Source organism: Carettochelys insculpta, chromosome 2 (genome assembly GCF_033958435.1).
Source record: "Carettochelys insculpta isolate YL-2023 chromosome 2, ASM3395843v1, whole genome shotgun sequence".
NCBI classification, from domain to species: domain Eukaryota; kingdom Metazoa; phylum Chordata; order Testudines; family Carettochelyidae; genus Carettochelys; species Carettochelys insculpta.
Window position 1 is genome coordinate 183,069,095 of NC_134138.1, and position 1,153,433 is coordinate 184,222,527.

A 1,153,433-nucleotide genomic window follows, 5' to 3' on the forward strand; every position below is an offset into this window, starting at 1 on the left:
CCTCCCCGTGTCCAGGGGCCCTGTTGGAGCTGGGCTATGGCCAATGGCACAGGGAGGTAAGGGTGCAGCTGGGGTGTGGTCCCCATGGCCTTGCTGGGATCCTCATGGGAGAAGCGGGGGTGAGGCCTCCATCTGGCTGGCCCTGGCCAGTAATGCATGGGCCAGGTGCACGAGGCCAGCTGGGGTGGGACCAAGGACTCAAGGTCAGGCTTCTGGGAGGGTGCTGCTGCAGGGGGAAGTGGGAAGGAAGATTGGGGTGGGGGGTGAAGTTGTGGGGGAAGGAGAGGGGACAGGCAGGTGACAGGTGTATAGGTGATGGTAGGGTGGCGACAGGAGGGGCAGGTGCGTGAGTGGCACACAATGGGGCAGCAACCAGGGCCAGATGGCCGACCACAGCCTGGGTCAGAGCATCCAGGTTGTCCACCGCCCGGTCCCAGGCCTGTCACTCCACGGTGAGCCGCTCCCACCGCACACCCATCAGGTCCCACAGGGCTGCTATGTGGACTGCGTCCCCTGCCTCCTCCTCCCCACCCTGGTGGCTCTGGCAGACAGCCCAGTGGCAGCCCCACGTTGTCCCTGGTTGGGGACAAGGCTACTCCCCCTCACCCTACTTGATCAGGCTCTCTGGGACCATCATGGGGCTGGTCCAGCTGCTGGAGCTGTGGAGACAAAATGGGGAGGAATTGGCTATTAGTCCCCAGCGAAGGCCCTCGTGAACTGCCCCACTCCATTCTGTGGGGTCTGCAGGGACCGCATCCCAGGGTTCCCCATCTGGGTGCTGGGAATGAGAGCTTCCCTCAGGCCCCCAGTCCCTCTGCAGCTGGGCGGCCCGTGGTGCTGTCCTGGCCATATGGTGCTGAGTGCCACACGTCAGTCCTCTGAGGCCAGGGAAGCAGGGTCATATAGCCTCCTTGTGCCTTGGGGCCGACAGCCATGTGGTTGGGCTGTGGCCACCCCAGGTGGGACCATGCAGCCCCTCCAAGGCCCACAGCAACTGGCATGCATGGCACATACCTCTGGGTCCTTCCAGGAAATCAGGTGAGGCATGGTCAGAGGGGGCCAGGCTGAATGGACCAGATGGGACGTCAATGACAAGGGCCCCTGTGCTAAACCCCCTGTCATCACTCATGGTCTGGAGCCTTGGTAGGTGCCTGGTGCCATCCACTGGTCCTGGGTGGTCCTCCACCTTGGTCCCCATCTCAGGCTATGGGTCGGTTCCAGGGTCCAGCGTGTTGAGGATCACCACCAGGGATCCTGCCTCCTTGGGCACAAAGAGGCAGTCCAACACTTTAAAGTAGGGACAGCTGGTGGGCACTGCCCCCGACCTCCTGGCCATGTCCCAGGCCCTGCAGGAGCCCTAGTGCAGCTTCTTCACCTTGGACCTCACCTGGTCCAGCGTGTGAGTGGGGTGACCTCGGCCAGTGAGGCCCTTGGCAAGGCACTCAAATGCTGCCATGTTCCAGCACCAGACCCCCATCTGGTGCAGGACCTCGTCATCTGCCCAGAGGGTGAGGAGGTCCTGCAGCTCGGCTTCAGTCCATGAGGGGCTCCGGCACTTCAGTGCCTGGCTCTCCTTCTGGGAGGACTCCCCAGCATCCTTGAGAGGCCCTGGCATGGGCAGGGATCCAGGGTGCTGGCCATGGGTCCAGGGAGCAAGGCAGGCTGGCTACGGCCTTGCAGCTAGCAGTGTGTTGGAGAGCAGCATGGGCTCCCTGCTGCCTGCAAGCTCTCAGCTTCCTGCCTGGGGCTTTGTGGAAGCCTATGTCTTAAAACATGGCTGGATGCTGGAGCTCTGAGCGGCGCCACTACCTGCCAGCTGATCGCCACCATGGAGGACTCCTTCTTTCAAAAGAGCGGGCCACGGAGCGTCTACACTTGCTCTTTTGAAATAATCTTGGTCACTCTTGCCACTGCGGGAACAGAGGATGAACTTCAAAGGAACAGCCCCATTCTTTCAAAGTTTTACTTACGAATGTTCACGGAGTGTGCATAGAAGCTCCGTGGGTTGTTTCGAAAGACGGATGTCTTTTGAGCTCACTTTTGAGTGAACGTGCTAGTGTAGATGCACCCGAAGAGTACCAATTAAAAATCTATCATACATTTTCAGATAAACAAGACACTTTCCATGGAAGGAACATGATGTGTCTGGGGTCACAAGAGCCTCTAAGTGAGGACCAGGGTAATCTATGGACTAAAAACAGAGATTGCTAAAAACAGTAAATTAATTCTTTGTTATATTGTTTAATAAAAAGGGATAAGATGACAGAAACATGCAGACATTTCCCAAGAGAGGAAGGAGAAGACACACAAAGAAATTATGATCACCCGAAAACAGGTGATCAAGAAATTAGAGCATCTGAACTTGTTACTGACTAGACTCTGGGGCCTAAAATATAATGATCCCTGTTCTCAGCATTCTGAAGGCAAATGGCAAGAGACACTTTCACCGGATACATTCATTTAAAACTTCCTCAAAAGCACTGGGAATATCTATGATCTTGAGTAAAGTAAATGGAACTCCTAAAGTATTTATTTAGGATGTAAGGAAGATGTAAAAATTCACAGACCTATCAGCAGTAAGCAAGCTACTAGAAACACTTTCTCACTATGCTCAGGGGCACAACAGGGGAGTACAGAGTTTCTTGTAGACAAGGTAATTAGTGGGAAACAAGAAGGCAAGAATGATTGGATTTAGGAAACAGCTGTACCAGATTTACATGGAGCCTGTCAAGGCTTTGTTTTGAATGCATATTAAAGTACTACGGGGCACAGTGAATTACCAATAAAAAAGGTTTCTTGAAAAAAGAAAACCAGCACTGGTGAGAAGATAACTTATGAAAAATATAGAAGTTTGTTAACAGATGTTCACCAACCAGAAGTTTAATTTATGTGATGGGGATTTCTTTATTCAGAGTACCCTTCTACAGTCCACCCTTTCCTTCAGAGCTCCACAAGGCATATTTCTTTCAGCTCACTACTTGCTCCTTTGGAACATAGGCATTTCCAAACTCACTCAGACTAATGGTCCATATAGTTCAGTGTCCTGGCTCTAGCAGTGGGCAGTCCAAGCTGAACCACAGGCAGCTGAAACAAAACACGCCCCATAGCTACCCTCACAAACTCCTGATAGGCCTGACTGATTTGCTTTACTACAATATGCCTTACCTGTCTATAAAATGAGATACTGTTACTACTGCCCTGCCTACTTCACAAGAGTGCTTTGATACTTTCTAAATTAATATTTATATTGCTCCTTGGCACTCCCTCAAACCATCCACATAAAAACGTTCTTTTTCCCACGTCACAATTCAGGAAGCAGTAACATATTTCAATCTACAAACAGTAAGTTCTTGAGACTGAGGTGTTGGCAGTGCCATGCTCCTCGTAAGAATGGAGAACCACTTCAGATAAAAGGTTGTATGCAAACCACGCTGCATCTGAAGATTTACTTCGCTATTTCATACAAAAAGTGGCTGGCTTTCTCTTGCAATTATAAAAAGAATCCACGGATTTCTATTGCCTGGACATAACTTTAAATTCAAAAGTTAACTGGGTTGTTTGCCAGCAGGTTATAAAGGCAACAGGATTGTTTGATTCTCTATCCTGAGGTAGAATATAAAAATCTACCTAGAGGCCAAAGTGCCAGTTAATTTAGCCATCTAAACTGAAACATGTAAGGCCAGAATAAGAAGCCAGACAAGCTTTGCTCAGTGAGTGGTTGAAAGATCCAACCCATGAAGGTTTAGGGGACACTGACTAAAAAAGATATTGCTGTCCAAGAAACTAACTTATGTGAGGTTGCTTGTCCTAACCATTTTATACATGTCAATCAGAAAGCTATGTCTGCAACAGAAAACCCACAATAGCAAAAACTGTGTAATAAAGACTTTGAACAAGACAAAGCTGAAACATCCTATTAATCTAATCATTTTAGGAAAATACCAGGTCTGAAGAGGAAACACCCATGCCCTAAAGCAATGGCAAAAATATGTACCAGAAACTCTAAGATGGTTGGCCAGACATTCTAGAAATTACACGAAGGAAGGAGAAGCCCATCAGCCAGTGAAAAAATAAAAAAGACAGAGAGAAATGGTACTGGATGAGCATGTGGAAACATATCCACAGTAGACTAGAAGTTTCCAAGCACCAAATCTAATAACTTTGAAAAAAACAAAAACAAACAAAAAAAACCCACCGGTCATTCATACATCTCAGTAAAATCATCAACCACCATGGGCTCAGCTCCCATTGGTGTCCAATCCTTCCCTCACTACTTCCTTTCACCTTTCCCTGTCCAGTGCGGAGTGGCATAGTTTCTGTAGACTAGCCCTGCACCAATCTACTATATCATCTACCTATTCTCCATGGGGTCTGCCTCTTCTATTCAAACCGTCCATTATGCCAAATACCAAGGTCTTGACTTTTTGTTCGTCGTTCATTCTGCAGATATGCCTAAATAGATGTAACTTACACAGTATAACCTTCTGCAATGTCCTCTTTTCGCTATATCGTCCTATATAATTCCTTATTGGTGACCTGCTGCATCCATCCTATTCTCAGGATCCTTCTATAAAAAACTCCTCTCAAATGCCAATAACCTTCTTTTTGAATCTTTCTTAATCACCTGTGTTTCACATCTTTACAACATGCTGATGTATACACATTTTCAAGATATTCAGCTTTGTTCCTAAGCTAAAAGCTTTGCTTTTCCAGATCTTATCCATTGCGTTCAAACTCACTCTTGCTTTCTCTATTCTAGTTGCTGTTTCTTTCTTACAGCTAGGTGCTACCCTAAACTGAAAATTGATTACAAAAATCACTTACCAACCTTACAATGAAAGCCATAAAACTTTAGTGCAGCCACCTGAAAAGAGAGAGAGCAGTAAGCAATCTTTATCTAGATGTCAAACTCTGCATCTGACTAGTAGGTAGCAAGCTTTACTGTTGATGCAAAACAAAGTAATACTTCATGGATTAGTCATGGCCTTGAATCCTTTTGTGTTTGTGTTTCTAGCCTCCATAATATAAATAGCTCACAGGCAGTCTTATGTTTATAGGTATGTTGGAGATTTTGCATTAGTAGTAGTAGGCATCCTTCAGTCTGCATAGACTATGGATCACGCCCTTTATAGTTTCAATTGAGGGCTTCATTTACAGCGTCTACTGTGACTATGAAGACCCACACGAGAGTGACAGTCCTTGCTGCATCTCTTGCAGATGAGATGGGTGTCTGGCAAGTCCTTATTGTGCTTTCTATGCGCTCGCTTCTCCTCTGCTAGCTGTCTGATCCTCATCTCGCCGTTCTGAAGGCCCTTGTGTAACCCCTGCCTCCATCTGCCGCGGTCGTCTGCTAGTTCTTCCCAGTTGTCCAGCTCGATGTCTACCTCTCTGAGGTCTCTTTTGCAGACACCTTTGTAGCGCAACTGGGGGCGTCCGGGAGGTCTTTTGCCAGAGGCTAGCTCACCATACAGGACGTCTTTTGGAATCCTTCCATCTTTCATCCTGTGGACGTGGCCAAGCCAGCAGAGCCGACGCTGCCTGAGGAGGGTGTGCATGGTTGGGATTCCAGCTTGCTTGAAGACGGCGGTGTTGGTCACTCTGTCCTTCCATGATATGCCAAGGATGTGCCTGAGGCAGCGCAAGTGGAAGACGTTCAGCCTCTTTTCCTGGTGGGCATACAGGGTCCAAGTCTCACTGCCATAAAGGAGGGTGCTGAGGATGCAGGCTCTGTAGACTTGCATTTTGGTGTGAGTGCACAGCTTGTTGTTATTCCACACTCTCTTGCTGAGTCTGGACAGAGTTGTGGCCACTTTTCTGATCCTCCTATTTAGCTCAGTCATTGAAAAGAAGCATGCTGCACTCCTGGAGTACAAACGCTCACCGAGCCAGAGTACCCAGCAAGCACTTAGAGCGGCCAGAAGAACAGTACAGAAGACAGCCAGGCGCTGTGCCAACAACCACTGGCTCCAGCTATGCAGCAGCATCCAGACCTGTGCTGACTTTGGTAATCTCAGAGGAATGTACGAGGGTATGAAGAAGGCATTAGGACTCACCCAGAACAAGATGGCACCTCTGAAATCCAAATCTGGTGAAGTCATCACTGACAAAGCCAAACAGATGGAGTGCTGGGTTGAGCACTACTCCGAGCTATATTCACAAGAGAACGTTGTGGTTGACACAGCCCTCGATGCCATCAAGCTCCTACCAGTAATGGACGAACTGGATCAGGAACCGACTGTGGATGAACTGAAGAGAGCCATCGACAGCATTGCAGCAGGAAAGGCCCCTAGCCAGGATGGTATACCACCAGCGGTAATCAAGTGTGCCGCGGACACACTCCTGGAACCCCTACATGAGATTTTGCATTAGCATCTTTGGATTCATCTCACCTCTGAAGTCAGGAATGTGAAACTCTAATCAGCTGGCAAAACTTAGCTATGTTGTGTGACATGGTGATGGATGGGAAAGCCACAAGTAAATGGCATAGGGCTTGAGTTTCATATCTACCAAGTTATTTTGAGCATCTACTCTAATGACTGATTCCAGGGCACTGATTCCTGCACTATGTTGCAAACCTTCAGCTCCACTGACCTCCCACAGATACTGGAGCTTGAGGTCATGCGCCGCTGAGCATCTCACAGGACCTGTACACATTCACTGAGGAATGGATGTTGTAAATTTAGTGCATCCTCTATACCCTGTGAAGTCTGGGCCTATCACCGGATTAAGCCCATGAGGCCTGAAACTGTACAGTTCACATCCGTGCAGGTTTTGCTATTCACCTCACTGGGAACAGCACTCACCCCCTCAGTACCACTGAAACCTGTCTAATATTGGCAGTCATTGGAGCATCTTGACCAAAACCAACTAGTCCTAGAAATCATGGAAGAAAGCCCACCATTTTGAAGTTTATCCAACCTTTAGAGATGTTTTACCCCACCTTTAGAAGGGCCTAACCCAAAGACCACTCAAGTAAATGGAAACAGTCCCATCTACTTCCATGAGATTTAGACCGGGCCCTTACTGAGGCAGCAAAGCAAGAGGTACTATACCTACCAAGATTCAGTTTAGTTTTGGTTAACTTGGGCCTGTGCCTTTTTCCAGTTAGTTAAAGTTAGTCCATCAGCTTGAATGGGACGAGGATCAAGCCCCTGATTTGCCTGGTCCCTTCTGAAGCTGTACAGGCAATGAAATTTGATACAATCCTCAATATTTTATTACAATTCTGCTTCCCAATTTAGTTTAATTTGATCTACAGTATATGTTGCTAATAATATTCAACTCCCATTTGCCTTTCAAGAGGAAAGCCAAGCAAACTTAAAATATATTTTTCCAAAACTGCTTTTGTTGTTGTATCAAGTCCAATAATTCAAATGTGTCCAAACTGTTGGAGAAGGATGAAAGTAAGCATTTGCCCAGGGATAGTAAACCTATGATGAATTCTATACACTCCTCTTTATCCCTGTTTCAAATTAGCACAAAGAAGATCTGTGGAATTCAATTTTATTCTATTTTAATCAGACACTATTTGTGAAAAAAAGGAAAAGTTACCACTTAATTAAGCCCATGGCTTTGCCCTTCTGACTTCTCTATTTAGCTGCCAGCTAATGGGATTTGCATATTCTTGAATAAAGGCCAAGAAAGAAAGTAGTTTAGTAAAACCACTTATATGCCTATCCTCTAAAGTGCCCTGTGAAAAGCTTTTATTGAGTAAGATTAAAATTGCTCATTATCCTAAAATAATATCGGCACTTGTGATTTTTTTTAAAAAAAAATTCTGTAGTCAATATGCCACTTTTGGAATTTCAAAAGGTGATAGACTTTAATTCTTGCAACAACAAAAACCTTTGCAACTGTGAATAATAGGAAGGAACTTTAGAATTTCCCACCACCACCCCGACACACACATTGATTTATCCTTCATCTGAGATCTAGAAAACTAAGCTCATGGAACAACATCTAGGGAGTCATTGTTTTAACAGACTAGTTTCAGATCCATATAATAAAGTAATTCCTTATTATTACCTCCATGACAGAATGAATGAAGAACTAGAAAAATAAATGGGTTTTGTTTGGTTTGTGAAATAGTTAAATTACACATTTTAACTTTGAAAGAAAATATTGGCGTTCTCCAGCACTCAGACTTATACATTTGGAGAAGAGATTGGAATTTAATTCCCAGGCTTAAGAGTGACATTCTCCAAACAGCAGATATATCTTATGACAGGTTGGATCACAGACGTCCTCTTGAGGCTGTCACCTGGTATGCTGACTACACTACTGAGCCTGCCTGCCTATCTACCCGCTGGTCCTGCTAGGCCAGAAGCTCTGGTCTCCCCCAGCCAGGGCACAGAGTTAGGATAGCAGCCCCCGCAGCAAAGCTACCTAGACCCTGAACCAGCACTGCTCTGGGAAGGCTCAGCTAAGTGGACTTGCCAGCACCCAAGAGTACAAAGGAATCAAATCCCCAAGTGAATCCATTTTACTGTGTGTAAAAGTTTTATACAGGCAAAAAAAGAGATTTACTTTATCAGTGAAGAGAGATGCTCAGTGGTTGTGCCACACCTCCTCCCCCAGTAACAATTATTTACACTGGGTTTAATAAACAAAAGTGTTTTTATTCAGTATGACAACATGGTTGCAAGTGAAAACATACAGATCAAAGTGAGGTACCAAGCCAAAATAAATAAAACATGCCAATTAAGCCCAATACACTAATAGAAGTTGTTACAACACATATTCCCTCACCATAGTTCTTATCTCAGATGCAATTCTACACAAACCAGAGCTGATCTTTTTATCTGACCTCAGTCTAACAGCATCTTGCAGCATTAGAGTTCTTGTTTTTAGGTTTCTTTATGTGCATCCTCTTATGGTAAGGAAACCATTTTGCTGGGCAGCTGAAAACAATATTGCTTACTTCCCATTCCTTAAACAGAATTTCCATAGGGTGGAAACTGTTTGTTTAAGCCCCTCCCTATGGAAAAATGCCAGATTCAGGATGGAGTCTAGTACCAGCTAGCATAATTACATGGCTTTGTAGGACCAACAACTTGAGCTTACAGGAAAAATAAAGCCATTCACAGATTGTTATCTTGAGCACTGAACCTTTAAGCCTCTTACACACCACTAACAGCAGTCACTAGAAATTCTAAATGAATAAGCAGGTTTATACTTAATTATTTCTTACTTCAAATATAAGAATGATATATGCACACAAATGAAATATACACCAGCAATTAGGTTAGCAAGTGGGCCACATGAGTGGCTCTGCATCTCAGTGGGCTGCCCAATCATCATAACCAGTCTCACTGGACAGGGTAGATTTGTTATCTGTGCTTCAGTACCTAGAATTTGCAGGATGTGCTGTCTGAACCATAGCAGTGTTGTGACAGGGAGCACATGTAACTGCCTACAGGCAGGCTCAAACTTGGGACTTCTGGACCTTAATGCAGGTGTTTCTACAACTTCTGCTAAAGGCCAGCTGGCTCTGAGCTTAGGCTGGAGAGGACACATTCTTTCTCTGTAAAGTGGCCTAGGTACCACAACATGGGACAGTTAACCACACATAGGTGTGCGGGTTACACACAGGGAGCACATGGCTCTCAGTCAATGTTTTATGCAATCAGCAAGCACCTCACTTTACACGCTCTTTATTCATCTGTGTGTCACTTCAGTAATACCCATAGAGTTAAAAAAACTCAGTGGATGGAAACCAGTGGAATCTGGTAACCCTGTGTTTGAGCCATGCAAAACTAAATCTCTCCCTGGCCACACATAGAACCCTGATCTGCATTCAGTCCGTAGGCCACAGGTTTCCCCACCACTGATATACACATTCAGGAGATCAGACTCTTGAGTAACTGCAAAAACATATTTGAGTTAGGCATATTCACATTTCAAAAACATCTTCATAAAAAACTGAGAGTGCAGCATCACACATCTTTACTGTGACACCTCAAAAGGTCTATTAGCAGCATTCAAAAAATAAAACACTGCTGAATTGATAGGACTGCATCTGCTACTCTCATACTCATTTCCTGCCTGCCCTTTTTGCTGTACCCACCCAACTAGTGCTCTTGAGTTCAGCAGCTCTCCTCAGTGAACTTCAGAAAAGACAAGAGGAAAAAAAAGGCCAACACTCAGAGACTTCACTCTTTTCCACAGCCAAGCCAAACTGCATAGGAAGTTTGGAAATGTATTGTTAAAAGTTTCCCCTTTAAAAAAATTAGATTTCTGTTCTTTAGCCTACCCCAAAATCACAAAGAAGCCTGTCTATAAATTTATTAGACAACATCTGCGAACAGAAATCCAGTGAGCTCAGATACATACGTGAACATTTCACCACTTGGCCCTTAAGGCTTGACTTTTTATGGGCTTAATTTGATACACTGTCAATGGAATAGACAAATTGACGATTCACAATGGTAGAGATAAACATCAGCATAAAGCCTTACAGCTTTAATATCTTAAACCACGTAGCCCTGACCCAAAGAATTTACGGCTCCCATGATTCCCAGTGTGTAAAGATTTGTGAACAGTTCTACAGGGCTGACCATGTTTGTTGGGGGAGTAAGCTGGGTGTGACAAAGCTCACTCCCTGAACCTCAGAAGGGCTCTAAAATACTCTAACTACAACAGACTCCATTCCAGTACCCAAGTGCAGAACACACACCTCCTAGAGCTGGAAGGGACCTCAGGAGGTCATTTAGTCCAGGCCTCCACCCTCTTGGCAGAAAAAAGCACCGCCCCTAACATTTATTTGCCCCAATCCCTAAATGGCCTCCTCAAGGATGAAGCTCACAACCCTGGGTTTAGCAGGCTACTGATGAAACCACTGAGCTATCCTGACTTTCCCCACCTACTGCTTCCTAAGGCTATCAGAGTGGAAAGGGCTTGTAGCCAGTATAGTCACCCTGCACCACAGGACACAGTAACTACATGCAGTTAAGGATCCAGCCAGCAAAATTTTAATCCAGCTTGAATCTCTCAAACTGAAACAGTGCACTGCCACCACTGAAAGAGCTGAGTCAGGTTTATGATGACAGCAAATGTGCCAAGGAAGAATCAATAGTTAAGCAAATTTTAAGCAAAAATGTAGCAAACAAGTCCAAGTGTGCCAAATAAAAACTACTCTGGGGAGCGATGGACTTTGTGTGCTGTGCTGGAGGACACAAAATAGATTTTTTTTAACACGTTTATATTGGAAGACAGAGCATGCAGCAGTAAGGTCAAGTCAGATGTACAACAGGTAGCCCTTGGCGACGGCTGCGTGCAATGTATACACTGGGAACACACACAGGTATCTCGGCTGCCAAGTAAAATTTCACATCTGTGTCTTTCTCAGCATGTTTGCTTTACTTCAGCCTTGGTACAGGTTGCACATTATTTCCCTTGCTCAAGATCATCTAGCAAACTTATATTATTTCCATTGCTATTGTTTGTACATTATTAAATCCCTTCTCTGGTCCAGGGAATTAATCCTCGTGAATGTTTCTCTTTTCAGTAGGTTTGCTCTGCCAAGACAGATGAAGCAGCAGTGCAAGATAGACCATTATAATTTGTGATTCTACAAAACACAAACTAGACAAGAATTGTCAGAGTTCCTTCAAGGAATTTTATAAGATCTTCCACTGATGTAAATTTACTTTACTTCAGTAAAGTAAAGGGAGAGGCACCAATTTATATTGGTTGAGAGTCTAGCCCAGCACATACAAAAGTTGTTTATACTGAAATTCTCTTCAAAGTTCAAAACAAACAGTCAATTGTTAGAGATCAACATAAAGGCAGAGCAATGACTGTCCAGAGAAACATAAACACCCTAGGCCAAGGAGGGAAAGATTAATATTACTACACACAGGGAGTGACATAATGCACTTTAACTTCTGAAAGACTAAAAGAAAGTCCTGCACTAAATGAGGTGGTATGCTGGGGTATGCATCTCCTAAAAACAAACACTTACAAAATCACTCAATATTTCCAAGCATTTCAAGGTGGGAGGCACAGAAAGCCAATCATTGTTAGGAAAACAGTGTAGCATTTGTGATACCTAAACTAACTTTGCTTTCATGCAGCTAGGGCAGCAATCCAAATCTACTAAACTGTGACCACAAACCTATGATTACAACACATCGAAGAAATTGTGTCAGAACACACATCTATTTTTGCAATAAGTATGTCCAGTATCGAAGGGAACATAATTATCCTTTGTATTTAGTAAGCTAGTATCATTTTATGGATTACTAGATGCCTTCAGGTATCTCAGACAGCAATGCAATGGTCCCATTCATGTTAGCAATCTACTGCACCTTCACAACAATTATCCCATTTTCTGTGCGAGTTCATACCAGGAACAAACCGAACCCAAGAGTGGGTGCTTTTAATAAGACCCGCCAATCATATAATCCTTACATAAGTCTCCAAGTGAGGTGTTTCTGAAGTATGTTCTAAATTTCTGATTTTCAAGCTTATAAGTTGCTTTTGTTTGTCCCCTTTAACACTGAAGTGCCCAACATTCTAACATTTAAGTCCAGTAACGTTATTTTAAACTAAGACTAAGGATTTTAATAAATGACAGCTTACTGCTTATTAGCTGTCTACATGTGAATTCAGAAGCCTAAAACAGCTGCTTCTGAAAAGTACTAAAAACCCCAGTGGCCCAGCCTAACTTCACTGGATGGAGCCAATACTCAGAAGTTTTGAAAATCTGGCCACTTATTTTTACACAGCTAAGGTGAATTTAGGAGCTTACTGTTATGTTCCTGTTTTACAAAATCTTGATCCACTTAAACTACATCTTGATGTTGTTCTCTCTGCAGATATCTTAGTATCTTAAGACAGCTTTTCTTCCAACCTTTATACAAAACACTGATGTGAGACCACTAAGCAGAGATGAAGCGTGTTTAAGTGAGGGCGTACTCCTCCTGCATTTTATAAACTGCACAGATTCCTTACTGAGTTTGCAGTATGTGCATTAGGTCATGCAATAAAACGTGGAAAGTCTTCCTGGAACATTCTGCATTGGAGCTCTACCTTCATTCAGATCATTTGTCCTATACCAAATCCTCCCTCCTGTTCTTCAAAGCCTTTTTTGGACTCACCCCCTCCATCCCATTTGCCAGTCCCATGTAATCCTTTTATATAGGTTAGGCCTTACTGAGATTAGAATCTCATCAAGACCTCAGAGGGTTGAGTGAATGGAGTGGGAAAAGTAGAGTCAAACTTCCAGCTCTGGGGTAACAGGCTCATTAAAGCATTCCACCACACTGTTATGTTGTCCCATGGCCACATCTGCTCTTGAGCTGTGGCTATGGGTCAACATAAGAGCATGTTGGGATCCTTTAATGAAGCTACACATATTGGGAATGGTATCTCAAAACACATGACATTTAATTGTTATGAACTGCAGAATTTTGTCCTTTCAAATGGAAACACAAGTGCGTACCTCCACCCTTTTTGCTTGCACACAGAGATCATAAATGCAAGCTGGCAAATGTGGTGTGATGGGAAAGAACAATGTAAAACTGGATGGAAGCCAGAGATACATAACCTACTACCATTGTGAACTCAGTGGAAAAAACGCAATTAAAGCAGTGTTTCAAAAATGAACTACTCCCTTACTAATTAACTCTTTCAGTTTATCCAGCAATCCTACTTTCCATTTGCCCTCTCCAAGTTATAATGAGGTGCTACCCTCTGGTTACTAAAACTCATGGAGCAATACAACTGGACAAGAAATCCAGCACCAAGTAATGCTCCCACCAAATGATGACAGGCTGATCTAGCACCTCTGTTCAAAACAATGAAAACATGAAAAAATAGGAGGGAAGAAGAGATGGGCCTGCAGAGAAAAGAAATGAGGACGAGGAAAGGAAGGTGAATAGGATGTCAAAAAGTGAGGAGATGAGGGAAAAGCAGCAATGGCATAAGTGACCTGAAAAGCAGGGGAAATAGAAGCTAAAAAATATAAAAGAAAATGTAGGCAAAGAGATGCAATGATTTTTCTAGGCACATTGTCCTGTACAGCTGGATAAATATTGAAGGGGACCAACCTAATACTTAAAGATAAGAAAAGAAGAATATTGGCGTTCGAAAGGAGTTGTTATAGAAAGATCCTGAGAATAGGATGGATGCAGAAGGTCATCAATGAGAAATTATATAGGAAGATACAGCCGAAAGAACCTGCTGCATAAGGTTATACAACGGAAGTTACAGCTATGGCCATATTTGCAGAACGAATGACGGACGAAAAATCAAGAGACTGGTATTCAGCATAATGGATAAGAGAGTTTGAATAAGAGAGGCAGACCCCACAGAGAATGGGTAGATGATATAGTGGTTTGGAGCAGAGCTAGTCTACAGAACCTAAGACACTCCAGACTCGACAGGTACAGTAAGGGAGGCATCAGACACCAATGGGTGCTGAGCCCATGGTTGTTGATGATGAATCTAATATTTCAGAGCTTCTTGCAATATTCCAGGCTTCTACGAAGTTGGAATATTTCCAACTGATAGGCCTCTAAAGTAAAGGCACCAAATTTATTTATTTATTTAAAATCAGGAGTCACTGATGCACAGAAAAAAAGTCAGCCACAGGCTACTTACAGCCTGGCATGGGGACGGGCAAGGCATGCAGGCTCAGAGCTTTCCCCTTCTGTGGAATGAGCTGGCACTCACAACTCTAGCTGCACAGGAGAGGGGGCACAGAGACTTAGGGTGGGCCCATAAATGAGGGAATCGTGGTGCAAGAGCATTTCAGGAGAGGGTGTGTTCTCTGCTGGAGCAGGGTTTGGCATGTAGGTGGGTGCTTTGGACTGGGACAAGGCCTTGGGGTGTTGGGCCTAGCAGGTAGGGGGTTCCAGTGTGGGGCTATGGGTTCAGATTGCAGACTCCGGTCTGGTCCTGGCCAGTTGCGCTGTAGGGCTAAGGCAGATCTCCTGCCTGACCTGGCTCCATTCTGCTTCTGGAAGTGAACACCATGTCCAACACCTAGAGGGAGGGCCAGGTGGCTTTGAGTAGTGTACATTGCACTCGCTGGATGGCATGGAACCGCCCCCCCCAGGCAGCACACCCACAGGTCCCATTGGCTGAGAAAGGCAGCCAATGGCAACTTTGGAGAGGGTGCTGGGGCAGCACACAGAGCTTCCCTGCACTGAAGTGCTGCAGGGACATGCCAGAGCTTTCAGCCCACAGTGCAGAGATGTGCCCCAGGATAGATGAAATTAAAGCGTCAGGCTCTAAACATCAGTATATTTCATATGGCTGGACCGGACCTTTTTAGGGAGGGAAAGGAGCTGTTCTACAATTCCTCTCAGGTCTTTACACTTTTCCCTTACAAACATTGGATACACGTGTCAGTTAGAGTACTTTTGATCCATGCTGCATTCTAAGAGGCAGAGAGGGTACCCAGATTCTGCATACAATGGGTGACATCTTGAGTCCACTGTGAAATCAGTGGGAATTTTCACACTAGGCTTCAACCAGACTTCTAGCCTCATTCAAAGCTAGAGCATTACTTGCATTTCCAATTAATTATTTCAGCACTGAATAGCTAAGCTTTTCTTACATAAAATTTATATTTGGCTCAAAATTTTAATGATGTCTGTTTGCTTAGTACCTGTGGCTACTTTGTACTATTCTCCAAATATTCTTCTACTCACAGAGCAAGTACATCTGTCACTAGTAACAGGAGGGTATTTTACAACCCAGGGGAATAGAAAAAGGCTTAAACAAACCAACTAACCCCGTTAAACAAGATTTATATATGTTGTGCTAAGTATTCTATTGCATTATCCATTTGATACCTTACTAGTACAGGTTGAACCTCTGTAGTCCAGCGCTCTGTGGGCTGGCAACATCTGGTATGATTTTAGTTAGCGGGATGTCCACCTAATCGTGGATGTGGTCAAGTTTCCCACAGTCCCATAAAGATTGTTTACAGACACCAGTTCTGGTTCTCAGTGTTCTGTGCTGTTATTTAATTCTAAATTACCCCTAAAAGTCTTCTAAGAGAATAGCAAGCAGTGGAATATTGGTGATGCTGTTAAGGGTAAGCATGTTTTACGTTCTTTACCTACTTGTTACCTTGTGCCAATATAATAAAATTGTGTAACACTAAGGCTGTGCCCACACTATCCCCCTTCTTTCGGAAGGGGCATATGGTTACGAGGAATTCTGAAAGATGTTAACCAGGCACTGCCATAAATATGCAGCCCCACATTAGCACAATGGCAGCCACACGTGACTTGAAAGTGCCGCTTTCTAAAAGCATGCCACCCATGTAGCTGGGGGCCATTCAGAAGGACCCCCTGATTTCAAAAGCCCCTTCTTCCCATTTGGTTTTGGGAAGAAAGGGCCTTTGAGATCAGGGGGTCCTTTCGAAAGGCCCCTGGGTACAGGGTGGCATGCATTACGAAAGCGGCACTTTCAAATCAATCGCGGCTGCCATCACACTAAAGAGGTGCTGCATATTCATGACCGTGCCTCATCAGCATCTTCCAAAATCCCTCATTACCATGCCCCTTCTGAAAAGAGGGGGCTAGTGTGGCCACAGCCTAAGAGAGCAGATAAGCCGTGCTAATAACAAACCCAGAATGCCAGTAATGATTGAACCCAGTGATATTCTTAACAAAAAAAAATTCAATTAATCCCCGTAGCTGTTTCCATCATTTCACGCCAACTCACAGACATTCTAAGCTTCAGAGTGAGATGCAACATGACTATCTTCAAGATTTTCCATGCTGACAGGCTTTGTGTTGAGCTATTAATCCCTCCATGTTCAGTCCACTTGTATGTACAGCATCACGTTCATGGCTCTGTCCCCTCCTTGCACAGGCCTTGTATCTCCATCACTTGTCCTAAAACCATCAATACTATCACCCATGTCACTGAGTCTATACCATCTCTGTGGACTAGTACACGTTTGAAAGATTCTTAACATATTTGGAGCTGTACATCTGTTCCAACCCAAGATTCAAGTAATTTAGATCACTCGTAATCTTTCACTAACATATTTGTTAAAAGAAATGATTGCACTGTTTGTCTGGACTCATGAAATGGATAATGGAAGGGTAAAATCATTTCCATTTCAAAACGGATAATTATGTGTCACTTGTCAGCCCTGTCAATCACTGGTATAAAGTAGGACATTCTATATTTCCTAAGGGGTTATTGCCTGAAAATATCAAAACTGATGACTAGTCATTTAAATTCAAAAGAAGATCAGTGTTAAGAAGATGTAAACTATGATAATTTCTTAATAATTTCATAAATCCAGCCTAGTGACTCTAGGAATTGCATTTCTTTTAAAAAGAAGGACTCATGCAAAATTCAACACCACCCTTGTTGCTCAAATAGGATCATAGTGTTGGAATAGTTAGAAATGAACTTATTATCTAGTCTGTCTCCCTGCCAGAGCAGGATATAACCCCTGATCAAGGTCATATTAGATAATCTGTTGATGAGACAGGCCATTCTTAGCCAAAAGACCTAGAACATTGGCGTCTCCCTTCATCCTGTGAAGGTCCCAGTTCATGCCTTGGCTATAGTTATATATTTGACAAACGAACAATTCAACCACTCGATGATGGACTCTACCAATTGTTTAACTCCTACTAGTATGTGGACACTTGTCAGCAGACAAAAAGGAGGATGTGATGGGATCCCATGAGCAGCATTCTAAACCGAGGGAGACAGTGAGCATTACATCAGTTATGCCTGTATTCTCTTGAGCTTTGTTCCGGAAGTGATTTTTGTAGTTCTTGTAAAGATAAAAAACAGGAACTGATTGGCTTTAGGTTATGTGTGACTTACAACTGGTATGGCTGCTGCTGCTCATCTCGTTCTATCGTATGCAGAATACAATGCCCTGGAAATGCCGCAGGCAGGGGTTCCCTTATGTCCCCCTTTAGAACAAGGAATTCCAGCTGATAAAAGTTAGCTCAGTGTTGGCTAGGCAATGCATATTAATCCCATGGCTTGCAAGTAGTGATCTCACTACAAAAAACACAACAATAACTTATCCCTGAGCATGCAGCCAAAACTGCACATGTTCCAGCTAAAGTTCTTTGGAACAAGAAAAATGTAAAAGAAAATGATTGTGGTTTTTCATTGTCATGAAATAAAAAATGATATTCAAATTGGGGGGGGGGCGGGTTATGGTATTTTAAAAGGCTTGTACAGTCATTGCTGAACCAGAAGGTCAAAAGTTTGCTGCTCCTCTGAGCATTTGCTCAGACTCCTATCAACCTGAAAGACTCAGGCAGCAAGTATTTCTGGGTTACACAAGACACCAATTAAACGATGAACCAAGACGAAGCTCTCCTTTTGGACTCAGTGGCTTTTCTGCAAGATGAGGAACTGTGTGAACAAGGAGGATCAACTCCTGGCTCTATTGAACCCAATGGCATTTTTTCCATTGATTTCAACTGAGAGAGGACTTCACCCCTAAAGCCGTGTCTACACGTGCACGCTACTTCGAAGTAGCGGTACTAACTTCGAAATAGCGCCCGTCACGGCTACACGCGTCGGGCGCTATTTCGAAGTTAACTTTGACATTAGGCGGCGAGACGTCGAAGTCGCTAACCCCATGAGGGGATAGGAATAGCGCCCTACTTCGACGTTCAACGTCGAAGTAGGGACCGTGTAGTCGTTGCGCGTCCCGCAACGTCGAAATTGCGGGGTCCTCCATGGCGGCCATCAGCTGAGGGGTTGAGAGACGCTCTCTGCAGCCCCTCAGCTCAATGGTGGCTGCGTGGAGCGGCCCCTTAAAGGTCCCCTCCCCCTCCCTTCCTGTGCAGGAAGCTGAGAGCACGTGCAGGCAGCAGCCCAGACACACGGCCAGCCTGCACGTCCCTCAGCAGCTTCAGGACCCGCAATGGCCTCCCGGCAGCCCCCCCAGCGCCCCCAGGGGACCCCCCCCAAGGGGAGCCAGGGCAGCCAGCCCAGCCAGCCGGGCAGCCAGGCTGGCAAGCGGCAGCGGGGCCCCTACTGGATGGAGGCCGAGCTGCGGGACCTGCTGGGGCTCTGGAGCGAGGAGGAGGTACTCCAGGTAATGGGGAGCAAGAGGTGGAACGTGGATGCGTTCACTCGGCTGGCCGACGGCCTGGCTGCCCGGGGTCACCCTGCCCGCACTCCTGATCACGTCAGGAGTAAGGTGAAAGAGCTGAGGCAGGGTTACTCCCGGGCCCGGGATGCGGCCGGCCGATCTGGGGCCGCCCCCCCGTCACTTGCCCCTTTTACAGGGAGCTCAGGGACATCCTGGGCCCCCAGCACACCTCCTCCCCTCCGGCCACCCTTGATACTTCGGCCAACAAGCCCCAGCAGGCCCTTCAGCTGGAGTCCGCCCCGGAGATAAGCCCCGCACCCGAGGGGCCCCCCCGGAGCCCACCCCCGGGCCATCACGGCAGGAGGGGGGGCGCTCCTCCTCCACAGAATCCGGGCTGCAGATCCTCCTCCTGCCATCCCGGAGCAGCAGCCGGGCCTCCGCCCCCCGGGGATCTCCGGACCGTGGGAGTGGACCGACAGGTATGTACCCACCTCTGGTGTACACCCCTGGGCTTGAGGGGCGGGGGTAATAGATATGTGTCCAGGGCCCCCCACATGCTCACATGGCCATGGCCCCAAGGACAGCAGGGCCATGTCCCTCACAGCAGTGCATCAGCCCCTGCCCCCCCCACACCACACGACAGTGCCATGCCCCATCCCCGGGGCAGGAGGGAGCGGAACCTCGAGAGGCCCCCGGGAGGAGGGGGTAGGACACCCCGCAGCAGCAGCAGCAGCAACAGCAGCACCAGCAGCAGCATGTGATGGAGTGGGGGGAGTGCAAAAGGGAGACTCAGGCTACATATGAGCAACAAGAGCCGAATAGCTCCCAGGGGCAAAGGAGGATCCTGGGGCTACAGCTGGCAGGTGACACCTCTGCCCTGAACAAAGAGGAGGGAGGAGCCGAGCTGGCTTGGAATTGGGGGGGAGGGCGGGGGCCACAGGCAGAGGCTAGGGGAAGGGAGAGCTGGAAGGCAGCCAGCCTGAGGAGGGGGAAAGCTGCATCCCAGAGGGGCACCCCTTGGGGTCTTCTCCCCAGGACGGATTGGAAGGACTGTCTCTTCCGACAGCTGGTGCTGTCACTCCTGGGAGAAACTGGTCATCTGTGGCCTAAGAAACCTCTCCTGCTGTCAGACCCTGCGGGGTGAAGTGAGAGTCGCTCCCACCAGGGGACGGGGTGCAGTGCAGGGGGACCCTGAACCCCATCCATCACAGCAGCATCTCCCGGGGACGGGGATGGGGAACCTACAGCACAGGGTTGGGGGGACAAAGGCCACGGCTCGGGGCCCACACTAACGCCTGTCTCCATTTTTCTTCCCCCCCTCCTCTCCTGTGTCCCACAGCTGCACCATCGGAAGGGCTGGAAGAGAGCGCTGGCAAGGCATCAGTGGTCCCAGAGAGCCCTCCGGGGCCATCGCTCCAGGCAAGCCCCTCAGCCGAGGACCGACCGGCCCCATGGCGGGCTAGACGGCAGACCCCGCGCCACCACCAGCCAATGGCGACGGACCCCCAGCTGCTGGCCATCCACCGTCGGCAGCTGGAGGTCGCGGAGCAGCACCTGCAGCTGCAGGAGCGGGTGCTGGCCTGGCGACAAGAGGCATGGGGGGCCTACATGGAGACTTTCAACCGCCTGGTGGACTACCTGGCCCCCCATGCCGTGCCGGCTGCCGCAGCGTCCACCCTGCCTGCTCCACCCGCTGCACCACCAGCTGCTCCGCACGTTGCCGTCCCATCCGCCGTCGCCCCGCCACCCACCGCCGAGGGCCGGAGCGCCGAGGGACCCCTGGAGCCAACTGAGACTCACCGGGCATATCTTCCGGTCCGGCCCGCACCCAGCCAGCCCCGGACAGGGCTGCGGCTGCGGCGGTGCTCCCGGCCACCCATGCCCAGTGCCGGACTTTAGGGGCGAGGGGCCCGGGACGTGGCCCCCCCCCTTGTATATAGTTGGGACTTATTAATTTGTGCCCCCCGTTTGCCCCGTCCCCCCCATGTAAATAGTTCTCCCCTTTATCATCCCTGGTTTTCTTTTTGTTAGTGAACAAACTTTTTTATTACTATTGTTTTATTTGTACATATTACTTTGGTTCCACACTTTGTTCATAGTTTGTTCTTGTTCTATTTATAGTTAAAAAAAAAGAGTTCTAAAGGAAAAAGCATTTTAAGTTCAGCCACAAGTGCGTGCTGTCATTTGTCCAGGAAAAGTGGCAGGTGGGTGCGGTTGGGTGCTCCATGCTGTGGGCGTTGGGGCAGGGAGTGTTGTGGAGGAAGGGGTGGGCAGTGGGGGGCCTGGCAGAGTTCACCCCGTGGCTTCATCATCGAAGTGGGCCCGCAGGGCCTCCTGGACCCGGGTCCCTTCAGGGTCCACCTGCCGACTGGGGGCAGCGGGTGGCTGCACGTCGGCCCTGCCGGCCTCCACAGCCCAGCCCTGGAAAAAGGCCTCCCCTTGCTCTCCACCAAATTGTGCAGGGCGCAGCAGGCACCCACAATCAGGGGGATGTTGTTGGGGCCCGCATCCAGGCGGGTCAGGAGACATCTCCAGCGTCCTTTCTGGTGGCCAAATGAGCGCTCCACCACCTGGCGCGTGTGGTTCAGGCGCTCGTTGAAGCGCTCCTGGCTAGCGGAGAGATGGCCCGTGTAGGGGTGCATGAGCCAGGACCGGAGGGGGTATGCCGCATCTGCGATGACGCAGAGGGGCATGGTGGTATCCCCCAGAGGGATCTCCCGCTGGGGGATGTAGGTCCCCGCCTCCAGCCGGCGGCACAGGCCCGAGTTCCAGAAAACCCGGGCGTCGTGGGTGCTGCCAGGCCAGCCCACATAAATGTCCTGGAAATGGCCCCAGCTGTCCACCAAGGCCTGGAGGATCACAGAATGTTAGCCCTTGCGATTGATGTAGCGTCCTCCACTGTGATGCGGGGCGCGGATGGGGATGTGAGTCCCATCCAGAGCCCCGAAGCAATTGGGGAAGCCCAGGGTGGCAAAGGCCACGATGGTGGCATCTGGGTCCCCCAGCCTCACGAGCCTGTGCAGGAGCATGGCGTTGATGGCACGCACAACCTGCAGGGAAAGCACATGGGACAGCACCAATGAGGGGTGAGCAGGGTGTGCGTGGCCCTGCCCTGCCCTGCCCTGCCCTGCCCTCCCGTCCCCTGCCCTGCCCTCCCCCGCCCTCCCCTCCCCTCCCCTGCCCTCCTCTGCCTGGGCCCCCCTCCCCTGCCCTGCCCTCCCCCCGTGGGTTCTCTTACCTCCATGAGGACAGCCCCGACGGTGGCCTTGCCGACACCAAACTGCTTCCAGACAGCGATGCCGACCCATTTCTCCACAGGGAGGGCACGCCGCATGGCGGTGTCCTGGTGCCTGAGTGCGGGGGTGAGCCACTGGCACAGCTCCAGAAATGTCTGCCGGCTCATCCTGAAGTTCCTGAGCCAGCGGTTGTCGTCCCACTCCCCAAGCACCAGCCGCTCCCACCAGTCGGTGCTGGTGGGGTAGCTCCACAGCCGCCGGCGTGTGAGGCGGGGGTGGGGGCGGGGTGCTGCAGGGTTGGGGGTTGAGCCCTGCTGCCCTGGGGGCAGCTCCTCCTCTGGTGTAGCAAGGAGGTGCTCAGCTGCCTCCCGCATGGCATGGATCAGGGCAAGCCCTGCTCCTGCCGGGAGGGCTGGGTGGACCTCTGGCTGCTGCTGCTGCTGCTGCTGCTGGGAGTCCATGCCTGCGTCGCCCGGGGTCTGTGTGCCTATGGCTCCTCAGACCGCGTGCTGTGCAGGCTGAGTGTGTCTGGGAGGGGCCCTTTAAGGGAGCGGCTAGCTGTTGCCCCGGAAGCGCTAGTCCGCCCTGTGACCCTGTCTGCACCTGTGCCTGGCATCCCTATTTCGATGTGTGCTACTTTGGCGTGTAGACGTTCCCTCGCAGCGCCTATTTCGATGTGGTACTGCGCAACGTCGAAGTTGAACATCGATGTTGCCAGTCCTGGAGGACGTGTAGACGTTATTCATCAAAATAGTCTATTTCGATGTAGGCTTCACGTGTAGACGTAGCCTAAGTGTCCTGAGCAAATCCCTCCCCTTCCCCCCATTGTCATGGAAATGGTCTAAGGTAAATAAAATGATATTCAATAAAGGTAAATGCAAAGTACTCCACTTAGGGAGGAACAGTTAGTTGCACACATACATAATGGGAAAAAACTGCCTCAGAAGGAGTATTGCTGAAAGGAATCTAGAGGTGATAGTGCATTGCAAGCTAACTATGAGTCAACAGTATAACATTGTTGCAAAGAAAGCAAACATTCTGGGATGCATTAAAAGGAGTGTTACAAGCAAGATACAAGAAGTAATTCTTCCACTTTACTCTGAGCTGATTGGGCCTCAACTGGAGTAGTGTGTCCAGTTCTGAATGCCACATTTCAGGATAGATGGACAAACTGGAGAAGGGCCAGAGAAAAGCAACAAACATGATTAAAGGTCTAGAAAGCAAGACTTGTGAGGGAAGATTAAAAGAAGTGGGTTTGTTTAGTATACAAAGAGAAAACTGGGAAGGGATAAATATGAAAACAGTTTGCAAGCACCTAAAAGGTTATTAGAAGAAAAGGGAGAAAAAATATTTTCTTTGACCTCTGAGGGTAGGACAAGAAGCAAGGAGCCTAATGATGAAAGATAATGTAGTTGTGAATTCTGCATGCTACCAGGAGAAGCTTTCAGGCTGCCTCAAGGCTGCAGCAGGAAGAGGCTCTGGCCCAAGCCCCAGGCTATAGTGGGAGCCTCTAGTTCCTGTCCCACAGATGTGAATACTGCTCCAGCCCTGGGACTCTCTGGTCCTGCAATGTTGCCTGAAGAGAGAGCACCAGATTTAACAGGTTCATATAAGCTGTGTCTACACGTGCACACTACTTCGAAGTAGCAGCACTAACTTCGAAATAGCGCCTGTCACGGCTACACACGTCGGGCGCTATTTTGAAGTTAACTTCGACGTTAGGCGGCGAGACGTCGAAGTCGCTAACCTCATGAGGGGATCGTAATAGCGCCCTACTTCGACGTTCAACGTCGAAGTAGGGACCGTGTAGACGATCCGCGTCCCGCAACGTCGAAACTGCCGGGTCCTCCATGGCAGCCATCAGCTGGGGGGTTGAGAGATGCTCTCTCTCCAGCCCCTGCGGGGCTCTATGGTCACCGTGGGCAGCAGCCCTTAGCCCAGGGCTTCTGGCTGCTGCTGCGGCAGCTGGGGATCCATGCTGCAGGCACGGGGTCTGCAACCAGTTGTCGGCTCTGTGTATCTTGTGTTGTTTAGTGCAACTGTGTCTGGAAGGGGCCCTTTAAGGGAGCGGCTTGCTGTTGAGTCCGCCCTGTGACCTTGTCTGCAGCTGTGCCTGGCACCCTTATTTCGATGTGTGCTACTTTGGCGTGTAAACGTTCCCTCGCAGCGCCTATTTCGATGTGGTGCCGCGCAACATTGAAGTTGAACATCGACGTTGCCAGCCCTGGAGGACGTGTAGACGTTTACGTCGAAATAAGCTATTTCGATGTTGGCTTCACGTGTAGACGTAGCCATACTGTCCTGGAAAAGCTCAGCTGGACAAGATATATTTGTTCAGATGAGCAACAGACTAATAATTTATCCCATCAATAACCAGCCTAGCACTGGCATCCCCATAACCCCAACTGTTTCCAGTCAGGGTAGGACTGAACCCTACACTTTCAGAAAAACAGGCAGAACACTATACCTGACTTGCTATTATAACTTATAGTATTTATGCTTGTCAGATAAGTACAGGAATTAAATTAGGAGTCATAGGAATGTTGCCAGAATATTCATGAAGTAAGAAGATGGGTTAAACTAATGGAGGAATTGTCTTTTCACCAATAATGCTATTTATTCATTGAGATCAGCCTTACAGAATGAAATTACAATTTCATTGTGCCGCATACACACAGACCTTCCAAAAAACATAACTCCCCAAAGGATGTGCTCAAACCAGAAACTGAAGATTGCATGTATTAAAATACCCAATCATACAAGTCAACACAAAGTTAAAATAACTGAAACTGGCAATTTCACAATTAGTAAAAGCAAAAGCATAAAAAAACTGCTCCAATGGACATTTTAAAACAACATCAATAATTCTTCAATTGTACTGATGTAAATCCTATGAGTAATTAATTTCATTTACCATGCTGTGAAATTTGTATCCAGGTTTCACACTCCCATTGATCTCATGCCTCAGGGGAGCTGGAAGCACACTGGGTTGGTTGCTGCCTAGTTCCAAGCTCCCCATGGCTTGGGGAATCCAAGAGCACACTGACGTAGCCGCCACCCAGTTCCCAGCACCCGAAGGTATGGAACAGTCAGGGAGGTCTCCCAGGGCACCAGTCCTTCACAGCCATAGCCAGGGAACTGCCCCACTTCCCTCCTTGTCCCATATTTGGGATAGGGAGATATGGTCACCTTATAAAAGCATCAGCAACTTCCTTTTTCAGAGGGGAAACCAAGTGAAGTCGAATGGTAACAGAGAGTAAGCCGTGCTAGTCTATATACTATCAAAACAAAAAAGCAGTCAAGTAGCACTTTAAAGACTAACAAAATAATTTATTAGGTGAGCTTTTGTGGGACAGACCCACTTCTTCAGGCCATAGCCATACCAGAACAGACTCAATATTTAAGGCACAGAGAATCAAAAACAGTAATCAAAAACTTGGTTTTCTGTGCCTTAAATATTGAGTGTGTTCTGGTATGGCTATGGCCTGAAGAAGTGGGTCTGTCTCACAAAAGCTCATCACCTAATAAATTATTTTGTTAGTCTTTAAAGTGCTACTTGACTTCTTTCAAGTGAAGTTGATGAAACTATTCAAGATCATAAAGGAAATCTATTGAAGTTTCAGGAAACAAAATGCAGACAAATTCAACTCCTTGGCCAGAGCTTTAAATGTAAAACTACCTTTTCTTTCTCTAGCATTACATAGGGCCAAACTTCACTATGCAGAAATGCATTCAGGTGCCAGAGGTAGAAAGTACTTTGCAGGTTCAATACCGAAAATGCTATGAAATGTGGTGCTTACTATCAGCATTGTCTTGTACTTTCTGTAGTGGTATTCAGAAGAAATAGGTTACATTCCCAGCTCTGCAACAGATTTTCTGTGAGATTCTGAGCAGGTCATAATCACCCTGTGCCACAGTATCTCACCTGTCAGTTAGGCTCAGTAAGAATACCCTGTCACTCCTATATATTTTCAAACTGTGAAGAAATAAATAAAAATGAACAAACTCTGCAGGGCTATTGGGAAGACAATACTAATTAGAAACTGACATCTTACAGGGATGGGTTTATATAAGCAGCATATATATAGCTTCATCCACTGACATCAATGCATCTGGTTAGAGTAAAAAGAAATTGATCACAATAGCATGTGCAGGATTAGGTCTTAAATTATTGTGATGGGCTTGTACCTCTTGGGATCGCATTTGATATGCTGAGTCATCAACGAGCTCAACTTTTCTGCCAGCTATGGCACCCTTTTACCAGAAGCAATGGGCTTAACGATGAAAAATAACTCTACATGTAGCTGACAATTTTGCCTGCTATCGGAGAAGGTTGCACACAGCAGTGTAATTCTCAGCACTGAATTGACACTGTCTTTCTAAGCCATACTTTTAAGCCTTCTCCAGTGCATGTGCAGACAGATAGGGTTGCACCCAACTGAAGAATAACGCAGACACCAATACTAGCTCTGAGAAGGCTCAACTTAAGGGTCTTGTCACGGCACACAGGTGTTGACTTTCTCTGGAGTCAAACCCAAAGTTATATGAAATTCACCTCCCCACTCAACGTGGAGGAAGGTATGCACAACTTCCTCTCTCATCCCCCAATAGGAATTACATAAACTGGGCCATACTGTGCAGAATGAACAATGAACGGAAAATCAAGACCCAGGTATTCAGCATAATGGATGGTTCGAATAGGAGAGGCAGACCCCACAGAGAATGTGCAGCTGATATAGTAGGTTGTAGACTAGCTCCACAGAAGAAACTAAGCCACTCTGCACTGGACAGGGAAAGATGGAAGGAAATAATGAGAGAAGTGTCAGACACCAACAGGCACTGAGTCCAAGGTTGTTAATGATGATGGGTCATATAAACAAAAATAAGTCTATTAAGTGTGAAAGTCATATTTTAAATGGTTAAACAGGTAGCAAATATAATAAAGCAGCTCTTCCCCATAACCTTCACAGTTCTAGTTCTTTTGTTTCAGGTTTTCCCAAGTATCTCTTTGGGTGAGGAGGCAGAGGAAAAGCAAATGGAAAACCTTGTTTATTTTCCTTCTCTGCTTCATATAGGATTTCCATCAGGTGGAAATCCTTTGTCTGATTTCTTTCTCAAACCCCACCTCCAAATCCAAGTGGAAAAGACCGTGGTTCAAGATGCGGATTAGTGTCAGATGACCAGATCACATGACTAGCATTCTAGCATCTGAGTCAGAGGCAGCATGAAGCATCTGCAGGAAGGCCACTGATGGGCCGTCAACCCTGTCTGGATTTTCCATTATTGTATCTGAAGTGTTAGCAGTGGGCGTCATGAAAAGTAGCATTGTTGAAATACAAATAGGTAGTTAATATTCTTAACTTGAGATACAAAAATGCTACATGCATACAAATAGACTACTCACTACATTAACCTCTCCAATGACACCTTACATGAGTTATCTTGCATAATGCATATTTTAATCATACCATCTTCATATGATAAGCACATATTCATAAAGAATATGGAGAGTAATATCACAGTAATTATGGAGTTCTTTTAATGATACTGTGGACTCAGTCCATCTAATCATGTATCAAGCATTTTCATCTTCAACAGACTTCAGCTATTAGCAATGCCTTAAATTCTCTAATCAGTTATTGTAGGCAAGTTGCCTCAGGGAGTGGACACACCTGCTCCCTACACAATATAATCCTGGAGCTCACACCTGTGTTCAGGCCTCAGTCAGCAGACACTCAGCTCCTTGGCCAGGCACCACAATTAGTCTAGCCCCAAAGTCAAACAGCTCAAGCCAGGGTGCAAGGTGGGGCAATGAACAAACAGTCAATATACAAAGCAGGTCCAGGCCCTGGCACATTGCAGGGCAGCAAACAACCAGACAATACACAAAGCAGGCCCAGGCACTGGTGCAAGGTGGAACAGTGAACAACCAGTCACTATACGAAGCAGGCCAAGACCCTGGCACAGGGTGGGGGCACACAGGCATGTGCCTGGCCCAGCAAGAGGGGGAGACTGCTACCCACAGGTTAGACATGACAGGGGGGATGCAGGCCCACCCACTCCACCGCATGCCACTCTAGGGCCCTGTTGGCAGCAGTGGTCACCACCAGGGTCAGCGGGGCTCCAGACTGAAACACGCTCACCCATTACCCCGGGCCACTTCCATATCTCCCCCCTCATACCTGGTGTAATGCTGGTCGGCTTCTCTAAGTCAGGCAAGGTACCACAGCAAGTAGTTCCACCTCCAGGTCTTCTAGCAGGGGTCCTAGTTGTCTGGGACAATCCTCAGCCTCTTGGTCAAACACCCGTTGGGCTCCTCTGGGGGCTGAAGTGCCTTGGCCACAATGGAGAGCTTCTCCTTGGGGTTATCCGGCAGGGGTCCCAGTGGTCCAGGCCAGTCCTCAGCCTCCCAGAGGGAAGGATCCTCCTCCCAGCCCAAGAGCTCAGAGCTTCAATCTGGCCTCCCTGGTGGCTGGGCCCCCACTGAGCTCTGGGCTGGGGTTTTTATATTGGTAGCCCCACACCTTGCCCTCCAGGCAGGTAAAGGAGAAGAGCTAAGCTCTGTTCCCCAAGGTGCAGGGAGGGATTCACACCTGCTCCCTACATTATAACCATGTCTACACTAGCCCAAAGTTTGTGAACGTCCTGCAGTGAACATGTACCACATTACAAATCACTGTGTATGTGCTGTTCTTAAAAATGGAGTTTCTAGAAGTATGGTTTGTCATTATTTATTGATGGACTGTCTCGTATTCACATACATTGAGCCTCTTGAATTAGAGTTTTTTTTTACCAAATTAAAAAATATGGCTCTTCTTGATATTTTGGTTGCTGACACATGACAGATAAATAGATAGATAAATAGATGGTTCAATGCCCTCCCCACTCCCCTGAGCTAGGCATCCCCAGCCCCCTGACTCTAATCCAGTCCCCTTCTCATTCCCCAGAGCCAGGCCCTCCAAGCCCTCCCCTGCTCTAACCCAATCCCGCATCCCTCCTCCAGAACCATGCCCCGCACTCTGCCTCAATGCCCTTCTCCTCCCCCAGAGCCAGGCATCACCAATCTCCTGCTCAAACATGAAGCTGGTGACTCACCAGAGCCACCACTACTGCTGCCACCATGCATTTCTCCCACCTAGTACTCGTGAGCATGTGTGGGGTGGTGGACAGCACTCCCGGCACACAGCTGCAGCAGGAGCCTCATTTAATTGCTCAAAGAGCCTCATGTGTCTCAAGAGCCGCAGGTTGGCCACCCCTAGTCTCAATGTATCTTGTTCTCCCAAAAGCCCAGATGGAATTTATTGCCTCTTAGGAACACAGCTGTCACCGTGGAGAGGAAGGAAATTTCTATCCTATTTCATAAGAAATACAACCTTTTTTTATTGTACACTGGACCACCAAGGTATCTGAATGATGAACACCTTCTTAATAATGTGTGATATGTAACAGCAAGAGAAAATATAGTAAAAGATTATACAACAGTCTCTTCCAACATCAGCCCTTGAATGGCTGAAAGTAAGTATGAGCACCTCGTGGCTCAAAAATAAATAGATAAATAAAGGAAAGAGGAATCCTTGTTTCAAATACTGAACCACTGAATATATTCTGAGCATACACTATTTACCAGCACACACAAATGTATAATGGGTTGGGTTTCAGCATTACTTTGAATTTTCCTTCCTTGGTATGGATTTCACTCACATGTTACTTACAAACTATTTCGCCAGGATTTAATTCTTATTTGAGTTCATCAGTTAATAGAGGTTTGGAGACCAGTGCAGTTTGCAGTTTCCATTTCTGGGCAGATTAGGGATGTTTAGCTGCTGCTCAATCTCAGAGTAGAAAATTCCTTTTTCTTACATTTAAAATTTTGAATTACAGCACATCCTCAGAAAAACCCCTTTTGTTGTTTTTTTGGGGGAGATTTTGTTTTGTGTTGTTTTTGTTAAAGGGAAAAAAACAGTTTACAAGGCAGTGAAACCAAACACCAAACACAGCAAGAGATGAGAAAATTATATTTTCCAAGATTACTAGAAGTCTGTTTTAAAGCTAAGTTGAAGCAGGAAGGAAGGTTTGATTTCAAACAGAGCTTTAAATTTAAGGATCCATTCCAAATGCTATTACGGAGCAGATCCTATTGTGATGGTAATGACATGTTGCGTGGGAAGTAGTGGTTTCACTTGGATCCAAAGAGAAAGAACTTTTCCATGATTGATGTACCATATGAGGGTCAAACCACAGAATCACTAACTCATTCACTGTCCAACTCAGTGGAACTGGGTTACTTAAGTATCTAAGATTTCCAAGCATTTTGGAGGGACAAGGGGGCTTAATGGTGAGAATATTTCACAGATTAAAAACTTTTTCTCCAGGGGCACTTCCACTAGCATTTGATTTACTTTCTGCTGCTGTATAACACTTCCACTAATCCCTCTAAAGGCCACCATACCACAATAGAATTCTGGGTGAAGATGACCACCCATGAGAGAGACCGTGGTTCAAAATGTTCTCAAGACACTGCATAGCAAAGGAACGTAGAAGGCAGCTAATAAGTAATTTAGAATGATCAGCCACTAATCCCTGCATTGCACAATTTAGGAATGAGGAGAAATGGCTAATATTTACTGGCATAAGCTCTGGTTCTAAAAAGTTTCCTGGAGTAATAATTATAATCATCTGTTTTTTTATTTTTGTTTGTATTTTTGTTTGTTTTTTATTGTGTTTTGTTTTGATGCATATTATAACAGTAAAGGCAAATGAACTCAAGCCCTCAATTGATTGTGTTACTCTATGATATTAGAATTTGAATCTAGAATTAATGGGAGCGCTCCCACTGCTTACAAATGATGCAGGATCAGGACTCTAGACCCCAGCTCAACCATCCATCCCTATTCACTAAAGCACTTAGCCACACGCCGTTATATCAATGGAACTTAAACTCTTATGGTTGTGCTTACGTTCCTCATTCAGTTGGTAGCCTAGATAACAAAAGACTGTCCCAAAGGACCTGCATCATTTATATATACAAAGAGCACACAGGGTACATTGCTTCACTAACAGGATGCCTTATAAATTTCTGATAAACTGTCAATGACATGCTTTCCCCTACTCCACTAATCACAGGTGAAAGTTTAGAAGGTGAGAAAGAAGGAACCAGTCCACACTGTTTCTCCATTGATGTAATCTTTACCAAAGAACTGCAGAGTCACAATACACAGGAAGTGTTCAAAGTGGGAAACCTAGAACAAATGTAAAAATCCTGAAGCCAAAACTCTGGTAACTCATTGTAAGGAGGAAATTCTTGCTGAGTGAACTAAGTGTTGCCTACTCACCTTACTTAAAAACCAACTTGAAGTCAAGTATCATTTTCTTTCTCCATAATTCTGAGAAGTCCCCAAGAATAACATGTTATGCTGTGGTCCAGGTCTGTATCCATTTTGAATGTTGCCATTAATTTTAGCACTAGAAAATAAATAGGTTCAAACCTAATAACAAATATATATGGAAAGAGCAAAAATTATTTGAAAAACAAAAGTATATTTTCTTTGCTTACATTTCTTTATTTAAATATAATGAATTTACAACAGTATGATTGTTATTTTGGATATGAACAAACAAAACCACTGGAGCAAGGTTTTGGGGTTTTTTTCCTCCTTAAATCCATCAGCAATTTGCTTTGAATTTGACAAGTCAGAAAAATGATTTATAGCTTCGATGTGTTTCAACTGATATAGTTAATTTCACTTTTCCTGTGCCACTACCTATTTGAAATGAAACATGCTATATTAATCAATGACAAGTTTGGTTATTGCTGTTAACATTTTGAGGTTTTTCTGTTGGTGTAATTCCATTCACATTTGGTAGAAAATGTATCTCATAAGCTGCGTCTACACGTGCACGCTACTTCGAAGTAGCGGCACCAACTTCGAAATAGCGCCTGTCGCGGCTACACGCGTCGGGCGCTATTTCGAAGTTAACTTCGACGTTAGGCGGCGAGACGTCGAAGTTGCTAACCTCATGAGGAGATAGGAATAGCGCCCTACTTCGACGTTCAACGTCGAAGTAGGGACCGTGTAGACGATCCGCGTCCCACAACGTCGAAATTGCCGGGTCCTCCATGGCGGCCATCAGCTGGGGGCTTGAGAGATGCTCTCTCTCCAGCCCCTGCGGGGCTCTATGGTCACCGTGGGCAGCAGCCCTTAGCCCAGGGCTTCTGGCTGCTTCTGCGGCAGCTGGGGATCTATGCTGCAGGCACAGGGTCTGCAACCAGTTGTCAGCTCTGTGTATCTTGTGTTGTTTAGTGCAACTGTGTCTGGGAGGGGCCCTTTAAGGGAGCGGCTTGCTGTTGAGTCCGCCCTGTGACCCTGTCTGCAGCTGTGCCTGGCATCCCTATTTCGATGTGTGCTACTTTGACGTGTAGACGTTCCCTCGCTGCGCCTATTTCGATGTTGGGCTGAGCAACGTCGAAGTTGAACATCGACGTTGCCGGCCCTGGAGGACGTGTAGACGTTATTCATCGAAATAGACTATTTCGATGTCGCAACATCGAAATAAGCTATTTCGATGTTGGCTGCACGTGTAGACGTAGCCATAGTTAGATTACATGGGCTACGTCTACACGTGAAGCCTACATCGAAGTAGCCTATTTCAATGTGGCGACATCGAAATAGTCTATTTCGATGAATAACGTCTACACGTCCTCCAGGGCTGGCAATGTCAATGTTCAACATCGACGTTGCGCAGCACCACATCGAAATAGGCGCAGCGAGGGAATGTCTACACGCCACAGTAGCACATATCGAAATAAGGGTGCCAGGCACAGCTGCAGACAGGGTCACAGGGCGGACTCAACAGCCAGCCGCTCCCTTAAAGGGCCCCTCCCAGACACACTTGCACTAAACAGCACAAGATACACAGAGCCGACAACGAGTTGCAGACCCTGTGCATGCAGCATGAATCCCCCGCTGCAGCAGCAGCAGCCAGAAGCCCTGGGCTAAGGGCTGCTGCCCACGGTGACCATAGAGCCCCGCACAGGCTGGAGAGACAGCGTCTCTCAACCCCCCAGCTGATGGCTGCCATGGAGGACCCCACAATTTCTACATTGCGGGACGCGGATCGTCTACACGGTCCCTACTTCGACGTTGAACGTCGAAGTAGGGCGCTATTCCGATCCCCTCATGAGGTTAGCGACTTCAACGTCTCGCCGCCTAACGTCGAAGTTAACTTCAAAATAGCGCCCGACGCGTGTAGCCGCGACGGGCGCTATTTCGAAGTTAGTGCCGCTACTTCGAAGTAGCGTGCACGTGTAGACACAGCTATGGTGTTTAAAATCCAATCAATTTTTACAGCTGTTAATGTTTTTCCAAAATCAGCATACTATGTATATGCCAATCTGAAGAAATTATGCAGATATGATCTACAGAGATCTCTAAAAGTGAACATTTAAGATTTTGTGTCCCGTATTTTAAAATCATTATATTTTTTTTTATTTCCTCCTGTGAAACTTCAGCTTTCTTAATTTGCCACATCAATGATCAAATGAACCCTGACCAAATTCATGAAGGTATGTTCACCAACCACCACAAAAATCAGGCCTCTCTACCTCCTCAAATAATAATCACACAAAGTTTGTTTTTTTCCCCACCAAGGGACTAAATGGTTCATTGGTCTCTAACGATTGGTTCTCTGCCACCGTGGGATAGAATTAAATCTGCTCTAGATCAAATATAATTGAATTAGGCAGTGCCTGCTCTTGTAGATTGTTAATGAACAGTAGCCCACAGAAGAAAACTTCTGCACCACCCACTACTAGCAGCCTTTGCTGACAGGAAACCTTAAGTTGGCCACACTATGGATAAAGATGGTTCATAGTCATTGGAATATGATCCTACCTTAAATGGCAATGTGAAAGCAACATAACACATTGTGTGCATCCACCAGGTGTGCTATTAAATACTACTATTTCTGTTGGCAGACACTATTTGAATACTTTTTCAAGATTCCATTATAAGAAATGTTAGCACTGATTTCATCAGTACACTAAATAGTAGAAAGCACACAGGGATATTTGCAATTCAACTAGAAAATCTTAGGTTATAACAGCAATATTTATCATTCACACTTTCAAAGTACCCAATGATATCATGTTAATAAAACTTTCTATCTCCTTTGACATTGAACCCCCAAAGTCCAGTTTACTTAAGTCAATGGCAGTTTTGTCCTGATAATGAGACAGGCCTTATTGGTATGTCTTAAAATTATGAAACTCGTATTTAATACTTAATTTCTGTTCTTAAATGGCCTCCCCATCATGACTATGTAATCAATGAGGTTTTGAGTGGTGAATGATCTCAAATTTCAGTTGGTCTCTGACAGAATCTTCAAAAAGGCTAGATGTTTGGTTCAGATAAGTATCCAGAAGTTTGGATGGGTATCTGAATCTTATCCAGATCTGCTAAATCTTTTAGTTTCAAAGAGCTTGGTTTTTTATATGAAAGAATGTTTCTTGTCAAATTTTCACTGCTTCTAGCTTCCTATTAGATTGGACATGCCACGAGAACAGTGACTGTGAGGAGAATTTAATGGCTTGCAGTTCAGGGCAGGCACTGCTAAGTAATGAGAAAATGAAAAACAATCAGCCCAAGGTGGCTTTGGTTCAAATTTTGGATCAGGGCTTGGTAATTTTCTTTCTTATTTACTTTATTTCAGTCAGGTGGTCATGTGTTCCTGCCATCAGGATCTAGACAAACACAACATAAATATAAAGGCTCAAGTTCACATTTTCTTCAGATTTCTCTAAATCTGACAACTTTAAGCTCAACATTTAGGGTGAAATCCTGGCACCATTAAAGTAAATGGTGATGCCACCACTGACTTTAATAGTGCTAGGATTTTATACTTGGATTTTACTAACGAGTTTCTACTTCTTAGTGATTTGATGGCAGTGGAAGGGGCAGATGAGAAATGAAGTATTACCACAAATTCCATTGCGGGTTGGGTGTTAAAAGTGGCCAGTGGGGATCAAACCCTTAACATTTCATTGACCTGGAAAATATGGACTTCCTCGAACAATACTGCAGTTTGGACGTTCAAGAGAGAATGAGTTCACATCTCTAACAACTGAGGGATAGTCACGGCCATGGCAAGCAAGAAAGAACAAACTCTCACATTTCCTGGCCCATAAGAAGCCTTCATCACAGCATCTCCTGACAAATTGAAGGCATAGAGAAGGACTGGTTGCATCCCCACAGAGATCAGTTTTCTCAGATGGGGATGCCCTATTGCCCTGCACTCCTCCATTCTCTGACCCTATGTATTTATACATACGCGCACACACGCACGCACAAAGGCAGTTCACTGTGGGAAGAAATCTGTTCCATGTGAAATGATGGAGCAAAGTGCAACGTGTGGAGCAAGCTCTGCATGTGCGTGCTGAGCAGCAGCAGGAAGGAGACTGCTCTGTTGCTTTTATGCCATGTAAAATGGCCTTAAAAATCCTCATATCAGACTGGTGACAAACCATGCCACTGCATGCACACTAACCATAGATAAACATAAGGCTGACCTTCATGAAACATTTCAAAAGCCCTGGTGTAAGGGCTGTCCCATGGTGGAAGGATTGTTAAGAGGACGTCTGCAGCACGCTTCATTGTGGAAATTCTTGATAGCATTGAAGGTGATACAGCAGACTCCCCACCCTGTCCTCAGCTTGGATAGGTGAGCAGGGCTGCCTGAGTTACAGCAGAGGCCTCTCCATGCCCTGGGACAGCCCAGAATTGGGAGGCTGCAAAGGTGATTTATAGCCTATGTATCCCCAACATGCCAGTCCTCTTTAGAAATCATTGATTCATTAGTAAGCATTCCCTGGCTAAACAAAAGACTTGCCAACACATCAGGAAGGGAGGCCTGTTCTATTTATCCTAAAATGTACTTAGAAAACCCCATGGGGTCACTGGGAGCCCTGCTCCCTGCTTTCCCAATTGTTATTCCCTGTGATGGGATTCCAGGCTTCAAGATAATAGTTTGACGAACACTAACTTGAATTAAACAATGAGGTCTATTATATGCCAATCTTTCTGGCATTGTACTGTTCTACAAAGACAAAGGGCAGGTTTTAGGACTGGGAGTAATTATCTGAGACCTTGCTTTGGTTAATATGACCTTCCAAAGTGACTCATATATGTATGTACGTTAAGTTAAAGGAATATGTCATCTTCATTTCCCCATGGGAATGGTTTTGAAGTTATACCTCGTCCTTTTATTATGGACAATAGATGGAGTAATACCTCATGTCCTTTCTAAAGATATCAGCTCTGCAGCTACATGCCTCACCTCAGCAAGCCTTACATTCATTTAAGGATGGAGATCCATCTCCTCCCTGGGCAACACATTCTACTGCTTCACCAACCTCCTAATGAAAGAGTTTTTCCTAATATTCAACACAGACCTCCCCCACTGTAAATTGAGACCATTGCTCCTTGTACTGTCATCTGAAACCACTGAGAAGAGCCTGGCTCCCTCTTTTTTGGAACCCCTCCCTGCTTCAGGTAGTTGAAGGGTGCTAGTAGCAGAAATCCTTCCCCCACCTCTTCTGCAGTCTAAATAAGCCCACTTCCCTCAGCCTCTCATGAGAACATAAGAACAGCCATACTGGGTCAGACCAAAGGTCCATCTAGCCCAGTATCCTGTCTTCCAGCAGAGGAAACCTGGCGTTTGCCACAAAGGAATGAATAAGTAATCATAAAGTGATCCCTCCCATTTATAGCTTCTGACAAACAGAGGCTTGGGACACCATTCCTGACCACTTTCCTTTGAAAGGGCCCAGGTTCCAAGAAATCCAGGCTGCCTGATCTTTATTATTGAGAAGAGAAGAAGCTCAGAGGTTTGAAAGTTTGGCCCCTTCCTGAAAGCAGGCGAAGTGTGCTGCAAACTTCCTGAACCCCGGCAACGTTCTGGCATTCAGAATGCATGCTCTGGGATCTTTTTTGTAATTCAATTGAAACATCAGTACAAAAATACAACATGGAGAAGACAAATATTTTCTAGCTGTTCTGGTTCAGAGGAAGAAGAGGTGCTTGGGGAGGAGGGGGTGGTCTTTGGCAGTTTCCCTGTGAGAGAGTAGGAGCTTTCTCTGCTAGGGACTGGTGAAGAGGGAGCAGTAAGCCCATGATCAATAATGTTGTAGGGGGAAAGAGCTGTGCAGGCAGTGTTGTGAAACTGAGTCTCTGAGGCTGTGTCTACACTGCAAAAATAAGGAGAGGACCGGGACCAGTGTTCAGCTGAGTGTGTCACTTTAGCTGAGTGACCAGTTACTGGGTTCTTATTCAGATTGAGAACACTGAGTGTGAGGAAGGTGCAACTTCAAAGTAGAGCATCTACACACACCCTGCTTCGAAGTCTAACTTCGAAGTAGGGCTCTACTCCATTCCCAGGAATGGAGTAAGGACTTTGAAGTTGGGCTCCCTACTTAACCCTAGTTAATGTAAAAGTAAGAGAAAATGAGTGTAGACTCTCTGCTGGCTATTTCAATGTAGTGTCTGACTTCAAAGTTAACTTCAAAGTTAGCTCCTAGTGTGGACGCACACTTAGTGTTCTGAGGAGCAACTGTATGTTAATCAGACTGGTCTAGTCTCTTTTTTGCCACGAGATATAGGAATTGAATTATAATACCTTCCAACCTGACAAGAACGATGTTCTATCCCCAGTTCCAGGAGACAGAAGCCTTGGGAGAGTGCAGAGAATGGACCCTAAAGAAGTCCAAGCCCAAAGGACACAAATGGTCTGAGGAAGTGGGTCTGTCCCACGAAAGCTCATCTAAGAAACTATTTTGCTAGTCTTTAAAGTGCTACTTGACTGCTTTTTGTTTTGATGGGTAGAACTATTCCTTTGAAATCCACCAGGGAAACAAATTAGAATGAGCTGAAGACACAAACAAACCCCAGAACAACAAATAATTCTCACTGGAACCAGTTATTATAAACCAACTTGAATTTCCTCACACTCGGTGTTCTCAATCTGAATAAGAACCCAGTACCTGATCACTCAGCTAAAGTGACACAATCAGCCAGACACTGGTCCTGGTCCTCTCCTTCATGTCTCTAGTATTGCCCTGCAGATGCACTGGCCTCTCATCACTCAGAGCAACCCTGTACTACTAAAACAAAAATGAACCAAACCATCCAGATCTAGCCAAGCCCATGTAGTTCAGTTCTAAGGGTTGGCTTTATGCTCTTAGTTGAAGAAAAGTGGAGGGGAAGTGAGCTGGGCACTAAAATTCCCCAAGAAATTCCACCTTTGACAGGGAAATCTTTTCACAATTCCTCAATATTTTTCTACATTTAACCCTCCCACTGCTGAGCATCCTTGGCAGAAAGATTTATATATTCTGGATGTCACAGACCATCCTAGATTAAGCACCTATTCAGTATTGTATGCTACAAAGTTTCAAAAGCCAAGAGTCAGATGCCCTCAGAATCAAAGAACTGGTTTAGAAATCAACAGATTAAAAATTCATCTTGTTATTCTACCTATAAATTTTCTAGATCAATTGGGAAACCACAGATTTTATCCTGAGACTTTCTTGGCTGAGCGGGTGGCAAGTTTCTAAACTGTACCACCTTAGAGTAACAAATCTATTAGGTCATGAACTTCCATGGGTAATACTCACTTGTTTTTGTACTGGCTGCGTTCCCAGGCTTCAGGGCATGTAAAGTTATAAAGGCCCAATGAGGGCAATCTGGATCCTTTGATGATGTCCTGCTTCAGAGGTGGGGGTCCACAGGTAGCTGGGCATCATTTTATCTATCTCCAGGGCATAGCTGGTCATGTAGGAATCAGGACTAGTGTTTGCTGATCATGGGTAGATGAGGAGGAAAAGGAAATACCAAAAATGTAGAATAATGTAGAATGAAAGTGGTTCTTTTCCTCTAGTGTCATTCACAAGGGACTACTGTGAAGTCCGAGTTACCTTGGTGTAAAACTAGTATTAGAGGAGAATCGAAGTGAGGGGACCAGATGGTCTGTGCTGAAGGAGGGAGGGAGGCATTAGGGAGCTGGCTGATGGAGGGCGAGAACTAACACAGTGCCACTTAGAGCTACTGGCAGGCAGTTCTAAACGATGCCAGTGGCTTAACATCCTTTGGATTGGTGGAGCAGAGCTCACGTGCTCCCTGTCCTTAACATATACATTCTAACCCTCTCTGTGCTGATGGAGAAAGGCAGGAAGCAGGTGCAGAGCTCAGAGCCAGTATGTTCGTGCCAGCAGGGAGTTCTGTGACAGAGGAATTCTCTGCCAGACCTTTCCACTTTCCATCTCCTTTGGTCCTCCTTCAGTGCTGCCGAGGGGTCAGATTTCAACTTGCCTTTATTGACTGAAGTGAACAGCACTAGCTACTCTTAAAAAATCAAAAGAAATCTGGTTCTAACTTCTATGGGCTTGAGAATGAGCCAAGGAATCAATGAAAAATGCTCCCATTGACTTCACTGAGCTCTGGATCAGGCTCCATGTTGAATAATTCCATGTAAGTCTGTATTGTAAAGCTTATAACCCCAAAACTGTTTGTTCATTTTACCAACGTGTTTACAACTCATAACAGGCAGCGCTTTTAAAAACTGCATGGCCAATTAACCTCTAATAACCTGAGAAAGTCAGGGAAATAAACAGCAGAGTCACTGTTGTAAATAGCCTGAATTAGTTATAGAGGACACAACAGATTATAAAGCAAACAGCCTTTGGCACCTGACTTCCAAAGTAATTTTCACTCATTTCACGTGGAAAAAAAGAAAAAGGAAACAAGAACTGCTGGGCTCTGCTAGGCCTGAGTCAGTGTCTCTCTTTGCCTGGGCATCTTTCCTACTCCACAGAGACCTAGCAACTACTCTAAATCAGGCCTGCACCCCCCAGAGATTCTTAGACAAATAATTAACCCATAAACTTCTGGTATTTTCCTGTTTGGCCAGATGAACGGTAATCTTGCCATTATTTTTATCCTTCAGCAAACATACAGCACTTTCAAGGACTACAAAAACCGTGCTGTGCACAACCAAATAAATAGATCCATTAAAAGCATGCAGTCCTTTAGGTAAGACCCACTTTAGCTCATTACCTAATAAATAAATGCGTTAGTCTTTAACATGTTACAGCACTGCTTATTTTTGGTGAAGCTACAGGCTAACATGGCTACTCCTCTGAAACTAGGATCATTGTTAGGGTTCAAGCAACCTATGCTACCCACATCAACATCCACAAGGTACCAGAAGCGACACTCCTTTTCTCTTAAAAATAAATACCAATAAATAATACCACCTACTTCTCATATCGCTGCTTTCATCATCAGCACTCTATAAAGAAGGTTGTAACATCTCTAATTATGAGGGAGCTGGGTTACTGAGCAGTGGAGTGACTTGCATCAGGACAGCCAGCAGATCAATGGTCACATTGGGAATAAATTCCAGATTTTTAAAATCTTGCTCCCATGGTTTTTATGTTGAAAGTCAAAGATAGAACTTGCACTGACGTTTGAAATAAAAGTCCCTTCTGCATGATTACAACAGGAACATAGAATGGCATCATTACTTTAAGCATTTTAAGCCTCTCAATCTGGTTAGAAGGAACAAGGTGTGTCCAGAGGCCTGACCTACCTCAGACTGAGCTGGATCAGTTAATTAAAGTGCTGAGACTTTTTCCTGACAAATCTGACTCCTGAGCGCTTCCCTCAGTATTACAGAGCAGAACTTCCATGAGCCAAAAATCCCGAAAATATAGGTGCTCCATGAGGATCCTGCTAAGTGGAGCTCAGATCCAGAAATCCTCTCTCAGCACAAAAGGGAGACACTGCTTTTCAATGAACCACAGGGCACCTGTTATCATTCCAAGAATCCTGCATGCTGAAGTTCGAATAGGACTTGTAGGTATATTTCTTTGGCTTAACACCAAAAACTGCACTGGGGTCTCAGACTACACTGCATCTTCAGTTTCTCTATCTCAAAACATAAGAGTTTTTCAGACAGGATTTTCAGGGATCTACAGGCCAAGGTTTAAACAGTGCTCCATTGATCACAGCTTGTGTCTTCTGTTTTGGAACATTGAACTTTACATTTCCCGGACCCATATGATCAGGTGTCCAAAACTGCAATTAGCTCACTTGAATTGCACCCAACTCCTCTTTGTGACTGTGGTTTGCTGACTAAGCTGTTCACTGTTTTTAATCTGTTTTTGTGACGGAAAGTGACATAGCTGAGCCTTAAATTGTCATGGATGTTAATGAGACAGAAGGAAAGGCTCTTTGTTAAACAGCCTCCTTGAATACAAACTAAACAGCCAGACTGCAGCCCTTTCACTGAAGATAACATGATAGAAATAGAACTGATCTCAGGGGGCTGCAGTGCTTCACACAGCACTCTCAAGCTAGCTGTTCTGCTTTTATTTTTTATCTTTTATTTATTCATATTGGTTCAGTGCTTAGTTATAGACGGAGTAACAAGACTTGAGGCAGCTGCCCTCTGCTTAACCCATGTTCACTGCCAGCACGAGCAACGCAAAGTTCCCAAATGGCTCTGTTGTTTTATCTCAAGCTCGCGCTGAAAGATACAAACCCTTGCGGTTTGAACCCAAGCTTCCTTTCAACTTCAGCACCAATCCATTTCGGTTATGAGACTCTGTAGGGGTATCAGCAAGAGTTCAGGGTGGTGATGCCATTCAGGCTCAATGACTGCCTTCTCTTAACACAGAAAGTGACTTGATTTCTGAGAATTACAGCCTAAGAAATAGTGACTTTGTGGTACTTTGCCACCGGGACAATAAGCGCTATTTAAAAACCTAAGGGGCAAGTGCTTCAAAAATGGTTGTCTATACTCAGGTTCCTATATGTTGTCTGAATCTGAGTCCTTCACACACCAGCATTGCTTTGGGTATGAACAAGAATCTAACCACCCCTGATTTCTGTGTGTCCGCTTCACTAAGTCAGATAAGATCTCTGAGCACCAATTCACTGAGGGTGTCTTTTGATCTCTCCCACCTGTGTATTGCTTGACCTGCCCAATGGCGCACCATCCACAGTGCACATATCAACATCACTTTTGTCTGGCCTGTTCTCATCTGCCCCTCTGCAGCATTCCATTTTGTATGCTTAACAAAAGTTCTGGATAGTTTCAATATTTTCTTTTTCTGGGTAACTTTACAGATAAGGGGCTATTAAACTTTAACACATTTTGACATTGTCCACAAACTCATGCCGTTTAATACCTAGTATTTTTCTAAGGCATTTCACATTCAGGAGTTATGTTCCTACAAGAATATACAGGCACCTAAATGAGTGGCCTGATTCAGGTTTGCTTAGTATTTCTGAAAATTAGTCCACTTGTTTTAGGGGGATTTAGGAACCTACTTTCGGCTTTCCCAACAAAAACATAGGAAGAAACTTTCAACAAACACAAAGACTGGGTCTACCTGAGCCCCTTCCTTTCGGAAGGGGCATGTTAATGAGCGGGTTCGAAAGATGCTAATGAGCTGCTGCCATGAATATGCAGAGCCTTATTAGCATAATGGCGGTCACAGTGATTCGAAAGTGCAGCTTTCAAATCGCATGCTGCCTGTGGAGACAGGAACCTTTTGGAAGGACCCCCCCAGTTTTTGAAAGCCCCTTCTTCCTATCTGGTGTTAGGAAGCAGGGGCTTTCGAAAACTGGGGGGGTCCTTTCGAAAGGTCCCCATTTCCACAGGTGGCGCACAATTCGAGCTGCACTTTCAAATCATCGCAGCCACCATTATGCTAATGAGGTGCTGCATATTCATGGCAGCACCTTAGTAGCATCTTTCGAACCCACTCATTAACATGCCCCTTCTGAAAGGAAAGGGCTCATGTAGACACAGGGAAAGTGTTTAGGTACCCAACTCTCACTGAAAGGGGCTAGCCCAAGAACAGAAACAACAAGTCCTGACTCCCTGTCCCATATCTAATCACTATATGACACTTCCCCTCTGACAACCACATCAAACACATCAGAATATGTTATCAACAGGCAGGCACTCAGATACCACTCTACAGATAAGCCCAAGGTACACACCTTCACACACTTAAAAATGCCTTCACTAAACAAAGACACTCCACCAGAGTATTAGATCACATCATGGAATGGGAACCCAAATACCCTAAGAGAACCTGCTTCACTGAAAGAAAAAAAATAACAAACCCCCCCGCAACATTCTGACTGCCCTACAGTAGTTGTAACCTCCACCCAAGACTAGACTCCATAGGCGGTATGAAACAGTTGTTAGCCATTTTTGATTGGGACCATATCTTGAAAGAAAGCTGCTCCAAACCCTGTTGTTGGGCCTTCAAACAGCACCCAACCTCACCAACCTCATTAGAAGAAGAATGCTCACAGACTAGGACATGCCAACTCAAAGTGGCACCTGACTTTGCCAACAGTTACACAAGTTGTAGACATATCTTCATTGCTACAATGGTCAACCCCCACAACACAACTTTCAACATCTCTGGGTCTTACATATGCCTGTCACAACACATGGTATACCTCTTCCAGTGCAATGAAAGCCCCAGTAAGAAATATGTGGGTGAAACCAGGCAATCACTGCACTATTGAATAGGCACATACATAAAACTGATAAAAGAAATGCCATCTTTATGCATGCTTGAACACTCTTCCATAAAATATAGCTGACATCTCAGTTTTTGTCCTCAAAAGAAGTTTGCCCAACACCTTCAGAAATAAGCCTGGTAGTTTCAGTTCACAACTTTGGTAGATATTGAAAATCATGGTCCAAGAGACTTGGATGCAAGCTTATTGCAATAGTCTGTATGTAACAAACTAGCCCACTCTTTTGTCTTGAATATGAAACAGCCAAGATGCTAAGGTAATTGCATTTAGTTAACAGTGCATCTTACAATATACCTGTGAACTATTTATGCTAAACAGTCTCCTCCACTTCCTATTTAGTCGATTCACTCAGACTACCTTTCCCAGACCTGAAGAAGAACTGTGTGTGTCATGGCACCTTATCTTCCTCACCAGCAGAAGTTGGACCAGTAAAACATTACATCTCCCATCTCATCTACCTTATGTCTAAAAGGTCATTCTTTTTATTGTTTGGTATTAGAACTGTGTTTAAATAATTCACCAGAATACAAGCCTCAATGACTATCACCATTGCTCGAAACACAAATACAAATTACAAAATCAAATTCAAATCAATCAACCCTACACATACCATTGTTGGAGGTGTTCATAAGCGCAAATTTGATCGTCACCATTTAAAAAAAAAGTCACACTTTCAGATACCATCTCAGGTTTCACCTAGACAAAGATTTGTAACTATTAGCTCACAAATTTTAACTATGCTGTTTGAAAACCCTAGTGTAGGTCAGACAGTTTGCATCTTATAGTTCCTTCTCAGGTGCACCTTGATCAGTCAATGCTGTTAAAATACGGCATGACCAGTCTACCCTATTTCTTGGTGTTAAAGCATGTTAAAATACCTTTTAAAATCATTTCATTATATCCTACTCTGCACAAGATTACATAGCCTACATGACACAAGATGATTGTTGTAACTACAACAACTTGTCAAATTTACATGAAAGCCCATATATTGAAAGGCCAATGTGGCATACCCACAAATGTATATATACCTTCCCTGTGAACCACATTGTCTAATCTAAGGTAATTAATTCCTGCTACAATTTGGTGTCTGTATTAATGAGAGATTCATATTATTTGTTTTAATATGAAGAGTGAACTCTACATTCAAGTATAAGACATATGAAAGGGCCAGGCAGGTTCTTTGAATATAAAACTACTGTTATTTTTCTTTACGCTGGGTTTTAAACTTGATCTGGAAAACTGGTAGCCATTTTTTACTTTCTTCCAACACATCCTACTCCCTATACTGAATCTATGCTCACAACTGAGAGTTTAACACAGTTTGTATGACTGTGTACTTTAACCCTTGTTCTCACTAAGAAAAAGGTGTGTGCTTTAACACAAGTTGTACATATTTCATAGAATTGGAAGGTCACTAAGTACAGTCCCCTGCCCTCTCTGCAGGAGCAAGCACCCCCCTGATCTAATTGCCCCAGACCTCTAAATGGCCTCTTCAAGGATTGAGTTTAGAACCCTGGGATTAGCAAACCAATGCTCAAACCACTAAGCTAAACATATTTCCTCTGGGAAAGACAAGGACCTACAGATTTTAGCTTGAGAGTAACACTAATTTTTTAAAGACTGGTCTGAACTGTTTCTCAAACATTTGTGCTTTACCCTTGGGTTTTCAGTGGAAAAGCATAAAGCATGAACACTTGTAACCTAGAACAGACATGTCCACAGTAGCATTTCTGAATGCATTAACTGCCTCAAGTTAACTAGTGGTTAGTGAACTGAAAGAAAAAAAATAGACAAACCGTGGTTGTCCAGTCTAAAAAGAAACTAGCTCACATGAAAACCAAAAAGCAGTCCAGTAGCACTTTAAAGACTAACAAAATCATTTGTTAGGTGGTGAGCTTTCGTGGGACAGACCCACTTCTTCAGACCATAGCTATGAAAGCTCACCACATAATAAATGATTTTGTTAGTCTTTAAAGTGCTACTGGACTGGTTTTTTGTTTTGATAGTATATAGACTAACACAGCTATCTCTCTGTCAGTTCGCATGAGGGACTGCTGTTATTTTTTTTAAATTTTGCTGGCATGTTGGTCCCAGCATATGAAAGCAACAAGATAGACGATGTAATATCTTTTACTCAACCAATTTCTGGTGGGGAGAGAGACAAGGTCCACTGTGGAACTCAAAATACTGTCTCATTCGCCATCAGAAGGTGGCCCCGAAAGAGATTGCTATTGTTGACTGGGAAGGGCAGACCTGTGGGTAGGTAAATCCATGACAGAGATAACTTGATTTGGAATCAAAGCACTGAAAGTAACAAATTTGACACACATTTGATTTGCAAACAGCTCCCAAGTGAGCAGGCCTTCTGACACAAAGAGGGTAGTTGCCCCCAGGTCCAGCATTTCAACTAGACCCAGTTTTCACTTTGGCAGCAGCTGGAGCTCCTGGCCCTTAGAAGTGCTGTGGCAGTGCTGCTGCATCACTATAGCTATGTCCACAGTAGCCCCCTCCTTTCAGAAGGGGCATGATATTGAGACAGTTTGGAAGATGCTAATGAGGCACTGGCATGAATGTGCAGTGCCTCATTAGCAAAATGGTGGCCATGTGCAATTCGAAAAAGCCGCTTTTGGAATGCACGCCACCCGTGTAGCTGGGGGCCTTTTGAAAGGACCTCTGGACTTTGAAAGCCCCTTCTTCCTAAAACCAAATAGGAAGAAGGGGCTTTTGAAGTCCAGTGGGTCCTTTTGAAAGACCCCCATCTACATGGGCGGTGTGCGTTCCAAAAGCAGCATTTTCAAATCGCTTGTGACCACCATGATGCTAATGAGGTGCTGCATATTCATGTCAGCACCTCATTAGCATCTTCCCAAGTGCCTCATTGACATGCCCCTTCTGAAAGGAGGGTGGTAGTGTAGATGTAACTTGTGTGTGGCTGTGATGGAATGGGAGGGGCACTGAGAACTAAATGCCTGAGACTCCACCCCTCCTGCCTTTGTACCCACCCATTCCAGGGCACAGAGTCAAGTCCCCCTCTCACCCTGCCCTAGGGCTTGCAGCAGCTGCTGGCCCTGCTGCAAGTGAGATTTGAAAGAAGAGACTTAAGAAATATGAATTCCCCGACAGAGTCGAATTAAAACTGGACAGCGAGAGGGGGAGAGAGAGAGGGGGAGAGATCAATATGTTGAGAAAAATAAAAATTGCTTGAAGCTAGTAGTTATTAAAAGTACAACTGTTAAAAGCTGGGACCTACTACTTTGAAGGTAACATTTTCATAGAGCAAACAAACAATGGAAAGTCTGGTAATTCAGACCATTATAACTGGCAATCCCAGTGGGTGACTACGTTAGGCATGAAGCTAACTCATTATTACCAGTAAGAAGACTCAGCGGGGAGGGAAAAATAGGACTTGGCTAAAAAGTGTCACACCCTTGGCAACCCGTTGAGCATGGTGAAATTTTCTGGCTAAACCTTTCCACGTAACTGCAAAACAGCACCCTGAAGCCATTATCAGGCAGATGTGTAAGAGGAGGACGGGAAGAAGTTTTTCATGCTGAATTGGATCTAGCATTAGAGTGATTCATTAAATTAAAACTATAAATAATATTCCACATTGCTAGTTTTCATTTTGAACTACTACTTCAAGAAGGGAAAGCCATGAAGCATTGGGAAAGTCTGAAAGTAAATCTGATCAGTAATGCCAGCATTATAATCCATTGATTCACAATTTCCATCAGGATAGGGAACTGTTTTCTGAAATTTCATTAATCAGTAGGTCAATGGCCTCAATCTAGTCATTATAGTGGAAAAATTCCATTACCATCAGTGGAGACTTACATAATAATTAATCTACTTGACTAGGAAAGTTTTTTTTAAACCTTGACCTATGAATTATGGCAGAATATGAATAGAAACTGAGCGAACACTACACAGACTCAGTGTACTGAATGGTGAAATAATCTAAATGAGCAAATGAGGTTCTTTTGCCACAAAACCAGAACAGAAGGGATTGAAGTGTAGTCCTAATTTAACCAATCACCACAACCTTAAAGGGAATTATTTGGAACAGAAGACTTTTTTCCTTTCAACTTCATAGTAGGCAAATTATCTCATCCCTTCAGTTAAAATAGCCCTATTACCACCGTATTAAAGACCACTGACAATCTTTACAGTATAACAAGCTAGAATGATTTTTATAAAATATCAACTCAGTGTCAGCTAGCTCCCACAACTGTTTCTGAAGTCTCAGTTTAAAACTACCTTTATACAGTAACACTACAGTGATCCTTTGACAGCAGTCACCGTTGGAAGAGATCTTCCAACAAAACTTCTGTTGACAGATCCCGGCCACACACGAAAGCAGATCACTCTGTTGATCTGCTCTGTTGACAGAGAACGACCAGACTCCCCAGCCATTCTCTTGATAAAAGAGCCAACTGGGAGCATGGATGCCCCACCACCCATCGCCGGAGCACCTACACAGCTTTTTTGCCAACATATTCTGCCAAGAAAGGCTTTCTGCCTCATGAGGGAGCGGCAGAAGGCTGTTGACAAAAGTGCGGAATTCTGTCGAAGGTATGCCCACAGAAGGCATTGTTAGTTCCACCTGTTTTGTTGACACAAGCTTCTAGTGTAGATGTAGCCTCTTTCCACTGAGAAGATAAATTTATCATTGATTTATTCAAAACTGTTCCACTCAGATTTAGCACCTGTTTTACACTGTCTTGTGATCCATTTTCTTAGTCAAGTTTGCTAAGGAACAAGAGAGGTCATGCAACTCACAGAAGGTCATACAGTCAGTCAGCCGCTCATCCACTACTTGAACAGAGGGGCGTCTTGGCTTTTATCTTCTCTCTAATCACACTGTCTGCTTCATGTTCCTTTTGGGATGACTACAGAAGGGCTGAAGTAGCGTGAGTCACCCTGTGATCTCCCCATTGCACAATGATTCACAGTGTGAGTCTGCTATGCAAAAAGACTTTGATTAAGGGCTTTTTATTCAGGGTTTTATTTTAATTTTGTTTTTAATAATTTCCAGCTATATTTTGCTAACAGACAAAATTCATACCTTCAAAACAAGGTGAAAATAAATAGTTCAACATTTAGGTTTTGACCAAAATGGCGTGAGAAGAACCACCAAGTTACAAACTAGGGGTCTGACCCTACAAGCTACTTTAACTGGGCAGATACCTGCACCCACTTGGAGCCCCTATAGTTAACAGGTCAGGTACAGCATTTTTCAAAATAGACAGGGTCATATACTTCCCTACAGCCACATGCAGCTTTGGGATTACACTGACAAGTGAGGATAGCATTTATTCACTGTTCATTTTTAAATGGATTATGAGTATTCAAGCCTAATTGAAATGAGCTCCTCTGTCACAACTGAATATCTTAGCTGATACCAGCATGTACCACAAATGCCACAACAGGGAAATAGGAAGAGGCTGCCAGTATGGGATGCTGGTACACCACCTGTCAGACCTTTGCACATATATGAGCATGGTTTTCAAGTGTATTTTAGACACAGACACAGACACACACACACACACACACACACACACAGAGTCATATGGTGTTTATCTTTACTGCAGCATTTGCTCTAATTAAAATAGAGAGTGCTGAAAACATGGTAAATATGAAGGGGGTTTTTTAGCGACACCAAATATACACAGTGGTATCACTTTAAAAGTGGGCCAAATCCAGGGATCAGTAAACAAACAATGCAATTGTTTTATATACAGGAGATCAGTTACAGGAAAGTTCTACTGTACGGGGGGGCATGCTTAGAATTAGAGTGTTAATAAGCTGTTTTCTGTTTTCACAGTTTAGAAATTTATATCAAAGATGTAATGATGGATGAAAATGTTTATTACAAATTTTGAAAAAGCTTAGTCAAATACCGAATCTTTATCTTCAAGTTGGACCACAGAGTCTGGAAGTTTGAAGTCTCTTAGTCTTTGCATAGTGTTACCTACCAGCTCTTTGTTTTGGGGGAACCAGAGCATGACCACCTGTCAGCCCTGTTCTCTTGGAGAGCCAGGGAGTAACTCTCATGGAAAACAAATCCCCTTCCCCCAGGCCTCTGCTTGAATCAAAGACAAAGCACTTAAACTGCCGGGGTAGACACACCTAAATCCCACCAACAATGGTGATCAGATTAATAAAACACCTCTAGCCTCATCTGCATTGAAGATAGGACAGAACCACACCACCATTAGCATTATGAATCGAGAACACATATTGCAAAGCAGGAACAGCACTGAACTATGGGATACCAAAAGCAGAGAAGCACTGCCTGATGGGAAATCTCTGCTCCAGATGCTAATGATCCACCCGGCTCACATCCAAATTAGTCATTGTCAGACCAATTCTAGTAATGGATCCTATTGATATTCAAAATACTGAAACTGCTAGTTTCATTGTGAGCTTGTTCAAGGAACACCACCCAGAGCCAGGCATGACCAGTCTCTACTGTCTTGCCTCTGTTTATCCATAATCAAATCCAGTGCTCTTCTTGAACCATTGTCTGTCTCTACAAAAACCACCTACCCTTGCTCAAGAAACCATTCTGATGCTTGGCTATAAATGCTACATCAGTTCCATTGAGAATTCATCATCTCCTCCCTAATCATGCTGGGAGCTCTTGTTTCCTGCTTTCTGGATCCCCCAGCTACCATCACCATCTGGGAGCCATGATCAGTGCAAGCTCCAAGGAGTGGTGAAATGTCTCTCTCTCTGTATATATATATCTTTCTCTCTACACATAGCCTCTAACCTTCCCTTATGTAATTAGTTATGTGGTTTGCTAGCCCCAACATTAGTAATCAATTTACTATTGTAACTAATATATTGGCTACCCAGAAATAAAAAACTTTCATTGTTGAACTGGTTGCTTCTCCCTCTTTTTCTTCCTCTCTGTCTCACTCTTCCTTTAGGGTGTTGTTTTGGCTTCCCCTTTCACTGTGCAACAGAACTTCTTGTACCTAAGATAAAAAGATCCTGGTGGTTCCCAGAACTCCTGGGGGGTTCCCCCATCAAGTGGGTTATTAGTGGAATGATTCTGCTGTGAAAGTGGGAATGCGGGGGGCAGTGTGCTGAAGTGGGGTGGCGGCAGATTGCTGTTTAACACAGCCATTGAGTCCAAGGGCACATAAGGACCACAGCTTGGCACTGCTGTACAACTCAGCCCACTGAGCACAGCGACACATCAGGTGTCAGTTGTAAGAGCTGATTAACCAGTCTTCTCAGACAAGCTCTGGCACGACATGTGTGTTCTCACCTGTGTCCAGGGTGGGAAGACCTTAATCCTGTGGACCATGGGTCAGGCAAAATAGCTCTATGAGTAGGGAATTAGCAGAAGGGAGAAGTGAAATTCCTTAGGAATACTAGTGTCACAACCAGCACACTGATAGAATTATTCACCTCTCCCTAGTAACCCTAAATAAATGAGTATACCCCAGAGTAACAGGCAAATCTGGTAACTATAGCTAATAAATCAGTTGTATTTAAATATTCCCTATGTTTGGATCAAATGATGGGCCAACACCTCCATTTTACAGCTTTTCTTCTGACCCAGAGGATACGCCTGACACAATTAAAAAGAGATCATACTCCCAAACCAGAATGATTTCAGAGAGAGGACAGACATGCTACAAACCACTGGTATTATGGCATCTCTGTCTGTATGTTTCTTACAGAGACCTGACACAAGTCAATCTGCCAAACCACAAAAGCAGAACACAATGAATGATGGAGGCTGTGGCAGGGTCAGCCACACTCTTGGGCCCAGCCTCTTGCTCAGATCACAGTCATGCAGGTAGTTAAGCACCCCTGCTCCATATTCCAGCTGTGGTTTGCCCCTATGTCCCAGGGCTGATGGGTGGCTGGAATAGAAGACACCCCTGATTGCCTGCAGGAGGGAAGTCCAAAAACTTCCTGTGGGAACTCTCCACCTTCCCTGCTGTCTCTGACAACATAGGTGTTCTTTTACTGGTCTCTAACTCTTTCTCACTCTCACCTTGTTTTGGTTTCCCTCACTCTAACTTCCTCTTCTATGCTTAGTGAGGGAGGCCTTTTAAATAGTCATGTGACAGCCTCAAGTGAGCTCAGCTGGCCCCAATTGATTGATAGCAGCCCTTTCCCAGCTGCTTCTCCTGGTCAGCTGCTCCAAGCTGCCCTGAAGTATCTCCCTGTTTATTAGGCAGGTGTTGTCTGTCTAACCTTCTGAGCTCACCTTCTGGCCTAACCCTGTGACAGAATTGAGAACTAAACAATGTTATTAATGAAGGAAAATAAAAATGCAGCAGTATTCATTCCTTCAGTGTAAATAATGTTCTCTGGGTTTGGTTTTGTAATTTTTTATTTCTAATATAAATAAATCTCAGCAATATGAGTATGCTGTGTCCAAATGTGCTTGTGCAGAATAGATCATATGGGTTTTGAATAAAGTGATGTCCTTCTGAAGGACATTTGAAAGGTATGGCATAGTCTGCAAAATACAATGAGCTACTCTGTAACAAGTAACTCATTTTTAAAAGAGTAGAAAATACAGAGCAGCGGAAATATGATTGGAGTGAATTTAGAAGAATTCCCATTTAGATATCTGGACCAAGGAGGATAAATTGCAGGTTAAAACTACACCAACAAAGATTTCAAGATTTGCTTCCCTCAAATCCTGCTAATAAGATCTCTTTTTAAAAAAATGCTTTTGTGCTGGATTTATTCTAAAACTGTCACACGTAAAATGTACTATTAAAAGGGAAGTTAACAGCTTTTCCTTCAATTGCATGATTTGTTTAAGGAATGAGTTGTTGCCAATGCTTACTTCTTTAAAAAAAGGATAGCATCACTCATATTTTAGGTATGTCAGAGTTAAGCTGGGCTCACTCTTGGATATTCCCCAATTTTCCTCCTGTCCACATACACACAACAAATTCAGGCTAGGTCATGTTTTAAACCCAAGGAAGCTTGTCTGGCTGGGTGTGTAAGCTGGAGCTCAGGTACCATGTTCATGTGGGCTGATGTCCAACCTACTTTTCATCGAGGATGCAGGTTGAGTCACTTGAGTGTTGATAGTTCTCCAGTGCCTTCCCACAGTTTCCCCTCCCCAGCCATGTGCCTAGAAGGGGAGAAATGTTCTCCACAATTCATTGGGAAAGAATTAAAGAGAAGCTTGAGTACAGCTAAAGGTAATAATGAATAAATATGATAACTAAATGCAGCATCTCAAAAGAACATTGTGACATATAGCATTAGGTTATTGTTCCCTTAGTCACATGCCCTAGTTTTTGTTTTAAACAAAGCTTAAATGAGTTATTAAACCATGACCACATGTAATGCCACAACCATCACAATCAAGACAGTTCCCCAGCAGTTATTTTTACTCAACATTAAATTGTGTATTATTACCATGTGTAATCTCTATTTTCAGATATTCCCTTACTCAATAATTAGAATCTAAGAACAGTCTTAATTCATATAGAAAATATTTTTAAAGACTATGTACATTTTTGAGAGCTATTCAGCCTGGTAGCATAATTAGATTCTGCTATACTTAATGCTTAAGCAGCCTTCTGTACACTTCCACTGTACCCAGACTCCCCCCAAAAAGTATGATGACTTTAAGTTACAAATTTCTATGACAATGGAGATGTCAGCTGGCACAACACAAAACTAACCCTCTGCTCATCCAGACAAAATCTGGCCTAAATAAGGGAAGGGGTGAGTGGTCTAGTGGAATGGGCACCGAAAATGAAGGGACTTGCACAGTTTAATGCAGTGCCTGATTCTGACCTCTTCTGTGACTTTTGTCAAACCAATCACAGCTCTTCTGTCTTGTTTTCCTCAACCCGTAAAATGTGGATAACCAGTGCATTCCCACCTCCCTGGGGAATGGTGATCATTCATATTTGTAAAGAGCTCAATAAGTATTAAAATTAGGAAGACCTAGTTAAGAATGGAACTCTTAACTGGATAGAATGTCTCCCTCTTTCTTTCAGACATGCTCACATACACTTTTTGTTTTCAGTTTTTTTGAGTTGCCACCTTTTTTTTGTCTTATTACAAATCCAATTTTCCATCAAATGCAGTTTTCATTGAGCCTCAGGCCCGCTTCACTAGACACACACCGGACATATTAGAAGCAGACAAGGTCCTTGAGCCATTGAAGGCCTGGCTTACTAGTGTTCTCCCTTCCCATCTCTCCCCCCACATCAATTATCCACTTGACTATGCACCAACCCCAGTCCAAGCAATTCTATTTCTGGAGCAAGAGACTTAGGTGATTTCAATTTTCTCTTTCTCCTGTCCACTGCCTTAGTTGAATGTGATTCAATCAACTCTGAAAAACAACTTAGACTGGCACCTTACTCAGCAGATCTGCTCCATTTGTGTTCTTTAGGTGGACTGACAGATCTGCCAGTGTTGGTGACTGTAACAGGGGGTACCTGTCCTGTAGCAACCTCTGTTGGCCGAGCATGAACCTGTCTCTCTTTCCCCTCCTTTCACGGCTCCTTAAGACCACCACACAGGGTTAAATGTATCAGACAAAATTTGCATGGTGGAGTTCTACTCTGTTAAGCCCAAATAAACTTGAAATAGTTTGCTCTGGCAAAACTCCAAATAAAATCTCCCCTGGCTCAGAAGTTCTCCCCTCAGGTTCAGCATTAGTCAGCGTTCTTCCTCAGGGCTTGTGTTTGTAAATGTTCTCAGCACCTGTCTATGGTGTCCCTTCCCCTAGTCCCCTGGGCTAAGACAGGCCCCTAGTTAGCAGCCCCTTTTCTAGATTCCAGGCGTCTTCCCTTAAGTCAAGTTACCCAGCCAAAAATCCATCACAACTACCTCTGGACCCCACTCCTTCCTAAAGAGGCCAGTCAGGCAGACACAGCTACAAACCTAAGCTCATATTGTTTTTACACCTAGTAATAGAGAGGTAGCTGTGTTAGTCCGTACTCCAACAAAACAAAACCACAGAAATATAGCACTTTAAAGACTAACAAAATGATTTATTCTGTGATGAGCTTTCATGGAACAGACCCACTTCATCAGATCAATCTCATTTCCAATACAGACTGACATTTATAAATACAGAGGACCAAAAAAAAATTGCAATAAAAACTGACAAATCAAGTACATAAGACTGAAAGAGGGGGCGGAGGGATGGGAGATGTTAAGTGCCCTGGCTGAGATAATTACAAGTATCAAAGGAAGGGAAGCGGTCCTTGTAATGAGTGAGGTACTTGGTGTCTCTGTTCATACCACGTGCTAATGTGTCGTATTTGAATATGAATTCCAGTTCAGAACTTTCTCTGGGTAATCTGTTCTTAAAGTCTCTTTGTTCTTTGTTCTTGTTTGTTTTTACACCTGTAAGCTATGAAGAGTAAATACAACACAGAGAATGTAGTAGATTTGGTTTCTTCATGTGCATCATTAGAACTGTTCTCCAAGTTTCAATCAACTACATTTGTGCAACTGAAGGTGATGGAGATGCCCAGATGTGAGCAAGTGCCTAATTTACCCTGCAGAACCTCTATTACTGGTGGTGATATATGAGAAGGAAAGAATCCAGTACAGCTCTAGGAACCCTGGTTAAATTTCTGGGGCTGGTAATTAGAACAAAGCATAATTTTGAAAAGGAACTAAAACTGTTTGATCTAAGTGCAACTGGGAAACAAATCAACAAGTCAATGCAATGACCTCCTCCTCCCCACCCCAAATCCCAAGAAGACCAGTGTTTTTAATGGTACAAGTACAGTAAACAGGACAGTTATGTTTTGGGCAAAAAGGGTTCTGCGTGCGCTCAGAAATACAAAACCTGGTTCAGTACTCAACCAGCATATTCTCCTTGTGGTCTGATCACAGGGAGAGGGTGAGGAATTGATACCTCTTGTGCATCTGTGTTTTTGTTAGAGGTCTGCTTATTTTACATTCCTTGTTAGTGGTGTGAACTTGGCAGGGACTTAGTAATTATTATTGTTTTTATTATAGGAGAGGCCCACATAGTAATGTTGAAGCTCTATAGTTAGGGGCCCTCTGCTCTGGCAATGTCTGTGATCTGACATTCTTGGGGAACCCAGGGCCGCTCTGAAATTGGAGTACCTATTGGGAAAATGCAGTGCAGCAGAACCAGGAATGCTGTTGAACCAGAGTGTTGGGTTGGTGGCTGGGAGAAGAGCCCCAGGGCAAGGACTGGTGCCGGGATCAGAGCCAGGTACCAGGAATGCAGCCTGGTGATCAGGGCCAGGAGCAGTGCCCAGACACTGATGCTGGGGGCCAGTGTCAGTGGCTAGGAGCAGAGCCTGGTGGCCAGAGCCAGGCTCAGCAACTGATTCCAGGGCCTGCAGCCAGGGCTGGAGGCCAGGGTCAGGAGCAGTGCGACGCAAGATATAGGGAGTGGAGCCTGGAGGCCAGCAGCAGAGGAGCTGCCATTGACCTGCCCTGGGTTGGCAAACTCCCTTGTTTATGACCCCAAGGGTTCTGGACGAGGGAGGTTCAGCCTGTATTATGATTATCTGTACTTTACATAAGACTCTGTTTTCAGCTGCCTACAACTTTGTCATATTTCATAGCATCATAGAACAACAGAGCTGGAAGAGACCCAAAAAAGCCATCACGTCCAGCCCCCTGCCCTAAACAGGACCAAGCCCATCAGATCAGCCCAACCAGGGCTTTGTTGAGGCGAGACTTAAACACCTCCAGGGATGGAGACTCCACTACTTCCCTGGGTAGACCATTCCAATGCTTCACCAACCTCCTAGTGAAAAAGTTTTTCCTAATGTTCAATCAGGACCTTCTCAACCTCAACTTGAGACCACTTTTCCGTGTTCTGCCATCTGTGACCACTGTGAACAATCTCTCTCCAGCCTCTTTGCAACCTCCCTTCAGTAAGTTGAAGGCTGTTATCAAGTCGCCCTTCAGTCTTCTCTTCTGCAGACTAAACAGTCCCAGTTCCCTCAACCTTTCTTCATAAGTCAAATGCTCTAGGCCTCTAACTATTTTGGTCACCCTCTGCTGGACCCTCTCCAGCGTATCCACATCCTTCCTATAACTGGGGGCCCAGAACTGGACACAGTACTCCAGATGTGGCCTCATCAAAGCCAAATAAAGAGGAACAATCACTTCTCTGGATCTACTGGCAACGCTCCTCTTGATGCAACCTAATATGCCATTAGCCTTCTTGGCTACAATGGCACACTGTTGACTCATCCACTACCAGCTTCTCATCCATTACAACTCCCAGGTCCTTTTCTGCAGAACTACTACCGAGCCAGTCAGACCCCAGCCTGTAACAATGCTTGGGATTCTTCCGGCCCAAGTGCAGGACTCTGCACTTGCCCTTATTGAACCTCATCAGATTTCTTGCAGCCCAGTCTTCCAATTTGCCTAAGTCACTCTGGACCCTATCCCTACCCTCCAGCGTATCTACATCTCCGCCTAGCTTAGTGTCATCTGCAAACTTGCTGAAGGTGCAATACAACTCCTCATCCAGGTCATTGATAAATATGTTGAACAGAACAGGACCCAGAATCGAACCTTGGGGCACTCCACTAGAAACTGACCACCATCCCAATATCGAGCCGTTGATCACTACCCACTGGGCCCGACAGCTTTCTATCTAGCCAGCTTTCTATCCATCTTACCATCCATTTATCCAATCCACATTCCTTTAACTTGCTGACAAGAATATTGTGGGAGACCATATCAAAAGCTTTGCTAAAGTCCGGATAAATCACATCCATTGATTTTCCCCTATCCACAGAGCCAGTTGTCTCATCATAGAAACTAATCAGATTGGTCAGGCATGACTTGCCCTTCATGAATCCATGCTGACTACTCCTGATCACTGTCCCCTCCTCCAAGTGCCTCAAAATGACTTCCTTGAGGAGCCCCTCAATGATTTTTCCAGGGACTGATGTAAGACAGACCGGCCTATCGTTCCCTGGATCATCCTTCTTCCCTTTTTCAAAGATGGGCACTACATTTGCCTTTTTCCAATCATCTGGGATCTCTCCCGATCTCCATGACTTTTCAAAGATAACGGCCAATGGCTCATCAATGACATATGCCAACTCCATCAGAACCCTCAGATGAATTAGGTCCAGGCCCATAGATTTATGTACGTTTAGCTTTTTTAGATAGCTCCTAACCTGTTCTTTCCCCACCAAAGGCTGTCCACCTTCATCCCACAATGCACCACTTATCGCATTAGTCCGGGAGCTGTCCTTGTCCATGAAGACAAAGGCAAAGAAAGCATTAAGTACTTCAACTTTCCCTATATCATCTGTCACTGGGTTACCTCCCTCATCCAGTAGGGGCCCTACACCCTCTCTGATCACCATCTTCTTGCTAACATGCCTGTAGAAACTTTTTTTGTTATCCTTCACATTCCTTGCGAGTTGCAATTCCAGTTGCACTTTCGCCTTCTTGATAACTGCCCTACAGACTCGAGTTACACGTTTATACCCCTCCCTAGACACCTGTCCCAGTTTCCACTTTTTGTAAACTCCCTTTTTGTGCCTAAGTTTTCCAAGGATTTCCCCAGTAAGCCAGTCTGGTCTCCTACCATATTTACTTCTCTTGCTGTGCATTGGGATGGTTTCGTTCTGTGCCTTCAATAGGGCTTCCTTAAAATACTGCCAGTTTTCCTGGACTCCTTTTCCCTTCATGGTGGCATCGCAGGGGATTCTGCCCATGAGGTTCCTCAAGGAGTCAAAGTCTGCATTTCTGAAGTACAAAGTGTGTAATTTACAGCTCTCTTTCCTTCCTTTGGTCAGGATCCTGAAGTCTACATCTCATGATCACTGCTTCCCAGGTTGTACCTACCTCTACCTTCCCTATTAGTTCCTCCCTGTTTTTAAGCAGCAGGTCGAGACGCGCATGACCTCTGGTCAGGTCCTTCACCACTTGTACCAAGAAGTGGTCCCCAACATTCTCCAGAAATTTCCTGGACTGCTTGTGTACCGCCGTATTGGTCTCCCAACAGATGTCAGGGTAATTAAAGTCCCCCACGATAACGAGAGCCTGCGATCTGGAAACTTATCTCAGTTGTCCAGATAGATGAGGATGAAAAACCAGTCTCACCACTCCTATGCTGTCAGCAAATATCTGGAGACCTCACTGGCAAAGTGTCTCATCCCCATCTCATACTGGTCCACATGAAGGATGGCAACCTACAATCGCTATCAGTTGCTTTGATGATTCTAGTGGCAGAGATATGTGCAGCTTCAAACTCTCCAGCAACAATTGTGGGTATCAGGGATGTCATATGATGGAATATATGTTTGTGGTTTTGTGTGTTTGACTGCCTACATAGTTAAAAAGAATATGTTAGAAGAACATTAAGGTTGCAAAAGTCAAGCTCTCTGAAGTTTGTAAATGTCAGGATTTTGGACAATTCCCACCATTTAAATGGCTGACTGTGAAACTTTAATCATGTTCTTTTAATGTAGTTTTGGGTTGTCATTTGATACTTTTAAATTAGTTATATTGATGCAGTGCCTAAACCCTACAGGCAGCTTGGAAGGCACTGTGTTAGAGACTGTACAACTATAAACAACAGACCCTGTCCTAAAGATGTGATGTACTATCACAGTCCATGCATAAAATACTGTGCAGTGTGAGTGTTGTAAAGTGCTAGTAAAGCCAGGCAAGACAGATAAAGAATAATATTTAGACGTGTCCTGATTTCCTTCCCTGGGATTAATCCATTAGGTGGTATAGCTTTTTTCAGGATGGCAACCTTATCCCTTAAATCAATGTGACCTTTTAAGCAACAATGGCCATCATGAAACTCTCCAAATTTCCTGAAGTTATTTCAGTCTCAACTCCAAGCAAATCTTGATAAAATATGTCCAACTTCCAGTAAAAGTCATTTTACACTGAGGAAAATGTATCTTGTACATTTTGTACAGGAGGGAGTGGCACTGGTGTTTGGCTATCCCCAAACAGAGGATATCAAAACAGCGTATGCATTAGAAGGCTAGTAGTCAATATCAGCAAAGTCCTGCATTTTGGAAAGGCCAGTATTTCCCACATATTCCCATTTAAGATATTAATATCAGCCACTTGTTACTAGTGCCAATTCCACAATTGTGCAAGACCAGCCAAAAGCAGTTGTTTGTTTACTTTCCTTTTTTCACCTGGGTGAGTATGAAGGAAGTGATCTACTTTCTTTCCTAACTCTTTTTCTTATGCAGTCATTATAGAAAAAATTACATACCATCTGTGACTAAAACTCAGTTTCCAACTTAACAAGTATGCTAACCCTCCCCCCCCCATTATTTCGCTGGAATTATGAGTGTTTGCAATAGAAGGTTAGTAATCAATAACAGCAATGTCCTTCATTTTGGAAAGTCCAGTATTTCCCACATACTCCCATTTAAGATGCCAAACATTTTATTAAAATAAACAATGCAAAACAGTTTTTTTGCAAAAACAATAAGAATTCCTGTGGCGCCTTACAGACTAAGAGATATTTTGGAGCACAAGTTTTCACGGACAGAGACCTGCTTCCTCAGATGCATGTACTGGAGATTCCAGAGGAAGATCTAATTATACAGGCTCATGAAAAGAAGGGAGTACCAATCAAGAGGAAGGCCAGAGATGACAAAGTCAGTTCAGTCAGGGAGGATGTGGAGCAGCTAATGTGGAGGTGTGAACTGCTTTTGTCATTGGCCAGCCACTCCTGGTCTCTGTTCAATCCTTGATTTATAGTGTCAAATTTGCAAGTAAGTTATAGCTCTGCAGTTCTCTTTGGAGTCACTTTCTGAAGATTTTCTTTTTTTTTTTTTTTCCAGGATGGCTACTTTTAGATCTGTTCCTGAGTGTCCAGGGAGACTGAAGTGTTCTACGAGTTTTTGTATGTTACCATTCTTAATATGTGATTTGTGTCCATTTATTCTTTTACATAGAGACTGACCAGTTTGGCCAATGTAATGGCAGAGGGGCATTGCTGGAACATGATGGCATATATTACACTAGGGCTACGTCTACACGTGCAGCCAACATCGAAATAGATTATTTCGATGTTGCAACATCAAAATAGTCTATTTCGATGAATAACGTCTACACGTCCTCCAGGGCCAGCAACGTCGATGTTCAACTTCGACGTTGCTCAGCCCAACATCGAAATAGGCGCAGCGAGGGAACGTCTACACGTCAAAGTAGCACACATCGAAATAGGGATGCCAGGCACAGCTGCAGACAGGGTCACAGGGCGGACTCAACAGCAAGCCGCTCCCTTAAAGGGCCCCTCCCAGACACAGTTGCACTAAACAACACAAGATCCACAGAGCTGACAACTGGTTGCAGACCCTGTGCCTGCAGCATAGATCCCCAGCTGCCGCAGAAACAGCCAGAAGCCCTGGGCTAAGGGCTGCTGCCCATGGTGACCATAGAGCCCCGCAGGGGCTGGAGAGAGAGCATCTCTCAACCCCCCAGCTGATGGCCGCCATGGAGGACCCCACAATTTCGACGTTGCGGGACGCGGATTGTCTACACGGTCCTTACTTCGACGTTGAACGTCGAAGTAGGGTGCTATTCCTATCTCCTCATGAGGTTAGCGACTTCGACGTCTCGCCGCCTAACGTCGAAGTTAACTTCGAAATAGCGCCCGACGCGTGTAGACGCGACGGGTGCTATTTCGAAGTTGGTGCCGCTACTTCGAAGTAGCGTGCACGTGTAGACGCAGCTTAGTAGATGTGCAGGTGGATGAGCCCCTTATGGTGTGGCTGATGTGGTTAGGTCCTGTGATGGTGTCGCTGGTGTAAATATAAGGGCAGAGTTGGCACCGAGGTTTATTGCAGGGATTGGTTCCTGAGTTAGAGTTACTGTGTTGTGGTCTAGAGTTGCTGGTGAGAATTTGTTTCAGTTTGACAGGCTGTCTGTAGGCGAGGACTGGCCTGCCTCCCAATGTCTGTGACAGTGAGAGATTGTTGTCCATGGTGGGTTATAGATCCCTAATGATGTGCTGGAGAGGTTTAAGCTGGGAGATGTAGGTGATGACCAGTGGTATTTTGTTATTTTCCTTGTTGGGTCTGTCTTGTAGCAGGTGGCTTCTAAGTACACATCTGGTTCTGTCAATCAGTTTCTTAACTTCCTTAGGTGGGTATTGTAGTTTTAGGAAAGCTTGGTAAGGGTCTTGTAGGTGTTTGTCTCTGTCTGAGGGAATGGAGCAAATGTGGTTGTACCTTAGTGCTTGGCTGTATACAATGGATGGAAGCTGGAGGCATGTAGATAAGCACAGTGGTCCAGGGGTTTCTGGTATAGGGCTGTGTTTATGTGACCATCACTTATTTGCACTGCAGTGTCCAGGAAGTGGATTTGTTGTGTGGACTGTCCAGACTCTGGTTGATGGTGGGGTGGGAACTTTTGAAATCACAGTGGAACTCTTCAAGAGCTTCCTTCCCGTGGGTTCAGATGATGAAGATGTCATCAATGTAGCACAGGTAGAGGAAGGGCAGACCTAGCTCAGTTTCCATGAGAAAACACCTCATCCAAGTACACTCACTGCCAACACACACCCCTGGTGCCTGGGTGTGGTATAATAAGTTCTCCTCCTCTGGCATCCTTTGCCCAAAGCTTCACCTGCCTTGAGGTAGTCTGCTTCTTTTCAGCTTAACCCTTCTGAGGTAACAGAGTCCATCAGTAATTAATAGATCACAAACCGCATGCTCTGTCTTCAGTCCAGCCCCTCACTTAATCTTTGCATCCCTTGTGTCTGTCATCTCTTCACCTTCATCAGTGAGCCTGTGGGGGAGCCAGGCTCTCCATCTCTCTGGGCTCCAATTCAGGGGCCATGAAGAAAGGAGCCAATGTCTGTACATTCAGATCTCTTGCTTTGTCCCTGGACCTATTCCTAATCTGCTTGTTTCAAGACCTTTGCCAGAACCCAGCCTCCTCCACAGATGCTTAACCCTCTCCCAGGCTCCTTCCCACTCTCTTTCAGAGTGCTGCTCCCCCAAACTCTATTTCTGATGACCCAGTTCCTACCTAATCACTGGTCCACAGGGATTTTTCTCTGGAGACACTTCCTTTCGTCTGGATCCTCAATTCCAGCCTGCATTTATGGCCTTCTCCCCGTGGGTTGGCCTTCTCTCATGGCCTCAACAGGAGTCTCCTGTACCCACTTACTGTCCTCTTCCATCAAAGCTAGTCCCAGGCTGCAAACTCTACCCAGAAGCCCCTCTCATTAATTGAGCAATCTGATCCTTTTTACACATCCTCCCACATTCTCAGGTGGGTCCAATCATTACCTAAGAGTAAATGATCTGTAGCAGATCAGCACAGGCAAGGCTGAGCCTGACTCCCTCAAAAGGCAAGCCAGCCTGTGACCCTGCAATTGACTTCACTGAGAACTGAATTAAGCAAAAGTTCAACACTTTTGAAATCCTACCCTTAATTCATGCCATGATAATTACACCAGCCTCACTTCACTCACTGGGAAAGAACTGATAGTTCCAGTCAGAGGGACTCATTCAATGAAGCAAAAAGGCACTTTCACCAATTGGGGCAGCAATCCAGTAGAAGGAAAGACATTTATTCACTTCTTCTTTTTTTTTCTAATGGTAGGTCAAATGGGAAGGGATCACGGATCAGTGACAACCTAACCCAGTGACCATGTATGATTCAACCAATGGAAGGTAATTTTCCACATCTCAGGAAAACTCTGATTAAAACATCACATTTAATTATTATCCTCATTATTTTCCTGGGTTGCACGATTGTTAATCTTGCTTCGAAATCTGAGGTCCCGGATATACCTGTCAAATCATAGGGAGCTCTCTTCAACAGTCCTGAGCAGAATTCTGCAACAATCCTACAAAGTCTCCAGTTCCAACTACGACATTCCAATACAATTGTTATAAGGGAAAAGCTTATGGTAGCCCAAAGCATGGCAACATTTGTACTGTGTTTGGTTACCAGCAACTACTCCAGTGCAATGTAAAAGTAAGAAAAAGAAAAATACTCACTTGTGTATCCTCTGACATGACCAAATGAAACACCATTTCCCAAACTGAGATCATGCCCAAAAAAACCCAAAAAAATCATTAACAGCTGATGATGGAGCTAACAAAACACCAAAGTAACTAAAAACTCACTAGTACAATTGTGACTGACCTTTTGAATGAGACAAGAACAGGGAAAATAATATAACCAGAAAGGGAATACAGGAGTGAAAGGGGACTTATAAAACGGTTAAAAACATTTGGTGAAAATTAGATATGGGCCTTAACAAAAACGCTAGATCCAAATTCCCTCAAATTTTGGCAGACATTCAAAATCTTGCTTTGGATCTGAACTCTACAAGCATGCTTTTTAAAATGGGCTTTAAGCCAAACCCTGGATTCAAAATTGTAGGAGTTTGAAAATACCCCTGGATCCATGTTATGCATCTTCTGCCTATATCGTCTTAAAATTTCACAGGTAGATGTTCATTGAAAGGCAACGGTACTAATCAAATGTATATCTTCAGCAGTTCAACCTCTGAAATGGTTTTAGTCCATGTTTTTCTAGTGGAAATTGTGTGAGTTTTGACCTGTGCATAACCCAGCCAACTCTCATGTCTTTGTACAACACACAGAAGCAGGTTTTATTGAAAGCTTGTCCTTCCAACACTTCAGTCCCTCCTACACAGTTCAAGTAACTTCTTAACTTACATATCCAGCCTGAAGCAGTCCCTCTGGCTTCATAATGCAGTCTTTCAAATGAAGAAAACGTACATAAAAACGGATACAGCAGTTCCCAGTTCACTTACTCAACTTCACACTGTCTGCTGGCACAAGGACTCTTGGAAGTCAGCTCAGTTTCCTGTGGCAGTTTCCAGTGTTGGAGAGATGTTAGCCACTAGCTGTGTGCTTACACAGTTACCTTTGCTCCGCATATGGCCAACTAACTGTACGCAGTATTTTCAGCATATTCTCAGCTCCCTGACAGCTTTTTTTCAGTTCCCACAGGCAATATCATTTTGGAATCCTTCTGCGTGCTGTGCGCCTCTACCAGAATCAGACACATTTCCCCTTACTATTAATGGTGACATTCACATCAAAGATATATTTTAAAGTAGATATGCTGATTGCCTCAGAAATCTTTAACATTCTGAGGTCCAGATTCCTCTCTGACTTACACCCTGTGCAGCCCCACCCTAAGAAAGTCAACCAACTTGCGGATTGCCATTGTGGGTAACTCCAGCAAGTGCCATTAGCTTCAAATAACTGGGACTCTATCATATCCTCTTGTGAGTGTGGGGGTATACTATTAATAATTTCTAATTAATTTTTACAGCTCTCTAATAAATAACTAGATTGCAACAGATCTCCAATAAACAACTACATTGCATATGATGAGTTGGCTAGTGTATACAAACAATGTATACAACTGCCCTCTAGCAAATGGAATCAGTGTTGGTCAAATATGCATCAGACATCCTATATAGCTAGCAGCTTGTGGAGACTCTAATTTTCTGAAACAAGATGCTCAGAGTTCAGTTGCCATGGAGTTCTGAGTTGCCATCTTGTACAGCATAGAAATAATCATCCAACCCTAGAAGCCATGGATTTGTTACAATAATATTAGTACATTTTGCCACATATTTGTTTATTTATATGATATTATACACAGCATATTCTGCAACTCTCTTTTCTTAGACTTCTAGGAATAAAAAGATGATGAACTCCCCTAACCTTCCTAGAGAGAGGAGAGTTCAAATTCACCTTTGTGTGAATCCATTTCAGCACGTATCTGGCCCTTTTATCACATCTTTTAATAACTAGAATGGAAATAGAATGGCATACATCCCTTTTCAGCAGCCAGGAAGGGAAATGCTTCATTGAAAGAGAGGAGATGCCAAGAAGCTTCTATCACTGGGTGTTCTGGGAATTTGAGGACGGGCCCAGGGCCTTCAGCACAGGAAAACTCTCAGAAAAAGGCCTGAGGACTGCAGCAAAGGAGCCTGCCACATATTATTGAACCTCTTAAATGTGGCCTTCAACATAGTTAATGGATTTTGGTTTAATATTTACTCTTAGGTATATCATTAAACTTGGCATTACCAGTTTATCCTGCTTTACTCCACTACCCAATAACCTTTTGCTTATCAAGGTGGTGGTGTGGAGGGGAAACTAGGCCTGTAAGGGTATGTCCACGCAGCAAAGTTATTTCAGAAGTTTGGGAAGAGATTGCTTTTGAAATCAGGGCACCCTATTGAAGGAACCCATCTACACAACTATTTTTAGTTTGAAATCAGCACTTTCAACGGGCCAGGTTGCCTCCATTATTCATCTCAGCGCCTCATTTGCATTTTTGAACAGCTGTAATTTACATGCCCCTTCCTAAAGGGAGGGGTAGTGTAGCTATGGCCATTGTGTGAGGAATAGCAGCTATTTCAAAAATGGGTATTTCAGAATAGGGGCTGTGTGGACACAGAATAAGGGCTATTGCAAATAAGGGGCCTCCAATTTCAACATAGGGGGCCTTGAGTTATTTCTACAAAACACTATTATGAAATATCTGAGTGCTATTTCAATATGCATTTGGGCTATGCCCACACTCACAAGATCTTTCAGAAGATTTTTCGAAAGAAGGGGCCTCTTTCAAAAGAACCCATAGAGCATCTACACACAAAAAGTGTTCTTTCCAAAGGAAATTTAAAGAATGTGGTAATCCTTTCAAAATCACTCTTCCTTTCCCAATTAAAGAAGAGTGCCCCCTTTCGAAAGCTTCTTTAGAAAGAAAACATGTAGAGGCTCCACAGGGCCCTTCTTGGCTGTTTCTACACATGCCACTTTCTCCAAAAGTGGTATGCTAATAAAGGGCCCAAAATATGCTAATGAGGCATGCATGTAAATTCCTGGCACCTCATTAGCATAAGGTCACATGATTTGGAGTCTGGAAAACGCTCTTCCGGACTCCAAAACGGCGTGTAGAAGCGTGGCCCCTGGGGGGGAGGGGTGTTCTGGAAAGAAGTCCTCCTTCCGGAGGCCCCTTCTTCCCAAAAATGTTTGGAGCGTCTTCTGGACTCCAAATCATGTGATCTTATGCTAATGAGGTGCTGGGAATTTACATACGCGCCTCAGTAGCACATTTCGGGCCCTTTAAAGTGACATGTGTAGAAACACCCCTTTTGAAAGAACAGTCTTCATTTTCAATCCCTGGCCCATTCTTTCAAAACAGTGGGGGCTGTGTGGATGCTCTCTTTCAAAAGAGCAGCTCAATCTTTTGATCCACTTTTTTGTGTGTGGATGCAATATTTCAAAAGAAGTTCTTTCAGATGAGATCTTCCAGAAGAGCTTCTTCAGAAAGATCTCTGTAGTGTAGATATAGCCTTTTTTTGGGTATAGCTGCGCTATTTTGAAATAAACTATTCCAAAAAGTCTTTTCAATGTTGCTGTGTAGATATGGCCTAAGAAACACGGCAAGGTTACAGTTTACCAATCCCAATAAGGAGAGTAATAAAATCACATTTATTTTTTTCTATATTTTCCATGTATATTTAATAAGAAAAAAGGTGTTTTGTAGATTTTTTTATTGCATTCGCTGTAACGAGGGGGAAATGTTTTATGAAAATACTGGCAGCAAAACCAGAATAAGTTTGCCTCTCTGAGGAGAATTTGTCTCATGATTCTCCATGCAGAATCTGATTCCAAATTATTCCTTTTTTATGTTCAGGCATTTTCTAGGAAAGAATTAATACATTTAGATCAAGGGAAATGTGTTGTGCTTATGTTTTATTCTATTTATTTTTCACATATAACATGTCATCTTCAGCTCTCAAGCACTTTAAAATCCCCACGTGAATAAAGAAAAATATTAGAAAAAAGAAAAACAATATGTGCACATTCACAAAACATTTCACTAATTCAATAATGATTATTGTTTCTCCCTTTTATATAGTGTGAAGTTCTATTTTCATATTATTCAAATAGCTCTGCTCCTAATAATAAATAACACTTAGCACTTATTTTCCAGACAATAACATTAATTACTCAGTCCTCACAACACCCTGGTGAATAAGGTAAATTAGTATTATCTTTATTTTAAAATATGGGGGTACTGAAGCAAAGACACATTTTCCAGGGCCATAGACTGAATTAGGAGGTAGTCAGGATTGGTATTTAGGACTTCCTGGATCATATCTTAAAATTCAGTCCATTCACTGGATTACATGCGCTTAGAAAAGTGGTAGATTATCTTCCTTTAATGCACAAAAATTAAATGCCAAATTAATAAGAGTCCTCCACGTACTAAATGAATCATCGTATCTATGGCAGCATTTTGTGAAAAAATTAGTGTGCTTTCGGAGCAAAATCATGAATTCACCCAGGGCATGCAGTTACCCTTTTTGTAAGAAAACCAGCCTTTCACTGTGAACTGGTCAAAAAATGATACAAAAAAATTATAATGAATTTTTAGTTTCGTTCTCTGTTGCAGATGTTTATTGGGAGACATGTTGGGTGTGGTCATATCCAAAGAAGTGAACTAAAGAAACAGACTGAATTCAACCTCTTCTTTCACATTCTTTCTTAAGACTTACTTTTGGTGTGATGCTTACAGAGCACAGCCCCTTGATGAGGGCTAAAGAGGTTGTCAGCTATATTGCACTGTCTGTCTTATACATGAAGTGTGCTCACATTAATCTTTCATCATCCTCTCTCACCCCCAGTCCTACCTGTTTGTTTTAACCACATTTAGAGTCTTTGTACTATCCTAAATAGTAAATTAATTAGGGCAAGGACTGCCTCAGTGCTATATATTTGCACAGCACCCAACATAATGGTAGCTGGCTGAACTGGGACACAGAGTGCATATGGAAATGACACTGTAACTTCCATTTTTGTGTCTGCCTCTTCCCCATTTCTAAAGCTGTTAGCAAATATGAACCAAGATTTTCAGAAGTTACGATAGGCTGAACCTCTCTAGTCCAGCACCCTCGGGCCTGCTGGTGCCAAACGAGAGAATTTGCCAGACCACAGGCACATAACTCTTCCACTGCTTACTGGGCACTTAGAAGACATTTAAGATTAAATTACGGTTAACAACAGCACAGCACACTGAGAGCCAGGACTGATGGCTGTAAACAAATTTTATGGGACCATGGGAAACTTGGCCACACCCAGGATAAGTAGCTGTCTGGCTAACTAAAATCATACTGGACCATGGATGTTGCCTGAAGAGAACATGCTGGACTAAAGAGGTTCAACCCAAAATGGTTCTGGATGACCAGCATAAGACCTTTTGATTGGGTCTGTTTTTTTAAAAGGCAGGCGCTTAGCATTGTTTAAATGTCAGCTCTCTAAGATGTCTCAGGTTGGGCACCCATAAACAAGAGACGCATTGGAAAGCTTTTGGCCATGATGCTTTTTTGGTTCTCATTTCTCTGGCTAATTCACATTTCTGTTTTGTGAGATTGTTCTTTGTTCTTCCTTTACATTTCTTTCCTATACCACCTTTTAATAAAAACAAGACAAAAATAGATGCAAACCAAAATTCTATTCATGATCCTACTCCACTCTCATCACCATAGTTAGGTGAGCACCTTCCATAAGTATATTAGACAATCTGAATAGCATTTGTCACATTCAGCTCTATTTCTCTTGCTGGAATTTGAAAACTGGAACTTTCCTTCAAGCCTCTTCTATTTTGATGGTTCAGATGAAATTGATGGGGACCTAAATGTGTGGTTGTCAAACCTGAGAACGGAGCTTCCAAAATTAAAACTGCTGAAGTTTGCTTTTCTCAGAGATGGAAAAAAGTCTTTTATCTGAGCACCCTAACACAGAGCCCACTCTCTCATAGCTCTTATTCAGAAATACTGAAACCCAGTGCTTTTCTTGGTCCAGTACTTACCAGCACTGAGTACCGGCACTCCGTCAGCCCCAGCCACAGGATTCCTGGCTGTGTGGAGGGGGGCTGACTGAGTCCTGGCTCCTCTCTTTTTACAAAAAAGTACTGCTAAAACCTAACTGACAAGTTATTTATGAAACAAAACTAGAAATATGATCTGTCATTGCCACTTCAATTTTACTTTCTTTTTTCATCCCTGGTTGTCTCCAAGAACTAAACTAAAGCATGGAATGGCAACAGAACCATTAACTCCTTTTAGAAATACCAATAGTAGTTTTCCTTAAATTTCCTTAAATTCCCCGAATAATTACCCATCATTTCTCTTCTCCATAAAACCTCACAGACCCTAAATGTGAGCACATCAACCTCTGTAACCCCTGATACCAATACTGCTTTCAAACCCATTTTTCCGTCATGCATTAAACCATGATTGTTATTATTATTGGTTCTAATGCTGTAGCACTCATCCATCTTCATTCCATCTATTACAAGACTAAGATCTGTGAAGACAAGCAAGACTTCAGTATGCAGCAACAACTCACTCCAAACTTCAAGAATGAAGTCATTCTTCCCCACTGCTATTTTTAGTGAGGTTCCTCTCCAGTTAAAGGCAAAGAATGTTATCCAAAGAAACAGCTCGCTCTAGTCATGCATCACTAGTCTCTTGATTCAGAAAGACCTTAGATGTCTCAGAACCTCACAATGAAAGACAATAAAGAGTCCTGAGCTCCTTTTCATTTATTTATGGTTAGGTTTTTTTCTTCTTTGGGAGGAGAGACAAGGATCTCACAGAGAGGCAATCTCTTCCATGCTTGTCCCCTCAAATCAAGGCAGTTTAATGAAACAGTAACCCTTGACAAATCTGCTATTTCCAGCAATTAATGACCAGTGTGTTAATTAGTGTCCTGAGGCTGAGTTAATGTAGCATTTCCAAAACAAAAACACAGCCCATATCCAACAACTTTGTATTATTTCTCTTAATAAGGACAGATTCTCCAGTCCAAATCAATGGACTGAAAAATGCATATACCAGGAAAAAAAATCAGCTTCATTAAAACAGAAAGTAGTAACAAATTGGTTGTGCTTTTTTTTTTCTGACCCAAAACATGGCAAGCCCCAATTGCATTCAGGAAACTACAAATAACATTAAAGAAAAATAAAAGCATCTTCTCTCCCTTTCAAGGAAAATTCCAATCAAAGAGGGAGGTCTTTCCTGGCATGCTTTTTCACTGCCCCAATTAATCAGGAAAATGTCATTTATCAACTACTGAAAACAGTCCAAATAAGCAAGCTTTTTTCTTACGCACGATAACAACACAGAGTTCATTTGGTTGTTTTTTTATAGAGTACCTTTTATGTTCAAGGTATCAACCTACATGAGCCTTATCAAGTAATAAGTTGCCTTAACTGTTGTGAAGTCAAGTACAGACAAATGGAGCAGCCACTATGTACTCAGATATAGTTCAGACCCATCCTTGGAAATTACTCCTCTTTTTCATTCTGTTCTTAAAAGACAGAGGATTTAGCTTCATTTCAGCCAGCCAACAGATAGATGCACAGAGAACATTTTCTCGTATGAATGTCAACACACCAGGAATAGTGTCTATAACTACAGTTCATTTCCTACGCGTGCTCCAAAAAGTGCAGCTCCACCAGTGGAAATACTAGTGTAGAAGGTCACCATAGAGAAATACAAATACCCTGCTACATGTAGATTTTACTTGTTTACCTGTCTGATAAATGAATTAATTTGCTAATAATCATGTAGACATAATTTTTGTCACCTGGATCTACTTTACCCAGACCTTGAGAGACCCTGATTTAGTATTTCAGGCAACTGAAAATCCACTAAAAGAAGTTTCACACTTGAGCAAATATGTAGTGCAGACACATAGTTTGGCATGAAGCCACTTCCATCATGCAGAGAGCCTACTGTTAAGCAGCACAGCACCTGAAGTGAGTTGTTCTGGCTGAGAAAAGGATATTGTTATGGTGAATGGGGGAAATATGTTGATTCATTACTTCCTGTAGGAAACCTCCACCTGCAAGGGTCCAATAGAGTCCTCAGATGAGATTAAAGCCATCTTCCCAAAAGGAAATTCTGACCTCTCTCAGGGGAACCCCTTTTCTCCCCCATGGTACAATATATTGTCATTTTCACTGCTGTGCTCCAGCAAAAGGGAATCTGGTCCAACAGTTAATCATCACAAGACCTCTGTGAGGAAGGCAAAAGTTAATGTTGATGTATAATCAACTGGTGAAATGCTCAGGTGCTTAATCAGGCAGAACTGCCATTGACTTTTGCCTCACATAGGTGGAAAACAATAAAGAAATCCCAAAGGGGCATTGGTTGTTCTTCTACTCTACATGAGGCTATCAGTCAAAGTTGAAAGCATGCTCATCTGTCTCCTTCATGAGGTATGCAGACACTAATACAGAGTCAAACTTGCCAGCTAGACTGGCTGGAGGAGAACAGCTTATGGAGAGATTTATGCAGAAGCAAGAAGGCAGAACCTTCATGTTACAACAGCTCATTTAATGATTATTCAGGAAGAAGTGGGCTGGACAGGGCAATTCTAGACATTAAAGACACCGCAAAGAGCACATCCCCTACCACCAAGTGGAGAAGTCTTAAACAAAAGACATTACCTTAGGTATGCAACACTCTCCATTAATATAGCACAATCAGGTTAGTTTAGCCTCAAACTGAGCCTCAGTGAAACATATTAATGTGAGGAATTTATACATGTCTTCATTCAATAAAATGGCAAATCCATGTTAAACCACAGAAAACATAGACAAAACAGCAGCATGCTAAAAAAAAACTTTACAAGCTTCTTTATTGTCTGAACTAAACTAACTGTTAATAGAGGTAATGATGCTCTTAAGCAAAAAAGTTCTGGCTGTAGTGATGTCTCTGTATGTATCTGTGAACTTAGCCACTGCCTGTTGGTTAAGTGGTCACTTTCCCAAATATATGGGGCATGCTTTTAGAATGATAATACAGGTTGTGCCTCCCTACTCCAGCTCCCTCGGGACAAGACTGGTTCTGAACCAGGGGATTTGCCAGACCAGGGGAGGTCAATGATGGCCCCTTTGCTGCCACTGGCTACAGTGCCCACTCCAGCAGCAGTAGAGGAGATGGCTTCGACCCCATGGGTTGAGGGGCCAGGATTTCAGCCCTTTAGGAGTGCACTGACCTCTGTGGCCACCAGGCTGTGCTCCTGGCCCCCGCCATCAGCCACAGGTTGCACTCCTGGCCAAAGCTGCAGGGCTCCATAGCTACCCTACCTCTTCCCCCAACTGTCCCCCACCCATCCCTTCTGCTCCTCTTCCCTCCCTGAGCTTCAACGCTGCCCATGAGCTATTTGTGGTGCTCTAGAAGCTCTGGAAGGGTGGGGGAGGAGTTGCTGAGCACAGGACCACTGTCTTTTCCCCAGGCATGTTCCAGCCCAGGAGTGCCCATGGGATGCCAGACACAGGTGTTGCCAGACCATAGAAGTCTGGACTGTGGATATAGAGGCTCAGCCTGTACTGCAAAAATAACAGCCAGCTCTCTAATTCAGTTCAATCTAGTTGACACTGCCAGAGATGGTGCTGCAGAGAAAAGGAAAGTTACAAGGACCCTCTGCCTCAACCCCATCTCCTTTTCCAGTGCATTGTAAATCATTGCGAAGTTGTGAATGCTGGCTTTGTGGTGAATATAACCCCATTATGTTAGCTACACACGGGTACTGTCTGCATAGCTGAGAGGCAGGAATATACTGTCTTCCTAGAAGACATGAACCCTTGGGCCTGTTAATGTTCCTTAGATTTGGTAATTCAGTCCATATTGCTGTTGACCAGCTCTAGTCACCTAACACTGATTATGCCCCTATACAAGGCAATAAATTTAGTTTTATAATTCCTATATGTTTATGTATGATTTCCACAGCAAGATTGGTTAAAAGCCTAATCTTCAGCAGCAGCAGCGAATAAAAATGTGGTTGTTCTTAAGTCACTTGTGTCCCTGGAGAATTTACACCTTATAGTCTCACTTAAATATGATACATGAGTTTCAGGTGCAGCGAAGCATGGAGTTCATTCCTAACATTCTATCTACAGTTCTAGACTCGTAAGAGAAATGTATGAAGTTGAAGAAGAAATCTTAAAATTTAATTTGGTCAAGATCTATGGTAAATTAGGGGATGCGGGTTCCTTGTGAAGTGCATGTCGGGGAGCTAAGGAATGGGTTTGGAACCAGCACATGGATCACTCACCCAGATCAACTTCACGTTTCCACCATGCCATATGGCCTCCACATGGCATTTTAAACTATGTTTTGATGAGTCGATGAACTAATAAATAATAGTTTACTTTAATAAAGTACATTTCATCCAAAGTCCTTTACAAACTTTACAAACCAGAGGAGTTGGCTGCATAGTGAAAACATTTATTTGTGAATAATTGTATTTGGCAGTTGACAGAATGATTTTGCCAGACTCGACACAGAAATAGTTATGAAACCAGCTCTACAAATTGATGGCCCAAACCAAAATCTTGGATCTGAACACCATGCCCATCACCAGCCATTAATCTGAGCGTGATTAAGAACAGGCCAGAGAGCTATAATTGAATTTTACCAGTAGCCCCTATCTTCATAGAGTGCTAAAACTGCATCCCCTGAACATAGAGGTTCTTCACATTTTTCTATTTGAATAAGTACCTTAGATCTTTCTTTATAGGGGATTCCACCATTGCAATGCAGTCACCTGAGTAGTGGACTGCGGCAGCTGTTCAACAGCACACAGTTACACCACAAAGCGGTTACAGAAAAATTATTGCTGCTAGGAGTTTAAGTATGGGAAAAGAGAAGAAAACATTTTGTAGTTTTTGAAAGTACATTTCTCTGGGAATGGCAATTAAAAAATAAAAAAGGAGAGACATCATATGAAAGAGTATCATACCAGCATATTGGAAGCATGTCACACACACATCAGCACTGAGCAATTACATGCTGTCTTGGTTCTTATTCAATGTAACATGCTTTCTAGTTTGATTCTTAACGCCCCTTGGCAAGGGTATGGCTTTCTTATAGTTTGCTAACAATATACAGCAAGCACTTGACTTTCAGTGCATGGTGAGGAAAAATTTCTATCTTATTTTCAGATGTTGTCAGCATATCCTCTTTGGTTTTTTTATCCTGTTGCTGGGATGAGAGGAAAAAAATAACTACTATAGCATTACTGTGTATGCTTACACATGTGTGACCTATCTGTCAGAAATGTGCAATATCTCATACGAAGCTGATTGTCTAATGTGGTTGAGATGTTGCCTGAGTCACGAGGCAAATGTCTGGATAATGATTCTAGTCCAGTCTGTGCATTATCCATCTGCTCTCAGGCTTAGAAAACCTCATTCTGCTAAAAACATATGCTGAAAATGCAGCTATATTTATAAGTATACCTGCCTCTACCTGTCCACCCACACAGCTACCTGTTTCAGGAAAGGAGATGAGTAATATTTGTTCTCTTGGCAACCTTTTCTATGTTGTGGAATGACTCAGAGACAGAGAAAAACACAGAGGAATGACTTCTACATAAAAGTGAAAAACAAATACAAATAATAGTAAAACACTTTCTCATGGACACATTCTTGGGCTGAAGTAACAGGGCATGATCTCTTCTTATCCCCCTGTAAAGATTTTTCTCCTGCAATCATTATGCAGCTTCAGGGACCTGCTGTGAACCTCTACATCACCAGTTTGAATCTGGACTGATCAACAGAATCACAAAACAATGATTATTTGTTGGGCTCTTTTCAATTCCAGATAGACAGTTATCTACAACCACATAATAATGTGACAGTCACCAGGCCCTCTTTCCTTTCACATTGCCATAGAAAAAAATTGTTGTTGTGGGGTGTGACTATAGGAAGCCAGAAGCTCAGCCTCAGCCCTCACACATAGGGTGTGTCTGCACGAGCCCCTTCCTTTTAAAAGGGGCATGTTAATGAGCAGATTCGAAAGATGCTAATGAGGTACTGCAATGAATAGGCTGTCTCCGAATGAGGGCCACCTGAACACAGTTCAGGCAGGGCAGGAGGTCAGCTCTTGCTTCCCCTGGTTGCTGCTTGAAGCTTTCTGAGGCTCTTACTTAAAAGAGCACTTCGCTGCCGCCCCCCGAACAGCCACTCCTCAGCTCTCCCTGCTTGCTTGCCATCTCGTTGAGGGACAGATCAATATTCACACTGTATGTCCTGTTTGCCTTGACACTGGACACCACAGTACTCCCCAGTATGGAGCCAGAGCCACTCCCAGGCATTCTTCAGCCCCTGCTGCTCCAGCTGCAGATCATACAGCACTTAGTGCAGGCTGACCCCCAACTCCTGGAACCCAACCAAGTGACTGTCTGGCGACCCTCCTGTGGTATCTGAGGGAGAGGATCTGGCGGCCAGAGGCCCCCAGCTACAGACCTGGCACAGTGCAGTGAGGCATCAGGCAACCAGGCACCTGTGTTGACCGGAAGGACCACATCATCCTGGAGTGCTGGGGAGACCAACAATGGCTCCTCCACCTCCACATGATGAAGGCCACCTTCCTCGAGCCCTGTGAGTGCCTTGCCCCTGCCCTGCAGTGATGGAACATGAACTCGAGGGCCGCCATCTCCCTGCAGAAGAGGGTCACCTTCGCCCTCTGGAAACTTACCATGCTAGTCAGCTACCAATCTGTTGGGAATCTGTTTGGCTTGGGGATGTCAACTGTCAGGCTCCTGCTCATGCAGGTAGAGGGGGTCCTGGGCCACTGCCCCAGAGGGGGATGGAGGGGTGCGAGATGGGGTGGGCATCCCCAGGGAAGTTGGGGGCTGATGAATTATTGCCAACATGCCCTCTGGGAGGGTTCCCTTCATCCCACCCCTACAGAGCCCAAACATGTGCAGGTGTGATGGCAGGGAGGTGTTGTTGGTGAATGTGGAAGACAGGGGGCAGTGGGAACTAGGAGGTGTCCCGGCAGCCTGGTGAGTCCTGCTTCATCCCTCCTCCTGCAGGTGATCAGGGCCATCATTCCTATCCTGATGCCCAGTCATTTTCCTGGCAGATATGGAAGCTGCCATCAGAGCCCTGTGCTTCCCCCACTGCAGGGGGGGCTATCAACGGGACACACATCCCCAGCTGTGCCTCAGAACACTGGGCATCCCACTACATCAACACCTAGGAATACTTCTTGGTGGTCCTGCAGGCTGAAACCAAACACCAGGACCAGTGCACAGATATCTTTGTCGAGTGGTCAGGGAAGGCACACAATGCCCGCAGTCTGTCCCAGAGGCTGCACACTAGAACCCTCTTCCCCAACTTAACCATCAGGGTCAGATACATAGACATGACTGTTGCCTGGTAAGGGACATGGCTTATCCCCTCATGCTGTTGCTCATAACACTGTACAGCAGCCACCTTGACCCCTCCAGAGAGTCATTCAATGTCCATCTCTCTGGGGCCTGCACAGTGGTCAAAAGCATCTTTGGCCACCTCAAGAGGCATTTCCCATACCTTCTCATTCACTTGGATCTCAGGGAACTCAACACCCTGCTCATGGTGGTGGCATGCTGTGTGCTGTACAATATGTGCCAGATGAAAGGGGAAGCAGAGTGCACACGGGGGAGGGGGCAGAGGCAGAGTGTCTGGGCCAGGCCTATGAGCAGCCACACATGGCTACAATCCAGCAGACCCATGGCAGGGGGGTGCAATGTGCATCTGCAAGACCTTTACAGAGAGCTTCACCCCAGGGGAGCACTGACCCCATCCACTGGGCCATCCCACCAGGGCATCGGCAACATACATCCCTACAATCCCTCCCAACCCAGCACTGCCCTCCCCACAGACACAATAAAAAGATGCTGTTTGAGAATGAAAATGGGGTAGTTAATTTCCAAAGGGAGGCTTCTGAACTGGATGTGTGTGTGTGAAGGCAACTGTGAGGTGATGGGGGGAGCAGTGGAAGGGGGGCAGCAGCAACCGGGGACAAAGGGCCAGGGGATCAGGGCTTGGGCAGGCCTATTGTGAGTGCAGGGGCCTCGCCATTCCCAATGGTGGGAGGGAAAAGCTGCAGGGGTTGAAGCTGGAGTGGAAGAGGGCAGGGGAAAGCACAGTGGTGGGAGCCTGGGCCAGCTGCACCCCGGAGTGCTCCCAGAAGAACTGGAGGTCTTTCATGAGGTGGCACCTGGCCTGAAGCTCTCTCAGGGGCTGTCACTGGTAGTCTGTCATCCTGCAGCAGTTCATGGGGTGTCCCTAGGGGTGGGGGTTTCCCCAGGGTTTCCAGTCGCCCTCCTCCAGCTGCGGATTTAACTGTGGGGACAAGGATGGAGGGTCAGTCACCCTGTGAGACACAGTGTGTGATGCCCAGCCTCCATCTGTAAGCTGAGAGCACTGGTTCTCAGCTCTGTCACAGCCACTGTGCTTGACATCAGGCCCTGTGTGCTCTGGCAGCGGGTGTCGCCACAGGACAGTGGGCTTGCCCATGTTCCATGCAATGGACTGCTGGGAGTGAGCATGCTGTGCCGTTCCCGGCCTCCATCCCATAGGGGACAGTGGAGGGAAGGTGTCCCACCCAGGGGTTGGGGGCATGGCAAGCCGCCCCACCCACCCTGTACCCTATAGCCCTGGGGTCCCCTGCAGCAGCCCCATGGGGCCTCATGCCTGGAAGCAGTGCAGCACGTGGGCCCATGCACACCAGTTGCTGCATGCTCCATGGCCAGCCAGGGCACCTGTGTAGTCCCCTATCCAGCATGGGGGAGTGATCACACTCGTTGTATGGTCCCCTCACTCAGGTCGGATGACAATGGCTGCAGTGCCTGGCCTTAGCTCCCTGTAATGATACGGCTGGACTCCTCCACCTTCTGGTCCCCCTCAACAGCCTCCTCCTCCTCCTCCTCCTCCTCCTCCCCATTGTCACTCTCCCTGAGGCAGGTTACGATGGGCTCCTCCAGGCCAGAGTCAACCACCTGGGGTGGGGAAGATATGGCCCTGTCGCACAGGATGCAGTGTAGCTCTGCAGAAGAGGAGCAGCTAGTGGGTGTAGCCCCAGAGTACACCCAGTGCTCCCTAGCCCTGGCATAGGCCTGTCTGAGCTCCTTCACCTTCATCTGCACCTGCTCCTGGGTGTGGATGTGGCCCCTCACCACCAAGCTGGTGGCCACGTGGCTGTAGATGACCACATTCCTGCACTGGGTGCAGAGATCCTGGAGATTGGCCTCCTCCACACAATCTTGATGAGGTCCTGGATTTCCACACTTGACCAGATGGGAGCCCGTCTCCTGGGAGGCTGGGGTCTCACCCTGGGGAGCTGAAGGAGGCAGCTCACCACCCTCAGACTGGCTCATGTTGGCTTGGTTTGGCAGAGCTGGCACCATGCGCTCGTGCAGCCTGCATGCTGCTTTGGCTCACTGGCACCTGGGAGCACTCCGTCACTTTTGAGGTCTCTGGAGAGAGACCACAGAGACTCACAGGTCTGGGCCAAAGTGGCCAGTAGACCATGCCCTGGAGGGGCTAGAGATTATTTTGAAATAGCCCTTTGCTCATGTCTAAATGGCACTTATTTCAAAATATCTGTTTTGAAGTAAGTGTTACTCCTCGTAACTTTGAGGTGTACAAGCTTCAAAATAACTGCCTCACTATTTCGATTTTATTTCAAAATAGTGTGCACATCATTTAGAAGATTGCAAAGTTATTTCGAAACACTGTGAATTTCGAAATAACCCTGTTGTGTAGACATAGTCCTACTGCTTAAGTGAAAAGGCATAGCAACATGAACTAGTAGCAGAAATAGTTATTATCTAGGACAGCAGGGAACATGGCACAGCCTCTTTCAGTGTACCACATCAGCATTTTGGTGAAGTCAGTAGATAACAGCTGATTTAACTATAAAGAGGTGGAAGTGGGTTGTACTCAGTGTCTCAGGAAGTGTGAGACCTGCTCTGCCCACTCTCGCACTTGAGGTAGCATATACAACTTTTGCTTGACACATGAGAGATATTGTGCCTGTAATTGCACACCAATCAATTTTCAGCAATGTACAGCAATGTCCCTTCCAACCTGTGCATGCTTGCCCTATGTGTTATTGACACCTAACTCCCTCTAATCAAACAATGGCCCATGTAACCAAAAATAAATACAGTAGAAGCTGAAAGTCCATGTTTGCTGATGTTGGATAAATCCTGCCACAACCTACACACAGTGAGAGTGCAGGCTAATAATTCCAGTGGTACTGCTATGTTGGCAGAGGTGTTCAGAGCAAGGGGAAAAGCAGGTTGTAAAGAAGATTCAGAGAGGACTTCTGTTACCACCTGGACCACAGACAGACATGCCCTCTCTCAGGGGAATAAAGAGAGAAAATATGGTTGGGTGCAGGCCAGAGCAAGGGCTGGACTCAAATGATTGCCTTGTTTGTGATTATACTTCTCCACTAGCCAAAACCATTATGAGGGAAGGCGTGTGGGCATAGCACTACTACCGTCCACAGGAGAGATGCTACCCTGGGAGCTAAGTGAGGAGACACAGGACCTCTGTATGGAAAGCTCTGTCCTTCTGGAGTCTACCCAACTTGGGGGGCTGGGTACCATGGGTTACCTCAGAGAAGGGAAAAAAGTACCCAGCAGAAGAAAAAAAATACTACGTGTTCCATTTCTCAGAGCTACTGTGCCCAAGCTAAAGTCTTTGCAGCATCTCTCATAATGTAATTTTGATTCCACCTACAAGCATCAGTGGCATAATGTTCACCAGCATCACAAGATGATGTAGTCACCCCAGACTTAGAAAAAAAACAAAAACACTTATGTGATAAATAACAAAAAATAGTTAAGATAAATGCTTCTGTTAGTAATTATGCTCAGAAATTAGATACACTTGAAAAATTGTAATACTTGAACATGCCAATGATCCAGATCATCTGGTATCCTCTCTCAGCCAGTGGCTTCACTGGATTGTTCAGAGGATGACATAAAACTCTCATAATCTACATAATTGTGATATACTATGCTGCATAGGAAAAGTTTTTCCTGTCCCCAGCTAGGGATCATCTTATGCCCTTGGAACTTCTTTAATTTTATCATAGCTAATGTAAATGCAGACGATTTTCTTATTCAACTTATATAAATCAAAGGATCTCAGATGTCTTTAATATAATGCGGACCACAGTTTAATACAGACAAATTAGGGCATTTCATGTTCAGGATTGCACAGACCACCTCACTTTCCAAATAACATCCATGTGTGGCAGCTACTACAATTGTGTCATATGGATAATAAATGATAGAGAAGAATTTACATGTTACAAAGCTGAACTTCAACAAGGAGGAAGAGCCAGCAACCCATACCCAGCCAGTCCTCTGCAACCTCCCAGGAAGTATTCCACCAGGCACCGTTTACCAATCCTTTACTGAAGGCCAGAGACTGCTACAACTATTAATACTTTGCATGTAATTTAATGAAGATACTCACAAAGTAAGCTGCATCTAAACATGAGAAAGTTGAGCAGAGTCCAGCCCCAAGCTATTTGCTTCATTAATATCCTTTGGCTCAGAGTTCCACAGCTTAATTATACATTGGGTAAACAAGTATTTCTTTAAAACTGAATGGCTGCTTGTTCTTGTATTTGGAGAAATGAGACATAGGAACACCCAGTTAGCATTCCGTCCTCATTTATTTTTTCATGGCAGCTTTGGGAGTTGGAGACCTTTGCAGGAGTAATGAAGTTAATAGCGCCCACCATCTGATAACTGTGTAAGCCCTGTCCAACATCAGAACTATAATATGTGGAAAAAAATCCTGAATAGAAATAATAATTGTTTTGCTCTTAAGCAGAACGTTTCATCTGAGGTTGTCAAAGCAATGAACAAATATTAATTAATAAAGGCTTGTGACAGTCCAAGATTTATCTATAAAACACTGAGCACAACTAAACCAAATTCAATCACCTTCCCATATTTCTTCATGTATCTCTCTGCAGGTTTTCCGTACTGTCTGCTGCCATAGTATCTAAGCATATAAGTATAAATTTGAGGTAACCCCAAATCTCACATATGTCTTGAGATTAGAGAGCTAAATAGATAGACAGATTTTGGTTAAATGTTGTCCGTAAAATGGCAATGTCACTAATCCCCTTGGTAAACAGCAGGTGATAAAAGCTGCATTCCAAAATAATTATTCTCTCTCCCTACTTCTTCACTCAATCACAGCAAAAAGAAGTAGAGAAAAAAGGTGACCTGAGGTTACAGGGGAAAGCATTAAATTAGGAATCCCAGTGGAGAATCTCACAGATGTGAGAGAACAGATCTTAAGGCAAAATCAGCAGTGATGTCTAGGATGATGTTATTTTAGGACTCCCTTCAACTAATTTAGATCCTCTCATGTGCCTTTTATCACTGCTCTATCTCCATCTAAATTAGTCAAAACTGGTCTGACTTACATGTAGAGGAGCCTGAAGAAAACGTAAGATGATGTAAGTTTACATATGTTCAGGCTAAAGGGACAGACTCTATTTTAATACATACTTTTTCTCATTCCTTCATGTAAAAATTAGGCCAACTGAAACACTCTCATACATCGGTCGAATACAAGTTATGTCTACTCAGGCCCAAGGTAAGACCAGGTAGGGCTCACTGGGCTCAGGCTACAGCACTGTTCAATTGCAGTGGAGACATTCAGGCTCAGGCTGAAAGCCAGCCTCTGAGATCCTCGCAATCTGCAGGGTCCAGTCTCCAGTCCAAGGCTGAAAGTCTACACCACAGTTAAAAAACCACGTTGCCTCAGCCCAAGCCAGCTGCCATGGGGAATCAGAAGTTGTTTAGTTGCAATTTATCCTACAAGTACAACGGCTAAGGGGGAGGCTACATGACCCTTTTTAAATTTGAGCCCTTGTTCCTAAATCCTGGCCTGCATTCACATTTTCAATCCCTAAATGTAATGCATAGAGTTTATGGTCAGAAGCACAGATCCATTTAGTCTGAATTTTTTATGTTATTTTTGTTTTTACTTTATTACAAATTATTACCCCTTTTATTCTTCTTTTGCTTTCATGAGTTGATAGCAATTTATCTTGTTTATGTAGCAGCTACATCAAAGTAGTCTAGAGTGATGATGTACTGTAAACTGGTAAAACGGAAACTACATAGACAAATGCTCAGCCGTAACTCACATGGGCTACATCTACACTAGAGGGTTGTGTTGGCAAACTGGCTGTGTTGCTGACAAAACCCATGCAGTGTCCAGACTCCCAAGGCATTCTGTCAACAGTATGTCAGCAGAATGCAGCATTTTTGTTGACATGTGCACCCCACTCCCCACAAAGAATAACACCTTTGTCAACAGAAGGCCAGTCTGGATGTTCTGGGGGGCCCTCTGTTGACAGACAGGGCTTCTGGGACACCAGGCAGCCTGTCTGCTGTGCTTCTGGTTGGCTGTTCTGCTGATAGAGCAGCCAGGCACTCCGGCCGTTCTCTGTCAACAGAGCAGATTACTTTTGCAGTTGGCAAAAGTTTGGCAGTTTGGCTGCTATCTGTTGACAGAAGTTTTGTCAGAAGATATCTTCTGACTAAAACTTCTGTCGACAAATCCCTGTAATCTAGATATAGCCATGCTGTCTGAGACATGACCAACATTTTGCTGAATGGAGGAGTGTTGGACCATGACACTTGTTATCCAATTTTGCTCTCAATGATTCTTCAAGGTCTTTAATTTCCATCTTAAGACTCAAGAAAAATTGGCAGAATTGCCTTGGTATGTAAGAATAATTCTCCCCATTGCAGGAAGTACTAGGTAAAAATTATACAGTTGTTGCTAATGAAAAGGTGTGATAAGGGGATCATGATCCCCCCTTCTGACCCTGAAAATCTATCAGCATCTCTAAGTCTTCAAGTGTTGTAACTGAAAGATCAAAACTGGATATGAGCCCAAATGCTGTGCTGGTCTAGAACCCTTGTTACGCTGGCCCAGGAGATGAGTGTGGTTGCATAAATCACAGTAACTCAAAAATATCAGGCTACAGTAAATCAGCTGAGTAAAATGTAGCTATGTGGGACATTTGAGTTGTGTTTGCAGCCAGCTCTAAAGCTAATACCTGCCACCTGTGTGGGCATGTGCCGTACACACCGGATGATATCTACAGTTCCGTATTGTCCACATATTAGCCAAGTCATAGCAGCATGCAGTCTGCTAGCTGCATTTGAGATGTCAAGCTTTCCTTTCACCTTCATCTTAAACATCCCATGGCAGCAGCAACACCATGCGCACATACAGTATTAAGTGTGCTGTATTTCAAAGACTGACTTGGCTGACTGCCCTACACCCCCCTGGAAGCAGCTGCATTTGAATTTAAAGGGGTGGGTGAGTGACAGCAAGACTAAGTTCTTCTTCTGACAAGGCTTTGGCAGATCATTGGTTGTCATCAAACCTATCGCGTTTCTTGTTCCCTGCCAGAAAGTCCTCCTACATGCCTGATGGCAATTAGTCCTTTGGAGGTGCTAATGAATAAAAGCAGCATGCATACTTTACAAGATTAAAAAGAATATCCCAATCCATATATTAACTCCATATATAAACCCACACGCACACATACATAGCCCCCCTCTTTTCATCCCCATGCCAGTGTGCACCCACACCCAAACTCGTGCTAAGACAAAGAAAGCAGCAGTGTACTTATGATCCAACTGCAGAGAAGTAGGATTTTTTTTCATGAATCATTACCTGTTTTTCCATAACTCATACACTGCAAAAGTATCACTTTATGAATGATGAAGGCAGTCTATATTTGGGACTTTCAAATGAGTTCAGATGGAAAAAGGCCCCTCATTCTTTCCTGAAAACATATGCTTTTCAGACGTTCAAACATTTTACTTAGCTTGTCCTCCCTCACCTTACATGTATGCATGCTTTTGAGCTTCCCAATTTAAGCCAAGATCAGAAGAGCAAACACTGAATTAGAGTGGGGAAATATGTTCTTAAGCAGAGCTAGTCAAACAATTTTCAACAAAAAAATATTTTTGTCAAAAATGCAGGTTCATCAAAAATATTAACATTTTTGTGGATATGTGTTGATTTTGGTGAAATCCGACAGTAAAATTTCAAAAAGATTATTTTAAACAATGTCAATTGAGTTCAATTTGTTTTGAGTTTTATATTATATTGAAATAGTATTTTGATCACTGTCAATTTATATAACACGCAATATAATATAAAAGTCCAGAATGAACCAAAATCTTATCAGGAAGACATTTTGATGGTCCTGATTTGAAATTTGGAGGACCACTTTGAAATTTTGGCCGTTAGTTCTGAATTGAATGAAAATACTTAAAAGAGTAGAATTTCTCATGGAACAGAAATGTTGGTTGCCGAGCAGTTCTATTTCTATCATATTTGTACAAATCCTACTCTGGCCCATGTAATCTTCTAACATGATATATCCAGGCCAAATTTTGCAGACCTTGAAATTAAAAAATCTGGGTGTTCTTTTAAGCAAATCATCTAAATACATATGGTTCATACATCACTAAATTTTAGCAGCTCCTGTTAAATAGTCATTGTTTGACATCTTATTGTGACAAAGCAGGGAAAATCCACTGTAGTTTACTGAACACCAAATTGTATTTTTACTCACCATCTTGAATTTAATCATCAGGCTACATCTTCATGGCACAGTTAAGCCAGATGATCAGTACCTGGGTCTGTGCATCCATGATAGCCTAAGCCTGGTTTTGAGCAGCCCCAGCTGCAAAGGCCTGCCCATGTTACTGTATCTCCCTTGTTTCAGCACTTGCCTATATATCTGGGGAGGGACATACCTCAGGGCTCTTTGTACTGAGATGCTTTTAGCATTCCTTCCCTGTCAATTGTGGAAGAACTTGCTCTGTCCTTCAAGAAACACTGCAGAAAGCGTGCTGGAGGACTTCCAGTACTCACATGAGCTAGCCTGCTGCATTATCACTGCAAAGTGGGAGTTTTCAAAACAGATGTGAAGTAGAGCCTCAGCTGTGACCCATACCCCTCACCCGGTAAGCTAACCCATGCTTAAAGCATCTACAAACTCCAGTCAGAAGTTTCTCTGTGTAGGGTGAGTTAAAACTTACACTCAGGACTCTGCAGTGTATTTGTCAGCCTGAATATAACCTGTAGCAGGAAAGTGACACCTAACAGGGAAGCTATGTCTGAGAAGATGTGACAGAGCCATTAAGGGACCCACTCTTAAACCCAACCATAAACACTGAAGGGTTCCATACTCATGAAATAATGGGTTTGCTGTCAGCAGGCCCAATAAATTTGAACAGCTCTCTGCCCAGAAACTTCGAGTGGGTGTAAAGTTGGATTCTGGCAATTCTCCTAGTAGAAAAGCAGGAGCAGAAAAGGAGGAAGAGCTCATTTTAGAAGAGGAATGTTCTTTGAGCCAGGGGAGACAGTTATTGTCAGAAGCAAACTCCAGACCAGAGAGAGTGGGTAAACAATAGCTCTACTGGCTTCCCAGCTGTCTTTTGCCCTCCTGTGGGACGTCTGGTGCCCTACAGCGCATGGTAGCAAGAAAGTGATCAGTTCAGTAAGGAGACTCCATACAGTATGTGTCTGCCTGGCACCCAGATGGGATACATAAGAGAGGGGTAATGCTGTATTAAGAAGCATTTTCATCTTTACTGTGTTGTAGATGCATATTACCATTGAGCTCAAGCCAATTTCTGGACCTGAACCCCTCGGTCTTACAGTATGTTATAAATTTAAATACACGTCAAATTTTTATATGACCACTATATTTATCATAAAACAATGCAAAATGTGAACATTACAAAATGTGAAGATTTCAGAATTAGGATCTGGACTTTTTTGTTTGGAACAACATCATCCTCCCTTGAGGTTGATAATTAAGCATTTGTATTTCCATGTTACAGCTAGGAAACATTAGGCAGAAAAGTTAGCAAAAACAAATAAACAAACTAAACCTAGCCTATACAATGAGCAAGGATAGGAATTCAGAGGCTCCAGGTGCACAATGGTAGGGATTTCCAGAAGTTCTTGCAACAGCTTCTCACCACTCGAGGAAATAAGCTGTGCCACACTCTTGCCTCATAACACAGTTTATTATTCAAACACGCACAACAACAACAAAATGACTACCTTGACCGAAGTAGGCTGCAAGGCCCAAAGGCTTTCCTGTTCTCTCTTCCAGCCCCAGAAAGAGGACATGCTCGTTCCTTCAATTCTTTGCTGAGTCACATGACATGCAGGCAGACTTAGGTCTTTCCTGACAGTTTTACCCTATCACACCACCACACCTTGCCTTGCCTCCCAAGATTGGGTCCAGAAGAACTTCCTACAACAACTCTCACACTTCTGAGGAAAAGAAATCCTCATTCATATGGGTCACACTGGATCTGTGGTGCCACAGGAAAGCATAGGGCTGCAGAGCCGCTTCTGACTGAGGTGTTGGTCTCTTAAATAGATGGCAATAATTCTAGAGAAGCCTGGTTAGTAACCAAAGTAAAAAGCACCTCAAGTAGAGCATCTCAAGGCCTTGGCTACCCATTTTATCACAAAACGCTCGTTCTTAATTACTGAACAGTCTTCCTCTGAGAAGGGGCTTTCAGGTGATATCAGGTGATACCTTCATCTAGGATCTGAGAGACACAGCCCCAACTTCTGCTCTGAGGCATCTGTCCACAGAACAAATTCTTTTGTGAGATGCAAACAGCATAGCACTGGGTCACTGCAGAGGGTAAGTTTGATCCGTCCAAACTAGGTACCAATGAACCTTCCAGGGAGCCTTATCATGCAGGTTAGCTAAGCGAGCATTTATCATGGAAAACTGTGGCACAGAGCATCAATGCCCAATAATCCAAGGAAAGGTTTGATCTACCATTTTATAGAGGGAGCCAGAGTTTCTAACATTCTAACAGAGTATTCTGTTTACTCAGTGGTGGTTTGGTATGCTCAGTCACTAGGTTCAATCTAAAATACATAGTGGCTCCATAGCCAATCCAACACACACCCAGACTCGCTGTTAGTCAACTGCCCTAAGCAACTATAATACCAGTGTAATGACTCTCAACATGTTTTGATCAACTAATTGAATAGAACCATGTCATCAGAGTAGTATGTAGCACATACTGCCTATCTGTGGTGCAGACTTGTTAAACAACCTAGGTTTAGCGTTTTTAAAATTTTTCTGCCTTAATGTTTCCCACTTGTAAAATGATTAGGTGAAAGCTTCTTGCAAACAACTGCTGAAAGTTGGCCAGGGCTCCACAGAGCCCAAATGGAAGGCTCTGAATTGGATACAGTATAGAGTGGCAAATGCCATTACCCATGTCCCCAGAATTCAGGGAGATATTTGTCAATGCCCTTTGGTGAGGGATCTAGGTTGGTTATATGTGTAGTTTTTCTTGCTCTATCCAACTTGTTGTACACCTGGAGCCTGGGTTAGGGTTTGAACTTCTAGATCACATTCACCTTCCTGAAGATAGTATAGGATACTCTTCTCTGGCTTTGAGATCATCACAGTCAAGCTGTACAACTTTCTCTGGGACTCCTCTACTACACCTGACAGCATCATACTTTCCAGGTCCCTTTTCACTGAGTCCATCCTTCATCCACTCAGGTTTTCAGATTTGGCTGTTCTGAACAAGGTTCCCAGGCTTAAGGCTGACATAATGTTCCTTTGGAATGGCAATGAAGAAGTCTTCAAAATCTTTGATCAGTTCCCCAGTCTTGCTTTTCTTCTGCACTGTACAGGTGCGCTCCCACAGGCATGTAAGGGTCAAACCCTTGTTTTAAAGCTTTCTCCTCCACAGGTAAGCAAGGGAGCTCTCTCTCACCAGCACAGGAAAATAAAAACAGTACCACCCCCAAGTGTATGTCAGCTCTTAGCCTTATGGCCAACTTAGGCAAACACATAAACATTGAAAGAGTGTTGACCCAGATTTAGGTGGGCAAGTTTGTTGATACATTTTAGTTATTCATGAATAAGTATTTTGATATATCACTCATGGGAAGTTTTACAAAGAGTTAGTTGTGGAAAGCAGACGTGTTACTGAGTGGAGATTGTCCCTCCATCTGTCAGTATGTGGGGTAGGCGGTCTGTTGGAGAATAGAATTGCTCAGGGAAGCATACAGAACAAAGCTGGCTGCAGTCAGAGGGGACCATCTCCATTACCTCTCTCAGCCCCAAAAAGATGTGTTCCTTTATTCCTTGTCCTGCTGAACTATGCAGCAGGCAGACAAACCTCAATTTCCTGGCTTCTTCATTCTGTCACAACTCCCCACTGAGAACATCTGTAAAGTGGGGATCACAGTATCTGCCTACCCACTTCAACAAAAAAGGGAGGGGGAACACATCCATTATTTAGTAATTGTAAGGATGCGTTAATAAATAACTGAAAAAAACCCTTGGAACATATAAATAGCTCTAGGAATCCTGGGTATTATGACAGAGTTGTGTGATATTTTGTAACTAACTCCAAACTTGGCCCACTTTTGCCTACTGTTGCCAAAATATTTGGCATTGAGTTCCATGTATCTGAGGAGAATTTATGGCTTCAGATGGAAACTTTAAAAACTAGACAAAGGTCTGGAGAATTTTGAGAGTTTTGCTTTGAGTTATTTTTTATTCCTTCAAGCCCAAAAATCAAAGGGAAGGATAGCAAATGGAAACAAACCCCACCCAAAACCCCATGTTTGCCAAAGCCTCTTAGACCTGACACCAAATTGCTTTGTACAGCTCTAATCATTACATCAAAGAAAAGAAATTCTCCTTATGCAAATATTCATAGTGAAAAAATTATAGAGAATGTTTAAAGGAAGAAAAATATGCAATATATCTGTGTGTTAGAAATTAGACCAAGTAAAGAGAGATAGAATGGACAGTCTAGCATATGGGACATTGGACTGGAGACCTGCCCTCTATTTCCGCTCTTCCACTGTATTACTGAACAAGCCACTTCACCTCAACATCCACGTTAATCCCTTCTCTGAGCTGTCTGTCCAGACTGCATATTCTATGGGGGCAAAGAAAATTATTGGTATGTATTTGCATTATGACACAATGAGGCCTTCAGCTTTATTGGCAGTCTCTAGGTGTAAGGGAAATATAAGTAATGTGTCTAAATCTAGATTTTTAACTCCAAAAGTTGGTGCCAGGAGGTGAGGGTGGGGGGAGGCAGGGAGTGCATATCTAGGATTTTGCGTTAGCCTACTATTTGGGCCTTTTTTGAACCCAGGTGTTCAAGTAGGTCTAAGCTTTTGCCATAAGCAACGTGAAAATATGCAGGATTTAAGATGTTCAGAGCCACATTCAGGTAGTCTTACCTCACAGCAGGTTGTAATTCTTAGAAGTGCTATGGATTTGAATGTCCCTGGTTCTTCTTCAGTTGTTCCCTCTTCTTCCATGCCAGCCATCTATAGGAAACCAGATGGCTCTCCATAATTAGGGAACACCAAGGCTCAGAATTGTGTTTTGTAAAGCCTGTGAGCATTCCTGAAACTCTCATTATTGCAAATCCACTGATTTTAAGAAAGACCAAATTATCAGTCATAGGTCAAACCCTAGTATTTACTGCACATCTAGGGAAACCCAAAAGGCATACTCTTAGAAGAGTTCAGTCATGAATGATGTTTCATAAACATTCTTCTTTCAGAATCCCTCAGCTATAAAAGGCTGCATTTTTAATCTTCTGATTTTCTTGGGTAGTAAAAGTTTTCTATTTTCTCTCTGGCTGAATAGCTGATGAGGAGGAAAGATAAAAATAAATTAAAGGCAAAGAATAACATTAAAGTAATATTTCAGGAAAACCATTTCTTTCGATGTATTTTTAATTTTACAGAATTCAAAATAACTTCACTTACAGTAACCACTCAAATTGAGTGACTCATCTACATGTCCACATGCTTTCTTTAAAAACAGAACAATCTTTTTTTTTAAGTGATCAAAACAACATTTTGCTGGAACAGATGCCTTATTTGAGCAAAGCACCACATTTCTCTAATATTTTAAATGATGTTTCAATTTTAAACATGACATGACTAATAGCCAGTGAGTAGGAAACGGTATTGAGTGTGATGTCTGAATTTTTGTCCAGCATCAGTGACATTACAATGAACCACTTTTGATAATCACTGTTTGCTTACGATTGATGACTATTTATTGATATCCCAGTAGAAAGAAGGGATTGGTTATTAGTTTCACCTGCAGGTGCTGAACAGCTCAAAGCAAGGAGGTGAGGTTCAAAATTTTGAGCTAACATGGACTTTCTAGTGATTCAGTTATTATTCCCATGTCTCATTTTTACAGTCTCCAACTTATCTCTCTGTTGTCAGGCCCCAAGAAACAATGCCTCCACCAAGAGCTCTAGGAAGGCAAAGCCCTGTGAAATTTGTTGTTGTCCTCCCTTGCTTTGCTTTTCTATTTTTACAGCCAGAGCATGTCTGTTTCTGAAAGAATGAGAAGAAAACCTCAGAAAACCTGGGGTTTTGTTAAGATAAGGACTCTGGTGTTTGATGATTATCAGAGTTTCTTGAGGACACAAAAATAGACTAGAAATCTTAGTCTGTTTCACTATATTTTTGTTGCTTTTCTGGAGACAGTGAGTCCAAAAATACTACAATAGCAGCTCTAGTTAGGGTGCATAGACACTCCTTCTGAAGGGCCTGATCCATACTTCCAACTCAGCAGCATTTGTCACAAGACAAGGGCAATACGATTGAAGGTCAAATGAAGGTCAAGCTCCACAAGTCTGAAGTCAGATGGTGGGGTTCAGTCATTGGCTGAGTTAGAGCAGCCTCCATGCTCAGGCTTTCCAAAGATGATATTAACCGCAGACAAAACATGGCAATGGCCCTCTCTTCTCATACTGACACAAAGGTGTTGCTGTATAATCCGTATACCACCTGGGGGGTCCTCCTGTGCAAAGGGAAAACCCAGCTCCTCCAACTTTATGGCTCCTTCATTTCCATTAAGTGAAGAAAATGGGCCATAACGTAGCAGAAGAGTGGGGAGCCAAGCCTACGCTACAGTCTGCAGTCATCAGTCTTTGCAGCGCATCCGCTCAGTCTAACTCTCTTGGTTCTTGTTCTCACATAAAAGTCATGTCAATACTGCACTCCTTCCCCCACTGCAAGTGTAAGTGAAACGCATTGCCTTCTCTCTCGTCTAGTAGGGCTGTTCATCATGAGGTATGGAAAAAACATTCATCATGAGGTGATGCAGGAAGTCCTTGCTAGAAACTATAACCTAGAAACCAAGAAATCCTTAGACCCGTGCAATGTGTATCTCTGAGCCCACTGGGAACAAGAAAATGGTCTCCACCTCATTTCTTTTTACATATTTTTATTTTCAAAATAATCTACAACATATTTGAGAAACGTGTCTCTCTCTGTCTGACTATCTGTCTGTGAGTCTGTTTGTTCCTGAGTTCCTCCTAAACAATAAGAGTGAGGATCACCATATTTGGTATGCAGCTCCCTCTTATCATAACTTAATGGGAGGCTGGGGTTTGGTTTTTCCAGGACAATGGGGATGTGCCTGGAATCTGACCGGTTCTCATTAAATGGAAAGGGAGGGATCTGATAGCAGGGACAGTTATGCTTTGCAATGACCACAGGCGGACAGTGAGTACAGGGGGCAGTTATATTCCAGAATGACCACAAGAGGGTGGCTGCACCTGAAAGAGAATGGCCAGCTGGGGATGGAGCTCTGCATGTTGCAGGCCATCAGCCACAGGTAAGTGGCCTGCCTTTGCCAAAACCTCAGCCCAAAACAATCTCCCATCTGCCAGCCCTCGGACATTGCAATGGACTGGGGATGGGGAGTGAGCCCTACCACCAGTGGTCCCCACCACAACAACAATCCTGGGGAGCAGCTGCCAGCCGGTGCAGCTCATGGAGAATACTTCAGACAGGGCAGGGCTGGGCAGCCTAAGAAGCAGCCACTAGCTGGGATTCGGACAGTGTCACCCCCAGCACCTTGTCCTCCTCAGGAGGAGCCCTGGGCAGGGCAATCCTGGCACCCCAGGCAGGAGATGCTGGCTGGGGCTGGACAGCACAACCCCTGCACCATCTGGACTCCTTCACCTACATTGCCAACCCCTGCCAGCAGCCTGCCACCTCTCCCCCAACACCTCTTCCAACCCCCACCCTGACTCCTGCACCCCCCATACCCGGCTTTGAGCCCCCACAGGGACCTGAGAAATGCTAAGTAAATCACCTAGTAAAACATACTCACAGATGCCGTATATATGTGGACTTACATTCTACACACTATGTTGATTTCTCAGTAATGTAAGTTACTAATAGGTTTGTCGTTCTAGATCCTTAGGTAGTATAAATCAGCATAGCCAGATAATATAAGCTGAAGATCTGGCCCCTAACAAATCATTCTCAGGTGTAGAGCTATGGTTGTTATGTTTGTTGTTATCATTATAAAATCCATGATTATCATTACAAAATCCATGATTCTCAGTGTTTCAATTTTATCCTTTCCTTTGCTCGCTGGCTGCTGAGTTCACACTCCTGTTTCACAGAGTCCAATGATACAAGCCAGTTCCACCCCATACTGCTAATGATGCCCTTGGAGTTGAAGTAGGCGAGAACTGGAAAGGAGAAAGAGGGCTAGTCCACCAAGATACCAGAAAATGGCATTGTCTGGAGGGAGAGAAAATTTAAGCGAAGGATGACAGAAGGCAAAAGCAATGGGGGAAAAAGTCACAGCTGTCACACATTTAAATCTAATTTGTGTTCTTAATGAAGATTTCTGACAGATTTCCTAAGATAGTTTGTGATAGAACACTTGCATTCATATGTGCATTCAAGTCACCCAGGTTGGGTTTTCACGAGTGTGAAATGCCCATGGCTCCATTGGAAGATAACAGTGGCTGCAATTGCTCAGCACCTCTGCAAACAAAGCTCATCATGTTTTCAAACTCTGTCATGGTTTCTGGGATCATTAAAGCTTGATTTAGGAGCACATCTCAACATTTAGGTATAGTGTAGTATTATATTAGGGCCTCACTCGTCCATCATTTACACCCATGTGCATCAGGAATAGCACCATAGAAATCAATGAAGTTATACTAATGAGTAGAAAACCAGGTCTCTACTGTTTCAGCAAAATTACCTTGTCAGGGATGAAATTTTCCTTTTTATTTTAGAGATGGGTCTGAAAGAGGAAATCAGACCCCACATCTCAGAAGACTGGTACATCTGAATGTGAATCAGAATCCAAACTTTCTGGCATAAATCAGGCTCTGTAATGGGCCAAATTACAACTCTGCCTCCAACCACTTGCAAAATATAGATTTAGACTTAATCCACACCTGAACTCTGACACACTTCATCTGAAACATTAATTAAATTACTGTTTCTTAATTCAAAAAAGTTGAGATCCTTGAAGGAGATTATGCTTAGCTCCAAAAAGAGCTTGTTAACGTATGACTCTTCATTGTATTCTAGGAAGTCATTTTCTCCATGATAAACTGTTTATTTTAACTTTAATTTCATCATTGTACTTCATAAAAATATCAGCATGGAGACTTTATTTGGAAACAGATGAGTTGTTACCATCAGGGAGGCATGTCATCCTGGGAACTGCAGCTTACCTCCTTGTTTGGCCTCATTACCTAATCATTTTCACTAAAACATAAACCCCACAGAAACTAGGAATGACGAGGAAAGGAAATTACATCGCTGGTGCTGTTAAAGCAAGACACAGTCACTGAGGTATGTTCACTGAAATGACACAGAGGGGTTTTCTGAACAACATGTATGCAATGATTAACATTTCTGTCTCCGATACAGGAAATAAGGATCACACCCTTTAAATCATGAGAATTATGATGATAAGTATCAGAAGCTGCTTCCTGTTTATCTCAAGTAGCAGCAATGGCCACAATAGACAGAACTGTTATTGGATTGGATTGTTCTCCCACCCCTTCAAGTCATAAGAGAGAATTACTGTTCATCTGTTATTTACAGAAGACTTTGTGTCAAAGAATCCTAATGCCTGCATTATGCAAGAGGTCAGACTACATCACTACGATGGACTTGTTTAGCCTTGAAATCAATAATTTCATGAAATGTGATTTTAAAATAAAAATTTCCTTGAAAAACAATGCTGGGATTAGGTAGCAAAGCATTTCATACAACTCGTAAGAAATTTGAAAACTACAAACTCCAAACTAAAAAATTCTGGAAATTTCATAGAAGCCTATTCTATTCTGCAGTTCTTACCCCAACACCAAGTAGAAAAAACTCATACTAATGTAATGTATGTAATGCTTTACATGTGTGTGTATATATATATATATATATATATACACAACTCTCTCTCTCCCTCTCTCTCTCTCTCTATGCACACTACATGTGTTTTTGTATTTATATATACAGTAGAGGCTTGGTTATCTGGCATCCCCAGAGAACGAGGATTGCCAGATAATCAAATTTTCCGGTTATTTGAGTTCTGGCCCACACACTAGCCTCGCTGGTGCTGGCAGGAACACTGGCCCTGCTGCTGCTGGCAGGGCAGCTGCCCTGCAGCCACCAGCCAAGCAGCCCCCATGGGCCGCGGTGCCGGATAACAGAACTTGCTGGTTATCCAAGTGCTGGATAATGTGTCTATATATATATATATATATATATATACACACACACACACACACACACATATATATATATATATATATATATATATATATATATATATATATAGTTTATTCCTGGCAACTGTTAATTCCTTGCTCCTATCAAGGCATGGCTAAAGTAATCACTTGTCTTCTTACTAACATCTAAACCCCGCTGATCAGTAATTTATACACACACAACATGAGGAAATTCTAGGAGAAAACCCACCTATATTAAGCATTTCCTCTTAACCTCTGTCTCTGAGTAAATACAACATGATGTAAGGATTCTTTCACTTACATTCATTAAATGTACTCTCAAACCCTAACTACATTTTAATACACTTCAATGATTTCATGACTGGTAAATATTATAGTACAGACTGAATCACTCTAAATCAGCGCTCTCGTCTGGCAACATCTGTAATTCAGCATGATTTTAGTTAGCAGGACAACTTCTTATCCTGGGTGTGGCCAAGTTTCCTGTGATCCCATAAAGTTTGTTTATAGCCACCAGTCCTGGCTCTCAGTGTTCTGTGCTGTTATTTAGCTGTAATTTACCCCTAAATGTCTTCTAAGAGCCCAGTAAGCAGTGGGAGTGTTGATAACGTGCTAGACAATATTGATCTCCTGTGCTCTGGCAAATTCTCTCATCTGGCACTGGTCAGATCTCAAGGGTGCCAGATGAGAGAGGTTCAACCTGTATTCTTGTATTTCTTATTTGCACCAGTGCCAATCTGGCACAATCTCATGGACGTCAACACAAATATTCTAGAAAGTCTGTTGGGATCTGAATCGAAAGCTCATTGAAATCACAGGAATGCACTTTGGATCAGGTCTTAAGAAAATAGACTCCTGAACTATTTCCTTAGATGACCACACTTTGAGCATGATCTCCTGTCACTGAATAAATAAGGGAGGGGCATAATGGTGCCATTTTGGGAAAGGTTTTTCAGTTTCGCTTACCTCTCAAGAGTCTCAACCAACTTCAACTTGCAATGGTGTCCAGATAATTTCTTTTCTCCCTGCCCCAGTAGTCATTTAGTATGCTTGACCATCTGTCCCATTTTTACTGGGACAGTCCCCCATTTAAGCTATCTCACAGGCATCCAGACTTTTTTAAGAAAATAGGCAAATGGTCTCATATTTTGTGGGGCTCCTGTTCCCCAGTACCCAGTGTTTCTGGGCAGCAGCCTCTGCTTCAAGGCAGCCACACTGCAGGGCAGCTACCCAGGTCCGCGTGCCTGGTGCCTCTGGGTGGTAGCACGTCCTGCCAGGGAGCTCCTCCATGAGGTGGCTGTTCTGTTCCCCAGCACTCTGTGCCTTGGGGCAGGAGCTTCTGCCGCAGGAGATCTTTGTGGGGCAGAAGCCCCATTCCCAGGACCCTATTGCAGCATTCTCTGCTGCTGGCAGGCTCTGCCATGGGCTGGCTCCCTCATTCCCTGGCACCCCACTCCTAGGAAAGGCAGTTTCCTCTTCCAGGAAGCCCTCCACAGGGTGGCTGCCTCTTTCCTCAGCACCCTGTGCCTCAAGGAGGCAGCTCCTGCTGTGGGGCAGCTGCCCTGTTCCCTGCCTACCCGGCTAGGATGATAGGAAGCCCCCATTCTTGGCATCCCTGCCAGAAGGTTGTGGAGCCTCCATAATTGGTCCTCACTGTGAGGCGGCAGCACCCATAGCTGAGGGATCTGGCATGGAACAGCAGCCCCCCTTAATCCCAGGAGGCCAGTGTCCTACATTTGCCATAGGAAAATGTGGTCACCCTAGTTAGGACCCACATTCCGCCATTTCTAACCTCCTTATTCTAGCTCCCACCACAGTTGCCACTGCTGTCTTTCCTCCGACATCTCTCCTTTCAGCAGCAGCAACAACCAGATTCAGCACCCAGCAGTAGCAAGAGAATGCTTAGATCAGTGATGTTCAACCAGTGTGCCATGACACACAGGTGTACCATGAGAACGGTCCAAGTGTGCCATGAAAGGTTATCAATTTCCCCTCACCCCTGTTCTTTGCAGAGCCACCATAAAGGGAAGGGGAATAATGACCCGGGGTCAACTGGGGCTCAAGCAGAAGGCTGCCTGAGTCCCAGCTGGTGTGGGGTTTGTCAATTTGCCCTCACAGTGGCCCTTTACAGAATTCAGCTGAAGTCACTTCATTTCTCCTATTTTCTAGCCCAAGCGCTTCAAAACCGAGACCTTTTTACATGATGAATATTTACAGTAGTGTCTGAGATGCTGCATCTCCTGTTCTAACAATACAGAAATATGGTAAATAGTCTCAGAGGAATAGCCATGTTAGTCTGTAGCTTTGAAAAAAAAAGCAGTCCTATAGCACCTTAAAGACTAACAAATGTGTTTATTAGGTAATGAGCTAGAAGTGGATCTTACCCATGAAATATCATTAGCTAATAAATAAGTGTGTTAGTCTTTAATGTGCTACAGAAGTGCTGTAGGCTATATTTACACTGCGCGTCCACACTAAAAATGCATTCTGTTGACATACTGTCAGTAAAACTCAGCACTTTGGCCAACAGCCTTCTGCCTCCACCCCCTGAGGCAGAATGCCTTTCTTGACAGAACGGGTCAACAAAAAAGCCATGTGGACACTTTGGGGGGTGGGGATGGGGGGCAGACACGGTTTTTGGGTCACCAGGTAGCCCTGTCTGCTCTGCTTCCATCTGGCCTTTCTGCTGTGTGAGCAGCCAGGCAGTCCGGCCACTTTCTGTCAACAAAGCAGATGGACAGAGCAATCCACTTTCATGTGTGGCCGCAATCTGTTGGCAGAAGTTCTGTTGGAAGATCTCTTCCGACAGCAACTACTGTCGACAGATCACTGTGGTGTAGACAGAGCCATAGCGTCACAAAATGGCATGTCCTGATAAATAGCTGAGTGTCTAAATGGAGTACATACAAATCATTCCATGTTCATATGAAAAGTCTGAAACTTAAGGCTGCTCAAAAATTTTCCATCAAAAGTATTTTTAAGACAAATCTTGGTCTTGGATAAATTAATTTTTTTCATATAATTAGGCTTCCTATGGATTTTTTATTTTTCATCCTAAACAAATTAAAGTATTTTAGCCAAAACACAGGCACATTTCAATTTGGATTCTGGTCACAGTGTCTTACTGGAGTTGAACTGTAGTTTCCTTGGGTCTCAATGTTTCCTTCTGGTTCAGACTCCACAGTCAGACTATGCCTGCCACAATGCACCTGACTGTTCTCAGCCATCCCAACTGCAACTTCCATGAGACACCACAGTAGCTTTTTCCAGTTCAAAGTGTTTCAGGTGTTGGTCAAGTAACAGAGAGATAGCCATGTTAGTCCATATTATATCAAAACAAAAAAGCAGTCCAGTAGCACTTTAAAGACTAACAAAATAATTTATTAGGTGGTGAGCTTTCGTAGGACAGACCCATTTCTTCAAACCAAAGCAGTCAAAAGAGAAGAACTACTGACAATCTTTCTATTAAAATGGGGTTTATAGAGAGCCACAAATTTATCACAGCTTAGAATTTGACAATGAAACCTCTGCACAACTCCTCTGGCACTGAATTTCAACTGCAGCTCCAGGCAGGGGGCATAATTATGAATTTATTGCTTTGAGGGTCTCCATATTAATGGCCATTTATTTTTCCATTACTTCAAAGCGGCTTTGTTGAAGCAGATACCATTCATCTCTTAATACATGGTAAACAGCTTAAGTTGCGCTCAGTTACATTTTGAACCTAAGTGGAGCGTGTACCCTCTCACCATGAAACAACAGACGTTTCATGTGTTGGCATTAACAATTTATCTGTGCTGGATGTTACTTTCAGGCTTAATCTAATAGGCATCCCTACCAGCAAAACTACTGTCACCCTCGTCATGCACACTCCCCCGCCCCCCCCATCATTTTATTTGTTTAAGCTCTCATGTCGTTCTGAATAAAACACTTATCTCTATTGCCCTTATATGTGCTTTCTGGTGCTCTTTCATCCTGCCTGCACTAATCAAATCCAATATTCTGTGTCCGCCAGAAAAAGGCACAAACCCTCTGTAATCCACCTGATTCAGTTGTAACATTGAGCATGAGGAAGTAATGCTATCAGAGCATCAGCTATAACCCAAAGAATTTAGCCTTTATTTTTTTGTGCTTTTGATTATTTTTTGATGGGTGGGAAACCCTTGTAAATCTGGTGCATCTCATTGAACTGAATACAATGGATTTTATTAGACATCATTCCAAGGCACCACATGCAGTCACTCAAAGAAAAAAAGCACACACATTTTCTTTGACTTTTTTTCTCTCTTGTTGCTGTTCCATTTTCCAAATCAAATTTTAAAGGCCCAACTCTGGCCTTCTGACCTTGAGAAACAGAGAAAGGGCTCAAGCAGGGATACCTGGCCAGCCACACTAGTAAAACAAAAACAACCGCTGCCTTATTTAACAAAACGAGCCACAACTTCAGCATGGTAAAAGCCTCTTATTTTTTTAAGACCTTAATGGCATATTTTGTGGTTCCCAATGGAATAATTCTCCTTATTCAGAAAACACTGTATTAACCTTCATAATTTATTTGTGGCTTCACTAAACATGCATATACTGTACTGCATAGCCATTAAGCCTGGAAATAAACTTCTTATTAATTGGTGAACCTTAAAAGTTCAGTTTGGCTGAGATAATCTTCTAAACATTTGAATGCTTATTCAAAATGCATCAGATTATTGATTCTCTCTCACAAGTACAATTTTGCTCACAGTCCATATTACATGGTTCTTTCATTCTGCTGCTCTCTCCAAAAACGCCCAAGTTCCCTTCCTCCATGTTATGGTGATGTGTTACCTTGGGCATTCGTTCAATGACAATACAGGATACATATACAAAGCTCTATCAGTATGAGCTTCTGGAATAAAATCCCTCTTTCTAAACATTCCTGAGCCAAGCATTCAGTTTGGCGGTTTTGTGCTGCACTCACTTCCAGCTCCTGCACAGAACATACATATTGACTGGAACTGGCCTCCATCTTTACACCTGTTTCAGGATTTTTGTCCCCTCAAGTGAGGTGGTAGTGGTTTGTGATGGTAACAAATTGTCCACACAGCTATTATACTAAAACCTGGGGGGTTTGGGAGGAATGTGTGGGGTTTTTTCTGCTACTCTATCCACCCATGCAAACAAAATTGCTTGCTCATTTCACTTTCCTGTTATGCTGTACCTTTCAGACTGTAAACCCATTGGGGGAAGGGACTGTCACTTTCATACTGTGCCCAGCAGAACAGGGCTCTGACAATGTTCCAGCCTCTAATTACTATCACTAATGATTTTGTATGTCTGAGAACCATATTTTTGCTCTGAAAGGGAATGCATTTCCAAATACCAGCCTTGCTATAGCATATAATCACTGGAGGCCAGCATGCACTTTATATTCCTTCTTCTGGATAATCAGTATGCCACTGCAATGTGTTTCAGACCTCAAGTTGCAAGGTTCCAAAAGTAAATTTGATGGAGGAGCTTTAAAATTTATTCCTATGGGTCCAAAGAATGGTTGTACCCACTAATCATGTTGCTACCTTGAAGAAAATTGTTACATGCCAGCATAGGGACATATCTGGTGAAAGATTCTGAGGCTGTCTTATAAAGGAAACTGGCTATGCTTGTTTGAGAATTACTATTTGAACCAGAGCTACCTTTACAGAACGCCATAGCTATTGATAGCCAAATTGAGCCTACTATGGCAGAAACTTAAATAGTTGCTTTGGGGGTGGGAGTTAGGACTAGAGACCATGTCCAAACAGTTAATTTATTAATAATACTAGAAGACTTACCCAGCATTGCTCAGATCATTCAGGGCTGGTGGTGTGTGTGGGGTGGGGGTTACAGGAGTCAGGGTAAGGGTTGGGGAACTCAGGGCAGGTAGTGTGGGGTGCAAGAGTCAGGGCAGGGGGTCAGGTTTTGGTGGGGGGCTCAGGGCGAGTGCTCCTTCCAATTTTTCCAATCTCTTTGCTGATAGCTGGACAGAGGCAATTGCCATCACCAGTAATCTTGTGTAGATTACATTGTGGACTCAACTTTGCTGATTTCTTCCGTAGTTCTTTGTTTGGTCGGGGAATTGGAATTTGCAGCTTTTTATAGGCTGCTGCATGCCGAGTAGCTGAGGTGAGAAGGAAAGGCTTGATGGATAACAGAGAGTAACTGTAACAGTGATAATTTCAAATAAATAAATTTGGTTTTAAAATTTAACTGGTCAACTGCTCATAAACACCTGCTCCTCTGCTGTTCATGGTGGAGTGCAAATTTCATACCTTCAACAGCTTTTTCTAAGTATCCATTGCATGCGCTATCCCTGACTTCATTTTTCAGGCAGCGCACACGATATAGCGAAAGCCACCCAACTTTAGTCATTCTCACCCAAGCAAAAGTCACTAAATTTAACATATGTTGCCTGGGTGAGGAGTACTACATAGCGCTTGCTAACAATTTAGCACCTCCCGCCTACGTCCGCTGCATTGTCAACTGGAACATGCCTTAGTTAAGCACTGTCCTAACCCTAACCCAGAGCCCATACCTTGAACCCTTTGTCCCTGGCCAGAATGCCTCCCTGCACCCTAACTCTCACCCCAAGCCTGCATCCCGAACCCTCTCCTGCACCTAAACATCCTGGCCCAGCCCTCATCCCACTGATCCACTCCCACATTCCAAACTCCTTGACCTTAGCCCTCCCCTCTCTCATATCCCAACCCTCTGCACCCTCCCACATTCTAAGTTCCCCATTTCTGACCCTACCCTGGAGCCTGCACCCCCAGCTGGCACTCTCTCCCCAACAACTCTCTTCTCCAGCCCAGTGAAAATGAGCCAGGGTGGGGCACACCAAGCAATGGAGAGAGGGAGGCTGAAGTAAGTGGGATTGAGGTCTCAGAGAAGGGGCAGGCCAGGGCTTTATTTAGTTCCGTGCAATGATAAAGTTGGCATCCCACTACACGCAGTTACTACATCAAATCCTACATGGAGATAGGGCTACAGCTCTTGGAGTCATGTGGTTACAGCAGCTCAGCTTTCATTAAAAATAATAAACCCCAGGTTGCTGTGCCTCAGTAATTTCAGAAAAAAGCTTGACAAGCTGAGCAAGGTGTAACCAATACTATGTGTCTGGAGGCAATCTGAAACAGCATCTGAATGGGTGCTAACTCCAAGACCAGCTGCTCTGGGAAGTCCTACCAGCAACACCCCAATGGAGACCGTGTGTGTGGCAGAGGAGCAGTCCTACATGTCCCTTCCATATACCTATGCAGATATATTCTTGCCAATGGGATATGTACTCAGAAGCCCCTGCTGCCAACTTTGACTGTGTAGAGAGGGACCCCTGCCTGTTTTTTTTCCAAATGGCTTGTCTCCACTATCAAGTGACTTATGGTGCCATGATGGATCCAATGAAGCAGAGCCAATGAAGACCTGCTAAACTGACCACGGATCACTCCCCAACTCTGGTATTCCATGAGAATGAGAGGTGTAAGGTAAGTCAATGGGAGAGTTTCTCCTGTCGACCCAGTATGATGTAGACACTGCAATAAGCTGACCTACACTGTCAGTTCCAGCTCTGTTAATAACATCGCTGGAGTTGCGTAACTAAGGTCAACTTCACCCTGCAGTGTAGAACTGCCCGAAGAGTGAGGGAATCCTCCTGCTATGCTTTGCTTAGCTGGGGATAAGGGGCTCTTTTCCACTCACCTTGCAGCTCTTGGAGAGAAGGGATGACTCCCTGCCGCAATCATTAGATGCTGCAGAATATGCATGGGTGAAGTGTTCTCCTACCTGTAATAGAACAGTTACTTGTGCATTAAACACAAACTGGGCCAAAGAAATATGCTCTGCTGTTGAAAATGCAACCTTTGACTCTGCTTAGGCAACTGTAAAAATGGCTCACTTGCTTTTAGGGACATATCTCCAACTGATACTAATGCTTCCCACAGACATGATGGCATACACACCGTACAATGCTCAGCTCACTTGATGACTTTCATATATGACATTAAAAACACGCCAGGGAGTGAAAATATCCCTGCAGATTGTTTGTTGACAATGACAAGTTAAACAACTGACATGCACCTGGCAAAGAATATTAAATAAATTTGGAGTTAACAAGCCACCATAGTACCGTGTCAAGTCAGCACAAAGTATTTGATTAAATATATTCAGAAAGTATGTTATTCTCCAAGTGGAATACTAACAAAACACTGCAGCTCTTTCTTTCACATTTGTGATGCGTTAGCTCCACATAGCAGATATATATAATAGGCGACACTTGCTGTCTAACTGTTTCTATTGAATTCTAAAGCCAGATGTATTCAACTTGTTCACAAAACACAACACTGGCTGTTCCGAGATGGACTCAGATTGAGAGTGCATGAAATCCAGTTACAAGCAAGATGCATCAGAAGTCTGGCTGTATGCTACTGCCTGCAATCAATCACTTCAGCTGCAGTCCAGAAGTATTTTTTTCCTTCTATACTACTTCTACAACTGTGCAGCACTAGCATATGCTAATGCATTGCCATAGTCATGTGGTTTGTCTGAAGTACAAACTCAGTTACTGGTTTTAAGCTCCTGGAATAAAGTAGACTATTGCTGTTGTTGCTCTATTCTAACAGAGCTGGCCAGAAAAACCATAAAGGGGATATATAAAATTGTATAGAATAAGTTCTCATTTTTCACTGCAAAATGTTTTTGATGAAAAAATGCTTGAAACTGGGGAGAAATGTTTTCAATACTAAACATTTTTCCTATTTTCCATTGGGAAAAAATATTTCAAAATGTTCTGACAAGTTTTACTAAAATCTACCACTATCTTTCACATTATTTCTATCATGCAGATTGTCTCCAAGCTAGCTAAATATAATAGGAACTTGGAAGGGGAAGTGGGGGTGGGATGTTAAAGCTGATTTGCAATCCCCTATGTCTATAGCACATGTGTTTTTAGACTGCAGCATGACCCTCACTGACTGCAGTGGACTGCAAGCTGGGGAAAGCGTGCAGCCCACTGCTGTGCAGTTCAAAAGGTTTTCAGTGGCCGTGGGCCCCAGCCCCACGTGCCAGAGTGGGTTTCAGGGAGAAAGACTTCAGACAAGGTCTGAGGCCATCAGTCTGTTTGCATGTGCATACAGTGTTAGTTCCCGGGGGAGAGGGATAGCTCAGTGGTTTGATCATTAGCTTGCTAAACCTGGGGTTATGAGATCAGCCCTTGAAGGGACTATTTAGGGAGTGGCACAAATACATACCAGGGAGGGTATATGGTCCTGCCAAGAGGACAGGGACTTGGACTAGATGATCTTCTGAGGTCCCTTCCAGCTCTGTGAGATGTGTACATGGCAGTAAATAGTCCTCTTAGCAAAAGGACACTGATATCCTCCTCTGATCAGTATAGGAGACATATCCTCTACTTCAAGATGTTCAAAGCCCTCTCTCTACCACAGCACCTAGGGCTACTAATTTTGGTTCAGTAGTCCTGGGGGTTTCATCACATGACATAATATTTAATTTAAAGAATAATTCCTGGCAACTCCAGGACAATCCTGGAGGTTTTGCAACTCTAGCCATGTTCCCATCACAAGCAAGCACTGATTCTGAGTGAGCCTCCCTTTATTGCTGTGATGTTAATATTTAATAGAATACAATGGAAATCTCCAGTTGTTACAGTTAAGAAAGCTGGAAATACATGTACGGAAACATGTAACAAGACAGAGCTGACAAATTTTAACAGGGTTTCACAGGCTTTTCATTTTGGCAGACTGTGGCCTAGTTTCTGCAAGGAACACCTCACCGTCTAACACTCATTTAACAACAAACACAGCCCCTGGCAAAGGGTAAGGACAGAAAGGTCTCCCTGAGTCTGTTCTGCACTGTCTTTGCTTGCTTCTAGTACAACAAAGGTCATAAGCAAAGCAGCGACACCACACCAGGAATACTGAAACTTCTGTTTATTTACAAAGGATATCTTCCTTCCTCCCTTCTTCACCCCCGCAGTCTAACCCTGCCCTGTCTGGTACGTGGGTATGTTATTTATCTTGAAAACATAACAAATAGACGTTAACATTCACCAACTGTGACTTACCCGACAGCTCAGCACTTTGTTTCAAGTTGCTCACTGTTGGAACTTGATTTCCACAAAGCCCTGCATCACACATTGGCAGAATGCCAGGTCACAGGCAACTTAGCCTTTTAAAAATGGAAAATCATTGAATTTCCTGGGCTTTTGCCTGTTTCTCCTCATACACACACACATGCACATATATAATTAGAAGAATCTGCCAATCAGCATGACAAGGATCAAAGACTCAATGTTCAAAAAAATACTTTCCTGTATGTTTTGGGATGTCAGTCTAGAGGCACCCTGATTCTTTGTCCTTTATTTAGACTTATATGAGACATAAGGCAATGGTCCAGATTCCTGCTAAGATCAGCTACTTCCTGACCTCAGATGCACCATAGGATTGTTTTATTTAAAGGGGCCAGTGCGTTTACTAAATTTATTTCTTTTCCTTGTTAGACATTGGAATGGACCAAGAACATTGAGACACATTTCAGATACTGAGCTATAACAAAATACAAATAGCATCATTATGCACTACGAATATGCCTTTATGGCAAGATTTGTTCACAACAGGGTGTTCCTTAAAAGAGCTATTTTAAAAACCACACATCCAGTCATGTCAGTGGCTATTACAGGAACAGTAGAAACTTGTTGATCCCTCAATACATTGGTTCAATTATCACAAGCCAGATCCTGTCTCTAAGACCCAGCTATGTCTCCAAGGTCTGCACAGCAAAGGCTAAATAGACAACTTTCCTTTTCTGTTTTTTGTTCCCGTCTCCCATTCTGCCGTCAGACCATATCACAACCAAAAGATGCTTAAACCTGCATCCTGTTATTACCTCAGAAATTCTCCATTGTCACAAACTAGAATTCTTCAGTGCAGCATGTCTCCACATTGCTGATTATTCAGTGTAAGTTAGCTGGCTACATCCAGGGTGGATTTGACCCTTTGTGGACCTGGTGCCAAACAATTGTTGGCCCTTATGGGGGCAGTGAACCAAGGTGAGAGGGGTTGGTCCCTGGAGACAGGGGCTGACTGCAGCATAGCATAGTGGTGGTGGCCCTGGTCTGTCCAGCTCAGTGCAAGGGCACAATTTACTAACCAGGCAGATGCACAATGACCTGTGCAGGGCTTTTTTTTTCTGGTGGAATACACGGGAACGGAGTTCCAGCACCGTTCTTGTCCCCGAGCTGGGGATCTGATGGCTGATGCTGCTGGCAGGGCTCCATGCCCCAGCCAGCTCCCAACCACAAGACTGTGGAATCCCCCAAGTCCCTGGCCGAGGGCCCCATGATTGGCATTGCCAGCAGAGGTCCGTGGCCCAGCCACATTGAGCTGTGGGGCTATGGGCTGCCCTCCAGCCAGGGATCCCACGGCTGAGGCTGCCAGCAGGACTCTACATGCCGGCTGGCTCCCAGGTGCTTGGCTGCGGGTCCCCCACTCCACCCCCCACTTGGGGTCCTGCGGCTGCCGATAGGACTTGAGTTCCAGCATCTTTTTTTCTAGAAAAAAAAGCACTGGACCTGCCCAACACTGTGCTGCCAGCACCATGCCTACATGATGCTGCCAGAAAGGCACAGTGCTCTGCGCATCACCACCCCTGCCCAGCATCTCTTTTCCCTCAGCTCCACCACAACTGCCCAGCACCTCACACAGAACTGCCACTCCCTAGCACCCTAACACACACAGATATTCCCCATCCTCTCACAACCCAGCCTGCCAGGAACCTAATCTCCTATGTCCTGCCACCCAGCCACAGTCACCAGCCTCTGGGAGGTGACTGTCTACTGGTCTGAGCCACCAGTGTAGCCAGGGATGGGCCCAGAGCGGGGAATCAGGCCAGCCACTTGGCACTGATATGATCAGCCAGGCCACAATCTGCCCTGGCTGGACTCTGTCAAGACACATTTGCCTGCCCTCTCAGCAGGCAGAACAGATGATCTGCTAAACAACATAATGCTCTATCCACACTCCTGCTCCACCCTCTTCTCGCATGCTACTATCAAGGGGGCAGCATGTTCTACCAAGAGACAGAGCAAATTTGCCATCCACCCAAATTTTGATTTTGCTGTTCTTTTCATTGAAATAATACCCTCCAAGATGGCATCCCTTTCCAGCCCTGTCTGGAGGGATCCTACCATTTCCCCTATATTACTCAGATATCAGTAATGACTGCTGAACCCTGAATCACTTTCTTACTTGAACCTTGATTAGGCTAAGGAGGATTAAGGAGAACTTCATTCAAAATCTTAGCTACAGCCTGTAATGATTCACCACATCAGAAGTCTCAGTCATCAAATCCAGAGACCAGTCACGGGCACCAACCCCTTCCTGTCTCTTCACCACAGGAAACCAACACAGATGTTCTGAAATAGTGCCCTCTCCTGGCACCCTTGAAAGTGGGTAGATTTTTACATTGTGAATTAACAGTGGATTAAAGAATGATTAGATGAGTGGAAATAAGGCACCTAGTTCTTTAGTTCATTTAGAAATAGCCTCTTTCAACATTGTTTAAATTGAACGAGTCAATTTTGTGGTTCAAAATAGCTTCCATTTAAAATTTAAACTAATTATATTTAAAAGATTTTTAAAAGGTCAAAAAAGCCCAATTGTGTAAAATGAAAGAGTTTGATTGACCCAAAACTTTTTTCTCCGTGTTTTTTTAAGATGCTGGATTTTTGTTCTGATTCCAAATGGGCTTTTTTAATATGAAATGTTCCCAGCACAGTTCTTAATTATCACAATGTATTGCCACTAGTGTACACTTCTACTCTTTTCAGCCAAAGTTTATTACAATGATGAGTAACAGCAGTGCTTTTCTTGTGGCAGCATATGCCAGTATGCCATACTAGCACCTTTTTTCAGAGCGCCAAGCCCTGCTGGGAACTCCAGATGTGGGAAACCTGGATGGTGAGCAGGGGGACCCCAGCAGCCCTGCAGTGGGGAGCCAGCTGGGGCTCGGAGTACTTGCACCTCTATTTTTTTTCTTTTTTTACCAAAAAGCACTGTGTATGAGCATTATAAAATGATGATGGTGATTTGTGCAGTATCTTCCTGGAGCATCAGAAAGAGTCATGCTTTACAAGTGGTTGCAAGTACAAATTTCACATAATCTGTGCAAGACCGGATGCCTTCCTTGAAGATATGCTGTAGCCAAACACAAGTTATTGGGATCTACAAAAGAGTATCTGGAAGAATTCTACCGATCTATCTTAGAATTATATGCTACTTCCCCTCACAATATATCTGAGCACCTTCCACATAAAATCAATAGCAATATTGCAGTCCATAGCGGTCTTTATGGAGTCTCTGGTTCTTCTCCCTTTATGGGCTTAGAACTCTGCCTGAAGTCCTTTGGGATTTTGGAAGGAGGAGGTTAGGAGAGGTTTGGGAATGAATGGCATGTTCAAATGAGGCCAATTTTTTGTTCAGAATGCAGAAGAAACATCCAGAGGACAGCCATTTTGAATTTGATTCTGACTAATTGAGAGGAACTGCCTGGAAATTTGAAGGTTGAAAACAACTTGAGTGACAGCGATCATGAAATAATACAAAATGGAGAATTGATCCAAAATAAATAAGATGAAAGTTGTTAAAAACAAGTGCAACTACTTACTTAGGAAGAAAAAAATCAAATGCACAACTACAAAATGAGGAATAACTGGTTAGGTAGTAGCACTGTTGAAAAAGATCTGAGGATTATAGTAGATTGGAAATTGAATGAGAGTCTACACTATGATGCAATTGCAAAAACAGACTAATATAATTCAGTGGTATATTAACAGAATTGTTATATATAAGGCACAAGAAGTAACTGTCCCACTCTAGTCAGCACTGGTAAGGCCTCTTTTGGTGTCCTGTGTCCTGTTCTGAGCACCATACTTTAGGAAAGATGTGAAAAAACTGGAGAGAGTCCAGAAGAGAAAAACAAGAATAATAAAACGGTTTAGAAAACTTGACCTATGAGAAAAGGTTAAGAAAACAGGGCATGTTTAGTCTTGAGAAGAGAAGCCTAAGGAGGAGAACCGTCTGCAAATACATTAGCTATTGCAAAGAAGTAGAACCCACTGAAGTAGAACAAGAGATAATCACCTTAATCTGCAGTAAGGCAGATTTAGAGTCAATATTAGGCAAAAGTTTCTGCATATAGGAGAGAGCTCTACTGGAGATTTTTAAAGACAAGTAGGAAAAACCCCTGTCTGGGGTAGTCTAGGTATAGTTGGAATTGTCTCAGTGCAAGGGGCTGCACTAGATGACCTTTCGAGGTCCCTCCCAGTCTGATAAATCGTCCACATTTGCTTGAAAAGGAAGGCTTTTGCAATGTTTCCTAAAGATGATCAGACTCAAGTGATCACCTCTGGAATACAGTTCTGTCCCCTGAGCAGCGAGTTCTTTGTCACCACGGCTTGCAAGCTCTGTCCTGAGCTTTGTTCTCAGCATTGCTCCAGAGGAGTGCAACTGTCATGGTGTTTCAGAGATTGAAGTTGGGTCTTTGATGTGGCTTAGGCCTGATTCATTACTTGCTTTGAAAGCTCAGCTCCAATGTGTTCATGGCTTCCTAAGCCATGGAGAAGGTTGGTGACCAATAACTTTGTACCATCTGGAGCCTGTGTATTACACTCACATTTGGCTTCATATACAATGACTTCCAGTCATTCAAGTTGGAGTTATATAAGTGTTGATTTTAACTATTATTTTGTGCAACATACTCATTTGTGAAGTTTACAGGTTTCAAAAATGAGGAGAGAGGCATCAAAAAGATGAGATCTTGAAAACAATCCTTTTACTTTCTTTTTTATTTCTCCTTTTTGAGCTTGTAGAGTTCATGTTGTCAATCTTTTGCTGCTAGAAAAGCCCTTTTTAGAAAATGAAAACTGAGGTTTTCATGTACTCACATGACTCCAGGACCTGGGACTTTTTTAAAAAATCAAATATCTTGAGGCCTGTTAAAATCATTAGAAAGGACAACACTGCTATAAAGCAACAAATACACAGTGGGGGCAGGGCCATCTCTCACAGCAAGCTTATTGAAGGCCAACTGCACTTTTTGGTAATTCTTCACTTAATACAGTAATCCCTCAAAATGCTCAATTTTTGGTTGCACTTAACTCACATTAATGCAAGTTAAGTGCAACTCAAAATCTCATTCTCCCTGACCCTGGCTCAACGTGTGTGGCCCCGGTTCAACGTCCCCACACTCTGTGTGGCTCTGGTTCAACATCTCCTGCTCTGGTTCAACCCACCCCCCGGCCCCAGTTCAAACTCTAAGTGGCCCCAGCTCACCACCCCCTGTGCCCTGCTGCAGCTCAACTCCACCCCCTACCCTGCAGCCCAAACCCACTCCAGGCTTAACCCCCTTTCCCTTCTCCCATGGCCCCAATCCACCACCAGGCTTATGCCTCCCCATTTGCCCCCACCCCCAACCCTTAGACTTACCTTTCAGAAGGAGCTCCAGGTGCTCCTGCTGCTTTCCTGGCTGCAGACCGTGCATTCCGTCAGGGAAAAAAGCCTCTGCCCCCCAACTGATGCCAAATTCGAGTTATGCGAGGGTGCGTGGGAACAGAGCCCTCGCAAAACTTGAGGGGCTACTGTATATAACAACAAGGAGAAAGGAAAAGCAGTTTGCCCTTGGCATTACAAGGCTTCTAAGAGTGAATATTTTGAGTGTCAATAACACAGCACAAGATAGTTGAGTACCTTTCTTTTTTACACTTTTGGTTTGGAAGGAAAATGGATTTTCTGAATGCAGTTCCCACATTACCATGGCTAGCCTGGGAGCCAGTATAATTGTTATGTCTTGTAATGCTTTTTGGATGGCTTTTTGCTCTCATTTATTTCCTATTTATTTAGCATAAATAACACATGATACTTTGGATGAGATAGGAATCCAGAGAGTCATTACATTGATAAAGGAAAGTAAATAACTTTATGATCAGCCGCTGGTGTTAGCCCACCCTGAAAGTGGCCCTAAATCAAGGTCATCAATGGGGCAATGGGTGAGGCTTCTTGACATGAGCTGAGAATGAGTCAGGAATGGAAAAGTCAGAGCGAAGACTAACCACACTGAACACTGACTACAGCTTGGGAACATCATGGATTTTGTTGTATAATGAAAAACTAAGCAATAAACATATTTATCCCAAGACAGGACACAGACTAGGAACTAGAGCGTAACGGTGGAATCTAAATAGAGTAATCTTCTAGTGGGGCTAGAATCATCAACAACCAACTTGCTTTTTTCCCTTTTCTTCTCCAGCTCCACTCTAATCACATAATGGCTACGTCTACACGTGAAGCCAACATCAAAATAGCTTATTTCGATGTAGCAACATCGCGTCTACACGTCCTCGAGGGCTGGCAACGTCGATGTTCAACTTCGACGTTGCGCGGCACCACATCGAAATAGGCGCTGCGAAGGTACGTCCCCACGCCAAAGTAGCACACATCGAAATAAGGGTGCCAGGCACAGCTGCAGACAGGGTCACAGGGCAGACTCAACAGCAAGCCGCTCCCTTAAAGGGCCCCTCCCAGACACAGTTGCACTAAACAACACAAGATACACGGAGCTGACAACTGGTTGCAGACCCTGTGCCTGCAGCATGGATCCCCAGCTGCCGCAGCAGCAGCCAGAAGCCCTGGGCTAAGGGCTGCTGCCCACGGTGACCATAGAGCCCCGCAGGGGCTGGAGAGAGAGCATCTCTCAACCCCCCAGCTGATGGCCGCCATGGAGGACCCGGCAATTTTGACGTTGCGGGACGCGGATCGTCTACACGGTCCCTACTTCGACGTTCAACGTCGAAGTAGGGCGCTATTCCGATCCCCTCATGAGGTTAGCGACTTCGACGTCTCGCCGCCTAACGTTGAAGTTAACTTCGAAATAGCGCCCGACGCGTATAGCCACGACGGGCGCTATTTTGAAGTTAGTGCCGCTACTTCGAAGTAGCGTGCACGTGTAGACACAGCTAATGACTCCATTGTATCAAGTTATCATGGAGAGACACGAGAATTTTTAATCCCTCATGTACATTATGGCTCTGCTTAGACATGAGCCCAAATCAAAGTCCTTCATCCATTAGAACTTCCAACTTTACAGAGGTTCAAAATTTGTATCACTGTTTCTGAATATTACATCCAGCCCCTCACTATAATGGCTCAACCAAAATTCTGCGCCTTCATGTAAATTCAGAGCTGTACTCCAGTTAGGATGATTTTTAAAGGAACAACTCTGACCAAAAAAAAAAAAAAAAATCACCATCTCTCAAATCACAAAAGAGGGTGTTGTGATATCAAATTCCTTTGCAGGGACACAGCAAGATTGCACACATAGAAATCAGCTGGCTTGGAATGGGAGACTGATATAAGTTAGACCAACTATCATTTTAAGTACTCATTCAGTTTTCTGGTCCATGCTAACCTGATGAGCAATTATCTTGCCTTGTCAATTCCTTTGCTCAACCTGCAATAACAATTCTCACCATTTGATTTTTCAGTTCTCTTTCCTTTTATAATCACTGGACAATGTCTATAACGCCAACCACGCAAACATTTTTGCCCCCTGTGGTTAACTAACACAGTATTGAGATTGGATTTCTGAGCTGACATCTTCAAAAATTCATGGCACTCAGAGCCAATATTGGTCCAAACATTAAAAGGCAGTCAATGTCAACACTTAGGGTACGTCTACACTACAGCACGATTTTGAAAGGTGAGTTTTCAAAGGCAACTTTTTCAAAGATCGCAAAAAGCGGAGCCAAGTAATGAACCACTCTTTCAAAAGATTGGCCTGCTCTTTCAAAAGGGAGCGTTCACATACCCCAGGGCACTCTTTTCAAAGACAGGGCCAGGAAACACAGTGGACAGAATCATCTGGAGGACAAGCTCTTCCGGGGACTGAAGCCAGCCACACCCTTAAAGGCCCCCCCCGCCCCCACAAGCACTCTCGTCCTGCATATGCTAAGGGCTGGTTTGCCACCCAGAGCTACGCAGGTGACAAACACTGAGAGAAGCCACTGTGGAGAACAGTATGGACCTCCAGCAGGTCCCTGATGTTCTACCCCTCAAGGCCATGGTCAGCCTTCTGGCCACATTGCTAGTGGCCATCCTCCAGCAGCTCTGGAGGGGCTTCCCTGATAGCGACTGTGCTATAACAACAAGAAGTCCTGTGGCACCTTATAGACTCAGAGATATTTTGGAGCATAAGCTTTCATGGGCAAAGACCCACTTCCTCAGATGCATGCAGGGGGGCAGCGGGGAGGGTCAGAGGAGGATTTAAAGAGGGAGTCTGAGTCAAAGGGAGGGCCAGAGCTGACAAGGTCTATTCAGCCAGGGTGGGATGTGGCCCTTTATCATCAGTTAACGTGGAGTTGTGAACATCAAGAGAGGAGAAATCAAACCAGTTCAGTCAGGAAGGATGTGGCCCATTATCAGTAGCTAATGTGGAGCTGTGAACATATCAAGAGTGGAGAAACTGATTTTGTAATGGGCCAACCATTCCCAGTGTCTCTTCATTTCTTGGTTGATGGAGTCAAATTTGCAAATGAATCTCAGCTCTGAAATTTCTTTTTACAGTTTATTTTTGATTTTTTTTGTAGGACTGCTACAATGCTAAGGGCTGGTTTGCCACCCCGAGCTATGCAGAGCTGAAATTCTTTTGCAAATTTGACACCCTCAACCAAGGATTGAACAGAGACTGGGAGTGGTTGGCCCATTACAAAATCAGTTTCTCCACTCTTGATGTTCATACCTTCACATTAGCTACTGATAAAGGGCCGTATCTCCACTGATTGACCTGATTTGATTTCTCCTCTCTTGATGTTCACAGCTCCACACTAACTGCTGATAATGGACCACATCCACCCTGACTGAATAGACCTTGTCAGCTCTGGCCCTCCCCTTGACTGAGACTTCCTCTTTAAATCCTCCTTTGAAACCCCCGCCTCTCCATACATCTGACAAAGCGGATCTTTGCCCACAAAAGCTTATGCTGCAAAATATATGCTGGTCTATAAAATGCCACAGGACTTCTTGTTGTTTCTGAAGATACAGACTAACCTAACTACTTCTCTTATACTTGTCTCTCTGCTATAGGCTTTTCTCACAGGGTGATGCCCATGCCCTCTTCTCCAGGTCATCCGGTGCCTGTGGGGCTATCCCACCGGCAGTGAGTGGTGGGACCAGCTGGTGCTGCAGGACTGGTATGACCACTTCTGGCTCCAGAATTTCTGCATGACCAAGCAGATGTTTCTGGAACTATGTCACTGGCTCACCCCAACCATCCAGCATCAGGACACCTGGATGTGGCCCACACTCCCCCTGCAGAAGAGGGTAGCCATTGCCATCTGGAAGCTGGCCACCCCAGACAGCCACTGGTTGGTTGGCCACCAGTTCAGGGTGGGCAAGGCCACCGTCAGGGCCACCCTCATGGAGGTAAGTCATGCTTGGGTCACACACCAACCCAGGGGAAGGATGGGGAGGTTCACAGGCAAGGGGGACCTTCAGAAACTGGGGGGCAGGGGCCCTGGGGAGTGGAGACCAAGAAGTGGGGGCCTGGAGGTGCCAGAGGAAGGTGGCCTGGTGAGGAGGGGGACATCGGGGGCATTGAGCACCTGGCCACACATTCATGGGCATGTTCACCCCACCATCCCATGCTGGTTCTCCAGGCAATCAGTTACAACCTTTGCACAGGGTTGTCCATGTTGGGGACCTCAACATCACCTTCATGGGGTTGGAGTAGCTGGGCTTCCCCAACTGTTTCGGGGCTCTGGATGGGATTCACATCAGCACCTGAGCCCTGGACCACAGCACGGGCACGTACATCAACTGGAAAGGGTACCACTCCATGGCGCTCCAGGCCCTAGAGAATGCCAAAGGACATTTTATGGATGCGGGGGGGGCTAGTCCAGGTGAGCCCATGATGCCTGGGTCTTTCAGAATTCTTGGCTCGGATGCAGGATGCAGAAGATGCCCTACATCTCCACATGGGATCTCCTGGTCAGGGACACCACCATGGCCACCTGCATCATGGCCAACACCATGTACTCCCTCACCCATGGCTGATGCGGCCTTACATAGGACATGCTGATCCCAGCCAGGACGTTTTTAATGAGTGCCTGAACCAGGCTCACAACACGGTGGAGCAGGAGTTCAGATGCCTGAAGGGGCACTTTCAGTGCATCCTCATGTGGCTGGAGGTCAGCCTCCACAAAGTGCCAGTCATGGTGGGGGCATACTGCACCCTCCACCATATTGTGGAGGCAAAGCACAAGCCATTCGTGTAGGGGTGGGCTGCTGAGGCCGGCCATGGCTATGAGCCATTGCCACATGCCACCAGGCACAAAGGGATGGGGTGCAAGCCAGGGAGGCCTTCACCTGGGGACCCTAATGACTCTTCACCAGGCATCCTCAACCATTTCCCCCTCTCCCACACTCCCACCTCTCACCGCTCCCCCACCATGACCTCCTTCCCATACACCCACCTCCCACCGGTCCCCCATCATTCATGAGAAACATGGGGATGAATATAGAATATAAACAGCTCCATCCATAATTCCCAGGTGCTGGCCCAGCATTCTGGATGTTCCTGAGCCCAGGCTGGGGCTCTACCTCAGGTGCCACTGTGTCCAGCACTGCCTCTGGCTTAGCCACATTCTTCAGCCCCAGGAGCCACTCCAGGTACCTGTAGTGGGGGCAGCCAGTAGACACTGCCCCCTGAGCAGCTGGCCACATCCCAGGCCCAGCAATATGCCTGCTGCAGCTCCTTGACCTTCAGTCTTACTTAGTTCAGTGTGCAGCTGGGGTGACCCCGGGTGGTCAGGCCAGTTGACAGCCAGACAAATACCATAGCATTCTGGTGCTGGCTGCTGGTGTAGAGGAGTATCTCCTCATCCCCCCACAGTCCCAGCAAGACTTTGATCTCTCCCTCACTCCAGTAGGGGGCCCTCTTCTTTGGCCCCTAACTGGGCTCCTGTGACCCCTCCGATGGCTTGGAAGGTAGCACCTGGGGGTTGTGGGGGTCCTGTGCACTGGTTCTGAAGCTGGTGGGGTGCCTCAGGGAGCTGGAGCATCAGCTGGAGGGCATGCCAGAGTGGGGTCATGCTTTCCCTGCTGCCAGCACGCTCTTAGCTTCCTGTCATGGGGTTTCTGGGTCCCTGTGTTTTTAAAAGCATCTGGACACAGGGAGTATAGAGCCCCACTTGTGCTGGAAAGGGAGTCTCCATGCTCCAGCTGGCTGGCACTACAGCAGGTCCCCTCTTTCAAAAGAGCAGCCTGTGGTGCATCTACACACACTTTTTTTCAAAAGAGTCTTTCAAAAGGGGGTGCTCTTCCTGATATGGGAATGGAAGAGTGAACTCGAAAGGCGAGCTGCTTTCTTTCAAAAATACTTTTGAAAGAAGGCATTTGGTAAGTAGATGCTCTGTGGGATATTTCAAAAATTATTTCAAAGGGACTTGCTAGTGTTGATGCAGCATTAAAGTCCCAGTCCAGTTTAATTCACAGTTTCTTCCTTCAGCAAAAGTACTGGTTTTAGAACTAGTGGGTTAATACCATATATGTTGCATCTGAAACATTTTTATAGTCTGTACCCTTATATTAGCCACCTTTACCAGATTATAATAAATATTGTACAAAGTATGGTTTGTCAGGCATCATTAGAAAACTCTTAATTTGCTGATCATTATTGGGCTACGTCTACACGTGCCCCAAACTTCGAAATGGCCATGCAAATGACCATTTCGAAGTTTACTAATGAAGCGCTGACATGCATATTCAGCGCTTCATTAGCATGCGGGCGGCAGCGGCGCTTCGAAATTGACGAGCCTTGCAGCCGCGCGGCGCGTCCAGACGGGGCTCCTTTTCGAAAGCACGCCACCTACTTCGAAGTCCCCTTATTCCCGGAATAAGGGGACTTCGAAGAAGGTGGCGTCCTTTCGAAAAGGAGCCCCGTCTGGACATGCCGCGCGGCTGCAAGGCTCGTCAATTTCGAAGCGCCGCTGCCGCCCGCATGCTAATGAAGCGCTGAATATGCATGTCAGCGCTTCATTAGTAAACTTCGAAATGGCTATTTGCATGGCCATTTCGAAGTTTGGGGCACGTGTAGACACAGCCTTGGTCTGGTAAAATCTGTGGCATCACTCTATGTAAAGTTGTAAGATTCTACTACAGATGGCATTACTGAGACATGTTCCAGCTTTAGAAAAGCGGGCACAGACCATTTTCTTAAATACAAAAATAAAACTGATGCCTCTGTGACATGTCAACAAAAATCAAACGAACTATCACCTAACTAAATGGTAATTCATTATCAGGAAAAAGAATATGAGCAAGAAATGTACATTTTGGCAGAGAAACAACTGGAGGTTCCCATCTCAAAGAGCTTTGTCTCCAAAATTTTGGATGGAGAGGGATTTTCAGAGAAAAAGAGAACTATCAGAAATGGGAACAGACACACCCAAATGCATCACTTTTTCACTGTCCCAATGGTATCCACAATATCTGCAATATTGAATGGGGGAAGTCCAAGTTGAAGAGAATCAAGTAAGTAAGACTGCAGAAGCATGCAGTGAGAGAAAACTTTGCTCTGAATTCAGTTAGCCTAAACCAAGGGAGATATTAGTTTTGTTTTACTTTACTTTCCTGTAACCAATTTTTTATCTTTTATGCCTCCTTACTTGTAATCATATAACAATCTATCATTCTACTTAACAAGCTTGTTTTATTGTTTTATCTAAACCAGCATATTTGGATGTCAGGGTTTTGGCGATTTCATTTGAACTATACACATATCATATTATTTTCTGTTAATGAAATGATGGACTTTGAATGTGGTTGAATTGTTCAGAAGAATGCCGGGGCTTACTAGAATATAAGCTTTTGGGGGAACGTCTGGGACTCAGCATTTACTTGTGTTGTCCCACTGTGTAATTCACAAAGTGGCTGGATACAGGCCTCATACAGTTTGGCTGGAAATGATTTACTTGCTGGAGGCTGTGTGTGAGCAAACCAGGAATGGCTGTTTACACAGGAAAGCAGTGTAAAAGACAGCCCAGGCCGGAGAACTGAGGGAAGATAGCTGCTGAGTAGTCCAAGTGTACCCTATATAAAGTCACCAACATATCTGTAAATCTAAAAATCAAACCACTCTTTTAACAGTAGGAGTGCAGTTGTACTCCAGTCAAGAACTCAGCAGTGCAAGGGTCTTTTTAAGATTCAAAATAGTGTAGCAGTGCTTAAAAGATTCTTTATGAACTCACATAGGAGGAACACTGTCGTAAGACCAGACTGAACTCCTTACTCAGACTAGTGGGCAGTCATTCACATAAGCAGTCCTGCTGCAGTCAGTGGGACAACCCATGTGATTAACTGCTTATTCACTGTAAGAGGTTCATAGTCTGGCCCTAAATCTGCAGTTCACTCCCAACCAAAACTCATCCCTTGAGTAATAATAACCAACCCTTCTCTTTCAAATGTCAAACCACAACATTTGTTTTTTTTATGTTTGTTTTAGATGGGGGGAAAGGATGATCTCATTATATAACATTCACAACAGAAAGCTCTACGGCCATTTGGAAAATAGGCAAGCTCCTTTTAGTTCTAAATGAAAAAAGAAGAGCTTCAAGTTGTTTCTGTATTTTATGCTAGTATTCCTGACAAATATTTAGGAGGCCAATGTACTCTGTGATAGGTTGTGGCTAGATCCTGCAAACATATAGATAGGTTGTTGGATGCAAGAAGTCCTACTAACTTCATTGGGACTATCTGCATGAATAAAGTTACTGATGTGCTTGAGTGTTGGCAGGCCCTGAGCAGAATTGCCTCACACTTCAATAAAGATTGTGGCTCTGAAAACTAGACCTGATCAAAGCTCTGAGTGCCATTACAATGTTCTTTCTGTCCACATTTTTTCACTGAGTGTAAACCTTTCACTGAGTTATTCAACATGGTAGAAGCCAGGACTAGTTTTATAGTTTTATACTTTGCATTAGGTCTAGAATAAGTGTGAGTAGGTGGATAGGAAAGGCTTCACCCACTTTAGTGTAGCCTTGCAGAATGTTGTAATATGCTAAGCCTGTAAAACCAGCAGCAAATTACTATTCCCTCTAGCAAGGAGGAGTCAGGAGAAGAACTGTGTCTCAGGTGTGTGTATCTGAATCACAATTACTCCTGCAGTTACTTGTAGGTGATAAGTTTCTGAATCAACTGTTACTCAGGCAGGACTGTGCTTAAAATAAAAATCTAGCCCTTAGGGTATGAAGCTTGGCTTCCTCTAGACACGCCACTGTCTCCCCTAGTGTGGAGGAGAATTTAAGCTTTGCTGTTTGTATAATCTTATGCTTAATTGTTTTTCCCCAACATAGAGTATGCCTCCTTGACTGGGTGTTAAATCCCAGCAGCAGTTTTACATTTGTTTACACCTATGCATTGTTGACCTGCTCCATGGATAAACAGATACAGAGCTAGTTGAATTGCTTTAAAAATGAGGGGCAAAAATTAACCCTCACCCCCCAAAAAGTTTTCTGCTTTCTGACTCTAAATAGAACGTTTTGGAGGAGGAAAAAACAATCTATTTGCCATGTTTCTCAATATTTAGTGCTAGTCAGAAAGCAGAAAACCTTTTTGGGGCCGAGGGCTAATTTTTGCTTGTCATTTTTAAAACAATTCAACCAGCTCTGTACCTATTTGTCCACAGAGCAGGTCAATCATGGATAGCATTTCCTCTCTGATTTGCAGGGGTCACTTCCAGGAGAAAAAAAGGGCACAGCCAACTCCCATTCATTTCAATGCCAGTTGAGCTCCTGGCTTCTCTGTTGAGAGTGCCACCATTGCGCAGATTTTGTTTTTATCTCTTGCTATCAGACGATTTTATTATGGGTCCCATCGCCACAGCACCTGAACACTTCACATAGTGCTACTGTAGAAAAGTACTATCGCTGCATACAGTTAACTTTTCTAAGGTCATGCACGGCTGTGGCTGACCTCAGAACAGAGCCCAGAAATCCTGAGTTCCAGTCCAGTGCTTTAAACCAAAGAGGGCCCTTCCTCAGACCAAACTGGATACCTGTGCACTGGACTGAGACCAAACAGCTATCAGATGATTACCACCTTTCATTGCCACTACAAACCTCAGCTGGATTTCAACCAACATCTTAGAGGTGAAAAAGTTTTAGAGCCCATTACCACTCCCCTGAGCCATCCATTTCTCCAATAAATTGTAACCACGTAAATATGAAGCATTAATACCCACAATATCAAAATCAGAAAATCCCCATATGCTCAAAATTATTTAGATTTGACATTGAGCTCACACAGTAGGGGCATGTTTTTTTTTCCCTAGGAAACATTAGAAATCAACATTAAGGATGTGAGTTTAGTTTAAATGTCAGCTGAAAAACAGCTGCTACTAAAAGATGTAATCCATGAGCCAAAAAAGTGAGGCTGGGAGGAAGTTGAAATGAGAGCTGTTTAGTTCTTTAATGCTCCTGTGTGAGGATAAAAGGGTGAGATGTAGGGAATCTTCTTTGGCATGAGGCTGCTCAAACAGTTCTGGAAGTTTCTATTTAGCAAAATATGATCTCTCCATATGGCAGATTTGAGTGGTGAAAGAGGTCCAACCATATGCAGCAGTGAGGTAACAGGGCCAAAAGGTCAGGCACCTGTGACTTTGCAGCCACATTAAGTTCTTCAGAAGCTGCTTTTTGACTTAGCAGAGCAGAGTTTTCCATCACATATGTGTAAAACATTTCATCCATTATAGATTTCTTGGCTCTTTCAGACTAATTGTGTGTGCGTGCATGCTCAGACATTTCAAAAAACCAAAACATTATGCTTCTGAAATGCATTTCTTTTCCTGTTTTGGAGTTCACCACACTTTCCTTTGCAGTGCAAGACTCTTGCCTTATACTTGGGTTGTAAGCACTTCAGGGCAATGGGCATCTTTTCGTTGTGTGCTTGCACATTACCTAGAACAAGGGCCTCCTTAGGCACTGCCACAATTCAAATAATAATAGCCCAGTTTCCTTGACAACCATAATTTAAAGCCCTTTTCACTCATGGGCGCTCAATAAAATCCTGTCCACCACCTCCCAAATTCAACTACGTGAGTTTTCGTATGATGATTACAATCCTCAGGTAAAGTTGTCAGGCCATAATGAATTGTTGGTTAAAAAAAAGACTGAAAAACCCCATGATGCAACATGAGCTTATCTACTTTTTAATGGTTGCAATCCACTATTCAGCATGTAGACTGCAAGCCAGAGGTATCAACACAGTCCACATAACACCACAAATGAGCCTGCAGAAAATTCATGTCACTGGATTCAAAATTGATTCTTATATAGTAAAAATTTATTTTGTTTGTTACAGCCTCTGTTAACTGCATGGTTCTAGGAATGTTTCTGTAAAACAATGCAAATATAATTCCATTACGCAATCAGGATGAAGGGGACAATCTGATGGATAATCAGGATGGGGGGAGTCTTTCCATTGTCTTCAGGGGGCATCGAATCAGAGCCCTGATGCTACATCTCTGAGTTCAGGCCCCAGATGCAGCTGGCACCCTACAGTTCCACTACAGTCAGGAAAAGTGAAAGGATGTGTGGATTCTACGCAGGTATAAGCAGTTTGCAGTCAGTGCATTAGAAAGCTGAGATGCCAGTCCACCAGCCATTCCATGCAGACAAGTGCAACAGATGCAGAAGCTAATAGAGCTTTCAGGATTGTAGTAGCAGACACACAATGACTCAACGGTAGCTCCATGGGGAGGAACTGGGAAGGAATTCTCTCCACCCACACCAACTCAGATCAGTGTTTGGAAGTAGGGGAATTAGGCTCGTAGAAGTAAATATATTAAAACACTTCGGGAGTGACATCATTCCTAAGACCAGGCCTGCCAATGGGGGATGTGTGGCGGTAGCAAAGGGGACAGTCGCCCTGGGGCCTGGGGATTCTAAAGGCCCCAGGGCTCTGGCCAACAATTTTGCCAATATTGCAGTGTTAGCTGGAATCCTGGGCCCGTTAGTATCACTGCTGGAGCTCCAGAGGGTGAGCTTCAGAACCCCATGCCATGCACTCCATCTGGCTCTGAGGGCTTGGGGGTTGCAACTCATGCTCTGGGCAGAACTTCAGGCTGTTCCAGCCCTACCCCTTCTTCCCAAGGCCCACCCCCTTGCTCAGCACTCTCCCAACACAGTTGCTGTCCCAAAGGACTCCCTGTGTACATATTCAATTTTTTTACCTTGTTGCTCTCTTGTTAAAATAATTAACTTTTTGTGTTTTCTTTCTTAAGCAGCCAGAGCTGCAGGCCTTTGGAAATCTGATTGTCAAGCATTCTACAATCAGCCAGCCAAAGCACTAACCGGATGGACAGCATCCATTCCAACCTCAATAGCTCCCTCGAGGAAGGGAAGGTGTTAGAACCCAGCCAGGCATTGTTTCTGCCATCGCATCATGGGCATGAACCAAATTAGCCCATTAGTAACTTCTCCACAGGGACTTCTTTATTCAAAAATGGAACCTGGCTTCTGAAAGCAGCATTAAGTGAGGCCTGTTTCTCTTTTTTCTATTCCTCCTGGCTGTGCACATGTAGGAGGGGCTGACAGGCTCTCTGGTTCCCTGGGCAAAGCGGGAGGAGGGGGCGTGGCCTCAGGCAGAAGAGGCAGGGCAGCAGCTAACCTCCCCTTGGCAGCCCTCAGCACCACTCACCTAAAGTGCTCTGTGCCTCCTCCAGGCAACCCTCAGCACTGACCAAAGTGCACTGCACAGAGCTCCAGCAGTGATTTAAAAGGTCAAGGGCTCCAGCCCCATAGTGGCTGCCAGCAGCCCCAGGGCCTTCTGAATAGCCAGGCCCTGAGACAGCTGTCCCTTTTTCCCCACCCATCCACAGGCCTGTGCAAGTGATCAGAGTTGTATCATACTATGTGGAAAACGGTTCAGGTGTTGAATGTAAAGGAGTTAAAACATCTAGGATCAACTTTTTAGAGAATGCAAGTCTTTCCTCTTTGCGGCCTGACTAAAGTATGGCTGGTTTCTGTTCTCTGCAGGAAAACTAGCTATGTCACAGGCCATGCTGAGTCAGACACCTCCCCATCATTTCAGCTGCTGAGTGCTAATGTGCTCCCACACTCACCACAGGGGTTTTGTTAATCAATGACCTTTCATCTTCCACAAGTGTGAGGTCTAATGCTTTCAAGAGAACACAGGATCAAGTCCTCTGCACAAAGCGGTCTCACACGGTGAAGCTGTCACCGTTGTATAGGTCATGTTCACGGTTACTCATCCTGCCCACACATAGAGTTTTGGGGCAGAGACTGGGACTAGTGGGAAGAAGGGGTCATCATCATTAACCACCTCAGGGCAAATTAGCAACAAATAAAGTTTCCCACTTCCAACCACATTCTATCCACACCTACACTGCATCACTTGAAAGGAAGGGGAATTTTCTGAAACGCCGACTTTCAGTGGCTACAAAAAGACTGTTCTATAATCAGCCAACCACAGCCACAGCAGCAGTAAGGAGACTATCTTCCCTTGCACTGTGTTTATGCGAGTCAGCCAATTTTGCGGCACAGCAAATATGACCAGCACTGAACCGCATAAGGTTTGATGACATAAGTCTTCCTTTATGAAAAGAACACAGTCTGGAGTAGCCACAGAGCAGGTCAGAGCATAGGCAGTTTGCTGGCATTTGACATTGTTTGTGACAACACCCACAAGCAATCACAAGTGGATACTATCAAGGATTACTATTTGTGTATTAATGAGTCACAATATGCCAGATTCATAAGAGCCAGATGTCACAGCTGACCCAGACAAGGCACTCAGACAGATCCCACGCGTTTCATGTGTCAGGCTTATATCCATTCATAAAACAGCTCCCTCCCAAAACTGAAGTCTTGGGAAAATTTAAGATCGTTGTGCAATTCTGAGTCTAGGTTCAATCAATTTCCTAGGGTTTCTTCTGCCTTCTGTTTGGTTATCAGTGTTAGTTACATTGTGGTTAAAAGGAAGGAGGGGCAGGAAGTGGCGTCCATCACTGAAAAGGACAAAGAAATTGAAAAACATGGGTATGCAGTCTTGGAAAAAATAACATTATTTTTTGCTTTCCTAAACGTTGGAGCTACAGAAACAATCTCCTGAATGAAGTCCAACAGATGTTTTTTTTCTTATTTTTCCCCCCTTTGGATGAAGTGACTTTCTCAAGAGCACAGCTGAAAAACCTTTGGAAGAAAAACACACACACACAAAGTCTCAGGCGTTGGAGGTGTCTGGAGCTGAGGATTACAGAAGTTCAAATTGGCTCTCCCTGTCAAAATTACAGCTGCACAAAAGATGGTACAGTATATCAGCCCAAGGCTCAAAAGGACTTTTTCCGGTTCTCAAGAACTATGCAGGTCTTGAGAAAATGCAGCTGTGCAGCAATCAGACAGACTCTGATGGCTGGATTAGCTTCCACCCCTCTCAAATAGGGTATTAAGGATGCCAACCTGTTAAAGGGCATGATTAGCGAATACCTCCTGCGTATATTTGTCATTTCAGGGTGATTTATATAAGGGCCTTTGTGACGTTTTATTATAGACATCGTCAATGTCTGTAATTGTCAATTTTTTTTGGATTTCCCTCTCAAGATTTGAAATGTACATATCTTCCAGCAAGACAGAACTCTTTCACTCCTTCCAAAACATTTTCATTGTCCACCACACAGCTGAAATAAGCAGATTAACATGTATGTCTAATGACACTGAGGTACTGTTTTAACTATCCCAATAAGTTTCGTGTCATCATACTATTCAAATCTACCTTGCCCTGGCAACCCTGATCATCTCAAACGGCAGCAACTGTTAGGTGACAACTGCAGAGGGATTCCTTTAACAAGCTTCACCACACCAGAGTTTTGTGGTTGTGTGTGAGCATCTGCTGGCACAAGGTTCAATGCATCACATTTGTATGCAGCAACATCCGCTGGTTAAATATGGGTGGAGCAGTGCACAAATATTCTCTGTGTTTTGCAAGAAACTGTTGCTTACATATTTAAAATGCTGTTTCCCATTTCTCCAAATGGAGAAATTTCTACTTTATTTAATACACAAAGAAGAGTTGTTTAGTGATTAGAGAAAGGAACATATTCCTTACTCCTACACCGATTCACAGAATAACCTTGAGCAAGTCTCTCTGCCTCATTTTATCCAAACTGTAATATGATCTAATCTATTTCACACAGTTGTTCCTTATGAGACAATATTTCAACTGCAAACCATGCTGAGTTCCTTGGATAGAAGTTGCCCTACACATGTAAAGCATACACTGAAGTAAGGGAGACAATAAAATTTGTTTAAAATGTGTATTCTTCAATCCAGAATAAATTACTGTAGTATCCTAAGAGTATGAAGCTACTCTTCATTCCTCACATCTAGACCATGAGTACTCATTTATTAGGTTGGATTACCACCTTTTTTGACCTTGGTTTCATGTTAGTATACCTTCCTCAGCTTCACAGGGGTTACTCTTGATTTAGCCTGGTCTGAGTTGATAATCAGGCCCATTGTTCATTTTTCCCTAGCTTCCAGTGGGCCTTGTCAAATTTGCAGGACAGTTGGGTCAATTCCAGAGGCGTATGATTTCAGCTATTTAAATTTGAAATTTTGCTCTGTTGTAATTGTAAGAATCTTAACCCGAAAAAGGAGTCACAAGGGGGTCATATGGTTATTGTAGCAGGGGTTGGGCAGGGGCTGTTGCCCTTATTTTTAGAGGTGGGCAGCCAGAGAGAAGCAGCTGCTGGCTGGGAGCCCAGCTCTGAAGGCAGAGACCCAGGCAGCAGCAGCACAAAAGTCATGGCATGGGATTGTCACCCCAACTTCTGTGCTGTCAGTGGGGCACTGCCTTCAGAGCTGGTTGCCCAGCCAATTGCTGCCACTTCCTGGCCACCCAGCTCTGCAGGCAGCACGACAATACAACAAGTACTCCCTAAAATAACATTCAGCTCTGAAGGGGTCATCTTAAGTTCTTTTAGGGGGTGCTTGTGGCATTGTCATCCTGGGGGGCACACTCTGACACTCCACTTTGAGAAATGCTAGTCTCTCCCACGAATCTAAACAGTAGAGGGTAAAAGCACACACAAAACCAGATTCCCCAGGGGGGAGACCAGATTTCACAGTGGGTAACACCTTTTTCGTAGCCGTGAAGGTGCTTTGACAAGTTCATTCATGTATTTGCCTCTGGTTCCCCATTTGTAAAGTGCGGATGATAATAATTACCTCTTAAACTCACAGAGAATTAGCCATGTAAGTCTGTCTCTTCACAAATTCTTACTAGCAACCACACACCACGCCACGGAAATATTAATGCTGGAACTTTACCTTGCAACAAATGCCATTGCCAACTCTGCCCATATATTTACACTGGAGACACCATCACTGGACATAACCATGTCAGTTACATGATCAGGCGCTCATATTACTGTACATCCACCAATGTGATATATGCCATCATGTGCCAGCAACACCCTTGTGCTATGTATATGGGACAACCTGGACAATCACTTTGCCAAAAAATAAATGGACATGAATTAGACATTAGGAATCTGAATACACAAACCTGTCAGTGAGGTCACTCTAGCAGGTCATAGCATCCAAAATTTGAAAGTGCATTTTGAAACAAAGAAACTTTAATGTCAGATTACAAAGGGAGACATCTGAATTGGAGTTCATTCTCAAGTTTCACGCTTTTCACCTTGGACTTAACAAAGATATCACTTACCTCCTGCATTACACGGACAGTTTCCCCATTTTTGATATTCCCAGTGACTCCAGGCATCCCACTTAACTTAGTAGACAATTGCAGAAACTATTTTCCTTCCTCCTTCCCCTACCCCCACTTCTTTCCTATCTAGCTGATTCATTAGTTATCATTTAACTTTTTCTGTCTTTCTGTTAAATTCTCTTCATCTCAGTTATCAGAATTTTCCAGATCTAAAGAAGTGCATCTGTCCCACGAAAGCTCATCACCTAATAAATCATTTTGTTAGATTTTAAAGTGCTACAGGACTGCTTTTCTGTTTTGTCTAGATCATAAATGTCATTTTTCCTGTCACCAAACCTTCGTCTGCCTTGCCTATGTATATTATATATTTGTCACAGCAGAGACTGTCTCCCTGCATGAATTTACTCTGCCTGGCACACTAGGATACAGTCTCAGCTGGTATTACAATATGCAAAAAAAATCCCCACAACAGTGATGTTGTGAGGCTTAATTAACATTTATCCAGTGTACTGAGTATAGAAAGTACTGTGTAAGTATCAAGATGCTTTCGTTGTTGTTATGAGAGTGGGTTTTTTGTTTGTTTGTTGATTTTTATCGTTTGGTCAGTTTTTTTTTTTTTTAGTTTGTTTGGCCTTTTGGTTTTTGGTTTATTTGAATATGCAACACTTTCATGTCACGGGCATATTGTAGACAGAAAATGTACTCACATGTGGTGAATAAATCATTCAATATTAATCACCCTCTTAGATCCATTTTTTAACTGGAATCTACTAAACACAGTTAAATGCATTCTAAAACACTTAAACTGTGTCTACATAAACCCCTTCCTTGCGGAAGGGGCACGTTAATGAGCGAGTTCGAAAGATGCTAATGAGGTGCTGCCATGAATATGCAGTGCCTCATTAGCATAATGGCAGCCGTGGCAATTCAAAAGTGCCGCTTTCAAATTGCGCACTGCCTGTTTAGATGGGGGCCTTTCAAAAGGACCCCCTCACTCTTCAAAAGCCCCTTCTTCTTAACACCAGATAGGAAGAAGGGGCTTTTGAAGACTGGGGGGGTCCTTTCGAAAGGCCCTCATCTACACAGGCGTTGCGTGATTCATAAGTGGCACTTTTGAATTGCTGCAGCTGCCATTATGCTAATGAGGCACTGCATATTCATGGAAGCACCTCATTAGAATCTTTTGAACTCGCTCATTAACATGCCCCTTCCAAAAGGAAAGGGCTCGTGTAGAAACAGCTTTAATGTGACTATTTCAGATTATGTATTTTGGTTAAAGGATTTCCAATTTCATGCAATACATTTTTATGGTGTGTAGCTTGGCCACATAGTTAACTAGTGTATATAATGCATGTACAATCCATTGTCCATGAAGTACTTTTGATCAAGTATCTTGGTAACATATTGCATATGTCATTTTGTTGTCCAAACGAACATCCTTGAAACAATCAGAGATGAGGAAGATTTTCCATTCACACTAAACTCATTTCAAAGCCTACAGGAAACACAGGTTGACAGTATTCCATATAAAATTTCCTTATTGTTTTTGAAGAGGCAGGGGACTAAAATGAAGGATTCATAGCAATGTCTAGGCCCAGATATATAGTACTTGCCAATTTTTTTCTCCTTTCGTGTGAATCTGATCCTGTGGAAAATGAAGGGTGGGTCCTATTAGCTACAAGCATCACAGTGTAAGCAGACAATGTGCTAGCTCCTCCATTCAGCTCTGCCAGTGTTCTTCAATCCCAGTCTGTAACACCCTGTCCTGGGTCAAGGCTCTTCTCTCCACATCGTTCCCAATTACCTAGTAGCTTTGCTGACTGACAAATGTGTGGTTAGAATCAGGAAGAGATCTCAGACTGAACTCTTTTCAATTAGGTGATGAAAACGCAGGGAGGCCAGATTGCTCCTTGGCTCTTCTGAGCTGTGCTAACAGGGTCGTGGGAAGATATAAGCAGTGGTATTCAGAGGTGCTCAGCCCACGTAACTTGGGTTCTGGGAGTAAATGGGCTAGCTGCAGGCCTAACTAGTTTCCTTACGCCTGAGGCAGAAAGAGGAAGGGCCAGAGCACCAGTGTTCAGCATCTTGGACAGTCATTTAAACCAGTGCACAGTGAATATAAAACATGCCCAGACTGAAGGGGTAACTGGCTTAAATGACTACACCTGATGTAGGACACGGAGGACTAGGCAGCATAATGTGTGCCTGCTATCCCCCTGATTCTCTCCAGATCCCACCAAGCATGCATGGAGAACTACCCCCTCTCCTTGGTGCTTCAGCAGTGCCAGTGGCAGCGTTCCACCCAGATTCTGAATGGTGCGCTCTCCTGTCATGCAGCACTACCGTCATTAGTACTGAGCCGCACATTTGAACCCAGATCTCTTGAACTGAAAGGCTAATGCTTTAGCATGGCAGAAGCCTCTAAGCATAGCATATCTTCAAAGTATTGTTTGCAGCAATCACCAGCTTTTCCCAGAAGATCAGAGCCTCATTTGGAGTTGAAAAACAATATTAAAATCACATGGCAATAATGTTTCCCTCTCATGCATGTGGCTTTCTGTTTGCAGTGAAATAATGAACTTGACCAAGCTTCCCAGTCTCCTGAGTGTGTGTTTTAGAGTTGGCTAGAAAATGAAAAACTAGCTGCGTGAAAAAGTTGTCATTTGTTTCTATTTCCAAGGAATCAAAACAAAAATGTTCCTTCACAAAAAACTTAGTTCTCAGTAAAAGATAATGGCTGCCAGCAGTCGTATGTGGGCTACGTGCAGTTGTAGGCAGTCTCATAATGCCATCCCTTCCATAAATTTATCAAGCTCATGAAATCAGTTAGAGTTTTTGGCCCTCGCCGCTCCTCTTGGAAGGCTGTGCCAGAGCTTCAGTCCTCTGGTGGCTAGAAACCTCTGTATAATTTCAAGCCTAAACTTCTTCCTAAACAGTTTACATCCATTTGTTCCAGTGTCCACAATGACACTTAAATAGCTCCTTTCCCTCACTGGTATATATCGTTTGATGTTTTATAGAGAGCAGTCATCTCTCCCCTCAGCCTTCTTTTGGTTACGCTAAAATGTTGAGCTCTTTGAGTCGATCATAGCAAAGGGGAGTAGAACTCATATGGCAAAGTCAAAGAGGAGAGAGTAGAGAGAATAAATCTGCTTTTCTGACTAATGGGAAAAACACCATTTTTCTTCTCTACGCTGCCAATGCAGTACATATAGGACTGGTCCCGGATAAGTGAGAAGCATTCTTGCATTTCAATTAAGTTGTCTTTCCTTTCCCAATCTAGTCTTAAATGTATTAAGTTTCAGTAAATTAGTCTTGAATTAATAATGGGTTCAGCTTCAAAAGCAAACTTGTATAGATTAGGAGTCCTTAAGATGAGCTGGATGATGCAACAGTAGCTCTCTTGGGCTTAGGTGTTGTTCCTTCACGGAATCCAGTCCAGACTTGACAGTAGACATTTTTCAGGTGCCTCTTACAACCAGTACCAGTGGTGTTGCGTCTTTTAGCCTTGGCACTCCAGTTATACTTTCTCTTGCGCTTAGCAGGGTACCCGCATTTCCCACAGGTAGACTTCTGGAGATGGCATGCCTTGGATCCACAGAGACGGCACAAAGTGTGGGTCTTATTGCGGCGCTTGCCGAATGGCAATGTTCCCTTCGTCGTCTACAAGCATTTAGTAAATATATATAACAACAACCTGGGCCAGGAATGAAGTGGCGTGGGAGCTCAACAGAAACTTTTCAGATTCTTTACTTGGTTTCCAGTGACTTTGTAAACATAAAACCCAAAAGTTACAACACAATTATTCTCTGGGAGCTTTTGCACCAACTCCCATGTCATATAAGAGCATTAAACTGCTCAGCTTTCATACACAGGAAGCAAAACTTACTTCAAATTTCCCTTACTATGTAGCTCATTCACTTCTTGTCTTTAAAACTTGGTTATATTACTAGGCAAGACAGAGTTCCTCCAATGGCACTCAGGAATTGCTCGAGGGATACGCCAACCCTACCCACCAGTTACTATACAGAAGAGCATCCAACTCACTCTTCCAGAGCTGCAGCCATCAAAGTTTCTGGGTTTACAAGTGGTTTCAGCTCTTGAGGGGTGTGGGAGAAATGGTTTGATAAGGGGCTGACATTGTACACACAGGACTGGCACTTCTGCTGCTCAGAGGAAAAGCAGCACCCTGGATGCTAAGGATGCTAACCTCCATGAAAATAAGATTGCATGCACCTCAGTAAAGTAGGTTCAAAGGACCAACTTAATAACAGCTTTTTTTACCCTATACAGGAACAAGCTCTTTCTGATAAGTTCTCTTTGTCACAGCAGCTGTAAACAGTAAGGTAGGAAATAGCCCATTTCCATGATTACATTTGATGGGAAGGAAGGAAATGCAGTTATAAAAAAACAACTAATCACATGCATAACAAATTAGGCATTGATGTAGGTAATGAGAACTCCCATGGCTAATCAGATAAGATTTTAAAACTATTAATAAGGAATGGCGCTGGCGGTATACTTTTATAAACATAACAGGAATTCAAGTGTTCCCAAAATTGTCAAAGGTGGTCAAAGACACAAGGAGATGATTAGTGTGGTCAATATATCCAGGCTGACTGAGAATTTTAAATACCCTCTGTTTTTGGCACCTCTATAGGATCAACCAGGTGCTATGTATATCAGGCTATGCCAAGTAGCTGAGCTATATGAAGTCTGCCCTGCTTCTTTTATTTTATTTTTTATAAAGAAGGACATGGCAAAGAATATGGCTGCTGCTTTGAGCACGCTACTGTGTTTCTTCTTCCGTTTACAGAGAGAGAGATCAGGCACAACAAAAGATGTGTATCCTTCCCTCAAGTTTTCCATTTATGTTTATTTCTGCTTCTGTTCCTTTCTTATGCAGTTGGTTTTAAAGCATACCTGGTTCTAGCTGTCTTCTACACCAGGAGCAGTGTTTGGTTGTAAAATAAGTTACAAATGGAGGACACACCATTTATGGAATAAGCCCCCCCCCCCCATGAGAATGTTAATTAGAGGGTAGAACAATAGTATCACCATTGGGGCAACGGGCTGCAAATCAGGAGAAGTGATATGCTCAGGACTTTCTGTGTTACTGTGACAGTCATTTGGGGGCAGATTTTTAACAGCAGCTTAATACATTTGAAAATCTAGCTCTCACTTCCTGATTTTCACAACTGCAGTTAAATGGGAGTGGTGAAGGGTGAATACCCTTCAAAACCAGATTAAGCCTGACTGCCCAAGCTGTAAAATGGGGCTAATAAAATTTCTCCACCCCAAGCAGGAGTTGTGAAAATACATTCATTTTGTGTGAGAGGTGCTCAGGCATTCTGGAGAGGGGAGTTATATATAAACACATGCTCATAGGATGGAGCCAGGGCAGTATAGTGCTCTGGCTCTGAAAGCAACCAACCAGGTTTAGGTGTGGAAATGTTGGCAAGATCCAAGCTGTTCACATCAATTTCTCCTTTTGTATATATTGCTGTATATTTAGTCTACTTCATTCTTTTGTTTATTTGTTTGTTTATCTTTTTCCTTGTTGTACTCTGTGATTGCGTACAGCAATATAAATCACAAGTGCTTGTACACGGCAAGCAAAATCTGCCTTTTTGTATCTTCTGCATGCCATCACCACATGCCACTATGATGCTAAGAATTTATTTTAATACTTGATCCATGTTTTCTGCTACTCAGAAATGCGTGCCATTTGGTATTCTGGAAATGCAGGCTTTTTTCTACTTCTTCTTTTAGTGTTCATTGTAAGAGAGAAATTTGTGTTATCTTAAGTACATCCAAAGCAGTAGCTAGTATCAACACCACGTACAAAACCAACATCTCTGCAATGGTATTTGCTGTCAGGCTGGATCCTGCAAAGTGTGGGGTACTCCAGTCCTAGTCCATCAAAGCACTTAACTACATAAATGTAAGTTGGAATAATGGTGTTAATATCTGTGGGACATCATATATACTTAAAGTTTGGCACCTGCTTGAAAGCATTAGTAGATCGGGGCCAGAGTGCTCAGCAACATGTGGACTTATGAACGGGAAAGATTTTACAAAAATGATAAGGGTAGTACGGAGTTCCATAGCGTGCTGCTGTGACTGTGAAGCTCTATTAGAACACAGAATTTAACTGGTATTTCATGCATATATTGTAGCAAATCCCTTGCTGTGCAATACAATATATAAAAATTGGCTTTTGTCAACTCACTGAGCGTGGTTTCCTTTCCATAAATTTTGCTTAGCTCTCAATGTGCTAGGGTTCCAATTTGTCAAGGGATTTTCAATTAAAATAAAGTTAGTTTTGCAGATCTTCTCTTGATATTGGTTTGTGCTTTTACCAGGCTGTAGAACATACTGCATATAAGAGCTGTGGGCAGAATGGCAGTGGCGGGAAGCCAGGTGAAATTTATATTAAAAATATTTCCCAAAATTCAGATTTGTATTGTGTTATTTCATATTTCTTTGACCCTATGAGGAAAAAACATTTTCCACTGACCACAGGAGCAGAGATGAGGGGAGTAACATTTTACTGGGAGGTGTAAAATGAGGGCTGAACTATTGGGAAATGAATCTCCAGATGTTAATTCTGGAGACATTCACGATGGAAGAAAGCACTGTATTATGCAATGCAGCCATGGGGTAATTTCAGTAGACGTTTGGCTGAAGTTTCCAAAGAGTGGCATACTTTTCAGCAGAGCAATTTGTGTCTGTATTTTTGTAATGATAATTAAATGGTGGGCACAACTCTGAGTAACTGTATCCCCAACAACTTGCTTGAGGCTGAAAATGAAGAAGTCGGTGATACAAATACTTAACTGTGCACTTTTGATTCATAACCTTCTCTGTTTGTTTTTTAGACGTATATAGTTCTCTCTCCCACCATGTACACCCACTTTCTTTTACATGGTGGGTGGAAATGTTGTTTTCAGCATCGTAGGCTGTTGCTGGCTGATGTCTGCCTCAGAGCTCTCCGCTTGTTATATATGTCACATATGTGGGGGGGATTATATATGTGATAAACTACAAAAACTGCATGGTAAACTGCATTTATCAAACACTTTTGACTGCTTCATCTGCGCTGTACCTTCTCATACACCTCCCGCGGCACTTGTACATTCCAAACCCTCAAGCAGCTTTCAATAGCCGCTATTTTTAACCCTCTCTCTCTCTCTCTCTCTCTCACTCTGCCAGAGATGTGGTCTCTCTTGCTCTTCCAAGAATGCTGTCAAACCCATCCTGCTTTGGTGGAGGGCTGATTTTTTTGAGGGTGGCATTTCTTTCTGGTGGGGCCATGAAGCAAAGATTGGTCACATAACTAGTAATTAAGGCCCCATTTTAGCAAAGCATTTAATTTCAGGCTTAGTGTTAAGCCTTAAAGTCGGTGGGACATAAGAACACATTTGAAGTTAATCACATATTTAAGGGCTTTCCTGAACTGAGATGGATTTATGAACGTGCTTGCACTTAAGCATGCGCGTAAGTGCTTGGCTGAACTGGGCTCCAAGACCTTGATATTTGAGTACACATCTAATTTGCAAGTATGTGAGCAGTCCCAAATGCTTAAGGCTAGGTACATGCTGAAATAGTGTACCAAATCAGTCCCTAAATAACATGTGGCAGGACAAGAAGATAGAAAAGCTCTGCTGCTTAGCATGAATCATGGTGGTGGTTATGATGGCAGCACTCAGCAGCTCTGTGGCTCATTTCCAACTTATGGCTTATCGTAGTCAAAGTTCATGCCTCAGAATTTCAGCCAGCCACCTGCAAGGGTCAGGAAGGGATTTCCCTCCTGATATTTCCCACTGCGTATGTGTGCCTCCTTTGTCTGAAGCATCAGGAATATGCACAGCTAGAGATGGGTCATTGGATGGGGAGGTGTAGTGCTCTGAGGTTACATTGATCATTTTCGTTCCCGCAGCTGGCTGGGTCTCGGTTCAAGCTGGAGTGGCAAGTCTCTTTACCTGGGTTGGAGGTGTTTGCTGTCCTCTGCAATATATGGGTGCAGGTCACTTGCCGGCTGATCTAGGTGTATCTCATTTAACTTCCCTGCCATCATAGAGGCTTCAGGCACTGGTGCACTTTGGTCCTTCCTATGGCCTATGGCACTGGCACAGAATAGTTTTTATCTCCTGAGGGTTCTAATACTTTGGTCTAATTTTTGGTTGTTGGATTTTGTGTGTGGATGCTTGATCAGACTAGACATCAGGTGGTCCCTTCTGGCCTTAAATTCTATGACCCCACTTGGAAGAGGGGTCCACTCTGTCGACAGAGCAGTCGGACTACCAAATTGCTCTCTCAACAAAACAGGCATCCACAAGCAAAGCAGACAGGGCTGCCCCAGGCCATTTAAACAAATAGATTTATAATTTTTAATGATGAGCAATGGTCTGAAGTAACAGAGGGAGAGGTGTAGGTTGGAAATTAGGAAAATCTATTTCACCAAGAAGGTGGTGAAGCACTGGAATGCTTTACGAAGACAGGTGATGGACTCTCCATCCCTAGAGGTTTTAAAGTCCTGGCTTGACATAGTCACAGCTGGCAAGACATAGATGGTCTTGATCCTACTTTAGGCAGGGGGCTGGACTAGATGACCTCCTGAGGTCCCTTCTAGCCCTAGAATTCTATGATTCTATGATACAGGAAGATCATAAATTCTTTTTTTTCTTCTTCATTCTACTGTTTGAGTGAATTAGAAGAATTCACTACAATGACTGACAGCTTCATTAATGACATTCCGTTATGTTCACCAGGGACTATAAATCAATCATACCCGGGGAAAAATCCTATGCTGTGATCAGGAAAGCATGAGAGGGGACTAGTCATAATATGGATTAATTTAATTTTAGCAAATGTTATGTAAAGACTGAAGATTACTAAAGGAATAGAATATTTTTCTCCATCTCCTTGAACTGAAAAGCCACTTTGGAATTGTCAGAGAGGAAGCATGTTTCTTTCCCTTTCTTCCATGCAATTGCTGTAACGGTCTTGCAAACAAAGCCAGAGGAAGAGGATAATAGCGTAAAACCAACAGCAGTTCTGACATCAGGACACCAAAATGAACAAATAACTATGGTGTAGTGTGGCACCATGAGTGTGTAGTTGTGGCTGCAGGAAGATGCAAGTTGGGAATGCTCTGTGCTGGGGTGTGTATGAGGGGGGCTCTTCTGTGATGTACTGGGCAGAGTGGGAGGCTTGCAAATGAGAGAATAAGCAGAGGAAGGAAAAGGAGTTGAAAAGATGAAACAGTGGGAAAAGGGGGATAGAATTCTTAAGAGAAGAACAAGTGCAAAGTGAGAGACAGAGAAAAAGGACTGGAACCTAGAAGAAAAGGAGGCAGTTTGAGGCATAATTTTTGGGAATGAGAGAGGCCAGAACCTTCTGTGTAATATAAAGGAAATTTCCTGAAGTACAGAGCAGTTAGGCACTCAACTCCCATTCCAAAAGGCTTCTCAACAAACAAAACCGTCTCTGATTTCTTCACCTCACCGTAAGAAGAAATCTAGCATGTGCATTTTTGCTCCTGAGCCTTGTTACTAGAGAGGGATGGTGCACTTCTCCCCACTCCTTTCATTACTCTGGAGAAAGGAGCAAAGATGTGATTTATCAGAACATTCTGACTAATGAAGAGCTGTAAGGTGCATAAACGAAACATGCTTACTCTGGAGGTTGCATAAAGCACAGATGAGAAGTCTGGGGGCAGAATTCTTCATTTGGGGGTGGTCTGACTAAGAAGTGACTAAGATTTATAAAGGAGAAAGTACAGAAAGCAGAACAGCACCCCGCTATCTCTCCAAACAACTGGCACATGTATAATTTTTAGAAAGTCAAGTGACTAATACACAAATCACTAAGTGCTTTGAATGGCATAGCTTTTCAGGTCATCTTGTGTGTAGGCTCATGCACATAAAATCTATGTGAAACCTACAAAGATAACCAATACGACAGGAGCAGGAAAGCAATACAAGTTTTGTAGGGCTAGAATGAGTGATAGGTATATAACATTTAATCAGGTTGTTTGAGAAACTGCTGCATTAGCAAGTCAGGAAGCTCCTAAGCCTAAAAAAGAACAGCAATGTCCAAGAACATGAAGAGCCTGCTACAGCCTCTGAAATCACACACAGTTGTGGAAGATAATGTACAAGGTGGTTATGCCTCTACCTTAGGGTGGTATGCAGTGCTTGTGAACATGAAGAGATGGCTTGCAAGGAGAAACAGGACGTGGTGGCCTTCCACCTGTTCAGTGATGTGATTTTTATACAAACCAGGCTCTGGATGTTCCACGCGTCCTATCATGTTTGACCTCTTACAGACAGTGGAAGTACCTGTGACAATGAACCTTACATGCTGGCGCTTGTTTGTGAGTTAGTCTTCTATAAACCCAACTCTCTTGAAGGACAAAGAATAGCTGCTTCAGGGGATAAATTGATCATCAACTGTAAATAAGAAAACATTTGTCCTGGTGATGTTTTTATATAAATAATATAATTAGATACTGTACATTAGAAATGTGAGGAGAGAGTGGTATTTTCCTTTGGCATTAGTCATATGAAACTAGCCATATGGTCTATTCAACTACTCCAGAAGGACAATTACTAGGTTTTCATGATACACAACTGTGTACAGTGGTATCTAAAGTGCTAAGGCTGCATCCTAAGCTTTAAACTACTAGACTACATGTTACATCAGGTGTACAAGATCCTCTACTGAAAATAGCAAACATTGATGTAGAACAAATGGAGACATCTGGGGGACATGCAGGTGATTCTGAAGGGACATTTAGTTTCTTATCCCAGTCATGAATTCTGGCATCAGGATATTTGCTGACTGGCCATGAAGACCAAAATTGAAGTCTAGCCAGGGAGGGACATTCTGAGCAGCAATTAGTCTAGCAACTGTTTCTTTGTCTTTAGCAAGATGGACAGCTGAGGTTCTGATGTCAACTGCTCTTAATCATTCATAGGACATGGGGCTATGTCTGTCTTCCATGCTGACTGAACAATGAGAAGAATACACAAAGCTGAATTAGGGCACCAGCTGGAAAACCAGATCAAATTAATCCATAAGCTAAGAGCATGCAACAGAAAGAGAACAGCATATATCGCAGATGCTTTGGCTTTCTACAGGTGGTGGCTAGGGATAAATTCCACACATTCAATTAATTGGCTGCTCAGTATTTCAGGCAGGTCCCAAAAGGATTTTTCAAAGCTCACCTTATCAAAGCAAGACCTCATGTTGTGCCTGCCCCAGTAGAGTTTGCAACACACTCAACTGTGTCTAAAGTTAGAGCAATCTTTCCTGCACAGAGCTGTATGTCAAGGCAATGAAGGCGCACAGTCTCAACAAAGATCATAACAATGAACATGGTGATAATGAAGTTGGCTAGAAATGTCATCAGCACTATTACCTTTCAATGATACTTGTGCAAATGTGTCATTACAATTTTGTTTTACCCTTTTGGTCATTGTTGTGATGCTTTGAGTTTACAAAGAAATCCAGTTTTACATCTTGAAATAATACATAGCGTCATTAAACAGAAATGAAGGAAGTGGTCATTTTTATGTGTTGGTGTCATTGCTTTTCCTCGTTTCTATGGTAAAGACACCACTTGACAATTTCACACCATACCTCATTCTAAAGTAGACATAATAAGCTGTCAAATGATGTATGGTGCATGTGCATGTTAAGAGTGTATATTAAGTCAACCAAATCAGTGCTGTCGTTCATTCAGAGTAGGTTTTATTCCATTGATGTTTCTGCTTAATGGGATAGATGGGTGGTAGTTACAGCAAATACCAATCTGGGTTCTCAATGAGGAAAGTTTTGCACTACTTCCTAAAGCATGATTTCCCAAACCGGGGGATGTGCCTCCCTAGGGGGGCATGAAGAAATTCTTGGGGGGGGGTTGAGGTGACCCCCCCTTCATTCTCCCCACCTGAAGAAAGACCCAGCCTTTGCTTCTGGCTTTCAGCCCCTGCCATTTTACATGGATGACCCAGTGCAGCCTCTATAAGAATGAGGCAGCTGGCGAAGACCCATATGGAGCTAGCTGCCTCCTGAAAAGGTGATTGATTGTGGGTTGGAACAGGAGGGAGAGGAGGAGGGGGATGGGGTTAGGTGGAGGGCTGGGGATGGGGTATGAGCAGGGGGCTAGTGGTGCCTGCCTTTGTGGGAGGGGAGGGGCTGAGGTGTGTGGTTGCTCAGCTTGTGTGGCTTGGGCCGCTCAGGGTGGCAGGTGGGTGGCTGGCCCTGGGGCAGCTTGGGCTAGTGGGCAGGGAGCTTGCTCAGTAGTGTGAGGCTCAGGCAGCTGGCACATGGCTGGGGCAGGTGGCTGGTGGTCAGGCAGCTGGTCTCAGCAGTGCAGGGCTCAGGCAGGGGGCAGGCAGGCAGCTCGAGTGGGCGGCTCTGGCAGTGCAGATCTCAGGTGGATGGGCGGCTTGCATCAACAGCTCTGGCAGCTGGCACAGGGCTCAGGCACCCGGCCAGCTGGGGCTGCACCACGCACCCACCAGGGACCAAGAAAAATTATTTGTGCTCTTTTTAATTTTAAATAACATTTTTATATCAAGTTTGAGTGTTTATTTTAAATTACAAATTGAATTTTTTGTTAAAATGCGGGGGTTAAATGATGGTAAAGAAGAGGTGGGGGGTGTGAGGGTTTCTCAAAAATCAAAAGCGGGGCATGATGCCAAAAAGTTTGGGAACCACTGTCCTAAAGGCTGTCAAACTGGCCTTTTCACTTAGAAGGCTAATACTATGGCCTTCCCTTACTGTTTGTCTCTCATCCATTTAAATCATAAGTTTTTGGAACTTCACTTACTATGTTTATCTACAGCTCCAAGGACAATGAACCCCAGTCCTAGCCGGGACTTCTAGGCACTCCTGTAAATATGAAACAATAACTTTACATAGTATCGGAGGGGTAACCGTGTTAGTCTGGATCTGTAACAGCAACGAAGGTTCCTGTGGCACCTTCTAGACTAACAGAAAAGTTTTGAGCATGAGCTGTCGTGAGCACAGACTCACTTCATCAGGCGCTGGTCTTGGAAATCTGCAGGGCCAGATTTAAATAAATAAATAAATAAGCCAGAGCAAGGGTGGGGATAACAAGGTTAGCTCAGTCAGCAGGGGTGAGGCTTACTACCAGCAGTTGATCTGGAGGTGTGAACACCAAGGGAGGGGAAGCTGCTTCTGTATTTAGCCTGCCGTTCGCCGTCTTTGTTTAAGCCTGAGCTGAGGGCGTCGAATTTGCAGATGAATTGTAGCTCAGAAATTTCTCTTTGGAGTCCGGTCCTGAAATTTCTTTGCTGTAGGATAGCTACTTTTAAGTCTGCTACGGTGTGGCCTGGGAGATTGAAGTACTCTCCTATGGGTTTTTGTATATTGCCATTTCTGATGTCTGATTTGTGTGCGTTTATTCTTTTATGTAGAGACTGTCCAGTTTGTCCGATGTATATAGCAGAGGGGCATTGCTGGCACATGACGGCATAAATTACATTGGGAGATGTGCAACTGAACGAACCCACGGTGGTGTGGCTGATCAGGTTAGGTCCTGTAATGGTGTTGCTGGTGTAGATATGTGGGCAGAGCTGGCAACGAGGTTTGTTGCATGGATGGGTCCCTGAGTTAGAGTGACTGTGGTGCGGTGTATAGTTGCTGGTTAGGATTTGCTTCAGGTTGGTAGGTTGTCTGTGGGCAAGGACTGGTCTGCCTCCCAAGGCCTGTGAAAGTGCCTTTAGAGGCAGACCAGTCCTTGCCCACAGACAGCCTGCCAACCTGAAGCAAATCCTAACCAGCAACTATACACCGCACCACAGTCACTCTAACTCAGGGACCCATCCATGCAACAAACCTCGTTGCCAGCTCTGCCCAAATATCTACACCAGCAACACCATTACAGGACCTAACCTGATCAGCCACACCATCGTGGGTTCATTCAGCTGCACATCTCCCAATGTAATTTATGCCATCATGTGCCAGCAATGCCCCTCTGCTATATACATCGGACAAACTGGACAGTCTCTACATAAAAGAATAAACGCACACAAATCAGACATCAGAAATGGCAATATACAAAAACCCATAGGAGAGCACTTCAATCTCCCAGGCCACACCGTAGCAGACTTAAAAGTAGCTATCCTACAGCAAAGAAATTTCAAGACCAGACTCCAAAGAGAAATTTCTGAGCTACAATTCATCTGCAAATTCGACGCCCTCAGCTCAGGCTTAAACAAAGACGGTGAACGGCTGGCTAAATACAGAAGCAGCTTCCCCTCCCTTAGTGTTCACACCTCCAGATCAACTGCTGGTAGTAAGCCTCACCCCTGCTGACTGAGCTAATCTTGTTATCCCCACCCTTGCTCTGGCTTATTTATTTATTTATTTAAATCTGGCTCTGCAGATTTCCAAGACCAGCATCTGATGAAGTGAGTCTGTGCTCATGACAGCTCATGCTCAAAACTTTTCTGTTAGTCTAGAAGGTGCCACAGGACCCTTCGTTGCTGTTAACTTCAGATAGTGTACATTAGAAATGTGGGGAGAGAGTGGTATTTTCCTTTGGCATTAGCCTTATGAAACTAGCCATATGGTCTGTTCAACTACTCCAGAAGGACAATCGCTAGGTTTTGTACACATGCTAATTATTATGACGCTCAGTCACTGGAAGAGTTGGAAACAGATAGAACCTGGGATTTTCCAGCATTCATTCTTGTGCTGAATTCTATGACCTAGGTAATTTCTGAGGAGAGGAGTATCTTCCCCTTTTATGACAGTGTGACTTTTGGAGGAAGAATTGGTATTTTTCCACTCTTCAACCTCCAGATAGAGAAAAGCACGTTTTACTTTTTTTAAGTAAAATTGCTTCAGTTTATGGGGACAGGGTTGAGGAGGTAATATCTTTTATTGGCCCAACTTCTGTCAGTGAAAGACACATGCTTTTAAGCAACAAAAAGCTCTTCTTTGCCTTTTCTCTTTTATATCCCAGACCTGATACAGCTGCAACTATGCTCCAATTGTACAGACATATTGGACCCTAAGAACGTCCTGGCCGTGTCTACACTAGCCCCAAACTTCGAAATGGCCACGCAAATGGCCATTTCAAAGTTTACTAATGAAGCGCTGAAATGCATATTCAGCACTTCATTAGCATGCGGGAGGCCGCGGTACTTCGAAATTGACGCGGCTCGCCGCTGCGCAGCTCGTCCTGATGGGGCTCCTTTTCTAAAGGACCCTGCCTACATCGAAGTGCCCTTATTCCCATGAGCTGCTGGGAATAAGGGCACTTTGAAGTAGGCGGGGTCCTTTAGAAAAGGAGCCCCGTCGGGACGAGCTGCGCGGCAGCGAGGCGTGTCAATTTCGAAGTGCCGCAGCAGCCCGCATGCTAATGAAGCGCTGAATATGCATTTCAGCGCTTCATTAGTAAACTTTGAAATGGCCATTTGGATGACCATTTCGAAGTTTGGGGCTAATGTAGACCTAGCCCTTGTGAATTGACTTTCCCTTAATATTAATGGGCCTTGAATCCGGCTGATTATGAACTCAAAGCCAGGCAAAGTTTAGTGGGAAAAAAATCTTTTGGTATTACTGTCCCACCCAACTCTGCTTATTTGAGTGCTTACCTAAGAGTGACACAGGTTTGGAAGAAATAGGAGAGAGGGTCAGAGGAATAACAAGAGAGAACACGAAGAAGCCTCCTTTAATTTTTTGTACCTTCAGAACAGCCTGAAAACTATTCTTGTATTAAATAAAGCCTATCCTCACTTACACCCATGCAATTGAGGGCAGCATTTGGCTGCAAGACAAGTGTGTTTCTTAACTATTTTTAGTGCCATATGCTATATGAGTGCCATATGTTAGCATTTCTTAACTATATATAGCTAGTTTCACTGCTGTATGAAGTTAAAGGGGAGAGCTGGCCTGATCCCTGCTTCAACATCACCTTAGAGCCTCTGTACTTTCTTTTCCTCTTCATTCTCTACTCCCCCAACCCCCAATATCTGATTTCCTTCATCACATGTTCGAATATTTTGAAAGAAAGAAAGGAAGAATATTATTTTGTATGTGTAACCCTGCTCCCATTCGACATCTGTTTGGGTTAGCCTCTCCACTCTCCTCTCTCCAACACACTGCACAGGATTCCATTTCACCGATGCTGTCATGCTAATACTCTGCTGTGAAAAGAACAGGAGCTAGATGGGAGGTGCAGTAAATGTGCTACCAATCATCTGACCTCTCTTCTCTATGTCTGTTCTCTCTCCCTCCCTCTCCCCCATCCCAAGCTCTCTGGACCACAGCTGAACCTCTGGCTTCCTTCCCCTACTTCAGACTACTGCCAGAAGAAGTTTCCTGTCATGGCTAGTTCAACAGGCATTTTCCTCCAGATCATCACTGCCACCCCATCTTCTCTCCTCATTACTTTTTTTCCCCTTCTAGTTCTTTCCTCTTCTTCTTGTGGTGCCAAAGTTCCATCTCCTCCCACCTCAAACAACCCCCTTTGGGGCAGCCTTACTTGGGTACCCAAACAGAATGATTTTGTCTGCTCTTTATTGGAATCCCAGCAAGCGATCACTCGTCACTCAGCTTAAATAGCACATTTCTAATCTGCTTTATTTATTTAACCCCAGATTGTGGCCTGGCAATGCACAGAGGTATGAAGGGAAAAAAGGTTTTGTCTACACCAAGGGTGAGCAAAATATGGCACACAGGAGGAATCCGTCTCACCAAGCCACTGGATCCTGTCCCCCAGGGCCCAGCAGGAGCCTCAGGTTACCTCCATGCCTGCCCATCCCCACACACTGCTCAGAGCAGCCTGGCTGCAGGGGCCATGTGCTTCTCAGAGTACCACTGTGAGCGAGGAGGGAAGGGGAAGGGGTTTTGCACACTGCCCTGGGCCCAGTATAATTTTGCAGCTCCCATTGCCTGGAAACCAGCCAATGGAAGCTGCAAGGCTGTGCTGAGGATTGGGGCAGCGTGCAAAGTCACTTGCCACCCATCCACCCACTTGTGGCAGTGCTCAGATAAGCACATGGCCCCCACAGCTGGGACACTCTAAGCAGGCATTTGGGGCAGGGGCAGAGGCAGGTCAGGAAGGGAGCCTGCCTAAGGGATCTGCTAGGCTGCTGGCTGGGAGCCGCGAAAGTAAGTGCCTCCCTCCTGCCAGAGCCTGCCTTGCAACCCCACTCCTTCTCCCATCTTCTGCCCCTCCCCTCATTGCACCTCCACTCCTCTACCCATACCTTGTACCACAGTCTCCTGCTCCAGGTCACAACCACATCTTGCCCTAGGTCACAACTCAAACTCTTGCACTCCTGATCCAGGTCAGCACCTCCTCCCAGATCCTGCATCCCCTCCTACATCTGTCCTCTAGGGACTCCTGCACCCATACCCATGCCCCCTGCTGGCCCTTGCACTCCAATTCCCTGCCCCTAGGTCATGACCCCCTCCTTCACCCAAACTCCATTCCAGAGCCCACATTGCCTTCTACACCCCAATGACCTACCCCAAGCTTACTTCTGCACCCAACCACCATTCCAGACCCTGCACTTCTGCCTTAATATAATGGATGAGTGTGGACCTTGACCACTTACCAAATTTTTGAAGTGGGCCCCATCAAAAATTATTGCCCATCCCAGTCTACGCTATGGAGACGAGACTGGTGGAGTCAGTCAGTGCAGCTAAGTCAATGTGCCCTTGAACGAGAGACATAGCCCACACCACCAAAAGGGTGTTTTCTATCAGCGTGGGAACACAACCTTCCTCAGCAAAGTTACCTACACTGACGGAAGCATTCTTCTGTTGACATAACTTTGCCTATGCCATGAGTTAGACTGACATAGCTATTTTGGTTAGGGATGTGGTTTTTGTATACCCTAACTGACGTAGCTGTGTTGACCTAACTTTTAAGTGGAAACCTGAATTAAGACACGTTTGTCGCCAGTCCTCTGTGGGAATTTCCTGTATTTCTACAGCGGGTGGGGCGGGGGGGTGGGGAGTGCAAAGCAAAAGTTGTGCGGCTAGGACTTCCTTGCCATGTACAGATGGGTGGGGAAGAGATGCAGTGAATGAGCAGAACCTGGACTCTACTTTTGCAGTACACCCAACCAGCTCAATTGAATTGTGGGGGTAGCAAGCTGCTAGTAGCAGCTTACTTCTTACTGGGTGCAAAGAAGGGATTGTGACTCCTGTGCCCTTTTCATTGATCCGTGATTCATGACACACAGCTATAGAGGACAAAAAGAAAGTGCCATGATCTGACAACATACACAGCTTATTTTTAAGGGCATGGTAAAACACAAAGTATTTTTACACTATCACCAAAAACCCAGCCCAGAATAGTGCTCCCAATAATACCCACCCCCAAATTTCCATTTTGTTAAGTGACATGCTCCAGGCCATCTTCTCTTTACCAGAAAAAACGGAAATTCCATCTTCCCAACTCTGGGAAAATTTCAATCCATAGCACGTCATGTGGTTAGCTGTAACTATTACTGCAGATAACAATCAGTGAGAAGCATTTCTAAGGAGGAAGATTCAGTCATGGTAAAGATTGCCCCTGTACAGTGTCATATGAGGGCTTTTTCACAAGACAAAAGGACTAAGGAGAGCATAAGGATTGCATAAGTATGTGCTATGCATAGAGGTGAATTCCACCTGTTCTGCATATGTCCATGACAGGCTTTTAAATGTTGGCATAGTACCTTCAATTCCTCATTCTCACTGAATGTCATCTAGCAGAAACATGCAAACAATATGGTTCAGCCAGAGCAGTAAGGTCTTTCCAGCCTCTCGGTACGACTCTTTGCTGCCACCAGTCCAACTATTCTCCAAGTCTCCCTTCAGGCATCTGGATCCCTCCAAGCTAACGAGGCCTTTATTATCAATAATTCTGGGGTAATCAAAATATTGTAATCAAAATGATGGTGTGCTCTCTTTAGCTTTTTCCTCCCAAAAGCTTTATAATAAAAATCTCCCCAAACAATTTCCATCTGTGACATTCCCAACAATTTACCTGGCTTAACTTCAATTTGTGCCTTTTGAGAGATGTCCAGTAAATTTTGTGCATTATTTTGAAATATTGTAATTTAAAATTTGCATCTTTATTACCTTATAATTGTAATCCAACAGTGCCATCCACTGCCTCTCTAAATAATGTTTGCTTACAATTTCTCACTAAAATTATCTTAAAAGAAATGACACTCTAAATGAGCTGTTTGAAACGTACACAAACATATTTATATGATGTGGACAAAATATAATATTTTAAATCCCAAATAATAATCTGACATCTTCTATAACAGGTTACCAAACTGAACTGTCAAACAACATTTTTCATGGCTATAAATAATGTCACAGTTCACAGTTAGCCAAACCTATCTCCTTAGACAGATCTGAAAAGCTCTGAAATTTATCTTCATGAAATCAATCCAATAAAATATTAATTCCCCTTTGTCTTAATCCTTCCCCACATATAATAATCCAATGTACTATAATGGGAGACCAATTCAGTAAGATGATGAGCTTTTCTTGTGGGTTCCTTCCAATATCATCGACTTCAATGGAAAAATGAGAATGGTTAGCACCCCAGATAACTGGTGCTTAAAACTAGCTCCACATATAGGCTGTCTGATTTAGGATCTCCAAATATGTTGAATAATTAAAAATCATTAAAAACTGACCATTGAAATAAAGAGTAAATATGCTCCTAGAACACAGAGTCACTTGGATTTCTTTCCAGCTCCATCCATGACATTGCATTACCATTAAAGAACCACAAAGCTTTAGCATACATTCATTCAAAAGCAGTTGTTAGATTCTTGGCTCAATTTCATCATTTGTATGTACGACTATGTACCTTTTGTTCTTCAGGGATGAAGGTAAAAAGACTTTCCTTGGCCAAAACCTAGACATTACAACCCTGACCACCAAAAGAAATACATCTGTGATGAGCTCAGGCCGTGATTCCATTATTCTCTAAACTCTTACATTTAGGGATCTTCATCTATGACCTTAGTAACATTCTGAAGTATAAAATTTAAATTGGCTTTATCCCAGGTACCCTATATTCAGTCCCCAGTGCTCAGCCGGCTCCCCGCCCCACTCCCACAGCCAATCACACAGCTGGGGCTGCTGAGGTGCCAGTACTCAGTACTGGCAGGTACCGGTACAAAAAACAATCACTACCTACATTTATTTTAAGTCTGTACATTTTACATTTTTATGAACACACATATGTCTTCAAGTAGCAAACATAGCAAGAAGGAGGAAAAACTGGTTTAATTAATTTATACTGTTACTCATGGAGGAGTACTAATCACCAAAGCATTTCATGGCAGAATTCAAAATATAACTAATCTACTTTATACCTGGAGAATATAATACACCAAAATTCCGAACTGTCAAAGCAAAGGTGGCATTGGGAACGGATATCAGGAAACATGGTTTCATTTCCTGGATTAACCTGCTGTACACTTGGGTAAGTCACTCAGGCCATAATTTGTTTACTGGGTGGTGTAAACTTAGATTTCTAGCTAAAAGTAGCCTGATCTTCAGAGGTAATGAAATCCAACTGTTTTCAATGAGAGCTGTATATGCTTATCTTCTCAAAAACTTTAGGCACCAAAATTTTACCATATTGTCTTTAAACTTATCAGGACTGGCCTTCTGATGTCTAAAATGTGGAGAAAAATACCACAGCTGACATTAAAAAGGCAGCATTAACACTCTGTTAGCAGCCCGGAGCATCTGAAATATCATAGGTTAGATCTTCAGGCCTATTAAATCTGTTTCATGCCAGAAACGTAAACCTGGCTTAAATGCCCTTACGACGGAATGCTAGGCAACAGCAGCTGATCCAGCACTCTGATCACTGTAACTGCAGTGAGTTGCCCTGTTTACACCCAAGTATGGGAACTGTGCCAAACTGATGGATAGAAGACAGGATGGATAGATTTAAAAGCTAAATTAGAAGGAACAAAAGGGCAGGAAGGAAGTGCAATGGGGTGGAGGGAATTTGTACAAATTTAAATTTGTATGTAAATGTGAGTGCGGTCCAGCGATAGCAAGAGGAGGACAGGAGACACTTGATATGGACTTATCAAGTCATAAGTTTCTTATATAGATATTGGGACAGCCCAGCAGATAAAATGTACGGTGTGGGAAAATCCATATGTATTCAAATCTCTATCCAGGGCTTCTACCAGCCTCCCCTTCATTTTGCATCTAGGTTCCCCAGTCAACCCATGGCTTGGACTTATTATCCACCCCTCCGCCTCATAGGAGGGTGAAGATGAGCTATAAGAATTGAGGAACAGTGGCAGAGGGAGTGGCTCCTTGCCATATCAGCCATAGACTGCCCCAACCCCACCTTCTCCATACTATTCCTATATCCAGAACCTTTCTCAATCCTTTACCAAGCCATTAATCTGGTCACTGGATGACTCCCCTATAGAGTGCCTGCATGCTACATCGCCCGGCACTTACAGAACGAATTGGAAAATATGGCCTATCACCGTTTCTTCTTACCGGAAAGTGTCCTCCTAACACTCGCTGTGGAGAATGTGAAAAAATCTCTATCCACTGAAGCGAGTGTGATGGTGAGGGAAAAATTCATTCCCAGAGCCCCTAAAAAAGGAGCAACTAGCACAATGCCCGCAGCAGGTCCTAATCCAGGGAGATATTTGCCTCCTCTAGGGGACGAAAGGTGGCTGATGTCGAACCTGCTGTGTAGAGAAAGGACTTCCAATGGCCAGGGCTTGCTCTTGTATCACCTTCCTTCCTCACATTTCTGGGGGTTGGGGTGAGAGGGTGAGTCAGTGCCACAAAGCTTAGCACCACTCAGCTTCTGAAGCAGTTTCTGACCCACACACCCCTTTCATAAATTCTGCTGTCTTCCTTTGGTAAGCCTGGCCAACGTTCTCCCTGCGTCAGATACAGTGCAGTCAACTTACCTAAAGAACGTCTCTGAACAGTTTGTTTGAAAAGAGGTAGGACTGGAGCCTGCCACAAACCCATTGAAGATTCCCATTGAGGGGGAATCACTAGTTTGTAGCATCAGTTGCTGCAGCATGTCCTGTGCTGCCCATTTAGCTCTGACATGTGCAGACAAAAATAGCGATGTGCATTAGGTTTTCCTGTGCTCCAGCAATCCAGCAGTACCACTGGCAGCTGCAATAACAAACAGCTTCCTTGACATCAGGACATTCAAAATTTGGATTGCAGTTTTGATAGCTGTCCTGTCTCACTGAGAGAGGAAAGTGCATTACTAAATAAATCAATCAATAAGTAAAAATCTACTCCAGAACCAAAAGGCCCAAGGCTACATATGAACATATGGAGCCCATCATAGTTGTAATTAAGGCTAATTTTACAGAGAGATCAAACAGCTTTTAATATTAATGAGAGATTGAATTTTCAAAACTGGTTAATACAATGACTGCTGAAGTCCACTGAATAAGAGCTCACACATCTAGGATCTCAGCTGGAGAACACCTTTGTAATATGATTCAATTGGCTGAATCACCCATCTATAGCCATTGCATAGCTAATTTTAGTTTGTTATGTTCACATTTGCATATGCTTTTAAGAGCTGCATGGACTCATGCAGAGTTTATAAACTCATAAATCATTGCTCTGAATGTAATGTATGTAAGTACTTGTTTGGAATTATAGTATATGTCCTTGAGAAGGAGCATTTCCACTATTCTTGATATTGAGAACTATCAATGTGTGCGTGTGTGTATGAGACTGCTTTTGTCTTTTAGCTAGTCTGCCTCCATATTTCCTAATAGCTTGTCCCACATTGTCTCTAATTTGAGTTTCTCCTTCACTGCATACCAGAAATGATAAAGAATTTCTAGACATGTATAGCATTCAGTGGTGGTTTCTATTATAACAGAAGCAATCACCTTTATCATAGTCTTCCACCTGTCAATGTCACTCCCTACAACAAGCGTATCCAACCCTTGAATCATTAGTGGCACACGAAGAACTACAAACATCTACCTGGTCACTATTGATTGGTGCCAGAACCCAGGCATATGGACTCTTCTGTATTCTGTCATCATGAATAAGCACTTCTATTTCTAGTTCAAGTGCATGAAAAAGAAAATTACAAAACTTTCAGTGTCAGTAAATTCTAAAGCTGCCTAAACTTACGCTATTGCTAACCACAATTTCACCATAATCACTAAAAATAGTAGCTCTGACCGACTACATTTTTCAATTTTGTTTAAGTGAAACTAAAAAGAAGAACTGTAATGGACTGGATAATGTTTTATTTTATGCTGTATTACATACTGAGTGTAAACAGTGACTAACGGAATATGGGCAGACGGAATGGCGAAGGAAACAGTTTCAGAACAAAAAGTTATTTTTTTCTACTTTTTCCATGTTTACAGATTTGCAGTGTGAAAGCAGAAATATTTGCAAATATTTGGAGAGTGTAAAATTTTGAGCTAATTATTTCTCAGACAAATAAAAATATTAAATTGCAAATTTTTTTATAGAAAAATTTTCCTAATCAGAAAGCCAAGCTGAAGATGTATGGTTCCTTACTACTGTAGATACTTTTGGCTCAGAATAAACCCTTTCCACTGCACCATCCACATGGATTATCATGCTTCACAGATGATATGTGGCAAAAAAAAAAAAAAACACTAGAGTTGCAAAAAAAAAAATAAAAAATCTCTGATACTATGCCAATTTACACCAGCTGAAGATTAGGCCCAAGGAGTTTTCATAGATTTATGCCAACACCATGAAAAAGGCATAGAGAACCTGCTTCATTTCTGCCATTGAAACAGCAAATTCATGGGAGCCCCAAAACTTTTGTGGCACATAAAATTGCTTTTTATACCCAGTCCCCCCACTTAATTCCTAAACATAGCACCTTCTGTTGCAAGGAATTGTCCAAGTACTGCATAGCTGACATTAGTGGGAGGGATAGCTCAGTGGGTTGAGCAGTAGCCTGCTAATGAGGGGGGAGCAGTTAGGGAATCTGAGCCAAATAAATTAAAAAAGAAAAGATGGGATGGTGCTTGGCCTTGCTGGCAGGGTGAGAGATTGGACTTGATGACCTCCTGAGGTTCCTTCCAGCTCTGTAAGATGTGTATCTCCATATAGCATTGCTCATGCCATAGATGACTTATCCCTCCCCATACTGTGGGGGGCAATATAAAGAGAAGGATACATACTGACCCACATGTCTCCATGGCCAGCCCCATGAGCTTCTGCACTCTCCCCAACCCATGTTACCTGCAGCAAGGGAAGGGGATTCTGTATTTTCTTCCCTGTGCCTCCCATCTGAACAAAGCTACTTTCTACCTGAGAGTTTGGCTGGGAGACAACACCACCCTGCTCCCTGACAGGCTTGGTTGCCAGGGACAGGAAACCAAGCATGCTGGGAGGGAGAACAGAGCTCTGGATTGCTCAGTCTGTGCTGCAGGTCCTGGGGTGCTTTGCTACTTCCCCCATTGCTAAGGACAGAGTCTGAGTGAGCCAGAATCCCTTTCCCACTCAACATGTTTCCAGCTTGCTCAAGCCCTGGTTGTGGCAGGGAAGTCTCTCCTTTTCCTTCCCCCCATATACTTGGCCCCTGTCCCTGGCACCTGAGCCCAGGCAGGGAGCAAGCCACCACTGCCTCCCAGCCTAGCTTTCTCAGACAGCAGAAGCTATGAAAGCAACTGCATGCGCCAGGTGTGGGGGTGTGGGTGTGGGGGGAATGCAGGGAAAGAAGGACAGAGTAAACCTCTCCTTGCCTGCCCCCACATGTCTCCATGGCTTGCACTTGACCTCCTCCATGGCTCTCACTACACTTCAACTCTAGCTCAAATCTGCGATAATGTCACAGGCCCCCAGGAACAGCAAGATGAGAGCAAGACCACATTGATAGAAGAGTCAATTATTTATGTGTGTGTGTGCGTGCAGAGATTCAATGGGCTGGATTAAAAATACTAATGACATGCCAAACCCTGCTCGCTAGACTGACATGAATAATACTCTTGACATTACTTGACTTTACTGAGACTGTGCGTGTGAAACAACAAGAAGTCCTGTGGCACCTTATAGACTAACAGATATTTTGAAGCATAAGCTTTTGTGGGCAAAGACCCGCTTCGTCAGATGCATGAGTGGGGGGTTCCAGAGGAGGGTTTAAATACATGGGCTCATGGAAAGAAGGGTACTAGTCAAGAGGAGGGCTAGCGTTGACAAGGTCTGTTTAGTCACAAAGGATGTGGCCCATTATCAGCAGTTAACATGGAGTTGTGAACATCAAGAGCAGAGAAACTGCTTTTGCAATTGACCAGCCACTCCCAGTCTCTGTTCAGTCCTTGGATGATGGTATCAAATTTGCAAATGAATTGCAGCTCTGCAGTTTCTCTTTGGAGTCTGGTTTTAAAGTTTTGTTGTTGCAAGATGGCTACTTTGAAATGTGTTACTGAGTGTCCAGGGAGACTGAAGTGTTCTTCTACAGGGTTTTGTATGTTACTATTCCTGATGTCTGATTTGTGCCCATTTATTCTTTTACATAGAGACTGTCCAGTTTGGCCAAAGTATATTGCAGTGGGGCAGTGCTGGCACATGATGGCATATATTATATTGGTAGATGTGCAGGTGAAAAAGTCCCTAATGGTGTGGTTAGGTCCTGTGATGGTGTCACTGGTGTAGATAAGTGAGCAGAGTTGGCGCTGAGATTTATTGTAGGGATTGGTTCCAGGTTTAGACTTACTGTGGGGTGATCTATAGTTGCTGGTGAGAATTTGTTCATGGTTTTAAATAAATATATGGAGATACACCTCTCATAGAGCTGGAAGGGACCTTGGGAGGTCATTGAGTCCAGTCCCTTGCCTCGTTGGCAGGACCAAGCACCATCCCTATTAGATTTTATTTTAAATCTATTTGCCCCATGCCTCTACATGACCTCCTCAGGGATTGAACTCTCAACCGTGGGTTGAGCAGGCTATGCCCCACCCCCTGCACTTAGGTTGGTGGGATGTCTAGGCAAGGACAGGCCTGCCTCCCAAGGTCTGTGAGAGTGAAGGACCATTATCCACGATGGGTTGCAGATCACTGGTGATGTGCTGGAGAGGTTTTAACTGGGGGGCTGTATGTATAGCTAGTGGTGGTCTGTTGTTTTCCTTGTTTGGCCTGTCTTATAGCAGGTGGCTTCTGGGTGTGTTTGTGAAAACCTCAATGCTTGCATGTACAGCTCAACAAAAATTACCCATTGTATATTCACATTTAGATCCAGCTAGTAGACATTCACTCAGTAGAGCCTGGTTGAAGTGGAATGAGAGGGGACTAGATTTTGGTGAGATATAAGTAAAGGTAAAGCAGTGAGAATTTGTTTATAAATGTCCTTTGTCTAGGTTTCCTGTTTCTCTTTGTGTGTGAGGGAAATACACTGAAGATTTCCCTGCATTTCAGTGGCCATGCAGATCTTATGCTCTCGCCTTCTCCTCTTGTGATTGGCTGGAAGTGGAACCAAATAAAAAGGATATACTAAGGCCTACATTGCGACTTTCATCCTGTGGTGATATTTGGAATAAGGAATGAAGAGATGCTGTGCTCCAACAGCAAACTCTTGACACCTTAAGCCTGATTCTGATCTCAGGTATGCTGGTGTAAATCCAGGCCAGTAGCAGCACTGTGTAGTAAGACTTTGAGTACAGGTTTCCCAAGTGACCATTCAAATGGGCACAGAAGGATAACCCTGTTGGCAATGAACCAGTAGAGGCAGAAGGTGAGAACACCACCTGGTTGTCCCAACATCCTACTGTACTGATTCCCATTATTCCAAATACATGCAGGTGCAGAGATCATAAACTTCAGCAGCACCCAAACAAAGTGTCCCTAAAAGCAGTGTAGCCATCCATGGCAGGGTCAGCCTCATATGGGATGATCCTCTGGTGACATAGTACTGAAGTAGCATCTCCTACCCGCTCCATGGCCAACATAGAAGGCATAATCAGGGAAATGGCTCCTACACCCTGCTGATCTCCAGTTTCCATAATGGCTACTCACCTGTACAGGCAGGCAGCATACATTTATTTAGGTTGAACATTACTTCACCTTGTACGAGGGAGCAGCCTAGCAGACCAAGATGAGGGAAACACAGCAATGGTTTAAAAACCTCTTTGCACTCTTCAGGTTGCACTGTGCCTCCTTAGCCACAGAACTGGGTTAATAAATAATGAACTTTTATGAACTAGAATCGTCTACTGAGATGACACTTTGATATGTCTCTCCCGAAGTTGCACAGTTTTTGCACATTCTTGAAGGTAGGCCTGCAAAACAATAAACACCCAGAAATCACCTCTAGGTCAATACAATGCCATCATATGATTACACTGACTTATTACATGGTCAGGATGACACTCATATGTGTCAACACACTGTCATGACCCAAGTATCATGGGGCAATGAGTCTCTCCAGCAGGACAGCCTTTTAAGAGTAGAAGTGTTGGGCTGCGTCTAGAGTACACATTAAAATAACATTTAAACAACTCATCTTGACCTTAAGATGTCACTGTCTTCACTGTCATTAGCTCGATCTAATCTGCTCTAATATTGGTAAAAACATATTGATATTAAGGGATGGGTGTAGCACCAATCTCAATTTTAGAATTTCAAATGAAGGCTAGCGTGGAAGCACCATGTCTGTAATTCAAATTCGTCAGCCTCCAGAGGTGTCCTGTATGTATCCCACAAAGCTATGTGGTATGCATATCCGCTTCCATCCCACTTCAGAGGAAGAGGGTCACAATTTGATTTGATTTCTGCACTGACCAGTGCTGTAACTATAGAAGGTGAGCACAACGTAACAATTCCTTTTTCTATTACATTTCACCCCAGTGGTATCAATTGCATCAACACCTATCGGTATACTCTGAAGATTTTTATGTTTTTTGCTAAGATTTTATCCAAATAATTTTCATACCTTACAGATATAATGTATGTTCAAGGTTGCTTTTTCACAAAGAATCTTTCTGCTATATAATTTTTAATTTCATAAGGCTTTAGTCATTTCACAATGAGCAGCACCGTGGACTCATCTGGACATTAAGATCCCCACCCTGCACCATGTTGCAGCTAGACAGTGCAACGGTCACTCTTGCATAATAGTAATAGAAACTTCTTTCTGTTTACATTTTGTCCTGCACCCCTACATCCCCACCCTTCTATCCTGAAGCGGCTTTGCATTATGGGATTCTTACATCAAACTCCCACAAGCAATTGGGGCTAAGGCACCTGTGGGATAGGTACCCAGAATGCACTGCTCACAAGGTCAAAATTGGATAAGGAAATTAGGACACAGAAACTTAACATGGAGACGCAGCGGGTCGATTTTCTAGAACATTTGTAGATGCATGAATCGAAATTATATAAACTAATTTAAGCAATCACATCTCATAAATATTTATTTTAATTCATAGTCTAGATGCAGCCTTAGTTTGCATTTGTTGCTGCTGAGGGAAGAGCTTTTTCTTCCCCTAATCACTAAATCTTTTAATTTTGCACAGATTTATATGGTGCCCCAACATATGTTGCAGTATTATAGCTGTCACAGAGGATCCAGCATAAGTTATACAACAGGCTACTGTCCATGTGTCTGGAAAGTACAGAAAACATGGTCTCTCATTCCACACCTGTGAAACTGGATGATTCTGAATCTATTTTCTTTTCTTGGTCACTCTTTGAGCACTATTCTTTGAACTTGAGATACAAAGCATTAGTAGTGTCAGAGGGACTATTTTTAATATGCCAATAATATGCAGCCTTCAGGAATTTGGCAAGTGGAAAAGAAAGGCTGCTTCTCTTAACTGTCTTGGGACAGTGCTTCAAGAACTACAGAATCATTATACCAGGCCAAATTTTATCTTTTTTGAAGAGTGACACTATAATGTCTCACATTTGTCTGTCTTATGGAGAGGAATTTGTTATGTCTGAGTAGCATATTCTGGCTCTCCTTACTGAAGGGCATACAGCTGACTGTATATACTTAAATTTTGACAGATCTTTTTTGAAAAAATGTCCATCCATAGTCAACGAATGGGATAATATGATTAATTTCAAATGAAATATTATCTGCTAGATGTCTTGGCCAAAGAGGAAGTCACTATCATAATTTACTGCTAGTAACTGACTAGAAGCAGAATTTATATTTGATGTTTGCACTTTTTAAAAAAAACATAAAATATTATCTGGATCACACTACAAAGCTGGGAGTGATGGAGTAGAGGAAAGTCTAAAGTTGACTATGACCTTCTCATTTGTTAATTTCAGGGCAGGAATTTGTTTTATCATGTGTCAAAGCATGAGATTGTAAAATGAGGGGTAGAGACGGATTTGGAAGTTAATGAAATGACAAGATGACAGCCTTTCACTCTGAAAGCCCTTTACCTGTAAACACTTGCTGTGTTTAGTCACACTGTTTTCAACTGGGTTATTGGGAAACAAAATTAAGCTCACATGCAAGTTTTGTAATATTAAGTCATATGGTACTCGTTTGAATCTGTGTAAGACATAATGGCTACGTCAGCAGATAGGAATAAGGGGATTTCAAAGTTGGACGACCCGTGAGGCAGTGAAAAGTGGCAATTTTGAAGAGCTGCAGCTGGCGGCATGCTAATAAGACACTGAATATGCATTTCAGTGCCTCATTAGTAATCTTCTAAATGGCCATTTGCATGGCCATTTTGAAGATTTGGGCTAGTGTAGACACGGCCAATAACTGAAAGCATTTAATGGCTGTTCAATTATACCATAGGAACTAATTATGGGATTTTCAAAGGCATTTAAATGATTTATGTTTCTAGGTGCTTCTGAAAATCCAAAATTTGGTGTAGTTGTTTCTGTACCTCAGGGAAATAAATTCTCACTAATGATGGATCATGAAATTTAGTAGCTTTGCATTTTTTTCCCCTCCCCTGCTTACCCAACAGGTAAGAAATGTTTATTTTGATTCACAGAAAAAAAGACTCTTGTTGAGAAAATCATAGAAATGTATCTAGGAACAGGGATGCTCACATATTTGTCCTACTATTTCAGCAGTGCAGTGTCCAGGGTCATGGCCAGTGGGGCCCAGCTGGGAGTACAACAACTTGGAGTGGTGGCCAATAATGGGGTGAAGAGGCTCCTGTGCTGCAGCACTGGGATAGCAGTTTCCTGGGGCTCCATCCCCCCTTGCCAGTCAGAGCACCCAGGTGGAACAGGGTAAGCCTCAGCCCCACTCCCCAGCTGTGGGTGGGCCATGGCCTACTCAGGCCCACCCGCGGGTAGTGTCTCACTAGCTCCCTGCTGCCAAAGCCTTTCCCCACCAAAGTGAAAGCAAGAGCTTTATATCTCCCTCACCATAGCAAAAGGCTCTGGCAGTGGGGACTACCAGAACCTTTTCCCACTGCCTTCCTCCTTCCTGAACCTTTCACTGATGTCTGAAGCAATACGTCACTGTGGTGGGCATAACCTAGCTTTCACTATGCCAGAAGCAAGCAATAAGCCATAGGTGGTTCACCAGTGTTAGCTGCCACCACAGGTAAAAGCACTTGCACTTCTGTTGGCCACAGATCACCACTCCTGGCCCATGGGAGCTGCAGCAAGCAGCACAGAGAGGGACACCACTTTCAGCAGCTCCTATTGGCCAGCAACGGCGATCCACAGCCAGTGGGAGCTGGAAGTGCTTGTACCTGCAAGTAAATAAAGTGGAGGTGGCCCACCAGAAGCTAATCCTAGCCAACCAGACCCCTTCCATGGGTAAGTTTTTAACCACCACCGCACTATGCATATCCTAGATGCTACCACAAGTCTAGGCAACTTCAGACAAAGTCTTACCAACCAGTGAGCAAATACTTAGATGAGATGGTGATAATCAGTGTAGCTCTCTTGTCCCAAGCCTCTACCCTGTGAAAATGTGGCCTTTTAAAAAATGTTTACTCCTGTATTAAAAGCCTTTGGGAATTTTATTCAAGTTTCCAGATTTTTTAGGTTTTAATTGTTACTATCTGGTAATTGGCACCATTAGGGAGTGACAGCAACCACTTCATAGTTAAATGTGTGAGAGTTTCCACTGAGACAGGCAGATTATGAGAACCATGCTCTGCATAGTCTATTCTCAGGCTCAAAAAGTAGCTAAATCCATAGGAATCATAAAATCATAGAACACTAGAACTGGAAGGGACCTCAAGACGTCATCAAGTTCCATTCCCTGACATCCTGGAAGGACCAAACACCATCTAGATCATCTCCAATATGCGTCTATCTAACCTGCTCTTAAATATCTCCAGCAATGGAGATTCCACTACCTCCCAAGGTAACTTATTCCAGTGTTTAACCAACGTGACAGTTAGGTAGTTTTTCCTAATGTCTAATCTAAACCTGCAGTTCAAAACTATTGGTCCTTGTTCTGTTCTCAGAGGCCAAGAACAACTTTTCTCCTTCCTCCTTTTGACCCTCTTTGAGGTACTTGAAAACTGCTGTCATATCCCTTTTAAGTCTTCTCTTGTCTAAACTAAACAAGCCTAGTTCTTTCAGTCTTCATTCACAATTTGGGTGTGTGGGTTCTACAGACTAATTCAATTGAATAAATGGCCAGTTAGGGCAAAATTATGCCTGGACTTTGGGGCTGCACAAGGTTAAAACAAAGGTTCCCAGGGACTGGATAAAGTGCACCAGGAAGCCAATATTTGTTAACATTTATGGCTTGCTGATTCTAGCATGGACAGACAGCAAGTGTGAAAAAATCAGGATGGGTTGGAGGTCAATAGGTGCCTGCATAAGACGAAGCTGCAAATATCAAGACTGTCCCTATCAAATCAGGACATTTGGTCACCCTGACTGCTCTTAACCTTTCCAAAGTGGATAGAGAGAGCTAGAAAATCATACACTTTGTCTCCTCCCAGGGTAGCACAGTAGCTCTTCTCCTACACCCCACCAGGGCTCTGCCTCCTTCAGCTACAAGGCACCTATCACACCTCTCTCCCCTGTTGCAGCCACCACTAGGACAGTGGTGCAATTCATGAAGTAGACAGTCTGGCTATGTCTACATGGCAGTGCTATTCTAAAATAAGATAATATCTTTTTTCAAAATAACAGGTCCACACACAAAATGCATTTCAAAATAGCATTTCTGGGTCCACAGGGCTATTTCAAAATAGTGCCACTGGAGCATATTATGTCTTATTTTGAGATAGAGCTATTCTGTGTCTAAATAGCACCTATTTCAAATTAGCAATAGGCTTTATTCCTCCTGCTATGGGGTTTAACGCAACCTCTATTTCAATTTTATTTCTAAATAAATAAATGTAGGCACATCCTCTGTTGTCTCTCAAGCATCTCCATGTTTAGCTTGAAAGCTTGTCCAAGAGCTAGACCCAGCTAATGAACTCTTTATAGAATTTCATTTTACATGGCTACTGGTACTGTTGAGCATGACAATCATGTCTGCTTTTTGGGGGGGGGGTCTCTATTCCTATTATGCAATCAACAAAATTATACTTTTTATCATTTTCCCATGAACACAATAATAAGTGGGAAATTCTTATAACTATAAACCAAGACACAGGGCCTCTGTGCATCACTATGGCCGTGTCTACACATGCACGCTACTTCGAAGTAACGGCGCCAACTTCGAAATAGCGCCCATCACGGCTACACGTGTTGGGCGCTATTTCGAAGTTGAAATCGACGTTAGGCGGCAAGACGTCGAAGTCGCTAACCCCTTGAGGGGATGGGAATAGCGCCCTACTTCGAAGTTGAACGTTGAAGTAGGGCATGTGTAGACGACCCGTGTCCCGCAACATCGAAATAGCGGGGTCCGCCATGGTGGCCATCAGCTGAGGGGTTGAGAGACGCTCTCTCTCCAGCCCCTGCGGGGCTCTATGGTCACTGTGTGCAGCAGCCCTTAGCCCAGGGCTTCTGGCTGCTGCTGCTGCAGCTGGGGATCCATGCTGCATGCACAGGGTCTGCAACCAGTTGTTAGCTCTGTGGATCTTGTGTTGTTTAGTGCAACTGTGTCTGGGAGGGGCCTTTTAAGGGAGCGGCTTGCAGTTGAGTCTGCCCTGTGACCCTGTCTGCAGCTGTTCCTGGCACCCTTATTTCGATGTGTGCTACTTTGGCGTGTAGACATTCCCTCGCAGCGCCTATTTCGATGTGGTGCTGCCCAACGTCAAAGTTGAACGTTGATGTTGCCAGCCCTGGAGGACGTGTAGACGTTATTCATCGATATAGACTATTTCGATGTCGCTACATCAAAATAAGCTATTTCGATGTAGCTTGCACTTGTAGACGTAGCCTATATGATCAAGATTTTCAAAAGTGACTGGAGATTTTGGAGACCTCTTTTATTTGTGTGTGTTCCCATTTTGGGACATCTTAAAGGCATCCAACTTTCAAAAAGTTTGAGCACTCATTCTTTGCTATCAAGGGCTCTTTAAGGTGTCTCCATGAGAGCATCAAAAATAAGATGTTCAAAAACCACAAATCACTGTTAAATATCCTGGTCATTTTTGCCTCTCTACTTTCCTGGCTATGAATAATGTTACCATCTGTATTCAAACAACCATGCTAATTGCAGTGATACTACACACAAATCAAACTAGCATCAATCAGGTCACAAGCTCTGGATTCTAAAAAAACAAAACAAAACAAAACCAGCAGCTCTATAACTTCCTTCAAACTCTGGCTCAGACATGGAAGCACAGGAGAGACTCCAGGAGGGGAACTAACAGCCAGTATTGAGAGTTCCAAGACATTGTTATCCTTTCATATTACATAAAAGGCATTATGTAAAAGTCCTCATTAGTGGAAGTTGCAGTTGCAGTTTTTCCACCTTAATCATTCCAGCTGAAATGTGTTCAGCATTGTGTCTTGCATTTGTAGCCAGGGTTATTTCAACAGTGAAATAAATTCATCCTGGGTATAAATCTATTGACTTTAGTGGAGGTGAACCAAGGATTAAGTTGGACTACTGTGTTTTATTTCCAAGTAAGAGAAAGTATCTCAGTATGAGCAGTGCAGTTTGATGGACTAGGCTACTACCACAACCCAAGAAATACAGTTAAGCAAATGCTTAACTAAAGCATGAGAATACACTCACTAAAGTCAAAATGAACTTAATCACGTACCTAAGTTCTTCACTAGATAAGAGACTATTTGAAAACAAAAATAACACCACAGCTGTGTCTACACGTGCATGCTACTTCGAAGTAGCGGCACTAACTTCGAAATAGCGCCCGTCGCGGCTACACGCGTCGGGCGCTATTTCGAAGTTAACTTCGACGTTAGGCAGCGAGACGTCGAAGTCGCTAACCTCATGAGGGGATCGGAATAGCGCCCTACTTCGACGTTCAACGTCGAAGTAGGGACCGTGTAGACGATCCGCGTCCCGCAACGTCGAAATTGCCGGGTCCTCCATGGCGGCCATCAGCTGGGGGGTTGAGAGATGCTCTCTCTCCAGCCCCTGCGGGGCTCTATGGTCACCGTGTGCAGCAGCCCTTAGCCCAGGGCTTCTGGCTGCTGCTGCGGCAGCTGGGGATCCATGCTGCAGGCACAGGGTCTGCAACCAGTTGTCAGCTCTGTGTATCTTGTGTTGTTTAGTGCAACTGTGTCTGGGAGGGGCCCTTTAAGGGAGCGGCTTGCTGTTGAGTCCGCCCTGTGACCCTGTCTGCAGCTGTGCCTGGCGCCCTTATTTCGATGTGTGCTACTTTGGCGTGTAGACGTACCCTCGCAGTGCCTATTTCGATGTGGTGCCGCTCAACGTCAAAGTTGAACATCGACGTTGCCAGCCCTGGAGGACGTGTAGACGTTATTCATCGAAATAGCCTATTTCGATGTTGCTACATCGAAATAAGCTATTTCGATGTTGGCTTCACGTGTAGACGTAGCCCACATGTGACTACAGCAAAGTCTAGAGCAGTGACTAGTCATGCACAGCTTATTAAAAAAATCTTGAAATTTTGAGTGATGGAAAAATTAACTATTTAATTTTCACAAATTTGTGCCTTATTCCCTTGTGTCCACAAGGGAATAAAGAAGGTGCAGGGACTAGGCACTAAAGCAGCTCTGTTGTTCTGCGGGTGTTTGGCTAGCTGATGTTAATCTTTCCAACTAGTTCAGCTAAAACAATTCATTCACGTACATGTTGTGCCCGCAAACCCCCAAACATATGCACAGACCATGGCTGTGTCTACACTATGAGATAAATTTGAATTTAATTCAGTTAGCTCAGTTTTACCATGTGACTGTCCTCACTGTAAAGACCATTAGCTCAGTTTTGGGTGCACTAAACTCAAGATTACAAAATTGCTGTTACCTTATGAGTGTAACATCAAGCTCAAATTCAGAAGTTCAATTAAAGGCCAGTGTGGAAGCACCATGTCTCAAAATCGAATATATTAGCCTCCAAAGGTGTCCCTTATGTAATCCATAATGCCCCTCTCACTGCTATGCTCTGGCCGCTGCTCTCCAGTAACAGGAAGAGCCTGGTTTTCCAAGCAGAAGCAGCTGCTGCTGCGGGGAAAGCCAAGAGTTCTTTTTCCAGCAATGATGGAGGTGAGATGCATGGCCAGTTGAGAATATGGTAGCTGAACCCATGTTGTCAATATAGTGTAAGGGGAAAACAAAAATTCTTTCCTCATACAGTCTTCTGAATCTAACATTCTAGGCCCCTACAGGATTTTCAGGGATCACATTTCAGCAATGATGGGAGGTGGGGTGGATGGCCAGTTGAGAACACAGTCATTGCATGGACGCCTTACAGGGCACTGGAAAGCCAAAAAACACTTTCCATTCACAATAACATTTAGGGAAACCAAAAATTATTTCTTTCTTCCTGCATTCTTCCCCCAGCATTATTTTCAGGGATCACATTTTGGCAATGAGGGGAGGTGGAATGGATGGCCAATTGAGAATACAGTCAATGCACCCATGTTTGCAATGTAATGTGTGGGGAAAGCAAAAATTCTTTCTTGTGATTTTGAGTGGCTTCTGCATTATTTCCAATGTATCGACGTATTTCTAGGGATCAGGAGGGGAATGATGAAAATGCAACCGGGGAAGACGAAGTCAAGACCACTGAGCATACCCAGAATACTACAGGGATGAGGAAACTGTGGAATAACTTCCCACAATGCAATACTGCAACAGTCGATGTTAGCCAATATGTGTGTGGCAGCAATTACTCAACGTTGTGGGGAGCAAGGTGTGAAGTGAGGGTGGTCAAAATCAAACTTACAAATTCCAAAATTAGAAAATTGATACCAATAAAGTCAAATTTATCTCATAGTATAGATGCAGCCAAAGTAACTGCACAAGAGGACTGGTGATGCACGTGAACACCTAATTAGCAAACACGAATGTATTTTTTTTCTGACATACTGGGTCGTGTATTTTTGCAGGTGGCTCTGGTATGCTGATGCTTCTGTGGAGTCACCCAAAAAAGGCACTGTGGTTACAGAATGAAGATAGCTGAAGAAATATTTAAGCATTCTATTCTACTTAAGAGAGAGGGGTGAATGAGCTACAGTCATTTTGGCTACATCTATACTAGAGTGATCTGTCGACATCTTCCAAAAAAACTTCTGTCGACAGATCATGGCCAGACTGTTAAGCGGATCAAAAGAGCAATCCACTCTGTCAACAGTGTATTTGTAATTTGTTGGCATCCATGATATACTATCTACATACAAAAAGATGACTCTACACTGAAGAATTTAGGGTCTAGTGAACACGTTCTTTTGATAAGAGGTTAAAATTCATGTTGGGAGACTCTGGAAAAGCTCAGCTAACTCCTCCACCTCCACCCACACACAAGGTGAAGAAGCATGTTGAAACTATTCATATTTTTTCATTCAGAAAAGTATGGACTGGGTGTTTAATGGCAGCAGGGTTACTCCTGATACATTGGTCTGATAGGTCTGGGAGTATGACCAGAACCTCTTATCTTACATTAGGGCAAAATATGAGCAGTGGGTGACGCCCCCCCCCCCCCCGCCCTTGGCTTGGGGAAACTTTCTGAGCCCTGCTTCTTCCAGCTGAGGCCCCTTCCCTTCTTGCCCACCAGAGCTCATTCCACTGTGGACACTACTGGTCCCAGGTCCCCCCACTTGTCCCAGGGTACCACCCCTAGCTAGGGATAACACAGCACCAGCCTCCCCTGTATCTAGAGCTCTGCAGATCTGGGGTGTGGAGCGGAAGCAGCCTGCCACAGCCAACCCCAGAGCTTCAGAGAGCTGATGCAGCCATAGCCTGCCCCAACCAGCTCTGGAGAGGAGCAAGGGGGATGGCCCAACTGTAGCCTGTCCCAGCCCTTGAGTGCCAGAGAGGAGAGTCATTTGCTATAGCCCCATCCTCTCCAGGCCACATCTGCCAGACGGACCAAGAATTCTACCTCCCACCACTTCCCAAAATGACCTCAGCAGCAGGAGGACAGGTAGCACAGTGCAACTCCCAGCCTACCTGCCCCAGCCTCTAACACTGCAACAGTAGGCTGGGGGAGGGAGCCAGGGGGTGGTTGTGGGGGGAGTCTGCAGTGGAACATGGGAAGTCTGTTAGGGCACTTTGGGAAAGCACAGCCTTATCCTGCCTATGATACCCCACCCCCCTTAAGATATAAGCTTTTGTGGGCTGGAGCCCACAAAAGCTTATGCCCAAATCAATGTATTGGTCTTTAAGGTGCCACAGGACCCCTTTTGTTTATGCTGAAACAGACTAACACGGCTACCTCTCTCAAATGTATCATACATTTTTTCACCATTTTCTTTCCTAAGTGGAGCTTTGAAGTGCCATATAATCTGAATCCAAGTACTAAAATCTCATCCAAAAAGTTTAACTGAACTTCTTCCAATCTTTCAAAAGAGCTTCAGTTCAAATGCAACTCAAGTTGTCACCAAAGGTTCAGAGAAATTATTTAAAAAATGATTAGTAATTTGAGGCATCTCAATTTTTGGGTACTAAGTTAAAGACGCTGCACTCTAAGGGCATTTCTACACAGGCCACTTTCTTTGAAAGTGGCATGGTAATACAGGGCCCAAAATATGCTAATGAGGCACGTATGCAAATTCCCCATGCCTCATTAGCATACAGCCACGTGATTTGGAGTCCCGAAGACCATTCTTCCGGAATCTAAAATGCCATTTAGAAGCATGGACCCTGGTGGGGGGTCTTCCAGAAGGAAGTCCTTCTTCCGGAGTCCCCTTCTTCCCAAAAATTTTCGGAAAGAAGGGGCCTCTGGAAGAAGGACTTCCTTCCAGAAGACCCCCCAAGGGCCAAGCTTCTAAAAGGCATTTTGGAGTCTGGAAGAACGGTATTCCAGACTCCAAATCACATGACCGTATGCTAATAAGGTGTAGGGAATTTGCAGCTGCACCTCATTAGCACATTTTGGGCCGTGTATTACCATGCCACTTTTGAAGAAAGTGGCCTGTATAGAAACGGCCTAAGTGGATAAGAAAAGAAAGAAAATATATTGCTTCTTTAACTGATGTAAAGAATCTAATTTTGCTAAGGGCTAGCCATATTGCAAGATGGTGTCATTGCCTCAGACTGCTACACAGACAAGTGGAAGTGGAGGGTTCAACGAAGTCCACACATGCAGAAGACACAGGATCTTTTTCAGGACCAGTATTATATTTGGCCTGGGCTATATATGATCAACAATAATAAGAAAAACAAGAAGTCCTGTGGCCCCTTATAGACTAACAGATAATTTGGAGCATAAGCTTTTGTGGGCAAAGACCTGCTTCGTCTTTGCCCACGAAAGCTTATGCTACAAATTATCTGTTAATTTATAAGGTGCCACAGGACTTCTTGTTGTTTTTGAAGATACAGACTAACTCAGCTACCTCTCTGATAGTAATAAGAAAGGTCTTTTCATGCAGGGGGGTAAAATGAAATTATTGTAAGCCGTAACGCGCACGGCTTCTACGGTAGCACAATGTCTCAAAACCTCTTACTGAGACTGCCTATTCTGAAGAAAAGCAAATGACCAAAACACAGCATTTTGATTTCCTGAGCTATTGTCATAAGCAATTAAAACCACACTGAGCAGCAAAATTCTGGATTTTTAAAAAGGCAATATAGTTCAGCTTTCTGAGCAGCCACAAATCAGAAACTGTGGTGAAGATTTTCTAAAATGACTAGTGTTTGGAACTGTCCCATTTAAGACATATTAAAGTGCCCTCATTTTCAGAAAGTGCTGAACATCCATTCTTCAAAAATTAGTCATTTTTTTAATATTTCATGTTCTTTTTGTCGCCAAGCATTAACCAAGTTAGTACATAAGAAATAAAAGGACTGTGGGTTGCCCTCTGTACGCGCGCACAATATTCTGAAAGCACTAACTCTGTAGAGTCTACAGAAAGCCTATGAAAAGGCTGGGCTGGAGTAATTGGGAAGGAAAGAGAGACATCTCTTGAGTTGCTGAAAAGACATATTCTTCTAGTGCTTTCTCTGTCATGCATTTTGGATATGTCTTCTGAGTTTATTACTAATATTTAATTTAAAACCAGATTTGGACTATTGACAAAATTATAACACACACACACACACACACACACACACACACACACACACACACACACACACACACACACACACACAGAGGCCCTTGCCAGACACTCTTGACAAATGGAGATCTCAGGCTCCTTTTGGCCTTATCTGAAAGGGCGGTACTGACAGCAGCCCAGAGGTGCAGCATCACTTTCAAAACTGGTAACATTTTGGTCATTCAGTCATCCCTAAGACTAACAGTGACATTGATATTGAGTGGAAAACGGGAATTTATATCTCTGTGTGAGAGAGTTTGCGTGTGTATTTGTGTAGGAACATTTAATGACATTTCAAGGCATCCGACAAAAGCCTCATTCCTTGGATTGGAGCTGTCAAACAATAAAATGACTTGACATAAGTATAACTGAAAGCAGATGTGGCAATATGGAATTTTAGCAGTTATTCTACCTTTTTTTCTCTTAGTGTATGTCAGAAATATTTTCACATTTTTGTTTCTTAGTTCCTTTCCAGATTATGATGACTTCAAGAGGAGAGGTGGTGGGATGGGAGGCAAGGGAGGAGGGTGGAGTGTGAAATTTTCCTTCAGAACGGAAAGCAGACTTTTAAAATCATAACTAAAATAATTAGAAAGGTGGAAAAAAGCTGTGAAATGTTAGTTTTGGTTCTGTGCCTCAATATTGCACTGTTCAAACTTGCCTTTATTGAAGTTTGTTATAATATCATATAGATCTCTGAAAACCATTTACAGTTTATTTTTTAAATACAAATCTTTTGGTTGCAGGTTGAGCTTTGTAAAAACAAGCAACCTCATTTCTGTTTTCACCTTCCCCACTTGGCTGGATTAAGTGTTAGACTGAAGAAGTCCTAAAGATGCCAGGCCAAATACATACGTTAACAGAACCACAGACAAAGGCTGAGTGGGTTTTCCTAGCATTTTAGACTGTAAAATATATACAGCTATTACAGCTGCTGGCTAGTGATGAAAGAAAGAGACAGGATGGAAATATCAACAATGGTAGCAAAAGTATTATCAGATGTTTAAATGGTAGATGTGTTTGCTTGTAGAATTGCCCTCCCTGTTGTGTTAAACCTGAGTGACCAGAAATGTTAATGCTATAAGGAATACCTCAGTGCCCCTAAATTGATATTTTTTTCTAAGTCCTGGTTTTTTGCCCAGGCCTTTTTAATACAGTGGTAAATGTTTGCTATTAGATCTTTATATTTTTAAGGCACTCAGGAAAAAGCTGTGTTGGTTTCTGCATATCATTGTTATAGTTCAGGGCAAGTGCTCCTCTATTCCCTCACTATGGGCCAGCAAGGGCACCCACTCTTGCAACTAGTCTCATCAGCTGTCACCTCTCATGGGTGGAGATGTGTGTCTCCCTCTTGATTGGAGTATGTTCAAGCTGCATGGTCCCCATGCTATGCTGAGATATGTGCAGTAAAAGACATTTTAAGCGAGCCTGCCTCACTCCTCTACTCAGAGATGGCACACATTGTAATTGACACAGTTAAGTTACCACAGAGCCCCCTATAAGCAGGAACATTTATTTCCAAGGTGAATGCGTTTCAGCAAAAACATATGAACAAAATAAAAGAACATACACACATGCTAATAAGGTTACTGGAGACCACCCCCACACTACATCAAGGACCAGTGGAAGGTCCCACAAAACCCACCCATGATTTTCTTGTGATCACAAGTTCATTACAGTTTCACCCCAAAATATGCAACCAAGTTTCACACTTTCATAAGAATTGGACCAAAGCTCTTGGCCCTTTTACTAGATCTGTAAGAAAGCTTTGAACTAGTTTTAACCCAGCCTATTTAACTGAAAAGTCTTTCTTTGTCTGTTGGTCCATGGAGAATCAACTAAGAATCAGTACATATGAGCCTCACTCCAAGTGATGGTAGCTGTTTGAAGGTTGTAAAATCTGAATGAATTCACGTAACCGTGCCACAAAGTTCCTGGCGGGCTATGGTCTTTGTCCCTCAGGGAAATACATCAGTCCCTCCATAATGCAGGCATATTTGCATTTTTAATACAATGAACTTAAACTTTACTAAATTAAGTTAAACCTTATTAAGTTTGTCTAGGATATAGTCACATAGGTCACAATCCTCTGCTCTGATGTCATCCTTTTGTAGAATAAGACTGGAATTTTCAAAAGAACTAAAGGAAATTAAGTGCCCAACTCCCATTTCAGTGACATTTAGGAACCTAGTCCTTTGAAAATGCCATTTTAGACTTTTGAGTTTTGTTTTTTTGTGATTTTTTTTTCAGTTCATGTTGCCTTGACCTTTGAGGCAGATGACCTATATATTCATTGAGAGAGAGATCAGTCCAAATTTTTCCACAGAGGCCACTCATTTGGGGTTTCTCAGTGTTTGGGTACCCAGTTTGAGACCCTATGGGCCAGATTTTCAGACGTGTTCAACACTCAGTCCAACTGAAAGCACTTAGCACCTCTGGAAATCAGGTTTTGAGAGTTTCTAGCTGTGCATTGCAAGACCAAGTAAGCATGCCTAATTCCTGGCTTCTTTTGAGGCCTACATTTACTTGTGATGTAAATGATGGTTTAAACGGAATATGTGTGCACGTGAGATGTAAGTTGCCATACTTGAAAATGCCTGCAAGTGTTGGAATGATTTACATTGAATAAATCTGGAAGCTGGGTTGTCTATGGACCAGAAAGTAAGTGGGGTAGTGAGAAAAGGGGGTGAGGCCAGCCAGAAATACAAAGGGCCAAGAATGTGTCAAGGGATTAGTTTGGCTAAGCCACTTCAGCGGTGCTACAAGCCCTATACAAAAGCAATTAACAGGAGAGAATAAAATAAATCAGTCCTTGCCTTTCAAATACAACAGAACCACGATAGACATACCTAGCTCTCCTCGTTGCATGCTCAGATTCTCACACAACCCTTAGTGTAGTGTGGAAGTCTGCTATCAGACCACACAGTATTTCCGTATTGCAAATGTTTTAAATCACCTTTTGTCCCCCTTATGAAGATTGGACTTTGCTGGCCAATCTAAAAGAAATGTGTTGCAGAGGAAATGGAGCCTTTCTCCCCAAGTGCTAGCCACTGTGACTGTCATGTTATATATAGGAGGGTATGAGGTACCCCTTAATATAAATCACAGTCAGTAGGCTTCCTCCACTTGTTAAGGAACACTAAAGGAATTATGCATGCCATGCCAACCTGAAAAGCATGGCCCTCAATTTCACTTTAGAATTTGAATGTGAGAGCCTGTTAACATACTGAATATCATTGAAAAGGGCAGTGCATCACTTTGACCAACAGTAGTAACTCTTTAGACAGGAAACAGAAAATCCAGAACTACTGATTTTGACTTTTACTGTTCAGAAAACTACTTATATTGTTCTTTTCTAGCTCTGCAGGTGCCAAAGGGTATGTCTCCATTAGGCAGTTTTGTCAAAACCCACGGAGCATCCACATTCCCAAGCCATTCTGTTGACAGTAAATAGACAGAAAGCAGCACTTCTGTTGACAGTGTTCTGCCACTCCCCCCTGAGGTGAAATGCCTCAGTTGACAGATTCTGTCGACAGAAAGACAGTCTGGAGGTTCCAGGAAGCCCTCTGTTGACAGACAGGGCCTCTGGGACACTGAGCAGCCTTGACTGCTGTGCTTCTGGTTGGCCGTTTTGTCAAGAGAGCTGCTGGGCAGTCCAGTCATAATTGCAATTATTATTTAATAATAAGAGTTGAAAACTGAGTCAGTAATAGAGGCCCAGGCAACACTTAGAACATAAAGAACAGTTGAAAACTGTTTATAATAGCTAAGGTATTTATCTATTGAGTAAGACCTTCTTGGGTTTCTGAGGCTGTTGTTTTTAGATGGAGGAAAGGAAAAGGGTAATGATTTCTAATGGCCTAATGCACTCTTACAGACTATTCATACCATTTGCTTGTGGAGATACTATACAAGCAAAGAAGAACTAATCCAGGTTAATATAGGCACAGGAACAGGTTTTTATGTTTCAGCTTCAAAATTCTCATTGGGCTGCGCATGGACAGACAAACTAGAAACTTCTAAACTAATTTAAAAGGGAATGGGAGACCATGTACCTGTGGGGCTTCTCATTTCATAAACAGAGTCCTTGAAGGGAATCGTGGTCCATTAGTGCCTGTCGGGCAGTAGGGCATCACAAGTATTTTGGCGGCCATATTAATCAAAGAATTAACAAACAACTTTGTGGGCTTCAATCCAGTGACAATGAAGATGTGACTCATTGAATGACTGAGAAAATTACAAATTAAATGGTGATTTGGTGAGCCTTCTCACTACATTGGAATGCAATCATGAGGAAGAATGTTTTTAAAGTGTCAACCCATGCCTCAATCTCCATGCAAAATAGCCATTGCATAACTAGAACTAATGGAAAATTAAATCAAATCAAGCATTTGTTGTAAACCCTGTTAAATTCTCGGTAGAATCTCTTACTCAACACCGTATTCAAGTAGGCATATAGACAAAGCACAATCTTTTTAATTTTCCATTTATGCATCTGAGATGTTTTCTCTTTGCACGTGGTATTAAAAACATAAATCCTTGAATTTTCATAAAGTTAGAGTAAGATTTAACATTAATGATCTGTCTGGGCTCTGCTGTATTGCAAAAGGCATTTGCTGAGCGCACACAGCCAGCCCATCAGCTGGCGTAAAGTGGCATAACTCCATTGCCGTTATTGAAATCAAGGCTGTGACACTGATTCATTCCAGCTGAGGCACCAGCCTACTAGTGTTCTCAGTCTGTGCCGCTCCTGACTTTGGTAGAGCTCAGTTCAATGTAACGCACTAATTGAGGCAGACAAGTAGCAGCAGGGCATTCCGTTTGAAAAGAAGATCAAGCACAAAGTTGCTGGAAGTAGCCCTTCTGTATTTCTCAGCTGTTCATAGCCAAAACAAGAGTTCTGTGTTTTTACAGTGCCTAGCATAATAGGATCCTGGTCCATAACTAAAGTTTCAAGATGCTACAGTAATATAAATAATAATAACTGTGATGGCCCAGAGGAAGATATGTGTGTGGAATTGGAAGGACGATTGCCTTCATGAGCACGCTTGTTAAATTAAATAGATGTTTGTCTCGGGCACACACATTTTTTTAGGGCTAGCTGGTGCCTAGCAGCATCCCTATCAGCTGGGATAAATTTAGCAGCTCTGATCTTTTAAGTTTATCTTACAGTACTATGTGGGCTAGCTTCAGTTACCTAAATGGCTAGCTCCCAATCTTTTCATGAGTGAACTGAGAAACAAAAATGCACCAGAAGAAAAATGTTGAAGGACCATGAAAAAAAAAGTTTGGAAGAGGAAATGGTAAACTTAACAACAGGTCAAATTGGATAGCTGCAGCTGTAGACTGTGAGCAACTCGCATTTATGACAGGCATGTCCCAAAATATTTTCTAAAAGATGCACACTCCTCAAAGACATGTGATTCCCACTGGTTGACTTGATAGCAATGAAATACTATTTTGCCGCTATGTTTTCTGTATAGAGATGATTGGGCCAACTAGTGGTCATTCTGTTCAAATCAATTGAGTTACTCAAGCGATGGATCTGGTCTTTTGCACTTAAATAAAATAAGTCATCTGACAAATGGCAGAAGCATATACCATTGGTGGTATATGTATGGGATATTATGCTTTCTGAGGTAATCCACCTCAATTACTTCCTTGGAATAATGACATCTGTATGTTCTGGAATCCTGCTTGTCATTACTCAACCATAACAAGCATTTAGGGAGATAACGTCTTAAATAAGCTTTTCACCAGTTTCTTCCATCATTTATAGTTCTTAAATAGAATGGCTCCTATTCAGGAAAGCACTTACACACATTTTTATGTTCTAGTCTACTTTAGGTACTTATGCGGCCTCCATCTATGTTGTATCCCATAGCCTCTCAATCTTTTAATGCATTTAATGTCACCACACACATGCAAGGAAGGGAAATATTACTTTCACAATTTTACAGAAGGTTAATGAGGGCACAGTGAATTTAAGGGCCTGTCTATATTTAAAACATAATTGTATAGTGACATAGTTGTATAGAGATGTCTTTGCCAACTAGTGGTCATTGTGTTTAAATCAATTGTTACACAAGGGATGAATCTGGTCTTTTGCACTTAAGTAAATCACCTGACAAAGGAGAAGCATATACCATTGGTGGTATGTATACGGGATATAATATTTTCTAAGGTACTCCACCAAGCCATAGAGCTCATTGCCTGCTGTATAGGAAAGCCTGAGTGAAATCCTAACTCAGGATGCTAGTCTGAATTGGTTACAAAAGAGTGAGCTGAATTCTATTGCTTTTTATACTTTATAAATATAATACTTTCTATGTTTCAATCTATGGAGTCATACAACTCACATGAGCAATTCCATTTCATATAATGGAATATAACTAAGAGGGGCTGATTTTGGACACCATATATATTATTACTAGTAATGATGTGCAATTGGAAAGAACTCAGTTTGATATTCAGGGTGGCTGCGTCTACACTAGCATGTTGTTTCAAAATATTTTTCGAAAGGCGAGGCTGAGAAATATGAGAAAGAAGGGTGCTTTCAAAAGCAGGTTCAAATGAACCCCATCTTCACTACTTATTTTTTTACTGAAAACAGCACTTTCAGAACAGTGAGTGGCTACCGTTATGCAAATGAGGCATACTATATGTAAATTGTCACCTCATTTGCATTTCTGATTGTCTGTATTTGCATTCCTCTTCTAAAAGGGGAACGTAGTGTAGCCCAGGCATAAAATCTGTTTCAAATAGAGCCATTGGACACGTTATGGCTTATTTTGAAAGAGGCTCTATTCCTTGTCTTAATAACACCTATTTCAAAATAGCTATTTTGAAACAGGTGCTACTCCCTGTGGAATAACATTTACCTATGTCAAAATAAGCCAACCTCTATCTCAAAATTATTTCAGAATAGTGGTTGCATTGTATAGATGCTAGGATAGTTATTTCAAAATAACTGTGCTGTGTAGACCTACCCTCGGAGTCCAGGTTACATTTCCAGGGTAAGGGGTTACAAGTTTTTAATCTGATGTTTCGTCTAGAGCAGGAATCAACATTTGAAGTTTAAATCTGGTTCTAAATATCAAAAATGTTTTGGGGTGCTCAGATCCACAATCATGGTCCAGGCACATCTTTAGTGCACGTGAACCTAAATGAAAATGTGACAATGAGGTTTACAATCATCTGCATCAAATGTACCAGAAAAGTTACTAGAAAATTATTTGAAATTAAACCGGTGGATTGCACATAGCTCCGCTCAGAGTACTAAAATTGTGTCCACGTGCATGCTGAATTTGTGACACTATAATACAGTGATTTCATAATCATAGACATGTAGGACTGGAGGGACCTCAAGAAGTCATCAAGTCCAGCTCTCTGCTCTAAGGCAGGGCCATGTAAACCTTGACAATACCTGACAGATGTTTGCCCAAACTGTTTTTAAAAGCCTCCAGTGGAGATTTCCCAGAGTCCTTTGGAGGCCTATTTCAGAACTCAACTACCCTTATGGTTAGAAAGCTCTTACTAATATTGAACCTAGATCTCTCAGATTAACCACCATCACTTCTTGTCCTATCTTCAGTAGACAAGGAGAACATTTGATCATAATCCCTTTTATTATAGCCCTTAACATATCTGAAGACTGTGCCCAGGTCCTGCCACAAGGTTCTTTTCTCAAGACTAAACATGCATAGATTTTTAACTTTTACCCATACATCAGATTTTTTAAATCTTTTCTCAGTTTTGTTGCTTTCTGCTGGACTCACTCCAGTTTGACCACATCTTTCTTTAAGTATGACACTCAGAACTGGATATAATACTCCAGTTGTGGTCTCACCAGTGCCAGGTACAGCAGAACAACTATCTCCTGTGTCTTAGATATCACACTCCTGTTAATACACCCCAAAACGTTAGCCATTTGTGCATCTGAACCACATTGTGAACTCATATTCAATTTGTGATCAATTGTAACTCCCAGATCCTTTTCTGCTCTACCACCACCTACCTTGCTATTCCCTGTAACTACAATGGATTTGATTTTTTTCTTCCAACTGCCATACTTTACACTTATGTTTCTTGAATTTCATGTCATCGATTTCAAACCAATCCTGGAAAGCGTTAAGGCTTTAATCTGCTCTTTCTCCATTTTGGCTTCTATTTCTTCCATCGTGTGTTTAATATTAATTATAGATGGATGATTGGACAGAGTTCACATTACTGTAATTACCATGGCAATAGCTCATGATGGTACAAATAAAATTATGACTTAGATTCTGATCTCAGTAACACCTGTGTATGTCCAGAATAACTCAGTCCATTTACAACAGCAATTTTTCCAATTTACAGGGTATGTAACTGAAATCATGTCTGGCCCTCTAAGCTTCACTTCAGGATCAAGCACAGGAAAAGCAGAACTGTGTGAGAGAGCATTGTACCTGAAATGACTCCAGCAGAATACAAAATTGATCACCTAAATCACTGAAGCTAGTTGTTCGGTGTGAATGCTCCCATCTGTTGATTTCACCCCCTCTATGAAAGTCCATCACTTAATGCATATCACTTATGCTATTTCAGTGCATTAGGCTGATACCATCACAATGTTCTAACTTCCTGCCTCAGATTCAAACATTTTTGAGTGACCTTGTACAGGATTAACATTCTCTGCGCTAACAGCATGCCAACATTCCTCTAACCTGAAAATCGGGAGTGTGCCAACTCAAATAAAGCCACCCAATATGAAAATACCAGATATGAACGAGGGAAAAAGGAAAAAGATATTATCTATCATTCTCGATCTCCCTCTGCCACCTGCATTGCTATTAAGTGCATACCAAACCACTTGATACTCTAGCTGTGGTTAAACTCAAGAGGCATCTTAGAATTTTCAGCCTGCTAACAATGAGCTGTATAAGCCACCCAGAAAACATCAGCATAAAACAAAACTTTAAAAGGAGATTTTCATACTGAAGGAAACTTTAGAGAGAGTATATTTTAAAATGCACTGGGCCAGTCATTTCCTGTGTTGTCTTTGCTAATATTTCAGATCCTGCTCCTTGATCCACTGTGAATTTCTGTTCCTGTGCACATGATGTCACAGTGAGAAACATGATGTCGTGACTAAAGCAGCCTTATGAAATCATAGGGGAATCAACTGAGAAGAGAAAATGGAATAAAGTAGAGCAATCCTTTGTTTGGAAAATTAAAGCATGTAGCAATAGTTGTCGACATGTACCAAAAAGCTTTCTATAACTTTCGCCACCTATGCCAATTAAGTGACACAACTGTAAAAGAATGGTGGAGGAATGTGTATGTAATAAGCATAGCATTTTTGCTGTTCAGGGCTACCTATAGGATGGTATTAGACAATGGAAAAGACCTCTATTACACAAAATTCCTACGACTACCACAATAGAAAATGGTTACCTGTTCAGGAACCAGAAAAGCCTGTATTGTACATCAGTTGTGACATTAACATACAATACCGAAGAAATTACTTGTATGTACTGGAGGAAATAATTTATTTTCTGTTTGTTTCCAGAAGTAGGATAGAAAGAGAGTCTACCACATGAGATCTGACTCAAATGAAAAAGAGGAATATATATAGTGCATTATCTTCCTAGATAGATTATCTAGATTATCTTCTTAGCCAGATGTGTTGCTCTGAACACATTGTCGTGACACCCCACTCTCTGAACAGGCTCTCCACTCAATACAGTCCAGTTCAAGTTCTCAGTCCTCAAAGACCTCTTTGGGGCTAACTCTCGCTACCTTAAAAATCTACCTTGTCCTCCATCACCTCCATGGCCGCTACATTCCACCAGAGCAATGAACTTGTTGACCTGTAGGGAGAGAGACTTTTGAATGTGGGAGATAGCACTTTCACAGCAGCTGGACCTAGCCTATGGTACTCACTGAAGGGAGAGGAGAATGACTATGGACCTCATCACTTTCAGGACTAAATATAAAACTCATTGCTTCAAGTTAGCTTCCCCTCAGTAAATTTTTACACATGCACACACACACTACACCCATTTGCCCACATTCAAACATACGTCACTCCACACACTCACACAATCAACCTATATCATCTAGAGGCTGGGAGGCAGAGAGGTTTTAAGAAAGCCCACCCATTTATAAACACTTGGGAACTACTCAGGTGCCAGAACAATGCAGCCCACAGGAGCGCTTAACTAGGTAGATCAGACAAAACCATTACAGAAAAGTTGTATGAAACATTATACAAGTGACATGAGTTAAGGGCAGAGAAATAGCCTTAACACCCAGTTTCCTGGCTTTTCTTGGTGTGCGTCACACCCTTAATGTTATTTCAACATTGTGCTTTTGTCCTTTAAATTAAATGTACAGTAGGTGTTTTGTATTTAATTTCCTTGCTATTTTTTCCCCTAAAGGAAAAAAAATGGAAGAGATTCATGGAGGGTTATAAAACACACATTGTGTACTCGAGAGACTGGAACAGCTCTTTTGGAGCCATTTCATTCTCCTGGGAAAATACGTAATTAGGTAGTTTTTAACATGTGTATTATGCACTGAATTACATGTATTTATTCGTTTCTCAAAGGACTACTGCTTACACAATAGCCTGGAGCAACTCTTTTGGAGCTGTTTGGATCTATCATGTAATTATGCACTTAAGACCCATTTATAGTAAATTTTGCTGTGCCTACATAGTAGCTAACTTCTCCCACCCTCCCACCCTCGCTTTAGGTGAAGTTCAGTGTTTGTGAATGGTGCCAGCCTGAGAGCCCTGGAATCTAAAGTCCTCTATTTATCCACAGAAAGGGAGCATAAGAAAGTAGTGAAGGCACAGGTGTCCTGACGTTTCCTTTCCAAACATGCCTTACTTCTGACCTCGAACAGCAACTGTTAAAAGGCAGATTGGATGCTGTGATCACAGAGAACTCTGTCCTCCTGCCAGCAAGGGGCCAGCTGGAATGGCAGGTCTGATATGTTGAACAATAATCTGCTTGGAACAAAATTAAGACTAAAACATCTTCTTGCTTCGGTCAAGAAGTGGCAGCCATCTAATAATCTTCAACCTAGCTCAGCTCATTTTATTTCTGTCATCCAGGAAAAGCAGTAGGGGTGAGATTTTAAAGGCTGGGATTTTGAAAAGGATAGTTCACCATGTAGGTACTTTTGAGAATCCCACAGAGTCTGGATACACAAAGGATTTTTAGGGCTCCTAACTTTCAGTGGAAGTTATTAGTCTAAATGGCTTCGGCCACACAAGAAGTTTTCTTCCCAGCAAAACTGAGCATTTGTCAGGAAAAACTATGAAGCATCTACATGCAAAATGCCCTTTGTTGACAGTTTGTTGGCAGCGTTATACCACTCATTGTTCAGGTATAATGCCTCCCTTAACAGTGTTTTGTTGACAAAACGGCTGTGTAGATGGTCTGAGGCCCTTTGTCAACAGACAGGACTTCTGGTTCACTGGGCAGCCCTGTTTGCAGCGCTTCTGGTCAGCCATTCTGTTGATAGAGGGCCAGGCAGTCTGGCTGTTCCCTGTTGACAGAGAGGATTGCTCCTTTGATCTGCTTTTGTGGGTAGATGCAATCTGTCAACAGAAGTTTTGCCGACAGAAGTTTTGCCGGGAAATCCCTTCTGATAGTGACTTAGGTTGACAGAGGCTTCTTGTGTAAACGTAGCCTGTATCTTTGAGGATCTGGACCTATATGCCTATTGGCATCTTTAAGTGCCCAAAAACATTTGAAAAATGAGCTATTATATGAATGTGGTTCTTAAGGAAAATGCATAGGCCATCTTAATTATATGAACACTCAAAATATCCTAAAATAGTTCAGGCTGTTTTTGTATGTTACACACAAGCCTGAACATTTTGATGTCAATATAGTCTGGAGAAAAATGTACTAAAACTGCATGGGCACATATGCTTAAAATGTACACAGTCCAACAAAGCAACTATGGGATAGACTTAAACTAGCTGTGACGAAGAAATGATGCAGCTGTTCTGAAATAGATCAGAGAAGGCATTTTGATTTCTGGTTCCCCTCTGCATCACCCAGAGTTTGTGGACAATAGCAGAAAGTAACCTACTGTTGGTGGAGGTTTCTTTGTATCAGAAAGAGTCTCTCCGTGCTGCTGAGACGTGCTGGTCAGCACACTGAAGTGAGAGTCTCATAATGGCAAGCTTCCACCCATTTCATGTCTCTGTTCATCAGTGCTATTTTATGAAGTTGATCTGTTGCTCCCATATGTGCCCTACAATGTGGTTAGCCCACAAAGAGGATCATGGGCAGGTCACCTACCTTCCTTAATCGATATTCCCTCCTACCTTGATAGCATATTCAAGCTGAATGTTAAGCAATCAAAAGTCAGGAAATGATAATGATTATGGACAAAACTTTAAGCTGGATTCTCCCTCACCTGTGTTATGAGATGGTCTTTAATTACACATTCACCTTAAACAATACACTGATATATGTGCACCGCAGTATTTCTTAATTGTGCATTTTGCCAGGTTAGCATAAATGGTGTGGCACGTGTCGCACAAGCAGAATGCAATTGTCAGTATGTGATAAGCTATGCAAAGGTGCTCACCAAAGTACACCATGTCACTTTTCTCAGGGCACTGAGCTCTGCGCCAATCTCAGTTTTCGCTCCCAATGTGCGGGATTTCTTTTTTTGTTTTTAGTTGGGGAAGGGATAGGAGGGTATTATTTCCCTCACTGTATAATCCAAAAATGTCACCATCTTATAAAGGGAGCAAGTGTAGATAATGTTAGCTCAGCTGGTGAAAGGTTCAGAAAGTGAAAAGAGAGGGTTAGAATGGATATACTTTTGCAACTTTAACTGCAATGGCTAATGTTCCCAAGGGATCATGATGCAAGGAACTGTGCATCAGGCAGGGCATTAGAAGGTTTGTCAGCTCTGCCACTTTTTTACTGTAGGGCCTTGAGCAAGTCACTGAACCATCAGTCTCTCAGTGCCCCATCTGTAAAATGGGAATAACATTGCCAGTCTACCTACAATGCAAAACAAAATGCTCAGTATTGAAATAAGACCTAGAAAGCACCAGGGTTTCACTAATAGCATAAAGATACTCAAAAAAAAAAAAAAAAGGAAACATTCCCTTCCCTCATTCCATCTCGTCCCTTTTTGGACACACTGATTGATTTTCCTTTCTGACATGAGTAACCCTTAGCAGCATAAGTGGCTCCAATAACTTCAGTGGCTCTGTTGACATCAGCAGAGGTATATTCATGAGAATAATGGTAGCAGACGAAGTATCAACACTAAGAAGATGCCTGATTAAAATGTCTGCAATTGAACAGTGGCAATTTTGTTCTCAGCAGGACAAGGTACTTTACAGCAGAGCCAACAGCCACTGTGGGCCTGAGGGCAAAGTGGGAGGGTGAGCCCAGCACTATACTCTTGGAAGAGGTGCAGGCCAATGGCAGTCCGCCTTTTTACCATCCCCCCACCACGCGCACGTGCACACACACACACAGCCACGCAGAGTGGTGGAGCTGCAGATCACGGCACTTCAAAGGGGCCCAGAGCTCCAGTTGCCAACACGACATAAGCACTGGGCCCAGGGGCAACTGCCCTGTTTGTCTCCCCACCGGCCAATGGCGGCAGGCCTGGCACTTCACAAAACAGGATGCAACCAGGAATGGTGAGACATCTTCCTTGCCCCCCTTTGGGCTGACACACTAGCTAGAGAGCAAGAAATAGATGAGCTTGTTTTGTGTGCAAGAAAGTCTCCCTGGTACGGGCCTAGCTAACCTCAAGAGAGCAGTAGGTGAGAGAACCTGCCAAGCAACGCTCTGTGACCAAGGACCTCTCCATGATAATTAGCAGAGGGCACAGGGATAAACAGCGCTCCCAGGATCTCCTGGGTCACCAAGAAGACATCATGTAAGTTGACTACTGAAAGCCTGAGTCAGGCTGGTCATCCTAACCTTTATGAGATGTATGTACAGAGAATACAGGAAAACTTAGAGACTCTACGTCTGTTGTTAAGGTCACTCAAAGGTAGCATACCTTGAGACAAACATCTCAAGATAGCAGAAAGGTAGGCTACAGGGACAATCCCTCCGTGTCTCCATCTGAGGGGAGCCATGCCTCCTTGAGAGTTGAGATATATAAGGAATCTACTCTAGTCTGAACAAGAAAGAGGAGGCAGTTAATCATTTACAAGGGGGCCCGTGCCTCAAGTAAGGCAGCCCTTACACCGTCTGGGTTCTGCCTAGAGACCAGTGCCAGCGACAGCTGACTATTCACCAGGCTCTTAGGCATGGTGGGGCAAGCAACAATTAGGGCTCTGGCCTGAAATCAGGCAGAGCTACAGTAGGCTATTTTCCTGCCCTTTAAGCAGCACAGTGCAATCAGCACTTCAGTAAGGGCTCTGGGCCTTCAATCTTGCAGAGCTACAGCTACAATACAGTAAAATCCCAAATTATGCAGGGGTTGCATTCCTACAACCCCCAAGTAACTCAAATGTTTGCACAAGTCAGGGTGGGGAGCTAGGAGTCAGGCTGCCGCTTGGTTCCCAGCTCCCTGACATTTGTGGAACCCCAGCAGTCCTGGCTGTTTCTCCCTACCTTCCCCCAGCCACATGCCTAGCAGCAGGGAGAAGGGGCTCTTAGCCTGCTGTGGGTAGCTAGGCAAGCTAAGAGCCTTCTCCCTGACTTCCCCCAGTGGCATTGCTGGGGGATTTATGCACAGTTTGAAACCGTGCATTTCAAGGGGGTTACCGTAGTAGTCTATTAGCGTTCTAAGTCAAAGGCTAGTGAACAGCTGGCGGCGACTTCACAAGGAAATTAACAGGACATGATAAACAGTCAGGCTGCATCTGCACTACCCCTCCCTTTTGGAAGGGGCATGTGAATGCAGCAGCTCAAAAATGGTAATGAGGTGCTGATATGAATATTCAGTGCCTCATTTACATAATGGCCGCCACTCATAACGGCAAAAGTGCTGCTTTTGAAATGCAAAATAGCCATGTAGACAAGGTTCCTTTGAAAGGAAGCCCTGCTTTTGAAAGCACCCTTCTTGCAGGACAGGGGAGTAGTGTGCCACAGAAGGCAGGTACTCAGGCTCACTGGTGTGAGCAGTACACTCGGTGACAGCCTCAGGGGATCGCTGTGATCCAACCCCTTGCTGAAGCAAGCAACCTTGTACTAAACAGGAGAATGACTTCTGAGTTCAGTGTAGGCTCTAGAAGGCATATTATGATTTGATTTTATGTGCAATCATTTGTTTCCAATATTCCCTCTCTGTATCACAGTTCTTTGACAATAAACTTAGCCTATGTCTACACTAAGAGATAATATTGATTTTAAGGCATTCAGCCTGATTTTTCCAAGTGCCTGTCCTCACTGTAAGTTCCATAAGCTTGATTTATGGAGCACTAAAATCAACATAATATCGATATCATAATATCCTACTAACCTGACCGGTGTAGCGTTCAGGTCGAATTTAAAATTCCAAATGAAGGGTAGTGAGGATGCGCCATGTCTTTAAATCGAATTCATTAGCCTCCAGACATGTACTGTATGTGCCCCACAGGTCTCCACTCTGGCCTCTTCCATCTCCACTGCTCTCAGGAGTGGAGGCATTAGGCAACAAGAAGACAGTTTCAATTCAGCACCTGGAAGCCCTGTGGCTCTGGGGTCATGAGAGGCTGACAACTCTTCCTTCTTTTTGTTTGCTGGTAGTGCAGCTGTGGGGTCTGTGGTTCTGTGCCTACCTCTGCTAGCTGCCTTTTATTTTCTGCACTGTCTGGTGCTGGCTGCTGACCCCCCCCCCACACACCATGTGGCAGCTAGGCTGTGGGTGGGGGTCATGCTTCTCTGATAGGATAGGAAACTTCTTTTCAGCTGTTTACGTTTTGGCCTGACCCCCATATCCTCTCCCTTCCCTCCCCGAGGGGCGCCACGCAGTCCGGAACTTTCACACAACCAGCCACATCACATAACTTGACCTCGAACCAATAAAAGGATGTGCTATGCAAGGTGCCAGGCTGCTTGCATGCAGTGAGGGTCCTGTAGCCAGCCAGGGAAAATCTCTGTGGTCAGTTACGATTTTCAGGCAACAGAAGAAAATAACCTTGTTACTAGCATGGCTGGCCTTTCACAGGAAATTTTTGGATGGGCTTTAGCCAAAGGAAAAGGGGCTGGCTATAGTCAGGGGTCTTTTAGCTGCCTGGGGGAAGTCTCCCTCGGCTGTCATGATTTTGGGGTGCTGGCTGTAGCCAGGGGTCTTTTAGCCGCTCCTCACCATAACTAGGCAATGTAGTAGCTATACAATTACCACTGTTCTCGAAGTAAGGCTGGCAGTGAGGAAGATTTTTGTTCTGAGGGTCTTTTTTGGCAGGTCCAAACCTGGCTGTAGTTTGGGATCTTTTAGCCACCTGGGGGAAGTCTCCCACAACAGACATGATTTTTGGGGCTGTCTGTAGTTGGGGGTCTTTCAGCCACCCCAGCCATACCTGTTTCAATAATTCATTTCAGTTTGAGTGTAGCACCCGTGTCTACTGAAACAAGTGCTTTTGCATCCCGTTTTCAAAATCTGTCGGTTGGGCAACCCAAAATCTTTTTTTTAAACCATTTCTAAGGACTCTACTACACCTCCCCTCCCCTCAGTTACAAAAAGCACATCTCTTATAAAGGCAAGCCAGACCAATCTGGAAAAAAAGGGACATTTGTTTAACATGGGAGGGGAAAGAGGGGTATAAAGTGTGGGAAGATGTTGTCAGATACCCACATCTCCTTGCAGGGCATTTGTTTCCTCATGCTGCACCAGTGAAAATAGCCAGAATGCTACGGGGCTCAGGGAACTGTGGCATAGGTTCCCACAATACACTGCTGCAGCACTCAATTTAAGCTATTTGTGTGTGGCAGCAATAAGTTGATTTTGTGAGTATGCTCAAAATCGAGTTGATAAAACCCAGCGTAAATAAAGCAATGCTAAGAAAATCGAGTTTAGCTCATAGTGTAGACCCAGCCATATGCTTATTTTCACTGTATAGTGCTGTATGTTATAGGGCCACTGAGTCCAGGGGTGCTCTGGGGCTGGAGCACCCTGGGAAAAAGAAGAGAGGCACTCACCCACCACAGCTGTTTGGTGGCTCTACCAACCAGCTCATTGGGATACCACCAACCACCTCTTTGGCAGCTCAGCAAGGTGTTTGAGGGAAGGCAGAGACCAGTGAGCAGGGGCCATGGGGAGAAGGCAGAGTCGGGCTGGCAAGAGATGGAGCAAGGGAGAGGCCTTGTGGAAGGGGTCAGAACAAGGGAGGGCCTTCATGGAAAGGGGTGGAGTGGTGGCAGGACAAGGCAGAGAAAAGGTGAGGCCTTGGGGGAAGGGGCAGAGTGAGGGGGAAGGCTTCAAAATGGAGCAGGGTGGCGCATCCCCCGGACCTATGGTAAGTAAAGGAACAATTCTGAGCTGAATTTTTTATGTATGTTATGTACAATTCCAGGGGTTGCCAACCAGTTAGACACTAAGAGCCAAAATAGCTGTGGAAGGAGTACAAAGCACCATCTATATATCTATCTCTCTAGATAAAAATAAATATATAAGACTTGGCTCAGTGCTGTCCCCCCTCCCCCAGATAAAGGCACTCTCAACCCCCCCAAGTACTTCCAGCCTCCCTGCTCTAACCCAGTCCCCAGCCCTGCCCCACAGCCAGGCACTCCCAGTGCCCCCCACTCTAATCTAATGACCATTATACCTCGGACTTACTGGATCTGCCACCACGTGCGTCTCCCTCCACGCACTAGGGCAAGTAGCAGAGTGGTGGTAAGCAGTCCAGGCACACAGCTCTGAGCAGGAGCTGCATTTCATTGATCAGAGAGGCACATGTGGCTTGAGAGCCTCTGGCTGGCCACCCCTGTACAATTTCCTTGGGAGCAGAGGAGTGGAGAGCTCTGGGAGTGTTCAGCAGAACAGGGCAGAGCACTCAGAGGACTCAGGGGCTGGCATATATCTATTGTTTACCTGTCCAAAGACAGCAAGGCCTGAGAAGGCCTGGAAAGCAGTGTTTGTGGTGCACAGACAGGAATTCCACATGATGTGAGCAGGGGTGGCAAAGTGCCTCACAACCAGGGGATCCATGGGAAGTATCAGATACTTGCAGAAGCTGTTTTCATAGCTAAAAGTGGCTTGTTTTTCAGTCATCTGCCTCTGTTTTATAAGCAGAGCAATTCCAAGAAATTTCAGACCATAGGCCTGATTCATCAATGTCAACAGAAATTACACAGAACTCATCTTGACTCACTGGCTTCTCCTGCTACCGCTGCCGTCACTGCAAGTAATTCTACCAGTGCTGCTATCGGCTGATGGAAGTGGAGGATTTTTGGTGCCACACTGCAGTTTCAAAGGCTGGGATAGTATTGTGTTGGTTTACAGTGGGCTTTGCTCTCAAACCACAGTTGAGCTATTGTGGCTCTGTTCTGCTCTCAGCTGCTGTGTGCCAAAATAAAATCAGTCAAATAAAATAAAATCACACGGCAAAGGCAGTACATTGTTTGTCTCAAGCTAACTGATTGTGACAGACAGAGCCAGCGCTGGAAATAAATAGACTAAGCAATTGTGTAGGAATTATTAGTATGTGTTGTGTGGGTGGGGGAGGGAGATATTCCACTTAGGGTCCTCAGAGAGGTAATCTATGGCTTGTGAAAGCCAGCCACAAAATGATAAGAAAGCAGCGTGCGTGCACGCGCATGCGCATACGCACACACACACACACACAGTGTTCTACCATAACTTAATAACCCTGAGCCTGTCCAGTGCATTCCCTTGGTCCCCTACCGCCAGTTCCTCAGAACCCCATGGCATTGACTCAGGCACTCGCTTGATTGCATCTTCATCCTCCTGAGCAGTCATTCTAAAGCTGGTGTCAAGGCAGGCGTTCTAAGAGTGCCAATCAAAAAAAAAAAAAAAAAGGAGCCCACACAGTACATTTCTAAAGTATTTGATGTGTTCAAGTCCCTCTAAACATTCCACAGACTTTAGCCATTACAGAACATATGATAAGCATATGTATGAGCTGAATTACGTCATGACACTCTGCAGATGTCATCATTTCTTCTACTTATTTTTTATTTCTCCTGAAGTAATGCCTAAACACTCAGTCAGTTATTGGTGTCCTGTACAAACAGTTAAAACCATGGCAGCCTCCATCCCACAGATACATATAATCTAGACAATATGGAACCAGTGAACAGCTGGCAAGCAAAAGGGAGGAGGGCAAGGTAACAAGATGGATGAGGCACCATAAACCAGAGAGAGAGTACTACATAATGACATTCAGCTACGTCCAGTTTTTCTTTATTTCTTTTTAATCTCTTCATCCATCAAGACCCTGGTAGTCAGCATAATGGACGGTTCGAATCAGAGAGGCAGACCCCACAAAGAATGGGTAGATGATGTAGTAGATTGGTGCAGAGCTAATCTACAGAAACGAAGCCCATCTGTCCTGGACAGGGAAGGATGGAAGGAAATAGTGAGAGAGGCATCAGACACCAATGGGTACTGAGCCCATGGTTGTTGATGATGATGATGAATACCTTCATCCACACAGTCCCAGCTATCGTTCAATTTTGTGATTTGCATCCACGCTGATATGTTACAGGATTAAAAAAAAAGTTAGACAAAAATGTAAATATTCTTGCTGGAGGACTGCCATGTAATAGTATTTTATGTTGTAGAATTTACTACGATAACACGTAAGAACCTCAAATCAGAGACAGACAAAGCAGGCTGCCCCCCACCCCTCCCCAACATAGGCAACAGCCCACCTCACTGTGCCCTAGGCTAGCTAACTGCAGAACTGACTCTGATTCCATTACAGAGCCCTCTATCATGCCAAGTTGGGCCAGAAAAGCCTCCATTAGGGCTTCTCTACACAATGCAGTAAAGCACACCAGAAGGGTATCAATTCTAATGTGCATGACGGCACTAGGTAATAACTGGGCCTAATAGATCTGCTGGTGTGCCCTGAAAGTTCTCTGGTGTGTGTTAATATAGTACACAAGTAATGTATACTAGAGAATTTTTACAGCATGCCAACAAGGTCTACACAGGCCAGTTGTGCACAGCACATTGGTGTGCATTAAGATTTACACCATTCTGTTTTAATGCACCACGTAGACAAGCCTTTGAACTAATGGCATGCAGTTACAAAACACTCCTCAATATAGGAGAAGTGACCTCCGCTGTCCTTTCCTTTGAAGTACTCCCACAGGAAAATTACATATTTTCATCTTTCCAAGTTCCCTCTCACTCATGGCCTAATCTATCTTTCACTCTAGCCAAGACACTCATCTGCAACTGGAATTGGATTAGATCCACTAATTATAAACCCTTTCCTCTCCTGTCCTACTTCAGTTGTGAACAACTGTGCACACACACAAGCATAAATTGCCTCTTTCTTTTCCAAATTTAGAAAACAATCCCAATTTTCACTGGGGGTCTCTAAAGCGTAGCTTTCTGAAAACTTACTTTTTTTCCCAAATAAAACAAAACAGAATAAAAACAATATTAAAATGGAGTTAGTGATATCATGCAATCATAATACAATTGTGATTAAGGTTGTGGTTCTTTTACACCTATTAATTTCTTCCATTTATCAGGATTATTAAAAATTTTGTACACAAACACTAAACAAGCAAATGCTGCTACATCATATTGCTAATGATTTGATATGCAATTTTTAGCCACAAATACATTTTTTATTTTAAATCTTAGGGCTAGATTCAGAGAGACACCCAAGAAGAACAAAGAAACCGGATTGTACTAGTAGAGTAAACTTGATTTACGGCCACTTTACATCACCAGAGCAGTGCAAAGTCACCAACATATATTTATTTTTATGGTTCCCTTATTTGCCATTGATGCAGTGGTTTAAAGTACTGCATTCATGAGACTGGAGCTATGTTAAGGCTAGTGGGAAGAGCTCATCCTTAAGTCCTAATATCACTGTGCTAAGCAGACACAAACCAATTTTCTTTTCTTACTTCCATCAACTGCTACATCAAATGAACTTGGAAGCCCAAACAGAAGCACTAGAAGACCCTTACAACCACTGAAACCCAAGCTAGTATACAGTCACACAACCTAAAAAGAAAAACGATATGGGACAAGTAATTCACTAGTGAAATTCTTGACCCATGTGCCCGGTCTCCCTTATATCGTCATTACAACCAGCAGAATTGATGCATGCGAATTAACTGTAGACAAGGGATGACAATCAGTTAAACTACTTCTGGTGTCACAGTGGCTCCACCTGAGTTATTGTCCCCATTCACCTGAGACTTTTGTAGCTTACTGTCATAACAATTTGTTACAATAATTAATAATTAGACTTAATTAGCACCTAATTACTTCAATAAATTCCAATGCATGAGTTTACAATTAATTTTAGCTTCATGAAAAGTTTGAAAGGACTCATAGGACACATTTGTTAAAGGATGACATTTAGGACATTTTAACTCAAGCTAATTAATGGATAAATGCCATAAATTGTGCAAGGTTATAGTTCTGGAGTTTTCTAAAACATAACTAAGAGGCTGAATCCCTGATTTAAGGGCAAAAAAGGAGCTCAGTTACCTATGGAGTTGTAATCAACAACACCATTTAAAAACTCCCACAAGAAAAAGGTTTCCTTCCATCCACACATTTAGCTCATATTTTCATTTACAACCTAAGCATCCCACAGGGATAAATCAAGCCATTTTGGGGGCTGTTAGAATCATAGAATCATAGAACACTAGGACTGGAAGGGACCTCGAGAGGCCATCAAGGCCAGCCTCCTGCCCCAATGGCAGGACCAAGTACTATGTAAACCATCCCTGATAGACATCTATCTAACCTGTTCTTAAATATCTCCAGCGATGGAGATTCCACAACCTCCCTTGGCAATTTATTCCACTGTTTGACCACCCTGACAGTTAGGAACTTTTTCCTAATATCCAACCTAAACCTCCCTTGCTGCAGTTTAAGCCCATTGCTTCTTGTTCTATCCTCAGAGGCCAAGAAGAACAAGTTTTCTCCTTCCTCCTTATGACTCCCTTTTAGTTACCTGAAAACCGCTATCATGTCCCTCCTCAATCTTCTCTTTTCCAAACTAAACAAGCCCAATTCTTTCAACCTTTTTTCATATGTCACATTCTCTAGACCTTTAATCATTCTTGTTGCTCTTTTCTGGACCCATACAACATGCTGTGAAGCATTAGAGCTTTCATGTCTGCAGTGGTGCTGCAGCCACGTTGGTCAAAGGATATCAGAGAGACAAGGTGGCCAAGGAACTATCTTTTATTGGACCAGCCTCTGTTGATAAAAGACACTAGTTTTCAAGCTTACACAGATTTTGAGCCCTGGATATGACTTCGATCTGAATTCAGATTTGAGGAAGATGGTTAGGTTGAATAACAAGTGTTCATAGTTCAGAATTTCTACTGTAGCTCTTTTGGAAATTCGGCTGTCAGAGATAGGCTTCATATGGGAGAAGGAGTACACCATTTCCTAGCATGGCAAACCTGAAGGGGTAAGGAGAAAGTTTGGTGTGGCACATACTATTAGAAATGAACTTACATCTTGTAAAGTTTCTATTGCAGTGCCCATATATAAAATGACAGTTTGAGTCAGTATACATCAACCTCATTGGTGTCTATGCTCCAACTTTGCAGCTGAGTGAGGAGGCAAATGAAAGCTATTACTGTCAGTTAGAAGAACGAGTCAGCAGGATTCTTTGGAAGGAACCCATCCTAGAAGTTGGAGATTCCAATTCAAGAGCTGGATTCTCTGTTATGATCTGGCCTAGGATTCTGGGTAGGCATGGAATGACAATTGGTCAAAGAGTTTTCAGGCTCTTGTGCCAGTCAAGGTATATTGGTGACCAATGCTTTCTTTGCTGGCAATATCAGAAAAAGAATATTGTGGCGACCACTGTAGTCCAAGAACTAGCATCAGGTGGACTTGGTACTGAGTAGGCATACATACATAAAGGATGTCTTGCAAGCATGATCTTCACAAGTGCAGACTGCAAGCTTTCAACTCTTCTGTCTCTGGTTAAAGGAAACTTAAGGGGATAGATGTGCTGGTAGGGGTTTCTGCTTCATAAGTAGTAGTAAATGTCATTCTGGTTGTGGTAGAAAAGCTCTATCACAGAGGAATTTTTCAGTAGTTTCTTGAAGGTGATTGTACTCTGATTCAGCCTAATCTCCTCCAGAAATTGGTTCCACCATAACCAGAAATGCCCAATCTTCAGCTGTCCCACACTCTGTCCACTGAAATAAACAATGATGCAACATTTAGAACAGGGGTCAGCAACCTTTCTGGGATGGAGTGCTGAAATTTGACCTTTTGACCTCTGTGTGTGCTTCAAGTGATGGTGATACTTTTTAAAGTCACTATTAGTCCTACATACAACAGCTTGATTAATAAATACATGAAGATGCAGAGCTTTACCATTTCAGTCTTCAAATCTCCATCCAACTGGGTTTCTTAAATATCTAAAAAGTCTGGGATTTTAATACGGGCTGAATGGCTCTATCCCAGATTCCCTGGTCCGGCAACTTCCATGGTCTCAGCCGGTCTGGCAGGCAGCCCAACAGTCTGGGAGTGTAGCTGCTGGTGGACCTGGGCAGAGGGGCACGACTGGCTGAGGGAGGTGGCAGTGACAATGTAGTAGGGCGATAAGTGCCTCCTCTGTACCCTGCCTCCTCCTCCTGCCCAGACCACCCCACTCTGCTCTTCTATTCCCTCCTGCCCAGAGCCAGACCCTCTCTTGATCACCCTGCTTCTGCCCAGACCCCACCCTCAGCCTGTTCCTTCACCCTCCCTCCCACCAAGATCTCTCACAGCCAGCCCACTCCTGAACCTCCCACCCACTGCTGCACCTTACCTCCCACCCAAAACCCCAAATCCCAGCCCATTCCTGCACCCTCCCTCCCATCCAGACTGCCCACCCTTAGCCTGCTCCTGCACCTTCCCTTACACTCAGACAACCACTGATAGCCAGCTTGCTCCTGCACTCTCCCACCTGGCCAGAACCCACACACCCACCCCCAGCCAATGAGGGAGGGAGAGAGAAAACACTCTGTGGCCAGTTCTTCAGGGATCTGTGGCAGAGGCCCTGGCCCCAGCCACGGCCCCAGCCCCATGCCATGGCGAAGGCTCCAGGTGGACTCTGGCCCTGACCTCAGCCCTGCAACATGGAGGAGGCTTGAGGGGGACTCCTACCCCAGCCCCAGCCATGCACCATGGAGGGGGCTCCAGCCACAGCCCTGGACTGAGGTTTAGGCTCCAAGGGATTCCAGCCCCAGCCCCAGCTCTGCCCTCTGGCCCCTTCCTGTATCTCATGAGGTGAGAGGGGGCTGAGCTCCCACCATGTGTCATTAAAAATTCTTGCTGGTGCCAACAGTGGCACATGTGGCAGGGGTTGCTGACTCCTGATTTAGCACCTTAACACAGACTTGCATTAATTGACTTCAGATATCCCATGGACCAGTAATGTAAAACTTCTTCTTGCTTACTCTGACAATGCAGTTAAATGTGCAACTGCAGCAAGTCAACTATTCTAGTCTTGGGCCTTTCCTATAAGATAATTAAGAATTGATTCCAGGTGTCCAGTGATATGGGGCTGTATATAACTCCTTTAAAATATCTAACTTCAATACTATATAACTCCACCATGACGCCACTGAGAGCTCCATGCCAGTCCCAAGCCTGGATGAAGTAGAAGGGTTGGTCAGATGTGTGTCAATGTGCTGACCGTCAAACAGCAATACAAATGAAATCTGATGCCAGTGCAACCAAATGTTAAAAGATGCCGGCTCAGACATCACCTGGATAAACAAGATCCGCAATACCAATAGAGCAATCGGGGTTGGGTCGATAAGTTGTCTACCGAAAGAAAATAACACCTAACACGTATGCTATCCATTGGAACATGGAACATCCAAACACTGTGGGCAACTGGAAAATTAGAGCTGCTTCGAAAGGAAATGGAGAGATATCAGTGTGATATACTTGGACTGGCAGAGATGTGTTGGACGGGATCAAGAGAGATATGCGGTTCCAAACGCATTTGGTCAGGAAACCAAACGAAGCATGAAGCTGGAGTTGGATTCCTTCTTAGCAAAACAGCTAGAAGAGCATTATTAGGATACAAACCAGTGAGTGAAAGAATGAGGGTCGTGCGATTCGAAGCAAAACTGTTCAACATCTCAGTCATTCAGGTGTATGCACCCATGTCGGACAGTACAGAGGAAGAGACTGAGCTTATTTATAAAGACTTGACAAAGACGGTGGAGGAGATACCGAAGAAAGATGTGTTGATCATCGGAGGAGATTGGAATGCGAAGGTTGGAACAGACAATGAAGGTTGGGAGACAGTAATGGGAAGGTTTGGATATGGAGGAAGAAATGAACGAGGTGAGAAACTGTTGGAGTTTGCTACAGAGCATGAGATGGTGATTTGCAACACGAGATTCCAACAAAAGGACTGTAGGAAGTGGATATGGCAATCGAATGATGGGAAGAACATGATAGATATGATTTTGATAAGAAGAAGATGGATAACATCAAAACAGCAGTGCCGAACTTTCAAAGGGGCAGATATAGACTCAGACCACAGTCTAGTGATCGCAAACGTCAAGATAAAACTAAAAAGAAAATGTAAGACACAGTTTAAGAAAAGAAGAGGTGTGGCGAGGCTATGTGAAGAAGAAACAGGGAATGCATACAGAACAGTGCTCAAAGAGAAGATTAAGAATATCGCCACAGAGAAAGACCAAGATAAGAGAGTCACAGGGATAGCCATCTCTAAAGAAGAGGCAACTGAGCAGACTATTCCAGAAGAAGAAAAGATCAATAAGAAGTGGATTACCCAGAAGACACTGAAGTTGGTTCAAGAGAAATGAGTGTTGAAGATCAGAAGAGATGTTTCTGAAATGGCAGAACAGCAATATAGGATGAAATGCAATGAGGTAAGGAAAGCAGCCAGAAAGGATAAGGAGAAATGGTTAGAGGAGCAACGTGAAGATACTGAGAGGTATTACGGTGAATATAAGACCAGGGAGGTGTATAAAACAATTAGGAATATCAATAGGAAATGGCAGCCAAAGCAGATGGCTATCAAAGATAGCCGATGGCTATCAAAGATGAGAATGAAGAATTGCTCATGAACACGGAGGAGATTGTGCAGCGATGGACAAGATATTGCACTATTCTATACAAAGCACAGTTGGACCTGAGTGTCGCAGAGAGACTGATTGAAGAATTGAAAGAGATAGCTCCCCCAAGCATTGACAGCGAAACCGATATTTCAAAGGAGGAAGTAGAGAAAGCAGTGAAAGACTAAAGAACAAGAGCCCTGGAAATGATAAGATCACGGGACAGATGATCAAATATGGCTGAGAAAGCATGATTCAGGAAATACACCGACCATGTAATATAGCATGGAAAGAAGGGAAGGCACCTGAAGCATGGACAAGATCTGTCCTAGTGACAATACCCAAGAAAGGAAGTACATTGGAGTACAAGAACTACAGAACGATTGCCCTAACAAGTCATCTAGGTAAGGTACTGATGATGATACTGACTGAGAGATTAAGATTGCAGATAGAAGAACATATAGCAGACGAGCAATCAGGGTTCAGAAAAGATAGAAGTACCATAGAGCAGATATTGGCACTAAGACTGATAGCGGAGAAAGCTCGATGAAAGAACAAAAACGTATACACTTGCTTCATCAATTTTCAAAAGACATTTGGCATTATAGATCAGAAAGTGACTTGGGCAGTGTTGGAGTCATACGAGGTGGATAGAAGACTAATATGACTGTTGAAAGATATCAATGATAATGCGGAGGCAGCAGTGAGAACATGCTGGGAGTTGGGAAGTTGGTTTAAAATAAGTAGAGGTACGAGACAAGGAGATCCAATATCGCCAAGTATCTTCATTGTACATCTGGAGAGAGTGATGTACAAGATCAAGGAAGAGGTAGGAGGGAACTTGAGGTTCGCGGACGATATAGCTATCATTCAGGAAGATGAGGAGAAACTAGCGAAAATGGTGCGGGTGTTAAATGAAGAAGGGAAGCAGTATGGGCTGATTATGAACATCGATAAAACAAAAACCGTGGTATTTGGAGATAAGGAAATAGGAAAGAAGATCAGTGTGGATGGTATTGAACTAGAAAATGTAGAGAAGTTCACATATCTGGGGAACAACATAACATATGATCTAGACTGTAAGAAGGAAATAGTGACTAGAATAGTGAAAGCAAGAGTGAGTTTGAAGGCGATGGATACGATCTGGAAAAGCAAAGCAATTAGCTTAAGAATGAAGGTGGGCATCTTGAAAACATGTGTATTCAGCAGCATGCTGTATGGATGTGAGACAAGGGTGATAACGAAAGATTCGAAAAGAAGAATATTGGCGTTTGAAAGGAGTTGTTACAGAAAGATTCTGAGAATAGGATGGATGCAAAAGGTCACCAATGAGAAATTATATTGGAAGATACAGCCAAAAGAGAACCTGCTGCAGAAGGTTATAAAACAGAAGCTACAACTATTTGGACATATTTGCAGAATGAATGATGAATGAAAAATCGAGACCCTAGTATTCGGCATAATGGATGGTTCGAATAGGAGAGGCAGACCCCACAGAGAATAGATAGATGATGTAGTAGATTGGTGTAGAACTGGTCTACAGAAACTAAGCCACTCTGCACTTCATAGGGAAAGATGGAAGGAAATAGTGAGAGAGGCATTAGACACCAACGGGCACTGAGCTCACGGTTATTGATGATGACGATGATGATGAATACCATATGGCAGTCAGGTGTGTTAGGCTAATACTTTGACATGCTTAGATTTTGTATAGAGTTTTTCTAAATTCATAGGTGCAGAAATCAACTAATTTGCCATGTGAACATTTTTCATTTTGAAGAGGTCTGATGAGGCAACTATGCACTATAAAATGATAAATATGCGTTGAGCCACAATGATCCATATCTTTCAAATAAACAGCCATAGGCTACGTCTACACGTGAAGCCAACATCGAAATAGGCTATTTCGATGAATAACGTCTACACGTCCTCCAGGGCTGCCAACGTCGATGTTCAACTTCGACGTTGCGCAGCACCACATCGAAATAGGCGCTGCGAGGGTACGTCTACACGCCAAAGTAGCACACATCGAAATAAGGGTGCCAGGCACAGCTGCAGACAGGGTCACAGGGCGGACTCAACAGCAAGCCGCTCCCTTAAAGGGCCCCTCCCAGACACACTTGCACTAAACAACACAAGATACACAGAGCTGACAACTGGTTGCAGACCCTGTGCCTGCAGCATGGATCCCCAGCTGCCGCAGAAGCAGCCAGAAGCCCTGGGCTAAGGGCTGCTGCCCACGGTGACCATAGAGCCCCGCAGGGGCTGGAGAGATAGCATCTCTCAACCCCCCAGCTGATGGCCGCCATGGAGGACCCGGCAATTTTGACGTTGCGGGACGCGGATCGTCTACACGGTCCCTACTTCGACGTTGAACGTCGAAGTAGGGCGCTATTCCGATCCCCTCATGAGGTTAGCGACTTCGACGTCTCGCCGCCTGACGTTGAAGTTAACTTCGAAATAGCGCCCGACGCGTGTAGCCGCGACGGGCGCTATTTCGAAGTTAGTGCCGCTACTTCGAAGTAGCATGCACATGTAGACACAGCTATAGTGTGTTAGGTGTCATGCAAAAAAGTGTGGCCTTTATCTGAAGAGCCTAGAATCTAAACAGAGAAGAAAGAAAAAGGAAATATTAATTAATCACCTTTTTACAAATACCAGACTGAAGCACACAATGGGCGTCACACTGGATGTCTGTGGTACAGCTGGGAATGGAATTTGGATATCCCAAGTCCATGTCTGGCAGCTTAACCACAAGACTCACAGCATCAGCCTTGACAGAGTAAAGCCCTTGCTGAGGATTGATGCATCTCATGGAGGGTACACTGGTCTGGGCCTTGGAGCAGGCTAAAGTGTTGCTACTGAGCTCCATTTCTCTGTTACACTTCCATGTAGTTTGCGGGGGCTAAACTTGACATCATGCCAGGCTTGCATTTGCTTACTAAAGAATCATGCATGTCATTGCTTATATAAGCAAACCCGTACTCCCAGTCAGGCCCTCATCCTCATGATGGGCATCCAGCACAAAAGTCAGCTCCCCGCCCTGCATGATCCTCCTCAAAATTAGGGCATTTCCTGCTTCAGCTACACAAAGTTTTTGGTGCCCCAAGCCAAGTATAAGAACTCCATCTCACACCTGTGTCCACAGTAGTTCTGCATCCATTCCTGCTCCAAAGGCCTCTTTGAGGTCACTGCAGCCCTTGGGTATCCTGAGTGACCAAATGGCAGTCTGGGGATCTGGCTTTTCTTATTGCCACCCAAATCAAGATGGATCTGCCCTTCTGTGTCTAAAGTATTCTGTGAAATTTTGGAAATGATCTGATGCAAGTTTCAAAAGTTATTGCTTTGCAGACAGACAAACAGAGGTATGCCATTGACTGCAGTGCATTGCAAGCACCCCCTCACATGCAAGAGTCACAGGATTTCAAAAGACCCATGGATACACTTTAAAAAAAAAAACATGGAATGTACAACTCCCATGACAAAAAATGTAGGCCTTACAGCACCTTTCCCATCTGTTTCAAATCTGAACTAGGTCACTCCTGGTTGCAAGTCCTGATCAGCAGACATCTGTTTGCTGGCCTGTGGATAAGAAATTTTTGGTCTCAGTCCAATTCCTTGAAGGCAAGTGTCCAACTCACAATAGAACCTAAGAACACAGGAATGACCAGACTGGGTCAGAACAAAGGTCCATCTAGTCTAGTATCCTGTCTTATGACAGTGGTCAATGCCATGTGTTTCAGAGAGAATGAACAGAACAGATAATCAAGTGATCCCTCCCCTATCACCCATTACCAGTTTTTGACAAACAGAGGTTAAGGACACCATTCCTACCTACCCCAGTTAATAGCCTTTGATAGACCTATCATCCATGAATTTATCTAGGAGTGGTTTTTGTTTTGTTTTGTTTTTGTTTTTGAACTCTGTTGAAGTCTTGGTCTTCATAATACCCTCTGGCAAGGAGTTGCACAGGTTGACTTTGTTTTGCATGAAGAAATACTTCCTTTTATTTGTTTTAAACCTTTTACCTATTAATTGCATTTGGTGACCCCTAGTTACTCTGTTACAGGAACAAGTAAATAACTTTTCCTTACTAACTCTCTCCACACCAGTCATGATTTTATACACATCTATCACATCCTGCCTTATTTGCCTCTTTTCTAAGCTGAAAAGTCCTAGTCTTTTTAATCCCCTCTCATATGGAAGTCATTCGAAACCTCTAATCATTTTGTTGCCCTTTTCTGAACTTTATCCAGTGGCAAGATATCTTTTTTTTTGAGATGAGATGACAAAATCTGTATGCAGGATTCAATATGTGGGCGTATTATGGATTTATATAGAGGCAATAAGATCATCTCTGTTTTGGTCTCTACTACCTTTTAAATGATTCCTAACATTTTATTTCCTTTTTTGAGTGGTGCTGCACATTGGGTGGATGTTTTTAGAGAATTATCCAAAATGACTCCAAGGCCTCTTTATGGAGTGGGAATAGCTAATTTAGTCCCCATAATTTTGTAAGTATCTTTGGAATTATGTTTTCCAACGTGTATTACTCTGCACTTATCAATATTAAAATTCATCTGCCATTTTGTTACCCATTCACCTAGTTTTGTGAGATCCTTTTGAAGCTCTTCACAGTCTGCTTTGGACTTAACTATTTTGTACAGTTTAGTACTGTCTGTAAATGTAGCCACCTCACTCTTTACCCCGTTTTTCCAGATTGTTCATGGATGTACTGAATGGGATTGGTCCCAGTATGTACTCCTGCAGGACACTACTACTTACTCCTCTCAATTCTGAAATTTGACCATTTATTCCTACCATCTGTTTCCTTTCTTTTAACCAATTATCAGTCCATGAGAGGACCTTGCCTCTTATCCCATCACTGTGTATTTTACTGAAGAAGCTTTTGGTGAAGGACCTTGTCAAAGGCTTCCTAAGTACACTATATCCACTGGATCTCCCTTGTACACATGCTTGTTAACCCCTTCAAAGAATTCTGGAAGATTAGTGAGGCATGATTTCCCTTTATAGAAACTATGTTGACATTTCCCCGACCAATAACATTCACTCATGTGTCCAACAATTCTGTTCTTTACTCGAGTTTCAACTAATTTGCCCATTACAGACATTAGACTTACTGCTTTATAATTGACAGGATGACTTTGACAGCCTTTTTAGAAGACAGATATCATATTAGCAATCTTCCATTTGTTTGGTACAGAAGATGATTTAAAGGATAAGTTACAAGCCCCAGTTAATTGTTCTGCAATTTCACATTTGAGTTATTTCAGAATGGTGAATGCCATCTCATCCTGGTGACTCATTACTGTTTAGTTTCCCAATTTGTTCCAAAACCTTCTCTGCTTCAGAGCCTAAATCCTATTGGCTCTCAATTAGATGTTGGGTTATAAGGGACTAAATCCATTTCAAAAGAGATTTAATCTCCTAAATCAGTTATGTGTTACAATACTCATCACCAAGACACCTAAATGCCTTAAAAATTGGGTTTTCTCTCTGTGTTCATTTCATAAATGAATCTAGGAATAAATGCAAAGACGAGAACAGACTTTGTAAATATTAAGTCTCCCTAATTGAGTTCCTGAGCCATGGGAGATGGGATAAATGCATTGGTTCTGCCACAAATAGACAGCTTCAGTATTATTGCAACTCAAAGTACCCCTTGACTTTAGGGAATACCACAGATATGAACATTTATAATGCAAAAGGTAAAGTTGCATATAGTTTCATAACAATCATTGCACTGTGGCAGGTACCATTACCAGCTATGCTTGGTTGTACATTCCTGCAATTTCTCCATTAACGCTTATGATACTATTACTTCCAGGCCAGGATGGCTTATGCTTTTGGAATGATATTATTTGAAAGATTATTCCAATACTGTACCATGGCCTAACAAAAGGGGTCACATTTTAAAAGAGTCTCATCTTGCAATTTACAGGTATACTTTAAATCCCATAATTATTAGTGTAAATGCTCGCACTTAGTGTGCACAGTCAGGTACTTATACCAAAGAGCTAGCATCTTCACTGATAATTAGGCCCCAATTTTGCATGTATTGATCTCCTTCAATAGAATTTCAACACAATTTGAAGTGCCTTGCAGAATTAAAGCCTCAAGTATAACCTCAGCACTTCATTCTCAGAACTTCCGCTCAACTTTATAAACAGTCACTAAGGATTGTGGCCACATACATAAAATGCTGATATTTTTAGCATAAGATACAGTCTTCAATCTTTTTCTTGGACTAAACAGCTGAAAGTAAACTGTAAGAGAAAGTGCTTTACATTAATAAGTCTTAAAATTAAACCCAGCTAGCCAAACTATTCCAACTATTTTAAATTTTTTTCCTTATGGATCATTACCATAATCCCTTTAGGTGCAGAACTGACAGAAGCACTTGCACACAATATCAGTAAAAACAACTTAAAGTCCTGTGGCACCTTAAAGAGTAACAGATATTTTGGAGCATAAACTTTCATGGACAAAGACCCACTTTGTCAGATGCATCAGTAAAGTAGACTATCTGTAAATAGAACATAAGTCTTTTGAGTCTGCAAAAGGTTATTTTGGTGTGATTTTTTCCCCTATAGCACAACAGTGTATTCTTCAAGGAAACAGCAAGAATGAAGGAATGATTACGCAAAGGCCAGATTTATTTTTCACCCATGTAAATGCATTCACCTTCTGGAACAAACATCAAGTTATTCCTCTCCATTCCAGAGTCTTCCTGTTATTAAAACTTCTGGAAGGAAAATCTGCCTTAGATACCTTTTAAATATGTTTTATAGATATATACACATTTATTTGGATATGTAGCCCCAGATGCCCTCCTTTAGTGTGAAATACATTTACACATGGCTTGGATATCAGTGATATTTTCAAACCAGGTAGAGAAATAATTGTTTGTTTTAAATAGGTATGGGAGAATTGGTCCCAGAAAAAATAATGACTCAAAACCACATCCCATACATCAAAGGACACCAAATGAAAAAGTGGATACATAAAATTCTTCAAGCAGACTTTGACCTTTCCTGAAAGCCAGGATACAGTTTCAGCAGCTCTTTCAAGCAATGGCAAATAAGTTTCTAGATACATTAGTTAACTGTAGACTAGGGCATGGCATGCAACTGTAACAGGGGTTCCCAAACTTTTTGAGACAGGGTCCCATTTTCACAGTTCAGTAAGCCTTTGTGACCCAAGGCAATTCAAAATGGGGGGAGGAGGGAGGTTCTCCCCTGTGAAAAATGCATGCCCCCTGCCCCCCGGCTTAAACCCTTCTCAGCCCCAAACCATTCAGCCCACATACCTCATGCATGCACCAGCCACTGCCACTGCTGCCTCCTCTGTGCAGCTAGCTCCCTTTCCTACTCCCTTTCCCCACCTGCAGTGTGGGCAGTTCCTTTCCCTGCCACGCCGAAATGGAACTCAATTTAACTGGTTTAATGGCCATTAAACCAATTAAATTGAGTTCCATTTCAGCATGTCAGGGAAGGGACTGAGAGATGGACAAGTGAGCAGCGGCAGGAGCCACAAATGGTTCCTTAAAGAGCCACATGTGGCTTAGAGCCACCCCGCTGGTGACCCTTAGAAAATCTAACGGTGACCCATGTTCAGGTCCCAACCCATAGATTGGGAATGCCTGAACTAGAAAGAAGAAATAAAATAGAGCAATGTATCATGTCAGTATGGGCAAGAAGTGCTGAGTTCTGAATTCCAAAGCAGAGTCTAGTGATGTGATTTTCTAAGAGTCTAAATAACCATAATACCTAGTACAAGTAGCAAACATGAAAAAGGAAAGAGTCAAAATTATAAAGTGACGGAAGAGAGATGGTAAAGATTGTGGCTTGCTAAAGGATGAGGGGAGATTAAAACATCATCCCTAAAACTTGAACATCCTGATTTTAAAACTTAATGAGGTCTCATGTGGGTGCAAAGAATCATAGACATGCAGAACCAGAAGGAACCTCAGCCTGCACTAAGGCAGAACCTAGTTCATCTGGACCTTCTTACAAACGTCTGATAATAGTCATTCCACAACCTCCCTGGAAGATTATTCCAGCATTTAACTATCCTTATAGTTAGATTTTTATAATATCTGATCTAAATCTCCCTTCATCATCAGCAGCAACCATGGGCTCAGTACCCGTTCTACAGAAAGAACAATTGATTCTCAGCCTCTTTATAACAGCTAACATATTTGCAAACTGTTCTACAAGTTTACCCTTCTGCTCTGGTCTCTGGGCTTCTTTTTCCCAAGACGAATCATGGCCAGGGAGGTTGTGGAATCACTGCATCACACTATTGGCCCATATTTAATTTTTGATCCTCCAGAACCTCAGTTCCTTTTTAGCAGTGCTACTGACTAGGTAAGCATTCCCCATTTTGAAGTTTTTCATCTGATTTTTTTTTCCTTCCTAGGTGTGGTACTTGGACTTGTCTTTATTGAATTTCATTTTGCTGATTTCAGGCCAAGATCAAGGTCATGCTGAATTATAACCCTGTCTTCCACTGTTCTTGCAACCCCTCACAGCATAATGCAGTCAGCAAATTTTATAAGAATATTTCCCACTCCATTCTGCAACTCCTCAATGAAAATGTTCAGTAGGATTGGACTTTCCCTTTCAAGATCACATTGGAAATGGCCTCCCAGTTTGACAGTGAACCGTTGATAACTACTCTTTCAATACCATCTTTCAATCAGTTGTGACCACATCTTATTACCCGGATGGACAAAATACAGCTGCAGACTGGAATTGGCCCATCCACCTGATGAGCAGGACGCCCATACTTACAGTCAGCAGCAGCTGCCCCTCCCCCAGCCTTACTCCATGCTTCAGCAAAGCTGCTTCCAAAGCAGGAGGCAAATGATGGGCGAACGGTGCAGATGTCAGGGTATCTCTTGCCCCCTCTTTCCTCAGGAGAGATGTTCCACTTTGAGGTACGAATTGTGATTGAGACACTTGCTTCTGAAAGAGGCAGTACACTCTTCCTAAGATTTCTCCAGCAGCCACCTCTTACTCTCCTTCTCACACACCCAGTCTTCCTAAGATTTTTCCAGCAGCCAGCTCTTACTTTCCTTCTCACACACCCAGTCCCTGTGCCACATGCACTCACACACACAATCTGGGTTAGTGTGAGCTGCAAACATACACACACAAGCACAAAATCTGTGTCAGTCTTTCTCTCTCACACACACACGCACACACACACACACAGCCTCTCTCTCTAGTCCCCAGCTTCACCCCCTTTCGTCTGATGCTCCACCCCTTCTGGGGGGGCCCAGATCCAGCCCCCAATGACTTCCAAAAATCCATGGAGTGGTTCCCCTGCAAACACTATTGTCTGCCCCTGCTTTATAGTATTTTAATCTAAAACACGTTTTCCCAATTTGATTAGGAGAATGTCCTGTAGGAATGTGTCAACAGCATTATTAATAGCTTGCCATATTATGTCTGCTGCTTCCCTCTCTGCCAAGAACCCTGTCAAAGAAGGAAATTAAGTTGATTTAACGTGATATATTTTTGACAAACCCATGTTATACAGAGCTAATCACGCTATTATCTGCTCAGTATTCTTAAATTGATGTTTAGCAAAGGCGCACCATTAACTGAAGGACAGGATGACAGCATAAATAAAAAAAGGCTTTTATGAAGATTGTCAATATTAATATAATCTGAACACAAGTAAGACAAAAGAAAGTACAGGTTGAACCTCTAAAATCTCTGACTCTCTGGTCCAGTAATATCCATGGTCGAGCACAGCCATGCATGTTGCTAGACCAGACATCCCCAGAGCTCTGAAAATTGTGGGTTGGAAAACACGGGGGGCTTGTCTACACTACCGCCCTCCTTCGAAGGAAGGATGGTAAGTAGGGTGTTGGGAGTTTACTAATGAAGTGCTGCGGTGCATATGCAGCACTTCAGTAAGCAAATTTCCCCCTCTGCGGCAACTTCAAAGTCATAAACTTCGAAGTACCAGCTCGCATCTAGCCACGGCTCACCCACTGGTACTTCGAAGTGCCGGGGAACCTCTGAAGTCCCTTTACTTCTCAAAGGCTGTGTCTACACTTTCATTCTTCTTTTGAAAGCAGTATACAAATGAAAGAAATCGAAAATGCAAATGAGGTTCAGATTTGCATATCTGGTACTTCATTTGCATATTCTTATTTCAAAATAGCTTCTTTCGAAAGAAGAAAACCAGTGTAGAAGCTGCTCTTTCGAAAGTAAACCCCATCTTCAAAAGAATCCTTCCCATTAAAAAAAGGGAAGAAGGATTCTTTTGAAGATGGGGTTTACTTTCGAAAGAGCAGCTTCTACACTGGTTTTCTTCTTTCGAAAGAAGCTATTTCGAAATAAGAATATGCAAATGAGGTGCCAAATATGCAAATCTGCACCTCATTTGCGTTTTATTCCCCTCATTTGCATGCCCCTTTCGAAAGAGGCATGCAAATGTAGACACAGCCAAAATTTTGAGGCATAAAGGGCCTTTGAAGTTGCCCTGGAACTTCGAAGTACCAGTGGGTGAGCCACAGTTAGCTATGAGCCGGTACTTTGAAGTGCAAAACTTTGAAGTTGCTGACGGGGGGCAGGGGGGAGGGGGGGCGGAGATTTGCTTAATGAAGTGCTGCGTGTGCAGTACAGCACTTCATTAGTAAACTCCCAACATCCTACTTACCATCCTTCCTTCGAAGGAGTGTGGGTGTGTAGACACAGCCATGGGTGGGAGCGGCTGCCATGGCTGAGTGCGGTGGCCCATGGCCTGTGCCTGGGAGCTGCAACTGGGGACAAAGAGCAGTGGCCCACAGTGGGCCAGGGAGCTGTGACCTGCAGCAGCCCAGGAAGCCATGGCCAAGGCTGGTGAACCAGACAGCTGTAGCTGGGTCCAGAGCTGCGAAGTTGCTGGTGGCTGTGAGAGAAGCCTGGGAGCAAGGCCAAGGCCAGCAAGGAATTGACCTCCTCTGGTACGGCAAAATCCCTGCTCTGGGACCACTCAGGTCCTGAGAGTTCCAAACGAGGGAAGTGGAACCTGCAGTAATCAGCTCAGCCATGATTCAGTATTTAAGTTTCAAAAATACCTCACATTTGGAACTCGATCCCTCTAAGGAACTAAGTTTTGCCTCAAGCAATTTCTTTTCATTGTTTCAATCCATAAACACATATTCAGTTTCTTCAAACTGTACCTGACATTCATCATGAATATTTAGTACGGTGCATGCTCCAAACACATTCCTAAATCTCCTTTTAACAACTCAACCCTCTTTTTTCTACACTGTGCAGCATGAATAATATCATGAAACGTATCAACTCTTTTGTCCATATCAATCCACAGGTTTTTTTTTTTTTCCTCCCTGATACATACTGAGACGCGTTTTGATTACCTTGAACATATAAAAGCTATGATTAAGGAAGAGTAATTACCATATTCACATAAACTTTTAGTAGTTTTCCAAGGCCAGCAGCTGGCAACCCAAAGCAGGTGTGCCACTGTTGGTACATGAGCCAATTTTTAATGGCACGTGGTGGGTGCTCAGCCCTGCCCCTTCTCCTTGCTCACACAGCACAGGAGGGAGACAGCGAGCAGGGCTGGAGCCAGAGTTCCCCTACAGCCTCCACCATGGTGCTGGGCTGGGGCCGGAGCCCCCACTGAAGTCCCCTCCATGGCATGGGGCTGGGCTGGGGCAGGAACCAGAGGCCCCCCCCCCGGGGCCTCCACTGAAGTGTGGGGCTGAGGCCAGAGCCCTGCCACAGTGGCTGCTGCAGCATAAGCCTCCATCACAGGGTTTGGGACGGAGCACCCCCAGATCCTCTGCTGTGGTGTAGGGTGGGGGCTGGAGCCCCCTCCTCAGTGTGAGTCTGGGACCAGAGATCCCTGGAGCTTCCGCCTTGGTGTGCGGCTGGGGCCTGAGCCCCTGTCACGGAGCCCTGCAGAATCTGCTGCAGGTTGGGTTTTTTTTCCCCTTCCCCATGGGTTTGGGGTGAGTTCTGGCCAGGGGGGAGGGTGCAGGAGCAAGCTGGGGGTGGGGGTTTGGGGATTGGGTGTGAGGGAGGCTGCAGGATCAGGCTAAGGGTGGGCAGTCTGGCTGGGAGGGAGGGTGCAGGAATGGAGTGGGGTGTGGGGATTTGGGTTGGAGGTAAGGTGCAGCAGTGGGTTCAGGAGCGGGCTGGAGGCGAGAGATCTGGGTGGCAGGAAGGGTGCAGGAAAAGGCTGAGGTTGGCGTCTGGGCAGGATCAGGTGGGCGAAGGAGGGGCTGGGCGAGAGGGGATATAGGAGCAGAATGGGGTGGTCTGGGCAGAAGGAAGTTGCAGTAGCAGGCAGGGTGAAGGGGGAGGCGCTTATCTCCCTACAGCATTGTCACTGCCACCTCCCCCACCACTGGCGGCCCCCTGCCCAGGGCCTGCAGCCGTTCTGTGCTCCTAGAGGGTGGGATTCCCCACCTGTGGCTGGCAGTGGCTCTCTGCCAGGGCTGGGGACAGCCCTGCACCCCTGGCCACTGAGGCTCACAGCCCAGCGCCACCAGCAGCTCCGTTCCCAGCCTGTCAGGCTGACTGCCACACTGGCTGGAACCACAGAAGTTGCTGGACCAGGGAATCTAGGATATGAGATGTTCAGCCTATACTAAAACCCCAGATATTTCCCCCTATTTAAAAAACCCTAGCAGAAGGAGATTTGAAGACTGAAACAGTAAAGCTCTGCATCTTCATGTATTTATTAATCAAGCTGTTGTACGTAGGACTATTAGTGACTTTAAAAAGTACCACTGGCACTTGGATCGTACATAGATGTCAAAAGGTCAAATTTCGGCACTCTGCCTCAGAAACGTTGCTGACCCTTAGGCAAAGAGAGGCAAATGAAATCATAACAGGAGACTGAAAAGCTTTTTGAAGGTTCATATCTGCTATTTAAATGTTCTGGTCTCTTGGATATTCTTGTTATTAATTCCCATAATAAAAGCTTACATACAATCTCTACTCAAACAAAGCTCATGTTTAGTCCTTGGAATTTTGAAGACTGGAACATTTTGATTTTCCTCTATCTGAAAAGTTTGGCTGGATGTCTTTCAATATCTTTTCTAAGTACACAGCATTTGTACCATTTGAGCTTTTAGCTGGTTTTCAGTGAGCTTTAATTTTCTAACTATGAAAAGCATTTTCTTTAATAAAACCGGATGCCATAGTTAGCACCAAATCCTTCTGAGCTTCATCCGAGCTGTCCCAAAGTATGGGATTTTTTTAATAATCCCTGTGGGGGCAGAGTAAGGACAGCTGAAGAGTGAAGAGGAAATCAGAATCAGGTATGGAAAGGTGCAGAAGCCACCAGGAAACCACTCTTAGACAACCAGCCCAGGGAGAATCAAGGGAGTAGTTCACATCCTCAACAGGAACTTTCTGAGTCACTATAGGGGCTCATCTGCATACTTGGCTTAATCTACTTCTTGACCTCCCGCCCCCCACCCCTCCACTCTCTGATTTGCTCACCTTCATTATCTTTTTCTGATTTGTCCTCCTTGCTTACTGTTTTTGGTTCTCTGTGCCTTAAATATTGAGTCTGTTCTGGTCTGGCTATGGTCTGAAGAAGTGGGTCTGTCCCACGAAAGCTCACCTAATAAACTATTTTGCTAGTCTACTCGATGGCTTTTTGTTTTGACAGTGTATAGACTAGCACAGCTTCCTCTCTGTTACTATTCAACCCAAAGAGCATCTAATGGTGCTGTGCATTGATGGAATTTCATTCAGGACTCAAAAGAATAAAGGTCACCCATGACCCCTTTTCTCAACCACTACATCAGCCTCGGGACTGGACCTCAGCTTCCCTCAAGCCTTGTTTCTGGCTGCAGGCTTCCAGGCTGTGGACATATCCTACAGCAGTCTGCCTGTTTGTTCATAGCTCCATATACAGCTCTTCACCTTGCTGGAGGTCCTCAATTCCCCTTCAGGGAAACATAGAATTAGTGCTGAAATGGAGGTTTTAAGCTTCCACTGAGGGGACTGGGAGCAGAATTTCATTCTGAGAGACTCCTGGGTTGAAGAGACAACCCTGGTTACATTCCCAGTTACTTATGCTTTAATTTGGCAAATGTGTTGCTATAGGAAACAAAAGTCTCGCTTTTGTATAAAAAAGCCAGTGCCTGGAATGACTGCTGCCAGAGCCAACAAAGAGGGAGAGGTCAAGGGTAACCTTGCCTTTCCAAGCTGGCACACACCCCGGGAGTTGCTCAGCATTCCTCAGCCATCACCACAACAAAGCCAGCAGTGGGAATGCAACTTTGTCATTTCAGGGCTCGATCCACAGCTGGTGAAGTTCCATTGAAATCAAGGGGGGCTTGGCATCCAGGCACTTTTGAAAAAATCTCACTAGGCATGTGCCTGCCTCTTCAGATGCCTAACTAAACTTACAAGTCTTCCCAGGGTGCTTAGCTCTCCTCTAGATAGGAAGTCATGGGGCTTTGACTCATGTGGTCGGCAGGATGCTCCTCCTTTGACTCTGGTATCAGTAGAATAGTATCTTGGCTCCAATAGGCCCACATATTCATACGTAACTGCTTGTCTGGGGTTAGGGAAGAAGACAGTGAGGTTACGTGTACACGACAGCCCTATTTCAAAGTAAGGTATTTGAAATAACGCAACCACACACAAAATGCATTTCAAAACAGCACTTAATTATTTCAAAATAGTATTGCTGGGTCCATAGCGCTATTTTGAAATAGTGCCATTGGAGCCCATTATGGCCTATTTCGAATTATGCATTATTCCTCAGGAAATGAAGTTTACCAGAATCGAAATATTGAACTTATTACTTTACATTTATTTTGAAATAGTGCGTGTGGCATTTAGGCAATGCCAAAGTTATTTCAAAGTAACTGCTGTTATTTTGAGATAACTTGGCCATGCAGACATAGCCTTAGTGGCCCCTTATAATTGTGGATCTACATGCTGTTTCCCCAAATTCCCCCAGTTTCACTGTGGTTGGGAAGTGCCATACATGCACAGGAGATGGAGGGAGCACATACTTACAACTTATAAACCCCAAAATGCTAAGGGGGAGAAAGAGCTGTGAGTTTAACGTATTAAATAGTTGCTATTGGGTCCCTTGGGCCCCAGCAGGAACACCTAGGCTACGTCTACACATGAAGCCTACATCGAAGTAGCTTATTTCAATGTAGCGACATCAAAATAGGCTATTTCGATGAATAACGTCTACATGTCCTCCAGGGCTGGCAACGTCGACGTTCAACATCGACGTTGCGCAGCACCACATCGAAATAGGCACTGCGAGGGAACGTCTACACACCAAAGTAGCACACATCGAAATAAGGGTGCCAGGAACAGCTGCAGACAAGATCACAGGGCGGACTCAACAGCAAGCCGCTCCCTTAAAGGGCCCCTTCCAGACACACTTGCACTAAACAACACAAGATCCACAGAGCTGACAACTGGTTGCAGACCCTGTGCATGCAGCATGGATCCCGAGCTGCAGCAGCAGCAGCCAGAAGCCCTGGGCTAAGGGCTGCTGAACATGGTGACCATAGAGCCCCGCAGGGGCTGGAGAGAGAGCGTCTCTCAACCCCTCAGCTGATGGCCGCCATGGCGGACCCCACTATTTTGATGTTGCGGGACGTGGATCGGCTACACGTGCCCTACTTCGATGTTCAACTTCGAAGTAGGGCGCTATTCCCATCCCCTCATGGGGTTAGCGGCTTCGACGTCTCGCCGCCTAACGTCGATGTTAACATCAAAATAGCACCCAACACGTGTAGCCGTGACGGGCGTTATTTCGAAGTTAGTGCCGCTACTTCAAAGTAGCGTGCACGTGTAGACACGGCCCTAGACAACAGCACAGCAATGGAATGGTTAAGCTGCAGTCCTCTCAGAGCACCCATTAAGACAAAAAAATGCTCATTTTCAACCAGTTGAAAAATCCACTATTCTACAAAAGCGCATTTATCTGCAGGAAACAGCTTTTCTAATGTGGTTTCCATTGGACAGATCACATGAAAAATAACCACAGTACATGCTTTCTGTAGGCCTTCTAAACGATAATGTTCCATATTTTAACAACAAAATGTTTGAAAAAGAAAAGTTTCAAAGTCACACAGGCAATCATGAAATGAATATAAGGTGGAATCTGATGGTATCTAAAAACTGACAAATTCCACATCTTTGATGACAGAACAAATTAATAAAAAGCATTTCAAGAAATCAGATACAGATAGAATGTCTTAACAAATCAAAACTCTTGTTTTATTAGTTATGCAGAATTATCAATTTGCTTTGCTCTAATGCCTAACCAAAATAACTCTGATTGCATTACGTGTTGTACAAAGGCAAGAGATAGAGACAGACTTCGTCACAAAAATTAGACTCTAAATCGATGACACCGACGAAGCAAGGGAGTGGTAAAAGAGGAACAGAAAGGTGATTTACTGAAGATCACACAGCAGGTTAGGGGAGAGGCCAGAATATAATAGGTCTCTTGAGTTCCAGTGCAGTGCCCTATCTCATGGAGCAAACTGTCACAGTTAGGGCATGGGCAGTCAGGCCTTGTGGATGGAACCAGAATCAGGTCTAGTAGGGATGGCTGGAGTCTGAGGGATGGGATGGAAGCTAGGAACCATGGGCTGAAAGCTGAAGGCCAGGAACCAGAGAAAAGCAAGTGAGTCAGCTTAAGACCCACCTGGTTGTACACACAAATTCCTAATGTTCCTTACAGACATAGGTAGTGGTCCTGGATCAGTCAGCCCTCTTTAGGCAGCACAGTGATCTGCCAGAACTGGCAGGTGGGTATAACAATCTCTTGGGGATCAGGAGATCCACCTTCTGGACCCATGTATTCTCTAACAATCTACCTCAGATTAATTTCAAAGCACTTGTTTTAGCAAATCAGCCTACCTGTTTGTGGAATGTAAACCATCCAAACATGATAAAAAGTGATCCAAATTAAGCTACTCATTGCAGAACTTCAGCAAAGCAACATGGTGTGCATCATCAGCAGGGTTAGAATAAAGGGAACTGTCATTTATCTTAGCCAGTGTGAGCTACTAAACTAATGGTGTGGTTACAGTGGCCAGGAGAAACTCTTGAGCTCTAGACTGGCTCTGCCCAACTGCATGGTTTTTGGCAAGCCATGTAGGAAATATTGAACTCCTACAATTCTGCTTGATTTCAATGTAATTTTTACTTAGCGGCCCATCACCTCTTAGGATCAAGCCATTTACCTCTCTCTGACTCATTTTTTCCATCTATAAAATGGAGATAACTATACCATTTACCAACATCTATGAGGTACTGTAAACTCTGTCTTACCTGGCATTCTATCATCTGGGACTCTCAAATAACTGGCATTTTAACCATCAATAAATTTTCGTCTCCTTTTCCACAAGTACATTATAGTGAAATAAACATATGAATACAGCAGATGCAGTATAAGATTACAGTGTACAATACTACTGTGGTTGATAAAAATACTCTATACACATTTATGTTTATGTTTTAATATTTAATCTTGGTTTTTTTTTCCAGTGCTAGGCATTGCTAGGTATATCTATCTATTACCTAGAATATTTGAACATCTGGCAACCTCCCGGTCCTGGGGCTGCTGGATATGAAAGAGTTTACTGTATTGTGAAGATTAGTGGCTTTAGTTAACGTTGGCCCAAAAGTTTTATATTTTTCTTCCATGGATAACAATGGGAATTTTGCATGGATTTTAATGGGATTGGAGACAGTTTCTAAATAACTAGAAAAGCTGTAACAAGCAATTTGGTGAGTTTCACATTTTTTGTTTTTAGTTTGAGAACTGCTTATAAAATGATTGCAAAATTCTCCAATCTTTTCATTTTTTGAAATTATTTTTAAACTTCGGAACAAATCAATGTGGGACTGAAGAATATTTGTGAATTGGGAACATTGACACTTGGCACTGTGTCGCTTATCTGAAGTCAAATGATACTGTTTTTCTTCTCTGACTGGATGACATAAGTGACTAAACAAAACAGGACAAATAGCAAACTTGATAAACTAATATACAATATGAAATTTCTTGTAGCAAATATTTGAGCATTCATACATTAGGGCTTGAATATTTTCTCGCTTCTGAAGTCCAAGCACATTGCCTTTCAAATTTACCCAAACCCTGCCCCAAAAACACCCACACCTGTTAACTGAGTGTAAGCACCGACAGACAGACTTGAATGTGGGCCCTCTGGACCCTAGTGCAGGAGCCTCTACAATTTGAGCAAAAAGACAGCTGCCTCTCAGCTAAGGCTGTAGAGGAGACTCATTCCTTCTCTGTGTCTGTGGTTGAGCTATGATTATATGGAAAGTGACCTATGCTCGTAGGTGTGTGGATTACATGAGCTCTACTGTTAACTGTTATGTAAGGTGCCAAATTCTACTCTCAAGTGAATCTTTAAACTCAAGCCTTAGAACACAGGCAGCTTGGCATTTTGTCATATCCTTCTGCTCTGGATATGCAGCCTCAACACGACTCAGAGTTTAGATGACAAAAGCAATTAAAGCCTGATCCAGAAACCTAGTGAAGACAATAAGATTCCCGTGTACTCCAAAGAGCACTAGGTCAGGCCCTTAGTTTGGATTTTTCTAGGGGCTGACAAGTGCAGGTCAGAATACAATGTCACCAACTTGTTTGCAAAGATCAAAGGTGCTGTTCCACAAATCTAGGGAACATTTGTGAGCAAGTAGTCAAAGCAAATAATTCTAGAATGGGGACCTGACCTGACTCTGCACCCAAAAACCAGCTGAGGCCAATCTTTTGTCCAGAGTCAAAGAGTTCAGCCTGTGTTGGCAAAGCTCCACACTGCCAGCTTGTGGCTGAAAGCAGAACTATCTCCACTTGGTTCAGAATGGTAGCAGTACCCCCATCTTCCTGTCTACACACCCCACCCGTGTACTAAGCAATGCAGGACACCATCAGCATATGTTGGTGTCAAGTTCAGTGCAGCATTAAGTTCAAGTTTTCACCTTGGCTGTATCCACAACTGCAGTGACCTTTCGAAAGGTGATCTTCTGGAAGATCTTCTTTCAAAAGAGAGAGTCCACACACAAAAAAGCAGACCAAAAGAGCAAGCTGCTCTTTTGAAAGAGAGAGCCCTCACAGCCCCTGCTCTTTTGAAAGAATGGACCAGGGATCGAAAAATCTGGCACCATGAGGTCCACGCTTTTGAAAAAAGGACCCATGGAGTGTCTACACATGCTTTTTTCTGAAAGAATCTTTTGGGAAAAGGTGCTCTTCCTCATCTGGGATAGGAAGAGGGCCTCCAGAATAAGTGCTGCAATCTTTCAAAAGGACCTCAAAAGAGAGCATTTTACATGTGGATGCCCCACTTGTTCTTTCCGAAGAGGGCCTGATTTTTCTGAAAGGACATCCTAGTGTAGACACAGCCCTTGATAGTGAAAGAATTTTACACAGGCTCTTCCTACAGAACAGTGACCATCCACAACAGCTGGGTTCATGTATGTTCCTTTTCACCTACAAGCCCCTCTCTTAACACAGAGCAGAAGACAGAGCTTTCTCAGCACCTTGAGTCTCCTGACATTCTTTCTTGTACCTTAGGCGTAAGACCATCCTTTCTTATGGCTTCATTCTGAAACAGTACACAGCTCGTTCTCAGCATGTACACTGTAGACAATTCTCCTAGTCCCGGATGTCACCATCCCAGTCTGCAAATGAGTTTAACATTTTTCTCTACTGGACACTTCATAATTTTTGCAAGCCTTGCGGAATGGCTAAACTCCAAATACTTGCAGTTTGAATGTCAAATGAAAGAACTGTGTGCAACTCTGTTTATATCCCAACTATCTGTGCAAGTCTTTCACAATGAAGTGACGGTAGACCTCCTGGAAAATTTCGCTCAGTTTCAGTAAGTGGAAGGTTGGGAAGCTGTGGTTTCTGCAAACTGTTTGATGAGTAAAATAGAATGTCTTTGTGCTGGGAATCAGTTTAGCACAGGAAGGCATCATTGCTTTATTTTTATTTTAAAATAAGCATAATGGTCCCCCCAACACACACACACACACACAACGGAGACAAATGTAGACGGATAGACTTCCCTTTATCAAAGTATCTGAGCACCTCACAGTTTGTGCTGCACTCATGCTTACAACAATCACTGTACAGACAGGGAGCTGAGATAGAGAATCTCTGGGGGGGTAGAACTATGCTCCACACCAGATGTATGACTGCTGTAAATGCAGACATATCCAAACTAGCTTTGATCTAGTTAGCTCAAATAATAATAGCAGTAAAACCACAGCCCTATCTGTGGCAGAAACCAGCCTAGGAAGCTAGGTATGTACTTGAGTAGCTACTCTGTCCTGAAGTCCATGCTGCCATGACATCACTACTATTTGTACTTGAGGCTAGCTATCTCAGAACTGGCTCAGGTTTACCCATATGTGCTATTGGCACAATTCTGGGTGAATTGTACACAGACCCTATGTGACTTGCCCAAGAACATACAGACAGATCTGTGGCAGAGCACGAAATTTAATCTTTTTGGAAACCCAAGCTAGTGCCCCAGCCGCTGGAACCTTCTTATGGTGTGGGTTCTCAACTGGTGTAGACTGGTTGAACGTCATTCAATTTTACTGAGAGAGAGAGAGAGAGAGAGAGAGATGCTTTTAAGGTTTCTGCATAAACTTCTCCAGACAGAAAATATGGAGTAACTCCATCAAAATCAAGGAAACATTGCTGACTTATACCATCTGAGGTTCTGGACCTTTATCCCTCGTAATAAGTTTGCATCTCTTCTCCTGTGAATGAATCAGGCTCCTGGCCCCCTTTCTCCATTCTGGTCATGAAGAATTCCCACTGATTTCACCAAGATTTACTTGTATTCTGCAGTAGAAGGTAGACAAAGCAGTGGGCTATAGAATTCCAACTGCTAATGTTTTAGGTTAGGCAAGTAATAAACTCCTTTAAATCACATAATGCTTATTTTTAACAACACATAATGGAACATGCACCTTTCTCTTGTATAACAAATATATTCAAATATATAGTACACAACACAAATAACAGACATCCCAATTTCTGGGCACTCTTGAAGACTCTGAAAACACACCTAATAAAATAAATGGATTCCAATATTTATGTACCCACGACACTACCCAAGCGGTAATATAGCGCACCAGAACTTTAACAAACATTGCTAACAAATCACGACAAGAATTCCCTTCCAACCAATCCCCAATCTCCCCAACTTCCCTATTCCCTACAAGCCAGAGAGTAGATATGAAAAATATACCAGAAAGGTAGCCAAGTTAGTCTGTATTTTCAAACACAACAAGAAGTCCTGTGTGACCTTATAGACAAACAGACATAGAAAAAGAGAATGAAAAATATACTGTTCCAATTCATACAGAAGCAAATAAAAGCCTGAACATTGTGTACATAGACACAGAATCTACATGTTGACATCTCTCCAATTTTACCACAAATCTCAGAAAAAAGTCATCACATGAAAACTGATGCTTTCATTTAAATGAAACAACCAAAAAAATCAGACTACCCATCCAAATTTCTTGTCCTTGTGCTTGTGAAGAAAAACACTGGTAACTGTGATCTAAGTCTACCCTAAAGGCTCAGAAACTGAGAGGCAAAGAGAAAAAAAAAGAACCAAATTATTATTTCATAAAGATCTCATGATCTTTAAGCTACTTGTCGTTATTTTAAGCCTTTCTTGGGATTTTTCAACGCTTGGCACTGGGAGTACTGCACACACTTCAGAATTTGGTATGCTGCTCATGACAAATCACAGGCTTTTCCCCATTCCCAGGAAGTATTTGTTAGCAGAATCTTCTCAGGAGGGCTTATATTAATATTTCCAGTAGTTCATTCCCTTCACAAAATATTTACAACAATGCATCTATTAGGACTTTATTTATTTTTAAAATTTAGGAACTATCGCCAAAAACGTATATTTTTCTGTTGACATTTAAAAAGATGCAGCTCAACATAAAGTAGTTGAACGTCATTCAATCTTATTTCAAGAGAGAGAGAGAGATGCTTTTAAGGTTTCTTCATACACTTTGCCAGACAGAAAATATGTTAATAGTTTGACTGTAAGCAAATAACCAAATTTGGCTGAATCAAAATCTACAAAAAATGCATGTTGTTGACTTAGGGCCTGATTCAAAATCCTTTGAAGTTAATAGGAATCCTTCTCACTGCCTTCAAAGGCCATTGGATTAGGTTTTTAATTTTGCAGGACTTAGAGCACAGAATAGAAATGTGGCTCTCTCTTGTGTCTTTCAAACTCAAAGGCTGCAGCTATGCTGCCTCTCTCTTTAGAAAGGGGCATCAAATATGGCTGATCAAAATGCAAATGATGTGCTGATTTGAATATTTAGTACCTCGTTTGCATAACAACAGCCACTCGCTGTTCCGGAAGTGCTGTTTTTGAAAGCCAAAACAGCCTTGTAGATTGGGGTCTTTTGAAAGGACCGCCCCCTTTTGAAGGCACCCTTCTTCCTGAAAAACGTTAAGCAGAAGGGTGCTTTCAAAAGCAGGGGCTTTCTTTTGAAGGAGCCCCATCTACACAGCTGTTGTGGCTTTTGAAAACTGCATTTCCAGAACAGTGAGTGGATGACATTATGCAAATGAGGAACTGAATATGCAAATCAGTACCCATTTGCATTTTTGACCAGACACATTTGCATGCCCCTTCCGAAAGGGAAACGCAGTACAGAGGCAACCAAAGAGTTTTATCATCTACAGAGTAGTTTAGAAAACAAAGAGAAAGTTTCTTTAACTGAAGACTTGGGGGGCAGGAGGGGGCAAATGGGGCAATTGCACAAAGGCCTGAAGATTCAAAGGAGAACACAGTATCCAGCCACTGCCACTCTGGCAGCAGCCAGAGCCTCAGGCCCCTTTGAATTCCTGCTGGAACACTATGTGGGGGTCCTCTAAGGGTTGGACAGGGGGAGGGGTACACCATGGTCTGGGCAGTGTTAAGGGCTTACTGCCCTGGACCCTGCCCCTGCTTCATGATGGCCTGCTACTTCCTGGAGCACATAGCCAGGTCACCCACCACATCTTGCATGGGGCCTGCAGTAGCTGTCAGCTCTGCTGACTGAAGCAATGCTTTGGAAATGTACAAAAGTAATTGAAGGTGCACAGGAAATAGAACTGACAAAAAAATAGAACTAGGAAAGGTCAAGACCACAAAAGCCTACAGATGGGCAAGCTGTCAATGAGGACTAGGATCATAGACAACAGACAAGTTAAGGAACCCCCATTTAGTAAAGGCCCTAGGAATTGTCTGGAAGGAGATCAGTAGAAATCTAAGTGACCAATGTTTTCTTGGAACGGTAAAGTCAGGAACCAGACTGAAGAGAATCTAGGAGGGCATCCAAGGAAATCAAGCCAATGCAATACTTTAAAAGGATCGCTCAAGGACCTTGGAAGTGAAAGGTGAAAGAAGATAAGTTAGTATCTGGGTAGACAGGAGGTGTTCAGTAATGGAGAAGAGAGATTTGGGGGATAGAGGAGGAGAAAGTGAGAATAAGAATAAGGAAGATTAATAGCTAGAAGAAGATTGGCGTTAAGGGGACAGAGATAGAAAGTAAGAGCCAGATTGTCAAGAGTTCAGCACCCACATTTCAGTGCAGACTTTGCAAGGGAACTTGGTTCTCTTAAATGCACTAAAATAAAAGGTCCAGTTTTCAGCACAGTGTGGCACATTAGCTATGAAAATCTGTATGTTCGAAAGACACCTCAGAAGGGGATACTGAAATAACGTATTAAAGTATGTTGGGGATGAAGGGGTAAAGGAAGCCCAAACTGGATTTTTATCAAGCTTTTCTGTATTACTATTTGCTACACATGCCAACAGCTTCTGGTGTGCTTCATCCAGGGCCTGTCTACACTAGCTCCCTACTTTGAAGGGAGGATGGTAAGTAGGGTGTTGGGAATTTATTAATGAAGAGCTGTGGTGCATATGTAGCATTTCATTAAGCAAATTCCCCCCGCGCCCCCCGTGGCAAAGTTGAAGTGTTAAACTTCGAAGTGCCGGCTCATGTCTAGCCGCGGCTCACCCGCCGGTACTTCGAAGTGCCCAGGGTACTTTGATGTCCCTTTACTCCTCAGGTACCAGGAGTAAAGGGACTTCAAAGTACCCTGGGCACTTTGAAGTACCGTCGGGTGAGCTGCGGCTAGACGTGAGCCGGCACTTCAAAATTTAATACTTCAAAGTTGCCGCGGGGGAGGAATTTGCTTAATGAAGTGCTGCACATGTACCACAGCACTTAACTCCCAACACCTTACTTACCATCCTCCCTTCGAAGTAGGGAGGTAGTGTAGACACAGCCCCAGAGCACTAAGGCTGCGTCTACACGTGCACGCTACTTCGAAGTAGCGGCACCAACTTCAAAATAGCACCTGTCGCGTCTACACGCGTCGGGTGCTATTTCGAAGTTAACTTCGACGTTAGGCGGCGAGACGTCGAAGTCGCTAACCTCATGAGGAGATAGGAATAGCGCCCTACTTCGACATTCAACGTCGAAGTAGGGACTGTGTAGACGATCCGCGTCCCGCAACGTCGAAATTGCTGGGTCCTCCATGGTGGCCATCAGCTGGGGGGTTGAGAGATGCTCTCTCTCCAGCCCCTGCGGGGCTCTATGGTCACCGTGGGCAGCAGCCCTTAGCCCAGGGCTTCTGGCTGCTTCTGCGGCAGCTGGGGATCTATGCTGCAGGCACAGGGTCTGCAACCAGTTGTCAGCTCTGTGTATCTTGTGTTGTATAGTGCAACTGTGTCTGGGAGGGGCCCTTTAAGGGAGCGGCTGGCTGTTGAGTCCGCCCTGTGACCCTGTCTGCAGCTGTGCCTGGCATCCCTATTTCGATGTGTGCTACTTTGACGTGTAGACGTTCCCTCGCTGCACCTATTTCGATGTTGGGCTGAGCAACGTCGAAGTTGAACATCGACGTTGCCGGCCCTGGAGGACGTGTAGACGTTATTCATCGAAATAGCCTATTTCGATGTCGCAACATCAAAATAAGCTATTTCGATGTTGGCTGCACGTGTAGACGTAGCCTAAATGTCCCCGTAACCATTGTGAGGCTGAAATCAGACAATCTCTCTGCTCTCCCATGAACCTGCACAGACAAGTGATAAAAGACAAACACACCACTTCACCCGTGGGCAAATACTTTCACAAAATGATCACTCTGTATATGACGTCTCACTTCTCATCATTAAAGGGAACCTGAACAGTGCCTTCAAAAGACAAGCTGGAGAGCTTACAGTCAGAATTTTTGTAGATATTAAAGACCATGGACTTAATAGACACTGGATGTATGGCTTATTACAACAATATAAAATGCATCTAAATCCTTCCACACCATCTCTTTTTAATTTCTCTCTCATAACTAGTGAGGTGTTAAAGGGCCACTTCATCTTGAATGCTCCCTTGCAATATGTGTTAATTGCTTAAGTTATACAATCTGTTCCACCTCTTATTTAGCTATGACACTCTTAATACATTAACCAGATCTCAACAAGAGGTCTCTCACATGACTTAAACCCTTGTACTCCAAGTGAAGCACAGGTCATCTACAAGTCTCCTCCACTTCTCTCTGGTGCCGGAAAAAACTTCTAGCTGAGCCCAGGAGTATCCCAGTTGTTGTCCTTCTATTTCAGCAGATCTATTCCACATTGTCCAAGGTCTTCCACTTTTGCATTTTCCTTGCAGGTTCCATTAGAGAGCTTGATGGACTATGCTGGATGATGGTTTTCTGGGAATGTGGTTTTGCCATCCCCACTTTCTTCTCTTGATCTGAACATCAAGAGGTTCTTGTCCTGCTCTGTTCCAAAGTTCCTCATTTGTGACCAAGTCTTGCCATTTGGTGAGAAGGATGTACCTCAGGCATCTGTTTATGAATGTCTGTAGCTTGTGATTTGAAGACATTTTCGTACATCAGGTCTCATATCCATACAACAGGACAGTTTTCATATTTGTGTTGAAGATCCAGTTTTGTCTTTGCAGATATTATTTGTGAGCTCCATATGGGACAGTCTTGAAATCAGCAGTTGCTTTCTGTATTCTGGCATTGATATCCTTGTCTGTTCCTCTATCTCTGCCAATAATAATCCCCAAGTAGATGAATGGCTCCACCTCTTCCAGGTCATCCCCTCCCAGTGTGATGGTAGTGTTATTGGACTGGTTGATCTTCATTGTCTTGGTCTTTCCCTTGTTAATGCTCCATCCAGACATTTAGACAGTTTTGTCTCGTGTTACAACCTTTTCTTCAATGCTTTCATGGTGAACAGGTTGAAGTGTAGGGACCAGACCATACCTTTGCCCTCCCTTCCCCCAGCTTCAAAGCTTGACACAATACAAGCCAAAGCCAAAAAGAGCTCTTGCCACAATAATGTCGTGGGTCATTAGCCTATGTGATCCCAGGCACTTTCCTCACCCACCGAAAAGACATACAATAATTAAATTGATGGGTTATCAACTTTAGAAAGGTGATTATAACACCATTTACCAAGTGACTATACCACCATTTTTATTTAATTGGTCAATAGAACACAGCCCTCCTCAATATAGGGATGTTACTTGATCTCACAGGAACTACTTGGTCAGGGAGGAGTTATAACGCCAAGTAACAGCACTGTTCAATGCCACTCACATGAAATATGAGCTGCTGTGCCAGAATGCTGAAAGTTTGGAAGTCCTCTACCTTGCCCTCCATCTTTTGACACATAAATACATTTTTAACGTCTTTCTGATATGTGACAGAGGTTAGAGAATTCATTGCTTCTTGTCCCTGAGATGGTTTGAAAATAATAATCATAATCATTTTATCTGTGAAGCTGTCAGGCTCCCTTTTCTCACCTGATTGAGCAAGTGGGAGATCTACATTGTATTAAGAGTGCGAGACATTGCCAGTCTCATTTTTCCTGGAAGACAGGATATGAGGTGAGGACAGAGGTAACTGACTTGTATTTTTGTCTTACCAGTCTTCTGAGCAGACTCCTACTTCCATTAAGAGTCAAGGGCAAGCTCACATGGATCTCAGTGGAGCTGGAACTGTTTTTTTCTCCCAACATACAAGGAACAAGAAGTGGACAAAATGTTTTCTACATAAATGAGAAGTGGGAGATGCTGACTTTTTTTATTCACCATAAGTGAAAAAAGAACGTTCATACTCGGCCTAAGTAGATGATCCCAGGGGCTACTTCCAGTTGCATGCAAGTTCAAGTTTGCTGTATTTATTGGACTTGAGGCAGGATTTAATTCAAGGAAATTCTATAGCCTGTATTAGGTGGGAGGTCAGACCAGATAATCACAATGGTCCCTCCTGGACCTAAAATCCATGAAGTTTCCATGTGATTTTGGCTCAAACACCATTTGAACATAGGGATTTGAACATTAAGTGAGGAACGGTGGGTCATATTTGGCCAAGGTGAAGTCTTGAACATCACACTTAGGCAAAGCTCCCGCTGCAGTGCTCAAATTAACAGCAGTCACATTTCATATTAGTGAATAAGCTGTATCTGGACTAGGTTTTGGACTCAAAATTAGGTAGGCTTGCCTGCTCTTCTGCAAAAAAATCATGAAGGATGCTAAACAGATTAAACCCACTACCACACACATACATACACAGAATTCATGGCAGTAGCAGAATCCTTTTTCTAAGCACTAGCAGCCTTGTCAGAAGGTGCTGTGTACAGTCGTGGCTACCTCTCTACCTAAGATCAAAATTGTAGGGATCTAGTTTTAGTAAACCTCAGTTCCCATTTAATGATTGGGTTCTACTTTTGTAGGACAAAGCAGAGTTGTTTAAAACTGTGTATCCCTTGACTTATAGTCAGAGGTGCATATATTTGAGGATTGCTGTGAAGAGTGTTGTATGTTTTCATAAACAATCTTTGTGTGTGTTTGGAGAGTTTTCGAAGAAAATGACGCTACTCCAATGACTCATATGCTTGGCACTATCAAGGCAATTGTCAGATGGGACTTCAGATACCAGAAGATCCTGGGGCCAGATCCTGCAAGTGTAAGCACAAGAGTTATAGGACTGGACATCTGAGGTTTATGAGGGCTTTATAGGCTCCTACACGTTCAACTACATAAAGACTTTTAGCAACATAAAAGCTTTCCTTTCTTCCAGCATGTAGATAGTTAGTTGAAGTCCATTTACTCACAGAACTTCCTGTGATTTCTCTCACAGTAAGCAGAAGTAACAATATTAGTACTGTCCTTCCTTCAGTGACTACCGTAAGTGTGGCAAAAATATGCCTCAGGGCATCTTCACTGGTATCTGAGTGTCAAAATATTGGTGAGAGAAAACACTTAAAAAGGGAGCAAAGGGAAATTCTGTGTGAGTACAAGGGAACAGATACATTGCAGTTAATGGACCAGATCCTAAGATGGCGTAAATCAGCATTATTCTATTCATATCAAAGGAGCCACAACAATTTATTCTGAGGATCTAGCACTTAATTCTTTCCATAGTTTGGCACACTGCTGAGAAAAAAAGATACTTTAGAAAGCCTTGAACTAAAGTAAGATTTTATGGTATCTTATTTATGTATTCAGTTCTTAGAAAAAGGGAGAAAAATGGGCTTCAAAGAGCAGAAACAACACATTTATTTGTAAACATGATTTGATAATGTGAAATAGTTTGCACTACAAAACAAAATTCAGCTTAACACTACATCATCCATTTTATCTGAAGTGCACTTCAAATCACTATTTCTCTCAGGAAGCTGACTGATTCTCTTGAATTAAAAATGGATTACATGGTAGCAATCCTTTCCACAAATACGAGTTCTAGCCCTACGATCCACTTTGTTCACTTAGCTTTCAAAGCACTCTTCTTTCGATATGTATTTAGAAAGTTACTAGTCCAGAATCTCAATATGTCTTTACAACATGAGCAGAGTGCTAGGTCTGGTGCCAGGAATGCAATACAAGAAAAAGAAATCAGCAGAAGATCTGAAAAGAGCAAATACAACAAAACACACAAAACAAAGACGCAAATGAACCAAAAACACAAAGCTTCAAAAACGAGCAACTGCAATATGGTTGCATTTCAACTCGGTTACGTAATAACTTTTTGTGTTCCCAGAAGGTAATATACAGTTGTGAAGTTCAAATGTAGAAAAAGGATGCTGTTTCTTAAAGTGGAAACAAAGTGACAGGCTAGTTATAAGGCCAGGGCTGTTTCCGATACTTTGGGAAAAATATGGACATTATTTTCTGAACGTCAGTTTGAGTTAGTTTTATTTAGTTCTAGGAATAAAAGGGCATTGCCTCGCTCCACCGATGCACACAACAAACTTTAGAACCTTCCCATGCAAAGTTTACTTTAGTTGTAAATTATATGCTTGGAAACGGAGGCATGGCATTTCTTCTGTGGCTGAAGACCTGCCAAATCAGCTTGTATAGAAGAAGTGGCTTTTATTTAATCTTTTGCTTGGAATTTATTATTGGCCAGAGCCTTTCACCCTTATTCAGAATAGTAATACCTTACTCCATCAGTAGATCTACTGTAAATAATTAGATCAAGGTTGATAAAATCCAGCCCTTTTTTGAATCATCATCTGAGCCAAAAATTTGGTTTAAGATCTGAATTTTCATACTAGTGAAATGAAATTGAGGTCAGAGCCACTCAAGAGATATGGAGCAGTCCCTAGCACACAGACCCATATCCAAACTCTTTCCAAACTTTGGCACATGGTGTTCAGATATGTAGCTCTGGTTTGGATACATTGAATAAAGAGCCTCATTGAACAAAATCACAAAAGACCAGTATCACTCATTCATGTTTTGACTCTCAACTGAGTTTGGAAAATACTTTTTACATAACTGGGAAAACGCAACAGTCAAAATTTATTTCTGCTACACGCTCTGAGATTGCCATAGCAATACAATGTAATGTAAAGCAAATATTTACATAACTAAACATGGGAATAGAAGTCAGTTTTGCAATAGGCACTTCAGTGATGGTTTAAATTAGAGATTAACAAAGAGCTCATGTGCTCAGAATTCTGCTTAAAATCAATCAAGGGGCCATCAATTTGCTCACAGCTTTGATTTCATGCTAAACTGTTTCAAAAAGTAGCTTATGTGCAAGTGTTTCAAGGATCTGCTTCTTTTCAAATACTCTGTCTTTCAGGGGACAAACATTTGGGTAATTACCGTGCTTCAGATAAGACTTACACTCCCCAGACAAAAATATAAGAAATGATTAGCCGCACAGGATTCGGTAATCAGATATTTACCCTCCTCCTCCCCCAAAACATTTCTTTCACGCAGTAAATACCAGATTGCTTTTGTTAATATGGCAGGGTTAGATTCATTCCAAATGCAATGAAGAAAATTAAGGATTAAACTATGTCTCCTCTTTTGAAGTTCCTTGGGAGACCTGAAGGGATGCAAAAGGAGAACAAGTACTATGAATTCAGCGTGACGGACTAGAGTTAAAGCTCTTCAGTTAACTTCATGTTGAACAACGGCACCAGTCCTGAGCAGATCCTCGATGGCACTGTCATCATACCCCAGTGTACCCTTCAGTATCTCCACCGTGTGCTGTCCAGCAAGAGGGGGAGGCCTGGGCTTTGATACACTGAATTCACTGTATCTGACAGCTGGTCCTGTGAAAGAGGAGACGCAGAGAGAAATGATATGAATGAATGATGGTACTTTCTAGTATTTCACGCTGTGTTGGAACTTTTTGGGTTGGCCTTTATCCAACAAATATTATATTTGAAAATAAGTTTACCTTTAAAACACATATCTGCACTTACTGAACAAATGCTACATTTAAAGAACATATCATTAATCTAGTTTTATGTAATTCATACAAATATAACATTAATTCACCAAGGGGTCAGCCCAGTTGCCCATGACTGACTGCAAAGAGAGCCTCTCCACTGATTTTAATAGGAGAGGTTCCAGAGCACTTGTACTTGAAGTGTCATCATTCTAAGGTAACTGGATAACTTTGAAAGCTGGCAACAGTAAACCAGGCCTTTCACATCTCCGCTCTGTTCAGTCACTGCTCTTACTATTGGTTGGTGCCCTCTGTGAAGTAAAAGGGTGTTCGCAATTTAGTTCATCATGGCCCAGTGCCCAATGACACCTGGCACACTTACTGGCAGTCTCAGCACAGAGACCACTACTGAAGAGACATGGAGAATAAATAACATTCTCCCTCTGGAACTTGAGTTGAGGTATATTTGTAGAGAAATGTACAATGTCATTTTTACTGCTGTATCTGTTCTATAGAGTTATGTGGGTTGCAAAAATTCTAGACCAGACAATCCCAAACTTTTCTTCACTACAAAATTCAACAACATTTTTCAAGGATGACTTCCCTAATAACTTCCTCTATTCACAGTTATAGCCTTTTTTATGTCAGTGTAACAGCTAACAAGCTGTATCTTGCATCATTAGCACTCTGTTACTCTACATATAATAGTAATGTCTCCATTTAGATACATAAAGACAAGCACATGGTAATTTATAACCCCAAATTTGGTTTGTTTGACTTCATTCTGAAAGGAACATTTGGATGAGGAAGAGGAAAGACAGTGACACTCATTTATGAAAACTCTTATAAACCAGTAATTCGACCCTCTTTTTATAGTGACTTTCTCCTTCACTCTTTTGAGCAGAAAGAGCTTGTTCTTAGGCGTTCTAAGTCCAAAATCTTAATGAAGGGTGAGGGATTGGAAATTGGCATGATGATGCCTTTCTGCCAACTCTTAGGGCTGGCTGGGGTCTGAACAAGCTCCCGTACACGGTATAGTGGTTACAGGGCTGCTCTAACTTGCGCTATATGAACTGTTCCCTAAGGACTGCTCCAACTGTCCAAGCTTGCCAGTTCTGTCACCTTTCACTTCCAACATGCCGCATGCTTGTCTCTGCTGTACTCCAACATGCACCTTTACGGAAGAGAATGAAGTCATGGCCATAAAGCCAAGACACTCTGATCAGCTCAGCCATAACACTTCCTTTTCATCCGCTAAGCAGATTGAGCTAAGTACATCATTGTAAAGCATTTTCTCCAGCCCTTCAAATCAAGTTGTGGGCCTTTTCTGCACCCTACCCAAATGTTCACTGAAGAACTGTATGTAGAATTCTAGTACTGGTCTCACCAATACTGCAAGGAGACGTAAAAATCAACTCCCTACTCTTACTTATTACTCCCATATTTATACACCCACAGATAACCCATGGAGCACACGTTGAGTTGTTTCACCACCAATGTTCTCTGTAAGCTAAGCACTTAGGTGGCCACACAGGAAATATTCAGGTGCTGCCCTGCTGATTAACAGAGCTTCCACAACCACCCATGGTTGGCAGAATGTGTTTCTACTAGTGGTGCACGTCCTTTTTAGTCTCCCTGCTTTCCAGGATACAGTCACCTGTTTGTGGTTCTCAGATGTATGATATATCATTTGGTTGCATTAAAGGCATTTTATTTACCACACTTTACAACTGACCCATATTCACCATTATTTCATACTCTCCAACTATTGTGTCATCCACAAATGTTGCCAGCAACGATTTTCCATTTACTACCAGATCATTGATTAAAACAAAACAAAACAAAACTGACTAGAATAGAATAGAATCACATATAGTACTGAATAGAATAGAATAGAATCACAAATAGTACTGACTCCCATGGAACCCTACTAAAAGCATCCACATTCAATGATGATTCCACTGACTACTAATTTTGAGATCTGTTGGCTAGCCAGTTCTTAATCCATTAATCCATTTTAATTTTAATCTGAATCATATTAAACCATTTAATTTAATTTTCACCTGAATCTGTGCTACTAAATCATATATTTTACATTATATTATTTCTATGTCCTTACCCTTTCAATGACATTTGAAATTGCATAGAAGAACTGAATCAGATATGTTTGACATGACAATTTCCACAAAGCCATGTTGACTAACATTAATTATATTCCTTTAATTCTTTACCAATGGAATCCTGCATTGGTTTTTTCATTATTTGCCCAGGGCTGTCAGACTAACGAGCTTGCAGTTACATGGTTCATCTTGTTTGCCTTTTTAAATACTGGATCAATGCTAGCACTATTGAAGTCTTCTGGAATTTCCTAGTATTCCAAAGTTTATTAAAATTAACACCAGCAGACCAGACAACTCCACAGCCAGCACTTTGAATTCATGACTCCAAATTTTCTGGTCCAGCTGATTTAAAACGTGCTAATCCCTAGTAGCAAGTCTAGTGCCTGAGAGGTCTGGAGAGAGGAGCACCAAAGGAAGCAGTTGCCCCCTTGGCCTACTGTTTCAAAGTGGCTCAGAGCTCTGGCAACCAATGCTGCTGCTTTGGCAGTGGTGGTGGCTGGAGCTCTGGGCCCCTTTGAAGTGCTGTGGCACTGGTGCTGTACCACTGCATGTGGCTGTGAGGGTGTGTGGGAGGGGAGTGGGGGGGCAGTGCCATGGTCTGGATAGTGCTGAGGGTAGAATGCCCTAGGGCTCAGCCCTCCTGGGGCATGGAGCCGTGTTCCCCTCCCACCTTTCCCCAGGGTCTGTGGCAGCTCTCAGCCCTGGTATCTAGTAGATGCTGCTTAACATTCTCTACAGGACTCGAAAATACTTCATCATGCTCAGGCGCTAGGGGTATATTATCTTGCTTCTGGCAAAATATAGAACAGAAATATTTAATTCAATGCTTCTGCCTTTTCTGACTCATTATTTTACCCTTATCATCTAGTCATTAGCCTATATAGTTGTTAGAATTTTTCTTGCTGCACCAAACACACATTAAAAACTCCACCTTGTTGTGCTAAACCTGGTAGCCTTTTTTTTGTGGTGGCTTTAGCTTCCCTTATCACTTTTTACACTTCATTACTTCTACTGTATATTGATTGCAGTCTGCTTCTTCTTTTCTCCATTTGTTATGGTAACTAATTGTCACCTTCCCTTCTCTACTGAACCAGGGTGGACCTTAACCTATAGTTATCCTTCTTGATTGTGTAACTGTGGCTTTTGTGGCATCTACCAGTTTCCTTAAAAAACTCCTAATTTTTTTCTAGATTTTTCTTCCAAGTCCATTTTGTTCATAAGGTTCCTGAGCCTTTGGAAGCACCAAGCATATGTGTTACTGGATGAGACTGTCCTCTGCCCATACTGAATGTAAAATTCCAGTCCAAAGATTAGTTCATTTTAGCCCTCAAAATGAAGTCCAAAATAGAACTACCTCATACTGCGAGCAAAACGTTTTGTATTAGAAAATGATCATGATAAGTTTGGGAAAATCTTATGCTGGCTCAAGCTCTTCCTGGCCTTATGGTACATCAAAACCATATTCACAAGCAACTATGCTAATGTAAACGTCCAAATATGGGAAAGGAATGCCCATTAAGGTGACACATTGCTCTTAATTGTGATAAACTGCAAAAGATGAAAGATACTTTATGGAAGAGAAGACTGATTATATGTGTGGGCATAAAAGATAATCAGAGAGAACCCAAGGTGATATTAATCTAATACACTTGATCAGAGAGAAAAGTATATTGCATGCCTATGTCTGTTCTTAATTTCTTACAGGTTCCAGAAGTTAACCAAATGATCAATCCTTAAATAAGTCTTTGCGTTTCAGTAAGTACATAATTGTTTGCATGCAAGTATACCCCTCTTCAAATCCATCCCTACAGCCTTTCTAGCCCCACATAAATCACACATTTTCCCCTTCCATTTTATCAGCTCTCATCCATAAACACAGCAAATACAAAATGTTCTGATACGTATAGCAGGAAAAACTACTGAAGAGTCTAAGTATAGTTCTCCTCTTAAAAGCGATTCTAAAAATGACATTCGGGGTCCATATTCATTGTCTCTTCACGTCTTCCAGCAGGACATTTTGTGCAGTGTGTTGTTGGATCACAGCTGAGCCCACCCCCACCCAAAAAAAAGAGAGAGAAAGAGAGAGAAAATGTAACATTTATTCACTGACTTCTAGGGAAAATGTACTCAGTTAACAAGACGTTAAACTTTTATCCTGCCTTCCAACCTTGCAAATTGAATTTGGAACTGAAAGTCAACCAGAGTTCTTTCCTTCCTGTGCATCAACACTAGCAAAAAAATATTCTACACACAAATCTTTGGTGATGGCCACACCTATTTAAAAACCATAGCCAGCAATGGGTGTGCAGAGAGGTTGTTGAGTGGCCCTGAAATAGGAATGTAACTGTCCTACTGAATTAACTGAAGACAGAATAGCACCTGGCTCAGTTCTGCAGAATGTTCACCAAAAGACAGGCAAAGATTCCAGCAGAACTCGTCCTGCCACACCGTTTCAGTCAGAAACTTGCCTAATTTCCTACAGCATGTCTGGTGGAGTTTTGTAGAAGCTGGAAATTCCAGAGTCTGCAGCTCTGGAGAATACTGGCCAGGTGGACTGTCTTGAGGCAATGGACCCCAGTGCTTGCAGGCTTCCAGTTGCAGATCTGGGCTCCAGATGGGGTCTATAGGACATACCAGAGATCCTGACAGCACAGAGAATCCCAGCCAGAGAGGAGTAGGGGCAGCCAAGGGTCTCCATGGGAGGTGAGGCAGATGATTGTTTCATTTTTAAAAATAATCATACCAAAACTGATTGATTTTTCTTCCCAATTTTCTCATTACCATACCCCTTCCAAAAGGAAGGGGCTAGTCTAGATGTAGCCTTACTGTTTGGTATGCTATTAATTGTAATCTCATTTCATTTCTATATTATTCTAAGTTTAGCTACATTCATTCATAGGGGCTACTTCAAATCTATCACAAAGTATCCCCCATTCTTTCCTCATGTAAAATTCCACTTTAGAGTCAGTTACAGGTAGATAAAGGCTATGTAATCAGGCTTTAGCAATCCCAGACTCCTAATGGACATCACACCCAACCCTTCAAAGAACCAGATTCTAGGAATCAGACAGTCAAAAGCTATGCAATTAAACACAGCTCATCTCTGTGGTAATGAGTACTACCCCAGGAGGCACAAAGAGATTAATGGCCCTGATCAAGGCTATCCAATGGATGGTGTGGGGGTGGGTTGCTGTGCCCCTGCTTTGCCCAGATGCAGTAATATGGGCTCTGGATTGGTGTCCAAAGGAGACCTGCAAGAAGAACGGGAACCCTGACTGCCAGCTCCTTGCTCTTACATCTATACACTATATCTGAATGCAATCTTGTGTAATTAATGAGCAAGACCATGTGAAGAAAATAATAAAATAAACAAGAGTTGCTTAAATTAGATTTTTTTCTCTTAAAGTTCAGATTTAACTGCCACATTTTCTGCCTCAAGTAAACAAAAACTATTTCTTTTACTACATCTGTAATTTTACACTGCAGTGGTTTTATTTTGACTTCTTTGGCACATTGCTAAGATACACACTGAGATACTGCTTAATTTTCAAGGCTTAATAATGCAACAGTTACTCAAGCTTTATATCAGTTAAAATTATGATAGCTACAGTACTAAGCTGTGTCACAGTCCTTCCCAGTACTTGAACTCAACATCACCATAATAAATTTTATTTATTTGGCGCCTATCTGCCATAGAATTCCAGGCGCCAAACAAAGCAATAAAGTTAAGACATATCAAGCACATTAAAACTAAGATAAAAACAGATAAAAACACTGAAGCATCATCATGCCATACGAAGGGCCTTACAGAATTAAAATTAAATGCCTATTCAAAAAAGGTTAAATATGTGGCACGCCAATGTGGCATGCCTTGGAAATTGTCATAGGGCACTTTTGAGATGAAGGTCTGCAGACGCAAAGACAAGAACTGTCCAAGTCTCAGCTTGAGCACCAAAAGCCCCAATTACCTGTAATAGTGCAAGCCATGAAAGATAAAACCCTTTGCAATTCTCTGAGTTGGTACACTACATAGGCTGCTGGAATTTTAGCAAGATCATTCTAACTAAATTAGACTATTAATACCTTAAAATATAGGTATGAGAAGTTAAAGTTAGACCCTTAAATTGAAATCAGAGATAACAAGTAAAGTACTAAGTAGTTAATAAATGGAATCACCTTTGCTTCTTCCAATACATAACCATGCAATAGTATTTTGCACCAGCCTCAGGCAACATATCAGAGTTTTTTCTGTAGCCCAGGATACACAATTGAACCTCAATTGCACATGGACTAGCATAACTCAAACCCAGATTGTCACAACATCAAACTATGTACAAGAAGGGTACAATAGCAAGCATAATAGATATTCAGCCCTGGTGTGGGCTACAGTCCGACAATATTTTTAAAGATGGTAAAAATCAGCCTTGATTGCATTTCAGTACCTAACATCAGCCCATAATCAGGATAAATTACATAAATAACTTTGTGTAGTATTGATCATCAAAACCAACAGGCTTGAGGAAGACCACACAAAATTCCTTCACAAAACTGCAACACCATGACACTAGTCAGGAAAGCAGATCTCTTCTGTCCAATCCCCCTAATGTCAGGTTTTAGAATCTTGCACTATGACAAATAACTTAATAGTTCAACAAATAACCCACCTTGGAAGATGGGTCACACTAACTCCTACCCAGAACATAAGAGGAATGAGAGGCTATGTCTACACAGCAAAGACTACTCCGCATCTTTGAAATGCATCCATTATTTTGAATAGTGGTGTATTATTTCGGCATCTCTGTACTCCTTGTTTGCATAGTGCAAATTGTGTATCATACTTTGAATTTAGGATGCCGTGCAGATGCAGCCAGAGTGTCGCTGAGGCAAAGCAAATCAGTGACGGGGAAAGCCAAGCTCAGCAAAATGTTTAAGCTGGGGTTCATGATTGTTTATTATTATTTAACTGAGCAATAAGGACAAATGCAAAAGAGAGGGAAAGTCCAGACCATTATGCTAAGTGTGTGCAGAGAGCAAGAACTCTCCCTGCTTCAGAGGATGATAAAGGATACTGCAAGATCATCCAAGATCACATTACCAAGTACTCAAAAAGCACAGCCACCCCAACACAATCACAGTCATTATCATGTTATTCTTCAAGATGTTCCTCAATTCAGTTCTCTTCACAGGACAGTGAGCCAACTCTGGTTGGTGGGGCCATCTGTTTGGCCCACCAGGCTCTGCCATCCTGCTTTCCACTAAGGACACTGTTATAAGGATGGTCCCACCAGCCAGTTCCAGCTCACTGAGGGTTCTAGACCCTTACTCTCTACTGGTCCCAGCTGCCCCATTCCCAAGTTTCTCCACACCCAGGCTGTCACCTACCAGCTCAGAGGATGCTCTGCAGTCAGGGGTTATATCTACACTAGAGAGTTTTGTCACCATTACTGGCATTTTGTCAACAAAACCCATGGAGTGTCCACATTCCCAAGGCGTTCCATCGGCAGTAAATTGACAGAGCATGGCACTTCTGTCAACAGCCTTCTGCCATGCCCCGCCCGCATGAGGCAGAAAGCCTGTCGACAGAGATCAGTCAACAGAAAGTCAGTCTGGGCATTCAGGGGACTGAGGGTGGAGGGGTGGGGAGCCTTCTGTCAACAATCAGGGCTTACAGGACACCGGACAACCCTGTCTGCTGTGCTTCTGGTCAGCCATTCTGTGGAGAGAGCAGCCGGGCAGTCTGACCACACTCTGTCAACAAAGGAGACGAGTCTTTTGATCCACTTTGCGATCTGGCTGTAATCTGTTGACAAAAGTTTTGTTGGAAGATATCTTCCAGTAGTAACTTCTGTCGACAGATTGCTCCAGTGTAGACATAGGCAGGGTGAGTAAAAGGGCTGTGCAGTAAGGGAACACAGGGTCTAGATCCACCAGGAGCCCAGGGCAAGATGGGGCCGGGAAGTGAGGCCACCCTTACAATGGCATCCCAGGACAGAGTAGTAATGCACAGCTGCTACCAAGCAGTCCAAAGAGAAGGCCTTTTCTGACAGTAGTTCCAGCACTCCTTGACCAGATGGACCTATTTGTTCCCAGCTGCAGAGCATCTCCAGCTAGCAGGTGCTGGCCTGGGCAAAGGAGGTGGGATGGGGAAGGGGGCCAAGATGTGGGCCACAACATACTGATGATGCAGCTGGTACTGACACTGCCAGGGGCAGAGCCATAACAAAGAGGTGGGGCCATACTTGGTCAAAGCTGGAGCCAATGGCAGGGCTGTCCTTACAGCAGAGTCCCCTTCTGGGAGCAAGAGCCACATACTGGCAGGAGGAGGCAGGGGTAGGACAGGCTTTGAGGGAAGTCACCGCCTACTGACATATTCTCCCACCTACCACACTGCTCTCCTCTTCCTCCCATCTCTGCACTTCAGGCAACACTAATGAGGCTCCTGTCTCCTGAACCTACTTCCCCGCCCTCTCTCCAACATCACAACCAACAATCCTGATAACCCAAATCAGAATGGGGGACATATTGCTCACTCAGATCATCAGGATTTTCAGTTAATTGGAATTCAATACAGTAAATGGACTTTACCAGTGTATGGCATGAGGATTAACAGAAGGAACATAAACTGAAGTTCACCCCAGAACATGTCCCAGATTGGATGAGTAGTCCACATGCCATTGAAAAAAAACAAGCCAAAGTGCCCTCTTGGGCACACGTAGCATAAATTGCCAATCCCTGCCAGTGAGGTGAAGAATTGATGTGCTTTCACTAGAGAGCTAACACATGGAGAGTCTATTGGCCCACAAAGATTTGGGCATTATTTTATGTGTATCCCCAGAACATGTAATTAAATCCCACTAATCTAGTGTATCTGAATCTACCAACTGCAACCACTTCCTCATTACTCTGCTTGCACTCTGCACTGAGCACAGCAGTTTAGGCACTGACAAGATCAGTTTCAGCCCTGTACCCGCACAAAAGCTCAGTGAAAAGGGCCCTGTATCTATATTTAATTTCTGTCTACACATCCCTCAACTTCACTCTTAACCTTGAGCAAATTGCAAACTTTTAAACAATGAAGTTTATAATTTCCAAACCAACAAACTTGTAGGATGAAACCATTTTCCGAAAACAAACCCAAGTCACCTAAATCCTCTATTAAGGATTTAAGGAAGTTCAAAGTCATTACTGGGATGAATTCATGAAACTGTTAAAAAAATCCCCAAATCCCATATAAGCATCTCAAAACCAAGAATATCTGAAATTTTGATTTCACATTCTTAAAAAGGACAGGCTTCAGTGCGGCTTATAAACACTGGGCACTGTTGGAAATGTATCAAGAGTTTTGCTATGAGGTGAGCCAAAGGACCAATTTCACATTGGATGCTATACTGGAACCCCTCCATCCAAAGTTTTGTTCCTGAACATATTTCTGATATGTGGATGTTACCTAAAAACAATTTGAAGCTTTGGTCATTAAAATTTAATCCAGAAAAAATGGAAAAGTCACTTCACACCGAACGCTGATGATTGGCTCAGTGATATGGCTGACCTCATAACTAATGGAAGGGCCGACATTCCACAGAAGGGGCATGCCCAAAAAAATTAAGTGCAATTTTAGCGGTCGATGATTAATGCAGACACTGCAGGACAGATATACCACTTCCCTTCCCAACCCTTTATCCTAACCCTCTTTACTTACATTGTGTACTATGATACATCTTGTATTTTGCTATATTTGTTGTATTTGACAAAAATGAACAAATATGATAAATAAATATGAACAAGTGCTCAAAGAAAATAATTTATCCATGCTGGACATGTTCTCCACACTTAGGGATGACTCTCAAACATAGAGCTCACTAGATTATTCACTTTTCAGACACCAATGATGGCTTCATTAAATTTGTTTTGTTGGGACAAGGTGGAAGAGACTGGGCATCCAAAGTGTCTCCAAACACTGAAGACTTACCCAGACTAAGTTTGGGTGCCAGAACATGTCTCTTTTGCATTTTCAGCCCTGGGATTTTTTTCCTTTGTTGATCCTAGAGTTGGAACCCACTCTCTGACCAAATCCACCACATTTTTATACTCACAATCTTAAAATGCTCTTCTTCCAATAGTCCCCTTCTTAAGTAAATGCTATCAAACAAGGTCACTGAAAATCCAAAACCACTAAACTGAGTGGATGTGAAATCTGGATGCAGATTTAGTGTTTGGCTCTGAGAGATAGCAATGTTAGGTTGTAGCTTCACAAAAAACAAGCAGGTAAGATGATAAAGTGGGTCTTATCCATGAAAACTCATTACCTAATAAATAAAAGTGTTAGTCTTTTAAGGTGCTACATATCTGCTTGTTTTTAGTGTTTTGGATCCCTCTCTAATATCTACTATGTACAGATCAGAGGTCCCCAAACTGTGGGGTGTGCCCCACAAGCATTCAGGCTAGTGTGAGACAGGGCCCAGACCAACCCCACAAAGGGTGGTGAAGGAACTCCACACAGCCCCACTCTGCCCCCAGCCCAGCTCCAATGCCAACTATAGTTCCAATCTACTCTGCCCCTTGCCCAGCTCCAGCCCCAGACACAATCTCACCATATCTCCAGCCCAACTCCAGCCACAGGTCCATTCTGCCCCCCCTGTTCTCTCCTTATACCATCTCTGCCCTCATTCCCTCTATGACCCCAGGCCAGCTCCATCTCTAGCGCCATCTCCTCTCCAGTCCCCGGTTCTGCCTCCAGTCCAAGCTCCACTGCTGAGGAAGTCATGGCTGTGTAGTAATGGAGGGAGAGCACAGGCAGATATTACTAGTAAAGCAGAGCATGATAGAAATAGTTTGGGCATCCCTGGTATATACTGATAAAAGAACAGGACCTTAAATAGCTACTGTGGAACTGGAAAGAGAAAAATGAATTGTGAGTTCTGATGTAGCCAGCATTGGTCATGGTGAAACACAGGACACAAGGTACAAGACTAGCCAGTCACATCATTTTTGGATTCCCCCATCATACAAATTGCAAAACATCCAGAACACCAGAAACAGACATGAAAAAACAGCAGTCATATGCAATGTGGCATCACCCATAAATTATACTGAATTGTTTCAACAGTCATCATTTTATAAATACCTTCACAATTTTTTTTCTTTTTGAATGAAATGTCAGGATTTTTGCTAACTATAGCAAATAAACATATTCCATTAAGTTATTAGCAATGTTATCTGCTTTGGTTAGATGATGTCTAAGTAATTTCTTGTGAATGTCCCACTTTAGTGTACTGATTTTATGTCATACAACTTTCAAAAATACCACACACACACATATTTAAAATATAATTTAATTCCAGAAGTGACACCCAAGCAATAGTATAGCTTTCAAATTGTACCTTAAAAGTGACCTGCAAAGTAAAAACAAATAGGATTTTTGTCAAATTAAAAAAAAAACCATCTTTTTGTTCAGATTAAAAATATTATTTCTCTAATGGTAACCTGCAGAGATGCCCTTTGGATATTTTAATCAAAATGGTTTCATCTGCACAGAACATTTTAATGTTGAAGAAAAAAATATCTTCTGTCAGAAATAAGTTTAATCACAATTTTTTAAATTAACTCTAATTTTCATCTGCGCAGCAGACAACAAAGTTCTGATCTTTACAAGTCTTTAGTGCAAATATCAAATCAGCAAACCTATCCAAGTAGAAGTATCATGAAAAAAATCTTGTAACTCTATGCCCAAATGATACATTTTCATCTAACTGAGCAGAACTCTTTACCATTCAAATATTGGGCAATCCTTCACACAAGATGGATTGTTTTAAATCGCCAAGTAGAAAATCTCAATTTAAATTATCATTTTAAATCAACTTTCCTGTTTGTACTTCACTTATTATCTAATTATAGGTGCATTCTCATTGGTAGATATAACCATTAACGTACATTGATTTAAAACTCAATAGAGCCTTAACAGTATGTCTGGTACATCTTTGTGCTTATTTGTTGCCCTCTTGACTGAAGATGATGCTGATGATTTTATTAGCTGTTTAAATAAAAGCCTCATCCACCTCTTATTCCTGGTTAAGTGATCTGTAGAATGGATAGATGATATAGTAGATTGGTGCAGAGCTGGTCTACAGAAACTAAGCCACTCCGCATTGGACAGGGAAAGATGGAAGGAAATAGTGAGAGAGGCATCAGACACCAACGGGTGCTGAGCCTATGGTTATTGATGATGATGATGATGATGATGATGAGTTTTTTACCCCTTATATCCTTACCCAATTACACTCAATAAGTCTGTCTCCTATGTGCATCTCAACCACAGTACAATTGCATACATTTTCATACATAATTCAACATCTCTAAACATTTTTCCCTGCTTGTCCTTCTCGAGTAAGCTACATCCATCTATTCCAATATTCTAGTCATGCATATTATCTCACCAAGTCTCTGTGTCACCAACAGTTCATAGCTCTGTTTATTGACTAGCATTTCAAGTTCTTCCTGTTTATTTCCCATATTTCTCACATTACTATATAGACAAGTAAGATACTGATTTCATTTTGCCTCCCAGTTCTGTGTGTGGTCTCTCCTCTACCGCTGGTATTCAAGCCCATGTTCCCCAAATTACTGAACCACCTCTCAGGTCTCCATGTTTATAACTTACTTTTGGGGCTTTGGTCACCTACCCCCATCAAACTTAGTTTAAAGCCCTCCTCACTAGGTTAGCCAGTCTGTGTCCAAATATGGCACCACAGGTGATGTCTTTGAAGTCCTACATTGCCTCAACAGCTCTCCATATATTCATAGTCTCTGCAGTCATCTTACTTGTGTATTTCTGTAGGAACATCATCAGATCTGGGAGCTCTACAGTTCTTGTGGTAATGGATGGGGCTGCAGCCATGTTGTTGTTACATGTAGGGTGATCCACTATTTTTATTAGTATCAGAGGGGTGGCGGAGTTAGTCTGTATCTTCAAAAACAACAAGAAGTCCTGTGGCACCTTATAGACTAATAGATATTTTGGAGCATAAGCTTTCGTGGGCAAAGACCCGCTCGTCAGATGCATGAAGCCTTCTTGTTACTTTTATCAGTGCCTCATCCGTAAGGGTGGCTATTGTGTTCAAAACACTACTGACATGCTGCTGCCACATCTGAAAGATTTCTCCATTGTGAGTGATCAGGTTTAGGCCATCAGCATGCTTCCGAGGCACAGCAGGGGCATGGATAGTGTTGAATCTGTATAGAAGTCTTTGGTGTCATGACAGTCCTCATACTCCTGGATTTCGTCTGCCTTGACATTCCACCAGTGATCCAACATGTCTCTTAGATTAAAGATCATGACACAGTTTCCTGTATGTTTTTTCCTAAGTAACTACTGAATCATTCTCACCAAACCAACCTTGATTACATCATTTGTTGTACTCAACATGGTGAGAGCAGCCTGCTATACAGAGATGCTAAAAATTGCCACTGACTATTTACATTAGCAATAACGGCCACGCTAGGAGGGTCAGACAACGTTTATATAACATTATAAAAGAGCTCTGCTTATGTAGCTTCGTCTTGTATTTGCTTTTCTTTGAGCCACCTGATTTGTTTAGATGCTAACTTCTAACGCACTGGTGAAATTACTAATAACAATTTGGAGAGACTCATGTAATGGTCTTTCCAGAAGTTGGCCTCTGCCTAGCTGGAATGACTCAGACATGTTGTAGATCTCGCCAGTGAGCCATGATGCAGTGGTTAAGATGCCACAGTCTGGATTGTGAATACATTTATGACCTTTTCTTTTTTATCTGGGAGGCAGAGAAAGGTATTTGTGACTGCTAATCGCCATTTGATTTCCTAAGCACCCGAGTTCCATTGCTGTTCTCTCTACTGATCCCATACTGTCTGAGGGCATGCAGCCAGACTACTGCAGTTCTTCCAACCCTTCATTAAAGTCCTCATGATAATTGCTTTATCTGACACTGATGTAGGCATGATTCATTTGTCTGCATCACTACAGAGCTTTTCTTTCTCACAACTGGCATTTGCCAAGGTCAGAGCATGAGCGCTGATGATGGGAACATACAACTTATGTTTCAATGGCAATTGTAGAACCATAAAATAGCTGACCACTTGTGCCTATACACAATCTTTCAAGCTTGGAAACAATGGAGTTGCTATGGCCAAAGCCAACACCGAGCTGTCATGGCTCTGAAGTTGGATGACCTTGCCAGAAAAACATGTACCTTGCACCAATCTCTGTGAACTGCCCCTTGCAATGTGTCTAGTTTCACTGACTGTGTCAATACCAGACATACAAACTGGCCAGTTCTCTTGCAATAAATGACATGCCTGTCAAGTTGACTGGTGGTACAGTTGTTTAAAGCATTAATATTCCACAAAGCTATTAAAACAGGTGTTATGAGCCAACTACATGCAAATCTGCTATTAAATGGCAAACCACTCATTCACAACTGTCTTTCCTCCTTCATCAGATCACACACAAGTTGATTTCAGTGGTGATAGTGTCACGCATCCATGCTCTCTCACCTGCACAACTATGCATCACTGAGGCTTTTGCTACCAACCCAGAAACTAGCAGCATGGGGTAGTGATCATTTGTGGGCCTGTTCATTACAGTTCTGGGGCCCCATGTTTCTCTTTTGCTACCTTGCAGGATACACTATCGCTATATATACACAGTAAGAAAATATATCACTTAATATTTTCAGATTCTTATTCACTGGCACGTTAGTATGTGAGAAAATGATGAAAGTATATTGCTTATTTACTATATAATTAACTTTTTGCTCATGATTTATATCAACCTGCATTAAGATGGTAACTGGAATTTACTCAAACAAACAAAACAGCATATAAAATGCTTATTAAACCAAATAACCTTAAATGTTTGGGATACATAAAGTTCACCTATTAAAACATGATACACATTTGCAACTAAATTGTAATTCATCTAGGCCACAACATGTTGTCTATTAAATTAAGACTTAATTTTAAATGGCTTTCTTTTAAAAAAAACATAATTTAAATAACAAAATAAAAGTACTGGGAAAAGTGCATGTGACATGCTAAAGTATTTCTGGGAAAGGTGATCAAGCTCCTTCAGCGCAGGTTGTTAAAATTTTTGGCTGAGATTTTGAAAATGGACGAGCTATTTTGGAAGTCTTTGATTCTGCATGCCCAGCCTGAGATACATGAAAGTGAACTGATTTTCAGAAAGGGCTGAGCATGCCTTCACTGAAAATGTCTCCTTGAAGATGTCTCAAAGTGGACACGGAAAAAATCAAGAGACACAGAATAATTTAGTCACTTGTGAACATCTTGGCCAAGAGTTTCTTTTTGTTAGGTGAAATACACAAGACATAGTAAGTCCTTTGATTGAGCAAGCAAAATGAAAAAGCACACAAGCAGTTCTCTCAGATGGCTTGCATACCTTCTCCTCCAAATAATCATCTGTTTTATTTTAACTTGAAATTCTTAAAAGATGATGCAGCATTTGGATCGGAGCTTTGGGACTGTGGTAGGGAAAGGGCATATTCCAGATTTGGCCCAAACTCTCATGAATTTATAACTGACAATTTGATCAATACTGTCTCAGTCTGAAGGAGAGAGAACTGTTTTGGCTTTCCATTGCCTCCTGCCAATCCCTGACATGTGATATTCTGCTCATCTAGTCGAAAATATCAAAGCAACAAGAGGTACAGAGAAACAGGCTTCAAACCAAGCAGCCTTCAATTTGATTTGGAAGTAGGGAGTTTGGTAGGGGTATGGGTGTGAGAGAGACAGACAGACAGACAGACAGACAGACAGACAGATGGCCATTTCTATAGCTAAGTTCTTGTAGCTTTCAACATTTGCCAGTTCCTCTTAAGTCAGATGGGGCTTTCAATGTTACATTCTGTCCTGCAAAGACAGAAAGAGTCAGAAATCATCTCTCCCCACCCACAAAAGACTAGAGGGGGATTAAGAAAAAGAAATTTAAGAGACAGACACACCCATAAAGAAGAATGAGGCACAAGGTTAGGAAGCCATCCAAAGCTCCTTCGCCTTTCTCCATATTATAACTAACAGACTCTGCACTCAAGAAGACAACTGAAAAGCTTGGGAGCCCAAATTAAAATCAGATTGAAACCAGCCACACATAAGCAATATCCCATCTCAAATACACACATATCAGTTTCACTAAAACAATTCCCCATCCTTTCTGTTTTTTTCCATCTCCTTATATTCTGCCATTTCCCTTACTCCCCTTTCAATGTGCAGCAAAGTGTTTTTACTTACTTGTTTTGTAATTCTGAAGCTCTAATCTTAAGCAGCAGGTGCTGGTTTTTAATAGAATTTTTCCACCACTGAATGTCTGGGAGTATCAGCAGCACCTTCCTCCCACACACCCCATCACCTTTGATCCTTTGCCACTTGCACTTGTGGGTTTTCATTTTACAGGATTTCTTTTGCTGTCAAGAATCTGCTTTTCCACTGCAATCCCTTCAATCTACACCCCCGCCCCTACTCCTTAACCTCATATAACCAGCAAGCGCTTTCTCCTAAAAGTTCTGATAAACATTATTAAAGCCTTTAATGTCTCCTGTTTGAGCACGATAGGCCTGATTCTTATTTACACTAAAGCTTCTTTACACTGCTCTGGTGATGTAAGGGGCCTTAGAATGGGTGCAAATGCACTTGCATTGCCAGATGTTTACAGTCGTGTACACAAAACCCAGAGCCAAAATAATTCTTCTGTTTTACCTTTAGTCGTGTCTGTGCAAGTCAGCATGTGGACACTCTCATTTTGGAGTAAGGGTGTCCTCTTTCAATTTAAGTCAGTACATTACATTAAATTGAAATAGGACATCTTCAATCTAACTGGAGTGTTTCCACATGGACTGCTACCTGAAATAACTAAAAGTGTGAATTAAACACAATTAATCATTTTGGTCCCAGTTCAAATGTAAACCAGCCCCTAGCAATCAGCTGGTACTAACAGTCTGCATAGCACAAAAAATGAAAGGTGCTATAATACATGAACTGTGGCTTTGAGTGATAACTTCATATTTGCCTGTGGGTTCCTCCCAAGCTCATTTTATTCAATGCAATACAGTGCCAAATATTTACCAGAGTGCAAAACCAACTCCTTGTCCTGTGCTTTAGTTGGATTTGCAACTTTAGTTTTTTAACTTATGAGTATCCAGTTACCATACGAAAGCTTCTTTCTGTCCTTTAGCACTAGCGTGCCAATTGGAACATAGTTCTTGCTCACCAAGAAACAACATGCTGCTGAAATGACCGTATCCTTCTCCCACAATAACGTGACGTTAATTTGACTGAGAACACAATATTCGGTCTAATAAAACATGAACCCATATTGTGAAGCCGTAAATCACAAAGACTTACACAACTTTCTACTAATAACATTTTAATTGAGTTTCTCAGTCTTAACAAGGCATCACAATTCCAGAAAACCATACCAACTGCTTAATTCATGAAGCACAGAGCCTATCTTCTGCACTGGGAGCACGCAAAAGTGTTTAAAGCTAACTTAAAGACCTTTCATAGATTATTTGATTCTCAGGTTGATTTGTAAGACAGCTGTTCTCTGCCTGATTCAATGTGCAGATTTTATGTTAACACACTCAATATTCCCTGGTTACTAGCCATAGAACTGGATCTTACAGGTGTAAGACATGTTTGTACTGCTTGTTCATCCACTTGCAGGGGAAAAAAATCATAAAATAAAATACTTTGTGTAGTTTTCCTGGATTCAAATGTTTTCCCCCAACTTTCAGATATTGTATCAAATGGAGAATGCCAGAAATTACTTCACTCCTTATATATGTACCTGTTACAGATTATATTCATTTTAAAATTAATTTCAAAGACAGCTGTTATTTTTGTTTAAAGTAATCCTTGATGGTATTCCTTTAAAAATCTTGAAGAGGGACTGCTTTCTATGATAGGAGAGCATTTAAATCTACTCTGAATCTTTATCTATTACAGTTTTCCTTTGGAGATTTCATTCACACTTAATATAACATTTTAAAGGGGAGGGGGAAGGAGGAGACACACACACACACACATGCACACACACACACAATGACCCCCTTCTGACTTATTTTTATGGATGCTTCTATGTGGCAAGCGGGGTGCACAAAGAGCACTCAATAAATACAGAATAATAAAAATGCAAGCTGTTTTAGAAGCTGTATGGTCTAGTGCAGAGTTTCTTAAACTTTCTGAGACCACAGAATACCAAACAATAATATATTTAATGTGGAACAGCTATGACAATTTTCTTAAAAAAATTGTTGTCAGACCGAAAAACCAAAAAAACAAAATGAAGTAATTTAATCAGGTATCATAGCAATGAAGAAGTAACATTGCATCTGGTTTTAATAACAGAAAATATATACCATCAGTTTATTTTTCCAAATGCTCAAATGCTCGTGGCACACCTGTGAGTCGTTCACGGAACACCAGTGTTCCATAGAACATAGTTTAAAGAACACTAATTTAGTGGTCAGTGCATTGGTTCTACTCCAAGCTCGGCTGCTGGCCTGTTTTGTGACCATGGGCAAGTCACTTCAACTCCCTGTGACTATGTTTCCGTCCTCCATTTTTGTCTTGTCTGTTTAAATTTAAGCTTGTGGGGGTAAAGATGGAAAAATGCTTCCTGTATGTTTTTACAGTTGCCTGGCACAATAGCCTCTGATCTGTAGAGGATCATTTGGGCATTGATGTCAAGCACCTAAAAACAATGATAGTCTGGTATCCTATCTCCAAAAGTGGCCAGAGGAGTGCAAAGCTCTTTCCCAAGCCACATCTAACCCATCGTGCATTAGTCTTCCAGGAGAGATTTCTTTCTTGTCTCATATGGTCTTTCTTGTGTACTTAGGACCTGATACTGCAATTGATAAATTTGGACAGAAAGCCTTCCAATGTATTATCAACTGCACAATCAGATCTGAGGACTGTGTGCTTTTTCAGAAAGGGTTGTATCTTGCTATTTTGTATAAAATGTAAATTATTTTATTTTTGCACTACCAACTGTAGCAGGGCCCTTATCTTTCTGAGGGCCTTTAAGTGCCACTATAATACGAATATAATCTAATAAACATCAAGATAACAACAGTAAGGTACAAGCTGGAACACTCTTGTCCAGCAAACTCTGTAATTCGACATGATTTTAGTTGGCCAGACGATCACTTATCATGGGTGTGTCCAAGTTTCTTGTGGTCCCATAAAATTTGTTTACAGCTGCCAGGCCTGGCTCTCAGTGTTCTGTGCTGTTATTTAGCTCTAATTTATCCCTAAATATCTTCTAAGAGCCCAGTAAGCAGTGAAAGTATTGGTAATGCTGCTAGACAATACTGACCTCCCATGCTTCGGCAAATTCTCTCATCTAGCATCTATTAGGTCTGGAGGATGCCAGATGAGAGCAGTTCAACATGTATTATGGCACAGTTAGCGATGCCAACAATGTTAAGGGTGAGTTTAGTTATTTACTTCACACACTGATTCATCTTTTTTGTAATGAAGGAAGACAACAGTTTCTCTTATCCAAATGAGCAACACAGATACGTGAGCAAAGAGTGAATTTGTAGAAGTCAATCTGTTAGTTTATGAGTTAATGTAAATGTATGAGTTATGCCTTTTAAGAAATTGTTCTGTTTGAGTATCAGATTTTCAGGGTCATCTAACTAAAAAACCGTTGGTTACTAACCCGTTAAACTTTTCATATTTTTAAATCTCATTGAAAGCTCAGGAAACAGGCACACAAGAAATTAGGTTGTACATTATGCAAAGTTATTAATGATTACTTTATCTATTTTCATATTTATAGTTGATAGGTTATACATAGTGAGACATTACAGGCAACTCATCTAACCATTTTCATTTCTCTTTGGCTAGTTTATATATCATGATTCTTGCTTAATATGCCCAGCTCCAAATACAAGAAAGTAGCCGTAGGGCTAATCAGCAAGTCTGTCTGTGGGAGAACATGGAGGAAGCTGGAGAAACAGACATTGAGGTGAGGTGCAGAGAGCATGGAGGAAGCTGGAGAAACAGACATTAAGGTAAGGAGTAAGAACAGCTGGATTATTTGGGCAGACAGAAAACTGCAGAATAAGAATGGACTCGATCAAGGCTGCAGCAAACCCCCCTATATCCCTTGCCTCCACCCCCCACCCCGCTGTCTGCTGCTGTCCCTGCGCTAATCTACCTCTTATTTTCCCATATCCCATAACTGTCCTACCAGTCCCATGCCTTCTGCAGCCCCTACAGTAAGCAGGCATGGGAAAACTCACCAAAGAGTTAGTGACCCCCCTAAAAGTGTCAAGATCATCTGAATTCATGCTGCAAGAGGCAATGTCAGCTGTATTTGTAAGTACATGTTTTTTGTGTAGACTTCTTAAAGACTGACCTCAAATACCATTAAAAAGCTCTTCCTTCTGCCCAAGGCCTCCTATATCCCTGTGCCCACCATCCAGCCTTCCACCCTCTGTGTCCAAAAAACCCCTCCCTCTGCATGTAAACCAACAATCCTTACCTGTATTCTCCCACAAGACCTGGCACACCACTCTACCCTCACCCAGCCTTGCCAATTCCCCTGGTACCCCCTAAGGCTATACTTGCTCCCCTCTGTCTTCAAAGCTTTGCTTCCCTCTCACCATCTCAAAATGTGTTTACCACCCCCAAGACAGACAACACCAACCAGCATCTCCCATATCCCCCGCTCAGCATTCCTGCTGCCCCAACCCTTACACCTAAAACCGGTTACCCACCATCACATTATACACCCTCTTTGCCAGCATGTCCAAAAACCTCCTTTCCTTTTCTTACACCATTCCACCAGCCATCAACTGCTCTGCCCTACTCCTTTTCCAGCCTCCCACACATCCCCTGCCCAGCTCATGAATACCCAGTGGGCAGCCAACACCTTCCATTGTCCATATCTTCCCAATCCCACATGCCTTGCTACATACACTGTTAAATAAGCCAACCATTTTCCCATTGCACATTCAAAGCAATGTGTGAGACTGAGAGAAAGAATAGCATTTCTGGCTCAATTAAACCTTATATTCTTCATTTTTGTTTTCTGGCCTACTTAGGTCTTTGTGACTTGGACCCATCTCTATTGTTAACTATAACAGCCTGTACTTTACAGCTTGTACTGTAACTGGCATGTCTGAAGTAGGCATGAGCAAACTCACCAAAGAATTACTGACCCCTAAAAGTGTTGACCATCTAAATTCACACCACAAGATGAAATGCCAGCTGCATTATAAAGGCATATTTTTTCTGTAGACTTCTTAAAGTCTGATCTCAAATAAAAGAAGAACATATTCAGATTAAGAAATGAAAACACAAAGAGAAGAATAATGGGTGCCAGGATTCAGGCTAAGAAGGTTTTCATGCTTATGATTTTTGCTTATATATCATTTTTGCTTAATTCACACAATAAATACTGTTATGAAATTTAATTACTCCAGACAGCTCAAGCAACAATTTTTGGTGGTGCTGCAGGGCTTTTTTTTCTTGTACTGGATTTGAGAAATAATATATTCATCTCATCAGATTAATTTAAATTTGATTAAAAGATTGAAACCAAGACTGATTAAAAATTAGTTTGTTTTTGTCTAAGTGACTCGGAGAAACAGTAATACTCAATTTCAGTCTGCATTTTATTAGCTTGGCAAATTTTCTTAGCCTGGCAAATTTACGAATTTTGAATAAACTAGCGGTTACATCATCTGCTTTTAAACACAGAGTCTTGGGGCCAGATCCTCAGCCAGTGTAAACTGTCACAACCTCATTCAAGTCAGCAGCTACCCCCACCCCCAGCTCTATTCCCAAAAGCAACTCATTTGCTCTCTTTCACTTTATTTTCATGCATTTTACCTTAAACATCAACCCTTTATAGTGTATACCTGAAATATGTATTAAGAACCTTACTTAACATGACCAAAAATAATAAAAAGCAGACATAAATTGTATTATTTTAATACAAAAGATTTAGTCACTTAAATTTTTCATCAAATTAAATGAAGGATCAAATTAGCCGGAGACAGAATGTAAAGGGCTAAGATGTATTAAAACACATCTATATTCACAACTCAAGTTTATTTCTTGCGACTAATATAGTGTAGTCTCTAATCTGAACTGAAACAACTATTTTGAGACCATCACTCTCACGCATCAACAGTTTCAAATTGTTTAGTGATTAATGATGCTCTAATACAGTCTGTTTTCCACAGGGTGCATTTTAAGGATTTCTGAAAATCAGGGTCCTTTTAAGATGTCTCAAAGGGAGTACTCAAAACTGAGTGACCTCAAAACACTAACCACTTATTAATGTAATGTCTAAGGTATTTCCAAGAGAAATGTACTTGATATTCTACAGGAAAGGCGATCTCATGGTATTTGCATTCTGAATTGCCATCAACACAACGCTGCTGTTTCAGGGAGATCCTGTAGTTGCAGGTAGAGGAGTATGGGAGACTGATAGGAAAAGAAGAAAATGGGAAGACAGAAGGCAAGAGAAAAAGAAAGAAATTTCTCAGTAAGAGTATTGTTGATGCTTGTTCTGATCTGAATCCTGATTCAGAAATGCGAGAATGAACAGGGCTATCTCCTGTGCAGATAGGATTATATGAACAGCTTCTTCATCCGCAGCATAGGGTTGTGAACATACTGCACTGAGCCTCATTCCAAGATTCAGAAATCCTGAATGAAGTGAAAGAAGCAGAGGGGTCTGTGGTTTATGAGGAGATTGGCCTGCAAGGTACAATATTGCCCCTCCGTGTAAATCAAATACTTGCAGTGATGTGTCCCTTACACCAACTCGCCTTCTAGAACAGAGAAACAGAAAACCTCATATATTAGAATGAGCAGTAGTAAAAATTCAAGTTTCTTGTAGGATGAAAATGGTATAACTTTTTTGGCCCAGTATTTCAAATGTACTTGGTGAGCTTTTATATTTGGTTTTGGCGTAAATTTATCCTATGTCACCTCAATTTTAGAACTCACATGGCGTGTATAACAAAGCTTTAATGACATTGGAAGTGAAAATAAAAATTTCACAACCTTAGCAGAGCATTTTGCTTTAGGGAAGGATAAAATGTGAGTCGTAAGGCTTGCTTGCACTATGAAAATAGATCCCACCCTGCCAATAGTGTGCTGAGAGTTGATTGTGAGAAGCACTGAGACCAGCAAGTCCTACTGAATACACTTCCTGTTGAGAGTAGGGGCTTGTCACTACTTCCTCCTATACAGGCACTGCTGCAGTTGACGGAGCAGTGTTAATGTAGCAGGCCTGGTGAAGACAAGTTAAGTCAATGGCCGAGTGCTCTCCCATTGACAGCTGTATTCCACCTTCATGAGAACCAAAACATAGTCAGTAGGAGGGTGTCTCCTTTCAACTTAGTGTGTTGTAGACATCACTGTAAGTGAACTAAGTTGCATCCACTTCAGTTTTGTAATTTACATTATACTACCCCTTGGCAAATACAGGCCACCCGAACTCCAGGAATGAGCTGCTGCTGCTGTAACATTTCAGGGCTCCCCAGTGATGGGGCTGCTGTCCCATGCGGGGGAACTCGCTGGGGGTGGGTGGCTCTGCAGATTCCTAGTGAGGGATGCCAGGGAATGAAGCAGCCACCCCACGTTAGGGCTCACCTGAATCAGTAGCTGCTGCCCAGAAGTGTAGGGAACAGGACAGCTGCCCAATGGAGCAGCTCCCCTGCAACAGGGCTTACCTCCCTGAGGTGCATGGTGTGGAGGAGTGACCTGGGAGTGGAATCTGACACCCTGAGGCATAGGGCACTGGGGACCTGAGCAGTTGCCCCACAGTGCGGCCCACGTGCAGGGTGCTGGGGAACAGGAGCCTTGCAAACTACAGGACAATTTGCCCATGTTCATAAAAAAGTCAGGACACCTGTGAGATAGTTTAAACAAGGGACTGTCCCAGGAATAACAGGACAGATGGTCACCTTATCTCAGTTACATAAATTGACTTACCGCTGTAGTTTAGACCAGCCCTAAGATTCTGAAGAAGTAAAGAATAAACTAACCCCAATAGTAAATATCTAGATATTAATGCTGAAAATTAAAACAAAAAAGGGAAACATTTCCTGACAGAACTAATTCAGTACAATTCAGTTAGGTCTTTGAACACCTGCTTTGCAGAGACGATTCATTTACACAAGGATGTATACAACATAATGCCACCAACTTCACAGAAAGCTGCTTTCAAAGGATTTGCTAAAGGGATTTTTTTTTCAACAGGTAACTTTCATTGCAGGAACACAATGCTAGTCTACTGCAAAATACTGCACTTTCTACCAAAGGGCCAGAAATAGGTCCCTTCCTTCCTGGATTTCCTAAAATTAAACCTGCTGTCATAATCCTTGCTGCTTCTACTGACAAATTTAATAAACTACAGGATGCAAAACTCTGGACTACTACTGGGATTAAAATTTTTTTGGTTGATCATCTTTACAAAGTAGTACTTCTGAGACACGTTCAAGTGGAATAAACCTAATCCTTAGCAATTTCCTCTTTTCTCAAAAACCTTATGATTAGTGAAGAGTTTCATGTATCAGACAAGAGTTGACTTTTTGTGTATGCATCATTCTTGAGGAAATGCACTTTGACACAATGGACACCTCTAACACGTACAAGAGATACATAGGACACACGCCTAATTAAACCTCTTGAAGTAGAACAAGGAGAAGACTGTGTTAAATCTGAAGTACAAGACAGGGCAGTGGGAACGCTCAAAAAAGAGGAGGAGGGCTTGGAAAACTGTGTCATTAACTTCAGGGCAGCCAGGATTTCTTCTCTTGCCTTTGTTCCCATCTCTGCCAAAGACTTCATGTATCAACTTAAGCAAATCAGATACAGTTTGGTTTTCAGAGGAGTTCAACACTTCCCCCTGAGGTCAGTTCTTTCTGTTCTTAGTTCCCTTATTCTTAAAATGTGGGTGATGACACTCAGGCCTGGTCTATAATAAAAAGCTCTTTTGGGAAAAAAATTGTATTCGCTTTTCAGAGCCCAGCAAGAGATTACCCTACCCACAAAACCCTCACATCTTATGGAATGATTATTACCCCTTTCAGGTGCAACATAAGCCTCTGGCTGGTGATTTTATATCTGCACAGTGTACCAGTGTGGATGCACATATGCCTGTACTGCTACACTCACTCCTTCAGCAACAATCCCATAATGCAACATTTCCTTCACTAGCTTCCTTCACTAAGACCTGCAATCTTAATGTTTTGAACTCTGCCGCGCTGGGATCACAGTGACTGGAAGCCTGCCTTTCTCCCAAGCACTGAAAGCATGGTTTCACTTCTTCCTTGGGCTGCTCTGTGGTCCAGCGAGGGGGGTGGGAGAGTGTCCTTGATTTTCCAGTGATGGAGAGAGAAGGGAATGTGTAGGTGCAACTCCTCTACCATTTCGTATTATTCCAAAAATAACAACGGGACAAACAAAAACCTTTGTTCAAACAACTGAATATATCTGACCAAGAAAGTCTTTTTAATGTTTAGTTGTCTGAAAGGAGGTATTGTGAATATCTGTCCCTAGGCAGGCAGAAAAACTGCCCCAAAATTCCTTAACCACTGTCAGCTAACACTTAAAGAGTTGATCACATGGGGATGATTTTCATTTTGTTACACATCCAGATCCAAGATCAAATATTACACCAGTTCCAAAAAAATTAAGAAAATGCCCTGGGACACGGGGGAAACAATTAGTATGTGTGCATGCAGGAAGTGGGGAGGAAAGAGAAATGGAGTATTCAGGGGAGGTCCCCAGGTCCAAGCCAAATACAGTAGAACTAGTCAGTGATTCAGCACAAAAGTTCCTTGGCAGCTCGGTGAAGAAAGGCAAGACTCCAACTGAGCCACACAGAGAAACAAAAATGCTACACTGCATCAAAAAAGCAGGACTTGAGTTTGCAAACCTTTAGAAAAGGCATGCTCCATTTAGTTCTCAGCATTCCGAGAATAACATTGTTAATTCACATTTCCTTATCAGAAGCTTCAAACTGAAGCTGTTTTACTTCTCAGCATTTTTTCCACCCATAATGGCTTATTACTGTAGGGCTGTTCATGAGTGCTGAGTACTTTTGAAAGAAAAAGGAGAGGCATGACTCTTTTTTTTTCTTTTAATTTATTTGCTTTTTTGGGAAGGAGAGGAATAAAAAAGGCTATTCCACTAATGACGTATCATTGGAGAGGGAAGATTCTGAGACCTAGAAATGAGAATATAGAATGAGCTAAAAGGTCTTCATTAGGCCATTAGGTGTGGGGAAGAGTCAAGGGTGAATCAGAGACCGGAGATGTTCTAGAACAGAGTTGGATAAAATGATGCTTTGAGCAGCAGTAGATATGTTCAATCAGTTTGGAAGTACAGATGTGATGTGGGAGAGACCAAAGTATAGCTGCAGAACGACAGAGGGATTCTGAGGAGTGTGAGAGGTTGAGGCAAAAGGTCATGGAGGAGGTAAAATGGGGGAATTAGAAATCATGAGGTCCATAGTGGCTGGGAAAGTTAAAGGGAGAAAGCAATCAGAAAACTTCAATATCAGGGAAGGTAGAAAAGGAGATGGAAACAGTGTCAGGGTGGATTAGAGTCTGAAATCAGGCCCCTTTAAAGAAATCTCAAATCAGACATCCCAAATATCAATTTTAGAAAAATCTTGACCAGTTTAAAGTAAATTATCAAATATTTGTAAGCCTAAGGCAAATAGGAAAAATGAAATTTACAAAAACAACAGTATTTATTCAAAATTTTGTTTCTGACATTGGATTTGCATTAGTTCGTTCATCTCCTGCATGTATTAAACTTCCAATTGGAAGCAAATGAGAACAATTCTCAGCCACCTCTTTATAAAAACCCTTCAATCATTTGTAATGTTTTCGACCAATAAATAACAGAGCAGCTTCACTGAGCTATTTAATTCGTATTTCTTACAGCTGAGGAGAAATGAGTAACAGTCATTTTCTAAATGAGGCAAAATAATAATAATAAAAAACCCCATAATACCGTATCTAAACCAAATGAGATTAGGATTTCTCCACATTGGTTGGCAGAGATAAAATATAACCTTTTCAACTTCTATTTTGCCAAGCACTGTATTCATATTTTCAAATGAAAGATTTTTGAAAATGAAACTTTGCAAGTGTTAATTGGTTTCAGTCCTCTCTCCAGTTCACAGAGACAAAATACAGATGGAACTACTGAAATGCCGCTGCAGTTGGAATGTAGGGGCTGCCTTTAAAGACAGAACACAGTGGCACTTGAAAAAAAAATCATATTGTGCCCAATTGGGCATCACTGCACAGAGTCTGGGTAAACAGACGTACTAGAAGGAATTTTTGCAGGAGTTTGGGGCGGAGGAATTTTTCAAAATCCACCTCTTCCTGAATTTGTCAGCCAATTCCCACTCCCCTCCCCACTCCCTTGTGCACTGAGCACCCTTTCACTTGCAATATAGAGCATGGGATGCCTTTATAATGGCATCTCCCTACCCACATGGGGCCTGCGACCACTCATACACTCATTGCCAGTGTTGAGACACCAAAGCCCTTGCTTCTCAGACCCTGTGTGTGGAGCAAGTCATCTCTGCAGGCCCCTTTTATTACAGACTATATTGGAAATCTTAAATACTAGGTACTTCTTAGAACTAAAGAAAAGCAAACAGTACCTGCCAGAAAGAGCTTACAATCTAAGGTCCTTTAAATAATTACACACAACAGGGATCCTGTGTGGAGTAATTCTGTGGAGGCTGGCGCGAGTACTCTCACATGTAGATGTGTGTTTGCAGGATCAGGGTCTAAATTCCGGCCTGACACTAATGCCAGCCAAAATTCCATTAAAGCACAAACTGTCCCTGAGTAGCCTCCCCCAAAGCAACAGAGATTTGTTAAATAAGTACTGTTCCCTTCAATAATGGCTGATAGCCACACAGCAATGCTTGGATTGTCAATAGTGCAAAGGGTGGGAGGAAAGTGTGCATATGGTGTTAACTAAGGGGAAGAACAGTAGCTCCACTGTATTCAGAACCTTCTGCTTTTGTCTCACTCTTGCAGTTTCAAATATACTGATTTTTCACACTTTCTGTGTGTAACACCAACAGACCCAGGTTGCCAGCCCCAGGGAGAGAACCTGCAATCAGAGGGGCTAAAGTTCTGTGTTTTACCGCATGAGATAAAGGCCATTAGGCTGTCAGCTGAGGCTGTAAAGCAGACACTTCACTCACCCCAGTATGAGGTCTCAGTGCCTCTGGGTAGTACATATGATTATTAGTCAACTGATCATTTAGCTATTGTGCCCAGACATGTAAATGCAGACTGAGGCACTGCAGTATGGACCACTGTAGAAACACGCTGAATGAAACAGTCCTCACCCTGAACTCTGTATTGTTGGGAGGCACAATAATATAGAACAATGACTGCAACTGGTGGGCTTAAATAGATTTCTTTAAATAAACACTAGAACAAGGAGGAAGTGCTGTCCAAAGCAGGAGAACTAATGCAAAATCCTGTCAGAAGGAAGTTGCTTTCAAACATAATGATAGGAGGGATTTCCTTGCTAAAAGCTGTGTTTGCCAAATCTGTTAATACCTTGGTTTCTTGAGTCATCCTATTTGAGACAACCACTACTTCCCACAGTTTAAGTCAGAAAACAAATCATATCCATGTGTTGACATGGACTAGATGGTTTCTCTCAATGGATGAAAGGAAAGGCAGACCTCTCTAATACATCGTACAGTAGCTACAAAAGACCCCATTCGGGATCCCATTGTGCTAGATAGTATTCATACATTTTGGAAGGGACAGCCCTCTCCTGTTCATCTTAACACAATTAACTTGCGTTAGCTAGCACGTTTGTATGCACTCATCTGGACACGGCACAGATATTTGATTCAGGGCATAAAAGGCTGCATTCCAGAACAAATATTTGTGGCATGTCCAGATTCACATGTTGCTATGCTTTAGCTAACACAAGTTAAATGGAAACCAATTAACCGATGGTAAACTCTGGTGTAAACAAACCCTCCAAGCCAAGAGACAACATACAGACAAGCCAAGTGCTTAGAATGATGGCACGTATTTTGTTAGTTTGCTCTCTCTCTCTTCCTTTCTATATAAAAAATGAACTCTTTGAGTGTTTCTCAGAGGATAAGAAAATGCAATGTGCAGAATAAACTTGAACAAGCTGCTGATATGCCAGCTTTGTCACATTATTACCTGCTACCCCCCACCATCTACCTCATGAGGTTGTCTATAGGAGAGAACAGGCATGTCACCCAGGGTCTTCTGGAGTGTGGCATCCTGATTAAGGATAGGTTGTAGGTCTTTAATAATTCGTTGCAGAGGTCTGAGTTGGGGGCTGTAGGTGATGACCAGTGGTGTTCTGTTCTTCGCTTTTTTGGACCGATCCTGGAGTAGCTGGTCTCTGGGTATTCCTCTGGCCCTGGGTGACAGGCCTGTTCTCTCCTACAGACAACCTCCCAACCTCATGAGGATCCTCACTAACAGCCACAATCTATACCCCAGGAATACCAGTCCTGGAACCTCTCCCTGCAACAAAGCCCTCTGTCATCTTTGTCCACATATCTTCTCTGGAAATACCATCACTGGACCTAACCAGGATACTCACAGAATCACGGGCACTTTCTCATGCTCCTCTACTAACATCATATATGCCATCATGTGCCAACAATGCCCAGATGCTTTGTATATTGGACAGACTTCTAACTCCCTTAGACAAAGGGTCAACGGGCACAAAACAGACATCAAAACACTCCAGATACACAAACCAGTTAGTCAATATTTTAATGGAATTGGGCAGTCTGACAATGACCTAAACGTATGTGTGATACTGAAGAATTATCGCTCCGTTCTGGAAAGGAAAACAGCCAAGAGGGTGGGGGGCAACACAGCTGCCATTGGGCACCTGTGGCCCCCAGCATGGCATGTCACCTGCTGGTGACAGCCAGCAGCCACCCCCATGGACAGCACCATGAGGTGCATGCACCATTCTTCTCTCTTTTCAGGTGTGCCATCTGAGGGTCAGGAGAGTCCCATGCCCTCTGTGGTCCTGGAGAGCCCCATGGAGGTGTTGGAGAAGGACCAGGCACCAACCGCCCCCCCCGACCCCAAGCAGCACCATGTTGGACCTGTGGCAGCAGACCTCAGCAGTGGTTGAGGGACAAAACTGCCAGCCTTCACCAGGCCATGGTGGCAGACTGACACCCTTGGTGGGAGGAGGCTGACATGGCCTGACCGAGGGTAGCCTGGGACAAGGATATTTGCGGCATCCTGAGGGATGATGTGGCCCACCTTCTGGTCCCACCTGCTGACCCCCCATGGAACCCCCCAACAAGCTTGACCCCCCTTGTGGCCCCCTCACTGAGGCCTCTCCCTCCCCCCTGCTGAGCCCAATTCTGCCAAAGCCCTCCCACAGCTCTACCTGTCAGTGGTTCCTGCCCCACCCCAGCCCTGCCACAGACTCCAAACCATGGCTACGTCTACATGTGCAGCCAACATCGAAATAGCTTATTTCGATGTTGCGACATCGAAATAGTCTATTTCGATGAATAACGTCTACACGTCCTCCAGGGCCGGCAACGTCGACGTTCAACTTCGACGTTGCTCAGCCCAACATTGAAATAGGCGCAGCGAGGGAACGTCTACACGTCAAAGTAGCACACATCGAAATAGGGATGCCAGGCACAGCTGCAGACAGGGTCACAGGGCGGACTCAACAGCAAGCTGCTCCCTTAAAGGGCCCCTCCCAGACACAGTTGCACTAAACAACACAAGATACACAGAGCTGACAACTGGTTGCAGACCCTGTGCCTGCAGCATAGATCCCCAGCTGCCGCAGAAGCAGCCAGAAGCCCTGGGCTAAGGGCTGCTGCCCACGGTGACCATAGAGCCCCGCAGGGGCTGGAGAGAGAGCATCTCTCAACCCCTCAGCTGATGGCCGCCATGGAGGACCCAGCAATTTCGACGTTGCGGGACGCGGATCGTCTACACGGTCCCTACTTCGACGTTGAACGTCGAAGTAGGGCGCTATTCCTATCTCCTCATGAGGTTAGCGACTTCGACGTCTCGCCGCCTAACGTCGAAGTTAACTTCGAAATAGCGCCCGACGCGTGTAGACGCGACGGGCGCTATTTCGAAGTTGGTGCCGCTACTTCGAAGTAGCGTGCACGTGTAGACACAGCCCATGGGAGCAAGGGGATCCCGGGGCTGATGGGGCTCTCAGCCTTTGACCCCTGCCCCGAGTAAGCCCAACCCCTCCCACTCCAGGTTCAGCTCCTCCCCTGCCCCTCTCCAAGTTCAGCTCCCTCCCAGCCCTGCAAACTACATGGTTCCTCCCCCATTGCACTAAGTTTTCAAGTTAGTTGTGTAATAGAGAAAACATAGTAGTGTGAAGTAAAAGTTTTATTTTCCAATGATCCCCGTGTCCCATGTGCTTGATGAAGGGATGTTGGGGGTGGGTGCATGGGGGTGGTGGTATATGTGGTGAGGGGTGGCTGTGGGTGGGGGGGGTCAGTGGGGCCCATGAGCAAAGTTCTCATGGAGGGCCTCTCTGATGTGGACCCTGTCACAGCTGCCCTCACAACTGGGGGGCAGCAGCTGGCTGCTCATAACCAGGGCCAGACTCAGCCACCCACACCTGGATGAAGGCATCCCCCTGACCCTCCACAATACTGTTGAGAACGCAGCAGGCACACACCACCTGTGTCTCATTCTGCACCCTGACCTCCGGGCACAAGAGCAGACAACTCCACCGCCCCTTCAGTTACCCAAAGGCCTGCTCAACCACATTGTGAGCCTTTTTGAGACGGGTGTTGAAGGCCTCCTGGGTGGGGTCAAGGTGGCCCATATAAGGTTGCATGAGCCATGGCTGCAGGGGATAGGCGGCATTTGCCAACATGTAGAATGGCATGGTGATGTCTCCGACCAGTATCTCCTGCTGGGGGATGTGAGTCCCAGCCTCCATGCGTCGGCACAGGCCAGAATTCTGGAACACACGTGCATCATGTGTCCAGCTTGCCCAGCCCATGTACGCATCCATGAAGTGGCCTTTGGGATCCAGCAGGGCCTGGAGGACTCTGAGTGGTAGTCCTTTCTGTTGATGTATTGGCCATCGCTGTCTGCTGGGGCAGAGAAGGGGATGTGCTTCCTAATCAGGGCACTGAAGCAGTTCGGGAAGCCACATGTTATGCATCCCCCGATGGCTGCATCGAAGTCCCTGACATGGACAACTCTGTGGAGGAGCATTGTGTTGATTGTGTGGACAACGTGCACGGCATGGATGACATGCACTCTCGTGAGGGTGTGGCAAGGAGTTCCCAGCCCCCACATCCCAGCCCCTGCCCCCTCCACAGCTACAAGCCTCTGCCCCTACCCCTTACAGCCACCGGCCCCTGCCCCCTTAAGGTCCCCTGCCGCCAAGGGTCCCCTTGACCAGATGCCCCTCCCACCTCCCTGTGGCAGGCATGTGACCCAGAGCCTTGCTTACCTTCATGAGGACAGCCCCGATGGTGGCCTTGCCCACCCTGAACTGATGCCCCACAGAGAGGAAGCTGTCCAGAGTGGCCAACTTCCATATCGCGATTGCGACATGCAACTCAACGGGCTGCAAGCAGATGTCCTGGTGCGTCAGTGTGGGGGCAAGCCAGTGACAGAGCTTCTGGAAGGTCTGCCGGCCCACATGGAAGTTCTGCAGACATATGGCATCATCCCACTGCCCCAGCACCAGCCGCTCCCATCAGCCTGAGCTACTGGGGTGGCTCCAAAGGCGCCAGGGCACCTGAGGCAATCAACAGAGGGCTTCAGGCTCGGGCGGGGGGGGTAGCTCAGCACCCAAGGAGGTGAGGAGCAGCCGTGATGACTGTGCACAGCAGCTGTAGCCCAGTGTCAGGATGTCAGTGCCTAAAGCCAGGAGCAGGCGCTTGTACTCCATTATGCTGCATGCAGGCCTCACCTCATACAGGCCAGGGGTGCTTGGGAGCGGCCCTTTAAGGAAGCATCTGGCTGGCTGGTACTGGCTTTGGTTTCAGTTTATGCTGCGGGGCCCAGAAGGGCTTGGCAACCATGTGACCCCCGTCTGCCGTGCCTCCAGCTCTGTTCTTTCGAAAGAGAGCCCAGAGCTGTGTGGACACTCCCTTTCGAAAGAATGGAGCAGTGTTTTGAAAGGGTGGATTGAACCTTTTTGTGTGCAGCCGAATGCTTTCAAAAGGCTGCAATTCAATTGTTATCATTTGAACTTTAGCCTTTTGAAATAGAGCTCTTGTGTAGACACAGCTCTAGTGTTTGCATGGTGGCTAGCACAATGGACTTCTTATCTATGACTGGCATTCTTGGCGCTACCATAATACAAAAAATAAATAAGAATAAATTCACCTTTTTGTGCTCTTTTTTCTCATAACGTGACAAGTCAATACAATGAAATACATAATACCCTATATGGGTCTGACTGAGCCTAGTGAGGTCAATGAGATTCTATCAAATTCAATGGGCTTTGAATCAGGCCCTGAGAGAATCCAAGAAATCTCCTCCTAAGTGACCCCATCATAAAAATATTTTCCAATGCCTAGCTAGAGAGTTTAAAACACTAAAGCCAACTAGGCATGTGCAAAATTTGGCTTCCTAACTGAAAGCCATGAATTTAAGATGACTGATTTTGTGGGGAAAAATATTTTTCAAACCACAAAGGTATTATAAAACTTCACAAATCTAGGTGGTAACAAAGACACAGAAGAGGCTGGACATTGTAGTGTGCAGACTGCCTAAAACAATGCAAAAATATCTGTAGCCCAATAAGAATAATACAATAAAAGTCAATAATAATACACTGCACATCTCTCATGCCTCTTACATCCTACATTCTCAAAGCATATTATAACCGTAAATTAATGGGCATCTCAGTACAGCAAGGTCACAACATTGGTGAGTGCCACATTCACGAATTCAATAATTCGTGAGTGGCCTCGCTTCCCTAGACTCTGGGCAGAGAGCATGAGCCGCCATCACTTCCCCAGGGCTCTGGGCGGGGAGCGCTGCCAGCTGCCACTTTCCCAGCTCCCATGGCCCCACTGCCAGTCTCCACCTCCCATCTCTGCTGCCCAGAGCTGCCTACTCTATTCGTGAAATTCAACATTTGCGAGGGTTCTCAACACTGAACCCTTGTGAATGTTGCGACCCTATTATATATCAGGGTGTCAGAAAAGTAGTATCCCCATTTTAAAATACTGAACACAGATTTTAAATGATTGTCCTAAACATACCCCAAAGATATAAGCTGAGATATTCAGAATAGGGTGACTACCTTTTCAAAATGAAAAACAGGACAGTTGAAGGACCCCACTTCATCTGTGGTCCAGGCTAAGAGCTGGTGCAGGCCAGTGGTAACAGCCACCCAGGAGGTCCAAACCCTCCCCCTGTCCTGGGCGGGGGGGACATGGGTGCCTAAGAGTAGCCCCTTGGCCTCTCCCCACAGTATGCACTACCAAGGGCAGGTGAAATGGAAGGGTCAAAGGCTCCCTATAGTGGGTTGCCCTCCCTGAGCAGCTCCTATTTCTGCCTCTGGCTAGGGCAAGGATTCATAGGGAATAACAGAAGCAGGGGATGGAGCCTCATGATGACCATGAGCTCAGGGCCACATCAGCTCTTTCCTGCTCCCCCACCCCCACCTTCCAGGAAGAGGTTGGCTTCACCCCTGAGCCTTAGGCAAGTGCAGAGTGGTGTCACATGAAATCCAGGAAAATGCTGTCTTGGAGTCATTCAGCTCACAGGCCTTACAATGTATGATTCAGGACTGTCCTGCCCAATTAGGGACAAGTGGTGACCAGTGTGTCCTCTAATTTTACCATCCATGGGCAAAATAAATGTTGTTATGTGCACCACTGATACAAACACATGCTGCCCACTATGGGTGCTCTGCTAATCAACTGGGTGGCACCTGAATCTCTCCTGGGCTGCCCAAACACTCAGCTTACAGGACACACTGGTGGTCACATTCCTTCAGAGACCCATCCCCTTTTTTACACAAGAAATCACCCTTCCTCAGAACATGTAACCAAAGGGTGTGGGAGGAGTTATCACTTAATAAAATAATTGGGATGCATCGACTATAGGAATTATAACTGCAATTTCAGCGTTTCAATACCTACAACCTAAAATTATAGTGAAATCCTATGGCTGTGGCCACACTAGGAAGTGACATTGAAAGGGGTTATCCCTATCCATGATTTCAAAATAAGCCCTTTTGAAATGAGTCCCTTGGAAGCGACTACACACAAAACGCGGATCAACATTGTGATCTGCAACATCGAAAAGACGCCCCATCATTTCAAAATGGAGCGGCTACACAGCCACAGCTTCATTTTGAAATAACAGGGCAGGAAATGGTGAGGGCAGGGTCAAATGGCCGACAAGCCCTTCCTGGAGCACGGGCCAGCCACCCCCTTAAAGTGCCCCTCCCAAACACCGCCCCCATGCACATGCTGAGGACCCTGGCTGCTTGCAGCACGCGACCTCCAGCACAGCACTCGGCAAAGCCTTGGTTAGCCACCACACCACTGCCTGCCATGGACCCGCAGCACTTCACTGATGGGGACACCTTGGACATCACGGCCAGCCTGATGGCCATCCTGACAGCCTGCCATATGAGGCTACGTGCTGCCCGACATATGACCGGCCTCCTGCAGGCCCCCCCCACCATGGTGCATCTGGAGCACCCCCTGTTCCAGCCCCGCCGTTGCCTCTGGCAGCACCTCACCAGCAGGGAATGGTGGGACGACATTGTCCTTGGAGAGTGGGATGACAACCAGTGGCTCCACAACTTCTGGATGACTCGGGCCACATTCATGGAGCTGTGCCATTGGCTGGCACCAGCACTTCACCACCAGGACACCCGCACGCGGCCCGTGCTCCCCCTGGAGAAATGAGTAGTCATCGCCATGTGGAAGCTGGCCACCTCGGACAGCAACCGCTCGGTCAGCCACCAATTCAGGGGTGTCTTCCATGAGATAAGGCACCCAGGGCCACACACACATGGTGGGGTTCCAAGGAGGGGGGTCACAAGGAGTGGGGCCCGAGGGAGCGGGGTCCCCCATATGCTGCCACACACTCACGGGTGCCTGTGCCCTCTACCCCATACAGGTTGTCGCCGCCATCAACAGAATCCCCCTGTGCTGCCTGATCCACCCTGGAGACATGGACGCTGCCATGGCCGGCTTCCAACAGCTGGGATTCCCCAACTGCATCAGTGCATTGGACAGCACCCACATCGCCATCCGGGCCCCACCACACAGCCGGGGACAGTACATCAACCGAAAGGGCTACCACTCTGTCGTCCTCCAGGCCCTCGTGGATGCCTCACAGACATTTGTGTGGGTTGGCTGGGCAGGGCCCACAATGCCTGTGTCCTGCGGAACTTGTGGCTCAGCCACAGGATGGCAGAAGGCACCTACATCCCCCCATGGAAGCTGCCCCATCCATCGTTGCCGATGCTGCCTACTCACTCCAGGCCTGGCTAATGCGCCCCTACAAGGGACACACCAATGAGAGCCACGACCTCTTCAGTGCCCACCTCAACCAGGCCAGGAACACCATGGAGTGGTGCCTCCTGATGCGCCTGGAGGAAGGCCTGCCCAGCGTGCCCGCAGTCGTGGGCATCTGCTGTGCACTGCACAACCTGGTGGAGAGCAAGCAGGAGCTCTTTGTGGCACACTGGGCAGCCAAGGCTGTGCCGCACTATGAGCAGCCAGGTGCGGTCCTGTGTCGCCAGGTGCACCAGGACAGGGTGCGCATGCAGGAGGCCCTCCGGGAGGCCTTTGCCCGGGGGCCCTCATGACCTGACCCAGCTCACTACACGCAATGCCCCCCTGCCCCTGTTCTCACCCCTGCCCCACCAGCACCCCCTTGCCATCCCCACCCGAGGCAGGACACATAGCACCATTAAATAAATTCAACTGCTATTTTTGGAACACAAAGAACATACGACTATTCACATGGGGGGTGACGGTGAACTACATACATGGGGAGGTGGGGGGGCCTCAATCCTCCATCGGAGTGGCTTGTCGGGAGCCACGACAGCCCCTGGAGCTGCGACTGTCCCGGGTTTGGGGACCACAGCAGGTCCAGGATGGGGCAGGTGGAATGGGGAGGTAGGGCTGGACTAGGGTATCTAGGGGCTCAGACTTGCAGGGAGGAGCTGGGGGAGCCACAGATGGGCAGGGCTCACCAGGCCACAGCCAGCACGCAAGCTCCTGCCGCTTGGCCGGGGTCATGTCGGCTGGGAGCAGAGCTGCAAGGGCGGGGGGGGGTGGAGGGGGCACAGGAGGGGCTGGGGAAGAGTGGGGAGCTGAGAAAGAGGGGGGGTGGGGAAGAGGGGGAGGCTGGGGCAGAGGGGGAGGTCAGGGAAGACGAGGAGGCTGGGGTGGAGTGGGGATGGGGAAGAGGAGGGGGCTGGGGAGGAAGTGGGGGCTGGGGCAGTGGGGGGTGCTGTGGGAAAGGCCATCCATGGGGCAGGCAGCTGGGCCAGGTGGTTGGCGATGACCTGGGTCAGGGTGTCGAGATACCCAGCCACCCAGTCCCAGGCCACCCACTTCGTGGAAAGCCATTCCCACAGCAACCAGTTTTGCTCCTTGCATGCAACCGTGTGGACTGCCACCAGATCATCTGCCCATCTGCGGCAGCGGCTCCTCCCACCACGGCATCCAGTCTGGGGAGGCGTCGCCCCTTTCCATCCTCTGCTGCTGCAGGGCTCCTGGGCATGTCCAGGGGGCTGGGGTGGCTGGCAGATGCCAAGGCTGTGAAGACATAAAGTGAGAGGGTGGTGCCCCATCAGTCATGAGCCCGAGTACCATGGGCCAGCAGTCTTGTCCCCACTGCCATCCCACCCTGCTTGTGGTGAGGGGCTCTGGGGTGGCCTGTCTTCTGTGGGGTCCATCAATGTGGGGCCATTAGAGTGGCTGCCCCAACCCTCCCAGGCTTCTGACCCTCATGGCAGCCCATGTCCCCATGTGTCACACCTCCCCCTCTCCCGGCAGTGATGATGGCCATCCCTGGGTCCCTGGCCTGTGGCCATTTGCCCAGGCCCGCACCGGCTATGTCAGGGACCTCCCCCCCCCACACCACATGACCAGAGTACCCCATGCCCGGTCCTACCTGAGGGTTCCTCGGGTGGTTCAGGGGAGGCCTGCGTGGCGGTAGCCCGGCTAGGACCCTTGGAAGGCTCAGCAATGCACAGTGGTCCCTCAATCCCACTGCCACTGTCCCTGGGGCCAGCAGGCACTTCAAGGCCTGCAGTAGGGAGGACCATCGAGGTTCCTGGCTGGGGCTCCTCTCTCTGCCCCTCCAGCTCTACCATGTCCAGGGTCTCCTCAGGTGGTGCAGCCTCCCTGGGTCCCAGCAGCTGGTGGAGCTCCCTGAAGTAGGGGAGGTGGCCGGCACTGCCCCTGACTGCCAGGCTGAATCCCTTGCCCAGGCGTATCCCTGCTGCAGCTCCTTGACTTTGGAGTGGACCTGGTCAGGGGTCCGGAGGGGGTGGCCCCTTGCAGCGAGGTTGCTGGCGAGGTGTTTGGGGGCATCCATGTTTCTCTTCCTCCCCTCCATCCTGAGCAGGATGTCCTCCTCCCCCCAGACAGTCAGCAGGTCCCAGACTTCAGCTTCCAGCCAGATGGCTCCCCCTCCTCTTTGGGGGCTGCCCAGAGCCCTGGGAGCCCTGCTGCCCAGCACCCTTGACTCCATGGGGATCCTGGGGGTCTTGGCTGCTAGCCATTTGTCCAGCTAAGGTGGGGTGTTGCCTTCTGGGGGTGCTTGGGAGTGTTGTCTGGCCACCTCGTGCTCCTATGGCTGCCAGCACATTTTCAGCTTCCTGCACGGGGTTTCTATGTCCCTGTAGCTTTACGTCATCCACAGCTGACAGCCATAGAGCTCTGGCTGCTGGAGGAGAGGCCAGCTCTGTGGAGGACTTTTCATTTCGAAATGGCAGCCAGGGAGTGGTTACACACATTTCATTTTGGAATTAACATCAAAAGGAGGCGTTATTCCCAACATGGGAGTGAAATAACCATTTCAAAATGAATGCCTTTTTATTTCGAAGTTGATTTCGAAACGAGCAATTTCTGTGTAGTCGCTCTCCTGCTCATTTAGAAATTGCCCCTCATTTCGAAATCATTTTCAAAATGGGCAGCTAGTGTGGCCACAGCCTATGTGTTTGACTAACTCCAGTCTCAGTGCATGAGCAACATATAAATTAAAAGACAGCATATACTGTATACATCTCCTCAGGTAATGTGTACTTCATCATAATTCTGACTATCAGCAGAAAATTAATATCTCTCCTCTATGGTACTGGCTTGGGTTTTAGTTTATTTTGCTTTTCCATTAAGGAACCTGGTATTTGTGACTGACATTTTTATTGCTCTAATGGCTGGAAAAAATGTGAGAAGAATGCAGACAGAGGTGGAAAGTATTAACAGAAACATTTAAAACTACCTCTTCTGATTATGATGGTAAGCAATATGTAGCTGAAGAAGTCAGTTCAATGAACTGTTCAAGGGTACTTCCACACATTTAAATTTGAGCTTCCACCCTGAAAAACTACAAATATCTCTTTCTGGAAGCTTACTGTTTGAAGGTTAAAAATGTATTCTATACAAAGTATTTCCACTTAGTTTTTCATTCTACATAGTAATACAGCTTTTTTCACATTAGAAGGCTAAAATAATATGAGCCAGATCTTCAAGACGTATAAACTTCTGTAGCTGCATTAATTAGCCTAATTTTCAAAAACACTGAACAACCAAAACCTCCAAAAACTGAGGTAATCTTGAATGCCTTAATAGGCTAAATTTAGCCTTTGGTCTTTGCAAACTCCAGCCTGAGTTTTTTAGCCATTATGGTGAAAATTTGGGGTCAACACCTCACATTCAATTTGTTGACAAGATAAGTGTTGGTTCATTGCTATCCTTACTTCACTATAACCCCTACTTTTTAATTTACTCAATAGATTTCTAGTTTGCCCCAAAATACAGCAATGGTGTGTGGCAAAGATCAGTGAGATTTGCCACGAAATTTGCATACAGCTTGTGAGAGTATTCACAGCTTTGTCACAGTCTATGAGAACCTGACCAATAACTCTTGGAATCAATGGGAAGCCATTACTTTTTGGTAGACCACCACACCGGAGCATCGCATATTTTATCAGTGTTGCATCTGTTGGTTGTGGATATATTTTTTTTGTTTGCTTGTTTGTTTTTGATTTTTTAAGGGTTTGATGGGTGGGGGAGTGTTGGTGGGACAGAACTGTGAACCTGAAGGATGAGGGTCTTAATTTGTACCAGAAAGTATCTCCTCTGAGGTAGCTATCAAAAGGAGGACATAGAGAAGAAAGAACAGAGAGACATTTTAAAATGAAGCACTAAACAAAAAATACATTAGTCATGAAGATGCAAAAGTGATTTATTAATAACAGAAACCTAGCCAATGACAAGTGCAGAAGAATGAAATTAATGCCAGTGCTTCGAATAATACTATCAAACTATTTGCTTTTGTCATCTTATCATAGGAATTATTTCCTTTCCTCCCTTCTTGGGAAAATTTATTATTCGATTAGACATTGCTTTAATAAACCGCATGCATGCCTCTGATAACTGTTTGCTCAAAATGCTTAGAACTTTTCAGTTTTTGTTTAAAAAGAAAAACACCAGGAACTTCAAGTCCTGCCAATTTTTCCTCCCTGCCAAGTCCTATTAGCATAAATGAATGGTTTATTTTAAGAAATGCCTGATAAATTACTCTACACAATCAGTAATGAGGGTACTGTCAGCAAAGGAGAATCATTTCCAAAGTTTACTTGGCACAAATGACTGGTTGACTCCAGCTCACAACCATGTTATATTGGCTCTAGCTGCTGTTTTATTCCATAAATCTGTCTGACCTCTTCAGGGTGAAAAAAAAAAGTTTTTCTATAGCAAGGGAAGTTGGCACAAATTTGTTTTGTTTCTGCATTTGCTTTTAAAAAATGGATATATGCAAGCTTCCATTGTGCAAATAGTCCCATACCTGCATCTACTCAATAGCCTGAGCTTGTCCTTCTAGGCCACTAAAATAGATAGCATATTAAATACACCCATCCCTGTGCTCTTATGAGTCAAACTAGAATGCTAAGAGTGATATACTACCTGGCAAATGAAGGCATAAGGGCTTCCAACATGCTTTGCCTAGAGTCCTAAAAATATTACAACAATTAAAGCCAATAATCTTTCAGCGTTTCTTACAAAGATTCTCTAGTTATGGTCCTTAAATGATTTACTGGTCATTGCTGTGCAGTTAGTTACATTATGGAAAGCCTTTCAGATAATTATAGGTGTTAAAAAGAATTACTAAATCATTTGTCCATTTCTCTATCAGTGTAAGAGTATTTTCTACTTTTTAATTTTATGTTTATGGCTTTGTCCAGTATAGTTTTACAAGTCCCAAATGATGGGGCTTCCAACATTTCCCTTGGAAGAAGATTTCACAATCGTATACATTTCTAGTTAAATTTCCAACAGATTTCTAACAAGGTTTGTGTAATAATTGCTGCAACTCTACATCAAAACCTTTTGTGTTTCCTAGTAGAGGACCAAAATGTCTAATACAATTCATGCCTCTCATATTTTGTGTTTAATGTGACAAATGCTTAATGGTAGCCATATATTAAATATATGGTTAAACATTAAGATGAAGCTACAGTGTCTAACAAAATACAGTATTCAGGCAAACAGCAGAAAGTACAGATGAGACGTCCCAGAAGGCTTGTGAAGTTATATAGTAAAAGGATATGCACCAACTGCTTCCCCAGGGATAGGCTGTGAATCCCATCTTGCTTGTCAACACACAGCTGTGGTATTGTCAATTAGAAGCCTCACTACCTTTCTTTCAACAACGAGAAAGGCCTACAGAACTGAACAGATTGCCCTGAGCTCCAGGAGACTATTGTGCAAATAGAATTCTGGAACTGAAGCGCCACCCTGACTGACATATCCAGAATCCAAGCTTCCCCATTGGCGTCAGCTGACAGCCATAACTACTGTTAAATTTGAGACCATAGAAGAGAAAAGGTCCCTCACAAATTACACTGTATTTGCAGTTCTGCCATTGCAACACTTTTGTTAAATGAAGCAACGAGGTCAAAGGCTGCCTAATGGCTCACAGAAGCCGTGTGATGCACAGAACTACTCTCTAGCAAGGTTTGGGGGGAGTGCTGTCATTTTATTGCGCTGGGGATTTTTAGGCACATAAGCCTGCTTGTCCAAGCAATGTATACAAATTAAGATGTAGCCTGAGTTTGAAGAAAAGCTCATCTCTGAAGAAGAGTAGCAGTGAGAAAAAGCTAAAAAAAGCCCTTTTCAGAGACTTTACATTCTTTCAACCTGTGTTTCTCTTTTTATATGAAGCAGATTCCAGGCAGCAGTCTAAGGAATTGTTTCTTTCTCCAGAGCAAGTTTCTGAACATGAAACTTTTACCTAACCTGCTTGAAACATATACCACATTTTTGCCAGAAATTGCACTGAGGACCAGGCAAAACAAATTTGTTAAGTCAGACACCTTCGTGGGAGCAGCCTGTATTTGATCACTTGGGACTAGAGACCACTGTTAGAGAAAAAAAAAATGTTTTCTGTTTAGTTTACTCTGATGTTCAGGGTTTTCACAGTCTGAAGGTAGAAGTGGATCTGAAAGGCCTGAGAGGAGACTCTCTGATTTTCTGTATGTTTTATGTGAGGCTGTTTTAACTAGCTGAAGGATGCCTAGTTCATAGTGCCTCAAATCCTGCACTAAACCCCAATGCTCCTATGAGTAACTGTCTGAGGACAAGTATCAGAGAGGTAGCCGTTTTAGTCTGTAGCTTTGAGAACAAGAAGAAGTCTTGTGGCATCTTATAGACTAACTGATATTTTGGAGCATAAGCTTTCGTGGGCTTCATCAGATGCCACAAGACTTCTTGTCTGTCTGAGGACAAGCTCTGAAAGGGGAGGTTTGAGTTGCAGAACACCTTAAAACTCATTAATTTGCAGCTCTGCACTGGTTTCACTGCCTGAGAATCTTGTTTGCATAGGGCAGGGGTTGGCAACCAAATTAGCACGAAGAGGTAGTTTTTTCTAATCCAGTTAAAAATTCAGTACTGCAAGAGCTGCAGTGCATGTGAATACCAGATGGGCCCTAATAACATCCAACCATATTTTTGTAACCCCTAAGTTAAGAACAGCTCACCCACAATTATTTGTAATTTGATACTTGTTTACTGCTGGACATTCGCAAATTTTTACACATTCTACTTCTTTACACGTGTGTTTGTACCACTGTCTTCCTTACTCCTGGAACGTCTCCTGGAGGACGCTAGTGGGGAGTTATCCAAAGCTTAGCGAATACATATCCTTTGTTATTTAGATATGAGTTATTCATTTTTGGGTTTTAGGTGTTCACTGTTTACCAAAAATAATCAGGAGGAATTTGTTTGTTTGTTTACTTTGCAATTATAGCATGAAGAGCCACAAAGAAGTCCTTAACGAGCCGCATGCAGCTCTGGAGCCACAGGCTGCAGACCCTTGACCTAGTATATGATATTTCTCCAACCCATGAACTGCAGTGGGTTTTGGATGAGGTCTTGTTGAAATGGGGCCGGACTTGCTGTAATGTACCAAAAAATAGATTTTTCAATAGCAATTTTAAAATATATATTGCAAACATTCTGAGATTATTCTTTGCAATCACTATAAAAATGGCATATAAAAAAATTATGGAAAAATAATCCCTAATACACAATTCTATTATACAGACAACCTTGTGTTGGATTGTGTTACTCAAGCTATGTAGATACAAATGTTTCCTCAAATAGCGACTTTGCGGCGTTGCTCCTCCAGGTTTGTCTGAGATGTTCATGGCACTGACAGTTAACAGCTTCTAAGGCGAGAATAAGAAAATATCCCAGAAAGATAACTGCCCTGTGCCAGGGATTTCTACGAGAGGTTTTTTCTATAGGTGCTGGTGACTTGTTTCTATGACCTCCCAGTCCATCTAAAGCTGTGTACCTCTTTCTGGCTCATGGGGTCATCTGCCAAGCAAACACAACTTAACCACTGCTGGTCTGGGATAGCTCACTCTAGTAATGATAGGAATGGAATTTTCTTTCCAGGACAGATTTCGGATTAGATGCTTTCAACTCCCACCACAAAGCTACTATGCCTCCTCACAGATAATAAATTACTGATGCCACATAGGCCTTTTTGTTGCAAAACAATGCTCATCCCAGGATGATGGGCATTCAAATAAAACACATAAAAATAGTCATATCAGAGGGGGATGCAAATGAGGATCTCTTACATTTCTAGGATAATTGAAGAATTAGAAGATTAGAACTCTCAAAATTGAGAGGTAAAGCACAAATCTTCTCATTTAAAATTAGCCACTTTGCTATTGACTAATTTGCAACTGTGTATGCCAGTCAAAAGAACCTTTGGTGCCGCCTCAGGTGCAACGATGGATTTAGCTGGATTGCAGTAACATAGATGCAATGTGATTGTACTGCAGATGCTAAAATGGAAGGGTTGTGTTCAACTAACTGAAGAAAAAAATCTCACTGAAAAGGTCGATCACATAAATCTTTTTTCAACTAAACCATTTATTAAAAAATATTACTGGCAAAAAAAGAGAGCTATCTGTGAGGGAAAATGGTAATATAAGATTATGTACCATTCATTGAAAACTGAACCAAAACTCTAACCGTAAGTTCTGCTGTTTAACTGACATTGAAACATAGTATAGATGACACTAGTCAGTGCTGCTAAAAGATGTTTCCAGGCCCTGGGCAATGTGTGGGGGAGAGCTCAGCTCTGGCCCTCCAGACAGGGTGCAGCCTCAGACGGAAGGGGTGAGGGGACAGGCAGCTAGCTCTCTGCACTGCCTGGACCATGCCATACCTCCCCCTCCGTCAGCCCTCAGCGCCTGTTCAGACCATGCCATGTGAGGTTCTGGCAGTGATTTACAGGGCTTGGAGACTCCAGCTCTTTTAAACTGCCACAGCCTGCTTGCACCACCCCCTGTTGGTGGCACTGACATTAGTGCATTCTGCATATGATTTGGAACTTTCCCTAAAAACAAACAGTAGGCATAGAAGGAAAAAAAATTGGTAACAGTCGGAGGTAGATTTTTATCATTTCTGCACAGCACGCACAGTAGCATAAAATTACGGTTAATGCCATGTCCCAAATTTCATTGCATGGTGAGTGATCACAAAAAAGTGTTAAGCACTCCTGTAAAATGCACATTATCTTAATGATTTGGCTTTTGTCCACTGGAAAGACTTTCACTATTACATAGACGTGAATCAAGTATAGTCATCTTTTTTTTATTGCTGGCTAAATGGTACTAGTGGGAGAGCACTGCTGGCAAGCAAACCGTATATCCATTATAGCTTGAAGTTTAGGACAAATTTGCATTCTCTGCCAATGTGCCTCAATCATTATGTTTCAAAGTTGCAGTATTTAGAAAAGATTGGAAATATGAGACTTGTGGACTAAGCCAACATATACTCAAAACTCATAAGTATGTACAATATACTTCCTCCCTTAAAATGATGGTGGGGAGGGGGAACAGAGTAAGGTACTGATTATGATATGCAGATATAAATCTGAGATTCATGCAACAGAGTAATATTAATGGAGCATTAAGGCTAAGATACTAAATACTCAAAAACTGAGAAATTTCCAAAATTATGGTCGAACTTTCAAATTAGTATGCTTGTTTTTGTATGAAATCTTTAAAACATGGTACCTCTTTATGTCACTACATAAATATTACAGCATATCACATATAATGTAATGCAAATTATTTTACTATGCATACTGTAACGTAGGCACCATTCTGTACAAGTCAGCTAAACTCAGCACTGAATATTACTTGTCAACTTGTAGTTAATTTAAAAAGCAGTCATGTGCACAACCATAGAAAATGTTTCCTTAACTTAGCCAAAATTGTGGTTAAAAAGCAACTACTTTTTCTTGTATTTTTACATGCACATATATAACATCTATTGAGGGTTTTCACACTTCAAGCTAATTGCATTTAAAATATTTTGATTACAGTGATTTAGAAATGTATTCAATACTTCCTTGGGTATTTGCCTTCAATAATGCAATCTTGAGGAGCCAGCAGGTAGCACGTGTAAGTTCTCTGATGCTAAATAGTATTGACTATTTCAGGTCCTGTTTGTAAATGAAAGTAGGAGGAATTATATGACAAAACCCAATTCTAAGTGCATCAAAAAGCCAAGTGCACCAGTTTCCCGGCTCTCTTCGTATTTCACACACACTAAAGCTCTTAAACTGAAATATACAAACAAAAATGTAGGCCCACTGAAAATAGGCTGAAAAAACCCACACACTAGATTGAGTCCTGGTCTATGCCTAAAACTTAGGTCAACCTACCTCCCTCCATCCATCTCTTGGAAGCTTGGATTTACTATAATGATGGGAAAAAACTTTTCATAAGCATCTGCACTGAAGCTGTGGTGGTGTAGCATTTGCTGCATTGATAGCTTCTGCCACTGACACGCTATGTGATTTTGAACAAGTTATTTTGTATTTCTGTACCTCAAAACATCCCATCTCTAGAAATCAATTATCCTAGTTTTTATTTACAATTTTTTTTCCTTAAACAGATGAAAAGTGCAATATCTGATATAGGAGCTAAGCATTATCACTGTAAGGGTAGATGTAATCATTTTTCATGTAAAACTTCTATTTTTATAGATAAACTATGTTTGTAAAATAAAATGCAATTCTACATTCTGCACAGCTGTCACCATTATCCGATTAGCTCTGTTTTTTACACCTAAAACACCTAATCTCTTCTTATACCAACCTCACCTGGAGATAAATCTATTGTCATCATTGCTGTTACTCTTGATGCAAATCGGTCTACGTGAGAAGAGTAACCTATAGCACCCAACATCCTGTGCAGAGGCTGTCTATGGGGAACTTGCTGCTAAGCACTGAAAGCTTCCTAGTGACATACAGATAGAATAATTGACAGACTGTCAATAATTTCCGAGTTCTTCTCTGAAGTAGCCTATTTATATAATTAGATGGGATTCTTAGGCCCTGATTCTGTAATGTTATCGTTAGGGCCTGGGCAATGAACCAATGTAAGTGGCTTCCCCAAACTATTGGCATGTCCTAGTGGTCAGGAACTTATCACAGTTTCTTACTATTGCTTTGGAGAAATTGCAGATAACTATCTCAAAATGCCCAATAGCGCTGTATCACCCATACTGCTATAGATAATAGCTGTAAACAATCATTAACATAGAAAACACCACCATAAAGAAGGAGTGGTGGAGGGGGAGGATGGGCTAACCAGTTCAGAAATAAAAATCAGTTGTGTCAGAGTATGAAATACATTGTAGCTTTTCTCTTCTAATTCCTCTGAGAGTCTCACAGGCAATTTGGTTGTTACACAGTGTACTTCGAGGCCTGGACAGTTCATGGGATCTCAGTCACAAGCTATGTCTACACGTGTATGCTACATCGAAATAGCTTATGTAGCGATTTCGATGAATAGCGTCTACGTCCTCCAGGGCTGGTGTCATCGACGTTCAACGTCGATGTTGGGCAGTACCACATCGAAGTAGGCGCTGCAGGGGAGCGTCTACACGCCAAAGCGGCACACATTGAAATAAGGGTGCCAGGACCAGCTGCAGACAGGGTCACAGGGCGGACTAGCACTTTCGGGGCAACAGCTAGCCGCTCCCTTAAAGGGCCCCTCCCACACACACTCAGCCTGCACAGCACGCGGTCTGCAGAGCCACAGGCACACACACCCGTCGAAGCAGTATGGACCCCCAGCAGCAGCAGCAGCAGCAGCAGTAGCCAGGGGTCCACACAGCCACCCCTGCAGGAGCAGTGCTTGCCCTGCTCAATGCTACACAGGAGGCAGCTGACCACCTTTTATTCACAGAAGCGGAGCTGCCCCCAGGGCAGGAGGAAGCAGCCCCAGACCTTGCTGTCCTCCGCCCACCCCCCCCCGCCCCTGCCGCACACGCCGCCGGCTGTGGAGCTACCCCACGAGCACCGACTGGTGGGAGCGGCTGGTGCTTGGCGAGTGGGACAATGACCGCTGGCTCCAGAACTTCCGCTTGAGCCGGCAGACATTCCTGGAGCTCTGCCAGTGGCTCACCCCCGCACTGAGGCACCAGGACACCTTCATGCGGCGTGCCCTCAGCGTCGAGAAACGGGTCGGCATCGCTGTCTGGAAGCTGGCCACTCCAGACAGCTACCGATCCGTGGGGCAGTAGTTTGGCATGGGCAAGGCCACCGTCGGGGCTGTCCTCATGGAGGTAAGAGGACCCACGGGGGGAGGGGGGAGCCCTAAGGGGAAGGGCAGCCCTGGGGGTGGAGGGAGCCCGGGGGGGGAGGGAGCCCTGCGGGGGGAGGTCCAGCCACACCCTGCACACCCCTCACTGGTGCTCTCCCATGTCCTTCCCCTGCACGTCATCCGCGCCATCAATGCCCTGCTCCTCCACAGGCTCGTGCGGCTTGGGGACCCGGATGCCGCCATTGCAGGGTTTGCCAGCCTGGGCTTCCAAAATTGCTTCGGGGCTCTGGATGGGACCCATATCGCCATCCGTGCTCCAGAGCACAGTGGAGGACGCTTCCTGAACAGGAAGGGCTGCCATTCTGTGGTCCTCCAGGCCTTGGTGGACAGCCGGGGCCACTTCCAGGACATTTATGTTGGGTGGCCTGGCAGCACCCACGACGCCCAGGTGTTCAAGAATTCAGGCCTGTGCCGCAGGCTGGAGGCAGGGACCTATATCCCCCAGCAGGAGATCCCTGTGGGGGACACCACTATGCCCCTCTGCGTCGTCGCAGATGCAGCATACCCCCTCTGGCCCTGGCTCATGCACCCTTACACGGGCCATCTGTCAGCCAGCGAGGAGCGCTTCAACACGCACGTGAACCATGCGTGCCAGGTCGTTGAGTGCACTTTTGGCCCCCTCAAAGGGCGCTGGAGGTGTCTCCTCACCCGCCTTGATGCAGGCCCCACCAACATCCCCCAGACTGTGGGCGCGTGCCGCGCGCTCCACAACCTGGTCGAGAGCAAGAGGGAGGCATTCTTTCATGGCTGGGCTGTGGAGGCTGGCAGAGCTGACATGCAGCCACCTGCTGCCCCCAGTCGCCAGGTGGACCCCGAGGGGATCCGGGTCCAGGAGGCCCTGCAGGCCCATTTCGACCAGGTCGCGGGGTGAACACTGGCAGGCCCCCCACTGCACCCGCCCCAACCTCCACAACACTCCCTGCCCCCACGCCCACACCACAGAGCACCCAAGAGCACCCAAGAGCACCCCCTCGCTTTTCTTGCAAATAAAAATAGACCTGTTGTTTTTGAAACCAAAACTGGTGATTTTTCTTATTATTAATAGTACAAATATATATATACAGAGAGAGAGAGAGAGCGCAAAACAAAAGGGGGGGAACTATTTACATGGGGGGGCAGGTACCATATAAAACAAAGCAGGGGTGTAACACAAACTATATACACCAAATAGGTATGATGGGGGATATGTACAAAGGGGGAGGAGGGGGCCACGTCCGGGGCCCCGCACCCCTCTACTGTCTGGTGCCCGCGGTTGGCGGGCGCGACCCTCGCCTCGGCCTCAGCCCTGGCCGAGGCTGGCTGGGGGCCGGGCGAACCGCCAGGTATAGCCGGCGGGTGTCAGCAGGCCCCAGGTCCCCCTCGGCGGAAGGCCCCGCGGTGGCGGATGGCGGTGGGACGGCAGTGGGAGCAGCGGGGGGAGCAGTGGGTGGAGTGGCAGGCAGGGCAGGCAGGGCCGGCAGAGTGGCGGGCGGCGCAGCATGGGGGGCCAGGTAGTCCGCTATGCACTCAAAAGTGCGCATAAAGGCCCCCCATGCCTCCTAGCGCCAGGCCAGCGCACGCTCTTGCAGTTCCAGCCACTGCTCGTCCACCCGCAGGCACCGCTCCGACACCTCCAGCTGACGCCGGAGGGTCGCGAGCAGCTGGGGGTCCGTCGCCGTCCTCTGGTGGTGGTGGCTCCGCCGTCAGCCCCCCCCCCCCCGTGGGGCTGGTTGGTGCTCCACCAAGGGGCTGGCCTGCAGCGATGGCCCCAGTGGACTCTCCGGGACCACGGACACCTCACCGGCACTCTCCGGGCCCTCTGATGGTACAGCTGCGGGACATGGGGGGGAAGAAGAGTGGAGACAGCCGTTAGTGTGGGCCCCGAGCCATGGCCCTTGTCCCCTCACCCCTCTGCTGCTGGTTCCCCATCCCCGTCCCCGGGAGATGCTGCTGCTGCTGCTGCTGATGATGATGATGGGTGTCCCCCCCCCTCCCCCCCCGGGGGACCCTAGGTTCCGCTCCCCCCATCCCCAGGGATGGGGCATGGCTCTGTCCTGCTGGGGGGGGCAGGGGCTGATGCACTCTTCTGAGGGACATGCCACTGCTGTCCTTGGGGCCATGGTCATCTGGGCATGTGGAGGGCCCTGGTGATGTCTGTTGTCCCCGCCCCTCAACTCCGGGGGTGTGCACCGGGGGGTACATACCTGACGGTCCGCTCCCACGGTCGGGGGACATCCTCTGGGGGGACGGCAGGATGATGTGCAGCTCCCCATCGCTGGAGAAGGACTCCCCCTCCTCCTCCTCCAGCATTCCGGGGTGGGCTCCTGGGGGGAACCCTGGGGTGCAGGGCTTGCCTCCGGGGCAGACTCCGCCTCCAGGACCTGCTGGGGCTCGTCAGCCAAGGTGTCAAGAGTGGCCAGTGGGGAGGATGTGTACCGGGGGCCCAGGATGGACCTGAGCTCCCTGTAAAAGGGGCAAGTGGCGGGAGAGGCCCCAGATCGGCTGGCCGTATCCTGGGCCCAGGCGTAACCCTGCCGCAGCTCCTTGACCTTACTCCTGACGTGGTCAGGAGTGCGGGCAGGGTGACCCCGGACGGCCAGGCCCTCGGCCATTCGAGCAAATGCATCCGCTTTCTGCCTCTTGCTTCCCATTACCTGGAGCACCTCCTCCTCGCTCCAGAGCCCCAGCAGGTCCCGAAGCTCGGCCTCCGTCCAGGAGGGGCCCTGCTGCCTTTTCCCAGGCTGGCTGGATGCCTGGGAGACCTGGCTCCCCTTGGGGGGGGTGCCCTGGGGGCGCTTGGGGGGCTGGCAGGCGGCCATCACAGCAGGGGGGTGGCTTGGGGCTGCAGAGGTGCGTGCAGGCTAGCCACATGGCAATGCTGCTGCCTGCACGCGCTCTCAGCTTCCTGCACAGGAACGTAGGGGGCGGGGAGATTTAAGGGGCCACTGCACGCAGTGACCATAGAGCCCGGGGGTGGAGAGAGCGTCTCTCAACCCCTCAGCTGATGGCCGCCATGGCAGACCCCGCTCGTTCGATGTTGCAGGACGCGGATCGGCTACACGTGCCCTACTTCGACGTTGAACGTCAAAGTAGGGCGCTATTCCCATCCCCTGATGGGGATAGCGACTTCGACGTCTTGCCACCTTACGTCGATGGCAACTTCGAAATAGTGCTCGCCCCGTGTAGACGTGGCAGGCGCTATTTCAAAGTTGGCGCGGCTACTTCGAAGTAGCCGGCATGTGTAAACGCGGCTACAAACACACATCAGGGTATTACCCTTTCACCACATGTGCATTTGTCCTTTTCAGCTTATAAATCATAGGACTGAAGAAGGCTTCAAGGGTCATATAGTCAAGTATTACCTAGACTATCCCTGAGAGGTGTTTGTCGAACCTTAAAAACCTCTAATGATATAGCTTCCACTACCTCCCTAGGCAATTCATTCTGGTGCTTAACCACCCTGACAGTTAGGAAGTTTACCTTAATGTCCTGCTTAAACTACGCTGGCTGCAGTTTAAGCTCATTGTTTCATGTCCTAGCCTCAGAAACTAAGGAGACCATTTTTTCACCCTTCTCCTTGTAACACGTTTGGTGTACTTGAAAACTCTGAGTCTGTGTTCTCCAGACAAAGCAACCCCTTTTTTTTCATTCTTTCTTAATAGGTCACGTTTTTTAGAACTCTTATAATTTTTGTTGCTTTTCTCTGCATTTTTTCCAATTTGTCCACCTGTTTTCTGAAATTTGGCGCCCAGAACTGGACACAATACTCCAAATGTGTAACATAGTTGACTCACATTTAGCTTGTGACCACTCCTCAACACCCTGATTCCTTTCTGCAATATTCCTTTGAAGACTCACTTGACTTAAACCCTTGTACTCCAGGGCTACGTCTACACGTGCAGCCAACATCGAAATAGCTTATTTCGATGTTGCGACATCGAAATAGTCTATTTCGATGAATAAAGTCTACACATCCTCCAGGGCCGGCAACGTCGATGTTCAACTTCGATGTTGCTCAGCCCAACATCAAAATAGGCGCAGCGAGGGAACGTCTACACGTCAAAGTAGCACACATCGAAATAGGGATGCCAGGCACAGCTGCAGACAGGGTCACAGGGCGGACTCAACAGCCAGCCGCTCCCTTAAAGGGCCCCTCCCAGACACAGTTGCACTAAACAACACAAGATACACAGAGCTGACAACTGGTTGCAGACCCTGTGCCTGCAGCATAGATCCCCAGCTGCCGCAGAAGCAGCCAGAAGCCCTGGGCTAAGGGCTGCTGCCCACGGTGACCATAGAGCCCCGCAGGGGCTGGAGAGAGAGCATCTCTCAACCCCCCAGCTGATGGCCGCCATGGAGGACCCAGCAATTTCGACGTTGCGGGACGCGGATCGTCTACACGGTCCCTACTTCGACGTTGAACGTCGAAGTAGGGCGCTATTCCTATCTCCTCATGAGGTTAGCGACTTCGACGTCTCGCCGCCTAACGTCGAAGTTAACTTCGAAATAGCGCCCGATGCGTGTAGACGCAACGGGCGCTATTTCGAAGTTGGTGCCGCTACTTCGAAGTAGCGTGCACGTGTAGACGCAGCTCAGGTGAAGCATAAGTCATCTACAAGTCTCCTCCACTTCTCTCTGTCTCAGGGAAAATCTTCTAGCTGACCCCAGGTATATCCCAGTTGCTATCCTTCAATCACAGTGGATCTTCTCCACATTGTCCGAAGTCTTCCTCTTTTGTGTTTTCCTTGCAGTTTCTGTTTGAAACCTGGACGGACTATGCAGACTTCCCTCAAATTGTGCCAATATCTAGAACTCTGAAGTTATATCTGTGTGCCAGCTCTCAGGGACACCACTCTCTGAAGATGAAGAATTATGGAAGTTTCATGGATTCATTATTAAGTTCTCATGCTGTGATAAAGGATTCCCCAGGTATTTCTTTGAATTTCTGTATTTGTTTTCCTTATCTTGGTTCATAGTATTTCAGAAAATACTTTAAAACATAACAAAAGTCAGGTCAGAAGGCTGTCTCTTGATTCTATGCTATTGTCCACCCAAACTACAACTTCACTCATTCTGTCAGTTCTTTACACATTTCCCTATACATTTCTCTTGTCTGTGGAGACTAGAAGCAATGATTAAACTGCAGAGGAAGGAGAGAAGCAATTCAAAAGTCAAAGATTATCTGATGATTGCATACTTGCTCTCAGGAAAATCCTAGAAAAAAGCAGGATTTGAAGAACAGACCATTAAACTCCTGCTCTCAGAGTTTAAATAAAGCAACTAATAAATCCTAAAACAGGATTTATGGGGACATTGATTTGTGGGCATAATCAAGGTTAGGAAGTACAAATTCCCTTTCAGGAATTAGACCGCTAATCCTTGACTAGCTAGCTAGGAAAGTAGCAAAGGTAAATATACTACTGCTATTAAAATACATGTCTCATCCTTAGCTCATACATTCCCTGGAGTGGCTCGGAACAGAGAAATTGAAATACTAGCCAGATCTGCCTCCCTTGTCAAAATTACTGAGCCCAAAATGTAACTCCTGTTGGGAGATCTGGACCGGGTTTTAAAAAGACATGTATTTACAAATGAATGCGCAGAATTGTGTACTGCTCTTTTTTCACATAAATACTGTGGCTGTGGGTGGAAAAATAGGAATTGGTGCATGTACATGGTTAATGACTTGCCATGTTGTTAAGAAAAAGTCCAACAGAATTTAATAGAAAAAGAACTCCATTCTACTTGGGTTTTCTTAAAAGTCTGTTCTAAGTGATTTAATGAAGAATTACATCCCTGCCATATAATTTTAGGAAAAGATAAACCACTGGGTAAAAAGCTTTGGGTAAAATTTTTCTAAGTTAATAATGGATTTAGGAGTCAGTCTCATTTTCAAAAGAGGTTTACACAACTATGGCTGTGTCTACACTTGCATTCCTCTTTCAAAAGAGGTATGCAAATGAGGGAAACTGGAAATGTAAATGAGGTGCAGATTTGTATATCTGACACCTCATTTGCATATTCTTATTTCAAAAGAGCTTCTTTCGGAAGAAGAAAACCAGTGTTGACACTGCTCTTTTCTTTCGAAAGTAAGCCCATCTTCGAAAGAGTCCTTCTTCCCATAAAAAAAGAAGAAGGATTCTTTTAAAGATGGGTTTACTTTCGAAAGAGCAGTGTCAACACAGGTTTTCTTCTTCTGAAAGAAGCTTTCTCAAAATAAGAATAGGCAAATGAGGTGCACGATATGAAAATCTGCACCTCATATGCATTTTCACTTTCCTTCATTTGCATACCACTTTCGAAAGAGGAATGCAAGTGTAGACACAGCCGATGAGTCTCAGTCTCACTGAAAGATAATGGGACTTAGGCTCTTCAACAACTAGTCAACTGGGTACTTCTGAAATCTCATACATTTGTACAATATTTTCTCCTGAATTCTATTCAATGATTATAGAATCTCACAGATTTAATCCCTATTAAGTTCTGCCAGACTCTTTCAAAAAGGTCAGGTAACAGAAATATCTCCTTTCTGAGCACCGTTGTGGTCTTCATGTGCACAAATTAGATCAATCCAATAGGAAATGGGCATTTGCACACATACACCTTTGAAATTCTGTCCCTTGATGTTAGTTTAAGTCAGAAAGCCTCTGCTGACAACTATTTTTTCCTTTATTGTCTCTTACCATTTTTCTGAAAAGAGCTGTTACCCTACAGGAGGCATTAAAATCTCATTCTGTTTTATAGGCTCCTTAGTCTGATCTTGTCTTTACATTTTGTTCAAATAGAGTAAGATATTGAAGTAAGCCCCATTTACAGGGGAAAAAAGACATAGGCTTAAACTGTTTCAATTTTAAGTGGTAGGTAGACATCAAATTGTGAAATGTAATGGGTCTCCATTCCCCTCAAATGGACTAAATTATCTGCTTTAAAATCAAGGGTAAATTGTTTTTACCATTGGTCTGTCCAGTCTAGTTTTAAGCCGGTTAAACACACTAATCCATGGCCTAACCAGTCTTGCTATTAGGAAAAACATTTTTTTCCTCATACAGTCCCTGATACAATGCCCAATGACTTCAACGAACTTTGGCTTAGACTGTTCAGGCCCACCAACAGGAAGGGAAAGCAGGGGGAGCAAAGACGGTAGTTGCCCTGGGGGCCCAGCATGCCGAAGGGGCCTGGAGATCTGGTCACTATCATAGTCATATTAGCAGCAGTAGTGGCTGGAGCTCTGGGCTTTGAAATGCTTTGGATTGCTGGGCCACCACTCTGCATATGGTTCAGAGGCAGGGTCGGGGAGCAAGACTGGCTCTTCTAAGCTCTGCCCTTCCAGCCTTGGCCCCTCTCCTTCTGATGGTGAGGAGCTGGGGCCCCCTCCCACCTTGCCACTGGGCCCACGGTAGCAGTCAGCACTACCGAGACTCTTACATTTTCTGTCTTCAATGTATCCATTTACAAAGAGTTATACAGTAAAGGTTTTCATATCCGGCATTCTATTGTCTGGAACTCTCAGATAACTGGTATTTTAACCATAAGTAAATGTTAGTTACATTTTCCATAACTACTGTATAGTGAAAGTAAATACAAATAAATACAGCAAATACGGTACAAGTTTACAGCATACAATGCTACTGTTGGTGGCACATAAAGTACTGTGCGTACATTTTTGTTTGTTTCTTAATATCTAAGCTCATTTTCCATTAGTGTTATGCATTGCTTGGTACACCTTTCTATTACCCAGAATATTTGAATACCTGGTAACCTCCCAGTTCCCAGGCTGCCAGATATGAAAGAGTTTCATGTACCTCCTTTTACAAACCTAAATAATTCCTCCTCATTCATTGGTATTGCAATTCTTTGAATATGAGCGACAGCTTGTGCCCAGAGTAACTAGTAGAGCACAGTATTTATCCCTCTGTCTTCTCTTCATTGTCTCTTCTAGCCCCAACCTCTCTACCTTTAACCATTCCCACTAACTTCCCCATCACTATCTCTCACTACTCTAACACCCTCCACACCATCGTTCCACAACTAACTCAAACCATCATGTGTGCACTCCTGAAAACACCCAAAAAGACAAAAGAAATAACTGTAAAATTACTCAACAAAGAGCTTCTCATATTCAAAAAAGGAGAAGAGCTGAAGAATTCTCATGAATTCTTTTATGGGCCTTACTATGTTAATTTAATTAATGTAGGTGATGCTCACATCCTATAATTTAAGGTGCTATACAAAAATGAATGGCTGGATGAACAGGCACAAGTGCAAAACACTGAGTTTGGAGTTGATAGGTAGGTGGGTAGAGTGAATGGATACAACCTGATACAAATAAAATAATCAAAATTCACTGGACCATACAAAGATTAGATGTATGAGCCTGAGCTCTATTTTATTCATATTCAAAAAATACCCATCTGAGGAAAAATAATCTGAGCTATGGTTACAGTACAGCTATTTGTTGAGAGATATCACTGTCAGGAGAGATTTCCCAACAAAAGCTCTGTTGACAGATCGTGTGTACAGATGAAAGCAAATCAGAAGAGTGCTCTGTTCTGTTGACAGAGAAGCCAGACTGCCTGGATGCTCTCTCGACAAAACAGGCACCCGGAAGCACAGCAGACAGGGCTGCCCATAGTTGTGGATGTCCTGTCTGTTGAGAGAGGTCCCTTGGGGACATTTACACACTGGTTTTGGCAACAGAAATCTGTCAACATCAGCGTTTTGCCTCAAAGTTTTGAGGCAGAACAATGCTGGCGAAATGCTGCATTTTGTCGACAGTGTGTATAAACGCTCCACAAGTTTTGTTGACAAAACTTGTTTTGTCACTGAAACTCTCTAGTATAACCATAACCTGAAACACAAATATTTATGGGAAAGAAAAAACCAGAAAATAAGAACATTGGCATGGACTGGGAGATGACACTAGAAGGCCAATTAAATGTGTGAAGTATCACTTGACAGCAAGACAGTGAAATGCAATTTTTAACCAGGCATTCAGAAGTGTACAGCATCATCATGCTAGGCAACAAAAGATTTTCTTAACTCTGTTCTGATGCAACTGTAACCCATACACCTGTGTGGTTCACTGTTCGATGTAGTGGCACTTAGGCCACCTCACAGAGGAAAGAATGATTGCCCTCTATAGCCTAAACTGAGGGGGAGCTAGCTTTCAGTTCAAACTGTAGAAACACCTGCACTGAGGTCCCAGGTTCAAGTCTGCCTGTGGGTAGTTACACAACCAAACCCAGGATTCAGTTTCAGGCACAACATTAATAGGGTGAAGGTGTGGGAAAGCTGTAGAAAACGGAAATAGCTAAAATGATTTGAATTTTTGACTGACTAGGTAGAAAGTTTTCAAACGTTAAATGTGTATAACTTTGACAGGCAACAGGGAAGGCATAAACCATTATGGACAAGTGATAGCCTCTCCACAGTTACAGATAAAAAACTCAGCTTAATTACATACTTGATATTGCCTCCACCAATTCTGCTTTATCCACACATAAAAGAATAGTGGCTGCAGTAATTTGCATAGTTCAGGTTAGGGGATGAAGACAACATTTTTTGTCTGTCTAAGGTACTTACATGACTCCATGAGTGCAGTATCTGACTGCCTCACAGTCTAATGCATTTATTCTTACAATATCTCTGTGAAGTAGGGCATTGCTGTTATCTCCATTTTACAGACAGGGAACTGAGGCAGAAAGAGGCAAAGTGACTGCTCAAGGTCACACAGGAAAGCTATAGTAGTGCAGGAACTGAGTCCAGGTATGCCAGATGCTATGCTAGCACCTACCTCATTGGATCATCCATCTTCACCTTCTATTAAATGTAATGTTATTTAAGCAAGAGGCGCTTAAAATTATAACCCTTTAAAAATAGAGCAGTACATCATAGTCCGAAGTATGTTCTTTTTCATTCTTTCAATATACATAGAAAGGAAAGAAAGAATCTTAGTTTAGCGAACTTAACATCAAGCAGCAAACACAAACTGGGTGAAGAACAGTCATTAGCATTTTAAATAACCTCTAAATGAAAAACTATATCCAATAGCTTTAATTAGTGGTGATAAAAACTGCTGAACAGCTAAGGGTTTCATTTTAAATAGTCTCTAAAATTATTCTGTGCAGAGATAGACCTAAGCATATAAACCAATCACTACAGAGCCCTGTCAGTGGAAAAAATAACGCCCAGAGACTTCAAGCAGGCTGAATGCAGATCACTCTTCCACATGCACTTCCCACAGTCAACCAAGACTTTGAAGCCTGGCAGGTTCTCATGCCCTGGCACCAAGGCCTGGAGGAAGGAGAGCAGCTTCCCTACTTAGGGCTCGAGGAACAACTCTAACTAATAACAACAGAACTATTAACTATTTAAACTATTTAAAATGATTAACAGCTAATTAGAACTATTTACAGATAAGATCTAAGTGCTACCAGCTAACTAAGAAGATTGATCGCAGGAGCAATGGGGAAATCCAGCAACTGACACTGCAGCAAAAAGGAACTGAGCAGGGGGCCAGATTGGATAGTTCTATATTGGGTGCTATATCTGCACCCCTCAGGGGGCGCTGCACCCACCCGACCGCTACCAGCTACGGGAAAAATTTTCTGGCAACTGAGTATGCACGCACATGCCTACATTGGAATGCACACGAACAATCACTCAAAGAAGAATTAATCAAGACAAGTTGTACTGTTAAGATAAAACATAAAAAAAAGTGGTGGTCACCACAGGCAGCAATTTTTTCTAGTGCTTTTTAGTCAGATTCCAACCTGATACTAAAGAGTCAGAGAAAATTAAAATCAAGTTTATTTAGATTCATCTAGTAGGTGTGAAGAACACATTACTGTTTTGCTGCCCATTCCAACCTATGCTGTTTCTTATCGTGCACTTCCTAACGTGCTCATTCTGCTGCTGAAATCTTTATACCTCCCCATTATGTAATTCCTATATAAGAAAAAGGTCTCTTTCAACTGATACTCTGTACTTACATAACTTTGTGGAATTATGTGTAAAAATGTACATTGTGTGTGTCTATACATATGTATATACATATTTATGCGCACATATATATGCATGAAATATAAAGATTTAATCAGTAAAGTTAGCACTTTATTTAAGGTATGGGAGGAGAGGGATTTATAAACACACATATACCTTTACAGAAAAGAGTTTACAATCTATCCTGCTTGTCCACAAGGTGGGTAAGAAGTGCTTTGATTCATGAGGAGAAAACATTGCACACTAAAGAACTCTTTGTTCCTGAGGAGAAAGTCATGACAAAAAAGATCGCTGACACTTGAAGCCAGAAAATTCAAATTAGAAATAAGGCAGACTTGGGGTATGTCTACAAAGCAAATAAAACACCCGAGCATGCCAGTGAATCCTGGAGAGTGGTTTGACATACTTTGGCTTGTACTATGGGGCTGAAAATAGCTGCGCAGACATTCGAGTTTGGGCTGAAGCCCAGGTGCTTCATCCCGCCCAGCCCACTTTCCCAACAGTCCGAGTCCAACTGTCTATACACACCCCCCAAGCCCAAGTCAACTGAACCAGGCTGTGAGACTCACTACTACAGGGTACTGTACCCAGATTTTTAAGAGTGAGTGCAATTAACCATGTACACAAATACCCAGGGAAGTAGAGATTTCCCCATCACTGTATGTGTTCAAATCAAGTCTGGATGCCTTATTGTAAGATACGCTTTCGTCAAACACAAGTTACTGGGGCCCAGTATAGCAGGTAGCTGATGGAAATTCTACACAAGAGAACAGTTCAGAGGATCTCATAGTCACATCTAGTCTTAACAGCTATGAAAATACGCTCACTTATAACCATTTTAATCCAGTCACTCACTCAGCTCCTGGAATAGAGCTATGTAGGGCTGCTTTTGGAAATTAGGGCATGCTTGTTTAAGAAGACGTGGTAGGAGGATGTAAGGGGACTTGAACATTCACCCCAGTATTCTAGGGATTAAGGAAAATGGTCTAAATGTATAAAACATATTCTGAGGTTTAATGATACTACACTTTTGAATTGACAGTGAATTCCTTTTCTTATCCAATAATTATTAAAGAGCATAAAGATACACTTGCAATTTATGAGCACTGAAGTAATTTGGCTGTTTTACAATGCACCCGAGGCACACATATATATCTTTACAATCACATACCCTGTCCTGTGTAAGCACCTGGCTGTGTTGGTCACAGAGGAAGGGATAGGAAAGTGCTTTTTGATATGTTTGAATGGGCAGAGGTGAAGGACTATTTTGTGCACAACAACAAAAATATTGTTTTTATTCCTAAACAAACTGAATTCCAGAGATACATATTACAGCTGCAATAAATGTTCTCTCTAGTGAGAGGATAATGCCTTCGCCAAAATGGTTGCCTAAATAATTCAATTTCTTTAGTTTTATTCAGATTTATGACTACTTGTAGAAAAGTGATATTTTGTGTATATGTATCATTGAAAAACTGCGTAGTGTAAAGAAAAAAGAAAGCCAGACAGTAACTCACTATGGATGGAGAAAAAACATACAGAGAATCTTTTCATCCTAAAACTAATGACTAAATTATATGCAGTGTTACACTCAGAGTTTTGATTTTACTCAGTACTGCCTGGTACAGAGTATGTGGGAGTACTCTCCTTTGTTTTAAGAAAATATCCTCCTGTCATTTGGACTTCAAAACCAGAAAAAAAAATACATAGTATAAAAAATCTGCTTTGACTGCCAAATATATGCATATCCTAAAAAGAGACTTAAATAAAAGTTCTAAGGTCTGAAAAGGGAAACTTAGAGCTTAACACATGGGAAGACTCATGGTTGCCTCTGCTGATGCAACTGTCTGCCGAACACACAGTTCCTAGTTCCAGTCCATACATACACAGCCAATATGGATTCAGGGAAAGATGGAAAATCCTTGTGTGATGGTCCCCAAAAATAGAGGTCACAGCAATGGGTAAGAGGCAGCTTACTTCTTCTTCCCTGACATGTGCAGAAGCACTCATTACGGTGAGAAGGCCATTCTACTGTTAAGAGGGAAAAATCACTTTTAAAATGTTAAAAAACATATGAGGGAGGAGTAAAGGAAGTTTGCTCTTTATTCTTCATGTTAAAAGATATGCTATCGCATTCCAAATTAAAATATAAAACTTTTGAAAAAAAAGTCCTTTACTCTTCTGAATAGTCCCCAAAATTACAAAATATTCTTTACCTTCTCTACTACTTCATTTCTGGTTTTGCAATCACTACCACTCTACTCTTTGTATATATTTTATAGAATTTTTAAAGTATTTTGAGGATAGCCAAGTGAAATGCCATACATCATTTCTGTAGAGTTCCTTCAACGGTACTGAATTCCTCAAAATTGAAATCAGCTCTGCAAATGTAAAAGACATAAACAGTCAGCACTGATGACTAAAAAAGGTGAATGAGGTAACGGTAATGCTGGTGAAGCTGTTTGTCTCTCATGTGCCATAAACAGTGAAGTGAAATTAAAATTTTTCAATCAACATCAGCTATGCACATGCGCACACACAAAAACATACCAAAAATGTGTGATGAGAAGCAGACAGGATCACAAGTTCAGGCATGGTCTCTTATAGAGAATTGCAGGGATTTTCTTTTTTTCTCTTTTTTATTTTGTTGTTGTTCCTGCAGCTCGAGATCTCCTAGCTGCAGGAAACAATGTATTATAGCGCAGATTTCTTTAATTTCCTGAAAAATCCCCCAATGCAGGAGAACGCTTTTGAATGAACAGTCTCCACCATGTACCTAGTCCTACTGAATCTTTCCCCCGCCCAATTTCTCAACATTAAAAGATTGAAAAAGAGACAGAAAAGTTAAACACAGTCTGTGGTTTCTGGCAAGTTGAGTTAATGCAAAGAAATCCCAGAGCATTATATAATTTATAATCAGCCTGCCTTTCTTTCCTGGGCAAAATAAATAAATCAGAATAGTATTTGACACTCCAATAACACCTACTTTCTGAAGATATCAATGCATTTTTCAATTGTTAATACATTAACACTCATAACACCCTTGTTAAGTATGTAACTGTTATTTTGACCAAGATCATCACAGAAGTCTGTGGCACACAAAACAAGACAAGTTTAATTTCCTGATTATCCATCCTGTCCCTAATCCTCGTGTTCATTCTTTTTCTCTAACTATGGTGTAACAATTTGGTATTATGGAAGCACCACTGATGTAACTAGTCCTAGATTATGGCACCTATGGACAAGTCAGACAGTAGATGTGGGATAATTTTGAAAAAGAATCATCTTTTCTTTTCACAAGGTATATTCAAGATAGTAAATACAAGAAAAAAGCAAAAGTTCTGCACCGTGAGTTGTGTAATCAGTGTAGAGCTTCTGAACATTGCCCGAGATTCAAGTGTGGCCTGCTAGGAGAAGCTTTTATCAATTTCTTTCCCTCAACATAAACCTTGGTGGAGAAACAGGGCTAATCACCCTGAAAGGAAGCTCATCTAGGAAAACTAAAACACCCGTTTCAAATCAATGGTACTAGGCTTTGCCAACTCACCTTTCAATAGTATGCTCAAGATTGCTTCTACCTTAAAAAATGAATAAAGCAGACTGTATACATTTCTGCCTGTCAGGTCTAGGTTTTTGTTATTCTAAGCTATTTTATAACTTTATATTATAACAGGCAAGCTTTTAAAGGCCAACACTATAGCTACGTCTACACGTGTATGCTACATCGAAATAGCTTATTTCGATGTAGCGACATCGAAATAAGTTATTTCGACGAATAGCACCTACGCGTCCTCCAGGGCTGGTGCCGTCGACGTTCAACGTCGATGTTGGGCAGCACCACATCGAAGTAGGCGCTGCAGGGGAGCGTCTACACGCCAAAGCGGCACACATCAAAATAAGGGTGCCAGGAACAGCTGCAGACAGGGTCACAGGGCAGACTAGCACTTTCGGGGCAACAGCTAGCCACTCCCTTAAAAGGCCCCTCCCAGACACACTCAGCCTGCACAGCACGCAGTCTGCAGAGCCACAGGCACGCACACCCGTTGAAGCAGTATGGACCCCCAGCAGCAGCAGCAGCAGCAGCAGCCAGAGGTCCACACAGCCGCCCCTGCAGGAGCAGTGCTCGCCCTGCTCAATGCTACGCAAGAGGCAGCTGACCACCTTTTATTCACAGAAGAGGAGCTACCCCCAGGGGAGGAGGAAGCAGCCCCAGACCCTGCTGTCCTCCCGCCCACCACCGGTGCACACGCTGCCAGCTGTGGAGCTACCCCACGAGCACCGACTGGTGGGAGCGGCTGGTGCTCGGCGAGTGGGACAACGAGTGCTGGCTCCAGAACTTTCGCATGAGCCGGCAGACATTCCTGGAGCTCTGCCAGTGGCTCACCCCCGCACTGAGGCACCAGGACACCTTCATGAGGCGTGCCCTCAGCGTCGAGAAACGGGTCGGCATAGCTGTCTGGAAGCTGGCCACTCCAGACAGCTACTGATCTGTGGGGCAGTAGTTTGGCGTGGGCAAGGCCACCGTCGGGGCTGTCCTCATGGAGGTAAGAGGACCCACGGGGGGGGAAGCCATGGGGTGGAGGGAAGTCCTGGGGGAGAGGGAGTCCTGGGGAGGGAGGGCCAGCCACACCCTGCACACCCCTCACTGGTGCTCTCCCATGTCCTTCCCTTGCAGGTCGTCCGCGCCATCAATGCCATGCTCCTCCACAGCCTCGTGTGGCTTGGGGACCCGGATGCCACCATCGCGGGGTTTGCCAGCCTGGGCTTCCCAAATTGCTTTGGGGCTCTGGATGGGACCCATATCCCCATCCGTGCTCCAGAGCACAGTGGAGGACGCTTCCTGAACAGGAAGGGCTACCATTCTGTCGTCCTCCAGGCCTTGTGGACAGCCGGGGCCACTTCCTGGACATTTATGTTGGGTGGCCTGGCAGCACCCATGATGCCCACGTGTTCAGGAATTCGGGCCTGTGCCGCCAGCTGGAGGTGGGGACCTACATCCCCCAGTGGGAGACCACTGTGGGGGATACCACCATGCCCCTCTGCGTCGTCGCAGATGCGGCTTACCCCCTCCGGCCCTGGCTCATGCACCCTTACACAGGCCATCTGTCAGCCAGCCAGGAGCGCTTCAACACGCGCTTGAACCATGTGCGCCAGGTGGTTGAGTGCGCTTTTGGCCGCCTCAAAGGGCGCTGGAGGTGTCTCCTCACCCGCCTTGATGCAGGCCCCACCAACATCCCCCAGATTGTGGGCACGTGCAGCGCACTTCACAACCTGGTTGAGAGCAAGGGGGAGGCATTCTTTCAGGGCTGGGCTGTGGAGGCTGGCAGGACTGACATGCAGCGACCCGCTGCCCCCAGTCGCCAGGTGGACCCCCAGGGGATCTGGGTCCGGGAGGCCCTGCAGGCCCATTTCGACCAGGCCGTGGGGTGAACACTGGCAGGCTCCCCACTGCACCCCCCCACCCTCCACAACACTCCCTGCCCCCATGCCCACACTACAAAGCACCCAAGAGCACACCCCCCACACACTTTTCTTGCAAATAAAAATAGACCTGTTGTTTTTGAAACCAAAACCGGTGATTTTTCTTATTATTAATAGTACAAATATATATATATATAGAGAGAGAGAGAGCAAAACAAACGGGGAACTATTTACATGGGGGGGCAGGTACCATATAAAACAGAGCAGGGGTGTAACACAAACTATATACAACAAATAGGTATGATGGAGGATATGTACAAAGGGGGAGGGAGGGGCCACGTCCTGGGCCCCGCACCCCTCTACTGTCCGGCGCCCGGGGTTGGCGGGCGCGACCCTCACCTCGGCCTCAGCTCTGGTCGAGGCTGGCTGGGGGCCGGGCGAACCGGCAGGTATGGCCGGCGGGTGTCAGCAGGCCCCAGGTCCCCCGTGGTGGGAGGCCCCAGGGTGGCAGATGGTGGTGGGACAGTGGTCAGAGCAGTGGATGGAGCGGCGGGTGGAGCAGGCAGGGCGGGCAGAGCTGCAGGCAGCGCAGAATGGGGGACCAGGTAGTCCGCTATGCAGTCGAGGGTGCGCATGAAGGCCCTCCATGCCTCCTGGCGCCAGGCCAGCGCACGCTCCTGGAGCTCCAGCCGCCACTCCTCCACCCTCAAGTGCCACTCCGACACCTCCAGCTGATACCGGAGCGTCACGAGCAGCTGGGGGTCCATCGCCGTCCTCTGGTGGTGGCTCCTCCTCTGGCGGTCCCATCCTGGGGCTGGTTGGTGCTCCGCCACGGGGCTGGCCTACAGCAATGGCCCCAGCGGGCTCTCTGGGACCACTGACACCTCGCCGGCGCTCTCCGGGCCCTCCGATGCTACAGCTGAGGAACACAGGGGGGAAGAAGAGTGGAGACAGCCATTAGTGTGGGCCCCGAGCCGTGGCCCTTGTCCCCTCACCCCTCTGCTGCTGGTTCCCCATCCCCATCCCCGGGAGATGCTGCTGCTGGCTGATGATGGGTGTCCCACCCCACCCCCCCCGGGGGATGCGAGGTTCCGCTCCCCCCATCCCCAGGGATGGGGCATGGCGCTGTCCTGCTGGGGGCAGGGGCTGATGCACTCTTCTGAGGGACATGCCACTGCTGTCCTTGGGGCCATGGTCATCTGGGCATGTGGAGGGCCCTGGTCATGTCTGTGGTCCCCGCCCCTTAACCCCAGGGGTGTGCACCAATGGGGTACATACCTGACAGTCCGCTCCCACGGTCGGGGGACACCCTCTGGGTGGACGCCCTGCTGGAGATCCGGGACAGCAGCACAATGTGGAGCCCCCCGTTGCTGGGGGAGAATTCCCCCTCCTCCTCCTCCGGCATCCCAGGGGTGGGCTCCTGGGGGGGCCCCTGGGGTGCGGGGCTTGCCTCCGGGGCAGACTCCACCTCTGGGGCCTGCTGGGGCTCGTCGGCTGAGATGTCAAGAGTGGCCGGCGGGGAGGAGGTGTACCGGGGGCCCCAGATGGACCTGAGCTCCCTGTAAAAGGGGCAAGTGGCAGGGGTGGCCCCAGATCGGCTGGCCGCATCCCGGACCTGGGCGTAACCCTGCCGCAGCTCCTTCACCTTACTCCTGATGTGGTCAGGAGTGTGGGCAGGGTGACCCTGGGCAGCCAGGCCCTCAGCCAGCTGAGCAAATGCATCTGCATTCTGCCTCTTGCTCCCCATTAACTGGAGCATGTCCTCCTCGCTCCAGAGCCCCAGCAGGTCCCGGATCTCGGCCTCCATCCAGGAGGGGCCCTGCTGCCTTTTCCTGGGCTGGCTGCCAGGCTGGGAGCCCTGGCTCCCCTTGCGGGGGGTGCCTGGGGGCACTTGTGGGGCTGGTGGGCGGCCATCGCTGCAGGGGTGGTGGACTGGGGCTGCAGAGATGCGTGCAGGCTGGCCGCGTGGCAGTACTGCCGCCTGCATGCGCTCTCAGCTTCCTGCACAGGAACACAGGGGGCAGGGAGCTTTAAAGGGCCGCTGCACGCGGCGACCATAGAGCTCAGGGGCTGGAGAGAGCGTCTCTCAACCCCTCAGCTGATGGCCGCCATGGCGGACCCCGCTCTTTCGATGTTGTGGGACGCGGATCGGCTACACGTGCCCTACTTTGACGTTCAACGTCGAAGTAGGGCGCTATTCCCATCCCCTGATGGGGATAGCGACCTCGACGTCTCACCGCCTTACGTCAATTTCAACTTCGAAATAGCTGTGGCTACTTCGAAGTAGCCGGCACGTGTAGATGCGGCTTATATGTTGCATAACGCAGATGTTAGGAGAGTTGTTATTTGAGCTTTCAAAGTCATATATGAAATATACCACACTTGAGCCGTGTCTACACGTGCACGCTACTTCGAAGTAGCGGCACTAACTTCAAAATAGCGCCCGTCACGGCTACACGCGTCGGGCGCTATTTTGAAGTTAACTTCGACATTAGGCGGTGAGACGTCGAAGTCGCTAACCCCATGAGGGGATAGGAATAGCGCCCTACTTCGACGTTCAACGTCGAAATAGGGACCGTGTAGTCGTTGCGCGTCCCGCAACGTCGAAATTGCCGGGTCCTCCATGGCGGCCATCAGATGAGGGGTTGAGAGACGCTCTCTCCAGCCCCTCAGCTCAATGGTGGCCACATGGAGCGGCCCCTTAAAGGTCCCCTCCCCCTCCCTTCCTGTGCAGGAAGCTGAGGGAACGTGCAGGCGGCAGCCCACACACGCGGCCAGCCTGCACGTCCCTCAGCCACCCACCCAGCTGCGATGGCTGCCCGGCAGCCCCCCCTGCGCCCCCAGGGGACCCCCCCAAGGGGAACCAGGGCAGCCAGCCCAGCCAGTCGGGCAGCCAGGCTGGCAAGCGGCAGCGGGGCCCCTCCTGGACGGAGGCCGAGCTGAGGGACCTGCTGGGGCTCTGGAGCGAGGAGGAGGTGCTCCAGGTAATGGGGAGCAAGAGGCAGAACGCGGATGCGTTCGCTCGGCTGGCCAATGGCCTGGCTGCCCGGGGTCACCCTGCCCGCACTCCTGATCACGTCAGGCGTAAGGTGAAGGAGCTGCGGCAGGGTTACTCCCGGGCCCGGGATGCGGCCAGCCACTCTGGGGCCGCCCCCATCACTTGCCCCTTTTACAGGGAGCTCAGGGACATCCTGGGCCCCCGGCACACCTCCTGCCCTCTGGCCACCCTTGATACCTCGGCCGACAAGCCCCAGCAGGCCCTGCAGACGGAGTCCACCCCAGCGGTAAGCCCCGCACCCCGGGGGCCCCCCCCCCGGAGCCCACCCCTGGGACATCGCGGCAGGAGGAGGAGGAGAAGGAGGAGGGGGGCTCCTCCTCTGCAGAATCTGGGCTGCAGATCCTCCTCCTGCCATCCCGGAGCAGCAGCCGGGCCTCCGCCCCCCAGGGATCTCCGGACCGTGGGAGCGGACTGACAGGTAGGTACCCGCCTCTGGTGTACACCCCTGGGCTTGAGGGGCGGGGGGTAATAGATATGTGTCCAGGGCCCCCCACATGCTCACATGGCCATGGCCCCAAGGACACCAGGGCCATGGCCCTCACAGCACTGCATCAGCCCCTGCCCCCCCGACCCCGCATGACAGTGCCATGCCCCATCCCTGGGCCAGGGGGGAGCGGAACCTCGAGGGGCCCCCAGGAGGAGGGGGTGGGACACCCCACAGCAGCAGCATGTGATGGAGTGGGGGGAGTGCAAAAGGGAGACTCAGGCTACATATGAGCAACAAGAGCCGAATAGCTCCCAGGGGCAAAGGAGGATCCTGGGGCTACAACTGGCAGGTGACACCTCTGCCCTGAACAAAGAGGAGGGAGGAGCTGAGCTGGCTTGGAAATGAGGGGGAGGGCGGGGGCCACTGGTAGAGGCTAGGGGAAGGGAGAGCTGGAAGGCAGCCAGGCTGAGGAGGGGGAAAGCTGCATCCCAGAGGGGCCCCCCTTGGGGTCTTCTCCCCACGATGGGTTGGAAGGACTGTCTCTTCCGACAGCTGGTGCTGTCACTCCTGGGAGAAACTGGGCATCTGTGGCCTAAGAAACCTCTCCTGCTGTCAGACCCTGCGGGGTGAAGTGAGAGTCGCTCCCACCAGGGGACGGGGTGCAGGGCAGGGGGACCCCTGAACCCCATCCATCACAGCAGCATCTCCCGGGGACGGGGATGGGGAACCTGCAGCACAGGGCTGGGGGGACAAAGGCCATGGCTCAGGGCCCACACAAACGCCTGTCTCCATTCTTCTTCCCCCGCTCCTCTCCTGTGTCCCACACCTGCACCATCAGAAGGACCGGAAGAGAGTGCCGGCGAGGCCTCAGTGGTCCCAGAGAGCCCTCCGGGACCATCGCTCCAGGCCAGCCCCTCGGCCGAGGACCAACCGGCCCCACGGCGGGCTAGACGGCGGACCCCGCACCACCACCACCCGACGGCGACGGACCCCCAGCTACTGGCCATCCACTGACGGCAGCTGGAGGTCGCGGAGCAGCAGCTGCAGCTGCAGGAGCGGGCACTGGCCTGGCGCCAGGAGGCATGGGGGGCCTACATGGAGACTTTTAACTGCCTGGTGGACTACCTGGCCCCCATGCCGCGCTGGCCGCCGCAGCACCCGCCCTGCCTGCTCCACCAGCCCCACCACCAGCTGCTCCGCCCGTCGCCGTCCCGTCCGCCGTCGCCCCGCCACCCACCGCCGAGGGCCGGAGCGCCGAGGGACCCCTGGAGCCACCTGAGACTCGCCGGGCATCATATCTTCCAGTCCGGCCTGCCCCCAGCCAGCCCCGGACAGGGCTGCGACCGCGGCGGGGCTCCCGGCTGGCCACGCCCAGTGCCGGGCTATAGGGGCGAGGGGCCTGGGATGTGGCCCCCCCCTTGTATATAGTTTAAAGTTCTTATTTGGTGGCCCCCGTTTGCCCCGTCCCGCCCATGTAAATAGTTCTCCCCTTTATCCTCCCTGGTTTTCTTTTTATTCATGAGGACACTTGCTTCTTAGTATTGTTTTATTTTTGTACATATTAGTTTGTTTCCACATGTTTGTATATAGTTTGTTCTTGTTTCATATATTTACAGTTAAAAAAAAAAGTTCTGAAAGAAAAAGAAGTTTAAGTTCAGCCACAAGTGCGTGCTGTCATTTGTCCAGGAAAAGTGGGAGGGGGGTGCGGTGGGGTGCTCCATGGTGTGGGCGTTGGGGCAGGAGTGTGGTGGAGGAAGGGGTGGGCAGTGGGGGGCCTGGGCAGAGTTCACCCCGCGGCCTCATCATTGAAGTGGGCCCGCAGGGCCTCCCGGACCTGGGTCCCTTCGGGGTCCACCTGCCGACTGGGGGCAGCAGGTGGCGGACGTCTGCCCTGCCGGCCTCCGCAGCCCAGCCCTGGAAAAAGGTCTCCCCCTTGCTCTCCACCAAACTGTGCAGAGCGCAGCAGGCACCCACAATCTGGGGGATGTTGTTGGGGCCTGCATCCAGGCGGGTCAGGAGACATCTCCAGCGTCCTTTCAGAGAAGGCACATGGGACAGCATCAATGAGGGGTGAGCAGGGTGTGCGTGGCCCTGCCCTGCCCTCCTCTGCCCGGGCCCCCCTCCCCTGCCCTTCCCTCCCCCCGTGGGTTCTCTTACCTCCATGAGGACAGCCCCGACGGTGGCCTTGCGGACACCAAACTACTGCACCACGGATCGGTAGCTGTTGGGAGTGGCCAGCTTCCAGACAGCGATGCTGACCCGTTTCTGCACTGTGAGGGCACGCCGCATGGCCGTGTCCTGGTGCCTGAGTGCAGGGGTGAGCCACTGGCACAGCTCCATAAATGTCTGCCGGCTCATCCTGAAGTTCCTGAGCCAGCGGTCATCGTCCCACTCCCCAAGCACCAGCCGCTCCCACCAGTCGGTGCTGGTGGGGTAGCTCCACAGCCGCCGGCATGTGAGGCGGGGGCGGGTGCTGCAGGGTTAGGGGTTAAGCCCTGCTGCCCTGGGGGCAGCTCCTCCTCCGGTGTAGCAAGGAGGTGCTCAGCTGCCTCCCGCATGGCATGGAGCAGGGCAAGCCCTGCTCCTGCCGGGAGGGCTGGGTGGACCTCTGGCTGCTGCTGCTGCTGCTGCTGCTGCTGCTGCTGCTGCTGCTGGGGGTCCATGACTGCGGCGCCCGGGGTCTGTGTGCCTATGGCTCCTCAGACCGCGTGCTGTGCAGGCTGAGTGTGTCTGGGAGGGGCCCTTTAAGGGAGCGGCTAGCTGTTGCCCCGGAAGCGCTAGTCCGCCCTGTGACCCTGTCTGCACCTGTGCCTGGCATCCCTATTTCGATGTGTGCTACTTTGGCGTGTAGACGTTCCCTCGCTGCGCCTATTTCAATGTTGGGCTGCGCAACGTCGAAGTTGAACATCGACGTTGCCGGCCCTGGAGGACGTGTAGACGCTATTCATCGAAATAGCCTATTTCGATGTCGCTACATCGAAATTAGCTATTTCGATGTACCGTGCACGTGTAGACGTAGCCTTGGACAGATTTTGATTATAATTCATGCTATAAAACAAATAGGGTATAATAATGCATCAAACCCTTATAACCATTACAAATACATCGCCCAGTGGCTCACGAAAATCAAGACAGAGTGCTGCATTGGTAGAAAATGAACTGATGATTTTCCCTAGAAGAGTTTAGAATTAAATCATATTTCAAGACTTACTTAACACTCTTCATTAGTTTACTTTGACTACCCTCCTACCATCCTGGGAGATCAGAGTTTTCCCCTAGAGCTAACCTCTCTTTTTTATTATTTTTCTGTCCTCAGAGGGTCTGTGGTGCTTTCCATTTAGAAGGATCATTTGTTTTCTTAAACACATTGATCTCCAAATCTCTGTATCATCCATCTCGCTAGATTCTTATATGGCATCTAGAGCTGAGGCCTCTGAGGGCCGAATGAAGATGTTACTCAAGATAAGGAGACTACAACCAATCTGCAAAGAACCACATGTATTTTTATTCATCTTTTTTTAAAACAATTCTCATATGGCCTTTCGCTCCACCATCTCTCCACTCAGAGCTAATTAGTTTACTTCTATACCTAAGATCTGTAACTAAATTACTACAAGAAAATACTAACAATACATTTGCTAATAGCAGCAGCATATATGTACAAAGATGTCCTTACATAAATAGTAGTACTACCAGCCTTCTAGAAGTAGAAAGTAACTAAGTCATATCTTGACTAAAAGCTATGCAAATGAATACAAATATATTTCTAATAACGTGCCTCCTCCACCAACATTGGATGTGTTTTTGTAAGTTTAAAATACCTTAAGACCGGTTGGGGGTGGGGGAGAAACACACAGAACTAATGACTGCCATCTCTCATTGACATACAGTAGATCTCAAGGACTACAACAAGAAAGAATGAAGTATTCAGAATCTTGCCTTTAAAGAGGTGAAAAATGAATGTAGTAGTATTATAGGAAGTATTCAAAAGATAATTAAGATCACGAGATGGGCCTATATCATAAAATTCAAAGGTGAAACCTTAGCTTCAATGAAGTAAATGGCAAAATTCCTATTAACTTCAATGAAGCCAAGATTTCACCCCAAATGAGGTCATAGGTCTGTATTTGAACTCACAAATGGGTGGTGATTCAACCCATATATCTAGGCACAACATTCAATGATGATTCCTAATAAATATATTGCTGCATTTGGAATTTTACTCCGGACCACAAAAGGCTAGCTTCAGTCCAGAACTTCCATTGTGAGGTCTGCTTTGCCTATTTCATCTATTAAAATTTGTCTAGATGAAGACCAGAGAGAACAGTCACTCCAGTCTGGTCTTGGGCTCCTAGCCTGCCCCAGTACTATTGTGGATATAAAATACATCTTCCAACACCTATGTTGCATTCTTTCCTGAGCAACTTCAGATAGAAAGCAGCCACTTAGTGGAGGTGGTCTCTATCTAACAGCTGAATGTAACTGCCTTGGAAACTGCTTGAAAATACTTTTAAATTAACACTGAGAATGGGGTTGCCTACAGGAGGTTGCTTTCATGCAGTTTTTAACCTAAGCTAAAGATATATCACTGACTTGGGTAACTGGAGGATGCTCCAAAGGTCTACCATCAACAGGAATCAAGCTCTTAATGTAATTTCCAAGTTATGGGCAGAGCCATACACTGTTACTCTGTTTATCTGCCTTTCCCTGCTCTGTGCCAAGATAGGAATTTATTCTGCTTTTTCTCTTCAACTGTCAAATGATCATTTTAGCGATCTGCTTTAATACAAAAAGCCCTTCATAGAAACCTATCTAAATGGCAAATCATTAGAGAATAAGAAGATTTATTTTAGTTTCACTGCACTGTCACAAGTTTTGAGTTTTAATAAAGGGGAAAAAAAAAAACGGGATTTGGGAAGTACCATAGTTTACCTATGTGAAAACTTTCTCTCCTGACAGCGCTTTCTATCTCTGCTGACAGACATTAGAACATTTCTTTCATCTCCTTTCTCTTCTTGCAGTTTAACGTTGCCCCTAAAGGAGTATTTTCTTTCTAAAGATAGATTATGTATTGCATGCAACATGAAAATGTACATACTTTTCCTGTTGCCATCTGCAAGGCTTTTCTACCTGTTTTTTAATTGAAACCAAAAACCTTTCTTGCCTTTTCAATTTAGGGAGACAAAAGGGATTTTACTTTTTACTTGAAGCCTAAATTTGAAGAGGCACATTTTCATAAAAGCCCCCTTTGAATTGTGAAAGCATATCAGAGAATTTTCTCCCAAACTTCTCAACCTCATGAGGCCCAATGTGGAGAACAATGTATGACAAAGACCAAAAATGAAACACGAAAAATTATTTGCGCAGAAAAACAGAACACACTACGAGGTTCCTTTCTCAAAAAGTCTGGTTAATTGTTCTTACTTCTCATGTGTGTCTGAGGTTCACAGGAGATGTGAAGAGGCCCTTTTTATTTTTCCTGACTGAAACTGGGTAGGCCATCATAGCTGACCTATCTTCTTCCAACTCTTTTCTGTACCCTTTTGCGACTCCAGGACATGCAATTTAGGAAAAACTTTATGGGGCAAATTCTTCCTACTGCCATAAGTGAAAAACTTAGCTGAAATTGGTGGGAATAGAGCACATGGATCAGAGGATGGTATTTGGAACTAACAGTTTTTACCTAAAGAGATGATATTATAAAAATAAAGCTGAAAGATATTCTGCACAGGGGAAAAAGGGAAATTTGTGAGAAAGAAAGGCATAGGGATTCAGCAAGATTTCAGTGTTCAGCATTGACTGAACTGTTCCTACTGAAATGAATGTCTACCATTAACTTTAGTGGAACAAGATAGCTCAGGTATGGTAGCCTACCCAGTTTCAGTCAGGAAAAATAAAAATGGCCTCTTCACATCTCCTGTAAACCTCAGATACTCCTGAGAAGTAAGAAAAATTAACCAGACTTTTTTACTGCAATACTGGCTCTCCAGCAACAGACCATGCTTCAGGATGAATGGCCCCTTTTTTGTTTTGTTTCTGCAATTAAAAATATCCTAAAAGCAGAGTTTATAGAACAGTCAGAGTAAGCCTAAACCAAAACCCTATTCATTTAGATGGCTTAATAATAATAGTTCTAACTAGAGTGTTGGGGTTGAAAACTCTATCAAATTCATGTTGATGTTTTAGTAGATGCAATTAACAAAACTCATGAATTCATCGGGAACATTTCCCTGCTACTAGAAGCAACACAAGAATAACTGTCTATCAGCCATCCATTCACAAGACCGAAATGCCAAGAAACATCACTTCACTTTTTTAAAGTTCTATTTGAAAAAAAAAATAAAATAGTCCAACCTGGAACAGCTATCTTCCCGACTGTTGGATGATCCATTTCCATGATAAGTCCATTGTGCAGCACCTAAAAAAGCACATACATAAACAATGCATATAATTAATTTGTAGACTCAACAGGAAAATAGGCAACCCTTGTATCATCACTGTCATAGAAAGACATTATGCAAAATACATATTCACTTCAATTTCAATCAGCTTTAGGCCAACATTGTCAAAATGCAGTACCTTAATGTTAGATATATAAAACATATTTTTATATCTAAAAAGTTAAATAGGGTTACTTGACCTTATTTTTCCAGTTTAACCTCCAGGTCATAATATCACAAGAAACCACTAGAAGGCTTTACTACAAATATCCTTAGTGAAAGCATTGGCAGTTAGATTCAGATGTGCAGAATTAAATAGATGGGTTCCTACCATCTTTAGCTTTTAAACCATTCATTTTAGTATTGACTGGTTCTTTTCAGTGTTTGTATAGCATCCATCACAATGGGGCCATAGGGCTTTGAGAAATATTAGTTTCTACTAATAATAAATAATGAGAGGCAGGGAGTGGACTGGAGCCTTGTTTCCACCTGGTCATCACCGCATCTAATAGGCCAACCAATAGGACTAAATCTGCCCAGAGTAGTAATTTGACACAGTGAGCAACAGCTTTGATACATGGCTCAGCATATTCAGTCTTCACTGACACACTTGCCCCAACTCACCTTCCAAGCAATTGTGGATGAAACCCCTCACAGTAAGCAGGTTTTAACTATAGAACAGTAGTTTTATATGCCCTTCATCTTCTTTCTTAAGTTTGAAAGCAATTATTTTCAAGTCAGGCATATAAATAACAAAAGACTTACAGGCAGCAAAGCCCTATGGGTAACATATACGTTGCTGTTTTCTCTGCCATTATTCCATTGATCTTGAGCTTGCTAGGGAACAAACTACACAATGTTCTGCTATTATCTTTTAAAAGGGCTAGGTGGGTAATCTATACATTTTTGGTCTGTCAAAACAAAAAGCAGTCAAGTAGCACTTTAAAGACTAGCAAAATAGTTTATTAGGTGAGCTTTCATGGGACAGACCCACTTCTTCAGACCATAGCCAAACCAGAACAGACTCAATATTTAAGACACAGAGAACCAAAAACAGTAAGCAAGGAGGACAAATCAGAAAAAGATAATCAAGGTGAGCAAATCAAAGAGTGGAGGGGTTGGGGGGGAAGATCAAGAATTAGACTGAGTTAAGTATGCAGACAAGCCCCTATAGGCCCCTATCTTTTATCTTTTTCTGATTTGTCCTTCTTGCTTACTGTTTTTGGTTCTCTGTGTCTTAAATATTGAGTCTGTTCTGGTCTGGATATGGTCTGAAGAAGTGGGTCTGTCCCACGAAAGCTCACCTAACAAACTATTTTGCTAGTCTTTAAAGTGCTACTTGACTGCTTTTTGTTTTGATAGTGTATAGACTAGCACGGCTTACTCTCTGTTACTATTTTTGGTCTGTGTGTGTGTGTGTGCGTTTTATAAGGAGTATATGACATATTTCTGAAAAGGGTTTATCTTCAGTGGGCCTATCATCAATCACAAACAGAATTTTTGTTTTTTCCTTTTTATTTTTAATCACAAAACAAATATGTAAGTAACTAACATAAAATGCTGATGTTTTTGCAATTTCAAACCCCAGGCAGATATATATTTTGATTCTGGTGACCCATCTATAGTTTTTCCATCATTCTAACACTGGTATGTGAATGACAATCAGAATATTAAACACTTTATTTTGTTAATGAAATCTAAATATAGATAAGCTCCCATCAGCCAATATTTAAATTATTATGTAGTGACCTGTGTGGTAGTCAATTACATTGCTAAGGTGTGGAGAGACTTATAGCCCCTTATTTGAATGGAATGGGTGATTGGGAAATTCTCCTGAGAAACAAGTATTGTCAAAAAGTTAGGCCATCTTTTTTTTCATTTTGTGTGACTATTCCGTTTCACTTGTGGTTGGAAGTGCAAAGAATATTTGATGGAAGAATCAGAGAAAAAATGTTGTCAATAATATTATGGAAGATTCAGCCTCTTTTCTCCTTAATCTTAATAAGTAAGCTGTTCTTGATCCATGTAGACTTTGTTAATTCTTTTAGATCCATATCCAGCAAAACAGGCAAGTACATGTTTAACTCAAAGCCAACTGAATACTCATGTGCTTAAAGCTAACCATATTCTTGGCTTTGATAGACTGAGCCCTGTCTGAAATGTTTTAAAAGGGCATTACTAGTCACGAAATAGCTATACAACTGTATAAGAACTAGTCAAAGCTATAAGATTCTGGAAATTTCATGGTCTCTAATTTCTTTTGTAGTTAATACAGACTGCTGCTTATAACACTTGGCTAAAGTTCTTATCTTGTGGAATTAAATGCTACCTGCCTTTTTTGTGCTTTAATGAAGTACAGTAAACTCTCGATTTAATGGACCCTGGAAAAAATGGATGCTCTCTCCCAGCACCCTCCCCGCCAAATAAATGCCAGCGACTCACCAGAGCTGTTAGAGCCCCTGCTGCCACTGGAGCTGCTGGGGCCAGAGGAGCCATGTGGGGGTGGGGGAGGCTGTGGTGAGGCATGGGAGATCTCTTCCCTCAACTGCGTGTTCCTGGAGTATGTTGGTGCCTGGCTACTGCTGCCTGCAATGGTGCTGAGCAGCAGCATGGGCGGCTTAGAGCCGGAGGCTGGAAGAGCTGCAGGAGGTGGAAGGAGTTAGGCCACCATGCAGCTCCTCTCCTGGTAATTGGGAGAGGGAGATTGGGGTGTGAGGGGAAGAATGGGGCAGGAGGGGGGAAAGGGAAGGGAGGCAGAGGACAGGAGTGAGTGATGGTTTGGGAAGGTCAGTGTACTAACGGCCTTTCGACATTAATGGACACCCCTTCCCCCGTTAGACCATTAAATCAAGGGTTTACTGTAATAAAAGATTTTTTCTTCAGTTTCTTTACTTTTCCATACAATTTGTCTCTTTATACACAGAAGACTTGTTTGAGATGTATTCATGTTTCCTGCCCATTTTCATAAATATGGTATTGATTTTTTTATTTATTATTATATTATTATTATTATTATTATTATTATTTAATAAAATAATAGTAACAACAACATCCTTATCATAGCACCTAGATGCCCCAGTCATGAATGAGATCCCCATTATATTAGGTTCTGTGCCAACCCAGAACCAAAAGACGTTTCCTACACCAAAGAGCTTACAACCTAAGCATAAGGATTTGTCTTCACTACCCAGAAGATGGATCTGGTCAGGGTCGATCTTCCAGGGTTCTATTTCACATGCCTAGTGGGGACATGCGAAATCAAGCTACTGGGGGTCAACAGTTGATCCCTGTACTCCTCAATCTTGTGAGGAGTAAGGGAGTTTGATAGCAGAGTTTTTCCTGTTGACCTCCCTCAGTAAGGATGTCCAGGTAAGTCAATTGTAAATAAGTTGATTCCAGCCATACAATTGCTATAGCTGGAATTTTGCATCTATAATCCCCCTAAAGGTCTAGTGTTGACCTGGCCTGAGAGACAACAGATGGTTAGATAGACAATCTAACCAGAGGAGTACAAGAAAACAATAAGATAATAACAGTGAGAATAATTAATCACTGCAATAAAGTACTCCAGGTCATGATCAGTTCTTCATCACTGACAACTTTCAAGCACACATAGAACTGCTGTAATGAGATTTGCAAAACAGTGAGGTTTCACACTTTTGCAAATGAACAGAAATGGGAGACAGAAATCCCCACTTACATTAGCAGTAGCCATCAACAAGATACAATATTTACTGGATTTCAAATTCTTTGTCTGTTTTTCTGAACTGCCTGCCAGTCTTGCTTTTAATCAGGGACCTCTACTGTCCTGCCTCTTTGTAGCTGAACACTTAGTCCTGGCTAATTTCATGCTTTTCAATAAATTATGTGAAAGTGGTTTTAAATTCACAAGTGACATTCGAGTCAGCTGTCAGACACTCTCCTTGTATCCCCAACTGCGGTGTTTCATGCCATTTTTTGACCCAACAGAGCCACTCTGTGCTTTCTTTAAAATGGTCTTTGCCTTCATCTAGATACATTTCTCAGTAATGTTGCCTTTTTCTGTCGCCATCACACCATCACTTACATGTAAGAGTAACTTCTGATCACTGTTGCCTTATCAAAAGCAGCAGCAGCAGCTTTGCACAAAATACACCTGCTTTTTATTTTGCCATGGTTTCTGGCTTCTTTTGGAAATGGCTTTATTTTTTTCCTGGCTTTTTTGAAGAGCAGCAATGGTTGATTTCCTGATATCACAGTCTGCTGCTGTTTTGCAAAGGTTTTTTTAATATTTCTAGCTTTGTGTCAACTGAAGGTGAGAGACACTTTCACTTTCCACTGCTTGACTCTTCACTTAGTCTAACAGCACAGTATGTCAAATCATTTCAGAAGCCAGTGAAACTGCCCTCAAATGTGCTTTTACTGCAAGAGCAGTAACATGTCACATTCGTCTTCCCAAGTTGCCTCCTTGTATGATCACATCTAAATATTGAGTAAGAACGAAGGGTAAAATGTCAAAGGAGCCAAAGAGGCTGTGTTACTTGAGGAGATACTCTCCCAATACTACCCTTTTGCTTGTATGTACCTCTATAGTCAGGGCCTTCGAGGTCTCTGCAACGGCAGAGCCTGGCACTAAGGAATCTTACAGCAATGTTTGGTTTGCAAGCAGCTTCCTGCTCTGCTCCTGATTCTTGCCTTTGGGACTAAGTTAGGGAGGGACCTGTCCTGCACCTTTAGCACTACAAGCCCTGGCCCATGGTTACCTCCCTAGGAGACGTCAGGTTAGAGTCCTAAGCAATGTTCAGCATTTTGTGTGATGAAACTAGTATTAGGAGGAAATTCACAAAAATTATCACTCAGTCAATGATGGATTCTCTTGTGACCTTCTGGATTTTAGCATCAGATATTTTATACCACTTCATTTTCATAAATTCAGAGATGTCAAGGCCAAAGGGGACCATTGTGATTTCCTAATCTGACTTACCAGATAGTGCAGGCCAGAGAATTTCCCCAAAATAATTTGTTTTGAACTACAGCATTTAAATAAATCTAATTTTGATTTAAAAATTGTCAGTAATGGAGAATCCACCACAGCTCTTGGTGAATTGCTCCAAAAGTTAATTACCCTTATCACTAGCCATTTAGACCCTATTTTCTGTCTGAAGTTCTTTGGCTTCAACTTCTAGCCTCTGGCTCTTGTTATACGTTTGTCTGACAGACTGACAAGCCCTTTAACAAATACTTCCTCTACATGTAGGTCCAATTTGATGGAAATATGGGAGTATCAGAAATTAAAGTGGTATATTCCTTTCTCTCACTAGTGACCAATAAGACAAAAGCATGCTGTGCCCCTGTTTTTCCTTGCGTCATTGCTTAATACTATATATCTTGTATCAAAAGCAAGGTTTGTATTATTGCTGCTTTTGTCTTATGTTTAAAAACTGTCAGTTCTTTTTCCTTTAATACAGGTTGCATCTCCCAAAACCAGGACTTTGGTCCAGCAACACTGATGGTTTGACAGAAACAGGGATGTTACTAGACAATAGATCCCTGAGGTCAAGAGCCTAGTGTCAGGAGGGCCTGCAGCTGGGAGCCTAGTGGCAGAGGGGCTGGTGGTCCTGTAATACTGAGAGCCCAGTGTGGCTAGCATCCGCAGGGCCAACGTCCAGCAGCCCAACCGGGGCTGAAGCTGATGCCAGCATCGGGGCCAGGACTGGTGGCAACCCAACCAGGTGAATGGTAGGAGGGCCAGCTGAGGCTGGTGGTAGGGGAGTCAGAGGCAGGGGAGCAACCCAGGATGGAAGCAGAGCCAGTGGTGAGGAGGGCCTGTGGGTTGGGGGGGCCAGAGGTAGGGGATCTCCCTTGATCCACCAAATTCCATTGTTTGGGACCAGTCAGATCCTGAGGGTGCTGGACCAGGGGAAGTCCAACTCACCTGAGGTTTTAAGGTCATTTGCATTTATATAGAGAGTTAAAGCCTCTCCCATTGACTTGCAAGTGTTATTTAAAGTGAATTTTGCCTATTAATAGTCAAGGAAAGCTTTGAACTTAAACAAAATATACTACAGGTAATTCAACAATTCTGCACGTATGTGTTGACTTCAATGGAAGATGGGGTTCCTGAGCATCTCTGGAAATGAAGCCAATTGTCAGCACAATTCCTAGATTTTCTGCATCATCCCATTTGGCTGAACATACATTGTCCTCACATTTGTTTCATATGGAGGTACGCTTCTCATCCTTGTACAGTCTGAGGATATGGGTACAGCTGAGCTGGTGGGTCTGTCAGGGACTGTGGGTCTAGAACTGACAGAACTCTCTGGAGCTTGTAAGTACCAAGCTGCCTCTGAGTGCCAAGCCAACTGTTCTCAGACTATGTATTGAGTTCTGACAGAAAACCTCAGTCCTGGAATTCAATTGCACATCCTGATTGATTTGTAGCTGCTATGTAAATCCAGCACAGGAACTGGAAGTCGTCTGTGTAACGGGGTTTTCTCTGCTTTAGACTGCTTTCCCTGAGATACCTCCTCCCACTTCCCGCTGCTAAGCTCCTGATAACGTGACCGTGCCTGGCTCCTGACACCTGACCTCGGTTTGCCCTTGGGTTTGTCCCAGACTCTCACCTCCTGGTATTGGACCTCACCTGACTCCTAATACCTGCTCTGACCACTAGGTCAGACGATCCATGCTGTGGCACTGACAGTTTGCATGGACCACTTAGGCCACAGGAGCAGTCCTGGAAACAACAGAATGGACCTGGCTCACTCTCCGGGCTCACCGGACAATCCTAGATTGTCCTTCAGGTGGACAATTAAGCCCTACAGGTCCATGTCCTCCAGATGACCTCATAGAACCAGTTTTTATAGGACCAATTCAGTCAGTTGCTTGCTGAAAACACTGCACTCAAACAGAGCTCGTACGGCCTTGCTTCCTGGTACCATTACCAGACAGGACGACAACCCACCAGAATTGTCCTGGTGTCTCCAGGAATTAAAGAATAATCTTTAATTCAAAATTATATCATGTGATGAAACCTCCAGGAATATGCACAACCAAAACTGACAAACCTACTGAAGGAAAAGTTTGATAGCAATTGCCAGGAATTCAAGGTTTTATAAACCAGTTCTTCATCCTATTCATGATGCCCCACAGTCCCATAATACTTATCACACAAAGCTGAGCCTGGCTATGAGCCCTGATGTCCAGGGAAGCCTTACACTGTGCCTCTCCTCTTCTTGGCATACAATAGCCCAGTAGTGTCCAAGTTCCCGAATTCATTTTAGTTGCTTTTCATCTGAGACAAACAGCAGCCAAGTTCCAAACACCAACAACAGTAAGTACAGGAATCAGACTGACTGCAAAATGTAATATCAGAAAGAAAAACCCAGTTTTTGTTAAAAACAAGGGTTCAATACAGGGTCACGTATGCCAAATATGTATGAGCTCTGATATTATTATTTTACAGTATCATAAGTTTAACTGAAGGGATTATCAGTGCCACAAAGGAAATGATGTAACAGCCCACTTCATATCTCTGTGGCCACAACATAGCTGGCTGTGGGTAAATGTAATTATTATTCCTAGCTCCAAACCACAAGGAAGTAATATAATTGATATTCCTGGATCTGCTAAATGAGAAATCATAACCATAATTACCCAGGAAACAAGTAACAATGTATGGTGTGATCTGATACGTCATATTGTGTATTGTCTGATACACTCTAAAAACACTTCTCAAAAAAAAAAGAAGGGTTTAACTTACTTGAAATCAACAGTTTTAACTGTTTCACCTTTCTATTTCACTGAATGGCCTCCGGCTCTTCTATTATCACACAGATTAAACAGGAACACAGTGTTTAGCATACCTTTACCAATCTCCTTTTTTTGTTTATGAAATAGTCCCAAACTTTTCAAATCTTTCTTTATGTGAATATTCTTTTGTACCCCTAACCATGCTAATCATCTGTCTTTAAATCTCCTTTATATCATTTTTGAGATCACTATTTTTACGAGACTGCACATTTTGTCAGCAGCTGGCTTTATTAAGCTCTTTTGGAACTCATGAATGAATGCAGTCTGGTCTTTTTCCTTGTGCCTCATTGCTCTTTATCAGTTTGTTCCAGACACTCTTATTTTTACACATCAATTTCTGATTATATCTAATTGTCATGAGCTGAAAAGAGGAGGTGTATTGTAGGTATTTCCCTACCATTCTCTGTGATACAAACTGATGAAAAAAATCATCATTATGCTCTGCAGCATCCTTTGTCTCTAACTGATCCACATTAATTCTCTTGATTCCCTTGTGAATTTCCTGTTTCTGATATACTTTTTATTTTCTTGAGGGAAGGGGGACCGCTAGGGTTCTTTTTGCTAATTGCCCTTTACAATCCTTCTTAGCCTGTCTACATTCCATCTTAGACTTCACTTATCATAGTTATCATAGTTTATGCCTCTGTTGGCTGCACAAAGTTGGATTTCCATTGTTTGAAAGATGCTTGTTTTGCAAAAAACAAAAAAACACCACCATAATGAATCTAGATTATTTCTTGCTTTCCTACGCCCTTTCTTTTGTTCTTTTATTCTACCACAGAATATTCAAACTTCCATTCATGCTGAGTCTGACCTTTTTAGTCCCCTTACTTTTTACTTTAAACTTTTGACTACTTAATTTTGAACACTCCTCTGACAACATTGAACTTACTTATTCTGTGGTTCCTACTTTGACTTTTGGTGGCCTATAGTCACCTTTGTGAGTCAACACCAGGTATTTTAGACCCATTCCTTTATTTTATTTGGGACTAAATCAAGAATACCCACTTGGTGTGTGTGCTCTAGGGCTAACTATTCCAAAGAAGAAATTATTTAGTGTGATGACTTGAGAAACTATTTCCCTCAAACCTTGTTGCACTGTGACATTTGACCAGCTGAAGTCACTCTTTATTACTGCCATATTAGACTTAGTTTATTCTTTGACCTCTCTCAATGCTGTGCACTCAATATCCGCTTCCTGACCAGAGGGCCAGTAGCATAGCCCTTATGCTGCTCCCCCAGCTACATGATCTAATCTGTCCTTCCTGTATACCTCATAGTCAGGTATTACAATATCCGATTGGTTTTTGATTGGTTTTTGTCTTTCCACTGTTTTTCCATAATGCCTACTACACCAAAGTCTTCTTTCTTTGCGAAGGATTCTAGATTTTGTGTGTGTGTGTGTTACACTTCTCCAATTGGCATATGAAAACCTACAGATCTGTATGCACACAGGGAAAGTGTGCAGTAAGAGGAGGCGTAGATGTTGGTCATCTGCTTCTGTTTTATTTAATTCTTTAATCTGATAAGCTTTAAGCTTTCCAGAATTTCATTCCATTATTTTTTGCTGTATTTGCTCTCCTATACTTTACTTGATACAAAGATATCTTCTGTCGCTGACCTCCCTACCAGAAATCTTTGGGCATCCCAAGTCTCCTCATCCTTTGTCAGTTTTTCTCCACCTCCTATTTTAAACATCCCACAAAATTTGTTAATTTGTGCCAGCTGTCTGCTTCCCATTTGTTTAACGTGAAGCCCATCCCTTTATAGATGTTCCCCTTCACCGCAATTCCCTCCTCTGGACACCACCTTCTGCCTCATAAATTGAAATGCTGCAGTTGTCACATTAGTCCAGAAGCATTCCAGAGAGATCATGGTCAAGGACACAAAATTTGTCCATGTTTCCAGGACCTCTCTCTCATACCTCTATATTTTATTATTCCTACATATATCTCTCAGCTGCAACCATGAACACCTTTCCAGTACTCCTTAGAAGTTTATCTAGATGTCTACAGAGCTGGCCAACTTTCCATGATAGGAAAGTCAGCAAGTGGTTCCCACGGTCAACAGGAACACAGTTATTAACATTTCTAGAGATTCAGTTCCCTAATCCTTCTTTCAAATTACTGTGGGAACCGATTGATTACAATAGTATTTACAGTGTTTTCTGGGTTAATTTTTATTATTCCTTTGTATTCACATCTACAAAAGAAAAAAAGAAAAAGCCAACAAAAGACCCCAAACCATGTCACCAACCACAACAAAACACAAAAAAGTCAGATTAAATAACAAAAACAGCATTAAACAATGAAAATCATTCACACCAGTTATAGCAGAAATGCCTTTATCATTGTCTAATGGACAAATATTCTCAGAGAAAAAAATCCCAAATGCAATTTATCCTTCACAGTATAAGTAAATATGAGACAGTTGCTAAATAAGTCTATATAAATCTCAAATGTTTTCATCAGATGTATTGGAAAATAATGAAAGCAAAAAGAGAAGGTGTTTTGTTTTGTTTTTTTTTCCTAACAGTGGATGGCATACAAGCAAAGGGTCAGTGTTGGAATTCTTTTAGGGAACAAATTATTTCAGAAGGTTCCATTATGAAAAGCAGTATCCATAATTAGTATCTAGGGGGAATCACAGAGGGATTTGGAAAACAGGAATTCATATTTTAAGCCAAAATTTTCAAACCTGAATGACTAACAGTTAGACTCACAAATCCATCATTAGTCACCTAAATAAAATGGTTTGATCTATGCAAGCTTAGCACTTCTGCAAATCAGGACATTCCCATTAAGGTACTTAAAATTAGCTACAGGTCAAGACTTTCAAAAGTAATTGTCACATAAGGTGTCTCATTATTCAGGGATGCCAGATGGACAGACCTTTAAAGGGCTCAATTTTTAAACTTTTGGCACTTTTTAAAAAAGTTGACCCTTTTAAAGTGTCTCAGTTGGGAACCCAGAGACCGACACACACAAAAATTATTAGTCACAATTAGTACCACAAATCTTGGCTTTGGGAGCCTAATTTTAGGCATCCAGAGTTGAAACTTTAATAAGAAACTTTCTCTGTCCCCGTTTTCCCTTTTGGTGGTACAGGTTGAACCTCTCTAGTCCAGCCTACTCTCATCCAGCAACATCTGTAGCCTGGGATGATTTTAGTTAGCTGGACAACCACTTATCATGGGTGTGGCCGAGTTTCCTGTGGTCCCATAAAGTTTGTTTACAGCCACCAATCCTGGCTTTCAGTGTTCTGCGTTGTTATTTAGCTGTAATTAACTCCATATGTCTTCTGAGAGCCTAGTAAGCAGTGGAAGTGTTGGTAATGTGCTAGACAATATTGACTGCCTGCAGTTGGGCAAATTCTCAGGTCCCAAGGGTGTCAGACTAAAGAGGTTCACCCTGTTTGAAGGTGGTGGAATCTGGCCCTATATCACCAAATGTGAGTATCAAGCACAAGAGTTTAGCGCAGAAAATCTGGCCTAAAGGGTTTAATATATATGTTATTTATATTATTATAATTTATATTATTTACGTTTGTTATCAACATAACCTTGGAAACAAAAACTATAATGTATTTTTAAAATCACATATATACATCTCTAGTTGTAAATTCTATACTCATAGTAATATTTATGCAAAGAGAATGGGTTTGTTGCCATCCTAACACTTTCTGGCTCAGGAGTGCCAGCATGAGAGGACGGATGCTTTTTGTCTTCAAAGCACCTGCCAGAGGATTTTGCGAAGACCAGGACTTTAATGGGGTTCAAAAACGAACTCAACTGAAGATACGAAAATCAATAGCAATTAGCCAGAATGGGTATGAATGGTGTCTCTAGCCTCTGTTTGTCAGAGGTTGGAAATGGATGTCAGGAATGGGATTGCTCAACAAGTACCTGTTCTATTCACTCCCTTTGGGGCATCTGGCATTGGCCACTGTTGGGAGACAGGATACTGGGCCAGAAGGACGTTTGGTCTGACCCACTATGGCTGTTCTAATCTTCTTATTCACTGGGCTGGCAGCCAAAAGATCTGAATTATGTACCCAACTTCCTGTGTGGCTTTGGGTGAATCACTTAGGGCCAACCTAAGTCACTCCTACTTGAGCCAGCCGAAGGTGGGGTGGGGGGAGAAAGGGAGCAATTGCCCTGGGGGGCCAGTAATTCAAGACAGCCCAAGGTTCCCAGACGCTGCTGCTGCTACTGCCACAGTGGAAGCATACGGAGTCCTGAGCCCTTTAAATCACCTGCACAGCCTCAGGCAGCATGCTCTGGGCAATGCTAAGGGCTGGCTGTAGTGGTGCGTGTGCATAGTGTGGTCTGCGGAGTGCGGAGGGCTGGCTGCCCCAGCCCTTCTTGGAGTTCCCCACGCGCACACACGTGCGCGCACACACACACACACACACCCCTTGCCCAGGGGTGTGGCAATTCTGTCACCCCTCCCTGTTCCTACACCATGTTTTTTATATTGTAGTATTTTATATTGGCAACATTCATACTGAAAACTGAAGTTAATAGCACTATTGGGGATTATGAGTCTACTCAAAGTAAGAGTCTTTTATCTCTCTACTTCATGTTCCCTACCTGTTGAACAGCCATAATGATACTTAACTATCGCAGCTATCTCACCAGGATATTTTTGTAGGACTAATTTATTAACACACATAAAGTACACTCAAAGCCTTGGGTGAAAGATGCTATGAGAGCAAAGAGTTGTTGTTATTACTGAGACAAACTGGAACAAACTGTGGCCCAACTGTTGTTTATGCCTCTTTCAACCACTAGATTGAATGATTTACTGCCACTTCAGATGGTATGAATCACAAGTTTCTTGCATTCCATTGCCGGATTTAAATCAGTAAAAGTATCACATTTCAAATTAAAAGCTTACTTTTAAAATCTGTATATTTAAAGATTCAACAAACCTAATGTAAATGATAAGGGGAAAAAAAAGCCAAGCAAACAAATACATGCACACAGATGAGCTGGAGTGGATGAATGTCAAAAATAGCACCATGAAAGTCTTTCATTTTATTTTATTTTCATTCAGATTTCATATGAAACAAAAAATAATTTTCCAGATGTTTTCCTTGCGGAGACAGTCTTGGAAAAGTAAATGGATACAAATGTATTGCTAAGACTGAAAGGACCCTAGGCTCCAATTGGATTTCATTCCTGCTGCAGGAGACTGTAAAGGAAGGAAGATAAAGAACCCTGCCACTACCACCACCACCACCACACACATCCTCTGTCTGTGCAATGTGTCAGTTTCATCTGGGTTGTAGCGTGATGTTTTATAACGCTACACCTTCCCCAGATCCTCTAACCAGCCATGTGTTGGTCTAATAATGATGGAGATGATTTCATTATGGTTTTTACAGTGAACAAGGGCTTTATATAAATAAGGTTTTCTGCAGCATCTGCAAGGTGGGGTAACATCACATGTTGTTGCGATTCTGAAGTGCAAACTTTGAGGTTATCTGTCAGATAAAATTTAGAATAACTGTTATAGCACAACATGCCTGATTTTTCAATCCTTACTCACTTAGTAAGTACTTCTCTAATAGTTCTGCTGTTAAAGAAATCATATGCATCTTCTTGTATACACATGTATGTAATGGAAAAATAGATGCGTAGAAGAAAAATAGTCAGGAAGTCGAACACTCACAGACTTACTTCTGAGGCTAAGGAACCATTAACAAGAGCATTGTACCATTCAGGATAATATTTCACTCGTTTTTGACAGTCCATTGGGGCCTCACCTGTTTCTCCATGCACAGAGTACATAATCAGTATATGTTTTCCAATCTTATACACCACACTGAGTTCCCAAGAGCTTTACTTTAAGTTCCTCATCCATCTTTCACCTGCTCTGTAAGGCTTGTGGCTTATTTATATATCATACATTGTTTTGCTAGAGCTGGCCTGTCAGCTCATGGTACTCACCCCTCTCCACAGCTATAAAACTTGCTCACCCATAGAGAAATGCCACTTAACACTGGCACCTGCTTCGGGTTGTAAAGTAAATCCAGATGGAAGCGTCTCCCTGCAGACTGTGAAGAGAAGGATTCTCTCCCTTCCCTTCCAAAGCAGCTCATTTCTATGGAACCGTTATGTGATCTTTACACCCTTTTAGAAGTGTTCTTATTTAGAATTGTAGGAGTTTGGCCTAAAACATAGGCATCCAGGTATCTTGGTGATGACTGCAATATAAAACACAGATGACTCAGACAAACAGTTTCTGTGCGGATCAGTCTGAGTTGTTTGTCTTTTCTGCATACTCTGTCTCCTGTGCAATCACAGGAACTAACTGGAACATTCTGAAAACAGTATTTGGTGTGTGATGACCACTCTGGGGCCTGATATACACTGCACTTCACTGACACTGACCTCATGGTCAAAAAGACTTAAGAGACAGGGGACTTCTGTTAATCTCATGCTAGGTTAAGATCCTGCAGTGAGAGTCCTACTAGATATCATCTAAGAAGCAGAATTAAGGAGCAAATAATTTTCCTTTATATATCAATACTTTTCACTTTTATTCATTCTAGCAGTGCAGTGCTTATCCACACTTCCAGTTAAATTTGTAACACCTTTCCCATTATCAACCACAAATGGATGGGGTTTTATTATTTAACCTTGAAATTTTACTCCAAATTACAGCAGGAGATTGGAGTTTTAACAACAGCCAATGATTTTAGACCTATGAACATACATATAAGACATGATTTTCTGATGACAAACTTTCTGAGCTTTACAAATTTTATTTTTTTAAAAACATGATTTTAAAAATATTTAATAGCATATCTATTTAGCTACCAGTCTGGACTACATAATCCGTAATTATCCATACTTAACGCAAACAGAAAAAGTAAAACAGATCTGTTATTACTATTGGATATTTGACTGCTCTACATGTAATAATAACCTGCATACACACTCCCAATCCAAAAAGTCGTTATGGTGGAAAACATCTAGTATTTACTGAATGGGTGAAAAATTACTACTTTTCCTCAAACCATCCAAACATTAACTTGAATTTCCAAGATTATTAATTACATACTTTAAAAACACTTTGAAACATTCAAAAGTATGGAAATGAGAAGTTCAGTTCCCCATACACACCCACCAAACTACACAACCTGCTACAATTTTGTATGCATGTTTGCCATGCTATACTACATTTCTGGCAAACAAGAGCCGTAGTTTTCATTCTGTCAAGAGGTCTATAACATGGGTACACAATCACTGTGTCTGGAGCTAAGCCTCACAACATTGCATTCTTCATTTGAACTCCCAATACTTATAGGCTGTGTCTAAACTAGCAAGTTCTTTCAACACATTTTTCGAAAGAAGGCGCTCCCTCAAAACATCCAGCGGAGCGTCTAGACGCAAAATGCATTCTTTCCAAATTAAATCAAAAGAATTGTTGGTGCTTCTTTCAGAAGTGCTCTTCCACTCCCATTCCAGGAAAAGCAACTTGTTTTACAAGCTTCTTTCAAAAGAAAACCTGTGTAGCTGGTCTGCAGGCCCTTTTTTTCGGAAGAGCAGTTCTCATGGCACCTGATTTTTCAATCCCTGGCCCATTCTTTCAAAAGAGTGGGGGCTGTGTGGACGCTCTTTTGATCTGCTTTTTGTGTGTGTGGATGCACTCTTTTGAGAAAAGTTCTTTCGGAAGAAATCTTTCGAGAGATTGCTGTAGTGTAGCCATAACCATAGGGACAATTTACCTGAATAGAGTCGGCTCAATTTTTCCACAGAAACAATTTCTGTGCTGAAGAAATGGTAGCCCCCACTGTTCCATGTGACATATTCTCTTTTTCTCAGACAAGGTTTATACCAAAAAGTTAAATCAAGCCAGCTATGTCACTCAGGGGTTTGAAAAATACAAATCCCTAAGGCATGTCATTAGGCAAATCTAATCCGATATGGAGATTGGTAGGTTGAGGCAAGAATTTATTCTGTTGACCTAATTTCTGCATTTTGGGGAGGTATATAAACTATGCCGATGGGAGAAACTGTCCCGTTTCTACAGTGGCTTCTCTGAAGTGATACAGCAGTACAGTTGATCTGCAGTCACATTTTGAGTTCAGATAGTACTTCTCTTTCTCTCTCATTCCCAGTGCACTTCCCTGCCTGCTGCTTCTGCTTTGTTGCTTTCCATGTCAGGGGCATGCAAAAGTTTACAAGATCTACCCCTGGCCCATAATTTACATAGATGCCACTATTAAAATCATAATAATTTCACCAAGAAACTCCTGAGAATAATTGCATCACTGCTTCCCAAGACCACCAAATTACAACAAATTTGAAGTTTCTAAGATAAATTGTATAGGACATAGACAAAGGAAAGGCTGGAAATTATTACAGACCTTCTAATTGTTTGAACCCTCAAGCCTCTTGATGTTTTAAATGTTTACATAAAAATTCTCAAAGAATTCTTCTGTGAGAAATTCAGATATGCAAATTTTCTGACCAATTTGTTTGTATTTGAAGCTAAACAAGTGATGATTAAATTGGGCTTATAAAAAAGACCACCTTTAATCTGGACAATTGAGAACATAGCATATCTCCCTAATGCCACAGATAGGCCAAACAATATGATTACATAAAATACAGGCAACTGAGTGTAAAGTCTCCTAGTGGCTTTAAGCAGATGTTCAACATAACTGTAATTGCTATTTGTACGTTGTAATTTTGAGACATTTTGGAACTTTTATACTTCAGTATAATTAGGCTTGACAGAATTGGATTTAATTTAATTTTAATTTTTGATTTTCATGGATAATATCAATGTTTATTTTAAAGCTCTTTTTAGATTTTTATAATTTTAAATTTTCCTATTTGCAGGAAATTAGAGGGGACAGATTTATTTAATGGAGTAGATGTTGAGATTCAAGAAATGAAAATTTTATGAACTGTTACAGCACAAACTGTCAATATCATGTCAAAATATACATAGTAAATATCCTTATATCAACAAATCATAGCTGTCTTTACAATTAATTTGCTAATCCCTTTGTAACAAGTCTAATTCAAAAGTATAAAGCACGAGGTTTTGACTCCAGTAGCTTTCCAAGTAGCTTCTTTACTATCTTGCTGGTCTGTAAAGTTCTATCATTATTGATGGAAATATATTTTTGTCAGTTTCTGTGTGTCTGATTAAATTGATGTTTACCAAATATTACAGATAAAAATCTAATCCTTCCAAACATAACTATGTTTTATTTCATCTGAGTTCACTTTAGGCAGATTCCACTGTAATAAATGTTTAGAGTATCTGCCAGAAATGGTTTATCATGTCAAGTCATATGCTCATCTTTAAATATTTCCTTTCCATAATAGCTTTTCATTTTAAACATTGCTACATGAGCAAAAAATAATGAAAGTGACTAGGACCATAAAAATTTTTATAGAAATGAGATCTCATTTAACCCTGGCAGAGTAATGGAAATTTAAAACATCACCCCCAATCTTGAAAATTGTTTCATGAAAGAAAACTTCTGCTCCACTGAAGGGCCTGGTCTTTGGAGCAATTTCCAGGATTAGAGTCTATTACTGAAATTTTGTGAGCTCAGTAGGTTGTCACAAAGCACAGTAAATATCACGTCTAAAGAGTAAACTTAGATACTGACCTCCGGTCCTTCAAAATGAACTTTATTCGGATTCCATGTAGACCACAATGGCTTATGCAGATTACCACATTTTGGTATGAGAGATACAGTACATAGACACAACTAGTTGAGTGAAGAATGATATAGTCTGAAATTGGAATATTGTTGAGTCTGTAGGTTTAATTTGTCCTATAAAGATTATTTTAATCTGTGGGTGTAAAACTGTTTTAGATTATCAGATTAAGTATCATCCTTTGAAATTACCGTACAGAAGTTTGAACAGCAAAAAATATCAACTCAAAAGGGAAATCCTACAGAGCTTTGAGATGGGTAGTAACTGTAACTGTGTAAAACATATACTACTATAATAAAACTGATCAACTACTAGAAATCATAACTTTTAAGTGCACCATCATAAGACACTTACACAAAAAGAAATATATTTGAATTGTTTTTATTAATGCATTGACAATTTAACTACTGCTTAGAAAATATTGTTAATATAAAATATGGAGTAATGAAGAGGTTCCCCACCTTTTCACTAGTATGGACCCCCAATTACCACCCAAACCCTTCACAGACCCCAAATCACCCCCCAACCTGTTTGCAGAGCCCCCTAAAAGCCAATTCTAGCCACTATATACACTTCATTAAATTTAAAACGAAAACACAACATAGATTTTCACAGAGCAATCAATATCATTATTGGAAGATATTTCATTTTAAAATGATGATTGTAACTTTTCAATTTACTTAAAACCTATTTTCTACGATCATTTTTATATTTTTTTTCATTTTTTCATGGGCCCCCTGCATTATCCTCACAGACCCCCAGGGTTCCTCAGACCCCAGGTTGAGAACCACTGCACTAATGTATTATAAAAGCTCAGAAAACATATATTCTTATCTGGCAATAGGTGGTCCATAAGCAATTTTGCTGAAATTCAATGCTTACCAATATGTTCCTAATGCTATGAAAGGATGAGGAGAGTTTGTATCCTGTAATTGCCTTACATGACTCTCTTGATGCTGCATATTGTATATACTCTTTGATCACATGCATGCTTCCAAAGAATTATGGAGTATTATATGAACATATAAATGTCTCAGTAAAGCTGAAATGTCTTTTGGAATGTTTCTTCTCAAAGGTAGCTATTTTCAAAATTCAATTCAATTTCAGAACATAAATATGTATGCAAAAATTTTCAAGAGGGCCTAAGAGTGGTTGGGGCCAGATTTTAAAACATATTGATGTGCTAAAAGCAGCAGACAGGCTCCTAGGAGGACTATCATAGCAACTGTGCATTTTCAAAAGCAATAAGGGAAATCTGTTAGACTCCTATCCACGTCTTTAGGGACCTAGCTATCTTTAAAATGGCTGCCCTGAGGCACCTAGGGATACCTAATTCCTTAGTTTCCTCTGAACATTCCAGCCTTATTCAATTCAGCAATTCAATTCCAGTAATCCTGTCACTGCTGGGTTTTGGTGAAAGCATCAGGATGGGACACCTTTTCCACACTCCAAATCTTGACAAATGAGCCAAATGCAATCCTCCAGACCTAAGTGAACATTACACCATGCACCATGAAATAAACATACCATCCTTGTCAACGTGATACAACAATGGTCAAGAATGTTCATGTTTATTCTCGAAGTGTCTGAGCGTTAAACCAAAGGAAAAAAAATGTAAAATTAAAAAATGATTTATGGACCACTAACTGAAGGATGGTTTAGCCAATAACGCAAAAAGTCATGAAGAATAGTAATAGAACCTTGATTGATTTTTCAGATTTTTTCCAGAAGTTGTCAGGCTCACCCTTCATTAACATTTTGGACTTACATTTAACTAAAAATATCAAACTCTATGTTACTGTCTGTGTTGAGGTGACATTGTAATGCCAAACTCACAAGCCAGAGTTTCTTTTCATTACAGTAAATTATTGTATTTATGCATGGGGGGGATTTTTTTTTCATAGTCTCCTGCTTGATTTTTCTTTTCATTTCTTTTCCAAAGAAAAGAAATGTAAGATCAAGGGAACATAAGAGCTCATGAGACGTGGTGACAGGACAAACTGCAAAAGAAGGTCTTTTGTTTCTTAAAGAGGCCAGTGTCTGTTGAGGCAAAACAAGAACCAACTGAAACTTTCACCCAAAAGTTGCCTGGAGCCGAAACCATTTTTGGGATTGAGAAGCATTTACTTAATGTGCCTTTTCTTCATTATTTTCATTATTCCTCTGCTCCTCGGTGGGAACCAAAAAGCAAAGTACCAAAACACTCCACCAAATGCACAGCCACATACACACACAAACAAGTGCAATGCAGTTGATTAGGAACCAAAAGTCTGTCTTATGAGAAAGAATACAGTGAAGGAGTTGAATTTGGCTTGGCTAGCGACAGCTTTGGGAACAACTGTAATTGACAAATACTTGAAGACCGTCAACACTAAGGTTGCAGAGGAATTATTTACTGTACTGCAGTGGCATATAGCTAAAATTAATGGGATGAAAATGAGAAAGGGAAAATGTAGACTGAATATTAAAACCTTCTGGATGCTAAAACTGAGCAGGCTTATTAGCTAAGTCCCCTAAGGGAAGTCATGGGAGTCCCAATGATTTGGATTTTTAAAACCAGAGTAGACAGAACTGTATAAAATATGCTATGAGAAATAATCCCGAGCTGTCAGGAAATGGATTGGATGATCTAATAAATGGTCCCATCTCTAACTCCTAGAGTCTATGATTATATGAAAGGTCATCACAGTCATACCAGTGAGATTGAATTGGGACGTATCAAAAATCTTGTAGGAGCTTCTTGTGAATTCCTACCTTAAGTTCCACACAAACAGGTTCAAATGAATTTTAGATAAGGATGTGTCTGGGGATGGTTCTCAGAATCAACAGATATTCACCCAAATGCCCACTCCTACTATTTCCCCACCTAAATGGTGAATAACTGTGAATACCATCCCTGCATTGCCACTGTCAGGGAAAAGCACCTTCCCCATAGTTTCTGCTGTCCCTGCTGCCAACAAAAGTGCCAGAAAGTTTCCAAAGTGGAGACTTGCAATGTGGACTATATTTAATGCAGACCACCAATGGTAATAACTTTCAGTTATTACGAATGCAGGCTGCATTTGAGTTATTAACCCACATTTTCAAATTCTTCCTTTTGTTCTGACATGTATTTTGATACAGACTTTTGTTTTCTTCCTCTTTTCGGGCCTGTCTACATGTGCCCCCAACTTCAAAGGGAACACGGTAATAAGGGCAACCAGAGATTACTGATGAAGTGCTGTGGTGAATACTTAGGCTAATTTTCCTCTGTGGAAACTCTGAAGCATCAAACTTCAAAGTGCCGGCATGTGTGTATCCGCAGGCACTTTGAAGTTGCCTGTGCTACTTCGAAGTCCCTTTACTCCCCAAAATTTTGAGGAGTAAAGGGACTTCAAAGTAGCATCGGTACTTGGAAGTGCCTGTGGCTACATGCATGCCGGCACTGCGAAGTGTGATGCTTCAAAGTTGCCGCAGGGGGAAATTAGCCTAATGAAGTACTGTGCCTTCACCATAGGACTGCATTAGTAATCTCCCATTGCTCTGATTACCATGCTCCCTTTAGAGTTGGGGGTAAGTGTAGACCAAGCTTTAGTGTGTCTGATCTTTAAACCATAATCCTCTAACAACTTGAAATGTGTTTTGGTGGGGGGGGCATGAGATTCCTGAGAGTGTTCAAATGTGCACACATTTCAGATCTTGCATGTGTGCCTATTTGTTTATTGCATGTTTCCTCTAGAGTGACATGCAGCCTTACTTCTACACTCAGCTTTGTATATATACATAAACTAATGCAGTATTATAATTCTTATATTTCAAACAGTGGGTTTTATTTCTCTAATAAAAGAAGTTTTTTATATATTTGAATGACACAAAAGTGGGGTGAAAATCAGAAAAAGAATAAAACCTGGGAATCTTTTTGGTAAAATTGGTTTAAAATGAAGATAAAGGGGCTTAACTATATTAAAAGAACCTCCATTTATTACAGACTTTCACAATCACTTTTCCCACATTTTCAATGGCATGGATATTCCTTAGCAGCTTTTCTTTCTACAGACTGCAAAATATTCAAAGGTTTAAAAAAACAGCATGTAAAGGGGGGGAAAGGAAGGCAGTAATACCTTTCAGAAAAAGGAAATCCCAGTCTGAATGAGAGTAAAGTGAAAAGGTATATAAAAAAGTTCAGACATATGTTAATTCAATTTCCCCTTATAGCACTGAGAAATATCTCATCTTAAGTCAGGACTCTCTTGGTTATAGGCAACTGACAGCAAGGGACAGTCTGACTTCTTCCTTTATCAACATAACTGGGAAAGAAAAGAGCTGCTACTGAATGTGTCCAGCAAAAATCTGACACTTTTTCAGACAGGGATGATGGAGACAGCCCACTTACATCAGAAGAGCAGGTTGTCATAAGCCTATGAGGTTTCTAATTTGTTTGGATATTTAAGGCAACTAAACTTTGCTGATCTTTGTGCAGGTAAACCATGCTAAATTGAAGGATTATCAGTCTTAAGTCACATGGCACTGAAAGATAACCTTGGTGGAAAAGTGTGACATGTTTAAGTAATCTCTGTGTATTTCTAAACAGAGGTGAAAGAGTCTTCAACTTACTTTTAGAGACTTTTAGCCAGGGTGATGGAACAATTTGTGTAGCGGGAGTGCTGGGGGCCAGTGAACCAAACTGTAAATCTTGTACATAATGCAAACTCCTTCAAGTCAGGCAGTGCTACAGCACCCACCACACCCTTGGTTCCAGGACCTATGCTTTTAGAGGGTGTCTTGGTAACAAAATCTCAAGGGTTGATAGTTGCTTCTTATTGGACAGGCTGGGCTATTCTTCCTATCCCCAAAGTATCAGGCAATAGTAACTGGATCCCAGGAATGATGATTTTGACATCCTTAGCCAAATCTCTGCTACTAAATTCTTGATTCTACCCACTGCTAAATGCTGGATGGGGAGAAGAAGGAGGAGGAATATTAAGGGTGCAGATGTGGGGAACTTCCATCTGAGGAAACTTAAGAATTTTTCTTCCCTACATAGGTTCATTAGTCCTTTTGTCCAGCACTCAGCTGGTTACACTGGACAGTACTACACTGAACAAGAGCCACAAATTACTGCAATATTGATCTTTATTCTCACTCCCTCATGTTATTTATTCACTTGGCATTCTCTCTTATTGCTTCTATACACATACCTCTTACCAGGCCTCCAGCTGCTGGGAAGAAAGTGAAAAACCACTGGATACTGTGCCAGTCTAGATCAGAGGAAAAAGACCTTCCTGATCCCAAAGTGATATGGCGCATCCACAGCAAATCTGGAAAGCCACATGTGGGGTAGGAAGGACTGTACCAGGCCTCTGAGCCCCATCTGTAACTGGGGTGAAATGGGGAGGGGTGAGGTCCAGTGCACAATGACATACCAAGGTCCCAATTTTTCTTGCTGGGCCTGGTGACACCACCACCACCACTTTAAAGAACAAGGCAGATGTACAACATGACATGGCATGTGGCAACACGTCTGGGAATATTTAACCAGCTAAGGAGGGCAAATTTGATGGAGTCAGCTGATTCCCCCCTCTCTATGATCAGTCCAGTTGGGCTAGGGGAGACAAAACTCCACTGCATTCTGCCCAGCCATAACTGCAAGCCCACACACAACTGGTTCACACATTCTGGGTAGGAAGGGGGATCTGGAAGGGACGATCTTATGACAGAAGATATGCCTTCCCTCAGGAGGCCATCCCCCTGCCTGCTGGATCAAACCCCTTCCCCACCCTTCAAATACGGGGAGGGAGGATTTCAGAAGAGAATCACATCAATTGTTTTTTTATTTCCTATTAATCCTCTTAATAAATTGTGGTATCGCTGGAACTGAACTTTGTAGGTTGTAACATCTAGAACTAAGTCATCTAAGTTCCTTGCCTAGCTAATCAGAAAAATGTAAGTATTTAAGGTTAGGTATTTGCTTAAGAGGTTACAGTAATAAAGCAGATGTACCTTTAAGAAAAGGGGAGTTATGGGTAGATAAACTGAAGAAGTGGAGTGTGTGCACTGTATCCTGTTATTCACAGTTTGAATAAAGACCTCACAGCAAAACAACAGGTTCAGCCCTGTTTCCACTGATGTAAGTTGGAGCAGGAACAAGTCCAGTAAGGGATTAAGGCGTTTTCATCAATTTAGGCTTGAATGAAGGTCTTATCTGGCTAATGAATTGCCTGCATTTGATATTCACACTTCTACAACACATGCTATGAATGAGACACATGCAGCTTAATTTGCTTCATTAACTGGTCACCTGGTCACACTAATGACAAGTAACTTGGTAACTCCCCACCTTTTTTTTTTTTTTTGCTGCTATATATACCCTAAATTCTGTAATTTCCACTCGAACCCATCTGATCAAGTGGGTTTTACCCACAAAATCTTATGATCTAATAAACTTGTTCATCTTTAAGGTGCCACATGACTTCTTGTTGTTTTTGCAGTTTAGTGTGTTAATGAAGAATATGAGATGGGTATAGCTGTATTTTAAAAATTCAGAGTGATAAATAAAATAGATAAAATTTCCCATTTCACTCATTAGCAGCCATGATTTTTTAAATGCAGGGTTAAATTAAGGGTGTGGGCTATGGAGAATATTTTTATGTTAGTTGCCAGGTACTAACATTAGACTGGATTGATTCCTACAGAATGGTCTAAGCTAATTATCACCCAAATGAAATGACTCGGCAGCTGAAATCTGTTTTCCAAAGTATTCAGACGTTTCTTTTTTGCAGAAGTTGCTGAAATGGTCAGTGCTTAAAACCAATATTAAGCACTGAAAAGAGTTATCCTGAAGTCTAATTAGATCAATATTACTTTTCCAGGGCTTTAAGCCACCCAGCTATTTCAGCTTGAAAAAAATATAGCTGCAGAATCATTTGATATTTTAAATGGAAAGAACACAAGAAAAATTCCAAAAGAAACTCAATTCTACCAATTAATGAGGACTGAGAAACAGTCTGAAAGCATAAAGTAAGAGGGATTTTTTTTCATTCACTGGAAACTATCCAGAAATGCAAAAGTTTCATTTTTCAGAAGAAAAAAATATTATTTTTGATAGATTGTGATTTGGAGACTTGTTACCACTATATTTTGAAAATGTATAGCTGTGTCTACACTACAGAGTTCCGTCAACAGAAGTCACTGTTGACAGATCTTTCCCAACAGAACCTCTGTTTACAGAACATATCCACACCTAATAGAGGCTCCCTCTGTCTACTTCTGTCAACAGAGAGCATCTACACACTGCAACTGCTCTGTCAACAGAGTGGGCTCCAATGACCCGGAAGTCAGGGTTGCATGGATGCTGAGCCCTTCTTGGAGCAACAGCCCAGCCCGCCCTTAAAGGGCCTCGTTCTCTGCCCATGCTGAGGCTTACAAACCTCTTGGAGGGATAGCAAAGCTAGGGCAGCGCTCCCAGGGTTACTGAGAGACTTTGGCCTTTCCAGTTAGCTATGTTGCCAGAGCAGCCCGAGCTTGCCCTGGCCACACCCATGGCTGCTGCAGTTTCTGCAGCATGTCTGCCCTGTCACCCTTCTCCTTCTCCTCCAGAGGAGGGACGAGCCTGACCCCTCCCATGAGAAGGAAGCTATCACTGCTGTGCCTTGCTGCGACAGCGCCCACGACCCCCAGTCAGCAGGCATGTCTGGCGCTACATCACCAGCTCAGACTGGTGGGACTGCCTGGTGATGGGCGAGTGGGACGACCAGCGCTGGCTCCAGAATTTCCACATGCAGGAGGACACCTTTCTGGAGCTATGCACCTGGTTCACCCCCATCCTCCACAGGGAGGACACCCACCTCCAGCTCACCATCCCTCTGGCAAAGAGGGTAGCTGTCGCCCTCTGGAAGCTGGCTACTCCTGACAGCTACCGATCTGTTGGGAACCAGTTTGGCATGGGGAGGTCCACCATCAGCATCCTTCTCATGCACGTAAGGCACTCCTAGGCTGCAGGGAGGGGTCCTGGCCCAGGGGAACCCTCAGGGAGCAGGGTCAGAGGTGCTGGGGGGGAATGGGAAGGAGAAAAGCCCTATCCCAAGGGCACCATGCCATCCCACTCACTCACAGCCCTGCTGCATGGGGGGGCAACCTCCCAGGAGGGGGTCTGAAGGGCCAGGGCAGGCTGAAGAGGATGGGGAACACCCTGGGGCCAAGGGCCTGACCGCCCCAGTCCCTCACCCATGTCCCCCACCTCCCCCTCTGCCGGTCATGAGGGCCATCCACTCCCTCTTCCTCCAGAGGCTCATCTGCCTGGATAATGTCTATGCTGAGGTGGCTGGATTCGAGGCCCTGGGGTCCCTCAACTGTTTTGGGATCATTGACGAGACCCACATTCCCATCCATGCCCTAGACCACAGCGCGACATGGTACATCAATAGGAAGGGGTATCACTCAATTGTGCTGCAGTCCCTGATGGACCACCATGGGCAATTCACTGACGTGTACGTCAGGTGGGCTGGCTGGGCACATGAGCGAGAGTGTTCCAGAACTCTGGCCTCTTCTGGAAGATAGAGGAGGGCACAATCATCCCTTGCTGGGAGCTGGCCCTCGGGCACGTGGACATGCCTTTGTGCATGATGGGGCACGCCGCCTACCCGCTAATACCATGGCTTATGCGGCCCTATACCAGACACCTGGACCCCATCTAGCAACTCTTTAACTCGTGCCTGAACTGAGACTGTTTGTTTGTAGAGCATGCCTTTGGCCATCTGAAGGCCCAGTTCCACTGCTTACTCACCCACCTGGATATGGTAGAGGGCAATATACTACAAGTTGAGGGGGTCTGCTGTGCCCACCACAACCTTCTGGAGGGGAAGGAGGAGGCCTTGCTCCTGCCAGGGGGCCCACCCACTGGCGGCGCCTATGAGTAGCCTGGTGCAGCCCCCATTCGCCCCATTCCAGGGCCCTTCTCCAATAACAAGAAACACAGGGGTTGTGAGCAAATAAACTTTGACTTTTAACAGAGGAACATGTGTCCAAAAAATTAAAAAAACCCAAACAAAGAGCTATTTACAAAGTGCAGGGGGTTGAACTATTTACAGTGAGGCTGGGGCTTGGAATGTGGTGGCAGGCCTTACTCTAGGCAGGGCGTAGTGGGCTGCGACCCCACGGGAGAGTGGGACCCCTAGCAGCCCTGGCCATAGGATTGCCTCCCGCCACGGGTTCGGGATCCTCATTGGGGATGGGCAGGGGCCGGTGGCATGGGGAGGTGTGGGTGGGGAGGTGCTGTAGCAGGGTCAGGCTCCACTGTGGGGGCTTGGGCGCAAGGGTTTTGGGAGCAGCTGGGGGAGTGGATGAGACCTGGGGGGCAGGGGGTTCAGGTGTGGCTGGGGGAGTAGGGGGTCCTGGGGGAAACGGGGAGTGGCTGAGGATATGATCCATTGGGCGAGGGCCAGGACAGCTGGGGGGAGGTTTGTGGTGGGGAAGGGCAGCTGAGGCAGGGGGAGCAGGGGCTACAAGGGGAGGTGAAGCAGGGGCTGCAGGAGGGGATCGGTGGGGGGGGCGCGGGGGCAGTGGGCACAGGTGGCTGGTCCAGCTGGTCCAGCCAGACAGCAGTGATGCTGTCCAGGCAGGACATCAGCTAGTCCCATGCCTGTGCCTACTACTCCCGGTCCCTTTGTTCACCGCACCATGTCAGCCTGCCGCCACCACTACATGATCTCAGCAACCCGCCCACGGGCCCCCAGTCCACCTCAAACCAGCGATGAGCCCTCCAGCCCTGGGGCCACCCGCACCACTGTGGCGCCCAGCTCCAGCTCCTCCTGGTGGCTGGCTGGCCCTAGCAAAGAGGTGGGGCTGGCCTGGCCTGCCGACGCTCCAGCTGGAGGGGGAACGAGGAGGTGAGATGGTAAGTCCTTCCCCCCACATGGTCCCTGCCCCACTCCCCACAGTGCTCTGGGCACTGTCCACACGTGTGGGTGTTGCCTGTGTCCTGCAGGCATGCCTGTGAGCAGAGGGTCACAGTCCCTGGTGGTGTGTCTGGGCTTGGGCCCTTTTCCACGTGGCTGTCCCACCCGCAGACATGTCGGGGCAGGCAAGTCCCCACCTGGGGCCCTGTCAGCCTCCTCTCAGGCTGGCAACAGGCTGGTGCCTGTGCCCTGCAGCTGTGTGGACCACGGTGCCTTGAGCAAATGTGCTGATGCTGGGTTTGCAGGGTGGCATCCTGCCATGCCCCACCTTCACCTGCCCCCCTGGAACCCAGTGTGCATGTCCTGTGGGGTACTCACCAGCAGGGACCTCGAAAAGGTCCAGCAAGGCCCTGGATGTATCTTGGCTGGAGGAGAGGCCCAACTCCACACTGATGGCCAGGGTCCCCTCACTGGCCAGGGAGGTGGTGTTGCCTTCGCCCTCGGGCTGCTGCTCCCTCGAATGGGACTCCGGCTCCATAGGGGGAGCCTACCCAGAGGCATCCAGGAAGCTGGCTGGGGAGGAAGTACCCTCTACCCACAGGAGCTCATGGAGCTCCCTGTAATAGGGGCAGCTGAGCCATCATGCCCCTGAGCGGCGGGCATCATCCCAAGCCCAGGTATAGCCCTGCTGCCTCTCTTCAATTCTGTCCCGGACCTGGTTCAGGGTCCAGGCGGGGTGTCCCAGCCTGCCAGGGCTCTTGCGACCCAGCTGTAGCCCGGGGGTTCCACATCTTGGCTGCCGAGTCCAGGAGCACTGTCTCCTCTGCCCAGAGGCTAATCAGGTTTCGGACCTCGGGGTCTGTCCAGAATGAGGCACACCTCCTCCTGGCTGGGGGTGAGTCCTGGAGCTCCTCTCCCTGCTCCCTTGTGGACTGGGCTGCTGCCAGGGCTTTGGAGTGGCGGCTGGGTGTGTCTGTGGGCTGCCTGGGCTGCTTGCACACTTCCTACTTCTTTGTATGGGGTTTCCAGGGCTGCTGTCCCTTTAAGACTGGCTGGAGGAGCAGAGCATAGAGCTCTGCTTGTGGTGGACCCAGCGTCTCCCAGCCCCAATTGGCTGATGTCATTGAGAACCCCTCCGTTAACAGAAGAATGTGTACACTACTGTTCTGTCAGCAGACTCTGTCAACAGATGTTCTATGCCTCAAACTTTCAGGACTGAACTCTGCTGGCAAAACTGCTGTGTATTGTCAACAGATTCTAGACAGAACGCATTTGTGATGTGGATGCTCCCTAGTTCTGTAGACAGAAGGCCTCTTCTGTCGACAAAACTTTGTAGGGCACACACAGCTTATATGTTTATAATTAGTCCCTCAGGTTATGCAAAGGTTCCATTCCCACACACAACTTGAATTTCCTGTTAAGTCGAGGGCAGCTTTCTTCCCCAGCGGAATGCACCTTCTGCAGCTGGGGAAGCAGCAGGAGCACCTGGAGTTCCTTTTGCAAGGTAAGTCCTGGGGTTGTGAGGGCGGTTGGGGAGAGTCAAGCCTGACGGTGAGTTGGGGCTGTGGGAAGGGGATGGGGGGATTAAGCCTGGGGTGGGTTAGGGCTGCAGGGGACACCTGGTAGTGGAGTTGAGCTGGAGTGGCATGCAGGGGGCTTGAACCAGGCTGGGGGGGTTGATCCAGAGCCATGCTCAGGTGGTGAGCTGGGCCACAGGGGGTTGAACCAGGGTGGGAGGTGGTGAACCAGAGCCACACAGACTGGGGGAGTTCAGTCAGGGCCAGGGGGAGCAGGATTTTGAGTTGTGCTTAACTCACGTTAATGTGAGTTAAGCGCAACTTGAAATCACTCATTTTGAGGTTTTACTGTACAGTGAAACACAACACATAATAATTCATCAGTTTCATGTTACCACTTTGCACTTGTGACAATTTTACAAGGACTTTTCTTTCTCCATATTAATTAATGCCAAAACTTTCAAATGAACCTGAGAACAATATGAAAACCATATGCTAATATTTGACACTTGTGCTCAAATTACAATATATATAATAAATATTTTATCTTTAACTTTGTAAGTATCTGTGAACAATGTTTCTCCAAATCATCACAAGTATCAACAAAATATTGTAATCCATGAAGGAGACAGGTGACGAGATATCAGGAGTGATAATGACATTAAAGAATTTAGCAAGCAAAGAGAGTAAATTTCTAAAACAGTAGGTGCAACCTCTCACAAAATAGGATTTAAACACAAATCACGTATTAAAAATTCAACACCATAATTAATTCATTTAATTCAATTATAAAAAATGTAAGTGCCAGCTAATAAATTTAGGTCAGATCCTCCCTCACAAAAGCCGTACTAAAGATTCCTGGATTTGGCCTCTTGATTTTTTGCGAAAATCATTTCTTGCTCCCTGATTAATATTCACACATCTTGAAATGCTCCTCAGTCATGTCTGCCACACGTATGCCCTGAAACCTCTTTGGGAAGTTCTTTTTAGACTGATTTGACATTTGAGTAAAAGACGCATTTTCTGATTTCCCAGCACCCATTCCAAATACAAGAGGAATTACATTATTGGGCAAAAATCTTTAGTTTTGTTTCAGTCAGTGGCAAAATTCCCACTGATTTCAACAAAGAGGATTTCACCCTCAAGCAGTGGTTCTTCAACTCTGGTTCAGGTTCCCAAAGTACATTATGACCATGCTTTAACGGGGCAGCCAGGGTTGGCCTTAGACTTGCTGGGGCTGGGGCCAAAGTGCAAGCCTAAGGGTTTCAGACCTGGGTGACAAGGCTTAGGTTTCAGACCACTACCCAGGGCTGAAGGTCCTCCTTTCCCCATCCAGGTTAACAGGGCTCAGGCAGGATCAGGCTTTGGTCCTGCTCCTGAGGTTACGTCGCAATTTTTCTTGTTGGAGTGGGGTCACAGTTCAACAAAGTTTGAGAACTCCTGCCCTAGAAACTATGATTAAGTGAAAAAACGATATTGCAGTATTTCCAAACAGGTTGAATCAGGTTTTATTAGAAATCTGACCTTACCAGGTAGATCAATCTTGCTTAAATTAAATATACGCATGAATAGTTGGACAGGGCAGACATAGATTTTCTTCTGAGAACCAAGAAAGATCTAAGAAGCTTCAAGGGACTTTTGACTTATACACCTACACACCTCTTTCTATATATTTGTAATGTTGCAAAGATGAAACTTTATCCATAATGTATTTAAAAGTTGCATTTAAGACTTAAAACAGGATTTGCAGAGGTTTGAGACCATTCTGAGAGAAGGAAGACAGTAGCTGTCCCTTTAGCAATTAAGAGTGAACATTTCTATGTCATTCTACAGCAGTGTAAGCCATTGGTGACATCTCAAAGAAGAGAAAGGACCTGCAGTATTGGCAAACACCCTCCTGATTCCTGCTTGCTGTCATTACAATTTTATGTATGAGCAGCCCGAGGTCATGGAGGAAAACCATGGTTCTTTTAGAAATCCTTTCCTCTTGAAGGAAAAATCACTAATGGCATTTAAAATAATTTGGATAATATACTAGAAACATATTATTCAGAAATTACTGGCACTGGATGTATTCGAGAAACAAATTCAAAATCAAATCTTCCATTCCTGCTGTAGAATGTTGTTTTTTTAAGAATCACACCACACCGGTTTCCTATTTGTTCCTTTACTTCGGATAATCTCCCTGTGCAGCCGGAAAGATCATTCTATCACAGCTTTCCAAACTGTGCGAATGGAGAATCAACATATGAACCTTCATATATTCCATTGGCACACGCCTCTGTAAACTTGCCCATATTTCAGTTTATTTACGGAGGGAAGCAGTTGTGTGTAGCAGGTAGGGTTAACTGTGTTGTTTTATTTCTATGAATTCTGGCAAGGTTCTTTAAATCAGAGAGAAGAGCTTGGAGGCGGGGGGACAGGAGGAGTGGGAGTGAGTGAAGGAGGCAGGAAGAAAGAAAGAGGCACATGTTTTTCATTTTTGGGGTTTCTGTTATGAAATTCACTGCTGCAGGCAATACTGGAGATTAAATGGAAACTGGCTGAACCTTACTTTCAAGTTCATAAAGAACATTCACTCTATAAAGTTTCCTTATGGCACCTTTTTATATAATGAGATTTAAATTCTGTCAGCACGGAAAGCAGTTCATATGTTTTAAGATGTGTCTTACTTTCATGCCTTTCCTCCCAAAGGCAGAGATTCAGCTTTGAAGGAAGCTTTGTTTCTGAAGGATTCTGGATGAGTGCCTGAAGAGGAAGAGCATTCACCTTTTCTGACGCTGCATGCTTGGGCCTGAAGGAATCTATGGCTATGGCCCAATCTTCCTAGACCTGTATATACAAACAGTACTGAGTACCAGGCTCATTCTCATGAGTCAGTGAGGATACTCATGATGCAAAGCACTATATTCAGTGGGAACTGTTGGCAGGATTGGGCCTTATGATGGGTTTTCTAGCATCATTTTTTTTTTTTAATTTTTGAAAGATTTTATTAGTGTTTTTTAGATGGAACAAAATCAGTTGTCATTGTAGGCTGGATCAACACGAAAGGGTATTGCCAGCAACTTCATGCAATGATCAGTCTCACAGTTGCAAATGGCAACTCATTAGCATAACTGCATGGCTAATTAGCATAGCCGCATAAAAACTCGCTGCCAGGAGAAGCTGCTACTGGCAGTAAACAGGCAGTGTACACATGTCTCTGCCTCATTTTTTTCAGGCATAAGGGGCTGGCAACAGAGGGGGGTTTTGCCAGCAGAGGCCATCTACATTTCCTATTTACTGCCGGTAGCAGCTTCTGCCAGCAGTGAGATCTTGCACAGCTATGCTAATTAGCCATGTGATTATGCTAATGAGCAACCATTCGCAATTGCGAGATTGCTCACTAGTATGAAGCTGCCAGCAATGCCCCTACGTGTAGACCCAGCTGTAGTGGCCAAGAGTTCCCTTTCCACGAATATGCCTGACTCACTCACCAGTAGGCTGCCTCTTCCCTTCTCTTCCTTCTGCAGCCCCCCAACAGCTTACTGGGAGCTCAGCTCCACATAGTGCTGAGCATTCAGTGAAGTCATAAAATTTGAAGGTGCTCAGCTCCTCCCAGGAGCACTCAGCATGGGGCAGAATTGAAACCTACTTTTTAAAACAGATAAAAATGCAGACACCAATGTTAAGTATTGTTGTTAGTTATGCTTAGAATGGTTATCCCTGGGGACTAAAACAGTATTAGGGCCCCTTTTATGCTAGGCACTGGAAAACATGGTAGCAGATGGTCTGTGCCCCACAGAGCTGCTGACAATGTAACCAGACAAAGAAGCTATGATGCTTAATCCAACAATAACTTCTTCATGTGAACAGCTTTACTAAGCTGAGTCCCACTGAACCACTCACCTTGGTAAAGTTACTTCCATGGTCAAGGGGGACCATGCCCTTGTTTTTAGAACAAAAACAAAAAATGAAGAGAACTACAGTAACAGTTTCTTCTTTCTCACTATAATCTTTTCTAAATAAAACCTGTTTGTACTGTGATACATTCAGACGTAAGGCTTAGTGAAAGCCACACCCTGCAGAGGTGGGGACAAAAGGATCCTAGCATAGTAATGAACAATTCCTTGCTGCACATATAATAAAATTAATGAAGAGTCAGTTGTAATTCAAATCAATATTTGGTAGAACAAAAAATGAGTCACAATGCCTCCTTTGGCTAAGGTTTAAAAGCAGAACTTTGCACACCTATGGTCATGAAATATGTTTACAAGAATGAAGGTGTCACTCCCTGGATTAATTCCAATTTTGGTTATCAAACTAAACTAAGATGCCCTAAAATTCCACCTGTCCTTCAACTGGATATATTGTTCTTCATTTCCTGAAAAACTATCTTAAGGGAGGTCTACCAGGCAATTAAAAACTCATGGCTGGCCCACACAAGCTGACTCAGGCTTGGGCTAAGAGGCTGTTTAACTGCAGTGTAGACATTTAGGCTCAGGCTGCAGCCCAAGCTCTGGTACCCTTTCCAGCTCAGAGCATCTTGGCATCCCTCAACCTCAAACATCTATATTACAGTTAAATATCCCTGTCGCCCAAACCCAAGTCTGTCAGTATGGGCCAGCCATGAGTTTTTAACTGCAGTGTAGAAATCCCCCCACCGCTGATATACAAATAACAAGCAGTCCTGTAACACCTTACAGACCAACACATTTATTAGCTTTCATGGGTAAGACCCACTTCTTCAGATGAATGGAGTAGACAACTAGAATCCAGGCTTTATTCAGCAAGGAAGGAAGCAAGGAAGGAAGGAAGGAAGGAAAAAAGGGCGTTACTTGTTACTAATGGGACCAGTTGACGAACCAAATTAAGCTAAGCAGGATGTGTCCCACTCCTGCAAATATCAAAGGTGGGGAAACTGCAGTTGTAATGCATAACATAGTTCAGATCTCTGTTAAGGCCTAGGTTAAATGTGTCAAATTTGTAAATAAATTCCAATTCAGATGTCTCATGTAATCTTGTGGAAAATTTTTTGGGGAAGAATGGCTACTTTAAAATCCCTTACTGAAGGTCCAGGGAGGTTAAAGTGTTGCCTTATATGTTTATATATATTCCCATTACTGATGTCGGACTTATGCACATTTTGATGCAGAGACTGTCCAGTTTGTCCATTGTACAAGACAGAGGGGCACTGCTGGCACACGATGGCATATATGACATTAGTGGATGTGCAGGTATATGAGCCCTTGATGGTGTGGCTGATATAGTCAGATCCTCTGATCTAGCTGATATACATAAGTGGACAGAGTTGGCAATGGGGTATGTTGCAGGTAAAGGTTCCTGAGCCAGTGCTTCTGTGATTTGGTATGTGGCTCCTGATGAGTACTTTCTTAAGACTGAGCAGCTGTCTGTGGGAGAGGACTGGCCTGTTACCCAAGGCCTTTGAGAGTGAGGGACGGCATTCCCGTATAAGCTGTAGGTTGTTAATGATGCACTGGAGGGGTTTAAGCTGGGGGATACAAGTGATAACAAGTGGTGTTCTGTTATTTGCCTTGTTGGGCCTGTCATAAAGCAAGTGACTTAATATAGTTAGTGTTTTGCACCAAAGGTAGCTGCAATGCAGTTGTGGCTGAACTGATCCTCCTCATATAGCATCTAGGACCTACTTCAGGGAAGAACCCACTTCAGAACAGCTCTTGAGCATGTTTTTCAAGTTAATCCTAGACTCACATCTAACTGAAGTCACTGCAATGTAAGAATGTGCTTTAGGTGCTTTCGGAATAAGGATGTGCTGAAATGTGCTTTGCTGAACTGGGATCTTAATGCACTTCGGGATTTCTTCAGAAGAAGAATTTTGCCTAAATGTAAGGAATTGTTATTATCACGTGTCAAAATCGCTCTCTGGATTTACGTGCATATCTTCATATCATAAATAATTCCATGTGTATTTTTACACAAATATAAAATTACAGGTTGAATCTCTCTAGTCTGGCATTCTCTGGTCAGGTAATGTCCATGATGTGACATAATTTTAGTTACCCGGCTATCAACTGATGGGTGTGGCCAAGGTTCCTGCAGCTCCATAAAGTTTATTTCAAGCCACCAGGCCTGGCTCTCAGTGTTCTATACTTTTATTTAGCTCTAATATACCCCTGAATTTATTGTAAGACCCCAGTAAGCAGTGGAAATGTTAGTAATATTGCTAGACAACATTGACCTTCCACAGTTTGGCAAATTCTCTGGTTTGGCACCAGTGAGGTCCTGAGGGTGCTGAACTACACTCGTTCAATATATATTCGATAGGACTACACACAGGCAATTTAAAGATTGCAAAGCATGGGCAAATTTGCATTGCCAAGGAAATCAGTTAGGTCTATATTAACACCTTATAAAATTCAAAATGTAAAATCAAAGGGTGCGGCTCTGATCTGATTCACACTACTGGGAATTGAAAATCATGACAATGAGTTATAAACATTGTAAACCAGGTGAGAGTGAATTTGGAATCAGCCAAAAATGTTGTAATGTTCCATATAAATATTGTTTTAAAACTTGGCAGTCAGAACTGTTTCCTTCAGCTGCATCACACAATTAGCAAAGTTTCTGGCATGCCACATCAAGGAAGAAGGGAAGTTATTTTAAAAAAGGAAAAAATGCATTTTACAAGTGTCATGTAAAATATAATAAGTATCCTGCTTTCCAGGAGCAATCACCACCGGCTGATGTGCAACTAATTTGCCTGATGCCAAAGATGCTCATGTTTGACGAAGACTTGTTGGCTGATTTTATTGAAAGCTGCATGTCACACTGCTTTCAAATGATTGATGTGGGAAGGTGGGAAGATTGCTTCTAGAGACTGAATGAATGATGGCTCTTCTGAGCCACTACTTTCCACTCTTTTCTGCACGCCCACGTTTGAGAGCGCCTTGTGTTTCCAGTCAGGGGGAAGGGTGAGGTGATTTTTCATAATATCTCAGTTCCCTGATAAATTACGCAAAGAAAGCAGAAGAGAAGGCAATCATATTCACTATTCAAATTACTACATAGTAAGAGCAACAACTGTACTTTGCCCTTCTAGCTGGGGATCTGCATACTCTTTGTTTCACTGAAGCTATGTCTATACTACACACAGCAGACGTAGAATCATAGACTCCTAGGGCTGGAAGGGACCTCAGGCGGTCATCGAGTCCAGCCCCCTGCCTAAAGCAGGATCAACCCCAACTAAATCATCCCAGCCAGGACTATGTCAAGCTGAGACTTAAAACCTCTAGGGATGGAGATTCCACCACCTCTCTCAGTAACGCATTTCCGAGCTTTACCACCTCCTGGTGAAGTATTTTTTCCTAATATACAACCTACACCTCCCCTCTGTAACTTTACACCACAGCTCCTTGTTCTGCCGTCTGTCACCACTGAGAACAGCCTCTCTACATCCTCTTTACAGCCTCCCTCCAGGAAGTTGAAGGCTGTTATCAAATCGCCCCCCACTCTTCACTTCTGCAAACTAAATTAGCCCAGGTCCCTCAGCCTCTCCTCATAGGTCATGTGCTCCAGCCCCCTCATCATTTTCATTACGTTCCACTGGACCTACTCCAATGTATCCACATCCCTTCGATATCGGGGGTGCCCAGAATTAGACACAATACTCCAGACGTTGCCTCACCAGAGCCAAGTAGAGGGGAATAATAACTTCTCTAAGTCTGTTGGAATTGCTCCTCCTAATGCACCCCAATATGCCATTAGCCTTCTTGGCTACAAAGGCACACTGGTGACTCATATCCAGCCTCTCATCCACTGTAATCCCAAGGTCCTTTTGTGTTGTACTGCTACTTAACCACTCAGTCCCCAGACTGTAACAATACTTGGGATTCTTCCATCCCCAGTGCCTGTCTCTGCACTTGTCCTTGGTGACCCTCATCAGATTACTTTTGGCCCAATCCTCCAATTTATCTAGGTATCTCTGCACCCTATCCCTACCCTCAAATGTCCCCCTAATGTAATGTCATCCACAAATTTGTTGAGGGTGCAAGCCATCCCCTCATCAAGGTCATTAATGAGGATGTTGAACAATATTGCCCTGAGAACGGATCCTCAAAATCCTTGCATAGCTAAAATTGATTTAGTGATCAACTGCTACGGCTGTCCTCAACGAAAAAAGTTGAGGGGGGTATTTCTCCCATTGACATTCCTTAATCCTCACCTCTCATGAGGAGTTCCAGGGTCAACGCTGACCCCAGAAAAGCACCATTTCGCACATGCACAAAACAAAATCATGGGTGATCGACCCTGAGTGGGTCGATCTTCTGCAGTAGTGTGGAAACAGGCTGAATTAAGCCCCATAACTTCCTGTGACATAGGTGTAATCATTCCTGTTTTATTGTAGGGGACAGCAAGGAATATTAGGGGACAGACAGAAACACAAATATGAAGACCTAGCAGGAACACTGGGAAGAAATTATGGTACCAAGAGAATCACAGTTACTGTCCTGCTTCCCCCTGGAAAAGAAAATTTCCTGTAGTCCATCTGTCCATCCTTCCTTTCTCATGCAACTATGTCTCAGCTGACTGGCACACTGGAAGGGGCAGGGGTGAATGTAAAGCTCCACCCACTCTCCATCTCGTTCCATCCCAACTCCACTGCTACTTGCTTGTGGAAATGGAATACTGGAGATACAGCTGCAACTCCTGTCTCTTTTCCACTCTTCTACCCTAGTGCAAGGAATTGCAATGAGGGGAACAATGATGAGAGGAGGGGTTGTCTTACTCCCCAATGTGGATGCATATGACAGAATCATAACCCAGCCACAGATGATATGCCAAAGGCCTCATGGGAATTCTGTAGCAGAAGCTGGAATAGTACTCAGACCTCCTGATGCACAGGCTTAAACTTTCACCAGACTATCCCTCCTTCCTTCCTCACCCTAATTGTTATTTTCAGCAACATGATAGATTCTAATCTATTCTGTGACCCCATTAGTGATGCATGCCACTCTCCCACCCATGTGCAACAGATTGCTCTGCAGTCCTGAAACCACTTCAGATGGCACTTTTTCAAGAAACCCTAATCAAAATGCAATCTCTCAATTAATTATCTCTCTAAAACCTGCATTCCGATCCCTTTTCACTAATTGAAAATTACTTACCCTTTGTTGTACACAAAGCCTAGAGTAAATTGGGTAATTTTAGTGTTCATTTTCTATGGAGTACGCCTAAATTTAATGTGGGAAGCTCTTTATTGCCCTTCTTCTTTCTCGTTAAAACAAGTTAAGTTAGAACCATCTCTTTTCAATCAGGTTTATATCAATAATTATGAAGATGAGTGGTTTAACTGCTTATTGATCTCATTATTACACCATGGCTACGGCTACATGTGTACGCTACATCAAAATAGCTTATTTCGATGTAGCGACTAACGTCTACACGTCCTCCAGGGCTGGCAACGTCGACGTTCAACTTCAACGTTGGGCAGCACCACATCTAAATAGGTGCTGCGAGGGAACGTCTACACGCCAAAGTAGCACACATCAAAATAAGGGTGCCAGGAACAGCTGCAGACAGGGTCACAGGGCGGACTCAACAGCAAGCCGCTCCCTTAAAGGGCCCCTCCCAGACACAGTTGCACTAAACAACACAAGATCCACAGAGCCGACAACTGGTTGCAGACCCTGTGCATGCAGCATGGATCCCTAGCTGCCGCAGCAGCAGCCAGAAGCCCTGGGCTAAGGGCTGCTGCACACGGTGACCATAGAGCCCCGCAGGGCCTGGAGAGAGAGCGTCTCTCAACCCCTCAGCTGATGGCCGCCATGGCGGACCCCGCTATTTCGATGTTGTGGGATGCGGATCATCTACACGTGCCCTACTTTGACGTTCAACTTCGAAGTAGGGAGCTATTCCCATCCCCTCACGGGGTTAGCGACTTCGACATCTCGCCGCCTAACGTCAATTTCAACTTTGAAATAGCGCCCAACATGTGTAGCTGTGACGGGCGCTATTTCGAAGTTGGTGCCGCTACTTCGAAGTAGCGTGCACGTATAGACGTGGCCCATGTGTGTGGTTCATTCTGGTGCCTAACACTGAATCTTACATTATCACATTATGTAAAAAATTCTGATACAGTGTTAAAAATGAAGAGAGACTATGGCTTCCAACATGCTTCAAAATTTTTTCCCAGTTTCTATTAGATACACAATGTGCACTTATGATTAGGAATCAGTTCTTGACCTTACAAAGTTGTTCTGTTCCCCGAAGATGCTCTGCTTCAAATTCCCCAAAAGGCCGTGACCTGCTGTCTGACTTTGGTCATTTAAAATGAAGGCCTTCAAGTTTTTTCATGCAAATTTTAGGATGTTTTCCAAGAACCATCAATTCAGATTTAACCCTTTGCTACATTATATTTTTACATAATAAAAATTTTAGCAAGCAGCAGAACATGCCACATTTTATGGCTCTTTCCTTCCAAAAAGCAGTCCTTATGGCTTCTCTTCCATCTCTCTCTCATAGAATCACATTAAGTAGAGATGGCAAAAAACTATGCAATCATCTAGTCCATCTCTCTGTGTATGTTGGCTTGTTTCCTACAGAATTGTTCACATTCTGGTGTTCTCTCCACCTGAGTTTGTATGTCCCAAGTGACAGAGCTTCCATCAATGCCCTGGGGAAACTATTCTGCACATTGATGTGTCATATTTTCAAGTTTTTTTTCTATTTCATATCAGTTTTCCTTTTCACACTTTAAGTCTCCTTTAATGTCACTATTCACATATTTGTAGATGATTATTAGGTCCACCAACTGGGGGCAGGAGAGCAAAGGTGGGACAGCTGCAACTTCTGCTACTTGGCAGTGGCAGAGTCTGGAGCTCTGGGCCCCTTGAAACTATGTGGTGCTGAGGACTGACAGTCCTTGGCCCTGTCCCTTCTGGCGAATGGAGCCAGAACCCCTCCCATCTTGCATTTGGGCCCACGGTGGTTGTTGGAGTTGCTTATGACTATAACATCTCCCCTCTAGAGGTGTGTGAACGAATTGGAGACAACTAGCTGGTCAACTAGAGATGAGGCTAGGAGAGGAGAAGGAAGTAAAGGGATGTTTAGATTAGAACCTGTGTGCTGAGCTCAATGGAGATCTTCCAGAATTTGTGTATACAACCCCACTAGGAATTGCAGAAATGAGGAAAGGGGTGAAGAGCTGAACAGAGAACTGCAGGAAGGGACCATGGAGTTCTGGAGAGCAGGAGCTGGATATGCTATTGGTTTAGGACTTGCAGAAGCAGTTTGTGCAGAAGGAGCTGAGAAAGCTAATGAACATACTTGTCCACTCAAACAGCAGCAGTGTTACATGGGCACTGCACTGAGAATAGCTGCATGATGTGGTAAGTCATGTAAAAGGGTTAAACCACACAAACCCGCTAGGAATAAGTAGTACTATTTCCATTTTTCACACAGAACCAGAGAAGTCACTCCAAGTGACATATGCCTTCATTTTCAGAACTGGGATTCAAAGTCAGAAGTGCCATACTCAGCTGATGCCTTTTTTCTCCTCTCATTACATAGGATTAAAAATATAAATCATTGCTGAGTTTGTATTTACAACATACTTATTAATATGCAAAATATATTCCTGAAGGGAACACTGCCAATCTGAATTTTTTTGAAATTCATTAGCTTTTTTTAAAATATCCATTTCCAACACAGCATCCTTGTAACATGATGGCCATGTCTACGCTATCCCTCCCTTTCGGAAGGGGCATTTAAATGACACGGATCAGAACTGGTTAATGAGGCACTGATATGAATATTCAGTGACTTATTAGCATAATGGTGCCAGGTGCGCTTCGAAAGTGCTGCTTCAGAACACTAACTGGCCGTGTAGAGGCAGGAGCTTTGAAATAAATCCCAGACTTTGACATTCCCTTATTCCCAAAACGAATTGGGAATAAGGGAATTTCGAAGTCTGGGGTTTATTTCGAAGTGCCCGCACCTACACGGCCAGTTTGTGTTTTGAAAGCAACACTTTCAAAATGCAACTGGCCGCCATTGCGCTCATGAGGAGCTGAATATTCATATCAGCGCCTCATTAACCAGTTCCGTTCCACGTCATTTAAATGCTCCTTCCCAAGTGGAGCAGTTGGGTAGACATGGCCTATGGGTGAAATTCTAGCCCCACCGAAATTAAAAACAAGACTCCCAAACACTTCAGTGGGGCCAGCACCTCACTCAATGTCCTGAAATATTTTTTAAACCAAATTATTGTATTTGCTTTAGGATTTTTTTGCTCACCTGGTAATATTCCTAAGGGTTTTTTATAGTTTGTCGCCTATTGACAGGACATGCAGGAAAACTATGGGAATAACTACATATATTTCATAGTAACAGAGAGTAAGCCGTGCTAGTCTATACACTATCAAAACAAAAAGCAGTCAAGTAGCGCTTTAAAGATGAGCAAAATAGTTTATTAGGTAAGCTTTCGTGGGACAGACCCCCTTCTTCAGACCATAGCCAGACCAGAACAGACTAAATATTTAAGACACAGAGAACCAAAAACAGTAAGCAAGGAGGACAGATCAGAAAAAGATAATCAAGGTGCGCAAATCAGAGAGTGGAGGGGTGGGGGGGAAGATCAAGAATTAGATTGAGTCAAGTATGCAGACGAACCCCTATAGTGACACAGAAAGTTCCCATCACGATTTATACCATGTGTTAATGTGCCGAATTTGAATATAAATGTCAGTTCGTCCACTTCTCTTTCTAAAAAGGAGCGATAATGTCTCTTCAGTAACACACATACCTTGAGGTCATTGACAGAATGCCACATTCCATTAAAATGTTGACTAACTGGTTTGTGGATCTGGAGTGTTTTGATGTCCGTTTTGTGCCCGTTGACCCTTTGTCTAAGGGGGTTAGAAGTCTGTCCAATATACAAAGCATCTGGGCATTGTTGGCACATGATGGCATATATGATGTTAGTAGAGGGGCATGAGAAAGTGCCTGTGATTCTGTGAGTAACCTGGTTAGGTCCAGTGATGGTATTTCCAGAGAAGATATGTGGACAAAGGTGGCAGCGGGCTTTGTTGCAGGGAAAGGTTCCAGGACTGGTGTTCCTGGGGTATAGGCTGTGGCTGTTAGTAAGGATCCTCATGAGATTGGGAGGTTGTCTGTAGGAGAGAACAGGCATGTCACCCAGGGCCTTCTAGAGTGTAGCATCCTGATTAAGAATAGGTTGTAGGTCTTTAATAATTCGTTGCAGTGGTCTGAGTTGGGGGCTGTAGGTGATGACCAGTGGTGTTCTGTTCTTGGCTTTTTTGGGCCGATCTTGGAGTAGCTGGTCTCTGCATATGCGTCTGGCCCTGTCGATTTGGTTTTTTACTTCTCCTGGTGGGTAATTCAGGTTTATGAATATTTGGTAAAGTTCTTGTAGTTTTAGGTCTCTGTCAGTTGGATCAGAGCAAATGCGATTGTACCTAAGAGCTTGACTGTAAACAATGGATCTAGTCACGTGTGCAGGATGGAAACTAGAAGGGTGTAGATAAGTATAGCCATCAGCAGGTTTTCGGTACAGTGTGGTACTGATCAGGCCATCCTTGATTAGTACTGTAGTGTCCAGGAAATGTATCTCTTGCATGTTGTAATCGAGGCATAAGTTGATGGTGGGGTGTAGATTGTTAAAGTTTCTATGGAATTCTTCTAGAGCCTCTGTACCATGGGTCCAAATCATAAAGATGTCATCAATGTATCTTAAGTAGAGGAGTGGTAATAGGGGACGAGAGCTGAGGAATCGTTGTTCCAGGTCAGCCATAAATATATTAGCATATTGTGGGGCCATGCGGGTGCCCATAGCAGTTCCACTAATCTGGAGGTATAAATTGTCCCCAAAATGGAAATGATTATGTGTGAGAACAAAGTTACAGAGGTCAGACACCAGATTGGCTGTGGTGGCATCAGAGATCCAGTTATGTGGACTCCCTCCTCAAACCCTATGCCACCAACGCTCCCAGCTATATCCGAGATACCATCGACTTCCTGAGGAAATTACAAAACATCGGAAAAGTTCCTGATAATGCCATCCTTGCCACAATGGATGTAGAGGCTCTGTACACTAATATTCCACATAAAGACGGATTACAAGCAATCAGGAACACCATCACTATAGGGGCTCGTCTGCATACTTGACTCAATCTAATTCTTGATCTTCCCCCCATCCACTCTCTGATTTGCTCACCTTGATTATCTTTTTCTGATCTGTCCTCCTTGCTTACTGTTTTTGGTTCTCTGTGTCTTAAATATTTAGTCTGTTCTGGTCTGGATATGGTCTGAAGAAGTGGGTCTGTCCCATGAAAGCTCACCTAATAAACTATTTTGCTAGTCTTTAAAGTGCTACTTGACTGCTTTTTGTTTTGATACATATATTTCAAATTGTCAAAGGCACTAAGAAAACAAAGTGCAAAAATAGAGCATTTTATCTGTTAATGTCTGTTAGTTATAGTGACCTTAGCTGCTACCTGCACCACTAATACACAAGATGTTAAAACAGAAGTGTAATTTTTCAAGTAGCGGGTGATATTTTCATGTGTAGAAACATCTTAAAAGATCCCTTTTAGCTGTAACCCCTTGCAAGATAACATTAACATTACACAGGAGAAAATACTTGGATATTACACTGTGATTTTAGTTAGAATCTAGGTTGCCTGTAACAGTCCAAATGTTCACTTGGGTATACAAACATTCAGATGGCACACAGGTGTTTGCTTTCTATTTGCCAGTGAGATAAAAGCCAACAGATGGTTCTCTTTAATTCTACACATCCGGCGTATAGAATAAAAGATTAAAAATCTACCAACGCAGGTAAAGTGAAGGTTTTATTGTCTCTGCTTGCCTACGTGAAAGTTCACACAGAAAGAAGCACATATTCTCGGGTTCAAAGTGTAAACAGTATGTAGCACATACTGATATTGTCTACAATAGGTGGGGCCTTTAGTTAAGAATCTGACATTACTCTACAAAAAAAGCATAGATTAACTATCACACCTCCACAACATGAGTAGTTTTACAGCTGGCAAATTGAACCACAGAGAGAGGTTAATGACCTGACTTTCAAATGTGCTGAGCACCCAATGCTTTCAATGGGAATTTTGGGTGATCAGCACATCTGAAAATCAGGCCATCAGTGACTTGTTCAGTGTCTTGCAGTAAACCGTAAGTGGATTTGGGAACAGAATTCAAGGACTGCAATCTGATCTTAGTTATCCACCAGTGTAAAACCAGAGTAACGCAACTGACATAAATTGAGGCTGGATTTGTACTGGCATAACTAACAATCTAGAGCCCCTTATCTCCTGACTCTCAAATCCATGCTACAAACAACAAAACACAACCCTTTTGCGCAGTAGACTCTGTGCAGATCCTTGTTACCTATTGACTGCAATCCCCAGTTGGTTTTGTTGTTTCAGTATCCTTCCTTAATCTGCCTAATTTTAGCTGCTGTCTATTATGAGGCTATTGGTAACTATCATGAAGTGATGCCACAGCAGCTAGAGGTTTTCCAGCCCTCGACGGGTGACTGCAATTTCCATCTCATGGAGACAACTGCTTTTAGGAATGGAAAGAGCCTTCTCCCCTCCCTTCCTGCTCCCTTTACCCCTTCCCAGCCTATGTTTGCATGTTGCAATCCAGAAACATTCAGATAATACTGTGACTGTGATTCTCAACATAACCAGTGCTACGGGAAATTGAACTGCAAGGCAGCAAAGTATTTTTTAAAGGAAACACTGTCTGAAAAGCTAAGCCTGGGAAATAGATCATGGAAAATCTTATAAACAAACTTTTGATTCTTTACCTCCTGAGCAGGGAGATGGTACTGTGGTCCCTATAGAATAAGCTTTCAGAAACAGCCCTTACACCAAGTTAGAACGTAGGGTTTCATTTAATACCAGCAACACCCTCCCCTACAAACAATGGAAATGCAGAAGTAGGAAAATTGAAACATGCAGTTAAATTGTGTGTATTGAAAGTCTCCAGAGTATCACAATGCCATTTATTCTTAGGGCATTTTCAAATGGAACGAAAGGTTTCCATTTCCCTGAATCATCTTCACCTACCAGAGCCAAAGCTTGCTAGAGTAATAAATTATAACTCAAACCATTTCCATCATGAACAAAAACTTAGAAATGAACATGGTAAGAGAAGGGGGAATACACACCAGGCATTCAAATGTTCCAGTGATCGGCCTGCCAGCTAGGACTGACTGACTCAGTTCCTTCACTCTCATTTGAGACAGATGTGTGCTCATCCAATCCATACTAGAAATGTAACAGTAAGACTCATCAAAAGATTATTAGAACAAGGATGGCTTGACCACTGGAATCTAATTCTAGTACTGCCACTCCTTCACTACATGACCTTGGACTAGTCTCTTGACCCATTTGTGCTTTATCTTTCCTACTTGTATAATAAATTGTGACAACACATGTCACAAAAGGCATTGTGAGGCATAATGATGACTCTTGTATAAAAGGCCCAATAATATTATTGAGTGCATTATTATTTTATTCTGGACAATAGAAAAATTTTGTCTTCATATATACCATTTGTTTATATTGCAATCTCATAACGTGCTTTACACAAATATCAAATTGCAAAATATCACAGCCATGAAATAATGTAATGGTGCCCATAGACTAAGCCCATACCAGTAGTATCTTTGAGAAGTTAACTGATGGCACTGATGTCTGGCTGTCAGTGAGCAATTTGCAGAGCTCACTCTGGCTCTGATGGATGTGGAGTCACATCTCTGCAAATCTTGTAGAAGGAGTTACTGCACAGTAGCTGACCTTACGAAATGTGGATAGGGATGTGTTCCCCATATTGAACAGCAGGAGACAAGCTGCTAAAAGGACTCTAAAATACATCCACATGGAAGAACCAGGGAAGCATGTGAGGGAAATAGCACTTTTGTCTTTAAATCCAGTTGGTGGTCTCAGACCATTACATGTGTCGCCATCAGGAGAACCACCAGCACTGCATTACTACTATCATTGGCTGTCTCAGCAGAGATGACAAGTACCACATGACCTGAAGATGTACATATCCTCTCTGTGAGGTGCTCCTTCTAGAACTGTATTGTGATCCACTGATGGGCAGTACTGGGAGACTTGTCCTGCCCTTAACTGTGTGATAACAGTATCATGTATAAATGCAGGACCTTTCCAAAGCACTGAACTGTAAAATATTGTGATGTCACACTCCATAGCCTTTATGAAAATGTGCTTATGATATGAATATGGCATAACTAAGATATGCTTTATGCAAAATAGCTCATAAAAGGTATCAATGGAAATGCCATGATTTGCTGAATGGGATTATCCTACTTGTATGAATGTATTATTTTTGTATCTGAAGGTAGGAATGCTGGTTATGTATTTGTATTTCAGTTACACTACTTTGGGTGATACCCACTGCTAAAACTTCAGGAAAAGCAATGGAAAAGCCAGAAAGGGTTGATGGTCCATCAGTGAGGACTATGAAAAGGCTTGGCCTTCTTGTGGATGTTCCACACTACCTCTGACTCATAGATGCTGTGACCCTACAGAGTCAGGTGACCTGCTCACCTGATACTCACCTCCGTCTTGGGCTGCTAAACTTTTCCACTGGGAGGTGGGGTGAGGGGAAATCACACAAAGGATTCTCGCTCTATGGAAATCTTATATAAGGCTGGGAAGAAAAACAATCAAGGTATTCAGCTGGCTTCGCTTCTCCCTTCCCACCTAAAGAGATACTTGAACACATCTAATTTTGGATACTTTTGGAAACAAAAGGTCTGGAACTTGGGTGAGAGGAGGAGGACTGCTTGACCAAGGCTGGAAAGAAACCTGGACTGTGAAAGAATCTACCTAACAATACCTAGGATGAGGAATTATTATTATTAACAATTTTTTTTAGCAAATCAAAGCTTAATTTGCATGCGTTGTTTTATTTTCTTCATAATCTGCTTTGTACTATCTGCTATCTGCTATCTCTTTAACTACCTAAAATACACATTTTGCAGTTGTTAAACTTATTTTTTTGTTTATAATATAAACCAATGTATGTAATTTCTAACTGGGGGGGGCAGGAAGTTATGAATACCTTCCTCCATATTGAGGAAGCAGGTGGATTTCATATAATCTTGGGTTTGCACTTCAGAGGAGTTGGACACCTGGGGTGTGTCTACAGAGCATCCTTATTTCAAAATAAGCTTTTCCAGAAGAAGTATTCCAGAACAGTTTATTTCAAAATAATACTGCTGCACACACAATGAATTTTGAAATGGCACTTAGCTATTTTGAAATACTGTGTCTACATACATAGACCCTATTTTGAAATAGAGCCATTGGATGCACTATAGTTTAATTTCAAAATAGGCTCTATTCCCTGTCTAAAAAGCACCTATTTCAAAATAGCAATTTCAAAATAGATGCTATGCTTCATGTAATTAGGTTTACCAATTTTGAAATAAGCCAACTGCTATTTCAAAATTATTTCAAAATAGCAGTTGTGTTTTGTCAACATTAGGATAGTTATTTCAAAATAATGGCTGTTATTTCAAAACAACTTTGCTGTGTAGATGTACCCGTAGGTGCTATGGTAAGTCCATTAAGATGAAGACGTGTGTGTGTACTAGAGGAGGATCAAGAGTCTGGCTCAGCAAGAAAGCATGAAAGGGAGCCCAGGCTGGCAGAAAAATTGAGCTCAGTGGCATCTCAGTACATCAGGTTACATCCCAAGAGGTCCAACCCATCCAAATATGAAAGGTTTACATTTAAGAACAGTAATATAAATTTAATTCCTCTGTCCTTTTGCCCAAGTACATATAATTCTTCCTTAACTCAGAGAAATACTAAGAGGCATAATTATATTTGCAAGGAGATTTTAGAGCTTCAGATAGATAGTAAGCAATGGGGTATATTACCACAAAGTTATATATACAGAAAGAGTAATACAAGTATGATGAGGTGCTGTTACAGAAGACCCCTGGGATGTTCCGCAGTGTGCTGATCATGTCACTGATACCCACTATGGACCTATAGGGTATAAATGTATAGCTCGAGAATGTAGGGCAGTTATCAGGAAGGCAAAAGCACAACTGGAATTGCAACTCGCGAGGCATGTGAAGGACAACAAGAAAAGTTTCCACAGGCATGTTAACAAGAAGAAGGTGATCAGAGAGGGCGTGCGGCCCCTACTGGATGAGGGAGGTAACCCAGTGACAGATGATGTAGGCAAAGCTGAAGTATTTAATGCTTTCTTTGCCTCTGTCTTCATGGACAAAGACAGCTCCTGGACTAATGTGATAAGTGATGCATCATGAGATGAAGGTGGACAGCCTTTGGTGGGGAAAGAACAGGTTAGGAGCTATCTAAAAAAGCTAAAGGTACATGAATCCATGGGCCCGGACCTAATTCATCTAAGGGTTCTGAGGGAGTTGGCGTATGTTGTTGATGAGCCCTTGGCCATTATCTTTGAAAAGTTGTGGAGATTGGGAGAGATCCCAGATGATTGGAGAAAGGCAAGTGTAGTGCCCATCTTTAAAAAAGGGAAGAAGGATGATCCAGGGAACTATAGGCTGGTCAGTCTTACATCAGTCCATGGAAAAATCATGGAGGGGCTCCTCAAGGAAGTCATTTTCAGGCACTGAGAGGAGGGAGAGTGATCAGGAATAGTCATCATGGATTCATGAAGGTCAAGTCATGCCTGACCAATCTGATTAGTTTCTATGATGAGATAACTGGCTCTGTGGATAGGGGAAAATCAATGGATGTGATTTACCTGGACTTTAGCAAAGCTCCTACAATATTCTTGTCAGCAAGTTAAAGGAATGTGGATTGGACAAATGGATGGTAAGATGGATAGAAAGCTGGCTAGAGGGTCGGGCCCAGAGGGTAGTGATCAACGGCTCGATGTCAGGATGGCAGTCGGTTTCTAGTGGAGTGCCCCAAGGTTCAGTTCTGGGTCCAGTTCTGTTCAACATATTTATCAATGACCTGGATGAAGGGTTGGATTGCACCATCAGCAAGTTTGCAGATGACACTAAGCTGGGGGGGAGAGGTAGATATGCTGGAGGGTAGGAACAGGGTCCAGACTGACTTAGACAAATTGGAAGACTGGGCTGCAAGAAATCTGATGAGGTTCAATAAGGGCAAGTGCAGAGTCCTGCACTTGGGCCGGAAGAATCTCAAGCATTGTTACAGGCTGGGGTCCGACTGGCTCGGTAATAGTTTTGCAGAAAAGGATCTGGGAGCTGTAGTGGATGAGAAGCTGGACATGAGTCAACAGTGTGCCATTGTAGCCAAGAAAGCTAATGGCATATTAGGTTGCATCAAGAGGAGCGTTGCCAGTAGATCCAGAGAAGTGATTATTCCTCTTTATACGGCTTTGGTGAGCCCGCATCTGGAGTACAGTGTCCAGTTCTGGGCCCCCATTTATAGGAAGGATGTATTGCTACATTTGCTACCCTGGACCGGGTCCAGCGGAGGGCGACCAAAATAATTAGGGGGCTGGAACATATGACTTATGAAGAAAGGTTGAGGGAATTGGGACTGTTTAGTCTGCAGAAGAGAAGACTGAGGGGGGACTTGATAACAGCCTTCAACTTACTGAAGGGAGGCTGCAAAGAGGCTGGAGAGAGGCTGTTCACAGTGGTCATGGATGGCAGAACACGGAACAATCGTCTCAGGTTGTGGTTGGGAAGGTCCAGGTTGAACATTAGGAAAAACTTTTTCACTAGGAGGGTGGTGAAGCATTGGAATGGCCTACCCTGGGAAGTAGTGGAGTCTCCATCCCTGCAGGTGCTTTAGTCTCACCTTGACAAAGCCCTGGTGGGGCTGATCTGATGGGTTTGGTCCTGTTTAGAGCAGGGGGCTGGACGTGATGGCTTTTTTAGGTCTCTTCCAGCTCTATTGTTCTCTGATTCTATGATTCTATGCCATAAATAGAAAGCAACAATCAAAACATTACCCATTTGTGATTGTAACATCACCTTGTAGATTCCCTCCTGAAATGTTGCAATACGTTCTGCACCTTCAAAGAGCGACTCTTTTACAGACTTCCTTCCCAGAGTTCTATCCACTCCACCATGCTCCTAGGTGAAGAGACTGAAGATCTGGATAATAAACTATGCTGTGCTGCTTGTGACAAGTTCAGTAGCAGATGCAGATGCTCCATTAGACCTCCTGACAGATGAATTCAATCCAGATACCATTGCTGTCTTTGTCACGCTGACACTATTAAAACTACCCTGACCTTGTCCTGTCTTATTTTGCCTAATGCTCTTAGAATGAGGGAAACTAGGGAAAATGCATCCATCAATGCTCGGCATCGGATCTTGGTTCCCTGTCCCTGCCTGCTCTCGAGCAAAAATTGAGACATCTTTTGGTTTTGCTGGATGAAGAAGCATACTAGACTCTGTCCTTCAAAGACATATATCTGACATTTTGGCCAAAAGTTACAGAAGTGTTGTTTACATTAAAAACAAAGGAAGACTCTATATGAAACTGGCTTCTGAATGAGTCTAAGGGAACAGGCTACTGAGACAATCCATAGACCATCATTGGCCTAAGACACTTCTGGGGGGTAAAAAAAAGAGAAGCCATCTTTGTCGAACTGTAAGAGGTCTGGTGATAAGGCTCAGAAATGGGGTAAAACCTCTGAGGTGCCAGCCTCTATGTCTAGTCAATCCTCTAGGTTATTTATCCACCCTGGAAGCTGCCGATAGTCAGCCCTCAATAGGGTCGGCCTCTCTTAAAAGACTCAATCTGTGACTGAAGAATTCTGTTATACAAATTAACTTCAAGGAACTAAGTACTGATATGCTGCTTTGTGGAAGGGTGATAAAACCATCTTTAGATCCATTACTTTGGCATTTTGGCCTGCTCCATATCCAGGCCCATTTCTTTGATTTTGCCTTTTCTAACACAACTATGTAGAAGAAGCATTTATATTTAAAAAATTTCTCAAGCCTAAAACCCTTTCAAAACACTCCACTGCACATGGTTCTCCCCCGAGAGAGAGGCTGAGAGAGGAATGGGTGACAGATGTTAGTCACATTGCTTACAGCACTATATGAATGTGCTTGGATACTGTGGCAACAAGTGTAAAATAAGAACCGATATAAAACAGAACATAACACATGAGGTAGCAGCACAAGTTTCTCCCTACTACAATGTATCCCATCTCACTTTTGATTTATTGAACTAAATGCACTTTTTCAAAAATCTGCATTCCAGCTGTAGCTGAAGGAAGGCCCCAGAAACATTTCCTAGAAGAGAAGCATTATGTGTTTGTCAGGCAGGTTTGGATCAAATGACAGGCACACCTTTGAACTCTTAAGGTTATTCTGCACAATCTCCCACAAGCTTTTATTTTTAGTTATTTATAACTACGCCTTTTTTCATCACCCAAAACCAAGAGTCAGGTAGTGCATTAGCTTGTCCTTGTTTACAAAAAAAGTACAGTCATCCCTCATTTAATGAGTACTTTACTTATGAGTACTCGCTAAAACGAGGGAAACACATACCTACCAATGTTCACTAGATGACTGAACTTCCCCACTAATACAAGCCAGACGCTGGCAAGGGCTGTGAGACCAGCAGCCCCGCAGCTGGCTCTGTGCCAGCCGCTGGGTCCCCAGAGCTAGTGGGGGGGACGGCGAGAGTGGCAGCCCCGTGGCTGGCTCTGCTCCAGCTTCAAGGTCCCTGGCCGGGGTGTGGGAAGACCCGCAGCCCCGTGGCTGGAGTCCAGCCAGCCACAGGGTCCCTGGCTGGGGAGCGGGGAGACCCACAGCCCTGCAGCTGGAGCCAAGCCAGCCACAGTGTCCCTGGCCAGGACACAGGAAGACCCTCAGCACCGCCCCCCCCGCCCGGGCCCAGTCCCAACATTCCCCCAGCCTGCTCTCAACACCCACCCATCCCATTCCAACCCCACCCCACCAGCCCTGCCACACACCCCCAAGTACCTCTGCTGCAGCCAGGACGAACAAGCCACCACCTTCTCCACCTGAACCACCTACAAGTTTTAACCCCCGCCCCTGCTCATGGCCCCAAGCTGCCCCCAGCCTTCAGCTCCCTCCCAGCCCCAGGTTCACTTACCTTTCAAAAGCAGCACCACCTGCTGCCACTCCGAGCACTCAGAACCAATCAGAGTCTTTCACAAGTATTTTAATAGCAATCTAGTGTCTCTCTTATGAGTTTTTGCCTACGAGCAAAAAGTAGGAACTAACTGTGCTCCTATAGTGAGGGATGAGTGTAATGAAGGTGGCCCATTACATAAATAATCATAATGTTTGTTGGCAAATTCCAGAAAGTCTGGGAGATCCTACATGAAATTTAGAAGAATACAATGATACATGCACAGCTTCATTTGTGAACATTCAAACTACTATAGTAGAGTGGAATCAAAAGAGACATCCATTAAGAGCCAACAGCAATATCAGACTACCCAAACATCATATGTAAACATGTTTGTAGGGCTGATGCATGACATAAAATATTCTAAGACTGCATTGTAAGCTAATGTCATTTCTGGTGGATGTGTCCTTACATCTGATTGTACTGGAAAGAACTATGTACAGAGCCCACCAAATGTACAAATATTCGGGGTTGGGGGGGGGGGGAGAGATGGCAAGAGAGGTTTAAAAACTCAGTGTATATCTCTCTTGGGAGATCTTACAACACTATGGAATGTTTCAGGTGAACTTCCCAAATACTTAAACTTAGCCTCTTTCTGCCGTATGCAAATACATCCTGCTCTGCTGGGTTGGACAGATGCCCTCCTTTGCTCACACTGTGGAGCCTGTATCTAACTAAAACTCTGATAATGGAAAAGGTGAGTGCAATGAATAAAGGCCACATATTGGAATTTACAACATCTGGAGGCCCCTCCTGAGAACAATACCTGACAGAAGAGGCTGTAGTGCACAATCTGGGCTACGTGAACTTGTGTGGGAATTTGTGAAATGCTGGATAATATATCTTACAGAAACAGATGCAAAGATACTGACTTATTTATCAGAGCTGTGCAAGTCCTTCAGGGGTATAGAAGCAGGTAAGAGATGAATTTATGTGAGGTTGTTTGGAATTGTCAGGGAGGAAATCATTTTTATCAAACTCACTATCTTGATCAAATCCCAGGCACCTCAGTTAGAGACAAAAACAGTAAATGTGCAGGATATAGGTATAAGAAAACAGGGAGGTCAGAAAGTATTCAAGCTGTTTTATCAAGAAGACTGGACTGCATGTCCAAGAAGAACATATACAGTTATGTGTGCAGAGATTAGGGTACTCAGAACTCATGCGCACAAACATGGACTTTCTTTTTGTGATGGAGGAGAAGAATGACCAGGAGAAAAAGGTGAGTGAAAAGGAATCTTAAGCTATTGCTGACATTAGCTGTAGGGAGTGAGACTGAACATGATTCGAGGAATAATCTACCGTGGATTAGGAATGGGGCTTGCAAAATTAGACAAAAGGTGCAGGCTATTGAGAGAGGATGCTGATAGGATTGGATCATTCACCATAGCAATATGCCCACACCTCAATGATTTTATTTAGCTCAAGGCAATGAATGCCCAACTCTACACTCCACCAAAGAGGAACGCCAGAGAATACTGGCTCCTATGATGTGGTGTGAGTGTAGCAGCAGAGCTCTGTGTCACTCGAAAGCTTATCTCTTTCATCAACAGAAGCTGTACCAGTGAAAGATAATACTTCACCCACTTACCTTCCTACTATCCTGGAACCAACATGGTGACAACACTGCATACAGCAAGAGCAAAGACAGAGTTATACTGTCTTTCCACCTGAATGTCCATCCAGCATCCTTTCTCAAAGCACTCCCAAATGTGATCTGTCCCGGGATGAAGACATGTACTTAAACGTGTAATAAAAAATAAATATTGTGGGGAAGGAAAAATAGCTGCTTACCACAGATGTTTGTCATAATAAATTGAGTTTGAATGACAACAGATCAAAATTTGAGTGATGGGTAATGTATAAAATGATGTGTAACATATAAAACTAAAGTTATGGGAACCAAGAAGAAAATTACGTGCTCCCTCTTTCTCACTCACTTACAGTTAAATGACTTTTCTGGCACAGATGAATACTAATGTAGATCATTTAATAAGAATTAGGGATAGAATGTGACAAGGTGGTCACCTCCCATAAAAAGACAATGTATTATACACCTTCTAATTTTTCCCTTCTTAGCTGTGACTGTCAGACTGCAATAAGACTTTCCCTTTCCTCTTTAAATGATTCTCATTCTGTTTCTTAGGAGCACATCACCACTTTTGTCTAAAGATGTATCACAAACCCTCTGCATTAACAGTAAAATTACATATAACAGCAGACAGCAAACCAACCTCTCCAGATGTATATACATTTCTACAGCAGGAAAACCTATATCAAACAACTGAAGAGGAAATTCAGTTCAGATAAGCACAGAAAAATTGGAATCCTCATCTCAACTACGCAAGCTTACAGAAGGCACAAGTCTCAGTTATAGAAACTTCCTATTCACCCTTATATCGTACTGCATCTTGGCGAGAATACAGCATTTATTTAGTTTTGTATCTTGGTAACATAGAACTTTACCCATTTTTGGCTCCCAGCTCTTCATATTGTCTTCAATCTACACAACCCAAGTAGCTATAAACACATGCTTTCCCATCTAATACAGAGTCTGGTCCTGGTGACTTATGCCTATTGAGTTTATTAATCTATTCCAAAACTTCCTCTAATGAGACCTCCATCTGGGACAGGTCCTTAGATCTCTCACTTAAAAAGAATGGCTTGAGTTTAGGAATTTCCCTCACATCCTCCGCCATGAAGACTGGTGCAAAGAATTCATTTAGTTTCTCCACAATAGCTTTATCACCCTTGAGTGCTCCTTTAGCATCTTGCTTGTCCAGTGGCCCCATTGATTGTTTAGTAGTCTTCCTGCATCTGATATACTTGAAAACAATTTAGTGTGACTTACTGAGTCCTTGGCTAACTGTTCTTCAAATTCTTTTTGGTCTTTCCAATTGTATTTTTACACCTCGTCTGCCCAAGTTCATGCTCCTTTCTATTTTCTTCTCTGGGATTTAACTTCCTCTTTTTAAAGGATGCCTTTTTGCCACTCACTGCTTCTTTCACTTTGTTCGTTAGTGACAGTGGCAATGTTTTGGTTCTCTGTTTTTTAATTTGAGATATACATTTAAGTTCAATCTCCATTATGGTGTCTGTGATGTGGTTGGGGGAAGGTCATACCCTGTGTGGGGTGAGTGCACCCTGTGTGGGGTGAGTGCACCTGCCACGGAGTGTACAGGTAGTCTGTAGTCTGGTTTATTCTCCTCAACCTGAGGTTATTGGGCCACACACAAGCATGTGGCTTTGTGACCCCCTATTGAAAGTCAGTAAACTCACCCTGATCTGCAGGGTAATGTGGCCCAATGACCCCAGTCAATAAACTCACCTTCATCAATAGGGTAGTGCAGCCCAAAGGCCAGAGACTGTATGGTCTCCCCTATTCACAGGCCATTGTGGCTCAACAGCCAGAGTCAATAAACTTGCCCCAGTCTGTAGGGCACTGTGGCCTCCCACAATAGAAGGGGGATCCAGACCCTCCTTATCTACTGGACTTCAGCCCAGGGCCCTGATAATGGCTGTAGCTTCAGCCACTGAGTGAGTGTGGAAAAGCTCCAGCTGAAACCGGCGTCAGCTCACTCACCAGCTAGCTGTTGCCTTCCCATGGGCTACTTCTTGCCCGCAGCTGCAGGGATTCCGCTTTTGGCACTATACCTTGTAACTGTTGTTGAACTTCTTCATTTTCGGTAGTCCCCTTTCTGAAATTAAACGCTACAACGTTAGGCTGCTGTGGTGCTTTCCCTACCATAGGGGTTGTTAATTTTAATTACACTATGATTATATTACAAATTGTCTCGCCTCTTGTGGGTTCCAGAACTCACCACTCCAAGAAGCAATCATTTATTTCTGCATCCCTTCCTGAGGAGAATGTCCTCAGTCAATGTGGGTACAGTTGAAATCTACCCATTTTACTGAGGATTTTATTTTTATAGTCTCTCTAATATCCACGAGGATTTTATAGTCATCAGCAGAGGATCTGTAGTATATCCCTAGAACTCTCCTGTCCACTGGATGATTCAGTTTGGTCACCTTGGGCTCCATGCTTCTGCTTTGCTTGGGGGATTTGGAGAAAGAGTGCAATGGGGATGAGGCAGGGAAGGAGCAGGGGTGGAGGTTTGGGGAGGGGGTGTAGCAGCAGAGCACCAGTGGCAGGATGAATTGAGGTGTAGTTGTTCCAGGAAAGGCACCCCTATAGATGACCCTGTATACCCCTACTGCAGCTTTCTTATCAGGCGAGCAGGGACTCACTATCCACAGAGATTCTATGGTACAGTGTGATTTATTTAAGGTTTTTATTTCATTTGATTCTAAACTTTCTTTGACATATAGGGCCACTCCCCACCACCATGACCTGTTCTGTCCTTGTAATATATTTTGTACCCTAACAAAACAAACCCGCAGTCACGTAGCACTTTAAAGACTAACAACACAATTTAGTAGGTGATGAGCTTTCATGGGGCAGACCCACTTATTCATATGCGGAGATATACTCATTTTGTACCCTAGGACAACTGTGTTCCATTGATTATCCTTATTCCACCAAGTTTATGTGATGCCTACTAAATCAATATCTTCATTTAGTATCAGGCACTCTAGTTCATCCTTCTTATTATTCAGACTTCTAGCATTTCCGTGTAAGAACTTTAAAAGCTTCTCACTATTTAGACATCTGCCATTTCATGATGTAATTGAATGGGATTTTTTCATTTGACTGTTTCTCATCAGCTCCTACCTATATTTTATCATCTTCCAGCCTCTCTTCCTTACTGGGACATAGAGAATCTCCACTAATAGATCCTTCCCTAAGGAATGCCTCTGTCCAAACCACATGCTCCTCTGAACCTGTTGGCTTTCTCCCAGCCCTTTATATAAAAACTGCTCTCTGACCTTTTCAATGTTAAGTGCCAGCAATCTGGTTCCATTTTGGTTTAGGTGGAGCTCATACTTCCTGTATAAGCTTCCCTGTTTCCCAAAAATTTCCCCAGGTCCTAATAAATCTAACCCCCTTCTCACTACACTGTCTCATTCATGCATGGAGACCTGCAGTTCTGCCTATCTAATTGGCCCTGTGCATGGAACTGGAAGCATTTCAGAGAATTCTACCATGGAAGTCCTTCCCAGCACTACACATAAGTCTACCCAGATGTCTCCAGAGAACCACAACCTTTGCACCAGGCAGTCAAGTCACCTTGTGATTCTCCCGGTCACTGCAAACCCAGCTATCTACATTTCTAATGATCGACTATGCCATAAATATTATCGTCTCTCCCTAATAACTGGAGTTCTCTCCTGTGGAGAGGTAGCCTCAGTGAAAGAGGACATCAAGACATCACCCAAGAATACCGAAGGAATTCAGATGCAAAACTGAAAATCCACTTTCTATGGCATGTAACTGTTCGCTTAAATCAGCTTCTGTACCAAATGACAAAAGGTTAGCTAATACGTCATCAATTTTTAAAAGGGCTCCAGATGTGAACTTGGCAATTGCAAGCTGGTAAGACTGACTTCAGAACTAGGCAAACCGGCTGAAACTACAGTAAAGAACAAAATTGTCAGACACATTATGAGCATGATTTGTTGGAGGAGAGCTAACATGTTCTTTGCAAAGAGAAATCATGCCTCACCAATCTAGTAGAATTCCTTGAGGGGATCAACAAGCACATAGACAAGGGGGATCCAGTGAATCATAGAATCACAGAATCACAGAATACTAGGACTGGAAGGGACCTCGAGAGGCCATCGAGTCCAGCCCCCTGCCCCAATGGCAGGACCAAGTACTGTATAAACCATCTCTGATAGACATCTAGCTAACCTGTCCTTAAATATGTCCAGCGATGGAGATTCCACAACCTCCCTTGGCAATTTATTCCACTCTTTGACCACCCTGACAGTTAGGAACTTTTTCCTAATGTCCAACCTAAACCTCCCTTGCTGCAGTTTAAGTCCATTGCCTCTTGTTCTATCCTCAGAGGCCAAAAAGAACAAGTTTTCTCCCTCTTCCTTATGACACCCTTTTAGATACCTGAAAACTGCTATCATGTTGTCCCTCAATCTTCTCTTTTCCAAACTAAACAAGCCCAGTTCTTTCAGCCTTTCTTTATAGGTCACATTCTCTAGATTTTTAATCATTCTCGTTGCTCTTTTCTGGATCCTCTCTGATTTCTCCACATCTTTCTTGAACTGCGGTGCCCAGAACTGGACACAATACTCCAGCTGAGGCCTAACCAGCGCAGAGTAGAGCAGAAGAATGACTTCTCGTGTCTTGTTCACAATAGTGTACTTAAATTTTCAAAAGCCTTTGACAAGATCCCTCACCAAAGGCTTTCAAGCAAAGTAACCTGTAATGAGAGAAGATCCTCTCATGGGCTGATAACTGGTTAAAACAAAGGAAATAAAGGATAGGAACATATGTTCATTTCTCAAGTGGTAAATAGTGGTGTCTCCCAGGTGTTTCTACTAAGACCAGTCTTAGTCAACATATTCCTAAATGATCCAGAAAGGGGAGGGTGATCAACAGTGATGTGACAAAATTTGCAGATGATACAAAATTACTCAATGTAAGTCCCAAGCATACTGCAAAGAGCTAGAAAAGGATCTCACAGAACTGGATGACTAGACAACAAAGTGTCAGATAAAATTCAATATTGAGACACGCAAGCTTATGTGCACTAAAAACATAATCCCAACTATGCATATCAAAATTATGTGGTTTAATTTAGCTGTTACCACTCAAGAAAAAGATCTTGTATAGTTCTCTGAAAACATCGACTCAGTGTGTAGAAGCAGTCAAAAAAGTGAACAGAATTTGGGACTCATTAAGAAAGCAATAGACAATAAGACAGAAAATATTTTGCCTCTGTATAAATCCATGCTGTACCAACAACTTGAATACTGTGTGCAGATGTGGTCACCCCACCTCAAAAAAGATATATTGGTATTGGAAAATGTACAGAAAAGGGAAGCAAAAATGATGAGGGGTATAGATCAGCTTCCATATGAGGAGCGATTAATAAGACTGGGACTTAGCTTGGAAAAGAGACAACTTGGGGAGATATGACTGAGGACAATAAAATCATGAGTGTTGGTAGAGAAAGAACATAAGGAAGTTTTATTTAGTCTTTCTCAGAATACAAAAACTGGAGGACACCAAATGAAATTAACAGATGCTAGATTTAAAACAAACAAAAGGAAGTGGGTTTTTTCCCACATAATGCATAGGCAATCCGTGGAACTCTTTGCCCGAGAGTGTTGTGAAGGCCAAGACTATAAAAGGGTTAACAAAAGAACTAGATAAATTCATGGGGGATAGGTCCATCAATGGTGATTAGCCAGGATGAGAAGAGAGAATGTCATAGCCCCTACTTGTCGTATGCTGGGAATTGGAAATGGGACGGGTCACTCAATGATTACTTGTTCTGTTCATTCCCTCTAGGGAAATGGCTACTCTGGAATTGGCCACTGTCAGAAGACAGGACCCTGGGCTAGATGGACCTTTGGTCTGACCCAGTATGGCTGTTATTATGTTCCCATTCTTTAAAATACCAAAATGATTCACAAGAGATGAATGGACACCGCTCAGAACACTGTCTGAGCAAATGTTACCCTTTGTGGGTTTTGGCAGTTCTCTCTTCCTTAATACACAAAATATGATCAGTTTGATCAGACACAAAACATCTATGTGCATTTACTGGCACGTAAACACAGACATTCGCAATTTTCATTTATATGAGTGAGCCAAAAGCTAGTTTATTTCCTTCTGGGGGAATATGTAACCCAAGCCTTTCTGTGTTTGTGATGGTACATTTAGCTGAACACTATTAATTTGAATGATTGTACATGTTAGATGTTGGGTGATTAAACATTTTCATGTCAAAGAGGGTGTTTTCATTTATGCTATGTGGAGGGCTTCTTTCCTCCTGCTGAAATCTGATCTTGACTAACCCTTCATATGGGTAAGGAGCACTTTGTAAATGAATGTCTGGGCAAAGTGAGGATGTCTTATGTCTCACAGACTGCATCTAGAGACCTATTAATCTATTTATGGCTCAAGTGTGATTTCCCATCTGGTATTTATGGGAAAACGTGGTTTTGAAGAACTAACACCATTCTTGGGTCAGAAATGTAACAAGATTACCACTGGCCTCCAAAAGGTAACACAGTTATATACATAGCTGAGGAAACTAAAACGGTGCAACTTGACTAAAAAGGGAAAATTTAACGCAATAGTCCAGTTACTCTGTAGCTGCGTCTACACGTGCACGCTACTTCGAAGTAGCGGCAGTAACTTCGAAATAGCGCCCGTCACGTCTACACGTGTTGGGCGCTATTTCGAAGTTGAAATCGACGTTAGGCGGCGAGACGTCGAAGTCGCTAACCCCATGAGGGGATGGGAATAGCGCCCTACTTCGACGTTCAACATCGAAGTAGGGACGTGTAGACGATCTGCGTCCCGCAACATCGAAATAGCGGGGTCCTCCATGGCGGCCATCAGCTGGGGGGTTGAGAGATACTCTCTCTCCAGCCCTTGCGGGGCTCTGTGGTCACCATGGGCAGCAGCCCTTAGCCCAGGGCTTCTGGCTGCTGCTGCTGCAGCTGGGGGTCCGTGCTGCATATACAGGGTCTGCAACTAGTTGTTGGCTCTGTGTATCTTGCACTGTTTAATGAAAGTGTGTCTGGGAGGGGCCCTTTAAGGGAGCGACTTGCTGTTGAGTCCGCCCCGTGACCCTGTCTGCAGCTGTGCCTGGCTCCCTTATTTCGATGTGTGCTACTTTGCCGTGTAGACGTTCCCTCGCTGTGCCTATTTCGATGTTGGGCTGAGCAACGTCGAAGTTGAACATCGACGTTGCCAGCCCTGGAGGACGTGTAGACGTTATTCATCGAAATAGCCTATTTCGATGTCGCAACATCGAAATAAGCTATTTCGAAGTTGGGTGCACGTGTAGACGTAGCCTGTATGTCCTGATACCAAGTCCATGGTGTTCTGTGGCACTATTGTTTTCATGTCACTGAAACTTAAGGGAGAGCAAGGCTGTCGCATGCCAAACAGATATACAGGCGGAGTAAACAACCACTGTGCTTCATTTCACAGTTGAATATATAAATCAAAAAGAAGGAATGGACCAGGGGTTTACGGGTCTGATGCAAAGCCCATTGAAATGAAGGGAAAGCATATTAGAAGCAAGAAAACTCATCAGAGTGCAACAGTTCCATTTCAGAATACTGTGATGCTTCTGCACAGGAACAAAACCAGAACATTTTGAATGTTTTGTGAAAATGAAATTGTGTTGAAATGTCCACTTTTGGATCAAAACCTGAGATTTTTCATTCAGTTTGGGGTTGGCCTGGATATCTCTGGTGGCTAGGGCACCGGTTGAGGAGACACAGGTTCGGGTCCCTGCTTTGCCTGACTCACAGCAATGTTTTTTTTCATCCTAGATTCCTAGGAAGCTGGCAGAACAGACACCAGAACCAGAGTCACCCATATCCCTAACCATGAACCTATATAGCAACCCCAGGCACAGGTGTCAAGAATGGCACACAAGCCAATTTTGATTAGCACACGAGGCAGGAACTCAGTATTACCCCTCCTCTCCCTTGTACCCGGGAGCTTACTCAAAGCCATGCTGCCTGCAGATTAACAAAAGACAAAAGATGCTACCAACCACCACTTAAACCTCTGCATCTTAATGTATTAATGAAGCTGTTGTAAGTATGACTATTGGTGACTTTAAAAAGTATCACTGAGACTCGGGCTGTACATTCAGGACAAAAGGTCAAATTTTGGCATTCTGCTTCAGAAAGGTTACCCTGCTATAAAATATGAGAAACACTCCCCTACCTCCTCATGAAAACTTATTTCAAAAGTCACATACTTTGATAAAAAATAAAATATTATAACACACCATTTTCTCCAACAGAAGTAACTCTGCATGATGCACCATCTGACTACGAAAGGATTTTCAGAAATGATGTGTTGCTGACAGCAAGGTATCCTATAGCTGCATTTTACTCTGGCATTTTTTGCAGCGGTGAAGTCAAAACTCAGAGCAGCATTTTTTTCAAAACTGGTTGCTCAATTGTTGCTAAACCCAAAGCAAGTATTGGAGGCCTCAGCGCTCAATGGGGTGCTAAAATACAACATAGAGTATTCTAACTTTGGTGTCTCAATTTGGCATTTTTAGAATGTGAACTAGATGAGAGGAATGGAAAATATTTGGTTGAAACTCTTCCAAAGAAGATTCTAAATATGATCTACATGTGTAAAAAACTAACTAGTCCACACCCACAAGAGGATTCTTGCAAGAATCATATCCAATAGAAAAAACATAATCACTAGTTTGCAATTCACTAGGCCACCCTCTTGATTCCACCTAATCATTCTCAGTGTATTGAACAAAATTTTCTGAGTGGCACAGTCCCTTGCATCAAGACCAACAGTGTTGATTTTGTATAGGCTGAAGTGACCGTATTTCCCTGCGAATACAGGACACCTGGTAAAATCACTCCTAGTCAAGTGAGTTCAACAGCAGGCAACCAGAACTATGCAGTACAAACCTAGACTGAGCCCCTGTTAAAAAGAAAGCTGAATAGTTTGACTCTTTTTATTTGCCGTCTTACCTTTAAGTCTTTAGGGCTCACAGTGGAAGGGAATGACATGCTCACCCCCATCCTACCCTGCCAACACCCGTGCAGAGAGAGTGTCCCGCGCAGACACATTCGTGTACACTTCTCTCACAAGGGGGGTGGGAGACCGACTGATCAAACCAACCCACCTTGTCTGGCACACTCTGCTCTTTATGCCTGTCTGGGCTCCAGGGATGGACCCACCTCTCCTGGTACCTGGAACCACATCTTCCTGAAACAACATGTGGGGGAGGACATGCAAGGCCACATCCACAACCGCCCGCCAATTTCTGTCAGGTTTCGCACCAGGATGTGGCCAGCAGCAGCCTTCCAGAGCCGTGAGGTGACCAGGGCTCAGGAGAGAAGAGAAAGGAAGGAATTACCTGGCCCACGTCTTTGCAGAGGTCATCTCTTCTTCACCTCCTCACCTCTCCCCCCACCTCCACCCCCCACACACTGTGGCTCAAAGCAGCTGGTCCCTTCCTGCCCACACAGTGTCAAAAAGCAGTTAATACCTCCAGGCTGGTGCTGTTTTTATCCTACATAACCCAGATGCCTCCTGTCCCTCAGCTACAGTGCAGGCACTAAAGAGTGATGCCTTTAGGATGCATTGTGCACCAGGACCCAGGGAACCTGACTTCACTGTGGCTTCAGTGAACCCAGCCAGAAAAATGGCTCAGCAGGGGAGGTGTCATGGCTCCTTCCCCACTCTAGCAAGATAAATGCAGAAGTGGGGGCCAGCAAAAGTACCTCCAAAACCTTATTTACCAGGTTTTGGTATAAACTCTTCTCCCAAAATCCTAAAACCCCTTAGATATTGGGGATAAAATTCGCTGCTGCCACCCAAGTAATAATAAGGAAACCAGGGAGAGACTACTTGGGAAATATCAGCCCCAAAAGTAAAAAAACAGGACTCAAACATTAACCAATACCAGGTTAATAAAAATAAAAAGGGAGAACTTTTATTATTACAACAATATTTGTGTTGCAAGCCTCATGACTAGATGGAAGAGTCACAAAGCAAAACACATGGGGAGTCTTCACCATGGGCCTAGAACTTAGTTACAAGGAGAGTAAAAGAACATTTCTAAAAAGTGCACAGACATCAGATCCCACTTCCAAAACCATAACATAAGAAAGCCTAACGGATCTATTTAAACTTTACCTTACTTACTGAAGATTGGAAGGTCTGTTCTTGGAGGGAGATATTTTGTGTCTCTCTCCCTCATGGCTGGAAAGAAAAAGAAGAAGACAGAGAACAGAAGAAGGAGGAGCCAAAATTCAATTCTTACCTACATTCCTACAGGCCAAACCCAACTGGCTAAGGAGGTTAACCCTTTTGCTCCCAGGCTGCTGGCTAACTCTCATGATCATGACACGCCCCCCCAAATCACAGACAGTGCTGGACAGCCTTTGGCCACACTGGCTGTGATTTCTACCTGGAGGTATATGGAGCAGCCCCACGCTTCCTGTGAGCAGCACCCACACAGGGGAGGGAAAGGATGAAGAGGGGGCTATGCCCCTGCTCCTGGCGGCTGCTACAAAGCCTTCCAGATCGGCAAGTGAACAGCTGGAAATTGTTTCCCTGCTACTCCAGAGACGGGCTGAGGAGCAAAGAGGCTTCCTGGGCCAGTGCTGCATGGGATTTAGCATATCCACACCTCAGCACCTCCTGGCCAGGGCTCCAGGACAGAGGACTGTGCACTTTCCTGGGATGCCTGCCCAGCAACCTGCCAACTGAGCACCCCGACCAGGGGCTGGCTCTCCCCACAGCACTGGGAGCCGGACACAACCGGCGGGGGAGGATGAGATGAAGGAGCAGCAGGGTTGGGGGTTGTGTGAAGGGGCACAGCAGAGAGAGGACTATAAGAAAGGAAGCAGCTAAAGGGCTGACAGGTGGGCAATAAAGGCAACACATAACTTGCTGCTGTTTGCCACCTGCCTGCACTCACCAGCCGCCGCAGCTCACACTGAACAGCCAGTGCCAGCAGGAAACAAGACAGGTAGCTGGGCCCTGCTAGCCATAAGCGGGCACACGGTTTTGGCTGTACTTATGGACCAGCAGGGGGAACAGCTGATCCCACACACTGCATTTTCACCCTGCCACCAGCCTTGCACAGCCACCTGCATCGCTGGCCACTGGACCTCCCATATTCACCAGTGTTGGGAGGGTGGCTGGTAAGCAGGGATCTGGCCAGCAACAGAACCTACCAGCACTAATTTGGGAGGGGGGAAAAGAGAAAATATGGGACTATTTGTCCATATTTAAGAAAAATTCAGAATAATTACAGGAGGGCTTAAATACAGAATTGTTCCTTTAACAATGAGACATGTGGTCACCCCATTTATGCAACATTAGTAAGGCCATAATTGTATCCGCTTGCTGAATAAATGAAAAAAATAAGTTTGAAAATAAAAATTGTATAGACAAGGAATAGTCTTGGTAAAATAGTGAGGGCTGCACATGGACACCGGGGTGGAGACTGATAGCCAGTTCTCTTAAAATGATTTACAATATATACAAAAAGGGCACTGTATTAATAAAAATAAGCTAGTTAAATAAGCAAACATCCAACGAAAAGTGATGTGCAGAGGCCATTTTATCACACAATGCAGAACTCAGAGGGATTTATCATAAAATCTACTTTTGCAAGTTCTGAAAATCTTTGTTTAGCTCTGCATTTAACTGCCTCGTAGGCAAATATCTCAAACGTTGTTGTGAATGGAATCTATTCACTTCTTTTAGTTTACCTACATATCTATGTGCAAGAGACCAGAGTGGAAAAAAGAAAGACACCGTTATAAAACAACAATCATAAAGACAGCCAAAAGGGAGTTATTCCATGGAGTTAATCAGCCAGACTTTCATGCCAAGCTACACATGTTTCTGGTCTCTCCTATTCACTCAACAGCCAGGGATCAAATATTATGGTTCCTTTTCCATAGCTATCCCAAACAAGCAAAAGCATAAATCCAAATAAAAAAGGTAAAATGAAATTAAAAAAATTGGAACTCTCATGTTGTATGGTGACCATATGCATTAATTCTCAAAAACACAAGGCAAAATATTCATTTCCTTTTTCTGTTGGAATACTTTCGATTTCTGACATGAGGAACTGTTCCCATTAAGTGATAATTTACCACAGTGGCTTTTTATTACTTAAATGTGGAAAAACCAGAGGGGTAAAATATGGGAGTTTTCAGATATTATTCCCAGTAATTTGCAGAGTTAATCCTAAAAATGCGAAAGGTCTGTTTTTTAACAATTAAACAAAGAATGGCAGACGGAGTTTTGGTGCTGGGTGCAACACATAACAGTTAATACATGAGAAAAAATAACCTCCTGTCTTTGGATGAGGCTTTGTAATTATGGCTTTCAGATAACAGAAACAGAGTATTTGTTACGGAACAAGCACATGGGATGCTTTGTCACTAAAGGATTTAATCTTTATTAAAAACCATAAGGTTGTGCCAATAAGATTTTTGTTAAGTTAACTTTTCCACCGAGATTCCCAAGCAACTTTTTTTCCCTTTTTTCCTACTTTTCTTTTCTTTCCTCAGGCTTTGCGTAGAAGCTAAGCTTTTCTTCTGCCTGACAGCAGAGTTCTTGGAAAAAACTATATAATTCTTCTGTCATTGGGAAATCTGCATTTCCATCTGACTAGAGACATAAAGCAGATATAAGGACTTAAGTATTCATCCAACTCTCTCAACCTCCTCCTCCTCCCCTCAGACCAAACTAAGTTTTTTGGGTACACTGTTTGCCATTCAGTGCACATCTCAGCCTTCAGCTCCAACAATGAAGCCTATGCTAGACGTAGCTGGATTTTCAATCATTTGGTATGCTTAAAATGACTAAAAACAAGAAAAAATGCAGTATGGAATGATGGAATATGTATTAAGGTAGTTCATGGCCTTCACCAAATGTTCCACTTCCAATGAGTTTTAAAGAAAACTTAAATTTGGGTATCAGAACGATGGAATAAAAACAGTTTATTCCCCCGCCCCCCCCACGCCAGTTGCCAAATGTGAATAAAGCAGATACTATGAAAAAATCACATTTCAACTTTACTGCTCGTCATGCTAACCCTTTAATGAATCCCTCCTTCAAAGAACAGTTGTCACAAATACTACATCACCTGTAACTGGTTTGTTGAGTAATTTTGCTCTAATACACTCGCTTCAGGTTTGCTTGATTTTCTTTTTTACATAAGTATAACATTCATTTCTCGCCAAATAATCAAATTTTAAATTAAATCAGGTAATTTATCTATCACATGTAAAAGAGCACTCATATTTCATTTGGAGAAATAATCCATTTAATCTGGATCAGAAATCCCAGCAGAGGAGTGAGTGCATGTGTTGTAAAGAAATCTTCTCCTTTCTATATTAGAAAACATTTATATTATCTGTCTGCACTACCATTCAAAAGGTCTCAAATGATCACATGCTGCTTGCACCAGGTCTGCATAATGAGGACATTTTTTCGTAATTAGGAAAGTTATCATTTAAGGTCAGCAAGCAGCTAATGAAAAGGGAGCTTTTTATTCCCTTTCACAAATTGTATGCCCGTACTCCAAAAACAAAAATAGATTACTTTTTGTTATTTGACTTACTTCTCAAAAGGAGAGGACAGATGTCAAATATGCACAGCATGTTGGTGAAGGGCTACTTCCAGGTACCATCATTTTTTCAAGGAATACAGCAAAAGTTAACCCTCCTTCATCCAACTTTTCCCTCCTTCTGAACAGGCAAATGGGGTATTCATCTGAGTAAGGGGTCCAACACTACTTCTCACGTTGTCTACTTAGCCCTGTAGTCCTATTACTTTTTAAAGAACTGATTTTCAAAGCTTTGTTGTTTTGTTTTGTTTTGCTTTGTTTTGCTTTGTTTTGCTAAGTTTGAATGTCATTTTACAGCTTTGTTTTGTTGTTGTACCGCTTTGGCTGACACCTTGTGCATGTTGCCAGCAGTCTAATTAAGAAGCAATTTTTTTCACTTTCTTCTTAATAAAGAAAGAGCATTCAGAGCTTGTGGCCTCTTCCAGAAACCCTCTATACTCCAACAGTCCTTGCATTTTATATCTCTGAAACAGGAGAAAATACTTGCAACTGTATTGATCCTGCCACAAAAAAAGAGTGCAAAAGGACTTATGTAATGTTAGCAGCTGTCAGAAGAATAATACTTTTTATAGGTCTGGAAATTTATAATATGCAATTCTTTCAGAAAGAGCATGTCCTTTTCTTACGTGATGACAAGATTGTTCAGAATTAGAGACCATTTGACATTGTAAATCCGTAATTTTAGTACAAGTCAGTAAACTAGACCCACTTGCTCTGTCAACTGCCTTCTCGCATGGAGGAATAACTTTGTATTTCTTTTACTTCTGCTTTACTGAAGTTGAATGATAGACTACAGTACTAGTGCATGAAAGAACTTCACACTTATTGCAGTTGAGACACACCTAAGTATTAACAAGGCACTGTCTGATTTTCAAAACCTTAGCTTCTTGCCAAAAACTGGCATGGCACATTGGTATCGTCACCACACCATGTAATAGCCCAGTTTAGTCTGTGTTTAGCCCCATTCTAAGTGAGCTCCACTCCAAAAAGTATGATCTTCCCAGGTCAAGTCAGAAGGTGACCTGAGTTTGTCATTATTTTAATCACTGAAAACTAGAATGCTTTACGTATTCAGCATTATCTGCGCTAAACATGCTATATTTTGTGCACTCTATGAAAGTGCAATATGTCATCATTAATGATTAAGAACATTACTGTACATTTCCAAAAAACCCAAAATGTTTCCACCATCCTTGAAAGCCTCTTAAAATGACATGTTTGCGATTGGCGTATACAGGAATCTCTTCATGTGTATATAGTTGACAATCTGAAGATGAAAAAATTGAGGAATTGCAGTCTTTCAAGTGTGAAGAAAATGGTATGCTCATCTTCCCAATTGTTGCCAAGAAACCAGAAGGATAGCATACCTTAAAGTTTCTCTGAAAATCAGCAAAGAGCTTGCATCTTAAAACAGTCATCTCACTCAATTTCAATTTGAACATAAAACTAACAAGATACACTGGAAAGTACCAAATCCTATTTACTTCCCCCTGTCCTGCATCAACTACAGTTTCATACATTTAAATTACAAAAATAAATAAATAAATAAAAATACTTAAACTCGTTCAGGGTAAGGGACGTCGTTCTTTTTCCCCCCTAGGATTGTACACAGCCTAGCACAATGGGGTTCTAGTCTGTGAATAAGTAAATTACTACCACTGCTACTATAGATAGGTTCATTAGGGCAGATTTCTGCTCTGTCCATAAGTTGACTAGATCTAGTTAAAATACAATCCTATAATACAGTGATACGTTTCTAAAAGTGGTTTGTACATATCCTTGATGGTGACCAGTGAAGTATTAGGTCTGTTTACAGACTACCATAAAAAGAGGACACATCACCACAACTGCCACTCATGGAGAACCAGAAATGATTGAAGACCTCATTTTTTTCTGACCCAAAAGACACAAGACACTGGAATGTCTGAAGCTAGACTGAATAGATCTCTTTCCCCTTTGCCTCCTCCAATATTTTAGGTCTCCTCCAACATTTAGAGAAGCAAATACTAGACTCTTAAGTAAGAGGCTGTCTGGAGTGTCTGTTGTGTTTGGGGCTTTCTGGCTGTAGCTGTGGTGTTTTTCTGCTCTGTGGTGTGTGTGGTGTTTTTTTTTCTCTCCTGCCCTCCCCCCACCCCACAGAGGGTGCACTGGGACTGGCAGCTGGAAACTGTTGGCTTCTAAATAAGGTTGATCTCTAGAAGCCTCTGCTGATTGGCTGAACCTCAGTAAGGGAAGGGACTTTGAGGAAGTTCAGGACTTTATAAGCAGTGTCCAAGTGAACAGGTGAGCTTGCGAACAGGGACTGCAAACAGCGAGTTTAGAGAGGGAGTTTGGAAAGGGCCAGAGATCCTTGCCTTTCTTTTAAATCCCTTTTCTAGGATGGCAGGCATGGATAGTGACAGGTCTGCTGTTGTTACCTGCTCGGGATGTGCCATGTTTGTCTTCCTCCCTGAGGAAAGAAGGGATTTCGTCTGCACTAAGTGCAAGCTAGTCTCCATTTTAGAATAAAAAATTAGAGGACTGGAGGCTCAAGTGTCAACCCTATGCTCAATCAGGGAGGATGAAGATTTCCCTGACAGAAGGAAGCATTTAACCTTGCAAGCACGGCAGGTGGAAGAACCGGGGAGGGCGGTAAGGGATGAAGAAGAGAACTGGCAGCATGTAACTTCTAGAAGAAAAAGAAGGCCTATACACGAGTCCCCCATCCATATAGAGATAATTAATTGCTTTCAGGCTCTCTCCACCAGTTCTGCGGTGGTGAATGCTTTGGAAGGAGCCTCACAGGGAAAAAATTGTAAGGGAACTGCTTCTACTGCAAGACAGGAATACACATCCCAGGGGTGGGGGTTCAAAGACCACCACCCCCATAAGAAAAAGATGGGTGGTGGTGGCTGGGGACTCCCTCCTAAGAGGGACTGAACCATCCATCTGCTGACCAGATCTGGAATCTCGTGAGGTGTGCTGTTTACCGGGAGCTCGAATTCAGGATGTGACTGAGAGCCTTATAAAACTGCTCAAACCTTCAGAATACTACCCCTTCCTACTTCTGCATGTGGGAACTAACAATACTGCCAAGAATGACCTTGAGCGGGTTACTGCAGATTATGTTGTGCTGGGAAGAAGGGTCAAAGAATTTGGAGCACAACTGGTGTTCTCGTCCATCCTTCCTGTCGAAGGGAAAAGGCTAGGTAGGGATTGTTGAACTGAGGAAGTAAATGCTTGGTCACACAGGTGGTGTTGGAGAGAGGGCTTTGAATTCTTTGATCATGGGACACTGTTCTGGGCACAAGGATTATTGGGAAGAGATGGGGTCCACCTAACCAAGAGAGGAAAGAGCATTTTTGCACGTAGGCTTGCAAACTTAGTGTGGAGGGCTTTAAACTAGGTTCGCTGGGGGACGGTGACCAAAACCCTCAGGGGAGAAAGGAACTTGGAGGCCGGGAAGAGATGCAAAGAGGAACGTACAACAAAAGTGGACCCCTGGTTCGAGTAGAGAAGGCAAGGAGATTGACTGGTTATCTAAGGTGTTTGTACACCAATGCCAGAAGCCTGGGTAAAAAGCAGGAAGAATTAGAAGCCCTGGCCCAGTCCAAGAACTATGACTTGATTGGGATGACAGAGACTTGGTGGGATGACTTGCATGACTGGAGCACTGTCATGAAAGGATATAAACTGTTCAGGCAGAAGAGGCAAGGGAGAAAAGGAGGAGGAGTTGCACTGTACATAAGAGAGCACTATGATTGCTTGGAACATAGAGGGAGAAAAGCCTGTTGAAAATCTATGGGTCAAGCTTAGTGGTGTAGGCAACACTGGAAATGTGGTGGTTGGTGTCTGCTACAGGCTACCAAATCAGGATGATGAGGTAGCTGAGGCCTTTTTTAGACAACTGACAGAAGTTTCCAGATCGCAGGCTCTCGTTATCATGAGGGACTTTAATTACCCTGACGTCTGTTGGGAGACCAATACGGCGGTACACAAGCAGTCCAGGAAGTTTCTGGAGAATGTTGGGGATCATTTCTTGTTACAAATGCTGAAGGACCTGACCAGAGGTCATGTGCAGCTCGACCTGCTGCTTACAAACAGGGAAGAACCAGTTGGGAAGGTAGAGGTGGGTGACAACCTGGGAACCAGTGATCCTGAGATGGTAGACTTCAGGATCCTGACCAAAGGAAGGAAAGAGTGCAGTAAATTGCACACCTTGGACTTCAGAAATGCGGACTTTTACTCCTTCAGGTACCTGTTGGGCAGAATCCCCTGGGATGCTACCATGAAGGGAAAAGGAGTCCAGGAAAACTGGCAGTATTTTAAGGAAGCCCTATTGAACGCGCAGAAAGAAACCGTCCTGATGCGCAGCAAGAACAGTAAATATGGTAGGAGACCAGACTGGCTTACTGGGAAAATCCTTGGAAAACTTAGGCACAAAAAGGGAGTTTACAAAAAGTGGAAACTGGGACAGATGTCTAGGGAGGGATATAAATGTATAGCTCGAAAATGCAGGGCAGTTATCAGGAAGGCAAGCGCAACTGGAATTGAGACTCGCGAGATATGTGAAGGATAACAAGAAAAGTTTCCACAGGCATGTTAACAAGAAGAAGGTGATCAGAGAGGGCGTGCGGCCCCTACTGGATGAGGGAGGTAACCCAGTGACAGATGATGTAGGGAAAGCTGAAGTACTTAATGCTTTCTTTGCCTCTGTCTTCATGGACAAGGACAGCTCCCAGACCAGTGCGATAGGTGATGCACTGTGGGATGAGGGTGGACAGCCTTTGGTGGGGAAAGAACAGGTTAGGAGCTATCTAAAAAAGCTAAAGGTACATAAATCCATGGGCCCAGACCTAATTCATCCAAGGGTTCTGAGGGAGTTGGCATATGTCATTAATGAGCCCTTGGCCATTATCTCTGAAAAGTCGTGGAGATCAGGAGAGATCCCGGATGATTGGAAAAAGGCAAATGTAGTGCCCATCTTTAAAAAAGGGAAGAAGGATGATCCAGGGAGCTATAGGCCGGTCAGTCTTACATTAGTCCCTGGAAAAATCATGGAGGGGCTCCTCAAGGAAGTCATTTTGAGGCATCTGGAGGAGGAGAAAGTTATCAGGAATAGTCAGCATGGATTCATGAAGGGCAAGTCATGCCTGACCAATCTGATTAGTTTCTATGACGAGATAACTGGCTCTGTGGATAGGGGAAAATCAATGGATGTGATTTATTTTGACTTTAACAAAGCTTTTGATACGGTCTCCCGCAATGTTCTTGTCAGCAAGTTAAAGGAATGTGGATTGGATAAATGGACGGTAAAATGGATAGAAAGCTGGGTAGAGGGTCAGGCCCAGAGGGTAGTTATCAATGGCTCGATGTCAGGATAGCAGTTGGTTTCTAGTGGAGTGCCCCAAGGTTCAGTTCTGGGTCCAGTTCTGTTCAACATATTTATCAATGACCTGGATGAGGGGTTGGATTGCACTCTCAGCAAGTTTCTGGATGACATTAAGCTAGGGGGAGAGGTAGATACAGTGGAGGGTAAGGACAGGGTCCAGAGTGACTTAGACAAATTGGAAGACTGGGCTGCAAGAAATCTGATGAGGGTCAACAAGGACAAGTGCAGAGTCCTGCACTTGGGCCAGAAGAATCTCAAGCATTGTTACAGGCTGGGGTCTGACTGGTTTAGTAGTAGTTCTGCAGAAAAGGACCTGGGAGTTGTAGTGAACGAGAAGCTGGACATGAGTCAACAGTGTGCCATTGGGGCCAAGAAGGCTAATGGCATATTAGGTTGCATCAAGAGGAGCTTTGCCAGTAGATCTGGAGAAGTGATTATTCCTCTTTATTCGGCTTTGGTGAAGCCTCATCTGGATTACTGTGTCCAGTTCTGGGCCTCCAATTAGAGGAAGGATGTGGGCACAATGGAAAGGGTCCAGCGGAGGGTGACCAAAATAATTAGGGGGCTGGAGCATATGACCTATGAAGAAAGGTTGAGGGAATTGGGTCTGTTCAGTCTGCAACAGAGAAGACTGAGGGGGGATTTGATAACTACCTTCAACTTACTGAAGGGAGGTTGCAAAGAGGCTGGAGAGAGGCTGTTCACAGTGGTTACAGATGGCAGAACATGGAACAATGGTCTCAAGTTGCGATTGGGAAGGTCCAGGTTGAACATTAGGAAAAACTTTTTCATTAGGAGGGTGGTGAAGCATTGGAATGGTCTACCTAGGGAGGTGGTGGAGTCTCCATCCCCGGAGGGGTTTAAGTCTCGGCTTGACAAAGCCCTGGCTGGGCTGATCTGACGGGGTTTGGTCCTTGGGGGTTGGACTTGATGGCTTCTTAGGTCTCTTCCAGCTCTATTGTTCTATGATTCTATGTATCCTAATCCCATTCTCTAAATCTACAACTGGTGTTCATCGTAAAGCTCTCCTGAAGTCAATGGAATTGGACTAACTTGATTCCACTGAAGTCAATGGCACAGCTCCCACTGACTTCAATAAAGCCAGGACTTTACCCTGGGTGTGTCCTGTGTGTGTTAAATAAAGGGAAGGAGGATTCTTTTGAAGATGGGGTTCACTCTCGAAAGAGCAGCATCTACGTTGGCTTTCTTCTTTTGAAAGAAGTTCTTTCGAAATTAGAATACGCAAATGATGCGTCAAATCTGCAAATATATACATCATTTGCATTTTGATTTGCCTCATTTGCATACATCTTTTGAAAGAGGAATGCAAGTGTAGACGCTTGCCCTGGTATCTAGAATTTGCCACATTTCCAATGAACCTAGAGTGCTGAACCTACTATCCAATGTCTCACACTCATGAGACTCTAGAGGGCAGTAGCTTTTAGGCAACTATTTCCCCATGGAATAAGCATCCTCTCCTGTTATAGAAAATAGCAGGCAGCAGGGTGAATCACACTGCAGAATGACCAGACCAAGAGAATTATCCTCTTATATTGCAATCTGAAGTAGTATTGAAATCTCAGTTTACTACAAGCAAGAGTATATCCTTTTCTCCTTATGTTATTAATGCAGGACCGTAATGACATGTTAAAGGTTTGCATAGGCATGACTTGCGCAATCAAACCTGGTTAGACAGGAATAGTCTAGAGTTCTGCATAAATGTACAGGAAAACGAACACAGGTTGGTCACTGCAGGTTGAAAAGAGGCTGGCCAGTTGTCAATATAGTGTTGGAGACAGATTAAATTCCATTTCTTGAATGCTGCAGTCCAATCTGCGAGTGTCATCTTATTCTCTGGAAATGCTGATTATACTTCCCTGAGGGCTGATTCATGAGACGTATGTGCTGCAACTTCCATCCATGAAAAGAAACAGTCAAGATAGAGCCTGCACTTCAAATGACTTGATGTCTTCCATATCAGAATCTGCCTCCTCACTTCTCGCTGCAATCTAGTCAGCTTGTTTGACAGTATGTGAAGGCAGCATGACTGTGACCACTAGAATGTTGTTTTTGAATTGGAGAGTCATAACCCTCAGCTGAGAACCTGCGGCACTCAAAGGTCAAACTACCATGGCTTTACAAAACCGGGACAACACGTTAAATAAAGTAAATTTAAAAAGTATCAAAGTATTTTCATCAAGCATTTTCACTCAATTAATGTGGTAGTAAGCAATACAATCGATTAACATACTACATTTCCATAGGCATAGATCTGGGCTCAAATCCGAACTCAAGAAATAAGCAAAACCAAATGTTACAGTCATTCTATGACGAGCAGATATGTATCTGTATTTCACAGCCACCATGTAGCTTGATACTATTGCATACCACTGTCAGCTTGCGCTCACAGATTTGACCCATGAATGGTACAGCAGAAGTGTTATAGAGTTTCACTGCTAGAGTTGCATTTGGTACAGAGATTGACCACTCCATATCTAGCTCTGCCCGATGCTATCATCAGTCCTTGTTTGTCTGTCATGAATGTGATGTATTTGTTTTGTTTTGTTTTTTTTCCCCCAAAAAGAGGACAGTATTTTAAGACTCCCTGTATTCTGTATGCCTCAAGTGTCATTCTAAACTTTGGGCTGGAAATGGAAACGTAGCATTGGAAAAAGGCCTGAAGGGGTCATCTAGTCCAGATTCCTATGCTGAGGAAACAGTAGGGTTACCATATTTGAACTTTCAAAAAGACAACACCCCTGAGCAGGAGTGTATCCATATCAGCATCTACTAACTCACACTGTGTATTCATGTGTTATAATGTATCTGATATGACAATGTGGTTTGGTAGATACTGATATGGACACACTCCCGCTCAGGGGTGCTCTCTATTTTGGAAGTTCAAATATGATAACTCTACACAATAGCTTGGTGGTGTACTGGGCTACCAGAGACACCCATTCTGGAAACCATTCTAAGCTATGCAGTCACGCTGCTTTTGCTTAGCATACAAGGGTTAGTTGCAGTGGCCTTCTCAAATATAACTCAAATAATTACATTTAGTTTCCCTGAATTCCTCCTACAGTTGTGACTGGATACATTATTTTCTTTTACCTCCTCTTCCAACCTCCTGCAGTGTTGAAGATGGTGGGTGAAGTGGTCCTCCTACATGAGGAGGAGGATACTCTTATGGCTAGGACTTGGAGAAAAGAAATGTGAGTTCCTGCCCCAGCTTTATCCAATTTATGTAACATGCTCAAAAGTTTCCTTAACTGCTCTGTGCCTCAGTTTCCAAAACCATAAAATGTCTACTTACTTAGACATTGGGAAGGAAAGTTAAAAGCAGTAAGTGAAATTCAAAGGCATGTAACAGATTATGTGAAATTTCCAGTTGTTAATATATAACAGACTACAGTGCATAGTGCTCAACGGCCCCCATTTCCAGATCAAAAAAGCATTTGCCATTCAAACCTCCATCTGATTTTTGCAAGTGGCATCTATTGTATTTTTAATAATAGGAAGACGTGAAGCCTCAAATCCAAACACCCACAAAACTCTGGAGTATCTGAAAGCAGGATCCAGATATAAATTTTGCATCTTAAATCCATTTCCAATTAACAAATTTTATGAACCGCTGACAGTTTCTGCTCTGAAAAAAAACAGCCTATTACCTTTTGATGTTAGCACATGCCCTTGATATTTCACGGTAAAGGTATTGGAGAGTATTTGAAACCTTTTTGCTATCTATGTTTTGTGAGTGCAATATCTTCTCTAAACATTTGGTCTGCATATGGAGAGACCTGTGAGTTAAAATTGCTTAAAACGCATCAGACAGGCCTCCCAGTAACACACACAGAGGAAGGCAAGGGCATACGAAAACTTTAAAATCCTCCTTTTCTTTCTCCATACCCCTCTGCACTATCTGCAATTCCTACCAACATTAATATTTCTTTAATTTTAATATACATTGACTATTTTGCAGTTATTAAATACACAGAACTATTCCTGAACATACACTAAAAACCATCACTCTCCCCCTGCCCAATCTAATAAAACAAATGCAGCTAATTAATGCCAAGCCTTTCCAAAGAAATATTTTAGGTGCCCCCATTTTAAAAGGGCTTGTTTTCAGATAATAACTGCTCAGAATTCATAGCAGTTAAGTGTAAGTTCAGGAACCACCTGCTCATTATTAGCTCATTATCATTCAACACGCTTCATATCAGGGGTTCTAAAACTTAATTGCAGCATGACCCACTTCTGGCAACCAAAATTACTACAGGTTGAATCTCTCTAGTCTGGGACTCTCTTGCCTGGCAACATTTGTAATCCAGCATGATTTTAGTTAGCCAGAGGACCATTTATCATGGGTGTGGCCAAGTTTCCTGTGGTTCCATAAAGTTTGTTTAACATCATCAGTCCCGGTTCTCAGTGTTCTGTGTTGTTCTTTGGCTGTAACTGACCCCTAAATGTCTTCTAAGAGCCCAGTAAGGAATGGAAGCATTGATAATGCTGCTAGACAATATGGATCTCCTGTGGTCCAGCAAATTCTCTTGTTTGGCACCAGTCAAGTCCCGAGACAGGTTTAAGCTATACGCAACTCTGGGAAGGGGACTAACACCTAAGCCCTATCACTCTAGAAAGGGGAGCAGACAAAGCCAAAGACTAAGCCCCATTGATAGGGGGATGCAAAATTTGAGGACTTCCACTGTGGACAGTAGGGGCCAGATTTCAGTCCCAAACCTCAGTAAATCTAACACCAGCCCTGTTGACCCCACTAAAATGGGACCAACCCACAGACCAAGAACCGCTGCTTTATGTCATACCCTCCTCATTCACCAATTTTCTACCTGATTCTTGTCTGTGGATGGTGATTTTTTTTCAAAAACCTGGTAATCCCCAAGAGATGCCTATGTACTTCGCATGAAGTAGCAACAAATCAGGGTGGAAAGGGTTAGGACTGAAGCCAAAGTCATTAGTGTTAGACTTCATCTATGGAATAAGTGAAAAGATGGTATTTATTAATAGCTCATGTATACTCCCCTGAAAAAGCACCCAGAATGCCTGAGAACCAGCCAACAACAGTGCAAAAAGCTTCTGTGAACAGCCTAAATTTTTAACGAGTAATGTTTTAGAGATTGCTGTGTTCAGATGATTGCCTTGCTCAGGGGAACAGGGCTAGATTACCCCCATCTTTGCTAACTTCCTTGCTACCTCTGAATCCAATTCCAAATTGCCTTCATTGCCTTCCTTTTTTTTTCCCTAAACACTCCAAAACTTACTCCACCCTATCTCCCTGACCTCAAGTTCACCTACTTATTCACTCAGCTTCTCCAGTCTTGGCCTCTCTATCTTCTCCCTATGGCCTTTCACAGTTGGGTGTCTCTCTTTTGCTTGTGCTGTTCTATGCATCTGGAATGCTCCGCTGAACTACTGAGTCACTTCCTCTTTAAATCTCAACTTAAAGCCTTCCTTTTCTCTTTAACTCATGACTGAAGCATGTTGTGAGTCTGTAGATCTAGGACACGATATAAATAATATTACTGTCCATCAAGATTTCTAGTTAACTACAACATATGAATGCAGGATGTAAGAAGTCACAGACAACTTTTGCAGTCAAACACCAAATAATAAAACAAAAAGCAGTCAAGTAGCACTTTAAAGACTAGCAAAATAGTTTATTAGGTGAGCTTTTGTGGGACAGACCCACTTCTTCAGATCATAGCCACACCAGAACAGACTCAATATTTAAGACACAGAGAACCAAAAACAGTAAGCAAGGAGGACAAATCAGAAAAAGATAATCAAGGTGAGCAAATCAGAGCGTGGAGAGGTGGGGGGGAAGATCAAGAATTAGATTGAGTCAAGTATGCAGATGAGCCCCTATAGTGACTCAGAAAGTTCCCATCACGATTTAAACCATGTGTTAATGTGCCAAATTTGAATATAAATGTCAGTTCGTCCACTTCTCTTTCTAAAATGGTGCGATAGTGTCTCTTCAGTAACACACATACCTTGAGGTCATTGACAGAATGCCACATTCCATTTAAATGTTGACTAACTGGTTTGTGGATCTGGAGTGTTTTGATGTCCGTTTTGTGCCCGTTGACCCTTTGTCGAAGGGAGTTAGAAGTCTGTCCAATATACAAAGCATCTGGGCATTGTTGACACATGATGGCATATATGATGTTAGTAGAGGAGCATGAGAAAGTGCCCGTGATTCTGTGAGTAACCTGGTTAGGTCAGGTGATGGTATTTCCAGAGAAGATATGTGGACAAAGCTGGCAGCGGGCTTTGTTGCAGGAAAAGGTTCCAGGACTGGTGTTCCTGGGGTATAGACTGTGGCTGTTAGTAAGGATCCTCATGAGGTTGAGAGGTTGTTTGTAGGAGAGAACAGGCATGTCACCCAGGGCCTTCTAGAGTGTAGCATCCTGATTAAGAATAGGTTGTAGGTCTTCAATAATTCGTTGCAGTGGTCTGAGTTGGGGGCTGTAGGTGATGATCAGTGGTGCTCTGTTCTTGGCTTTTTTGGGCCGATCTTGGACTAGCTGGTCTCTGGGTATGTGTCTGGCCCTGTTGATTTGTTTTTTTACTTCTCCTGGTGGGTAATTCAGGTTTATGAATATTTGGTAAAGTTCTTGTAGTTTTTGGTGTCTGTCAGTTGGGTCAGAGCAAATGCGATTGTACCTAAGAGCTTGACTGTAAACAATGGATCTAGTCATGTGTGCAGGATGGAAACTAGAAGCATTATCTACACCTTCTCATGCTCCTCTACTAACATCATATATGCCATCATGTGCCAACAATGCCCAGATGCTTTGTATATTGGACAGACTCCTAACTCCCTTAGACAAAGGGTCAACGGGCACAAAACAGACATCAAAACACTCCAGATCCACAAACCAGTTTGTCAACATTTTAATGGAATGTGGCTTTCTGTCAATGACCTCAAGGTATGTGTGCTACTGAAGATAAATTATCGCACCGTTTTAGAAAGAGAAGTGGACGAACTGACATTTATATTCAAATTCGGCACATTAACACATGGTTTAAATCGTGATGGGAACTTTCTGAGTCACTACAGGGGCTCGTCTGCATACTTGGCTCAATCTAATTCTTGATCTTCCCCCCCACCTCTCCACTCTCTGATTTGCTCACCTTGATTATCTTTTTCTGACTTGTCCTCTTTGCTTACTGTTTTTGGTTCCCTGTGTCTTAAATATTGAGTCTGTTCTGGTCTGGATATGGTCTGAAGAAGTAGGTCTGCCCCACAAAAGCTCACCTAATAAACTATTTTGCTAGTCTTTAAAGTGCTACTTGACTGCTTTTTGTTTTGATAGTGTATAGACTAGCACGGCTTCCTCTCTGTTACTATTCAAATAATAAAAGTGAGAGTTTAACTTAAATATTGCCTTAAATGCATACAGATCATTCCACAAGGACGCGACTTGTTAGCCAACTGGCTACTAGTATCCAAAGTCCAAAATGATCCATGCACTGTAAACCTGCCTATATTAGCTTATACTCAGAAACTCACTTAAAAGATAGGAAGATTTCTCTGCCTTAAAAAATATTGTAAAGACAGTAAAAATTAGTTTTAGGCAGAGGGGAAATACAGAAAGATGCATTTTAAATTCCAAAAGTAGCTCCCAACACACACATCTGTACATAAAAACTAAATTAGATTCAGTGGAATCTTCATTTAAAAACCCTTATTGTATGTTCTGGAGGGAGGGCTGGATTTTTCAGTTTGTAATTAGCTGTCAAAGAACAAAACGCCATTTGTGTTGGGAAAGAATGTGTTACTTACAGAAAGTGACTACTTGAGAAAGAAGCTTTCATCACAGGATATATTCTGTGGAAACATACAGCTTACCTTGTAGCCTGAGCTGTTTTACTGCAACTTGATTCCTGTCCTGACACTCGGCTTTCAGCAAAAATTACCCATTATGACCCGCCACGCAAAAAAGAAAGAGAAAATAAAAAGCCCAAGCCCTTCAAAATAAATTTGCAATTCTTTTTAATTTATGTTGAATTAATAAAGGGCAAAAGCCAACAAACATTAGTGGCCAGTCACACCACATCCTGCAAATACCTACTTTAAAATAATGGATTGATATTAACATGTAATTGGGCACTTTTTATAGCTCACACAGATGAACTAAGCATTTAAAAAGCAACAAGCACCATGACATCAGGGTGTGAAATATCAGTTTCTAATAAGTGACCCTTGAATTCAGAAGATGAACTGGAGAAAATTCCCATCAGCATAAACATCAGCATTTTCTATGACAAGGCACTGTTAACATAAATTATCTGAATTTCCATTTAACCTGGATACGTGGGGTTGTGTTTTAGGGGCATATTATGTAATTCACATTTTTAAGCCACACGGTTTCCTGAATCTGAGAGCAATGTGCAGTGAGCAGAGTTCATGGGTCAGACCTTGGTCTCTGCTGTACTGTTGCAAAAGCTATTGAGCAATATTCTCTCATGTCAGGATGTGCTTTGAGAGAAATGGGGCCAGAATCTGGAAGCTTACCTGCACCAAACTGAAAAACGGTGGAGCACAGCTATGTTCCTTCCAGACACACCCACTTCTTGCCTCCAAAATGGAAAACTGGCATGAGAGATTCTTCCACCAGGGGAATTTGCACCTGGCCAGATACAAGTAGATTCTGTCTTCTTAGAGTTGCATGAGAAGTGCAAAGGAGCCAGATTTGGGGAGAGAGAAGCTGGTCATATTTGACTCAATTTCGTGCATGGGTGGGTAGGTGGAAGAGTCTAAGGTCAGTGGATCACCCTCCACATACAATGACAACGTACACAAGAATGGACGTTTTCTTCTTATTTGTCCTGACTAACCTCACGCTGCAGATGCGTACAAAATACTTCTGCTGCAACATAAGCAGAGCATCTTCATAATGGCCACTTCAAATATGAATGTGTGAACAAAATGCTAACTGGAATAAAATGAACAAGATTTTGCAAAGTCCCAGATGAGCAGCTGTGTGCAAGAGGGACTAAGCCAGGTGATATAAAGAAGTCACAAGACTGGCAGTCCATGGAGACTCACCATTCTCCTTTTCCCTTAAAATTTTAGTGTTGCAGGAGCACGGTTTGCACGTATGTTGGATTTCTGGTTCACAGAGCTGCATCAGGGAGTATGTGTTTCCAGAAGGGCAACGGGCAGTCACCACACCAACTGCTGTGACTACAGGCATTCTGCTTACAGAGAATAAGTGAGGGCAGAAGCACTGGGATGCACATGCAAGAGCAGCAAGTGTCAGCCCACAGAATCAGGCCCAGCACTGTTTGGCTGTAGTGCCAATGAAAGCCTTCCCATTCCCCTGCCAATTCAATTTGGAGGAACCAACCCTTGTGTGAGTCCTCTAGCTTCAAACCATGGCAGAATTGGGTTCAGAAATAAAAAGTACAAGATTCACAAGACAAACGGCCTTGTGTCCTCTGTTCTCCGTTGGGCACCAGAGTACAGTCCTTAGCACTTACATAGCATGGCTCCAAATACCTCAATTAGCTAACTAGCTCATGCAACAATCTTTGGCAGTGACTATAACAGTTATTATCAGAATCATCATCCTCATTTTACAGACAAAGAACTGAGATAGAGAAGCAAACTTACTTGGACAAAATTACACCTTAACATCAGAGCCAGGGGCAGAACATAGGAGGTCCTGGTTCCCAGACCTATGTGCATAGAGTATAGTAGTTACTGGGAAGGTCTGAGTTATCCAATGCAGTGTATCCAGCATGATGCAGATAGGGCCAGAACAAGCCTCACATTTATAACATTATGAAATTTTAATGCAGCAAAACCTGATTGGGTTGATTTTCTTTTAATTTTTTAAAAGGCATTTTATACAACAGACTAGAATTGTCTACTTCTGCCAATTACTTTTTTTTTAAGGCTAATCCAAATGCTGTTACATAACGGACAGTCAGCTGAAAGATCTACTCTATCTTAGAATATCCCATGCTTTCACAGGAAGCACAAACCAGAAGCATAAAACATAAGAATAGCCAGAGTAGGACAGAACAAAGATCCATCCAGCCCAGTGTCCTGTCTTTGGACAATGACTAATACCACACGGTTCAGAGAGAATGAACAGAAAAGGTAGTAATCAAGTGATCCATCCTCTGTCACCCATTTCCAGCCTCTGGCAGAGAGTAGGGACACTATTCCTGCCCACCCTTGCTAGTAGCCATCGATGGATCTACAATGCATGAATTTATCTTATTCGTTTTTGAACCCTATTACAATCTTGGCTTTTACAACATCCCCTGGCAAAGAGTTCCATAGGTTGACTGTGCATTGTGTGAAGAAATACTTCCACGATTTAAAGTTCCCATGGTTGGGTTTTTGATTTTGGTTTTTTTCAATTGATACAATCTACCTCAGGACCTGATACAGAATCTTCTTTACTACAAAGCTTAACACTTGGATTAATAAGACTTGAATTGACTTTAATGGGCTTCAGATCATCCTCCTGCATCCTCATCATTAAATGGTTGCAGGATCTAGCCCTAAGTTCCCATGGCTTCAAGTTTCCTACATGAAGTTTCCTTAACTGTCTCTGGGTATCAGTCTACAACTTTACTCACTTCCTGCTTCACCATGTAAAGTATTTCATTTAGAGGACTGTGTGAGTGACATCCAAGGGCTCCAAGAATATAGTCAAGAAACGTGAAGCAATGGCCCACAAGCAGTTGAAGGCCCTGTAGATAGTGGCATGTTTTAATTTATATGCTCTTTGCTCTTGCCCAACTTGATGCTGACTGTCTAACCTCATGGTGCATTGTCAGACAAGAACAGTTTGTGAGGTTCATTATTCTGCTTATCGTCCAGGAAATAATTTAGATTTGTCATTAAAATGTTGAACACATCTCAGGGCCTGTGAAGTTGGAAACAGCATGCCGCTCTCAAGAAGCTGGACTGTGACCTTTCAAGTGATCACCTCTGCCAGAACTTTTACATCACTTAACACCACTGGGAAAAAAAAAAACTGTAGTAGGCATTTAGAAATGTTTTCTCACTGAGTCACCCTACAAACTTAAATTCATTTTCTGCATACAAGTTACTCTATGCCTTTGACTCCTAACTTTTTAGATCTATCAAAAAAGTAATCAAAACATGGGCAGCCCTCTCTGCTTCACAACTTGCTTCTAAAATAAGTTTCATGCTAAAATTGAGATAAGGTGCAGTGAAAAGGGTGTGGGGACAGGGGGAAGGGAGATGACATTTAAAAATGCTTTTTAAAACACCAGATGTTGCAGAACCAACAGAGTGGAACAATGTATTTGATTTATCAAAAGAAAAGGCTTGTTTGTCTACATTTTTAAAAACTCATGGGATACTTTTAAGGCACTTAGTTGTGGTCTTTCTGTGTGTGAAGAACATAGCAAACGCCCTTATAGATTTGATATTTAAATGACATGCACGACAAGAGAACCACTTGATGTGGTTCAGCATTTGCTCTTGTTACACTCTGTTCTGTTCATAAACATTCCAGCTGTGTGAATAATATAAAAACTACATACAAGCTTTTTGCCATTCTTAGTACACCTCTCTCTGGTGCATTTTTGAGTTCTATAAACTTGCCATGGGCATGTCAGAAGGCAACAGTGAAAATCTACTACTGTACAGTTCCAAGGGCAGATGTGGGCAACTAATGAAAAGGCTCAGGTTTCTAAAAATACTCGCTTGTGCCTGCAACTTCAGCTTCAGAGAATTTTAGCTGGAGACTTGACAGTTATCTAAACTTTACCTCTCAGAGGTCTGAGGAGAGTCATCTCATATTTTTGTCACTGGGAGAAAACCTCTATCTACACACATGCATGTGCATACCCAGACATTCCCTGAGTAAAGCAAATAACACATCCATTTCAAATCAATCCATCCTTACAGGTTTATAGAGCTGCAGCTGACATTTCATGGAAAACTGACAGATGTTTTGTTTGGAAACAATTCTGCTTACATATTACATCATTTCTATATTTCTGTCAGAATGTCCTGTAGTGGCTAGGAGGCAAGAGTCATGCTGAATTCTATGCCTGCTCTGCCAATAACTTGCTAAGTGCCCTTAGGCACGTATTTAATCACTCTGTGCCTCAGTTTTGTTATCTATTAACACATGGATAATAATAAATACCTTGCTATCTAAGATGGTGATGTATTGGACATACCCTCAGAAAAGCAACCACCAAAATCACAAGGCAAGTCTAAAGTTGGAACCCACAAGGAAAAAGGACAAGAGGGTGCCCAAGAAACACCTGACGTAGAGACCCAAAGGCAGACGCTAACAAGATGGGATATGTCTGGTCAGAACGGGAAGAGATCACCCAGGACACAGACATGTCGTGAATGTCAAAGTACAGTTCAACTCTGATATTAGATTATGCATAAACTGCTCCTTTTTACTCAACATGGCTATGCCCTATCTGAAATGCACATCTGACTTTTGTATAGACTAGGCACCACATAGCCCCATTCTAAGGACGTGAGGGCCATTTAAGTGATGCACTGACTATGCAAAGTGCTTGAGTGGAGGAGTGTATTTCACCCCAAGGGCATTATCCACATGCACTATCTTTAATGGTTAAAAAAATAATGTTTACTGATTTTACTCCTAGTAAATGTACAGAAACAACAGTGACAGTGAGATGAGGATTCTAGTCCATCTTGGACTCTTTCAAGACATTTATATCTTGTGTTTCAATCAGTACTATCTATGCAACTACAACGACAATAAAATGAGATTGCACAGGTAGCACTGAGGACATAGTCTGAAGATAGAGAAGGAGACAATGAAACTTACAGAAAATTGTGTTGCAGGGGTGCAAGTGAAGGCATGATTTGATCAGCAGGATCTCTCTTACTGCAAGTTAGGGCAGCCCCAGGGCTGGGACATAGGATCAGGGAACTGGTCGTTGATTCTCAGCTGTTCCTCTTGGCCTCCTCTCCTAGGCTATGCTGGCTGGCTGCTTCTGGGAGAAATGCCATGCTTTGATGGACATGCCTCTGCTGCTCTCTCCAGGGTCCTTCAGTATGTTTAAGGAGCAAGTAGCATAGGACCTAACTATTCTCTACTCTGGGATTCAGTAGGCTGGCACCAAGAGAGCTGCTGAACAGCTGTAGTCTGGTGGGGAACGCCCGGGTGTGAGGGGAAGGAGGTGGTATGTGCAGTACAGGGCATAGGTGGGACAGGGAGTTGAAAGGGCATGAAAGAACATTTGCTGTGCACAGACCTCCACTGATGTAAGGTCACTGTTCCCTGAGGGATTCTGTGCTAGTGGCGTAAGACAGATCTTCCCCGGTGCAGCTACTGTTGCACTGATACCAAATGGCCTCAGGTGAGAGAGTTCGAAAAGGTCCCATGCATCCCCTCCTACGATCCCTGCCACTCTGCTCTTTCTTAGCAAAGAATCAAACCCTTAGTGTCAGAACTTGATTGGCACATTTATGAGTGTGCCCTCATCTTAAGCCACCATGCTTTATTTTTCATAAGTTGCTGTGGAAATGACTGTGCTACAAAGATGAAGAGTTGGGTGCTGGGGATAAGTAGGGGATGATCTCTTGTAATTGCTTACATTTTCATGCAAATGACCTAAAGACAAAAGAAGGGGCATAATAATCCTTTCTGCCATCCCTTTGATCTCAGAATTTCATATGGTTAAGTGCAGTCCTAATCTGAAAAGCAAAATTTAAAATTTGTACTGAGAACTTCCATGTTTGCTTCCTTCATTGACTCCTAATCAAATGTGTTCACTTTAGAAATAAAAGTATGTGGAGTCTTTTCCTTGACAACTAATTTTGTGATCTGAGGGCTAACTGAGCAACTGATTCCAATGGACCAGAGAGAGAGGGAGTGAGAATGTATAGCCAGAACACATCTCATTCTAGCCATTTCTGTCTTCTCCCCAGTATACCCTTTTGTACCAGTGGCTGCAGGGGGTGGAGCACAGGAGCTAGCAATGCCTGCTGGGGTTCCTCTCCACACACTGTGGTGGTCCAGGGTAGAGGATTTCTCCATGGCTTCCACTCGGTTTCCCCTTGTGCTACAACAGAGAATAAAGAGAGTGTGGGCCCCTGATATTTGTGTTATAAAGCATCTGGCCTTCAGGATGAAGGGGTGAGACATCACTGAGTTAGATGTTTGTTTGTTCTCTGAACCAAATTATGTTCCAACTGAAGTCAAGAAGAGTTCTGATGTTAAGTTTGGGTGGGATCAGAATCTGGCCTGCTAACCACCAACATGTCTAAGAATAACTTGTTACCAGTCAACCTCTTATGTGAAATCCAGCTATGGCTAGTATCTGCCACAGATGATGTCTATAGTTCACTGTAGTGAATGCGGCCTGCTGGAAGATGAGTAAAAGAACCTTAATGGTGTGGTAGATAAGTCAGCTCAATGATGTCACAGCAGCATCCTTCTCAGCTATGCTGGAGACAAAGAACAAGAAAAATATCTCAATTTCTGTATTTCTGGTTAATAGAAACTGATTGACAAAGTTGCAGACACCATGTTATGTTCTTCTAGGAGTACAGTATTGGCTGTATCAAGTAAAGAAGAACCCTTATTGATGGTCCACAAATGAGCATTGGAATCAGGCCTAGGTATAGCAAACTTCTGAATGGATGCAATTCTTGTTGACTGTATCTGCCAAAAGCGGAGAGTGGGGAGGAGAGGACCCTAAAAGAAGTAGGAGAGTGGACTAGAAAGTGATAGAGCCCTGTAAATGGGGCTCCTTCTATAGCAGCAAGGGGCTTACAATAACCATATACCAGGCAGAGCCTGCTTAAAGATCTTTAACTGCTGGCAGCTGACTCTCAACCAGTTGACGCCAAGAAAATAATTGAATAAACAGGGTATTAAAAATAAAAGGGTGGGAGTAGGTGCGGAGCCTGTGATCTGGGAAAATGGAGCTTTTTGCTCTTGTTGCCTAACAAACTACCAGCATGACTACATTGGGTGAGAAACACAATGACTGCCAGCAAAGAATGACTGTTTTTCAGAGCAAACCTATCATGCAGCTTTATCTCTTGTAGCATTTTCAAAGTGATAGAAAATGGGAAGTAGGTTGTGAAAAGTTCACCAAAGTACCACACATACATTTACATATTTCCACCATTAGTGAGAGTTGCTTCCTGGAGCAATATAAAGTTGGAAAACCCCATTCGTCCATCTGTGAGAGATTGGATTTACACAAAAAAATCTCCTATTAACATACGCCAATCCCCTCTGCAAAGAAAAGGAAAATAACACTCCAAAGAATCTCAGGCCTGGTCTACACCTAAACATGTTTCTGGCATAACTTTCAGATAAGAGTGTGAAAAAGCAAATCACATCCCCAACTGGCACAGCTATGCCAGCAAAAGCTCCAACAGACACAAGTTATACTGGCAAAAATGTCCTTTTGATCATGTAGTTTAATCAGTCTGGGGAACTGATATAAGCTACACCAAAAAAGAACTCTATTGTGAGTATAAGCTGCATCACCACTAAAAGGATTTGTGGATGCAGCTATATTAGTGAACAATGCCTTAAGACACTCCACCAACTATGTTAATTAAAATGGAAAGAGCATTGGGAGTTTTGCCCTGGGAACTAGTGGGGGTCAGGATTTCATCCAATAAGCTCCACTAATAGTACACCCAAGTACCTAGATAGTTTGGTCCTGTTTTCCAGAAATCCACACATATTTATACAGTTGCATTTGCCCCAACTGTGATCACAAAGAGGTCAAAACTGCATGTAGTTTTGTATCCTTTACTTCATATATGAGACCCTTAACATTTGTACATACCAGGCCCTTAATATTTGAATTCCAGTTAGTGCAACATAGGTGCCATGTATAGTCATTATTATATTGATTTACTTCATAGGAGCCTAAAAAGATACCTAATCTTCTTCCAGTACATCACTAAAAAATAGTTTCCTGACCAAAGTTTTGTTCAATGAACTGGTAGAATGGTCATGATGAATGTGTTTGTACTGTAATGTAGGCGATTTTCACCTTGCATATACACTGGTGAGTTAGCTGTTGGCGATTTTTTTCAGTTGTAAAAACTAAGATACATATCAAGTCAACCTCCACCTTCCAAGAATAGCCAGGCAAACAATTTCTCTTCCTAAAATATCTTGGATCTGAATTCAATGCTTTAAAGATGCAATACTGTGTAAGTACCATGAGCTGATGGTTTCTATTTACCCACTAAAAAGAACATGGCACTATAATTGGCTTCCCTGACCTGCAGGCCACATCTACACTAGCCCCACCCGTTCACAAGGGGCATGCAAAAACGGCTGATCGAAAATGCAGATGAGGCACTGATTTGCATATTCAGCACCTGATATGCATAATTACAGCCACTCGCTGTTCTGGAACTGCTGTTTTTGAAAGCCAAAACAGCCGCGTAGATGAGATTCCTTCAAAAGGAAGCCCTGCTTTTGAAACCACCCTTCTTGAAAAAGAGTTGGGAAGAAGGGTGCTTTCAAAAGCAGAGCTTTCTTTCAAAAGAACTCCACCTACATGGCTGTTTTGGCTTTTGAAAACAGCACTTCTGGAACAACACGTGGACAGTATTATGCAAATTAGGTGCTGGAGATGCAAATCAATGCCTCATTTGCATTTTGATTGGCCATTTTTGCATGCCCCTTTCGAAAAGGAGAGGCCAGTGTATACATAGCCATTCTGTCTATCCCCCAACAAAACTAAGGACTCTTGGTTTCTAGACTGAAACAAAGTTCTAACCGGGGAATTCCTATTGTAAATGGAGATACCTGTTTATTCGGTGCTGCATGCAGGCCATTTCACTTCAGTCCCAGACAGACGGTAACAACTGTTGCTTACTACTGACTCAGGATGTAATCTTTATTTCTTTGATGTAAATGAGCTTCACTACTGACTTTAATGGCTTTTAAACTGGCTTTAATTTACATCTGGGCTCCAGGATTGCATTTATACCAGTCACCTAGAAGTTAGTGGCTCCACAAGTCATTCTCAGCCTTCCAGTTCTGAACAAGAGATTTTAAACACCTTTAAATAAATCATAATCCTCTTCATATGACATCCTTGGATTAATCACAGGAAAGGTGAGCTATGATTAAAAAGAACTCTACGAGCACCCTTAGAAATTTTAACATGGTATGCTGGCAAATCAATCATTAAACTTTTTTTAACGTGTGTGTGTGTGTGTGTGTGTGTGTGTGTGAGAAGCCCCAAACATCAAACAGTCCTGTGTATTCATCTTCAGCATAGTGTACTACCGGTGACCTCTCTAGATTGTAAATAGGATTACATTCACAAACCTTTCACTTTAAAGCAGTGGTGGCGCGAGATGAAAGGGTGAGCTCCCTAACATTTTGCAGTGCTACTGGCTCAGGTTTAAAGAAAGTATGCACCCAGGTATTTGTGTCACCTTCTAACCTGTGATACTGACATGGAAGTGAAAAGCGAAAGCCTTTGAAAATGATACTTTCCTATGATGAAAAAAATATGGAGTGCTCGGTGCCAAAGGGTGTGAGAAATGTGAAGAGGAGGAAAGATAAGGAGATAGAGGAAAATCTTTACAATGAACACTGCTACAAACTTGTACTATGAAAAATAATTCAAGTCTGTAATGGTGTGGATTCCTGTCAGATACACCGATATTGGACTTTGTGGTTTAAATCAAATACCAGCATCTTCTTGTTACTGCAAAGGTTTCAAGAATGCAGTTGTATTCACTCCAGGGAAGACATGGAAATACGTGACTGGACCATGTTTAATTAAATTATTACTCATTTACAGGTTTAAAAAATAAATTTGAACACGATCAACCCTGGTATTCTCTCATAAGACCTGGCTCTTTTTCCTACCGTGTTGGCTTACATAGCCAAGTGTACTAATGTCGCACAACTCAGCATGCCCTCTTGTATTCAGATTCATTCATTTCCATCACCTGGAAATGAAGGACATATGACTTTGCATCTATAGCTCTTAGGTTCACATTGTGCTCTTTCACCACAGAATCAGGGTGCTTTCCACTTAAAATCATTTGCAAAGCCCAATGTGAATTTTATGGCAGCACATTAACCTTCTCAAAGCAAAAAAAAAAAAAAATTGAAGTAGGTTTGTGTTCTCTCTTGGTTTTTGGTTTTGGGGCAGCTTGAACGGAAGAGTTGGTGGGGGGTTGCAATCAGAGGTGGTTGATTCCTAGACTACTTCTGCCTTTGACTAAACTCAGTTAACCCTACTGAAGTGACTTTGGATTTACTTCATTATGGATGTATAGTACAAATGACAAGAGAATTTGGATACACCAAGTTTTGGGAAATGATCTCATACCATTAAGTAAGAGGGAAGTTTGCCATGGGCATAATTGGGAGATAATTACATTATGAAAAGAAAACCCTGAAGAAACCAAAATCAAATCCAAAATATCACATTATTATTTAATCCTTTGTGCCTACAATTACAGTAATCAAAATGCAATAATTACACAGCCATGGAAATCATGCCATGGTATCAATGTAATGGAACTATTTAAATTAGTCTAACACAAAATTATCCAGCTACCCTCATTACACTCCTCCGCACAATACATCAAAGAATAGACTGGATTAAACAAACATTCAGAACCAGCCTCAGCTCTTCCCTGTTTCCCAGTTATATGAACACCAGCTCTTCATAGTATTACACAATACCATTCAATATTGTTATCAGCTCTGTGATGTCCCCCTGCTCCAGATTCTATAGTAATTTGGCAGAAAGTCAGTCTTTGGTTCTCCCTGGAAAGAGATGGGACCCTCCGCTGCCTGATGCTTCCTTAATTCTTTATAGTTTGAGTTTCCCTGGCGAAGATTTCAAATCTGACCACAACAATTAAGTGGCGGGGGGGAGCTTACACTCTACTATAAAATATACAAACCGGAAAATATAGACAACTAACAAAAACAGCTTCAGTACTACTTGATGAGAGATTTTTTTTTCTCTTCCAACATTCCAGTAACGTAAAACCACTGTATAGAAAATCATTTTTCAATTTCAGGAAACATCGTTACTAGCTGCCAAAAGTCGATCCATATAATAAGAACTATTTGCTAAAGCTGAACACCTGCAGTTTTATAGAAGGCCTCTCAGGACAGCTGTAACTAAGTATTCCAGTCTACAGCAGCCAATTACAACTTTAAACTTTAGTTTAAGAAACAATGAATTTCACTAGCTCTGTATGTGTGTGTGTGTACCTGCACATATAAATGATTTCTGAAAATGACAGAAAGTGTCCTATAAGTAGAAGTCAAGGCTAGTGATAGAGATTAAACTAGTCCAAAGAATATGGTTGCTTGGTCTTGGAAGGCTGCCAGATTTCTAAGAGTTTTCACCCTACAAAAAAGGCTGTCAGACAAATATGTGTACTTTGCATGCATTCCCAACACTAAATCAGGATGTAATAGTTTTTAATAGTTCAGGTGAAAATGACCAGTATAAATTAAACACCTCCCCACAACATACACAAATCACATGATCAACCCACTCAAAGTAATGCTACTGGCTTCCACAGATGAGCATCTTCTTAAACTGAATCTTTAAAAATTCACAAGACTCATTCCTTATTCAAAGAACTGGTGTCTGGATTGGCACCAGAAATAAGGATCAGGTGCTACCACTATTTCTAACGCAATCTGACAAAACACTATTTTACATTCAGTCCCAAATATCTAAAAACCATTATAATGTTACCAAAGTGCTCCCACGTGAGGGAGCACACACCAGCTCGCTTGGACATATGCATCGGCACAAGGCATATGCATAAGAAGCAGCAGTGGGAAGTACAATTCCCATTTCTCACCTTGTGCAGTGACCCTTGTGCAGCTCACCATACTCCTTAGCCAGCATTGTGAGCATTCTCCCTCCAGTTTCAATCTATTTTCCCCATCAGACATAAAGTATTTTGCCTACACACTTGGCACACAGATGTTTAGAAATGTGGCCCTTGTTGCTCTCTGAGTAACTAAGCTAGACAAAATCAAGACTCTCAGACTTGCTAAAAAACAGACAGATGCACAGATAACTAACAGACACTATTCCTTTAGATTTTGGTCCTGCTCTTTGGAGATCAGCTGAAATGACAAATGCCACTTGAGGCACGTGGTCTTACACTCTCTCCACCTGCATAGAAAGAGGTCATAAGTAAAGGAAAGCTACAGTGTATGGGGTCCCCCCCCCACACGCACTCCATGCACACACATACACACACACAGGCTGAAGCGAGCAAACTAGTTTTGCAAATACGTTCCTGAGAGCGCACAATTTTGCCAGCTGCAACAAGGTTGCATGTAACACTAAGGATATCCATCATGGGTTTCAGATAAACTGGAATTCACCCCACCGCACAGAATTCCCTGCAAAAAGAAGGGTCTGGAAAAATCAGTTGAGAAAAGCACAGAGACTATTGTTAGACTTCAACAAACACATAAAATGGTTTCACAGTGCAAACAAAAAGAAAAGAAACTTAAGGCACTCAAACAACCAAATGGCTTTGCTGGTTGTTTACAAACCCTCAAAGAGCATACACTCCTGACTTAAAAACATAAATTCTCCAAGATTTTACTTCAATGTAAACAACACAATTCAGCTCTTATCCCAAGTCAGTAGACTGAACATGGTGCAGATCTTACTACATTACAGGCTGAAGTGAATGCTATTACCTGAACTGAGAAGAGCATGGTTGGCTGGAAAACTGAAGTTTCATATGCTTTCAAATCTCCACCAGCATTCCACAAGCCAAGGGGTCACTTGAGCCAATACACATGGCTTGGTTAAGGGCAGCAGTTGAAGCATGGGAACAGTTTCAAGGGAAGTTTCAACAAGTTTATACCTTGAGACTGTCACCCAATGTGCTGCGCATGCCACTGAGCCCACGTATCTGCCCTTTGGGGCTCCCCAACCACCTGCCCTGCTGAGCCAGAAGCTCTGCTCTCCCCCAGCCCACGCACAGAATTGAGTTAACAGCACACAGCAGAGCAACACACATGCTGACCCAGCTCCGCTCTGGGATGACTCAGCTAGGAGGTTGCTGGCAGTACCCAGGAACACATCCCCAAAGAGGACCAAAACCCCAAATAAGTCTGTCTTACTCTGTATGGAAGTTTTACAGAAAGAAAGCTCCTATGTTTGTCCTGTTTATCAAGACAAAATAGATAAGCGCAGTGGCTGCTCCTCCCCTCACCCCATGTAACAATTAAATACACTGGGCTTGATAATAAACCCAGTGCATATTAAATATAAAAAGCAGGATTCAAGTGATTTCAAGTGAAACAGATACATTGAAGTAAGTTACTAAGACTCAATAAACAAATATGCCAGCTAATCCTAACACAATAAAAAAATTGTTACGTGCCTATTCTTACCCTAATAGTTGTTCTAAGCATCTCTTGCACAAGTCAGGTAGTCTCCAAACTAGGTCCCAGTCCTTTCCTTGTTCAGTCTTAGATGTTTCCTTCCAAGTGGAGGTCTCCTCGTGTCTGGCCACTCCTGCTATTGTTTGGTTTTACCCTTTATATCACTTTTGCCCAAGGCAGGAATTCTTTGCACTCAGTTCAAATTTTTCTCACTTTGAATGGAAAAGAACCAGATCCAAAAATGGCTCCAGCATTAGGTGGCCTGGTCTGGCCATGACCAACCATAATCCAGGTTTACAGGAAAGACTAAATCATTCACACATTGTTACCTCGAGTACTGGGCCATTAAATTTCCAGAGTATCAGAAATGGCCCTCGTTGGCACATTTAGAATTATAAACAGATCTACACTTCCTATTTCTAACCTCACATATAAAAAACACATATGCACAAAAATAAAATACACACATTCAGCAGATAACTTTAAAAATGTCACAATATGCATTTTCCCAACAGCGTCTTTCAGTTATGCATATTCATAAGTCAATTTTCATAAAGCATGGGCCCTGACAACGGGCTTTTATCACTTCACTTAAACTGGTAAGTGATCACTGATGGCCAAAACTGGGGCCACTTCCCAGTGCAGACGAGACCCAATAAGGAAATGAGGACTTGAAAGATTTCTATTTTGTAGATATTTTTCTTCACTATTTATATCTCTAATGCTCAGCAACTGTTCATAAACTGAATAATGCTGTTTTCCAAATGATGTCCGGTCACTTGGCCTAGGTTTCAAACTAATCACTTCCAATGAAATCTTTGCCCCACTGAAGTCAATTGCCATTTTCTTCAACAGGGCCAAGACATGATATTTAGGAAAGATTCAAATTCAGTGCCCCTAGTGTAACAAAGCACAGAATCTAGAATTCAGCCTTGATTTATTAAATACCTCATTTTACTGTATGTCAATGGTTTCCAGCGAATTCTTTTTCCATAACCTGTCTGTAAGTACATATTCAGTCCTTTAGTCATGTAGAACAACGCAATACATTTTTCTTGATCTAAATGTGAAACTTTCTTTGACCCAGTGGAAAACCTATAACACAGCTTGAGAGCTGTATATGGCCCTAATGTATTTTTATCCTGATATTTCCATTTACTTCCACAATAAAACTCAATACAGATTGAAAAACTAGCCCCGATATAAATATTTTAATGGATGACTGTATTCCCACCAGCGATTACTAACAAGTTTCTAGTTTGCTTACAGTTATTCATTGATAAGCACTCTCAAAGGCTTCAGCACTATACCACACAAAAAACCCACAGAATCCCTGCCCAAGGCAGACAATCTTGGTCAGTGCATTATGACTAGGATTCTTTGGAGAGGGAGTGGAGATCGAGGGTCTGGTTCTACTAAATCAATGAGCTTTCGAGCAGGTTATTGTTACACAAGGGGAAAGAGTAACAGAGAGTAAGCCGTGCTAGTCTATACACTATCAAAACAAAAAGCAGTCAAGTAGCACTTTAAAGACTAGCAAAATAGTTTATTAGGTGAGCTTTCGTGGGACAGACCCACTTCTTCAGACCTGAAGTGGTCTGAAGAAGTGGGTCTGTCCCACGAAAGCTCACCTAATAAACTATTTTGCTAGTCTTTAAAGTGCTACTTGACTGCTTTTTGTTTTGAAGGGGAAAGAGGCTGTTCTAGGTAAGCAGAAGTATGAAGACGAGAGTACAAGGAAAGATGGTAGTTAGGAAAGAGACATAAGCAGAGAAAAAGGGAGTGACAGAAGGATGTTCAGGTCCCCAAAATGTAATCAGAACCTAATCATAAGGCATCTAAGGATCATCCCTTTGCTTGTTTCATCAGAGATAAATTTTAAATCTCACATAAATATTTGTAACTTGAAGTGGAACAACAAGGCCAACTTAAAAATATTTTATTAGTCACAGAAAAGTGTGCATTTTCTGGGATGACAGTCATCATTTTCTGGTTTCCTGAAGTTAATCCAACATTAAGTCAAAATCTATGCATCGCCTCTCAGAAAGGTAGCAATCAACAACATTTACAATAAAAATTACATGGCCACATTTAGAGCACAAACTATAGCAATTCAATACTAACACCCAAACCTATCTCATTCTTAAAGAATTAGCACCCTGCTTTGATTTTTTTTTTAAAAAAAAGAATGAGGTTATTTTTAAAATGCAGAGTTGTTTTGTTCCTTCCTTCATGCAGGGTTTGGGGGCTCAGGACAGGGAGGTGTAGGGGTGCAGGATTCAGGGCATGAGGCTGGGAGGCTGTGGGGAGCTCATGGGGACTTGAGGTTGGTGGGGGGGAAGGGATCATGTGGGCCACCCTTGCCACTGCTCTGGCAAGGGCAGCTCCCCTGGGCTGCCTAGAGACATGCTTTGCAGCCAGCAGTGGCTTCTTGGGGTCAAACCGAGGCAGTACAGGCAGCTCAGCTTCTCCCCTAGGCTGTTCCAGGGTTGCACCAACCACCTGCTGGCTGCTTCCCAGGGACAGTCTGAGGCAGCAAGGGACACACAGCCCAGCCAGCGACTGCTCCATAGGGATGGCTGCACTGTCCAGCTGGCAGCTGCTCCTCAGGGCAAGCTGAGGTGGTGGGGACCATCCTGCTGGCCAGCAGCTGCTCCCCAGGCCTGGTGCGCTTGCTGCCCCCAGTGGTCATTCTACACGATAACTGTCCCTGCTATCACTCCCCTCTTTTTCCATTTGATAAGAAACAATTGCATTCCAAGTATCTCCCATTATCCTGGCACAACCAAACCCTGACCTTGCTCTACATTATGAGATGAAGCCGCTTACCAAATGTGGTGGTCCTAGCTCTCACCATTGAGGAGGAGTTCTCAAACAAACAGACTCACAGATGGACAGACCCACAAACTCTCTAAAATATACAGTAGACAAACATGTCTGCTCTGCATAGGCATCTTCTGTGTGCATGTGGACCCTTTAGAAGCAGCTGTGGTGTAGTCGGTTCAAGCTATATGCGCTTCAAGCAAAGAGAGTGTCTTCAATTGAATTTGCCACGAGACTGAGTATATCGCAGATCCTACCACCATCTAAAATTAACTTGGAGGATGTTTAATAAATGAGATAAAATATAAGCAACTACTGAGTTCAGGCAAAACTATATCCATGTTATTAGAGATAGCAGAAATTTAGTGAAGTATACAATGGGCCTATACCTTGAAAACCTGAGGTCCTTACTCAACATCAACTTTAAGCTGTAAAACTAAAAATAATGAGAATCTGTGTTGCAGAGAATAAACCAAATCTTTTATCTACATAACATTTTACATTGTATCAGTCTTCTTACTTGGATCACTAGATTTCAATTCAATCCATTTTAATTCAATGCATTGGTTTAATGGCTACGTCTGCACTAGCCCCTTCCTTTCGGAAGGGGCATGGTAATGAGTGAGTTGGGAAGATGCTAAAGAGGCGCTGCCATGAACATGCAGTGCCTCATTAGCATAATGGTGGCTGAACGTGATTCAGAAGTGCCGCTTTCAAATCACATGCTGCCCATGTAGGCGGGGGCCTTTCGAAAGAACCCCCTGGACTTTGAAAGTCCATTCTTCCTAAAACCAACCTACATGGCTGGTGCACGATTCGAAAGAGGCGCTTTTGAATCACATGCAGCTTCCATTATGCTAACAAGGGGCTGCATATTCATGGCAGTGCCTTATTAACATCTTTCAAACTTGCTCATTGCCATGCCCCTTCTGAAAGTAAGTGGCTAGTGTAAACGTAGCCAATGAGTGTATTGGCATGACAAACTCAACAAGTTTTTCCAGACTGTCAGAAAATTACAGACTCTCCGGTTATTTCAATCCACCTAAGACAGGCTCATAGACAGACTCATAAGGCTGGCATCATCGGCACTGGATCATCTTGACACTGAGGGGATACGTTTGCTGAGCTATATTTTTTTCCTACGTGTCCATTTTATTAACCACTGATAAGAATGATTTTTCAAAACTTTGGGTAGGTACATTCAGACTGCGAAGACTGAATTCCTTCTTAGAGGTAAACAAAAGGACTTCCCTAGAATGTAGGCCATTGATGTGAAACCAGATATATGTATCACTGAATGCCAAAATGTCTATTAAAATGGCTATTTACTATTCATTTACTCCTAGTCATCTCTGACTGAATCAGGAAACTGCAACTAGGGAGAGAGAAACTAAACAGTAAACTGTGCAACCGGTCCAACATTACCTTTGGCCCACAGTAATGAATTCAATCTTTGGGTATTGAAATATTAGCCACTTTCCTCCTGGTAAAGGTTCTGACTTCCATGGCCATAAGATCACATCTTGATATCCCGGGAATGTCAGAAATCAATACATATCCAAAAACTGCTCAGAGGTACAAGACATTGATATGAGAGGAAGAACTGTCCATTGGTTAGGGAACTAGATGGATCTTGGGACATTTGGGTTCTGCCCTAAACTGCCTTATGCAAGTCATTTAGCTTCTCTGTACAGGTGTACCTCCATTCCCCACCTGCAGAATGGGGATAATAGCACTTCTAAGCCTCACAGTGTGGTTGTGAGGATAAAAACACCAAAGACTAGTGAGGTGCTTAGACACTATGACAAAGGGGGACACATGAATTTTTACTCAACAATCCCGGTACCTAAGTGAACCCACAGTCACCTGATATACAATGACATACTAAAAGTACTCAGATGAATGGCAACATAACTTAACAATAAACCTATTTCTTCTGGGATTTTTATATTGGAATAATTTCAACAGAGCAGCAGAAGAGACAGAATAGGACGAGCGTTTAGATTTTATATAGCTGCAATATGTAGAACAAAGGTGGCTATTTCCTTTTTCCTCCTAATTTCCCTTCTAACCCTTTCATTATCCAATAAAATCACAATGTACTTTTCTACGAGCCCTACAAATTATCTGTAGACATCTGAACATCTCTTTTAAGCCAAAAAGTATTCCACATTTAAACCACTTCAGTCTTTATTAGAGGATTAATTATTTTCTTTGCTGTTCTGAGAAAGACAGTGTACATAGCATTTGTTTTATATGGATGATCTGGCATCACTGCTCATCTGAAGAGGAAGGGGCTGGTTTTACAGAAACATGGTTAAGAAGATATTCTGGTGACGTGGCTCAATTAAAAAAACCAGTAGGAAAGTAGCTATTATTATCTTGCATCAAGGACAGAGGAGGGAGAAGGATTAACTCCATGGCAGCAGCCAGTGTTCCATGTAAGCTGTGTGTGGGGGCAGCCACCCAGGAGAGATTCAAATGCCACCCAGCTGATGAGCAAAACACCTGCCCTCACCCCAGTTGGCAGCATGGATTTCTACTGGTGGTGCACATCTGCACATGCCTCAGTCCATATATGGATGGAAAAAAATACAGTGAACACTGGCGTGAGCTAAATTATCATTAATAGTAAATACATTAGAGTGGCACTCCTCACTTCCAGTTGGGACAGGGTTGCACCATGCTGTGATACTGTACAAGCACTGAAATGAGACAATCACCCTTCGGAAAGCTTACAGACTAAAACACAGATAAAGTGGCTATGTAGGGTGACCACATTGCCCTATGGCAAATAAGGGACATCAGCCTCTGGGGATGGAGGTGGGGCTGCTGTCCCATGTCAGGGCTCTTTGGAAATGGGGGCTCCAGGGTGAGGCACCAGGGATGGGGGCTCTTTAACTTCCAATGGGGAGGCCAGGGAATGAGGCAGCCAACCCGTGGAGAGGCTCCCTGAAGCAGAAGCTGACTGCCCTAAGTGTACGGCACCAGGAAATGAGGCAATCGCCTCATTGTGGAGTTCGCTGGCAATGGGGGCTGCCACTATGGGGGGGTGGCTGGGGAATGAGGCAGCTGCCCCACAGTGGGGCTCCCATGCAGCAGGAGCTGCTGCCACAAGGTGCAGAGCTCCAGGGAACAGGGCAGCCACTCAGTGGAGGAGATCTCTGGCTGGAGAGGCTGCCACTCCAACACACACGGTGCCAGAGAACAGGAGCCCCACAAAATATGGGACAATTTGCCTATTTTCTGGAAAAAGTTGGGATGCCTGTGAGACAGCTTAAATAAGGAACTGTCCCAGTAAAAATGGGATGGATGATTACCCTGTGGCTAAGTCATGTGACTTATTGGCTGTCCATTGAGCAAGCCCAGATCTTCAGTAATGAGCAATTTAAACGGACTTGACAAGCTGGAACTTGGTGATTTGCTAGCACAGGAAGGGTATGAAAACAAAAAAGCAGTAAAGTAGCACTTTAAAGACTAACAAAATAATTTATTAGGTGAGCTTTTGTGGGACAGATCCACTTCTTCAGACCATAGCCATACCAGAACAGAGTCAATATTTAAGGCACAGAGAACCAAAAACAGTAATCAAGGTTGACAAATCAGAAAAATAATTATCAAGGTGAGCAAATCAGAGAGTAGAGGGGTAGGGAGGGGGGTGTCAAGAATTATATTAAGCCAGGGATGAAAAGCTCAACTCAATCTTCAAAGACCGCTGGTAGCCACCACCTTGGGTTGGTTGGTTTGTTTGTTTTAATCTATAATAATACCTCCAGCTGTCCAATGTGCATGTACAATGTACCCACACAAAAGCCTTGATTCAGTAATGGTGGGAGAATAATTGGTAAGGAATATCCCAACACCATTTTCTGCAGCTACCAGGTGTTCCTCGGAGAGCTTATGTGCAAATCGCCACCCAGCTCAACCTTGCTTATCAAGTGAAATTTAATGGGAAATTGACAAATATGATATGCATGCCTGCTACCCAGTGTGCTGACTTTGGAGTCCATTGTTCTCACTGAACAAAAAAAGTCTTATGTTCTTTCATCTCTTTCCTATACTATACACTTTTAATGAAAACGGCAATAATTTTCTGGAAAAGCATGAACCAAATCCCTCTAGAATTTATTTGGGGCCCATTTATAAACTGATCTGGCATGTTTGTTGTTTATTGTTGGGTTTTTTGCTTTTCTGTGTTGCTTTAAACCCTGAGCTAAGGCACAGCACATTCAATACCTTACCTCTGACTAAGAGAGTGGTAAAAAAAAAAGAACTCAAGGGCCTTTTTAAAAATGGAAGAATAAAACAAAGAAGCTGGTGTTTTGATGGTCAATAAATCACTAGGACACAGTATTTGAAAACGTTTTTTTTCATAGTTGTCAGAACCAGAAGCAGAATATAAGTGGGAAAATATTGTAGCTTAAATAATAGAAAGTATGTTGCATAAATGAGAACTACAGAAGAAAAGGAGAATGGACATGACAGAAAAAATGTGTTCATGTACATATTGATTCTGAACTAACATTCAGAGCAGATGCAAAGTCAGCTAATCTAGTGTTAGGCTTGGAAAAGATATAACCAAAAAATTAAGAGAAAAACAATATTATTTATTATTTAGTATTTATTTAACAGGTGTGTTGTGAGCAAGACACAAGAAGTCATTCTACCACTCTACTCTGAGCTGGTTAGGCCTCAGTTGGAGTCTTGTGTCCAGTTCTGGGAATCGCATCTCAAGAAAGATGTGGAGAAATTGGAAAGGTTGCAGAAAAGAGCAACAAGAATGATCAAAGGTCTAGAGAACCTGACCTATGAAGAAAGGCTGAAAGAATTGGGCTTGTTTAGTTTGGAAAAAAGAAGATGGGGGGGGGCATGATTGTGGTTTTCAAGTATCTAAAAGGGTGTCATAAGGAGGAGGAAGAAAACTTGTTCTTCCTGGCATGTAAGGATAGAACCAGAATCAATGGGCTTGAAACTGCAGCAAGGAAGGTTTAGGTTGGACATTAGGAAAAAGTTCTTAACTGTCAGGGTGCTCAAACACTGGAATAAATTGCCTAGGGAGGTTGTTCAGTCTCCATCACTGGAGATATTTAAGAACAGGTTAGATAAATGTCTATCAGGTATGATCTAGACAGTACTTGGTCCTGCCATGAGGGCAGGGGGCTGGACTCAATGACCTATCAAGGTCCCTTTCAGTTCTAGTGTTCTATGATTCTACGATTTATATTCCACAGTATTTGGTCCTATTATATTTTAACTTCTGAAATTTGTTAATATTCTTATTGAAATGTGAAAACAAAAAACATACTTCATCTTTTTTTAATCCCATTTTAAAATATAAGGTACACACTATACAAAATCTTTTAGTCAGGTCAGAGTGTGGCTCAAAGGAAAATAAGGCAAATTAGATACTCAAATGTATGCATGGAAAAAGAAAAAAACTCATATTTTATTCTCTGAATTTGTTAAGCCTCATGTAGAATACTGAGCCAACAATGCTGTATGTATTTTCATCATCTTAGGATCTTGCCTGTTGTGTTTATTTGTCACCACATTTTCAAAGGGCAGCAATTATTGCTCTAGCAGAGGATTCTATGTACTGGCAACACTGCATGAGTTGAAGTAGGTGACAAATTGTAAGTGGCACACCCAGAAGGAACTCTGTCTAACTTGTCATGTACATTGTACTGGTACATTGTACTGGTATGAGCTGACAGAGAGACCAGATGAGTGAATGTACAATAGATATTACAAAATATCCTGAATACAGGCCAGCAATGGCTGAGTTCCTCAGGCAAGTGACCAAACTGAAAAATTCTTCCATTTGGACAAATAAGTTGCCCTAGTAAAAGACTTCCTCCTGCTAAGCAACACCTCCCCAGCTGCTTCAGAACTTTGCTCCTCCTTCCCCTCATCTAGCCACAGACCATTCACTCTGTGATGCAAAATTCCATCATGTCAGTAGGTCAGGATGAAGAGTAAAAGAGATGGGGGGCCAAACAGATGGGCTGTGAAAAAGTTGGGGAACCAACCTTGCCTCAAGTGGAACAAGGAGAATCACTTTGGTATGATCCAGCTTCGACTTGAGAATGACCTGGGGGATGATCAGGACTGGAGGGAAGCTATGCATTGGAATGGACCCCCAATTAAAAAGGAAGGCATAAGTTAAGGAGCCTGGCCTGAGACGTGCATGACAACAAAACTGACAGCGCTTCCTGTCTCTTGTTCCAAAGAGGCTGATAATTGACACGTGCCACTCTGCAGAGATGGATCTCAGCATGCTGAACTTCAGATACCTCTTGTGATTCTAGGAGAAATTTCTGCTGAGGTGATCTGCCATGTGATCCTTGAGCACAGGCAAGTTAGGGTCTGTGGGGATGACACTCTTTCTGATGCAGAACTGAGAGAACTTTATTGCCTGTGGACATTGCTGGTTGGAGCATGTGCCTAACCTATAACCACATGCAGTATATTGTGGTCACATTGTTGGTGAGTACATGAACTGCCCTGTCCCTAACGTGATTCCTCACAGTGCTGTAAATGATGTGGAGCTCTAGGACATTAATATGCAGGAAACTTCCTGTTCCAGCCACAAGCCCTTAATCTTTAGTGCCCATAGATACATTCCCCCACTTACTGAATTGACATTGGTACTAATTTTCTGGTTGACAGGAAATATACAAAAGGGAAAACCTCAGTATACATTACTCTGAACTGTCCACTCATTGAAAGGATCCAATATCTCCTGAGGAACTTGGATAGGCATGTCCAACAAATGATGGGTGACAGACCAACTGCAACCACGCTTCAAGATGGTGAAGGTGTAGACTTGAATGCCAGACAAGACATGCAGCTACATGTCCTATTAACCTTAGGCATACACCAACACAGCTGAAAACTGAGATTGTAGTGCCAGGCATATGGATGAATTGCTTGAAATAGGATGTTCACAGAAATGCTCTCGAACTTGTAGAATCTAGTAAATTGCTAATGAAATCCATTTTCTGAGTTGCCATTAATATGAACTTTTCTCTGTTCAGTATGTGATGCAGATAAGCAAAGGCAGAGTCTACATTAGCAAGTTCTTTCAAAACATTTTTCAAAAGAAGGGGTCTCTTTCAAAAGAGCCATTGGAGCATCTACCCACAAAAAGCATTCTTTCAAAATAAACCAGAAGAATGTGGTGCTCTTTCAATATCACTCTGCCTTTTCTATTTCAGGAAGAGTGCCCCCTTTCGAATTTTTTTTTCAAAAGAACAGTCTTCATTTTCAAACCCTGGCCTGCTCTTTTGAAATAGGGGGCTGTGTGGATGCCCTCTTTCAAAAGAGCAGATCACTCTTTCGGTCTACTTTTTTGTGTGTAGAAGCATTCTTTCAAAAGAAGCTCTTTCATTAGAGATATTCCAGAACAGCTTCTTTGAAAGATCTCTGCAATGCAGACATAGCCATAGAAACAAAGGCTGTGTCTACACTTGCACTCCTCCTTCGACAGAGACATGCAAATGAGGGAAATCAAAATGCAAATTAGTGCAGATTTACATATCTGGCACCTCATTTGCACATTCTTTCGAAAGAGCTTCTTTTGAAAGAAGAAAAGCAGTGTAGATGTGGCTCTTTTGAAAATAAACCCTATCTTCAAAAGAACCCTTCATCCATTTTTTTATGGGAAGCGAGAGTGGGTTTGCCGGCTGGAGGGGGGGTATAGCTTGGGATGGGGGTGGCTTTGTGGGATGGTGGTAAGACTTGGGGATGGGGAAGTGGATTTGGGGATGAGGCAGGTAAGCTGGAGATTGGGGGGCAGGTTTGTGGGCCAAGGGGGACAGAGCCTGGGAACGGAGGGGGCATGGAGGGTTGATGCAAGCATTGCTCCTTCCTGCTGAAGAGCCTATCCCCAGGCACAGTGTTTTCCCTGTCCTCATTTACTCTCCAGTCCAGGGGTAAAAGTGACAAACTTTCTAACTGGTACAAATCATTGTGTGTGCGCTGTTCTTAAAATAGGGATTACAAACAATACGGTATAACGTTACTTATTAAGGGTCGTCTCACATTCACATGCATTGTGGCTCCTGAAGTACTGATTTTGTAACTACATTTGAAACAATGGCTCTTCTTGCTATTTTGATTGCAGACACCTGGCTTAGAACCTATTTGTTTGTAGTTATCATATCAGGCTGGTGAAGGTGCAGGGAGAGTCTAGAGCACAAGCCAGACCAGGGGCGGGGGTTGAGCCAGCAGCCTGGGGCAGCACTTTTTGTCCCTCCTTCTTATCTTAGAATCATAGAATACTAGAACTGGAAGAGACCTCAAGAGGTAATTCAGTCCAGTCCCCTGCCTTCATGGCAGGAACAAGAACCATCTATATCATGCCTGTTAGATATCTATCCAACCTATTCTTAAATATCTCCAATGATAGGGACATTACAGCTACCCTAGGGAATTTATTCCAGTACTTAACCTCATAGCAGTTAGCACTTTTTTTCTAATGTCTAACAAACCTCCCCTGCTGCAATTTCAGCCCATTGCTTCTTGTTCTATCATCAGAGGCCAAGCAAAATAATTTTTCTCCTCTTTCTTGTAAATATCCTTTTAGGTACTTGAAAGCTGCTATCATGTCCCCTCTAATCAGCCTTTTCTTTTCCAAACTAAACAAACTCAATTCTTTTAATCTTCTCTCATAGGTCATATTTTCTTGACCTTTAATCATTTGAGTACTTTTTCTCCTTACCCGCTCCAATTTCTCCACATCTTTCTTAAAATGTGGGGTCCAGAACTGGACACAGTACTCTAATTGAGGCCTAATCAGTGCAAAATAGAGTGGAAGAATTACTTTTCATGTCTTGCTCACAAGACACCTGTTAATGCATCCCAGAGCCATGTTTGCTTTTATTTTATTTTATTTTTTATAACATTGTTAACTCAGATTTAGCTTGTGGTCCACTACGACCCCTAGATCCCTGTCTGTAGTAATCTGTCCTAAGGAGTCACTTCCTATTTTGTACCTGTGAGATTGATTGCTTCTCCTTTAGTGGAATATTTCACATGTCTTAATTGAACCTCATCTTTGTAACAAGCTTTTCAGTTTCTGAAAGCTGTTATCACGTACCCTTTCAGTCATCTATTTTCTAGACTAAACAAACCCGGTTATTTCAATCTTCCCTCACAGGTCATATTTTCAAGACCTTTATTCATGTTTGTTGCTCTCCTCTGGACTTCTTCCAGTTTCTCCGAATCTTTCCTGAAATGTGGCACCCATAATATGATTCAATACTTCAGTCAAGAAATAATCAGCACAGAGTAGAATAGAAAATTGCTTCTTGTTTCTTATGTACAACATGCCTTCTAACATATCTCAATGATGCTTTCTTTTTCTTTTTTGCAAGTGTTACACTGTTGACTCATATTTAGCCTGTGATCAACTACGACCCCTTAACCCGCTTTCTGCAGTATTCCTTCCTTAGTAGTCATTTCTCATTTTGTGTATATGAAACTAATTGTTCTTTCCTAAGCAGAGTACTTTGCATTTCTCTTTATTGAATTTCATTCTCTCTATCTCAGACCATTTCTCCAGTTTGTTCAGATCATTTTGAACTTTAATTCCTTGCTCCAAAGTATTTGCAACCCTTCCCAGCTTTGCAGTATCTGGAAACTTTGTAAGTGTACTCTCTATGCTAGTATTTACATTGTTGATTAAGATATTGCACAGAATCTGTCTCAAAACTGATCCCTGTGGAACTCCACTTGTTATGCCCTTCTTGAATGATTGTGAACCCTTAATAACTTTGCTCTGGGAACAGTTATGCAACAGTTATAGTAGTCCCTCTAGGTTGTAGTTCCCTAGTTTATGAATGAAGTCATGTAAGCAGGCCTGCCAATGTGGGTAGCAAAGGGCACAGTTGCCCTGGGATGCAGATCTCCAGCCACCACCACCGCTACTTTGACAATGATGTTAAGGGCTGACTGCTCATGCCCACAGGCCTTCTGCCTTTGGTCCTACCCCTTCTGGGGCCTTGAGCTGGTTCCCCCACTCTCACCTTGCCCCAAGCCCCATAGTGTCTGTCAGACATGCTGCATGTGAGGCTGTATCAAATCCCTTATTAAAGTCTAGATATACCACAACTACCACTTTCCCCCTACCCACAAGGTTTGTTCCCCTGTAAAAGAAAGCTATCTGGTTGGTTTCTCATGATTTTTTCTAGACAAATAGTTGTTCTCCCTTCTCATCTTATTATAGTCTACATGTTTGCAAACTGATTACTTATTTGCTCCATTATCTTTCCTGTTACAGAAGACAAGCTGATTGGTCTATAATTTCCCAGATTGTCCTTATTTCCATTTTTATATATGGACACTTGTAACGGGGACAATTCACCATCACACATGGGATGGTCACATGGGAATTAGTGCAACTCCAGCCTCTGGAGTGCCCACTGTTTCACCTGCTGTTGGTCATCAGTTTGTTCTTCACCTTATATCAAGACCTGCATCCCTCCCTGACCACAGAGCTTTTCCCTCCCCACTGCAGTGCCCCACACTCTGGGATCCTCCTCTCCCATTCGAACCCCAAGTCCCATATACCCACCTTGCCTCAGTGACCCACTGCCAGTCTTCATCTAGCCTCTTACCTGAGGGGCAAACTGCAGTCTGAAATGGCCACTAATCACTGGAAAGGGGTTGGACCTGTTGCCTTCTGCTGCCCTAGTAGCCTGGGGTTTGTTTGGCTGGGGCTCCTCCCCGCCCTGCCCTGCCCCTCCAGCTCACCTTGCCTGTCTCCAGCACTGCTCTGTCCATGGTATCCAATCAGGTCCCTCTCCCTCCAGGGCTGGAGCAAGTGTGTCTCACCCTGGCCAGCCATCCCCTTTGTACAGCTCCTCTGGGCTCCAGTTGACTGCCACAATCCTTCCCCTGATTGGTTCCCTAGACAACCCACTCCCAGGACTAGTTTTAACCCAATAAAAGGGCAACAGCACTATGATAACACAACATTTGTCCTTTGCATTCTTCTGAAATCTCTCCCATCTTCCTTTGAGTTGTTGAAGGTACTAGCTAATGGCTCTGATATCTTCCCAGTCAGCTCCTCAAGTATTCTAGGATGCATTTCATCAGGCCATGGTGACATGAAGATATCTAATCTGTCTAAGTAAATTGTAACTTGTTCTTTTCCTATTTTAGCTTCTGATCCTACCCCGTTTCCACTGGCATTCAATATATTAGGCATTCTATCAACAACTTTCTTGGTGAAACCCAAAACAAAGAAGTAATTAAGTATATCTGCCATTTCCACATTTCTGCTATTGTTTTCCTTCTTCACTGAGTAAGGGGTCTACCCTATCTGTGGTCTTCCTCTTGCTTTCCAGGTATTTGTTAGAGACCTGAGAATCTGCATCCTACAATAAAGAAACTTTAATAGCAGATTATAAAGGGAGACACCTGAACTAGAATTTATTCTCAAATTTGACACATGGTGCTTTGGCCTTAAAAGAGATAGTAATTACCTTACACATTACAAAGACAGCTTCCCCATCTTTGATATTCATAGTGGTTTCAGGCAAATCACCTAACTTAATATATGCAGTAATTTCCTCCCTACCCTTCACTCCCTCCTCCTAGCTGATTTGTCAGTTTTCATTTCATTTTTTTGTTTTCTCTCTATTATACATTTGTCGTGCCAGTTCATTTTCAGCACTAATTCCTGATCTGAAGAAGTGGGTCTGCCCCATGAAAGCTCATCACCTAATAAATTATTTTTTTAAGTCTTTTAAGTGCTACAGTGCTTTTTTGTTTTGTGAAGATGCAGACTATCCTGGCTACCTCTCTGTGACATCTCTAGTTAGTTTGACCTCGTTTTGTGCCTTGGCTTTTCTAAGCTTGACCCTGTAAATCTGTGTTATTTGTTTATATTCATCCTTTCTATTATGACCTTTTTTGTAGGACACTTTTTATTTATACATCATTCAAGATCTCCTGGTTAAGCCACAGTGGTCTCTTGCCATACTTCCTATCTTTCATACACAGTGGAAAAATTTGCTCTTGTGCCATTAATAATAGCTCTGAAAAACTACCAATTGGTGTTGATTGTTTTTCCTCTTCAGACTTGCTTCCCATGGGATCTTACCTACCAACTCCATGAATTTGCTAAAGTCTGCCTTCTTGAAATCCATTGGCATTATTTTGCCATTTCGTAGAACCATGAACACTTATTTCATGATCCCCTTCATCCAAGATGCCTTCCACTTTTATATTCTCATCCAGTTACTCTCTGTTTGTTGAAATCAAATCTAAACCAGCCTCTGCTCTAGCAGCTTTCTTCACTATCTGAAATAGATTTGAACCTCTTTAATCTGACAGGCCTGGGAAACAGGTTATGACAGATTATGGAATTTTTGGACCATAGAGACAACAGGGGATGAGAGTTTGGGGGGACTGAGGGTGCATGAGGGGGATGTGGGTTGCACGGTCTCGGTGTGAGGGGTACGGGACACTTTCCTGGCACCCCATTCTGAAGGGAACACATGGCTCTGTGCCCCCCTCCACTCCCAAGCACCACCACCACACACAGCCCCGATATGGGAAAAGTGGAGGGGAAAGCCTAAAGATCAGTGATGGTCTGATTTCCCCCAGATGGGGAAAGGGGAAGTGGCAGCGTGCAGAACCACTTCCTTCTCCTCCTGCCAGCATCCAAACCATGGGTGTTCCTGGATCATGGACACCCAGATTAAGGAGTTCAAGTGTAATTCCAATACAGTCCAAAAATTTGTTGAATAATCCCAAGAGATGCTTGGGTAGGTGAGGTCCCGCATCCCCACCAAGTCATGGGCTTTGGATGATTTTATTAGTTGTTTTTAAAGAAGACAAAAGGCATGGGGACATAATACCACTTTTCAGACTTTTTAGCAGTAGAGGGAAATGAAGCTTGGGTATTCTAAGGGGACCCAGCAGGCTTCAAAAGGCTTCCCAGAGCTGAGGACTGGCCAATTACACATATCATTCTGCACAATTTCTGTCTGGGTCCCCAAAGTGAAGCCTTATGTCTCAAAAAGGCCTTGGAATGACTTAATGCACTCAGGCACCACAGAGGATGAATGTGGCTGTGCAATACCACATTCAGCCACAGAAAAAGCATGCAGGGTCTATGAAAAATCCTCTGGTGAGGCAGGTTACTGCAGGAGAGGCTCAGTGTGGACTGACCCAGGAAGAATTAGCTCAAACTGTCATAAAAAAAAAACAATAAGAGCGGCTCAAGACTAAGGAGTGCTGATGGAATTGTCAATCGTGCTCAGGAATGTGTTGAGAAGCCAAATATCCAGACCAAGGCACATCCCACGAGGGTACCTGGGAATGAGGGTCAGATATTATTGGGGAGTAAGTACTAGGTCAGCAACCATCAAGTCAATTTCAGTAGTGAGGGTGATCCAAAGATGAAGAACATCAGTTCAAAGGTAATGGGCAAGAGGAAGAGGTCCATTAGCAAGAGCTCAAGGAGTCCTGGTATGCAATGAGAAGCAACTCCTTTGGAACGAACAAACCGTCAGCCTCATGGAAAACCCATCTTAAGTACCAAAAATGAATGAGTGGTCAATGTCATTAGTACCAAAGGATGATCATTCTTGAAATTAACACCTAAGCAAACAATCACCTCCACATCAAGGTCAGCCCTGAGCACACTGAAGAGGTCTGTACAGCATTTGCCAATGAACCTGTTGATACCACAAAGTACTTTGGCTGTGATTCTGCAGAATGGTGGTGCCGACAAAACAAAAAGCTCAGCAGCCCAAACAGACAATGCCAGTGGCTGAACTGATGGGGAAGAGGGGAACAATGTTGCCCTTAAACAGCCTTAGGGCGTGGGGGGCTAAAATCACAGAGCACGAGTGTCACTCCTGCAGATAACACCTGGCAAAAATCTCCAGTTTCAGTGCACTGAGCATGTGCACTTCTGAATGGAATACACATCTGCAACTGCTCAAAGAACATATTTCCCACGTATGGTATCTTCCCTCAGTGACAAATGCCATTAAAGGTTTCATATGCAGTGGATAAAAACAATTTCCCTTATTCTGGGCCTTGTGGGATGACTATGGATGTTGTGGGACAGATTCCAACAGCGTCACTCGTATTGCAGTCTTATACAGTAGGGTCTCAACATTCGCAAGGGTTCCATGTTGAGAACCCTCATGAATGTTGAATTTCATGAATATGGCAGCCCCCAGCTGCCGGCGCTCCTGTCCGGGGCCCCAGGGAAGCAGCGGCTGCTGGCACTCCTGCCTGGGGCCAGGGGAAGCAGCGGCTGCTGGCATTCCTGCCCAGAGCCTCTGGGGGGAGCGACGGCTGCCAGCGCTCCTGCCTGGAGCCCCAGGGAAAGCGGATACTTGCAGCCACTTGCAAATAATTGAATTTGTGAACCTTAGGTTCACGATTATTGAGCCCCTACTGTACCATAAACTGTCTCAACGGCATTAAAACAAGCAGAAGGTGCTGCTGTAACTCATCATGACTAAGGTTATAAGAATCTGACTCTGAATGTATTTCCCACACACTCTGTCAGTTTTACTCTGATAGCCTTTATATGCTGTATGCAAAAAGGAAAATTGTATTTAGTTGCAATTGTTAAAGATAAAACTCAGACATGATGGGAATTAACTGTATGTAACCATTCTGCCAGGCAGAGCTGACAGCAACTAACGCTGGATTTGAAATCTATGATTCCACCCTAATAATATGGGAAAATTACATGCCTCTCCTGGGTGCCTTTAAAGGGCCAGTCTATGTTAAAACAGTAAGTCAACCTAAATCTTACAATATTTCAGTTATATAGGTTATGTATCTAAAGTCAATGTTACATAGGTCACTGACAGCAGTGTCTACAATGCACTGTGTCAAGGGACAATGGGACAGAAACCCAGCCTCACTTTGAGGAAACACTTCAAGTACGGCTTGAAAATGTACGAGCATGAGCAAAGTACCCAGGGCATTGGGAAGTGGCTCTTGCATCAGTTTCTCACTTTGCCATGTGAAATGTCCAACAAACAAATGCTCCTTCAACTCATCGCTCTGCTTTCCCTCCACTACCATCAACTAAGAGTTGTTGTACTGGGTCAGTGAAGATCAAGAAGTGCACTGGTGTGAGTTCACTTCCCACCTGGTGGGGAGCAGAAGGGTGAGAGTTTTGAGCACTCTCTCAGCTCTGCTGATGGCAACTGCATCACCAGTCACCCTGCCGCTTTGCTGTTGGCTCCTGTTTCCATCATCATACACTCCACTGCCGCGCCATCACCTGCTGCATCATTGTTCACCCTGATTTTAACGCTCTACTGCAGGGGTGGCCAATAATTTTTGATGGCAGGGGTCCATTCCACGAATTTGGAATGTAGTCAATGGCTGCACTCTTCCATGATAGTAATGGGGGAGGTGCAGGGTCTGGGATGAAGGTTGGGTGCAGAAGGGAGGAGTACTTCAAATGCTGATTGTCCTGCAAAAAGCTACCTCCTACAGGCCAGAAACTAGCCAATGGAGATGCTGGTGGGAGGAGGCTGCGTTAAATGCCTCTCCCCTCTCCTCTGGGCCCTCAGCATTGACAGAGCCCCACAGTCAGCTCTTCTGAGTGCTGGCAGGGAAGGGCAGTCAGGGAGCCACCAGAGGCACCCATGGACCTGATGCAGTCCACAGGCTGCATTTTGCCCAACCCTGCTCTACTGCAGTCTTGTCACACCACTCAATGTTGTTCTCAGTAATTTCAGCAGTTAGTGGGGGAACCTCACCACCAGGGCAGTCTTTTTCAGCAGGGTCTCCAGCTTAGGAATGACACTTGATTATCAGTGCAAAAGAGCAGTAAAGTAGCACTTTCAGGACTAACAAAATAATTTATTAGGTGATGAGCTTTCGTGGGACAGATCCACTTCTTCAGACCATAGCCATACCAGAACAGACTCAATATTTAAGGCACAGAGAACCAAAAATAGTAATCAAGATTGACAAATCAGAAAAAAAATGATCAAGGTGAGCAAATCAGAGGGGGGGGGGTGCAAGAGTCAAGAATTAGATTAAGCCAAGTTTGCAAAAGAGCCCCTATAACGACCCAAAAAATTCGCATCCCGGTTCAAACCATGTGTTAATGTGTTGAATTTGAATATAAAACAGAGTTCAGCAGCCTCTCTTCCAAAGTAGTGTGAAAATTCCTCTTCAGTAAGACGCAGACTCATAAGTGATTAACAGAATGGCCCACTCCATTAAAATGTCAGCTGACCGGTTTGTGGATCAGAAGTGTTTTTATGTCTGTTTTGCGTCCATTAACTCTTTGTCTCAGAGAGTTGGAAGTCTGTCCAAGGTACAAAGCATCTGGGCATTGTTGGCACATGATGGCATATAATGATGTTAGTTGAGGAACATGAGAATGTGCCCATGATTCTGTGACTAACCTAGTTAGGTCCAGTGATGGTATCGCCAGAATAGATATGTGGGCAAAGCTGGCAACGGGCTTTGTTGCAAGGAAAAGTCCCAGGACTGGTGTTCCTGAGGTACATACTGTGGCTGTTGGTGAGATTCCTCATAAGGTTTCAGCTCTAGTTATCTGTGACAAAAGACTCCTAACTGAGTCTAATCAACTCTGTCACTACAGAGGGGAGCTGGGAAGGGCTAAGTGGTAACTTGGGCTCTTTGGACAGAGACCACACCACTACTTTCCTCTCTCCACCCTCTTCTCCCAAGCTCCACAGGGATTTGGCACCCTACCCGCTCAGCAAGTGCCATTCATTTTACAGTGACTCCCTCAACCAGGGCAGGCCAACCAAAACCATGCTGCCCCACTTACGCGACAATGACAACAACCTGTCAACACCTCTGTGCCTAACACCAAAGTAACTTACAATCCAACAGCTATTGTTTGGACAAAGCAGCTCAGTGATGCTGTGCACCTGTTTATACAAGGCCCATGCTTAAAGTCTTTTGCTCCAGCGCTTCAGGAGAGGTTGGGGAGAGCTCATTCAGACTCTGCTTACATGTATTCTAACCCAACTCTTCAAAGGAGAACACACTAGTAAATGTAAAACTGAACATGTTTTCAGCAACTTCACACTTATTACAATCCCTTTTGGCTTTGTTCCATGTGGAATGAAGCCCTTAAAAAAATGGAAGACCAAAAAATGCATGCAGTAATCCCTCAATATACATGAGGGCTGCAGTCAATGCAGCCTTTGCGTACCTTGAATTTCACATAAGTTGGGGAGGGTTTGGGGGTATGGGTTGGAGCCCTGGGAGTGGGCAGGGGGGTTAAGCATGTGGTGGGTTAGGGCGGCAGGGGTGGTGGGAGGGTGCAGCTGAGCTAGGGCGTGCAGGGGATTGGACCCAGGGGGCTGGGGTGAGGGTTGAGCACGGCCAGAGGGTTGGAGTCATGGCCACGATGGTTGCGGGGAGGGGGTTGGAGCTGGAGCCTCGCACACTTGCTCATTGGAGATTGGGAGCCCCACACGCAGGTTGAAGCTGGAGCACCACATGCCAGGCAGCGTGAGCTGGGGCTGCAGGGGATCTGGGGGACATTGAACAGGGTGAATTGGGGCGGGGATGAGTTGAGCTGGCTGGGGGGTTAGAGCCCCTGCACTTGCCACCGGTGGCTGACAGCTGGAGCCCCAAGTGTGGGGGAGATGTGAGCTGGGACCACTGGTGGGGAGGGGAGGGTTTGAGCCAGGCAGGTGGGTTGATCGGGGGTGCATGGGGGGTTGGAGCTGCACACAACATGCCGGGGTAGATGCTGGAGCCCCCGGTGCAGGTTGAACCTGGAGCCCCGTGTGTGGGGGGGGGTGAGCTGTGGCCAGGGGGGCAGGGGTGTTGGGCCAGCAGAGGGTTTAATGGGGCTGAACTGGCACTGTCAAGAGGCATCACTCTGGGAAGCAGGGGGAAGGAACTCTTAGCCTGCCTTGCTGCCTGAAGCTGCAGGCAGCAAGGCAGGGTGAGAGCCCAGCCGCTTTGCATTGTGCAAATGTGAAGCCACATAAAGTGAGGGGTTACTGTCTGAACTGGGGGTCTATCGCGTAAGAGCAGGTCACATACTCTGGATTCACGTACTCTGAGACCTTACCGTATTGCCAGTACTGCAAAACAATGGATGCGACTGACACTTTTTTTAAAAAAAAACTCTTAATACCTTTTCTCTAAATGCAGCTCTAATCAAAGGCACTAGATTGACAATCCTGAAACGAAAGTCTGTTAACCCCAAAACAATAGCAATGGCACTTCAGGCTTCTTACAGTCATCTTCCAAATAGACCTCACATCTGATCTAGAATGGACCATGTCCAGCAGTAAGAAGAAAATTTAGGCTCTATGTCGTACTCAAGTAGTCTGTGTCTCTTCTCAGACTACTCTTATGCTATTAACTACTGTAATATTACCAGTAAAGCTCATTAGCAATATGTCTATATGGAAATTGAAAAAAAAATGTCACCGAGTCTCAGAGCCTGGGTCAAATTGATTTGGGCTTGGAAGACCCGGCTGCAGGGCTAAAACCTTTAGGTTTTGGGTGACACTGAGGCTGTGAGACCCACACATATTACAGGATTCAAGAGTCCAGGCTCCAGCCCGCTGCTGAATAGCTACACTGCAATTTTTTCTCCCCACAGCCCAAGCCTCACAAACCCAAGCCAGATAATCCAGGTCTGTCACAGACTGCATGTCTTTTATTGCACTGTAGATATACCCAGGGTCAACATTTCCAAGTAACAGTGGAAAATGGCCTGATTTTCACAAGTTCTGAGCACCTATCTTCATTGAACTTAATGGGCACAGGGGAAGTCTGTAAGTTCTAAAACTCAACTTGCTTATATTCAGGTGCCTAACTTCAGGCACCTATGTCTGAAAACTAGGGTTTTTGTTTCCAAGCTCCCCCACTATACTTTGTACTAAACTTTACTGTGATTTTTCCATGCATTTACATGCCTGCAACGCAAAAGGAGAGCACACCTATACTCTCTACAGGGTATATACATTTGTATGTGTTATCTACAGGACATGTTCTGGCTGAAATAACTGCCAAGCCACCTTTTCAAATATAAATAATTTGTCCTTAAGAAAACAACCTGTAAATCATATGAAGGTTGCAAAAGATGTACATGTTCTCACATGCTGAAGATGTTTTCAAAAAAAGTATTGTCTAGTGGTTAGAAAAAAGACTGAGATTCAAGACACCTTGGTAATAGTTTCACACTGCTAATAAGTTGATTTGCTTTTTGGAAAGTCACATTTCATGTGCTTCAATGAAAAATAGTCATGCTTATGCATCTTTACAAAGCATTTTTCTTTCCTCAAAAAATACAATTTCTACTGTATATCACATGTAAAATATTATATTGGTACTATATTACCCTTCATGTATTGTTATAGTAAGAAATTATATTTTGATGCTCATAATTTCATCATTTCTGATACAAATTCAATCACATATGATAAACCACACACTCGGGACCTAATCCTGAACATACTTACCTACATGCTTAACTTCAGTAATCTGCAAAGTCCCATTGACTTCAATGAGACTATTCTCATTTATGTGTTCACATGTTTATAGGATTAGTGGATTAGTTTCTTTGACTGGCATTCACCCTCACGAACAGGATCTCTGCAGTAGACAGTCACAGGACTTATGTCTCACTTAAACCCTCAGAAAAGGGCTTAATTTGGATTTCAATGAGGCAACAGTTCTGTGCAAATTTTTGCCTGGGGTAAATTTCACCCTGGCATAATTATGTGTATGCTTAAGTCTGCTTAATTCTTCAGCTAATAATTCAAAACTTACTTAATTTTTAAAAGATTATTTTCAGTTGCTCTTTTTAATCAATTGAACCATCTCGTATTCTGTTATTGCAGAAACATGAATAATCCAAATTCATGTACTTAATTCAACCACTGTAACCTCTTTTTTGTCCTGTAAACTTTAATTACCAATTTACCAACCCCTCAAAATTCTCCCCTACTGAAAATTATTTGCGAGATAATTCCTGCTTGAGAAGGAAATCATTTGCTAGAGATTGCTTGTGAGTATCTGAAATGTAAAATTTGAGATATGATTAATTTTGCTTGGACACCAACATCACACAGCATTCCTGACTGAAAGGGTGCAATTCTTAGTCTCTAGCACAAACACTCACAGATATGTTCAAATCTTGCTTTTAAGAATTCTCTCTTAGGGCTAAATTGGCAGTAGCCCCTGGACAGCTTCACAAGGGGTGAGCAAAAACTTTCCCCTATTTACACAGCTGCTCAGAATAATCTGTTTCATGGAATATAACAACTATGGGTTGAACCTCTCACATCCGGCAACATTCATAATCTGGCATGATTTTAATTAGCTGGGCAACCCCTTATTATGGGTGTGGCCAAGTTTTCTGTGGTCCCACAAAGTTTATTTACAGCCTCCAATCCTGGCTCTCAGTGTTCTGTGCTGTCATTTAGCTGCCATTTACTCCTAAATATTTTCTAAGAGCCCCGTAAGCAGTGAAAGTGTTGGCAAAGCTGCTAGACAATACTGACCTCCCATGGTTCAGCCAATTCTCTGTTTCAGCACTGATCAAGTCTGGAGGGTGCCAGATTAGAAACGTTCCACCTGCACTTGCTGCTCCTCCTTCCTTCCCATTGGCCTGGGAGCTAGGAGCAAGGAGAGCCAAGATGAGGTCCCACACACCTTTAACAGCAGCTCACTGAGCAAGGCCAGCTTACTCCACAGTCCCATACCACATCTCTCCCTCCCATCCCCCTGTGCTAGGAACAACACTGAAAGGCTTACTCTTCCTGGGGTATCATGTATTTCAGTGCACATCCTGCATGGTATAGTTCCATGCTGCCCACCTATGTGCCACAGTTTAGCCTTAACACTGTATTGGCTTAGAATTCTCTGTCTCTTTAAACATTCCTCCCTGTCAGCTCACTGAAAAGGAAAACTGAATGGGCTTGGGAAGTCAGGGTTCCTTTTGAACAAGTATTTTTTTCACAGTCCTGCAAATGCAGCCTGCCAAATATCTGAGAGGTTCCATCAGCAACACTAGAGCCCTGCAGAAATGGATGCAAAAAAAAATGGAATCCAGAAACTTCTATTTTAAATAGCAGCTCCATTTCATGTGAAACTGGCAGCACTGTAGTTTAATCCCTCTAGTTCTTCAGTGGAAAAATCACAGCATGCAGCTGGATGCAACATCCAAGGCCTCCCCTTCTTGTGTTTTTTCCGTTCCTGGCAGCGGATTGTCATACATACAGCATCTGTCCATTTTTACAAACCATGGCTGTATGTTCAATTGTACTGAAGGGGTAAAAGAAGAAAGAAAAGAGGGAAAAAAGAGAAAGAAAAGTTCAAAGAGCCATGAAAAGCCAGGCCTCCTAGAATGCTGCAGGTGTGGAACTCCAGATCACAGCTAGCAATCCATGCTGGAGGAAAGACTAAAATTAGTTACAGAATTCTCATATCTATCTTCTTCTATCACAATGACACCTGAATTACCAGAGTTGGATTATACTACCATCAAAGGTTCTATAAAAGCAATCCTCAATCTGGTCCATGACCCTGAAATTTTTGGGTGGGAGAGGGAGGAACAGCTATCCTTCAAGAAAAGGCATCATTACTGAGACAGCAGAATGAATGTGGGTTACCTAGACACAGAATATTGTACTCAAGACATTATAGATAGATAGATAGATAGATAGATAGATAGATAGATAGATAGATAGAGCAAAATTTTCCTTTTCATGTGACAGGCACATTTGTCCCAGTACATTTCCAAGTGTCATGTAGTCCAGCCCAAAACATCCTTTTGTGAAGAGGAGCTTTGACACATTTGAGAATTATGTTCAGTAGCTTGTAGAAAAGATATAGAAAGAAAAAACAAGAGGTGAAAAGAAGTCCTTAAAAACTTGATAATTATCTTAGAAAATAAAACAAAATTCCAGTTATTCTAGTAGCAATTAGAGAAACTTTAAATAATTATTATGTCTGTTGTGTGAGGCATTGTGCAAATATACAATAAGAAAAAGCTGTAATGTTGCAGCCCCATATTCTTTACCGAAATATGTTTTTGAATATGCATATGCCTAAGTCAAATATGCCTTATGCAAAATGTGTCAAATAACTTGTTATTGAAAAGCTTATAGCCACTGAGTGTGTATATTCTAGCTGTTTGCATGTATTATTCATGTATTTCTAGTTAGAAATATGAAATATAAACCTGTGCATATATCTAAATGTGCTAATGAAGCCCATTAGTAGTACTCAAGAAACTTAATGGCCCAATACTCATGGAGGTATGAAAGGGATGAAACTGAACACTAAGGATTCCCACCCTGGGCAAAATCTACTTATAGGCAGGAAAACAAACAATAAGGGCTGGGATTGGACACCAAGAAACCTCCTGCTTATCATCCATATGACTGCTGGTAACATCTGAGACTGAACAAGGGGAAGGAGAGGGCCAAGGTAGAATTGGGCCCAAGCCTCATTTATGAGAAAAGGTGATTAGAACTATAGTCAAGGTAAGAATTGGCATGTAACAAGTTTGTTAGAGTACGTGGCATGTTTTGTTTTATTTTTACTTAGTAATTTACTTTGATCTGTCTGTTATCACTTGCAACCATTTAAATCCTGCTTAATATACTTAATAAAATCACTTCTTTTTATTAATAGACCCAATGTAAGTAACTCACATCAGCTGTGCATCTCTCTGTTTCACTGAGAAAGGGGATAAACAATTTATAAGTATAAATTTTTTGCTTAGAGAGATGGATTTAACTGAGGTTCTGGTCTCACTAGGGCCGTGTACTTGCATGATGTGTCAAGTCCCTTTGACTGAGCTTTCCCAGAGCTCAGCTGCCCTCAGTGCCTATGCTCCTCTGCTGGGGACTGTGACCCCAACTTTGTGCCTTTGCTGTGGGAGACCAAGGATTCTGGCTCAGCAGGACAGGATGGCGTGCAGCCCCAGAGGGCAGGTAGGTGTTTTCAAGGGGACAATCTTTAGCAGCTCTCTGTGACTGAATCCATCACAACATTTTCTTCTCTGAACAGGTGCCAGTCTAAATAGTAAGACAGATAAAAAAAAGGGAGAACGGAGGTAAGGTTATCCCATTTTACAGGCGAGGAAGTGAGCTACAGAGAGAGTAAGAGACTTGACCAAGGTCATGCAGGAAGTGTGTGACAAAGTTGGGTACCAAGCTCAGATCTTGGTCCAATACCATAACCAAATCACCACACATCCTCCCTAATGTCCATGTCCTGGCTTGCATACAGTTAGGTCTCCAAGAGCCAGAAAGGATGCTGGGGCATTGCTGCTGTTGGGGGGTTGGGGAGAGTCTCCCCCTGTGGCTAAGATTTTTGGGAGCTTACAGCCATCCAGGGGGACTGCTTCAAATGGCCCCCACCAAAAATATTTTCAGGGCCTTTCTGCTTCTGGGGGTAAGTCTCCCCTGGCGGCTACAAATTGTAGGGTCTTGCAGCCATCCAGGGGAACTACTTCAACTGCCCCCCCACTGAAGCCCCTCTATGCCCCAACAAGGACCCTGGGAGCTAGCTGCTGCCGGGGGAAGATATCCCCCAGTGGCTACAAACTGTGGGGCCTGGCTGCCACGCAGAGGGAATGATTTGCATGGCCCTTGAGCCATGAATCCTGCACCTCACAGCCAAAACAGGCAGAAGGGATAGCTCAGTGGTTTGTGCATTGGCCTGCTAAACTCAGGGATGTGAGCCCAATCCTTAAAAAGGCCATTTAGGGATCAGAAGGCAAACAGATTTGATTTAAAAAAAAACCCTCAGTGAGGATGATAGGTCCCTCTATGAGGGCAGGGGACTAGACTCAATGACCTCTGAAGGTCCCTTCCAGCTTCGTAAGACTGAAATTTTTTTTTAAATATAGAAAAAAGTTTTCAAGGACCATGTCAACTGGCCATTCAACCTCCCAATTGCCAAACCACCCCACAATGGCAATTAAATTTGGCAGGCCACATCTCTTGTGTTGGCAATGTCTGTGTAGTGAAGAGAGAAGACAAAAATCTTTTTTTCTAGCCTTTTCTATCCTCTTTCTTCTAACTTTGGACCCCTTCATGCAGGGAAGAGTGGCTGGAGGGTCAGCTGAGAACACAGACGGCATATAGAAGCTGTATAATAGACTGGGAAGCCAAATACCCTCTCCTCAGCAACTCTCCTTTTTCAAAAACTTTACTATCTACTCTTTCTTCATGCTTTTCATTGTCCCTGTATTTTCTTCAGGGATCAGGTGTAATCAAGGAATGGGGGACAGTCGGTAGAGGGCCAGTTGAGAAGACACACACCTGATGATTTTTATAAAATCTTTCATAATTCAGTTACAGCTACAGTTTTAAAAAGCAAAACAGTTATAGAGGAAAGATTTCTGTGCATTTGGCAATCTTTGTTGATGTTTTCCTTCCTTCCACCTGGAAAAATGGACATTGGCTTACCTCAGGAGGGGAATGAGGGCAATGCAATGTGGCAAGATGATGTCAAATACCAGTGAAAATACCCAGAATACTATGGGGATGAGAGAACTGTGGGACAGGTTCCCACAATGCACTGCTGTAACAGTTGATGTTTGCCAACTGAGTGTGTGGCAGCAATAAGTCAACTTTGTGAGGAGCACATGGGAAAGTGAGGATAGTCAAATTCAAATTTATAAAATCCAGAATTACTAAATCAATATTAATAAATTCAAATTTATCTCATAGCATAGACATAGCCTCAATCACATACCCATTTTGTGTGGAGACATAAGATTATGCATGTTACTTTCTGCTCAGAGATGTTAGCTGAATGTGTTTCTGCAAACCTAAAATCTCATCCCACTGCCTTAATACAATGAATAAGAAATAATACCTTTTGTTGACGTAGAGCCTATCTGTTAATCGCATTCTTGGCACCTCACATAAAAACAACATACAGAGTAGAGAGACAAAGAGTCAAATATTATTAACAACAGAAAACCAATTACGTTCAATTTAAACCAAATATGTAGCAATTGTCCCATGCTGAAGGACTTTTAAAAATGATGAAATCTGATTTAAAAGTCCATGATTTTTCTTAGATCAAGAGGAAACAGGGAGATGGAGAAACAAAGATGTAACTACTACCCACTCTGCTGCTGGACAGATATCCTTTGACCTCAGACAGATGTAGGAACCCAGAAATTAGACCACAGCAGGGTCTGGAAATTGTATATTAATGCTGTGTAAAAGTGGCACCTCCTCATTCAGTGGATCTGCATCTTGTGTATAGGCTAATGATCCCATCAAGTGACTTCAATGATTAGCTGAGTTTCCTGGGTTTTTTTTTTTCTTAAATTACTACTATTTCAGCAAAGACAACACGGTTAAGGACATGTCTTTTCTACTGAGTAAGCCCGACCTGAGCACATGGTTAGCCTCGCTTACATACAAACTTGGAAAGTCATACTCAAGTTATGTGTCTCTGGTGCCGCTCTCACTCATGCATGTCACCAAGGCTTCTGGGGGCATTTCCAGGTTTGTAATACTGCAGCAAGCTAAGCTGCTCTGTGGCTCTTTCTCAGAAGACATGTGGGCTGGAACTCTTTATTGTGCATCATTAGCAGAACTGGTTAACCAAGCGACAACGGACAAGGCAAATCCTGCCTTCAGTTCTGAACACTGCAAACAGTTTGGTTACAGATGTGTAGCTGAGGGTGGAATTTAAAGGCAATTGGGCTACAACATATCCTGCAGAATACTCATCAGCTGTGAAAATGTGATAGGGGCAAAGATCCCTGACTGACATTCAGGACCCACTTTCAGCTTAAAGGACTGCCAGTGAAGAGGTAAAAGTAATTTTTTTACTTCTAAATGGAGCATATTTGAATAAACAACAATAAAAAAAACTCACAATGACATTTTTATCATTTCCAGAGTGGAACAACACATCAAATGTTCAAAAGTAAAATCTTAAAAATCTTAAAATCAAGTAAGCTAGTAGGGTGAAAAAAATGCCTGTTTCCTTAGTAGATTAAAAAGTTGTACAAATGTGATCAAACAGAATAATCATTTGGAGTAAGACAAATAGTCAGGGACGTTATTTTACACCAGTCTTTCCCTTCCCTTTTGCACATCTCATTAACTAAGTTTACAATGTTGACTAGTCTTTAGCAATTCACTACACTTCCTTCAGCATGAAATCTTATTTCTAAATCAATACAGGTTTTTAGGAGCCACTACAAACAAGTTAAGGAATTCAGAAATGCCTATCTGTTAAACATTCTTCATTACAGGAAAAGAGGAGTGAATCAACTCTATTACCTGAGACCCAAAGGTCTGAAAAAAAGCACATAAAGGATCACTAGTCCCCTACTACATAGAAAACTTCAAAATCCCATAAGTTAGCTAATTCATGGGTGCTAAGAGGAAAAATAAAAACTATATTTTACTCAGAAATAACCCTGGGTGGTTGCCTTGAATAACCCAAGGTCTGAGAGCACTATCTTTCTTGTGTTTGCAAAGCCACTGAGCTTGTTTTAACAACTGAAAGTCAAACAAACCTGATACTCAAGCCCAAACAAAAGGAGAACCCTTTTTTCTCTGACAAACTGGGACTTTTTTTTTCCTGTACCAGGGTTCTCTGGGCCTCCCCCTTTCATTCCATTTCCAATATGATGTCATCATTAAACAAGAAATAAAGGACAATAAATTCCTCTGAAAATAAACTTTCTAACTAAAGAAAAGGTACAAAAGTTTAATATGAAAAACAAAATCAAACAATTCACAGAAGAGAGATTTGTAATGACGCATAACAATTACTATGTTTGCTCATTCCTACCAAGACTTGTATACAGTGAGTGTATTGGTGAAAACTTCAAGAAGGAACCAGAGATCCACCTCTTGAGAAGAAGTCCTGGTATTGCCACAGGTACCCAAAACATAATAAAACAGTAATATATAATACTTTGTACTATTATAATGTCCTCCATCTAAGGCTCATATCATCTGATAACGGTAGCTAGATTTAAAAGGAGGTTGGATAATTTGTTCAGCAATGATAACATTGTGGGTCAAGTTTTAAGGAGACTTAGAAAGGCCTCTTTTTGAGTATACAAATATTTTAATGCATATTTTTGAGAACTATCACCTGCCTGCAAATGCGGGATTCTATCACTTGTATGTGTAGGTGAGAGAATGCACTTTTTCCCATCTCACCTGAACAAATGGGACTTGTATATAAAAGCAAAGGAATATATCACCCCTGCATGTGCAGAAATGTACCTGTTCAGGTGTTTGCAGATGCAAAGCTGCAAACACACACAAGGAGAGTGACTTTTGAATATCAGATCCTAAGAACTGTGCACACTGAAGAAAGAATAATCTTATGTCCAGGTATCAGAGATGACTACAAAGAGGATCAAGAAGAGATTCCCTTCTCTCGCCTTCCCAAAAAATCATCGTTGTATATGCCTGGCAAACTCCTGTGAAAGAACTGCCTCCCACCTCCGGATCATGCATTCTGGATCACAGTCAAAAGCAAAAAACCAGACTTGACAGAGCATATTGAAGAGCTTGACCATAGAGGCCAGCTTCTAATTCTTTCCAGGAAGTAGTTGTGCCCACATAAAAGGCACTAAAGGGGCACTGTGGAGAAGGGGTTAAAGCAGTTTAAAAAAAAAAAGAGAGAGAGAAATATGTCCCCCTTCTTTGCTGAAAATCACCAATGCTTCTAGTATAGGGTTGTTATACTGTATTCCCTCCTGGTAGCTAGATGATGTTGCCAAAAAAGTGCTGCTCACTGAAGTGATTAAAAAAGTGACTCTTTTGTAACCAAGCTTTGAATTACTTAGCCTGTCCCCAGGAAAGAAAGAAACAAGCAAACGACAGTAGTTATTTAAAATAAACAAAGAATAAGATCAGCATAGTCACTTGCTGGGTCACTTGCTTCAGTCACTAAAAATGTATCTCAGACAACAAGGCTCCCAGTGGAGGTAGAGATCCCCTTCCCCTCCTCCTCCCAACCTCTGTGAGCAAAACAGAGAAGAAAATGTAATTGTTTCCCTTCCCGTTGTACATGTTGCTAAGCTATGATACCTGCCACATGCTGATTATCTCTCATGTTACATAAAACGCTCTCCTGTGGTGCCAACTGCCCGCCATGTTGTCTGTATCCTCTTACATAAAGCATTATCCTGTATGGCCATGTGTTGTGCCAAAGAGCTATTCTTTGCTACCATGCTCCCCATCTTCCAAACTCAAATGGTCTTTGTTTCCTCGTCCGCCCCGCCCACCTCCTAGCAGCCACCTAATGATTCCAACCAAACATGGCAACTTCTCAGCAGTTATTTTTCAGTAATGCTGAGAAATAAGGAAGAACAAAACATATCTATTGTTTGGGTTCAGGACAGCATATGTAGAGGGGAGAGGAAAGACCTATTAAAGGCAAAGCCATTGCGTTGCCCTTATAATTTAGACAGATGTAATGCTAGCACTTTTAGATCACTAAAGGTCCATACTGAAGATAGTGTGCTATCTCTCCCAGCAATAAACAAGACCTGTTCACAGATCAGCTGTGCTAGTTGATCCATGAGCCTGCCATATCATAATATGTTAGGGGACTGTCAGTATGTTCTGGGAAAGATAGCCTCATCCAAGAAAGAACACATCTAGCAACAGATTTCACCTGACTGTAGGCAGAGAGCCAACTCACACAATACAGTGCAATGAAAACTGCTCTTTTGGGTGACCTAGAGAGAATGAGATTGCTAAATCAGCTGCTCTGGCACTACTGTTTCTGGCAACTTAAAATGGCAAGTCAGATGTGTGTGTGTTCATCCATCTCATACACACAAAGACGAAAGTTAGACAAGCTGATTCCCAGTTGAGGAAGGCAGCAGAGAAATCACATTATTGATTATTATTTTGAGGAGGCCACACAATATCAGGTGTCGTTTTACAATATCTTCCAGAGCCTGTGTCCTCTTCCATAGGTCCAAGTCTGCACTGAAAGAGGACTGCCTCTCCTACCGCCTACAGTGCTAGGTTTGATTGCTTTTTTCTCCTTGAATTAACATGTTAGGGGTGGGTATTTTGGAAAATCTTCCGCTCTATAATTAAAAATGTCGTTAGAGTATTAAAACTGATTGTTTTCATTTAAAAAAAATCCACATCTGGATTGGAGTTTCAATGTCAAGTTTCAGCCTGACAGATCTTCAAATTGCTGAGATACCAAACTCCAGAATCCAGGGTGGTAATGGATATGCCAACTGAAACTTAACAGAGGTGATATGTTAAAATTCTGGACCTCAGAAAACCTAGCCCTACTGAAGACAATAGCAAAACTCCCACTCTGGCCTTAATGGGGCCAGAATTCACCTTCAGAGGTAAATCCCCAGCTGGGGTGGATTAAGAACAGGTGGGGCCCTGGGACAACATGGTCACAAGGAGACCCCCAATATGTTAAAATATTAAAGAAACATCATTATTTATGCTTTAAAATTGATTTATGCCTATTATTACTCATGAAGCATAATAAAATTACACTTAAATTAATTATAAACTAAGAATGAACTGACATTTCTTTTCTTACATTAAAGTGAATGGTTTAAACAAAATAGACTTATGGAGCCTTGGGGACTCCCTGCCTGCAGGGCTGGGGGAAACTGTCCCTTTCGCCCTGATGTTAATCTACTACTGTCCCCAGCTTGAGTTAATTATCTTCCGTGCATGCTGACTTCCATATTTAGCTAAGTTAATTCAGGATGAAATCCTGGCTTCACTGAAGTCCATGAGAGTTTTATCATTCACTTGGCTGGCGTCAGGATTTCTGCTATAATCCTCATACTACAGATTACACTGTATATCAATCCCCTTGCAGTAATACATTTGTCTTACAAGTCAAAAGAGGCCAAACAAACTCCACTCTTGCTACTGTCTTTTCGCACCACTAGTCTTATGGCTCTCAGGACAAGCTATTGCTATTAGTAAATCCTAGAGTCCTGAGAACAAAGAGATCTGTGTTCTCTACTCATCCAGTAATTTCTCTTGATCTCAACAGAAGCTTTAATTTGCACAGAGAATTCAGAATTTCACCAAGAAAACCCTTTGCAATAAGTTTCAAACTGCATTTGTAAAAAAACCAAAACACTGTGTAACCTTGCATTGACATGGTGAGTAGATGAGATGGACCATCACATAAATATTGCCACAGAGGCCCTGATCTAAAGCTAGGTGGAATGAATGGGAGACTTCAGCAAGGTTTAGCTCAAGCTCAAATTGCTCAAATGTTGATTTTTCAGATCTGCTCCTTAAACTAACCCAAAGACATATGGAGGGTTTGGAGCAGTCTGTCAACATAAATAAATAAATAAATATAATACTATACAATAGGTGCATGCTGTGCATATATAATGGAATGACTTTTTAAAGTGGAGGTAATATATCTGTCTACTGCAGATAAGATTTTTAGAATCAGACAAATTTAAGGATGGAAGGGACCACAAGAAGTTATTAAGTTCAGCTCCTTCACTGTAGCAGGACCAAGTAAACCTGGACCATTTCTGACAGAGAACTGTGCAACAATAAAAAACAACAGTGACAGGGATTCCACAACCTCCCCAGAAGCCATTTCAGGGCTTAACTACCTTTATTGTTACAATTTGATACCTAATAGCTAACCTGCATTTTGTTGGAGAACAGTGTCGTCTGCGAGGTGTGACATTGAGCAGGTCAAGAGTGACTTCAGGGCTCTGGGGGCTTGGGTGAGGGAGTTTGGGGCACAGCTGGTATTCTCCTCAATCCTGCCTGTCAGTGGTAGGGGCCCAGGCAGAGCCAGGTGCATCCTAGAAGTGAATGCCTGGCTTCCTCGACCATGGGATGCTATTCCAGGAAGGACTGCTAGGCAGAGATGGTGTTCACCTTTCAAGGAGGGGAAGGTCCGTATTTGGACACAGACTGGCTAACCTAGTGAGGAGGGCTTTCAAGTAGGTTCGACAGGGACAGGGGAGCAAAGCCCACAGATAAGTGGAGAACATGGAAACCTGGGAGATGGGTCAGAAATGGGAGGGAGCATGGGCTACAATGTCAGAGTAAAAAGTGGTTCAGGGCGAAACAGGAAAGCAAGATCAAATCAATATCTTAGATGCCTATATACAAATGCAAGTAGTATGGGTAATAAGCAGGAAGAACTGGAAGTGCAAATAAATAAATACAACTATGACATCTTTGGCATCACAGAAACTTGGTGGGATAATATACATGATTGGTATGTTGGTATGGAATGGTACAGCTTGCTTAGGAAGGACAGACAGGGAAGAAAGGGAGGTGGTGTTGCCTTATGTATTAAAAATGTACACACGCGGACTGAGGAAATGGACATGGGAGATAGACATGTTGAGAGACACTGGGTTAGACTAAGAGGGGTAAAAAACAAGGGGGATGTCCTGCTAGGGGTCTACTACAGGCCGCCTACCCCGGTGGAAGATGTGGATGAGGCTTTTTTTAAACAACTAACCAAGTCATGCAGGACCCAAGATTTGGTGGTGATGGGGGACTTCAACTAACCAGATAAAGCTTGGGAAACTAATACAGCGGGGCACAGACTATCCAGTAAGTTCTTGGACTGCATTGGAGACAATTTTTTATTCCAAAAGATTGAAAAAGCTACTGGGGGAAGCTGTTCTAGATTTGATTTTAACGAATAGGGAGGAATTGGTTGAGAATTTGAAAGTGGAAGACAGCTTGGGTAAAAGTGATGAAATCATCGAGTTCATAATTCTAAGGAAGGGTAGAAGGGAAAACAGCAAAATAGAGATAATGGATTTCAGGAGGGCAGATTCTGGTAAACTCAGAGAGCTGGTAGGTAAGGTCCCATGGGAAGCAAAACTGAGGGGAAAAACAGCTGAAGAGAGTTGGCAGTTTTTCAAAGGGACATTATTAAGGGCCCAAAAGCAAGCTATCCTGTTGCATAGGAAAGACAGAAAATACGGCAAAAATCCACCTTGGCTTAACCAGGAGATCTTGCATGATCTCAAAACAAAAAAGGAATCATATAAAAATGGAAGCAAGGACAAATTACAAAGGATGAATATAGGCAAACAACACAAGAATGCAGGAGCAAGATTAGAAAGGCTAAGGCACAAAATGAGCTCAAACTAGCTACAGGCATAAAGGGAAACAAGAAGGTTTTTATAAATACAATAGAAACAAGAAGAAGACTAGGGATAGGGTCAGGCCATTGCTCAGTGAGGAGGGAGAAGCAGTAACAGGGAACTTGGAAATGGCAGAGATGCTTAATGACTTCTTTGTTTCGGTCTTCACTGAGAAGTCTGATGAAGGAATGCCCAACATAGTGAATGCTAGTGGGAAAGGGGTAGGGTTAGAAGTTGAAATAAAAAAAGAACAAGTTAAAAATCACTTAGAAAAATTAGATGTCTGCAAGTCATCAGGGCCTGATTAAATGGATCCTAGAATGCTCAAGCAGCTGATAGAGGAGGTATCTGAGCCTTTATCTATCATCTTTGGAAAATCATGGAAGACAGGAAAGATTCCAGAAGACTGGAAAAGGGCAAATGTAGTGTCCATCTATAAAAAGGGGAATAAGAATAACCCAGGAAACTTCAGGCCAGTCAACTTAACTTCTGTGCCAGGAAAAATAAAGGAGCAAGTAATTAAAGAAATCATCTGCAAGCACTTGGAAGGTGGTAAGCTGATAGGGAACAGCCAGCATGGATCTGTAAAGAACAAATCATGTCAAACCAATCTGATAGCTTTCTTTGATAGGATAACAAGCTTTGTGGATAGGGCAGAAGTGGCAGATGTGGTATACCTAGACTTTAGTAAAGCATTTGATACAGTCTCGCATGATATTCTTATCAATAAACTAGGCAAATACAATTTAGATGAGGCTACTATAAGGTGGGTGCATAACTGGCTGGATAACTGTACTCAGAGAGTAGTTCTTAATGGTTCTCAATCCTGCTGGAAAAGTATAACAAGTGGGGTTCCGCCGGGGTCTGTTTTAGGACCAGTTCTGTTCAACATCCTCATCAACTATTTAAATATTGGCATAGAAAGTATGCTTATTAAATTTGCAGATGATGCCAAGCTAGGAGGGGTTGCAAATGCTTTGGAAGAGAGGGTCATAATTCAAAATGATCTGGATAAATTGGAGAAATGGACTGAGGTAAACAGGATGATGTTTAATAAGGACAAATGCAACATGCTCCACTTGGGAAGGAACAATCAGCATCCCACATACAGAATGGGAAGAAACTGTCTAGGAATGACTACAGCAGAAAGGGATCTAAGGGTTATAGTGGACCACAAGCTAAATATGAGTCAACAATGTGATGCTGTTGCAGAAAAAGCAGATATGGTTCTGGGATGCATTAACAGGTGTGTTTTGAACAAGACACAATAAGTCATTCTTCCACTCTGCTCTGTGCTGGTTAGGCCTCAGCTGGAGTATTGTGTCCAGTTCTGGGCACCACAGTTCAAGAAAGATGTGGAGAAATTGGAGAGGGTCCAGAAAAAAGCAACAAGAATGATTAAAAGTCTAGAGAACGTGACCTATGAAGAAAGGCTGCAAGAATTGGGCTTGTTTAGTTTGGAAAAGAGAAGATGGGGGGATGACATGATAGCGGTTTTCAAGTATCTAAAAGGGTGTCATAAGGAGGAGGGAGAAAACTTGTTCTTCTTGGCCTCTGAGGATAGAACAAGAGGCAATGGATGTAAACTGCAGCAAGGGAGGTTTAGGTTGGACATTAGGAAGAAGTTCCTAACTGTCAGGGTGGTCAAACAGTGGAATAAATTGCCAAGGGAGGTTGTGGAATCTGCATTGCTGGAGATATTTAAGAACAGGTTAGATAAATGTCTATCAGGGATGGTTTAGACAGTTCTTGGTCGTGCCATGAGGGCAAGGGGCTGGACTTGACAGCCTCTTGAGGTCCCTTCCAGCCCTAGTATTCCATGATCTTTGTAACAGTGCTTAACATAATTGAAGACTTATGAAGTTCCATTTCTCAAGAGTAAAACATGCAAAATTATTTTACTTCTGCTCATAGCTCAGATTTTCTAAACCTTCTCTCAGTTTAGCTGCTCTCCTCTAGACTCTTTCCAAATTCTCAAACTTTTTCATAAAGTGCAGTATCCAGAATTGGACACAGTACTCCACCTGAGGACTTACCAGCACTGAATAGTGTGGGACAAATACCTCCTCCTTGTTTTACATAGGATGCTTCTATAAATACACTCCAAATGATATTATCCTTTTTTCGCAGCTGCATCACGCTGTTGACTCATATTCAGTTTGTGATCCCTATAGCCCCCAGATCCTTTCCAGCAGTATTTCTCTCTAGCCAGTTATACGCCATTTTGTAGCTGAACATTTGATTTTTTCCTTCCCAAGTGAAATACTTTGCACTTGTGTTTACTGATGTCAGACTAACTCTCAAGTTTTCAAGGTTGTTTCGAATTCTGATCCTGTTTTTGACAGTGCTTGGAAAACTGCCTTTCCTGTAGGGAATACTGTGACATGAGAGACTGTACATTCTTCATTCCTCTTTCTATCATGCTGCATGAGTCAAAGGTAGAAGGCAGACAAATTCCTGAAATACTATCCTCAATAAATTACTACTAACCATTATAATGCAATGTGGGCATATAAACAGCACTTTAAAGAAAATTGAATTTGTTGAAAATTAAAGTTAACCCAATGATACTTTGAACAATGGCCTGCCTGATTGTTTTCAGATTTGCAGTATAAAATAGGCTTTTTGTTTTATATGTTATATACCCTCTGAGGAAAGGAGTTGTACCTCAAAACATATGGGCGTTCAAATTTTTTATTTTTAAACACAGTGCACCATGCCTATAAAACTTTGCTTGGAAGCCAAGGAATTTATAAAAGGTGCATAACAAAGCTTAGAAAAGTTTATTGGAATAGAAGTCTTCGAATAAACAAGAAGAATGTTCATGTTCATTACCTGAATTAAATACAGCAATGACTTACAAATGAAAATTCCTTTACTTTGTAAAAATATCTGTATTTTAATTTGATGTCATTTAATAACTGTTGTTAGTTTTAAAATGCTTGACAAAGATAATTCAGGAACAGCCATGTCATTTAACAATTTGCTTCATGGTGTTTCTATTTTATTTCAAACTGATGCAACATATTATGCAAGGACCACAGAGACTATCAGTCCTTCCAGGATTTTAAGAAATACTTAAATACAAAACTGCGTAAGCGTATTCTGTGTTAGAATAAGTATCCACATTTTTGTTTGAAACCACATTACCATATAAAGAGAAAAGTTATTAAATGTTCTCTATTCTTATAGCATAACAAATGACAGAGTGTGTGTTATCTTGGGTGTGTTTAAGCTTTGCATCTTCAACTCCTTGAGAAAGTCTGTGAATGCACACCCTTGAGTATTAGGGTATTAGTATATTAGGGTATGACTCATTGAATTTTACATTTTAAAAAATGTAAGTGTACAGTTTTGTGTGGGTTTAGGCAACATATCCTTCCAGTACTGAAAGTAGTTTCCAGTAAAAGATAAGAGTAAATAAGAGGTGAAAGAATACAGCTGTCATTTTACTAATATTTTTAATGCCTTTCTTTGTGAGTTAATTTTTTCAAAACCTTTTTAATGACTTCCTGATTGATCACTCTCCCCACTGCCCTTAGTCCCAGAAGTTTAAATACTTCAGCAATACTAGTTTGTGACTCGATGGCTTTTACCCTCCTTACAGCTTTTCATTAGAACTTAAGTTAAAATGCTCAAAAGACCACAAACAACAGCTGAAATTAAGACGGACATACTGGCAGTAGGGGAACTTTCCCCTACAGCTCTCTCACACGCTTATTCTCTGAAACAACGGATTCACTTCACCCTTTCAAAATCTCTCTCTCTCTCTCTCTCTCTCACACACACACACACCCTGCATGCTGGCATACAGCAGGAATTGTTTCTCTGTGTGTTCCAGTGAAAATGCCCAAGATGAGCAAAGCTGTAATGTACAGCAGAAAGGTCCAACCCACGAAGCAGAATGTGGCTTCAAAGCATGAGAATCCACGGCTGAATTCTAATTAGGTATTCACCCTTTTCTTGTATTTGATTGGTTTCTGATGTTTCAGGGTTTTTTATGCAAGTAATGTATGGCCACCATATTCCTGACTATAGCTGTTAACTACTAATACATTTAAAGGGAGATGGGAAACCTCTGAGGTAAAATTTTTCTGCAAGGATTCATCCCCTCTACACCACTTGGATGCCGCAAGAAGCATAGATACGAGTACCCTACTGTTGTTTCTCTGCTGGCATTTCAAATGCCATCCTTCTTGCAGTCCCTGCAGTGGGGGCAGGGATGTGTGTAGCAGGAGCACAATGTTCTCTAGCAACATTCACATTGTACACAGGGCTTATATCTACACTAGAGGGTTTTGTGGACAAAACTGGCATTTTGTGGTCAAAATTCAGGGAGTGTCCAGATTCCCAAGGTATCCTGTCAACAGTAAATTGACAGAACGCAGTACTTTTGTCAACAGTTTTATCCCACGCTCCATGAGACATAATGCCTCTGTCGACAGAGATCTGTCAACAAAAAGGCAGTCTGAACATTCCGGGGGGCCCTCTGTCGACAGACAGGGATTCCAGGACACCAGGCAGCCCTGTCTGCTGTGCTTCTAGTTGGCCGTTTTGGTGAGAGAGCGGCCAGGCAATCTCGCTGCTGTCTGTGATCCACTTGGAAATCTGACCTTGATCTGTCGACAGTAGTTTTGTCGGAACGTATCTTCCAACAAAAACTTGTGTCAACAAATTGCTGTAATCTAGACACAGCCAAGGACAGACACTCAGAAGTTTATTTTCAGACACAAATATCTAGTGTGTGTATACAGTGAAATTAATTGCATGGGCAGATTGCATGCATAAAAGTGCACACACTTCTATAAACAGACTTGGACTTCTCTAGCTTTGAAAATTGGTCCTACACGTAAAAAAAAAAAAACCTGCAAAAAAATAAGACACTTGGGGTGCGTCTACACTAGCCAGCTACTTTGAAGTAGCTGGCACAACGTTGAAATAGCATGCATCGTGTCTACATGCACCATGCGCTATTTCGATGTTGAAATCGACATTAGGCGGCAAGACATTGAAATCACTATTCCTATCTGAAGATGGGAATAGCACCCTACTTCAACGTTCAACTGCAAAGTAGGGCATGTGTAGACGATCCACGTCCCGCTACATCAAAATAGTGGGGTCCTCCATGGCGGCCATCAGCTGAGGGATTGACAGATGCTCTGTCCAGCCCCTGCAGGACTCTATGGTCACCACGTGCAGCAGCCCTTATCCCAGGGCTTCTGGCTGCTGCTGCTGCTGGGGGTCCATGCTGTGTGCACAGGGTCTGCAACTGGTTGTCGGCTCTGTGGACCTCGTGCTGTGCAGCCCGAGTGTGTCTGGGAGGGGCCCTTTAAGGGAGCGGCTTGCTCTTGCCCCAGAAGGTCTGGTCCAGCTTGTGACCCTGTCTGCAGACTTTGCTGGCCCCTTATTTCGATGGAGAGTGCTTGTGTGTGTGGACGCTCTGCATTTCCTTCCAGGGTGGCTCCTTTAGAGGTTCCCCATTGCTACTTCGACGTTGAACGTTGATGGCATCAGCCCTGGATGACATGTGGACGATACATGTCGAAGTAGCCTATTTCGAAGTTCTTACTTCGAAATAGGCTACTTCAACGTAGTGTGCTAGTGTAGACATAGCCTTGACAAATCGTAGTAGTGCAGGAAATAAACTATAGTTAAAGCAGAAAGCAATCTACTATTTTTCACTATTTTTTAGGCTTATTTCCTTAGTGCTACAAAATGAGCTTATAATGAGCTTTGGATAATCACATAAATAGAAAACTTTACATTGCAATGCTTGACAGTGATCTCAACACTACTTAGATATGTTCTGTATTATGCCACAAAACAGTGGTGTGTTCATGAAATGAAACAAAATTTCATGTGTTACTCATACTTTGGCCCTATGCATGCATGCATTGAAACCATAATCCCCAGTGCACTTCAGAATATATTTAGACAACCTAAGTTGCTCCATAAAAGCCACCCAAAAGGAACCCCCCCCACACACACACTCATTCCATTCAAAATACAAATCACTGAAAGCTAAAAGTTTAAGTGTTGCCTATAGTGGAGAAAGAAAGATTTCCAAAACACCGCTTATTTTTTTTCTCTCTCTCTTTTTTTAAGTAGATGATGATGCATTCAGACACCATACAGGAAAGCTGCACATGAGTTATATGCTGATACAGTGCATACACATTTTATTGTACTGTCCAAAAGAAACAAAACATTCTCCGGCGAGACAGGAAACCTCTCCACTAAAATGTCTTTGCACATGACTGTGCTGATGTGTCTAAAATACAGAGATGGGTCTTTCCCTAAGATACATAACAGGCATTCTTTTTTTTTTTTGTGGGGAGATTAAGACCGAAAGCTGTAGGTGAAGTGCTAAAAATATAGTTTCCCCTCTGTAAATTACTTCCAGAGAATATATGGACCCTGTTATCATATATAGTAATGGTGTTATCCTCACAATACTCTCAGCAAGTCAGAGAATAACTTTCTCTAAATGAGGAACTGAGACACAGAGAGACAAAGTCACCTGTCCAGAGTCACATAGGGAGTTTGTGGCATTGAATTTGGATCCAGATCCCCCAAGTTCTAGTCCATCACTTTAAATACAAGAACATCCTTTGAAAACAATATTACCTTACCAGATGTTAACTAATAAATTTATGCTGCTACTTGCTAGCCTAGGGTTCTATTTGCAGGAGCTTGAGAAGATAGTTGTGCAGCCTGAGAAGAACATTTTCTGCAGAGAGGAGCCCAGACCTATATGTGAACTTTACCCAAAAGTCTGACTGTTCAAAAATTGGAGCTTTCATTCAGGTCCACCACTACTTCTTCATGCTTATTTTGTCTGGAACTATTCAATCTTGTACAGGTTGAATCTCTCTAATCCAGAACTCTCATTTGGCAACATCCATAATCCAGCATGATTTTAGTTAGCCAGATGACTACTTATCATGGGTATGGCCAATTTTCCTGTGGTCCCATGAACTTTGTTTACAGCCACCAGTCCTGGCTGTCTGTGTTCTGTGATGTTTAGCTGTAATTTATTCCTAAATGTCTTCTGAGAGCCTGGTAAGCAGTGGAAGTGTTGATAATGTGCTAGATGATAATGACCTCCCCTGGCCCGGCAAATTCTCTTGTCCACACTGGTTAGGTCCCAAGGGTGCTAGACAAAAAAGGTTCTATCCGTATGCAACTATAAATTTCCATCAGTGACAATAAAATCCAACACTTAACTGTAAGGCTAAACAAAACAGGACTGCTTGTATTTTGTGAACTCAAACAAAACAGTTACTAAAAAATAACATTCTGTATAAATGTTTGGATTCCTTTTGGTGAAAGGGTGTTTTATAGAACAAATACTTTCTTGCACTGCTTGAAAGGTAGACATGTTAGTCTGTATTCTATCAAAATAAAAAAGCAGTCATGTAGCACTTAAAAGACTAACAAAATAATTTATTAGGTGATGAGTCTGTCCCACAAAAGCCCATCACCTAATAAATTATTTTGTTAGCCTTTAAAGTGCTACGTGACTGCTTTTTTGTTTTGATTGAATGAGTATCAGTAAGGGGATGGATAAAAAGATCATTCACATTCGATTTGAAACTCACTCGCTATGTCTACACTACCTCCCTACTTCGAAGGGAGCATGGTAATTAGGGTGTTGGATGTTTATTAATGAAGTGCTGCGGTGCAAATTCCCTCGTGGCAACTTAACTTCGAAGTGCCATCTCGCATCTAGCTGTTCCTCACCTGCCGGTACTTTGAAGTGCCCCTCAAAAGGAGTAAAGGGACTTCCAAGTACCCTGGGCACTTCGAAACATCAGCGGGTGAGCTGCATCTAGATGTGAGCTGGCACTTTGAAGTTGTCATGGGGGAAATTTGCTTAATGAAGTGCTGCATATGCACCACAGCACTTCATTAATAAACTTCCAACACCAAAGTAGGGAGGTAGTGTAGACACAGCCACTGTAAGAAACAGCAACATTGATCAATAATATGATTATTAATGAGGGTTTGGAACCAAACAACCAATAAAGCTAGAAGCAAAACAATTACTCTAGAGATAAGATCACCTACCCGTAAAAAATTAACTAGCCCTTCATAGAGTACTTTATTACATTACATTAGCAATAAGGCATGGTATTAATAAAAAAGAAGAAAAGTTACTATGAGAAATTCTACTATATTTTTACAATAAGAATGGTAAAAAGTTAAAGAGGAAAATATTTGAAATGAAAATATCATTTGAGTGCATAAAACATGGGGCCTGATCTTCATTTACATTAAGGCCCCTTTCCACAGCTCTGTGTAAAATCATCTTTAAAGTAACTTATGCTGATCTTAAGGATCTTCACAGAACCAGAACAATGCCATGTGGCAAACAAAAATCTGGCCCATAATGTGACCACTACTAGAAGTAAAAACTTTTCTACTATTTAGATAATTATGTGTACCCACTATAAATTATGAAATATGCACTTTGGAAACATGTTGTACCCAAATTCAGGACTGATGTAAGCACACACTCCCAAAAGAGTTCAAGGAACCAGTTGTGTTATATAGGCTACGTCTACACGTGCACCCAACTTCGAAATAGCTTATTTCGATGTTGCGACATCGAAATAGGCTATTTCGATGAATAACGTCTACACGTCCTCCAGGGCTGGCAACGTCGATGTTCAACTTCGACGTTGCTCAGCCCAACATCGAAATAGGCACAGCGAGGGAACGTCTACACGGCAAAGTAGCACACATCGAAATAAGGGAGCCAGGCACAGCTGCAGACAGGGTCACGGGGCGGAATCAACAGCAAGTCGCTCCCTTAAAGGGCCCCTCCCAGACACACTTTCATTAAACAGTGCAAGATACACAGAGCCAACAACTAGTTGCAGACCCTGTATATGCAGCACGGACCCCCAGCTGCAGCAGCAGCAGCCAGAAGCCCTGGGCTAAGGGCTGCTGCCCACGGTGACCACAGAGCCCCGCAAGGGCTGGAGAGAGAGTATCTCTCAACCCCCCAGCTGATGGCCGCCATGGAGGACCCCGCTATTTCGATGTTGCGGGACGCGGATCGTCTACACGTCCCTACTTCGATGTTGAACGTCGAAGTAGGGCGCTATTCCCATCCCCTCATGGGGTTAGCGACTTCGACGTCTCGCCGCCTAACATCGATTTCAACTTCGAAATAGCGCCCAACACGTGTAGACGTGACGGGCGCTATTTCGAAGTTACTGCCGCTACTTCGAAGTAGCGTGCACGTGTAGACGCAGCCATAGTGTGATTTAGCATGAGGCCAGGTGACAGAATTTGGCTCTAATTCATCAGCCATGTTAATTTAGATAGGACTGAGATGTCAAATATTATTAAATAAAAAAAGAAGAGAGTGTGCTGCAATTCTGAAATGCCACCTCATAGAGAGATTGACTACCATCAACAAGAGAAAAGCGAAGTCCAATATTCCATTCTTCAACATTTTTTCTGGAAATAGGAATCACTTAAAATCAAAACATACTTATCACAGTGGTTATACTACAAAATACAGCAAAAGGTTTGTAATCCAGTGTGTTGGGGGAATGAGGATATTCTGGTTAACTAAGAGTTAATGGAAATTAGTGTACGAGACAATGAGGGCTTGAGTTGGGAGTGTGGGTTCCACGGTGGGGAAAGGAATGAGAATTTAGGGTGTGGGAGAGGGTTCTGAGCTGGGAGGGTTAGTGGGATTGATGCACGGGCTCTGAGACAGTGTTTGGGTGCTGGAGGGAGCTCAGGTCAGGGGCATGTGGGGATTGGGCTATCAGATCCAGGCAGTGCTCATCTTGGGCGTTCCTGCAACTGGAGACATGCCCCTTCTGGTCCTAGTTGAAGAAATGACGAGGCAGCTCTGTGTGCTGCCTCTGCGCCCACCCAGGAGCCATGCTTCCCAGCCAGTCAAAGCCAAGGAGCCAGCAATCAGGGCAGAGTGGGAGCAGCACACAGCTCTTGCCGCGGTTTCTCCCTCTGGGACCAGTGGAGATATTTGCAACTTCTGGGGAACCATGGGAAGCCAGGTAGGGAGCCAGCCAGCCCTGCACCAAGTGGACTATAAATCAGACTATCCAGGAATTTCAGAAATGCTGGTTTATAGATCTTTCTAGCTGATGAGTGCTGGACAAAACCACTTTTACTATATGCTGATAATACTTAGTCCTACTCTGAGTGCAGGGGACTGGATGAGATGACCTCTTGGGATCCCTTCCAATGCTACCATATATGATTCTATGAAAAGTAGAAATGGACCTTCTGACACATTCACATCCAACATCCACTGGGTACCACAGCAGTTCCCACATGATGGTCTTCAGAATACATTTTGTCCCCAGAACTCTTATAGGTGGTGTGCATCATATGGCTCCTCATTCTAGTTTCTATTTGAGAGTCCACACATCAGCAGATGACTCTGACAAAAGGCAAAAGCATCCTAGCAGGCTCTCTAATGCTATTGGCTGCTATCAAACATATTACTCAACTAGATGGATCACTGCTCTCCTGTGATACAGCAACTAGTGTATTCACATAAAAAGGAAATTAAAAGGTGCAAGTGGAACAGAGAAAGGAAAAGGAGCCAAAAGCCAGGAGAGAAAAAAGAGGGAGAACTAGTCAGGGAATGGAAGAAAAGGATTAATCAGCATGTGCAGAGAGAGGAAGACCAGGAAGTGATAGTCAAGGGGAAGACAATACTGATCTCACATACTGTTCTGCTATTAACCACGAAGAAGCAATTGCTTTCCTCTTGTGGGAAAACAGAATGAATTCTTCAAATTACCTCTCATGTACGTTTCCAATTGTTCTGAGTTTTCAAGATTAGAGTGAGCATGGGTGGCTATTAACTGACCAAGAGGCAGAAGAACCCCTCTCTGAGCCCTGCGGGGGCAGACTCAAACGTTACCCCCTTACCTGACTGGACATAAGGGATGGGACTATCTGTATAAAAGCCGGGGCCAGAAGCTCAGCTGGGTCCCAGCCACCCAGGTTGGATGTCCAGTACAGCCCTGCATGATGCTGAGGACTGGTCCAGACACCCCTGCCACCCTTAATCTGTGGGTGACAGACTCCCCATCTTGCTGTTCTAGATGCGCTCTGGGGTTCGTCTGCCTCTGCCTGGAGAGGAGGCCTGACCTTTGTCAACTGCTATTATTTGTTACCCTGCCCTGAATCAGAGCCTGAGCCTACTGACTCCTACCTTGTTTGTGGTCCCAACCCAAACCAGGGCCTGGGCCTAGTAAGCCCCAGAACTAAGCTTTGGTGACTAACAAGGATTATGAACCATATACTTACCTATTAAAATTGCTTTTGGAAAATATAAAATTAAGTAGTTTTACTGAGACAGACAGAAGAAAGCAACTACAAGTTACTTTCTTCTTTTAATCAAGACTTCCCATAGGATTCTGCCATCATTGGTAGGTGACAGAGATGTCTCATTAGTTAAAAACTGGCATCCTGCACCAAAAAACCAAGGGCAATGAATCAAATAAGCTCCAGGCCAGCAACTCCCAGGAAAAATATATATTTTCAATAGTAGGAAATATGACAGGCAAGAAAAAAAGCTCTGACAGACAGTCTCCAGAAGAGCCACACCCCATGTCATCTGTTGTTGTATATTAGCCGACCAAAGCCCCCAACCAGCAAAGTGACTTCAAGATTGAGAAACAAATATTTCTGCTGTGAAGGGCAAGCCTTAATGGACTTTTCTTCTTATACAGCTGAATAAATTTTAATCAACTCCCAAAAACACCAAGGAAGTCTTTGTTCTAATCTCACAATGCTTTAGAGGCCTCTTATCTTGTGACTCTGCAAATTACAAAAAAATAGCCAAAATTCTCAAGACTAGTTAGTTCCTACAGCAGAAAAGGAATGATTTAGATGATCATTAGTGACAACATCAAGAAGGCGGGTATCTTAATATTGTACCCCTGCCAAATAATACACGAAGAAGAATCTGTGACCTGGCTGAAAATGTGTCAAATTCACTGAGGCCCTTGTGCAATTCAGCTTGGCAAATCAAAGAAAATGGCTTCCAATCTACTTCTCAATCAATGTCAGATATAATTCTGTTGGCAAAGTGCAAGAGACCCCAGTATTTTCCTCTCCCATAGCTGCAAAATGTGTGCATGTGTGTGTGTGTGTGCGTGTGTGAGAGAGAGAGAGAGAGAAATACCAGAGGGATCATGCAAGACAGTGCCCATTAATGGCTGTGCAGTTTTGGGAGAGAGAGCGGGGCATGTGAATATGCCACAATGGAGTGGGAAACAAGCCACCTCTTCTCTTGCAATGAACTTTGTTCATTTCAGCAGGGAAAACAGTGGCGTGACTATTTGACTGTTCTGAAATATAACCCTTCTTGTCTGATCACTCATTTGTGTGGTCCCATGTTTTGAAGGCCTCTCATGACTTGTTCAGCTGGCCCATTGATTGGATACTTTTTGTCAATTTGAGGGTTGTGAGAATGTTCAACCCACAGGACAAGACTGAAGCCATGCTTTTAAAAATTGATCTTATGGACTCTGCAAGTAAACGAAGATAGTTTTGACAGGTTTCCTGCCTTGGATGGATGCCAGTGAACACTTTCCATTCAAAATGAATACACATATTATTCAAGAAAATTTGACACTGCTAAAATTACTTCCCTGTGAATACTTCTCCAAAGACCAATACAGTGATGAGTAGATTAGATAGTCTTTCACTGAAGCAAGGAATGAGATTTAAGGCTTGTCTTCAAAAGAAGTCAATCATCTCTGAGAGGCACTAAAGACCTTGTGCAACAACTCAACTCTGAAATAAAAAGCTGCAGCTACAGATAAATATCTAGCACTTACATATTAAGCACGGAAATGTGTGATGCCTTTCATATTGACATACCTATGGCACTGACTTTTCAATGCTCATGTAAAAAGCCTGCTCTAGCAAATATATACCTACCTGGCACTTTTATTCAGCAAAAGACACTAAATTAGCATTGAAACTGCTGTAACTTGAATCTAGTGTGTGAGAGCAGCCTGCTTGTAAAAGGAGATTAACATTAAATACTAAATACCCAGTCTTAGATTAAACTCAGATTCACATATTTTTTTGATATGTGCTACAGTTAGGAATTTGTATGTATGTATATTTATACTTTGACTGCTTATGGAGCAGGCTAAACTCAATAAAGACCCCACCCACCATGACCAGTGTAAAAAATAACAGTGGCACATGATCAAGTGTCTTGAAATATTGTAATATTAAAGCCTATGAAAAACTTATGAAAGATGAATTCCAGAAAAATCAATGTGATTTGTTATTTTGAAATGTACTGTGTTGAATAAGAACATAAGAATGGCCATACTGGGTCAGACCAAAGGTCCATCCAGCCCAGCATCCCATCTGCCGACGGTGGCCAATGCCAGGTGCCCCAGAGAAGGAGAACAGAAGACAATGATCAAGTGATTTATCTCCTGCCATCCATCTCCTGCCCTTGTTATGAAGGCTAGGGCACCATACTTTATCCCTGGCTAATAGCCATTTATGGACCTAACCTGCAAAAATTTATCAAGCTCTTTTTTAAACCCTAATAGAGTCCTGGCCTTCACAGCCTCCTCGGGCAAGGAGTTCCACAGGTTGACTGTGCGCTGTGTGAAGAAAAATTTCCTTTTATTAGTTTTGAACCTACTACCCATCAATTTCATTTGGTGTCCCCTAGTTCTTGTATTATGGGAAAAGGTAAATAATGTATGATGAGATAATGGTTTAATTTGTATAAACCTTGCTTAAAATCCAAGGTCTCAAAAATATAGTAAAATAGTAAAAGATAAACACAAAAATGATTTTTTTCCATTCACAGTTGCCAGCAATAAAGTAAAATGTAGTCTACCCTACTTAGAACCCCAAAGTTCCTTATTTTGAAAGAACCTAAGTGCAGAATTCTTCTAATGTAGTATGACAGCTATCTGCAAAGCAATTTGCAAGATTTTACCTGAGCTGATCTTAAAGGATGTTTAGCTTTTTAACTGATGAACAGGCCCCAAGAGGGAAAAATGGAAGAAATTCTTGTTATTCCTTGTATAGGGTAGCCTCAGACATGACTATTTCAAAATATAAATTATGTTGTTCAGGCCACAATCAGATCCATCTGGAATATGCAGATAAGGGACATATACTTAAAGTGTTGTTATCATGCACCATCTGACATCAATGGACAGTCTTACGCGCTATCAGATATGTGATCAATGGGAATAAATCAGGTCATGCTCTCCCAGAAGGAAACCTTATACATTGCTCTTTGCAGTGGAAGCAGCACCACTACTGACATCTACTCTACATGCTGCACCTCAAAAAGCAACCCTGGCTACAGTTGGAGTGCTAGCTCAACAAACTACAACATCTTAATCTGGGGCACTGTACTGATCTTCTGTCCTCTGTGCATTATGATCCTGTATTATGCAGTTTCAGCTGAGAATGAGGTTTCAGTCAACTTCCAGACCTTGGTCAAACCAACTTGGGAAAAAGAGGGAAGGAGGAAGGAAATGGAAGTGGTTTCACTGAGGGGACCGAACATGGCTGCTCCCAAAATGGGGAAACTTTAATCAACTTGTCTCTACTGAAAACTTTGATTTATTACACTGTATGTTAATGCCAACATATAAATTCCCAACACTCAAATATACACCTTGAAAAAGGTGGCAGTGGCAGCAGTCCTGAAGAGGTATGCTTCAGCTAGACCCTGCTACTATAAGCAGACTTTGCTGTAGCAAAATATGGGTTTAAACACGTCAAAAAACCAAAACCACCAAACTGGCATTTTTGTATAAAAATCATCCTTAATGAGCTGGAACTACTTAGAAGCAAGGAAAGGAATGGAATGGCGAGGGTTTCAGCTTCTGATCAGTCCGTAAAACCAGAAACAAGAAAAATATCCTGAAAATTTTGATATCCAGTAGAGTCTCCAAAAACTATTTTAAAAATGTTTCAATTTTTATCTAATGTGCATTGCTATGCCACTGTCACCACTGATTTCAAAAGTCCTCTGCCCCCAGGAATTCATCTTTGAAAAACACTTAAAAGCAGGAGCACTAGGCTTTTGGAAAATAAAACACTTAAATGGTACTGTGGTACCTCACCTGAATGCTGTTCTCTCACTGAACACCCCCTTTTGATTTCCTGGATATCTCTTGGCTTAATTGACTGAACAGAAGATGTTGTCCTTCATAGGAGGAGTCCCAAGGCAGAAGCCAAATTATGTAATGTCAACAAAGCATGGAAAAATATGAATAACTTTAGCTGGACTGGACTTGAAAGACTAAAGATGGGACAAAGCCATCTAATTGAACAGTTCAAGGATTTTGAACAGTGTGAGGTTCAGAGATGTCCAGATTTGGCTGCTTCTTTTTGGTCATTATAAAGATAGAGGCCATTGCAAAACTCAGGTAATTGTCTGGGTTCAGAACAACTTCATGGTGTGAGAGTGTTTGGAGCCAGAGTTTTGGTTCAGGCTCCAACTATATTAAAAGTAGAAAGACAGTGCACTGTTTAATGGGGTTACAGTGGAAATACACTTGCTTTATTCAGATTATGTTTAAATAATTCAAGAGACTGGAAGTATCAGCTCTTAGGAGAGAGCATCCCACAGCTTAACATGTCTTGCCATTAGTAATTTTCACTTGACATTTAGCCTAAATTCCTCCTAATTATAATTCTCTAAGCCACCCTAAACAATTTATTTTGTTTCTTGATGTTTACATCCTTCACATTCTTGTGCTCAATACAGCCCCTCTTAATCATCATTTGGGGAAGCATACTAAAGCAGGATTTTTAAATACTGTCTCACAAGAGTTCTCAAGGCAAGCAAAAACTGGTTAGGAAATGGAAAAAAACTAAGCTTTGCAAGCAGACATCTAGAGAAAGCCTCCTGTCTCTGAAGAGTTTTGTTGAACCTTTAGGGATGCACTAGTTTTGGAATCTGAAGAGTTAGCTGTGCCACTTAGAGAATAAGTAGACTTAGAGAAATCAGCCCCCTAAATCAGACATTTTGTGTCACGTGGCAGAGTGCAGGGAAGGTGTAGTGACTGGAGTCCCATGTGGTTACTTCCCCACTTCCTTCATCCTGCAGTGAAATCACGGTCCCTTCAGGTCTTCATTGCTGATAAACTGAAAATGGCTTGGGGCCATCAAGGATAGTATAAAGCTGGTTCACCTAGCAATAACTTGAAGTCCCTGCAGATATGAAGAAAACACCGGAAGAGCACTGTCTAATCACCAGTTCATTAATTGCAACCATTCTACCCCCCAAGTCCCTCCTGAGCATACAACACAGAGACTTCAGTCCGTCTCTGTACACCGCAAGAAAGAATGCAGCAGAACTGATGCTCTCATTCCACTGCGTGATGGAAAAATAGCTGGCCATAATTTGCTAATTTATTCTTGCAAAACAAAGGATAGTATTATGGGCAAAATGAGGGCTGACCTGAATCTTTTAAACCTGGGGGAAGGGAGGCATCAAGCAAAGACACATATTTCTGGACTCCAGGATCTCACTTGAAAGTCTTGAAACCCCAACACCAAAATTGTGTGCGTGTGTGTGTGTGTGTGTGTTTGCACGGGGAGGCTCACACTCACCTTTTATGTGAGCAAATTCAGTGAGGATGAACGCTAACAGACTGGTAGCCGTGCAAAATGGACTTTCTGCCAAGCAACAAGGTGTAGCACACGCAGCAGCAGTGCAAAATCCCCCAATCACTCTGCCAGAATGATTCAGTTCTGTCCTGGAAAAACATATCTAAAGGTGAGTTGGTACTCCACCATATTTGATTTTTCATCATCAGGTTTTCAGTTTATTTACGCTGCCATTGTGCTATTTATGCTACGGACCTTAGCACACTAGAATTAATCAGAGTCCACCATTTCATTTCACTATAAAAGCATCCACCTGATAGAAATATTCTCCACCTTAATAGGGGGTGTTGATCTCCTAGTGGGTGACAATATGTCAGGCCTGAAAAAGTGGCCTAGAAAAAAATGCCATCCCTTTATCAATCCTCTAAACTATTAAGACTCTCTAAAGAACAAGATGTTTGAATGGGGCTGCAAAGTGATGTAATGTGTAGCATTCAGTGCAAGTAAAGGCAGTGATCACTGTAATAAGTGAATAGATTCTAGGATATTTGAAAAGTCTCTCTCTCTCTCTCTCTCTCTCTCTCAACATGTAAGTCAGTATCTTATGATCAACTGCTCATGTAGCACTATTTTGCAACAGTTACTTACTGACCAGCCTTGCATAAAGGGGAATACACCTCCTTGTTTACTGTTTTTGGTTCTCTGTGCCTTAAATATTGAGTCTGGTCTGGTCTGGCTATGGTCTGAAGAAGTAGGTCTGTCCCACGAAAGCTCACCTAATAAACGATTTTGCTAGTCTTTAAAGTGCTACTTGACTGCAATCTGTTTAAGAGAGTGTAGTACATTACTTCTCTCTGAAGGAGAATACAGGGTACTTGGAAACTGTGGTGGGGCCATGCAGAACGTGGAAAGGACAAAATTCCTTGTATCCTCCTTTTCTCAGACACTGCTGCGGGTGCCAGTCACAACTGGCCTCAGACAGATGGAAAAAAGGCAAAACTATTTTAAATATAAATCAACAGAATTCCTGCTGAAATGAGAAACAGATCAGATCTGCATGTTCTACTCTGCATTAGGCATTGGTTTTTCTGAAACTAAAAGCTGGATTTTCTTCAAAACACATCATAACAAAATGACAGGTAAGGAATGAGAAGTGAGAAATGAGGTAAACTCTTGCCAGATCAATATCTCAAACTGGCTTAGGGAGAGCTCTTTCTCTAACCCGTATATGAATGAAAATACAGAGAAACTGCTGGGTTGAAATGGATCTCTGGAGAGGTTTATGCCTGATAATACAACTTCTGGTCAACTGTGGATGCAGAAGAATTGTGTGCACCCGGTAATATCATTTAACTATAAAGTTTAGCAGGGATACTGACAGTATATCTTCTTCTCATGTAGGCTATCTGTCCTTCGCATAAGACTGAATGGAATCATTAAAAAAATGAAAAATGGATGGATGGATGGAAGAATGAGATTTTTTTTGTCACTGGGTAATGAAATGTTGAGGGATATAACTTAATTTTGATTTAATCATTACATCAGTTAATGTGTAATTAACTGGTGAACTCTCTTAATCACTGTAAAAGGGTTTTTGTTGTTGATTGATTAGTTTGGGGGTCTCAGTTGAACATCTTTATATCTGCATCTGTCTTATATCAGGGACACATTTGATAGACTGCCTTAAGAGAACACTGTCAAAGTAAAATATCTATTTTGTACATGTGTCATGTGTGTGTGAAAGACAGAGTGAAAATGTACCTTTAGCAGTTTACAATGTTTGTTTACTTTTGGCAGCTTAAATTGTAAAACAAGACACACTAGTTAGTTTCTCTCACCAGTTAGTTATTTTCACTTTCTGGTTATCATGCTCTTGCAAAACAATGTTGTTGTCTTTGGATTGCCAATACTGTAGGGGAATATTTACATTATTTTAAAGCACCAGTTTAATTATCTTACTTTAAAATAATGTAAACAGCAGGTGGCTAAGAATAAGGGCTTCTGCCCCACTGAAATCAGTAAGATTTTCTATTCCCAAATCTGCTGTGAAAAAGTTGTGTAATATTGGGAACATTACTTAGCCTTGTTAGCACTTCTACCGTGTTCACACGGCCTTTGATACAGATGTTCAGGGAAATAAGCTTCTTGCACCAATGAATCTACAATTCATGGGATTTTTACACCATAAAATTTTCAAAAGTGTCAAGCTTCAACAGTGCTCACTGACATCAATGGGTGTGGATGAGACCTCAGCACTTCTGACAACCTTGCCAATTATTTGGATACATAACTATGGGATTGAGCAACCAACAGAGTGACCAACACTGCCGTCCTAGAGCAAGCTGGAATCCCAACCATGCACACCCTCCTCAGGCACAGTCGGCTCGGCTGGCTTGGCCACGTCCACAGGGTGAATGATGGAAGGATTCCAAAAGACATCCTGTATGGTGAGCTAGCCTCTGGCAAAAGACCTCCCGGACGCCCCCAGTTGCGCTACAAAGATGTCTGCAAGAGAGACCTCAGAGAGGTAGACACCGAGCTGGACAAGTGGGAAGAACTAGCAGACGACCACAGCAGATGGAGGCAGGGGTTACACAAGGGTCTTCAGAAGGGCAAGATGAGGATCAGACAGCTATCAGAGGAGAAGCGAGCGCACAGAAAGCACACTAAGGACTTGCCACACACCCACCACATTTGCAAGAGATGCAGCAAGGACTGTCACTCTCATGTGGGTCTTCATAGTCACAGTAGATGCTGTAAATGAAGTCCTCAATTGAAACTATAAAGGGCACGATCCATAGTCTACGTAGACTGAAGAATGCCTACTACTACTGAGCAACCAAACTTTGGCCTCCTGTTTTTGAAGATCTGTGGCCCAATGAATAGCCTTTTCTAAAGAACATCAACTAGGAGAAGGGCTGGTTCCCTAGTCCCATGGTAACATTAACAGATTCCCTCCATGTCACACCTGAACAAAACATTTACTTCTAAACCCCAAGAACTATGGTCCTTCAAAGGAACTCAACACTCAGGAGTTTTAAGTGTGAGCAGTTTGGTGATAAGCACTGTTGAAGATCTGTGCCTAATCTCTGAAAGATGCTGACAGAGATACACAATTGCTTCAGTCTTTTACAAATTAATCCAGAGGACAAGCTACAGTACATTTAGAGGGAGGCATTTAAAAACATCACACGGAAGGTAAACACTTTTTTTTAATTATAACAATTATTGTCTAGCCTCTCACAACCATGCTATGTTGACCCTGTTAATCATTTTCTTCTTTTATTAATAGATGTGACAGTGATCTGTTCATATCTAATTCCTATGAAGAAGGCGAACTCAAACATTCCACTTTGGGATCCTGACATACCAGTCCGATTGAGTGAAATAAGGAAAGTATTCTATGTTGACAGTAATGTATTCTGCTTCCTCCCAGAAGATTTTCAGTGGATTGATCTTATAAAGTTATATCAGCAGGAAAAGTCCTATACTGTCTCATGGTTTTATTAAAAAAAAAAGTTATGGGCCTTATTTACTGTATTCAGCAAAATGATGTAAAAACTCCAGGGATTATGCAGATGCACAGAGGTTCTCACATAAAGCTCATAATAGATTTGTGCTAACAAAATTGAATTTTATATCTTGGACGTGCATGGGATGATTCTACTTTCCTCTTCTCATGTGGTCTCCTTGACCATTGCATGAGCAAGAACTACTCCAGTAAGAATTTGCAAGTCTGCCTATATATAATATGGTAAAATAAGTCTTACCCCAATATCTTTTTAACAAGAATTTTAGTAGAAGCAAAGGCCAGGATGATTTTAGCAGGCTTAGTAAACAGGAAGAAATACAAATTACATGAAGAAAAGCTGAAGACAATGAGAGAAGAGATAACAGGATTATATGTCTGAAAAGCTCACTTCAATACAGTGTCACAACCTACTATTTCTCAGAAAAGGAAATTGACCTGTGTTTGATAAAGCTAAATTATTTCCAGTTTCCACACAGGAAATTTTGGAGACTAATGTATGTTTATAAAATACTTATAATCCGGAGATTAACTTCATCACCAAAGCTGGCCAAAGTAGACCTCTGAAGGCTTTTAAGAAAAAGGTAAACAGCAACTTTGTGCAAACAGCCCTAATGCTGCCGCCTAATTTCCCCTCCCCAGCAACCTCCCTCATGAAAATGTTTTACTCTACAATTTACAGAAAATACCCGGCCTTGCTTATTACTACTCAACAAAAAATTCCAGTGAAAATAACAGAAATCTGGCAAGACAATACAGCCACTTCAGTATTAAAAGAACATCAGCATTCAGGCTTCAGTGGTTGGTAGGAATTATGGGCCAGATTCTATGTCAGTGGAAGTCTAGAGTTATTCCAGCTTTACACCAGTGTATCTGATAAAAATCTGTCCTGCACCTTTGAGAGTTATATTAATCATAAAAATTATATTAATCTTTTGTAGTGTTCATCACTATAAAATTTAAGGATTCCTGATGAGTACTATAACCACTCCCTATTACAATTATTTTTTTTAAAAAAAGACCAACATATATTAAAGGCACAATGTTGGCCCAAAACTTAGGTTGTGTGTTGCATCTGCAGTGCACACCTGTTCTGGAACATTTGGCTGATGAGTTCTGTGAGACAGCCAGATGAGAAAGAGAAATTAGTCTTTTTAACTTTCTGGGATATATCCAAGAGGAATGAGAAAATCCCCTGTAGTACTACCTCATTTTGTCCTGCTGGTTGGATATATGCAATATATACACTCTAGCAGCAACAAATGTCAAAGTCAACGAGAAATCTGGTAATATGAGCATGGAAGTTTATATTTTATCCAAAGCCAAAAGAAGCTTACACGCCAAAGTCAGTAGATAATCTCTGCTATGTGGTGATTTGAGGTCCTACTCAAAAGCTTCAAGGACACTGAGGGTTTATCTACACTACCATGGAAGAGCAACCTCCTCAGGAACAATCTTCTGGGGTTCAATTTTGTGCATGCATGAAATTGAGCTCTCAGTGGTTGTAGTCGACCCCTGTACTCCTTGTGAGAAATAAGGAAGGTCGACAGGAGAAACTCTCCCATCAACCTTCCCATGAAAAAAGACAGGAAAGTTAGCCAAGCACAGATACGGTGATTTTAGCTATGTAGTTGACATAGCTAAAACTGTATACCTATGGAGGAGGGATAGCTCAGTGGTTTGAGCATTGGCCTGTTAAACCCATGTTTGTGAGCTCAATCCTTGAGGAGGCCATTCAGGGATTGGGGCAAGTAGATGTCAGGGATAGTGGTTGGTCCTGCCAAGAGGGCAGGGGACTGTACTAGATGACCCACCATGGTCCCTTCCAGTTCTAGGAGATGTGTATCTCCAATTATACTTTATGGTCAACTTCTATGTCTAGGATGGACATAGCCTGAGAAAAAACTGATGCTACAGAAATGTGGTTGCCCAGTACACTATGATGGCCAATATTATACTAATTTTTGTACAAGTACATATTGTGAGGTATCATTTCAAAGCTCATAACTTGCTGGTTAATCTTGATTTGATAAAATATACATGGCAACATTGTATATAAAAATATAAAATTCATCTCTATGGTGTTACTGTTCCTAACATGGAGAATAGCCAACCCAGCTCCTTCAAGGAAAAAAGACAAGCTTTTCTATTCAAGTTTTTGTTTCCTTCATCAGAGCAAGATACTTTTGTTGCTGTTGATTTGATTGGCAAAATCAGATGAGATAAAAGGTCAGAGGGGAGGCATTCCAAGTTAATCCATCAGTTTTTATACAGAACTATGTGACCCATTAAAAATTAATATCCTCAAATGTAGCTTTTCTAGCTTACTTATGAGGTACTGCACGTGATTGCAATATGGAGTATGTATTTGCAAGTTGTAATAACAAAGTAGTTCATTACAGAGCAGCCTCCAAGTATAACCTAGATAATCAGGCAAATGCTACAGTCTTGATCGGCTTCCATCATTTTTATCAAAAGAAACAACAAATAAGAAACAAAATGCAAAGAAATGTTAATGGTGCACCTAGACAAATAGCTGAACCTTGACGCTAACTCACAATACCCTGCTTTCTTCCCACAAGCGGAATGAACTAAGGAAGGAATTAATTTAACTCTAAGTTTTTGGTTGGTCATAGTCTTAGAGTATTTTAAATATGGAGAGTGATGGGAAGGGATTTCATTTAATAGTTAACTATCATTGATTTGCCAATAACTGCAATGACCATAGCTAAACAGATTGAGGAATCATGCCTAATGATACCCATTTCATTTCTATTAGTTCATCTAAACTCAGTTAAATACAGCAGTCACCTATGTGCTTGTGTGTGTTTATACACAGCACAGTGTGCTCAATTATTTGTACCAGCATAGATTTACTTTTCAAGCCAAAAATAATGTTAGCTTTCTGATGCAGAAATAAGAGTGTCTCCAGATCATGTGATTTATTTTAATACAGGATACTAAATCATGCTATACAACATGGCAGCCATCAGTCTACAGATCCTTATGGACTAGATAGGCCAAACTAATCATAATTAGTAATATAATATAACAAACTTGTGAATGAATAATGATTGCACAAGGCAATTGCTCTGCATTCAACCAAAGTGAAAACTCAAATTAGCTGAACAAAATCCAACCATTCAGCGTTAATACATAAGTTTTAACTAACTTCTCTTGTTTGACAAAACAAATAAAGATCTCAAAGTCACTTGTGAATCTCCTAACCACTGACTCTCTACTTTTGCCACAGATTCCAAGGCCAGAAGAGACTGCTGTGATCCAGTCTGAAACAATTTCCCTAAACTGATTCTTAGAGCATAACTTTTAAAAGAAAAAACAATCTTGATTTTTTTTAAAAAATAACATATCCATGCTAAATAAACCCCAACTTCTTATCTTGGGGCTTTGGCTTCACTCTACGATTTTCATGCCTGTAGAAAAGGTTCAGCACATTTCATATTTACATGGAGTTCTTTGCCTGTGCTCCCTGAGGCACGTGCTTCACACAAGCCATGAAGGACAGAACACTGTTTCTCAAATTAGGACAACATAAGGCCTTACATGTTTCTGCTTATTTTTCTGTAACCCAAGGAACTGACTTCCTTTTATGTTATCTTTGTGTTATTAACTAAGTCTCAATCACGCCTAAAGACTCACTTCTTTGGCACTGTATTTTCATATCCTGTTTGGTTTAATTTTTTACATTTTTTTGTAAAGTACTACAAGATGTTTGTAAGAAGGGCACTCAATAAACGGGAGTGTCTCAGATATGTACTGCACAGAGGATAAATACATGCGTTCATGTCCCACGCATTAAAATTTGCATGCACATTGTAGAGTTCATCTAAAAAGGAAGAACCATTACTACCCAGAAAAATTATCAATCATACTATAAATAAATAGCTGCTGCAATTTCCAGTTATTTCTCTATTGTAAAATCCCTAATCCTCCCAGATGGAAGTGGGGGAAGGGAGGAGAGAGAAATGGGGCTTCTTTAAAGAAACCAGCTCCATGAACTCATAAACAGAAAAGATAAAAGTGTTTAATTCAACGCAGAGACAGTATTTTCAAGTGAAAAAAGCATCCTGGCAAGAAAGAGGTCCCCAGTGCCTCAAACTCTCACAAGACAATAACTATCAGATCCTGAGCTACTTCTTATAAGCACAATTTCCTCATTGTTAGCAGCTGTTCATTGGTTAGCATTGCACAATTGGCCAGGTGCATTAAAAAGGAGGAGAATGATGAGAAAGGTATTTTTGCCTTTCTCTGAAGCATAAGATGGACTAATGTTTTGATTCAATATGGCAGTTTTTGGCCCACACCTTAGGCTGTGTTTAGTTGTACAAAGGTGGTTTTGAGCCACTGGTAAGCCACCCACAATACTGGGCAGTCTTGGCATGATCCTCAGTGCTACTCCAATGCATGCCCAGTTGTTTATGGCTTCAAACAACATTCTAGAAGTTGGGGATCGCTGAGATATAGGGACACCCTTTCCATCCAAGCACCTAAGACAATTCCTCATGTCTCCAAAGTCTTTGTTAAACCAGGTCCACAGGGTATCTTGGGTGGTGGCTGAAGCTGCCACTTGGGCAAGCTCCCCAGCCTCTGCCCCACCCAAACTCCACCCCTGCTCAGTCCCAGGCCCCACCCTCACAATGCCCAGGCCCCACCCCTCCCAACTTTCTCCCTCTTCTCTTATCTCACCCTCCCTGATCACTCCTTTCCACCCAAAGCACTAACCTCAAAACACACCAAACAACACTTTGGGGCGGGGAGACACAACTCCTCTACAGTTTCTTTATAAAGAAAATGGAGCCTGTTTTCCACTGAGTGCCAGATTGTGAAGACTGGACATGCAGAAGGATCTTAATTCAAAGCACTAAATTTGGGAATAAAATAGGTCAGTTTGTTTTTAAATATATATATATATATATATATATATATATATATACTCTCAAGTTTGCTAGAGATTTATTTGCAAAATTTTGTAGTAAGGGCAAGTTAGCTGTCCCGCTGAATAGAACATTAACTATTATCGAATACATGATGCAGCTTTCCTCTGTTTTACATTTTCTTAATCAGTATTTATAACCTGATTGTATATTTTAAATGTACTCAAGTCTTCATAAAGTAATCATTTCAGATTACTATATATTTAATGCACTGACACAAAGACATTATTTTTATCAGTCAGAGCCATTTAGTATGCTCATAACAAAGGTTATTGCTTTTAGGAAAAGGGAACACTAATTTATATTGTGTAATCTCCGTAACAATACGCATTTATGAAATTTCACCATATGTTTATATTAAAAATGTGTCCAAGGATTTTAGGAGTAACAGAGGATTTTATAACTCACTAAGGTATTGATTTTGGTGGAGGGTTCTTTTAAAAGTAGTTCATCAAATTGAAGTATAAAAACTGGGAAAAGAAAACTTATTTGTCTAGCTAGCTGGAAGAAAAGGAGAGCTGTTTCTTTAAGGACTCTCTTCAACAGGGGAATGACGGGATTACTGCACGGATGGACAGAAAGGACAGGAACACTTTGGAAGCAAGTTTTTGTACTGTTTTATGGCCTTCTGAAAAATTTATTTAAAAACCTGTGTGTCAGAAGAGCCAAGCATATAAGGCTAAAGAGGAATACTCAGACTGTGGATTTAAAAATCTATGCAAGAATTTTAGAGGGATGTATATAATTTTCAGTAACAAATTAATGAAATGTTTAAAGCAAATTTTAAACGAGGTTCCTGTAGACATATAGGTTGAACCTCTCGCATCCAGGACCCTGGAGACCTGACTGGTGCCAGATGAAAGAATTTGCCAGATGATGGAAGGTAAATATTTTCCAGAACATTACTAACACTTCCACTGCTTGCTGGGCTCTTAGAAGACATTTAGGAGTAAATTACAGCTAAGTAGCAGCACAGAACACTGAAAGCCAGGACTGGTGGCTGTAAAGAAACTTTATGGGACCATGGGAAACTTGGACACACCCGTGATAAGTGGTTATCTGGATAACTAAAATCATGCTGGATTACAGAGTTTGCAGGACCAGAGAATTCTGGATTAGAGGGGTTCAACCTTTATTACACCAATACCAGAATACACAATTGTTTTTCTCATTAAAACCTAGAAACTGATCTCATGTTGGCATGTGATTTAATGGCTCTTTCATGGGTTCAATATTATGCTAATAGGTCTGGCAGGCTGGGGGGCTTTTCACTTTTAAATTACTAGATCCACTCTGGAGCAAGACTGACCAGGCTGCTATGGGGCCCGGAAGGAAATGTCAGACTCAGGATAGGAAAGGTAAACGGTTGGGGACTAAGACCCAGGGGAGGCAATGCCTTCCCTTGCCTCTTAAATCTGCCACTCATGGATTGCATCTGATTTGGAAAGCTGGAATCCAGCGCTGTATGTTCAAAACTACCATGATCACACCCATTGTTAACATGGATACATAGAAGTTATTTTAAGTTTAAAAATTTTTGGTGAATTTTATTTCCAAGTCTTCTATGAAACTTTTAGCAGACAATTACCTGTAACAATATCCAAATAAAGGAGGGTAGCCAGGGTTAACTGAAAGCGAAAAATACTAGGTTTTTCAGCACTCACTGACTCTGTAATAAAATATAAAACTATTTAGAATTTATTTTTCCCTTAACAGGCTGAAAAGAAAAAATGGTCATTTTTAGACTAATTTTGACACTGTGTGTGAGTTTTCAGACAAAAATGCACCCATTTTCATTGGAGATTCTTTGACAGACAATTTCTGCTTCAAAATCATGATTTTTTTAATTTGAAAATAGCTGATTTATTGAAATTACAAATAAATTGAAACATGAATGATGCAAAATTAAGCACAAGAAAATGGAACATTTTGATACAGCCATTTATGCAATAATAAAAAATAAACTGTTTATGCAGCTCTAGAGTTTGTAATACCAACCTTTGAACAGTCAGGGCCTGAATGTGGGAAATGAACTTTCAATTTTTCTTCTCCTTGTCAATTACAATTAATTTCTGTAGGGTTACTTTTTGTCAGAGATAATACAGACATATTTTAGAACTCAACAAACTCTTACATGAATGATATAGTAACTAGACAACCATACTGATTTTTATAACAAAAATGGTACTCATTTAGCAACACTGAGAAGGAACGAGATAACACCATGGAGTGAGGAATGACAGAGGTCCCATGCAAATAAGGGAGTATTTAGATGACAGACTTATTATATACATACATATTTTAGACCTGTTCTAGTTTTTTGATCATTACTACTATGGATACATACATTAGGATTTGGTAACAAAAAAGCGGTCCAGTAGGACTTTAAAGACCAACAAAATTATTAGGTGATGAGTTTTTGTGGGACAGACCTTCTCTGTGCCTTAAATATTGAGTCTGTTCTCGTATGACTATGATCTGAAGAAGTGGTTCTGTTCCATGAAAGCTCATCACCTAATAAATTATTTTGTTAGTCTTTAAAGTGCTACTGAACTGCTTTTTTGTTTTCATAGTATATGGACTAGCACGGCTTTCTCTCTGTTAGGATTTGGTAGTTAACTCTTCTCCAATTTTATAAATGACAGCCCATAACGTATTAAGCTCTAGTATATATTTAAGAAGTCTGAATTAAAACCTGTCTCTAGAGGAACATAACAATGATAAAACTATCACCCTCTGCTTGTTTTCTCTTTCATCCCCCAAGTCAACCCTATTAACCTGTAATAGAAGGAGCATCAAGATGTTCTGCTGCCTTCTGATTTTTACTGGGGCTTTGGACAATTTCCTTTTGTTTGAACTTCCCTGATTGTATTTTGTTTCTAAATCCCCTTAGGGACATGTTTAAACAACAAGCTCCCACTGCTATTGAACGATTAATGACGCGGTGTACAAGAAATCCCAAATAGTGATTCAGTGGTGATGATAACCAATAAAAAACTGCTAACAACAAGGAATCTGTATTTGTAAGAAGCATATAAACTTCTGATTGCTATTCTCCTGAGAACATTAAAAGCACTGGGGAGTATTTCCTTGCTGTAATATTTGTTTTCATTGAAAATGCTGGGCCAAATTTAGCCTGAAAAAAATGGAGTTACGCCACAAATGATTTTGGCTTAGTGTCATTAAGCATTGTCATTAAACATTTGGTCAACATTTTCCGACCTAGACTCAGGGCCTAGACTTGGGGTCCTGAATTAATATTGAGGTGTTTAAACAAAAACAAAAAAAAACCCTGATTTCCAGAAGTATCAAACACAAATTCCTTTCCAAATAAATAAACATATTTTTCTAGCACTTTCAAAACAACTAGATCAATAATTTTAATATAAGACTTAATGTGGTCTTATTAACCTAACTTTAGCCATCCTGGTGTAAATACTTTGAATTTTATCTTTAAGACATGCTGCACCCGATTCTGATCTCTCACTAGCTTCCCTGGCTCATGCCCCACACCACTGAATCCCATGGGCTTCAGCCTCCCAAATCTGGATAATACTGATCACTGTTCCTAACTCTCAGGCACGCTCTCAGGTTAAGACCTTGTGTTTGGCACTCATCTTAGGCAGTGGAATGTCTCAACCCAGCTGCCTGAACTCCAGAATTAGCATCTCAGTCCCCCAGAGTCCCCTGCTGCTTATCTATGCTCCAAGAGAGTTCCACCTTGCTGTGTGCATGCTAAGCTTCTTCATTAGATGCTTCAGACACAACAAAGCAGGCAAGGAAGGAACAGAGCTCAGCAAAGAAATGTCTTAACCACAGAAACTTTGCTCCTAAAAAGCACTAAACAGTCACACATCTCTGGGGAAAAAATTACACTCCTGGGCATAGCCCCTCCCCAACCCTGTGTCTAATGTCACACTCTGGGAACCCTGGGAAACCTGGGTTTGGTCAGTGTCCTTAGCTTAGATAACATTTGTTGTCTTCTCTCTTCTCTATCCTTTTCCTCTAATATGCAGCAGTAGACTCTTCAAAGAGAGGGTTATCACTAAAACTGCATCTCTTGACACCTTTTGGCAGATGTTTGTATCGAGACAGTCTAGCCCCTGTGCTCACCCAAGCTTCTGTGTTCAGTTCATTAGGCTTGTGAATTGATTAGTATTTGAGAGACAGAGTTGATGGCCCTGGATTGCTCTATGTCAACTTCTCACAGTCATTCAATTAAGTGTCAAGCTGTTAATGCAAATCCTTAAGTCCACAAGGGAGGTTGCAAAACAGCATGAAGGTCATATTTTAAAATAAAGGCTACAATGCAAAGTGTGGCACCCATGAAACAAAATGGCCCTTCCACACTGATACAGTCAAGTCTCACAGCTGGTTAAGGTGGTTTCAGCACAGTTACCGTTCTTACATCTACAACAATACTACTTTACCAGTCTTCTATAATAATTCATTTTTGTATTTAAAAATTAATACTTTTTGTACAAGCAGGTAGCCACAACCAAAGACAATATGGGAGGTACACATGGATGGCAATTTAGCCCAACCTGTAAGCAAATCAAATTTGCCTGAAAAGAGTTCTCCAGCAGCCCAAGGAAGACAGATAATTTCTGTTACAAGGGGCCAGCTGGAAAACAGGACAATGTGTTACGTTCTCAGAAATAAGATTCAAAACATTATTCTACTTCCGAAATCAACAAGCAAGGATCCTTTCGTGATGGTTTATAGCAACACTAAGAGCACTGCATTGCAGGATATGTTGCAGATAGTATATGATTTCAAGGAACATTGAAGCATGCTGAAGAAGAACATCCAAGCAATCTTCTCAGAAATCCTTCCTGTCCCACAAAATAAGGAAAAAAGAAGGCAGAATATTCTGGAAATGAATCACTAGCTAAGTGGCCTGGATGGACCGTTTTGGTTTTGTGAACTTTGGTTGACCTTCTAATGGAGAGAGAAGGATGTTTAGTTTGGATGGCCTCCCCCTCCACAGAATCTCCTTGAAAACAAGATGGCTAAAATAGCCAGGAGGGGCTCAAACTAACAGAAAAAGAAGAGGATAAAGAGAGGGAAGATGTGAACATTCACTTAGCAAATCAGGAAGTTAAGAATAAAATTAATCAAGGAATCAAAGGACATGAAGAGAAGAAATTCTTGAAATGACTATACATCAATGCTAGGAGGCATCGAACAAAGAAGAGGAATTGGAATTGTTCATTTATGAGCATAAATTCAATATAGTTGGTATTACTGAAATTAGCAGGATGATTTACAAAACTAGAATATAGAAATCAATGGTTATAATCTACTGAGGAAGGCTCAAGTGAGATATACTCTATGTTAAAAATGGTGTTATCTGATTCCAAATCACTGATAACTTGGAAGAACATGATACTGATACTGTTTGTGGATCAATGTACTCACAGATACAACACAAAACAGAGTACTAGGTGGTATCTGCTGCAGACCACCAAAACATAGAAACAGGATTATTTCTTCTGTAATGTGCCTTCCTAAAAATGTGTCAAAAAACAAAACAACCAGCACAGTTATCAGGTATTCCAATTTGACCGATATACACTGGTGGTTTTAAGTAGCCAGTGCTAAAACATCCTTGGAATTTAACTCTACAGATGACCATTTCCTAACTCAAGAAGCATTATGGCCAAAATTGGGAAAAGAGATTTTGTCTTAACAGAATGAAGAGGAACTGATCACAGAAATAAAAAATAACAGTAGCTTACATGCAAGTGATTGTGACTAGATCATATTTATAATGTGCAAGTGTGATAGTCTAGACATACACACACACACACACACACACGAACGAGTGTTTAGTGCTTTGATGGGTCAAGTTTCACAAAGCTGAAAACAATTATAAGACAATCAGCTGAGAAGGAAAGTTTAATCAGAAAAACATGAATGGAAATTGGGAATTATTTCAGAACACCTTGGGAACCATTTCAGAACACCCTACGAAGACTCAGAAAGCCACTATCTCACGATCAAGGAAGAAGGCAGTACTGGTTAACAAAACAATCTGATTTAGAGGGGAAATGCAGGCAGCTGTAAAAAATAAAATATGTATATAACAAATGGAAGAAAGGGGAAGTTGACAACAATAAATATAAATCAGAAGTTTGGAAACTGAAGAAAACTGATAAGCAAACCAAAGAGCACAGGGAGAAATCTATGACCAGCAGAGCAAAGAACAATAAGTAGTTTTTTGTTTGTTTATTTTTTAAATATGTTAGGAACAAAAAGTGTTGTGGTCCTTTACTACATGAAATGGAAAATTTATCAATAATACTGTGGAAAAGAAGAATCATTAAATGACTATTACTGTTCTGTATTTGGGGAAAACAGACCATGTAGCCTCATATACAATTATGACAACACTCTTTCCATTCCACTAGTATCACTGGAAGATGTGAAACACAAGATACTAAAGTCAGACATTTTCAAATCAGCAAATGCAGATAACTTGCATACCCAAGTTTCTGAAGATGGTTGAGGAGCTTGCTGCACTATCCGTTCTGATTTTCAAGAAGTTCCAGAAGACTAAAAGAAAATGAACACTGTGTCAAATTTTTAAAAGGGTGAATAGAATTACCCAGGTAATTATAAGCCTGTTAACCCAACACAGATCCAGGGCAAGATAAAGGTGTAGCTGAAGATAAAGTGATTAATGACAACAAGGGTTTATGGGAAAGGATTTATGGTTTATATAAACTTGATATATTTTTTGTTCAAGTTTACAAGTTTGATTGGTAAAATTAATAATAGTTTTGAAATAAAATAGCTACTCTTCTGTAAGTGAATTGGTACTACCCATCATTTTGGTTAAAATAACAGAATGTATGAAATTAACATAGCACACATTAAATGCATTAATGACTGTTGGGTCTCAAAATGTAACTGTAAAGTGGGGAATTATCACTGAGTAGGTATGTTTCCCAGTGGGGTCCCCCACAGACTGGTTCTCAACCCTATGTTATTATTTTTATCAATGATCTGTAAGAAAACAAAAACTTGTCACTGATAAAAGTTTGCAAATGACCCAAAAATTGGTAACTAATGAAAAGGACAGGTCACTGATTTGAAATGGCCTGGATCACTTGGAGAACTGAGTTTCAGTAAACAACACACATTTTAATATGGTTAAATGAAAATGCCTACATCTAGGGAACAAGAAAGTAGGCCATACTTACACAATGGAGGACTCTAGGCTGGACATCAGTGTTTCTCAAAAAGATTTGAGGGTCCTGATGGATAATCAGCTGACCATAAGTTCCCAATGCAATTCCAAAAGAACTACTGTGAGCCTCGAAGATATAAACAAGTGAACTTCAAATAGGAGCAGAGTGCTTACCGCTGTATTTGGCACTGGTTGGACTGCTGCTGGAGTATTGTACCCAGTTCTGGTCTCCACAGTTCAAGAATGATATTGACAAAATGAAGAGGGATCAGAAAAGACCCACATGAATGATTAACAGATTGCAATAGAAGCCCTAGAGTGGTAGGCTAAAGGATTTCAGTCTGTTTAGCTCAACAAAGACTTAATGACAATCTATGAGTACCTACATGGTGAACAACTATTAACATAGGCTCTTCAACCTAGCACAGAAAGGCATAAAATGATTCAGTGGCTGGAAACTTAAGCTAGACAAATTCAGACCAGAAATAAAATATATGTTTTCAGTGGTGAGATTAATTAACCACTGGAACAATTTGGTGGATTATGTATTATTGACAATTTTTAACTTGAGTGGATAGTCTTCAAAAGATATGTTCTAGTAATTATTTGGGGGAAATTCTGTATTTTCTATTATTCAAAAGCCTCAGACTAGATGATCGCCATGATCCATTCTGCCTTGTTACCTATGACAGTCATTTATTCTGAATAATTATCGTATTTGCCCATTCCCCATTACATATAACTAATAGGACAGCAATTACTTTAATCTGTAAATCACTAGATGTAAAACAGTTCATAAATATAAGGACTAAAAAGGTGTTCTCATTTTGTAGCCGTTTGATTAAAAACACCAAAGCCTAAGTCACCAATCTCCCAGTGGACAACAGTCCATGTCGCAAAACCACAAACACCACAATAAATACTAACTAGATGCCCTGACACCAGTCTCAGTAGAGAGGCCAAGGACTGACTGGACTTAAGAAATGTCACCATGCTCTCAGTCATTGGAGAACTTTAACTGCTGCTGCCTTTGTTGTACATAGTTCATGGCTAAATCAATTGGTGTTAATATAAGGAGTAGACAATCTTACACCTGCTTGGAACACTTCATTCACCTGAAGAAATATAACATGGAGTTTGTTTAATGTTCTGTGTGTATTTATCTATTACATACAGCCATGCTGTGGGTAGTTCCACAGATACATGAGGGAGAGGATGTTGAGATTTCCTTTGGTTTTGGACCCTGTACCTTGGTCCTATCATCCCCTCGGAGCCTAAGAGGGAGTCTAGTTATGTTTTCCCCCTTCCTGCTCTGGTCAGCAATGCCTTGGGGAGGAGTGGAAATGCTTTCCTTGCATAACTGAGAGCTCTTTATATCACAAGATTTTCCAGAGCTCTGGTGCCTCTCCCAAAGTGAGGCTGTGGCAATTAGCCACAAATACAACCCATCATGCATCTGATTCCATTCATCGAAGAAGTACTATTTGTTGTCTCCAAATTATGCCAAATAAAATCTCCCTTCTGTTTGTCATGAGGCTTCGACAAAAACAAGTTGTGGCATCACCCAATGTTACTCATATGAAGTCTCCGCAAAGTATGGCAAAGCAATACTGCTACGCGGAAGAAATGTTAAAGGAAAACAGCATACTTTTATAGTCAGCAACATGAAGTTACACATAAAGGCTACGTCTACACTAGCCAAAAACTTTGAAATGGCCATGCAAATGGCCATTTCAAAGTCTACTAATGAAGTGCTGAAATACATATTCAGCACCTCATTAGCATGCGGGTGGCCATGGCACTTCAAAATTGATGCAGCTCGCCACCACGCGGCTTGTCCAGATAAGGCTCCTTTTCGAAAGGACCCCAGCTACTTCGAAGTCCCCTTATTCCTATGAGCAGATGGGAATAAGGGGACATCAAAGTAGCTGGGGTCCTTTTGAAAAGGAGCCCTGTCTGGACGAGCCACGTCAATTTTGAAGTGCTGCGGCTGCCCACATGCTAACGACGTGCTGAATATGTATTTCAGCGCTTCATTAGTAAACTTCAAAATGGCCATTTGCATGGCCATTTCGAAGTTTTTGGCTAGTGTAGACATGGCCAAAATGAATTAGTGACAAATGGAAGACCACTGAAATAACCTTGTAATGCAAACAGGTTCAAACATGATTTAAACTGTCCTAAAGTAGTCTTCAAAACAAGGTATTATACTTCAAGAATAATGCAATATGTTTGTCTTTCACAGACCAGTTAATCATTGGATGGAAGAGTTAAGCCCCAACCAAAATGTAAAGGTGTTTATGGCTGCAGCTGGTCATTAAATTATTTCTATAAAACTTAAACACTGGATATTATTGTTTTTATTACAGATCCGTGCCTATAAAATACATTCAAACTTCCTTTTTTAGAGTTTGTGGTTTAGGCTCTTTTGCTTCTGTTAACCAAGAATTTCAAGTGAAATATGAATGTGCCTCCCTACCTCCCAACCACAACAAGAAAAAGAGCACGCCATTCTCGTATCTGTGGAACTATGACAAAGGAGGACTCAGAACTACAGAAACAGATTGCCCTCACATAGCAATATGTGACATTCGCCTTCTCAATGGCCATGGCTACCCTACCTCTCCCTTTCAGGAGCATGTAAATTATGGCCATTTGAAAATGCAAATGAGGCACTGATATGAATATTCAGTGCCTCATCTGCACAATGGAAGCCACCTGGCCTGTCAAAAGTTCCGAGTTCTAAATAAAAATGACTGTGTAGCCAAGATTCCTTTGAAAGGGTGCCCCAATTTCAAAAGCACCCTTCTTCCCTAGTTTGGTTTGAAATTGGTGTACTCTTTCAAAGGAACCACAGCTATTTTTATTTCAAAATCAGTACTTTCGATGGGCCAGGTGGCCACCATTATGCAAATGAGGTGCAGAATATTCATATCAGTGCCTCATTTGCATTTTCAAATAGCCGTAATTTACATGCCCCTTCCAAAAGGGCGGGGTCGTGTAGTTACAGCCAACAGGCAGCAAAGTTCTTAAATTTGGGAAATGACTCAAGAGAAAAAATATGTGGCACTCTTTTCTTGGATAATAGTTGTTTAATCATTGAGAAATACAGTACAAGTAAGACCATGATGAAAACAATGCACTCAAAAAAGAGAATGTTGGAAATCTTGTTCAGCATCTTCATCACCAGAAGGTTGGTGCCTAGAGTACTAAGTAGTATTGAAGAAGCTAATCCCAGCTGTGCTATTAAAATTCGGCTCCATGTCCAGAGCTGTACTGCCTCATGTGATTCTTCAGGAGGCACAATACCTCCTAGAGGTTCCTGGGACTACAATCCCTATCACTTCCTCAGAGGGTTCTACACACAAGACAACTTTGCTCTCCATTTAGAAATGGTTGGACAAACACCTGTCTGGGATGGTCTAGATTTATTCAGTCCTACCTCAGGACAGGGGGCTGGACTTACTTTCTCTAGGTCCCTTTTGGCCTATACTTCTATGACTCTGTGACTTCTTCTGACCACAGCTCTGCTTCCACTTTGTCTCTTTTTGGGATATGAGCTCACATGGGAGCACCAGTCTTGAGCTATTCTTGCATTCAAGTGCAAGGGTTGCAGTTGAGGCTCAACCCTCTGGAGTGATGGAAAGAGTAGGAAGAACCTTATGACTGCCTCAAATGATGTACCCTGGCAATGCATTTGTAGAAAGTGTGTGTGGCATTTTCAACACCACCTCAGGGAGTAGCGAGAATAAGTCCCACTGGAAGACAGATATCATCTTCCTTGAAAGAAAACTACACATCGGCTACGTCTACACGAGCCCCAAACTTCGAAATGGCCACGCAAATGGCCATTTCGAAGTTTACTAATGAAGCGCTGAAATGCATATTCAGCGCTTCATTAGCATGCGGGCGGCCGCGGCGCTTCGAAATTGACGTGGCTTGCCACCGCGCGTCTCGTCCACATGGGGCTCCTTTTCGAAAGGACGCCGCCTACTTCGAAGTCCCCTTATTCCCATGAGCTGATGGGAATAAGGGGACTTCGAAGTAGCCGGGGTCCTTTCGAAAACGAGCCCCATCTGGACGAGACGCGCGGCGGCAAGCCGCATCAATTTCGAAGCGCCGCAGCCGCCCGCATGCTAATGAAGCACTGAATATGCATTTCAGCGCTTCATTAGTAAACTTCGAAATGGCCATTTGCGTGGCCATTTCGAAGTTTGAGGCTCATGTAGACACGGCCATCCAGACATTAGCACTGCCATCAAAACATCTATACAGTAAGATTTTCATGTTACTTATACACTGAAATCCATCTGAAAACTTTTAATTGAAGTTAACATTATTAATGCAATGACAAGCAGCAACTATCTTACTCAAAAGAGTGATGTTCTTTTTTCACTGCACTGGAATGGAAACTCTTCAGTGAAGATGAAGGAAAACAGTTTATCTTGCTTTACTACCAAACTGCCGTGGGAAAAACATAATCTTCAATGTGAGCAAACAAAAAACAAACAAGTAGGAGTCCCTTTTGTGTAAACTTCTGAGAATGATTTCAATTAATATTTTTGTTATTGTTTCTAAACCCTTTCATTTAACATTCCACTCAAGAAAACCAGAAAAGCAAATTCAATTGTATTTTAGGAAGCACTTCAGTATATTGTGATTGAAGATTTCAATCATCTTATCTTTTATCAGCAGATTCCTGGAAGCCTAAAAATCTTTTATTTCAGCATCAAATCCTTTATTCCTTTCTTCAGCATCTGTGTACAATTTGCTTGCACTGTCACTGCTAGCTACTTGGAAAATGATCCTTAAATATTAATCTTTGGCTTTGTCTACACTTGCCCCCTTCTTTGAAAGGGGCATGGTAATCAGGGTGATGGGAGATTACCAATGAAGTGCTGCGATGCATATGCAGCACTTCATTAGGCAAATTCTCCCCTGCGGCAACTCTGAAGTGTCAAACTTCGAAGTTCCGGTGTGCTGTGTAGCCGCGGGCACTTCAAAGTGCCCACACTACTTCGAAGCGCCTTTGCTCCCCAAAATCTTCTTCAAACTATCACACAATGAGCTATGCCCATTTCCTTATTCTGCTTTTCATGTGTTTTTTACACTTAAAAAATGTCTGTGAATGAAACTAAAGGTTTGGGGAACAAAGGCACTTCAAAGTGTCCCCGGCTACATGGCATGCCAGAACTTTGAAGTTTAACACTTCAAAGTTGCCACACAGGAGAATTTGCCCAATGAAGTGCTGCATATGCATCGCAGCACTTCATTAACAATCTCCCATCACCCTGATTACCATGCCCACTTCAAAGCAGGGGCAAGTGTAGACACAGCCTTTTAGTAGTAAACCTTTAGTTTCATTCACAGACAGTTTTTTAAGTGTCAAAAACATATGAAAAGAAGAATAAGGAAATGAGAATAGTTCATGATGTGATAGTTTGAAGAAAACACTTTCTCAAGCCATCAGCTTTTCAGGGTGACGGCAGTCAGGAACCTAATATTAGGAAAAGGAAACCCAGTAAAATCTTTTCTTCCTAGCAAAAAGCATGTCTCTAGACTTTTGGAAACATTTTGTGCAATTTGGGGGAAAAGTTATATATTGGACACCTTATTACTTATGGGAAAAATTGACTGGATTAAGCCACACCTGGTTAGAGGGGGGGGAAATGGTATTTTGAAATGTCTGCAGAGCTCTTTAGTACCCTCACAACCCAAAGATTCTAAGCTATCTTTGGCTTTAATTCAAACTGTTCTCCTGAACATTGCAACATGGTGACAATTAAAGAGCTGAACTCATATATGCCAGAAAATTTCAGTGTTTCATCAGTTTCTGAATTAAGAAGCCTGCTAGAGGGATTCTTTCACACCAGAATGTTTTTTTAGCTTTTTTTCGGGGAGGAGGGGGACAAAGAAACAAATATCAACATACCACACGCATGGAAAACAAATGAGGAAAAACACAGTAGCCATGTCATTACATTCACTTTGTTAGGAGCAGTGGATTGTTGAAAGAACACCTCTTTCATTTAAGTTTAGGTTTCAGTGTTTGTATTATTCCACTGAGCTCTGTTATAAAGGCACTTGTTCTATCACCAAGGTGACAAAAAGTCAAATATGTAACTCTTGAGTGGCCAACCCCTTGCACAGTATCATATGGAGCATGAGTGAGGGCAGGACCTTGGTTGGTAAGGGAACAAGAACAAGAAAAAGAAGGGAGGAGATGTTAATGATTAACTGGTTAACTGGCAAGAGTCATCCTAAGCAGATGAGGTTTCCATTGATGGTTAACCAGCAGGGGCTGGAGCACCCCCCCCCCCAATGTGAGTAGAGAGGTGCTCCAGCCCTGCAGGGCTGCTGCAGGTGGGCAACATTCCAGTCCCTGGCACGCTGCAGGCAGGTGCTCCAGCCCAGCCTCTCCATGCCCCTCCTCAACCCCCATTTAATGATTAACCAGTTAAACCCAGAGCTTAACTAACTTATTAAATGGGATTTTGCAACCCTTTAAGAAGGAATTTTTATCAAACTAATATATGGATTCTGCTATAAGCTAGCACAGCTACTCAACTGTTTATCCATTACAAAATGTAATTGTAAAAGCATTTTAATTTCAAAAGATTAGCATTGTCTTCCCTTTCCACAATCTCTTTTTGAGGGCAAAAATGTTGGGGAGTGGCTAGCATAGAGCCGACTATACTGATTTTATGACACCTAACTATGTCTGCTATGTCACAAGACACTCTAGTTAGCCAGTTAGAGTAGCTCTCTCTCCTCTTCATGCAACACCGAGAGGATGGAACGGGGAGCAAGCATGGCCCTACGTCTTTTGAGCCGGATTTTTTTTTCTGTTAAGCTTCTTTTAGAGCTTGCTGCTAAACACCCCCAACCCTGTTGAATACGAGTTGAGGTTGTTTAACCATGGAGTCATGGGATAAAGACACAAGGGCTACGTCTATAGTACAAAATAACTTCTAAGTTGCTTACTTCGAAGTACAACTTTGAAGTAAGTGACTTTGAAGTAGAGCGTCTACACACAAAAAAGCACCCTGCCTTATTTCTAAGTAGGATCCCTCAACTTGGAAGTGAAGCGTCTACACCGCAACAGCCCCTACGTCGAAGTAAGGGGCCAGGATATGAGGCAGGCACAGGTCGCATGGCTGACAAGCTTTTCTGGGCTACCAGCCAGCCAACCCCTTAAAGGGCCCCTCCCAATCCCCAGCCTGCACATGCCCAAGGCTGCCAGGCTGCACACAGCAAGGCAGACCATGTGCTGGGGAGCAGACCTGCACACCATGCCTGCTCAGATGCTCCCCGAGGAGGATCTGCTCTTCACCCTGTCCAGCCTGCTGGCTAAGCTGGTCACCATGCTTTTCCAGTGGTGTGGCCAGGTCTCCTGCATGGGCCCAATCCTCCAGGCCCTGCCATCCCTCCCTTGGGCCCCCCAATCTGGCACTGATGGGCCTTCGCCACCAGCATTGAGTGGTGGGACCAGCTGGTGCTGGGAGACTGGGACAATGAGCGGTGGCTGAGGAACTTCAGGATAAGTCAACAGACATCCAAGGACCTCTGCCACTGGCTTGCCCCAGTCCTCCAGCACTGGGACACACGATGTGGCCAGCGCTCCCAGTGCAGAAGAGGGTGGCCATCTCATGTGGAGGCTGGCCATCAGGATAGCCGCTGGTCCGTGGGCCACCAATTTGGAATTTTCAAGGCCACTGTTGGAGTGCCGCTCATAGAGGTAAGTCCGGCCCCCACCACAGACATGCCCTGGGGAGGGGGCCACAGGGCAGTGGGAAGAGGATCCCTGGCAGGGAGGGAGAAAGGGAAGGGGGGTGCTGGCAGAGAGGAGAGAAGGGGAAGGGAGGACACCCAGTCTGGCATTCATGAATGTATCTTCCTTCCATGCCTGCAGGCCATCTGAGCCATCAACATGGTGCTCCCAGGACACATCATGACCCTCAGAGACCTGGACACTGCCCTCACTGAGTTTGTGGAGCTGGGATTCCTGAATTATTTTGGAGCCCTGGAGGGGATGCACATGGCGATCTGGGCTCTAGACTATGGCGGGGGTGCCTACATTAACAGGAAGGGGTACCACTCAGTGGTACTCCAGACCCTGCTGGACGCAAGGGGCTGTTTCCTGGATGTGTGCCTGGGGTAACCGGGCAGGGCCCATGGTGTCCGTATGTTCCAGAACTCATGGCTGGGATGCCAGAGGGCACATATGTCCCCTGTGGGAGCTCCCACTTGAGGACATCACGATGCCACCCTGCATCGTGACTGATGCCGCGTACCCGCTGTACCCATGGCTCATGCGACCCTCTACCAGATGCACTGCCCCGGCCCGGGACACCTTCAACGGCTGCCTAAGCCATGCCAGGGGCACAGTAGAATGGGCGTTCAGGAGGCCGAAGGGGAGGTTTTGCAGCCTCCTCACAAGGCTGGATGTCAGCCTCCCAAACGTCCCTGCAGTGGTTGCCAGCTGTTGTGCCCTCTACAATCTTGTGGAGGACAGGCAGGAGCCCTTCTACCAGGGCTGGGCCACGGACCCAGAGGCTGACTATGAGCAGCCACCCACTGTCCTGTGTCACCAGGCCCAGAGGGATGAGGTCAGGGTCTGGGAGGCCTCGTGCCAGGCCCTCCCACAGGGCCTGCCCTGACCCTCCCAGCAACACTCCGCACCACAGGCCCCTCTACTCCCCCACCTCTCATGCTCATGCATTGAACACACACCCCTTCTGCTCCCCTCCTCACCACTCCCCCACCATGCACTGGGGACTCCAGGTTAGGTTGGGAATAAAACATGGAACTGTGGGGGAATGACTGTATTTGAACAGACAAAACAGAACATGTCAAACTATATACAGTGCATGGGGTGAATGCTCCATGGTGGGAGGGTGGGGGGCTGGCTGTGGAGACTGAAGCTGGAGTAGGGCTCAGACGGGAGAAGGCTCAGTCGCCCAGTGGTGTGGAGGGTCGGGAGCTGCAGTGGTCATGACTGCCCCTACCGGTGCCAGGGCCACCTCCCTAGGCCCAAGGAGCCTGTGTAATTCCCTGTAGTGGGGGCAGTGCACAGGACATGCCCCGACTGGTTGGCAGCATCACAGGCTTTGCAGTACGCCTGCCTCAGTTCTTTAACTTTGAGTGGATGATGTTGCAGAATGGTCAGGGTTGCCTTGGGTAGTGAGCCCCCTGGCCAGCCTGTCACAGGCCTCCGCATTGTGCTGGTGGGCGCTGGTTTGCCAAAGGACTTCCTCTTCCCCGCCTAGAGTGAGGAGGTCGTTCAGCTCCCCCTCAGTCCAGGAGGGTCCCTTGCTCAGGCACTGTGAGTCCTCAGACTCATCTGGGGCCCCCGGGGAGACAGGGGCCCCTGCCTGCTGCCATTGTGGCTGGGTGGTGTGGGTGCTGGGTGGAGCGTCAAGCAGGGGAAGTCCGAGTGGGAGCTCATGCTGCCCCTGCCTGTGGCACAAGCTCAACTTCCTGTCTGTGGTTGCCGGGAACCTGGTTCCTGATAGGTAGCCAGCAGAGACCGTAGAGCCTTGCCTGGGCTGGCCAGAGTGTCTCCCTGCTCCGGGGGGGGGGGAGGGGCCCACCACCATGGTGGATCCCTTACTCTGAAGTAGTAAGTGCAGAACGTCTACAAACACCCTACTTTGAAATCAAACTTCAAAGTACGGCACTACTCCAATCCCAGGAATGGAGTAGTGACTTTGAAATTAGCCTCCCTTACTTCAAAGTTAACTTCAAAGTAAGAAAAGGCACGTGTAGATGCTCTGAATGCTACTTCAAAGTTACTATGTAATGTAGATACACCCAAAGTGATATATTTATTTCCTTCAAGGCTGGGCCTAAACTGACACTGCTGTGCACAGCTTTTTCTCCTTTGCTGGGGAAATAGTGCAGAGGAAACTTATGCATTACCGTACTTTGCGTTTTCACTGTGAAACTATGAACATTAAGTAAAACCAAAGAATATCAGCCAGCTTTAATCATGGGAAACCACAAATGGATCAAAGATAGTAAAATGGCTACGTTGAGGTACTATTTAATACTTGATACATTTATAACACATTTCTTTCTAAAACAACTTTTGGACACTTGCTTCACCCTCATTCATCCTTATAGATGGTCCATTTTCTCATGTAAGTGTAGCCAAACCTAAGCTACTGACAGACAACTATAAAAATACTATTTTATCATAAGTTTTGCCATGTCATGGGGAAACCGCAATAAAAAAAAACCCTTTTTACTGTAATACGAGAATATTTACCTGGCCTTGCTCAGGTCCTTAACTCAATTTTTTTGTTATTGGAAAATAAAATGAAAATGTACATTATTCATTTAAATCATTGCTCTAGGGTGGAGCAGGGGTTGGGGTTCAGTATGTACACTGCCCTGAGGAGAGAGGACTATTCCAGACCTGTCTCACCACAGCAGATTGGGGCCTGGTGAGAAGCATCCTTCCATGACCACTGAAACTTCAGTGGGCACAGCTGGGGAAGAGGTGTATATCCCATGGCTGGGGGAGGTCCAGTTTCATCTGTGAGGAATGCAGTAAAGTATGCATTTTCCCCTTGCTCTCTGACAAAAGGGGAACACCCAGCAATGTTCCCATATGAACTGAGGGGTATCTGAGGGGTGGTAGGCTCAGGATGGGGGCAGTCCTGTATGTGGGGGCATGCCCCTAGCCAGCCACTTCCGCCTGCCTGGTGATTCTGACTCTTTTCTGTATGGCTTATGGGGAGCAATCCCATTCCAAGCACATCCCATTTTCCTGGCAGAAACAAACCTTTACCTTGCTTTAAGTTATAAGAAGAACCTGGATACCAAATTTAGTGACCCTAGTTCTTACTGTTTAAGAGGTATTCTTCAACAGACACAGATAAACTCTCTCAAATACAGAATAGATTACAAACATCTGCACATACATTATGCCTTCCTTTTGTTTTCAATAAGACAACTAAATCTACATGAGTATACATGCTCTGTGTGAGATCATGCACTTGTTTCCTTAGTCAGACAGAAGCTGGCCCAATAAAATATATTATCTCACCTACCTTACCTCTCTGACATCCTAAGACCAAAATGACAACACCTCAAACCACGAAAATGGTGGATAAGTCTAGAAAATCTATTTTCATTGATAACTGATTGTTGCTTCTCACTTTCTTTCAAACTATCTTGAGTTTCATACAAATCTTTTTAAAGAGAATGATCATAGCCTCAGTGTGGAGCCAGCCCTACAAATACCTACTACTTTGTGTCAAGGTTATGAAACATCTGGGCATGTTTGCAGGCCCATGTCCTAAATCACAAAAGAAAAAGTTTCCTGGAAAACAGATTCCAAATACAAAGGACTAGAGCAGATATTAGAACTACAAAGGAGATTTAAGAACTGAATTGACTCTGGTTCTCTTAATACATATAATGTACCAATGTTGCAGCTCTATGTTTAGTAGCCACAGCGGAGAAAGCACCTGGACATGTGTATCCTTGTGTTGTCTGTCCCTGCCTTCACAGCAGCCTACACCAGCTACAAGTTACAAACATCAGTTGAACTATAAGGGTGGAAGTCATATTTTCCCAGCGTTGACAATGCCTAGGAAGCTGGACTGTGTTACAGCATTTCTATAGTTTAAACTGTGGCTCCCAAGCAAACCTGGCATAAGATATGAATCGAGATAATTCGGCGTTTTCTCCATCCTAGAAATCCTTGCCAATATCCCAAATTTTAATTAGAATCTGTATAAATAAAGCCTTTGCAACTAGGTGGATGAAACTAAACTAGGAAGTTAAGAAGTGAGAATGCATTAGTCCTGTAGGATCTTTAAAAGGCAGATCCTCCTTTTTCTCCCACGTCACCAAGTGATTGCACAATATTACTGAACCCCCGGGACTTCAATAGATGCTATTTTAACCACCATGCCACAAAATCATCAGTAATGTACAAAAATACGTCAGTTCAGCCTGCAGTATGGATAGTTAGTGCACTGCATTGCTGTGTCTGTATTAAACTGGGAGTATGACATCATGGGACTGACTGTTGTTGGTACTGGGCACAACCAACAATGAGGCAAGCAGCCTTTGGGATATAGGAAGTGCCCTGTTACAATGATACCAGTGCGTTACAGGAAGCAATCAGTTCTTCGGATGATGATGCTTGGCTAAGAAGAGGAAACAGTTTTTGGTGGAAAGGGATGGCAGCCAAAAGTATAGACTGTTTACAAATCAACAAAAAGAGATGCATAATTCCTGAGTTATTTCCACTTCCAGTCAGGAAGACAAAAGTGGGGAGTCTGGGCATGGATAGAAAAGTGTTTTAATGTTGCATTAATAATTTCAGTAACTTCTCAGATAATATCTGAGAAGCTTAATGGTTACAGTGCGGTCAGGAAATGAACAGTAATGAACAGTGTTGAATCACTTCATGTTTAAATCCAGAAAGAACAAAGTCTAATAATTATCCACAGCAACTTAAATCCTCTAAACCAAAAACAGATTTGCCATTCAGGAGAGAAAGACACATACACTAAGAAAACCTGCAGCCAAAAGCTGAAAGAGTTAATTTGGTGCAGGGGGAGTATCAAAACCCCAGCTCTAAGCACTGGTTCAGGAGTGCTTGATTCAAGTATATGGTACAAAAGGCAACATGCTTTTATCAGACGTCAGTGCTTATAGCAGCAATACAATACAGTATTTTGTTAAATGTATATTGCACCAGATCAAACTATAAATTGAAACATCTGTGCCCAAGCTAATCTCAGATATAGCATGGAGATTACCTGAATTGCATGTTTCCTTTTGTGATCTTTTTATGTGTGGCTTTTTTTTTTTCTTTTTAAGGCAGAGGAATAATTTTTTTAAGCTTTTATTTCTATTCTACAATGCCAATAGTTCAGTGTAGAAGAAATATCTTTAAAATCACCCAGTAGAATTATCAAAGACCTTTAGTATTTCCTTCAATATTGTTATACTGGGATCTCTAAAAATAAATGGGAGTGATATAAATCGAGGCATGCAACTCTAAGCAAGTTATAGGTCATTCATGACACATATGCAATTAAAACTATTTTATAAGCAATGTTCATATTCTGCGGGAAAAAGCAAATGGGAGATGGCTCACGGATTAAGTCCTACTAATTGGAAAATTAACTTTAAAAGTAGGTAATTGCTTGGTTTTTATGCTTTTCAAAGATGAGATTTTGAAACTCTTTGTCCCCCTCTTTAGAAAGCAGAGAGAAGAAAATAAAGGACTAGAACGTAAGCCCCTCTCTCTTTTTTTTTTTTTGTAAACTTAAGGTATCAAATGATAAATAAATCAGTTTCAAGTTCTACTGAAACGATCATTTCAATACAGAAATTTTAACCAAAATTGACAACAACAAAAAAAGCAGTATATCACTGAAAATTTAGATGACTGGGAAGAGATGAATGTCTTAAGGGATTGCTAATAAAGTGTAGAAATTTGACTTTACAGCTGCACTTCGCACCCACTGATTACCTTTAAGTGGTATGTGACAAATGTGTTGAGTATTAGTATTGATGACACTAGATATATTTACCTTTCTACGAAGCATTCTAAGCTTCTACTAGAATAATGGTTCTCAGACTTCTTACCTTCAGGATTCACTTTTAACATTAGACTCAAGCTTGCTGATGTTCCCTGGCATAAGATCTAGCTGGTAGGATCTCATTCTGTTTTTCAAAGTTAGTGTCCTTTGGCTGGAACAGAGCAACTCTGTATTTGGATGTGGCAAAGAACAATACCACATCTTTCGAAAGTCAACTGATCAAAAAGAGATAATGGTCCCACTTCCCCAAAATGCAGCAGGTACTGAATTGTTCTAGAGTTTACAGCCACATGCAATATACCACCTTCTACATCCCACCTGCAAGGAGAGCTACTTTTATATTATTATTGAATTAAATAAAATTATACTCTATACTGTACTGCATCCTTTTCTCTTAAAGAAAACATCAAGCAGTGACAACGATCCAGTTATTTTTTTCTTACCTAATATTTACTTCAAAAACTCTCAACAATTTGTAAATGAAGGCAATTACTCACTGGAACAATGTCCTAAAGATCTCCATCAGTGAGCATTTTAAAATCAAAATTAGATTTATATTTTTTTTTCAGAAAGAGGAAACGGGAATTAATTCAGGGGAGTCCCATGGTCTTCATTATGCAGCAGTTCAGAACAGATGATTACAGTGATCCTCTCTGGTCTTATAAGCTACACATTTATAAGTATTCTACCAGGTAAACAGTTATACTGGGCAACAGTGCAGGAATAGCAGCTTAAAACCAAGTAGATAGCTTAAGGGATGAAGAGCATAAATAGATGAATTGGCATTTTGGTGCTGATTGTTTGTCATGGGCACACACTATTGCTAGAGGGGAGCAGTGTGCAATCTGTCACCTCCTCCTAAAGACAGCCTGGTACCAGGCAGAAGAAGAAAGCCACCAGTGAGATTATGATGGTTTTTGCACCTCTTGTTGGTAGTAGTGGATTACCTGTGTCTCCCCACTCCATCACCAGATACATTTTGTATCTTTGGAAGAGCTGATGAAGGGGAAACAAAACTTGTTTTTTCTTGCATGACAAATTTTGGTAAAAACGAAGAAAAAAAACTCAATCACATTTTTCTCATAAAATATAGAGGTTTTGGCAGAAATTTTAAAAACAGGCTTTGGCTGAAATATTTTCTAATGTAGGATACTTGTTGAAAAAAACCCATGATTTCTACAGAAAGGAGACACTTCTAATGAAAAAAGTGTTTAGTGGAAAAAAATCAATATTCCATTAAAAACAGTTTTGATGGAAAAATTTTGACCAGCCCGATTCCCTAAGACTCTGCATATCTGGCAGAGGGAACCAGACATCAAAGAAGTTACCCAGTGGAGTGGAGGAGGGGTAGGAATCGCTTCTGCCAAACTCCCATGAAGTTGTACTTTTTTACATTTGTTTTAAATCTGAGGCTTATTAATTTCATTGGGTGACTTCTGGTCTGTGCATTATGTGAAGGGTAATAACACTTCCTTATTCACTTTCTACACACCCTTTACAATTATATCAGCCTCAGTCATACTTCCCATTTAAGTCATCTCTTTTCTAAGCTGAACAGTCCCAGTTGTTTTAATCTTTTCCTCATACAGAAACTGTTCTGCAGCCATCATCATTTTGTTGCCTTTCTCTGTCTACTTTTTCCACTTGTAATATATCTTTTTTGAGACAGGCTGCCCAGAACTGCATGCAATATTCATTGTGTGGGTGTACCATGGATTTGTATAATGGAATTATGGTAGTTACTGTCTTCCTATCCATCTCCTTCCTAATGGTCCCTAACAGTGTTATCTTTTTTGAGTGTCACTGCATATTGAGCAGATGTTTCCAGAGAACTATCCACAATGACTCTTTTTCTGAGTGTTCATGAGTATTCCTTTTGTCTGAATAGATGGGATTTAGCTTTCCAGTGTGAATTACTTTGCATTTATCAACACTGAATTTCAGCTAAAGTTCTGTTGGCCAGTCACTCAGCTTTGTGTGATTCCTTTGTAACTGTTCCCTTTCAACACTGGACTTAGCCATGTTGAGTAATTTTGCAACATGTGCAAACTTTGCTCTCTCACTATTTATCCTTTTTTTTTTCCAGACCACTTATGCATATGTTGAACAGTAAAATACAGACCCTTGGGGGACACCCTTATTTATCTCTCTGCTATGAAAAATGACTGTTTATTCCTACTCTTTGTTTCCTGTCTTCTAACCTGTTACTGAACCATGAGAGGGCTTTCTCTCTTATCTCTTGCTTGCCTGAGATGCTTTGGTTTGGAAACTTGTCATAGCCTTTCTGAATATTCCAGTACTTTGTATCTATTGGATCACATTTGTCCACATGCTTGTTTAACCTCCCAAAGAACTCTATTAGGTTGGTGAGGCATTATTTTGTTTTACATAACCTGTGTTGAATCTTGATCAATATATCATGTTCATGTATGTTTCTGGTAATTCTATTTTTTACTGTAGTTTCAAATAATTTGTCTGGTACTGAAGTTGGGCTAATGGGCCTATAATTGCAGGATCTCCTCTGGAGCCTTTTTTCTTAAGTTGGCTTTTCATTAGCTGTGCTCCAGTTCTAAGCATCTTGTTCTATGACACATACGCACATCTTTTTATATGAATTCTAAAATGAATTTGAGTACATATCCTCTTGATGCGAACAAGGGAACAAATATTTATATTACTGTACACTGGATTTCAACAGGGTTGGGATTACATCCTCGATATATCCTAGTTTATTTAAATATGGTATTTTAATAACCAGTCAGTCAGCTTCAGAGATTCCAGGTTGTGATTTAACAGATAGCCCTGGGATGATACATCTGGAGCAGATCACAGTGGTAGTGAAAAGGTCACAGACATATCCATGAGGTCTGAAAACCAATGGCCCCTCAACAAAGTGATTCAATAAGAATCACCATAGCCAGTGATGTCCCCAAGTTTTAGATCATGGGTCAGCAACCAAAATAGCAAGAAGGGCCATTTTTTCCAATTTGGTAAAAAGCTCAATAGTTCAGGAGCTGCACTGCATGTGAATATGAGCCCTCTGCATGAGCCGAGTGCTGCCCAGCCCTTCCCAGCCCAGCACAGCCCACTCGTGCCCACCATGGAGGCACAGCAACAGCTCCTGCAGGAGGACGCCCTCATCATGGACGCCCCGCTGGCAGTGCTGTGCACCATCGCCGCAGGTGCACCTGATCTCATTGGGTGGCTGGGTGGTCCCCCTGGGGCCACAGGACTCCCCTCTCCAAGGTACCACTGGGTGCCACCCCAGGTGCCCCGACGCCTCTGGACCCACCCCAGCAGCACCAACTGGTGGGAGCGCGTGGTGCTAGGGGAGTGGGGCAAGGAAAGGTGGCTGCAGAACTTCCGCATGTTGAGGCAGACCTTTGACGAGATCTGCCACTGGCTCGCCCCCGCACTCCGGCACCATGACACCTGCATGTGGCCAGCCCCCACCCTGGAGAAACGGGTCGCCATCACCATATGGAAGCTGGCCACCCCAGACTCCTACCACTCTGTGGGACAGCAGCTCGGGGTGGGCAAGGCCACCTTCAGGGCTGTACTTAGGGAGGTAATGTGGGGCCGGGGGGAGCTGGGGCAAGAGGAACCCTCCGCTGCAAGAGGCCAGATGGGGCAGGGGCTGGATGTGAGGAGGGCAGGGGGCTGGATGGGGCTGGGGCAGGGGGCTGGATGGGAGAGAGGCAGAACGGGCCCAAGGTGGGGGGAGAAGGCTGCCACACCCGCACTAGAGCACGTCCCCTTTCCCCCTCTGCAGGTCGTCAGAGCCATCAACACAATGCTGCTCCATATGGTCATCCGCCTGGAGGATCTGGACAATGCCCTCACAGGCTTCCAGGACCTGGGCTGTCTGAACTGCATCGGTGCTTTGGATGGCACGCACATCCCCATCCACGCCCCACCACACAGCACTGGCCAGTACATCAACTGAAAGGGCTACAATTCGGTTGTGCTCCAGGCCCTGGTGCATGCGAGGGGCCGGTTCACTAACCTCTATGTGGGCTGGGCCGGCCACACCCACGATACCTGGGTCTTCCAGAAATGTGGCCTCTGCCGGCGCACGGGGGCCGGCACTTTCGTCCCCCAGCAGGAGATCCTGGTGGTGGAGGACATCACCGTGCTGCTCTGCATGGTGGCACATGCGGCGTACCCCCTACAGCCGTGGCTAATGAGGCCATACACAGGACACCTCGACCCCACCCGGTAGACATTCAATCAGCACCTCAACCATGCCCACAAATGGTGCAGCAGGCCTTCGGGCGCCTAAAGGGGCGGTGGAGGTGCCTCCTCACGCGGCTGGAGGTCGTGGTACTCAACATGGCCCAGGTGGTGGGTGCATGTTGCATCATCCACAATGTCGTGGAAGGAAAGGGGGATGCCTATGTCTCTGGGGGGTGGGGGGCCCTCTGGCTGGCGCCAGCTATGAGTAGCCAGGCACTGCCCCCATCCGCCAGGCCCACGGGGACAGCCACCGCATTTGGGAGGCCCTCAGGCAGGCCTTTGCTGATGGCCACATCTGACCCGCATGCACACCCACCCCACGCACCCCCGCCACCCACCGTCCCCGCCACCCCCACCCCCACCAGCACTGCACATGCACATGCACATCCACCACCCACTGTCCCTCTGAGGAGCACAGCAAAGTGGTGAACAATAAAAGAAACGTTTATCTAACTATTTTTGTTGGTAACTATGTACAGGGAGGAACCTAACTTGGAGGGAGACAGGGGGAATCTAACTCGGAGGGATGTGAGGCACTCATTCCAGGGCAGAGGTGCTGGGCCACAAGCCCCATCAGCCCTGGAGCCCCTGCCTTCCTGGGTGTGGGGTCTCTGGTGGGGAGGAGAGGGTGCAGGTAGCACTGGCAAGTAGGCCTGATAGGGGCGGAGGGTGGGGGCTCAGTGGGGGCAGGAGGGCAGGCTCAGCGGGGGAGCTGCCGGGGCGGCCAGGAGGCAGGCAACAGTGGCTGTATGATCCTGGAAGGAGCGGCCAATGCCCTCCAGGGTGGTCAGCAGCCTCTCCCAGGCTGCCCTCCTCCACTCCATGTCGGTCTGGGCGAGCCGCAGGTGTTGCTCAGCCACCTTGGCCTGGTGCTGGCTGGCTGGGTTCTCCTCAACCCAGCGGGGGGGCCTCCAGCCATGGCCCCAATGGCGTGCTCCCTTGGGTAGCATCTAGGCACCTCCGAGGTTTGTGGGGCGGTTCTCAGGGATGAGGGACGGTGCAGGGCTCTCCCGGCCCACAGATGGTCAGGCTGTGTGGAGAGGAGGACAGCATGTCAGTAATATGCCCCGGATGGAGGAGACCAGGCTGTGGCCCACCCACCTGAGCCCACCCCATGGGGCCCCCGCCCCCCCAAGGGACACCAGCCCCCCAGGGGGCACCACCCCGCCCCCCCCAAGGGCTGGGCCTTCCAGCCGGCAGGTGCATCCAGGGGTGTCTCCTGCAGGTGGCTTTTTCCGGCCTGCAGTACACAGGCCCCAGGCAATATCTGGCACAGACCGGCTGCTACCCGTGTGTGCTTGCCGTGCTGTCTACTAAGGGCGGGTGCTGGGCATCGCTGCTGCGCCACCACAGGGTGCTGCATCCCATGTAGGCGGTGCCCTGTGTGCGGCCCAGGACCACAGGTCCTATGTGCGGGTGCCTAGCCGTTGCGTCGCCCCCACCCAGTGGAGCAGGTGTGCGCCCCGCCCTGTACGTACTAGAGGGTCCCTCGGCGACGTCCAATGATGTCCAGCTCCGGGTCGCCTGGCTGGAGGAGCAGGAGGGGATGACAATGGTGAGGTTCCCCTCCTCAGTCGACCACTCAGTTGTCCCCTCCCTCTCCTGGGTCCCCGGTCCAGGCTGCTCCTCCTCCTTCTCCTCTGGCTGCAGCTCCTTGGCGGAGGTTTCCAGGAACACTGGGGGTGGGGAGGTCTCCTGGAACCCCAGGATGCCCTAGAGCTCCCTGTAGAAGGAGCATGTCGCTGGAGCTGCCCCAGAGCATCTGGCCTGGTCCCTGGCCCGGGCATAGCCTTGGTGCAGCTCTTTTTCCTTGGAGCGTACCTGCTCTGTGGTATGCTCTGCGTGGCCCCTGGTCTGGACACCCTGCGCCAGACGGCCAAAGGCAGCGGCATCACGCTGCTTGACCCCCATGTGGTGCAGGACCTCCTCATCCTTCCACAGGCCGAGGAGGTCCCACAGCTCCCGCTTCGTCCAGGAGGGGGCCCTTTTTATTTCTCCCCGCCGGGAGCCCTGGGAGCACTGCGGGGTCTCGGGGGACAGGCGTGGGGCTCGCGGAGGGGCTGTTTGCTGGCCATGCTGGGGCTGTAGCGTGCAGCTGGAGCACGTGCACAGGCTGCTCCTAGCACACTCTCAGCTTCCTGCCACGGGTTTCCTGAGTGCATGCGGCTTTAAGGTAGCCGAATGCAGGGACCATAGAGCCCTGCTGCTGCCGGCTGGAGTGGCCTCGCGCTCCAGCTGACCAGTGCCATGGCAGACCGTATTTCAAAAGAGCGGACTGTGGAGCGTCTACACGTGTACTCTTTCGATTTATTATTTCAAAGGGGAGCGATCTTCCTGATACGGGATCAGGGTTTGGATTTCGAAGTCTGCGCCCCGTTCTTTCGATTTTCTTTCGAAAGACGGGTTTACGCATGTGGACGCTCCTCCCGCTCTTTCGAAAAAGGGCCACTTCTTTTGAATTTTTGTGCACGTGTAGACACAGCTAAAGTGATTGCTATTTAGATATTAGTTTTTCATTTTGGGGCTTTTAGATGCTCACTATTTATCAAAAGTAATCTGGAGGGTTTTTTTGTTTTTGTTCTTTTACTTTGCAATTATAGTGTCGGGAGCCACAAAAAAATCCTTAAAGAGCTGCATGTGGCTCCAGAGCTGCAGGTTGCAGACCCCTGTTTTAGATGGTGTATGTTATCATGGGAAAAGGAGGGAATGACTATAGCAGAGACTGTGGCCATACCTGAGATAAGGTGCTGATTTCCTAGGCCTAGTGAGCTCCTCTCCTGGCATAGCAGTTACTCACTTTAGCATTGCACCTGGCCACAAGGAGATCCCACATCAGTTTTCTAGGAGTCTGGACTATGCAGTCAAAATCCCTCTAATGGTAGCATCCCTTCTGTTGGCCTGTAATTATGCAGTTAAGCCACTCTGCTATAGCATTCAAGCTTTCCTTTGCTATGCATGGCTCCGACTGACAGAATGTTTCTCTTGACCCACTTGAATAACCCACCTTATGGTTTGTGCTTGTAACAAGCTTGAGCCCAGGCACTCCTGTCTCTTTATGCATGACACGGAAGTAGTGTTATCAGTGAATACTAGTATGTGAAGTGTGCACCTAAAGGGCCAGGTGAATAGAACAGTTCATGGTATAGTGAGATTCTGTTCACAACCTGACCTGTGTTGTGTTGTATAAGCTCCCTATCCCTCAAACCTGATATCGCTTATTACAGTATCTCTCTGCCATTCTGCCAACCGCATACTGTCTGTGAATCTTGTTGGCTGCAACCACTATCTGAGAGACCTTTTCACAGGTGAGGGAAGTCTTACAGTGTGACAGCTGGAATTGTGAATGTAAGCCAGGAAGTACTGCAGGCATCTGAGATGAAATTTTGCCCCAGGGGTAGGTATATGCATGAATGAAACAAACACGCCGAGCAAATGAAATAAATTCTTCACAAAGATGTGTGGACTGTGAAGGGTCTTGTGTGTTTGCTCCAGAATCTGTGTCTGGATGTCTGGAGTGGAAGCGCATGGGGAATGTGGTGTCCAGCCAAACCAGCTCATGTTCTGTTCTCTGTACAGGGACAAGCTGGGTTTGCTCCAGACTGACTATACACCCATGTTGCCGTTGAGCACGTATTGTCAGTTGTATGTCCCTGACTCTTTTCTGCTGGGGTGGTGGGTGTCTTACCAGAATGTTGTTAAGAAGAAGGCACAGATGTGCCTTCTTTTCACATGGGGATGCCATTATAACCCCCAGCAACTTTATAAATCCCCTGGAAGCAGTGGTAATGCCAAAAACAAAGGCTTGTCCTGCATATGCCCAGCAACATATACAAACATCAGGTACCATCTGTGGCAAGAAAGATGGGAATATGGCGAAACACCTCCTTTAGGTGTACAGAGGTTAGCTAAAAATGCTCAGGAAAGATACCAAAGAATTTCCCTGAATAGGCTTTAAAAAAATTCAGGGAACAAGAGTTCCGAGGGACCTTTTTGAATTTCCTCTGCTTCAGATTCAGAAAGTATACCATTATCCAAGGAGGAGGAGGACTTAGGCTAAATGTAACTGTTTGCTTTTTGTCTGTGCTGAACTTTATTCCACTTAGAACAATGACTACTAGGAGGGAGGGAGGGAGGGAGAGGGAGAGAGAGAGAGATTTAGAGTAATAAGAATCTGAGTGGGCATGCATATGCCTGTGCTTTCTACTTTCATAAATTTTGCAGGGGCTGATCACATCATAAGCAGAACAGGAGAAAGAGGGAAGTAACTCAGGTAGCCCCGCTCTCCCTCCTCCTGTGACACTTTGGGATTCTGTCCCTGCACTTCTGGACCCTTTTTTAACCCTGTTTCAGCTCTGGATAGAAGGAAGGGAAAGTGGATGAGGAATAACGTCCATGTCATTTTCTTCTGCTTTATTTGTTTCATTGGGTGGCACTGTGGGGCTGCCAAGGAAGTAGCGCCAGGGGCCTATGGTACCATGGTTACCTGTGGAACACAAGATCCTGGCTCCAAAATGTCCACCATGACCCTGATACAAAGGAAAGAAGGATATTGTCTGGAAACTGATAAATGGACAGCTGGCGGTTCTCAGGACTCCTGAGATATACAAGAGTGTCCTGATCACAGTGTGGACAGCTCAGGGAGCGGAACTCCTCAGCAATTTGCACAGCTCCTGCTGTGGGGCTTTAACTGGTGGAGAGAAGGCGGCCAGAAGTTCCCTGAGGTTTATCGCTGTACCAGTTCTACTGGCTGGAGCACCCAAGACCCCTGTGATTCAACCTCCTGATGGTTCCAATCCACATCAGTGGCTCCAGACTGAATTTCCAATGTCCTGGGCATTTCTGGTGCAGGTCAGAAACCTGTTTTATAACTGCAGTTGCAGCAAGGTTGCATGAGGGGATGGGCAAAAGCACACTTTTCCCCTTTGACACATTTAGACAAGCAAGCTGAGCATAGGATGCAGAATCTGTTCTGCTTTTTCAACCCTTCTTGGGGACTAATTAGGGGGGGAAAATAAGGTAATAGCTAGCACAAATGCCTTAAAAAAGCCAGTAAGCCCACACTAAAAAACAGAGCTAAGGGTGGAAAAAGACCAACAAAAAGAAGAAAAAATAATGAGGCCATGGACTAGCTACATGGGGCAAGACTCTGAGCTTGCTATACCTTTGCAGGCTAAAAATATTTGGGGCAGGTGGGTAGGAGGGGAAGGAAAGTCAGCCTAGCCAGAGAAAAACATCTGACTCTGCCTACTGCAGAGTGAGGACTGTTGAAGAACTCATCACTACAGAATTTATGGATCACCCCCTGCCGTGAGACTGTTTAGGAGGATGTTTATGTCTTCAGTTTCTAAAGAGTTAAAGGAAAGTCCTTGTTAGCTGCTAAAAATCCATCTGAGTTGATGAAAATATTCTTAACACATTTTTTGTGATGACTGACAAGCTTTTTCTTCTGACTTCAAAGGAAAAAAATGGGTAATGTTTCACTTTTCAGTTTGAACTGCTCCATTGCTAGGACTATATATCATAACTAATTCTATCAAGATTTGCTGGTTTTACCCAAAAGCCTTAGGATTCTAAAAATAACTCATTATGTACGTGCCTAAAGTACAGATGGGTTAAACAGGGCCTTTCTGGGGAGAAGCATGGACAGTTCTCTTCACTTTTACTTTCTTATTCTGTTTAATTTAAGCCACCAGTTATTCTTCCATCCACTTTAGAAAACTGTAAGCACCCAAATAAAAATAAAGAATAATTGCATGTCCTGGACTGGATCATTAAGTCAGGTCCTCCCACATGCAGAAGAGACTCTTAGGGGATACATAAAGTGTATGGAATTATTAGGGTGAAGACATTTAAAAAAACAGGGAGGATGTTTGTAATCTCCTCGCTTGCATTTATTCCTTAAATACTTAACACATGAGATTGAGTCTACATATAAGTCTACGAGTCTACATATAAAGGATGTCCCACAGCTATCTACCCAGGTTCATATACTAAACCCTATCTATCCAGGTTCATATACTGAACCCATTTCTACTATCTGAGCACTCAAGAACACAACATTTGCCCTTGCAAACAAATCAGTAACTTTGTCAGCAGCAAGGTGCGGCCTTCACAATTGTCTCAGTTGTCATTAGCAGCGTTGTTGAAATTCTAATTTAGCATGCAGACGGGAAAGGCGCGTATGACTTTGGGCAGGTTTGCATCTAACACCAACATGTCTAAAAAGAAGGTTCCTCAGCTGAAAAGCATGCCACATGCTGCACTCTTGATACCTTAGGAATGAATTTTAGTATTTATCATTAAAATAGTTTTATTATGTGAGATAATACATAACTTTATAAAGGGTTTGGAACATTCCAGGCTTTGTCCTGGTGCAAAGTGATATGACATAGTGCAATGAAACCACTGACTTTTCTCCACCAGTAGGCAGGCATCTATCTGTCATGGGCCAAAAGTGGAGCATGACACTGGAAGGAAACACAGCAAGGCATTCAGAGGGTGCTCCATTACAGTTCATTCCTTGAGCAGTTTCTGCCTGTATCCCCGGCCCTTCAGGTGGGGCCAGACACACTTTTCCCCACTCATAGGCCTGTGGTGCACTAATAAATCCCACGGGCTCTTCAGTCAACGCTTGGGACTAGAAGCAGAGGCAAACCCATGGAGCATGGGTAACTGGGTGGTTGTGGAGGCAAGTGGCTCTTTTCTATTAACTCCCTTCACTGCCTCCTCAACTGGCATCAATTGCAGAATACTCTGCCAGCACAAAGTCTTCCTTTGACTTGTCTTCCACAGCAAGATGACCTTTAATCTGGATTGGCTGACCTGCCACAGAGTTCAATCCCCAGGGCCTACTAGGGCTTGCATGGCTTGGAAGGCCCTATATGCTTTGCTGGTTCAGACACTTAGCAGGCAGAGACACAACAATAGACTGTCAGCGTAGGGGAAGAGAAGAGGATTACACAGTATTTATAGGGATAAGAAAAAAAAACATGAGAAATCATGCTTCATTAGAAATATGTTACTCAGATTAGCTAAACTTTGCATTCTTAACTCAACCAATTCCTTGTTGGACATTGTTTCATAAAACAAAGCACCCCTCCTTTATATTTCCGTATTTATGAGACAAATGAGGATAAACTGGAGCTGTAGAGGGGGATGGAAAGAAATCTTAACCAATATGTGACCTTAGCAGATGTAATCCAATCTGATTTCCACTGCTTTAGCTTACGGATGCTTATGCAACTACATAGCACAGCAACTAAGAGACAAAACAATGGAAGTTTTAAAGCTTTATTTATTGCTGGTTCTCAAAACATTCAATCGCCCTCATGCTTCAACTGCCAAATATAAATTGGAGAGTTTAAAAAAAAAGTGCTCTTCAGGGGAGCATTAGAGCTCTATAGAGAGGTGTTAGCTCAAAGAGATGGAGCATCTGGCCAGAAACCAACTTGTCTATGAATCCAGACCAAGTGGACACATATGGATAGCTTTTAGAAAATCATAAATGGTAACAAGCACAGAAAACTCCCTTCCTTCCATGTCCTGTCTCCTTGTTTGGCATCAGTAATTACGCTGTACTTGCTGCCATTTACAGATTACAGTAAATTCTGCCAAACTTTACACAATTTTCTTTTAATCTAATCACTTCCTTATTTACTGATGTTTATCTGCAGTTTTTCCTTCTCTTTCAGATGGATCGCTCTTTGATATTACGCAACATTCCAACAGCACTTTCACCCCTAATTAAGTGCCCAAAAGCAGCACAATATATTCACCCCCTCGTCTTACAACACAAGAAAATGTGGCAAATCTCTCCCTAGAGGTTAAAGGCATGTTAAGATTAGTAAACACACACACACACACACACACACACACACACACACACACACAGAGATGTACAATACAAGATGAAATCATTGCTGGATAGATTCTCTGTACTCTGGTCTACAAAGCGTGGAAAGTAAACCATTACACCATTTAAAATATCTGTGTTTTTGCCTTCTCTACAAATGAATGGCCAGCTATTAGTTATAAATACAGGCTCAAGTCTTAGTCTTATCTAAAGTAGTTCTGATACATCTCTAAGTTTCATGGAAATTCTTGATGTAATACCTAATCTGTCCAGTACAAAAGTATGCAGTGATATGTTTGGTATTACCTGTCCAATGCATCTACTCACATAAGGCAGACTGCTACTGCTACTCAGAAATCATAAACACAAGTCTCTCACAAAGATGCATTATTTACTTATTATTAAATGAATATTTTGCACCATTGGATTCTAGGATTTTTCAGCATTTCCATTATGAGTCTTTATTTATAGAATTGTACCTTTATCTTGGCTCTATAAATTAACATCAGTTAATACTTAGCATAGGAACTAATAGATTTGAGCCTATATAAATGCTACTCCTGTTCTTTATGGGCCTCTTCCATAAAACTGGAGCAGCACTTTGACAAATTAAAGTTTTCAATGAAATTTTCAATATCGATATTTTTTCACTTGCTGAATATCTAATAAAAAAAGTTTGACAAAATTCTATACACTGAAAATGAGGCTGGAAGAGGAAGATAAGAAGGCGATATTGGTGCCCTCAAAAATCACATGTTCTGGAGTACTCAGCATGAACCATGAGGTCCCAGATTCTTTCCCCAACACCATAAGCTGTACTTGCAATATATGTCGCACTTTACAAAAATCACTGAATTATGAACTAACATTAACCGCAACCTACAGATGGGAAACTGCAACCTGGGTCTTGTGTTCACAAGGAACAAAGGTGTGTTCTTAGCTTGTTGAATAGTATCAGAGAGGTAGCCGTGTAAGTCTGTACTCCAACAAAACAAAACAGCAGAAATGTAGCACTTTCAAGACTAGCAAAATGATTTATTCAGTGATGAGCTTTCGTGGGACAGATCTGATGAAGTGGGTCTGTCCCACAAAAGCTCATCACCGAATAAATCATTTTACTAGTCTTTAAAGTGCTACATTTCTGCTGTTTTGTTTTTTTAGCTTGTGTTAGCTAAACCACATTAACTGGCTGGAGGTAAAATCTTAGTGAAGACAAGGCAGCTGTAGTACAGGGCGGGCCAATCAGTTAGGGACTAAGAGCCATGGATAGAATGCAAAAAGCCACATATTATATATTGTTACCTATCTAGGTAGGTAGGTAGCTGGACGGACGGCTATATGGATATATAGATAAAAATAAATATATAATATGTGGCTCAATGCCCTTCCCCTCCCCCTCCCCCGCTCTAACTCAGAGCCCTCCATCTCCCCCAGAGCCATGCACCTCCAGCCCACCCACTCTTACTTGATGCTGGCAACTCACTGAAGTTGTCACTGCCACCATGCACTTCTCCCACAGAGCAGCAGACAGCAATCCCAGTGAGCGGCTCTGAGGAGGAGCCACACTTAATGGCTCAAAGAGCCGCATGTGGCTCAAGAGCCACAGCCTGGCCTCCCCTGCTGTAGTGTTAACACAGATTAACAACACGAGGCAAGCACTCAGGTTTACATTGATCTGCAAACACATGTGAAAACTAGAAACTTGATTTCCAGAATTAGAATCCATGTCCTCAGACTGCTAGGCTGATTCCTAATCCATGAGATGTTAATATCAGCCATATTGTTAAGGAGAGAAACAAGAACAAATATAAGAGTCAGATACAGAACAACAGATCTGACTATACAGAACAGGCATCAGCAACCCCTGGCACAGGTGCCAAAAGCAGCACATGAGCCGATATTCATCGGTATATGAGGCAGGAGCTCAGCCCTTGCCCCTTCTCTCCCATGCAACCAGGAGTTTGCTCAAAGCCGTGCTGCCTGTGGATGAACAAAAGACCAGCTAATACGACCAACCACTACCCACATGTTAAAGTTCCGCAGCTTAATTTATTTATTAATGAAGCTGATGTAAGTAGGACTATCAGTGATGTTAAAAATTATCACCAGCACTCAGACCGTACATTGAGGTCAGAAGGTCAAATTTCAGCACTCTGCCTCAGAAAGGTTGCTGATTCCTGATATAGAATATAAATTCCTCCTTTATATCCAATCTGCTTAGGAGCAATGTGCTGAAATCTACATTCATAAGTGATTTCATTTCCTTAACGTCAGTGAATAACAGACTTTGATAGACTGAGTAAGAAATGAAGGAATTAAAAAAAAATGTGGTGGGAAGCAAATTCGAGGGTAGCTTGGTCATGACTGAGAATGAGATGCTCTCCTCCCCCAATATCCCTTCTAAAACAGATTATTGCAAAAGATTATATAGCTAGTAGGCCTATACATTAGAATCAAGTTCTAGGTTATCATTAATTGTCTTGCTACACTTCAACTTATTTAGCCATGCTGATGACAGGGAAAAAATAAAACAAACAGGCAAACCCCCATGATGCAGTCTGACCATGATGGATGAGCAATGGATTCAATATTTCTGTCTGAAAAGGAGATATACTGGCCAAATGTCAGTTTTCAGTTGCAGCCCAACAGGAGACAGAGCTGTCAGCTGGTTTCGAAATTGGCTTACTTCTGAAAGTGAAGAATGTGAAGAGATAGACGGAAAATAGCAACCATTTTTGCCACAACATTCCACAGCCATTTAATTATGCTCCTCTTTCTTCCACACCAGGACAGGAGGTGAAGAAGATGGAATTCTGTATTGGATAACATTCCTGACTAGTCCATATATCATTTGCACTTCCCCCTTACAAAAGTGTAAAAGAAAATTGAGTGTAAGTTGGTTATTTTTATTCCCCAGTGTGCTATAGTTTTTCACTCAGTTTCTCACATTCTTTTAAGTTTCAGGTTTGAACAAATCCCATAATGCAAAGGAAACCCCAGCTGAAACTGCCAAGTTTCATGTGGAGACCATGTTAAATCAATGAAGATTCACATGGTTTGAAACTCAGAACCATCAATCTGATCAATGAAAACATAAAAGCAGTCCAGTAGCACTTTAAAGACTATCACAATAATTTATTAGCCGATGAGCTTTCATGGGACAGACCCACTTCAAATCATAGCCATACCAGAACAGACTCAATATTTAAGGCACAGACAACCAAATATAGTAATCAAGGTTGACAAATCAAGGTGAGCAAATCAGAGAGTAGAGGGGCAAAAGGAGTGGGTGGGCGCAGCCAAGAATTAGATTAAGCCAAGTATGCAAAAGAACCCCTATAATGACCTAAAAAATTCTCATCCCAGTTCAAACCATGTGTTAATGTGTTGAATTTGAATATAAAAGAGAATTCAGCAGCCTCTCTTTCCAATCTGTTGTGAAAATTCCTCTGCAGCAAGACGCAAACTTTCAGGTCATTAACGGAATGGCCCACTCCATTAAGATGCTGGTTGCCTGGTTTGTGGATCAGGAGTGTTTTTATGTCTGTTTTGTACCCATTAATTCTTTGTCTAAGAGAGTTTGAAGTCTGTCCAATACACAAAGCATCTGGACACTGTTGGCACATGATGGCATATATGATGTTAGTTGAGGAACATGAGAATGGGCCCATGATTCTGTGAATAACCTGGTTAGGTCCAGTGATCGTATCTCCAGAACAGATATGTGGACAAAACTGGCAGCAGGCTTTGTTGCAAGGAAAAGTTCCAGGACTGATGTTCCTGCAGTATAGACTGTGATTGTTGGTGAGAATCCTCATAAGGTTGGGAGGCTGTCTGTAGGAGAGAACAGGCCTGTCGCCTAGGGCCTTCTGGAGTGTGGCATCCTGATTAAGGATAGGTTGTAGGTCTTTAATAAGCTGTGTTGCAGTGGCTTGAGTTGGGGGCTGTAGGTAATGACCTGTGGTGTTCTGTTCTTGGCTTTTTTGGGCCCATCTTGGAGTAGCTGGTCTCTGGGTATTCATCTGGCCCTGTTGATTTGTTTTTTTATTTCTCCTGGTAGGTAATTCAGGTTTATGAATATTGGTAAAGATCTTGTAGTTTTCAGTCTCTGTCAGTTGGATCAAAGCAAATGCGATTGTACCTAAGGGCCTGACTGTAAACAACAGATCTAGTTATGTGTGCAGGATGGAACCTAGAAGCATGTAGGTAAGTATAGCGATTGGTGGGTTTCCAGCAGAGTGTGGTACCAATCACGCCATCCTTGATTTGTACTGTAGTGTCCAGGAAATCTCTCTCTCGCATGGAGTAGTCAAGGCATAAGTTGCTGGTAGGGTGCAGATTGTTAAAGTTTCTGTTGAATCCTCCTAGAGTCTCTATGGCATGGGGTATTTGCTCACCTTGATAATATTGTTCTGATTTGTCAGCCTTGATTACTATCTTTGGTTCTGTGTGCCTTAAATATTGAGTCTGTTCTCATATGGCTATGATTAGAAGAAGTGGGTCTGTCCCACGAAAGCTCATCACCTAATAAATTATTTTGTTAGTCTTTAAAGTGCTACTGGAATACTTTTTTGTTTTCATAGTATATAGACTAGCACAGCTATCCCTCTGTTACCAATCTGATCTAGTTTGCTTGGAAGTTGGTCCAGGTTTGCCTGAAATTCTCCCAAGCCAAGCAACTAAAGGAGACAAAAACCTGCTTTAAAACTACTGACATAAATCCAACATATGATAGAAGGCTGCACGGTAGCAAAGGAGATGTCTACCTACTGTCTTTAGGTAATGGAGAATAATTAAAGAACTGTGATTTACTTCTATAATTCTTCTGGAAAGGATTCCGTCAAAGGGAATTATAATTTTGTCTTGAGTCCATGTCAACAATGTTTTTAAAAATGTTACAGTTTTTCAGTTTTACAAGATAGTGTTTCTAAGTTAAAGAACTTGATTTGGATAAGACCCCTGACTGATTTCTCAATGATATTAAAAAAGGCCTTTAACTTCCTTTTTTGTACTGAGTCTATCCTGCTCTAGATGAAAAACCTCGTGGCAGATTCTCATGGCAATTGCATTTTTGCAAGTATGATCTTGAGAACTTCTCTCTATTTAGAATCTATGTTTGAACTGCATGCCCTGAACACGAAAATGAGAGACTCCGTTTAGAGGGGACAGAATGCCCTTACCATCCTTTACTTCCGCAACGAGTTGGGATTATGTTGTCTTCCCCAAAGGCACTGGTTATATAAGGACACCCCTTTCTCCTCCTTCCCCTTACTGTTTAGTAAGTGTAATCTGAATTTTAGACTAGGTGAAATCCTTTCGGATTTATGGGTCACTACACAGTATCATTAAACTGGTGCCCCTATGTCCAAAGGCAGGCTGGGGTGGTGGGAGAAGAAATTATTTTTAAATATATCATTGTATAATCGCAACAATACATTCACATTTTAAAGCAAATTTTAACTCAAAGTCCTGTAGACTACTTGTAAATTCTGAAACTGATGGCACATATCTGTTAGTTGGCCACTAAATGACTCTTTCACAGGTTCAATGTTCTGCAAATAGGCCTGCTAGAAGGCTATTTCACTTATAAGTTAACTAGCTCATCTCCAGAAGAAAACTCATCCAGCTGCAGCAGCCACAGAATAAAATAAGAAGAGGCAGATGGGTGATTAAGACCCAATAGTGCCCCAGAGTTTTAGGTGCCCTATTCAGCTGTGTATGGGTAAGGACAGTCCTGGGTGAAATGAATGGAGAAAAGGAATAATGTTCTTGGAAGTAAACGTGAATCATAGAGGCAAAATGTAGGGCCGTAGGAGAGAGATGTTTCATTTGGTATTTGCCCAAACCATCTTTTACCTGAACATGTCCATCTATTCTAACCTTTCCTGAATAGACATTTATTCAACACTGCTGGCCTGATGTTTTTAAAGATGCTGAACATGGGCAGTTTACACTGACCTCAAAACTTCATTTGTGTGTATTCTTCACCTTCAAAAAACAAATTTTTTTAGACTCCTCTGAACTTTAATAAAATTATGTTCTTTTCAAAATGTACACATTAGCTACATCTCTATACAGATAGATGTTCTACTGTCTAATCCCAATACCAGTCTCCCAGGCTTCAAACAAACACTTATAAAACCAGACACTATTGTATGTCTGAGACTGAGGGTAATACTTCTCTCCTCTTGTCCACCCCACTCCTCTAGTCCAAGCTCCATCTTACCCAGAAGATGGGAAGCTAAGCTTTATTTGACCTACTACACCACACACTCTGACCAGACAAACCAAAAGGGGGTAGTCTTGTTGTTACATAATTGTTACAATTATTATAATGCACTTGATTCTGATGAGCAGAACCTACTCACTGTGCACTACATACAGTGGTAAACCCGATTCTGACGATGGTCACACCCTGATCTAATATAACACAAGTCACTTGCCCCCTCACACACCACAACCCACACAGATCCACCTCTCTGGTGTTCACACACTCTGGATACAAAACAGGAAGATGGAATGAACACCTCCCCTAGGCAATGGCTTCTGCATTGTCAAAACATGAGCCTGGACTCTGGAAAATTTAAATGGAAATTACTTTAGCCCATACTTAAAGTCACACTGAAGTTACATAAGTCTAAGTGCTGCTGCTGAACATGGATATTTTCCTGAACAGGGACAGCAAATTTATTTTAACAGCTAGTGGCCTCCCATGTGTTAAAACACAACCATACCAACGTGATAGCGGCTCTCTTTTGAAAGGTAGTATGTGCAGACAGCACAGCATGAGGAAAACAGAAGAGATTCATTATGAGAAATGTGCAGGAAAACATGTAAGCATTTTACCAACTGCTAAAGATGATAGACACAAACACTTTGGATAAGTAAAATAAGGACTCAGATAGCCGTGAGATAATTATAATTTGCAATCCCTGGTGGGTGTTCTACCAGTGAAAGCAAAAAGGCACTCCAATAGCACTTTAAAGACTAACAAAATAATTTATTAGGTGAGCTTTTGTGGGACAGACCCACTTCTTCAGATCATAGACATACCAGAACAGCCTCAATATTTAAGGCACAGAGAAACAAAAATTGTTATCAAGGTAGACAAATTAGAAAAAGTATAATCAAGGTCGGCAGATCAGAAGAGCAGAGGGGCGGTAGGAGGGGGGAAGTCAAGAGTCAGATCAAGCAAAGTGTGTAGAAGGGTCCTTATAATGGCCTGGGTCATTGGCATCCCAGTTCAAACCATGCATTAATGTGTCAAATTTGAATACAAAAGAGAATTCCGCACTGTCTTTCTGCAGGCAGTTGTTAAAGTTCCCTTTCAGTAAAACATGGACTTTCACGTCATTAACAGAATGGCCCACTCCATTAAAGTGCTGGCTGACAGGCTTGTGAATTAAGAGTTTTCTGATGTCTGTTTTGTGTCCATTTATGTTTTGTTGAAGAGTGTTTACCGTTTGTCCTATGTACATAGTATGTGGGCATTGTTGGCACATGATGGCATACATGATGTTAGTTGAGGAACATGAGAATATGTCCGTGATTCTTTGAATAACCTGGTTAGGTCCAGTGATGGTATCTCCAGAATAGATATGTGGACAAAGTTGGCAACAGCGCTTGTTGCAAGGAAAAGTCCCAGGACTGGTGTTCCTGCGGTACAGACTGGGCTGCTGGTGAAAATCCTCATAAGGGTGGGAGGTTGGCTGTAGAAGAGAACAGGCCTGTCACCTAGGGCCTCCTGGAGTGTGGCATTTTGAGGATTAAAGGCACTTCGAAGTAGCCCAGACACTTGGAAGTACCGGAGGGTGAGTGGTGGCTAGACACGAACTGGCACTTCAAAGTTTAACGCTTTGAAGTTGCCGAGGGGGGCGGAATTTGCTTAATGATGTGCTGCATATGCACCACAGCACTTCATTAATAAACTCCCAATGCCCTCCTTACCATGCTCCCTTCAAAGTAGGGAGCTAGTGTAGACAGCCCTAAGTGTTTTAAATATAAACTCTCTGCACAGCAGCATGAAGCAGATAAAAATAAAAAAAAAGGCAAGATATGCATGTCAAGGAAGATGCAGGACCAAAGTATCCACCAAAATATAAGTCCACCTGACCCTCCTGGAGGTGCCTTCATAAGGACTCAGGAAGCCTACTTTGTTTACAGGGATGAAGTAGCCTCTCCAAAGTAGCACCCCACCCCATATAGAATCAAATTTGTATCCCATGTAACTAGTCAAGCCAGGTGCAGGATCCTGGTTTTGCCCCTCTGCAAACATAAATAGTGAAACCCCATTTCAAGTCAAGAGAAATGACTGTCCAGAATTGTTACAAGGCATTACAACCTGCAAGTTGCAACTGCTGCTCTTCTGAACCTCTCTGCTCAGAGCAAAGTTATGTTACAACACAAACATCATTACAAGAGGCTTCCACCGCATTCTGTTGTCCAATTACATGCCTTCAATTTAAGTTTATGAGCTCTGGCAGCTGAATAATAAGGAACAAACCCAACCATAAAAAATTCTTCAAATATGTAATTTTTTCCTATCTTTACACCAATTGACTTACTCTGTCAGCTTGTTTTATTCTGTAGAAATCGTCATGATCTATCCACTAGGAATATTCCCAAATATATATGCATGCATGCATGTTTTCCAACATGCACACACACATTTTACTGTAAAGTCAGAATACTTGTGTAAACTTCAGCTGTATTTACTCATTTGTTGTAAGCACCATCTCTAACGGAAAATAGACCATGTCTCCTTTTTAAGGGACTGATTAGGACCATATGTTTTACTGTGTCTTATGTGCTTGAGGACTTTGCAGATATTTTCAAAACCAAATTACTAACAGTGGACTAAACTTATTTCCCCAGTGAAAACTGTTGGCTACTAACTTAGTGAATCTGAACACACTTGTCCCTAAATATGCAGATAATCACCAAAGAGCCATATGTCTAAAATGAAGGGGCAGAAGGGAGTGAGTTTCATATCTGATGGTAAAGTATTCTGTAGTTAAATGACTTTGCTTACCTAAGTAACCCGGTATTACATCACTTTTCCTACAGAGGTAATAAAAAAAGTAATTTTTTAAAGAGACAGTTACTTAATGCGCAACTTGTCACCACTATCAGCTTCAGCATAATAAAATACATGTGAAAAAATCCCCTGCAGCAAGGCTCCTGCAACACAGATTCTTCTCTAGTCTGGGTCAGAGGGTGTGTATGTCTCTGAAGGAAATGCTATCTTTTCTTCTTTCACACACCCACTCACTGCAGACCATGCGGCAGACGGTGCTTTTGTGATTTGTCTGCTGTATGTATGGCATCAACTACTTAAAGTAAGGAAAATTATTGCTGTTTCTTAAGGAAGACCTGTGCTGGCTTTGTTTTCTTGTTTTTTTTTTTTTTTTAAGAACACTAAAATAAATTTGTATAAATAATACATGTTGAACCTCTCTAATCCAGAAGTCTCTCTCATCCAGCAACATCTGTAATCCAGCATAATTTTAGTTAGCTGGATGACCATTTATAGTAAACTGTTTCATATCCAGCATTCCATCATCCAGAACTCTAAAACAGCCAGCATTTTAACCAAAAGTAAATTTTAGTTACGTTTGCCATAAGTACAGCATAGTGAAAGTAAATAAAATAAATACAGCAAATACAGTATAAATTTACACTGTACAATGCTACTGTTGTTGGTAAATAAAGTACTCTGCATACATTTTTGTTTGTTTCTTAATATTTAATCTTGTTTTTCTTTAGGTTATGCAGGGTTAGGTATACCTCTCTATTACCCAGAATATCAGAATATCCAGCTGCCTCCCTGTCCCGGATATGCTGGGCTGCCGGATATAAAAGAATTTACTGTATCATAGGTGTGGCCAAGTTTCCTGTGGTCCCATAAAGTCTGTTTACAGCCACCAGTCTTGGTTCTCAGTGTTCTGTGCTTTTATTCAGCTGTAATTTTCCCCTAAAGTTCTTTCAGAGCAAAGAAAACAGAAGTGCTGGTAATGCTGCTAGACAATATTGACTTCCCACAGTCCAGCAAATTCTCTCTTTTGACACTCATCAAGTTCCAAGGGTGTTAGATTAGAGATGTTCAACCTGTAGTATTTACTTCTATAGCAGTTTCCAACTCAGGATCATAAAGTGCTTTGCACAGACATTGAATTAAAGCTTGCATCACACATTCCATATAGGTGAAGATGATTAAACACTTTGTGCCTCATTTTTCCTATTTGAAAAATATGGCTAAATGACTTGCCCAAGGTTGGCCAGAAAATCTGTGGAAGCAGATTGTCAGAAACTGAGAAGTGGAGAGTCATGCACAGTGGTTGAAACAGGACCAGTCAAACCTCGTGGTTGGAGCAGTAGAAGTCAAGCCCAGTTGTTGAGCTGAGAACCAGAGTCAAGGTCAAAGCAGGAACTAGGAACCAAGAGCAAACTTGTAACAAGGCAGAAGCAGATGGAGTCTGCCAGTAAAATCAAGCAATGGAGATACGCCCAGTGAGGTTACAACATTGTCTGTATTAGAACAGCTGCTCTTACTGGGAGCAGATTTCTCTGGCCTTGGGATCACTAGACATTCGCCTGCAGATTGTCTGAGCCTGGGTTGATTGACATGGAGCCCCACAGGTAATCAAGCAGCAGGATGACTCATCAGATTCAGCATCTTTGATCAGGTTCAGGCCCAAAGAGGTCACAGGTATTAGAACTAGGTGCTGAAGGCATGACTTGAAGTGATTTCCATCATGTATCGGGTTTACAGTTTGATTCAATGGCTCTCAGCACCCTGGCTATATCAATTGTTCCAGCTGCCCTTCACAGGTTACTCTTTATATTGGCATTGAAGCTCAAACTCCAGACCTCCTATCTACTGCTTGAACCACAGAATCTTCCTTTAGCTATTAAGTGGGCCTCTTTTGTGTTCACTAGTGGTCCGGTCTCGCAAGCATCTGAGTAACTCCTGAGAAGAAATGAGGGCCCTCAACTCCCTTTGATTTCAATGGGAGATAATGGTGCTTGGCATCAGGCCCTAAGGCACAGACTGCATACAGTTTCTAAAGCTATGGAAAGCACTCCCTAGCATGATAAAATATAAGAGAGGTAGCCGTGTTAGTTTGCATCTTCAAAAACAACAAGAAGTCCTGTGGCACCTTATAGCGTAACATATTTTGGAGCATAAGCTTTTGTGGGCAAAGACCCACTTCGTCAGATGCATAATAAGATTTCTTAGCATAGCTCTGTCAGTGCAGCTCATTTGTTATGTGCACCATTTCTATCACTAGGACTTCTTGTGTAGAGATATTTGTCAATTGTGTTGCACAGAAAGCAACAGGAAGGCCTGTTTCTCTTCTCTTATGCCAGTAAAGCCACAGTGCAGACAACAGAATTATATTGTGATAAATCTGCATAACTGAACAATGTTTCTCAACCAGGGGTATGTGTACCATTGGGGGTACACCAAGGTCTTCCCAGGGGTACATCAACTCATTTAGATATCTGCCTAGTTTTACAACAGGCTACATTAAAAACCACTAGTTAAAGTCAGTAAAGTCTAAAAGTTAATTCATACAATGACTTGTTTCTGCTGGTTTTTATGCCTACTGCTGAAATGTAAGTACAATATTTCTATTCAAATTCATTTATTTGATAAGATGGTAGAAACTCAGAAAGTTTTCAGTAGTCATCTTCTGTGGTATTTTTGCATGTTTCCGTAAGTAACTAATTTTTAAGTGAGGTGTCACTTGGTGGTATGAAAACCAAATCTGACAAAAGATACAGTGATCTGGAAAGGTTGAATGGCACTTGTTTCAAAACCTCAGGACGATGTTTCTCAATTGGTGGTATGCATACCCTTAGGGGTTCATGACAGAAGTCTGGGGGTATTTGTAATTTTTTTAAAAAGAGGCACTTCATTTAAAAAGGTTGAGAAACATTGTAATAGAGAGATGCATATATATAAAATAAAGATATAACAATGTATAGAGGGATTTTGCCTTTGCTTTGTAATTACAAACAGGTTGTCTAATGCCTAATTAGGAATCTTCAGCTATAACTTAAAAGAGTTATTTTTCCTGTGTGCTCAGATATTAACCATCTCATATTTCTTTTCAATAACGAAGACTCCTTCTGAAAACTTCTAGCAAAACACAATTATGAGCCAGCAGCAGCACCTGGGTTAATAAAAGAGGATCCACCAGTACATAAACCTTTTCCAGTTTGCATCTGAAAATCATAACATAACCTTTTATGTGACAGAAGGTGACAGGAGATTTTCAAGGCAAAATTCTTGAAACTACAAGATGTTGCACAGATGTACTCTCCAGTCTTCCAGGCTTAAATCACAAGAAGAGCCTTTGCAGTCTGTGTATTGTATCCCCATTTTTTTAAATAAAGTTTGGATATTATAGCTATATTAAATATTGATATTATCCACTTTTGGGGAAATAACAAATTTTAAAATGATCCTTTCTTTGCTATCACTAGCTCTGTAAGTTATGCATTTTAAAAAGGCCTTATGGACAGGAAAACTTCTCTCTCCCTCCACATACTGCAGGTGCAAGCAACCTGATCCCAGATGTTTATGCAAGGAGCCATCTATTGTCGATGCCAGCAAGCATGGTAGCAGAAAGCAAAAATAAATAAGAACAGAACTCCTGACATTTCAGCTGACGTGTAACTTTAAAATGTTTCAAGTATTTATAATCCTTCCCTCCACCCATGATGATCTCAGTTTTGACCATTGTTTGTGTTCTGCCCAATCCCAAGGCTTGGAATTTCTGTCTTTGCTATACTGTGGAGATGCACTGATTGATTAGTTGTCAAAAGCTTGTGCCCTTTAAAACATACACATTTCTTAATTATATTTCTTCTACAAAGAATGTTGCACATTCCAGGCAATGCTGCAGGAATCAGTTAAAAGGCGCATGAGATTTTCAACACAACATATATTGTATAAAAATGAATAATTTCAAGTAGTTCTGCAGTAATCAGCATGATATAACCACTAGCATCCACAGAGCACCATGCAGTCATGTCTTAGCATTGATGTATGTCTCGTAACTGACATGACTGACACTGTTGTTAATTATAAAGTTGTGTAGCGGTACATGCCATTTTAAAAAGAGTACAGAGGAGAACTCGTTCCTCAGTCCAAAGAATTTAAAGCTACCTCGGCTGAATGTGTAACATGTGACAATAGTTTAGTTGGTGGGACCTTAATGCATCTCGACATTAACAGCCAGCCACTGTCAACAGAAAGATCAACAGAAAATTTCATTGACAGAGCAGAGCTGAAAAGGAAAGACAGAAATTTGGTGCCTGAAGTGTGAGAAGTAGAATAAATATCTATATATTCTTAGGTACTCTGATGATGGATCGATTAACAAATAAAAAAAAATAATACTATCCAGTTCTTAAACAGAGACTAGACAAATTAGATACAGGTGAGAGATGCAATGGGAAAGAAGATGTGAAGCAAAGGGTGAGAGAAGGCAGCAAGAGCTGTAGGGAGAGATGCTCGAGAGAAGTATATAAGGAGAAAGAAAGGATGAAGGAAGAACTGAGTTGTAAGCATGGTAGAGTTGTGAAAAACCCTGAAGTGGAGAATATGGAATATGGCTTTAAAGTAGAAGGAAATAAACCAAAGACATTCCACTTACACAATATCACTTCCTTTTTCCAGACACACTTCCTTTTGCTGTTTATAGAAGGGAAAAACATTATAAAATGGGCAAATCTTTTAAACCTATAGCACTACAATATGACAAAAGTGTAAGTAATCCCATTGTAGTCAACGAAATTTCTCAGGATAAGCACGTGCTTAAGTACTTCGGTGGACTGGGTCAGAGTGATCAGCACATTGCAGGTTCAAGACCTTGGAACTGTTCCATTTAGGAAAACATAAAGTAATTGCACGCAGGTGGAGTTTCTAATTTGTTTGGAATAGAACATACATAAATTGTGTATTGCCATACTTACCTGTCCTCCGGCATTCAGCTCTGTTGACAATTCAAAAACAAGAGAATACATGCCAGAGTCTACTTTCTCCCCCAAGTTTGGCTGTTCCAAGCATTTTCTCTGCAAGACTGCCTCTATCCTAACTTCTAGTTTTCTCTCCCTCTTCTGTTCCCAACCCCTTTTATGCCCTACTGATTGGAGTTAACAAGATGCACCTGCCACTGTGACTCAGCTGCAATTTCCCTGAAGTTTTCTGAATGATTCAAGAGACATGCCCTGGATCACACTGCAGAGTCTTAAAGTCTGCCAGCCACTCTGTGACAATAATAAAGTATGAACCTGGTGAAGAAAGCAACTTAGTCCAAACTGTCTACAGCACTTTAGCTACAAAATGGATATAAACTATAGTATTTTCCTCTTCTGCTATTTATTGCTACTAAAAGTTCAAACTTAATCAGAGGTGCCCAACTATTTGAATTGTTGTTAAAAATCTACTCCTTGCTAACTGTTATGAAATAGCATATTAATTGTTACTTTCTTCCTATTATTACATATAAAATATTTGTTGTCATTTTTGATTATATTAAATGCAGTAGATGAACATTAGACCTATCTTGACACAAGAGTACAGTATATTTAGAATAAAGAAAAGATAAAGGCTTCTAAATATGTATTAGTTAGCTGGAGTCTGAGACGACCAAACAAAAAATTGTAAATAATTTAAAACTGTGTTATTTACCCAGTAGAGAATAATGGCTTTTTGATCCAGTATGTATTCAGATTTTTAATACTAATACTTACCTAAACTAGTATTTTTCATCAATAGATCTCAAAGTATTTCACAGTAAAGGATATTCTTAGGCACATAATAATTATTTTATACAATTAAGTATAATTAAAAGACCTATAGCATAAATCAATATTAAGAATTATATACATGAATTATCTGTGTAGTAGCATTACTGATGCATATATTCTGAGCTATAGATGAACACAAATTTTCAAAACATTGTACTTTCTGATTTGATTCTCAGCTACTTTTAAAATGAGTAAATGGGAACTTGGCAATGAAAAGCAAAGTTGAGCCACCATGGCTAAGTCTACAGTAGGGGAAAACTTCGAAATGGCCATGCTAATGGCCAAATCAGAGAATACTAATGAGGAGCTGAAATGAATATTTAGCGCCTCGTTAGCATGCCGCCAGCCACGGCACTTCAAAAGTGCTGTGTTTCGCTCGCATGCGGCTCATCTACATGCAGGTCCTTTTCGAAGAGACCCCGCAAATATCTAAATCCCCTTATTCCTATCTATAGATGAGCCACGCGCAAGCAAAACATGGCACTTTCAAAGTGCCATGGCTGGCAGCATGCTAACGAGGTGCTGAATATTCATTTCTGCACCTCGTTAGTATTCTCCCATTTGGCCGCTAGCATGGCCATTTTGACGTTTTCCCCTAGTGTAGACATAGGCCATACGTAAGAAGGTATAAAAAAATCCCCAACGGTAACAGCATTTCATCTTAACTATTGCCACTGCTACTTTCTTCCATCTGCTAGATAGGGAAGATTTCAGATAAGGGACTCAAATAAATTCAGCAATGAAGAAAAGCTGATCTGTTGGATGCTTCCATATTACAAACAGAGACTGACATGATTCACGTACCAAGTTGGTTTTGGGACATATATATCAACAAAATGCTCCTTTGGTTTGGCCACTGAGGATGCTTTTAGCTCAGTGCAGGTATATTTAGCATTTCATATCCCTGATAATGGCTGCAATGAGGCCAGTACCAGAAAATAAATGGGAGGGTGGATTTACATCTTAGCTGACATAATTGCCCTATAGCAGCCCTCTCAGATGTGGAACCACTAGAGAGAAGGAAGAGGATATGTACTCTCCACATATAACTACCTACCAAGAGACTTCAAGCAAAGATTAGCTTAGGAACTTGATATAGATTTGGGACACAGAGGCTTTGGGGGAAAATACAGTATATGCATTTACTTCATGTTAGCATGCTGAAATTTTAAAAGCTAGACATTTGTCAGCATGAATAATTTCTAAAATATCTATCAATTCCCTATCATCACTACAGAGAGAACCACATCAAGTTACAACACATTTCCTATAAACCTTTAGATCTTTTCAGACATAATAATATAAATATGGTCTTCTCTTGACTACAAAATTATACAGTCTAGGATGCTGTGTTTGCACCCTGCAGGGCTATATTAACGCTGAAATCTTTCTCAAATGTGCTTTACAGTGATGAAAAAATGAATACATCATAGGTTTAAAGTCAATTTTTTGTAGTTAACCCCACTTCCCCCAGACTTATACAAATTGTGCAATATGTACTACTCTGTAGATTCAGAGGCTACGTCTACACTAGCCCCAAACCTCAAAATGGCCACGCAAATGGCCATTTCGAAGTTTACTAAGGAAGCGCTGAAATGCATATTCAGCGCTTCATTAGCATGCAGGCGGCCGTGGCACTTCGAAATTGATGCAGCTCTTCCCAACGGGGCTCCTTTTCGAAAGGACCCCGCCTACTTCGAAGTCCCCTTATTCCCATCTGCTCATGGGAATAAGGGGACTTCGAAGTAGGCGGGGTCCTTTCGAAAAGGAGCCCCGTCGGGATGAGCCGCGCGGCGGCGAGGCGCATCAATTTTGAAGGGCTGCGGCCGCCCGCATGCTAATGAAGCACTGAATATGCATTTCAGCGCTTCATTAGTAAACTTTGAAATGGCATTTGCGAGGCCATTTCGAAGTTTGGGGCTAGGGTAGACATGGCCAGAGGTAGTACAGAAGTTCTAGATAAAGTTTATCTTTCTTCCTTTAAAAGGTGGACTTATCACATGCTTATTGGGGCTAGTGTAGACATGGTCAGAGGTAGTACAGAAGTTCTAGATAAAGTTTATCTTTCTTCCTTTAAAAGGTGGACTTATCACATGCTTATTTAGTTCTGTTGTCACCTATTAAAATCCCACCCAGATCAGTGACAGTAGTGACCAAAGCCATTAACACCTAAATGAATGAGAATGAGTTGAGGTCTCAAGTCAACACCTAGTGTCCAGGTTTACACTAACCACTGGCATAAGCGGCATCTCTGATGGTGTCCTAGCAGAATGCCAAGGAGTAAACTGACAGGGGATTGAATTATTCTTTGAAGCCTAAAGTTGTTCCTCTGGGTTAGATTTGAGTCACTTTCGCAAAACAATTTGGACAACACTGGATTGCTGTTTCCTATGCTGTATTCAGATTAAATTGGCAACTTTGGTTCCCAAGACGAGTCAGGCCTTTCACTCAATCATTCTGCCACTCAGTGATATTGCTGTTGTAATGGTTAGAGCACTTAGTTCTCAAATTCTCTCTCTCTCTCTCTCTCTCTCGCTGCATCTACATTATGAGATAAATGCTTAGATGCTTTGTATATTGGACAGACTTCAAACTCTTTCAGACAAAGAGTTAATGGGCGCAAAACAGACATCAAAACATTCCTGATCCACAAGCCAGTTAGTCTACATTTTAATGGAGTGGGCCATTCTATTAATGACTTAAGAATTTGCATCTTATTGAAGAATTTTCACTCTGCTTTGGAAAGAGAAGCTGCTGAACTCTCTTTCATATTCAAATTTGACACATTAGCACGTGGTTTGAACCAGGATGCAAATTTTCTGGGACACTATAGGGGCTCTTTTGCATTCTTGGCTTCATCTACTTCTTGACTCCCCCCGCCCCCTCCCCCGCCCCTCTACTCTCTGATTTACTCACCTTGATCATTTTTTTCTGATTTGTCAACCTTGATTACTGTTTTTGTTCTCTGTGCCTTAAATATTGAGTCTGTTCTGGTATGGCTATGATCTGAAGAAGTGAGTCTGTCCCACGGAAGCTCACCTAATAAATTATTTTGTTAGTCTTTAAAGTGCTACGTTACTTCTTTTTTGTTTAAATTTAAGGCAGTTAGCTTGATATTACGACATGATTGTCTTCACTGTAAATACCATTAGCTCAATTTTTGGAGCACTAATATTGAGATTACAATATCACAGTTACCTGACGGGTATAGTGTTCAGTTCAAATTGAGAAGTTCAATTAAAGGCCAGTGTGGAAGCACTACATCTTAAAATCGAAGTTATTAGCCTCCACAATTGTCCCCTATGTATCGCACAAAGCTATGCGAGCTGCACCCAGCTTTCAGCTCCCCACTACTTCTGGGAGCTAGGAAACTGACCAGGACTGCTGCAATCCTGTGTTGGGGTGGCCAAGCATGCCGTTGCCGAGCAACTTGAGCCACTTGGGGCCAGGCACCCCATGGCCGGGTGGCTCGAGCAGCACGGAGCCAGGCACCACACAGCCAGGTGGCTCCTGCTGCATGGGGCCAGGCGTCCATGGGCAAAGGCCCACCTTGCAGGCGCCCTTGGATGCCTGAGACACAGCGCCCCAGCCCGCGGGCTCCAGCAGCTCTTCCACTGAAGCTGGTGAATGGCAGAGGTTTGGGGTTTTTTTTTTTTGGAGGGAAAGTGTTTTGGGGTGTTTTTGTGGGGGGGGCTGTTTTGGGGAGGCTGTTTTTTGGGGGGAAGTTAGAGTGGGACTGGGGGTAGAGGAAGCCCGTGGGGAGGGGGGAGTAAATGCTCACATTTAAGGGACTATCAGGAGGAACAGACAGCCCTTTCCCCATTAGTCCATTAAACGGAGGGTTTACTGTACTAGCAGGAGATAGGAAACTGACCAGGGCTGCTGCGCTGTCAGTTTTCTAGGTCTCCCAAGCTGCCGGACCCAGGAAACGGATAGCGCTGCTGCTCCTGGCTCAGAATGTGGGGTTGAGGGAACTGTGGGATAGGGTCTCACACTGCACTGCTGCAACAGTTGATATTTGGTGATTTCAGTGTGGAAGCAATGTGTCAAATTTGTTGGGAGCCTGTGGGAAGTGAGGATACATAAAATCGAATTTTAAAAAAACAGCACTATAAAATTGATTTTAATAAATTCAAATTTATCTCATCGTGTAGACATAGCCTCTCTCTCTCACACACACACACACACTTAACATTAAGAAGTACGTAATCAAATAAAGGCCCCATTTCATATTTGAATACATGACTTTAACAAAGCTGCTCAGGAGCTTAAAGTCAGGGAGATGGCTCAAGTGCCCGGTCATAGCACTGACTTTTGCATTTAAGAGGCCAAATTGGTGGAAATTCCTTGATTTCAATTAAGTTACACTTAAAGCAGGAAGAGTTCCTCTTCCTCTTCTAGTGAAGAAATGAAGACTCATGCCCACATGGCTGGGCATGCTCAAAATGAAATTATTTAAAACAGCTGTGGCATCTTTTCTAAATTTCCTGTATTGTGAAATGACAGCAGTGTTTTTCAACATTGTCTTCAAGTCAACTTGTAAAGAAATAAACCATCTCCAGATGTTCTTATTTGGAGTTTGTTTTTCCGTCAGTCATCTATAATGAGAGATAGAGAAAGTGTGTGCAGTGAGAGTGTTTGTGTTTAGTTCTAATACAATAACAGAACTGATAGAACTTAAAAGAAGGAAAGTTTTGTGACAGCAAATATTTCTCTCACAGAACCACAATTTACAGTTATTTTTGCAAATCCTTTTTTCATATGGCATATAGCCACACATTTACTTGATTAAAATTGCTTCTAATTTTTGCCATTGATTTAATTTCAATTAAGATGGCTACTTTTAGTTGATCACAATTTAATATTTATATGGTAGTAGAGCATATTTAGGGGGTAAAGACTTGAAAGAATGTTATACTGATTTCCAAGTATTTTAAACTTTCATAGAAGAGATACTGTATGCCATACTGCTTTGGTTAGCATAAAGAATATTTGTGAACTGGGGCTATTTGAAACAGGCTGAGTATGATGGAGCCTATCAAAGAACGCAGTTCAAGAAATAAGTTTTAACTTAATATCCAGATATATTATGTGTATCAAGCTTCAGAACCAACTCACTGCAAAAAAGCTTAAGTATATATTGATATTAGCATCACCCCTAAAAGGGCAGGTAACATACTCATAAAGGAACAAGTCCATATGCTCAGTCAGGAATGGTCACAAATATAAAAGATTCGTACTGGCTGAACCTCTCCAGTCCAGCAACATCCATAGTCTGGCATGATTTTACTTAGCCAAACAACTACAGCTTCCCATGCTCCCATGAAGTTTGTTTATAGCCACCAGTCTTGGCTCTCAGTATTCTGTGCTGTTATTTAGCTGTAATTTACCCCTAAACATCTTCTATGAGCCCAGTAAGCAGTAGAAGTGCTAATAATGCTTTTAGACAATATTGACCTCCTGTGATCTGTCAAATTCTCTCTCTCGGCACCAGTCATGTCCTGAGGGTGCTAGACTTGAGAGGTTCAACCAGTATAATAGATTATGTATGACCAGTGGCCAGTTTGGGGCCAGACAGGCAATGAGGTAGGCCTTTGTACCACAGGTTGGGTATAGTAATCAATGCCTTACATAGCCTGCAGCATCCCTTGCCTAGTCCTTCAAACTTTGAGCGATATAAGTGAGGTGGGTAAATTTTAGCTTTGACATCAAAACCCCTTTGGCTGGCTGGGGTGGCTTAAAGGTTGTCCACTTTTTGTTATTTTATTCTTCTTGATTCTTGGCAGCCATCTTGGCATCCACGCCATAATACCTTCAATCTGGTAAACTGTTGCAGTCCTGCTTTGCACCTTTTCGTAGTTAGGTGAAGATAACAAAATAAGAGCCTCCATTTTAGCCATACTCTCTTTCCATTGGTGAGCTATGGTCAAAACTTGTGAAATATCACCTTTGCATCTTCTTTCTCTCATGTGGCCAAAGAGAAAAGAGTTCTCTTTTTAGTGCTGTCACTGGTGGGGATTTATTTGCTATTGTCTTCCTAAGGCTACACGTGAATTACGGGACTATCCCCTTTCACAGGCCATGACACATAACACAGGTATCTATGAACTGCAAACACCTACCAGAGGGTCTCCACTGTGAGCTTCTGTGCTCCTCTAGGTTTCTTCTAAACATCTGAAACTCCCTTGAGGCATCCCATAAATACTCATTAAATCAACAATCACTAGTTTTTTTTTAAATGACATTCATATCTCTTTTGTGATTTTCAGGACTCAGCAACATTGTTCCAAAGAACAGCTGATAGCAATGAAACATTAACCAAAATGCACGCACACAAATAATTTTTGTTCTTGGCAATAACAAAAACTGTCATTTAAATTAGATTTGCCAGTTAGTTGGTGGTAGGTGAGAATATTGACATATGAACATTGTATACAGGTTTTAGAGGTTTGGGGTGTTTTGCTGGATAAATCAGAACTGTTCCTGGACTCATCAATTACCTGCATGTTCAGAGGGAGGAAACGCCTCTTTTTTCTTTAAAATGTATCTGCTGGAATCATACAGAAAATGTAATTGAAGTCAATCTGAACAAGTAGGAAATGGTAACAACTCAGAAAAACCTGCCTGAGTTACTGGTGCCATTGCGCAGTGTTTGGAAATTCAAATCTCAGGCATCCCCTGGTAAACAATCTGTAGGACTCCTCTCTTGTCACTTCCTCCTCATTAGTAAGAGACACACAGTTAAACCAACATAGTTTCTACAAAACATGTTGGGGAGGTTGACTAGATGAAGCTCACTGCTTAAGCCATACTGAGGAGCAAGAAGAAGGGGTAGCCTGGAGGAGTTGCTTGATTTAAGATTCATAAACTGAGTTGAGAACCCAGAAAAGGCTTCTGGAGAGTAAAGGCACACCATAGCACTATTCACACAGTTCTCATCTATGATTTCAGTTGGGCATGGGATTGTTTTTTAGACCAAAACAGGTAAAGCAGGATAGTCCCTAAGTGTGGATGCAGCTATGGCTGTATAACGATGCCTTGTATCCTCGTTTTATCTTATTTTTCTAAATTTGCAGGAATAAGATATAACAGTACAAATGCCTTTACCCTGGTATACCACAACCTACATAAGAAGGGTTGTAACACTTTAATTATTCCAGTTTGAAACAAATTTTGTTAAAGAAGTACAAAAATTGTGTGCAGACCAACCACTTCTTTCCCCAGAGAAGAGGCCCAGGCTATCTATTTTCACAGGAAATTCGCGGACACAGTCTGGCAATGATATTAAGAAATTCAAAAGCAAGTCAAAACTCAACTACAGTTACCTGAAATCGGAAACTGAAACATGTCTAAAATTGGTTTTGAGAGTCTAATTGCAGGGAAAGTCTCTTCTGCAACAAATACACACAAGCAGACTTCCTACAGCAATAGGATGTTAAAACAATTAACCAGTCAAAGGACATTACTTAACCAGTTAACCAATTTAACCTATGTCCCACCATCCAGCCCCACAGTGGTTGGCCAGAGATAACTGGCAAAGGCCAGTTAACCAGTAAGTCTTATGCTTACTGGTATGCCTCCTGGTTAAAGGACTGACATCCCTATTTCAACCAGGGACACACACTGGTCTGGAGTTCAGCAGAGGTCTTCCAGGTCGTACCTCAATTCATCTAGATATTTGTCTAGTTTTTTAAAAGGCTACATAAAAGCACTAGAAAATTCAGTGCAAACTAAAATTCCATACACGTTGTTTATACTGCTCTATATACTATACACAAACATAAATACGGTAAAGTATTTCCATTCCAAATATGGTAAAAAAGAGAAAATAAGCATTTGCAATGTAATCCAATTGAGTGCTTTCAGTTTTGTCAAAATGAAATGTTTGGATTGACCCAAAATCCAACTGTCCACAGAATTTTGATTTGTAAGACAATTTGAATTTGCTTTTGTCTTTATGATCTGAAATGAACATTTTTATGCATTTTAGGCATTCTTTGCATTTTTATGTCTTATTTTGTAAGCAAGTCATTTTTAAGTGAGGCGAAACTTGGGGTATGCGAAAGAAATTAGACTCCTGAAAGGGGTATAGTAGTCTGGAACATTTCAGAGCCACTATCCGAGAGTATGCAGGTACCATATTTTTATTTGAAAGGGAGATTAATAATTGTGAAATCCTTTTAATTTCAGAATATAAAGAAAATAGCAAATTCAAATTGTCCTACTAACCAAAATTCTGTGAACAGTTGGATTTTGGGTCAATCAAAATGTTTCACTTTCAGTTTTATCACAATGTTCAACTGGATTTCAATTGTTTATATTACACTGGGTATAAAATTTTAAAACTGAAATGGAAAGTCATTCTGAAATGAAAAACTGAAAAGACTTAAAAGGAATGTTTAAACCATATTGAAAGGTGTAGGGCTTTTTCTCCAACTTTCATTTCAAAACCATTTTTTTCACCAAAGGCTATATGGCTACGGCCTGGTACACATGACTCATGAGGGGAGGCTGAGGGACTTAGGCTTATTTAGTCTAGAGAAGAGAAGAGCAAGGGGGATTTGACAGCAGCCTTCAGCTACTTGAAGGGGGACTACAAAGAAGATGGAGGGAGGCTGTTTTGAACAGTTACAGATGACAGAACGAGGAACAATGATCTCAAGTTGCAGTGGGTGAGATCTAAGTTGAATATTAGCAAAAAGTATTTCATCAGGAGGAGGCACTGGAATAGGTTACCTAGAGAGGTGGTGGAATCTCAATTCCTAGAAGTTTTTAAGCCCCAGCTTGACAAAGTCCTGAATGTGATGATTTAGTTGGGACTGATCCTGCTTTAAGCAGGGGGCTGGACTAGATGACCTCCTGGAGTCTCTTCCAACCCTATGATTCTATGATTCTCTAAACATGCTTTGCTTTTAATACAATGGCATTTTCTGGAAAAAACATTCCACTGGAAATTTAAAGATACAAATGCAAAATTTAATTGTTCTCTTTCGCTAATCTACTAGAAATTACTTCCTGAAACAATGTATAATCTAAAGGTCTCCATCAAATCTTTTTCAGTTGTAGTATTACAGACAAGAATATAACTTCACTTGACTTGAATAGCCCTGAATGGACTGCAGAACTGTTTCAGTAAATAATAACCACTAAAGTGATTCAAAAATGGCCTTTGAAGTGCATCATTTTTTTAAAAAAAAAATATATATATATATATATATATATATATATATACACATTTAAATGCTCTTTAATTCTTGAGTTGCTTTTTATGCTCATAACTTCAGTCATGGAAGGTTTTACCAGATGCTAGGAAAATTTTTTCAGGATGTGTTCAATTGAAATGACTTACAGAATATGATATAGTCTAGAGGTTAATAAAACTTCCCAATTTCACAGGCTTTCACAAATAATGAGATGAAAATGTCAGATAATTTTCAATCATTAAATATTTCAATCCTTAACTTTCCGTTTCTGAGACTCTTTCAGAAGAATGCCTAACGGAACTGTATTAGTCTTTTGGGACAGGAAGAATAAGGTTTCTGTGAAAATGTTAAAATTAATTTTTACAGTGATGCAAAGACAGGGAAGGGTTGTTAAGGGATGGCCTTCTGCCACAGGGTGGAGTTTTGTTTTGGTATCCTTTTAGAGCTTGCAGGTGTTTGGCATGAGCTGAAATCAGAGCCAGCTGTGATATTTCAACTCTGATATTTCCCTCCCAATATTTCTCAGAAGTGATGCATCAGAATGATGTCTTACACCTGATGTACTCAACTTGTGTGGTATATCTGTAACTGTTATGCTAAAAATACTATTTCAGGACTTTCATTTTTGTTCTCTGCTCACAATATTGATATGATAAAATGTATCAAGAAGTGTGGTTTTAAACGGGCTAACCATTAGCCAAAATTATTAAATATTCCATAATGCAGCCATCTTCTTCTGTTTTAAAATTTGTGCCAGACATTCAGAAATAATAATGGCTTTGTATGGTGCATATAAATGCTAGAAAAGTAAGAAGAATGCTTTTATTCTCATACGTACAGGAGATCTTTATGCTTTCATGGCCCTTCTGCAGTATGTTAGGTACCTATTTTTGTTTTAACTTTTTCAAGAATTTGAATTGATTCTGCCAAAAATATATATTCCATTTAAAGATTGTGTTGTTTGGAAAACTTCAAACTATGTCATATTTCATACACATGTTCCCAAGGGTGTGTTAAATAGGACCATAGTGAGGTCATCCAGTAAGTTTTTAAAACTTTTTAAGAATTTCTTTAATGTACTATATAATCTTGGCCTGATTAAAAGAACATATCTTAGAAAAACAGAACCCGGAAAAGTCTGAATATAAAACTCTCCAAGCAGACAGCCTACAGAGTATCTTTTATAGGACTTTCTGTAAACACCTCTCTCTCTCTCTCTCTCTCTCTCTCATTGTTTTAAAGAAAACAAGTTGTCCCTCTAACAGGTCTTACCTGTTTTAATGTCCTCTTAACTACTGTATCAGTGATCCTAAGAAAGGAAAGGACTGTCTCTCAATCCTTTTAACCTCTGTCTCCCTCCTCTTCACACACACACTGATTGACTTAGCAGTGAGAATGCCTGCAGTTTTCATTTTAACAATGCCAGCGAATAAAGGATTATGAGCAGTTGGGAAAAGGTATGTAACATTTCATTTCATTCATGGAAAAAATGCATCACCTGGTAATCCAGCTTAATCAAAAACTTCATGTTTTTTGGAAGCTGAAACTGTTGATGATGTTAACAAAACGTCCCAGGGTCAGTCAGGCTGCTGTTTTAGTATGAGTTTACAACAGAAACTATATGAGGCCTTTCTGACTCCCTGGCTCCACATTACAGAGCCATTTGTTTACTAAAGGGGGAGTGGAAGAAAGAAACACACCAATAGTTGATTAAATTATGTACCATTTAACCCTCCCTTTTAGATTTACTTCCCTTTTCCTTCCTTTGCTTTGATTCTGCTTCAGTTTTACCCCATGTGCTTGGCCTTTGGCTACTAAGGTCTTGTAGTGCACTGAAAAGCATGTTGCAGCATTGCTAACAGCTGCGTTAGCATAATGCTTTGGTGGCTATTGACATGCACTACATTTTAAACCCTGAAGATGATTAGGAAACAATGGGAATAAAAATTAGTGAAGCTGTTTCAAGACTTAAAGGCAGACTGGAGAAGAACCAGTGATTTTTGTGTGCCACCACCTTGGCAGCCCAAGCTGTGGGATCCTCAGCAGGGTGGAAAAGGACCCTGCCAGCCCCAGGGCTGGGAGCATGCTGTGCTGCAGCGCCCTGTTGGCAGCCACAGCTACAGGAACCCCAGCCAAGGGGCAGCAGGTCCCTGGCAGCCTATTGTCTTTGACTACACTATGTGTTAAGTGGTGTTAAAAAGATGTTTATTCATGCAAGTTAGCTATCATCTTTTATACATAGATTTTCCTAGTCTATCTAGGTAGGTCTTCAGAGAAGGTGAACAGGAAAAGAATTCCTCCGTTATTTCAAGGTGATCACAAAGTCTTCCTACTATATATCATTATAAGTGGGACAGTCTTTACATGTATGATACTTTAGCTATGACCATGGCCTGACCTTGTTGGGAGATGTCTTCTATTCCTGTTAAAAATGGGAGTGTTGGGGATATTTAGATTATAGTACCTGAATGAATGCTGGATTTTCTGTTCTTCCCATTCCCAGCCCACTACAGTGTTTTGTGTAGTGCAAGAAATGAATTCATAAGATGGACCTGAAAGGGTGAAGTTGTTGTTGAAGAGTGCAAATAGAATGTGTGTAGCCAATTGGTGGATTATGCAAGCACATGGCTGCTGCTGAAATGCAAGGATGGTGATTGGGATGCACACATGAAAACTGGCATCCCAGAACAAAGGGGTAGGTGCAAGCCCATTAACTTTTTTCTTGATCTGGAAGGACAACAAAGGAGCCATGTGCAGACGTTTAAGGTACTCACCACAAAATATAAAGTTCAATTAAAATGTAAACAAAGTACTCAACCCAAATAGAAGACTGAGTTTACTGCTCTTTGCAGTGGTGCACTCTCTTGAATTCACCTCTCAGAAAGATAATGGTGTAGAAAGTCTATCTAGCCCGGCGAGGCGACATTAATATTTCAACAAGAGATTCTAGCACACTTTTATTCCTACAACTAACTATCCCAGAAACAGTGAGTCCCTGGGAAAAAGGGACCTGTACACTTGTTTTCCTAGCACTTTAAGCCAGGGAAAGAGATACCACCACTCACTAAACAAGCCCTTTAAGCTGCATTTCATTTGAGATGCTTACATTTTGTTCCCAAGAAGTGATGAGACCAAGTGACAGTGTAACACTGAATACAAGGAAGGGTGTGGAAATGGGAAATTCAGGAAATTCTGTGAGGGAAATTGGGAAGCAGCATTTTCCTACATAGGAAAACAGTTAGAAGAACCTTACGAGATATGGACTCTGGTGCATTTCAAAGGCAAAGGCGTCAGTCACTCTGTGTCCCATGGTAGAGATGATTTAACAGTATAGACTGGGGAGGCAAACTTGGTCAGAAGCCAGGGGAAATCACTGTAATCCTCCCTCTAATTTGGTATGCAGTTTTCATCAGGAGCACCTTACTGATACTTCCCCACCCCACCCCACCCCATCAAGAAATCATCACTTTAACCTCTAAAAAACCCTGTCTCTCACATTGTCATTGGATTTCTTTTAACTATGTAGTGCACAGAACAAAAGTGCAGAATTTCATTTTCAGCATTACCCTATGTACAACACCCACCCCCCTCCATCAACTAACCCTGGAGCAAAATAAAAACCTTTTGCAATGTACTATTCAAAACCCAAACTTAATCCCTGTGAAAATTATGAAGTGAGAAAGTTGGCCTGGTAAACCTCCATAGGCAAAGTCAGCCTGGTGCTACTTCATTGCAAGGAGTAACAGCGCATGAATCCACCAAAACTTCCACTCCTGTGCAGCAGTAGCTTTATAAATGCAGACTCTTGATGTACAATAAATGTGTTCCTTTATCACACATTCATTTGCTCTTCTTTAATTCTTCTGCATAGTCATGGTTACAAAATAGAGCCAGTTATTATAATAGTCTATCCTATTTTACCATTTCCAGTTGTGCATTTTGATTCCTTGAAAAATCTCATTCCTTTATCAGCCATTTGATTAAGAGCATGTTCACTGCACATATGTTTGCACTGAGATAGATATATAGAATTTGCAATGTGGTTTATTACAGTATCAAGAATTAATTTACATGAGGTTCACTGAGTGGCAGATTAAGTGAAAAATACACCTGTAACTTTGACACAAACCAAATGATCTGTTGTGACAACAATCAACCCAATAAGCTCCTGTGGAAAATCAGTGAAGTACCCAGCTTTCACAAGTTTGTGTGCATAAGAAGGCAAACATATTTTAACCAAATGTATGGGATCTGTTATGAATAGGGATATATTTAACTTTGTGAAATACCAAAAACAAAAGACAAATTCCTCTTTGTTCTTCAGAGTTGCTAGACAAGAAAAGAATCCAAATATTTCTGCATCATATTCTCATTCAACTGTAATTCAAAACCTGATCATTATAATCATATTATTTATAGTCACTCCTGCTATAAAAAATGGAATGATTGCTTCTGAGGTTGAATAATCATTTTCCCACACTTCAGTATTTGCCTAGACAAATGTTACAGATTCTTGCCCTCCTGTCCTGTGAAGAATCAAATACTGACCACTAATGAGAACAATTGTGTAAGACTTGATGCACTCATGGTCTGAATGCAATATGGGAAAGGCTATATTTCCAGATGTGCAACCCATTTTAGGAGCAGCAGATAATTATAGTTTGCAATTATACCATGTTACAAGCCTCAAAATTAACACAAATGACTGAGCTCCCATTTTTATAGGTAGTTGAAAGCTGGTGAGGAAGAAAGCAATTGTTATTTAATATTTGCCAAACGTGTTACTAATTTATCAAAAAGTCTTTGTGAGAACCAACCTGAGGATCTGAGAATACTTGCTGCATACTGTTGATTGGACCATATGGAACACCACTACCTTCAAAGAGTTCAAGCCATTTGGCGGTCACTTCTTCTGAAAATCTAGGAACAAACAAGGAGCATGTGGTTTAAACTCTCCATTTCAGATACCAAAGAATGTAGAGCACTCCCTCTCTGATTTCTTCCCAGGCAGTCAATAATACAACAAAAATGTGCTGCACGTGTTTCTTGGAATTGCAAAGACTAAGCCTCAGGTCAAAGATTCTGGTTAGACTGACTTACAATTCTGATTGTCTGATGCAATCCAGAAATGATGCAAACCAAAATGATCAACTATTCCAAATATGGACCAGTGGGTTTCCTCAAGTCCTTAATTAAAATAATATGCTTCATATTTTATTTATATATTTATTTAACAACAGAAAAGACATGATTTGGGTAAGAGGCTAAAATACAAAAGTGTCCTAATTTTGATTCTAAAGACCACTGATTTAAAGCAGCACAATGTTTTTCCCTCATTCCATTTGAAACATATGTCTGAATTAACAAAACATAATTGTTGGTCAGATAACAACATCAACTACACATTTATTTGCTGTACAATTATATAATCTGTCCTCGGGCCATCCGTTGAGTGTATATGTGCTCTGCTTATCCTGCATAATCCAAATTCCAAGTGTTTTTATATCATGTATAAACCTCAACTCATTTCCTTGAAAGCATTCCCGTTTCAGAATCGGAAGTCATTCTCTCTATCATATTTCCCTCTTAAGATAGTTGCAGCCTATTTCCACAGTGCAATTCTATTTCTTGTCTGCAAGGAAGAGATACTGGTGTCCAGATAGCACAAATGGTCCTGAAGCAAAGGCAATTACCAGCAAGTAGAAGGTGATCTTTTCAAATGATTTCTGAATTTCAGAAGCAGAATCAACTAGTATGGATTCCAGGAGCGACTGGTACCTGCGGGAGGAGAGAGTGCAGGGATGGCAACCTAGAGAGGAGGGCTGTAGGTGGGGCACCTCATTTAGCAACTGAAATTTTGATAAGGTCCTGGGAGGGCACTGTACCTCCAGAGAGCTACCATGAGCCATCTATGATGGATTCCTCCTACATTTCCTGAAGATACATAATATGATAGTCTGCCAAGATATTGGTCAGGTTTAAAAACATTGAGAGGAGGCAATTGGAATGTTATATTCAAACATATGACAGAACTGAGATGTCATGTACTTCCCTTTACATTTTCCTACATAACTGGCATTCATTCTCCAGCTCCACTTTTCCAAGTTCCTGATAATGATCATGAACAACACGAAGTTTTAGTTTAAGAATGCATTGCTCACAAACATCTCTGGATGTGTAATAAAAATGCAAAAATAAACGAACACACACAGAGGTAATAGAGATGAAACTACATCACAGTCAAAATAACCTGAAGGTAACTTGTGTACGTGACATATTTTTATGTACACTATACCTGGCTTCAAAGTATTCAGTGACACCTAGAAACTGTGTTATCCTTACTCATATGCAGACTATGCAGCTGCATAGGGCACCCAAAGGTTGGTGGCACCCCTGGGTCTCGGTGGACTGGGGCATAGTGGCAGGGGGTACAGGAGCAGGATGGGGACCTAGTGGGAGGGGAATGTAGAAGGAGGCTGGGGGTGGGGGTCTGGGGTCTGGGAGACAGGGGAAGGGGATTGGGGTACCCACCTGGTGCAGCTTGGGGTGGGGCACATGGCTCTGCGTGTGGCAGGGAAGCTCCCGCTACCTGCACCGCCCCCTCCCAGATGCTCCTATTGGCTGTAATTCAGCCAATGGAAGCAATGGGTGGCTGTGCAGGCGGGAAGTACTTCCCCGCAACACACGGGAGCTGTTTCCTCCTCACTGCAAGGCAGAGTCCACAGGCTGATTTGGGCCCCAGATTGCCTGGACTGGTCTGTAAGACTGGGAGCTGGGACTGGTGCTCCAGCCATAGTGTCCCACTCACATGACTGAAGCACCAGCACTGGCTCATGCCACTGCAAAGGGAGCGGGAGAGAGCCTTGAGCCTCTCAGGCAAGATCTAGGCAAGCTGGATGCAGCCTGCAGGCCATAGGTTCCCCACCCTGGTTTAAAATTTGTTTTAAAAATATTTCATTAGTGTTTCGCTGAAGATTATAAAATCACATCTCTAAAAAACCACCTCCCCCTCCTCCACTGCTGCCATTGGGCATAGGGGCACTGATTTAGCAGTACAGCAAAGGGCCCCAGAAATTCTAAGGACAGCCCTGCTTGGGGATGAAAATGCTACAGAGATAAGCTATGCTGCAATGTTCTGTATTGCATATTGTCTAGGTACTGATCCTAGCTTCACTTACATTTCTCTTTTCTGTACAGAAGAGGTTTTACGGGTTGAACTTCTCTAATCTGGAACTCTCAGGACCTGACCAGTGCCAAATGAGAGCATTTGCCAAATGGAGGTCATTATTGTCTAGCAGCATTGCCATCACTTCTACTTACTTCCAATCCACATACTCATAGAAGACATTTAGGGGGTAAATTACAGCTAAAGAACAGCACAGAACACTGAGAGCCAGGACTGGTGGCTGTAAACAAATTTTATGAAACCATGGGAAACTTGGCCACACCCATAGTAAGTGGTTGCCCGACTAACTAAAATCATACTGGACCACAGATGTTGCCAGATGAGAGAGTTATGGTTTTCATGAAGTACATTTAATTTATACTACAGGTTTTTTGCATTTCAAAGCAGTGGGACAAAAGGAGATGTTATTCTACCATGTACCATAACTAGAATTATTTGAATTTTGTTCCTGGGGTACATCAGACCAGAACCTGCACGTGCCCATTCTCACTTGATGGGAGATATTGTCAACAGTATCCACAAGTCCATACCTGTGCCCTGCATGCTCTGTATGAGGGCATATAAGGAAGGATGGATCTTTCATGATTCCAATGCCAATGTGACATGTCTGGGAAGGTAAGAATCCCAGGGTACAGGGCGTGATCTGTCAGGAAAGGCTGGAGATGTAGAAGACTGATCATATGATTTGCTAAAACCACCTATTCTTATTAACCACATAAATGTCCAACTACTTTTTAACTCTTACTGCTACATTCTTGGTATTCATTTCTGTAATCTAATTACACGTTATGGGTGCGTCTACACTAGCCAGCTACTTCGAAGTAGCTGGCACAACGTCGAAATAGTACATGTCATGTCTACACGTGCCGTGAGCTGTTTCAATGTTGAAATTGACGTTAGGCAGCGACACGTCAAAATTGCTATTCCTATCTGAAGAGGGGAATAGCACCCTACTTCCACATTCAACATTGAAGTAGGGCGTGTGTAGACGATCCGCGTCCCACTATATCAAAATAGCGGGGTCCTCCATGGCAGCCATCAGCTGAGGGGTTGAGAGATGCTCTGTCCAGCCCCTGCGAGGCTGTACGGTTGCTGCATGCAGCAGCCCTTATCCCAGGGCTCCTGGCTGCTGCTGCTGCTGCTGCTGCTGCTGCTGCTGCTGCTGCAGCTGGGGGTCCATGCTGCGTGCACAGGGTCTGCAACTGGTTGTCAGCTCTGTGGATCTCGTGCTGTGCAGGGTGAGTGTGTCTGGGAGGGGCCCTTTAAGGGAGCGGCTTGGGGCTTTGCTGGCCCCTTATTTCAATGGGGAGTGCTTATATGTGTGGACGCTCCACATTTCCTTCCAGGGTGGCTCCTTTCGACATTCTCCATCACTACTTCGACGTTGAACGTTGATGGCACCAGCCCTGGAGGATGTGTAGACAATATGCGTCAAAGTAGCCTATTTCGATGTTCTTACATTGAAATAGGCTACTTAGACATAGTGTGCTAGTGTAGACATAGCCTATATGAAAAAGCATGTTGATCAGTTTTTAATGTGCCATCTTTCAATTTCACTGACCATCCCATGAATGCAGAGAGAGCAGAAGTTCCAGATCTACCTTTCCTAGACCCTTCATTGTGTACTTTCACCATATCCTCTCATGACTCCTTTCTAAAGTAAACAATCCCAATGTCACTACTTTCCTTCATACAAGAGTTTATCCATATCCCTACTAATATACACCCTGATGTTCAGAAAAGGAGATTTTGATTTTGTCTGAAAACTGATCTCTGGATGCAAACATGAAGGGGAAAGGAGTCCAGGAGCATTGGCAGTATTTTAAAGAGACCTTATTGAATAGACCTTCCAGATGCACAGTAAAAAAAGCAAATATAGTAGGCAACCAGCTTGGCTTAGTAGTGAAATCATTGGCAAGCTTAAACACAAAAAAGGAGCTTACAAGAAGCAGAAACGTGGACAGCTGACTAGGGAGGAATATAAATATATTGCTCAAGAATTTAGGGGTGTAATCAGGAAGGACAAAGCGCAATTGGAATTGCAGCTAGTGAGGGATTTGAAGAGTAACAAGGCATGTTAATAAGAAGGTGATTAGGGAAGGTGTGAGGCCTTTATTGAATGAGAGAGGTAACCTGGTGACAGATGATGTTGGAAAAGCTGAAATACTCAATGCTTTTTTTGCCTCTGTCTTCACAGATCAGCTCCTAGAATACTGCATTAGGCGACACAGAATGGGAAGGAGGTGGGCAGCCCTCAGTGGAGAAAGAATAGGTTAAGAACTATTTAGAAAAGCTGGACATACACAAATCCAAGGGGCCAGATTTAAGGCATCCAAGGGTGCTGGGAGAGTTGGCAGATGTCATTTCAGAGCCTTTGGCCATTATCTTTGGAAACTCACAGAGATCGGGAAGGTCCTGGAAAAAGAGGAAAAAGGAAAATGTAATGCCATCTTTAAAAAGGAGAAGGAGGACAATCCAGGGAACTATAGACCAGTCAGCCTCACCTCAATACCCAGAAAAATCATGGAGGAGATCCTCAAGGAATCCATTTTGAAGTACTTGGAAGAGAGGAAAGTGATTGGGAATAGTCAACATGGATTCACCAAGGGCAAGACATGCCTGACCACCCCAGTTGTATTCTACGATGAGGTAACTGGCTCTGTGAACACAGGGAAGTCAATGGATGTGATATACCTTGACTGTAGCAAAGCTTTTGATATGGTTTCTCAGGTAATTCTTACCAGCAAGTCAAAGAAGTATGGGTTGGATACCTGGACAGAGATAAGATGGACAGAATGCTGAGTAGATTGTTGGGCTCAGTGGGTACTGATCAACAGCCCAATGTATGGTTAGCAGTGGATTTCAAGCTGAGTGCCCCAAAGATCTGTTCTTGGGCCAGTTTTGTTCAACACCATTTTTAATGATGTGGATGAAAGGGTGAATTGCAGCCTCTCGTGACATGAAGCTAGGGTGAGAGGTAGATGTGTTGGTGGGTAGGGATAGGATCCAGATGAACTTGGGCAAATTGGAGGACTGGGTCGAATGAGAAGGCACACCCACCTGATGATTTTATCTGATGCGGTTCAACAAATACAAGTGCAGAGTTAGAGGTGGGGGATCAACTGGCTAAGCAACTGTTTGCCAGAAAAGGGCCTGGGGATTACAGTGGATGAGAACAGATTGTCCTTGTAGCCAAGAAGTCTAATGGCATATTGGAGTGCATTGAGAGGAGTGTTTCCAAGAGATCTAGAGAAGTGATTATTCCCCTCCACTCAGCACTGGTGAAGCCACATCTGGAGTACTGAGTCCAATACGGGGCTCTCATTACAGAAAAGATGTAGATGCACTGGAATGGATCCAATGGAGGGCAACATGAGCTACGTGAAGCAGCTGAAGGATTTAGGCTTCTTTAGTCTGCAGAAGAGAAGAGTGAGGGGCAATTTGATAGCAGCCTTTAACTACCTGAAGGGAGGCTCCAAAGATGAAGAGAGTCTGTTCACTGTAGTGACAGATAACAGCACAAGGAGCAAGGGTCTCAAGTTGCAGTGGGGAAGGTGTATGTTGGATATTAGGGGAAAAAATCTATTTCACTAGGAGGGAGGTGCAGCACTGGAATGTGTTACCTAGGGAAGTGGAAAAATCTCCATACCTCGAGATGTTTAAGTCTCAGCTCAACAAAGCCCTGGCTTGGATGATATGGGCTATATCTATACTACATGATACACTTGAATTTATCAATATTAATGTTAATTTATAACACTGGATTTTATCAGTTTGAATTTGACTATCCTCACCTCCCCATGTGCTCCTCACAAAGTCGACTTATTGCTGCCACACTCAATCAGCAAACATTGACTGTTGAAGCAGAGCATTGTGGGAACCTATCCCAAAGTTCCCTCATCCCCATAGAATTCTGGGTACATACTGTATTTGACATCATCTTCCCACATTGCACTGCCCTCATTCCCCTCCTGGGGCAAACAAATATCCATTTTTCCAGGTGGAAGGAAGAAAAACTAGTGCGCCAACAAAGATCGCCAAATGCACAGAAATCTTTCCTCTAAAACTGTTTTGCTTTTTAAAACTGTAGCTGTAACTGAATTTTGAAAGATTTTATAAAAATCATCAGGTGTGTGTCTTCTTAACTGGCCCTCTACCAACTGCCCCCCATCCCTTGATTACACCTGATTCCTGAAAAGAATACAGGGACAATGAAAACCATGAAGAAAGAGTAGATAATAGAGGTTTGGGAAAAAAAGAGAGCTGCTGAAGGGAGCAGTTTTGGTTTCCCAGTCCATTATACATCTTCTGTGCACAGTCTGTATTCTCAACTGGCCTTCCACCCACTCTCCCCTGCATGAAGGGGTCCAAAAGTAGAAGAAAGAGGATAGAAAAAGCTGGGAAAACACATTTTTGTCTTCCCTCTTCACTAGACAGACATTGCCAATGTGAGGGATGCAGTATGGGGCTCACCAAATTTCATTGCCATTGTGGGGCGGTTTGGTATTTGGGAGGTTGAATGGCCCAGTAATGTAGTCTCCAAAAATCTTTTTTTGCTGTGGGGTGCAGGGTCCATGGCTCAAGGGCCACTTGAACCTTCCCCCACAATGGCAGACAGGTCCCAAAAATCTTAGCCACTTGGGGGGAAGCTTTCAGTTGGGGCCGGTTGAAGTAGTCCCCACTAGTGGTTGCAAGCCCTGCAATTCATAGCCACTGGGGTAGACTTCCCTCTGGATGGCTGCAAGCCCCTCAAAATCTTTCTTGCCCTTGGAGTCCTAACTGGAAGCATGGTCAGCACTGAATGGCAGGCACCTCCTTTTATAGTGCTGGGGACCACCCACGTGATGTGGTTGAGTGTGAGAAAGAGTCCGACTGCATGGTGCCTGTGGGGGGGGGAGCGCACACAAATGTAAACCACTGAGAAGAAGTTTCTCAGCCTCTTATGCAAGCGTGATCCCCACAACAGCCTTGCTGCCACATGGTGTGACAGGCAAGCAGCTAGCACCAGGCAATGCAGAAAAAACCAACAAATGCAGAGACAGAACCACATACTCCGTGCCAGGACTATCTGTAATGAGCAGATGTGTGCACAGCACTAACAGCAAAGAAAGAAAGACATTTCTCAGGATCTTGTACAAACATGACCCCACAGCCACAGGCTTTGTGGTCCCAATATGAAATTCACTGTCTTCCTGTTACCTAATTCCTGCATACCTGAGCTGTGTCTACATGTGCACACTACTTCGAAGTAGCGGCACTAACTTCGAAATAGCACCCGTCGCGGCTACACGCGTCGGGCGCTATTTCGAAGTTAACTTCGACGTTAGGCGGCGAGACGTCGAAGTCGCTAACCTCATGAGGGGATGGGAATAGCGCCCTACTTCGACGTTGAACGTAGGGACCGTGTAGACGATCCGCGTCCCGCAACGTCGAAATTGCTGGGTCCTCCATGGCAGCCATCAGCTGGGGGGTTGAGAGATGCTCTCTCTCCAGCCCCTGCGGGGCTCTATGGTCACCGTGGGCAGCAGCCCTTAGCCCAGGGCTTCTGGCTGCTGCTGCGGCAGCTGGGGATCCATGCTGCAGGCACAGGGTCTGCAACCAGTTGTCAGCTCTATGTATCTTGTGTTGTTTAGTGCAACTGTGTCTGGGAGGGGCCCTTTAAGGGAGCGGCTTGCTGTTGAGTCCGCCCTGTGACCCTGTCTGCAGCTGTGCCTGGCACCCTTATTTCGATGTGTGCTACTTTGGCGTGTAGACGTTCCCTCGCAGCGCCTATTTCGATGTGGTGCCGCGCAACGTCGAAGTTGAACATCGACGTTGCCAGCCCTGGAGGACGTGTAGACGCTATTCATCGAAATAGCCTATTTCGATGTTGGCTTCACGTGTAGATGTAGCCCTGGAGAGCAGCGGCCAGAGCGGAGCATGTGGGTCAGGAGGTTACATACAGGACACCTCTGAAGGCTAATAAATTCAATTTTAAGATGCGGTGCTTCCAACTGGCTTTTATTTGAACTTTTAAATTCAAACTTCATGCAACACCCAGCAGGTTCTGACAATATGATATCGATATTACTGCTCCCTAAATCGAGCTAGTGAGTATTTACAGTGAAGACAGTCATGTGGTAATATCAAACTAACTGCCTTAAATTCGACTTTATTTCATAGTGTAGAAGTAGCCTTTGAATTGGTCCTGCTTTCAATGGGGGCCTGGACTCGATGACCTCCTAAGGATTGTTCCCGCTCTAGGATTCCATGATTCTAGTCATTCTTGTCCCCCTCTCTGAACCTCTCTGTATTATCCTTCTTGAGATTGGGCAACCAGTACAGCCCAAAAAATCAAGGTGAGAGCGCAAGGTGATTTATATAAAGAGATTAGAACCTTTTCTGTACCATTTTCTCTCTCATTCCTTATGCATCCTATTGTGCAGTTTGGTTAGCTTTTCTGACCATAATTGCACATTAACAAAGGTATTCACTGAACTTTCCACAATGCAGGTCCTTATCCTGAATGATATTGCTAACTTAGAACCATGTAAGGTGTAGGAGTAGCTCAAAGTTTTCCCTCCAATGGCATTGCTTTGCCTTTTTCAACATTGTTTTAATTTGCCATTGTGTTGTCTATTCACCTAGTTCAAGTGCCTGAAATTTCTCATAGCCCTCTCTAGCCTTCATTGTTAGGAAAAAGATCTATGGCGCCTATCCTTCTAATTTCCTTTGTGCTGAAGACTGATGCAAAGAAAATTTAGTTTCTCAGAAATGACCCTATCTTTCTTAATTACTCCCTTTAGCCATTGGACATCCAGTGGACCCGCTGACTCTTTCACAGGCTTCCAGCTTCTGATTTACTTAATGAATTTCTTGCTGTTCTTTCTAACAAAATGAATATAGATGTACCCTGCAGTAAAACCTGAATGGTTATTGAATGAAAAAACACTGTGAAATTGGAGTCCTTTGAACAAAAATGTTAATTATTTAAGGCTACATAAACATTGTACACCCTGGCTAGTCTGATTAATTTTCAAGACAAGCACATTTATCATCACTGGAGTTACACAAGTGATCTTAAATATTCTGAGACGTAAATGCCCGTCAATTACAAAACATACTCCTGGGCTGAAGGCCCTCCAGCAGCTACCACAGGAATCATTTAGAAGTTTTGGTATTTGTCTCTGCTTTTTTCTGTCAGGCAACAGAGGAGAACTTATTTTAATTTTGTGGACAACAAATGGGCTGTCTTTTAAAAGCATATACATAAAAATAAAACCTCATTTCGATGACTGTCTTTATTTTATTTCTTTATTTCTTTTTGATTTGTTTAGGGATGGGAAAGAAATACTAAAACGATTAAACTCAATCAGCCAGAGATGTACCATCTCTGCATTCCATCACCCACAGAGGAAACATCCATTATTTTCTCATGCAATTGAAGCTTTTGACCTAGATCTGATGTGCGATCTCTTCCTTTCTGTGTGCTAAAAAAGCAGTAAGAGCATTTTTTTTTATTAAACACACAAAGGCAAAACTGTTTAAAATAATTAAGCAAACAATGGTCTACATTCAGCCTACTGAAGCAAGAATATCCAAGCTACTGTGTTCTCAGACTCATAGTTGTCTCTTGGCATTCCAGTACATACTGACCAGCGTGAAAGAAATTTTCCAGCAATACCTATCTAGGTATAACCAAGTGAATTATAAAAAGAAAAAGAGCAGTAACTCTTTATTTCCAGACTGGAGTTCAGGCTAAGCCATTAGCTTTTGTGTGGTAACTTGGTTTGTGACTGCCTACTGTCCAGGGAATGCAGTTTTGTATGAAAGAATTTAAAGTGATAAATGACATGGATTCTTCCAAGCTGAAGGACCCAAGTTTGCATCACCAAAGCAAGTGACACTGCTGATGTTGAAAATGTTGAATGCTATACAACACAATGCTGAGATAATAGAAAACTAATGTGTTCTCCCTCAGGAGCCTAGGGCTGTGAAATTCTCTTTCTCTACAAAGATACATCTGTGGCATTCTTCAGCACTATGAGCCAGATTTTTTTTCCTTGACACCACTGAAAAATATCTTTTTTTCTCTCCTCTGTTGAATGGCTGTGTAGTGTTGTTGGGGTCCCAGATGTCACATAAATGCCAATTTATTAACATTTGCCAATTATAGTTTTCATTTTTTGTTTTTACTATTAGGGCATTCAAACTCTTTGAAAATGGGCAACAAAAATTAAATTATTGTTTACTCTGTGTTTTATGGGAGCAAAAATGTCATTCTTGAAACAGAAATTATTCAAAACAATCATCCACCTTCATGAGCAATTAAGAGACCGTGACGCCATAGAGCATAATAGTATACTGAGTAATGCCACCCTCTAAAATGTGATTGAGAAAGTGAACTCATCCTTTGCACCTGGATAAGAGTCTCATTGCATTTAAATGGTACCTGGTACAGATGTCAGGGGTTGCCCACACAGCTCAGGCCACAGGAAAAGTGTCTAATTGTGCATTTACAGAGAGGGTTTTTTAAAATGCTTGTTCTGCCTTCAGATATATACAACTTGAGCTGAAATCAATAGGCACACACACACTGGCTTCTTCGTTTCCATGGAAGCTGCCCAACCTCTGTTCTGCCCCAGACCCCTCCTCCAAGTCTTCCTCCCCCCCATTCAAGGCCTCCACCTCTGTGCCATCCCTGACATCAAGTACACCCCAGCCTTGCTCCATCCTCAGCTGATCCACTGAAAGCACAAAGAGCTGATTGATGGGCAGAAGGCATAGAGGGGAGGGGAAGGAGGAGCTGATCAGCAGGGTCCCTAGTGGTTGCTGAGCACCCATTTTTTTCCATGGATGGCCCAGCCCTGGAGCATTCACGGAGTCCCCACCTATGAGTAGGAGTGTGAATGGGGATGAGAGGCACAATCTGGTCATTAAAAATATCTGAAAATACATTTTTCAGCCATTTCTGTCAATTATCTCCCTGTACTCGGACACTTCTAAAAAATGTGGAGCTTCTGTTTTATTCTATATTTTGCTTTTCACAAGAGACACCACCTTGTAACATATCAGCCTGTGGTACAGCCTCGGATGAAGACTCTTCTGAGTCCTAGGATCAATCGATCGAAGGGGGAGGAAGGGAAGAAAGAAAGAAAGAAAGAAACTAGACCTCTTACTGCAAAACTTGAAGATTTTTACCTCACCAGAAAAGAACCCAAGCTGTACTCTCTTTTTATATATAAATATATCTGTCTGTGTGTGTGTGTGTGTTGGAGTGAGCTCCCAGTCTTCTCTACACTTAATCACACAGCAAAGTTTCTATAGCCTTGATGTTAAACAATTGCATCATAACCTGCAGTGTTTAAAAGATAGTGTGGATTTAAAAAAAATACAAATCTCCTAGTAATCTTTATGGTTTAATGTCTAAATATGTGGGAAAAAATAATTCCTCACTGCAAATAACCCAACTTTCACTGCAAAATTGCTGTGATATTTGATCACCTGTAAGTTAAAAGCTAAAGCCTGATCCAGCAATTTTCACGCACATATGCTCCCACTGAACTCATGCACTTATGTTATCATGATTATACATTTACAAAATCAATAAATACACTGAAGTAAGAAAACCATTGCTGCTTGCATCATTGCATGCCAAAAATCATACTGCATCACAAAAATGCTCACAGCTTGGCTGTGCAGTGAGTTTCAAAAACTAAAGGCAAATTCACGCTCATAGTGGTATGAGCACAGAGCACAGTTTCTCAGACATTCACTCTGCAAATCAATGCACAAATATTTCTTGTTTCAACACTGTACAGGAAATCTCTAAAACTCAGACTGAAATTGGCCAAATTGGATTATTAAGCAAAAAGGATTATATCCCCTCAGTGATCGTTTGTTTTTAAAAAAATAATAAATAAATAAACCTCTGCTTTCCATTTATTTCTACTGCAAGTCATGTGATAGCTTTTGCCTCACAAATCCATAGTCATTAAAATGTCCTGATTTCCATCTTGATTTTAGGGCAGGCACGAGTCAGAACTGTTGTAGAAACACACAGCCCCTACAGCATGGTTTCCCAAACTTGGGGGTGGGTCCCCCGGGGGGCATGAAGAAATTCCAGGGGGGGGCACCAGGCAACCCAGCCCCCCCATCAGTCCCCCAGACCCAAAGGAAAATCTGGCCTTTGCTTACGGCTCTCAGCCCCTTCCATTTTACGTAGGGAACCTGGCGCAGCTGCTATATATAAAAAGCAGGCAGTCGGCAAAGATCCACGTGGAGCTATCTGCCTCCTACAAAGGGGAGGGACTGTGGGCTGGGGAGGGGAAGGAGGAAAAGGATGGAGTTAGATGGGAGCTTGGGGGTGCCTGGCTTGGGGGAGGGGGGTGGAGTAAGTGGGGAACTGGGGGTGCCTTGCTATGGGGGAGAGGAGGGGCTCGGGCGGGGGGCTCATGTGGCCGGCTTGCGGGGCTCGTGGAGCTTGAGTGGCTGGCCCCAGCATTGTGGAGCTTAGGCAGCTCAGGCTTGCGGGCGGGCAGCTGGCCCCAGCAGTGTGGGGCTCGGTCAGCTTGTACAGGCAGCTCTGCCAGCAGAGGGCACGGGCAGGTAGGTAACTGGCGCGGGCAGCTCCGGCAGCTGGCATGGGGCTCAGGCAACTGGGTCTGCAACAGGCACCCGCAAGGGGCCAAGAAAAACTATTTGTGCTTATTTTTAATTTGAAATAACATATTTATATCAAGTTCTGGTGGTTTTTTTGAATTATGAATTGAACTTTTTGTTAAAAGGGGGGGTTGAACAATGGTAAAAAAAGAGGTGGAGGGGGCGTGACAGTATCTCAAAAATCAAAGGGCATATGCCGAAAAGTTTGGGAACCACTGCCCTAGAGGATGTAGGTGCGGGGAAGCTAGGAAATGTTATGGTGTGCTCCTTTCCCACCTACTAGGAAACATCAATGCCCTAAAAAATGGGTTCTCAGCTTGGGGGTTGCAAACCGGTGTCTGACTCTCACAACCCTCCTGCACCTCCCATTAATGTTTTCAATGCATGAAAACATTTCCAATGCAACTGGGTTGTGTAAAAGTTTGATTCCACAGTTTCCAAATGTTGGGCCCACACTAAATTATATTGATAATGTGCCTTTATGTACAAAACATATGTTCTTAATGAAGAACAGAAGCAGAAATAGCAACACAACAAGCTGGTTTGAGAGAGAGACAAGGTACACCCAAGCAAACTGTGAATAGCCATTGTAACGGTGAAAAATGCAGAAAGTACAACATCACTCACTCGTCACATGCTTTACTAACAACCCAAAAGCATTTGATAGCTCCCTAGACAATGGTCTTTGGAGGACACGGACAGACATGGGGAATCAAGCAAATTGAAATGGTCCTGGCTTACAAGGGAAGTGTTCAGAAATAATAATTGAAAGGGGGTTTACCATAGGTTGCAAATGAACCGTGTACAGGGCACTGCACCGAGCTGGTTCAACCAAACTTTTAAATCTAAAAATGCGAATGACCAATTGAGATAACTAGGCAAAGTGGCATTCAACCTTTCATTCCTTCTCCAGGGAAAAGAAGAGGATAGGAACCTGAGAAGATGAACAAGACTGAGAGCAAACAAGCAATTTCTCTCATCTGTGCACTGGTGTTCACATACACATGCTCCAGCTTGTCTGTGAGCTACTTCAACAGAAGCCCAGGGCATGATGGCTACCAAAGGATGCTTGCAAGTTTTGTTAAAACTATCTTTTTTCTTTAATGAAATAAAGCTTTGTAACAGCATGAACAAAATTACTGGGAAGTTTAGGTGTCTCCCTTGTCTTACATTTCTGCATCAGGTACACATTCTTTTGTCCCATTTGCTACCAATAATCTACTATATATTATAACGTGTCCATCTGTTGGTGCTAAATTTGTTCAATAATTCCTCTTAAACTGTAAGAGCTAAGACCAGGAAATTTGGTCTGCAGCTTTCCGTTTTCCTAACTTAAACAATGGTCAGGGTTTGGAGGTGCCGGGGCAGTGGGAAGCGTGTGAAATCCCAGAATTTCCCAGAACACAGAAAGGGAGGGGTACCTACAGGAGAGATGACATACTTCCCACTCACTACTGGGGACAGTGAGCGCAGGGAACAGCCATACTGCAGAGCGACTACTGGGGGCAGCTGCAGCAGGAAAACAGTGGCCCCTCAGGGTATGTCTACACAGCAGCCTTACTTTGAAATAAGTTATTCCAGGTGAACTTATTTTGAAACAATGCTGCCACACACAATGGCTGCGTCTAGATTCAGTCCAGCTACCACCAGCATGATGCAAATGAGGGTTCACAAAATTGCAAAATGGATGGTCATTTGCATATTCAGGTGGCTTATTTGCATATTTACAGCAGAAGACAAGATGTGGTTCTGCCAGCAAAACCCCCTCTGTCACCAGCCCCTTATCCCCACTGTCACCAGCCCCTTATCCCCACCACAACTCAGATCAACTATAATAACAAAATAATAATGAACTGTAATAAACATAGTGTTATTATTAATATATTTTCCCTTTTTCTATGAAACAACTACTATGAATATATAAGCATGAGGAGGCGCAATTTTACATTTTTGCCTCAGGTGCAAAATTAGCTAGTTACAGCACTGCCCCCTCCTGTGACCATTTTTGAACTGCCTTGGGTCACCAAGTCTTCCTGAATTGTCAAAATGGGTCCCCATCTGGAAACAGTTGGGAACCCTGGAACTGAAGCACTTTCCATCCCTGCCCTGAACCCATTCCGCAACTCTCCCAGACCCCTGCCCTCACACCTACACCACCAACCCCTTATTGTCAGCCTTCCTGCACCCCAACACTCGCCTACTCCCTCTATTTATTCTAGCAAGACAGAAAGACTGCAAATATTGTCCATCCACAAGGTCTATGTAATCTTTGACTTGCTCTCAGGCTTTTATCAACAAACTTCTCTATTCCTTTTTCCAAAAATACAATCATTTGCACAAAGCATATATATTTCCCTTTTATTCTTCAAACAGGAAAAAAAAATCTTACTTCACTTGAATACCTGAGCAACACCAGGTCAGTTTGCTAGTTATCTACATGCACTGAATTTCAGCTCTGAATGATTCTCCAGTGCCCAGGCCACAAACATCAACAATATGGGCTTACAATACAAACAGTACCTGCTCCTAAACAATAGCAGTGTAGCTTCATAATTGCTAGTTCTTGGACAAACAAGTTCCATTAAGATGCTCCACATGGTAATTGTTATTAAACAACACCATCTAGAGTCATGCACAAATTCTTAGTGTTAGCAGTATCAGAGAGGGAGCCGTACTAGTCTATATACTATCAAAACAAAAAAGCAGTCAAGTAGCACTTAAAAGACTAACAAAATAATTTATTAGGTGAGCTTTTGTGGGACAGACCCATTTCTTCAGACCATAGCCATACCAGAACAGACTCAATATTTAAGGTACAGAGAACCAAGTGTTTGATTACTGTTTTTGGTTCTCTGTGCCTTAAATATTGAGTCTGTTCTGGTATGACTCTGGTCTGAAGAAGTGGGTCTGTCCCACAAAAGCTCACCTAATAAATTATTTTGTTAGTCTTTAAAGTGCTACTTGACTGCTTTTTTGTTTTGTTAGTGTTAGCAGCAAGTGTCAGGCAACAATGTTTGGTGCGCTGTTTATCAAACTGTTCCATAATTAGTTTTTTATTTTTTGCATGCCCCTCTTTGTCCCCACTATATGAGCCAGGAAAGAATCCTTCAAACCTAAGATAAACTTTTCCATGTACAAAATAGAAGGAATGGTGCTTAAGAGAAAATAAATGGAATTGGTACTTATACAGTACGGAAGGAAGCCATACTGAAGTTTAGCAACATCTGTAACTCAAGAGTCATGGAAAAAAGTTACACTTTTTGATATTGTTTTTAGGGCTGATGTGCACCTGGAGTTTAGCGCCTACTGGCTTGAGACTGGTGTGAAAACTCCTTGGTACACAAGATGCAGTTCCTTACAATGCATCAATTCTGCATTTACCGTGAAACCCAGATGACTCTGTCAAAATGTATCAAGTTCAATAGACCTGATGATGGGATGGGAGAAGAGGGGCAACTGAATAAGGGTCTGGCATTTCAAAGGGGGCCGGAGCTTCTAGCCACTGCCACTGCCGCAGTAGCAGCCAGGAGCTCCAGCTCCCTTTGAAATACTGTAGAAGCATTACTCCTCCACTCCGTGCACCTTTTGAGGCCTGGGGGTGGGTGGGCTAGAGCCATAGGTGGGGTGGGACTAAGGGCTGACTCCCTTCTGCCTGAGGCTCCGCCCCTTCTGGGCACCCTCCTATACCTTGCCCCCACCTTGGGAGATGTCAGACCTGCTGAGTTCAAAGTGAATTGAGTTAGTGTGATCTACTGTTTCATGTGCCTGCACTGTAGCTGCACACTACTTTGGCAGTCCTCCAACTGCTATCCCACACTGCTTTTCAGGACATCCATGACTGACCTTCCTGTTTGCTCACGTAGCCTCCTCTGCTCTGGAGACAAGCTGACCAGTGAAAGCCTGTGTGGAGGCTCATTTGCTCCTTGATTCCAGTATATAGGCATTACCATGATATTACTCCAGCAGCCCTTGCAACGTACCTCAAGCAGCCACTTGATGCCGTGCCAAGGGCCTAGATCTCATTGCCATCTGGGAAGAAGCAGCAAGCTCTAGGGGCTAGCTACCGCAATAAAGATGTGTTTGTGAGCATTGCTAGTTAGATGTCTGAAAGAGGTCATGACTGGGACATCAACCAGTGTTGGATAAAGAGCAAACAGCTCAGGAAGACTTGTATTAAAACCATGGATGCCAGGAAACAGCCTGACTGTGGAAACATAGCTTGTTCAGCTTCTGAGCAGCTGGTCAAGAGTTTATGAAATTATACAAATCGCAGAGAGGATTACTATCCAGCTGGCCCCCAGATGCCACCTGCTAAATTCCCCAGTCCATAAAAGCACCTCCACAGTACAGCCTTAATTGCAAACAAAAACCAAGAACCACCACCCTTCCTCCCCAACCACCCTGAAACACACGCAAAAGCTCCAAGGCACAAGTGCAAACCTAAACCACACAGGCTGCTCACTCAAAAACCCCAATGAATTCTTCCTCCTGTGCATAGCACTTACCAGCTCTGCGAGCTCCCCAAGATTCCCAGGCTGAGGAATGAAGAAATAATGTCAAAAATCCACTATAACTGCCCCTCTGGAACCTGAACAGTAACCGTCATTTTTCTCCCTTGCTCCCCTAGACACGGCATCTGCAGTGGTCCAGACCCACAAGGAGAGTAGTGCCTTCAGCAGCAGCTGAGCAACTGGCTAACCTAAGAGGAAAGAAATGGGGAACTTGGATGAAATGTTTGCAGACCTCATTGCAGACTCCCCAGAGAAGAGAAAACAATGGGGAGTTGACAGCTGTGTTTGAGGTCAGGGAAGGAAAAAAAAACTAAAAAAACCAGGGATCTATCCAGAGAGAGCGATAAAATAGCCACATACAGCACCGCGATGGCCAGAACCAATACTGCCATCGCAAAGACACTAGGGAAGTGGGAAAAATCAGGACAAGGGGTGGGGAGTAATAGGAGCCTATAAAAGACAAAGCCCTGAATAGCAGGACTGCCTGTATAACATCAGGGCATCTGTAGACAAAAGACACTGTAAATGAAGACAGGAATAAGGAAAGTCAACTCTTGTAGGTGATACAGCACCAGACTGCTCAGCTGCAGCACATGTTGCTCGCAGGCACACAGAAAATCCAATGACTTCAACCAGCCCATGGATGATACAGGATAATGGGACACCACATACATGTTCCCGGCTCTCTTCCTGCAACCACTCTCCCAGAGGCCATTGGCCTCCCATGCTCAAATTCCAAACAGCAAGAACAACTGCACCTGGGAGCCCAGCTTTTCCAAGCCCTCTACTAATGCCAATAAGTTTGAGCCCCAACACTGTTCATCAGAAAGCAGAGGCAAGCTGTGTACTCCCCTGCAAAGTAGATCCTCCGCCCTGTTCCCACATTGTTGTATGCTGCCCTCCACTGCATCACGTCACTTTAAAGCTATGCTTTGCTGCTGGTTTAATTGAAGGTTTCTCACTGGCTGCTATAGAAGAGACAGAATTTTCAACTTTTTTAATATTAACATCCTTAAGAAATCTGCAATGCACAGTACTCAGAAGATGATGGATTTTGCCTGCTTTTAGAAAAGTTGCAAATTTACCCAGGGTTGCTCAGGTCCTTAAGTCAATAATGAGATAGTTTGTTTGTTTTTAAACAAACAAACAATAGGGAAATGTACCTGCTTTATTTAAGTAATTGCATTTTTCAAACCTGCACCCCCATCCCCACCAGCCCCCCTACCATGAGCCTCTCCTCACCCACAACACTGACTTCTGCACCCAACCCTCTGCCCAGAACACCCCAGTCCCCTGCCTTTACTCCTGCTACTCTCTACAAACACCCCTGTTCCCTATCCCAAGTTCCCCACACCCTGGCCCCCTATTCTAAGCTCCCCACGCCCCAGCCCCACTGCTTGCTGTTCCCCTTACTATCCCTCTGAGGGAACAAGAGCAAAGTGCAGAGCTCCCCTGCCCTCTGCCCTCTCCAGAGAGAGTGAGAAATTTAGAGAACTGTGCACCTTTCCCTTGCCCCCTGACAGTGAGGGAGGGGAGCAGCAAGCAATGAATCTGGAGGTGGGGCAAATTCAGCCCTTCTCCCCAGCACAACCAAAACCTGGTTTTAAGTTATGATAAGAAGATGTATAGCAAATTTGGTGCTCCTAGCTCATACCATTTAGGAGGAGCTCTCACACAGACAGACAAACTCTAAAATATATAGTAGATAAAGAACGCCACAATGTGCCATTTTCACCACCCAACAAAACACTGAACTGCCCATAATCCCACCTCCCATTACCACCTCCTCTTGAGATAACAGCTGGATGCGCAGCTGCACATTTTTGGGGCTGACACTCTAAGTAATAGCAACAGGCATCCCCAGCAACAGTGCCCTAGCCATTTCCACTTTGGTAGCTTCACAGACCACTAAGCATTCAGACTGTCTCCCTTACTCCCATAAATAATGCGCAAACTCGTGCAAACCCTGTTGCCAACTCTGTCCACATATCTATCCGAGCAACACCATCACAGGACCTAACCAAATCAGCCACACCATCAGGAGCTCATACACCTGCACATCATCCAATGTGACATATGCCGCAATGCTCCTCTGACACATACACTGGACAAACTGGACAAAACATGAATGGTTGTGAATCCAACATCAGGAATTGGAATACACCTTAACCTATAGGGGAACACTAGCTTCCCTAGACGTTCAGTACTGGATTTTAAAGTAGCCATTCTTCCACGAAATAATTTCACCACAAGATTACAGAGGGAGACATCTGAGTTGGAATTCAATTACAAATGTAACACATTTAAATTAGGCTTTAACTGAGATCTCAACTATCTTAGGCATTACAAGGGCAATTTCCCCACCTTTGATATTCATAGCAATACTAGTTTCAGGTAGCATTTTTGACCCTCTTTCTTTGCCTTCCACCTCCGCCCCTCTATATCAACTGTGGGTTTTATTTGTCTATTCCAATCATCTGAAGAAGTGGATCTCATCTACAAAAGCTCATGACCTAACAAATTTGTTGGTCTCTAAGGTGCTACAGGACTGCTTATTTGTGAAGCTACAGACTGACACCTCTACCTCTCAGAGATTTGTGGGACCAGTTAATGAAGCAAATTAAATAAGGCTATGTCTACACTAGAGGGATCTGTTGGCAAAATGGACATTTTCTTGACAAAACCCATGGAGTGCCCAGATTCCCAAGGGTGTTCTGTTGATAGTAAATTCCCCACATCCCACGGGCCACAAGGAAGAACACCTCTGTCAACAGAGATCTGTCAACAAAATGCCAGTCTGGGCATTCTAGGGGACCTTCTTTCAATGGAAAAGGCTTCCCGGACACCGCACAACCCTGTCTGCTGTGCTTCCAGTTGGCCATTTTGCTGATAGAGCAGTGTGATGGAGTGGGGGGAGTGCAAATGCAAGACTCAGGCTGGATGTAAGAGACAAGCAAAACAGCTCCCAGTGGCTAAGGATGACCCTGGGGCTACAAATGGCAGGTAACACCTCTGCCCTGAACAAAGAGGAGGGAGGAGCCGAGCTGGTTTTCTTGAAGCGGGGGCAGCAGTTAGAGGCTAGGGGAAGAGAGAGCTGGAAGGCAGCCAGCCTGAGGAGGGGGAAAGCTACACCCCAGGGGGGCACCCCTCGGGGTCTTCTCCCCAGGACGGGTTGGAAGGACTGTCTCTGACTGCTGTACTGACGCTTCTGTGAGAAACTGGGCATCTGTTGCCTAATAAACCTCCTGTTGTACCTGCTGAGTGAGAGTCACTCCTGCCAGCAGACGGGGTGCAGTGCAGGGGGACCCCTGAACCCCATCACAAGCAGCCAAGCTGTCTGGCCACTTTCCGTCGACAGAGAAGATCACTCTTTCCATCTGCCCTGAATTCTGGCCGTGATCTGTTGACAGAGCTTTTTTCACAAGGTATCTTCCAGCACAAACTTCTGCCAACAAATTGCTCTAATCAAAACAGCCTAGGACGTGCCGAAGAAAGGTGAAGAAATTGCCCTTGAAATGCACAAGATACTTTAGATCTCTTTTCAGGCCATCCTTAAACCTGTTCTACACCAGTTACTTCTTCAAGTATCAGAAATATTCAGGGGGTTTAGTTAAAGTGTTTGAATAATTGTGCTCACCTGCAGAATGGTCTTATAATGTGTGAATCTATGCCACATAAGAGAGCTCTAACTTTATGGAAACATGCTATAGCAGTTTCAAATTTGTATTTTCACATGTAGGTATCACAGTGAGTTGGAGCTTTTTAAATGGAGAGAAAGAGAGAGAAGACAGACACTAAATGTTTCAGCATTCAACTCCTTTCACTTACAAATGTCTACAAGTATCATAACGAACACCAGAAGTGTCGATCTCCTGAGTTACCCAGGTCAACAGTCTGAACTGCTGTATTATTACTTTATTTGAATGGAGCCCTGAGATTTAAACACACAAACATTTAAAAAAAGAGTTCTGCAAAATGTTAAGACACTTCCCAGGAAATTGTATTTGAAACTTTTCGGTCTTTCCTTCGGCACAATATCACACCCCTGAAATCTCACATTTTCTTTCAATTTTGAGCAATTTGTTTTGTTTTGTTTCTTAATTTCTGAAACATGAACACATTAAAACACACATACATATAACCCACTTGCTGCTTTATCAAATCCTTTTAACAAGCATCCTGGATTTTCACGTGGAAAATCTCAACACTCTAAGGAAGAAGTGCAAGTTTCCTGTGCTCCATGAGATGGGCAAGATAATGCCTAGTGAACACACTAGCAGCATGGGTCCGCATACACCTACCACCAGCTACTTCACCCTCAATATCCCACACCCCAAAAAAAAGTGGGGGGAGGAGGGATGGAGAGGGGAATGTTACAGAGAATAGGTACAGCTAATCAGATGTGCTCCTAAATGCATTCTTCTACATGCAAATGAGGCACTTCAATATGCACTAGTCTTCTAGGTCCTCACCTCTTGTGACTAAGTGGGAATATTTTAGCTAACCTCTCAATAATGGAGGATCATGTTCCCCTGTACTTCCTTCCTGTTCATTTCTTTCCCTCTTGCATTTTATATGCAACATTCCACAGATGTGGTGTCCAGGATTAAAAGTGAGGTGACTAGAAACTTAATAATATAGCATTACAATGCATGTGCTACTATGGTACATTCCAGACCTAACAGTTCCGATTCTAAGTCTGTAATATTTTAAGCCTCCAGCTGATGTGAATTTGTTTAGTAATTGCTGTGGGAGCCCATATCATGATGAATGGATTTTCTTTTCATAAAGATTCTCTGTTATATTTAAACACAAATGGAAGACCTCTTTGGGTTGAAATTTTCCAGTTCACCTGAATAAGACCTACATACTTAACCCTCCAAGTATCTACATGTCAAAAGTTTGTCATATCAGACTTGGCCACCCTACAAATAACTATCCAATAGCAAACAAATGCAAAGTTTCCATGGAATGTGTATAGAAACTCATGCCTATAGCTTTTGTTACAATCAGTGTTTCAACACTGAATAGCAAATGAATTTACAGTAGCACCATATAACAAAGTACTTTTGGAAGTATCTATATTCAAAAAGTGCATCGATGGAAATTACAGGCTAAAATTACACTTACACTGTGAGTTAGGGGTATGGTTCCCTAGCCTGTGTGCACATAGCCAGTGAGAGCTAGCATGAGTATAAATAGCAGGATAGCCAGATATAATGAGGGAAATTAAAGAAAATATAGACATTGCACAGAATATCATCATTTTCTTTGCAGCCGTCTTTACCATCAAGCAGGGTGCCAAAATATGTGCATTGGAGTTATTCTCAATATTTACTGAATGTGAGAAACAGTCACAAAAAGACATAACTCCCTCTCTCAAAACAACTTGAAAAATTAAATTGTAAAATATAAAGATCTTCTGCATGGATGGTGGGTGAAAACCTAGCTGGGGAAGGCAGCCCTGCCCCCTCCACCCAAGGCCCCACCCGTTCAGCAACCTTCCACCCCAGCCCTGTCCCCTTAGAGCCAAGCCCCACCAGACTCCAACCTGATCCCTGCTGGTCACCTGGAGGACTGGCATTGCTGTGCCATGGCCCCAGCCTTTTCTAGTGGTGGGAGTGTAGGCAGTTTTGGGAAGATAATGCCTTTTTTGCCCACATTACCCACCACCCCTGGCCTCTGGGCATTCAACAAAGACTCTGAAGGGATGAAACACCAACAGCTGTTTTCGTTAGCAGCTGGCTCCTTCTGCCCGCAGTGCTAAGCCAAATATTGTAGATTTTAGAAAGTGGCAGTACCTAGGAGGATGCGCACACGATCTCTCATGGAACCAAATGTTCATTACAAAGTAACTTAAGAAGCCATACCATCCCACCTCTACCTCAGTGCCTTACTACATAACCCGAACTCAGTAGAAAAAGATATGTCAGGAAGGCAAGTGGGAAGTATGAATTTGTGCTAGGAATTCTCTCAAAGAACAAGCATGCCCGGAATATTAGCCTTCTTTCTTCTTTAAATTTATGCCCATAGAGCCTACGTTCAAGAGGAGCTACCAGCAACAGCCCATGCAAGAAGCTGGTCTCAGGATTAGCAATTAAACGAAGATGGCAGAACAGCACTCCTAAACTAAACACCAGATCTAGCCACCAGATCAAGCTACTGAAGGTATGAGCTGAACTCTAATTTATTGCATTATATGTCCTTGTTAAACCATGATTCTGAGAACTTCATTTACACTAAAATTAAATCCCAATAAAGCAGTGCCTTACAAATGGGTAAGAAAAATGAACCAATCCACTTCAAAATATATATTACTGATAGGGTGGTGACATCTTTGCTGTTTCTTTAAATCTTCACCAGGAAGGCATGCAGAAGAGAGGCTAAAGAAAGTACTAGGCAGATATTCTGAAGTGAAAGAGAAAGATGGAGAGGCAGGCAAAGTAGACAATATTGCCTTCTTTATTCTAATAACTTTTGTTCAGTGCTCATGTCATTTCTTTGATTCTTTACTACTGTGTCATGAAAGAATGGGCCCGGGTTGAATATCTTTGCACTGGAGCAGATATGGCAGCCAGATGAACTTACAAAATCCTTGTTGTCAGATGACGTGGCTGTCAGATGGACTTTGACCACACTACAGAATAATTCAGTGTCCTTTGATGATAACAAATAGTTCAGAGTTGGAGAGGCTGTGGAAGAGACAGCCATGCTCATTTGAACACAAAAGAAAATTGGCATCATAAGTCTCTCCGTCTGATGACTCCAAGCGAGATTTGTTAAACTTCCTGGGAAGAACTCAAAACAGAACTTGACAACAGGCCATGACACAGTTCACCCAGTGTAGAAATCCCAAATCTGGATTAAGAGCCTAGGTATTTACAGAGGCCACATCACTAACACTGGCATGTCATGACTTTGGTCTTAGGACAAAAGATGTGGCAGATCTGGGAAGTCTGACATTAAGAATCAATGAACCAAGCAGAACCTCTTCACAGTACATGAACTCTGTGCTATAGAAACTCCCTGATGACCAGTGCTACTGGTACAGGCACAAAGTATCTCCCGACTTGAGTCCAGGAGGACAGCCAGAATCTCAGCCACTTCTCAAACACAATCAAAAAATCTCCATCATCTTGTTTGCAGCACAGAGGTCTAAGACATTTGCCCTACCTGTGAAAGACAAAATTCCCACAGTTCCCTTGAAAAACTTTACACAGAGCTGTGAATTTCTGGCTTAGATCAAATGTCGAGATGTTATCCATCTTCCTTGAAAATGGTAGAGTTCTGATGGGATGACACACCCACCTTTTGCAGAATCAGACATTATCATCCCCCAGCATGGTTAAAAATGACCTCTCCTTCCTTCCACTTCATATAGTTACATACATGTGGCTTAAGTATTGTTCAGGAAGATGTGCATTAGCCTGTTTCTCATTTAAGCAAAGAAAGCATAATAAGATAGCTGCATTGCTCTTGCCTATTTTTATATTTACAATATATTATTGTTTTTATATTTATTAATATGCTACTTCATCCCTTCAGATTAGCATCATGACTGTACTTTGAGATGATCCAAGTGATCCCCATCCATTCTAACCATTACAATGAGAGACAGTGGGTAAAAGAAGGTTGGGGACATCCTTGGGTAACTGTATGCTACATAAAAAAATTCTGGACTATTTTAGATTGTGATAACCAGACAGTGCTGTGATTGATATACCATCCATGCTTTGCTGCATAGATATCTCAACATGAGCCTCAGAAGAGTGAAAGTCACACAAGAACTTGAACCAATCGCTGAAGTAAGGGTAAGCGCGAACACAAAGATTTCTCAAGTGAGCTGAACATTTAGTGAAGTAATTAGTAAAACTACTTGGAGCTGCTTAGCGTCCAAAAGGGGAGAACGTGTGGAATTTGTCATATACAGGAAAAGACAGTTTTGACTGAGAGCCCCAAACCAGCCATGTGGCTTCACAGAGGGGAACACAGAATTTGAACCATTACGTACACATGTTCAACTTACTTAGAGCTAATTAGGGATCTCCTAAATGAGATCCAGGTTACTGAAGGCATGCAGAAACTGTAATGTACAGCTATTGCTTAGCTGCTTGCTCACCTACTAATACGATACATTAAACATAACAACATTCTCAAGAGGAGTGTCTACATAAATTACAAAAAGAAAATATTCCAAAAAATTAAAAGGGGTGACAAACTTGCAAATGATGAGACAAAGTTTTTTGTACATTGCTATGTTGATTAATGTAATCAGTATGGTACTGCTACGGTAATATTTTCCACTTTAATAAGTTTACCGGGCTGATAGTATTTCAATAAGTTGTTTCCTGTTCTGCACTCGGAGTTTGTTAGTCTTGTATCTGGAATCTTTACTAACTTCAGGCAAATTCATGAGCTAAAAGAAAACAAAAGTATCGTGAATAAGAAATATGGTTAGCAGGTAAATGCAAAGATCATTTGTGCAGTCAAGCAAATTCACAGGCACACTCTTGCTAAACGCGCTTTTGGCTTGCTGTTTTATTTTTAAAATATTGTGGGGAAAGAGAGGATATTATTACCTAACCAGTGTCAAGAGCAAGTTGAGGATGAGGTGGGAACAGAACTGGAATCCCAAATCCCAGTCCTTCGCTCTATTAAAAGTGTCTCTCTAGACATCGATATTATACATTCTAGTACATTACACAGGTTGCAAGCAAAGTAAACTCTTTCATATCTGGCAGCCCTATGACCAGGAGGTTGTTGGATATTCAGATATTCTTGATAATAGAGAGGTATACCTATTATTATTAAATAATAATAAATATAATAAATAAGAATAAATAAAATAATAATAATATTGTACACTGTAAATTTATAAGGTATAATAAATATATTATATTTATTAAATAATAATAAATATAATAAATAAGAATAAATATATAATATATATAAATTATATATATTATATATAATGAGTATAAATAGCCATGCATATATATATATATATATATATATATATATATATATATAAAATAAATAAGAATAAATAAGAATAAATAAAATAATAATAGTATTGTACAGTGTAAATTTATAAGGTATTTGCTGTATTTATTTCGGGATGATAGATAAATAATATATATATATATAAATAAATATAATAAATAAGAATAAATAAAATAATAATAGTATTCTACACTGTAAATTTATAAGATATTTGCTGTATTTATTTCGGGATGATAGTCTGCCGGTTAAGACAGAGTTTACGGTAAGTATGATCAGGATGGAGAAGCAGTAGAGAGGCAGACACAGATACACCACAGTGTAAAAGAGTCAGTTCTGTAGGACCATCATATACTGAATTATGTGTCAGAAGCACAGAGAAAGATATGCTGATTATATTTGATAATGCCAAAAGATAATGGAAATGCTATTGTCTAAGTGTTTTCCCCCCATTTCAGTATTTTGTATTAAAATGACAATAAAAAAGTGAACATTTTCCTCTGAGGTGAATTATTTCATTAATATTATTTAAGGAAATATTAATGAAGAAAAACAGCAATGCAAGCTCACAAAAAGGAAAAATATATCTTTTTAAACAACTCCCACCTAGAATCTTGGGAACTTAACCATCATACACAAAGTGGAAAGAGACTGAAAAAAGGACTTTAAAAAATATGGCAACAGGAGTCTGGCAATTTTATAGGCACACTAATAGCACAGAAGAAGGCCACTGGGCTATCAAGACCTACAATATCTGTAGTAACCCCAGGCTTTTTCTTCCACAACACAAAATCAAAACAACTCCTATATAATGATAAAAGGGAAAGGAAGAACTCTGAAAAAGAAAAGGACAACACAATTTGTCTCTGTCTTGTTTAGAGAGAGAGGCTTCCTGTTTGCATATCCTGGTTCCACTTGGCCTTTGCAAGCTATCACCACCTAACCATTATGAATATTTCCAAAGGTGCCACATATCTACTATAACAAAAATGACCCAGGGTTGGTGTTGCTATCTCTAGATCTGACCTCTGACCTTTAATCTCTGCTAATCTATCCTAGATTGACAGTGACAAAGAACTCATCACTGGATGACTACTCAGTTGTGCGTGGTCACAGTCCAGCTCTGAGTGAATGTTCACATGAGAGTGGGAAATATAATACTAGCAATTATTCTAACCGTAACCCTTTTCTGAAATTCATCCCATCTTTGGATTTGTCTCCACAACAGCCAGGACCAATGTTGCAGTGATCAATCCACCAGGGAGCTGATTTAATGGTTCTAGTGACAACCTACTAAATCAACCACGGATCACTCAGATGTTGATGTACAATACTTCACTGGAATGAGATGAGTAATGCAAGCCAACAGGGGAGTTTATCCCATGGACCAAGCACAGCGTGAACCCCGTGGTAAGTAGATCTATGTTACACCTACTTGAGTTATGCTACGAACGTAACTCAAATTGTGTAGCTTAGATAGAGTTGGTCTTGTAGCGTAGAACTGCCCTTAGTGTGTCACCAGGACAGTATTATTTTGTTTATTTCACTGTGATTATTTTGAAATCAGACTGTTCCTCAAGCACACTTAATGCCTATGACATTTGGGCTATTTCTTTCCAAAATGTGTTCATTTTTCTTTTGTTATATACATTAGCCCATTTGTGAGATCAGTCTTTGTTTTACAATTCACATATATATCCAGGTAGCTCCACGTTAGAACACCACTGTTTAAAATTGCTGATCGATATGAAAAAGGTGGCTTCTGTGCTTGTGTGCGGAAAGTAGAGAAGTTCCACAGATAATATTCAGCAGTTAATCAAGATCAAAAGATCTCCTCCTCTTCTTCAAGATTACTTTCCAAAAGCATATGGTAGAGGCAGAAAGTCTGCAATCATTTATGGCTCTGGGCTGACTGCTCCATCTCTGTTGTGAATGTCTTCACAGGCAACAGCTTCCGTATGTTCCATATTTTTAGCACTGACCCTTCACAATAAGGCTCTTTGATACTAGTTCAAATATTTGAATTCATGTTCTCTGTATTTACTGAGGGTCCCTCTTGCAGCTTGAGTGTTTTGAGCCTTCTGGCAATTAAAGTACTCTTAATTTATCACCTATTCTCTTTCCCTACATTTTTTAGTTCCACGAGCTACCTTCATCTGAAAGTGGGACAAAACTTCAAGAGTTTTAACATTACATCTCACAGGCTATGTCTACACGTGCATGCTACATCGAAATAGCTTATTTCGATGTAGCGACATCGAAATAAGCTATTTCGATGAATAGCGTCTACACGTCCTCCAGGGCTGGCAACGTCGACATTCAGCGTCGACGTTGGGCAGCACCACATCGAAATAGGCGCTGCGAGGGAACGTCTACACGCCAAAGTAGCACACATCGAAATAATGGTGCCAGGAACAGCTGCAGACAGGGTCACAGGGTGGACTCAACAGCAAGCCGCTCCCTTAAAGGGCCCCTCCCAGACATACTTGCACTAAACAGCACAAGATCCACAGAGCCAACAACTAGTTGCAGACCCTGTGCATGCAGCATGGATCCCCAGCTGCAGCAGCAGCAGCCAGAAGCCCTGAGCTAAGGGCTGCTGCACACGGTGACCATAGAGCCCCGCAGGGGCTGGAGAGAGAGCGTCTCTCAACCCCTCAGCTGATGGCCGCCATGGAGGACCCCGCTATTTTGATGTTGCGGGACGCGGATCGTCTACACATTCCCTACTTCGACATTGAATGTCGAAGTAGGGCGCTATTCCCATCCCCTCATGGGGTTAGCGACTTCGACGTCTCGCCACCTAACGTCGAAGTTAACTTCGAAATAGCGCCCAACACGTGTAGCCGTGACGGGCGCTATTTCGAAGTTGGCGCTGCTACTTCGAAGTAGCGTGCACATGTAGACGCGGCTACAGTGACGAAAACCCCCTTCTCTCCTATCGCACAGCAAGCCCTGTTCAAATGCTGATCCCCTCTTCTGAGACAATCTGACTGAGACAAGTCTCTGCAGAGGTACTACCGCTGGTCTCTAGAACTGGGTAAAATTTTTCAGATAGAATATTTGAATAGTATAGTAATTTCAGTTTAAGGTCAACCAAAATTATTATTGAAACTGGTAAACAGTTTCATGTGAAAAAAATATGCTTTTAAACACAGAAACATTTCATTTCAATACTTTTGAAATGATACGCATTGATTTGTAATTATTGTTTAAGAAAACAAAATGCAGGTTAAGCCTAGCCAAAAGCCAGAAAATGACTACTGAAAATTGAAAAAGAAAAGAAGTTTTGGTTGACCTAAAAGGGTTTGGTTTCTTCCCCCAATTTCTTGTTTTGGTGAGGAGATAAAATTCCATTTCAGGTTAACCCAAATCAATTTTTGAAGTGGTGGGGGCTCACCTACCAAACAAAAAAAATCAACTCTTGTTCATGCTAAATTCTGAAGAGTGTGTTTATTTATTCAGTTACCCATCTGCCTCATGAGATTTATAAATTTTGCAGTAATGAAGAGATTAAAATGCATAAAAACTTGAGCGCAGGAGGTCAATATTGTCTAGCAGCATTAGAACAGTTTCACTGATTAGAAGACATTTAGGAGTAAATTAGACCGCTAAGAGCCAGGATGGATGGCTGTAAAAAAAACTGTATGGGGAAAGGCGAAACTTGGATTCACCCATAATAAGTGGTCATCTGGCTAACTAAAATCATGGAAGACCATAGATGTTCCCAGACAAGAGTGTGCTGGACCAGAGAGGTTTGACCTGTAATATTTGTGCCAGCTACATTTTAGTCATGTTCTTCTATCTTTAACACTACTCTCTAGATAAGAAAACAAAGCGAAGTTTTTGGTTTTTTCAGTTTTATACACAGAGGGCAGACATGCAATAAAAGTGTATTTGAAACTCAAAAGTTAATCTTAGATTCTCCTGGGAGCTTCAGTCAAAACAGGATGTAGAAAATGGATGTACTTTTCTTAGGTCCAGCTTCAGCATGATGCATGAGCACATGCATAACTTTAAACACATAGGCTATGTCTATACTAGCCAAAAACCTTCGAAATGGCCATGCTAATGGCCATTTCGAAGTTTACTAATGAAGCGCTGAAATACATATTCAGTGCCTCATTAGCATGACGGCGGCCGCAGCACTTTGAAATTGACGCAGCTCATCCAGACAGGGCTCCTTTTCGAAAGGACCCCACCTACTTCGAAGTCCCTTTATTCCCATCTGCTCATAGGAATAAAGGGACTTCAAAGTAGCTGGGGTCCTTTTGAAAAGGAGCCCCATCTGGATGAGCCACGCGGCAGCAAGCTGTGTCAATTTCAAAGTACTGCGGCCACCCGCATGCTAATGAGGCGCTGAATATGTATTTTAGTGCTTCATTAGTAAACTTCGAAATGGCCATTTGCATGGCCATTTCGAAGTTTTTGGCTAGTGTCGACACAGCCATAAGGAGTCCAAGTGAAGTCACAAACAGTTAGCTATGGAAATGCTGAAGTGATTACATAGTCCTGTAAAGAGTGACAATGCACAGTTTTCAATGTTGGCAAGCTGAATAGTGCTCCAAAGGAATCTGCACTAAACTTTGATCAGCAGAAATCATAAGATTCCCCCATCTCTAGCTGAAATTCCCCAGGCCTGTAGCAGGTTCATATCTCAATAAAGTGTGAATTGAATGACACAACTAGTCTGGTCTTTGGCTTTCCAAAGGGCCCAAGTGTGTGACTTATATGATGCTCACTAAGCACAAGTGGTATTTTCAGTCAGTTTAAACCATCCAAAACTTATGGCCTGACTTTCAAAGGTGTGCAGCACCCACAGCTCCCAGTGACATCAATCTTAAACATCTTTACCTTACACACGGTGACAAATTGCTGATCATTCCCAGCTCCTACTACCAAGTAGCCATCCTTAGTTTTGAAAGCCTGCAAAAATAAACAGAGATGTCAAATTATATAAAATATACTGCATAAGACTATCTTTCAAGTTCTTCACACATAATGAATTTCCAAAGGTCTTTCTCAAGTGAACCGTTATGTTCAGATTCAATTTATGGTTTTATAAAAGCAGTTCAAAGTGATCCATGGAGGTAAAAATCAGTAATTTAAAGAAGTTGTTCCTTTGATTTTTCTCATTCTGGCAGGTGTTATTTCAAAGTATGACAATACAAATAGATTTATTTTACCAGCTACTTCTCTCCTTAGTACAAAGATATGTAACTTGGCTTTAAGCCAGTTGAGTTACACCTATGATTTTTGCGAACATGAGAAAAGTATGTTTTCACAATGGATATGACCTCTAAGCAGAAGACGAGCATAAACTTGGGGCTTAAACAGTGCACAGGCCTTCTGGTTTTATACTCTAGAGTACATTTCACCTTCTGTACTCAGGGGACAATTTTCTTATGCAACATTAAGGTTTAGTCTACACAGTTTTTATATTAATATAACTATTTTAGTTGGGAATGTGTGATTTTTTTCCAAAATAGTTAAATCAGTACAACCCCTATTGTAGATCAAGTGTAAAGGTGCTTGGCTGACAAAATTTATCCCCTACTACATAGAGGAATTAGTTATAGTAGCACAAGGCTCTTTTATACCACTGTAACTGCATCCACATTTTAGTGGATGTAGCACTTTAACTATAATAGTATAGTTTTTAGTGTTTTAGTAAGTTTTAGTAAGCAAGTGTTCCAAATGTAGCTTACTGTCACTTCTTTTAGCAGGTTAAGCTTTGTCTACACACAACATTTATAACACTTTAATTATTCAGCTGGAAAGTTGTTTTCATATTTTTCTTTTTGGCATGCATAATTCTGCGAGGAAATGAATTTTTATAGAGACAGAAAGCAAGTGCTGTTCTAAGTGTAGCTTACTTTCACTTCTGTTAGTTATAGTTATTGGTACTTTTATAACTATTATAGTTAGATTCTCATCAGAAAATGAGGGCCAAATCCTGAGGCTTACTTAATTCCAAGCATTCAAAAGTCTTTTTGATTTGGCCCTAACCTAATAAAAATATACAGGCATGCAGAACACATATAAATGTTTTTACTGCATTTTCAGCCTGAAAAACAGAAAATAATACAGAGAACTTTGGGAAGAAGAACAGAGAAAAGAATTATGCCAAGTAATAGAGTTCCTTTACATTTATTAACGTTAACATTTAACATTCATTTATTCAGATTTCAATCTAAAAGAAACAATATGGAAGTTAATGAGAACTAACCTAGAAATATTTACACCACTTTTTTGCATACAAGAAGTATCAATAAGTAAGATTCTGATTTTTGTAGCAGTAATTATATCCATTTCTGTGACTATTAAAAAAAATGTCCATCTCTCCATCCAAATAGCAGTATTCTTTGTCAATGCCATATGTTCTAAAACTAGTCACACACTCATTACACAAGTTAATATTTAATTTTATGTGTTCCTTGTGTGCACTGAATCATCATTTTTATGTATATGATCACACACTATTTTTCTATTAATGCAAATTACAAATTCTTCCACAAGCCTTATTGCTCTGCAGCTTATAATTCTGAGGTATCCTCTGTTGCCATTATAATTAGAAACATACACACTGAAAGACCTTTTCTCATAGAGAAAGACTACATATTGCATGGAAGATGGTAACAGCTACACATACCTATTTCTAAATATTCTCAGAATCAGCATGATAGCTAAAACAAAGCTTATCAGCTATTGCTTCTGAGACACATGCAATCTCTGCCAGAATTTCAGTCACATGACAGGTCATACAGCAGGATTAAACATGCATTCATATCCATAAGCTGCCAAGATGGTGGAAGTCACTCAAAATTTGAGGAGGTCTGGTCATTAGCATTTATGCTTCAGTGGCTTGGTGGTATGTGTGGGAAAATTGATCATTCTTAATTGCACTGTGTATTTATAAAACAAAAGCAACAATCATGTCATCCTTACTCAACAAAAATAGTAGCATCACAAATGCAACAGTGTCTTTTTTCATGAAGTTTACTCAACTTCCTTCAGCAGATATTTCTGAGCATCCTGTTACAAAACAGCTTATTATATGCCAGCCTTTGCTGCTGATAAAGCTTAAATTTTCAAACGTTATTGGGACAGCATTGATGTAAGAATGTTAACAATGGTTTTATTCATAAATGTACACACACCGCAGGTTACTGTCTGGTCACAGAAGAACTTTACTATCGTAATGTACAAAGGAGATTCAGGACAAAGTACAAAGAGACTTTAATGAGACATTTGTTGTGATAAACTGTTGTCCATCACATCAAATAATTTCAAATTAGTGCAAATAATGACATTTCACACAAGGCACACAAGGCAAAAGTCTTTTCCCCTCCCTCATATTAGGAAGAATGAAGACTTTTGATAGGCTGCCTGGCAGCGTGACTCATATTCCATGCAAACTGCTATTGTAAGTCTCCTGAACTCTGGGGCATATAGTAGATAAAGACAAGAAGCACAAAATTACTAAAAAATAAAAGACAAGAAAATTATTTCACAGAATCAGTGGAAATAAAAGGTGTCACATCCCAATGCATGGTTTCTCCACACTGCCTGAAAGGCCAAGGGGCTTCTATGAAAATAAATCTACTAGGAAGGAGACTGTACGTTCAATGTGATTGTCACAGAGCACATAGTACCAACACATGTAAGTTAAAGGTCAAACCCTAAAAGATGATACGATGTTCCTAACTCCCATTGACTCAGCACCTTTCAGAATTTGACCCTGGAAGCAAGTTTATGGCTAGACATATTTAATGCACCAAACAATGAAATAAATAACCTCATATAAATATGTAACACTTTGTATCCATACACGAGTGCTCTAAATGGCTTACAAATATGCTCCAAATCATACTACACAGACTGTAGGTTCAGGATTTTATGATTCTACTATTCAGTCCCATTTTAGCCTGAACTATTTCAGTGCTGGTGTGGATGCAAACCTGCTGGTATGTTCTAGTCAGAACTAGCTGCTCTTTCCACTACTGTCCTCTGGTGGTCTTTCAAAATGTACCAGTTATTAGTGAGGAATTTAAGCAGAGAACATGGCTCTGTAATGTATCTAAGGCTGCATCTACACTACGAGGTAAATTGAAATTTAAGGCAGTTAGCTCGATATTACCACATGACTGTCTTCACTGTAAATAGCCACTAGCTCAATTTAGGGAGCACTAATATCAAGATTACCATATCAGAGTTACCTGACAGCTGTAGCCTCAAGCTCGAATTCAGAAGTTCGATTTAAGGGCATTGTGGAAGCACCATGGCTTGAAATCGAATGTATCAGCCTCCAGAGATGTCCTGTCTGTAAACCACAATGCCCTCAGTGCTCCGCTCTGGCTGCTGCTCTCCAATTAATTAGGTAAAAGACCATGAATTTCAAAGCGGGACCAGGAACCCTGTGGCTGTGGGCTCATGTTTGTATGAGAGCCTGAGAAATGTCTTCCTTCCTTTGCTATTAGCGCTGTGAGTGCATCTACCCATTACAAATAGCCCCTGCAGTGAGGATGTGGTTCTGTCTCTATACTTGGTATGTTTTTCTGCACTGCCTGGCGCCAGATGCTGCCCTGCTGCACCACGTGGCAACAAGGCTGTTGCGAGGGTTGTGCTTGCATAAGACAACACGAAACTTCTTCTCAGCAGTTTACATTTGCGTGTAAACCCTCTTCCTTCCCCACAGGTGCCACGCAGTCTGGGTCTTTCCTGCACTCTGCCCCATCATGTGGGTAGGGCCCAACCCAATAAAAGGCTGTGCCTGCCGTTTGGTGCTGGCCATGCTGCCAGGCAGCAACATGTCATAGATTGTGTGTGTTTAGGGCTCCAAGGGAGGGAAAGGTATTTGGGTCTTGCAGCTGCTGGGGGAGGAAATCTCCACCATGGATAAGATATTCACGGGCTTTGTGCTAACATGGGGAAGTCTCCCCACAGTGGCTAAAAAGATACTTGGGGACGACCACCTCAACTAGCCCCCCACTGAACCCCACCACGCCCATACCATAGGACCACTGGGGCTTGCTGCTGCTGGGGGGGAAGTCTCCCCTGCTGGCTAAAAAGATACTTGGGGAAAACCACCTCAGTTGGCCCCGCACTGACACCCTCCCCACGACCATAGTGTGGGACCACTGGGGATTGCTGCCACTGGGGGAGCAGTCTACCCCGGTGGTCAGGATAGCTGGGGGGACTCTCCCCATCAGCAACTGTCTGTTCTGAAAAACCTGCCTCTCTTCTCTTTCTTCATGCTTTTCAGGGTCCCTGTATTATTTTCAATAAAGTCACAAATCTTTTTTTCTTACACTTTACTATTCTCTTTCTTCTAACTTTGAGAATACAGTCAGGGTCCTTGTATTATTTTCAGGGATTGGATGCAATCACAGGAGGGGGGACATTCAATGGATGAGAATTCAGCTACAGAAGAACAATGTTTCTGTAAAATCTTTTTTGCCATTTGTGTGGGTGCCCTACTTTTGGATGCTTGCTTAGCACAGGAGGAAATTAAGAAAATGCAATGTGGAAAGATGATGTCAAAGACCAGCAAACATACCCAGAATGCTATGGGGATGAGGGAACTGTGGGGTAGGTTCCCACAATGCATTACTGCAACAGTCAGTAGCAGAAGGCATCCTTCAGTCTGCATAGACTATGGATCGCGCCCTTTAAAGTTTCAATTGAGGACTTCATTTACAGTGTCTATTGTGACTATGAAGACCCACACGAGAGTGACAGTCCTTGCTGCATCTCTTGCAGATGTAGTGGGCGTCTGGCAAGTCCTTATTGTGCTTTCCGTGCGCTCGCTTCTCCTCTGCTAGCTGTCTGATCTTCATCTCGCCCTTCTGAAGGCCCTTGTGTAACCCCTGCCTCCATCTGCTGTGGTCATCTGCTAGTTCCTCCCAGTTGTCCAGCTCGATGTCTACCTCTCTGAGGTCTCTCTTGCAGACATCTTTGTAGCGCAACTGGGGGCGTCCGGAAGGTCTTTTGCCAGAGGCTACCTCCCCATACAGGATGTCTTTTGGAATCCTTCCATCATTCATCCTGTGGACGTGGCCAAGCCAGCGGAGTCGACGCTGCCTGAGGAGGGTGTGCATGGTTGGGATTCCAGCTTGCTCGAGGACGGCGGTGTTGGTCACTCTGTCCTTCCATGATATTCCAAGGACGCTCCTGAGGCAGCGCAAGTGGAAGACGTTCAGCCTCTTTTCCTGGCAGGCATACAGGGTCCAAGTCTCGCTGCCATAAAGGAGGGTGCTGAGGATGCAGGCTCTGTAGACTTGCATTTTCATGTGAGTGTACAGCTTATTGTTATTCCACACTCTCTTGCTGAGTCTGGACAGAGTTGTGGCTGCTTTTCCAATCCTCCTATTTAGCTCAGTGTCCAACGACAGGGTGTCAGTGATGGTGGATCCGAGGTAAACGAACTCATGGACAACCTCTAACGTATAGTTGTCAATGCTGACTGATGGGGATTCAGCAACATCCTGACCGAGTACGTTTGTCTTCTTTAGGCTGATGGTAAGCCCAAAGTCCTTGCACGCTTTGGAGAACTGATCCAGTAGTTTTTGAAGCTGGTCTTCTGTGTGAGACACTACAGCAGCATCGTCTGCGAACAGCATGTCTCTGATGAGGACTTCTCGCACCTTAGACTTAGCTTTCAGCCTTGCAAGGTTAAACAGTTTCCCATCAGATCTTGTGTGCAGCAAGATGCCCTCTGTTGAAGATCCAAAGGCATGCTTCAGGAGGAGTGCAAAGAAGATCCCGAACAATGTTGGAGCAAGCACGCATCCTTGTTTAACGCCGCTCCTGATTCTGAAAGCATCCGATAATGCGCCGTCGTATTGGATGGTTCCTCTCATGTCTTCGTGGAACGACTGGATCATCTTGAGTAACCGTGGAGGACAGCCTATCTTGTGGAGCAGTTTGAACAGACCATCCCTGCTGACCAAGTCAAAGGCCTTGGTCCGGTCAATGAAGGCTATGTAGAGTGGCTTTCTCTGCTCCCTGCACTTCTCCTGCAGCTGCCTTAGATAGAAGACCATGTCAACGGTAGACCTCTCTGCGCGGAATCCGCACTGCGATTTGGGGTACACCCTCTCAGCAATCTTCTGGAGTCTGCCAAGGATGACGCGAGCGAACAGTTTACCAGTGACACTTAGGAGGGAGATTCCACGGTATGTACTGCAACAGTCAATGTTTGCCAATTTAGTGTGGCAACAATTAATCGACTTTGTGAGGAGCACACGGGAGGTAAAGATGGTCAAATGTGAACTTCTAAATTCCAGAATTACAAAATTGATATGCATAAATTCAAATTTATCTTGGAGCGTAGACGTAGCCTAAGCCTACTGCCCCTGTTGGTCCCCTTCATACATTTAAATCAAATGATGTACAGCAATCGTAGATAAGCACAATATTTGCAAAAGGTTACCTGCTTCATGTTGGTTCTACAATCAAACCTCTTGGGTTTAAGGCACCAAAAGATATTCACTGCTACTCGAGATGGACAAGATGGTTGAAATTAAAGAAAAACTGACCCAGCTTTTTGACCAATACGTTAACTGAACCCAAGCCAAAACACAGAGGCTACATATATACGATAGGGTTTTGTTAACAAAACCTGTGGTGTTTCTACACACAAAATGTGTTTTGTCGACAGTCTATTGACAAAACTGGGCACTTCCGCTGACAGCGTTCTGCTTCTCCGTGTTGAGGAGTAACACCTTTGTCGACAGTTTCTGCTGACAAAAAAAACATGTAGATGCTCCGTGGGGGCCTCTATCAACAGACAGGTCTTCCTGTTCATGGGCAGCCCTGTTTGTTGAGCTTAAGGTTAGCTGCTCTGTCGAGAGAGTGGCCAGGCAGTCTGGCCACTCTGTTGACAGAGCAGATTGCTCTTTCAATCTGCTTTTGTGTGTGGATGTGATCTGTCAACAGAGTTTTTGCTGGAAGATCTCTTCTGACAGTAACTTCCATCAACAGATTGCTGTATTTTAGACGTAGCCAGAGAGGGGTCAGTTAACTCTTGTGGTGGTTTTAGTGGAACTGATTGGTTTTAGTCCTTGTTGTAAGCGACGACTCTTGCAGTGGCACAGGTACATTGCTGCAGTTGTGCCACTGTAAGCTTCTGTGGTATGCTCACAGAACAAAGCTCTCCTGTTAACTTCATCTCTCTCACACACACACACACACACCCCAAGCAGCCCTAGCTGCATCAATGGGAGAAACTCTCCTGCCAACATAGCGCTGTTGAAGTTGGTATTTAGGTCAGTGTAACTTACATCACTGAGAGAGGGGGGCTTATTCACACCCTGGAGTGACAAGCTATTCTGGTGTTAGTGGTAGCATAGATACAGCCCCAGTAAGAGACAGTTGCTATGTGTACAAACGCAGCACTTGACTAGTGCAAACGGTTTGCACAGAAATTCTGCTGCTTAGTAGGCTCCTTTGAGAATCTGGTTTTTTGTGATTTGGCCCATAGAAAAACTACCATTTTGCCTTTAATTTATTGCACAAGCTGTCTTCAACTGCCGTTTTAAGTTACCATTGTGGTATTTCAGCCAATGCAAAGGTCATATAAGGACTAATGCTCTCTGCTCAGAATACTACGTAAAGGCTGCAATTAACAAGAAGGTGATGTATTCAGAAGTTGGCTGACCTGTGCTGAAGCCCTTTCCAGCTGCCAGCCAAAAGGATCTACATGTGTTCTTTTTCCTCACTCCCCCCACAACTTCATTTCCAAAAGTTATTAAAGACCAGAAGTTTTTCAGTCACACATCAGACAAGAACTGACCCAGGACTACGGTAGCCCCTGAAAGCGGGGCAGCGGGGAGGGGGGAACCTGCCACATCTTTTCCACACCTTTCCACATTTCTTTGTATGAAAGCTTCAGCTGTACTTCATCAACAAGAAATTCCTTTTTTTCTCTCTAATGGAAAGGGCACCCCTCTTGCTGCTAAGTGATACCTAATTATACTACAACAAATGGGAATCAGACCAAGAAATCTGGCTAATAGTGATCCTGAGCGGTATGCATAAATCATGCAGACCACACAGTTCGAAACTATTTGCCTGCATTGTGCTGTCGTCTAGTAAAAGCAAACAGCCAAAATTTTAGAAAACGTAAATTTCACAGACTGGAGCGACGCAGGGGTGAATGTCCGCACGTAGCAGACTGAAGCAGGGCATGCAGCACATAAACAAAGAACTTACCTTTCTGCTCTTTAGATTTCTTAAACTGCACCATGCAGCTCACTCACCACTGCCACGTTGCAGGGTGAACTATCTTGTCACATCACCAATGCCACCACAGTTTCCTGGATTAAGCATAGCACTGGAGGAGGCCTTGCTTCTTGGGAATCAGATTCAAATATCTGCTGCGTAGCCATCGGCAAGCCACTTGGGCCCACATTTTCATAGGAGTGCACCCATTTTATGGGCCTCAACCTTTGGCTGCCCAGCTGGATCTGCCCATTTATCAAGAGACAGTGACCACCACAATTCCAAATGAAGTCTGTGGGAAAGGCAGGTGCTCAGCACCTGTGAAAATCAAGCCCTATATTTGCACCTGCAGTATAGTCTGTAAATTACAAGACCATGTAAATCAGAATTCTTTTAAATTCTAGGGGTGGTTTGCCCTTCACCCCTCCTTTCCACCATTCTGCACCATGTCACCTTTGTCTGTTTTCTGACATGCACAATTAGGAGATCTTCAACAAAAACGTGAAGAGTGCACCCTTGTATGGATGTGAGACCTGGAGTACTGAAAAAAACAGCAAGACCTTGGACAACGTGGAGAAAATCTACTGAGATTGAAAGACAACAACTGGGTCACTCCTGGGAGCAGCTAGAACTTCTGTCCTGAGACAGTGAAGTGGAGGATACTTGTAGATGACCTATGTTCCACCCAGAGTACAAAAGTTTGAGTCAAGTAAATCAAGTCACAATTAAGAGAAAGAAACATAAAATCAATCTATCCATTTTTGTAATGTAAATATTAGTAAAGTTAACAGTAGTAAAGATGACATGTGACATAACAATTGGCGTACCCAAGTTTCAATGTCTTAACTGTACACAGCATTATGAAAGTATAGCTATGGATGTTGCAAAACAACCATACACTCAGGTAGATGGATTACTTGCATTCAGGTTTAGAGCACATGTAGTAAGAAAAAGAAAAAAAAACAGAGAGGGGAACCACTGGTTTGAGCTCCCAGTCAAGTTGTTCATTCAAAGACTCTTTTAATGTTTCTTTTTGTTTCTACATCCAAAATGTACTGCCAGACCCATACTTTCAAAAATTAGAAGTCAAGGCCACAAAATATTCAGTAACTGGTTTAAAAATCATGAAATTTTTAAAAACAAATGTATTTGGGGTTCTTTTTATTTGAATTCTTGGTTTGTGAGTGTTTGGGATTTACTTGGTTCAGATTTTCAAGCATTTCTCCACAACTATCAGGTTTCTTTAACTAAAGCAGAGATTCTCCGCTCCAGAGGTTTGAAATAAAACAGTAAATATGAGATTCACAGTCACTTCACAAGAGCTGGCAATGTTACACCTGTCATAACCAAACAGATCAGATCCAACTTGAACTGTCCAAGATCTGAAGTTTTGGTACAGGCTCACTTCTAGCAATAGCAGAAATTAAATGTGGTGCACCCAAGTCAAAAAATTCCCAAGAGAATGTTAGAGCAGTGGTGTCCAAAAGACATTTACCAATCACCACACACACACCCCTGAGCCAGGCCCCCTCCGCCTCAAGGCAGGTGCTGTCTTGCTCCCCGCGCAAACTGCTGGTGACTCACCAGAGCTGCTGCTGGAGCTGCGCATGTGAGCCACCCCCTGGCCGGAGCTGAGCTGCATGCGCCGCACTGCTCACCCATGGCTGGAGCCACCCCATGGGATCCACCCCTGGGGCTGGACCTGAGCCGTCCCTGCGCAAGCCGACCCCACAAGCCACGCAGGGCTGTCAGAGCTGCAGGAGAAGCCACCTCTGCCGCTGCTGCCACTCACATATTCCATCAAGTAGTGGGGCGCATGCACGGAGCCGGCAGAGGGCACTCCACACATGTGGTTCTAATGAGCCACTTCACCACACCACAGTGTCCAGTTCACCACATGTGGCAAACAGAAAGCATATTGGACATGGCAGTGTTAGAAGGAGGAAGTGAGACAATCACATTGTCTTTTGCAGTATATGTTTTGTAGACACTTTTCTTAGAGTTCAAAGTTTGCATACAATAGTTGTAACATACTGTTCACCCCACGCCCCGCCAACAGCTACCAATGCCTGCTCCTTCTGCAATTCGCCCAGTGGCTCCAGAATTAGACTGGACAGCCATCAATGAACTCACAAAGAGGAATGTGACACAAAGACATCTTACTTGCCATCGAGGATTTATCTCAGCCACTTCCTCAACATTATAAACACGTCAGTTAGGAAAATTGCTCACTGAGAATTCTGTTGAGGTTACTTCATAATAGTTTTATTGATGCAATAGAGACATATTTGGGATATATATCTGGTTTTAGGCTGTGCAACCACTTTAGGGAAAATCTGTTGGCTCTTTTTAAGTATTTCATTCATTCAACAAGAGAAAAATACTAAAGCCTAACTATACAATTAGCTGAAGAAACCTCAGGGTCACACACCAGCCTTGTCCCTTTCTGAATGGAGTATACTACTACATTCATCAGAGATGGTACAGTGCTGCTGGGTATAAACCCTTTGTAAAAGAACAGGGAGCAGTTTTAGCGTGGGAAACCTGCTCAGTTTCACCGTGAGTTCTAAAATATGAACATGCCTGAATTGTGCCCACATTAAAAATAAACTCTTTGATATTGTAAACATGCACCATTTTCAACAGCTAAGAAATAAAACACTGTGAATAGGATCACATTCTCCATTGCCACATTAGTTTTCCATTAGCTTTTCAACAATAAATTTACACACACACAAAGACATGCATGCATATGCAAAGTAAATAAACTTTAATCACAGTATCACGCTGGAGCCAATGTAATTAAGGTTATGTCAGCATTTCCATTTAAGCCACTATTTTCAGGAGATTTATGGAACGGCCATAAAAATTCAGTTAGGTTGAAATTAAGCAAACAGGGTCTTATACAGTAAGCAATACTTAAGAAAAAAGGGCACACGCATACAACAGCCATTTGCAACTTATAAGGGAATTAAAACAGAAGTTTACTAGTTTTACAGGGCCCTGCTGAGCTATTTTTAAAATAATATTTTCCTCAATGTTTACAATAATCTCTCAAAAGCCTGAAACTAAACTCTGTTCTTTACATTTTTATCTCTCATACAATGGTTATTTTAGAACTTTGCATGACATTGCTCTTTTTTGCTTTAGAAGTAAAAACAGTGAAATATTTATGTTGAAAAATAAAACACAAACAAGAAGCAATCCTGACTGGAGAGTCTAGGTTCTATTGCAATACAAATAAAATAATAGTTCTTGGACCTTATAAACCTTCATAAGATGTTGAGCTGGTTGATCAAAACAGAGATTGTCTTAGTATCATTTGGACAGCAATTCACAAGATTCTGCTCTCAGATTTCTTCAATCTGTAGAAATTTGACTGCTTGGATCTGAATTTATGCAGGTGAAACTGACAGCAAAATCTGACTTCTTATTTTTGTTCCCCATCTCTGTTTCTCAGCTTGGGAGTGAAAAACTGACCTTTGGAATAGATTTTAATACTGAATATGATCCAAGCAACCCATGCTTTGCCCACCAGACTGGCATTTCAAGGTGACCAGATGTCCCAACACAAGCAATCCAAACTTCATAAAATAAGCCAGACAGTTCAACTACCTTAAAGAGCCTGTGTAAAACAGACCTTTTAAGAAGAGGTGCAGAATGCATTGTAGGCATCTCTGACAACCAGCCAAATATGAAAATCAACACATTAAGTGAGACTGATGTGGGAAGGCAGAGGAATACGAAGATAGACAAGCGTCTTTCAATCTCCCTAATTAAAAAAAAAAGAATCACTTAAATCTTCTACATGAAATCCCACTTAAGTTCCCACCAAATTTACATAAGTGTATTTTCCAATCTGACCTTTTCACTCTCTGGTCTAAGAGATTTTTAAACTAAATAGTACTGAAGACTAAAATCTTCCATTTAACCAGGAGACAGAATAAGAAAATGCAGGGAAAGAAATGCCCGCATCACCCTGCAAATGTGCCTCTGCCCTATTTTACTGATCTTTCAAATTGTCAGTCTCTTGAACAATAAATGATCTTACATACCATTCCATAGACACAATAAAGTGAGCTAAAGATGGATGTTCATAAAATTCAACCTTGACTCCAAATTTCCTTGATTTGTGGTTTTAAGTCAGACTCATTACCATTTATTGTATGTAGTTTGTTGTGGTTTAAAATACAACTTTATCTTTAATCAAGGATTTAAAAACTACATTGGTCAGACATTCAGGATGCACATCATTAAAAACTGAACTTGTGCTGAAAAAGCACTGCCAGATCCAAGCCTTAGTGCTAGTGGGAAAGATCAATACTATCTAGCGAGCTGTCAAAGAAACATTTATAAGATGAAAATTAATTATTTAAAACTGGATTTTCATATGGCATTTCAGGAAATTAGATGCTTACTCCTACTGAGTATCCATCCGAAACCATTGTAAATTTGAGAATCCCTTTTATTTTCCTACAGTATTTTATAGTACTTTAAGAAATAGAGAATTTTAAAATGATATTATGGATTCATATCTTGTCTTCACTCTGCCACATCCATTTCAAATGCAGTACTATTTTAGTGTCCAATAACTGGAGAGTCACAGGAATTAGAAACCAAGGTGCTATGCAATCTGAAAGTTTAGAATGTCAACTTGCAAATATTTAAAACATTGTTCTTTCATTCTCGCAATTGAAGATTCAAATCCCTGATTCATTTTAAAATAGTAAAAGGTACACTTACAAGAGAATACGCATTAATGCAGCTCTTTCCATTGATAGAGCACAAAAGCTGCAACTACACTACACAGTTCTGTTGACAGAAGTCACTGTCGACAGATATTTCCCAACAGAACCTCCGTCTACAGAACATGTCCACATGTGATACAGGCTCCCCCTGTCAACGCCCTCTGTTAACAGAGAGCAGCCAGACTGCCCAGCCCTCTATTGACAGAACAGCCAACCAGAAGCTCTACAAACAGGGGAGCTTGGGGAACCGGACGCCCACTCTGACAGAGTGCCTCCCCCCACGGTGTGTCTTGGGTCCTTGTCGAGCCTGACGTCCCGGGGAACCAGTGGAACCTGGTGCCTGAAGATGACCAGCCGGACCCTGAGGACTGACCAGAGTATCCGCCAGAGCCTGCACCCCAGCCAGCCTGATGCAGCTGGAGAACCAGCCTCAGCCTGCACCAGGAGCTAGCCTTAGGCAGGGGGACTGATAGGCCATGAAGGCCTGAATTGGGCCACTCAAACCTGAAGCATCTACAGATCTGTCAACAGAGATGCTATGCCTTGTATGGTCAAGACAGAACTCTGCTGGGAAAACTGCCGTGTTCTGTTGACAGATTCTCTACAGAAGGCATTTGCAGTGTGGACGTTCCCTAGTTTTGTTGACAGAAGGTCTCTTCTGACGGAACTCTGTAGTGTAGACCCAGCCAAAGTGTTTTACAATATGGGTAAGCAGAATTCGACTGCTTTCACAGATGGGGAATTGAGTTATGCAAACTGAGGCCCTGTCTACATTAGAGGGATTTTGCCATTATAACTATACGATTATAGCTGTAATGGCAAAACACTGTAGTGAAGATGTGATTAAATCAGTATAGAAGTGTTTATACTGGGACCCGGCATGTACTCGACCAGTATAAGCAAAGTTATATTGGCATCACTTCACCTACAGCAGGGATTTTACCAGCGTAGCTCTGGCAGTTTAAAAAAAAAAAAAAAAAAAAAATCACACTCCCTGTAGCCGGTTCAGGGCTCCTCTTCTTTCAGGTCAGGGGGCGGCCATCCCACCCCACTGCCACGAGTACCCAACAACCCCCAAGTCACTCGTTTGGGGGGGAGGCGTTCCCACCTTGCCTCAGGTGGGCAAGAGGCAGCAGTTCCAAGCCTCCTGCCTTACCTCAGGCAGGTGTTGGGGGACATTAGCTCAAATCTGGCCCTAGCCTTCGATCAGGGCAACAGCAGGCCCACAGTCTTAGAAGGTCCCTGGCCCTAGCTCAGGGCTGGGCAACAAGCCCAGAGTCTTAGAAAGCCCCTGGCCCTCACTCAGGGGTGGGGGCACCAGACCCACAGTCTTTGGTGGCCCCAGGCTCCAGCTCAGCGCGGGGCAGCAAACCCACAGTCTTAGGAGGCCCCCAGTCCTACCTCAGGGTGGGGTGGCAAACATCCACAAAGGAGCCCAAGCCCTGGAGCAAGGCAGGGCAGCAAACAAACACACACAGTCTTAGGATCCCAGGTCTGAACTCAGGGCAGGGCGATAAACATCTGAGAGAGCCCAAGCCCTGGAGCAAGGTGGGTCAGATCCCAGCCCTGGTGCAGGGCAGGGCAACAAACGAACAGTCTTTAGGTGGCCCCTGGCCCTAGCTCAGGGAGGGGCGGCACACATAAAAAGAGAGCCCAAGCCCTAGTGCAAGGCGGGGCAGGCCCAGGCCCTTAGCTCAGGGCAGGGCAACAAAACCAATGCAGTCTTTAGGTGACTCCAGCCCTAGCTCAGCGTGGGGTGGCAAACCAACACTTCACGGGAGGCCCCAGACCTAGCTCCAGGTGAGGCAGCACACACCCAGTTCACGAGGCCCCTGGCCCTAGCTCAGGGCAGGGCGGCACGCAACAGTCACTCCACCCATGCTGGCAGAGAGGAGGGAGACTGCCACTCAGCAAGTGGGGGCTGGGAAGAAAGGGGCCCTCCCACTCCACCACATTCCAGCGCAGGGTCACTGGTCACAGCAGCACAGGCTGCTGCACAGGTCAGCAGGGAATCCAGACCACAACACACCAACCCAAGGTCCTTTAACGGTCCTCTTTATCCCCTGGGCTACTCCCAGTCTCCCCCCAGCACATACTCAGAGTCCATCTAACATCTTGGAGCTCATGGGGTTCCAGGTCTGTCTGGGGTTTGGGTGGCCCAGTCCAGGCCTGTGTGGCCTATCAGTCCTGCTGCCTAAGGCTGGCTCGTGTTGCAGGCTGAGGCGATTTCTCCAGCTGCCTCAGGCTGGCTCAGGGTGCAGGCTCTGGTGGATACTCTGGTCGGCCCTCAGGGTCCATCTGGTCTTTTTCAGGCAGCAGGTTCCGCTGGGTTCCCCAGGGTGTCAGGCTCAGCAAGGGCCCAGGCCTCAGCCTCCCTCAGCCGGTTTTCCACTTCCCATGCTGGGAACCCAGAGCTGTCCTCTGGCGACCCTGGAGCCTGGCTGCTGGCAGAGTCCTCAGGCTGCCAAGCGGGGAGCACAGAGCCATGAACCAGCTCCTCTGGAGGTTCAGTCCCAACTGAGTCCTCAGCCCGGGCTTTTATAGCCCTGGCCCCACCTCCTAACTTCCAGTCAGGTGACTGGGAGGGGCCAGGCTTCATACAAAATGGCTCCCAGACAGGCATCCTCCCCTTCTGGGTAGTGGGGTGGCCATCCTGCCCCACTACACTCCCTAACAGAGATAACTAGGCCAGTAAAACTCTTTAAATAGTAGACCAGGTATAAGTGTTTCCAAAGGTTACACTGTAAATCATTAGCACAGCTACAAACAGCACCCAGATGTCTTTGTTTGTAGTTATCCATAGTTCTTTGACAATACATCTTCAGTCTTCCTTGCTGGGGGAGATTATTGAGAAGATGCTAGACAGATAAGAGTGGATACATGCAGAAATGTCAGATTTTCTTGATGCTTTTCAGTTATACTTTTTGCCTGAGTTTGGCGTGAAACTGCTCTTTTCTCATTGGTAATAGCTTTTGCTGAATATCCCATGGTCCCTAGCTTACAAGTGGTCCTTCTATTTTCCAGGAGGTCTCATAGGTTGATTTGCGGAAATTGTTTCTCTGCACTAAGCAATTTCTTCTACATCATATCACAGGACTCTTTTTTTTTTTACCCATATATGCAACAGCCATGTGAGGCCATTATGGGAGCCATTATGGGTGCAAGTGAGTGGACTTGGATTGGAGCATATCTGGATGAACACACTACTGGCTTTCCCAATGCATCACCAAAACATCATGCGTGTGAGCAAAGTTAATCCAGATAAAACAGGGGGTTGCAAGAAGGATCTAGTGGATAACAAGTCGTTTCAACTGTCATTTTTGAGGGTTTTCCCCACGCTTCATCAAAAAAGTTCAGAACTTCAGGACATTACAGCCTTCTGTTCCTGAAGTATGAGTGGGATCTGTAGAAGCTTGTACTTTGCCCTTAAATCCAGACTTTAACTCAGAAATACATGTAACATCTATCAGAGTGGTAGCTGTGTTTGTCTGGATCTGTAGCAGCAACAAAAGGTCCTGTGGCACCTTATAGACTAACAGAAAAGTTTAGAGCATGAGCTTTCGTGAGTTAACTCACTTCTTCAGATGCTTCTTCAGCATCTGAAGAAGTGAGTTAACTCACGAAAGCTCATGCTCTAAACTTTTCTGTTAGTCTATAAGGTGCCACAGGACCCTTCGTTGATGTAACATCTAGGCTCCTGGCTTCTTATTAATTTCCAGGAGAAATTCAAAGTGCTGATCTTGATCTACATATGCAAATGCAAAGTGCTCCACTTAGGAAGGAACAATCAGTTTCACATGTACAGTTTCCCCAGCAAGTGAAGACAAGGATCTGAGGTGACATCTCTAGGATCTGGATGCCAGTCTGACAAGGAGCCCCACAGAGGCAGGCATAAGAAGAAGTAGCAATGTGTGATAAAACTAACAAATGGGCATCTTCAGTCAGAACAAACTATAACTTCTCACTGATGTTGAGGTGTAGCCCTACCTTGCATTTCACACATACAGAATGGGAAGCGACTGTCTAGGAAGGAGTATGGCAGAAAGGCATCTAGGGGTTATAGTGGACCACAAGATAAATATGAGTCAACAGTGCTGTTGCAAAAAAAGCAAACATGATTCTGGGATGCATTAACAGGTGTGTTGTGAGCAAGACACAAGAAGCCATTCTTCCACTCTGCTCTACGCTGGGGATGCAGCTTGAATGTCCCTGCCAAAGAAAGCCAGGAAGGGGGAACCAGCCACCTACCATGAGAAGTTTCTAAGGAGTTTCTCAAGAGGAGATGGCTCATTTGGGTAGCATCTGAGAGCATGAGGACTTCATCACCAGGATGCACATGGAAACATCTGGGACAGAGGATGATAGCTAACTAGAGATAACTGATTATAGAAGCACAGAGGAGGAAGGAGAACTGGCTGCTGGCCACCTGGAGCAGTAGACAGCATTATACCCACCATCCAGTTTCTCCATCATGCAAGGTCCAGAAGCAGTATGACGTGCTGGTAACAGGTGGTGATAAGCAGATTCCAATGGCTGAGAAACAGGAGCCACCTTCTCTCAAGGCTGAAAGGCTCATAGCCACTGCATCACAAATGAAGGCCTCTTTCACCACTGTCCTATGCTGCTGCCAGAAGCCAGGCAGGAAAATGTGCATCCTAGAGATAAATGCACAGCTGTGCAGATTATGTCACTGGGGAGCTAGGACTTTCTCAATCATGGGATACAGTTCCACGAAGGAGGACTGCTGGGATGACATGAGGTGCTTCTCACCAAGAAGGGAAAAAAGCATCTTTGGATACAACTCACCAACCTATGGAGGAGGGATCTAACCTTGGTTCAAAGGGGGGTGGGGGGCAGGTGACACAAGTTCAAAAGTAAGCATAAAAAGGCAACCTTAACATAGGGCAGAAGTTGGGAAGGGGTGAATGGAAAATTAAAATGTAGACATAGAGGTAACAACCAAGAAAATTGGGGTGAGGGGAAATCTTACATAACTATACACAGCAGCTAGGAGTATGGGGCATAAGTAGGAACAACTGGAAATATTAGTACAAGAACTAAATTATGGCTTAACAGGCATCACTGAAGAGTGGTGGAATAAATCTTATGACTGAAATATTAGTGAAGAGGAGATATGATAAACATCTATAAAATCATGAATGATGTGGAGAAAGCAAACAGCAAGTTTAGATCTAATGAAGTGGGTCTTTGCCCACAAAAGCTTATGTTCCAATAAATCTGTTAGTCTAAAAGGTGCTACAAGACTTCTTGTTGTTTTTGTGGATACCGACTAATGTGGCTGCTCTGGTCAGCCCTCAGGCTTTGATAGTTATCAAAGAGCAAGTGTTATTTACCCCTTCACACAAGAACTGGTTGGGGTCACTGAAGGACACTAATAGACTGTAGATGAAAAAAAACAATGCAAAGAAGTACTTCTTCATACACTAAACAGTCAACCTATGGAAGTCATTGCCAGGGGATGTTGTGAAGACCAAAAATATAACACAGTTCAAACAAGATTAGATAAGTTAATGGCTCATAGGCTCATCAATTGCTACTAATTTAGATCAGGACGAGAACCATTTTTTTCCACCCCCTATCATGGGCAATTCACACACACACATGCACACGCACACACGTGCACGCACACATACACGCACACTAAATCAATGGCAGGCTATTCATCCACATGAGGGACAGTGCACAGGCTCAGGGTTTCCACCTCACAGATGGGAAAACCAGCACTCATGACTCCAGCTCATGATGGGGGCATAGAGGGCTTGGAGCTGCCCAGAAGCACAGTGAGACAATGCTTAGGGCTCCAGCCCTTGTAGGGGGGACACCATGAGCCTCATGAAAACAAGGAAGGGGTAAGATACAGGCCACAGGGCATAACACCTCTGACTTAGTCAGGGATGCAACCCCTGGGGCCTACTTATTAGGTCTACCTGAGCAAGGATCACCTGGTCTCCCCTATAACAGGCAGCAGAAGTTGCACAGAGGGACACAGAGTGCTCAGGGAGCCCAGAGGGAAACCAGAGGCTACTGGAAGCCAGTATGCTCTAGGAGAGAAAACCAGGGACTTGGGCATGAGGCTTCAGACAGAAAAGGCCATGGAGTGAATGGAGAATAGGAACTTGAGAATTTTATTGTGGACAGTTTGCAAATAAAACCCAACCCTAACATGGCGTGATACTGGACAGAAAGCCTGTGTGGGGAGCTTCATAAGAGAAAACTGAAGTGAATGGCAACTGCACCTGTATTCCCATCCATAGTCCATGAGATCATCTGCTTAAGGCTATAGGGTCTTTAGCCATCACCTCTCTTGGACAGAGACCCGCATTCCTCTCACTCCTGACGAGAGCTAGACTACAAAGGCTACGTCTACACGTGCACCCAACTTCGAAATAGCTTATTTCGATGTTGCGACATCGAAATAGGCTATTTCGATGAATAACGTCTACACGTCCTCCAGGGCTGGCAACGTCGATGTTCAACTTCGACGTTGCTCAGCCCAACATCGAAATAGGCACAGCGAGGGAACGTCTACACGCCAAAGTAGCACACATCGAAATAAGGGAGCCAGGCACAGCTGCAGACAGGGTCACGGGGCGGACTCAACAGCAAGTCGCTCCCTTAAAGGGCCCCTCCCAGACACACTTTCATTAAACAGTGCAAGATACACAGAGCCAACAACTAGTTGCAGACCCTGTATATGCAGCACGGACCCCCAGCTGCAGCAGCAGCAGCCAGAAGCCCTGGGCTAAGGGCTGCTGCCCACGGTGACCACAGAGCCCCGCAAGGGCTGGAGAGAGAGTGTATCTCAACCCCCCAGCTGATGGCCGCCATGGAGGACCCCGCTATTTCGATGTTGCGGGACGCGGATCGTCTACACGTCCCTACTTCGATGTTGAACGTCGAAGTAGGGCGCTATTCCCATCCCCTCATGGGGTTAGCGACTTCGACGTCTCGCCGCCTAACGTCGATTTCAACTTCGAAATAGCGCCCAACACGTGTAGACGTGACGGGCGCTATTTCGAAGTTACTGCCGCTACTTCGAAGTAGCGTGCACGTGTAGACGCAGCTAAAGTGTCCTATCTATATTGTTATACCCCCTGCAAGCCAGAGTGCCTAAAAGACCAATGTCTGCACTTTGCTTTCTCTCCAAATACAATTAAACAGTGCAATATAACTGCTGTTACTCAAAACTTCATAGCTTGCTAAGCAAGTACATTTATTCTTAAGATGAACGCATTTCATCTTATTAAACACATTATAAACAATAAAAGAATCTACACACATGCTACAAAACTTACCAAAGATCACCCCAGTTCCAACCTCAGGGTCTAGTAGCTGCCAGTCCTTCAGAACCTACAACTGGGCTTTCCCATGGAATAAATACCCCTCTGAGACTCAGAATCTAAACAATCTTTTCCTCTACATAGCATCAGCTTTTGACCTGAGCCTCACATAAAAAGTTGAATAGTACTAGAGAGATAGCTGTGTTAGTCTGTAATCTATCAAAACAAAAAATCAGTCATGTAGCACTTTAAAGACTAACAAGATAATTTATTAGGTGATGAGATTTCATGGGACAGACCCACTTCTTCATATCTACAGCCCTACCAGAATAGACTCAATACATAAAGCACAGAGGTCCAAAAATTGTTATCAAGGTTCTGATTTGTCAACCCTGATAACAATTTTGGACCTCTGTGCTTTATATATTGAGTCTGTTCTGGTAGGGCTGTAGATCTGAGAAAGTGGAAGAAGAAGTCCCACAAAATATCATCACCTAATAAATTATTTTGTTAGTCTTTAAAGTGCTACATAACTGCTTTTTTGTTTTCACATAACAAGTGATCAGCGAACAATGGGCCCCGTTCTCAGGGCATAGCTTCAAAAGGCTAAGTTTTTATTTAACTAGAGTTGGGACATTGGCAATCATCCACACCCTAGATATTCCCCAAAAATCCACTTGACACCTTTCATTCCAGAAGTCCACTCTAGTCTGGCACTTTGTTCAGCAAAATCTTTGAACCCCTGGGGTCTCACATCTGTCACATCTCTGTCCTTGAAATTCCATATAATATATCAGCTGTTCTTTTAAAACAATGAACCCAATGATACTTAAAGCTTAATTCATTAAAGTTTCCCAAGGTTATTACAGGAAATGGCCATATCTGTCACATAGGCCACTTGTAGAGCCATCCTGAGGCCAGGATTCCATAACTTAGTGCACCACTAAGAACTGTGGCATATGTCTACAGACATCCTAGTAACTAATTTGGGTTAGTGTCTCACCAGTGTGGACACAGGTATATGGGTAGATTTCAGGTATGGTTTAGTGACTTGGGGTTAGGTAATCAGGTTCCAATACCCAGATGTCCAGACCCATGTTAACCCTAGAGTGAAGACATACCAAAGAGAGTCACCAGGCCTTTATCCATCCCTATAGCAATAAATCAAACCAACTGACCTAGCAGCTGGACAACAAATATCTCAGCAGGCACTGCCACCAGTGAAAACATGGAAGAAACCTCTCTCTGATACAAATTAGAGCATGCAGTAGAAAACCAGTGAGAAATCCTTAGTTATGGAATTTAAAGTTGAATGAAAGAAAAAGAAAAAATCCCGGAATGGCACACATGCATATGAAAAAATAGTCGGGCTATGTCTACACTAGCATTCCCCTTTCGAAAGGGGGATGTTAATGAGACACTTCAGGACATAGTAATGAGGTGCTGCAATGAATATGCAAAGCCTCATTAGAATAATGGCAGCCGCAGCACTTTGAAAGTGCTGCTTTCAATTGCACATGTCTCGTCTATACAGGGTCCTTTTCAAAAGGATACCGCAGACATTGATATCCCCTTATTCCTATTTGGTTATAGGAATAAGGGGATTTCAGAATCTGCAGGGTCCTTTCAAAAAAGGACCCCATTTAGACAAGCCGTGCGTGATCAAAAGCGGCACTTTCAAAGTGCTGCAACCGCCATTATGCTAATGAGTCTTTGCATATTCATTGCATCAAGTCATTAGCATCCCCCTTTCAAAAGTGGGGGTGCTAGTGCAGAGACAGCCTAGGGGTGGGGAATTGTAGCAAGAGAGGGCCTGCTTGCCCAGGGCCTTGCACTCAAATGGAAAAACCCCTGGACTACCCAATCTATGGTTTATTGAGTGGATTGAAAGAAAGCTTGGCTCCAAAGTAGGGAGAGACCTATGAAATTCCCAGCACAGTCATTCCTAATTTCAGCAATTTTTCACAGCAAAACCCTAGCGGATGAACAATGGTGTGGGCCATCCACAGCCCTCATGATTCACTCTACAGACATGAACAATGTAATTTTTTTCTCTTTCCTCTATTTTTTTAATTTTTAAACTCATCCAGACATTTCAATTTCATCTGTAAATCTCCTTTAAAGACACATTCAGTCAGACTGCAGAGTGAAAGATTTATTATTGAACACTTAGGCTCTCTCTGCCTCTTTGGCTAGAATTTTTCAGACTCTGGGTCAGGGACCTTTCAGTTTCACTGCAACACTCACAGGACTAGTTTATCTCGAATCTGAGTTTCCCATACCTTCAACAACCTCTACTAAGATAATATCACCCCCTTTCATGAGGGAATTCAAACTACCATTCAGAACTGGATAGGCCTCCATCTGTTACAGAGAAGCAGTATAAATCTTTGTAATATCAATGCTTTGTCTCATGATCTCTCTCCCTTTCCCAGTGGATCCTTCTCTTTCTCAAGATAAAAAAGATTGCCATTGATTTGGTTTGATTTGGTTTGGTTTTCCTAAAGAGCCAAAAATGCAGCTGGGAAAACTGCAACCACCCTCTTCTCAAGACAGTCTCATACTTTTAAACATTAGAATTTATTGCTTGGCAAATCAGTTCAAGATTATTGAGTGGTGAAGAACTTTTCCTGAGGTGACCTGGAGACTAGGAGAGACAGAGACGTCTGGGTGATTTTGAATAATGAAATCGAATTCTTTAAGCAAAGTGAGACAGAATTTCAATTAACAACAGACATATCTAAGACACCTACGTTGCTTTCATCATCCAAAAATCAGTTATTCAGCTTCAGTAATGTGTCAGAGTGTTTTACCTGCCATTGTTTGCAGTATTAAGACTCCTGACATCTAAATATGACAGTGGGTACTCCTCACAATTTCTTGTTTCCATTATGACAAAAGCTGGCACAGCCTAGAGTTTCAAGAGTAAATTTTTGAAAGTTTTATTTATTAGGGATGTGTTTCATTTCAGCTGGCAAGAAACCACGAAGGAAACACAAAAATCGTTCCAAAAAATCTATTCACCAAACAAAGGCAAACATTAAAATAAAATTATTGCTCTGGCTTACGCTCAGATGAGCAATGAAACCCGTGGTTCAGGATTAAACCTCCAATATCTACTCACAATGGGGTGCAGTAAAGTTAAGGTTGGCACTACATTGTGCCCAGATATTTGAGGTTTGGATCTTTAGTTAAGAATTTCTTTGCCTGTATGATCTTAATCCAGAAAAAAACAGCTGAATTTTAATCTTGCCTTTTGTGAAATTCTTTGCACTTTTAATGTTTACATACCATGCGACACTGAGTATGGCACAAAGTAAACACATCACCTACCAATTCCAGCTGTTTACCAAACATGCTATGATATCATTCTAGGTTGAATAATCGAAGTTTTCACATGGAATTATAGTACAGAATACACAGCAAGGAAGTGGGATTTTTTTAAAAGTGTCATGCTACATCAGAAAATACTGCATGACAACTTTTATGACTAGAATATAAAATGTGGTTTCCCTTGCTTATTATAACTTATTTTCAAATAAATTGAGAAAGTAAATCTCTGAGAACCTCATCCAGGATCACCCAGTTCATTGGCTTTGCCATTTTATAAATACCGTAAGCTTTTAGGGGCAGGGACTATGGAAACAGAACCTCAGCTGGTATAAATGGGTTTAACTCCACTGAAGGCAATGGTATCTTTTAAGTATTAACACAGCTTAGCACCACTGAATCCGCATAGTAACATTTAAATAGCTATAATTTACATCGGGAGGGGTTAAATCAATTTGCATCAGTTGCATATTGGACCCCATGTGACTTTCAGTGTTATTTAAAGGACCAAACTCATTATTAGTACTTAAAAATAAGTAAAATAAAATTAAATGTTAAACTAGCACATAATCTACTTAATTACTGAAGTTGTGTCTGTCTATCAGCAGGATTTCAGAATTACAATTGCAGGACTGACTGGAGAAAGCAAACTTTTTGAAGGGAGGCTCCATAAAAGTTGATAAATTTTACTTTTCTAAATTTTTTGGCTGCCGAGGTGGGAAAGTAGAGCAAGTCCAGCTTTGAGGCTTGCCCAGCTTCATCTTCAGGGAACATTTGTGGACAAGAAGCAGACCCCTGAAAATAAGATTTTATGATGGAAATACTAACAAACCATTAACTATATGGCAACGTCAGCCGACACTACTAGAATATTTCTTCATTTTGTATTATATACATTAAGTCCATTGAATCTGTTTCCCATATTCTTTTGAATGTATGTATGATGGATGGTATGAAAGTTTCCTTATTCTTGGCAATGCCCTGTCCTCTTATAGATTTGGAACTAAACTGATGGTAGTCTTCAACACCCTGTTCTCTTTTTTTCTTTCTTTGTCTGATAAGTACACCTATTAATAGCTTGTGAGCAGCTTCCCATTATTAAAACTCAAAGTGGCACAGTGTCAGACTTGATACCCATACTCACTGTGAGCAGCAAACTTAACTTCATGAGAGGTCTTATGTGACTTAAAGATATCACAATCAGGCCCTCAATTAAGATGATTATATTTTCTTTTGTAAGCAGACATACATATGGGCCATATAGATTCCATAATCTATTGTCTGGTTTCTATTATACTTGAAACAGTCTTAATGGAAAAACTCTTTTGTCTTTTTGATTTTGATAGGCATTTTCAAATGTTACATATTGTGTCTATTTATTCCTTTCTGATACACAAAAGTACATGTATTCGTTTTTGCTTGACCTTTAGTATTGTATTACTTTTTAATAGAGACTGAAGGAGACTACTTTATAGATAAAACATTTATGCAGATAAAAATACATGAATTTAGTGTTTATGAAAAGCACCAAACCACAACCATGGAGTTGGAGTCCTCTTTATGTCTACAGAGCATATGTCAAATGAGCTGCAACAGAGATAGGCTTCTCACACTATCCCATCAATATGTCTCAGCCAACAAGGACTTGGAGGCATCACGTCTAGGAACAATATGTCAGTTCAGTTTCCATAAATCTTTAGCTATGCTACTAAGGTTACCCGCTTGGTGTCGATCTCCCAGGGTTCTACTTCACACATCTAGTATAGACGTGTGAAATCGACCTCTCAGGGGTCGCAGTCGACCCCATACTCCTCGCAAGGAGTAAGGTAGGTCAACTTGAGAAACTCTCTTGTCAACCTTCTCCAGAATGAACAGCCAAGTTAACCGAGTGCAGATACATTGATTTTAGCTACACAAATGCTGTAGCTAAAATTGAACATCTGTGATCGACTTACTTTGCGTAGTGTAGATGTAGCCTAAGATTACTAACAAGGGTATCAACAGTAGTAATGATGTTTGTGATATGATCATATGACCACTAAGCACTGTGCCAAGACCTAAGTTTGTTTTCAAAGAGTGATCTAAGGATACACATCCTATCACATTCCTGATTCTCTTTAGTGCAAACAAGTATTTTGTAAGGTGCTAGTGTTCTCACTTAAAATTCAATAATTTCCATTTTTAGCGTTTCTGGTTATTCCAAGAACCCTCTTAAAATATATTAAAGCAAAAGACTGTTAAATAAAAGGCTAATCAGCCTTTCAGCTGATACAACATTCTATCATTCCTTCACCAGAATGACCATTTGAACCCTTTTTTAAGAAAGGTCACTGTCTTCTTTATAATCTTAAGATTGTAAGTACTAGGATGTTAAATTTTAATGTAACACAGCCTCTATCTAACTGAAACCCACTCCAGGATAAGCTTTGTTCAGTCATTATTAACAGACATAACCAATGGTACAAGTGGTAATTCAAAAAATGGCAGAAAAACCTACATCTATTCTCTTTATTAGGATAAACAGGGCCATGAACACTTGGTGGTAAGAAAGAAGAAAAATATCTAGGGGAAAAGTTACTTCAAAATTCTCTTAAAAATCAGTTTTTCCTAATAATCATTTTATAATCTATATAAAAGTATAACACTGTATCTTGCCCTCACCAGAATGATCATTTGAACCCTCTTTTTAGAAAAGTCACTGTCTTCTTTATAATCTTAAGATCGTAAGTATTAGGATGTTAAAACACTTTATTTTGGAAAGAGGGGTTTTCTGTTCTTTAGACTGAAAGACTTATGCTGCATTTGAGTGGGGCCTCTTGCTACTATCCTAACAAAAATATGTACTACTACAACTTTAAGTTACAGGGTCAGATGTTTAACTCCGCAATGAAGCCTCTACAAGCTCCATGCCAGTCCCAAGCCTGGATGAAGGAGGAGGGTTGGTCAGATGAGTGTCAATGCGCTGACTGTCAAACAACAATACAAATGAAATCTGATGCCAGTACAACTAAATGATAAAACATGCTGGCTCAGACGTCACCTGGATAAACAAGGTCTCCGATACCAATTAAGCAATCGGGGTTGGGTCAATAAGTTGGCTACCGAAAGAAAATGACAACTAACACATATGCTATCCATCGGAACGTGGAACATCTGAACACTGTGAGCTACTTCGGAAGGAGATGGAGAGATACAAATGCAATATACTTGGACTGGCAGAGATGTATTGGACAGCATCAGGAGAAATATGTGATTGCAAAGTCATTTGGTCAGGAAACGAAACGAAGCATGAAGCAGGAGTCGGATTCCTTCTTAGCAAAACAGCTAGATGAGCATTATTAGGATAAAAACCGATGAGTGGAAGAATGAGGGTAGCGAGATTCAAAGCAAAATCGTTCAACATCTCAGTCATTCAGGTATATGCACCCACATCGGACAGTATGGAGGAAGAGATTGAGCTATTCTATAAAGACTTGAAAAAGACAGTTGAGGAGATACAGAAGAAAGATGTGTTGATCATCGGAGGAGATTGGACTGCGAAGGTTGGAACAGATAATGAAAGTTGGGAGAGAGTCATGGGAAGGTTTGGATACGGAGAAAGAAACGAACGAGATGAGAAACTACTAGAGTTTGCTACAGAGCATGAGATGGTGATCTGCAACACAAGGTTCCAACAAAAGGACTGTAGGAAGTAGAAACGGCGATTGAATGACGGGAAGTCCAAGAACATGGTAGATATGATTTTCATAAGAAGATGGATAACATCAGTACAGCAGTGCCGAACTTTCCAAGGCACAGATATTGACTCAGACCACAGTCTAGTGATCACAAACATCGAGATAAAACTCACAAGAAGATGTAAGGCACAGTTTAAGGAAAGAAGAGACATGTGGGGCTATGTGAGGAAAAAACAGGGAATGCATACAGAACAGCGCTCGAAGAGAAGATTGAGAATATCGCCACAGAAAAAGACCTAGATAAGAGAGAAACATTAGTAGGAAATGGCAACCGAAGCAGATGGCGATCAAAGATGAGAACGAAGAAGTGCTCATGAACAGGGAGAAGATTGTGCAACAATGGACAAGATATTGCACCAATTTATAAAAAGCACACTTGTACCCAAGTGTCTCAGAGAGACTGATTGAAGAACTGAAAGAGATATCTCCACCAAGCATCGAGAGCGAGACCCATATTTCAAAGGAGGAAGTAGAAGAAGCAGTGAAACAACTAAACAACAATAAGAGCCCTGGAAACGATAAGATCATGGGAGAGATTATCAAATATGGTGGAGAAACCATGATTCAGGAAATACACCAACTATGTAATATAGCATGGAAAGCAGGGAAGGCACCTAAGGAATGGACAAGATCTGTGCTAGTGACAATACCCAAGAAAGAAAATACATTGGAGTACAAGAACTACAGAACGATTGCCCCAACGAGTCATCTAGGCAAGGTGCCGATGACAATACTGATGGAGAGACTAAGATTGCAGATAGAAGAACGTATGGCAGACAAGCAAGCAGGGTTCAGAAAAGATAGGCGTACCATACAGCAGATATCAGCACTAAGACTGATAGCGGAGAAAGCTCGAAGAACAAGAATGTATACGTTTGCTTCGTCGATTTTCAAAAGGCATTTGACAGTATAGATCAGAAAGTGACTTGGATGGTGTTGGAGTCATATGGAGTGGATAACAGACTGATACGGTTGTGGAAGTATATCAATAACAATGCGGAGGCAGTGGTGAGAACGTGGGGAGTTGGTTAGTTGGTTTAAAACAAGTAGCGGTATGAGACAAGGAGATCCAATATCACCAAGTATCTTCATCGCACGTCTGGAGAGAGCGATGGACAAGATCAAGGAAGAGGCAGAAGGTATACCTGTGCATGGGAAAAGAATTAACAACTTGAGGTTTGCAGATGATATAGCTATCATTGAGAAAGATGAGGAGAAGCTAGCGAAAACACTGGAGGGGCTAAACAAAGAAGGGAAGCGGTATGGACAGATTATGAACATTGCTAAAACAAAAACAATGGTATTTAGAGATAAGGAAATGGGAAGGAAGATCAATGTAGATGGTATTGAACTAGACAATGTAGAGAAGTTCACATATCTGGGGAGCAACATAACATATGATCTAGACTATAAAAAGGAAATAGTGACTAGAATAGCAAAAGCAAGAGCGAGTTTGAAGGTGATGGATAAGATCTGGAAAAGCAAAGCAATTAGCTTAGGAATGAAGCTGAGCATCCTGAAAATGTGTATCTTCAGCAGCATGTTGTATGGACATGAGACATGGGTGATAACGAAAGATCTGAAAAGAAGAACATTGGTGTTCGAAAGGAGTTGTTATAGAAAGATTCTGAGAATAGGATGGATGCAGAAGGTCACCAATGAGGAATTATATAGAAAGATACAACCGAAAGAGAACCTGCTGCAGAAGGTTATAAAATGGAAGCTACAACTATTTGGGCACATTTGTAGAATGAACGACGAACGAAAAATCAAGACCCTAATATTTGGCATAATGGATGGTTCGAATAGCAGAGGCAGACCCCAAAGAGAATGGGCAAATAATATAGTAGATTGGTGCGGAGCTAGTCTACAGAAACTAAGCCACTGTGCACTGGACAGGGAAAGATGCAAGGAAATAGTAAGAGAGGCACCAGACACCAATGGACGCTGAGCCCACGGTTATTGACGATGATGATGATGCCAGATATTTGGTGGAAAACAGTGCTGGCCCACCAAAGTCAAGAGCTGAACATCAATTTACACAACCTGAGATGCTCTCTCACAGTGTTGTTGTTCCATAGTTAGCATAACAGAACAGACTAGGGCCTTATCTACACTAAAAAGGGTTTTCCAGTAACAATCTAGCAAAAATTGTAGTGGAAAATTCTGTTATGGGTATAGCTTATATCACTTTCCTGAATGAAATGAGCTATAGGTGGAAGAAGTTTATTACCAATGTAACTGTTTCTACAGTAAGGTTTTGAGGGTGTAGCTATGTCACTTAGAGCTGTGAATTTTCAGACTCCTCTCCATCAAACTCCTATGTCAGCAAAATTTAAATGTAGAACAACCTTAGTTTGTGATGTGACAGTAAAGACTACTTTCCAGATTCCCATGCAGTGAGTCAATTCTGATGAACTGGAAAGGTTGTAAAAAGTCTCTCTTAACCCAAGTCACCTGCTTATCAATTGCAATAAAATAACTTACAAGATGCATGGGACAATAGTCAGACTGGATAAATGGGAATCAGGTCTTGTAAAAGATATTATGATGTCTTGCTTGCATTAATTACATGAACATTTGAGTCAACTGTTCCTGGCTTGTATTAATTTCATGATTCAAAATATCCTGACTTTACAGCACATGTAAAGTATTTCATATTGGGACAGTTTTTGTCTAAGTAAACTAAGAACTGCAACGTATGTTTTGCCTTGTTGTGTTTTATTACCATTTGTTCCCATATTATAATTACCAACCAGGATTCAGAAGGCTTACCATACTGGCCAACAGTTTAAAAATAAGCAACACTGGTTTCATTAGGGTACATTACACAGTTGGAATTCCTGTTCTTCTTTATTCACTGAGGAAGTGCAAATGTAGTCTGGAGAAAACTCTGGTTTACACATTTGCACCAGCCTCGGTGGAAAATATTCTGAGTGGTTTTTTTCCCTACAACATGTGTCAGATACGGAAGGAGTGGGAATTGCTCACTACAAAAGTAAAATAAACTGTCTACAGCTGCACATAACCAGTTTGCAATACACACAGAAAGGTCAGAGACTATCAACATTCATCTGTGTGTATAGTTCTTTCCTGTTGACTATTTCCATTGGCTTCACATATGCTTCTTCCCACAATATGATGGTTGTGATGTACTGTTACTAGAAATTAGAAGTGTGCATGTGCAGGGAATAAGAAGTGGGGATGGGGGGAGCTTTTTTTCCTCCATGCTGGTTCCTGTACTCCTAGAGAAATTTCAGTAGTAAAATTAAACCGCAGAACATCAATGTTAAAATGTTAAAATTCTAAATTGAAAAAAAAAACACCAAGAAGTTCACAGTTCAGTCTGAAACACCTTTCTGAATGCACTGCATTGTGCCTATCCATTCTGAAAACCATTCATTCACTTACTAAGGGCTGACCCTGATGCCAGTGGGTCCTGAGCTAGCTCTAAGACAGAGGCTGGCAACCAAAATAGTCAGAGGAGCTATTTTTTCAAATTCGGTAACAAAATCGATAATTCAAGAGCCACAATGCTTGTGAATACAAGATGGTCCTTAATAACATCAAACCATGCTTTTTGTAACCCCTATTTTTGAGAACAGCACACACACAATGATTTGTAATGTGATACATGTTTACTGCAGGACATTCACAAACTTTTTACATACTCTATGTTTGCACCACCATCTCCCTGACTTTCACTCCTGAGCCTTCTCTCTGTCTGGAGGACGCTAGATTCTGAACAATTTCTTTCTTTTTTTAAATCACTGCACAGCTGCTCTGGTACTTTACTAAAGCATTCTTTCATAAATTCACCGTCAGTGAGTGGCTTTCCCCATTTCATGATCTGTTGAGTTGCCACAAAACTAGCCACAGTTATGCTACTTGGTGACTTCATCCATTTAGCGAACGTCATCCACTTAGTTCTTTCTTTGCTCTGCTTTGCCTAGCAGCTCCTCCACGGCCTTTTTTCTGGCATCTCCAGCTGGATACTTTTTGGCAAAATTAGTGTGTTTTTGAGAAAATGCCTCTCAAGGTTGCATTTTTTTATTGTTGGCAAATTTCTCATTGCGAATGAGACATAATGGGAGCCCAGTCAAATTTGACATAAACGCAAAGAATTGGGTCCATTCAGTGTGAAATTCTCTGTTTTCCTTTTTGATTTTCCTCTTTTTGAAGCCATTCCAACCTCACTTTCATTATGCCAATTTTACTTCACATTTAATTTCAGTTTTCTTTCTTAAAATGCATGTTGCCCTTCACAGCAGAAATGTTACAAGCTTCCTTTTCCTTTTCAGAATCAAGACTTTCTTGGCAACATGATCAAAACACAGATACAGCATCATATCCCACAATGCACAGCCCATATTAAAGGGAGAGTGTGATGGGGAGTACCAACCTCACAGTCAGTAGCCGGGGGGTGGAGGCCAGGGTTCGGTGGATGGAATAGGCCCCTTCCCCGCAGCGCTGCTGGGCGTGCTCCAACTGCAGCCCCCATATAAAGGCCAGGGAGGCCAATCAGTTGGGGCTAGCCACCAGGGGAGAAGGAGCTCCTGCTAGAACTTGGAAGCAGCAGCCACCAGAGGAGCACCAGTGGTTCGAGAAGCAGCAGCAGCTGGTGCCACCGCCACCAGCTGGCGAGCAGCAGCAGCAGCAGCAATGACTGTATCCGCAGTGGCAGCACCAGCAGCCCAAGCAGGAGCAGCCAGAGCTGGGATGGCACACCTCATCAGAAACAGGATAGGAAGTAGCCCAGGGCAGGGAGCTGGGAGGTTTCCTGCTAGCTTAACATGTGGCGGTAGGATCCCTGCAGAGACACACTCACCACCAACAGGGCCCTGGGCTGGAGCCCGATGGATTGGGAGGGCCTGGGCTCCCCTATCCCCACCTCTGTGATGCTGAGGAAGGGGAGCACTGACCTGCCAAGGTCAACCAAGGCTGCTGAGGCCTGCGTGTACTGACTACGTCACTGAGGCCTGACTAAGCCATGAGGCCTGTGAATAAAGCTAATTATTTCTCCTGCTGTCTTCAACATTCACCAGGTACATCACAGACATATGCAAATATGTTGAAAAAGACAACAGATATTTTATTTGAATCCCTCTTATTTAAAACACACAAGCCAGCCAACAGTGCAGTAGTATAAGATACTCACTCCAAAGCTGGGTCTACACATGAGCGCCCTGTCGAAAGGGAGAAAATCAAAGTTCAGCATTCAAAAAAGCGGCCATCAAAAGAGAGCACCCGCCGCCATTTTTCAGAACAGCGTTCTGATCTGCTCTTTCTAAGTGCTGTCTAGGTCTTTCGAAAGAGAGCATCCACACGGCTCGAAGCCCTCTTTTGAAAGGCAGGAGGCAGGAAACGCCACACATGAGGTCCCATGGCCGACAAGCCCTTCCGGGGTCGCAGCCAGCTGCCTCCTTTAAAGGGCCCCTCCCTCCAGCCTCCCCTCCGCATGACCCAAGTGCTGCCCAGCCTGGCAGAGCCCACTCGTGCCCACCATGGAGGTCCAGAGAGAGCTCCTGCAGGAGGACGCCCTCACCATGGACGCCCTGCTGGCAGTGCTGTGCACCATTGCTGCAGCTGCACCCGAGCTCATTGGGTGGCTGCGCGGTCTTCCCAGGGCCACAGGGCTCCCCCACCAGGGCACCGCCGGGCGCCTCGATGTCTCTGGACCCACCCCAGCAGCACCGACTGGTGGGAGCACGTGGTGCTAGGGGAGTGGGGCGAGGAAAGGTGTCTGCGGAATTTCCGCATGCTGAGGCAGACCTTTGATGAGATCTGCCACTGGCTCGCCCCTGCACTCCGGCACCACGACACCTGCATGAGGCCAGCCCTCACCCTGGAGAAACAGGTCGTGATTGCCATTTGGAAGCTGGCCACCCCGGACTCCTATCACTCCATGGGACAGCAGTTTGTGGTGGGCAAGGCCACTGTTGAGGCTATACTTATGGAGGTAAGGTGGGACCGGGTGAGGGGGCACTGGGGCAAGGGGAACCCTCCCCTGCAAGGGGCCAGGTGGGGCAGAGGCTGGACGGGAGGGGGAGGGGGCAGAATGGGCCCAAGGTGGGGGGCAACATCCGCCACACACACTGGAGCACGTGTCCCCTTTCCCCCTCTGCAGGTCGTCAGGGCCACCAACGCGATGCTACTCCATAGGGTCGTACACCTGGGGGATGTGGACAACACCATCGCCGGCTTTCAGGACCTGGGCTTCCCGAACTGCATCGGTGCTTTGGATGGCGCACACCCCCATCCGTGCCCCACCACACAGCACCGGCCAGTACGTGAACAGGAAGGGCTACCATTCAGTGGTGCTCCAGGCCCTGGTGGACGTGAGGGGCCGGGTCACCGACCTCTACGTGGGCTGGGCCAGCCGCACCCAAGATGCCCAGGTCTTCCAGAACTCCAGCCTCTGCCACCGCATAGGGGCCAGCACCTTCATCCCCCAGTGGGAGATCCCCATGGTGGAGGACGTCACCATGCCACTCTGCATAGTGGCAGATGCAGCACACCCCCTGCAGCCATGGCTGATGAGACCCTACACAGGACACCTCAACCCCACCTGGGAGGCGTTCAGTGAACACCTCAACCATGCCCGCAACGTGGTGGAGTGGGCCTTCGGGCGCCTAAGGGGGTGGTGGAGGTGCCTCCTCACGTGTCTGGAGGTCGGGGTCCCCAACGTGCCCGAGGTGGTGGGTGCCTGTTGCATCCTCCACAACATCATGGAGGGAAAGGGGGACGCCTCTAATCAGCCAGGCGCCACCCCCATCCACCAGGCCCACCAGGATGGCCACCACATCCGGGAGGCCCTCAGGCAGGCCTTTGCCGATGGCCACCTCTGACCTGCACACATGCCCACATCCCACACACATCCGTCACCCACCATCCATGCCACTCCATCCTCCACCCCCACCAGCACAGCACCCGCACATCCACCACCCACCATCCCCCAAGGAGCACAGCACGGAGTGGTGAATAATAAAGAAACATTTATATAACTGGTTGTGTTGGTAAATATGTACATGGGGGAACCTAACTTGGAGGGGGCGGGGGGAACCTTACTTGGAGGGGGGCGAGGCGCTCACTCCGGGGCAGGGTGGTGGGCCATGAACCCCATCGGCCCCTGGAGCCCCTGCCCCCCTGAATTCAGGGTCCCTGACAGCAGGGGGAGGGTGCCGGTAGCATCGGCAAATATTGCCAGTGGGTGGGCCTGGTGGGGGCGGAGGGGCCAGGCTCAGTGGGAGCAGAGGGGGCAGGCTCGGTGGGGACAGAGGCGGCAGGGCCAGCAAGGGATGATGCCGTGGGGGCCAGGAGGCAAGCCTCAGTGGCCATGCGCTCCTGCACAGTGTGGCCAATGCCCTCAAGGGTGTCCAGCAGCCTATCCCAGGCTGCCCTCCACCACTCCATGTCGGCCCAGGCGAGCTGGAGGTGCTCCTCAGCCACCTCGGTCTGGCACTGGCTGGCTGGATCTTCCTTAGCCCAGCAGGGGGCACTCCAGCTACAGCCCCAATGGCACGCTGCCTGGGGTGGCATCCAGACACCTCTGATGCCTGAGGGCAGGCTCTCCGGAACAAGGGACGGCGTGGGGCTCTCCTGGCCCACAGATGGTGCGGCTGTGTGGAGAGGAGGAGAGCATGTCAGTAGTGTGCCCCGGATGGAGGGGAGCCAGCTGTGGCCTACCTGCCTGAGCCCACTTATGGGGCCCCCATAAGGGACACTGACTCCCCCAGGGAGCACTGAGCTGCACCCCCTGGGACCGGGCCTCCCAGCCTAGGTGTGATTCCAGGGGTCTCTCCCGCAGGTCGCCCTTCCTGACCTGTGGTGCGCGGGCCCTGGGCACCATCCGGCACCAACCGGTCACCACCCCTGTGCGGCTTACAGCGCTGTCCACCGGGGGTGGGTGATGGGCATCGCTGGTGTGCCACCGTGGGGTGCCACATCCCACGTGGGAGCTGGCCTGCGTGCGGCCTGGGACCACCAGTTCCATGTGCGGGTGCCTAGCCATTGCGTCGCCCCCACCCTGTGGAGTAGGTGTGCACCCCTCCCTGGACGTACCCGAGGGTCCCTTGGCGACATCCGGAAATGTCCGGCCCTCGGTCGCCTGGCTGGAAAAGCGGGAGGGGATCACTAGGGTCAGCTCCCCCTCCTCACTCGACCAGTCCCCTCACCCTCCTGGGTCCCTGGTCTGGCCTGCTGCTCCTCCAGCTGCAGCTTCTCCCAGGAAATGTCCAGGAAAGCCAAGGGGAGTGAACTCTCCTGGGGCCCCAGGATGCTCCATAGCTCCCTGTAGAAGGGGCATGTTGCTGGACCTGCCCTGGAGCATCCGGCCTGGTCCCTGGCCCAGGCTCATCCCTGACACAGGTCTTTTACCTTGGAAGGTACCTGCTCCGCGGTACGCTCCAGGTGGCCCCTGGTGTGGAAGCCCATTGACAGGTGGACGAAGGCTGCAGCATTGCACCGCTTCACACCCATGTGGCACAGGACCTCCTCGTCCCGCCAGAGGCTGAGGAGGTCCTGCAGCTCCTGCTCCGTCCAGGAGGGGGCCCTTTTTTTTCTCCCCCTGGGAGTCCTGGAAGCCTTGCGGGGGCTCGGAGGGGGGGCCGTGGGGCTCGTGGGGGGGGGGGCTGGCTGCTTGCCATGCAGCAGCTGGAGCGTCAGGCTGGAGCATGTGTGCAGGCTGCTCCTAACACACTCTCAGCTTCCTGCCACGGGTTTCCTGCGTGCATGAGGCTTTAAAGCAGCCAAACACAGGGACCATAGAGCTCCACTGCTGCCAGCTAGAGCGGCCCCGTGCTCCAGCTGATCAGCGCCATGGCAGACCTGTATTTCGAAAGAGAGGACTGTGGAGCATCTACACGCGTACTCTTTTGATTTATTATTTCGAAGGGGAGCGATCTTCCTGATATGGGATTGGGGTTTGGATTTCGAAGTCTGCGCCCCGTTCTTTCAATTTTCTTTCAAAAGACAGGTTTACATGTGTGGATGCTCCTCCTGCTCTTTCGGAAAAGGGCCATTTATTTCCAACTTTTTTGCACGTGTAGACACAGCTCAAATGATAAAGCATTTTGAATAATTATTCTACAGCTTGGCAAGTTACTCCTGTGTCTTGCCAAGGTCCCCCGCCTCTTCCTTTGGCTGAGCAGCTTAAGCTGCAACCACCTCTGCCTGTCTGGGCCTGTCGGTCAGCCTCTTCCACCCTAGCCACAGCCAGGGCTTTCAGTCTAACTGAGGGAAGGGAGCCCAGGCACTTTCCCATGGAGTTTCTCCCATTCCCCTCCCTCCTGCCTTTTGCAGACACTCCTGGTCTCATCTGCCTTGTCTCTCCTTATCTCATTCTCCACTGCTTCCCTACTTCAGCCACCTCCTCTCTCGCACTCTTACCCTTCCCTGACTGAGACAGCTTTTTAAAAGCCCTGCCAGCATGCCAGTCAGGAGATCAGTTGACCCTCACTGATAAGTTGCAGTCCTACCCCGCTGCTTCACCTGGGTATTTAACCAGCTCTTTCCCTTCTTCTCCTGGCTGGGGCTGCATCCTGAGCTGCCTTTTCCCCTTCTTACAATGGTCTGCTGAGTTGATCCTGTTACAAGCCAAAGTTCAAGGCCAGAAAGGATCATCTAGTCCAAGTAACAGGGAGAAACCGTGCTAGTCTATATACTATCAAAACAAAAAAGCAGTAAAGTTGCATTTTAAAGAGGAACAAAAATAATTTATTAGGTGAGCTTTTGTGGGACAGACCCACTTCTTCAGACCATAGCCATACCTTCTGGCTATGGTCTGAAGAGCTGTGTTACACGTGCACGCTACTTCGAAGTAGCGGCACTAACTTCAAAATAGCGCCCGTCGCAGCTACACGCGTCGGGCGCTATTTCGAAGTTAACTTCGACGTTAGGCGGCGAGACGTCGAAGTCGCTAACCCCATGAGGAGATAGGAATAGTGCCCTACTTCGACATTCAACGTCGAAATAGGGACAGTGTAGACGATCCGCGTCCCGCAACGTCGAAATTGCCGGGTCCTCCATGGCGGCCATCAGCTGGGGGGTTGAGAGATGCTCTCTCTCCAGCCCCTGCGGGGCTCTATGGTCACCGTGGGCAGCAGCCCTTAGCCCAGGGCTTCTGGCTGCTGCTGCGGCAGCTGGGGATCCATGCTGCAGGCACAGGGTCTGCAACCAGTTGTCGGCTCTGTGTATCTTGTGTTGTTTAGTGCAACTGTGTCTGGGAGGGGCCCTTTCAGGGAGCGGCTTGCTGTTGAGTCCGCCCTGTGACCCTGTCTGCAGCTGTGCCTGGCACCCTTATTTCGATGTGTGCTACTTTGGCGTGTAGACGTACCCTCGCAGCGCCTATTTCAATGTGGTGCCGCGCAACGTCGAAGTTGAACATCGACGTTGCCAGCCCTGGAGGACATGTAGACGTTATTCATCGAAATAGCCTATTTTGATGTTGCTACATCGAAATAAGCTATTTCGATGTTGGCTTCACGTGTAGACGTAGCCAAGAAGTGGGTCTGTCCCACGAAAGCTCATCTAATAAATTATTTTGTTCATCTTTAAAGTGCTACTTTACTGCTTTTTTGTTTTCATCTAGTCCAAGCGTCTTTATCTCACAGACCAACAAACCCCTCCAAACATGCCTGGAACGCGCCCAATGACCTGGATAGACTAAAGTAGCACAGTCCCTTTGGAAGCTGAACAACTGTGTGCCATAGGTGGGACCAACGTACACCCCAGTAACAGATGCTCCTATGTTTCCAGGATGTAGAACATAGCTACACAGCTATACGGATTGGGTTGTACATCCAGGGAGCCAGAGACCCTGTGAAACTTTTTCACCTAGCAGTCTAGGACTTTCCATAGCCCCTAGGATTTCACCCTACATTAATACAGTGTGCCCCCACTTCAGTAACATTCTGCAATGACCCTTATTAACTTTGGCCCTTTTTCCTTGCTGTTTAAACTGAAATGTGTTATGAGGCTGAAGGACATAGATTTTTACTTCAGTAACATTCTGCAATGACCCTTATTAACTTTGGCCCTTTTTCCTTGCTGTTTAAACTGAAATGTGTTATGAGGCTGAAGGACATAGATTTTTTTTTTTTGCGTGGGGGGAGCAGAATGTAGACAAAAACAAGAAAAGACATAGCTGTTCAGATTTAAAACAGAAGTCTTAAAATCAATGCCATACATGAGATTTGCTAGGACATCTTTTAAATGGAAAGCTGAAATAGCTTCTCTTTTCCAGGTAAACATTTTCCATATTAATTGGTAAGTATTCTTCTTTATATGTAGTATAATTTATATCTTAAACACTGCTTCAAGTTTTTTCTTCACTTCCCTTTTGTGTTGTAATGGCACAGAAGTTACTTGACAACTTTGTACTTTCTAACCTCAGATGTTCCTAATATAACCTAATTTATTCAATTCCTTCAGGAAAAAAAACAGAATTTTGCATGCAGATTTTACTTCGCCTCCCTGTACATATTTTTTAATAAATTGCACCATGAGATACCGGAAAAAGGTCCACACAGTTTTGCTCAAGATGATAGGTTCTATTTTATTTATTAGTGGGAAAAAACCTTGCATGGGACTTCCTAATTTTAGACAGAAGAGTATTATGTTGTTTGGCTTATCCACATCTTTACATTTTCTGCCAGGTCAGCAGCTAAGGCACAGGCACTTTTGTACAAAACCTCATAAAATTATGGAAAATGACAGCAAAGAGAAAATTAATGCATTTAAAATATATATTTATAGTCTAGCACAGCCCAAAGGGAAAAAATAAAATGGGAAAATGTATGTAAGAAAAAAAGCAGGACACATGGAACAACAAGTAATAGTATATTTTAAAAATGAATAAGTTACACAGATATTCTGACCAGATACATGATTTGTGAGTGTGATCATTTCTTGGGCTGCAGCTTCCTGAATAAAGTTGCCTCTGACCTATTTGAAAGTGGTTGAAGTCCAATCTGAAGTCTCAAGTGGAAAGACTGTGGTGTTCTCACCTCAGTCCCTAGAAGACAGTAGTCCTCATCACTAAAACCACATATAATTCAGAAAATTGGCAGTCCTTGTTCTGGAGAGGCCAGGTCTTAAGCAGTTTGGAAATTGAACTTCCTCTCACCCTGAAGAGATTGGGTTGTGTCAGATGAGGGTGAATCAACATGGAGAATTTTATAGCCTGTCGTTTTTTTATTTGTTTTAAACTAAAAACCCAAAATGGACTTATGCTTTCAGCTCCACTTACTCTCCTTTCCACAATCATTTACCATAGCTATTAATAAACTGTATCTGTATTTTTTTTCTATTTGAGATGTTTGAAGCCAAAAGACAAAAACCAGATGCACTTGTAAAATGGTATTTTAACTAGAAAATGCAACATGTGTGTGACAGTAAGAGACTTATAGCTGGAAAATAACGCTCATTGTTTCAATGGCTGGAAACAAGTTCAGACCAACTGCTTGTTACACTAGGGATTGGTGTTGGGCTTTATAATCTTGCTATTAAAGTCACATTGTTCCTCTTGGATAATTTTCTCCCTAAATGATACAGCTTACTTCTTATTTATGGCTAAATTCATGAGATAACTGTAACAATCACCTGAGGCATAGACCCAAAAGTAGACATGGTCCAAAAATTTCTGACAATGTTTTTTCATCAGAAAATGCCAATTGTTGAAAACAATTTTTAAAATATCCTGCTTTCAGAAAAAAAATTCAAAACCAAAAGTGTTTCATTTTGACTTTTTCAGAATGTTCTGAGTTTTGGTTTTGGCAAGATTTTTAATTTTCTTTTTTTCACTACATATAGATGATCAAATATAATATAAAGTAAAAAAACTGTGAAATTGGAGCACAATATTTCAACTTTGTCAACATTAGATATTTCAGTCAACTCAAAATAAAATTTCCTGACATTTGGTTTGTGGGAAATCCCTTTTTATTTAGTCAGTACCACTCTGGAATAGAAGACAATTCAAAATTGTGAAGCTCACACAAAATGAAAAATCTAGAACCCATGCTACATTATTCATAAATGGTTAACTCCTTCAACTCACATGCAGTTAAAACTACTTCTTGGCCAAAAACCCATTAAATAGGATTTATACAAAAGACTTAAAAAGGTCTCCCAAAACCTGGAAACCAAATGCAGAATTATTATGGATAACAATTCATTCCTCTAATATGAATATGGCATTAGGAATATATTACCGACCACCTAACCAGGACAGTGATAGTGATGCTGAAATGTTAAGGGAGATTAGAGAGGCTATCAAAATAAAAAACACAGCAATAATAGGAGATTTCAATTATCCCCATATTGATTGGGTGCATGTCACCTCAGGACGGGATTCAGAGATTAAATTTCTTGATGCCTTAAATGACTGCTTCTTAGAGCAGCTAGTACAGGAACCCACAAGGGGAGAGTCGATTCTCGATCTAGTCTTGACTGGAAAGCAGGATCTGGTCCAAGAGGTAACTGTTACTGGACCGCTTGGAAATAGTGACCACAATATAATAACTTTTAATATTCCTGCGTTGGGAAGAACACCGCAGCTGTCAAACACTCTGGCATTTAATTTCAAAAAGGGGAATTACACTGAAATGAGGAAGCTAGTTAAACAGAAACTAAAAGGTAGAGTAATTAAACTAAAATCCCTGGAAGCTGCATGGAAACTGTTTAAAGACACTATACTAGAGGCCCAACTTAAATGTATACCCCAAATAAAAAAACACAGTAAGAGACCTAACAAAGAACCACCATGGCTAAACAGCCATGTTAAAAAGGCAGTGAGAAAGAAAAGGGCAGCTTTTAAAAAGTGGAAGTCAAATCCTAGTGAGGAAAATAGAAAGGAACATAAACACTCCCAAATTAAGTGTCATAACGTAGTAAGAAAAGCCAAAAAAGATTTTGAGGAACAGCTAGCCAAAAACTCAAAAAAAGATAGTAAAATGTTTTTTAAATACATTAGAAGCAGGAAGCCCGCTACAAAAGCAGTGGGGCCCTTGGACGATAAAGATATAAAAGGAGCGATCAAGGAAGACAGTGCCATTGCGGAGCGATTAAATGATTTCTTTGCTACAGTCTTCACGGCTGAGGATGTTACAGAGGTTCCTAAATCTGAGCCAGCCTTTTTAGGTGACAAATCTGAGGAACTCACTCAGATTGAAGTGACATTAGAGGAGGTTTTGGAGTTAATTGATAAGTTGAATAGTAACAAGTCTCCAGGACCAGACGGTATTCACCCAAGGGTTCTGAAAGAACTCAAATGTGAAATTGCGGAGTTATTAACAGTGGTTTGTAACCTATCCTTTAAATCCACTTTGGTACCAAATGACTGGAAGACGGACAATATAACGCCAATATTTAAAAAAGGCTCTAGAGGAGACCCTGGCAATTATAGACCGATAAGTTTAACATCAGTACCAGGCAAATTAGTAGAAACACTAGTAAAGAATAAAATTGCAAGGCACGTAGAAGAGCACGAATTGTTGGGCAAAAGTCAGCATGGTTTCTGCAGAGGGAAGTCGTGTCTAACTAATCTATTAGAATTCTTTGAAGGGGTTAATAAACATGCGGACAAGGGGCACCCAGTGGACATAATATACCTAGATTTCCAGAAAGCCTTTGACACGGTCCCACACCAAAGGCTTTTATGTAAATTAGGTGGTCATGGGATAGGAGGAAAGATCCTTTCATGGATCGGGAATTGGTTAGAAGACAGAAAACAAAGGGTTGGAATAAATGGTAAATTTTCACAATGGAGGAGGGTAACTAGTGGTGTTCCCCAGGGGTCAGTCCTGCGACCGATCCTGTTCAACTTGTTCATCAATGATCTAGAAAATGAGGTAAGCAGTGAGGTGGCAAAGTTTGCAGATGACATCAAGTTGTTCAGGACAGTCAAAACCAAAACAGATTGTGAAGAACTACAAAAAGATCTCAGCAAACTGAGTGATTGGGCAGCAAAATGGCAAATGAAATTTAATGTGGGTAAGTGTCAGGTAATGCATGTTGGAAAAAATAACCCAAATTACACGTACTACATGATGGGGTCAAATTTAGCTACGACAGATCAGGAAAGGGATCTTGGAGTTATAGTGGATAGTTCTCTGAAGACATCCACGCAGTGTGCAGCAGCAGTTAGTAAAGCAAATAGGATGTTAGGAATTATTAAAAAAGGGATCGATAATAAGACAAAAGATATCATACTTCCCCTATATAAAACTATGGTACGCCCACATCTCGAGTACTGCGTGCAGATGTGGTCTCCTCACCTCAAAAAAGATATACTGGCATTAGAAAAGGTTCAGAAAAGGGCGACTAAGATGATTAGGGGCTTGGAACGGGTCCTATATGGGGAGAGGCTAGAGAGACTGGGACTTTTCAGTTTGGAAAAGAGGCGATTGAGGGGCGATATGATAGAGGTATATAAAATCATGAATGGTGTGGAGAAAGTGAATATCGAAAAAGTATTTACCTTTTCCCATAATACAAGAACGAGGGGACACCAAATGAAATTGATGGGTAGTAGGTTCAAAACTAATAAAAGGAAATTTTTCTTCACACAGCGCACAGTCAACCTGTGGAACTCCTTGCCCGAGAAGGCTGTGAAGGCCAGGACTCTATTAGGGTTTAAAAAAGAGCTTGATAAATTTTTGCAGGTTAGGTCCATAAATGGCTATTAGCCAGGGATAAAGTATGGTGCCCTAGCCTTCAGAACAAGGGCATGAGATGGATGGCAGGAGATAAATCACTTGATCATTGTCTTCTGTTCTCCTTCTCTGGGGCACCTGGCATTGGCCACCGTCGGCAGATGGGATGCTGGGCTGGATGGACCTTTGGTCTGACCCAGTATGGCCATTCTTATGTTCTTATGTTCTTAGAATTACTGTGTGGCCTCTGAAGATATGTTACATGGCAATGTAGACAAGAGTAGAATTGGTTTCAATTCACCGCTAACCACCTAGTCATATTTCAGAAGGGACTCCATGAACAGGAGCTCTAAGGTGCACAGGGATTGTGGTATTAGCTTGCACTGCCTGCCTTCAGTACACATGGGAATCACAACTTCCCTGCAACATCCATCACCACCATACCAATGGCCCTCAATCATTTTGTGTTCAACAAGGAGGCACTGGAGGAGCAGCCTGACTCACACCTCATGTAAAAGCTAATCTTCCCACTTCATTGTGTTTTTCCCATTTCTTCTCTACAAAGTCTCCATCCAAAAGTGCATTACTGCAGCATTCTCATGGAAATCCCAAAGGCCCCAACTTCCTCTAGGAAGCACATTTTAAGTGGTTAATAAAGCTCTCTAGAGATCAGTTTTGAGTAGAAATATTATTGTATAGTTAATTGTTATCATTTGCAGAAGTCGTAGCAGAGCTCAGTGTTGACTAGAGTAGACTGTTACCAACCTGTTTGCACAATATGGAAACATCATTCTAATTAGAAAGATACCAGAACCAGCTTTATCCTGTCACCACAACTTATTCAACAACTGCTCTCCCCTAACAGATCAAACCAGTTGTGGTCCCTCTACCACTGGGCCAAGTATCTTCCTTTCACACACAGTAATCATAACATAATTGAACAACCACATCAAATCAGACCCAAAGTTCACTTAGTCCAATATCCTGTCTCCATCACTGACTTGCACCAAATGCTGCAGAGGCAGATCTAAGAACCCTGCAGCAATAATTGTGACGTATTCTTGCCCCCACACAGGTCTCCTGATTTCCACATCCGCTGGTGTAAGGGGTGTGAGTCTCAAACTTGCATACACATGCTGACACACTTGCTCAAGCCACTGGGCATATATTCAGCTCAGCCATGCCTCCATTACTGCTTCCTGTACTGAGAGCTAGCACAAGTGTGTATATATGAGCACGGGAACCCCACTCCTACCTCACAGAGTACACATAACTTAACAGTGAAGAGTTTAGCATCCAGAAGTAAACCCAGTAACAAAATATAACCACTCCTGGCAAGAGTGAGATGCCACATTGTTAGGAATAAATACTGAACAGGTATTTATTCATGTACCTATCGCTCTTAAGTTTTCAACTATGCATATTACACCCCAACTCTTTCAACCTAATTCTTGTGTGCAAAAGCAACCTGACATGAAATCACGCATTTCTTTTGGATAAGAGTATTTCCTCCTATTATAAGTATAATTTTTATTTATATCTTGTACTCCCACGTTGATTTGTTGATTAATAAAATTAAAACAAAATAAAATTAACATAAAAATGCTATCTTGTAGGGTGCTGACTTTAGCCTATACACAAATATAATTCCACAACTTCCGTCTTCATAACGGCCCTATCAATCATCTTTCCCCTCTCCTATCCCTCCACGTGCTATTATCTCCTCTTGTTTATTCTCATTTTAATTAAAATCTCCAATCCCATGATATGAACTGCGCAGGCACAGCTTTTATCCATTACTTTGATGGGACTCCATGGAAAATATTCAGGCCTCCGAAGATCCTGCTGTACAATAAGGATCTTAGGTTGCAAGCTCCTTAAGACAAAGACTTCATCTTTCTTTGTATTGGAAAGTTCCAAGAAGATCTACAACATCATATGGGAGGCAGTGTGTCCTGTGGACACAACTCTGGTTTGGGACTTAGTAGACCTGAGTTCTATTCAGAGCATATGCCTGGCCTTTAGCGTGCCTCTGTTTTCCTTTTGTAAAATGGGGATAATGATGTGACCTCCTTCATAATGTGCACTTGTGGACAACTGATTAACTGCGTTATATGAGTGATGTACTAGATTACTATAGGTTCAACCTCTTAAATACAGTACTCTCCCATATGGCGACATCCGTGGTCCAACATGACCATGGCTGTTGCAGGACCAGAGAGGACCAGAGAGTCCCAGTATTGGGGCTGGACTTGCATCAGCGGGGGCAGGGGCTGGGGCCCAAGCAGTGGCCGGGACCCAAGCAGTGGCCAGCAGCCTGGCCCAGGCAAGAAATGGAGCCACCACTGGTCCGGCTGCAGCATGCGGGGGGAGTGAGCCCTCCACTGGAGAATGGGGCTGGGGCCAGAGCCCCTGCTGGAGCCCTCACCAAGCCCCTTCAGGAGGAGAAAGGGGGAAACTGGGGAGTAGAAGCCAGCGGCCCCAATGGTTAGAGATCCAGTGGTGTGCAGCCAGGTCCCAGTGACTGGGGAACTGACCACGGGGGGTAGCAGGACTGGGAAGCTGGCCAGAGAACTGCAGGATTGGGGACCTAGTGTGGGAGTCACAGGCCTGGAAAGCTACAGGGCCTGGGAGCCAGCAGGAACTGGCCAGGGAATCATGGAACCAGGTAGCCAGCCGGGGAGCCATGGTGGCCAAGTAGCCAGCAACAAGCTGGTTTGGGTCAGCTGACCAGGTAACTGCAGCTAGGGAGCCGGCCAGGAAGACAGCTGGGGAGCAGTAGGGCTCCAGCTTCCAAGAAAAGGAACTGCAGCTGGGGCTGGGAAACTGGCACTCGCAGCTGTGCCGGGATCTGGAGGCCAGCGTCCCAGAATAGGGAGCTACACGTATGGTTGGGGAAGTGGCTGGGGTGCCCTGAGGGCATTGACCACCCCTGGTCTGGCAAGTTCCTTGTCTGGGACTGCTCAGATCCCAAGGGTGCCGGACCAGGGAGGTGCAACCCCTACAGTAATAATTACAATTTGTGCTCAAATCCATGAGATTCCAGCACAGCTGCGGTCACTCCTCCAAGAAGTGGCCTCTAAATAAATCTTGTCAGTAAGTGCTAGATTTTTTTTCCAACCTCAAATCCCTCCTGAATGAGACGAAATTGTGAAGGTCTAAAATTAAGCCTTCCCACACATTAGCAGCAAACTAAATCCTTTTCATTCCTCCTACCCTGGGAGGACCCAAGGGATTCTAGAATTTTCCATTGTTGTTCTTCAGGTTTCAGTGCCACTGAAAAGGAGAACTGGCATTCCCTTGCATATATCCATCCCTAACAATGTGTGTGTTAAACTGGTGTTTTAAAAACAACATCTTGAATAACGTTACATCATACTGACTGCTGATATTTGACTGAGGTGTTAGACTTCTAGTCAAATCCTTCAGCATGATGAACAGATACAGTGCAAGACAAGTTTTTACCCTGTAGAGGGTTAAGCTGATGATGATCTAAATAAAATGTTAGCCACTTTCCATATCCATGTAGAAAAAGTTTATTTCCTGACTGACAACCAAGGTAACAGCTAGAAGCCATACAAAGGAGTCAAAACACCAACTGCTAAAAGCGAGCAAATGAAATCCTACCAGAACATTTAATATAGAATCACAGAGTGAGATTGTATAAAGAATACACACTGTTTCTTGACTATAAAACATGGTTTTATAAAGTAGGGCCCTAAAAAATTCATGGTCCATTTTACTGTCATAGGACTTTAAAAATTGCACATTTCATAGCTTCAGATATTTAAATCTGAACTTTTGTGGTGGTAGAACTGTGGGGTTCCAACTCAAGAACAGGACAGCCATAGTGTGGGTTGGGGACGGGGGGCATGTCACGGTATTTAATTCTGAGCATCTGCTGATTCTGGTGGTACTGCTATCAGAACTGGGTTCCCTGCTGACTGGGGAGATTTCAGCAGATCAGTCTGCCCCAACCCAAGGAGTGACCCCTGTAAGGGAAGAGGAAGTCCCATCTCTCCCCAGTTCAGGCAGACTAGCATCTGGAGACTAACACATAGCAAGAGACTCCAGACTTGCCTCTCTCCTACACTAGCCAGATTTCATGGGGGAGATCTGATTTTACATTCCACAACAAGCTTTTCAGGTCCATGAATTTGGTAGGATCCTATTTGTAAGGTTAAAACTAAGTGTTGGCTCATATATTCTGCTTCAAAAATCTAGTGAACTGCACTATCCTGCTTGTTTAACATTTATGTTGTGCTAGCCCAATTACAGTAAACAAATAACTTACCTCTAAGAAATGTCTACTGCATTTGAGAATGCATGTTGCATAATAACAATTTCATTTTACAGCATTTTTCATCCCAAAGAACAAACTGTTTTACAAATTTAAACTTGCATGTTAACTACACAAGGAGACCACTCTTTACAATGGATATGCAGCCGCCACCTCAACAATTTAACAAATCATGGAAATACTACCCCACGTAACCAATGAAAAAATCTAACTGAGGCTACGTCTACCTTACAAGATAAATTCAAATTTAAGGCAGTTAGTTCAATATTAAAATGCCACTTCATTGTAAATACCATTAACTCAATTTTGGGAGCACTAATATCGATATAATATCGTCAGAATCGGCTGGGTGTAGAGTCAAGGTTGAATTTAAAAAGTTCGAACAAAGGCTAGTGTGGAAATGCCATGTCTTTGTATTGGACTCATTAGCCTCCAGAGGTGTCCCATATATATCCCACAATGCCCCACAGTGCTCTGTTCTATCCGCTTCCATCCCCACTGCTCTCCAGAACCACGTCTACATGTGCACGCTACTTCGAAGTAGCGGCACCAACTTCAAAATAGCGCCCGTCACGACTACACATGTTGGGCGCTATTTCAAAGTTAACATCGATGTTAGGCGACGAGACGTTGAAGCCGCTAACCCCATGAGGGGATGGGAATAGCGCCCTACTTCGATGTTGAACGTCGAAGTAGGGAACGTGTAGTCGTTGCGCATCCCGCAACATCAAAATTGCAGGGTCCTCCATGGCGGCCATCAGCTGAGGGGTTCAGAGACGCTCTCTCCAGCCCCTGAGCTCAATGGTGGCCGCATGGAGTGGCCCCTTAAAGCTCCCCGCCCCCTCCCTTCCTGTGAAGGAAGCTGAGAGAACGTGCAGGCGGCAGCTCAGACACGCGGCAAGCCTGCACGTCCCTCAGCCAGCTAGAGACACCCACCCAGCTGCGATGGCTGCCCGGCAGCCCCCCCAGCGGACGCCCCCCCAAGGGGAGCCAGGGCTCCCAGCCCAGAAGCCAGGCGGCGAAGTGGCAGCGGGGCCCCTCCTGGACGGAGGCCGAGCTTCGGGACCTGCTGGGGCTCTGGAGCGAGGAGGAGGTGCTCCAGGTAATGGGGAGCAAGAGGCGGAACGCGGATGCATTAGCCCGGCTGGCCGAGGGCCCGGCTGCCCAGGGTCACCCTGCCCGCACTCCAGATCATGTCTGGAGTAAAGTGAAGGAGCTGCAGCAGGGTTATGCCCGGGCCCAGGATGCAGCCGGCCGATCTGGGGCCGCCCCCATCACTTGCCCCTTTCACAGGGAGCTCAGGGACATCCTGGGCCCCCAGCACACCTCCTCCCCTCCGGCCACTCTTGACACCTTGGCTGAGGAGCCCCAGCAGGCACCGGAGGCGGAGTCCGCTCCGGAGGCAAGCCCCGCACCCCGGGGGCCCCCCCAGGAGCCCACCCCCGGGGCACCGGAGCAGGAGGAGGAGGGGGAGTAGGGGGACTCCTCCTCCAGTGACATCGGGCTCCAAATAATGACGCCGTCCTGGAGCTCCAGCCGGGCGTCCGCCCCCCGGGTGTCCCCCGACCGTGGGAGTGGACCGTCAGGTATGTACCCCCCCAGTGCACACACCTGGGGTTGAGGGGCAGGGGTAATAGATATGGCCAGGGCCCTCCACATGCCCAGATGACCATGGCCCCAAGGACAGCAGTGGCATGTCCCTCAGAAGAGTCCATCAACCCCTGCCCCTCCCAGCACAACAGTGCCATGCCCCATCCCCGGGGCTGGGGGGAGCGGAACCTCTAGGGTCTCCCGGGGGGAGGAGGTGGGACACCCAGCAGCAGCAGCAGCATGTGATGGAGTGGGGGGAGTGCAAATGCGAGACTCAGGCTAGATATGAGAAACAAGCTGAATAGCTCCCAGTGGCTAAGGATGATCCTGGGGCTACAACTGGCAGGTTACACCTCTGCCCTGAGCAAAGAGGAGGGAGGAGCCAAGCTGGCTTTGAATCAGGGGCAGCAGTTAGAGGCTAGGGGAAGGGAGAGCTAGAAGGCAGCCAGCCTGAGGAGGGGGAAAGCGACACCCCAGAGGGGCACCCCTCGGGGTCTTCTCCCCAGGACGGGTTGGAAGGACCGTCTCTGACTGCTGTACTGTCGCTTCTGGGAGAAACTGGGCATCTGTTGCCTAAAAAACCTCTCTTGTTATACCTGCTGAGTGAGAGTCACTCCTGCCAACGGACGGGGTGCAGTGCAGGGGGACCCCTGAACCCCATCACAGCAGCATCTCCCAGGGACGGGGATGGGGAACCTGCAGCAGAGGGGTGGGGGGACAAGGGCCACGGCTCGGGGCCCACACTAACGGCTGTCTCCACTCTTCTTCCCCCCTTCCTGTGTTCCACAGCGGCACCATTGGAAGGACCGGAGAGTACTGGCAAGGCATCAGTGGTCCCAGAAAGCCCTCTGAGGCCATCACTCCAGGCCAGCCCCTCGGCGAAGGACCGACCAGCCCCACGGCGGGCAAGACGGCGGAGCCAGCACCAGCAGCCGCCGGCGACGGACCCCCAGCTGCTGGCCCTCCACCGCCGGCAGGTGGAGGTCGCCGAGCAGCGGCTGCGGGTGGAGCAATGCCACCTCCACCTGCAGAAGCGGGCGCTGGCCTGGCGCCAGGAGGTATAGGTGGCCTACATGCAGACTTTCAACCGCATTGCGGACTACCTGGCCCCCCATGCCGCACCGGCCGCCGCTGCGCCCACCCTGCCTGCTCCACCCGCTGCGCCCACCCACTGCGCCACCCACTGCTCCAGCCGCCGCGCCGTCCGCCGTCACACTGCCACTGAGGGCCATTCCGCTGAGGGGAACCTGGGACCAGCTGACACTCGCTGGCCATATCTCCCGGTCCGCCCAGCCCCCAGCCAGCCCTGGCCAGGGCTGCGGCCGAGGCAGGGATCCCGGCCGCCCACCCCCAGCGCTGGACTGTAGGGGCGTGGGGCCCAGGATGTGGCCCCTCCCCTGCTTTGTATATATTCCCCCTACTTTTAAGTTATTTTTTGCTGTAAATAGTTTGTATTTGTGACCCCCGTTTTCCAATGCTGATCCTTACTCCACCATGTAAATAGTTCTCCCCTTCCTTGTCTTCCCCTTTCATGTTATCCCTGTTTTTATAATATATACATATATAAGTTAGAATTGCCGTTATAATAAGAGTTCACAAGATGTTTGATTTGACAAACAACTGTCTGCTTTTATTTTTACAAGAAAAGTGTGGGGGGGGTGCTCTTGGGTGCTCTGTGGTGTGGGCATAGGGGCAGGGAGTGTTGTGGAGGATGGGGAGGGGGCAGTGGGGCACCTGCCAGCGTTCACCCTGTGGCCTCATCGAACTGGGCCCGCAGGGCCTCCTGGACCCGGGTCCCTTCGGGGTCCACCTGGCGACTGGGGGCAGCAGGTGGCTGCACATCGGCCCTGCCGGCCACCACAGCCCAGCCCTGAAAGAAAGCCTCCCCCTTGCTCTCCACCCAGGTTGTATAGGGCGCTGCACGCACCCACAATCTGGGGGATGTTGGTGGGGCCCGCATCCAGGCGGGTGAGGAGACACCTCCAGCGCCCTTTGAGGCGGCCAAATGAGCGCTCCACCACCTGGCGCGCGTGGTTCAGGCGCTGGTTGAAGCGTTCCTGGCTAGCAGACAGATGGCCCGTGTACAGGTGCATGAGCCAGGGCCGGAGGGGGTATGCCGCATCTGCGATGACGCAGAGGGGCATGGTGGTGTCCCCCAGAGGGATCTCCCGCTGGGGGATGTAGGTCCCCGCCTCCAGCTGGCAGCATAGGCCCGAGTTCCGGAATACCTGGGCGTCGTGGGTGCTGCCAGGCCAGCCCACATAAATGTCCAGGAAACGGCCCCGGCTGTCCACCAAGGCCTGAAGGACCACTGAGTGGTAGCCCTTCCTGTTTATGTAGCATTCTCCACTGTGCTCCGGCGTGCAGATGGGGATGTGAGTCCCATCCAGAGCCCCGAAGCAATTGGGGAAGCCCAGGGTGGCAAAGCCCCCGATGGCGGCATCCGGGTCCCCAAGCCTCACGAGCCTGTGGAGGAGCATGGCGTTGATGGCACAGATGACCTGCAGGGGAAGCACATGGGAGAGCACCAATGAGGGGTGAGCAGGGTGGGTGTGGCCCTCCCATGACACGGCCCTCCTCCCCTGCCCGGGCCCCCCCCCCCGAGCTGCCTCCCCCTCCCCCCGTGGGTCCTCTTACCTCCATGAGGACAGCCCCGACGGTGGCCTTGCCCACGCCAAACTGCTGGCCCACGGATCGGTAGCTGTCTGGAGTGGCCAGCTTCCAGACAGCGATGCCGACCTGTTTCTCCACAGGGAGGGCATGTCGCATGGCGGTGTCCTGGTGACTGAGTGTGGGGGTGAGCCACTGGCATAGCTCCAGAAATGTCTGCCGGCTCATGCGAAAGTTCCTGAGCCAGCGGTCATCGTCCCACTCTCCGAGCACCAGCCGCTCCCACCAGTCGGTGCTCGTGGGGTAGCTCCACAGCCGGTGGCGTATGAGGCGGGGGCGGGGGGCCGGGGTGCTGCAGGGTTGGGGGTTGCATCCTCCTCCCTTGCGGGCAGCTCCTCCTCTGTGGCAAGGAGGTGCTCAGCTGCCTCCTGCATGGCATGGAGCAGGGCAAGCACTGCTCCTGCAGGGGCGGCTGGGTGGACCTCTGGCTGCTGCTGCTGCTGCTGGGGGTCCATCATGACTGCGTCGCTCGAGGTGTGCATGCCTACGGCTCTGCAGACCGCGTGCTGTGCAGGCTGCATGTGTCTGGGATGGGCCCTTTAAGGGAGTGGCTAGCTGTTGCCCCGGAAGCCCTAGTCCGCCCTGTGACCCTGTCTGCAGCTGTGCCTGGCACCCTTATTTCGATGTGTGCTACTTTGGCGTGTAGACGTTCCCTCGCAGCGCCTATTTTGATGTGGAGCTGCGCAACGTCGACGTTCAACATCGACGTTGCCAGCCCTGGAGGACGTGTAGACGTTACTCATCGAAATAGACTATAAGCTATTTCGATGTAGCATGCACGTGTAGACGTAGCTCAGGTGTGCAGGAATCAGGTAACAGGAAGCCCATGAATTTGAGTTCGGCACTAGGAAGCCCGTGGCTGTGGGGTCGTGCTTGCATGAGAGGCTGAGAAACTTCTCTTTCTTCGTTTGCTATTAGTTCAGTGATGGTTCTGTCTCTACCTCTGCTAGCTGAGTGCTTTTTTTACCTTTTTCTGTGCTGGCACCAGCCCCTGCTCCTCTGTACCATGTGGAAGCTAGGCTGTTGTGGGGATTGTACTTGTATGAGAGGCCAAGAAACTTCCTTCCTGTGCTTTACATTTGTGCAGGGCACCCCCCTCCCCCACAGGCACCATACAGTTGGGGTCTTTCCTGTGCCCAGCCACTTCACAGGGCTAGCCCGACTCTATAAAAGGATGTGCATGTTACCCAGTGCAGACCATGCTGCCATGCAAACCCATGTCCTGGCTTGGGCACAAAGAGGGGACCTGTTCAACTGGCTCTGAACTCACCCATCCCACACCTCCCCCCACAAAAAATACATATTCGGGGGCTTGCTGCCACCAGGGGGAAGGATCCCCCAGTGGCTAAGACTTGCAGGGCCTTGCAGACACCATGGGGACCTTTTCAACTGGCTCCACAGCCACAGACCCCAGAACCCTCCACCAAAAATATTTGGAGGGTTTGCTGCCCATTGCAGACACCTGATGCTTTTTGCAAAATCTTTGATATTTCAATTATAAAATCTTTTTCCTAACCTTTCCTATCATCTGTCTTCGTGCTTTGGCTCCCTCGAAAACACAGAGAACAGTGGGTGGGGGACCAACTGAGGCTCCTATTTCTATAACTTCTGTGTAAGAGATTTCAGTGCCATCACATTTTGGAAAGGTGTAATGCAGTGGGAAGCCCAAAATCTTTTTCCTAATCTTCCTTATCTTTCTTCATGCTTTGCCCCAGCACTTGAAAACACAGGTAATAATGGGTGGAGGGCCAGCTGAGAAGACTACAGACACCTTGCTGTCCATTGCAGACACCTGCTGCTTTTTGTAAAAGTCTTTGATAATTTAGTTGCAGCTACAATGTTATATGGCGCTATACCTATGTTGTACAACTGGAAGGGACCTTGAGAGGTCATTGAGCAGGTCCCCTGCATTCACAGCAGAACTTATCACCATTCTGGACAGATTTTTTTTTAAATCTATTTGATCCTGTGATCCATACATGACCCTATCAAGGACTGGGCTCAAAGCCCAACATTTAGCAGGCCAATTCTCAAACCATGGAGCTCTCCCTCCACCCCAATTATAAAGAGCAATTCACTTATAGAAGCAAGAGATTTCAGTTAATTTGGTGATCTTTGCTGATGCCATGCCATACTTTTCTTTCCTTCCTTCAGCCTGGAAAAATGACTGTTTGCATTCCATTGAGAGGGGAATGATGGCAATGCAATGTGGGAAGAGGACATACCCACAACCACTTGTGGGGCATATTTTTCCCATGCTGCACCAGCAAAAATACCCAGAATGCTACAGGGCTGAGAGAACTGTATGATAGGTTCCCATAATGCACTGCTTCAACAGCCAATGTTTGGTGATTGAGTGTGACAGCAATAAGTCGAATTTGTAGGGAATCTGTGGGAAGGTGATACTTAAATTTTAATTTATAAAATACACCATTATAAAATCAATTTTAATAAATTTGAATTTATCTCATAGTGTAGCCATAGCCTGAAATGCAAGAGGGAATACAGATATGACAGATAAATTACCCTGGACACCAGAATTAGTTCCTCTACTTTTTTTTTTAAAGTGCTGTTGTAGCTTTTCAATAAGGAAAGTGTTAAGACTCATCATTTTATGTCTCGTGCAAGGGAATGGACACCACCCCCACCCCACACACACGCACGCACGCACGCACGCACACACATACACACCACTAATTTGCCAGCACTGTGCTAGCATTCTGATTGAATAATGGTGCAGAGGAACAAGTGCTACCCACTGAATCACCAGCTCCATCCCCACACTGTAGCACCTCTGTGTTCTCCACAGGTAAGGTGACCATAAATCCTGAACAGCTGGTAAAATTCCTCATAGTCAAGTGAGTTCAATGGCAATCAGCAGCTCATTTTAAAATGAAATCCTACATACCTAGAGTCTTCTTCTTTAAGGTTAGCACAAGGAGAAGTCTCACAGGCACCCACACACACACCCATACCCCTCTTTCATGAGGGCAGGGATGGCTGGCCAACCCACCTGATCCACCCTTCCCTGCCCAGTGCTCCCCACCCTTCATGCCTGTCTGAACCTCAGGACAGACCCATCTCTCCTGTTAGTGGGCTACCCATCTTCTCAAGGCAACATGTGAAGGGCACACAAGGTCATAGGCCTATTTTCTCCATGTGTCTGTGAGGGTTTACACCAGAAATGGCCACCAGCAGCCTTTTGGCATTGTGCAGGAGGGACGGGCTTCTAACATCAGGAGGGAGAGTGGGTAGACATGGGGTAAAGGAATTAATTCTCCCATGTTTCTGCAGAGGTCATCTATCCCCCCCTCCCCCCCCCCCGAACTCCCCTCTGGCCAGAGGACGCTTGTCCTTTCCTGCCTATAGATAGGCAGACAGCACTTCCAAGATGCTGCTGCTGGCCACGGACGTAACCCAGTCACCTTTTGTCCCTTGGCTACAGTGTGAGTATGAACTTGTGATGCCAGAAAGGCATGGAAGGGCAGAAAGACACAAGACTCCAGCCAAACACTAGTTGTGTGTGTGTGTACACATAAGAAGGAAATGACCCAGAACAAATAAAACTGCAAAGCAAATGCTAAACATGTTTTCCTTCCCCCCCATAAGAGAATATGCAATTTATCCTACTAGAGTTGTATTATTTACCTTCTGCACGCCCTACTCAACTGAGAAGTGAAACTGATAAATCATAATGTTAAAGTTTAAGGCAGTGGTTCCCAACCTCTCCACTAGTGCAGACCACCAATCATCCCCTCAAATCATTTGTGGAGCCCCATCAAAGCCAATTCTAGATGATACGTACACTTCATTAAATGACAAAGGAAACCACAACGTAGCTTTTCAGACAGCAATTAATAACATTACTGGAAGATATTTAATTTACAAATAATAATTGATTGTAATTTTGCAATTTATTGAAAACTTATTTTCTATGATCATTTTTATCTCTCCTCCCCAACACAGACTCCTTGCAATACCCCCACAGACCCCAAGGGGTCTGTAGACCCCAGATTGGGAACCACTGGTTAAGGGAATTGTTTCATTTTGAGTTCAAATGCTTCCGTCTGGCAATAGAACATCTGTTTCAAATTCTTAAAAGATCCTGACATTTATTACAGTATGCCCAAAAAAATTACAAGTAACCTAAGACCATTACCATGTACATTGTAAAACTGATCATTTTTTAATATTCTGTGTTCTTTCCACAGTGGTTGGCATCCAAGTGCAGAAATGACAGTAAGACTTTTACTTGTTCAGTGCAGTTGTAACACACCATTTATTACGCTGACAAAAATAACATTTGTTTCTGGGTATAAAGAAAGATAAGTGAAATGGGTATACAAATGGAGTGAGAGGGATGTTCAGAAAATCATAGAACAAATTAGGAAAGAGATTTCATTGTAGAGCTCTTATTGTTTGTGTCACTGTTGATCTAAAGTTTAGTGTTGTGATTATTTTCTGATGAATGCCAAAAAAAAATCTATTATAAATCACAATTTTTCATGTGTTTTCCAAAGGTTTCTTAGAATATAAATCAAATAATAGTAAGAAAAATATCTCTCACTGCATGGTCTTGTTAATTTCTGCATATTTGGACTGGGAAGATGCCAGATTTCCCCTCCCCAGTAAATAAAAAGCTGTAGGAATATTTTTAAAATTGCATCTTTTATACAACAAAAATATCCAAAGGTTCCCATCATCAAAGGAAGGCAAAGTCTATTCCCGTAAAATTTACTGAAAGTGCTTATATTAAGTAATGAAGACCATATTGTGAAATTCTTTGTAAATTAGCGATTACCAAATGCAAAGCACAAATCACAACGATAGCTCGGATCAAACCATTTACGAATGTGGCAAACAAATGCAATATTAAAGAATAGAACAGAATGCTTCTCAAATTTACACATTCTGCACCAAATGGTAAAATGGTATTGGTCTAGAGCAGGGGTCTGCCACATCCAGTTCCGCAAGAATTTCTTTGTGGCTCCCAATGCAATAATTGCAAAGTTTAAAAAAAAACCTCCTGATTATTTTCAATAAACAGTGAAGGCTTAAAAGCCCAGAAATGAACAACTCAGATCTAAATAACAAATGATATGTTATCTCGAAACACTGGATAACTCCCCTAGCATCCTCCAGATAAAGAGGTTTGGGAGTGAAAGTCAGGAAGACAGTGATATAAACACACAAAGTGTGAGGAAGTAGAATATGTAAAAAGTTTGTGAACTTCCTGCAGTAAACATAAAACACATTACAAAACATCGTGTGCATGCTGTTATTAAAATAGGGATCATAAAAGGATGTTTTTACGTTATTTATTAAGGACCGTCCTCTATTCACAGGTACCGCAGCTCTTGAATTACTGAGTTTTTTACCAAATTGGAAAAAATAGCTCTTCATGCTATTTGAGTTGCTGATCCTGGTCTAAAGACTAGCAATATACAGGTGTCGTGCTTAAGCCAGGGAGAAAAGAAGACACAAACTAAAAACTATCACCGACTTTTCAAGGTTTTTTCTCATGCACTAACAGAACACTACAGGAAAGCTCAGTCAGGGAACCTGGACACACATATTGGGGGAATAGAGAAGGGTGTTTTTGAAAAATTGGTGCAAACATGGGAAGAAGTGCTGAATGGAGCTGACTCATCTTTATGGACAACTTACAAGTAGCACACATTGAAAATGATTTCAGTTTTCCAAAGTATTTGCTAGGAGGAAAGGCAAAAGAAGTTGAGCTTAAGAAAGTTTATCTAACTAAATTAATGTAGCTGGACTTGCATCCCCTAATTTGACCTTCTACCTTAGTGTAGGCCTGCCCTGAGATGGCTGGGATCACTAAATGCCAACATGAGAGAAAGGACATGCTATCTCTGCTGTAAATTTGCAGCGAGTCTCGTCTATCAAACTCCTGCTGTAGCCTAAGGGAGCATTGTGCCTCCTTTCCTAGTGTCCAGACAGTACAGAAACTTCCTCACAGTTCACAATAGCCGCAATCTGACCCTGAGTTATAAGTGTCATTAAATAAAAGAGAGCGTTCAATAATTTGGTCTGATTAGCAGTTCACAGACTGGACAGCCCAAACTCCATATCAGGAAAAGGGCAGCAAACAGTGTCATAAGTCTTCCACTTTATTGCTACATGGCACCTGGTGAACCAGAGAGTCATGCTAACATTTCAGCAATCTATGACTCCAAAGGAAATACAGAGTTAAATGGTTGTTCTTTTAGTGTGTTTCTCAGTCATTTGTTCAACCTGTATAAACAAAGTGCTTAGCCTAAAATAGTCTGATTTGCCTTAATAGCTTTTCAAATTGTTTTAGGAAATAGAGAATTCAAGCAGAGCTATTGCACTCACAGCAGAGAGAAAATAAGCTTTGACTTGTATGTTGAAATCAATAGCATTCCACAAATTCCCAGGTTGTGCACATTTTAAGAGTGGGTAACAAACAATCTCAGTAATGCTCAGATAGCTCAAGTCACATTAAATTTGGCAAGCAGGTACACCTCATCTAGAAAGGGGAGAGTAAAAAATACTGGATGAGGATTGCCACATTTTTTCCATGCGGCAAACAGGTATACTGAGATTATGGAAATTGGCAACAGAAATTCCAGTCTCCACTTGTGTCCAAGTTTCCTTTGTCCTTCTGGGTTTTTGAAAGTGTACAGGATTGTGGTGAAATCTATATTTTATGTGATGACTTCTTTTCAAGATTTACTAGAGAAAATGGTAACTTTTAGTAATGCTCACAATTTCCCAAGTTCAGACATTTACATTTATTTTCCTCTCCTCATCACCAGACAATCTAGAAAAACTGTAGACTAACTGCCTAAGTGTGTGCCACAGAAATACCAATTTACACCATCAAAGGCAGCAGTTCATGGGGCAGCAACAAAAGGGATAGCATCGGTAACTGTGCAAGGAATCATGCTGACTCTTCGGATTGAAGCCAATCTGTCCACTGGCTTAACAATAACTAGATAACTAAAATGAAAATCATTTTAAATCTGAAAATAAAACATGCTTTCATATACCCAAACAGATGCTTCATGTATCATCTTCTATGTATAAGTATTTCTGAGATTCATTTGTTTGAACAACTTATAACTAGTTCACTGCTCCAGAAAATACAAATAACATATGTGTACATCAAATGCTAAACTCAAATAGGAAGTTATTAATAATTTAAACGTAACAACTAGCTCTTAGTGCTTTTCTTCCATAAATCTGAAAATGCTTTCCTGAGGAATGAGTGCCTTTATCTCCATTTTACAGAATGGGAAACTGAGGCACAGCGCAAAAGCAGAAGTTACTCCACCTATTAAAAGATAAACAGCAAAACCAAAATGGATTTGTCTCTAAAATGAAAAAAAACCCTTTTGAACAGATAGAAAAACAAAGTAGGCTATAAAGTTTGGACTATATTTATCTTCTGAACACACCAATTACATATCTGCAACACAGCACAGCTAAACAGAATGACCTCTCTGGATTCCTTGTTTGACCCCCGTGCTGCAAAAATTTATGCAAATACTCAACTATGAGAACAAGAGTAGTCCCTTGGAAATCAAACTACATGGGAGTTTATATATCTATATATGATTTGCTGGGTTGGAGCCCTCTTAGCTTTTAAAACTCCTTTCAAAAATTATTTAAACTCGTCACAATTGAAGTTTTGCTGTTTTAAGACTATGGACTTCAACAACATCTCATTATTCTAGTAACTTTACTACAGGTTGAACCACTCTAGTCCAGCACTCTCTCATTCAGCAATATTCACGGTTGGGCATGATTTTAGTTATCTAGACAACCACTTATCATGGGTGTGGCCAAGTTTCACATGCTCCCATAAAGTTTGTTTCCAGCCACCAGTCCTGGCTCTCAGTGTTCTGTGATGTTCTTTAGCTCTAATTTACCCCATATATCTTCTAAGAGCCCAGCAAGCAGCGGAAGTGTTGGCAAATTCTCTGGTTTGGCACCAGTCATGTCCAGAGTGTGCTGGACTAGACAGCTTCAACCTGTTTTAACAAAATAAGCCCCAGACAACGTATTCTTTCAACCTGTATAGAAGACCCATATTTAAGAAAACACCAAAGCATGTGCCTATGTCCATCCCTGATGATTTCAATGGGACTTGAGCACAAATTTAAAGTTGAGCAAGAATTTGTATCTCCTGATTAGGGACACTTTACTTTCTTGAATCAGGCCAGAAGTACTCCCATTTTAAAAAATAATTTTCCAATTGGCAATTCAACCTTCTTTATACTATAGCAGTATTCATTATTTTAGATTATTTGGTACTGGAACATACTCAGTTCAGACTGTATGCACACACACACACTATATTTACATGTCAGACCTGGGTTATCAGTGAAAAAGCACAGAAATTAATCTTCTGCATTCAAAGATGTTAATAAACGGAATACAAGTTTCTCAATTACTAATTTTCAGGACCACAGAGGCCAAAAAGGAAATACAGGCATCCAACAAATATCTTTTCAGCTCTTGGGAACACATATTCACCAAGGAAAATGTGATGAAAAATGTTGAAACATACAGGTGCACAAATTAATTCAGATGGACAGAAAAAGCATATGCATGCAGTGATCTCCGTCAGTGATGGACTTCCATTTCTTTTAGGCTCCAATAGTGTGTTACTTTCCTTACATATGTAATTTATTTGGGGGAGCATGCATAAACGTTGGCAGGATCAGAGCCTCACAGGGCACACACTGGGCTTGAAATTACATCTTCACCAGAGCTATCCTATCCATAAGATGAGGTGGGGCAGCTGCCCCAGGCCCTGTGGTGGCCACTTCAGATGGCCCATGGAGCAGGGAGGATTACCAGGGGCCGGGTGCGAGGGGCAGGAGTAGCAGCAGTAGGGGGTCACTTACCCCCAGCCTCCTTCCCCATCCCCAGCAGTACTCACCATTCAGCCCAAGTGGCAGCCTGCTGCACATTGTTTTGTCACGCCCTCCCAGGCTGCTGAGCCCCACTTCTCTGCGGGCAGCTAGGAGGCTTCTGCTCCCAGAAGCCCATGGAAAAGCATAACTCAGCAGACCTGAAACTACTTAGTGAGTGTGGGGGTTGGGAAGGAACAGGGAGACCGGTGAAAGGAGACCCCTGTGCCTGCTGCTGCTGTCCATCACCCAACCCCTGCCCAGTGTAACCCCCCAATCAGCCCGATTGTGGAGGAGGCAAGGGGTCAGGGTGGGGGCAGAGTGGGGAAGAGGCAGGGCCTGTGGTGTGGGAGTGTTGCCTGGGGCACTGGGAGGGGGGTTGCCCCAAGCTGCCCCCAACTCAGGACGGCCCTGATAGTTAGAGGCATTGGTAGTGCATTCATCATGAGTGGCACCTGAGCAGGATACAATTATTTCATGAAAAATGGCCTGATTTCGAGCAGGGGATCTATGTTACCTTAGACCATTTCAGCCTGGCCTAATGATGAACATCCAGCAATACGCTATTTATTATTACTATACAACCATAGCTAACTAAAATGAAATTTGTGCTTGAAAATGAACATTTACTTTCAAAAATCATAAACCAACACCATAATGAAATATAACATTTTGTTGCCTTTTTAAGAAATTTTAAATAGTGGTCATTTCAGCACAAGACTCAATTTCTTATTACAGCATACTGAATATTTATTAACCATGCATACAAATAGCCAGTTTGCCTTACAACAGTAGTTTTCAACCTTGTTTTCATATGTGCACTCCTAAAAATATTCAAATGGATGTGTGTACACCTTTGGAAATCTTAAGACAGTTTGCGTGCCACCCCCAGGGCTCAATGGGGACTCTGCCTTACAACAGAGTCGACCACCACTGCCTTAAAGGGTTGCAATCATTCCATGGCAAACTACACTTTTCAGAAGGCTATAATTCAGATCATAAAAGCCCTACTCCCGGCTGAAACTTGGCCTTCAAAATTTTCAGCTCAAAAGCATTTTGTGTGTTTAATTTGGTTTTAATTAGTCTTTCTAAGTTACAAAGAGTAAACAAAAATGGGCTGTGGTTTTATTTTTTGTGCTCTTGCAACTCAAAAATAGCTTTGATTTTTTTATCCTGCCCTCCCCCCTTGTTTAATTTTTTTTAAAGGATGAACAAAAATTAAATTAAGAAACATGCAGTAAAATAAAGCAGTCCTTACTGTGGACACTTCGTGCTGTTTACTCCCCGTGCAATCTCAGTGATGATAGACGAGTTGTACAGTATGTACGTTAGCGTGAAATATGTACTAAAAGCCTTTGTGGACTAAAATGCTTCAGCCATAATGAAATTTGGATGTAGAAACACTGTTGACCATCGATAGCAACTATTTTCCCCATAAGTTTCTAACACACATTACTGTGTACATTTACAATATATTAAATGAGCCTTCTGCCCTGTGTAGCACCTTGACTCTGCCATCTCAATTATACCAATCAATGAACACAGAGGCATTAGCATCTCCTTGGGTTAGCCCATCAGTCTGTGAGGCAATATCTTCAAGGGTAAGAGAGGTATGTTTTTACCTCAGAATAACTAACGTGCATCAGCTATTGCACTGTAAAATTTTCATGGAGACAAATCACTGTCTTTTCACTGAAAGACAAACTACACAAGGTCGACCATGGGTAAGGGTTAACTGACCTTGCTTCATTGCCTGGTGGTAAGCACAAGTGCCTTGTGTGATGGGGTGCGGCCACAGAAGGCCCTGTGGACATTCCCCAGTGCACTGATCATGCCACTAATACCCACCTTCTTGCTCTCTGGGACTCCCCAACCACCATGTCCTGCTGGACTAAAGCCTCTGGTTTCCCCTAGCCAAGGCACAGAGTTGGGGTTACCACCCCGCTGCAGAGCAATGCAGATACTGATTAAGCACAGCCCTCGGTGGATGTACTTCTAGGGCACAAAGAATCAAAAACCCAAATAAATTTGTCTCTCTCTTTGAGCAAAAAAATTGCACAGGGAGGGCTCCTTAGAGGGACTTTTATCAATGAAAGGAATATATGCGCAGTGGTAGCCCTTCCCAGGTAATAACAATTTCCATTGGGCTTGAATGCAAACAAAAGAGTTTTTATTAAGTAAAACAGTAGGATTTAAGTGGCTATACATAAGAACATCAGATGAAAGTGAGTTCCAAATCAAATTAAAGAGAAAACACAGAGCAGTCTTTGTTCCCCTAAAATCTAGTTACTTATGAGTCCTTACCCTCAACAGCAGCCTTTATATCAAGTGAAATCTTCAGGTCAGAAATTATCTTATCCTGACCTAGATCTCCCGCAAAGTTCTCTGTATTTCTTAGGTTGTATCAGGCAATTTCCAAGGCAGGCTGAAGACAAAGATTGAGCAGGGTGAACTCAAAGAGTCTGAAAGATTCCTTTTGCTTAAACAGGCTTCCCCCTTCCTCATGGGAAAAAAAACTGAATTCCCAAAATGGAGGCCTGTTGCAGCTGGCATGGTCATTAGGTAAGCATTAGGAAAGTTTCAACAACAGTGATAAACTTAAATATTAAATTCAGTCCTATGCAGAGAGATGTATATAAAAGGGTATTGTCAGAGCTTTCATAACAAATTCACAAAATCTGGTTGTATACCATCTTGTGTTTTGCATTTATACAGAACTCAATCATACATTTCTTGGCAGAAATCCAGGTGAAATTAGAGTTTTACCTATGTAAGGAGAGCAGGATCAGGCCCACAGATTGTTCTACCTTTAGAATAACAAACATCAGCCTATGAATCACCTCTTTATTTTGTTAAGGAAACAGGCAGCCCCCTGCACTACACGAACGATCATTTCCTTCTCCAGAGAAATTTTTGTGAATGGCGTCCTAACACAAAATTATTAGATTTCAATTTCTCCTTTTAGTTTTACTTTTGGAGTTAATGCAACTTGTGCAAGTACCTATTTCCAGACAGATCTATCCAAATGAATATGTTTTGAATTTCCACACATTAGTAGAACTAGTCTGGCTATACACAACACTTTTGATGCCATACCATTTAACCTCTTCTTCAAAAACAATGTTGTTTTCTGCTAAGCTATACATTGGCAGCATTTACAGCCAACTAAGCCGCCCCATGCAAGAATAAATTAGGGTTAGCAACATGGCTATTAGCTCGTGCAAAGAAATTAAAAGAGATCTGACAAATATTTGATATTATTATTATTGATAATCACTAGTTGGAGAGGAGCACTAATGCCATACAAAAGTAAATATATCCTGCTTGCTTATGCTGTATAATACTTTGCTCTTGTGGTTTATTAAAACCACCACACTTATAGTCATGTAGATCCTATTAGCCTACCTTTCTCTCAAATGTATTTTTCTCTACATACATAAATATTAATAATTTATAGTTATCAAGCCAGTCAAAACCAAAAGGGAGGGCCCACAGAGTTCCTAATGAAAATTAAATCAGATAAACTTGCTGATCAAGACTTTATTTCCATGCAGGTCCTGACAACCTAGACCAGAGCAGCATAAAGAAACAAAAGGGAACAAGAAAGTAGGTTTATTCACCCTTCCTGAAGAGACATCTTGACACCTTTCGGGTCTCCCCAGTCAGTATGAAAGCTGATGGTTATATATCCCACCCTATTTTCCCATCAGTCTTGTCCCAGCCCAGAACTACTGTTATGCCAGCTAGGATGGACTAAACATACCAACAATCTCTGTTCTCCTGGTTCTCAGGGAGAAACTGAGCCAGGGAACTCACTGACCCAGACTTTCCCCTCATTATGGAGGGGAACGAATAGTTCCAGCCCACACAGAACTCTGGTCTCTTGTCACAAAGAACAGTCAGCAGCACAGATGTTCCCCAATCCACACACCTGAGACCACTTGCTTTGTTTCAGTCAGAGCACCAGATGGCTCAGATGCCTTGTCCTTTAAAAGGACAGTGCTCACAGGAGAGTTTCCCCTGAAGCAGCAGATACACCTGTTACAAATATGTAAACATCTACATCCCTCTATTTATCTGGCTTATAGTGAACACCCATGTTACAAGCAGAAAACTAACAATGACTCAATCTGAAATATAACAAGGAATTACATTACACAGAGCAGGAGAAAGTTTCTACCAATTCTCTTCATTTTTACTTTCGATGCACAAACAGCTAGCAATTTTAAAATGCTTTTTTTAATAAATAATGTGCTTCAAGTTGTCATTGTTCAATACCTTTTTAAAGAAAATATACCAAACTCTGATAAAGTGTCTATTTTATAAAATCATAACACTTGACTAGAATCATAAAGAGGTTTCCTGTCAAGTAATATTTGTAGCCTTAGTTCTGCAGCCCACCCAGAAACTTGGGAGAATAACATTTTGGTCCTGTCCAAGCAAATATACATATTTTAAAGAAATGGTTATAACTAATATTCATACTACTTTTTCTACTCGTCATTCACACAGTTAAGTGTATTTTCCATTTTTGCATCCTTTAGTCTTTGACAAAATGAATCATGATGTCATAAGTGAAATGACTGATGTAATGACAGCTCTCTCTTACCCAGACGTGATATAGTAAACTCGACCATTTTCCCTTCATTTGCTCCTTCCTGTACACCTGGGTCATACTCCCTTCGTTAACAGAGAAAAAACTACTAGAACTGCTGACTTATAAATTCTTCCTATCCAATAAACAGAAGAGAAAGTGCCAAGTCCTTCAATCTGATGACCTCTCCAGGGGTCAACTAAGAAGATGGATAAACTCACTTCCACTCTAAAATATTTCTTCCTTTTTACTTCACAATTAAAAAAAACCAAAAAAAAACATTTTTTTCTCTTTATAGCTCCAGAGATTACAGCTGCAGTCTTAGCATGACAAAAAAAACCCTTTTCATAAGGCCAATATTCAAGACTCCCTCTTTTTAGATCTGTTTTATGTAGCTTCTACCAACTCCTTCAATATATCCTGGAGACAAATTACAGACTAGCGGTTACTATGTTTTTCATTTACATCAAATTACTCTGTATTATCTGCCTTCTAGGATTCCAATGGCCAAAGTAAAAGCATCCATAGAAGACACATCAATGCAATTTCCTATTACAGGGCGTATACATCATGGTGGGAGTCATCAAGCAATCAGCCACCAGTTTGAAAAAACCCCTCCATCTCAGCCTAATGGGAATGTGGGAAAGGATCTGTTTATTGCCTCTAGATCCAGAAGTCCACAGCCAGAAACAAATGTCACGTTACAAGCATACTGTTCAGTACCTTAAGGGGTTGAACAGTCATTACACATAATTCAAGTTGTTGCTCTGTGGAGCAACACAGGTCCTTCAGGCAAGTGATGAGCCTTCCATGGCAATAACAGTATTGCTAAAACTAGGGTGACCACACTGCCCTATGGCAAATATGGGACACTCACATCAGGAGATGCTCTCCAATGCTCTCAGCAACGCAGGCTGCTGCCCCACAGTGAGGCACTGGAGATGGGGGTTCTGCAGCCTCTCGATGAGGGGGAATGGAGGATGGGGGCTCGGCAACCTCTTGGCGAGGAGGGGAGGAGAGCAGTGCTGAGAATAGGGGCTTCACAGCCTCCCGACAGGGGGGTCATGGAACAGGGCAGTCATCCCCGCAGAGGAGCTTCCCTGCAGCAGGAGCTGCCTCACTGAGGCATGGGGTGGCAGGGAACAAGCCAGCTGCCCCATGGCAGAGCTTGCTGGCTGGGGGAGGTGACACCATGGGAATGGGGCAGCTTCCCCATGGAGGAGCTCCCCTGCAGCAGGAGCTGCTGCCCCAAGGCACAGGGCACCAAGTAACAGGACAGGCTCCCCACAGAGCTACTCCCTGGCAGTGGGGGTGCTGCTCCGAGGCACAGAGTGCAGGGAACAGGGCAGCTGCCCTGCAGTGGGGCTCTCTGGCAGCAGAGGCTGCTGCCCTGAGACACTGGGTGCCAGGGAAGAGAGCCCCAGAAATTATGGGACAATTTGTCCATTTACTTAAAAAAGTTGGGAAGCCTGTGGGAAAGTTTAAATAAGGGACTGTCCCGGGGAAAATGAAATGGATGGTCACCCTACCTAAAACACTAGGACACACTGTAAAACACTCTCTTGGTATTCAGAGAGATTGTGTATGTGGATCATAACTGATTAGTCAAGGAAATCTGGGGAGAACAGTTAAATTAAACTTTCCTATATGAACACTTTACACTGTACACAACATTTTAAATAATGCCTCTTCTACGGAGACAACAAGAGCAAAAAAAAAGATGTTTGAATCATATTAGTTCAATCAAATTAGCTTAACACAATTGAAAACTCTGTCAAAGCACAGACTAACCCATATGAAGCCATAGAAATACACCCTTTTTGCTGGTTGGAACAGCACGCAGTAGTCTATGTCTATACCAAGACCTTTGTTTACAAAATAAGGTCAGTGGACAGAATGACACTTTAATGGAACTACCAGGTTCATATCTGTTCCTGGTCTGATTTATCTAATAAAAGCTAACTGGACTAAGCTAAAACAATTAAAAACACACCCTCTTCACAGATCAAGATCAGGACTTAGGTTTCCAAGCTAGTTAAACATTGATGGAGATGTCATTTTTAACAATTGTCCCCACTTTTCCAACTTTGCCCTCCACTTACATGTTCACTTTTTGCCCCTATAGGTCCTCAGCCAGCAAGCAATAGCCAGTCCACCACTGCAAATTCTGGTTTAGCAAATTGCCAGTGGTGTATTGGATCAGCTTGCAGAGTATTGCCACTCAAAAGGACAGGTTCACAAAAGAATTAACAGTAAAATTATCTAAAAACTCTAATTCTAATCATCATTGTAACTCCTAACCAGCAATATTTGAAAAAGACAACTGTAAAGGGTGGAATGTGTATCTAAAGTAATATAAGCCTAAAAATGCAGAAGGGGAAAAATATTTTTATATACAGACACATCATATGTATATAGGAAACATATATAGTGTGTAGGAAGGTTCTTTGTATTACAGAAGAAAAATACATGTCATATGAAGCAAAATGATTACAGTATGTACTGTTCCTGTAAATCAAATTAGCAAATTTAACATGATATGTTACCAGGAAATTTACAGTACTCCTACCCCAGGATTGCTGTCACATAACATAAAACTGTGATTTATCAAATACATCAGACCAACATGACTGAAATCATAACATCGCTTTCTTCAAATTGGGTCCATGTTCTTATGAATAATTTACCCTTTATGTGCATAACATGAACAACAAATTTTGTGACTCACACAAAAGTGCACTTACAAAGGTTCGGAAAAAATACATTCTACAGAATATTATAAAAAAAACCAGATCCATTAAGGAAATAGAATCTGAGTGCAAGTTAAACTTGTTTAATAGGTTTTGACTGTTCTATAAAAACAGTCACTATGGTCCTGATGCAGCAAGGTAATTAAGCATGTGCTTAAAGGCCTTGATCAACTGAGACCTATAATTGCCTAAAGCTGTTTTTGGCAATTCAGCTGCAAACAGAAAAGCAGTTTTTGCCAATGAAAACGTACTATCACAGCAGAAGTTACCTTGACTCCATTCTTTTGTGTTTCTTGTTCAAGTTCTGTAGGGTTTTATTTATGCTCAAGCTTCTGTAGAGCTGCTGGTTTTATTTGAGGACTTTATATAGAGTAAGAGGGAACAAAAAGAGACCTATGGAAATAATATACATTTTTGGTATATTTTCTATTTTTTCTTTTTAGTTTCTACAAAAAACCTGCTGGAGTCACTGAGCATATTAGTTTTTGCCATGATTTCACAGATGCAGTACAAGAAATAAAAGAACGGAAGAGAAAAAAAATGTTGATTCCTAAGGGGGTTTTCAAGGCAGTCAATCTATATCAAGTGACACCTGTGGGATTATGTCCTTGGGTTTGATCAAACTCCTAACCTGGCAAGAGTCTCAGGCTATGTCTACATTAGGCAAACTCAGTAAACTACAATTGGGGAGCGAGAATCAATTTATCTGTGCTCAGCTAACTTGGATGTCCCTTCTGGGCAGGTTGACAGGAGAATTTCTCCTGTCAACCTCCCTTACTGCTTGAATCTCACGAGGGAGTACAGGGATCAACTGCAACCCCTGAGAGGTTGATTTTTATGCATCCCTACTTGATGCACAAAATGGAAGCCCAGAACACTGACCCTGAATGGGTCGCTCTTCTGGGGTAGTGTACACATAGCCTCAGTGGGTTCAGTAGGAGATGAATTGGGCCCGTAGGCCTCCCAATCAATTAGCATCTTTCTTGCCTTGAGAAAATGTACATTCAGAGATCACTTTCTAAAGTTTAATTTTTAATGGCTCCTAAAAGTAGTAAGAAGAAGAAGTTAAAGCAAATAAATCTTATTGCCTGGTCTGTCCAAGATCTCACTAGACAAATGGGAGGCTATTCCCCAGCTACTGTTGGGACAATTCTCATGAAGACAATAATCGCAGTAACAGGAGAGACTCTCCAAGGTAGAGCCCGTCACCCCATATGGGCTGTGGACAAACAAGAATTGCCAAGACAATCTATTGCTGGTAATCTATTATGTTAGTTATGGAGAAATGAAAAGGAAAGACATCATGGAACATGAAACTAATTAAAATACTTAGATAACAAACAAGAACTCATGAATCAAAACCACTTTGAGGATTCTGAAGTGACATGATCTGGAAAAACACCTGAGGACAAACAGTCATGCTAGATCCACAGTTATATTAACCTCCCTTCCTGTTTGTATTCCCCCTGACATGAGTTTTTAGAAAGGTAATTCTTACCAGTCATCCTGCCTAAGAAAAATATCCTTAGATGTCTAGGGAGTCACTGGATTCTCCACCATACTGCCTTTTCTCGGCACTTCAGTATAAAATCTAAGAGCAAAATGGTTATAGTCTAAATTCATCCAGAGGGCTTAACTGTTACTCATGGATATATTTGGCTCTATGTTAACCTACACACAGTTTTACATGTCAGTTTCATTCTGCACTGTGCAGCCAAGATCCTTGAATAAGATAACTTTTCATGTATGGATTTACATGTGGAAAAAAAGACCCGAGTATTTTCGTTGCACTACACAGAAGGAAAGTCTACACCACTCATGCCTCACCTACACTGTGCACATTCCTAGCATGGATATAAATAGCAGTGAAGGTAGTGTGTTACTGTTCCAGTGGAAAAAGACATGCCTGAATCCCAAGAATATGTGACCCTGGGAGCCTTTTAACACCAATGGGGAGAGGGCCCACCATACCATAATTTAAATCAAGCTTGACATATTCACTATCCCCAACACCCTCTTGTTACGTACTGAAGAGGTGTCATGTGAATTAAGGCATGTAAACTGGTGCCATAGTGGTCCTGAAGATCACTGTGTTGTGCATGTTTGGGTTGCATTCAAAGAGTTATATAGGTGAGCTGGAAATATGTTCTTATGAGGCAGTGCATAAAACCAGCCTGTTCTAGGCAAAAGATTTTCCTGACTGACCAGCTTGACTAAACGCAAAAGTACATTTACAAATAAGTTATACAAAGCAATTAAGCAAACAAACAGAGGAAGTGATCAGAAGACAGTTTGCACCTCCAGATGCCTTTCTGGCCCTTGAAGAAAAGCCAATGGACTTTGGTAATATAAGGGAAGCAAAATGATACTACGTTAGCCATCACTTACAAGACTAAAAAGGCCAGAGCTCCTGGAATCTGTGAAAGACAGATCCATACTGAAGTCTCTGGGATCCAACATGGGCAAGAAAATGCATGAAACAAAGAGCATAATCAGTTTAGCTTTAGACACCAGAATTCATGTTTCATTTAATTGTGTTTGTAACCATATCTGTCTCTTTTTTCTCTTGCTTGCATCACTTAAATCTCTGCTCCTTGTTAATAAATGGTTCTCATTGGAGGCAGGTAACAGTTTTTGAATGTGTCCATTGGCAGGGATTGGACACTGCAGGAAGATGTCTCTGTGAACTTGGGAAGTGAGGTTCACTGACATCTGCAAGACCACAGCTTTCAGACTGGCAGAATCTCAAATAGTTTGGAGGCAAGGCAGAGAGGCTGGAGTGTCAGGGATCTGACACAGCTCAGCAGCTGCAAAACTCTCACTTACTGCAGCACAGAGTGACATCCGTTTACAGTTCCGGGTGTCCTGACCAAAACATTTACACAGTTTCCTACACATCCACATAGTGTTTTCCCCATCTCTACTGCTACTCTTGGCAGTTCAGCATCCCACTGCCGGAGTCTTTTGCTGCAGGGAAAGACTCTGGCAGTTGGGTGGCAGCAGAGAAAGGTTCCACAAGTGGTGAAAAGTTCCAACAAAGCCCTCAGCCAGAGCTTTTCACAGTCACAAGCAAACGTCCATCACCATGTGAGTACAAGCTGCTTTCCACAGTGGCATGGGGCTACAACTACCCAGCACACCACCTGGGTCATGAGCAGTGTAGATGAAGCTAAAGAATAAACAGACCAGTTTGTATCTAAAAGTGACAGTCTTGCTCACACAGTAATCATCAGCCATTGACTTCACTGACAACAGAACTGGGCACAAAAAAGAAGAAAGACCATGAAGGGCCTTGATCTGCCTGTAGAGGCAGGAAAGGATGGCTCCCACTGATTTCAAGTCAACAAGGGTCATTAGGATTTAAGGGAAGATTACAAACCCCACCTATGAGCCCACCAAGAAGGATGGCAACACACACCCCTGAAGTAACAGGAAACTCCACTTCCAAAATTAATGCAATATGAAAAACATACTACAGATCGCTCTGTTTTATCCCTAACAATGTGACCTCAGGTACACAAATATGTTATTACTGTAACTCAAATATGACTTCGTTGTGCTTAATCATCAAACAGTATTACATTCTCATGAGAATATTCTGGCACTGCCAACTCACCTAGGTGTAGATATATAAGAAAGAATCAAATGTAAGGTTCAAATTTAATGGACACGCAGGCCACATCTACGCTACAGCCATCTTTCGAAAGAACATCTTCTGGAACAAATTTTGCAGAAAATCATCTTTTCAAAAGTTCACGTCCATACACCAAAAGCTGATCGATCTTTCCATCTGCTCTTTCGAAAGAGTGCAGCCACACAGTCCTGGGCACTCTTTCACAGGAACGAACCAGGAAACACCGTGGATGGGGTTGTATGGCTGGAAAGCACTTCCAGGAATGATGGCCATGCGTTCCCTTAAAGCGCCCCCTCCCTGCACACGCTACTGAGACCTGCCGAGCTGTTCACAGTGAAGCTGAGCCTGTGCCCAATTCTGACCCTTTTGAGAGCCATGGACCCACAGCAACCACACAGCTGCCTGCATGCCCTGGCTGGGCTGCTGGCCACCCTCCTCGTGGCTGCCCTATCTGTTCCAGTGCCTGAGCCGCATCCTCAGGGCCCCCACACACCTTGGATCCATCCACATCCCCCCAAACAGGCATGCCAATGTCTTTGGAGCTACCACACCAGCTCCAACTGGTGAGATCGGGTGGTCCTGTCCAAGTGGGACAATGCGCGATGGCTGCAAAACTTTCACATGAAGAAAGACACCTTCATGCAGCTCTGCAGCTGGCTCACACCCACCATCCACTTCCAGGACACCTAGAAGTGGCCCACGCTGACTCTGGAGAAGCATGTAGCCATCGCCATATGGAAGATGCCAACCCCAGACAGCTACTGCTCTGTGGGGCAGCTGTTCAGGGTGGGCCAGTCCACTATCAGGGCCATCATCCTGGTAAGGCACATGGCGCTTGCTGGCCCAGCATGGGGAGGGGACTGCTAGGGAAGGGGGACCCCCAAGGACCACAGCCAAGGATGCAAGGGGATGGAGCAGGGGACAGGGAAGGCCTGGCCCCGGGGGACCGTGACACCCCAACTTTACACAGGCCCCCTGCTGAAGGGGTGGCCTTGTGGCGGGTGGAGCTGGGAAAGAGGGGTCCAGATGGAAAGGGGCCGGGCACCCTTCACACACTCCGAAGTGTGCTTACTCTCCATCCCCTGCAGGTTGTGATGGCGATCAACCAGGTGCTGCTCCAGAGGCTTGTGTGTGTCAGGGACCTGGACGCATCCATCGTGGGCTTCGCCAACCTGGGATTTCCCCTCCGCTTTGGCATGATGGATGGCACCCACGTCACTATCCGAGCGCCAGACCACAGCACCGGCTGCTACATGAATTGCAAGGGCTACCATTCCGTGGTGCTGCAGGCCCTGTGGGCCTTAAGGGCTGGTTTATGTACATCTACGTGGGCTGCTCAGGCTGGGCCCACAACAGGTGGGTCTTCCCCAACTCCAGTCTCTGCGGAGGGTGGAAGCAGAGACCTATATCCCCCTATGGGAACCCACACTAGGGGTTGTCACCATGCCCCTGTACATGGTGGGCAACCTGGCCTATGCCCTGCAGCCAGGTCTTATGCGGCCATACACAGGTCACCCCACTCCCTCCCAGGAGCTGTTTAACAGCTGTCTTGCCCACTATCCCGCCGAGTGTGCCTTTGGGTGCTTGAATGCAAGGTTCAGGTACATCCTCACGATGGGGTACAGAACATCCCCCAGGTTGGGGGAGCATGTTTCGCCCTCCACAATCTCATGGAAGCAAAGGAGAGGACCCTCCCATGGGGGGTGTGTCAAGGCCAGGCTGTGGTATGAGCAGCCTGCTGCACCCCTCAGTCGTCAAGCCCACTGCAACAGGCTCCACATCTGGGAAGCCCACTGGGAGGCTTTCACACTTGGGCCCCAGTCACTCCTCCCAAGGCAGGCCCCTCTGGGCCACCTCCTGACCCTGTTCCCCCATGACCCCTCCTGCCCAGCCACCCCTCAACCCACCCTCCTCACTCATGAGGGACTGGGGGGGCTGTTGGACAAATAAACCATGTTGTAAAATAAACAAGAACATTTTCAAAGAGTTAAAAACCCTAGGAACTACGTACAAGGGGGAACTACATACAGTGGAGGGGCCTGGAACAGGGGTTGGGGCACATGAACTGGGAGGGGGAGCTTGGGGCCAGGGGTGGGGGGCCTCAGTCTTTGGAGGGAGTGAGGGCCATGAGCCATGGCTACCATTGCGCAGGGTCCTCGTCCAGGCTGGGATGATCCAGAATCACAGGGAGGAAGGGGCACGAGGGGGGGCAGCAGCCTTGGGCTAAGAGAGGGGGGCTGCCACAGTGAGCCACTCTGCAAGGCCCCACACTGCAGCAGAGGAGAGGTGGGGTGGGAACCCAGCATTAAGGGAAGTTGGGGCGGCAGGTGAGGAGCCTACATATGATCCAGCACATGTCCACGACCTTGCCCCAGGCCTCCCGCCAAGTCAGCATGGTCCAGTGCCAGCCTCTCCCAGAGCAGCTGATTTTGCTCCCAGAGGGCGGCCATGTAGGCAGCAGCCACATCATCCCAGCCACAGTGACGGTCTCTCCAGATGCGGGCCTGCCAAGCTGCTGCTGGTGAGGGCGGCCTGGCCCTCTCAGCTGCCAAGGGTGGACGCTGGCTCCGTGGAGCTGGAAGAGGCTCTTTTGGCCCTCAGATGGCACAGCTGTAAGGATGGAAGGGGAGAAGGAGATGGCACATCAGTCTTGCAACACAGCTCTGCATGCCGTGCCAGCCCCCCTCTGTCAGCAGTGGCCCCACCCCCATACCTAGGGGATGTCCTGGGTGCGGTGGATTGTGTGTCATGTGTGGCAATCTCTGCCACACATGGCCCCCACTGTACCTGGAAGATGGGGCTGACCACTGGCAGCTCCCTATCCCCTTTGGGGAACAGGCTAGCAGGTATGTGGCCACAAAGGGGCCCCACCTGGGTCACGGGTGAGGTGGCCACAATCTGGCCTTTCCTGGGCCCTGCCACATGTGTGAAGCCTGCACCGCTGTCCACGTGAGTGGGTGCTGAGTGCAGCCTGTGGTGCACCCACTTGCCAGGGGCGCACTCCTCACTGGGCCATCAAGGGGCAGGCTGTCATCGGTGTAGCTGTCCCACCATGGGCTGTGGCAAGGCCAGCCACCCCTCCACCCCTCACCACCACCCTATAGGGTGTGGGGTGCTGGGCACTTACCTGGGGATTCCAGGGGGATGCCCACGTACAGGCCACCTGGCTGGATGAGCCCAACAGGATAGCAATGATGAGGGTCCTGTTGGATAATTCGCCATCATCCAAGGGGCCCTTGGTCTCCGGTCCCAGGTGGCCCTGGCTACTCCTCGGACGTAGCTGCAGGGGGCTCCTCGGCCACTGTGTCGAGGATGGTGGGTAGCGGGGAACTGTCCATGACTGCAAGGAGCCCATGGAGCTCCCTGTATAAAGGGCAGGTGGCCCACCGTGCCCCCAAGCACCTTGTGGTGGCCCAGGCCCTCATGTATCCCTGCCTGAGTTCCTTCACCTTGGAGCAAACTTGCTCCAAGGTGCGTGCAGGGTGGCCTCAGGCAGCCAGCCATAGTCGGGGCGTTCCTCCATTTGCTGGTGGTCATGCAGAGGCTGTCCTCCTCCTGCCAGAGACCCAGGAGGTCCTTGATCTCTGGCTCTGTCCAGGAGGGCTCCCTCCACCCGGGGACTGGGGTGGGCTCCTGGGATCCTTCTGCAGGCCCAGTTGAGGGGTCCTCCAGGGGTCGCATGGGGTCTGGCTAGTGGCCCTGACATCAGTCTGGCTGGCAGGGGGTGGCTGTGAAGGTATGTGGCTTCTGGCTCATGCCTTTGCTGCCAGCATGCTCGCAGCTTTCTGCCACAGAGTTTCTGGATCCCTGCAGATTCAACCACAGCTGGATGCAGGAAGCACAGAGCTCTGGGAGCACTTGCTATGGAATCTCCATGCCCCAGCTGGTTGACACCATTGTGGACCCCTCTTTCGAAAGAGGGGCCCAGGGAGCATCTACACATGCCTTCTTTCGAAGAAGGTGCTCTTCCTGATCCCGGAGCGAAAGACACCTTCTGGAAGAGGAGCTGCATTCATTCGATCCTGTATTGAAAGAGTTCATGTTGTGGGTAGACACTCCACATCATCTTTTGGAAAAGGGCCTGTTTTTCCAAAAGAACTTGCTAGTGTAGACGCAGCCACAATTAATTAAATTCTGGGTTTATATGCTAGTAAATTTATTTACACTGATTACTCGTTAACATTGTTCCAACTGGATTAAAAATGCAAAGAAATGTCTATCATTTCCGTTGTTATTAACTCACAGTTCTCCTGTAGGTAAATCAAGGGAGAAAACTAACCTGATTTCCCACTTGAAATTATTGTCTCCCAACAAGTTTAGTGTTAAAATTTCTTCTAAGACAACCACTGCTTCCAGTTTTCTTCTCCAACTATGACTGTTCATGGTCACAGTTTGTTAAAGGACATACCGAACTTTAAACTTTTATGAAAAGGCCATTCAATCCATAAATTAATCCAAATAAAGTTAATGTGCACCTGCTCCAAAACCAAATGCTTCTTCTATGTATTCTGTGATGCTGTCCTGTTCTCTTATTAGCTATCAGTCTGAATCACATCCTGTTTGGTTGCTGGGTATTTTGTTTTGTTTCATCTGGGGGGAATTATTTTCAATTCAAACTAATCGTACTTGAAAAATCTCTGGGTTTTTATTTCCATAATTTTATAACTAAACAGGGTTCACTTCTTTGCATACCTCTACAGATTTCTTTCTAAACAAACCCACACATAATACAAACACAGCCTCACTGTACAACTTAGACTTAAAACAAACATGGGTAATGCTGTTTTCTGACACAGAAACAAATCAATAATGTGAGTATAGAGTTTATATTAACTTCAGAGAAAAAAAAGTAGTTCAATATATCTTCATTAAAAAGTAAGTGAAATATGAAAAGCTTGTAAAGAGCAAGAGGGGAAGTGCAACCTTCAGCTGAACTATTACACATGACAAAAATAAATTCAGAATTAGAGGTGGGTAGTAAAGAAAGGATGTGAGACCTGAGATCTTGTAGCTTTTTTTTTTTGCAATAGTTGCATCTAGTTTAAAAAAAAAAGTCCTGTAGCACCTTAAAGACTAGCAATTTTATTAGGCAGTGAGCTTTCGTGGGTCTGATGAAGTGGGTCTTACCTATTAAAGCCCATTACATAATAAATAAAACAGTCTTTAAGGTGCAACAGGATTTCTTGTTTTTTGTGAAGCTCTAGACTAAGGGTCAGCAACCTTTCCAAGGCGGAGTGCTGAAATTTGACCTTTTGAACTCTATGCATGGTCAGAGTGCCGGTGATAATTTTTAAAGTCACTAACAGTCCTACTTAGAACAGCTTCATTCATAAATAAATTAAGATACTGCACTTTACCTTTCAGGTGGTGGCTGGTAGCATTAACTAGTCTTTTGTTAATCCACAGGTGTTACGGCTTTGAGCAAAGTTCCCAGCTGCAAGGGGGAAAAGGAACGGGGCTGAGCTCCCGCTGCATACACCAATGAAAATCGGCTCCTCATAGCACTCTTGCACCCGTGCGAGGGGTTGCTGACCCCCGCTATAGACTAACGTAGCTACCCCTCTGATACTATTTATTATTCACCTAGTTTGTTCACTTCCAAATGACTTGTAGTGAATTTTCACACAAGGCAAGAACACCTGATGGAGGATATTACAAAGGCATCCACACTGTGAATCTGTCACCTCTTCAAGTCTTTCTTCCGTCAATGAAACTGAAAGAAAATAGGAAGGATAGCCTAAAAAACCCCCAACAATAACAACAAACCCAGAATTTTAAAAAAAGTTTTTTTTTGACTGTTCAAACCACGACAAAAAAAGAGGCAGATCTGATCTGATACACATTTTCCCGGATTCCATAATCTTTTGATTAACACAGAGTTCCTCAATTTACACTATTTTCACACATGCATGTGCATACACACACAGAGCAAATAACTTCTTTTTGGTTTACTTAACATAATTATGTGGATTTTCTGATTACATGATTTTCAAAATAGGGACAACTCAATCTGAAGATTCTTTGCCTCCCTTACCACAGGAAATATAGTAGATTTTGGTTTCTAAAAAATTGATTTAAATATCAATTTAAAAGCTGGGAGTTCTTATCTGTGACTGAGCCATTGCAATTAGAAGAATTGGGGAAAGCAGTATTCAGACATGTATGTAGCTGTTGAAAATATCTTTTAGAAACATTACATTTAATGACTCTCCAGTGCATGTCTGGGATTTCTTTGTAATCTTCTTGAGCAATGTGTAATATTTTGGCAAGACTCCAAACCTGCTAAGTTAGCAGTAGTAGAGAAAAAGAAAGGCAATAAAGGGAATTTGTCAGGTTTGTTTTTTTATTAGTTTTAGAAAATTTAAACATAAAGGAAATATTGCTCTATGTTAACTTTGCCCTGTTGCTGCATTCCAGACATTTAGCACAGATTTTGCATGTACTTTCTTTCCATAACAGCGCTTACCTGGCCTAAACACTTCTTGTGCATGTGCTGACCAGCTGTGGGACAAAAAAGAGCTTGGGGGGTAGGGAGAAGCTACAGAGCTTTGTACTTGGAAAGCAGAAAACTAAATTTCCTGGCTCACCCTGTGGCCCACTTAATGTCTTGAGTCAGATGACCAGCAGAGGCGACTAAATTACACAGGAGCATAAACTTTATGTCAAGTCATATATTATACCCATATCCATTCTCTTTCTGATCATGATAGTCTTGATTTAAGAGAACTGCATTCTGACTAGACAAATCTTAGTTTTTAATTCTCCCCATGGCTCATGTCAGTACAAAGACAGATCTGTGTATGCAGCTAAGAGACTGCAGAAAAAATGCTCCATTTTAGCAAGCTGGTATTCTTCCTTTTACTGTTTAGAAAACTGACAATGTAATTAAATGTAATGTAATTAATTAAAATTGATTAAAAATGAACTCTCTGAACTTGAAATTCTCATCAACAATCAGGCATCCATGCAAGACCTCACAGAACAAGGCTTTACTTGTACTAGACAAGAAATTTATAAAACACACGTCCACTTCCTGCAAAAAAGAAAAGAGAATAAATTTTCTAAATTACTTCATATCTCAGGATACTACAACAACGACAGCTCAACTAACAAATTGTTAACCTTTCCAGCTACCAACTCAGACCAGCAGAAGTCTCTCTCAACTCTGGGTCTTTCCTTCTGCCCCACTTCCTCCACAAACTTAATATAATTCTGTGGTGACCTTGAAGCCTTCTTTCACCGCCTCTGTCTAAAGGAATTCTTCCAGTACACCTATAAACAACAGTCTGACTCTCTCGACCCCACCCCACCAACCCCAAAAGAAGAAAAACTCTGTGTGGACTCCCCCTGATGGTTTCAGTGAAAGTCTGGATTTCTACATACAATGCTTCCGCAACCGTGCTCAGATTGACATCATACATAAACAATACCAAATGAGACCCAATTTCAACTATGCTGAACGCTATGCTGTCCAGAGTCTAAAAAATAACCCAGACATTATAATCAAACCAGCTGACAAAGGGGGTGCTGTTGTCATCATGAATAAGTCAGACCATGAACAGGAGGCAGCCAGACAACTCTCCCACACCAAATTTTACAGACCTCCTCCACTGATCCCACTTTGGAATTCCAAAAGAAATTACAACTACTACTTAAGGAACTCCCTGCTGCTACTCAGAACCTTATTCACTCAGACACACCATCTGAGCCTCAACCTGAATTATTCTATTTACTTCCCCAAATCCACAAACCTGGAAATCCCAGAAGCCCTATCATTTCGGGTATTGACACTCTTACCACCGGAATATCCAGTTATGTGGACTCCTTCCTCAAACCCTATGTCACCAACACTCCCAGCTATCTCCAAGATACCACTGACTTCCTGAGGAAATTACAAAACATCTGAAAAGTTTCTGACAACACCATCCTTGCCACCATGGATGCAGAGGCTCTGTACAATAATATTCCACACCAAGAGATTACAAGCGATCAGGAATACCATCCCTGATGTCACCACAGCCAATCTGGAGTCTGACCTCTGTAACTTTGTTCTCACACACAATTATTTCTGATTTCGGGACAATTGATACCTCCAGATCAGTGGAACTGCTATGGGCACCTGCACAGCCCCCACAACATGCTAATATATTTATGGCTGACCTGGAACAACAATTCCTCAGCTATTGTCCCCTATTACCTCTTTTCTAATTACGACAGATCGATGACATCTTTATGATTTGGACCCATGGTATAGAGACTGTAGAAGAATTCCACAGAGACTTTAACCATCAGAACCCCACCATCAACTTATGCCTCGACTACTCCACGCCAGAGATAAACTTCCTGGACACTACAGTACAAATCAAGGATGGCCTGATCAGTTCCACATTCTACCGGAAACCCACTGATCACTATACTTACCTACATGCTTCTAGCTTCCATCCTGCACACACAACTAGATCCATTGTTTACAGTCAAGCCCTTAAGTACAATCGCATTTGCTCTGATCCTACTGAGAGAGATCGAAAACTACAAGATCTTTACCAAATATTCATAAACCTGAATTACCCACCAGGAGAAATTAAAAAACAAATCGACAGGTCCAGACGAATACCCAGAGACCAGCTACTCCAAGATAGGCCCAGAAAAGCCAAGAACAGAACACCACAGGTCATTACCTACAGCCCCCAACTCAAACCACTGCAACGCATTATTAAAGACCTACAACCTATCCTTAATCAGGATGCCACACTCCAGAAGGCCCTAGGTGACAGGCCTCTTCTCTCCTACAGACAACCTCCCAACCTTATGAGGATTCTCACCTACAACCACAGTCTACACCACGAACACCAGTCCTGGAACTTTTCCGATGCTTGCCAACTTTGTCCACATATCTATTCTGGCGATACCCTCACTGGACATAACCAGGTTACTCACAGAATCGCAGGCACATTCTCATGTTCCTCGACTAACATCATATATGCCATTATGTGCCAACAATGCCCAGATGCTTTGTACATTGGACAGACTTCAAACTCTCTGAGGCAAAGAATTAATGGGCATAAAACAGACATAAAAACACTCCTGATCCACAAACCGGTCCGTCACCACTTTAATGGAGTGGGCCATTCTGACCTGAAAGTCTGCGTCTTACTGAAGAGGAATTTTCACACCACTTTGGAAAGAGAGGCTGCTGAACTCTCTTTTATATTCAAATTTGACACATTAACGTGTGGTTTGAACCAGGATTTTTTAGGACATTATAGGGGCTCTTTTGCATACTTGGCTTAATCTAATTCTTGACTCTTTCCCCGTTCTGCCCCGCTACTCTCTGATTTGCTCACCTTGATAATATTTTTCTCATTTGTCAAGCTTGATTACTATTTTTGGTTCTCTGTGCCTTAAATATTGAGTCTGTTCTGGTATGGCTATGATCTGAAGAAGTGGGTCTGTCCCACGAAAGCTCATCACCTAATAAATTATTTAGTTAGTCTTCAGAGTGCTACTGGACTGCTTTTATGTTTTGACAATGTAATAGTGATCTCTTTTCATTTTAATGTATAACTCAGATATAACTGAATGGATCAGTAAAATCTGATAAAAAATCTGATTATACAGCTCAATGAACAGCTTTTTTGGACTTAAAAAAATAGAGATTGAGGTTTTTGAAAAAGTAAATGTGGTGATATATGAGTAATTTCTCTAAATTGTGTAATACAATATATTTTTCCAAATACTGTAACTCTTATTTTTCAGCATGTGCTTCTAAGGAGGTGTTCTTTAAGGGAGTCTCAAACATTAGCTTCAGAGAGAACATATGGTTTGTTTTTCACATTTGCTCTAATTTTTGGTACATATATCATTAGGGGAAAAAAATTATACTTTACAACTACAATGGCTGAAAACAAATCCTTAACTTATTTCATCTTTGTACGTTATTGTTTCCAGACTTATTCTTCCTTTAATCCATTTTCCAATCCCATTTTCTGTTTGTTTGTGGCTAATGCTCATGGCTGGCACACACTGTATTTAATGAAAGAGATGCAGGAAAAGCCATAGTTGATCATGAAAGCCTTGACCAAATGGCACACAGACTTTCTAGTCCCATCCCCCAGTGCACACAGTCTCTCTCTCTCTCTTTTTCCCTTGTTTGGAGGTCAGCATTTTCACCTGGTGTGTTAAAAGTCATGGTCCGTTTGTGGTTAGTGTTATAATTCCAGCTCTGGTGCTTCACAGCGATGGTAGATTGTGAATTCATCGCCTTGTACAGCAGCTGCCTGCAATATGGGTTGATGCACTGTCCTTGTCTTACACTTCAAAAAAATAAAATAAAAATTGTGATAATCCCCCTAGGAGTGAAACTGAAATGCAGCTACATTAACTCACATGTGGCAAACACAGCCTATCCCCTGCTGTCATGACATTAATTTAACTAATCACCAACTGCGGTCAGTTATATTGTGCTCTCTTTCACAATGGCACAGACACCCAGTCTGTGCTATTTTTATTATTACGACAACTATTCTTACATATTTACTTTAAAACATAGTCGCCATTGCATCTATGTGACAAACAAATGGATTTAAACACAAAATTCCTGAGATGCCGTTAATGTGACACTTGCCACACCTAGTTACCCAAGTTTTTTTGTGGAGAGCAGAGATTGGAGGATGATGGGACTCATGAGAGATTGCAAAGGAATACGTGTTATTCCTCATCACAGCACTTCATTAGTAATCTCCCATCACCCTGATTACCATGCCACCTTCAAAGAAGGGGGCAAGTGTAGACATAGCCATAGTGACCTCAAAGTTGGTCACCGGGACCACCACGGAGATGAAAAGCACGTGAGAGAGGGAGGCGAGGGGGAATCTTGGCTGCCGGTGGGTGCTCACATATCCACTAATTTTTGCTAGTGGGTGATCCAATCCTGGAGCACCCATGAAGTCAGTGCCTATGATGATAAAACACCAAGACATCTATACCAAGACAAAACTCCTTGTATACTGTACAGTGGTTATTTCAACGTTACTGTACGCATGTGAAACGTAGACAACATACAAGCATCATTTGAAGGCACTTGAACAATATCATTCATGCTGCCTCAGAAGAACCCTAAATACCTCTTGCGAGGATGGTGCACAAACACTGATATCCTGGAAGAGTCCAATGTGACCAGCACAGAAGCCATTATCATTCATCAACAACTTCATTGGACTGGACATTTGATTCTGACATCTGATCAGCACCTCCCAAAACAGATTCCGTTTTCAGAGGTTAAAGAAGGCCAGAGGAGCATTAGGGGCCAGAGGAAGCTATATAAGGACATGCTGAAGGCACACATGAAAAAGTGCAGCATCAGAGTTGACACTTGGGAGAACCTTGCCCAGGAGTGTCCTCAGCGGAGAACAGTAATCTGTGAGAGGGTGGCACAATTTGAGAGCTCCCACGGCAGTGCAGACAAGGAGAGGAGGAGAAGAAAAAAGGGTGGCAAAAATTATCCTATGCCACTCCAACAGCTACCAACACATGCCCCTTCTGTGATAAGACTGGCAGCTCCAGAGTCGAGCTGATAAACCATCAACAGATTCATAAATAGGGGGGTGACATGAAGACATCTTACTCCTTTTCGAGTGACCTCTGAGAGAGAGGGAACAAAAAACACCAAGAAGAATTGACTGTATTGTCACAGAGATCAAGGTTGCATCTACACTACAAGATATATTCAAATTTAAGACAGTCAGCTCAATATTACCACATGATTGTCTTCACTGTAATCTAATCTCGAGATTACAAAGTAACAGTTACCTGATGGGTATAACGTCAAGCTCAAATTCAAAAGCTCAATTAAAGGCCAGTGTGGAAGTGCCACATCCTATCATCAAATTTATTAGCCTCCAGAGATGTCCCCTATCTAACCCACAAAGCTGTGCATGCTGCACCTGGCTGTGCCTGAAACTGACCAGGCTGCTGCACTCCTGTGGCTGGGGCCAGGCACCCCACCACCGGGCTCCTCAAGCCACGTGGGGCCAGATGCCCATGAGAAGGCACCCATCCCACAGGTGCCCTTGGCCACCTGCGACCAGGCTCCTTCAACCAGCAGGCTCCAGCAGCTTTTCTGCTAGAGCCGGTGAGTAGCAGGGGTTTGGGGTTTTTTTGAAGAGGGTTTTTGTGGGGGGTGGGAGTGGTTTTGGGAGGTTTATTTGGGGAGGGAGATGGGGTGGGACTGAGACTGTGGGAGCCTGTGGGGAGCAGGAGTAAACACTCACATTTAAGAGACTACGGGGATAGTTCAGTGGTTTGAGCATTAGTACTGTGAAACCCAAGGTTGTGAGATCAGCCCTTAAGGGGGCTATTTAGGGATCTGGGACAAATAGATTTAAAGAAAAAGCGATGGTGTTTGGTCCTGCCAAGACGGCAGGGGACTGGACTTAATGACCTCCCAATGTCCCTTCCAGCTCTATGAGATGTTTATCTCCATATTATATTAAGAACAGACAGCCCTATTAGTCCATTAAATGGAGGGCTTACGGTATTAGTGGGAGCCAGTAAATTGACCAGGGCTGCTATGCTGTCAGTTTCCTGGGTCCCCCAAGCTGCTGGACCCAGGAAACTGACAGCGCTGCTTCTCCTGGCTCAAAACGCGGGGCTGAGGGAACTGTGGGATAGGTTCCCACAATGCACTGCTGCAACAGTCTATGTTTGGTGATTTCAGTGTGGAAGCAATGTGTTGAATTTGTTCGGAGCATGTGGGAAGTAAGGATACTCAACATCAAATTTAGAAAAACCAGCACTGTAAAACCAATTTTAATAAATTCAAATTTATCTTGTAGTGGAGACGTAGCCTAAGACTTCAGGTGAAGAACAAACACAAGATAACAACACAGGGCAGAGCTTACAGGTCCCATTTGGTTTCTGCCATATACCCAAAAACCCCTTAATGGCAGTTGGCAATGCCCTGGTATGTACACTTGGGGAGCAGCAAAGAATGTCATGTGACTTCTTAAATGAAAGCTGGGGTTGTACAACTTGCACTTCCCATTAATAACATCAGTCATGTTTACACAGGTACCATATAAAAAGCTAGGTGTATACACTGAAAATATGAGCCACCAAAAGAAGTCAAAAAATAGGTTTTCTACTCAATAAGAGATATTTAGTCACCTCTCTCTCTGTCGGGAGGTTAACTGCTGTAAGTTAACATCCTTGATGTCCATTTACATACAAAGTCAGGGAAGCAATGTGAAGTCAACAGGAAAGCAGCATATTGGAAATATAAGCCCTTGGTGGTTATCCTATTTCTCAGCACAATGAGCTTTGGAGAGTATAAACTGAAAGCGAAGATGACAAATTCTTAAAGTAAATGGGCAATGTGTTTACATGCATGAAAACAGAATCTCAGCCAGTCCTGGATGCAATACTGTAAAGTTACTATGGGAACAGCAAACCTGGCATTTCTGCAAGTGTTTAGTGGATAAGGAACCGTATGCTACCAGGGAACAGTTCAAAGGGGCTTGGGCACTTGGCACTATTATTAACCAGCAAAGTAAAGGAAGGGATAACAAAATCCAAAGCACTTGGGTAGTTAACATGGGGTGGTGTTAGGGAGTTGACACCCAGTTAAGGACAAGCAAAACTCGCTCAAGCTTGTGGTAGGAGGGGACTAAGAAGATGACTCATTGTCCTGGACACACCTTTGTCTCACAGAGTTATTACTGGAATAAGTTCTTATTATTTGTATTAAAATAGTGCTTACAAGCTTCATTGCATGGGGCACTGTACAAGTGGATCAATACAGTTCCTGCCCTGAGGAGCTTAGCATTTGAACAGACAAGACAGGCTATGGTAAGAGAACAGATATATTAACCCCAGTTAACATAAGGAAAACTAAGGCAGATTAAGATTAAAGTGTGTTATCCAAGGTCACACAGAATCTGCAACAGATACAGGATTTGAGCCAGTATCTTCTGAATTCTAGTGCAGTCCCTTAACCATGAACAAAATTTCTTCCTTGTTTTGCCAAATAAGCATTTTCTGATGCAAAAATGTTCCATCAGTGAATTTTCACACACTTTTATGGCAAGTGACATAATTTGTCAGTTTCACTGCTACACTTCACTTAGAAGCAGTCATGAAACTGATTTCCAAAAACTCAAATCATGGCAGAACACACATTTGGTTTCCAGACTAGATTTCTTCCTCTCCCTCTCTCTCATGCATGCATGCGCACCACCACTAAATATAGTGAATAAATTTCAGTCTTTCAGATTTTCATGCTGTCCCCCAATTTCATCTGACAAAGATACAAACCTAAACTGAGCTGTCTAAAATATCAAATTAAATATTGCAGTCATTCTAAAATATTATGATCTCATATTACAGAACAAGAGGGGAAGTGCACACAAAGAAAAAAACATAATTCATTATTATCACTTTTCCTGTAGAGCTTACAGGTGCTAGATTATAATCAATCTCCTCTGTGCTAGACACAGTACAAAATTAAAAGGCAGCCTCCTGCCCCAGACAACAACTTTAATTACTCGTACACTACACCCAAAAAATAAGTCAGGGAAAGAAGTCAGAAGTTTAATCACTGTCATAACCACACATCATAATCATCATCATCATCAACTATGGGCTCAACTTCTCTCACTATTTCCTTCCATCTTTCCCTGTCCAGTATGGAGTAGCTTAATTTCTGTAGACCAGCTCCACACCAATCTACTGTATCATAGTATATGTGTTAGTTGCAATTTTCTTTCAGTAGCCAACTTATCAACAATGGTGTGTCCACAGGTGTCCAGAAAGTCAACATAGTGTGTCTTCACAGCCTTTGCTAAGTTTGACTGTGTCAGCAGTACATTGTGGGTACCTATCCCACAGTGCCTGCAGTCCCATTGAATTCTGGGGTTTTATGCCATTGTGTTACGAGGAAAAAAATGTGCTGCAAGTGGTTGTGAATGTGTGATATCATCCTTGAGATCATTGCCCTCACTCCTCCCTGCCATTGAAAACATACGCTCAAAGGAATTCTCACACAATTTTTCCAAAGCCTCAGCCCGCTTCCTAGAGCGCAACCCAGTGACATCTAACACTATCAGAGCGTGTTATTTATGGGCCAATCTTCCTGGAGCACAGCAGAATGGCAAGGTTGAGGAAAGAGTAGAAGATAGCAAAGTAGACGAAAATGCAACTGGCCTGCCCCAGTTCAGGCTGCTTTCTAGAGTGCAACTCAGTGAGAACTGACTGCAGAGGACTGCCCATAACATTGGGTTACAGGAGGAGGAGGTCATCAAACCTGCAAATCATGTTGTTGATATCCTCACTCCAGAAGCCTATCCAGAGAAGTTCTGTCCCTGATAAAAACAATCCAGATCAACATTAACTCCCTGTGGCAGACCACTGCATCAATCCCATCCACCACCAGACGTGTGTAGGATAAGTATGTAGTCCCTTCTAATGCATACGAGTATCTGTACAACCACCTGTAGCCATGCTCTCTGATAGTGGCTGCTGGTAATGAGAAAGAGAGACATTGATAGCAATGGCCTACCCCTAAATCCAAGAAATCAACAAAGATGGACCTTTTTGGTAAAAAAAGGTCTCTATGCCACTGGGGTCCTGCAGCTGAGGATAGTGAACCAGCAGTCTATCCTCAATAGATATAACTTCAACTTGTGTGACTCCATGTTGAGATTCCATGAGCTGATCTCACCAGACTCCTGAGATGAATTTTCAGCTATTACTGATGAATGGAATGCAAGCATAAACCTCCTTACAAGCATCACTAAAGTCTGCAGAATTGGGCCCCCTCATCCTTTCATCTGGGTTGGCTATGAGAAGGAGTCTGTAGCTACAAGTGTCCAGGTTGTCCTCCTAGGTTGCAGCAAATCCCACAAGACCTTATGTTTGAAGGTCCAGGGTTATTCTCAGAGCACAGACTCCATGTTATGCAGCTTAAAGACTTCCAGAAAATTATAGAATTCTTGGTTATGAATACCTTGGCAACCCAATGAAAACATTTCAAGCCCCAGTTGCAACAATAGCAACCACATCCTCCTCAGCAGGAATTTTTACAGATGTAGGAGCAGGAATGGAAGATGCCAGCCCCCACATCCACCTCTTGGTCAGGGCCAGGGCCTGGCCACACCTTCATCTGGCTCAAAGTTGACCTTTTGAAGGTGTTCCTGAGACTGGGTACCTGTCGCAAAACTGGATCCTTCCCCATGCTTTCAGAACTGTCCCTCACACTTCCATTGTGCTAGGTCCAAAATAACATTTGGACCACTGAATTTTTTCCCTGGTGTTAGTAGGATATTTTCTCCAGTTCTGCTCCTCTCCTCCCTTCCATCCACTCATCCTCCCTGTCCTTCTTCAGGGACCTTTCTCATGAGCACCTCCTTACCCAGGAGATATGGATATTCCTTGCCACAGGAACAGTGTAGGAGGTTCCTCAGCAGAAAAAGATTATATTCCTGTTATTTTGTAATCCCCAAAGCCAAAGGGAGTTAGGGTCTCTGACCCATTCTAGGTCAGCAAGGTTTCCACAAGTTCATGGTAAAGTTGAATTTCTGTATGGTCCCCCTCTGTACAAGTAGCCCTTCTCTGACTTCAGGAGATTGGTACACCTCCCTCAACATGAAAGATGCATACTTTCACATACGTAACTGGCCTGCACACAGGTGATTCCTACAGTATGTGATCAAACACAAACCTGAGTTCATGGCCCTCCCCTTTGGACTGTCAACAGCACCACCCCCTAACTGTTCAAGTATGTGGTTGACAAATAGTTGCCCAGGGATCCACTAGTCAGATCCACTTTTGAGAGACTGGGCCTTCTCCTTAACACGAACAAGTCACTTACCCAAAGAATGTTCATTGGGGCAGTGCTGGACTCAGTAAACGGCAAGACCATTTTTGCCTGACCTCCAAGTCCAATCCATGGCAGACATTATTCAAGGCCTCAGGCAGTACCATATCACCACAGCCAGAGGCTATGTCTGCACGAGAGCATAAACGGATGTTAAGGGACCTAGCTTAATTTTATCATGTGACTGTCTTCACTGCAAATATCAGCAGGCTGACTTTAAGGGGTGCTAAAGTCAAATTTTGTGCCCTGGCCTTTTCAGGGGGAGTAACGCCAAGTTCGAAGTTAAAAGTTCAAATTAATGCTAGTGTGGAAACAGCATTATTTCACATAAATTTTATTGACCTCCAGAGACATTTACAGGAAGATTCCCCAGGGCATGCTGGAAAAAGATTACACCAGAGACACTGGCAGGCTCCCTTGGCCCCCTCCCTCCCACTATGCTGCTGGCAGGCTCTCTGGGTCTCCCCTGCAACCACATGGCTGTCCTGCATGGGGTTTCAGTGCTTTAAAAGGTGTTTTCCCTGCACAGGATTTAGGAAGAGAGGCTGAGAAAGTTGTTTTCTGCCCAAGAGAGCTGTTTTCTGTGCTTTACATTTTGCAGGGCTGCCTCCCGCCATCTTGCCATGCTTCCTTCCCCCCACCACACGGCCTTTACATTTGAAAGCAGTCCCTACTGGAACTGCAGATGGCCCTCTCCATAGAATGTAGAATCATTCAGCCTCCTCACCATGTTCCCCGGTCTCCCCTCATCAGGGGCCCAGAATGGCAGAGTGGGAGAGGGGAGCGGGAAGGACAGCTTCATCCCCCCCAACATAAAAAAAAAAAAAAAATTGCTGTTGTGAAAACCACAGTGGTGTTCGTTAGTTAACATGGGGTGGGATGCAGTTGAAGGTGCTTTCATAAAGGTTAGGCACACATCAGTGGGGAGCAGAGGCACAGTAGTTAATTGCAGCAGATTCATGTGGCTGTCTGCTCATTCATAATGCTAGTTTTCAAAGGATCCCTGATTTGCACTGCACCGGTCTGTGCTCTTGTGATTGCCCACATATCTGGCTGTTCATAAACACTGCCCAGGACATTGGCCTCTGCCCTCTTCTGCATTTGATATTTTTAAAGGGAGTTGCCTGCTGTCCCTTTTAAAAACTGACCCCCAACAGGCTCTTTGGTTAAAGACGGCTTCCTACACTCTCCATGCAGAGCCCCACTTCTTTCCCCAAAGCATGCAGCTTAGGGGACGATTTCCTACGAAGTAATGGAACTTGTGGGCCTCTCTCTTCCTTCCCTCTAGTGCATCTTTAAAGGGAATCTCTACTATTCACAGGCAAAATAATCCTTGACAGGGGTGAACAGGTGCTAAATTACCAGGACGCTGCACAATCTCCCAAGTAGCTCCTGATGAGCTCCATGCCCCGTATTGGACGCATCTGTGTAGCGAAGTAGGAAGCCAAAAATCTTTTCTAACTCACTGCACCACAAATTCTTCTTCTCATTCGTGAGGCCAGGGAGCTACAGGCCTTCCCGCTGCCTGAGGGAGATGGCGTTGGTTGTTATGGTTTGCTCTTTCCTCAACTTTGCTAAGCTACTGTACTCCAACCAGTCCTGAAGCTCAACCCTTGTTCCTGAAATTATCAGAGGCCTATTCATCCCAGGCATATTGGCCCACAAATAGTGCAGAAGTTCCTGATGGGCCCTATGGTTGATGGGGAGAGGACCTGAGGTAGAAGCCCCTGCCACCATCTCATCCAGAGATGAGGACAAGAAGGCCAGAGGCAGCACAGAGCCCTCCTCATCCTTCAGCTCTCTAATCTATTCCTGACCAGTGCTGAGGATCTCTAAGGCTACCCTTGCTGTGGCACCAGTAGCCTCCCCCACAGCTGGACTTGTGCCACAGTGCTCTCTGCAGTGACCTGGACAGCCAGTGGGGTTTGTGCTGACACTGTCTGGAATCCGCAAGGCATAGGCTGGTCTTTGATTGGCTGTGCTGCTCAGGCCTCAGAGGCTACAAAGCAGGAGCCCCTTGAGATGGAACCCTGACCTTGTCTTAAGTTTTGATAAGAGGAAGCGGCATAACAAATTTGGTGGTCCTAGCTCTTACTGTTTAGAACTAGTCCTTGAAGAAATGGAGTCACAGCCGGAGAAAGTTTCTAAAATATATAGTAGATCACTAACGGCTAGGAACTATCAAAAAATATAAAAAGAAAAACAATTCTCAGGCAAATAACTGCAGTTCCATTCACCATCACTGGCAATAAGAAGGGACTGAGATGGTTCTGGGTTGGCAGGGACCTATATCCAGCACCATGAGGGCACCACTGCACAGGGCTCAACAGTTAACCTGACAGGAGCTGCTAAGGGAAGAAGTTTCCAATGTGTCTGCAAGTGGCACACACGCACCTAACTGGAATCAATAAAAGAAATCATATTGATGTCTTGTTTGAAAATGCATTACAATTCTGCTCTACCTCACACCGTATCAGCTTATTGTTTGTTCATAGTGTGGCAAATATACACCACTCTATAAATGCAGAATCACACTTAACAACTCATTACAGAACCATTACAAAGAAGACTTTTAAAGGCTGAATTTTTTGTGATATATTTAAAAGGTCTGAGTTTGTAAATGAACCTAAGGCTAGATCTACACTAGGGAACAAAGTCAATCCCAGATAGGCAATTCTAGCTACGCCAATAGCATAGTTAGACTCAACATTATCAGAAGCGACTTTGTGCCCTAGAGTAAATCTTTGGGCTCTTACTCCATAAGACAGCGTGCAGTACAAGGGTTGACGGCCAAACGCAGAGAGATTGATTTTGCTGCATCTTCACACACGTGGAAAAATCGAACTCCAGAAGGTTGATGGTGGTGCGTCAGTCACCCAATAAGTATAGGCACACCCTAAGTTAATTTTTAACCTTACAAATACCAACAATATCAAGCCGGTGTTCCATAATTTTGCTAGAGAATGTCGTGGTTGTCTTAGAGATTCATAGGTCTCATATATTCACTTAAGATGGAGACGTATTTAACAAAAACGTCGCAAATACATATCATACTCCAGAGTCAATTTGTTATGAACTAAAAAGGATTTCTAATTTGACTAAAAAAATCCCTTCCTCTCTCAAGGTCTTAGTCTTTCTTCTTGTGACTCTTGAGGTGTCCTAATTTCACTGTTTCCCAGTCACCATAAAATCTTTCAAGGACGATAGCACCTGGATTTTTAATTTATTTTTAAAAAAGCAGAAAAATAATGTTTATGGTGACAAAAATCTTTAAGGCCTTCTTTATACAGTTTAAAGAAACAGAAAGGAGATAAACTATTTCTTTTCCCTTTGTAGCTCACCAGTCAGATTCCTTAGTGATCTCATTCTAATGTGAATATATCTACGGTGGAGTAAGACTACTATTGTTTTATAGTGCTAAAATCTAGGCTTATTGAGTCCTTTTTCATTAGTTGGTCTCGAAGAACTTTGCAAAAGAGGGCCATATCATTATCCCCATTTCACAGATGGAGAAACTGAAACATAGATCAGTGATGTGACTTACCAAACACGACCTGGGGGGCTAGTGAAAGAGACAGGAACAGAATCCTGGTCTTCCAGACCAGTATTTTACTTACTAGGCATCAGTATATTATTTATCGGTGTAGTATGTGTAGGTAAAAAGACTAGAGGAGTTAATTCCCAAACAACTGATGGTTAAATTTTAATTAAGTTTACGAGGTTTTTTTTGGTTTTGGTTTTGGTTTTGGTTTTGATTTTGGTTAAAAGTCTGCCTCCCTTCCCTGAGGAATTTTCTTGTCCTTTCTCAGGTTTTGCGACACTGTGCTCTCTCCAATAGCAGGCTCTACAAATGTAGGGCACATTGGCAACGTCTAGATTAGGAAAAGAGGTCTGGATGGGGTGTGAGGGAAGGGTTTGTCCGTTTGTTTTAAGAAAATCAAGTTGGCTAACCAAATAGAAGTACTACCCATCACTAAACCTAGGTGCAATCTACCTTGACAACTATGTTAGTTGGTTAGGATTGACTCTCCATCACCCTCTCGTCTACCAACTGACAGGGTTTTAAAACTGCATTTAAACTAACAGGGGCCATATCCTCTGGAAGAGTGAAGTGTTATAGCTCCACTGACCTCAGCTGAGCTATAGAAGTTTACACAAGTTGATGATCTAGTTCTTGGGGTATGACTAGATTAGGCCTTTTTCTCCCATGCAACTCAAACTCGACTCGCTGAACACCTTAGTAAACAGTCTCAGAGGGGTACCATGTTAGGCTGGAGCCTCACAAATAATAAGCAGTCCTGTAGCACATTAAAGACTAACAAACTTATTCGACAATGAGGTTTCATGGGTAAGACCCGCTTCCTCAGATTAAATGGCACTCACACAGACAAATATAGTCTAAGTGCCTAGCATGAATGCAGTTATACAAGTACGTGTCAACTTTTTAAAAAAAAATTACCCTTAAGAAGTATGCAGAGTTTAGAAAAGATCATATTTCAGGTGAGTAGATCCTAATTATAGGATAATTTGGCCTTCATTCAGTGCTTGATAGTCCTTATACAGACCCATACGTATTGTCTATTTCTAAATTCAGCTGCCCACCAGTAGAATTAGTTAATAAACAGAGTACATTTGGGTGCAGTTATATAACCAGGGAGCTCCAGCTACAGGTTATTTACAGGCCAGAACATTAGAAGAAAAAAGCTGATTAGACAAAAAGCAAACCACACACTGAGAACAACAGGATGTTACCTTGCAAAATGCCATATATACTGTATAGCACTCATATGAAAAAGCACTTCCTAACTCTGATAATTTACACTATTCATCCTAAACAGCAGCTCAGAAATAAATCCTGAACGTTACCAGATTACATGAATGACATCTAGTGGACAGACCTTTCCATAACAATTAAGAGCTTTCTATTCCTCATGCTCAGAAAGCAGGCACCTGAATTAACAGCTAAACTGCGGTCTGACTAAATTCTCCTGTTGTTCCTTATGATTTTTTTCCTTCCCCACACACAGTATCACCATGCAGACATCTACCAGGGTCATGGGATGGAAATGATCCCAGAGGAGACCACCTCAGAACTGAATAGAGAACAGCTACACAGCTGCATTCTCTGATGAAGCAAGTAGTGCTGTGCAGTTTGAAAATTTGGAATGGTGGCTATTACTTTGATTGCCCAGCCTAGAGAATGAAAGCTGTACCAAGTTTAAAAAACAGATCTCAAGGTAAACAGAGTTCTGGTGAGGTATCTGAAATAGATTTAGCTGTGTGCGCCTTCTGGAAAGAACTCTCGTGACAAGCCAGTCGGTAAAGTAGGATATTACTTCTTTTTTTGTGGAGTGTGGCTACAGTACAACTGACCTGAGTTTTATAAAATCTCGGAATCAGAAGACATTCCATACCACAGAACTGGAGAGGCAATTGCCAGGCATAGGTAGCAATGCTGTTGGTAAATGGCTGGTGTATGGTGATAATGGCATATTATGCTGACCACAATACTCTTTGTACCTTCTGTCTGTTTGTTGAACCTATATGTTGTCTTTCAAATTATACTCAGGGCAGGTCTACATGAGGCAGGTAAGTCAGTTTCAGGTATGCAATGCTGGCTACGACAACTGCATAGCTAAAACAGACTTCTCTGCAATCGACTTACCTGGCTGTCTTCACAGAAGGAGGTCAACAGGAGAGATTCTCTTGCTGACCTCCCTTACTCCTCATGGTATGGAGGAGTATAGGGGTCAACTGCCAACCCCTGACAGTCTGATTTCATGCATCTCTACCAGGCATGTGAAATCAAACTCTGGAAGATTGACCCTAATCGGGTTGATCTTCCATGTAGTCTAGACATACCCTATGATTGCGAGCTTTTGGGGGCAAGGACTTTCTTTTTCTTTCCTTTTTCACCTGTTTACAATCCTTAGCACAATAGAACTCCAACCCCTAACTGAGGCCTCCAAGTGTTACTGCAATAAAAATAACAATAACTTTGATCTGGAGGAGTGATCAGAATGTACTAAGAAACTGCTTCCAGAACTGTGTTTTTCAAAGTTGGCCACAGACTCACTCTGGGAAAGCCGCTAATGAGCCCATGCCACTTTGTTTATCTAAAGGGTGTGTAGCCACAGAGACTCATGGCTCCCATTGGCCGGAAATGGTGACCTGGCGTCAATGGAAGCTGCAAGGCTGTGTGCCTACAGACCCTTTAGGTGAACAAAAAGGCGTGAACCTGATAGCAGCTTTCCCAAAGTGGACCCACAGCCCACTGTGAGAAACACTGTTATAGATTCAGAAAGAACAACTAATTCTGAGATGCAACAGACAGAATAACTTACCAAGCTTAAGGCAACTAGAACATCAGGGTGGTAACAAAAGATGTGGGACAATCAGGCTGCTCTGAAAACTGATATAGGTCATAAAGGTCTTAAGAGAAATGTAAGATAAATTATGTTACTCATAGGACTGTAAGGAGATGCTTGATTGCAATTGGAACAAAAGAGCCATACTCAGTCAGAGCAAAGGTCCATCTAGCCCAGTACCCTTTCTTCCAACAGTGACCAATGCCAGATGCCCCAAAGGGAATGAACAGAACAGGTACCCATTCAAGTGGTTCATCCCCTGTCACCCATTACCAGTAATAACAGCTTGTGAAACTCATCTCGCACTACAAACTAAAATTAAACAGGGTTTATTGATTAAAAAAGGTTCAAGGTGACCGCAGATGTCTCTGGAAGTGTGTGACCGCACTCTGTAATCTGGCCTCTACAGACCTAAGTACGCTGCAGTGAAAACCCAGGGCTGATAGAACTTGAGTTAGCAAACTGAACATTTGTTAACATAGGGCTTGAGCATCTACGTGCTTGTCTCCCCACGTTAGGAATTGTTGCACCCTGATCCTCAGCCTGGGGTTCCAGCATCTACAACATATTATGCAACCCAAAGTCCAACCTCTCATATCCCATCTTTCTAACATCCTCCCAAAATGTTGTTGCTTTTATTCTATGTTTGTGGTTCCGTGTAGAGCAAACATGACTGACCACTACAGCTGACTGGCCAGGGATCAAACAAAGTTGGTCCACGGGACTATGGAAAACTGCTGGTAGGCTCCCAGTGCATGAAGACAACAAGGCTACACCCCTATTGCAATGCAATAGCGGCTTGAACTCTGGATCCTGGCTGGACTCAGACACAGACCTTCTACCTAGTTTGGATCCTGGGTCAAAATCCTTGTTTAGTACAATTTGTGTGCACATAGAAGGGAGATTAGATTTAAGATGGAGTTCAAACCCTGGGCTTACATTGCATTGTAGACATACCTGTACCGATTCCTTACCTTGTAGTAACAGAAAGCCTCTCCTTCCTTTTTACAGTGAAAACAACAAAATACATAAAGAAAAGTTTGCAATAGAAATTACATTTAGTAGTGGAGGTTCTTCTTTTATTGTTTGTTTGTTTGTTTGTTTTTAAATTACCTGGGAGATCTTTGAGAGCTTGGTCAAACGGTTCTCCAGAGACATGGACAAATAAAGGCTAAAATAATGAGACTGTATTTCACTGAAAGTTTCCCTGTTAACCAGCAGGTCAGAGGTATGGTGGCCACTGGTCTTCTTGGAGCGTTAACTAGTATGCCAAAAAGCATCATGTAAATATTCCTACCATGTTTCTCTAGATCTTCATCATCTCTCTGCTGAAGGGTGCTGTATGACCCAGTGGGGGAGCAGCATCGGAGGTGTGATCCAGAAAAGACTGAGATAATATTACTGGTTTGATAAAGCAGATAGAACTGGCAAAAATCTTATCACCTTGACTGAGGGAGAACTTTCATACATTTCAACAGATATTCAAACTCTGGGTGCTTTATTAGGATCCTGGGCTACGCTTGAGTACTCTGGTCACACCTGTGCTTGAGGGAACATTTCCATCTGAGATAGACTAGAAGAGTGTGCCTTTTCCTTCTGGATACAGCCATTGCTACAATTAGCTACTCCTTGGCCACCCTGATGTTATACTACTGTAATGACGATATTACATCAGTAGGCTATTTCACTGCCTATCATGCTGAGCTATATTGTCTCTGCTTCCTAATACTCCTGCATTGGTCCGTTTGTATCCATTTGTTGTCACTTGTCTTCGACTGTAATCTCTTTCGGGTAAGCACGGTCTTATTTGTCTGTTTGTACAGCACACAGCTAGAGCTTCTGGTGCTACGGTAACAAAGCCATTAGTAATAACAACAACAATGTGACATGATGAAATAATTTGGAAACTGAAATTAGAAAAGAATGCAATTGCCCAAATACTGAAATTTGCTTCATTCAGGGAACATACCACCTTGCACTGGTTACCACTAACTGTGTCAGGGCAGGAATGTGTTACCTGAGAGACCATCTCCATTCATAAAAATGTTACTGCAGATTGGAACTCTATCTATTTAAATGGGAGAGTGTTCATGGGCGTCAGATCTTTGGCATTTGCTTCTCTCGCTACACTACACCCTGTATAATTGTTTTAGCCTGCCGGATGCACTGTAAAATGCACCTCATTCTGCCATATGTTGAAGTGTGTCAGGGCAGCAAAAAAAAAAAGAAAAAAAAAAGAAACTTGATTTAAGACTATTATTGGGTTATCTGGTGCCTTTATACCAATAATGGAGTGTTGGCAGCTCAATAACTTTGGTCATTATCTTAATAATATTTGTCTGCAGTATGAGAACTTTAGTAGTGGTGGAGAGACTAAGGTTCCAACGTAGCGTTATAAAATCAGAATTTAAATGCAAAATGTACCTCAAGAGACCAATTTGCCTTTTGAACTATAGAAGTGTTTCAATCAATATCCAAAACTTAATAGTGGACCAAGGGATGAGTTCCAGCTGACGTTCTGAAATTTAAAATTGCACATCTTTCCTTTTCACCTCTGACTCCAGAGCAGAATATGCAGTTTGCATAGGGCACCTGAAAATTTGAGGCACCACGACGTCTTAATGCCCATCCTTTCCCACCTCTTCCCACCACTGTTCTGTGACTCTGCTTCCTCCAGAGAGCATCTAGTTAACTTAAAAGTGAAACAGCTTGCCAGACCTATTAGTAGCACACTGAACCAGTGAACGGGCCATTCAAGTGATAGTGAGGCCATTTAACAGGCATCTGCCACCCCCAGATAGATACTGTCAGTTTCCGAATTTACTGTTTAACTGCATCTCTGTAACTCAACAATTTGCTTTAAAAATATTTCACTGGGATGCTGAAAATTATACAAAACATATCTCTAAACATCAGCCTTCCTGCTGCCATCTGGATTAGAGACACCAGTTTAATAGTACTGCATAGGACACCATAAATCCTAAGGATGGTCCTGTCCATCTCCTACATTATACTCATCAAGAGCCACCGGATTCTTCCCAAGTAAGCTACTTCTAATGATAAAACATGTTTAGAAGATCTAACCTTAGCCTCTGGCTTTTTGTTTAGCTCCCAGTAATAGTTCTGACATGTGCTAATGAGCACTGTAATTCACAAGTATATCATTTAATTGTATTGAATTAAACTATTAAATTTCTAATAAAATTGCATATGAGAATTTGAACAGAAGTTCCTACATTGTAACACAATATTACTTATAAATATATTATAATTAAGGATTTTGGGTTTTTAAAGTACATTTGGGGTCAAATTATGATCTGAGTTACAATTATGTACAAATGCACAGCCGTACTCAGAGTAAAATTTGGCCACCTACATAGGAACACATAACGCCACTGACAAAGGATACACTGGACAAAATCACAAGATTTGAATTTAAAGACATAGGAATCAAGAGGACACTTGATACACACTGCTGACTGCATTGACTGAAGAAGTCTTAGAACATGAAGGCATCAATTAACACAAATAAACTTGCTAATTACATGCATGTTCAAGTGTTCTAATTAAATACTGGTTGCTTTGGTCAACACTGTGGTATGACTGTGGTCAGAATTCTGTCACGCATGGAGATGCAGATGTTGTAAATTGTTTACATTTGGCCTTTTTAAAATCCTCAACATCTGTTGAAAGAGAGAGTCCCAAGGTTACTTAATCTGCCATGATTTAACAACATTTTGAAGTACTGTAGCAAATGCCACATCACTCCAAACTTGTAAATTTACGGCCTGTCTGAAAGCTCAAATATGCCAAATTAAAAAAAAAAAAAAAAAAGTGGAATGGAATGAAATTTTCTGAAACGGCCTTTTTATTTAACCAAGTTGTATTTGAGTTGCTCAAAATGTATGCAGACAAGCATTTCTCTAAAGGATTAATACTTCAAAACTTTCCATATTATTCTAGGAAGTGAAAGGCAGTATTTCTAATAGTTAGGACTGGGGACCAAAAAGCCAGGTTCCAGCAATCTACCGTAAACTCTGTTCTAATTACCTGCACACCCTGGGTCATTTAATCCCCCTGTGTCCCAGTCTAATCATCTATAAATAATATGCAAAAAATATTTACTTCACAACAGTGCTGAGAAGCGTAAGTAATTCATATTTCCAAAGCACTTTGCAATTCTTGGGTGGAAGAAGCCATAAGTGCAAAGGAAAGCTCTAGAAAGTAAAAATTCTCATGGTTAAAACCACATTTGTTCGCTAATGGAAAGTTAGCAGATGATCCATCTAAAGCACTGGAAAACCACACTCCCACCATAAATTACTGGCTTAAAAATAGAGAACTCTAATTAGATTAAGATTTCTTATATTGAAATCTTATTCACAATTACACTGTTAGTCCTCAAGGACATTCCCCAATACTTTTTTTTTTAATTGAAAGTAGGCCAGAATACAATGCTTCCACTAATATTTTAGACTAGATTTTAAACAAAATCCTTATTTATCCTATGATCACTGCATCCTAAATAGATTAACTCTGTGGCCATAAGTGATACTTATGGGGTAATACCATTTCTCCTAGTCTTTATGGTCTGTAGCCACGTTTGCATGCTTCTGTTTCAACTAGATTTTGGTTGTGTAAAAGCAAGAGCAAAACTGGGTGAATGGATCCCAGTTCCATTCTATCCATAGTACTCTAGGCCCAGGGAGGTAAAGAAAATGTTTTAGGCAGTTGGGGTTTGATTTTACTTAAGTAAATCTAGTATCATGTGGATCAGGTTTTCATTTTTATAGTTCAATTCTTTTGACTGGAGAAAATAGCTAAAATGGGGGTTTGCAGGGTTGTTTTTTTTTTCCCCCGTTTAGAACAAGAAATTGGTAATGGAGTCAGATGTTTCTTTGATAGGATACTTTTCATTTGAAAAAATGTACGAAGTCCTAGTTTTCTGAACACAAAAGAAATCAAACAACAAAAGACTGTTTTTTTCCTCCTGGCGCCAAGCCCCTTTTCATGAAAACTCTACCGAAAAAGCTCCCTCTCTCAAGGCCACTTTCCCAGTGCTTGTTCAGGTTGCATCTGGAGCTGCATTGTCACTCATCATGTCTGCTCTTACCACAATTCCTCCCACAAAACAATAATCAGCAAAATCTCTTCATCTAGCTGTATCTTGCACATCTTTGTTTTAGGCTGTGATATATGCCTGTGTTTGGGATTAAAGGCCCCTACTGTTTTGACTACCTGGCTACTTACAGGAGCTTAGTGGTGTCTTACAACTCTCCTAAATGAAGAATCATACAAAGCTGCGCCTCCTTCATCCATCATGGCATGAGGGAATTTGCTGGACCAGAGGAGGTCCCCTGCCACTGGCCCCCAAGCTCCTGTTTGGGCTTCCTCCCCCGCCACACACACCTCCTTGCCAACCTGCTGTGCCCAGGGTATCCAAAGCCTGCTGTGGGGCTCTCTGCTGCTCTGACTCCAGCCTCAGCCCCCCACACTACTGCCATGGGGCTCCAGCCCTCCCCCTGTGCTCCTCAGAGCTGCAGCAAGACCCCAGGCTTGGCCCTGCATAGCAAGCTCCAGCCTGAGCCCAAGGCTTCCTTGGGCTGCAGCACAGCTACAGACTACACATGAGGCTGCAGGGGGGCTCCAGCCTCCCCCATCACAGGGCTCCAATATGCCCCGCGTTCCCATGGCTATGGTTCCACATTGGACTCCCCTGGGCTACAGTGGAGTCCGAGTACCTGGCCTCCGCAGGGCTCAACTTCAGGCTCTGACAAGCTCTGGCATCCTCCCCAGCCCCACACTGCTGCTACTGGGGCTTTAGCCCTGAACCCTTGCTGCTGTGGGCTGCCATAAGGATCTGGCCTTAGGCTGCCCACTTCCTTGTACCTGACAGCCTGTCCTTCCATTCCTGGGCGCTCTAGTCCCGGAGCATCCATGGTCCATTGCTAGACCAGAGAGTTCCGGTTTTCAAAATGCAACTTGTAGTAACATTCCATCATATTAACGAGATTAGTCAAGCCATAGCAACATGAACTGGAATTTGGAAAGGATTGCATGAAATTTACAGGTTTGGCCTAGCTCTATAAAACTACAGGAGGATGTACTAATGCTGTATTGATGCAAAGACAGGTTGTTTTTTAATTTACAGTGAACAAGTGCAGGGAAACATCTTACATTCAAGCTCCCACACGCACCATGTGCAGCTACAGTCACACCTCGACCAGGGAATTTGTTCCCAGAGCTGAGACAGGAAATCCTTTTTATTAAATTCAAGTGTTGATCTTCACATTAGTACTGCCACCAAGAAAAGTAAATGTTCTGCTGGAAGAGAGGTACTCTGTGATCCTGGCAGAGTTCTGAGTATTGAACAGTTGCAATTCTTAGAAGGATCAGTGTGCGCTCATGTATGTAAATGGCATCATGTTATTCCAAGGATATTCAACAGCCAGTAAGATACAAGCAACTGGACTCTTCCAGCTCCTTACAACACACATAAGGTAAGAGAAGCTCTTAAAGTCAGTGGAAGCTACCAAAATATTGTAGGCACTCTGCCCCACACTAACCCATTCATATCACTCAGACAGAGACATAAGGAAAGATACTGGCATCCAATGGTGATAAAGTTTGGTTTAATGACTAGCACACAAAATTAATCATGGGCTTCTTCCTTTTAAAGAGCTGTACTTGGTGCCTTTCAGATGAAAAAAATCAGGTTTTAAAGTCATTCAATTTCAACAAATGCCTTTGATCTTTTTCAGTGTCCTGTTACTAATCTATCAGTGATGAAGAAATATGCAAAATCTAAAATGAACAACGGAGCTTTGTTGAAGCCAGACATTGATGCATTACAGAGCACTGTGGGCCACAGCAAGAGTAAATCATTTCCCTATCTCATATTATACAAAGCCACAGATTAAAAGCACAAAATACATCCTCTTATCTGCTTACCTGATAAGGAACAATACTGCCATGAGCAGTACCCCATCGCTTTGCTTCCATTTTGCAATTAAGGTAATTAGCTGCTATATGGCTAAGACAGGCAACCTGCAAGAAAAGGTAAATGACAAATATTCAGGGAGACATCTATCTTTCCTGACATGTTCTTTGACTTTAATATAAAAAAAAATCAGTCAGACAACCGTCATCTTACTTTAATTCACATTTTCAATAGATTCCACATATCAACTAGGATGATGTGGATGAGTGTTAGTCAATGAACAGGCAAAGCAAACTGCATCCGTTAACTTTAGTAAACAACACTTGGCACTTCTACAGCTCTTCCAAATAATTTAAAGGCAAGGGCAAACTGAGCATCACACAATCAGTTGAGGTCAGGAACTAGTATCATGACTATTTCACAGCAGGATCAACTGAGACAAAGAAAGCTTCATTGATTTGCTCAAAGACACCCAGGAAGCAGTGACAGAGCTGAGAGCAAAACCCGCATTTCCTGATTCTTATTCCTAGACTTGAGTCACAAAAATATTCTTCCCCATCCTTCTCCATTCCTCATCCTTCTCCTACTACTATACAGGCGAAGCTACAGGAAAAATTGCAGAATTCTACAGCTCACTGCATGATCTGTAGTATTAATTATGCAGCAAACCTCCATAAATCATTTGCCATAGGAAGATGAGGAGATTTATCAAGTTGTTTGTCAAAGACTAAGTTGAAAAAAGGTTAATTCTATAAAAATATGGGAGACTAAGTTAAGTAACCAGAGTCTGTGGGGATGAATCTGAAAGTAATTTGCACTTTGTATAACAGCAAAACTATTTTTGGAGGAGGAAAGGTTAACATCTATGATGTGGTCATGCCTGAAAATCAGAGGTCCTCTTGCAATTAATGGCAGATTTGCTACTAATTGGAAGAATGCAGGATGTGACTATTAAGTTTGTAACTATATGTCTGCAATCCAAACAATACATTAGATCATTACTTTCATCAAGGTAATGTGAAGGCTATGTAACTTTAGACTTTTCCAACAATACTCTTTAAATTACCAATTATGAGTCATTTTAACAGTAACTGTTTATTTTAGACAATAGGGCATAATAGTGTTTAGGACAAATTCGGATTTTCTTCAGATTTCTTCCCCGGATGTATGCAAATTAACACTTTTCAAAATGGCCTGAACTCCAATGATCATGAGCCCTGTGCAACTTCCTGTACAAACTAAGGTTCAGAGTAGCAACAGGGATTATCAGGGTCTGCACTAAAGCACACGGCCCATGGTATTTAATCTGAGCGCCATCCGATACAATGTTGTGCAATCCCATGAATTAGAGTGCTTTGAAACAATATGACACAAGTGTCTCCTCCGTTGCCTGTCTAGCTGACTCTCTTCCCACACACAGCTAGTACTTGTCTCTTTATATTTAAGGAGAGAAGCAACACAATGGTGAAATTGAAGCTCCAGCAAGACACACAGCCTTAAAGCAGCCCACCAGGAAAATATAAAACAGCTGAGTATTCAGTGACCTGCCAAAAAGCTTTGGTCACCCATATAAATCCAGTTCTCTCTCCATTTTGTAAAAGACTGGTTTTATTATCCATGTGCTGTCCAGAAAAGACACTAGATGGGTAACTAGGATAACTTCATCTAACTGACCTCGATATGTCCAAAAGGTAAACAAAACCTAGTCACAAGGAGCAGACTATCACTGACCCTAGATGATTCACAAACTGATAATGGTGATTCATAACTCATGTCCCAACAACAAGTGAAAGAACACTGGTTTTACATCTCATCCAATAATGCCCTGAGGTCTTATGCAAAGTAGCCATTTGAGTCTCCACATCCTGGACATTTCTAAATTCCCTCGCTGCATTTCTCCTGAAATAGTATATGATTGTGGAATTCTTACCATATTCCTGTCCCAAAATATTTTGTTCAGTTATGTTCAAAGTTAGACTTTTGCAGTGTTTCATGCTGAGAAGTGACTATACTTTATTGTAGGTGAGATGTATAACATGGGCCACAACAATAGAGCTTGAAACCAAGACTCATTTTACGCACACACATTTATCTTTTTGCGAGAATAACATTTCCCCACTGGAAACTATCTACTCTAGGCAGGATATGGTGGGTTAAATCAGGGGCTGGATGAAGTCACTAGTAATACTGCCATGGACTTTAACGGCTCCAGGATTTATATTCTCCCCTCGCCCCCAATATCAGTTCCACAGAACAAATATTTTTCAAGTTATTCTAAGTTAGAGAGAGAGAGAGAGAGAGAGACTGCTTTTAAATTTTTTATAGTATCTTCCAATTTTTCCCAGCCTTCCCTAGCAGGTTAGTACAGTGATGGGCAACAGTGACCAGCAGATATGCGGCCCATCACAGTTCTGTGTGTGTCCCACAAGAGATTTTGTTGTTTACCATTGCCCATGTGCAGGGTTTCCATCTATGCTGGTTTTTTTTTTTCCCTACCAATATTACTAAAGTGACACATACATAAAGCAAGGGTATGTGAAGCAAGGTACTGATTGGACACAACACTGACTGTGAGAGCCTCCTTTGCATACAGTCAAAATGGTCCTTCAGTTCAATTGGCACACCCCACAAATTCTACACAAATGCAGTTCACAAAACTACCCTATCTGGGGAAACAGTCCTGGTTACGAAAATCTTGAGACCTACTGAGATGAAGGAGGGCCACTCATGCAGCCCACTCAGAAATCTAAGTTGCCCATCACTAGATTAGTAGCAATGGGATGTCTAACAAAGTGAATGCCAGTGTAAATCAAGTAGGATTAGAGGCCAATATTAGGACAGAACTCTTAGCAAGGAACAATTGATCACACAGATATAAAAGGGGAAATGACTGCTTAGGAAAGGGTACTGTGGAGAGGGATCTGGCAATCAGAGCAGATCAAAAGCTATGTATCAGTCAGAAGTGTAAAACTGTTACAAAAAAAAGGCAAACATTATTCTGGGATGCATTAGCAGGAGAAACAAGACATGAGAAACAAGGAGAAACAAGACATGAAAAAATTCTTCTGCTCTACTCCACATTAGTTAAGACTCAGCTGAAGTATCGTGCCCAGTTCTAGGTGCTACATTTTGGGAAAGATATTGACAAATTGGAGAAAGCCCAGAGAAGAGCAACAAAATAATTGATGATCTAACATACATGACCTGTAAGGGAAAATTGAAAAAAAATTGGTTTTGTTTAGTCTGGAGAAGAGAAGACTGAGAGGGGACATGACAACAGTTTTCCAGTATATAAAGGATTATTACAAGTAGGACGGAGATAAATTCTCATTAACCTATAAAGGTAGGACAAGAAGCAATGGGCTTAAATTGCAACAAGAGCAATTTAGGTTCGATTTTAGGGGAAAAAGCCTTCTTCACAAGGTGGTTAAGAACTGGAATAAGCTACCTAGGGAGGTTGTGGAATCTCCATCAGTGGAGATTTTTTTTTAAGAGCAGCTTAGACAAAAACCCATCAGGAACAGGTTAGATAATACTTAATCCTGCTATGAGTGCAGGGACTGGACTAGAAAACCTCTCGAGATTCCTTTCAGATCTTGATTCTATGATTCTAACAGATGAATGCAACTGTTTAACCTCTGGCAACTCCTGCATGCTGCTCTCCTGCCTTCCCTTACCTAGGTGGGTTGGAGAATCTCCATCATTGGAGATATTTAAAAACAGGTTGAATAAATATCTAACAGGGATGATATCGATGGCGCTTGGTCCTGATGTGAGGACAGGGGACTGGACTTGATGACCTCCTGAGGTCCCTTCCAGTTCTAGCATTCTATGATTCTGTGTCCTTAGGCACTAGTGCTCATTATAACAGAAAACAAGAAAGACATCTGAAACACAAGAAGAATTATTGATCATCTTCCTCAGTACTGACTGTATCTCTACCAGCAAAGCTGCTGAGCAAAGATTTTTGTGTGAACGACAACAGGCATGGACTCCAAGAGGGGCCAGGAACTCTGCAATTTAGCAGAATCTCAATGCACTTGGAGCTAGAAGTTGCCCCTATGCCAAATGAGGCCCCCATTCAACAAGAAACCTAAGCATACACACAATTTTTAACATGGGAATAAGCCCACTGAACTCAATAACCTATTCTTAAGGACAAAGTTGCACACATACCCAAATACCTTGCTGAACCGGGGCTTGAATTATTTGAGAGAGGGATTCTCAAACACCGCCTAGGGGAATTAGTAAAAGTCCTTGCCATTTGTCTTTGAATATGAATTGGGCAGTCAACACCCTGAAGCCCCTCTGAAAATCCCACTTGAAACTTTTATGAGTTTACAAACAATGGTGGTTTAGAACACATCCAACACAACGTGCCTAACCGGATGAGCACCTAGCCACTTTGCTATTTCCATCACACACTTTTAATCACTTCATTAGACTTGGAGGCTACTCCTCTCTTAGGATCACAGAAATGTGGAGCTGAAAGGGACCATGAGAGGCCATGAATTCTAGCTCCTTGTGCTGAGGCAGAATCACATAAACCCAGACTGACAGGTCTTAAAAGTAGGCAACTGTCCAGCAGTGCGCTGGTGAGCAGGGCACTGTGCAGCAGCATGGGGATTCACACTGCTGGTATAATGCTCAAAAATGCTACTGACTGCCACGGGAACACCACATGGGGGCGTGGGGCCCAGATTTCTCTCTGCTTCCTCCTGGTGGAAGAATGGGGGGGTGCAGAAGCGAGCGGTGATGCACAGACACCACTTTCCTCCCAAAATTCCTCCGGGCCCCCATTCTGAGTCGTGGGGGGGAAGAAGGGGGTGCAAGAAACACCACTAACTGCTCCATACATCCAGATCACTTTGACAACCCGGCTTTACTATGAGGAGAACACCAGGAGCTGCTGCTGTGCTGTCCTGCCTGCTCCTTACACAGCCCAGGTGGGGAAAATGACAACTTGCTCCGCCCCTCACAGTCCTGCAAGGGTGTGTGGCAAAGCGGTGCTGAAAGGGGTGAGCAAGGAGCAATGCCAGCTGCTCCATGCATCCAGGCCCATTTCCCCACATGGGCGCAGGCAGGGATTTCAGGTCTGGGCACAGATGGCACAGTATATGGGTTAGGGCACAGGAGGGGAATGAGGATGGGGTGCAGAGAGCACAGTGCAGATTGAGAAGCCAAGAGTTAGGGCAAAAGGGGGATGCCACACCCACAAGGGCTGGGTGCCAAAATAAAAGTCTTCCCAGGGTGCCATTTTCCCTATTGTTGGCCCTCTAACCTGTTCTTACAAGCCTCCAACGATGAGAATTCCACAATGCCCCTTGGAAGTCTGTGCTATATCTTTATGTAACCCCCGAGGCACTGAGACCACGTAGGAGGGAGAGTGAAGTCTGTGCTCTACAGGCTTGGCAGAGAGCCAGCTGGCCTTTAGTTCATGTGGTAGAGCACAGGGCTTTAGCCCCTATGGTTGTAGGTTCAATCCCTTCTACCTACAACCCAAGTCCGCTGGCATTACATTAACTACCTTTCTAGTTAGAAAGTTTCTCCTAATATCTGATTATCTCCTTTGCTGTACATTTAGCTCATTATTCTTATCCTACCACCACTGGACAAGGAGAACAATTAATCCCCATCTTCCTCATAACAGACCCTCACATATTTTAAGAGGATTATCAGTCCCTACTCCATCCCAGGTCATCTTTTTTTCAAGACTCAATACATTTTTTTTTTACCTTTCCTCATAGACCAGGCCTTCCACCATTTTGTGACTCTGCTATGCTCTGCATGGTCCCTGGACAATCTGGCTTTTCTTCCCATCCCTCCCTCCCCAACTTGCATATCTCAACTCTAACCAACAAGACATACTCACAAAGTCTTTCAGAATATATATTGTTAACATATGACTTTATGCAAAACATATAATTAGGTTGGAACACTACACCCATTTATCTTGTTGATCAGAGTTAAGGCTGTTACTAAGTACATAAAGTGGATTTCCGCATCTATATTATTGTTAGCCAAATGATGAACCATAAGCATAATGGACTAATTATTTAAAATTGCCTTAACTCAACATTTCCATTTGTTTTAATTTTCAATTTTATGTGCTTTGTATAAACACTATAGTACTGTATTTGGCTTTACCGTATGCTATTGAAGTACTTTGTGGTGGCTCAATGCTTCATGCAGACAGAATGGCTGCACTAAAGTATCCATGTAAAAAACTTTTCAAGTTTTTAGATGAAATTACCTGTATCCATATTCATTATTAAGTATTTTTGTGTAGTCTGTAGTTAAAGCTGTTTTCTTAAAACTCTATGGGCCTGTTTCAATTTTAATAAGGAACAAACCCTGAAGAGTAAGCTCTGTACCCATAATTCCTAAACCTGATATAATTCAATGATAAAGTAATTGTTATATTCCCTTGCCTGCATAGGCACATGTACCTACCGTAAATTACATTATCAAATGTCTACACACAGACTATTTTTTTTTAAATTCAGTGAAAGGGGCACACACATTTACATTCCTTTACAAAATTAGCAATGATGGTCAAATCATATGTTTACTTTGCATACCTACCTAAACCAGAACAAAAAGAGAGTTGCATTAAGGATTGAAAAAAAAATTCAGTCAGACAATCAGACAGATGGGGAAACTAGATATTAAATGCCAGAAGGTAAGAGCAGACGGCAAAAAGAGATAGAGTTTCAAAAGATATTTTAAAGACAGCACATCAAACAAAATTTATTAGAGTGAGTTCACTGACTCAATCAATCTTTTATGTGTAAGCTCAATAAGTGGGCAGGAGTAACAGAAAAATGTGATGAGTAAGTACAAAGATGAAAAAATAATATTTTCAGTTAGACTGTTCCCTTTCTTAGCCTTCCAAAGTAGTGTCTATTTTATTTTCATATATCCTTATCAGGTTTTGATTCATATCCAAGTTATTTTTATTTCCTCTCAGCCTTTTGATTTGCTGAAGGGGTGGGGGAGGAATGAAATGTAGTCTGCTTTACAGAAATTCTGATACAAGATACAATAAGCCATATATGTCTTATAAATGTAATTAAAGCACTTCCCTGTGTATATCATAGATACTCTTTTATAACTGATTGTGGTACCTCCTTATAGAAGACTCCAATTTTAATTTATAGTGTGGAACAAAAGCTCTCATTTGTCTCAATGTGTAGCAGTGCACAAATGATAGTGACTCTCTATACAGTAATCTCCTGCTAAGCACGATTTTGATGTGCACTTAACGGACATTAACAGGAGTTAAGTGCAAATCGAAAGCACTCCAGCCCCCAGCTCAGGGAAAGAGGGTAGAAGCCCATGGCAGTGAACAGCTGCAGTGGGGCTTCTCCCCTGCTTCCCCCCAGCTGGGGAAAAGCTGTGCCTCAACAGCCGCCTGCCTGCCCGGCTCCCCCAACTGGAGGAGCTGCGCGGGCAGGCAGCCACAGTGGCATGGCTTCTCCCTAGCTTCCCTGAGCTGGGGGAGCTGGGGAGAAGCCGCACCTGGCTCCCACAAGCCCAGGGGAGCCAGGAGCCAGGCTGATGCCTGGTTCCCAGCTCTTCCATCGACTTACTTGTAATTCGAGTTATGCCAGGTGTGCAGGAACGCACTGTACTGTATAGGAATACTGTATAGGACTCTTCTGCACCACTCGGGAAAAAGTATGTTTTTCTCACTTCCTAAAAGGCAACTGAGATCAATTCACTTGAGAGTCTCAGCCTCAGCCAGCGTAAATTAACCTAGATCCACTGAAGTCAATGGGGGCATGCTGATTTACGCCACTCAAGCATCTGACCATTCGTGTTTTATTTTTTGTCATTGCCTTTGTCCCCCATCCCATGATGCAATAAAGTAACATGAAGACTTGATTCTTCTGGGGAAGGTGGGAAATTGTTTTTTTCCTCTGATGGCGAGAAGAAAGGAAGGTTTGTTTCCTTCTCTTTCTTCTCGCAAGTCTCAGTCATACTAACTTGTGTTTCAAAAAAAGTTTCTCCTAGAAAATCCTGAACCCATTCAAGTCAATGGGAGTTTTTGCCACTGAATTCAATGAGACCAGGAGAAAGCCCTTAAAAAGAATTCACTCATTCCACTGCAACATATTCTTGCCTATCAGGCTCATTCCTCACACTAAGGATGTTCAGTTCATGTTGCCTTATCCCCACTACAAGACTGAAAAATTTTGGCACTGAATTGCCTCCTGTAAGCATGAAACAGTTCTCACCACAGAGACAGGCTATTCAAGATGGTAAGCTCCTTAACACAGAAAAGACAATATCTACATACAAGAGGGCAATAAATAATAGGGCTATTTTCAGAAGCTGCAAAGGCAATTAAGCACCAACCCCTCTTTAAAAGTCAATGGGAGCTGGATGCCTAACTCTAACTTGTGCCTTTGAAAACCTCCCCCTGGAATTCTGAGGAAAAATTTTAAACAAACAAGGACAAAATGTGGCCAGGTCTTTTTATTTTTTGGTTTTGTTTCAACTGCTTTACAGGTTGAGCCTCTCTAATCCACAACTCTTTGTACACCCACACCTGTAATCTGGCACAATCTTAGTTGGCCAGATAACCACTTATCATGGGTTTGGCCAAGTTTCCCATGAAGTTTTTTTGCAGCTATTAGTCCTGGATCTCAGTGTTCTGTGCTATTATTGAACTGTAATCTACCCCGAAATGTCTTCTAAGAGTCCAGTAAGCAGGGGAAGTGTTGGTAATGCTGCTGGACGATACTGACCTCCCATTGTCTGGCAAATTCTCTACTTCTGCACAGGTCAGCTCCCAAGGGTGTCAGATTAGAGAGGTTCAACCTGTAAAAAAATTTAACTGACACTGATGTCAATAAATCTAGAAGATACTACTGGGAACTCCCAAACAATGATGAAAATTATCCCAAAGAAACAGAAAGGTTTGAGGCAGATTGGTGGTGACTGAAAATTGTTATTAGCTAAAGACTGCTCGGCAACCTGGGTGAAATCAGTTTCTAGACTTACTCCAGTTCCTCTAGACTGGAGCTTACATCTTAGAAAGCATGCTCAAAACTGACAGCACTGTTAGCTATCTCCATAGATGTCAAAAACTTTAGCAGTATGCAGACCAATCTGCCCTCTCAACCCTACGCACTGTACCTCCAGCACATAACAAAGGGGAAACTGGAGGGACATAGAAAGGGAAACTTGAAATGCTGGTAAGCATACGGTATCTCTTCCATGAATAAAGGATTTTGGTCTCTGAGATATCCATTTAGCAGCTTAATAAAATCGAAATAAAAAAAATTAATTCAGTCTCATTTGCATAGGCCACATGGATTAAAAGTCAATTTAAGGACTAAACAAATGTTATGATGACCAGCAGTGTGTCAAGCTGGTGACAAGTGTTACAGAGGTTTTGCTATTAGGTCTGTTTTAGAACCTCACTCAGCAAGGTACACAGACAAGCATAATTTTAAACTGAAAGTAATCCCACTAGGCCACCAGATAAATGCTTGCATGTTTGAAGCTAGCCACATGCCTGACTATCTTACTGAAAAGGACCTTATTTAATTATGTCCATTACTAACCTGGAGATGGTAGTAAACAATCATAGAAAATGCTAATTTTAGAGATGTTGTACAAATCAAAGAGGATAGAGAGAACAAAAACAAACTAAAACTGGAGGTTAAAGCCAACAAAATAAGACTGATTTTTTGAGGATCTTTTGGTGCAGGAGGGCCACAAGTCTTATCCACCCAAGGAAAAATGTGTAAAACATAGGTATTCAGTGAGGAAGAAACCTGGAATGAAATAACCATTAATACAAACTTTGAAGTAATTGTTAATAGAGATACATTTTATAATGTAAAATTGCAAATGCAACTTTGGGCCGTGTAGACAGAGGTATCAAGGCACAGAACAAAGAGGTGGTAGAGAGAATACACAAACAATGTTGCTTTCATTTCTGGTCATCTCAGTAAAAGAAGAATATTGACAAATGGCAGGCAGTTCAGAGGAGAGCAACACAAAGCATTAAATGGCTGGAGGGACTTATTTATGAGGGAACATTAAAAGGATTAGGAATGTATACTTTGCGGCAGTGATTGCTCAGGAGAGACATGACAGTAAAAAGTTAGCAGCACTTAAAGGTGTTAGCACCATGAATGAAGATTGTTAATGGCATGGTATCACCTTGAAGCGATCTAAGAGATGAGAGGGATGAATGAGAGTAACAAAATTAAGCTGGCATCTTCAAATGAGACTATAGGAGTTAGGCACTCATGTCCTACTGACTGTCCTATATAAAACTAGACTCATCAAAGGTTTAGCAAACGTGCTATACAGAGAACAAACTTTGGCACGGCAAGTAACTTAGACAATCTAAAAGCTCTTTTTCATATCTACCTTCTAAGAAATTGTATTTCAATTTGTTACTAAGAAAAATTTAAAATAAAGTTACAACTGAATAAAAAAGTATATTCACAAAACACAGATTTCAAGTTAAGACTGTAAAAAAGCAACACTTCAAAGAAAATAGTCAGATTAGATCACCTTTTTCTTTATCCAGTTACAGCATCAAAATGGAGGCGTCCAAACAACACCCTGATACTTAAACAGGATATGATACATCAAGATTGGCTAGAAGACCTAAATTCATACTTGTCTGTTTTTGAAATTTATTACCAAACCACAGCTTTTTGTTACATAATTATATTATTGTACTGACTTCTGGAGCCCTGTTTCACATGACTTTTCAGCTTCATGAAATAATTCTGAGCTAATTTCTTTCCAACGAGTTCTATCTAAAACTGAAATAAAAGCAATATGATAAACTTTTTTTAAATGAAGGTTATGGAGCAACAGAGCCATCCGGTGATGGCTTTACTGAGTCACTGCTATAACAGACTCAATATCTTAACTTTAAATTACATTTAAAAACCATACATTAAAAGAGAGTTATTAAGGTTGCAAACTCAAGCTCTTCAAAATTAGGAAATGCCAAAGCTAGGTTTGCCAGTGCAGTCTCCTTTGTACATATGTATTATGTTACCGTTTTTAATTACGCTATCACAAACTATTTTTCCAACAGCAACGAAGGGTCCTGTGGCACCTTATAGACTAACAGAAAAGTTTAGAGCATGAGCTTTCGTGAGTTAACTCACTTCTTCAGATGCTCTGCAGCATCTGAAGAAGTGAGTTAACTCATGAAAGCTCTTCAGATGCTCTGCAGCATCTGAAGAAGTGAGTTAACTCATGAAAGCTCATGCTCTATACTTTTCTGTTAGTCTATAAGGTGCCACAGGACCCTTCATTGCTGCTACAGATCCAGACTAACACAGCTACCCCTCTGATATTTTTCCAACGGGATCCTTGTCTCATTCAGTAAAAGGGTATTTATATTATATTTCCTTTTAGGACTCTCATTCAACATATGGCCTCAAGGACCGTGATCAGACCCCTCCCCATCTCTAGTCCTCCACCCCTTCAACATTTTCGCTGTGATACTATCCACCACACTACCCAGACACTAACTCATGTCACACACATGCCCATTTCCTTACCTACTCTTGTCGCCCTTTGAGCCTCCCAAAAAGCCCCCTGGCACCAAGCAGACCCTCCTGCACAATTTCAAGTCCCAGTTCCAAATCAAATAGCACTAGAGCATCAAATAAAACGAATGTAAGTGCTATTTTTAGAGGGCACAACATTTTCCACTACCCTCATTCCTGAAAACAGCTTAACCATTTTAACTGAAGTCACAAATAAATAAATATCCAGACAGAGGCAGATACCTGGCACTGAAAATTTCAGCCAAAACTGAAAAATCTGGTAAGTTAAAGTCATCTGAAAACAGGGTCTTAAAATCGGAGGCTGTAGGCAACCTTAGTTATCTGTGAATAGCAACAGAGAGGGAGCCATGCTAGTCTATATACTATCAAAACAAAACTTTGATAGTCAAGACTTCTTTAGTGGGTCTGTCCCATGAAAGCTCACCTAATAAATTATTTTGCTAGTCTTTAAAGTGCTACTTGACTGCTTTTTGTTTTGTTAGTTATCTGTGGTGCTACTAGCTCCACATACAATGATCTAGTCAAGATGACAATGCATCTGATGAAGCAGGTCTTTGCCCACGAAAGCTTATGCTTCAAAATATCTGTTAGTCTATAAGGTGCCACAGGACTTCTTGCTGCTGCCTTCATTTTTATAGTTTTGCCAAATGCTAATCAAATGTTTAATGCTGCACAAGATTTTTTTTGCTCACTTAATATTCAAATAGCTATTTCACTATATTATAAAACTATTTTCTTATCCATATTTGTTCTTGTAGAAAAACACCATGAATTGAAACTTAGGCAGGGTCTTATTTTCTGTTCTTCGGATGACACTCATCCCTTATTAAATGAGTACTTTAATTACAAGTATTCGCTAAAACGAGGGACACCTACACCTACCTCTGTTCACTAGACGAGTGAACTTCCCCTGCTAATCCATGCCTTAACCATCCATCCACACACCTAACCACTGCCAGGATTTAACCTCCTGCCTGCCCTACAGACCCAACCTGCTGCCAGGTCCAGTAATCTGCCTGTGAGATACACGCATTCAACATGCACGTATCTTGAGTTTAGGAGAGAGGGGTATGGGGTGGAGTGCCATGGGGAGGCGCAGGTAGAGCCAGCCATGGGGTCCCAGCTGGGGGGCAGGGAGACCCCACAGTCCCGTGGCTGGAAGCTTGGAACAAATCAGAGACTTTTACATGTATTTTAATGGGAAGGCAGTGTCGCTCTTATGAGTTTTTTCCTACAAGCAGAAATTTGGGAACCAACTGTGCTCGTATAGTGAGGGATGAGTGTATTTTTAAAAATATCTTATTGTATGCCACTGAAAATTTAGAAAATAATCTGGGCTAATTTTTTTTTAAAAGTAGGTGTTATGTCTTTTCACACAACACAGTTATTTGTGCAAACACCTGCACATATATTTCTAGAGCACTAACACGGGCATGCAGAAGCAGCTACATTTGATGGCTGAGCACACAGATAAGAGAGACTATTCATGCAGAACTCAAACAAAATGAGATTTTGTTTATAAAAAACTCTATTTTGTGCAAGCACCAATGTTAAAACGTATTAATAGTAGTATCACTTGCATTAATGTATTGCCTGAAGGCTCCAGTTTTGGATCACGACCTCTCTGTATTAGGTGTTGTGTCACACACATAATAAACACAAATCCTGACCCAGATCTGACAGAAGTATTTTGGAGTGCACAGTTGCCCACACACAAATGGAAACTGTGTTGGAGCCTCTTTCTGTTTTGTCATCTGTTTAAAAACAATTTCATTTCCAGAATAATAGATATACTTTGGGTAATTTATTTTTTTAAATTAGTGCCGAAATAATTTAGGAGCCTGCATACCATTGACTGTCTAGGCTGGGGTCAGCAACCAAAATGGCAATAAGAGCCATTTTTTTAAAATGCAGCATAAAAGTCAGTAATTCAAGAGCCACAATGATGTGAATATGAGATGGTCCTTTAATAAATAATGTCGACCCGTAGTTTTTGTAACCCCTACTTTAAGAAGGGCACACACACAATTATTTGTAACGGGATGCGTGTTTACTGCATGATGTTCACCATTTATCAAAAATCATTGGGGGGGGGTTGTTTCTTTGTTTTTTGTTTTTTTTTTCTTTAACTTTGCAATTATAGCGTGAGGAGACACAAAGAAAGCCTTAAAGAGCCACATGAAACTCCAGAGCCGCAAGTTGCAGACCCCTAGTCTAGGCATTTTTAGGATTTGTTTAGACACACAGTCAAAGCACAGCAAGTTACAGTATTGATTACTTCGCGCTAACATGCCATACAGTGTCCATATGTAGCATACTAAAAGTTCCCTAGTTTTGATCTGCTCTCGTTTGAAACGGAATTAACTGTAGCATAGACCACGGGTCAGCAACCTTTCTGAGGCAGAGTGCTGAAATTTGATCTTTGGACTTCTATGCACAGTCCAAGTGCCCATGATATTTTTTAAAATAACTAATAACCCCACTTACAACAGCTTCATTAATAAATAAAGATGCAGAGCTTTACCATTCAGGTGGTGGTTGGTAGCAATAGCTGGTCTTTTATTAATCCACATGCTCCTGGCTCCATATGGGAGGTGGCGCAGGGCTGAGCTCCTACCTCATCTGCTAATGAAAATTGGCTCATGTGCCACTCCTGGCACCTGTGCTGGGGACTGCTGACCTCTGATGTAAGTAATAAACTCAATGCATTAATTGGAACTAATATCTACTTTTATCTTCAAGGTTTCTCCTTTGCCTGCTCTAGCCTATTCCTATGTTTTACTGTATTTTTCCTCCCTACTTTTACCTGTCTTTTCCTTCTCCTTCACTGCTTTCCCAGGCTAACAAATCTTCTTCAGATATCATTAGTACAACTTATGAATCCATTAAACCCAAAATCTGCGTGGAACATAATCTACCACTGACTTTACATATTACTAATGATTCAAATAGTGTAAACAGTATATAATTTCTGAGGCCAATCTCAGATTTTCTTTCAAATGCATTAATATTGCCCTTTCAAAAATCTGCCTAGCTGAAGTAGAAGCATAATGTGTCAAATTCAGCTGCCTTTTATGCTGAAGAACTCAAAAAAAAAAAAAAAAAAAAAAAGATTCAAAATTATACCCTGGCTACAAAGAGTACTATTTGATTCATATTTTAGAAGTATTAAAAGTTACTTGGCATTCATTTTTACTACCTCAGAGATAAGTAATGAAATTAAAAAAAAACATATTTCTCTTTATAGTGTGTGGAATACATTTTTTTTTACCACGTGCAAAAGACAAAGGGGGAGAATTTAATGCTTTGGAAAGCTGAAGCTAAATGCCTTTGGACACAGACATTCTTGCTCATCCAGAAGCTAAATAAACCATGGATAGCTATGTAAAATTCTTATATCCTATCCTACCCTTGTGCCTCAACTTTCACCAGTAGTAATCACCTCTAGACAGAACTGGTTCGCCCTCTATGTCCACTCAATCCTGAGCTCTCCAATTAACACACAGCCAACACAACATGGCCTAGTAGAGAGGAAGGATTGCCTAGGAGTTATAGCACCTACTCAGAGGGCTTGGATTTCATTCTTAATTCTTCCACACACCATGTAATCTGAGCCAAATCCCAAATTTTGTGTCTTAGTTTCCCTATTTGTAAAATGGAGGTAAAGTTTACCACTTTTGTTAAGTGCTTGGAGATAACAGAATGAAAGACACTATTCAAACTCAAAAGTATTGTCATCAGCAGCTTATGGGAATGGTTTGGGTCTAACCTTTCACCAAAGACTTGAATAGAGACAACCATGTTGTCTCACACAGACAACCATTATACATCACCAACTTGGTGAGCTGGAATTGACTGGACACCTAAAAGGCAAAGCTTTCTCAAGCTCACTGCTAATCTCATAGGCCAAGGTTGGCCAAACTGTGGCTCTTTTACCCATAACAAATAGCTTGCGAGCCACCCCTGCCTCACATTCTCCATTACCAGACTGGGGAAGCAGCTTGGACCTATGACCAGGCCCAGACAAACAGTCTGTGGTGCTGAGACAGTGGACAGGGCCCAGCTGGTGGGAGTGAGGGTACGGAGCCCAAAGCAACCACCTTGCACAAAGGCTGGGTCTGCTTATGGCTTACTGTGGGGTGTTGGGGAAAAGATTCCATCCATTGAGAAGGGAGGGGAGGTTGCAGCTTCAGCCCTGCAGGACACACCTACCAAGGCTTGGGCTTCAGCAGGAGCAGGGGCTGAAGCACCACATCCTGTTCCCACAGAGGTGAAGTCCTGAGCCTCAGAGGGCCGGTAATTTTGGCCATCCCTTCCATCAGCTATGGTACAATTTAAAACCAATTTACAGATAAAGATATGAGTGAAGAAAACATCATATTCTAATTTGCCAGACTTTTCTAGAGTCATTTAACAATTATGAGACTATATTGTGTATCTTTATAACAAATATAAACTGAAACTCAGTAATGAGAAGCAGAGAAGTGGCTTGAGAACAATCATACAATACAAACAATATTAACCACATTATCCTGTCCGTGGAATGTGAGACAATACATAATAAAAATTGTTAAATGTTCAAATATAACACTTCTTACAGAATTTCAGTCCAAAAGAAACTAGCTCACTACATTTTGGTTGGGGGGAGAGGTGGTTGTGCCTGTTTGCAATTAAATACAGGAAGGATATTAAAACTTCCAAGAGAATTTTTTCAAGCCACAACAGAAGAATAAGCACTGTTGCATAATTGGAACCAAATCCAAAATCCACTTCCTTCTTATTTACTAGAATCATCTAAAGGACGCTATTTAGATGCTGATGCTAAAAGGTTCGGAGTTTACAATTGTAAATCATCTATGGGGATTTTTTTTCCCAAAAGAGGCCACTGCGAAAGGTTAAAAGTTTATAGTTGAGAGACTACAGAAAATTAGTGCCCACTGCAAAAAACTACATCGCAGTAGTCATACTGTCTCTCTTCAGTAAAGGTCTTGAATTTTTGTTGTTGTTATGTGGAATGAAATCTTCACCAGATAATAATCAGCTACAATTCTGCTACAGACAGGAAGCCGTGCTAGTCTACACACTATCAAAACAAAAAGCAGTCAAGTAGCACTTTAAAGACTAGCAAAGTGGGTCTGTCCCACGAAAGCTCACCTAATAAACTACTTTGCTAGTCTTTAAAGTGCTACTTGACTGCTTTTTATTCTGCTACAGTGCAATTTGGTACAGACACAGACTCTCACGTCTCTTTTTACAGGATGCTAGACTACAATGATTGTTTTATTAGCAAACATTTGTCATCTGTACATAGCAGGAGCTGAAATTAGAAAATACGCTTCCTGATCATCTTGCTGTATATCAGGTTTCCGGGTGCAGGCGAGGTTCCATTGGAAGCTGCATTTCAGTTCCATGTTGCTTTGTTACCATCACTGACCAATCTATGCAGAAAGTTTAACATTAAAAGGCAATCTATGAAAAAGACCGCCTTTTGCATGGCTTTGCGAAAAGCATGAGAATGGCACGTGAGGATAATGATGCAAACAAAGTTTATAATGTATAAATCTGGGAGGGGAAGGGAATGGATAAAACAAACCAATTATTTTTCAGCATTTTCCAATTATTTCAGGTATTTTAAAACTTCCAGCTCTTCATGATTTTGGATAAAGACTCTATACATTTTATCTTGAGGACAGTGAATGGAAAAGAAGGCAACACTGTCCTCTGAAAGCTGTATCATAGCCCTGCCTCTGACTTCATATTCTAAATGGCTGTTTGTGTTAAACGGAAAGGTGAGTATTTTAAATAAGGCAAGACTGAGGGAAAGAAGAAAAAGTATAAACAGGCATAATGTTGGTTAAGTGCCAGAAAGTGTAACAGTTAGATGCTAAATTCTCCATCAAGGTCATTGTTGCCATAACAACTTCGGTAAGAGTGTACTTCAAGAACTCATGTGGTCAGCCATCAAGGAGAGGCTCTCGCGCCTTTCACACTAGAATTACTAAACTCTAGCCTGAGCCCATTTGGAAGAAAACATATCAATCTGTTCTGGAGTTGCTATTTGACAGCCAAATTCTAAAGTCCTTTCTCAGACAATTTTCACATCTGAAGCTAACACAGTGCTTTGATGAGTAAGGACCTAAAGATTTGACTATGACACAGGTACAAAGAAACAAATGCTATCTGAAATTAACACACTAAATTTTCTACATTGAAATTAAACAGTTCCTTAGCTGGAGTTCTGCTAGACCGAATCAACTGTCATGGAGCAGCTGCAGGTTTTTAAACTGCAGTTGTAGACATATTCCCAGGTTTTATTGCTGACATTCACGGTAGTCCTCTCCAAGTTACTTAGCGCTGGCCATTCAAAAGGAGTTAGACTTCTAACTTCCATTCATTTTAATGGAAGTTAGCATCCTAAATAGCAGTTAGACTCAGAGAAGTAGCCATGTTAGTCTGTAGCTTTGTTAGTCTTCAAGGTGCTACAGGACTGCTTGCTTTTTGTAAACAGAAGTTAAGAGGCTAACCCCTTTTGAGCACTCCGCTTTTAGTCTTTGTGGAAGAAATGAACTCCTGTGCTAAGACCCTCCACAGTTACCCATACATCACAGGAAGGGAGACTTGGGTGTACTAAGAGAGCTGGTGGGTAAGGTCCCATGGGAACTAAGACTAAGAGGAGAAACAACTGAAGAGAGTTGGCATTTTTTCAAAGGGATGTTATTAAGGGCCCTAAAGCAAGCTTTACTGCTGTGTAGGAAAGATAGAAAATATAGCAAAAGATCTCCTCGGTCTCAAAATCAAAAAGGAGTCATATAAAAAGTGGAAACTAGGACAAGTTACAAAGGATGAATATAAGTAAACAATACAGATATGCAGGGGCAAGAGTAGAAAGGCACAGCCACAAAATGAGCTCAAGCTAGCTAGAAACCAGGAGGTTTAGATGATAAAATAAAAGAGAACAAGTTAAAAATTACTTTGAAAATGTAGATGTCTGCAAGTCACTAGGACCTGATGAAATGTATCAATATTCAAGGAGCTGGTAGAGGAGGTATCTGAGCCTGTAGCTACCATCTTTGAAAAGTCATGGAAGTCAGGAGAGATTCCAGAAGACTGGAAAAGGACAAATATAGCACTTAGATGGGGCTACTATAAGGTGGGTGCCCAACAGGTTGAATAATCTCTCTCAGAGGATAGTTATTAACAATTCACAGTCATGGTGGAAGGGCAAAACAAGTGGGGGGTCTGGGACTGGTTTGTTCAATATCTTCACCAATGATTTAGATATTGGCATAGAGAATATGCTTACTAAATTTGAAGATGATACCAAGCTGGGAGGAGGTTCCAACTGCTTTGTAGGATAGGGTCAGAATTCAAAGCAATTTGGACAAATTGGAGAAATCCTCTGAGGTAAATATCATGAAATTTAATAAGGACAAATAAGTTTAATAAGGCAAAGTACTCCACTTAGGGAGGAACCACCAGTTTCACACATACAAAATGGGAAGCAACTGTCTAGAAAGGAGTACTGCAGAAAGTGATCTTGGGGTCATAGTGGACCACAAGCTAAATATGAGTCAACAGTGTGATGCTATTTCAAAAAAATAAGCAAACATGATTCTGGGATGCATTAACAGGAGTGCTAGGCACCACATTTCAAGAAAGACAGGAGAAATTGGAGAAGATCCAGAGAAGAGCAACAAGAATGATTAAAGGTGTAGATAACATGAGCTATGAGGGATGACCAAAAGAACTGGGCTTGGTTAGAAGAAGACTTAGAGGGGACGTGATAGCAGTTTTCAAGTACTTAGAAGAGGGTTACAAGGAGAAAGGAGAAAAACTGGTCTCCTTGGCCGCTGAGTATAGGGCAAGAAGCACTGAGCTTAAAACGCAGCAAGGGAGCTTTAGGTTGGATATTAGAAAAAACTTCCTAACTGTCTGGGTGGTTAAACACTGGAATAAATTGCCTAGGGAGGTTGTGGAATCTCCATCACTGGAGCTATTTAAGAGCAGGTTAGATAAACACTTTTCAGAGATGGTCTAGAGACTCTGGACAGTGCTTGGTCCTGCCACGAGAGCAGGGAACTGGACTTGATGACCTCTTTAGGTCTATTCTATTTCTAGTGTGCTGTGATTCTACGGCATCAAAAATACTTAAAAAAAATCAAAGATTCAAACTGCTTTGTGATCCTCAGTAACAAACAGTATGTAGATGGCAGACAAAAGTACTATGGTAGTAACAGTCAATCAAAATAAATCAGTCCCTACTACTGAACTATAAACTAGGAAACTTGTCTCTAGTATTGTTTTCCATGTCCTTATATAAGGGATGTATTTTACCTAAGGCACAAAAAAATCAATATGGAAAGTAAATCTCCATCAATGTGCTAAGTAAAATATTCTTCAAACCCATACCTGAGATGACAATAAATTGCAGTCAATGTGTAGTCCCTTCCCAGTCTTATGTCTTTGAAGCAAGCCAGCCATGATTGCTCCATATGCGTACAGCCCTGTAGCAAGGTCTGTCATGGCTACACCTGGCCTAACTGGATCACCATCCTAGCAGAAGAGAGAAAAATGGGAATAGGGAAGAATTAATATTTTGCTATGGTACATGCCATACAATGCAAGGGTTAAAATATTTTCATATGTGTTACAGAAGCATTCTAAGAAGCTAAAATAACTTCTAAGTAAGCCAAGTTGAAAAGCATGCAAATGAAAAATATATGTTCTTTCATTTATCTGCAGATAAACTGTAAAGCTTATAATTTTACAAACAGTCACAAGTGGTATCCTCTATCTACACTACTGATTTTATTCATTAGTTTCAAAATGTATTTTAAAAATACAAAATTACTACTGACAAAATTATTCCAAAGGAAAATGCAATTTAATATACGTGGAAGACCAGATACTGCAGATTTGTCATGCAAGTTGAAAGTGGCACACATCTCACTGAAGAGAAAGTCAAACCATCCCATATTAATTTTCTTGCTGTGTCTTGGAGACAATGGTTTTAAAAAATGAGACAATTTGAGACTCACTTTGTATGCATATTTAATCCTCAAAAATAAAAACATACATATCCAAAATGAAAGCTTGTGATTTTATTTCCAAAATATAAGAACCCAATTAGAGACCCATACAGTTAGGCTGTGTCTACACGGGCACAAATCTTCGAAATAGCCATATTTCAAAGATTACTAACGAGGCTCTGAATTGAATATTCAGCACCTCACTAGCATTCCGGCCATGGCACTTTGAAAGCGCTGCTTTCGAAAGCGCATGGCTCAGTGCGGCTACACAGGGGTCCTTTTAGAAAGGACCCGCACCTTTAGAAATCCCCTTATTCCAATCAGTGAGCGGGAAAATGGGATTTCGAAAGGTGTGGGTGCTTTCAAAAAGGACCCCATGTAGCTGCGCTGAACTGCACGCTTTCAAAGCGCCGCAGCCGGAAGTGTCCTAATGCTAATGATGCGCTGAATATTGAATTCAGCGCCTCATTAGTAATCTTTGAAATGGCCATCAGCACGGCTATTTCAAAGATTTGTGCTTGTGTAGACACACCCTGAATTATTTTAGGCCTACTAGCACCTTGCATCCGCCCTTCAAAACAAAAACACTTTTACCAATGTTTGCTTTCTCTTCAGTCAAACCAATCTGACAGTCAACACAATATCTAGTTCTTTTTTTGCTCACAGGGCGGAAGAGTGGTTTACAAATATTACACTATCCAACTATCCAGTCCTCCATAATTTTCCCATCACATACAATGTGATGAACTAAAGTATAACAACTTCCACATAAAAATGCATAACTCGGACAAACACCTCAATTTTTAATTTTAAATACTAAAAGATAATTAAATTAGGGTTAGATTCCATTGGTCATACTTCAGCCTTTGCTCTCTTTTCAACATTCAGTCTACGACCCCTGTATTTGGGATCAAATCATTAAGTTAGGACAACTCCTTAGATTCTCTGGATCATTTTTTCATTTGTTTCTGAACTAACAACAAAAAGCTAGAACCCCTCAAAACCATGCCAGATTTCCACTGAGAATGTGAAAGTAATATCATCAATTAGCATTAACATTTGTAATCTTCAAACTCCTCTGAAATCTTCAGTTGCTTTTGTAAACTTAGTGTTTCTCTGTTGAGTTCCTTGGTCAAAACATGGTACTTTTCTTGAACTAAGTATTACTTAGGATCAATGCAACTTGCAGTGTGTTCATAGTAATTGGATCAATCTAGGTACTTCTCGGGCCCTCATCACTCTAGAGTTGAATATGATACAAAAATTAATGAATTCATCTTCATAGGTGTTCCTAGCTTGCATGGATACTACCTCCATTTTACAGATAGGAAACAAAGACCCAGACAAGATTTCTTGCCCAGGTCATCTAGGAAATATGTGGCAAAGCCAGGAATTGAACCCAGTTCTTGTGTGTGCCAATCCAGTGCTTTGACCATAAAATTATCTAAACAGGCAGAGAGAATTTCCTGTGTGTTCTACCCAATGTCATTAGGAAGATGGGCTTCAATCCTCCCTTTTTCTATCCACTGACCATAATGCTGATTATGGCTGATTTTTTTTTCCATCTTCTATCATGTGCTTCAGGATTATGCTAGAAATAATTTATTTCCCAACAAGGTTTATAGTGTCCTGAACACTCATATTGCAAGATGAAATTATGTCCCACTGAAGTCAATGGCAACACACCCACTGGTTTCAGCCAGGCCAAGATTTCACCCCAGAAGCTTAAGATCACTGCATCAAAGAAGTTTTCACTTTGCTGCCTTTTATTTTTATTGTCTGAGCAAAAGGCAAAGAGATGTTCCAATATCATGGACTAGTCATAAACATCAGCTAGGAAATGAACAAGTTCACTAACAGAAAAGATAAGACAGATTTCACCTAGGCAACCATTACAGAATAGGTGAAATCAGAAGCTACAGTACTTTTTACTCTGAAAAAGTTAGAAAGTAAGGCTCAGATCTGATGCCATTGCTTGTATTAAATAGGTCAGAGGTCTGCAACCAAAATAGTGAGAACTGACATTTTTTCCAGTTTCAGTTACAAAATCAGTACTTCAAGAGCCACGATGCATGTGAATACGAGACGGTCCTTAACAAATAACATCAAACCTTACTTTGTGTCACCCCTGTTTAAAGAACAGCGCACACACGATATGGCCCAGTTAGAAAGTTAAGTTACCCTCATCCCCAAGCTTCATCCCCCATCCTGCAAACCCATTCCCTCATCCCCAGGCTTAACCCACCTCGGCCCTCAGGCCCCAAATCTGCCCCTCCATCCCCAGGCTTAACCCCTCTCAGGCCCAAAACAACCCCATATCCCCAGGTTTAACCGTCCTCAGCCCCAAACCAGATCCCACTTTCCCAGGCTTAATCCCTCTCAGCTCCAAATCCACTGCCCATCTCTAGGCTTTACTCACCTCTGCCTCCAAACCCCATGCCCAGGATTAACCTAACTTAGCCAATGAGTTCCAACACAGCCGCTGCCTCTTCCCCCACACTGCTCCACACCTTCACCCCCACCTCCTTCCAACCAGGACTGCACAGCTCCAGCAGGGGCAGACTTGGCTGCCCCTCCTCCCAGCTGTCCTGCTCACTTCCCCACCTGCAGCACAGGTGGTTCCCTGCCACACTGAAAGAATGGAACTCAATTGAATTGTTTAACAGCTGGATCCCTCCCACTGTCCAGCTGGCCATTAAACCAATTAGCTTGAGCTCCATTCTTTCAGTGTGGCAGGAAGCCACCTGCGCTGCAGGTGGGGAAGTGAGCAGGAGAGCAGGGCAGGGAGTCACAAGAGGAGTCAGCAATGGCAGCATGCAGAGCTGCAAGTGACTCCTTAAAGAGCCACATGTGGCTCCGGAGCCACAGGTTGCAAACCCCTAGAATAAGTCTTTATCCCATATGTGGTGGTACTGTAATCAGATTACTCTTGGAGTAAGTTACTCATCGTCACATTGAAGGAAAGCAGAATTTGGCCCAATAGCAGTATGAAAACGGGAAGCGTAAAGGTTGCAGCTCATGAAAAAGAGCAGTGCTTTGTCAAATGGCACACAGACATGACATCTTTAAGTAATTCTTGTAGAGTCACTTTAACTACTCAATTTACACTGCTAAATCTAATTTCTTTTAGGGCTATGAAAGAGTTATGATAATTCTGACTCTTTAAAAAGGACTTGGTTTAATTCAAGAAAATAAAGTTATGTTTACAGTCAAATGCTACTGGATGCACCTCCAAAAAATAGCACTGTCTCATCCAGCAACATCCCTCATTCCTCAGAGGTTCCTGGATGAGAGAGCTGGGACAAGAGGAAAACCAGTGGGCAACTCCACATGGGGGCAGCGATGCCGAGCCAGGGACAGAGTCCCCAGCCATCCCCCCGACCCCCCACAGGGCCATGCAAGTGGAGCACCAGTGTCTCCCAGCAGCATTGGGACCGGAGTGCCTCCAGCCCCTGTCGGTCCTGGGCCAGAGTGCCAGCTTCCCCTGCTGGCACTGGGGCCGGAGCACCAGCATCCCCTGGCAGCCTCACATGGGGCTAGAGCACTGGGCCTTGGGGTTGCCTGCAGTGGTGATCCACAGCTGGAGAGCCAGGGAGCCATGCTGGAGGACCAGTGGGGTGGCAGCCACGAACAGGGGCATTAACCTCTCCTGATTCGACAAAATCCCTCGGTCAGGACCACTGATGTCCCAAGCGTGCCAGAACAGGGAGGTACAGCCTGTATTCTACTTGGCAGAATAGGCTGTGTCTATACACATCTGATAACTAGCTGATAACTAGTCACCTAAAGAGGATTTTGTTTGTACCCAGTAAGAGAATAATGCACAGTTCAAATACACTAAGAAATGAATTTTGGGGTAAAAAAATTGCAGGAACTTAAGCGTCTATATATGTATATATATATATAGATGAGAGCAAGAATTGATACTTTATTCATTACGTAATTGTTAAATGAGAATATAAAAAGGCATATAAAGTAAATTTAAAAAAAAAAATCTTGAAAATCACCATTCAAAGTTCACAAAGCACTCATCTTCTGAAACTTTAGACAATGGCCCGAACATGGGCTGGTGTGAAAGTTACAGAATCCCTGGTGGCACTGACTCGCACACACTTCTACAAACAGTAAATCCCCAGCTCACCATATAAAGAAGTGGAAGGAAAAAGAAAGGTTACTCACCGTAGTAACGGTGGTTCTTCGAGATGTGTCCCCATGGGTGCTACACATTAGGTGCCGGGCTCACCCGGTGCCGCAGATCGGATCTTCCAAGCAGTTTCTGCCGGACCGCGCATGCGCCGGTGCGCGCCACTCCCTTGCGCGCTCCTGGCCACGTGCGCGATCCGGTCCCCGCCAGTTCCTTGACCAACCGCCTCGGATGCTCCTGCAAAACACTAAACAGAGATCCGAAGCGGGGAGGATGGGCGGGTAGTGGAGCACCCACGGGGACACATCTCGAAGAACCACCGTTACTACGGTGAGTAACCTTTCTTTCTTCTTCGAGTGTCCCCGTGGGTGCTCCACATTAGGTGACTACCCAGCAGTAACCCAAGATAGGAGGTGGGTAATCGGATTATGTGCAGCTTGTCCCCGAGAGGACCGCTGTCGAGAGACGGGTATCCTCTTGGAATACCCTGTGAAGGGCGTAATGTTTGGTGAAGGTGTCATAGGATGACCAGGTCGCCGCTCTGCAAATATCTTTTAGCGCAACGCCCTTGAAAAAGACTGTTGATACCGCCACCGCCCTAGTGGAATGAGCCCTGGGCGTGGCCAGTAAAGGAGTCTTTTTGAGTTCGTAGCACATTTTTATGCAGGATACGATGTGCTTCGAGATTCTCTGCGAAGAGAGACATTCTCCTTTCAATTTGGGAGCGAGAGAGACCAGGAGTCTATCCGTTTTCCGGAAGGACTTGGTCCTGTCTATATAGAAGGCTAGCGCCCTCCTCACGTCCAGGAGGTGTAGGCGCGCCTCTTTGTTAGAGTTATGAGGCTTTGGATAAAACGAGGGTAAAACAATAGGCTCGTTAATATGAAACTCAGAAGAAACTTCAGGAACAAAGGCTGGATGCAGCCGTATGGTTACCGCCTCCTTGGAAAAAACAGTGCAGGGTGGCGTTGCCATAACTGCCGCAAGCTCGCTCACCCTGCGAGCTGACGTGATTGCGAGAAGAAAGGTCGTCTTTATCGTAAGGAGGCGGAGGGAAACCGTGGCCAAAGGCTTGAACGGCGGTCCCGTTAGCGCATTAAGCACCAGGTCCAAGTTCCACGAAGGTGGAAGCAGTTTCCGAGGGGGGTATAGGTTTACCAACCCTTTGAGGAACCTGGTAACCATGGGATGGGCGAACACCGTGTGCCCTTCCTCTTCGTGTCTGAACGCCGAAATGGCAGCAAGGTGGACCTTTAACGAGGATAGTGAGAGTCCTCCTCTCTTGAGGTCCAGTAAATACTCTAATATCACACGTATAGGCACCGAAAGAGGGGCTAGCTGTTTGGTAGAACACCATGCCGTGAAGCAAGTCCATTTCTGCTTGTAGGTCTTCCAGGTGGAAGTCCTCCTGCTACTTTCTAGGACTTCTTGCACTTCCTCCGTACATGTGCTCTCTAGGGAGCTGAGCCATGGATTAACCACGCTTGTAGTCGCAGGCCTTGGGGGTGCGGATGCACTATGGACCCCTGGGCTTGCATGAGCAGATCGGGCGCCACCGGAAGGGGCATCGGTGGACGATCCGACATGCGCAGGAGTAGGGGGAACCATTGCTGTCGATCCCACGTTGGGACTATCAGGATCATTTGGGCTCCTTCCCTCCTGGCTTCCTGCAAGACTTTGTGGAGCAGCACTGTGGGAGGAAAAGCGTAAAGCAGGGAGCCCCTCCAGGAGATTGCGAATGCGTCCCCCAAGGACCCCCATCCCAGTCCTGCCCTGGAGCAGAATCGTGGGCACTTCTTGTTGTGTTGAGTAGCAAACAGGTCTATCTGGGGAAAACCCCATGCGTGAAAAATCGGTCGTAGCAGATCCGGACGGATCTGCCACTCGTGCGTGAGTGCGAAACGCCTGCTCAGCTGGTCTGCCTTCCCATTGTGAGCGCCTGGTAAGTACGAGGCTTTCAAGGTTATATTGTTGGTGATGCACCAGTTCCACAACCGGATGGCTTCCCCACATAAGGCACGGGACCAAGCTCCTCCTTGCCGATTTATATAAAACATGGTGGAGGTATTGTCTGTACTGATCCCGACTACTTTGCCTTGTATATGGTCTCGAAAGTGTCTGCAGGCGTTGAACGCTTCTCTGAGCTCCAGTACATTTATGTGCAGTGACTGCTCCGTGGAGGACCACAGCCCTTGCGTCACCTCTTCGCCCATGTGTGCTCCCCACCATATGAGGGAGGCATCTGTAGTAAGAAAAACCGGTATTTGTGGTTGGTGGAAGGGTACCCCTGTTAGCAAGTTCTTGGGGTTTACCCACCATTGCAGGGATTTGCGCACCTCTGTTGTGGGCAACACCACCCTGTGAACGGTGTGTGCTGCCGCTTTGTATACGCTCGCCAGCCAGTGCTGCATGCTGCGCATGTGTAACCTGGCGTTCTGGACTACGAACGTCGCTGCTGCCATGTGGCCCAGCAGCTGTAAGCACGTCAGAACCGGCACCGTAGGGCTGAAGGTGATGACTTGCATGAGGGAGCCGATGGCCCAAAAGCGTGTCTCTGGTAGATACACTCTCGCTGTAATAGAATTTATGCGTGCCCCTATGAACTCTATGTCCTGTATGGGGTCCATCTTTGATTTTGCCAGATTGATAACCAGGCCGAGCGAAGAGAACGTGCCTGCTGTGACGCGTATCATGCGTAGTACCTCCTCCTTCGAGGCCCCTTTGAGTAGGCAGTCGTCCAGATACGGGAATATAAATACCCCCCGTCTGTGCAGGTAGGCTGACACCACTGCCAAGGTCTTGGTGAAGACTCTGGGGGCTGAGGAGAGGCCAAACTGTAGGACCTTGTATTGAAAATGTTCTTTGCCTACCATGAACCGGAGGAATCGTCGATGAGCCGGATGGATAGTTATGTGAAAATACGCGTCTTGTAAGTCGAGGGCTGCGAACCAGTCTCCATCGTCTAGTGCCGAAAGGATGGAGGCGATTGTGATCATCCGAAAGCGTTGCTTGCGCAGGTACCGGTTGAGGCCTCGAAGATCTAAGATGGGCCTCCAGCCTCCTGTCTTTTTCTCCGTGAGGAAGTACCTTGAGTAGAACCCTTTCCCTTGCAGTTGCTCCGGCACTCTTTCCACTGCCCCTATGAGCATGAGATGGTCTACCTCCTGCTTGAGCCTCGCTACGTGGAAGGCCTCCTGGAGGTGGGGCCTGGGTGGAGGTCGTGACTGGAAGGGGATGGTGTACCCCTTGGCTATGATCTCCAGCACCCATTTGTCTGTGGTGATCCTTTGCCACTGGTCACAGAATGGTCGGAGGTGATGGTTGAATAACCGCTTTGGATGACCTTGTGCAATGGTAGTGATGGCGCAGCCCTGGATCTGTGTGTCAAACTTGTGGCCTTTGGCCCTGCCCCGAGGACGCACGGCTCTGTTGGGAACGTCGCCTGGGAGTTCTGTACTGCTGGTGCTGTTATGTCGCCCTTGCTCGTAACCCCTGTGATACTGGGGACGCTGTTGCTGGTACTGGTACCGGTACCGTCTTTGTTGAGGGTAGTACTTTTTCTTTCTGTATGGAGGGGTGTAAATCCCCAGGGTCCTAAGTGTGGCTCTTGAATCTTTACTGGAATGAAGGACCGAGTCAGTTGATTCAGCAAACAGCTTCTGCGAGTCGAAGGGAAGATCGACTATCTTTGCCTGCAGATCCCTCGGTATACCCGAAGTCTGGAGCCAGGACTCCCTTCGCATCACCACTGCCGTAGCTGTGGAGCGTGCTGCTGTGTCCGCAACATCCAGGGCGATCTGAACTCCCGTCCTCGAGGCCGCGTAGCCTTCTTGCATGATGGCCTTGAGCACCGATTTCTTGTCCTCTGGAAGCGAGTCCATGAGGAAGGTTAACCTAGTGTAGTTGTCGAAATTATGGTTCGCTAGATGCACTGCGTAATTTGCCATTCGCAACAGTAGAGTGGAGGAGGAGTAGACCTTTCTGCCGAACAGCTCTAGCTTCTTGGCATCTTTGTCTGTTCCCCCTGTCTTGAATTGAGATGTCTTTGATCTTTGTTGCGACGACTCCACCACCAAGGAATTTGGTTGTGGGTGGCTGAACAGGAACTCCATGCCCTTTGCCGGCACGAAGTATTTCTTATCCGCTCTCTTGTGGACAGGTGGAATAGTCGCGGGGGTCTGCCATATCATAGTGGCGGACTCCAAGATTGCTTCGTCAAGCGGTATTGCTATTTTGGAGGAGGCCAGAGGTCTCAGATTTTTGAGGAGCTTATGGTGTTTCTCTTGCACCTCTGCTGTCTGGATGCCTTGCGTGAAGGCCACCCTCTTAAACAGCTCTTGAAACTGTTTGAAATCGTCCGGAGGATGAACGTCCCCCGGGGTCGTAGCCTCGTCTGGGGAGGAGAGCGAGGAACCACTAGGATACGCCTCTCTGGACCCTTCTGGTTCCTGTTGGTGATGGTACATCCGGTCGCTGGAAGCTTGCAAGGGAAAATCTCAGGGTTGCATAACCAGTTCCCCCTGAGGTACTTGAGTCTCTGTCCCCGTTCGCGATTGCCCTCGGGGATACGGGACCGTCTGTGGGGATCTTTCCCTGGTAGACTGCCGGTGGTGTCTGTGCCCCCCGTGATAGGGGCGACCATGGCAGCCTGGGCACTGTTCTTGGGAAGGTGACCTGGACCACTCCCTTGGTGCATACCCTCTGCGTCCGGGGGAGCGAGATCGTCGAGAGACCTGGGACACTGGAGAGAGCGATTTGTGATAGTACTCCAGCGGCTCAAACCCCAGGAAGGGTGAAGGTGGTCCCAGCCAGGACGAGGCTGGTTGTAAAAATGGAGACGGGGGCTCCGGGTAGGCTAGGGGGGACCCTTGCCTTCTAGTTGGAGTCTGCAGCATGAGCGGAGGGCTGAGAGAAAGCAACTCTCCAGCCCTGTCTGGAGAGGGACTGCGGTGCCTTGTTTTATGTGCAGCCTTCCCCCTCCCTTGAGGGGGTGGCTCCGCCCCCTGACATGCGGGGGATCTCGGCCCCGTCCGCGCCGCGCTCGGCACGCTCATGGGCAGTGCCGCATGGGCGGTGTCCTCCGGTGCCTGCAGGCTGCGTGCCTGCGCGCTCTGCACCGCTGGTTCCCCGGGGGTCGGTGCCGCTGCCTTCGGTGCCGCCAGTACCGGTGCTTGTTTAGCCGCCGCCCTGCCTGCGGTGCGGGGCGGCTGTTTGATTATCGGAGGCTGAGCCGCCTCCACGTGGCTCTCCGTGCCGCCGCCGATCAGCTGTTGCTGCGGCTGGGGGCTGTGCGCTCCTCCCGTCCCGCTCGCTGTTGCTGCCGGCAGGGATTGGGCTGGGGAGACTTTCCTCTGTTTTTGCGCTGATGGGGTGAGGGAGGCAGCTTTCCTTTTATGGGCCCCGGAGGGTCCCTCCTGCCGTGGCCGCTCCGGCACATCTGGCTGGAGGGCCTTGTCGAAGAGCAGCATTTTAAGCCGCATCTCCCTGTCCTTCCTTGCTCTGGCTGTTAATTTTGCACAGAAGGAGCATTTCTGCGTGACATGGGACTCCCCAAGGCACCTTATGCAGTGACTGTGCCCTTCAGATGCTGGCATTGCCTCTCAGCAAGAGTCACATTTCTTGAATCCTGAAGAGGACATTGTTGGTGAGTCTTTTAGTTGTTAATGGGGTAATTAGCACCTTCTCTGTGCTGTTTTCCCCCTCTCCGATAGCCTGCCGCGGCAGGAGGGCTAATGGCCCTAGGCTCCTGGCCTCTGGTGCTCCGCTTGTTACTAGGACTGGACTGAATTCCGTCCCGCTTGTTGTTTCTTGTTTTGTTTTGTTTTTTTGTTTGTTTGGGTTTTTTTTGAAAATAACAACTGGCTAACTTAACAATAGCCTAAGAACTTGAAAACTTTAAAGAAAAACAGTTAAAACCATTGAATACGCTAACTTGGCCGTAGCCTAGTCGGATTCCATCTGCAGCCGACGGCGGTTAAGAGGAACTGGCGGGGACCGGATCGCACACGTGGCCAGGAGCGCGCAAGGGAGCGGCGCGCACCGGCGCATGCACAGTCCGGCAGAAACTGCTTGGAAGATCCAATCTGCGGTGCCGGGCGAGCCCGACACCTAATGTGGAGCACCCACAGGGACACTCGAAGAAGAACTATGGCTTGTGGGCCGTGTCCAGACAGTCAGAGCTTTTAATCTGGCTTTCAAACCCCACTGCCCCATTCTGGCTGGGGAATGGGGTAGGGACTTGCCCTGCTCTGTCATTCCAGCTAGGGCACAGGGTCAGGAACTTGCAAGCTGCACTGATCATATTAATGAAAGAGGGCATAAAAGGGGATAAGTTTGGTTTAATTATTGTAGTATGTTGTTACAATGGTATGATGGTTATAATAGTAGGGTTTTATGTTTGCTTCCACTAAAATGTATCTTTGATGAATAAAAGTTTATTTAAATAATCTCTTCTTCAAAGTTAAAGTGATTAAAAACAACAGTTCTTAATTATGATTTACTCTGAAGCTGAACTAGTGAATATATTTTAGTTATTGCCAAAATCAAATGAAGAAACACCAACAACTCAACAAAGTTAATTACAGATCGTAAATAAGTCAGCAATAACTGGGAAAACTTCCAAATTTTTATGTAATACAGTACACTGAAAAAACTTAGCTAACATACAGTTTGCATTCAAATGGGAGCAAATTTGTGTGGCAAAAATCAAATAAATCAGTGAAGTATTTTTGTAACTGCATGTTGTTCATCCGAACTATTGTTATAGGGTTGATTTTGAAACAAATGTGTGGTGTTCCTCTCTGAACACAAACATTAAATTTCATGAGCATTCATAGTCCACCATACGATTTCCATACCTAGATGTGGCTCTCACGCCAAAAAATTTGTCCATTGCTAATAGGGGCCTCTATGTCAGTCATCTATTAGACTTCCATCCATGTCTTCTGCTGGGTATGTTACTTTGGTCATCCTCCACTCATTCCCCTCCCTGCCAAGTGCTTTGGGGAGGAAGCAAGGAAGTTTTCATGATTACTTCTGTGCAGGTGGACCCAATGGCCAAGAGTTGGGTGGAACCAAATCAATGGATAAGGGCTTCTTCTCACATCCCTGTTCTATTACGTAATTCAAGGTATTATCTAACGTAAGCCGTTTCATAGCAAACATCAAACAAAACCTCTATCGCAGGCCTCAACCCGTTAGGCAAAACACATCCATTTTAATCAGAACCAAGAAGGCTCAGTTGTGGCAGAGAATGAAAAATAAGAATTCTAAGTTTCACCAGCATAAAAGCAAATGAGGCAGAAACATTCAGAGACTGAAAATCTCCACTGGTTTAAAAAGACATCAATTTCAGACCCAATGGAGAAAATTACAAACGGGAGATGAATAAGATATAATTCACAAAGAAAAAAAAAACTTGATTGAAAATTTCTTAAGCTTGCACTCATCAATAAATCATACCATGAAAAGAATAGTGTATTTACTCAGTTAAGGATTAAGAAGGATTAAAGGATTGCAAAGTCAGGCACATTCAGTTGAAAGAATGCAGGGATGCCTTAGATCAGGCCTTTTGTGCCTATGCGTTATGACAGAGCCTTTAATTACATGATCCCTCCCTTTTCCCCCCACAACCCCCACCCAAAAAAGAGCACCACTAGTTCATTCATTGCACAGGAGGGACTTGTTCTGGGGACGATCTGAAGTTGGGTAGTGAAGGAATCTGTTTTCTACTCATTTGTTGCAGAAGCTGTGCAGTTTATGTTGAACGGGGCAGGGAAGCTAGCGAACAGGGGCAACTAAGCAATCTTTGGGGAGAGTTTGTTGTTTGTAGTTATATGCTGGCTTGAAGTTTATAGTGAGATCTGTTTTGGGAGCTGTCTACTGAGACAAGCAGTCTCCTAGGCCAGGCTCAGAGTTACTAATCAGGCTCTATAGTAACAGAGAGGTAGATATGTTAGTCTGTGTTAGTCCGTACTCCAACAAAACAAAGCAGCAGATATGCAGCACTTTAAAGTCTAATAAAATTATTTATTCGGTGATGAGTTTTCGTAGGACAGACCCACTCTCCAATCCCTAATTCCTTTAGGATACCACAAGAAAGGGTGTCAGAGAACAGGAGTTTAAAAACCCAACTCAGAGGAGACCAGAGGAGTTAGTGCTGGGGGGAAGGGGACACCGGCAAGGGAGTTAGAAGAAGCATGCAAGTGGCAGATACACCTAACAAAGACACTAAACTTAAACCAATATCCCACACTGTCACTCCATCACCACAAAGGAAACAACCCTCTAAGAATTAAAATAACACAGGCAGATGTCCAGCAGCAGACTGGGGGAGATGCAGTTTACTGCTCTGAACGCAACACACGATTATGTGCCATGCACAGAGGTTGCATATACACTTAATACGCAGTGAGCCGCTCAGGACACTCGGACATCCAATCCACGTTCTTGAGATCATACCGGCTGAAATGGAGGAGCTAAGGAAAAACAGAAAGACACACAGAGGTGCTTTCAGGGACACAGTGGGGCAGCCCCATACCGAGTCTGACAGCTTCTGTGCTGCTAAGAAACAAGAGCGTCTGAGGGAATGAAAACACCAAGAGGGAGCAGATGGAAACAAACTCATCATTGCAATACTCTTCTCAATGATGTCATGGTATTCTCTCACACTGGGGACACCCCTCTGCGGTAGGGAACCCGTGTTACAAGCAAAAAACAGGCAACAGTAACAGCTGATTCAACTATCAGAAATGCAGGTGGTTTTGCAATGACCCAAAGAACTGCATGGTGAACTGCCTGCCCACTGCAAAGGTTTGCAGACCTCTCTAGAGAGACAAATGTGCACTGCTGGGGAAGAACTGGTAGTTGTGGTACATGTAGGTACCAGCAACAGGGGGAAATGTAAGAGAGGCCTAATTTAGGCTGCTAGGTAAGAGAGGGAGTCCAGGACCACCATGGCAGTATTCTGTGAACTGCTTCTAGCTCCTTGTCCAAGGCCAGACAGTACTATAGGGTCTGAATATGCGGTCGAGACAATGGTGTTGGTAGAAGGAATTTCTTCATTAGGAACTGGGGAACCTTCAGGAAGGAAGAAGCTTATGAAGGAGAGATGGGTTCCACCTTAAACCAAAACAGATCGCTTGCATGTAAAATTTAAAAAGTCACGAGGCGTTTTAAAACTAAGGGTTGGAGAAAAGTAGACAATTCCAAGGAGAACGTATCAGAGGGGTAGCCATGTTAGTCTGGATCTGCAAAAGCAATGAGGGGTCCTGTGGCACCTTACAGACTAACAGAAATGTATGAGCATAAGGACCTGCATCTGACAAAGCGGGTCTTTGCCCACGAAAGCTTATGCGCATACATTTCTGTTAGTCTATAAGGTGCCAAAGGACCCCTCGTTGCTTTTCCAAGGAGAACGTGGTTCAAATAAGGTATGGACACAGTAAAGGGGGCAGGCTATATCTTAACAGTGAGGAAAGAATAGAAAGTGTAATAAGAATTGAACAGAAACATTCAAATTTAAAAAAAAAAATCCCATTCAGTTACATCACATGAAGGCAGACAACTAAATATACAAGACAATTAGAGAGAGTACAGAAAGAAAGACCCCAAAATAATGGGAATTTCAATTTTCCCTCTTAGGACTGGGTACATGTCACTGCAGGATGAGATTCAGAGATAAAATGTTCAGACACTATGAACCACTACTTCTTGGAGCAGCTGAGCCGCAAACTCACAAGTGGAGAGAGGATTTTTGATTTAGTTCTAAGTGGAGCATAGGTTCTGGTCCAAGAGATGAATCCAGCTGAACCACTCAGCAATAGCAACTTAATGTAATTAACTTTAAAATCCGGGCCAGGATTAAATACCAAAGCAACCCACCATGGTGCCATTTAACTTCAAAAAGGGGAACAAAGAACAAAAGCCAACAATGATAACAAGAGGAAGAAACTAGTAAAATGGAAACAAAGAAAGAGTCACAAGACTGAAAAGCCTGAGAGCTGCATAGAAACTATTTATGAGCACCATAATGGAGACTCAAACTAAATGTATTGTCCAAATTAAAGGAAAAACAGCGAGGGGGATAAAAAAAATGCCTCTATGGCTAAGCATCCAAATTAATGAGATGGTTAGAGGGAAAAAAGCCATTCTTTAAAAATTGGAAGTGAAATGCCAGTGAGAAAGATAGAAAGGAGCATGAACTCTGGGAAGACAGGGTAAAATACAACTAGGTAGGCCCAGCGCCATCCCTAGCAATTGTGGTGCCCTCTGCAGCCCAAGCACCTGCACCTCCCCAGCAATGGGCAGCCACTCAATACTGAGGAGAGGGGTCATACACAAGCAATGCATGGGCAGGAGCCGTCGGGGGGGTAGGCCAGGGAGGCAGCAGGGGTCGGGCCTATCCCCTCACTCACTGGCAGCAGCAGAAAGCAGAGTGATCCAGCCCCAGCTCACTCTGCTCCCCATCTCCCAGCTGTGCTGCTTTGGGGAAGGGATTTGGGGGAAAGAGTGCAAATACTCCCCACACACATGGTCTCATACCCCTTAACTAATCTTTATTTTTTTGTTTATTAATTTCTTTATATTTTTAATAGAACAAATATATTATACAACACACATCTGTTATATGTTATCCACTGCTATCCTTGTGAAGCTCAGTATTTCAGCACACAAGTGCCACGTCAACCAACATATTGAAAATAATTAAATGAAGCTATACTCTAACAAAAACTTTGCTGCTACCTAAATTTTAGTGCTACTTTTACATTACCTTTTTTTCTAACTGCATAACATAAAACAGGGCAAGGACTCATCTTTTTCCCCTTAAAAAAAAAAAAAAGTCAACCTCCAATTTGTAACAAACAAATACACATGAAAAGGGGGTATAAATTTGTACCTTATTTCCCTGTAATTGTTTTTGAGGATAATAAAACAAATGATCTTGGAAAAGAACCAGTGTAATTTAGCACAATACAAACTCAAAGGAGCACAGTAGGCATTTATTCAAACCCATTCTCCTTTCCCTTATCATTCCTCCTGAGATCCTTCCTTGTCTTCTGAGGTAAATCAACTAGCAAAGGCAGTCACTGCCATAATAACCAGGGCAATAAGGACTGTCTGCAAGTATGGTGATGAAGTGAAAGGAGTGAGCAATGAGTGACTTCTTATCTCTGCTACCACTGTATTACTGGTCAGGCAGCAGCAAGGGACAGCAACTGTGCAATGTATGTGTGTGGGGAATGAAGCAAAATCAAGCGCTCCACAGTACCCACGTTTTCTTTTTAAAAAAATCCAATGTAAAAACTCAAGAATCACATTAGAAATTGTTCCACATACATTAATGAGTTGCCAACACCTTATTCAAAGTCCCCCAGTAGGTTTGCAGAACAGGGTTATGAGTAAATGCTGAGGTACTGAGGCATAGATTCTGTAAAACAGAAAATTTTGAAACAACCTGAATTATGGCCTTGCCACTGCCAGATTATAGGGTTTTAAAAACACATTGCTCCTGGAACCAACCACCACAGAATTCCTTTCTTCCTAGCAGAGAACAGAGGGCAGCAACTTCACAGTAAAGCACGTGATACACTGTACTTTCCATCGCAAGGCTGCTATTGCCCTTCTTGCACAACAAACCCAAAAGATCCTTGTCACTTGAAGTTTTTGTCTGCCAGCCAAGAAGTTTATGAAAAGGTTTGCAGAGGCTCAAACAAGCAATTTATGAGATATGCAACATTATTGAAAGGTAGTTTTTCAAACTTAATTCTATTTTAAAATGGTTTTGATCTAAGGATACAAATTAAAGATAGAAAAGCCCACTAAGTACATTCTATGCCAGTATAAGATAGTTTCATACAATTTAATTTTCTCACTTTAAAATATTTCCAATACTTCCTTTTGGGGAATATGACACAGTTAGATCATTAATTTAATTTTATAATGTTAAATTGAAGTTTGGTTTACCATAGTTTCACTAGCCTGAGTTATATATTTTTATCAGTCCAACTAATTTCCTTTCTTCTTCAGTGTTTACATTAAGCTTTTAGAGATTTTTGTAAGCTTTCACACTATCCCCTTAAGTATCTTACCCAAACTATACTATCTATTTAAATTTTTATCTTTGCTCATAAAACCCGTCTATCTGTGACAGGATGCATAGTTATTACTACTATATGAAGAGTTAATTTCATCTTCCTTTTTCCTCCTCATAGCTTGGACCAGTTCTCTGAGTAAAATAAACTTCTATCATAGGGCTTTTGCCAGTATAAAAATGTAATAAAAATATCCTCAAAGCCACAGCTGAAACAAAATTTTTCAGTGTAGCCCATCCCAAAGAGAAAAAGCCTACAGTTTCTCTATCCAGGCTCTGAGGCTGGGTTGATCCTTATGTTTCGGTGGCTGTTCATTTGTCTTTTTGCTGATGTTAACTTGTTTTGATTTGCATTTATAAACGCTGAAATGGACCTCCTTGCACATCAGTCATCATCATCTTCTTGGCTCTGAGATGCCCCTCTTGAACACAGTTTTCTAGGACCATACTCACTTGAGTCCAAACAGTGAATGATCAGCATCTTCCTGTGCCCTGACATAATGTCTCTTTCAGCCCAATACAAATGTATATTGGCAATACAAGACTAATCGGTTCAAAACAGAAATCATTCTGCTAAACGACATGTTTAATAAAACACTTTAACTCCAGTAGTCCAAAAGGCTTTGAAGGAGCAAAGCATGGGAAATAAGTCACCAAAGCTAATGGGAACCAATTGTAGCTGGTTTCAACAGTTCTAAGTCATATACCATGTGTAGCCTTTTGATGAGCTTGCATTTTGTTTGTTTTTAAATCTGGATGATGGTCCCTCTGGTATCGTAGATCTCAGTCATGCCTGACTGTCTTTAATTCAATAAAACAAAATGTTTCTTCAATAACAATGAATGCCTAGTGAACAGACACACCACTACAAAGATTTTCTTAATATCCAAATTGTATGTAATGAGTCACTAAGGGAACTCTTATCTGAATTGGTTTTGAAATTAGACTCAAGCTATTGCCTTAACGAGTCAGAGAAAATTCCATCAAAGGAACATTTGTCTGGCTTGGCTGCCTCTGAGGACATCAAGTTTTTTGTTCCCTAAATATGAGACTTGAACGTGGTGAGTTTCTATTAATTATGTCTTTGAAGAAAAAAAAATGTCAGTGTGAACTAAGTCCTTTTAACATGTTTTATATTCATATAAAAAAGAATCTGGTGAGTGGTTACCTACGTTAAAGTCAGAAAGACTTTGTGGTATGATTTAGACAACACCAGACTCCATTTCACTGTTTGCTATATTCTATAAATGCATAATGAAAATACAACCCCAAGAGAAGCAAATCCAGAACTCCATAGCTAACTCATCCTTTCATTCCTAATACTGAGGTGGTCTAATAAAAGTGTGGGACCCAGAATTCCACATATGATTCAGAAGTTAAGCATGGCAACATGGTCTAATACACAACATGGTCCAATACCCACTGTCCTTAATGCAGAATGTCTTTGTTTCTGTGCAATCAGGGAGTGCCTTTGGATGCAGTTTTATGTGCATCTGTACATTTGTAACATTAAAGTACAATTTTGCATCTTCAACAATTGGACCTCAAATTTCCTAGAAATTATATCAAAACATGCATCATGAAGCATCAAGTCATTTCATTACAGTAGATAGGCATTTCCTACTGAAAACCTTCAGAGTTTCTTCAAACTGTCTCAGAATTCCAAGATTTGGAAGTGTGATATGCCTTGTCTCCTTTTCAGTTCCCTTCTCTTTCCATGTCCTGTTGTGCAGCCAACGATACTGTACTGTACCTTGAATTCATTATAATTTTGTATTACTGTTTTTCCTCCTTCAATACATGTACCACAATTCCTTCATAAAAGAACAGCTTATAATAGGGTGGTGGAGCATGCATTAAAATTTACCGTATGCTTACCTCTCCCCCAATGCAGCCCCCATCACATATCACACAAGGGACAAAATACCTTAATTAAGGCTTAGGTTTTGCTCAAACTTCCCTGCTGTTTAAGCCATAGATTTAATGATCCAACAAGAAGAAACAGTTCACTAACTAAGGCACTAAAGTGAATGTTCAGTGCACAGCAATGTTCCAGATCATCTGTACCTGTAAAATCTTTTTATTCTGGGACAGCAGCTAGACTGCTGGTGTAAATTAAAATAGACTCTATGAGGTACATAAGGAAGTCCCTATAGACTGAGTGGGAGTATAACATTTGCTATTAGTTCCATTGCTGCTTCAGAATCATTCCTGAATTCTGAATGCAGCTTCTGAAAATGTACTATTAAATTTATTATTAAAATGGCAAAGGTCCGAAACCAGGCATGTGTGCTAATGCAGCTCAAATATGGAACAATTTTCAGGTGTTTGTAGATGTGATATAGATGTTCTTAAATATAATTCTAATTTGTGTACTCCTTCAGAAGATTAAAATCTCCAGTGGTGTCCCCTGCACACTCAAAGATCTGTTCACCAGAACTTTTTGTAAATTAGGATTCTATTACGTAGTCAGAGGGTGCATCTACACTAGCTCCCTATTTTGAAGGGAGCATGGTAATTAGGGTGTTGGGAGATTATTAGTGAAGTGCTGCAGTACATACGCAGCACTTCATTAAGCTAATTCTCCCCTGTGGCAACTTCAAAGCGCCGGCTCACGTGCAGCTGTGGCTAACCCGCTGGTACTTCAAAGTGCCTGGGCAACTTCGAAGTCCCTTTACCCCTCAAAAATTTTGCGTAACGGGACTTCGAAGATGCCCAGGCACTTCAAAGTAACCACAGGTGAGCCGTGGCTACACGCAAGCCAGCCCTTCGAAATTTAACACTTCGAAGTTGCCTCGGGGAAGAATTAGCTTAATGAAGTGCTGCATATGCACCACAGCACTTCTTTAATAATCTCCCAACACTCTACTTAGCATGCTCCCTTCGAAGTAGGGAGCTAGCATAGATACACCCAGAGTGATTTTCTGTGAATGAGAAATTGCATAATACAAAGACCCATCTCGCCTCATGCCTCACATTCATTAGAATTTCTTAAGACCAATACAAATATTTATAGTTTATCCTAGGCTGACACTCAGGGTAAACTACAAATTTCACTGCCTAGAACAATCATCCAGACTGGATGTTCTTCATAAAAGTATTAATTACAGTGAGTTTGGCAATCAATTAACATCTTACAAAATATCCTGGATAAAGACATCCCAGTACCTCTCACTTCATCATGATCACTCATTAAAAATACTATTCAAAAGGGATTCTCCCTGTTACTTCCTAATACAAGATGTTATTAGATGGAGAATTCTGTCAAGATGCTAAACTTCAGAGAAGCAGAATTACAACCAGTCATTCATTTTCTCTTCTGGGTTCATCACAGCCACTGAATGTGGCAGCAGAGGCTATATTCTGATTCAAGTATCATATGCAAATTACTATTCTGATTTTACTTTGATCTATGTCACACCTGGCAGCCCCTTCAGTGAAGGCTTTAGAATGTAAAGCCTTCTAAATAAACAATACATCAACAAAAGAGAACAAGGAAAAGAGAATATCTGGTCTGGTTCTGTTTTTTGGCATTTACCCTGCCTTCTTACACATATTTAACACCAACATTTTTATCTTGAATACAAACACAGCCCATAGCACCGTCACCACCTTATGGAACAAGGCAGGCTTCTGCCCCCACACTGAATGAGACACGTTTTGCCACTTTGTTTTTAATGTTGTATAAAATTACACAGAGCTCTATTACTACTCCATAAACAGTGCCACTGGAAAAGCAGGAGATTTATTTTGAAGAACAGCATATCAGCACTATTAGATTTTCAAACATGTATGAAGTATTTTAGATCAGAGTTTCCCCCCATTTGAAAATGGGGGTAATAATATTGACATCGTTTTGAGACCCTCTGATGAAAAAGCTCTAGATAACAGTTAAGTATTATTAATTATTATTATCACTATCAAGCCAATTCAGAATGGATTTTCATTACAACAGCTAGAGGTACATTTTGTCCCCCCGGGGCCATGAAATTCACCTCAATGCACAAAGCCGATATATCACTTAAGTCTTCAAAATAGGTTTTAAATAACACTTAGGTACTGTGCTTGCTCTTTGCACATGAGAGAATGTGTCTTTGGGGAGTATTTATGGAATAAAATATGAACCAAAAAGTTCAGATGAAGAAAAATAAGAGCTAAAAGTTAGCATGTTGTTTTTAATCAGGCAAGAGTGACTGAATCAGAATGAATTGTTAAAAGCCCATGGTGAATACACAGAGCTGTTAGCAACAATGATTAAATGATTTTAATGATCACACTGCCTGAAGTACTGGTGAGGTGATGTGAACATCTGGGTTTCCAGTGTAGATCTTAACATAACCTTTTAATAAAATCCATCTTCATAATGGCCACTGAGGAATACTACTCCCATAATACAACTTATGTCCAATTATTCAGCGTAACACTTGTTCATTCTGTCATTCATATATCATTGAAAAGTTGTACTAGAGTTCTATTTTGTTAAAGTTTAACCTTTTCAACAGCATTTCCCCCTTTCTAACAGTTATTTCCATAGTACTGAGCTGGCAAATTTTTAACTCAGAAAGTTGTGTGCAGCTTCTGTCATTGTATGGAAGTAATTGTCTTCTCTCCAGTGCAAAGACATTGGGTCAGAATGTTACCTTAGCCTACAGAAACTGTAGTTCTTTGAAGGTGTGCCCATACTAAGGGGAAGATTGATGCACCCACATCCATCTTCTGGGGTTCAATTTAACATACCTAGCAGGAATGTGCTAAATCGAACCTTGACAACTCACTGCAATCTTCACTGTCATGAGGGAAAAGAAGAGATTCTCCCATTGACATTATGCAGTTGGGCCGCATCACAAATGCAGCCTAACGTAAGTTGACTCCAGCTATACATTTCTCATAGCTGGAGTCGCATATCTCAGACTGAATTTCTTTTCTAATATAGACCAGCCCTGAGATGTTGCCACTAACTTCACAGGATAGCACATGAAAAAGATCTGTGAGGGTTACTCCACATTGCTGCATTACAGATCTTTGTTATGGTTTCATCCCTGAACTGGGTGGAGGATGTTGCTCATGCCCTGACAGAATAACCTGTGATGTTCAATGGAACAGGAACTCCAACCAGGTGACAGTGTTGCAAAATATACAGCGCTATCCAGTATGATACTCTTTGCAAAGGAACAGCACAACTTTTAGAATCTCTGCCTACACTTCTAAACAAACAGGGCAACGCTCTGCTTTATAATAGTGACAGGACCAAACCATTCCACATGCTGGATATATTTAGTGTGTGATTTCTTTTTCCCCATGCGATTATGTCTCTGGGATAGAGAAAAGTAGGTTGATTTGACTGGTTCTGATGAAAATATGAGATCTCTTCAGGAATGAGCTTTGGGTGGGGATGCAGCATCATCCTGTCCCTCAAGCCGGAAGTGCATGAAGCTCATTTGCTCTCCTTAGTGCAGTGATAGCCATTCAGAAGACTGAATTCAGAATAAAATGATCAAGAGAACATTCTCAAAGTGGTTCCAACAAAGGTTCCACGTGCCTCAGGAGCACTGAATTGGGATCCATGGCAGAATGGTCAATCACTATGTAAAAGCCCCATGAGACACCTGAGAACAATGTGGTGAGAAGGATCAAAGGCGTAAAGGGCAAATGGCAAGCTGAAAGTGGAGAACTTCAAGAGAAACGAAGAAAAGGTTGGCCTGTTTTTAAGTGAAATACACAGTCAATTACATTTGGTTCTGAGGTCTAGACTAAGCTTAGACCATTTTGGGCCACCTATACCAAGAAACTTCTTCCACTGAGACACATTTATCCCTCTAGTAGGTATTTTCCTACTCTGAACCTGGATTTCCTGGACCAGTGGGGACCAATCTCTATCCATGACTCTCAACCATCCAATAGCAGTTGCATCCATCCATCAGGTGCAGTAGGTCAGGATCTGGATGGCTTCTCTGGTGAAGATGGTTTGAGATCTGTCCCAAGAGCCAGACTGGAAGCTGAATGTACATTTGTAAAAAGCCTGCCAGCCAGAACCATCCTGACTAATACAGCACATCTTATATCACCTGATCTTACAGTTCTCCCTCCAGACTGAGGAGAACTGGTGGAATGGCAGAAATAAGGCTTCTGTTACCCTGTATAGGAAAGGAATCCAATAAAAATTCTGGGCCCTGTCCTCCCCTGGAGCAAAAGTTCTGATATTCAGTATTACAGTAAACTCGTTCATATTTGGTATTCTTTTGTCTGGAACTCTCAAACACTCGGCATTATAACCATAAATAAATTTTAGTTATATTTTCTATAAATACAACATAGTGACACTAAATACAAATAAATACAGCATATGTTTACGGTGTACAAAACTACTGTTGTTGGTAAATAAAGTACTTCGCACACTTTTTTGTTTGTTTCTTAATATCTAAGCTTGTTTTTCTTTAGTGTTATGCATTTGCATCAGAGTCAAAAAAATTCAAAAATTACACCAATCTAAACAAAAAGCAGTCAAGTAGCACTTTAAAGACTAGCAAAATGGTTTATTAGGTGAGCTTTCGTGGGACAGACCCACTTCTTCAGACCATAGCCAGACCTGAACTATGGTCTGAAGAAGTGGGTCTGTCCCACAAAAGCTCACCTAATAAACCATATTGCTAGTCTTTAAAGTGCTACTTGACTGCTTTTTGTTTTGATAATGTATAGACTAGCAAGGCTTCCTCTTTGTTATTACACCAATCTAAGTGTCTATAAATTCTTATATGTCACAGGCAGATAACAGAAGGTATGCCAGTGCTCACGGCCCTTCTAAGGGCAGGGAAATTTTGGTTTGTCATGGAGTACCTTGTCAGAAAATCACCCAGATTGTTTCTGACTCTCAGGAAAGGAAGGGACATGGAAGCTACCCAGCGTTCCCTGTAAGCTGTACACTTACGCAGCCATTCAGGAGAGATTCAGATTCCACCCAGATGATTAGTAGAATCAGTTATGTCTTTTGTTTCTACTGCTGGTGCATTATCCCACATGCCTTGGCATACATAAAGAAATCATTCCAGGCATGGATGGAAAAAATCCACATAACCAGGTTTCATGCAATTTGAAGGAGTGTCTGGAACCACCGGAACCTGCCCTTGGGAAGGTGTGAAGAATGGCTCACATCCCCACTACCATTTCTCAACACACTCTGCCTCTGACCAGCAAAATAGGATGAATGCCCTGCCTTCTCAGGTGGGCTGTCACCACTCTTAAGCACTTCCTAAAATCCCTGGGTGCCAGAAAGAATCCAAATAGCAGTACCTTGCACTGATAAGAATTTGATCCTAGCATGTACATCAAGTATTTCCTGCAAGGATGGCTATGTGAGAATACATATATTGTAAGTTAACTGATATAAACCAGTCCTGAGTCTGTAGAGGTGCAATGAGGGAAGCAAGCAGCACCATCTGGGGGTGACGTATATATTCCTTTGGACATCCAAGGTCTAGGATAGGATGAAGATCTCCTTTCATGTGCAGGAAAAAGTAGTAGTGGAAACCTCTCCTCTATACTCCTTAAGAGCATCCCAGATGAAGCAACAAAGCCACTTCTTGTAAGAAGTGTCTTCCAAGAGAGAGAAAGCGATTACGTAAGCAGAAGGGCGTAGAAATTACTGGAATATCCACAAGCAACTATTTCCAAACAACAATTTGACTGAGGTGATATTGGACCAAGCCTGTTGGAAAGAGGCAATGCAGCTGCTTAAGACTACTCCCAATTGGATGGAAGGATGACATAGGAAATAGATAATGGGATTTTTCTTCAGTATCATGTCGTCTTGGCTCCATCTCCAGTGTCATCCAGTGTCAGTGTGCCATCTCCACATGTCCAGTGACACAAATTCTGTCCCTAGTGGGGACCTTGGCAGTTTTATGAGGGCCTACCTTGGTCTGAAAATTGGAACAAGCACTTGGAGCTGATGCCTTTGGTGACGCTGATGTCATCAGTGGCTGCATACTTTGTGCACTCCCTTGTCACTAGATACAGACACCTACTGCTGGACAAGTGACGCTTCTTTCTCTCTCAGAGAAGGTGTCTTTCTATGCTTGTACTCACATCTGGGCTCCATTTAGCGGCAAATGCCCTGGCATGGGGGTTATCAGCATCAAAGTAACCAATCATCCATTTCAGCTGAGATCTCTTCCCTGAACTGCTTTTTGCTGCTGTACCCAAACTAGACTGGCACCTGCGTAACCTGTGAGCTCTGCGCTTGTGCGGCTGCTCGGGACAGATTCCAGTACCACCCAACTGTTTAGCACATCTCCCACAGCTAGGTTTGTGTTTCTCCTGGTGGTGCACATCTTCACATGCCTCAGTGCACGTAAAATTTATTCCGCACTAGGATGGAAAAGATTAGCAGGAACAATGACTGGCACCTCCTGAAGTCATCCTTAGGAACATCCCCTTTGTTTCCTTGGAAGTGCACATCTCCTGGGGGGTCTGAAGTGATGCACATCAATTGCTTCAGCAGGTGTTGCTTCAGCTGCACTGCCCTCAACCTGCAGCTCTCGCCAACCCAAGCACTTTTCAAGCAAGCGGGTCTCCGCAGAACAGAAAAAGGCATCAGCTGGGCCCATCGACCAGGAGACAGAGCCCATAATAGGTCTCACAGGATTTAAATCTTTAAGGTTAAGAATCCACCAGGGAGGCAGGTGCATGGCACCCTTCCCCACTTCACAGGAAGGATACATTCCTGTTTCAAAGGGGTATTTAAGGAACCCAGATTCAACATGTTCACAAAGGTACAATGAGAGAAGTATTTCTTCTCAATCTAATCTGGAAGATGAATTTGAACCTCAGAGAAAACTAGCAAGGGGGACACTCCTTGGGTACCAGCTCATTGCCATGGGTGGTAAGAGAGAACTGAAGAATAATATAACCTGCACCATCCTTTATGTCTTCACATAGATCATAAGTGTCCCCAATGAATACTATTAAAAAAAATCCTTTCTTGCAGGCACAAGACACATGCACACTCAGACCAAAACCTGCTTGAAGGAGAACCTCCCAGCCAGCCGATCTATCCCACATACTGCAGGCATTACACAAGAATGGAACAAGGGATGTCATCTTCACTACCACCACCATCACGTGAACTAGAACAAAGTTAGTTGCCAGCATGCTTCAGTATTTTTTCCACCTCCTTGTTCCTTTTTAGTTCTGTGACCTGTTCTTTGACAAACTACCCAGTCAATACAAGTCCACAAGCAGCATGAGCTGTCCGCTGGCAGCACAAGCTACTTGTATTCAAGCGGCCTTCTAGAGGACCCAGTTGAGAACAAGGACTCACAGAGCAAGATGCTGTACATAAATAGTAAGAAATGGCCATGGCCCCTAAGAGCTTACAAGTTAAATTGACATGACAGGCAAAAGGTGGAGAAGAAAAGCAATATTATCCCCATTTTACAGATGAGTAAATAAGGTATAAAGGCATTTTCCCACCATCACATAGGAAATTTGTGGGGTGGGTGGGGAAGGAACTGAACCCAGATTTCCTGTGCCTTAACCTCCAGGGCACTACTCCTCTTGTCTGTTTTTCCTCCTCTCTCACAATTCCCCAAAAAGGACAAGTTTGCACACATTTGGATTTAGAAGTTGGAATGCTAGTGAGCAACCACAGCTGAGTAAACTGGCTAGGAAATAGTGTCGGAAATCATTTTAAATCATGTCAACTTTTGTCTACAAATGTGAAAAACCATTTATGAAATCCACACACAAGCCAATAATTTTTCAATTTAATGGACAGTTTCTGCTGAAATAATGGCTAGGACACAAAAGCCCCCCTCCCCCCCACCAAAGTCCTCTTTGTTGTTTTTTCTGCTACACTTTTCTTGCTGCCACTCCAGCTGCATCAAACCATTTCAGGTTTACGTACCCCTGTTTTCTGGACAGCTTTCAGACAGACACTTCCTTTTCTGTATTTTCCAGCGGTTTTGGTCTCTGTAGTTCTTATTTCGTAACTGACCTCCCCAGCCAGCTGTCAAATCCCGTTCTATTGAACATCTACTTTTCATTCTGAGCCTCTCTTTCCAAATCAAATTCCACTGCTCCCTGTGGCACAGAACTTATAATTCTCTAGAAGATTTAGTCCCATGGTGTCCAATAGGCTGTCAGTTTGTCACATGTGGAGAACGGGACAGAGCAATGTGGCGAACGCGGCTTGGTAGAGGCACACACTTAAAGTACCCTCTGTCCCTTGGCGCACACGCTCCGCTACTTGGTGGGAAAAGAGTGGCGGCGGCAGCAGCAGAGATGGCTCCTCCTGCAGCTCAGGGCTGGGCAGCACAGCTCAGGTGACATGGCACAGTTCAGGCGGTGCGGTGTGGCTCTTGGTGCTCGATGCAGCTCGGAGCTGGGCAGAGCAGCTCAGCCAGTACAGCTGGGGGTTGAGCTGGGCGATGTGGCATGGGGCTACGCAGCGCAGGTCTTGGTGCTCAGCGCAGATCAGGTCTGGGCTGGGTGGCGCAGCTCAGCTCTCTGGGGCTCAGGTGGCACAGCACAGCCTGGCTTTCAGCTGGGCAGCTCCAGCAGCACAGCTCCAGTGGCAGCTCTAGTGAGTCACCAGAGGTGGGGGGGTATCCTGCCTGACTGTGGGGGTGGGGGGCACATGGCTGCTGGGGGGGGGCAGTGCCAATCAGTTCAATTGGTTTTGGACACCACTGATTCAGTCAGTGTCACCTGGATCCTTAAATTTCTTTTATTTAAACAAAATGTGCATGCTTCATTCAAAACTTTGCTCTGAGGCGAAGATGGGGATGAGGAGTACAGGGAGCACGCTGCTCCTAGGGAGACAGGATTACCACAGCCCTCTCTGGCTGTAGCAGCTTGGGAACAGGTGAGAAGCACCTCTCCTTGGCTGCTACAGCTGCCAAAGGCACAACTGGGAAAGGGGTGCATAGCCCCTCACTTCTGGACAAAGGAAAACAGCCAGCAATGTTCCCATACCCATTGCGGCCAGAGGGAGGGGCGGCTCCCAACCAACCCCTTTAACCTGCCTGGTAATTCTGTCTCTTTTCTGTATGCTTTTACGAGAAACAACTCCATTTTAAGCACATCCAATTTTCCTGGCAGAACCTAATCCTTACCTTGCTTTAAGTTATGATCAGAGGAAGCTGTGTACCAAATCTGGTGGTCCTATCTCTTAACATTTAGTAGAAGTTCTTCAACAGACATGGATGCACAAACAAAGTCTCTCAAACACATAGAGTATAACAAAGCAAAAAAGCAGTACTGTACACTTTAAAGACTAACAAAATATTATAAATTATTATTGTTATAAATCATTTTGTTAGTCTTTAAAGTGCTACATGACTGCTGTTTTGTTTTGTTAGAATACAGACAAATATGGCTGCCTCGCTGTTGTAACAGTAGATTATTGTAATTTTGAAATTTGTCGTTTCATCCTGGTTTTAATTCTGTACAGTCTTATTCATTTCATTTACTAAGTACATACAATATCTGGGCCTCTTAATGACTAGCACAAGTGAAATATGGGGACATTCCCAGGTTCTTGATGGCTTTTAGTCCTTTTACTTAACATCAGTGGTTTAACAGAATCTATTCTGTTACCCAAATACCAGCCCTCCCTTTGACTCACTGGGAGCGACTAGCTGAGAGCTCTTGAGATATGGTTGGAGAGTTGGGGACAGATACCTCAGAAATCTTAGCTAACATGAGCATTGGTGGTGACCACCTGTAACAACAGCCTCAAGCGTGTACAGGGCTTGGGCAGAGTTCAGAACCCTTAGTTTCCACCAGTCACACTTGCACAGTGCAAACTGGCAAACAGGAGGGTGGGGTTTGCACTCCTCAAAGCAGACAGGAGATATGGCTAGAGGGGGAGTATTACAATATAACACTTATTTGTCATGACCATACAGCACGTGTTGTACAGATTAACCAAGGCAACAGAAAGACATGGGAAGAACCCCTTACTGTGTAGCATAGGGAGCTTCAGTGTCTGCTGCAGAAAGAGGGGCCCTTCACCGGCTGCAGGCAGAAAAGGTGTGAAAGGGGATGGAAACCTGCAGCTTTCTTGATCCTAATCCTAAGATTCTACAGGAGAGAGTTAGACGTAACATCCCCTTCATGTCTCCTCTGCCTTTTCAAGCCATTTGTTTAGGAATCGTTTTTTACTTATCCTACAATGGAACTTCCATGGGCAGGAGATGCCTGGGTCCCTACTTCAGTTATTTCATAATTAATACAAACGACAGCCTCTGCATCAGATATTTTATTCACCACTGAATCCAGGCTGTCTAAGACACTGACAATTTATTGAAACTAATGCTGATTACTGGATCTTTCAATGTCTCTTTTCATGCACTGAAATACCAAGAGGAGAGACACCTTAGAAATACTTCAGATATGTTACAGGATGTATGGGGTGTCCAGGGAGGGGTGGCACCTCTGGTGTGGGGACTTGTCGTGTCTCTTCAGGGGCAGTTCGTGCACCTTTGGTGCCCACCTGGCACCCAGCTCTCACCTGTGGCTCCAAGAAGCTGTAGCATGCAGCAGCCACACCCTGATAAACCGCTTCGACAGGCAGGCTAAACCAGGTGAGGGTAGCCAGCAGGTCTGAAACCTGCAGTGAGATAGGGAATTGCCTATCCCAGCATGCAAAGTCAGCCTCAGTGGACTGGGCAGATGAGATCAACAGCAAGATCCAACAACCAGGAAGGCAGTTCTGCAATGCTCTGTGGAGAGCGAAGGGCATGACAAGGCACCAAAGATGGCATGGCCATCCACTGTAGCCTAGGAAGTCCCAGCCATGACGACTTTTCGTACCGCTGGAACCAGGCTTCTGAGGTCGAGAGAGTGGACCTGCCCCTGTGCAACGGCTTTTCCACTTTAGACATTCTCCCGCGCGGGTTCTTTGCACATTCTCATCACTTCTGTCTACCTCAAAGTCCTACGGCGATGGTGGAGGGGCGAAGCGCCAGGTGTAGGTGACCACTGGGAGTCATAGCTCCAAACCTGCATGTAGGCAGCCTGTGGACTTTGGTTGCTCAACTCTGACCCCAGGACGACAGAGGAGTTCAGCAGCATCCCAGGCGACTGAGCAGGCCTTTATTGGAACAGCACTGCTCATCCTCAAAATGAAGAAGGGGACTAGAAAAGGTGTCCCAAAAATTGCTCGTCTCAACCAAAATGGCCAGCATGCCACAGCTGGCAGTTTTACCCTCACAGCGGTCGAAAAACAGTGAAAAGATGATATTTGCAGTATGGAATGTTTGCACCCTATTGGACAGGGAGAGTGCTATGAGGCCTGAGAGAAGAACAGCCCTCATAGCAAGAGAGCTGGCACATTATAACATTGACATAGCCGCCCTGAGCAAGGCCAGACTGGCAAAGGAAGAACCCATCTGCGAAACAATAGGAGATTACACCTTCTTCTGGAAACGCAGGCCAGAAAATGAAGACAGAATCTACGGAGTGGGACTTGCCATCAAGACATCACTTCTGCACCAGCTTCCTCACCTACCAACTTGCAGCAGTGAGTGTCTGATCAAGCTCTGCTTCCCCCTCAACACCTCTCGCCACATTACAGTCATCAGCACTTACACCCCCACATTGACTAGCAGCGACAAAGCAAAAGAAAGTTTCTATGAGGACCTTGACCATCTCTTGAAAGCAACTCCTCCTAGTGACAAGCTTCTCCTGTTGGGTGACTCCAACACCAGGGTCGACAAGGACTGTAGGACCTGGAAAGGGGTGCTGGGGCATCGTGGTGTTGGTAAGATGAATGCCAATGGCCGCCTTCTGCTGAGCTTGTGTGCAGAAAACGACCTGATGATTACCAACACTCTCTTCAGGCAAGCCAATAAATACAAGACCAGATGGATGCAGCCGAGATCAAAACAGTGGCACCAGACTGACTATGTCATCAGTCACAGGCAGGACATTCAAGATGTTAAGATCACCAGGGCCATGCGGGGAGCTGAGTGCTGGACTGATCCTAGACTCATCAGATCAGTCCTTATGCTGCACATCACGCCACTGCACCGCAAGAAATTCAAGGTTGTCAGACCCTCCTTCAACATCAGGAAGCTGCAACATACTGGTCATCGTGAGAAATTCGCAGCCTGCCTTAATGAAGTGCTGATGTCCCACGGACCTCTGACTGGAGACCCAACATAAAAGTGGGACCAGTTCAAAACCCTGGTGATGGAGTCAGCCAAGTCAACACTAGGACTGAAAAAGAGAGTTCACCAACACTGGTTTGATGAAAATGATGAGGCCATCATGAAGATCTTAGAGGAAAACAGATCACTTTTCCGCTATGGCAAAACAATCAGTCCTCAATCTCCAAACGTGATCGTTTCAAACACCTTCAGAGCCAGGTGCAAAAGGCACTTCACAAAATGCAAGATGAGTGGTGGGAGAGTAAATCTGATAAAGTCCAATACTACGCTGACACCAAGAACTCCAAGATGTTCTTCAGTGCTATCACAGCTATATATGGACCTTCAAAGCCAAGTACTACACCTCTCCTGTCTGCAGATGGCAACACCCTTCTGAGGGAGAAGAACAGCATCAACAATAGGTGGAGAGAGCACTTCAGCAACCTTCTCAACAGACCCTCCATTGTCAACCCTTTGACCCTAGACCAGATCCCTGAGAAACCCACAACAGACAGTCTTGATCTGCCCCCTACAGTGGATGAGGTCAAAAAGGCAATCAGCCAGACCAGCTCTGGCAAAGCCCCTGGGATGGACGGTATCCCTGCTGAAATTTTCAAAGCGGCAGAACAAGTGTCACTTGAAGTCTTTCACAACATCTTGATCGGCCTCTAGGAAGAAGACATGCTCAAAGACATTAAGGATGCCACAATCACCTCACTCTTCAAGAACAAAGGCAACAAAGCTGACTGTGGAAATTACCAGGGCATCTCCCTTCTCTGTACTGCTGGGAAGATCTTGGCTCAAGTCATCCTCAACTGTCTGGTCACCAGCATCTCAGAGGACAACTTACCACAGGCACAGTGTGGTTTTTGCCCAGGCTGCAGCACGATTAACATGATCTTTGCTGTTTGTCAGGTCCAGGAAAAGTGCATAGAGCAGAACTTGGATCTGTACGCTATCTTTATAGACCTAACTAAGGCGTTTGACACCATCAACAGAGAAGCCCTGTGGATTATCCTGTCAAAATGTGGCTGCCCAAGAAGATTCATTAACCTCATACACCTCTTCCACAATGACATGACTGCCTTTGTTCTTTCAAATGGCGAGTCCTCAGATCCATTTGAGATATACAATGGTGTGAAGCAAGGGTGAGTGCTGGGCCCAATGTTATTCAACCTCTTTTTCACGTGTGTCCTCAACCACACAGTTAGGGACCTGGACCACGGAGTCTACATAAAATACAGACTTGATGGATCACTCTTCGACCTTCGTCGTCTGAATGCTAAAACCAAGACGCTTGAGAGACTCATCCTTGAAGCCCTTTTTGCTGATGACCGTGCACTTATGGCACACAAGGAATCTGATCTCCAGCTCATTGTCAACAAGTTTGCTGATGTCACTCGCGTCTTTGGTTTGACTATCAGCCTAGGAAACACCTAGGTACTGTTTCAACCTGCTCCAGGATCTGCTGTTCTAATCGCTTCAATCTTTATTGGAGAAACAGAGTTAAAAAACAGTAAAGGAGTTCGAGTACCTTGGCAGTGTGATAGCCAATGATGGCTCCCTTGACAAATAAATCAATGCCAGAGTCTGCCAGGCCAGCTGGGCAATAGGATGTCTGAGAGTGCAAATGTTGAATCAGCACAATATCTGACAGTCCACTAAACTGAAAGTATACAAGGCTGTAGTCCTGACCGGTCTCCTGTATGGCTGCAAAACCTGGACCTTGCACAGAAAACTTATAAAACTGCTGGAGTGCTTCCACACATGCAGCCTGGGGTCAATACTGCACATTCAATGGCAGGACAGAGTTACGAACCCAGAAGTCCTGGACAGAGCAGGAACCATGAGCGTCGAAGCCATGACTCTGAAAGCCCAGCTTCGCTGGACAGGGCATGTCATACGAATGGAGGAGTCAAGAATCCCCAAGCAACTGCTCTATGGTGAACTTTCCCAGGGCAAAAGGAATCAAGGTAGGCCTCGCAAAAGATATAAAGACTGCGTGAAGGCCAACATTGCTCATGCTAGTTTAAAACCAGATCAGCTAGAGCAGCACGCAAAAGACCAAACAGGCTGGCGTGCTCTCATACGACACGCGTATGACAACTTTGAAGAGCAGCAACGCATACACCTCATTGATGCTCGTGAGAGGAAGAAAGCAACAGCAGCAGCCGCACCAACGGAGCCAGGACAATTCCCTTGCCCCCACTGTGAATGCCCATGCCGTTCAAAGCTTGGATTCCTCAGCCACATGTGAGTCCACAACCGATGAGCCTGTGCAAGCTCAAGATGTCATTGTCGGACATGACAGACTACCTACAGAATACATGTCACAGGAAACTCTTAATGTCCAGCACTCTATTATCCAGACCTCTCAATAACTGGCATTTTAACTATAAATAAATTTTAATTATATTTTCTATAAACACAGAATAGTGAAAGCTAATACAAATAAATACAGCAAATACAGAAAATACAGAATAAGTTTATAGAGTACAATGGTAAATGAAGTCGTCCGCATACATTTTTGTTTTTTTCTTAATATCTAATCTTATTTTTCTTTGGTGTTATGCATTGGTAGGTATACATCTCTATTGTCCAGAATATTCGAACGTCCAGCAATCTCCCAGTCCTGGGGCTGCCAAATAGGAAAGAGTTTACTGTTCTTAAATGCCTTTCTTTTGTTTAAGATTTTGAATGTGACATTAAGGCCCTTCACTCCAGAATTCTCTTCTATTTGTATACATTCCATATATACACATCAAGAACCCAAGGTCACTTTGTAGCTTAAATCTAGATTCTATATTTTATATACCAATTCTAAGGCTATGTCTACATTAGAGCATAAATTCTGTTTTGATGGAGTTATGTTAATTTTATAATGTACACATCTTCACTACAAATATCATTAGATTGAGTTTAAGGTCCAAAGGTTGACTTTCCTATTCCAGCTTTATCACGAGGAGTTCAAATTCAAATTTACAAGGTCAACTTAATTCTAGCGTAGACACAGCTTTATTTAATCTGATTTTATTGGCCTCTAGAAGTATCCCACAACAACCCTAATGTGTCCATTCCCACCATCACTTTCACCTCCGCTGCTCTGCAGGAGAGCAGGAATTAGGAAGCAGGAATCAGCCCAGGCTGTCTGGCTCAACCCCCTCCCCACCATCCAGGTGCCAGGCTCTCCGACTTCACCACCACCACCATTTGGCAGTTTGTTTTCAATGGGAGTGGGGAGTGAGGGCAATACTCTCTGGGATGACAACATCAGACACCCACAACCACATGTGGTGTACTTTTTCCCGTAACACACTGGTACAGATATCCAGAATGCAATGGAGGTGCAGGAACTGTATGATAGGTGCCTACAATGCCCTGCTGACGGAGTCCAGCTTAGCAAAGGTAATGGGGACACTTTATATCGACTTTCTAAACATGTGTAGACACTCACCATAGACTTTAAAAAATTTAATGGTATAAAGTCAACTTTAATAAATTTGACTTTATTTCCTAGTGCAGACACAGCCTAAATGCCAGGCTTTTTCCCAGTATTGTCCTTTTATACAATGTCTCTTCGTCAAGCGATTTACATTTCTCACTCACTCTTCCATCTTAAATTAAAGCTTAAATTTCATTTTTCTAGCTACCATCCTCCTTAATTGTTTTTATTTCTACAGGCCATTTTATTACATACAACATAAAGCTTCATTGCACAGGAAAAGTTCTTTACTATATTTACAATAAAGTTAAGTACCTCCGGCCCTGTGATATGCATAAGACCAGAAGCAGCCGCTGCAACAGAGTCATAACCTGCTCGCTGAAACGTTGGACCAGTCTGACCATAACCTAAAAACAAAAAGAATTATTTAAAACACAATCCATGATGCACACCACAGAAATACAGTTTACTAGTTAGGGAAGGGGAAAAAATGTAAAATAAAATGTCTCATGTTTATATATATATATGATATCTAGGTGGGGTGACCATACCTCTCCAGGTCAAATACAGGACAGGGGGATGAGCTAGTGTCCTGCCCAAAACAGGACAGATTGTCACCCCACCAGTCAGGTGTTGGCTTCCCTCTGGGGGATGCAACATTGCCGGAGAGGGGTGCGTGCTGGCTGCAGCACCTTTTGGCTTCCCCAAGCACAGGGAGTCAGGCTGCAGCCGCACTGCACCAGTTGGGCTCCAGCTCCCCCTAGTACTGGGGAGTCAGGAGCCAGGCACTAGCCCCGCTGGCCCCGCTCTGGCTTCCCCAAGCTATGGGGAGCCAGATCCGGTCAGCGGTGCCAGTGTCCTCCCAGGCCCTGGCAGTTCGGGAGCCGCCACACCACTCAGACTCTGGCTCCCCCAAGCAGCAGGGAGCCAGGCAGCAGCCATGCTGCTCAGGCTCAGGCTCTGGCTCCCCTGAGCACTGGGAAACCAGGCAGCAGCCACGCCGGTCCAGCTCTGGCTTCCCCAAGCCACAGGGAGCAGGATCTGGGCCAGCAGCACCAGTGCACTCCTGACTCCTCCCAGGAGAAGGGAGCTGGGAACCTGGCAGAAGCCATGCTAGTCAGGCTCCAACTCCCCACCGCGCAGGGAGCCAGGAGCCAGCAAATATGGGGCAATTAGCCCCTTTTCAGAAACAGATCAGGACACCTTCCTGGCGCCCGAAATACCAGGCTGTCCCAGCCAATACGGGACAGACTGTCACCCTATGTCTAGGTTACGCTGACAAGAAAGAAAAAAAGAAAGAAATACTGCAGTCTTGTATTTTCATATACTTCACTTCCTATACTTCAATCTGTATACAATCCCTTCACGGTTCCACCAATAACAAATTCACACCCACGCCTCCCAACCAGCGTGGTACTAGTGGCACAAAAACTCTGTGTGGACCAAAATGAATTGTTCCTTCCATAAATGCTGATGAGAGATCCCTGACTAACTTCTGTGGAAGCTTAAATTGCCACTGATCCACAAGGACTTCTACCAGCTTCCTTACAACCAGCTTCTTCCAGATGCATTAGCTCCTCTGCTATTGCCTCTGGCCAGAATGAGGTAAGTCACTTGCAGAGAAGCAACCTGGAGTAGAGAATGCCACTAGGGACTCCTCCCTTCCAATCCCACCTCTAACACTGACTCCATTTGTGGCCTTAATCAAGTTACAACCTTGCTATCTTAGTTTCCACATCCATGAAGTGGCAATTGCAATACTTTTGATTAGATAGCCTTTTCAAAAACCCACAAAGATACTAAAATTCAGAGACTGTACTCAACTGTCATTTCATTCAAATTGTGCTGTGAAAAAAAAAATTTTTTATTGTTTGTATCTAATCACAGATGGCAGCATAAGCAAGTTTCCTGCAGGAGGAGACTAGGAGGACATGAAAAGCTGGGAAGCTCATTTGCTCTTCCCCCAACCCCCCCACCCTCCCAAAAATACTCCCACACTTTTATTTTAAGAAAAACAAACATGTTCTTTCTGGATATAAGGACTCACAATTTTTCACAATGCAATGACAGACTCCAGTGATAAGTACTGTTATCTCCTAAACAGTAGCATCAACATCATTTCAATGTGTTTGGGTCTACTTCAAAAACAAAAGACCTTGCTCAATAGAAAAACACTCAAAACAACAATAAGTTACTGAACAGTGAAACACAGTGAAATAAGTGAGCAATTATGAAGACCAAAAAGGACTGGCCTCAGTTGTTAACAAAGAACAGACATCCCAACAAGTCTATTCATATAAATGTTTTCACAAACAGGAAGCATCTGAAAATTAAACATTTAGGAGGTAGAACAAAACAACCATAACCACTCCTTACAATGTTATTCTGATGAGGACAAATGCTCGTCCCTCAAACTATTCCTTCTGCACTTTTCAGTCACGAGCGAAGTTATTTTTTTTAAGTTTTCTAATATCCTTCATATGATAGAATATATATTATAAAGTTCTCCCAATTTATTTTACACCTATAATTTGATTTCAAAACATTGCTCAGTGCTATGTGCTGGTTGCAAGGTTAAAACGAGCTGGTGCCATGTGAACTTTAACTAGCTGAAAAATATTACAGTAAAACAGGAATGTGAGTAAAAAATTATATTTTGGACTTGAATTTACTTCACTTGAAACTGCTAACACCAGTATATAGCCAAAATTCATTTTGGTGGTAGGAGGTTGAACAAGTGACACAACATCGGAGGTTAGAAAAAGAGACAGTTAGAGGTATCCCAGCCTTGAAAGTTAAGGGACAAATAACTAATTGTAAGGTTAAAAGATCTAATTTTCTCTCTCTAGAAACAAAAGAGACAATTAGTACATGTTTTTGGCCCAGTTAACTACACAGATCACAAACAAATGAGGATTTAGCCACAAGTTTGAACAAATGTGGGTGTTTGATCATGTGCCCATACAGGAAATAGTTTTTTTAAAATGTTCAGAGGCATTTTTTCTCCCAAGTTGGGGCACACATCTGAGAAGAACTCATAGCATATGTGCATCATCAACTCGGTCTTGTGCTTGCCCAAATACCCAATGCACATTTCCGCTCAACTTCAGCACATGCACAAATACATACAAAGACAACTATACATGCTTATCTCTGAAAATAGGTTCCAAGTTATTATATACCAACTTGAATGGGCAAAGTTTAGACATATTACATTTGTTCTAAGCATTGAACATGTCAATTACATTTATTTTGTTTTGTGCATACGGCGGGGTTGGAACAGGTAGGTTTATAAATTACATATAATAATTTAGGGAATTCCTAGCTGCACAACTACTGAAATATTTATTTCTCTACTGAGTTTGCTTTAAAGCCACAAGAGTCCTTCAAGTCCTGTCAAGTGACATTTCTGAAGAAATGAGGGAAGTGTTTCACACTTCCAAATCTCCACCCCACGGTTATAGAGCCAGTTCCTCCGAGGCCCTGCTTGTTTTCCATTCTGACTGCATTCCCAAAGGAGGAGTATCTTTCAGGACCAGGGCATTCTAAGTCATTTTTATTTCATTCACACCCTTCAAAGCAGTCAGTCACATCATCAAAGAGGCAATAAGAAAATAAGACTAAGCAGCAGCAACTGCTGCCAGTCTAGTCCCCAACTACTGTCCCACAGTTGTCATTTCCAAAGAATTATTTAATCTGACTTGTACAATACATACCAACCGGCTTACACCACACTGAACACAAACTGGAGACCAGCTTGTATATCCAACACAGCCATTTATGTCAGTGCTGGCCACAATTTACTCCCCCCAGGCTGCAGCTGCCACTGTCCTGATTTGTGATGACAACCCATTTTCTATCCACTGAGGAGCCCTGTTATTAATTTATTGTCCTTCCTCTCTTGTGAGCAGGAAGAGAGACATGGTATGAAACAAGTATCAAAGAACAAGTTCACTAGTTTGCTGGTGTCAATGCAGGCTGGCGTTCATTTTGTACCACATGTAGAATGCTTTAAATGTCTGGCACAGCTTATGTCCTGCTCTCAGCTGGGGATGAACTAGATAACTTCTCGAGATCCCTCCCAATCTTATACACTTTGTGAACTCTATGGTATTACTCCAGCAAGCCCCGCTCCCTCCGGATGTGATGTTCCAAACACCAGTGGAGAAAGCTGCAGATCCTACTGGCTACAATTAGCACTCTGTTTTGCAGAAACTCTTGCACAACTGCATTCGTGCAGCATACAAGGCAGCATATACAGTTAAACTGCCTCTGACATGTAACATTCCCATCATCTCCGGGACATTAAGCCACAATGAGAGAGGCCACAGTGAATCATCCCTCTTGATTTTTGCCAACAGCTAAATGCAGTAAGAGATGGTACCAAACACACCACGTGCAGGATGCTGTCGTTCCCAAGCCTGATTTTCTTCAGGTTGCGAGGAGCTCTTACACTGACAGCTACATATGGTAGGAGGACAAGATAAGGACAAGGCTATTAGGGATATAATAAAGCAGTTCGCAGCTACAGTTGAAGGAATTCCAGAAGTCAATGTTACTGCAGGTCTAGGGGTCAACATTTCAGTACAAAACAACAAAAAATGCAGGTATCAAAGAAAATTTCCCTAACCGAAAGATAATAATTATGTCAGGATAAAACTAATACTCTTCCCTGAAGCTGGTGGAATTATGGCAGAAGTGACTGTATCTGACAGCCTTTTCCCAGGACTAGGCCACAATGAGCTGTTACAAAACTGATCTCATATACGAAAAAGTTGTGCTTGTGTAATGTAATTCCTAACAGACACTAGGACTGTGAGAAAATCTCCTCCTCCTCAGGTTTTTTCAGCTGAATTAGTACACAGAATTCTTTCCCAGGTATTTCCCTGGTGGGTCTTGCACACATGTTTGGGATCCAACTGATCACCATATTTGAGGTTGGGAAGCAACTGTCCAATGGGTTGGCAGAGGCAATGGAGGATTTTCACCTTCCTTGGCAACGTGGGGCATGGTCACTTGTGGCCATAAACTAGTATAGATGGTGGATTTTCTAAGTCTTTAACCATGATTAAGGATTTCACTAACTCAGCCAGAGAGTAGGAATCTACTATATGAATGGGTTATGTTCTAATCTGACCTCTGCAGGCTACAGATGATCATGATGGTCCCATATAGACTGAAAATCTATGAGCTGGATCACAGAACTCAGTCAAAATATAGCAGCTCTTGTCTGAAAAAAAAACACATGCATACTGCTTCTTCTGAGCTGTGGCAGCTCATGCTCTTATGACAGGGGGTCAGCCAGCCAGAGGCACGTGGGAAATCCCATCTGACATATCCTAATGAAAGGTGCTGAAACATACCACAAGAGCTAAATAGGATGACGTTTGCAAATATAAGAGGAAAAATGTTTTGCAAAAAAAGCAACAATTAAGACACTCAATGACACACAATTAAGACACAGAGACACACTGTTCTAACTATTGCCACATAAATCAAATCCTAAGTTTGCTAGAAGGACTTTTTGTCATCCAAGAGAGATTTAATAATACTAATAGTAATAATAATATTAATAATAATTCCGTTAACCAAGGAAAGGAAACCTTTAGGGTGCTCCAAAAGAGTAAAATTATGACTAGCAGGACAAAATATTAGGAAGGGGAAAATTTAGGCTGAAAAAAACATCAAGAAACCTTTCATGACAGTGAACATTACTAGAACTACAGAGCAGTCTCACAGGTGATGTTGCCAAAGATCCCATGTTCGAGATATTTAAAATTAAACTACAGAAGCAGCTAGAACTTACTTTCTACAGCAGAGAACACTCCTGCACTGGTACAGCCATGATGTATGTACCTTTTCCATCTCTACGTGAATAAAGCCATGTTAGCCATGAAATAGCTTTTCTTTTCTTCCCCCACCAAATGAAAGTGGTATTTTGCTACATTTATAACAGACTCTTCATAAATGTTAAGAAAGCTGGCAAACCAAACAGTGACCTTGCCCCAAACAAAGCCCCATGTGTCATCTCTGGATCTTGCGCTGTTCCCAGATGTGTACTGCAACCATATTCAGACACTCTTTATTTGCTTATTTAAGGGTTCCCTATGGTATGAGAATTCCTTACAGATGTATTAAAAAAAAAAAAGTACTCTTTGCCTACAAGTTGTATGTAAGCAACAAGGGCAAACAGACATCAGTAAAGTAAAATGTTTTGCAAGTCTGTCATTTAAAGGGGCGCCAACTTAAAAATCATGTCTGGTGAAGTTTATTCTGAACCTACTATTGTTACAAGTAACATATACAAATATTTTAACTGAGAATGATTATGGAAAATTCACTTTCCATGATTTTTCAGTTTTGTTTTGTTTCATGCCTTTTACAACATTGTGTTTTGTCAAGTTTCACTGTTTTGCAAGCAGGGTCAGTCATTTAAATACCATTTAAGCCTTAAAAAAACCTGCTTTCAAGCTGATGTGCCTTTAATTAACAGCCTTTAATAAACCTTAAATTGGACGTGCCTATAAAATTAATGATTTCTGATGCCAAAATGTTGTCCAAAATATCAATATCTTGTACTAAACAAAAAGCAAATCCACCAATTCTGCACTTCTTCACAATTCAATAGCAAGATAAAATTTTATAAGATTAAATATAAAACAAATTGTATTGTCGGGGGTGGGGGGCAAAATGGAGACATGCTGTCAGCCTAGAACGATTCCCTGTAGTAGGATTCCCTCATGACAAATGACTTAATGTCAGTCTATACAAGATATTCTGAGCAAAACACAGAAAATATGTTCAACACAGGCATTTCTACAAATAGGAGCTAAGTATCGTCACAAATTTAATCCAGATAGATGGATATCCCTACTGAATAACAAATTAATGAGAAACACCTTTAGACTTGTTCTACTGCCAGAAGAAAACATTCAATTAAATACAGCCTACATCTTTATTTAATAAAGATTAATGAAACAAGCAGAAGAACACAAGCAATTCTCTATTACGAGAAAAGCCAAAATGTAAGAGACACATTATATGACTCTTTGCAACGTTGGAGCTGCCAGATAAGTTAGCAGAACAAATAATGACTTTCAGAAAACGCCTGCCATGTGTTGGGCAGAAGAAAAGGAAGTGCAGCTTCCTGGTTAGGCACACTTAAAGCAGATCAGAACCAATACAAAAAAGGTGAAGCCAGAGCCAATTGCCATGAGAGATGAAAGAGAAAAAAGTAAACTCTTGACAAAAAATATATAAACCTAACTGACAATCTTGTAAATAAAACTCATACATTTAATGTTCTGATAATTCCAGATACGCCAATGCCCTGTCTGTATCCACCTGATGTTTGTCGTCTAAGACTGTACACTCTTTGGGGCAGAAACTGGATGTTTTTGTTCCGTCTTTGGATACCGACTAGCACAGCGGTCAGCAACTCCCAGCATGTGTGCGAAGAGTGGCATGCAGCAAAAGCTCAGCCCCGCCCCTCTTCCACCTTGAAGCCAGATGCTTGCTCAAAGCCATGTCACTTGTGGCTTAACAAAAGACCAGATGCTACTACCCAACATCTAAACACTAAAGCTCTGTAACTTATTAATTGCCTTCATTTATTAATGAAGCTGATGTAAGTAGGACTAGTAGTGATTTAAAAAATATCACCAGCACTCGGACCATACATAGACATCAAAAGAATACAATTATAAACTGACTCAAGAGAGATTTTTCAAAGGACAAATGCAAATTAAATGCCCAAAGCCCACTGGGTATTAAAATGTGATTGTGGCACCCAATGTTGTTAGGTTCCTTTGAAACCCCTAAGCTCAGTTCTGGACTTGAACCAAAGCTATTAAGACACTAGGAATATTTCCATTGACTTCAGTATGTTTTTAATCAGACCCTACTGCCTTCCAGATCATGAATTTTGGCTCCTCAGCAGCCTGTTATAATTGTGAAGAGATTTCCAGAACAACAGAAGAGGATTTTTTTCCATTCATATAGTCTAGGGTGCAATGATCTTAAAGGATAGAAGAGCTTATGCGAATATTATCCTTTATCCCTCAATCAGCATGCATTTTAATCAGTTACATCTTGAATCTCAGCTGGGAAGTGGTTTGTGTCTTGACTTGGAGTAGCTTTACTATATGACCTTAAAAAGGTAATGAGATTCACTAGGCCATCTTCTGAAAAAAACATTATGATGTTTAAAATAAATACCTGGCAGAGATTAGGCTTGCAATTATAATGGATTTTTTAAGGTACATTGGAAATAATTTTTCCACTCAGGGTTGTCTAAATATTTTTTAAATTTTCCAGAAACAACCTCTTAACATATAATAGAACACACACATTTGCCTTCACTTTTTAATTACTATGAAGGTCAGTAGGGGCAACGATCTGTCACAAACGTCTGGCTGATGTTGGGAACTGGCCAAACAGTCAGTTGAGGGACTCTTGTGCTCCAGACCAATGGACTATGACGCCACCTTTGTTACTAGCTCAAATGTGTTTCATGGGGATCTGCACATAGGTGGAATGGTGGGATGAAGAGGCTAATGGAACCTTTGAGAGATAAGGAATAGAATTACTGAGGGCACAAGTGTCGAGCCAAGAAGCTCTGCTTAAGTATGGAACTAGGAAAGTAGTATTTCTATGGAATATTAGTAAATTAAACTGCTTTTATTAATTGGATCATACAAATGGTTCCAAAAGTTAAACTCAGCACAACAGATCTTCAGATGGTGTAAACAGACTTAGCTCTGTTGACTTCAGTGCATTTCAGCTGAGGATCTGGCCCAGTATAACCATCATGTTTGAGACTAGCAATTAATTGCTTTGTGCCACACAACTATGAATTTCTCTATCAAAATCAGTGGATCGTGACACAGCTTGGAGGGTGAATGCTTTACCTCATATTTTTGACCTGTTGAACTCTAAGCTAGATTTCACTTACAGTCATCAACATAAATTTTTCACCTTTTATGTGGTAGTTAGCCTCTTCTACTCCTGCAACTTGGACAATAGGCCACGGACAACCATTCGCCAGCACTTCCTGTCCTGGATGATCTTTTCCAGTTCCGACCAAGTGTATCCCATTTTTGTTGTGTCTGCCTTCAGGTCTCTACAACAGGTGTTTCTTGGGTGCCTTCCTTTCCTTCTTCCTTGTGGGTAAGGTATCAATTCATTCCTGAAGGTGTAAGGAACTGTTGTTGTAGACCAGACAAGTACAGATCTGGGAGAGTCTTCCCAGGATATAAGAGCCAAACATAATTTTATGAAGAGTTCAAAGTTCCAGTCTTAAATGCACACAGTTAAGTGAAGTTGTGTATGCCTGGTATAAACTGCTACCCCATCATGAAATACTGAAAACTTACAGTATTATTCATTTATTGTTTACAAAGGTGTGACATGCACAGTGATATTAAAATGGTATATGCACCTTACTTATGAAAACATCCAACCTTAATAACTGATTGCTAGAACTCTCCAATTTTACACAATTTTTCTATCACAAATTTAGTTAGTGGGCCAGCTAGCAAAATAAATCATATTTCACAGATCACAAGGCTATAATTACATAATGGACAAGCTTCTGAATGGGTCTCAGCCTCAATACCTTTATCAAACATACTTAATATTAGCTCTAATTGTGCTTATTTTAAACCTTCCCTTATACTGTTTTCCACTCTTGTGGGAGTGCGTTTAAACAAGCAAAAATCTCAAAATCATATAAAGGCACAAGGGGACACAAAGTGGACTATAACCCCTTAGTAGACAGCTATATCACCTACTGTTTCACACCATGGACCACCTAAAACAACACAAACTTTGCACAGTATAAATAAACTTCCCACGCAATACATAAGCAGAATGAATCTTTGATAAACATTGCCCGTAGCAGATGCAACTGTCACTACACTTTCTCAAATATTCCTTTTTCATAATGGTATTCTTTAAAATACTTAGGCTATGTCTACACTACAGCGTAAATTTGAATCTAAGGCACGTAGCTATATTTTAAATTGTGACTGTTCACACATCAAATACCTTTATTTCAAATTTCGGGAGTGCTGCGGCCGATATTCTTATTCCAACAACCCAAGTGGGATTAACAGGAAGTTCGAATGTAAGTGTTTGAGTTAACATTAGTGTGGAAACAGCTTCCATTTAAACAAGTTTAATTGACCTCTAAAGGAATCCCCCATGTATCCCACAATGCCCACCCCCAGTTGTCCATTCTGGTCCATTGCCTCTCTGATGCTCTCCAGGCGCACAGGAAGTAAGATAACAGGAAGTCTGTGAATTTAAGATTTCAGGGTCTGGCTGTCACTGGGGGGAGTCTCTCTCCCTGCAGCAAACATTTTCCGGGGCTGGCTGTTACTGGGGTGGGGAAGTTTCATTCTGAAAAAATGGTCATTTGCTTTCCACAGGAGGGGAATAAGGGCAATGCAGTGTGGGAAGGTGACATCACATACCCTCAACCACTTTCGGGGCATTCTTCCCCCACACTGTACCAGTGAAAAAAAAAAAAACAGAATTCTATCGGGCTGAGGAAACTGTGGGATAGGTTCCCACAACATACTGCTGTGGCAGTCGATGTTTGGCAATTTAGTGTGGCAGCACTAATTCAACTTTGTCGGGACTTTGTGGGGAAGTGAGGATACTCACATTCGAATTTCTAAAACCCAGTGTTACAAAATTGATTTTAATAAAATTGAATTTATCTTGCAGTGTAGATGTAGCCTTATTTTAACCTCAAATTCTCCAACTTGTACAGTCTTAAGGACTGCAGGTATCTTACAAGTTAATGAACTCCATTCATTTTCACTAATTTCTCCCATGGTGGAGGGGCGGGAGATCCCATTTAACAAGAGGTATAGAGGCCAAAGAAGAAAAAAAATGGATGTTTGAAATCATTGACAAATAATAAGACATTGTTCTGACATGGTTATGAATGATCTTGGGGCAGATCCCCAATTTCTGTAAATTGTCAGAGCTTCATTGAAGTCAGCTGAGCCACAACTTACTCCCGGTCAAGGGCTTCCATTTTATTCAAGGTCTTACATTATGAATGATTAAGAATACTTCACATTAACCACTCAGGATATCATAAAACTAAGACCTTAACACTAAGGAAAAAGGCATTGATCAAAGCACAGTGGGTTTTTTCTTATTACTATTATTGTGATTAAACTGCGGATTTCTTCAAACTACAGTACTAATAATTATCCCCAGAACAGTCTACAATAATACTTTTCTGTGATGTTTATAAACAGCTTTACTACAATATGACAAAATTATTTTTGAAAAGGCCACTTAGAATAAGGAGCTGGATTCTGTTCTTGGATAACCCATCACACCAAGGCAAAACATGGCCAACTTCCCTATCACCTCTCTTGATTAAATTGGCTCTATAGAGAACATTTTCAAGGCAGTGAGTGTCCTGCAGCAAAAGCTCCGTGCAAGCCTTTTAAAGTGTACCATTCAAGTACATTGTGAATTAGTACTTTTTTCAAACACAGGGTAGGATTCATTGGAAAAACTATAATATCATGATTGGTGAATACAATAAATGAACATCAATGAAGTAATACCAAGACAAGGGTATTGAATACATTCACTGAGCATACTCTCTGTCCCATGCCTGAAGTCTCTTCCTCATTTACAAGTTTATCTCAGTCTGTTTCATTTTAAGCATAATGGAACACAAGAAGCTATCAGTGTTACTACTAACTTTGCAGCTTACCCACAAACCTGTTCTTATTAAAACCTTATTTTGCAGGAAAACCCACAACTTTTAATGATAAAATTTTCTCCACAGATACACAAATGCTTTCAAGGTTCAACAAGGGGCACAATGCCAGACACTTCCATCATCTTCACTTCCATAAATGATAAAAGTTCTTTCTCCAGTGACCACTGTCTTTTTCCCACAACTAAAACTTTAACTTTTTCTTTTTGTATTGGAGAAATGTTTTCTTTTACCATATTATTTTCAATACATAGAATTAACACAGACCATATGCGCATTGGTTTACATTTTTGGGTCAAGATTTGCTTCATACAGCATTCCTACTAATTTAATATACTGTAGAAAATATAGTAAATGGACTTATTAAGGACACTGCACCACACATCCATTTTTAATAAGTCAGATTTATCAACAAGTGATCAGCACAAGCTGAAAAAATGCTGTTTAAAACTAAAAAGCTTCCCACCCCCACATTGTACAATTCTGTCATGCAAAACAGCATGAATGACTTAGATATAAGAAAAGAAAACAGGACGTTACAATGAGATCTTGTTGCCAGAAAAGGGAGATTTGATTTTTTGGTCCCCCAAAGAATGGTAATAGGGATTCAAATGTTTGTTGATCTTTTCTTTAGTCATTCATATAAGAAACTACTAAACCCAAGTACAATAAAAGCTGTTTCACAAAATTTATTGCAAGGCTTTTAGAGCTGCCTAAAATCTCCCAGCTTTATTTTTGTTAACATAAGTAGGCATTAGTCCAAGTAAAATAGCTACTGAAAAATAAACATTAAACCATCAGTAAGTGTCTCCATAATTGCACTGGTTGCTATGTTGTTCATATCCATAACTTCAGTGGCCTATCTGGTTTCATTCAGTGTAAATTACACCAATGTCAGATTTTACCACTAACTTTGCTAAGGTATTCTTCATTAGGACTACAGCCAGCAGCCTACAATTTCAGATTTTATATCAAATAGTGCTTGCTGCAGGTCACTGATATTTAGATGGAAGGTTAAGACATGACTGTCAAACCTTTAAAAACTAGCTCCTCTATGTGTGTTTAAAGTAAATATTGAATTTTAATGGAAGAAAGAGTTATCACATTCTTATTAAACTTTTCATACACTTTTTTACTCAACAAGGAATGAGAGTGCTGACAATGAGTTATCTATCAAAGCTGCACAAATGCTCTGCTGTTTCTTATTCCTAAACTCTCACCTCCTTTGCTTTTCAGACTATGAGATAGGTGGGGCTGAGCTGCCATTGCCCTCCTAGGACAGAATATTAAATGGAAGTTTAAAAGCTAGCTCAGTGACTTCGGGTGAAGGTGTGCCCTGCATGCTGCTGGTGTTTTGGAGGGCGATGCAAAAAAGCTACAGTGGAGTTGGAGCCACTCAGACAAAATCCCTCCTCAGAGTTGTATAAGCATTTGCTAAACTGACACATGGCAAACCATCAGATTTACTGCCTGTGGCATGGGAACAAAGTGCTCCCTGCTCTGCTTCCAAGCAGCTCTGTTCCTCCTCACCTCCTTTTAGACAGTTTGCACCCACTGAGAGTGTGGGAGGGGGCAGGGATTACGCACCCCAAAAGATTCTAGCCAGCAGCGCAAGTCAGGTGTAATCTCTTTACACAAGCATACCATGGCAGAGAACAGACAAGAGTTTGGCCTATAATTGTTGGTATGTTACATTGTCAGCACCGCACACCTGAAAGACTTGGGCTCATTTGCCAAAGATTTGTCATTATAGTGAATGTCACAGGAGTGGCCTGATTTGAGTAGATTGGTCTTGGAGCCTGTAAAGCTATCTGTAACTTTGAAAGACCAATATCAAAATAAAAACTCACCTAACATGTATTTACTTGAGACAGGAAATATTGCTTATGTGCAACATGTCCTCATGTCATTAAGTCTGTTCCATGGGGTATACAGTAAACTCTTTCATATCCAGCAGCTCTGGGACTGGGAGGTTGCCAGCCATTCAAATATTCTGGATACTAGAGAGGTATACCTAGCAATGCATAATACTAATGGAAAACAAGATTAGATATTAAGAAACAAAAACGTTGGCAGAGTAGTTTATTTACCAATGACAGTAGCATTGTAGACTGTAAATGTATACTGTATTTATCTGTATTTACTTTCACTATACTCTACTTACGGGAACATAACTAAAATTTACTTATGGTTAAACCGCCAGTTATTTAAGAATTCCAGATGACAGAATGTCAGAAATGAAAGAGTTTACTGTATTCCCTAAAGGTTAGGTTTTAGTGTGGAAACAAACTCTGTAAAAGCGATGTTGTGAGGTTCCAGTTTATTGTGCTTCAAGCACATCTAACTCAAATGCGCCCAGTTTACAAACATAAAGATTCTTTTTCTTGTTGCCAACACAAAATCTCAAACTGAAGTTTGACTCTTCCCATTTCTTCATTAGCTAGAATAAAAGATTCTATTTCTACAAACTAAATTACACCCACATTTGTACCTGTACAATTCTATGGTTTTTACATTCTGCCCTTCAGATTCCATATTTACATGGTCACTTTAGAGTACAGTAGGGACTCAACATTCACCAACCTAATGTTCACGAGTTCAATTATTCGCGAGTGGCCAGCAGCTGCCACTTCCCCCGGGCAGGAGCACCGGCAGCCGATGCTTCCCCCAGGGCCCCTGGTAGAAACAGCAGCAGCCGGGATCCAGGCAGGAGCCAAATTCACAAAATTGAACATTCACGAGGGTTCTCAACACAGAACCCTCATGAATGTTGACACATTACTGTACAAACATGCTGGTTTCCACTCAGAGAAGGATGCTCAGGATCCTTCCTGCAACAGTAAGTAGAAAACCTGTACACGTCAGGTTCACAGATTAAGAACATGCCTTCCTGATTTTACTGCCAATCCCACACATTCTTCAAGTACGAGTCATGCTCCCAAAATTGTCATGATCATGATTTAAGGAAAAAGAATACATTTGGGGTTTGATTATTTGCCTTCAGATTTCTGAGCCTTTCAGTCACATGCGGGCTGGCTTTCCCACTTTTTGTCCACAATTACAAAGACTAGACACCTTTTTAAAGAAAGCTGAAATTCTTTGCCCTCCCACCCCTAAAAATTACAATTCAGGGAAAATGCCACATATTGTGAGATTTATATTAAACTCATGAAAGTTGGCAACACTGAAATTATTATATCCAATACACACACAGAGTATTTTTCATAAAGATGTCTCAAGCAAAGGTGACAGCCTGCTTCCAGATAGATCATCCATGATAGGAAACAGATGGGAAGGAAAATCTGCATAAAAAGTAGCAGGGAAGATCAAGATCCATGTGCAGCAGAAGGGACTTCTGGGCTGTATAGCTACTGTTTGAAGTTGGAAACAATTAACTTCACAGGTTGAAAATGAATTAAAAAAAACCGTACACCTCCTTTACTTTTTCTAATTGAGACAGTGAATTTTTCTACAGAATACAATTTAGCTTTACTTTTAAGCCTTGTTGCTTTCTTTCTCATCATTTAATTGTGGTTATTTAAGTTAAGAGTAAACTAATAAGGTAAAAAATATTTTACCTAATTAGGCTAGTAGGTTGGGCTTTGTTGCTATTAGTAATTTTACTGAAGGAAAAAAGATTACTACAGGGCCAGTAGAGTCCGGTGGGCCAGCTCAACTTCCATCAAAGCAGAAAACAACGACACTAAGTTTGGGTATGTTTTCTTAAGCTATGTCTACACTAGAGCAATCTGTTGACAGAAGTTAGTGTCAGAACATATCTTTTGACAAAACTTCTATCAGCAGATAGCAGCCACACACGAAAGAGGATTGCTCCATTGATCTGCTCTGTTGCCAGAGAGCAGCAGGACTGCCCGGCCACTCTTTTGATGCAATGGCCAACTGGAAACAGCAGACAGGGCTATCTGGCAACCCAGAAGCCCTGTCTGTCGACAGTGGGGCCCCCAAGGAGCATCCACATAGCTTTTTTGTCGACAGATTCCGTCAAGAAAGGCGTTCTGCCTCATGGGTGAGAGGCAGAAGGCTGTCGACAGAAGTGCTGCAGTCAGTCGGTTTCCTGTCGACAGAACACATTTTTAGCGTGGCTGTGCCACGAGTTTTGTTGACAAAACTTGGGTTTTGTTGACAAAAAAACTCTCTAGCGTAGATACGGCTTCAGTGTTTACTTACAAAATGTATGGAAGTCCTTCAACCGGAACAGCCACAAACTGCATGCAGCCAGCTTCCACTCATGGAGAAACCAGTATGGCCATTTTTCCCTGTAAGTTGTGCATCTGTGTGGCTGCTCAGGAGAGATTCAAATGTTGCCTGTTACTAGGAGCCATACATCATACCACAGAAACACTAACTCAGGAACCTATCCATGCAACAAACTCGTTGCCAACTCTGTCCATGTATCTATCAAAGTGACAATATCGCAGGACCTAGTCACATCAGCCACACCATCGGGGCGTATACACCTGCACATCCATTAATGTGATATATGCCATCATGTGTCGGGAATGGCTCTCTGCTGTGTACACTGGAAAAACTGGACAGCCTTTGTCCCAAAGGATGAATGGACATAAATCCGACATCAGGAATTGGAATACATACACACAAACCTATAGCAGAACACTAACTTCCTTGGACATTCAATAATGGGTTTAAAAGTAGACATTCTTCTAAAAAAGAATTTTACAACTAGATTATAGATGGAGACATATGAATTGGAATTCATTAACAAATTTGACATGTTTAACCTTGGCCTGAACAGAGGTCTCAGCTATGTTAAGCATTATAAGGCCAATTTTCCAACCTTTGATAGTCACAGGAATGGGACATGTGCTACTTAATGTGCTTCATTAACTGCTCCTACTAGCAACAGGTACCCCTTTATTTTTTTTTTAAACTTTCCCCCTCACCCACTATAATTAATCCTGAATTCTCTTTTTCTGCTCCACTTTTTTTTCCATCTGAGGAAGTGGTTTTTACCCATAAAAATTCATGACCTTATAAACTTCTTATTCTCTAAGGTGCCTCAGGACTGCTTGTTATACATCAATATACTGTAGTTAAAGTAGTACAGGTACATAGCATGAATGCAGTTATATTAGTACAAAGGTGATTTATACTACTGTGTTGGAAGGAGAATAAACTACACTGGTATAAGTTAAATTCATATTAATGCAAATCCATCTGTAGTAAGGGTTAATCTCTAACTCCTTTGGTTTAAAAAAATAAGATTTACATTCCTAACCCAAACTGTGCTCATTCCAGACCTTATCACAATAAAAAATCCCTACTCACTTGAGCAGTCCCGCTGATGTAACTGAGCTACTATACTCACGACTATAGGCTATGCACTTGAATAAGAGTTTTCAGGGACATGCACTAAGATACTTCAAATTCTACACTCTCCAAGTCTTTTGTGCAATGTATTAAAAGGTTGTTTATGAACAGATACTAAGTATACACAGGAGACAGGATCATCACTTCACTTTTTGTTTTTGCATTTGCTAAACTCAAAAAGTAATTATCAAGGGTTCTGAAAGTGTTATTTCATGGCATTAAATAAAAGAACTTGTCTCCTGGCCTTGATTTACACCAAACAATAGTGTGTAACTATAACTTATTTTGACTAACTGCTTCATACTGGATTTGTGAATATGGCCTTATGTTTTTGGTCATGTTGCAATGCAAATTAAAACTTTCATTTCCAGAAATTCTGAAATAGACAATAAGGGCTACTAGAATTTTTTCTTGAAAAGATGGCATTTGGGACTAATGCATTGTCAAGACACATTTGATACCTGAATAAGCCATGTTTTGTTTAACAAATGGCCCCATTTATTATCAGAAGTATTTTAACATTTTGGAAACAAACTGTGGCCAAACCTCTTTTGGTTTCTACTTAGTGAGCGCAGCACCATATATTTCTAAATTAAGCACTGCATGCCAAACAAGTTGGTCCTTAACTACAACAGGAACTGTGTTTATCCAGCGGTGCCAATGTATATTCCCACGTGTGGTTTCATTTAGAATTGTAAAGGAGTACTCTAAATCAAGGAAGGAAAGCAGCATGACGCGATTCAGAGTTAATTTCACTTTATTCCCGATATGGAATGCTTATTTAAAATTCTGAAGCCCAGCAGTGTTTTCTGAACTTTTGAAAATAAATGCTAGACTATTCAGTTCAGCATACACAAGTAATTGTTTTTTCTTTTTTGCTGATTGTTCTCTACATCGGGCTGTGATTCTCCATATAGAATGATGCCACGTACAACACTGAATTCCTGTGCTTTGACAAGTGAATATTGAAATTGTTTTTACCAAATGTACCTTCTATTTTTAAATTAGTCTCTCATAATTTTTATTTTAGACAGGTGTATAGGATTCCCACTCATCCCCTTTGATGTGCTAGAAAAGCTTTTTAATATGTTGATCCCACAATGTATAAAAGAGCACAGGAATGATAACATTAGCCCATCTAGTCTGGTACTGCAGGCAATTAATGGTTGTCTATTGGTTTGGTCCAAAGACCAATAGAAAGATTTTTATACATATCTGACCCTATCTCATGTATATGTATATTCTTGTTATCTTTCTTAAGGTCGAATCCTTTTTTTCAACCCTAGATATTTTCTCTTTTTACCTTCAATGGGATATTATGGCAGAGAGTTCCAACAGGTTAATTATGTGTTGTAGGAAAAACATTTCTTTTAATCAGTTTTAGACATATGGGCCTTTTCACAGAATGTCCCTTTGTTCTTCTTTTATGAAAACGGGTAAGTAGGACGGCCTGATTTACCATTCTTTATTGTGTATCCTTCTATATTGCATCCCCAATTCTTTTTCTCTTCTCTACACTAAAACAGCCTCATCTTCCACACTCCCATGGAACTCTTCCATACCCCTCTTCATTTTCATTACTCAACTCCAAACCAAAACCATTCTGTTTCTACTAGATGTGTTGGGTTGTTTTGGATGGAGTGATAAGACCTGAACATATAGTCCATTTGTATTTGCTTTTTGGTTACTCTGACACACTGAACAGAAGTCAGTGCATTTGAGTCAGGAAATATTGGGTGACAATCTATGGTGTACATTAGTCAAAAGGTCAGACTAGTTACTAAGGGTCCCTTTTGATGTTAAAAATGTATTAGTAATTGCATAACTTACCCCAATCTTTTTCCTGTGTGGCAACAGTTAATTTTGAACCAAAACAATTTATATGAAAAATTCAATTATTCTCTTCAATGTGTATTACATTTGTAAATATTGGGTTTCATCTGCCTCTCTGCTGCCCATTCACCCAATTTCGTTAGGTCCATCTGGAGTTTCTCATAGGCCTTTCTTGTCTTGACTAACTTAAATTATTTTGAATTATCTGCAAATTAAACCATTGCACTGCTCTCTTTATCAAACCATTACATGTTGGACCTAGTGTAGCCTTTTGGTATGTTTAGATTGTATTTTTCTATTTTTTGTTTCTGGTTCTCTTAACGAGAGGTAATACCTTACCTTTCAACCTTCACCTATTTATTTTCCTAAACAGTCCCATGATAATCTTTGGGCTTTCAAAATTTTGACAGACCAAATGAATTATGCTCTCCGTTTCTCCTTTAACCACTATTTTACTGACACTCTCAAAGATTATAATTGATTAGAGAGGAACGATTTCCCTTCCCAAAAACTGTGCTGAGTTTTCTGATCACATCAAGTGCCTTGAGGTGTCATTAGCTTTTCTTTCAGCCAATTTACTTGGCCCTCAAGAGTAAGGCTCACTAGACTGTAATACCTAACATCAGTTTTAAAAAATAGACACTATGTTTGCTCCCTCCACTACTGCCATTTAATTCACCCTCCACATAAGACCAAAGCTGATCAGCAAAAGCCAAGGTCTTTTGCCCATGGAACTGTTCATTTTATTCCTTTAACCACATTGGAAACCAGCTGCAAGGTGTGATGAATAAACACACCACTCCATTGGGTACTACAGCATTCCTATTTGACCCAATGTGGCATGAAGATGCTGTCAGAAAGGACCAAAACACACACATGCTGCGCATGTGCACACACACAAGTGCAACCTGCCAAGTCCTCTGCCAATTGCCTTTGTAGAAGAACAAATTCCTTTCTGACTCTCTCAACAGGCAAATGCCTACACCTATCACATCTGCCAGGCTGGATTTTCCTCCCTGGCTTACAGGAAGGGCCGCTGGACTACAGACACAAGAGGCTCTGCCTGGCCCTGGTACTTGGCTAAATCCTGGGATCTGAGGAATTCTTGCCAATCATTACCAATCTCCCAAATTGGCCACTAAGGCAGGAAAGAAGCTATTTATGTGTCCCTTGCCAAGTGTCTCCCTTACCTCACTACTGGGAGATTCCCTTACACTGCCAATTACCTCATCTCTCCCCATCCATTGATATGGGCAGGTGGCATTCACGGTATGCTTAAGTAACATACATACTGAGGATTTTAAGTTTATCCCTTACAACTTTACAGTGTTTTTTCACTCACTTCCTCAGATTAAAAAAAATCCTCATTCTAAAGTGTAATGCCATCATGCTAGTTTTGGTGCAATCCCAGTTACAGACATCTTCAACTAAAGACCAGAAAAACACTGTTTATACAGTTGCTCAGTTTTAAATATATGTTGCTTGAACCAACTTCAGTACTTTAATTAGGACTAAATCAAGAGTAGTTTATCCGCTCGTGTGTTCCTAAACAAACTGTTTCAAAAAAATCATTGTAGGTGTCAAGGAATCCCTTGTCTAAATATTGCCCTCTAGTGAAAATTGCTTTACTGTGTGAGTAAAGTCGCCCCTTATTATCGTACTTGATTCTGTTACCTCTTAAATCTCCCAGTCGCTGCTGCCCTGTAGTCTGCCTCCATAGAAAAAGAGCGAGAACTTCACATAAGAGCTATACAAATTAGCATCTGCTGCCGATCTGGCCCTACATGGTTATCCAGGAGTAACAAGACCACTAAAATAAAGCCTCAGCACTCCAAGTCACATACCACGGTGGTTCTCAATCAGTGGTACGTGTACCCCTGAGGGTTCTCAGAGCTCTTCCAGAGGGTATGTTACCTCAGTGTTTCTCAACCTTTCCATTAACAAAAAATTGGACTTATTTTATGTTCATTTAAATTTTGTGTCTGAAAATTGTAGGTATCGGGGTACTTGTAATTATTTTAAAAGGGGATCTTTACAAAATAAAGGTTGCGAAACACTGACATTCCACTTCATAAACTAGTATCTTCTGATAAAGATGGAGCTATAAACTGGCTCTAACGTGAAGCAATTCCACACATTCTACCACAGCTAGCAAAAGAACTGGAAGATTCTAAGAACACTTTTCCCTAGTGTTACCCCAATCGCCCAAAGATTATCATGGCTGCGGTTTTTTGTTTGTTTTTTGTCTTTCTGTTTTGAAAATATTAGAGCCAAAACATGACATCCATTAAAATTATATGGTAACATATGATATGGACCAGTTATACTTTTTTGGACTACAAGAGGATGTGTTAGAATACAATAATTGTTCGCCTTTCGCACGAGCTAAACAACATTTCGGTTTACAAAAAGACTGAGTGAAAAACTAGTTAGCATATTATGAAATAATTTGAATTGTCAGTATCTAGAGGTTGTAGGAGATTTAGCAAGTATTGCTGGTAGTGAAATGAATACCATATTTAGAAATCTAGTAATCTTAAAGAATCTCTAGGTCAAAAACAAAAAGTTGTGGATGTTTCAGTTACATCGCCCTAAGCGCTTTGCTTATAAGTTGTATCTGTTTTCCATCATTCTTTAATCTATTTTTCTGTCTATTCAGGCCACAATTTTGCCAATAATTATGCATATGAATAACTTTCTATCATGTGAGCAGTGTCACACTCTGTAAGGTAACTATTATACGTACCTATAGGCAGGATCAGAGCCTTAAACTGAAAGCAGTTTCAAGCAGAGCGCGCATTTTCCTATATGGCCGCACGGTACTTAGTACAACTTATCTCCAACTATAATACAAATAAATAAATCCTAGCTGTCACCATACTAGCATTTCCCAGAAGTATCCATTGAGCTATGGTCACTAAAGAGGAGGAGACTTGAAAGAGACCTCATGCTGCCTCTAAAACAGCAGAGAAAATACCTGTAGATGATACATTGAATGTATCCAGCCTTTCTTGAACAAGAATAATGGGAATACAAAAAATAAGGAAAGCTACAGTTTCAAACCAACTTTACACAGGAGAAAAGGAAGCACTATTCAGCCAAAAAAAAAATCAAAAATATAACAAACATTTTTAAAACAAATTAATAGCCAGGTAATTACAGGAAGAATAATTTCTATCATTCAAAAATCAAACAAACTCTCATGCAACACTAGCAGGTTTTCTCCCATACACTTCTGAGTAGTAGTAATAATAATAATAAATCCCAGCACTTTGATTTGGAATTAATACTTAGTGGTGTTGTCCTTTTAAACACTGCCCCCTACTGTTCAGTAAGCAGCCCTAATTAATTTTCTCATAACAAAGTGCTAAACAAGACCATACCAAGAGCAAATGGTCACCAGCACATACACAGTTTACTTTTAGTGGACAGTTTTCATAAACTTCAACAAACCTCAACCACAGAGCTGTCAGAATATATTAGCCTTAGAACTGGTTTACAGTTATTCTCATTAGCAATGAAGCCAACTTGTGAGTGAGAACAGACAATCTGGGGCTCAAGAAGGCTCAGAAAACAGCAAGAATGTTGGGAAATATCACAAAGATTCCAGCAGCAAAAAAAACAGCCAGTGCAACGCTACACAGATTGAATGAGAATGGTTTAAATAAGAAGCTCAATTTGCTGATCAAGAGCTCCAAAATTCTAAAAAGGAGCTAGCATTTGGCTAAACTGCTCACCTAAATTTGGCTAAACTGCTCACCTATACATGACTGGTTTTCTGATAAACTACTTGTCTCATAAACAATTAACAATTGCTACTTGAAGCAGAATAATCCAAAGTTTAAAGAGAGGCAGTACCAAAGCATTATATTTCTTCTGTGTAAAACACTGCATTAACCAAAAATCTAGTTACAATACAATGCTTCTCATTAGAGTTGCACTTTCATATCGCCTGGCTTGTCAGTATTATCACCGTGTGTGTTTTCTTCATGTTTCTACTGTCCCAGGGCCAAATAAGGTGACTCTTGTGGTAAGCTCTATACCAGCTTGGGAATAATATTGCAACCAACCATTTTACAAATAACTCTGAACACATTTTAAAAATATTTAATTGATTTCACTGATCAATATTTGCAATACTGGGAAAACAACCAGTACTGCAGCCACTCAGCAAGGACAAGCGATTCCTATGCCCAGTTGGTATGATTTTTAATAAATAATGTTGTATAGCAGCAGCCTACAAGAAATTCTGTAAAACTAGCACAAAACTTCTGACTGAACAAACCACTATACATACCTAGTAATGTAAATTATAATGTAAATTATACGTGTTAAATGAATCAGGACCTGAGTCTGCAAAACTTCAGGCAGCTTTACTCAGATGGCTGCTCTCACTGATTTCAACGGGACCATCCAAAAGGGTAATGTTACATGTGAGTTTAAGTAATTGTACTTTTCAGAGCTTCTTATGAAACACACTCTGCCACCACTAGCTTTTTAGTAACACTTTTTTTTTTTTTTTTATAATCGAAGCTTGTACATGTCGGGGGTGCAGGATCACAAAAGCATACAAACAAAAGACACAAGAAGGTCGTTCACTAGGGACAAAACCCTACCGAAAACAATCCCTAAACAACTGTATACCAAACTCTTAAATAGAAATGCTTTTTTTCCCCTGTAATACAGATAAGACTTTGGTCCCTTGTTTATATGAAGAGACAAACCAGTTACAGAAGCATAACACTTCCTTAGGTTTGGGTTTCTAATCAATGACCCAGATGAATACAGCAATAGATTGAAGAAACTTTTTCAGAATAGTTTACATTCTGAGGTGCTTATTCTACAACAATTCAGTTATAAGTCTGACTGATGGTTTCTGTAAGACATTAAATTGACCAATAGACATCACTGGCTTTAAGGTAAGAATAAAAATAGTTATCTTAAAGAGCGTATAACCCCAAAGCTTCTCCATTGTGAATTTTCCCACTTTAGACTAATTTATATGCATCCATTTCTTGTTGATTTCATGTAGCCAGCTCAGTTTCACTCTACAACCACTTCCAAACAATCAAGGCTCCTTACCCCATCTCAGCTATCAATAAACGCAGAACATTTCAAGTAATACAAAATTTACTATGCAGTCCCAAGAGCACAATCTCACACCTATCTCTAAAGGGAGAGGATACGAGACAAAAAGACATAGTGGGATACCCTGATTTGAAATGTGAAAATATATGTGAATAAACCTCTTGGTGTATCCGTATGACCCCCACCACTAAAATTTTGAAAACAGACATTGCAAATCTGTTGTGGACAATATACAGAGAGAAACCAAGAGTGAAACACTGGTCCCATTGACTAGGAACCTTGCCATAAACTTCAGTGAGGCCAGGATTTCATTCCAATTTAGTAACAAACAGATTATTTATCACCGTCATCATCATGGACAAATCCATGCTAGCAAAACACTGAATGAGGGACCTGTGATTCCAGTATCTCTTGAACATTAGTAGTATCTTCACAGTTATTGTGAGGCCTGAAATCAAAGGGTCTGACAGAAACCATGAAATAACATTAGCCCCTCCTTTGGAAAAGTGACATCTAAACGAAGTACAGGATTCAACTGATTACAAAAAGAGAAAAAGCTTCCAACAAATCAAGAAGTGATCAAATTGGGAGACAAAAAGTGCTGCCAGAATGCAATGACTAGGGCAAGTAAAATAGCTGGAGTACCATGTCTTGTGGTCAAGTTATTCAGACATCAGAGAGCCCATACTTGCTTGGCCTTTAAAAATATAAGTATCAGTGCAATATTGGAAAAATCCAAAACTGGGGCACTATTGTGACATCCCTGAAGTATTTATGGTCATGAAGCAGTCACACCAAAGGCTGAAATACACTTTGGTTTAAAAATGAACATTAGTGTCAGCACTGTCAGCTTCTGACTCCACAGGAGTGTAAAGACATTTCACTGGAGAATAATCATAACTTACTTTCTGAACTAGTTTGTAATTAACCAGTGTTATTAATGTTTACTCTGAACACAAGAAAAGCACTGATAAGTCTCTACAATCAGGTGACTTCTGTCTTTACTCCAAACCCTGCCCATGCCCCAAATGGTCATTTCATTGGATTGACCCAATAAAACACAAGCTAACTCTACTCAGTGTAAAATAAATAAATAAATAAAGTCAAGCATTCTGAGAGATTAAATGAAAAGTGGAAGCATTCATGAGTCTCAAAAGAAAATTTTAGACATCGGAACATTATATGAAAAACCAGAACTGGAATACACATGTTATTTTTTTATATATATATATATATATATATATACACACACACCACTTTGCACTGCATGTTCATAAGCTTAGTTTTAAGGGTGCTGAGTATCCACCTCTCCCATTGAAGTCTGTGCAATACTTGTCACTTCAGCCTCCCTCTTTAAATTAATGTAGATACACTTTCTAAAATAGAAGAATTTACTCCATACACAGAGTACATTATTTCCCCATATCCATGCCCTCATTATTTGAATACCATATTTCTTTAAGCCGGGACCCCATACTTGATATATATGAAGCTGAAAATTATGTTTCTAATTATATTAGTGCATAGATGTGAACAAAATTCTTCATATGTGAACAATTAATTTCAACAGTGGGAAAACTCAAATATGGTTCAACATGTTTGTGATTATTTTTCATTCTGGACTGAATTCAGTTGTTAAAAGTGAATTTCAAACAGTATTTTTTAAAAATTATTTATTGAAAATACCAATTTAAGATTAAAATGGGGGAATTTCTACCATAGCTCTAACCATCACTGTATGTATCCAATGTTGACCATGTCATTTTAGGCCTATCTTTTAATGTACCACCTTTTAATACTGCAAAAAAAATTAATTATACTGCTGGCACCTACATCCTACAAACACATTTAATTTAATGCACGTGAGCAATCACCCAGAAATACTGAACTACTCACATAAATCAAGGTAAGTACACACAAAAATGTTTGCAGGATCAGCCTAGAATGGTGTATCTGCATGTCAAACAATTAATACATCAAGAATTATATCTAAGACGCTTCCGTTTACAAAGTCCAGTTCATGCTATAAAAATCACCATAAAAGCTACGCTTTATCAAACTGAAGTCCAAGGTCAAATCAAAGTAGTAAATACCTCTCTTCTCAAACCCAAACACACGCCAGAAGACTGTGAAAAATGTAAAATCTCATGGTTCAGGAATTAAATAAATTCCTAACTCCTTACTATAAAAATAAGAGTTTTATGCAGAAATGCAGGACAGGCTATTATTCCACATCTGATTAACGTGGGATTTCTTGAATCTCCTTCCTCCCCTGTCCCATCTTTCGCCCTTCCCTGCCGCCCCCAGCCCCCCAGTACTTCCACTGCCAGAAGACTTGATGGACCACTACAGCAGCACCACCTGTATTAAGCAAGTTATCATAAAGTGGTGTGTATGGTTGCCAACTGCTATCTCCCCTATGTCTGCTTTACAGATACACGAAAAAGTCAGTTTCCAGTTTCTGAGTGAGCACAAATGAAAAGGGAATTTTTTTAAATAAAACTGCTTGCCTTCTGTTGCAGAACTTTGGGAAGAATAAATGTAATTACAAGCCTTCAAACACATATGCAAAGTTAAAATACCTGTTATTGAACAGTACACGATGTGAGGAACAATCTTGTTAATGTCTTCATACCCCAGGCCCATTTCAGCCAGTTTCCCAGGGACATAGTTTTCCACAAAAACATCAGACACAGCTGCAAGCTGAAAAGAAAGACAGAGATGAGTCAGACTTCTTAATCAACTTCTAAAAGTTCAACAAGTTCCCCACATAACTTAATTTAAAATTTCAGTAAACAAGATAGTTTCTGGCTTTCCTACAGTACAGAAGTCACAAGGTAATTGTAACTGGCTTAAATAACATTTTTATTCTTGACAAATGGCTTCTCTACTCTGATCAGTTACATACTAGAAGTATTGCATGGATTCACTATTAAATTTTTTAATGTGCCATGGGTGTTGTTATATGGTGTAAACAAGGCAATTTGCCAAGAGCTGTCTATGTTTAGCGGGACAAATATGAACATTATATTTCTTTCCTAATTTTGGGAATAAGCAGGGAGAAGAGGAAGAACCCTTCATCCACTGCTCTGTTTTCCCCCTGTGGCCAAAATGGATACTTTTGGCAACAGTGATTTTAATTTTCAAGCTATCATTTTCACATTTTAATGCATTTCATGGCCCTGGTTCTACTTTTTCCACATATAACTATCTGATCACTTTACATGAAAATCCTGAAGGCAGTTTCAGGATTAAAATATCCAGCTCTGGACTCTGACTTTCTGTATCACAGCAGAAATGACAATGCTTATAAACAATGTGATAAGATGCAGCTGCTCTCTAAACCTGGAAAACTCCAGGTCAGTGAACTGTTTCTCAACACAGCAAACAAAACATTAAACTGCTTTCTCAGGTGTATCGGTTCCTTATGCTCTACAGCTAATGCTTTTAACCTGGATATAGTCTTCAAAAGCTTTTGTAGTTTGGGTCCTGTCAAAAAAGGCAACTTTAAGATACAGATACCCTTTTTACTTTCATCTGTTCTGCGCTGCATCTAACAAGGGTGGAACAAATGGGACACTAATCATGAGCACAGGACAACCAGGGGTGCAGCTCCAGTTAGTTGCAAGGGCCACTCCCTGCTCCAGATTGTCTGTGATGGCCTCTGCCCTGGCCTGGGTGGACAGCTTCTGGGACCTAAAGAGTTATCTAGGGCTGGGCTTCCCTGTTCTGTGCTGCTGACACCTCCATGTGCATCAGGAGCCTGGGCTGAGCCACAGCTACTCCCTGCTGCGTATGTACAGACAGCATGGGAGGAGAAAGCCCATCCCCATCATTCTGCTGAGCTCAGTCGGGGGCTGGAGCCATCTCTGGAGCCTGCAGGTGAGGAGGGAAGAATCTTGGGCAAAGGCTGGGCTTGGCAGTGGCACCATCTAATGTAATGCAGGACAGATAGGTGGAAGCAGGCTTGGAGAACCAGAGAGCACTGAGGGGGAAACTCAGAAGGGAGTAGGAGGAGGAGAACAGGGATCAGGAGATAGGAGGCAGCCTTGGGGCTGCAGGTGCTAGAGGGAGGCTGCTGGAACTCACAGGAATCAGATGGGGGGAAGAATAATGGGGTTCAGGGGAACAGACTTGGAATAGTGGGAGACTGAAGTGGGGGGATAAAGGGAAGCAATGAGGGGTGTGGGGGAGGGTCTGTAAGAGGCTGGAGGGAGAATAAGGGAGCAGGCACAGCCTGGCTGGGAGGGGAGGGTGAGGGTGAGAGACACACAGGTAACTCCACCATCCCATGGGGCAGGGGAGAAGCAGGGATGTGGAAGAGGGCAGGATGGAGGAACGGGGATGCAGGGGGCCATGGGGCTGTGCAGAGCTGGAAAGGGGCTGTGGAACTCACAGGACTCAGGGGACACATAAACAGGGCTTTTTTTCTGCCGGAACACCACAGAACAGTGTTCCAGCACCCTTTTTTCCCCCAGCACTGCCATTTTGGAAGGCAGCTGGGCTATGCTCCCTGTTTAGAGTAACGGGGGGTGGGTGGCAAAATGTGGTTCAGTAACCCACACAGATGGTGTGCCCCTCCCCCCGCCGCACCACTCATGCACTGTTCCTCCGGTCCCAGCATAGCTCCTGAGGCTCCACCCAGGAGCCATGTGGCTCCTGTGACCCAGCATGGTCCCTGAGGCCTGGTGTGGTGCTTGTGCAACTCTGGCAGCCCAGCATAGCTCTAGCTAGAGCAGTTCCTGCAGCACCAGGTCCGTAACTCGCCGCCATTCACTTGGGAGGAGGGGAGAGGGCTGGGGGTACCTGGCTCTGCAGAAGCAGGAGGGCATTCATACGTGAGGGGGTTGGGGGCGCCTGGCTCTGGGCGAGCCTGGCTTTGGGGGCAGGCCTGTGGTGAATGTGCAAGGATGACAACTACAAGTACGGTGATCCTTGATTTACTATTGGACGCTACTGCTCCAAGGAGCCATTTGTGGCTCCCACCACTGCTGCTCTCTTCCAACTCCCTGCGTGCCACGCTGCAAGAGGACTCAATTTATTTGGTTTCTCAAATGGCAGGAGTGATCCGTCTGCTAAACCAATTTAATTGAGTCCTGTTCTTTCAGTGTGGCAGGGCACTGGGTGCTGCCCCTGCCATGCTCTTTGTTGGGGAGCTGGAGGACGGGGGAAGTGGTGCAGCTATGGTGAAGAGCAGACAGCGGCCCCAAGAAGGAGCGGTGGAAGGTGGCAGCACGCGGAACTCCTGGGTAAGGTAGGTGAATCCTGGTTTGCCAGGGGGTGGCAAGCCTGAGCAGTGGGGTGGGGTGGAGTGGGACGGGGCAGTTTGGGTTTTGAGTTCCAACCCCTTTTTCTTCCCCTAGAAAAAGAGCACTGCGCATAAATAATATTTTGCCCTGGGCACAAAAATACCTAGTTACAGCTCTTGTTCAGTGAGAGGGAGAAGGTGAAATTTCATATCAGTGAATACTTAAAAGATTATCTTGGATACTAAAATTCTAAAATTGATTGTTGCCAACTTGTCTATGTATAAGTTGCATCAATTTATCTTAAATCAACGTAGTTAACTTGGTATAACTTTCATGTGTGGATATAAGATTTAGAATAAGATAATACTTTTATACAGCTATAGTTTATCTATGGATATTTCCCAACATCAATTAGACAGTAAGCCAAATTAAAAAGAATGCATCAGCATCCACACTGAATTGCAGCAAGAGAATCAGAACTGTTTGCTTTAAAAAAAGGAAAAAAAAGAAAAAACCCACACATTTATATTTAAACCACTACATTTATACATAGAGACGGCTCTAAAAGTCTGAATTCATACCTTTTATTTCAGTGTCTGTTTCCATGTAAATTAATCTTTTATTGCACAATATAGGAAATATCATCTATGTAAGTATTATACAGTTATATAAAATGTGTGATCCAAAGCCTACCGAAATTGATTGAAAGATTCTTCTTGATGTTAATGAATTTTGAATCAGAGCCTACATCATATCTTTGTTCATCTCCACAAATGGGAAGTTATATCTGGACATATTTATAGATGATTAGGTCATGTGAACAAAGTTAATTATGAACCTTTGGAGAAGCAGGCTTATAACCAAGAATACGGTGATGGTCATTTTAAGGAATTTGAGAAACAATCCACTGAAACATACACATATACACATACATTAATTAAGCACAGGTTTTGTGCAAAAGTGAACTGTTTTAGATTATTTCAAGTTGACCAGAGTCATACTTCCTGGAGCTATCATGTATCTGGCTGATTACTATGCATAGTACATTGGAACAGTTTCCATAAACCAATGTCATCATATCAGCAATCACAACCATTATTGTTCTAGCATGTAGGCTGTTTTCTGTATCTAAGGCCAAAGAAGAAGACAAGCCAGCAAACATTTAACGGGGCATATAGAAACTGATTCTGATTCAGACAAAGCATGCAACTGATGAATGATTGAATTGGCTGCAAGGAAGAGACATTAACAACATCCACAGATATTCTGTAAGTTCAACATAAGGTAAAAGGGTATGTTAATGTCACGGATTATACTTAAAGGACACTATCAAGGAAATATGGGACTACAACATGACTGGCTTAAAATCATTATAGCTTTCTGAGGAATCTCCAGATTTTTAATAAATACTGAATTTTATTGGTGGTGGGCTGATTGTTCTTTAATTTACCATTCCACTGCTGAGAAATTAAATACACACTATTTCACGGAAGCTATAAAAAAAGAGTGTGACTGCCACTGGAAGAATCCTGTTTCTCAGAAACTGAACAAAGGATCCCCAGAGCTAGCACCATTGTCAGCACTAGCCTGGGAGTAGGTGGGACCATAGCCCTCCAATCTCTCTGCAAAAGCTAGCTGAGCCATTTTGTTAAGATGAGGAGCACACTCGGAACATTCTCGCAGGGTACCTTCTCTGTTGAATTAACTCAGGCTCTTGCCCCAACCTCTTCTTGTCTACACAGAAACACACCTCACCAACATTTGGTTGTACTTGAAAACACAGGCTGGCTGGCCTAGCTGGAGATACAGGCTAGAGCTCAGGTACCATGTTCGCTTTGTAGTGAAGAGGTCAGCTAAATCCTTCAATTGCTGATAGCCCTCCAATGCTTTCCCACAAATTTCTGCCTCACTCACCCCTAAGTATCTAGAAGAAGAGACAAATTATCCCACAAGTAACAGAGGAAAGAATCAGAACCATTTACTGCAGCACAAAGAATCATGGGAAATGCCCCCAGAAGTCTAGTAACACACAGGGGAACGCAGCGTCAGTGAGGATACAGTAATTCAGGTTTAGCTTTGCAAAGTGACTACTCACACTGGGGTTAGGTTAAGATCAATCACCTCTTCAATGAAGACATATACTAAGGGTGCTGCCTGACCTGTACTACTTGGAAGCTCAATAAGCCTTGGTCTCAGCCTGATGCCTTGCTGGTGCCATCTGATCACCTTAACCCCAACAGGGGGCTGTGACTTAATGTCAGTGTAATTCCACCACTCTTGCCCCACTTTGGACCTCTGAATACAAAGTCTAGCTTTCTTATTTTGGTCTCCAATAATGAATGGGAACAAAAAAGAGCATTGTCTAGAATTGTGCTTAATACAGCTAGTACACTATTGCATTCATCTTTATAACTCAAAAAATGTTGGGATACAAATACATAATATAGATTGCTTCTGTTTCTCTCTCTCATAATTTCACTTGTTTTTTGGAAAATGTGAATATTAAAAAACAGGCACTTTTATTTAAAGAACCAACATTTTAGAAAGTAATATTTAGAAAGTATTGCAATTTATCCTCCTTGTGGAGAACTTCTAAAAGAATTCCATAAAAATAAGTTGTGTCCCACTGCACATGTCAATTTCTTTTCTCTGACATAGGCATGAATATGCTAATTTCAGAGACAGAGGCAGCTACAGCTCTCAAGCAAGGACAGTAGAAGAGAAAATGGCTTATCCATTCACTTCCTGTCAGAGTTCTTCCAAAAATACTGTAACTAATACAAACTTTATGTTAAAAAATCACTATAAAATTAAACTAAACGCACAGCAGGAAAATGTCCTATTGACTCATCCTCTAACAAGTAGTTTTGATGAACTGATAATTTGGCTGTAAAAAATATACTCAGAAATACCAACACAAAAGGGTGATAAGATGTCAGACAACTGGACTTGCTGCTTTTAGAAGAGTGGAAATGATGGCTTAGATTAGATTTCGCTCTGCTGAGCAGCATAACCATGTATCCATCGCATACTTAGGATGCAGCAAGTAGTAAGAGAAAATATTAGAAAGAGCAAATAGTAATAGACTAACAAAGAGCAGTGTGGTATTGGGGCACCAAATGGTGAAATAACCTTGCAACTAATTATGTGAGAGCTGATGTCTAGATACCCACTTTCCACCGCTCTATAAAAGGATGAGATACGAAGCTGACTGCTGATTTACAGATTTCTCTTGCTGACTTGCAAGCCTTTCTAGCCCAAGTTTTTTCAGCTGCATCAGTGGAATGTTCCTGAAGGTTCAGAGGCTACTTGTCCTTCAACTTTGCTCTTTAACATAGCTATGGACACATAGTGAACGTTTCACTACATATCTTCTTTCCCCTATGTCCAAGATGGAACTTTAGAAGATATGACAGTTCAGTACTCTGTATACACATTTTTAGTACCCACAATTCTCCAGCTAGAGTACATGAACATTTGAACTCAGAACATAAGTTAAACATCGATTATGTCCCAAGACCTGAGTTTCTCTTGTTCATGAATCTCCTATGGTTATTTAACATGACTTTTTTTTTATTTGTTTTGGAACATATAATCCTGGCTAAGACTCAGAAATCAGCATGGAGTGTGCCAGATGTGCCAGACTACATGGGTAACTTCCAGTTACAAATTTGCCACTAAACAAAAAGAGTATGCATAACTGGCACACCGATTTGGCCAAATCCAGAACTGGGAGGATCTCATCCCTAAGGTTCCAGGTTAGAAGGCTGGAAGATTTTAGCATCCTATAATCCAAACCAACCAACCAGTTAGCCACTGACCAGAAACTGTGCCTAAATCTAGTTTAGAACCAAAACACACCTGCTTAGCCCATTTCTACTGTTCTACACCACCACAGCTTTGGTAGCCATTGATCCAAATGAGCAAACTTACACCATCCATAAAGAATGGGCTCTATGAAAAATATGAGTCGGCAAGGCCTGTATGCTTGCCTTTTAAATATGGGGGAAAGGAAATGACTGTACAATACCAAAATTCCTTCTCTGTGGGCTTCAACTGTCTGGGGTTTTTTTGGTTTGTTTGTTTGTTTGCTTGCTTTTTTGGGGTGGGGCAGAAATCTGTCTTCACTGAAATGATGGGCTCATTCATTGTCAAAGTCTGTATTCCACTGCCAATTCATCCATTTAAATTAGTGGTTGGTTCTCTTTTTAAACTTCCATGATAACATATGTAGGGTGGTTGTAGAATCTCCATCATTGCAGATATTTAAGAACAGGTTAGATAAACAGCTAACAGGGATGATATAGATGATGCTTGGTTCTGCCATGAGGGCAGGGGACAGGACTCTATGACCTTTCAAGGTCCGTTCCAGTTCTAGTATTCTATGACTTTCCAGTTAAAGTACCAGGTACTGGAAGATTAGGTCTGAATGGGAACATTTACGTCACCTACTGAATCACGGAGGGAAAAATCTACACTATTTTTTGCTGCTGGTGGGAAGCTATTTGCCTGTAGGACCTTGTTTGGCTTCCTTACATTACTGCTCCCAAACCAAGAACAGCAGGGTGACTAGACCATGCTGTTGAAATATTCCTGAGTGAAAAACCTGGTTTTCGAAGCCTTCTTAAAATTGTTTATCTCAAAATGAAAAAGCTCCCTCCCTCAAAGGATGAGGAATCTACAGACAAGTAGGACACTAAAGAGGATGACGTTTCATGGACATCTGATCTTTGTCTTTTTAGTTTTTCCAAGAATTCCTTATATTTTTTTTTCAATATTTTGTTACTCTTGCCTGAGGAATAATCAGTTAGTTTGTGGGTAGAAGAGAATAAATGAATCCTACTTCTCTTTCTTTTTTTAAAAAAAAAAAAAAATCTTCTGGCCTTTCACTAGTGGAGGAGACCTCAGGAATGAATGAATATTTCACTGTAAATCCTCTCTGTGCAACAGTCATTTGGGGCTTGCCTGTATTAGGAAAAAGTAGTTGACGAAAGATCAGGGATCAACCTCAACCGGCCATAACCTGTGTCCACCTGAAGGAGATTGTGTACAGGTTGGGATTAGTTAAAATACTTAGCTACCTAGCCCCAAGCCAATCTTGAAAAACTTTAGAACAGAAAGAACCATCACTGTCATAATCAAGTGAAGCCCTTGAGAAAATCAAGGGAAGAGAGAAGAGGAAGTAGCACAGAGGTCTCTCAGTTATGCAATTTGATGGATTTTCTGCCACTCATTACTTAAAGAGCCTACCCTGTTTCCTGGAATCTGTGCATTTCTTGGTAGGGACCTTCAGCAACTATGGCTGCTAGTTCAGCTTTTTGCTATACTACTAACAGTCCCTTCTCTGGTTGCATAGTACATTTTGGCTCAGTGCCCAAATGGGGTGGGCAAAGCAGAAGGGTCAGTTGCCTTCTTAGGCTTTAAACCCCACCAGAGCCCTATGTGGCATGCTCCAGACAGTGCTGAGGGCTGGCTATCCTTAGCCCTGCCCCTTCTGTGTGGCCCAGAACCAACCCTCCCCCAACATTGGCCAGGTCCCAGTGAAGTCAAGAGCCAGCCCTGCTCAGTGCCAACCCACCTACAGGTTTCTGTTAAGGTGTTAGGTGCTGATATTGTGGGACGGCAGACAGCAGGAGAGAAGCTGTTGCTTCATTGCTTTCATGAGCAAAACCAGACATCCAACCCAAAGGACGAGCAGGAACTTGCATTCCCACCATTTTGCAGTCACCTGCCATGCAAGGTCCTCGAACAGTGAAAGAACACTTCATGCTGCAGGTGTAGAAGGTGGAAAATAATGTTAGAAAAAGAGAAGCAGCAATAAAAAGGTTACACTTCTGAACTCCCAGTAAATGTTAAAACAGGAAAACCTCTAGCTACCAGTTACTAAGGCAGAAGTACCTGACATGAAGTCGATGGCTAGAATTTCTTTACTCCAACACATCCTGACTCTTGGCTCGAGTTGCTTTCACCTCTTTCCTGAAGAGACAACTACATGCAAGGGACCAATAGACAGTCCAGTTAATGCATCAGTTAACGTTTTTCAAAGCTGTGTGTGTCTAAAAATCAAATACAGTAAACCATATCTGGCAGCCCTGGGACTAGGAGGTTGCCAGATATTCAGATATTCTGCATAAGAGAGAGGTACACCCAGCAATGCCTAATACTAAAGAAAAACAACATTAGATATTAAGAAACAAACAAGAATGTATGCAGAGTAATTTATTTACCAAAAACACTAATACTGTACACTGTAAACTTACACTGTATTTATTTGTATTTACTTTCACTATGCTGTACTTATCGAAAACATAACTCACATTTACTTATGGTTAAAATGCCAGTTATTTCAGAGTTTCAGATCACAGAGTGCCAGATATAAAAGAGTTTACTGTACCAGAAGTTAATAGCAAAACTAAAGTTATTGATATCATGGAAACCATTCTTTTAAATACTAATTTAAGCATGATCATTTTAACCTAAAATACATCAATTTAAGAAGAAGCAAAACTATTTTAATTGTATAGTTTTCCTAAATCATCCATGGAAATCTATGAAGTTAAGTAACAATCAACATTACAGTTCTATTCCGAAGCATGTCTGCGAAAATAACTCTAAATGATTTCCACATTAAGTGTGCTCACTTTTGCATAAGCAAAGAAGAAAAATTGGGATCTGACATTTTATCACCTCCAGCAAAAAATGCTCTTTGCTGTGTTGGTTCTGCAGGGTCAAGAGAAGTAACAATCCAAATCTTGTCTGTCACCATATTAAATACGTGATACATAAATAAGAAATAGCTCTACTGAATATAATGTGCCATTTTTATACAATTACTTTTCAGAGTAAAACCACGTTTAAGCTCTAAAATGAAAAACAAAGACAGAACAGAAATATGAAGTCCAAGCTAGCAAGTCAACAGGCATTGTGGTGGTTTTGCCATTCGGGGTATCTGATCAACAGCAAACACATGAAAAACACGCCAAATGTTGGTGTCCATGCCTGCTCCCACAGACTTCACTGGCCCTGGTGAGCAATACAGATATATGCAAATATTTGCCACACATATACAACAAGAAAAATAAAGTAAAACAGATGGCTCAACAGTCCTAATACTTTGAAAGACTCTCAAAATTTCCCCATTAAAGCTTTAGTTGAAGCACTCTAAATGGAGGTACAATTTGTCATTGCAGTGCACTGAAACAATGAGGGACTTAATTTGACTCCACTTTAAAGCAAACTTCACACTATCCAAGCTCACTCTGAGTTGCACTGTATATTGAGTCATGAAAGGAAACGTTTAAATGTATAAATGAAAATCAGTGTACTGCTGTTTTAATATTTTAACAATACAAGTGAAACATTAACTATATTACTCTGTTTTTAAGGATTTCTCAGCCATTTATTTATACCTTGATATTACACTGAAAACAATGTAAAATGCATGATTTACATTATGCCAGAACTTACCTCTCTGATTATCTTTGCTCCTTTTGGATTTTTCAGGTTGATGGCTATACTCTGGTAACAAAAAAAACCACAATATTATTAGTTATATGAAAGTACCTGCATCACTTAATCTTCTTCCAAAAGTAATACAATACATATCCTTAATTGTTCAAAATACTCATCCTGTTCTTTCAAAGAATTGTCCAGTCTCATACTGCAATTTAATGCCAATCTTAATCTTACCACATTTACATATAACAAGGATTACACAATTATGAACTAAGTCTTTGAGGTTTCTATCCTGTAAAGCATGGTTAAGAAAAACTAGACAATGAGTATTCTTGCTTTATTAGTTATTAGCTTCTCCTGAATTGTTACAGTTATCTAACTTGTGAAAAAAATGCTTCTGCTCAATACAATCCAGTGTCTAGTGCTACAACAAATATTAACTAAAGAACTTAAAGTTTAAATTAGATCTGACTTCCATGCCTAAAATCAAATCAAATCACACTGCACCATGGACTTTCTGTTTACCTTTTTATTTCGATTTACACTGAGAAAATAAACGCTTTCTGTTCCAACAAAAGGTGGACCCCAGGCTCTTGTATCATCACCAGCTCCTGAAAATAAGAGTGTCAGATACTTGTATCTGTCCAGCATTATACTGCAAATACACTGACAAATATGCAGAAAATGAGCACAGTGTTCTTCTCCCAGTTTACCTTTAAAATGGCTTAAACATCAACTAGAACAGCCAAAACATTGCCTTTAATCACCACAGGTAGCCAGTAGTTTAGTATCATACATATTTTAAATATTTTTCATTATCTCTGTAAAACGAAACTCCTAAACCTGATTAAGCAAAACAGACTTGTTTTTGCCACTGCTGTGACTATTTGAAAAATACTTTTATTGCATTCAGAGACAAAAAGTACAAAATAAGAACAGATTATAGGAACATACAAATTTAACAATTCACTTCAAAATGAATATTAAGTATTAATATGCTTGAAAATAAACAAAAAATTGAATAGGACTGTTGCACTGGGCTGACAATCCAGTTACCTCTTATAGGTGGACCTCTTGTCCTTCATACTCCCAGTCTCAACAAAAAACAAGATCAATAGCTAGAAAACCTTCACACTGTGAACCAACCAAGTCAGCACACAGCCTAAAACACCTCTCAAAAGAACAAACTGTCCTGCTTATCTGTAACTTAGATGTCCAATCACAATAACTTAAATCCCAACTTTTACTATTTCATGGGTGACCAAAACAGCTTAAAAAAAGAGGGGGGGAGGATCATAGAACAAAGATAAGCCCAATCTACTGCTAGTGACATTTATTTTGATGCCACAAGTCAGTGGTGCTTGGAAGAGCATCATCACCTTTTTTAACACAACAGAGAGGAGTAGAAACAAGGAGGGCCTCTATATCTTACCAAGTGGGATTGGGACCACCACGGAAAGCCCAGCAAGACATCCAACACCCCAAAAAGCCCACTTTCCCTCACAGTAGTGGGGACACGGTCTGCTCTGGCAGTGCCTCAGAGGCCAGGCAGCTTCTTCTCTCATTCCATAACTGCTACTCTACCAGCAGCTATCTGCAGACTCCAGCAGGTCTCAGTGCACCCATTATGCCTGGGTTCAATTTTTTTAGCTTTTCCTCAGTCATAAGGGCTAGAAATATACTTTTAACATGAAAAATATAGCTTTGTATGAAATTACATAACTGAGAGCCTCAAAACAGCCTACCATGCTTAGAATTTAACTTCTCCCTGGCCATGAACAGATCTGAACTGTATGGAATGGGGAACCAAGCCTGAGTAACCCAGCAGACCTTAGCACAGCATCTATTATTTCACATTTTTACTACAGTAACACCTAAAAGCAACTATCAGGTTGAGCCTCGCTGCAACAACTGCACATTTCCGGGTCTTGAGTGAAAGAAGCTTGGGGAAAGTATCGTTGCACTTTTTCCACACACATGCAGTTCAAACCATGCCATCAATACATACCTACAGCATCTTCCTGTACGGATCTCAAACTACTAACACCAACAAGGGATGCAGTCTAACATCATCCCCATGGAGTAAGGCTTTTGTCACAGGAAAAGTTTATTAACTCACTTCACAGAGGTTGGAGGCCAACACTGACAAGTTAAATGACACAAGGGGTGCGTCTACACTAGCTGGCTACTTCGAAGTAGCCGGCACAACGTTGAAATAGCACACATCGCGTCTACACGTGCCATGTGCTATTTCAACGTTGAAATGGATGTTAGGCGGAGAGACGTCGAAATCGCTATTCCCATCCAAAGATGGGAATAGCACCCTACTTCGACGTTCAACATCGAAGTAGGGCGTGTGTAGACGATCCGCCTCTTGCTACTTCAAAATAGCGGGGTCCTCCATGGTGGCCATCAGCTGAGGGGTTGAGAGACACTCTGTCCAGCCCCTGCGAGGCTCTATGGCCACTGCGTACAGCAGCCCTTAGCCCAGGGCTTCTGGCTACTGCTGCTGCAGCTGGGGGTCCGTGCTGCATGCACAGGGTCTGCAACCAGTTGTCGGCTCTGTGGATCTTGTGCTGTGCAGGGCAAGTGTGTCTGGGAGGGGCCCTTTAAGGGAGTGGCTTGGGGCTTTGCTGGCCCCTTATTTCGAGGGGGAGTGCTTGTGTGTGTGGACGCTCCGCATTTCCTTCCGGGGCGGCTCCTTTCGATGTTCCCTGTCACTACTTCAACGTTGAAAGTTGATGGCACCAGCCCTGGAGGATGTGTAGATGCTACGTGTCAAAGTAGCCTATTTCGATGTCCTAACTTCGAAATAGGCTACTTCAACATAGTGTGCTAGTGTAGACGTAGCCAAGGTGTGTATGTGATACAGCTAGGAATAAAATTTAGGCCACCCAAATCTTAGGTTCATACTTTAACCACAAGACACTGCTTGCTCCCCATACCCAATACACTTTGAATCATAATTTTCAGCTTCATCTATTGGTACGGGACTATGAACTTTCCAAAATTAAACAATTTAAAACCCTACTGCAAGTTACAGGAGCAAGTGTGAGAGGCTGACTTATTGACTTAAGTGGCAGAATCCTTTTTCAGGTGTTCATTGTGGTAGGATTTCCTACTTAAGGAAATAAATGAGCATGCCATTTGACTTTAGTGGGATTTTTTTTCCAAATAATAAAAAAGAGAAATGTTGTTTTTTTTTTTAATGTCCAGAAACTCATGTAGGAAAAACACATGATATAATGTGCAGCTGCTATGACATATCTGCATGCCTCAAGTGCATAGTGAGGCACAAAACTGGAGACCAAATGTTGAAATACCCCTGAAATAACTAATTCCCTGGAGTTTGTCATTCTACTTGTATAAATTTTAAAAGGAGCTCAACTAAAAAAATAAAATCTACAAAACTTAAGCAATGTAGCTATTACAGTAGGACAAAGCACTTGTTATCAGTATCAGAAACAAGAAGGAAGTTCTTAAGAAAAGTTTTTCAAACATAAAAATCCCTGTATCAAATAGGAAGAGAAGTTATTTGTAATAAAATAAAACACAAAAAACTAGCAACTTAATGTGATCCTACAAAACAGAGATAAATTCAGGCCATAAGTACCTGGGTACAACAGTACCAGGCTCAGAAGGAGCCACAAAAAAAATATTTTTTATTTATTATTTATTCTGATGTCTATTAACCTCTGACACATGCAGAGCTAGAAGTGAGCTTTCTGTGGGATGATTAAAATCTCCCTTTTCCAATGGGATCTTTATTCCATTTCTATCCATGCCGAAGTATGACATACTGGACTTTAAGGCTGTAGCGGTTTTGTATGAAAAAAAAATCTTTCACTGGTACAAAATTGAATTCCACATTCGGGGAAGAGGAGGAAACCTCTCTCTAGCAGGTTGTTTTTAAAGTCAGTTCCTTGAAACTGCTCTGTGATTTGGAATATTGGAATTAGCCTCAGGAGAGATGAATCAGAGGGCAAGGACACCATTTAATGCACAAATCCAAGTGCTTGCAATCCCCATTTCAAGACATTGTGCAGCAACAATAAAAAATGATGAAACTAATCACTGTAATCTAGACATTTTAATTTTTTTTAAATGCAGCTCTAGTTTCTTGCCATACCAATCTGTTCAAATCTACTTCCATATCTCTGACTTATGTGCCTAATTATGGTCAACCTCAAGAGGCAAGTAATGTGCTTAGTACTCTACCTCTGTGCAGCAAGATGTACTCCTGCTTAAGTTCACACAAAGAAGCTTTAGCTCAGGGCGTATTAAACTACTGAAACATAATACTGTGATGGGAAAACACCTGCTTGTTCCCAACTGGAATGGGATGTGTCCTGTGGGTGGTTACACTATCACAGTGTAAAATACACTTAAAATTCACAATGTTAGACTACAAGTATCAGAAGGGTAGCTGCGTTAGTCTATATCTGCAAAAACAAGTCCTGTGGCACCTTATAGACTAACAGATATTTTGGAACATAAGATTTTGTGGGCAAAGATCTACTTTGCCCACGAAAGCTTAATGTCAGGCTAACATAGCACAAATCTGCAGCATCGGTTCTCAACATATGGATTTTTTGTAGATGATAGAGAGGTGGTAAAACCTATCTAAGGCTACACCTACACTATGCGATAAATTCAAATTTATTAAAATCAATTTTGTGATGCTGGATTTTCTACATTTGAATTTGACTATCCTCACCTCCCCACCTGCTCCTCAGAAATATGACACTGCTGCCACACTCAACTGACAAACATTGACTGTTGCAGCAGTGCATTGTGGGAACCTATCCCACAGTTCCCTCATTCCCATATCATTTTGGGTATGCTCCCTGGTGCAGCATGAGAAGAAAATGCCCCACAAGTGATTGTGGGTACCTGACATCATCTTCCCACATTTCATTGCCCTCATTCCCCTCCTGTGGTAAGCAAATATCCATTTTTTCCATGTGGAATAAAAAAAGGAGGGCATCAGCAGAGATCACCAAATTAACAGAAATCGCTTGCTTTTTATAACTGAATTGCTTTTTAAAACTGTACCTGTAACTGAATTATCAAAAATTTTGTAAAAACATAAGGTGTGTGTCTTCTCACCTGGCCCTCCACCCACTGTCCCCGCATTCCTTGATTACACCTGATCCCTGAAACTAATACGGGAACAATGCAAAGCTTGAAGAAAAAGTAGACAGCAAAGGTTTTGAAAAAAAGAGATTTGGTGAGGCAGAGGTTTTGGCTTCCCACTTCATTATACAGCTGCTGTGCATTGTCTGTGTCTTCTGGCCATCCACCCACTGTTCCCCACATGAAAAATCCAAAGTTAGAAGAAAGATGATAGAAAAGGCTAGGGAAAAGATTTTTGGTTTCCCTCTTCACTACACAGACATTTTACCAGCACAGGGGATGGTGCTCACCAAATTTCACTGCCATTTGTGGTGGGGGGTGGGTATATGGGAAGTTGAATGGCCAGTTGACATAGTCCTCAGCAATCTTTTCGAGTGGTGGGGTGTGGGGTCAATTGCTCAGCAGCCAACTGAACCTTTCCCCCCAAGTGGCAGCCAGGCCCCCCCACCAATTTGTAGACCCCGCGAGAGACTTTCCCCCAGCAACAGCTAGCCCCCCAGTTTCCTGGTTGTGGTGGGAGGCATGGGGGAGGTTGGGTGGAAGGCCAGTTGAGGCACTCACCCCAGGTGGCAGCCAGGCCCCAAAAATCTTAGCCGCCAGGTGAGACTTTCAAGCCTGCAAAAATCTTTACTGCCTTTGGAGCTCTCACCATGTGCAAGCCAGAACACGGTGCTGCCTAACAGCATGGTCAGCACTGAAAAGCAGGCATGTCCTCTTACTAGGCAGGGGGCTAACCACATAATGTGACTGGCCATGGGAAAGACTCCGACTGAGTGGCACCTGTGGGGCGGGTGGGAGGGCCTGAACAAATGTAAACCACTGAGAAGTTTCTCAGCCTCTCCTACAAGCACGACCCCCACAACAGCTTTGCTGCCACGTGGTGCAGTGGGGCAGCAGCTGGCACCAGGCACCATAAAAAAAAAATCAAGTGTTCAGCTAACAAAGGTAGAGACAGAACCACCAACTTTGTGTTGGGGCTATTTGTAGATGTGCTCGCACTGCTAAAAGCAAAGAAAGAAAGACGTTTCTCAGCCTCTCATAGAAGCATGACCCCAGAGCCACACAATTTCCATCTGTTCCCATCAGAGCCAAGTTGCACACTCAGTTGAGAAATGGACATTAATCTTAAGAGATAAATGTTTACATGGCTCCAACTAAAATCGTTCTCTGAAAATACACCTGTAACATCCTGCCATATAACACCTCAATCTTCTGAAACTCACAGTTTAAGCCAACGTGGTTCAACTTACCATTGTATATTTTGCTAACAGTTCTTTGGATGAGTTAATTAAATACATTCTATGGATGTTTCAGTTCTGGTTTGCCTTCCAGACTTACATCTGCAGTTCACAAAGAGCCATACTGCAATCACATGCTATTACAGCCAGAAGGGACAAGATTAAAAGTTCCTATTCATAGGTACTACTACCCTTAAGACTGTATTCATTTTGATCAGTCTACCCAGACTCTTGCACTAGCAAGTATCAAGGAGTGAAAAACAAGGCCAGCTGGGCACCTAGGCTCCCTCTGATCCTTTTAAGGGACGGCAGAAAGGAGCAAGTACTCAGAGCTGAAACAGCAGCCATAACCTTTTCAGGTCTGGGAGCGCTGCAGAGAGTGGGAGAGCCTGGATTGGAACAGTGAGAGATGTGCAATGCAGCAAAATCACATGCAAGGATCTGAATCCTGAGAACACCAGCATCTATTCTGTTGCCTTTGTTTGGAACACCCGCTATACAGGTACATATGGCTATATCTGGTTACCTATTAAAAAGGACACACTCCCCAAAAATGCCTACCCTAAATAATTAATGCCAGTCACATTTCTCCTTTGTTGAATTATAATTTCAGATGCTGTCAAAGTTTTACGGAAGCTTTCAGCCGTTGCAGAGTTTTTTGTAATGAGACTCAGTCACCATTTCCTCTAAATGAACAGTTTAAGAGATGAGTGTGCCTGTGCTGCCTTCACCTTTCAGAAGTCAAGAGAAGAGAGAATTAGGAAAGTCCTTATTTCATAGTTTCATCTTGGGGCCTAGCTGCACCATTTTATGCTAACAAGGCATTATGCAAAGCCTTTTGTTGCACCCCTGCTTTGATGCCCACGTAACTATGCTCTGCCAGCCCCATAACTGATAACTGTGGCCACAGATCAGACTGTATCTCAAAATAAAGATTTTTTTTTTCATATTTACTATCAGGAACCTAATGCTTAAGTTTTGCACAAGCCTGTAAACTTCTATTGCATTAATGGCAGTTACTTTTGGAAATCCACTGTGTATTGATGAGAGAAAAGAGCCTAGAGTGACCAGTTGGAAATCTGGTGTTTCAATCAGTAACAGATGTCTGATTAATATGCCAGAGGCAAATGATTCACTGGATCCAGCTGTAAAAGCAGATGGTGTATTTTATTTCCAGGGGTCAAATAAAATGGGAGTGCTTCTGAAACACTCCCAACCCTTGCCTGAGAAGCAAGTGATGAGATGTGGAAATCAAAGGTCTTTCATGTAGTAATACAGAATGCTAAACTCAGGGCCATAAGTTTATGAGATCTAACAGTCGCCACATAAAGTGTAATATATTGTCATACTCAGTGATGCCACCAGTCTGGTTACACATCTCTAGGTACGTAACCTACACTGAAGTCAGAACAATTCCACTTAGCATGGTAGGCCTCAACCATTTGGCATATGCTACTCTTGTAGTAATTTTTATCTTTTCTGTCCGTTTTAAAGAAGCTGCCTTATTCACAATTGGCCCTCCCGGCAGAAGAGAATGAGTCTTAACTGATGTTCTGCAGCTATCCTCTGAAGCCATCAATTACAATACATAAGAATCAGAGCAGCATAGAAGAAACTAGAAGTCACAATATTTCTTGCTCTGTAATAAGATGATAAACTCCTTGGGACAGGGCCCATCTTGTCATTAAATAGTTGTACAGCACCTAGCACAGTGAAGCACTATTCTTTGACTGGGAGCCCCTAGGTACTCCCATAATTAAAATAGATCATAAAAATAACAGGTTTTTTTCTGAAAGGATTCTATTCGTACTGATTTCAGAGAGGTAGACATGTTAGTCTGTATCTTCAAGAACAACAAGAAGTCCTGCGGCACCTTACAGACTAACAGATATTTTGGAGCATAAGCTTTTGTGGGCAAATACCCATCTTCTCATGCATGTGACGAAGTGGGTCTTTGCCCACGAAAGCTTATGCTCCAAAATATCTGTTAGTCTATAAGATGACACAGGACTTCTTGTTTTTGTTCTATCTATACTAATGTTATTGTTCAGAATACAGCACTCTGTCTAACTCCTATTTTACCAGACTTTTCACACGATACAAAAAAACTCTCTAGGCCAAAAATATTTAGTCTGAGGCCAAAGAAGAATCTTTCTAAATAAATTAAAGGCAAACTACCTAAATTTTGACTCACCGGTAACATACATTTTATGTGTAAAGTCTTTTGCTAAGCAGATTAACAAGATTTATTGAATTCATAACCCAAAAATGCCTTAGTCTTAGAACTTTAGACTGCTCATGCCCTTATCCTACCCAAAAGGATTAAGAGCATGCGCTACTTCTGAACAACATGTATCTACATGTAACATTATATTACAGTTTTTGGAGTAAGTTGACTAAAGAAACTGCAGTAACTAGACCAGCCAGTAAGCCAACAATTAGGTCTCCAACAATGAGCCTGGAGCAGTGGCTTTCAACCCGTGTGCCATGAGAACTGTCCAAGTTTGCCTTGAAATTTCCTCAGTTTCCCCTTGCTGCAGTTCTTTGCAGAGCATTGCAGCAGGGGAGAGGGAAGAATTAACAACTCAGCACCAGCTGGGACTCAAGCAGCAAGGCTGCCCAACTCCCAGCTGGTGTGGGGTTGATGGCAGAGCCACCATAAGGGGAAATGCTGACCTATCAGAGCCCATTCACACTGGGAGGAAGCTGAAATGCTGCTTCCTAGTGCAAACAGGCTGGCAGGGAGGCCCTCACCCCCACCCTGTCTGCTCTAGCAAGTGGGAGGGAGGCATGGTGGGAGCTTGTTGGAGCTGGGATGCAGTTTAAATGCTACGTCTCAGCTCCAGCAGGCTGTGGGAAAGGGAGCCACCTCCTCACTCTCCCCTTTCCACCACCCACAAGTAATCACTGAAGTGGGCTGTGCTGCTGAAAATGTTGGAAACCACTGGTCTGGAGGAAACTGGAAATGGAATGATATCCACAGATCCCAAAGAATCAAAACTTGTAGGCTGAATAGAAATAATTTTAAAAAGAAAATAAAAGTTTTCCAATAGCCTAGCCAGACACATATCACCACTCAATCTAGCATCTTCTTTCTCCTCACTTCAGAGGGTAGAGGAAGGAAAAGCAGACAAGGAAATCGCATTTTACAGGTTCAGACCATACTGTGGTCCCCAAACTCCTAATTGGTCTGGACTACAAATCAAAGCGCACCCCAAGAATTGCAGAGCACCCCTTAAATCTGCACAGAGGAAAACTATTTTAAAAAAATCACATAGACAACTGAGGTTTAAACTCATCCTCACTCTGATTATATGAAGAAACCTTACCTGGTCTTTCCACTTTAATAACCTCTGCTCCTAGGTCTCCTAAATTCATTGTTGCAAAGGGTCCTGCAAGTACCCTGCAATGTTAAAAAGCAGCAGCTGTTGGTAGTAGTTCTGCCACAGCATTTCAGTCTCAGAGAACTATTCTGAACCACAAACAACAAACACAAACCTTGTTAGATCAAGAATTTTCACACCTTCCAGCGGCTTCACGTTATTAGCACCTGGTAAGAAAGAAAAAACAGTATTTGACCTGTGAACTTCTTTAAAAAAAAAGGGGGGGAGGGTGGGAAATGAATGTTTCTCCTGGAAGTTTGGAACCTCTTCTGGTGTGCTCAAACTTGTTATGCCCATGTATAGACTAGGGATAACACCATATTAACACGCGTGAAGCACCACATAAGTTATTAGTATGGTAGAGATGTTTTAAAACCCAATACCATAGTATATTGTTACATTTGTTATTGTTAAATGTGCTGTTACATACATTAACCTTAAGTTTATAGGCAGCAGCCTGCAGAAAGATCCAATAAACTCATAGCAGTCAGTGTCAAGAAGATATATGTATTTAAACTAACGGATAACAGACCAGTGTGAAGGAAAGACTCCCCAGCTGCAGAGTGGTTTGACCTGGGCTGATAATCTGAAGTAGGGTCAGCACTTACAACTCAAAAAAATTGTCTTCACATTTTAACAAGGCACTTGAAAACTGAAGCAGATGAGTACAAAACAAAGCAATATTTTGTTCTTCCTGATAGCCCTCATGATGATAAATATATGCTCAAGAAATCAATCCATATATATTTTTCCTTCCTTCTTCCCGTTCCCTCTTAAAACCCAAGAGAAGGTAACTGACTTCCCCTCTAAGTCACAGGTGTCCTCAGATCTCCTGGGTGATCTTGGAAAGGTCACTTAACCTCTCTGTAAAGTGGGGGATAGTAATATTTTGCTACTCCTAGGGATGTTGTGAGGTGTATTTAATATCTGTGAGATGTTCGGGTATGCAATGATAAATCCCATAGCAATTTCAATAAATACATAAATGCAATCAGACTTCTGCTACAACTGAAAGGTTACATAATGCTAGCCAGGAGGACCTCTTCTTTACTCAAGTACTTGATCAAACAAAGGGAAATGACAAAGCATGGAGAAAATATATTATAAGACGCTCTCTCCCTCTCTAGCCATAAGTTACGAAGTATTTGGATGGACTGGGAATTTAAGGTCCCTGCACAAATACTTTAATTCATCACATCTCACTCAATAAAAAACAGCATGCTCTCTCATTCTTCAGTTGTATGACATTTTCCTCATTTATTACAAATCTGTAATTTGACTGGTTTGTTTTGTTACTGACATGAGAAAGTGCAGTATAGTAGATGCCTGACGTGCATGTAGGTTACTTCCCCAGGCAACCACCCAGGTCAAATTTTGCTTAAGATGGGACCAGGTTGTGGAGGGGCCCTCCCACCTTCAGTTCCCTGGCCCTGGTTGCACCTGGCTCTCTGAACCCATGAGCAACGGGGAGCCCAGAGCCAAGTGCAGCAGTGCTGGTCAGTCTCCTGGCTCCTAGGAGTGGTGGGAGTGCCACTTTCAGGAGCCAGGTAACTGACCAGCACTGCTGTGCCTGGCTCTGGGCTCCCTGCCGCTCACAGGCTGGTCACTTTCCAGCCCCTACCAATGGAGGGGAGCCAGAAGCCAGGCTGCCACCTGGTTCCTGACTCCCCACTACTCATGATTTCGACTCACATTACTGCAATAAACGTATAAGCTGAAATTGTGTAAGTTGGAGGTCTACTGTATGCAGACCAGTCTAAATATTTGCCTCAGGGTTGTTTTGCACTTCTTAAACCATTCATGGGAAGTCAGGTACATATGTTTAAGTACTGTTGTCTTTCACTGTAAACACAAAGCTGGAAAACAGCTACCGGTAATTATGCTGGATATGACTGTAAATAGTTGGTTGTACAATATCAGTAAATTTATATAGCACAATGACTCTTCAAGAGCCCTCCCTCAATAAACTCAGTCAGGTCTCAGACAAGCAAAATGTATGATTAACTTTAAGCAGGTCCCACTTACTTCGTTAGCACTGACCAGTGTTATTTTAACCTTACTTTATAAAGAATCACTTACTCAAACAAAAAAAAAATTATAAGTAGCCCCAGTACCCACAATTTTCAGTCATGCAATTTTTTTGCTACCTGTAGTGAGGTGCTGTGGCCTCCCCCAGACTCAGAGGCGGAGGAGGCTGCTCAGAGGCCCTGGTGGGCGGGCCCTGAGCCGGAACCCCAGTGCCTCGCCCCTCAGAGAGCGGCACCTAAAGCCAGAAGGGCCAGGGGCAGGGCTCAGGCCCATTAAATGCTGGGCCGCCATGCCGGGAGGAGGCCGCTGACCAGGCTCCTGGGCGCCAGAGGCAGGGGACCCACCACCGCCCAGTCTGTCGGCAAGAGTTTCCCCCTGCAGCTCCCCAGACCAGCCTGGGCAGCCACAGATAAGGATGCCACAGGGATACTACCCGGACTTCCCGGACCTACCAGGGTCCTCATGCCGCTGGAGGGCCCCTCCCCCGAGGCCTGGCCAGGACCAGAGAGACTGCCCGGCGCTAGCTACCCGGGAGCCCCAGAAGCACACGATCCCGGAGTTCGGCAGGACACCTGCAGCGCAAAGGCCTCCGACTGCCTAGAGCCCACAGTCCTGCCACTGCCGGACTACACCAACGACATCGAGATGTCCAACTGGCCAGAGCCCCTGAAGGCAGACTACTCGGACGAGACCTACCAGCCGGGACCAGCCGACCAAGCTGACTGGGACCCCGCACTGATGAAGGCAGAGGTAGGAAGTGGCCCAGGGAACGCTCCCCTTGAGCCAATGAGGGTGTGTTGTGGTCTGGATCCCCACTGCCAAGCTCAGGTGTGAGCAATCTGTAGGGCCCCGGGCCAGGTTGCAGTGGAATGGGAGGGCCTGTGACCCCCTACCCCCTACCCCCTCCCTGCCAGGGTAACCCCTCACCTCCCGAAAGCCAACCCCGGTTAGGGGAAGGCAACATGACGACTGCCCCGCCCTGAACTGAGGGCTGGGCCTCCAAGCCACTGTTTGTGGAACTGCTGTCCCGCCCCAAACTGGGGGCTGGGCTTCCCAACTGTGCACTTACCCGCAGCCCCGCCCTGAAGCAAGGGCTGGGCGTCCAAAGTGCTTGTGGAACCGCTGCCCCGTGCCAAGCTGAGGGCCGGGGCCTGTAAGCTGCTGTTTGGCCGTTGCCTGGCCCTGGACTGAGGGCCGGGCTTCCCAAAACAGCTTGTGTGACTGCTGCCCTGCCCTGAGCGAAGGGTGGGCCTCTAACTGTTTGGCAGATGGCTGCCCCGCCCGGACGGTGGGCAGGGCTCTTCAGCTGCTGGCCGACCACCAGCCGGCCCTTAAAGGGGACAAAGCCTTGGGCCAGCTAGACCCGGAGGGCGAGCTGTGTTGGCCCACGCCACCCAGGGGGGCCGCTGCCATAGGCCAGGGCATTACACTACCATTGCAACACATTTGTTTAAACAGCTTAATTGTAACTGGTTAGTCGAAAGAAGTTGCCTATAGGCAATAAAACTGCCAAGGTACTTATGATTGCGCAAAGAGGATAAAACTCTGCCATGAAGCCACTGAGAGCTCCATGCCAGTCCCAAGCCTGGATGGAGGAGAAGGGTTGGTTAGATGTGTGTCAACGAGCTGACAGTCAAACAACAATACGAATCAAATCTGATGCCAATACAACTAAATGTTAAAAGATGCTGGTTCACAGGTCACCCAGATAAACAAGGTCCGCGATACCAATCAAGCAATCGTGGTTGGATCATTAAGTTGGCTACCAAAAGAAAATTACACCTAACACGTAAGCTATCCATTAGAACATGGAACGTCCAAACACTATGGGCAACTGGAAAATTAGAGCTGCTTTGGAAGGAGATGGAGAGATACCAATGTGATATACTTGGACTGGCAGAGATGCATTGGATGGGAACAGGGGAACTATGAGGTTGCAAAGTCATTTGATCAGGAAACGAAATGAAACGAAGCATGAAGCAGGAGTTGGATTCCTTCTTAGCAAAACAGCTAGAAAAGCATTATTAGGATACAAACCAGTGAGTGCAAGAATGATGGTCGCACGATTCGAAGCAAATCCGTTCAACATCTCAGTAATTCAGGTGTATGCACCCACGTCACACAGTATGGAGGAAGAGATTGAGCTATTCTATAAAGACTTGACAAAGACGGTGGAGGAATACTGAGAAAGATATGTTGATCATCGGAGGAGATTGGAATGCGAAGGTTGGAACAGATAATGAAGGTTGGGAGAGAGTCACAGGAAGGTCTGGATATGGAGAAAGGAACGAACGAGGTGAGAAACTGTTAGAGTTTGCTACAGAGCATGAGATGGTGATCTGCAACACGAGATTCCAACAAAAGGACTGTAGGAAGTGGATGTGGCGATCGAATGATGGGAAGTCAAAGAACACGATAGATATGATTTTGATAAGAAGATGGATAACATCAGTGCCAAACTTTTCAAGGAGCGGATATAGACTCAGACCACAATCAAGATAAAACTCCAAAGAAAATGTAAGACACAGTTTAAGAAAAGAAGAGATGTGGCAAGGCTATGTGAGGAAGAAACAGGGAATGTATACAGAACAGCACTCAAAGAGAAGATTAAGAATATCACCACAGAGAAAGACCTAGATAAGAGAGTCACAGGAATAGCCATCGCTATGGAAGAGGCAATTGAACAGACTGTTCCAGAAGAAGAAAATCAATAAGAAGTGGACTACCCAGAAGACACTGAAGTTGGTTCAAGAGAAAAGAGTGTTGAAGATCAGAAGAGATGTTTCTGAGATAGCAGAATAGCAATATAGGATGAAATGCAATGAGGTGAGGAAAGCAGCCAGAAAGGATAAGGAGAAATTGTTAAAAGAGCAATGTGAGGATATCGAGAGGTATTATGGTGAATGTAAGACCAGGGAGGTATATAAGACAATTAGGAAAATTAATAGGAAATGGCAACTAAAGCAGATGTCGATCAAAGATGAGAATGAAGAAGTGCTCATGAACAGGGAGAAGATTGTGCAGCGATGGACGAAATATTGCACTGATCTATACAAAGTACAGTTGGACGTGAGTGTCTCACAAAGACTGATTGAAGAATTGAAAGAGATAGCTCCCCCAAGCATTGAGAGTGAGACTGATATTTCGAAGGAGGAAGTAGAAAAAGCAGCAAAACGACTAAAGAACAACAAGAGCTCTGGAAATGATAAGACCATGGGAGAGATGATCAAATACGACGAAGAAAGCATGATTCAAGAAATACAACAATTATGTAAGATAGCATGGAAAGAAGGGAAGGTGCCTAAGGAATGGACAAGATTTGTGCTAGTGACAATACCCAAAAAAGGAAGTACATCGGAGTGTAAGAACTACAGAATGATTGCCCTAACAAGCCATCTAGGTAAGATGCTGATGATGATACTGACTGAGAGATTAAAATCACAGATAGAAGAACATATAGCAGACGAGCAATCAGGGTTCAGAAAAGATAGAAGTACCATACAGCAGATATTGGCACTAAGACTGATAGCAGAAAAAGCTCGACGAAAGAACAAAAACGTATACACTTGCTTCGTCAAATTTCAAAAGGCATTTGACAGTATAGATCAGAAAGTGACTCGGACAGTGCTGGAGTCACACGGAGTGGATAGCAGGACTGATATGGTTGTTGAAAGATATTAATGATAATGCGGAGGCAGCGGTGAGAACATGAGGGGAGTTGGGAAGTTGGTTTCAAACAAGTAGAGGTACGAGAAGGCAATCCAATATCGTCAAGTATCTTCATCACACATCTGGAGAGAGCAATAGACAAGATCAAGGAAGAGGCAGAAGGTATATCTGTGCATGGGAAGAGAACTAACAACTTGAGGCTCGCAGATGATATAGTTATTGAGGAAGATGAGGAGAAGCTAGCGAAAACGGTGCAGGTGTTAAACAAAGAAGGGAGGCGGTACAGACTGATTATGAACATTGATAAAACAAAAACAATGGTATTTGGAGATAAGGAAATAGGAAGGAAGATCAGTGTCGATGGTATTGATCTAGAAAATGTAGAGAAGTTCACATATCTGGGGAGCAACATAACGTATGATCTAGACTTTAAGAAGGAAATAGCAACTAGAATAGCGAAAGCAAGAGCGAGTTTGAAGGTGATGGATAAGATCTGGAAAAGCATAGCAATTAGCTTAGGAATGAAGCTGGGGGTCTGAAAATGTGTATTCAGCAGCATGTTGTACAGATGTGAGACATGGGTAATAACAAAAGATTCAAAAAGAAGAATATTGGCGTTCGAAAGGAGTTATAGAAAGATTCTGAGAATAGGATGGATGCAGAAGGTCACCAATGAGGAATTTATATAGAAAGATGCAGCTGAAAGAGAACTTGCTGCAGAAGGTTATAAAACAGAAGCTACAACTATTTGGACATATTTGCAGAATGAAAGATGAACGAAAGATCAAGACCCTAGTATTTGGCATAATACATGGTTTGAATAGGAGAGGCAGACTTCACAGAGAATGGATGGATGATGTAGTAGATTGGTGCAGAGCTAGTCTACAGAAACTAAGCCACTCTGCACTGGATAGGGAAAGATGGAAGGAAATGCTGAGAGGTATCAGATACCAATGGGCGCTGAGCCCACTGTTATTGATGATGATGATGATGATGAAAGAGGATAACTAAAAAGTAGATAAAATAAGTCCAATTTTTAGTCATACATATGTGTATTTTATGCAAACGTCAATAAACAGTGATCACCATGAAATTACAAGAAAAAATATAATTAATTTAATGAGAAATTTGAGCTTGTTTGGATGAAATCAAAAGTTCAAACCTAGGTTTCAAACTGCTGAGGGCCACAATGTTTCTGATATGGTTTCCTGCGTACTATCTTCTTCCAAATCTGCAGTTTTATTCTTTATTTTCCACAAAGAATCAGTCCATTTTAAACCCTTTCAGTTGCAGTTATAAACACTAAACTAAAATTGTACAAATAGCAATTTTATCACTTACTTCAGATACCAGTCGTAATATTCCAGAGCCAGGCACCACCAGCACACTGCATCAACCCACTCCCCTCCTCCAAAGCCAGGCACCGCCAGTTTTGTGCTTTAACCAATCCCCCCCTCCAGAGCCAGGCACCCCCAGCCCTCCCTACCCCTTATTTCACCAAATTCCACCTCCTCCAGAGCCAGACACACACACACACACACACACACACGCTGTAATCCAATTCGGGTGACTCACTGAAGCACCACTGTCACCCCAACCATCGTTGCTGCCACGCACTTCTCCCTCCAAGAGCTAGAGAGGGACATGTATGCAGAGCAGCGCACAGCACTCTTCACAGCTCCAAGCATTTTACTGCTCAAAGAACCACATGAAGCTCTGGCACGTGTACTTGCCACAGACTTCTCTCGTGTACCCCTGAGGATACGTGTACTACACATTGAGAAACACTAGCATGGACTACTCTCGTGCTTACTGACAAGCATATGTTTACATGTATTTTAAGTACTTAATCGGGGCATTCCATAACTCAACTTTAGAAGAACATCTGAAGAAGAGGAAAGGTCTGCCTCTCTCCAGCCCAAACTCACAATCTCTGTACTAGCTGACAGACAATATGTAGCTGGATTCTCTCTCTTTCTTGTACATACACTACCAAGCAAAAGTAGCTTCCCAAATGAGAGCACTTCCAGAGTCAAAAAGTGCACCAGCTCAGCTTGACAGACAGTCCGTTAGGAGTCATCTCAGGGTCTCTAAGGGAACTCTGAAAAGCATTTAGATTTCCCCTGTAAAATATGCATTTACACAAAGCCATAATTAACAGGAGGTTGTGTCCCCATTTTTATCATAATATTTATATTATGGTATTGTCTGCTAACCCAAATCAAGGACCATGGCCCCACTGGAGTAACAGGGAGCATAGAAGAAAGTGCAGAATCAATGGTGGGAGAAACAAACTATTGGGAAATAGATATGAGAAGTTGGATTAGGGGTGTTGTCCCAACACTGAGAAAAAGAGTGAGGGGAAAGTCTGTGGAAGGTAAATCAAAAGTTTGGTTCAGAAAGCTGCAGAAGCAATGCTATGCACTACTGAAAAACACACTGCCAGCAAGCAGAGTGACTCTTGACTAATCATCTCTGAATTCACCAAGCCTCAGCCTGGCTCCTGTAAAAAAGTTAATGAGTTGTAGACTGGTTTTATATGATACACACCATCCATGTCCACTCAATCATTAGAGAAATGAGAATTCTAGTACACTAGTCATGTGACTGTGGGAGTAAAAGTCTCCCAAACCATTCCCTGAGTCCTACTATCCCAGTATCAAGCCCATCTTCATCCTCTCGTCTTCTTCTTCTTATTATTTTTATGATTATTAAAACAAAAATAGGATTTGCAGCAAAGAAGTTAATCCATTATAAAATCCCCAAACAGTGAAAAGTTTTGTAAAATAACACAAGGCTTGGGTCTAAAACTAGACCCACAGAACGGGTTGTTTACCCATAAATGGGAAATAAACAATGCTAGTAAGTGAACTAGAAATGCAGCACATTCTCTATAAATTGCTGTTGGTAATAGTCCTCATTCAGCTCCAGTCATTCCCATCATTTCCCTTAAGTTTTTGCCACCTCCTCCGATCCACTGAACACTCAGGAAAGCCCGCATCAGAAACAGAACCTTTTGAGTTCTTCTTCAGCCAGTGGGGAAAATTGTCCACCTACATTCAGATGTGCATTTTCATTCAGGGGAAAAGAGAAAAGTCATTTGCAATCAAGACAGACATGGCACTGGTAATGCTGTAAAAGTGAAACAAAGTTTAATTTGAAATAAAATGAATGTAAAACAAAATAAAATGCTGAGGGACAAAAAAAAACTATCCAGAAATCTACAAGATTCTACTTTGCTGTAGTTATGAGCCATGTTATTCTTAGTGTCATAGTTTCCGTCAGTGGCTGTTGTCCTAGAGATAGCTGGATTTCAGTGTTTGAGTGTGTGGCACTCTCGGACCCTTTGGGGCTGGGGGGGGCAGGTTTACAAGATTTCATAGCAGCACAGCAAATGCATAGCAAAATTCTCAAACAAATATATCTTTAATTGGATCGTCCCCAGGCCTCCTGCTTTGTGAAATTTGTGTATTTTGCCAAACTAAGACCACCGAGGCAAAAAACACCTTGATTGTTTGGCAAAGGTCCCTCACCCCAGACATAAATAATAACATCACGAGAGACTTCGCCCTGTGCAGGTGTGATGCAGCTGAGAATTAAGACACAGCCGCGACTCCCATGCCAGCTAAAGCAAGGGGTTCCGGGCATTGAGAGGTTAAAAGTGGCTACCTGGATGGAGACCGCTTCCCTGCGCCCCTCTGTTGCTGCTAGGTGCGGAGAGGAGTCTCCGAGGACGGGGGGAGAGGGGAAAGGCGGGGCAGACACTGCTACTGGTGGGGACGGGGCAGAGACTCCTCCTGCGCCGGACACAGGAGCCGCTCCTTCCGCCCAGCACAGCGCTCAGCATTGCTGCGGCTGCCAGCCCGAGCCTCAGAGACACTGCGGGCCAGGGTGCGGGACAAACGCACTGCGAGAGGGAGCGAGCGGTGCCCGAACTTGGGAGCAAGGCGCGGAGGAGGAGCATTAGCGACATCCAATGCGACTCGGGCCCTGCCTACCCCAGTGCCTGCGAAAAAGGTACCCGGCCCTTCGTGCTGCGCAGGCGCAAGGGCCCACCGCTTTCCCTCTCCTCCGGCCTCCCGGTGCGAAAAGTCTCCCACCCTTTTGCGTTTGCGCAGGTGGCGTTCTGAGTGTCGCCCGCTTTCTCTCCGCCCGTGAAAATATTCCCTGCTGTGTGTGGCACGCAGGCGCGAAGCTAAACGTCACGTGGGTCTCGCCTTCGGAGTGCGAAAGTAATCCCACCTTTCCTTGGGCTGGTAGGGAGTTAGGATGGGAGATGCCTTCAGGCACAGTCAGCAGAGGTGGGAAAAATCCGCCAAAAGTTACTTGAGTAAAATTGCAGCTGCTTTCACTTCCGCATACTTGAATACAATCAAGATGGGAGCTGCATGTGTGTCCTTTTACTCAGGTAGTTTTCCAGACGGACACTGCTGACTTGTATTTAAGCACATGCCCCCTCCCCCATGCTCGCCCCAGCAGCTGTACTTTTACTCAAGTACTATTTTGAGTACTTTTTCCACCTCTGGTTATCAGACTTTGTTTCACTGTGGTTTATGGCTTTATAGTTCTTGGGGTGGTGGGAATTTAGATGTCTTCTAGCACATTTTCTGCTTTGTATTCCCCCTCTGCTAAATCCCCAGACTGAGCACTGCTCCTTCACACTAAACCTGGAGTGGCACAAATTTTGTCCCTGTGCAGTTTTGTTTTGCCTGGTTCAATAAATAGCTGGGAAGAATCTCTCTTGTACTCATTTACTGTCTGTTTAAAAAAAAAAAAGCCTAGACTTGGCATGTTCATCCAATGCATCTTTGTACAGTATCCATCGTGAGGTTATCAAAGTGTCCTTTACAACAGGTACTCACAAATGTTTTATACTTTCCCACCATCAAGAAAGGAAACTGATGATCATTGTCTCAGACAGGGGTCAGCAATCTACCAAAATCTGACCTTTTGATGTCTCTGTATGGGCTGAGTGACAGCAATACTTTTTAAAGTCACTAATAGTCCTACTTACAACAGCTTCATTAATAAATAAATAAAGATGCAGAGCTTTACTATTTAGGTGGTGGTTGGTAGGATTAGCTGGGTTTTTTGTTAATCTATAGGCAGCATGACTCTGATCAAGCTCCCAGCTGCAGGGGGGAGGAGGGGCAGGGCTGAGCTCTCGCCTTGTGTGCCAATGAAAATCAGTTTGCATGCAACTCTTGGCACCTGTCCCAGGGGCTGCTGACCCCTAGTCTAAGATGTGTTCCCAAAGAAAGGTAGGACAAGTGTTCCACTCATTGCATTTAATCAGCCTAAATAAAGACATACCTTTCTCTGGAAAAAGTAAGTCTACTGCCTTTAACTCTAGCATACCTTTGTCAAGCAACTTTCAGGGCTTCTTGTATAAAGTGGAAAACCAATTTTTTTTTTTACTGTTACTTGTACTTTTGTACATTTCAGAGGCACTGAGGTACTACCATGATGAAATCATATCAATGCATTGGTAGACACATAGATAGGTAGGTAAACCTACCACAGAAATATTTTGTTGGAAACAGTTTGAAGTGTTCAAGAAATGAAGCAACCAGCCATAAGTTAAATAGACCTCTTTCACATGGAGCAGAGTTTAAACTTCATAGAGGCTTTTGTTTGGCTTCAAGCGATTTTCTACGAAGTTGGTCAATAAAGTGCACCACTTTGTTGCTTGCATATATAATTTTTTGGCATAATTATTTTTTAGAAATGAAAAACAAATTAACTTCAAGCAGCAAATTTTAACAGAAACAATAGGTAAAAAAAAAAGTTATAGCTCTCTCACGCTGAAGCATAATCTGGGATATGCATGGGTGTGAAGGTTGACCTACACAAGACCTGTTAAAAACTTTGAAGCCCTCATTCTCTACCCTTGGAAGGTTTATATAGAGGATCCACAATTCTCCATTAATTTAAACCTAAATTAAAGGGACACCATAACCCTGAAATAAAGTTAGTCCTAGTTGGGGGTAAGCTTACATGACATTTGTGGTCCCATCTAACTCGATGGTTCTATGAGTCTATGCTGACATAATTAAGCTGACTGAAGCTGGCCAACAGAATTATGGGGCCGCTAGGTAAGGTGGGGGAAGAGGGGACCCAGCTCCATGCTGCCTGAAAGGGTGGGGCTGGGGGTAACAAACCCCCCATGCAGCAGGGACAGCGCCTCTCCCCACGCCCTGAACTTAGTACTGCCTAGAGCAGACTACTGCTGCTCCTGCAGCAATTTAAGGGGCCTGAGGCAATTGAGCCCATCTATGCCCCTGCCCAACACTGGCAGGCCTGAGCTTAACCCTCACTGAAGATCATGATAGCTCAACATGTATCAGAGAGGTAGCCTTGTTAGTCTGTATCTTCAAGAACAACAAGAAGTCTTGTGGCACCTTATAGGCTAACAGATATTTTTGGAGCATAAGCTTTCATGGGCAAAGACCTGCTTCATCATCTGACAAAGCAGATCTTTGCTCAGGAAAGCTTATGCTCTAAAATATCTGTTAGTCTACAAGGTGCCACAGGACTTCTTGTTGTTCTCCATAGCTCAACAAGATATTTTGACATAGCTACTGCCTCTTGGGGGTGGATAATTACCTACACTACTGGGAGAACTCCTCCCTTCAGTGTAAGCATTGTTTACACTGAAATGCTTCAGCAGCAGATCTATAGCATTTAAAGTGTAGACAGGCCCTGAATCTGCAGAGCCTGAAACAATGGCTGTGTGGGCAAACAGCCCTACTCAACTCAGTGGGACAGTTCACACCTCAGAGGCTAACTCAGATTCCCAATTATAATTTAAATATCAATACTGTTGACTATTTTGTTAATCAAAGCTTATCTGAAAGGACAAGGATAAATACTTATAAAGACTGGGTTTCCCTGGAGAGACTATCGCCTAAAAAAAAATAAAAAAGCTGATCTGTGGAGCTAAAAGGACAGAGAGGAGGGTACCTGAGACTCAGTAAGGCACAGTGACCAGAGAGCAAGTGTGGAAAAACTGGGATGGGATAGCCATAGGTGCCTATATAAGACAAATTCCCAAATATCAGGCCAATCAGAGCAGAGAGGGGTCGTGCCTGGGAGCCACAGGGATGCTGCACCAGGTAAGCAGCCCTCCAGCCATTGCCCAGACCCCACACTCCCACCCTGCTCCTGCACACGCCTCCTACCCCAACTTTCATTCCCACCCTGCTCCTGCACTCATGCTCCTGCCCAGACCTCCATACTGCTCCTGCAACCCCCTTCTTCACAGACCTGCACCCCACTCTTACCCAGACACAACTTCCTCCTCCCCCCGCATTCCAACCTACTCCTGTACCCCCTCCCACCCAGATCCACAATCACTTCTGCCTGTTATCTCTTTCCTCTATGGGTTGAATCTCTCTAATCCAGAACTGTATCATCCAGCAGCATCCATAATGCAGCATGACTTTACTTAACCAGAAGACCACTTATCATGGGTGTGGCCAAGTTTTCCATGGTCCCATAAAGTTTCTTTACAGCCACTGGACCTGGCTCTCAGTATTTTGTGCTGTTATTTTATCTGCAATATACCTCTAAATGTCTTTTAAGACCCCAGCAGGCAATGAAAGTGTTGGTAATGTGCTAGCTAGACAATGCTGAGTTCCCATGGTCTGGCAAATTCTCTTGTCTGGCAGCCTCAGATGACAGGTGAAAGAGGGTCAACCTGTATAGACCACCCCGGCATTACACTTATATGTGTTTTATTAAATGCTACTGTTGCCACCTGAGATGGCAGTGAGGTAGTTTGTGGCCGGTGCGCAAAGCTAATTCATCACACCAAGAGTAGCAGAAGAATCTTTATTTGGCATGCCAAGTAAGGCGCAGGGGGATCTCTCCTCAAAGCCTGCATGCCCAGCGTCTGGGTGATAGCACATATATACAGCTGTTCCGTGACAGTCACTCCCCACACAGGTAATACACTCTGCCTTCCCATTACACAATATCCTCGTACTACGCAGGCACGGGGGTCTCTGGGGGTCCTCTGGTGGTCGTTTTAGACACGAGACCCAGGCCCCAAAATTCAAAGGTTACCCTCAGTTACATCTTGTTTGTTTCACAGCACTGAAGCGAAGCCGGATATGGGCTGTACATTCCGTCTTCTTGTTCTACTCACTTAACTCCCTCTTCTCCGGTTACACTACTGTTGAGTTAAAGGCAGAAGGGGAACTAGCTTTCATCCTCCATTCACTCATACCCTCCAGCACTCATACACTTACACAGGCAAATTCATGCAGGTGAAGAGGTAGATAGGGACAGTGAAGAAAGCCAAGGCCAAGCAGGTGCAGTGTCTGCCTGAAGTTATGAATGCTGGCTGGTAAGCTGATTGTTTGATCCACTTGTCCGCTTGCTCCCTTGTCTGTGTAATACTCAGGAGGAGTCAGTACCATCCTCTGTCCTGCCTCCTGAGCCAGCTGAGACTAGCTCCTGCACAGTGGTGACAGCAAGGACTCCTATAGCTTTGCATCCATCTTTTTATATGTTTCATTCCATAGCTCTTGTCCTGTGCCACTGCCCCAGGAGACTGTCTGACCGTGAGTCATCAGCTAACAGCAGATGGGATTTTGATTTTCTCTTGATTGGGGCTTCCTTCTCTTTCTTGTGTGGGTTCTTTTGCAAAGCTCAGCTCCTCTCTGGCCATCAAGGAGCTTCTGGCAGCTGGTTGTCCAGGCAGGCTGACTTCAAGGACTGATTCCATTGCACGTACACCCACATTCACAATTTCCTTACTTACACAAAGGAACACTCACTTCAGAGAAAGCAAATTCTTTTATAAAGGAACAGCCAGGATTTCTTAAAGACTCATGATATCTATGAACAATTTTTACTAACTTACAATACTTAATATAGACCTAGCAGCTGATACAAAACAGAGCTTATGAAACAACATATCCAATAATGCTACAAATATAACACAAATATACTGTTACAAAGCTTAAGGGTCATACAGCCAACGACCCTTGCAAAGCTTACAGAAAGTTACGGGACGTACATCAGCATTCTACTGGACTGAGTGCAGGCTGTAACACTGCCCAGAGGCCCCCACACCCAGACCGCTTCTCCCCGCAAACCGTCACCCTCTGCCTGCTCCTGCATCCCACTCCCAGTCAGAGTGCCCAACCCGAGACTGCTCCTGCACCCTCCCAGACCCGTGCCCAATCCCCAGCCAGCTCCTCCTCATCCTCAGTCCTGACTCCTGCAACCCCCATATTCCCACCTCTTGCCCTGAGCCCCCACCTCCTGCCCTTAGCTTTCACACACTTCCCAACCTCCTGCCTTGTGCCCCCTACACTTAAACTTCTTACAGGTACTCTGGTATCACCACCCCCAAGCTCCTGCCTTGAGGAGTCCCTCCACGGGGGGTTGCCATATGGCAATACCTCTAAGACATTTAAGCTATTTGTTTTCACCTCTGCCCTCCCCCAGGAGAAAGCAACCCCGAAGAGCCAGAGGCACTGAACTGCCAGCACGAGCGGAACCAAGCGCCCCTTGCGGAGCCCCTGGAGGTACTTTGGCCTGGTGCTCTGTGCCTCCTTCCCCTCAGCCTCCCCGGAACCTCTGAGTCCGGAACCTCCTGGTCGCGGCACGGAGCGCGACGGCCCCCAGCGAGCCGCGTCCCGGCACGCCGCGCGCGCGCGAGCACGCAGTGCGCCGCCGCCGTCTCTCTGGCCGGCGGTTGGGAGGGGCTGTTGCGCAGTTACCGTTTCTCGGCTCGGTCGGGCTGTGAGGCCGCCACCGCGGGACCATGCACCGGCAGAGCTTCCGCCCCCCCACCCCGCCGTACCCGGGCGGGGGGCCCTGGGGCGGCGGGTTTCGGAGCCCTCCCTCCGGCGGCGGGGGCCCGTTGCCACCCTCCCCGCGCGGCTACGGGAGCCCCCACCACACGCCGCCCTACGGTCACCGGCCTCGGCCCTACTCGCCCCGAGGCCACAACTTCCACGGCGGCGGCGGCGGCGGGCGGTTCGGGAGCCCGTCTCCTGGGGGTCAGAGCCCGCGCCGGCCGCACAGCGCCAGCCCCAGGTTCTCGGCTCCCTACGGCACCACCTGCCCGGCCGCGGCCCAGCAGCGTCCGCCGCACCACCCGCAGCAATACAAGTCCTCGCCGGGGGGCTACCAGAGACACTACCAGGTATGGGAGGGGGAGCTGCCCTGCACAGCGCCTGGCGCTGCTGTATTCCTTGGCGCGTCGGCTGCTGTGCGTGTGTGGGAAGGAAATTAATGGATAATTGAAACACGCAACTGCCCCCCACCCTCGCGATTTCCACCCCTTTTCCTAAGTTTCCTCTTCGGGTACCATGAAAAGAGGGATAGTCTATTTTGTAATACAGAGTGAAATCACCCCACTCTCCCCGCACACACAGGCCGTACTAGAGAGAGGCTAGCGACTGATTCACATAGCCGACGCCTTCCCTGTTTTCTGAGAGGGAGGCACACTGACGCAAAGCAAGATCCCCTTCCAGGCCTTTGGGGACTGGGAGAGAGACAAGAACCCCAGGAGTATTCTCTCTCCCTGACCTAGCATGGTGCTGTGGTAAGAAAGTGGCATGGAAGCTCAGACCTGTTCCTCCTTATGTTATCTCTTTTTTCTTAATTTTACGGAGTTTGTTTTTGTTTGTTTAAGATCCTGGTGTCCAATACATCAGCCACCTGTGGCTATTTGGCCAGTTGAGTGTGCTTGGTTGGCTTGAACAATAAATATATATTTTAAGAAGAATGTGGCTAATGCGCAATAGAAGTAGTCGCTATAATGGTTATTGCCTCAGAACTGGTTGGATGCCATGAATTTAAGATTTGAGATGGATTTGAATATCTGTAACTTTGGCCAAGACCTTTTACTCAAGGAGTTGATTCAAGTGGGAGATTGGGTACAGACAGGTGGGATGCTGCTGAAATGACAAGCTAATTTCAAAGCTGAAAAAGGAACTTTTAAAACAAGTTTTGAGGGGTTAAGTTTCCAATTTTAAAGTGGTGAATTACTATACTAATTGAATTGTAGCTAGTTTCTGTATGGGGATAATAAAGTAATGCCTGTGGGCATGGAATATTTCTTTACTACTACTGTCAGTAGTAATTAACTTGAATTTTGATTTTTAAAAAGAGATGGGGGGTACAGAACTCAAATTATCAGAATGTGCACACACTATAGAAATGTCATGGTCATCCCAATAGCTGATATGTAGGTATAGAGAACTTTTAAGTCAAACACTGGTTTACTATTGTTTTAAAAACAGCAAGAAGTCCTGTGGTATCTTACAGACTAATATATATTTTGGAGCATAAGCTTTCGTGGGCAAAGAGCCGCTTCCTCAGATGCAGAAGTGAGTCTTTGCCAACGAAAGCTTATGCTCCAATATGTGTGTTAGTCTGTAAGGTGCCACAAGACATCTTGTTGTTTATGAAGATGCAGACTAACTCATCTACCTCTCTATTATTTTAAAATAACTTAATCACTTAAAAATGATTATTAAAGCCATTCAAAATACAATTCCCAGCAACTATAGAAATATGTATTGGTTTTTAGCTTAGTTTAAAAAAAAACTTAATAGTGCCTGAAAAATTGTGCATGGGCCTTCATGCTAAATCACTCTGCTTTTGCCTTTTTAAAGTGTCTTTTGGCATGGGACTGTGCTTACAGCATTGGACGTTATGGCTAGTTGTTGAATTTGGTAAAATTGTTGTTGGTCAAGTTATTTTGTTCACAGTGTTTTCTTTGTGCAAGTAAATGAATAAAAGATGGAAATTTGCATTGGAGAGAGGGGCTGACATCTACAAGGTGCCGAGGAGACAGTTAATGATTTTAGACTTAAGTCTGGTAGATAAGAACAATAACGAAGTTTAACTATACTTTGAGTTGCACAAGTACATAATACATAACTAGGCACAGGAAAGAAGTTGTATTTTGGCAGTCTTGATTCTGTCCCTACAACTCTGGGCTTGTCTACATCTTTTTCTTTCCCAGAAAAATCTTCTAAAAAAAAATTCTCTCATCAAGCAGGATAATTTGAGATAAGAGGGGTTTTTTTCCCTCAAAATAATTACTCTGGCTCTGGGAATCTCTTTTGCTGACCTGCCCCTACCCCCTTTCAAGGTCAAAAAGGAACGCAAGTGAACAAAACACAGCTATTATCAGCTTATCTAAAGGCTCCCTTTGCAGTGCTATGTTGTGAACTGTGGAGGTAAATGAGAACTTTCCATTTCATAATGCTGTGGCTGTGTGAACGTGATTTTCCAGCATAACTTATTTACACATTAAAACATCAAAATAAGCAATTTTGAAAAAAAATATGCAGTGTAGACATAGCCTTTGTGCAAGCTGCCAGTTGAGTGACAAATTGAGTGCTTCTAGGGGCTGGAAAAAAGTATTTACTCTGTCCAACTTTTAGTGACAGGGTTGCAGCACGGCATAGACAGTGTAAGGCTGCTGCTTCACTGCTGTTGTTCCATCAGAGGGGTCATGGTTCTGAGGCAATTTTAAGCAGGCTAATGAGGTGCTGACGTGCATATTCAGTGCCTCATTGTCACAATGACAGCCACGAGAACAAACATCGAATTTCAGATCTACAGTGAAGATGGGGGAAGCTTTGAAAATAAGTGCCCTGCTTCGACACTCCCTTACTAGATTGGAGTAAGGGAATGTCAAAGTGGGGTGCTTATTTCAAAGCTGCCCCCATGTTCACTGTAGATCTGAAATTCGATGTTTGTTCTCGTGGTTGTCATTGTGCCAATGAGGTGCTGAATATGCATGTCAGCACCTCATTAGCCTGCTTTGAATTGCCTCATTACCATTCCTCCCACCCCCATGACAGAACAATGGTAGTGTAGCAGCAGCCCAATAGATGAGAGATAGGGAAGTTAAGGGATGAGGCTTACCAGTTACAGTTAACTGGTGGAGGCTGAAGCAGCTCCCTGTCTGCCACGGGCAGGGGGCTGCTCCAGCCCTGCAACGCCTGTCACGGGTGAGGGATGCTCCAGCTCAAGCGTGGCAGGCCCAGCCTGGGGACACCATGGGCAGGGGCTCTCCATCCCAGCCATAGCAGCCCTGGTCCATGGCAGCCCCAAGAGCACCGTGAGCAGGGGGCACTCCAGCCTGGCCAGAGCAGCTCCTGTCTGTGGCAGGCCCAGCCTGGGTCATCCTTCATTTCCACAGAGGGGAGAGAGGCACTCCAGCCTAGCTGGAGCAGCCTCCCTCCACTGGAAGGGGCCTCCTTCCTCCACCATTCAATCAGTTAACAAATTAAACTGAATTATATAGCCCTAATTTGAACTATGCATTTGGGAAACTATTTCATAATAACCTCTAGAAAAAATGACTCCAAGCAGTGCCATAACATGTCCTAGACGAATACTGAACAGTTTGATCCCACTGTTTGCTCAAAAGTTCAAGTTTCCATTGGAAAGAGGATTCTATTTCTCTGTCCTGTAAACGCATCATTGCTGTCTCTGACTTAGTTTTCTGCCGTAAATATTCCTACTTCCACTAACACCTTATTGTGTTAACTTGATTAAACATTTGGATGTAGTCACTAGTAAGACTTTTGAATACAGAGATTCTGTCATCAGGTAAATGTCCCATTGTGGACAGTAGTGGTAACCCCAATTCCTTCATTAATTGAGAATGCAAAAATGTGAAGATGGGACAACCAATTTCAGTGTTATTACAGGAAGTGCCAAATCTGGTGAAATAGTATCATGTTTTGCAAGCAGCTGAAAACCCTGAGCACCTCTGAGATGGCAAATCAGGAAACTGAGTGGAAATTAGGAAGGGGAGTGACTCTGGTTCTCTTTCTAGGCATTATAACTACATTTAAAATTGTATTAAACCGTGTGAGCTAGAGAGCGTTTGCTTGCATAGACAGTCTCACACTTTCTATTCAAAGGACAATTGATGCAAGAATAGATTCACTCCAAGACAGGCAGTACTGGATAGTGTTACCCACGAGGATGGTGCTATGAAACGTCTTCTTTTTCCCCACGCTCTCTCAGTAATAAAGAATTAACGTTAATTGTGTTTGGAGGTACTTGTCAGGGTAAATATATTAAGATCTGAACATCTACGTACATAGTTATTTCAGAACAGTGATTTGTAATTAATATGTGGATGCTCTTATTCCAGAATGAATGGTTTATTCCAAATTAGTTTAATTCAGATGATACTTTTATTCCAAAACAGTGTCAACACATGGAGTTAGTTAAACTGATTCTTTAACGTCACACCCCACCTTATTACAGATTGAGTCTCATATCTAGATGTGCGGGTTAGAATTTTAAATACATTTTTCCAGGGCAATGTCTAGATTAGCCCCGAACTTCGAAGGGGGCATGGTAATTAGGGTGTCAGGAGATTACTAATGAAGTGCTGTGGTGCACATGCAGCACTTCATTAGCCTAAATCTAGCCCGTGGCAACTTCAAAGTGTGAAACTTCGAAGTGCAGGCTTGCGTGTAACTGCAGGTCAGCTGCAGGTACTTCAAAGTTTCCTTGCTAAATCAAGGTCCGTTTACTCCTTGAGCTGCAGCTACACACAAGCTGGCGCTTCGAAGTTTTACGCTTTGAAGTTGCTGTCGGGGAGATTTAGCTTAATGAAGTGCTTCATATGTACCGCCGCACTTCATTAGTAATCTCCTGACACTTTAATTACCATCCCCCCTCGAAGCTCAGTGTTCGTCTAGACACAGCCCAGGGCAGCCATCCCTTCAAAATATATGTACTGCAAATCCAATTATTTAAGAAATTTTGAGTTTGAATAAATTGTCTTCTGAATGCTGTGGTTTATAGGCAGAATATTGCAAAAAGAATTTAAAAAATCCTTGATGTAGCGACTGGGAGCTACTAAATTAGATGACAGCATTTGAGAAAAGTGAAGCATCTCTTTGAGCAGTCTTCTGAAGTCTAGAAATACCCAGTTTTGCTCTTTAATATGCATGCTTAATGAGTGTCTCTAATATCGGTCTTTTTTGCTAGTTTTTATTGACTTGGTCCAGGAAACACTTATAAACCTACTAATGTCTTATGGCGGGCTTTATGAAATTTAATTAACAGCTATTCTTTTATGTATTTGTATGTTTCTTAATTTTTCTTATGACTTGGGGCGCTGATACAAAAATTGTGACATCACTGATATTCTACTTCTCCATCTGTCAGATCCTAGTCATATCCACATAATTTAATTGTGATTACATGGATTGGTAAAGAACGGTGTGAAAAAATTTTTGATGTTCTTCATGGTGATTTCTGCATATTCCCATTTATGGAATGTGCTCCCAGTGCCATCAAACATCAAGTACACGCTGGAAAATTGCCTATTGGGAACACTCCTTTGCAGCACCTGATTTTTTTTTTTTTTTTTAAGAATTGAGGTTTTGGGAGGATGGATGTCCCCAACATTCCCAGTTCCTCCTATGTGGGTAGATGTAGGGATTATTTACTTCTTCCCCTACTGAAGTGGCCTGGGGGACTAGTGGGGTGAGACTGCAGTGCTGGCAGCAGTGATATTCTCCCTCCTTCCCCCACCCACCAGCTGTGGTAGAGGAAGCAAAATGACATGGCCCCAGCTTGCTCTGGTCATCCAGCTCTGTTGTTGGGGGAAAGCAGGCAGGACAGCCCTGCACTCTCCAGTAGGGAGTGGAGTGATATGGCTGGGGGAGCAAAGCAAGCTGGCGTTGTGTCACTCCACTTCCCCTGCTACTGTCAGTGAGTGAGGGGTGGTGGGGTATGGATCAGACCCCTGCTGCGAATGCCAGGTCCCCTTCTCTGCTAGTCTTCCTGGCAGCTGCTGTCTGGCCCTTTGCCCTTCCTGCTTGCTGCGTTTGGGGAGCCTGTGATCCCTTGTGCCCCCATACACATTGCCCCTGTCTGTATGGAAGGAAAACTTTTTGCTGTCTAGTATCTTTTAGATACGTAATTTCTGTGCCACTGTTAATCTTCATAGACCAGTGGCATGCAATAAGAATTCGAAGATTGCCACTTTGTGGTTGTCATCCTTCCATATTCACCACAGGCTACCCCTGCTCTAAATAAATACCCTCTCTCTCCCCCAGAGCCAGCACCCCCACTTCCCCACCATTCTAAATGAATGCCGGTGACTCACTGAAGCAGCCACTGGGGCCACCAGAATGGCCAGGGCTGCTGCTGCCAGAGCTGCTGTGGCCTCTGGGGGCACTGGGGCTGCCATGTGCCTCTCCCACCAATCAGTGGAGCATGTGCACAGAGCAGGCAGACAGCACTCCCTTCATGTGGCTCTAGAAGGAGCCACATTTAAAGACTGTTACAGCCGTATGCGGCTCCTGAGCCACAATTAACACACCACAGTGTCCTGTTTACTGCAAGTGGTTAACATATTGGGCACCGTGGTCATACCTGAGCAGCATGTCTTGTTCCAAGTTCTTCCGCCAAATTGGAGCTTAAAATCTTGGTGGTGGTTGTGTGAAGGGCCTTGGACTGGGTGCGGGGGAGGGGTCTGTAACCAAAATAGTGACGAGCCATTTGTCGAAATTCAATTACAAAATCAATATTTTAAGAGCCACAATGCATGTGAATACAAGACAGTTGTAAATAAATAATGTCAAACTGTACTTTCTGTAACCATGTTTTAATAACAGCGCACACGCAATGATTTGCACCAGTTAGAAAGTTTGTTACTTTCACCCCTGGATTGGTGAGCATATAAGGACAAGGAAAATGCAGTACCTGGCGATAGGCTCATGAACAGGAAGGAGCAATGTTCTCATCAACCTTCCATGCCACCTGCCATTCCCAGGCTGATCCTCCCACCCCCGACCCAGAAACCCACCCCCATCTCTAGGATTTACCCACCTCAGCCCCCAAACTTGCCCCTCCATTGCCAGGCTTAACCCCTCTCAGCCCCAAACCCTGTCCCCCTGCACCCTCAGGATTAACCCGCCTCACCTGATGAGCTCATACAGCTGTGCCTGCTGCCATTGCTCCTCTGCTGCCTCCTTCTCTTCAGCGAGACTGTGCAGCTCTAGGAGGGGCAGACACAGGCAGCCCTTCCCCTAGCTTTCCTGTAGGCTTAGTACTTGCCCAACCTGCAGCTCAGGCAGCTCCCTGTCTTGCCATATCTGAAGTAATGGTACTCAATTTAATTCGTTTAACAGCTGGATCCCTCCCGACATCCTGTTAAATACCCTGCCAGCTGTTAAACCAATTAAATTGAATTCCATTATTTCAGCAGTGGTAGGTCAGGGAGCCCCAAGAGGAGTCAGTGACAGCAGCAGTATCCATAGCCACAAATGACTCCTTGAAGAGCCTCAGGTTGATGACTCCTGGGCTAGATATACACAAAAAGCCACTAACCTTACAGAGGAAATTGTGAACTTAACAATGACCTCAGACTGTCAAATGTACATAGAAAACAAATTTGGAGTTTTTCTAAACTGAGAAATCTCTTATCTTCAGTATAGTTCAGTATGGTTATGTACTTGCAGCGGTAATAAGTGAGCATAATTAAGATGATGTACCTTTAATGTAACTTGTCTGCACTTTGACAACATTTAATTTTCAAAAGCACCAACAGACATCTAAGTAGTCTCTCGTAAGCAGTTTGTGCTGCACTTAATTCACAGTTTTATGTAGTAACAATAGAAGAAGGGAATCTTCTATGTAGAAATTAAAAACAATCAGTTTAACGTAAATATGTTCCCTGCTATAAGATTGTTGGGTCAACTGTTTGTGTCTGCTTTGTACAGCATAGATAAAACCCTCTGCCCTTAATTTTTTGTAGTGTCTATATTTTGCTGTTTTGGCATAGCTCTTTCCCAACCTTAATCTGGCTTTTTTTTCAGTTTTTCATTTAGACATATTTTAGGCCTGTGTAGCCTATTAAAATAGTCTCAGTAGTTTCTTTCTACAGTTATATATCAGTGTAAAGTGGCACATCACTGTTCCCAAGAAAAAATTGTGATGAACCTTGATATACAAACTAAACTCTTCTGAGGAAGATAATGTTCTTTACCTGATGGTTTTCTTCCAAAGGGATCACCCAGGACATCTACTCCATTTGGTACAGCGCATGGCAGAGAGAAAAGAGTGTCTAATGATGTGGAAAACTATTACAGACCTTCAATGCTTGAGGACCCATGGGCTGGCCTAGAGCCAGTTTCTGTTACAGACATAAACCAACAATACAGCAGTGAGCAAACAACATATACTGGTAAAAAAGGGAGGTATTTCAGTTAACATTTCTAAAAGTTAAATAACTTCATCTGTCAGGAAAACTTTGGGACAGAATCTTTACACTTGACTTACACAAAATGAACAATAATCAAGACCCTAGCTAATGCTTTTATTTGAACAAATGTCCACCTTTTTATCTGACTTTTTTTACTGCATGGGATATTTTTATGTATGGGGAGGGAAAAGTAGTAATGGGGTAAGATACACTTCTGGATATATGGAAGTGCCTACCAGCTTTGAAGAACAAAGTGTTCTTCAATCACCAGCGATTAATTTGTCTGTTAAAGCAGGTTTCCATATAATTACTTCTTCCATGCCAGATTGTTAAGATAACTTTTATTGTTAATGCCTTTAGGAAGCGATTTTTTTTTGTTTTGTTTGAGTTTTTAGAATGAAGCATTGAAATAGAGAAAACAAAAACATTTGTACATCCTTGTTTTGTAATGTAAAAAAAATTTTTAGGACTTTTTTGTTAAGGTGTGCTTGTCAAAAGTAATCAGTGAAATTAGTCATGTTTTGTAAATATGATTGTATGCTGTAGTTAAACTTTGATTTTGTGCACAATTTTCTGTTACTTCTAGTGTAAAATAAGAGAAAAACGAATTTTAGCCATCTCAGGAAGCAAATGTATTTGGAAATTTTAGTTTGTTATACCATCTCTTGAATGATAAACATCCATAATTAAGTTTGGGTTGGGTTTTTTGTTTGATTCTTTGGTTGCATTTTAAAGAATCCACATGTGGAAACAAAATAAGAATGTGTAGATTATAGCAAGCAAATCTTTCTTCTTGTCAAGCAAAGGTTAACCTGCACATAATCATTAGGTAATTAAATGAATATAAAGATATCATCTTATTCAAATTTTTAGAGCAGTTTAGGTCTGGTGATAAATCAGACTTGGTTTGTATGATTAGATATTTGAGTTCAGTACATACCATAACAATTCACTCTTAAATTGTCCATTAGCATTTATAACTCGCCTGGTGAGTTTCTTTATCCAGTATTAATATCTCTGCCTACAAGAGCTTTTTTACCATTTTTTTGTCTCATGATTGGTAATTTTGTTAAAAGTTATGTGAAACCTTTTAAGGGCTTTTCTATGTATGAAGTTATCCCTAATAACTCTCTGTGGGTTCTCTTATTTCTGGAATAAATAGGGGATAGCACCATGTGTAGACAGGTTCTTACTATGACTTTTTATGCATGTAGTATTGTCTGAAAAATTCAAGAAATTTGAGACAATGGTTGGAAATATCAGTATTTATTTTAGGTATGCTGGATTTTAAATCTAGATTATGGGTGAGATCTTACTAAAGTAAAGGAAGTGTGAGGTCCATTTTAAACTGTAACACTTAATTTGGGTGCTTCATTACAATTTCAGAAAAATGACCTTTGTTAGTTCTAAGATTCACATGCCTAGTAATTTTTATGTGCATCCACTTGCACCTGTTTGCATTATAACCCTGGGTGTCTGCTGAGGGCACTATTCAATTCACCATGCTAAGTTGTAGCCCCTAAATAATGGGAGTTTTTCTTGAGTGAGGAATGTGATATAACCCTTAAATGTTTGCAGAATTTTTCCATGCTGTCTGCTTGATGTCAAGAATACTTAAATTCTTGGCTCAGAAATCAGAATTGGTTCTTGGTTGACAGGCAGCTATTGGTGATATATTATTATATTAAGCTTGTTTTTATTCACAGTGCACACCAGCAGGACTGAAATGACTTGAAATAAACTGTGGAAAGATTTATAGAACTTAAAAAAGCAATGCTTAATATTTTACTTTTCATGATGAGTACATTTAATTATTTTATCTGAGAGCGGTTGTAAAGCTCAAAGGAAAAGCTATGGGTGCTTGACTGAGTCAACTTTCATTTGGTATTCTATATGTAATTCACTGCAGTTTCTTTTTAATAACATGCTGTATGCTCTTGGGAAACCAATTTGGTGGTATTTGATACGCTTCAGAGACTCAAATTATAAATGTTCCCAGTTACAGACATGAGAAGAAACTGGGTTTGGGAAGGGAAAGGATTCGGAACAGAAGAGACTGTAAGAGGTGGGACTACTTTACAATAGCCCAACATCAGTGGCATTGCACTATGTAAAGATACATTTGTTTCATGTTGGCTTTACGTTTCACTCAGCTACCTCTGGATTTGTGTGTCAGACTTCAGAGAAAGTAGATGCTCTTCCAGAAAAAGAAACTTTCAGGAAAACACCTTGCTGTATTGTTAAACTAATACAGGCCTTCAGTACCATCTGTTACACTGCTGTTCCTGTGCATATCAGGATTTGATCCTACATTTATGTTATAGTACATCAAATGCCTGACTCCAGTAATTCAGCCAAGAATCAGAAGGAATATAAATGCAAACATAGTCTTTTGCTAAGCTCTTCCAATTCCAGCAAGCCCTTACAGTGCGTATAGTTTGGTCGTCTTAGTTTACAATAAACTCAGTGTGTCGAAATGTCATTATTAAATAGCTGTGACTAAAATGCATGAATTCTTGTTCGCAGCTGTAAATATAATTAAAGTCAATTTTAAGCTTTAAGTTATTTTCTAGAGCTTGAAAACACTTGTTTCCTCACATTTTGCCATTTTTCCATATGGCAAACATCCCTTCTCATACCTGCTTCCAGTGGAGCTGGAATACACGACATCCTCATTTGTTTGTGTGATACCACTCAGAAGGGCTTTGGGAATAGTATTTGATAGGGGAAACATGGGTGCATCATCTCATTGTGAGCTCTGTAAAAATGGTGCCTATGCTCTTGCTGAGGAGAGGATTCGTCCTTTAAGGGAAAAATGAGGATATGGGGAATATTTTGTTATCTGCCCAACTTCAGACGTTTTAAGGTAAGTTTTATGTTTTTAAATACATTTTATGTTGAATTGATGATAAACGTATCTACCGTGCTGTGTTTGTTCTCAGTCCTTTGTTCAGGGAATTCCTTTTAACTCAGTTTTCAAGTCTTTGTGTAATTCCAAAGTAGTGCAGTTACTTTTGACAAGTTTTGATTCAAATACCTAATTTGACTTACCAATATTCACTGTTTTATCTCATGAAAGTACATTTGTTACTGTTCTCACTAGCAAATGTGGCAGACCCTCAGCTGATATATCTCCTTTCAACTGAGGAGAATTTCAAGCAACTTACCAACTGAGGATCTGTCCCAAAGTACATGTGTTCTTACCTATTGTGAAGGTAGTTCAGGTTTAGATTTAAGGAGAAGAGAGGCTTTGTTTTAGAATATTCTTTGCTTGTCAACTATTTTGAGTTACATTTTATTTTTAATAAATTTGGATTAAAACAGCACCCAGAATGTTAAAGTAGTTTCCAGTGTTAAATGAAATTAATTTCATGTTCATTGTGAGATCACCTGAAAGTGGTTATTTAATTTACTCTTCCGTTTGTCAAATTGTACTTGTTTAAATATGGATAAGCAATCAAATATTACCTATATGGTCTGTGGTATTTCAACTTAGCACTTATTTTAAATGTTGACAGTGTGCAAAGGGAAAAAAACATGGGCAGCAGTATGAAGGCACCTATCTGCAGCACAACTTGGAGCACCTATCTGATCTTATTCATTTCTTTTGTTAAAAAGATATGTAGAAGGAAATGAGAAGGAGAACTTCTTGTTGGTTACAATTTTGAGAGATGAATACTCAGAACGTGGGTAACTGAAGATGCCCTCCCCAGCAAATAAAATTTAACAGTAGCAATTGTTCTGTATTAGACATGACTGCCTCAAATCAAATTAAGCTGACTTATTGTTCTTCAAAGGTGTATCTAAGAGAGTCCAGTTTGGCTTTTTCTTAACTCCCGCACTTCCAGACATGCTGCCTTTGGCCATGGATGTGTCCTCTGTATTATAAAGAATCATTTTTTGGCTTTTATGGCCATTTGTTTTTCTCATGTATAATTCACACACATTGTCCCTGTGTTACACGTGCTGCTGCTTCTTTTCGAAAGGGGCATGTTAATGAGCGGGTTCAAAAGATGCTTCTCTGATCGGGAAGAAGGGCTTTCAAAAAACTGCGGGGGGCCTTTCAGAAGGTCCAGTCTCCACAGGCGGTGCGTGATTTGAAAAGCCACACTTTCAAATCGCTGCAGCCACCATTATGCGAATGAGGCACTGCATATTCATTGCGGTGCCTCATTAGCATCTTTCGAACCCGCTCATTAACATGCCCCTTTCGAAAGGAAGGGGCACGTGTAGACCCAGCCTGTTACTTTTAGTTAGGCCAGGACTACTGAGTGTATTTAAAAAAAAAAAAAAAAAACACACTAAGGAAGGAAAATCAAACTACAGCAACATTCATGCCGAATATAATTCTTCAGTCCACTCCCAGAATAAAAATCTGCATGAGCTTGCTTTCAATTTAACAGTATTTTTGCCCTTAGTGTACACAAAATAGAAAATATTTCATTGCCTGTCAACATTCATGCAGTCTATAAGCACAAGTTTTATACTGTTGGATATAAACTGTTATAGATAACTTGGCAAACTTTTGCATGTGTATACAGACTTCTGTTGTTATAGTTCAGAAATGAGATTTTGAAATAACATGCATTGACCTAACTCTACTTTTAATGAATTTTACTGTATGTTTTAATGGGAGCAGAATTAGGCTGCTAAAAGTGCTTTTGAAAATCACGTACTAGAAATTGAATACTAGCTTTTTGGAGTGGTAAGTATACAGGAATCACTAGCCAAAGAAGTTTCCAAAAGGCTGGTAAGGAAGCCAGGAGAGCAACTGTGTCCTAAAATACCAGGGAGATATATGAAGATCTGCAGACTTTCTGTAGTCTGAGACAAATTCCAGGAGTGGGTTCTTGCTCACTGGTCACCTGATGAAGTAGTTTACTTTATCACTGACAGCTGTAGTGCTGTACTTATGGAGGAAAAAATGTTTTCTCTGCTACTCCAAGTTAAAGCTATCAAATTTATTATATGATCTGATCAGCAAAAATAATTTACGTTAAATAGTGGCTGCTAAACGTAAAACCAGTTTTACACTAATATTTGCTCTTTATGGAAAACGTCTATCACTTGAATCAACAGCTTGTATTTCCTTAGTGTGTCTTACTTTTTACAATTCACACGTAAGGAAATATTCAGCTTTCATACATCAAAAATCCTTGTTAGAGTTCAGAAAAGTTACTCACTCCCAAAAATAGGAAACTTTTAATTGTTTCAGTTTCATGAATTACCAGATTAATCTGTAACTTCAGAAAAATCATTGTTCATTCAGCTAGTTTTGCAAGATTAGGAAGGATAAACTAAAATACACACAATTAAAATGTTTAATTACAAATCTCAGCTCAAGTGTAACAGTGGCACCTCAATAGTACTTGTCCTGTTTTAAAATATTTTGTATCATCACATGCACCTTACTGAAGTACAGTTTCTGTTTAGTTTGTTCTGAAGTAATTTAATTCAGCGAAGAGTGATGAATTGTCTCTTTTACCAGTAAGACATTTTACTCCAAAATAATTTACTAAACTAAAGAAAGTAGACTGGGGTAGGCAAGATATAGCCAGTGGGCCGGATATGGCCCAGGGACCACCTCAGGTACAGAGAAGGCAGCTGCCGCTTCAAGCAGCTTCCTGCTGCATGTAGCAATCTACTCCATGTGCCAAGAGGGAGTCTTTGGATGCTGCTGCTGTCTCCATTGCAAAATGTCTCAACTCCCATTGGCTGGTTTATGGTTTCCAGCCAATAGGAGCTGAGGGATTTTGATGGGGGTGGGGGACAGTGCCCAGAGCCTGCCCCTCACCAGGGCATTTGGAGCAGGGAGCAGTATGAGCCTCTGAGCCTCTACAGGCAGAGAGCCTGTCTCAGGGCCCTGCAGGGTTGCTGGCCGGGAGTCTCCCTGGCCCAAGCCTCACTCTGGCACACCAGAACCTCTCACCCGCCCCAGTCCTCTGCCCTCCCTCTCCCACATCCATACCCCCCCTGCCCCCAAAGTCATAATCCAAACTCCTAAATCCCAGTCCTCTTCTCCAAGTCACAACCCAAATATCTGCTCCTCTTCCTGCTCCCCAGACTCCTGCCCCAGGTCAGAAGCCCCTACTGCTCTAGGTCACAGCCAGAACCCCTGCACTCAAGTCCCCTGCCCTGAGTCACAACTCAAAGCCCTGCATCCCCTTCTGTGTCCCAGCCCGCTGCCCCTGGTTACAACCACCTCTTGCATCCAAACTCCTTCCCACCCTACAACCCCTCTTGCACCCCAATCACTTACCCCTAGCTCCTGTCTGCACCCAACCTCAATCCCAAATCCTGCCCCTCCATTAATACTGTGGGAGACTGCTGCCATTGACCATTTTCCAAACTCATGGAGTGGCCCGCCTATCAAAATTACCCACTCCAGAAGTGGACTGTAATCTTGAGGATCACTTTCAATTTAAAGCCTAAATCTAGCCTATCTAAAGGTTTTACTAAGAATAAAAAGGACAATATAATATTCCTTGGAACACAAAGAGCTTGTCTATACTTGTCCCCTACTTTGAAGGGGTAATGTTAATCAGGGTGAAAAGAGACTAGTAATAAAGTGCTGTGGTGAATACGCAGCACTTCATTAGGGTAATTCTCCCCCACAGCAACTTCGAAGCTTCAAACTTGGGAGTGCCTGCACTGCTTCGAAGTCCCTTTACTCCTCAAAATTTTGTCCACTGAAAAGGCAAGGAAAACCAGAATCTTCACTGTAAATTTTGACTAAAGGGACTTCAACGTGCCCATGGCTACACTCAGGCCAGCACTTTGAAGTTGCCACAGGGGAGAATTAGTCTAATGAAGTGCTGCATATTCACCGCTGCACTTAATTAGTAATCTGCCTTTGCCCTGATTAACATGCGCTCTTAGAAGTTGGGGGCAAGTGTAGACCCAGCCAGAGTTGCTGATGGAATGGGCCCTTCTCTTTTTGAGTATTTAGCAACTCTTTCTGCTCTCTGTATAATTTTTGCCCTGGCAAGCAGCATTCATAATATCCACCTCAGTGGAGGATTTGGAGCAATTAGTAGTTCTTTGATGCAAATTTCCTTTCATCTCAGTTCAGTGACAAGTTAGAGATTAAAACAGTCTCAGAGTTCACTCTGTAAAACAGCATATAAACCAGGCGTGTCCAGCCTGCGGCCCTGGACAGCTAGTAATGCGGCCCCACAAGATCGTAAACTTTTAACATTATTATGTGATTTATATACATTAACTATATTATATATTTTATATGTGGCCCAAGACAATTCCTCTTCACTCAATGCGGCCCAGGCAAGCCAAAAGGTTGGACACCCATGATATAAACAAAAACATCTGTTTACCCTTACTTTGTTCTCCCATTCCTTCTGATAGAGAAGCTTTAAAATTCAGATTCAATTAGTATGAAAGTAACTTGAAAAAATAATTTGTTTCAAAATGCTAGATGATGTTTGAGTCTTAGATAATGAGCTGACTTCTTTATGCATTAAGGAAGCCCATAGTAGAGGTTTGATGCAAAGAACAGTTAGATCCATGGGCTGAAAAATTGGTTTAGAAATGGAGCAGAGAAAGGAAATTTAGGATGATTTTTTTCAAATGTCTTCAGGAATTAAAACACAACTCCCTTTAGTTTTCTAAGCCTAACTCACCCACTTTTAAAATTCCCATGCTTTAATCCTATATATATAGCCTGCTGTTCTGTTATTGTGCAGACCATTTTGCAAAATTCACCTGGAAATATTTGTGCAGTTTTGTGTGTGCTGTTTCTCACTTTTGTTTTTTTGGTGGGGGGACGGGACACATGGGGTATAAATTAACCTAAGGAATGTTTTTCTAGTTTGTCTGATAATCATACTGTATGAGGAACTTGAGGAATGACAAAAATAGTGTGTGCTTTGGAATGTAGCCAGAAAATTCGCAATGCTATCAGTTACCTCTGCCTGAGGAACATAAACAACAGTGACAAACTAAAGGGAGAGGTACAATAGCAATCTGACTTACAGGCCCAGCTGCTGACTTTTATTTTTGCTCGTGGGTGCTTCTCTCTGCCCCTTCTAAGCATCCCCCATGAGAGCAGAAGGCAGGCTCTTAAGGAAGAGTGGCGGGGGGGGGCTGTGCCTTGGGAAGAAGAACCCAAGCAGGAGCAGGGCCCAAAAAAGGACGGATGCAACCCTACAGGTGCCTTTGTGATGAGTGAGTGAGCCCCAGAACACCTACACAGTCTGTAGGTGTTTACAGCGAAGGTTCTGGTTTTCCTTCCCTTTTCAGTGGACAGGAGGCTCAGTCTGTGATTCCATATGACAAACTCTCTTCATGTTTGGTAAATATTTAAGTTACAACATGTAGAATATTTTTTATAACAAGAGTTTGAAGTTTGTGACCTGGGAATGACAGAAACAAAAACTAACGTGAAAATCCAGAAATAAGAGCATCACTCTCCATTCTTTTTTCCTTCCTCCTGACCTCTGTCATTCTCTAACTAAATTTTCACCTACAGCCGGAAGCCACATCTCATATTACCCTTCAGGATGTGAACCTGATTAAGATGCTGGCCCCGTCTATTTCCCCACCACAGGATGGAATTCCTCCTCTGCATATTCATTGGAGGCTGCTGCACAACTTGTAATAAACATGAAAGAGTTGCCTTTATTTGTATCTCAATTCAGTCTCCCCAAATCTTGCTCTTACAAGTATGGTGGACCTTAGACCTGTAAATGGTTATATAATAACTGTATTTAGTGCTACACAGGATGTAACCCTCACCCAAGAGAACCGTTTATATTGTCCTTCATGTATTACCATAGCAAAAAATCATTGCCTTGAGATTTTTTACTTTTTCAGTTAGGGCAGAAATTCCATCGTACATCCAGGGGACTTCTGTTACTACTACACACAGATCCCTCAACCACAGGCCAGCACACCATTTTTTGATTATTTAGTCTGCTTGACCTCCATGCCAAGTGATAGCAACAGAAAATCAACTGTTTTCCCAGCTCTTCATTAAGAGGGCTTTTATGTGGCTCAATTTCTTGTTTGTTAAATTATGCAGATTGGTCATTAGAGGCAAGGGAGCTGGCATAGATCGAGAAAGAAGACTTTTCCACTGTCTAAATTGCTCTCTGGTTGCTACTTCAGCAGGCCTAATTCCTTTGTCGGCTTGTATCAAAGCACCTCCACAAAAAGGTGGGTAGGAGGTGCGGCATGCATGGTCTATGCTGGTTCTTTTACCACCTGAAATACTTTGCCTTCCCCTTGTCCAGTGAAAGATCATGGGGTCCATTTCCAGAAGTCTTCAGTATGTGCCAAGGAGTGATTTACTTGTGGGTTCCAATGTACATTACCAACACCAATTAGATATGCTGACTAGACTCAGTTGATACTTGAAAGCACCTTTCAGCAAACCATCTACTACAGGCACATTAGCCACCAAACTTTATTCCTCCATCAATTAGAAATTTAAAGTCTTGTTGTGATATTTCTCTTGAATGAACAATGAAATTTCTGCCCTATGCTGAAAAAGTAGAATTAATCTCAAGGCCATGATTTTTTGCCTGCTTTGGCTAGCTAGGGCAAGAAGGATAATATCAAAGGTTTTCATGGATGATGGTAAAATCCTGTGTAACACGAGAAATAGTTAACACACTAAGCATTCTACTGTCATTTTAAGACATGTCAACCCGATTCCACTGTTTTACAGATAGCAAAATAGGGGAGGTGCTAGATCCTCAAGGATATTTCCTTACATGCCTCTTTAGGTACCTAAGTCCCATATTTAAGTGTCAGTGACATTCACAAAACTGCTGCTCAGCTGTCACCTAACCCTGTAAGTGTCCAGACCGCCCCCAAAAGTGTTCCTAAATCTTAGTGTCACTCCACAGCAAATCAACTGTTCACAGTCCTAGCTTATGTTTATTAAGCCCGTGGCATTCTCAGACTAGACATTCCTTGAGCTCTTCATTGCAGTACCCAATTCCAAATGTGTTCTCTGAGAACACTTATAGGATCAGGTTCTGCACAAAATACAGGTTTAGAATTTCATTCATGTTTGTTCATCCAGTAGCCTAGTGGCTAGGGCCCTTCCAGGGATGTGGGAGACATTTTAAAAACCTCCCACTGTCGACTTTGGGCTTCGCTCCAGTTCCCCAACTTCCAATTAAACACCCTAATAGACAGGCTTTTTTGGCATTGCTCCTCAAACTTGCATGATGAATCTTTTTGATAAGTAATTGGACCCAGAGTGAGTAACTCGTAGCTGAAGTGGTCAAGATACTCACCTGGGCTGTAGGACAGTTAGGTTCAAGCTCCTGCTTCAGATCAGACAGGAGGCAGATTTGAAATTAGGACTCCCGTATTCCAGGTGAGTATGGATGAAGGAATAGAGATGCACAAAATTCTCATACTCCAGGCACATAGCTGCAGTTTTAAAAAAGGCAGTTGTGTGTGCATCCCATTGCAGGTAGACGACATTGGTTGGTCTTTCCCTTCTGGATCCTGATCCCAAATATCTACACTACACTTACACAGTCCCTGAGCCTGAGCTAGTTGACAGGGTCTAGCCACAGCTTTTTAATTGCAATGTAGACAAGCTCTCTTACTCACCCTTTGTTTCTAAGTTCTGGCACTGGGAATAAGATGCAAGTTATTGAATTGTAGTCCCATACTCTAATTACTAGACAGTGCCTCACCATTAAGGGGGGGATTTCAGAATTTTAGCATCTTTATTGCACCCTCCCTGATTTAACTGCTTATTAATTTTATTCTTGAGTCTTGACTAAACCTGCAGAGCTGCTTTTGTTTGTTTTTGTGGTGTATCTTACTAGTAAGTGACCACTATTCCTGCAGCAGATGGTAGTTGCCTTCAGGCAATCTTATCTTTTGCAAACTAAATCCACTGGAGGTTTCTCAATTTGCTAGCATACAATAGTTTAAAGCCATTGATAATCTTGATTATGTCTGTACTGAAATGTGCAATAATTGTCAATATTATCTGTGTATCACTCATCATTTTAGGAAATTTGGGTAAAATATTACTTGAACTATAGCAAGTAAAAACAGCTATTTGCCTTTTGCACTGGATAAATGGCATTTTGTTCGAAAGATTTCAAGTGAAATTCTGGCCCCGCTAAGGGCGGCAATGCTAAACTCCATTGCCTTCATTAGGGCCAGGATTTCACCCTTAGTTCCCAGTTTTAAAGTCTGCGCAGGAACTAAATGTTGTATTAGGGTTTTGTTAATTTTGCATGCAACGCAGTGCAGATGTTTAGGTTGCACCATGACTTTCTCAAAAGTAAAGACAAATACTTGTAAATTTAACAGCACCTGGAATGATTTAGGCAGTAATTCCTTAATTATTGTAGTTTCTACTGGAGGATTCCCAAACAATTAGCACTGAATAAGCTAGTCATTAGCAGTATTAGTCATTAATTTTAAGGGGCTTTTTTTTCTTTTTTAAAACTGAAGAAATCTATAGTGTGGCCAACTCTTTGATCTGTCTCATGGAAAAAAAATATTGCATCCCAATTTTCCATTTAGCCTGAAAGCAAAATCTGACTGTTATCTAATATATTCTGTAGTCTTTAGTGCTTAGTTCACAAATATGAAAACTTGCTTACATTCCAGCAATATGGTTTGATTACAGCTTGTTTTAACCCATTTACTTGTCAGTGAGACCTTTCTAAATAACTGTTCTCTGTACTCCTTTGTTGCTCAAGTTATAAGCTGTGTCTACACCACAAAGTTCTGGCTACAGAAGAGGCCTTCTGTTTGACAAAACTAGGGAGCATCCACTCTACAAGTGTGTTTTGTCTAGAATTTGTCAACAGAATGTAGCCTTTTTCCTGGCAGAATTGTGTCTTGAAAGTTTGAGGCATAGCACCTGTGTGGACAGATTGTCAAAAAGAAAAATAGTGTAGATGTTCGAGGGGGCCCTCTGTCAACAGAGACGGCTTCCAGTTCACTGGACCAACCTGTTTGCAGAGCTTCTGGTTTGTTGTTCTGTCACCATAGGGCTGGGCATTCTGACTGCTCTCTGTTGACAAAGGGTGTTGACAGGGGGAGCCCCTATTAGGTGTGGACGTGTTCTGTAGACAGAGGTTCTGTTGGCAAAACTCTGTCAACTGTGACTTCTGTAGACAAAACGTTGTAGCTTAGACCCAGCCATAGTATTTACTGTACAACTTCTGCAAGAAAGCCTTTGTCTGAAGACAGATTGAACACATCACGTGATTTACGATGACCAAATATATCATGAAGTGCTGCAGTAATGTTTTTAGCAAGATGTGTTATTTTTTATTGGAGCACATTTTCCCCTGTGTCATATCAGCAAGGGTAGACAGGTGAAATATAGAAAGTATCGCTGAAAATAAAAGCAAACCAAAAAAGTAGGTTTGACTGAGGAACAAAACTCTTTTTTCTTCTAGTTACCAACCCTTTGATCCCTTTTAAGTGATACATAGATGGAAGTAACATAAACAATGATTGGTTGCTATGTTAATCTCTATAAGCCAATTAAAAGGGATTTCTAATACACATCAGCATTTTAAAAAATATTAAGTTCCATATATTTAGAAGTGCATGGAAGCAGTTGCACATGCTAAATTCTACTGACAAATAACTGTCTTATCCAGTCGTCAGAGGGTTAGCAGTGTGAGTGTAGCTTCACAAAAAACAAGCAGTTTTGTGGGTCTTACTCATGAAAGCTCATTACCTACTAAATAAATGTGTTAGTCTTTCAGGTGCTACAGGACTTCGTTTTTTATGCAGTCATATTAATGACACAAATTAAGAATCTAGTCTAAATTTCAAATCATCCATGTGAGAACATAAGTGTTCCACTTTTTTCATATACTGAACTTTGATAATGAGCACTGGACTATATCTCCTATATTCAAGGTTGTGAAATCTTGCATGCCTTTTTTTTGTTCTGTTTTACATACACATTTTTAGTGTATATTGAGAACCAGATGCTGCTAACATGAGATTCTCTTTTTCAAGAGTAACTCTGTAAAAATTGTCCTCTTGCTCAGACTTCTTCCATGTCTTTTTTCAATAATATTTACTTATTTTAGTGAGATGAAATTTGTAGTTTATTTTATTTCTATCACTATTACAGAATCACTAAAGCTATAGAAGAACATTTGGATTCCAGTCTGGCTTGGGGCACAATCAACAGAATTATTATAAGTGAGAATTGTAAGAGTATATTCTCACTTTACTGAGGTCAAAGGAATTTATCCAGGGTGAAGGGGGGTAGAAGATAACAATGGAATTGCATGTGTAACAGAGGACAAGAAGTGGTTCTGCACAACTCATTACTGACAATAGTTAACAAGATGGAAATAATACACACTTGACTTTCAGATCCCAGTCTGATGTTCCAAGCCTGACAGGGTTTACGGGGGGATTGGGAGAAAGGATTTTTTTAATCTGGTAAACTGAACAAATTTTACATGAATTATGAAGAAACAAACATGTAAACTTACAGTATAAGCTTTAGACTAGTACTTTTCAGACAAAACTATACTGTACGTGGCTTAAATTATTGAAAGAGTTTACTGATATAAGTATACATTAACAGCTTAAACATTAACCCTACCTTAAATATTTTTTTATCCTTTCTTTAGAAAAACCTCAGAAATAAAGTGAAAAAAGTATATTAATGCATCATTAAGGTTGTTTTCTTAAAGTCACTTAATTGTGTAGTGCAAAGTTTAAGGTTCCAAAAGACATGTGAACATAGCTGCATTGCATATATTATTCTGTTTTGTGACCATTTTCTAATTACATATAACATATATCAAGAGACATATAGTAGGTATGATTAAGGCAGTTTAATGTTACTGTTGGAACCTTATTTCATTGGTCAAAGACTTTTAGTGACTGCACAGCCTTCATAATGCACTGAATCAGACATTTTCCCCTCATTTAATGATTTATTTTAAATGGAACTTCAAGAGAGAGAAATGTAAACCACCTGCTGGTGATGCTCTCATTTAAAAAAAAAATCCTATGAATTTTAATTACTACAATTCCTAATTAAAGCCATAATTAATGTCAGGAGGACTACTCACTTGCTTAAGTTCCTAACTGATTTAGAGCCTAAAGGAATAATTTCTCTGAATATGAGCACTGGGACTGTTTCTCTCCCACCTCTGGAATCTTATCACATGACAATAAAGTGCCAAGCAAACCAATGGTGCTCTATTTAATGATATCTTGGGTTCTCTTGAATGAATTAAATTTTCCTGGTCAAAATTAAAATGGGAGAGATGAAGGTGGGTGAGCATACCTGAAGAATAACCCTGCGTAACCATGTTCCCTTCACCAACAGAAGTTGGGCCAGTAAAAGATTCTGTCTCTTGCACGTATACACACCGCCTTTTCTCTCTAATATACTTTGGGACCGACAAGAATTAAAACTTATTGTTTACATTAACTTATGTTGATTCTTCCTTGTTTAAAATTCTCAGTTACATTACAATATGCATTCCTCATCTGAAATTTCCCATGTGTCTAAAATGCTGCAGCAGCAGCAGCAAGTCCTTAATTATGTGGACACTGATTTTATTTAATATCTATAGCTTTTGCCAGGTAAACTAGTCTCCATTGAAATATTTTAATTCAGTATTGCTCTGGTGTTTGAATGTTGTCAGTTCCTGCCTCAATGTGTAATGACATTTTGCAGCTATAGGACCTTACTTAACTAACAATAAAAATTTTTTTTTTTTTTCAAATATTTTTCCTTCAATGCCAATTTCATGAGGTCAGTGCCTGGGATTGTGATGCTGATGTGCAGCCATCAAGAAGGGTCAGATTTCATTTAAACATTTGTTCAAGATTAAGACTTGAACCTCCTTCATTTAGTCTAAAAAAGACCAACGGCAGCTTAATCAGCTTGGTACTGTTCAGTGATTTTTGTGCTGCTTGTTGGTATGCACATGGTATGCTGATGGAATAATAAGCTTGTAATACATGACTATTAAGTCTCTGATTTCTTCTGTTGAGACTACAGATAGAGTGGTTACTCATTGTACCAATGGCTTTGAATTTTCCTCGATATATTACAATGTTGGTCTGCAAAACAAGTTGCATTTAACAACTTTCTTCACTCACAGGATTCTCATTTGTGCCTTAGTACATATTGGTCTCCTTTACAAAATGAAGTTTGGCTTGGGTACTTCAGCTTTTATCCTCTGCTCCCTACAGCCACTATCCCTTGCTTTAAGTGAGTCAGAAAAGTTCCTGGCTTTGCAATCCAAAAATCCTTTCTGTAATTAACTTCCATCTTTTACCTACCAGCAGTTCTCAGACTGTGGCTTAAGACCCCAGAGGGAGTTCCAAACTGTTTTAATGGGGTTTCTGAGGCTGGTGTTAAACCTGATTGGGAACAGGGTTAAAACCGAAGCCCTGCTGCCCAAGGGTGAAGCCCTCATGCTTTGGCTTTGACCACCTCACCTGGGCTTTGGCTTTGCCCTCTGCCCCCAGTCCGAGGCAGTGAAGCTCAGGCAGGCTGAAGCTTCAGTCCCTTTTCTTGGGGTCATCTGTAATGAAATTAGAACATCTGTACTAAACTAATCTCCAAGAATGCAAAATAGTATTTTTAGAAGAGGGCACTCTAGTCCTTCAAAACCCTTTGCAGCAGCCAGAGGGAAGAGAGCCTATTCTCTATTCTGACTTAGTAGCAATCAGACATTTCTGAAGAGTCTCCAGAGCCTTGTTAAAAAATCCTGAACACACTCATGCTTAAATTTAAGCACACGTAGTCTCACTGAAGCCAGTAGAGCCAAACATACTCAAGTGTTTGCAGGATCAGGATCAAACTTAAAAAATCTGCAAGGACAATTAATAGTATAATTTTTCTTTCTTCCAGCTACCACTCCCTTAAACCTAGTAAGTTTTCAAGAAAAAAAAATCCGTCTGTCTCTGAGAAATATTTTGCCTCTTTTGGATTTTTCCTTCTGGTTATATTTCTCCCCATCAAAGAGTATGGTAAATTGCTCTTTTCCATGCTTCCATCAACCTCAGAAGTGTGCGTCAAAGTAAATGGTAATGTTTCACAAGTTTCCATCCAGACTGTCCCTCACGTCCATGTCTGGATTTTTGCCCCTTCTCTTGTTTTCTGTACTCAATTTCGTTTTATCTTTTTCCAAAAATACTTAGTAACAGAGCGTGACTATCCAGATCTCTTTCCTCAAAGCTGCATCTCCCTTTTCTCTTTATTATTATATGTAATTCCTTGTATAAACACTTTGGACACACATGGTGATAGTTCATTGATATAGTAACAAGAACAGTAGTTAATGTGAGCTGCTAGTTAAAAATCCAGCTACATATTTAAAATAATCTCAGAGGGGTAGCAGTGATAGTGTGTAGCTGCACAAATAAATAACAAATTTATTAGGCCAGGAGCTTTCACTGAAAAACCTACTTGCTCATATGAAAAAAAGAAGTGTCAAAACACTCTGGGATTTTCTATAGCAGGAGTGAGGGAAGGAAGGAATGGGGGAAAGGGTTACCTGCCACTGCTAGGACCAGTTAGTGAAGCATATTCAGTAATATGGGCCTCATAAGATAGTTAAGATCTCTGTTCAGGCCAAGGTTAAACATGTGAAATTTGTAAATGAATTATCCCTCTGTAATCTTGTGGTAAAATTATTTTGTAGAAGAATGGCTACTTTTAAATTCATTATTGAATGTCCAGGGAGGTTTAAGTGTTCCCCTATAGGTCTATGTGTGTCCCAGTTTCTGATGTACCATTATGTCCAGGAAACAGTCACATAACTACTCCTCTATACTGGAAACCCCGACTGCTAGTCTTGCCTATGTGCCAAGACACATCTGACAATCCATTGCCCTAAAATACAAATGTATCTGCTCCAATTCCACAGACATAAAAACTTGCAAGATCATTATCAAGCATTTTTAAAACTTAATTACCCACCTGTTGAAGTAAAGAAATAGATTGACAGAGCCAGACAAGTGTTCAGAATTAGCCTACTTCATGATAGGCCCAACAAGGAAAACAAAATACCAATTAAAATCTACAGACCGCAGCTTAAACCCCTCCAGTGCATCACTGACAACCTACAGCCTATCCTGAAACAATCCCACAGCTGCACAGACCTGGGGAGATAGACCAGTCCTCCCCTACGTGTGCCAGCAATGGACAAACAGGACAGTCTGCGCCAAAGGATGAATAGACATAAATCTGACATTAGGAACTGGAACACACCTAAACCTGTAGGGAAACACTTTGACCTTTCTTGACAGTCAATAATGGATTTAAAAGAAGCCATTCTTCTACAAAACAATTTTACCACAAAATTACAGAGGGAGACATCTATACAGGAATTAATTTACAAATCTGACTCGTTTAACCTTGGCTTCAACAGAGACCTTTATTTTATGCATTACAAGGGCAATTTCCCAACCTTTTTTATTCACAGGAATGGGACACATCCTACTTAATTTGCTTTATTAACTGGTCCTATTAGTGACAAGTAATCCTGCCCAACCACCATATAAATCCTGAATTCTGTTTTTCTACTCCATTTTTTTTTTTCATCTGAGCAAGTGGGTTTTACTCAGGAAAGCTCATTAACAAATTTATTAGGTCATCTAAGGTGCCCCAGAACTGCTTGTTATATGTTTAAAATAATTCCTTGTTTGGAGAAAAAAAGGCTACTTGCTGCTTTACAATCAGTAAAGCAAATCATCTATTTTATTTTGCTTCATTTAGTCTCTTTTTCATTGGTCTAGCAGGACTGCTTTCATACTTGGGTTACCATTTTAAACAACTCCAGGTAGTGCAGTACTTTCACTCTCTCTTTTGAAGCAAAAAGATTAGCATGGTGTCTCATGCTCTCTTTTAAATGGCCTTTTCTAAACTCTCATATTCACATTTTTTTTAATTATCCAACTCCAACCAGAAGCTAATTTCCACCTTTTTACCTTATAGTGGAGGCTGAATGAAGGATGAGCTTTTATTGCAGATAAATGTGATTTGCAAAGTTACTTTTCATGTTTGTGAAAGGTACACAGTTTTAATGACAAATGTGTCATTATTTAAAAATAAAAAGTTCTTGCTACTTGCCTGTCCTCCTATGGCATTACTCCAGGGCCTGGTGCTGGTCAATGATAGCTGTGACAGTGCCAGCATAGTATGTGCTTAAACATAGAATCATAGAATACTAGGACTGGAAGGGACCTCGAGAGGCCATCGAGTCCAGCCCCCTGCCCCAATGGCAGGACCAAATACTGTCTAAACCATCCCTGATAGACATCTATCTGACCTGTTTTTAAATATCTCCAGTGATGGAGATTCTGCAACCTCCCTTATTCCACTGTTTGACCACCCTGACAGTTAGGAACTTTTTCCGAATGTCCAACCTAAACCTCCCTTGCTGCAGTTTGAGTCCATTGTCTCTTGTTCTACCCTTAGAGGCCAGAAAGAACAAGATTTCTCTCTCCTGACACCCTTTTAGATACCTGAAAACCACTATCCTGTCACCCCTCAATCTTCTCTTTTCCAAACTAAACAAGTCCAGTTCTTTCAGCCTTTCTTCACAGGTCACATTTGCTAGACCTATAATCATTCTTGTTGCTCTTTTCTGGACCCTCTCTAATTTCTCCACATCTGTCTTGAACTGCAGTGCCCAGTTCTGCAGAGTAGAGCGTTCACAACACACCTGTTAATGCACCCCAGAATCATGTTTGCTTTTTTTGCAACAGCATTGTTGACTCATATTTAGCTTGTGGTCCACTATAACCCCTAGATCCCTTTTTTGCTGTAGTCATTCCTAGACAGTCTCTCGCCATTCTGTATGTGTGAAACTAATTGTTCCTTCCCAAGTGGAGCACTTTGCATTTGTCCATATTAAACTTCATCCTGTTTACCTCAGACCAGTTCTCCAATTTGTCCAGATCATTTTGAATTATGACCCTATCCCCCAAAGCAGTTGCAACCCCTCCCAGTGTGGTATCATTTGCAAACACAGTAAGCATACTTTCAATGCCAATATCTAAATCGTTGAAGAAGATACTGAACAGAACTGGTCCTAGAACAGACCTCTGCGGAACCCCACTTGTTATACTTTTCCAGCAGGATTGAGAACCATTAAGAACTACTCTCTGGGTACGGTTATCCAGCCAGTTATGCACCCACCTTATAGTAGCCTCATCTAAATTGTATTTGCCTAGTTTTTTGATAAGGATATCAAGTGAGATCGTATCAAATGCTTTACTAAAGTCTAGGTATACCACATCCACCACTTCTCCCCTATCCACAAGGCTCATTATCCTATCAAAGAAAGCTATCAGATTAGTTTGACATTTGTTCTTTACAAATACATGCTGACTGTTCCCTACCACCTTACCATCTTCCAGGTGCTTGCAGATGATTTCTTTAATTACCTGCTCCATTATCTTTCCTGGCACAGAATTCAAGCTGACTGGCCTGTAGTTTGCTGGGTTATTCTTATTCCCCTTTTTATAGATGGGCACTATATTTGCCTTTTTCCAGTCTTCTGGAATTGCTCCTGTCTCCCATGATTTTCTAAAGATGATAGCTAAAGGCTCAGATATCTCCTCTATCAGCTCCTTGAGTATTCTAGGATTTATTTCATCAGGCCCTGGTGACTTGCCAACATTTAATTTTTCGAAGTGATTTTTAACTTGTTCTTTTTTTATTTCAACTTCTAGCCCTACCCCTTTCCTGCTAGCATTCACTATGTTGGGCATTCCTTCACCAGACTTCTCAGTGAAGACCAAACAAAGAAGTCATGAAGTGTATCTTCCATTTCCAAGTTCCCTGTTACTGTTTCTCCCTCCTCACTGAGCAATGGCCCCTACCCTGTCCCTGGTCTTCCTCTGGTTTCTAACATATTTATAAAAAGCCTTCTTGTTTCCCTTTATGCCTGTAGCTAGTCTGAGCTCATTTTGTGCCTTAGCCTTTCTAATCTTGCTCCTGCATTCTTGTGTTGTTTGCCTATATTCATCCTTTGTAATTTGTCCTTGTTTCCCATTTTTATATGATTCCTTTTTTATTTTGAGATTATGCAAGATCTCCTGGTTAAGCCAAGGTGGTTTTTTGCCATATTTTCTATCTTTCCTATGCAGCGGGATAGCTTGCATTTGGGCCCTTAATAATGTCCGTTTGAAAAACTGTCAACTCTCCTCAGCTGTTTTTTCCCCTCAGTTTTGCTTCTCATGGGACCTTACCTACCAGCTCTCTGTGTTTACCAACATCTGCCCTCCTGAAATCCAATATCTTTATTTTGCTGTTTTCCCTTCCTAGAATTGTGAAGTCTGTGATTTTATGATCACTTTCACCCAAGCTGCCTTCCACTTTCAAGTTCTCTACCAATTCCTCCCTATTTGCCAAAATCATATCTAGAACAGCTTCCCCCAGTAGCTTTTTCAACCTTTTGGAATAAAAAATTGTCTCTAATGCAATCCCAGAACTTACTGGATAGTCTCTGCCCTGCTGTATTAGTTTCCTAACATATATCTGGATAGTTGAAGTCCTCCATCACCACCACATCTGGGGTCCTGCCTGACGTTGTTAGTTGTTTAAAAAAAGCCTCATCCGCCTGGGTAGGCAGCCTGTAGTAGACTCCTAGCAAGACTTCCCCCTTGTTTTTTACCCCTCTTAGTCTAACCCAGAGACTCTCAACACATCCACCTCAGTCCACGTGTGTCCATTTTTAATATATAAGGCAGCACCTCCCCCCTTTCTTCCCTGTCTGTCCTCCTAAGCAGGCTGTATCCTTCAATGCCAACATTCCAGTAGTGTATTATTCCACCAAGTTTCTGTGATGCCAATGATGTCATAGTTATATTTACTTATTAGCACTTCCAGTTCTCAGGCAATCCACATCTATAAAAGGGATCTGGGAAAAAATATATAGAATAGGTAAGTGTGTTCTACCTCCCCCACCAGAAAAAAAATTGTCAAGTAGGTTGCTACAGTATCACTGTACTAAAAGCACACTTCAAAATGTGGAACACCTTCATATAGACTGCTAATGCAATAAACGTAATAGATGTCTGGTGGGCATTTGCTTAGCATTAGCAAAGGGTCAGAGACAAGTTTTGTCTCTCACAAAGAACTTGCTAATCTTAACTTCTAAACCCTTTGCTTGCTTGTGAGCTGGATAGAGGGGACAGTGCCCCACGCTGCAAGCCTTATAATAGAACCCCCTCACAAATTAAGTGGCCAGTTGAGAAGAATGCTTAACCAGATGAGACTGATTTTTTTAGGGGAGGTTTGAGGGCAGGAAACTTTGTTTGCACTTTCTGTGTGCCTCTAGCACCCTCTGGATTTTGCTATTTACTAGATGATCTGAATCAAGATGTCTCAGCACATGGATTGCAACCCAAAAGTAGATGACCAGAATATTACAGGCAGGGTCTTCTGGGAGGGGGTATGTAGGACTCAGGTGTGTTATGAGGACCTCGTTGGGATCAGGTCCTGCCCACAACGGAAGCTGGAGGCCTTGGCCAGGGGTGTTGTAAAGCCCACACAGCAGTCACCCCACAGTAGCAGTTTCTGTAGACTAAGTTCCATAAGGCTGCCTGGGCTTAGGTCCCTACTCCAGGCATTACAATCTGGCACACAGAGTTCTAGCACTGCTCAGGTTTGGCCAAGCTGCCCACACACTGAGTGAGTGGTGGTGCAAATTGAGCAGTTGTGCTCTGGCTGTAAAGGTCTCAGTACTCAGCGGGGAGAACCCATTTGGTCTCATGGGACAGGAGCCTTAGAAGCTACTCATGTGGTATGCATGGTGTACTTAGTAAGCACATACTGCGTTAATGCAGATATTGTATATTTTGGGTAAGAAAAGTAAGCCAGGGTGTGGGGGCTTGGATTATTTTTTGTTATTTTTGTGTGTTTTGTGCATTGAGTTATTGACTGCATAGAAGGGTGAACTATTTAGGCGTCTTTTACTGTGAAAGAATTAAGTCCTAACTTTACAAAAGATTTTTCTGTTTAGATATTTTATTTTTCTTTTGTGGGGAGTAAGATAGAATTTAAACTTATTTACAATAATAGAAGGAAGTAATAAAAACCAGCAGTTTCCCAGACCAGTGGTGTCTTTGTTCAACAATTAAGTTAATAGACTAATTTGTGATACATTTAGATTTGTAATTAGTAGGATTGCTCAGGCTGGATTAGTAGGATTGCTCAACTGACTCTCAGTGGCCTTGGGCAAGTCACTTAACAACATAATATGGATGTAGTAGTATTACCACCCAAAATGTCAAGGTTATTGGCTTAGTAGTAGAGAACCAGCCTTTTTGAATTGTTGGGAAAAGGCAATCTTCATTAAAGAGATTAACCTTTTGCCTCAACTGTTAAAAATTAGGAACAAATGAATCACTGCTGGATAGATGCCTCATTCGGAAAAATGAGATGTAAGGATCATGCACAGCTTCTCATCTCTGCATTCACCCTAAAAACACAGGCCAGGTAATCACTGGAATAGCTTTACTTTTGGTGCTAGCCTTTAACTTAGGAAGCTCAGGTTCAATTCTGTGCAGACTGCCTTTACCATGGGTACATCACCATCTCCCTGCACTTCATTTCCTCAGCTGTAAAATGGAAGCCCTGTGGTCTCTTTCTTAAGTATTGTGAGGATGATTAGACTAAAGATTAACAAGAAGTCCTGTGGCACCTTATAGACTAACATATTTTAGAGTATAAGCTTTCATGGGCAAAGACCCACTGCATCAGATGCATGACTCAAAATCTTATGCTCCAAAATATCTGTTAGTCTATAAGGTGCCACAGGACTTCTTGCTGTTCTCAAAGATACAGACTAACACGGCTACCTCTCTGATACTTGTCACCAGAATAAAGATTGTGGGGCATTCTGATAACGTGATGAAGGTCACGTAAGTACTTGAAAACAGACTATCTTCTGATTTTGTTGATGTCTTTTCAGTTCCTTTAAGACAACAGCTAACATATTTGTAACAATCTTGTGATTTCAAAATAAGTGCATGGTGCATGAAAATCTGAAACTAAGTGCCTCTGGATTTAAAGAAGAATCAGGGAGATCTGGAACTGAGGACTTTTTACTTTGTGATTACATACAGAAAACCAGATTTACAAGAAACTTGGCTTCACACTGTACTCCACTAAGTGAATATTTTAGCACAGGATACTTTTGCTGCATTATCTCCAAGTCTGTGACCTCCTCTCAGTAGTTAGAGATCAGACAAGTCAGCAGTAGCATTTCTTGCTGAAGCAAATTGGGCCTGTTAATCTGCATGCCAGTTTAAGGCTGAAATTGTTTTTTTCTCTCTCCTCTCTAAGACCAGCTATTGAAATTAGAAGGGCACAATCAATCCTCATCCGAAAGTGGTTAGGAAGACCTGAGCTGGTAAGAGGGGTCCCTGGTGCAGTAGTCTGTCATCACCCAACAGAAAACAGCTAGGCAGAAAAGAAAAGGATGTGTAGAAGTGATGCTGTGAAAACCACATTCTACAACATAGCAGTAACAGGTAAAGTCAGCCTAACAGTTAGAAGCAAAGGAGTCAGCATTAATTTGTCCCTTTACATATCACCACAGGATCACAGCCAGTTGCAGGAATCTAATAGAGCACAAAACAGCTGCACCAACTATGAAGCTGACATGGGCAGGAGGATGGAGAGAACCTAGCAAACAGGCTTGGCTCATGAATCTACATTTCAACCTTGCTTTTCAGGCTGAGTGGTTTGTTCCTTTTCCATTCTCTCTCTGGGGTAAGTGATGCAGTCATTTTCTCCCCCTTCCAAGTGTTCACAGCCTTAAGCGTAGCATTTAACTGAAAGACAGCTTCAGCCATTCTTGTGTCAGAAAGGGCTGAGCAGTCATTAATTTTGTGCAGATATTCAGTCGTTGCTGGAAGGACGTTTTGAATTTCAGCCATTTTTGGATCTGAAAAAAGTGAGGAAAATTAACATCTTTTGAACTTCCTGCAGGAAAAACCCTTGAGCTTTAAGCTGGGTTTTTGATATTAAATCATCTCAGAGGAGCAGAGGTGCCCAGCCTTATTCCTGAGGAAGTTCTTTTGATCCATCAACATCTGTACATTTGAAAGCCTAGTTCTGAGCATATACAGAAGACAGATTCATTAAGATTGTTGTGACCCTAAAGAGGGCTGACTAAGGGATCCACACAAAAAAAAGCCTTTTTGAAATACGCTATTCCAGAAACACTGTTCTGAAATTGCTTATTTCAAAATAATACAGCTACACACAAAATGCATTTCAAAATAGCACTTAGATGAAGGAAGCAGATAGTTGCTAGACTGCTGTCCGCATTTGAGAAGGAGAGTAAAGCTAACTTTCTTCTGGGGGAAACCACAGAGAAACCCCATTCAGCCTGACTTGCCCTCAGTCCTGACTTCAGACCTTTGCTGCAGGGCTAATGAAAGAGAGGCCCTACCAAGTCACTGCTGTTTCTTCAGCACTGCAAGGAAAAAGATAAAAAAGGGGTAATGGCAGAGGTGATCATTTGTAGTGGGAGAAAAATTTTAGATCCTGCTTTAGAACAGTGGAAATCACAGAATATGCAGAAGTAATGGCTAAAGTAGTGCATCTTAAGAAGAAAGGACATGAGAAATCATGCAAAACATCTTCAGCTGTAAAGCAGTTCTCCTCTGAAAAATAAGTGCTGATGAATTCCTATTTTACAAATTACAGAGGGAGAAAGGAGTTCATAAAAACTGAACATCAAGATTACAGAATGTGGAGTGCAAATATTGCAGAATGCTGCACTGACTCACTCTTCTTATCTTTCAGTGCAATTCCAACTGCATGAAAGGCATTGGGACGTGGAGGGATGTCACCTTATTCTTCATCCATTTCACGTTTATTATGTATGTTTTTCCACCAGGGAAATTTTATTTGTATAATTGCTTGTAAGATTGATGTTTACAAGACACACAAAACTGAGGTTCTATTACATAAAAAATGGCTTTATTCATAGTTACAGCAGCTCCACCTAGTGACTAGGTTTTCATTTTTAGTGTTCATAAGAAAAAGCAAGCAGAGACTCAAGGAGAACTGTTTAGTTCCAGTTGTTGGCCAAATTCTTCTCCCTGATTATACTGGGGACAGATTTTTTTTTTCCTTCTGAAACCACTATGGAAATAATGCATGAACTGAAACTTGACTCTCAGATTCAGTTTGCAAAATTGCCAATTAGAAAAGCCATCTTTACTGTGTGAACACAGTGAATTTGTGGCACAGGACACCAATACTAAGATTACTTAACAGATTTAAAAGTCACACTGTTTCTGCACATTAAGGCTGCTTCTACTCTCTGGCTGCTTTTGGAAGGGGTATGTAAATACAGCAGATTGAAAATGATAATGAGGTGATCTGAATATTCAGTGCCTCATTTGTATACTGGCAGCCACTCACCAGGTCAAAATTGCTGCTTTCAAAAGGTAAAATAGCTGGTGTAGACAGGGTTCCTTTGAAAGGAATCCCTGCTTTCAAAACACATGCAGACTTGAGTCAAACGAGCCATACCTCAGACTCCTTAATGTGTTCATGCTGTAGTCACTCAAGTCTTGTAACTGTACTGAAGTGTGGAAAAGCTTTACTGTCCACCCTGCACATCAGAGGAAACTTGGACAGCCTGCCAACCCAGCCCACTAAGCGGTCATTTTGGTCTGTGCGCTCCCACCTACCGGAGCCAGCTACACCAAGGGGACACTATTTGAAGTGCTTCTGTTGTTTGTCCTTTTACTTCCATGCCAGGGAACACGCAGGGCTTCTGGGAGATGTTTGTGGACAGTTCAGGAGTATCCTCTGGCTCTCCAATGTACCTGAATTTGTGGTGGAGCAGGAGGAAGAAGAGACAGCAGCAGCAGAAGTACCAAGGCATGGCAGACTCCCAAATGGCTGATGCTGGTCTTTACACTCGCTATAGCCGCTGGTGCTCCAACACTTATGGAGCAGAGCCACAAACAGACTGGTGGGCCCACAACATTATGCAGATGCCAGATAGTGTGCCCAGAATTTTGGCATGAAATCTACATTTCTGGAGCTTTGTAAGCAGCTAGCCCTAACCCTCCAGCGTAAAGACGTGCAAGGGCACCCATGTCACTTCAGAAGCCGATAGCTGTAGGTGTCTGAAAGCTGGATGACCCAGATTACTACAGGGCTTTGCCAATCAGCTTGACAGTGGGGAACAGGCTGCAGGAGGAGTGGTGGTGGTGGTTTCTGAGGCAATCAGACATGTGGTTTACCTGAAAATGGCTGGCAAATGATGTTCCTGAAGTAAATGCTGGTTTTGAGAGAATGGAATTTCCAGATGGCACTTGGGCCATAGATGGGACCATGGTTTGCCTTGAAGGACCTCATGAGTAAACCACAAGGGATGCTAGCCACTGTTATGCAGGCTCACATGGATAACAGAGGTCAATTTATGAATGTCCAAATGGGTTGCAATTTCATGCTGGTGGGCTTTATTTTTTTGCCGATCAGGAGTCTGCATTCATGGGACACTATTCCTGCCAAATGACATTGTCATGAATAGAGTTGCAATCCCCATTATTCTAGAGCAGTGGCTCCCAAACTTATTGGTGTCATGCCCCACCTATTTGATTTTTGAGAAACCCTCACCTCCCCTCCAGCCTCCTCTTTACCATCATCCTACCCCCATTTTGACAAAAAAAATCTATTTATAATTTAAAATAAGCACACAAACTTGATATTAAAATAGTATTTAAAATTAAGCACAAACAGTTTTTCTTGGCCTCTTCGCAGAATCATAGGGCTGGAAGGGACCTCAGGAGGTCATCTAGTCCAGCCCCCTGCTTCAAGCAGGATCAACCCCTACTAAGTCATCCCAGCCAGGACCTTGTCCAGCCAGGACTTAAAAAGCTCAAGGGATGGAGAATCCACCACCTCTCCAGGCAATGCATTCCAATGCTTCACCACCTGCCTGGTGAATAAGTTTTTCCTAATATCTAACCTACACCTTTCCCTCTTCAACTTCTGACCATTAGTCCTTGTTCTGCCATCTGACACCACTGAGAACAATTTCTCACCCTTCTCTTTAGAGCTCCCCTTCAGGAAGTTGAAGGCTGCTCTTAAATCACCTCTAAGTTCTCTCTTCTGTAAACCAAACAAGCCCAAATCTCTCAGCCTATCCTCATAGGTCTTGTGCTCCAGACCCTTAATCATTTTTGTTGCCCTTTGCTGAACCTGCTCTAGCAAATCCACATCCTTTTTGTACTGGGGGGCCCAAACTGGACACAATATTCCAGATGTGGTCTCACCAGTGCTGAATAAAGAGGAATAACTACTTCCCTAGATCTGCTTGAAATGCTTCTCCTTATGCACCCCAGTATGGCGTTAGCTTTCTTGGCTACAAGGGCACACTGTTTACTCATATCCAGCCTTTCATCCACCATAACCCCTAGGTCCCTTTCCATCGTACTGCTGCTGAGCCAGTCGGTCCCCAGCCTGTAACGATGTTTGAGATTCTTCTGCCTCAGATGCAGGACTCTACACTTCTCCTTATTGAACCGCATCAGATTTCTTTTGGCCCAGTCCTCCAATTTATCCAGGTCCCTCTGGATTCTCTTTCTACCCTCCAATATATCTACCTCTCCCCCTAGTTGTGTGTCATCTGCAAACTTGCTGAGGGTACAACCCAGTCCTTCATCCAGGTCATTAATAAAGATGTTGAATAACACCAGCACCAGAACCAAGCCTTGCAGCACTCTGCTTGAAACAGACTGCCATCCAGATATTGAGCCATTGACCACTACCCTTTGGGCACGACCATCAAGCCAGCTTTCTATCCATCTTATAGTCCAAGGATCCAATCCATATTTCCTTAACTTATGGACAAGAATGTTGTGGGAGACCATATCAAAAGCCTTGCTGAAGTCAAGGTATATCACATCCACTGACTTCCTCATGTCCACGGAGCTTGTTACCTTGTCATAGAAGCTGATCGGATCGGTCAGGCAGGACTTGCCCCTGGTGAATCCATGTTTCATCACTTTCCCCTCTTCCAAGTGCTTCAAAATGGATTCCTTGACGACTCCCTCTGTTATTTTCCCAGGGATTGAGGTAAGGCTGACAGGTCTGTAGTTCCCTGGATTGTCCTTCTTTCCTTTTTTAAAGATGGGCACTACGTTTGCCTTATTCCAGTCATCCGGTATCTCCCCCAATTTCCAAGAGTCTTCAAGGATAATGGCCAGAGGTTCAGCAATGACCTCTGCGAATTCCCTCAGTACCCTGGCGTGCATTAAATCCAGACCCATGGACTTGTGCACTTCTAGTTTTTCTAGATAGCTCAGAACTTGTTCCTTCCCCACAGATGGCTGCCCTCCACCTTCCCGTACTGCATCTAGGACCATCATTTGGAAGTTGACTTTGTCTGTGAGGACTGAGGCAAAAAAAGCATTGAGTACTTCAGCTTTTCCTACATCATCTGTCACTAGGTTACCTCCCTCATCTAGTAATGGCCCCACACCTTCTCTGATAACCTGTTTATTGTTCACATGCCTGTAGAAACCCTTCTTGTTACTCTTCACATCCCTTGCCAGCTGCAGTTCCAATTGTGCTTTCGCTTTCCTGATTACTGCCTGGCATTCTCCAGCTGTATGTTCATACTCCTCCTTAGTCAACTGTCCTCGTTTCCATTTCTTGTATGCATCCTTTTTGAATTTAAGCTGACTAAGGATTTCCCTGTTAAGCCAGGCTGGTTGCCTACCATGTTTGCATTTCTTACTACACAGTGGGATTGTTTGTTCCTGTGCCTTTAGTAAGACTTCTTTAAAATACTTCCAGTTCTCTTCAACTCTTTTCCCCTTCATCTTCATTTCCCAAGGGATCCTGCTCATCCAGTCTCTTAGGGAGTCAGTCTGCTCTTCTGAAATCAAGGGTCTGTATGCTACTGCTCACACTTCTTCCTTTCGTCCAGATCCTGATATCTATGATCTCATGGTCGCTGCAGCCCAGGTTCCCCCCTCTTGAAGGTGCACGGCGCAACCTTAGCTGACCAGCTACCTGAGCCCCAGCCAGCCACCAAAACTGACTCTGACAGCCACCTGCCTGCCCAAGCCCTGCACTACCCAGGCCAGCCAGCCACCCACCTGCTGCTTAAGCCATGTGCTGCTGGGACCAGGTGCCTGCTTACCAGCTGCCCCTCCCAGCAAGGGGCCAGCTGCCCAAGCCACCCACCAAAGCCCCATGCTGCCAGAGCCAGCCGAGTACATGCTACTGGGGCCAGCTACCTGCCTGCCACCCCAAGCCACCTAAGCTGCTCACCTACCTGCCTGAGCTGCCCTAGTCCTGCACTGCTGAGGCCAGCTGCCAGCCCTAGCCACCTGAACCCTGCAATGTCAGGGCCAGCTGCCCAAGCCCCACAAGCTGCCTGCCCGAGACCCTCCCATCCCACAAAACCAGGCACCAACAGCCCCCCCTTTCTTACCAATATCCCCTTCACCCAAGCCAGGCACCCCCAGCCCAGCCTATCTAATCCCATTCTCTTCCTCTCCCCGCAACCTGCACACACATTCATCTTTGCAGATGCTAGCTAGCGCCGCATGGGTCTTCGCTGGCTGCCTGCTTTTTATAGCAGATTATCGTGCTCTTTGCAAGTGCTGTGAAGCCAGAGCCATGACCTTTCTCTGGGAGTGGCTCTGTGACAGGGAGGAGCCACTCCACCTGTGTACTCAGCCAGACAGTGCCCTGACCATAGCTGGAGCTGGATGCACCTGAGCAATAGAAGTCAGAATTGCATTGTACTCCCACATTATGAGCTGACATGGCTGAACGGAAGATAGGTCTCATTGACTTGTAGGGTGGTTCAGCGCTTGGGTCAGGATAAAGCTTTAGATGCCATGCAGGATACTGATGGGTTGACCACTTATGAAACGGGAAGGGGCGGAGATTCACTTCATTATAGACATCCATATTGTGATCAAAGTGTGGATTGAGCTATACCTGACTGTACAAAGGAATGGTGTTTGCTTACCTGGATGTCTCTGATCTCACACATTCATTATTTATTTTAAAGACGTGTGATACCAGACAGGGATAAGTTTTCTTACTGACACAAAAAGCTTTATTTATAAGTATGTCTTAGAAAAATACAGTGTTCCTTCATTGCTAGACAGGCCAGCTACCATTAGTGCCCCAACACATCTGTAACAGACATTTACAGAGGACAAGTAGTAATACACTAGGAGGGGGTACTCTTGCAACCATTATCGAGATTAGCTTCTCAAAGAGCATTTTCTGCTGCTCTCTGGCTGTAGCTGCCATATCTATTCCAGGAACTGCAAATCAGTGCTTGTCCTCAACCCCTATAGTCAGCGCCAGCCTTTCCTCCAGCCCTATGCCCCTCGGTGTTTGGTATTGGACCTGCTTGGTGGTCCTGGGCAGGACCACACTCTAATTTCATCACAGAAGGGTTTCCTCTTGGAAAAGTTGGTAAAGCTGTGTTAGGCCATGCTTGTACCCCATTGTGAGTGAACTGTGGCAGTACAACAGCCACTAGAGATCAAGCTGCCAAACAGGACAAGATGCAGAGGGTTTTGGTTCAGATAGCCCAGCGCAGGAGCACAGAAAAAAAAATCCTTGGGAACTTCAAGGACATCAAATATTACCATTCCAAACTGAATGTCAGCATACTGGGGGAGAGATGCTTCAGATGACATCACCTCCCTGAACAAAGCTTGGTTAAGCACAGCAACAAGGGGTGCAGATACCATTGTGAGTTGTAAATTTCAAAACTTTTTAATTTGCTAAAAATTGCAGAACTACTTATGACGGGGTGGGAGGTAGGCAGTCTGTGATACATAAATAATTTCAGGTCTTCCACATTTGGAGGACAAGGATATTATTTTGGTGCCTGCTAGATAAAAGGAGATATTCAACCTGCTAGTGGGAAAACTGCATGCCACCACTGTATCCAAATACATCGTGACCAAACAGCATAACTGAGTGGAAGGCCCTGGAACGTACAGCCTTCCCCAAAATGTAGCTACCTATCTGGAGTTCAAGCTGCAGGAGGAGTTTGCTTCTATTGGTGTCCGGGTTTGGGGCAGACTTCATGAGGGACTCATCAGAATGTTCTGTTAGGTTACACTGTTATCCTTCCCCCCCCCCCACCCCCCGCCACACCCAGCATGTTTGTGGATACATTTTCAAACCTCAGATTATGTTGTCACCTATAGCAATTGCCTAGATTAGCTGAAGTGGGTTAGATGAATGAAGTCTTTTCACTATGTCCCCACACAATTCTGTTTCCAGTTAGCTAATTACAGCATTGAGTGGTTTCCTGGCCACATATTTACAGGAAATGCAGTGGAAGGTTAGTGTTTTTAAGCAGCAGGAGTGGCTTGGCAAAAACCCACCTTTTCGCTTTCAAGGTGTTTTTGATGTTTGTATTTCCCAATCACCATCTGGAACGCCATGTGAGGGGAAGGTTGGGAACTAGGCCCCTGGGATACAGCTGGCTCTGAGTGAAGACTACCATCCCAGGCTTTTTATAAACAAACAAACAAACAAACAAAAGGGGGAGCCCATACTGAGCCGGTCCCCGTCCCCCCCATCCCACACCTGGTGCTGCTGAGGTGCTGGTACTCAGTACTGGCACCAAAAAAGCACTGCTTCCATCTAGCCATGCTTTCTAATAACTTTTTTGTATTGGTTCATAGAATGGAAGTCCATTGCACTGTTGTATTAAATGGAATCAGACACTTACCAAGCTCTGGGATGGCTTCCAACCTATGTCTGCTGCAGACTTGAGGCAGGCTGTTTCTTTGGCATGAAGCATTGAACAACTCCACGTGTGATGCCCAGTTGCACAGCTGCTGCTTCTGTTGACAGAGCCTCCCACATGATCTATTACAGCGACAGCATAGTTTGGCCACTGGATTCTGAGGCTGCCAGGTCAGTAGACCTGTGTTCTCAGCTCTGAGTCAAATGCCTCATAAAACAGGCACAATAGCAGTGGTTGCCAGTGGTGGAGTTTTGATCCCTTGTTTTCCTGTACTCTCAAGTTATTTAAGCCACTCCCTATGCTGGTTACAAGTCTGATAAACGTCCAATGCTTCCAGCTTCACTATATGTAGATGTGCTTGGTCATTCCAATCGGCTTACTGTGGTTCTGCTGGCTTTACATCAGAGAGTAATGAAAATTTGGCTTTGCATCCATGACCATGAAGCAGTGTGGTCATTCTCCATTGCAAATGCTGACAGCTCTCCAGTGGTGCATTTGCAGCTTGTGGGTCAAAAGCCAACGGAAGAATGAATGCTATTTCAGTACACCAAGAAGGGTTGATTCCATTTGCATTGGAATCATTTGAGGATACGTAGGAAAGAGAAGCCTAAGGAAACTGGTGCATGCAGCTGTGGGATACGTTTGGCTGGCTCCCAAGACACAGGGCAAGCAGTACAGTGTTTATATTGTAACTCAGTAGACTTTGGACCCTCCATCCCCAAACCATCCTAGGTCATGGCTGAGAGATCTGGGTGTAAATGGAAGGGGGTGTTAGGCTGAAGTTTGAATCTAGGTTTACCTTGCACTGTAGCCATAGCCTTAGAACAGGGGTAGCCAACTAGTTAGGGATGAAGAGCCATGGAGAGTGCAAAGAGCCACATACTATGTACTTAGCTACACATAGAGAGAACAATAAATACCTAATACATGGCAGAATGCCCTCCCCCATAGCCAGGCATCCAATCCTGCCTCCTAGCCCCCCTGCTGTAACCCAGTGCACACACACCCCCCCCACACAAAAAAATGACCTCCCCCTCTTCCAGAGCCAGGCACCCTCAGTCCCTCCTGCTCTAACTCAATGCCAGCAACTCTCCAAAGCCACCACAGCTGCTATTGCCACACACTTCCCCCCCCCAAAGCACTGGGGCTCATGTGCAGAGCCGCAGACAGCACTACCAGCATGCAGCTCCAAGGAGGAGCCACATTTAAGGGCTTGAGAACCACAGGTTGGCTGCCCCGCCTTAGAAGCTCATGGTTGGCTAGAGTTGCTTCAGCTTGAGTGCACGAACAGCTGCATGCACTGTCCTTTGTGAAATCATAGCAGTATGTTGGCTGATATGGTTCATATGCAAATAGTATCTAACAGGACATCATTTGTTCATAATAGTTCTTTGAATATTGAAACACTTCAATTTCTCTCTTTACTCCACCTTTGACAGCTGATTTCAGTACTGTAATACTGCTAACCTTTGTGACGCACTGGCTTCTCCGCATTGAACTAGGGTATCCATGTTGTCGCTTGCTTCTCTCCTTGATACAATTTGCACAGTCGTTGAAGAAACAGCTTAACTCTTTGACAGAAGACCCCAGTTTCCCCTATAGTCGATAGCAAACTTTTGTTGTCCTGAAATGAGGTGCTTGTTGCTTTGACTAGTTATGTAGGCTCTGGACTACCTCAGGTGTACATCCGAGAAAGAATGTGCTCCTGAAGTACACCATGAACTACACTGAGCATTTGTTCTGAAGGAAAAGGAAACAGATAAGCTTACGTCAGTCGTTGGTGGAGACTGTCATACTGTTGCAGTTTATTAAAGAAAAATCTCAGAGTAAAAATGACCTATCAACACTGTCTACTGTTAGAGCTATTTTTCAATGTCTTGGTTCTGCTTCATTTGTGTTAATAACTTCGAAAGCCTCACAGCTGTCCATCACTATTCTAAGCCTCCTTAACCCTGCTTAAAACTGTGGCAGCAGCACAGTTGTCCTGCTAGTAACAGCAATGGCAGGAAAAATGGGAACAGTGGGATTTTTTCCTAGATCATCCTACTGTAGAAAGGGCCATTGTTAAAAGTCATGCTGGATTTGTGTGTTTTTCTCCAACCAATATACAACCTAGAAATGAAAAACCAGCTGGCTTATGGATATGGAGCTTTAATCAGTTTTGGCCTATGCATGGCTCTTCCCATTAATGGGCTGGGGGGAAAAAGCTGTGCACCTAAAACTTGGACATCCCTATTATTTACATTCCAGGATAGCAACCCACAGCTCAGACAGCAACGTCTGCAGAGACAATCACCTAATTCCCTGAAGACATCTACTCCTTTCCCACTTCCTGGTTTGAAGTATAAAGTAGTTTATCTTTTTGTTCTACAATAGATTCCAAACCTCCAGAACTCTAGATCTCCCAGTGACATTTAAACTTGATGTTTTCTCCTTCTTACTAGCCAAACCCCCAATAATTCCTGATCAGTAATCAGTTGCATTATATAAAATAAATTGAAAAACATGGGGAAAAAATTAGGCTCTTTATTCTGGTAGCTATGATAATTCACTTGGCTTTGAATTGTTAAGTATCATGTGAACTGCAGGTTAGTGATATCGGCACTGGGATACTAACATTCCAATTCTATTGCCACCAATTAAAAAAAATTTAGACATATGAACAGAGAATGGTGACTGCCTTTGAAAAGCAATGGATCAGCAGGTAAGCACTGGGTGGCTTACAGGTTTTAATTAACTGAATATTACCTAAGGTAATGATGAATAAACCTATTCCATAAAATTAAATGTAAAATAATTGTGTTAGGCCATCTGATAGAAGGGAAAACAAGGATAAAAAGGCTGAAGTTCTAATGGTATTTTATTTACAGGCTACTTAATACATCTTATATACAAATGGCTTAAAGAAATACCAACAGTAAGTAAGCTGAAGCAACAGTTTCAGTATTCTAAATTTTGTTGCCCTAAAATAACTCCTATGATGAATACTTAAATTCAAACTAATATTTGCAGAACAAGCTTAAGTCCAACAATATGCACTTAAGTTTTCTTCCATTTTATGTAAAGGCTTCCTTAATGACTGCAGGAAACACATTAATGCTTCCTCTAACAATTTTGAGCATTAATCAAGATTTGGCCATCTATGTAATTGGGTTCTGAGACGTTTTATCATTTGGACCAAGTTTAGTTTCCTCTTAAATCCTAAAAAAAGATTTAAAAAGTTTGGCTGACGTTTATTTCCTCTACTGGAAGTGAAGCATGGGGGTTGATCCTGTAATTTGAGACCTACCCAAGTTTTAGCCTGAATAACAGTATGAAAGTTGCGTATGTTAGTTTAAAATTTATTTTGACTGCATATTTTAAAACTCAGCAGCTGATGAGCCTTTAATAACTTTCTTCAAACTGGCATTAACTACTGATACAAATATCGTAGGAAGAGCAAACAAAGCATTAATAGTTTACATTAAAGTTCCCTCCAGTTCTGTTTTTCATTAAGTATCTGATGATGAGGATAAAGTTAGTTAACAGTAAGGAAAAATATAAACATGCCATTTTAGAAATCTATAAGTAGTTTAAGTTTCTGGCAATAACATTTCCATTTAAAGATCACATTCCATTTTGTGGGATCGGGGTGTTTCTTCTACTGAAGATTGCTTTATACTAGATCATTAATTTATTTTTAATAAGCGTTTCTCCCTTTTGTTTGGCTGAACCTATGTAATAGCTTACTAAAGCAAATTGTTAAATGTCATACTAGTATAATGTGTTTTTAATTATCTTACTCTGAGTAATGTTGGTGATCACTTGAATCAAATTAAACTAATGTGGCATGTCCTGGATTAGATTCTTTACAAATATGGTTTAAAGTACAGAAAATTTTTTATATTGAGTCCATTCTCTGCAGTACCTCTGGGAGGTGTAGTAGAAATGTAATCACAAGGGGAAAGGGGACAAAGTAATTAAGTCATTTTTTGTCCAGCTTATATTTATCCCATCTGGGGGTTGGCAGGACATTTGGGCATATAAGGAAACAGCATAAGATTCAGATTCTAAAATTGTTTTTCTGCTCCTTGCAGTGCTAGCAAAATGCCATGCATGGGCTGGAAATGGGACAGATCTCTTGCAGGGACTTTAAAAGAGGCAAGATTATTGTGGCTAAGTAATTGAGCTTGACTTTACAAATTATTTGAGACTGCCTTGTAAACCCAGGGTTGAGAGTTCAGTCCTTGATGGGCCCTTTCAAGGTTCTGGGGCAGGTTAGATTTAAAAAAAATGGCAGGGATGGTGATAGGTCCTGCTGAGAAGGCAGGGGACTGGACTTGATGACATCTCAAGGTCCCTTCCAGTTCTATGAGTCTGAGTAACAATATAGGACTACTGTTTTTCAAATACTAGGCGAGTATTGCTCAAACTAAAATTAGTAGAAAATCACTGTGTAATACATATACCAGCAATGGTATGTGAACAGACTTGCTAAATATTAATGCATTTGTTGCCAATCTATTTGGAAATCAGCTTTTTACCTTTTATAAATGCTCATTTATTGTTCAGTCAAGATTAATCACTCACTCTGAAGGATCTGCTGACTATCTTAAAGTTAAAATTAGTCAAATGTTTTAATGTCAACCAATACATTAAAATACCAAAGATTCTAACTACAGGAAACATCTTAAGTGTCACAGTATTTCAGTTCATAAATCAAATCAGCTCTGTCACTGTTTAGGCATACAAGAGAGACTGGCTTTTTACAGAAACTTAGGTGAAATTCATGCCCTCTTTAAAGTTTACTTCTGTGCAAGAAGTTATGAGAGATTCTTTTATTGTTCAAAGTCAAAATTATTTATTTCTGATATTTTATCTGCTTTTCATTTGGACTTACCTGCTTTTTAGTGAAGTATCACAGGGCTTTAATGTTTGAAGTGATATCTAACCATGCATTTCTTGCCACAAAGATTGTATGAGGATTTGAAAGCCTCTTGCCAGATTAACACCTAATTTCTGCCAGATTTGAATTGAGCCTTGCTTCTATCTGAGCATACTTCTATTAAAATGGTAAGATGCTATATCTGCAGTGCCCAGTCATAATAATACTAAAACTATTCTGCTTATATTAATTCTCCCCTGAAAAATATATACTGAGATGAGTTTAACTCAAGAAAAACTATTCAAACACAGTGTCATTTTATATAAAGTGTTTAATTTCTTTTAAACACAGGCTACTCAGGTCACAAATACTTGTTTCCAGCTTGGCTGCTTTTCTTTTCAGACAGCAGGATTCTCTAGAGCAGCTGTTAAGAACTTGGATAATTGAGATTTATAGGGAAGCCTGAAGAGATGAGACTCACCATGACTCAACTGCAGATACTGGAACACTGTCTATTTAGCTACATTTTAACATTCTTCACAACTCTATGCTGCAGCAACTAGTCAGAAATTAGAACCAGATTTTTAAATGAAATAAATAACTTGAGCTTTTAATCTGAAAATCCAAGAAGTCACTGACAGGACTAAACTGGGAATAGTGTATGTGGAAATTTTACCTTTTTAAAAGTAATTAAACACTCAGTTACATAATGTACCAATTTATCAACTGGATAATCAGTTGGAAAATTGTTTCCAATATGGGCAATTAAACATTTTTTCAGTACATGGAAAATACAGCCTTATTCCCTCTCTGCAGGGGAGAGGGAGAGAGAGCGCACGCGAAAGAGAGACTGCTGTTCTCAGAGGAAACATGCTGGAAAGTATAACTAATATAAACTGGATCGGTGGCTCTGGTAGCAATGTTAGCTACAGTAATTTTTTTGTGTTCAAGAACAGATTTAAATAGAGTATTACAATGATCAATGGAATAGTTGAATATAGAGCAAGGATTCATTGGCGCAATCCAAGCTTCCAGAAAATTTGAACTGTTCAATTTTCTATATTGCATTGAATAGTGGTCTTTAACCTGGGTGACTTCCCTTAATGCTTTAGATGCCACAAAGAGGAGATGTGGTAAATGTCAGCTTTCCACACAAAACACATTAACTATTACTGATGACATTGAAGAAAATGATTTCTCATTGTCGTCTTTGAAGTCCATGTTTACATCCAATAGCTTAATATAAAATAAATCTTATTTGGCAGGAGAACTACAGAATACTGCTTTTACAGGATGTCGAGGGGAATCTAACTTTCTTTAAGGTCTTCATATTGACATTCTTTCAGTAAATTCAGTTTAGGAAAAGATCATTTCAATGAGAAAATTAGGTACATATCTACTAAACTGTCTTAGCTGGCTCATGCCATTTTAAAGCATACTTTATCCAAATTGCCTTTAATTATGTGTTTTTAATGTAGTGTATCTATATTTAAGTAATCAATCAATCTACAAAATAATGTTAAAGAAAGGGAATTTCCTTTATCAGAAAAAGAGAGCATTTTTGAAGACCTTAAACTTACACGTTAAGGCACTTACCATTCAAGTAAAACGGTTATTATACAAATATGATGGAGGGTTTGGAGGAGGACATTTTACTACACCATCTTTTTTTAAAGAAAAAAATAACATTGACCAAAAATTTATAAAATTGTTGCATCAAGAGAAAGGTTGTGTTTTTATTATCTGAAATGAGCACAAAGTACACCTTCCACAATAACACTGAAAGCAGTGCAAAGACTGACAGTGACCTTTGACTAAAGGTAGTTTTGTAAAAAGAAAAATACCAAATAAATCAGTGCCCTGCTTTGATTGTTGTAAAAGTTTTTTACATAAAAGTTGGTCCAAACTTACAAAAAAAGCACAAATGTGCATAGTTCAGAAGATCTGAAAGAGTGCCATAAAAAGCTGATGTCCCTAAATTTAGCATCCACTTAAAACTGCCAAAATACAAAATAAAATTCAGAACTAGAATTTGTGAACATGTACAAATCAATTGATCTATTTGAGACAGCATGAGTTTTAAGCAATTTAAATTTCCTACTCTTTGCAAGACCCTTTTCCACATAAAAATAAAGCTGTTGAATTAACATTATTCAAGTCTGTTGGACTGCTGCTTTAAACTGCAGCTAGAAAAAGTCTTTCCAGATAAAAATGATGTGCCTGAGGAAAAACAGATGCTCAGTATGGTAATCCTCTGCCTCGCCCTCTGACAGTTGATGTGCTAATGTGTCCCCTATATCCTTGGGAATATCCAGGTCCTTGGGCTGGAGAAGTCCAAGTTTGTCCATGTATGTGGCTAATACCACTAGGATTTTCTTGTAAATTACTTCCATAACTATAGTTATGCATCTTTGTGGACAAAGAATGAGTACTTTCTGACCCTGTGGAAGTGTCACCACTGTTTCCCAGAACTGCAATAGGGCCATGACTATATTCAAATCTGTGATCCTTATCTCCACTAAATAGCATGGGACCAGTGTTGAGGTAAATGTCTCCATAACCAGTTACTGTGCTGGGAAATGGTTCTGAAAAGGCAGGGGGTGGAGGTGCACCACCAGAGTGAGATGAAGCAGTACTGTAGTTATCCAAAGACTGAATATCTGAGTTTCCAATGAAGCTTCTCCTTTCCAGTCCCCCAGATGATCCACTTCCTATTCCATCACTACCACCATAATGAGCAGAAGAGAAGGAAGATCCAAAATTATCCTTGTAATCAGTTACATAGGAGTCTCTTGCCTGATAATCCACACTAGTTGTTACTGGTTTCTCAGTTGTCTGAACCTGATGCTGAGCAAGCAGTTGTAGAAGAGCAGCTTTCACCCCAGCATGAGGATCCACTCCTGAAGAGCTAGAAACAGGCAAATGCTGATTTTCTGTCCGATAATCTAGATCGTCGTCGTCATCTTCTTCAGTGAGTGGTGGTGGTTCAGGTGGCTCTGGAGGACGTTGGTCTGGGGGCAAGATGCGAGGGCGTTCCTGTTCTGGTGTTAGGTTTAGAAGCCTCTTATCAGGCTGTCTAAGCAAATCCTCTTGACCTAAATGGATTAAATATAAGAGCCTTAGAACAAGATCTGAAATTACTTTTGACAGTTACACTAACTGAAGAAACACTGCAAGAATATCAAATGTTTGCTCCTACCTGTCTTTAGAAAAAAGTTACAATTTAATAAAAGAGTAACTGGGAAAAGGTGTTTTAGAGCAATTAAGACAATGCCCTCAAAGGTTTGCCACAACGGAGTCCAGCATCTTCCTACAATCACATCTGATCAGCCAACTTAAAACAAAGGGCGGGGGGGGGCGAAATGGCACAATACCCCTGAAGAATTTGGCAGGAACAGATGTTATTCTAAAAGGGGATGAAAGATACACTGAAGATGTGGGCTAAAGCCCATACTGAGAATGGTTTTGGAAAAGGGACAGAAAACCTGCTACGTTAATGCTGACATTTTACATTCCTTCACAATGTTTTCCTACAGAGTAGGCAATCCCACTTAGTAAGAAGTAAACCAAAATACACTAAGGACATATGGCTGAAGTACAAATCTTGTACTATTCAGCGCAAGAATTAGAACTTTGAGAAACCTAAGGAAGCCATTAGTTACACAGTTTTGTAGTGAAAATTTTCAGTTGACCACACTCATTTCACAAATGGAAAAACAGCACACATGGACAAATTTTGATGTCACAATTTAACAAAAAAAGGTTCATTTAAAGGAGACTGTTGAAGTTGGTAAACGAATGATCTACAGGAGTCCACCTGTTTTCCCCAATCAAAAGCAGTTATTCCTTACACTGAAAAAAAAGCCACCAAACAGGCATATATGTACTACAAGGCAGTAAACTTTAAATAGTTTTTTGGCTATTTGTACTGCACCTGGGGGCATCTACGTGCTACCGTAATATGAACAAAGCCATAGCATAATTACATTTCTATCAGCCTTAGAGTAAGCTATTTAAATACAGTATAATAAAATCAGTCACACTGAACTTTTGAAGTTTTATAAAGACAGGGACAAAAGAAAATGAAATTAATTTGTACATCCTTGGAGTTACCACTCCCGTGCACATTTTGCTAAAGGATATGGAGTGGCAATGCATACACAAGGGTACAAAGCATGTTGTTAGCTGTTCATCTCCAAGCCAATACATCTCTGTTGGTCAAGACAGCTACTTAATATTCAAAAGTAAGTACCTGCACATGAGTATAACGATTTGATCAGATGTGGGTAAACAGATGCTGGAGATTCCACGTCCTCATGGTTATCAGATGCAGGAGTATGGGGCTCTGGAGGCTGCCTGAGTTGTATAGACATTTCATTACCTGATCCATTCTCCTTCTCCTCTAGCACAAGCTCTTTTTGCTTTGTTTGCTGCGCCTTTATTAACTGAGACAACAAAACAGCAAATGCACTCTGCACAGCTGCTTGGGCAGCATCAGTCTCTATTTTAGGTTGTGTCGGTTGAGCAGGTGGCACCGCTGGCTGAGTGACTACTGGCTGCTGTGAAGGCTCCTGTTCTGGTGGTGGTGGAGGTGGCTGCTGTTCTGGCTGTTTCTCACCTTCTGTCAAAATACCAGCAGGGATGTTTATCTTATCTAATTGCTGCTGGGTCTCTGGGTTTACCTTAATATTCAACACTTCGGCAAAGTGTGCCATAGTAACACTTGTTTTAGACTGTAGAAGATTTAGCAGGATTGCCACTTCATTCTGGTTTAACTGCTGTCCAGTGCTTGTTTTCACTAAAGACAAAAAGGGTTTTAAAAGTGTTATTTAGAACTGTCATTTCTCTTAGACTCTGGATCTTACTTAATATACCATGGCTAATATTCTTGGCAAAGTACAGGTTTCTAACAATACAAAAAAGGAACACTTTAGAAATTAACTACATTTGGAAGAGTATTACTAATAAATTGAATAGCATGATCCAATACAGAGAAAATTACTTACAAAGGGCATGCACACATTTCGAGACAGCTGAGAAACATTATGCTTGAGCCCTATTTTCCACAAAACAATGAAGTCAGAGTTTAAGGCCATCTGCCTTAGACAGCTGTAAGATTTCTAGTCACCACAATGTCTCTCTCTGATATATTACATCCCTTTGCTTAAAAAGTGAACATTGCAAAATACATTTCTAGTTGCATCCTGACCTTTCGGATGCTTAATTTGTATGCGGTGACACTCGCTAAAATGACCAAACTAGTCAACCAAGAAGCTAATAAGCCATTGGTAGGTAATGGCACAAGTGCAAAACTACTGAGATGGACATGTAAAGTTTTAAGTAGGACTGAAGACTGCTTTGTTGATTTAAGAGTCATTGAAAGGCAGAAACATGAGCAAAGAAGCCTGGGTTATAAGTCACCTCCTCATTGCTACATTTAAAAGCTGAAGAAACTAGTCTAGGTTTAAAAAAAGGCACTTTATGGTGAAGCCTCTGATTTGTTATGAGATTTATGAACTGTAAAATGGAACTGATCAAGGGTACACTCAGCCTAAAAATAGAATAATGAAACAGGATCCCTTATTCATTGTTTACCTACAGATTCACCATGAAAGAGCACATAAACCTAGTATCATAACTGATGAGGGAAAAAAACTAGCTAACTGGGAATGCCACAAAATCCTAATAATTTAGATTTCAATTCCTGAACTGTCGGTTGGTGGACACAATAGAAGCCTAAAACATCCTATTTAATTGTAATGGGAAAACATTTTATAGAAAAATTAATCAAAGATATTAGATCTTCCTATTTACATAAACAGTACCTCCATCAGGTTGATATCAAATATCTAGTATCAAAACTGAACTTTCACATCTGAAACTAGAAGGCTTCCAATGTAACGTAACTTCTGGCAGCATCCAAGAAATGTCTGAACAGCTAGAATTTTTTAAACTTCTGGCCCCTGCATTTGACTCATCACTAAAGTGGACCCAGTTGTGAGCAGACAGTTGTTTCAAGATTAAAATCAGCCTGCTTGTTGATGTGTGCTGGGATGCTACCCCCTAGAATGTAGTGAAGACAGTGGGAATTCAGAAACAATTAACTTTTTATTTGGCAATGCACAGAACTCTCTCAGATGCTTTGCATTGCATTTTCTTGATGTATTAATTAGCCACATCACAGATGTCAAGCCTGCTGCAAATTGTGACATCTGAAAATGGTCTGTCCAAGGACCAAGAACAGGAAATTTCTCTCAAAATCTAAAACTGCAAATCCAACAGACAATATGAAGGGACAGTCAGAAAACTGCAGCATCTTTTTACACACCCTAAAATTTTAGATTAGTCAACACTGAAGACAGCCATATCATAGGGGAATTCAAATTCCTGGTGGAAAGATGTGAGCTCATCTACACATATTCAAAAGATTTAAAATGCAGTGACAAGAGTGCACATAAGAACCAGAACAGTAGCAATTAATCCAGGACAAATTGTTTTTACCCAAAATGTAAAATGCTAGTTATTGAATTCTTTGTATTTTATATAAAATTATGTTAAAACTGTATTAGTGGTGGATTAATAGAACTGCTGTTCTCTTAGGTGGTCAACTGTTATAACAACATAAAGAACATAACTTTAATCTTTGATAAATGATGCTGATCTTCAGCGTGAGATAAAATTTTTAAAATATATGCAGAGTTTGAATGTCTTGCTGAGACTTGAGACTACTACTGCCAAAAGAGACACAAATACACAGCAGGATTACCATGAAAAGCAGGATAACCAGAAGCAAGAGATAATTAACTATACTGGGCATGAGAACTATACCATTGCATTTCTGGCACATATACTTGGAGTTACGGTCTACTGTTGGAGAGAGACCAGAACTGAGATTACTACTGTCCATACAGAATTTAAATGGAGGCACTACACACAGCTCACTTTTAATTCTTGAAACTCGCACTTTAGTGGCACCACACTTTGTACTAGCTAGTTGCATTAGAAAACTGTCCATTTCAAACTCTCAGCTGTTCCTTTGTCAGCAGCTCTACACACATCATCTACAGAATCTATACTTTAGAAAGGAAGTTTTGAAATGCCTTGCTTAGAGTAAGGGAAGTAGTATCTAGGGATGTTAACAATTAACGAATAACTGGTAATGGCTGGAACACCTCCACGCTCAGTATGGGTGGGGATTGTTCCTGCCCACAGGGCTGCTGCAGGTTGGGTGTAGCCCCCATAAGCAGCAGCTGGAGGAGGGTGAGAGGGTGCTGGGTAGGTTTTCCATCACACCCAAGCTGGAGCAGCCCCTCTTCCAAAACGGGCTGCTCTGGCCAGGCTAGGGCACCCTACCTGCAGTGTTCCTGTGCCAGGCTGCTGCGGACGGGGGCTGTTCTAGCCATGCTGGAACATCCCCCACCCACAGTGATGCCACAAGCAGGGACACTCCAGCCAGGCCAGAGCAGCCCCCATCTCAACAATACTGCAAGTGGGGACACTCTAGCCCAGCCACAGCAGTCAAATCTGCAACCTCCCCAACTCCCAGCCCCCACCACTCAGTTTACTCATTAAACAGGCTTTTACGTCCCTATTAGTATAACAATTGCATAAGGAGATGCCCCATTTGATTATGGTTATAAATTAACATTTTTCTTCCTCTGTGAGGCAGTTTTACACACCACCAAGCAAGATACTCTAAGCTTGGTTTTCTACTTTAATGGGTGGCAATACTATAGACCTAGCTCAATAATTCTCGTCATAATATATAAAGCTCCTTCATTAGCTTGTATCTCACTTCAGCATTACCAGATAGAGACATGCTAAAGCAGATATACTTGGGCAGCTCATGTATCATGGGTGAGGAATGTATTTGTTGGGAAGATGTTTGACTTGAAACCCTATCCCTTCAATTTATGTATGATCAATGAGGTTGCTGCAGACCATGAAGAGCTGTTCAATGTGAGTTAGAACACTTCCTACATGCAGGGTTATCAGAAACCCTGAGGCTGCAACATAGATGGAAAAAAAAATTCAAATGACCATCAGGCAAGATATTTAAAAGCTGACACTGATCAAAATGAAAACTCATTGCAATGCAAGTCATACTGGGAATGCCCGACTACTAAGAAGAAGAAAAATCATTAGCATCTTTAAATTCTACACTATTTTGTTGCCCTTAAGAGCCCCAGGAGGTTTTAGGTTTCTCAACATCGTAATGTCTACATTTCTAGATGCACAGTCGAAGTAACAGAAAGTTTAACGGACAAAAATGACAAAAATAGATTACTGACCAAGTGCTACACTAGAGTTGCCCTGAGTAGTGAGTTTGGAAGATGTCTGCATGCCTTGTGGTGTGTTGGTTCTGCTGTCATCCAGACCTAAAGACATATCCTTCCTAGGAATTTTAGCTGCTGTTGTGTCATCTGTCATGCCCATCTGCTTCTGCCTTCTACGTTTCTTACTCCACAGTTCATGACAATCTTGCCACAGAGGAAGGCTGTAAAGAAGTATGGTAAATATTCAGTATTTTCTGGGTACAAAGTGTTACATAAATGTTTAATATATAAAATAAGATCTGAAAAGGTGAGTCTGTTGGCATTCTGTGACTATATAATTATAAAAAGTGTATAATGCAAGCATAATTTCAAAAGTGCTTCTTAACAGGAACTGTCTTGTCAATTGACATAGTTTTCAAAAATCAAGTATCAGAGGGGTAGCCGTGTTAGTCTGGATCTGTAGCAGCAACAAAGGGTCCTGTAGCACCTTATAGACTAACAGAAAAGTTTAGAGCATGAGCTTTCGTGAGTTGACCAGCATCTGAAGAAGTGAGTTAACTCACGAAAGCTCATGCTCTAAACTTTTCTGTTAGTCTATAAGGTGCCACAGGACCCTTCGTTGCAGTTTACAAAAAGTTACTCACACATAAGAACTCAGCATCTTGCAATCCTCTAAACAGAAATCCAGAACTTCTGTATTAAAATACATTATTCAAATTTGCTTTTCAATGAAGTTAGGAGCAAGACAGGTTCTTTTGCTCATCAGGACAAAGGTCAGAGCACATGAAAGCCAGTTGTCATACATGGGGGGCGGGGGCTGCCTCACCTACTTGCTTGAACCCTAATACAAAGTTATATACATCTCCTGCTGCTGTGATAAGAGGAAAAGCCAGTCCATCTATTCAGTGTGCTATTGAAGCCACAAAACTGAAGATAAAGGGGGCATACACAATCTTGAATAAAAACCTCTGTCCTTTTCCATTTGTCTTCAGAATGACTGTTGGAAAGCTGGGTTCAATGCTGCCCCACAAGCAAGTGAAGCTGGAGAGCAACTGTTTTGACAAAGAGATGGTTTTCTAACTTCTAACAAATATAACTTTGTTTTTTTTCCACATGCTATTTTTCATGCTGCAGAATTAGAAGTAATAAACAAGCCATTAGATGGCACTAATTTTAAGTTATATCAGCACATAAGAATTGAGTATGTACCACAGTATATCATTAAATTGCTTACAATGAACTATAAATATAAATTAAAAAGCAAATCAAACTAGTTTATAACATTCTTGTATAAAAAATTTACAGAAATGTGATCAAGAGATTAAACTATTTATTCACACGGTGTCAGATGTTGCTTAACATCCAGGATACACAAAATATTTTATTATTTATCTAGGAATACACCATCATAAATGCTAGGGACCATGACTTAGATCCATTTGTTTTTATCAAGTCAACATTACAGGAAGGAGTTCTTCACCTTGAGTGTCACTACAAGGACCTTATTTGCTGACTGAGCCCACATATTTTATTTCTAATGAAGTAAATAAACCACCAATAAAACTTGAATTTTAAGGACAAAGCTCACTCTTTTTCCTCCTGAGAGCTATTTCTCAGCAAAAGGGAACATGATTAGCAGCAAAAGCTCATTATGTCAGCACAATAAGAATAGATGTCTAATATTCATTGGGTTTCCCATAAGAATTGTGTAGAATGTACAATCAGGAAAATCCCTTTTACTACCACCTCTGCAAAAAGACCAAGGTAGCTGTGCAGAAGAGCACAGCTGTTCTTGAACACTTTGGCATCTGGGAGGAGATGCAGGGGACAAACATCCCAAATCTTTAAAGACAACTAGTACAAGATAGAGCACTGATGGTGGGAGAGGTCAGTTGAGACTTGACTCTATGGTCCCATCTTTCCCATCCTCATCTGCAGAGCTACTCCCTCTCTTTCTCTCTCTCTCTCTCTCTGATCTTTAAGACAGAAAAAGAGTGCATGACTATTGCAATGATTAGGTACTGTATAAACACCATGAAAGATGACAGAGATTTTCATGCATTTTTCCACCATCCACAGAAACTGAGAATAGGAAATCCATCCTGTCTTCTGAAGCAAGGAAAAGAGAGTCGCCTTTCAGGAGCCAAAGGATAGAAAATGACACAATGTCTTTCTCCCAGCAGCAGCTCAAAGGCATGCCAGTTGCTTTGCAAGACAATGGGAAGAAATAGGGAACCTAATCACTGTAACTGGACCAAGTATCCTCCTGGTGTCCTTCCACAGCCTTCCCTGCTGTCTTGAAGGAACCTCTGTTCCTACACAGGCTGATAGATACACTTGCAAGCAAGGAAGAATAGCTTCCTACTACACAGCCAACCACCCATGAGGTAAATGAAGTCTGTCAAAGATCGCAGGCTATTCAGTTCTCACAGGGACAGAGAAATAGACCATGTAAGATTTAACTTGCTCATACAACAGCAAATAATGTCTCAAAAATGGAAAGAGATGAGAAACAGAATATTCGTCCAGACTACACTGATTTCTTGTTTTCCATTTGTGCATTTTAGCTATTTTCATAAAGAAAGGATGATTTTCAGTGGTTGGGAACCATTAAAAAATGTTGATTTGAAACAAAAAATACCCTTTACATTGAATGTGTTGCTTCTTTGTGCAACCCAGGAGGATGCACTATACCTATACACTCACTTCACGCAGTTAATATAGGTAAACATATATTTATTCATAATATAAAAATGCAAAATTTAAGAATGTATTTGGAAACTGAGAATGACAGATTTTTTGTTGACTAGATAAATTTTACTTATGACTAGTTTCACGCTGAGTTGGATGGAAATTCAAATTTAATTAAAAAAGACAATACTAGCTTTTTAAATGTGTTTTTCATGCAATAAATAAATGCTTTAAATATGCTGGATACCTACATAAAAACAAAAGTAAGTTTATCAAAACACAGTTTTCCTAAATGATGTATTAAAGGAAGTACTTTCTGTAACGAATGAGCTGCTCTGTTGTATGTCTCACCATCATATTCTTCATGATAGTGAACTGGTTCATCTTATCTCTCTAACTTACATTTTAATTTACAGATTGAAAAAAAAAGGAAAACATGTTTTTACTCCCAATTCATTTCTTAACTTTGAATAAATTAGTCCCTGAACTGAGCTGAGTAAACAGAAATAAGAACACTGTTTCTTCTGTACTTGCAAAAGACACTAACGCTATCACAAACTAACATGGAACTTCAATAAATTCTGGTTCCAGAACCTTAGGTAGTGACTCCCAACAGTTCAAAGTTTAAAACACAGTTAAATCATATGGCAGCCAACAAATAGTTTGAATTTTGTCATCTAAATTATTGTAATAGATACTAATATATTGATATTAAGTTGAGTAAATATTTGGAGTTTTAGCCTTAATATAGATTTTGCCAGCTGGGGCTGCAGCTGACCATATCCCCAGTCAGTGATCCAGACACCATTCAGCTCCCATGAAAGACAACAAAAAATCCCTCTCAGGCTTCAATGACAATTGGACAGGTGCATACACAGTAATAGTCAGCAGAAATTATTGGTCCTTGAGAGAACCCTACCAACAATTCATACGTTAAACCAAAATTTTCATTTGTTAAACCATCACTTTATAAAAGTAAACACCAGTGGTTCCAGCTACTCTTAAAATTGCTCTTAGAGGTCACCCTTAATCAAACAATTTAATTCTAAAGTGCTCCATGTCCACAAATTACCATGCTCCAAGCAGCATTCAGCACACTGATCCTGTAACGGTTACCACTTTGTTTCTTAATTCCTGCTACCACAACAGGAAACTTTACTGACATGAGTCAATCCAAGCACCCCTCCCCCTTGAAACTGAACCTCATTACAGTATGACCCCTTCAAAAACATTTTGTTTTAATATTCTTGTAAGCGGAAATCTCTACACATTTGATTTGTTCAATAGTGTTGAAGATGACATGCTGTAAGCTGAGCAGACCACTAACAAAGATATGCTGGGGTTTCACATATAGAGAAGAATAGAGCAATCTCTAGTGAGTTGGATACTGCAGGCCATAGAAACAAGCCAAAAATGTTTTTACTCTGTTACTTTGGGTACATTTACTCTTCTAAATACACTTGCAGATCACTAACTCTAGGGAAGATATACAGAACGCCCGAGTAAGAAATCAAACATGGAGCTATGGAACAGTTTTGATTAAACAGTACATGAGCCACTCAACTTCACAGATCTCTTAATGGAGCAGTTACTAATATCTGATGCATTAGATATTACGTTTGTACTACTTTTGTTTCCACCACTACACATCAAACATTTTGTATTTTGTATGAGGGAAGCACCAACATTACAACTTACTCTGGTGGAGGCATTTTAGAAGGTTCCACATCTCGCAGAAACTCACACTGAAGAGCCTGCTCAGCTGTGCACCGCTTGCTAGGATCCAAAGCAAGCATATAGTCAAACAGGTCTAACGCAGCTGTTGGAATACTGCCAAGGAGGAGACACAAATCGGGGGGTCACGTTTATGTTATCTCAGATGCTGCATCTTTGTGTTATAAAACTTACATTTTTTTAATTTTCTCAAGTAGATTTTAATTGTATGATTTAAAACTTGGACCTTACATTAATACAGCTGTTTAAAAAGTTTTCCTTTTAACAAGGCTCTAATATTACTATGTTTTTTGGAATTTAGCACAGAGGGATTTCAAATTTTTTAAATGCTTTTCTATTGCTTTAAAGTTACACATGTAGACTCCACTAATATAAACAAGATGATACATTTTCCTAAACCCCAAAATAGTTGAAGAGGAGACAATTTTTTTAAAACAGTCTTACAGATGTTTTCTGTAACTTTTATGTTTGTTATTTGCACGAGACAACTCCAATGGCATTTTTTGAGGATATATGGCTTAAAAAATTAGTCATATATACACTGAATTTATGACCAACAAGTCCCTAATGTTGACTAAATACACGTAGCTGCTATTAGCCACAGGAATAATGAGCAGGTGCACCCAAGCCTGAAGAGCAACCATTTCCAAAGTACAAAGGTGACATATGGGTGAAATATTTGGGTCTTACAGGTACACAGCTCCCATTAACAATCATCATTAGAAGCTCAGCACATGTATCAAAGGAAGGACAGGATAAGTCATTTCTCTCTCTCTTTGACTGAACCCACAAACAAATCTTTAAAAAAATAATCAAATTCTTAAAGGACTTAAGAAAACAATGGAATACAGATGATTAAGTGTCCAGCCTTACAAAGCAAACTCTTCTCGCAACTTTCGACGATACTGCTTCTTTGGTTTCATGGTGTTGAAATAGGCTAACTTTATTACATCAGGCCAGACTGCAGGACAAGGACTCCCACAAATTCGGCTATACAACAAAACGAAACAAAACCATCAACATATGAGATCAAACGCAAGCAATGAGTGTAGTTGTCATTTTATACTCACAGGCATTGCTAATACACAGAAAGCAAATTCTAGTCTATGTTCACAGGTCTCCTGTGAGACAGTCCATGAAGTTTTGCACAACTTGAGGAGCAAGACTAGATGAACACCCATTCTTTGTAGGCCAAAGACTATCCCAATAGACAAACTATGGTAGCACCCCCACGCTGCTCCAGAACAGAGGCTGTCTATAACCAATTACTGTGTTCTTGAAAATAATAGAAGACTCCACATGGCATGCTCACGAGCATCCCATGTTCCCTAATGCAAGATCAGCTTCTTCCACAGATGGGTAGGATGCCAGGTAGACAGGAGAGAAATTTAAAAGGCAGGAGTGAATTCGGATGATGGGCATTTCCTACATTCAGGGAACCCCTTTTCTACTCTTGGTCTGGGTCTACACTTGCACCCAACTTTGAAGGGGGCATGTTAATCAGGGTGATTGGAGATTACTAATTAAGTGCTGCAGTGAATATGGAGCACTTTATTATCCTAATTCTCCCCTGCGGCAACTTCGAAATGTTGGCATGTGTGCAGCCGCAGGCATTTGAAGTGCCCATGCTACTTCAAAGTCCTTTTACTCCCCAAAATTACTACTCTGAAGTGTCCACAGCTACATGCATGCCGACACTTCGAAGTTGCCACGGGGGGAGAATTAGACTAATGAAGTGCTACATATTCACAGCAGCACTTCATTAGTAACTTCCCATCACCCTAATAACATGTCCACTTCGAAGCTGGGGGCAAGTGCAGACAAGACCTTGGTGTCAACAGGCACTGACACAGGACTGTATTAAACACTCCATTGCTGACTAAGAATTTAGTTAGCAGATGAATAGAAAGGGTCCTTGTGAGGACCACAGGTGGTGGCAGAGGTGAAATTTGGTGTTTAATTTAATTCTTAGATTTTTTTTTTTTTTTTGGTTTTAATTCCATTGCTGATCCTTTTAAAATAATGTATCTACCCTTTTGGCTAAAAAAAGGGGCACAGGCAGTCCACCTCTCCCATGCATGTGGTTGCACAAGTCTGTCCCTTCAAATGGCTTTCTCTAAAGTAGCACCTAAAGATAGGGTATTCCAATGTGTTAGCCACCACTTTCCAAAAATGGACCAGGCAGTGCAGACTTTGAATTAAAATCTACCCTCTCCTCTGGTTTGACATATTTTGAAGGCAACAGTGCCCCTTTCATCCTGCTGCAGAGAAGGCCACTTCACATGAAAAGTAGAGATTATACTTGTTGGCTTCACAGTTAGAAAGTTAAAGATGCATGAACACCTGGTTGACCTTGAAGTTTTCAATGATTGCAAATGTTTGTTTTCAACTTCTACAGCAAGGTTTTTTTCCCTCTATAAATAGGTATGGTCCTGGGCAGACCATCTTACCACCTTTTATGGCTTTTGAGTTCCAGGAAGACTAGAAGTATTTTCTAGATAGCTAGCAACTCATATATAGATTATTGGGCCTTTATGTCTATATGAGCTGTAGCATATTCTGAAAAAGAAATTACGAAAATACTAGTTTTTTCTCTACAACTTTTCCTGATCAATGTCTATCTGTAGTCTTGAAATATCTGGGGGAAAGGCCAATGAGAAAAATAAAAAAAATGCACAAAATATTGATGAGGCATTAAATTAATTACAAGTAACCTGGAAAGCTAAACATTTACAATGATATGATTAAGAACTATATCATTACAGGTGTTTTAGGGTCCAATTAAAATAGTCTGCTAACAGTCCTACTGTATTAAATTTTTAAATGTACAGCATCAATGAAGAAAAAAATTAAGCTAACAATTAGATGTCCTTGTCCTTTTGACATCAAAATAAATTTTACACATTACATCAATTCACTTTATACAGAACTCTGACAAGTTTTGGTAAAGAAAGCCAGTACTGGAATTAAAGTGCTGTGCTGCCATCTCGTGGTTGAAGCAAAAAACAACAAACATATACCCTCACAGCATGTTTCAGAATGAAAAATTATGGCAACAGGGCCATATTCTGCACCTTCTAAAAGCTGCACTAGTACAGCCCACCAAACCTAAATGTTACATATAGCATTTACAACCCATGTAACTTATTGCTCTTCAGAATCAAATATTTGAGAAGTGAAGAGAGATTGGGGTAATGGGGCAATTCACTGACATCTTTTTACTCCCTGCCTCCTTGGTTGATTAGGATATCAGAAACAGGAGGACAGCATTTGCCACCTGAATAGAGAAAAGAGGCTCTGATTCTAATTCAAACTGCTACTGCCAAGGAAGATCCACTGGGTGGGAAGGCAAAGAAAGTGTTTACCTCCCCAGGGTATCTGGCAACTTGTGGTACAAACTGGAGAAACACTCCTCCTGCAGTCACAGAAACCAGTTGTATACATATGGGGGAATAAACAAACAGCACAGCACCAGAAGTATGCAGAGAACTTAGCCTTAGGCAAAGCTTTCCCTTTCAGTCATTCATTATCTCCCATGTATGGCTTTTAACCTGGCGAAGGGAGAATGAAATGTAAGCTGCAATCTCACCCATTTAAAGGGTGAACATGTCAAACGTCCTGTCATGAGACAGGTTTCAGTAACAGGTAGCTCCAGCTGCTTCCTCCCACTGCACTGCTATGCCATGCCATGAGAAGCTACGAAGCACTTTTTCAGTTAATGATTTTACATTTCTCCGAAAGCTATTGCCATTTTTATTCTGAGAAGCAACTCTGACAACTTTTAAATGTTAATATTGTAACTCCAATTTTTCAATACTCTTTGAAAAATAAGTGCTATTATTTTATCAACACCAATTACACGGCGGTAGCTATAAGTTACCTTATTAATTCCAGCTGAGCAAGTTCCTGATTTGCTTGAAATATTGGTTTTTTAGTAAAAAGTTCACCCAAAATACAGCTGTAAAATAAAAGCAACAGAAAAGAAGCCACGTTAGTCTGTGTATCTGAGGAAGTGGGCCTGTCTCACAAAAGTTCATCACCTAATAAATCACTATGTTAGCCTTTAAGGTGCTACTTGACTGCTGTTTTGCTTTTTTAATCTGTAAAATAAGTTTACATAACTATATCAAATGATATTAATGGAATTCTGAGATTTACTATGATGCATTATTTACATGAAACACTTCTGTATTAAAACTTCTTACCCACAGCTCCAAACATCTATGGCTGGTGTGTATCTTTCTTCCCCAAGTAGAAGTTCAGGAGGCCGGTACCATAAAGTAATAACTTTGTTGGTATATGGTCGACTGAAATTAAAAAAAATAGAGATTCAACATTTCTCTTAAAAGGAGATTGCAGTGAACTAATCAAAGCTGAGGTTTCACTATTATAATATTTGTTTTAAGAATGTTTCATTTTTAAAATCCTTTTCACCAATACTGAGGTTACTACCACAATCATATAAAAGGTAAACACTGTCACCTTCTTAAATCTACCAAAGAACAGTCTGAAACAGTATCTCAGAGATAATTAAACATCACCATCTTCTTAAATAGCATTAGACTGCAGAGTTAAGATGTCCATCCACTGCTGTTAAGTGCGGTTACTGGCACAGGTAAGTTGATAGCTGAAGTGCTGAATAAAAAGAGTTCAACCGTGAAAAAAATTCAAGTCTCCTCTGCCCCTGTCCAGAAAAAGAACTACAGACGCAACTGTTCCCTACTATCAATTGCCTCTTGGTTTTCAAAACTCCCAGGTCTTCCTTGATTTCAACAGCCTCAATTTTCCATTCACAAGTTATAATGAAAGTATCGAAAGAGAACAGGGCTATAGCCAAATCTGTTTCAGTAGACTTTTTTATTTTTGTATATCCCTAGGAGAGGTCATAGACTATCTGGTTTTCAGCAGTCCTGCCACCGAACAGTCACTGATTGCTACTGTCCATCACCACACCTCCAATCACCAGTATGATTTTAGCTGTTAATATTAAGTAACTTGAGATTTTATCACATTTTACACAATTTGAAAGCTAAGAGTCCAATATTTAAGACACTGAATAGCAATGTTTCAGCATTAACAGTTTGCAAGACAGTAGTCAGTACCATAGACATTATCTATCCCAGCTTTCCTGGTAGAGTTTACGGATAACTGAAAATCACCTTTTCACGTCAGTGATGGTTAATTACGGTTAGTGTCAAGTGTTCAGTTTGAATTGCAAGTGGAAGAGGCCTAAAATAATATACTTGAACAACTTATATGTGCTTAAAAAGATGAAAGCATACTCTGCCTTCCATACCAAATGAACATTCTACACTGCAAATGACACCACTTTTATGTTCAAAATAATTTCCTGATCAACAAAAGACACTGATCTATAAGGTGGACTTCCATATTTACTAAAGGGGGCATAAAGGTGATAACCTTACACTAAAAATTCCCCTGTAAGTAGTGCTATAAGCATGCACACTTCAAAACACACACACACTCACACTCACTCAACTGGGCACTTTTGAAAATGTTACTAAATGGCTTAGGCTCTCATGTCACTTTTGAAAATTGGAATTCTTATGGGAAATTTTACCTGACCCCTACATATCTGCCAGATTTATTACAAAAGTTTCCCCGCCCCCTCCTTTCAGGCATTCAGACAAGTTTGACTTTTATTCGGTTCCTGAGTTTTTCTATCAATATTCAATTTTTAAATACTTCTAAAGAGTTCTTTTCTGTTTCAGCAGGCATGTTCCTATGTAGCATATCACATTTTCTATCTGGAAGTGTTATATGCTCTTTAAGTGGTTTTTTTTTGTGTTTGTTTTTTTAAGTTAGTTGCACAATTATGAATGCAAATGCCACATCACTGAGTGGAAGTTGGGTAAATATGTACAAAAATGGCTGTAATCATTCATTTGCATGTACAGCCCTCCATTTATACACACAAAATCAATTCACACATAAGTTATACACACAATTACAAGTGCACATTACATATATTTCTCAAGCGTTTGCTTTCAGCCTTCAAATTTTGAAAAATGAGATATATAGCATATTTCAGTGATTCTAGAATTAAGTAATGCTTTAAAAACATTTCTTCTGCTGCTGTAAATTCCCAAATCTTTCTAAATTCTGTTTAACCAGGTCAGTAAATCATAAAAAACATAATTCAGTTAGCAAAAATGTGGAAAAAATTATTATAGCACAATTTTCAATGTTCATTAAACTATTATTGAATAGGAGACATGCTCTCAATGAAAGTTTGAATCAGGAATGAGAGGGCTGCCGAGCAGCTAACAAGCTTCAAATTAGCCTTCCAAATTTAATATGCAGTTACAGTAAATGAAAATATATGTTTTAATACTGGTTATACTGACAATATAAAGTAATGACGCTGCTTGTGTTTCTACTAAACCAGCTGTTTAAGTTAAATTTATTAAAGCCAAATTTAATAGTTAATACATTTTTCACCATTCCAAAGATCAATTTTACCACAACCATGTATTTTCAGAGGCAAGATTGCATCCATTCACTGTGTACCAAGTGTCTCCAATATATTTTCTACAAAGTGCTTAGTGATCCAATCCTGCAATTTTACTTTAACATGTAGATATGATTAAATACAATTACACATTCCACTCAGCAGCCATTTGCTTAGAAACAGGCATGGTAAGGCAATAAAAATGTAACACTGGCATCAAAGATTTTAAATGTTTATCACAGGCTGTCTGTTAGCAAAAGTTGTTAAATTGAACAACCGTAGTTAAAAGTGAGACCTCAAAGAAAGACCTCTATTAAATTTTAGCCAGTGGTTGGCTTTTTTTTATGGGGTAAGTAGGGTGGAGGAAATTTGAGGCAACGTCCCTTCCCATATGAACCTATGAGCCCTTCCCAGATGTATCAACAGGGATAAGAACATCCATACTGGGTTGGACGAAAGGTCCATCTAAGCCCAATACCTCGTTATCAACTAAATGACACTTATCTGTGAGCATGGCCAATGCCAGGTAATTCAAAAGAGGATGAACGGATCAGGTAGCCATCAAGTAATCCATTCTCTGTTGCCCATGTCCTGCTTCTAGAAAACAGAGGCCGGGGCACCATCCTTGTCCATCTGGGCTTGTAGTCACTGATGAACCTACCCGCCATGAATGTATCTAGCTCTTTTCTGACCCATGTTATAGTCTTGGCCTTCACAATCTCCTCTGGCAAAGTTTCACAGGTTGACTATACACCATGTGAAGAAATGCTGCTGCTGCTTTTTTTCTTTCTTTCTTTTTTTTTTTTTGATTGAAAATGTGCTGCATATTAATTTTATTTGGCGACTCCTAGTTCTTGTACTCTGAGGAGCAAATACTACCTTCTTATTTACCTTCTCTACACCAGACATGATTTTACAGACCTTTATCATATCTCCCCCACCCAGTCACCTCTTGTCCAAACTGTAAAGTCCCAGTCTTAATCTGTCCTTATGTGGAAGCTCTTCCAGATACCTAATAATTTTGTTACCCTTTTTCCAATTTCAATATATCTATGGTTAAATGAAACAATCACATCTGCATACACTATTCAAGAGGTAAGTATTATGAATTTATATAGAGACAATATATTTTTTCTGTCTTCTTCTCCATTTCTTAAACAACATCCATATTCTGTTTGCTTTTTTGACAGCTCCTGCACAGAGTGGATGTTTTCAAAGAACTATCCAGAAGGACTGCAAGATCTTTCTTTAGTGAAAACAGCTAATTTACACCCCATCGTTTGATATGTCTAGGGATTGTGTTTTCCAATATGCATTACTTTTCATTTATCAACACTGAATTTCATCTGCCATTCTGTTACCTACTCACCAGATCTGAGAGACCTATGTAGCTCAGAGGCAGGAGTAATACTGAAATGGTTAAGCAGACCACATCCTAAACATAAATACACTCATCCCTCACTATACGAGCACAATTGGTTCCTAACTTTTTGCTCGTAGGCGAAAACTCGTAAGAGGGACAGGAAATTCCTATTAAAATATGTGTAAGTCTCTGCTTCGTTCCAAGTACTCTGAGTAGCACCAGGTGGCACTGCTTTTGAAAGGTAAGTGAACCTGGGGTTGTGGGGGGGGTTAAAGTTTGGGGGCAGTTTGGGGACATGAGTGGGAGGGAGAGTTCAAAGATGGTGGTGGGCGGGGTTCAGGCTGCTGCCGGCTGGGTCTGTGAGGCTGGCTGGGGGGGTGGGGAAGGGGCTTTAAGTCTACGACAGTTTTAGTCTGAGGGGCCAGCGGAGTTAGGCTACAGCGGTTCAGACGCGTAGGGCAGCGGGGGATTTAAGTTTGGGCAGTTTGGGTGCACAGGGGTTTTAAGTTGTGGTGGTTCTGGCATGCGCAGGTCATTGGCCGGGGGGGGGGGGGGGGGTGTTTAGATTTCAGCAGTTCGGGCATGCGGCGCCCGGTGGGGCGTTTAAGTTGCAGCAGTTTGGGTGTGCGGAGGCTGGCGGGGGTGGGGGGTTAAGTTGCGGCAGTTCGGGAGCACAGGGGTTGTTGGGGGGGGGGGTTAGATGTCAGCAGTTTGGGTGTGCAGGGGCCAGTGGGGGGTTTAAGTTGCCGCAGCTTGCGTCTGTGGGGGGGGGAGGGTCAGGGTCAGGCTGTGGCGGGTTGGAGCTGCGGGGAGGGGGCAAGTCTCACATTAGCAGGGGGAGTTCACTCATCCAGTGAGCAAAAGGTCAGTATGTGTGTGTCCCTCGTTTAAGTGAGTACTTGTGAATAAAGTACTCATTTAATGAGGGATGAGTGTATGCAGCCTTCATCTCCAGTCAGACGTGTCGGTTGGAAAGGGTTAAGCCATAAGAATGCCTTGTGCACCATATCCCAGGGAACCTGACTGCAGGGTCTTCAGCAAACCTGGCCAGAGAGGGAGTCTAGGGGACAGAGCAGCCAGGCATTGCCTGGGTATTAGACCTAGGGCAGGGGCAACAAGTGAACAGGGTGCTAAGTGCCTCTGCTCAGGGGGTTGCTGTGGCGCTTGTCAGGCTGGGGCGTAAAAACGCTGGAAATCACTTCCTCCCCACAACTCCAAAGCTTAGCTGAGATGCAGAGACCCTTCCCTGTGCCAGCATTGTGCAGGGTTCTGGCACATATAGGGCTTGGCTCCTCCAAGCCAACATCTCGGGCCAGAGGGTCTTAACCTTTCCACGGATACCAGCCCAGCACAGACAGTAGGGGAAGGAAGGAACTTGCCAGCCAGTCTGTTGATGAGCTGAATGATCCAACCATGGGCTAGTTCTCCACTAGGCACTTAAGAGCTGGTCCAGGGGTAGGAGGATATAGAGAAACAACAGGGCTGGGGGCACACAGGGGCACAGCAGGGAGAGGACCATGAGAAGTGGGACACATAAAAGGCCAGTGGGTAGGTAGCAGAGGCAATATATAACCAGCCACTGCCTGCCTACACTCACCAGTCACTGCAGAAAGCATCCAGTACTGTCTGGAAGCAAGGTGAAAGATATGGGGGGCCTGATGGCCAAACATGAGCACATAGCAGGGACCACATTCATGGACCAGAAGGGGGAGTGGCTGGCCCTGTATGCTGTAGCTTTGCCCAATCAACTGACTTGCATATTCACCCCTATCATCAGCTGCTGGACCCTCACCACTGATGGGTGGGTGGCTGGTGAGCAAGGATCTGACAAGCAGTATGTACCACCACTACTGATGGGAGGGGAGAGACAAAATACAGGACAATTTGCCCGTTTTCAAGAAAGATTAGGGACACTTGCAGGAGTGCTTAAATACAAGAATGTCCTTTTAAAAACAGGATATCTGGTCACCCTAACCATGCTCATATACCAGATGACTGACCTCTCCCCCTTGGGGGCGTCACAATTTTTTATGCCAGCTGTTTAGTTAAATGGCCTGTCAAATATTTAACATACAACTATTATACTTTGACATGTCAACTAAAATTGAATAAAGCAAGCATATAAGTGAATTATACAAACAAACCACTGCATAGCTACACAGTATAAATCTTTACTTCTATTAGTTCAGATATTTAATCAGAGAAGAGGATGCTGTATTAAAAAATATGATTTGATTTAACTTCTCCACAAAAAAAAACACCCCTAGCTCTCAAAGAGCCATATGTATGGAGAGAGAGATCTAACAGTACAGAGTCATCTTACCTCTCCTCTGAGCTGTACAGTCGAGCAAGCCCGAAATCTGCAAGTTTAATCTGCCCTCTGGTGGAAAGAGTAAAGAATTTTACTGATTACGCCTGTCAGCAGACATAAAAACCAAACACCTGTTTAAAATGCTCAAACTCATCTGCAGTTTAACTTCACTAATGCACACTAGTCACCAGAAGAACCATTACAAATTACTGCACCTTCTCAATAAACATGCTAACCAAGGCAATTTTAAAAAGCAAGCTATAAGATATTGCAAAGTGCTCTTTTTCCATTTCACAAATGCAGTTATACATTTCAAAGGATACTAATGATCAAATCAGGAATGCATAACTGCACTTATTATGCTGATAAAATTTTAAAGAGCAGAGTCTGCCATTATTGCACATTTTAAGCATAGCTTTAGGGTTGTACAGCTCACCAATTCACACTTCAGTTAAGTTTTACTCACTGTAGGTTCGGCTATTTATAGGTTGGTAACTGTGGATAATAAATATTAAATCCTGCATATTTGCACAGCCACTGACTATCAGCAATCACACCTTTGTGTGGGGAAGTATACAAAACTAAATACTCCATCTGTATTCATTTGGGATTCTAAGGGTGATTTTTTAAAATGCATAAAGGATGTTGCTGTTCAGCAGGCAATGTGCCATGCTTCTCTGGAAGGCTGGATGACTCACATTGGGAAGGTCATTTGTAAGCTTCTGTGGGGAAAGTAAAGAACATGGTGCTTTCATAAAGCTTGGCAATTTTAAAAAAATACTTTATTTTCTTACAGGCTTGTTCAAGGGTTAAGAATAAATTCTACTTAACTAAAATAATCTGAATTTCAGACTGCAGTTTCCATTGTATCTGCTCTGTGATGTGCTCACGGAACGGCTCTGCATGTGATGTATAAGTATAGCTGAACCCTTTGTCAACCCCAGGATAGAGAGAGAAGTGGGGGTGAGGTAATAGCTTTTGCTGAATCACCGTCTGTTGGCAGTTCCACATGTGCACTGAGGCTTATGTTTATACACACATGAAACAGGGATTATTACTGCACTTGTGAGCAAGAGTATCAGCACGTACCAAAATTATGTATTTGAACATACCTGGTAGCATATTATTTAAACATAAATATTGTACTTCTATACTCCCGAAAGAAGAGGTCCTCAGTATTGTACAACATGACACCAAGCAAAGAATAAAAAGCTATTGATAGAAAGTTTTAGTAAATATGATAGGAGCAAGGAAAAAAGTAGATCCACTACTTAGTGGCGAAGGCTAATAACAGACACCAAGATGACTGGGGTGTTTAATACCTATTTTGCTTCAGGATTCACTAGAAAACACACTTAGATCAGATACTTAATACACTTAATATTAACAAGAGGGAGAGAACTTACAGCAAAATAGGAAAAAAACAGGTTAAAGAATACACAGGTAAGTGAGAAGTATTCAAGTCAACTGGGCCTGATGAGATCACCTTACAGACTAGTTAGTGGGCCACTAATGATCCTCCTCCTTCATCTCAGTGGACCAAAGATAGCTGTAACCATAAGTTTCACCTGGGATAGGGTAGTTTTGCTAACTGTGCCTATGTACCTAGAATTTGTGGGGTGTGCGTTTGAACTGCAACACCACTTTGACTGGATTCAGAGGGAACACACGGCTCTCACAGTCACTGCTATGTGCAATGAGTACGCACCTCACTTTTTATGCCCTTACTTTACCTGCGTGTCACTAGAGTAATACGAGTAGGAAAAAAAATATGCACATGGAAGTGGGGTGGAAGAAGGGGAAACAAAATGTCTTGTGGGTCACACACACAACCACAATAGTTGCCCATCTCTGGCTTAACAGTATTTAAAGGACTCAAGAAAGCAGTCATCCCTCTGTAGGCTCACAAAGATGGGCGAGATCCCAGAGGGCATAAGTTCCTTCATTTAAAAAGGGAAACAAAGACCACCTGTGGAATTATAGGCCAGTCAGCCTAATTTCAATACCTGGAAAGCTATTGGAACAAATGATTAGATAATCAATTTGTAAGCACCTAGAGGATAACAGTATAACAAGCAATAACAAACATGCATTTGTCCAGACAGGGGTCTGCAACCTGGGGCTCCAGAGCCACATGCATTTGTTTAAGGACTTTTTGTGGTTCCTCACACTATAATTGCAAAGTAAAAAAGCCCTCCAGATTATTTTCAATATTTTGGTGAACACCTAAAAGCCCAACAATGAACAACTCATATCTAAATAGCAAACAATATGTGATCTCTAAGCACTGGATAACTCCACCTTTAATATGTGCAGTACATTGTGGGATGTGTGTGAGAGCTGTTCTTAAAATAGGGGTTACAAAAAGTATGGTTTCACGTTATTTATTAAGGACCAGCTTGTATTCACATGTATTGTGGCTCTTGAATAGAGATTTTTACCGAATTCGAAAAAAATGTCTCTTCTTACTGTTGGTTGCCAAGCCCTGTTCTAGAACAACTCCATACCAAACTAAACTAATTTGCTCCTTTCACAGACATTATTGGTTTAATGGACTACGTGGAAGCAGATAGAGAAGTTACTCACCGTAGTAACGGTGGTTCTTCGAGATGTGTCCCCGTGGGTGCTCCACCATAGGTGACGGCTTGGCCGGCGCCGCAGATCGGATCTTCCAAGCAGTTTCTGCCGGACCGCGCATGCGCCGGTACGCGCCGCTCCCTGGCGCGCTCCTGGCCATGTGCGCGATCCGGTCCCCGCCAGTTCCTCGACCAACCGCCTCGGTTGCCCCTGCAAAACACTAACAGAGATCCGAAGCGGGGAGGATGGGCGGGAAGTGGAGCACCCACGGGGACACATCTCGAAGAACCACCGTTACTACGGTGAGTAACTTCTCTTTCTTCTTCGAGTGTCCCCGTGGGTGCTCCACCATAGGTGACTACCCAGCAGTAACCCAGATAGGTGGTGGGTAATCGGATTATGTGCAGCTGGTCCCCGAGAGGACCGCTGCAGAGAGACGGGTATCCTCTTGGAATACCCTGTGAAGGGCGTAATGTTTGGCGAACGTGTCGTAGGATGACCAGGTCGCCGCTCTGCAAATGTCTTTCAATGCAACGCCCTTGAAAAAGGCTGTTGATGCTGCCACCGCCCTGGTGGAATGAGCCCTGGGAGTGGCCGACAAAGGAGTCTTTCTGAGCTCGTAGCACATTTTTATGCAGGATACAATGTGCTTTGAGATTCTCTGCGATGAGAGACCTTCTCCTTTAGATTTGGGAGCGAGGGAGACCAGGAGTCTATCCGATTTTCGGAAGGACTTGGTCCTGTCTACGTAGAAGGCTAGCGCCCTCCTCACATCCAGGAGGTGTAGGCGCGCCTCTTCGCTGGAGTTATGAGGCTTTGGATAGAACGAGGGTAGAACAATAGGTTCATTGATGTGAAACTCGGAAGAAACTTTGGGAACAAAGGCTGGATGCAGCCGTATGGTTACCGCCTCCTTGGAAAAGACAGTGCAGGGTGGCGTTGCCATGACTGCCGCAAGCTCGCTCACCCGACGGGCTGACGTAATTGCAAGAAGAAAGGTCGTCTTTACTGTAAGGAGGCGAAGGGGAACCGTGGCCAAGGGCTCGAACGGTGGTCCCATGAGTGTGGTAAGCACCAGGTCCAAGCTCCACGAAGGTGGAATCGGTTTCCGAGGGGGGTATAGGTTTACCAACCCTTTGAGGAACCTGGTAACCATAGGGTGGGCGAACACCGTGTGCCCTCCCTCCTCATGTCTGAACGCCGAGATGGCGGCCAGGTGGACCTTTAACGAGGATAGCGAGAGTCCTGCTCTCTTGAGGTCCAGTAAATACTCTAGAATTGTAGGTATAGGCACCGAAAGGGGGGCCAGCTGCTTGGTAGAACACCAAGCCATGAAGCGAGTCCATTTTTGTTTGTAGGTTTTCCTAGTGGAAGTCCTCCTGCTACTTTCTAGGACTTGCTGTACTTCCACTGTGCATGTGCTCTCTAGGGAGCTGAGCCATGGATTAGCCACGCTTGCAGTCGCAGGCTTTGGGGGTGCGGATGCACTATGGACCCCTGGGCCTGCGTGAGCAGGTCCGGCGCCACCGGAAGAGGCATCGGTGGGCGGTCCGACAGGCGCAGGAGTAGGGGGAACCATGGTTGGCGATCCCATGTTGGGACTATCAGGATCATCCGAGCCTTGTCTCTCCTGGCTTTTTGCAGAACCTTGTGGATCAGCACTGCGGGGGGAAACGCGTAAAGCAGGGGGCCTCCCCACGGGATCGCGAACGCGTCCCCCAGGGACCCCCGGCCCAGCCCTGCTCTGGAGGAGAATCGTGGGCACTGTTTGTTGTGCTGAGTGGCAAACAGATCTATTTGGGGAAACCCCCATGCGTGGAAAATAGGCCGTAGTAGATCGGGACGGATCTGCCACTCGTGGGTGAGCGCAAAACGTCTGCTCAACTGGTCTGCCTTCACGTTGTGCGTGCCCGGCAAGTAGGAGGCTCTCAGGATTATATCGTGGGCGATGCACCAGTTCCATAGGCGGATTGCTTCCGCGCATAAGGTACGGGATCGAGCTCCTCCTTGCCTGTTTATGTAAAACATGGTGGAGGTATTGTCTGTACTGATCCCGACGACTTTGCCTTGTATACGGTCTCGAAAGTGTTTGCAGGCGTTGAACACTGCTCTGAGCTCTAAAACATTGATATGCAGAGACTGTTCCGTGGGTGACCACAGTCCTTGAGCCACCTCTTCGCCCATGTGCGCTCCCCACCCTATGAGGGAGGCATCCGTAGTGAGGAAAACCGATATTTGCGGCTGATGGAAGGGTACCCCTGTTAGCAAGTTCCCGGGGTTTACCCACCATTGCAGGGATTCGCGCACCCCAGGTGGGGGCGACACCACCCTGTGAACGGTGTGTACTGCCGGCTTGTATACACTTGCCAGCCAATGTTGCATGCCGCGCATGTGCAACCTGGCGTTCTGTACCACAAACGTAGCCGCTGCCATGTGGCCCAGCAGCTGCAAGCACGTCAAGATCGGCACCGTAGGGCTGAAGGTGATGACCTGCACGAGGGAACCGATGGCTCGAAAGCGAGCCTCTGGAAGGTATACTCTCGCCGAGACTGAGTTTATGCGAGCCCCTATGAACTCTATGTCCTGTGAGGGGTCTATCTTTGATTTTGCCATATTGATAACCAGGCCAAGTGCGGAGAACGTGTTTGCTGTGACGCGTATCAAGCGGAGAACCTCCCTTTTCGAGGTCCCTTTGAGCAGGCAGTCGTCCAGATACGGGAAAATAAACACCCCCTGTCTGTGCAGGTAGGCTGACACCACTGCCAAGGTCTTGGTGAAGACTCTGGGGGCCGAGGAAAGGCCAAACGGTAGGACCTTGTATTGGAAGTGTTCGTTGCCCACCATGAACCGGAGAAAACGTCGGTGAGCCGGATGAATGGTTATGTGGAAGTACGCGTCTTGTAGATCGAGGGCTGCGAACCAGTCTCCATCGTCCAGTGCTGTAAGGATGGAGGCAATAGTGATCATCCGAAAACGTTGCTTGCGCAGATACCTGTTGAGGCCACGAAGGTCTAAGATGGGCCTCCAGCCTCCTGTTTTTTTCTCCGTCAGGAAATACCGAGAGTAGAACCCTTTCCCTTGCAGTTGCTCCGGCACCTTTTCCACCGCCCCTATGAACTCTAGGTGGGCCACCTCCTGCCTGAGCCTGGCTACATGGGAGGCCTCCTGGGGGTGGGGCTTGGGCGGGGGTCGCGGCGGCGGGAGCGACTGGAAGGGGATGGCGTACCCCGTGGCTATGATCTCCAGCACCCATTTGTCTGTGGTGATCCTTTGCCACTGGTCGTAGAATGGTCGGAGGCGATGGTGAAAAAGTCGTTTCGGATGATCTTGTGCAATGGTGGTGATGGCGCAGCCCTGGATTTGTATGTCAAACTTGTGGCCTTTGGCCCCGCCCCGAGGACGTACGGCCCTGTTGTGAGCGTCGCCTGGGGGTTCTGTACTGCTGGTGCTGCTGATGCCGCCCTTGCTCGTAACCCCTGTGATACTGGGGGCGCTGTTGCTGGTATTGGTACCGCCTTTGCTGTGGGTAGTACCTTTTCTTTGAGAATGGAGGGGTGTAAATCCCCAGGGTCCTGAGTGTGGCTCTTGAGTCTTTACTGGAATGAAGGACCGAGTCAGTTGATTCAGCAAACAGCTTCTGCAAGTCGAAGGGAAGGTCGATTATCTTCGCCTGCAGATCTCTCGGTATGCCCGAGGTCTGGAGCCAGGACTCCCGTCGCATCACCACTGCAGTTGCTGTGGAACGTGCTGCCGTGTCCGCAACGTCCAAAGCAATCTGAACTTCCATCCTCGCAGCCGCGTAGCCCTCTTGCACTATGGCCTTGAGGACCGGCTTTTTGTCCTCTGGAAGCGAGTCCATGAGGGAAGTTAATCTGGCATAGTTGTCGAAATTATGGTTCGCCAAGTGCGCTGCATAATTTGCCATTCGCAAGGTTAAAGTGGAGGAGGAGTAGACCTTTCTGCCGAACAGCTCTAGCTTCTTGGCATCTCTGTCCATTCCCCCTGTTTTAAATTGAGATGTTTTTAATCTTTGCTGCGAGGACTCCACCACCAAGGAGTTTGGCTGGGGGTGGCTAAACAAGAACTCCATGCCCTTCGCCGGCACGAAGTATTTCTTATCCGCTCTCTTTTGGACAGGCGGAATAGTTGCCGGGGTCTGCCATATGGTAGTGGCGGACTCCAAGATCGCTTCATCAAGCGGGATTGCTACTCTGGAGGAGGCCGGGGAGCTCAAATTTTTAAGGAGCTTATGATGTTTCTCTTGCACTTGTGCTGTCTGGATGCCTTGCGTGAAAGCTACCCTCTTAAACAGCTCCTGAAACTGTTTGAGATCGTCCTTGGGATGGACGTCCCCTAAGGCCGTGGCCTCATCCGGGGAGGAAAACGAGGAACCGCTGGGGTACATTTCTTTGGACCCTTCCGGTTCTTGATGGTGATGGTGCGCCCTCTCGCTGGAGGTTTGCGAGGGAAAATCTCGTGGGTCCACGGCCAGCCCCCCCTGGGATGCTTGAGTCTCCGTCCCCGATCGCGATTGCCCTCGGGGGTACGAGGTAATATGTGGGGATCTCCCCCTGGTAGATTGCCGATGGTGTCCATGCCCCGCGTGGAAGGGACGACCATGGTAGTATAGGCACTGTTCCTGGGAAGGTGACCTTGACCATTCCCTTTGCACGTACCCTGTGTATCTGGGAGAGGGGGATTGTCGAGACACTGGAGAGAGCGATTTTGCATAATAGTCCAGCGATTCAAATCCCAGGAAGGGCGAGGGTGGTGCCAGCCATGGGGAGGCTGATTGCAGGAAAGGAGAAGGGGGCTCCGGGTAGGCTAGGGGGGGCCCCTGCCTTCTGGTTGGAGTCTGCAACATGAGCGGAGGGCTGTGAGAGAAGAGCTCCACAGCCCTGTCTGGAGAGGGGCTGCAATGCCTCCTCTTGTGTGCAGCCTTCCCCCTCCCTTGAGGAGGTAACTCCGCCCCCTGATGGGCGGGGGATCCCGGCCCCGTCGGCACCGTGCTAGGCACGCTCGAGGGCGGTGCCACACGTGCGGAGTCCTTGTGCGCCTGCAGGCTACGTGCCTGCGCGCCCTGCACCGCCGGTTCCCCGGGGATCGGTGCCGCTGTCTGCGGTGCCGCTGGTACCGGCGCTTGCTTAGCCGCCGCCCTGCCTGCGGTGCGGGGCGGCTGGCTGATCATCGGAGGCTGAGCCGCTTCCACGTGGCTCTCCGTGCCGCCGCCGATCAGCTGTTGCTGCGGCTGGGGGCTGCTCGCTCCTCCCGTCCCGCTCACTGTTGCTGCCGGCAGGGATCGGGTTGGAGAAACTTTCCTCCGTTTTTGCGTTGATGGAGTGAGGGAGGCAGCTTTCCTTCTAAGGGCCCCGGAGGGTCCCTCCTGCTGCGGCCGCTCCGGCACGTCTGGCTGGAGGGCCTTGTCAAGAAGCAGCAGTTTAATTCTCATCTCCCTGTCTCTCCGTGCTCTGGTCGTTAACTTTGCACAGAAGGCGCATTTTTGTGCCACATGGGACTCCCCCAGGCACCTTATGCATAGACTGTGCCCATCGGACACTGGCATCGCCTCTCGGCAGGACTCACATTTTTTAAAGCCTGAGGCGGACATTGTTGGTGAGTCTTTGAGTTTGCTTGTGGGTACTTAGCACTTCTTTGTGCTGTTTCCCCGTCCGATGGCCTGCCTCCGCAGGAGGGCTGATGGCCCTAGCTCCCGGCCTCCGGCGCTGGTTACTGGGACTGGCTTGAGCTGTCCCTCCGTAGCTTGTTTGTTGTTTGTTTTTTTTTTTTTTTTTTTGCAAAATAACAACCGGTTACTTATGGTATCCTAAGAACTGAAAAACTTTAAAGAGAAAAACAAATAAAGTCGTTGAATACGCTATGTGGCTTTAGCCTAGTCGGATTCCGTCTGCAGCCGACGGCGGTTGAGAGGAACTGGCGGGGACCGGATCGCGCACATGGCCAGGAGCGCGCCAGGGAGCGGCGCGTACCGGCGCATGCGCGGTCCGGCAGAAACTGCTTGGAAGATCCGATCTGCGGCGCCGGCCAAGCCGTCACCTATGGTGGAGCACCCACGGGGACACTCGAAGAAGAAGATGTGTTTTATCTTGATTTTTGTACAGCTTTTGACTATCGCACATGACATTTTCATACACCAAATAGGGAAATATGGTCTAGGTGAAATTGTTATAAAATTAGGAACATTCTGGTTGAAAACCCATACTCAAAGAGCAATTATCAATGGTTCACTCTTTGAATATGAAGTGGGGACCCTAGGTCTGTGTGTGGTATTATTCAATATTTTTGTTAATGACTTGGGTAATGGACAGCAGCCTCTGCTTTCAAATCTGGTAATTATATGAAGCTTAGAGTAGTCGTAAAACAAATGGAGGAAACAATTAGAACTGAAAATGAACTTGATACCTTGGATTTGCAATCAACAAAATGAAATTAAAAGAATTCAAAATCACTAAACTAAGGAAGGAAAAAAATCAAGGCAGTAGTATTGCTGAAAACTGTCTATTATAGTACATCATAACTTGAACATGAGTCAACAAAGTAATGCAGATAAGAAAAAGGCTAAAGTATTTGGAGGTGTAATAAAAAGGGATTTTATATGTAAGACAGGAGGTAACTGCTTCTCCTTTACTGACACTAGTGAGATCTAGGTTTGTATCAAGTTCCAAATGTCACATTTTCAGGAGAGATGTGCATAAATTGGAGTCTAAAAGAGAGCAACAAAAATGATAAAAAGAGAAAATCTGACCAATGGAGAAAGACTAAACTGGGTATGTTTAGTCTTGAGGAAGGAAACCTGAAGAGAGACCTGATGACAGTCTGAGAGGGATGCTATAATGAGGACATTGATCAACTGTTCTCTTTGTCCACAAAGTAAGACAAGAAGTATTTAGCCTAACCTGCACAAAGGGAAATTTAGGTTAGATATTAGGGAAACTTTCCAATTATAAGCAGGACAACTGGGAAGAACTAGCAGACGACCGCAGCAGATGCAGGCAGGGGTTACACAAGGGCCTTCAGAAGGGCGAGATGAGGATCAGACAGCTAGCAGAGGAGAAGTGAGAGCACAGAAAGCACACTAAGGACTTGCCAGATACCCACCACATCTGCAAGAGATGCAGCAAGGACTGTCACTCTCGTGTGGGTCTTCATAGTCACAGCAGATGCTGTAAATGAAGTCCTCAACTGAAGGATGCCTACTACTACTAAGTACTGGAATAGGTATCCCAGGGAGGTTGTGGAATTCCTAATACTGGAAGTTTTTAAGAGCAGATCAGACAAACACCTGCCAGGGGTACTCTAGATACACATAGTCCTTTCTGCACCAACACAGGCAGATAGATGAGATGGCCTAGAGGTCTCCTGCAGACCAATTTTTTCATTCTATGATTAAACTCTGAAATTACATTTTTTAACACTAGCTGATGAACCTAACTCCTGATCTTGGTGTTTTCACACAGGTAAAGTGAAGAGTAAACTGCAGTATCATACCCTAAATTGAATGTTATTAGATTCAAAGTTAAAACTAGTTTTAAAAAAATAGCAATATGTACCCAAAACAATGAAAGTCTATTTTTGTAGTGATATAAGAAAGTGAAAAATTGCTAGAATTAAAGGGTTTTTGGCTAACCTATTATTTTATAATTCTGTGTATACTTAAAGTTAGTTATAGCATACCTATTGTTAAGTAGAATATTGGAACATTTAATATCTCTGTGCAGAAAGTTCTTCTTATGGCAGTAGTCTAATCCTTCCATCAACTGTCTCATAAATGATTTTATGTGATTTTCATTAAAATGAACCAAGCCAGATTCCAGGAGTCCCATCAAGTCATGGTCCATATATTCAAAGACCAGGTAAAATGCACCTACAAAGAGAAGAAAAATAAGTTATTTTAACATTCAAAAATAATATATTACTCTACGTTTAAAAGAACAGCCTGGTATGCTTCACATACATGAATATTCATATTTTTGTAGAATCAGGATAACCTTGGAGATCCACCTTATTTCCAAAACATCTCAACCACATTTAAACACAGCTAAAAATATTATTCCATGTAAGCAATTATCAAAGATACATTAAGAACAAAATCTTACCAAAGTAGAACCTCAAAATCACAAAAGGTTAATAAACTACTGAAATGGCTAACATTGAACAAAACATTATGGCTTTTTTCAAAAGTTTACAACTGAATACTGACTTAAACCATCCTTGAAAGAAGAAAAGCAGAAGAAAAGCATTGTGGGGGGGGGGGCGGGGCGGGGGATAAGTGATCTGTTGTTGTGCACGTCGGATTCCAAAGGTATGCGTGGTGGATCAGTCAGTTCATAATTCTGATGTCCCTAACTCTGTGGTTTTACTATACAGAAGATATCTGGACAGAGTTATAGTGGCTTCTCCTTCAAAAAATACCAATTTTTAAACAAAACAGCTTAGCTGGATGAGTATTTCTTCACATGAAACTTAGTGAAATCCAAAAACAAAAATAATTTTCTACGGTAAAGATGAGTTGTGTCAGGAATGAAGCAATTAAACTGGCAATGCCATCACACATACCAGAACAAATCATCAACCAGCTCTACAGAGGTCCACGTCTGAAGTTAGTCGGTCTCACACCTCAAGCATGGCAGAATCTGGCCATTTCTCATATTGAAAAATACACATCATTCCATAAATTATTCCATTAAAATCAACAGAAACTGCTTGTGCAATAAGCAGCTACTCCTTGTGAGTCTGGTAGTTTGAATGCCGAATACAGTTGCACATTTACAGGGCTCAAGCTCAGAGGGTAGGGGCAGAGCAAGAACAGGAGAAAGTTCAGCAGAAGAGGCAGGGTGGCTGCAGAGCCCCCACATGGGGGCCAGGAGCAGAGCCTGTGGGCCACACGGCTCTGTGTTCTCCTGCAGGGCCGCTCTTCTGGTCTCTGGTTGCAGGGCTTCACTGCTACCTGTATCCCCATCAATTCCTCCCCAGTCCCTGCTTGGTCAATGCTGGCCTCTCTATGGCCACTGCAGTGGGCCCAGCAACCAATGACAAAAGAGGCCAGAACTGACCTCCCCCAATTCCAACAGATTACATGTTTGGGAATAAGGGGACCATCTGTCCTGTTTTTACTGGGACAGTCCCTTATTTAAGCCGCTTACAGCAAATTGTCCCGTATTTTGTGGGGCTCTTACTCCCTGGCACTCAGTGTGTTGCAATGACAGTCTCTGCCACTGGGGAGCTCTGCTGCAGGGCAGCTGCACAGTTCTCCGGTGCTGTGCTGTAGAGTGTCAGCCCCTGCTGGCAGGGAGCTTCTCTGTGGGGCAACTGCTCTGTTCCCCGGTTTGGCAGCCTCTGCTGGCCCTCTGGGTGGCTGCCACATTCCCTGCACAGCCCCATCCACAGTACCTCACCATGGCCGAGGAGCCCTGACATGGGGCAGCAGATCTCCTATCCACAGAGGCTGGTGTCCTGTGTTTGCCAAAGGGCAGTGTGGATACTCTATTTAGGGACCAGTGAATTCCCAAGGGTACCGGAGCAGGGAGATATAACCTGCAGTAAAATGAACAACTGGATCTTTCACTGTGAAGAACTATACAACTCATACTATTTCTTTCTTCTTCTTTCCACATAAGTTACTAAAATGGGAAAAACAAAAACTTCACGTGCTTTCCTCCACAAAGGCCTTATTTTACAGAGGATCAGGCACTTGAACTAACCCTCGTTTTGGACATTTTTCCTTTCATCAGCACACTTTTCAACCACAATAGGTTCCACCATCTCAGGAGGATAATTTTTGTGTCAGCATTCACATATGAAACAAGAACAATACATTCATTCGCTAGGGAATTGGATAGACCTGTTAAAAACAATTTAACACTCAAATAAATACACCAGGTTCTCACCCCAATTTTTGAAGTGAACATAAAGCGAGTACAAATATTTTAAAAATTCCAATTTTACTCTTCTGACTCCATGAAAATGGAGCAGATTTATGCTTTAAAAAAGCCAACTAAATATCAGGCATGATGTTATATGCAGCTTTTCAATGGTCAAACTCATCTTCTCCTTACCTTCAGTTCCTAAACATTTATAAACTGTTGTATTCGTAGGATGGAGTGACACTGCAATTTCATATTGCATAATGATAAATCAGTCATTACAAATTTGACTTTCAGTAGTACTGAAACAATCTTTAGTTCGCTACTGCGAGAGCAACTGGACAAGACCAAATGAACCGTTTACGTCTTCAAAAGAACTGGGTTATTTACATGAGGTGAGTGTACTCTTATGGGGAGAGAAAATTTATTTATGCTATTTTTTCATGTCATAGTGCACACAGTAGAGGGACAAAGCAGGGAGTCTGCCATTTTCTCTGCTTCTTACCCTTGCAAACAGATAAGTGAATGGCCTGATATTCAAGACAATAACTGAGGTACAGCGGGAGAAAGGAAGGAGAGAATGAGAACACAAAAGAGCCCTTACAGATGGATAGCAGACTATTTACTGCACAACTACCGGTTTCTCCACAAGAAATAAGGGAGAAACAAGAAATAAGACTAAGGGTAATCTAGACAAATCTCACATAACTCCTATTCTGATGAAGAAACGCTAACTGTCATGGGAACCCTCTTTTCCTTTGCAAGTTTGAGAACAAGAAATTCAGCAACCATGGGGTTCCATTATTCTTCAGAACAACCCGTTTCTCCACACCAGCTTTCCTCATTAACCAAATTTCATGAGGCAGTGCAATGGAAACACAAAGTCCTGCTACACTAAAGTTCATGAAATCCAGAAAAATATATGCAGATATACCTATCACACAGAACTGGAGGGGACCTTGACAGGTCATCAAGTCCAGTCCCTGTACTCACAGCAGGACCAAGCACCATCCCTGACAGATTTTTTGTTTTTTTTAAATCTATTTGCCTCAGATCCCTAAATGACCCCCTCAAGGACTGAACTCACAACCCTGGGTTTAGCAGGCAGGGAGTTGCTTAGGATTCGCAGGAGCACCACATGTTTAGGGCTCTCCCATGCTGCCAGAGTAGCTCCCATCCACAGGAACCCAGCCCAGGAGCAGGGGTGCCTGAGCCTGGTCAGAGCAGTCGCCATCTGCAGCAGCCCCTGCAGGAGGAGAGGGTAGCTGGAGAGACTGCCCCCACCTGTAATGTGCCCAGGGCACCAGGGATGCTCTGGTCCAGCTGGAACACTCCTATCCGTCCAAAGGCCAGCACAGATGGGGGTTGCACCAGCCACACTGGAGTGCGCCCATCTGCAGCACTCCGAGCTCAGCTGCTGCAGATAGGGACTCTCCCAGCTGCAGCTGGAGCCAGAGCCTCACCTTGCCTCTCTCCCCGCTGTCTCCCCAGATTTAGTCAGTTAACCAGTAGGTTTAACTAATTAGTATCTCAAGAGATGCTGATCTAAGGCTTTAAAAGGAAGTCTCACTTTCTGGCTCTTATTAGACCACATGATTTTCATTGTTTTTTACTTCTATTCCAGCGGGTCTAAGAATAGCAAAAAGCAAAGGCTCCAATTAGCAGACCACCAGCTAAGCTGGAACATGATGTTCCAGGGGGTGTATGTGAGACAGATAGGTCTATAAGCTACTAGAGTGGTTTGTAGTGCAGGAAGGATTCACCTGGAAGCTTTAAAACCCGGCAAGATGTGCTCCACACATCTGCAAGACAGACACATTTTATGATGTTGTTCTTTTTTTTGTTTTAAAACTGATGTAACTGATTTGGGAGGGCTTTGCTAAGCTAGATATCAAACCATGCATTTGTTGCCAGAGTATGGACGACCAGCCACACACACATTCATCGGTGGAAGCAGTGCTTAGAAGAAAGTGAAAGACTAAGTAACTGGGAGTACTAAGCTGATACTAAATGCTACGTTTGAGGAAAAAATGGGGATTACTTAGATTTGATCAGATACACAGATTAGATCTCGGGGCACATGGGATTGACAGACCAGAGTTTATTACTAACACTGTCTAACAAACTATTATTTCCTCTCACTGTGTGATGAGGAGCAGGGTGGATAAAAATTAATGATTTATTTATTAAAAAAACACCTATTTAAATTGGATTTTTTATTTCTTAAATACTAGATTTCTCATTTAAAAGTAAGTTACAATTAAATCTTCTGACAAACATGCTGCACTCATAAAAATGAATTAATGGCTTTAATCTGTCCAGCCTAACAGCTACCTTTTGCTTCTTGAAATTTCTGAGTCTTCAACATCTGTTTCTCAGCAGACTAATATGTGCAAACAACAAGCAGGCCTGTAGCACCTTAAAGGCTAACAAATGCACTAGGTCATAAGCTTTTGTGGATAAGACCCACCTGCTCAGATGACTGATTTTACCCACAAAAACTCCTGACCTAATGAAGTTCTAAGGTCCTACTGGACCCCTTGTTTTTCCTGAAACAGACTACCTCTCTAAAACCTGTCATTCTATTAAGCTTTTCCTAATTCTTCTACAGATGCATTCTTGTGTTATACTCTTTCACATCATATTTAACTCATCTCCTATTTCTTCAAGCCTTATGGTCATGTAATTTGTGTTCTAATAATCCTACATTTCTCTATCCTGCACACACAGACAGCTCTCTCGCTGCTTTGTTTGGCCAGATACTTCTCAAGTGAAGGACTGCAATAACTTACTCAGTCCTTGGATGTAGTTACCAAATATATGGGACCTCCACTGCACCTAGTATTTGCCCTATGGAATGAGAAATCTAGAAATTTAGTCTCTTCTAGGTGGGATGATTGAGACAAGGCAGATCAGGAGTCCTCTCTACTATTACAGATGGCATTCTGGGAGTTTAATAGTCAAATGAGTAAGCTCCCACACATCCTGTGCCATACGTAAAGGGCAGAACAGAACTTTGTGCCTCAAATAAATAACCAAATAATTCCAGACATGTTAACTTGTGTGTCAGAGGATAATGCAAGTCACAGAAGATGCAGGAGGGCTGTGAAGCCTCTGGATTTGTTAGTGGTTTAATCTTGCAAGATGCAGGCACAGACAAGACTGACCAAACTCTAACAAGAAGCTGCTCTGCAGGCAAGATGACATGGGCAAGAGTAACTAGAAAGTTGGAACTGTCAAAATGTGAGACTGAGGTAGCATGGGAGCAGATATATGTACCAGATTAGAAAGGATAGATAGCCTCTGGGAGCTCTCACATTTACTCTCAATAACTCACTATGCATATTCATCTACAAGAACACAAGAAGAGGTTCTCCAGTTAGGGTTGGGGAACATCACTGGTTTTAAAATGTGGAAGTCAAATCAGAGAAAAAAAAATATGACTAGCCAAAAAAATTGATAGCTGACATTTTTCATCTTGATGGAGGAAAGAGAAGTTACTCACTCGTAGTAACGATGTTTCTTCGAGATGCGTCCCCATGCGTGCTCCACAGTAGGTGTCGGGCTCGCCCGGCGCCGCAGATCGGAATTCTTCTAGCAGTTTCCACTGGATCGCGCATGCGCCGATGCACGCCACTCCCTTGCACGCCCCCAGCCATGTGCGCGATCTGGTCCCCGCCAGTTCCTTGACCAACCGCCCTGGATGCTCCTGAAAAACACCGGACAGAGAGATCTGAAGCGGGGAGGATGGGCGGGCAGTGGAGCACCCACGGGGACACATCTCGAAGAACCATCGTTACTACGAGTGAGTAACTTCTCTTTCTTCTTCAAGTGGTCCCCATGGGTGCTCCACAGTAGGTGACTACCCAGCAGCAACCCAAAGTAAGGAGGTGGGTACTCAACTCATGTGCAGCTTGCCCCCGAGAGGACTGCTGTCGACAGACGGGTATCCTCATCGAAAACCTGATGCAGGACATAATGCTTGGCAAAGGTGTCCTAGGATGACCAAGTCGCCGCTCTGCAAATGTCTTTCAACGCGATTCCCTTGAAGAAGGCTGTTGATGCCACCACCACTCTGGTGGAGTGAGCCCTGGGCGGGGCTAGCAAAGGAGTCTTTCGAAGCTCGTAGCACAGCTTTATACAGGACACAATCTGATTTGAAATTCTCTGGGAAGAGAGGCCTTCCCCTTTCGACCTGGGAGCGAGAGACACCAGAAGCCTGTCCGTTTTCCGGAAGGGCTTAGTTCTGTCTATGTAAAAGGCCAACGCCCTCTTCACACGTAGGAGATGCAGGCGCGCCTCCTTGCCAGAGCTGTGAGGCTTCAGGTAAAACGAGGGTAATACTATTGGTTCATTAACATGGAACTCCGAGGAAACTTTCAGAACGAAGGCTGGGTGTAACCGTAAGATCACCGCCTCCTTTGAGAATACTGTGCAGCGTGGCATTGCCATCACTGCTCCGAGCTCGCTCACCCTGAGGGCTGACGTAATCGCAACAAGGAAGGTCGTTTTCATGGTAAGTAGTCAGAGGGGTACCGTGGCTAATGATTCGAAGTGTGGTCCCAATAGCATGTGGAGTACCAAGTCCAAACTCCACAACGGTGGTAGCGGTTTTCGAGGAGGGTACAGGTTTACCAGCCCCTTCAAGAACCTTGCGACGATAGGATGGGCGAATACGGTGGACTCTTCCTCTTTGTGCCGAAAAGCTGATATAGCGGCGAGGTGGACCTTTAGCGAGGATAGAGAGAGCCCATCTCGTTTGAGGTCCAGCAGGTATTCTAGAATTACAGTTATAGGGACGTCATGAGGAGCTAACTGTTTGGCAGAGCACCAGGTGGTAAAGCGTGTCCATTTCTGTTCGTAAGTCCTTCTGGTGGAGGTCCTTTGGCTACACTCTAAGACTTGTCTTACTCCCTCCGTACACGTGCTCTCTAAGGCGCTGAGCCATGGATTAACCATGCTTGTAGGCGGAGTCCCTGAGGGTGCGGGTGCACTATGGACCCCTGAGCCTGCATGAGTAAGTCCGGCGCTACCGGTAGGGGGAGCGGTGGACGATCCGACATGCGCAGAAGCAGGGGAAACCATTGTTGTCGGTCCCAAGTTGGAACTATGAGTATCATGAGAGCTCTCTCCCTTCTGGCTTTCTGCAGAACCTTGTGGATAAGTGTTGTGGGGGGAAACGTGTAGAGGAGAGGGCCCTTCCATGAGACCATGAAGGCGTCCCACAGGGACCCCCCGCCCTATTCCTGCCCTGGAGCAGTACTGAGGGTATTTCTTGTTGTGCTGGATTGCAAACAAATCGACTTGGGGAAACCCCCAGGTGCGAAATATGCGTCGTAGCAGGTCGGAGCGGATCTGTCATTCGTGCGTGAGTGCAAAGCGCCTGCTCAGTTGATCTGCCTTCACATTGTGGGCACCCAGCAAGTACGAGGCTTTCAACGTTACGTTGTTGGCAATGCACCAATTCCACAATTGGACCGCTTCTGCGCATAGTACGGGACGGTGCCCCTCCTTGTCGATTGATGTAGAACATGGTGGAGGTATTGTCTGTATTGATCCCGACTACTTTGCCGTGCAGGTATTTCCAAAAATGTCTGCATGCATTGAACACTGCTCTGAGCTCCAGTATGTTTATGTGCAGTGTCTGTTCCGCGGGGGACCACAGCCCTTGTGTCACCTTGCTACCAATGTGCGCTCCCCATCCTATGTGGGAGGCGTCGGTTGTAAGAAAAATGGAAATTTGTGGTTGGTGGAAGGGCACTCCCACTAGTAGATTCTTGGGATCTGCCCACCACGCTAGCGACTTCCGTACCTCCATCGCGGGCGATATTACCCTGTGGACGGTATGGGCTGCTGGTCTGTAAACGCTCGCCAGCCAATGCTGCAGGCTTCGCATGTGTAACTTGGCATTCTGTACCACAAACGTGGCGGCCGCCATGTGCCCCAACAGTTGCAGGCATGTCAGGATCGGCACCGCAGGGCTGTATATCATGACTTGCACCAAGGATCTGATGATGCGGAAGCGGACGTCGGGTAGGTATACTCTTGATGCAATAGAGTTTATGCGCACCCCTATGAACTCTATATATTGCGTGGGTTCGGTCTTTGACTTTGCAAGGTTGATAACTAGGCCCAGAGAAGTAAACATGTTCACGGTGATGCATATCATGCGTAGGACCTCTGTCTTTGAGGCCCCTTTCAGGAGGCAGTCGTCCAGATAAGGAAAAATACACACGCCCTGCCTGTGCAGGTAAGCTGATACCACTGCCAGGGTTTTGGTAAAGACTCTGGGTGCCGAGGATAGGCCGAACAGAAGAACCCTGTATTGGAAATGCTCCCCGCCGACCGTGAAGCGGAGGAAGTGTCTGTGTGCCGGGTGGATTGTTATATGAAAGTAAGCGTCTTGTAAGTCGAGGGCTGCAAACCAGTCTCCATCATCCAGAGCCGTAAGTATGGAGGCAACTGTAATCATCCGGAAGCGCTGCTTGCACAAGTATCAGTTGAGGCCCCACAGGTCCAAAATCAGTCTCCAGCCTCCTGTTTTCTTCTCTGTTAGGAAGTAGCATGAGTAAAAACCTTTCCCTTGGAATTGTTCCGGTACTCTTTCCACCGCCCCTATGAACATGAGGTGATCCACCTCCTGCTTCAGCCTCGCCTCGTGAGAAGGGTCCCTGAGAAGAGGCCGGGTGGGGGTTTTCGTCAGTGGTAGTGACTGGAAGGGGATCGTGTAACCCGTGGCTATGATTTCCAGCACCCATTTGTCTGTTGTGATATTTTGCCATTGGGAGTAGAACGGTTTGAGGCGATGGTGGAACATAAGGTGAGAGTGGCACTGAGCAATGGTGTTGATAGTGCAGTCCTCGACATACCCGTCAAACTTGCTGCCTCTGGGCTTGCCCCAAGGTTGTGTGACTTTGTTGAGAACATCGCCTGGGGGCCCTGTACTGTTGCTGCTGTTGATGGCGCCCTTGGTCATAGCCTCGCTGATATTGTGCGTGTTGTGGTTGGTAAGCGTAGCGCCTTTGCTGAGGATAGAATTTCTTTTTCTTGTATGGAGGAGTGTAGATACCCAAGGTCTTAAGTGTGGCCCTCGAATCTTTGCTAGAATGGAGGACCGAGTCGGTTGATTCTACAAACAGCTTTTGCTTGTCGAAGGGAAGATCCACGATTTTCGCCTGCAGATCTCTGGGGATACCAGATGTCTGGAGCCAGGATTCCCTACGCATTACCACTGCTGTGGCTGTTGAACAAGCCGCTGTGTCCGCCACGTCCAGGGCAATTTGAACCCCTGTTTGCGAGGCCACGTAGCCCTCCTGGATGATCGCCTTTAACACTGGCTTCTTGTCCTCTGGGAGGGAATCCATGAGAGAGGTGAGTCTAGTGTAATTGTCAAAGTTATGGTTTGATAAATGTGCCGCGTAATTTGCCACTCTCAGTAATAAGGTAGAGGAGGAGTAGACCTTCCTGCCGAACAGCTCTAATTTCTTAGCATCTTCATCTGACCCCCCTGATTTGTACTGAGGTGTCTTTGACCTCTGCTGGGACGATTCGACCACCAAAGAATTGGGCTGTGGGTGGCTAAACAAGAATTCCATGCCCTTGGCTGGGACGAAGTATTTCTTATCTGCCCTTTTATTCGTAGGTGGAATAGAGGCCGGAGTCTGCCATATGTTAGTGGCTGACTCCATAATGACTTCGTCTAGTGGGACAGCGATTTTAGATGAAGCTGGGGGTCTCAAATTTTTCAGGAGTTTATGATGCTTCTCCTGCACCTTTGCTATTTGAATGTCCTGCGTGAATGCTACTCTTTTGAACAGCTCTTGGAAGGGTTTAGGTCATCCGGAGGGGAGACATCCCCGGGGACAATTGCCTCATCTGGGGAGGATGAGGAGGAGCCACTAGAATAAGCCTCCCCCAAGTCCTCTGGCTCCCGAGTTCGCTGGTATGCTTGCTCCTTCGTGGGCTGTGAAGGAAAGTCTCGGGACTCTGGTCCTAATTCCCCCTGGGACAGCTGCGTTCCTCTCCCAGAGTGAGAGTGTACACGGGGGTATTGGCGAGGGGTGGGAGGGGATCTGCCCCTGGATCTAGACCTCCGATGTCGGTGTTCAGTATGATGAGGAAGGCCATAACATGGACAAGGGCCCGGTGATGGAGACCTGGACCACGATCGGAATGTGTACCCATGATGTCCGGGAGAGCGGGATCTCCGTGATGATATTGATAATGGTGAAGCTGGTTTGTGATAGTACTCATAGGGATCCATGCCCAAAAAGGGTGAAGGTGGCCCGAGCCAAGGCGAAGGTGGTTGGAGGAACAGAGAGAGGGGTCCGAAATAGGCCGGTGGAGTTGCCGCCCAGCGACGCAGCATGTGTATCTCGGTGGGGGGGGGGGGCGGCGGCGGAAGGGAGCTGGGTGATAATGGCACTGCAGCCCTGCCTGGAGATGGACTGAGGTGCCGGGTTTTGGCTCTAGCTTTCCCCCGCCCCTACAGGGTGGGCACCGCCCCCTCCCATGCTGGGGATCTCGGCCCAGCTGTCGGTGCCGCACTGGGTACCATTGTGAGCGGTGCCGCACGGGTAGCTTCCTCCGGCGCCGCTGGGCCCCATGCTGGGTGCCCCTGCGCCATCGGCACCGTGATAGCCGGTGCTGCGTGAGGCGGTGCCGCCGATTCGGGCGCTTGCCACGCTGGCGCCCACAGCGCCCTGAGTGCCAACTGCTGCATAGTCGGAGGCCCAGCCCCGGCCACATGCGCAACCGCGCTGCCGCTTTCATCAGCCCGCAGCTGAGGGCTCTGCGTTCCACTCGTCCTGCTCACTGAAACCACCGGCAAGGATCGAGCCGGGGAGAGTTCCTTCTTCTTTTGCACAGAGGGGGTCAATGATGCCGCCTTCCTTTTATGCAACCCACAGGGCCCTTCCGTGTGAGGCTTCTCCGGCGGCTCAGGCTGAAGGGCCTTATCAAACAAGATCATTTTGAGCCTCATCTCTCTGTCCTGCCTGGCCCTGGCTGTAAGCTTAGCACAGTGCGAACACTTCTGTGTAACATGGGACTCCCCCAGGCAACGAATGCACATACTATGCCCATCAGAGGCTGGCATAGCCTCACGGCATGACTCACACTTCTTAAACCCTGAGGAAGACATTGCGTTGAGTCTTTACTGGTAATAGGGTACTTAGCGCTAATCAGTGCGTTCTGCAAACCAAACATTCACGGCCTTCAGGGTAGCGGATGGCTTAAACAGCCTTCTTTGTCTGCTCCTCTCCTCTCTACTATTTTGTATGGGTTTTTTTTGCTTCTTCTTTTGTTTTTGTTTTTTTTGTATAATAGTAAAAACAACAAGCTAACAAGTAAAAACAACTATCTTATCTGTCTCAGGCTTTAGAGCTGGAGCGGATTCTGTCTGCAGCCGTTGGCAGCTGAGAAGGAACTGGCAGGGACCGGATTGCGCACATGGCCGGGGGCGCGCAAGGGAGTGGCGTGCATCAGCGCATGCGCGATCCAGTGGAAACTGTTAGAAGAATTCCGATCTGCGGCGCCGGGCAAGCCTGACACCTACCGTGGAGCATTCACGGGGACCACTCGAAGAAGCAGCTTCCTTGTCCAGGAATATTTCTCCAAGCATGTCTCCTGTGGAGGTGTTCTATCCCTCCAGTTACACCTACATAACTCCTGTACTGCTGTATGCCAAACCAATTCCATTATAAGTACTATGGGAAGCACGAAAGGGCTAATATAATGAACAGGCTGGGGAAAGAAAAAAAAAACAAAAACAAAACAACTTTTCCTAACAACCCTCCAAACACAGACCTTCACTACATTCAGCAGTTCCTATCAGACTTCGTATTAGCTTGGGTAAAGTTACTTATAATGGGAACACAGAGAAAACTCTGCAGTGAAATATTCTCTGATGCTTGCATGACTGCTGTCAGGAAACCCTCACAGGCTTTCAGAAAGACTTCAGAACTGCTTGACAGCTGGAAGAAAGTAACCAGTCATACAACAAAGTTCATAAGGACTTTGTTCTGTAAGTCAAAAATCAGAACTGAGAGGTAAAACCCTTTCAAGAGTAAAGTCACTCCCTACATTGTCAAAGTAGCAGCACTAGCCATAAGTCCAATGCCAGCATGAAGTCAAATATTTCAGGTTAGACTGTTTCTAAATGGAGCTTCCAGAAGCTAGGAATCTGTTAACCAGATCTTCTTCCTCATCATAACCTCTCAAACCAGAATTTGCTCTCTTTTTGGGATATCACTGTTTTGCTCGAGTACTGAATATTAATTCATCTTGAAGTTTAAGTGATTTAGCTGCAAAATCTGAATGCCTATTGGTTTCTAATGCCTAGCAAGCAAGATCATCGTAAGTGAACTCCTGAAAGCTAATAAACCTTAGATAAGGAAAAATTCTAAAGGCTATAAATATTTCCAACAGATGAAAGCTTCTAAAAGCCACTCAGATCCCACCAGTTTTGTTATCATCTTTGGGCTGTTATGGTAACGGATAATAGCAGAAGAGGAGTCAGGCAAAAATTTATGTTTCATGGCAGCTGATTTAAACAAATTTAGTAAAGACTATACCCCAATCCCCTCCTATGTGTTCCCCAAAAAAGGGAAATTAATGTATACACCAAGAAGAGCAGTATTATAGCTAGGTTAACTTTCAGATGGCTGTCTATTTAAAGAATATTTGTATTCTCAGCAGCCCATCTCTTAGAAAACACAGGGATTGTTCAAAACCCTACTGGATGTGCTATGTATAGAAAACTGAACTGAAAATTAGGCATGGCTACCCTACACAGGGGGAGGAAGGAGCAAGCTTGAGAAGGGAAAATAACTAGGGCTGACTGATTGGGTGGATGTCACATCGTACAAGTGTTCTTTAGACCTATTGTACACCTAAAACTTAGGTCATCCTAGCTACATCATTAAGGGCTGCTGGAAGAGAGTTAAGCTGACCTTGGTCAATGGAAAACTCTCTCTTTCAACCTATTTACTGCTCTCAAGGAAGTACATTTACTACAGAAAAACTGTTTCCATTCTTAAAAGTCAAGTCTATACACAAGAGCAGTGTTTCTCAACCAGGGGTACATGTACTTTTGGAGGCACATCGATGTCTTCAAGGGGGGGTACATCAACTCATCTATGTATTTGCCTAGTTTCACAACAGCCTACATTAAAAACTCGTAAAAGTCAGTACAATCTAAAAGTTCATTCAGACGATGACTTGCTTCTATTGCTTCATATACCTTACACTGAAATGTAAGTACAATATTTCTTTTCTAATTTATTTGATAATAGGATGGTACAAAGTCAGCAAGTTTTCAGTAGTTTCAGTAGTTGTCTTCTGTGATTTTTTGCAGGTAAGTTAGGTGTATCCTGGTGGTATGCAAAACAAATTTGACTTCTGAAAAGGGTACAGTGAACTGGAAAGGTTGAAGGGTACTTGTTTTAAGACCTCAGATTACCTGAGAACTGCGTACCCTTAAGAGAAGTCTGGGGGTATTTTTTTTTAAAGAGGTACTTGATGGAAAAAAAAAAAAAAGGTTGAGAGACAATGCACTACAGCATCATACCGATAATGCTGCAACTGTATCACTATAGCAGTGGCAGCATAAACACTCTTTAGACACACACAGTTTCTATTTTCTCTATAACCAAAGTTACAGCCTGGTCTACACTAGAAACTTACGTCCACAGCTGTGACTCCGAGCTGTGTGAAAAATTCTGCTGTCAGTAGAACAGCCATCTCTCAGGGAGGTGGATAACCTACACTGATGAGAGAACTCCTCCCTTCTGCACAGGTAGGCTCTGTCTACACTACAGCAATCTTTCAAAAGAAGTTCTTCGGAAGATCTCTTCCAAAAACTTTTCAAAAAAGCATATCCATGCACAAAAAAAGAGGATTAAAAAAAAAAAAAAAAAAAAAAAAAAATCGATCCACTCTTTCAAAAGAATGGCCTGGGGTGGAAAAATCTGGCACCAGGAGGACTGCTCTTTCAAAATCAGGGTTCCCAGTACAGCTACTCTTTTTTTGCTTTTGAAAGAATCTTTCAGAAAAAGGCGCTCTACCTCACCTGGAGGAGGAAGAGGGCTGCTGGAAAAAGTGCTGCATTCTTTCAATTTCAGATGAAAAGAGCTCATTTTGCGTGTAGATGCTTGATGGGTTCTTTTTGAAAAGGCCCAGCTTTTTCGAAAGAACTCACTAGTGTAGACTCAGTCATAGTGTCTATGCTGAAACACAGGAGCACCACAGCTACTGTAAAGGAAGAGGGTTTTCCATTGCTATAGTAAATCCACCTCCTTGAGAGGCAGAAGCTAGATTAATAAACAAATTTTTCCACTGACATGGCAACGTCTACAGCAAATCTTAGGACAGTTCAACTACATATCTCAGGGTTGTGAGCATAAACTGAGAATACCATATCTATCTTAGCTTATGAGAAGTGTAGAACTATATACGTTAAGCAAATACTCAATTCTCTGTTTTAAATACATTTTGTTTTTAAGACAAGAAAAAAAAAACGCATAAAAGAGACTGAAGCCTGCTGGAACATACAGGTCTTTCAGCAGGCAATGCTGCCCTTTGGCTACCATGCCAAACACAAAGAGAGAATCCAAAAAAAGAGGGGGAGAGAGAGAGAGAGAGAGAGAAAGATGCTATAATTTTATTACAAGGGCCCACACAGTCAAAGCCATCTGCTTCTGCAGTAGCCAGATATTGTGACAGACAGTTTCTGAAGCCTGTTGGTCAAAAGACAAAATCTTCAACTTCACAGAGGTTCTCAGATGGGAGAAGTACAATTTAGCAGCTGAAAAACTCAGGTACTAAAGAGAACAAAAAGATTACCTTCTATACCAGAAGTATGGTTTCATACCTTGTCAAAACAAGTGCCTCATTAGGACAGATAAATCTTTTAGTAAATTAGAATTCCCCCAACCATCTCACCCTGAAAATTTATAAATCTGTGGCAGTTTAATCTTTCTCCTCTTCTCCCTCCTTGAACACAGAACAAATACTCATAAGACCCAATCACAGTTCACAAGATGAAATAACTCAGAGCAGCTGTTACCTACTAATGCCCCAGATATCCCCTTTCAGGATTCTGTCTTTCAGTGATTCCCAATATGTATTTTTCCCTCAAGTATTGGCATATCAGAAACGCACATAATAAACAAAGTAATTACAGCATTGTGTGAGAGATCTGGTTTATTTAGCTAATAGGATACATTTTACAGGTAGGATAGCAACAACCCTTGCACTAACATCATCTAACACTTTACATACACATTTGATTTTATTTTGTTTTAAGCACTCTAGTAACTTAATGACTTGTAGCAGGACAAACTTTTGGTAAGGTCAGCCTGGGTCAGCCTTTTGCTGCACCCTTCTGCTGCTCCTATACAAATGAATTTGATTTAGCCAAGTTAAAAGAGCTGAAATGGCCCTGTCTTGTCTGTGCTCTGCAGAGTACAACTTACCAACAGAGTAATTTCAAAATTTCTTCACATTTGATTTGTAATGATCATGCATCAACTCAACACTGATGCACGATGATCATGCATCAACACGCAACCCTTCAACATACCACACAGATCTATGTCTTCTGACAAAACACACAAAATGATTCTTCTATTTCTCCTGTCTCTCAACAGCCAGCTGCTGGGAGGCAGAGGAAATGTGACATGGGAACCAGAAGTCTTAGATTTCTTCTCAAATGTGAATAATTTGGTGTCCTTAATTAACATTTTTGAGCAAGGCCTCATACTGCACCAATAGCTTACCCAAGCTGAAACAAAACCACAATAAAATAGCACTTTAAAGACTAACAAAATAATTTATTAGGTGAGCTTTTGTGGGACAGACCCACTTCTTCAGACCATAGCCATACCAGAACAGACTCAATATTGAAGGCACATAGAACCAAAAATAGGTTGACAAATCAGAAAAAAAAATTATCGAGGTGAGCAAATTGGGGGGGCTGTGTGTCAAAAATTAGGTTAAGCCAAGTATGCAAAAGAGCTCCTATAATGACCCAGAAAATTCCCATCCCCATTCAAACCACGTGTTAGTATGTCAAATTTGAATATAAAAGAGTTCAGCAGCCTCTCTTTCAAGACTGTTGTGAAAATTCCTCTTCAGTAAGATGCAGACTTAAGTCATTAACAGAATGGCCCACTCCATTAAAATGCTGGCTGACCATTTTGTTGATCAGGAGTGTTATGATGTCTGTTTTGTGCCCATTAACTCTTTGTCTAAGAGAGTTTGAAGTCTGTCCAATATACAAAGCATCTGGGCATTGCTGGCACCTATGATGTTAGTTGAGGAACATAAGAATGTGCCCATGATTCTACGAATAACCTGGTTAGCTCCAGTGATGGCATCTCCAGAATACATATGTGGACAAAGCTGGCAGCAGGCTTTGATGCAAGGAAAAGTTCCAGCACTGGTGCTCCTGGAGTATAGACTGTGGCTGTTGGTGAGAATCCTCATATGATTGGGAGGTTGTCCATTGGAGAGAAGAGGCCTGTCACCTAGCGCCTTCTGGAGTGTGGCATCCTGATTAAGAATAGGTTGTAGGTCTTGAATAATGCGTTGCAGTGGTTTGAGTTGGGGGCTGTTGGTAATGACCTGTGGTGTTCTGTTCTTGGCTTTCTGGGCCTATCTTGGAGTAGCTAGTCTCTGAGTATTCATCTGGCCCTGTCAATTTATTTTTTTATTTCTCCTGGTGGGTAATTCAGGTTTATGAATATTTGGTAAAGATCTTGTAGTTTTCGGTCTCTGTCAGTAGGATCAGAGAAAATGCAATTGTACCTAAGGGCTTGACTGCAAACAATGGATCTAGTTGTGTGTGAAGGATGGAAGCTAGAAGCATGTAGGTAAGTATAGCGATCAGTGGGTTTCCAGTACAGTGTGGTACTCATCAGGCCATCCTTGATTTGTACTATAGTGTCCAGGAAATGTCTCTCTCGCGTGGAGTAATCGAGGTATAAGTTGATGGTGGGGAGCAGACTGTTAAAGTCTCTGTGGAATTCTTCCTGAGTCTCTATACCATAGGTCCAAATCATAAAGATGTCATCAATATATCTTAATTGGAGGAGAGGTAATAGGGGACAAGAGCTGAGGAATCATTGTTCCAAGTCAGCCATAAATATATTAGCATATTGTAGGGCCATGCGGGTGCTCATAGCAGTTCCACTAATCTGGAGGTATAAATTGTCCCCAAAATTGGAAATAATTGTGGATGAGAACACAGTTACAGAGGACAGACAACAGATCTGACATCAGGGATGGTGACATCAGGGATGGTATTCCTGATCACTTATAATCTGTCTTCGTGTGCAATACTAGTGTACAGAACCTCTACATCCATGGTGGCAAGGATGGTGTTCTCAGGAACTTTTCTGATGTTTTCTAATTTCCTCAGGAAGTCAGTGGTATCTTGGAGATAGCTGGGAGTTTTAGTGGCATAGGGTTTGAGGTGGGAGTCCACATAACTGGATAGTCCAGTGGTAAGCGTGCCAATACCCTAAATGATAGGGCATCCGGGGTTCCTAGGTTTGTGGATTTTGGGAAGTAAACAGAATAATCCAGGATGGGCCGCAGATGGTATGTCTGAGTGAATAAGGTCCTGAGTAGCAATGACTACGTAGCAATGACTACTAATGACTAAGTGTCAATCACTTAAAAGTCTCTGTCGTACTGAAGAGGAATTTTCACAACAGTCTTGAAAGAGAGACTGCTGAACTCTCTTTTATATTCAAATTCGACACATTTACACGTGGTTTGAACGGGGATGCGAATTTTCTGGGTCATTATAGGGGCTCTTTTCCATACTTGGTTTAATCTAATTCTTGACTCTCCACCTGATTTGCTCTCCTTGATAATTTTTTTTCTGATGTGTCAACCTCGATTACTATTTCTGCTTCTCTGTGCCTTCAATATTGAGTCTGTTCTGGTACAGCTATGGCCTGAAGAAGTGGGTCTGTCCCACAAAAGCTCACCTAATGAATTATTTTGTTAGTCTTTAAAGTGCTACTTGACTGCTTTTTTGTTTTGATAGTATATAGACTAGCACAGGTTTCTCTCTGTTGTTATTACCCAAGTTGGAAACAGAAATCTGATCTTTCAGATAGCAGCCCCAAGTCTCACCCACTTCACCACATGGTCTTTTCAGAAACAATAATCTAAATCTATATTCTTAGCTATGCTAAGAAGACACTAAATTTTCATCTAAAGAGACAGGTGACTACATACGTAAAAATAATTCTGATCAGGCCACTTCATAGAATGCAATCCAAATTCACATAAGTATTTTAACAGATGAAGACAATTCTCTTAATAAATACCAAACAGACTCAGTAGGAAAAGGACAAGTTCAGCCAACTCGGGGAAGCCAAGAAAGTTACCACGGTCAGCAGCCCTAGTTTCCTTCCTGGCTCCAGCCAGTAGAGTGGAGTCCTGGTCAGTTTCCGTGCTCCTGACAGTCGTGGCAGCTGAGAGCCTGACTCTCAGAAGCCACCCGACAGGAGTGGGGAAGAGTCAGGCTGCCATCCCGACAAGAGCAGTTTCTCTACTCATCAGAGACGGCAGCCATTCTGATCAGGGGCAGCATCTCAGCTGCCATCCCTGACTGGAGTGGGGAAATCTCTCCTGTCAGGGGCGGCAGCCAAGTCAGTTTCCCTGCTCCTCTGAGTGGCACTGATCCAATATACTTGCAACTGAAGTGCATGTATCTCAGGGATCTTCTGTACAAGCTCAACCAAAAAGAGGATTCATTAATCCAATAGTACGAAAATATGTGCTAGACACTTTACAGAAAGAAAGAAACAGAAAGGAAATATGTCTGTCCTAAAGAACTTACAATTTTAGATGTGGCACAATGAGTGAAGAAGAGAGGGAAGAAAAAGATGCTTTCAGAAATGAGATAGTTATACTAGCACAAGGCACAGTACGTTGGAACAATCACAAACTGTTCCATGAGCTAAGTAGGGATCAGTCTGATTAATAATTTAATAGAAAAAACATACAGAAAATCTAAATTACCTGCTTCAAATGGCATATGTTAGAAAGGGGGCATGCCTTTTACTACTTTCAGTCACTACCGAACCCTGGCGGAGATACTATCTTTTGGGCAACACTGATTTTTTTCCGATTCCAAAAAAGGAAAATCTCAAGTCAAAAATAACCAAGGCTTGTAAGGAAGTTTTCCCTAAAGAAATGAGGATGCAGTAATCAAGTAGAGTGGATTGGAGTCTGAATTGGAAATTGGACTCCAAAGTGACAGATCCCCATTCCGTTACCCTGTTCAATCTACATAACAAGCTTCTTCCCATCAGTTCTACTAGTGTAAAGAAAGGTTACTCACCGTAGTAACGGTGGTTCTTCGAGATGTGTCCCCGTGGGTGCTCCACATTACGTGTCGGGCTCACCCGGCGCCGCAGATTGGACCTTCCAAGCAGTTTCTGCCGGACCGCGCATGCGCCGGTGCGCACCACTCCCTTGCGCGCTCCTGGCCACATGCGTGATCCGGTCCCCGCCAGTTCCTTGACCAACCGCCTCGGATGCTCCTGCAAAACACTAAACAGAGATCCTAAGCGGGGAGGATGGGCGGGTAGTGGAGCACCCACGGGGACACATCTCGAAGAACCACCGTTACTACAGTGAGTAACCTTTCTTTCTTCTTCGAGTGTCCCCGTGGGTGCTCCACATTAGGTGACTACCCAGCAGTAACCCAAGATAGGAGGTGGGTAATCGGATTATGTGCAGCTTGTCCCCGAGAGGACCGCTGTCGAGAGACGGGTATCCTCTTGGAATACCCTGTGAAGGGCGTAATGTTTGGCGAAGGTGTCATAGGATGACCAGGTTGCCGCTCTGCAAATGTCTTTTAGCGCAACGCCCTTGAAAAAGGCTGTTGATGCCGCCACCGCCCTAGTGGAATGAGCCCTGGGCGTGGCTAGTAAAGGAGTCTTTTTGAGTTCGTAGCAAATTTTTATGCAGGATACGATGTGCTTCGAGATTCTCTGCGAAGAGAGACCTTCTCCTTTCGATTTGGGAGAGAGAGAGAGACTAGGAGTCTATCCGTTTTCCGGAAAGACTTGGTCCTGTCTATATAGAAGGCTACTGCCCTCCTCACGTCCAGGAGGTGTAGGCGTGCCTCTTTGTTAGAGTTATGAGGCTTTGGATAAAACGAGGGTAAAACAATAGGCTCGTTAATATGAAACTCAGAAGAAACTTTAGGAACAAAGGCTGGATGCAGCCGTATGGTTACCGCCTCCTTGGAAAAAACAGCGCAGGGTGGCGTTGCCATAACTGCCGCAAGCTCGCTCACCCTGCGAGCTGACGTGATTGCGAGAAGAAAGGTCGTCTTTATCGTAAGGAGGCGGAGGGAAACCGTGGCCAAAGGCTCGAACGGTGGTCCCGTTTTCGCATTAAGCACCAGGTCCAACTTCCACGAAGGTGGAAGCGGTTTCCGAGGGGGGTATAGGTTTACCAACCCTTTGAGGAACCTGGTAACCATGGGATGGGCGAACACCGTGTGCCCTTCCTCTTCGTGTCTGAACGCCGAAATGGCGGCAAGGTGGACCTTTAACGAGGATAGTGAGAGTCCTCCTCTCTTGAGGTCCAGTAAATACTCTAATATCACAGGTATAGGCACCGAAAAGGGGGCTAGCTGTTTGGTAGAACACCATGCCGTGAAGCGAGTCCATTTCTGCTTGTAAGTCTTCCTGGTGGAAGTCCTCCTGCTACTTTCTAGGACTTGCTGCACTTCCTCCGTACATGTGCTCTCTAGGGAGCTGAGCCATGGATTAACCACGCTTGTAGTCGCAGGCCTTGGGGGTGCGGATGCACTATGGACCCCTGGGCTTGCGTGAGCAGATCCGGCGCCACCGGAAGGGGCATCGGTGGACTGTCCAACATGCGCAGGAGTAGGGGGAACCATTGCTGTCGATCCCACGTTGGGACTCTCAGGATCGTTCAGGCTCCTTCCCTCCTGGCTTTCTGCAACACTTTGTGGATGAGCACTGTGGGAGGGAAAGCGTAAAGCAGGGGGCCCCTCCAGGAGATCGCGAATGCGTCCCCCAGGGACCCCCGTCCCAGTCCTGCCCTGGAGCAGAATCGTGGGCACTTCTTGTTGTGTTGAGTAGCAAAAGGTCTATCTGGGGAAAACCCCATGCGTGAAAAATAGGTCGCAGCAGATTGGGACGGATCTGCCACTCGTGAGTGAGTGCGAAACGCCTGCTCAGCTGGTCTGCCTTCACATTGTGAGCGCCTGGTAAGTACGAGGCTTTCAAGGTTATATTGTTGGCGATGCACCAGTTCCACAACCGGACTGCTTCCGCACATAAGGCGCGGGACTGAGCTCCTCCTCGCTGATTTATATAAAACATGGTGGAGGTATTGTCTGTACTGATCCCGACTACTTTGCCTTGTATATGGTCTAGAAAGTGTCTGCAGGCGTTGAACACTGCACTGAGCTCCAGTACATTTATGTGCAGTGACTGCTCCGTGGAGGACCACAGCCCTTGCGTCACCTCTTCGCCCATGTGTGCTCCCCACCCTATGAAGGAGGCGTCTGTAATAAGAAAAAACGATATGTGTGGTTGGTGGAAGGGTACCCCTGTTAGCAGGTTCTTGGGGTTTACCCACCATTGCAGGGATTTGCACACCTCTGTTGTGGGCTACGCCACCCTGTGAACGGTGTGTGCTGCCGGTTTGTATACGCTTGCCAGCCAGTGCTGCATGCTGCGCATGTGTAACCTGGTGTTCTGGACTACAAATGTCGCCGCTGCCATGTGGCCCAGCAGCTGTAAGCACGTCAGAACCGGCACCGTAGGGCTGAAGGTGATGACTTGCACGAGGGAGTCGATGGCCTGAAAGCAAGTCTCTGGTAGATACACTCTCGCTGTAATAGAATTTATGCGTGCCCCTATGAACTCTATGTCCTGTGTGGGGTCTCTTTGATTTTGTCAGATTGATAACCAGGCCGAGCGAAGAGAACGTGCCTGCTGTGACGCGTATCATGCGTAGTACCTCCTCGTTCAAGGCCCCTTTGAGTAGGCAGTCGTCCAGATACTGGAATATAAATACCCGCTGTCTGTGCAGGTACGCTGACACCACTGCCAAGGTCTTGGTGAAGACTCTGGGGGCCGAGGAGAGGCCAAACGGTAGGACCTTGTATTGAAAATGTTCTTTGCCTACCATGAAACCAGAGGAATCGGCGGTGAGCCAGATGGATAGTTATGTGAAAATACATGTCTTGTAAGTCGAGGGCTGCGAACCAATCTCCATCGTCTAGTGCCGTAAGGATGGAGGCGATTGTGATCATCCGAAAGCGTTGCTTGCGCAGGTACCGGTTGAGGCCTCGAAGATCTAAGATGGGCCTCCAGCCTCCTGTCTTTTTCTCCGTGAGGAAGTATCTCGAGTAGAACCCTCTCCCTTGCAGTTGCTCCGGCACTCTTTCCACTGCCCCTATGAGCATGAGATGGTCTACCTCCTGCTTGAGCCTCGCTACGTGGGAGGCCTCCTGGAGGTGGGGCCTGGGTGGAGGTCGTGGCTGTGGGAGCGACTGGAAGGGGATGGCGTACCCCGTGGCTATGATCTCCAGCACCCATTTGTCTGTGGTGATCCTTTGCCACTGGTCACAGAATGGTCGGAGGCGATGGTGGAATAACAGCTTCGGATGACCTTGTGCAATGGTAGTGATGGCGCAGCCCTGGATCTGTGTGTCAAACTTGTGGCCTTTGGCCCTGCCCCGAGGACGCACGGCTCTGTTGGGAACGTCGCCTGGGAGTTCTGTACTGCTGGTGCTGTTGATGTCGCCCTTGCTCGTAACCCCTGTGGTACTGGGGACGCTGTTGCTGGTACTGGTACCGGTACCGTCTTTGTTGAGGGTAGTACTTTTTCTTTCTGTATGGAAGGGTGTAAATCCCCAGGGTCCTAAGTGTGGCTCTTGAATCTTTACTGGAATGAAGGACCGAGTCAGTTGATTCAGCAAACAGCTTCTGCGAGTCGAAGGGAAGATCGACTATCTTTGCCTGCAGATCCCTCGGTATACCCGAAGTCTGGAGCCAGGACTCCCTTCGCATCACCACTGCCGTAGCTGTGGAGCGTGCTGCTGTGTCCGCAACATCCAGGGCGATCTGAACTCCCGTCCTCGAGGCCGCGTAGCCTTCTTACATGATGGCCTTGAGCACCGGTTTCTTGCCCTCTGGAAGCGAGTCCATGAAGGAGGTTAACCTAGTGTGGTTGTCGAAATTATGGTTCGCTAGATGCGCTGTGTAATTTGCCATTCGCAACAGTAGAGTGCAGGAGGAGTAGACCTTTGTGCTGAACAGCTCTAGCTTCTTGGCATCTTTGTCTGTTCCCCCGTCTTGAATTGAGATGTCTTTGATCTTTGTTGCGACGACTCCACCACCAAGGAATTTGGTTGTGGGTGGCTGAACAGGAACTCCATGCCCTTCGCCGGCATGAAGTATTTTTTTTTATCTGCTCTCTTGTGGACAGGCGGAATAGTCATAGGGGTCTGCCATATCATAGTGGCGGACTCCAAGATTGCGTCATCAAGCGGTATTGCTATTTTGGAGGAGGCCGGAGGTCTCAGATTTTTGAGGAGCTTATGGTGTTTCTCTTGCACCTTTGCTGTCTGGATGCCTTGCGTGAAGGCCACCCTCTTAAAACAGCTCTTGGAACTGTTTGAGATTGTCCGGAGGATGGACGTCCCCCGGGGCCGTAGCCTCGTCTGGGGAGGAGAGCGAGGAACCACTAGGGTACGCCTCTCTGGACCCTTCCGGTTCCTGTTGGTGACGGTACATCCGCTCGCTGGAAGCTTGCAAGGGAAAATCTCGGGGTTCCGTAACCAGTTCCCCCTGAGATACTTGAGTCTCTGTCCCCGTTCGCGATTGCCCTTGGGGATACGGGACCGTCTGTGGGGATCTTTCCCTGGTAGATTGCCGGTGGTGTCTATGCCCTGCGTGATAGGGACGACCATGGCAGCATGGGCACTGCTCTTGGGAAGGTGACCTTGACCACTCCTTTGGTGCATACCCTCTGCGTCCGGGGGAGCGAGATCGTCGAGAGACCTGGGACACTGGAGAGAGCAATTTGTGATAGTACTCCAGCGGCTCAAACCCCAAGAAGGGTGAAGGTGGTCCCAGCCAGGGCGAGGCTGGTTGTAAAAATGGAGACGGGGGCTCCGGGTAGGCTAGGGGGGACCCCTGCCTCCTAGTTGGAATCTGCAGCATGAGCGGAGGGCTGAGAGAAAGCAACTCTGCAGCCCTGTCTGGAGAGGGGCTGCGGTGCCTAGTTTTGTGTGCAGCCTTCCCTCTCCCTTGAGGGGGTAGCTCCGCCCCCTGACGTGTAGGGGATCTCGGCCCCGTCCGCACCGTGCTCGGCACGCTTATAGGCGGTGCCTCACGGGCGGTGTCCTCCGGTGCCTGCAGGCTGCGTGCCTGCGCGCTCTGCACCGCCAGTTCCCCGGGGTCGGTGCCGCTGCTTGCGGTGCCGCTGGTACTGGCACTTGTTTAGCCGCCGCCCTGCCTGCGGTGAGGGGCGGCTGTTTGATTATCGGAGGCTGAGCCGCCTCCACGTGGCTCTCCGTGCCGCCGCCGATCAGCTGTTGCTGCGGCTGGGGGCTGTGCGCTCCTCCCGTCCCGCTCGCTGTTGCTGCCGGCAGGGATCGGGCTGGGGAGACTTTCCTCCGTTTTTGCGCTGATGGGGTGAGGGAGGCGGCTTTCCTTTTATGGGCCCCGGAGGGTCCCTCCTGCTGCGGCCGCTCCGGCACGTCTGGCTGGAGGGCCTTGTCGAAGAGCAGCATTTCAAGCCGCATCTCCCTGTCCTTCCTTGCTCTGGCTGTTAATTTTGCACAAAAGGAGCATTTCTGCGTGACATGGGACTCCCCCAGGCACCTTATGCAGTGACTGTACCCATCAGACGCTGGCATTGCCTCTCGGCAAGACTCACATTCCTTGAATCCTGAACAGTACATTGTTGGTGAGTCTTTCAGTTGTTAATGGGGTACTTAGCACCTTCTCTGTTCTGTTTTCCCTCTCTCCGATAGCCTGCCGTGGCAGGAGGGCTAATGGCCCTAGGCTCCTGGCCTCCGGTGCTCCGCTTGTTACTAGGACTGGACTGAATGCCGGCCCGCTTGTTGTTTCTTTTTTTTTTTGAAAATAACAACTGGCTAATTTAACAGTAGCCTAAGAACTTGAAAACTTTAAAGAAAAACAGTTAAAACCATTGAATACGCTAACTTGGCCGTAGCCTAGTCGGATTCCGTGTGCAGCCGACGGCGGTTAAGAGGAACTGGCGGGGACCAGATCGCGCACGTGGCCAGGAGCGCGCAAGGGAGCGGCGCGCACCGGCGCATGCGCGGTCCGGCAGAAACTGCTTGGAAGATCCGCTCTGCGGCGCCGGGCGAGCCCGACACCTAATGTGGAGCACCCACGGGGACACTCGAAGAAGAAAACTAAGTTCTACTTATTGTATTCTAAAAGGGTTTACAGCAACAATACAAAAAGCAATAGTAGTTTTGTGCTTGTTAAATCAAAGGATTGTACAGCAAACAAATCACATTATAACTCCTGGCTAAAAAGTTCTGTAAATGTAGTTTTTAAGTAAAAGCCCCAGATGTGGATACTGAATTACTATTTACTTTAAAAAAATACTACTGAGAGAACCAGTTGCCTTGTGCATGTGTACATACCTTTGTCTTTCTTGAAGTCTAAAGCATCTTCCTTATCTGTCACTATTTCCTTCATATTGATAATGCTTTGGTGGTTAAGCTGTCGAAGAATCTTAATTTCACGAATGGCTGTAATTGGAAAACCTTCCTTTTCGTTATCCAGTCGTACTTTCTTTAATGCCACCATTTCTCCTATGACAAAAATTAAATACAAAAGCCTGAAGGATAGCACTCAACCAAATTAAGATAGATTTGTCTGTCACTCAATACAACCTTTGTGAAGCACGATATTTTTAAAAAGATGGCTACCACTCATGTTCCAGTGTTTGCAGCTGCACCAAAAATAGTAAAATCAGGTCCATGTTCAGAAAATAGTTACAGCTCAGACACCTAATTTTTTGCAGAAGTGAAACTATAAGACAACTTTCTCAACTACTAAATGGCCTTCTTCCTTCTTTCTAATTTGCAATCTGATCTACCTCTTTGGGTTTCCAATCAGTAAGACTACACGTAAGAGTGAGATTCAACATCTCTGCATTAAAAGGCCTACATATGTCACATTACAGCACACCTGAGGGACTGGAGAAAGGAGGAAAAAAAACGCACGAAAGAACCTTTTGGATAAGCAATACAGTTAGAACATTTCTAATGTATCCAAGAATACTCGAGTAAAGTGACATGATCAAGCAAACAAGACAGTAAAACCATATGTATCAGGAAACAATCTCAAATACTGCCCATCAAAGGGTGCTAGCCAAAATGTTCTTTTATACCCCATGGTTGGTGTTCCATAAAATAAACATATATGGAGTTGTAAGTTTTGCAATATTTCAGCTTTTAATTAAATAATTATGCCATAAATGAGAATTATCTGACACAGTATAGGAAAAGCATCTTAGCAATTACATTTCAGGGTGTCATTGTACAGGAAACTCATCCCTTTATATTATTTCAGGTAGCAGCTATGAAGGTACAAGAAGGAGAAACTGCAAAGCTCCAAAATACACCTTTGTTCAACAGCTTATTTCATCAACAGTTCCTACAAGTGATATTGCTTGGAATCTCTTTTTTCACTTTAAATGTCTTCCAGGACAAAAAGCTGAAGCAGGAAATTGGCCAAAAATTCCTACTCCATGCTTCTAGCAATAACTTGCAATTACATGTTAAGCAGGGATATTACTACAGATTGAACCTCTCCTGCCCGACACCCTCGGAACCTGACTGGTGCTGGATGAGAGAATTTGTTGGATCGTGAGAGGTTAATTTTGTCTGGCCCTTTACCAAAACTTCCACTGCTTACTGGGCTCTTCAGACAGTTAGGGTGTAAATTGGAACTAAAGAAACAGCACAAGACGCAGACCAATGGTTAGAAACAAATTTATGGGACCATGGGAAACCCAGCCACACCCATGATGGGTGGTTGTCTGGCTAACTAAAATCATGCCGGATTACAGATGTTGCCAGACAAGCGAATTCCAGATTAGAGAGGTTCAACTTGTACTACTGTAAACTACCAGGATCAAAATCCCACACAATTCTGAAGAATTCTGTAACATGAGAAGGGCAGAAAAACATAAGCATTTTAAAAAAATATACCAAATTAAATGCAGGTAACACTGCAATTCTGTAGCTAACAGTACTCATTCATAATATATTTTTAGATCTTACCTGTATCCTTATCCCTGGCTTTATAAACTTGTCCATACGTGCCTTCTCCAATAATGCCAATTATATCAAATTTATCCACACAGCGTTTTCCCCAGTCAATGTCTTTTTCCTTTGTTTCACCATGGCGTGGTCCACATATTCTATTAAATAAGAATTAGCTCTAATAGTACATCCATAAAAATATCAAACCATTCAGAAACAAGTTATCTGTGAAAAGCAACCCTTAGATTACTGACTTCTTAGAAAGCTAGATCTCTAAGAGCTGAATTAATTCATCTTTCAACATTTATGTTTTTAACTTCTCAGCCTGGACAAAAACAGTTTAGTTTCAGTTTAATTTGCAGTCTCTTTGCAAGCAATCTCACTTTGCATTTTTCCTGCCCTAACACAAACCTGCAACATTTGTATTGCAACCACCAAAAAGGAATATTTGCCTGGTTAAAAATCATCTCCACTGAAGTTTATTTAAACAAAAATTGTCTCTGAAATAAAGAAATTGAGGCTTATTTTTCTTAAATTTTTGCATCTGTCCACCCAAAACAGTGCACTCACACAAACTTCACTAGCCTATTAAAAGATGCCTACCCAATGGTTTGTATATGTAACGATTATGAGAGATAACTCATTCAATATCTAAACTCATGAAACTGTTACAGATGCAGGAACCTCACTGGGAAAGGGTGAACAGGTGCGAAGAAAGGAGTAGCATCTAGCCTAACACACTGCTTCCTTCCTGGACAGTTTATTAGCAACAATGACTTTTAAAGGAAAGTTTTTAACATGGTGCTTTAAAGGAGAGTATAAAATCAAGAATAAGTCTTAAACATGGGTTGAGTAGGCACTTTCAGTTCCACAGTTTCCGCTCATCTTGTCCCTCATAACTGCTGCACAAAGCTGGACAGAAGAAGGGCATAAATAAGAGCTCAGGGTTCAGAGAAACTTAGAACATATGAGGCAAAGAGGGAAACAAGGCAAGAATACCTACGGACTTCCCTGCTTGTCTAGAAGACGCTCAGAAATCAAACACTGAATCACTTAATGGTTAAAAAACTGGCTTAAATAGCACAAAGTGAAGGAAAACTGATGCTTACTGATTCAAGCTTTGCTGCAGCTTTAGCCCATTTCTAGTACTTTTTATGTTGAATAACTACAAAAAGACAGGGCAATATATATTTTAAATGTTTATATTTTGAAGAAACTTGTGTACTACTTTGTCTTACATGCAGTTACCAGTTTGTTTTTAAAAAGGAAGTAGTAAGCATACTTAGGCCTCCTTTTGCTGTGTGACTGAACTGCCGGTTTCTTTTCTTCAGGACTTTTGGACAAATCATCTCCTCCAGGCAACTCTGGGGGCAGTGGCAAGTCAGCAAGCAGATGACGGAGTTTCTTCTCCACTTCTTTTTTTACTGCCTTTGCTGAAAGATTCCCTTGCAAACTATAAAGACAAAGAGAATCAACTAAAAAAGATGAAAATTCTTTTCAGTTTTGTGACTGTAAACCTCACAGGGCTGAGATCTCAGTGGAAATTACTACACATGACTATTATTTCATAGTTTCTGCTTCTAAATACAGTTTGTAGGACATTTGTGTTACATGTGACTGCTGAACAGTGTGATTTGAAATCTACACAGCTGACTTCCTCCAAAAGCTGTGACTTTTGAAGATGAAGAATCTTTGTAGTTTTTAGTCAGTTTTTTTGTTTTTGGGTTTTTTTTTTTAAAAAACAGCATGCACAGAGGCCAAGACAGGTAATCAGGAAACCTGGGTTAAGCCTTTCACCCACTTCATATGTGAGCTCATACAAGTCAATTAACCTGTCCTTTTACTACTTACCCATCTGTACAGAAAATGACACTTCACTCCTTTTACAGCAGTTTCAAAATCTCTCTTTTAGTTTCGTTTTTTTAAAAACCTAAGGCACAAGCAGCATATGAGCATATCTATGGAAGCAGAGTGTCTAACTCCATGTCCCACATTTCCTCAACATCTTGTTGGTCCATATGACTGCCACTGTTTTGTTTTCTGCTATTCACTAGCATATTCTAAAAGATAAGCTCTCTAAGAATATAGTACCACAGTGACGTTTTCAACCACTGCAGTGAAACTTTTCAGTTACTATAATGTTATTTCGTTGGCAAGACTGGTCTATAAATCATTCTGAGATTGATCTAATGCAGATTTTGTATGAAGGCCTCACCGTTCGTCCAAGTCTTCAAACTGCAGCAATAGCAGCTTGAACTCAAAATTGGTCCACCAAAATATGAAAAACCCAATATGGAACTTTTGATCACATTACCTATCATCCAGTTATATCTTTTCATACTGCCCCTTACTGTGTTCCTTCTGCTACTTTGCTTAATGGCCGTGTCTACACAAGCCCCAAACTTCGAAATGGCCACACAAATGGCCATTTCGAAATTTACTAATGAAGCGCTGAAATGCATATTCAGCGCTTCATTAGCATGCAGGCGGCCGCGGCACTTCGAAATTGACGTGGCTTGCCGCCGCGCGTCTCGTCCCGACGGGGCTCCTTTTCGAAAGGACCCCGCCTACTTCAAAGTCCCCTTATTCCCGTGAGCTGATGGGAATAAGGGGACTTCCAAGTAGGCAGGGTCCTTTCGAAAAGAAGCCCTGTCGGGACGAGATGCGTGACGGCAAGCCGCGTCAATTTCAAAGTGCCGCTGCCGCCCGCATGCTAATGAAGCGCTAAATATGCATTTCAGCGCTTCATTAGTAAACTTCGAAATGGCCATTTGCGTGGCCATTTCGAAGTTTGGGGCTCGAGTAGACACGGCCAATTTGTCCCTAAATGTAGAAGGATGTAATACTTCTGAAAATTTGCTGGAGCAACGTAGGCTGTTCACCCATCCTTGTCAGTCCCACAGACTTTTTTTTCGAAAAAATTTCTGCAATTTTGAAATTAGCATGTTGCCTTATTTTATGGAAAGTGAAAACATAACACAGGAAAGAAGGTTTCTAGCCAGCAGAAGCATCAGGCTCAGAAGCATCAGGCTCTGTAATTGTCGCCTAAATCACAGGTAACAGAGATACAAAAACCTAACTGGTCTTAAAAATTAAGCTTGGTAAGTTCTTGAAATTGATTATATGACGTGGCTGCTTACAACAGCCAACAAGGGCTCTATGATCCAGAAGGTTCCTTCTCTTCCAATGGTCTTACAAAACATTATATGTTACACATAAAAATAAGCTACTCATATAATTCAGTTCTATACTAAAGAATAAAATAAACTTGAATTAAAGTAACCAGAGTCTAATTTGAACAATATCAGTTCATTTTTGTATAATGTCACTGACGGTCATGGTCAAGCAAGTGTTTTCCTGTACTCTTCAGGAATGTTTAGCTTGTTTGTGATCATCTTTATAAAATGTTTTCACTGATTCTTCTAAATAATATGAACTATTTAGTTTTCATAGTGAGTTAATTTTGTTTTAAATATGAAGTCTAAATTTCCTGATAATGTTATTCTAAGACATATACTGTATTTCAAAACAAGATGTTAAACCAGCAGTTTACACTTAACATCCACAAGACTGTGGCTTTGCTTGGTTGGTAATAAGTTGGCTTTCATTTCAGACCAACATAAAAAGAAGAATGACTACACACAAAACAAGAGCACGTGGCTAACATTTATCTCCTTCCTAACATCTATACAGAGGTCTACTCTATGATTAAAGAATTTCCTTGTTTGTTAGTCTATATACTATCAAAAGTGCTACTGGACTGCTTTTTTGTTTTCCTTGTTATCACGGTTATATTTCCTTTCCTTCAAATTGAAAATTGTTCTTTTGTAGGAAAGTTTAAAAAGTCAGTGGGCATGTGTTAAACTGAGTTTAATTCATAGTGTAAACTGATAAGGACGATATTAAAGGGGATAGTCCACTAAAAAAACAATATTTGGACATATTCTAAGAATTTATCACAAGTGGCAGTTTTCCTATTGCAGGAGTAAAACCTGCCTCTATATTAGGATGTAGCTTGGACAGCCAATATCATTTATTACCTTGATAATTTCTACAGAGAGGTTTATTGAAATCTACACTGTGATTAAATAATTTGTTTGCTTGCTTTGAGAAACTCAGAGAAGTATAAAATTGACATGGGTTAGGATTTAATGATATATTTATATGGAACAGGGATGTAAAATATTACATGGTTAATAGATAAGTATTAGTCTTACTGTTAATATGTTTGAAACCAGTCTGGCTGCAGTCCAGCACCTAGGGACAAATTCTAGACCGTGACTTTTCCTCTCCTCCCCCACAAAAAAGTGTGGGACTGGGCTGCAGCAGCACCCTTTTCCTGGACCCAGACTCCTGCCGCAGGGTGCTGAACAGAAGCCCTCAGTCCAGGATCCTGACCCCATCGTATTAACAATTAAACCATTAATTGACAGAATTTTAATAGTTTAATAAAAGTACTTTAAAAATACTTATAGCTCTAATACGGAACTGATCAACAAGCAGTCTAAGCACCTCAAAAAAGATAAGCAAAAAGCTACTGTCTAACTGGCCTCATCTCTTTTTTCCAACGACCAAATTTTCAGTAGTTACACTTCATTCACCTGGTCCTTCTCCTTTATTCTCTGCTCCCAACCCCTAAAGCACGGTAACTTTTTTCTTAAAATATGCTAAATTTTGTGTATTCTTTGTTCTACTAATATAATAGTTTCATTTCCCTTATTACTAACAAGCAGTCCTATGATATCTTGGATACTAACAAACTTTTTAGGTCGAACTTTTGTGGGTTTTCATGACCTAATAAAATTGTCAGTCTCTAAGGTGCCAAAGGAAGCTGCAGATGAACATGGCTACCCCTCCGACTATTTTCCTTATGGTTACTCTGTGGTAATGCATCCAATATTCTTTTCTATATCCACCTCTTTTTATTTTATGGAATCTGCAGGGTATTAGTTACCCTTGGAGCCATCAAACATCAACTTTTTAAGAGACAGATTGCATGGCTATCCAAACCATGCTACAAGTAGATAATGGTTAACACTCAAATTACTGTAAATGTAAAACTAAGGAAAACTCTCCACCCACACATTGACCCCATTTTACTTTGCCTATTAGACAGTAGTCTATAGATAGATAGTTTCCCATTTGTCTTTCACACAACAAGGGAGAAAACATGTTTAAATAGAAAAGTGTTACTAAAAGAGCCAGAAAATTGCTAAAGGGAATCAAAGCTTTTATCAAGTAATGAAAACTGACCAGATTTTGGACTGAGTATGCTTTAAGATATGAGAATGTATTTAAAAGTCTATAGTCTAGGTATTTTTCCTTTGAGTTTCAGTATGATGTCTGAACCCTCAAAATGCTCAATTTTGAGTTGTGCTTAACCTGCGTCTGCAACTCAAAGCTGCTCTGTGGCTGTCTGCCCACCTGGGGGAAGTGGAGTAGACAGCCACACCGCAGGGGCTGTCTCCCAGCTTCCCCCAGATGGGGACAGTCATGCCATTGTGGCTTCTCCACAGCTTCCTCCAGTTGGGAGAAGCCACGCCATAGCAGCCTTGTCAGTTTCCTGGCTCTCCCGCGTTGCGTGGGAAATTTGACTTATGCCGGAGTTGCAAGAATACAACCCCACGTAAGTTGAGGGTCTACTGCACAGAAAAGATTAATGTAGTCAAAATGTTCACTAGTTACCTACTAGAATATTACTTTACAAAGATAGATAAAAATCAATCGGTAGAACTGATTTCTAAAATTCAGTTTGCAATATATTGTGTACATATGACCCTCCCCAATTTTCAGATTGGTAACAACTATTTTTGAATTAAGAATAGTCTGAATTTAAAGTGACTAGGATAAATTACAATGCATATTAAGCATTTTATTTCAGGCAGAAACTGTTCAACAGCTAGGATCAGGAAGCAATTTTTTTTTAACATAATAAATAAAAACCGCTGAACTGAGCAGGCCCTTTAGGGGTTTATTGCTTGCTTTCCCGTCTGTTCTAGACTAGATAATTTACAGTAGTCTGTGTGGCCATGAGTCTTGCTCATGGAAACAAACAGCAAATTTGCCACTATAATTGATCCATGCATTCCTATGTTTTTGGAAGAATGAACTGAATTCTGCCAGCATTTCTAAAGAACAAGTTTCCTTCTTCCAACACAGAAAAGTTTATCGTACACTTTAGTACTATTTCTTTATCGATCTTTGTGCTTCCTTCTTATTTTTACATTTAACCACTAATTCAATAAAAAAAGAACATGTCGGTCTGAATTCCTACCAAGTTTAAAATGTTAAGTGATAATGTAACGTTCAAAATGATAAAGGAAAACAGACCACACAAGGGGACACCCTGCTAAGTTTGAAAGATTATAATGCAACAAGAAGTTCTGTAGGTCTTACGAATGGTTCAAGTCAAAGTAGTGTCTTTACGCAATTGCATAAGCATCTTTAAATCATGTTATCACTGCAGCTTCAGTGCTAAGAATATGGAGAGAGAGGCCCTCACATATTGACTGTTTTGCACTAATTTTTTACAAAAATCTTAATTTACAAGCTAACAGCAGAATGAAAATCTTAACACATTCTAAAGATATAACCTATAAGAATATGGTCTTGGTAATACACGTTGGACCTCCCTTATCCAGCAGCATGAACAGTCCCAAAACAGGAAGTTCATTGGACCGGGGAGCTCAATATTCTCCTGTTGGCCATAGTCCCAGCCCCACCTTCTGGATTCCACTTTGGGCCACTGACCCACTCCTTGCCCCCAGCACCCGCTACCTGGCTCCACTTCCAGTCCAGCAGGGCTCACAGCTGCTGACCCTCCTGCCACCAGGGCTTCCAGCTAGAGCTCCCCAGCCATCGCACTCTCCCCATCCACCGCTTGCACCCTGCATGGCCCCTCACCATCTTCCTGCTCATTATGTCCCCACCCCACTCCACCCCCTGGGGCGGGTACTCCCTGGCTCCTGGATGCTGGACTCCCACAGCGCAGACTCTCTGGTTGTCAGACTAGAGAGTCCCAGATTTCAGAGGTTCATCCTGTACACTTTCCGGACTTAATACTGCCTACCAATCACAGAAAGAGTAACAACCTCTAATTTAATAGTTATTTTCTATTACTGGTAAGGTTTCTATTTCAGAGCTAAAAAGTCTAATATGGTCTAGATTCAATCAAGCGTTTAGGACCTATAAATACATCACTACGAACACAAAACATTTTTTGGAGTTCATATCTATTTCAAAGAGAAACTGTTCGGAGCTGTACTGGTTAAAACCAATGTTCATTGCCATTGTAAGCACTTTTAACAATAAAAGGCAACCAAGGATACCGAGTGGGCTGCATGAGTGGCCCTCCATTTCAGCAGGCCGCAACAGCCCAAGGCACACAGACCCCATTCTGCCAGCCTTTCCCCACATGTATTCCTCCTCTCACTTTTGCAGAAGTACAAATTGGCCAATTCACACTCCATCTCTGCTCCTCTCTCTCTCTGTCAGAGCTCAAACTTCCCAAACAACTGGCTCATGGTGTTGCAGCTCTGTGAGGGAAGGGGAGGGCTGGGTGGGGGTGGACTATGAATCAGTGGACTCATAGTGCTTTTAAAGTGCTGGGGAAGAGTAAGTTCAGGACTCAGGTGCCTCCACTGAGTGCCACCACTAGTTTATAACTTGCTATTCCCTCAAAGGAACAGGGAGTTGCATGTTACAATGCTGTAGGTGTTAGTGCTGTAACGAACCATCATAGGAAAAAAATGAACCCCCCAAACTCAGCATTGGCAAGTAAATTATGGAGGAACTACTTTTTCCAATATTACCACCAAATGCATTTTTCTGTAAGCCTAGTTGTAAGTAGCCAAAATTTATACAGCTGATTTGAGATCATAAATACTTTTTGTACATGTGCATATTAAAAAAAAAAACGTTTTAATCCACTTCTACTTTTCTGCTTGCACCTCTCCAGTAGGACTCTTATGGACAAAGTTATGTTAGATAAGTAAAAATAATTTACTTGTGCATTGCAGTAATTAAGGACAAGGGTTCATTCTAAGTAATGTCACTGTACCCATAAATGCCTAATAACCGCCATCTTAAATTGAAGTTAACTGAGCAATAGAAACAAACTGCTTAAAGGGGAACTTTTGATCAGTTCTATTGAATTGCGCATATTTTTATTTCTTAAGAAAAAGGACACAAATGTGTCATTACTCACCTGTCAGTATCTTTATCTTCCGGCAGTGTGGGAGGGAAAGGCAAGGGTGGCAACGTGGAGGTTAACAGTGCAACATTTCTCTCTTTCTCCTTGGCTCCTACGTTTGGTGTATGTGATTTGTTTTTCTCTTTTACAGTAACTGGTTGCTGTTTTACAACAGCAGGTTTATTCTCTTTTACTACTGCTGTGGTGGCTGCTGCTGCTGCCTTCTGTTTAGTAACTTTGTCTACAATCAAGTTATTTTCCACTTTTGTCTCCTGAAGAGAGGCCTTTGCTTTTGTCTTCTCGTTCTTCAAAGTTGCACCACTTGTAGGAGAAGGTATATGTTCAGTTTTTGTTTTCTTCAGATCCTTCACATTATTTGTTTGAGGAGCACTCACACCAGCATCAGTGTTTCCCTTAGTAGGAGTAGAGGTGTTTGAAACTTTCGCATTGGCTTTGGCTGCCTCTGCAGCTCTAGCTTTTTTGTTCTTGTTCAACTCAGCAGCCAGGCTACTCTTCAGAGTCAGCGTGCTAGGAGAAATACTCGAGTGACGACTTCTGGACCTAGATAATCTGTGCCTGCTGCGAGACCTTGAGTGTCTTGATGAGTAAGGGCTTCTGCTTCTGGATTTTGCTGATCTCCTGCTTCAAAACAGTAAAGATTCGGTCAATTTAAGTTTAAAAATAAAGACTGCTTTATTTGGCCTGCCTTCCTTATTACTTAACAGCTTTTGCGATCACCATCTGCCATTACTATGTTTAAACGGTGACTATGAATCCAAATAAATGCATCTGGAAAGACCTGTATCTATCCATGGCACAGACATTACCAGATAGGACCGCAGGATAGATTATGATTCTTTTTTAGCACAGTTCCTTTGTAAAAAGTCATTGGGAACTTACAAGAAAGTAAATATGCAGGAAAGACAGACACATGCCTTTTGATCTGTTCATTTCCTCAACACTCATTTGCTTGTTGAAAGATACCTTGATTCTAAGCAACACACCCTTTTTTTTAAAGCTACATACTTACAAAAGGATAAAAATTTGCCCTTTTGACAGAAGAAAATTTAGGAAACTACAGCAAATATTAATTCTGCCATTTTGCACATCTTGTTAATGTTTTTAACACACAATTAATAAAGTGAAATGTTAAGTTTATTATGCTACTAACAAACAAGAACAGGAAGAGAAAATCGTATTTATGAAGCTGAAGAAATATTGCTGTAGGAACCTTAATTTGTGATTTGCTGCCTTATAAAAAACATGGTGTAACTTTTATTGATGTAACCTTTTATTATCTTGTCTTTGGAGAAATACTACTGAATATGTACTTAGAAATTATTGTGATTATCTGTGCACAAAGAGACACTGAAAGACAGCATTCAATCTTAACTTTCATTTCTGAGGTCATAATGATACAAAAATAGCATTGTATTTATGTATTTTTGTAAGACAATCCATACTATTTTTAGACAGATAATTCTCCATTCATACTTCCTATGCTTCATACTACAGTATGTGATTTACCTACACAGCAGAAAAAAAGGGAAAGAAGAAAATGTCTTAATCATCTGGATTTCTGCACCTGTACAGAGAACAGAAGAGGACACAAGTGCCCGAGACAGGAAAATATCCAGAAAAGAGAATGTTGGTACTTACAGAGGAAGTTCAGCAACTGTTTGAAGCCACCGTGAAAAATACCAGTTCACTTTTTTATTCTACTAATTAAACAGATTCCATATTTCAACTTGCCTAATAGTTTTGATTTAACTGAAAACTACTCAAACTGACAATCTAGAGCACACATTAAAAAGCTTGCTATACATAAAAATAAACAACGTATTATAACTTTTTACTATTCCATGAACATTTACGAAAGCGTTTCTTCATTCACATTATTTTAATATGCTTATCTGTCCACCATTTCCACAATTTTTCTAAATTAAGTTTAGTGAAACTATATTGTTATTCTACTTTTCTTTACTAGATCATTCCTGGAGGAAAAAAACAGCTATTTCAGTGAGGCCATCTATCTGACCTTTCTTTCTTTATTTTTAAAAAAGCACCAACATAGTGAGGACCAGAGTTCCCAAAGTGATGAACACTACAGGTAAAAACAAATATAACCAATCACCACCTAGAGCTGATAGTTAAAACAAGGAAATAAAGATAACAAATATTCCTGGAATTTTTCGTATGTTTGAAATAATACCAGCTAATTCAGTTCTGACTGTACACAATACATTTATTTCATGTATATACAAATATATGATTCCGATAAGTTGATGCTGTGTTCTATGGGATTAAAATAGAGATGTTTCTATTACATATGCTATATTTGCTAGTTTGCAAAAGAACCATGAATGGGTAAAGTAGGTGTTAAACTCCTGCTATTGATAAATCAAGCTGTTACTGGGATAAACATACTGGCAGCACAGTTTAGATTAAACATGGCTACTGTGATATGATATAAATACATTAAACCTAATAGTGATACAAAATGTTATTGCATTAGACATGCCAGAGAACAATGTAACAGATGATCAAAACACAGGAAATCTTACTTCAAAGATAATCCTCAGGAACTAGAGTGTGTGTGCATGTGCACACGTGTCCACTTATCATGGGTGTGGCCAAGCTTCACATGGTCCCATACACTTTTTTTTTCTTCCAGCCACCAGTCCTGTTCTCCATGTTCTGTAGTGTTATTTTCATATAACTTACCCCTAAATGTCTTCTAAAAGCCCACTAAGCAATGCAAGTGTTGATATTGTTTGCTACACAACACTGACCACATGGGGTCTGCCAAATTCTCTGGTTCAGCACTGGCCGGGTCCCAGGAGTGCTGAACTAGAGAGGTTCAATCTGTACTTAGAATTAACTTTCACTGGAAGTAGCAACTTAGTGAATTAAACACATGGCTTGGAGACAGGAGACTTGGCTGGTAGTTTCATCATTTCCTTAGTTTACTAGTCAAGACAGACTAACAGCCTAGACTGGACCTGACTGCATAACAGTGAAAAAGAGACAAGTGGGAAAGCAGGTAAAAAGCCCTTCAAGCCTTTCTGGTACACCATAGCAAAGAAAGAGGACACAAGTACTTTTTCTCCCCTTTAGAGAATACCTTTCAGGAACACAAGTCTTCCCTCAGATGAGGGTATGGAATGCCATTTTCCAAAATGAAGGAAGAATGTGCTCCCCAGTGTAAACCAGATGGTTTTAACATTCACGGGTTACATCAGGTGTCTGCAACCTGCGCTCTTTAAGGACTTCTTAGTGGCTCCTGACACTACAATTGCAAAATAATAAGAACTCCCTCTTCACTATTTTCCATAAACGATGAACATCCTGCACTAAACATGATTACATTACAAATCATTTTGTGTGCACTGTTCTTAAAATAAGGGTTACAGATAGTATGGTTTGACATTTATTAAGGACCATCTCGTATTCACGTACGTTGCGGCTCTTGAATTACTGAGGTTTTTTCTGAATTTAAAAAATGGCTCTTCTTGCTATTTTGGTTGCCAGCCCCTGGGCTACACCTCTGTGATCTGATCTTATTTAAACTAAGTTATAAAATGGTCTCACACATGATGGCAAGTCATAATCCAGATAACATTTTGTTTTAAAACAAGCACACATCAATTCTCTGAATTATATCAGCTGTCTGCTCAGGTCTTCAAAAACTACTGTCTCTTATACGTGTGTCCATCTGTGCCAGAGTGGGGATGGAGGCCTAACACCATCTGCATGTATTTGCCATCAGACATTTTGTACTTAGTCACAAATTTCTACTTTTTAACTTTATCTAATGAATTATAGTGTTTTATTAAAAGTATCTGTTGCTTTAAGTTCTAAAGTGTTTAAAAAAATCATCTCTGGCCCAGTGTGAAGGGATCTAAAGGAGTACACAGGACACATTCAGTCTTCCATAACTGAAGTTTCCATAAGGCTAAATTGTTGGGGTAACTGGGTGGAAGAAGATTTTAAAAAACCCTGGTTGCATGTGAGTGCATTTTCAATGTTTTTCCATGGTTATGCCAGCAACTGGCATACATTGATTTGGTGTCTGTCCACACACAAGCACCTTTTTCATACATACAGATCAGATCAATTGGTCCGCAGATGCTGCAAACAAAGGCTCCCTGCACAGAAGCACTTGACATCTAATTTTCAAAATTTATAAAATGCAATTTTTCAAAACATAACAAAAGTTCATAAGCGCTTCTGAAGTAGACATGAACTGCTCTTCCTATTTTAAAGCTGCGGGTTGGGGGGGAATAAACTACAGCAACTAGATTTAGAACAGGAATTCTTGACACCTGACCACTGATTTTTTCTGAAGCCAGTTGCAGACACATTTGGAGTGAAAATAGGTTATATTGTTTTTCTTTTTTCCCCTCTGAAAACAGCTTAAATGTTAATAAATGTGTGCTAGACACAAAAGGGAAAGCAGAAAAAGGGAAATACAATGCACAGCATAAATGACAAGATTCTTTTAAAAAACAGAAAGGAGTAATAGAGAGCTCTCTCCAACACAACCAAACCCAGCATGCTTTTTTTGTGTAATGCTTTCATGGATTAATAAAAAGAGTAAAGCACTGTACTTTTAAGCATGATTTAACACAACTTTTGCTTAACTTCTTAAAGCAGATTGGGGGGTCGCTATCTCTGCTTAACTACTGGACAGCTTTCAAAACAGACTACTACTTTTGGATAGTTTTTTTTATCAGATGCATGCTTCAAAACTCTTCTTCAAAAACCCTTCTATAACTTCAGTGACAATTGTAGATGTTGCATCAACAGGTAGCATATTTAAGAATTAATGCAAAAAGTTAATTTAACTTTATAATTGAAAAAGTGAAGCACATTGAAGATAGGAAACTTCAGAAGTTAGTTCAGAAGGTACATAACTGCTACATTGCATAACCTGAATATATTAGAGGTACAGAATAAAATGGAAATGCATTAAGTAGAAATAATCTCATATATGTACTGAGTGAGAATTTTATAGTAGGCATCTTATTTTTGGAAATTTCTTGGAGTACTTGATTTATTTGTTGTACCACACTTTTCCAACTTTAGCCCCTTTTATTTGTTAAAAAGAGGATTAAGTGTTTAGAGGCATGTCACTATTGTTAACATAAGCTAGCAGCACAGAACAAAAAGGAAAATTTAAACTCAAGCAAAAAAATGCTAGCTTTTCACCTTTAACTTTTGAAAACATTTGCAAGATTTTGTTTAAACCTTTTACTTAGACATTCAAGAAAAAGCCAAGCATGAAGTGTTGACTTTCAGCTATCTGAGTTATGCAAGAGCAAACATTTTAAAACAAAACTTATCAGGATTTTTCCCTAGGAGCTGCAGAACTCAAGAACAGCTGATCCAAATTTTCCCAATTCATTCATAAAATATTCACTCTTAGGTCAAGATGCAACATCACTGAGATCATTACAAGAAAAAATATGCTTTGAGGAAGTTATTTGTAACCAAAACAAAAGAGGCAAGTTAAAATGGAATCTAGAGCTCACATCTAGCAAATACTCTAATGGTATGCCAGCACCATATCTTTCCCAATGTATGTAATTATCTGCTCCTTTTAAAATATTTGAAAAGGCAAATCCTTAAATTTCATCAATTGGGTTTTATTGTAAGTCTCCCAAGACACTACATGCCCATATCACTGAATAATCTGAATCATCTGTTACAGGATAGCCTGGTTAATTATAATTTTAATTTAAATTATCTGTACATTAATATGCAACTTTAAAATTCATTCTCCTTACCCATGACAAGACAGATTTTATCTCGTGATATAATGTTAATCCATCTTAATTTAGTCCATTCTTCAGTTAAATATCTACATTTGCATCGCAGGAAGTTATAAAAGACAATTGCTACTCAGTACTGATATTTGAGCAAGTGCCACGTGTCTGAATTTTATTTAGATACTCAAGTACTATTCCATCAGTATTTTGAAGTCATTTAACAAGTCTAAAAATCTGGAATACTGGGAAATTTAGTAACATTATTTTTCTCTTTAATTTCACTTTATAACTAAATGTTTCCTCAATAGAAAAATCTCTCTTATGGAACTGTCTCCAGGTTGAACCTCTCTCATCCAGCACTCTCGAAACCTGACGTGCTAAGTTAGAGAATTTGCCTGACCACAGGAGGTCAATATTGTCTAGCACATTACCAACACTTTCACTGCTTACTCATTTGGGGTAAATTACAACTAAGTAGCAGGACAGAAAGTGGAAAGCCAGGACTGGTGGCTGTAAAACTTTATGGAACCATGGAAAACTTGGCCACACCCACAATAAGTGGTGGTCTGGCTAAGTAAAATCATGCCAGATTACAGATGTTGCTGGACAAAAGAGTTCTGGATTACAGAAGTTCAACCTATATTAGCACACAGACTGACCTCAGGGCTGGTTTGAGAATGTTTTGCAAAATTCACGGTTTTGAAAAATCCTTCCCATAAAAACCAAAGATAAGGAAAAAGAACAAGAAAAGAAAGCCACTGAACAAAAGAGAGGTAAAAACCCCAGTCTACCACAAGTAATGTAAATTTTGAACACTTAATTCAGAACTCACACCACACTGACAAAGGCGTTTGATATACATAAATCTGGTAAAAGAACAAGCATGCAAAGTTTGTAGAAGCTCCTCCATTAAAAAAATTGAAGTTTTAAATACTAAGATTTTCAAGGAAATCTTAGTTCTGAACAAGAGAACTTTGGTAACAAGAATTGTTTTTAGAAGAAAAACACCTAGACTAAAAAAGCTCACTGTTCCTTTAATTTTGTCCACACAGTAGACCCCCAACTTATGCATAGGTTGTGTTACTGAGCAACTATGTATAAGTCAAATTTTGCATAAGTCAGGAATGGGTGGAGGAGGAGCCCTGTTGCTTTTGGGTCCCCTGCGCCTGGCTGCCAGCTTCCGTGAACGGTGGGGAGCCCACAGCCAGGTGCAGCAGCGCTGGTCAGTCTCCTGGATCCTGCGACTGAAGAGGAGCCGGGAACCAGGCAGCAGCCTGGCACTTGGCTTCCCTCCACTTGCAGAAGCTGGGAAACTGACCTGCACTCCTGCGCAGGTCAGTTTCCTGTCTCCAAGGAGTGTCGGGCAGCTGGGAGCCAGATGCAACAGCAGTGTTCACTTTCCCAGCTCCCAAAAGCAGAGGGGAGAGCCAGGAGCCATGCTTCCAGCTGATTCCCAACTCCCCACCACCCATGATTTCGACTCTCATAATTGCAAAAAACACGTAAGTCAAAATCACGAGTTGGGGTCCACTGCACCCAGCACAAAACTAAATACATGAGTGTAAAACACATCTGATTTGATTTCTAGTCCCTGAATGCTCCAATACAGATATGAAATATCTGTTGCAATATGGTTAATATATTTTTGTACTAGCATGCTCAAAGTTCAATCATCTAGTTGCTACAGACTTACCTCATATCCAGTGTCCCCTCTAATTTTTTCTACCCCTGAACAGAATGAATTTTCTTATTTATGTGCCCCAATGTGGAGGATGATGTGTTACACATCACTTCCTTATTGGTACATGTAACAAAATTAAAGTGGCAGGAGTGGAGCCAAAGGGTTCTGAGCATGGGAGTGGGGCTCAGGGCTGGGGCAGAGGATTGGGGTGCAGAAGTGTGAGGGCTTCAGCTGGGCGTATGGGCTAAGAGGTAGGGCTGGCATTGATGGGGTCAGGGACGTGACAGAGAATTGGAGTGCAAGGGCCTTAATAGTGCCTGCATAAAGCTTAGATAGAGGCAAGCTGTGCAGCTTAGGAGTAACTTAGCACATGTTCTCATTCTTCTATTATCTTAAATATGTTATCTGTTCTACAAAATAACTCTTAACATTCACAAAAGAAAAACATAACCAGCACCATCAATTATCTTAATAGCTAATGCCCATTCACCTCTTGCTCCAGCAAAGAAACACTCAAATTGATCTCATTCAGTCCAAAAATGAATGGGTTTTGAAAAAACCATTCACCTACTCATTGGCAACGAGTGCAAAGTTTTCACTAGCAAGTGAAGGAGCTTAAACAGTATCTGTAGAATATAAGTTCTTTAAAGAAATCTAAATTCCTAGCCCTTGTGGACACAAAGAAACTTCCAGAATAACGTCTACAGATGCTCAGAGCCCACCTCCAAGCAGCAACAGGTTGAAATCAATGACCCTAGTCAACTTTACAACTGCAATTCTAAACACCCTGAGCAGACAAGTAGCACGTCAATTTCACGCCGCTGTTGCTTAAGTAAGTTATAAGCTAGTGAAATCAGTGGAGCTATTGTGTCCCTGGACCTCCCTAGTTTCTGCTCCATCCCAAATCTGCTATTTATTTTAGAGAGCTTTTATGTCTGTCCATCTGTCTGTTCAAGAACTCCTACACAGTAAAAGCTGGGGCCACCATATTCAGTAGATTGCTTCCTCTTATCATAACTTATAGGAAGGTAAGCATTTGGTTATTCCATAACAATGGGTTGTGCCTGGAAACTGACTGTTTCTCATCAAACAGAAAGGAACAAATTTGACAGCCGACAGTTATACTCCAGAATGACCACTGGGAGACAGCAAGCACACCAGCCCCCAGGGGGCTGCTGCTGCATAGGCAGCACAGCCCACACCATCCCCATGCATGTCCCCCCATCTCACATACCTCATCACCCTGTGCTCTCCCCTCCGCCCCCCCCAGCCAGCCCAATTCCTGCTCCGACTCCTGTAAATATTCTACTATTTTATATAAAGCTTAGGGCTGGGAAGTTCAGTTATCTAGATGAAAAAAGCCTGGAAGACAAAACTACGTAAAGCATTGTAAAGCATTGTATTTTCATCCTCCCTAGACATCAAAATTGCTAGTCAGGTAGCAATGTAGCAGAACCGCAGGCACATTCTGTGCAGTTCCAGAGCATTACTATGACGGAACAGCCAGAAGCCATAACACTATCATGCAGGTCAAAAAGGTAGATGCCCTAAGAAGCTATTACTCTCATGAAAGCTTTACACTTGTCTGTGCAACTATGGCTGAAGCTGTACAGCATCATTCATTTATGCAGACTAAGACATTCATGATAACTGATTTAAGATTAATTTAATAACCTTTAATTTTATTGAAGCAAATGCCCCATAAAATGAGAAAATGTAAATTGGTGCATTATATTAATATTGGGGCAGAAGGAAAATGTCCAGTGTTTGATATCGCCACAACAGGTAAGCCTTCAAAAAGAGTGAAACTTCTCTTCACGCCTTTTCCCATACAGCAAATGAGACAATGAACAGACTACACCCGTATTCTCAGAGATGTCTAAGATAGAAGGAACTGGTAGCTCTTGTATGTGTGTGACCTTTCAAGGTGTACCCTCCAAAGTAGCAATGCACTGGAGTAGATGGATTTTAATTTCTATCCTTCCAGGTGATCTGGGTGGTAACTTCCCTAGTGCCCTTTGAAAAGCCTAGCTTTAAATAATAGCTGTTTCAGAAACATTAAAATTAGACAGCTTTTAAAACCTCCGTATCAATACAGTGGCCTGCTCTCCACTTGCTGGCCCATCCAGCCCAGCAAGCAACTTTAACAGCTTCCTATCCTCTTGACCAAGACAGTAAAACTTCGACCATGTCTATACAAGCAATGTGCAATTTTGAACTTTGGTTACACTGGTGTAAAATTTATATGGATACATATTCTGGTTTAAATCAGGTTTCCTTCCATTTAACTGATTGGGATCAGCTTAAATTAAATTGAAATAAGTAACGCACACTAAAATAAAGATGTCTACACAGGGGTTTAAACAAAGCTCAAAATTTGGGGTAAGATCCAAACTGAAATCTCTATTCCATGTGTGAGAAACAGCCAGCCCAAGCTGGCCATCACTAATCCTTGATGCTCTCCTCAACAGGAAGGATAGAGTTAAGAACAGAAGCACCAAAAATTCACTATACTCCTCCCCAGCAACAGTGAAAGAAAATGAAATTCAGTGGCATTCTGAATTTATATAAATGGAGCAAAACAGGATTTGTCAAGGCCAGAGAGAAGAAGGCTGCAATAATGAAGACATGAGTAATGCAGGCCTGAATGTGAGTTTTAGTAATGATGACAAAAAGGAAAAGCCTGATAACAGAGATGTGGCACAGGGAGAATTGAAAGATTTAAACATGACCTAGATGTGACATATTAGAGAGGGATGAATTGAAGACAATGTTCTAATTACATACCTATTATGGGTTAAAGACAAAGAACCCTCCGTACTGAAAATTAAATATTTTATGGAAGTTCAATCAAAACAGAGGCTGATGGAAAAGCAGAGAGGTGCTGATGACATAAGCATACCTAAATATGCCCCTTTATCATCATAGCATCTTAGCACTGAAAAAACATCTACTTCAGAAAATATCACCTATTTTGCAGATGAGGAAAAAAAATATATAAGCAACCCAGCCAAAGTCAATGGTAGAGCCTGGAGTTTAACCCAGATTTCATAGACCCAAAGGCCTAATTCGATAGGCCATTCTTTCCTCCCTCAACATCTCTATAAATGAAGTCTCCCAGCAGTTGCCCCAATTCCCCTAGCAAGTCCAAACAAAGACCTCTTTTAGGGAAATTATTAAATACAAAACTACCTCTGTATACAGTAAGCGACTGCACAGAAATCAGAAATCACAGATGAACCAAAAATAGCCAAAGGTAAATTCTGGAACACAAACTATTACATTTGCACTTTATACAAATGTCCAATTTTTTAACTGAAAGGATAGAAATATTCATGCTTTAAACCAAAAATCCACTTTGTTCCATAATTGTCCACTACAGGGTTTCTTCACCCTTGGTCCTCAAGCAGGGTTCCAGGGCCACTAGCAGGTTGAGGGGCGGGAAGAATGGGATGGGATCTACCAAGCAGAGCTGGTATTAGACTTGCTGGGACCCATGGCAGAAAGTTGGACTGGATCAGGTATGACAATCTCTTAGTTGAACCCTCAAGGCATATTATTGCACTTCATTACTTGAATACTGTTAAAGAACCCATTCAGCATACTTATCAGCTCATAATTCATCAGTTTTCTTACATTATGACCACTTTTAAAAAATCCTTTGTATGCAAATGATGGTATTTGTTCAGATTATGAATATATTTTCCTGTTTTGAAAGCTTCTGAAGTGTACTGAGATGTTTCACAACTGCAACTTCAAATAACCCTCATTTTCCAAAATCACCTTGATTTTATCAGCCAGCATAATAAAAGACACAAATTGTGAACAACCAGTTTAACTTTTTGTGCCCATGTAGAAGTGGATCTTAGTGTCAAGCCTCATCAGAATATCAAGATGGCTCAAAAACCATCCTTCATTTATAAGGAGCACTGCTCAAAGTGTTAACTGACATTGAACCATCAGAGGGAGCATGAATTTTTTTTAACAGAATCTAGTGCATATAACTTTTAAAAGGGTAATCAAAAAGAGCGGCAAAACTTAAAAAAATAAGCTTGTAGAACATGAATAACTTCCCATATTGATTCGTAACAGCTTTAAGATAAAACGAGTATTAGTCCAAGACCATCACAAAATTCCTTGATTACAAAAACAGATTTTTGTGAGTATGCACAGGTCAAACAGAGACATCACCACAATCTGGTTAATCAAAACTAACTTATAATAACATTACGTTTGCAGTACAAATCCAAAAGGTAGATAGTATCTGAGTATTATCAGAGTTATCAAAACCTTTTTTCTGGAATATACAAAAAGCAAAACTCAACCATTAGGTAAGCATACGCATTAAGCCAGATAAGATTAATCCTGCCAAAACAAACATTTAACTTTTTGTACTACAGGCTCTCTCTCTCTCATGTCAACAGAACTATTCACAGTGCATAGAGTTAAGCATATTGGTAAATCTTTGCAGGATAAGGACCTAAACATAAGCATCCTGCGTGCACAACACTGAATTTGAGAATCTCTCAAGGTTCCTTCCAGTTCTAATATTTTATGATTGAATACTTTTTTCTCAAAATTAAGTACTTAGTGAAACAATTCTTCAGCATCATTTCATTTTGCCTCTTTTTTGACAAAAACAGTTTACACTAATTTACACAAGTACAGACATTACAGTCTTTATATTCTATTCAATTTAATTTTTCATTCACTTAATCCTTAATAAAAATTAGTGTATAAAAATGTAATATTTACCCCCTGGGATTAGAGAAGAACAGGATGCTTATGAATGAAATCTGCCCATTACATTTTAGCAAGGGTGTAACAGGCATGTTACCCTAGAGATCTTGCCCTAAGAGGAGGACTGAGGTTTCCCACTTCAGATAATCTTACATAAGTAGTTTACATCTGCTCCCCAACATATGGGAGATTTTACCTTTACCTTACAACTTCTCTACTCTATTATACAAAAAGTATATGTGATAGGTCCACTCTGTTGTATTATGGTTCTATTACATCCCCTCTCCCAAGAGAACGGGAAGACAGAAAAAAGCTCTCTTAAAAAGTTAAATGTAAATCTCCCTATTTCCCCACCCAAGTTATTCAGGCCCTTGCCTCCTGATTCCCCCCCCTCCCCACTCCCGTCTGTAGGTGATATAACCCCTTCCCAACCCCATTATTCTTCTCTGAAGAGAGAAACAGACACACACACACACACCATCGTTCCTCTTGCTAACTCACCTGATAGTGGGGCTATAAGGGCTCCGAGAGCGCCGCCAGCTGCTGCTGTAGGGACTGGGTGACACATCCCCGCCGCGTTCATACGAGCTGTGCCGGCTGTAACTAGGGGATCGGCGGCGGCTGTAGGGGCTGAGCGGGGAGCGGCCGCCGATGGGGCTGGGCGACTTGCGGCTCCTCTGGCCCTGGGAGGCCCTGTGCAACGGGGGGCTGTCGTCCCGGCTGGGGCTGGGGGACGATCGCTGCCGCCTGTAGGCCCTAGGCTCGGTCTTATCCTCCCGATAAGCCTTCGGCGGGTCCTTGTAGGCCGAGGGCGGCTCCTTGGCCGCTTTAGTCCTGCTCTTGTGCGTTTTGCCCTCCCGCTCCTTCCTACCACTACCAGGGGAGGCGGCCGGGCCCTTCCTGCGGCCGTCGCTGCCGCCGCCACTGCTGCTCTTGGGGCCCTCCCGGTCCTGGCCCCCCGTGTGATTGTGGCGGCTGCGGGACTTGGAGGACGAAGAGGAGGCCTCGGCTCCCCCCCTGGCCACCGCCACCCCCTCCTGCTGCTTCTCCTCCCCCCGCCTGCGGTGCTCCCGGTGCCGCTCTCTGGAGCGGCCGCTGCTGCCGCGATGTTCCCGGCGCGGCCGGCTGCTCCGCTCCGACTCCCCCCGGGGGCGCTGGCTCCCCGCGCCGGAGGAGGCCGGGCTCCCCGCGCCGCTCCCCGCCCCGCCTAGGCCGGCCGCTCCGCTTCCCACCAGGCCTTCGGACTGGGAGCTCACGTCGTCGTACTCCTCCACCAGGGTGCTCAGCCCCCCGCTACCGCGCCGCTTCTCTGGCTCCTGGGCGCCGCCGCCGCCGCCCCCTGCGCCTCCCCCTCGGCCGCGCCGCCGCTTGTGCCGGGACCCCGAGCGCCGTTTGCCCCGCGGCCGCTTCCGCTCCCCCCCGTCCCCGCAGCAGGAGGAGGCGTTGGTGGCCGCCAGGAACAGCAGAGACTGCGGCGGCAGCGGCGGCTGCAGGAGCGGCGGCTGCAGGAGCGGGAACAGCAGCGGGTGAGGAGCCGGCGGCGGCGGAGCGGGAGGCTGCGGCTGGGCCGCGAAGCGCTTCCGTCTGCGGTGATGCAGCCGCTTCTTGTCCGCCGGCGCCTCCACCGCTGCCGAGCCGCCCCAGCCCCGGCTTCCCCCGCTCCCTCCTCCGCCTCCAGCTGGCGCCGCGTCCGAGGTGCTCGGCATCGAGATCACTCAAGGCCGGGGACGTGGACGCGGCCTGCGAATCCGCCGCCGCCGCCTTCAAGGCGCTCCCGGCGCCATGGAGACCCTGCGCCGCGCACAGAACAGAGCCCGGCCCCGCAGCCCGCCTCACAGACCGCGCCTCACATCAGGCCGCCCGGCACCAGCGGGGAGGAGGGGGGGGCGGCGGCGGCTCAGTCTCCAACCAGCCCAGCAGCTCCTGGGCCCGGCCTCCCGCTGTCCCCGCAACACGGAAGAGTCTCACGGCAGCGGCCTCCTCACTCCATCCCGGCCCACGCCTCCTCCTGCTCCGGTGGCGGCGGCTCGCCCCTCTCGGGCCGCGGCTGCGGGCCGCGCTGCCCTCCCCGGCTCCCCCTCGAGTCCCAGGGTCAGTGTCGCGCTGCAGGCGTCCGAGCCAGGCGCGATCCCGGCGCGTCCGTCCCTCGCAGCCGGGCACCGAGCGAGAGGCCTCCGCGCTGAGCGACTGACACACACACACAGGGGACACGGCACGCACTGCGCACGCGCGCGCGTTGGGGGGGGGGGGGGGCAGGGGAAATGGTTTCTCTCTTAGCGCGAGTCTTCTTCTCCCAGACACCGGCCGGGAGACTATCGACACCACGCGAGAGCCTCCCCCCAAACGTCAGGCCCGGAAGGCGTCTTGCGTAGCTTCCGGCCGGGTTTAGGGCTGCTTCTCCGTCTGCAGAGCCGGGAAGCGGGCGGGGCAGTTTCCGGCTTGAGAGGTGAAAGGTCATGTTAGGGTTTCCGACAGGGGTGGGGTGGGTGCGTATTGCTAGGAGGGGAAGCGGCTTTTGCGCTTGGCCTGAGCTTGCGACGCCCAACTGGTCTGCAGGTGGCGGCGGCGCTGGTTACCGGGCAAGCCCTGCCCAGGGAGGGGCATGCGCGGCGGTGCTATTCCCGCTTGCCTGAGCGGTAGGGGAGGCTGCGCTGGTCCGTGGCGGGTCACGTCCTCGAGTCCGGCACCTCACGCGGTTCGAAAACAGACCAGCAGCCGGGGCCCGGGCCACGCTGTCATCCCTGCCCCAGGCCCGCCGGCTGCCTGTAAAGAAGGGCCCTCTGTCCTTCCCTACCCACTCCCAACAGCACGGCGCGGGAGCAGTCCTGCAGCGGCCGAGTTGTTTTTTCTTCACACCGGGGGACATGCTTTCTCATTACCATCACCAGCGCAAAGGCCCCCACTTAACAGAGTCACAGACAATGAATTATCTGTGTGTAGTTAAACCAGCTCCTTAGGTTTTTTCAGTCCTCCTGACTTTTATCATTATTGTTGCCGTAGTCAGTGGTCCTCTTCTTAACCCAAAACAGTTTAAATGATACTTTTTGTTGTATAGAAGATGGGCTACCTGCAGGATTCTGACCCCCATCTGTGTTGATTATTGGTGGGGCAGGTAGGTTGGGTTGAATGAGCTAGGTTTTATTGAACAGCATGAAGAAAACTAGGGCTCCCTATGACACAAAATAATGGCTTGGTTGTTAGTATACACTGGGACAAAGATAGAAAAAGGAAGATTTACTATGTCGCAGTTGGTTGGTAGGTAAAGTATAAACAGTGACTGCTGGAAACATCTGGGACTGGATATGGGGGACAGAAGAAACGTATCTGGAATTCTATCTTTCACTCTTGACTCAGCATCCTGAGTGTAGTGAGTGCATCCCACCCATTTTTCATGCATTCATGTAAGAGATGGAATTTTCCTGATACTTTTTCCCCTCAGCAGGTTGCCAGTCTGTGGAATGGTCCCCGTGCCTCACTGGAGTGACCTGTCAATACAGCACCTGACACAGAGCCTTGTTACAGAGCCAGCCCCTATCCTATATCTGCTCTGGTTGTTGGGCAGATTTACCATTACACTATTCCATGTTTCCACCCTGTCACTGTTTTGGCACCAAAAGCCTGGAGAAGGGCCACCAACATCAAGGCTAGGTTCTTTTCACAACCAGGATGGTGGCCATAATCAACCTAATGGCAGTCTGTTTTTCTCGAACACTTCCTCTCCTTTGTGGTGGCGTTATTATAAAACAACTGCCACCACACCAGAGTACAGATTAAGGGAGTTAGCTCCTTCTGGCTTGACAGGAAACCTTCTGTATCTTAAACTTAACCCATCCCACCCTTATCATGAGAAATGCAAAGGTGAAGGCTTGAATTATTATAATTACTACAAAGGGATGTAACAAGACATGCCCTGATTAGGGCAAGTCTCCAGCTGTACTAAAAAAAGTTTCCCACTAATGGTTGAAATTAGAGCTCTTCTTGATTCTGTTTAGCACCTCTTCTATCTGGGCTGTAGAATGGTGCATTGTAATCAAGGCTTTTCCTTGTTTTTTCAGACCCTTAAAGTAAGCTGCCAAGTTTGGATGCTAGATAAGTTGCTTCAAGGTTTCCAAGTTAGCTCCCAAGCGAACTGGTTCAGTATGTCTGTACAAATTATATGCAATCTTGATGGTTTCAGGGTTGAGCCTTTCTGACATACAAGGGTATGACAGTGTGTATCACCAAAACTAGACAAACAGACAGATTAACATGGGGATCATGCTTAATGGGACACATAAAATTCACCATGAATTCTGAACATAAACTTCTAATACATACGTAATCACTGTTAAATGTTACAACTTGAGATCTGGTATCTTGATGGGATTCACAGCTATAATGACATTTGCCTTGTTGAGCATTTAAACAGATATGAGGGCCTTGGTAAACGTCAGTTGGTCCAGTGTAACCATGACCTTGTTCCCATACACAGGATTCACTTTGACTCTTGAGTACCCACCGGGGAATATCCAGTGGGGTCATTACAATGTTATTAACAATCGTACCCACTGGAACAAGTGGATAAAACTTGCATTAGCAATGGTGAGAATATGCCTCATTATACATAAAATCTAGGAGCCTCCACCACTGATGATGCTCTCTTTCAAAGGGAGTTACCTCTTTGATCAGCATATTTGTCAGCTCAATAGGAATGGCTCCATGATATCCCACTCTTAGAATACCTGATGCTATATTTTAGAGCCAGGCTTTAAGTATGTGAAACAGACTTTGATTCTGGGCTGAGAACCATTCCTTCATGACTGAAACTATTTCATAATTGAAATCTCCAGTTTGGTTCAAAGGAGTGACCGGGGTTGCTCTAATGTAGCACACTGCTAATATGTTGAGTGAGAGTTCTTGTGCTCATAGCATTCATCACTCCCAATGCCTCCCAAAATTTTGGCAGTCAGATCTCTTAGCACTAGAATATTCTATGGCAATGCCCTTGATTCAAGCATTCCATCCCTTTATCATTGGATTTATAAAAGACTCACATGGGGGCTGACTGAGCCATGCCTGAAGTTGGAGGTCTGCAATAGCTCTATTCAAGGCATATCTGGGGTTTATAATCAAGACGCTTTAAAGTTTTACTACAACTGGTCCTATATGACTTACATGAGGTCTTGGAAGTACCATTACCTCTACACGTTGTTTTGCGCTGGGGGGTATGACGCAAGGGGGTATTTACAAGAGGGTTCCTCAGACAGGTTCAGGGATGCCCTGGAGGTGACCCGTTGGGAGGGTCCTGAGTCCAGGTATTATCACTAGCCTCGAAGCCTGTATCCACCTCCAGCTCCAGCAGAAGGGTTGAGTCCCAAGGTGCACCTGGTCCTCCTCCTTGGCTGTGGGTAGGGGCTCCTCAGCCATGTCCATGGTGGCTCTTGGTGGGGAGGTGTCATTACCTCCCCAGGAGCCAGTGCAACTCCATGTAGTATAGGCATGTGGCTGGTCCTGCCCAACCTGTGCCATGCATCATAGGCCTGAGTGTACCCCTGGCACAGCTCCTTCACTTTCACGCAAACCTGCTCCATAGTGCAGGTAGGGTGGCCCCGTGCCACCAGGGAAGTGGCCAGCCAGGCGTATGCAGGGGCATTCCTCATCTTGGCGGAGGGGTCCAGGAGGATGTGCTCCTCACCCACTTGGCCAGAAGGTCCTGTATCTCAGGCCCAGTCCAGGATGGGGCCTGGCGTTTTGGGCTCCAGTGTTGCTCCTGGGACCCCTCTGGTTGGTCCCTAGAAAACCCCAGGGTTGGGGGGGCACACACTGGCTGGCTTGCTGCCATGTTACTTGGCTCAGCTAAAGGGAGTGCTCTGGGAGCGTTGCGCAGGCAGCATGCTACTGTGCTGCTTCCCTGCTGTCAGCTTCCTGCCAAGGTGTTTCTAGGGCTCCCTGAACCTTTTAAGAATGGTCAGAGGTAGTTTGTAGTGTGGGTGTGCTACAAGTTTTGTCGACAACATGCTGGTAAACTCCATCTGAATGTAAGGAAGGAGGAATCCTAACAAGAGAGTCTTAAAAGCCACTGTGTCTGGGGGGAAAGCTTAGAAAAATGGAGTTTATATCATGTGTTTGAATCTCCTTCTCTTAATAAAACTAGACCCTACGAGGGTTCAGTTTTTATGGCTGTGTTAATGGATCTGGGTAGAGATTTCACCAACTTATACCTATAGAACTTATAAACTGTTGTCTTATGTCTTGACTATGGGCCTACTGATGACATTTCACTGATGTCTCCCATTACCTGTCTTTCCCTCCATACCCTCATGAAAGGCCCTGGCACATGCTTGTCTTTTGCATGCAAGATTGTCATTTCTCTTCTTCAGATTTTGATTATAAAAATGAAGAAGTGTTGTGAACAGTATGTACTCACCAAGTCAATAGCCCGCCTTAGCACTCTTCTCCTATGTAAGACAGCCAACCATCATTCTAGGAGGAGAAACCAGGACATGGAGGTTCTCTGTGGCTGCAAGGGCCTATTTCTGGTTCGTTGTTAACTTCACACAGCTGGGCAGAGTTCCTTTAGATGGCTTCATGGAGAGTGGGGCAGTGTCTGGGCTTACCTGCTTTGTGATCCCTTCCGGATTTCTAACCACTTCGTCTACTATTCCTGGTTCCCCATTTGTTATCCCCCATAAATCTGTTGTATTTTGGGCCTTATGGTCCCTTTCCTTGGGTGATAGGGCAGTGGCCCCTGACTTCATTGCTCGTTTTTTGGAGCAGTAGGGATGGGTCTAGGATTCAGTTCTCCATATCTTCTTCCAGTGCTCTTATTTCACACCTCTGATCTCACTCCCATTAAGAACATAAGAACGGCCATACTGGGTCAGACCAAGTATCCTGTCTGCCAACAGTGGCTAGTGCTAGGTGCCCCAGAAGACAATGATTAAGCAATTTGTCTCCTGTCATCCATCTCCAGGCTCTGACAATCAGAGGCCAGGGATACCATTCCTACCCTTGGCTAATAGCCTTTATGGACCTAATCTCTATGAATTTATCTAGCTCTTTTTTAAATTCTGTTATAGTCCTAGCCTTCACAGTGTCCTCTGGCAAGGCGTTCCACAGGTTAACTATGCGCTGAGTGAAGAAGAACTTTCTTTTATTAGTTTTAAACCTGCTACCCATTAATTTCATTTGGTGTCCTCTAGTTCTTGTATTACGGGCACAAGTAAATAACTTCTCCTTATTCACCCTCTCCACACCTGTCATAATTTTATATACCTCTATCATGTCCCCCCTCAGTCTCCTCTTTTCTAAACTGAAAAATCCCAATCTTTTCAGCCTCTCCTTATACGGGACCTGTTCCAAGCCCCTGATCATTTTAGTTGCCGTCTTTTGAACCTTTTCCAGTGCCAGGATATCTTTCTTTAGGTGAGGAGACCACATCTGTACACACTATTCAAGATATGGGCATACCATAGATTTATATAGGGGCAGTAAGATACTTGTTTTATTTTCTATCCCTTTTTTAATAATAGCTAACATCCTATGTGCCTTTTTGACAGCCTCTGCACGCTGTGTGGATGTGTTCAAGGAACTATCCATGATAACTCCAAGATCTCTTTCCCAATCAGTTATAGCCAAATTAGCCCCCATCATATTGTAAGAATAGTTGGGGTTATTTTTTCCAATGTACATTGCCTTACACTTATCCACATTAAATTTCATTTGCCATTTTGTTGCCCAATCACTCAGTTTGATGAGATCTTTTTGAAGTTCTGCACAGTCTGCCTTTGTCTTGACTATCTTGAACAGTTTAGCATCATCTGCAAACTTCGCCACCATTTTTTTGTGGGAAATGAAACTGAGGAACTGTCCTGGATTGAAGTGCCATTAGAGGAGGTTTTGGAACAAATAGATAAACTTAATGTTAACAAATCACTGGGACCGGATGGCATTCATCCAAGGGTTCTGAAAGAACTCAAATGGGAAATTGCAGAACTATTAACACTAGTTTGTAACGTGTCCTAGCAAAGAAATCATTCAGTCTCTCCACAATGGCTTTATCATCCTTGAATGCTCCTTTTGCATTTGTATCGTCTAGGGCACCCACTGTTTTTTAGCAGGCTTCCTACTTCTAATGTATTTAAAAAATATTTTGTAACTATTTGAGCTTTTGGCTAACTGTTCCTCAAAATCTTTTTTGGCTTTCCTTACTACAGTTTTACACTTAATTTGGTAGGGTTTATGTTCCTTTCTATTTACCTCACTAGGATTTGCCTTCCACTTTTTGAAAGATGCCTGTTTATCCCTCACTGCTTGTTTTACTTGGGTTTTAACCCATGGTGGCTCTTTTTTCGGTCTCAGTATGTTTTTTAATTTGGGGTATACATTTAAATTGGGCCTCTATTATAGTGTCTTTGAGAAGCTTCCATGCAGCTTACAGGGTTTTTGTTCTGGTCACTCTGGCTTTTAATTTCTGTTTAACTAACCTCCTCATTTTTGCATGATTCCCCCTTTTGAAATTAAATTCCGGCATGTTGGACTGCTGAGGTGTTCTTCCCACCACAGGAATATTAAATTTTATTACATTATGATCACTACTCCCAAGCGGTCCTGCAATAGTGACCTTGTGGACCAGATCCTGTGCTGCACTCAGTACTAAATTGAGAATTGCCCCTTCCCTTGTGTGTTCCCATACCAGCTTCTCCGAGAAGCAGTATTAACGGCATCAAGAAATCTTATTTCTGCATTTCATCCTGATCTGACATGTACCCAGTCAATATGGGGATAATTGAAATCTCCCATTATTATTGAGTGTTTTATTTTGGTAGCCCCTCTAATCTCCCTTAGCATTTCAACCTCACTATCACAGTCCTGATCAGATGGTTGATAATATCCCTACAGCTATATTCTTAGTAAACCTTGGAATTACTATCCATAGTGATTCTAGGGAACATTTTGATTCATTTAAAATTCTTATTTCATTTGATTCTGTTGCTTTGGTTTCTGCTAAGTTCTCATTGGTTAAAATATTGTGCTGCTGTAAGCTTTCACCAGTAGTGATTGACAAATTGTACCTAAACAATAATACTCTGCCACTATCATTCATATAGGGTTTTATGAAATATCATACCACAAGGTCTGTAAAATTTCAGATGAAATGTCATGATATTTTTTTTTCCAGGAAGAAGGATGCTTTTGAAAGCAGGGCTTCCTGTCAAAGGAACTGCATCTACATGAAAACAGCATTTCTGGAACTGCAAATGGCTGTCATGCAAATGAGATCCTGGATATGCAAATCAGCATCATTTGCAATTTCAGCTGTTTTTGCATTCTCCTTTTGAATGGGAGGGGCCAGTGTGGCCATAGCCACTGTGTATAGCAATGTGTATGAGGTTGATATTCTGTTTTATGGCTGTGAAATGCGCTGTGTGGGGAAGCTGTCCACTGCCTATAATAAAAGGGGGTGACCTACCTCCAGGCAGGGGTTAAATGAATGTTTGCCTTTGACCTCCTGATGTAGCCATGCCAGAAGTTTGACTTCAAGTACATCAACTGCAGCTATGCAGTTCTCAGAGCTGGAGTTATATAGCTAAGGTTGGTTTATTTTGTAGCGTAAACCCTCCCTGTGCTACAAAGAAAATTGCCCTATGTTAGATTAATTTCTGTGGTGGCACATGTCTAAACTGTCCTCTTTCTGGTGGTGATGTGCCTCCTTAGCAGGAGTGCTTCTACCCAACAGAAGAGGAACAGTGTGGGGGACTAAAACTAGGGCTCTGAGGTCCCTAGTTAGATAGGGTGGCTCACCCCCTCAGAGGTGAGAAGCCCTATGAGTCTGGCCAGCTGCCAGGGGGTACCAGAAAATCTGGAGGGCAGGTGGGTTTCTCAGCAGGGACCTGGGTACCAGCCCAAGCTGGAGAATCAGGTGGCAGTCTAGAAATCTTTATATTCATTGCACACCTCCAGCTGAGCCAACTGGCCGAGCATGACAGTGTTCCTACATGAGCTGTAATCCCAACTACACCAACATAAATCCTATGCCTCAGGTTGTTTGACAGCATAGCTGAGGGGGGGTTACATCTGCAGGAGCAGCATTTTAGTGTGCATACATCCATTGTTTTGGTGACCAAAAAAAACCTGACTTTTAAAGAGTGTAGACAAGGCCCAAGGTGGTTTATTTAGACTGAATGCTTACTTTAATTCTCTTTAGCAAGTATCTGGCATTTCTGCCTACCACTTAACAACAGCTGAAATCTCTCTTTTTACAGGTAATCTTTAAAGTTTTATCCTTACCTGTGAGATTACGTAACATGTTTGGGATTACTGCTCAGGTTGTAAAGACTGATGCCTGCCCCCTTTCCTTTGATGAAGTGGAGAACTAATTAATAAGTTTGTAGCGTAAAACAATATTTCTAGGGTGCCAGGTTGGCGAGAGTTGCAGGTATTTCCCTCTCTACAGTTCTTTAGAGGCTTGAAGCCCCTTGAAGAACTTAACTGAGTTAGTGTTAATGGCACCTGGAGGGGGTTGCTGCTTGGCCCTGGTAAAACAGAGCCCAGGCTTGAAAGTGAGAGTGTACAGCCATCCCCTTGTTCCACCTTGCACTCTACTGCACCCAACCCTGTGAAACTGTAAATACCCAAATATTCTTAATTTGAAAATTGTTGCCTTTTAATATAATTGAATATCCTCTTGTTCTAGAGTTTGAGAGAAGCTGAACAAGAGCTCCTGTTTAGTTTATTGTATCTGTTACTGGACAGAAATATATACTACTCATCTGTCTCCACTTTAGGCTGTATAGTTTTAATTAAAAAAAACTTCTGAACTAGAAGTCTTTCTATACCCCCGTATAGTTCTGATGCCCCTTCTTGGACCTCATCACAAAAGTAGCACTGGTTCACCTGCCCTAGAAGAGGAAAACAACTGTATGAATAGGGAGACAGTCACCCTTGCAGCCCTTAAAAGCTTGCACAGACACTCGGGAGAGAATTTTGTTTTGCCTTTCCAGGAGACACACTGCATGAATTCCAAGCTTGTGTTGTTCAAGGGTGCTTATAGGGGTGTGTAGAGATACACCATCTGTATGGCCTTCATCACTACTTTAGCAACTGTATGCCCATGTTGGCAGCACAAAAGACAGTGCAGTCGCTGGAAACCGTGCAGTGTACTTGACTCACTGAACACTGCAGCTAAGTGAGGCAACAGGAGGCAGCTTGTAACTTCAGGGAAAGCCATGCTGCAATGTGACCGTGGAGCTGCCACCAGCTACTTGGGAAAGGTAGTCTAATTTTAAATGTCAGAGGGGTAGCCGTGGTAGTGTGGATGTGTAGCAGCAACGAAGGGTCCTGTGGCACCTTATAGACTAACAGAAAAGTTTAGAGCATGAGCTTTCGTGAGTTAACTTTCGTGATCTGAAGAAGTGAGTTAGCTCACGAAAGCTCATGCTCTAAACTCACTTCTTCAGATCACGAAAGTTAACTCACGAAAGCTCATGCTCTAAACTTTTCTGTTAGTCTATAAGGTGCCACAGGACCCTTCGTTGCTGCTAATTTTAAATGATGGCACTCAAACTAGTTGGCAACTACTTTACTGAAAAATTTCTCTAGAGGGCAGTAGAATAAAACAAAGCTCTGGAATTTAACTTCTACAAGAAGAAAGTTTTAAAAACGGCGTTCATTCTCCAAGCACCTTTGTCAAAAGCAATTTGTTTTTGTCCGACGATGCAACCATCAGTATCTGACTATTCTTGGGGATAAAGTTTCCTATTTTACAACGTAGCTTTACCTCAGGGAGGTAACAAGGGGTCTGTCATCAAGGGAGTGTGGTGTAGTGGGGCTCAGAAGTGCTGGGACCTGATATTCAGAAATGCTGAGGACTCAAAGCTGTATTTGGAATGCAAGAGAAGTAACAAGTATACCCGAGGCTGCCTGATCAGTTCTTTGCCAAATCCCTTTCCTCCCTAGCCTCCTGGTAAAATGGGAAAAGAACCTGTTTTCAGACATCAGAAGTGATCTGTCTCTCCACCTTGAGTGGCTTTGTAGGCATATGACTTTCAGAGGATGACCGCATTTAAATTGTTTCAAACTGAGCACCTACCCATGGAAGCATCTACGGTCCCTAGCCACTTCAGAGAATGTAGTGTGTAGATTGCTTCACCTGGAACACAAAGGCAATCACCACAGAGGCCCACAAATGAATTACAGTAAAAACTTCTTTAGCACCTGTGGATTTGTGACTGGACCAAATACAATTTTTTTCTAGTTAGTTTTTAGAAAACTAAACTATATAGATAAACATTAGAGCACACACACTTGGGCTTCATTTGATTCATAGCTTTGATAAATGGTGCCTGAAGTCTGAGTATGCTGAAACAAGTGCAACTGCAATGGAAGTTTGAGCCATATTAAGCAAAGACATCAATGATAAGTGATCATAACTCTCTCCAGTATGACAGACTACAGATGTGCAAATCTAAAGCAATTTATGCATCAAATGGAAACGTGTTTCATGAGGGAAAAAAATGGATACAACAAACAGTAGTCCTAATTTTCTGCTTCGCCTGTATCTGCCTCAGTGTTCCTGGGAACAAATTAAGATTTGGCATAAACTTTCACATGTCAAAGCTGAATTCAATTCCCTATAGACTACTAGATCAACATGATGTACACTTTTACATACGTGTGAGAATGCATCTTTGATAAAGGCTACATGACTTTGTAATTCACACTAATTTTCTGACTTAAACACTGTCATTTACACCAACATCACTGACTCACAAAAGTCAAATCCCAATCTGTTTACCAGTGTAAATCTTGGGTACTTCCTCAGTGGAGTTGGATTGGATTTACACTAGTGCACTTGAGACAAGAGTCAGGCTTTTTAAAAAAACAAAATGTAAAACAATTCAGAGGTGGCCTTCTGTGCTTAGAACAGGAACTTTGAGTGGACTCCCAGGGTCTCCAGAAACGAGCTGTCTGATCTGAGGCAATTTCAGTTCCCACTCCCAATCCCTCCATTTATCCATCTGCAAAATGGGGCTAAATACTTGCCCACTTCAGAGCAGAGTTGGTTAACGGGTTAAAGAGGCTATAATATATCTATAAAGACTTTGAACATAAAGTTTCAGCACTATTTACCAAAATACTTCCTCCTTACCCACATTATTACATTTTTGGGATCTCTTCTTTCTGTGGGGCTGAGAAGTTTTTTTGTTCCTTGACTCTTGCCCATTGCCTCTGTGGAGAAGTGCTCTGTGTGAACTTCATTGGTTGAAATGAAAAATTGGTTGAAATGGTTGATAACTAAATCACTTCCTCTAATTTATCTCTCTGTGGCATCTGCCTGCCATACCCCAAACAGCTGAATTCATCTCATTCCACTGCAGTAAGGACAAAGCTAATGGTTACAGACACTGCTTTTTCCGCCCCCCCACCTAGAAAAAAGGTGTCAGAACTCACCATAGCCCTAAACCACCCCCCCACCAGTCTTAACCCCCCTCACAGCCCCAAACTTCCCCCTCTTACCCCCAAGTGGCTTTAACACCCCCACACACAGGACCCAAACCACCTCCTCTCTCACCCCAAGGCTCAACCTCTTGCTGCTGCAAACCACTGTTTCCAAACCCAGGAGCTCTGCATGCTGCCACCCACAACTGCTCCCTTCCCTGAACTGTGTACTCTTCACCACAGCTGTATGGCTCCTCCCAGCCCTCTGGCTCCCCCCCACATAGAGCCTGGCAGGAGCAGCTCTCAGCACCCTGCCATGCTGAAAGAACTCAATTGGTTTAATGGATGTTAAACCAATCAAATTAGGTCCTCTCTCAGCATGGCAGGCAGGCAGGCAGCCAGGGAAGAGCTGCAGCAGCTGTGGGAGCCACAAATAGCTCCTTAAAGAGCCACATGTGGCTCAGAGCAGTTCAGCCATCTTGCAAAATTGTGACACCAGAAAAAAGGTGCTGGAATGCCGTCCTGTGGCATTCCAGCAGAAAGAAGCCCTTGTTACAGATAAGGGATGGTTAAAGCTATAGAGCAACCTGGGCATATTACTTAAGAAAATCCAGTTTTTTTTCCCCTTGACTTACAACAAATACTTCAATCCTTACTAACTTCACTTCTTTGCCAAGTAGCTAAAGAATTCTATGTATTGGCTGCTTGAGCCATCTTTCAAAAGCAGTAGTCATTCACAATGATCCTGTACATTTGTTTCCTTGTTCTTACCATTGACAGCCTTTCACAAATGCTGGAAAATTTCTTGCTCCATAGATAAATGTGAAACAATAACTATGTGCTCCTCCCTCCCTCCCCCCATTGTAAAGAACCTAAAAAAAAAAAGTGATCTTAACAGCAGGTCTTGGAAGGTCAGGTATATGCCGTCTGCAGTCAGTAGCTGTATTTATCTGGTGTCTAAGTCAAGAATATTAAGTTGTGCTTGTCTAGTCTGCTCCAGTACAAAACTGATTTGTTTTGAAGCCAAAAATTTAAAAAACACAAATGCATTTTCCACATAAATTTTCTCCTGAACAGTTAGTCTGAGTCTGTGGTCCTATTAAACTAGAATACGTGTCAAACTTATTTTCCCTTTTTAAAAAAGCAACCTTTGCTGTCCACAAAGCTGTCAATTCAATGTGTGCAAAAATCTGATAGGGAATCATTTAGCCCCAGTGAGAGGATTTCTGATAAATTGTGACTGGAGAAAAACTTCAGAGGTATGCAGGAAACTGGGACTGTTTCTCTAGTTACTAATATTACCAAAATAAAGTGTGATGCACCATAACTGGGAGAACAATTGCAAATAGATGAAAACAGACTTGAGGTGTTTTGAGACTATACATATTCTTCAACCTGTTTATTATTTTACTTTGTGTTCTGATATTGCCCCTATTCTGATGTGGTTTTCCTTTTTGAAAAGGAAGTGAGGCTTGTAATCTAGAGTCACTGCAATGTTTTATTTAGCCACAAAATTCTTGTCTAAAAATGACAGGTTAAATCCAGAATAAGGAAGTCAGTGGTGCTACACTGGTGTAACCAAGACATCTGGTCCATGAATTTGAAACATTCTAGGGTGGTGTAAGTGAAAGATCTTCTCAGTTACAGCAGTATAAATCTACAGTTACTCCTCTGAACTTCAGTAGAGCTACAACACTGTAAATGTGGGTGAAGAAAAGCAACTGGTTCTGTGCTGCCCAACTTGTACTTGTGATCAACGTGGATTCATATACATTTACTTGGTATAAAGTTTCAGAACCAAACCTTATACCCCATTCATCTAATATGCCCCAAACCACTGTGTACAGGGGACACAGCCAAAACTGAACATACCTAAAGAACTTTGCAGCAGCTTCAGGATCCTGGCGTTGTTACTAAAGCATATAACTGATACTAGCAAACATGAAAAGCTAATTAGACTCTTCAGTCTACTACTGATCCCCACAAGAGCTGTTGCTTCAATGAATGCCTGTTAATGTGTGGCCATTCCTTGCACGTCTGTGCACCACTGTGACTGAACCCACCACAACTTCGTCAGGGAGGCAGAGAGTGCACTTTAATTAGCAAGGAGTAGCGAACTTACAGTAACAAATAGCATGTATTTTTTTTAATAGAGTTTCAAGACAGGAGAAAGGACAAACAGTTCGTATGGTTATCACCTTAGAGGCCTAGTTCAAATTTTAAAATAAATCTCTCGTTCAAGCAGCCTGAGAAGAAATACTCACCGCCTACGTAGCTTCTACACCAGTGTTTTGTTCGGCATCCTCCTCCTGTTTACATAACACAACCTGAGTGTGGAGAATAGGACCTTCTGATTATACGCTCATCTGTCTTAGCTATGTAGACTCAAGAGAATAAAACACTTTAGCCGCGTCTACACGTGCATACTATTTCGAAGTAGCAGCGGCAACTTCGAAATAGCGTCCGTCACGGCTACACGTGTTGGGCGCTGTTTCAAAGTTGAAATAGACGTTAGGCGGCGAGACGTCGAAGTTGCTAACCCCATGAGGGGATGGGAATAGCGCCCTACTTCGACGTTCAACGGCGAAGTAGGGAACGTGTAGATGATCTGCATCCCGCAACATCGAAATAGCGGGGTCCTCCATGGCGGCCATCAGCTGGGGGGTTGAGAGATGCTCTCTCTCCAGCCCCTGCGGGGCTCTATGGTCACCGTGGGCAGCAGCCCATAGCCCAGGGCTTCTGGCTGCTGCTGCTGCAGCTGGGGATCCACGCTGCATGCACAGGGTCTGCAACTAGTTGTCGGCTCCGTGTATCTTGTGCTGTTTAGTGCAAGTGTGTCTGGGAGGGGCCCTTTAAGGGAGTGACTTGCTGTTGAGTCCGCCCTGTGACCCTGTCTGCAGCTGTGCCTGGCACCCTTATTTCGATGTGTGCTACTTTGGCATGTAGACGTTTCCTCGCAGTGCCTATTTCGATGTGGTGCTGCGCAACATCGATGTTGAACGTCGACGTTGCCAACCCTGGAGGACGTGTAGACGCTATTCATCGAAATAGCCTATTTAAGCTATTTCGATGTAGCGTGCACATGTAGACGTAGCCTTTGTGTCCAAGAGGAGGAAAAGAATGAAGGAGGCTGGCAGGCAGAGAATAAATTGTTTCTTCATGCTTCGCCCTCTCACATTTGTTTCTTCTCTTGCTTTTGTTTTAAAATTACAACTGTTGGTTCATTATGAGGGGAAAAAGAGGGTTATTCTAATTCAATTGAGATAGGATTACATACTTATGTATTTAATACCCCTGCCCATGTAAAACGATCAAGGATTTATCAAAATAAACTGTTTAAAGATAAACCAAAAGCAGCTCTACAAGCCAACATTTTATTCTGGAATGCATACTCACATAAAGCACTGGAGCTTTAGATCTTTAATTGGTAAATAAAATTGGTAGTGAGTATGTTTCAGTTGGGTGTCCTTAAGCTTTTCCACTGTATGGATCACAGTTGAGTAAGGAGATTCTCTCATGGACAATCTTCTGTCCTTTCATTCAGGATCACAATGATTTGTTCTAGTTGTCATTGGGCTATTAAGTAGAAAACTCATACTAGGAAAGTAAATGATATTTTGTGCTGTTTTTAAATGCAACTTAACAGCTGGAAAAAAACAACAAAACAAAAACAAGCTGCCAGGAGCCCACGCTACATCCCAAACCAGGTCACCAGCAGAGTGCTCCTTGGACTGCAACCACAATTTAAGAATCATTGTATAACCAGTTATGGCTCCTGTTACAGGACATGGGAATAATGATAGTCACTGTTCTTTGAGAGCCAATGAACAGAGAGACAAGTACTATTATTGGTTCACATACACTCACCAAAAACACTCTTGCATGGATTTGTCATCTGTTTATTTTAATAAATGAAAAGCAGCTCCACAATAAACAGTGAAGTGACTGACGATGTGCCAACCTACTCCGGGTCCCGTGGGTGCACGTGGGGTGTGATACAGCGGGGGGAGTCGGGTGGCCCAGGACCAACCACCCCACCTTTATAGCAGCCTGATATAGTGTAGCAGCAATATGTGATTCAGTGTATTCACTTTAAAACCTAGGTTTCCACAGTATTATGAGTACCAGGAACAATAACACTCCGATTGTGAACACCACAATGCCCTGTGGCTGTTCTAAGTCCCAATAATTCTCTATACAGACCCAGCTAGACCAGCTAGTGGTATTTACCAATAGTGATTTATTCATTTATTCATAACTACAATTACTTAACACTTGTTTTATATATATATATATATGATAGATAGATATTTATTTGGCATAAGCTAAATACTAGGTTACATATAACTATATATAATTACATGTGACTTACCAATAACATCCAATGCTCCCACATCTCACCAATAACTACGTTACAGCGGCCCTTCAAGTCAGAGATACGGCTTGGTTGGGACCTTTCGTGGTGGTGACGTCCGGGTGATCAGGCCGGGGTCTGCTGTCTGGACTGGAAGTTGCTAGCCTCCGCCTTGTGTCCAGGAGCCCACACCCTTATTCCTGCTAAATCACCTTTTATACTGTTTCTTACTTGGGGGTTCGATACCTGGCCAATTAAAGCATTTGTTACCTAATTTGGGCTTTCTATCCTCCCGGCCTGTCAGAACATGTTACAAGATTTCCTCTGTCCTTGGTCTTTTTCTGAACCTCCCCTGGGACCCTCTGATGTTGTACAACCAAGATGTTCTCTTTGGGGGGCTTCCAGCTACTAGCCCCAGCTGTTCTCTTTGGGGGCTTACTATCTGCTTGTCAGGATGTTCTCTTTGGGGACTCTCCAACTACTTGTCAACTTTCTAATTTCTTTCTCCTGGCCTGACTTCAGACCTTCCCGCCATTGTATGATAGCATTCCAAGATGGAGTGTATGGTCATTCTGCCTTGCAAGTGAGGCCCGGCCACCAGGTGCTCGTGCTCCCACAGTGACATGTGAATCTGCTCCCCTCCCTCAAACCTCCATAACATAGGCAGTGATGTTCTATTACTAGTTTGCTGAGGACTTCTGGCACCTGCTACTACTGACTGCTTCCTCATGTCAGTCTTGCACAAAACAGCCCTTCTTAAATTCACACTAATTCCACAGCCCTCATCCCAACAGTTACCAAAGAAGGGCTTGAATATTTTTAATTGTTGCATTTGAGACATCCAAAAGCCATTCTAGCAGCGAGGAGATAGAATGGGAGGACCCATATTCTGGGATCATTTGTTTGCATTGACCAATGTCCATTAGAGAGTCAATCCAGTGGAAGGGATTGTAGGATCCTCCCATCTACGTACAGAGATTCAGAAACAAAAAGGAAAGCAAAAATTGTGTAAAGATCTCCCCATGAGTTCAACAAAAAAAAAAACTAAACAGCAATTATTTTGGGTTTAATATTTAGCTGGGACTAAAGACTACTGTCTTCTTCCTGGCTCCTCTTCTTGGGCAAGTCCCTTCACAACTCTGTGCCTTAGGCCTGCCCCTCTGCCCCATCTATAAAAAAGGGATAATGATGCTTATGTCCTTTGTCAAGAACATACATAGCTCTCCTCACGAGAGCTCAATGTGCCAAGTATTAATCAGAGTCACCTACCTGGATTGACATGCTGCAGTTTATATTCTGTATCCTGTGATTGAGAAAGCAGCTAGGTATCATACCATGAGTAGAACACATTTAAGAAGGAGGGAAAAGTAGTGAACACAACACCCAAATGCACATGCACAGGAGCCTTAAACTAACCCTTACAAACAAAATTAAAGATTATTTTAAAAGAAGTGTTTCTAGCCTCTCTGGTTTCAATTATGGTTCAGTTGTGAACCATTATAGTGCCATCATTCCACCAAGATTTAGGAAGACTGGGGAGTGAGGAAAAGACCAGGGCTGTAAGTAGCAAGTGTACATTCTGTTTCTGAAGACAACTGAGTACTAACACTGTGCAATGATCCCTTTGAGCCTGTGTTCTACTTGTGTACTTCAGTGTTGGGGTATTTGAGAGTTAGAATAGGCACAAGTTTGGTTAAACTAGACACCTGTAAGTTGAGCAACATTTACTGAAATTTATTGTTCATGTAATTGTGTGCTGCCTATTCCACAGCTGTGGAATAGAGATCACATTGCAGAAGTCCTCCTTTTAGTTGCATCTCACTGGTTGGGTGGTTGGCGGGGAGGGGGGGGAAGAGGTTGAAATTGCTCCCCCAGATGGAAATTTAGACTGTTTTAGAACATTGAAACAACTGCAATAACTATCAATTTACAATGTTGGAAAGTGGGAAATACAATAGAAGACTGCACAAAGCAACCAGCCACCAGTTATCTATAATGTAAAGTTTCAGAGCTTCATATAAACACCACACAAGAGTGAAATACAACATTATTATGGTGCAACTGGCTCCAACCTGGGGAATAGAAGTGAGAAATGCCATCTTGAAGCAGTGGAGCTGACCAGTGCCATCTTCTCTCCTTGATTCAGGGTCCGCCCTGTGAGTTTCTTAGCTCTTCCTGCCTAGAAGCAGGGTTAGAATCATGTTATTGCGAGGCATCCCTGCTTGCAGCCTGCAAGTTAAGGAAGCAGAGAAGTGACCCACCAAGAGGTTTCCCTGCTCCAAACCCAGCATGATGGGAAAAGCTGAGCTGCCAAGGGCTGGACAATGCTCAGACACAATAAGGATGTGCAGGTGGGAGGAGGCATGAAATGTTGCTGAGCTTCCCCAGCTAAGGATGGGAGGGAAAGTACACTTGAGTGGCAGTGGCTACACCTGTTCTATAGCTGTAATCAGATCTCAGGGCTGCCATTCACCTACAGGCTAATGTGCCCAAACCGGCATGCCCTGCCCACCCCCTCCAGCACTGAGGTCAATATAGGGTCAACTTCTGTCATCCCCCTCATGTTCCACAACACAAGCTGCCAGGTATAGCTACCTCTTCCCAACCTCATAGGCTAGAAAGCAAGTCAGACTCCCACATCCTCATCTCCCTGCTCTAAGATGAAAATCAAAAACCTTAAAATGTTCAACTCTACCAAGCTCACTCAATGGTGAAAAAGAACCTTCTGAGCCAGAGAGGTCATAAGTTGTGCCTTTACTCAGTGCCCCTTTCATTTACTTTGTGCAATTGAGGGTTTGTCTGCACCCTGTAGCTTTTAACAAGGCTCTGTTGATGCAGCCCTGTCACTAAAAGGCAGTATGTGTGAACATTGTTTGTCAGCACTTGTGGACAAAAATACTTCTACTCCAAACAAGAGGGTTTCACTCTGTTGGCAAGAATGTGCTCCAGCCAATGAGGCAGCATTCACACTTGCCCCAGAAAAACCTCATTGATGGGTGAGTGCAGAGGGGAGGGAAATTAAGCATCCATGGATGACAAGTTTTGTTGATCAAGGGCAGGCATACAGTCTGATATGCAGCTGTATATAGCCATCCTCTTCCCACCACATCCCCACTCCCAACTGGGGTTCCCCCCACCCCCAGGGAAGGAGAAGAATCAGGAACCCAAATATTCAGGGGAGGTTGAGTATTTTTTAGGGGGCCCAGAGAGGCTGTGAAGGAATTTGACTGCCCCCTGGCTAGAGGGGGATTGTTTTGAAAGTGGGAAGGAGGAAGTAGCTTGTTGTACATGAGCCTATTGGCACATCTCATCTTTTAGATTTTAAGCTTCAAGGCGGACTATTTTCAAGTTATACAGTGTCAATACAGCACAAGAGGATGCAACAGTGGGTTTCTTGCTCTTTTTGCTGAGGCATCTAGTGCCGGTCACAGTCAGACTATCTACAGTAAAGCCTTGATTTAATAGGCTAACAGGGAGAGGGGTGTCCATTAGTCCCAAAGTATTAAATAAGGTTTACTGCCCACCCACCCCTGCCAGGCTCAGTCCCCTCTGTCCCCCCCAAAAGCTGGCACCTCACCAAACCTGTTGCAGATGGAATACCAGACCATAGCCAGAACTGCCATGCGCTCCTTCCATCAGGGATGGGATGCATACACAAGTGCCATCTGCCTGTGTGCATGCCCTGTCACTGGTGAGATGAGTACATGGTGGCTCTGGTGGAAGCAGGGGGCAGATCCTCCAGGCTGCAGCACCAAGTCCTTTTCTTATAGTGTGTGTGGGGGGAGGTGTAGGATTTTATGGACCCCAGTGAAACAATAGGAACAAGGGGGTTGGCCGCTCCTGAAGTCTGCTAAACTAGGGTCCATAAAAATTGAGCATTTACTGTACTGAAGTAGATGGCCCGGGGCCTTGCTAACACCTACATTCCCTCACTCTAATAACTCTTCATGGTAATATCTTCCAGAGGAAAAACCTAGTAGCCTGAGGTATTGCTATTTGGGTAAGAGCTGTAGGCTATTACAGTATGGAATTTTAATGACATTATTCCTCCCTCCATGATAAACCAGCTAGTGTAATTTGCTCAGCCACTCCCTTTTATATTTATGCCAAGTATTTTTAAGTAACTCAAAACATTGTCACAACTGTAAGACACTTAGTACTCTTCCAAAGTAAGATGTGCCAGGCAACAGAATTATTTTGAGGCAGCTCTTGCTTATTTCTGTAACCCTAATCACCCAAAGGCTTGCCAGGAGATGGCAGGCTGCTTGTCACAGAAATACTCCTGTGAACAATTCCAGGCTGCCACAGCCCTGCAGCAACTATGAAAAATCAGCCCCTTGCTTTTTACTGCAGCCACCTCTTGAAGGGGGGATGTGTTATGCTGCAAAGTGCTTGTGAATTACCCATGTTGCTAGAAGAACTGGAAGCAACAGCAGCAACATGCCCAAGCATAGAGAAATTACTTAAGGCAGCGGAATTAGCTAACTAAATGTGTTTGGTGTAAGAGCAACAAGAAGTCCTGTGGCACTTTATAGACTAACATTTTGGAGCATAAGGTTTTGTAGGCAAAGGCCTGCTTCATCAGATGCACAACTCAGATGCATGCAGGACTTGTTTTTGAAGATAGACTAACAGCTACTTCTGATACTTGGTTAGCTAAAAATACTGTAGAAGTTCTCCAACTGAGATTGCTTTAAAACCCACTTTACACATGAATCTAAGAGCACACTGAACAAGCTGAAGACAAAGCTACATAGGCATAGCTTAATTCAACCACATTTCTTCACTGGATTGGAAAAGTGGGGTGCTCCAGGAACAGGGCACAAGATTGACTTCTGTTCCCAGTTTGACAGACTTGCTACCTTGGGCAAATCTGTCTCCTTTGCTTGCCCCCTCCTTCCCCACACCAATCTTTGAAGCCAGGAACACCCATCCAAGTATCAAAGCACTTTGGCACAAGTGCTGTATTGTGATTTTGGGTTCAGTTCATAACAAGCCAATGTGATAGGTGCCTAAAGCACTTTACAACTTCCCTCAAAATACAGGTTAACCTTAGCTAGCCAAGGCTTTTTGCTCTTTAAGTTCCCATTTGTATAAAATTTGTCACGGTGGAACACTGACCACTTCCTCCTTTTCTCAAGCTTGTGTACCTGACTGCACATGTTCTGTGGTGGAAACAATGAAATGATGCAACAACTTTTCCAGCATGTTTGGATACAGTTTGAAAGACAGCTTTAGTCTGCTTACCCCACAAGTAAGCGGTTGCGAGTTATATTCTTAACCCTCAATTCCACAGGTATACTGAATTCTGTACTATAAATAAAAGTAAGACAACCCAAATCAAAACCATTTATTCACATGGAAAAGTCAGTACTTATCTGCACCTGTGAAACATTGTGTTTACATTTGCCAGTTGTGGGCCCCCAACACCCCACATTAAAATACCTTCATAAAGATTACTTACATTTTAGTACGGACCTTATAGCTGGCCACCAGACTCTTTTCTTAACTTAGTGTGTCAAATTTTCTGTACTTCATTAGAAGAAAAACCAACTCCCTTTCATGCATTTCTACAAAATCAACATTGTCTCAAGATGGCCAAATTTTCAATTCAGATCCTTGAATGCTAGTTCGGATTCCAACCTGGACTTCAAACCTTCCTGAAGATTTAGGCAAATGTACATCTCCTTGAAACATTTTAGACTCTCACAAAACAGCACTTTCATAGACTGAAGACATTTAATGGGAAGTGACCTTACTTGACTTAGTGCTTACAATTGAGAAAGTCTCTCTTTGAAGCCAAAGATTATCTTGAGTACAAGTTAAGCCACCATGGTGCCTCTTCACTCAACATGAACCACACATAGGCCTCCCATAAAAATTCTTGAGTTAGTTTTGCAAACTTCAGAAGATAGCTTCATGAATCAATTCTGAAAAAGAGCTATAACTAACCTATGTCAGTGATAGAACAACCTGGCTCAGTTCTGCCAGAACTCAAATGTGAAATAGTTCTATTTAGTGTTTGTAACCCATCCTTCAAAATCATCTTCTGTACCCACTGACTGGAAGATAGCTAATAGCATGTCAATTTTTTAAAAATGGCTCAAGAGGTGATCCTGACAATTAGAACAGTAAGTCCAACATCAGTGCCAGGCAAATTAGTTGAAGCTATAGTAAATAGAATTTTTAGACACCCTGTTGACTTTCCTGAACAGGGCAGTCATGCTTTACTAGAGTTCCAGGACTTTGAAGGGGGATGGGGGGTTCAACATACTTGCAGACAAGGAGGAATCCACTGGATATCATATACTTGGATTTCCAGGAAGCCTTTGACCAGGTCACCAAGAGGCTCTTAGGCAAAGCAAGCTGTCAGATACGAGAAAGAGGTCCTCGTGGATTGATAGCTGGTTTAAATAAAAGACAGGAAACCAGTGTATAAATGGTCAGTTTTCCGAATAGAGAGGTAATTAGTGGTGTCAACTAAGTGCCCCATACTAGGACCACTCCTATGCAACATATTTATAAAGTGACTGGAGAAAAGGGTAAAAAGTGAGGTGGCAGACTTTGCTGATACTAAACTGCTCAAGATAGTTAAGAGCAAGGACTGAAGAGCTGCAAAATGATCTCACAAAACTAAGTGATTGTGCAACAAATGGTAGATGCATTTTAAGATTGATAAATGCAAAGTAATGCACATTGGAAAAGAATCTCAACTGTATATGGAAAAACAGAATATTTGACTAGGTGGACCTTTGGTTTGACCAGTATGGCTGTTCTTATGACCCATTTTCAGCTATTTTAACGGTCTGAAAAATTTTTGCACATAGCTATTTGGTTTGGCTATAAGCAAAAGGAACCAAAATGTTTGATACAGTGGAACTGGAGTAGATTGTTCAATGAATTGATAGGGGACCAGAAAGCAGAAATGGGAGTGGCCAGGCATACAAGCTAATAGGACAAAATCTGAGCTACCCTAAACCTGGTTGCTACTATCTTTAGCATTTGGTATATTTCAGAAGTTTGTTCTTAGGGGTTTCAATCCTCCAGGAGGGAGCTGAAAATTCCAAATTAAGCTTTTGACATTATCACAAGATAATTTCCTAAATCAAGTAGCAGCAAAAGTTAAATATTTTCCCTCTGACCCCTCAACTGAATAAGGATTTTGTTTTTCTTCAAGTTAAGTGGTGGTCACGATAGGGTTTTTTTTTTTTGTTTTTTTTTTTTTTTTTTTTAAAGCAGTGAGGGGGAAGAGAAACTGTACTCAGGCGATTCCCTGTGGGACCCCGCCCCCCGACCCCACAACCCTCTGTGCCCCACAACCTCTGCCTCCAGCCAATCCCATACCTGAGGCTGCTGTGATGCTGGTACTCAGTACCGGGGGCAGGGAGCATGTACTGCTCAACTTTCTTCAATTTGGGTAGCTGTCCAGAGGCTTCAGATGCTATAGACACTTTTTTAAAAAAACCCAATGATGCTGCAGCAGCACAGATTTTGTATGGAGAAAACATTTAAAGGCATGGTGGATCTTAAGGAGAGGTTCAACTATACGTAGTCAGTTCACTTTAACTTCAGTCTTCAAGCTCCTTGTGTTTTCACTAGCATTGGTCAGAGAAAAAGAGTTTTCCACCTTTTCCAGTAAGGCCAACCACACCATAATCACACTTACGATCAGTCACAGGAGGGACTAAAACCTCAGAGCAGAGTTGGATGGGCTTTTTGCTGTAAAACTTAAATACAGTAGTACTTTTTTCCCCCTGGGATTGCTACAATGACATAACAGCTTTTAAGTTGTATACTGACTGCTTTAACACAGGCCACAAGAATACGTGGGTTATTCCTAAATCATAGCTTTCAACATAGGGTGAGTCATTGTGAGACTTTCGGTTGAAAAAAATACATTGATAGGACTATTACACTATTCCAAGGCTGGCTTCTATCATTTAACTAGTTCATAGTATGAATAGGAGTCTGTTGCAGTGTAACGCCAAGTTGGCATTTGAGAAGTTTACTGGGCACATGACCTTGCTGTTAATGACTTTTGCATGGTGGGAGGAAGAGTACTTCTTACAAGAAGCTGTCCTAGGAAGCAGTTGATGTTTGTGTTTTAGCTATGCCCACTGACAAGATCTGTATGCCTCATGAGCTCTGCCTTACACACAAGCCATAGGTATTACAGAATCCTGGGTGGGATTGTGAAAAGTACTGAAGTTGATACTTTCCAGCCATTGAAAGTTACAAAGGAGACTTATGACCATCAGCAGGGATTGTAGTCCCTAGTGGTAGACAAGCATTGTCACAAAATGCGAGTATATCCCCATTCAGAGCCTTGTGTTCAGGAACATATGGACATGAGGACTAACAGTCTTCATACTAGCAACGAAGGGTCCTGTGGCACCTTATAGACTAACAAGTTTTGAGCATGAGCTTTCGTGAGCAGACTTACTTCATCAGATGCTGTCTTGGAAATCTGCAGGGCCAGGTATAAATAAGCCACAGCAAGGGTGGGGATAACAAAGTTAGCTCAGTCAGCAACGGTGAGGCTTACTACCAGCAGTTGATCTGAAGGTGTGAACACTAAGGGAGGGGAAGCTGCTTTTGTATTTAGCCAGCCACTCAGTCTTCATATTAACAAGCTCAAATCTGCAAAAGCTTAGAATGCAATAGTGATTTTCAGAGTAGTATTAGGTCAGTTACTAGAATATAGGATTGCTTCTTAACTGAAGAGAAGATTTAAACAGCTGCAAAAGAGTACTCCTCAACAGAAACAAAATGGAAGGAACCACAGAGGTTTAAAAGCCATTGGTCAGTTGACCTAGAACCCCTCTGCATTCCTATAGCATCTTCTAGACAAAAGTCACAATACTCTATGAAAAAAAATTGTGAGATGTACCATGCCAAGAACTAGCAGAGGGGTTAAGCAACTTCAAGAAAGTCTGTAGCAAAGCCAAGCCAAGACCCCACATCCTTCTGTGCCTTAGCCAAAAACCCATACTCTTAGCTTTATGAGAGCAAAATTCAACTTAAGGAAGCTACCCCCACAATTCTGAAATACAAGCACTATTTCAATATACGTTTATTTAGATATCTTGCATAGGCCATTGTTTTCTCAGTGGTATTTGTCCAGTGTTACTTTAGAGCAGGGATCAGAAGCCTTTGAGGCAGTGCACCAAAATTTGACATTTTGACCTCTATGTACTGTTCAAGTGCTGGTGATACTCTAAGGTCCAATAGTCCTACTTAAAACAGCTTCATTAATAGAGATGTAGTGCTTTACCATGTAGGTGGTGGTTGATAGCACTAGGTAGTCTTTGGTTAATCCACAGGTGGTATGGTTTTGAGCAAGCTCCTGGCTGTATGGGGAAGGAGGGGTGGGGGCTGAGCTCCCACCCTGTGGGCCAATGAAAGTCAGCTCACCTGCCACTTGTGGCACCTGTGCTGGGGGTTGCTGACCCCTGCTTTACAGCAAGTTTGTGTTCACATGTTCTTACGAGAGGTTGTGGAATCTCCATCACTGGAAATATTTAAGAACAGGTTAGATAGATGTCTGTCAAGGATGGTTTAGATAGTACTTGGTCCTGCCATTGGGGCAGGGGGATGGACTTGATGGCCTCTCGGTCTGTTCCAGTCCTAGTATTCTATGATCTTCTGGCACTCACCATTCAGGTCTGTTCAACCTTTTCAAAATGTATATTTTTTCAGACTAACAGTTTTGAAAAAAGATTGTCTGGTTTACATAAGGTAGAAAAGCTGTCTAGACTACTCAGTTTTGTGACTCCATGACCCAATGTCAGTGATTAGATTCAAACTCTTTACATCAATTAACACTGGACAAGTGCTTAAAAAAAAATGGAAGTTTATTTCTCTTTCAATGGCTCAAATAGCAAATAAAAAAATTGGGTAAGGCATCAGCCTAAGACAAGTGACATTTCCCATGTCCACTGGCTTCATTACACCTCAGATCCCAGTACACAGTTCTCAAAGCAAGACAAGGTTAGTGGTTAGACTCCCTGGTAAAGACTGAAAATGAGCGCAGTAAGATGAAAACGGGCTTTCTACAATATTACATGAGTAACTAATTCTGCACATGGTAGTCTATGAAGTATACATACAAAATTCCTCACAGATAAATATTTAACATGACGAATTTTAAAGAGCTGAGTCCCTACAATGTCTATTTGTTAGTGTGTAAAGTACACATTTGTTACTTTATTTGCTTGAATGCATCTTTGACTGTCAGTTATAGGTTTATATATGTATAAAAGAACAACAGTTTGTGGTATCCACCTACCCTTCCTACTTGAGTCCAGAAACTTCAGATCCTGGATTCTTTTCAGCAAGAAGACACTTAACACTAACAGTGTGCTAGTAATTCTTGTTCTCTTATGCAGCTGAGGCAATGTATTTTATTAGGAGGATTTGGATACACAGTGTTTCTATACTGCAAAGCATATCTGATAAACTAGAAAAAAAGTTGCTACAATGCTCCCCATTATGAAACAAGATGAACAAACAGTACAAAACCTGCCAATATCTCCCAAATAACCACACCATGTTCCCGCAGCTTAGTATCATGAAGACAAAATTATTGAAGACAACATCAGAATTTCCCAAATACCCAATTGTAACCCACATTTGCTCTACTGAAGGAGCTCCACTCAGCCCAACTCAAAGGAGTTAAAATGCAAAAAACCCCAACACCTACACACTATTTTCAACACAGTAGTTCCAAAGTGCCAGCATGTTAAGTGATAAGTGCCTCATTTCAGGCTTAACTGCTATACAACCTTGTAACCTCAACCGTACATGTAGATTCCAGCCGCTTTAATTTTAAACTACCATATTGTTTACTAAATCACAGGTGACAATATGCTCTGGACTACTCAAAACACCCAGAGTATGGCACACATTAAGATCAGACACTGCTAGCAGACAGCTAGTTAGCAAGACCATTCACATAACTGTACTCCACACTAAAGGATATTCTCCCACATTGATGCACAGGGCTACAGACTCCATGCACCAAGCTGAATATAGCTTTAACTACAATCTGCTATTTTTAGGTTTTTAAATTAAGGCATAATCAAATGATTGCATGTAAAAATTTACACCACTTCAAATTAATCAGTGAATACAGCTCCACCTAGAATGACTCCATATACCTGTATGCAAATGTTGCCTGAATCATTTTCTCTTCTACAAATTGCATAACTCAATGGCAAAGAACAGCTGTAGAACTGTTTGGTATCATGGTCACAAATTATAATTCGCAAGGCAGTAGAAGACAAGACAGTTAAGGATTTAGCAATATAAAATTTATGCTTACAAGAAACCACAGAAAGTAATGCTTCCCTCTGTTTGCTGTTAAAGACTGCCTATGAAACACTACATTCAGAAGACCAATGATGGGCAATTAGGAAATGGGTTGAACTTTGCTTCTCTTGAAGCCATACTAAATTTTTTTCAGTGAATTTAACTTGGTGCAGTTCCAATTCATGCTCTTAGCGATACGTTACAATTTCCAAAATGTTAAATTTTCAGTCATTTAAGCCTGTGATGGCATGCTTATAAATTATGGTTATTAGCACGGTGACCAAAAGGTGTTGGACTTTGATTATAAAATGCAACATCTCTCTCTGATCCTCTTAGCTAGGCTTTTCCTTTTCTTCTTCCCATTCTTCTCTTTGCTGTCTTCCATCTTTCTGGCTCTAATTTCTCTCATTAAATCAAAAAACACCTAAAAAAAAAAAGAGTAAGAGGTTATTTACATGTCAGTGCACTTGTACCATGAACACATGATAATTTGACTTTATGTAAACATAAGCTACTTGAGACCATATGTCTGGATGACAATTTGCGGAACACAGTACAGTTAGGCTAAAAATGGTTAAATAACCACAAGCAAATCCTGCAAGAATTACCCTATTCCTTCTAGCCTTTAAAGGACTTTTTTTTGGTAAAAGAGTAAAGCTGGCTGTTCCCCCATCATTATTTTAAACAGTTATTCATGTGAAACTTCCTGTCTAGAAACAGCTTCATTATCCAAAGCGAACTGCCTTTGGAAGAAGTAAACTATTAGTTACAACTCGAAAGCAAGTCTTTGAATAGACTATTAGAATATTTAGGAAAATATCAAAAAGCCATAGATCAGAGTCTGAATCTCATTACTAGTCCCGAGGCAGCTTGCCCACTCCTGAGCAACCTCTTCAAAATATAGCCAGGTTTGTTAGACTGTCAGCATCCAATAGCTGTTTGAAACTGAATGAACTACCAGTTCCCTAAACTGTGGATAAAGTAAGGAGTATATGGAAACTCAGGAATCCACATGTGATTATGCCTCTTTAGAATGTGACAGACACTAGGGACCTAACATCCTGTTTAAGGCATTAACCATTAACTGATTATGTGGGAGGGACACCCTTTCTGCTGGTGACAGGGGCTGTTCCAGCCTGGCTAGAGCACTCCCAGCTTGCAACACACCAGGGATTGGGGCTTCTCCAGCCTAGCTGCTGCAGACCCCAGGCATGTTTCATGCCATGGCACTCCGGCCAGGCCAAAGCAAATCCCCAACTAGAGCAGGATGGCCACTCCAGCCCAGCTAGGCTGGAGCAGCCTCCCCAACCCAGGTAGGCAGGGGGCTAGTCCAGCCCATACTGGTTAACTTGTAAGCCTCACCAAGACAGGCAGAGGCTTGCTGGTTAAATTTTGACACTTTGACTTCCCTAGATGCATGCTGAGAGGACAATGCAGGGAATTTCCATGATCATTGTTGCACCTGGTCTGTGTTTAAAGGTTCTCTACAGCAGTTGGTCCAGGATTGTTCAAACATTAAGTTAAATTTAGCTTCAAGACACATGACTGCAGAGATAGAAAGCAGTATTTACAGAAGAGGATTTAGGACTTTTACAGAACCTTCATTTTAATGTTTTGCTATTTGAGGTCATTACCTTATCCACATTAGCTCGTGTTTTAGCAGAAGTTTCCACGTAGTTAACGTTCCACTGATCAGCCCTGTTTTTTGCTTCCTCTACAGACACTTGTCTTTTATCTTCCAAATCTGATTTATTACCAACTAACAGAAAGGGAACATTCTCATCTTCTTTTACTCTTAAAATCTGCTCCCTAAAGAGAAAAGGGAGATATAATTCCAGAATCTTTACCTTGTTACAGCAATTGCTAATTTATTCCTTTTATAGATGTCACTGGGTGGCATTACATATATCCAATACATTTTTGGCTGTAAAACTGCATCATTGGTCGCCTCAAACTAAGATCCGCTATAACCTCAGATCCTTTTCAGCATTACTAGCCACCTAACCAGTTATTGTAGCTTTGCACTTTAATTTTTTTCCACCCAAGTATACAACTCTGCACTGGACTTCCGTCTTATTGGCTGCAGGCCAAATCTCCAATTTGTCAAGGTTGTTTTGAATTCTAACTTCTCCAAAGTGCTTGCAGCCTCTCTCAGCTTAGTGTCATCCAAAAGTTTTACAAGCACTATCCATTCTAATGTTCAAATTACTGGTGAAAATATTTACTAGTATCTGACCCAAAACAGCATACGACCTCACTAGATGCCATCTAACTTTAGCAGAGACCCACTAAGGATCTTTAGTGGTAGTCAGTTCTACACCCCATCTAGTAATTTCATTAACTTACAAGAAACAGACCACAATTCCTCTCTGAAGGCCAACAGTAAGTTCCCAGATGAAGACGTAAATTTTAAAAAGCATCATGTTCAGCTATGCCTCAGAACGAAGACATTATGTTAAAAGGAAACAGTTGTCAATTTATTCAAACTACAGAATCCACCCACCAAGTGAAGAAAAAAAGCAGAAGAACCTGCATGCTAGCAATCACTAAAAACCCACATGTACAGCACAAGCTTATACAGATTCTGCAAAAAGAAAATCAAACCTAACATTATGGGGAACTGCCCTGTTACAGTTCTGTGTCCTTGGTCTTACAGGAAAAGCTTTTCCCCATTGCTGTCCTTCCTTGGTGTTCTGCTGAATGGTGTTGTCAGACTGATCAGCAACGCCAAGCAGCTTTACAGTACTCCAATCAGACTCCTTCCAAACATAGTACAGTAGTATTTTTACCATAAACATTAAAATATGACTCCTGCTCTAGAAAGTTTTAGTAGACCATTCTGTGTCTTACAGAAGACATGAAAAGGGTATTTTCTTCCTCAGCCCAACCCCAAGTATCAAATATCAGGGGCTGACCTTTCCTGTTCCTACTGAGTGTTTCACTGCATATACTTTGCAAACTCAAAACTTAAAATGATTGTTGTTTTGAATCAGTTTGTCCAAAGTTACTATAACATCTATTTACCATGACTAAGACAGTTTTGATTAGATGTCTACCTTGGTACAAGTCATACATCATTGCACTAGTTCAGCCAATTTTGCAAAAAAACTAAAAGCCATTCAAGCCTCCTTTATTCCTCAAAACAAAAAGGGACAAACCCTTATCCCTACCCCACTTCCAGCCCAGCTTTTAATGAGTTCTGTCACTCAGAATAAATTTTGTTTTGACCAATTAACACATCTCATAGGCACCTGCTGTGTTAGTTACCTTGTTCCTTACATCACACTGGACTGAGTCAGACCATTTAGGATTTCACAGTACCTAGTATGATGGGGCTGTAGGCTCCACTGCAGATGGACAATTCTGGTGCTTCCTTGGGCACTTACATTTGATGTTATGAAGAGTATTTGAGAGTTTAACTTTGATGCCTAATAGCATAGTTAAACTACTACTAATTATGTACCCCCATCACCTGCAGTTTTCATTGTGCTACATGCCTGAAAACATTCTTAAATTGCAAATGTTTCATACAGTAGTAGGCATATATTTATTGCTTTTGCTTCTCCAAACAAAGTGAGTTAATTTTAGCAACTCCCTTTGTTGTATCCAGATTTGTAGGTGGAATCTAGACATTATAGAAATCAGACTGAAAAAAAGGGAGGGGGATTTCTCCTCAGAACAGGGATGCCATAGGTTCTTTAACTACTTCAGCTCATTCATTGAGCCAAGCTAAAATAGTTCAAAAGCAAGTAGTAGGGAATTGGTGTCCAGGTGACTGTGGAACGTGTACTTGCATAAGAATATGGTTTTTCCTGCATTTCCCTCTCCCAACCCTGGGAGGGAGATGGGGGAGGAAGGGGAATCCCCATAGCATAAAATTTGTTATATGCCACTTCAAACTGCCTTAAATTATAATGTAGTCTGCCATATTCTGAATTGAAAGCTCTTACCCTTTAGAACTGCCTTACCTTGGAAATTCCTTATGTGGCTTATTCACATTCTTTCAGAATGCGTGTGCATAGGCACAGCAGCAAGCAAGGTTTTGACTTTGAAGGCAGAATTTTAATATATTCCCATCACAATTTTGTATCATTCACTTGCCATGAACACTAGTTTCATCCTTTGCCTACAGATTTCTATGCAGCTCATTCCATTTCATTTGAAGGGATTGCTTCAGGAGTGACTGATTGCTCATTTCATTTCTCCTCCCATTACCACCTTTAACCTTATGGGCCGTCTCCCCATGAGACTTTAGATTTCTCTTGGAATTCTGACATCCTTACAAGAGAAAAACCAACTAGCTAGGAAAAGCTGCCTACTTTATTTTCATGGCTTCATAGATTACACTGAGAGTTGTTTGTTTTAAGGAAGCTGGTTAAAATAGAAGGTCAGCGTTTCTTCAGGTACTTTTATTTCCAAAAACAGAAGAGTGTTTAATCCTTGGGGCTCCAACATTTGGAATTGAGGGATCAATTTAAACAAGATCAATTGTACTTCAGTACCTGCTACTTATTTATAAGTCATTTTACTACTAATCAATCTCCTTATCCTCCAAATATTGCCTGTATTGATGCCCATGACTGGATGGCCAACCCTCACAATGCAACTGTGTTAAGTGCTGTGTAATATTAGAGTAATTACTATTTAGAGCTAATAGGAAGCCTTAAAGCGGGGACAGCTGGTTAGCCACAAAACACAGGACTTATGCTCCAAATTTCTGCCACAAGCTGCTCGCCACAATGTTACACATACTTGTCAGCTTCTGCACTAAACGTGGCTGCTTTGTGCAGGCATATGTGTATTCACAAGCCCATGTGCACCTGGTATTTCAAAGGTGAAACAGGAAAAAGCCAACCACCACCAAAAACCACCTCCCGAACATGGCAGAGAACTACAAAGGGTAGAAAAAGTAGGAGGTAAAAAACAGCCCTGGCAAGTGCTGCTTGGAATCCCAACTGCACAGCATCTGTGCAGCCTACAAGATAGTCTGGTGCTTACCAGTATCCATAAGTACGGTCAGGGCCATCAGTTTGGATAGCATTGTGCCTGTTTACAAGTCAGATCAAATGCCAGAAAGCCACTGACTTACACGGGCAAGGGTCAGATACTGCAAAAGAGCTTTAGTACTGTCAGAGCAGGTATCTTAAAACATTGTGCCAGAAATACCTGATCAGCAGACAAAAGTACATCAGCTGCTAAAATGAATGGCTGTTGGAATACAGTCTCTAAGTCTTCAGATGTCAGACAACACACTAGGGTGCAGTCTATGCAAGCTTTTATAGCTAGGAAACAGCAAAAGATTACAATAAGAGATTTTATATAAGAACTCTGAGATGATCAAGACTTATTTTACGAGCTCACTAAAAGTGTTCAATTTCCACCTCCGTTTACCTGAAGTCTGCTGTAGCTGCAAAAGATTCCAGCTCTGTGATAGAGAAGACACAAAGAAATCCCTCTCCACTTCGGAAATAGTTGTCTCTAATAGCAGCATAGTCCTCCTGACCTGCTGTATCTAAAATGTCTATTTGGACTTCTTCCCCATCCAGGACAACCTTTTTTCTGTAGCTGTCTGCTTTGGTAGGTTCATAGTCTTCCACAAACTGAAAACCAAAAAGGATAAAACTATATTAATATTCCCATATATCTGAAAAACCAAAACATTTACATCTGGATTTTTCCTGACCCAGAAAATCTTGCACAGCTCAATATACATATTAGCATCATAGACTTAAAGTCAACCTCACCTTGTACCAGTAAAGTAAGAGGCTCTGAGGTGTACAGATATGGAAGTTCACTTTCTGCTACTACCCAAAAGTTCACACAAATTTAGGTCTTATTTCACTTGGATATTCTAGAGCATCAGCTTCTCATTTTTGTTCATGATGTTAGACTCAAGCTGAATGACCAGTTTATATTGTTTACACCTTGCAAGTAAACTAATGCCACCACAAAGACATGTACAGTGTAAACATATCGATACACCGCACTTCCCTTTAGCATGAATATAAAGCAATGTAGATTATGAACACAGACCTGAATCCTTGAAGTAAATACCCTACCTGGCTTTCTACATGCTCAAATCATGTCTCCCCTAACTACAGGGCTCTATTTAGTAGTTTAGTGTCCCACTGCCTTGCTGGTGCTGGAGCTTTTCTAACAAGCATAGCTACAAATTTCATCATGGATGTAGCCAATTTTTACTATGGACTAAACAGCTATATTTCTACACTACCTAAGTAGTCTTGAGGCACTCTAATGCACAAACTGGTTGCAATCAATGATTGCCAAGTGTCAAGGGAGAAAGGAATGCTCTCTCTAATCTCTTGAGCAAGAGACTTAGCAGCACCCCAAATAGTGTGTCCCTTCTCAAACCAAGTCTCCTTGATAAAGAAGCCCTGCATAGATGCAAAAATTTGTAAAGGAATCTGATCCACAAACATGGTCTGCAGACATCCACATGTGCATCCACAGTATCTGTGGATCAAGGTTTTAAGGATGTATTACAATATACAATAGTTTATACTGTTTGGGAAGGATTATTGAAGAAGTAGTACACTAGTTTGTGTTCTTAAAAGACGCTATTACCCAAAGTATACCCTCAAATACTGTCAAGAGCCCATAAGTGCAAAGAGTGTTAAAGCCATAGTCAAAAGGAACTTAAAACCTCAGTTTTGGTAATGGGACAACAAAAGCTTTTTGAAGTTTAGACACTTGTACACCTTTAACAGTGTCATGGAATCTAAAAAAAATGCTACCTTATACTTTCTCAAAAAGGGGCAACAAGTTCAATATTTTTATATTCTACTTAGTAGGTAATTTATAGAGGCTTCAATTTTGTTAAGCAAGTTTACTTGGACTTCTTCAAAAACTAGTTTCAAAGGATCATGCCAATTAAGCTTAATGCTATTCACAGCCATATTATTTCCCTGAAAAAGTTAAGATTCTTACCTCATCATACATGAACTGCAATGTTAAAGCAGATTTTCCTACACCACCACTTCCCACCATGATTACTTTGTGTAAAGCCAGAGAATTCTGACCTTTGGGTTTATTTGCAGCCATGTTTGGATTGGAGCCAGTTGACAGAAACAGAATCTAGAAGGGAAAATAAAGGACTTTCATTAGTTAAGTCATGAAACAAAACAGTACAGAATGATTATGTATTCAAGGAGCTTGTTATCCTTAGATATATGGCCCATACCCTAAAGTTAAAGAAATCTCTAGTTGTGAAAATAGTAACCATAATGCTGAAGACATTACTTAATGGGTTTATTCTGAAATCCATGATAGCAAGATATGGAAGAGCAGCACAAACTAGCCAAAAGATAGAAATTAAAAAAGCCGTCATCTGCTTGTGGAGTAAAGTAGGCTCTTGAATCTGGCAGGAGTCACTGTTTGTCAAGCTAGCAATATTCTTAAAACAAGAAGAACAAAAACATTGAGTCAATCACACATGAAAAGCCGTACTGCCTCGAAAAAGGAAGTAAGAAGTCTGCGGGAATTTACAAGTTCCATAATAAGCACTTTGGATTTTTAGAGTTTAAGGTGCACTCAGATCTGGTTTTTTTCCATTAAAAGACTCCTAACTGCACTCTTTAGTTAAGATATACTCCCAGTAAACCAATGACAAACAGTGGATAGAAGAGAATTAAAAAAAATAAACCCAATCTTATCACAAGTATATTCATTGCTCTTATCTGGCCATCCTACCTACTAGTTCTTGCTTCTTGGAAGTTCTGGGCTTTCAATTAATTTCTTACCAGACTAAAAAGTAAGATATGCGAAGACAAATTCAATAGGATTGTTTTTGTTCTGTGCTTATAGGGTGGAACCTTGCCAAGCATGTCAGAAGAATTAGGTCTTTCTATTCCATGTCATTGTTCCTCATTTGTCAAAGACATTCAGCACACACAGCTTACCACTTCCCCCAACCCTTTGCCACAGAAAAGCTGCCATGGCTTCTGGATGCAAGAGACCCCCTACCCAGGAATATTTTGAAGAAATTAGTTTCTTGGAGAAAAACCAGGGGAAAAAGTGTAAGCAGAAGATGAAGGTCTGAGCTGCGAGAATAAGGAAAAACCCTGGATGAAGATGTAGATATGGCTGAGTGGATCAGCTGGTTAGCAGTTTAAAGAACATGTACTGCAAAGTAAAAGGCAGAGTATCCTAAATTCAACAAATGTTATGACAGGTAAACTGAGCTGTTCATATTGAATTTTAAAGGTTTCTCTTAACTAATCAAGCTGCAAGCATTAGCTAACTAGGTTTAGAATTTACACTCAAGTATACAATACAGAAAGCTGCAGGAGACTAGAGTTGCCACTGAGCATCATTTTACATAACACATGCCCCTTTATTTTGGAATACCATGGCCACAGACTATAATGGTGATACCAGTCTATTGCTTATTTTACTTCAGTGTGCCTCTGCTTTTCCAAGGGAAAACCATTTTTGAGGGGAAGTGCCAAGGAGTTCAAAGGGGCTTACTCCAAAATTAAGTGCACTCTAAGCACAGTCAGACTTAGCTTTTTTGGTAATTATTTAAAAATCAATTTTGCTGATTTAAATGATGATTTATATATCACCCTTGCAGCATCATTGTGGCAAAAGGAGGAAGAGTCAAAGTTCTGGAGTTTAAAACCCAATTTACCTGCAGCATTTTACAGGCCTTAAGATACTGTGCATTTTAATACTAGATAAGATTGTGACATTGAGGCACAGATTCTATTATGTGCATGAGGATGTCCTCTTCCCATGCAACCCCAACCCCTCACTGACTTCAATGCATTCTGCTCAAGCAGAGGGTTGCAGGATTAGGTTCCCACTGCATGCAGCAAGTGAAGTCAGGGTATTATAAGGGAACCAGCAAGGGGGTCATTCAAGCTCCAGTTGCTTTTCGTGCTTGTCATCTTTTGGATGCTTTAGGTCAGTACCATTCTGGCCTCCTGTTGAAGGGGGATAGGACAGTTCCCTGAAGTCAGCCAGTGGACTCCTAAAACAAGAGGGGGTGTCTATTTACACACACACACACACACACACCCTTCAGAGTATTAGTGTGTTTAATCTTTCACTCTTTTGCTCCTTCAATTTAAATACAGAGTCAATCTGGCTGCCAAGTTAATGACTGCCACACTTAAGGGAAGAGTGAGGATCTAGCACATTAGAAGTTCACACATTCACACTAACTAGGAATCAACATTTTGCCAATGAGTAAAGGTACACAAGACCTTCAATGAGTAATTATGCAATATTGTCAAATATGATAGCGAGCAAAGATTATGAAGTCTTAGTAGCAAGACTTCATAAACGTAACTATGTTTCAGTGTTGGTGCCATTGTTCGTGATTAACAAATGTCAGAATAACTGACAAAGTATAAAATAGTTGTCATACATATATGAACTGTTTTGTGAATATGTACAGAGATGTTATTAAAAATAATATACAAGATGTCAACTGAAGCTGCTTTCCCAAGCTGTCTTAAAAGCAAATCTCTTCTCTGGATCACAAACACTACTCATTATGTTGTCAAAGAATTCTGAAAATGCAATTGAAAATTAAGTGGCTTAAATTGTTTCACTCACAAAGGTTATCTAAGCAAATGAAGTACGAACAAGCTGCTGTACTAATTATAGACATTTAGTGGAGCGCAATCTACACAACTCAGCCATTAGTTACCCTGCCTGCTTCCAAGGTTAGTCACTATTTAACATTTAGAAATATTATTGTAATATCCAACAGCTATAAAATGACAGCATTTGTGTAGTGTCAATTTTAGAGTACATGTGTAAGTTTAAAACCTGAAAGCGTAAAGGCCCTTACCCTGAAATGTACTTGTGCCTTACCAGCAGAAGCTGTCACTCAGGGCTGTGAATAAGCAACCGTCCAAACAACACAAGTTACACCAACATAAGTGCTGGCATGCACAGCCCTGTCAGCAGCAGTTTCCTCAGTTAACCTAACTGAGCAATGGGCCCCACAAGTGGCCCTCCATCTCAGATGCAAGACAGTTGTCTTACAGCAAATATGGCTGAACATTTCTTGTTAATTTTTGTAGAAAAGACTCTTGGACAAGACACTGTGCCAGTATTTCAGGTGAATCTGAAGGAGCTACTGAAATGCACGTTTCTGCAGGACCACAATGAACATGAACATCTAGGAATTTCGTTGACCATTAAGCTGTGTCTACACTGAACCTTCCAGGGCTGAAAGGTTCAGTTGTTCTGGGTTTTAAGAAACATCCCAGACCGACAAGACTTCTAATGCTAAAGAGCATTGGCGTAGGCTTCTGGAAACAACTATTCCCTCTCCCCATTTGAGTGGATTACTTGGTAGGATGGAAGCCAAGAGAACTTTAGTCCATTCTTTATGGCCAGGAGATATTACTGTGGTGTTTGCACTGTAATATGGGCAGCCACAGCCAGCCCCCTGCTGCAGTGTCTGTGCTCCTGGGCCAGCCAATTGGCTAGGACTGGCCCTGTGGGCAGCACAGACTCCTAGAACACTAGAACTGGAAGAGGGCCTTGAGAGGTCACACAGTCCAATTCCTTGTCCTCTTGGCAGGACCAAGCACCGTCTAGACCATCCCCAGTAGATATTCACCTAACCTGCTCTTAAATGTCTCCAGTGATGGAGATTCCACAACCTCCCTAGGTAATTTATTCCTGACAGTTTGGATGCTTTTCCTAATGTCCAACCTAAACCTCTCTTGCTGCAGTTTAAGCCTGTTTCTTGTACTATGCTCAGAAGCCAAGGAGAACAATTTCTCCCCACTCCTCCTTGTAACCCTCTTTAAGGTACTTAAAGGGGACACGATAGCAGTTTTTCAAGTCTTCTCTGTTCTAAGCTGAGAAAGCCCAGTTCTTTCAGTCTTCCCCCATGGCTCTCTCTAGACCTTTAATTATTCTTGTTGCTCTTCTGGTTCTTCACCAAGTCTCTTAAAATGTGATGACCAGAACTGGACACAATACTCCACAGGTCTAACCAGAACCTGGAGGTCTCTCAGTCAGGGGCCATATCGGCATGGGTTATGTTTTTTGGCTCTTCACTTATGTACACCCCAACTAATTTTTCTGTGGGTCAATGGCCCCACAACTCAGAAAAGGCTTCTCTACTCTGTTCTAAGCCAAAGTTTAGATTGGGAATAAGTTTTCAGAGGAGCTACTCCAATTTTGTGGCATCACCAGACTGCATGTTTCCACAAGGTGAGTTTTCCTACAATAGATTTGCAAAAGTAGGAAACTGTCTTCCTATCAAATGTGGCACGTAGAACTGTCCAGTTCTTTTCCCTCTAAACATGCACTCCAAAATTTACAATACCCTCAAAGTTCAATGTGATGCAAACACATTTACAACCTTAGAGATGACGACTTCTGCCTTCACTTAAATGGCCTGGAATACAAGCAAAGCAATTGTGTGTTGAGAAAGGGGACCAAATGAGGGGGCCCATATATTATATATATATATATATATATATATATATATATATATATATATATATATATATATATATATATATATATATATGCACTCTAGAATCTCTGAAGCCTCTTGTAGGCAAAACAGATTGTTACTGCTCTCTGCTAGTGTTAATCCATGGGCACCACACAGCATTTTTAGCACTGCTGGGCAAAAGCTGGAATCACATCATTACAGGTATTAAACTGGCACCCTTTGTACCACAAAACTAAAAGCAAGCCTTTAAAAACCATGATTTATTGCATACTTTAATGAACAGGAATCTTAAAAAAAGAATTGAACTGTGCAGAAAGTTTCAGCATTGTTAATATAAATAACCTTACAGACAGCAACATAGTTACTCACACATTTAGAATTCAGAAGAATTTTGGTTTTGGTCATTTTGTAGACATACATGAGGATTTAGAAAAAGCTGTATCACAGTATGTCCATTCCTTGGTGTGTTGAATTGTGAGGGAGATTAGTCTCTTAAAAAGAGACCCAGAAAAGACACTCAAAATCTTGCTGCCTTGATCACCCTACTTGTATCTTTACTTACTCTGCAGGAACAAAATGATTGTAGGACTGCTGGTTGTGACAGGGGACTATGAAGTCATCTAGCCTCACCTTTATAAAACCACAGGCCCTAGAGTTTCACCTCGTTACTCAAAACTGAGCCAGAAGCTTGTTTGGCTAAGGCACATCTTCCAGAAAGATTTCAGTCTTAATGTGAAGACATGAGATGGGGACAGCTGTTTGACTTTTTTTTTTTTAAAAAAGGTATGCTATGTCTAATTTGAAGTTGCCTGGTTCTGGCTTCCAAATATGGGTTTTTAATACCTTTTCCTATTCAATTAAATATACTTTTATGTGGTATTTTCTGCAGAAGATGCTGCTCCTCTTGTAATAAAAAGTTACCTCAGTGTTTGATAAATTAAACTAGACTGAGCTCTTAAGACCACTGCAAGTCATTTTTTCCAGTGCTCAAGTCATCTGTATCTGACTGAAGACATTTCTTTAGAGGTGATGAACATTAATATACTATATGTGGTGGTGTTTCAAGGACTCAAAAAACTGAAGAAGAAAGTATTTACCTGGGAAAGGAGAAAGGCCAGTTTGAGTGAGGGAGAACTCTAGTGGTTTCTAAAAAAAGAACTTTACTTCAACCCCAACACCCTCCTCTGGGACTGGTAGTTCTGATTAGTATACTTGGAGCATAAAAACCCCTCAGGAGCCAAACAATATAGCAAGCAGATTCACCAACAGACAAGCAACCAATTTTAGAATAGCTGTTGAAGTATACTGGTTTTAAGGCAGTTGTGAGGACTGGAGACTTAGTAGTGGGAGCTGGACAGATTTAGATGAACCAATTGCATCCCCCCTGCCCCTCAAGTGTTTTAATATGCAACATGGATCCAAAAGAACGTAACTCAGGGTCAGTATCCCCGGTAAGGAGACTGCTTTAGTAGTCACCCAGGAGAGATTTAGGTGCTGCCTAGCTGATTAGCTGAGCACCCACAGTGGGCAACCTGTGTTCCTAATGGTGGTACACAGAATTTATTCTGCCCATAGATAAAAGCTAGTCTCCATTAACAAAGTTTTGCCAAAATAAAATCACTTCTTGGAGCTTTTAAAATACCCTAATACTGAAGCAGAGAAAAGACACTCAGTTTTAGCCTTCCTCAGATTTTTCTATGTATGCAATTAACAATAGTTTCCCCCTACCCACCCACAATGGTAATATAATCTGAATTCCTCAGGAGGTTTGACATCTGTAATTTTTAGTAAAGTTTCCTTGGACTATTGAGAATTAAGTTCAAGTGACTTAAGGTCACTGAACAATTTTGCAGGGGGCTTCCCAGTGGCTCTCAGCCAGTCACAAGTTAATTCTTCTTCAGGGGGCAAGAGTAAACAAGCTGGAAACATGTCCCAGCTAATAAAATGAGGACACAAACAAAGATACTTAGATAACTGAGGGTCCACATTCCCTCTCTTACAAGATCCCAGCAGGTTTAAACCATAGTCAAGAAGTCAGAGGAGCAACTCTCCTGCTAGTACAGCACTTAATTTGGCTTCTTCTGGCCATGTTCAGGCCTTCTTTGGCTACAAGAACGAAGGACGGGGAGGCTTCAGTAGCCTTATTTATGTTGCAATTCTCTTCAGAGTCCTTGGGATTCTGGAAAGTCTGTCTTACTTGACATGGCAATGCTTCTCATCCTTATCCTTTGTGATCCATTTAATAAGAGCACCTCCAAGATTAAAGCAATCAGTTAGGGTTGGAGACATTCAACAATCAAAATCAAGTTATCCTGAGCCAAGATCTGAAGGTCTGCATACCTCAGTGGTTAAATCTGTGGGACCTCCCTGCCAAAAAACTCCAAACAGCCAAAGCAGGAGGTCTCTATTGACAAGTGATAAGGTCTTATCTGTGTGAAGAGAAAAGGAGATGACACTACCAACAGCTTACAGAAGGGGATGCATCTTAGTAACAAAAATTCATCCATCAGCAACATTCAAACTTATTTTTAATTTAACAGCTTGTCACCCCCATTTCTCCAAACAAAGGAATTTCCAGTAAATTCCTCTTTGGAACTGAGATGTAAGTTTAACAGTCTTAGAGAGGCAGCCCTGTTAGTCTGTCTTCACCTTAAAAAAAAAAAAAAAAAAAACCACACCCACCAAAGAGCAGTCCTGTAGCATTTTAAATGCTAACAATTTATTAGGTCATGGAGCATTTGTGGGTCAGACCCATTTCTTCAGATATGGAAAATCCTGATGAATGACAGAGAAAGAATTTAAACAAAGTGAAAAAAGCTGCCTGGGATCCCTATGAAAGGTGGGGAACTGCCCTTGTAATGCGTAAGGTAATGGATATCTTTGAGTCTGAGGTGAGGAGTATTACACTTGAGAATTTTCCTATTCAAGCATTAAGTGCTCATGTTCCTACACTTCCACCAAGTGATATGCATCGTGTGCCAGCAGTGCCACTCTGTCCAATATACAATCACTTTTAAGAATAAGTAGACAAAGACATTAGGAATCTGAATATACAAATTTGTAAGCGAGCATTTCATTCTAGCAGGTCATAGCATCCAAAGTTTCAAAGTGTGCATTTTAAAGTCTCTGTTTTAATGTCAGATTACAAAGGGAGACATCTGAACTGGAGTTCATTCTCAAGTTTGATTATTTTTCACCTTAGCCTCATATCAACTACCTTAGCCATTACAAGGGCAATTTCCCCACCTCTGATATTTGTAGTACTCCCAGGCAGCCCACCTAGACACTTGGGGTGGGAGAGGCAGAAGAAAATTTCTCCATCTAGCTTTTATTTGTTAAATTCTCTTCATTTCAGTTATAATTCATCAGGATTTTCCAGATTTGAAGTTGGTCTGTCCCACAAAAGCTCATCACCTAATAGATTATATTGTTAATCTGTAAAGTGATAAAGTTACAAAACAAAAGCAGTGCTGTAACAGTTAGAGAGTCTTCACCTCAGAGAACGTGCTTTATGACTATCAAGATGAGACCTATATAAATAGCAGTTTTGCCCAGGTCTATGCTGGGGGCAATAGTGAACTAAGGCTCACAACTCCAGCTGCACCCATAGAATAGCTGAGGCTGCTGTACCTTACATTGGAGTTATCAGACCTCCACTGGGTGTGTGTGTGTGGGGGTGGGGTGGGTGTGTCAGCTTTCCTGTTGATTCTCCTTATGCTTCTCATTCCACTCAAGTATTGGAGCCAGAACACAGTCAGCTGTTGATTTAGCAAGTCTTTAACTAGACCTGGTGAACTGACCCCTGGGAACTAACCCCTGCAATGCTGTTTAATAAGCATAGACAAAGGTCTCAGCCCAAGTTCTGAGACCTGAACAGTTTCTTAACTTGAGACTGGTGGTCTGGCAAGGAGGCACGTACCTGACCATAAAAAGTAGCTCTTTAGAGTCCCCCCCCACCACGAGATGCTGGGGGAGATTCCTCCCCCCCCCCCCCCCCAAAAAAAAAGCACAAGGCAAACCTTCTTCACAATCTTTTCATTAATATAGAATAAGGTCTTTCACTTAAGTATGTGAAAGTTCCTGGAAACAGCAAAAATAGAATTAGTTCCAAATGTGGGCATCTGACTATTGGGATAATTATGGTGCAAGTTTTATACAGTAAGCTCTTGTTTACCTTCTCTTTGAAGAACCAGCACACTCCAATAACTCGCATTGCTCTCTCCATGCTCCTGGCTGTAAACTGAGGAGCCTGCAGGCTACACTCAGATGCAGCACGGAGAGACATGGGGCTAATGTTCTAAGGAGCCTGTCCAGCCTAATGGATAAAGACCTTTCTGCTCCCCAGAGCCAATGGGAGGGGGAAACGCCAATTACAATGTAGTATTTCTTCAAAAAGATCCAGACAGAGGATCTGCCAAGTAGCCATCAGGCAGTCACTCTAAACTACCATCATTAACACTCTAAGCCATCCAATCACACCCTTTTGGGATAAATATATTGTCTGGAAAAAAAAAGCAGTCCAGTAGCACTTTAAAGACTAACAGAATAATTAGGTGAGATTTGTGGGACAGACCCCACTTCTTCAGACAATAGCCATATCAGAACAGACTATATTTAAGGCACAGAGAACCAAAACACACTAATCAAGGTTGACAAATCAGAAAATCAAGGTGAGCAAGTCAGAGTGGGGGGAGGAGGGAGTCAAGAATTAGATTAAGTATGCAAAAGAGCTCCTATAATGGCCTAAAAAATTCCCATCCCAATTCAAACTGCATGTTAGTGTGTCCAATTTGAATATAAAAGTTCAGCAGCCTCTTTCCAAAGTAGTGTGAAAATTCCTCTTTGGTAAGATACAAACCTCCAGGTAATTTAACAGAATGGTCCACTCCATTAAAATGTATCAGAGGGGTAGCCGTGTTAGTCTGGATCTGTAGAGCAACGAAGGGTCCTGTGGCACCTTATAGGACTAACAGAAAAGTTTAGAGCATGAGCTTTCGTGAGTTAACTCACTTCTTCAGATGCTGGACCCTTCGTTGCTCCATTAAAATGCTGGCTGACTGGTTTGTGGATTAGGAGTGTTTGTCCATTTTGTGCCCATTAATTCCTTTGTCTAAGAGTTCAAAGTCTGTCCAATATACAAAGCATCTGGGCATTGCTGGCACATGGCATATATGATGTAGTGAGGAACATGAGAATGGGCCCATGATTCTGTGAATAACCTGGTTAGGTACAGTGATGTATCTCCAGAATAGATGTGGACAAAGCTGGCAGCAGGCTTTGTTGCAAGAAGTTGTTCCAAAACTGATGTTCCTGTGGTATAGGCTGGCTGTGGGTGAGAATCCTCATAAGGTTGGAGGTTGTCTGTAGGGAGAGAACAGGCCTGTCACCTAGGGCCTTCTGGAGTGTGGTATCCTGATTAAGGATAGGTTGTAGGTCTTTAATAATGCGTTGCAGTGGCTTGAGTTGGGGGCTGTAGGTAATGACCAATGGTGTTCTGTTCTTGGCTTTTTGGGCCTATCCTGGCGTAGCTGGTCTCTGGGTATTCATTGGGCTCTGCCAATTTGTTTCTCCTGGTGGGTAATTCAGGTTTATGAATATTTGGTAAAGATCTTGTAGTTTTCGGTCTGTCAGTAGAATCACGGCAAATGCAATTGTACCTAAGGACTTGACTGCCAGCAACGGATCTAGATGTATGTGAAGGATGGAAGCTAGAAGCATGTAGGTAAGTATAGCAAATCAGTGGGTTTCCAGTGGAGTGTGGTACTGAGTAGGCCATCCTTGATTTGTACTGTAGTGTCCAGGAAATTGTCTTTCACATGGTGTAATTGAGGCATAAGTTGATTACGGAGAGCAGATTGTTAAGGTCTCTGTGGAATTCTTCTTGAGTCTCTATACCAGGGGTCCAAATCATAAGGATGTCAATGTATCTTAAGTAGAGGAAGGGCAACAGGGGATGAGAGCTGAGGAATTGTTGTTCCATGTCAGACAAATATATTAGCATATTGTGATGCCATCAGGTGCCCATAGCAGTTCCACTAATCTGGAGGTATAACTTGTCCCCAAATCAGAAATAACTGTGGGTGAGAACAAAGAGGTCAGACATCAGATTGGCTGTGGTGACATCAGGGATGGTATTCCTGATTGCTTGTAATCCATCTTAATGTGGGATATTAGTGTACAGAGCCTCTACATCCATGGTAGCAAGGATGGTGTTGTCAGGAACTTTCCAGTATTTTGTAATTTCTCAGAAAGTCAGTGGTATCTTGGAGATAGCTGGGGGTGTTGGTAGCATCAGGTTTGAGGGGGGAGTCCAGATAACTGTAGTCCAGTGGTAAGGGTGCCAATACCCAAAATGATAGGGTGTCTGGGGTTTCCAGGTTTGTGGATTTTGGGAAGTAGGTAGAATCCAGGTAGGGGCTCAGATGGTGTGTGAATGAATAAAGTCCTAAGTAGCAGCAGGGAGTTCCTTAAGTAGTAGTAATTTCTTTTGAAATTCTAAAGTGGGATCAGAGGAGAGAGGTCGGTAAAATTTGGTGTTGGAGAGTTGTCTGCCTCATGACAACAGCACCCCCTTTGTCAGCTGGTTTGATTATAATGTCTGGGTTATTTGAGACTGGACAGCATAGTGAGATTGTGTCTATTATTTTGTGTATGTCAGTCCGGGCACAGTTGTGGAAGCATTTACATAGAAATCCAGACTTTCACTATGACCATCGGGGGAAGTCCATATACACAGTTCTTTGGTGTTGGGGGTCCAAGAAAGTCAGACTGTTCCTAGGTGATGAAGAATTCCTTTAGATGGAGGCAGCAAAAGAAGGCTTCAAGGTCACCACAGACTTGTAGTAAGTTCATGGAGAAGTGGGGCAGAAGGAAAGACCCCCCAGATAAGAGACTTCTGCTGGGCTGAGCTGGTAGCTGGAAAGGTTATCAGTATTGTTAGTTGAGCTGTCGTAGTATCCAGAGATACGAAGTAATTTAGAAAATTTTTATTTTGTAGGAAGTGGACATGTGTTTTATAACTTTGTCTTGTACAATAAAAGTCTGGTTCTGTGGGGTCTTGCATGGATGCTTGATTGCTGATGAGAATTTCAAGTTCAGAGAGTTCATTTTTAAAATCATCCTTTGTTTATTGTAAAGGATTTTGATCAAGTGGTTCCTCAGTTTTTTGGAGAGCATGTGGCATAGATGTTCGCTGTAGTATATTGATTGTAATGGGTTTGAGTGCAGCTGGTAGGCTCCTCTGCTCTCCCACCCAGCACGAGCTACTCACACTGCAGTCATGTCCTGCTGACAGGAGAGCTAAGTCTAAGGTAGGTGGATGCTTGGAGGAAAAAACTAGGAACAATATTCTGTATACATTGTTTACTATCTAGTTTCCCTTTAATGTTATACATCACTAGGTATTCCTCTCTATAACCCAGAATACGTGATTATCTGTCAACCTCCTGGTGCCATGGATACCAGATAGCCAAGAGTTTACTGTATTCAAGTTTCTACAAAAATTGTTCGAATCCCTCCCCCTGCCCCGAACTTGTTTAATACATTATTTCTTTCTACTGAGTTCTAAACAGCCTAGATCTGCTGAGGTTAGTCCAAAAAACAAGTAATTAGGAAGCTACCCACAATTTATTAAGGAACCTTATCCACATCCTCAGCAAGTTGGGAAAGAGAAAAAAGTGGGAAAAAGACAACCACCAATATCATGGGGCGGGGGGAGAAAAAAAAAAAAAATGACATCACTACCATGAACCAAGGAATAAGTTCCCCACCTTAAACAAAACTTCTAGAATAAAAGTTAGCTTTCAAGGAGCCAAAATAAAAAAGGTAATTAAATTTGTATTTAATTACTACAGAAGCATGCCTTCACTTCCAATCCCATTCATGTTGGCTGACTACTGACATTAATCAATCATTCTGCTGCCATTGGAGAACCTGACATGATCACTGAAATGTTTAAAAGACAAAAGTTACTAAAAAAAAAAAATCTCTTCTGCAACTGGCTGGCAAGGAACTTACATGGTTCCCAATCTTCATTGCTAGGTAATTGAGAAAGTGTGATTGGGGAAATATGAACTCTGAAGATGATATGCAGAAGTCACAAGGCAATTATGTTACAACAACTGCAGAGTTTTGTGGATGAGAATTACATTTTTTTAAATGAGATTTTAGTTTTCAGCCACCAACATCCAGTTAGCTCATCACCTGATGAATCTCATCTTAAGTATATGGAAGATAAAGAATTTGTGAAAATGGAGTGGAGATTTGAGAACTGTAAAGCACTGGGAGAAAAAAAAACAAACAAAAAAAAAACAAAACCAAAATTAAGGAACCTCCCTACACAGCTACTCATATGTCCCAAAGAAGATTTGATATGAAACTAGCCTAATACCACCACCACACGTTCTTCAATCAATTTGCAGTAGTAGAGTTAGGATGAAAATTTCTAACGGCAATGGAGAAAGCAGCCAATGAGAAGCTAGACAGTATTAGAGGTTCAAACTACCAAGTAATAAAAATCTGCTCTGGGATAAACAAAAAAAAGCTAATTTTTCCAGATGCATTTGAGTATCTACAATCAAGGGGCCATACATTCTCAGTCTCAAACTGAGGGCATAAGAGACAGGCAATTCTGTGGTTGATTTTAGCACCTGATAGGGATGCTCTAACACAAAAAACTTACAGGGTGCCCTGTTTTCCCCAATGGGTCAGCACCCATTTTCCTCATGCTCAGAAGGCACGAGGGAACCCAGTCAACCTCTCAGTGGAGATGGCATGGAAGCTCAAATTAAAATAAGTCAACTCCAGCTGCACAGTGTAGTTGCTTATCTTAATTTACCTTTCCCTCTTTAGTGTAGGTGTGGCCACAGTGCAAAAACCAAGGCATCAAGATTCCAGGACAGAATCAAAAATTGAGACCAAAAGAGGCGTGCCTTCCTGTCTCCTACAAAGAGGGAGTTCTGGGATGTGGCAAGATGTAGTGAAAGGTTAAGGACAGTAGTCAGGCCATCCAGCTTCACAGCAAGTGACCAAGCACTGTGCTCTACCATATTTGATCATGGTGACATACCAGACTGCATACCCAAAGCAACTGTGTAGGTTACAGCGAAATTTTTTTTTTTTTTGGGGGGGGGGGGGGGGGGGGAAGAGGCTCACATTAAATAGATGTTTCATTGGCATTACAAAAGGTTCAGAAAAGGGTAACTAAAATTAGGGGGTTTGGAATGAGTTCTATATGGAGAGAGACATTAAAGAGATTAGGACTTTTCATCCTAGAAAAAACTGGGGGTGTGGGGGGGGGGGGGAAGATGACAGGTTTATAAAAATTGAGCAGTGTGCAGAACATGAACAAGGAAAAAAAGTTTACTTGCTCCCATAATATCAGAACTATAGGACAAATAGAATTAATCTGTTAGCAAGTTTTTTCCCCCCCGCGCAGCACACAGTCAACCTGCGGAACTCCTTGCCAGGAGACCTTGAAGGTTAGGACTATAACAGGGTTTTAAAAATAAATAAATAAATTCATGGCAGTAAGGTCCATTAATGGCTATTAGCCAGGATGGGTAAGAAATGGTGTCCCTAGCCTTTGTCAGAAGCTAGAGATGGATGGCAAGAGAGAGATTGCTTGATTGTTACCTGTTTGGTCCACTCCTTCTGGGGCACCTGGCACTGGCCACTGTCTGCAGACAGGATACTGGGCTGGATGGACCTTTGGTGTGACCCAATATGGCTGTTCTTAAGTAATCCCTTTAGTTCTTTCACTCATTAGGTACTTCATTTGGTGACCTCTAGTTCTTGTGTTATAGGAAGGCATACCACCAGTCAGGATTTCAGCATTGACTAGTGCAGCGATTTGTAGGATTACCTGGGAAGGGGGGCACTTGCCATAAGCCCATGTCCACCTTCCTGCTCATTACCACTTCTACTCTCGTCCTTTAGGAGGTATGGTGCTGCTTCCAGTGAGTGCAGGAAAAATCCTTCCTCCCTGTCCCCTGGTGTGTCATGCATTGAGAGTGGCACAAGCTAGGAAGCTCTTGTTGCTTTTAGGCTGTGGCACCCAGAGGAGAAGCAGGACCACCCCTGCACTCACCAGAAACCAGGTGGCGCTGATGGTGAGTGCAGAGGTGGGACCCGAGTCTGGTGGGTGCATGCGACTCCCTGTATACCCCCATGTTTTGCCTTTGCATGAATTTAAAAGCCTCTAATCTCTCTCCATCCTCCCCCTTAGTTGGGCTTTTCAGCTGGGGGGCGGGGAGACCATTCTATAGCACCAACTTGTTGTCCTCTGTGAAGTTCTTCCAATGCCAAGGTCTCTTTAGACGAGGTGACCACATCCGCACAGCATTTGGGTGTATCATTTTATATACAGGATTCTCAACCCGTCTTTTGCCTGCTGCTGCACATTGAACAGACTTTTTTCCATATGGAGTATCTTAACCTTTGTTTTATTGTACCAGCCTAAGCTTCCCAATGCTGTATTCCAGTTGACTTAGAAAAACCCACACACATGCTACTGAGGGTGGCCATCCGTCCCGTTTTCAGCAGGACAGCCCTGTATTTTGGGTGCCATTCTGACATCCTGTTTTTGCAAAAGGGATTAACTGCCTCATTTCACAGTGATTCACTGGTTTCTCCCACCTGGGAGAGCTGAGAGCTGGACCCCACAGTGTCTCTGCTGCTGCCTGGCTTCTCCCAGCTAGGGCTGGCGCTGAGCCAGGGCTGCAGGGGTTGGGACTGGAGCCATGAGGGAGGTGAACTGGGCTTCAGTGGGGTTGGATCCAGGTCCTGGGTGGCACGGCTTGGAGCTGGAGCCATGGGAGGGTACTGTGGCTGCAGTGGGGTTGGAGCCAGAGCTGCCCAACGGGGGCAGCCAGGAGTTGGATCTCTGTGACAGCAAAGGCTCCCACCCACAGCTTGAGGAAGCCAGGAGCTTTGCTGGCAGGGTGGCAGCCCTGTATCCAGCACCCCAGATAGGGTGACCTTCTGTCCTGTTTTGGCCAGGATGGGGGTCATTCCCCATGTCCCATATTTGGGCAGGGGAGATATGGTCATCCTAAACACTATTCTGGTTTGGAAAGGCTGGAGAAGAATCTCAGGTGGACTTATTGATCAGAGCTTGGGTTAAATAAGCGCTGAGCCCAGGGGCTCAGTCTTGGGCACATTATGGCCACATGTCTTACCCTTTAGGGGAAAGTGGGACACCTTGCAAAGTTTGGCACACTGAGTGGTTTCCAGGAGTTTATTTAAAAGCTAGGGAACAGCACAGTCTCGTGGGTCCATGAAAACATCTCACCTAGATAAGCTACACAATATAAAGTAGTTTAAGAATTAGTTATGGTTATCTAGTGGAATAAGCTCTTAGAGCAACAGAATAGAACTTATGATGCTTTTCATATTTTTCCCCCACAGTTCTTCACTCTGGAACCTTTCCCATGTGAATCACTATAAATCTCCTGAGAACAATAGGTTGATGCATTATTGACAGTATAAAAGAGCTGACTGTTCTGTTCATTCCCTCCTAACATGGCATAATGTCAGAGGTGACTAAAAGCTATTAATTCCAATTGTGGTGCTACTGCATAATATTTATAATTGCAAAGATCTGTGGCATTAAAGCAAGCACAGACTTGCCCGATGATTTAATCAATCTTCCAATGCCTTAAATTAGTATATGTTGAATTTGGCAGTGTGCTACTCCCTAGGATGAGCTTACATGGAAGAAGCTCGGAGACCATCAGTAGTCTTAAAACACTTATCTTTTGCACACACAGATTCAAACAGGTCGGCAACATGTAAACCAGGTCTTCAGATGGTTTTTTGTTTAAATAGTTGCCTGGGCTGCTAAAGCAAGCTTGCTCTTAGAATAAGTTTTAAATTGTTTGACCTTGTCCAGTTACAAACTTGGCTGTGCCAAATCTTGCAGATACAGCATGGAAGTCTACAAACTGGTTAGAAATTAGCTGACATTCAGCTATTGATTAAACTACAGTGAAACTAAGCAAAGGTTTGGAAACATGCTATTTTCTTTTTTAGAGTCCTGCTTTTCCAGTAGTACACAGTTAGTATAGTTAACTACATCAGCTAGAAACTTCTCCCTAATAGTTTTTTCCCCTCTAGTTTGTCATGGTCTTGCTAAGGCTCTTAACCTTAAACTGTACCTTAAGGGTGTTCAGTATTACACATCCAAACAGGATGCACAAATGAAACAAAACTGAAATCAAATGTAAGATCAAGTCAGAAGGATGTACAGATTAAATCTAATATTTTAAGTGTACAGAATCTGGAACTTCAGTCCAAAAAGAGAGTGGTAATTGTTTGAGGAGTCTGCTTCAATGTATAGATAATTAAGCCCAGTCAGAGGTAGCTGATCATCATGGAGGCTGGAATAGCCTTTATCTAACCAGAAAATGCACTTCATATGTACAAGGAAGTTCACAGAGCAATGGGAGGAAAAAGGCTATCATATACTTCGCCTACCAAAAGAGGAAGAATTTGGAATCATATCTACTTTAACTACTAAAATCTGAGCATCTGAAAGCAAATGCTAAATAACTGAATAGGGGTTTTTATTCACAACTTGAGCTGTTACTACCAGAGTAACATTGACAACCCTTGCATGAGCAGCTTACAGGGAAATGAACATTTAATTGAACCCTTAAATGCCTCAGCAACAGAGAGTTGTTGAGCTCTGAACTATAAAGTGGGGTGAACAAACTTTGCTGTACCCCTTCTTTTGGCTCTGTGGTCTGATGGGTCCACCTGCCTCTCCCACTCACCTGTGAGAGTGCCAAAGGAAGGGATGTGGGTGGGAGCGCACACTGTCAATGGGCTCAGGGACTGGGAAAGTGGTGGCTCTTCCCAGGGGAGGGGAGAAGCGCTATGGGGCCAGACCAGCTGCTGTGCCACAGGAGGAGTCCAAGCACCATAGTGGGACACCCTGGCCAGTCCAGCCCCCACTGCCAGGAACCAGCCACTGCAGCCTATCAGCGGGACAAGTACCAAAGGTGCGCCCACCCCCCTCCTCAGTTGGAGCCGATCATGCTGGGCTAGCTTCCACTGTGTTGCTAGCTCCGCGCTAGCAGACCTCATGATACAGCAGAAGCTGCTAAGTGGGTCTGGGTGATCATGGCGTACCACCACCCCCCTTGCAAAGTGGCATGCCTCCTAGTTTGTGGACCTCTGCTGTAAAACAGAGAAGAACAGCAGGCAACTTTGGTAGCTTGTTCACTTTTAACCATAGGTTGTGTTACTTTGCCATGGAAGCCAATACAAATCCCAGGGAAGGGTGATGCAGATCATCTTTTGGTCTTGGGCTGAGTATAGGACTTCTAATTACTCATTGAGTCTTAGTATGACGACAAGACAAATGACCTCATGTGGTGTTTGCATAGACTATGAAAAGATGGAGCTTGAACTGTGTGTTAATTTAGACTTGCTAAGAGAATTGCAAATTCCTATGTGCACACTTGTGGCTTGGTTCATTAGCCAACTTAACCAATCCTAATCAAAACCAAAAGCTTCCATAGGGATTTGCACCAATTTAACTAAGCTAGTACTAGCTGCAGTAACTGTTAAACTGAAGTACTCAAACAGTGCCTCCAGAATTGAGCGGCTTAAAGCAATGCTTAAAAATGTTGCTTTCCGGAGGTCTGTCTAAACCCACACTGTACCATTGGTACAGCTGGACATAATGGATTAATGTACAAGGGAAACTAGACTAGTGTTTTAACACCTTTTCTATCACTTGCTTCTGTAGGTTGAGCTCACAGCAGGGGCTTCTTGCATTCCTACGTATCCTCAACACCTCAGTGTCCCCCATTCTCCTAAGAGGTGATTGAACCTCATTAGAGCCACTAGCTTCAAGGAACTTAGTTTTCCCAATTTACTTCCAGCTTTGACAGCAAAATTAATAGGGCTTTGCTTATTGAGGCCTGGAACATTACCTAAAGTGTTCCACTTAGTTTGGAGTACTCAAGCTAACGTGTACAGAACTGGTCAAAGTACTGCATTGTGGCAATATTACTTCCACAATGAAAAAACTTTATACTACACAGGCCATTTAAACAGCTGAATTACTGTCCTTAACTCTGACATTTTGAATGTTAGTGATGTTCACTATATCCAAGAACATAAGACTGCAGACACATGACTAAGCAGGTCTTTGCCCACAAAAGCTTATGTGCCAAAATATCTGTTTGTCTGTAAGGTGCCACGGGACTTGTTTTGAAGATACAGTAACTCAGTTACCCCTCACATACTCACCACTAAAACTTGTGAAAGTTAACTAGAAATTAAAGAAACAAGTTCTAGATCAGTGTATATATGTCCAAAACCTCCCTTTGTCATTTTACCCTATTTCCGTTAATTCTATGAGGTCAAATTGTAGGTTTACTTAATGTAGTGTTTATCTGGACACAGAACTGTTTTAAACTCTAAAGAATTCTGCAGAACCCCTAAGTCTTATATATGTCTTAACCCCTCAGCTCCAAACCTGCTCCCACATTCCAAGATTAGCTCACCACAGCACAAAACCAGCTCCTGGGACTAACCCATCCACCCAAAGAGGCCCCCAGCTTAACCGTCTGAACAAACTCCACTCAAGTTAGCTCCTTCCATTACTTCACCCAATCTTACCTTAGCCACTGCTGCTCCTCTGACTAGTCTCAAGGGCCCGATTTTACTGATCACAGTATGGCTGCAACTGGCCTCTTGCATTGCCAATGAAAAGCAAGAACAATGCAGGAAATGCAAGTTCTGTCTGGCCCCTTCTGGCTAGCCATTGGCTCCCCTTGCCCCATTCCCCTTGTGCATGGGGCATCTACTTTAGAAGTGAGGCACTCTGTGCCTTCTTGACCTGTCACCACTGAAATAAAGGAACTAAATTCACTTGGTTTAGCAGCTGGATCCCTCCTACCAGCTGTTAAAATAATTAACTTTAGTTTTACTGTTTAGTGGCAGCAAACAGGAGTCAGAGGAATCAGCAGCAGGAGATGCAAATGACTTCTTAGAGCTGTAAGGACACCACAGACTTAGTGACAGACTTTTTGGCATGTTTTGGAAAAAAGCATTAAGGCAGTATTAAAAAGAATCACACTTGTTGCTGCCAAACATTTGCAGTAAGGCAAACAAGATCTTCACAGGACTATCACACAATACTATGGATCAGCTCTTATGTACTAGTATGTGCTACTGCACAGACAGTCAGATAAAGCAGCAATCATGTTTAAGGCTAAACTAATCCACCTGAACTCCTAAGTGCCTGAGTTTTGCATTCAAGCATATCACTGAACTTTGAAATGAGACACTGACGACAAATTTAAACAGGCCTATTTGCATGATTAATGGTGAAGTGTACATTAGATTCCTGCTCACATATATTTGTTACAAAAATGAGTTTGCAAAATAGATTCCTGAAGAGAAAACTAAGTCATGCAGAGACTGTATTTCAACATTTTCCTTTAACTGACATATAAGTACCTCACTAATCCCCAGGTTCAACACTGCTATAATTTATAAGCCTGCCCACTAGGTAATATTCTAGTTACTATAAATATTTAAGGCACATGTCACCAAAAAGTACTGGTTGTGTAATCAAGTTACCCACATTACCTCATTTTGCTACCAAGTAAGGTTCAGGAGCAGGGGGAACAGTGGCACCTAGCTGGTACCCTTCTCAGGGGTGAGGAGGCAGAGGTGGCTCTGCACTGCCAGGTGCTTTCAAGCACTGCCCCCATCCAATGGGAGGAAGCAGGACAGTGGTGCACAGAGCTGCCTCCCCCGCCAGCCAGGCAAATCCCACAGGCTATACAAGGCCTATGGCTTGCCTTGATTCAGGCCTCTCATCACAGGTGCCTCTCCCTGCCCCTGTGGGGAGCTGGCAGTCATGCTCCAGCACATGGGGTGGGGGTCCATGCATGCACCAAGGCTTCACCTTACCCTGCTGCACAGAGGGGCATTTCCCCCGCCACCCCCATCTTGCCAGATCAAGATGGCCACCAGTTGCAGGTTCCTTTTTCCTGCTTTACAGTCTAAGTACAGATAGGGTTGGTCCCAGAACACATTCAGACCATTGTTATCAAATTGTAAAGTTGGAGAGGTATATTAAGATGAACACTTTGTTACCTATCAGCAGCTTCCCCAGCAAAACAATGGGGTAAGAGTTAAATTTAGAAATTTATTCCCAGATAATGCAGTGACAATATCTACCTGCACAGCTGCTATTACATGATCAAAGCTGAAGTTTGAATAGAGTACTTTTCCACAGTCGTTTCCCTTAGAAAGTTACTACACATTGAACCTCTCACCCAGCAACATCCGTAATCCAGCATGGTTTTAGTTAGCTGGATGACCACTTATGGTGTGGCCAAGTTTCCTGGGGTCCCATAATGTTTGCTTACAGCCACCAGTCCAGACAATCTGTGCCGTTATTTAGCTCTAATTTACCCATAAATGTCAGAGCACAGTAAGCAGTGGAAGTGTTGGTAATGCTGCTAGACAATATTGATGTCCCATCTGGCAAATTCTCTTGGCACCAGTCAGGTCCCAAGGGTGCTGGACTAGACAGGTTCAACCCATAGAAACTTATCTTGCACTATTTGTGTTCTAGCACTATATTTTGAGTAAATATAATAGGAATAAACCTTATTTTAAAAAGTGTTTTTGAATGCCCACTCATTTAAGACAAGTTTAGCTATTTCACCATTAATAAACGAACCAAAGAGAGGAAAATCCACACTACATCTTCCGTATCCCTCACCTGTTTATACTTGTGTACGCTGTTTTCCTGTTAACTATAAAACTATTCTAAAAGGGAATCCTCACTGCAGTCAGATGTAAAATTGGTATTTTAATTATGACTAATATTTTGCCTCTCTTGTGCAGCCCATATTTGGGCTTATCTTTTGGAAAGGACTTCATATTTAGACCCAGATCCTTCATTTTAGCTTCCACTAATAGGATCCTGTTGAAGTGTGTCAAGGAAGAAGTCATGTGGTCCAACATGACTGTTCTTAAGAAACTGAGTCCTACTGCCTTGCTTTCTAATCAGAGCTCAGTCCCCATCTGAAGTACATTTAGGTGCCCTATAAACTACACCTCCAGTTTTCCTCCTAGTCTCCATTTGCTGCCTTTTTAGTAAGGACTATTCAGCCTTTGGTGGTGAGGACATATCCATCCAAAGCAGGAGTTACACCTGATTAGTATAAATACTAAAAGCAGTCAAGTAGCACTTTAAAGACTAGCAAAATGGTTTATTAGGTGAGCTTTCGTCTGAAGAAGTGGGCCTGTCCCACAAAAGCTCACCTAATAAACCATTTTGCTAGTCTTTAAAGTGCTACTTGACTGCTTTTTGTCTTGATAGTGTATAGACTAGCACGGCTTCCTCTCTGTTACTGAGTAGTATACACAGACTTCCCTGAAAATCTAAGGTGCCAACTGAAGTGATGCAAATAAGTAGGTGGCACTCTTCTGAACATGCACTAATACTCTACCATGAATGCACTGTTAACAGAACTAGAAGAAAGTTTCTATTCAGCTTTTGACTTAACAGGAGCACAAGCAACTCTACAGTTCACCAAAAGCTATAAAAAGTAAAACTGTATGCTTTCCCCAGACTTAGAGTGTACTTGACTTGTTATTCCAAGCTTTATGGGCAGTTTGTTCACCTGTTCTTTGATCAGATTAGCTCCTTGATTATATGATTTACACTCTAAATGTCAAGATCTGAGCTTCAGTAGCATCCAGACTCCAGTTACAATCATGGCCACACTAGGTCAAGCTCTGTGCAAATACATAGCAAGAATCTCTGCTCAGTTTATAAAACAGTTTTACAGAAGCCAGGCATAATGCAGGAATTTGGTAGAGTGTGAAGACTTATGCTTTTGTGCTTCAAGTTTTTCAAACAAAGCACCAAAGACTCAGATGATGTATTATTTAAGTGATACATTTGCATGACCAGAGTTTTCCATTGTTAAGTTTCCTTGAGTGTCCTTTAAATTCATGACAAGATTTCTCACTGGCCGATTTGCTATAGTATGACCTCTCATTTGCTCTCACTTGGATAGCCTAGAGCACAACAAGTAATGGGAAAGTGACAGAGGGCCAGATTCTGCTAGCGCTGGTTCATATAAATCTCAGGCCATATCTGCACTATAAATTTCTACCAGCATATTTATGTCTGTCTGAAGTGTGATTTGTGACAGATGGCTGTGGTCAGAAAAGTGCACTAGTGTAAACAGTTAAAAGCAGTCTTGCTGGTATGCCACCACAGAATTTTACCTGGGGTATGAAATACACTATTGGCAGAGGTGCAGGGTGTTTTGTAGTTGTAGATTATACCGTTCCCCTGCAAAAACAAGAACCTAGCCAGTAAAAGATACTAAGGCTGCGTCTACCCTACCGCCCTACTTCAAAAGGGAGCATGTTAAATAGGGTGTCGGGAGATCATTAATGACGTGCTGCGGTGCATATGCAGCACTTCATTAAGCTAGTTCTCCCCCCACAGCAACTTCAAAGTGTTAAATTTTGAAGTGCCAGCTTGCATGTAGCCATAGCTAACCTGCCAGTACTTCAGTGCCTGGGCATCTTCAAAGCCCCTTTACTCCTCAAAATAGCAGTAAAGTGACTTTGAAGTACTGGCGGGTTAGCAAGTACTACACGCAAGCCAGCACTTCAAAGTTTAACACTTTGAAGTTGCCACAGGGGAGAGTTAGCTTAATGAAGTGCTGCATATGTACCACAGCACTTCATTAGTAATCTCCTGACACCCTACTTACTGTGCTCTTTGAAATAGGCTGGGTCTACACTAGCTCCCTAAGAGACTACACAGTAAGGCCAGGTCTATATTTGGAAGCCTTATATTGGACAAAGCCTTCCATATGTAGGCTTGGCCTTAATGGGGTTACTAAAAGAATAAGGGATTACTCAGCCAATAGGATGGCAGAATCTGGCTGCAAGTGTACAGTCCTTTTCCAGTTATATTTTTGTAACAAGGTCTCAAGTTTCAAATAGTTTTCTGTACTTCTGATAACCTTCTGATTAACTGTCTCCCTATGTGGTTAGCCATGTGGGTTTTTAGGTGGGCAATCTTGAAGTGCTGAAGATTAATAAAAAAGTCAGAGATTAAGGCTACTAATGCAAAAAAATATTTTGCACAGCAAAATGCAAGTGAAACAAATACCAAGGATTTAAAAAGTATACTGGATAAGAGAGTTTAGTGTAGCCATTCAACTGGAACTCTCAGATAACCAGCACAAACATGCTGCTTTCCTTTGAGAGCAAAATGAACATGGAAGTAACTCAGTCTCAAGGCCGCCAAAATTCCCCTGGCTCAAACACCACTGACTTCCCCCAGTCCAACTCAGCTGCCCAAGTTGCGAGCATTCCCCATACCCCAGGTGACTTCTGCCCTGGCATTGCTGGAGTTCCCCCAACCCCGTTCAGGGATCCTGTGGTTTTTGCCTCACTTGAACCCTGTCTGTGCCTCCCCAGCTTCATTGTCAACTTGCATATTTTCATCTCCTGCAACCTGCTGGTACTGGGGTTGCAGAATATGAAAGTTTACCATACTTGGCACATCTATGAGTTAGTTTACTGCTACACCCTGCAATTTAACTGTATTTAAGCTCCAGTTTAAAAACTCTGCCATTTTACACTTTCCATCTGCAACCTTGTCTGTAGGGCTACCACCACCAACTGTAATATAATTGTCACATATCAAGTTATTTAAAAAGTTACAAGCCTGGTTTCTAGGACAGTTCAGAGTAAAATATCTGTGAATTCCAATGGCACTAACCTAACAAAAAACCTGAAGACAACGTTTTCAGAATGCTAAGCATGCAATCAACCCTTTTTACTACACCAGGGCTGTGTCTATACTACAAAAATAACAGCTCCAGACAGAATTGTCTTTGCCCACGAAAGCTTACACTCCGAGATATCTGTTAGTCTATAAGGTGCCACAGGACTTTATTGTTCTCAAAGATAAAGACTAACACAGCTACCTCTCTGATCAGTGTTCACTTGAGGCCCATGGAATCTTTCAGTAGTAAAAAGAAAAGAGCTGCTTGTTACAGACCCACAGAGGCTATACTCTCCTTTCTCCCTTGCTTCCTCCACTGGGCCACCCCAAAGGTTAGCAGCATTTAAGCAAAAATATTTACACCACAGCCAATTGCATTTGCTCTAAGACTTTCCTGCTTGCCAAAAGGGAATTTTCCCCTCAAGCCCCAGAGAGCCAGGGTAATCAGTAGTCATTTTCTTTAGGAATTCAGAAGGTATGAGCTCCTCTGGGGAAAGGCCAATTTACACTCAGTAAATTTGACAATGTTATTTGCATTTACTTTGTTCTTGTTAATGTATCCATGTGAAAGTTATCATTAAGATACCTACTGAAGTGCAATGTAATTATGCATACGTAATATTGAGTAGGCTAGTACATTGGCTAGAGTGCTGTTAGCAAGTTCTATGGCTTAATATAAATTTACATGCAATATAGTGTTGATAGGTTCACACCGACTCAGATGTGCATTAGAAGCCAGTCAAAAATTAATACACAAGTTTGCTAGCTAACAGATGTTCGCTGGAGAACATCTGTTAGTTATTTATCCTAGATCAAATTCCGATGTTTGTTCTGTCAAGTTAGCACACACTAACTAGCCAAAAGCCACAGGCAAGAGTTCCGAGAGGATACAAAGTTAGCATTTGCTACTGCAAAAGTGATTCATGGAGATCCACAACCACATCTGTGGCTATTGGCTGATTTGCAGGGACTATCCACAGGATTAAGGGGACTATCACTTGCTCATGCTCAAAACTTTTCTGTTAGTCTATAAGGTGCCACAGGACCCTTCGTTGCTGTTCCTCTGTTAGAATTCTGAGGCTGTTGAGAAACATTGCTGACAGTTCCCACAAGGTCCTTAATGTGCTAAAAGCTGTTTATATGACAGCATTACACACTTATCCTTAATTGGTTTGCCATGCCTCAGTTTCCAGCATCTCTTTTCATCAAGAGTAATTACATGTTAGATACTTTTAAAATTTGTCTTTAAGCATGTTAATCAGGTGCAAGACAAGGGAGCATTTCATTTAAATTTTCAGTTGAGGGGGCATGTTTGTGGTTTTTAAGGATGCACTACAACATCCATGAGTTTAGCATACTTTGAAGACCACAGAGGGGGTTAAAATCAGCTGTTCTTCTGGCAGTAAAGATGTTTACTGTAAACTTTCATATCCTGCATTGTCATCTGAAACTCAGCTAAAAGTTACTTATGGTTAAAATGCTGGTTATTTTCCATAGTTACAGTATAGTAAAAGTACATACAAATACAGCCTAAGTTTGCAGTGTACAGTACTACTGTTATTAGTAAATTAAGTAATCTGCAAACATTTCTTAATATCTAATCTTGTTTTTCTTTAGTGTTTACACACCTCTATTATCCTGAACATTTGAATATCCAGCAACTGCCCAGTCCTGGGGATGCCAGACATGAAAGTTTACTGTACCTAAGTGAAATACGGACTAACCACAACACCCACTTGCTTCAAATTTGTATTCCCCCATTTCATGAAGGATCTGCTTGTACTTCTGTTCGCCTGAAGAATTCTCTTGTTCCAGCACAGTTTATGCATGGCAGTACCCTGAGATGACCCCACAATCACATTTGGCAGTCATTTTAAGCTTCCATCATTCCCATTCCCCTACACCTCCCCCCCGCCCCCACAGCGCTGCCTCACTTGGTGAAACTGTAAATGACAAATTATACCTGGTGAACAAAAAAGCAAAGCAACAGCATTATTTCTTTCATAACAAACAGGTCAATGCAGGCAGTCACAGTAATTGATTAAACATGTCCAATTCTTAAGACCTGTATTAGACCCTGAAATTGCATCTTCTTACAAAATCTGGCAAAACAGAACGAAAGCAAGCTCAAATGAGGCCATAAGAGAAAGAATTCAGTACTCCGTTTCACAATCCAGTTATTTCACCTTGCAAACAAACAGCAGAGTATCTTAGAGGAAGGGAGCAGTGGGGCATTGATGTATTATGTTTTGATAAAAAAGGGACAGAAAATCAAGGCCAATGCTAATACACATTTCTAAATTCATCTAAATGGTGGATATTGTTACTTTGAACAGATAAGATCAAGAGAGTGAAATATAAAGGACAATCGACACCAAACTCCCAGAATGAATTGCCTCCGGAGTCACTCAATTTCCTCATTCTATTAGAGCATGGCTTTTCGCAGAAGTTTAATATAAAGTTTGTTGTTGTGCCTCTTGTCAAATGAGCAACATGGGGAAGGGGCAAAAATCTACATTTCATTAATCTACTAGTCCAGTGATTATCAAGTGTGTTCCATGACCATCTTGCAGGTGGGCTACGGGCTCAGGACTTGCCCTGCCACAGGCAGTGGGGAGCCCACCCATGCACCCTCCCCATCATGTTTCATCTGTGTATGTTTTTATGCTCCAATAGACTAACAAAAATAAATTTAGTTTTAAGATATTCAGAGATGAACAAACGCATTTTTGTCTTCATGGATAGTTGGTGGTCCACAGGAAGGTCTGCATTGAGCAGCGTAGGCCCTGGGCTAAAGAGTTTGAGAACCAGTATACTAGCCTAACGATAAGTGTAGAAAATACAGACTAACACAACTATTTCTGATAAACAACCAGAAGTCCTGTGACACCTTAGAGACTAACAGATATTTCGAGCACAAGCTTTTGTGGGCAAAGACCACTCATGCATTTGACAAAGTGGGTCTTTGCCCACAAAAGCTTATGCTCCAAAATACTGTTAGTCTATAAGGGGCCACGGGACTTTGTTCTAGTCTAAAGATACTGATTTTAATTAACAATGGCTATCATCTTGCTCCTGCAATTAACTGATCTGGATGAACCTCTTCACATTGCAACCTTTATTAACCCCACACAGCCTGATATAAAAGTCCTAGATTGTTGCTGTGGAAAGAGAGCCAGTTATATTAGCAGCATGTTTGGCTGGTACATTGAGATGTTTGCACAGAAAGCCAGAGGTGAACAATTTCTACTGATGTGAGCACTGTATAAAGAACTGTTGAATAAGATACAGCCCCTCCAAACTCATGAGGGCATCACCAGCTTTAATCACTTCTTTGGCTCAGAAGAAATTCTGAAAGTTTTGAACTCAGAAGCCATGAATTTCCACTATTAATTCCTACCAGTGTATTTGAAGACTACTAAACTGGAATATGGTTATAATATAAAAGTTTGTGGTCACTGTAGTCAATGTAGTATAGTAAAACCATCAGCGTTCCAACGGTTAGTGTACACAGAACCCCCAACACTTTGCACATGATCTCTAACATATGGAATACAAGTCTGTTGATCTGAATTTCTGGAGAGATTCAAATATAAAAGTCTCATTAGTTTTGGCTGAAGTTATGCAAATTAGTCTAATCAGTTGTATCTACAAATAACCTTGCACTTATAAGAATTAGTCAAACAAAAGTGTAAAGTTCTAGAAATATAAAAGACATGTATATACTTGATATTCCTTCCTATGGTTTCCAGTTAACAATACAATAAAACAAGGAGATTATATTAATGGAACAGGCACCCCCACACAAGAACTACTGACAATTAAGTTTCACAATAAACAGCTCTTAAATGCTGCTTAAAAAGGTGACCGCAGCACTCTAGAGTTCAACTGGTCTGACATCTATCACCGACTTCTTTGAAGACTAAAAGTTGGACATAATATTAGCAATTCATTAACAAAAAAGCATTCCCACATGGATAAGATAGGTGCTCCCAGTTGTTTGCTCTGAGGTGTGGCCCACTGTTTAAACCCTAGAACAATAAAACTTGAGTAACCTCGGTGACTGATCTACAAACGAAAGCTTGGCTTAAAGCCATTTTGAAGACGAGTATTAAAGCCAAAAAAAACTGTTACATTAGCTGTTACAGCAAATACCCATGATTTCGGGCATACCATTTCCAGCTTCATGAGAAGTCACTGGGACCACAAATTAACACGATCAATGACCTGAGTTTCGGGGACCAGGTCCCACCTTTTCCCGCAGCAGATGGCCCAGCGGCACATTCACGCCGAGGCTATGCGGGGAGCGTCCAGTTCACAAACAAGAGCCAGGAGGCGGCAGCCACCCGAGGGAAATGAATGAGCCTTCCCGGCACGGCACCCCAGCGCTGGCTGGGGAGGGGCAGGGCGCGGGAGGCTTTTAACCTTCAGGGAAAGAGTATTTCAGGTCCTGTCCTGCGGGAGGCGCCGACCCGCCCGGCCCCATTCACACAAGCCGACACTGGGAAGAACCGCCTACGGCGCCGCGGCCAGAGTCTCTCCGGAGAGGAGCCGAGCATGACGCCCCGGAGTAGTCACCCGGGCTCACGGAGCCTTCTCGGCGGGGGCGGAGACACGGTCACAACTCGGCGGCAAAGACCAGGATGGAGCCGGTGGTGGGGGGGTCCCCATGCCCAGTGTCCCCTCCACAGCCGGGCGGGAAGACCGACCCCCACGGGTCCCCAGCGCCGCCCAGACTCACCAAGCCCGGCTGTGGTGCGGCTCCGCTGAGGGGGTCTCGCTCCCAGCGCCTCGGCCGCCGCTAGGCTGAGGGGAGCGGGGGACGCGTTTGCCCAGCTCCGGCGAGACTCTGTCTCCGCGCAGGGGCCGAGGCCAGCAGCACCCGCCACACAGGGCTGCTTCCGGGGGCGGGCCCGGGCGGAACCTGCTTCCGGAGAGGGGTGGAGCCGCGTAGCCAACTGCTTCCGGGAAGGGAGGGGCAGGAAAGCGATGAAGAAAGCCCAGCGCCAACGGCCTCTCTAATAGGGTGGAACAGAGGGGCGGGGCTATGGGAGGGTGAGGGCGAGGAGACGTTAGGCCCACGGCTTATTCTGCTGGGGGCGTGGTTTGGGAGGAGCGGGCCCAGTGTAGGCGGGACTCGGGGCGTGGCTGTGACCTGGGGGCGTGGCTTGTGGTCACTCCTCTCTCTGTAGCAGGGTGGGCAGTAATTTTTGATGGGGTGCGGGGTACTCCAGAGGTGTGGAACTGGTCAAGGGACGCACTTTGCCTTTCCATTAACAGAGGCCAGGCAGGGTCTGGGATGGTGTTTGAGTGCTGAAAGATGCATTGGTTCCCAGCCAATGGGAGCTGCAAGGTTTCTACTGAGGGCAAGGGCAGCATGCTACTACTCCCCCCACGCCCCCAGGAACGGGCAGCGAGCACGTGGCCCCTGCAGCTGGCCGCGAAGAGCAGCGTGCGGGAGTGCGGCAAGCATCCAGTCTGCCCAAGGCTCCCGTTTTGCTGTGAGCTTGTGACAGACCAAATCCAGGCTGCAGGCAGGGGAGTCAACAGCCATGCCAGGTGCCTGGGCAAGCAGCTGGCCTTCAGCGCCTTCGGAGCTCTGCCTGGAGTGCAGGGTACAGCGCCCTGCCTACCCGGGCAGCCCTAAGAGCTGCTTGGAGTGCTGCAGTGATGCCACAGTGGCTATTCAAAGGTCTTGGGGCACCGAGTTCTGCCACTGTCCACAAGAGTGGCCTTTTTAAATCTTGGGGACCGGTGCAATTGCCTCCTTCACACTCCATTTGCAGGCCTCATATTTTGCCTGCTTCTGCCCTACATGCTGAATTGGGGGGTGCAGGGGAGGAAGGAAGGAAATCCCACATCTCCCTTTCTCTCTCTCCCCTCACCCCCAAAATGTTTCCAGCCTTTTAATAAATTCTTGAAATAAAACCTTCCAAGATGTCCCAGTCCATAAAGTCCCTAGAAGTTTTGGTGCCTTATGCAGCCACTCTGCAGGGACTGCTGTGTGTAGGGCCATGGGGTCAGGAGCTGTAGGGGGCAGGCACAGAGCTGCAGGGAAGATAGGAGCAGAGCAGGGAGGCAGCAGGGATCAGGCCTGCCACTGCCCTCACCTGGGGCAGTAGGAAACCAAGCAACATGGCTGCAGCCCACTCTGCTCCCTTGGGGGAAGAGGAGTGGGAAGACATGAGGCAGGCATGAGCAGGGGCAGGGACATAAGGGGTCAAGTGTGGGCAAGATGGGGGTTCAACAGGCATGTGTCTTGGGCCCCATACCCCCATACAGATGGTCCTTCTGGGCACAGCCCACAAGGAGGCTGGCTGGGGGATGGGTGTGGCTGCTGGATCCAGCACCACTTCATAAGCAGAATGCAGCTGCCTAGGATGCCATGGAATGTAGGGCAAACTGGTCACCCAAATTTCATGGTGCCCAATGCAACAGCATATTGTGCGTATTATTAGGCATAGCCTTGGTCCCAGGTCGGTGCTGCTTTCTTGGCTCTGTAGATGGACTGCCAAACTAGCTCTCTGGAATTTGTGGACTGCCCTCATTCAGCTCAATGCAGTGCTAATACTGTACTAGAAAACAATGGTGTGCTAGTATAATGTCACTCTTATCAATTTATTTTACCCTGATCTGTTCAACAGAATATTCAGACTGCTGTGAGGGAGCACCAACAAAGTACCATGCTTCCAGCCAACCTCAATCTAACATCCACTTTCCAAATATTTTAAATTGCACAAAAGGTTTTTCTGCCTGAATTCTCCACAATGTAGTGGGAGTACACCATATTACTAAGTATAATTCAAACCCCAAATTTCCCATTTTGTGTGCTTTTAAATTATGTTTGTCTCTGTTTTATTAAGGGTTTCACACTACAGTAAACTCTTTCATATCCAGTACTCAATCAACTGGAACTCAAATAACCAGGATTTTAATCACATATCACTACTTTTAAAATGATTATTTTTACTGAGGGCATTTTAACCACAAGTAAATTTTAGTTGTGTTTTCCATAAGTACAATATAGTGAAAGTAAATACAAATAAATTCAGCAAATACAATATAAGTTTACAGTGTACGATAAGACTGTGGTTGATAAAGTACTCTGAACACATTTTTGTTTGTTTCTAAATATCTAATCTTGTTTTTCTTTAATTTTATGCATTGCTAGGTGTACCTCTCTACCGTCCAGAATATTTGAATATATGGCAACCTCCCAGTTCCGGGGCTGCTGGATATGAAAGAGTTTACTATATGGCACAAATTAATTAGAGACGATAATTAAGATCACATCTGACTGAAGTGGTAATAATTTACATGTGTTATATAATAGTATTAACACCCAGTCAATGCACAGGATTTTAAAGATTGTTATGCAGATATGAGAAAATAGCCCTCAACAGCAGGAAGAAGAAGGCAATAATAAAAATAGGGCAGAAGAAGGAAATCCCCAGGTATTGTACACTGGGACAAGAGACTTCTCATTGTGAGAATTATAGATATTTAGTGCACACTTCTTGTTATCTTTAATTTTTGATTGGCACTTGACTTTTAAAAAGCAATTAAAAAACAAGTTAGGTTGCTAGATGAGAAAAGTAGATAGTAAGAATGCCAGAAAGTACAATATGGAGAAGAAAGACCGAGGAAACAGGAAAGCATGCATGCCAAGCTCCCAGTGCAATGATTCTTACAAGCATTTCCTTCAGGTACTCAAGAAGTCAGCACAGATGTTAACAAGCAGCGACATAGGTTTGGATTACAATAGTCTAATTTTCAGCCTGCCCTCTCTTTTACACATGGAAATAACTTGGACACATACACACAAAACAAGAACAATGGGGATCTAGCATCAATGACTACTGATTGTAGCTTTGGCAGTTTATCACAGGAAGAGTAGTGGTCTCTTCTGGAGGCTGGATCCAGGCCACTTAGGGATATATAGGCAAAAACCAGACTAGTGGATTTTTTTCTTAGTTTTGAATTGAGATTTCATATCAGAGCTGGATTATATCTCTGAATGAAAAACTTGTATGTTAGTCATAGTGTGAGGCATCGGCCATCAGCAGGGTTCAGGGTATCAGAAACTTGATTCCATTAGTGGATTACTTTCTTGACTGTGGGCATGTAAACTTCCTTTTACACATACATATCTAAGATGCTGGAGGTGACATCTGTGAATATTAGTAACTTTCTTGATCTCTTCATATATCATACATTCAAAGTTAAATTAGATTTGTATTAGATTGAGTACTGGTAGGTTTTTAAGGTACCTGCCTGACTCCAGTGATCAGCTAGAAATCCTGCTAGTCAGGCTGCAGAGTTAATCAAAACTATCATGCTCTGTCTATAAATTTATGTTTAGAAAGGAAGGATCATATCTGTGAAGACCACAGTTTTTAAACCTAAACCCCTGTAATCTTTCATTAGATGAGCCATTGAGAACAGAAGTGTGTTTGGAGCTGGTATTCATGTCTGGAGCGGGATTAATGACTGGGACAAATAGGTTGGGGCACATGTCACTAATTTTAAAAGGATTATTATTTTTATCGAGGGCAAGAAGAACAATGCTCTCTGGAAGGGCAAGGAGAAGCAGGGGAAAGATATTCAAAAGACTGAATTTAGGTGCAGTGACAAGATAAGAAGGAAGGAGTAATCTGAAGTTGAGATGGCTAAGTATTTTGCGGTCAGTGCCCAATCAAAGCAGAATGATTTTCAGTGGCCAAGCAAACCACAGAGATAATAGGAGGAGGCCACACTTTGGTATTATAGTAACATCTCAGGGGAGCACCTTGTTAACTCCTTAATAACCATGTCTTCTACTAAGAAACCCTGGACCCTAAACAGAATTTTGTTTCAAAAAGTACAGCACAATTTAGTCCCATTACATAAACATCAAACCCCGATATAGTATGAAAAGTGAGCACCTGATCTATGTGTTTGATTTCTCAAACTGTAACACTTCAGCAGCTTAGTGAGCTGAGGATATCACTGGTAATAAGAGATGTTTGAAAAGTTTACCCCATCGTCTTAATAAAGGTGCAGAGGAAAGTGATTTCTGCAACAATAATGAGAAGGAATTTGGAAAAAAATTGCTAAGTATCCAGCTGTAGAGCTGGCTGATAATTTTATAATCATCTAATGCTGTTCTCTGTGTTCACTTTTCTCAAGACTGTCAAATCTCAGGCATTTAGCCAGTGTTTGGTCACTCTCTCCCTGGGATATAGCTTCTTTGGCTTCTCTGTTTATTATGAGCTAATTTTTGCATCTCCCACAGAGTTTTAGCAAATTCATGGGACAATATCACAACATGGAAACATTCCAGTTTAATCATTCTAATAAAATGCTCAGTCCTATGAGCACATTCATTCACCAAACTGACCTATCTTTGACCCTGATAATCACTAATCAGAGAAATCTGATAAACTGGGGCTAAATATCACTAAATCTCTGGAAACAGAGGAAAACAGATGCAAAACATTGTGCATGTTTCACCCTGAGGAGAAATCTATACATTAGTTGCTGCTTAGGAGTGGGGAAAGTAGCAGCATGGAAGGAATAGGCACAGGGCCTTGTATAGGGACAGAGCCTAGGGATTGGCTGGGGATCCTGTCCCAGGCCTGCAGATCTTGGCACCTCTGTACAGAATGCCTGCTCTTTGATAATGCCAGCCAGCCACCCACCTCAACAGGTGGGAAAAGATGCACTGGCTTTATTTGGGACAGCTCCAGCTGAACAAGGGATTAAAATACAAGCTCAGGGAATACAGAGCATCCCTAAAGGGAAGGCATTCACTAGCTTGGGGAGGAAGGGAGCTGATTGATCTCTTGCTCTCCTTCGTCATTAATTTAAAACCTAGCTCAGGTCAACTGAAGTCTCTTTTGGTTCCATTTCAGCAGCTTTGCATTCCTTGCCCTGGATTGATACCCTCTGAGTTGTTTTGCAGCTGCTGTGGGTTACAAATCGCCTACTTTAAAATCAGAGGGAATTTCTTTGACCCATGAAGTCAAATTTGCGAAGGACAAAAAGGTTTTACATTTTCCCTGCCAGAACCCGAAGGTGCATTTTAATAGGAATAGGATTTAATCATTAACGGTTATACTCCGTAAGGGTGTTAGTTCATTGTGGCTTTCGGCTGGTTTCTAGTGTGGTTAAAAGGCTAAAAGGAATGATTCCCAGAAGTGAAAAAACCTTATAATTCCTCTGATGGGCCTCAGGAGATACGGGAAGAGCTTGTGGTCTTTATAGGCCAAGGTCCCTATGTAACGGGTTGGATCAGAGAGGTCCCATTAGGACTGTCACTCAGTGTGTTAATCGTGCCACTGAGTCTGCCTACCTGCCCTCTCTAGCTTCCCACCACTCCGTCCTTCTGGGCTAGAAGCTCTGGTCTCCCTGCACCTCCAGCCAAGGTACAGAGCAACATAGGTGCTGAATCAGCTCAGCTCTGGGAGGGTCAGCAATAAGGCCATTGACAGGACTCAGGAACACAACCCCAAAAGGGACCAGAACCCCATATAAATCTACCTTGCTCTGTACAAAAGTTTTGCACACATACAGCTCATAAGGTTTGTGATGTTACTGGATTTTTAAACTGGATATGGAAGCCACTTCTGTCACCATTGTATATAGTGGCACTGAATCTTTTGCCAGGTGGGCCAAGTGAGGTGTCTAATGAAAGACGGTGATGCCCTAAACCTGTCTATGGTACTTGTATATCTTTGTCTTGTTTGTATGTGAAGTTACAGCTATTGGCTCCATAGCTGTATGAGGAATGTTTTAGTGATGAGTCTCACATTAGGAGGTGAAATCACCACCCCAGCCAGAATGATGGACCAAGACACAGGAACAGATTCCCAGACAACAAGTACACATCTCTGGAATTTGGGACTGTCACCTGGAATGCATCCAATGGCAGAGTGCCACAGCAGGCTACCTGAGTCAGATGACCCTGAGTCTCCAGCGCCTGATGGGAAGGAAAAAGGACTTTTTACCTCCACTTGGAAAACTATAAGTGAGGTCCATCTTAGTTCTTTCAGTCCCCATGACTTAGGCCTGTCTGGACTGGGGGCCCACCCCCCAAAAGGATACTTACGAAGACTTTCAAGAATTTGTATATAACATCACTGACCTGCATCAGTACCTGTAATTGATGTATGTAATGTATCACTGTAGGGGTTAATTGCGGAAGAACTTTGTAAGTGACAGTTTAGGGGTGTTTTGGCAATACACTCCCCCATACCTGATGAGCCAAGGACATGCCTTAGCAAAAACTGGCACTCTAGATAAGAGGTGGTGCTGATGTAGCAGAACATATGTAAATAAGGGTAAAGGGAAGGGAACAAACATATTGTGATCTAGTGCGACCAGATGTAACAAACACACATAAGCAAAATAAGGAACAGAGCAAGTACTGACAGATCAGTAACTAACAAAGAGAAAAATACCTTAAAGCATCTTCGACTTATTCATATTCATAAGCCAAGAAGCTCTGGTCTCTTGCAGCCAAAGTACAGAGCTGGGGTAACAGCCCCCAAGCAGAGCAACACAGATGCTGAACTAGTTTACCTCTAGACAGGGTCAGTGGCATGATCAGCACACTGAGTGACAGCCCCAAGGGGAACCCTGTGATTGAACCTATCTTCTTCACTACCCTTCAATACACTGTGCTGCTTGAACAGGTTATTGGGGATGGTAGAACTTTGACTAGTGTGATGAGTCTTAGTGGTAGTGTAAGAGAATCTACCCACATTATATGGTAGGAGTCCTGTAACCTCTGAACTAGAATCACTTAAAATGACTGGGAGGTAAGAGTATGGTGACAGGGTGGGTAGCATTTTCTGTAGCATTCCCTCTCTACATTAAGGCTACGTCTACACGTGAAGCCAACATCGAAATAGCTTATTTCGATGTAGCAACATCGAAATAGGCTATTTCGATGAGTAACGTCTACATGTCCTCCAGGGCTGGCAATGTCGATGTTCAACTTCGACGTTGCGCGGCACCACATCGAAATAGGCGCTGCGAGGGTACGTCTACACGCCAAAGTAGCACACATCGAAATAAGGGTGCCAGGCACAGCTGCAGACAGGGTCACAGGGCGGACTCAACAGCAAGCCGCTCCCTTAAAGGGCCCCTCCCAGACACACTTGCACTAAACAGCACAAGATACACGGAGCCGACAACTAGTTGCAGACCCTGTGCATGCAGCGTGGATCCCCAGCTGCCGCAGCAGCAGCCAGAAGCCCTGGGCTAAGGGCTGCTGCCCACAGTGACCATAGAGCCCCGCAGGGGCTGGAGAGAGAGCATCTCTCAACCCCGCAGCTGATGGCTGCCATGGAGGACCCGGCAATTTCGACGTTGCGGGACGCGGATCGTCTACACGGTCCCTACTTCGACGTTGAACGTCAAAGTAGGGCGCTATTCCGATCCCCTCATGAGGTTAGCGACTTCGACGTCTTGCCACCTAACGTCGAAGTTAACTTTGAAATAGCGCCCAACGCGTGTAGCCGCGACGGGCGCTATTTCGAAGTTAGTGCCGCTACTTCGAAGTAGCGTGCACGTGTAGACACAGCTCAAGTGTAATAAAGTTGCAGTGCACCACTTGAAATGCAGCCCCATGGTTGTCCTCATTCACCACTGTGTTTCTACTGATATATTCAAGGTCTTTTCACCTGAAACGATGGCTGAGTCTGCACTCTGCTGTTGTTGATTCTCTGGTCTCCTGTTATGCATCTGGCAGAAGTGTATATCAGCTGTTAATGCTGCCTAGAGTTACTGCTCCCAGCTTCACATCTCCTGCCAATCAGCTATGCACCCTGACATCCCAGGGAGCCCCAGATGTCCACTGTTGCTGTGAAGGGGCTACTACCAGTAAAGCAAGGCTGAGAGTCAGCAAGGTATGTGGCACATATTCTCCTTCATTTGTATTTCCTTACCTCTTTTGACTGGTAATCATACACCTTCACTTTCCACTGTGAAAAAGGAAGGGACTCTCCCACTGATGTCAAGGGAAATCCCAATGAAGTCAATGGAAGTTTTTTAATTGATTTTAGTGGGAATTGGATCACATCTATAAAAGCAACTACAGTGTATTTTTGCATTACATAAACTTCTATGACTGTATTGACTCTTTTCTCTGTTAGTTAGAATCACAGTCCTACCAGCTCTCAATCAGTTGACAAATGTCTTTTTTGTCCTGCAGCTCAAATTGAAAAGTTTAGTATTTCATGGTAAGAAAACCTATTTCATAACATCTTTTCCCCTTTCTGATTTCAACTGCATATTTTTAAAAAATGGGAAATGTGAACCCAGCTAATTTGACATCTAGTCACGTATTAGAAATTATTGTACTTCTGTGGTTCATTAAATATTGGTATGCATGCAAAACACAAGACCAAAATTTACTGTAGTTCTTAAACAAATGCAGAATCTTAAAGGAGAACACAGAGCTTCCATATATCCAGCTGAGTTCATCACCCAGCTCTAGCATTACAACTCCACTTTAAACTAAATTCATACATCAATTGATCTGCCCTTGTTTGCTTTTACAGAACAAACTTCTTTACTTATATAACAATTTTTGTCACTATTTATGTTCAATTTTTGCATTTCACTCAGTTTATAAAATGAAAAGAGATCAGTCAATGTTATATTTGCTTACAGTCACTTAATAATCAATTTCACTTTCAGGTTCTCATGCAAAGGTGGGTTTACAAAGGCTTCAGAGTTGGTTGTTTATTCATTTGTTCAACTGGGATTTTTTTTTAAATATTTCGGAAACATTTCTTTGGATCTTCAGTTTTATAAGAGCTTATTTCTATAAAACTAGGGGAATGATTCTCCCCTAATTTGCATCTGTGTAATTATTTACACCTGTGATCGTTGAGTGTAAAAATAAACTTTCTAATTTAGGATCAACAGAAATATTTCTATGAACAGCTATTAAAATTCACTGGACCAATTTAAAACATAAGGCGGTGAGACTCAGGTCCTGCCTGTCTTTATAGCTGATAACTAAGCTTTCTAGGCATGTAGCAATTGTCTGTTTTTATCTACCAGCACATGTCCTAGCACATATGTGTGTATGTAAATCATGCCTGGAAATATTTTAAGGTGTTGCATAATAACTAAAGTAGTAAGAATACCATGCTGAGATCTTGGTTGTTTTAAAGAATTTGATATTATGCAATACAGAGATCATATCATAGTGCCTATGATAAACCCTGCTATGCTGTTCCAGTACAGAATAAGAAATCCAAAGCAACAAAACCTTTTCTTTTTTCCAATATATCATTATTATTATAATACATTAATATATAAAATTTACATATAATACATAAAATATAAAATTTACGTATAATCCATATAAATAATACATATATATATTTTTAAGGCTATAATTTTTGCTCAGAGATCTGGTGACATACATGAACGAGCCACTCTCATCAGAAAATGCTTTACCATGCAAGAAATGCCAATTTTCCCTGTAAGATTTCAATAAGGGTTAAATTAGTTCTATTTCTTTATGGAGCAAAAATCGATAGAGGACAGAGCCACTGGCTACTTTTGAGCACAACCTCTTATTCCAACAGATAGCGTATAAACTAGCGATCTGCTTTGTCTGTGTGTCTGTAGGCTAGGATGACCATCTGTCCTGTATTAGGCAGGACGGTCCCATATTTGGGAGGCCAAAAAGGTGTCCCAAATAATTTTTAAAAGGGACTAATTGTCCCGTATTTGGGTCCTCCCCACCCCCGGCTGACCTTCTCCGTCAGCAGCTGCACAGGTGCAGCTACTGGCGAGAGTCACTTCCCTGAGCCTCGGGGAAGTGCGGGAGAGGGGTGTGGGTGGCTGCCACTACCTTCCTGGCTCCCCAGGGCTTGGTGGAGCCAGGAGGAGTTGCCCCTCCCCCCTATATCTCTATGTCCCATATTTGGAAGAGGGAGATATGGTCGCCCTACTGTAGGCATTTCCATTGGAAGATAAGTTGTATTGTTGCACTGAAATACTGTATTGTTGAACTGCAATCAGTTTTGGGGTGGTAGTATTTCCAAAAAATAAATTGCTTTTTTGCTTTTAAGACAGGTTCTAGAGCAGCCTTATCTAATGAAAAATGTAAATAGCAAGAAACTTTCCACTTTCTCTGTACAATATTACATATGATAATAATGTGTGTAAAATATCAAATCAAAATATTGCTTGTCTAGCTAGGAAAAGTTTAATATTTGTGGACAATGCACTACAGTGGACATCAAAAGATTTTATTTCTGTTCTCTGGCGCCGATGTGGGATCTTGACAAGTCACTTTGGCCCTGAATCTCAGAGGCATTTAGATGGGTAACTCCCATTGAAATCAGCAAGAGTGAGGCAGTTAAATACCTTTGAGGATCTTGGCCTCCATCTCTCTGTGCTTCTGTACACCCCCGCCTCCCACCACCTTGGTACTTGTAAAGCAAGGCTGGTTTCTTAAGCTTTTGCACAATGCCAGGCACAACAGGATATAAGTCCAGATTGTGAACACCCCAAATCTATGTGGTACTATTACTGTAATAAATTGCAGAGCAATGGGATAAATTGTATTTATCAAATTCATCTTCACTCTGCCCAGTAATCTCTCTGACCTGTATGACTCCTACTTCTGGCACTCCAAAACTTCAAAAACCCTTCAAAGAAAACAAACATTTTTCTCGGCCTAAGATGTTTTCTTCTTAGAATTGATAGAAAAGCTCAAAGTCTGAGTGCCATGTACAGTAATTAGTCCAGGAGCATTAAGAGGTTTAAAGTAGTTATTACATAAATAATTAGGACTAGGAGTGGTAGTTTCATCTCACTAGATTGCCAGTAATCCTCTACTTTCAATAGGACATATATAGCATTTGACAGGCCGTGAGAAGCCATAACAGAGAAATTGCAACATTATCCTGACTATGTGAAGAGTTTCTGGAAATACATCAATTAATAGTTCCTTTGTAAATTTCCAGAGTTGACATAAGAATGTGGTATGGTATAAAGATTTTATTGGCACTGGTCTGGAGTGATATATATCACTCACTGCTGGCTTCATCACTCCTGAATAATGTGTCCATCCCAAAATTATACCAATGGAACTTTTATACACATCACATACAGTTTCTCTTGTGAGCTGTATATAAAGAGAGGGAACCCCAGTCAAGTTCAACCAGAACATTTCAGTCTGAAGGCTCTTCTCCAACCTGCTGTCCACAGGCTTAAAGTAGACCCTCTGTCCTTTCAGCTGTCCCTTTTCTACCATGATAAATACCATCAAAATGTTACATAAAACAAACACCCTTTTCTGCTCTTATATATGTCTGTATTTTTTGCTTCTTTCTTCCCTTTCTATAGCTTTGTTTTCTTTTTCTGTCTATTCTATTTTTCCCTCTTCTACTTTTTCATGTTTTCCCCTGACACTAATTATTTTATATCCTTGTCCCTTGTGTTGGTCCATTCACCAGCTACCTCTCTCTTCCTTTATGTCTCCTTTACCTTATCTCTGTTCTCCATTAAAGCTGGGTTTAATATATACTTCTACATTTGCATATATATATATATAGTGGAAGAGGGAGAGACAATGCCTGCACTGCCAGGAGATTATTTACTAAGTATTTGGAGATGAATTATGGCTGTTCCCCTTCTGCCTTGAAGAGATGATTCAAGCAATGAATATTCAGGGACAGCAGTGCTGCCATCACGTAGGAATGTTTGACACCTCAATTATTCCCAGACTGAAAAATGTCTATTAAATGAACTAGTGTAATTTTATTTTTATATTCATGCTCATTTGCCACAAAACTATTTTTGTTCCATGTCTGTCTACAAACCCTAGCCTGCCAATTTGGGATTGTGATAATGGTAGGTGAGAGGAAAGGAAGCAGCCAAAATTTAGCCGTACTAAGTGGCTCACACTGCAGACTTAAAGTGCTAAGTGTCTGATTCTGTAAGTATGAAGTTTAATGGAATCAGCCTATATAATTCTAGTGAAGAGAGTTCGATACTGTGAAAAAAATTCCTTTGTCGTATACAAAATCCTTATATATTGTAATTGTAGTTATGAGGTAGTGAGTAAACAAAGGATTAAAAGCTGCAGTGTAATGCTCATGGTGTTTAGCTGTACCAATCTAGTCTGTGACCCTATTCTTAAAAGCCAAGCACGATTGTGTTTAACTAGTGTGAAAATGGAAGATTGGCCTACCTATGTTAGGAAATGGTGGTGTTTGTTCAGTAATTTTGGTAGATATTGCTTCAACAAGATGCAGAAGGGCATGATTCTGTCTTTTTTTTTAATGAAATTTACAACTGGGTTACAAGCATTTCTAGTTATTTTATGTTCCATGACACCCTTTGAAAGACTGTGGTGTAAACCCTTATGTGTTGTCTAAATATCAGACCAACCAATCATATTTTGCATACCTATAAATCTCCTGTAGTTTCAAAAGTACACAGCGGTTTTCACATGTATTCCAATCCACTACCATCCAACGGAGAGTTTTCATATAGAAGGATTGTTTTCCTCTCTTGGGAAAAGAACTGAGAAAGTATTTGAACAAATTTGATAAGAAATGTGTTACTATCCTAGATGTTGTTTGCTCACTCTCACAGACCTTGGGTGGCAGACTAGACTTTGCTCACAGAGAGCTCCCCCACCATCCCAGCCTGAAACACATATTCACCACCACCACACACCCCACAAAAGAAACACTGATGCAGGAACCAATCCCTGCAATAAACCCATTTGCCAGCTCTTTCCACACACCTACCTTGGTGGCACCATCCTAGGACCTAACCGCATCAATTATGCCATCAAAGGCTCATTCACCTGCACATCCACTAATGTTATCCACTATGCCATCATCTGCCAGCAATGCCCCGCCCCACCTGCCTTGTAAATTGGATAAATCAGACAGTCTCTACACAAAAATAAAAATGGACACAAATCAGACATCACAAAGAGTAACATTCAAAAACCAACAGGGGAGAACTTTAATCTCCCTGGACATACAGTGACTTGCAAGATGATGTTCTTAGGCAAAAAAGTTTCAAAAACAGATTGCAGTGTGAAACTGCTGTGCTGGGATTCAAATGAAAATTCGACACCATCGCGGTGGGTCTGAATAGAGATACGGAATGGCTCTCTCCCTTTATAATGAATAATTTCCCCTTCAGGTACTCTCACCTTCACATCACTGTTGGAAGTGAGCCACATCCACACTGATTTAATTAGCACTGATGTTACATGCCCATCTCTCTATCCCCTCATTTCTTTCACTCCAAGCATCGACAGAAGTGAATTGTGTCTCATGAAAGCTTAAGTATTCATACACTTGTGAGTTTTTAAGGTGCCACTGGACAAACAGACTAACATGGCTACCTCTCTGAAAGCTCTCATAAAAATCAAAATCTCAGAAACTTTTTCAAACTGTTCTTACTAAAAATATTGTTGATAGTGAAGAAAAGGCCAATTTTTGCCCCATTACATTGTCACAAATCTGGAGTGCCAATAGTCATTTTAGGTTCAAGGTAGTGTATTGATCGAGAATATGTATTGATCCTTTCAGACAAAACAAAACAAGGGGGCATTGAATGAGACAGGAAAACTCATACATTCAAACCTGTTAAAAGAAAGCATTTTTTTAGCAAGATGCACAATTATGCTGTGAAATTCCTTGTCCTAAGATATCATGGAGGCCAGGAGCTTAGCTGGATCTGGAAACAGATAATAAGACTAAATAGAGTAATAAGTTTGTCCATGTTGTCTCTCATATTATGGGACCAATATAGCTACAACCACACAGCAAAAGAGAAATAGTAATAATAATATTAATTATTATTGTTTTATAAAAGAGCTCTGTGATGGATATAAATCCACAAACTTTGGATCATTAACCAACCTCTAACTCTTCAGATTTGGGAAGATACTTTCCAAGGAGGGAAGTTATTTCACAACCAGTCACTTTCTTCCTCAGAAGCACCACAGTCACAGACTGGCTGCTAGATTAGATGGGTCCACTGCTGTGATCTGATAGGGCAATTCCAAACATCTCAGGTATTGAACAAAGAGTTTGGCCTGCTGTTTTTAATTTTTTTAATGGCACAGCTCGGTCATTTCATTTCTGTAACTCTATAACTGGCTCCTTTTTAATTATTCAGCATCTCTACCTCTTCTCTTGAGTATGATAACTTGATACGATAGTTCTGTATATGTCTGAACAATACCTTGATGTGAGGAGCCTTCTGGCAGTAGATAAGCTCTCCTTACTTGTGTATAATGATGGCACACTTTATTATTTTTATGGAGCTATGCAGAGAAGCACTGTTCTGAGACCAGCAGAATCCCTACAAAAGGTTGGCAACACAACATCTATGTTCAGGCAGCAAAAAACACAATATTTAAATAAACTCATAAAAATTCAAGCCCAGTAAAAAAGATTCTTTTATCCTCTTTTACAAATAGTGAGTTTTATGAAGACTCTTAGATTCAGAGCACTGGAAGTTTAAATCCTCTATTCTCAGAGCAGCTGCTACCCATAGAAGGCAAGCAGCAGAAGCCTTTCACTCTATTTTGGAGTAGTTCTCTCCCACAGAATGAGAGGGCAATCCATTCTGCATGCTCATTCAAGGCTGGATCAAATACCACCAAAGCCAATGGAAAAATTCTCTGTGATTTCAGTGGGCTTTGGATTGGGCCTAGGAGCCATGGCCTCTCTGAAAAAGAACCAAGGACTGCTAACTGGTGTATTATGTGATGTACATCGATGTTCAGTAGAATAAGACTGAGATTTAACTTAGGTCACCAATCTGTTCTGAGGTAGTAATTTTCAGGAACAAATTAAAACAAATTTAAGCCAAAGGCTGATTCTCTGGAAGTACTGAAAACATATCGGCCTAAAATTGATCTAAATTTCAAGACAGATGCCATATGTTTTACAGGTAAAAATGGCAATTATAACAGAAGTCACTTGAAAAAATTTCAAATGGTAGCTTTTCAGAGATTAAAACTAAAATATATTTAATAAGGCCCGTGAAACAATTCAGTAGCTGGGCATTCACTTAGGCTGTGTCTACCCTAGCAAGTTCTTTTGAAAGAGTCTTCAAAAGAAGGGGGCTCTTTTGAAAGATCCCGCAGAGTGTCTACACGCAAAAAGTGTTCTTTCAAAACTAAATAGAAAGAACATGGCGCTTCTTTCGAAATTGCTCTTTCACTCCCATTTCAGGAACAGTGCCTTCTTTTGAAAGCCTCTTTGGAAAGAAAATGTGTAGATGCTCCGCAGACCCTTCTTTCGAAAGAGCAGTCCTCCTGGCACCTGATTTTTCAATCCCTGGCCTGTTCTTTCAAAAGAGCAGGGGCTCTCTGGACACTCTCTTTTGAAAGAGCAGCTCACTTGTTTGATCCGCTTTTTTGTGCATGGATGCACTCTTTCAAAAGAAGTTCTTTCGGAAGAGATCTTCTGGAAGGGCTTCTTTTGAAAGATCTCTGTAGTGTAGACATAGCTTTAATAACATCTCAGCATAACTGAGCTCCCCATTTTGCAAACTGTTCCTTGACCCTGTAACTTCACCTTGCTGAATGCTTAAAAGACATGTGTTTGTATTCTGTGGTGCTTGTGTGGGATAAGGCCTTGAGTTTTGAACATTTGTCCCACTTCCCACAAAAGTGTTAGGCCGTAATGACAGGCATAGTTTGATTTCTATATTTGGGAGGGCAGTGCTCCCCCCTGCCACACATCCTTCGAACAACTCCCATGGTCCTGATCCTGCAAATGCTTACTGCCTGAATCTATGAGTTACTCTACTGAAATCAGTGGGGCTATTCACATCCTGCTCATGCACTTAAGTGTTTGCAGGACAGACCACTACCTTTATATGAGTCTGACTTCCCAGTATAAGTGCATGTGCAGTAATAATGGTGTTGTGAAGGCATTGTTCAAAACAAAAGAACAAAGGCAAATAGTACCATACATCTAGACAGTACTATATAAACAAAAATCATTCAGTCAGTAATGCATTCCTTTTAATGCTGAGCTCCCATTAGAGCAAAGACTCTATAGCTCCATTTAGTATCCAAGTTTAAGGACAGTGCAGTACTTGAGATTAAGCCTGGTGTTGGGGAACCACAGCCCATCTCCTGCACTCTGCCTAGGAGTGATGTGGGTCCCTGAGGTCCACAGAGGAAGTAATGAAGAGATAAAATGAAAGCTGGCCTATGGAGTAGCTGTGGGGTCCCACATTCAACAACAGTTGGACACAATGCAAATGGCATCTGTGCAGTGGGAGTGTAACCCATATACTTTCTGGGTGTGGCTCATTGTCCCATGTAGTGGCACCTAGACCACTTACACAGAGTAAGACTGTGTCTCTTCTACAGCCTTAGCTGAGAGCTTTTGACACAACCTACAGAGGATCCTACATTAAGTTTCAGAGGCTGCAGGTTCCAGTTTGCCTATGTACAGTACTTTCTCCAGGAATTGAAATTAGAGGGATATTTGAGTTTACAAGGAGGGGTTGGAACATGACTAAATTGCCAACACTGGTAACTAGTTGACCACTGGGGGGACGGGTGGAGAGGGGCCCATGGGGTAGGCAAGCAGTTCAGGGAAATTGCTGATTGGAAAGGAGGGTTGCAATCTGTGTTACCTTTTGGGTTGAACAAATAGGAAGAATGAACTTTTGCTTCATTTGTTGCCTCTCCCAATGCTGGACATTTTGTTCTCCTGAGTTTCAGTTTCCTCCTTCAGAGCCTGAGCAGGAGTAGGAGTAGGCAGGGGATTTTGTTCTCTGTTAGGATATCTCTGGGGAAGGGTCTGGGACAGGGTTGGACTGTGTGTGTCAAGGAGACATTTAAAATCTCCCTGGTTCTACTTGTTTTCACTGCTGGAGACAGCAGCAGCCCCTAGTTTATGGGGAAGTTCCTGCTCAGGCCTCCGTGGCTCATTAGGATGCATTTCCAGGGAATGGGCCACAGCTGCTGTTGCAAATATCTTTGAGGCAGAAGCTGAGGGCGTGGGCTAAAGAACAGCATGGAGACTCAGAGGATGATAGATATGCAGCTTCTCTCCAGATCAGAGGAAAGGAATAAGCAGGGTCAGGTCTCCCTGTGCTCCTGGCCACAGACAGGATCCTGCAGCAGTGTGGCAGGTTCCCAGGATGCTGGTAAATGAAAGTGAGCTGGGACTTTGGTGGTCATGAGGGGCAAGCAGAGCAGGCCAGAACCCCAGGGTTCTGCACACCCCTGAGGTTTGCCCAGCTGGGGGTTTTACATGATCAGCGGAGCTCAATAGAGAGGAAAGGTATAATTGCCTTGTTCACCCATAAGCTGTTTCCCTCAGCTAAGCATATTTGGTGCTTGGGACTTAAGCTGCTGTTTGTCTCTAGCCCCTCACAGCCACTACTGTGCCCCAGACAATCCCCTGCCCCATCCAGTCTGTGTCTGTTGTATTTTGAGGGTGCCCTGCACACCTTGGTGCTCCGGGGAATCTGTTTCCCACCACTGAGCCCCAACCATTACTACAGAGGTGGAGCCATTTGGCATAGTTCCATAGCCCACCTGTAATCACTGGTGGAGTGGATGCTTAAGTGATCAGTGAGTGCGTGTGTGTGTGTGTGTGTTGGGGAGGGGGTGTCAGGAATCAGCTCTCAGTGGGTGCAGCTGCTGTTACCCGCTTTCCCACCCTGGCCTGAGCCCTCCTGTGGTCCCCTTGTCTGCTGCTGCTTGGGTGTGTGTGTGGGGATGGGGGAGCTGCTTTCTGTAGAAGTGAGAGTGACCCTTCCATGGGTACCAGCCTTGGGTCTCTCCTGATTAGCTGGCTTGAGAAGCTGCTGCTGGTGCACCCGGAGTGTAGGCAAGGGCTGCAATACATCACCGAGTGGTTACTGTGCGGGGTGACTGAATCTTCTCTGCACCTGTAGTCTCAACTGCTGTTGTGGAGGTGGGGAGTGGCTGACGGTGCCAAATCTTTCCTTGCACCATGGTCCACCTTCCTATACCCATCCCCTTAACCCAAGTTTGTTCAAGTGGTTTAGCTGCCAGGGCACCTGATCCCAGTTCTGTTCCCACCTGCAGACCTGATCCCATTCCTGTTGCAATTCCTTCCTCATCCCAGGCCACGGCTGCCCCTGGGGTTTGTCTTAGTTCCTTTGTCCATTGACAGCACTGGGAGATAGCTTTTGTTTTCCCTTCTCCCTGTCCATCAGGGCTGCCTTTCTCCTTCTGGTTCTGCCCCTTGCACCAGGGATCAAGACAGAATATGAGGAAGGTTCGTGCTTGGCTCTTCTGCTGTGGCTACACCTGGAGCGCCAGCTGGCAGAGGGATGTGGTGATAGAGCAGCTGGAGAGGCCTCTGGCTGCAAGTCCCACAAATTCATCCCTCCATGGGGCACACTAGGAAAAATGGGAGGAACTGTGGACTCAGGGCACCTTTATTCAATCCCACATCTCTCTCTTTCCTGTTCTCTCTTTTTTCCCCTCACCAGGGATCTCCACCCAATGCCACAGAGGCAGAGACAGTTTGAATGCTGCCTATGCCCATCCCAGGCAATGTGTTGGAGCCACACAGGGGTCACAGGCACTCCCTCCCCACCCCCATGAGTGCCATGCTGCTTCTGCTGAGTACAGGGGCAGTCCTGCCCCTCTGCTGCAGCAGAGTGATTCGAAAATGCTACTATTAGGTCATGCTGCTCCAGGGGAGGTGGGACTGCCCCCACACTAAGCAACATGGCATGTCTGTCGGAAGAGGTGTGCTGGTCATGGGCAGAGCAGTGGCAGGGAAGGGGTTGGTGTAAGGGCGGGCAGGAACACTTGGCCAGTGCACCCCTAGAATCCCTACACCAGTTGGCTCTGGCTCATCACATAGTCTAACAAGGAGATTGAGTCTTTGGACACCAAGGCTGTTTCCACACAGGCCACTTCCTTCAGAAGTGGCATGCTAATACATGGAGCAAAAGATGCTAATGAGGCATGAACACAAATTCCCCATGCTTCATTAGCATAATGCCACGTGATTTGGAATCCAGAAGACCATTCTTCCGGACTCCAAAATGCTGTGTAGAAGTGCGGCCCCTGGGGAGGGCTTCCGGAAGGATGTGCTTCTTACGGAGGCCCCTTCTTCCCAAAAATTTTCAGGAAGAAAGGGCCCCTGGAAGAAGGACTTCCTTCCGGAAGCCCCCTTGGGGCCGTGCTTCTACACAGCATTTTGGAGTCTGGAAGAAGTGTCTTCTGGACTCCAAATCATGTGATGTTATGCTAATGAGGTGCAGTGAATTTGCATCCATGTCTCATTAGCATATTTTGCTCCGTGTATTAGCATGCCACTTCTGAAGGAAGTAGAAACGGCCCAAGAGATCACACTTATGCCTGTTTCCATTGCTTATACTCATACTACTATGATCAGATAAAGCCTGCGCAGCTCTAGCACTGTGCTTAATAAAAGGCTTGGTGAAGGATCAAAAACATCCCAATCGACCTCTTCCTTTCCCCATCCTTTCTTTGTCTCCTCAAAATCAAACTTTCTGTAGACGAATTCACCCCCACCCCCCCGGAAATTAAAATCCGTAAGAGATGGCATTCTAATACCTATGATGTGACTTGAATAGGAAATCTTGAGAGAGAGAATTAAAACAGTGAGGGTGTGAAACATGAAATCTTGAGAGAGAGAATTAAAACAGTGAGGGTGTGTCTACACAGGCACAAATCTTCGGAATAACCATATTTCGAAGATTACTAATGAGTATTGAATATTCAGCTTCTCATTAGCATTAGGACACTTCCGGCTGCGGCACTTTGAAAGCCCCACTTTCAAAAGCGTACAGCTCAGCACAGCTACAGGGGGGTCCTTTTCGAAAGGACCTGCCCCTTTCGAAATCGCCTTATTCTGATCAGTGGCTATTTCGAAGATTTGTGCCCGTGTAGACACACCCAGGAAGAAAACAGATTTTATGAAGTTCTTGAGTGGACTTTTCCTTCTGTTTTTTCCATCTTTTTTTGTCTTGAATTGCTACTTCAAGACTATTAGGTAATGTTAGTATTCATTACTGATTTGTATCCTGAGAGTTATGCACCTCATTGGTGAGTCATTTAAAAAATTACCCATCAAGAGTTTAGAGTTCTTTGCCAGATTATATTTAATGACTGACTCAGCCTTAAGTTTCCAATGAGCTCCATGTAGGTATGACATCTGTCCACACAGAACTCAGGGCGGGGTCAAGGCCTTAATGTCTGTAGTGTCAATGTGTAAAGCGAATATATGCATGCCCAACTAGGCCTGGGTACAGTGAGTCACTTTAATACTTGGGAGACTTGTCCATGCTTTCTCATCTGAAGTTGTTTTGAAGGGGAGTCTACACTTGTCTGCACAAAACATGGGGAAAAAAAACCCCTAATACAGAGAAATGCACCCTGAGAAAAATCAATGCAACCTAGTCCAACTACATTCCTGTATGCAAAATTCATGTCCATCCTTCCCTTTTTCCTTACCTGAAGTACAGCATCTATGAACTCATCTACACAGTTGAAGCAGAATGGATATAACGAATAAACCATTTTCTTGTTACTGATGATGTAACTTGTAGAACAGAGTGGCATGTATTAGAAAATTTGAAAATGTTTTCCAGATCCTGTGAAACTTATTTCAGCTAGTGCTTTAATGGACAGGCTCCATCTAAAATATGCACAAAAACCATGGATTGAAACTCTGAAACTTGTACGCCTTTGCATGGTAAGGAATATCAGTAAGTTTTTTTTCTTCTTTTTTGGCAGCTTGAACAGAGGACCGTATTTGACCATAGGGCAAATAATAGAAATGTTGCTAATGAATCTGAAAATGTTCTTGGAGTCTAAGAAAACAAGTAAAGCTTTTCTGTGGAGCTTTCCTACTGAGAGCCTGACTTCTGTTTATCTTACAATAATAGACATAGATACTTTAAAACTGTGCAACGATCTGTTTCCATGAACTCTTTTGGGCCAAATGCAGAGTTCTTTGGATAATTTTAGCAATTTTCAAAGCACTATTTAGGAGCTTGAGGCCTTCACTCTGTCTTTTACATCAGTGTGAATTGGCCTGCATAAAGGATGAGTGAGCACTAAGATTGTGACCCCACAAAGAGACATCCTTAACTCCATGCAATGCGACTAGTCCCAGTGAGTAAGTCACTGCTGGCTTGGGAAGCTCAGGATTTGGCCATTTATAGGGGACTGCAGAACAGTAGGGAAGCTCCTATCCATTAGTTTTTATAACTTTAACTTTTAAGATGCTACTTCTTCAGGTTCTCAATGTTGGTGAATGAATTTAAGTATCTCCTTGTAGAAACAGTGTTGGATCCTCCACCGTCATAATACAGTATGGAAAGAGCAAATCCTGTTTGTGTCCCTGTCCTCCTTCCAGCTTCTTTATTAATAGCAGGATGGAGAGTTAAAATTGCAGACTCTGGACTTTCAAAATTGCTGCTATTGGGTTGGGGGAAGATTTTTGGAATTTTTTAGAGGGTGCCTACTAGCAAGGAATCAGAGAGTTTAATTTCTGAAAACTTCACGTTTACAAATATATCTTGGTCCCTGATCCAGTCAATGCCTATACAAATGAATCCTTACTTAGTGCTCATTCATTTTCACTCTTCCTGAAGTCAAGAACTTATTAAAGACTTCTGGACTGGCCATAGGAAGCTTGGTGACAGTGACTCATATGGGCCTGCATTTGACCTAAAGAGTTTGTCCCTTTGTTATTTTAAGTGCTAGGGATGTAAGCTCTTTGGGCCAGGGATCATCTGTTTGTTCTTTGCTTGTACAGCACCTAGTACAATGGAATCCAGGCCCCAAACTAGGACTCATCAATGCTATGGTCATACAAAAAATTAAAAAGTTCTTATGTCAAATGCTATAGTATGAAGTTCTCAGTACATTTAGGTCAATGGGACTCCTCTGGACCTGGGTGGCATTATTTTTACTTATGTGCATAAGTGTGTGTTTGCAGAATCAGAACCATGGTGAACTGTTTTCACCTCTGTGTGAAATTACAGAATTATTCTGGAGTGAAATAGCTGCTGCCGTTATTTTGGATTGGGTTTGAATCTTTCCAATTCATAGAGAGAATTCAGTTTCCCTTTGACTTGTGATGTTTGAAATTATCTTTTTACCTCCCTTTTTGTGCTAGGATAAACCACGTCGAGACACCCCACATAATCCTTTACTTTCTTCCTTGGAGAAGATACAGCGGACTTTAAATGGTAACAAAATGCGAGAAAATTCGTAGTCCGTTGTCAAACGTTCTGTTGAAATTACCTGTATTGGGGGTGGGGAGCAGGTGGGAGGGGAGAAGAGCGACAGGTAATTGGATGTCTGTGTTCATACTGAGGTAGTGCTCAATCAGGATTAAGACTCCATTGTGCTAAGAACTGCATAAATGCAGAGGTAAACATATTCCCAAAGAGATTAGATTGATAATTATGTTGAATTGGGTTAAAACGATTCTAAAAGCCTGACCTTGACAATTAACTTCTTCCAATAATAACAGCGAGGTAGCTGTGTTAGTCTGTATCTTAACAAAACAAACCAGCAGTCATGTAGCACTTTAAAGACTATCAAAATAATTTATCAGGTGATGAAATTTCATGGGGCAGACCTACTTACACTATTTCCAGTACAGCACTATCTTCAGATCCGAAGAAGTGGGTCTGCCCCATGAAAGCTTTATCACCTAATAAATTATTTTGTTAGTCTTTAAAGTGCTGCAGGACTGCTTTTTTTTTGTTTTCTTCCAATAAAGCATTCTTCAAGCATTGGTTAATGTTTATTATTAACAATGTTCTCTTATTTTCGATATTAGTTAAATTATACTTTTGAAGCAAAACAATTGCCATTTTTTCTAATATGCTGAAATCTGACTAAATTTTCCCTTTTCAGCTAAATCTTTGTCTACTGTGATGAACAGATTGGAATTTTTATCTAAACAAAAGGGGTAAGTTTGTTTATGTGTAGAATGTAAGTGAAACCAAATGGCCTCAAATCCAGTGAGAATTACTACATTGATGACTTGATATTTTGTGAACTTTCTTAGATTGGTATTCTAATGGGCTGAACTGTGGGACAAAGGATATGTAACTCTCTCCTCTAATTAGTTACTTGTGGCATTTTTAGAAGTGGTTGCTCTGGTGAGATTGAGGAAACCATGGAAAGACTAATGAAAGTCTTTGCTAATCACATTCACAGCAGAACTCACAGAAGAGTAGATCACAAGTATGTTCCTTGTTTGAAAATTAGATGCTAACAAACTAACCAAGAAACAAAAAAGCAGTCAAGTAGCACTTTAAAAACTAACAAAATAATTTATTAGGTGAGCTTTCGTGGGACAGACCCACTTCTTCAGACCATAGCCATACCAGAACAGAATCAATATGTCAGGCACAGAGAACCAAAAACAATAATCAAGGAGGACAAATCAGAAAAAAAATTATCAAGGTGAGCAAATCAGAGAGTAGAGGGGCCAGGGTGGTGGTGGTCAAGAATTAGATTAAGCCAAGTATGCAAACGAGCCCCTATAGGGCTCACTAATTATCACCTTGATAATTTTTTTTCTGATTTGTCCACCTTGTTTCTCTGTGCCTTAAATATTGAGTCTGTTCTGGTATGGCTATGGTCTGAAGAAGTGGGTCTGTCCCACGAAAGCTCACCTCATAAATTATTGTTAGTCTTTAAAGTGCTACTTGACTGCCTTTTTTGTTTTGATAGTATATAGACTAGCTTGGCTTTCTCTCTGTTACTAACCAAGAGACAGCTATTTCAGAGTGGTGAACATTCCCAAATAAAATAAACTGGCCTTCTTTCTTCACACGACAAAACTTCCAAGCATACAATACTTTTTTCCTTGTCTATAGGTTGAAATCTCACATAAGCCCCAGTGGCACAGCTTGCTATTTAACATCAGACACCTTCTATATAGAAGTTGAGTTGGAGAAAGATGGAAAAGTGATAGATGTAAAATTGGCTCATCTTGGAGAAGCTCCAGTGGTAAGGACGATCTCACGTGTTTCTACTGGTGATGCACATCCACACATGCCTTCATGTACATAACAAAATGTGTTCCACCCATGGATGGAAATAAAATTAGAGGAAAAATGGGTGTGAGGGAAAATAGGCGCTTATCTAAGAAAACAGCCCCAAATATTGGGGATGTCCCTATAAAATCTAGTCATCTGGTCACCTTAATCACAGAGCCACTGTCTTTTCCTAGTATTTTCATATTAAGATTCTGGCATAACTAAGTATATAATATTTTGATTTCTAGAGGAAATTTTATTCAGTAGAATACGGAACAATAATGTTGTCAACAGTAAAATGGTTTAAAGAGGTGCTTCATAAATGGTGCCAGGAATGTCTGATCTTTTTATTTGTTTTTTCTCTAGGTCTGTGATGATCTAGTGCAGCTTCTAAGGTATAGACTTGCTTAGATTTCCTTGGCTTATTTGAAGGGAATTATCAACTAGTCTTCAGGCCCACTGATGGGGAGGCCTGTGTGGGGGTGTGTGTGCAAAGGAGGCACTTGCTCCGGCCCAGTTTTTCAAAGGGGCCCAGCACTCTGGCTGAACAAGCTGGAAGGGAGTGAGGACCTGGGAGGAGGGAGGGGGCATATAGTGCTGCAGTCCCAGAGGCACTAAGAGCCAAATGCCATAGGTCCCATCCCTTCTGCCACTGGCTGTGCCCATTCAGGGGTATGGAGCTGGGCCCCCAAGTGGCACTCATTGGTGCTGCTAGTCCTCAATCTATTTTGAAAATAATTTATGAAATATCTAAATTAGCATTGTATTTGAAAGGGAATAGTACAACTGTTTATACATGTCTTAGTATCAGGATGCTACATGTGCTGGAAAGCTTGTGTTTTTGTTTTTTTTTTTAATATTTTTAACTATGAAACTGGAAAGTATGAAACCCTTCTCTTATCAATGTCCATGTTTAAACATACATAAAATATTTTAAAATTCTGCTTAAATGCTTCCTATTTAAAGGGCTTTTTTTTCTTAATCATTCTCAGTCTTTTAACTAGAGGGGTAGAAATACAAACACAGCTTAGAAAATGGCTGCAGGCAAATGGTCATAGAGTAAGCCCCCGAAATTAGTGACTTCAGGTTGCACTTAATTTGTCTTAATGCGAGTTAACCACAACTTTGAAGCCACTCTGCAGCTGTCTACAGACCTGCATCCCCCAGCTGGGGGAAGCCAGGGAGAAGCTGTGCCTGGCTCCCAGAGTGGCAGGGAGCCAGGACAATAGCCAGCGATGTGCTGACCTGTTTCTCTTCCATGATGGAAAGGGGATTAAAGGTCCTCACATCCCAAGCAGTGATATTACAAGAGGATTTTACACAATGGATTTAAAATTTCTTACTGCCAAATACTTCTTGACCTGTCTAAATATTTTTTTCCAAAAGCGACCTTCATTTTCATGGCCAGCTGAAAAGTTGCTTAGATCTTGAAAATCAAATCTCTGTCAACAAAATGAATATATTTCAATGACTGGTATTTTGCATAAGTTTCTTACTGGAATTAAAAATACAAGGATGGGTAAGAGCTGGAAGATGGGATACCTCTTGACTTTTTATCTGATGACCTGAATTATACCTTTGTCGTCTTAAATGTTGTTTGTCTCAGACTTTGAACTGTTTATCATCTCTGATTTCATACATATAGCTAGCTGAGTTCAAAACTTTTTTCCTCACTCGTCTTTGGTAGGGGTACCTTTATAAAGTGCTTCACAAGTTTTGCTCCCAAGTATAATCTTAAAAGGTGATGTGTAGGTACAATATATAGTAACAAGGGGCAATGTACCATCATATTAGATTATAATATATTGTTCAATCTATCCCTATCTTAGCTATTCATTACTTCATGATTTTTAAGTGACTAAAGGTGGACCCTTTTGTAAATGTAATACTATTTTTTTCTATTTTTATAACATCTTACATTTGTGGGTCTCAAACCACTAGTGAAATGAAATTAACAAATGTGCCTATAAAGTACAGAATTGTTGTTATCCCTATCTTTTAGTTAGGAAAACCTGAGACAGCATCAACACTCATTATGCAGTGATATTCTGAGGCTTAATTGTGTGGTTGGAGAGAGAATTTGGTCTAGTGGTGAAGTCAGGAGATTCAGAATTATATTGCTGACCCTTAAACTGACTTGTGTATCCTTGGACCAGTTGCTTATCCTCCGTGTTTCAATTTACTCACCTATAAACTTTAAAAAAAAATCTCTTTAGTGTGAAGAGAGAATCTGGAGATGTTCTGAAGAAAGAACTATCTATGGCTTCATTGTATTAGGGGAGTGTTAGAGCATGACTAACTGTACTGAAATGTCAAGAAGTGCTGTTTCTAGCTGATAAGTTACATCTCCAGCTGTCAGATACATATAGCATGCATGTTCATTACTTAAGGATGCATCATTGAAAGTAATGCCAGATTTAATTACATTGCTTTTTGCGTGACTCAAGACTTCACATTTCCTGATATATTTTTTAAAAAAATCCGCGTGATAGTGTTGTGAGGTGCCAAATGCCAGGTTTAGGTCACTGTCTCTATGTACTGTGAATATTTCCACCTCACTGTGTAAAGCTGTATGGTATGTTTCATTCATCATCTTTGGTATTTTAGCTCTGACAATTGTTCTTTGTTGTTAGGATGAAGAATTATGATGCCTTTGGAAAGTGTTTAGAAGGCCTTTTAAATCTGTATAAAATTCCAGGAAATAGGTAGTATCTCTTAAATATAATTAGCCTTTATTTGTCAATTATTTAATTTTTAATCATCCATATTTTCTTTTCTAGTGATATGAAGGCTAAGATATATCTTGCCTTGCAATCTTTGGAAAACGATCTCTATACAATGTCCCTTCTGAACAGGTAATCTTCAATACATGGTACCTTTTTGGGTTTTATGTATTTTTTTTCAGTATGAAATTGGTATAAAAGAATTGCTCACAGCTGTAAACAAGGACAGTGGATTTTCTACCAACAGGAAGCTAGAAATGTTTGCCATGATGTGACCTGCTCTTGGTACAGTCTTTCTAGGGGACCCAGCTTTCTTCCAAGTGGTCCTCTTCAATCCAGCTATAATTAAGCCAGTCTATGAGTCTATTAACCCTTAGCATCCAGGGCTTATGGTCTTCTTTTGTCTCCCTGTCTGCTGCTTAGAGGTAGCCTGGCATGAACGCCATAAGCATGCTGCCCCTCTGCTATCCCAGGCCTTTCTTCTTCCCTTGTCCTCTCTCTGCTCTCCATCCTTCAGCCTTCTTTCTATACAGTCATCCCTCGTTAAACAAGTACTTAGGAGTACTCGCTTAAACGAGGGATACACTTACCTACCTTAGTTCACTCTGAGTGAACTTCTGCTGCTCGTAGGAGACTTACGCCCCTCCCTTCGGCTCCGACCCGCCCCCCCCCCCCACTAACCCCGCAGCTCCAACCTGCTGCAGCCTGACCCCCTGCTGGCCCCGCAGCCTGGCACACCACTACTGCCTGCACTCCCTTCAGCCCCAAACCGCGGCAGCCTGACTCCCTGCCCACCCTGTGGCCAGACCCCACTCGCTGCCTGATGCCCCCTGCAGCCGTAAACCGCATCGACCCCACAGCCTGAACCCTCTCCCCTTCCCACCTGTACCCCCTGCGACTCCGCAGCCTGACCCCACGTCTGCCTGTACACCCCGCAACTGGATGCCCCTGTTGGCCCCGTGGCCAGACCCTGTGGCCACCTGTACCCCCACTGTGACCAGACCCCCCCCCACTGCCGCCAGTACGCCCCCCCGCAGCCCGACACTCCGATACCCCTGCCGGCCCTGAGGCCAGAACCCGCTGCCACTTGTAACCCCTGCAACCAGACCCTCCAGTGGCCACCTGTACACCCCCCACAGCCTGAGACCCCAACACTCCTGCAGCCCCGCGGCCAGACCCCCGCTCTTTCGCCTGTAATCCACGCCCACCTGTGGTCCTGAAGCCCGATACCTGTATCCTCTATGGCCTGACCCCCCCAGCTGCCTGTAAACCCTGGGGCCAGATCCCCGCGTCCCCAAGCCATGGCAGCCAGACCCCCTTATCAGCCCTCAGCCAGATGCCCCCTGCTGCCTGACCCCTGTGGTCCTGCAGCCTGACCCCCCCCCATCAACCCACCACCACATTTTAACCCTGCCTCCTGCTTACAGCCCCAAACAACCCCCAGCCTTTAACCCTCCCCAACCCATCTTTCAAAATCAGCACCACCTGCTGCCACTCCTTCCTCGAGTTGGTGATACAGAAGGCAAGCTTGACTGGCAAGTAAGCAATAGAGACACCACAATTCTAGCTCCCAGGGGAGCCAGTTCATGTTAGTTAGTGATCATGCCCCCTTACACTGACTGACTAATAAAACAGAGGAACCTGAGGATAATGAGACGTACTTGCCATTTCAACCATATACCTTCTGGTTACAATATTGGGCAAGAAATTTGGATAGAAATGCTTATTTTCTGTCCGGAGAAGTAATTTGCACCAGTCAATGTGGACGTTGACCTTTGTAGTTTCAGAAATGGGATTTACAAAGTCTTTACTGAACCTAGACAGAAGTGAGAAGAGTTTTCCCTGTAAGCAGGGTTATCAGTCTCCTTCAGTATGCAAATCACTGCATCATTCTTGTGCGCACACAGAAGCAGATCTGTAATGTATCCTAAATCTTTCAGACGATGTCTATCACAGCATGGGCCTGTCTCTCAACCTCAGGAAAGCCAAGTTGCTCTACCAGCTCTCACCTGAAGTAACTACCCTTTGTACTCCATAAATCATGATTCGTGGAGAACCCCTGGAAAATGTGGACCAGTTTCCATACCTTGACAGCTACCTCTCCCAAACAGCCAGCACTGACACAGAAATTGATACAGTATATGCTGTGCAGGCACATCCTTTGGAAGGCTACTCGAACAAGTCTTCAATGGCAGGGTTCTGCATAGTCACTAAGATTTTGGTTTATAAGGCAGTTGTCATCCCTTGCCTGTACAGAAGTGCAGATCATCCAATCCAAAGGAGTTACCTACTAGTCTTCTCCCAACCAGTCTAAGAATTTATCTATCCATGGCATGAGATAGGAATCAGATTTTGGAACTGAATTCACTTTTTGAAGTCTACACAGAAATGCAGTAAGTTGACTGGCTCTAGAATCAACACAGTAGGACTCATCCAGTCACCATGGCTGGTGGATGTAGCCTGTTTGGGGAGGCTAGTCACCAACTCCAACTCTTCTGTACATTCCTGCCCCTCTGCCCCCCACACCCACACTTAGAGAAGCCCTGTCTCATTATACTCAACAAAAACCAATTTTTTGTCATGCTGGGATACCATAAAATGTCTCCAGGGATGCACATAATAGGGTCATCTGTTTTCTTGAACTTCCCTACCTTTGTTGTTATCCACTCCTGGACAAACATCATTGGATCACACCCTGAGTCGATGAAGGCCAACATCTTTTGGCCATTGACTTTGACAGTCATGAATTTCCCAGAACTATTTTTTTAACATATTCTGTTACATTGTTTGGAGTCACCGAGTTGAGGGAGAAATCACCTGAACACAGAGAGCTGCAATTGCAGGTGTTCTATTTATTCCACCCCACACTACAAGCTAAAACCCGCCAGAACTGGCTGAGCTAACCCCCTAATACTCTAACTCCGTTACCATGACAACAATCAGCTCTATCACTAAGACAAGCCAATACACAAGATCTATCACTATGACAACCCAGTAAACAACACTCCCCTGTTCATACCTGTCCAAAATGACACCTGGTGTAGGAACAGTCGTGAAATGTATGCGTCTGCTGTCCATAGCAGTAACAGGTTGAGTCTCTGTCCTTTGTCTTTTAGCAGCTGGGTTGTCGTCCTTCCAGTTTTCACTTGGCCTTTGTTCCTGTGTAGATATGGGGTGACAGGCTGGTGGGACTCCTAAAGTCATGGGTCTGCTATCTCAGGAATTCTTACCCATAAACCCTGAGAGGGCTGCCTGTAACATTTCCTGTCCAGAAATCAGTCAGCTGCTTGTGTTTTCCTGGGATTTATCTAATATGGGCCATACAGTGTCCTCATTAGTCACAAATCTGTCAGCAAATATCTAGAGCAGTTATTGTAGAATTGATGAGTAAGTTGTTTCAGCCTGTTATGATTTTGCAGCTCCTTATTTAACACTTGTATTGCTCATGGCTTGAAGTGTGTGTCTCATTTGAGCTCCAGTTTATAGTTCCTTCCACCTTGCCCTTCCAGCAGTCTCTCTGTCATTCCAGTACTTTCATCACCCCCCGACCCACCCACACTTTAGAGCCTCAGTGTACAACACAAAACCTGTCAAATTTTAAATATGTAAATAGCCTGGACAAGGGAGCAGAGATGACTTCAGCTGTAGATGGAAAGCCAAGCATTAAGGCTGTGAACGATTCCCCTGAGAAGAATAGGCTAGTGTTGAGTTTCTGAAAACTACCATCAAACTGAAAAAACTAAAGCCAAGGCAATCAAAAGAGAAGAGAGAATGTTTAAAGGAGGCGTGTCGAGCCCGCGGGCCACATGTGGCCCTGGACAGCTAGTAATGCAGCCCCACAAGATCATAAACTTTTAACATTATTGTGTGATTTATATACATTAACTATATTATATATTTTATATGTGGCCCAAGACAATTCCTCTTCACTCAGTGCAGCCCAGGCAAGCCAAAAGGTTGGACACCCATGGTTTAAAGGAATGAAATTTGCATTGTGTAGATTTAAACAGCACTGTCACTCTGGAACAACTGATCACTATGTGTTTTGTAAAAATGTAGAACACAGGAAGTAAACAGAATTACTGAAGTACTTCATGGAAAAACAGGACACCTTGTGCCAAGAACTGGAGGTAATCTGTTTTTGTTTTAGATTTAAAAAACAAACCAACAATAGCTTGAGTAACGAGTGTGCCCACTACAGCAAAGATCCTTCAGTACTTAGCTGCATTGTTACCTATGTTTTCATTATTTGTACTGAAGTGATGTGCATGATGGGAGTTCTGTATTCCCAGGCAATGTACATTTACAGTAAGGAAAAAGATGCTCTGGCTCCATAGAGCTAGCAATCTAGTCCAGCAGCTTGATATTGTGCCAGCCTATAAACGGTACTAGTAATTTTCAATGTGGTGATTTTGGGAGTAACTATATTATATTTTAAATGATTTTTCTTTCTTTCTTTTACTGGACATGACTGTACGGTCCACAAACACCAACCAGGAAAGAGCAGGTTGTCATGCTTGTGCCAGACTAGTTGCTTGCTTAAAAAAAGGACTAATTTGCCCTGATAACTTTTAGCACCTTGTTCCAGATCATCAGAGATTGTCAGCAGTGGCCTTGGGCTTGGGCACTCAGTGGGATACCCTTCAGAATTCAGACATCTTTCACAAAATGTATCCTCAGTGTACATTTTAGTATGCTAAGTTTTTGTCCAGCTCCCTGTGAAAGTCCCATGTGTATTACTGCTTTTTTTTTCTTCCCAGAGAAAATGAGTAATTTTAAGAAATGCTGTCTATTTGTGTATTTCAGTTGGAAGTTCATGCCACATTCTAACATTTAAGTACTAGTATTAAGAAGAGAGATTAAAATACTGCTAAATCTTTTGAATTCTAAATATGAGGCTATATAACAACTGATGTGTAATACACCTTTCAAAAGATTAGATTAATTGATTCCATACATTTTCTCATTGAAACTTTAGCAGTAAAATATAATTCAACACTACAACGACTTTAAAATTATGCAATATTTTAGGTAGTTTTGTTTTTGTTTTTTGTATTTGTACCCCGTCCTTTCAAAGATTTTATTTTTTCATTGCCAGGTCAAAATGGATGTTTTGTAGTAAACGACTGTAATTCTTAATTCCATTTCAGGAACTCCTATGACCATTGAATATTATCTATCTCCCTATCAAGTTCTGGAAGAAGAGCTGAACCCTGGTAAAAGTTAGGTGAACAGTAAAAACTAAAATAGCTTATTTTTTGAACTGGACTATTGTTTGTACAACTGTACTGTAATCTGCAAAGATTCAGATGTAGTTAATATGGCAACTGTATAGTGAAATAACTCTTTTTACAGTACAAGTTCCTTTTTAAGCAGAAGATCACAACATAGAATTGGAAACAATTTAGGGCATAGATTCTACTTCTCTGTAAGAGTTTCACTAAATCCAAGTTCAGAAGTAAAAAGGTTCCTTGTAAGTGGAACAATAAGAATAGTACTATATCCTTTGGTTCTTCATGATTGGCTCCAAGATGGGAATAAAGTAGCTTGTAAGCTGTTCTGTTTAGCAGGGTCCAGAGAGATGCACATAATGGCTATGTCTAAACAAGAGGCTTTTCCCAGCAAAACTGAGCTTTTGTTGGGAAAAACTGGGGAGCATCTACACAGAAAATGAACCTTGTCTGTCTGTCAGCAGCATTATACCTCTCCCTGTTCAGGTATAACACCTCTCTCGATAGTGTTCTGTTGACAAAACAGCCATGTTGATGCTCTGGGGCCCTTTTGTTGACCAACAGGGCTTCCAGTTCCCTGGGCAGCCCTGTTTGCAGAGCTTCCAGTCAGCTGTTCTGTCTAGAGAGTGCCAGGCAGTCTGGCTGCTCTCTCTGAACAGAAGTTTTTCCAGAAAATCCCTTCCAACAGTCACTTCTGTTGACAGAAGCTGCTCATGTAGATATAGCCAGTTTGTGGCAAACAGAGTCCTGTCATGTACTGATTTAGAGCAGGGACACAACTGTTCAGGAAACTGGAGACTTGCCACGTCCATGTTTCTGATACTAATTAAGATCAGGTTGGTAGCAACCAAAAGTCATTTGGTGACCTGTGTGAAATGGAACTGGTGGTCCTTTGGTCGGATTCTTAGTGAAGAAATGTTCATGTCACATAAAAGTTTCAGCTTGAAGGTCAAATTGGCATCTTTGTCAAGCTGAGTTAAGGCAATTTGTAGGTGGGGGATGGAGGTCTTGTATTGTAGTTGTCTAAGTTATGCCTGCAATATAGATGACTGGAAGACACCAGCCCTTCCAAACTGGCACCTTTCACCAGTACTGTTCATCTACATTTTCATAAGAGGGGGAAAAATGCAATGACACAAACATGTCTTCTCCTTTCCCTCAGACTCCCAAGTGTGTGGAACAAAAGCGTATGTTACAGTTGGAAGTTCAAACACAACACACAGGCTTCCTATTTCTCCATTAATTGTGGATCCTCAGCCAGTAGACGGGTGAGATTCAAAGGCACTATTGACATTTCTCAATACATAAATGGACTTTCCAGTCATGGACATTAAATCTTGATATCACCTGTATTGACTCTATTGTCATATAATGGAGATGCAAACCCACTGTTAGACAAGAGAAGCACTATTGTACTGATGGCATTAGCCCTCTTTGGAGCACTCCGCATAAACTGTTACTCAGTTTTCCCAAAGGAGTCTAAAATTATGTCAAAATTCCTGTCAACAGCATGAATTTTCCATGCGATCATAGATCTTTAAGACCGGAGTGCACCAATGTGAAAATTTTGTCTGACTTCCTGTACAACACAGACTATAGAACTTTTTTCCAGTAACTTCTATATCAAGCCCCTAGCTTTATGCTGAAATATGGTATTTTAATTAAGTGCATTATAATTAAATAGTATAATATTTTAAACTGCATGGTCACTCTCAGTAAAGCACCATTTAATCTGACTGTCGGTAGAGGTAATACAAGGGATAAACTTGAGGGAAAGCTCTCCCGCTCCCTGAAAATGAACCACAGCACACTGGTTTACAGCAAGAATCCTGGTACACTGTTCTGCATGTTTTTGTGGCTCACCTTCCATGTTACTCTTTATAGACCTTGCTTCATGATATCTAGTCTGTACTGAATTTTCCGGAAGAAGTTTTTTTTTTTTGTTTGAGCTGGGAAGAGTATCCCATGTAATTCATTCTATACCACAAATATGTCTTAATTGTACCATGGACACTAAGAATCCTTGTCATACCAGCATTGTCTTTTTAACAAGCTTACCTTCTACATGTTTTTTCCTCCAGCAATCCTGCTTTTTTATCACTGGCTGATGAACTCAGCATGGATTTGTCAGCTTGCTTTTTCTTGACGTTTCATCAGCCTTTTCCTATGTCCTCATTCAGAATTCAGGAGATACAGAAGATTACAGGCATGTTTAATTATCTGTAAGATTAAATAGTTGAGTACTCTCATAACTTGTCCTCCCTCATGCTAATTTTGCAAGAAATCTGTCCAGATTTTATCTCCAAATCTGAGGAAGTGGGTCTGCACCACGAAAGATCAACACCTAATAAATTATTTTGTTAGTCTTTTAAAGTGCTGCCTGACTGCTAGATTGTTTTGCCTTCTTTGTGAAAGAGTATCCTCTAATCAGTATTCCTATCAGCTCAGGTGTGAGTATCACATTTCTAATGTGAATCATATAAATGTTTCCTGACATTGTGGAAAACAAATGTGCAGAGGAGCAAATAAAGAAAACACAACATATTGTGGAAGGATAGTTTTGTGGGTAACACACTGGATTGGGACATGAGAAATCAGGATTTAATATGAAGCTATGACAGACTTCTTGTGTGATCCTACTCAAGTTTCTGTGCCTCAAGTCAAGTCCCAGTCTGTAAAAGGGAAATACACACACCCATATCTTCTTTATAATCACTCTGTTTCCAAACATTGAACTAACATTTTCCATGGTTCATAAGTAGTATTTCTGGGTTCATTTGTAATTAATCTAAAATCTTCCTGCCTTTAGGAATTCCAATTGATGGACTGAAGCTAGCTTCTCTTCATGCACTGATTGTTCAGTTCACCCTTAATGATGAGTACAAGGAAGATCTGTCCACGAATAATTCTTTTTTCTTTGTGGTATGTATGTATGTTCTGACTTTTGATATGTGTAACTCCTTTGCCTGCATTTATGTGGTTAAGGAAACACTTTCTGTCTGTCAGTAAGCAATGCTAACATTCAGGAATCCTGACATAACTGAATGCTCATCAGGGAGTATATTATTCAATTTTTTAACTGACAACATCTTTACTTTTAAATAATTGAAGGCATGTTAGCACCTTCATAAAGATGATAAAGAAGACATTGTTTTGTGTTATATCAGTTGTATGTAGTGACACTGTTTTTAAAGCATTTAACTTAACTAAATTTGTCTACCGCTGTCCCTCCAATTCTTAAAAAGCAGAATTTATTAGTGACTAGTCCAAATCTCAGATCCTCTACTATCCTTACTATATCCCAGATACTTCCCAGGTAGACTTTGTTTTACCGTAGATTGTGTCACTCCAGTTTCAATCTGATTTAAAAATAAAATTCCCTATTGCATAACAGTAAGAGTACTGTACTATTTGCTACAGTCTTTATTACAATGAGCAGCAGCGAGAAAACTGTAAAATATTACAGCTATCCCTTTAGCTAATCTGACTAAACATAAATTTAACCTATTACTTTTTGAAATAAGTGGTCCTTGACCACTTTCCAAGTTCTTAGATTCCCCCTCCCCCATCAAAAATTATTGCCCACCCCGTTTTAAAAACAGTACAGATTTAGTAGTGGTGCTAGATGTTGTCTGGGGAGCCCTAGTTGGGGAAAGCATCTATTTATCTACAGAGCAATGTCAGGGAAAATTTCTTACCTCATCTGCTAAAATCGGGCCTGGGGTCAAATTGGAGAAGACGGCTCTTCCTCTACAGGTAACAAGGTCTTCAAGGCCCTGTAGTTCTTGGTCTCTGCAGTCTGGCTGTTGTCCAGGGCAATGGTGGGTGAGTGTGGAAACTACACCTAATGCCCGGTGAAATCCTCCTCTTTAGAGGCCACTACCGATGCATTACTTGAACGTAATTTTAATCTCTATGTGCAGCGGTGTTGGATAAGTAGTTCTACATCTCATTGGTAAGGGTCTCTGACATCTAGTTTTCTACTAAGTGCTAGTGTTACATTTTCAAGAATGAAGACTTATTGTCTGCAAAAAATAAGCTTCATAAGTACTGACCTTTTGGAAACTTACACAGAGTGGGTAGTGTTCTCTCTTGGGCCAAAAGGTCCTATCCCCCACAACCCTGTCCAATTGCTCCTTAATATGCACTTTATTAAGTACCCTGCCCTTATCTTAAACTGACAGCTTTCATCTGACCAAAACAGAAACCAAAAGCTTATGTCTACACAGCAAATGAAGGTGCGATTGTAGAGTGGCTCACAGTTGTGAAAACCTGGCAAATTTACTTCTGCTGCACCAGTGTTGTGTGATAAAACAGATATATCAACAGCTAAGCACTAGACCTCTTTCAAGAGGATAAAAAGAAATGTATAACTAGTAAAGTTTTTCTTTGAGTTCCTACTGTAAAGAAATTTTAGTTGCAGATACAAGAACTTAGCACTTAATGGACTTCAGCTTGAATTAGCAACCCAAATCAGTGTCAGGTTGTGACATTCCGAGGGCCTCCTGTGTGTTTGTGCTAAAGTGGACTAAGCTGCCACATCTTCTCTTCTACTGTTACCCATGCTAGTAGGGTTTCCCTATCCTTGCCACAATCACACCTTTTGTTGCACAGAGGGACTCTAAAATCGCAACATATGACACCTAAATAAATTTCCAAGTACGTTTTGCAATATAAAATCACTTTACCAGTTATTCCAGAGCCCTTACATTAAAGTGTCATATAGGCTACATCTATGCCACAGGGATCTTTCGAAAGAAGCCCTTCTGGAAGATCTCCGCCGAAAGAACTTCTTTTTGTCCACACACAAAAAAGCAGATCAAACGAGTGATCTGCTCTTTTGAAAGAATAGGCCAAGTTTTGAAAAATCAGGCTGCATGGGGACTGCCCCTTCGGGGGCTAAAAAGGGCCTGTGTAACGTCTACGCACTTTTTCTTTTAAAATAAGTTTTTGAAAGGGGGCAATTGTCCTGAAGTGGGAAAGGAAGAGTAATTTCGAAAGCAGCATTGCATTCTTTCGATTTTTACTTTTGAAAGAACGCTTTGTGGGTGTGGACATTCCGTGGGATCTTTTGAAAGAGCCCCCCTCTTTCAAAATCTTCCAAAAAGAACTTGCTAGTGTAGACGCAGCCATAATCTTTTCCCCTTCAAATGAGTCATTAGGTCGGTTTGAACCCACACCCTTTGTATCTGCTCACAAACCTCTTCAACTTCAGCTAGAGGTGCAAACTGTCAGAAAACTAGTTAGTTGATAGGCGGACTGCCCGAGGTGGTAGATGCACTACATGGTCTGCCAGTGAGTTTCAGGATTATATGTGAGACGGTATGGAATGTTGGTCATCAGGATTCCTTACTCTGGGAAAAGAGTGGGCAAGAAGAGACTGTACAGCTAAGTGTGTTCCCTCTGAAAGACAGTTTGGGATTAGGGTCTGTCAGATGAGAGCACACTCTGTTTATGGCTTTGTCTGAAATGGTCAAGCTTCCTAATTTTTTTCAGGAAGAAGGGTGCTTTTGAAAGGGGGTTTCCTTTCAAAGGAACCCCTTCCATATGGCTGCTTTGGCTTCTGGAAATGGCTCTGCTGGAAGCCAGATCATGCGGGAATATGCATATGAGATACTTAAATCTGTGCAACATTTGCTTTTCTGATCAGCCACATTTGCGTGTAGAAGCAGCTTTTGTGTATAGTTGTGTTTATTTCAAAATACCTTATTTCAAAATAGGGCTGCACTGTAGATGTAGCCTTGGTGTGAAGCTCAGTGTCAATTATCCTGTTAAAAGGTATTTTGCAAGAGAGGGGCTTGGTCTCAGCTGACTGCTTTCTGAGTGATATATTCACTGATGCATAGACCGGGATGACAGACTTGACAAATGCTTGTCCTGTAAGACTTCTTGGTGTCAGGTACATTGTAACATTCTGGTATCAGGATTAACCACTTTGCTTTTTAAAGTTTTCATTCCTCACAAAAATAAGTATTTCTTGGTCAGTCTCTTCCAGATTGCCTGAAGCACAGTTATTTCATAAGTAAGGGCACAGAGAAATCAGATATAACAGGAGCCCTCATCAGTAAAATTCCATTTACCCATCCAAAGTGCGTGCCTCCTATAATTGAGATTCTTCGACATCAGGTGGCATATAACACTCTTATTGGCAGCTGTGTCTCTGAGAACACTGCAAACAAAGGTAAATTGTATGCTAGGAAGTGCAGCATGATTTTCTGTAATAGCCTACCAATCCATTTTATAGTTTTAAGTAGGATGTCACCTTCACAGCAGCTGCATTCTCCAAGTCCACTGCTAGTTACAAATTGTTAGAAATGACTGAATTATCAGCACCCTTAATTTTTGTATAGCTCTCTGTATTTAAATATATCTAGTATGACCCAATGTTTAGTTTCCAGAGGCACAAATTGAACTGTAGAGTTACAATAATTAGATTATGAGATAGCTAGTGTATAATTCACTCAAATGACAGTATGTTTTATATAAATGTATTGCCTTACAGATTGTTCAGAGTTGCTTTATTTTGAAGTGTCTCCACAAACAGATACCAGCTTTTCTATCTCATTCAAGCATCCTATGGGAGAGAGTTTAGCCTGTGGTAAGTTGGAAAATTCAACATTGTTGTTTCTTTGTACATGCTTACAAATAGCTCTGTTTTATCAGGACATGGATTTCGTTTGTAAATGTGAACTGCATACTGTGAATCTCAAAAATTGGCCTAAGCATTTATTTTCTGCATGTGTATGTATATAAATAAATTGGAATACTTTCTTAAGGTTGTCTAGTTCAAAACCAAAGTTAGGAAATGTAAAATAATTTAAGGTTGTGGTTCAGCAATTCATTGACCATGGGTACGCTACTATGACCCTGTGATGCTCTGGTGAAATCAATGAGATGAGGGGCTTGTTGTTCCTACACAACAGGAGCTGAGCTATATGAGCACATTCTTTTTATGGTAAATATTAACCATTAATATTCAATGTCATGTCTTAATTGCCATACTTGACTCAAAGGGAATTGTTCAGTAACTATTACTAAATATTTATAAATAAGATTTTGAAATGTCCTTATTTTTTCCTCTTCAGTGGTAGCTGATGTCTTAAGCTCCAGGAATATCAGATGCAGTCTTTATACAAATCCTCAGGATGTAACTCTAAATTGCAGCAACGACTTTATTACAAGAGTCATGGAGCGGTAAGTGTTCTACTCTCCTATTCAAAAATAGTAAAAACTACCATTGCAATGATCAATTGAACTTCAGTTTATTAAAAGGTTGCAGAACAAAAAGTTTTCTTTGTAATTCCTGAAGTATATTCTTGGTTCTCAAAGAAAGGTGTGCACTTTTCTTTGTGCGATGTATTTATTCATTTAACCAATATGAATTAATGGTATATTCACTTATGTGCTATGTTCTTGTATCTGCAACTAAGATTTCTTTACAGTAGGAACACAAAGAAAAACATTGCAAGTTAGACATTTTTTGTCCTCTTGAAAGGAGTCTAGTGCTTAGCTGTTGATACCTCTGCTTATCAAACAACACTAGTGCAGCAGAAGTAGCAGCAAAGCAAGTTTTCCCATGCTCTCTTCGCATCTTGTGCTTTCTGTTTTCTAGAGGAAACCACTCTGGGGAGTGAGCAGGTCATTTTTCCATGTCTACTCAATTGTTTCCTACTGAAATGAGGGGTCCAAATTGTGCGGGGCTGTTCTGGAATAGACAGACAAACCCTAAGTAGCCTGAGACCAAAAATTTGACTTCATGTAGGTCAGTAAGCTGGATATAGGCTAGACTTGAGTCAGTAATTAAGGAACAAGATATGGAAAATTGCAGCTGTAGCCAGAGCATTGTATGTTTGGGCTTTCCGGATATTGCTGAATCTGGTTCAGCTGAACTAGTGGTACAGACAGTAGGAACTCCTTGCCCCACCCTCTGTTTTGTATAAAAATCTTACTGAGGTTTTGTATTCTTTTGAAACTTCATACAACAAATGAGATATTCTAAAACCTAGTTTTCTAATTACAAAGATGAATGTTGTCAACTTAAGGTCTCATGAAAAGTAAAGCCCTAAATCCAAATTTGGAACTATCTAAGGGGATATCCTAAGATGTGTTTGCTTATCATGACTTTCACGCAGTTCCCAGCATATGTAATATGAGAAATAATATTAGCTAACTCACAATAGTGTTGGCAAGGAGGGGGATTGTGGGATCTACAGAAAAGATGTTCCACTTCAGCAGGCTAGTCTGTTTTCGTACAAGTAGATGAAACTGAGTGCTTAATGCTGTTGCGTGCATAATTTTCTCAACAATTTCTTTTGCTCTCAGTTGTATGTCTATCCCTCTTGTCATGAGAGCTATTTTCAAGAGTGCTGTCATGCTGCAAGCTGATGGTGAAATAAAAAATATGGAAGCTATCTCTGAGCAAAAGCCTGAAGTGACTTGTGAACAAACTATATCCTCTAATAGTGTTGGAGAAAATCTATCTTCAGCCAGCATGCAAAATTCTGAACTAGCTAGTGAGCAGACTTCATTGCCTAGCAGTGCTGGAAAAAACTCTTCTGCAGCCAACAGGCAAACTTCCTGTGATGGTATGGAGGTAAGCATCTCCACAGCCAGTACGGAGTGTGATCCATCACAAATCACAGCATAAATAAAGCAAATACTTTTCTGTTTCCTGCGGTTCTATGTCACTTTTTTGTAGTGTGGGTCAATCAATAGATGCTTTCCCAAGGAACAGCCGAGGAGACTTTGACATAATCAATACTGCTGTATAGCAGTATTTCCTCTTAGAATTAAATCTTGTCAAGCCTGTATTGCTAAATGAAAGGGGGGAAAAAAGTGAAAAAATGAAATTTACTACTATAGGAACCTTAATTTAACCCACAATGCAAATATGGACATGTAGTTGTTTAGGTTTTGGTTTGTTAAATATTTTGTAAGTGTACCTATAGTACGACATACAAGTGGACCAAGTTATATTGCTGTAACCTTAAGATTGTCTTTTTTGTGTGGTTGCATTTATTAAACCATAATGTTGCACTGACACTTTTTAAAAATGTAATTGAAAATTCTAAGAAAGAGACTACTGTTTGAAACGCTCTGCTAGTAACCTATTTTGTGCACAAATGCAATTTAATGCAACTATAAGTTTTGACTTATTTGCACCATTCCACATGTTTAATTCACTCAGAGGTGGCAATGTGTAGTAAATGAAAAGCTTTCTCCCTCCTGTATTTACATCCTTTTTTGCAAAAACAGTGTTGGCTAACCTAACGGAGGGGGTTATGGTCAATACAGTGGTGTAAGAAAAATATTTTGCTAACAAAATGGAGGTGTAATTTTCTAGTTTTAAATTTCACACAATGACTCGTCTTCATGAGGTATATTAAGCTTGAAATCTTAAAAAGTGAGTTAGACGTGGGAAAAAATTAGTGGACTCTTAATTCTCTCAAATGAACTGATTGTAGGTGGTAAGCAAACCATATAAAATTGGTTTTTGTTTTCTGATAAAACATACTTTCAGCTAGAGGAAAACTTATGCAGTGGCAACAGAGAACAGGAATAGATACTGAGAAGTCCTACTCAGCATATTTGTCTTGTAGCTGTGAGATTTATACAGTGAGAAATGTGCATATGAGAGTAGTGAACAAATGAATGCTGACTTACTAAACAAAACCTAATTTCATGCCCAGAAGTTTGCAGCTTAAACAAGATCAACAACAGAAAGCGACAATTGCAGGGTGTTAGGATAAATACGCAGACAACCATAAGAATGTGTGGCCGGTTATGGGAGCAGCATGTAGAAAACCGTGGCAAATGCTCTCATGATGCAAAGGGATTGTGGCAAAGGGTCTCATGTTTAACTAATATCAGACCTGACAAACTCACTACACCAAATATATTGCTTACTGGTATCTTCCCACAAACAGTAACATGTAAGATCACTATTTAAAGTGTGCAACTTACCAACGTTCATAGTCACAGGTTGAGAGTACAGGTAATATTTAAGTAATAACTGGAAAGACAGCTGATAGAGCAAGAGAGCATTCCCTAAAGCCCCAAAAAGAATGTGATCAATCATGTCTCAGTATAAAAGGCAGGGGATGGAGAATAAATATGGAAATTTTATAAGGGCTATTATAGAAGAGGGACGAGAAGTCAGACTTCAGGGAAACCAATATACTAGGCAATAGAAGCAGAAAGCAGCTTACAAGAAGTTTAAAGAGGGGAAAAGGTTTACCAATTACAGTTTAAAAAAAAAAAAGTCTTACAACGCACTGTTTTGTATTGAACTAAATATTAAAATGAGTTAATTTTAGCCTCATTGTAGGCCACATTTCCATCCACAAGAGAGATTGGTCCTCTGATAACTTTGTTATAATACCTTATCTTCTCTTTTGGCTTTCCAGAGTTGTAGAATGGTTTTCTTCATTACCTGGTATATTGATGTCATACGGATTTGCAATGTCTTTGTTAATTTAAATATCTTCCTTGGGAAGTTGCAAACACAAGGTAACGGGCACAAGTTTGGGGTAGAATATACCCAAGTATACTATAATTCTGCTTTAAGCAGAGAAACTGAAGTGAACTGCCCAGACTTACTATTTACAGCTCAGTAACAAACTGGTGAGAGGATACAACTTTAGGTGCGTCTACACTACAACCTAACTCCGAAGTTAACTTTGAAGTAAGGGGCTACTTCAAAGTAGCCTGCAGAGCGTCTACACGCACTTTCCCTTACTTCGAAGTTAACTTCATCTTAAGGGAGGCTATAACTTTGTAGTCACTACTCCATTCCTGGGAATGGAGGAGTGGCTTACTTTGAAGTTTATCTTCAAAGTTAAGTGTGTGTAGATGCTCTGCACTCCTTACTTCAAAGTAACGAGTCCTCCAAGAAGCCCCCACTCCTGGAGGATGGAGACAGTCTGGCTAGCCTAGGCAGGGCTCTATGGTCCCTGTTGGCTGCCTTTAAGGAAGCAGCTCCCTTGCAACCGCAGGCAGGAAGCTGAGAGTGTGCCACAAGCAGGGGCAGCATGACCTCTGCCTTGGCCCACCTCTGCCCAAAGCACTTGCCAGCCTCCGCGGCCCCTACCCACAATGGCTGCACAGCAGGATCCCCTTACCCCTCTGGGGGCTTCAGAGGAGGTGTCTGAGGACTCACATGGCTCAGGCAAGGGCAGCGCCAGGAGGGGACCCAGGACAGAGGCAGAGCAGGACCTTCTTGCTCTGTGGGGGTAGGAGGAGGAGGTCCTTCAGCAAACCGCCACTCACCAGCACAATGCTGAGGTCTTTGACCAGCTGGCCAGCAGTCCTGCCACCCAAGGACACCCCGACTTCCCCAATAGCAGCATCTGTATCAAGGTGAAGGAGCTAGGTCAGATATATATCAAGGCCCATGATGCTGCCGGCTGGTCAGGGGCATGGCCTGTGCACTACCCCCACTACCAGAAGCTGCACAGGCTCCTGGGGCCGAGGGAGGCGGCCAGCCCAGAGCACATAGTGGACACCGCTGGCCCTCCCGCATAGACAGCAGAGAGAAGGTGGGCCCCTCCGGCACCACCAGCTTCCCAGGCGGAGAGCAGCCCACTAAGACTGAGGGTGATGATGAGGGCTCCAGTAACAGGACCCTTATCATCCGACCTCCCCTCTGGAACACTGAGTTAGGCATCATCGAGCTGGGCCTCTCCCAAGCCCCAGGAGGTCACAGCTGGTACGTTCGGGGTGAGCAGGAGATCACAAGGGATGGGCCTCCCCCCAGAACAGCCCCACAGACCACACACCTGAGGATGCGGGAGGGAGCGAGCACTGGCTGATCCTCGTCAAGCGGGAACCCCTGGGCATCTGGGATCTCATGGGCCATCAGGCACCAGGGAAGTGGGGCAGGGGACAAGGCAGCAGAGGATCCAGCCCTGCTCCCCACTGGTTGGGAGCCAGCACTCACGGTCTGTCCCGAATTCCCTCCTCTCTCCACAGTCCCTCGCCAGTTGGCCAACCTTGAGACCTGAGTGAGCCACGGTTGCAGACGGCTGGGAGGCAGCCCCATTGCCCCGGGCAGCGTCCTCCCACGGCTGGGGGCAGGCCCCTTGGGCTGCGTCTACACGTGCACGCTACTTCGAAGTAGCGGCAGTAACTTCGAAATAGCGCCCGTCACGTCTACACGTGTTGGGCGCTATTTCGAAGTTGAAATCGACGTTAGGCGGCGAGACGTCGAAGTCGCTAACCCCATGAGCGGATGGGAATAGCGCCCTACTTCGACGTTCAACATCGAAGTAGGGACGTGTAGACGATCCGCGTCCCGCAACATCGAAATAGCGGGGTCCTCCATGGCGGCCATCAGCTGGGGGGTTGAGAGATACTCTCTCTCCAGCCCTTGCGGGGCTCTGTGGTCACTGTGGGCAGCAGCCCTTAGCCCAGGGCTTCTGGCTGCTGCTGCTGCAGCTGGGGGTCCGTGCTGCATATACAGGGTCTGCAACTAGTTGTTGGCTCTGTGTATCTTGCACTGTTTAATGAAAGTGTGTCTGGGAGGGGCCCTTTAAGGGAGCGACTTGCTGTTGAGTCCGCCCCGTGACCCTGTCTGCAGCTGTGCCTGGCTCCCTTATTTCGATGTGTGCTACTTTGGTGTGTAGACGTTCCCTCGCTGTGCCTATTTCGATGTTGGGCTGAGCAACGTCGAAGTTGAACATCGACGTTGCCAGCCCTGGAGGACGTGTAGACGTTATTAATCGAAATAGCCTATTTCGATGTCGCAACATCGAAATAAGCTATTTCGACGTTGGGTGCACGTGTAGACGTAGCCTTGGACGGCAGTGGAGGTGGGCGCCAACCAGGCGGCTGTGCAGGAGCTGACCAGAGTCCTGCGGGAATGGCTGGCGATAGAGCGGGATGTGGGCGAGGCTGGCCAGCAGCATGGATGCTGTGCTCCACACCTTGGCTGCCCACCTCACCCAGCCTCCTACCCCCTCACCAGCCCCTCCCATGCCCGCCCCTCCAGCAGCTGCCCGATGTTCGGCAGACCTGGCGCCAGCTGAGCACTTCGAGATGGCCCAGTGACTGCTGACAGAGGTGGGTGGACCTGGCCCAGCCCTAGTGGCCTCTCCTGCATACTCTGTGGAGGCACAGCCCACAGCACCCCCCCCACAACCCTACCTCACCACGGTCCCAGCCCCACAGGGGACCCTGGACCTGGGGCAGTAGGGGTGGCCGATGTGGCTCCTGGCCCCCCACACTTCCAGCCAACTGACCCAACTCCCATCCCAGCCCTGCTCCAGTTCAGTCCCCTACCTGAGCCCCTACCTCCCCCCGTCAACCAGTCCCCCCATGCGCACCAAAGGTTTCCATGTTCCATATTGTATGATACTTTATTTCCCCCCTTAAAGTTTCCTGTTCCCACCCTAGCCTGTGTCCCTGGTGCTTCGGGGGGGGGGGGGGGGGGCAGTGGTGGGGTGTGGCTGGGGGGGGGGGTCAGGGCAGGCCCTGTTTAAAGGCCTGGCACAGGGCATTCCAGATGCTGACGCCATGGTGCTGTGCCTCATGGCACAGGGCAGCAGGCAGCTGCTTATAGCTGGTCCCCTGGTCTGCGGTCCACCCGTGCATAAAGGGCTCCCAGGGGCCCTCCACAAGGTTGTGGAGAGCCCAGGAGGCAGCAATGACTGCAGGGACGTTCGGGAGGCTGACATCTAGCTTAGTGAGGAGGCTGTGAAACCTCCCCTTCAGCCTCCCAAATGCCTGCTCGAGTGTGCCCCTGGCATGGTTGAGGCAACCGCTGAAGGTGTCCTGGGCCAGTGTGGTGTGTCCAATATAGTGCCGCGTGAGCTGCAGGTACGCGGTGTCAGCCACAGTGCAGGGGGGGTGGCATCATGATGTCCCCAAGTGGGAGCTCCCACAGGGGGACATATGTGCCCTCCTGCATCCCGTGTCCCAGCCATGAATTCTGGAACTACCCAGGCACCCCATACACACATCCAGCAAATAGCCCTTCACATCTACCGGGGCCTGGAGTACCACAGAGTGGTACCTCTTCCTGTTTTTGCAGGCGCCCCTACTGTGGTCCAGAGCCTGGATCGCAACACGCATCCCATCCAGGGCGGGAGCTGACATGGTCTCCGGCTGTTCCCCTGTGGGTTTGTCTTCAGCCTGTCAGCCTTGAGCATGTGCAGGCTGTGGGTGTTGGGAGGGGCTATTTAAGGGGTCAGCTGGCTGTGAGCCTGGCAGGGCTTGCCAGCCATGCAACCCCATGCCTTCATCATTTCCTGTCCCCTTACTTCGAAGTAGGGACTAATTGTGTGTAGAACTTTAACTTCAAAGTAGGGGAAAGCCTATTTCGAAGTAAGGGAGGGTGCATTTTGTGTGTGGATGCTCTACTTTGAAGTTATACTTCAATGAAGGTCTGTGCTATGTACAGTTATGTAATGCAAGGCTTTTGCATTTCTATTTTGAACAAATTAAACTGGCAAAATGTCAGCCAAATATTTACATAGAAAGGAGCATGTACTACCTATTTCTGTATGCACGGTTCCCACTTGTTCAAAGTTCTTCTCCCCAGACTAATTTTGAAACCCCATAGGAATTTTTACTTTCATTTCCAGTACCAGAGGAGTAATTGATTTCTAAGGACAAAATAGAAGAATTACTCAGGTCCAAAGGGCAAATTAAATAAGTTACACATTAGTGCTGCTACAGAGTTAATAGACAAGTATGCATTTTTGTATAGGAAGTACTCTCTACCTTGAGCATTACAGTTGGTGGGGAAGCAACTTTTTTTTCCCCCTTTTGGACAGAACGAGATGACAGCAAAGGCTGTAATTAGATTCTCTTTAAAAAAAAAAAAAAAATAGAATGAGATCAACACATTCCCAGGAAATTAAATGACTAGTATCACCATAACCCTTTGAAACACAAATAAGGGTACTGGAAGATCTATGCTTATTGAAAGATTGACTCAATGGCAGGGGATCGTTCTTGGTTCGATTTTAGCACAGCCCCACTAGGCATGCTAATCAATGATCAGGGCTCCACCGCTGACCCTTGTATTCCTTGCCACCACGAGGAGTAAGGGAGGTCAATGGGAGAGTTTCTCCCATCAGCCTTCTGCTGTGGGGATAGCAGGGAAAAATCAATTTAGGATACATCAATTTCAGGTTTGCAATTCACTTATCTGTAGTTGTTTATCTTAGATGAATTTTTCTCTGGAGTGTAGACCTGGCCTAAAACACAACTCTTAAGTTTGTGCTTAGAATTAGGTTCCATTTAGCAAGAGAAAGTTAACCTTCCAGTTGCTGGATGTGCTGTAATATGTGCAGCGGCAAGCCTAACTGATCTCCTAAAGAGACAGTTTCTTCTTTAAGCCAAGCCAGAGTTGGCCTTTCAGAATTTTTGTGTTCTTTTATCCTCCTACAACTGTCAGACTGCAAGGAATCGGCCCTGCCGTAACCTATGTAAGAGTTTTCACTCAATTCAGACTCATTTTCACAAAGTCTTCTAGCTGCAGTTCTATCACACATGTTCTCTGCTGGAATGGTATGACTAAGGTCCATGTCCTGAACAGAATCCAGTAACTCTCCAACACTGGGCTGTGGAGTGATAGCATCCATATACTTAAGAACACATTCTTCATACTTGCCAGCTGCATCTAAGAGGTTATTTATCTTGCTCAGGAAAGCAGAAACTTGTCCACTAAGGTGACACCAAGACAAGAGGGCGCTGAAGAGAAAAAAAGAGGTAAAAATTAAAAAAAGTGAGCCTGAATACCTGCAGCAAGTTGCATGTTTGCTGGAGGCTGGGTAAAAAGGTGCCCAAAGGTAAAGACTCATTCTGTTTGTGTATGGACATTTAATTCACATGTGTTTCAGGAAAGTCCGACAGGAAAAACTAAAAGTTCAGTCAAAGGTGTACATAATTCACTGAACCACTAAGGTCCTGTTAATTTCAGTGAGGAATGGAAGGAGGACTTAGAATTACCACACTAAGGCCGTGTCTACACGTGCCCCAAACTTCGAAATAGCCACACAAATAGCCATTTCGAAGTTTACTAATGAAGCGCTGAAACGCATATTCAGCGCTTCATTAGAATGCGGGCTGCTGCGGCACTTCAAAATTGACGCAGCTCGCTGCCGCGCGTCTCATCCAGACGGGGCTCCTTCTTGAAAGGACTCCGGCTACTTCGAAGTCCCCTTATTCCCATGGGACTATCCTGTTGGACTATCCCATGGGAGTCAGGGGACTTCGAAGTAGGCGGGGTCCTTTCGAAAAGGAGCCCCATCTGGACGAGCCGCGCAGCAGCAAGCCACGTCAATTTCAAAGTGCTGCAGCAGCCCGCATTCTAATGAAGCGCTGAATATGCGTTTCAGCGCTTCATTAGTAAACTTCGAAATGGCCATTTGCGTGGCCATTTAGAAGTTTGGGGCACGTGCAGACGTAGCCTAAATCTTTCATTATGAAGAACAATTGTAAGGGTGACAGTCACTATCACATAGTAGGTTATGTTGCACTGGTAGTAGTTCATACTCAGAATGTGATGGTTATGTACTCTTGCATCCAAAAACAGTACAAATATGCTCCTCAATGATGTCCCAGCTAACAGAGGCAAGGGTAAGATGAATCTGAGGCAGCGATCTGGGTCATAGGATCATTGCCCTCTTCAGGCTGACCTCAGATTAAAACATAAAACCAACCCTGTTGCTAAAGCGTTCCTAAGTAACAGCCTCTTTCTCATGGCCAATTTTCAGCTTATGCAACCTGAAAATTTATGCCCGCTGCTCATAGCATGATGATAGGCATTTTAGGAATATTTTATGTAATATAATCTGAGGTAAAATTTTCTAAACCACCCAAATGACTTAGGAGTCTAAATTCAATTTACTTTTAGTTCTTACAGTGGGACTTGAACTGCAAAGTCACTTTTGAAAATGTTACCCTGAGTCTTCTCAGCATTTGGCAAACTGTAGATCCAGATTTCCATATAAAAACACCACCAGTCTCTCAGCTTCCAAATTTACCTAAGGGTGCCTTTGAGCTGGCCACAGGTCATCATCATCTCAGCACCCTGTGTGTAACCTTGATTGAAACCCTGCTGGAGCGAAAGCTCTTTCCCAGCCTCAACACCGTCTCTGTAACCTTCCTGTAAGCAATATGAAAGGATACTGATCTCAATAATCGAGCTACAAAACAGAGATTTTACAAGAAATAATACAAGTCTATACAAATAATTTCATTATCAGTTTCTTGAAATGTGGCTTTCTAATTTGGCTGCTATGTGCATGTGAAATGTGCATACTGTAAAATAAGTCATCTTGGTGTTTTATAAGCATGGTCATTTTGACTTTCTTTTTCACAGCTGTACACAGGGAGGTCAGAAAATTACTAACTATAACTACTAATATCCTATGTCCATAGTAACATTTCTAGAACAACAATTCCCATCCTCTTCCATACTGCAACCACCAGTTTCAACAGTAAAAAAGTTGCAGAACCCCTCTTCTATCTAGCCACAAAAAAGGGACAGTAGCCACCACCCGCAGGCTGAGAAGCTATGGATGAAAATATAGAACCTGCTCTCTGAGACATACCATTACATGCTCAAGAAACCTCTGGAGCATTCTGAAACAGCAGAATAAAGTTTCCTTGAAGCAGCCAAAACCAAATGCCTTTTTCAAAGAACAAGGCTGTGTCTCAGAAGTATCCAATAGAAATTCAGAGATCATTACAGCTGTGGCTGCTGTCTTTCCATATTTGCCACATTATTCACACTCCCAGCTCATCACCCCTGCTCTAAATAAATGCCCTTCCCCTACCCCACAGCCAGGCACCCATAGCCCCCGCCCCATTCTAATTTAATGCTGGTGACTCACCCGAGCCCTTCTGCACTTCTCCCGCTTGGGGTGGGGTGCATGGGCGGAGCAGGCAGACAGCACTCCCTGTGTGAAGTTCTCAGGAGGAGTCACATTGCAAGGCTCCAAGAACCACATGTGGCTCAAGAACCAGAGCTTGGCCACCCCTGTATTTGCCACAACACAGTGTCCTATTTACCTCATGTGGCTCTGTCTAGTCCGGTGGATTTCAACCTTTTTCCATTCATGGATCTCTAAAAAAATTTCAAATTTTAGCCTTTGGAAATTTTAGACACAGTCTGCAGAAACTCCCAGGGTCTGTGGATCTCAGGTTGAAAACTACTGCTTGACAATAAAAATTATCCCTACCAACAGCCCAGATCATAGCTTCCCCTCTCCACCCCAGCTATTTTGATCAGCTGTAGATCACCCAAGAGCAAGAGTTTAATGATCCCAGCAGGATGACTCATAGTAATGCTACATTTATTAAGAGCTTGAGCCTGTGCCCATTAAAGTAAATGGTATGAGATCATATCCCAAGAGTCTAATACCACTTGAAGTCAGAGTTTTGCCCTTTGTATCCACCCTGTAGGATTTTAAAGTTTCTTTGTTAAAATGAGCCTTCATACAAATACTTTTCACGTTATTTTCAGTTCTCTAGGAAGACAAATTGGAGGAATTACTATACATTTGTTACTATAGGACTACAACAAACTACTGATTTAATCTGGACCTGCCTTTGATTTGAGTGGTAATTTCAACTATTTTTAAAAATGCTAAAATATGGCTCAGACATCTTCACTGGCCTTCTTTAATTCTCTCACAAAATTGACAAACAGCTCTCCTATCATGATACAATTAGGAGGACTCTAGAATTTGTTTTGCTTAAATTCCACCTCTTTCCAGCCAGATGAACCAGATACCTGATAACATATGGTATTTATATAGACACTTGGCATGTTCAGTGTAAAATACCAACTCATTAATATTCATAACATACTTGGGAGATACATATTTCATCATTTTACAGCTGGAACAGATATGCTCAAAGCCACAGCTCAGTGGCAAAACTGAGATTAGAATTCAGAATATTCTTTCAGCTAACCCCACCTTCCACTTCTGTCTTTTTAAAAGAGAGACCACAGAACAGGCTAGGGACTGTTTTTCTACCCCTATAGTTTTCATCAACAAAATGAACAGCTGTATGACTAAATTTGCATATTTTTGCTCTGAGGATCGAACCTCCTATTAAGGTTTCACAAATTTATACACAGTAGTTGGCGGAGTTACCTATATAAATCCACTAAGCCCATAGAGCAGATGAGATGTGCAGCTACATGTAGCTACATTTTCTCAATTTTCAGATTCTCTGCACCTAAAAGTCTCCAGTGTGTTCTGGCTAATCATACATGTACTTTACAACTTGATCAGTTACAGAATAAATTGATCCACAGTAAATGTTAAAACAGCAATCTCCTCTTAAATCACTTAAGCAGGTGTCAGTGTATGTATTAAAGAAAATGGCCAAAAGGGTCTAAAAATAAAGCAATGGTTATAAAAATTACTTTGACTCTTTTCTCCATGGTGCTTTTCCATTCCTTCTGTACTAGATGCAGTTCATCAGCATCTTCATCAAACACATCCTCACTAGGCCGGCTGACTGCAGCTTGCACCCACGACATTGCAGTAGTAACAAGGATTCCAGTATATGTAATAAACACTAGTAATGTGCAAATCTGAACAATTCTTCCTCCTGAGCATCAGGTTAAAGTGACAGGTAGCATGTATAAATTTTGGGGAAGAGTAACTTCGGTAATCAGAGATTCTTGTTTTATGTTTTTTATAAAGGAGCATGATGCAGTTTACTACCACAGCATACCTGTAGAGATAAACAAGTCAGACAGTCAAAGAAAAGCCATCTAGCAAGATCATAAATTCAGCCATCTCTTAATTTCTCTGTTCCAAATAATGGTGACACACAGAGATTAAATTTATGACCCCAACCACTACTAGCATTCACTTAAAGAAGAGAAACAATTTTAGACCCTAGTCCTCCAAAATGTTACAATCTTACTTTTTGCATTATATTACATTCACACTAAAAATAAATAAAAGGGGCAAGTTAAGCATGCATGTAATTCTTTGCAAAATTGGGTCCTCAGGTACTAATAAGGATTTTCATTCTCAATTCCAAGTCTCTTGATTATGCTAGAACTATTTTAGCAGCTTCTATGCCTCAGGCAGAAACACTGATTTACATTTTGAGTAAAAGGATTAGCTGATTCTACTTGTCGTTAGAGATTAAAAGACTACATGCATTGTTTATCTTTTGTGCATAATAAAGTACGAGAAAGAAAGGTATAATGTTTGCTTCACTGACTTGGCTGGATCTGTTCAATCCAAAAAATTCAGATACTCATAACACTTAATGAAAAATAGGTGGAGAGAATTACAGCAAAATCTGTTTTATAGACTACACATCCAATCAACAGCCTTTATCCTAAGCAACAACTTCTAGACTTTTTGCTCAATCTTTAAGAAGGGGAGAAAGCTCTGGGGGTTGACAGGTAAAACCAGGGATCCAAGAATCCTGGCTTTTGTTCAAAGTCACGTACATCTTCAAGATGTATCTGTATAACATGGATAATACACATATTGCCACCTTGCAGAACTGTTACCAAACTTAAGGTATTAACGTTTGCATATCACTTTGAAATCACAGAATAAAAGGTGCAATGCGAGGATCAAATATTACGGTTTAATTAAATCCCTACCACTAAATAATCTGTTTTATTGGCCCTTTGAGTAGTTTAACAACAGCCCCCAAACTGGGAAAAATAGTGTAAAAAGCTGCAGGAACAGAAGGAATTTACGGCAGATAGGAATACAGAGATCAAAGGATTTGAACGGAAAGGAATGGCACAAAGCGGCTCCCTGGCTGAAATCTTGATGACTGCTCACATTCTTGGCCCCTGGATAAGGACAGACACAGCAATCCCAAGCCCCAGCCGTCCTCCTGGGACAGAGCAGTAAGGCCGGAACCAGGCGGGGCGCCTGAGATTTCTCTCCCTCCAGCCTCTACTCGCCCAACCTGCTACCGTCCACCCCATCGGCCCTTACCCGGCGCACGAGCTGTCCGGACAGAGCCAGCTGCCAGCTACCCTCCTCGCGCCACACAACCGCAACACGGCGCAGCCATTTTGACTAAGCGCACGCGACTCCCACTCCCCTTGGAAGCCACGTGGGAAGAGCAGCCATCTTTGCTAAGGGCGCCCTTACTTACCTCTCCCGCTCCCGGGCGAGAGGACTCAGGGAAACAGCGGCCATTTTAACAGAGGGCCTCCTGGCTTCAAAGCCGCTTGCGGCAACGTAAACGGGAGGGGGTGGCCATCTTTAGTAAGGGCAAAGTACAGCGCTTAAAATCACGGGTATGGCTTCAGTTTCCGGTCAGGGCCGGGGCGGGGAGCGGTCGGGGCTGCGGTAGCCCTCCCAGTTCCTGCGGGCTTGGCGGGTGCCGGCAGCTTGTTGAGCTGCTGCGGCTGTGTGTGTGGGCAACTAGCCAGCCAGGAGACAGCCGCCGCCCCCGCCCCCACAGGCGTGTCCAGCGCTTGTTCTCTTGGGGCTGCAGGTGTCTAGTGTTCGGTGACGCCCTGGCTGGGGCGAAGTCCTGTCCCTGCCTGCCTTGTGCGGCCCCAGCGTGTGTGCTTGGGCTCAGGGCGGGGGATGAGGGGTTGGGAGCAGTGTGGGGTGGAATAAAAATGTTGCTGAGTGCACTGCCATAGAAACACAGGTGCTGGCCGTGGGCGCTCTGCCAACCAGCTGGGCCGCATGGGTGCCTGCCCACGTGCTCAGCTTACAGGGGATGCTGGTTTGGAGTGTGGGAAGGACTAACGGCTTGGGCCAGGCATAGGAAGAGGTGAGGGCTGTGCCGGGGGGCGGGGGCATGGGCTCTGGACTGGGGACATGGCACTCAAACAGTGGAAGGAAAAATATCCACGTATGGATGGAAAAGATGAGAGGGGAAAGATTAGAGCTTCATCTGCAATATTCACCTTCCACGCTGGGAGGAGGAGAAGGCAGTGAAGATGCATCTTGCTTGTGTTGATCTTCAGGCACTTCACTGCCCCTCTCTGCTAGCCATCTTGTTAGCCATTTGCCAGCAACAACTGCCTGCTCACCACTCCTGTTGTCTGCTCCTGCTGGATACCTGTTGGCTGCACCTCTCCACTAGCTGCCCTGCTGGCTGCTTATTGCACTTCTCCACCTGACCAGCCATTCATTCTATGGCCAGCTGTCAGCCACCTTCTGCTGCCATCTGTCACTCTATTGTGACTTCTGCAGATCTTATCCCAGCGATTTTTAGCTCTCAGCAGCCTGAGCAGAGACCTTGTATTGCCACAAATTATTTCAGCTCTCAGTGATTGTCAACTCTGGGCAGAAACAAAGTCCCATCACAAGTGATTCTTAGCTTTGGTTAAACATTTAAAAGCACAAACAAACTCCTATTTATTCTTTCTTTGAACAGTAGGAAGGAACAGGTTAACCTAGAATGGCAAGAGCCTGTGGGATGGGTTTGTAACCTTATAGCTAGGTCACTTCTCTTCCCCTCAACTTACTTTCAAATGGCTGTGGCATTTGAGCCCTCTGCTTAATGAGGTCCTTTCAGCTGAGAGTGACCCCCTCATTTGAGACAGTTTAAGCACAGTCTTGTTTGTTGTATTCCTACAACTGTGTCAACAACATAGGTAATATTATTTCACTACCTCTGCAGTCAGTACTAAAGTGATTTGTAACCCAACACAAGCTAAGTAAATTGGATAAAGTGGGTCTTACCCCACTAAACTTGTTAGTTTTTAAGGTGCTATAGGACTGCTTTTTTTTTTTTTTTTTTTTTTTTGTGAGGCTACAGTTGGTTATTTTGAGTAGGACAATTCAACCTGCTGGATATCTAGGTAGAATAAATGCATTCATGCCAACACAGTCTGCTCCAGAAGTCGCCTCCCCTCACCCACATCCAATTAATTCTCACTGCCAATTCATTCTGTTCATTTAGGCCCTCACATCAATAAAGGAATGACTAAAACATGATTTCTTTTACATTGGCTTTTAAGCCTTCATTGTGCACTTGGATCACACTTTCTAAGTTCTTCCATAACCATGAGGGCTAGAAACACCAAAAAAACCACAACCAAGTATTGTGCAACTAGGGTTGCCACTCATCCAGATTTTACCTGGACAGTCTGGTTTTTGGCTTCTGTGTCTGCATGCCTCAGGATTGCCAGATGCCTGGTTTTTGACAGGAAAATCCCATTGAAAAGGGTCTTGGCAATGTCTAGTCAGATGTACTGGTTGGCCACCAAAAGTCTGGTTACTGCAGTGCTGTGGGAGGTGACAGGTCACTAATGTGTGCCAGCTCCTGCTTCCATTGGGCTGCCTCCTACCTGCAGGCAGGTTCCTTGTCAGGCTTCAGTAGCTCCAGTCTCAGCCACAGAGCAGACAGAAGCCAGGTGTGTATGGTGGGAGGAAGGAAAGGGAGGATGGAAAAGGGATGGCCTGGGAGGAAGAGAAAGGGCAGGGGGTTGGTGCCTGGGAATCTGCTTTTTTAGAAAGATGGCAATCCTCCATGAGGTATGTGCTAAAATTCACAAGAGGTGGCAACGCTGATATTTATGTCCTGTTTCTAGATTGCAAACTTCTTAGGGGTATTTTTTTGAAGAGAGGTCTTCAGTTTCCCGCTGCGGTGACTCTGCAAAGAGCCACAGTGAGGGGAAACTGATGAAATTTCATGGCACACTTGGACAGTTCTCATGGCACCCTGCCATAGACAACAAACAGGTTTTGCTTTTGCTGAGTTCTAAATGTGAATGGATAAGCATGAAAACATTTCTCTCTCACTCATTGTCCCGTCTTGCTTTGAGCTTCCCAAGCGAAACCAGCCTCACAGCTTGAAAAAACTCGATTTTGAACTAGTATGTGTTCAACAGAGCAGCTGATATAGTTTATTAATATTGACTCATTTTTGTCTTACTCAGTCAAATTCCTCGATTTGCTTCTAAAATAACTGGGTTTTGCTCAGCCCGTAGAAACTTTTCATGTTCAGTCCGGAACTTTTATTAGCTTATATTATTAAATATACTTCTGCCAGTATTCCTGACTGTCTACAAGGATAAAAACAGAAATCTTATCACAGTGAAAACTGTTGATCATGAAATTACATTACATGAATAGGAAAATATCACATCAATAATGACAGAATATTTATTGCAATATGATAAACAGTAACATCATGATTGTTTACTTTTGCAATTTTGTGGGTATTGTTTTAACACTGGCAATGCCTCTCACTATTTCTCAAGTCTCCAAAACACTAAAAAGACCATATATTGGTGGCTTAGAGATATTTTTCAGTTTGGAGCTATTGTCTGTCTCTTTATTCACGTTTCTTGAAATGTGCCTTACTTTGTTTACACAATAATTGATCTGGATGTGCAAATTATTATTGGTAAGTTTAATTGATCTGAAGAAACTGCTTTATTCCTGTAGTGATTTTCCCTGCAGAATGATATATTGGGTCAGATCTTGCTGACTTGATATCACACAACTTGCTGTGCTTCACAGCAGAGAAATGGTAGCTATTTTTCCTTTGGCCCTTTGGAACACACATTGCGTTCTTATTTATTTTTTGTATAAAACCAGGCAAATGTTGAGAGAGATCACAAGGACAGCAATTGTATAATACTTGATGCACTTGACAACTGCATGGAACAGGGCTAGAAGGTACAGAAGATTAACAGTAGTATACACTGCTGTCCTTTCTAGCTGTATCTGTTAGAACAATTTGGAGAGGGGCAATAGACAGTTCCTGAGACAACTAGTTAGAATGGCACCACCTCTCTTCTGGAGTTCAATCCAAGTCTTGTAAGGTACTGAGGTCTTCATCCCTCCTCAACTGTCACTGAAGTCAGTAGGAGTTGAAGGAGTGCACTTACAAGATCAGGATTCTGCTGAGCTTAGGGAAAAAAATCAAATGTACCACAGTTCATGTCCTGAAGATTACTGACAAGCTAGGAAGAATTTAACCCCCAGTTATTTGTGCCTCGTCCCACAGAAACTATGTTCATATTTACACCCAGTTATCTGTGTATATTTAGCCAATTTCATTTTCCCAAAAGTCAAACAAAGCCTTCCTAGCTACAGCACACAAGTACGATGTCTGTATTAGAGGGTTTTGTTGACAAAGCTGCACTGAACTTGGAGTGACAATAAGGGTAGACAGCCCTAGGCCCTGCACCTTCTGCCCTTGCCCCCAGCCCTTCTGGGGGTGTGGAACCTGGCCCCCTTCCACCTAGCCCCAGGCCTGTGGTGGCTGATGGCCCTGCTGGGAAGCAGGCTGGGGGCACAGGGCCTGAGTTGGTTGGAGGGTGCAGGAGCAGACTGGGGGGGAGAGGTTTGGGCGGAAGGGGGGTGCATGAGGGTGCTGGGGGGTGCTTATCTGCAGAGCTCCCCAGAGGTACAGGTGTTGCTGTGCCCCTTGTTGCGCCCAGGCAAAAGAAAATATTTACCATCTCTGACACGTATCCAGTCATTTGACAATGTCTGTTTTCCTGGATTACCTAGTTTAAGCATCAAATTCCAGTTCTCAAAGGAGGACACCTAAAGTTTATATGTCAAAATACTAAGTATATGCTCAGGTGCTTGTGTTTTATAGTTATTATTTTTACCCTGCTGCTTGTGTGCCTCTTATAGAGGCTCCAAAAATCAGGGGTATATTTCAAAGTCACGTCAACAAGGACTTCAGACTCTGTTATAAGGATTTCATACAATTCCATCCCTTAGAATCTTGTAAGTAATCTCTTGGATATCTTACAGGCTTTCTCTCATAAAGCTTTCAATTCAGAGTAGAGCAGGCTGTGTGTATGAAGCTGTCTGATTGAAATGCCAATAATCTACTTGTTTTTCTCTGAAATTTACAATCACAATAAAATAGATGCATTCCCCTGCATATCAAATTGCTATGAAGAGCAACCACTGAAACTCCTCACTGATTTTATGGACCTCCTTTAATTGACATCAGTATTCAATCCTTTCTATTTACTGTCTTACTTCATTCATTGTCTCCCACTCCTGGATGTTCAGATTGAATTTGCTATATAGTAAATCCTACACTAATTTGGTACAAAATGGCCATTGCACAAAGTCATCAGTTATTCAAATAAAAAATTTTCCCTCCACTTTGTTTTTGGTATTATTTATATTTCCTCTCCTGCAACAAATCATGTATAGTGAGGGACAGTATGATGTACTGCTTGTGACAGTGGGGTCAGATGTAGGGTGACCACCCATCCCATTTCTGGCAGGACAGCCCCATATTTTGGGTGCCAGGAAGATGTCCTGATTTATTTATTTACTTATTATAAGGTGGTTGTATAACTTTCTGGATAACCATTCTCAGAGAGTAGTTATTAATGATTTGCAGCCACACTGGAAGGGCATAACAAGTGGGGTTTTGTAGGGATCTGTTTTGGGACCAGTTCTATTCAATATTTTCATCAACGATTTAGATAGTGGCATAAAGAGTGTGTTTATTAAGTTTGCAGATGATACCAAGCTGGGAGGGGTTGCAACTGCTTTGAAGGATAGGCTCATAATTCAGAAATTATCTGAACTAACTGAAGAAAGGGTTTGAGGCAAACAGGATCAAGTTGGCTACGTCTACACGTGAAGCCTACATCAAAATAGCTTATTTACATCGAAATAGGCTATTTCGATGAGTAACGTCTACACGTCCTCCAGGGCTGGCAACGTCGATGTTCAACTTCGACGTTGCGCGGCACCACATCGAAATAGGCGCTGCGAGGGAACGTCTACATGCCAAAGTAGCACACATCGAAATAAGGGTGCCAGGCACAGCTGCAGACAGGGTCACAGGGCGGACTCAACAGCAAGCCGCTCTCTTAAAGGGCCCCTCCCAGACACAGTTGCACTAAACAACACAAAATACACAGAGCTGACAACTGGTTGCAGACCCTGTGCCTGCAGCATAGATCCCCAGCTGCCGCAGCAGCAGCCAGAAGCCCTGGGCTAAGGGCTGCTGCCCACGGTGACCATAGAGCCCCGCAGGGGCTCGAGAGAGAGCGTCTCTCAACCCCTCAGCTGATGGTCGCCATGGCGGACCCCACTATTTCGAAGTTGCGGGACGCGCAACGACTACACGGTCCCTACTTCGACGTTCAACGTCGAAGTAGGGCGCTATTCCTATCCCCTCATGGGGTTAGCGACTTCGACGTCTCGCCGCCTAACGTCGAAGTTAACTTCGAAATAGCGCCCGGCGCGTGTAGCCGTGACGGGCGCTATTTCGAAGTTAGTGCCGCTACTTCGAAGTAGCGTGCACGTGTAGACACGGCTGTTTGGTATGAACAAATTCAAAGTACTCCACTTAGGAAGAGACAATCATCTTCATACATAGAATCATATAATCATAGGGCTGGAAGGGACCTCAGGAGATCATCTAGTCCAGCCACCTGCTTGAAGCAGGATCAACCCCAACTAAGTAATTCCAGCCAGGACCTTGTCAAGCAGGGACTTAAAAACCTCTAGGGATGGAGAACACACTACCTCTCTAGGCAACGCATTCCAGTGCTTCACCACCCACTTGGTGAAGTAGTTTTTCCTAATATCCAACCTAGTCCTCTCCTTCTGTAACTTCAGACCATTGCTCCTTGTTCTGCCATCGGTCACCACTGAGAAGAGTTTCTCTTCATCCTCTTTAGAGCTCCCCTTCAGGAAGTTGAAAGGTGCTGTTAAATCATCCCTCCGTCTTCTCTTCTGTAAACTAAATAAGCTCAGATTCCTCAGCCTCTCTTCATAAGTCATGTGCTCAAACCTTTAATCATTTTTGTTACCCTCTGCTGAACCTGCTCCTTTTTATACTGGAGAGCCCAAAACTGGACACAATATTCCAGATGTGGCCTCACCAGTGCTGAATAGCAGGGAACAACAACTTCTCTGGATCTGCTCGAAATGCTCCTTCTAATGCACCCTAATATACTGTTAGCCTCCTTGGCTACCAGGGCACACTGTTTACTCATATCCAGCCTTTCATCCACCATGACCCTTAGGTCCCTTTCTGCTGTACTGCTGCTTAGCCAATAAGTCCACAGCCTACAACAATGTTTGGGATTCTTCTGTCTCAAGTGCAGGATTCTACACTTCTCCTTGTTGAACTGCATCAGATTTCTTTTAGCCCAATCCTCCAATTTTATCCAGATCTCTCTGGATCCTATCTCTGCCCTCCAATGTATCTACCTCTTCCCCTAGCTTAACTTCATCTGCAAACTTGCTGAGGGTGCAATCCAGTCCCTCATATACATATAGAATGAGAAGTAACAGTCTAGGAGGGAGTACTGCAGAAAGGGACTTAGGGGTCATAATGGACAACAAGCTAAATATGAGTCAACACTGTGAGGCTGTTGTCAAAAAAGCAAACACGATTCTGGGATATATTAACAGGAGTGTTGTGAGCAAGACACAAGAAGTCATGCTTCTGCTCTTCTCAGCACTCATTAGGCTTCAATTAGAAGTATTAGTATTGTGTCCAGTTCTGGGCACGACATTTCAAGAAAGATGTGGAGAAACTGAAAAAGGTCCAGAGAAGAGCAACAAGGATGATTAAAGGTCTAGAGGACGTGAGCTATGAGGGAACACTGAAAGATCTGGGCTTGTTTAGTTTAGAAAAGAGAAGATTTAGGGGGCCATAATAGCCATTTTCAAGTACCTCAAGGAGGGTTACAAGGAGGAGGGAGAAAAATTGTTCTCCTTGGCCTCTGAGGATAGGACAAGGAGCAATGAGCTTAAACTGCATGAAGGGAGGTGTAGATTAGACATGAGGAAAAACTTCCTAAGTGTCAAGGGTAGTTAAACACTGGAATAAGTTACCTAGGGAGGTTGTAGAATCTCCATCGTAAGAGATAGTTAAGAGCAGGTTAGATAGACAACTACTGGGGATGATCTAGATGGTGTTTGGTCCTGCCAAGAAGGCTGGGAACTGGACTCGATGACCTCTCGATGTCCCTTTCAGTTCTAGTGTCCTATGATTCTATGATTTTCAAAACAGGGCTAATTGTCCTATATTTGCAGGGGGACTGGCTGCTGCCTGGTTCCCACTATACGCTGGCACAGCTGCCACCTGGTTCCTGGCTCCCCGTGGCTCGCAGTAGCTGGGAGCGGTGCCCATGTGGCTGTGCCTGGCTCTCAGCTCCCCACCACATGCAGGAGCCACTAGCTAGACCAGTGTAGTTGCACCTGGCTCCCGGTGGTTGGCAGGAGCTGGGAGCTGGACCAATGTAGCTGCACTTGGCTCCCGGCTCCCTAAGGTGTGGGGAGCAGATAGCCCACCCATGTGGCTGCCACCTGCTTCCCAACTCCCCGCACCTTGGTGGATCTGGGAAGAGCCACCCCCTCCCTCCATCTCTCCCTGTCCTGTATTTGGGAGAGGGAGATATGGTCACCTGAGACAAATGTGGTGACCTATGAGGTTCCTTTCACTCCTATGGTCTTAAGATAGTGCAGACTGATGGCATATATTTCCCACCCTGAATCCAAGTGATCAAGGCTATAATTGATGGGATAATGCAAAAATCAAATAATGTACTCGAATGATATTCAACCACCTGTAAAAACTGGACAAGTAATTTTAGAAAGTGCATGAATAGTTTATTCAGTAACAGAAGGCACAAGTATTTGTTGAACATGTTTGTAAATATTACCTGAGCAGCTCTAATCAGGGACTTGAAGGCAATGCTAGGGGAGAGGTGGACGTACTTTTTTGAGCACAGGTGCTGAGGCAACCAACTACAGAGCAGAGAAATGCCAGCTAGGTTCATGCTTGCTGATAAGAGGACTCAGGGCAGGGGAGGATACTGCTGCCCTGGGGCCCAGTGATTCAGAAGGGCCTGGGGCTCGCAGCTCCTGCCACTGCAAAATCAGCAGTGGCTGGAACCCCAACCCCTTTAGATCACAGCTGAAGCACACCAGGCAGCTCTGAGGGCTGGACAGGTGTGGTGTGTCATGCTCCAGGTGGTGCCGAGGGTTGATATTCTCAGCTCCTCCCCTTCTCCCAAGGCCCACCTCTTCCAGGAATGTGGAGCCAACTTCCCACCTGTTGCCCAGGGGCCCGGCAGGTCTGCCAGTCCCTCAACTTTGCTCTGTGTGATGAGCTCACACCTGTGTCCATACTCCTCGTTACACACTTCTGCAGGCCAAAAGGGGGAGAACTGTGTGTGTGTGTGTGAGAGAGAGAGAGGCAGAGGTGGGGGCAGCACAGGAAATTGGGAAAGTTTGGGGCAACATTACTGCTGAGCCCTAATACGACTAGAGAAATTAGGAGTACAGAAGAAATTGTCTTGAAAAGAAAGAGAACAATAATAGAGCTAGTGCTACTGCCTTCCTCACAAGATGGTGAATACAGAAAGTGGGGATGGGGGAGGAGTAAGATACATTCACAGAGGACAAAATTATCATTAATTATTCACCACCCTGCACTTATTACATGTCCTGCTCCATGTCTGGTTTTCCTAGTCACAAGAACAGAGAAAAACAAAAACAAATTCCAATAACTTAGCTTGTTCAGAGCTGAAACAGTTCTCTGTCTTACCTGTAACATACTTGTAAATAGAAGTAGTAAAAGCTAGACCCCTCCTTCAGCTGGGTTTCGTGGCAGGGGTCATGTCACCAGTATGGTACATACCAGCATGTAGGCATCACTTCTGTTGGGAGCCAGCCAGTATATGCATCAGGAACTGCTAGATAAATGCAAAAGATCTGTTAGTTGCATGCTGGATTCCATTCCCATACTCCCCGCGCCCCATCAGCATTCAACCCCATAACTCTAAAGTTGCTGAATCTTTTTCTATGTATTTACAGGCACGCCTGTTAAGAGTACAGATCATGAGTAAGGCTACGTACAAGTAATAATCTTTTATAAGAATGGTAGTATGGCATTCACTGACATGCTTTATGCTAAATAATGTAGCAGTATATTACCCATTCATTATATTTAATGAATTTAAAATGATCCTTAATTTAGAGTGCTACTGACATTACATCTCACCCCTCTGAATACACCAGAGTAGCATCAAAAGGAAATTGTAGAATTGTGTCTAAGTCATTATGTATTTAAGCTTATTTTATTGAGAGAAAAGAAGGACTGTTGTGAAGATGAAACAATTTTAGGTAGACCGTTGTCTCTGAATATTTCCTCTATAACCTACAGCTAAGAACATAAACATTTTAAAAGTTAATACAACAAGATTTCATTTGGTGCAGCAAGAAAAGGTAACAAATGTACTGAATGAAATTTAAGACTTATGTTGTAAAATACATTGTTTCATAAAGTATTTTGGGGAGGAGGAAGTCATTGGATTGTGCAAATTAATTAAACTACAGTGTCCTATTGGCAAAACATCACTTACTTCAAAATCGTTTTGTTTGCATATTTTTGGCTCACAACTCATTTGAGTTTATGCCTGCTAGAGGATTTTCATTTGTCATTGTGTTTCTCGGAGCTTCCTTAATCATGGAGGATTCAGCATGCAGGTGATGATGATGTATAATAACTGAGTGAGCAAAGTGACCTATTAAATATGGAATGTGATCTATTAAGAAACAGAAAAGGAAAAGCAATTCCTCATGGTACTATAAGGAAAGTATATTGAGAAATACTGGGATAAGGGAAAGGCCTGAACTGAACTTTCCACACGTTTGATGGCGTTAGGATCTAAGGCTTTGAGTAAGTCCATTGTAAAGAGAGAGGCTTGAGTCCAAAATTGTATTTGGGAACTTATCCAAATTCAGGGATGTTAAAATGTGGGGTTTGAAGATATGAAAAAAGGAAGCGTGTGGTGGGTCTCAAAACACACCCAGAGAGAGAAAGAGAGATACTAATCTTCATGTCCAAGAAAGTTGGTGGAAATATCATTGTATGAGACATTTAAAACCAAAATGGCCAAAATATTTAAGAATGGATTAAGCAGTAGTGATCCACTGGCGGGGAAATGGAATGACTGTATGTGACTGAAGCATGCATAACCCATTGTCCTTCACTCTTGGGGGATAGGACACATATAGAAGTTGATGAATATGAAAGTCTTGGCTAAAAGAACAGGATTTCTTTTTAGCCTAGGCAGCAGAGGCTCATACGTTAGCACCAGAGTTTCCAGGTTCAGTGCCCACTGCTGGCCATCCAGGGATATGGTATAGCAAATTGGCTTCCCCGGAGAACTGAACCATGGTTGGATACTGACCACTATGCCTTTGGGTAGCTGGAATCCTGATCCCTTGCCTTTTGTTCTTGAAGCCACTGCTTGGAATTGGTAAAGCCAGGCATTGAAAAATGAGTTAGAATTTTAAAATAGAATGAACATAGTGATCTTTAACTGCTATGACTAGTAGTCAGATCATGTCCTTTAGGAAAGTTTTCTTTATGACTAATATACAGAGTCCTGCAAATTCGTGGATATCCCCTGTATATCCACAGCTATTCACAGATGTGGATACGGTTATCTGTGACTCATTTTTGTGGATACAGGATACAAATTTTGTATTTGTGCAAGGCTCTACCGATATGCCAACAGCTTGGAAAAGAGTATCTTGCCCCGGGGGCATGCTTGAATAATGCTTCTGACAACATGTGGACCAGCTCATATCTGCACCTGTCCTATTTCTATTCGTCTTGCATAATCTGGCTAGTGGGAGAGCCACCTGCTCATACCAAAATGGCGATATAATCAAGGATGACAACATAAAATAAAACTGGAGGCAAAGACATTAACATGCTTTGGAAACTCCTTCCACAGCTTGTATGTTGTAGGCCAGCCTGTTTAGCTTAGACTGAACCAGAAAGGCTTGAAGCATGGCCTCAAAAGTATAAAAATAAGATGAGGACTATTGTCCTTCTACAAAGAAAAAAATACAGAGGTGTCCAAATTACTTCATGGAATCTAGATGAAGTCTAATAAAGCAGAAGGGGAAGTGTCATTCGTGGTTGATACAGCTTTTGGAAGCAATACTGAAATTCCATGGCAAATTCTATTGGTTCACCAAGATAAATCTGGAGTAACTTTACCAAAGTGGTGAACAGAGGTATTCCACACCATAAGTGGAATTTCACACCCAATTGCCAATGACAGCTAGAAGGGCTGGGTTCAGTCTGTGTGAGGCTCAGATCCTAAAATTAGATTTAACTAAGCATTGAGCCCCCACCTGGAGGTGAACTTTAAATCTGGATGCAGGGAGTTGAAATATAACCCACATGGTCATATTTCTAGGTAGCTCTTCCCCACTCACAAGCACTCAGGAATCCTTGGACCAATGACCACTTTTTACAGGGACAGAGGTCAAGAGAAGGGCAGGGGAAAAAAAACAGGAGAAACAGCCACATAACTATTTGCATCTAAGACAAGGAGCAAAACATCAGGAAAACGATCAACAACAGAGTGAGGGAGTCTTTACTGTATATTAATATGATCTGAGAGGCTGGGTTTTGTCAGCCTTAAAATTGCTGCATTTTCTTTAAGCCATCTTATTTGAACTGGAATTTTCCAAGTGCCAAGCCCAGTGGCATGATGATAGGTTAAAGAAACCTGCTTAGTGTAGGCGTGAAAAGAACAAAACAAACCTTTGTCACACCATATATTTTATTCACAGCACCACTAACATTTTCTTGATTTTCTGGTGACACCCTTGCTTTGATGTATTCAGGTTCTTAATTTGTGTGGGTGGAGAACACGGAATGTTATTTTGCATTCCATAAATCTAATTCTAACTAGTTAACCAGGTTTTACAAATCAGACATTTTATATCAGTGGAGACTCTTTCAAAGCATGTTAGAATGAGAGGAGGGTCAGGCTCCAGGTTTTATGAGCCCACAGCAATTGAAATCTTCTGTTTCCAGCAGGCAGTAGTATCCAAAAGTCATAGCATGCCTTGCCCCATTACAAATGCTTATTTTTTTAGATTTGTGGAGGATAAAAGCAGTCCACGATTATCTCTAGGCTGTAATTTTTCCAATAGCCATGGGCAAAAAGCTCTGTATTTTAATACCCAGGCACCTTTACATAAATAATAAACTTTTCAAATTTGACCTTTACAAGAAAATATGATCTCTCTCACCAACATGCATTTCTTTTAAGGTTAGCTTCAGGGAGACCTGTTGTTATACTTTAAGTAAAGTGGAGAAAAGGTGTATGAATTCACAACTTTGAATGTCTCATGAATACAGTCACAACAGATGCTGTCATAAAAATTTGCACCCCATGAGTGGACAAGGAAATTTTTTCAGAAATCCCTTTTAGTTTGCTGACCTATCTTCTGGCCTGTAGGTGTCAGTCAGGTTACAGAGAAACCAAGTTCACATGAAAGAAATGTATCTAAAGAACAGGGCTGTCTGTAGAGAAGATCCTGAGGTGACTCAACTTGGCCCTGCTGTGTGAATCCATAGGATGAAGAAGTCTCCTTTACTACATTACATCTGCAGGAAAATGCTGATTCAGTATTCTAGAAATTGAAACCCAATGAATCCTGAGAAGTTTTTGGGTACCTATACCCTGCAAATCTAGAAATTTCTCTTGCAGATGTTAGGGTGCCTTCTTTTTATTAGCTTACCAGCTAAAATGCTTGCTGGTTTTTGGGCTGTAAGAAACTTACTGCAGCAATTTGCAGAAAGATATCACAAACATTTCCTAGCATTGAATTTTTTCCCCAGTAAATTCTATGCAGCAGCAAATTTCAAGCTTAGAAAAACTATTTCTCTCTTCTTTAATAAAACCCAGTACATTAAATTCTTTCATATCAGGCAGATATGATAGTTGCCAGATAGTGAAATGTTCTGGATAATAGAGAGGTATAAATAGCAATGCATACCTAGGAAAAATGAGATTAGATGTTAAGAAACAAACACGTGTGCAAAGTACTTTATATACCAACAATATAGTATTGTACAGTGTAAACATACTGTATTTGCTGTATTTATTTGTATTTACTTTCACTATATTGTACTTACAGAAAATGTAACTAAAATGTACTTATGGTTAAAATGCCCATTATTTGAAAGTTCCGGATAATAGAATACCAGATAGAAAAGAGTTTACTGTAAACTAAGTAGGAGTTTAAGACTCTTCATCATAAAAAGCCAGCAGAACAGGGATCCTACTGAGCAATTGTTACTCAGGCAGGTAAAATGCAGTCACACAAGCAGTTCTATTGTTGTCAGTAAGGCTACTCAACTGATCAAAAATTGAAGAATTGGGCCTGAGATTTTTCTTTTACAAAGAAAAGAGCCACCCCCTGAAGCTCTGCAAACTCAAAAGCTCTGTCACTTGGGAAAAAACAAAGTAGCTTTGTGTATCTTACATTCAAGTGATTACAGTAGAACCCTGAGATACTAGTGCACTCAAATTGCACTAATCTCGGGTTAACGCAGCTCTGAGCGGAGGGGAGCTGGCGCCTGGCTCTGGGCTGCCCACCACTTCGGGGAGCTGGGAAACTGACCAGTGCAGCAATGCTGATTAGTTTCCTGGCTCCTGTGAGGAGCTGTCAGCCGGACGCTAGGCACCAGATCCCTGCCACTCACAGGAACGGGGAAACTGACCAGAGCTGCTGTGCTGGTCAGTTTCCCTGCTCCTGTCAAGGGCAGCAGCCTCCCTGCTCCTGACCGGGGTGGCGAGAATCAGGCTGCCACCAATGATAGGAGCAGTTTCACCACTCCTGTCAGGAGCAGAAGCCTCACTCTTGGCTGCCGCCGCTGGCAGCAGCTGGGAAACTGACTCCCAGCTCCAGCACTCACGGGAGACAAGAAACTGTCCAGCGTGGCTGCACTGGTCAGTTTCCTGGCTCCCTCCAGGAACGTGAAATTTGACTGAGGTGGAGCTGGCAGGAGCATAATTTATGCGTAAGCTGGGGAGTCTGCCGTAATTAAGAGCTGCTTTATCAAGGTCTTGTGTCAGATGAAAAAAACCTGAGGCTTACTGATAAGTGCCCATGTCAGAAACCTGTCTTGTAAGGACAAAAAGCAGTCAAGTAGCACTTTAAAGACGAGCAAAATAATTTATTAGGTGAGTTTTAGGGGCTCGTCTGCATACTTGGCTTAATCTAATTCTTGACCTTCCCCCCCACCCCTCCACTCTCTGATTTGCTCACCTTGATCATTTTTTTCTGATTTGTCCTCCTTGCTTACTGTTTTTGGTTCTCTGTGCCTTAAATATTGAGTGTGTTCTGGTACGGCTATGGTCTGAAGAAGTGGGTCTGTCCCACGAAAGCTCATCACCTAATAAATTCTTTTGCTAGTCTTTAAAGTGCTACTTGACTGCTTTTTGTTTTTATAGTGTATAGACTAGCATGGCTCCCTCTCTGTTACTCTCTTGTAAGGAGCACTCCTCATCTACTTAGACTTTGTGCTGTCTATGGTTCTTAAGGATCTCACACAACTTTTGTTACGTTAAATTTAAGTCACAACTGAACACCAGATGGCGCTGAAAGACTTTGGATCATGCACTTTGCTAAATCCGGAACTGAGACATTATGGTCACTTAAGCCGTGTCTACACTAGCCCCAAACTTCGAAATGGCCACGCAAATGGCCATTTCGAAGTTTACTAATGAAGCCTGAAATGCACATTCAGCGCTTCATTAGCATGCGGGCGGCCGCGGCACTTCGAAATTGACGCGGCTCGAAAAGGAGCCCCGTCAATTTCGAAGTGCCGCGGCCGCCCGCATGCTAATGAAGCGCTGAATGTGCATTTCAGCGCTTCATTAGTAAACTTCGAAATGGCCATTTGCGTGGCCATTTCGAAGTTTGGGGCTAGTGTAGTCTTAGCCTTAGTTGAAGAGTGAAGGGAACTTGCTGAGCTCCTAGCTCTGCTGAGCTCCTAGCTCCCCGTTCTAAGGAGGCTATAATTAGATACAGAGATATTAGAATCTTCTACAGTGTCATCTCAAAGTGCTATTTAACGTGGTAAACTAGATGGTTAATACTTGAGTGGATAGTTAGTTGCATGCAGATTTGTGGGTAGGGCTGCTAACTTTCTAATCACAAAACTGAACAGGCTAGCTCTAGCTCTTCTGAGGCACTGCTCCCTCCCCCTCTGTGGCATGCTCTCCCCTCCATCCCCTCCGGCCTTTTGCTGGGCTGGGGCACAGTGTTGTGGTGTAGGACCAGGGATGAAGGGTTTGGGATGCGCAAGCAGGTTGCAGATTTGGAGAAGCAGGCAATTAGGGCACAGGCTTGCCTCTGGCATCTCCTAATCACTGGTGCAGCAAGGCTCAGTGCCTTTCCTGGGTCTGCGCTGGACCCCAGAAGCATCCAACGGATCTGGTGTGTAGGCTGGGAGGAGGCCTGTCTGGAGCCTCTGTACACAGGTGCCTCACCCCACCCTCACAGTGGAATGCAGAGCCAGTGCTTGGGCTAGGGGCAGTGTGTGGAGCCCTGAGCGCCCCCTCCCCTGCCTAGAAGCCAGACTGGCTGCCACTGCTGGAGCATAGCAGGGTGCCAGCACAAGGGTGGACAGGTCTGCCTTAATCCTCTTGCACCGCAGACTGGGCTTTTAACAGCCTGAGCAGTAGCACTGACTGGAGCTGCCAGGTCCCTTTTTGAGTGAGTGTTCTGGAAAGAAAACCAGACGCCTAGTCACCCTACTTGTGGGTCAGGATGTGTGGAATTCCGCTCAGTACAGAGGACCCACATGAAGCTGTTTGTGCTGTGTAAGGATCTAAGGGTTCCATTGCTGCCTCTGCACTGGGACAAGTTTCCCAGGCCCTTCAACAGGTTATGTTATGAAATGGGGAAACCAAAGAAACCATACAAGGGTGGCAAAAGCTAATGTTCTAAATGGTAACTGCTGGATAGGTTCCTTTTACCCTTATCAGTACTATGGAGCCACCTGGAAGTGGAAATAAGACCTAGAGAGAGTACCAATTATTTTGCTGAGAAGAACTACAAGGCATAAGTCCCAGGCCCACCTACCACTTGCAACATCCTCTCTTTACTATAAACTAGACCATTGACTTTATTCAAGGATTTGGCCATAAAGGACAATCTTGCCTAATTCAAATCCTGAGCTGCTTTCATTGTAAGCCATGGCAAGCCTCCCATTAAGTTCATTTGCAGGAAAGTTTGAGAGGTAGGTATATGTCTTACTCAGACTTTTTTCTCAGAGATAAAACTGGGCATAAGAAAAATGAGAAATTAACAGCATAGATCAACTTTTTCTAATTTATATAGATACAGGCAGTTAGAAATCCATAGCCTTGTTAAAGTGCCTTAAAAAATTTATATGTCTAGATTCAGATACCCACCTTCAAAAATGTGGCCAGAGTTTGAGACGGTATCAACTTAATCCCCCCAAACCAGCTTTATCATCAATTAATTATGTTACAAGAAAAAAGAGGATATATTAAAATGCTTTTGTTAACATCCTGAGGGCAACCAGAAGTATAGCCAGACATCACAGGAATCTTAGGAGAAGAGACCGTGAAAGGACTCAGAACTTGTGTTTCAAGTTTATAGCTCAGAAGTGCACCTGCATCCAACCAATACTCCAATTCACTGAAAGTAGTACTTGATCCTCTATTTCCTCCTTCCTGCAGAGCCTGAAGTGTAAAATACAAAGCAAATGCTGACAAAAATGTGAAAATTTGAAGCCAAATTTGTAAGTTTCCACAAATTGAACTATAATTTGAGAAGTTCAATCTAAAGTCATGTTATTGTGAAATTTCATAATTTTGCACTTGCTAAAACACAGGATGACTTCAGAGTGAAAAGAGCACTAAAAATGGTCAGATTTTAAAATCAAAATCCCAAGCATTTGGGGTTTCCATTTCAGAAACTTGATTCAAAATTTTTTTCAGCTGAAAATTCATTGATGGAAAACAAAAAGAGACATTTGAATTTTGCATCTTTAAATAGGGCCTCCATGCAGATATTTCACAAGTAAAAATGCACTCCCTCCAAAATGCCTCCTCTTAACATATCAAAAAGTAGTATGCAATATATAATTATTAAATTCTCTACCATGACAATTTGAACGATTATAGATTGTTTTGGCATTCACGGAATTGTGTGCAAACTAGGACTACAGTGAAAGAAGTTATGGAATGCTTGAAGACAGTAGTGTATATAATTAATTTCCTTTAATCATTAATAGTTGCCTATGGCAAAAACACAAAGTAAAATTTATAAATGTGGGCTACCAAAAGCTGTTACATGGATCTAATTAAGGTGGCTATTTCTGGTAGCTCTGTAACATTACTCACATTTTTAGTTTCAAGCAGGAGCAAGACACAGTGAGGAAGTAAATAGGAATCCACAAAAGTGATATTGTACTTGAAACTTAATCTCATAGCACTCTAGCCTGGACTTTTAACAGCCTGATTGGCAGCACTGAGTGTAGCTGCGAGGGTCCCTTTTTTTCAGTAGGAACCTTGTATAGGTTCCTATTAAAAGGAGGCTTACATGCTTAAGCTGAGTTTGTGTACTGTACCAGCATTCCTAATGGTGTTAAAAAAAACCAAATCCTTCACATATTATGCACTTTTCCTTTCAGTTCTATCACAGTTTAAGTGGTTTCATAGGTTGCTATTACAAGAAGAACAGTGGTTGGATTTCAGGTCTATATCCATGCACACATATGCATGGAAATGGGACTGCGTACTCTACCCAGCAGACTCAGGACCTTATTCTGTATGAGATCTGCTCAGCCCAGGAAACCTGTAGGGGTGGATGACTTGTTACTTGTTTGCAACAAGCATATTGCTTTTACCAGTGGCTCCTTTCATTCCTCTGTTCTTTTCCCCCCACAAACTTTGTGTGATCCCCTCCTATTCACCCCCTTTCTTATGGGCTCCCTGCAACTTCAGCTCCTTCTCCTATAACCGGGGGCTCTGTCCACCCTCCACTTCCTTCTCATCTTTGCTTCCTCCAGGTCCCTACTTTCTCCTCTCCATATCCAGTCTCCTTTATTTCCTTTTTCCACCATTCTCCCCTGACATTCCTCAATTTCCTTCCACCCACCCAATTCCTCTCCTCTGGGTCCCTGCTTCCCTCAGCACCCCCCTTCCCCAGTTCTTTTACTGGTCCCTCTATGCCTCCCCTTCAGCACTGCCAGGGTCACTTTTCCCTACTCCTCTCCAGCTCTCTGCTCTCCTAGCCTCCACTTGCTTTTAGTTATCTCTTGGCCTGCACTTCCCTCACCCTCCAACTCCTGTCTTCCTACTCCAGGTACTTACATCCCCCATCATTGCTTCCCCAGCCCTCCATTCCTCCAGTCTCTGCATTACCCCCCAACATTATTTCTGTTAGGGCACAGCCATACTTCCAGGAAGATTGACCTGGTCAGGGCTGATCTTCTGGAGTTTGATTTTGCACATCCGATAAAGACGCAGAAGATCAGTCTGTCCAGGGTCATCAGCTGACCCCTGTAGTCCATGCTATTGCGTGAAGTAAGGGAGGTCGACGGGAGAAACGCTCCCATCAACCTTCCCTAGTTAGGATAGTAAGATAAGGCAATTTCTGATATGTAGATTCTAGCTATGCAATTGCTGTAGCTAGAATTGCGTATCTGAAATTGACTTATTTCCCTAGTATAGACTCGTCCTTAGAGTCCAAGCCATGGATTTTCCCATGCATCAGATTACACTGCTGCCTCTGATCTGAATAGGCAGTAGAGAGATTCTTCTGTCAAGAGCACCAGGCAGTCTTTGTGGCTTCTGACCTTCCTCTGAAACCAGCTTTTTTAGTATTTTGATTTGCACCAAAATCAATAGGGCACGTGCGGACACAACCAAGAACATGCTCTGCAATTTTGGAATTGATCGGATACATCTTTCAAAAGTTATTGCATTACAGACAGGCGGAGAAATGACACTGAGCTGAATATTAAACTATGCTTCATTTAGATGGTGGAGCCAGTTTAAGTTGTAGAACAGCTGTCTAGTAGTAGGAAGGTTTGGTCAATAGCAGCCCTAGAAATATCTGTGCTGGCAACCTAGCCAGGTGAATGGCTCTACCATTAGTCTCTGGCACCAATCTCTAGGTTTATTAAAGTCATACTTTCCCAAATGCTAGGCTAAAACTCAAGCCAGTTTTGTTGCCATGATTTTCCATGTCAGATGTAGGTTGATCTTTTAGGAATTTACTTCACGTTTTTTAAAAATGATTTTTTGGCCTCTGTTTTACTCCTTATGCAGTGTTTCTGTAGTCCTATCACTGCTCTGTCTCAGAGGTCATTCATTTATTTGTTTTTAGATGGGAGCAGAGTATGCATGACAATAGCTATGCTCGGGAAAGGCATCAATGAATGTACTATAAATTAGATTACACAGTTAAAAATGTTATGTGCTAGAGACTAAATCATTCCTGGAAAAAACTGATGACTGTACATCTGCTATGGGCAGTTGATATACCATTTGTACCACACTCTTGCCAACTTTTGTCATAAGTGAGTCAGGATAAGACATTAAAGCCATGTCTACGTTAGCCGACTATGTCAAAATAGCCAGCTCGACTTCAGAAAAGCACGCATCACATCTGCACATGCCGTGCGCTACTTCGAAGATGAAATTGATGTTAGGCGGCGACATGTGGAAATTGCTATCCCTATCAAAAGATGGGAATAGCGCCCTACTTCGATGTTGAATGTCGAAGTACGGCGTGTGTAGACTCCACGTCCTGCTACTTTGAAATAACGGGGTCCTCTATGGTGGCCATCAGCAGAGGGACTGAGATGTACTGTCCAGCTCCTGCAGGGCTCTATGGTCACTGCACACAGCTGTCCTTAAAGCACCACTGACCTGGATTTCCTGTGGCAGGAAGCTGCACCCTCACATGCTGGCCCTGCACACCCTTCGGAGGCCCCGATTCGCCCACCCACCACCCAAGGCAGCCAGCCAGCCCTCTGAGTGCCCCCAGGGCATCCTCCCCAAGGGGACCCAGGGCTCCCATGTGTCCAGCTGGGGGTGGGGCAGAAGAGGCAATGGGGCCCCTCCTGGATGGATGCTGAGCTCTGGGACCTGCTGGGGCTCTGGGGTGAGGAGGAGGTGCTACAGGTAATGGGGAGCAAGTGGCAGAACACCGAAGCATTCGTCTGGCTGGCCGTGGGCCTGGCCACCCAGGGTCACCCTGCCCACACTCCTGACCACATCAGGGTTATGCCCAGTTATGCATGGCAGGATTATGGCCGGGCCTGGGACATGGCCTGGCAGTCTGGGGCTGCCTCCGCCACTTGCCCCTATTACAGGGAGCTCAGGGAAATCCTGGGCCCCCGGTACACCCCCTCCAACCGGCTGTCCTTGACAACACAGATGAGGAGCCCCATCAGGCCTTGGACCAGGAGTCCAGCCCAGAGGCCAGCCCCACACCCCAGGGGCCCCTGGAGGAGCCAACCCCTGGCACAGTGGAGGTCAGGGGTCCAGTGATGGGGAGCTCCTGATCGACTTCCCCGCCTGGAGCTTCAGTAGGGCATCTGCCCGACTGGTGTCCCCTGTCCACAGGAGTGAACCTTTGGGTATGTACCCCACAAGGCGCACACCCCTGGGTTACGGGGCAGGGCAACGGGACACAACTGGGTCCCCCCCACACATCCAGCTGACCGTGGTCCACCACAGCCCAGCCAGACCCTGGCTCCAGGATCCCAGGGTCCATCAGCACCCGCTCCTGCGGACAGCACCGTGACTCATACCAGAGGGGGAGGGGCGGTAGGCTGAACCCACAATGGGGGATGCCCACAGGCCAGGGCCCAGTACTAATGGCTGTCCTCTCTCTTTCCCCCGCTTTCTGCAGCCAGACCATCCTAGGGCCATGACAGCGCTGCAGTGTTTGTGGTGCTGGGGATGTTACACTGCGGCAGCCAGCCATTGGCGGCTGCTGACCCCCCCAGGTCCTCGCCATCCTCTGGCGCCAGGTGGAGGTGGCAGAGTGTTGCCTTCAATTGGAGGAGTGGGTGCTGGCCTGGCACCAGGAGGCCTTGGGATCCTTCATGCGGACTTTTGAGTGCATTGCCGGGAGCCTCGAGAGGATAGCAGACTGGCTGCCTCCCCCGGCTGCTCCAGCTGCCGTCCCTCCCAGCAACCCCCCCTGCACTGGAGCCCGCCAAAGAGGACCATGGGGGTCTGGAGCTGGCCTGGCCATATTTGCCAGTTCTCTGGCCCCCACCCGGCCTCGACGGGGACCCTGCTCCCAGCAGGGGTCGTGGCCCTCCACACCAGATGAGGAGCTGTGAGGGCCCAAGGACTGGGCCACACAGGCTTCCCTCCATGGTACATAGTTCCTCCCCACCTCTGTTGTAAATAGTTGTGTCCCCCACTCTTTAGGTAGCATTCCCCCCCACCTCTGTACATAGTTTCCCCATGGACGTTCATTCCCGTAAATGATTTATTTTTCAAAAATGTGTTTTGTGTGCTTTTTAAGGGGGCAATGTGCAGATGGTGAGGTCAGTGTGAGAGAGGCCCACCAGAGGTGGCCAGGGTGGCATTCACCCTGCACCCCGCTCAAAATAGGCCCGTGGGCCTCCTGGACCTTGACTCTCTTGTGGTGGGCCTTGCGGCTCAGGGCAGCATCTGGCTGAGGGTAGGCTGTGCCAGCCTCCACAGCCCACCCCTGCGTGAAGGCCTCCCCTCCATTGCTCTCCACCAGGTTGTGAAGCATGCAGCAAACAGCCACAACCTGGGGGATGTTGGGGAGGATCATGTCTGGGCAGGTGACCAGGCAGTGCCAGCAGCCCTTGAGGCGTCTGAAAGCCTGCTCAACCACCTGGCAGGCATGGTTCAGGCAGCCGTTGAACTCCTCCTGGCTGGAGTTGAGGTGGCCCATGTATGGGTGCATAAGCCAGGGCTGGAGGGGGTAGGTTTCATCTGCCACGAGACAGAGGGGCATGCTGGTGTCCTCCAGAGGGATCTCCTTCTGTGGGATGTAGGTCCTTGCCTCCATACGGTGGCACAGGCTCAAGTTCCTGAAAATGCAGGCATCATGGGTGCTGCCAGGCCAGTCAGCATATATCCTGAAAGCAGCCCCGCTGTCCACCATGGCCTGGAGGATCACTGAGTGGTAGCTTTTCCTGTTCATAAACTGTCCTCTGCTGTGGTCCGGGGTGTGGATGGGGATGTGGGTCCTGTCCAGGGTCCCAAAGCAGTTGGGGAACCCCATTCCAGCAAACCCCCTGATGGTCACATCCAGGTCCCCGATCCACATGAGCCTGTGGAGCAGCAGGGCATTCATTGCATGGACCATGTGTGGGGAGAGGACATGGGCACCCGTGAGAGTGTGCAGGGTGTGGCTGGACCCTCCCCTTGGCCCCCCTCTTCCCTGGGCTCCCTCCTCCTGTAGTCCCCTCCCCAGGCCTCCCCCCTGGGCCCCCTTCCTGGACCCCTTCCCTGGCCCCCCACCCCCTAATGGGTTCCTGCCTGGGCCACCTTAGCTCCATGATAACAGCCTCAACAGTGGCCTTGCCCACACCAAACTGGTGTCCTGTGGATTGGTAGCTGTCTGGAGTGGCCAGCTTCCAGACAGTGATGCCAAACTATTTCTTGACGGCAAGGGCGTGCCGCATATGGGTGTCATGGTGCATCAGAGTTGGGGTGAGCCACTGGCAGAACTCGAGAACCGTCTGCCAGAGCATCCAGAAATTCCAGAGCCAGTGGTCTTTGTCCCACTCCACCAGGACCAGAAGTTCCCACCACTCTGTGGTGGTGGGGTAACTCCAGAGCCAGCGGAGCACCCGCTGGGGGAGACCAGGAGGGCCCCCCTTCCAGGAGGTGCTGGGCGGTTTCCTGCACAGTGCTGAGCAGGGTGGCTCCTGCCTCTGCGACAGCCTGGATGGCTTCTGGCTGCTGCTGCTGAGGGTCCATAGCTGTGTGCACAGGGTCTGCAAGTCTGGTGTCAGCTCCTCGTGCTGTGCAGGCCAAATGTGTCTGGGAGGGCCCCTTTAAAGGAACGGCTTGCTGTTGCCCTGGAAGGGCAGTCCACCCTGTGACCCCGTCTGCAGGCTTTCCTAGCCCCTTATTTCAAAAGGGGTCGCTTTTGTGTGTGGACACTTGCCCGGGGGGCTCCTTTTGATGTTGCACGTCACTACAATGTCAACAGTGCCAGCCCCAGAAGATGTGTGGACACTACTCGTTGAAGTAGCTTATTTTGATATCACTACTTCGAAATAATCTACTTCGACGTAGCGTTTTAGAATAGACATAGTCTAAATGTGTCCACTGGTATCATGTAAGGTTAAAAAACTGCATAGAAGAACATGCAGGAACCCCCGCTCGCTGGGATTTTTACCAACCTTCTCACTCCTATATTTGCAACTAGGAAAATCTCAGTCCAAATAGTTTAACTGTGATTTGGTATGCAACTTAGCCCTTGGGTGGGAGTCATGACTTGCTTTACTACATAAAGGACATTGAGTGCTCCTCCTACTGAGCCAGAAGAAGCTTATTTGGCACAAACTCTGGCTGCAGTAAGCTCTGCGATTGTCACTGGATAAATAATCTGCTGCTGGCCAGGAACTGGCATTCTTATTCTGCAGGAAGTGCTAAACTTAAAGAAATGGCAAAATAGAAGAAAACATAAAATTTCATTTTTTTCCCATTGAATCAGATCTTGTGTTGGAAGTCAGTTCTGAAGTTTCCTCAACTGCCAGAAAGCTGAAATCCCTGGCTCTAGGAGTGCTTCCTTTTGTAAGCCACACTCCTGGGGGCTTAGGACCCTGGCCCCCCACCCAATCAAGTGGGCTGCTGAGGAGACAGAAGGGTGACCTTGCAGTCAGCTCAGTTTCTATCAAAAACTTGCCTGGTTTTCACTGAAATCAAAACAGCCCTACAGAACATTGATTTTTATGAATCAGCATTTTCAGTGGTGGGGGGGGAATGGGGCAGGTGGGGGGGGGGCACGTAAACATTGGCAGAACATTTCCAACCAGATCCAGTTAGCACTTTCAGCATAACATAAAACAGTGTCTACCAAAGTATTCCCTTCAGTGAAGTCCTTACAGACAATCTTGCAAGCATTGGCTATTATATATAGCGCTTACTTCTGTGAGTGATCCCAGGGAAGTCAACTTTAAGGTCAACTTTTAAAGATGGGTATCTGAAGTCAGTGGGATGCAGCTACATTCGATGGACACATTTCCTGAGTGTAGCTCTGCTTTGCTCAGGATCTGAGGGGCATCTAATCTTGGGGCTGGCCAAAGTCCATTCCACCCCCAGTATGTTTTGGAGTAGCCTTAGTGCTGCTGTAATTTGGAACAGCCCTCAATAGAGGGATAATGCCCATGAGTGGAATATTAACTTAATAGAGTACAGCTTGCTCAGCAAGGACAAGCAGAGAGAATAGGGAGGAGGTTGTTGCCTTGTATAATGAAATGCAAGCAAGAGGCTGACCTTTTGAAAGTCTATGGATAAGGATAATAAGGGGTAGAAAACCATGGTGCTGGCAAAGTACAGGTTGACTATAGGCCACCTAATCAAGAACAGGTGGATGAGGCTTTTTTTTTTTTTAAACCAACAAAGACTGGCATGGGACAGAATAGTGGTGGGGAATTTTTACTATATAAACTGTTGGGAAATCTGTTGGGAAAATAATTCAGATGGACAGATTTTCCAGCTTGTTCTTGGAATTCATTGCAGATAGCTTCTTATTGCACCAGATGGAAAAAAAAATGACTGAATGTTCCAGATTTAGTTATGAGAAAAAGGGAGTAACTGGCTGAGAAGTTGAGGTGGCAAAAGTGACCATGAAATGATGAGTTCATGAGTCTAAAGCAGTAGATCTCAAACTTCATTACACTGTGATCTTGTCTGACCCCAAAAAGTTACGTAATCTTGGGAGCGGGGACCAATGTCTGAGCCCCACCAGTCTATGTAGGAGGATGGGGACACGAAGTAGAACCCCGGCAGGGCCCTGTAACTGAGCTCCATTGCCCTGGGGCTTGGGTTGAGGCGAACATCCAAGCCAGGCTGGTGGCAGGGATTGGGCTGAGGCCAAAGTGCAGCCCAGCCCTGGTGACCCCATTAAAACAAGGGCATGACCCTCTTTGCAGTCCCAATTCACAGTATGGCTGCATCTACACTGCTCCTCCCTTTTGAAAGGGGCATGCAAATGCAACCAATCAAAATGCAAATGAGGTAGTTATTTGCATATTCAGTGCCTCATTTGCATAATAGTGGACACTTGCTGTTCTGGAAGTGCTGTTTTCTAAATTCAAAACAGCCGTGTAGGTGGGAATTCCTTTGAAAGGGAACCCCCCCCTTTGAAAGCACCCTTCTTTCTAATTGTTTTCAGGCAGAAGGGTGCTTTTGAAAGTGGGGCTCCCTTTTGAAGGCAGCCTGTCTGCATGGCTATTTTGCTTTTTGAAAACAGCACTTCAGGAATGGTGAGTAGTCACCTTAAATCACTGCCTCACTTGCATTTTCGATCAGCTGCATTTGCATTCCTCTTTTGAAAGGGAGGGACAGTGTAGACACATTCTATGAGGACCACCATTGTAAGTAAAAGAGCAGGAAGGAGAACAGATGCAAGACAGTATAATTTGAGACTTTAGAAAACTCAGAATTGGTAGGTAATATTCCATGGGAAGCAAATTTAAGGAGCAGAGTGGGGTGAGTTTAGGAGAGTTGTCAGTTTTTTTTATATAGGTGCATTAAGATCCAAAAAGCAACTATCCCAATGCACTGGAGCAATAGAAAGTGTATTGAGACCACCCTGACTTAACCAGTAGACCTTCAATTACCTGAAATAATTTACATCATACAAAAAGTGGGAATTAGGCCAATACCTGAAGTATGAATATATATGAAGATCCTGTCAGAAACATGTAGGGACAGTATTAGAAAAGTCAAGGCATAAAATGAAATTAAACTAGCTAGGGATATGAAAAGCATGTGGAAAAACAATGTTAGGTTAGGCTCATTGCTCAGTGAGGAGGGAAAGACAGAAAATGTACCAGTAACTCAAGTAAAATGCCTTAGTTTCAGTTTTAACAACTCAGTAGTTATAGGACAACTAACAATGAACACCAATGTGAATGGGGTAGGCTCTGAGGCTGACGTTTTAGAGTTGGCACGATCTAATGAAATCCATCCCAGAATACTTAAGGGAGTGGTTGATGAGGTCTGAGTCATTAGTTACCTTGAAAACTTGGAGGACAAGAGATTCTAGAGCAGGGGTGTGCAAAGTGAGGGGGCAAACCCCTTTGGGAGGCATAAACTTTCATAAGTGTGGTTGGGGGGAACAATATGATCAGCTGTTAGGTCTCAGCCTCATCCATCTCATTAAAAGTATTGAAATATGCTAGTGTGTTTATGTATCAAAACAAAACAGCAGTCATGTAGCACTTTAAAGACAAACAGAATAATTTATTAGGTGATGCGCTTTTTTGGGACAGACCCTCTTGAAGAAGTGGGTCTGTCCCATGAAAGCACATCACCTAATAAATTATTCTGTTAGTCTTTAAAGTGCTACGTGACTGCTGTTTTGTTTTGATAGAATACAGACTAACATGGCTATATCTCTGCCACTGTTTTTATATATGTGTATTTACAGTTATATACCGATCAATAAAGTTTTTACATTCTACAGACTTATATTCTTACATGTGCCAAAAGTTTTTTTTCCCTTATGAACCAAGCCAAAAGTTCCATTGTTTTAGATTACAGTAGGTAGGTGGTGGTGACTGGGGGTGCCCTGATAATTGTAGGGATGAAAAGTGGTGCCTGACGTAAAAAGTTTGCTCACTGCTGTTCTAGAGTACTGAAAAGGTATAATATTTATCCCACCTTTAAAAGAAGGAATAAGGACAACCCAAGGAATTCTGGACTTTAACCACGGTACTCAGAAAGATAAGTAAATCAATTTGTAAGTACCTAAAATACAGTCAATATGGAATTGTCAAGAACAAGTCATGTTAAACCAACCTAATACTCTTCTTTGACAGAGTAACAAGCTTTGTGGATGGGAGAACCAGCAGATATGACCTCCACTTGATTAAGGCTTTTGATACTGTCTCACCTGACCATCTTATAAGTAAACTATGGCTGTGTCTATACTACAAGTTAAAATCAAATTTAAAGGTTTTAGCTTCACATTAAAACATCACTGTCTTCACTGTAAATGTCATTAGCTTGATTTAGTCTGCCCTAATATCGATAATAAAATGTCGATATTAACGGATGGGTATAGCATCGATCTCGAGTTTAAAATGTCAAATAAAGGCTAGTGTGGAAGCGCCATGTCTTTCATTCGAATTTATTCGCCCGCACAAATGTCCTGTATGTATCCCACAAATCTATGTGCTGCACCTTGCTCCCATCTCCCCTCTACTAGCAGGAGCTAGGAAATTGCCCAGGGCTGCTGCTCTGTCAGTTGCCCAGGTCCCCCAAGCTTCAGGGACCCAGGAAACTGACAGTGCTGCTGCACCTGGCTCTCGGCTCAGAATGTGAGGCCGAGGGAACTGAGGGATAGGTTCCCACAATGCACTGCTGTAATAGTTGATGTTTGGTGATTTCAATGTGGAAGCAATATGTCAAATTTGTTGGGAGTCTGTGGGAAGTGAGGATACTCAAAATCAAATTTTAAAAAAGGTGGCACTATAAAATTGATTTTTTTTCTTAACAAATTTTTTCTTCAAATTTATCTTGTAGTGTAGACGTAGCCTCAGGTAATATAACCTAAGCAAAACCTACTGTAAAGGTTGGTGCACAACTAATTATTTTCTTTAGTTATTGATGGGCCACAGTCATACTGAAAGGGCGTATTCAGTGAGGTCCCAAAAGAATCTTATCTGTGTCTGGTGCTACACAATATCTTCACAAGTCATATGGAAATTATTAGGGTATGCTTATAAAGTTTGTAGATGACACCAAACAGGGAGGGGTTTCAGGCATGTTACAGGACAGAATCCAAACTCAAAGTGATCTTGACAAACTAGAGAAGAGTCATCTGCAGTAACTAGGATGAAATTCAATTTGGACAAATGCAAAGTACTCCACTTGAGAAGGAATAATCAATTGCACAAATAAAAAATGAGACATGGCTGCCCAGGACTACTGCAGAAAGAGATCTGGGGCTTACAGAGGTTAACAAACTAAACACTCGTCAACAATGTAAAACGTTGCTAAAAAGCAAACATAACTCTAGGATGTATTAGCGGGAGTTTTGTAAGCAAGCCAGGAGAAGCAATTCTTCTCTATTTAGCACTGAATGCCTCAGCTGGAGTATTATGTCCTGTTTTGGCTCTACATTTTTGCAGCTCATCTATATCTTTCACAAAGACTGGAGGAGAGCAACAAAAATTATTCAGGATCCAAGAAAACCTGAAGTATGAGGAAAGATTTAAAAAAGGGTTTGTTTTGTCTGGACAAAAAACTGAGCCAGGGACATGACAGCAACCTTCACATATGTAAAACAGGATGAAGTGTGTTCCTTAACCACTGATGACAGCAGTAGTAGTAATGGGTTTAAATTGCAGTGAGAGAGATTTAGGTTAGACATTTAGGGAAAACTTTCAAACTAAAAGAATAGTTAAGTAGTGTAACGTTACCAAGGGAGACTATGGAATCTCAGTCTTTTGAAGTTTTTAAGAATAGGTTTGATAAACATGTGTTGAGGTGGTCTAGATCAGTGTTCCTTAAATTTTTGAGGCTGTGGAGGACCAAACAATACTTTCTATGCAGAACACCTATGAAAATTTTCTTCAAAAATTATTGTCAGACACACCCCTCCAGTAAACAAACAACCCCCCCAACAAACAGCAATTTACACAGCAAAAACAAAACAAAGTAATTTAATCAGCTATAATAGCAATGAAGAAGTAACCTTGTATGTGGTTTTAATAACAGAAAATATATACAATCAGTGTATGATACCAAAAAAGTGTCAGGTGCTCAGGGCACACCTGTGAGTTGTTCATGGAACATCAGTGTTTTGTGGAACCTAGTTTAACATTGCCGTCCTACTAACACATCTATTTTAAAAAGCAACACTGATTGACCTAGGACCATTTTTCACTTCAGCAGAGGGACATAGCCAACATCTGCCTTGGCTACACATTTCTGTCTTAGCTTACAATTTAACTAGGTTGATATTGTGCTGGAAATAAGTTAAAAGTGTCACAGTCATTGTAATAGGGCAGGACTCACCCCTGTGACACTTTCTGTTGGACTCCTCAGTAATCAGATTGCTCCTCAGCCGGGCACCCCTTCCTGGCTGGTGTGTCGCCCACTGTCACTCTCTGCTGTAGCTCCCTCTCTGGTCTGGACCCCTATCGTTCCCACGGTCACAGCATCCTTTTCTAGACACTGCCCTTTGGCAGTGCCCACTAGCATTCTCCTGCCCACTTCTAGGTGTACCAGCAGTGCTTCCTCTGTACACCTCCCACTATGACCAACTGCAGCCTCAGTTTGGGCCCTCTCCTCAGGGGCAAGGCACTGTTCATAAAGGCCACTCCTTGGTGGCAAGGTGTGCTGTAAGAAGGAAGGGGAAGGACACAGGCCCGCCCAGAGACCCTTTTGGCAGAAGCCTTGTCCTGCCATCCTCCTCTCTCCCTTTACTGCATCTTACTCTTTGAGCCACTCCCCCATGATCCCTTGCACCTTACTGGTCTCTGTATCATGTCAAGCAGTAGTCAGGTTGGAGATTCTCTCCCACTCCCCTGATCCTACTCAGCACTCATCTGTGCAGGTACTTCATCTCCTGTTAGGGTTGATCCCATACCCTCCCTTGTCAGGCCCCAACTGACTCCGCTCTGCTGAGCAGCTCCTTGTATTCAGAACTGCTCCAACAAGCTGCCCCCTGACTGGCTGTTCTAAGATACCTTTCCTAATTTGCTGGGCTGCTTCACAGGCTCCCTCCAGCCTGAATTTACCCCTTCCCTGTAGGAATGTGGCAGCTGCCCATGAGTCATCAATAGAAATAGAAATTATTTACAAAAGTGCATTTTTATTATGTGGCACATTCTCCAATCTGCCTCCCCAAAAGAGTGCCTTGATCTTGCAAAGAAATTGGATCAAATTGATCCCAGCTGCAACTCTGCTGATCTCATTGGAATTTCACAGAGGATTAAGTTAGCCCATTGACTCCACAGGGCCTACTGGGAAGCAAGTCAAGTTGCATGGCTATCAGTCAGAATTCGGGCATTCGTTTATAAGTTAAGATGAATATATTGTTATCATCCAGCTTTGTCTGTGTGAAGCAGAGAAAGTCAGTCCAAAGGTTAGTAATAATATTTGATTTTCATGTTATTAGGTAATTGTCACAGTACTTCTAAAAACATCTGAAAACAATAAAGTGCAACTATTTTCCACAAATATTTCCACAATTTTTGTGAGGAATGCATTTGTGATATCATCCTGAAAAAGTGTTACATTCTGCCCTGACATGTCAGTACAAAATGTGGCCCAAATTACCAGAAAGACTGTTTTTCCAACAGTGGAAAGAGGGTTCTTTTTTAAAGTTGTAGATTTGTCATCTAGTTTAGGTATAGATTTTACAAGAAAAGATCGAATGTGGGGTTTATATATTTGGAATGTGCTTATACTGGTAAACAGTAAATATTAAATAAAAAATATAGATGTCACTTTCATGTTACTCATGAAACATTGAAGCTGCGTCTACACGTGCACGCTACTTCGAAGTAGCGGCAGTAACTTCGAAATAGCACCCGTCACGTCTACACGTGTTGGGCGCTATTTCGAAGTTGAAATCGACGTTAGGCGGCGAGACGTCGAAGTCGCTAACCCCATGAGGGGATGGGAATAGCGCCCTACTTCGACGTTCAACATCGAAGTAGGGACGTGTAGACGATCCGCATCCCGCAACATCGAAATAGCGGGGTCCTCCATGGCGGCCATCAGCTGGGGGGTTGAGAGATACTCTCTCTCCAGCCCTTGCGGGGCTCTGTGGTCACCGTGGGCAGCAGCCCTTAGCCCAGGGCTTCTGGCTGCTGCTGCTGCAGCTGGGGGTCCGTGCTGCATATACAGGGTCTGCAACTAGTTGTTGGCTCTGTGTATCTTGCACTGTTTAATGAAAGTGTGTCTGGGAGGGGCCCTTTAAGGGAGCAACTTGCTGTTGAGTCCGCCCCGTGACCCTGTCTGCAGCTGTGCCTGGCTCCCTTATTTCGATGTGTGCTACTTTGGCGTGTAGACGTTCCCTCGCTGTGCCTATTTCGATGTTGGGCTGAGCAACGTCGAAGTTGAACATCGACGTTGCCAGCCCTGGAGGACGTGTAGACGCTATTCATCGAAATAGCCTATTTCGATGTCGCAACATCGAAATAAGCTATTTCGAAGTTGGGTGCACGTGTAGACGTAGCCTGAGTGTTGTAACATTTCCTATCATCAGATTGTGCAAAGTAAGGGGGAAAATATTGATTGAAAGAAAAATGCCATATTCCAACATCAAAGTTTTGGCAGAAAAGGAACAGTAAATAACACCAGGTGGCATCTATTACTTACTAAATTTGTCCAAGTACACCACACATTTATTCAGTGGATGTCCTGTTGCATGACTGTCACACTGCATATGAGGGAACAGAATAATCACAGTAAATAATAATTTACTAACTGGGACTGTACCAGTCATTCTTCCCTTCAGCAAGTAGTGCATTGTGTATAGAAATAGCTACAGAAATTCTGTTGGCAGGGGGTAGTGTTGAAGCCAAAAACTCCTAGGTCCATTGAAGTCATTGAGGTCTGGAACAACCAAAGCATCACTTAACCTTGAGCTGTTTAACTTCTCCTTTAGTTATCACAGTACCTTCCTGTTATAGTACAGGTAGACCTCTGTTATTCTATTAGTGGGTCTGTGTGGAACTTCCCTGTGATGACTGCTGGAACAAGGAGTGTGTGTTGAGAGGACAGCAAAAGGACAATTGGGCTGTTCAGTGTGGCTTCTTGCGCTCTTTAGATCTGCACATGCTAAATGGAAATGAACACTGTTCTTTCCCATTCTCTGAGAGAAGGCAAACTAGTCTGGCTTGGATATTCATCCTGCACAGCTGCAATGGTGAGAACTCTTCTCGTTTTCAGCCTTTGGAAATCAAGAATGACTTGGGCTTCAAGTGGTAGCCTCAATGAGGTGTTCCTGTGCAGTTCAACTAGGCTGGAAGATACATGCTAGACTATCCTGTCCATTCCCCAGGATTTTCCCTTATAGCATATTTGTACTATGATAAATATAATTCAGGGAATCTCTCTTAATAAGCCAGACGACCTCTTCAATTTCCCCTGCTCTTCTCCTTTCCTTTTAACGTGATCTACATCTTTCCACTTCTGAGCTCACCACACAACCAGTCTGCTCTTGCTTGGGATCACTAAGATCTTCCAGGGCAAATGCTAGAGCCTCTTGTCTGCTCTCACTATCTAGTTTCTTGGCTCGTTTTAACAGCTACTTTTCTTAGAATTTCATATTTCTGGCTATGCTTCTCCCCCTCTTGATATTTCTAAGCTCTCCCTCCCCGCCTGCTCTGCTTCTCTCCTGCTTGTTGTCATTCTCCCTGAGGACTTGGTTGGGTTTCTTCCTCTCCTCTCTAGATGTGCTATTCATGGGCCCTGACCAGGATGTGTTCTATCATGCAGCTACTTTAATTACGTTTCCCACCTTGAAATAACCTCCTTACAACTAACAGCTATTGGATCATTGCTGAACATCTCACATGGTTATCCTAATAGTCATGTTCTTAATTCTCCCAATTAGCTTTTAATGTTTTTTGGGGGTGGGTGGAGGGAGTAGGAGGGGTGCGTAGGCAGCATACTGGAACCTCCAGCCTGTGACTTTCACAATTTTCAACCTTAGCCAGAGCAGCTGGCTGTTAACATGGGCATGGAGAAAGCAGGCACAAACAAAATCATGGGAAACAACCTGCAGCCTTGCTAATGTGCATATATAGCACCCCTAACTCAGGTTAGGGTCAAGAGGGAGGAGGACAGGAGCATTCTGTTGTCCTTGTGAGTCTTTGGTCTAGATACTAACATACTTTGAAAGTGTAAAGTTTTTTTCAACTAGCCATAGTAGTCACATAGATTGAATATTTTGAAAGCTTCCAACTTTCATGAATTGAGAATTAAAAATTCAGCCTTCTCCATATTTTGATCCCCTTTTTATTTTTTCTGTTCATCTTTCCCTTTTTTTTTTGGAAAATAAGAATTTTAAATGGGAAATTTCAGCCAGCTGTAAAGCTTAAAGAGGAGCTTTTCACTGAAAGGTGATTCTCTCTTTAAGGGTGCTAGCCCCTCACTAAAAACACAGGACAGACTTTCTGTACTCACACTTTGTTCTACTGGAACAATGAACTTGTCATAACAATGGAGGGAAGCTCATGTGAGAGACACAATTTGCTCCACAGCGGTTCTGTGTAAATCACTCAAGAGAGATAAGACTGAGCACAGACCTCATCATTTTCAGAGCAAAATCCAAAACTCATCTCTCCAGTTCAGCTTTCCCTCAGTAAGTTTTACACATGCACATAAAAAACCCAACCCATAAACTACTCATGCTATTTATCCTACAGGATGAGCAGCAAGAGGGAAAGTGATTGATATTGTTATTTCTGTTTTAAAATATTTGTTAGGAACTCAGGTACAATTGTGATATAAAGCCATATAAATAGGAGGATAGATAGCTCTGTATTGTCTGTGTGAGTTAGAGAATGAAGTAGATTAGGCACAGCCTGCTATTATGCAGGAGGTGCCATTTGTACTAGCCTAAGGTTGAGGATTTAAATTCCCTCCCACACCACCACAATGTTAACAAACCACATAACTTACTGAAATATTCAAATTTGAGCCAAAGCTTTCCCCTGCTTGGTCTCTGCTTAGAAGCATCTAGCTGTATGCTTGTGTGTGCAGATACATGAGAAAACAAAAAGTGTTACCAACTCTCTCCATGTTATCAAAAATCTTGTGATAGCTGTTGCAATTGGGTCATTTTCTGCTCTAAATGTTCTAAAAATGTGAGCCCTAGAATACTCCATCACCACGAGGTAAATGAGAAACTCAGAATTTTTAAAGATATTTTATTATTTTAAAACTAACTTCATGAGGTTGTGGGTCCTGACTTACTTTTCTATATTTCAGGCTAGGAATGCTGGGTAAGTCTGAGCTTAAGTCATTTTTGCATTATCACCAAAAGAAATCCCCATGGTAAAATTCTAATTACACATTTCCAATAAGTCTTCAGCCAAAAATGTCTGAATTTTTAGCTGTTGAATGGATACACTCATTTGGGAACCTAGGGGAAACACTATTTCTCAAAGCGTCAGACAGTAGCTTTGTGGCCGTGTCCACACGAGCCCCAAACTTTGAAATGGCCACGCAAATGGCCATTTCGAAGTTTACTAATGAAGCGCTGAAATGCATATTCAGCGCTTCATGAGCATGCGGGCGGCCGTGGCACTTCGAAATTGACGCGCCTCGCAGCCTCGCGTCTCGTCCCCACGGAGCTCCTTTTTGAAAGGACCCCGCCTACTTCGAAGTCCCCTTATTCCAATGAGCTGATGGCAATAAGGGGACTTCAAAGTAGGCGGGGTCCTTTCGAAAAGGAGTCCCGTGGGGACGAGACGCGCGGCTGCGAGGCGCGTCAATTTCGAAGTGCCGCGGCCGCCCGCATGCTAATGAAGCGCTGAATATGCATTTCAGTGCTTCATTAGTAAACTTCGAAATGGCCATTTTCGTGGCTATTTCGAAGTTTGGGGCTCGTGTAGACATAGCCTGTTAGTCTGTATCTGAAAAAATAATAAGAAGTCCTGTGGCACCTTATAGACGAAGAGATTTATTAGCTCATAAGCTTTTGTGCGCAAAGACCCACTTTGTCATGCAGCTGACAAAGTGGGTCTTTGCCCATGAAAGCTTCTGCTCCAAAACACGTATTTGTCTATAAGGTATCACAGGACTTCTTGTTTTTTTTACTATTTCTCGAAGAAGTTAAAAGCAACTTGGGATTAAAAAGAGTCACTTCTGAGGAGACAGCAAAATTTTTTCGTCTGGTTTGAGTAGGCATATCTGCCCATAACACTTCCCACCTCAATTTTCTGTCTCTCCAAAGGGTTTACAAAGTTCAACCTCTCAGTTCAGTCGCTGAGTCCAGTCACTTTTCACAAGAACAAAAGTCGAGGGAAAATCAAAATGCTTTTCTTGCCACACACCTCTTCAGCCCACTTCTCAGGCTTAATTCTCACTTTCTTCTGGATTATATTTAGTTTTCAGGGACAGAGCTGTGATTCCCAGGTTCCTTTCCTGGGGTCCTTTAGTATGCACATGCACCCCATTACCTTAAAGTTTTTCTGGCTTTTTAGTTCTGAATCCTATACTCCTGCACAGGACTCCGTCTACAAGCTCTCACTCAAAATCCTCCTCTGCTCACTATGTCCTTTCTGAGCCCTTTTAGAGAGCTCAGCTGGTCGATCAGGATCATTCAGGAGCGGCAGTTAATTAGCCCAACTAACCTTAAAGGCCCAGTCAGCCTTTGAAGTTAAGTTTTTATGGTAGTGGGTTGTTAATAATAATCAAATAAGGTTGAACTATGAACCTATGGTGACATTTTTTGTGTTTGTATTAAGAAACATGAAAATAAAAATTAAACAAGCCTCATCCTTTTGGGATAACACAACATAGTCCCTTTGCCAAATGTAAAGCGCATAGGGGCTATTATTGGGACAGGTTGGATTAGAGTCAGTGCAAAGGAATTTACCCAGGACAACCTGCTTTAGCATCAAGAACATAAGACTCCATCTAATGTATAATTTTAGAGATTCACTGCAGTTTTTTGGCTGCATTCTACAATATGCAGCAACGCTTCAGCTTTCACTTATAAATAAATATTGTTTCTGTATTTTTTCCAGTGGGCAATTACAGGCATCACAGATTACAAAGAAAACAGATGTGCTGTTGATCTAATAACTTATCCTTGCAGACAACTGTCACCAGCCAAATATCAGCAGCTGTCAACTTACTCCTGGTTCAACTTATTACCCCAATAGGGTATGAACCTTAAGGGCTAGATAGCAGCATTCTTAGGCTAACATTATAAAGTACAAATAATTTCTTAAGGAAAAATCATGCAGAGGGCAATTAACTTCATTATTCTGATATTGAGTCGGCAATTAAAACCCTGAAATGAGGAAATAAAAAGATATGTTTCTATTGGCAATAGCTATAGAATGGCTGTGTTGTGAACAGTACATGTATGGCCAGATTCTGAATTCAGTAATATAGACGTAAAAAGTCTGAAGTCGTTTGCATTGTCCCAAAAATTCACCAGCATTACTGAGACCAGAAAATGGGCCTGTGCTTCTATTCCTGTTTTTTTCCAGCTAAATGTATGTACATTGAATGGTCTGAAAGAGGTCACACTTATTATGTGACCAACTGTTCTAAGAGACCACACTAAAGCACCCATCCTTACTGCGTGCGAAAAGAGCCCTCTGCTATAACAGAGACTTACCGTCCATCACTGGCTAGCTACTCATGAAACAAGCCACGCACGGTATTGAAACTGTTGATGGGGATAAAAATGCTGCAGCTTGGCTGAAAACAGAAGATGAGAAAGGTAAGAATGAAAATGAATACTCTTCAAGCAGATGATTCTGTGCATTTCATGAAGTGTTATTCAGGGAACCCACATAGTGTTTAAACGCTCTGGCAACATTTACTCTCCTGAAGAAACAAAATGTGGAAGTATTGGGGCTATTTAAAGAAATCAGAGACTTCTTGGTTAAAGTGCTGATAGAATCTACTCTGAAACAGATTTTATTCCTAGGGGATTTCTCATAAACAAATATGAATAAACGAATAGGGTTGGGTTTGCTTCAGGATTCTGCTGACAGAAGCACTTTGCTGGTCCATGGATTCTAACTTACCTGTATGGCTCCATCACCATGGTATCTCAGCATTCCTTTAAAATAAGGGTGCAGTGATATGATGCTCCCAAGCCCTGTGCTGCCAAAGATCTAGAGCCATTCAAACAAAGCCCACTAAGTGGGTGTGGCTAGTCAGGAAGAAGGTGGGGGGATGACTCTGGAATGAGCCTATCCCCCAAGAGGTATTTGAATTTGCTTCCTGATGGAAGAAACCCTGGGATAGTCTGTCATTTCTTTCACTTAATCTCCCCCAGAAAGTGAAGCTCTCCTTCAGCTTGGTACAATTCATGGATATTAGATGGGTCTAGGCCCAACCAAAACTAAAGCCCCACCCCTTCAATTAAGGAGAGGAACCACTAGACTCAGGGCACAAGTGAATCTGTGGGACCACAAAGACAAAATGGGAACAGGAGTAAGCTCAGAGGTTGAAAATCAGGGGTCCAGAGGGAGATACTAAACAGGGAATCCCAGACAGCATCCACTGCTCCTCAAAGGCAACTAAAGAGCTATTAGATATTGCCCAGGTGAACTCTGCCCAGAGACATGTTGGAACTAGGAACTGGAAGTAGGCCCCACAGTCAGAAACCATGCTCCAACTCAGCTTCCTTCTCCTGAACTGAAGGATGATTATTGTGGCCAGTACCAGGAGGAGGCTGACAAGATCCCATGGGGCAATAGATGGGTGGGGCAAGAATTAAGAGGTATGAGGAAGAGTGCACCCAGATCTACAGTAAGAGGTACTGGAGGAGCCAAAGGAAGGACCACAACATGACACACTCCACATAGGTATGTGCTCCGGTCTCCCTCTCGCTGCAGAGGGGAAGGTTCTTGATGTCTGATTTATGTCCCTTTTTACTTTTACATAGAGACAGAAGAAACAAATAGACCAAGTCAGGCAGATATCCAGAAATCATCTACCATGGAACAAACCCATCAAAGAAACAAGAAAACACTGCTAGCCAATACCTATAGTCCCCAACTACAACCTCTCCAGCACATCAAGGATCTTATGCAAGGATCTTCACTCTCATAGACCTTGGGAAGCTGGATACTCCTCGCTTACAGACAGTCCCCCAACCTCAAGCAAATACTCACCACCAACTTAAACCAGGAATCAATCCCCTGGAACAACCCCATTGCCAACTCTGTTCACACATCTACCCAAGTGATACCATCCTAGGACATAATCACATCAGCCATACTATCAGGGGCTTGTTCACCTGCACATTTACTAATAGGATGTGGGCCAACAATGCTTCTCTGCCATGTACATTGGCCAAACCAGACTGACTCTGTGTAAAAGAAATAAACGGACACAAATTAGACATCAAGAATGGTAACATGCAAAAACCAGTAGAAGAGCACTTCAGCCTCCCCGGACACTCAGTTACAGACTTGAAAGTTGCCATACTTGAGTGAAAAAACCTTCAAAAAACAGGCTGTAGTGTGAAACTGCAAAGTTGGAATTCATAAGGCAACTTAATGCTATCAGTCTGGGCCGGACTAGAGACTGGGAGTGGCTAGTTCACTGCAAAAATACTTTTCCCCCTATTGCTATTATCACCTTCTCATCAACTGTTGGGAGTGGGGCCCATCCACCTAGAGCAGCGGTTCTCAATCTTTTCCAGATGGGGACCCATTCTGACAATTAAAGAAGACTCGGTGACCCAAGGCAATTCAAAAATATAGGGGGGAAGAGGCGAGCAGTGCCGTAACTAGATAATTTTGCGCCTGAGGCAAGAATATAAAACTGCACCCCTCATGTTTATATGTTCATAGTAGTTATTCCATAGAAAAAGGGAAAATGCATTAATAACACTATGTTTATTATAGTTAATTATTTTATTATACTTGATCTGTGTTGTGGTGGGGGAAAGATCCTCATCTCCAAACTGCTCCCGCAGCTTAAACTACACACTCAGAGGCTGGGGAAATCACACTCAGGCTCGTGGCTTACGCTCAGAGCCTGAGGGAGTCATGCTCAGGCTGGGAGGGTCATACTCAGAGCCTGGGGGGGACCACAATCAAGTTGGTGGGGCTTAAGGGGAGTCACACTCAGGGGCTAAGGGGTTGAAGGGCCGGGAGGAGTCACACTTGGCCTGTAGGGGAGATACAAATAAAAAATGAAAATTGACAGATCAGCTACATAGAACAGGTGTGGGGGCAAAATGGAGGAAGAGAGCAGGAGGGGGGAAATTACTTACTGCAAGTATCAGAGGGGTAGCCATGTTAGTCTGGATCTGTAGCAGCAACGAAGGGTCCTGTGGCACCTTATAGACTAACAGAAAAGTTTAGAGCATGAGCTTTCGTGAGTTAACTCACTTCTTCAGATGCTGGTCCTGGAAGTCTGCAAGGCCAGGTATAAATAGGCCAGAGCAAGTGTGGGGATAACGAGGTTAGCTCAGTCAGGCAGGCTGAGTTGTATTATCATCAGTAGATCTGGAGGTGTGAACTCCAAGAGAGGGGAAGCTGCTTTTGTATTTAGCCAGCCATTCACAGTCTTTGTTTAATCCTGAGCTGAGGGTATTGAATTTGCAGATGAATTGTAGCTCAGCAATTTCTCTTTGGAGTCTGTTCTTGAAATTTCTTTGCTGCAGGATAGCTACTTTTAAATCTGCTACTGTGTGTCCTGGGAGATTGAAGTGCTCTCCTATGGGTTTTTGTATATTGCCATTTCTGACGTCTGATTTGTGTGCATTTATTCTTTTACGTAGAGACTGTCCAGTTTGTCCAACCCCTCCGACAGAGACAAACACCTACAGGATCTGCACCAAGCATTCTTGAGACTGCAATACCCACCTGAGGAAGTGAGAAAACAAATCAACAGAGCCAGACGTGTGCCACGAAGCCTCCTACTACAGGACAAGCCCAAGAGAGAAACCAACGGAACACCACTAGCCATCACCTACAGTCCTCAGCTAAAACCTCTAGAGCGCATCATCAGGGATCTACAACCCATCCTGGACAATGATCCCACACTTTCACAGGCCTTGGGAGGCAGACCTATCATTGCTCACAGACAACCTGCCAACCTAAAACACATCCTAACAAGCAACTATACACCGCACCACAGTCACTCTATCTCAGGGACCCATCCATGCAACAAACCTCATTGCCAGCTCTGCCCCCATATACACACCAGCAACATCATTACAGGACCTAACCGGATCAGCCACACCATCATGGGCTCATTCAGCTGCACATCTACCAATGTAATTTATGCCATCATGTGCCAGCAATGCCCCTCTGCCATATACATCGGACAAACTGGACAGTCTCTACGTAAAAGAATAAATGCACACAAATCAGACATCAGAAATGGCAATATACAAAAACCCATAGGAGAGCACTTCAATCTCCCAGGACACACAGTAGCAGATTTAAAAGTAGCTATCCTGCAGCAAAGAAATTTCAAGAACAGACTCCAAAGAGAAATTGCTGAGCTACAATTCATCTGCAAATTCAATACCCTCAGCTCAGGATTAAACAAAGACTGTGAATGGCTGGCTAAATACAAAAGCAGCTTCCCCTCTCTTGGAGTTCACACCTCCAGATCTACTGATGACAATACAACTCAGCCTGCCTGACTGAGCTAACCTCGTTATCTCCACCCTTGCTCTGGCCTATTTATACCTGGCCTTGCAGATTTCCAGGACCAGCATCTGAAGAAGTGAGTTAACTCACGAAAGCTCATGCTCTAAACTTTTCTGTTAGTCTATAAGGTGCCACAGGACCCTTCGTTGCTGCTACTTACTGCAAGTGTCTCTTAAGTGGCTTGCCTGGGATGGCTATGAATATCAAAGGTGGAGAAGCTGTCTTTGTAATGTGTAATTGCTGCTGTATAGCTAGAGAGAGCTTCTGGATGTGGCAGAGTTAAGAAGCTGCAAATGGCTTCTTTAAGAGCCACATTCTGATCTGAGCTGCCGACGACCCTTAACAAATCTAATCGCAACTCATGTTTGGGTCCCAACCCATAGGTTGGGAATCCCTGGCCTAGAGACTTTCAATTCTGCAGAGATGTACTTTATATCCTCAGGTATCCATATCCACGGATTTCAGTGAGGATATAAGTGGCTCATTTTTGCGGACATGGATGCAGATGCAGATACAAATTTTGTGCCTAGAACTATGCGAATTTGTGGATATCCACAGGTATCTCCATCCTCAGATGTCAGTGCAAATATCCACGGCTCATTTTTGCAGATACAGATGTGATGCAGACCCAGATTTCCACTTGATGCATCAGATGAAGTGAGCTCCATGAAAACTTATGCCTAAATAAATGTGTTAGTCTTTAAATTGCCATGGGAATCCTTATTTTTGCTGAATACAGATTAGCACGGCTACCCCCAAGAGTTACAGAGATTTTTAAACATTGATACAAGCATGCGCTACTGAAATTTTAATTGACTTCCTTTTAGTATTTGTACATTTGTGCTGCTTTTTCCTTAAAGTGGACTATATTACAATTATTATGTGGCAAAATGCATACATTAAATACATAGGGAGATATGAAATGTGGCTAAGCGAATATTATTCTTGGAACTCTAACTTTTCTAATTCCTGACTTTTTGCAACAGCGATGTTGCGGTAATAGAGAGAGTTGATGTGTGGGGCTCTGGGTATATGTACAGATTGATGTATCTTTTAAAATGAATCCTCTGTAAGACTCTTTTTATGAAACCTGGTTGTTATTTATTAACAGTCAGAAAAGGATGAACTCTAAAGGTGTGCAGTTTCCTGTGATGCTCTCTCTTGCATGAAGATAAATTAATATATAACTATATAGACTTCTATTAATGCTCATCTCTGATTACAATACCTATGTATGCTCAGCTCTATTACAATATCTATTTTTGAATCATTTCTCAGACTTTTATTAATACAAACTTTTTTCCTTCATTTTCCCAAAATACAACCAGCAGGGCCAGGACAGGGCCATTGCTGTTTTCCCCGGCAATGGGGAGAGTAACATGGAGGGAGGGGGAGGCCTGCTGCCAAGGTGGCTTTCCCAGCCCCAGCATGAGTGTTAGAGCCAGAATTTGTGGCCACAGTGTCTTGGGGAAGGTGTTCACTTTACGTGGGAGTTGTGGGAGGGCAGTGAAGGTCTCCCTGTTCAGAACTGTGGCTGAGCACTGGGCAGAGGTTGGCGCTAGGGGTTGGGGTAGAGGGCACTTACCTGTCCTGGAAGAGTAGAGAGCCCTATCTCAACATGGCCACTGTTTTCCTGCTTCAGCTGCCACCAGTGGTCACTCTGCAGTATTACTGTTCCCTGCACTCACTGCCCCAAGTGTTGAGTCTGCACTATGTTGTTCCTCTTGTCAGTGCTTTTTCCTTTCCATGTACTGGGAAATCAAGAGATTTCAGGCATTTCCCACTTTCCAGGCACAACTAAACCTGACCTTGGTTTAAGTTAGAGTAAGATGAAGCTGCATGCCAAATTTGGTGGCCCTACCTCTAACGGTTAAAGAGGAGTTCTTGAACAAAAATAGCACAGACAAACAGACAATGTATGCTCAAATATATAGTAGATTGACAAAAATAATTAATTCTAGGGATGCCTTGAGGAACATACTATTATTAGCCAACAATGTTAAGACCTTTCCCTTTCATCAATTATTTATTAGGTACTTAATTTGCTCCTGAAGCAGTAGAATGTTTCACGGCTGATTCTAATGATTAAATAGTGTTTTGGTGGCATGGACAAAGCGAATAGCAAGATATTGACTGGAGCAATCATCACACAGATAAATTTTTCTTTTTATCTTTTTATGTGAAATTGAAGAGAAGAAAAATGTCATTAACTGTTATGAACTGTCTGTGAAAACAGTGATTGGAAGGTATATTGAAAGTTCACCTTCCTTTAGATTATGCTATAGAGAATCCTATCACAGTCTTTCTAAAAAAGCATTTAGAAACTTGATTATAATGCACTTCTTTCTTCTGGAGTCCACAAGGATTTTGCTCTTCTGCTGGCTTAATGGTCTATGTCAGCCATTTTGAAAGCTTTAATTGCATTCTAATAAAATGGAACCTAGATTTTTCTAAGTCCACTCCTATTTGGTTACTTTTGTATGTTAATTCATCAGGCATGTTTAATTATTTTTACATATTACAGGTGGCCCAGCAGAGCACTATCTGTGTCAGATTCAAACCCATATGTCCAAGTAGCCCAAGGGCTGGTGATATGATAGAGACTAATTTCTTGGCATCAGGTTGTGTGTGGAAGGTAGGGGAGAATTTTTCTCTGCTCATATAGGCTCTCACAGAGTCTGAACAAGAAGGAAGTGGAATCCTGTTCTTCTTCTAGGCCATTGCAGTATAAGATGACTTCTCAAAGATAGGGACAGTCCTAATGAAGGTTTACTGGTGTGCTCAGGAAGGCTTGCGAGACTCTTGGTATGTGTGAGAAAAATCTGGGGAAAATTATTCTGTAGAAATGGTTTGGAGAACAAGCCATGTCTCTGTGCACTTGAGCAGAGGTAGCACTTATAGCTCTATATCCTTACCTATGCTCAGGGACAACAGGGAGGCAGACATGAACATGTCAAGATATTTAGGCCTTCAAACCCTACTTTGCAGAGGAGTGCATTTTACCTGAGAGTGAATTAAATCTCAGCAATAAGTCTATAACACAAATTATATTAAGAATCATGCGATTACTTGCATGCTTAAAAGGACACGTTCTTCAATGGCTGCTGAAGGGGTGCCTCAGGAAAGTCTTGGATAACATGACAATAAATGGGAGTAATGAAAGAGTAAGCAGAGCACAGATAAGGACAACAAATAACAACCCTTTCTAAATGAGGGTTATAACTATTAACTAATTATTCAGAAAGGGCAATTGTAAAATAGAGCTGTATCCAGAAAGGAAATTCAAAAGGATAATAACATTATTCCAAAACAAATAATGCCTACATTAACATTCGAATGTGCAATATGTAATATCAAAATTTAATTGGGGACTTATACAGGATTCTATATATTCCTAATAATAAAAGAACAAATCCAGTCTGTTGCATTGTAGAATCATTTCAGACTTTCAGAAGGACAGAATGACCTGTTTTTTATGTGATACCTAGGGGAATGTTTTCTCCCCTAAGGGCAATTCTTATTATCCTATTTTTCAACATAGGCCAAGTGTTAGGCCCTTTTGAGTCAAAAATTCAATTGGTAATTCCTCGTAAATTCAAAATAGAATCTGCTCTACTTAAACTACTACTCCTCCATTTTTTTCCTTTTCCACATAAAATTTCTTCATGGTGTCTATTGTAAAATAACAGATTGTTTTATCTATCCTTTAACTCATTATCATCAGATAGAAACTAATTTGGTGTAAAATATATATATAGGTAGCCTGTCGTGTCCAACAATGATGTCTTGAGCTTGCACAAGTTCATCGGTTATGGACTCGCATGTGGCTGAGGAGTCCAAGCTTTGAACGGCATGGGCATTCACAGTGGGGGCAAGGGAACTGTCCTGGCTGTGTTGGTGTGGCTGCTGCTGTTGCTTTCTTCCTCTCATGAGCATCAATGAGGTGTACACGTCGCTGCTCTTCAAAGTTGTCATACATGTGTCGTACAAGAGCACTCCAGCCTGTTCAGTCTTTTGCATGCTGCTCTAGCTGGTCTGGTTTCAAACCGGCATGAGCAATGTTGGCCTTCACGCAGTCTTTATACTTCTTGTGAGGCCTAACTTGATTCCTGTTGCCCTGGGAGAGTTCACCGTAGAGCAGTTGCTTAAGGATTTGTGACTCCTCCATTCGTATGACGTGCCCTGTCCAGCGAAGCTGCGCTTTCAGAATCATGTCTTCAGTGCTTGTGGTTCCTGCTCTGTCCAGGACTTCCAGGTTCAAAACTCTGTTCTGCCATCGAATGTGCAGTTTTGACCTCAGGCTGTGTGTGTGTAAGCGCTCCAGCAGTTTTATCTGTTTTCTGTAGAAGGTCCAGGTTTCACAGCCATATAGGAGACCGGTCAGGACTACAGCCTTGGACGCTTTCAGTTTAGTGGGCTGTTGGATATTGTGCTGATTCAACACTTGCGCTCTCAGACGTCCTAGTGCCCGGCTGGCCTGGCAGGTTCTGGCATTGATTTCTTTGTCAAGGGAACCATCATTGGCTATCACTCTGCTAAAGAATTTGAACTCCTTTACTGTTTTTAACTCTGTTCCTTCAATAAAGATTGAAGTGGGAGAACAGCAGATCCTGAAGCAGGTTGAAACAGTACCTAGGTGTTTCCTAGGCTGATAGTCAAACCAAAGAGGCGAGTGGCATCAGCAAACTTGTTGACGATGAGCTGGAGATCAGATTCCTTGTGTGCCATAAGCGCACAGTCATCAGCAAAAAGGGCTTCAAGGATGAGCCTCTCAAGCATCTTGGTTTTAGCATTCAGGCAACAAAGGTTGAAAAGTGACCCATCAAGTCTGTATTTTACGTAGACTTCACGGTCCAGGTCCCTAACTGCGCGGCTGAGGATGCACGTAAAAAAAGAGGTTGGACAACACTGGGGCCAGCACGCACCCTTGCTTCACACCATTGTATATCTCAAATGGATCTGAGGACTCGCCATTTGAAAGAACAAAGCCAGTCATCTCATCATGCAACAGGCATATGAGGTTAACGAATCTTCTCGGGCATCCAAGTTTTGACAGGATAATACACAGGGCTTCTCTGTTGATGGCGTCAAATGCCTTGGTCAGGTCTATAAAGACAGTGTACAGATCCAAGTTCTGCTCTATGCACTTTTCCTGGACCTGACAAACAGCAAAGGTCATGTCAATGGTGCTGCGACCTGGGCAAAAACCACACTGTGCTTCTGGTAGGTTCTCCTCTGAGATGCTGGTGATCAGACAATTGAGGATGACTTGAGCCAAGATCTTCCCAGCAGTACAGAGAAGGGAGGTGCCCCAGTAATTTCCACAGTCAGATTTGTTGCCCTTGTTCTTGAAGAGTGAGATGATTGTGCATGTCTTCTTCTTCCCAGATGCTGATCAAAATGTTGTATAAGGCTTCAAGTGACACTGGTCCTGCTGCTTTGAAAATTTCAGCAGGGATACTGTCCATCCCAGGGACTTTGCCAGAGCTGGTCTGGCTGATTGCTGTTTTGACCTCATCCATTGTAGGGGGCAGATCAAGACTGTCAATTGTGGGTTTCTGAGGGATCTGGTCTAGGGCCACAGGGTCGACAATGGAGGGTCTGTTGAGAAGGTTGCTGAAGTGCTTTCTCCATCTATTGTTGATGCTGTTCTTCCCCCTCAGAAGGGTCATGCCATCTGCAGACAGGAGAAGTGTAGTACTTGGCTTTGAAGGTCCATATATAGCTTTGATAGCACCGAAGAACATCTTGGAGTTCTTGGTGTCAGCGTAGTATTGGACTTCATCGGCTTTACTCTCCCACCACACAACTTGCATTTTGCTAAGTGCCATTTGTGCCTGGCTCTGAAGGTGTTTGAAACGATCATAATTTGGAGATTGAGGACTGATCGTTTTGCCATAGCAGAAATGCATTTTCTTTTTCCTCTAAGACCTTCATGATGGCTTCGTCATTTTCATCAAACCAGTGTTGGTGAACTCTCTTTTTCAGTCCTAGTGTTGATTTGGCTGACTCCATCACCAGGGTTTTGCACTGGTCCCACTTTTGTGTTGGGTTTCCAGTCAGAGGTCCATGGGACGTCAGCACTTCGTCAAGGCAGGCTGCGAAATTCTCACGATGACCAGTATGTTGCAGCTTCCTGATGTTGAAGGAGGGTCTGACAACCTTAAGCTTCTCGCGGTGCAGTGGTGTGATGTGGAGCATAAGGACTGATCTAACAAGTCTATGATCAACCCAGCACTCAGCTTCCCCATGGCCCTGGTGATCTTAACCTCTCTCAGACGTCCTGCCTGTGACTGATGACACAGTCAATCAGGTGCCACTGTTTTGATCTCAGGTGCATCCATGTGGTCTTGTATCTATCGGTCTGCCTGAAGAGAGTGTTGGTAATCATCAGGTCGTTTTCTGAACACAAACTCAGCAGAAGGCGGCCATTGACATTCATGTTACCAATACCATGATGCCCCAGCACCCCTTTCCAGGTCCCACAGTCCTTGCCAACCCTGGCATTGAAGTCACTCAACAGGAGAAGCTTGTCACCAGGAGGAGTTGCTTTCGCAAGATGGTCAAGGTCCTCATAGAAACTCTCTTTTGCTTCATTGCTGCTAGTCAGTGTGGGGGTGTAAGCACTGATGACTGTAACATGGTGAGAGATGTTGAGGGGGAAGTGGAGCTTGATCAGATGCTCACTGATGCAAGCTGGTAGGTCAGGAAGCTGGTGCAGAAGTGATGTCTTGATGGCAAGTCCCACTCTGTGGATTCTGTCTTCATTTTCTGGCCTGCCTTTCCAGAAGAAGGTGTAACCTCCTTCTGATTCACAGATGGACCAGTCTTCCTCTGCCAGTCTGTTCTCGCTCAGGGCAGCTATGTCAATGTTATAACGTGCCAGTTCCCTTACTATGAGGGCCATTCTTCTGTCAGGCCTCATAGCATTCTCCCTGTTCAAGAGGGTGCGAATGTTCCATGCTGCAAATATCTTCTTTCTTTTCACTGTTTTCTGACTGCTGTGAGGGTAAAACTGCCAGCTGCGGCATGCTGGCCATTTTGGTTGAGACGAGCAATTTTTGGGACACCTTTTCTAGTAATTGGCCTCATTTTGAGGATGAGCAGTGCTGTTCCTAAAAAGGCCTGCTCAGTCACCTGGGATGCTGCTGAGCTCCTCTGTCGTCCTGGGGTCAGAGTCGAGTGACCAAAGTCCACAGGTCACCTACGTGCAGGTTTGGAGCTACGACTCCCAGTGGTCACCTCTACCTGTCTCTTCGCCCCTCCGCCCTCACCATAGGACTTTGAGGTAGACAGAAGTGATGAGAATGTGCAAAGAACCTGTGCGGGAGAATGCTTAAAGTGGAAAAGCCATTGCACAGGGGCAGTTCCACTCTCTCGACCTCAGAAGCCTGGTCCCAGTGATACAAAAAGTCGTCACGGCTGGGACTTCCTAGGCTGCAGTGGGTGGCCATCCCGTCTTTGGTGCCTTGTCCTGCCCTTCACTCTCCACAGAGCGTTGCAGAACCACCTTCCTGGTCATTGGATCTTGCTGTTGATCTCATCTGCCCAGTCCACCAGGGCTGACTTTGCATGCTGGGATAGGCAATTCCCTATTTCACCTCAGGTTTCAGATGTAAAAAGGTTTTGGTGTAAAAAGTGAATGGTTATTTCAGCAAAACTATTCTCCTCGACAAATTGGTCACTGTTTGTTTAAAAAGTGGTTAGTGGATCATGCACATTGCACCATAGTTAAGTGGTTTTCAGCCTGGAGTCATGACCTTCAGAGCAGTCATGGCCAGATGTCAAAGTGGGGAACTGCATTTCCCCATGATGCTCCAGAGAAGCAGGGAGTGTGGGGAGATCATACTAGATGGATGGTTGGGGTCCAGGCATAGGAAAGATTGAGAACCTATGACTTAGATGATATCTTGAGACCACTTCTTGTGGTGATTATTTTTCACATAACGGGTTTGAAATTCAGCCTAAAATATTATTTGGTTGGTGTTTTGGAAAAATCCAGCTTTTTATGAAGAGAATGAGAACAGACTCAAGCCCTAAAAATGTGGTAATTATACCTTTTCATGCATACATTTATGCTGTACATTATCTACACTGTAGTTACAGCGTACCATGAAAAAAATAGATGACAGCTGTTCCATATCCTTAATCATTTTGTTTCCCTTTTTTGAACTTTTTCGAATTCCAATACATCTTTCATTTATATCTTGGGTAAACAAAATGATAAAGCCAACCGAATAAGCAAATTGGCCACAAAAAGGAGATGACCAGCATGTTAGCTTCACTCCAGCAGATGAAACTTTGTCCATGTTTGCCTTCAAAGAACTCAATTCAAAGGCCTGCTGGCCTATAAAAAGATGGAGAGCAAGCCCCTTAGTTACCCATGCCTTAGAGAACACAGGGGACAGCACCATCTGATTTTGTGAATGGATCCTCTGGCCTGGCAAACTGGAGATGCTGACACTTGATGTAAACGAGAAAAACGCTTAGGCAAAAATTGTAATTGGCTAACAATAAGTTTAATCACTAGAAAGTTGTTTTGTTTTGTTTGTAACCATATCAGTTTCTTTTTCTTGGTCAGTGTCACTTAAATCCATAAAAACAAGCAGTGCTGTAGCTACAGACTAACACAGCTACCCTTCTGAGACTGAAATCCCTGTTCTTTATTAATACTCTTAAGTCTTATTATGAACCATCTCACTGCTGTTATATTGAATTCAAGTGTGAATCCTCCTTTAAACCAACTGAAGCATGCCATCTCTTGGGGGGCAGCAAACTTAATAATTTTAGTGAGTGTCCAGTGGGAGAAGGCCAAACTGATTAAGAGCATATTTTTTTAAGAGGGTTGAGGAGAAAGGCACTTGCATGGGAACAATTTGGAGCGGTCTTCTGTTGCTGAAGGGAAATATCTCTTCTCCCTTCCAACTGTCTAGCCAAACCAGCTCTGCTGAACATATTGACAGATTACATATAGCTGAAGTGTGTTAACATGTACAACTCATGTAACTATAAAGAAGTTATTTTAATACACATTGTGACTGCACTGTAATTATTATATAAATTCAGTAGGAAGTAAATCTATGGAAAAATGTAAGTGTAGTATAACTACAGCACAGATAACTTATCTGTACAAGGTTGGCAAACTCAAATTTGCAAAATCTCATGTGCCACAACACTGACCCTTCAGAGCAATAGCCATATACTGGGCTGAATGAACTGCAAAGAAGAAAAGACGGTGTTAAAACTGCCATAGGGAAATTGTCTCCAAAGAATTTTTCACCTATAATGCTCTCAAATCACATTCCTGCTCTGACTAAAATCAAAGACAGCAGGTGTCTAACTTTAATTAGTAAAGCCTTTCAAAGCCCCTGAGATATAGATATGTATTTCTGTATGTAAGGAATGTGCCAGCAGGAGCTCAATACTGCTGAAGGATTTGGAGAATGTGTTCTATAGATCATTTCTATGAAAATGCAAAGGTGTGCATATATAATGCCTGGTAAACAAAGCTTGATGAGTAGCAGGTGAAGCAATGAGGTTTTATCTATTGTGAAAAATGTTGTTATAAAGTCACAATTTATGCTATCAGCCAATGTAAGAATTGTGGAATCTCACCAATGCTTGAAGTTGTTGTGAGGGGTACAGGGCAGTCATCACTGCTGTGTAAGATATAGATCACAAAGGACTCCCTTCATCTAAGCATTGTGAGGTTGAAGGTAGGAGAGGGATAGTGGTGGAACCAGCTGGCTGGGAGCCTTTTGGCTACCCAGCTGTAAGACTGGTTTGGCTAATACATGTGTTTAAAGATATAGACCTAAAGTTGGGTCTCTAGTTATTTTTTGATAACTTGGGAAGTGCTGTGGCTAGGCTCAGAGCTGAAGGGCACTATAAGCTGAAATCAGTGGTAGCTGAAGCCACAGGGAGCTGTAATCACACTGTTTTGCCGTAGGCAAAAGACAACGGGCAAACAGCTGGCAGAGCACACCAGACAGGCAGCTGGCAGGAGTGACCGGTGGGCAGCTGGTGGGGCAGCTGGCAGGGACAAGTGGAATGTCGGACCAGCATAAAGGTGGCATTGCCTCAGGTTCAATGAAGGAATGCATCAGGGTGATGTGTCAGGGCCTACACGGACTGGACAGAGTTGTAAGTGGGGCATTTGAAGTGGGGTTCTGAGAAAGTTTGGGTGTGTGGATTGGATCCTTACAGTGTTGGATTGGTGAGCCTGAGAGGCAAAAGACACTGCTCAAGCCATTTGAGCTGGGACAGTTACTTGAAGGTTGGTTATGAACTCTGGGTGTGGTATTTTCCCAAGCTTATGCCACATGACTTTTCTGCCTCTTTCATTAAAAGTTTCTTTTTCACACTCAGACTCTGTGTTTGCGAGTGTGGAAGCATTGCCTCTCTGAGGCACAGGGGTGTGTGAATTTCCCAGTCTACTGGGTGGGGGCTTGAGATGCTTCTATGTGAGATGGATGAAAAGGAACCCCTAGATGTTGAACCCGACCCTGGTGGCTGCTGACTCCTTCTGTCAGAAGGGTTACATATAGCTGTGTTGCAGATGAGCGAACTGAGGCACAGTATGACTGAGTTACCTGTCTAAAGTAATACTGTGGCTGAGCTGGGTGTTGAACGCAAGGAGCTGTACACCCAATTGACTGATCTATAAGTGAATTATGAGATTGTAAGGTGGGCTTTGATATTAAGAACTAGCCCCAGTCAGTGAATACACTAGTCAAAATTCCTCATAACCCTGTCAGATTCAGATTCTGTTCTTTTGCAGCTTTGCTATACTTTTCAAGTCTGATGTCACTCTGTTTTTCTCCAGACATTCATGCAAAGAAAGAAGGAAGACTAAGGGCTTATCTACTTGGCAAGTTGGACTTGTCACACACTAACTAGCTGTGTAGACAAGTCTTAAATCAATGGGTGGTAGGATTCACTGGTCTTGTCTCAATAACTACAAGTTTTACTACCACTTGCACTCATTGATAACACTGCAATGGAGTAGTAAAGGTCATTGTCTCTTGGGTCCAACTCCTGTAAGTTTTAAATATTTGTTTCTGGGGATCACTAAGTTAGTGTTAGCCGGTGGCCGGGTAATGTGCAGTGAGGTACTCCCCTGGGTCCTAAACAACCCAGTTTTTACTGTTAGAGCAGGGAGCTGCTAGCACTTTCACCTATGGCCAGGCTGTGGTAACCAAACGGTTAAAGTTCTTTTTGTTGTGCTGGCTGTGTTGTAGTGACAAAAGGGTTAACAGCAGTCAGGCTTAGATCTTAACTGGTTACAAGTTTATTAAGCTACAGTTATAAGTGTGTGGTTACAAAAGGCTATTGTCTACATCTTATATGCTAGCAAAGTACAGGTGTTAACAAGTTACCTTACAGTCCAATACAAAGATATCTGTTACCATCTAACACAATGATATCCTGATACAATGACATCTAGTTACAGAGCTCTAATTCTTTAGCTGTGCACAAAAAGAAAGGAGACCTAGCATGGGTATATCTTACCCTCTCTGCGTCTCTTGATACCAGCGTAGCCAAGCAGGATCGGTCACTCAATTCCGCGGAAAGATGAATACGAGGTTGGGCGTCCCCAGTTGCGGACCTCAGGAGGCAATCACCTGACCCGACCAGCAGGTAGTTGGTGGAATGCACTCAAAGTTAGAGTTCTGCTGGGCCCACCTTTTATACCCCTTTTTGGGTTACGTATTCTCTTTCTTATCTAAGGTACCAGATCACACTGGTCTGTCTTTGTGATGCCAGTTTGTTACAAGGGCAATTCTTACTTAATTTGCACTTGTAAGACAGGAGATAAGCAATTTGAGAGTACAGGACATTCTTTTTGTGTGGGCAGGGACTTCCCCTTCTGGGGTGGCTGTGTGGTCATCAAATTCATCAATGCCAGCTGGGGTGATTTCCTGAGGGTCCCCCCCACTTGCTGACAGTTTGGCCTGTCAGCCTTTTATCTGTACTTTCTGCTTCTCAGGGTCACAATGAGCTAGCACATCTGGGCCTCAATGAGGGCATCAAAGACTGTGCTGTCAGCAGCCATTTCCGTGCCCCGTGTGCTTCTCAGTGGGGGGGGGGCAGCGAGCAAGCTGGCTTGTAAGGGGGAGACTTTGTCTGGCTACAGTTAGTTATTTCACTACATAGTTAAAGGAAATACTCTGCTTGTCTCAGTATCTTCATCCGTTATTAACAACTATTCTTAAGATACTTTTCTAGGAGAAGACTTCTTCCTCACACTGCTCCAGTTGATCATGTTGCCTGGAGCTATAGAATACTTGACCTGATTAAAGATGTTGATGTTAGACAAGTCTTTCCCTGCCAAAATCCTTACAAAACTGGTTAATCATTCTAGGGGAGACCCCCTTGACCAACCCACTGTGTACGAAATATTGTGTCTTTAAAAAGCGAGTCAAAATACAACTGGAAATGGGCATGGCTAAAAAATTCTGTAGTAGTATATGGGAAATTACTGAAGTTGTGAAGCAGGTAAATAAGTTTCTTGGAGTGCTTCCTCAAAAGGTCTATAAAATGGCATCTGTGCCCTCGACTGTGCAGAAGGAGGTGATATTTTAGCAACAAGTGCAGACTTAGTTCCTATTACCAATAGTTTAAACTTCAGGAGTCATCATTAAACAGTCTACAGTGATCATATCATGATGTTGGAGGCGCTGCAGTATTCCCTGTTTAAGTAAGGGGGCCAAGATTTTCAAAAATCACTAGCAATTTGCCGGGAGGCTCTCAATTTTCAGGTGCCCAACTTGAGACACCTTCTTGGTCTTTGAGTTGTACAGGCTGGGTGCTCAACTGTGTAAGTATTAGAGTAGATCAGATTGCTTCAGAGTACTGGATGTGACTACATATCTCGTGGTGACTTGCCTCACTTGTTCCATGCCGTTTGCACAGATTATATTTACTTTGGAACAAAGGTTCCAAGTTGTTCCTAAAGCAGAAACACAGCCTAAAACACATGCTGGTACTACCCTCTGAAGCAACTGAAAACAGAAGAGCAAGCTGACGTTCACTCTTCTTGTTTCTGAAAAACTAATACCTGCATGGCAATCCTACTTTTATTAATACTGGCTTTGGAACTATTGTTTGCATCACAGTTTACTCCACTGTAAGAGGACTCTAATCAAGGACAAGCTTCTCCAAGGCTCTGACGTGAAACCTAAATCTGATGTCCAGTAATCAGCTGTTGTAACTGATGTCTTTGTCTACTAGAAAAGTCTCTCCACCAAGAGGTTAGCTTCACCTTGGTGATTCTCTACTATATAAATGAATATCTAATGTCATGACCTTTCTGTTCCGCCCACTCAGCATGTTTTGGCACTGCAAGCAGCCATAGTTCAGGCCCAGAATATATAAACACAGAGATTAAAATGCCCTTTTGTCCTAGAGTTTTGAACCTTACAAGGAGAGTCTGCATACTGGATGAACAGGGAAAGGAAGTCAACACGAAGGCCATCCGCAAAGTCCATGGCCTGAGCTGCATTGTTATTGCGCATTTCAGAAGAGGCCTAGAAAAAATGAATAGAGAGCATGGTTAAGCACATGCATTTGTCTCTTGGAAAGTTTTTGTAGAAGAAACTGGTAGGTGAGTGGAAGAGGAGGAAGGAGTGTTACTGTATATAAGGCAAACAAATTACACTGTTATTAATATTGCAAGTCTTTTTTTTGCAGCAGAAAAAAATCTCTGCTTTATTTTAAGATCTTTAGTATGGTTTATTCTGAGATTTAGAAAACACAGGAGAGTCAGGCCTTCCAGACAAATGCATTTACCTTGATGGAATGCATTTGCAATAGCCTTACAACAATGGTCTAGAGAATACTCACAATTCACATTGGACTTCATTTTTTTTTTTTTTTAGTGCTTAGAAAATGGACCAGGTTTGTGGGGCTAATTCACAGCTACCACACCTACTCTTTCTGCGCAGAGAGCAAAGAGAATGAATGGGTCAATCACCTGACATATTTCCATCCAATTTCAAGGGTAGAATGTGTTCATTTTCTGACTAATGGCATGTCATTTTGTAGAAGCCTTTGCTCGTGAATTAATCCTGGAATCAAAACAGATTTTCCGGGGAGCAATCTTCCATCAAGTATTGATTTTTTTACACTCATGGAGTCTGTACTCCCTAATTTAACCTGACAATGATTCTGCACAATGGGCTGAGAGCACCTTGGCAACTCACAGAAGGAACTTTTACTGTCTTTTCTTTCTGCAAAGTAGAAGGTGGGGGAATGGAAGGGGGAGAAAAGGGAAGAAGACAGCACAGTCAGTCACTAGGGGGGCATTTCCTATTTGATGTTTTATTTCTGATTATTTGGAATGGGAAAAGATGTGCCTTCTAACTTTAGAAGTATTGTACGCTGGCCCTGTCTCTGCAAGAACCCATGACTTTGTGAAATCCTGTTTATAGCAATATTTTTTTCCAAAAGGCCAATAATATGCAATGTGTAATGGCTTATCTCGTAACACTCATCGTTTTCGTGTGACAACATTTTACTCTCCAATAAAATAAAAACAATAAAAACACCTCTTTGACCAAAAGGGATTTTTTTGGCCTGAAAAGTCTAAGTCCGATGCTTTTTTTTTTTTTTATCATCTCCTAAAGGACAATTCCTTTGTGTCTACTTTTCCATGTGGTGTGTGTTGCACATCTGCTCTATTTACCCTGTAAATATAACAAATGGGAAAGATGAAATGCCCATCTATTGTGAAGCAATAAAAAGAACAGAATAAAAAAAGGCAGAGATCATTTGTGGGCAGGAAGATTGATGGGACTAGGTGCGAAGAAGATGCCATCAGAACCAGGTCCTTAATAGAAATCTAAGGAAAGGTTTTCTGTTTGGTTGTTTGTCTGTTTGTTTTTGGAACGGTACCACTGCAAAAGCAGAATAATGCCGTATAATCATTACATGCCCTCCCCCTTCCCAATTTAAAGTTCCATTCTCACAGGTGAGAGGCAATACATGTATTTAAGGCAAGGTGCCAATCCTGTTGCTTTATTCTGAAGCTGAAATGGAAGAGGTCTGAGGCATCTTGCAAAAATATCTTTGCAGGAAAAATAACAGTGTGTCTCTTCATTAGAAATGGCACATTACCAGCAACATTGCGGGATGACCTGGTGAATAACAACTACTTCCCCCAGCCTGCTGTTTTGGATGTGCATACATTTCTGAGTCCTCGTTTTTGCAAACAAACGAAACAAGATTTCCAGCAAGATCCTTTTCCATTTTACATGGATGAAAATAACCCATCTGGGCTGCGTCTACACGTGCACGCTACTTCGAAGTAGCGGCAGTAACTTCGAAATAGCGACCGTCACGTCTACACGTGTTGGGCGCTATTTCGAAGTTGAAATCGACGTTAGGCGGCGAGACGTCGAAGTCGCTAACCCCATGAGCGGATGGGAATAGCGCCCTACTTCGACGTTCAACATCGAAGTAGGGACGTGTAGACGATCCGCGTCCCGCAACATCGAAATAGCGGGGTCCTCCATGGCGGCCATCAGCTGGGGGGTTGAGAGATACTCTCTCTCCAGCCCTTGCGGGGCTCTGTGGTCACCGTGGGCAGCAGCCCTTAGCCCAGGGCTTCTGGCTGCTGCTGCTGCAGCTGGGGGTCCGTGCTGCATATACAGGGTCTGCAACTAGTTGTTGGCTCTGTGTATCTTGCACTGTTTAATGAAAGTGTGTCTGGGAGGGGCCCTTTAAGGGAGCGACTTGCTGTTGAGTCCGCCCCGTGACCCTGTCTGCAGCTGTGCCTGGCTCCCTTATTTCGATGTGTGCTACTTTGCCGTGTAGACGTTCCCTCGCTGTGCCTATTTCGATGTTGGGCTGAGCAACGTCGAAGTTGAACATCGACGTTGCCAGCCCTGGAGGACGTGTAGACGCTATTCATCGAAATAGCCTATTTCGATGTCGCAACATCGAAATAAGCTATTTCGAAGTTGGGTGCACGTGTAGACGTAGCCCTGGTGTAATGAAGAAAACCTATAAGAGAAAAGCATATCAGTTTTCTCACTTGAACCAATTTACCAACAGTAATAAATATCTGATGGCTTTTTTTTAGCATGCATCATACAAAATTGTTGTGAATTAAAAATTGTAGCGTTCCCTTTCCCAATTTTCTGGGTGCTATACCTCTAGCATTGCCTACGTTAAATCAAAGAGAAGGGACAACAGACATAAATGAGAAAAATGACTTAAAATAACCGCATGGAATCGGATTCTTCAGGCACTGTCAACAAATACAGCAGGAAAGAGCTTTACAAATCTATTTGATAACTTAGTCATGCAATTACAATGGCTTTGGAGGTGTTTGTGCTTCACTTTCAACAGTTAAAGTAGGAAATTGCTAAAATACTTATGTGTGTCTGATTTTTACCAATTTGTTAAAGTTACAAATTGCTATAAACAGGATTTTTTTCCAAAAGGCCAATAATATGCAATGTGTAATGGCTTATCTCGTAAGTGTCATGGATGTTATAAGGCCATGTGTTAACTGTAGAGTGAATCTGAGTGATCTATGCTCAAGTTACTCCTCTTGAGTTAGCTTAGCTAGTGTGTGTGTGGCCAAACTGCAAAATCATTCTTATGCTGTATTCATGCTGGCACTGTGTTCACTCGTGTGGTGCAAAGACTTCTGGGGGCTCATGTTAAGTTTTAAGTGTACGATAATTCTTTCCAAGTGAATTGTGGGAGAATTTCTTTTTCTCTTCTGGGCCCATGGGAGGAATTATGGGAAGGCGCTGCAGGCCTAGTGGTAATCAAGGTGACCTGTATTCACCCAAGACAGGGGACATGTTAGCAGCCAATGAATAGTGCTCACTCAAATTTTGATTTACATCCTTGTTAGACCAGAGAACTAAGGGTTGAAAGCACCAACCTGTTGAAGTTAAGGGTGTTTGTGTGTGGATAGGACTTGAGTTAGGGGCTGCACTTCACTTATAACTCAAGCTAACTTTGCAGCAAAGATAAGCCATTTGTTAATAAATAGCTGTAAATCATATTGAGAGTCTTTAATGAAAGATGGTCTAGTATTGCAGCTAGTGGCCAGTTTTCCAGATCCCACAATTACTTTTTGAGAGGTTTCTTTCTTGCCTGTGCCTTATCCAGAAAAGCACTTGCTACACTTTAAGCACACAAATAATTCCTTTGACTACAATTGGACTATTCACATGCATAGAGTTCAGGATGTGCTTATCTAGTTTGCAGGAAAAGGACTTAAGTTTCTAACAACCACAATTTCAGGGCAGATTATTTTGGAGGGCCGCATGTCAAACACACCTAGTATCATTGCCAATCAAGGTACAAAACATAAATTTAAAGGTGTTATGTAGTGGTTCAGGCTCCACTCCCACCCTTGACTGACTCACAGTGTTGGAATTATTTTTTTTTGGGCTGTTATTACCTCTAGGGCTACGTTTATGCTTACTAAAAACTTAGAAATGGCCATGCGAATGGCCCAATCGAAGAATAGTAATGAGGCACTGAAATGCATATTCAGCACCTCATTAGCATACTGCCAGCCACAGCACTTCGAAAGTGCCACGGTTCACTTGCCCGCGACTCAGCTACAGCTGGTAGGAATAAGGGGATTTCAATGTTGGTGGGGTCCTTTCGAAAAGGAACCCTGTGTTGATGAGCTGCAGGCGAGCGAAGCACAGCACTTTGGAAGTGCTGTGGCTGGCAGCATGCTAATGAGGTATGCATCAGTATTCTTCGATTTGGCCATTAACATGGCCATTTTGAAATCTTTAGTAAGTGTAGACACGGCCTATGAGTGTTATTTATTACCTTCATCCATCCAGCCAACATTATGAACTTGTGCAATCAGCCTGTGTAGAGCTTTTCCTGAGCCTCAGCCCTTTCTTACTGCTCTCAGACATTTCTTCCCCTGGATTCTGCTAGTCTTTCATCCACTGCACCTGCTTTCAGTTCTTTTAACTAGCCTTACCTACAGGAGGGATAATTAACTCTTTCACTCATCACCTCTGCAGTCTGCTTAGGCAATTAACATTTTCCCCCATTGTGTCTTCCCCGGTGGAGATAATTAATGCTTATGTGATCAGAACGCTGGGTCAACCACTAGCTCACAGCACGCTGTCACAGGTACCCAGGTGTTGTCAGGATTTTTTAACATCTGTGGACATAATTGTCCCCGTGGGCCAGGGAACACATGCCTTTGGCTGTATAAAATCAGTGCAGACACATGAAATTCTAAAGTGTCACAGGCTGCCATTTAGCAGCATTACCAACGGTCACTTTTTGTCAGTTAGCTCCCCCGGTAACCTGAACTCATGAATAATTCATAACCAGGTATTTGAAATGAAGGCCTCTGATTGGGCGAAGGTAAGACCTTCCAGAATTTTCCATGCCCAGGAGGACCTAATTGAAGACTGCACCTTTATGGTAATTAGATCATGAATAGGGAAATAGAATCATGAATTATTAATGAGATCAGTGTATATAAGCAGGGCCTGCCTGTCATTCTGTGGCCCTTGGGAGACACAGGCAAGGATTCTGTGCCCCTGCACAGGGGAGTGTTGGCTGCTACAGCGACCACTGAACCCTGAGGCTAGCCTTAAAGGCAAAAGAGCAGAAATCACTGAGAGCTGATTAGAAATCACTGACAGCTGATTAGAAATCACTGAGAGCTAACTAGTAATCACTGAGGCACCGCCACACCACCGCGGCACCAGTGCTTCCAAGCCACACCACCAGGGAGCAGCAAGAGGCCTCAGCGGGGAAGTGACTGGGTGGCGAACTGGCCTGCCACAAGGCAGGTACTGCGTACCCAGTCACAGAACCCTGAGGCCACCATCACACCTCCAGCGGCACCTCCCCACCTGCGGTGCCACCATCTTGGCAACCCACCGATTGAGACAACCCACCGGATATGACTTCTTTCTACCGAATACGACTTACTGAAAATACATCAAACTACAGGACATGTAATTCATCTAATTAATCTGACATTTAATTGCATTAGTCTGGGACATCGGGACCCCCATTGGGGTAGTAGGGGTCACACCCCTACAGTGTGCTGACCCAACGGGGTCAGCACAGGACCCGAGGGCCTGACCCTCAGGGCCGGGCCTATAAGCCCAGACTTCAATAACACAGCACATTTAATTATTAATTTTATTGATTGGTTAATGTTATTATTAATTAGTATATATTTTTAGTAGAAGTTTGTTTTACTGGGAAGGTTTAACCCCATACCTTTTTATCTATATACCTATGCTTTTATATAAATAATTGCGGGTGAAGGCATAAGCCTCCCCGCCTCCCGTATTCTACCAACCTCGTGTGTCCCATGGAAGAGCCAAGGCCTCCCAGGAACACACTATAATTGGTACCCATATAGGAGAAACGGAAGGCCTCCCACAAAAGTAAAAGGGATAAGCCTTGACCACCTCCGGGGCCAACCTTCTGGGGCAGGTCTAGCACCCTGCCCCCAGCTGGTGGTGGGGATTAGCAACCCCACTCCACCTATTAAGTTGGCAGAAGGGATTTAAAATACCCTCACCCTTTTTACCTATCCTTTATTAATAACAACTTTTTGCCTTCCGGTGAAATAAAAATTTATAACTTCATCCAGGAGACATCTCATAGAAACAATATTTAAAGTAAGTTTGTAGTTATTGTTAGTTTTTAGCATAGATAGACTGTTATTTTAATAGTGTAGTTTTTTAATAAATATAGTTATTTTGTTTCAATCTTAACCCTTGTCCTCGTCTCCCTCTCCGTGTCAGCCCTTTCCCTCCAAGGTGGCTAAGGCGGGGTCTGTGGCATACCAGGGTGGTGCTCTCCTGCTTGTGGGTTGCAGTAGGGTTCTGCTTGGGTCCTGGGATCTGTGAACAGGAGGTTCACACCCTCCTTGTTGAGGGACTCATTTAAACATCTATATCTACCACTTGTCCGTCAAAAGAGTCCCGTCAGGTGTAAGAGTTCCAAGTTCAGTTTTGCTTGCCATCTTAAAACACAGATCAGTGTTAGTGACTTCAGAACGCTAGCAATACTATTATAGTGTTCCAGGATATGATTTTTAGAACTCTTTGAAGACCACCTTATGAAATGTTTTTTGGCATCCACTAAAAGATTAGGGTGGGAAGGATCTTGTGTGAAAAGTTTTGAATGACGTAATACATTTAAATGGTTAGTACAAATGTTTGTAACAGTACTTCTAGCCATAAAGGTGAGAACTAAAATCATACACTGGAACAATTTAAGATAGCTACCTTATTGTTCAAGACCTTTTTGCTTCCCAACAGTTTTTTCTATTTTCATTTTCCAAAGACAGCTTGAAAGAGGAATGCTTCACTCTTTGTTTTATGAAAGTTCTCTGCAACTTCCTTAGTCTCCAGCTGATGCACTTAACACCTCCTACTACCCAAACTGTAATGTGAGTAGTGCACCTACATAATCTGACATCTGAAAGCAGAGAGAGATACTTGTAAGATGTAGGCAGTGGTGGGGACATCCTGGCTCTGCTGATGTCAGTGGCAAAACTCCCATTGATTTCAGCAGGGCATGGATTTCATACTAGGTTTCTCCCACTACCACAAAGGGTCTTCACGACTTGAGAAAAATCCCTGCATTTATTAAGTTACTTGGATGATGTGTGCATGGGGTGGGGTAACCAGGTACCATCAGTGTCTAAACTTACCTTCTTTCACTTTGACCCTTCCTCCGGAATGAGACTCTGGGCATGCTTTTGTCACTTCCTGGCTGGATTACTCAAATTCACTGGTTCTGAAGTGCAATGTGATGATAAGTCACAGGTTCTGACTGGCACAGAATGCAATTTGCTTCCTTGTCTCAGGCTCATGCTGACATCCCCCATTGGCTCCCAGCCACTTTCAGATGCAAATTGAAAACCTAAGTCCTAATCTTCAAATAATTTAGTGTCTCACGCCCTACCTGCAATAAAAAGTACGTCACCATGACAGATGGACACCCCTGAGACAATGCTAATCTCAGAGCCCAGGGAAAAGCTTGTGAGAGGGGGAATACAGCATTCCGCTGAAGGGATCCAGCTATAGAATGAACTTCTAGAGGCGATCAGATGAATCCAGGATCTGACCACCTTTAGGAAACTGCAAAACCTTCCTCTTCAAAATGGCCTTCCCATCATAGGAAGAATAACTTGACACTGACCACCATCTACACAAATTCCACCTTCTCCAAAAATGGAAGCAAACAATTCAGTCATCATATCAAATAAAATGCCCCCAAGCAGAATCTTTAGCCTTAAATGTAAAAGCCAGACATGCCACGAATCCCTCTGGGGACTGCACTATTGCTATAAATTGTATGTAGACAGTGCTCAGATAGTGATCCTAAAACCACACAAGTTAAAACCAGAGAAAGACATTCCAATTCCAGATTAATTGTTCACATGGATTGATGTAACTGTGGTGATATAATTATCATTGGCATAATTCTGCAGGTAAATTTCCCCACGAGTAGCACTTTGGGAGACTGAGCTAGTACTCAGCATGAGTAAGGGTGGTAAGACTTGGCCCAGAAATACCAATACTCTATGGCTGCGTCTACACGTGCACGCTACTTCGAAGTAGCGGCAGTAACTTCGAAATAGCGCCCGTCACGTCTACACGTGTTGGGCGCTATTTCGAAGTTGAAATCGACGTTAGGCGGCGAGACGTCGAAGTCGCTAACCCCATGAGGGGATGGGAATAGCGCCCTACTTCGACGTTCAACATCGAAGTAGGGACGTGTAGACGATCCGCGTCCCGCAACATCGAAATAGCGGGGTCCTCCATGGCGGCCATCAGCTGGGGGGTTGAGAGATACTCTCTCTCCAGCCCTTGCGGGGCTCTGTGGTCACCGTGGGCAGCAGCCCTTAGCCCAGGGCTTCTGGCTGCTGCTGCTGCAGCTGGGGGTCCGTGCTGCATATACAGGGTCTGCAACTAGTTGTTGGCTCTGTGTATCTTGCACTGTTTAATGAAAGTGTGTCTGGGAGGGGCCCTTTAAGGGAGCGACTTGCTGTTGAGTCCGCCCCGTGACCCTGTCTGCAGCTGTGCCTGGCTCCCTTATTTCGATGTGTGCTACTTTGCCGTGTAGACATTCCCTCGCTGTGCCTATTTCGATGTTGGGCTGAGCAACGTCGAAGTTGAACATCGACGTTGCCAGCCCTGGAGGACGTGTAGACGTTATTCATCGAACTAGCCTATTTCGATGTCGCAACATCGAAATAAGCTATTTCGATGTTGGCTGCACGTGTAGACGTAGCCTATATTATGTTATTTTGTATGTGAGAATTTGCCTGGCCTATAGGGTAGGGGTGGGATAGACAGCAGAAGGTAATGATGGGCAGAAGGAGGGAAGTAATCATTTTTAAACTACTGTTTTGATTGTTTAATTCTGTCTTCCAACACCTGGACTATGCCCCATTCTTTGTTTTTTGGTATTTTACTTACCTCTGACTTTCATGTCAATGATGAAGATTTTCTGCCTTAGCAGAAGGCGGTGAGAAGACAGTATGTTTGTGGCTGGCAAACAGCTTGAAAATTATGGCTTGAGCCCATCAGAAGAGAGCGATTGTAGTAGCCAGTGACACTAGAGAGATTTGTATATTCCTAGGGTTACCATATAGCTGGGTTTTCCAAGACACAGCCTGATGTTTTGGTCCTCCAATCTCCATCAGGATGGATTTCTGAAATATGAAGAAACATCTGTGATTTTTCCTTTCTCATCCTTTTGATTTGCCTTCACAGTTGGGCAGCCAGAGTGGCACCTACTGTCCAGATGCCCAGCTCTGAAGGTAGAGCGGCCACTCTGCAGCTGTGCAGAAATAAGGGAGACCTATTATGGTATTGCTACAGAAACTGTACCTTTCTCTCCCCACCCAGCTCCTCCTGCAAATGAGAAAGCTGGTCAGAGCGCATTTTCCAACAACAGTGGTATTGTACTGAATCGGTAATTGTACAGTATTTGTAGCCATAGACAGACTGGGACAATTACTTATGGGGATACTTGTTTGATAGTTTCTTAACTTGTTTCTATGTTGCTTACAGCGAAGGCCAACAAAGCAATCAAATACTGTGATGAAAATGTGGTCGTGTTCAGCAATGCCCATTGTATTCAATGAACCAGGATTTTACCCTGCTGGCTAGTACTGACAAAATTCCGCCATTTCAAAAATGGCTCTGCCAAACCTTCAGGTGAGTTATACCCCTTGCACTCCTCCACTGGCCAGGCCCCCTGCTATCATACCCTCCCACCTGAGACACACCTGTCACACATCTGACTCAGACCTGTCCTTAGTACTATTGTAAGGGTCCTACCAAATTCACTATCTATTTTGGTCAATTTCATAGCGATTGGATTTTTAAAATAATAAATTTCATTATTTCAGCTATTTAAATCTGACATTTCATGGTGTGGTATTTGGAGGGGGTCCTGCTCTAAAAAAGGTAGTGTGGGGGAGTTGCAAGGTTGTTGTATGGATAAGCGCCTTCAGAGCTGGGCAGCTGGAGGGTGGCAGCTGCTGATCAGGAGCTCACTTCTGAAGGCAGAGCCACCACCAACAATAAGGCAGAGATAAGAACGGCATGGTATGGTATTGTCATCCTCACTTCTGTGTGGCTGCTTGCAGAGCTGGGCCTTGGCCAGCAAACTCCACTCTCTGGCTGCCCAACTCTGAAGGCAGCAGCATGGATGTAAGAGCTGTGCTGCTGCTGGCAGGGTGCTGCCTTCTGAGCTGGGCACCCAGGCAATAGCTGCTACTTTATACCCACCCAGCTCTGAACGTAGTGCAGACATAGGGATGGCAATATAGTACCCCCCACAAAACAGCTTTGTGAACCACCTGCTACTAACTTTTGGGTCAGAACCCTCAATTTCAGAAACATTGGTCTCCCACATGACACCTGTATAGCACAGGGCAAAGCACAGAAATTATCAGATTTTTGTGGGGAAGACTGTATTTCACAATCCATTTTTAATGACTGTGAATTTGGTAGGACCCTACCTATTGCATTATACCTCCTGTTTTCTAGTCAGAAATTGCAAGAGAGAACTTGTAAAATTGGGTTTTTTTCCTTCATCTTTCCATTTATTTGCTGCACCATGATAATAATAATAATAATAATAATAATAAAACAACTACTACTCCTTTAAAATACCTTCCGAGACTAATGCTGAATGCCAGAATCCTAGAAATTTGCAGCACTGAGAAACTTTATTTTCAAATATGCAGAGATCTATGTTGGTTATAAGAACTGGAGCTGGCATGTTTTAAATGTCAACGCCATTTTAACATCTACAGAAGTCTCTAACATTAACGATGAGAGCAGATCTCACTGTAAGTGTATTGGAAATGGCAGCATTCAGTTACCTGTAAATGTTAAAACATGGTCTCCTAAGAGCTGACAAAGAGGATCAGCAGATGCATGTTTCAGTTTGTCAGACATTCGGCCCCAGAAGACTTGTTCCAGCTTGCTTTGTACTCATCTGAACCTTTTGTTCATGGTTCCAAGAGGCCAAATTTGGCTGGAGACTGTAATGACTTTTGCCCTGGGGAAGGAGGGCGAGGAAATAGTAAAAGCCTCAAGATGATCTAAAAGGGAGAGATACATTTGCTGGCATCATGGGTGGCAGTTGCTGTCTGAGTGCAGTTAGAGGAGAGCCTGTGGTGAAACCATATTGCCTTTATTGGTTGGAGTGATGGAAAATTAGCTGAAAGGGCTTCAGAGAAAATAGCAGGGTATTAGGCCCTTATGGAAAAGTCCTATATAATTGAATGAAGATAAAGTGCAGAACTCTATAGACATGTGACTGAGTTCCACAAAACATACTATGAAAACTTAAATAATTTACTCAGAAATGATAACCTTTCCATATATTTGTATGGCCCCTACTGATTACCATCACAAAGACATATTTCTTGATAAAATTCCTTAGGATGGCTTAAAAACTACAGAAAGCTTTCTTTTCTATTAAATTTTATAGACTTTTCTATGATGGCCAATTGCCAACCTTTGAATCCTTTAGAAGCTATGGATACATACCTATAGCTTTCCGAGGACACGTTTGGCAGCCAGTATTCAACATGGCAGGGTTCTAAGAGTTAAATAAGGTAATTTATGTACCCCTCATGTAAATAACTATTTTATTAGATTGTCTGGGGGCAGTGAAAATTTCTAATAGTGACAGGCTACCTTGACAGGACAATTTATGTTTGATTTTCACACATTTCAGACTATCAGATATGGAGTTCCCTGTTTCTGCCATCATAATTGCAGCACAGGCCTCATAGTCAGATGCTCCTGGTTTCTAAGACTTGAAATGACACTGATTCTTTCTAAGCGTTGAGTAAGTCACCTGTCCTTCTTGCCTCATCATTCATGCCTTAGCTGTAAATAAGAAACACCACAATGTAACTAATGTAGCGAATAAACTCAATGCTCATTGTGGTTTTCAGAACTTGAACTTTGCTTGTAATGGATAGTTGAGCTTAAGATGGACATTAAAGTGGAAGCCCAGGACTGTTCACAGAAAACAAACACAAAAGGATCATGAACAAAATCTAATCAACATTCACCTTTAAATTTCAACAAACGTATGCAGAAGTTATTCTTCCACTGTTCAATCAGCTTTAGTTAATATGTACTGTCATTGTTACTGCTTAAAGTAGAATGTCACAGATTCAAAATCCTATATACATACTTTCATTCAGACACACATTTTCTTGTTTTAGAAATGCTATCAGGGTGAGTTGCTATACAAATATTTTGCACAAAATTCTGTGAATTTTCTTCCAGGAACATGTGTAAGAAAATACTTTGAAAAAATTGTTAGACTTTTATGCAGTTATTTTACGTGCGCATTTTACTTTGCTTCAGGCTAGGCAAGAAAAGAAAATCAATCCATATTTGTGTGTGGGATGAAAAGAAAAAACACAAAATAATTACTTGCGATGTGTAGGAATGAAATCAGCAGAAACAAAGCAAGCAAGCAAGCAAGCAAATAAAAAAGAAACAACCCCCATGCCCCCAAATATGACTTGGTTCTCCACGGCTGCAGTTCTGCCCTTAAAATAGAAATTAAAATAAATCATCATTGTGATTGATTTTGGGGTACAGACTGCCCTTGTTCTAAAGACCAGTTGTAACTAGTTGAAGTCTGGAACTTCAGGTTTCAAATTTCAACTTTAAAAATGGCCAGAAATAATGTCGTTAAATCATTTCTTTTAACAAAAAAGAAGCAGGTCACCCATCAAATCAAAAATGGATTTCTGACTTAACTCAAATGCCTGCAGCTGAAAAGGTCATATATGTTCACCCCACCACACACACACACACACATACACACACACGTGTGCAAATATGTTGAACAACGTTCGAGAAACTGTAATCCACTCCTAAAGACTATAGCGTTCCCTCTGCTAAATGACTCAAACCACACCTTGGGGGCTCTGTGAACTGGGAGAAAAGACATGTAAATGTCACATTTCCCCCATCACCACTTGAAGGTATTTGAAAAATGATTTATTTAGTATGGAATGGCCTCCAAATGGTTTGAACATGTAGCCATACCATGATGGTGCACTAACAGTGCCAACTTAAAACACACCTCTAGCAGAAAGATTCATGTTCCTTATAAAAAGGCTGATGTAGAATGTCTGTTGTACTGCCGAGAACACAGCGTAGCAGGTGATTTTTTTCGTCCCTGGCAATGATTTTTGTGCAACATACTGAGTAATCATTGTCTACAATGCCCTTTTTTCCACCATAAAACCTGCAGAAGGCATAATAACGGCTCTCATTTTTCCTCTAGCTTCTGAGGACAGCTCTAAAATATCTGCCTCATGGCAGAAGTCCATAAACTCCGGTTGTGATAGAGCAATATGCAACCTGAGGCTAGCAATATCAGTATAATTACTGAGCCAACGAATATCCCTATAGTTAGTCTTTCTGGGGAAAAGTTGAACAACGCTTATATGGCTGAACTATGCAAAGAGGCCTTTATGAGTAATAGGAGGCCTGAAATATTCAGTGAACCTATGCTGGGTTTGTACTGCTACAGTGGATTTATACGGCTACGATGCTCGGGGTTTGGTGCTAGCGAGTTCAGTTCTGATGAAACACACTGTCTCACTTCAATGCATTTGACTAATACAGGGGTGACCAATCTTTTTGCACCGGGGCCACATGTCAATTTTTTAGATGTTCTGGGGGCTGAACACGAAATAGCCCCAAATCAGCCCCCTCACCCCAGGCTTAAACCCCTTGCAGCACTAAATAACGCCCACCGCACCTCCCAGGCTTAACCCCTCACAACCCCAACCGCCTCCAACACCTCTCAGCCTCAAACCTGCCCCCCATCCCCATAGGCAGTATGCTTATTAAGTTTGCAGATGATACCAAGCTAGGAGGGGTTGCAACTGTTTTGGAGAATAGGGTCAAAATTCAAAATGATCTGGACAAATTGGAGAAATGGTCTGAAGTAAACAGGATGAAGTTTAATTAAGACAAATGCAAAGTGCTCCACTTAGGAAGGAACAACCAGTTTCACGCATACAGAATGGGAAGCGACTGTCTAGGAAGGAGTATGGCAGAAAGGGATCTAGGGGTTATAGTGGACAACAAGTTAAATATGAGTCAACAGTGTGATGCTGTTGCAAAAAAAGCAAACATGATTCTGGGATGCATTAACAGGTGTGTTGTGAACAAGACATGAGAAGTCATACTTCCACTCTACTCTGCGCTGGTTAGGCCTCAGTTGGAGTATTCTGTCCAGTTCTGGGTGCTGCATTTCAAGAAAGATGTGAAGAAACTGGAAAGGTTCCAGAAAAGAGCAACAAGAATCATCAGAGAACATGACCTATGAAGAAAGGCTGAAAGAATTGGGCTTGTTTAGACTGGAAAAAAGAAGATTAAGGGAGGACATAATAGCAGTTTTCAAGTATCTAAAAGGGAGTCATAAGGAGGAAGGAGAAAACTTGTTCTTCTTGGCCTCTGAGGAGAGAACAATAAGCAATGGGCTTAAACTGTAGCAAAGGAGGTTTAGGGTGGACATTAGGAAAAAGTTCCTAACTGTCAGGGTGGTCAAACAGTGGAATAAATTGCCTAGGGAGGTTGTGGAATCTCCATCACTGGAGATATTTAAGAACAGGTTAGATAAATGTCTATCAGGGATGGTCTAGACAGTAGTTGGTGCTGCCATGAGGGCAGGGGGCTGGACTTGATGACCTCTCAAGGTCCCTTCCAGTCCTAGTATTGTATGATTCTGTGAAGATTAACCTGGCTCAGACAAAGCACTCCATGCACTGCTGCTGCTCCTCCATAGCCACTGCCTCCTGTACCTTCTCAGCTTGGCTGCACAGCTCCAGCAGGGGAAGTCTCGGCCACCCCTTCCCCAGCACTCCTGCTCGCTTCCCCCCTCTGTAGCGTGGGCATCTCCCTGCCCTGCCCCATGGAAATAATGGAACTAAATTGAATTGGTTTAACAGCTAGATCCCTCCCACTGCCCTGCCGCCCATTAACCCAATTCAGTCTAGTTCTATTATTTCAGTTGCGGCAGGGTAGAGAGTCGGAAGTGGCTCCTTAAAGAGCCACAGGTTGCCAACCCTGCCCCAGCCTGACTACACCCTGTTCCCTGCACTCACTTTGACCAGCTTGGGTAATATGGTGCCATTGCTAGAGGACAAGGTTTCATGGACTGGATAAAAAGGTTTTGCAGGACAGAATTTGGCCTGTGGGACATGTGTTGGACACCCTTGGACTAATATAACTAACCATCACTTTAATTTCTTGCTCAAAGAAAACCCTCTCTTAGTTTCATTCATGAAAATTTATTTATTGACATGTCCTCCAATTTTTCTCTCTTTGGCTTGCTGAAGGAGATTGGTATAGAAATGAACTTCCCTCAAGAATCTTTTAAATTCCATTGTCTGTGTGTCACCCCAGGAAAAAAGTATTATTCAGTGTATTTAACTGAGAAGCAGACTCTAGGGCCCTGCATCAGAATGCAAGGCTCTTCCATTGAATTTCACGACTGTGAAGTGCTAGGACGCTGGTAATATGCATGGGAGTGGTTCCTGACTCTTCTTAGCAAGTGAATCTGTTTAGCTCTCACCACCGTCTGCCTTCAAGGCAGGGGGAAGGCCAGGTTGTGACAGAAGAGGTCTTATAAAAACAGCCAAGTGTGGAGGGAAACTTACATCCAGGTTTAGATTCAACTTATTTGGAAGTTTGCCATTAACAAATAAAGGATGGTTAATTTCAAACATTTGGCCTTCCCATACCAGTATAAAGGTATTCAGGCTAACTTTGTATTTTCTCCTACCTACCAGAGTAAATTCACTCAGCCTCCAGGCTTACACAACTAAAGAATGGGAGATGGGTGCCTCTTCAGAAAAGGTCTCTTTTAATCCAAGCAGAACCTATGTGGCAGCCCATGGGCAGATGGTATTTGCCTATTACAGAACAAGAATGGCTTTAGGACTACAACAGAGTCTAAAGCTCAACTGCTTTCTGTAGCTATGAGCAAATGAAAGAATGATTTCATAATGTTGCTGTGTTGCTTGCACCCTGGAATCCATTTCAGCAGCAGGGATGGCATTCTAAACTTCTTGCCTTTGGGAATATTACCTCTGCAACACATCCATTCGTCTCATTGCCACTGGTCGAGGAGTGAATGATTGGATCCTTACTCACATCTTCTATGCTGCTGCATGAAATACTACCAGCATATTGGCCTACTCTTCCACTTCAAACACCAGGAACGTGAGTGTGGTGCAGATATAGATCTGTATGTTCCAGTCATAGGAGTTATCATCTGTTTTCCAGTGAAGATATATGCCCATTTCAAAGAGCTGTCTTCTAGGCTGGTGTCAGCTTCACTTACATCCACAAAGGCTGTGTACACTGCAGTGATCTTTCAAAAGAAGTTATTCCGGAAGAGATCTTCTGAAAAAAACTTAGTTCGAAAGCTGGCATTCACGCACAAAAGTGGGTCAAAACATCAATCCACCTTTTTCGATAGAGGGCATCCATACAGCCTGTGCGCTTTCGAAAGAACGGGCCAGGGATCAAAAAATCTGCCATCATGAGGCCTGTTCTGTCAAAAAAAAGGGCCTGCAGAGAATCTACATGTGCTTTTTTTTTTTTTTGAAAGAAGCCTTCGAAAGAAGGTGGTTTTCCTGATCCTGGAGCAGAAGAGGGCTTCTGGTAGAAAAGCTGTGTTCTTTTGATTTTGTATGCAAAGAGCTCATTTTGTGTGTAGACGCTCTGCATGTTGCTTTGAAAAAGGGCCAGATTTTCCAAAAGAACTTGCTAGTGTAGACGCAGACAAAATGGTTAGAGACTGAATACTCTTAAACTAGTTGGGAAGGAATATGTTTTCTTTTTTGGATGGTGGATTGTTGACGACAGTGGTTCAGAGAAGACTAGTAAACTCACTGCAAGGTATGATCAGTCTTTAAGCCTATAAATTAAATTTGGCATGGACTTTGCTGCCCTAAATTGACCTATTTAGCACAGTCATATTGAAGGTAGAGTGCTTTATAGCTTTTTTCAAAAATTCAACACATACTGAAAGGAAATGTACAAACAATGTCCAAATCTGGAATCCATACTTGAGAAAGAGAGAGAGAGAGAGAGAGACCTACTCCAAAGCCAATCAGCTGAGCAACAGAGCAAGTTGAGGTAAAATCTCCTTATTCACACAAGCACATTGTTGTAGGTGGCTATACAAACGTAAATTGTCCAATTTAGTTTTTCATATTCAGCTGTCAGGTGTTCAGAGAAGTGGCCTTAAACAGCCCTGAATTAATTGATGCAAATCTGTTATGCTGATTTTGCTCCTGCATGTAGTGATTATCTAGAGATTTTTGTGATACAACCTGTGGTCAAACTTTATAGACTGACTGCTGGTTGGAGCCAGGATGCCAATTCCTACATGACTGTGCATGTAAACCCAAGAAAAATTGGCTAGTTAGGCATTTAACTATGGGCAAAAATATTTACGTATTTCCACAACTGTTGTGATTGCATGCACCATCCTGGTGCACCTTTCTGGTGCATTATTGGGCCTCATGTTCTAGATAATGTATGTCACAGAATAGCAACATTCGCATGGAATTAAAAACAACTAAATGTAAGCTGCATTGTTAGCCACCGAGGCTTAGTCCTGGGACTTGGGACTGTGCTGGGCCTGACTAGTCCCAGTCTCTGGTTCAGGGCAGGGCAACAAACAAGAGCAGTTCACAAAGGTCAGGCCTTCTCACAAGGCAGAGGGCCGACAAACCCAGGCGTGTGCCCAGAATGGTGAGGGGGCAGTCTGCCACCATGGATTAGGAGTGGTGGGGGGGCTCAGACCCACCCACTCCACTGCACCTGTCCCAGAGCCCTTCCAGAGGCTGTCAGCCACTGGGGTCAGCAGGGGACCAAACTGCAACATGCTGACCCAGCTATCCTGGGGCCACTTCCAGACTCCCCCTCCAGATCATACTTCATGGGGCCACTGGTTAGGTTCTTCCATGCCTGTGTAATGTGAGGGTTCCATCCCAGCTTGCAGATCTTCTTCAGTGAGGTCCGGTGGTCCAGGCCAGTCCTCAGTCTCTGTCAGGGTGGTACTGGCCTCCTAACCTGGGAGCTCAGGACCGGCATCTGCCTCCTCCATTGGTTGGGCCCCAACTGTGCTTCTGGCCAGTTCCAGTCCCTGACTTCCAGCCAGGTTAGAGGGTGGGCCTTGGCTCTGCCCACCAGGGCTCAGAGAAAGGTTTTTTCCCCCTCTTGGTCAGTGAGCGGCTACACCTGCTCACTATAAGCATATTATATTAAAATAAAGGAACTCTCATGACTGATTGGAGTGTTTGAAAAATTTTTGAAATAACTTTCTGAATGTTTGAGTGTTTGAAATAACTTTTACTGCTCCTGCCCTATGTTGTCGCCTCTTGATCCAAGAACTAGTCAAAGCTCAGGGTCCTGGGCTGTTCAGAGCCGGATTAGAATGCAGTGGTGGCTGCTGCTATGTTCTGTGATGTTGTCTTGTTTATTTGTAAGGAATATACAAAGTCCAGCTTCTCCAAACATAGGAGGAACCAAAACTGTGGAATGACTGGCATCTTTGCTTACAGCTCATGCCACCTTCAGCCAGCAGCCCTGGCCCAGAATGTTCCTCTCTAGACTTCTACCACAGTATGCCTGTTGCTTGGCTTTCCTGCTGCCTTTGTGTCACTCTCTGTCGCTCACCGGTCCTGCATTCTGTCTGACTTCCCTCACGCTCGCCTCTCCCAAAACAGTCCTCAGTAAAACCACTCCACCCATGCCTCCAAAACTCCTGAGTGGGTTCACATAACCCTTTTGTCTTATGTGGGAACTTTGGCCTTACAGTAGGGTAAGTTAAAGGATGCATGCTGCCCCCATTGATCAATCCATAGTGGGGTTTAAGACCGCTCATAAGACCTCTCTCTAAAGGATGAATTATGGAACATGGGGGCAGGTTTGTATTTGCTTTAGGAATCATACGCATGGGCCTCTGAAGAAGTTCTAAGTCACAATGCTTAAAGTTTTTAAAAAAATCCTTAGCTTATTTAGAAAGGGAAGATTTCAATTTTATGAAATTCATGCCATTTCCAGATATAACTTTACCTTGTATTTGTCTCTTCTTCAGTTGATATGCAGGTGCCACGGGACTGGCTTTTGATATCACACCTCTAACTTTGGTAAAAGAAAGTACATTATGAATAATACAGACTCGTAAGCTTGACCTGCTGTGAGTCGATGCTCTGTTGATGCTAGGTGCAGCTAGTCTGTTGTGCTATATTGCACAGCTGGGCTAGCAATTCAAAACAAATAGCTTATTCAGTTATTTTTGCCTTTTTTTGTTACCAAAGGACCGCTGATAATGGTTTTCTCAAATGTATTCTTTATTCAGGATTACTCTCTGAATAATCACTGAGAAGTCCTGTGGCACCTTATAGACTGACAGATATTTTGGAGCATATTTTGTGGGTAAATATGATGAAGCGGGTCTTTGCCCACAAAAGCTTATGCTCCAAAATATCTGTTAGTCTATAAACTGCCACAGGACTTCTCATTGTTTTTACGGATACAGACTAACATGGCTACCCCTCTGATAATTGTCTCTTAATAATTCCTGTGAAGCTTTCTTAAGGTCTGGAGGTTGTGTGTCATTACAGGTTTCTGATCCCTGAAATGTGAACTGTTTTGCTTAGAAAAAGAGGGAACATTATACATATCTGTTCCCAGATTTAATGGGGCCAGGGGTATGTTAATAGTTAGAGTCAGGTTGTTGGCACAAATACTTATGATTTTTAAAATTGTATTTCTCATTTGAAATCTAAGGTGACTATGAGCAGTACTTACCAGGGAATCCATTTTACTAGACTATCCAGGAAGAATAAACACAGTAGGGATGCAAAGAAAATTGAAGCACTTTTGTCCAAAAATATGAAGGAATGTTTGTAGATTTTATTTTCAGTGTTTGCCAGCCCCTACTTTTGTATATGATCTACTGGTTCCATGGAAATAGCCCTTCAGTTAAATTTCTGTCCCCTATGCTTATTACAATGAATTACCATCCCAACAGTGGGAGCTGGGGTAGAATTTGGAAAGTACATGCACATAACTTTTGTAGCAGGGCCTAGTCTCCTCTCAGTTGTCTGTATTTTAAAAATAAGAAACGATGTAAAAAGTTATCTGCAGGCTGTTATACAAAGTAAAGAAAATGCTAAACGTCGACCTATGACAGCCTGATCCTGGAAAGACATGCAATTGAGTACTTACATGAGTAGCACCAAAACTTCAGTCAGCTTCAAAGCAGGAATTTTTGGTTATTCCTTGTGTGTGTCTGAGGCGAGACAGAGGAGCTGACGTAAAATCCATAACTCAGACTTGGCGGGAGCGGCGAAGGAGGTTGCAAGCTAGAGCTGAGTTTTGTGACAGGTTCTGCTCATGGCCATTGGGTTGGTGCCTGGCGGGGTACAGGAAGTTAGCTGGGATTCTGAAGTGATGGAAATGATTATCATATGATGGCAAGCTTAGTGTTTTTCTCAAGCACACTAAAATGAGAAGATTTACACTGTATATGGCATAGCTGCTACCAGGTGTGTAAGTTCACTTTCTGCTACTGCTTTGGTGAGATGTGTAAGTCTGTGGCAGACATTACTGAGTCAGTATAGTATGTTTGTTTTGAGTTTAAAATATGCGGCAGCTGGGGAAATGAACTACCCCATCCTGACCCTTTCTACAGAGAGCGCTGCACAATTCAACAATAACTGGTTGTGATCGAAACAGCAGATGTGGGTAGAGTGGGGCAGGGGGGAAAACTTAATCCTCAATTATTTTCAAGTACATCACCCTCTCATACAGGAACGATTCATCTTGAGACTACTGGCTTAACAAGCTTATTTATGGACCTGGTGAATCCCCAGATAAAAAGGTAGACAAGTCTCCAGGGACTGCTCTTTCCTGATGAATTTATTTTGCTTCCTGAGTTTTCACTTCATTGAAGTAAAAGCAGAAGAGTATGCCTCTACTGCAAAAGAATGGACATTTCCAATACCAGCACTTTGTTTTTCCAGATCCAGTGCCAGACTATGGCTCATTCCGATACAGCTGTGGAGGGAATAGGGTGTGTAAAGGTTCTCCCTTCCTTACCTGGTCACCTTGTATTACCTCTGGGTGCTGGGGTGGGAAATGCAGATGATGCATGCCAGATGTCCCCACCATGAAGAAAATCTGCAGGGAGGGGCCGTATGCAAGCAACATTTATGCATTGTCAAGTGCAAGTGGCACAGTGTTGCAGATTGCTCCCCTCTCTGCCTCCTCACAAAGAGTTGGCCACGGTTCTCCGTTCACCGCCAATGAGAGCTGTGGGAAGAGGTGGGCAGCATCCAATGGAAGCTGCCAGTGGCCGCACCTGCTGATGGTTAGGTAAATAAAGCAGAAGAATGGAGAAGGTCCCCTGTATCCAACACACTTCTGGCTCAGAATTCGTACAAAATTAGCTTCAGATATTACTGTATTTATACAGATAACATACAGATATTACTATGTTCAAATGGCCTTGGTGCTCCAGTGCAGAAGAAGGTCTACACCAGGCATCGGCAACCCCCAGCACAGGTGCCAAAAGTGGCACATGAGCCAATTTTCATTGGCATGCGAGGTGGTAGCTCAGCCCTGCTCCTGCTCCTCCTCCTCCTCCAAGCAGCTGGGAACTTGCTCAATGCCATGCCGCCTGCAAATTAACAAAAAACAGGCTAATGCTACCAATCACCTTCTAAACACTAAACCTTTGCATTTTCATTTATATATTAAGGAAGCTGTTGTAAGTAGGACAGTTAGTGATTTTAAAAAGGGATTACTGACACTGGGGCCATACACAGAGGTCAAAAGGTCAAATTTCAGCACTCCTCCTTGGCAAGGTTGCTGACTCCCTGGTCTATCTTTTGCCATTCATGGAGCTCGCCTATTTTAAGAGTTTTGAGATTTTGAAATCTGGCAGAGTTCCAAATGGAAGTTAAAAGAGATCATTACAAAACTGTGAAAGAAAATTGTTTGAGCTAGTCAACACATTTTGATTAATTTTTGACTCTGTAAAAGTTTGTATTATCATGTATATATGCAAAATTTTCTGAAAAGACTGACGGGATGTTTTTTATATTTTTTTGGTGATTTGTTCCCACTAAAATGAAATTCCAGCAAAACTGACCAATTTGATGCAGCACTTTGATTGAGACTGAATGGTATAGTCTGAGGAATATGGTTCTGTCAAAATTTCTCTGACCTTCTCTAACAGAATGTTTTCCTTCTACCCAATACCACAGTCACAAAAGATGCAGAAAGAAATGAAGAGTGACGCTATATAAATTACGCAAAAATGAGAGAGAAACTTTCTGAGTCAAAAGCAGAAGGCTAAAGTCAAGCTTACAGCAAGTCATCCTACTCTCTTCTTTCCCAAACTCACCTGGCTTTGTTTTGAGACCTATGGTACACGGAAAGACACAGTGGTTCTAGTCTTAACTTTCATTTGTGTTGTGTTTCATCTGGCTTTGGGGATAACAGAAACATGCCAGAATGACTATGATATTCTTTGGATGTTATTTCTACCCAGCAACAATTTCCATCTCTATACAGAATTTAGTAAGATATTACTAATGCTAAAGCCCATTGAAGATGCTAATATTTTTACATGTTCAGAAACATGCCACCAGTAAAGGTGGCAGTGGCTGAATGGCAGTGACTGAATGGTTTTTCCCTTTCAAGCATTTAACTATTTTTGTATTGAACCGATGTGAAATTACATGAGCTCTGATCATGTGAATAATGTATGAGTTTTTAGACAAACACGACAGAAGCTTATTTTTCATGTCAAACAATTCTTTATTTTTTATGATACAAATTAAAAGTGACAGATCTGAAGCTGTTAAGAAATACACAAAGTGCAGCTTTACTGACCATACAGATATTGCTCTAGATTAAGTACAGTTTTTGTCAGTTTGTTTTTAAATGTTAAGCAACCTGTGCAGATAAATCAGCTTTGGTTTCAAAGTCAGAGCAGTAAGGAGCTTTTAAATATCCAGTTTGGCTTCTTGGTCACAAGTCCACCAAATCAACTCCTTTTAGAATTCTTACTTTTATAAGGATACAATATAGTCCATTTCATACTGCTGTCTTTCCTGCTGCATGCTCCATGCATGGAAAAGCAGATCTCTTTGCAGTGCTTCATAAGTGACCCTGGTGACCATTCTGTAGATTATAGCACATAGGACAAAAAAATAAAAAAATAAAAAAAATAGTAATATCACTTCTTTTAACAATAAATAAACTAATGTGTCCCACATAATCTCAAGTTGGAAACAAGCAAACCACATGACAGAAAGCTCATTACAAAATGTTATCCAAACAGATTTTACAGTCAAACATTGACATGGAAATCAATTTCCTCTCATTTTATTTCTTATTTGAATGTTGGTCATTAACTGGGTACAAGTAGAGTGCTGAGGTAAAACACTGATGAACAGTTTTATTTCTGTATTTCTTTTTTTAAATAGTAACAGTTTAGTATTGCGAGATTGTCAGCAACATTTAGCCATATCTATACAATGTGCATATACCTACATACATTGAGCTTTGGTCCAGCATTGAGAAGACGAGCAAAGGCATTTTACATATTTCTTTTTGGTTATAGCTTGAGTTCTTTGATATGCCTCTACTTGTTCCTTCCTAGCTCCTTTTTGCTTTCTTGTTCTCTCTTTCTCTTTGTTTTCTTCTTTTTTTTCAGTTATAACATAAAGAAACCAGAACCTTTAGAATGCATTTAATTTTTTAAACTGTTCAAAATAGTTTTTAGTGGATAACATAACAAGATAAAAACAGAACAAAAATAACTTGTGATTCATTAGTCAAATACTCATTTTTTAAAAAAAATTCTCTTAAACAAATTGCAAAACCGATATACAATCATATTTTGCTGGAGAGTCTCTTGTTTTGTTTGTTGGTAGCAGCCTACCTTTTTGTCACATGGAAACTTAAAAGGTATCCAAATATAATTGAGATATGGAATTTGTTTACAAATGGAAATTTAGCCAGTAACAAAATAAAACAATATCTATGGCCCAAAAAAGATTTATGAGACACGCATAATTTACCTTCCTAACAATGCATTCAGGCACCAGACATGCCTTATAGCAAAAATTTGTCCATTAAAAAATTAATACAAGAAGCATTACACCACCTTATAAATAACTTACAAAACATAATAGAAAATTAGAAAGCTGTAAAAAAAATCACCGCACATGAATGGTTGTAAGACTGTTGGATGAGCTTCACTTCTTTTGTTCCAAGTTGATGATTTATATTTATTTTACATTTTCACTGTCCTAGTTATATCCTTCCAGTTCTTTGGAATAGATCACACCTTATATGACAGCTGCAAGCATATTTTTAAACATTTTAGTATCCTTTTATAAGGTGTTCAGGTAATTTTCCTTCTCAGGGAATTTTTCTTTGCAGAATTTAGAGCAGTTTCTGGGAGCTATGAACTCTAGTTTCTAGGCAGAGCAAGGATGACAATTTTGGTCCCAGGGTTGTTGATTTTGTATGTGTGTGTGCAGTTTCAGAGGTGGTGGTCGCATTGCTGGTATTAATGATTGGACAAGCTGCAGTCCAATTAGTAGCATAGTGAAGAGGTGGGTAGGGCTTTACAAGCATCCACTTCCAAACACTGCCTACTCTTCATAGTTTTCCTTATGGTTTCTGGATGGCCTCCTGATCATTGTATAAATCCAGTTGTAGCCATAAGTATACATACCACAAATTTACCTTAATTAGTTAAGTAGGTGTGCCTGGGGAAAAGAAGAAGAAAAAGAAGACGCCGACCCAGAAGAGCAGATGTTGCTATGAAGTTATTTTGCTCATCGCTTCAGATACTCAGCATGGGTTAGGGATTTTTATTTTCTATTCCCCCTTATAAAAGTTACCTGCACTTATTAGTAGGATTTTATTTTTTCACAGATATTTACATTTCAACAGCAGGAGAAGTGACTATCACAATCTTCCCCTCACCCCCGCAAAAAAACCCAAAAAAACCCCCCAAATCAATCCTTAGATACTCTGCTGAAGTGGAAAGCCTAAAAAGTATTCACTAGAAGGAATCCAGTCTGGGACACTGGATCCACATCCCTCTTGCCCTTTGAGTTGCTCAAATCTGGATGCTGTGCCAAACCTGGAAGGTGGTCTCTGGAGCCTTAAAAGTCCATGGGCCCTGCAGAGATTTTTTTCCTACTGCAGGGTGACTTCCATCGATAAAATAAAGAAAGTGAGATCCAAAGCCCACTGAAGTCATTGGGAGTCCTTCTATTGCTTTCAATGGGTTTCAGATCAGGCCCTGAGTTCTTGGGAAAAAAAATGCTGCGGGTGTAACAGGAAGGTTCCAGAGATCTGGCACCTGATTCAGATCCCATTTAGACTCATAAAAATCCAAACCAACTCTGCTGAAATCAGTGGAGTTAAACAGCATTATCCAGAGCAGAATTTTACTCTACAGCTGTCCAATAGACTGAACCCAAGTCTCAGATGTGAACCTTTGGGAAGCCCAGATGAGGATGAGGCCTCTACCTTTACAATCATCCAACCCACAACCCTGGATCAAAATTTCAAGGAAGTCTGGATTTACACAGGAGCTTTGCAGGTTTGATCCAATGACTCTAGCATTTTAGAAGATGCCAAGTCCATCAGGAAATGAAGCCTCAGACTGAGATAAGTTGCCTTTAAAAAAATTTCAGATAAAAAATATCACAAATGACACCGTCCTCCTTCTCTATTCCCAAAGGACAGTAAATGCGCTGTTCTCCAGACCCAATTGTTTAGGTTTTATAGCCTACTATGGCACTACATACCCACACAAACCCACATACACTCCAAGAGTAGCAGTTGATAGGGAAATCATCAGTGATTGAAGGGGGGAAAAGAGAAAGAAAGGCAGAAAGGATATAAATAGTAACACAGCCGTAAGGGTGTAATGATTAAACTGTCCTCATTACTTCTTGGCTTGTCCATTTGTTTGTTTTCATCAGACTCTCACGAAGCTTCTTTGGCTAGCAGGGTTCGTAGAGAAATTGCTTCACACAGAACCGTAACATAGATGCAGTATCAAACCAAGTGCGTAGTTCATATGACAAAATAAGTTTTGGTCACCTCTCCAGGTTCATGGCCAAAGGACAGAGAAATCAGGAGCCATGCTGTTAACAATGAGCACAACGCTGAGCCCGTGTGCAACACTGACAGTTCTTCAGACATAGTTCTAATCCTTCTTTGTCCTCTATTGCATTTCAGCATATCAAAGTGTTTAGGTTTCACTTTTAATGTGTTTTAAAAAGTATTGTGGTAAAGGGGAGAAGGCAGGAAAAGTATTAGACAAATCAAACCAGAAATCTATGCTTTCAGGGGAAAATACTGACCCCCACAATTCACAATAAAAAGAAAGTCATTTTGGCACACAAACACTTGGAGATTGCAAAACTGTGCAGCTAACTAAACGGTGTGTGTGTGTGTGTACATGTGTTTGTGAGCACTACGGAATGGCTTTAACATCTGTTATATCCACCTGCAGGGGATGTGACAAAAGGTGAGAAATTAATCATACTATTTTTTTCCTCTTAGTAAAATACAAATGTAAAAACTCATAACACAATTTTACACTTGTAAAAGAGTAGACTAACAATCTAGTTTGCAATGCCATGTTTCTGACTTTGGTTAATAGTTTTCATAGTGAATCAGCACTTGATACCTGAAAGGCTACAATCACTCCTCCAGGTGGCAGGCTTGTGTTCTCTTTTAAACAGATAAAAGATTTTTTTTTCATTTTTCCCCTTTTCCTTAAAACATATTCACATTTTCATAATACACAGAAAAAAGTAAGCAGTTATTTGGTTTGTTTTAAGTCCATTTAAAAAACAGGCTTTTTTGGGTTCGGTGGGGGTGGCTAATTCTACAACACACACACACTAAGTGCTGTGTATTTTGTTTGTTTTTTCTGGTGATTTTTTGTTTTCTTTTTTTTTTGTTTTTGTTTTTGTTTTTGTTTTTGTTTTTATATAGGAAAACCCATGGACATTTATAAACTGTTCTGTCCATCCTGTAGTTTTCTCAGTCTTTTACTTACAAGGATGATGAATGGGCATTTTCACAGAGTCCAAATGGTTAAATTTTCGTTTGTGTGTTTCCCCCTTTTTTTTTCCCCCTTTTGCTTTTTAGGAGTTTTCTTCCAGAGAGTCTGTTAAAGGCTCCATAGGGACTGCTGTCGCAGGCTCATGCTGTTTTAAACGTTTAATTGTGTTCTTCAGTGCTTGCCTCTTATTGCAGAACCAAACTCTAACTACTTCCCGGTCATAGTTCAGTTTCTCGGCAATCTCTGTCATTTCCTGCCCAGAGGGATGAGTGTTCTTCTCAAAGTGGGCATTCAAGATCTCAAGAGCTTGTGGCGTGAACGAGGTACGCCTCTTGCGCTTTTTGGATGGTTCGCTTCCGATAAACTCAGTCAGGTTCTGCATACCTGCTCGATGGCGGGCCTCAGCCTCAGCCATCCACCGCTCAAGCACCGGCTTTATCTTCTGGGCACTTTTAGGGGTGATGTCCAGCTTTTCAAACCTGGCAGGATACAAAAGGCCAGGGTTCAGTTTGGCTGTCAGACTGTTAGCTATAGTGTTCTCTTGGGCTTCCTGTGGTAGGAAAAAGTGGCTTCTCAGGATGGTGTGTCTGAGGGAAAATTGAGAAAGAAGAGTCTTACACTGATGCTCTGCCAGGGTGGGACTTCCTGCCTGCCTGACTTATTGACTGGCAGAGGTAAGGTACAATGGATTATGAAAACCATCATATAGCTATATATATATAGATAGATACTTTTAAGCAAACACAAAATGAACACTTTGACATAATACCAAGAATTCAATATGCTACACAAAACAGGCAATGAGTTCAGTATTCACAGTGCAAGATCAATTTTTTCATGATCCTCAAACATCTGAAGGCTAAACCCAATTACAGGAAATGACATCAAATACAACTAATTCATATGCTCTCTTATTTGTAATTAGTTATCTTGTTTACCTTTCAATCCTATATTGCCCACATACCACAGTTTCAGTAATACAAAGCAATAGCATCTGCTAGCCTCTGAATATCAGATTTCTTTGTCCTTTATTTTTAAGCAATTTTCACTGTATGCAAGTTAACACTGTGCCCCTTCTCTGGGTAGGAAAAAACTCCCATTGCTACTGTAGTGTTCAGCTCAAGCAGCTGGACACATTGTAATTATCTTGAATGCCCCCACAACATGCTAAAAGAGACTCATGCCTTGTGGATGAAACCCAGCATAATAGTGCACTAATATGCTCTGGCACCAAGCTGGGTTTATTGCGGGATATCTGCAAACTGTGCTGGAATGATATCATTTCCTGTAAATGAGATCTGCTATGTAACGTTTTGCCATCAAAAGGCCTTTGCTAGATTTCAGATCAGGTCTTACAAATACTGCCAAATATCTGGAGAACCACTACACAGAGCGTTCATTCTTTTTAAAACACCCCTAAGAACGAAGTTCACATTTCAAGTCCTTGTCAGTCCTCACTAGTTTGATTTATAATTTTATCTAGCTTTCCACTGAAAATTCTTAAGCAAATTCAGTAACATCATTCATTTGTATTTTCCCCATCCCCCATTTCCACCCTGGACATTAGAATATTTAATCCTGTTAAAAAGCAGCATTACTGCACAACATCCTGTTGCACTATCCAGTCCTCATGGTGTAGAAGTGCAACTGCTCTTGGTAATGAGATGCTTTAAAGAGGGGGCAGACTGAATTCTGGCCTTTATGCTTCATAAACCAGGGTGTGGGAGTGTCATTCTTTAGCTACTAGTGCCACTTCAGATGCAGAGTGTTATGGATGCCCCTGGTGGCACGCTTAGAAAATATTCTAGGAGCAAACACAATATTTCACACACAAACAATTGAGGGGGAAAAACCAATGCACCCGAGAATGTATAATTGGTCCTTATGTTCCTATGGTTGTACCGACTGTCAGGTTTTCCCCTCTTGCAGTGACATTTTAATTGTGGAATGTAGTTTTAAAACAGTAACAATTTAGGAAAATGTTACGATTGATATGATTTCTATTTTATTTTAGCATGAAGAATAAAGTGCCATATTGTCTTGCATGCCACCGAGGCATGTGAGTTGGAAATTCAACTTGCTTATTCTTTTCCCATGAAGTTCATGTACGGGCTATTTTGTTATCATTAAGGGAAGGCCAGGACTTGGTATGTTTGAGGAAGGGGTAACTGCTGTCGATGAACTGGCCCGCCTTTGTGCTCAACAAAAAGTGCACAGTCATTAGGGATTATTGCATTCCATTGGGACACCTCAAAAGGAGGAGAGGAAAAGGTAAAAATTACACCATCAAGCATTTGGGGCCAGATTCTGAACCTGTTACTCAGGCTCAGAACTGATTTACTTCCACTGGTTTCAAGGGGGCTAATGATTAGGGAGTAGATGCTTACTCAATATCAGGGCTCCCCACTTCTGGCCCTTATTAGCGACTTCTAATTAATTATCTGTGTCTAACTTAATAATAGCTGTGCTTTTCAGTACAATCTTTTAGTGGGAAATCCTTCTTTCTTTCATTTTAACTCAAAGCATCCCAACCATATTACTAGGATCTGTCTGTGAAAGCCAAGGAGATGGGGTGGAGGAGGAGCAAGGGTCAAAATAAGCAAAACGCAAGCAAAGCAAAGTGCAATTTATAAACTAAGTATGATATATAAAAAGCAATCTACAGCTATTACTTAATTAATAATACCTAAAAAAAACACTTCCTATTTTAGGTGCTCTTTTCCAGTTGACCATACAGAAGAAATAAAATTAATGCTTAGGAACAGGCAGCAGAGCAGTCATATGGTATGGCTTGTTAGTGTTGATGCTTCAGTACACGTTGTTTGGTATAACAATATACAAGTCTTGAAACAAATTTCCCAGCAGTAGTATCCTTGTATAGACTGAATAAAGGTTATTTTCTACAGGGAGATATCTTATAAGAAAAAACAGTAGGGGAGACCATAGAAGTGAGAGGATCCTATGGAGCTTTTTGTATTTAACAACAATCAATGGGTTTTATGGAAAATCATTGAGCAAAATGTGAGCTGCAAGCTCACTACCCCATACTGATGTTATTTATAACCTTAGTCTTAAACTGCAGGAAAAGCACACTTCCGTTCTATGGGGAATACATTAAAAGTATAAAGAGCAGATAAAAAGACAGAGCATTTCATGGATCGCCAAGAACAAAATCCACTTAAATGAGCTTAGGTTTGGTTTCTTGGCTTTCGCTGATGGAGAAGGACTATAAGGCATTGCCCAAGAGGAAAAAGCTGTTACCTAAGTGTGTTTGTTACCTCATGCATAAACATGGGATTAGTTTTACAGACATACATGTATACATGGTGTTTGCTTCTGACTACTTAACTTATCTCCATCAAGATTACATCTTTTTTTTCCTTTAGATTAGAGCAGATTCTTACTCATTTTCTGGACATTTTTTTCTAGATGGGCTGATAAAAAGATTAAGGCTAGAAAGTTTGCAAGCTACGATGCAGTTGTTTTTTTTCTCTTTTTTGTGTTGCCTTCATTAACATCCCGTATGGGAAGTGCAAAGCACAATAAGACAAGCTTTAACTTGGCAGGGATGCAGCCATGAAATATCTGTTCAGTAACCCTATCTGTAGAAAATGGCACAGTATGAAGAGGGTCAGCTGGTGCGCATACAGCATCAGCAGGGTCTCCAGCTCTGCTACTGAATTAAGTCTCAATGCCAGGAACATATTTATTGTTTCATATTTGTTGTTAAAAAAGGAAAAAGACTAACGTTGCTTTAAAGGCACACAGTAAGTACAGTTAATCTGCCAGATACCAAACATTATTACCTAGTCTAAGTAAGTAATCAATTCTAAGGACATATGATTTAAATACTCATATACTCCAGAAAAACAAATACAGTTGCAAACAAAGAGAGGAGAATATAGTTTATTATATAACTTGTTACCTGCAGATGGCAGACTGGCTATAGGCTGGCCCTTCTGTAGCACTTAGAGCTTGGCCAACTTGAGTCTGTGTCAGACCAAGAGACAGGCGCCGGATTTTAAAAGCTTTGGCGAATTCTCGGATTTCCTCCAGATTTACACCATCCACCTCACCAGTGGCTGTCTGAGGATCTGTTGAAATATTTTTTTAAATTGCGTAAATGCATCACACTACATATGTGCTGTCCCAGATTACTGGATTTTCGTTGGAAGCATAAGGTGTTTTTGGTACTGTCAGAAGTTACAAAACATTCTTTGTTATTTCTTTTCAAAAATGCTAAAAAATATGCAAACCAAAGTATTTACAGTTAATTTCAAGACAGCGGCTAAGATTCTCAAAGGCACAAATGGCAGTTAGGTGCCTACGTTGTTGTCAATGGGATTTAGATGCTTCGTTACCATTTGTGCCTTTGAAAATCTCCTCCAGTTTCAACAAATAATGCTCACAGTCTTCTCTGATTATCTTTGTCTCATGCAAGCGGCTGACTTTTCCCTGCTTTGGGACTTAAAACATAGTAACTAATGAAAATGGGCTCATTCTTTCAATTTGAAATTAAGGCTTCTCTCCTTCAGCTGGAGCAAATACCATCAAACAATAAATCAAAACAAGCCCCCACTTCTCCAAACCCATCCCATCCAAACATTTGTTTGAAACATCTTTATTTCATAATCAAGTCTTAAAACATTTCTTTGTGGGAAACATCCTTCCAGAGTTTTACAGTCTGGAAGCCATCCAATCAAGCCGCAGAGTATTTGCAACTTCATCCTTCATGTTTCAGATGGTAGTGCTGCACAATATTCTACGCTTACATTAGACCCTCGGAAGATAATGCTCATGAAGCTGTGAGAATAAATTTGTCTTTTTTTCCTCCATAGCAGTTTACTGACACAGAAGCCTTTGTCCCTGAAAGGGCACATAATAAAGGATGTCTACCAGAGGAAGGCCCCTTTGGTGCTGGATAACACAGTCAATTTAGGACTTATCAAGGGAAATGACACAACAGCTGGAGAATGAAACTTTCCCCCCCTCAAGCTACTGATCCTTGGCTAAATGAAAGCATTCACCAAGCCAGAGACAGCATGGGACTAGGATGGTGGACGATTTCAAAGTCTTGTTCAATCCTGCGTGTAGTGAAGCCATTCTCCCAGCAAGACATCTCTATTGTTCTTCACCTCATTCCTGAGATTTCTTAGGTGAAAAGTTTTCAGCACAATAACCCATCAATTTCCATAAATACAAGTAGTTGTCCAAAGACTGTGCTAGACTACATTACTGTGCTGAACACCATATTACAGTGGCTCCTGCTAGTTCTGCTATAGTTAAAGACTTGTGAGCATTAAAGTAACAGAGCTTTAATTTTTTAGGGGTTTATAACCCTGATGCAAAAATTCTCTGAGGACTAAAACTCCATCTAATTTGTCTCTTACCCCAATGACAGAAAAGAGATATTTTTAGTATATAAATTTAGCTTATACTGATTAGAATGTTTTAAAACATAATAAAAACCTGTATAATTTTTATGAGAAACAATGCCATTTTCCTCATCTATAGTTGCAAAGTTGCTTGGCTTTTAAACATGAAATTGCACATGTCCAATACAGTAGGCTAATGTGTGTGTGTGTGTGTGAGCACGCGCTCAGTACATAGACAAATTTGGACCTATATATAGACCTACATATATTTCATAAATGCACACATAGATGCATCCCCCACACACATTTATTTGTCTTTAACAGATACATGTAAAACTGTATACTTTTATATAGAGTCAGGGTGTGTAAATATAACCAAGATCACTCAGGTTTACAAAGCACAGTTGTTCAGACAGAGTAACTGTGAGCTAATAAACGTTTGAAATATGCCTATTTACTGTCCACATGAGTGACACACCACGTTGGTTATTAAGGGGAAGATTTCCAGAGACATGTGAGAGTTGGGAACCTGTCTGTCATTTGTGCCTTTCAAAATCTTTTCTGAAATGAATGTAATGCCACTGATACAACCCAATGTAAATAGTCCAAAGGGTTATCCAAAGGGTATATGGCATTAAGTACATGGCCCTCCCCATTTCTTTCCTTTAGGACTGTGTGTGGGACAGACCAATGGACAGATCAACCATTTCAAGACTCTTTTAAATGTAGTCCTGAAAGCAGCAAACTCCGTATTAAGGATACTTATGGCTACTGCTGGGATTTGGTGGAAAGAGTCAAGCCTTCTGTGAGGGAAAGAATAAAGGATGTAGCAAGCTAAGGCTTGTTTGTACTTTACTATGGATATGTTGCAATATGTTGTATTGCAACTGCACTCTTTTGCTGTTTCAGCGCTGTGAGAGTGGGCTCCTTGTGAAAATCATTTTCTGCACTGAGGTCTTGGACCAGGGAAGCGTTATTCTCAACTCCTCCCTGGGAATGGAGATCAAAAAACCTTATCATACAAAACAAACGGGAGGAAAAGATCTGAGATGCATGGTAGGAAATAGCTGGTTTCTATGTTAGTGAAATGGTGTGTTACTCTCATGTGTATTAGGAGTTGGGGGTACTAATGGGATATTTTCTTCTACCCCTGAACTTTGCAGAAAGTAGCTCTTGGATCAGATTTAACCAGATTTCTATTTAGGGTCTGTCACACAGCCCACTGAAGTCTATGGAAAGGCTCCTCTGACTTCAGTCAGATGCTTACTGCTCATATAGGCTGTATGTTGGTTTTTTTGTAAGTAGAAAATACCTTTGACACAAACTTATAATGGCTCATGTCCAGCTACACTATTGCCATATAGGATGACCATCTTTCTTCTTAGGTCTGTAATTCCCCCCCTGTTTTAATGCAAATTTCCCATTTTGCATTGTAAAGAAGGCTGTTGATTTTTAAAACCAGTTGATAACATGGAGTAGATAGTACAGTGCCCATGAGGGAAAAAGGGGATGTCTATCTTATGGAATTGTCATGGTCAAATAAATCAGTGTTTAGATTAAAGCTTTCCTATGGCTGCAGCACTACCAGGTTCTGCTGATGGGAGAAGGAGCCATTTGGGATCTCTATAGGGAGAGACACACAAAAGGAACAGCTCCACCTGAGGGAGCAGAGAAAATACCAGATGGAATTTCCTCCATGATGCTGTGGGTATTAATGGGGGAGCAGAGAGAATCTGGTGTGAAACCTGGCTACACAAAAGCTCCCACACATTTTTTTCCTGTTCTCCGTCTTTGTAGAGCTCTCCTCCTGCTGCAGGGATGAATCCTTCTGGTGTCAGCTCTGCAGATATTAAATAAGGCCTGGGTGTGCTCTGCTTTCTCCTGCAGAGTGCAAATCTGTTCCTATGTGTGCAAGTAATGGACAGGAAATAGTTGAGAAAACAACACACTCTCAGGGAAGCTAGAACTCCTGGTGTGAGGAACACCAGCAAGGAGGAAGCTGTGGGCTAGGATTTTGTCACTGTGGGAGATAGAATAACGGGTAGCTGGCAAGGTAAAGACAAGAGAAAGTAAATAGAGTAGGAAGAGGCAGGACATGACAGTGCTATTGGGAAACAGGTGGTTGCACAGGGGAGAGGAAAAAGAATTGTTCAATGGCTTTGTTGGAGGTTGTTTATTTGTGAGAAGTACTCCCAAATGGTGATAGGTGACAATATAAGAACCTGGATAGACAAAAGAGGGAATGGAATTCAGGGAGAGATGGGTCCCAGAATATGAGGAAAAAAGAGAGCTATGGTATTGAGATATGTGGTGGAAATGAAGGAAAAGAAGCTTTAGAGATTAGGGAATTGGAAAGGGAAGCAGAAGAAAAATGACCCTTAACATGTTTTCTTTTGTGGCATGTGAAGAAAGAAAGAAGGAAAAAAAGAAAAAAGAAAGAAAGAAAAAAAGGCTGGATCTTCATGGAGCTCTGCTCAGCGCCGCTGCCCGCAGAGCTATGAAAAGTGAGCTTCTCAGGATTGCAAATGGCTGCCTATTTGCATATTCCTGAAGCTCATTACCATAGCCACGTGAGAGTTCAGTGGTGGCAGAAGGGGGTATCAGCACTGCAGAGGCTGTATGAACATGACTGTGCCGGCTAGCCCCCGTCTCCAGTCCCTTATGCCTTATGCTTTTTTTTTCAGGCATAAGAGACTGGTGACTGAGCGGGGTTTAGCTGGCAGAGGCACATCTACATGGCCTCTTTCCTGCCAGCTGACCCTCTGCAGAGAGTGAAATCTTGCCCAGCTATGCTAATTAGCCATGTGAGTATGCAAATAGGAATCCATTTGCAGTTTCCAGAAACCTACTTAGTATAGCTGTGTAGATGTGGCCAGAAATTTTAAAAAGGCTGAAATATTTTCGAAAATGTATTTGGGGAAAATAGATGTAAAATTTGCACAAGCAAAATACATGCATGGAATTAAAAACAAACAGACAACATGAAAAATGTATTTCACTGGAAGATATGAAGTGCCAAATTCTGTTACCCTTACTCATATTGGCTGTGTCTACACTAATTCCCAACTTCAGAGGGAGCATAGTAAGTAGGGTGTCAGGAGATTACTAATGAAATGCTGCGGTCCATATGCTTCACTTCATTAAGCTAATTCTCCCCCACGGCAACTTCAAAGCGACAAACTTCAAAGTGCTGGCTTGCGTGTAGCTGCAGCTACTTCAAAGTCCCTTTACTCCTCAAAGTTTGTCGCTTCGAAGTTGCTGCAGGGGAGAATTAGCTTAATGTGCACCACAGCATTTCATTAGTAATCTCCTGACACCCTACTGACCATGCTCCCTTCAAAGTTGGGAGCAGATGTAGACACAACTAATATGAGTAGCATATTAGTCCAGTAGTTTCATGGATTTCAGTAGGGCGATCTGTAGAGCAAATTCTTCTCAGTGGCCACATTTACACCACAGCGTTCTGTTGACAGCAGTCACTGTTGGAAGAGATTTCCCGACAAAACTGCTGTTGACAGAGTGCGACCACACACAAAAGCAAATTGGGAGAGCGCTCCACTCTATTGACAGAGCAGCCAGACTGCCTAGCTGCTCTCTTGACAAAAGAGGCACTCAGAAGCACAGCAGATAGGGCTGCCCATTGTTGTGGATGCCCTGTCTGTCAAGAGAGGCCCCTGGGGGCATTTAAACAGCTGTTTTATCGACAGTAATCTGTCGACGAAGGTGTTATGCCTAAAAGTTTTGAGGCAGAACGCTCCCAGTGAAAGTCCTGAGTTTTGTTGACACACTGTCAATAAGACCCATTTTATATATAAACGCATGCCATGTTTTGTCAACAAAACTCTCTAGTGTAACCATAGTCAGCATGAGAAAGGATGGTAGAATCTTGCTCTAAGTATTTGATTAGATTGCTAACCAGATGTCACACCTAAGTAACTTGCTACTTTAGCTTCTTATAATAGACACGAGTACATATTTGCAGTATTACCTGAACTTCTCTATCCTCACTGAAGTATACTTGAAATAAATACCACAAAATCCTTCTGAGGTAAAATTATATATGGCTGAGTTGTAGTTCCAGGCTAGATAGAGCTTTTAGAAAATGCATATGTTACTGTCTAAGGAGCAGCACAGGAACCAAATTGTTATTTAAAGGGTCACAATTCCTCCCTTGTTCCCTACATGGGATACGAATTTACTGCTTCTCTGTAGGAGCAGAAAGTGACTGATTCCACTAAAGCCAATGTGAGTCTTTCAGTTGACTTCAATGGGCATTGGGTCAGGTCTTAAATTAATGCCCTGGTGGTATTATCTCAGCTGTTCTGGCCAGTGTATGGGTAGAGATGGAGCCAAGACTTTCTTCATTCCTTGCCCACTCTCCATCCAGTTGCCCACAGTGGACAGCAATTGGACATACAGTGCCTTCAACTTATGGATTGGGGTTAAGGCAGCTGACGGGGACTAAAGGAAAGTCGTGCTCTGCTGTTACTCCCCTATTCACACACAAACTAGTCAATTCTCAAACTCAGTCAACACACAAATTACCCTTCAGTTATCTAAGGCCACTGGCTAATTTCTAAAAGGGGCTTGGTGTCATATATTTTACATATTTTCTTGATCTTGTCCCTTTGAAGCTGTTGGAGGAACATATACATCTCAGTTTAAGCAATCCCAGAAAAACAACAGGCAGCCACTACATACCCCATAGCACTGGTGTCACGTTGGTTAGATCCATCTAGTTAAACATATCCTAGGTAAGCATGTTGGATAATGGTCACTACCTCGTGCTTCAAGGAAGGTGCATAAATTCCAGAATAGGCAGAAGTTGGGTAGTCCACCCTCCCCCACTCGCTTCCCAAGTGTCATCCTGATCTCAGATAGATAGAGACTGGCATAATATGAAGTATCTTTTAGTTTTAAGAAAGAAGATGGATTGTCGCTTTGTCCACTGTTTGAATAATCAAGTAAGGGCTACAACACTTTCATGACCATTTTTAATGATGTTTTATATTTCTTATGGGATTACTCTAGACAGCAACATACAGTCCATTATAGGAATAATGAGGAAAGGAAGATAAGCAAGAATGGAAACAAACAGATAGGAGAAGTAAAGGGAGCCAGGGAGCAATACTTACTGCTGACTAACTGGCCAACACTCAAAGCTGAAGAGGAGGAGGATGAGGAGGAAGAAGAAGAAGCCTGACGCACTGGGCTTTGAGACATAGATGCTTGACTGTGAGCCAAATGCAGAAGGTTTGATTGTGAGGCTCCTTGTCCCACTTGCGTCTGGGAGGGCTGATGGAGCTATATGTTAAAATGTAAAAAATAAAAATTTAGAAAACGTACTAGTAATCAGAGACTTTCAATGTACCACATGATTCTTCTACTCCCAAAGAACAGTTGATGCTGAAGGAGCATATAATAACGTGCAAAGTCTAGATGACAAAGGGTTGATTGGGACAGCATGAGCTGTGTCAAACATTCACCCTTCCAATTTTGTTTACTATAATCAAATAATATATCTGTACCTACTACTAATCAGGTTCTTTATATATTTTCTTAATCAAAATGAGTATCAGAGAGGTTTCTGCAATGTCTAGCAGGATTCTGATTTTATAAGTATAAGCCCTAAACCTGATCCCTAGAGACAAGCCTAACTCATGAAGGTAGAAGGGTCATTTCATCAGACCCTCATGAAAATGATGGTTCACTTTATGACAATAGACAAGGATTCAAAATGATTTGTAATTCCATATTATTCCTCAGTCCAAAAACCTGTTCTTTCTTGGCAGCACACTGTGAAACTTCTGAAAATCTGTTTATGCACCATCAGGACTGTCATCTCTCTATTTTCCAATAGTGAAGACATTCCTCAAATATGGCCAAATGCAAATCATATACAATGATACATTTTGGATATGACTCTGATCTTCCACCAACTTTCCAATGGTATAACCCCGTTTAGTGGAGATACTTCTGATTTACACCAGAGGAAGCAAGAGGAGAATCATATCCTTTCTCCTCATAATAGACTTCTATTCAGAAATAAAAAAGCTAAAGACCATTACCCAGATATGCCAGAAGGAGGGCAGAAGACATTGGAGATGGTTTAATTGGACTGCAACTTTGTTCCTAAATGTGCAGGAGTACCCAGCAGATAAAATTGTACCATGCAGGTAATTCCATAAAAATTTACACATATTTGAGAAGGGAGGGCTGCTGTTTACCCTTCCTCTTTACCCATCCTGGTCCTCAGCCAGCTCACTGCTGAGACCTCATCCCCTCTGCAAATAAAGGATATGGAGGGGCTATAAAGGAGCAGGGAGGATGACTCCTTGCTATACTGGTCATAAGAGCCCCAAGGCCCCCTTGTTCTCACCCCTTTAAAGAATAGCTTTCTGACTGAATGATTCCATCTGATTGCTGTATCCCGTCTTTATGCAGTCCTTGCACTGGATACCCGCCACGTGTACATAGTGAGGTGCAAAATCATAACTTAACTCCCCCTGTTTTTTTTTTTTTTTTTTGCTCCAACCTGCTGAAGGGAAGGCAAAATCCTCCCCCCTCACCTCACACTGGCTTATCTGGAGTGGAAGGAAAAAAACACCCTCATCCCTCTGAGAAAGGAGTGACTGGAATAATGCCCACAGAAGAGCATGACAGAATCTGGTGTTTAATGACCTCCCCGGGTGGGAGGTTGAATGCTGCTCTGCCTGGTCTGGATAAAAGAGGGCTTTCCTGAACCCACATAGACATATACAGTTCTCCTTTCTCCTCGTCATTTGCGGGGCAGGGATGAGTGAACATCCCCATACAGATCTGATACAGAGCTGTCGCCGCATATCAGTCTCCAGCCCTTAAAAGGGCTCACACACCTTTTCCATCAAGTGGGATAGCACCCCTCACTGCTTAAAGTTCAATGAGATAATTCTGTGCCACTAATTTTACATAAAACTTCCATGAAATTAAAGGAAACATCTTTGTCTGGAATGAAGATGGGCAATGGATCCTATAATATAAAAGAGCCTTTCTATATCCTAATATTAAAGATTTATTATAACCTGGCACAGCCTTATTAGACTACAATAAATATCACAATATATCATCTTAAGTCCATATCACTGCTTGACGGCATATTGATTCTTTCTGTAGGCCTAAAAGACTACAAAAATAAACAAAAAGGAATCATAAGTCATGCTAATTGTTAGCCTTGTGAGTCCTGATAGTGGGAAATAAAGAACTACTTGGTGTTGTTTAGCATGAGTGAGTTGCATTTGAATTTTTAAGATGAATATAGAAAATTATTGCTTGGTTTTACTGAACAAGTGTCTTCAGGTAAGGTCTCCTTGGTATCATAAGAGCTCCAAAATTAGGAGTACATTCCAGATACACACAAATAAGCCTGATATTTTAATCATTTATTTTACTCGCTTAATGTAAGTCGGTCTACAAGCTTTAGTCTATTATGATTTCCTCATGGATCAAACCTCAAAATCATTTTAGTGTTGATGTTTAGCTAAACACCGGGCTTTACTTCAAGGAACTTCAAGTTCTATTAGAGGTAGGCCAAGTTCATGAATGAAACACTTGCAGCTTTCAAAAATCTTGACATATCAAATACCCGAACCTTTTTTTTTTTTTTCAGTTGGGGAGGATTGTACCAAAGTGCAAAATGTCCTTGGCAAATACCCAACCCAGCAAAACTACTGAGGTAGTGCTGGGACGTAGGGAAAGAGCTAACAGAAGGGGAATTTTGCACTCCCTGAATGGGGTAGAACTCGCCATGCCATCCCTTCTACATAGACCACCATAGAGTGGTGTGGTCCCGAGCAGGTCTGGGAAAAATCAGGTATGTGATCTCTGGATCTGTGACCACACAGGTCCCATGACAAAGCACTTCAATATAATGGGTGCCTCTGAATTATTGGCTCCTATTCCAACTTCTGCTGAAAGATTGGAGAATTACCCCATATCATACCCACAGTAGAGGGGAGATTCCATCCTCTCTCCCTCCCATAAATTTTCCTGCAAACCCCCTGTTTTACTGGTGTGATGGGTGGGCAGTGAATGTCATGCTTAAAGAACAACGATGCTGTTTTAGGACATGAAATTGCATTAAAGTACTCTCTCTGTTTTCACCCACTGCAATTTCTATTCCAGAAATAGGATTTAAAGAGAGGTGATGATTAGATTGTGAAAAAGGCAGTTTGTTTAACTTTGACTTTTCCAGATGACACAATCAATTCAGGCTAATGCAAGAGTTGACATTTTTCCAATTTTGGACATGTGTGTAAGCTATGAGCTGTATTTATGACCATTCTACATTTTATTTCCAAAGACAGAAGGGTGTATAGAAATTGCAGCAGTTGTTGCTGTAAGTGCCACGACGTGTATGTGAGTGTGGTGGGCACACACACAATAACTACTTTATGCAACACTGATTGGAAACTGGCAAGGATACAAATGTGTGCTACAGCCACAGAAATAAGATGAGTAGGAAAAAGCACCATAATAGAGCATAATATTTTACAGAAATGACGACTGTGTTTTCACAAAAGTGCATAAATGGAAAGGGCCAGATTTTTATCTCTCTTCCACTGATTTTACATCAATGGAATATTCCTGATTTATGTTGGCATAAGTGAAGACTGAAGTATACCCATAAAACTGAATTTTGTCATTCAGCTGGGTGTGTGTGATGTTTTACCACATGTGAGACTGTTGACTGTTAATATACAATAGGGCCCACAAGTGAAATTGGTGATCTTCTGAACTACACCAGAAAATTACAAGCTAATTGTGGAACATAAAATTATAGGACTGTGCTAAACATATCTCATAGAACTGAAAGGAACCTGGAGAGGTCATCAAGTCCAGTCCCCCACCCTCTTGGCAGGACCAAGTACCATTCTAGACAGATTTTTTTAAATCTATTTGCCCCAGATCCCTAACTGGCCTCCTCAAGGATTGAGCTACGAGGCCAAGGCTCAAACCACTGAACTATCCCTCTCCCCCTGCTCCATTCCCCTCCAAACAATTTAGAACTGGAAGGGACCCTGAGAGGTCATCTAGTCCAGTCCCCTGCCCTCACAGCACAACCTATCACCCTCCCTCAAAGTTTTTTATTTTTTTTTAAATCTAACCCTGCCCCAGACACTTGAGAGCCACCCCCCCAAAGAATGAACTCATAACAACCCTTTGCTTTACAAGACCAATACAATAACCTCTGAGGTATCCCTCTTTTGCATAGACTATGAGAGCAGGAGAATGAGAAAAAATATGGACAAAGATCTAAGTAGAATATGATCCTACAGAAAAGAGTGAAAGGAGAGGAACTCTGAGAGAACTGGAAACACAATCAACCAAGAAAAGAAAGGGATAAGAAAGGCAACAAGAATGAGAAAAAGAACAGAGGAGATGAGACTAACAGGACTGACAGTAACGGCATGAAAAAATTAAAAATAAGTCTACTGGTAATAAAAAAATTGGGGCCTGTAGTTTTTCTCATGTACGTACTATTTTCTGGGAAATATAAGGAGAGCTGGTCAGAATTTTTCCCCAATGGCAAATTTGACAAAACTGAACATTAGTCGACTTGTGTCAGTTTCCCATGGACAAATAAAATTTTGGTGACAGAATCAAAAGAAGAATTATCTTGATTCTGAAGGGCTACCATGATGCCTCATGGGAGATGTAGTTTGGGTGACTGAAATTTCCCTTCTCCTCTATAGGCTGTATTACCTCATTAGACTACATTCCCATCATAGAATCATAGAATCATAGAACACTAGGACTGGAAGGGACCCTGAGAGGCCATCGAGTCCAGCCCCCTGCTCCAATGGCAGGACCAAGTACTATCTAAACCATCCCTGATAGACATCTATCTAACCTGTTCTTAAATATCTCCAGCGATGGAGATTCCACAGCCTCCCTTGGCAATTTATTCCACTGTTGACCCGCCCTGACAGTTAGGAACTTTTTCCTAATGTCCAACCTAAACCTCCCTTGCTGCAGTTTAAGCCCATTGCCTCTTGTTCTATCCTCAGAGGCCAAGAAGAACAAGTTTTCTCCTTCCTCCTTACGACTCCCTTTTAGATACCTGAAAACCGCTATCATGTCTCCCCTCAATCTTCTCTTTTCCAAACTAAACAAGCCCAATTCTTTCAACCTTTTTTCATAGGTCACATTCTCTAGACCGCTAGTCATTCTTGTTGCTCTTCTCTGGACCCTCTCTAGTTTCTCCACATCTTTTTTGAACTGCGGTGCCCGGAACTGGACACAATACTCCAGCTGAGGCCTAACCAGTGCAGTGTAGAGCGGAAGAATGACTTCTCGTGTCTTGTTCACAACACACCTGTTAATGCATCCCAGAATCATGTTTGCTTTTTTTGCAACAGCATCACACTGTTGACTCATATTTAGCCTGTGGTCCACTATAATCCCTAGATCCCTTTCTACTGTAGTCATTCCTAGACAGTCTCTCCCCATTGTGTATGTGTGAAACTGATTGTGCCTTTCCAAGTGGAGCACTTTGCATTTGTCCTTATTAAACTTCATCCTGTTTACCTCAGACCATTTCTCCAATTTCTCCAGATCATTTTGAATTATGACCCTATCCTCCAAAGCAGTTGCAACCCCTCCCAACTTGGTATCATCTGCAAACTTAATAAGCGTACTTTCTATGCCAATATCTAAATCATTGATGAAGACATTGAACAGAACCGGTCCTAACACAGACCCCTGCGGAACCCCACTTGTTATACTTTTCCAGCAGGATTGAGAACCATTAAGAACTACTCTCTGGGTACGGTTATCCAGCCAGTTATGCACCCACCTTATAGTAGCCTCATCTAAATTGTATTTGCCTAGTTTTTTGATAAGAATATCATGAGAGACCATATCAAATGCTTTACTAAAGTCTAGGTATACCACATCTACCACTTCTCCCCTATCCACAAGGCTCATTATCCTATCAAAGAAAGCTATCAGATTAGTTTGACAAGATTTATTCTTTACAAACCCATGCTGGCTGTTCCCTATCACCTTACCACCTTCCAAGTGCTTGCCAGATGATTTCTTTAATTACCTGCTCCATTATCTTTCCTGGCACTGAAGTTAAGATGACTGGCCTGTAGTTTCCTGGGTTATTCTTATTCCCCTTTTTATAGATGGGCACTATATTTGCCCTTTTCCAGTCTTCTGGAATCTCTCCTGTCTCCCATGATTTTCCAAAGATGATAGATAAAGGCTCAGATACCTCCTCTATCAGCTCCTTGAATATTCTAGGGTGCATTTCATCACGCCCTGGTGACTTGCAGACATGTAATTTTTCTAAGTGATTTTTAACTTGTCCTTTTTTTATTTCAACTTCTAACCCTACCCCTTTCCCACTAGCATTCACTATGTTGGGCATTCCTTCTTCAGACTTCTCAGTGAAGACCGAAACAAAGAAGTCCTTAAGCATCTCTGCCATTTCCAAGTTCCCTGTTACTGCTTCTCCCTCCTCACTGAGCAATGGCCTGACCCTATCCCTAGTCGTCTTCTTGTTTCTATTGTATTTATAAAAACCTTCTTGTTTCCCTTTATGCACCACTGCCTCTCTTCTTGGTGAGGGGAGGTGGTGCATCCTGACAGCAACATGGATATAGCGCATCCTGGGAGACAAAGTTCAGCTGTAGAGTATTGCTCATAGAGGTGCCTGGGATCATAAGCAACCTGAAATATAACTTCCATGAGGCAACATTGCAATACTTCAGAATTGAACTATTTCAGTTCTTTATAGAAATATCTTGGCTTTCAGGCATCCAGTATTTTGATGAAAAATTGTAATTTTCAGTTGAAAGCAGACATTTTTGTGAAGAATTTCATTTTGTCAAAAATCTCAATTTTCCATGGAAAATAGTTCTCACTGAATTTTTTACCAGCCTTAATAAATGTCTACTCCAGATTTTCTACCATTAAAAACATGTTCTGTTTCCATTTTTCTTGGGTTCCCTTGCAAAAAAACAGGCATGGCACTCAAAAGCAATTTTTTAGAAATCTGGCAGTGCTAAACATAGCACAGATCCCCGCATGCTTGTACCTCTCACAAATCACAATTGCAATCAAGCTACACCAAAACAGGCACACTCAGACCCAAACACTGTGCTCACAACCTAAATGTAGCACCCATACCTGTGGATCAGGCATGCAGGAATACTGGGTCCTACATCTGGATTGGGAGAAGGATTCCATCCCCACAACATCTGCCCAGGTTTTCTGTCCAAGGCCCTATTTTTGAGCTGTGCTTGAAGGATCAGAATTACACTCAAAATCTAACTTGTTTAGTTGCAAAATGCAACTACAGCCTCAGTAAATAAGGCTGAGAAGAAAGATGATCAGTAACCAGGTTTTTATTGCTAAGGTATCACAAACAACAAATTCCTCAAGAAAGGTGTATGCATGTGTAAGAATAGATCTGTATATGTACACATATTTACCCAAAGTAAGTAAGAGCATATCTATTCATCCACATTCATCCACATATCTATAGCTACACATATTCACGTCGTTCTCATGGAATTTGTTGTGTGTTTGTTTACATAGTGCCTTTTTTGTATAAAATATAATTTTATATACAGCCTCCAGTCTTCTGGCCCACCATCAGTACTGTATAAAAATACTATTATGTCAATCAATCTTAAATATATACTTTCACGCTTAATGCAGGGATGACACCATCTAATGCTTAATGTTCAGTTGATTGAAACCTTAATCTCTTTGTGCTCAGGTCCCCATCTGTAAAAATGGGAATAATATTTTTATCCCTCACAGAGATGTTTTGCTGTTATATTTTTGGTTGTGACACACTCAGGTATTACTATAACGGAAGCTGTAAGTACACATCTAGGAGATGTAGACTTCTGAACCCCTTAGTTTTATTGGATCGTTACTAATGGTGTTTAGCAGTCTTTTCTACCACTCTAAAATAGTGATAGTAGACAAAGTTATTTCTGCTTCCTATTTCACCCATGTAACTGACTGAAGGATTATACAGAATGTCATTAATGTGCCAGAAACACACATGTGAAACTGATGAAAAAATGAGAAAAACTGGCCACACTGACATCAAGAAAAATCAGATACTATAAAAAGCCAGGGAAGAGAGAAAAGTTAGACTGACACCACGCGTTAGTAGCTGCATTGAAACACACAGACAGAAGAGTGCAGTCTTGATGAAACAGAAAAGCAAGAAGAGCACAGCTGAGAAGAAATGCTTGAGAACAAGTTAGATGTTAATGGGAGGGAAGAAAATAAGGGGTTGCATGGAGCTGTGGTAATGCGGTGGGAGAGTGGATGTGGAAGAAAACTTTTTTTGCTTGAAATTTGGAAAGCAGATGTACAAAGAATGAACACAGTCCCACCTGAGAGCTGTCCTCAGCCTTTCAACAACAGCTAATTTGAAACATACAGGCAAATGATAAGAGGCACAGAATATGTAGGAGAATGCTGCCTTGCAGCACATTTTATCCTGTTGGAGTTTAGCAATACCCCAGGGCACTAGAGCTGTAAGAGACAATGAAATATTAGAAGTTCTGGCAGGCATTGTAGACAAGACAAGACTGAGGACAAATCAGACTACATGCCAGATTTATTGAATCTGCTGTGTAGGAGGAAACAACAAGACAATAGCAAAAAAGTTCATTGTTTGAAAAGCTAACTATCTCAGCTAAAGCAGATGGAAAAATAACATAGCAGTACTAGCAGTCCTCTGTGTGCTGAGGGAGAGGTGTGATCATCTTAGTGTTAACTATTAGGAATGTTGGGTTAAAATGACACAAGTGTTGGAGAGTTTTTTCAACACAAGTGATACTTTTAGAACTAAAGTTCAATGGCCAGCTTCTCTTGCCAGTGACACTGATATGTCAGTTTTTCAGAGAAGGGTGTTGTGATGGTTAGAGTAAGTGTAAGCCACAGAACAGGCTCTGTTATTAGGCACCTCCAAATGTGGCAATATATTATAGTGCTACCAGGCTGGCAGAACAAGCTCATTTTTAAAACAAATGTTGTGTTTGTTATTATAGTATGGATTTGGATAAAGTCCTTCACCAAAGTGTGGTGGGGACTATTATGGACAGAGATGGAGGAACAGACAAGGACATCAATGTCAGGATAGGGAAAGCAACAGCTGCATTCAAGACTCTTCATCCCATATGGAGTTCACAAATAATATCTGTGAAGATGAAACTGTGGATCTTCAACACAAATGTGAAGACTGTGCTCTTGTAGGTATGGACCTGGCAAACTAAAAATTCTTCAAATCACAAGCTACAGACATTCACAAAGAGATGCCTGAGGTACATCCTTCCCATCAAATGGCAAGACTTTCTCACAAATGAGGAGCTTTGGAACAGAGCACACAAGAACCACTTGATATTCAAACAAAGAGAAGAAAGTGCAGATGGCTAGACCACATTCTCAAAAAACTGTCATCCAGCATAGTCTGTTGAGCTCTTAAATGGAACCCGCAAAAAACGGAAAAGAGGAAGACCTCAGACAGTGTGGAGAAGATCTATTGAGACTGAAGGACTATAACTGGGGTACTGCTGGGATCAGCTAGAAGTTTTGTCCTGAGACAGAGTGAAGTGGGGGAGACTTGTAGCTGACCTATACTCCACTCGGAGTACAAGAGTTTAAGTCAAGTACTCACCAAAGGCTATTGAGAAAACTAAATAATCAAGAGGTATGAGGTGAAGTTTTGTGCTGCATATTAACTGGTTAAGAGAAGAAACAAAAGAGTGGGAATAAATGGTCAATCTTCTATAGAGGGGGGTTATTACAGGGTTTGATATAGGGTTTCATGAGGATTCATATTAAGACAAGTGTTGGCCAATGATTTTAATAAATATCTGAAGAATATGGTGCAAAATGGCAGGTAAAATCAGCAAATGACACAAAATTATTTAGGTTAGTACAGAGGACCACAAGGAACTCCAAAAGGACCTATCTAAGATTCATGGTTGGGAAACACCATGGCAGATGAAATGCAATACAGATAAATATAAAATGATAAGCTTTAGAAGGAATAATTTCAGTGATTCACACACATTGTTGCATTCCAAATTAGCTGTAACAGCTTAAGAGAAAAATAAGTATCATAGGGGACAGCTCATTGAAAACACCTGCTCAGAGAGCACTGGTGACCAAAAAAACCCAAACAAAATGTTAGATTGTATTAAAAGAAGCACAGAGGATCACACTGAAAGTATTACAATGCCATTATGTCTGTGGCTGAGGGGCCTCACCGTTATTACTGTGTTCCGTTCTGATCACAGAATATCCAAGACATTATTGCAGAAATAAAAAGGGTTGAGAAGAGGGCAATGAAAATGTTCAGATGTCTAGAAAGAACTGTTTAGGAAGAGAAATTAAAAACATGAGGCATACAATATGTGCACCTTAAACATTCCCAATGTTTTGAAAGGTATTATGCATGTGTAGGCAACTGTATACTCTTAAACTGATAACATACTTGAAAGCTGTAAAAACTTTGAAACAAAAACTGTTTCACATTGCCCAGAGAAGAAATGAATAGATGGTGATGTGATATAATTATATGTAATAATGAATAGTTTAGGGCACATTACTTGGTAGCTTCTATTTATTCACTCAGAACACAGCAACATAAAATTAAATTAAAAAGCAACATATTTACAACTCATAGAAAGAAGTGTTTTAAACAACACATGATTAACCCGTGGAAGTCAGCACTACATAGTATCACTGAAGCCAAGACCATAGCAAGATTCAAAAATCAATTAGTCATTAATAAAAACAACTAAGCTAACCATGGATAAATTAGATAGGCTGGAAAGTATATAAGCAATATAAACCCTCATGTTCAGAGCATGAGAAAATCAGTAACATTCAAATTTTCAAAAAGTTTCTAAGGGACTTAGAAGCTAAAGTCTCATTGAGTTTAACCAGGACTTAGACACTTTTGAAAAGTTTATCCTTGTTACCTGGATTTAGAAGAGACATTCCACTAATGTGCTATTCATTGCGCTAATCTTACTTATTCATTGTAAGGTTTCTTACACCCACTGATGCATCTGGTACTGACCACTGTCAGAGACAGAATACTGGGCTAGATGGGTCACTGGCTCATTATGCCATGGCATGTCTCTGTGACTGACAATGGAGGGTTTTAAAAACAAACATAGATTGTTTTTGATTATTTTGGTGCCTCTTCTGAGAAAGTTAGAATTTTAAAATACAGGTTCAACTTCTCCGGTCTGTGTCCTTGGGACCTGACCAGTGCCAAATGAGACAATTTACTATACCAGGGGAGGTCAGTAGTCTAGCACATTACCAACACTTCTACTGTTTGCTGGGCTCTTAGAAGGCATTTAGGGGTAAACTACAGCTGAAGAACAATCCCCCCACACACTTTAGTTTTGTTTTTCTTCTTCTCCTCCTCCTCCTCCTTCCCTTCCCTGCTCCCTGTTATATAAACCCTGGATTCTTATTATCTGCTCCAAATCTGAATAAATGGGTCTTACCCACAAAAGCTCATCTACAAATAAATACATTTGTTAGTCTCTAAAGTGCTACAGGACTGGTTGTTTTTTTGTGAAGCTACAGACTAACACAGCTACCCCTCTGGCACAGGACACTGAGAGCCAGGACTGGTGGCTGTAAACAAATTTTACTGGACAATGGGAAACTTGGCCACACGTGATAAGTGGTCATCTGGCTAACTAAAATCATACCAGATTATGGATGTTGCCAGATGAGAGAGTGCCAAACTAGAGAGGTTGAACTTGTACAACAGAATAATCTGGGCCTATGTTCATTTGACATATAATCTAGAATTGGGTGAATAATGCACAAACATATTAGTAGAATTCATAACATAGAATCATAGAAATGGAGGCTGGACAAGATCTTGAGAGATTATCAAATCCATCCCCGTCGCCCTGCCCACACAGTGAGGTAAGACCAAGAATACCTAGTTCATTCTTGAGAAGTGTTTGTATAATTTATTCTTTAAAAGCCCCAATAAAGTGCACTTTTATTTTCTAAACCTCCCTTGGAAGCCTATTCCTATGTGTAACTATTTTTATATATGTTGGACCTTGGGACTTGACTGGTCCCAAATGAGGAAGTTGCTGGCCCAGGGGAAGTCTATTCTGGCTTCTCTGCTGCTGGCATCCAGGCTCTCCTGGGGGGCTGCCAGCCTCCCAGCCAGGCTTCCGTCACAGCCACCAACTCTGTGGCTGGCTCAGTCACTGGGCTCCTCTGCTGGCCCTGCCAGCCTCCCTGTCCCCCAGTCTGCCAACCCAGCTCTGCTCCTTGACTGCTGGCCCCTCTGGTGCTACTCATCTCCACTCCCAGCCCTGGCCAGACCCCCAGCCACTGGACCTCTGGTGACTGGATAGGCTCTACTCCTAGCCACCAGCTCTGCTCCCAGCCCTGGCCAGGCTCCCAACTGGCTCCCGCTGCCAGCGGCTGGGCCTCTCAGGTCCAGAAGCTCTCTGGTCCAGAAACTAGACCACAGATGTTGCCAGCCAGAGAAACCTGGACCAGAAAAGTTCAACCTCTACTTAGAAGCCTTCCCAATACGTAAGCTACATCTTCCTTGCTATGGATTAAGCCCATTATGTCTTGTCTTATTTTCAGTGGACATGGAGAATAAATGACTACCAGCCTCCTTGTGACAGCCCTTAACGGATTTGAAGACTATCAGGTTTCTCCTCAATCTTCTTTACTCAGGAGTAAACATGTCTACCTTTTCTAACCTTTCCTTGCACATCATGTTTTCTAATCCTTTTATCATTTTTTGTTGCTCTCCTCTGGACTTTCTCCAGTTTGTCCACATCTTTGCTGAAGTGTGGTGCCCAGACTGTAGGCCAGAATTACACACCTACCTCCCATATCTAACATATGACACTCTTGTTAATATAACCCAGAATGATATTAGCCTTTTTCTGGATTTTTATGAATATGTTGAAAAGCTCTACAAATACTTTTATTTCACAATGGGAAACATATAGGAGAAACATAATATAAAGTATTTTAAATTAAATACAGTCACTGAGGACTACAGGCTGCTCTCTGTTATACTAGTCATTTTTTTGGTTCAACTGTAGTTACAATGGATTCATATGTATCTAGACAAAAATCCAGAAAGCTAAGGTAGCTAACATAACCATTTTTGGGTCTGCAGAAAGACTGCAAGGAAACCTCAGAGCCACTGTGAGGACTAGCTGCAATAGCCATTGAATGCATAGTCAGATCTCACTAAGGAAGAGAATCTGACATATTTGCAGAACTTTCTTAACTGCAGAATTTCCAAGAGGGTGGAAAATTGCATGATGAGTTGAGATTGGCTGTAACCCCATTTTATTATATCATTTTTGACACTCTCAAAATTTAAAGAAATGGTTTGCATTTTTTTCTCCAATACACTTTAAAAAATGTTGAAAATTACCAACCAAATAGAGTGTGGGTCTTATTTTCAAAGCTCCTGTGTCCCTACAGCTCCCAGTGAGTTTAAAGGCATTATGAGTGCTCGCTCAGCTCTTATGCAAATTAGCCTTTATAGCCAAAGAGCAGAGATGAATTGAAACAAAATGTTGCACTGAAATATCCTCACCTGGGTGAAGGTTTATATCTGCAGTCAAAAATTATGCATGGGGTTCATGTCTGGCAGATAATTGGGTAAACTACTAATTTATAGCTTGTGTGGTCCCATTTACTTTTCAAATGGTCCAGCCACCGTATTGCAGCCTCACATTTGATTCTTCACCTGAGCCTCGGCAGTATCAATGTGCAGCACTAGGTTCTTATGCCTGAGCTCTGCTACAGCTGAAATCAATGCCAAAAGCCCACCGATTTTAGTTAGGGGCTGCAAGTAAAAGCTTGAAGTCCCAGTAGAGGGAGCCCAAACACACAGAACTATTTTTCTATTGCACTAATTAAAACTGTGAGTTTATAGTATTTTAAATATACCAAGAATTTTGTATTAGATTTTTGTTGACCACCACACTAAGGCCTTTCTATCTCAGCTTACCATAGACTTAAGAAAGGAATATTTTTTGGTGCTGGTGGGATAATCCACTGAAATCCCAACATTTGACTGCACAAGGTCAGATTGATTGGGTTGGGAGGTGATGGTCTTTTGAAAAACCATTACTTAAATAAATCTTGAAAAAATTGTTATTTCTACTTTGAAAATAAAATCTCTCCAAGGACTCAGTTGCTGGTTTTTAAAGATTCAGCTTCTTACTCAATAAAACTTGAGACAAAACCACTATTTAACATATAGCTGGGTCTCCTTCATTTATTGTGGGCAATTTATAGTTATTGTTCTTATTCATATTGTACAATATGTAGCAGGTCCACAACTGGTGTAAATTATCATAGCTCCATTGCCTTCAGTGGAGCTGTTACAATATGCATGAGCTGATGATTTGTCCTTGTGTGTCTCATCTCACATGGGATGAGACATTAACATACCATATGATAAGGCCAGATTGTGGCTCTTCAGCCACTGGACCATCCCATTGCAACTAGCTGCATCGCCTAGCAACAATTCATGGAGGCATTGTGCTTCTCTCCACAGGAAGCTGACTCTGTCAGAACTGCAGAGAGGATAAGTCCCTGATTCCCATCCACTCCCTTCTTGCCCACTTCGGGAGTTTTAATACCACAAGCAGCTCTAGTTTGAATGGGGTCCCTCTCTGCAGCAGCCATGCCATAGGAGCCTGGCTCAGCAGAGAGCTGTGATGCCTTTTAGACTGCTGCTAACTGACTGCTGTGCTGCATGGTTGTCCTAAGATGCATGAATTTCTCAGGGGATCTCAGAAAAGCAACAGTTTTTGTGAGTCTCATCCTGTGCCTGCTCCAGGAGAGAGAGAAAACCCTGTCCTCTCTGTTGCACTGTCAGAAGAAACCATGGGAAGAAACCTGCTGCATTTCCCAATCCAATCCCTATGCAGATTTTCCACCGCAGGGGAATACATGGGCTGAGATTTTCACATTCCTATTACTACATGATAAGGGTGGCATGTTCAAAAACACTCAACATTGGCTCAGCTCTGCTCTCAGAGAATTTAATGGGACCAGTGACTGCAATGGGAGCGCAGCTGGAGCAAAGCTCAGCATCTTTGAAAATTCCTCCCTTAAGTAACCAAAAGAATAAGCTGGCAAAGAACAGTGCAGCCATTTTAGAAATTCTTAAATCTCACATGAGACAAGTTGAGATTAATTTTATCCTAGAATTCTCAAAAGCATGGACCTAGCATTCAGGAGGGATGGGTTATGGGATAGACTTATTATCGCAATAACCTGAAGATTGAAATGACTGACCCTTTTATAATATGGTTTCTCTTGGCAATCAGAACTTGGTATCATTGCACAGGTATGTTCTGCATTTGGCTATTCCTTTTTCAGATGATGATGTTTTGGATCAGACAGCATTTCATTCTTTACAAACGTAGTAAGAATGAATTAATCCTGCCTTGAGAGTACTAGACAATCATGAAGGATTTAATGAACTAAGGAAGTCTTTTTCAGAATATATGAGGTTGCTATATCCATCCTGAAATTTGAGGATTGAGTGACATCTTTTTCACAACAAACTTTCCCTTGAGGGTGTGCGTGTGTGTGTGCGCACGCTCACATTCACCACATACTTCTTTTCTTTTCTTACGGAACAGCTCAGTTTTATTTTTTACAGGAAAATGAAACATACTATATTTTGCCCATTAACTATTATGGAAGTGTTTGCAATATGTCTCTCCATATTGCAATATGTCTCTCACCTTTACGTAAGTTTTCCTTTCAGAATAACACATTACTGAAGGACCTTGCTCTCATCAGAGAAAAGCAAATCTACTTATTTGAATATTTTTCCCCGCCTGAATGACTCTGAATATAATTAAAGTATACCTTTCATTACATGAGATAGAATGGTTTAGGTTATAAAAGTGAGTAAGAAGCAGATAGTTATTTCTGTTGTTGCTGTTTTTAAAAGCACTGAAGCCATAGACAGTTTACCTGTTGGCCAGGTTTGAGTGGTGATAGTGTTATTCCCTGGGTGTTGATCACTGGTAGTATCTGGTTTCCAATGACTGTAGCAATGATCTGACCCTGGGCATTGGTCAATAACTGAGGGGTAATTGGCTGCACTTGAAGGCCCTGAGCTCCTCCTGCAGCCTGATTGGATTGGACTGGATTTGGCATCAGTGGAATTGTTCCAATAATCTACAAGAAACAAAACAACAAGTGAAAATCTACACATAGCATGCAGACTTTTTATATAAAATTTATTTTATGCACACACACACACACACAGAGTGTTGCATGTGCAGGCAGCAGACATATGCATCTTATATCAAGTAAGTCAAGTGTGTCCTTTTATCCCCACAAATTCTCCTACATGACACTTTTTATATGAAATTGTTAAATAAATTATAGGCTTACACCTGAAAAGTACTGAGCACCCTAACTCCCTTGATTTCTGTGAGAAGCCCCCTCTCCCCCATATATGTGGTGACCATTAAAAGAAGTCAAGTTCTGTCTGATGACTAATCAGCACAACAAAAACATTGGGGGCATGGATGTTCTGGCTAATAAAATGGGCAAAACCTTGCTTTTCTAAAAAAAAAAATGACACGGAGCCAGGTTTGGATGGGATGAACAGAACCTAAAGAGCTGCCATACCGAGTGAGACCATATTCTATCTTGCCTGTGTCCAGTATCCAAAAGTGCCCCATACCTGAGCCTCTCAGGGAGTGTACAGAAGGAGGCAATTATGGAGTGACCCACTTCTATCTTTCACTCCCAGCCTCTGATAGTGAGAGATTTAGGATTGCCATGAGCATAGGGTCACAATCCTGACCAACTTGATTATACCCACTGATGGATCCATCCTCCATGAACTATCTGGGTCTTTTTTGAGCCCTGTAATTTTGCAGTTTTAGCCATCACAACTTCCCAGGGCAGTGAGTTCCACAAGCTGGTTGTGTGCAGGAAAAGTACTTCCTCTGGTTTGTATTAAACCAGCTTCTATAAATTTTGTCAGGTGATGAAAGGTTTTTGTATTGCATGAATGGGTGAATAACACTTTTCTATTCACTTCATTCTCACTGTTCATGATTTTATAGACCTCTGTCATAAGTCCCTTTTAATCATCTCTCTTCAAAGCTGAACAGAACTATATTTTAAAATTTCTTCTCAGACTGAAGGCATTCCATTTCCCCAATCACCTTTTCTTCTCTTCTGTGAACATCTTCCTCTTCCACTATATCCTTTTTCATATTGGGTGACCAGAATTGGAGGTAGTATTCAAAGCATGCACACACAATGAATTTATAGAGTGGCACTATGATATTTTACATCTCTTTTCCTGCAATCTATTTCCTAATAGTTCCCAACATACTTTTAGCCTGTTTGCTGCTGAGAACTGCATGGAAGTTTTCAGAGAACTGGCCCTGGTGACAACAAAATCTCTTTTTTGGGTAGTTATATCGAATTTAGAACCCATCTTTGTATATGTAGCTAGGGTTACTTTTTTAGTGTGCATTGTTTTGCATCTAGCAGAGTTGAATTTTGTCCTGAGTTGTCCTGTCACCTCGTTTTGTGAGATCACACTGTAACTTTTTGCAGTCAGCTTTTGATGTAATTATGTTGAATAATTTTACATTGCCTGCAACCTTTGCCACTTCACTGCTCACCTCTTTTCCAGATTATTAATGAATGAGGAACAACAGTGGTCCCTCTATAGCTCCGTGGGGGACCTTTACAGTTCAGCTCTCCATTTTGAAAACTGATCTTTTTTTCCTACCACTTCATTTCTATGTTTCAAACAGCTACTGCTCCACGAAAAAATCTTCCCTCTTATCTCATGGCTGCTTAACATTACTGCTTATTATTTTAAAACCTTTGGCGTAAGGAGTATAAACAAGCTCCTGAAATATTACCTTGTCTGTAAAACTGAAATACGGATAGACATGTACTGCATGAAAGACAGCAGGGTCTTTTCACAAATATTAGAGCACATAACTACACCTCAAGTGAGGCTCATTTAAAAAAAGTTTTTCAAGAGTCAAAGTTATCTCCAGCATAATTCCACTGACTTCAATAGCTATTGTTAAATACATCAATGGAAAATAATAGTAAAACCATCCTAGCACTTACAGCATGTCTCATTTGTAGATTTCAAAGTGCTTTACAAAGGAGCTCTGGGTCATTAACTCTATGAATAATGTGGTATGTTTTAACACAATTCACTGTAAAAATAGCTTTAAAATTGCTCATTAAGAATACCAGTGGCTTGATGGCTAGGGCGCAGAAATATGATCTGGAATGGCAAGACTAGGGGAAGACCTTGGATCTATTGAAAATTAAAGGGCACGCACATGTGAGCATCAACAAATAATGACAGGCCTCCACTGAACATGCTTTGACATATCACTCAGTGGCATTCAGTTCTGTCCAGGGTGATGCTGACATGTCTTCTGTCTTAGATTAAATATTCTGGGAAGAAATCAGGGGTTGGAAGCATGGTGTGGGAAGGACAGAGGGATTAATGCAGTTCTCAAAGGCTATGTCTACATGAGAGGGTTTTTCTGATAAAACCGGGCTGGTGTTGGGAAAAAAACTTGTGGAGCCTCTACATGCAAAATATGCTTTGTTGACAGAATGTTAACAAAACCCAGCACATCTGCCTGCAGCATTGTGCCTCTCCACGCTGAGCAATGTGCCTGGTGGACAGCTTCCTGTTGACAAAAAAGTTGTGCAGATGCTCTGTGGACCATTTTGTTGTCAACAGAGGGGTCCTCCAGTGTGCTGGCCAGCTGGATCCAGGAGGTGCCCTCCACTGCAAGCAAACATCTCTGATCTTTGCCTCCAGTCACTTTTAAAGGCACAGGGAGCTTCAGAAATCACGTGCAACAAGCTGAGGGCATGTGTGCAGGCTTTCAACGCCACACCCCTAAAGCCACACCTTATACTTATGGCAGAGGCTGCCTGAGACCTCCCTGGCCCCTTGTGGGACAGTGCAAAGGGGTCTCAGGACCCACCCCAGGGGTCCAACAAGTGGGTGCCCTCATGGTCTGCGCGAGAGCTCCAGGACCTGATGGACCTCTGGGCTGAGGAGGCTATACTCCTTGACCCCATGGCAAAGCACAGAAACATCCCAGGCTATGCCTGACTTGCCAGAGCTCTAGCAGAGTGTAGCCACCCCACCCGCACCTTGCAGCAGGTGCAGTCCAAGGTGAGCAGCTCTACCAGGGCGATATGCATGCCCAGGATGCACTTCAGAAGTCAGGGGCAGGGACAGCTTCTTGTCCCTATTACGATGAGTTGGTGAAGCTCCTGGGAGGTGAGGGCAGTGGCCCAAGTTGCAAGACCCTAGGAAGGCCCCCTCTGCAATGCAGATGGAGTTCCAGGACCTGGGAACCTCCTGGAGCCACTACAAGACCCATCCTTGGACCCTGAGGACAGCCCAGAGACCTTAATGATAGCCCTGGACTTGGCCCCCTCCAGTGCCACAACATCGGCATGGGAATCTCTGGATCTCTTCACAGAACCATTCAGTGAGTCCCCCACAGGTCACATAACCCAAGGGACAGACAGGTTGTGCCATGTGCCTCTCCAGGATGGCTTGGGAAGGAATCCACACTGTTGGCCCAGCTCGTGCATGCACGTGCATGGCAGTGTTCCATTTGAACCCAGTGGGTGGCCCTGGGCATGGGCACCAGCTTGCTGCCAGTGCTACCCGGGACCACAAAAGTCCCAGGGTCGTGGAGGCGGCATCTGCCCCTTCCACAGCTTGAAGTGGGCCAGCTGCACATTCAACAACCTTACCCCAGACACACCACTGAGGCGTGTGCCCCCCAGTGACGGACATGCCCGCAGGCAACAGGCAGCATCCACCCCCACGGACAGTGCTACAGGCCACAGGCATGTGGGGGTGCTCCAGGGAGGGCCTGGCTGTGCTTGAAGTTTGTGAGCAGTGCCTGCAAGTGGAACAGGAGTGGCAATGGGAATGAGTGTGGGCCTTGGACCACTGGCTGGCCTGGATGGACTGCCTCCTAGATATCCTGGAGGATGGGATGGCACAGGCTGCCATGCACATAGCCCCTGCTAATCCCCTTCCCCTTGTCACCCCTGCTCCCCTTCCTGCCTGCTCCCCCTCCTGCACCTGCTCCTACCGATTCCATGCCCAAAATGGTGCTGCAGGCACTGCAGTGGCCAATGGCCATGGCTAGTGCCCCTGCCCCCAAGCCTCCCCACTCTCCAAGCCTCCTCTGCCCCCCCGCTGAGCCTGCCCCCACTGAAACCCTTCCACCCTCATACCTCCTCATGCTCCCGGCCCCATCCCAACTCCGATGTGGACCCCAAATCCAGGGCAGGAGGGGATTCTGGAGGGGATTCTGCAGCCAACATGGCTTGTGGCCCCCCCTCCCAGGACTAATGTGCCCCACCCCATATCCCAAGCCCTCCCTCCAAGTTGAGATGCCCCCACACCACGTCCCAAGTTCGCCTTGCTGTATATAGTCATTGCACATTGTAAATAGTTAGTTTTCACAATGTTTATTTTACACACATTTATATTGTGTTCAATGAAAGGTTTTTGGAAGCACCCCATCCCCGTGTGCTTGGTGATGGCAGCCGTGCCTGGGTGCTCAGAGGAACCTCTGCTGTCTGGCCCCCTCCCTGGGAGGAAGTCCTCCCCATTCCGCTACACCAGATTGTGGAGAGTGCAGCAGGTGGCCATGACATGGGAGACATTCTGCTCCTCCACATACAGCTGTGTCATGAGGCAATGGAATCTTGCCTTCAGATGCCTGAAGGAGCATTCAATCTGGTTGCATGCTGGGGTGAGGTGGGCATTGAAGAGTTCATGGGTAGGGTCCAGATGGCTGGTGTAGGACTTCATGAGACAGGGCATAGTTGGGTAGGCTGCATCCCCCACCATGCAAAAAGGCATGCCCATGACCCCGAAGGCTAGCTCCTGGTGGGGGATGTAGGTGCTCGCCTCTATCCTTCAGCACAGGCTGGAGTTGTAAAACATCCTGGTGTTGTGGGTCCAGCCCATCTACCCAACGTAGATGTCCAGGAACTGTCTTCAGTGGTCCACCAGGGCCTGCATCATGATGGAGTGATAGCCCTTATGATTAATGTAGCACATAGTCCTGTGGTTCGGGGTCCAGCTGGGGATGTGGATCCCAGCCAGCACCCCAAAACAATGGGGGAAGCTGAGGGTGTCAAAGCTGACCATGATGGCATCCAAGTCAGTGATGTGGAGGAGCCTCTGGAGCAGGAGCTTGTTAATGGCCCACACTACCTGCTACACACATAGTCCCTATTTTGAAATAGTCACTTGATGCACTATGGCTTATTTTGAAATAGGCTCTGTTCCCTGTCTTAACATCACCTATTCTGAAACAGCTATTTTGAAATAGGTGCAATTCCTTGTAGAATGAGATTTACCAATTTTGAACTAAGTCAGACGCTATTTTGAAATTATTTCAAAATAGCAGTTGCATTGTGTAGGGGTCCACAAAGTTATTTCAAAATAATGGCTGTATAGACCTACCCTTAGAACTTAGATTTTCCCCAGCACTATATCTTTCCTCAGACCACACTATTTCAGAAATCTTCATTTGAGTTGCACCTATGAACTATCATCACCCAGTGGGCATTAATTTGAATAAGAGTGGACCTCAAGCTATTTTAAAGGATCTGACTTTGGTTATTAATATAGAATACAGCACAGTGTGTAAGTCTCATCACACATCCTGGAATATACAATGTATTCTCTCTCTTTCACCAGGCATTGACAAATAGGAAGAAGAACCCTTCTTCAGTTTATCAGCAGAAACTTTGCACAAGGATCTCAACACTTTGTCATGTCAGTAAAGGACATGGTCTTGGAATGTTGCTACTGAATGTATAACTTTAAGAATGAGGAGCTGAATCCCTGTAAGGCAAAAAAAATGCTGCTCTGGTTTATTATTAATAGATAGATTTGCATCCACATTTAAAATGTATTTATTGGATAGCAGCTTGGACTGCATTTATAGACAGTGCTGAAAAGGACACTGTGCACTGTACAGACACAACAGAGACAGAATGGGAGGAGGATACATATTACTGAGCTATCCTATAAGTTTAGGCACACAAATACGTCAAAGGGGTCTAAAGTTACCTTGTAAACCATGAAGTTTCAAGCTCTCCTTACTAAGCCAAGGATAGGATTCAAATTCCTAAACACCCCATGGAAACAACAAACAAAAACTAAAACTCTTCTTAATAATAACAACCATACTATAAAGGATTTTAAAAGCCTTTTGGGGGATCTATTTTACAATCCTTTCCAGAATCCATGCAATTCAAAGCCAGTGTAAAACACTGTGTAAGGTGTAAGCAGGTCCGATAGGTAACATAATACACAAAATAGTTCTAAACATGAAAGAATTATTTGCAGGGCATCTGTCTTCTCTTTCCTGTTTAGATCTGTGTTTCCCTTACCTTCCAGATGGTTGTTTCTCAACCAGGGGCATGCACACCCTCAGGGGTACACCAAGGTTTTCTGGGGGTACATCAACTCACCTAGATATTAGCCTAGTTTTCCAACAGGCTACAAAAAAATACACTAATAAAGTCAGTACAATCTAAAAGCTCATTGACAATGTCTTGTTTCTACTGCTTCATATGCCTTACGCTGAAATGTAAGTACAATATTTCTCTTGCAATTCATTTAATGAAAATAAGATGGTAGAAAGTCAGCAAGTTTTCAGTAGTCGTCTTCTGTATTATTTTTGCATGTTTTTGTAAGTAAGTAGTTTTTAAGCGAGGAGGTATGCAAAACAAATCTGACTCCTGAAAAGGGTACAGTAATCCAAAACAGTTGAATCGCATTTGTTTCAAATCCTCAGATTACTTTAGGACCATGTTTCTCAACTGGTGACACTTAGGGATATGCAAGAGAAATCTGGAGGCACTTACAACATTTTTTTTTTTTTTTTAGAAGGGCGTACTTCATAAAAAAAAAAAGGAGTTGAGAAACTGTTCTAGAGGGACAGATCACCAGCTGAGTTCCACTGGCATAAAAGATTGATACCATTGAACACCTGACCCCTACCATTTCCAGATAAAGGCACAAAACAGAGTGCTGAAGTAAAATCAGAGAGGCACCTCAACTGCAAATTTTAGATCCACCTCCTAAATTTCTTGACAATGCAATATTTTGGTTTGGCTCTATCTCAAATTAAACTATCAAGGATGAAATCCTGGCCCCATTCAAGTCAGTGGGAGTTTGGTCACTGAGTTCAATAGGGCCCACATTTATTTTTTTAGTGTGATTCTACTGTTTTTGATGAATACGTAATAGACTCATTGACTGCTTCTTTTGTGAGCAATTAATTATAGGCAGTCCATTTGCTTCTGTATGCTCCCCAGATTTGAACAGCTTTTTTGGTCGAGCAGTTCATTTCTAACTTCAAAGAAAAATTACAATAGTTTAAAAATGTTGGGTTGCTTGGTGAGAAGCCATATGGTATGGTACATTAAAGTCATTTTAGCACTCTAGTACTGTTTGGGAATTTTTTTTTCCACCAGAAAGCAATAATTTCACCAAAAATGCATTTTTTTGCTCCTAAATATTCATCCAAACCTTTGAAAATAACAGAGGGTGAGCCATAACTTTCACATTTTAAAAATAAGCTCTATTGTTTTTGCTCTCCTGTGAATTCAAACATATCTTCATTTTTAAATGGAATTTTTCAGGACACTATTACTATTATATGACTTTTGTATAATAATGTTACATTACTATCTATAAAGAGCATATTTATAGTAATTATCATTATTATAGGTGGAGCTAGTAAGCTGTCTATTATTTAGGACACTTGACTTTTCTCATTTACCATTTTTGTGTCTAGCTATATATTTTATTTAAAAAACTCCTTTCGAACAGTTGGGTTAATTATGCTGGAAAAGTATACGTGTCATTTGGTTTAATTTACACTGATTACAGACGTGCCCTTCTTTCTTATCTTTTAATCATGATGCTTCTTGATTGTGACTTTTTGTAGTTTAATATCAATATTAATTACACTAAATGGTCACGAATTTAAACTGTTTCTGTGTGGGTGGGCGCAGGAGTTATGTCCAAGCCAGTAGTACTGCTTGGTGGCATTACTCTAGGGCATGTGGCCCAGTGGTGAGAGCCTGTGGTCTCCTTGCCCAGTGGTTAGGATCAAGGGCACTATCATCTAGTGGCAAAAGTCTGTGGTTGAAGGATAGGGGACCTCAACTCTACCCTGCTCCATCAAGTTTCAACCTAGGGCCTCTCAGAATAATGGTCCTGATACATGGCTTAAGAAAGGGCACCTTTATGTCTGTTGTCTGGGTCACTTTCTATTCCTATTCCACCTCCGTCTGTACCATACCTCTATGTTGGGACCCCCCTTGGAATCTCCTCAGGTCACTGCCTAAAGCAGGGGTGCACAAACTGGGGGTCATGAAATTTCAAAAGGGGGATGCAGCGCAATTGGCTCCCCGCTGCAGGGCCCCTCCACTGCCTCTCCATAGCTTCTGTGCACAGATGTCCTGTGCTTGTGTGCTGCGCTGCCTGCCTTCTTGCTGTCAACAGAGGGCCAGCTTCATTTCCATTCCCCCGCTCCAAAGTGGGCCCTCCCTTGCCTCCCTGCAGTCTCTCTTGGCTCAGCTGCCCACCTCCCTGCACCTCTCCCCTACCTCCTGCAGGCTCTGCCATTGGCAGAGGGCCAGCGTAATTTCTGGTCCCCTGCTCACATTTTGCAGAGGCATCAGATCTGGGGTAAGAGATGTGTGCTTGTACTGGCACAGCCCCTAGTTTCAGCTTCCACAGAGAGTCCAGGCTTTATTTAAAAAAATTCAATTATGCTGATCTTTTGTTTAGTTTTTTCATTTAACTTTTAAAAAGCTGCCTGGAGGGCTAGAAAAGAGGGAGAGGAAGGGCAGGGGGAGGAGCTCTTTAAACAGCAGGGAGCTTTTTTTCTCTTTTTTGAACTAAGCTCTGTCGGGCTCTTCGAAACAGCAAGAAAAACGACCGGGGACTGCTGGAATTGGGAGGGATCTTTAAACAGAGTGAATTTTTTGTTTTAATAGCTGCCAGGGAGGGCTGGGAAAGGTAGCTCTTTAAACATGCTTTGCCTCCATCTGTATAGTGGGTATCCTCTCTCCCATTGTTTTATTTTTTCCTATGAACATAGCAGAAATTTCTGTTGGCTTGGATTTTATCAGAGAGGGTTGGGGGCCCTGCTAATTGCAGTGACAAAAATGGGGGCTTGATGTAAAAAGTTTACTCACCCCTGCCCTAGACCATCTTCCCATATCAGCAGCAATTCTTCATCCTTCATTCCTGCAGTTGAAGGGCCTGCAGTGGCTTGACTGTGTGATGCAGCCTTAGCTGCTTGGGGCTTCGGTGGCATCTCTGAAGGAGGCCACAGCTTCGACCTGCTCTACTGCTCAGTCCCCATAGGCTGAGCTAAATTGCTTATTTTTGAACTTTCCCCCCCCAACTAGACACATGTCCAGCAGGGGCAAAGGGGCATGGCTTCAGGTCCAGAGCAACCCTTAACCCTTACCTCCCCAATGTGGGGCTGGTGCATCCCATCATACAAGTTCCCAGAAGTTAGGAAAAGTGAGAAGTAAGGTTGCTTCTTCAAATTATATTAGGTTCCTTTGTGCATAGACATTATTATACAGTCTTTAATTACGTGATCACAGACTATTTTTTCCATAGTATTCCTGGCTCAGTGCACAGGGAGGATGGTGCTCAGGAAATGTCAGTCGTTCAAAATTTATGCTTGTCATTCACTTAGAGGTCCTAACTTATTTACTGGACATACTTTTTTAAGTCTGTAGAAAATATGGAATTATTCCCTTCCTCAGGGCTTTTTATGATTGTCATCACTGTAGTGTTTGAGTTATCACAAACGTTAATTAGTTTGTCTCCACTGTGAAGTAGAACATTATTACCTCCATTTTACAGATGGGAAAACAAAAAGACTTACCTCAGGCCACAGTGGGTCAATGGCAGAGCCATGATGATGGGAATCCCTGTGCTCATTCCTCCGGGGTAAACTACCAGTAGCAATTTTAGGCTATTGTGAATGCATTGTTACCATTCTCCTGCCAGTACACAGAAAGGAAGCCTTGCAGGATGGGGTGGCTAACTGTGCATACATTTGCACTTCAGTTACAGAACTGTGGTTTAAATTTGCTTGTTTCCCAAGAGTAGATCTTTTCTTATTGCTGCTGTTAAATTTATTGGGGTTTCAAATTTGTTTAAAAGTGACTATTACATTATAAAACGTACCCTCTGTTGGTTTTTTTATTAGTTCTTCTCCATCAAGCATTAATCTTCAGTCAGAAACAGGCATGCCACCTTGTTTGCCTGTTTCCACAGCACAGCCAAAGGCAGACGGCAAATTGTGGCTAAATGAATAGTTTAACATCTGCCTTTGTCTCTGTTCAAGGCAGAGACTGGCTTCACTGGGCTGTTTCTGATGTATACCAAAGGCAGCTGCCAAGCAAGCGCTCCTGCTTATTTTGAAAACTGATTGTGAAGTATTAAAGAAGCAAAAGGCTGAGATTTTTTCCAATGGTAGGGCCCCAAAGCATTCATTGCCTAGCTTTGTTCATGTGTCACATTGCACTTGAAAAACATATCCAGTTTTGATCTTTTAATCAATGAAAAAGCTGTTCCTAAAATAGCAACAATATGCACATGAAAACCATTTAACATCCCAAACAACAAGCAGAATATGTGTGAAAGGCTCACATTTAAAGTAGTGAGCACTGCTCAGTTGATGGCTGGGAAGAGAGATGGCCACTAATAGAAGAGAATGAAAACCCCAAATCAATATTGAAAAGAAGCTATATTGCAACTGAAAATAAAGCAGCTTTATTACTAAACCCACATAGTTAAAAAGAGAAATAATTATTTTTAGAGAGGATCTCAATACTGTAGATTCTTCCTGGCGTTCACAAGGAGCTCAATAGTTATCAAATAGAGAAATGTTTGCTTGGTGTTTCTCATCATGTGCTCTACCATGCTGAAAAGGACTCTTGCTCTGCACTAGCCTTCCCAGGTTCAAGCAACCAAGTTCAGTGGCCAGAAAGGCTCTCATGGCTAGTGGTGAACAGCCACAGTTAAAAAGTCTTTGCTCTTGGATGTGAAACTCCTGATCCCAATTGCTAGCAGTGCTCAGTAACTCAGAGAACACCATTCTCCAGATAGTATATATGGCTAATGGTGGTAAATCAGAATGGCTATAGAATACGGTCTGGTTGCTGATAGGCTCTTTTTTTTCATCCTGTGATGCCTGAGCCCATAGGTGGCCTCTTATCCTATCCGTCCATACCATTCTCCACATCATCAGGTCTGGTCTGTGACAACAACTGCACAGAATGGGTCTATGCTGCATTGACAAAGTTCTCCTCTTGCAGGCCTTCATTTCATTCTCAAAGATACACAGTAATACATGATGCCAGTTCCCATATCTCATCTTATTGTGGTAATCCTCAGGAACGATTCCATTGCCCCACAAGAACAATCTGGGTGTCACTGAATACATATTTTCTATGTAGGTGACTTCTATCACCTCCATGCTCTGTGGCTGATCTGTCTGGATGTAGAGAAACATGACACCCAGGGTCTCCATCTGAAAGGTAATGTGTCAAGGATGTTAATGTGTGCCAAAAGATAAAAGTAACAATGATACAAAACAATCCTGTCAATAATCCCCATCTCTGATCGTACTCTTTCTCCATCTTGCTTGGCTAATATGATCTACCAAGCACACCAGCAAGAATATAGCCCACTGCATGCCCACTGTAGAATAAGTTATATTATCTCCTTACCAAGGGCATTCCAGAGTGGCTTTGAAATGCTTTGGATGTGTTATGCTCCCTTGGTGAAGCTTGTGTTTTCTTGTTGATTTTATCTATCTTCTTTGGCAGATCCTTGTATTTTTACCTCCGTCTCCTGGGATTTCCACTGCAGCTTTAATTCACCTTTGCTATCTGTGGGGTTCAAAATAACTTATCATTATTATAGTGCAAAATAGCACCAATGAATAATGCCATTTAGTTTATAAAGGCACAAAACGCAATACATTACTTTCCAGCTTCCTCATCTTAGTCCCAAATGTCCATCACTGTACGTTTCCTTGTCAATCCCTTGCCTTGCCGCTGTGGTATCTGGTATCAATGATGTCTGAAATAAAATCATCCATTCGGAGTGAAATAGACTTTATAGCAGGAAGATGGAGAGATGTTGTTGGACTAAGAGTAGTATGACAAGATGATTATCCACATATACGCACATCCTCTAGCTGGTCTTCAATTGATGAGCCTCGGGTATGAATCAAATATCCATATGAATACCCTGCTTCCCCATTCAGCAAACTGTTCAGTGTTCATAATCACATGGTTAGCAGTGCACAGCTTTGGGCATCACAACTTTGTGGGATGAGAGTCCTTAAGCTCTGCAGTGGCAACATTGTAACACATATGATTAATTCTCTGGACACAAATGGGGTTTAAGCTTCTTGTAATGTACAACATATTTGGAATAAAAGTATCAACTAAATGCATTTCTTTTCTTAGTTCATGAAGGGAGAAAAGTATTTGTAAACAGAAAGTGAGACAATAAACAAAATCAGAAGGGTCCTCAGCATTATGCTGCACAATATAAAGCAGTGGTGGGCAACCTGCAGCCTGTGGACCCCCTGGCTGCCCCCTCCCTCATGCAACTCTTGTGCAATGGGGCCTGCTCCTCCTCCTCCCTCCTAACACTTTCAGAGGAATCACAGATTGCCTGATTTTTGCTTCAGCCCTGCTCCTACTCCTCCTTCCCAGAGCTAGAATGCCACAAATCAGTTGTTTGCTGCATTCCAGCTCTGTGAGAGAAGGGGAGAAGTGGGGATGGAGTGTGAATCAGGCAATTCATGTGCTCTACAAGTGCTAAGAGGGAGAAGGAGGAGCACGTAAGTGCAGGACTCCAGTGCCCCAGAGCACTTAGGGTATGGGGGTGCAAAGTGGGGCTGTGAAGCCACTGATGGAACCCCAGTGAGCCATGGGCTGCTGAAGCCCACTGAGATGAAGGAGGGCCATTCATGTGGTAAAGAGACACCTCCTTGTAGGTTATATTTCTGCAACTTGTTAAGAGAAGAATGATAAAAGTTGAAATGAGGGAATGTATTAGGAATTTTAAGTGACTGAACATTTGCCCAAATGGTGTTTTTAATGCTACTGATGGTCGGACCAATAGGATAAAACTAAATCTCATTAGCAAGGAGTCAATGCCTATTGTTTCAGTGTTTGAACTTTGGGACTTTGCATAATTATTGCAAGTAAGCTATAAGTCCAAAAGTATGTATGAAATACAGGAAGAAGAGGCAAGTCCTTGTTGTCTAAGGTACACAGCACAATGTTTGATTAAAATAAGCTGCATTTTCTACAGAGTAATAAATTGCCTTCAGAATCTGTTTGTATTCTTCAAATTATTCTTTCCTGAGTGTCACTATCCCATGATCACAGATATATTGAGGATAAAACGAGAGAGTAAGGGAAGAGTAAACCAGAATGAGGATTTTGAGGTGACTCTTTCTGACTCAGATTCCCATATTTTTAGTTACATCAACTATACCAGTATGTATTGGCATCTATGTTACTGTGTACTTTACACACAAAAGATCTAAAAGACATAACATGTACATTCAAGTCAATGAGTGCAACTTCAACTAACACCTTTTCTTAGGTTCTCAATATGTAAGTTTCAGGAATGTAGACTTTCTTAAAGATCAAGAGCACAGGTGTAAGAACTAAAGTAGTTGGAATGTAAGTATCTAATGGAGTAAAAGAGATGATAGTTTACATCACCTTATGCATATTTACATTAGAAGATGACAAAACTTGAAAACATGATACAACAAAATGCTATTCCAGAGAATGGGAAATCAGATAATAAAACTATAACCAAGCATCTATGAAAGTATATATATGGATTGTCATGGCACATATAGAGCTATGATTTTCAAGGTATAGCATTGTTCGTATATCTCATGGTAAGTATCCTAATGGAACACTGAATTTGACAAAACAAAAAAGCAGTCATGTAGCACATTAAAGACTAACAAAATAATTTATTAGGTGATGAGCTTTCATGGGACAGGCCCACTTCTTCAGATCTATAGCCTTACCAGAACAGACTCAATGTATAAAGCACAGAGGTCCAAAAATTATCAAGGTTGACATATCAGAAAAATTGTTACCAAGGCTGGCAAATCAGATAGAACACCAGAAAGAGGGAGTAAGAGGGTGGGGGAAGTTAAGTATTTGTTATCAAGGCTGTCAAAGACCCAAGAGTTTGTGTTCTGGAGAAAGATTGCTGTCCCTGTTCAAACCAAGTGTTAATGTGTCACCTTTGAATATGAATGTTAGTTCCAAACATTCTCTCTGTAGATAGTTGTTAAAATCTCTTTTCTCCAGAGCCCAAATTCTCAGGTCTTTGTCACTTTGGTAACAATTTTTGGAGTTCTGTGCTTTATATATTGAGTCTGTTCTGGTAAGGCTATGAAGAAGTGGGTCTGTCCCATAAAAGCTCATCACCTAATAAATTATTTGTTAGTCTTTAAAGTGCTGCATGACTGCTTTTTTGTTTTGATAGAATACAGACTAACACAGCTATTTCTCTGGTACTACTGAGTTTGACATTTTACTTCTTACTTTTCCAGCAATCTATTTTTTGACAAGTAGTGTTTGTACAGTAACATGGCACAGTACAATGTTTATAGAGTGCGCGTCATCAGGGGAACACACATTCTGACCAGCCTTTCGGCAATATCATCACATAAATATGTACTACTGCTAATTAATGCTTTGGAGCAAAAAGACTGGACCTGATTACAGCCATGAGAAAATCCAAGTCCTAGTATATTGTAGCAGAAAACATGGAGACAAACTCAGCAGGTCAAAATCAGGAGATTGGGAGAAGGCAGTGGGTTGCTATTTATTCTTGGAATTCTTAAATAAAATCTGACATGGAAATGTTTATTTAGCCTTTTATCGGAACATGAAATGAGTGTTTCTAAGTGCCAACGTATTTTTTTCAGGGGCTGTTTTCATGCTTCTTGTTGTGATATTTCCTTCTAAAATAGCAACCATTAAGTTATTGCCACTGTGTGTATGTGTACAGGGGAAAGATTTTGTTGCTGCTAGTTTATTGTTGTCCCCAATTGCCTCTTCTGGCTTGTCACCAAATTTTCAGGGGATGTGGAAGTGAATGCAGGAGATCAAACATCAGCTCGCTTTTGCAGTGCATAGGCTAAGCATGTGTATAAACAGTGTCACTACTTTGATTTTCTATATTATCCTGCTGTAGAAATTGTTCTAGAAGTGGTTTAACTTTCCAGTGAAAATTTGTTGAACCTAGAGTTGAGAACTCATATATACTGTATTTTGCTTTTTTATATATCGGTGAATTTTGTGATTTTTTGAAAGGAGTTTTAAGCCTGATCTAGACTGGCTGTTTCTAGGAGTCAGGGGGGTATTTTGGTTTTCAAATACACTCTGGCTTTCTTGACCTGTTTACTAGGACAGGTAGCTCAGATGCTAGTTAGTGGTAACTGTGTATTTTTTATTTGGGTACTCTTCTACACAGGAGCTGGGCTGAAATCAGCATCTCAAGTTCATCTCAAACACGATACATTCAAAAGATAATAACATTCAGCACAACAAACCAGGATCAGAACTGAACCAGTAAGTTCAAGGTGAAAGGATGTGTAGCCCATCACTAAATCCTTGAATCATCTGGTTTCTGTTTCCTCATTATCAATTTGTGCCACACAATGTAAAATATATACTGAAGAACATCTAGAAATAATTTTCAAGCTGGAAGTTTAAAATGACATAAACTGATGGATACAAGGGGGGAAATCAGAGTTAACCACGGTCTCTCTAAGGAAGGATCAATGTCTGAAATTACACTAAATTCTGAGAAAGTGATTACAGGCTCTAAATCAGCAAGTATGTGACAACTCAGGAGCACAAGATTATGTCATTAGCTATTATAAACCATCTTCCGAATGCCCAGATACTATGGTCATGGGTACACCAGAAATTTATTTTTGACAGTCAACCCCTCAGGGCATTACATAGATGACCATTAATATTCTTTCCGGGCACAAAGATGATGGTTTTAAAAGTTGGCGACACAATCGTACTCATCACCTGTTCCTGAGTTGCTATACACTAGAAACCTGTTGGCAAATAAGTGTAAAACAGTTGGTCTTATTATTTAATAAAAGTTTATATAATAGTATCCACAGGCCCAAATACAGATTGAAATACACACAGGGCGAACACACTGGAAGGCACTTTTCCCTTCCCAGAAGAGCTTACACTCTAAACAAGCTTAATCTTTTATATTACATAAATGGCTTTAGCAAGTAATATATCAATTGTTCAGAGGAATAACTTCACCCACCACTGAAACACAGCCACCTGTAGGGTGGCATTTGGCAGTTAAAGCAAACCTAGACAAGACTTTTGGGAGAAAAAAGGAAAATGAATATTTCGATCAGGTGAAAATGGAAGGAGAACATAGACAGGCCAAATTAATAGATAGGCAAATAACAGAGTCAGAAAATGGTCATGACTTTAGGGTTATACATCCCAGCATTTCCAAAAAGTGCCACCTGAGAACAAGTGTGACAGAGATTTCTTTTATATGTCATGTGCAAGACAGTACCTCTAGTGTTTCCTCCCAACATTTTGTGGTACTGAAGGATGATTGTTGCTCATTTTAGTATCTGCACATTCCTCACAAAGCATCCATCCAAATATAAACCGTACCTAACCTTGCTTTGCTTGTGAGATTTGACAGGACCACAGGACAAAGCAGCATGGCTGCTAAATAATCTTGAAAAAGAATTATCTATCTTGTTAATTAAAAACCATGACTGGCCTCTTACTTGCAGATGCAAGATCACATCCTATGTATGTACAGGATGTGCTGTTTGACTTGGACAAGTCACTTAACTGCTGTGCCTTAATTTACTCATTTGTAAAATGGTCATAATAATACTTTCCCACTGGGAGAGGTGTTGAAAGATTTATAGGATATTTGTGAAGTTGTTTGAGATTCTTCAATGAAAGGGTCTGTAAAATGCAAAGCATGTACTATATAAAAGGAGGCCATCTCAATGAAAGGCTCCTAAATTAGTTCTTTTATTGAGTCCTGTCAAGAATAGTGTATACCTCACATATCATAAATGCAACAGCTAATGTATATTCTCTCTCATACCATCAAATGCATCATAAATCCATTTCACAAGAGCTGATGGTAGGAGGGAAGAGAAGACCTTCTCTTTTCACAGCCTAGCAAATTAAAAATTCTGTTCTGGTCAGATCTCTGACAGAAGTGAGACGCCCCATATTCCTTTTTCAGTGTAGCATTATGTAACACCTTGGCAGAGTTCCTGAGCTTATGTCAACCATAAGAGGCTAGCACTAGTAACTATAACTATTACTTACCACTCTCTTATGTACTAATAGCCTTTTGGCTCATAGACTACCTGAAGACCCAAAGTTCAAGCACCACTGATTATCCTTGTGTCACTACATATAATTAGATAGAGTCCTCCAGGGCTATTAAGCTCACTCATACGGAAACACAAGAGTATGTTTCTTTAAAGTCAAGCCAAAATAATTAGTTATGTCTCATAATTCATACTAAGAGCGGGGAAGACACAACCTACTGCTGAATTTTACAAATGGGTAAGTGAACACGCAGTATTGACCATCTCCCCTGGGTAAAGGTAGCGTGCAGTTGTTTAGTCTTTGTTGCACGTAGGGGTTGGTATAGAAGCTCTGAGAGAGTTTGCTCTCCTGTTCCCCTTTGCTACCGTGGTGAAGTCACCTGCTACTGCTATAAACTGACACAGTGAGGGTACACACTAACTATTACAGTGAGTCTAAACCTGCTCGTCTTTATCTGTAGCAGTAGCAGATACTTCACCTTCCATGCTGGCTCAGTTCTGCATGTGATGTCAGAACATCTGGAGTGGCACAGACACTGTCCATTTCCCACCCTTACCTGTCCACCTGAATGGGAGGAGAGCTAGCAACCCCCGGAGCTTTTGTTCCCTTCTATGCCAGGATCTCCAATGAGGACAGCCAGTGCCGGAGAGTAAAGCAGCACTTTGTTTCCCCTTACTTCACTCTGGGGGGGTCATAAGAGCAGGTCACTATTGTTTCCTTGTATTCCCCCTTTTGTCTGTCTGGATCTGTCATCTCTTGTCTTATACTTTGATCGCAAGCTCCTAATCATATGATAATACAAATAAATCATCACAATCATTTTCTTAAATGTAGTTTTAGTTTTTCAGTATTTATAAACATACCAGAACTGGGTGCTGCAATATATTTTGTTGTTGTAATGAGGGATTTGAAAGGTGAGGCCTCTCTGCAGCACCCCACAGAAGTGGAGGGATGATGGCGCTGACACCACTGTAGGTTTACTGGGCTTATCAATTCCTGAGTGAACAAGGTTTGATGCTCTGTTCCTCATATGTCTGAGGCACAACTGATGTAATAAAGATCAGCAAAGGCTCCATGGTCTGTTCCTCAGGCAGTAGCAGTGCACCGAGGAAAGAGTGTCATTTCAAGTTTAGGGGACATTATAAATAGTTATAGCCCATCTATTTACATTTTTATCACTTAGAGTTCTGGTACCACTGGTAGACACCAAGTTGCATACGTCAAGGAATGATATCATATCTATAACTGAACTCTACTCATTTACTCTTGGACAGATTCAGTCATTCTTACTCTTCTTGTGTAGGACCTTACTCAGCAAATGATCCCAGTGAAATAATGTTCTAGCCCTCACAGGTGCTCCACTGCCACTGATTTCAATGGGAGACAAGTGCCTAAGAAACTTTAAGGATCTGGGCCATTGACCTTCTTCAAGAATAAGGTGAATAAAGATGGCGAAGTCTAGGCAACTGGTGTCCAGGAGACTGTTCGTGATTTACTGAAGTTTTACAATTGGCAAGATTCTTATTTTTTCACTCAAGCTGAGTAGGACTTAGGTTTGTGTAGTTCCATTGAAATCAACAGAGCTGTTTGTGGAGTAAAGACACAATGAACCTGAGTAAAAAATGGAGGACCCTGGCTCTCAGTGAATCAAAGCAACATAAAAACAAGATAACACAACTGAAAATGCACTTCATTCATTTATTTGACACAAATATTTTAATTAGCATAAAACTGCCTATTAAATTAGCAAATATTCAGTAGTATATTTTATAAAAGTATACAAGTTTTAATAACATGAAACCTCATTAAAACATCTACTGCTGTATCTCAGCTCACAAGTGGGGACAAACCTCTCTCTCGTGTGTGTGTGCGCGTGCATATGTGTGTGAGAGAGAGAATTATGAGGCATAAGGATGAGTGAAGTGCAAATTAACACAGTCCTACCTCATTGCAATTCATGAACAGAGCTGTTTAATTATGGCTAAGAGTGGATTTCCAACTTCACAAGTCATGCAGTCTGCTCATTTCTGAGATACAGCAGGATGTATTAACAACCCTTAGAAAACTATCAATATTTCTGCCTGCTCAAAAACCAGCTCACAGTAAAATGCATTAAGATATGAGAACTCTTTGATGTTTTGAATACATAAAGATTCAGAGTGGTTGCCAGTAGGTCTGGAGGCAGAGGCTAGAGAGAGAAAAGGGCAATTAATTGCCACCATAATACAGAATCCAAAAATAAAAATGTCAATGAAGTAAGCAAGGAATATAAAATTAATTACCACTAATAATTCTACTCATTGCTTATTTCAAGCAAAATCCTCTGTGTTCCTTCACTGAGATGAAATGAAGGATGGTCTTTTGTTTTCAAAGTATGAAAAAAAAAAAGCCCTAGAACCTTAGAAGCATGAGGCAGGCTAAGTAACTGAGATTCCAAGAACAGAAGATCCTTTAGCAGCAAACTTTTACCAGGCAAATTTCATGACTCAAGGAACCCGACAAGCCTCTAAGGGAAGACACCAGCATGTTGACCCAATGTTCATTCTTACTGGATACAAATCTATTTTGGGACTACACTCATGTGAAGCCATCAGGCCTGGTTTTTTTTTTTTATTTCGTATTTATACTGGATGCAAATCATGAGTAAATGTGTTGATGGAAATGGAGTTAAACTGGGTAAAATTGATAGTGATATCTGAATCTTTTTTCCATGTAGATAAATAAAGTAAAATATTATAGCCCAGTCAATTATCATATTCATACATACAGAACGGGGAGAGACTGCCTAGGAACGACTACAGCAGAAAGGGATCTAGGGATTATAGTGGACCACAAGCTAAATATGAGTCAACAGTCTGATGCTGTTGCAAAAAAAGCAAACATGATTCTGGGATGCATTAACAGGTGTGTTGTGAACAAGACACGAGAAGTCATTCTTCCGCTCTACTCTGCACTGGTTAGGCCTCAGCTGGAGTATTGTGTCCAGTTCCGGGCACCGCAGTTCAAAAAAGATGTGGAGAAACTAGAGAGGGTCCAGGGAAGAGCGACAAGAATGACTAGCGGTCTAGAGAATGTGACCTATGAAAAAAGGTTGAAAGAATTGGGCTTGTTTAGTTTGGAAAAGAGAAGATTGAGGGGAGACATGATAGTGGTTTTCAGGTATCTAAAAGGGAGTCATAAGGAGGAAGGAGAAAACTTGTTCTTCTTGGCCTCTGAGGATAGAACAAGAGGCAATGGGCTTAAACTGCAGCAAGGGAGGTTTAGATTGGACATTAGGAAAAAGTTCCTAACTGTCAGGGTGGTCGAACAGTGGAATAAATTGCCAAGGGAGGTTGTGGAATCTCCATCGCTGGAGATATTTAAGATATATTAGGTTAGATAGATGTCTATCAGGTATGGTTTAGATAGTACTTGGTCCTGCCATTGGGGCAGGGGCTGGACTCAATGGCCTCTCGAGGTCCCTTCCAGTCCTAGTGTTCTATGATTCTATGATCTCAGATCTCCATTTTTCCATGTGGTTTATTTTATTATTTTTGTAAAGGAAATCAAGTTTTGACCAAACCAACACTGACTCTGATTTTCAAAATCTCCTCACCAGGCCTTCTGTGATTTAGCATTTTCACTTAACTGTGTGTGCACACTAAGACACGTAATGAGCTGCATGTGCCTGCCAATGAGACAGCTGGATGTTTCAGTGTGATGCCCAGCCATGGTTTATTTCAAGGCCTAAAAGTGTGACAACAAAATTGGAGCTCATGTCTCAGAATCAGACTGGTTGCTTCCAACAATCTCATTTTGTCTCTTTAAGTGCAACACGTAGTACAGTTGTCCCCAGACATTTGACCTCAGGCCCCCATTTCCCCCTGTGGCCCAACCTCACCCAAGAGCCAGTACTGGGAAGTCTGCGAGGAGTGGACACTGGCAGAGGTAAGGGGCTGAGGCTGGGGCACAAACTTGCCAAGAGAAGAGGGGTGCAAATGGAGCAGTTGCCCCAGCACCCAGTGGTTTAAGAAGACTTGGGGTTCCAGCTGCTGCTGCGGCAGCAGCAGTGCCGGGAGACCTTTAAATTGCCACTGGAGCACTGCTGTGGCACTCCCTGTGGCTTTGGGGATGCCTGGGGAGGCAGAGACAGCATGTAGTAGGTTCCAGACAGCACTGCATGTGCCTGGGGTGGGGGCACTGCAGGCCAGGTGGTGCTGAGGGCTGGCAGTCCTTGGCCTCACCACTCCCAATGGGGGCTGGCTGAGGCTCTAGCTGCTCTCACTGGCTCTGGTTACACTACATCAACCTGTTGACGGAAGTTACTGTCAGAAGAGACTTCCCAACAAAACTTCTGTTGACAGAGTGCAGCTGCACACAAAAGCCAATCGGGGGAGCGCTCTGCTCCGTCGACAGAGCGGCTGGACAGTCCGGATGCAGTCTTGACAAAACAGGTGCCCGGAAACACAGCAGACGGGGCTGCCCATTGTTCTGGATGCCCTCTGTCTGCCAAGAGAAGCCCCCCCGCCATGTCTTCCACCCAACTTTTTTGTCAACAGAATCTGTCAACAGCAGCATTATGCCCCATGGCTGAGAGGCAGAATGCTGGTTGTGAAAGTGCTGAGTTTTGTCCACAAACTGCTGACAAAACACATTTTGTGTGTGCACACTCCATGAGTTTTGTTGTCAATACCAGGGTTTTGTCAGCAAAACTCACTAGTGTAACTGTAGCCACTCTGAATGTGCCTCTGTATCTCCCTCAGGGAATATGCCCCCCTAGTTTTGGGACCTCTGATACAGCAGATAGATAAAAGAAGTGTTAAAATAAGATAAATCAACCAAATTGCAGGACTTCCTCCCCATCATGACATATACAACGTTGCTGAGTCAATAATGTGGCACTTTACCCATCAAAATATTAATAGCTACATTGGTGACACTATAGTTACTACCCCAAAATAAAAATATTTTTATAAGATCTTTCTTTTGCTTTCTGTGAAAATACATTTAAACTGTAACTGAAGTTTGAGGAATTTGGTAAGTATTTCTTCTTTTCCTTGTTATACCTGATTAAATATTACTTGGATTATCCAAGTAATTGGATGGTTCCACTCAAGCCAAGGATATGTCCCGCAAGTACAATTTTATTTTAAATAACTTTTAAGTAAGGTAATAAAGTTTACCCTTAACTGTTTGTGTACATTTGAGTGCAATGCAATGACAGTGTCTGGAAGCCTTAATGAAGCTTCTGGATACTTGTGTTCAGGTTTCAACCTTTAGGGCCTACTCTTTCACTGCTTTATTAGTATTATTATTTGCATGACAGTGGCATGTAGGAAGCCCTGTAATGAACAAAGACCCCATTGTTCAACGTGCTGTACAAAACATGGAACCTTCAGACAACCTCTGACCACAAAGAGCTCTCCATCCAAGTGCATTCTTTGAGTACCGAAAACATCCATTTACTTTAAGTCTGATGTCAAGAAAATCGTTTTCAGTACTCAAGAAATGAAGAATACAGTCCCAGATTTGAAGTTCATTGCCTACCAATAAAAATGTTTAGAAGAAAGTGTTCCCTATTTAGTAAGAGTCCCAGCCCATATAAACAGCAATGTGAGTTTCTCATACATGCCCTTATCTTGAGAAATGATGAGGAAACACAACTATCACTTAAATCAAAAGGAAATTAGGAGGTGCTAAGAATCTAGTAGCAAGTTTCTTACATTAAAAGGGGAGAGCATACAATTCCAACATGCATAGGTTTTACCCCCTGGGGTGCTCAGATCAGAAGTGGAAGTTTAAAGAAGTATAAATAAACAAAGCACCTTGACAAAGAATTGGAGGTCTAAAAAGAAAAAAAAGAGAATGCTATCCAATATCCATTTGTTTATTACAATCAAGTTTTATGATTCAAAGCAGATTTATATATATTTTATGAAGAGAATATCCATTGTAGTGGCAAAATTAAATATATTTTGAAACTTGTATGTGACATTTATCTATCTGCTCTATCAGAAAAAAGTTGTCACATCCATTCAAACACATATTACTTTTTCAATTTCCTGCCAGTAATGTTTTTTTAATGTTCTTTAGGGCGAGACCACAGGATTTCTCATTTCTCACAACAAAGACCATAACTCATTAGAATTATGCTGATGAGTTTGTCCCATAAAAATTGCATCACCCTTTTCATAGGTGAACAATCTGCACTCTTATCCAGGACCATCATGGCTTTTATTTATTTATATTTTTAAATACAGAGGCAGGTAAAAAGGGCTAGGCACTGCCTTTCAGATAGCTCACATGCTCTTAGATATCTGACCATCCCCCCTTCTTCAGAAGTTCATAAGAAAAAACAAAGTTACAGTGCATATTATCATGTTTGAAATTTTATTCTAAGCCATATGAGATAACTAAGGGAGCCAAACCATTGAATCTCCCTATCTCCTTGATGTTGATTGTAAATGTGTATAAACCAAATGCTTAAGAGTAAACCATATTGTTGTGCACAAGGTAAGGACAAGGAATCAGCAGGTATCAATTGTTAGAGTTGACGAAAATGTTTGTTAGACTGAGTCGATCGAGAATAGGCAGAGGACATTATGTGGGGGAGATTGTCACAGGGCAGTTTGGTACTCAAGCAAGTGGGAATTGGGCACTTATCTCCTTAGGTCTTACTGAAAATTCCAGCCCTGCTTATTAAAATGATACTATAGTAAGTGTATGATTTAAAGTCCAATGAAATCAGTGTTTGTCCTTCTACTGACACAGAGGAACACTGGATCATGTGCTCTGTTTTAGCAAAAAAATTATATAATTCCTCACTGTTTTTCTGAATGCCTATTGATACTGTATTTTATAATATGTGACAATTAAGGGCCAAATTCACTGCTGGTATAAATGAGTGGAGTTCTGGTCACTTCACTCATTTACGCCAACAGAGAGTTAGGCACTAAGTTACAAGAGGTGTCTTTTGCTCTTCCATAAATGACAAGAAACATAATAAAAGGATTTGTTCCATATTTTCAGATATTGGTAATACTTCTGATGTTTGAATGTCAAAAAGCTGGCCAGGTTGGTTCAGATGAGAATCAAAAGCTTACTGGAATGTAAACACCTTAGTATATTTTATTGGGACGGAAATTTTATGTCCCAGGGTACTCTCATGAAATTTCTGGTACTTGCTGATTTCAACTATGCTGGAAGTACAATGAAACCAGACATTTCTTAAATTCAGTACTTCCCCTTTGTTATCTAAATTTCCAAGTTCTGTACCAACTTGATGAGAGAAATTGCCTTCTTGACATGACACTTATTTAGTTCCCCATCTTTTGTGTTCTCTGACGCCTCCTTCTGCATCATTATCTGGATAATATAATGCCGATTTAAACATTTTTTACTTTTGTGTGGTTGCCAAAGACTATAATGACTTAGGGAACCACGCATGCATCATTCATGTTTGCTCTGTTTCTCAGGCACTTGATTTTTGAGGAGAAGTAAAAAGCAGGAGGGAGCCATGGGTGCCACTTTCACACTAAATGCTGTTTATCAGTTACCCTTTCCACTGATGGATTTGGTCATGTGAATTTGAGCTTGACTCAATAATATTTGACCTATATTTTCATCGGTATTCAGAAAAAAGGAAATTATTTTACAATATGTACTCATGTGATTTTTATCTGAAATACTGGATGCATTATACTGTTGAGTAAGAACTTCCCATAAGGACGACTCCTTTGTATGACAGACAAAAATACAACACTTTTGAAACTTAACACATTTGTTTAGTAGGAATCTATTTAGTGTAGTAGTTTAAGCATCAGGTTTGACATCATGGCTGCATCTACACTAGCAAGTTCTTTCAAAAGATTTTTTGAAAGAAGGGGGCTGTTTCAAAAGAGGCCGTGGAGCATCTACACACAAAGGCCGTTTCTACACATGCCACTTTTTCTGAAAGTGGCAAGCTAATAAATGGACAGAAAAATGCTAATGAGGTACTTTTGTAAATTCCTGGCATCTCATTTGCATATGGTCACATGATTTGGAGTCCTGAAGAAGCTCTTCTGGACTCCAAAACAGTGTGTAGAGGCACGGCCCCGGGGGGACTCCCGGAAGGAAATCCTCTTTCTGGAAGCCCTTTCTTCCTGAAAATTTCCTTCTGGGAGATCACCCAGGGGCTGTGCCTCTACACGTTGTTTTGCAGCCCAGAAGAGCTTCTTCCGGACTCCAACTCATGTGACCGTATGCTAATGAGGTGCCAGGAATTTACATCCACAACTTGTTAGCATTTTTCTGGCCATTTATTAGCATGTCACTTTTGGAAACAGCCAAAATGTGTTCTTTCGAAAGTAAATTGAAAGAGTGTGGCACTCCTTTCGAAATCACTCTTCCTTTCCTGTTTCAGGAAGAGTGCCCCCTTTTGAAAGCTTCTTTCGAAAGCAAATATGTATAGATGCTCTGCAGGGCTCTTCTTTTGAAGGAACAGTCTTCATTTTCGATTCCTGGCCCGTTTTTTCAAAAGAGTGGGGACTGTGTGGATGCTCTCTTTCGAAAGACCAGATCACTCTTTTGATCCACTATTTGTGTGTGGATGCACTCTTTCAAAAGAATCTCTTCCAGAAGATCTCTTCCAAAAGAGCTTCTGTCAAAAGATCTCTACAGTGTAGATGCAGCTAATAAAACTAGGGTTGATCAAAGAGCTGGCTAAAATGTTTGCAAAAATGGGGTCCTTTTTTAAACCTTGATCAAAAACTTTGGCCAGCAGCGAAAGGCCAATGCTAATGCCTTAACTCCTTGCACTAGCTATCTAGTACTTTATAGACAATATTTTATTCGTAGTTAGATTTGTGTCTGTAAGCAATCAAACCATTCTTAAAATATGTAACTTTTTTCAGCTGATGAATTGTAAGCAACTGGCAACCTGTAGTTAGACTGCTTGAGATTATTTCTATGTCTTTTTGCCTTTCTTGCAGCATTGTGGAAGCACAGTTAGGCTACAAGGACCAGGAATGAGAATGGTAAGTGATAAAATATGAAAGTTATGTTCATCACAACTTGCGACTGGTGGCCCAGCGGAGATAAAAGCTAAAAGCCTGTAAGGAGGAAGGGGGATCTGTAGCTTTTGCATATCAAGGTCTTCGTCAGTACAGTTTAATTGTTTTGTGGCAGTGGGGAGAATGAGGGGATGCAGAAGGCAGCAGAGACCTACCAATTGCTGTGTTTAGTGTGCAGGATAACGTGCACTGGGTGGCTGTGATGTACAGGAGATCCGACTGGAAGATCTGGTGGTCTCTTCTGGCCTTAAACTCCATGAGTCTATGAAGAGGGTCTAGCCTGAATTAATGGTTCTATGGCAGGACTCATTTACCTCTGCAATGGACCCAGCTAAATGCCTAGTGTGTGAAAGAAGATGGGCATATGACACTCCTCCTCACACACATTGGTAAGTTAATACAGTTGTGGCATGGCCCGTAACTCCATCCCTGTGTCTGTGTTTCATTCACCTGAGTATCCTGATAAATGCAGTGTTTCCTCCTGGGCCCTAAAAAGAAAGCTAGATAACAGGCTTGTCTGTGAGTGTATTGTACACCTTATCTCACAGCCGAGGGAAAAGCTGACGGCCGGGGTTGAAATGGGGCGGATGCTAGACAGAAAAAGTGAATCAGGCCTTGATTAACCAGTGTGTGCTCAGCACCCTTGAAGGTGGCACTCATCTGCAGGCTCCCCCCAATGACCGAGGGGGGATGCTGTCTATCTGTCCTGCTCCTCTCCAAAAAACCCAACCCCGCTGCCCCTCCCCCCCCAAAAAAACCCCCAAGGAACAACCCAGGGCCAGAAGGAATGGGTTGGGGAGGCCCTGTCTGCATACTGTGGTGTAAGCCCATGGGCTGGAGCTGGGAATCAGACACTCCTGCAGGACAAGAGCAGCGCCAGGGTGAGTGTACTGTGGGATTACATTCTCTGCTTCCCTCCCCCCGACCACACATAAGGCCTTCTACTGTTTGGGGCAAGGAAGGTGGGAGGGCCCCCAATATCTTTTGTGCGTAGAACCCTAAAATTCCTTAATCTTGGAGCTGATCGTAATGAAACCCAAATGTCATGAAGAAGTACTTTCTTAGAAGGCTAGGTATCTATTTCATCATCGTCATGTAAATGTGCACAAGGTTTTACTTTTCTGCTTAAATAAGGAACCAACCAAAGCAAAGACGGAAAAGATTAAAGAAAGGTTTACAAGGAATCACATTAATATAGTGGCTGAGTGAGAGAGAAGAGGAGAAATTTGGAATGAAAGCAAGGAAGAGGGATTGATAGCGTGATGGGGTCTGTCTGATGGTAGTGACAGTATATGCCAAATGAGTGATTTTTCCTGCAGTGGGGAACTGCATTAGGTGTGTCTGAGATCATCTGCTTCTACTTTCAGTTTGCCCTTCTAGCCTGCCATAGCAACAAATAAGCTGCATCATGGCTTAATATATATACCCTGCAAGGACTGTGGAGAGCAGATCAGGCCTCTAGAGACTCTAACAAAGTGGTGGATTCTCCATCCCTAGAGGTTTTTAAGTCTTGGCTTGACAAGGTCCTGGCTGGGATGGCTTAGTTGGGGTTGATCCTGCTTGAAGCAGGGGGCTGGACTAGATGACTGCTTGATGTCCCTTCCAGCCCGAGGATTCTATGATTCTACGAACAAGTTAAAATTAAACTTTTCCCCCTGATTTGGCTGCAATGACCTATTTATACATTTTCTTTCTCAATAGCTAGTAATTTTTAACATTATACCTGGCCCTCTCCCCTCCCCTGCTCGGCTGTCTCCATGATGTCCCAATCACTCTCTGATTTTGGTATTTGATGAGTGAACAGTCACAATTTAAAATCGAGCAAAGAGCCTTAGAGTCGAATTTATGCTATAGTGTAGACATAGGCTGTGTCTACACTAGGAGCTAACATCTATTTTATTAAAATCAGTTTATTAACGCTGGGTTTTGTCAACTCGATTTTGAACATCCTCATCTTCCCACATGCTCCCCCCCCAAATTGACTTATTGCTGCCACATCCAAGTGGCCATAATTGACTGTGGCAGCAGTGTATTGTGGGAACCTAGCCCACAGTTCCCTGAGCCTCATACCATTCTGGCTATTTTCACTGGTGCAGTATAGGAAAAAATGCCCCGCATGTGGCTGTGGGTATCTGATGATATCTTCCCACATTTCCTTTCCTACATTTCATTTCCCTCATTCCCCTGCCGTATCAACCAAACGTCCCCTTTTCCAGGAGGGATCTAGCTTGTCTGTATAAAAGATGTGCTTGTTATAATTGAGGGGAGGGTGGGGGTAGTAAAGCACTTAGGAAAGGTTAGAAAAAAGATTTTGGGTTTCCCAACTAACAGGTTTTCAAAATGGGATGCAAAAGCACTGGATCTTTGGAGGCTTGGATCTGGATTTAGACCCCTTGTCAAAGAAGATCTCAGACCAATAATTTTGCTCAAAGACCCAAGAACCAGCCTGGGACACCAAGAGACTGGTCCCTCCCTGACCTGTGGGGCGAGGAGAATCTACTCCAAGACCCCAAGGTGAAGAGCTGTAATGCCTAAGCTTATGCTGGATGGCCACCACCCTGGCAGAATAAGGCCACCCCCTGCTGCAGCATGGAGAAAGTCCAGGCAAAGGTGAAGATGCTGCAGCAGGGCTACATCTGGGCCAGGACTCATCACTTGCCCCTATTATCAGCAGGCCTGGGCTAGGATCTAGGTTTAGACCTCCTGGCAAAGAAGACTCTCAGAACAAGAATTTGCAACTGAAATGTATGTTTAAGTAGACACGGGTGCTACAATGAAAATGCAATGGATCACTGATTCAGTTATGGCTACTTTGGTTGCTCACTGATGCTCAGGGGCATGACCCACCACCTGCCCTATTCCCAGTGGGTCCAGGCTTGGATCTAGGTTTAGACCTGGCAAAGGAGACCATCATAACAAGAATTTTTCATCCTTGCAACCACTGCAAAACCTGGAAATGCATGTGTACGTAGTAGACAAGAGCACACTGAAAATGCCATGTATCATAAAATCAGTTCTGGCTCAGTTAGTCACTGTAAGTCTTACCTGGAGAACTGTGGTAATTGAAGAGCTACTACATTGCCTTCAATGGCCTTTGGATAAAGCCCATACAAAAATTTGCTCTGAAGGGACAGCTACTCTTGTAACAAAGTTTTTTCTTCTGCTGACCAAAAATCATGTCTTCGAAGGCAGACCTCCCCACCAATAGCTAAAAGACCCCACAACTACAGCAGGCCCTGAAAATCGTGTCTGCCGAGGGAGACTTCCCCTGGGTGGATAAAAGACCCCCAACTATAGCTAGCCCCTGAAAAATTGTGCCTGATGATGGAGACTTCCCCCAGGCAGATAAAAGACCCCTGACTATAGCCACCCCCCTAAAATTGTGACTGCCCAAGCAGACTTCCCCTGGGAGGCTAAAAGTCTTCCCGCTATAGGCAGCCCTCTGGCCTTTGGATACAGCCCATAAAAAAATTTGCTCTGAGAGGACAGCCACTCTAGTGACAAAATTTTTGCTTCTGTTGACTGAAAATTGTGTCCGCCAAGGGAGAGTTCCCTCTGGTGGCTAAAAGACACCTGATTACAGCCAGCCCCCCAAAATCATGACTGGGGAGGAGATTTTCCCTGGGTGGATAAAATACCCTCTAATAGCAGCCAGCCCCCCGATATCCTAGCTGCTGAGGAAGAATTCCACTGGCCAGCTACAGGACCCTCACCACATGCACGCTTCCTGGCACCTTGTGCAGCACATCCTTTTACTGGTTTGGGGTCAAGCCACGTGATGTGGCTGGGCGCGGGAAAGTTCCAGACTGCACAGCGCCTCTGGAGGGAGGGAAAGGAGGGGATGTGAGGGTCAGGACAAAATGTAAACAGCTGAAAAGTAGTTTCTTGTCCAAGCACGACTCCGCCCACAGCTAGTTGCCATGTGATGCTGGTGAGGGAAAGTTCCAGAATGCGTGGAACCTTCTGGGGGGAGAAGAGCAGGGATGTGTGGGACAGGACAAAATGTAAATGGCTGAAAAGCAATTTCTCGTCCCAGCACAGCCCTGCCCACAGACTAACTGCCATGTGATGCAGGTGAGGGAAAGTTCCAGAACGTGTGGTGCCTCCTGGGGAGAGAAAGGAGGGGATGTGGGGTGGCAGGACAATATATAAATGGCTGAAAGAAGTTTCTCATCCTACCAGACAAGCATGACCCCCACCCCCAGCCTAGCTGATACATGGTACGATGGGGAGAGGGGCAGCGGCTAGCGCTAGGGCAGTGCAGAAAAGAAGGCAGCTTGCAGAGGTAGACACAGAACCACAGACCTCACAGCTGTGCTAATAGCAAAGGAAGAAAGAAGATTTTTCAGCCTCTCATGACCCTACAGCCACAGCCTTCCGGGTACTGAACTGAAACAGTCTTCCTGTTGCCTAATTCCTCCACACCTGAGAGCAGTGGAGATGGAAGAGGCCAGAACTGTGGGACACGTGGGGCACATGCAGGACGTGTCTGGAGGCTAATCAATTCGATTTAAAGACATGGCACTTCCTCACTACCCTTCATGTGGAATTTTAAATTCAAACTGAACGATACACCTGTCAGGTTACAACGATATTATGATATCGACATTACGTTGATTTTAGTGCACCATAAATGGAGCTAATGGAACTTGGTAAAAATGGGCTAAATGACTTAAAATCAATATTATCTCATAGTGTAGACATAGACTCAGTCTCAGTCTGTGGGTTAACACTCATTTGTTGGAGTCTAGGTGCAAAGAGCTGCAGCCTCCTCTTTAAAGCAGCCCTGTTCCCCAGGCATTGTACCTTATGTAGGCACTCTGGTCCAAGAATTCCCTGTAAGGTAACAAAAATACTCCTACCATTAAACCCCATAAAGAAATTAAACCCCATAAACAAGGAAATTGAGCAAACACAAACTCCCCTTTACAGCCAATCAGCTTGGCTGGCTGGTGCACAATAGAAGCTGGGCTCTGGCATAACTTCACAACCTCTTTGAGATGGCTAGTGATACTAAAAGTGCACAGTCTCTGCACTGGTGGAAGCATGAGGACTGTCATTTTCACCAGAATCTTGCACACCTACTCACTGGTTGGTGTTATCATACTCTATAGATAAGAGAATGGAAAAAAAATCCATTATATTGTTTGTCAGGCATGAACAAATACCAAGACAAATAAATGCATTAGACATTCAAGTTTTGTCTACTTACAGATGTTTACTTAAATTGTATTGATTTAATTTCAAACCAGTTCAGACTGTTCGTGTGGACCCTCATTTCAATTTAAGAGCAACTTATTTCATTTATTCAGTATAAACCAAGCCAAAATAAGCCTGATTTTATACCAAAATAAGAAAATTCACTCAGACTTTTGCACCAATTTAACTAAGCTGGTTTAAAATCACGCTGCTTTTGAGCTGGTGCACTTCTTTCTATAGACAGGCACTATAGATAGAAGCACCCATAGGGCACATGGCGGTGGCACATAGGGCACATGGGAGGGAAGTCGTGTCTAACTAATCTATTAGAATTCTTTGAAGGGGTTAATAAACATGCGGACAAGGGGCACCCAGTGGACATAATATACCTAGATTTCCAGAAAGCCTTTGACATGGTCCCACACCAAAGGCTTTTATGTAAATTAGGTGGTCATGGGATAGGAGGAAAGATCCTTTCATGGATCGGGAATTGGTTAAAAGACAGAAAACAAAGGGTGGGAATAAATGGTAAATTTTCACAATGGAGAAGGGTAACTAGTGGTGTTCCCCAGCGGTCAGTCCTGGGACCGATCCTGTTCAACTTGTTCATCAATGATCTAGAAAATGAGGTAAGCAGTGAGGTGGCAAAGTTTGCAGATGACACCAAGTTGTTCAGGACAGTCAAAACCAAAACAGATTGGGAAGAACTACAAAAAGATCTCAGCAAACTGAGTGATTGGGCAGCAAAATGAAATTTAATGTGGGTAAGTGTCAGGTAATGCATGTTGGAAAAAATAACCCTAATTACACGTACTACATGATGGGGTCAAATTTAGCTACGACAGATCAGGAAAGGGATCTTGGAGTTATAGTGGATAGTTCTCTGAAGACATCCACGCAGTGTGCAGCGGCAGTTAGTAAAGCAAATAGGATGTTAGGAATTATTAAAAAAGGGATTGATAATAAGACAAAAGATATCATACTTCCCCTATATAAAACTATGGTACCCCCACATCTTGAGTACTGCGTGCAGATGTGGTCTCCTCACCTCAAAAAAGATATATTGGCATTAGAAAAGGTTCAGAAAAGGACGACTAAGATGATTAGGGGCTTGGAACGGGTCCCATATGGGGAGAGGCTAGAGAGACTGTGACTTTTCAGTTTGGAAAAGAGGCGATTGAGGGGCGATATGATAGAGGTATATAAAATCATGAATGGTGTGGAGAAAGTGAATATAGAAAAATTATTTACCTTTTCCCATAATACAAGAACTAGGGGACACCAAATGAAATTGATGGGTAGTAGGTTCAAAACTAATAAAAGGAAATTTTTCTTCACACAGCGCACAGTCAACCTGTGGAACTCCTTGCCCGAGGAGGCTGTGAAGGCCAGGACTCTATTAGGGTTTAAAAAAGAGCTTGATAAATTTTTGCAGGTTAGGTCCATAAATGGCTATTAGCCAGGGATAAAGTATGGTGCCCTAGCCTTCAGAACAAGGGCAGGAGATGGATGGCAGGAGATAAATCACTTGATCATTGTCTTCTGTTCTCCTTCTCTGGGGCACCTGGCATTGGCCACCGTCGGCAGATGGGATGCTGGGCTGGACGGACCTTTGGTCTGACCCAGTATGGCCATTCTTATGTTCTTATGTTCTTATATGTAGAATAGGAATAAAATGCTACAATTAACTTGCAGCATATCTTGCTGCAGATACTGCATTTTTCAAAAGAGGGGCACTGTAGGCTCTTACCGAAATAGAACAGTTATAACATTGTGCCTTATAACTTATAATCCCATTTTTGATTAAATACATTAATTTGATGCCTAAACTATTCCCAAAACTTTTAAGAGGACAAGAGAGCCATTACAAATATGGCTTAGTGCTTGATGCACCAAGTGCCTGATCACAGAATCACAGAATCACAGGGCTGGAAGGGACCTCAGGAGGTCATCTAGTCCAGCCCACTGCTCCAAGCAGGATCAACCCCCACTAAGTCATCCCAGCCAGGACCTTGTCCAGCTGGGACTTAAGAACCTCAAGGGATGGAGACTCTCTCACCACCTCTCTAGGCAACGCATTCCAATGCTTCACCACCTGCCTGGTGAAGTAGTTTTTCCTAATATCTAACCTACACCTCTCCTGCTTCAACTTTAGACCATTATTCCTTGTTCTGCCATCTGACACCACTGAGAACAGTTTCTCACCCTCCGTTTTAGAGCTCCCCTTCAGGAATTTGAAGGCTGCTATTAAATCACCTCTAAGTCTTCTCTTCTGTAAATTAAACAAGCCCAAATCCCTCAGCCTATCCTCATAGGTCTTGTGGTCCAGACCCTTAATCATTTTTGTTGCCCTTCGCTGAACCTGCTCCAACAAATCCACATCCTTTTTATACTGGGGGCCCAAAACTGGACAAAATATTCCAGATGTGGCTTCACCAGTGCCAAATAAAGAGGAATAACTACTTCTCTAGATCTGCTCAAAATGCTCCTCCTAATGCACCCTAGTATGCCATTAGCCTTCTTGGCTATAAGGGCACACTGTTTACGCATATCCAGCCTTTCATCCACCATAACCCCTAGGTCCCTTTCCATCGTACTGCTGCTGAGCCAGTTGGTCCCCAGCCTGTAACAATGCTTGGGATTCTTCTGCCCCAGGTGCAGGACTCTACACTTCTCCTTATTGAACCACATCAGATTTCTTTTGGCCCAGTCTTCCAATTTATCCAGGTCCCTCTGGATTCTCTCTCTACCCTCCAACGAATCCACCCCTCCCCCCAGTTTTGCGTCATTCACAAACTTGCTGAGGGTGCAATCCAGTCCCTCATCCAGGTCATTAATAAAGATGTTGAATAACACCGGCCCCAGAACCCAGCCTTGCAGCACTCCGCTTGAAACAGACTGCCATCCAGATATTGAGCCATTGACCACTACCCGTTGGGCCCGACCATCAAGCCAGCTTTCTATCCATCTTATAGTCCAAGGATTCAGTCTACATTTCCTTAACTTATGGACAAGAATGTTGTGAGAGACCGTATCAAAATGTTGTGGGAGACCGTACTGATGCAGCTAGGAAAAGAAAAGTTACAAAACAGCAAGAAAATGGCAATACATTAATACTTACATTAGGGCCATGTCTACACTAGCCAAAAACTTTGAAATGGCCATTCAAATGGCCATTTCAAAGTTTACTAATGAAGTGCTGAAATACATATTCAGTGCCTCATTAGCATGTGGGCGGCCGCGGCACTTCGAAATTGACGCGGCTCACCGCCGCACGGCTCATCCAGACGGGGCTCCTTTTCAAAAGGACCCGGGCTACTTTGAAGTCCCCTTATTCCCATCTGCTCATAGGAATAAGGGGACTTCAAAGTAGCCCGGGTCCTTTCGAAAAGGAGTCCCGTCTGGATGAGCCGCGTGGTGGCGAGCCGCATCAATTTCGAAGTGCCGCGGCCGCCCACGTGCTAATGAGGTGCGGAATATGTATTTCAGCGCTTCATTAGTAAACTTCAAAATGGCCATTTGAATGGCCATTTTGAAGTTTTTGGCTAGTGTAGACATAGCCTAGAAGTGGCTGCATTGAGAGATTTATTTTGAAATGGGAAATATCTCAGTATTTAGCAAATCAATGTACAAAGGTCACAATGCTACTCTGAAATTCTGTCCCAGTTTTAATAGCTCATGACAGATTGTACCACAGACAGAACATGGTGAGGAAAATTCCCCAGCTTATTTAATTGTAATTCTTCAATGAATTTGAAAGGGAATGTTTTATTTCCATTTCTTTAATTTATTACTTTTTCAGCTGATGAAGTATTTTATGTTATTAACCTTTGTGTTTGAGAATTGATGCTTAAAAAAAGGGCCCTTGGCAGTATTGTGAAGACCTGGAACTGAATAATGCACTTTAATAATGAGGGATAGAGCTATGGCTTTCGCTGATGGCTGTGACCGGCTCTGTGACCTGATTATGTCGCAGAGTGTCAGCAGCTGAGACACTACAAAAGCGAACGCATCCCATCAAATCTATCTCCATTGTAATCACTCTCACCGCTGAGAGCCTTGTTAGGAGCAGAGAATCCATCAGGCCTTATTAGCACCATTTACGATCAAGAAGCTCAGAGAGCAAATGTGTGCCCTCATCAGAATAATGAGAACCAAAGTACCTCTACTATCGAACTGGATCAGCAATGCCATACTCTCTGTTTAGTTTTGCAAGCTAATTGCAGATTAAAAAGCTCTACAGATAGTTATGTAAATTAATCTCTGTGGACTGCACCCAAGGTTCTCTAGCTGTAGAAGATTTTCACATCCAGGGAGTTAGGCACATGTTCAATGTAGACTTTGTTCTTTTGATGGTAGTCTTAAATGCTACTGATATCATTCTTTAAATCCACTGTATAATTAACATACTCATAATTTACGTATATTAACACTGAAATTATTTTCACATTAACCTTAAAAAAAGGAAAATCAGTATTTTTTGTTCTCTCCTAATCACAACACAGTTTCATAATGTTATTAGATTTCGCTTATTTAACATGCTATGTTTTTCCATTGTATGGTGACATTTCTGTTTCACAATCATTCAGGTTGACCAAATTGGTATTTCTTGCAAAAAATGATTGAACTTCTTAAGCTTCATTGTACCCTGACTTCAAAACTATGTAAACCCCATTGAAGTCATGCAGCTTGTATGAGTGGAATTGAAGGCAGAATACAGCTGCATATTTTAGTCCAGTAGAAAACTGGGGTGGGGGAAGCTTCCGTAGTAACCACATCATCACAAAAGAGACTTTTGTATCCATAATGGTATAAAAGCTATGGATTCAATGAATATTCCAAAATATTAATACCAACAGCTAAAACATAAAAATTCTATGCTTTCTTCTCCATGCAATAGAGTAATAAAAAATCTTCTATTTTTCTGTGTCTGAAATAATTCCATGTGCAAGCCAGTAGCCCAGTTGTGTTGAACAAATGGACTTCTTAACTTTGAGGGCAGAGTAACCTAATATGCCTGTGAATACAGACAATTAACATAGACATTCCCACTTATAACAAACTAAGCAGGTGA

At 43.0% G+C, this 1,153,433-nt stretch overlaps 8 protein-coding genes across 12 annotated transcripts in view; 2 read left to right on the forward strand and 6 right to left on the reverse strand.

Moving 5' to 3' along the window:
• Positions 1–130,536: 130,536 nt before the first annotated feature.
• On the reverse strand, positions 130,537–137,484 carry LOC142008302 (large ribosomal subunit protein eL37-like). Its single transcript, XM_074985482.1, has 2 exons — positions 137,350–137,484; positions 130,537–130,830 (listed from the first exon to the last, which is right to left on the reverse strand). Exons 1-2 carry the CDS (start codon positions 137,482–137,484, stop codon positions 130,537–130,539), a joined length of 429 nt encoding a protein of 142 aa, XP_074841583.1.
• Positions 137,485–221,528: 84,044 nt separating this feature from the next.
• SUGCT (succinyl-CoA:glutarate-CoA transferase) lies at positions 221,529–757,927 on the reverse strand. Of its 3 annotated transcripts, XM_074986039.1 has the most exons (14): positions 757,706–757,927; positions 748,455–748,506; positions 748,286–748,359; positions 739,108–739,193; positions 738,595–738,645; positions 728,461–728,581; positions 702,172–702,263; positions 667,410–667,553; positions 647,454–647,549; positions 545,685–545,756; positions 540,149–540,246; positions 514,310–514,412; positions 298,476–298,539; positions 221,529–223,544 (listed from the first exon to the last, which is right to left on the reverse strand). In XM_074986039.1, exons 1-14 carry the CDS (start codon positions 757,881–757,883, stop codon positions 223,381–223,383), a joined length of 1,395 nt encoding a protein of 464 aa, XP_074842140.1. In that variant the 5' UTR covers positions 757,884–757,927; the 3' UTR covers positions 221,529–223,380. The 3 variants fall into 3 exon arrangements, with proteins under 3 accessions (XP_074842140.1, XP_074842142.1, XP_074842141.1); XM_074986041.1 differs by lacking the exon at positions 667,410–667,553; XM_074986040.1 differs by lacking the exons at positions 748,286–748,359; positions 748,455–748,506.
• Positions 757,928–763,693: 5,766 nt separating this feature from the next.
• MPLKIP (M-phase specific PLK1 interacting protein) lies at positions 763,694–774,912 on the forward strand. Its single transcript, XM_074988085.1, has 2 exons — positions 763,694–764,198; positions 772,061–774,912. Exons 1-2 carry the CDS (start codon positions 763,815–763,817, stop codon positions 772,262–772,264), a joined length of 588 nt encoding a protein of 195 aa, XP_074844186.1. The 5' UTR covers positions 763,694–763,814; the 3' UTR covers positions 772,265–774,912.
• Positions 774,913–805,029: 30,117 nt separating this feature from the next.
• Positions 805,030–892,072, reverse strand: CDK13 (cyclin dependent kinase 13). Of its 2 annotated transcripts, none has more exons than XM_074988082.1 (14): positions 890,370–892,072; positions 877,692–878,318; positions 870,768–870,938; positions 869,504–869,643; positions 867,857–868,027; positions 841,970–842,159; positions 831,713–831,769; positions 825,760–825,861; positions 825,435–825,512; positions 822,428–822,544; positions 821,519–821,650; positions 817,145–817,350; positions 813,106–813,651; positions 805,030–811,948 (listed from the first exon to the last, which is right to left on the reverse strand). In XM_074988082.1, the coding sequence occupies exons 1-14, from the start codon at positions 891,572–891,574 to the stop codon at positions 811,092–811,094; spliced, it is 4,599 nt and encodes a 1,532-aa protein (XP_074844183.1). In that variant the 5' UTR covers positions 891,575–892,072; the 3' UTR covers positions 805,030–811,091. The 2 variants fall into 2 exon arrangements, with proteins under 2 accessions (XP_074844183.1, XP_074844184.1); XM_074988083.1 differs by having other exon boundaries at positions 805,031–811,948; positions 877,692–878,315.
• Positions 892,073–917,275: 25,203 nt separating this feature from the next.
• Positions 917,276–955,103, reverse strand: RALA (RAS like proto-oncogene A). Its single transcript, XM_074988086.1, has 5 exons — positions 954,940–955,103; positions 925,900–926,046; positions 924,343–924,551; positions 920,586–920,760; positions 917,276–919,375 (listed from the first exon to the last, which is right to left on the reverse strand). The coding sequence occupies exons 2-5, from the start codon at positions 926,011–926,013 to the stop codon at positions 919,253–919,255; spliced, it is 621 nt and encodes a 206-aa protein (XP_074844187.1). The 5' UTR covers positions 926,014–926,046; positions 954,940–955,103; the 3' UTR covers positions 917,276–919,252.
• Positions 955,104–957,823: 2,720 nt separating this feature from the next.
• Positions 957,824–999,352, forward strand: LOC142008303 (mediator of RNA polymerase II transcription subunit 1-like). The gene is made up of 15 exons (XM_074985484.1): positions 957,824–957,947; positions 975,816–975,919; positions 977,351–977,423; positions 978,100–978,154; positions 979,071–979,203; positions 979,599–979,627; positions 981,866–981,937; positions 982,013–982,087; positions 986,015–986,085; positions 987,106–987,171; positions 988,349–988,454; positions 989,268–989,392; positions 989,996–990,108; positions 993,172–993,367; positions 993,689–999,352. The coding sequence occupies exons 1-15, from the start codon at positions 957,824–957,826 to the stop codon at positions 993,937–993,939; spliced, it is 1,593 nt and encodes a 530-aa protein (XP_074841585.1). The 3' UTR covers positions 993,940–999,352.
• Positions 999,353–1,000,619: 1,267 nt separating this feature from the next.
• Positions 1,000,620–1,008,230, reverse strand: YAE1 (YAE1 maturation factor of ABCE1). Its single transcript, XM_074988087.1, has 4 exons — positions 1,008,129–1,008,230; positions 1,006,574–1,006,887; positions 1,004,178–1,004,299; positions 1,000,620–1,002,882 (listed from the first exon to the last, which is right to left on the reverse strand). Exons 2-4 carry the CDS (start codon positions 1,006,688–1,006,690, stop codon positions 1,002,444–1,002,446), a joined length of 678 nt encoding a protein of 225 aa, XP_074844188.1. The 5' UTR covers positions 1,006,691–1,006,887; positions 1,008,129–1,008,230; the 3' UTR covers positions 1,000,620–1,002,443.
• An 82,016-nt stretch (positions 1,008,231–1,090,246) lies between these two features.
• POU6F2 (POU class 6 homeobox 2) overlaps positions 1,090,247–1,153,433 on the reverse strand; it is a 423,061-nt gene continuing 359,874 nt past the window's right edge. Inside the window, exons 7-10 of one of the 2 annotated variants that reach the window (XM_074986042.1) lie at positions 1,116,582–1,116,788; positions 1,100,675–1,100,843; positions 1,094,090–1,094,258; positions 1,090,247–1,090,751 (exon numbers count right to left, since the gene is read on the reverse strand). In XM_074986042.1, the coding sequence (XP_074842143.1) occupies positions 1,090,247–1,090,751; positions 1,094,090–1,094,258; positions 1,100,675–1,100,843; positions 1,116,582–1,116,788 (1,050 nt within the window). The remainder of the gene's footprint in view (positions 1,090,752–1,094,089; positions 1,094,259–1,100,674; positions 1,100,844–1,116,581; positions 1,116,789–1,153,433) is intronic. The other variant, XM_074986043.1, reaches the window with a different exon arrangement.

Excerpts from the sequence above, each read along its gene's own strand:
- CDK13 (XM_074988082.1), bottom strand. The coding sequence starts at position 891,574 with ATGCCGAGCACCTCGGACGCGGCGCCAGCTGGAGGCGGAGGAGGGAGC. Across the intron at positions 822,545-825,434 it reads GCTCAGCTGGAATTAATAAG|CCGAATTTGTGGGAGTCCTT; the intron begins GTAACTTATAGC and ends TTTGTTGTATAG. Across the intron at positions 813,652-817,144 it reads CAACTCTAGTGTAGCACTTG|TGAAAACAAGCACTGGACAG; the intron begins GTCAGTAATCTA and ends TTTTGTCTTTAG.
- LOC142008302 (XM_074985482.1), bottom strand. The coding sequence starts at position 137,484 with ATGATAGGACGCGTGGAACATCCAGAGCCTGGTTTGTATAAAAATCAC. Across the intron at positions 130,831-137,349 it reads GCACTGCATACCACCCTAAG|ACGACGAAGGGAACATTGCC; the intron begins GTAGAGGCATAA and ends AAATGCTTGTAG.
- MPLKIP (XM_074988085.1), top strand. The coding sequence starts at position 763,815 with ATGCACCGGCAGAGCTTCCGCCCCCCCACCCCGCCGTACCCGGGCGGG. Across the intron at positions 764,199-772,060 it reads GCTACCAGAGACACTACCAG|GGATCACCCAGGACATCTAC; the intron begins GTATGGGAGGGG and ends TTTCTTCCAAAG.
- SUGCT (XM_074986039.1), bottom strand. The coding sequence starts at position 757,883 with ATGCTGAGCGCTGTGCTGGGCGGAAGGAGCGGCTCCTGTGTCCGGCGC. Across the intron at positions 298,540-514,309 it reads AAGTATTCTCAGATCCTCAG|GTGCTGCACAATGGACTTAT; the intron begins GTTGGTTCTCAC and ends GTGCTTTTTTAG. Across the intron at positions 223,545-298,475 it reads CGGGAAGATAGCTGTTCCAG|GACCAGCTGTCAGATACAGT; the intron begins GTTGGACTATTT and ends CCTCTTTCACAG.
- LOC142008303 (XM_074985484.1), top strand. The coding sequence starts at position 957,824 with ATGGAGAAGAAAGACCGAGGAAACAGGAAAGCATGCATGCCAAGCTCC. Across the intron at positions 979,628-981,865 it reads GATCTAGTGCAGCTTCTAAG|GATGAAGAATTATGATGCCT; the intron begins GTATAGACTTGC and ends CTTTGTTGTTAG. Across the intron at positions 987,172-988,348 it reads GGAAGAAGAGCTGAACCCTG|ACTCCCAAGTGTGTGGAACA; the intron begins GTAAAAGTTAGG and ends CCTTTCCCTCAG.
- RALA (XM_074988086.1), bottom strand. The coding sequence starts at position 926,013 with ATGGCTGCAAATAAACCCAAAGGTCAGAATTCTCTGGCTTTACACAAA. Across the intron at positions 924,552-925,899 it reads TGCAGTTCATGTATGATGAG|TTTGTGGAAGACTATGAACC; the intron begins GTAAGAATCTTA and ends TTTGGTTTTCAG. Across the intron at positions 920,761-924,342 it reads GCAGCTACAGCAGACTTCAG|GGAGCAGATTTTAAGAGTAA; the intron begins GTAAACGGAGGT and ends TTTTCTCTTTAG.
- YAE1 (XM_074988087.1), bottom strand. The coding sequence starts at position 1,006,690 with ATGTCGTGGGTGCAAGCTGCAGTCAGCCGGCCTAGTGAGGATGTGTTT. Across the intron at positions 1,004,300-1,006,573 it reads CCATGGAGAAAAGAGTCAAA|GAAGGTTACAGAGACGGTGT; the intron begins GTAATTTTTATA and ends TATTGCTTACAG. Across the intron at positions 1,002,883-1,004,177 it reads CAGCTCAAAGGCACCCTTAG|CGCCCTCTTGTCTTGGTGTC; the intron begins GTAAATTTGGAA and ends TTTTCTCTTCAG.